At 43.1% G+C, this 1,038,921-nt stretch overlaps 2 protein-coding genes, 3 long non-coding RNA genes and 2 pseudogenes across 7 annotated transcripts; 4 read left to right on the forward strand and 3 right to left on the reverse strand.

Annotated features, from left to right (window-relative positions):
- Positions 1 to 50,598: 50,598 nt before the first annotated feature.
- LOC144321623 (uncharacterized) lies at positions 50,599 to 90,838 on the reverse strand. The gene is made up of 5 exons (XR_013387221.1): positions 90,733 to 90,838; positions 76,715 to 76,861; positions 73,348 to 73,478; positions 51,984 to 52,086; positions 50,599 to 51,713 (listed from the first exon to the last, which is right to left on the reverse strand). It is a non-coding gene; the product is annotated as an uncharacterized LOC144321623 (long non-coding RNA).
- Positions 90,839 to 97,143: 6,305 nt separating this feature from the next.
- LOC144322145 (uncharacterized) lies at positions 97,144 to 106,068 on the reverse strand. Of its 2 annotated transcripts, XR_013387720.1 has the most exons (4): positions 105,932 to 106,062; positions 101,342 to 101,512; positions 97,857 to 98,017; positions 97,144 to 97,500 (listed from the first exon to the last, which is right to left on the reverse strand). It is a non-coding gene; the product is annotated as an uncharacterized LOC144322145 (long non-coding RNA). The 2 variants fall into 2 exon arrangements; XR_013387719.1 differs by lacking the exon at positions 101,342 to 101,512 and having other exon boundaries at positions 105,932 to 106,068.
- A 170,010-nt stretch (positions 106,069 to 276,078) lies between these two features.
- LOC144322820 (uncharacterized) lies at positions 276,079 to 283,295 on the forward strand. The gene is made up of 3 exons (XM_077913160.1): positions 276,079 to 276,330; positions 276,967 to 277,131; positions 282,519 to 283,295. Exons 1-3 carry the CDS (start codon positions 276,079 to 276,081, stop codon positions 282,672 to 282,674), a joined length of 573 nt encoding a protein of 190 aa, XP_077769286.1. The 3' UTR covers positions 282,675 to 283,295.
- An 11,731-nt stretch (positions 283,296 to 295,026) lies between these two features.
- LOC144321624 (G2/mitotic-specific cyclin-B1-like) lies at positions 295,027 to 298,987 on the forward strand (annotated as a pseudogene).
- Positions 298,988 to 457,926: 158,939 nt separating this feature from the next.
- SPOCK1 (SPARC (osteonectin), cwcv and kazal like domains proteoglycan 1) lies at positions 457,927 to 954,732 on the reverse strand. Of its 2 annotated transcripts, XM_077911772.1 has the most exons (11): positions 954,558 to 954,732; positions 953,773 to 953,958; positions 733,014 to 733,059; positions 617,305 to 617,419; positions 597,374 to 597,500; positions 549,428 to 549,542; positions 477,963 to 478,079; positions 474,240 to 474,461; positions 469,276 to 469,338; positions 461,944 to 462,081; positions 457,927 to 461,452 (listed from the first exon to the last, which is right to left on the reverse strand). In XM_077911772.1, exons 2-11 carry the CDS (start codon positions 953,956 to 953,958, stop codon positions 461,262 to 461,264), a joined length of 1,320 nt encoding a protein of 439 aa, XP_077767898.1. In that variant the 5' UTR covers positions 954,558 to 954,732; the 3' UTR covers positions 457,927 to 461,261. The 2 variants fall into 2 exon arrangements, with proteins under 2 accessions (XP_077767898.1, XP_077767899.1); XM_077911773.1 differs by lacking the exons at positions 733,014 to 733,059; positions 953,773 to 953,958; positions 954,558 to 954,732 and adding an exon at positions 636,910 to 636,940.
- LOC144322147 (small ribosomal subunit protein eS24 pseudogene) lies at positions 585,207 to 585,734 on the forward strand (annotated as a pseudogene).
- On the forward strand, positions 943,560 to 949,808 carry LOC144321625 (uncharacterized). Its single transcript, XR_013387222.1, has 5 exons — positions 943,560 to 943,716; positions 947,830 to 947,862; positions 948,338 to 948,474; positions 948,646 to 948,815; positions 949,222 to 949,808. It is a non-coding gene; the product is annotated as an uncharacterized LOC144321625 (long non-coding RNA).
- Positions 954,733 to 1,038,921: the final 84,189 nt, after the last annotated feature.

Below are 1,038,921 nucleotides of genomic sequence, written 5' to 3' on the forward strand. Positions count from 1 at the left end.
ATCAGCCCTTTCCTTTTAGGCCAAGGGAAATTAATGTTTCTGGGCCCCAGACCTTTCAGTATCTGGTGAAGTTCATGAACCCCTTTTCAAATAATGATTTTAAGTGACTAAAATAAAAAATGTAGGATTTTATAGAAAATCAATTATATTGGCTATGAAAACACGTAAAATAATATATATGCTTCTTTATTAATGCTGTAAATAATGGGATCTAGTAAGGGATCTAATAGCCACTGATTTTGAGGTAGGGATAAATTCTTGAAATATATCAACTATAATATGATATGAAGATATCTGTGCCTTTTATTGGTAAAAATGTCACAGTAGTATTAATTCTTCTGTAGATGGTTACCCTGTATTCAATTCCTCTTTATCTCAAGTATCTAGAGTGGCTTCTGCTTTTGAGTTATGGAAAAAAATAATCCTAGCTCTATCTCTTACCAGTTCTGGTCCTTTGGTAAGTTAATAACCTATCTGTGCCTCATCAGCGTAATACCAACCTCAAAAGTTTGTTGTGAAAATCTAATGGTGCAGAATATAAAGCAGCTCTTGTACATAAAGAGCTTTCTTTCCGTATTAGCCAGGAAACTATGACCTAACCAATTATGTTTATGTTAAAATAACATTTCAGAGAAAGTGGATTCATTGCCTATAATTGATATGGCAATCTCATCTGTTTGAAGTATCCCTTTGATATAATTAAGTAGGGTCATCTATTTGTTTATAAGGACAGTTTTAAAAATTAATGAAAAACATCTGTAGAAAAAATAATGAAAACTACTATTACTAATGTTATTCATTTGCTTTTGCTAGTCTTAAATGTAGACCCTTGGACAGTTACGCTGTAATGCCCCATGACAGCCTAGGTAAACTCAAACTCTAGCAAGATTATGTATAATAATGATTGTAATTTCAAGTCACCTTATACTTGTGGCTGATCTCTTCCTCTTTGCATTTTAAATAGAAATAAACAACAATATTAAATGTCAGGGCAAATTGCCTTCATCAAACTCAGAAAAGAGAATATTTTATCAGACTCTTAGGAGCTAATGGAGTATCTGAACTGAATTCTTTGGATAATTTTATAGATTCCAATTTTTTTTTTTGTGGACAAAAGATTTGTCAGGAAAAAATATATTAAATTCCTGGGGGCAATAGTGCCCAACACAAAGTGGAAAGGGAGGGAAAGGAAATAGGATAACCCTTTGAGATTAAAAGTTACAATTAATGCATACTGGTCAGAACAGACCTACATTAAGAGCCCTAAAGGAGAAACTGGTCCTCCATTCAGAAAGACTGTCTAGCATTCACCTTATCAAATAAGAGAAAGGCAGAGGAGAGCTATAAAATGGTGCCTAAGCAGTGTTCATCTGACCAGAAAAGAGGAAACTCTAAGCAACAGATTTCGAAAATTTTGACTCCACTGATAAAACCTTCCGTATATAATAGAGACGGGAGTGCCATACTTCTTAGAAGATGCCAGTAGACATTAGATTCATCCTAATGTGCGGACCCCTTGCTTCCCAAGCAACACTGTGCTTATGATGTCACTTTGCCATGTGGATCTGCTTACAAAGACAGAATGGGATGGTAAGAAAAGTAATATCAACAATAATGGCTAATCTTATGGAGTGATTCTTATCTGCCAAGAATTGTTCTAGTATATGATTTGATTTAATCAAATAATATGATTTGATTTAATTAATTTAATTGTTCTAGTATATGATTTGATTTAATCTTCTTAATTAAGAAGATTCTATTAATATCTACATTTTACAAGCAGTAAGACTTAATGAGACTGAGGCACAGAGAGGTTATACAACAAAACTGAAGTCCCACAGCTAGATCCCAGAGTTGACACTTGGAACAATAGATATCCCTGATATAGGCTCAGTTGCTTTTCTTTTCAGCTATGTTTGTGTTTTCAGGTTTTGATCTTTGTTTTATCCTTTTTCATGCTTTAGCATGTGTGGAAACAATAAATTGCCATCTATGAGTGATGATAGCTGATTTTGCTTTCTTGAAATACTGATTACATTTCTAGTTGGCTGCTTCAGAAATCTGTTCTGTCAGTGGAATTGGTGAGGGGAGGAAGGCTTGACAGGCTGTATTTTGCAATTCCCTTATCTATAATTTCAAAAGCAAATCCAACAGACTTATTTTTGTCTTTACTAAGGTTTGCTTTTATCTATTTCACATGACCTCCTCTAAGCCATGTCTTACCTCAGGTGATGTTACCTCTTTTATAGAACAGCTTTCTACTTTGGTAGCCAAGGACCTGGTGTCTATCAAACTGGAGAGGCTTAACTTGAGAGCTGGGCAGTATTCTCAGTGCACCCCTATTACAAGAGGTTAGGTCTGGGGGTTCTGAGGATGGGCAGATATTTAATGTCAGCTCCAACCCAGTGTCTTGTACTCCTGAAGATGTACATTAGGGGCAGGCAGAGCTGGAGAACGAAATGGAGCAGGAATGAGGAATGATGGTACCCACCTCCTGGAGAACGAAATGGAGCAGGAATGAGGAATGATGGTACCCACTCAAAAAGCTATTTGCTATAGACTATTCATGAAATAGCTAGAAAGTTCAGGTTTTCTTGTCTGTTACCCAAAGGTTAGAAATGATACAGTTCCAAATCAATTGAAAGACCTGGTAAGCATGCCACAAGAAAGGAGGGCATAACTTTGGTTCCATGTAATAGGCTTCTAACAAGTAATGAAGCCTATCCCTAACTCTTTTGGAAAGACTGGAGTGGCTTAACAACCAAATGCAAAGAGTGTGACACAAAGATGGCACAAGAGGAATAAAGGGAATGAGAGAGAAGATAATGCATACATAGGCATACATGACCTGAAGAAGGCATACACTGTCTTATCACAGTAGCACTCCTGTGGTGAAAACCTCTGAGTTCCCATGAAGACTTCTGATTTTATGTACATTTAGTCAACTTTTATTCAATAGAATCCCATGACCACCGAATAAACCAGAGGGACCTTTTGTATTCATAGTTGGGATTTTATCTCTGTGTAAATGTTCCAAATATTTTGCCTACATAGGGCAAGGTGCACACTCCTGAGAATTGGACTCAATTTTCAGATATTTATGTCTTTTGTCTCGGTCACCACTCTGACATGGTTTAATGGAAAATTCTCATCCTGTAGTTCAAAGTCAGGGACCAGGAACAAAGCAATGAAAGGTTTTGAGTGCTGCTCTATCTGTGTAAGTCGTTTTGCAGTAGCATATACACATGTCAGACAAGTACATCATCTCTTTGGAGATTAAGTTGTTGTTTTACTCTTCATTAGTTTGCTTTTTAGCTAAGAAGAACTAAAAACAAAGGTTAGTCTGAAAATACCCATTTGCTTAGGTCTGGGAAGCAAAGGGTGCCAAGGCAGAGAAGGTTACTGGGAAGGGAGCAAGTCTAGTCCACTTGTCAGTTGAGGAAGCGGTGTGGGTAATAATTAGGGAAAATGAATAAAGAAGCCCATTTGTGATATGTCCTTGTTGATATGGGGGTGGCCTTCTTCTGCCCTTTAAGGCCAAAGGTGTTGGTATTAGTTATTCAGTTATCCCAAACTTAGCAGCTTAAAGCAACAAACAGTAAATATCTCATAGCTTTTGTGTATCAGGAACCCAGGAGCAACCTAGCTGGGTGGTTCTGGCTTGGGATCTTTCAGGTTAAGCTTTTGGCCAAGGCTGCAGTCTCTGAGACTTGATTGGGGCTGGAGGTTCCTCTCCCAAGCTAATTCATGTGGCTATTGGAGGACTTGCCCCTTGGACCTGTCTATAGGGCTGTGTATGACATGGCTTCCACTAGTACAGTGACGAGGCAGGGGATGGGAGCATGGAATATGATTGAAAGCTGCAGTCTTTTTATAACCTTATCTATGATGGCAAACCATCACTTTTGTGGTTTTCTCTTTGTTGGAAGCCAGCTACTAAGTTGAGGCTGAGCTCTGGAAGAGGGGAGGTAAGCTTCACCTTTTGAAAGCAGGAACACCAATACTTTTGTGGACTATTTTTAAGGCTAAATCAGTGTCCATGCTTAGCCTGAGAAAACATTAGGAATAAATGCTTAGGAGGCTCCAGATGAGGAGAAGGACAGGCAAGAGAGGTGAGAAGCTGTCCAGACCAGTGTGGACCAGAGAGGCTTAGTGTGGGCACAAGATCCTGTGTATTAAAGAAGAGCTCTGATGAGAGGAAAATTTCCCAAACAAGAAGAGCTGAGATCAGAAAAGACAGAGGCTAGCTGTGATGGAGATTCATTGCAGAAGGTGGAGGGGAGCAACTCTGAGGTTAGTAGTCTAAGCATAAAAGGAGACCAGCAGAATCAGCTAAGGTGAGGTGATAGAGGGAGCAGACACAGCCCTAGGGCCAGTGTGAGGGTCAGATGAGCCTGGGTTGGGCCAAACATACAGCGGCCTACAAAGGTTGAGAAAGGGCCCTGGAGGCACAACCCGGCTTGACCACTCACCCATTCTGAGGCCTGGGGAAATTATTAATTTGCCATTTTTATTAGACAGAAATGATTGAATATAATCAATCTTGTGGTTCAATTGAATATTTTGCCTCCCTGAACTTTGATGTCTTCAGCTCTCAGATGCAGATGATAATATGTACCCTGAAGAACTGATACTGAGATTAGAAGTAATGTGTGTCAAAGGTCTGGTTCCATGCCTGGCATGTAGGGGACACTCAATAACTGGCAACTCCTTTCATTATCAGGTTAACCCTGGTGGGGGCAGTGACTGAAAACCATCACCTAAAGGAACCAAGGACCATTTAGCTTAGGAAACAAGGGCCAGATTCATCCTTGACCATTACTGATTCACTTAAAGCAGTTCCCTTCCCCATCTGGGCCTTAGTTTTTCCACCTTTAAGATGAGATTGGCTTAGAAAAACTCATGACTCTTCCAGTACAACTGAGAAGCTAATAAAATAAGACAGGACTCCATTGGTATAAATTGCTCTATTTTCACCAGCAAAGTAGAGTGTCAAACTCATGATAGAAGTAATGGTCATTTTAGCCCCAAAGCTTGTTACTAAGTTAAAGATGCTTATATGTGTGTCTGTGCACACTAGTATGTGCCTCCTATCTATTTGTGTGTATGTACTGTGCAGTGTCTGAGACTTACTGTGGATCCGTGTTTTCCTGTATGTGTCTGTGGGTGTAGGAGGGAGAGAAGTGAAGACAATAGTCAGAGAGGAGACACCAGGAATTTTTAGTGTTTTTACTCTGGGCCAGGGACTGAGCAGGGAGCTAGGAATTCAGCAGTGACAGATGGGGTCTCTGTCCTTTCAGAACTATTGGCTTAGTGGTCCTGGCTACTGCTTCATTCTGTACTCAAGTGTCTCAATCTGAGAAATGGAGTTTCTGGAGCCTTGGAACTACCTTCAGGTCCATATTGTAAATATTAATTATACAGTCAAGAGCTGTAGGCACCAGGGGAGGTGAGTGTGTGTTATTCGTCTTCTAGGAGTCTACTAGAGAAGCTTCATCCCTTGTTTGGACTAGAGGCTGCAATGATTGATGGTACATAGAAGCATGGGGCAGGTGGCCCTGAGCTTGCACGTGGAGCAGTTAACATTTTATGGCTCTCCACTCCCTGCCTCTCATTCAGAAGGCAACACTTGGCTCAAAGCCAGCCTTTCCAATTATGCCATCAATAAATTTAGTGACATTGGCAAGAGAGGCAAAGGAAGAAAGTGTTTGCTTTGCCTCAGCATCTCATTTCCACCCTCACTCTCTGTCACCTCTGTTTGTAACTTCCTCATGGACTCTTTGAGGAAAAGAAAAGGAAATAATCATTTAATGGTCATGCTGGAGATTGTTGATTTATAGAGCTAACATATGTTCCCTGATGAGCTTTTTATTGGAATACTGCCCCCCATAAGTCATTTCCTTGTCAATCCAGACAGAAGCTGATGGCACTTAGATCCATAAATGAAAGGGTCAAAGTTAAATTCACCAGGGAGTTGGTTGAAGGTGGGCCTAGAACTACATGCCCAGGTAAGTGGCTAGTCCTAGAAAGAAAACATTCTGGCAGCATTGTATATTGCTTGCCTTGGAGTTGTCTTTCTGATGTGTATATATATATGTGTGTTTGTGAAGTTTTGTCTGTGATAGTCTTTGTATTCTCATTTCTGTGGGGCTGGGAGTATATATGATGTGGTCCCAGTGGGGCTTAAGAAATGCCAGAGAGCTCTGGATGAATGGACATGTTGGAACATGGGCCAGTTAGGGTTTGAGCTTGTTATGAGCTCATCATGCTGAGTTAGGTCTATATAGAGTCTCTCACTCTTCTCTTCCTGGGGCAGCCAGCCACTGGTGTAAGCGGTGACCCATAAAGAATCAGAGGAAAGAGGAAGGAAAGAGTGATCTCTTCCCCCAGCCCTCATCTCTGAAGGATCCTGAGGAAGGCCATCTCCATTGCTGGCAGAAGGGACATCTCAGGAGCCAGCAATCCCTCTTTTAGCTGTCCTGGGTATTCAGCTCTGAATTTTTTCCTTAAACAATAACCCATTCAGCTAGCATATGTCATGTCCTGAGTCCTCTTTAATTGTAAATTAAATGGCCTCTTTTTTTCCAACAGAAGGCTATTTTGTCTACTTTGAAAATCTGTTGTTTGGTGTACCATCTTCATGAATGATCTTAGCTAACCCTTGGATGACTTGCTGAAGCTTCTCCATCAGCACTTGCTGCTTCAACTTGTACTTTTATGTTATGGAGATGGATTCTTTCCTTAAACCTCATGAACCAACCTCTGCTAGCTTGAAACTTGTCTCCTGCACCTTCTTCACCCCTCCCAGCCTTCTTAGAATTGAAGAGAATGAGGACCTTGCTCTGGAATCTACTTTGGCTTAAGGGAATGTTGTGGCCGGTTTGCTCTTCTATCCAGACCATGAAAACTTATTTCACATCAGCAGTAAGGCTGTTTTTCTTCTTATCATTTGTGTGTTCACCAGAGTAGCACTTTTAATTTCCTTCAGAAACTCTTCTTTTGCATTCACAACTTGCTGTTTGGTGCAGGAGGCTTAGCTTTCAGCCTTGCCTGACTTTTGACATCCCTTCCTCACTAAGCTTAATCATTTTTAGCTTCTGATTTAAAGTGAAATGTGCGACTCTTCCTTTCCCTTGAACAATTCAAGGCCCTTGTAGGGTTATTAATTGGCCTAATTTTAATATTGTTGTACCTCAGGGAATAGGAAAACTCTAGAAGGAGAGAGATGGGGGAGGAACCAGTGGATGGAGCAGTCAGAACACATATGTTTAACAGTTAAATTCAGGGTCTTACTTGAGTGTGGGTTCTTGGTGCCCTCAGACAATTATAGTAGTTACATCAAAAATCACTGATCACAGCTCACCATAACAAATACAATAATAATAATAAAGAAGTTTGAAGTACTGCAAGAATTACCAAAAGGTGACATAGAGCCATGAAGTGAGCAGATGCTATTGGAAAAGCATTTGCTCATTGGAAAAGTGGCACTGATAGACTTGCTTGATGCAGGGTTGCCACAAACCTTCAATTTGTAAAAAAACACAATATCTGTGAAGTGTAGTGAAGTAAAGTGCAGTAAAACAGGGTAGGCCCAAAAGGTTTCTCCCTTGTTTCTTGGCTTAGGCCTCTGTTTGATGTATGACTAAGTCCTGTGGTGAGCGGGGGGCTGGGGAAGGTTCTAAAGGAGGTGACTAAGAGCATTATTTCTGGATCCCTCTGAGAGCAACTGAAACCTTGGTGACTTTATAACCCCTGTGCCATTTTGAGTACCCCAGGGACCACATCAAAGGCAGCATCCACTGAGAAATGGCAGCAGGGTCTGGGTGAGGAAGTGGGGCCCACTGTGTCTTCCTAACATTTGTAACATCGGTGAATCCTGCTTTCTCTTTTTGGCTGTCCACATAAATGTGTAATACTTGGTCCTTATTGCCTCCTAATTTAGCTTTGGAAATCTACTTTTTTATTTGGAAAAAAAATGACGCATTTTCAAGGAACTTATTTGCCAAATTGGGCCATCAAGTTTATTATACTGCTGGTTCTTAAAGGCTCCAATTTACCAAAACTGCACTTTCATACTTGGTCCTGCTGTGTTTCTGCCATCTTGTGACCTCATTTTTAAGTTTTGGGTTTAATTTTTTTTCCCTAACACATAGCTGTATCTCCAGCAGTCTCTTGTGGATTAAAGAGCCTAGAAACCATCCATGTTGGGATCTCTGTGTGACAGCACTGAGAGTGTCATCTGAATGCAGCAGGAAGTCTGACAGACACGAAACTTTTTTTAGAAGCTAGAAATCCTGCCATTTGTGGAGTTGAAGACAGCTTCAACATTTCTGGATGAACGCTGCCATTTGTCTTTGGAATGGAACCTCCTCAAATTCTTGGAGGACCATCTCCTGGAAGGGCCCTTCAGTCATAGACTGGAGCAATTAACAACCACCTCATTGTCTTGGGAAAGCCCCCATGTGTACCAAAGGACAAAATGGAAATGCTGCAGGCTGAGATTTTCAGTGTTTTCATGTGAAAAGGTGGCTGGCAGGGCTGACAGTGTGTCTTGTCCCTGCAGAGATACGGACCTGTTTTCTTTTGTTTTGCTGCTGCCTCTGGATTTTGCCTGCCCATGCCTATTCTTAGAAGACCCATGAGTCTTCTCACCCCAGCATCTGCTCATGGTACAAGGTAGCTCAAGGAAGACAAGAGAGGGTGGGGCACAGGCCTCAACTCATCTCTTCCCAGTGAAGTGAGATGATGAAGGGGGCTGGGACCAGGCTTGGAGAGTGCAGGTGGGACCCTTGGTATATCTCATGCTGTCACTTCATCTAGGAAGAGGCCAGTGTTGCTAAATTTTCTTATGACTGACCATTATGACTGTCTTTTCCAGGGTGTGGTTGTGGGTTTTTCCTGAAGCAACTGGGGTTTCCATGGTCAATCTGAGAAGTTAATCCTAGAGTCAGAAGGGCACAGTGTTCATGAATGGAGTTGTGGAAAGACCTCTTCCTTAATTTGGAGCCAAGAGGGAAGGGGGTGTGGCGGAGGTCAGAGGCATGAAGGTGCTGGGAGCATCCTACTGAAAGCAGTGAGTTGCGCCCCACCATCTGGTACAGGCTAAGAGATAGGCTGGGGCCAGCTGCTGAGTGGGGTAGAGCCCAAGAGCCTTTAGCACAGTTCCAGGTCTGTGTAGTTACTTTTTTAGAAACAAGTTAGGCTCATCTGAACCTGTGCTATCTTGTTACCATCACAGTACACTGTGGGGAGTTAGGAAGCCCAGGGCCCTTTCCCAGAAGTTTAGAAGCTGTGTTAATCACCAGCAGAGAGCAGGAGAAGGCATCTGTGTCTGGTCAGAACAGTAGGTTCCCGAGGAAGTGCTTAGAGAAGATGCTGGGGATTTGACAGAGGAATTTATATAAGTGGGACTTAGGCCGCAATAATTTGAGTGTAAAAAAATGGTAACTTTGTTTTGTAGTCACAGACTGGTGGTAATGTAAACCTGGTCCTTTCTATGGGGATCCCCACAAATGTCAACAAAATGTTGTTTCTCTTTTTAAACTCAAAATTAAGTTTATATAGGCATGTGGGATTCATGCCAAGGCTCAAGAGTGGAGAACACAGGGAGTAGGCAGGACCAGAAAGACAGAGGCCAAGGGGTTAGGACAAATGGGCACATGGTCACACCTATGCGAGTGTAGATGAGGGTAAACAAATTTGTTCTGTAAAATTACTCATTCTGGAGGATGTGGGCTGGTTGCCTGCTTCTCTGCTTCACTGCTTTCCTGCAAACCAGGATTCGTGGAGGGGGATAGTTACAGTGCTGGCCTCCGAGTTTAAAAAAGAGAATAGAGAATGCAACATTTGTGGAAAATATAAGAGCTGGAAGGAGGTGTCATTATAGAAACAAGTTCACAAACTTGCCTTCCAGAGACTCTGATGTGAGAAGCCAGTAAGAGAATAGAAATAATGGGTTTCTAAACTTACCACTGAACTTAGAGCATTGTTGTGTGATTCTAGTTTGAGGAGAGACTCCAATTCTCTGTGACTTGGAGGAGTGCCTTGCCTCACTCTGGACCTCAGTTTCCCTCCAGTGGAATGAGATGTCAATCTTAGCTAGTGCCCATTCCTTTCCAGCTGTGATAGCCTCTACAATGGGGCTATCACTTTCTGGATGCCTGGTCTTTCTCAAAATGAGAGGCTTTGAGTGCTGCCCTAGACTACACACAATCTGATGATGGCTTAAGTAGAGGAAGGCTGGCTTACAAGTGCCTGAGTGTGACAAACTGAAAAGGCCTGTGACTGGGGCAGCCTGGATGCCTGATGGTCCCTTGTCTCCCTGCAGTGTCCCCTGGTGTTTCTGGGCATCATATTGAGGCATCCAGCTCACTTGCAAGAAGCCAAGAACCTATTATGTAATGCTGGGAATTCATCTTGAGGGTGTAAGGATTGCTGGGTCATTTCCCTCAGCCCAACTTTGCATCCAAAATGGCAATTTTCAAATCCTGGTTATTCCCAATAGAAAAGCAGAAAGGAGCATAAAGCAGCAGTGCTGCCATTTCTGCAGATTCCAAATCCCAAGCACGGACAGGACCAATGGGAAAGAACACAAACCTGGGAGGTACAAAACTTTTTTCTGTAGAAACACAGTAATTTTATTGTGAGCCTTAAGTTAAAAGTGTGTCCTGAGCAGCTCTTGGCTTTTGGCAGCCAGTGTTCCTATCACATTCCAGTTTACAAGCAGCTGATACGTGATTCTGTATAACAGTTATCTGTAATTGAAATCATTATAAAACAAATCCCCCCTGCACTGACTGAGACAGTAATCAACATCAGGAATACTGTGTATACAGCATTCAGGACCCATAAAATATGCAAGATTAATTTGCTGAACTTCATTCAGGCTTCCAGCAGCGCTGTCACCTGGGACCAGAGAAGCAGCAAATTAATTCTGAGCCTCCACTAGTTTCAAAACATCAAGAGCAACCTCCTTCATGTGGCTGTATTTTGTACTGGTTCTCTGCTTGTGCAGATGCTTTCTGGAAAAATCAAACAGCAAATCAATAGAATGCAGAATTCTGTTTGGCTGTCGAAGGTACCCCAGTGTCCCTCCTGGTTCCCAAACTCTCCTTCCTTCCCGTCTCAGTGGCCCTCATTTCCTCCTTCAGGTCCCTAAAGCCACACACTCAGGAAAAAGGAAAGTCTTGTCTTGGGTGAGCATACTGGGAATTGTCGCTTAGATATCAAGTCAAGGAAGGGAGAAGTGCCTGATGTCAAAGCACTAGGATTCAAGTCAGGAAGCAAGTCTAGTCCCAACTCTGACACTAGTTGCTGTGTCTCTTTGGATAAGTTGCTGTCCTCCTTTAGGTTTTAGTTACACATTTTAAAAGAGAACTTTGAATTCTTCAAATCCCTTCTCATTCTTTTATACTTTGGTTTTGCAAGGAAGGCCAGCTAGCTGCTTTTAGGCTTCCACTTCCTTCCGCTCAATCTGATTTGTTAACTTTCCTTCTATAAGGTTCTATATATTAAAATATTAGAATTTATCTTCCCTTTTGTCTACTCTCTCTTCTCTTTGTTCTTGCATACTGTATTTTTGTTTATTCCTTAACTATTATTTTAGTAAGTTTAGTAATGTTTCAGACCTCGATGTACTTATTCCATCCTTTATGTTTACCTTGAAGTGGCTATGACAGTTCATCTTCCAAATACAGTGGAGCTGTGAGAATTTTATTATTCCACATGAGGAAACAGGGGCCGAAGGGTTAAGAAGATTGCCCAAAGGCACACAGTAAGTGACAGCAGAGAGATTTGAACCCAACATTGCTTTTTAACAAAACCTGTGTTCTTGGCTACCTGACTGTCCTGGCATTGTGGGATCTTTGGCAAATGTTGTGAATTTGGCTCCCGTGTGTTTACCTCTGACCTCTACAACACCAGGGTTCTGAGCTGCTGAACTGAAGAAAGACCATGGACCATGGCAAAGAGACCACAACAAAGAAAGGCTATTCTGACAGACCCGTGAGGGACAGTCTGCCAGCCTTTTCCCCTGTGCATCATTGTACATACAGAGAGAAATGTGCCTTCTGTTGTGATTTTAATTTCTCCCTAAAATATATGGTCATCTGGCCATCTCTGCAGTGGTGGCTAGAATCAGAGTGAGGAAGACAATGTAGGGTCTTCTTTCATGCACGCTCTTCTTTGTTATTATTTTTTATTTAATTGAAATTTCTTTTGAGGTATGTGTGGATTCACATGCAGTTATAAGAAATAATGCAGGGATATCCCACATACCCTTTAATCATTTTCCCCTGAGGGCAACATTTTATGGTTTATTATTATTTTTAAGAAAATAAATACTATATTAATACATTTTCATCATCATAGGTTCAGATAATATTGAAATATATAGAACATAGCATGAAGGTCTATTTTGAACCCTGTTCTCATGGACTGTCTCCTCATCTGGGCCCAACTCTAATGGGCTGTGCCTCCTTCCTCCATTCTTCTTTCCTTCTTTCTTGTTACATTGGCCAGGGTCATTCTGGGGCAAAATGGAACTTTGGGATTTCTGGCTGGTCTGACAGCCTCAGAATTCTATGGAACCCGCTCTTTGCTCGTGATGGTAAGTGACATCAGCAGCTCTCATCACCGTTCTTCTTTTCATTGTCTGACAGCCTCTCAGTTAATTGATCCCACGCTTCTGTGTACCCAGTCAGAAAGAAATAATATGTAGTGTGTAATATAATATAGATATGTAATATCTGTTCTGTACTTGGTAGGATCAAGTATTATCTGAGGTCCTACTAAGTGGTCTGTATTTGGTTGAAGACAGTGACTTTGGCCTATTTAACACCCTACCAGGAACTATTCTAAGCATTTTAGAAATATTAATTCATTTCACCTTAAGGAGGTGGGCATCTCTATTGTTTTCATTATATGGGTGAGGATATAAGGTATAGAAAGCTTAGGCAGGCTGCTGTAGGTCACACAGCTAGTAAATGATGGAGACAGGATCCAAACCCATCAGTCTGGCTTCAGAGTCTACTCTTAACCACTTATGCAGCCAACCACTTATCACCTCTGCTCTGCATTGATAGAGTTCACATCTTTTCCTTTTCTTTTCATCATATTTACATACATATTCCCTCTACAGCGGCTCCTTTCTTGCACGCTATCAATGTGTTCTAATATTTGCCGCCCTAAAAGATACACACACACACACACACACACACACACACACACACACACACACACTATCTTTTAGGCACAAAATGCTTGTGTCACAATGCCCTTGTCTCTAGTTATCATCCCATCCCTCTTCCCTGTGCACATTCATAGGGATCCTGGAAAGACTCCCTACAGTTGCTATCTTCTCTTCTTCCTCTGACTCCCTGGCGAAGCCGCTCAGTCCCAACTCTTGGCTCCACCGCTTTGGGGGACTGCCCCCTGCGTTACCAGAACCGTCATTTCCCCTTACCTCTCCATATATTGATGTCATCAATTATATTACTGCATTTCCTAATATGGAAACATTCTGGCACTCACATCCGTTCTCATTCTTTAAACTTAATGCTGGATTCAATTTGCTAATATCTTATTTATGACTTTGGTTAGCATCAGATGGACGGACTATTTCCTTAAAACTCAGAGGAACATAGGAAGTTCTTTCTAGTTCATTTAATTTCCTTGTTAATTTATAGGGGTTGATTTCCTTGTATAAATAGTTTTACTCTTTGTATTGTTCATGTCTCTCCCCATGGGATATCTTTAGTCTACCAATTAAAAGGTAAATAAATGTGTTTTCTAATTATCACTGAATAGGCATGTAAGGTAGTACCTTCACATTGAAGTACGAATTAGGAAAGCTAGAAAAATTGGATTGGCTTTTACACAGGATTATTTATTTTTTGAGCCCCCAGAAAATGCAGATTGGTAGAAAGAACATTCTCTCTTGAGAAAAGCCTGAGGGTAACAATAACGATAGTGACAAAGGTTTTTTGAAAAAAGAGAGAGGGCAGATAGCATATTTTAAGGACTTCGCTGTGCCAGTGGTTGGGTCGAGGGTGCTGAACGAGTTCCTTCCCAGGATGGAAAGTCTACAGGGACAACCACGAGGACTGGCTCCATGTACCTCTGTGAGGCAGGTCCTACTGTTACCCTCCCTTTACAGAGGAGGGAGCCGAGGCTCAGGGAGGGGAAGTCACTTGCCCAAGCTCACTGAGAAGGACTCTAGAATGGACTGCTGGTTTCTCCACGAAAAGGATTATTTTTTGTATGTTTTTTTATTGGAGTTCGACTTGCCAACATATAGCATAACACCCAGTGCTCATCCCGTCAAGTGCCCCCTTCACTGCCCGTCACCCAGTCACCCCAACCCCCTGACCCCCTCCCTTCCCACTACTCCTTGCTCGTTTCCCAGAGTTAGGAGTCTCTCATGTTCTGTCTCCCTTACTGATATTTCCCACTCATTTTTAAAACTGTGTTTAACAGGCAGCAGCAGCATGAGGCCTCTGGTCAGTACAGGGCTTCAGGCTGCCGCACTCTGGCAGGCGGAGGGACCATCCCTTCATGTCTGTGGCTTTACAGGTGCTACCTCCCCTCCCTCAAGTATCCGGAGCCCTGCTTGCCTGCTCGCGCCACTTGCCCTTTGAGGGTGGTTCAGAGTTCGTCCCTTCCTCCCCTCGTTCACGGCCCCTCTCCCATCCCTGGAGCATGTTCCTCTCATGGGCCTGACAGGGGGAGATCTCCTGCATAAGGTGGGCTGCTTGGTTGCTCCCAGTGGGCCAGGGACCTTCAGGACCTCTTGTAATGTATTGTTGGGTGAGTAAAGGGTGAGAGTCTCCTGGTGGTTCCCCTTCAACCTGAGCCTGGCTCTGGTGAGCTCTCACCTCCCGCCCTCCTCTGGGCCTACTCCTGGCTCCCACAGTGTTCGTGGTAAGGTCCTTCGGAGTTCATGTACCCACAGCCTCTGACCATTCTCTGTCTTTCTAGGGGAACCCCCGCTACCCCATTATTCAAGAAAACACTATACTTTCCTCCCAAAGAAAACTACATTATTGCAGATTATTAATAAGCCAGAAAACTCATTGAGCAGGAGGCTGGCAACAGCTTTAAGAAAATCCCACTGAGGTCAGATGCATTGGGATTGTGCATTGTGGCCAGCCCTCAGAAATGACGTGAATCTCTGAAAATCCTTTTTCTGAGTCTTCTAAATAGTTCTTGAAGAAAAACTGCATCCAAACCATCTTTTCTTTGACTGTGATAAATATCGTAGTGTTAGACTCTATCAGAGTAGGTCAGCTTATCAGTATTTCTAGGGGATGCATAACTTATCAGGAGATGCTCTTTTTTTTTTTTTTTTTTTTTTTTTTAGAAACAAACATTTCTTTCTATGGGATAAGTACTTGGAAGAAAATTCAGAAAAATACATCATGCTATTCAATCCAGAGATAGAAAATTTCTTTTTTTTTTTAAATTTTTATTTATTTATGATAGTCACACACACAGAGAGAGAGAGAGAGAGAGAGAGAGGCAGAGGCATAGGCAGAGGGAGAAGCAGGCTCCATGCACCGAGAGCCCGACGTGGGATTCGATCCCGGGTCTCCAGGATCGCGCCCTGGGCCAAAGGCAGGCGCTAAACCGCTGCGCCACCCAGGGATCCCCAGAGATAGAAAATTTCTAAGGAGATTCTTTTCTAGCCTAGAGTAAGAACAGAAGAGAAAAAGCCATACTTGTATATCAAAATAGAGATCATGGGGGAAGGGGGAAGACACTGTGATTGTCTCTGCAGTATGCCTTTTTCTGTTCATCTCCAAAATCTCAACTTTTCCTGACGTTGAATCTGCAGGTCAGGATGACACAGGTGAAGCAGTTGTCAACCCTGCAGATCATTGTTTTCTGAAAGCAGGTGTGTTCATGGGAGAACTACCAGTACTTGTTCACTAGCCCGCCTATCTGTGTGGGTCACAGCCACATCTCTCAGGCCTCTGACTGAATTCCCAGGACTGAGCTTTGAGACCGGCACCTAGTCAGAGTTCACTTAATAGATAGCAAGTGGATGGATGAGTGAGTGAGTGACTGCATTCAGTCCTCCGACACGTCACACCGTGACTGGCCTCTGTATTATACTTTGTAGATATAATTTTCCCAGAATCCTGCCCACCCTTAAAGCCCATCTATGGTGCTCTCATCTCCATGACATAGTGAAATTGTGTGAATACAGAGGACAAATCACCCAACTTTGCCTTAGCTCATTCGGAAAGGCTTTATGGAGGAGGTAGCGTATGAGTTGAGTGTGCGTGGATTAAGAAGCAGAGAAGAGAGAGAAAGCTTTCTAGGAAGAAAGAGGGGTGCCCCTGCAGGTGAAGAAGCCTAGGTGAGGGAAAAGGCATGCTTCTCCCCACAGTTTCAGGTATCACATTCCAGGAAAGCTAGGGAGCATTCGTATGCCAACACAGAGCTGTGAGGGGAGCATGTCAACTGCCTTCTGCTGACCTCCCCAGTACACAGTCCAGAGCCTAGCACATTGCAGGGCTTCATAATTATTTATTGAATGCGTAAATACTAAGTTTTGGAAGTGATTTTTCATTACCACACTCCTCCTCAAAAATAACCCTGGATTATGTCTTCATTCTCCGGACACTCAGTAGAAGAGTGATTTGGAACATTTCCATCCCCACTTCATGTTCAGACAGTGAGTTGTTCCTGTTTTCCTCTGGGTCAGTAATCATGCCATGACATGAGGGGATAGCCTCTTGTCCAAACTGCAACCAGACATGAAATAGAGTGGCTCATTCTGCAGTCAGATCTTATTAGCAGTAAGAGGGCTGGTCTGGTCCAAGGGATGTGGGAGACAGGTAAATGGCAAGATTAAGTGCATAGGAATTGCAATCGACCAAGACCAAGCAGCATGGTGAAAAATAATCCAGTATGTTGTAGAAAGGCTATCACTCCCAAGAACATGGGAATGATCACTTTGAAACCCCTGCCAGGCATATTGGCAGTAGAGGGGAATTTGAATGAGCCAATGCTCAGAGCCATATCCCTTCCTTTCCAGCCATGGTGAGCCTCTGTCTCTGCTTATGGCTCTATGACTTGGTGCACTGAATTAGTTCCAGTAGCTGAAAGATCTTATCATAGGTGAGATGTTAGGACAGATTTCCTCCTGGAGGCATAATGGACTTGAAGTTGTGACCCGCTTCGGGCATTTTAGCAGGTGATGCACTCTGCCTCTCTTTCATGCACCTCCTCCTTGCCAACCCATGTTTCAGATTCTTATCCCTTGTCTCACTTACTGTCCCAGTCTCCTCTGGCCCCTGGTTCCTCTCCCTCTTCCTTCCCTAATCCATGCTAGCATGCACAAAACCTGACCACATTCTTCCCAGGTGAATGCCTCCTAGTCATCTGCAGAGTAAAATTGGAATCCCTCGTATGGGGCCTGACCCCACATGGTCCTCGTCTACTTTCTCCTTCTCTATCTCCCTCTTCCTTCATCTCTCTTGATCTCTCCTCTAGCCCCCAAGCAAGCTATGTGTTCTGCTCCTTTGCCTCTGCTAGTAATTTTCTTTCTCAACACCACCATACCTTTCTCGTTCCCTGAGCATATCTGAGTGTTTTCCCTTAAAATTTTGTCGCCTCCCCTGAGAAACCCTCTTCCTGCCTATCAGTCATCCCCTCCAGTGTTCCCAGAACACCTAGACAAGTCCTATCAGAATGTTTTTCTCATGGTATTTGTTTGCTTACTTTACTACTCAGTGCTGTCGATGAAGGTGGCAACTGTGTTTGATTCCCTGTCGCAGGATTCTCAGACATCAGCAGAATATATGGGACATAGCAAGAGGCTACGTGCTGCTGTCTCTACATATTTCCCACCCCCTGCTGGTTGATCATTGCAGTCCCTCTCCTCACACCACACGGATCTTTAGACACTCAGTTGTCAACATTTTAGATTGATTTACATACATATAATCAAATGTATATATCTTTAGTCTATGTGTTTTGATAAGCATATGCAACCATGTAACTCACCACTCCAGTTAAGATACAGAACATTTTAATCACTCTGAAAGTTTCCTTAGATCCCTTTGCAGCCAACTCGTTACTCATCTTACTGGTCTAACACTGATCTGTTGTGTATATAGGAGTACTCTTGCCAGTACTAAAACTTCATGTAAATGGAATCATACAGTATATATCCTTTTGTGTCTTTCTGTAATTGGCATGTTTGTGTGATTCACCTGGGGTATGTGAGTTAGTACTTTGTTCCTTTTTGTTGCTAAATAGCATTACATTGTGTGAATATGCTGTAGTTTGTTAATCCGTTCATCTGTTGATAGACATTTGCGTTGTTTCCAGTTTGAAGCCATTATGAATAAAATTTCTACCAATATTGTCATACAAGTCTTCTTGTAGATATATATTTTCATACTTCTTAGGTAAAACATCTAGGAGTAAATTCGCTGGGTCACAGGGTTAGTATGTATTTAATTTAACTTTCTAAGAACTGGAGAAATAATTGCCTGAGGTGATTATTTCATTTTATGTTTCCACTGGCAACATACAAAAGTTGTTGTTGCTCTCACTTCGCCAGTACTGTTATCATCTTAATTGCAATAATTTCCGTGGGTGCGGGGTTGTAGATTATCTTGATTGTAGTTTGCTTGTTTCCATATTTAATATCATTTCATGTGTGCCTCCTCCATGTGTGTGTCCACTTTCTTGTTGTGTCCTCTTCAAGTCACCTATCCATATTTTATTGGCTTGTTTGTCCTTTTACTAATGTTGTGTATCCTGTATAAAGTATTTGGACTGCCCTAGGGTTGTGGATATTTTCCCTTTATTTTCTTGTAGATGCTTTATGTTTTTAGCTTCTAAGGTTAAGTGTATGATTCATTTTGATTTAGTTTTTGTGAATGGTGCTAAGTGGGGAGTGAAATTCAATTTTTATATGAATGCTCAATTGCTCCCTGTCTCTTTACAAAAAGGCTGTCCTTTAACTATTGAATTGCCTTGGCCCGTGTGTCAAAAAAAGAGCAATGTATTGTATATATGTGGGTCTTTTTCTGGATTACTACTTGGTTCCACTGATGTACAGTCTATCTGTACACCAGTCTCATTATTTTCCTAATTATTATAGCTTTATAATTTATCTTTAAATGTGATAATAGAAGTCCTCTAATTTTGTTCTGCATTTTCAAAATTTTCTGGAATCCTAGGTTCTTTAAATTTTAGAATCAACTTGATAATTTCATTTGTTGAAAGGCTTCTAAGATTTTTGTTGGTATTATATTGATTCTATGAGTCAGTTTTTGTGAGAAATGAGTTTTAGTTTTTTGAGTAGAAGTCTTAGCACCTCTTTTGTTGAACTTATTTCAAAGAATTTTATGGTTTTGATGCTATTGTAAATTTTATTGTATTTTGAAAAATAAATGTTCTGTTTTAGAACAGTTTTGTATTTATAGAAATATAGCAGATAGTACAAAAAGTTCCCTTTTACCACGCATCCGGTGTCTGCTATTATTAACATCTTACATTAGTCATAATTAACAAAACAAATCTGTTATTTTTAACTGAAGTCCGTACTTCATTCAGATTAGTTTTACCTAATATCTTCTTTCTGTTGCAGGATCCCATTAGGGATATCACAGTACATTTAGAAGTCATGTCTCCTTAACTACTCTTGCCTGTAACAGTTTCTCAGACTTACGTTGTTTTTAATGACTTTGATAATTTTGATGATTTGTGGAAGTTGATTCCACAGTTGAAATTTTTCTGATGTTTTACACATGGTTCGTTTGGGGTTATATATTTTGAAAGGAAGACAAGACAACAGAAGTAAATTGCCATGTTCATCATATCATATCAAGTGTACCTACAATTAATATACTTACCACAGTTCATGTTGACTTTGACCACCTGGCTGAGGTAGTGTGTGTAGTGTGTGCCAAGTTTCATTACTATAAAGTTATTCTCTTTCTCCTTCCATACTGCACTCTTTGGAATGAAATTGCTATCTGTAGCCCTGATGTAAGGAGTGGGTGTCTATGCTTCCTCTTTCTTGAGGGTGAGGAGGTATCTATATGTATTATTTGGAATTTTACTGCACAGGAGATTTGTCTCTTGTCACATCTGTTTATCAATTTAATCATTTATTTATTTAAGTATGGACTTAAATATATTTATCTTAAACTTTGGTTTATAATCCAGTACTACATTTTGTTGCTCAAATTTTTTTCAGACTTGGATACTGGGAGCTCTTTCATTTGCTCTTCTGTCCCTTTGATCTTCTGTCCCTCCATCATTTTATACCTTTTTAAAAATTATTAGTTTTAGGGGTAGAATTTAGTGATTCATTAGTTGTGTATAATACGCAGGGCTCATTACATCACATGCCCTCCTTAAGGCCCATCACCCAATCACCCTATCCCCCCACCCAGTTCCCCTCCAGCAATCCTCAGTTTATTTCCTATGGTTAAGAGTATCTTATGATTTGCCTCCCTCTCTGTTTTCATCTTATTTTATGTTTCTTTCCTGTGCTCTATTTTGTTTCTTAAATTCCACTTATGAGTGATACCATATGGTATTTGTCTTTCTCTGACTTACTTTACTTAGCATGATACCCTTTAGTCCCACTTTTTTTTTTTTTTTAAGTTCTTCTTTACTTTCTGGTACTACAGGATGATCAAGGCTCATTTTATATATTTCCTGCTTCCAACCTAGAATAATATATTTCTCCAAAGAACAGTGGTTCCTTTCAATGGTATTAATGGAGAATGATATTAAAAACTCAACTGAGAAGGGATCCGTGGGTGGCTCAGTGGTTTGGCGCCTGCCTTTGGCCCAGGGTGTGATCCTGGAGTCCTGGGATCGAGTCCCACATTGGGCTCCCTACATGGAGCCTGCTTCTCCCTCTGCCTGTGTCTGTGCCTCTCTCTCTGTGTCTCTCATGAATAAATAAATAAAATCTTAAAAAAAAACTCAACTGAGATTGGCATACTATATGTGCTCATTGCTGTTTGATGCTGTTATTTCTAGGTTCTCTTTCTCAGCAGACAGACCAAGAAAATAATATATTAATATGTATATACACATATCTATCACTGTTTCTGTATGTAGCTGTCTGTGTTTATATTTAGGTAAATGTGAGTTCATACTGATGTCTGCAGCTCTGAGTCAGTACCACATGGTACTAGCCTCTAGCCTCTTGACTTTGCATATCTGTAACTTCTCATTCCGACAATTTACCATTTACCAAATTGTTCACTTCTGGTATATGTGTGTAAACAGCATCAGGATTATTAACCAGTACTCACTCGCATGGGGAACTCTATCACCTGGAGCCCAAGGCTTATATAGAGTTTCTTTTGCCTTTAGTCTTACAGATTTCACTCATTTCAAAGTTACATAGGTCAGTACCTTGTACCAGTCCCCTGAGGTTGTTTTATATATAGTTAATTGTTTTGTCATTTCTGTATTTCATCTTGGGACTCTCCCAATTAATTTCCTAAGTGATTTTTAAAATTTGATGTTCTATGTTTTATTTATTTATTTTTTTGTTTTAAAGATTTTGCTTATTTGAGAGAGAGAGCGAGTAGGAGTGGTTGGGGAGGGTGCAGAGGGAGAGGGAGAAGCAGACTCCTTGCTGAGCAGGAAGCCAAGGTGCGTCACAGGACTCCGAGATCATGACCTGATCTGAAGGCAGCTGTTTAGTCAACTGATCCACAGAGCACGCTTCTATGTTTTTTTTTTTTTTTAAGATTGCAGTTTAGCAAACACACCATGTTATATTAGTTTTAAATGTACAACAGAGTGATTTGACAAGTCTGTTATATCTTATGTCATGCTCACGACAAGCAGCTACCATCTGTTACCATAAAAACATGTTCTGTGAGTTTTGACAAATGTGTAATGTTATACATTCACTGTTTTCACTAGTATCATACATAATGATCTTACCACCCTCAAAATCCTCTGTGCTTTACTTGTTTCACACTCTTTCCTCATCTCAGACCCCTGCAACCATTGATATGTTTACTACATATGCAGTGTTGTTTTATCATATAATTATAATACTTTTCAGATTGGCTCCTTTCACTTAGCAATATCGATTTAAGGTTCATCCATATTTGTTCAAAATTTGTTAACTCATTTTTTTCCCTTCAAATTTATTGAGAAATAATTGACACATCACTGTATAAATTTAAGACATGCAGCATGATGGTTTGATTTACATGTATGGTGAAATGTTTACTATAATAGTTTCAGCTAACATCCGTAATTTCATACAGATACAATAAAAAGAAAAGAAGAAAAATTGTTCTCCTTTTGATGAGAACTCGTAGGATGTACTCTTTCTCTTCACATGTTTCCTGTATACCAGACAGCCCTTTTATTTTTATTGATTGACTGGTTTAAAAATTATTATTTTTTACTTATTTTCTTTCTTTCTTTCTTTCTTTCTTTCTTTCTTTCTTTCTTTCTTTCTTTCTTTCTTTCTTTCTTTCTTTTTATTGAATTTCTATTTGCCAACAATACTATAACACTCCATGCTCATCCCATCAGGTGCCCTCCTAAGTGCATGTCAACTAGTCACCCGATCCCACCGACCACCTCCTTTTCCACTACCCTTTATTCGTTTCCCAGAGTTAGGGGTCTCTCATGTTCTGTCTTCCTCTCTAATTATCCCACTCATTTTCCCTCCTTTCCCTGATAGTCCCTTTCACTATTTCTTATATTCCATGTATGAGTGAAAGCATATGATGATTATCCTCCAATTGACCTACTTCACTCAGCATGATACCCTCTGGTTCCATCCAGGTAGAAGTAAATGGTGGGGGTCCGTCCTTTCTGATGGCTGAGTAATATTCCATTGTATATATAGACTACATCTTCTTTATCTATTCATCTGTCGAAGGACATTGGGGCTCCCTCCACAGTTTGGCTATTGTGTACATTGCTGCTATAAACATTGAGGTGCGGATGTTCCCGCCTTTCATTGAATCTATATCTTTGGGGTAAATCCCCAGCAGTGCAATTACTGGGTCATAGGGCAGATCTATTTTTAAGGATTGTATGGTGTTTTGTTTTGTTTTTTTTTTTGTATTTTTTTTTATTGGAGTTCAATTTGCCAACATATAGTGTAACACCCAGTACTCATTCCGTCAAGTGCCCCCCCTCAGTGCCTGTCACCCAGTCACCCCAACCCCCCACCACCACCCCTTGTTCATTTCCCAGAGTTAGGAGTCTCTCATGTTCTGTCACCCTCTGATATTCCCCACTATTTTTCTCTCCTTTCCCCTATAATCCCTTCACTACATTTCATATTCCCTGAATGAATAAAACCATATGTTTGTCATTCTTCGATTGACTTACTTCACTCAGCATAATACCCTCCAGTTCTATCCATGTTGAGGCAAATGGTAGGTATTCTTGTTTCTAAGGGCTGAGTAATATTCCATTGTATGCATAGACCACATCTTCTTTATCAATTCATCTTTCGATGGACACTGAGGCTCCTTCCACAGTTTGGCTATTGTGGACATTGCTGCTATAAACATTGGGGTGCGGTGTCTCGGTCTTTCACTGCATCTGTATCTTTGGAGTAAATCCCCAGCAGTGCAATTGCTGGGTTGTAGGGTAGTTCTATTTTTAACTCTTTGAGGAACCTCCACACAGTTTTCCAGAGTGACTGAATCAGTTCACATTACCACCAATAGTGCAAGAGGGTTCCCCTTTCTCCACATCCTCTCCAACATCTGTTGTTTCCTGTCTTGTTAATTTTCACCATTCTCACTGGTGTGAGGAGGTATCTCATTGTGATTTTGATTTGTATTTCCCTGATGGCAAGGGATGCGGAGCATTTTCTCATGTATTTGTTGGCCATGTCTATGTCTTCTTTGGTGGAATTTCTGTTCATGTCTTCTGCCCATTTCATGATTGGATTTTATTCTTGGATGTTGAGTTTAATGAGTTCTTTATAAATCGTGGATACTAGCCCTTTATCTGCTATGTCATTTGAAAATAACTTCTCCCATTCTGTAGTTGCCCTTTAGTTTTGTTGATTGTTTCCTTTGCTATGCAGAAGCTTTTTATCCTGATTAAGTCCCAGTAGTTCATTTTTGCTTTTGTTACCTTTGCCTTCATTGATGTATCTTGCAAGAAATTACTGTGGCCAAGTTGAAAAAGGGTCTTGGCTGTGTTCTCCTCCAGGATTTTGATGGATTCTTGTCTCACATTTAGATGTTTCATCCATTTTGAGTTTATCTTTGTGTATGGTGTAAGAGAATGGTCTAGTTTCATTTTTCTGCTTGTGGCTGTCCAATTTCCCCAGCACCATTTATTGAAGAGACTGTCCTTTTTCCAGTGGATAGTCTTTTCTTCTTTATCGAACATTAATTGACTGTAGAGTTGAGGGCGATTTCTGGGTTCTCTATTCTGTTCCATTGATCTATGTGTCTGTTTTTGGGCCAGTACCACACTGTCTTGATGATTACATCTTTGTAGGACAGCTTGAAATCTGGTACTGTGATGCCCCTGGCTCTGGTTTTCTTTTTCAAAATTCCTTTGGCTATTTGGGGTCTTTTCTGATTCCACACAAATCTTAAGATTATTTGTTCCAACTCTCTGAAGAAAGCCCATGGTATTTTGATGGGGATTGCATTGAAAGTGTAAATTGCAGCACAGACATTTTCAGAATATTAATTCTTCCAACCCATGAGCATGGAATATTTTTCCATCTCTTTGTGTCTTCCTCAATTTCTTTCAGAAGTGTTCTGTAGTTTTTAGGGTATAGATTCTTTACCTCTTTGGTTAGGTTTATTCCTAGGTATCTTAAGATTATGGGTACAATTGTAAATGGGATTGATTCCTTAATTTCTCTTTCTTCAGTCTCATTGTTAGTGTATAAATGCCACTGACTTCTGGGCATTGATTTTGTACCTTGCCACACTGCCAAATTGCTATATGAGTTCTAGCAATCTTGGGGTGGAGTCCTTTGGGTTTTTTATGTACAGTATCATGTCATCGGCGAAGAGGGAGAGTTTGACTTCTTCTTTGCCAATTTGAATGCCTTTTATTTCTTTTTGTTGTCTGATTGCTGAGGCTAGGACTTCTAGTACTATGTTGAATAACAGTGGTGAGAGTAAACATCCCTGTCGTGTTCATGATCTTAGGGGAAAGGCTCCCAGTGTTTCCCCATTGAGAATGATATTTGCTGTGGGCTTTTCGTAGATGGCTTTTAAGATGCTGAGGAATATTTGCTCTTTTCCTACACTCTGAAGAGTTTTGATCACAAGTGGATGCTGTATTTTCTCAAATGCTTTCTTTGCATCTATTGAGAGGATCATATGGTTCTTGTTTTTTCTCTCGTTCATGTGATCTATCACGTTGTTTTACGAGTTTTGAACCAACCTGCATCCTGAGGATAAATCCCACTTGGTCATCATAAATAATCTTCTTAATGTACTATTGGATCCTATTGGCTAGTATCTTTTTTTAAAAAAGATTTTATTTATTTATTCATGAGAGAGAGAGAGAGAGAGAGAGAGGCCGAGACACAGGCAGAGGGAGAAACAGGCTCCATGCAGGAAGCCCGACATGGGACTCAATCCCCGGTCTCCAGGATCCCACCCTGGGCCGAAGGTGGCACTAAATCGCTGAGCCACTGGGGCTGCCCTATTGGCTAGTATCTTGTTGAGAATTTTTGCATTTGTGTACATCAGGGATATTGGTCTATAATTCTCCTTTTTGGTGAGGTCTTTGTCTGGTTTTGGAATTAAGGTAACGCTGGACTCATAAAACAAGTTTGGAAGTATCTGTCCCTTTCTATCTTTCAGGACAGCTTTAGTAGAATAGGTATTGTTTCTTCTTTAAATGTTTAATACAATTCCCCTGGGAAGCCATTTGGCCCTGGACTTTTGTTTCCTGGGAGGTTTTGGATGACTGCTTCAATTTTCTCCCTGGTACAGGTGGAGATGAAGAGGGACACTATATTATACTTAAAGGGTCTATCTAATAAGAGGACCTAACAATCATGAATATTTATGCCCCTAGTCTAGGAGCTGCCAAGCATATCAATCAATTAATAACCAAAGTAAAGACATACTTAGATAATAATACACTAATAGTAGAGACTTCAACACAACACTTCCTGCAAATGACAGATTTTCTAAGCACAACAGCTCCAAAGAAACAAGAGCTTTAAATGATACACTGGACGAGATGGATTTCACAGATATATACAGAACTTTGCATCCAAATGCAATGTGGAGAAGGGGGAACACTCTTGTACTGTTGGTGGGAATGTGAACTGGTACAGTCGCTCTGGAAAACTGTGTGGAGGTTCCTCAAAGAGTTAAAAATAGTGCTACCCTACAACCCAGCAATTGCACTGCTGGGGATTTACCCCAAAGACATAGATTCAGTGAAATGGTGGGACACCTGCACCCCAATGTTTACAGCAGCAATGTGCACAACAGCCAAGCTGTGGAGGGAGTCCCGATGTCCTTTGACAGATGAATGCATAAAGAAGATTTTGTGTCCAATTTTGCGTCTTGGGCAGTTTGATGACTGCTTCAGTTTCCTTCCTGGTATTGCCCTGTTCAGGTTTTCTATTTCTTCCTGTTCCAGATTTGGTAGTTTGTGGTTTTCCAGAAATGCATCCATTTCTTCTATATTGCCTAATTTATTGGTGTAGAGCTGCTCATAATATGTTTTTAAAATCTTTTGTATTTCCTTGGTGTTGGTTGTGATCTCTCCTCTTCATTCACGATTTTATTATTTTGAGTCTTTTCTCTTTTGTTTTTAATAAGGCTGGCTAATGGTTTATCTATCTTATTCATTCTTTCAAAGAACCAACCTCTGGTTTTGTTGATCTGTTCTACAGGTCTTCTGGTCTCTATTTCATTGAGTTCTGCTTGAATCTTTATTATTTCCCTTCTTCTGCCTGGTGTAGGTTTTACTTGCTGATCTTTCTGCAGTTCCTCTAGGTGTGAGGTTAGCTTATGTATTCGAATTTTTTCCAGTTTTTTGAGGGAGGCTTGTATTACAATGTATTTTCCTCTGAGGACTGCTTTTGCTGTACCCCAAAGATTTTGAATGGTTGTATCTTCATTCTCATTAATTTCCATGAATTTTTAAATTCTGCTTAAATTTCCTGGTTTGACCCATTCATCTTTTAGTAAAATGGTCTTTAACCACCATGTGCTTGAGTTTCTTCTAAATTTCTTCTTGTGATTGATTTCTAGTTTCAAAGCATTGTGGTCTGTCTATATGCAGGGGACAATCCCAATCTTTTGGTATTGGTTGAGACCTGATTTGTGACCCAGCATGTGGTCTATTCTGGAGAAAGTTCCATGTGCACTTGAGAAGAATGTGTATTCAGTAGCATCCCTCTTCATCTCTTCCTACAGTCTTTGGGATAAACTCTAATTTACCTGATATGAGGATTGCTACCCCAGTTTCTTTTGAGCACCATTTGAATGGTAAATGGTTCTCCAACCTTTCATTTTCAGGCAGTAGGTGTCCTTAAGTCTAAAATGAGTCTCTTGTAGACAGCAAATGATGGGTCTTGCTTTTTTTCTAGTCCAAAATCCTGCGTCTTTGATGGGATCATTTAGCCCATTCATGTTCATAGTAACTATTGAAAATATGAATTTAGTGTCATTGTAATATCTATTTGGTCGATTTTTATGGATTATTTCTTTGGGCTTCCTCTTTCTTTTACAGGGTCCCCCTTAATATTTCTTGCAGAACTGGTTTGGTGGTCATATATTCTGTCAGTTTCTGCCTATCTTGGAAGCTCTTTATCTCTCCTATTCTGAATGAGAGCCTTGCTGGATAAAGTATTCTTGGCTGCATGTTCTTCTCATTTAATATCCTGAATATATCCTGCCAGCCCTTTCTGGCCTGCCAGGTCTCTTTGGAGAGGTAAAAAGAAATTCTGATATTTTTCCCCACATAAATTAAGAATCTCTTGTCTCTTGCTGCTTTAAGGATTTTCTCTTTATCTTTGGAATTTGCAAGTTTCACTATTAAATGTTGAGGTGTTGAATGGTTTTTATTGATTTTTTGGGGGGGAACCTCTCTATCTCCTGGATCTGAATGCCTGTTACCCTCCCCAAATTAGGGAAGTTCTCAGCTATGATTTGTTCAAATATACTTTGTGGCCATCTCTCCCTCTCGGCGTCTTCTGGAATCCCAATTATACATAGATTCTTCCTTCTGAGGCTATTCTTTATTTCCATTAACTTTTCCTCATGGTCTCTTGTTTTTCTCTTTTTTTCCTCAGCTCCCTTCCTTGCCATCAATTTGTCTTCTATGTTGCTCAGTCTTTCTCCCGCCTCATGTACCCTTGTTGTTAGGACCTCCAGTTTGGATTGGATCTCATTTAATTTATTTTTCATTTTGTCCTGATTAGATCTAAATTCTTCAGTAATGAAGTCTCTAGAGTCCTTTATGCTTTTTTCCAGAGCCACCAGTAGCCTATAATTGTGCTTCTGAATTGGCTTTCTGACAGCAAATTGTAATCTGTATTTTGTAACTCTGTGGAGAGTACTGTTTCTGATTCTTTCTTTTGTAGTGAATTCTTCCTTCTGGTTCTCTTGTTCAGTGCACTGTGGCTGTATGAGTGGGCTGAGCTAAAATTATCAACCACGACCTAAGTAAATTCCACCCTAGATGATTCCAACGAGGTCAGAAAGAAATGAAAAGAAGATCAGAACAAAATAAAACAAAAGGACTACTAAAGTGAATAATTTTAAAACAAAGTAGTAAGAATAAAAGGCCAACAACTATGAAGAACAAAAAAGAAAAACAATAAAAAAATAAAAGGGAAAAAGAGATAAAAATAAAAGGGGGGGACTGGGAGATGGTGGTGGTGAAGAGGTGGTAGTGGAGAGAGAATGTAATCTACCTGAGGGGTCCTAGAGGGTGATCCTCTTGGTTCTTAGTGTATTTTGTTCCGTATGTTGAAAGACGCTCAGTCCCAGTTTATATAAACCAGCAATACTTACAGAAAGCCCCAACATTGACCACCAAAACATAAACGAGATAAAAGAGGGGGGGCAGATTGGGAATGAAGAGAGAATATAATCTCACAGAATGAACCAGCACAGTATTCCACTTGATCCTGGGTGCATACTGGTCATGTTTTATGAGGTATTAACTTCTGCCATTGTAGAACAAAACAAGGCAGAGAAAACAAAAAACACAAAACAAAAACCCATATCTTGTGTATCTCCCAAAATTGAATTGAGTATGTTGAAGGGAATCCAGAAGTGAAAAAATATATCTAAGACTTGTAATTGTAGAAATATGAAAGTCAAAAAATGAAAAAAATTAAAAATGAAGAGCTAATATATTGTAGTTAAGGTGGGAGAAGAGAAAAATATTGGAAATTTTAGTCCGATATAAAAAGAGTTTTAATGGAAAAAGGAAAAAAAATTTAAAAAGAGGGGGGAACCCCTAGTTCTATATACTATATCCCCTCGATATTCCCTTGGTTCTGGATCTTTCCAGTGCTGCTTGGTCAAGAACTTGCTCTTCCCCGTCCTTCCAGCTGGTCTTCTGGGGGAGGGGCCTGCTGTGCTGGTTCTCAGGTGTGTGCACCTGGGGGAGCTGCCCCACCCCCTGCCGGGTGCCGGGCTCAGTGGGGCTGTTGACCCCATGAGGCCCCTGTTCCTCGGAGGCCCTGCCCCTCCTGGGCACGCTGAAGCGAGGAGGAACAACCACAGCGGCCAGTGTCAGGTCTCCCGCTGTGGACTCAGGTCCCCATGAGCAACACCTCAGTCTCCCCGTCTGCACTGGCCTAGATGCTCCTGGCGCCGGCACAGGGGTGCTGATCCGCACAGCTTTGGGGCGCCCAGCAGCAGGAGAGTCCTCACTGTCCCGTGGCCTCCGCACTTCGCCCGTCCCCAGGGAGTGCAGAATCCCCGCCGTGTCTGCTCGGGCGTCCTGGGATCCGGGCCCTGTGCTGCTGGAATCGCACTCCCGGGCCGCCTCTCCAGAAGGGATGGGGCCCAGCCACCTCCGTCTGGAGCCCCCGCCTGACCCACCCGCTTCTCCCCGAGCCCTGTGGGCTGCACACTCCAGCCCTTTATCGACATCCGCTCGGGTGGATGTTCGTTGTGAGCTCTCCCCGAGCACCGCTCCCCTACTAGTGACTCCGGGAATCTGGAGGCTCCCCTGCCCCTCCTGTGGTTCTGCCGGATTTCCCTGCTGAGCACTTTTCCCTCCGGGAAAACTCCTGCGTGGATTTTTTTTTGTAATAATAAATTTATTTTTTATTGGTGTTCAAATTGCCAACATACAGAACAACACCCAGTGCTCATCCCGTCAAGTGCCCCCCCCAGTGCCCGTCACCCAGTCACCCCCACCCCCGCCCTCCTCCCCTTCCACCACCCCTAGTTCGTTTCCCAGAGTTAGGAGTCTTCATGTTCTGTCTCCCTTTCTGATATTTCCTACCCATTTCTCCTCCCTTCCCCTCTATTCCCTTTCACGATTATTTATATTCCCCAAATGAATGAGACCATATAATGCTTGTCCTTGTGGATTTTTAAAGTTCCCGCTTCACCAGGGCTGGGCTTTCCTGTCCCGGAGGCTCTCCGCTCCGCTGCAGCCCAGCTCCTCGCTTGACTCTTTTTTATTTATTTTTTTCCTGCCGTCCTACCTTGTTAAAAGTGAAAACTTTTCGCTCTGTAGCGTTCCAGCTGTTATCTCTTTAAATCTCAGGTCGGATTCGTAGGTGACCAGGATGTTTTGAAAGTTATCTAGGTGAGTTGGTGGGGCCAGGTGAGGTGAGGACCCTACTCCTCCGCCATCTCGCCCCGCCTCCTGATCCCTTTTTCCGTGAGTTTTAGTTTTTGGTATTTTTGTTTTGTTTGAGATTCTATATGTGGGATCATACAGTATTCACCTTTCTCTGATTTATTTCGCTTAGCATAATGCCTTCAAGGTTTATATGTGTTGTGAGTGGTAGGGTTTCTTCATTTTTTTATGCCAACATTTCTGTGTGTGTGTGTCTGTGTATTGCAAATTCTTTATCCATCCATCCTCCATGGATATTTTGTTTTCATGTCTTGGCTATTATAAATAATGCTGCCATGAACATGAGGGTGTGGATACCTTTTTGAGTTACTGGTTTTCTGTCCTTTGGATATATTCCCAGATGTGGAATTGCTGGGTCATATGGAGTTCTACTTTCAAGTTTTTGAGGATCCTTCATGCTGTTTTCCACAGTGGCTCTAACAATTTACAATCCTACCCAACATTGTAGTGTTCCTTTTTCTCCACATCCACTCTAGAATCTGTTAATATCTTATCTTTTTGTTGATAGCCATTGTAATAGTCGTGAGGTAATATATCACTATGGTTTTGATTTGCATTTCCCTAATGACTAGTGATGTTGATCATCTGTTCATGTACCTTTTGTCCTTTCATATAGCTTCTTTCTAAAAAATATCTATTGGGTTCTTTTTGCCTATTTTAAAATTGAGTTATTTGGATTTTTGTGCTGTTTTGTTATTGTATGTGTTCTTTATATATTTTGGATATTCACTCCTTATTAGATGCACGGTTTGCAAATTTATTTTCCCATTCTGTAGGTAGTCTTTTCACTTTGTTGTTGATGGCTTGTTTTGCTGTGCAGAAAATTTTTAATTGGATGTAGTATCACCTGTGTTTTGGTTTTGTTGCTTGTGTTTTAGGTGTCCAGTCATTACCTGTCCAATCATTACCAATCATTTAACCAGTACCCATGTCAGTGAGCTTAATTCCTATGTTTTCTTCTATAGATTTCATGGTTTCAAGTATACAGTTAAATCCATTTGAGTTCATTTTTGTGAGTTCCGTAACACAGGGGTCCAGTTTTATTTTTTTACATGATGAATATCTAATTATTTTAGCTGCACTTATTGAAGAGACTGTCTTTTTTATCCCCTCAGTATTTTGGGCTCCCTTGGCAAATGTTAGCTGTACATGCTTGGGTTCATTTTTGGACTTCAAATTATGCTAATTTGGTCTATATGTCTGTTCTATGCCAGTTTATATTGTTTTGACGACTGTAGCTTTGTAATATACCTTGAAATCAGGAGGTGTAATGCTTCCTGCTTTGTTCTTTTTCCACCAAGATTTCTTTGATATTCAGGGTCCTTTGCAGTTCCATATAAATTTTAGGAGTGTTTTCTAAAAAAAGATTTAATTTATTTATGAGAGAGAGAGAGAGAGAGAGAGAGAAGGAAAAGCAGGCTCCCCACAGAGCAGGGAGTCTGATACCAGAATCAATCCAGGACCCTGGGATTACTACTTGAGCCAGAAGGTAGACTCTTAACTGACTGAGCCACCCCGGCACCCCTAAGAGTGTTTTACATACTTCTATAAAAAACAGAATCTTGATAGGGATTGCGTTGACTCTAAAATGGCTTTGGTAGTGAAGTTTAACAATATTAATTTTTCTAGCCCACAAACATGAGATACTTTTCCATTTACATCTGTCTCCTTTGATTTATTTCAGTAATGTCTTAGTGTTTTCAGAGTAGGGATTTTTTATACCTCCTTGGTTAAATTTATTAAGTAAGTATTTTATTGTTTTTGATGCTGTTGTAAATGGAATTGATTTTTTTCCAGGAAAAGTGTTGTTACTGTAAAAACTGTACTGATTTTTGCATCCTGCACCTTTACTGAATTCATTGATGAGCTCTAACAGTTTATTGGGTAGATCTTTAGGATTTTCCAATTATAAAATCATGTCATCTGCAAATAAAGACAATTTTACCTCTTCCTTTCCAATTTTGATACCTTCTATTTCTTTTTCTTGCCTGATTTTTCTATCTACAACTTTCAGTACTATGTTGAATAGGGGTGGTGAGAATGGGTACTCTTTTCTTGTTCTTGATATTAGAGGAAAAAGTTTCAGCCTTTCACCATTTAATATGTTAGCTGTGGGCATGTCATATATGACTTTCATTATGTTGACATGTGTTCCTTTTTTTTAAATTTTTTATTTATTTATGATAGTCACACACAGAGAGAGAGAGAGAGAGAGAGGGGCAGAGACACAGGCAGAGGGAGAAGCAGGCTCCATGCACCGAGAGGCTGACGTGGGATTCAATCCCGGTTCTCCAGGATCGCGCCCTGGGCCAAAGGCAGGCGCTAAACTGCTGCGCCACCCAGGGATCCCTGTTCCTTTTTTTAAAAATATTTATTTGAAAGAGAGAGAAAGAGCAAGCACAAACCGGGGGGAGGGGCAAAGGGGAGGGATAAGTAGGCTCCCCACTGAGCAGGAAGCCCAACTTGGGGCTCAAGTCCAGGACCCTGAGATCATGACCTGAGCCGAAGGCAGACACTCAACATACTGAACCACCGAGGCACCGGAGATGTTTTCCTTCTATACCTAATTTTTTAAGAGCTTTTTTTTTAAAAAAAAAAATCATGAATGGTTTGGATTTTGTCAAATATTTTTTCTGCATCTTTTGAGATTATATGACTTTTTTCTTTCATTCTACTAGTGTAATGTATTAAATTAACTTAGGTATATTGAACTGTACTTGAATTTCAGGAATAAATCCCACTTGATCATGGTGAATGATCTTTTTAGTGTGCCACTCAATTTGGCTTGCTAGTATTTTATTGAGAATTTCTGCATCTATATTTATGAGGGATATTGGCTCATAGTTTTCCTCCTAGCAGTGTTTTTTTTTTATAGTTTTTAAATCTGATAATGCTGACCTCATTAAATGACTTTGGGAATATTCTCTCCCTTAATTTCTTTTCTTTTTTTTTTTTTTTGGAAGAATTTGAGAAGGATTGCTATTAATTCTTTGAATGTTTGACAAAATTTACCAGTGAACCATCTGGTCCTGGGCTTTTCTTTAGGAGATTTTTGATTATTGACTCAATCTCCTTACTGGTAATTGATCCGTTAGGTTTTCTTTTTCTTCTTGATTCAGTCTTGTAAATTGAGTATTTTTGAGAACTTATTTATTTCTTCCATGATGTCTGATTTGTTGGCATATAACTGTTCGTAGCCTCTTGTGGTTCTTTGTGTTCTGGTTATAATGTCAAAATACCTGTAATGTCTCCTTTTTCATTTATCATTTTGTTGGCTTGGGGTCCTCTCTCTTTTTCCCCTGCTTAGTCTAGCTAAGGGTTTGTCAGTTTTGTTTATCTTTCTAGAGAATCAACTTTTATTTTGGCTAAAACAATTTTTTCTGATGTTTCTTTTCTCCATTTTATTTATTTCTACTATTTTTAGTATTTTCTTTCTTCTGCTCAATTTGGGCTCAGTTTATTCTTCTTCTAGTTCTTTAAGGCATAGAGTTAGATTGTTTATTTGGGATCTTCTTTGCTTTTTAATGTAGATGTTTATTGCTATGAACTTTCCTCTTAGAACTGTTTTTCCTAGATCCTATAAGTTCTGGTATGTTGTGTTTCCATTTTCATTTTTCTCAAGAGACATTTTTGTTTTCCCTTTAATTTCTTCTTTGATCCATTGGTTGTTCAGGAGAGTGCTGTTTAATTTCTGTGTGTTCATGAATTTTTCCAGTTTTCCTCGTGTTGATTCTAGTTTTATGTTATTGTGGCCAGAGAAAACATTTCATGTGACTTCAGTCTTCTTGAATTTGCTAAACTTAGTTTGTGGCCTCACATGTAGTTTATCCTAAAAAATATTCCAAGTGTGCTTGAGAAGATGTTCTCTGCCCTTGTTGAATAGAATGCTTTGTGTGTTTCTGTTAGGTCCAGTTGGTCCATTGTGTTGTTCAAATCCACTCTTACTAATTCTGTTTGGATATCTATCCATTGTTGAGAACAGGATGTTCAATTCTCTAATTATTTTTGTGTTACTGTTTATTTTCTCCTTTTAGCTCTTTTAATTTTTTAAGACTTATTTATTTATTTTTAGAGAGAAAGAGGGACAGAGAAAGAGCGAGTAGGGGTGGGGTGGGGAGAGGTATAGGGAGAAGGAGAGAGAGAATCCCAAGCAGATTTTATGCTGAGGGCAGAACCTGATGCAGGGCTTGATCTCATGACCCTGAAATCATAACTGGAGCCCAAATCAAGAGTTGGACTCCTAACTAACTCAGCCACCCAGGCTCCCCTAGCTCTCTTAAGTTTTGACGTATAAATTTAGGTGCTCTGTTCATTGGCACATTAATGTTTACAATTGTTTTACCTTCTTGATGAATTGATCCCTTTATCATTTTGTACTGACTTCTTTTTCTCTTTTTATCATTTCTAAAGTCTGTTCTCTGTGATACAAGTACAGCACATCTGATTTTTGTTGTGTTACCATTTGTTGAAATGACTTTTTCTATCCCCTACTGTTAATCTATGTGTGTCTTTGTCTTCCAAATGAGTCTCTTGTAGGCAGCATATTGTTGGATTTGTTTTTTCATCCATTTAGCTCTTCTATGTCTTCTATTGGAAAATTCAATACATTTGCATTTAAAGTAATTATTGATACACCAGGACTTACTAATGCCATTTTGTTAAATATTTCCTAGTTCTGGGATCCCTGGGTGGCTCAGAGGTTTAGCGCCTTTGGCCTAGGGCATAATCCTGGAGACCCAGGATCGAGTCCCACATCAGGCTCCCTGCATGGAGCCTGCTTCTCCCTCTGCCTGTGTCTCTGCCTCTCTCTCTCTCTGTCTCTCTCTCTCACTGTCTCTCATGAATAAATAAATAAAATCTTAAAAAAAATATTTCCTAGTTGTTTCATAGATCAATTTACTTTTTATCCTTTTGTCTTTTGGTGTCTTTTGTTATCAATATGTTTTGATTTCTTTATCAAGTTATTTTGTGTTATTGCTACAGGACTTTCCCTTGTAGCTACTGTGAAGCTTTTATAAAATATCTTAAAATTATAACACCCTATTTTAAGCTAATAACAACTTTAGTAGAATTCTTAAACTTTATAATTTTACTTCTCTCTCACATTTTACATTATTGTTAGAATTTACATATTTTTTATATTGTATAACTAGTAGGTTATCATAGTTACAGTTATTTTTACTTAGTTTACTTTTTATTTTTTTAATTTTTTTTTAGTTTACTTTTTAATACTTTAATTAACTTCTGGTTAGTTGACATACAGTGTAATATTAGTTTAAGGTATATAATACAGAGATTCAACATTTCTGTACATCACCTGGTGCTCATTATAACCAGTGCATTCCTTAATCTCCATCACCTATTTCACCCATTGCCCCACCCTTCTACCCTCTGGTAACCATCAGTTAATTCTCTGTAGTTAAGAGTCTGTTTCTTGAAGTGCCTGGGTGGTTCAGTAGGTTAAGCGTCTACCTTTGGCTCATGTCATGATCTCAGAGTCCAGGGATCAAGCCCTGAGTCAGGCTCCCTGCTTTGCAGAGTCTGCTTCTCTCTCTTTCCCTCTGTTTCTCCCCACATCCCCACTTGTGCTCACTCTCTAATAAATAAACTAAAAATCTTTAAAAAAGAAGTTATTTAAAAAAAGAATCTGTTTCTTGGTTTGCCTCTTTTTTCCCCCTTTGATCATTTATTTTGTTTCTTAAATTCCACATATAAGTGAAATCATATTGTATTTGCCTTTCTCTGATTGACTTATTTCACTTAGCATAATATTCTCTAGCTCCATATATTGCAAATGGTAAGATTTCATTATTTTTTATGGCTGAATAATGCTCCATTGTATACACACACACACATGCACACCACATCTTCTTTATCCATTTCCAGTTAATGAACACTTGGGCTGTTTCCACAACTTAGGTATAGTTGATAATGCTGCTATATGAATATCAATGGATGGATCATCTAAACAGAAAATAAACAAGGACATGATGACTTTGGGTGACACACTGGACCCGATGGATTTAACAGATATATTAAAAACATTCTATTCTTAAACAGCAGAATACAGTTTCTTTTCAAGTGCATTTGGAACATTCTCCAGGATAGATCACATATTAGTATACAAAACAGGCCTCAACAAATACAAGAAGATTGAAGTCATACCATTAGCCTTTCCTGACCACAATACTATGAACTAGAAGTCAACCACAAGAAAAAATCTGGAAAGAGCACAAATACATGGAGGTTAAACAACATGCTAGTAAACAATAAATGGGTAAATCAGAATATCAAAGAAGAAATAAAAAATAAAGTGAAAACACTATGTCCCAAATTTGGAATGCAGCTAAAGTAGTCTTAAGAGGGAATTATAGGGATCCCTGGGTGGCTCAGCGGTTTAGCTCCTGTCTTTGGCCCAGGGCGCGATCCTGGAGTCCCGGGATCAAGTCCCACGTCAGGCTCCCAGCATGGAGCCTGCTTCTCCCTCCTCCTATGTCTCTGGCTCTCTCTCTCTCTCTCTGTCTATCACAAATAAATAAATCTTTAAAAAAAAGAGGGAATTTTAGAGTAATACAGGTCTACCTCAAGAAGCAAGAAAAATCTCAAATAGACAACCTAACCTTTCACCTAAAGGAGCTAGAAAAGGAACAACAAAGGAAACCTAAAGCTAGCAGAAGGAAAGAAATGAAAAAGACAAGAGCAGAAATATATGATATAGAAACTAAAAGTAACCAATAGAACAGATCAATGAAATCAGAGGCTGGTTCTTTGAAAAAATTAATAAAATTGATAAACCTCTGGCCAGATTGATCAAAAAGAACAGAAAAAGGACCCGAAGAGATAAAATTACAAATGAGAGAGGAGAACTATCCATCAACACCACAGAAATACAAAGAATTATAAAAGAATAATGTTAAAAACTATATGGCAACAAATTGGACAACTGAGAAGAAATAGGTAAATTCCCAGAAACATACAAACTATCAAAACTGAATCAAGATGAAGTAGAAAACTCAGACCAGTAGTCAGCAAAGAAGCTGAATCAGTAATAAAAAAAAAAGCTCCTAAGAAACAAAAGTGCAGGACCTATATAGGTTTCACAGGTGAATTCTACCAAACATTAAAGAAGAATTAATACCCTATTCTTTTGAAACTATTCCAAAAAATAGAAAAGGGAGGAAAACTTCTGAATTCATTCTATGAGGCCAGCATTACTTTGATATCAAAACGAGATGAAGATTCTACCAAAAAAGAGAACTGCTGACCAATATTCTTGGTCATGGGTGCAAAAAGTTTCAATAAAATATTAGCAAATCTAATCCAACCATACATTAAAAAAGTCATTTACTACTTTGTTCATTTTTTAAATTTATAAACTGGAATTGCAAGTGAATTATGCATCACCATTACCAAATTACAGAATCTAACAACTGTATTTACCATTGCCAGTGAGTTTTACATGGTCTTTTTATGGTTTTATGATGTTAATTAGAATTTGTTTTGCTGGGATCCCTGGGTAGTGCAGCCGTTTAGCGCCTGCCTTTGGCCCAGGGTGCGGTCCTGGAGACCTGGGATCGAATCCCACGTCAGGCTCCCGGTGCATGGAGCCTGCTTCTCCCTCTGCCTGTGTCTCTGCCTCTGCCTCTCTCTCTCTCTCTCTCTCACTCTCTCTGTGTGACTATCATAAATAAAAAAAAAAAGAATTTGTTTTGCTTCCACACAAAGAACTTCCTTTGGTGTTTCTTGAAAGGCAGGTCTACTACTGATAAATCCCTCACGTGTTGTTTTTTCAGGAATGTCTGTATCCCTCTTTCATATTTGAAGGACAGCTTCACTGGGTCTAGAATTTTGAGTTTGCTATTTTTTTTTTAGAAAAAAATTTGAATATGTCATCTTATTCCCTTCTGGATGAAATGTTTCTGTTGAAAAATCACCAAGAGTCTAACAGTGTTCCCTTGCATGCCACTTCTCTCTTTTTTCTTCTAAGTTTAACTTTCTTTCTTTGTCTTTGACTTTGGGAAGGTTAATGTGTCTTAGTATATAGAACCTTCTTCAGGTTTAACTTTAGGGGTTTTCTGAGCCTCATGGATCTGGATGTCTATTTCTCTTTCGCAGGTTTGGGAAGTTTACAGCCTTTATTGGTTTGAATATACTTCACATCCCTTTCTCTTCTCTTAGTGTGATTTCCATAATACAAATATTGTTTCCTTTCGTTGTGTCCTATAATTCCCATAGGCTCTCTTGATTTTTTAAAATTATTCTTCTTTTATTTTGCTCCTCTGACAGAATAAATTTTAATGTCGTATCTTGCAGGTCATTGATTCTTCTACATGTTCAAGTCTGGTTTTGAAACTATCTATTGACTTCACTTTAGTTATTGTATTTTTCAACTCTAGGATATCTGTTTTATGGGGTTTTTGTTGTGTGTTTGGAGTGGTTTCTATTGCTTCATCAGACTTCTCATTTTGTTCATGTGTTGTTTTTCTAATTTCATTTAGTTGTCTTTCTGTATGTTCCTATAGTTCATTAAACTTCTTTAAGAGGATTATCCTGAATTCTTTGTCTGATAGTGTGTAGATTTCCATTTCTTTAAGATCAGATATTAGAGCTCTGTTAGTTTCTTTTTTTAAGATTTTATTTATTTATTCATGAGAGAGAGAGAGAGAGAGAGAGAGAGGCAAAGACACAGGAAGAGGGAGAAGCAGGCCCCATGCAAGAAGCCCAATATGGGACTTGATCCCAGGACTCTAGGATCACGCCCCGGGCCAAAGGCAGGTGCTAAACCGCTGAGCCACCCAGGGATCCCATCTGTTAGTTTCCTTTGAAGGTTCACATTTACCTGTTTGTTTGTTTTTTTTCTAGCACTTGTAATTTATTCTTTTTTATGGCTTTTTTGTTTTGTTTTGTTTAGGTGTTCCTTAATTCATTAAACTGGTATCTGCGTATTTGAGTTATTTGATTTTTTTCCTCCAGCCTTTACATGTTTGCATTGGTAGAGATGGTTCTTCACCAGTTAGGTCATTTAAGTGTCTGCTGATAATGTTCTTGGGCAGGTGGAGTTGCTCTTACTGCCATTTTAGAGACAGGGCAGCTGTTTCAGCTCTGAGGACAGAGATGGTGGGGAGGATGTGACACTGGGTAGGACTGTTGGATTGATTTTCTACCCATGTGAGGCAGTAGGATGGCATTTGCAATTGCCTGGATTCTTTGGTCAAGTTGACCAGGTGGTTGGGACTGAGTACTATACTTAGTAGTATTTGGATCTAGGAATTAGCTTCTTTGTTTTTCCAGGGCCTACATGGCTTATTATTGGGGATCTGAATTAGGAGAGAGTGTGCACTGAATTTTCTGGTCAGGTGAGGCCCCTGGTCTTCTCCTGCAGATGGGAAAAGCCGTGGGTTGGACTCTCTGTTCAAGTGTCACTATGAACAGGGCTGTTGGACAGGCTACACAGCTTCCTGTGTGCTCTGGTTAGGTTCTCTGGTTGGGCAGGCTGAGGGCTGTGTTGAGCAATGAGTAGGGCTATGAATTGGACTCCCTGTCCTGGCACAGTGGGAGAAGCAACTATGAAGCCAGGAAAGCTCTTTGTTTTCTTAACTGAAGCTGACCCACACCCCAAGTTTTTTAATGCACAGTTACATTGACTTTGTGAATTCTGTGCAGCCTGCCCTCCACATGGCTCTACTCCTTTTAGGCAGCACAGCTTCTAGGTGTTCTCATTAATCTTTCTGGTCAGATGGGACTGGAGGCCACAGCAGGTGGGGCTATGTTACAGCTCCCTTGCCTGGCCAGGAAGGAGATGAGGGTCACTCTAGGCAACTCTCAGTTTCCCAAACAGGCTCTCTGGTTGGAAGGGGCTGGGAGCTATCCTCATTTCTTCTTATTGTCGAGCAATATTCCATTATATGCATGTGCCAGTTTGTCTATCCATTTGTCTATTGAAAGACATTTTGGCTGCTTCCAGTTTGGGGTGATTATAAGTAAAGCTATCATATAAATGGGTGTGCGGATTTTGTGTGAATGTAAATTTCTGATCAGTTTGGTAAGTACCTAGACGTCTGATTGCTGAATTGTATGGTAAAGCTATGGTTAGCTTTGTAAGAAACTGCCAAACTGACCTGTAAAAAAAGTACTGTACCATTTTCATTTCTCACTAGTCATTCTATGTTCTTAGTAGCGATTGATATTGTCAGGTTTATTTTTATTTGTGTCACCCTAACAGGTGTGTTGTGGTATCTCAATATTGTTCTACTTTGCAGTTTCCTAATGATAATATGACGTCAAACATCTTTTCTTATTCTTATTTGTCATCTGTTTATCTTTAGTGAGAATTTTGTTCTAATATTTTCCTACTCTTTGATTTTTTTCTTACTGTTGAGGTTTTTTTTAAAGATCTTATTTATTCATGATACACACACACACACACACAGAAAGAAAGAGAGAGAGAGAGAGTGAGAGAGAGAGAGAGAGAGAGGCAGAGACACAGGCAGAGGAAGAAGCAGGCTCCATGCTGGGAGCCCAAGGTGGGACTTGATCCCGGGACTCCAGGATCACGCCCTGAGCCAAAGGCAGGTGTTGAACCACCGAGCCACCCAGGGATCCCTCTTACTGTTGAGTTTTAAGAGTCTTTTGTATGTTTGGGTTACAAGTCCTATATCAGATAGATGTTTTGGAAAATATTTTCTTCCAAGTTGTGGCTACTCTTTTGGTTCTCTTAACAGTGCTTGATGTCAACTATAAGAAAGGATTTTCTTTTCTTTCTTTCCTTTTATTATTATTATTATTTTTACAGAAGGAGAGAAGGAGAGAATCTTAAGCAGACTCCATGCCAGCATGGAGCCCAACGTGGGGCTCAATCTCACAACCTTGAGATCATGACCTTAGCTGAAATCAAGAGTCAAATGCTTAATTGACTGAGCTACCCAGGCACCCAAGAAAGGATTTTATTTTCTGATGAGAGTTAATATTGTTAAGATAATATTTCTTTAATTCATCAAACATTTTCAGTTATTTCTTTTTTTCCCAGTTATTTCTTTGAACATTCCTATGTATTTTAATACCTTAGTGTGCTAAATCCAACATCTCAAGTCAGTTTTTAGTGATAGCCTCTTTCTTGAATATAGGTCACACATTTTCATTTTTATTTTCTGTTTCTGTCTCTGTTTCTTTCACTTTATGTCTCTCCAGTAATTTTTGATTTTGTGCTGGATGTTGGTAAGAATACATTTAAGAAATTGTTGAGTCTATCATCTTCCTCAGAAGAGTATTAATTTTTATTGTCTTAGCAATTCACTTACTGGTTGATTGTTTTCAACCTATGTAGACTTGGTTTTATGCTTTATTTAGAGTGGATCAGTGAAAAACCTGAGGTGTTCCCTCAGCTGCTCAAACTTGGTGGGACTCAGCCTCCAAATTTCTCTCCCCTTATAGATCTTATCATTAGGCTTTTTAGGATAGGTGTAGAGTATGCCTTATTTTAGGATGCAGTCTTTACTCCTTTGACTTAGCTTTTCTGGTGTCTCAGCTCTACATCTGGGATGTCAATGAGATACTAATGAGTTTTACCCTCTCAGGCTAGATTTGACCTCCCACATTCCATAGCATTGCTTGACTGCTGTTTTCTTTGTTCTGATCTCAACTATGAAGCAGCCAGTAGATCTAACATTGTCTACTTTGTATAATCACAGCCCAGTTTCTAGCCAAAGCCTTGTGGGAAACTCCCAAGTAGGCTGTGGAGGATACTTTTGCCAAGTGCCATGTAGTTGGGACACCACTCTTCAGATGTTAGTTATTCCAGGTGCCCAAACTGTGATCTCATTCTCCTTGGCACCATGGGAATGCCTTGCTAGGTGCAGTTTCTGGCTCACTGTGCACTGGTCAAGAACTTGTTCCTCAGCAGCTGATGGGGGGTGCAGAGCAGGGCATTGTAGGCCTCACTTCAGACATCTCCTTTTCATAGGCATCATGCATTTTTACTGCTTGCTGGCCAAGGTTGAAAAACAATTGCCTCAATATTTTTTTCTAGTTTTATATTTGTTTCCAGTGGGAAGGCCCCTGAAATCTAGGGCCAATAACTCTTTTATAGCTAGAAAAAGAAGTCGCAATACAACAGTGTTTTAAAATTTTTCTTGTCTTTCAAAGACCCTCTTAAATACTACTTCTTTCTTGAAGTATCTCATAATAATGCCAGGGAGAATGACTCTCCTTTTCATGTCCATTGTCTTTTGCACTTTCTGATCACTATGAAGCATGAAAGAAGTATCTACTCTGAGATCTGCTTATTTGAGGAATGCCATCATTGTATTACAGCTAATGACTGGACTCTAGGATGACAGGACTGGGGAGGGTCTGTCAGAGTTTCTGATTCTATTCAAGATCAGTGACCAGTAGGATGCATTCCCACATGCTGCACGTTTTTCTCCCCCACTAGAGGGTAGCTCCTCAACAGGAAGGATTGTATGGTGTTTTTTTTTTTTTTTGTATTTTTTTTTATTGGAGTTCAATTTGCCAACATATAGTGTAACACCCAGTACTCATTCCGTCAAGTGCCCCCCCTCAGTGCCTGTCACCCAGTCACCCCAACCCCCCACCACCACCCCTTGTTCATTTCCCAGAGTTAGGAGTCTCTCATGTTCTGTCACCCTCTGATATTCCCCACTATTTTTCTCTCCTTTCCCCTATAATCCCTTCACTACATTTCATATTCCCTGAATGAATAAAACCATATGTTTGTCATTCTTCGATTGACTTACTTCACTCAGCATAATACCCTCCAGTTCTATCCATGTTGAGGCAAATGGTAGGTATTCTTGTTTCTAAGGGCTGAGTAATATTCCATTGTATGCATAGACCACATCTTCTTTATCTATTCATCTTTCGATGGACACTGAGGCTCCTTCCACAGTTTGGCTATTGTGGACATTGCTGCTATAAACATTGGGGTGCGGTGTCTCAGTCTTTCACTGCATCTGTATCTTTGGAGTAAATCCCCAGCAGTGCAATTGCTGGGTTGTAGGGTAGTTCTATTTTTAACTCTTTGAGGAACCTCCACACAGTTTTCCAGAGTGACTGAATCAGTTCACATTACCACCAATAGTGCAAGAGGGTTCCCCTTTCTCCACATCCTCTCCAACATCTGTTGTTTCCTGTCTTGTTAATTTTCACCATTCTCACTGGTGTGAGGAGGTATCTCATTGTGATTTTGATTTGTATTTCCCTGATGGCAAGGGATGCGGAGCATTTTCTCATGTATTTGTTGGCCATGTCTATGTCTTCTTTGGTGGAATTTCTGTTCATGTCTTCTGCCCATTTCATGATTGGATTTTATTCTTGGATGTTGAGTTTAATGAGTTCTTTATAAATCGTGGATACTAGCCCTTTATCTGCTATGTCATTTGAAAATATCTTCTCCCATTCTGGTTGCCCTTTAGTTTTGTTGACTGTTTCTTTTGCTGTGCAGAAGCTTTTTATCCTGATTAAGTCCCAGTAGTTCATTTTGCTTTTGTTTCCTTTGCCTTCATAGATGTATCTTGCAAGAAATTACTGTGGCCAAAAAGGGTCTTGGCTGTGTTCTCCTCCAGGATTTTGATGGATTCTTGTCTCACATTTAGATGTTTCATCCATTTTGAGTGTATATTTGTGCATGGTGTAAGAGACTGGTCTAGTTTCATTCTTCTGCATGTGGCTGTCCAATTTCCCCAGCACCATTTATTGAAGAGACTGTCCTTTTTCCAGTGGATAGTCTTTCCTTCTTTGTCGAACATCAGTTGACTGTAGAGTTGAGGGCGATTTCTGGGTTCTCTATTCTGTTCCATTGATCTATGTGTCTGTTTTTGGGCCAGTACCACACTGTCTTGATGATTACATCTTTGTAGGACAGCTTCAAATCTGGCACTGTGATGCCCCTGACTCTAGTTTTCTTTTTCAAAATTCCCCTGGCTATTTGGGGTCTTTTCTGATTCCACACAAATCTTAAGATTATTTGTTCCAACTCTCTGAAGAAAGCCCATGGTATTTGATAGGGATTGCATTGAACATGTAAATTGCCCTGGAGAGCATAGACATTTTCAGAATATTAATTCTTCCAACCCATGAGCATGGAATATTTTTCCATCTCTTTGTGTCTTCCTCAATTTCTTTCAGAAGTGTTCTATAGTTTTTAGGGTATAGATCCTTTACCTCTATGGCTAGTTTTATTCTTAAGTATCTTAGGATAACGGATGCAATTGTAAATGGGATTGATTCCTTAATTTCTTTTTCTTCAGTCTCATTGTTAGTGTATAAATGCCACTGACTTCTGGGCATTGATTTTGTACTCTGCCACACTGCCAAGTTGCTATATGAGTTCTAGCAATCTTGGGGTGGAGTCCTTTGGGTTTTCTATGTACAGTATCATGTCATCTGCGAAGAGGGAGAGTTTGACTTCTTCTTTGCCAATTTGAATGCCTTTTATTTCTTTTTGTTGTCTGATTGCTGAGGCTAGGACTTCTAGTACTATGTTGAATAGCAGTGGTGAGATCTTAGGGGAAAGGCTCCCAGTGTTTCCCCATTGAGAATGATGTTTGCTGTGGGCTTTTCATAGATGGCTTTTAAGATGCTGAGGAATGTTTGCTCTTTTCCTACACTCTGAAAAGTTTTGATCACGAGTGGATGCTGTATTTTCTCAAAAGCTTTCTATGCATCTATTGAGAGGATCATATGGTTCTGGTTTTTTCTCTTGTTCATGTGATCTATCACATTGATTGTTTTATGAGCATTGAACCAGTCTTGCATCCTGGGGATAAATTCCACTTGGTCATGGTGAATATTCTTCTTAATGTACTGTTGGATCCTATTGGATTGTACGTTGTTGACAGTTTTTGCATCTGTGTTCATCAGGTATATTGGTCTATAATTCTCCTTTTTGGTGAGGTCTTTGTCTGGTTTTGGAATTAAGGTGACGCTGGCCTCAAAATGAGTTTTGACGTATTCTGTCCCTTTCTATCTTTCGGAACAGTGTTAGTAGAATAGGTATGGTTTCTTCTTTAAACGTTTAATAGAATTCTCCTGGGAACCCATCTGGCCTTGAACTTTGTGTCTTAGAGGTTTTGGATGACTGCTTCAGTTTCCTCCCTGGTTATTGGCCTGTTCAGGTTTTCTATTTCTTCCTGTTCCAGTTTTGGTAGTTTGTGGTTTTCCAGAAATGCATCCATTTCTTCTGGATTGCCTAATTTATTGGTGTAGAGCTGCTCATAATATGTTTTTAAAATCTTTTGTATTTCCTTGGTATTGATTGTGATCTCTCCTCTTCATTCATGATTTTATTATTTTGAGTCTTTTCTTTTTTGTTTTTAATAAGGCTGGCTAATGGATTATCTATCTTATTAATTCTTTCAAAGAACCAACTCCTGGTTTTGTTGATCTGTGCTACAGTTCTTCTGGTCTCTATTTCATTGAGTTCTGATCGAATCTTTATTAACTCTCTTCTCTTGCTTGGTGGTTTTATTTGCTGTTCTTTCTCCAGTTCCTTTAGGTGCAAAGTTAGCTTTTGTATTTGAGTTTTTTCCATTTTTTTGAGCGATCTTGTATTGTGATGTTTTTCCCTCTTAGGACTGCTTTTGCTGTATCCTTAAGATTTTGAACAGTTGTATCTTCATTCTCATTAGTTTCCATGAATATTTTAATTCTTCTCAAATTTCCTGGTTGACCCATTCATCTTTTAGCAGGATGCTCTTTAATCTCCACGTGTTTGAATTTCTTCCAAATCTCTTCTTATGATTGAGTTCTAGTTTCAAAGCATTTTGGTCTGACTATATGCAGGGGACAATACCAATCTTTTGGTATTGGTTGAGACCTGATTTGTGACCCAGCATGTGGTCTATTCTGGAGAAAGTTCCATGTGCACTTGAGAAGAATGTGTATTCAGTAGCATTCAGATGGAAAGTTCTGTATATATCTGTGAAATCAATCTGGTCCAGTGTATTATTTAAAGGTTTTGTTTCTTTGGAGATGTTGTGCTTTCAATATCTGTCATTTGCAGAAAGTTCCATGTTGAAGTCTCCTACTATTAGTGTATTATTATCCAAGTATGTCTTTACTTTGGTTATTAATTGATTGATATACTTGGCAGCTCCCAGACTAGGGGCATAAATATTCATGATTGTTAGGTCCTCTTGTTAGATAAACCCTTTAAGTATGATATAGTGTCTCTCTTCATCTCTTACTACAGTCTTTGGGATAAACTTTAATTTATCTGATGTGAGGATTGCTACCCCAGCTTCTTTTGAGGACCATTTGAATGGTAAATGGTTCTCTAACCTTTTATTTTCAGGCTGAAGGTGTCCTTAGGTCTAAAATGAATCTCTTGTAGACAGCAAATAGATGGATCTTGCATTTTTATCCAGTCTGAAACCCTGCATCTTTTGATGGGATCATTTAGCCCATTCATGTTCGGAGTTACTATTGAAAGATATGAATTGGGGATCCCTGGGTGGCGCAGCGGTTTGGCGCCTGCCTTTGGCCCAGGGCGCAATCCTGGAGACCCAGGATCGAATCCCACGTCGGGCTCCCGGTGCATGGAGCCTGCTTCTCCCTCTGCCTGTGTCTCTGCCCCTCTCTCTCTCTCTGTGCGACTATCATAAATTAAAAAAAAATTAAATGTTAAAAAAAAAGAAAAAAAGAAAGATATGAATTGAATGTCATCATAATACCTATTCAGTCCCTTTTTTTTGTGGATTATTTCTTTGGGCTTCCTCTTTCTTTTACAGGGTCCACCTTAATGTTTCTTGCAGAGCTGTTTTGGTGGTCACATATTCTTTCAGTTTCTGCCTATCTTGGAAGCTCTTTATCTCTCCTTCTATTCTGAATGAGAGCCTTGCTGGATAAAGTATTCTTGGCTGCATGTTCTTCTCATTTAGGATCCTGAATATATCCTGCCAGCCCTTTCTGGCTTGGCAGATCTCTGTGGAGAGGTCTTCTGTTAATCTAATATTTCTCCCCATATAAGTTAGGTATCTCTTGTCTCTTGCTGCTTTAAGGATTTTCTCTTTATCTTTGGAATTTGCAAGTTTCACTATTAAATGTCAAGGTGTTGAACGGTTTTTACTGAATTAGTGGGGAACCTCTCTATCTCCTGGAACTCAATGCCTGTCTTCCTCTCCCAAATAGGGAAGTTCTCAGCTATGATTTGTTCAAATATGTTTTTTGGTCCTCTGTTTCTCTGTACTCTCTGGATACCCAACTATATGTAGATTTTTCCTTCTGAGGCTATTCTTTATTTCCCTTAACCTTTCCTCAGGGTCTTTTAGTTGCTTTTCTCTTTTTTCTTCAGCTTCCTTCCTTGCCATCAACCTGTGTTCTATGTCAGTCAGTCTTTCTTCTACCTCATTAAACCTCATCGTTTGGACCTCCAGTTTGGATTGTATCTCATTTAATTGATTTTTAAATTCACCCTGATTAGATCTAAATTCTGCAGTCATGAAGTCTCACGATTTCCCTATGCTTTTTTCCAGAGCCACCAGTAGCTTTTAATTGTGCTTCTGAATTGGCTTTGTGACAGCAAATTATAATCCAAATTCTGTAACTCTGTGGCAGAGAGTATCTGATTCTTTATTTTGTGGTGAGTTCTTTCTTCTGGTCATTTTGCTAAGTGCAGAGTGTCTGTATAAGGGGATGAGTTAAGAATATCAACCACTACCTGAGTAAATATCACCCTAGATGATGCCTCCAAGGTCAGAGACCAGAAATTGAAAACAAAGATCAGAATGAAATAAAACAAAAGGACCACTAAAGTGTATGTATACAATGGAATATTACTCAGCCATTAGAAACGACAAATACCCACCATTTGCTTTGACGTGGATGGAATTGGAGGGTATTATGCTGAGTGAAATAAGTCAATCGGAGAAGGACAAACATTATATGGTCTCATTCATTTGGGGAATATAAAAAATAGTGAAAGGGAATAAAGGGGAAAGGAGAAAAAATGAGTGGGAAATATCAGAAAGGGAGACAGAACATGAGAGACTCCTAACTCTGGGAAACGAACTAGGGGTGGTGGAAGGGGAGGTGGGCAGGGGGTGGGGATGACTGGGTGACAGGCACTGAGGGGGGCACTTGAGGGGATGAGCACTGGGTGTTATTCTATATGTTGGCAAATTGAACACCAACAAAAAATAAATTTATAAAAAAAGGTGAAAAAAAATTAAAACAAAGTAGTAAAAAAATAAAAGGCCAAGAATCTCAAAGAAGAAAAAAAAAAAGAGAAAAAAGAAAAAAAAAGGAGAAGAAAAAAAAGGGAGGGGACTGGGAGATGGTGGTGGTGATGAAGTTGTAGTGGAGGTAGAATGTAGTCTACCTGAGGGGTCCTAGAGGGTGATTTTCTTGGTTCTGAGTATATTAGGTTTGTATGTTAGAAGATGCTCAGTCCCAAATTTATATAAACCAGAAATACTGTTAGAAGGCCCCACAATTGACCACCAAAACAAATGAGGTAAAGGAGAGGGGCAGAATGGGAATGAGGAATCTCACAGAAGGAACAGGCATGGTATACCACTTCATTCTGGGTGCATGCAGGTCATGTTTTAGAAGGCATTAACTCCTGCCATTGTAGAACAAAATGAGGCAGAGAAAACAAAAAACACAAAACAAAACAAAACATATCTTGTATATCTCCGAAAATTAAGTTGAGTATTTTGAAGGGAATCTAGAAGTGGAAAATATATGTAGGTTCTGTAATTATAGAATATGAAAGTCAAAAAGGAAGAATCTTAAAAATGAAGAGGTGGTAAAATATTGTAGTTAAGATGGAAAAAGAGGAAAAAAATTGGAAATTTACAGTCTGATATAAAAATGTGTTGTACTGGAAAAAGGAAGAAAAAAAATAGGAGGGGTACCCTCTGGTCCTATACACTGTAAATCCCTGGACTTCCCCTGGAGCTTTCCAGCGCTGCTGGGTGGAGAACTTGCTCTTCCCCGTCCTTCCAGCTGGTCTTCTGGGGCGGGGCCTGCTGTGCCGGTTCTCAGGTGTGTGCACCTGGGGAGATGCTCCGCCCCTGCTGTGACCCCGTGAGGCCCCGTCCCCTGGCGGCCCCGCCCCTCCCAGGCGCAGGGTGACCCAGGAGGGACAACCCCCCTGGCGGCGGCCGGGTCCCCAGCCCCGGCGTCAGCTCCCGCGGTACCGACCGCAGCTCCCCGTCCGCACTGGCCTGGATGCTCCGGGGCGGGGGGCGCGGCCCCGCACAGCTCGGGGGCGCCCGGCGGCGGCGGCAGGAGCGTCCCCGCCGTCCCGGGCCCTCCCCGCCTCCCCGCCTCCCCGCCTCCCCGTCCCGGGGGGAGCGCAGGGTCCCGGCCGTGTCCCCCGCGCCCTGGGCTCCGGGGCCTGCGCTGCTGGGGTCGCTCCCGGGGCCGCGGCTCCCGAAGGCAGCAGGGCGCAGCCCCCTCCGCCCGGAGCCCCCGCCCGCCCGGCTGCTCCCCGAGGCCCCGCCGGGCGCTCCAGCCCTTTCCCGCGCTCGGCCCGCGGGGTGTGGGGCGCCCTGCCCCGGGCGCACGTCCTGCCAGTGACCCCGGGAGGCTGGAGGCCCCACGGCCCCTCCGCGGCTCCGCCCGGGCTCCCCGCTCAGCGCCTTTCCCTCGGGAAGAATCCGGGGCGGACGTGAAGTTCCCGCTGCCCCGGGCGGGGCCTCCCTGTGCCGAGGCTTTCACCCCGGCCTCGGCCGGCTCCCCGGGCCCCCCCCACTGGATTCTTTCTTATTTCATTGTGTCCACACCTCCCTACCTTGCTAGAGGCGAAAACCCTTCCCTCTGTAGCGCTCCAGCTGTTCTCTCTTTAAGTCTCAGGCCGGATTCGTAGGTGTTCAGGATGGTTTGGAAGGTATCTAGGTGAGTTGGTGGGGCCAGGCGAGGCGGGGACCCCAATCCTCTGCCATCTCGCCCCGCCCTCTGTATTGTATGTTTTTAATATTTGTTTCCCGTCATTACGTTGAGCACAGTGCCTGACTCACTGTTGTTGATGACAGTGATACATATCTGCCAGGAGCTAGACAAGACATTTTATGTAATGAACAATCATCTAAATGTCATTTACCATGTGCCAACAATTACTCTGAGCCCTTAAAAATATTACTTTACATACATCAAGTATCTCATTTAAGCCACACAATAACTTTATGTAGAGCTCTATAACTGTCTCCATTTTATAGGTGAGAAAATCGAGGTTTGAAAAAATTGAGTAACTTTTCCAGGTGCTCATACCTATCTAATAGGTAGCCAGGTGGAGCCAGTAGGTAATCAGGGGATATTTTTGAATTACATAAAATTTCCATCTTCTGTTTGGTGATACTCCACTCCACCTTAATGGGGAATGATATTTTACCAACATCCATAGTGTGTACTTACCCTGCAGTGATTTGTCTCATCCTTCCAGCTGGCTGCATACCTATATCCTGAGCCAAGGCAGTAGTGTCAGCAGTGAAAATTTATGGAAAAGGAAGTCCTGTGGGGATTAGGGGCCTTCCTTCCACAATATTCCATTTGATGGATGCAGAGCTGCCAGAGCGAGTTAGGGCTATGTGGCTGGATCCAAAACAATAATGGCCCAATTCTTACTGACTGTTTGCAATCACTGCTTCCAAATTATATTTTGAGCAAAACAGCAGACTGTTGAAATGACCAGGAGGAATGTTGTGCTTCTCCAGAAAGATGAATCAGGTAGTGAGTAGGTACAGTAGTCCCACTATATCTGTGATTTTTGCTTTCTGCATTTCCAGTTCCCTCTGGCCATTCTAGAAGCAGTCTGGAAGCAGATGGCCCTTGTTCTAATGTATCATCAGATGGTCAGCAGTAGCTCAAAGGTACATCACAGTGCCTATGTTATTTCCCTCATTTCTTTTTATCACATAGGCATTTTATCATCTCCTATCATAAAGGAACTAGGGTGAACACAGAACAATAAGATATTTTAAGAGAGAGATCACATTCACATAACTTCTATCATAATATATTGTTATAATAGTTATATTATGAGTTACTGGTTTTTGTCCCTTACTGTACCTAATTTATAACTATAATTTTATCAGAGGTATGTTATGTATGTACAGGAAAAAACATAGGCTATGTACGGTTTGTGTATATGTATATCCATGGTTTCAGGCATCTACTTGGGTCCTTGCAGATAAGGGACAGACTACTGTATTACTCACGTTAATGCAGGTTTTATGGGGTTGTAAGATTCAATAAGACAGTTTAGCCTGATGTATCAAGAAAATCTCAGCACAGTATTTCCCAAAGAGCTTCATCTTCTTCCTGCCAGTGTGGATAAGGAGAGGGAGAAAATTCCCCTGGTCAAAACAGATGCTGCTGGGCTCCAAATTGAAGCAGTCTAAGAACACAGGAACATCTTTCATGTGGTGTAAACCCTTCCCATTCCCCCAGTAGTCAGAAGATCTTACCTTTTCATTATCCTGCAACTTGTTATTTTTTCTAAATCCTGAAGGATTTTTAGGGGAAACTTAACTGATTTTCAGAGCTCCTGTAAATAATTGCATTTGCCTCTTGCATGTACCGATTTTTAATGAGGTTAGCCTGTCCATAGTCCTTGTACTGCGTGTGTGTGCATGCGCACAGGTTGGTGGTTATATCCTAGTGCTAGCACTGATTTTGAAAGCAGTTCAAGAGCACATACTCCCCTGATCCAAAGATTGGTATTGGTCTCAGGATGAAGAAATTTCTTATAGGACACAATTTAGGGAACCAGTGAAATGCTTAGTGAACTGAATTGAACTGTGACTTGTATTGTTAAGGAACCAGGGGAGGTGGTATAAGGAGGTGGTAATGAGTACTATACTATGGAGTGAGATAAGTAAATAAACATGACATTTCTTGAGTGCTTGCCACATGCTAAGTAGTTCCCTACTTTTTTTTTTCAAATTATCTCATCCAGTTTTCATAGTAACCCTGTAAGACTACAATTATCATCCCTATTACAAGTGCTGAGCTGATATTTAAATGTTTATTTACTCAATGTCACAGGGCTTATAAGTGGCACAGCCAGAATTTGAATCCAGGCCTGTCTAACCCTAAAAGACTTACTAACTTGCTGACTGTGTTAACAGACTACCTTTCAGACACAAGGGCTCCTACATTAGCTGCAAGGTCCAGGGCAGTATTGACAGTTCCACAGTGTTCAACCTCAACAGCCACCCTCATGTTGATCCTGTTTCTGTGTTTTTAAAATTTTTCTTGATTATTTCATATGCCAAGTAACTTGACACTTCATTTGTAAATTCTGAAATAAAGTTGGCCATCGACAAAATGGAACAGCTCACACTGGGATTTTAAAAATTATTAACCATTAGGCATTTCTTGTGAACCTATTGGAGTAATATTTTGATTGAACCTAAATACTTACTAAAATATCTGGCAGTACAAATTTATCCTAGGATCAGGTTTGAGAATCACTTATTTAAATTAAAAAAAATCACAGCTTTTTTTGTTTTTCTTTCTTTCTTTTCTTTTTTTTCCCCCATAGGAAGATAAAACATTTTCCTTACACCTACTTCTTGAATTCAGGATGAGTTACTCTTCCATGAATAATATAAATAATTATTATCCTCCAGGCTCATATTATGACTAACAAAATGATGCAAGTAGGGAGTGAAGTATCTCAGCATATTGAGAACAAAGCACTAGATTAAAATATAATTTTTATATTGTTCTTCCTTTTAAAAAATACTAGATTGGCTTTTTAGACTGACAGTTGCCAGGTTATGATACAAAATGTGCTCTAATTCCTGTCTGAAGTTGGGCCATTTGACAGGAGGACAAGTGAATGCAGAGTTGGGAACTTGAGTACTAATTCCAGAGTGCCACCTACTAGCTGTTTGACTAAAGGAAGCCGTGCGTCCTCTCAGGGTCATGATGACTGTTCGTGGAATGAGAGAACTACAGGCCCTGCATTATTTCATTTAATACTCACAAGTGTTTTGAAAGGTTATGTTGGCCCCAATTTATAAAAGAGAGAACTGAAGCTTGTAGAGTTCACATACTTTTTCAGAGTTGTGTTGTAATTTGACACCTTCAAGGCAAAGTTGATGTACACAGGTCCAGAGGTCTAGCCTTGTCCTAGATGCACACGAATAATAATCTATCACAATTCAGTTGATTCTGGTCTTTCACACAGTCCTTGGGGTGTGAATTGCATGGGGGTAGATTTCAAATGAAGCTTCTTGGAGGAACCGCCTATGCAAGATGACTGCAAATGCTGTTTGGCATCATTTAAATTAGATTGGGAATGTGCTGAACAGAGGACTGACTAAAATGTTAAGGCACTGTGTTTGGGCTGTATTCGAGGACAGCTGAAATAAAAAGTGTAAAGCCAGCTGCAGAGGAAGAAGACATCAGATTGGCTGCATCAGCTGATGGCAGCTCTCCCTGGTCTCAGCTCTGCTTGGCAGCTCTCCTGTCCCACTGGGCAGCTGCAGTGAGGAGAGCTTCAATGGGCAGCCTCAGGAGAGAAAGAGCCTGCTGGGTGGCATGTTATTACTGTCAGATGGGAATCATTCCTCCAACCAGAATGAATATTTTTCTACTGATGTCATCTTTTAGCAATTAATTGTAATTGTGAATATTATTGAGATATGTGTGCTTTGTCACTCTGAACATTTGCAGACCAAGACACAGCTACCCATTTTTAATGAGTTCAGTCTGCAATGTCTATGAAGATTCAGCTCAAGAAGAAAAATGTAGAATTTTTTATCTTTCCCTGTTGGTTATAGTTTTATCTTGATCAATTCATTTGCTCATTCATTCAACAAACACTTTCTGAACGCCCACTATGTGGATTGTTTTGTATGCTTGGAATAAGCATTTGTGAACAAGACAGGCAAAGATCCTTGTTATCATAGAAATTAAATTCTATTAGTTTACATTAGTAAGTGGAAAGGGCACCAGCTTTGGAGTCAACCATTTCTGCGTTCTGAAGTTAGTCCCACCATTTCTTAGCCATGTGACCTTACCTGCCTAAGCCTTACTTTCCTCATGGGTAAAATGTAGACTATAATTCTAGCTCATAGAAATTCATGAAAGGCTCAAAATTAATAGTGGATAAAGCCATGCTTGGTCCCTGGGAAGTCCTCAGTAAATGCTACCTCCTACTTTACCCTGACTGACTTCCTTCACAACACATGACCTTACTTTTTACTCTGCACCAGGCAGTTCCACACCCAGGAATTTGTTCTGTGCTCAAAGCACAAAATTTATTCATCCTTTTCCCAGAGTTGTATTTTCAGCTACAACTGGCTAGAAACTAGCAGAAAGAAGGGTGAGTGGATGAATGTTAGCATTCCTGCAAAATTCATTTCTTGACTCCCAACCCCCAATGTGATGGTGTTAGGTGGCAGAACCTTTGAGAAGTAATTAAGGTAGGAAGAAATCATTGAAATCATGAGGTGAAACTTTTGAGAAGAATTAAGGTAGGAAGAAATCCCTCTCATGGGATCAGTGTTCTTATGGAGCAGGAAGACACTAGCACTTTCTCACTTTCATGCAATGAGGAAAGAGCATGTGAGCATACAGTGAGAAGGTGACTGTCTACAAGCTAGGAAGAGGGTCCTCACTAACAACAGAACCTGCTGCTGCCTTGATCTTGGATTTCTCAGCCTTCAGACTGTGAGAAGGAAGTGTTTGTTGTTTAAGCCATCCAGTCTATGGTACTTTTTTAATAGCAGGCAGAGCAGACTAAGAGGTAAATTTGATGCCACCTGGTGAGGTAAGATGACCATTGGTGCTGATCCATCCATTTCATTGGTTTGAGGACAGTGCCTCCTCCCGATAGTAACTTGGCATCTTAACAGGAGTTTTCACAGCCATGTCTCTCCTTCACAGGCACATTACAAAGGTGGAACTTCAAATCTGGCCCACCACAACAGGTGCTCCTAGAACAGGCCATATAAAACAGTCTTTCCTCCTGCAGAGCTCTGAATTATAGTCAAACCTTCTTTATTTTTTATTTTTTGGGGGTGGGGTGGGGAGGAGAGGGTGTGGGAAAAGAGAGAGGGAGAGACTCCCAAGCAGGCTCCATGCGCAGCATAGAGCCTGATGTGGGGCTTGATCTCACAACCCTGAGATCATGACCTTAGCTGAAATCAAGAGTCGGACACTTAACTGACTGAGCCACTCAAGTGCCCCTAACCTTCTCTTTTTGATTAAATTGTGGTTAATTATTATATTTTCCATTGGCACCAAAAATGCTGATTAACTTCCGAAATGCCATTTCTTAATATGAGTTAACATTTTTGCCTCTTGTATCTTTTTGACACTGAGTTTTTCTTTGAATTTCTATCTAATCTTGGGGTGCCTGGGTGGCTCAGTTGGTTAAGCATCTGCTTCCACTCAGATCATAATTCCAGGATCCTGGGATGGAGCCCCATATTGGGCTCCCTGCTGGAGCCCTGCAACCTGCTTCTCCTTCTTCCCCTAGTTGTGCTCTCTCTCTCTCTGTCAAATAAATAAAATAAATAAAATCTTTAAAAAATGAATTTCTGTCTAATCTAAACAGAAACTAATAATAGCTAAGAAATTTACTGATGACCTTTGATACAGCTTAATCAATGGAGGTATCAATTTCAGTTTTCACTGGATAGTTTTCAGGTGAAAGGTTGAGAGAGGAAAATCTTTTAATTGTGCTATATTTTTAATATTATATTGCTTCAAATGTAATAGGTAATACATATTCATGATAAAAAGTAGAGAATAAACAAAAATAAGGAAATAATATTCTTTGTAATCCCAAGATCCTCTGATAAGTTTCATAGTCATTTTGATAGTTATTAAAGACTGGTAATCTACTTTTATATTTGTCAACCTAGTTCATCAACCTAGGTAATCAACTTTTATATTACATCATTTTTTCTCTGTAGCTCAATTTATTTTATTCCAATTACATAACACCATCTTAATAACTTCATAGTGCTCCATTATATGCAGTACTATAACTTAATAAATCTCAATTTAAAATTTTTAAAATAAATTCCCTGCATTATACCTTTCATCTTTGTGACTTATTCATTCCATAACCAGAAGCACATGACCTACACCACCCTCCCATTCTTTACATCTTTACATTTATATGAGAATCTATGTAGCCAAATATTTTATCTCTTTCATGCTGATTTCTTTAGGCTGAATTTCTAAAGGCAAAAAGGTGGATCCCCACATACAACCAGATTCCCATTAATTCATGTATTTATTTAGCAACTATTTTTAAACACTTCTTACTTTCATACAGTAATAGACCTGGAGAATAAAATCATGTGAATGAGGTACAGAGTCCCCATCCTCACAAAGCTTATCATCTCATGAAGTTGTCCAGTTTATCTTTCTGCAAGCCAAATATAGGAGTGTCTTTCATAAAATATGAATTGGCTTCTTCCAAAATGCCTTTAAAGTGTTTCATGTACATTTGTTGAATTGCAAAATAAAAACTTGTCCACTGTTCCAAAATTGTCCTATGTGAAGATGCATGACCGAATTGCATCAATGCGTTGGGATGGCTGGTCAGAAAATGACCTTTTAGTTCTTAGAAGTGAGCATAGACTCATTAAAATTGATAAACTAATGTTTTTATGTCTTGACTTGACATGTTTTATGCCTAAAACCTTATGTGTTCCTCATTTTAGCACCTCTGGGTCTGGGTGTTTGGTGCAACCAAGTCTTGGATGTTCTGTTTGAATGTCATGGTATTTGTGTCCAAACAAATTAGTGTCCAGAATGGCTCAAATGGAAACACCTTCCCACATGGGGCAAGGGGACTGGATTAGATGGCTTTGAAATGCCTTCCAGACCTATTTTTGTCCCCTCCCGTTGTCATTTTAAAGAGAGAAAAGGGTCCTCAAAAAGCACAAAATCTGTTTGAGCTCAGATAAAAATTATTCTAAATCATTAACAAAGAAAGACATCTATCTTTCCTTAACACAAAGAGATCCCAAAATGTCATACCCAAATCTGCAACATGGACAATCTGAACCATTGAAAATCATGCATTAACTATGGTTATAAGATAGTCATCTCATCTCAACAGCTAAAAATACACTGGGACAGTCAGAAATATTGCCATTTTTTATATGCAGTGAAATAGCTTCATTTTTACTCCACAAAGAAAAAGGCTCCTTTGAACACTGAACAATATTAAATTTGCTCTTAACTCCCATTATGCCACATTCTGTCTTAAGGTCATTACTGCCAGTTCTTTGCTGGCCAGGGTGCCTCCACTGTACTAGGGTCCTCCCAGGGCCCTCCCACATTCCTCATTCTTGGTGAACTACAGCCCTTCTCACTCGGATCTATGTCCTTCATACTCTTTCAGTGTCTCCCACAGCTCTTAAACACCCCTTACTGCCCACCATGCTTATTTAATGGCTAGCTAAGCCAAAAGTGTGGGATTGAGCTAATGACAGCCTCTAGAAAGGTGACTTGTGCTGAGAGAATAGGGACTAACACATTTCTCCAACACTTTCAAGTAAGGCTTTGGGCAAAAGAAACTGACATTGGAAAGAAGAGGTGTGAAGTCAGTAACCTCAACATCAGAAGTGAAGATAGTGAGGTAGGGAGAAATGAGCCACCAAAGGATCATTTGATTTGGCAGAGTAACACAAAAGCTTATATAACAATTACTATTATGTGTTTTCCTGCTTAGGAACATTATATTTTGGAGAACTCTAAACGTCTATTTCCCTGAAATGCCCAAATCAATTTTAACTTAAATTGGAGCCATTTACTTTCAAAATACGCATGAGGCTATATTTTTCCATGAGTTTATCTAGAATTAGACCAGTCTGTTGCACACATCAGTGAGATTAAAAACCTCCTGGAGACCTTGCTGTAATGCAGAGTCCCAGGCCTTACTCTCCATTTGTCTTCATCTAGGAGGTCTGGGGTAGATCCAGATAGTCCTGATGCAGGTGCATGTAGAGATGACATGCCTGGCGCCTGGCTTTGGATATATTATGGAGAAGTATGGACTCGTGTTTGGTGAGGTGTGAGGGTTTGGAAATCATACCAAGATTTTTAGCATAGTAGACCGTAAGTTGTGTGATTTGGTGAGTCAAGTTCGGACAAAAGAAGGGAAATAAATATCCATGTTCCATGAGCTAATGGGGGAACACACCATCATGCAAGAAGGTGTAGCTTTGGTTCTGAGCCAATTAAATATCTCAGACAATTAAAAGCCTGCAGGTCTCAAGTAGATTAGATAGCACAGGCCCAAGGGTAGGGAAGTGAGTTACAGGTATTGAAAGATTTTGATGCCCAGCATGAATGCTTGGTACCTCAAATTCTTATTACAAAAGTGAGTCTGCGGGCCAAAAGATAATATATGTAAATTAAAGAGTAAAGGAATTGCCTTATTTCTGGTCCCTCTTACCCTTTCTGATCCGTTAAAGAAGGGCTCTATCACCTATAGGCTAGAGTCCCTACTTCCCCAGTCTGGTACATCAATGCATTAATAATCAGCTCTGTCTACCTGACCAACCTCCTACCTGCCCCAATTCCTCAGCACTCCCCACACACACCATCATCTAGTCCCATCAACTGCTGGAAGTCCCTCAAATACACACCCCTAGAGAGCATGCCTTCCCCTCATCCACTATACATCCATAAGAACTGTGCTCCAGAGCCACATAATCACCTCTTATACCTCTGTTCTGGAGCTGCCTCCTCTTTGAACCATTTCCTGAACTTCTCAGCCATAGCAGTGGAGTATCTGGGTTTTTCTTAATGTCCCCACAGAAGTCTAAACCCACTCTATAATGGATTTTAGAGCAAATTATTACATTAACTTGATTTACTTGTCTGTCTCCCCTTATTAGACTTGCAACCTTTCCAGGGCACAGGACAACCATGTGTGTGATGGCATTACAGAGCCTGGATATGAGCAGATATTGAATGAATATTTTTAATGTGAAATACCAAGACCATTAGTTTCTTGGGCAAACTTAAGGACAGGGAACTAGCATTTTAAAGCTTGTCTCCTTTTATAATACTTCTGTCTGGAGTGAAGCAGGATTGTGTTGGGGATGTCCCTTTACATTACCACAGTAGTCTGTGGCTTTCTCAGCTTCAGGGTCTTTTGTTGGGGTGTATTTGAATGGGCCTCTAATCTCTGTGCCCAGCATCTGTTCACCAGTCACCATGTGCTCTCAGAGGCAGAGCCTTGAGAGCTCCCCAAGTCAGATAGGGCCACAGGTGAATGCCTTTATTCTTCATTTTTCAAGATTTTTATTCTTGAGGCACCTGGGTGGCTCAGTGGTTGAGCATCTGCCTTTGGCTCAGGATGTGATCCCAAGATTCTGGGATCGAGTTCACATCGGGCTCTCCACAGGGAGCCTGCTTCTTCTGCCTATCTCTGACTCTCTCTCTGTCTCTCATGAATTTTTTTTTTTAAACCCTTCTTTTTTCTTGACCTGAAGTCATTCATTTTAACAGTCCTACATATGAAATCCTGTTATTTTGTATATTTGATAATTTATATCACTTGATCAGTTTTAGACATCTTTTTCTTTTCAATGAAGAAAATGGGATTACTCAGCAACTCTAGACTGAATTTTCTCCTGTTTTATAAATTAGTTTTTTCAGTTCTATCCAGACACAAGACTGGTCTGGCTGCTTGTCAAGAAGTAAAAGAGTGGAGTGGTAAATCCTTAATTGCCCAAACTGAACAGCCTAGAACATCTTCACCTCTGGGAAGCTCTAGGGTGGATGCCAGTTTAAGGAAAGCTGAAGACAAACAAAAAGTACCCTATTATTCTCTGGTGATAGGCTTTATTCATGAATTTACATTCAGTGATTTATTCATTCATTTTAATATTCAGTGAGTCCCTCTCTGTGTTTAGAGAACTGGAACTTGGTCTAAGGTGATGACTATTTCTGGCCTCATTGGGGAGACCTATGAGTATATAGTTACAGGGCATACAGGGTTCTGAACTTGAAGAAAGTGTGGCATTGGGCACCCTGAAGAGAAGCCAGGGAAGAAAGAACTCTGTGGGTAAAAGTGAGCCAGGGCTTCCTGGTGGGAAAAGTGCACCCAGCAGGACAGCATGCCTGTGGGTTGTGAGTAGGACAAGCCAGGAGATAAAAGGGCTGCTAAAATTCTTGGAGGACATCTTACTTGGAGACCAAAAATTCGTTGGTGTAGCCAGAGCATTGGGTACAGATATGAAGGTAGAGACAGGAGGCTCTCAAATGGGAGAACAGTCCCAGATCTAAAGGGCCTTGCCTGCCAGGTTACCACAGGTCCCCAGGGGATGAACTTGTTTTAGACTTTGCTTTCTATTGTGGCTTATCTTCCTATCAGCATGCAAATATACATCCATATACTAGACAAAAATAAAACATTAGAACAGCTGGACCATAAAAAAACATGAGACTACAATGATAATATAATGCATTTAAAATAGTACCATGCCAAACAGACTGATTTGATCCTTGTTTTCTCCCCCACTAACGTGCTTCTGCCACCTGCTTTGGAGGAAGGGCATCCTGACAGCATCCCAAGCACTATGGTTTCCCCAGACTCCCCTTGAGCGCAGCTAAAACAGAGAACATGCTTCTAATTGCCAGAGACATCTTTGTTCTCCCTACAAAGACAAGCTTCTTTTAGCCCTTTGTACCGTCATCTCAATCTATTAGACACTTTCTGTTGGGTGTGGGTTTTGCCGTGATGGGTTTCTTTAACGGGCCTCGCTGTTGCTTTTTATCTGAAAGAAAGGGCTGCAAGAATTCAATGGATTATTTATTAAACAGCCAGTCCTGCTTTGAGAGACTTTTTTTTTCTTTTGAGTGTTTAATAACGATTCTCCTCTTGGATGCTCTCTGCATAAAAGAAGTTAAACCACTGAAGAAATGATTTAACCATTTTAAAACTAATACACTTTAGAATTCTGATTTGAGATAAGGTAGAATTTTATTAACAAAGGGCAAATCTCATTTTCACCAAGTGGCGATATGTTCCTACTGGAGGACAAAACCAGAAGACAGTCTGGGAAAGTGTGATTCAGGTGATTGACAGCTCAAGGTAGAAGTAATGTAGTGCTCAATGTCCTGTTCCTGAAACCAGACTTTCCTTGCCCTCTGACCCCCTCCTTCCACCCCTCCCTGAAAACAAGTAAGACCCAGAGAAAGATATATATCCCTCATATAATAATAATAATAATAATAATAATAATATAATATCCCTCATATATGGCTTTTGGCCAGATCCTTGTGTAAATGAGCAGATAACTACATGTTATTTATTCATAATATTAGCTAACATGCATTGTGTGCAGAGATTTTGCAAAGCATCTCATAGGTGATATTACCTTTTCCTGTATAGAGCTCTGTGGGGCAGGCATAATGATTTTACTCAGGGCCCGAGGGGTTATATAGCTGTCAAGTTGTTAAACAGCTTCTAAATATCATTGTCAGCATCCAAATTCTAGTCCATCCTCAAAGCAATTGAGGGTTTTTGACAATGCTGTCACGGTCTCTTGATATTTTTATTAGTTTCCTTGATAAAATTATAGGACTTCCACCTCTAACAATCAGTCTTCAAAGGCCTGATAGTCATGGGCTTTTTTAAAAAAATATTTTATTTATTTATTTATTTATTCATTTATTTATTTATTTATTTATTTATTTATTTATTTATTCATTCATTCATTCATTCATTCATTCATTCATGAGAGACACACACAGAGAGAGAGGCAGGGGCAAAGGCAGAGGGAGAAGCAGGCTCCATGCAGGGAGCCCGATGTGGGACTTGATCCCGGGACTCCAGGATCATGCCCTGGGTGAAGGCAGGTGCTAAACCACTGAGCCACCTAGGGACCCCCTAATGATGGGCATTTTGAAAAGACAGTCCAAAGGAGCTTATTTAACATAAGACTTGAATTCCTGCTGCCACCACTACCACTAATAATGGCACCTGAAAAGTGTACGTTTTGTATAAGCCAGTACAAAGCATTGAAAATAATCATGTGTAGTCATGTAGTCAGTTAGGGCTACTAATTATAATTACTTATGATTTTATAATAGATAAAATTATGATTTTTTAAGCATTTGGTGTAAAATCAGGTCAATTTCAGGGCTTTGATGCAGAGAACTGTTTCTACCATTTTGCAGAGGATGGAGAAAAACAGGAAGAGTTTAGGAATAAGCTGCCTGGGAAATTACAGAGCGTCTTGAGAATTACAGCTCATGGAAAAAGGGAAAAAAATAGACTCAAGTCATTGTATTTTATTCACTACTGAACACACAAGTTGGTTGTTTCCAGAAAGAAAGTACTTGTTTTTCTTTAGCTGCATAGTTTCAACATCTGGATTAAAAGTGTAAAGCTGAGTCAAGTAAGTCAATCGGAGAAGGACAAACATTATATGGTTTCATTCATTTGGGGAATATAAAAAATAGTGAAAGGGAATAAAGGGGAAAGGAGAGAAAATGAGTGGGAAATATCAGTGAGGGAGACAGAACATGAGAGACTCCTAACTCTGGGAAACGAACAAAGGGTGGTGGAAGGGGAGGTGGGTGGGGGGTTGGGGACTGGGGGATGGGCACTGAGTGGAGCATTTGGTGGGATGAGCACTGGGTGTTATACTATAAGTTGGCAAATGGAACTCCAACAAAAAATATCCAAAAAAAAAAATGGATAAAGCTTTTTAATTATCTTGCAGTCAACATCTGGATGCATTTTTTTTTATGAGGTTCTGTGCAGGCAAAGACAGGTTGTGAAGACCTTTCCTGCTGTCATTTCTAGTAGGCTCATTTTCATCATGGTGAATCTATTTTAGGTGTTAAGAATAATTACAAAAGTCTTTCGCTATAATCCTGTGCTCTCTGCCCACTCCAGTATTACTCCAGTTAATGATTCAGTGTTTATTATTCCTCAAATAGAAGCTGGCTTAGACATGCCATCATTATATATGTATGTTATTACCTTCATTAGGACTGTCTTCCTGCCCCTTGAAAATGTCGGCACTTTTATGCCTCAGGGCCCTTGCACCTTCTTTTATCTCTGATGCCCTGAACATTACTTCCTTCCTCATTAACTTCAGACATCCTATCTTAGTCACAACCCCAAGCTCTCCTGTTTTTCTTTTCCCAATTTACTTCCCTCCATCGGCACTTTATACACTCTGATATACGTTTTGTCTTACATTTGTGTTCATTATCGACTTCCCCTTGCTAAATGTAAGGTCCATGAATGTAGGGACTTCTGTTGGTTTTATTCACTATTCTATCCCTAGCGTTTGAAGCTATGCCTGGCACATAGTAAGTGTTCAGCAAAATTCAGTTAAGCGTGTTATAAATAAGTGCATATTATGAACAGAAAACACAAGATGCCATATGTGCTCATTAGAATGTAGTGTCCATGGGCGCAGGAACTAAGTTTTGTTCATGAGCACTGTCTCCAGTGCCCTGATGAGGGCCTGACCCATAATAGCCTTTCATTATACCTTTATGCATTGGGTGGATGAGAACTCATTAATAAAATGATTGGGAATATTACTAGATTTTTTTTTATTATTACTAGATTTTTAAAGGGGAAGGGAAGGCAAGGGGAAAGAAGAAGGAAAGAACAAGAGAGAGAATGAGTAAGTATTGATATATTAGAGCTCACTCCTGTTTCCCATTGGTCTTACAGAGATTACGTGTAGTTTATTAGGTTAAAGGTAAAATTTCAAATAAAATTTGCAATCCCCAAGAACAGAAAATCAAATTGCAAATAAATAATACAGCTTATTGTGCAAACTCATACTGACTCCCTGTAAGCCACTTTCTATTTATGTATATATGTATGTATGTATGCATGCATGCATGCAGTCCTGGTCACTCTAAAGTGGGGGAATGTGTTTGATCTTATATCTTGTTAGTCTAATGATATTCTCTTGTCTTTTTTTTTTAATTCTTCTGTCTTTAAATATATTGGATTCATACATTACCTAACAACCACTTACTCAGCAGAGAAAATAAGAAAGGTTATTCTTGTTGTGTTTATTCTTTGTGGACCCAGAGACCAAACAGACAGTTCAGCTCCACCATCACCTAACCATCATCTACGTGGGCAGGTGCAGGGAAGGGTCAAACTATAAGATGAATTTTAATGATGAATAGGACACTGGCATTTGAAGTGCCTGTTTATTACAAAAATGGGAAAGCTTCAAAGTTATTCTCTCTGCTGGTTGGGAACCAGAGCTAAACAGAGAAAGGAAAATTGCCTTTGATTGAAGCATGTGGCCAGTAGCCACTGGCATGCTCCAAAAGCAGAAATAGACATTATAAGATAGTTTGACCCAGATCACTGTTTGACCCAGAGTTCTCTTTAAATATATTAAAGCACATTTCTTAACCTAGAACAATGTTAATAACAATATAAAATTTTAGAATTTGGAACTTAGATGCTTAGATCTTTTTTTTCTTTTTTTAATTTTTTAAATAAATTTATTTTTTATTGGTGTTCAATTTGCCAACATATAGAATAACACCCAGTGCTCATCCCGTCAAGTGCCCCCCTCAGTGCCCGTCACCCATTCATCCCCACCCCCCACTCTCCTCCCCTTCCACCACCCCTAGTTCGTTTCCCAGAGTTAGGAGTCTTTATGCTTAGATCTTTAAATAATCAAAAGTATCCCAGAGTTAGCAGTCTTTACGTTCTGTCTCCCTTTCTGATATTTCCCACACATTTCTTCTCCCTTCCCTTATTTTCCCTTTCACTATTATTATATGGTGACGGGCACTGGGTGTTATTCTGTATGTTAGTAAATTGAACACCAATAAAAAAAAAAAAAAAAAAAAAAAAATAAATAATCAAAAGTATTTAGGTGTAAGACCAAACGAGGTAGAGAACATAATAACTATAAAGAATAGTTAAATAAAGAAAAGAAGGAGATTATGGTGGCAAAATATTACGTTAGCCAGCAAATAATTCATTAGGAGAAGAAATCTTGATTAGTTCAGGAAAAATGGACAATCAGACCCACCTATGCCTACGTGGTCCCTATGGTTCATTATGTTACTGTGAAAATAATGACTAAAACTAGCTCCCAGCTCATTTCTAAGGGAGGAGTCGATTTCCTGACTCCTTGACAGCAAGCTGAGGAATATGATTTTCTTTTGTCAGTGAAATATAAGTGGAAATGGGATGCGATGCTTCCTAGCAAAAACTTTAAGAGCCCTCATGAGAATCTGCCATTTCTCTTTGCCCTCTACTGTGACGTCAGATGTCCCAGATAGGGACTGTTCTTCAGCCCAGGTCCCCAAATGAGAAGGACATGTAGTATATTCATATCCAAATTGTAGGGGCATAAATGTGAGCCCAGTGAATTAACCTTTGCTTTTATAAGCCACTGATGTTGGAAATCTTTTATTCCTGCTGCACAGCTTAACCTAAGCTGATGAAATTTTCTCTACATCTGTAGAGGATATTGAGAAAATGGTCTGGTCTTCTGAGAGGATGTTCTGAGAGGAGTGGTATTGTGACCTAGAGAACAACAGAGTTCTAGGAATTCCAAGCTTCTACAAATGTGATTCCACATCAGAATTGCCTAGGAGCTGGTGAAACCTGCAAATTCACAGGCCTCATCTCTGCATCGGCAGGCAGATCTGAATATCTGGAGAGGGGTTTATGTTTCTGCATTTTCACAGACTCCTCAGATGATTGTTGTACTAACCCAAACCTGGTAACTGCTGAGCAAGATGTTTACCTAAGACTTAAGTGTAAGAGCAGAGAGGCAGTGAATAAGAAGTTAAAGATCTTATCTCTGGAGAGCTTGAGATTGGGTCTTGATTCTGCTACTCATTAGCTTTGGGATCCTGAGCTAGTCACTTTAATTCTAGAATTTAGCTATCTCATGACTAGCATGGTTTTGATGAATAGCCATCTCCATTGCCTCCCAGACTGCTATGATAAAATAACTCAAAAAAACTTTTAACACTGAAAAAAAAACTTTTCATATCAAGATATTGGGGTCTTGTCAAGATGTGGGCTGGGAAAGGGCTTTTTTCTCATGACCCTGGGAACCTCTGAGATCGTATATTGAACTAATATGGAAATCCACAGCACAGCATTGGAAAGCAGGCCCAGCCCAGTCGAAGCTAATTCTATTTTGCTCATTTAATAATAACCAGTAGGAAAATAAGTTAGAGTTTCTTCATGTCTAAGAGATAACTTAATGTCTAGAGTCCATCAAGTTTAAGCTGTAGAACTGAGGAGATAGACACATCTTGCTATTTCGTTTAAGAATCCAGGATTCTTAGAGAAGCCAAGAAGGGAGAACCTGCCAAGTTCTACTTAAACAACTCAGTTATGGGTGGATATTGAGTTCCTCCAGGATCTTCTCCATTCCTGCTAAGATAGTAAGCACATTGATGGATCATCCATCAAGTCCTAGGAATATTTCTAAGCATTTTTACCTGAGGCTTCACAGTAATTTCAAGAGATAGGTAATTTTAGCCCACTTTTGCAGATGAAGAAACTGAACTTTAGGGAGGTAAAGTTGTCAAAGTGACCCCTCTAATAAATGACAGGGTCAGGATGTGAGCCAAGTTTCTGCCTGACTCCAGAGTTTTTGCTCTCAGTTACTATGACTACTTTCTCTCTACAAAGCAGATATAATTATTGTGGGTGAAAGGGTAAAAACGCAACAAGTGTTATTGCTTTTATAACCAGAAAAAAAATGAAAGTGATACTTGGAACCACTGAAACTCACCACTGAAACACCAAGGCATTCTATGTAGCTAGAACAAACTCAGATCTCTAGGAAAAACTGTAAAACTGCAGTAGCTCTTATATGGCCATCTTCTTACCCTACTTTAAAAAGTATTAAGTGCAGAAATGCATGGCTGTGGCATAGCTGTCTTTAGATTTGAAATGAATAATTGAAAAGAAATAAAAATCATTGTAACCTTTAAGGGTTTTTTTTTTTTTTATGTCAGAGGAATCTAGACAAAGCTCTAGTGATGAAGGAAAAGAAAAACACATCAAGTGCAGCCAGCTCTTTTTCCTGCAATTATAACCCATTTAAAATGGGCATCCTGTGTCTTCTTAAAATGCTTTCCTTGATTTACTTATCAGTATAACTCAAAATCATTCCTAAGGAAGGCATGCCAAAGAAAAAATGCCCTGACAATCAGGAGAATAAAAATACTCACAAGTATATTTTAAAGTTACACACTGTACTGAATCATGGTTAAGTGCTTTACTATCTGATTGTCTGTTATGTTCCACACCTAATACTGGGCCAGGGGAAGATGCTGCTCTGGCAGTACAAAACTGTTCATGTGCTAATACATTAAAACATAATTTATAAATATGAATTTCCTTGACATGATCTCATGCACGTCAGTTTTTGGACCATCCTCTGCCCACCAAAGTTCCAATGGCTCTCAGTCTTTAAAATCCTTGTAAAACAAAGCTAATATGCAATACGAGCTACTGTGTGGAAAAAAAGCTGTTTTATCAGAACAAATGGAGTACATAAAGAGAAGTAATAAAGCCAAGGAAGAGCTTTATAGGACTTTAAAATGAATTTAAACCCATAATAAATGGTGACAGTTTGCGTTCTTGGAAATACTTAGGAATTCATTTAACCATTTTATTAGTCACTTACTTAGGTGTATTTTAAAACATATGGAAATGGTCTTTCTTTTATTTTCCTCTCTTTCTTTTCCCCCTTCTATTCCCCTTCCTGTTTCCTTCCTTGGGTTCTTCTAGTCTTTCTTCCTTTTATTTTTACCAGTAGAAGAGGCGAAGCTTGATTATTTAGGGAAGCATTATAGCAAAGGTAAAATGCAGCTGTACAAACAATCCTTTGTTCAGACTAAATAATAAATAAAACAAATCTGTGTTCCCACTGCTGCTTTTTAAAAAAGGCCATCCCAGGCTCGTTAATCGTTCAGTCATCATTTTTTGAGTGCTTACTATGTGCTAAGCTGTAGTCATTTTTTCCCCTTATATCCCAGCCAGGAAGGAGGTATAGCTGCAGAACAGGGAGAAAAATCTATGAGGTTTTGCCTCCCTCTCAGGGTGGGGTGAGGCAGACCCTCAAGTTCAAGGCAGCTAAGGGTTCCCCTCCTTTGCATTTCATTTAGTTTCACTGTAATGCCTCTGCCAAGTTGATGTTCCTTGTCTGAACATTCCTGACCCTGAATACTGCTGGAAATTGGTAACCAGCGTACCTGGTTGGCTAAGGACTGCTGGAGAAAATTATGCCATCTGGCAGGTTGGTTCCATTGTATGTTCATGGCCTCAGCTTCAGCCAGGCCTTCGGTGTGGACTTCTTTTGGCTCATTCTGTTCCTGTATCTGCAGAAGAGGTCTAAATTTCCTTCTCTGTCCTTCATCAGAGCAGATTATCTGTTGAAGAGGAGGCAGAAGACATGGGAGAGGAGTTCCTGTGGCCCTCTCAGCAAGCCTCTCTGCCTTCCTCCTCTCAACTCCACAGTACTCTGGATTCTCTCTCTTCTATCTTTTCAGGAACCGACTGCTCCCAATTATTGGCATTCTCCATTTCATCATTGTGATCTTCTTGGCCACACTTAACAAGTTCTGGTTTCTCCGGTATCAGACACAACTCTTCCTGAACACTCCTCCAGCCTCATTACACTTTCTCTGCTTTATGACAATGCCAGATTTCATTTTGGCAGTGATTTTGTTAAGATGGCTAATGCAAAGCGGATCTTGAGGGAAACATGTGTTTTTCAGTCTTAATAACTCTTGTGAAGAACTATTAAGACTTCATGGACTGAGGGTCCCTCTCCTTTGCATTTCATTTAGTTTTACTGTAATGCCTCTGCCAAGTTGATGTTCCTCGTCTGAATATTCCTGACCCTGAATACTGCTGGAAATTGGTAACCAGCTGTACAGAAGGTGTTTGTTTGCTGATATTTACTGAAACAACGCTTCTATTCCTGTAACCAAAATCAGCAAGCTTAACAAATTAAATAATTAAAGGCTGCTAGAAATCGACCTTGGTGCAAGGCATATCTTTCTCCATTTTTCCTCAGTGGCACATGTTTCAGTGCAAAATATTCACTTGATCATGGGGAAAGGGTAAGAACATAAGGGGAGGAATGCATAAAAAAAAAAAAAAAGCCAGTGTGTGAGTGTATGGTTGATGGCTGGCTGGGACTTGAAAGATCAGAGGAACAGAATTTTTAAAATCTAATTTCCAGTGGGCCAGAAAAATCATTCCTTGTCCCTCTACTCTGGATTGCGTTAAAAACCTATACCCAATTTCATTAGAATCATGTTCATAAGGACAAATAAATAAACAAGGACCAAAAACAACAATAGACAAAACCAGGCACCTGAACAAAACTGCTTCTGATAGTTTGAGACAAACGGGCACATTCTGATACTCTTTCTGCACATGTATTCCAAAGCTCTACCTAAGTAGGAAGGTTTGGCTTTCAACTGCAGAAAGCCCATGCCCGAGAACTCTGTTGCTAAAACCGCCACCCAGCCCCTGTCTACCGGCAGCTGGGAGCTGGCGCCCACGAAGAAGATGGATGTTTATAATTTGAAGCTCAGCTCCCATTCCATGTAGGAGAATCAGCTTTTTTCAGCTATCAATATCAAAGGCAGGATTAATGGCTTCATAACATTTTTACTAATAGTAGTAATAAATCTGGATTTTATACTGACCTCTGTCCCAAAGCACTTCACAAGCATAACGAGAAATACAAACTCCCCCAAATATTGTTTTATACAGTCAAAAACCACTTCCTGTGAAATGAAAGGCACTTGCTGTTTAACAACCCACAGATACATTAGACAACAATTTAAGGCAGGATTATCCAATTGTAACCAAAGCCAGAATTGATTTAGGTAGAATGCAATTACCTCAGACACTCCTGATCTCCATTTTACTTCCCATGTGAACAGACATTAAGGAGGAGTCCAGTTATTACCCACCTCTGTATTTGGTCCCATCCTGAGTCTTTTAGGAAGATAACAGAGCAGGTGGTGTACGTCCCTACATGGGAAAACTGTCTACCTGACCCCAGGGCACAGTGCGCCTCCATGAACCAAAGAGCGGTGGTCTCATTACCAGGTGTTCTCGCCAAAATGGTTGGGTTTCTCTGTTCGGCTGTTGGGACTCTCCTTGTGAAATTTTCTCTTAGCTTATACCTTGTTTTCCTGGCCAGTCTGTTCAGAGGCTCAATTAATTTGACTGTCTTTCCCTGGGCCAATTTCCAGCTCTCCCAAGGCAATCCCTTGAAATATGGGCCACAGCAGCACGTGTTGCCCATTGCTTCTCTACGAGTCACTATCCTGACAAAGAGTCATGAAAATGGTTTGGTGAAACTGCTTATTGTATTCTCCCTTTGGGGGCTTTCCTCATCTTCTAACAAATTAAAGGCTCTGCGAATCCCTATAGTAGATACTTTGCTTAAGTCAACACTTCCCAAGTTCAATGACATTCTTTATTCCCCTTTCATGAAACAAATATTAACATCTCATAGAACTTAGGCTCCAAGAACACTCTTTGAAAAGACACTGTTTTATGGAGTGTCTCAGAGATTGAGTTATAGCTACATTCAGGTTTTCTCATCTATAGAATAAAAGCATTAGACTGGAACCTTTCTGAGACTCTTGTCAATTCTAAAACAACAAACACATAATGTTAAATATAGTGCTGGAGGAATCATTCTCAGGGTGACCCTGAGTCTATAACTAAATATTCCTCAACCTATACTTTTTTACACAGTCTCTCTCAATATTCCAGATGTTTTCCCCCTGCTTAGAACTGGAAATCTCTTGTCAATAAAATGTAAAATTTATTGGTGGATGGGTTTTATTAGTTGGCAGACACAGGAAGCAGAATTCCCCTGAGAAGAGTGTATCCATTATCTCCACTCTCCTAGATTTTAATCTATCTGAACTTGAGATATTAGTTAACAGAGTCCATATACTACGTAAAATTGACTCATTGTGAATCTTGAATTAATGGGATACAGAGCTTGGATCCTCATTTGGATCTTTAGTGGTCAGTCTAAAACAAAACCTCTGACTTGGCACACAACAAATTAGCATATCAAAAGAGCCCAATGACAAAAAGGAAGATATATCCTAAATTTTCCTTTAGATCTCTGGAATATTTCATTCCATCCATTCAGTGATGACTTGGAGAATCTAGACAGATCTTTCTTTTTTTTTTTTTTTATTGGTGTTCAATTTACTAACATACAGAATAATACCCAGTGCCCGTCACCCATTCACTCCCACCCCCCGCCCTCCTCCCCTTCTACCACCCCTAGTTCGTTTCCCAGAGTTAGCAGTCTTTACGTTCTGTCTCCCTTTCTGATATTTCCCACACATTTCTTCTCCCTTCCCTTATTTTCCCTTTCACTATTATTTATATTCCCCAAATGAATGAGAACATATAATGTTTGTCCTTCTCCGACTGACTTACTTCACTCAGCATAATACCCTCCAGTTCCATCCACATTGAAGCAAATGTTGGGTATTTGTCATTTCTAATAGCTGAGTAATATTCCATTGTATACATAAACCACATCTTCTTTATCCATTCATCTTTCGTTGGACACCGAGGCTCCTTCCACAGTTTGGCTATAGTGGCCATTGCTGCTAGAAACATCGGGGTGCAGGTGTCCCGGCGTTTCATTGCATTTGTATCTTTGGGGTAAATCCCCAACAGTGCAATTGCTGGGTCGTAGGGCAGGTATATTTTTAACTGTTTGAGGAACCTCCACACAGTTTTCCAGAGTGGCTGCACCAGTTCACATTCCCACCAACAGTGTAAGAGGGTTCCCTTTTCTCCGCATCCTCTCCAACATTTGTTGTTTCCTGCCTTGTTAATTTTCCCCATTCTCACTGGTGTGAGGTGGTATCTCATTGTAGTTTTGATTTGTATTTCCCTGATGGCAAGCGATGCAGAGCATTTTCTCATATGCATGTTGGCCATGTCTATGTCTTCCTCTGTGAGATTTCTGTTCATGTCTTTTGCCCATTTCATGATTGGATTGTTTGTTTCTTTGCTGTTGAGTTTAATAAGTTCTTTATAGATCTTGGAAACTAGCCCTTTATCTGATATGTCATTTGCAAATATCTTCTCCCATTCTGTAGGTTGTCTTTGAGTTTTGTTGACTGTATCCTTTGCTGTGCAAAAGCTTCTTATCTTGATGAAGTCCCAATAGTTCATTTTTGCTTTTGTTTCTTTTGCCTTCGTGGATGTATCTTGCAAGAAGTTACTATGGCCGAGTTCAAAAAGGGTGTTGCCTGTGTTCTTCTCTAGGATTTTGATGGAATCTTGTCTCACATTTAGATCTTTCATCCATTTTGAGTTTATCTTTTAGACAGATCTTTCAATAATGGATACTGAAAGGGTTTAAGGTGTGGAGGGTCAGGGCATAGCAACTGATGTTCACTGAGACGTAAGCATCGTCAAGAGACCCTGAGAACATAAAATAAATACTTTACCTGTCTTTTTTTCTTCCTTTATTACCTAAAGTTTGACATTGGTTGGTGAGAAATTTAGTAAATTTAGTAAAGGGTATATGAGAAAGGAAGTACCTTGCGGCCATCCATCCACTTAACAAGAATGCATCTGGCACCTCTGGCGATCTGGGTGCTTGTGCTAGAGATGCAGAGATGGGAAGGGCACAGATGGGTATGTTTCCCTTTCTTTGCACCTGGGAGTGTGACTGTGAAGAGAGACATGGACAGTATTCACATAACTACATTGTTCATTCTATGAATTCATACTAATATACAGTCTCTGAATGCAAGAGGCCTGTTTCTATGATAGCATTTATCTAGGAGGCCTGGCTTAAAACAGTGGCATAGACTTCTCAAATAGAAGGATTTGATGGATAAGAAAGAGTTCCCTGAGTTGGATAGAAGAAACAACAAGAACCAATGTGCAGTGGAAAGAAATTTTCTCACAGTGTGTGCAAGGAGTAGCACATTGTTGGTATTTTGGAGTACATGTCTCTTAGATACCTTGGTACATTTTTTGTGGGTATATTTCTTTTTTAAAAAAATATTAAAAAAAAAATAAAAAAAATATTTATTCATGGGAGACAGAGAGAGAGAGAGAGAGGCAGAGACATAGGCAGAGGGAGAAGCAGATTCCCTGTGGGAAGCCCAATGTGGGACTCGATCCCAGGACCCCGGGGTCATGCCCTGAGGGAAGGCAGATGCTCAACGATTGAGCCACCCAGGCGTCTCCAGATTTGAATATATAAAACTAATCTTAAAATATTTTTAAAGCATCATAGAAAATTCTCCTTAGAAAATGTACCTCTCTGAGGCACAATATCTATTTGGGAAATAGGTTTTATTCATCAGAAAAGGTGCATCAAATGTGGTATTTGTAAAACCTAAAATTTTAAATTGTAAAGTCCTTTAAGATCATTGTAAACATTTAAAATGATACAAACGTGTACAATTAATTTTTTTCTTCCCATGGCCTATGCCACTTCTAGTTTCATTGCCTAGGGAGGTAAACTTAGAGTGTCATTATTAAAAGTTTGCTGTGCCTCCACATTCATGGTCAGTTGATTTTTGACAAGAGCATCTAGAGATTTCAGTGGGGAGAGAATAGTCTGTTCGACAAATAGCTCTGGAACACCTGAATATCCTAAGACAGAAGAACTAAGTTGGACCCCTTCATCACAGCCTCTATAAAATAAACTCAAAATGGATTGTGGACCTAAAAGCAGATGCTAAAATGATAAAACAATTAGAAGGAAATGTAAGAGTAAATCTTTGTTGGTTTTAGGGTAGGCAAAGCCATCTTAGATGTGATACCCAAAGCACAGGTAGATGTAAGACAAAAACACTAGTTGTACTCCATCACAATTAAAACAGCCATTTGACTGACTGTATATTTCTCATGAGAAGCTGCAGAGGCAAGAAGACAGTGGGACAATTTCTTTAAAATATTGAAAGAGTAGAACTGTAGGCCTAGTATTCTCAAAATAATAAAAATATCCATAAGGAATAAATCCAAAGTAAAGGCATTATAATATGGAGGAAAAATGAACGAATTTGTTGCCAGCACCTTTGCTCTATAAAAAGCATATAAGAACATTGAGACCAGAGGGAGGCTTAGAACTTCAGAAATGAGAGGATAGGAACAGAAATGGTAAATATCTGGTAAATAAAATATTATTAAAATAGTATTAAAAATAATAAAAGTATTACCATTAATAATTTAATAAATTTATTTATCTAAAATTTAAAATATGACATCATCTGGTGGGGTATGTATATATACATACACGTACACACACACACATATACATATATAATCCTAAGGAATCTATAAAACACTCTTAGAACTAATTTGTGAATTTCTTAAGTTTACAGAATACGGGATGCCTGTGTGGCTCAGCAGGTCTGCCTGCAGTTCAGGGCATAATACTGGGGCCTGGGATCAAGTCCCGCATTGGGCTTCCCACAGGGAGCCTGCTTCTCCCTCTGCCTATGTCTCTGCCTCTCTCTCTGTATTTCTAATGAATAAATAAAATCTCAAAAAAAAGTTTACAGAATACAAGGTCAGTTTTTAAAAAATGAATTGTATATATACTAAGTGGACAACTGAAGATTTAGAAAAATACACTACCATTTATAAAAGCACAGAAAATCTGCAATATTTATGTATAACTCTAACAAAATGTGTTAAGACTAATGCAGTGTAAGGAATCATAATCTTATATTGCTAGTTAGTGCCATCACATTTTTCTGCGGTCCCCCAAATTGACATGTATGAATGAATTGTTTCCTTAATTAATCTGTTTCTTAAATGTGGCATTCATTTGTCTCTATCATTGAAAAAACAAATCCTGGATACAAGGAACTTGAAATAAGCCAAATACTTCTAGCAAAAAATAAGAGTTCTTCCCAGAACAAGAGGACTAATTATATGATAATCAGAAAAAAAAAAAAAAAAAAGGCCCACCACTGTCTATATAGACTCTGTTCCCTTTCTCCAGGGAACTGAAGTTTCTGGATGGCAACATAAATAAAATAAATAGCACGTGGGGCAGTGACTCTGCGGTATGTGGCAGAGAGGGAGGTTTTTTGGGAGAATTGTAGTGTTAGTTGAACTCCTCTATCGCAGAGGCTCACCTGAGCAACGGCTGTACTGGGCTTCCCGGTGGGAATACAGTGAGAGTAGCCTCTGCACTTGTCTCTAGAGAGTTGTGAGGGAACTGACTTGGAGTGAGTGATTTAGGGCCTCAGTACAGACAACCCGGTTGACTTCTGATCATACCAGGTGAGGAGGGCTGATGCACAATCATTGAGAGGTTAGGGACTGTTTTAATTTAAAGGGATTGCTGTTTACTGAGTTTTCCAAATTCCAGGATACTGTTTAGTGTGCTAACAGGATGTATTAGGGAATGTTAGACCTTAACTTAGAACCCTATTAAAAGCAGGAGAACCCAACCCCGCCCTGGAGGGTAAAACATTCATTGCAGATATTCAGACTTTACAAATGCCTGTGATTCCCTAAAGAAGAAAATGCCTTTAGACAGGAGAATGTGAGAACCAAATTCAGGAACTGGATGCAGTGGCAGTGGTGGATCGAGGACAAGCATGAGCGAGGTTGGAGGGGGCAGATGTGTGCTTGTCTCTACCTCCAAAGCATGTCTGCATGCTTCCTTCCCTGGGCTCCTCTGACTCCTTCTCATACTCCCTCAGGCATCTTGAAGCATGTAAGGGAAGAAGAGGTGGTGGAAAAGAAAGGAGGACACTATGGCACCGCCATGGATTAAGTTTTCCTCCAGTGACTAGTGTTCATTTCTATGACTATGTTACCTAGTATCCATGCACTTTTAAAAAAATCCTCTACATTTTTGGACGTACTTCCAAGTATTTTCTCATGTAATGGTTTGGTGGTGGGTCCCTGAGTCATCTACATTTCCTTACTCACATTTTAGGAGATAGAACATCCCATTATTTAATTCTGCGTATGTGTCCCAATTGTCGCTTCAAGCTTCCAGCCTAGATTTCCAGCACAGGGTCACAGTTGGATTGTATCGCAGGTGGTGATACAGTGTACCTCTGTTTGTTTTTCCATCTGGAAATGAATCACTAAAATCTCAAAATTCATTCTAAGCCACCCACCTATAGACAACATGCTAATAGAATGTTTCACTCCTGCAGGTTATTGGAATGGAAAAGGGGAGCTAAAATGCAGTGCATCATTGGCAGAAATATTTCTCTGATGGAATTTATTAGTTAAGCCACTATGGAGGAATACAGATTTTCTCTGATGGGTTTCATTCTGGTTTGCTAGGTAAACAAAACATTTTTTCAAAGAAATTTATGAATTTACACATAGGTTGGAGATGAAATTGTTCTTGAAATCTACTGCTTAGAACATTTGATCAAATACAGCTTCAATTCATTCTAGATATAAAATTTATAAAGAGCCTGGCCAGGGAATTGATGAAGGGTCACCTTTTTTAAAAAAGAGAAAATTAATAGAGAAGATTCTCATATGGGTAAGTGTCCTATCTCTATGGGTGGGGATGAGAAGATGTGTGCTTTGGACAAGGAGGTGATCACATGGATCCATTCACATTCTGCCACTGGGTTATGCTTATAGTTGTTCAAGATTTCCATGGTCTTGTTTCTTCTTCTGCTTCTCAGGCTCCAGCTTTTCTAAAGCACCAAGATATTGTTGATTTTTCTGTTGTTTGAAATAAGCAACAGTGAGTTGGGCAGGAGTACAATGGACAGGAGTTTGTCGGTCAAAATTACCTTATAATTTTTGAATTTTCAAAAAAGCAAACCATTACTATATGACTACTTAACACCTTCCTAGTGTTGCAGTTGCATACAAAATATTTTATCATCCTAGCTTTTCAGATTTGGTTCTGTCACTCCTAAAATGAGGGTTATTAAGTTGCAGTCCAAACATTTCTTGAGCATCTACCACATAAGGGCATTTTCCTAGCTTTTCCCAATTGTGAAGTTGGTGACACCATTTTGAATTCAGTGAGGAACCAGCTGCTTTCTAGGAAGGGATGTCTTTCCAGGGACAACTTTAGCTCACATAAATCCTTAGCATGACTGAAATCCTTTTTTCTAAACGTGAAACCTTATGGATTCAGTCCCAAGGCCATGGTTTGCTGAGGATGAATGGTTTCCATTTCCTTGTTTGTTGTGTAGCATTTGGATCTTCTCCAGCCAGTGGGAGTCAAGGCAGACTGTTCATTACATATGCTTAATGGAACGGGAAATTAACACAATGGAAAAATATGTATTGCTACCCAGTCTCTGAGAGTACTTCAATTTCAACTAAGTACAGAAAGGTGATACCTTGTTATTTTATAACATTGTTTAATTACTCAAGCAATACATGTTTACTGTAGAAAAATAAAGATAAGCGGAAAGAAGAAATAAAAGTCACTTACCCTCAATACCTAAAGATAACTAGTATTAACATTTTGATATACATCATCTCAGATTTGTTTGTGTGCTTAGATTGGACCACACTGTTTGTGTTTTAAATTCTGTTTTTCTTTGGGTTAATAATATTTGATTAAAAACTTCCTCTGTTGATAAATCTATTTCACAACATTTAAAAATGGCTCCATAGTTAGTTGTGGCACTTTATATACTCCTATCCATTTAATTGAACCCTCCTTTGGTAAATGTGTAGTATTTCCAATTTTTAGCTATTATATGTTACATCATAGTAAATGTTATTGACATCAATTTTTTTACACTTATTAATTATTTCCTAAGTAAAAATTGCTTAAAGTTTAATGCTTTGTCAAAAGGCCTGCATTTTTGTGTATTTTGATAAATATTGTTAAATTGTCTTCTAGGAAAGTTATACCAGCTTCTTTTCACAATAACATTATATGAAGGTACTCATTTTCTCTACATTGCTGGCAATTTCAAGTATTATTAATTTAAAAATCACTACCAATTCTGAGAGGTGAAAACTAGTAATTTATGGTCTTAAGTTAAATTTCTTTGGTTACTAGTGAGTTTCAGTAATGTTTTTATGTTTAATGTCCATTTTCACTTTTTCTTTTTAAATTGCTTATTCATATTCTTTGTCTATTCTATCAATGTGTATAATTTTCTCTTATTGAAGTAATCATTTTGGGGATTTCCATAACAAGATGGTTTTTATGTAATATTTGTTAGTAGTTGAGGTAAAGGAGCCAACCATCCTGAACTCACCCAGAGCCCAACACTAAAGATGTTTATATTAATAGTTGGATTGTAATACCTGTTGTTTATTAAGCACAGTTTAAAATAATTCTCCACTGCTTACCATCTCAGAAAATACCTGGCCTCTTTATCATTTTTTAGTGGTATACCATAGTAAATGAGTGAAATAAATATTTTTCTCTTACATAGGATTTTTGCTTCAATCTATCCGCATTTCTGTGTCCCTTTAGATCTGCTTCCCTTTTTTATGCTCACTAGTTCCCAGTGCATTTCACTATAAACATCCACCACCTCCATTTCTTAGTGGAAGTGCTGCCCTCTTGCTGTCTTAACTCACTTTCCCATCAGGGCCCTTTGAACACATTGCCTAGGGACATTCCATAACCAGTGGCCATGGCTGTACCGCCTCCTTGTCCCCCAAGAGGGCCAGGACTGAGGTGTGACATCCCATCTTTGAGCTCCCATGTGAGACTGAGCCAAAGCCACCCTCCACTGGATTTTGCTTCCTTTCACACCCCAGCGTGATCTCTTTCCTTCCCAGTTCCCACTTGCCCTCTCCCACTTTCCTTGAGAACATTTACTGCAAAATAACTTTCACAAAATGCTTGTTATTGGTTCTGCTTCTGGGATATGTCCCCTAAGGCACATATGTCAATATTTAGAACTTCAAGGAATGTGGCAGTGAAGGTCAGTTCATATTGTGAACTCTAATGGCGAATAATAACTACGGTAATTGGCATTTTTGAGACATTACTATGAATTTAACACTTTGATAAGTGCTTTCTCATGAAATTAATTTCTCATCTGATCCCCATATGTGGTATCTCTGTTTTTTTTTTTTTTTCTCGAGGCAAGAAAACTAAGCTAAATTTGTTTATGTTCACATAGATTCTCAGTGGCCAAAATGGGATTCAGAGCCAAGTCTAGCAGACTTCAGAGCTCAAGATCTGTAATTATACCTGAGAAGAGGCATAGGGTAGGCTGTGGCAGGGTCAGAAATTGTTCTCAGGACCCTTGGGCATTCTTGGACACAATTTGAGGTGCATGCACACTGACTGACAGTCACACACAGGCAGTGTGTGACTCAACATTCTCCTGAATTACAAATGTGTACAAGGTGCCTTTAAAGGACTACTCCCCCTTATTTTTTTCCAGCTTACTACAGTTTTGTAGGAGAAGGAAAACATGAAAAAAAAAAAAAACCTCTCTGTTGGGCAGAAAGTCAAGGTAGAGATATATTTGATGACACAGAATCTGGATCATCAGAGATTTTTTTTTTTCATTTAGTGGCCTAAGTCCTATACACTTATTAGCACATGAGCACAGCCATGTACATAATTATAAATTCTGCATTTAGTGACAAGGATGCTTTCATTTTGACTTTCTCCTACAGACCCAGACCAAAATCACAAACAAAACTGAGATTTAAGAGACTTGTGCAGATTGCAACTCTTCTGTTGGCTAACTCAGCTTCTTCATTTAGAAGCCCTCAGTAGGGCTCATGATGGAAAATAGCAGCAACAACACCAAGATGCCCATAGAAATTTGAATTTCAGATAACCAATGAATGATTTTTTTTTATTGATTTATGATAGTCATACAGAGAGAGAGAGAGAGAGAGGCAGAGACATAGGCAGAGGGAGAATAAGCAGGCTCCATGCACCGGGAGCCCGACGTGGGACTCGATCCCAGGTCTCCAGGATCGCGCCCTGGGCCAAAGGCAGGCGCCAAACTGCTGTGCCACCCAGGGATCCCCCAATGAATGATTTTTTAATATAAGGATCTTCCATACCATTTTTCTCTATGTAATATTTGGGGCCTACTTAGACCAAAGGACTATTTGCTGTGCATCTGAAATTCAAATTTAACTGGGCATCCTATATTTTATCTGGCAACTTACTTTCCTTAAACCCCACCTCCACCCCCATAGCAATGCTCTTTGTGTTATGGCCTGCTTGTAGGATCTTACTGTTAGGCTCATGTATTCAAAAGTATCCATCTCAAGACAGGTAACGTCACCACGGGTAAGCTCTTATTGGGCCCTCTGCTTCCAAGTCACTAGCTACAAACCACTTTCCACCCAGGTGTCTGAAAGCATTCCAAAACACAAATCATACCACTCCCTTCCTTAAAACCTTTTAGTGGATTTCTATCACATTTTGAATATAATCTAAAGGATTATCCGTGTGGTCTATGATTTTTTCTGTGATCAGACCCTCCTTTCCTCACTGACCTCTATCTTGTCCCTCTTGTCAAACAAGAGAGCAGTTCCAGATTAATTTCCAACCTTGCCCAATCCCCCAAAGGGATCAGGAGGAGAGTCTTCCCCCTTCAGAGGAGCTGAACTTTCATCCTCTTAGAATAGCCAGTCATTGGCTAAGATTTACCCCAGAAACATGTTAACTCCCAAATAATCCTTCAAAGATTCTCTTAAAAGCACACTGCTATGTTTTCTGATCGCTGCTTTATAATTGTTATAATCCATCAATTTAATATTGTTATGAAAAATTCTAATAAATCATGACTTAGTCACAACTGATAAGACATGACTAGCATCCTGGGCTATGTGTTGAGTCCCCCTAATTTATTATCCCATTTATTTGAAATCGATTGAAATTAAAGATCTTCTCTGAAGGCTAGGTAAATGGCCTTGGGCAGAATTCCGTCCAGTGTTCAAATTAAGGAATTGCTTTCCAAGCTGAAGTTGGGGTCTGAGAGATTTTATCTGAAAACTCTTTTCCTGTCTCTCTGTTCTGGAGAGGTGAGGGCCAGGGGCACACCCAGTCCTGCTTCTGTCTCCTGGACTGTAGACTATGAATCCCTGACTACACCCACGCCACTCCTACCAGTGCTACCCAATTCTGAATAATTCAGGCATTTTCAAGGGAAAATGTACTGTGGAATGACATTTTCAGAATCGAATAGACTGATATCTTTGATTAAAAAAAATTGTCTCAATCAAAAAGGAGCCAAAAGTCTTAGCCACTCTCTTTTAAAATTAATTTCCTGAATTATCTTTTTAATCAGAAACTTTGGTTCTTTATTTTTTTATGAGTTATTACTGTTTCAAAAGGCCAGATGTCCCAAAACTCTCACTCTTGGTTTATAACGTCAGACTGCCTCATATGCATATTAAAAAATGCTTTTTTATAGTTAGATCCATGCATCTGGCTCATTTACAATGGTGCCAAGTAATAAAGCAAATGTTTTAAAATGGGAGTTACGTTTTAAAATTAATAAAATTAACGGGTAAATATATGAAGAGACCTCCAGTCTTAGTAATAACCAGAAGAAAATGAACTAAAACAATAATGAGATGCTTAAAAAGTCAGATAATGCCGGGGTGGGGGGAATCAGATGCAAAGAGATAGGACTCTATAATCTCCCATCCTCCTCCAGACATATACCAGAGCACAATGAGGTGAGGGCTTTGCTTGTACAAATGAGAGTGTGAATTAGTACAAGCAATTTGGCAATAGCTACTAAAATTAAAGAGAAGTAAAGCCTATAAACCAGCTGTTTCATTCTGAGAATGTAATACCACATAATTCTTGTGCATAAGTTCCAAGAAACCTAAATGAAGATCGGTTCATTACAGGGTTGTTTCAGGAAAAAAAAAAAAATCTCATAATAATCCAGTTGTCCTTCAGTAAAGGAAAGGAGAAATTAACCATTTTATATTCATAAAATGAGATACTATTATGCAGTAAAAAACATCTATAGTAATAGATATAGTTTAAAAAAGATCAGTGTGATCAACAAAGGTAGATCTTTTGAAAACAGTATTGGGTTAAAAAGCAAATTGCCAATGCTATGTATAGTACAATATTTTTTTAATAAAGATTTTATTCACTTATTCATGAGAGACACACAGAGAGAGGCAGAGACATAGGCAGAGGGAGAAACAGCCTCCCTGCAGGGAGCCCGATGCCGGACTCCATCGCAGGACCCCGGGATCACGCCCTGGGCTGAAGGCAGATGCTCAACTACTGAGCCACCCAGGGGTCCCTAATATAATATATTTTATGTGGAAATAATATATTTTGCTAACTAAAGCATGTATACTTAGTTAAAAGTATGCAATGGTGTAGATATATTTTAAATTTATGATAGAGGTCACCTCCAAGGAGAGGAGATAAGAATGTAGTATGGTGGAGAACAGAGGAGACATCACCTTTATTCTTAGTTTTCTTTAAGAAATATGAGGAAATATGATAAAAATATTAGCGTTTGTTTCTCTGAGTGGTAAGTACACGGAAATTTATTATCCTTTGCATTCTGTATTTTAAAAATAGTAACAATAATGGAATGGAATAATGGAATAATCAATCAATATAAAAGCAACAATCACCCCAAAAGAAAAATGGGCAAAGAACATGAACAGGAAATGTTGCACTCATATGGGAAATTTAAGAAATGAAATGGATGAACATAGGAGAAAAAAGAGGCAAACCATAAAACAGACTCATAACTATAGAGAAGAAAATGAGGGTTGATGGAAGGAGGTAGGTGGAGGATGGGCTAAGTGGGTGACCGATATTAAGGAGGGCACTTGTTATGATGAATCCTGGGTGTTACATGTAAGCAATGAATCACTAAATTATACTCCTAAAACCGATATTACAGTATATGTTAGCTAACTGGAATTTAAATAAAAAATTGAAACTATGAAACAAGTAAAATTACACTGTGTATGAAAAAAATGAAATTCCTAACGTTGTATAAAGTAATGCAAATTAAAAGATGTAAGTATTTCACATACAAGACTGCCAAAGATTAAAATGAATGATAGAACTATAAAAGGTAGGGTCCCTGGGTTGCTCAGCGATTTAGTGGCTGCCTTCAGTCCAGGGCATGATCCGCGAGTCCCGGGATCCAGTCCCACATCGGGCTCCCTGCATGGAGCCTGCTTCTCCCTCTGCCTGTGTTTCTGCCCCTCTCTTTCTCTCTGTGTCTCTCATGAATATATAAATAAAAAATCATAGAAAAAAACCATAGAAGGTATAAGGAAGTATGATTTCTCAACACAGCTAAAATTAAGGGAAGTTAATACAGTATTTCTGTAAGGTAATTTAGTTATATATTAATGATAAATAGGTATGTAGATAAATTAAAATGTGCAATTATGTTCATCTAACAATTTTTCTTTTAGAAATTTATAACAAGAACATAGAAATATATCCATGCCATTATTTATATTTGGTAATGCAGAAAATATGTATTGAATGACACACCAAAAAAGTGGTGAATGTCCCTCTGAGAAAGGGGATGGGCAATCAAGTTTGAAGTGATATAGGGAAATCCATTATATATTTTTTATATACTCTGATTTTTAAAAGTTTTTATTTAACTCCAGTTAGTTAACATGCAGTGTTATATTAGTTTCATGTGTACAATATAGTGATTCAGCAATTCTTATATCACTTGTCATGATAAGTGAACCCCTTAATCTCCATCATCTATTTCACTCATTGCCCCACCCACTTCTCTGCTAACCATCAGTTTGTTCTCTATAATTAAGTCTCTAAAAAAAGTCTCTATCTTGGTTTATCTCTCTCTTCTTATTCTTTTTGCTCATTTGCTTTATTTCTTAAATTCCACATATGAATGAAATCATATAGTATGATTTCATACTGACTGATTTATTTTGCTTAGTGTTATATTCTCTAGCTCCATCCATGTCTTTGCAAATGGCAAGATACCATTATTTTTATGGCTGAATAATATTCTGTTATATAATATATATTATTAATTATGTTATATAATTATAAATATAATATAATATATAATTATATGTTATTTTTACTATATTTTATACCACATATCTTTGTCTATCGATGAATGCTTGGGCTACTTCCATATCTTGGTTATTATAAATAATAATGCACTAAACATCAAGGTGCATGTATCCCTTTGAATTAGTGTTTTTGTATTTTTTAGGTAAATACCCAGTCATGTGATTGCTGGATTGTAGGATGCTTCTCTCTTTTTTTGCTTTTTTAAAAAGATTTTATTTATTTATTCATGAGAGACACAGGGAGAGAGAGAGAGGCAGAGGGAGAAGCAGGCTCCACGCAGGAAGCCTGATGCGGAACTTAATCCCAGGACTTTAGGATCACACCCTAGGCCAAAGGCAGGCGCTAAACCACTGAGTCACCCAGGAATCCCCCAGGATGGTTCTCTTTTGAACTTTCATACCTCCAAACTGTTTTCCAGAGTGGCTGCACAAGTTGGCTTTCCCACCAACAACGCAGGAGTGTTCCTTTTTCTCCATATCCTTACCAGCACCTGTATCTTGTGTTTTTGATTTTACCCATTCTGACAGGTGTAAGGTGATAGGTCATTGTCATTGTGGTTTTGATTTGCATTTCCCTGATGATGTGTGATGCCAAGCATCTTTTCATGTGTCTGTTGGCTATCTGGATGTCTTCTTTGGAGACATGTCTGTTCATGTCTGCTGCTCATTTTTAAATTGGATTGTTTGTTTTTTGGGTGTTGAGCTGTATAAGCTTTTTCTATATTTTGAGTACTAACCCTTTATTGGATATGTCATTTGCAAATATCTCCTCCCTTTCTATAAGTTGTCTTTTAGTTTTGTTTCCTTCACTGTGCAGATTTTATTTTGATGTAATCCCTTTAGCTTATTTTTGCTTTAGTTTCCCTCGCCTCAAGAAACCAATTTAGAAAAAAATTCCTTATAATCTGATTTTTAAAATCAGTGTATGTGTTACTTTTCTTTATGACAGCTTTGTCGAAATATAATGGACATATCATAAGCTCAACCTTTGAAATTCTATAATTCAGTAGGTTTTAGTATATTCAAAGAGACCATCACCATTATCTAAATTTAGAGTATTTGCATCATAGTAAAAAGAAACCTCATATTCTGTATTTTACACCTTGTAGGTTTAGGTTTACAGCCTTAAAACTTCACCTGGCTGCAGACATTTAATACATTTTCAGTCTCTATGGATTTGCCTTTTCTGGACATTTTATATAAATGGAACTGTACAACATGTGGCCTGGATTCTGTTGCTTAGCCTGTTTTCAAGGTTTATCCAGGTGTAGCATGTGTCAGTATTTCATTCCTTGTCTTGCCTGCATAATATTACATTGTATGGATATGCCACATTTTATGTATCTATTCATCAGGTTGATGGATATTTATTTGGGTTGTTTCTCCTTTTTGGTTATAATGTATAACACTGCTGTGAACATTGATGTACATTTTTTTTGTGTGGACATGTTTTTATTTATCTTGGATATGTAACTAAGGAGTGAAATTGCTGGTTGATAAGGTAACTGTTTAATGTTTGACAAACTTCCAGGCTATTTTCCAGAATGGCTGTACCACTTTACATTCCTATCAGAAGAATATGAGAATTCTAATTTCTCCAAATCCTTCCCAACATTTGGTATTATCTGGCTTTTTTGATACAGCCATATTAGTGGGTGTGAAGTGGTACCTTACTATGGTTTTGATTTGCATTTCCCTGGTAGCTAATGATGTTGGGCATCTTTCATGTACTTTTTGAGCATTTGTATATTTTCTTTGGTAAAACACTTGTTTAGATCTTTTTGCCCATTTTTGAATTACTTTTTTATAAAGATTATTTATTTATTGATTTGAGAGAGAGAGCATGAGCAGGGTCTTCTGGGTGGCTCAGTTGGTTAAGCATCTGCCTTTGACTCAGCTCATGATCTCAGGGTCCTGGTATCAAGCCCCACCTCTGGCTGCCTTCCCAGCAGGGAGTCTGCTCCTCCCTCTCTCTCTGCCTGTCGCTACCCCTAATTGTGCTCTCTCTCTGTCAAATAAATAAATGAAATCTTTTTTTTTTAAAGATTTTATTTATTAATTCACCACACACACACACACACACACACACACACACACACAGGGAGCGGCAGAGACACAGGCAGAGGGAAAAGCAGGCTCCATGCAGGGGAGTGTGACATGGGACTCGATCCCAGGTCTCCAGGATCAGGCCCTGGGCTGAAGGCGGCGCTAAACCACTGAGCCACCCGGGGTGCCCAAATAAATGAGATCTTTAAAAAATATGGTCTCTTATCAGATATATGATTTGAAAATATTTTCTACTATCATATGGGTTATATTTTCACTTTCTGATAATGTCCTTTGAAGAGTAAAGTTTTTAATTTCGATGTTTAGTCCAGTTTATCTGTTTTTTCCTTTTGTTACTTGTGATGTCGATGTTCTATCTAAAAGACTTGACCTAACGCAAGGTTACAAAGATCTGCTAGTATATTTTCTCCTGAGATTTTAAGTTTTATACTTAGGTCTATCATCCTTTTTTTTTTTTTTAAGATTTTATTTATTTATTTATTTATTTATTTATTTATTTATTTATCTATTTATTTATTCAAGAGAGACACAGAGAGGCAGAGACACAGGCAGAAGAGGGAGAAGCAGGCTCCCTGTGGGGAGCCCGATGCAGGACTGGATCCCGGAACTCTGGGATCATGCCCTGAGCCAAAGGCAGATGCTCAACTGCTGAGCCACCCAGGCGTCCCTCTTATCATCCTATTTTGAATTAATTAATTTTTGTACATAGTGTGAAGAAGTGATCAATTGTTATATTGGTGTATGTATTTCCAGGTATTCTCATACCATTTGTTGAAATACTGTTCTTTCCCCCATTCAATTATTAGGACAACCTTGTCAAAATCAATTAATCATAAATAACCATAAATCATAAACATTTATGCTGGACTCTTAATTCTATTCCATTCATTTATATGTGTATCCTTATGACAATATCACACTGTCTTGATTATTGTAAGCTAGTTAGGAATAGGAAAGTGTGAGTTCTCCAACTTCAGTTTTTAAAAAACTGTTAGCTATTTGGTGTCACTTGTGTTTCCCTGTGAATTTTAGGATAATGTTGTCAGTTTCAGCAAAGATGCCAGCTGAGATTTTGATAGGAATTGCAATGAATCTGAAAAGCATTTTTGGGAGTATTGCCATCTTAACAATATTAAATTTTCTAGTCCATGATCATGGTGTCTCTTTCCATTTACTTATATCTTCTTAACATACTTTACCAATGTTTTATACTTTTCAGTTTACACTTTTGTTAAATTTATTTCTAAAAATTTTCTTTTTTGATATTATTGGAAGTGACATTATTTTCATTATTTCAATTTTGCAGTGTTTATTGCTTGTATAGGTAAAGACAGTTGATTTTTGTATATTGGTCTTGTATCATGCAACTTTGCTGAACTTGTTTATTTGCTCTAATAGATTTTTTTGGTATGGATTGCTTAGAATTTTCTATCTACAGGATCATGTCTTCTTGAAGGAGAGTTTTACTTCTTCCTTTTCAATCTGGAGCCATTTTGTTTCCTTTTCTTGCCTAATTACCCTAGGTAGAACCTCTACTATAGTTGACCCTTGAACAACATGGGTTAGAACAGCATGGGTCCACTTATATGTGGATTTTTTTTTGTTAAATAGACTACAGTATTATAAATGTATTTTCTCTTCTTTATGATTTTCTTAATAATTTTTTCTCTAGCTAGCTTTATTGTATATATAACACATGTACACGTATAACATATATTATATATACACATATAACATATAATATACACAATATGTGTTAATTGACTGTTTATGTTATTGTTTAGGTTTCCAGTCAACAACAGACTATTAGTAGTTGTTTTGGGGGAGTCAAAATTAGATTTTCAACTGTGCAGGGATCTATGCCACAACCCCTGTATTGCTCAAAGTTCATTATATAATATTGAATAGAAATGATAAGAGCTGACATAGACATTTTTGGCTTGTTTGGTGCTCTCTCTCTCTCTTTTTTTTTTGTATATAAACTGAAGTTGTCATTTGAATGTTTTCTTTTTTTTAAGGATTTTATTTCTTTATTTGAGAGAGAACTCAAGAGAGCACAAGCAGGGAAAGCTGCAGAGGGAGAGGGAGAAGCAGGCTGCCTGATGAGCTGGGAGCCTGATGTGGGCTTGATCCCATGACCAAGGGGCTCATGACCTGAGCCAAAGGCAGACACTTAACGACTGAGTCATCCAGGCACCTTACCTTGGCTTGTTTCTGATCTTAGTAGAAGAGCATTTAGTCTTTCATTATTGACAATGATGTTAGCTGTGGTTATTTGTAGATGTCCATTATCAGCTTGAGTAAGTTCCCTTACATTCTTAGTTTTCTGAGGGTTTTTATCATAAAAGGGTGTGAGACTTTGTCAAATGCATTTTCTGTCTCTATTGATCTGATCATGGGGTTTTTGTCCTTTATTCTGTTCATATGATTTTTGAATGTTAAGCTATGATTGTTAATTTTATATGTTAACTTGACTGGACTAAGGGATGTGCAGACGAGGTAAGTAAAACATTATTTTTGAGTGTGTCTATGATTGTGTTTCTGGAAGAGATTAGGATTTGAAAAAGTAGACTGAGTAAAGAAGATTGCTATCCTTAATGAAGGTGGGCATCATCCAATCTGTTAAGGAGATGAATAAAATAAAAAGGTGTAGGAGAGGTGAATTTGCTTTCTTTGCTTGAGCTAGGACATCTGTCTTCTCCTACCTTTGTATACAGGTGCTGCTGGTTCTTTGGCCTTCAGACTCAGACTGGGATTTACATCATTGGCCCCCTCAACTCTTGGGTCTTTGGACTAGTGCTTAAACCATTGGCTTCCCTGGTCTCAGGCCTTTATACTCAGACAATTATGTCACCATCTTTCCTGGTTCTCCCTCTTGCAGATGGCAGATTGTAGGACTTCTAGGCCTCCATAATCATGTGAATCAATTCCTATAATAAATCTCTTCACATATGTCTATATATATTCAATTGTTCTATTTCTCTGGAGAATTCTGGAAATTAACCAAAGACTTGGAACAATACAGTGAAGTTCTGTTTAAACAAAATGGCTGAATCTTGTTAAGAACAGCCAGTTTTGTGGAGTTTTACCTAGCACTGTTCTCATCCCTCTCTCCTCATAACCTTGAGGGCCAGCAGTATCACAATTAATGATGCTGGTAAAGCCAGCAGGCTAGCAGCCACTGGAGGGGGCAAAATGATTTGGAGCTACCCCAAAGCCCCATCTCCTAAGATTATCATTATTTGACCCATCTAGCAGCTCCTGTCAATCTCCTGTCCCAGCATTTATCTTTGATTTGACTCAGAGTTTGCTGGGGAGTCCTATCCCCAGGGTATTAATTGCCATTCCAGAGGTACTTCTCTCCATGTATTACTTTTGCAGTGGAAATGTACTTTTGAAAATGTTTGTACAGCATAATTAAGAGTTATTTATACTAGTGATCAATTGGGAACAATTAAATGTTTAAAAATTATTTTGAAAAGAATGATATATCTGTAGCATTTAGAACAAGCATTTGGGTGTGGATAGTGTGTGTGTAGTATGTTAAATAATAATAGGTAGTAACTTTACATATGTCTGTAAAAGTGACAAACATATCCCAAAATATTAATAATGGCTATTTGGGGGAGGAGTTGGATTATGGATAATACTCCATATATAAATGTGATATAAACTTTAATATTCAATTAAAGTATGATGAATATATCTAAGATAATTTTACTTCCTAATTCAAAGAATACATTCTTTTGTACCATAATTTTTTAAAAATAAAAGTGTTATAAACTTGCCAGCTATTTGTAATCCATAAATGGACACAGGTTACTGTTTGATAGGAAATTTGCTATCTATATTATTACTTTGAAATCCTGGGTCAGAGGGATGAAAGATCTTACCTCTTGACTATTAGGTATGCATGCCACTTTCTTAGTTTTATTTAGTTGAGTTCAAGAGACACTAATACCAATTCCCAGAACTACTTTTGCTTTTAGAATCTGCACGGATCCCTGAGAATGTATAATTTCTCCATTGCTTAGCAACTGTTCCATTATTTTCAGGAACTTGTTAAATGAATGAATGCATTTTGATGACAAGACATCTTTATTCATTCCATGCTCTGGGCCACCATGTAATAATAAGAGATAACGAAATGAAATATTGCAAAGATCATGTCCCTAGTCACTTCAGCCCTCCAAAACCTTCAGAAGAGCTAGGTTGAAAAGAAACTTTTATGCAAACAGATTTTAAAAGCTAATAGAAAAAGCATATTGATTCTGAAATAATTGTCTACATACATTCACATTTTCTCTTTATCAGTTGTTGAATGACCTTCCATGGAAAAAATACAAATAGAAATTCTATGTGGATATCAATCTTTAGCAATTTCAAAATTCCTGAATTGGCTCTAGTTTCCCTTATACTAATGCATGTTATAAACTCGGACCTGAGTTGAAAGTAGCTAATAATCAAGGCTCCCACTTTATTTTATTATTTCTCTATTTATTTTATTTATTCATTTATTTATTCATGGGAGACTCAGAGAGAGAGAGGCAGAGACATAGGCAGAGGGAGAGACAGGATCCCTGCAGGAAGCCGGATGCGGCACTCGATCCTGGGACCCTGGGATCATGATCTGAGCCAAAGGCAGATGCTCAACCTCTGAGCCACCAGGTGCCCCAAGGCTCCCATCTTTAAACATTCAAAGATCATCCTGGAAAGATTGCACATCCTATAGAACCCATTTCCTTTGTTGGAAAGCAAATGCTGTATGTTAATCCCCTTCAAATGGAAATAACAATTCTAAACCACGATGGTTTAATATAGCTACATTTCGGTTTTAACTCTGAAAAAGCTCAGAGTAAAATTTTGGCACCTAAATTTCAGTTTACTGTCAGATCCTGACAAATTTTATTTTTTCCTAAGCCTGTGTAAGGAAACATGTACACACAAACACACACACACTCATAGCAAATGACGTTAACAATAAATATGAAAAGTTGAAAATATATTAGGTTCTAGGATTATGTCACCTAAAATATGTATGGTTGAATAATGAAATTTTGAGAACTGGATATATTTATAGGCTTAAAGTCAAGAAGCAGGGGCAGGACTTTAGAATCTTTCTGCTTAGTCCTTTCTCTTCAGCCCAGGAAAGCTTTAATGCTTATCTAAGGTCGAACCAACATTGGGAATCAACATTTCTATTTCCAATTCATGCTCTTCCAACTCAGTGTCTCTCTCTTCCTGCCAGAAACTTTGAGCTCAGGGTTAAAAATAATTTTGAGGTTTTTTTTTTTTTTTAAGTAAGACTAATGCTGTAATAATCTAAGTACATGGAGTAAAATTTAATATTTCTTTTTGAGTCTTCACATACAAAATTTGTATGTATGTGTATAATATGCCTCTTGATACTTCAGAGAAAAACAAAAATAGACTTTGATTAGATGACTCAATTTAATTTAACATTTAAGTCAAGCATCATCATTTGGGAAGTTAAGGCAAGCTGGGAAGAGGAGAGGCAGAGGACATCATACAGGTGTGTGTGAAATGGCTTTTGTCTTCTGCCAGCTTATAGGCTATTTTGGGACATAAAACTTGGATGGGATCACAACAATATGAGGATGTGTAGTTTGCAAAGATATTATGTAATTCAGAGGAGAGTAAATATTAATAAATGTTTCATGAAGAAAGTAGAATTTTAGGTGGATCTTGAAAGGAGGGTGAGATTTAGAGAAGTAAAGGGAAGAAAGAAAAATTGAGATTAACTTCAATTTGCGAGCTACATTCTTACCAGAAGAATTGTAGTGTGGCTTATAAGATCAACTGCCAAGCCTTCTGTGCCTTACTTAGTTTTCTCCTTGGTAAAATGAGATAACAAAAGTAGAACCAGCTTCATGGGGTTATTATGAAGAGAAAGTCAAATTCTCTATCTCCATCGTTTAGAATAAGGAGCTAAAGACAGCAAAGGTTCATTCAGTGTTTACTACCTGTACCTCTGATATGCAGCGTGAAGTGTATAGGGTTACATGAGGCTTTGCAGAAGTTTTGGTCATTCTTGTTTGCACTGAGGAGAACTGTGACATTCAGTTTGATGAGGCATGTGGATGTGGAGGGGATTGCTACCAGATGAACAGGGTGGAAATCACAGTCAGAGTATCCAGCCATTTCCCAGAACCTGTGGCAGGGTGTTTTACTACCACTTACTTCTTTCTCTTGATGAGCTTGGAACTCAAATATTCTTCAACTTGTCCTGAATTCTCTTAGCTTAAAAGCAGTGTCATTCATTCATTCTTTATTTATTTATATTTTTATTTAAATTCAATTTACCAACATACAGTCCAGCATTTGTTTCACATGCAGTTTTCAGTAATTGGTCAGTTGCGTATAACACTCAGTGCTCATCACATCCTGTGCCCACCCATTTGCCCCATGCCCCGACCCATTGGAGGGTATTAAACCATGTCTTTTCGAATTTAGACTTTAGGCTCATCCCAACTGAATATCTTGATGTGCTGGCTTCTTAAGCTTTTGAACCATAGGAGAGTAGCTGGGCTCCAGCTCCCTGCATACTCTGACCTGAGAAACCTGAGTGGGTCATTTGTCAGGACTGTCTCCAGTCCCTCCTCCGGTGTCATCCGTCATCCCTAGCTGTATCCACGTATCCTTCTGAGTCTCATGGCTGCCCATGTTTCTCTTTCTGACCAGCTTTCATTCAGATGTGTGAATTAAAACAATAAACCTTGCTGTTCCCATTTTCCTATTGCAGAAACATTTTTGAGTCAAGGGTGACTCAAAAAGCTCACAATTACTTCTACAAGAGCAGCCCAGAAAAATCAGTTCCTTCTGAGAGAAATATACTTGAGTGCAGTCACCTATAATGTGAACAAGGAAACGTTTCTTTAACAAGAAAAAATAATAATTAAAAGGAGTGTTTGTGGGGGGTGTGTTCTGATCAGTGAAGAGAGTGGAAAGGACTTCATAGGTGACAGGTTCTGTCAAGAAAATGTCTCAAAATGGGCTTCTTATCAAAGAATTGTAGCCTCAATTTGAAAGCAAGAGTTGCATTGCTTTTTTTTTTTATTGCCTTTACCTCCCTTAAGCCTGTTTTAAGCCATTTCTGCTGTAGAACATTATAAAGAAAATTAATATAAAATAAGCCACATGTAGCTTCTCTAGAAAACACCCCAGAACTTTGCAGCACCCCAGAAGCTTCTGACAGCCTCCACCCATTCCCATCTCCACTTTTGTGACTTTTATAGTAATCAATTCCTTCCTTTACTATCAAAATTTTATTCCCTAAGTATAAATCTCTCAGCACTCTAGCTCATTTCTGTGTTCAAAATTAAAAAAAGTTGAATCGCATGATATGTGTTCTTTATGTCTGGCTTCCTGAGCACAGCTTTCACTCTTGTTGTGTGTAACTGTATTCATTTCTTTACATTGCTGTATGGCACTCCATTGTGTGTATGTATCCCAATTATGTATTCCCTACATCTGTTGATAGACTTTTGGATTATTTGCAGTTTAGGATTAATACAAATCATGCTGCTGTGAGTATTCTTGTGCATTTCTTCTGATGCACATGTGCACACATATTTCTTGGCTCAATACCCAGGAGTAGAATTGCTGGATCACAGAATATGCAAATCTTCAATTTCAGTAAACAATGCCAACAGTTTTCCAAAGTGTTTGTCCTAATTTACACTTTCACCAACAGTATTTGACAGTTTTCTTCTTTACTTTTAAGAGAGGAAAGAAGGCTTTTCAGTATGCTAAAATCTCCTTATCTACATGAAATCCATACATTTGGCCAGTGCAGAAACAGAGTGAATTTCAGGGGGAGACTAAGTTCCTACAGATGGTCTGAATGCTGTGCTCAGTAAGTGCTCTTGCTCTGGACTGTGACAAACCTGAGTTCAAATCTTGGCTCTGCCATTTATTTGCTGTGTTACATTAGGCAAGGCATTTAACATTTTAAATTCCAGTTTCTTACCTGTCAAATGGATGAAAATGGTATGTAGTTTGCAGGATTGTGTTGATTTAATGACGTAATACATTTAAAGTGCCTAGCATTTTGTCTGGCATATAGAAAACCTGAATATAACAGTTATTATTACATTACGTTATTACTGCACTACTGCTTGCACTCAGGATTTCCTTCTGACCACAGAGTAGTGAGAAACATTAGGAAGCAGAAAGTTAGACTCAACCATCTGTATTTGTACATAGTCCAATAATGTCCACCCTCAGGGAACAGTCTCAGAAAAGGAGAGTTGAGATATTTATAAGGCGGGGCTTAGTTTTGTTTAAGTGGCATCAGCTGGGTGAGTAGACGTTTGTCAAGAGATGACCTCCCAGGTTACCCTGACCATTCCACATCTCTTCACACCTCAAAGACAGAGTAGTTGGAACCTTGAACTCTCCAGTATCTGGCCAGGGAGCTTGAGTGCTCTGGTGCTCTCATGCCAAGCACAGCCACCTGGTGTGCTCCCGACTTCTGAGACCACAGCTGCGGGAGCAGCGTGGCAGCCACATCCAGTTGGGCCTGCGTTCTCTGCCACTCTGGGATGCAGCTGCCAGGAGCTGCTCCCAGAGCACTGTGCTGGCTGGCAGCCAGAAACACTGAGAAACAAGAGTCATAGAATCCAGGACAGAGGGTAGAAATGATCATAAAATATCCTACAGTGAGTGAACAGGAAGGCCGCCAGTGTTATTCTGTGCTCAGGTTGAATGATCCCACAGCAGCTTCTCTGCAGCACCGGCTCCTTTGTCCACCCTTCTGTGAAGATGCCCAGTAGGCATCAGGGAGATGGCATATTCACAGGGCTTTGACAGTCCTCTGCGTGGAAGACTCATCCCAGTTCTGTGGTATGGGGCCCAGATTGGAGCTCCTCAAAGAAGGATGAATGTGACACCGCTAAGGGGCAAGGTCAGAAGTGAGTCAGGTTCTTGGTCTGAAAGGAGATGTCCAGTCATGATCTTGATGGGGGGAGGAAATTCGAGGTAGATTACGGGGTCTGACTTTGGGGATCTGATTAAATTGATCCACTTACTCAATGACATCATTACCCTTCTGAGGTCAAGCTCCCATTCCTGACTTATTTGTTTTATTTTTATTTATTCATTTTTTTTTCTGACTTCCTTGTTTTAGAGTAGAGATGTCCTAGGAAGGACTCCAAGAGCCTGCTGGATAGGGAACTTGAGTCTAAGTCAGCCGAAAACCTGAATGAGAATACAAACACATGTATAGGCATGTGCATGCATGCATACACACATACGTGCACACACTCAGTGACACTGAAGAAACTAAATAGGGTCTTGTATCCGAGATCCTATTCTAGTAAATCTTGGAGTCATTCAAGGCTACTCATTCTTTTCATGCTGTGTATCAGGTTTTTCTACTCTTTGTCACTTGTCTCTTTGAAATGTGCTTCTACTGTATTTCACCTTCTTCTTACTTTAAATCCTATCTTTATTCCTTTCTTATTGCAAAGATCTCCCACTTCAATCAGTCCTTCATAGATTTGTCAGTTTAATGTTATTAAAACAATACTTTTATCATTTCATGATGGAACTCTTTTAAAAAAGGTTCCCATTGACCTATGCAACATTCCTCAGCCTGCAACCTAAGGTCCTGTAGAGTCCATGAATTTTTGTCCCCATTTCCCACTATTTCTCAATGAATTCTCTGTCATAGTCAAATCAGGGGGAGTCACTGTCCCTGTAACCAGCTATACCCTCTGTTCTTCCATGGCTAACTCCCCAATACAATTCACTCACTTTCCCTTTCCTGTCAAGCTCAGTATTGCCTAAGTGTGGTATGTGTATCTCTAGTGTCACACAATTAGGTGGGAGATCAAACTTTTAAAAAATTAACTAGGTACAGTTTTAATACATATGTATCAGGGAATAAAACAATTATCACATCACATCCACAACTTTCTGGACACGTTTTCCAGGATGGACTAGAGCAATTCTGCTGCAGGGTCTCCAGACTGTACAGTCACGGGTGGCTCATATTACCATGATATAAAGGGGGTAGTTGGATATCCTTGGCCAGACTGGTCCAGGAAGGGGCACGGGGTTCAATTCAGTCCAGTGAGGAGAGGTCTGTCAGGGACTTTGAGAGCAGTTTCTTCAGTCCAAAGAGCCGGCCAACAGAAATGGCAGCCTCCCCTCTCTCTCTGACTGAGGAGGGAGAGGCTGCAGAGAAGATTGAAACTACCATAGGTGTGTGGGTACCTTAAGGGAAGGCAGCCTGAGGTCAAAGTCAGGCTCCACTGAGGACAAAGATCGAGAGAAGAGAGGTCTCTTAAACATTTAATTGGTTCTAATTGGACTTTTAATGTATTTCCTTACTGGTCAAGCCAGTTTGTGTTGGTGCCTCTGCCGCTTGTTTCCAGAGCATGCTGATGGATTATTCACCATCTATGATACAGATTGCTAAGGTGGATCCACGCTTCCTCAATTTTTGTGTTTTATTGGCCATAGTAGAAAAATGGCAGTAATTGTAACATACTGCCATAAATGGATAATATTACTCATAATCAGAGGCAAGGGGCCCTGGAACCTTTGGCAGCATCAGCTCTACAGAGTTGAGGAATCAGTATCTCAGGAACTTGTAATCCATTTGCATCAAGTGTAACAATCCAGAAGTTGGGACTCTGGAAGAAGAAGAGAGAGGAACACATTTTGGAAGGATTTTCTAGGCTGAAAGTGACCCAGGTCCCTTCCACTCACTTTCTACTGGCCAGAACTTCGTCGTAGGACCTGATTTGCTCTATGGTTCTTTCTTTACACCACTGCATGGAAATTTCATTTCTAGAATCTGTTATTCATTTAGCAAATGAAATATAACATTAGAGTTAGGATTTTGCTCTTGGTTTTTCTCTTGCCTTAGACCTATTAGCAGTGGTTAACAATCAAACCTTTACAATGTCAAGGTGAACCCATTTTGAACCTATGAGTACTAGTGATGGCTAGTATTTAAATGGTTACATTGAAAGTTAAATCTACTGACCACTGTGCTCTGGCAAGCTCTATGGAAAGGTAGGTGCACACCAGCACAACTTCTATCTTGTCCTGAAGTTCTTGGACTTTCAGATAGAAAGGTTTTGAACATGGGTTACAAATCAAATCTCCTCACCCACAGCATGGCACTCTTTCCCAATCAATCAGCCTCTGCAAAATAATGAAAATATGCATGCTTGGGGCAAGCCATAAGCTTCATTCATTTAGAAGGTGCTGGTGAGGAAGAAGATGAAAAATTGAGTAAGGCACACGTGAGCAAAATGTATCGTCTTTTTCAGCTCCAGAAATAATGTGCTGGCTTTGAATGAGTTTAGCATTCCTAGAGAATAGAATATTTAAAGAAACCCCATATATCACATTTTTTAACATAACCATGGTGTGGAAACAACCTTTGTGTCCATCAACAGATGAATGGGTAAAGAAAATATGGTGTCTACATACAATGGATAATATGTGGCATTAAAAACGAAGGAAATTCTGCTAAATGTGTTACTGTGGATGAACCTGGAGTTATGCTCGTGGGAAAAAAAGCCAGCCACAGAGGACAAATACAGCATGATGAGTACTTATAATGGTCAAACTCATAGAAACTGAGAATAAAGTGATCAGGTTTTCAGGGGCTGGAGTTAAGGGAAATGGGATATTGTTCAGCTGTCACTTGTGCCGGATGAACCTGCTGTGTGATACCATGCTTATAGTTAACAACACTGTGCTGTGTACTTATCCACTTAGAGGGTAGTTCTCACGTTAAGTGTTCTTACTGCAAAACAAAAACAAGGGGGACAGTTGGTGATGTTTATTACCTTGACTGTGGTGACAGTTTCATGAATGAATACAAAGCTCTGAACTCATCAAATTGTATGCATTATATAAGCTCAAAAAGGTTTTGTATAACACTGTTACCTCAATAAAGCTGTTTTTGAAAAAGAAATACCATTTAGGATTCTGTTTGCACAGAAACAGTTTTTGAAATATGCACGATTGCTCTTTATAAACCAGAGAATTTTTACATTTAGCTTGTTCTGTATGTAGTTGACACATAGAAAAGTCTGACCAGAGCAGGTCACGGGTCTTAAAGGAAGTGAATGTGGGATCATTTAGGAACCGAGACACTACTCATGCTGGGTTCTAGAAGCTCCTCCCAGCACACCAGTCAATGAAGAAGACGAGAGAGGAACATGTTGGAAGGAGATTCTAGGCTGAAAGTGGCCCAGGTCCCTTCCACTCACTTTCTACTGGCCAGAACTTCATCGTAGGACCTGATTTGCTTTTTGCCATTTGTTAGGCCAAGGAAGTAAAGAGCTCATGGATTTTGGTGACCACCAGCTTTCTCCACACAGTTCTAACTCTGTAAATGGCAGCCACACAGTTAACCAAATTAACAGATTATACCTCCTCTAGCAAGGCACTGTGCCCACTAGGCAGAGCCATCATGTCTGTTTATGGTGAGAATGCTCTAGAGACCATGGCATCCTGTTTGTGGCTCCCAGAACACAGGGGCAAAATCTTCAGGCAGCTTCCACTTTGGAGAAGCTGGCCTCACAGGTGATACAGCCCTTGAGTCTGTGGCCTGGGTAACACTTTTCCAACAATAGAAGTTGTTAGGTTTCAGGGATGGGCCTGAACGTTACGAGAACCCCAATGATTTTCAGAGTATGAAACAGAAGGAGTAATGTCTCTGGCATTTTCCTAAAAACTCCCAAGATAATAGGCTCTGGACAGACAGACTGCATGTGCCCAGTTTGAAGCTTTCCTGAACAAACTGTGCTTCTGTTTTCTTTCAAAGTACTTTTGTCTCAAAGTGTATTTCCTTTTGCTGCTGGGAAATAGAAATGTGAGGAAGAAATGATAACAGGTTTGCAAAGAAAACTCAAGGCAGGCAGCAGTTGTTGACACAGATGGAGGCTGTGGTGGCCTGAGAATGCATCTTACCACTCTTGTACTTCACAGAGCATAATTGAGGCCCCAGTGCTACTCTTTGGACATGGGCTTGGTTTTGCACCAAGGCCACACTTCCCCTGAGCAGCTGCCTGCTTCTGACAGCCACCTGTGGCAACTCCCTGGTGGGTTTGCTGGGCTTTCCTTTGACTTTGTGGCAGTTGCAGACACTGCTACCTGACTTTCTCTCCTCTCTCTCACCTGTGTCTGACTCACATCACCATCTGTTGGATCTCCCAGCTTATCCTGGTTTCCTCCTTATTCCCTTTTCCTAAGACTCTGCACGTGCCTCTTGGCATCTTCTTGGAAGACCCAGACTGACATGAAAGCTCTTGCTTCATATTAGCTTATTGACTATCCACCTAACAAAAAATATGCATACCATGCGTTTCCATGAAAGTCAATTCTAGTAAATCATTAAAACTCCTATGAATTAAGAGAAGGAACTGAGTAACCAAGAACTTGTGAAGGGGTATGTCTGAGAAATCATGAGGTTTGGTACACTATTAAGTGGTATTTGGTTAGGGAATCAGGGAGTGTGACATCTATCTCTCGAGATCCTTGAGAGAAGAATACATACAGGAAACAAGTAGGTAATTATGTGCCACTTTAATATTTATTATGTTTATTATTGGCTGGTTCAAACTCAGTAAAGAGCTATATAGTAGGCTAGGTTGCACTAGGCTTAAGCATCCAACCTAGCCTATGGGCCTCCAGATTTCCAGAATCTGTCTCCCCTCCAGCCAGACCCATGGGGCGGGCAGCAGACAAGGAAGCAAGAGTAACTAAGCCCATGTGTTTGAAGAAAAGAGAGAGCAAAATGGCCAAGTCACCTCCCACATGAGCATGGACTCTGCTTACTTCACCACATAAGCCACTAGAAGAGGAGGAAGAAAAGAGGGCAACCTGGAAATTCACACTGACCCCACTGTCTAGTGAACATGGCTCAGAGTCTTGGAAACCAATCCAATTCCAATTACTATTTCCTCTTCTCAGGTGAAGTGAAGAGGAGAATAGGGAGGGGCAGATAGACTTTCTCTCCTCAGGGAATATACTTAGATCCTTACTGAGATATGCATCAGTCAGCTCAGACCTGTGTGTGTATGTGTGTGTGTAAGGGGTTTATGGGAGGCAGTCTCTTCCTTTGAGGAGATGAAAATTGAATTGGGAGATCAAACACATACATAGAAATAAGATAACAATTCTGTGCCCGTCTCCGTTGTTCTGACCAGTAGGACATTTGGGAATAGTGTGGGCCAGGCTCACCAGCCTGAACTTCCAAGAAGAGTCAGGCCTGAGCCAGACTCTGTTAATTACACCAGGGTCAGAGAGAGGGAAGGAGAGGCTGTGGCATTTGAAAAAGGTTCAAATCCTCATTCCACATCTTGTGAGGCTTAGCAGGTTCCTAAATCTTTCTGAGCCTCAATTTCCTCATCTATAAAATAGAAATAATAATCTTATGTGACAGGCTGTTGCAAAGATGAAGTGAGATAAAACATGGAAAGTGCACAGCCTTTGTGGTAGATGGCCACTTACTGCGATAGGTGGAGGCAAGGACCCTTTCCAGCAGGGAGCAGTAGCAGGAGCAGAGGTGTATGTGGGAGACCGGGAGAAGACCAGTTGGCCAGAGAGAAGAATGCACTCTATAAGATGGTGGGGGGTCAGGCTGGCTGATGTGATGGACCTAGGTAAAACAGCTGTGGAAGACTGGCGAAGAGTCCAAGTTGATGCAGAAAGAAATAAGGAGAGAGAAGTTTTCCAGTAATGAGTGGCAGTTGGGGGGCGGGGGGAATTGAGTGTTTAAGTACTTTAATCTCTAGGAAGGTAAAAGAGTAAAAGGGTTCGGCTGGACTAGTTTGTCAGAAATGAGGCTGTGTTCTTCCCCCACCCCCCAACCCCCCAGGATGGAAGGTCCTACAGCATGGAAGAGAAGATTGCATTTTTTCATCTCAAACAGTCCCGAATGCTATCAGAGAAACTTGTGGAAAGCCAAGTGGAAAGTTTGCTGTTGTAGTACCAATTGCTTGCACAGTTGTGTTAATATCCCATAGCTGCAGCCACATTTGCAAATAAGATATGTAAGAAAGTTAAAAAAAAAAGATATGTAAGAAAGTTAAATGCAGAATGACAGTGTGGAGTCTTACTGAAAAAGTTACTTCTCAAAAATGTACAATTTACATTTTTTTGATCAATCCCAACACACCTGGATAAAAGGCACTTTGGCCTCTACTTCGTATCCCGCCCTAATTACAAAATGACTAATCTATTTACTGAGCTGTTCAGTCTTTCCCATATTCCCATCTTCTCCCTGCCTGTTGAGTCCAATACACATCCAAGCTTGTTTGGTTCTTGGACCTACATGGATGTGATTTTTTTTATGTCATTTTCACATTAAATTAAACATTCCTGGTCCTGGGGCACCTGGAGGATCAGTCAGTTAAGCATCTGACTTCAGCTCAGGTCATGATCTCAGGGTCCTGGGATTGAGCCCTGGTGTCTAGAGGGCTCCCTGCTCAGGAGGGAGTCTGCTTCTTCCTCTCCCTCTGCACCTCCCCTTGCTCATGTACTCTCTCACTCTCTATCTCAAATAAATAAATAAAATCTTTTAAAATAATACTCCTGGACTTTACAGACTTTATCCTCCATTGATTTAATCTTGACCTTTTTCCATAGTCAACATGCATACTTATCTGTTTTTATTAAGATATTTTGTTCTGCCTTGGAAAATAAAAACTGCATGTGATGTAGCCCATTGAGATTTTAATCACAGTAAAAGTGACAGCAGGATTAAAGACTCACAGCTTGATTTAAACATCCTTGTGAATAAATACCCCCTTCCTCCCCTATTCATTCCAGCCCCATGTTGTTTTACTAAGCATTAGTTTGCTGTTGCCTTGGTTCTGGTCTGTTGGAGACACTAAAATCTTTAAGCCTTATGGCTTCTCTGCTTTCCAATATATTCTGGCTTAGTCCAATTCTAAGCCAACTTCAAGGCTGTTTTTGTGGCTAAACTTTAGAGTCAGATTGTTTTCCTGCCTCTCCCAGGCTAGTGCCCCATCATTGCTCCCCGTTCTGCAACCAAGGATGCTCCTGAGCCAAGGGAGAAGCAGAGGTGGCTGGTGGATTTGATATTCATGGATGCTCATGGATGGCTTAGCAGAGATGTCGAGACTGATATAGAGTACCATATGAAGAGCGTTATCAGGGTCCAACTGCAGCATGCATCAGAGTGGTTTAGGGATAACCATGCATCAGTATTGCTTATGATCTGTTTTTCTAGTGCTGATGAGGAAGGAAAGACTGTACGTGATGGAGCTTTGTGGTTGCTCTGAGGAAAGGAGTATGGACTTGATCTGGTTGCTAACTGAATTCAAGGCAGCCTCTCTGAGCTACCGCACAAATTTAGTAAAGGCCTTTCCACCACCTCAGAAGCCCCTGATGGAGAAAATCCATGCCCAGAAGCAGCTGTGTGCTAGGAGAGGAAGAGAAATACAGAGAAAACAGAAGGCCATGGAAATAAGAATAATCAGGGAGAAAAAGGAACAAAGGATTCATATTATAGAGAAGGGCAAGGAAGGGACATTCATTGATGTCCACAGCTACAGCCTTGACATGTCTGGTGTCCTAAATTGAATGGCCATGAGGACCTGTGCCCTGGATTTTCTGGGAAATTTTCCATTTCAAATCACTGTTCTTGTTGTCATACTGTGGATCTTAAATTTAGGTTCAGGAAAATGGCTATTGGAAGGAAAATAAAATGAAAATAAATGCCCTACAAGTAACATGGACCCTGCAGACATATTTGACAATCAACTTCTGGCCCCCATGAGCATATTGAAGGGAACCTGTTATTCAGAGTGAATGAGTTATGTATCTTACAATAGACAATATTAGCTCTGGTGATTGCTTCTCTGAATTAATTATAGTTGGCAGGGATTTCTTGGAACTAACTTGTGCTGTATTCATATTTTGTTTTTCTCAGGGACTGTGTGTGTGAGCCTTATTTAGTTTACATTTCTAAAATGCTTTTAAAGTTTTAGAAGTCAGACCTCTAGGAGGAGAGGACAATGTTATTTAGCCACTGGCACTTTTGGTTCTAATTTTAATCCGGTAGATGGCATTTAAGGAATAACACTTTTTTAAAATTAGAGAATGAGTAAATGTTCATTGTAGAACATTTTCAACATACAGAAAAGCATAAAGGAAAAAACTCAGTATTCAATAGTCTACTCAGGAATAATAACTGCTCACATTTTGGATTTTTATTTGTGACCATCTAGCCTTTTCTCCACATGGTGTGTGACTGAGTAGTGTGTGTATATGTGTGTGTCTGTGTGTCTGTGCATACTTCTTCCACAGCTATAAAAGCTGGGCTCACAACTTATATACTACTATTCTGTGGGCTGTTTTTTCACTTAGAATTGCTGTGATTTTTTTTTTAAAGATTTATTTATTTATTTATTCAGAGAGAGCGAAAGAGAGGCAGAGACACAGGCTCCATGCAGGGAGCCCGACGTGGGACTCGATCCCAGGTCTCCAGGATCACACCCCACACCCCGGGCTGCAGGCAGCACTAAACCACTGCGCCACCAGGGCTGCCCGAATTGTTGTGATTTTATTTCCACATCGTTAGCTTTGTTTCTACAGTGTATTTTTAATAGCCGCATTTTATTTTTTCATATAGTAATACTATAATTGATTGAAATGATTTTCTGTTATTTGACATTAGGTAATTCCCAGATTTTTGTTTAAAAGAAATACTGATATTTTTGGGACGCCTGGGTGGTTCAGCGGTTGAGTGTCTGCCTTTGGCTCAAGGCGTGATACTGGAGTCCTGGGATCGAGTCCCACATTGGGCTCCCTGCATGGAGCCTGCTTCTCCCTCTGCCTATGTCTCTTCCTCTCTCTGTGTGTTTCTCATGAATAAATAAGTAAAGTCTTTTAAAAAATGCTGATATTTTAAATATCAGTTTATTAGTTTGAGGTCACAACAACAATGATTTCCTTAAGAGAAAAGTTTATTAGTTTGAGGTCACAACAACAATGATTTCCTTAAGAGAAAATGCTTCTAATTGGACTCTCTGCGTCCTGAGCATTTTAGGGGCTTCTAATATGTATTATCTAATTACCCTCCAGAGAGAGAACCCAACTTGAGTTTCAATCTTGGGAGCAGTGTGAATAGTTACTGTCACTACAGTGGGTATTGCCCATTGGTACATTTTCATGATTGTATCGAAATCATAGTCATTTAGGCATAGTGCAGGATTATAAAATATTAACAGCTATACACTGGGCCCTTCCTAAGGCCAGATCCTATGCTGAGCATTATACACAGAAATATCTCTCTTAAAATTCCCAACCATCTTTGGAGATGATGTTCTTAATATCTGTATGTTTTAAAGATAAGAAGAATTATGGATCTGGGTGGCTCAGTTGATTAAGTCTCCAACTCTTGATTTGGGCTCAGTTCATGATACCAGTGTTGTGACATGGAGCCCCATGTTGGGCTCTGTGCTGGATATGGAGCCTGCTTGGGATTCTCTCTCTCCCTCTTCTCCCTAAAATCAATAAATAAAAAAGAAAGGAAGGGCGATTGGTGAAGTAACTTCACCACAGCTCATAAGTGGAAACTTATGTATAGACTCCCACAGCTCATAAATGGAAAATTTGAAACTAGATTTGTCTCATTTCAAAGCTTGAGTTTTTACTAAATTAGCCTGCTTCAGTGGTAGATAAATCCTAGGACTTTAAGTTTGCAGATGCTACATAAACTTTCTTAGGTTGGTTCCCCAGAAAGGGACTCTGAGACTTGGGAGATTTGCATGCAGGAGGATTGCTGGGCAGTGCTCTTGGGCACAGCCCCTGTGAGTACAGGGCAGGGGCAGGGAAGCAGAGTGGGCAGAGGGAGAAGGTGAATAGCAAAAGAGCTGTGACAGAGTTCTCAGTTGATGTCAATGTGAGTTGGAACCAGAGTGGTGGTGGAGTGGATGTTTCTGAGTGTTCAGAGTTGAGGTGAGAAGACCAGAGCTCTGTATCACTGAATCTAGGTCTACCCACATGGTGGCTTAACCTGATGGGAGGTAGCTCCATTTGCCCAAAGTCAGTTCCCTTCTGGGAAAAGTGTACCTTTCCAGGGAGTTTTGCCTCTTTTTCTAGGACTAGTTGGGGAAGGTGAATGTCACAGGTCTGTCTTCAGCTTCAGAACACTGGAGGTGGGGCTGGGGGGGGCGGAGAACAGAGGCTGTGGCCAAAGGGAGCCCAACAGGTCATTGTGCAATAGCCAGTGATGTCACAGAGGGCCTTGTAGAAGACAATTTTTAGTGTCCTGTGCCAGTGTGCCCCTTTTTGCTTCAGGAATCACCTCATCTCCATTTTAAGTCTGTGTGTGTCCATGAGGCCAGCCCTTTCCTCAGCCCTAGGCTAACCCTTTCCTCAACCCATGACTGGGTGCTTCCATCTTCCAGTGACTGGTTAAACAATAAACACGTGACTTTTCTCAGTTAATGACATTCAGGTCTGAGGCCTTGGGTGAAATTGGGGGAAGGAGACTTTTTTCCCAGAAGAGTTACTCCAGCCTGGTCTTGGCTTCTACTTGGAGATAAGTCACTGGTAGAAAATGAGGGAAAAGACACACAGAGGTGGAAAGAGACAGAAACAAAGAGAAAGAGAGGGAGAATGACTTCAGTGGCATGGCTTTAGTACTTGAAATCAGACAAGCCTGAGGTTATGCCTTCCTTATCACCGTTCTTCAGGCTTTTCAATTACCTGAGCAAATAATTTCCTTTTTCTCCCTCTTAAGAATGTTTTACTTGGGTTCTGGCCTTTGCTTTTGACAGAGTTTTGATGACAACATAGATATCTGAAGAGCCCAGAACCCAGATAACAGGGCTTCTTGGCCACCAGCAGCAGTTGAGAAGGGTCTAAATATTCCTGAGTACTGTAGAAGTCCACCCTGAGGGCCAGAGAGGGGCCAAGACTAACCCAGGGTCACACAGATGCTGGGAAATACAGAGGACACACCTCTACAAATGCACAGAAGGGGCTGCATGTATAATAACCTCAAAAAATATGCAGTAAATGATATTGGTATTGATTGCTGGTGAGGTGAGATGGACTCCGTGCTGTGCTGTGAAAGATACAGAGATGAGTGAGTCAGTCAGCAACTCTGGCCTTGGGGAGCTGCTGTCCAAGATTTTTCTTCGACTTTGTATACTTGAGGTAGAATTTTTTTTTTTATTGGAGTTCAATTTGCCCATATATAGCATAACACCCAGTGCTCATCCCACCAAGTGCCTCCCTCAGTGCCTGTCACCCAGTCACCTCAACCCCCCACCCACCTCCCTTTCCACTACCTCTTGTTCATTTCCCAGAGTTAGGTGTCTCTTGTGTTTTGTCACCCTCACTGATATTTTCACTCATTTTCTCTCCTTTCGCCTTTATTCTCTTTCACTATTTTTTATATTCCCCAAATGAATGAAACCATATAATGTTTGTCCTTCTCTGATTGACTTATGTCACTCAGCATAATACCATCCAATTCTATCCATGTCGAAGCAAATGGTGGGTATTTGTTGTTTCTAATGGCTGAGTAATATTCCATTGTATACATAGACCACATCTTCTTTATCCATTCATCTTTCGATGGACACCGAGGCTCCTTCCACAGTTTGGCTATTGTGGACATTGCTGCTATGAACATTGGGGTGTAGGTGTCCCGGCGTTTCACTGCATCTGTATCTTTGGGGTAAATCCCCAGCAGTGCAATTGTTGGGTCTCATAGGGCAGTTCTATTTTTAACTCTGAGGAACCTCCACACAGATTTCCAGAGTGGCTGCACCAGTTCACATTCCCACCAACAGTGCAGGAGGGTTCCCCTTTCTCCACATCCTCTTCAACATTTGTTGTTTCCTGTCTTCTTAATTTTCCCCATTCTCACTGGTGTGAGGTGGTATCTCATTGTGGTTTGATTTGTATTTCCCTGATGTCCAGTGATGTGGAGCATTTTCTCATGTATTTGTTGGCCATGTCTATGTCTTCCTCTGTGAGATTTCTGTTCATGTCTTTTGCCCATTTCATGGTTGGATTGTTTGTGTCTTTGCTGTTGAGTTTAATAAGTTCTTTATAGATCTTGGATACTAGCCCTTTATCTGCTATGTCATTTGCAAATATCTTCTCCCATTCTGTAGGTTGTTACTTGAGGTAGAATTGATACAATTCAAGTGTGATGGAATGGAGGAGAGGAAAGGGATGATGGAATCAATAATGACTTTAGCCAAAATAATTGATTAAGGTGAAGAGAAGAGAAGCTGATGAACATAATTCAGTTAACTGAGGTTTACTCCTGAGGAAGAGTTGTGGCCCCTGCCATCCTTCCCCTCCCTCTCCCCTACCTTTCACTCTCTTTTTTTTTTAAGATTTTATTTATGAGAGAGAGAGAGAGAGAGAGAGAGAGAGAGAGAGAGAGAAGAGGTAGATACACAGGCAGAGGGAGAAGCAGGCTCCATGCAGGGAACCTGACGCGGGACTCGATCCCGGGTCTCCAGGATCACACCCCGGGCTGAAGGTGGTGCTAAACCACTGGGCCACCAGGGCTGCCCCCTTTCAGTCTTTAATACCAGAGTAAATATTCATGAAGTTGGAGAGGCTGGGATTAGAAGTGCAACATGTGACAGTGGAATGACAGTGTCAGAAAGTCATCCCTGTTTTATATTCCAGGAGTAAAATAAAATCCCCATATTTTTCCTGATGCAAAATTATTTATATTTATCTACTCTTCCATCCCTTCCATTTTAAGTGGAAGAAATAATGTTTCAGAGACTCTTTTCCTTAATATAAAGCTCCTTGTTTGCCAGACCCTCTCTCTTCTCCTCTCCATTTTCTCTGTTGAATCTTATTAAACGCCAAAAGTTGATAAGAAATTAAAATAAAATGTACAAGTTGTGTCTAAATAAACTTAAATGTTGTGTTCATTTTTCCTCATTTCCTAAATTGTCTAATTTTATCAGACAATGACCTCAATCTAGCCTAGAATAATAAAGGCAATTATCAGCTACTCTGCTGTATGAATAAGCCCTAGTTTTACTTTGCCAAGCATCCCATTAAGTATTTGCTGGATTCTTCCATTTTCCTTCTTTATGTCAGAATAAAGGCAAGCCAAGTCGCTGCACTGCTGATAGGAAGATAAGAGCCAAACAAGGAAAATAGACTCAAAGACAACAAATTTTCCCTAAACTAGAACAACCTATTCTGATCAAGGAAGATGAGCATCACTTAACATTTGACAAACCACTCTCCATGGAATGTATTACCATGGCAACTCAGGGCTACAGAGCACAAAACTTCTGGATCAGTCCCATTTTGTGGTCATTGGTCACAGCCTGTGCCCTATGACACTTAATGAATGCCTCCTATGTGTAAAGCATGTGATGAACTTCCATCATTAATGAAAAAAATTAACCAAACCAACCTTTCCAATTCAAAATCTAATTTAGGAATAAGATGGAGCAGAAATACAATTCCATTCCCATGTCCAGACACTATGCAGGAATCCATTTGGAATGAGGTAACACACATCAGGCTTAGTCTTAATGCTCCAGGCAGGCTCACTTGGGCACACTCTGAGGGATGAATCCAAAAATACAACACAAATTCAGACATGTGTCCAATGGACTACACAGCCAGAGAAAACACTGTGGAGAAAACCAAGTAAAAAGCCATGCTTCCAAGTCATGGCTGTATATTCACAGATAGACCTAAATTAATCTGTCTTTTGACTGTGCAATGAGAAAGCATCCTTAAATTGGATTGATGTGCAAGAACCTGCAAAAGCGAGGTAGGATTTACATTTGGCAAAGAGTAACTACCATCAGAGAAATATACAAAACTTACTCATTGTCAGAAATCCCCACCAGGCATTCTAGCCCTGTGGGAGCCTTGCCAAAGCTTTGAATGTCTGAGGATTCACTACCAGTTTGGCAAATCTCCAAAAATGTTATGCATCATTTCAGACCATCCAAACTCTGTGATATAGATTGAAATGAAGCCCATTTTACAAAAGGGAAAACTGAGACACAGGTTAAGTAACTTGACCAGGGCCATAAGCTAGGAGATGGGAGAACCAAAGAACCAAAGAAATAAGACTCCAGAGTTCATGTTTTTTTTTTTTTTTTTTTAAGATTTTATTTATTTATTCATGACAGAGAGAGAAAGAGAGGCAGAGACACAGGGAGAGAAGCAGTCTCCATGCAGGGAGCCTGATGTGGGACTAAATCCTGGGTGTCCAGGATCACACCCCGGGCCAAAGGCGGCGCCAAACGGCTGGGCCACCGGGGCTGCCCTGGAGTTCATGTTCTTATCAGATCTGCTTTACTGCCTCAATCACCAGCTTATTTACCTGGCAAAGAAAACTCTTGCGTATGGACTGTAGAGCCCACACAGAAGCACCTTCTCTGGGATGTCATTTAATATTGCTCCCACTGCTTTGCCAGATGTAAACAAGAGAGCAACCTGGGTGGACCAGGGCCTTGCGTCATTTGTGGAAATGTAGGTAAAGGTATTTGTTCCTTGCTGTGCCCCAATCCAAGAATTGAATATATCTTTTCTAAGTAGTTTTACAAATTAATTTGGAGGCAGTATGCTATTGTGGTAAAGGGCACGGTGCCAGGAGTCATCCTGCTTGGGGTAAATATCAACCCTACCTGTGGCTGCTAACCTGCCCGGCCCTCGAATCTGTGATCTTTAAAATAGAGGTAATCATAGTTCCCACTTCGGAGGTTGTGAAAAGTAAAATAAAGTACTTAAAAGTGTGCTGGGCATTGAGGAAGCCCTCAGTAATCATTAGCTTTTTATGGTTTTTGCTCAACTTGCTGTTTTCAGAAAGTAAATGTAGTTCCAGCATCTCTTACCTAGAATTCTAGCAGCCAGGTGTGCTCTGGAATTCAGAATCTGGGAGATTTTAGAAAGGCACCAGGGTATTTCTACTGAACAAGTGCTGTGATGTATGTTTCTCGGGGGGGCGGGGGAGGCTGGGGCAGCACACCATCATCTATGCAGGAATATTTCTGTAGCAAAATGCATGACTTTTTATTCTCAGGGCATAAGTGGGGATGATACGAGAACTTTGTGTTGGGTTTGTGGCCACGTGATTTTTCCCTGATACTCCAAATAAGTAAGCAAATAAACAAGCTGGCTTTCAGAACTCCTTGAATTTCAAAAGTGTGGTGAAGAGCTGTAGAGCTTAATACAATGGTTTCCCTGGGCATCCAGTCCTCTCCTGGGCTCCCACTGCCTCCCTGCTACAGGGGATCCCTGTTCAGTGCTTCCAGGGGGGCTCACTCACTCACACCCAGCAGCAGAAGGGACACTTTCTGTCATCTCCTGCTGGCACTGTAGGCCTTCCCCACCGGACCTGCTCCTCCTGCTCCCTGCCCCCCCCCCCCCCCCCCCCCCCCCCCGTCAGTGGCTTCCCAGGGTTTAGCCCCCTGAGAATTCCACCTCTCCAGGCAACCGACTGCTCTGACATGTTGCTGGTGCTCTCTACTCTCTGTCTCCCCAGTGTCTGCCCTGGTCAGCAGGGCCCCCACAGCTGTCCCCCTCATTGCTCATCCCAGTCTGGTCATCTCCCACCCGCTGCCAGGCCCATCTCCCCTCACTGCCACTCAGATCATGCTCCTCCACGTTTGAGGAATCCGTGTTGCATTCAGGAGAGTCCTAGCTTGCCAGCCAATGCCTAGATGTCCTTGGAATCTCCTTTCACCTTCCCTTTATAGCCTCGCCTGCCCTTGCTGTACCACCCCCGAGGTCCTGCTGTTTTGTTACACGCCCGTGCAGCCATCTCTGTGCTTGTGTCTCCCCACTGAATTACTCCTCCCCATCTCCATCTTTTGAAATCTTACTCACCTTCCGTGGACAAGGCCAGTTGCTGCTGCTTTCTTGAAGACTGCTTTGATGGTTCCAGCAGGAAGTGTTCCTGTCCTCCTCTGATGCCTTTCTGTTTGTTGCTTCCCTCATACTCCAGCTCCTCTGTTCATCATGCTGATTTTCAGGGAAACTGCACAGCATCATGGTCAGGAGTCCAGGCCCACATCCAAATCCTGCCTCTTGAATTTGCAAATGTGGCTTCATTATAAGCTCGGTGTCCTCATCTGTAAAGCTAGGAACTAAAATGACCTCCTTCATGAGGTGGTTTTTAGCACCTCACTGGAAACCATTTAGCATAGTGCCTGGGGGACAGTGAGTGGTCTACAAGTATTTGGTATTGTTTGCATTGTTTTTATTATTTTGTACATTATACCATGAGCTTCCCAGTTGAAGAAATGTATGTGACTCCTTGTTCAAATCCTACATGATGCTTTTCATACTTTCACGCACCATGGATGCAATGAATGTTTGTCAGGTGAAATTCTTAAACCTTTATATTCTGACATTTTGCCAACCATGCTTTTTGGAGTAAAGGTCCCTGAAATGCAAGAGTGGGAAGGTATAGATAGCCTAAGTAAAAAGATTGGGTTCACATATATGGTATTTTTTTTAAATATACAAGGGTCACAAGGGAATATATGCATTTATTTGAATAGTTCAACGTACATAGAATCTGGGAAAGTCTACATCCATTAGTGTTACTGAGTAATAGCAATATAAAGAATGAATGAAGGGGCATCTGGGTGGCTCAGTTGGTTAAGCATCTGCCTTTGGCTCCAGTCATGACTCCAGGGTCATGAGATCGAACCCCACTAGGGCTCTTTCAGTGGGGAGCCTGCTTCTCCCTGTCCCTCGGCCCCTCTCCCAATTTGTTTGTGTGTGTGTGTGCACATGCACATATGCTCTCTCTCAAATAAAATATTTAAAAAAGTGAATGAATGAGAAATAAATCAGTCTGGAGTATGAGAGCAGGACCACTTGGCAGAGGTAGCGAGAAGCTTTGTTCAGTAAAGTCTGCTCGACTCTGAATACTAGGTCAATAACAGGGGATTTGCCGTGAGCTCTCGAAAACTCTGAGTGTGCATAATTGTATTTTGTAATTCAGCCAACCCCTTGACCTTTTGCGATGCTTTGCTGTCAATCCTGCTGGTGTTCCAGGTATTTCCCTTCATCCCAACACTGCTCCCCCGGGTGTTAAGTGAGCCAAGGCAGCAGAGGAGATAAAAGCCTTCCTGTCACTGGAATTGGACGTGTGACTGACCTCTGCCACAGCCCTTCAGTGTCTGATCAAATCACCGTTGGCAGTGCCTGGGGGGGAGGCAGCTGGGAAGCTGAGGCAGAGGCAGAACAGGGACCCGAACAGAAAAATTACCTTTAATCCAAGTTATCAGATTCAAAGGAAAATGCACTCATGACAGAGCTTCTAGGCACACAGCAGTTGCAGTTTAAATCCTACAGAATCATAGATGGAGCAGAGAGGGTCTGCCATCTCCAGCCTGGAAGGAGGTGGGCACTGCCAGGAACTCCTCAAAATCCTAAGCTGGACACAGTGGGGACTCAGAAATGCTGTCCTGAGTGTGGATGGCCTTTGCTGGATTTTCCCTCTGCTCATCTATTCCTGAAAGCACAGCAGGTTTTTCTGGGGGAATTAACATGCTCCATGGTGTGCGGTCATGATGTGGTACTAACCCAGAGCATGTGCTCTCCCATTCTGTGGTTGAATATTCCAAGCCAAGCCCATTAGCCTTCACTTTGTTATTGCAGGCCTGCCCATACATAGCCTTCCAGGAAATTCTTTTTCAGGTGGAGTATGCCAGAGTAGGTTTCTATGGCTTTTAATAAAGAAACAAGACTTTTAATGTTGGCCTTTCTGCAAATACCACTTCCATTACTTCTAGTCCTCTTTCCCCAGAAAGCTTTTGGGTATAAGGGAGCACTCCCCAGAAGTAGAAGGAAACAGAAAACTCCCATGAGCAAATGAGTGTGGGAGCCAGATGCAGAAGCCAGCCTGGGGCTGCTCAAGCTCTGAAGCAGCTCAGGCTAGCCAGACCCTTGCGGGCGCGTGTAGGCTGAGCTGACAGGCTCACTGAAGGCCCGCTAAGCTAAGCATCCAACCGAAGTTTATGTTCTTTGTTTGAACGCCTTTTCTAACACTTACTGATATGTTTGAAATTTCTGGAAAAAAAAAAAAGAAATTTCTGCATCAAGCTATAATGCACCCTTACTGCCCACTTCTTGACACACGTGGCACTTTTGATTTTGTGCTAATTCCTGTGCTGAGTGCCTACGGGCTGTTTAGTGTTCTGCCCCCACCCTGCTTCCTCAGTTTTGGAGAGTCATCTCTCATTTCTAACCATTAAATGTGTGTCTGCACACTCTGTGTGTCCTCTAATTTCCTGTTGGCTTAGAAACCAGAAAATCAAGCTGGTTAAAACTAAGTGTAAAGCAAGAGGGAAGAGGGTTTGGGCTGTGAATAGAGTGACATGTCTCAGGGAGGATGAGTGCCAGCATCAAATGAGGACTCTAATATGTTATTTATTTACCTACTGCGTGTTTGTCTTTTCTGTAGTGTTTCATCTTAGATGCCAAGGGATCAGAGGGCATCTAAGATGGGTTCTTAGAAAACCCACTAATTTTTGTACCATATGGTACTTAGCAGTGTATTGTCATTGGTGCTGCTTTTGAAGATTTTTATTGTATGTTGCATTCTTATTGTGGTCTCTTTCTTCATACACAGGTCTGTGAGAGATCCAGGGCCATCTATCTCCTGAATGTATGAGTGAGGGATCCAGACTAGAAGTTTAATGGTTATTTAAAGTCATAAATCTGATCAAATCAGAGGTGAATCTAAAACCCCATATTATGACCCCTTCCACTTATGGTATTGCTGGCTTTTAAATGTATATAATAGTTTATCGATCTTTTTCATGAATATAAAATGAATGCACTTATAACCCAAAAGTCTAAACAAGAAAATAAAAATTATTTAAGAGCCCTGCACCCAGAAATGACTACTTGCCCAGCTTCTGGAATCAGTTGGCTCTATTTTCTTTGTCTTTAATATTACTGGAATTATATGTGTATATAGATTTTTACCCTTGGTGTTTGTTGTTTGGTTCATTTTGCTTAAACTTAGATCAAAAGAGCATTTTTCCATACTATTGTAAACTCTTTGAAAATATAACATTAAGGTGCTGCAGTGATATTATGTCATATGCATAGTCCATTAATTATTTAATCAATGCCCTATTATTTGACATATGAATAATTCCTTATTTTACTATAATAAATACCAGTGAAAAAGTTAATGTATAAGTCTTCTCTTACATTTATGAGTTTTTCTGTAGGACATATTCCTATGGGGCTACAGGATCAAAGCCATCATGATGGTTAAGCACTTGACATTTCTTAAATATTAAATCTCTCCATCAAATTGGAGTGAAATCAGACTGTAAAAGAACATCTCAGTACTAAGCAACAGGGTTCTTTCTACTGGAAATTCTTTTAGGAGAGACTGGAGCATATTCAGTGGATAGCAATTTTGTTTCACCAATTAGACCCTCCGTAGAGATAGTTAGTAATTTCCTTAATGGACTTTGCTATCTTCTGGTCTCTGTGTCCCTGTTCTAAGATTACATTATCAATTCTTCAAAATTCACCATTATGAGAGTACAAAGGGGAAGCAGGAGGAAACAATGAAGGAGGGAAAGCTGGTGTCTAATCCAGTACCTCCCTTCCTTTGCATCATTTCCTTCTGCCCGGAAACCAGGCCCTTAATAATACTCAGAACAGCCTTAATCTACATACTCCAAGTTGCCCTTCAAATGTCAGTTCAGTTTTGACTTCCTCTGGGAAGTGTTCTTTGACCTCTTTCCTCTAACTCTCACTGTTATGGCTTCAAGAGTACCTCATGCTTAGTGGTGGTATTTATCACATTTGCAACTTTATCTTTATTTGAATTGATTAGTGTCTGCCTCATCTACTAGATTGTGAAGTTCAGTCACATCTGATTTTTGCACATTTTTGTATCTTCAGTGCTTGTCATATAGAGATTCGATACATATTTGTTTGATTAATAAATGAATGAGGGAAGGAATGAATGAACATAGCACTCTGTAAGTACCAAAATGGAAGAAGTCAGGGGACAGGGAAAGGTAGCAGGGAGGCAGGTGAGTGTGGCTATAAAAGAACAATATGAGGGATCCCTACTGGGATGGAAATGTTCCCTAGTTGGACTGTATTTGTGTTGATATCCTGGTTTGGCAAGATATGAGTAGAGTGGGTAAAATGTGCACAGAATCTCTCTGTATTATTTCTCAGAAGCCATGTGAATCTACAATTACCTGAAAATGAAGTTTAATTTAAAAAATAGGAGTAATGTTCAATCCAGCCAAATTGGCTTGAAACCCTGTTTTGTTCTTGGAGTTAAAGTATGAGACAAACCCCAGACTGTTTCATGTGGCTGCTGGCAGAATCTCCACTCCATGAAGAATTAAGAATCGTGAAATAGCTGTGTGTGTCTGCACGCTCCTTTTCTAAATGATGGGCTTGAGAAAACCCAGATGCGCAGTTTCTGAGACATATAGAGGTTATCAAATTTGAATGGAATATTTAAGAGCCATATTTTGTAGGGAGTAAAGGGTGGTTCTTTAGAACATGTGATACCCTTTGTAGTCATGGTCTGCCTTTGCTTGCATTGTAAGATGGGAACACACCATTCAGACCTATTTATAAATATCCTGGAGGAAAATATCTTCTCGTGCTTTATTTCCCCCCCCCCCCCAGCAGAAACTTCTAAATTTATGATGGAAGTGACTGTTCCTAGGCTCTGGTCAGAATGTTGCCTAGGACCTACAAAAGCCAGGGTATGTGCTGATGGTTTAGAGAGCTGAGAGAAGAGAACTTTCTTTTTTTTCTTTTTTTTTTTTTTTTTAGAAGAGAACTTTCAAGATGTCAGTGATAGTTAGGCTCTCTTCCCTAGGGAGGGAAATAATTATTGCAAAAAATGGAGACGAGGCCTTGTCAATATTAGGATCAGAGCTAGAGATCATCTTTTGATCCTTCTTTAAAAGCATTATATATTTCATCAATTTATTTTTATATTATATTTATTTTTTGTAATCTTTAACAACATATTAAACTTTTTTTTCTCCTTAGGTTTGTTGTATTAATTGTGGGAGGATTCCTTTAAAATTTGGTTAGTGTCTGGTTAGTATAATTGTGCATGTATTTTTCCTGAAGGACAAAGACAATTTTGTTTTCAGTTCTTACAAACTACATTTTCAAGGGAAAATTTGGTTTTTGTGTTTCTTATACAATTCTTTGAATACTTCTTTTGATTTTTCTCCCAACTCATACCCTGCCTCTTCCTTTCTTTTATTTTCTCTGATTACTATCCTCCCATAGAATTTGCAGGACAAAATAACTCTGCAATTATATGTTGTAACTGTTCAATAATTGCAAGCACAGTGCTTGAGTGCTTCACACAATGGGATGGTACAAAAACAGGACCCCTCCAGATCATCTCTGCTGGAGATATTTGTTATCAGACAGATGTGAATACAGTCATCTGGAAACTTTTTACAAATTAATTCAAAGGATGTTGGGTGAAAGTGGCCAATGTCTCATGGTCCTCAAATCAGCAAGTAAATGAGAATAATAAAATACAAAACTCACAGAAGCAGCATTTGATTGATGTTGAAATGAAAGAAGGTTTCAGGGAAGGAGGCTATAGTGCACAGGGTAAGGCCAAGTCTTGTTTGGCAATCTGATTACTAAGAACTAAGAGGAAGTAAACAGCCTACTGAATTAAGGCCTGGTGGGAACCATTCAGCTTCTCTCTGAGCGCATTTGCTAAGGCAGTAATAAAATGATTGAGATGTGCAGAGACACGGATCTTTCTAGCAGGAGAAAGAACAAGGAAAATAGAGATGAGAGTTGGTAAATATCTTCCTGCAAACTTGCAGAAACTCTCTTCTTTGCAACTACTGGGTAATGTGTTAGTCTTGATAAAGCTGAAGTCTAGGTAAGTGCCTTGAAAGATGTGGCTGAAAAACAAAATGCTGCCAAGAAAAATAACTTGAAAAACTTGAGGTGGAGAACACTGCAGAGATAAGTTATCTACACTCTTTGAAAATCTCCTGAATTAAGTAGTAATTATGGTGAGGCCACAATATCACATATTTAAAATGACTATAGGTCAATTAAATTATTCAGCCTGAGGAACAGAAAGAAAAAAGAATGACAAAAAATAAGCAAAGCCTAAAGAGACCTGTGGCAGAATCTATAAAATAAAAAACGATACAACCATATGCTGTCTACAAGAGACACACTTCCCGTTCTTAAGTACAAATAGGTTGAAAGTAAAAGGATGGAAAAAAGATGAAAATTTTTACCACAATAGAACTGGAAATAGCTATACTAGTATCAGAAAAAATACTTTCATACAAAAATTCTTCTTTTTTTATACAAAAATTCTTAATAGAGACAAAGGAGGGCACTTCACAATGAAAAAAGAATCAGTGCATCAAGAAGATGTAATCTTTATGAGTATATATGCATGTAACAGAAGAGCCCCATGAAGCAGAAGTAGTCAGAATTGAAGGGAGAAATAGACAACCCAGCAATCACATTTGAAAGACTTCAATAGTTCATTTTTAATAATTGATAAACTAGACAGAAGGTCAACAAGGAAATGGATGATTTGAACAAAGCTATAAACCAAGTTGACCTCATAGGTATCTGTAGAGCACTCTACCCAATGATAGCAGAAAACACATTCTGATGGAGTGCCCATGGTACCTTCTCCAGACTGATCACATATTAGGCCCCTAAAACCAGCCTCAACAAATTTAAAACAATTGAAATCACAGCTTTTGTGCCAGTACCATGAAGGAACTAAACTAGAAATCAATAAAATAAGGAGATAAATAAAATAAGGAGGAATCACAACTATGTGTAAATTAAGCAACATACTCCTAAATAACCACTGGGTCAAAGAAGAAATGAAATTAGAAAATACTCCGAGATAAATGCAAAGGAAAACACAGCACACCAAAACTTAACAGGATGCAGCTAAAGCAGTGTTTAAGGGGGAATTTGTAGCTGTCAATGACTATATTAAATAAAAAAGTAAAGATGTCAAATTATAATCTAACCTTTCATCTTAAGAAACTAGAAAATGAACAGCAAATGACCCAAAGCAACAAGTATGACAGTAATGGAGATTGGAACAGAAACGAATTAAATGGCAAATAGAAAAACACTACAATAAGTCACTCAATAAAGCTAGTGAAGTGTCTTTATGTGCCAGTCACTGTACTAGGTATAGCTTACAGAATGTCTGTCTCATCTCCTTGACCATTGGTTCCTTATGGGAAGGAGTTTGAGTAAATGGCCTTTGTGGTCTCTGCAGTGCTTTGTAGGTAGTACCCAATGACATTTGTTGAACATGGCCCATGTGACTGAACAGTTAGTACTCTCTGCATACCATACTTCTATCAACAACACTTAGAGGTGCCTACACTCAGCTATGGCTCTTTGAGTAATAATGACAATGGCTAGAAATTATTGTATACTTTCTAAGTGCCAGACTGCACACTGATATTCAAAGTAATTCTCAAAAAGATATGAGTTATCAGCCCTTTTATGTATAAGGAAATGAAAAGTTGAGGTGTGTAAGACACACCTAGCAATGTACATTAGAGATGAGTTTTGACCTGAAGCCTGCAATACTACTCCCACCACGCCATGGTAGAGCAGTAAAGTAAAGCCTCACTTGCCTTTGGAGAGAGTATTATGTGAAGACAACATACTAACAAATCCATGTCCCAATATGCTAACCTAAATGACCTCTGAAGACAGCTGTCCAGGTAGGCACAGCTGTCCAAGAAGGATGCCTCGGAATGTCCTTTTACAGCAGCTGCTGCCTTTCATGAACAACAAGCTTTCCAATCTCAATGCTGAGAGCTATGTAAGGCCTTCCAAAATTGATTTTTTTTTCCCCCCGGGATGGCTCTTGTACCCTTTAGAAACCCAAGCTTATTTTTTTGATTGAACTAGACCCTAGTAATTTCCCGACTAAATGGATTTCAGAAGATCTGAAAGGCTGAACTATTTGAAAAATATGCAGCCTACATGTGGCCACAGAGGGAATCTTCCTCTTAAGCCAGCTGCACTCCGAATATTGAAATGTCATTTTCACAGCTAATACTGTTTTTCCAGACGGATTATTTTTGTGAATTGGTTGACATTAGCAGAAATATAAGTTTTGTTATTAGAAAAACACATTTCTTTGGGTTTGAAATGAACAAGTTTTAGAAAGACTATTCTGTGAGTGGAGATGTGAATTAAGATGTTTTTAATGTCATTTTTCTCTGATGGAGTTTTCCCCAGGGATGTTGTCAGCAATGCACTGTGATACTGTTGAGTAAGGAAAGGAGCTACTTTATAATACCTAGCAATCTCTCCAGGGTTCGTTCTCTAAGGGACAGTCAATACTTTGATTTTAGCTGTAGTGTATGATGGTCATCTGAAGTAAGTGCCCTTTCCACCTGAAAGGCAAATTTGCAAGCTAAATTCTGGATTTTATCTTGATGAGCCATCATTTTGTGATGCTGTACAATCTAATTGTCAAGTGTCTGTGTTGCAAAGTTCTGCTTTTAACTTCTTAATAGAGGCATGAGCTGCATATATAATTAGGTGTATAAATCTTCAGTGGGCAATTCAATGAATACTTCCATATGAATACATCTGTGTAAACACCATCCAGATCAAGGTGTAGAACATTTCCAGCACCCCTTGAAAGCTTCCTTGTGTCCATTTTTAGCCAATAGTCTCCTCAGATATCCCCATATCCTAATGTCTGTTACTAGACACTTATTTTGCATGTACTTGAGCTTTGTAATCATGGAATCATGTAATATATACTCTGTTGTTTCTGATTTCTTTTGTTCAACATTATTTCTCTGAGATTCATCCTTGTTGCATGTAGTAGTTCATTCTTTTCCATTCTGTGTACTATCCCATCCTACCACATTTTCTTTTAAGAAGCATAAGTAAGTGGCACCTGAGTGCTCAGTTGGTTAAGTGTCTGATTCTTAATTTCGGCCTCAGGTCATGATTTCAGGGTGTGGAATTGGGTGTGGAGCCTGCTTAAGATTCTCTTCCTCTCCCTATGCCCCTCCCTCACTCTCCCTCTCTAAAGAAAAAAAAAGAATCATAACCAAGATGACAAACATAAATTCACTTAATGTGGTATGCAAAGAACCTATCTATCACTGCCAGAGGAAGATAAATTGAATTAAAAAATATCCTATGATCTAATTTCCTCCTACAGAGAGAGAGAGAGAGAGAGAGAGAGAACTGCCATCATCTATCCAGAAATGTTCATCTCAAGTAGGCAGACAGTCAGACCTTTTTTGGGTCCAGGCAATTTCACTCACAAACAGCTGCCTCTCCAGTCACTTGCAACCTTCAGGGATTCCTGAGAAGAGGGTATTGTTCATAAGTGTGGAAGAAAATACTACCTATTTGATTCCTAATCAGTAAGTCCTATTTAGTCATTTAAGCCTCACTGACAGTTTCAATAGGAGACAGTTACTAGGGGCAATACACTTGGGACAAGCCTTGTCAGCACTGCAGCCTGAGTCACAGGCTCAGTATAGAGAGCTACATGGAGTGTATAAGGACCATGAAGAAAGAGGCTCTACAAGGACTTGCTCACGACAGACAGGAACAAGCAGAGCAAAGTGAGATGGGCCAGGAGCTTCAGTGGAAGAAAACCTGAGACTAAGGGTGATTTTATATAGAAATACAATAGTACTGTGAGGCTAACACATATCACACTTACAGGAGGGTGGAAATGAATCAAGAAACAGGAGCATAGATCACCTCTGAATGTTCAAGGCTGTTTTATGATCTTGCAGAGGGTGCTGAGACATTCAGGGGTCAATTCAGCCTAAAGTGGATGAAAGTCCAGACCTTAGGGCATTGTCATGGCTTGAGCCAATATCCAAATAGTCATAATAACTAGAAGCAGAGGGGCATTTGATATAATAGTAAAAAAGGAGATGAAAGTATGCTGCCTATACCTCCAAGTCTGTGACTATATTTATAGTTTTCTTTTTGCCTTTGACATTTGTACTTTTTGACTCAATGCTTGAGTAACTCTCTGTGCCCTTTACATATCCCACAACTAATAACTATGGTGCTTGCTTACAGAAAAAAAAATGAATCGAGTTGAGAACTCTGAGAACTATGAACTCAGAGCTCCTATATCCTGACTATGCATTTTCTGGGCATGGTTTATGAAGGAACAAAGAAGGGTTTGCTTAAGTACGGAGAGAAGAGAAAAGGAGGCATTTGCCTAAACTTTGGGATATCTGTAATGAAGCCCCTTCACTATTAGCAACCCCCTATTACAGGAGGGGAATTTGGTTTTCTCCAACCTTTAGCTCCAGATGGTCTAAGAAACTTTTACCTATTATGGGAGTTGCTTAGTGCCCACTAAGAGGTGTAATTCTGGAGCTGGATTAGGTTTATTATACTCAAGAAAAAATGTCTGAGGAGGAGAGAATGGAGAAAATGGACCAAAGGAACAAATCTGGAAGGAAAGTATTTGACACTAGTTGGGGTTACAATATTACAGCATGGCTCCCATCTGTTGAACACTTACTGTATATCAGACCCTGTGCTACTCCCAAGCATGCATTATCTGAGTTAAGCTTCCTGACCATCCCATGGGGCAGCTACTGTTAATTTTATTGCAGATTGCAGATCAGATACTTTTTCTAGATCACAGAGCTGATGAGTAGCAGGCCTGGGATTTTAACTCTGACCCAAGTGACCCTAGAAGCCATGATTTTAACCAGCTGGCATGCTGTCCCTCACCTCTATCTCTGGATTGAGACAAGAGAGGAGGTAAAAGATAGAGTAATTTTTACTAGGAGGTGAAGATGGTCAAAGGCAGGGTTAGCTGCTTGTTCAGAGATGCAGAAACGAAGGGACAGTTCCTCAGCTTGTATAAAAGCCAGGTTCTCTGGGCAGCCCCGGTGGCCCAGTGGTTTAGCGCCACCTTTGGCTCAGGGCATGATCCTGGAGTCCCGGGATCGTGTCCCACGTCGGGCTCCCTGCATGGAGCCTGCTTCTCCCTCTGCCTGTGTCTCTGCCTCTCTCTCTCTCTCTCTCTCTCTCTGGAATAAATAAATAAAATCTACAACAACAACAACAACAAAACAAACAAACCAGGTTCTCTGCAGACCTCAGAATGCTCCATCCAGTGCATTGAGTAGCTCTATACTTGGGGTATATCGCTGCCAGCGAAACCTGGATATGTCTTTCTGGGGAACCTTGATTTTCTCATGTTTATTTGCCAACCACTCTAAAGCTAAGCAAAGATTTCTACAACTAGAAAAGCTCATGAATCTTCCAAGAGCTGTCTTTCTTGAAATGTCTTGTCTGCATCTTACCATACTGCTGTAAAGTATGGAGCAGACAAAATTACTTCCTTTTCACAGATGAGGAACTTGAGCCACAGGACACTCATGGAATCCAGACTGGCTGGCTCCCTGGTCCTTCGCTGTCCCTCCAGAGTGGCTCAGCTGTTTGTGCTTCAGTCTGTATAACCGTAGACCAAAGACCAGGGCCAATTCTTTTTTTTTTTTTTTCTCCAGGGCCAATTCTTGTCTGAATTTAAATAAAATTCCAAAGGGTTCACAGGATTTCTTTATTTCTTCTTTTTCTTGGCTTCCTCCCTTCTTTTTTTAAGGAAAAAATTATATATTCAGTCATTAGAGTCTTTCCTAGAGCCAGGTAGCTCACTTGCTTGCTTGTTTTTTCTTTCTTTTTAAATTTTTATTTAAATTCAATTTGCCAACATATAGTATAACACCCAGTGCTCAGTCCATCAAGTGCCCTCCTTAGTACCCATGACCCAGTAACAACTCTTTGTTTCCCAGAGTTAGGAGTCTCTTCTGGTTTGTGTTCCTTTCTAATTTTTCCTCACTCAGATTCCCTCCTTTCCCTGATAGTCCTTTTCACTATCTGTAGCTGTTTCTGAGAAATGAGTGAGCAGCAGCTTGTCCAGCTCTTCTGAAGCCTCTGGATGGGCAGAGCAGTGAAGAGCCCCTTTAGTGATTCTAGAATCATTAAGAAGAACTGTACGACCAACTGGCTCTATCCATGTATGTTGGGCTACAGCCATGCCCTGCCTCCTCAAAAGCACCAACTCATTATTCTGCAGGCATTATGCTGTGTGCCAGGGATTTATAGTGAAAGTCTGTTCTTATCTTTAAGGAGATCATAACTTAGGTGAGTGAGGTGTGTGTGAGGGATAAACATGTTAACAAGCTACCCCTCTATCAATCAAGCATGAAACCAACTGCATGAATAATGTGCTACAGGATGAATGAGGAAGAAAGAATCAATTGTGCTTTGGGTAAAGAGAAAGAATGAAGAGGCTGTCTAAGGTGAACTTTGAGACATGAGGAGAGTATTTTTTTTTTAAATCAGGCATCATAAGCAAAAGGGAGAAAACAAAGGAATAGTTTGAAAGCAATAACTCCAAAGAGGGTTTGGTGATTTTAATTACTTCCTTAAAGCCTTATTCATTTACTTGTTTATTCAGCAAACATTGGCTGGGTTGCTAGCTGGGCCAGGCCCTGGCTAGGCTCTGAGGATGCAGCAGTGAGCCACACTGGCCATCTCGTTGTGCTATGGAAAATGAAAGTCTCATAGAGGGAGACAGAGGCCAACCGTCTACTGACAGTGATTTATTTGGTGACAATCATGATAAATAGAAGTAAAAGGGTGCCTAAAAAGAAGTCTGAACTTTTCTCTGGAGAGTGAGAGGCAGTTGGGATGGGCGATGTTTGTTTGTTTGTTTTTTTTAAAGATTTTATTTATTTATTCATGAGAGAGAGAGAGAGAGAGAGAGAGAGAGAGAGGCAGACACAGGCAGAGGGAGAAGCAGGCTCCATCCAGGGAGCCTGACGTGGGACTCGATCCCGGGACTCCAGGATCACGCCTTGGGCCAAACCCACTGAGCCACCCAGGGATCCCTGATGGGCGATGTTTTTAAGGAAGTGATGTTTAAGTTGGGAGGCAGAAGATGGTTAGGGTTTAGGTAAGTGAATGGGAAAAGCATCCCTGATACAAGGAGGTGTTAGGGACTGAACTGTGTACCCCTCAGATTCATATATTGAAGCCCTAAGCCCCCAGTAGCTCAGAATATGACTGTATTTGGACATAGGGCCTCTACAGGAGGTGTAGTGAGTACTGATTTCATCAGACTGGTATCTTATAAGAGAGGAAATTGGGATGCACAGAAAGATAACAGGCATGCATGTGTGCAGAGGAGAGACAATGTGAGAACACAGCCAGAAGACAGCTGCTTCCTTGCAAGCCAAGGAGAGAGGCCTAAAAGGAAACCAGCTCTGCTGACACCTTGATCTTGGAATTTTGGGCATCTAGCTTCTGGAACTTGAGACCATATGTTACTGCTGCTTAAGCGACCCAAGTGCTGGTATTTAATTGTGGCAGTCCTAGCAGCTAATACAGGGTTGGGGATGTGTTGCTCCTCAGATGTGCAGGAGCTCTGTTTGTGGACTGGAAAGGTGGAGGATGTGGCTGGATGTGGCTGCTGACACTCTTCTGTTTGACCTGGTTAAGTATCTCCCCAATTTCTGGAAGTTAGTGTTCTCTCCTGGAAGACAGAGGTCCTGGACTGACAGACATCGCTGAAGTTCCTCCTGGGTCTGTGATGCTGTATATTCAACACATTGAATCTTTATAATCCCAGGACCCTGGGGGATAAATGGACACGGTGATTATTTGGGAAGAATTCAATAAAACTCATGACACTTTGACAAACATTCTTATATTCCAGCTCCTCCCAGCTCAAGTGAAGTGTAATGGAGAAATAAAAATATATATATTTAAAGTGTACAGTGTGATGGTTAGATACACATATAGTTTGTGAAATGATTACTACAGTCAGGTTTATCATTGCATCCGTTGTCTCACATAGTTACCTTTTTTTTTTTTGTGGTGAAAACACTTGAGATCTGCTCTCTTAGCAGATTATGGTATTCTATAACTATAGTCACCGTGCTGTATATTAGATTCCCAGAACTTACTTATCTTATAACTGAAGGTTGTACCCTGTGGTCAGCATCTCCGCATTTCCCCCAACATCCAGCCCCTGTTTATCATCATTCTCTACTCTCTGTGAATTTGGCATTTTTTCTTGTTACTTTACACATATAAATGAGATCATACAATATTTGTTTTTTTCTGTCTGGCTTATTTCACTTGGCATTATGTCCTCTAGTTTCATCCAGTTTGTTGCAAATGGCAAGATCTCCTTCTATATCATGGCTAAATAATATCTATCATATCTATATATATCATATCATATATATCTATCATATCTATATATAAATAACATCTATCATATATTATTTATGTATGTATTTACATATATATTATACACACACACACACACGATGGAATATTATTCAGCCGAAGAATAATACTTGTCATGTCTTCTTTATCCCTTCATCCATCTATAGACACTTAAGATTGTTTTCAGAACGTCACTATTGTGAATATGTTGCGGTACAAATGTCTCTTTGAGACACTGTTTTCAGTTTCTTCAGAAATATACCCAGAAGTAGGATTGCTGGATCAAATGGTAGTTCTATTTTTAATTTTCTGAGGAAGCTCCATATTGTTTTCCATAAAGGCTGAATCAATGTACATTTCACATCAACGCTGCAAAAGGTTTCCCTTTTCTCCACATCCTTGCAAGCATTGACCTCTTTTCCATAAAATCCATCCTAACCAGTGTGAGGTGATAACTCATGGTGGTTTTGATTTACATTTCCCTGAAGATGAGTGATGTTGGTCACCTTTTCATGTACCTGTTGGTCATTTGTATGTCTTCTTTGGAAAAATGTCTACTCAGTCATTTGCCCATTTATTTTATTTTATTTTATTTTATTTTATTTTATTTTATTTATTTTATTTTATTTTATTTTATTTTATTTTATTTTATTTTATTTTATTTTATTTTATTTTATTTTATTTTATATTTTTTAAGATTTCATTTATTTATTCATGAGAGACAGAGAGAGGTAGAGACATAGGTAGAGGGAGAAGCAGGCTCCCTGCAGGGAGCCTGATGCGGGACTCGATCCCTGGACCCTGGGATCACACCCTGAGCCAAAGGGAGATGCTCAACCACTGAGCCACCCAGCTGCCCCCGTTTGCCCCCCCCCTTTTTTTTTTCAGTGATAAATGATAAGGCCTTTATTGAGCACAAGTAGAAACAGGGAGGATGAGTGACCTGCCTGGTCTGAGCTGGTCCAGGGTGGGTTTTCAGGGGCACAAGGTGAACTGGGGAAGGGGTGTTTGGGTGAGGAAGGCTCCATCCCAGGAAGTCTCAGGGACCTAAGAGCACTCTGCAGGGGCCACCTTCTTCTCCACGGTGCTCCCCTCATGCATGACCAGGCAGCTGAAGCTGCTGTGAAATTTCCACTTGTCAGGTGTCAGGCTCAGGTAGCTGCTGGCCGAGTACTTGTTGTTGCTCTACTTGGAGGGCTTGGTGGTCTCCACGCCCCAGGCGATGGTGCTGCCATCTGCCTTCCAGGCCACCATCAGGCTGCTGAGGTAGAAGTCGCTGATGAGGCACACCAGGGTGGCCTTGTTGGTGCCGAGCTCCTCAGAGGAGGGCGGGAAGAGTGTAACCAAGGGGGAGGACTTAGGCTGACCTGTCTCATAGGCTTCGAAAGCTGGACATGCGCCTCCTTCCTGCTAGGGTTCTGCTCGGTGGTGCTGCGTTGGGGACAGGGGGCCATGGGCACCCATGGCCAGGCTCAGCTTCAGTAGGGGCTCTGCTCCAACAGGGGCCTCACAGCCCACCAGGCCTGTCTTGGGCATCCTATGCCCTCAGGGTGGAAGCTTGGCTTGAACTTCCTGGAGAGGCCCAGTGCCTCTTGTTGGCAGCGGCTTCCCAGTGTGCCTGGTCCAGATGGCCCTGTCCTTGTTGTGCCCAAGATTGCGAATCCGAAAAACCACCAAGGAGCCAACACTGATGCAAACACACGAGGGTTTATTACAAGCTCGAGCTTGGGTCCAAGTGTACACGACAGAGCGGAGCAGGGACTTGGACCCCGAGGCTAAGAGGCATAGCAGCTTTATAGGGGCCAGTGGCCAATGGGATATGCAGAAAGTTGCACAGTCATGTCGGTCCACATGCAGGTGGCTGATTGAATTACATTTTACCCTATAGTATCCATTTGAACTGGCCTATCACTGAGCCGATTTCCGATCAGGGTGTACCCAGTGGCTTGACTAGTGTGGGGCAGCGCCTTAAGCAATAAGCAGGTCATGTGGAGGCGATACAGGAGGTGGCTGGTGCAGCACAAAATGGAGTTTAGTCCTGCTCTGCTTGTCCAGGGGTAGGGGATTTTTGTTACATTTCCTAGGTCCCACAGTCCTCTGCCTGGGCCTTCTCTGGTCCCTGCACCCAGTGCCCAGCCCTCTCCAGAGCCCATGGCTGTTACTCCTAGGGAGCTCCCTCAGAGTGACATCTGCCAACTGCCCTGCTGTGGTCAAGTCCTGGGCCCCATCTCCTTCCCCTGAAGCCTTCCCACAGTCCCTGCCCCTGGAGCCCCGGGCTGGGCATACCTGACCTGCCTTATGTCCCTATTATTCCCCAAGGGTGTCCCAGATCTGTGGAGCGTCTCCCTGGGGCCTGAAGCAGCTGTCGGGAGCAGCTGAGTGCCCAGTGGGTCAGGAATCACCAAGACCCGATTCCTTGGGGTGGAGCTGAGGCTAGGGCTCCCCTTCTGCCCAGTACCCCCAGGCTGGGTCCTTGCGTGCTCCACTTCCTTGGTGAGTTTGGTCAAGACTGGCTGGTTCCCCTGTGGTCATCTCAGCTTCTCAGCTGTGTTTGCCCATTTTTAATTGGATTATTTGTTTTGTTTTGTTTTTGTTGCTGTTGAGTTATATAGATTTGTTATGTATTTTGCATATTAACCCATCATTAAATACATGGCTTACAGATATTTTCTCCTAACCCATAGTTTGCCTTTTCATTTTGTTGATTATTTCCTTTGCTGTTCATAAGCTTTTTAGTTTGATGTAGTTCCATTCATTTTTCTTTTTGTTGCCTGTGCTTTTTGGTGTCATATCCAAAAAGTCATTACCAAGATTAAAGTTCAAGGAGCTTTTTCCCTATGTTTTCTTTGTTGTTGTTTTTTGTTTGTTTGTTTTGTTTTGTTTTTAATAATAAATTTATTTTTTATTGGTGTTCAGTTTGCCAACATACAGAATAACACCCAGAGCTCATCCCATCAAGTGCCCCCCTCAGTGCCCGCCACCCAGTCACCCCCACTCTCCGCCCTCCTCCCCTTCCAGCACCCCTAGTTCGTTTCCCAGAGTTAGGAGTCTTCATGTTCTGTCTCCCTTTCTGATATTTCCTACCCATTTCTTCTCCCTTCCCTTCTATTCCCTTTCACTATTATTTATATTCCCCAAATGAATGAGACCATATAATGTTTGTCCTTCTCCGACTGACTTACTTCACTCAGCATAATACCCTCCAGTTCCATCCACGTTGAAGCAAATGGTGGTTATTTGTCATTTCTAATGGCTGAGTAATATTCCCTTGTATACATAAACCACATCTTCTTTATCCATTCATCTTTCGATGGACACCAAGGCTCCTTCCACAGTTTGGCTATTGTGGACATTGCTGCTAGAAACATCAGGGTGCAGGTGTCCCAGCGTTTAATTGCATCTGTATCTTTGGGGTAAATCCCCAGCAGTGCAATTGCTGGGTCATAGGGCAGGTCTATTTTTAACTCTTTGAGGAACCTCCACACAGTTTTCCAGAGTGGCTGCACCAGTTCACATTCCCACCAACAGTGCAAGAGGGTTCTCTTTTCTCCGCATCCTCTCCAACATTTGTGGTTTCCTGCCTTGTTAATTTTCCCCATAAGATACCTAAGAATAAACCTAACCAAAGAGGTAAAGGATCTATACCCTAAAAACTATAGAACACTTCTGAAAGAAATTGAGGAAGACACAAAGAGATGGAAAAATATTCCATGCTCATGGATGGGCCGAATTAATATTATGAAAATGTCAATGTTACCCAGGGCAATTTACACGTTTAGTGCAATCCCTATCAAAATACCATGGACTTTCTTCAGAGAGAACAAATTATTTTAAGATTTGTGTGGAATCAGAAAAGACCCCGAATAGCCAGGGGAATTTTAAAAAAGAAAACCGTAACTGGGGGCATCACAATGCCAGATTTCAGGTTGTACTACAAAGCTGTGGTCATCAAGACAGTGTGGTACTGGCACAAAAACAGACACATAGATCAGTGGAACAGAATAGAGAATCCAGAAGTGGACCCTCAACTTTATGGTCAACTAATATTCGATAAAGGAGGAAAGACTATCCCCTGGAAGAAAGACAGTCTCTTCAATAAATGGTGCTGGGAAAATTGGACATCCACATGCAGAAGAATGAAACTAGACCACTCTCTTACACCATACACAAAGATAAACTCAAAATGGATGAAAGATCTAAATGTGAGACAAGATTTCCCTATGTTTTCTTATAAGAGTTTTTAATTTCAGGTCTTATATTTAAATCTTTAATGCATTTAAAATTAATTTTATAAGAAGTGTAAGATAGGAGTACAGTTTCATTCTTTTGCATGTGAATATCCAGTTTTCTTGATGCCATTTGTCAAAGAGACTATCCTTTCTCTATTATATATTCTTGTCACCCATGTCCAGGATTAGTTCACTGTATTATGAGTGCATGTTTTTCTGGGTTTTCTGTTCAGTTGACTTCTGTTTCTGTTTTTATGTCAGTAACATAGCGTTTTGATTACTATAGCTTCATAATACAGTTTGAAATTTAAAAATGTGGTATCTCCAACTTTGTTTTTCTTTCTCAAGACTGCTTTGACCATTTGGAATCTTTTGTGGCTCTAAAGAATTTTTTTTTCTTTGCTCTTTATCCAACATCTTTTTTTCTTTCTTTATTAAGTTTTAAATTTTAATTCCAGTACTGTTAACATACAGTGTTATATTAGTTTCAGGTATACAATATAATGATTCAGTAATTCTATATATTGCTTAGTGCTCATCAAGATAAGTGTGCTCTTAATCCCCTTCACCTGTTTAAACCTGCCCCCCACCCCTGCCCTCACCGCCCCACCTCTCCTCTGGCAACCATTAGTTTGTTTTCTAGAGTTAAGAATCTGTTTCTTGGTTTGACTCCCCTCTCTCTTTTCTCCCCCTTGCTTCTTTGTTTTGTTTCTTAAATTCCACATATGGCTGCAATCATATGGTACCTGTCTTTCTCTAGCTGACTCATTTTGCTTAACATTATACTCTCCAGTTCCATCCATGTAATTGCAAATGACAAGATTTCATTCTTTTTTGTGGCCCAATAATAGTCTATATATATACATACACAATGGACTATTATTGAGCCACAAAATTTACTGTATATTTGTGTATACTACATCTTCCTTATCCACTCATCTACCAGTGAACACTTGGGCTGTTTCCATAATGTAACTATTGTAAATAATGCTGCTATAAACATAGAGGTGCATGTATCCCTTTGAATTAGTATTTTTGTATTTTTTGGTAAATACACAGTAGTGCAATTACTAGATCATAGGGTAGTTCTATTTTTATCTTTTTGAGGAACCTCCATATTGTCTTCCAGGGTGGCTGCATTAGTTTGCATTTCCCACCAACAGTGCACAAAGGTTCCTTTTATTCTGCATCCTCACCAGCATTTGTCGTTTCTTGTGTTTTTTATTTTAGCTATTCTGACAGGTGAGAGGTGATATCCTACTGTGGTTTTGATTCTCATTACCCTGGTAATGAGTAATGTTAGGTATCTTTTCATGTGTCTGTTTGCTATCTGGGTGTCTTACTTGGAGAAATCTGTTCATGTCTTCTGCCGATTTTTAATTGATTTATTTGTTTTTTGGGTGTTGTGTTATATCAATTCTTTATATATTTTGGATACCAACCTTTTATTGAATATGTCATTTGCATTTTTTTCTCCAATTTCATAAGTTACCTTTTAGTTTTTATTGTTTCCTTCATTATACAGAAGCTTTTTATTTGGATGTAGTCCCAATGGTTTATTTTTGCTTTTATTTCCCTTGGCTCAGGAGACGTATCTAGAAAAATGTGCTATGGCCAATGTCAGAGAAATTGCTGCCTGTGCTCTCTTCTAGGATTTTTTGGCTTCAGGTCTCCCATTTAGGTCATTCATTCATTTTTATTTTACTTTTGTGTATGGTATAAGAAAGCAGCCTACTTTCATTTTTTTGCATATAGCTAGCTGTCTGATTTTCCCAACACCACTTGTCAAAGAGACTGTCTTTTTTACATTGCATATTATTACCCCCTTTGGCAAATGTTAACTGACCATATAATAGTAGATTTATTTCTGGGTTTTCTGTTCTTTTCCATTGATCTCTGTATCTGTTTTTATGCCAGCAGCATACTATTTTGATTATTTCAGCCTTGTAGTATAAGAAAGTCTAGAATTGTAATACCTCTAGTTTTATTTTTCTTTTCAAGATTGCTTTGGCTATTTGAAGTCTTTTGTGTTCCATATAAATCTTAGTATTGTTTGTTTTAATTCTGTGAAACATACTATTGGTATTTTAATAGGGATCACATTAAATTTCTAGATTGCTTTGGGTAGTAGTCATTTTAACCATATTTGTTCTTCCAATCCATGAGGATGGAATGTCTTTCCATTTGTTTGTGTCATCTTCAACTTCTTTCATCAGTGTTCTCTTGTTTTTAGAGTACAGGTCTTTCACCTTTTGGGCTAAGTTTATTCCTAGGTATTTTATTATTTTTGATGCAATTATAAATGGGATTGTTTTCTTAATTTCTCTTTCTCCTGATTTATTATTAGTATCTAGAAATCCAATGATTTCTATACATTGATTTTGTATCCTGTGACTTTCCTGAATTCATTTATCAGTTCTAGTAGAAGAGCAGGAACTTGTATCTAGCAGCCTGTCTCTACATACCACACTTTTAACCTCTATTCTATATTTCCTCAGTATAATTAGATTATCTATGTCCCAGGGACACTGTGAGGACTAAATAAGATATTGCATGCTCTAATCTGTACACATAGGAAACATATATTGTATTATTAAATAAAATGCAGAAAACAAATATTGGCTCTGATTTGCAAAGCTCTTCTATTATGTTCAATGCTCACACCCTAGTGCAGAATAGTCAGTGACAGATACAGAAGTGCTGACACTCCCATGTCTGAGAAGGATGGAGGAACGTGTGGCACTAGTTTCTGAGGGGCTTAGTGGGGGTGGGTCTTGAAGACCTCATGGGGAACTGGCTACTTCAGATGATCAGCAACAGGATCTCCTGACTCCAGATACCTTTAGGAGATCATTTCCTGGTCTTGCCCAGATCCTGTAGCACAGACATGACCTCTTTTTCTGCAGCCTGGTTTCCTAACTTGTGTTTGGCTTTGGCAGCCTGCTCAGGTGCCCTTCCAAATTTCCATCCTATTTAAATAACCTACTATGGCCAGAGAGACAGGTGGAGTTAAAGTATTCTCCAGTGATATCAAATAAACTGGCAAGGTATCTAGGCAAACTACACAACTGGAATGGTAGTGCAAGAGATACTTTTCACTGTGTGCCTGTTTCAGGCTTTTGGCTCTATATCCTGTGAATGTATTATTTATTTCTGTAACATGAAATTCAAAACTAATGCGTAAATAAACAAATACATAAGTCATGTTCCCTAGGTGATTGTGCTGTACCCCCAGGTTTGAGAATCACTGCATGAACTCATCACAAGAGGGGAAAACAAACTCAAATTGCTTAGCCTGTTTATCAACCTTCTAGTATAGTCATCTGCCTTGTATCCCCAGTACTTGCTACAGAACCTGGGGGGAGGACACTCAGTAAGTGTTTGTTGAGTTGCAGGCAATGCTTCCCTTCTGTCTACAACAGACTGAGATGGGCATGGTCTGTTAAGTTCTGTGTGTATCTTAGATACTACCTGCACACTAGGGGCCACCTCATCACATCCTGTGTAAAAACCTTCAATTTCCCAATGTCCAGTGATGAAGTATATTTTATCATGGCTAGCACCAAAGAACAGTGGGACTCCTTTTCTCATCCTGGTCTTGCCAAATTGTAAGTTGGGGTCTTTTGACATAAATTTGGAAAGGACATTGGGCACAAAGTCAGAACTGTATGTATGCATGGTGTAGTGGGAGTTTAGGGAAGTCTTCATGAGGAAGGCACATCCCGACCAGGCCTATGAGAATGATTAAGATTTCAGGGTACAGTCCATCCATGGGAAAGGTAGATCTGGGGGCCTAAGACACTCCAGGTAGGGGTACAAGAGTGGGAGAGCATAACATGGGGAAGAGCTTCAAGGAAATAAGTATATGGGAATAAGTTTGGGAAAATAGGGAGCAATTGGCTGTAGAAAAGGAGACCAGGAGATGCAGGCTGGAGAGAGGGATGGGGCCAAGTTGTGGGAGGCTGGACGCAAACAATGCCAGTGTATGAGACTTGATGTACACACACAGGAAATCGTAATTCTTGTAGTATTAGAATTAGACCTGCTTGGGGAGATGATGCAGATTATGGCCTTGAAACTAAATTTAGGGCTGCGATTTTCAATGAGAAATGTGTCCCAAAGCTTGGTGCAGCAGCAGAACAGTACATGTGAAACCATACTCTCCAGGAAAAGAATGAGTTCTCAAGATAAATTCAGCCAGGTTTTGATGTTTAACCTGCTGAGAATAATGAGGAGAGAGGTAGTGAGTAGGCAGAGTAAGATGATAATAATTCCTTAAAGAAAGAACTGTGGAAGGAGAGAAAATCTGTTTTCTCCTCTCAGTGTAACCAGGAAAGAAAGGCCGAGATGGGTGATGATAAAGGTGGTCTGGGAGGATGTGGAGGGTGCAAGTGCAACATCAGTTCCCAGACGGCTGCATATCCATTTGGGGCTCAGAGGCAGAGCCAACCTGTACTTGTGCTCTGTATCCTCAGCTCAGTGAATTCCTCTCCTTTTCCCTGAAATGCTTTTCACTGAACCATTGCTGGAAAGGTTGGGATGTTCTCTTCCACCCTGATCTGCAAGCTGCCAGACAGCCAGTGTGCACTGCTTTGACACGCCTTCCCCCAGATGGCGAGGAACCCCAGACAACACGAAAGCGGCCTAATTAATGGAAAATAGAGCAAAAGAAAGCACTCCGTATGTGAGCCCCATGTGCCTACAAGTGTTTGGAGAGAGGAAATAGGAAAGAAATCATGCACAATTATCTTCGTTCATAAAGTCAGTTCATCTCCTCCAGGACAGCAAGAGGAATCTGCAGACTATGTCCCCTGCTTACAAACTCCACCCCCACCCCACAGAGGGTTTGTTTTTTTTTTTTTTTTTTTTTTTTATTTTTTATTTTTTTTAAATTTTTTTATTTATTTATGATAGTCACACAGAGAGAGAGAGAGAGACAGAGACACAGGCAGAGGGAGAAGCAGGCTCCATGCACCGGGAGCCCGATGTGGGATTCGATCCTGGGTCTCCAGGATCGCGCCCTGGGCCAAAGGCAGGCGCTAACCCACTGCACCACCCAGGGATCCCGAGGGTTTGGTTTTGAAGACTAAGAACGGTTAAAAGGTGGGACCTTTTTATTTATTTATTTTTATTTTTTTTTTATTTTTTATTGGTGTTCAATTTACTAACATACAGAATAACACCCAGTGCCCATCACCCATTCACTCCCACCCCCCTCCCTCCTCCCCTTCTACCACCCCTAGTTCGTTTCCCAGAGTTAGCAGTCTTTACGTTCTGTCTCCCTTTCTGATATTTCCCACACATTTCTTCTCCCTTCCCTTATATTCCCTTTCACTATTATTTATATTCCCCAAATGAATGGGACCTTTTGATGTAACCTGATGCAGAATGTCTCTTGCCTAATGAGTTTCAGGTCTTATAAATCAAGGCACATTCCTGAACAGGATTATTTTTTTCTCTTTGTGGTTTTTACTGTTCCTATGAACAGCTCTTCTCGTGTGAGATGAGGATAGATTTAGAAAAAGATGTTCTTCAGGAACTAGATAGAGCCCACAGTCACCCTCTCTGGCTGAGTGAAATTTCTCATTAGGCTAGCACATAACTAGCTTTCTCAGTCTGGGTCTGGAGGGGCTATTCCATGTTAATATGCACAAAAGTCTAAGGGCACAGCTGGAGATCAGAGTCCCTCTGCTACTGTGGCCCAACAGTCAGCCTCGGCAAGGCCAGTAGAGGGTTGAAGTGAGGAAGGTGCCTGAGGCCACAATTTAAGCAGGTGCTCACTCGAGGTGGGGGGTGTCCACACAAGTGTTGGGTCAACCTTGAGTGATTCCTTACATTTTTTGCTCTCCGAGTACCTCACTGTCGTCCCTGCCCCAGCCCCATTTGCAAATAAGCAACTGGATCAATATTTATCCAGTAAATGTATTTCTAAATATTATTCACAAATATTGAGAAGCTTCATCTGTTTCTTTGGATCTTCTACTGGCAATGACTGCAACTACCTTAACCTCCTATTTTCCCTATTGCTTCATGCAGAGAACTTTAAAAGCACTGCAGGAAGTTGACATTAAATGCATTGATAAAAGAAAAATAATCTTGGGGTGTTAATGATCACCCCCTGAACTTACCTGTTTTACAAGTTTGTTTTCACGTTTTGGTTTTCTACAAGCTGAGTCCACCTGTGGTCAGTTTGGATTCCTCTAATACACTGTCACACAGACCAACCAAATGGCTAAACAAAGTAAGAGTGACCATCACTTTATTGCCTACCCACCCTGCATACACTCTAAGTCAAGGCTATACACTGTATTATAGTGTATACAGTACCCGGCTGATCCTGGATTCTCAGGGCTGAATTGATTGAGGGCCTACTTTAACTACCTGGAGAAATGGATTCTTTCATCCTATAGTTCTTGAGTTAGCATCTTGCCAAACAAGGGCATCTCCATCAATCTGGATAACAAGATTCAAATCCTTTGGTTTTAACCTTGTGGTGTAAAATCAAGAGGTCAATCTTGGCCAGTTTGAGGGTGAATCTAAGACAGTTTTAACACTATATCCAACAGAAGACATCTTCAAGTCACTTTGTTCTGAGTATCAGAAAAGTTCTGCTTTCTCTGTAAGTTATTGCTGAATGCTGTGGCTAAAAGATAACTGAATATCTAGGAGGGATCTTAAATTTCACATGGATGGCTCAATCATACTTTCCTTTGTGACTATTTCCATTGCTTTTGTGTTTTAAAGGTGTCCTCCCTTGTTTACTGTTAAAAAGCAAAATTCATCTGAGTATATTTTATGTATTTTATTGGCTTTATTCAACAATTCATGTATCAAGGAGCATCCAAGATAGCCAATAGAAGGGAGCTCCAAAGAACTGTACAAAGTGAAAAACTTTTACAGGCAGAAGAGAGCGGGAACAAGGTCATTCTACTAGGCAGGAAAGCAAGTTGGTTGTTGTAAAGTTACTTTCCTTTAGGGAAGGCAGACATCTTCAGGCAATTCCTGCGCAATTCCATTCCCAGGAGAGCCCAAATTCGAGTTAAGTCTCGCATTGGTGATGTGGGGCTTATCGTGAGGGACTCCAGTTGGGGCCTGTTGTCTTGTTGTCAGCAACCCCCCTTTCTTATTAGACTCTCAGCCTAAGAGATGTTTTTTTTAAAAAAATTAAGGCAGTAGCTTACCAGCTCCTCCCAGCTACTGCTCTGGAGTTCTTACACTTTTTTGCTGAATGTCTGTGAGCTGTTCACAGGTCATGATGTATGTAGGGTTCACTTTCTCTAAGTCAATTATTCTCATCGTGCCTTTTCCGTCTTAGGGAAACCATTTGCTTGGTGACTCCTGTCTTTTAGATTTAGAGCTGTTTGTCTTTGGAATGGTTTTCTTTCCCTCTGGGTACATAGTTTCATTTAGCTCAGGGAAGAAGCCTAAAAAGAGTTTCTGTTAGGCTCTGAATATTTGCTTTAATTTGGGGCAATTTCTGGCCAAAGAGCTACTTAAAAAAAAATCATTTCAAGTATCTTGTCAGATTTCAGCCAGGACAAACAGTAAATATTCTTGGCAATATTGAACAAAGCCCTTGGACCCCAGAGGTGTCCCCCAAGAGGGTACAAAGAATACTACCTTTGAAGATTCAGTGCCACTACCAAAAGTAGCCCAAAGAAAGAAAGACTTAGATAATTTACCTGAGAGCTGGCAACAATTCGTAGGACCCTTGCTGCAAATGAAATGTAACCCAAATTTCTGTCCAGCCATAATTTGGGGCTCCCACCCTGATGACAGAACTGTCTGTATACATCTGAACTGGCAACCTGCATGTCTCAGCCAGGCAGAAAGCCAAGCCAGGTTCTTAGGACACAAAACAAGACAAACAAGGACATAGCCTCCCCTGGTAGAGAAAACATCAGCAACCAACAGGCACCCCAAAACTAAATTCATAGAGTCCAGATTTGGAAAGGAAGGGGACACCCTGAAATTTTACCCCCTTCTATCTACTGGACAGTACAGAGATCCAGGAAAACTGACTCTGGTTAAGGATTCTCACGTTTTGCTGGCTTCTATCAGTTTCCCCAGGTCCCTCTTTGCAGGCTCTAAAGTGAGTGAGGCTTCAGTTAGGGAGTGTAGTGCTAATATCTATCAGAATTTGGCAACGTTTACCATTAATTTTAGTTTCAGTTTCCTCTTGGCCATTTGAGGGAATAACTTACAGCAGTTTACTGGAGCATTCCTCAGAATCCCTTCAACCATAGGGTAGGCCCAGGTGGTACAGGGTGAACTTGGTGAACTTTTGTTTATGGTCTTAGAGTCTTAGAGATACTTGTAAAACCAAAATTCAGTGAGGGCTAAGGACAGGTCTTAGTTTATCATCACTATATATTCTGACAATGTAGATATAGTAGAACTCTAGTAAATGTTGGGGTGGGGTAAGGGAATGGGTACAGCATGTGCCAAAATAATTTTCATATTTTCAGTAATCATATTGTCACCACCATCACTATTAGTATCAGTGTTGTTACTACAATACTGTCATGTATATATAGTACATAAAAAGAAAAGAGTAATTCTGGAATATGCTTCTTTGGTCACTCCTGCTGTCCTTGAAAGCCAAGATTATCAGTGTGAAAGAAAGGAGGTGCATATATAATAGAGAAAAGGCTAAATAAATGTTCCTCAGGCTTAAATTTGAATTATAAGAGCAAAATGAACTCATGAGGTCTTCTGTGTGTGTGTGTGTGTTTGCATGTGTGTGCTTGTGTGTGTGGGTGTGTGTGTGTGTATTTCTTAGCTCTGTATACTACTGAAAATGCCTAGAGATAATGACCAGCATAGTAGTAATGAGTTAGTTGCCAGATTGTGGTCTTGTAATAAAATTCGTCACTGAAAGAAACCTGGGCTTCCTAAAGAAATAGCTTATTTCACGTCTAGGGCAGAAAAGCCATGATAAGAATGGATCATCTTGGCTCACATCTATAGAGGGAATTGCCAGGAGCCTACCAAATCCTACTTGCATTATGACAGAAGGACTCCAGAGATGACTTAAAGAGTCTCCCACTAGCTAAAGGGTGGGACAAATTGCATTTCAATAGTGGTAATAATTATAATAGGTTGAAACTGATAAGATATATTTAAATCCATGAGTTTATAGCATTAAAAATTAATTACCTTCAGAAAATGACAGGAAACTACTACTTTATCTTAAAAACAGTGAGTAAATGAAAAGGGTCAAGTATTTTCCTATCTTTATGAACTGTACCATGCATGAGTAATCCAAGAGTGGAAGAAGACAAGTACCTCTTTATCAAATAGTCCAACAAATAAAGTCATAAAATGTCTCACTCCATGTTCTGATCTTTGACTGCTGACAACATTTAAGCCTCATCCTCCCTCTTTTTGCCTTTTGTCCCATATCTGGGCAAGCCAGAAAAGCCTGACACTTTTTCCTTTAGCACTTGGAGATGGTTCAAACCATCTCCATCTGTACATGGAAACCCTCACCTTAGCCCCTCCTTCTAATTGCTATAAAAACTACACACCAAGGGGCTCCTAGGTGACTCAGTTGGTTAGGCATCTGCCTTCAGCTCAGGTCATGATCTTAGGGTCCTGGGATTGAGCCCCATGTTAGGTTCTCTGCTCAGCACGGAGTCTGCTTTTTTATTTTTAATTCTTTTTAATTTTTAATTTTTTTATAATAAATTTATGTTTTATTGGTGTTCAATTTACCAACATACAGAATAACACCCAGTGCTCATCCCGTCAAGTGAGTCTGCTTCTTCCTCTCCCTCTGTGTGCTCTTTCTTGCTTGCTCTCTCTCTTTCTCCTCTCTCTGAAATAAATAAATAAATAAATAAATAAATAAGTAAGTAAGTAAATAAATAAATAAATATTAAAAATCTTAAAAGAAACCACACACATGCCAATCTCCTTTACCTGCTTTTCCAAGTCATTCCTGGGCCACCATAGAAAGCCAGCCATGCTCCTCCAAAAGCCCCATATGAAAAGTAATACACCCTTTCATTCCCCCTTCATGTGTGTGTGTATGGTGTGTGTTTATCAGTCTTGACATCCAAGCCAGTTTTCTTTTTTTTTTCACTTTTAGAGTCTGTACTGTTTTTTTTTTATAAATTTATTTTTTATTGGTGTTCAATTTGCCAACATATAGAATAACACCCGGTGCTCATCCCGTCAAGTGCCCCCTTCAGTGCCCATCACCTAGTCACCCCCACCCCCCGCCCACCTCCAAGCCAGTTTTCAATGGGGATCCATCCTATCTTTCAGAATGATCTCACCATAAACAAAAATGAAAATATAAGCATAGAATATTGCCATTCATAACCCCCCAATTAAAAAAAATGTTTCTAGGCATGCAACATTAAAGGCTGCTAACATCCTAAAATGAGAGCTACATCAGATATTGTGTGCCTCCAATGATATTTTTTTAAGATTTTATTTATTTATTCATGAGAGACACACAGGGAGAGAGGGGCAGAGACACAGGCAGAGGGAGAAGCAGGCTGCATGCAGGGAGCCTGACGCGGGACTCAATCCCGGGACTTCAGGATCACGCCGTGGGCCGAAGGCAGGTGCTTAACCACTGAGCCACCCAGGGATCCCCTGCCTCCAATAATTTTGATAGCTTTTAAATGTGTGTGTGTGTGTGTGTGTGTGTGTGTGTGTGTATTTAGAATAATTGAAAGCATGATGGATCCAGTACTCATACCCTGCTAATGAAAATATCAGTACAAAAATAATACATCAGTATATTTTTCTATAAAAAGATTTGGTAATAAAGTTTAAGAAGCTTGAAAGCTGTAGAGCTCTTTTTCATGTATCTTGTAGATACCAAATCTAAGGAATAATTAGTGACATGATAAAAAATTATATATAAAGGTTTATAGTGTGGTAATGTAGTATCATATAAAGTAGTTAAAGAGGAAGGGCATATAATCTCTAAACATAAAGGAAAAAGCTAAACAACATGCCATAAATTGAAAAATGCCTTTGAAAAAATGTAATAAGCATCAGTGCTTGAACCATATGCCCGAGTGGTGGTGGTGTTGTTTTTAAGGAAAAAAGCAAATGGGTGTTCAAAATGGATATACATGTGAAGAATGAGAACACTGGGAGCAAGTGCAGCAATGCAGACCGGTGCACACCAGTGTGGGAGCACTGTTCTTGAATTGGCCTGTGAGAATGACACTCCCCAGCAAAGTCGTCAGGTAGCACTCGGCACACTTGAGGTTTTATGTTCACTCTGGACCATGTCTATAAAACGTATTTCTTGGTCCAAATACTCTGGCAATAAGTGTGGAAAGGAATCTTTTTTTTTTTTTTTTTCGTTTCTTTTTTTTTTTTTTTTTTTTATTGGTGTTCAATTTACTAACATACAGAATAACACCCAGTGCCCGTCACCCATTCACTCCCACCCCCCGCCCTCCTCCCCTTCTACCACCCCTAGTTCGTTTCCCAGAGTCAGCAGTCTTTACGTTCTGTCTCCCTTTCTGATATTTCCCACCCATTTCTTCTCCCTTCCCTTATTTTCCTTTTCACTATTATTTATATTCCCCAAATGAATGAGAACATATAATGTTTGTCCTTCTCCAACTGACTTACTTCACTCAGCATAATACCCTCCAGTTCCATCCACGTTGAAGCAAATGGTGGGTATTTGTCATTTCTAATAGCTGAGTAATATTCCATTGTATACATAAATGTGGAAAGGAATCTTAACATTCCTTATAAAAGGAAGGACACTGGGAAATGCCCTTACCTTTTCAAATAAAAGATGCAGATTATTGTTGCCATCATCGTCACCAGCACCACAATCGGCATTGTGGTTTTTATGCTTGTCAGAGATGGGCTCATCCGCCACGGAACCCTGGGGTCCATCAAGGCAATTTTATGCACCGCACTGCAGCACACTCCCGAGAATTTCAGTCTCCCTAGTAGGACTGTGGCTTCTAAGGAACCTACTGCATGTCCCAGATCCCTGCTGGAACTCTGGCTCCCAGCCCAGAGCCTGGCACAGAGAATACCTGATTAATATTTGTCAAATGAAAGAACAAATGTTCCCGTGACAGATGTGCTCCTGGGGAACCAATTCTCCAGTGTTTAAGCCCCCTTTCTCTAATGAGAGATGGACTGACGTTATTTATGGGAAAGAATGCCACATGCCCTATACCAAGGTAATGGATTGCTATTAAATGTGGGAGGCTGACTACTTTGGTATCAACCCTGTCTACCATTTGTTGTATCCTAAAAGGTGGAGGCATTGTGCCGAGTAGTTCATAGTCATTTTATCTAACACTTAAACTACCTTATCTCTCTGTTCATTTTGCCAATATGGAAATTAAGACTCAGAGAATCAGTGTGGCAAGGCCAGGATCACAATAGCGGGGAGCTCCTAAGTCAAAGTGACTGTTTCAATAGCTCACATAGGATCAAATCAAGAAATGAAAGAAAATGAAAGTTATCTCTAGATGTCTCCAAAGAAGAGAAGAAAGAGGAATGTCATGAGTAGGCAGTGAGCCTAAGTTGCTGGGAAACTGAGAAAGCTCCCAGATATTTCAGCTGGTTTGCTTAGTTTTATATGAAAAGGAAATAAAGAAAAAAGTTCTTCAAACAGATACCTTAATCCTTTAGGGAAGGCAAAACATGGTGTTAGAGATGAGAGCAGCTTTTCTTTTCTTTTCTTTTCTTTCTTTTTTTTTTTAAGATCTGTTAAAAATTCTTGAAAAGGTGAAACACAAAGGATGTTGAGGGAAATGAGGGCTTGAATCAAGCAGAGATTTTTTTTCAAGTTTATGATAAACGTTCACTATATGGAGATTCATTATTGAAAAGCGAAGACGAGAGAGCAGTTGGAATACTAATGGGACACAAGGCTACAGAAATGAGACAGATATCCAAATGATGATCAGTTTGACAGTTTCATCTAGAAATATATACACATGGAACTTTAATTTGACCGTTGACACTAAAAATAGAAATTCAAGGATAATTTCTGTCCTTAAATCACTTCAGAGGAATGTTTAATAACAGGGAATTGAAATGCTTTCATAAATGGGATTCAAAGCTAATATTGAAAGGAAGAAAGTTAAAATTTAAGAACAATGAAAAACTGGTTGTTAACTACTATTCAACCAATGAATAATAATATTAAACTCAAGGATTTTAGCTATGCTGACATTTTTAGAGGAATTTTCAAGTCCGTACTTGAGTAAGAATTTATTTTACCACCCTGAGACAGAAAATATCCTAGGTATCTTAGGCAAAGTTAAATAATATACAAATCAACAAGATTCTTATTGTCTATTGCAGACCATTGCTTCTCAATACTGCCTGCATATTAGGATCACCTGGGCAGTTTAAAAAATATTCATTCTGGGTCTCTACTCCAGATTAATTAAACCAGAACCTCTGGGAATGAAAATCAGATTTTTTTTTTTAAAGCTTCCATGATGATTGTATTTTGCTGCCAGGTTGAGGGTCCCTAATTTAGAAAGTGAAGAGTAAGATTATAAACAGAATGAAAGTAAGAACCATGCAAGATTTATTCAAAACATTGCCTGGGACATGATAGATACGCAATAGAGACTTACTGAATGAATTGAGTAATTTAGTAATCCTGTGGCATATCTATAATTAGGAAAGCCTACCACTGCTTCCCACCCCAGAGTGTCATTTTAAAAATTGCCTGTGCTGAATGATAACGTATTTTCAGTTCTCCCTGAGCCTGTGTTCAAATAATAATATTTTCTAGTTGATAATTTGAAGAAATGAACGTCCTATAAGTTGGGGCTGAGTTTCTTGTCCCACAAAAGGAACTGGCTACTTGTCTTGCCATCACTGTAAATGGTACCTTAGTAACCTCACAAGGGGTGAAAAAGTGCTGAAGTTCTGGCTCAAGAAGCTATGCTTTCGCATTTTTTGATGAGGATCCTACCATAAGACATATCCTACATCAGAACCAGTGTATCCATACATTTAAATCCGAAACAGTAATCAGTACTTACCTTTAATATGTGAGATAATCCCTGATGTTTTCTGTTCTGTTTTATTAATGAAAAATGCTTTAAAAATTTAATTTCATGACCTACCAGGGGATCTGCAATCACAGTTTGAGAAACACTACAGTAACTGGAAAGTGCAAATAGCACAGCCAAGGAAGAATAGCAATGAAAGAAAAGCAAAGAAAACTTGCTGTGGAAGAGAACGCAGAGTTTCAGGACCTATAACTAACTCATGTTATCCTGGTTTGTTATACTTTCCAGATGTGTATTTTATTGTTTGCTATTTCTTGCAACATGAGTGTATGGCTCATGCAGGCTGACCTCCCATCTGCCTTGTACACCACTGTATCACCAACTAGATATAAATACAGTGCCTGGTTCATATCAGAGTTCCAGGAAATGCTCATTAAATTGTATGAACACGTAAATGAATAAATGCCAAGTATAACAGTTTCTCAGATCCAGTAATATTACGTTAGTTTCAATTTTTTTTCCAAACAGCTTTGTTTTTTTCCCAAAGTCTTAGTCAGACAGTTTTCATCCTCTTGAAGAATTAGCTGTGTCATTATTGTTTTTAAAAGGATTGCTAAGAAGATCCATGACATATTCAGTGGAAAATGAGCCGTGGTGCTCCTGCAACTCATCCCCAGGTTGGAAAAAATCATCTTGCCTTGAAGTTAATGACCCTGAAGCCAAGTACCCCCATGAACTAAAGGAAGAAGAGAAAATGTATCTTCTCAATATTTTTCTGGGAGTAACACTTCCTAAGTATGTTGGCAGGGAAGTAGGCAGACTTTGGAAGTAAGAGAGCCATCAAATCAGGAGCCTGGGAGGCAAGTATGATGAATGCCAGTGAAGCTGCCAAAGCACAGGAAGTCCCTGGCCCTTGGGAGGGAATTGAGAAAATGAGAAATAACTAGTAATAGGCACAGGATGGAGGAAGCGAAGAGACAAAGGGCTATACGGCAGGAAACCTAGGAACACAAATGCAACCCAGGGAGAGAGAACAGAGAGAATGGTGAGAACATAGATCATTTGCTATCCATCCATCCATCCACACAGCATAGCACAGATATTATGTAAGTCTTCATCAGCTAGGGCTCAGGGAGCCAAGTGACTCATAAGTTTCAGTTCAAAGATTTGTTGTGCTTTGAGATTTATAGTCCAAGCTTCTCATTCTGATAGAGGATGAGAACCCATTCATTCACTTAGTCAGTGATTATTTACTGAATGCTTGCTTGCCTCGTGCAAACATTGGGAACAGAATTATCAATACAGTATACACAGTACCTGTCCTCAGGGAATTTCTATTCTAATGGGGAATTTAAGCAGATAATATTAATATGTTAATTATGTAATTAATTATCGATTGCAACTTTTAAGAGTTATGAAGATGCCCAGTAGTACCGTAAACACTTGAGCTATGCTCTAAAGTGTGAAGAGGAGCCAAGGGAGGTATTCCAAGTAGAGAAGACAGCATTCGCAAAGGCCCCATGGCAGTGGAAGTATGTCCCAGTTGAAGACAGTGTAGCTGGCATGCAGTGAGTGAGGGCAGAATGTAAGCAGGGTCTGGACCAGGCTGGAGGTTGCAGGGCATGCTGAGGATCTGCTATTTTCTCTCAAGAGAGAAATATGAAGCCATGCAGGGGTTTTGAATGTGTTCAGAGGGGTGCCAGTGGGGAGATGTTGTGGGGAGGACTTAATGTGCACCTGTCTCAGGTTGATCCTGGGCAAGTATTTCAGCAGGCTGGTGGTCAGTTGTCTTGAGCATCTCATTCTAATTCTAGCTGATGTGGTTCTTCTGGACAGAAGAGCTGTAGTTCTGTTCCTGAATCATCTTTCAGTGTAACCCTGGATCTGTCCAATTTACTGTGCAGAGAAGTTCCCCAGCTTAAACTGTTTCTCATTAGAGAATGATTTAAAAATAAAAAGGCTTTGCCTGCCTATTACTACTGAAGAAAACGTTCTGGGGAGAGAGAGAGAGAGAGAGAGAGACTCCCCTTAATCTGGAGCCTGTAACTCATGCACTCCAATAATGATTTGCAGTAAATCCCCTTAAATCCTCATCGTGTCACCCTTTTAATCCTCGGCTCCTTCTCTACATATCAAGCTTGAGAGAGCACAAATCCCCTTATTTATGAAGAAAAACCCACAGAACCATAACCTGAGAATGTAGTTTCATCTGTACAGGAGTGCGGCCAAATGCATCTTTGTGAAATTTTGATGAAAATGAAACTTTGCTTTCCAGATGGGGAAAGTGAGAGACCTTGGGACTCCAAAGAGCCCTGTCTAGACAGCTAAGATGCATCTTTCCAGGTTTTCTCACACTGATTTTAAGATTAGATCAAATTCAACCTGACAGTGAACTATTGTTTCTAAAAAACCTATTCTTGAAAAAATTCAAGTGTAAAAATCTGAATCTAGGTAGGAGCATTTGAGTTTAGTCACCACATCTAACGCTGAGGGAAAAGTGGGAAAATTCTTTTAAATATTTAGTAAGGGATTGTTGTGTGCCAGGCACTGTGCTGAAGCTTTAGAAGCACTGCCTCATTTTACCCTCATAACTTTTCTCTCTAGTAGATGCTGTTAACATCTCCATTTTGCAGGTGAGAAAAATTAGGCTAAAAAATGGTCCATTCATGGATACCTGGGTGGCTCAGTTGAATGAGTATCCTACTCTTGATTTTGGCTCAGGTCATGATCTCAGAGTCATGAGATACAGCCCAGTGTCAGGCTCTGCACTGGGTGTGGAGTCTGCTTGAGATTCTCTCTCTCCCTCTCTCCCTCTCCCTCTCCCTCTACCCTTCCCCCTGGTTTCTCTTTCTCTCTCTCTCAAATAAATAAATAAATCTTTAAAAAATGGTTCATTCACTACCTGAGACTGTGAAGGAGCTGGGATCTGAACTCTGTCTCTGCAACTCAAACATCTACTCTTTTCATTCCCATATGACACAATAAGATTCTCTAAAATGTAGTAGCACCAGGGCAGGGTATGATAGGTTCCTAGTATTGTCGAGTACCATGAAGTTGATTGCTCAGGATGGTATCTAGGAAAGATAGTGACTTAAGGTTTAGAAATCCAATCCTTCCCTCCCCTTCCATAAAGTGACCAAAAAGACCAAAAGAATCCAAAAATAGGAGGAAGAAAACCTGCATCTATAAAGGAAACCAGAGAGTGTGCCATACCTATGTCAGAAAGTTGCAGGAATTTCTTCTGTAGTACCCAGAATGGAATAGGTTTAATGGGAAGGGGATGGCAAAGACTGCAGGACAGAGGGGTCTCCTCCTGGGTCCCTCCTGCATCGGGGATCAGTCAACAGCAGAGTCAGCCCAGCAGGCAGAGGTCCCATCAGACAAAAAGCCTTGGAGAGGTGGACTGCATATTGAGAGGCAGTTTAGGAACATCTGGGTAGAGTTATTTTTTCTCTCCTTCTATGAACATCAAGAAGGTAACAAAACATTACCTACAGCAAATGTTTAAATCAGAACATGCAATTCATTCAAAATATCAACTGTTCCTAAAAAAGAGCCTGTTCCAAGGATTGGGGTATGCATTTGTTTTTTAGCCTTCGGATGACATAGGGAGGAGTCTGTTGGAATATGTGGCACAGAGACAAATATGGTGCACTATTTGCTGGTACTCAAGGTGTGGAAATTTAGCACTTACCTTTCCTTTCTTTTCCTGGTGTCTGAACCCCACTCCCCACTCATTGTTTAAGACCCAAGCTCAAATTCCCACTCTTTCATAAAGCCAATCCTGAACCCTTCGAATTCTCATCTCCCTGAAGCAGAGGTAATAGCTACATTTATTTGTTTGCTGATTGTTGTTGTTTGCCTTAAGTTTAAAAGATGTAGTGGGTAAAAAAAAAATTAAAACTAAGTATTTAGGAAGGCATACAATGAAAATATATTTCCCCATGGCCCAAGCCTCAGTCTTCCTGTTTTTAGCTTCTTGAATGTCTCCAAAGATGGTTGTCTATACCAGAAAATAGAAGTTCCCTCTGTGCACTGTTCTGCCTCCTTCCTTCTTCATCTTAGAATATATCTTTTTTTTAAAGAAAGATTTATCTATTTATTTGAGAGACTGAGAGGGGGTAGAGAGGCAGAGGGAGAGAGAGAATCTCAAGCAGACTCCCCACAGAGCCCAACGCAGCACTTGATCCTTAGACACTGAGATCATGACTTGACCTGAAACCAAGAGTTAGATGCTTAACCAACAGAGCCACCCAGATGCCCCTCATCTTAGCATACATCTTTGGAGATTATTTCACATCAGCCGTGAAAATAAATGGCTAGCCAGCATACCCTTACAGCTCCCTCTTTTGAATCTCAGCGGTATACCTGCATTGCCACTGTTGTGCTTTGTATCTTATTGTACTTGAGATCTAGTGTCCACATACTAGGTCTCTTCTCTGCTGGATTTTAACTCATTGATGGTAAAGACTTTACATCATTCTTTGTCACATTTCTTTTGGGCTTATTATAGCTGAAGGCAGAATTGTGAAATAAGTAAATTGCAAAGCTCTATGAAGCTTTTCTCTGACCATTTTGTCATAGAACAGCAGTTTTTTTTAAATTGAGGTATAATTTTAAAACAATGAAATGTACCAATTATAAGTGTTCAGTTTGATAAGTTTTGAGAGTTGTAACTACCAGTCAAATCATGATGTGGAATATTTCTGTCATTCTGAAAAACTCCCTCGTGGAGCCTTCCAGTTTGTTTTTACCCACCCCCTCTGGTACAGATATCAAAGGCAGTGATTTTCTGATTATCATATACCAATCTTCTATATTCTTGTACTTAAGTTAAATGGAATAACATAGTACATATTTTCATGAACATTGCTGAGTAGTATTTTATTTTATGAAATGTGTTTATTTGTTCTCTTGGTAATGGATTTTCATCCCTCCCCAGTTTTACTTATCATGAATAAGGTTGCTATGACCATCCTTGTATTAGTCTCCTTGTGGATCAATGTTTTTATTTCTCTTGGAAGTGCAGTCCCTGGGTCTTGGGGCACATAAGTGTTTGACTTTAATGAGGAACTGCCAAATGCTTATCTGAAATTGTTGTATCATGTTAAGCTCTACCAGCAATGTAGAAAGGTCCCGATATTCATTTTTGCCCACCTCTGATATTTCTGTCTTTATATTGGCTATTCTTGTGTATGTGTGAAATAGTGGTTTTAATTTGCATTTCATAGTGAGCAGTGATGTTAAGAAGCTTATTGACCTTGTGTTCATCTTCTTATTTCAAGAATCACTTGCAGTCTTTTGTCCATTTTTTTAACTCATGTATACATATGGGAAATATTCTCTCCTAGTCTACAGCTTGCCTACTTATTTACTGCATGGGTTCTTTTGATGACCAGAAAATTTAAATTTGATAAAGTTGGATTTACCTATTGTTTCTCCCATTGTCACAAGTGGGTGTTTTTGTGTGTATATGTGTGTGTGTGTGTGTGTGTGTTCTGTATAAGAAATCTTCTGCCTATAAGTCAAGAAGATATTCTTTCCTATGTTTTCTTCATGAAGCTCTATTCCCCTAAGCTTTCTGTTTAGGTATATGATCTAACTTGAATCCATTTTTTTTGCATATGGAATGAAATAGTGGCTGAGATTTCTTTTTATTCCATACAAACATCTGGTTATTCCACCTCCATTTGTTAAATAGCATTCCTTTCTCCATCGTCTTTGTGCCTTGAAATTCAGCTATGGATGTATGTGTGTGTCTCTGTCTGGAGTCCCCATTCTTTCCTGCTGACCCACTGATATATCTTATACCCATATGATACTGTTGTGATTACTATAACTGGATTTCAAAATCATAGAATATAAATTCTCCAATTTGTTTTTTTTGTTGTTGTTGTTGAAGATTGTTTTTCTTATTCTAGACCCTTTGAGTTTCCATATAGGAAGATTAGTCTGTCATTTTCTTCCACATTCCTACGGGATTTGGCTTAGGACCATATTAAATCCACAAATCAATTTGGAGCCAATAGACACCTTAACAATTCGGAGGTTTCTGATCCATGACAATTGTATACCTTTCCTTTTATTTAGATTTTATTTAATTTCTCTAAGGACGTCTTGTAATTTTCAGGGCAGAGGACTTGCATATCTTCCATTAGGTTTATCCTAAGATGCTTAATATTTTGGTTGCTATTATAAATTTAATTGTATGTGCCAACTGTTTATTATCAGAATAGTACAAATACAATCGATCCATGTATGTTGCATATGTATTATAATAGTTACATCTTGTCAGTGAATTGCCCTTTTAATAATTATGAAGTGTCCTTATTTTTCCTCTGGTAATTTTCTGTGTTCCAAAGTCTACTTTGTCTGATATAATATGGCTATGCCAGCTTCCTTATGTTTTGTGTATACAGGGTTTATCTTTCCCAGTTATTCTGTCTTCAACCTGTCTGTGTCTTTATGTTTAAAATATTTTTTTTAAAGATTTCATTTATTTATTCATGAGAGACACAGAGAGAGACAGAGGCAGAGACATAGGCAGAGGGAGAAGCAGGCTCCCTGCAGGGAGCCTGATGTGGGACTCAATCCCAGACTCTGGGATCACAACCTGAGTGAAAGGCAGATGCTCACCCACTGAGCCACCTAGGTGTCCCTAAAGTATGTTTCATATAAACAGTCTTGCTTTTTTATCTTTTCTGACAATGCCTGCATTTTACATGTACTGCTAAGTATTGATATTGTTGGATTTTATGTTCGGCTTCTTAATATTTGTTTTCTTTCTGTCTCTATTAGTTTACTGGGCCTGCCATAGCAAAGTACCACAAGCTGCATAAAAATCAGAAGTTTATTTTTTCATTGCTCCAGAGGCTGGACGTCTGAGACATAGGTGTCAACATAGTTAGCTCCTTATGAGCATGGGGAGGGAAGGGATGTCCTGGGTCTTTCTCCTTGGCTTGGAGATGGCCGTCTTCTCTGTGTGTCTTCACATCTACTTCCCCCTTGTGCCTTTTTTTGTCCACACTTCCTCTTCTTCTAAGGATACAGGTCAGATGGGATTAGGACCCACCATTAATGACCTCATTTTAACCTAATTACTTCTTCAAAGACCCTCTCTCCAAATACACTCACATTCTGAGGTATTTGGGCTCAGGACTTCAACGTACAAATTTTGAGGGGACACAGTTGGGCCAATAACAGTGTCCCATAGCTTCTTAGTCCTTCATTCCTCCTTTCCCACCTTTTAGATGAATCACATATGTTTACAGATTTTTATCTTACACTTTTCCTTGACTTTGTAGCTCTACCTCTTGGGGTTATTTTTTTCGTTGGCCATCCTAGAGAGTGCCATCATCGGCGGCTTCAGCCTCTTATAGCCACCTTCAGGGTTTTCGCGCAGCCCTTCTGTGGACCTCACCCTGACCTTTCTGTTCTATTTGTTTTATACTGACTTTGACATCTGTTATGAACCCCACAATATATTTATTGCTACTAATCTTACCTTAAATAATTATCTTTGAAAGAAATGTGAGAATAATAAAAAGTTGGTAGTCTTTAAGCAGTTATATATATATAAGAGATAATAAAAAGTTGTATGGTATTCTAAAGAAATATAAAGATACACAAACATTTATTTATATACATTATTAATTATTTATAATTAATACAATCATAATTACATATGATTATATTAATATTTTATAATAATATTATATTTATATAGGATATATAAATGTTATATTATGACAATTATAATTATATAATATATATTCATATATTATATTTAATTTATTTAATGTATATTAAATAAAATATAATAATATATAATAATAATATAGATGACCTTTTATATTCACCCGCAGGTTAAGCATGCTGTTCTGTTGGCTCTGGCCTCCATGAAAACAGCAATTTCTATTGCTATTATCACCAGAGAGGTAAATGCTCTGCACAAAGGCAAAGTCCCAAAGAAGGATAAATCTCAGTCTTCCATGTAACATTGAGCTTATAAACTACCACTCCCACCTGGATGTAGAAGTGCAGACATAGGAATGCTGCAGACATAGGAATCCTCCTCTACCATAGCCCCAGGAAGCTCTTTGTCAGGGCTTTGGCATACCTGAAGAGAGATAAACCTCCCAGGTTATAGCATCCAGTGAATCTGTATACGAAATCACCGTTGGACTCTTCATACCCCATCTGTTACCCTTTGCAAGGTTGATGAGAAAGAGCAGAGGCAAACAGAGAAAAGGTGCCTTTTTTTTATAAATATTTTGTTTATTTATTCATGAGAGACACACAGAGGGAGAGGCAGAGATACAGGCAGAGAGAGAAGCAGGCTCCTCTCAGGGAGGCCAATGTGGGACTCGATCCCAGGACCCTGGGATCACGACCTGAGCCGAAAGCAGATGCTCAACCACTAAGCCACCCAGGTGTCCCAGAAGAGGTACCTTCTTAAGGTAGGAGTGATGTGGTTTCCAGGGGTTACTCTCTACTGGTGACAATCCTGGGATTTGGAGAGGTTGCAAATGTTTTGGTGTGTAATTGTGGAGCTACCAGTGAGAATGGAGTGGTTTCATTGGTCCTCTCTGTCCCTCAAGCAGCCCTTCATTCTTCGTATCACATAGCCTTAGGGCCTTGATGGCAGAAATGAGTCAAGATGCAGCGTGCTAAGAGTGGGCATCTGGGAGCTAGCAAGGGCGGTGCTGTGCAAGCATGCCTCTTTCTTGACTTCCCATACCCCTGGCTGTCAACCTTGGCAGTGGCTGCTCTCATTTCAAACTGAGAGACTGAGGAGACCCTAAAGGCCCTAGTATCAGGCAGGGTCCAACTGCCGGAATGAGAAGCAAGTCACTAAATTCAAAATGAGAATAAGATATGGTAAGTGTTTTACCTGAATTATTTCATGTACATAATGCTTTAAAATTCACCACATATGAATGTTTTATCAACCTGTGATATTCCAAATGTAATTATCTTAACTGATGAACTTGAATTTTGAATATAAAACCTCATTAGAAAAGGCCATTATGTGGTAATCGTTATGATCTGATAGATTTGACAGATACTCACATGTCCTATTTCCAAATATAGGTTACTGCAAATATCCATAAGGAACTCTGCTTTGAAAATATTGCTAGGTATTTGTTTTCCACAAACAGTTAATACTTGGAGTGAACATTCTCATGCAATAAATTGAAGCAAATTAAATAATCTCAGAGCCTGCTTGTCTATTGTTACTGGTTAGGAATATCTTGGTTGTAAAAGCAGAGAAAAAAGAACTCAAATGAAATTAAGCAGAAAATGGGAATGGGGAGGGTAGTTCTTGGCTCACAGGTTCAGAAATATTTCTGGGATCAGGCATTGCTTGATCTGGGAACACCTATGTTATAACCAGATCCTGATTTTTCTGTTTCACTCTGACCCGTAGTGTTGGCTTCATCTTCAGACTCCACACATTGCACCTGTCCTCATTCTGAGCAATTTTTTCTTTTTCACAAATGAATGCTGCTAACTGTGACCTCATGGATGTCCTTGAATGACCTTGCCTAAGGGAAGAAGAGGGATCCGCTCTGTTCTTTTCTTTTAATTTATTTATTTGACAGAGAGAGAGAGAGAGAGAGATTGTACACATGCAAGTGCAAGAGTGGGGGAAGGGGCAGAGAGAGAGGGAGAAGCAGGCTCCCCACTGAGCAGGAAGCCCGATGCAGGGCTCCATCCCAGGACCCTGGGATCATGACCTGAACTGAAGGCAGCCGATTAAATAACTGAACCACCCAGGCGCCCTACCCTCTGGTTGGTTTTGCACCGATCCTTAGATACCCCTTCTCTTAATGGCTCAGATTTGTTCTTGTATCCATTTTGAATCAATCATGGTGCAAAGAAGAAACCATGCCTGGCTTAAAGCAATCAAGACCTGGCCATGGAACATAGGGTGGGTCAACCCTGCATGAACCACATAGTGTCAGAAGGAGCAGGGGAGGGATGGCTCCCCACCATGGTCTGGGGATACTGGTCTGCCACTGTGTTAGCATCTTGCTAATGGTGTGTGGGGGTGGTGACCTAAGGAGCTTAAAATCATATTCAATCCTTCCCTTGTTTTCTGAACCCCAGGCTTTGGAATTTTTGTTATTACATAACTATTGCTTCCATTCAGGACATACATAGGCTCATTTCACCCTTAACAGGGCTCTCTCCTTTTAAGGGCCAGTTTACCTTCAGGCTATTAAAGTACCACTAATTCAAAGGCCTCTAGGAACAAAATTAAATACTGTATGTTTCATTTCAAAACATACACTTAGCTCTTTTATTCCTGGGTACTCCAACAATGGAGTGTGTATCTACACTGAAGAATTGTTTGAATTACATCCTCATCATCCTCATCCTCATCATGTTCTTTGCAGACACTGTACTAGGCACGTTGCATCCTGCTCTCTTCCACTACTGGAAATCATTCCTTTTTAAAGCCACACATGTTTCAAGGCCTGGCTTTAGGTCTTCTTCATCCAGGGGGCCTTCTATAATCACTCTCAGGAGTATCTGCCTGGGATATTTTTGTTTGAGTATTTTCTCCTGCTCTACTTTGATCTGTCTTCCCAACTGGGTTGCTATCTGCTCAAGGGCAGGGGCCTCAGCTTCTACTTTCTGTATCCCTGGAATCTACCATAGTGGTTTGGAACATCAGGAGTTCAGTAATTATTGATTATAACTCTAGTCTTCAGAATACTCATTCCTTAGAGAAAATTGGGAAACCTTTGTGCCACATGGGAAAGCTGTTTATTTAGGCCACATCTCAGGACAGTCTCCTTTGTCTGCGTGCTTGCAAGTTTATTCTGCAAAATTACATTGCTCTGAACGTGTCTACACTAAGGAGACTAAAGAGCGAGGATCAGAAATGGTTTCTGTTAGCAGTTCTGTTTTCAGCAGCATCGCTGATAATGGCCTTCAGGTAAGCATTTGTTGTATCTGACCTTTGTGAGTGTTGAAGCAGTTTGTCATGAAGCAGAAAGATCACAGACCTTGGGTCACATAGATCTGGGTTTAAATTCTAGGCCTACCACTTACTACCCGTATTAGCTGCTGTTTCTCCCATAAAAGTAGAAATCTAATTCTTATCTCAGAAAGTTGGGAAGTATTCTTGCCTCCATCCCAGCTGAACACACTGCGCCACTCTTGAATTCTGCTGTTAACCAGCTGGAGTTAGCACCAGACTCCACAGGTTTAAGAACTAGGTCTATAACAAGTCTGCCCTTGACACTAACCATTGTGTGTCCCCGGGCCACCAGCACTTCAGGCTACCAACTCATGAGGTTCCTAGAGTGCCCCTCAGGTTTGATAATTGGCTAGAGCTATTCAAATAACTCAGGAAAACAATGCATATCACAATTTTATTATTAAGGATACCCATAGGACAAGGTCTGGGAGGCAGCACAGAGCTTCTCTGCCCTTTCCCCATGGAGCCAGGGTTCATTACCCTCCCAGCATATCAGTGTATTTATCAACAACCTAACTCCACTGAGCTTTGGTGTCCAGAGATTTTATTGGCAATCAGTTATGTAGGTATGATTCATGAGATCAATGGCCATGTGCTGGAACTCACTCTCCACCTTCTTCCTCTCCCAGAGGTTGGGCTGGTGATGACCAGCCCAGCTAGCACAATGGAAGCCATCTAGGGTCTCCACCATGAATCCCTTTAATAGCATAAGAGACACCCCATCACTCAAGGAATTTCAGTGGTTTTAGAAGCTCTGTATCAGGAACAAGGGACAAAGACCAGACAAATTCTTTATTATGCTAAAGGAAGTTTATGAGATAATGAATGATAATGCACCTTTATTGTAAAAAAGAGTCTACATCAAACTAATTAAAGCATTGAGTTGAAAAGCTAAGTTTTATGATTATACTATTAGCACTGTTGTACCTCCTTCCTTTTTTCTCTGCTCTCCAGAACTCTACCAAGATTACAGCCATTTAAAGGATCTGGCACATATACTGAGTGGTATAGTTGTGGCATAACTCAACATGAAAAAGGATCTTCCATAACCTATGTTCAAATGTAATTAATGAAGTATAGGACAACTTCTGAACAAAGAAACTACTTTAGACATTCTTCATAAATGTTTCTGTAACAAGAACAACAGAGAGAAGGCTAGATGACCTCCCTAGGATAATTAAGAAGGAGGAGTGACAGTGGAAGCATGCTCAGTTCTTGCCAAGTTATAGATATGAGGAACACACTCCCTGAAGACTTAGTGGGCCAGAGTAAAGAGCTGTGGTCTTTACATTTTACCATACTATTTTGGATCTGCATCCCTAGATGAACTCTGTTTGACCTTCTACCAGGTTTTCATGTCACCAGTGGCCTTGCAAGCAGGCAAAAAACTGCTTTGAGAAAGCATTTGAGTGGGATCACTACAGTGAAACTGCCATCAGCCACACATCACTTCCCAGCCATAGCATGTTATACCAGGTCAGAATAAATTATGTAGAGTAGTGTTCATGTGATTATGCTCAGTGAAAAAAAAAATAGGTTACAAAATTAAGCATGAATATGATTCTAATTCCTGTCCTTATGCACACATGCAGGTGGGCATAAAAAATACTAGGGAAACATATAAAAATATCAATACTTTAAAATTGTGATTCGTGGCATTATCATTTATTTTTCATTCTCTTCAAAACATTTACATTGCTTATGCATTGTTTCATTGTAATAAAAATAGTTTAAGACAGCACTGCATGACTGTGTATACCCTGCCCTGTGATTGTTTTCACTTTATTCCCTGTGTGCCTGAATGATAATCTTCTCTCATCAGGTGGAATTAAGCTTGGGGCGTACAGGCATGAAGCCTCTTATTTTATGTGCATGGTTGCTTTTATGTTAGGTTCTCACTGTTCATCAGTTTCTGGGTGGACATGTTTGCTGCCAAGGCTTGCTTGCTTTGCTAGAGGCCAAAATTTGGTATGAATGTGTAAAGTTTGTCAAAATATTGACAGCCTAAATTCATCTTAAAACTCTATACAGTTTTATCTAGCCCCCCTTTCCAGTGAAGCCCATGCAGGATTTTAGAAGGCCGGGATGCCTGGGTGGCTCAGTCAGTTAAGTGTCTGCCTTCAGCTCAGTTCATGGGTCCTGGATCGAGCCCTGCATTGAGCTCCTTGCTCAGTGGGGAATCTGCTTCTCCCTCTTCCTCTCCCTCTCCCTGCCACTTGTGTTCAATCTTTCTCTCTCTCAAATAAATAAATAAAATCTTAAATAAAAAAGATTTTAGAAGGCCATCCTTCCCTAAGAGCCTGCTGCTCGTGCTGGACATGGCATACATATCGCTTCCTTCAAAGTAAGGCCGACAATTCAAACAAGAGGCCTGAAAGTAGATTGCCTTCAGAATGAGTGTCAGTTCATTTTCAGAAGTACAGGATTGGTAGGAAATATTGAAGAATGAGTAATATTTTGTCATAGAATCTGACAAAGCAAAACCATTAATTGATTTAAAAATATCATGTAACAGCTTGTAGAATACTATGGTGAGCAAAACAAATAACTTGCATGGAACTGGCCCCCGTAATGTAGCTGAAAATCCCCTCAGCGAATAGATAACCTACACGTTTTTCCCAGTCCCATGATGCCTCATTATCAGCAGGTGTTGGCTATAGAAATAGCCAACCTTTAGCTTGAAGGCACCTCCCTTTCTATCTTGCTGCCTCATTTATTCATTCCTCCCCTCTCTCACGCACTTACTTACTCATATGAGCAAAATTAAAAAACATATGTGATCACTTTCGATATAACTAGGCATTGTGGGAGTATAGGGGGTACCATACTTGTTTAAACTTTCTAATGAAAATCAGCACCCAATAGACCTTATGCTTCTGATCAGTGATGTGTGTATTACCTGGATTTCAGAGCTTTCCTACCCTTCAGAGCCCTCAACTTAAAATGGCTGAATTGCTTCCCCCTCCCACCCTTTTTGTGATCTGTTAAATATAAACTTGGAAATAACTTAGAACACATGCATTTTGAATATACCAAATTTTACAAGGTAGAACTTTTCCTGCTCTCCAGATAACTGAGGAATAAGGAAACAAGATTCCTCTCTGGGTGTTAAACTTCAAATCAAAGTAACAAGACCAGGGATCCCTGGGTGGCTCAGCGGTTTGGCGCCTGCCTTTGGCCCAGGGTGTGATCCTGGTAGACCCAGGATCAAGTCCTGTGTTGGGCTCCCGGCATGGAGCCTGCTTCTCCCTCTGCCTGTGTCTCTGCTTCTCTCTTTCTATGTCTATAATAAGTAAATAAATAATCTTTAAAAAAAAAAAAACAAAGTAACAAAGAACCCATTTTCTGTCCTATAGGGACTGGCCATGGTGGCCCTTGCTGGCTTTCTTCATATAATGCCCCTGCCATCACCATGAATTAAGTCTTGACAATAGAAATTTCACCAGACAGAATTAAAGAATTCAGAAAAGTTAAGAGACTTTAAGAGGGTCAAAGGGGAAATGTGTACATTAATAGGTGAAGAAACAAATTTCCTAGAAATGTGGTTTAGAAATATGCTTTTGGGGGATCTCTAGAAGCTTCCTCTCCTTCTGTGATACTAAGAAAGGGATGGGATTCTGGCAGAAGGTCTTACTTCATTTTTTTCTGCCAAGATGAATTCTAAACTAGGCATTTTCTAGTACATGTCTTGTTTGCGAGAATTGCTTCCCTGATACTGTGGCACAGTGATGCCTTTCCCTTTCAGCTAAGTTGTATGTGTTTCCCTATCTGACCATTCAAGCTATTGCAGCCAGAGACACAAAAAGAAATTACTCTGGCTGATTTCCTGAGATGTTGGGATAGGTGCTAGCATTTATAACCACAGATTAGGAGAAATCTCTTGAAGGGGCAAGAGAATCTCCCTGTGAAACTTAATCTGTTTCATTGCAGCATGATGGAATATGAACACTATCACATACTGTGTTTTCATCCACTGAGTAGGTGTTTACTCCTGAGTGATAATGACAATACATATAATCCGTGACTTACTAACAAGAGGAATAGGAATTTACAATCAGTCATCTTATAAAAAGCCCACAATGCAATTTGAAACTGGAAAAAAAAATTCAAGCAAAATTGAAATTCCCCAGGGTACTTCTGGGCCCATCGCCCAGAGCTTTCTGTCTCCATGAAGAGGTACCTCTTTCTCTGTACAATATGAGCAGAAGGCTCATCTCCCAAGACCCTGACTTCACGGAGTTTGTGTTTTACCCCCAGGCATGGCTTCGGGGGTTTCCCTTTCGTGCCAAATATCATTTGTCTAGGAACTGATTTGGTGTTTCAATAGATTTACTCTCTAGTACACTGTATGCTAGACAATCCAGTGATTTGCTTTAAAAAGGTCATATACCGGTCAGTTTAGCAAACAGATCTCTTAGACGTAATGTCTGGTCAGCATTTATTGAAATTTTGCACAATCAAAGGACACTTCTTTCATTCCTAAATATTTATTTTTCAAGGGCTTAGTTTATAGTGGGTGATGTTGTAGGCCCTGGGATTTGGCAGGAAAAGGGTAAATGTCCTTCTGTCATGATACGTATGAATATGTTGGAGAAGAGCCCCAATAGGTGAATTAGCAAGAAGAAAGAAGGAGGGAGAAAAGAGAGAGAGAGAGAGCAGGAAAGAGAGACAGGGCAAAGGAGAAAGAGAGAGAGAAGGAAGGAAAACAGAGCGCAGGGAAGGTACAAGGGAAGGAAGGAAAAAGAAGGAAGGAAAAAGGGAGGAAGGAAGGATAACTCTGAAGGAAACAAGGGACAGGACATATGTATGGAAACCATGGCATTTATATATATCACAGCTCTGGTACATGTTTGTGCTTTACTCCTGGGCATGATTTTTAAAGATCAGAGGCCTTTAAACTTCAACCCAGCAGGTCTGAGTTATTTCATTGATAGTTCATGGCCACGTTGGTTTCTGCAGTGTTCCTAAAAGACTGTGTAATGTGGAAACAACTCCCTACTCCCCACTCCCACAAAAGAAAGAGCACCAAGTTTCAATTATACTCCCCTTTGTGGAGAGTCATAATTGATATTACCATATGAAAGATTCTGGAAAAGTCCTGCAATACCCATTTTATTAACAATTCCCCAATCTTATTTTGGTATGGATTTTTTTTCCTGTCCTAAGTACTAAGCTCACACCTTGCTTGTGTTCCAATGGTTATCACATAAGTAGGCTAGCTAGTAGAAGAGGGATCATTAAACCGAAAACATTATCAACTAGGCACTCAAACTACTGGAGACAGTATGGTTATAAGACAAAAAAGCAGTATCCATACGCTCGGAATTTGTGATATGAGTATGAGTCAGTTCAGTTTACTTGCACCCATTCTGTAACAGTCCTGGGCACGGAGAGAGGAGTACGGCACAGGAAGATACAGTATAATAGGGAATGTGTTTACATGTAAATTAAAATTTATGATTCAGTATTACTTGATATAGTAAAAAGAAAGGCACAGAATTCCAGAGGAGCACAGGAGCTCACCTGGTTAAGCTTGAAGGAAATATTACAGCAATCATGGAGGACTTCTTAGAGGAAGTGGTAAGAATTATTCATATAACATTACAGGGGACTAATCCATGACCATCAGGAAATATGTGTATAACATCACCTCGAGAATAATGCATGATACTATGTGATCAAGAACTGGATCGTGTAGTTCAGATGGCATATCCCATACGAATTCAGAAACTGGAAGGAAGGTCATGAACGCTTGGTGGGATATGAGTTTTGATTAAAAGAGTGGAACATGAGGGATCCCTGGGTGGCGCAGCAGTTTGGCGCCTGCCTTTGGCCCAGGGCGCGATCCTGGAGACCCGGGATCGAATCCCACGTCGGGCTCCTGGTGCATGGAGCCTGCTTCTCCCTCTGCCTGTGTCTCTGCCTCTCTCTCTCTCTCTCTATCATAAATAAATAAAAATTAAAAAAAATAGTGGAGCATGAGCCAGATCTTGGGAGAAGTAGGGCCAATAATTATTTATGATTATCTATAATTAATGATATCATTAGCTTTCATTAACTGGTTCTCAAGGACCTTCTCTGTATCATACTCTTTGCGGAAGACTTTTCACAGCACCTTATCTACTCTCCCAGCAGCTCCTTGAGGGAGGTGTTACTGTTGTGTTCTTCTAAGGATGAGGAAAAGAGGCTTTTGAATTCAAAGAACTTGCTGCAGGTTACCTAAAGGTCAGCGCAAGGATGGAGAGTCCATCCTCCCACATCTGTGACCTGTACTGTGATGCTGATTACAAAACCTGAACTCAATGCATAGAGGCAGGGTGGCTGATGTTGAAGAGCATATTTTGAAAGAAAGATAAGTTAAGAAATACTCAAGGAAGCTTTGAATGTAACACATTCACTAGACTATGTTCCCTTTGGATTTTTGATACACAGGGGCTTGATGATAAACATTTACAAAATATTCATGACCCGAATACGAATCATAAACTCTGTTGAGGTCTGTGTGATATAATGGTACCAAAGAATTCTTGCATTCTGTTCGAAGTTTATACCACACTTGTAAAAGCTCCTCTTCTCAGTGCTGCTATGTTTCTGAAAAAGGAACATTAAATATAGAGCTCAGGATTCCGTCGCCTTTGAGAAGAGGATGTATGAGAACAGGAAAGGGGCTTCTGCACTTTAAAAGATGTTCTCTAGTGAGAATCAAAGTGGTTGCGATGTTGGCATTACAAATATTTGTGAATCTCCCTGCTTTTAGAGAAACAGAATTTAAAGGTGTAATCTCAGTGTCTTGGTCCTTGGGAATCTTCTCCGTCACCTAGGTAGAAAAGAGGTCTGGGGATCCCTGGGTGGCGCAGCGGTTTGGCACCTGCCTTTGGCCCAGGGCGCGATCCTGGAGACCTGGGATCGAATCCCACATCGGGCTCCCGGTGCATGGCGCCTGCTTCTCTCTCTGCCTGTGTCTCTGCCTCTCTCTCTCTCTCTCTCTGTGTGTGTGACTATCATAAATAAATAAAAATTAAAAAAAAAAGAGGTCTGCTTCATTTTACGTTTCTGTTTGAAAGAAAAACCTGATGGGGGTCTATTTTGTTTTAATGTTGCTAAGAAATCATTTTTTTAAAATTTAAGTTCTACATTTCACTATTACTCCAAAAATATTCTTTAAAGAAAGGTGATACTTAGAGCACCTGGATGGCTCAGTGGTTGAGCGTCTGCCTTTGGCTCGTGGTGTGATCCCGCAGTCCTGGGATCAAGTCAGGGATCAGGTTCCCTGCATGGAGCCTGGTTCTCCCTCTACCTATCTCTCTGCCTCTCTCTCTGCGTCTCCCACGAATAGATAAATAAAATCTTAAAAAAAAAAAGTGATACTTGTCACAGAAATTCAAGAATGTCAGGATGCCTGGGTACCTCAGTAAGCATCTGCCTTTGGCTCAGGTCGAGGTCCTGGGGTCCTGGGATCAAGTCCCACATCCGGCTCCTTGCAGGGAGCCTGCTTTTCTCTCTGCCTGTATCTCTGCCTCTCTCTGTGTCTCTCATGAATAAATAAATTAAAAAATTCAAGAATGTCAAATATATGCCCCCACCCTTGCCAAATCCTAAATTTCTTATGAGATTATTTATTTGTTGCATTTAGTGCTGGATGTTCATCATGTTGGTTTGTCTTTTGATTAGGAGACGTGATGCGCACCGTTAGGACAGTCCATACAAATACATGGCAATGTGGCATGTGCTTTACCTTTGAATGCTACATATAGAGACAGTAGGTGAATGGTATTTAAAAGAAAATACCACAGGGGTGTGTTTTAACCCCTGTGTCCAGAGCCTCAATTTTCTCATCTGTAAGAGTGGGTAAAGTAAGTAGAGAAAATATAAGTGGATAAACAAAACCATTTCCTTTCTTTAAATACCCTTTCTCAGGACCTGGTTTTCCTGCGGCGCTGCCAAAAGCTCATTAGCTCACTCTGTCTCTCTACCCAGGACTCGAGGGTCAGCTGGTGGAGTGTGTGACCTTTGTAGCCTACCACTGTCACTTCTGAACCATTTCCTCCCATCCAACTGGCAAATGAACATCAAACAAAAAACATCTTTTCTCTTGGGTCCTGTGCCGTCTAGACTCCCCCCGCTTTTTGCTTTTCAGATTCTTCCCAGGTATCAGAAGGGTGGTCCCTGTCTTTCTATCTTTCTTTCCACCTTCTGCTCGGCTATTGTCCTGGGGGACTTTAGTGGCTACATGGACAACCCATCTAGCAACCTGGCCTCTCAGCTCCCTGACCTCCTTATCTTTCTTGTCATGACCATTCTACCCAAGACTTCCAGTCTGATCCTTATCATCATCTCAGACAGCTGTCTTTCAAGAATCTAAAGTTCAAGCATTCCCCATCTCTGCCACCATCACTTCTCTGCCATCTTCCCTGTCCCCCAGCTGTCACCTGGTTTCTTCTTCAGCCACACTGAAACATTCTTTCCCTCCTTGACATTTCTCTCTGCCCAGCTGATGTTCCAACAACTCTGTCCATGCCTTCTCAAACATTTTTGCACCTCTTTCTTCTCAAAATAGCCATCTAGCAGAACCTTGATTTGGAAGGAACTACATTATGTCTTTTCCCTCTGCCTGCACTGAGCCATTGTGTAGGGCTGGGAAAGTCACACAGTAGGACGAGGCATTCCACTAAGAACAGGTATCATAAAGTGAGGTAGACTTTCAACATTCTCATAACCCTGCTATGCATAGCTGCTGACTAATAACTCTGTTATTTCAGACCTCCTCCCCTGTCTTTGATCATTGGGCCTCCACCATCCAGTCTTTGTTCCCTTGCTCTCTCAGTAGTTGACCCCAACTCTTGCTTCATAAGGAAAACTGAAGCCCTCATATAAGAAATGCTCTCAGCTACCCAACCAGAACTCTATAGACTGCTTTTCCACCTGGTCCCACCCTCTCTCCTCATTTCCACTCTGCTCTTCTTATATGAGGCTTCTATGGACTACAGAGTCTTTCTCTTTCTCCCTTTAATCTTCTTGAAACCAGGTCCTTCCTACCAGTGTCTATAACATGCTTAAGTTCCTCTGTAGTAAAGCAAATAAACAAAACCTTCCTGAGGAAATCCTCCTGGTACCATGTCCCCCTCCACCTACCTTCCCTTTGTAGCCTATCATTCTGTGAGAATTGCCTTTACTCCTGTCTCCAGTTCCTCACCTCTTACCTCTTAACCCACTTCCCAATGACTTCTGATCACACTGAGTCAGCAGGATAGTGCGATAACCAGTAACCACACTTCTAAATTCAGTGACTGTCATTCAGCTCTCCATGATTTAACTTCTCTGTAGCATTTCTTGGTATAAATTGACTACTCCATTCTCTCTTGAACTACACTCTCTCTTTGGCTTTTGTGACATAACATCTACTTGGTGTACCCCTAGCATCTCTGTTCAATCTCTCTTTAGGTCATTGTTTATTAGAACTAGTCAAGTTTTAATCATAGGGCTCCTGTATATTTCACTCTGTACTTTTGACTCTATACTATACTTTATTCCTAAGTTGTCCTATTGATGTTCACAGATTTAGTTATTACTTCTGCACAGATGACCCATTAATTTAAATCTTCAGCCCAGTTTCCAACACATATATCTAACTGCCTGCATGACATCTATACTTGAATGCTTCTAAGTACCTTGATCTCAACATATCCAAAATATCAAGTGTAGTCCCTTTCTAATGTCCTCTGTCTCAGTGACTAGATCCCCATCCATCTAGTATCATAAGCCAAACTTGTAGAAGCCAAACTTAACCTCCTTCTCCCTCACCTCTGCAAATCTAATCTACCAACAAGCTCTTTCAACTTCTAAATCTATGCATGTCTCTTGCCACTACCAGACTCTTAGTCAAAGTGATCATCATTTCTCACTCATCTTGACTATGCAGTTAGCCAAATATTTTTCAAAATGCACACTGACCAGGCCTCATGCCTACCCTCAGCTTGAAGACCGTAATTTTTAACATGGTCTTCAAGGCCCTTCTTTTGTTTATTCATGCATTGCTTAGTTCATTCTTTTAAGAAATACAGCATACCTTGAAGATATTGTGAGTTCCATTCAAGATCACTGCAAGAAAGCAAGTATTGCAAATAAATAAGTTAAATAAATATTTTGGTTGCCCAATGCATATAAAAGTTATATTTACACTACACTGTAGTCTAGTAAGTGTCCAATAGCATTATGTCCAAAATTACCGCAATGTACACATTTTAATTTAAAAATGATTTATTGCTACAAAATGCTACGCATCATGTGAGCTTTCAGCAAGTTAACATCTATTTGCTGGTGGAGACTCTTGCCTCGAAGCAAATGGTTCCTGACTGATCAGGGTGATGGTTGCTGAAGGTTGAGGGGGCTGTGGCACTTTTTAAAAAAATAGGACAACAGTGAAATTTGCTGCATTGACAGATTCTTCCTCTCACAAATTATTTCTCTGTAGCATGTAATGCTTACTTAATAGCCTAATAGAACTGTTTTAAAATTGGAGTCATTCCTCCCCAACCTTGTTACTGCTTTGTCGATTAAGTTGATGTAATATTCTAAATCCTTTGTTATAATTTCAAAAATCTTCGCAGCATCTTCACAGGAGTAGATTCAATCTTAAGAAATCACTTTCTTTGTTCATCCATAAAAAGCAGCTCCTTATCCATTCAAGTGTTATCATGAGATTGCAATTCAGTCACATGTTCAGGCTCCTAGTTCTCTTGCTGTTTCCACCACATCTGCAGGGGCTTCCTCCACTCAAGTCTCAAATCCCTCACATTCATGAGGGGTGGAATCCACAATTCCCAGACTCCTGTGCACACTGATGGTTTGACTTCTCCCTGTGAATCACTGATGTTCTTGAGGGCATAAAGAAAGGCAAATCCTTTCCAGAAAGTTTTTAGCTTACTTTGCACAAACCCATTAGAGGAATCACTGTCTATGGCAGCTGTAACCTTAGGAAATATGTTTCTTAACGAATAAGACTCAAAAGTCAAGATGATTCCATGACCCATGGGCTACAGAATGGATGTGTGTTAGCAGGCATGAAAACAACAGTAATCACATTGTATATCCCCATCAGAACTCTTGGGCAACCGGGTTCATTTTCAATGAATAATAGTACTTAGCGATTTTTTTTTTTTTGGGGGGCAGTAGATCTCAACAAGAGGCTTAAAATATTGTAAACCATGTAAACAGATGTGCTGTCATCCAGGCTTTGTTGTTCTGTTTACAGAGCAGAGGCAGAGTACATTTAGCATCATTCTTTAGGGCTCTAGGTTTTTCTGAGTGGTAGGTAGATGAGGATTGACCTCCATTTAAAATCACTAGCTGCATTATCCCCCAAAAGAGAGTCAACTTGTCTTTTGGGGCTTTGGGGCCAAGCCTTAACTTGTCTTCTCCAGCTATGAAAGTCCTAGATAGCATCTTCTTCTGATAGAAGGCTGTTTTGTCTACAATGAAAATCTGTGTTTGATGTAACCACCTTCATGAATTATTGTAGCTAGAACCTTTGGATATTTTGCTGCAGCTTCTCCTTCAGCACTTGCTGCCTCACTTGCACTTTTATGTTCTGGAAATGGCATCTTTCCTTAAACCTCACAAACCAACCTCTGCTAGCTTCAGACTTTCTTCTGCAGCTTCCTCACTTCCCTCAGCCTCCACAGAATTGAAGAAGTGAGGGCCTTGCTCTGGACTAGGCTTTGGTTTAAGCGAGTGTTGTGGCTGGTTTGATCTTCTATGCAGACCACTAAAACTTTCTCCATGTCAGCAAGAAGGATGTTTCACTTTCTTATCATTTGTGTGTTCACTGGAGTAGCACTTTTAATTTCCTTCAGGAACTCTTTCTCTGCATTCGCAGTTTGGCTAACTGGTGCAAAAGCCTAGCTTTCTGCTTCCCTGAGCTTTCAACTTGCTGTCCTCCCTGAGCTTAATCATTTCTAGCTTGTGATTTAACATGAGAGATGTGTGACTCCTCCTTTCACTTGAACACATTGAAGCTATTGTAGGGTAACTAAATGGCCTAATTTCAGTATTGTTGTGTCTTGGGAGATAGGGAGGAGGGGAGGTAGGGAGATGGGGCAATGGCTGGGCAGTAGAGCACTCAAAACACACATAACATTCATCAGTTTTGTTCACCATCTCACATGGGCTCAGCTCTGGGTACCTCAAAACAATTACAGCAGTAATACCAGAGATCACTGATCACAGAACATCATAACAAACATAATCATAATGAAAAAGTTTGGAATATTTCAAGAATTACCAACATTTGACACAGAGACACAAAATGAGAAAAATGCTCTTGGAAAAAGGCATCCATATACTTGCTGAAGGCAAGGTTGCCACAAATCCTCATTTCATGAAAATGTGGTGTCTGTGAAGCTCAATAAAGCAAAGTGCAATAAAACAAGATATGCCTATATATCTTGAATGCACACACTGTTCAGAGCACCATGGAAACAGTGGTGAACAAAACAAGCAATTCCTGTCCTCGTCGAGCCGTGAAAAGAATATTTCTTTCTTTTGTGGGGAAGATCAACAATTAAAAAGTATAAAAAATAGAGGCTTATTTTCAGGAGATGGTAAGTACTATGAAGAAATATTAGTATAATAGTATAAGGAGTTAAGGAGTAAACAGCTAGGAGTATTTTTAGAAGGAGGCGGAAGAAGCCTCTCTAAGGAGAGGGCTCAATGAAGAACACAAAAGGAGGTGAGGGCATATGTGAGGCTCTTGCTGTCTGCCCTCCCTTGTTCTCCATGCTCTAGGTTGGAATTGTTTGTTTGTTTTTTCTTTTAATTCCCCAATTCCTAAGGCTACCCCAGGGCCTTTACACATGCCCCCAGTTCTTCCTTCTCCTCTTCTTTCTTTCCCTGCTTTTTCCTCCTTTTCATTATTCTCCTCCTTTAAAAATTTTTATTTATTTATTTATTCATGAAAGACAGAGAGAGAGAGAGAGAGAGAGAGAGAGAGAGGCAGAGACACAGGCAGAGGGAGAAGCAGGCTCCATGCAGGGAGCCCAACGTGGGACTTGATCCTGGGTCTCCAGGATCAGGCCCTGGGCTGAAGGCGGCGTTAAACTGCTGAGCCACCTGGACTGCCCTTCTCTTTTTTAATACTTGAAAATGTTTGTCTCTTTTCCCTTCACTGGACCTACTTGTTTCTTAATCTTTAGCTCTAGGCTAAACTTACTTCTTTAGAGAAAACCTTTCTTGTCCTCCAACCCAAATCAAACTCTGTTATTATGTATTCCTATTGATCGTGTTCTTGTCTTCATATTGTCAGTTTATTTTTGTGTTCTATGTGTGTGGACTTTCCACATTCAATGAAATATTTACTATTTACTTGTATTTTAATTAACACTAAAATTACTACAATTGAAATTTTTGAAAACTGGGTCTTCTTAAGCTTTACTCTCAATGATGAATTATGTTTTTAAATTTGTGAATCTAGTTAATTTCTGTATAAAATTAAAAATATTTAATTTATTATTTGAATCATGTAATTTGATTAATGGGAATGTTAATTATAAATTTAACAGATTAAGCTTTCTATAAAATTTAACCTGCCTTCCTTAATTAATCAAACCTCCCTAGATATTTTAGATGGCAGTCACAAATATTTTGGATCTGATTCTTCCAGAACACAGCTGTAGGCAGACCTACAAGTTGAACACAATTTTCTTAGCCACTTAAATGTTGCTTTCAAAACTAATAAATCTCAACTTTCAAATGTAATGGGTCAGATTATCAAATAAACATCATTTACAAATATAATCAGATTATTGTAAACATTTCAAAATAAAATCACTAGTACCCATAGCTGTTTAAAATCAAAATAGCAAGTCCAGTGGTTAATGAGCTTACCCATTTCATATACCTTAAATTGGCATTTACCTACCAGTCTGCCCAATGTATCTCAAGAATTGATGCCCTCAATCTGTGGGGCAGGCAGGTGAGCCTTAAGGTGGCCAGAGTCCATGGTCTGATTGCATCCTGCCCAGAGCAACCTCATACAGATTTCCAAATCCCGTCAGTCAGCAATCTCAGTATTCCTTTGAAATATTGTTTGTCCCATGGCAAAAGTTGGGAAGCACTGCCATGAATAACAAACACACACAAGTTCTTATGATAATAAAACCTTTCAAAACCACATGCAAAAGTGTTAATTCTTTGGGTGTGTTTTACCTATTTTATCAACTCTAGGCTTATTTCCAGACTTCCCAGGGTGGAATAGGGAGAGCAGATGTGCCATCTCTGGTCAGCTGAGGTCACTGGCCTAAGACATGGGGTACTGGTAGATTTGGCTGCAGGTGCAGGATAAATCTAGCTGAGCCTGAGATTGAGAAGATGAGCCCCTATTTTATAGTCAGGCTCTACTTCCCTTCCTCGTTCTCAGAAAGCTGTGACCTTGTTCACAATTGTACCTGATTTGTCCTGCCTAGACTGAAACTAACCCCTTTCCGTAGTGTGGTGACTTTCTACACTCGTTGTATGTTGGCTTCTCCTCTCTTTCTTGCCACCATTATTCTACAGACTTTTACTTATATATGATGTTAGCACAGTTGTAATTTCACAGTTAGGTCCTCGGCCATTTGAGTGTCATCTCTTTCACTGTGGACTCCATTTGGGCCACAACTCTGTCTACTTTTTTGCTCAATCCTTTATCTCTGCTCTGTGGGACAGGACACTCAGATGATGAACTTATCCAGCAAGTGAGGAAACAATAATTGTCCAGAGAAGCCTACTGCATTTCACCCATCCTCAAATCTGGGGGAATCCTCTGTACCATTTTCAAAACTTATCATATAGGTAATACATAGGTATTACATCGAGAGATATGTTCCCTGGACAAAGACTTGGGCGTAACCAACACTTAATTGCTCTCTGAAGAATGAGGAGCACACCAAAACATAAGAGATCAAGATAGATGTACATGAAGTCAAAGATAGAAAATATTCTAGGCCAGCAAGATTGGTTTGATTTTTCAATGAGAGGATGCTCCTCAGTGTGATGCTCACCAAGGGAGACCCTGATGTTAGCCTTCCTAGCAATATCCAGAGAAAAAGGTGCCCCAGGATAGCTGGTGTATGGACTTTGAGGAAATAATACCCAACTTCAAGCATCCCTGCAGAGAATAAGGCATTTGTGTCCTCTCCCTTCCACCTCTTACCAGGCTTCTCCTCGTCTCCTACCCTGTCATCATTCTTTAAGTATTAGCTCCAGGAGCACTGCCTCCATGCTTTGCCCACCTCACCTATCCTCCACTCCAGTCCCTCATTCTTGGATGGATGCCTCTTCCTGGGGCCCCCACAGCATCATACACCTCCCACACTACATTATACTAGTTCCACATCATTTCACAGTTACTTATATGCCTGATTATATCCTTTAATATGTGCTGAATTAGATGCTGGCAAGAATGAGGTATACCTGCTTCTCCCTCTGCGTGTGTCTCTACCTCTCTCTCTCTGTGTCTCTGATGAATAAATAAATAAAATCTTTTAAAATGGAGTGATACACCTGGGTGGCTCAGTGGTTGACCATCTGTCTTTGGCTCAGGTCATGATCCAGGGGTCCTGAGATCAAGTCCCACATTGGGCTCCTCACAGGGAGCCTGCTTCTCTGCCTGTGTTTCTGCCTCTCTCTCTGTGTCTCTCATGAATAAACAAATAAAATCTTAAAAAAAAAAAGGTGAGGTATGACTTGTTCATCATTCAGAGGAACTCATGCAGAGCCACCCTTGGAGCTGCTGTTTAGTAAATGGTTGTTGAATGACTTCATCGCTGTGACCCCCTGTTTAGGTGGCCACTTTCTGATTATCATTGGCCTTCACATGAAGAGAGTGTGGACAGGGAGAAGGAAGTGAGTTGAAAGTAACACATGTGCAATCCTCTCAGAATTTCTAATTTTTACTAGAAAGTGGTTGGTTGGCATTCTGGCCTCTGGCCACTTAGTAAATGTGAGTCCATTTTTGAGAGAGAATTCTGTTTGGCTGGGCTCTACCCAGGTCCATCAGCAGCCTCCACCATGCAAACAACTTCTCCATCTGCATCTTGTTCTGACCCCAAGCTTTGCTTTAAAAATATGCATGTATGGGAGGAAAAGTGATTCAAGACTCAACCTGAAGGCAGTTCTACCCTGAAAGAAATGAGCATGCAGATGATAAAAAAGCGGCCTGCATAAAGACTGCATTCATCAGAGGTGCCGTGATGTTAGACTTTTTATTCACTTTAGTTAGCTGTATAGCTATTTAGCTATTGAGTGTTATGATCTAAATTTATTCTACATTTGAATTTGCAAAGTATTTAATCTGTAATGAAAAAAAGAAAACCAGCTTGTTTTACTGGTTTTATCCCAGGAACCTAATTTCCCCTTAGATGAAATATTATACAGGGCTTTCTTCTCCTCCTTTTCCCAAAACCTTGGGGTTTAGTGAAAATGAAACTCGAAGCAGAGGTGGAGAACTACAGAGGGGCTCTGGCTGCTGTTGGAAGAAGCCATGTCCCTGTGTGCAGCCTCGGGGGTGGAGGAGTGTTTTCCCCTCCAGGCCAAGATTGTCTCTGTTATTCTGGGCTCCACTTAGCTTCCATAATGATCAGCTGACAATGAGGAAACAATAAAAAATTCCAGCTCTCTTTTTGGACAGTCCTGGCCGAAGGGAAGAGCTATATATATCAACAATGCTTGCCAGGTACAGTAGAGATATGAATCAAGGGTAAAATGTAGTTTTTCTCTGCTTTCTATTTACAGATTTGAGTGCTTTATTATTATTTTTTGTCTTTTCCAATTAAGGTCTTTATTTTCTCTGTGTAAACACCTAGTAGCCTAATTAGGGGATCAAGTGGTATTTTATTTTGCATATTTTTTTATTGGAGTTCGATTTTCCAACATATTACACTCAGTGCTCATCCCGTTAAGTGCCTCCCTCAGTGCCCGTCCCCCAGTCACCCCATCCCCCCCACCCACCTCCCCTTCCACCATCTCTTGTTCGTTTTCCAGAGTTAGGAGTCTCTCATGTTTTGTCACCCTCTCTGATTTTTCCCACTCATTTTCTCTCCTTTCCTCTATAATCCCTTTCACTATTTCTTATATTCCCCGTATGAGTGAAACCATATAATGTTTGTCCTTTTTCAATTGAGTTGCTTCACTCAGCATAATACCCTCCAGTTCTATCCACGTTGAAGCAAATGGTGGGTATTTGTTGTTTCTAATGGCTGAGTAATATTCCATTGTATACATAGACCACATCTTCTTTATCCATTCATCTTTGGATGGACACCGAGGCTCCCTCCACAGTGGAAGGACTATGTGGCTACTGTGGACATTGCTGCTATAAACATTGGGGTGCAGGTGTCCCGACATTTCACTGCATCTGTATCTTTGGGGTAAATCCCCAGCAGTGCAATTGCTGGGTCGTAGGGCAGCTCTATTTTTAACTCTTTGAGGAACCTCTACACAGTTTTCCAGAGTGGCTGCACCAGTTCACATTCCCACCAACAGTGCAAGACGGTTACTCTTTCTCCACATCCTCTCCAACATTTGTTGTTTCCTGTCTTGTTAATTTTCATCATTCTCACTGGTGTGAAGGTGGTTTTGATTTGTTTTCACCTGATAGCAAATGATGCGGAGCATTTTGTCATGTGCTTTTGGCCATGTGTATGTCTTCTTTGGTGAAATTTATGTTCATATCTTTTGCCCATTTCATGATTGGATTGTTTGTTTCTTTGCTGTTGAGTTTAATAAGTTTTTATAGATCTAGGATACTAGCCCTTTATCTGATATGTCATTTGCAAATATCTTCTCCCATTCTGTAGGTTGTCTTTTAGTTTTGTTGACTATGTCTTTTGCTGTGCAGAAACTTTTTATCCTGATTAAGGCCCAATAGTTCATTTTTGCTTTTGTTTCTCTTGCCTTCATAAATGTATCTTGCAAGAAGTTGCAGTGTCCAACTTCAAAAAGAGTCTTGCCTGTGTTCTCCTCTAGGATTTTGATGGATTCTTGTCTCACATTTAGATCTTTCATCGATTTTGAGTTTATATTTGTACATGGTGTAAGAGACTGGTCTAATTTCATTCTTCTGCATGTGGCTATCCAATTTCCCCAGCACCATTTATTGAAGAGACTCCTTTTTCCAGTGGATAGTCATTCCTGCTTTGTTGAATATTAGTTGATTGTAGAGTTGAGGGCCCATTTCTGGGTTCTCTATTCTGTTCCATTGATCTAGGTGTCTGTTTTTGTGCCAATACCACACTGTCTTGATGATCACAGCTTTGTAGTACAGCTTGAAATCTGGCCTTCTGATGCCCCTGGCTCTGGTTTTCTTTTTCAATATTGCCCTGGCTATTTGGGGTCTTTTCTTATTCCACACAAATCTTAAGAGTATTTGTTCCAACTCTGTGATGAAAGTCCACGGTATTTTTTTAAAAGATTTTATTTATTTATGCATGAGAGACACAGAGAAAGAGAGGCAGAGACACAGGCAGAGGGAGAAGCAGGCTCCATGCAGGGAACCTGATGTGGGATTCGATCCCAGGTTTCCAGGATCACGCCCTGGGCTGAAGGTGGCGCTAAACCACTGAGCCACCCAGGGTGCCCAGTCCATGGTATTTTGATAGGGATTGCATTGAATGTGTAAATTGCCCTGGATGGCATAGACATTTTCACAATATTAATTCTTACAATCCATGAGCATGGAATGTTTCGCCCTCTCTTTGTTGTCTTCCTCAATTTCTTTCAGAAGTGTTCTGTAGTTTTTAGGGTATAAAGCTTTTACCTCTTTGGTTAGGTTTATTCATCGGTATCTTATGCTTTTGGGTGCAATTGTAAATGGGGTTGATTCCTTAATTTCTCTTTCTTCAGTCTCATTGCTAGTGTATAGCAATGTCACTGATTTCTGGGCATTGATTTTATATCCTGCCACACTGCCAAATTGCTGTGTGAGTTCTAGCAATCTTGGGGTGGAGTCCTTTGGCTTTTCTATGTCCAGTATCATGTCATCTGCAAAGAGGGAGAGTTTGACTTCTTTGCCAATTTGAATGTTTTGTATTTCTTTTTGTTGTCTGATTGCTGAGGCTAGGACTTCTAGTACTATGTAATAACAGTGGTGAGACTGGACATCCCTGTTGTGTTCATGATCTTAGGGAAAAGGCTCTCAATTTTTCCCCATTGAGAATGATATTTGCTGTGGGCTTTTCATAGATGGCTTTTAAGATACTGAGGAATGTTCCCTCCATCCCTACACTCTGAAGAGTTTTGATCAGAAATGGCTGCTGTATTTTGTCAAATGCTTTCTCTGCATCTATTGAGATGCAGCTTTAGTAGAATAGGTATTGTTTCTTCTTTAAAGGTTTAATAGAATTCCCCTGGGAAGCCATCTAGCCCTGGACTTTTGTGTATTGGGAGGTTTTGGGTGACTGCTTCAATTTCATTCCTGGTTATTGGCCTGTTCAGGTTTTCTATTTCTTCCTGTTCCAGCTTTGGTAGTTTGTGGTTTTCCAGAAATGTATCCATTTCTTCTAGATTGCCTAATTTATTGGCATATAGCTGCTCATAATATGTTTTTAAAATTGTTTGTGTTTCCTTGGTGTTGGTTGTGATCTCTCCTTTTTCATTTGTGATTTTATTATTTTTAGTCTTTCCTCTTTTCTTTTTAATAAGGCTGGCTAATGGTTTATCTATCTTATTAATTCTTTCAAAGAACCAATTCCTGGTTTTGCCGATCTGTTCTACAGTTCTTCTAGTCTTTATTTCATTGAGTTTTGCTCGAATCTTTATTAACTCTCTTCTGCTTGGTGTAAGTTTTATTTGCTGTTCTTTCTCCAGTTCCTTTAGGTGCGAGTTACCTTGTTTATTTGGGTTTTCTCCAATTTTTTGAGGGATGCTTGTATTGTGATGTATTTCCCTCTTAGGACTGCTTTTGCTGTATCCCAAAGATTTTGAATGGTTGTATCTTCATTCTCATTAGTTTCCATGAATCTTTTTAATTCTTCTCAAATTTCCTGGTTGACTCATTCATCTTTTACCAGGATGCTCTTTAACCTCCACATTTTTGAGTTTCTTCCAAATTTCTTCTTCTGATTGAGTTCTAGTTTCGAAGCACTGTGGTCTGAATATATACAGGGGACAATCCCAATCTTTTGGTATCTGTTAAGACCTGATTTGTGACCCAGAATATGGTCTCTTCTGGAGAAAGTTCCATGTGCACTTGAGAAGAATGTGTATTCGGTTGCACTTGGATGCAAAGTTCTGTATATATCTGTGAAATCCATCTTGTCCAGTGTATCATTTAAAGCTCTTGTTTCTTTGGAGATGTTGTGCTTATTATATCTGTCATTTGCAGAAAGTGTTGTGTTGAAGTCTCTATTATTAGTGTATTATTATCTAAGTATGTCTTTACTTTGGTTATTAATTGATTGATATGCTTTGCAGCTCCCAGACTAAGGGCATAAATATTCATGATTATTAGGTCCTCTTGTTGGATAGACCCTTTAAGTATGATATAGTGTCCCTCTTCATCTCTTACTACAGTCTTTGGGATAAATTTTAATTTATCTGATATGACGATTGCTACCCTACCTTTCTTTTGAGGACCATTTGAATGGTAAATGGTTCTCCAACCTTTTATTTTCAGGCTAAAGGTGTCCTTGGGTCTAAAATGAGTCTCTTGTAGACAGCAAATAGATGAGTCTTGCTTTTTTATCCAGTCTGAACCCCTGTGTTTTTGATGGGATCATTAGCCCATTCGAGTTGAGTTACTATTGAAAGATATGAATTTAGTGTCATTGTAATACCTATTCGGTCCATTTTTGTAGATTATTTCTTTAGGCTTCCTCTTTCTTTTACAGGGTCCACCTTAATGTTTCTTGCAGAGCTGGTTTGGTGGTCACATATTCTTTCAGTTTCTGCCTATCTTGGAAGCTCTTTATCTCTCCTTCTATTCTGAATGAGAGCCTTGCTGGATAAAGTATTCTTGGCTGCATGTTCTTCTCATTTAGGATCCTGAGTATATCTTGCCAGCCCTTTCTGGCCTACCAGGTCTCTGTGGAGAGGTTTGCTGTTAATCTAATACTTCTCCCTATAGAAGTTAGGGATCTCTTGTCTCTTGCTGCTTTAAGGATTTTCTCTTTATGTTTGGAATTTGCAAGTTTCACTATTAAATGTCAAGGTGTTGAATGGTGTTTATTGATGTTGGGGGTGGGGGGGAACCTCCCTATGTTCTGGAACTCAATGCCTGTTTCCCTCCTCAAATTAGGGAATTTCTCAGCTATGACTTATTCAAATATGCTTTCTGGCCTTCTGGCCCTCTCAGCACTCTCTGGAACCTCAATTATACATAGACTTTTCCTTCTGAGGCTATCTTTTATTTCCCTTAACCTTTCCTCCTGGTCTTTTAATTTTCTCTTTTTTCCTCGGCTTCCTTCCTTGCCATTAACTTGTTTTCTTTGTCACTCACTCTTTCTTCTACCTCACTAACCCTCATCGTTAGGACCTCCAGTTTGGATTGCATCTCATTTAATTGATTTTTGACTTTGTCCTGATTAGATCTAAATTCTGCAGTCATGACGTCTCTTGATTTCTTTATGCTTTTTTCCAGAGCTACAAGTAGCCTATAATTGTGCTTCTGAATTGGCTTTCTGACATCGCATTGTAATCCAAATTCTGTAACTCTGTGGCAGAGAGTAGTGTTTCTGATTTTTTCTTTTGTGGTGAGTTCTTCCTTGTAATCATTTTGCTCAGTGCAGAGTGGCTGTATAAGCAGGATGAGTTAAGAATATCAACCACTGCCTGAGTAAATATCACCCTAGATGATGCCTCCAAGGTCAGAGACCAGAAATTGAAGACAAAGATCAGAATGAAATAAAACAAAAGGACCACTAAAGTGAAAAACAAATTTTAAAACAAAGTAGTTTAAAACAAAGTAGTAAAAACTAAAAGGCCAGGTATCCCAAAGAAGAAGAGAAAAAAGAAAAGAAAAGGGAGAAGAAAACAAGGCATGGGGGGGGGGGGGACTGGGAGATGGTGGTGGTGATGAAGTTGTAGTGGAGGGAGAATGTAGTGTACCTGAGGGGTCCTAGAGGGTGATCCTCTTGGTTCCGAGTATATTAGGTTTGTATGTTAGAAGATATTCAGTCCCAAATTTATATAAACCAGAAATACTGTTGGAAGGCCCCACCATTGACCACCAAAACATAAATGAGATAAAAGAGGGGGGAAGAATGGGAATGAGTAATCTCACAGAAGGAACAGGCATGGTATATCACTTGGTTCTGGGTGCCTGCAGGTCATGTTTTAGAAGGTATTAACTTCTGCCATTGTAGAACAAAATGAGGCAGAGAAAACAAAAAACACAAAACAAAACAAAACAAAACATATCTTGTATATCTCCGAAAATTAAGTTGAGTATTTTGAAGGGAATCTAGAAGTGGAAAATATATGTAGGTTCTGTAATTATAGAATATGAAAGTCAAAAAGGAAGAATCTTAAAAATGAAGAGGTGGTAAAATATTGTAGTTAAGATGGAAAAAGAGGAAAAAAATTGGAAATTTACAGTCTGATATAAAAATGTGTTGTACTGGAAAAAGGAAGAAAAAAAATAGGAGGGATACCCTCTGGTCCTATATACTGTAAATCTCTCGACTTCCCCTGGAGCTTTCCAGCGCTGCTTGGTCAAGAACTTGCCCTTCCCCGTCCTTCCAGCTGGTCTTCTGGGGCGGGGCCTGCTGTGCCGGTTCTCAGGTGTGTGCACCTGGGGAGATGCTCCGCCCCTGCTGCTGACCCCGTGAGGCCCCGTCCCCTGGCGGCCCCGCCCCTCCCAGGCGCAGGGTGACCCAGGAGGGACAACCCCCCTGGCGGCGGCCGGGTCCCCAGCCCCGGCGTCAGCTCCCGCGGTACCGACCGCAGCTCCCCGTCCGCACTGGCCTGGATGCTCCGGGGCGGGGGGCGCGGCCCCGCACAGCTCGGGGGCGCCCGGCGGCGGCGGCAGGAGCGTCCCCGCCGTCCCGGGCCCTCCCCGCCTCCCCGCCTCCCCGCCTCCCCGTCCCGGGGGGAGCGCAGGGTCCCGGCCGTGTCCCCCGCGCCCTGGGCTCCGGGGCCTGCGCTGCTGGGGTCGCTCCCGGGGCCGCGGCTCCCGAAGGCAGCAGGGCGCAGCCCCCTCCGCCCGGAGCCCCCGCCCGCCCGGCTGCTCCCCGAGGCCCCGCCGGGCGCTCCAGCCCTTTCCCGCGCTCGGCCCGCGGGGTGTGGGGCGCCCTGCCCCGGGCGCACGTCCTGCCAGTGACCCCGGGAGGCTGGAGGCCCCACGGCCCCTCCGCGGCTCCGCCCGGGCTCCCCGCTCAGCGCCTTTCCCTCGGGAAGAATCCGGGGCGGATGTGAAGTTCCCGCTGCCCCGGGCGGGGCCTCCCTGTGCCGAGGCTTTCACCCCGGCCTCGGCCGGCTCCCGGGGCCTCCCCCACTGGATTCTTTCTTATTTCATTGTGTCCACACCTCCCTACCTTGCTAGAAGCGAAAACCCTTCCCTCTGTAGCGCTCCAGCTGTTCTCTCTTTAAGTCTCAGGCCGGATTCGTAGGTGTTCAGGATGGTTTGGAAGGTATCTAGGTGAGTTGGTGGGGCCAGGCGAGGTGAGGACCCCAATCCTCTGCCGTCTTGCCCCGCCCTCCTCTCAAGCGGTATTTAATTTTTTGAGGACCCCCCACCAAACTGTTTTCCATGCTTCTACACCAATTTGCAGTTGGAATTTAAGAAACAAGAAAAAACGACTCTCACGGATATCTGGTGGTTGCCACAGAGCTTGAGTGCTTTAAAGGTAGTAAAAGATACGTGAGAGTAAGCGTGTCACATTCAGTGTGATGTAGAGTAAACCCTCAGATAAGGCCAATCATTTGTGTTCCATGTAGATCAAATAGGTAGCATCTAGTAAGAAGAAACTCGGTTACATCAAATTAGTGTGAGTGATTTTGGTCTTTATTCAAGAAATATTTATTGAGTATTTAGTTTATTTTATGGAAGGCTCTGTGCCAGATGCTGGAGACTCCCCCCCCCCCTTAACTTTCTGGTATGGTTCTGAGATCATAAAAAGTTACCAAAGATAACTAATGATGACCAAAAGGTGAGATGGGCTCCAAATGCACTTTACCCAGAGCCAGGTACAAACCTTCTTCCTCTTCAAGGCCGGGGTCCTGTGGGGATGGGAGAGGCCCATGCTGTGAACCAGCTGAGCTCATTCGGGAGTGTGGACCTGCCAAGGAGCCCCTCCCACGTCAGATAAGTGGTGTCACCAAGTCACTGCCAGGGCATGTTTCTGCCTTCTGAAAGGCTGAGCACTATACAATAACTGTTATTGTATAGTACTCAGCTTTTATTGAGCTTGTTATCTCAGGAAGCTTCTCATCTTTTTCTGTGTCTTAAAGAAAGCAACTTGGGTCTAAGGAAAGAGCATTCTCTAAATATGCCTTTTTGGGGGACTTCTAAGACAGTACCAGGCTGTTGAAATCCACTGCCTCTTTCTCTCAGGTCTGACTGTCTTTAAGATACACAAATCCTCCCTCCACACCAGCAGACTTTGTGGCCCATCAACTTCCGAAAGGATTTGTCTAATCTGAAATATGTGACCTAATAGATCACATAATAGTCACTTAGGACTTAGAATGTAGCAGACCCTGTACTGAACAGGTTTTTAAAATTATTTTTTTAAGATTGTATTTATTTATTCATGAGCAACACAGAGAGAGAGGCAGAGACACAGGCAGAGGGAGAAGCAGGCTCCCTGTGGGGAGCCGGATGCAGACTCATCCTAGGACTCCAGGATCATGCCCTGAGCCAAAGGCAGACACTCAACCACTGAGCCACCAGGTGCCCCCTGAGCAGTTTTATAGGTGCTATGTCAGACTGGTTTTCTTCTTAGGCCCATTGTACAGATGAGAGAAACAGAAGGTTAGCAGATTTGGGCCATTTGCTGAAGTAAGCAACAGAGCTGGGGTCAGGTGCAGGTCTGATTTCAACAGCCCTGACCTTAAACGAATCCAGATGCTCTCTGTTCAACCAGTAGTTACAGAGCACCTGCTGCGGCCAGATCCACTAGACACTGGGGGTGCAGAGTAGAGGAAAACAAAGTTCCTGCTGTAGAGACTTCTTTTGGGATGATGCTGGGGGAACAATGAACCATGAAATACAGTATTGGGGGTGAGAGCTGTGTGGGCCATGTGGTCTGCGTGTGTGCTACCTGGATATGTGCTTACAACCAACGTGCAGAAGAAAAAGACTAGGAAGACATATACCCAGAGGGGTGGTTATATCTGGGGGTCAGATTTTTATTTTCTCCTTTACACTTTTTAAAAAAAATTGTTCAAATATTCTGCAGCAACAGAATATTTCTTTTTTTTTTATTTATTTCTAATATAATCAGATGAAGCCCGTAAATGTCATTAAAAACAGAGTTTAATCTTAGAAAATCTTGACAAACGGCATACAGTTTAGGCTCCATCCTCTTCCCTCTCGTGTTTCGGTTCTTTATATTATAAAAGCAGCCTAGTTTGTTTTCTTTTGTCTGTGCCAATGTCTAAAACATTTACTACCCTACCCCCCACCGCCCCCTGCCCAGGCACCGTGCTGTTTCCCTCCGTTTTAAGCTCTGCTGAGTTTGTGCAGGTTAGGGCTTCTCACCCTGGGCTCCACATTTGAATCTTTTGGGAGTTTTTCAGATCTGAGGCTAAGGCCTCACCCCCAATCCTGCTAAAGCCAAAGCTCTGGGGTGGGGTCTGGGCCTTCTTCTATTTCAGAGTTCCCCAGATAACTCTACTGTGCAGCCAGGGTCTGGAACCCTTGGAGAGTGAGCTCCCTCCCCCTGCTCCTTGGAGCTCCCAAACTCACTCCCTGGGGATCGGCGAGGGTGGAGGGTGGCCTCCTTCCTCTGTCTCATCAGCCCCAGGGTGGCCAGGGAGCAGGAGGGCGAGGGAAGGGGCCTGAGCAGGTGGCCAGGACCAGGCAGAAGCAGGGCCCGTCCCGCACCTGGCTGCAGCCCTCAGCACCTCCCCTGACCTACTTACTCAGAGCCTGCAGTGTGAGGGACTCAGAGCTGGAAGTCAGCAGAAATTATTAACAAAGCCAAACATCATACAGATGGTGAGCGGAGGACTCACTCCAGCCACACTAGAATCCTCACCGTTCCGGAACACAGCACTCCCTGTCACAGCTTCGGGCCTTATGCCCGTGCCCTCTCATCTCAGACTGAAATCTCCCCTGATGCCAACTCTCTCTTCCTCTGGGACCCACTTCTGCTTCCCCTTAAAGGCTCAGTTTTGTGAGTTCCTCCCTGACCCCCTGCTTCCCAGGCAAAGCACATGCTCCACCTTTATCTATGGCTCATCCCCCCTCCACCCCCACGGCAGGAATCTGTTGCTAGCATTAAGACAGCCCCTGTTGCATGCCCCACACAACTGACTGTCAAATTGAAGTTGGACAGAACTCACTCAGCCTTTGGCTACTCACCTACACAGGTTAGAAATGCAGAGTCCCAGGTCCCACCCCAAACCAGAATCCGCATTTAACAAGATTCTTTAGGGGATTCTAATGAACATTAAAGTTTGAGAAATATTGGTGGTCTCCTTAATCCTCAACTTCCTCTGCTGTGAAATGGGAATAGTAACTGCTGATTTACAGGTCTGTTAAGAAGTATGAATAAGGAAACATCCTCACGGTGTTGGATGGAGACATTGTCATCTGCTTCTGCCCTGGAGAAGACAAGAGTCCTCTTACATGCAGTGGCCCACGTTAAGGGGTCTGGACTCTACCCTAGTGAGCCCTGGGCAGTGAAGTAGAGCAGGCTTAGCAGCCCTACAGTGGGGAGAGGGTGAATGGGGAAGACAGAGTGTCATGGTGGCCCAACTTTGAGTAGGGCCTGTGGTCTCTGCTCAGCTTCTGCTGCTGCTGCTGCTGCTTCTTCTTCTTCTTCTTCTTCTTCTTCTTCTTCTTTTTAAAAGATTTTATTTATTTATTCGTGAGAGACACAGAGATAGGCAGAGACATAGGCAGAGAGAAAAGCAGGTTCCCTGCGGGGAGCCTGATGTGGGACTCCATCCCAGGACCCCGGGGTCATGACCTGAACCGAAGGCAGACACTCAATCGCTGAGCCACCCAGGAGCCCCTCTGCTGTGCTTCTTAAGGGGTCTTGATCCCCACCAAGAACAAGTGTGTGCTGACCTGTAGTGTTCTGCTTTCTGAGCCAGACCCCTGGTGAAGACCACCCAGATCTCTTGCACTTTGTCAAGTCCCTTATCTGAACGGGGTGAAATCCTCTTTAGTTTCTCAGAGAGCTGCCAGCAACTGAGCAAGCTGTGGAACAGAAAAGTGTGGCTGTTTGGATTGGGCATTTTTAAAAAATTAATTAGACCTTCATACTGATTAATATTGATCCAGCACAAGGAAGCTACCACATTTCACATATATGAGGACTTCTGCATCTGCCATTCCATTTTATATGGATTTATTTAATATTGAGAATCTTGATGAGACTCATCCAGAGATCAATTTTGAGGGAAAATTACTGGTGTTTCAAAAGATAGCCAGGGAAATGCTGTTCCCATCTAGTGTATTCTCCCCTTGGAATTCCCTGACTCAGTTGCTGCTGGAAAGTGGGCCCCCTGTCTATCAGGCCCGCAGGCAGCCTTCCTCTGGGGCAGCAGCTGGACTGAGATACCTCTCTGCTTATCTGTGCTCTCCTCTCATCAGATCCTGCCAGCCCATCAGGGCAGATAACAGAGGGGAATGGTTGATTCAGTGACAACAGCTTCAATTTTTAACCTTTAGACCTTAGCCCCAGACAAATTAGATCAAAGTTACTCTCAACCTATTCTCTGGGACATAGCTAACAGAAGCCACTAGAGAGATGCAAATACATACTGGCAAGAGGCATGTGTCTCTATCAATGACATGGCCTGAGGTCGGCTCTGGTCAGAAAAGAGAATTTGGGATTCTGGGCAGTCAGCAGGAATTTTTTTGATAGGGCTACTACCAATTGCCAAGGTGGGGCCAAGCTGGTTTCTTATTACAACAGCACAGACTCAAGACACACAATACAGATTGAAGTTGCCAGGAAGGTGGCAGACCAGGGAGCAGGAAGCCAGCAGGTGCAGGCCCAGGGCCATCTAAGTATGAGGATTCACCTTCCAGGACCTTATAATCTAATAGGAGACATTAGGCTCCCAGCTACAAAGAGTTCAGATAAATGCAGTCACTGCCAGAGTGAGTCAGCACCTGCTCCTGCCTGCAGTCTCAGATCAGAGCTCAGAGTAGTAGAGTGACTGGAACCGGAAGGCCAAGTGCCGGACTCATTTTTTCCCCAGCATCATGGACAGGTAATTGACATATGATAAATTGCACATACTTAAAATGCACAGTTTGGTATGTTTTATCCTGTGTGTATGCCTCTGAAATTAACACTACACACAAGATAATGAAAATATCCATCACTGCCAGAAGTTTTCTTGAGCCCCTCTGCAAAATTTCCCATCCATCCCTCCCTGCTACCCCAGTCCCCAGGCAACCACTGATCAGCTCTCTGTCACTGTGTCCTAGTTTGCATTTCCTAGAATTTTATTAAATGGAATCGAACAGTATACACTCTAGTCAGACTTTTTTCACTTAGCGTAATTATTTTGAGATTCACTCATGTTTCATGAGCCAGCAGCTCATTTGTTTTTATCGATGAGTCATATTTCATTGTATACAACAGTTTGTTTATTCATTCACCTGGACATTTGAGTTGGTTGTGTTTTTGGCAATTAAAAATAAAGCTGCTATCAACATTTGTTTACAAGTCTTCATATGGACACCTCTTTCATTTATCTTGGTAAATACATAGGAGTAAGGAATGCATCATACACTATATGTATAGTAAGCTTTGTAAGTAACTGCCAGACTGTTTTCCAAAGTGGTTTTATGCAGGCAATATTTAGGACATATTTATACTAAAAAATTATTTATATGATGTTTAAATTTTACTTGGCACCTTGTATTTTATCTGACAACCCTATCCTCAGGAAAAGCCCAAGATCATGACCGTTTTCTCCTAGATCAGTGGTTGGCAAACTTTTTCTCTAAAGGCCCACATAGCAATTTTTCTAGGCTTTATGGGCCATGCAGTTATAATTACTCAACTGCCATTATATTTTGATGACAACTATAGAGAATATGTAAATGAATGAGCATCGCTGTGTTCTAATAAAACTTTATTTACAAAAAACAGCAGGTAAGCTGGAGTTGGCCCACAGATCATCTAGTTGCTAACTCCTATCTTGGATCAGTTTCTCAAAGTGTGACTCCAGGATCCACAGTGTATCACCTGGGAAGTTGGTAGAAAAGCAAATTCTCAGGCTCTCTCCCAGAACTGCTGAACCTGAAGCTCTAGGGATGGGGCTCAGCCATTTCAGCATGCTGCTGAAATTGTGATGCACACTGCAGTTGAGAAGATTCTAGTTCAAGATTCTAGTTCCCAAACGTGGATGACCAGCAGAATCACCTGAGGCATGTCCTCAGATACCCCAGAGTCCAGCAGATCCTCTGACCATAAATGCAGTACAAATTGGGAGTGAGCATGGACAAGCTGAATATGCATGTTTTAGAAGGTTTTACAGTTTAGAACATTTATAATGAGTGATCACTAATATTAGATGTGGGCCTGCTCATGCTTTAAGATTTCAAAGCATGAATGTAAAAAGAGTTAATCTCCCCAAATTAATGGATTTGGGATTATGGATTATTATCCATATTATCCCATAATAAAGAAATGCATAAAGGTGAAATTAGGTTCAGATTAAGAATATAAAAAAAATAATGTCCTTTATTCAAAGATCTTTTTTCTTTGCCCAGAAACTAAAAATGCATTTAATAAATCCCATTAACTGCATTCCCATGCTGCTGTCCCTCTAGGCAGAGTCCTCCTTTCCTACTGGGTAGGAAAACTAACATCATTTATACAGGCTAATATACTACAGTTCTTTACTACACAGGATATTATTCTGCCCAAAGATAAATAATTAAATCAACCAGCCCTGTTTCCTTTTGGCTAATTCCCCACTCCCTAACCTTCCAAATATTTCCCACCCTGGCAAATTACAAATATGTCAGAATATTATAAGCATAGGAAAGGAAAACATGAGAATTCATTTAATGCCCCTTTTCTTACGAAACAGCCTCAATTAATGTCTTAGTGCCTTCTCTGCCTGATAGTTATTGACTTGTTTTATTTCATTAAGAACAAGTGATCAAAATGCTTTGGGCAGAGGCCTTTGGTCTTTCCCTCAGAAAGACTATGATTAATTAGTTGGCAAAATGAGAAGTCCCTTTCTAGTAGGAGATGGCTAATCAGGGTTTAGGAAGGAGTTCCTAGGTCTGAAGCAAAAGAAGAAAAAAAGCAAATAACACTCCAGACCCTGGGGAAAAAGCAGCTTCCCATGTCTGCCTCTGCCTCTTAAATTTTACTTTGAATACTCCATAAATTTGAACAGGAAACTTAAATAGTCATTTGGCTCCCACTCTCTCTCTAAAATAAATAAACAAATCGTAAAAAAAAAATAAAATAAATAAATAAATAAAAATAAAAAAGGGAGGGGAGCCCCTAGGTGGCTTATTCTGTTAAATATCTGACTCTTGGTTTCAACTCAGGTCATGATCTCAGGGTCATGAGATCCAGCCCTGGGTCAGGCTCTGCCCTCCGTGGGGAGTCTGTTTAAGATTCTCTCTATAAAGAACTTATTAAACTCAACAGCAAAGATACAACAATCCAATCATGAAATGGGCATAAGACATGAACAGAAATTTCACAGAGGAAGACATAGACACAGCCAACAAGCACATGAGAAAATGCTCCGCATCACTTGCCATCAGGGAAATACAAATCAAAACCACAATGAGATACCACCTCACACCAGTGAGAATGGGGAACATTAACAAGACAGGAAACAACAAATGTTGGAGAGGATGTGGAGAAAGGGGAACGCTCTTGCACTGTTGGTGGGAATGTGAACTGGTGCAGCCACTCTGGAAAACTGTGTGGAGGTTCCTCAAAGAGTTAAAAATAGATCTGCCCTACGACCCAGCAATTGCACTGTTGGGGATTTACCCCAAAGATACAGATGCAATGAAACGCAGGGACACCTGCACCCCGATGTTTATAGCAGCAATGTCCACAATAGCCAAACTGTGGAAGGAGCCTCGGTGTCCATCGAAAGATGAATGGATAAAGAAGATGTGGTTTATGTATACAATGGAATATTACTCAGCCAGTAGAAACGACAAATACCCACCATTTGCTTCAACATGGATGGAACTGGAGGGTATTATGCTGAGTGAAGTAAGTCAATCAGAGAAGGACAAACATTATATGGTCTCATTCATTTGGGGAATATAAAAAATAATGAAAGGGAATAAAGGGGAAAAGAGAGAAATATCAGTGAGGGAGACAGAACCGAGAGACTCCTAACTCTGGGAAATGAACAAGGGGTAGTGGAAAGGGAGGTGGGCGGGGGGTTGGGGTGACTGGGTGATGGGCACTGAGGGGGGCACTTGACGGGGTGAGCACTGGGTGCTATGCTATATGTTGACAAATCGAACTCCAAAAAAAAAAAAAAAAGATTCTCTCTCTCTCTCCCTCTCCCTCTTCCCCTGCTTCCTCCCCCCACCAAAATAAATGAATAAATCTTAAAACAAACAAACAAACAGTCATTCAGACCCAGATGAATTAAGCAGCTCTGAACAGGAGCACTCAGTCTGGGACGAATAAGACCAAAAGATTGGAAAATCAGTTTGGCAATATCTTAGCAAGAGTCAAAGTGCTTCATGACTTTGAGATTGAAAAGAGAGGCGGGATGAGGAATTCTTCCAAACAGCTCCAAATCTCTTCTCCAAGTATGCTTTTGAAATATATCATAGGGATTATTTTTCTCTTAAAGATTTAGTGAGTATGAAGGACTGGGAAATTTGAAGTGTGTGTGTGTATGAAGAAAAGTAATATGTAATAATAGGTATAAATACTTAGAAAACTAAATATATAATAATATATATGTGTATATATGTATTATATATATATATATATAAAGAAAACTAAACATAGCCATCCATGGAGAAAAGGTGCTCACTTTCGCAGTGAAGGTGATATTTGCGAATCTCTCCCAGTGGGATAGTTCTGAGAACTCTTTGCTATAGTGGAGATATACCCACTCTTTAATAGTTGGCCAGATGTAGGGCAGCTGTCTATGAATGGCTGATCTTCTGAAAAATAAACCTGCCATGTGGCAAAGTCTCCATGTGTAAGATGCAGTGTATATTTGCAAATGAATAATCAAAATGTCGACCACAGTTTCATTCTTAGAGGCTATCATATGTCATGTATACTTGCTTCTTAAGAGCTTTACATACTTTAAATGACTCCTTTCCTCACAAGAACCCTTCTAGGGAGATACACTTTTCTTGGGTTAACAAAAAAACAAATTTCAGAGTCAAAAAATAGGCAGTTTGCCTTAAGATGACACTGCTGATGAGTAAAGTAGAAGAGCTGTGTGAACTCAGGTTCATTCAGTTTTAAAGCCTTGTCCACCCCACATAGTTTCCTCTGTCCAGTTTCTGTACACCTGGGCAGATAATAATGGAGTAGCTGTTACTAAGAATACATAATAAAAGTAATAATTTTTAGGTGCTTGTTTTTATTAACTTTTACTTGTCCCAATTCATTTTCTTTGTAACTCAAGAGTATAATCATTGTAAACAAATTCTAAAATGTTAAATTTGTAGACAGTCAAAACCAACAAAATCAACAGCAAGACTATGTGTGAGTGCCAGTATTTCCTTTAATTTTTTTTTTTTTTTTACTGGAGAAATGCAAAATTTCTTCTACCCCATTCTCTTCGATTCTAGAGACTGAATAGTGGTCAAGACCACGGACTCTCAGATGATACAAATCCAGACTCACCCACTTGCAAACTACATGATTTGGGGGTAGTCTCAATCTCCCCATTTGTAAAGTGGGAGTAGTAACGATGCCTATTTTATGGGGTTGTCGGAAGGATAATAATATATGAAAACCATTGGCCTATGCCTGGCACATAATAGGCATTTATCAGATTTTTTCTCCCTTTCTACTTTCCTTCTGATCTTGTTTGTTAAACATGGCAGGGAAATATATTATGTTTATAGATAAAGTTGAAACACTGCCCCACTATACATACATATGTATGTATGTAAATAAAATTTTTCTTTAGATTTGTGGCATATTTTTTAAAATCCTGTTATCTAAATTCTTTCTGCCATTTCTTTCTGTGAGCAGAGAATCTCTCTCCAAAGATTTCTTTTTCTATTCTTTCAGTCAGCAAGACAAATAGACTAAGCAGACCACAGGAAGAAAAAAAATATGTAACAAAACAAAAACACCAGGGGAAAGTGGTGCACATCAGTCAAAAATAGAAGGAATCTTGCCCATCTGAGAGCCCCTCCAATCTCTTTGAAGAGTCAGAAAATAAAAAAAGAAAAAGCACCTTTTTCATTAAGAATGCGTGAGCACCTCCTGTGCCCCTCTCAGCCAGGTGCAGAACCAGCCTGGTGCCCCAAGGGCATCGTTTAGAGAACTGAGGGAGCAGCCTGGACCAGCAAGCCGGCCAGGAAGGTTTTTATGCTTTGGGAAGCTCTCCTCCAGCCCCCTGGCTCCACTGCCCACCGGCACCTGCCAGATCAGAAACACGGAGCCGCTCGGCTCCCCTAAGGAGCAGCTCTGAGCTCCAGCCTGGCATGTTGAAAGACCTGGCCTGTGTTCAGGCTTCTCCAATGGTCTTTTCACCATTATCCAGTGATATCACTCTTCTCTGTGGAGCCGCCTTCCAACACAGGTGTTCCCATCTCCCAGGCCCCTCCTTGGTTTAGTAGGAGGCGAAAAGGAGAATTTGAGCGTGCGGTAATACAGTTTTCTTTGGAGTTAGAGAGAGGTGACAGCAATGACTAGCCCTTTCTGTGAGTCACTCATCTTCATAACTTTACATATAACAGCTACCGTGGGGCAGCCCGGGTGGCTTAGCGGTTTAGCGCCGCCTTCAGCCCAGGGTGTGATCCTGGAGACCCAGGGTCGAGTCCCACGTCAGGCTCCCTGCATGGAGCCTGCTTCTCCCTCTGCCTGTGTCTCTGCCTCTCTCTCTCTCTCATAAATAAATAAAATCTTTTTTAAAAAAATAACAGATACCGTGTATTGGGCATCGGCAGATGGGACTCCCAGCACTTCTTATACGTGATCAGATTGGACCTTGATAGCAACCCTACAAGATAACTCTTATTATCATGTGCATCTTGTAGATGAATAGACAGAGGCTGAAAGAGGTTAGGCTACTTTCCTAGGGACAAGCAGTCGGCAATCAGTGGTGCAACCCAGGTTTCCTCCCATGCCTGGGATGGCTTTCTTGTTTTCAAAAGATGGACACTAAGTCCTAAAGGGGGAAGCATCTGTGGATACTTAGTGATCCGGTGTGCACGTGGCTCAGGGTTTCTCCATAAAGTCTTCCTGGCTTGACATTTCAGAGAAGAGTCTTTGTGCAGGCTATTGATTCGGGTGTTTGGACAGCAGATAAGATGGCATCATGCCACCCTCGTTCCTGAGTATAATATGCCTTGTGTGAAACCTGGGTGCCACGTGGGGTGCACACTGAAGCTTTGACCCTGTTGTGAGAAGGGGATCCTGTTGTGTACAGGCCCGTTTTTTTCATGGGGTCAACCTTTGGATAGGTGAAAACAGGATGGTAGGCCTTCTTCCCTGAGACTATAAAGGATAAAAAAAAAAAAAAAAAGCAGATCCAGAGTGAAGGGGGGCCTCCACCAGTGAGAAATTACTGTGGAGGAAATCTCTCATTTCTGTTCATTGTGGAACCACCTTGACGTGAAATTTTGTGTCCATGAAACAGAGGTAAAAGTCAGGGAAAGGGCAGCACCTCCAAGAACAGGGACTGTTGAGATGGGCAAAGCCACAGGAGAGGAGAGAGCATTGCCACCATCCTCATATGAGGCTCAGGACTGCTCAAGAGGCTATCGGCACCTGTTGAGCAAGTTGGTCACGTCTCCCCAAAATTATATGCCCCTGGCCAAGGCAGCCTCTGGCAGCAGGAAGCATGGACCGGGAGAGGTGCCTCATGGATATCCCTTAATGTTCAATGAAAAAATAAAATACATGTTTTTCTATGATGTCTGAGAACTGTTTTACACTGTTTAGAGAGGCTCCACAGATGGTTTTGGGATCCAGTTCTAGCTCCAAAGGAATCCCTACCCAGTGTAATGGTGCAAGAACAGGTTTGACCTCCCTACATCTTTTCTAAAATCTGCATTTCCCACACTCTCCATGGTCCATCAGGAAATTAGGGGACCCTTGATGTGACAGCACTGTCTTGTAGCACTCTATCCCCACTCCCTGGCATGGGGACTCCCTGCGTATTGGTTGTTGAACTGAATTGAATTGATCAAGCCCATTAGTTCCTTGTTTGTTATGGGACTCCCTATCTAGCCCAGTTCTCCAGACCTAATAAATCATTAACACCGAGAAGCCCTTCTCGATACCCTTGGTGTGTTCACTACTGATTTTGCAGAAGGTTTACATGGTGCCCGGGGTAGAGGGTGGGGTCTGCACCCTGCCCATTCAGCCTTGAACTCCAGTAGGTGACAAAGACTCAGGACCATTCCCTACCCAGGACATGACACCTGTCCTGGCATTCCCAACATTCCTTTGACAAGGCCCCTCTGCGCTTGGATTCCACCATCTGTTAGGTGCCTGTAGTCCCCTGCTGATGTCCCAGAGGACAGGTCTGGCCTAGGCAGGAGGGGGAACTTCTGGCTAGCATTAAGGACACACATGAGAGTCTACCCTGTGTGACATGGTTCCTCAGTGGCCTCACTGCAAAGCTGGAGCTGCAAAATATTTCTCAAGGGTTGTTCAGATGAGCACATGTCCCTGGAGAGTAGAGGTGCTGGCATGGCAGTGAACCCCAGACCCCTCCATTCAGTCACTCACCCTCCTCTCCATGTGTCCACTGGTGTGTGGCTTCTTTAGAAGAGGCTGACAGGGCACTAGTAAAGAGGGAATGAGAGGGCATCCTTATTAGCTGTGCCACATGGAAGCTTTTCTGATTACCCTTGCCCTGAGTTTGAGAACCTAGACTGGAAAATCTCAGTTTGCATTGCTTCCTTGTTCAGCTCTTGCCAGGGCCATTTGCCACTCTGGTTTCATGTGACCACAGAGACTTCAGTTCCTTGAAAGGCACTAGAAGGGTGCAGGATGACAAAAGGCACAAAAAGAAAGTGGGTTTGGAAATCATAAATTGACATTTGTTTGAAAAGGTGGTGTTAAGCTGTTTACTACGCTACTGCCTGTGTGCGGAGGACATGTAGGTCCATGCAGGCTGCAGGCACATGCGCAGAACATGCGTGTGAAGTCGTCATCCTCTGGCTCACTGTGCCCCTGCCGTGTCCAAGCTCTGGAGCTTACTGTTAAGTAGCGATTCACAGTCACCTAAGTATGTGTCAAGAAAGTGAAAAGAGCAGAGCTGCCACCAAGAATCACTGGTGTGGGAGGTGAGATTGATTGCCAGCTTGAAGAATAGAAGCTCAGGGAATGTAAAGAAGTGCAAGGTGAAGCAGGCAAGGGCAGAGAGTGAGCAAAAGCACAGAGGCTGGACACCAGGAGGACAGGCTGAGACAAGGTATGGGCTGTGCATCCTCACGCCACCCCAGGCACTGTCTCAGGACCTTCTTTAGAATCTCAGAGATTGACCTGAAAGGAGCCAAATTGTAGAGCCACCCCTCCTACCCTGGGGACAGAGGCTGAATTTACAATGCTCGAGATCCCAGTCTCCACAATGGCTCCTGGCACAACCACTTACAGGCTGCAAAACTGAGCATTCACTTGCTCTTTTTTTTTTTTAATTTATTTTTTATTGGTGTTCAATTTACTAACATACAGAATAACCCCCAGTGCCCGTCACCCATTCACTCCCACCCCCCGCCCTCCTCCCCTTCTACCACCCCTAGTTCGTTTCCCAGAGTTAGCAGTCTTTACGTTCTGTCTCCCTTTCTGATATTTCCCACACATTTCTTCTCCCTTCCCTTATATTCCCTTTCACTATTATTTATATTCCCCAAATGAATGAGAACATATAATGTTTGTCCTTCTCCGACTGACTTACTTCAAAAATCCTAGAGAACACAGGCAACACCCTTTTTGAACTTGGCCATAGTAACTTCTTGCAAGATACATCCACGAAGGCAAAAGAAACAAAAGCAAAAATGAACTATTGGGACTTCATCAAGATAAGAAGCTTTTGCACAGCAAAGGATACAGTCAACAAAACTCAAAGACAACCTACAGAATGGGAGAAGATATTTGCAAATGACATATCAGATAAAGGGCTAGTTTCCAAGATCTATAAAGAACTTATTAAACTTAACACCAAAGAAACAAACAATCCAATCATGAAATGGGCAAAAGACATGAACAGAAATCTCACAGAGGAAGACATAGACATGGCCAACATGCATATGAGAAAATGCTCTGCATCACTTGCCATCAGGGAAATACAAATCAAAACCACAATGAGATACCACCTCACACCAGTGAGAATGGGGAAAATTAACAAGGCAGGAAACCACAAATGTTGGAGAGGATGCGGAGAAAAGGGAACCCTCATACACCGTTGGTGGGAATGTGAACTGGTGCAGCCACTCTGGAAAACTGTGTGGAGGTTCCTCAAACAGCTAAAAATATACCTGCCCTAAGACCCAGCAATTGCACTGTTGGGGATTTACCCCAAAGATACAAATGCAATGAAACGCCGGGACACCTGCACCCCGATGTTTATAGCAGCAATGGCCACGATAGCCAAACTGTGGAAGGAGCCTCGGTGTCCAACAAAAGATGAATGGATAAAGAAGATGTGGTTTATGTATACAATGGAATATTACTCAGCTATTAGAAATGACAAATACCCACCATTTGCTTCAACGTGGATGGAACTGGAGGGTATTATGCATTCACTTGCTCTTGATGGGCCTCCTTTCCTTGCCTTAAAATCAGGGAATTTCTGACTCTGCCTCAAAGCACAGTTGTGAGCATCACCTGAGGTGACCCATGTAAGACATTCTGTGCTATGCTTGATAATGGCTTAATACATTGTTAGCATTATAACTATCACTTTTAACTTGCTGACAGGGCAATGGAAACTTAAAGAAGTTAAATAGTTTATCATGGTTGCACAAACTAGAGACTGTGTTAGGACTAGAACCCATAACTCCTAACAGCCAGCCAGATGCTTCATCTCTGGGGGAGAAATGGAATTTTTGGTAAGGAAGTAGAGTTGCATAATGTCTCAGGGGCAGGTTTTGGTGTCAGAAGGCTCTACCCCTCAGGAATGCCATGACCAAGTAAATCACCTAATCTCTCTGGGCTTTATCTTCTTTACTGTAAAGTGGAGGTGCTGTCACCTGCCTCATGGAATATCGTAAGGATTAGATGAGGTAAGACATGGGAGGGCTTAGCAGGCAGCCAGGCGCACAGCAAGTGCTGGATACATGGACTGCATATTAGCTCACCTTTGGAGAAGAGCACAGAATCTGGCCCTAGTGCAGCATTTGTGTGAAAAATGGGTCTCAAGTGTTACTACAAGGGAAGGTTGCTTCATGTCATAACCGGGGCAGAACCCACAAAGGTGAAGAAACTAAATGAGCTGATTCACTGCCTGAGAAGCTTTCAACCTTATGTATCTCCCTTAGAAGAGCCAAATAAACACCTGTTGCTTGAGAGAGCAGAGCTTTCCTGAAGAAGAACTCTGAAAGCTGCCACTCAGACCCACCGGACAGAGCCTGCCTGTCCACCAGAGCCCTTGAGATTAGCACAACAAAGCAGAGAGTCCCTGTTCGGAGCTGGTCTGAGCATTTGCAATGACATCCATCCCCTCCTACCTTTTCATTTTTGCTGATTCTGGGGAGGACGCCAAGTCAATTCAACAACGTGTATTGAGCACCTTCTGGGGGCTATACTTACCCATATACCCTCATGCCCCCAACTGAGGGCAGGAGCCACTGAGGTATGTAGCCTGCATCACCAGCCTGGGTTACAAGGAATTATTAACCATTTCATTAATAATATTTACTTAATAAATACGTAAAGTGTCCCTGGCAATGAGCTAAAGTACTTGACTTAAAAGTGTTATTTTAATTAATCATCCCAGCAATCTAGTGAAGTAGGACCTATTCCTACGTGTGAGGCTCAAAGATATCAAGGGCGTGCAGGTTGCAGAATTAGTAGGTGGTAGGACTGGGTGTGAATTCAGACTCCGGAGTCCACATGATTCACCGGATCAGAAAGGCAAGATCAGTCAGGTAACAATGTGAGAGTCAAGAGTCTGGCTTATCTGTCCCTTGGTCAGAATCTGTGCAGCGTCAGGGCTGAGGTATCAATGCCACTAGTCTTTGTGGAATGGGGTCATGACAGGCAATAAAAAATAGAGGAATCTGGGAATGACAGCTTTTGCTCTAAGAAGTCCCTTCAAGCCTCCAACCTCCTTCAGCTCTAGCTGGGCCACCTCCCCTGCATGGCTCGACCCTGACCAGGAGTTTTGGAATGAGGCAGACCTCTATCCTGCTGCTTCCTGGCCTAGTGACCTTGGATAGGTCCCTTAGCTTCTCTGAGCCTTGGTCTGGGTTGTCTGTGGAAGGATATGATATTACCTGATCCTTGAAGTGTGTCACAGATGATAAAATGAGTAAACACGATGTGAAACTGTGTCTGCCACAGAGTAAGTGTTCAGTGAGAACCTACCAGACCACCCCCCTCTTAATTCAGAGGACCCCGGCTGGCCTCTGAGACAAGACTTACTGTAACCATTCACTTTTGCCTCTCTCCTAGGATTGGACAGCAACCTGATATATTCATTTGATATAATATTGCCGGCTTTGGTACCACAATACTTGAGTTCAAACCCTGTCTCCATTACTGACGGCCTGTGTGATCCAGAATGAGTTGCTTGAACTTTCTGAGACTCGATCTCCTTATATGTAAAAAGGGAATAGAAATGGGTTACTCTGAAAACTCAATGAGATAATCCATGAAAAGCATATATAAGACATTCAGTAAATGTTAAACATAAAAAGGAAAAAAAGGTATAAACTAATGTTTATGCAGCATCTTCTGTGTGTTATCCTAGCCCTGGCTGCTGGGGATACTATTGTAAGTGAAATCAATCCAGTCCCAGCCACCATGGAGGCCACAGAGTCCAGTGAGGAGGACCCACAAGCCAGGAACCCAAGAAATAAATCTATCATTACAAATTGTCATACAATCTGGGGAAGAAATGAACATGGTTTGATGGTATTAACAGGTGAGACATACTTGATGGAGGTCAAGGAAGGTTGTGAAGGCTAGAAAATTCTTCATTCTATAGTTCTCTTGGAAATTCATAATACTCATTAACATATTAAAGAATGAGGAAGCATCAGTAAAGAAGGAAAGAAGTCCGTTTAATTTTGTTTATCCTAGGTTTTCCCAGATCATTTTGACTGCACACTATTTTCCCCTGTAGAAGACCTTTTAATCATCTTTTTAAATTAGTGTTCTGCTGAACACATTTCAGAGACCTGAACTAAGCTAATATTTCTGTGTAATTAGCTCTTTTTGGCAGCTGGAGGCAGGAATCTTTCATGGGGTTATTCTTTAGACTATAATGACAATACCACTGGTGAAAAACGTCTTACCAGGTGTCACATTCATCCTGTTTTTCTTCAATGCTATTGATTTCTTCTCTCTCTTTGGACTTCTTTCTTGGCACATTTGTTCATGTCTCTTTGTTAGCAAACTACTTTTCACTCTCTCTTTTTGCAGAGGGGTGAAAAAGATGCTTTTCAAGGGGCCATGAACTCAGGTGAGTTATGTGGCAGGCATCACAGTGTGGAGCCTTGACAGTATTTTCCTGGAGCAGCCCGAGGCATCTGTACCTGCATGGTGACCGCAGATGTCCTATTTAGCATTCAGAAGTGACAATGAGGCCATGCCAGCTGGCAGAGAGTCCTGGGCATTCCCTGATTGGCACCAGCAGGCAAGAAGAGCAAGAAAAGAAGCACAGTGCTGCCAAACTCAGGGTCACTCTCCAGAATAATTGGGGCTCATCCGTTGCCATGAAATGCCAGGGTAAAGAGTGTGGAGCAGGAAAAGGATGACCTTAGGGCACAAGAAGATCATCTTGTGCACAAAATGTTTCACGCTTCAAGCTTAAAGGGGAGCTAGACACCCCACCACCGGGTCTACCCCTGGAGGTGCTTAATAAAATGTGAATATTTGCTGAAATGAAATTGCTAATATTTCATGAACTTGGGAATCAGATGGACTTGTGTTTGTTGACTGCCTTGGGCACCACACTAGCCCTGTGACCTTATATACTCCTTTTAAGCCTCAGTTTCTTCATGCATAAAATGGGGATATTGCCACAAACCTCACATGAGGATTGTGTGGGAAGGTAGTAATAGTGTAATCATAGGCACTTAGTATTTTAAAATGTCAATTTGCCTCCCCTGCTCATTGTGGGCCACAGTCCGCTATTAACACTGCAGGATGAGTAACTCACTAGATTAGTCCTGTTAGAGAGCTAGGAGCAGGGGACAATGGGGAATAGAAAATCCTGGAATACTCAGAAATATGTGGAGTGTAGAGGTTGCAGGCTCACATCACTGGCTTTACAAGCAATAAAGCGTGGGGGCGTGGGGACGTGAGAAACAAAGAAGTGCAGAGAAGAATCTGGAAGGGCTCCACGTCACACTTTGGCTTCCTGACACCATTGCTCAGAGCAAGACATGGGCTGGCAAGGCACGGTGAGCACCAGTGACCAGATGTGTGACTGGCAGTGATGATTTGTTCTGTGCCCCTGCTGGCCACCTGGATGACAGGAATGCTCCATCTTTTTCCTCCTGAGAATGCCGTGGAATATCGGCAGAGAGAAAAGTACAGAACAGGGCTTAGAGAGATTGTCTCGCTCTCCATCCTCATTTCCCTGGCAGGGAAACTGAGATATGGGAGAAAGACTGGCCTACTCAAGGGGTTGGTTTAATCTAAGAAATCACATTCTCAACTCTCTGTTTCTACTCTCCACTCTAACTTAATACCACATGCCAGGGAAAATGTCCTGAATGAGGAAGGCTTCCCTAACAAACTTTTACTTTGGGGACTTGTAGTGTCTCAGACCTGGCATAATGAATAGTGATAGGTGGTATATTTGAACCCAAATATTAAGAAGCCACCTAAGAGACCTCTCTTTTTCTTCCCCTCTGCTCCTTCCCCTTTTTGTCTTTTCTTAACATGGTGATGGTACAGTAACCATATTTTTGACCAGGAGATACCCCGAGGGGGGCCAAGAGCCACGGAGGCAAGACAGAAAAGTAGAAGGAGGCTGGGCCATCACAGGCATCGGAGAGCCATCGGAGCTGTCTAGAATATCACCTCTGGGCTTATTTGACCTGAGGAAATGTCTCCATTTTAGTGTGTGTGGGTGTCCACGTGTATTCATGTGTCAGACAAGCTTGGTTTCAAATCCCAACTCTGTATGACTTTAAACAACCTCGTCCACTTTTCTTTGGAATTTCCCTGTCTTTATAGGTCACATAAATAATAATTGCCATTAATTACTCTGTGCCAGGAGTTGTGCTGTGTACTTTATATACATCACAGAGTAGGTATCATCTCTTTTGTACAGACAAGAAACCAAGGCTGACATTAGCAAGTAACTTGCATAAACAGGAATTCAGATCTGGGATGATCTGACTTTGGACACCCGTGTTCTTAAAACATGGGTGTCCATATAAGAGGGATGAAATTCTTTCTACCTCGTTGATTTGTTAGGATCATGTAAAATTGGTTACCATGGCCTATGGAAGGCACTTATTAAATGGTAGCTGCTTTAATATTGCCTACAGTTCTGTTTTTTAGTTTTTAGTTTGTTTTTCGGTTTTGTTTGTGTGACTTACGAGATCTAGAAAAAAAATCTGTGGACAAAAGGAAGCAATCCCAAGAGGTAAAGAAAAAACATTAGGATGGGAGGAAGTTTTTTACCCCTTGGCAGTGGCCAGTTATTTATAGATAATTGGAAGCTAGTACTTTCTACTGTATCTAGAGGCCATTCACAATGGGCCCTGGACTTCAAAAAGCAGGAAATGTGTTCTGGTCCAGATGATAGTAACTCATAGCGTGATCCTAGGCAAATCCCTTCCATTTTCTGGATGCTAATACTCACATCTATAAAAAGAGTTGATTGGATTGGGTTGTCTCCAAGGACCCCTCCTCTGATAATTTCAAGCTCACCGAGAGTGGCCACACTACCTCACCCCAGTAGAATGCTTATTTCAGTGAAGTCTTCATTCAGTCATTTAGAAATATAGTCATATATATATATATATATTAATTTTAAGACTGCTGCTCATGACATATGTTAATTCCAGCATAACCAAATCATTTTCCTGTAAGACATATACTATAGCTACTTCTAAAAATTCCTTTAAAGACATTAGAAGTAAAGAAAAACCTACAGACAAAATCCAAGTATCCATAATCCTCAAATCTGGCTTTCTTTCCAAATTGTGTTCTGTTCAGATTGTTGTTGAAAATGAGTCTGTATTTCCTGTCTGACAGCATCAAAAGGTGCTTACGAGATTTCAGGATAAAGAGAAAACAGCCCAAATTACATATGCACTCTTCGACATGGTGTGAATCGCTTGAGTGACCCTGGCAGCTGTTCTCATAAAGGCTGCATTCTACGCTCACTCTGGACCATTTTACATTGGAGACCCGATGGCTAGTAAGCTGTCAGCTTTGGAAATAACTGAGATTCAGGCAGACTGTGGGAGGGTACCTCTCTGGGAGGTTGCAAGGACCTGGTGCTTTCCTCTCAGCACCCACCCCTACATGCCCATCCACACCCAGAGGGCAGACCAAGAGCCCTTGATGAGGAAGACTTAGGGAAGAACTTCTAATGACAAGCCATATACATGCAGTGGCTCTGTCACTGTCGGAAGGCAGGTTGAGGTCAGGTGACTTCTTAGTCACGACGTCAAGGAGATCAATCTAGATGAAGGGTTGACTTTGATGAAGGTCATACTCCCTTCTTCAAGACTCCTGACTGGAAGTGCAGGTTCTGTTTGCATTCCCGTTGACTAAATTCCAGGCTCTATTTGGATTTCATTTCTTTTTCTGTTAATATCCTCTGTTACAGGATCAAATCCAAGGAACACAGTGCCGTTGGTCATTATGCCTCCCGAGTCTCCTGAGGTCTATAGCAGTTTCTTAGTCTTTCTTTTCTCATAACCTTGACAGTCTTAAGGATTGCTGGCCAGGTACTTGACGGAAATTCTCAGCCTGAGTTTTTCTCATGTGTTTTGCATTATTAGACTGGGGTTATGGGGTTTTTGAAAAATACACAGAGACGAAGTCATGTCGCATCAGGGGACCTGTGACATCCACATGGCAACACTGGCAACGTTAAGCTTTGTCACTTGGTTGAAGTGGTATTTGCCAGAGCTCTCCACTGTTTTCCCTGTTTCTCTCATCTAGATAGGAGTCACTAAGTTAGCAGAAATTAAGAAAAAGCTCCATAAATGATATCTTCTAAAATTGTGTTTTGAGCAATTTTTGTTGGTATTTAAAAATATGGTTGATATTTTTCAAGTGACCTTGCATCTAATGACCTTACTATTTCACTTACTAATCATAGTAAACTTTCTACGGGTTGTTCTAAAATTTCTATGCATGAAATCACATCTATTGTGAAAAATGACGACTTTACTTCTTCCTCTCCAGTGCTTACACATTTATGTATTTTCCTGCCTTATTACACAGACTCTTTTTTTTATTACACAGACTCTTTCAGTACAATGTGAAGTAGATGTTGCTACACTCAATATCATTTTCTCATTTTAACCTTAGAGTTTTCAACATTGTACCAATAATTATATAAATACCCTGTGTGATATTTATAAAGTTCTCTTCCATATTTTTGAGAGTTTTTCTTGTGAATAGATGTTGTATTTTAGTAAATCTTCTACCACATCTCTAAAAATGATCATATGGTTTTTATTTCATTTTGTGAAGGTGGTAAAATATACCAATCAATTCTAGAGTTAAATCAACCTTGCCTTCCTGGAGTATGATCAGGATATATTATCCTCTTTGTGTGTTGCTGTATTTGAGTGGCCACTATTTTGTTTGGAGCTTTTGCAGCTGTATTCCTGAATCATAGCTTCATTAAGTCAGGTGGGAAGTGTTTTCATTTTCTTTTTTTTTTTTTTATCATCAGGAAGTGTTCTAAAAATTGTTTTCTTTCCTCCTTAAATGTTTAGTAAAACTTACCTCAGGAGCCTCCTGAGTCTACATTTGGGGGCAAGTTTTAAATTATGACTTATTTATGTTATTTCATTAACATTTATAGTGGCATTTCTATTTCTATTTCTTCTGTCAATGTTGAAATTGTTTTTATAGGAATTTGACTATTTCATCTAAATTTTCAAATGTATTTGCATACATTTGTTTATAATATCCTTATCTTGTGGTGCTTCTTTTTTTCATTCCTCATGTTATTTGTGTTGACTCTTACTAGTCTTTTTAGAAATCATCTTTTTCTCTCTCTTTCAGTGATTTCTGATCCTATCTTTATTGTTTGTTTCCTTTTACTATGTATTGATTTACTATTCTTTTTAGTTTTTTGAGAATGGCTTTTGTTAATGCCTAAATTGCTGATTTTATGTCTTTTTTAAAAAAATTTGTATTTCAGGTTATAACTGTCCCTCCAAGCACATTTTAGCTTCATATCACAATTCCATTGTTTACCTTTTTTATTACTTGTTTCAAATTTTTCAGATTTCTATTGTCCTGGTCCATGGTCTGTATAGAACCATGTCTCTTAATTTTTAAACATATGGTGATATTCTAGGATACTAGAAGAACATGTGTGTGAGACACATACACACAACACTACCCTTTCTGGTTGTTCTCAGTGGTAATGTTGGTCTGAAATATTTAATCTCCCATTATCAGGAGCAGAACTTCTCTTCCTCTTTATTTTTGAATACTGAAGACTTACTTCTCCATTAAACCTTCCCTAATTATCCCCATCTGTTGTCATCCCTCAACATATCCCATCTATTGCCCTACAGCTCAGTTGACTCCTATATTTCTAACAAAAGTCATGCTCCTGCTTCTTTTTTCTTCTTGTTCACAAATATTTATAGCAGCATGATTCCCAGTAGCCCCAAAGTGGAAATAACCCAAATGTTCATCAACTGATGGTCGGATAAACAAAAATTGGTACATACATACAATGAACTATTACTCAGCCATGAAAAGGAATGAAGTATTGACATGTGCTACAATATGGATGAACTTTGAAAACATGCCGAATCAGAGAAGACATTCACGAAAGACCAGTATCATGACACCATTTATATGAAATGTCCCAAATAGGAAAATCTGTAGAGAAGAAAGCTCTATCAGTGGCTTTTTGGTGTAGGGAGTATGCTCCTGCTCCTTTCCTGTTGCTCCCTCCCCATTCTGCTCCACCAAAGACAGTGTGTTTTAAGTCATCTGTGCCTCACCTCAGCACATGATGTAGAGGGGGGATGCCAGGGATGTGTTCCAACACTGGACCGACAGGTTAGCCTGCCACCAGTCACATCCCTGGAGCGAGCACCAACCAGTGTCTGCTGGTACAGATGATGGCCAGTGACTGACTTTAGTGACTGGTCATCCCACCAAACACATAGTCAGTCACCGTCACAAGAATAGGGACATTTGTTTTTCTACCCGGCCTCTCTCCTTGTTGATCTGGCGCTCTGGCTCTGTTGTTTGAGGTCAGAAGTCCTGAGCATCTCGGGAACAAGAGAAATCTGAATTGAGGCCTGGCCCTTCTGGAGCTCAGATGAGGCAACCCGTAGAGATGCTGTCAGGTCAGACTCTTATCACGATTGTTTGGAGAAAAAAATGAGTGTATTTGGGAGTGATTTAATTATATGGATTGCAATGACTTGCTCTGTTATTGATTTTATATATTCAAGGAGTCTTTAAAGTGATTATTCTTGGAATGGGCAACCACCACCACATTGATTTCTGTGAAGTTGATGGTATCTGGAGGGGAGCCAGCCCTGCTGGGCAGAATGCATTTGGGAGAGAAGTGACAGACTGTTTCTAATGAGGCTCTGAGAGAAGAGCATGGAGGATGGAGGAGCAGGCTGATTGCTTTAGGCACAGCCAGCATTGTCCACATATGCTCCCATCTTCCCTTTGTGTGCCAAGCTGGTCCTGTCCTTGGGACTGGACATCAGTTTCCCCTCACCTGCCCCAACCTGGCTAGGATAGAGGGGCATCAGAACATTTTAATATAAAAGATAATCACTTAGGGGAGCCCAGGTGGCACAGTGAGTTAAGCATCCAACTCTTGGCTTTGGCTCAGGTCCTGATCTCAGGGTCCTGAGATTGAGCCCGCCTCAGGCTCTGCACCAGGCAGGGGAGTCTGCTTAAGATTCTTTCTCCCCCTCTCCATCTGCCCCTCCCCAAACTTGCATGTGCTCTCCTCTCTCTCTCTCTTTCTCTTTCTCTTTCTCAAATAAATAAACAAATCTTTAAAAATACTAAATAAAAGGTAACCACTTAGTCATAGTGCCATTTATCTTTGAATTTATATTTGTACTTGAAAAGAAATATGTATAACAACAGAAAAGGCAAACACAACTAGTGGTAATTACTTCCTGGTAGATAAAGCATGGATCATTATAGTTTTCTACAATTATTTTATATTCAAAAACATATTGGTATGGCCAAAAATATATTTCAAGAAAGAGCTATCTCCTCTGACCTAGTGTTCGCTTGTAGGAATACATCCTAGGTTCATAATTTAAGACACAGAGTATATTTATGCATAAATATGATGATGTATAACAAACCAATTATTTGTAAATGAGCTATGCTTTTAAAAATAATCTAAATATTCAGTAATAAAGAGCTATGGGATTACATGTTGATACACTTGTAGATAGAATATAGCATAGCTTTTAAAAACATTTTTAAAAACGAAAAAAATTTTTTTAAATGTTTTAATGTTTTATTTTTTAAGTCGAAGTATAATTAATGTGGGATGTTATACTGGTTTCCTGTATGTAATATATTGTTTCAGTAATTCTGTCCATTAATGGGTCACCATGGTAAGTCTCCTCACTGTCTATCACCATGCAACATTAGCACAGTATTATTGACCATATTTCCTACTTTTCTTCTCTGTGACTTATTTTTTTAACCAGAAGCTTATACCTCTTCATCTATTCATCTATTTCACCTGCCCCTCCATCTACCTTCTCTCTGGCAACCACCAGTTTGTTTTCTGTATTTGAGAGTCTGGTTTTTTTTCTTTTGCGTTGTTTGTTTTGTTTTTTAGATTCTATTTACAAGTGAAATCATATGGTATTTGTCTTTCTTTGGCTGACTTATTTCACTTAGCATAATACCCTCTAGGTCCAAACATGTCACAAATGACAAGACCTCATTCCTTTTTTATAACTGAATAATATTTTCCATTATATGTTAAAAAAGTATTTTTAATGATTTTGAGGAAAGCACAGTACATACTGTGAAAATAAAATGCAACTTACAAATTTTATTCACATTATAATACTAATATTTTTAAATATGATTTTGATTCTATAAAACATACAGAACTATGTTCAGTAGGTAGTTTTGGGAAGTAAATCCCAAGTAACTTTTCTTTCTCATTTTTTCTGTCCTATTTTGTCTGAGTTTTCATTAACAAACATGGATTACACACACGTACTCAATGAGAAATTCATATCAGAGAGAATTTTAAAATCTTAGAGTTCAAGCTTTGCTTACTTAAATAGAATAATTGAGGCTTAAGTGAATACAAGTTTTTATATTCATTTGATTTTCTCTCTCAATTCAAGCTTGAATGTTTATGCAATTATTAAACCAGTATCTTGAGTAATTTCACCAATTATATGGAAATCATGTTAACTGTGACTACAAGGGCACATGTCTGAAGTGAGCCAGAGGCTCTGAGGTCATTTGTTACTCCATTTTCAGAAGATATTCCAAGTTTATGCACTAATCAGCCTCTGTCTTTTTTCTAAAGTAATGCTTATTTTACTCAAAGATCGTGGCCTAATTTGATCTATCTATATTTGAGGGTGTTAGCATTTATAATTCACTCTGCATTTTGGATTGCTGCTGCATTTCTCACACTGCCACTAAACTGTATCACTATGAGAGGCAGTGTTCTGGGTGTACAGCGCACCCTGGAGCGCTCAGTGAAAGTTGGCATCTCAGGAATCGCTCTGCAGAAAGCATTTTTTTTTAATTTTTAATTTTTTAAAAAGATGTTATTTGTTTATTCATGAGAGACACAGAGAGAGAGAGGCAGAGACATAGGCAGAGGGAGAAGCAGGCACCCTGCAGGGAGCCCGATGCAAAACTTGATCCCAGGACCCCAGGATCACCACCTGAGCCAAAGGTAGATGCTCAATCACTGAGCCACCAAGGTCTGAAACCTCTAAAAACTGTTTTAGATCTTCAGTGAGATTCCATGGGATGTTATAATGATGGAAGAAGAAAAGGCTGTTCGTTAACAAAAAAAAAAGAGTAATCTAATAACAGCACATGGCTAAAATTAGAAATTAAGAAGGTAATGAATTGAAAATGGATAAGGCTAGAAACCAAACTTATGAAGATGGAATCTAAATTAAACTTCACTGAATTATTTTTTTTTAACTTCACTGAATTAAAAAAAGAAAATTAAAATACATTTTACCCATCATGTTAGCCATGTCAGCAAAAATGTGGGTTGTTAGGCATCCAAAGAAATAATTTTTTTTTTTTTTTTACCTTGCAGAAAGCATTTTTTACATAACGTTCTTGTGGGGATCAGGGGCCCTGAATTTTACCCAAATTCCTGCTGTGCTTGACTCTTCACATCTCTCTTCCTATCAAACCAGTATTCAGTTGGGTTGTGTTTTTCATATTAGCTAGTTGGGTTGCGTTGCTCATATTTTATAAGAATGAAATCATAAGAGGAAGAAGAGGTGGTCAAAAATGTAGGGAAATCAGAGAGAACTTACCTAAATCAGTTTCTGTAATCCCTAAAATAAGAAGTGTTTTAAACCTCATTTCCTAAATAGGAGTGTACTGACTCTACAATTATGGAAAATGGTGATCAATTCAATACTGTATATTATTAATATTATATTGTGATGTGCCAAGTTTGAATGGGAACAGGAGGTTTAAAGTAAGGTCATTAGCCTGATTGGCTGAATTGTTTAAGTGATTGCCTATTATGATGATTGTATATATGAAGATTTAAACAAAGCCAAGCTCCCACTACTCCCTCCACCAAAAAGAAAAAAAGGATAAAAGTAATTTTTTAAAGTGTATTACAATGACTGAGCTATGCTGCAGTAAAATAGATTTCTCAAGTCTTTGGCTTACAACAACCAAGTTTTGTTCCTTACCTCTAACAGTTTGATATGCATTGAGGATGTTCCCAAGTGACTCTTCTCCAAGCGGTGACTCAGTGGTGCAGGGTCTTCCATCCTGCCATTCCACCATCTTGGAATCTTTTGATTCTGATTCTTTGAATAGATGACAGAGAGAAGGACCAAGGAGAAAGTGCTCCCATTCTTAATGACCTAGGGCTAGAAGAAACCGATCCCTTAGATTCAAGAATTACTAATGTGACCTGCCAAAAGATGCTTAGTAACTGGATATTTGGAGAAGATTAAAAGCCTGTGCCACCAGCAGTAAGTGAATTGTTGCCTCCTAGTTGGAAGAGTTTATTCCCATGAGAGAGCTCTTACACCTTCTGTAGCAGCTTGGTGCCCTGGGGGTCACCTGCATGAGTGCCCTAAGGAGAATGAATCTGTCTACAGAGCCAGTGAGTTCTAACATCAAACTCAACTCTTTTTTTAAATTATTATTTTTTCTTTTTATTTACTTAGTTTTTTGAATTTTTATCACTAAGTCAACTGCAAATTATCAGTTGTCAAAATGTCACTTCAAGAAATTTGTTCAGGGGCAGCCTGGGTGGCTCAGCAGTTTAGCACCACCTTCAGCCCAGGGCCTGATCCTGGAGACCCAGGATCGAGTCCCACATCGGGCTCCCTGCATGGAGCCTGCTTCTCTCTCTGTCTGTGTCTCTCATGAATAAATTAATAAAATCTTTTTAAAAAAGGAAGTTTGTTCACATCAGAAACTCAGCTATCCTTTCAATCACAGTCCCCTGCCCTTTGGTCACATTTTATATGAACTAACACATGCATTCATACATTAATACAGGACATGCATGTATCCTGATGCTGCTGCTTGCTTGAGAATTGAGCCATCTGCTTCTGGACTTTTAGTCACCTGTTCCTTTCTCCCATAATCACTGCTCTATTCTGACTCCAAACCTTACTTGAAAGTCTTCATTTCTTCAGACACATTTTGAATGAATGTGAATGTAAAGTCACATAGCTTCGCTTCCATTGTGAAGCCATCTTTGAGCCTATCTGCTACGTAGTCATTGATTTAACAGGTGTTTATTTATTGAGCATCTCTTAAGTGACAGGCAGTGTTTTAGTCCCTAAAGAACTAGCAACAAACAAAATAGATAGATCCTCTCATCTTGTGGAGTTATTTCTCAGTTGAAGGAGATATAGTAAAGAAAAAAAATCACCAATTCAATTTCTTAATCACTCAATTTCTTACTCCCCAATTGTAATAATGGCTATGACAACAATAAAGTAGGGAGATGGGCTGCTTTCACTTGGGCAAGGCCTTTTTGAGAAGGTGACATGTGGGCTGACACTTGAATGTGCGCTCTTTCCTCCTTCAGGGGCCCACGGCAGTGTGTTCCTAGTACTTGTAAAATTGTTCTCATAATCTACACCATATTTATTTTGCATCTGCCTTCTGTTTTAATCTGTGAGACTGTGAGCTTTTTGAGGGCAAGAGTTACGTTTTACTTGTCCCTTATATAGAAATAACTTTAAATTTAATTAAATAATTAATGTCTAAAGAGCACTTAGTAGGTTCTCAATGAATGGAAACTTTCCATTTAGTGAACACACACACACACACACACAGAGGATAGGTGTGTTCAGACATGGCTGTTGGATTTGAAGAGAATGGTACTAACTAGGCATCATCAGAAGTAACTCACAGTGTTAAATGTGGTTTGTCTAGGTTGACAGTGAGTCAGTTTCTCTGTGGCATCTCTCAAGTCAAACAGCATATTGAGAGTCATTTCTACTTCCTTTGTTTGTCATTCTGAACACACAGCTAACCCAGAGAATTTTCTTAGCATCCAAGGACATTTCTTTATGTAATTACTGGCTAGGGCTCATGCTTAGAAAAATAGAATAAAATGTATTCTTCTACAGACCATGACATCTTGCTTAAGACTCAATTGGGAGCAGGCTAGACAGCTCTAGCTATTAATCAGTATGGTCTTGGCCAGTTTCTGGGGTATTGAGCGGAGAAGGCCATGCTGGATTGAATGCCCCTGCCATTACAAGGCAAATTATATATAATACTGTTGTTGTTGTTGTTGTTGTTTTGTGTCTGAACAAAGCCTTTGACATGTCTTAGTTTATATAACCCTCCCACCAGCTGTATGAAATTGATTCTGTTTTACCTTCATTTTCCACCCAGAGAACTGAAGCTTCTCAACCTTAAGAAACTTGTCAAGGTTCCAGAGCTGGTAAGGGGCAGAGCCCTGTTCAGAATGAGATGTCTGATTCCAGAGCTCACATGTGACGTCACTACTCTTAAGATAGATGTTCTCTTCACTTGGCACTGCTTCTTCTGTTTAAGGTAGGGGACATTTCTCAGGACTTTCTTCGCCTAAGGTTCCAGGTTAGAGCCAGAAGAGGGCCTCGTTTGAGATTTGGGAAGTGGAAGTGAAGCTCAGGTGTCCTCACGTTGGAAAAACAGACACTATGCCGAACGGTGCCAGCCCCTGCGTTCTTCCTGTTGCTCACGCACTCTGTCTGTTTCTGCCAACCGACAGCAGCCTCAGGCCCACCACCAGGTGCATGGCTGCAGGCTGCAGGTGTGAACTGTGAAGGAGTGACCAATTCCCCAGAGGCCAGGGTTTCCCAGACCTCTCCAAGAACTCCACCTTTGTGGTCCCGTGCTAATAGCCAGGTGCACACGGCTTCTCCTATTTCCCTGTGAGCTCCAGCTTATCCCCCCTCACCAGTTCATCAGGTGGGTGTCGCTAGAGACTCTGACTCTCTAACACCCACTTTAAGACTTTCACTTTCCCTTGGTATAAACAACAATTCTATTTAATCCTATATACTCATAGTACTCATAGAAGCTCTGTTGACATAACTGGTGCACATGTGGAATGGAAATGATAAAAGATAAATAATAAGACCACCAGTCCCTGCTTATGTTCCAGCCTCATGGGGTGGAACCCTCATGGGGAGGCTTATATTCCAGACTCATAAGGGCTCTATATGTACTACCTGGTGATTATTCAGATTCATTCTTTTTTTTTAAAGATTTATTTATTTATTTATTCAGAGAGAGAGAGAGAGAGAGAGAGAGAGGCAGAGACACAGGCAGAGGGAGAAGCAGGCTCCATGCAGGGAGCCCGACGTGGGACTCGATCCCAGGTCTCCAGGATCACACCCTGGGCTGCAGGTGGCGCTAAACCGCTGCGCCACTGGGGCTGCCCTGTAGATTCATTCTTACCTGAAACCATTTCTGAGTTACTGTGGCTATCCTTTTAGCAAAGAAGAGGCTGGTTTCGTATAAAAGTTATTTGTGGTTAACAAATAACAAAAGGTGACTTTGCCAAACACGTAGAGCTTTGGTGCTGATGGACCTGCCTATGTGATTGACCTCCCTAGTGCTTTAGTCCCTTTGAGGGATGATTTTCATGAGTCCTTAATGACTGAACTTACATGGTGACATGTATCCCTCATTTTGCTGGAACTGAAAGGTGTTAATCAAAACCTTTATGAGATGACTCACCAGGTATGTTCTTGCCAAACTAAGATTTGGTGTTTCAGAGAGCCCCTGTGTCAAAATGAATAGAAACTTCACATTTTACTTTCCATCTTTACAAATCTCTGTTCCCTTCAATAATGACTTTATAGCTCCAGCTCTATGGACTGTGTGGTAAATATTTTTATGCAAAAAAATTAACCTTGCAGAGGACAAGCATTGTCCTTGTTTCCTGAAGATGTTCATGAGAGTCTCATTATTCACGGATGATGAAGCTGTTGGTGCCGTCATTATTAATTAACTGTGATTGACTAAGTGATCATGCCAGGCTGTGTCCTTATACCAACACCCTGCTTCTATCTCTCTTAAGAAGTTTCCATGTATGGGGCTATACATCACCGCATATCCAGAGGCAGGAAGCTATATGCAACTCTTTTGTATTTCACCACTCCAATTAGTCACATTGTGTGAACCCATAGGCCTTCAAAGCTTTGTCTGCAAAAACTATCGATTCCCAGTAATTGGATACTGTACCCACCTATGCCCTCCATTTGAGAAATTAAAAAGCCCACCTTACAGGAACACCCAACCCTCATTTGACCTCATAGAATTAAGGGATGTGGAATCCAGGCCCAGGGTATTCAAAAGGAGCTGCATGTCATTATGGGCAGAAGAGGGACCAATGATTCTGAAAGTGGATACCCCATAACCCCTTTTGAGGCAATAGTGTAATGAAGTGTCCGCTGCTCCACCAAATGAATCCTTGACACTATTCCTTGATCACTATGAGCCCATAGGTCCAACACCTAACTCTCTACCTCCCATAAAGAAAAAAACATAGTAAATCGTAGATGAATGAATGGCAGATGAAAAAGTTTGTGAGAATCCATCCACATGAAGAGGATTTCCCTTCTCAAAGGGAAATGACTTAAATCACAGCATAGAAATAGGTAGTTTCAAGGGACTTGAATGCCTATTTATTATGTCCTCCAAGGTAAGCTTTTTACCCATTTCTACCTAGTGAAAATATGGCATTTTAGACTTCCTTCATTGAGAGATATGGACAGATGGGTGGCCCGAGTGTCTGCTCAGTCACTCATTTGACTTTCCAATACAGTCCAAACAGTACTTGCAAGACAGGCAGGTTTTCAGGTACAGGGATGTAAGTTTGAGAGGCAGACCCTTGTTTGACTGAGGGTATGTGTTTCCAGAACACCTCCCTGAGACTGGATGTGCAACAGTACATGGTCATCAGATCCACCAATCCACCTAGGAAGAGTCAGGTTCTTGCCTCATTGTCCCAACCTTGCAGCCAAGTAAGTTCCCATAGCACAGCATTCCCTTCTCCCTTCGTTCAATAAGTACATATGATTCCACGGCAGTGGCTATGACAGCAATGATGATGGCGATGATGATGGTGAGCACTTAAGAGGGGCTTAATATGGGCTGAGGCCCCCTTTTAAAGATATAATCTTCATGCAGTAACAGTTGTTTTTCTCATTTTTATAGATTAAAAAAGAAACTAGATCTTAGATTAAACATTTTGCTAAGGTTAATTAGAGCTTGATGGGCTTACTTGTTTGATCCTTTGCATTCTGAGGAGAGCACTCTTGTTTTCTTCTATTCTGACTAATTGAAAATCAATTCCTTCTACCAAAGGTTTGAGAAATACCTATTTTACATCTCCTTCAAAATCCATAGGAAATATGAATCTAAGTTCATTACATTCCTTTCCAGTTTTTCTTGGTATGATTCAGATTGCTTCATTGGGCCATGTTGATCAATAGCATAATGGAGTAAAGATGTTTTTAAAGCCACAAAGATCAGCACAGCATTATTTATAACACTAGCCATAGACACATACGTATCTTAGAGTGTTTAAAGCACTCATCATATTTCTAAAATTGAAATTACCCAAACAACATCATTAAGGAGGAAAACAAAAATGTATAAAATTAAAGCGATCTTTGGAATGACACATACGGATTTTGTGACAAGCTGTGGGCTATGTCAGGAAAGGGTCATTTCTGGTTCTTTTATAAATGATGTTTGGGAATTCTTCCCACGGTTGTTAGAGATGGATGCAAAGCATCAGTTCTTAGTCTGCATCTCTCTGCCAACCCTGTGATCAGCAGGCTCCATGTGCTCCCTGTAGAAAATGGATTTGGGCAAGAGCTCGAATATCCTGTTATATCATCTTACATGGCTTTCATCTTTGACTGATCAGAGTGCCAGACCTTAGAGGCATGAGGCAGTAGTGTAAAAAGACAAGGTAAAGAAAAGGGGTGAGTGTTTCATGGCAATGCGAAGCCAAAGGCGTTTTTCACGTGTGGCGGTTCCCCCACAGAATTTGGCCAAGCAATTTGATTCCCAGGCCATCTCCCACCTCCATGACCATACCTGACCCAGACCTGTGGGATATTCAGAGAAGCGGTAGGATTCATAGCCTCCTTGGCTCTGGACTGGCTGTTTGGGTACAAGCACAACATAACTCAACCTCAGGAAAGAGAACAGTTATAGGGGCACATGCTGGACGATAAGAAGACCACTTCTTGTATTATTTCAGACAGGTCCTGGGGCAGGATTGAGTTCTGTGAATGCCAAACAGCCCAGCCGTAAGATGGATAAGCATTCCGGTCTCTCCTTCCGGCCTTGCCAGACTATTTCTAGGTCTAGTGTGTTTCCTGCTTCCTCCTGGTGACATACATTGGCTTTGTAGGCAGCCACACAGATTCCTGTTTGCCCCTACCTGGTTTAACAACATCCTGCTGCAGGCAAAGCATTAGGCCTCAGGGTACCACCCACCAGATTACCCGACAGTGACTCTACTCAGTTTCCTCTGTTTCTCCTGAGTCATCTCAGAGATGTTTACTATCAGATTTATTTCACTGTGTCATCTTTGTTTCAGCTGGATTTTGTGAGTTAAGCTTTTGTATTTAGGAAGCAAATGGTTTTCATGCTAATTTCCCCCTAAGACTCTTTAGGCAACGTGTAAGCCAATATTTACTTTGCTCTAAGTTATAAGAATAATGATATTTATGCTAAACACATTAGCTTCTTTGGGCCTTTTTCCTATTTCTAAGATGTATGTTCTTATAAACATACCTAAAGAATTTGGGGTAAACATACTCCTTTTCTTCTTTGCTCATTGGATATCTATTAGATTATCTATAATAAAGTATTCAGTTGTCTTTCAGTCAGCCAGAAAAAGAAACAGAGGAGACCGGTGTGCTATGGGTCTATGATGGAGTTGAAAGGCTTATGAGGTCATGGCCCTGAAGGGTGCTGGCACAGTGACAACAGACCTGTGGGTGGGAGACTGTTACAGAGGTTATGTCTAAAGGTGTAGAGTCACACAGAGCTGAGGTTCAATTCTTGGTCTGGTATTGACTGGCTTTGTGACTTAGACAGGCCTCCTAATCTCTCTCAAGCTTGGGGTTTGCAACAATAAAGAAATTGATTTTATGGAGGTCATAGGGTTAGTGAAAGGATGATATGAATTTGTACCAAAAGGTACTTACTGCTAAGTTCAGGGTATGTTAAGTATTCATTACAAGGTAGCTTTTATTAATATGAAGGAATTTAGTGAGGCACCTGGCCAATGTCTTATAGGCTATTGTTGACTCAGACCCTGACATCAAGACTTGTGTGAACCCATATTTGGATTTACAGTTACAAGAAATGAAGTATCAGCTTTCTACAAGGCATTGACTAGATCACTGAAATCACAGCACAATTGGCTATTTTCACACAGAAACTGTGTCCACAAAGTAATATTTTTGGCCTCATATCTTCCCTTATCCAATTCTTAAATCCTTTTTAATACCACTAGGTACAGAACATCACAGGGGATATTCTGATACCTGTTCTTCCAGCGTGTTTCCTCATACCCACCCTCTATTTATACTCACAAACATGCACACAATGTATTACATAAAATCAAACGGGATAATAACATGCATCATCTTTTAGAGCCCTTTTCTTCACAGAGTAAAATGCTGATAGTTTTTTCCGTATCCATAAAGATTGTTCTACCTAATTAATACTGTACAGTGTCAAAGTTGACTTCATCAGTTGTTGGAAGTTTATTTCTACTTTTTAAATTTCCTCAATGACATTTTGATAAGGATCCTGAAATATTTATATGTGTACTTGATTGCTATTATGTTCTTACAAAAACTTGTAAATGCGGAAATGTGGGTTCATAGAATATGTACACTTTTTTTAGGGCTTTAGTTGCATCTTGCCAAATTTTCCATCAGAAATTCTAGACCAGGGATCCCTGGGTGGCGCAGCGGCTTGGCGCCTGCCTTTGGCCCAGGGCGTGATCCTGGAGACCCGGGATCGAATCCCACGTCGGGCTCCCGATGCATGGAGCCTTCTTCTCCCTCTGCCTCTCTCTCTCTCTCTGTGACTATCATAAATAAATAAAAATTTAAAAAAAAGAAATTCTAGACCAATATTTATTCTACTAGGTGAATTCCAGTTTCCCCTCACAATTGCCAGCTAGGCTATAGTCATTTAAAAATGCTTGCCCGGGGATCCCTGGGTGGTGCAGCGGTTTGGCGCCTGCCTTTGGCCCAGGGCGCGATCCTGGAGACCCGGGATCGAATCCCACGTCGGGCTCCCGGTGCATGGAGCCTGCTTCTCCCTCTGCCTATGTCTCTGCCTCTGTCTCTCTCTCTCTGTGACTGTCATAAATAAATAAAAATTAAAAAAAAATGCTTGCCCGTTCGAAAGATGAAGTTGGTACTTCAATCTTACTTTGCTTTATGTGTCTTCGAACATTTTCACACATTTATTGGCTTCTCTTTAGTGAACTGCTTTTTCTAAACTTTTCCTTTATTAAAAAATCAAGGAGTTGTGGAATGAAGTTGGGAATACAATTCCTTTCAAAATATTTTGTTGGCTCTCAGGACTGAGAGTAAGCAAAACATGACGGTAGCTGTAGACAGTTGTTTTTTCACAGCAGAAGCATTGCCCTGTAGAACACCGCGGGCCCTCGATATGCCAGGTGTGCTGTAGACAGTGGATGGTGGTGAGAATGGGGTCTCCCAGTAGTAACAAGTGGTGATAATTAAGGACTTAGGCCCTAAATAGCCACCATAGACAACAAATAACTCTTCCATCCTAAAATACAAAGGTTTATTATAGGCCACCAGTGAATGCTACCTGCACCAATTTCTGGAATTTTGTCGGGAATCTGGGAAAACATTTATATAAGTCATACTTACAGAGTCCTAAGTTAAGAGTCATATAAAGAAACTTGGGAGCTAAGATGTATATAGAAATATCATGGGCAGCCTGGGTGGCTTAGCGATTTGGTGCCGCCTTCAGCCTAGGACGCGATCCTGGAGACCCGGGATCAAGTCCCACATCGGATTCCCTGCAAGGAGCCTGCTTCTCCCTCTACCTGTGTCTCTGCCTCTCTCTCTCTCTTTCTCTCTCTCTGTCTCTCTCATGGATAAATAAATAAAATATTTAAAAATAAGTAAATAAATAAATAATAAAAATATCATATATTATATACATAATATATGAGAGGACACACATATACTTAATAAGAACGTCAATCTTTTCATCATTTCTGTTTCTATTTTATAGGAGGTATTTAGCCTCCTATAAAAGGTGGTGGTCATGGTGACTTCCATGCCTACGTTGACCCTAGGCTTCACATTGAAAATGGAAACTTCAGAAGGAAGCATCTGCCATAAGATAATATACCCAGGATATCTTACAGAGCTCACCCATGTATACATCTTATCAGGCCTACACATTCACCCCTCCTGGACCCAAGCAAATTTTAAGTGACAAATCCTGGGGTGTGAGTCTGTGTGAATGTGTTTGTATGTTTCCAGGAATACATGGACAAATTTATGATTATAGGGTGACCATCTCATAACTTGAGGAATCAAGAGTCAAGGGTTGCAAACCTAGATGCCTTAAAGGAGAAGACTGTCCCGCAGAATTTGAAGAATGTAGCTGCAATTTAATTGACTTCCTTTCCAAGATCCAGTGCCAGGTGGAACACTTGTTTGCCTCACCCACGCACCACAAGCCCAGTGCTCTTACACACACACACACACACACACACACACTCACGGGCACATAAACACACTCCCCTTCCAAAAGCTCTGTCTTTCACTGCCAACTCTCACTCACACTTTGCCGGGAGATACAGGATATTGTACCTTCTCTGGCTCTGCCCTCTAGAAAAAATAGAGTAAAAAAGTTAATTCGCGGTAATTACACCCCAGATTTAAGGAGCAACACAGAAGACGACGGCGGCCTATGTTTCAGAGCTGAACAATAATGACACACGCTGGCTTCTGCCGCTTTCTAGCCCTGTGACCTTTAAAAGTGACCTTAAAAAATGTTTGAAAAAAAAGTTACCAGTTTCCTTTTCAGGGAAAAGAGCATTAAAAATAGCATCACCTCCCCAAGGTAGTCATGTGGATTAAATGTGATAAAATGTGCAAGGCAGCCCAGAGTAAGTGTGCTGTGACTTAAGCTCTCATTAGGACGGTTGTTAGGAAACTTTCCAGATAGCTTCTGCAGTTAAGAGGAATACTGGTTCCGAGGGCCACACGGGAGGGAGGGGGAAGGAAGGACGGGCATTTGTACTATTCATGGATAACACAAGATTGCTAGACATCTCTATAGATTCTGTCCCGCAGCTCCCTTCTGTTGCTACTGGCTGATTCTCAACACAAACATAAGCACCTGTTTAAATTTCCACTGAAAAAGAACACAAAGACGGTTACCTATCACATTTTAAGAACTGAAGGAGGGAGAGAGTTTACCGAGGTCAGGATGTTGCTCCCAGGCTCAGAGGAGCTGGGGTCTCCCTGCGCTTGCAAGCCGTGTGCTCTGCTGGGCCCCCGTCCTTCTGCTGGCTCCTGGGGCCAGGAACCCGGTGGCACACAGCTGAACCAGCGTCGTCTTCACCGGCACAAACATCTCAGACTAACCTATTTGTTGGTCCCTTCATCTCCTCTATGAAAGGGAAAAAAAAAAAGTAACAGCTGAGTATTTTTCCTTTTTAATGTTATCTCCACTATAATTACAAAGTAACGTTTATATAAAAAATATTGGAAAATACTTCCCCCAAAATAGAGTAAAAAACTTAAATTGTGGTAAATCATACCACTTGTAGGTCGTTATTAAGATATTAGTATATATCTTTCCAGACTTTTATGTATGTTTTTAAAAGATGGGATAATATTTTAATAGAATATGAATATATGTCCATATAAATAAATAGTTATATTTAAGATAGTCATATTAAAAATATTCTACCTTGGAATGATAGCCTTATTTAACTTACCTCTTATTTTTTGTACATGTGGCTTATTTGTGATTTTTAACTTCTTGTAAATAAGTGAACAGCCTTTTATGAGCCTATCCAAGAGTATTTCTTTAGGAAGAATTAGAATTGTGGGTTAATGTGTGTATGTAGTTCAAAAGCTTCTGATACGTTTTGCCTAGGAAGTTTGCATCGACTTCTACTCCATCAGCAGCATTTGAGCTTTAACTCACTGAGAGTGTAAATGTTAGCCAGTCTAAGCCAGTGGTGATAACTACACGTCCCTTCCCGGTGATTCGGCTGGCCATGGGTACATGACCCCATCCTGGTCAGTTGAACCTGAAGGGATTCCTTGAGGACTTCTTGGAAGTGGGTCACTCTTTGATGAAAAGAAACACAGAAGGAAAAGCAGTCCATTTTTCCAGTTCTCATAGTGGAAGGGGATGTCTAGAAACGATAGGTGCTGCACCCATAATGTGACCACGAGGATCACACATGGAGGACAAGAGGCCATGTGCAAAGAATGACAGAGATGGAAAAAGTGGGTCCTGGACAGCGTGGTGAGTCACTAGGTTAACTCGCAGTGATCGACTCCAGGCCAAATTCTTCTGTGTGAGATAATAAATATGCTGATCTTCTGAGCTACGTTTTCACCAGGTTTTCTGTAATTGCAATGAAAAAGATCCTACCCTTCATAAGTAAAACTGATATATAATGGTTTTCTTTTTCATTTTCTTGATTACAGTGAACTTGAACTTTTTCTTTTCTTTCTTTTCTTTTTTTTTTTTAACTTGGTCACTTAGATTTCTTCTTTGCTAGATTACCTCTTATGTCTGTTTTTGTTTTTCTATGGGACCATTCCCTTCATAGTGATTTACAAAAATATCTTTATATTTAAAATATTAACACTCTGTTGTAAATGTTACATTTTTCCTACTTCCAAATTTTTCAATATGTTGAAGCCTAAAATTTTTCTCTATTTAACATTAATTTTTTTCTCATTTTCATTTGCTTTTAGGTGTAGTGTTTTATCACACAAAGAACAGATACTCATCTTTATTTTGCTCTAGTTCTTTCATGATCTAATTTTTCCATTAATTGTTTAGCATGCATTTTGGTGAATAATATGAAATAAAGATGCAGATTTTTTAAATGTAGGCAAATTCTAACACTATTTTATTTAGAAAGGACAAAACTTCCCCTGTTGATTTGTGATATCCTTGTCTATATCAGTACTATCCCTGGGCCTGTTTTGAAATTTTCTGTTCTTTTTTCATGGATACCTATCTGTTCTCTTACACTAGTGTCATAGTGCTTTAGTGACTGTAACTCTTTAATATAGTTAATTTTCAGACACTATAAACCTAGCTTCACTGTAATTTTATAAACACTTTTCATATACTCTCACTGACTTTAAATGTTTTAAATCATGTTTAAAATGTCCCTCAAAATTCTACTAGGCTTTTTAAAAGATTTTATTTACTTATTCATGAGAGACACAGAAAGAGAGGCAGAGGCATAAGCAGAGGGAGAGGCAGGTTTCCTGCGGGGAGCCTGATGTGGGACTTGATCCCAGGACCCCGGGATCACGACCTTGAGCTGAAGGTAGACTCTCAACTACTGAGCCACCCAGGTGCCCCTACTAGCCTTTAAAAAAAATTATATTAAAATAATAATGTAAAGAGAAGTAACTTATTTACAATATAGTGACTTCTTATTCAGGACTGCATTTCACTTGCCACATCTTTTAAGTCTTATTTGATTCCCCACCCCCCCAGTATCTTGTTTTAATTTCCTTCATGTAGGTCCTATCTATTAATCCCCCCCCCACCAATGATTAGATGTTTGCAAAAGTGATACATTTGCCTCCATGGTTATCAGAGAAACAATCACTGTTTTTTAAAAATTGTATGATACAGATGTCAGTAGCAACACTTCAGTACTAAATATAGCCAGTTAATTATGCAGCTCTCAATCTTTCAGAAAATATTAATGCATATTAGACAGGTATCAGAGTAGACACTTAGCTATCTTTTGGTGTCCTTAATGTTACAAACTTCCTGCTAATGCCAAGGTGGTAAACAATCTCATTTGAGAAGGAGAAAAAAGATACTATCCATCCAATAAACCTAAACTCTGAGAGGTCAGGCAGGTTAAGATGATCATATTGATTACCAGATTTCAGCCACAACTCCCTTTTATATACTTCACTTCAAATCATATAGTATGAATACTACCATTTTTACTAAATTGCTTAAAAATATTTGTAAGTAAATCTCCCACTTGGCATTATTTACATAAAACTAAGACTGTTTTATAGCACAAGATAAAAGAGTTGTGTTTGGAGGAAATTTGAAAATACCAAGCAGAATCCTGCTTTCTTGTAAGAAACTCAGCCATGTTCTGAGGAGTCCCAGTCCCTTCCTCCTGTCTAAACAAATTCCCCAAAACTCAAAGTTATTTCTTACCTGTTTCCAACTTTCAAGGCCTTACCATTCCCTACATTACAAATTAAAAATGTCATTTTGATTTCTTTAATGTTCTTTTCCCTATATATTTTTTAGTTATGTTTTCTGGTGGTTGCTCTAGGGTTTACTATCTGCGTTAACTTAGAGGAGAGTCTGCGTCAAATGTGTATTAGCTTAATTACAATATTATATAGAAACATCATTCCTGGGGTGCCTGCATGGCTCAGTCGGTTGAGCCTCTGATTCTTGGTTTTGGCTCAGGTCATGATCTCATGGGTCACGGGATCCAGCCATGTGTCAGGCTCAGGCTCAGCACGGGGTCTCCTGGAGATGCTGTCCCTCCGCCCCTCCCCCTCACTCTCATGCTCTCTCTCTCTCAAATAAATAAATATTTAAAAATAGAAGAAAGAAAAGTCATTGCTATAAAGCGTATGTCCTGTACCTCCTTTTCTGTGGTATAGCATTATACATAGTGCATCTACTAATGTTACAAACCCAAAAACATTTTGTAATAGTTGTTGCTTTACCATCTGTAGTAATTTCCTGAGCCCAGTACAGTTTTGCTCCCACTTACCTCGTTTGGTGCCATTATAAGCAAGTATATTATATATGTATTACATTTTGGTATGAGGCCAACATTACATTATATACATATTATTTTATACTGATGCTTTTTAAACAGCTTAACAATAACATACAACCCTCGGACCAACTTACTGTTGCTTTTTAAATCAGTTATCAGAAGGAGAAAAATGTACATATATACTATTTTTTATAATTACCTTTACCAGTGCTTTTTATCATTTGGATTCACATTACTGTCTGAGGTTATTTCCCTCTACCCGAAGAATGTTGTTGAGTATTTCTTGTAAGGCAGGCCTGTTAGCAATAATTACTTTCAATTTTGTTATTTTGGAAAGTCTTTATTTCACCTCCCATTTTTTTCTGAAGAAGTTTGATATATATATATATATATACACACACACACACACACATATGTTTATATATGTTATAAACATATATATACATATACACACATATATAAACATATATGTATATATGTCAAATATATGTGTATATGTGTATATATATATGTGTATGTATATATACACACACACATATTATAGGGCACCTGGGTGGCTCAGTTGGTTAAGTGTACGACTCTTGATTTTGTCTCAGGTCATGATCTCAGGGTCTGGGGACTCTGTGCTGGGCATGGGGCCTGCTTAAGATTCTCTCTCTTCATCTCCTTCTGTCTCCCCCCGCTCTACTCTGTCTCTTAAAAAAAAAATGCATCCAATATCTTCAAGAACACAAACTTTTTAAACTCCAGTATAATAATGTACGGTGTTATATTGGTTTCAGGTGTACAATATCATGATTCAACAATTCTGCACATTATTCAGTGCTCATCACCTCCAGTTTTGAAAGATAATTTGGCTGGAGATAGGATTATTGATGTTTCTTTAATTGAGAATTTTGAATGCCATCCCACCATCTTCTGGCCTCCATTGTTTCTACTGGTAAGTCAGCCATATTCTTGTTGGGATTCCCTTTTAAGTGATGTCATTCTTCCCTTTTTTGTTTTCAGGATTTTCTGCTTGTCTTTGATTTTTCAGAATTTTTTTTACCATGATAAGTCTGTGGATCTCTTTGTTTTTATCATACCTGGAATTGATTGAGCATCCTAAATGTGTAGGTTGTTTCTCAATAAATTTGGGAGCTTTTCTGCTATTAATTTTTTGGAATATTTCATCTACTCCTCTCTCTCCTTTGGTACTTTCTTTTCATGCAGTTAATGCATTTGATGGTATCCCACATTTCTCTGAGCTCTGTCCACTTTTTTCTTTCCTTTTTATGCATAAGATCTTATGGCTTGCATAAGATCTACTGATCTGTCTTCAAGTTTGCTAATTCTTTCTTTCTGCCAGTTAAAATTTACTGTTGCATCCTCTAATGATTTTTTAAATTTCAGTTATTGTACTTTTCTTCCTTTAAAAAAAAAAAAAAGACTGTCTATTTCTATTTGAGAGCGTAAGGGAGAGATCAGGGGCAGGGGCAGAGAGAGAGGAAGAAGCAGACTTCCTGCTGAGCAGGGAGCCTGATGCAGGGCTCACTCATAAGATCCCAGGGCCATGACCTGAGCTTAAGGCAGATGCTTAACCGACTAAGCCACCCAGGTGCCTCTATACTTTTCAACTCCAGAATTTCCACTTCGTTCACCCCCCTTTTTTATATAACTTATGTCTCTTTATTGATATTTTCTATTTGATCTGACATTGTTATTGTATCTTCCTTTACTTCTTTAGTTTTGCCATCCTCTAGGTCTGTAACATAGTTAAAATGGCTATTGGGAAGTCCTTTTCTGCCATATCTGAGATCTGATCTTTCACAGGCAGTTTGTGTTGCCTGATTTTCTTTTTTCTTTTTTCTTATATGTTTTCAGTGTGGCAGCTCTGGGCATTAGTCTCCCTCCTCTGGAGCTTGTTGTTATTATTGGCTTGTTTATATTTTAGTGACTGGCTGGGTTATTGTAGTGGAATGTATCCCCCCTTCCACACAATGTAGTTAATTAAGCCTCTGATGTTGCTCCTCAGAAAGACACAGCTTTGGTTCGCCCATGTACCTGGGGTGACAAAGGTATTGGTAGGGTTCCGTTTCTCTCTATTCCTGATCATATCCAAATGTACATTCCATTGAATGCTCTATTGCTTTAAACAATTCCCTGGGCATACATTGCATTACAAACTAATCCTGTCAAATTGTGGTTTCTGAAGTTGGTACCATAGTCATCCCACCCACCCACCCACTTATTCACAGGGGATACATTCCAAGACCCCCCGTGGACACATGAAACTGGCTAGTACCCAACCCCAAATATACTGTATTTTTTCCTATATACATACCTACAATGAAGTTTAACATATAAATTAGACACAGTAACAGATTAGCAACAATAACTACAAATAGAACAATTAACAATATACTGTAATAAACATTATGTGAATGTGGTTTCTCTCTCTCTCAATAACCTATTGTACTGTGTTCACCCTTCTTCTTTTGATGATATGAGATGTTAAATGCCTGCCTTGTGTGTGACAAGATAAATGAGGGGAATGATGCAGACATTGTGATGTGGCATTGGGCTAGTATTGATCTTCTGCGGATACCTCAGAAGGAAGACCACTGCTCTTTGACTACGGTTGGCCGCAACTAACAGGAGCTGTGGATAACGGGAGATGTCTATATTTGATCTCTGTTCTGACCTCAGAAGTGCTCCTCCCAGAGATTTTATTCCAAGGATTTCTACTCCAAAGTAGGGAGCCTAAAGTACAGGCTGTGTCTTCACTAAATCCGCCAATCTCCTCCAATTGCCTCTTATTACAACCTGCTCTATTCTTGAGGGCACCTTTGAACTTCTCAGCTCTCCTTTGAAAATGAAATCAATTCCTCTGCAAAGTGATTATGAGCTCTCTGTTTTATGGTCTACTTCCTACCTCAGGCAAAAATCTCTCTGCCAGGGCTCTGGAGCTGGGGATGGGGATGATGACAAGCTACCCTCTAAGTGACACAGTTGCTCTAAGAGTTGAGTACTCACTGTGTGTGTGTGTGTTGGGGGGTGGGGTAAGGACTTTTAGCAGCCTTTGCTCCTCTTGGCCTGCCTCTTACATGGAAGCACTACCTCATGAGCCAGGCAACAGTGATGAAGGGATCAGTATTCTATATGTTCAAGGTAGAGCCTCCTTTTCACAAATGAGGGTTGGGTGGAAGAAGGTAGCTGCCACCTCTCAACTGAATTTAACTGGGACTTAGCCATAGCAACAGATACCTGAAGCCTTGCTCTACCCCCTGACTGGGAGCTGGGGGAAAGAGAGCCCTGTGTTCTTGCGGGGAGCAGTCACAAGTGATATCTCTGCCTTGCTGAGCTAGGAGATGGGAAAGAAGGAAAGGTTTTGGTTCAAATAATGCAGATTCTAGAATTTGAACTCAGCATATTTGTAGTAAAAAGAACAATTCAGAAAGATAGGGAGGGAAGCATGTAAACCTTGTATGTGCCAAACTTTTATGTCTATATAGCAGTCACAAATAGGATGAATTTCAAAATGAAATCCTGTCTTATAGCTTCTTCACCTACTTTGTTTTGTCTCAGCCCCCATGCATTTAAGACATTCAGTGCAGGCAATAGTTCTAGTCCTAGAATCAGAATTTTAATTCAGGCACAAGACCCCATGTCTCTGATTTCTCATGTAGTTCCCATGACTACATGACTGGACTCATCATCCATGTGCCCTGATTTTTGTCCTCATGCACCCGGGCCCATTAGAGGTCTTTGCCCTCCTTGGAAGACCTCTTCCCAGCTCTTGACCTTCCTTCCTGCGTGAGGTGGGGCAGGTATAGGAATACTTGTGGGCTGCACTTCTGCTTTGAAACAAGATAAAAATAGAGAGCAGAGGGTTTAAGCAAGTTCCCAAAGGTCACACAGCTGGTAAGAGGAAAACCAGAATCTGATGTTAAGAAGTCTCGTTAGCATCAGTGCTCTTAGCTACCACCTTCTTCCTTCCTCTCCTAGCAAGTGTTCAACCAGCATTGGTTCCCCATTCTCTCCTTTTATATAATGAACTCTGTCTGCCCTGGCAGTGAGGACCTGATTTATATTTGGAGTCATGAAATACCAGACTGGTTCAGGCCATTTCTCTCAATCTCAAAAACCCTTACACCAGGGATTCTCAAACTTGGCTTCCCATTGCAATCACCTGGGGAGCTGTAGAGAATAGTAATATCTGAGTCTCATCCCCAAGATTCCGAGGGTATTGTTACTGGCTATGTCCTGGGTATTAGGATTTCTGCAAGTGTCTCAGGTAATTCTGATGTGTAGCACGGCTGACAACCCCTGCTCTGATAACTCTGAGCATAATCTGACTCAACTAGCAAGGACAGTTTCACTCCATCTAACCTGACTTTATTTGCAGACGTTGACGACACAAGCCAACATACATGAAATATATTGGCTTAGGCACCCACATGAAGGGGAGGATGAGGTATGTCACATTTCCCCAACACAGCATCACACATGTGCCAGTAGTTGCCAGATCCCTATTTTCATATGTCTTTCACCACCAGACCCTGGAAGGGTGTGTGTGTGGGTGTAATAGCATGGGGCTGTGTCTCAGACTATTTATCCTAATCCTACAGCTGATGAAGCTGTCACTTTGTAAATGCCATTATAATATGAAGGGCTCTTCTAAAAATAGCATTTTAATCTTCCAAAGTCAGTGCTAATATTGTGGAATACATGTGGCTCCTGTGCACCTATAGTAAAGATAAACACCCTCACTTACTTATCTCCATTTTATACCTGCCGGTGCTCCTGGGAAGCCTTTCCCACCTAGCAGGGACAAGCAAGTGTTTAGCACATGTGGTCTTCACACTGAGGGGTGAGATCTCAGTGGGGCAGTGGGCACAAGGGCTTGTGAGAAGCCTTGGCCACTCCCAGTAAAGTGACCATCTGTGCCCTCCAGGAAGGCTTGCCGCTTTTCCAGGGAAGAATCTGAAATGCAGATGGGTTCCAGCAAGCTATATATCCTGGGCTGCTGCAGGTGAAGAGGGAGCCATGGAAAGTCAGAGCTCAGGATTCCCTCACCCAGCTATTCTGCTAACCTGTTCATGCCACTGAGCACCTGCCCAGCTTCTACAAGGCCCCGGGACTGGCAGTGAGCAAGGCAGGCATGGCTTCTGTCTTATGGGGTTCACAGGCTCATGAGGATGGACATTTAATGTCGAAAAATAAATATAAAACTACAAATTGTAATGAATTCTGGAAACGGGGTGGAGGAGGTGCTGTAAGAGAGAATAATAGAGGGAATCTTGTTGAGTTTGGATGGCAGGTGAGGGGAGGGGCAGCTACCCTGGGCCCAAGGGGTGAGTGGGATGTAGGTGGGGGAGGGAGAGAAGAGTATTCCAGAAAGGGGGCGTTATGGAGGAATGCTTAGCACTCTCCTCAAGGAATTGGCACGACTAAAGGCAGTGAGCAAGGACAAGAAGGATACTAGTAGAAGTGGAAAAGGGTCAGATCACTGAGGGCCTTGCAAACCAGGAGAGGGATTTGGAATTTTATCCTGAAACCCATGGGAAGCTTTAGGCAGTTTGAGTGAGGGTCTGGTGCTGGGGGTGCTGGGGAGGCTGCCTGACCATCATTGGTCTTCTAGGAAGAGGAGGGATTGAAGAAGCACAAATGGATATGAGGTCATCAGAGAGAAGGTATGAGAGGATGGCTTACAGTGTCCTCACCCGTCTGATCCGCCTCACCCCTCTCTTGCCTGGATCCTGGGGGTGAGGACGCAGCAAGTGTGTCCCCTGCACATCCACACCTGTGTTTTCTGTGCCTGGAGGAATGAGGTGGCCAGGGTAGGGGTTAGCTGCTCCTCCCTATTGCCCACCGTCATCCCTGCCAGCCTCGGGGACACAGCAGAGTGGCAGGTGTTTGCTTCTACGCTGACCTGCAGGATTCTTGCCTTTGGGAACATGCCGCCTGTCTGTGCCCTTTGGTGGTGAACAAACACCGGGGCATATTTACTCTCCCCGTCTCTCCTGTCTGTCTCCTCTTTCCAGCCTCTGCTGACGTCTCAGTTCAGGCCCCGACCCTCTCTGACCTGGTTTGCTGCAGTGGATTTCTAACTGTCTCCTCACCGCCTTTAGAACCTCAACGTCTCCTGCTACTCGGGCCCACCTTGACGGCTGACTCAGCTCTCCAAGCCACAGCCTTCAGGACACCACTTCCCTGACTTTTCATGGCTCATCATGGCAGCGTGAATTAAACTGAAGTTCTCAACATCTGCATCAAGTCCCCAGAGTGCCTCTGCCTTTTCATCCACCCCCGCCCCCCGATGGCTGAGCACACAGGGCCACTCTCTGCCCTGGCACCGTGGCCTTTGCTGTCCGTTGCCTGCCTTTGGAGTTGGCCCTGCTGTCCGAGCTGAGCTGAGTGATGCTCGCCACCCGCCACCCGTGAGGGATGAGGGTGTCCTCCTCCTGCTCTTGACTCCTGGCGGCAGCATTGATCTTCGGCGCCGCCTGTCCTGTGTGTTCCGTGAGGGCTCGAGGCGTAGCTTATTACCACCCCCCCCCCACCCCCCGCCGCCCGTCTTAGCCCCAGCCTCGGGCAACACGGAGCGCACGTGGCCACGCACACCTGCAGCTTTGTGCCCCCCCTTCCTCACGGGGCGCTGCCAGGTCAGCAGTGGAGCAGCGCTGAGACCCCCCTTCTTTACAGCTAGATGCCTGCTTTCCTTCTCGCCCTGCTTTGTCTCTTGCAGCGCCAGTCACCCCAGCCAGTGTTTTCTAACAGAACGTGGGGCCTCAGGGACTTTTCCTTCTGCTGGTGTATTTACAATGTCACCTCCATGCTGTCAGCTGCTCAGCTCCAGTGGTCTCTGTCTCAGTGAGGGAAGATAGAGAAGGACCAGTTCCATTTTCACCTGTCCTACTTGTTAGTGGGCCACAGATTGGTAGTGCGAGCCAGCTTTTTGAATCAGTCCCCCTGAAGGGAGCCAAGAGGCTGCGTGTATGAACCCCGGAGGTCCACAGGCTCCCAAGTGTGCGGACCAGTGTAAGTGGGCACATCACGAGGCCTTAGCACATCGTTAGCTCAGGCAGAAAGTGCCCCCGACAAAGTGTCCCAAAGCATATTTGTGGCCTCTGAATGGTGTGCCTTCCAACACGACAGCTTCTGGTCACTGATTTCTCCAGTATCTTTGCCAAGTTTTGGGGACATCACAGCTCTTAAATGTCAAAGAAAAGGGGATGGGTGCGACCCTGGACTTAACCAGGGAAATGTCTGATGACAGTTGACAGGCTTGGAGCAATGTTGCACAGAAAGCCGCGCGGTCCCCGTGTCCTGCCCTCCTGCACACACACCTTGTCAGTTTCCAAACTCAAGAACAAATCATGAAAAGACTGACCACACCAGATATTACTAAGGATTTGGAACAATAGGGGTTCTCATACATCATCGGTGGAAACCTAACATCATACAAGCACCACTTGCAAAAAAGGCTGTTTCATATCTTCTAGCTTATGATCTTAGGCCTTTACGCGAGAGAAATGAAAACATCCGTAAGGAGGCTTCTACCCAAATGTACACAGCAGCCTAAGGGTCCTTCAGTAGAAGATGCAGGAACAAACCGAATATTCATACTGTCTGTATTCATAGAGTGAAATAGTCACTGCACGTTAACAGAAGGAACACACAGCCAGCACAGAGCATGGCGTGGATGAGCCTGGAAGACACAGGTTTAGGATGAGTGAAAAAGGGGTCATACACAAAGAGGACATATTATCTGATTGCACATAATTCATATGAAATTCTACAACAGACAAAACTAACCTACTATAGAAGACATCAGAGCTGCAATTCCCTCTGAGGGAGCTAAGGGCAGGGATCATCACTGGGGAAGGGTAGAGACAGAACATTCTGGGGCTAGGGTGATGGGTGTGTCGTGTATCTTGATAGGGGCTTTGACTGCTCTGGTGAATGCATTTGCCAAAACCTGGACTACGCATTTACAGCTTGTGCAGGTCATCATACGCAAATTCTCATCAGAAGAAAAAACTTGGTGGGTATTAAACTTCAGCATTCATGCTGGAGTATTGAGAAGGAAGTACACTGTTGTTTGCAATTTACTTTGAAACAAAATGTAAGATGGATCAGTGGAAAGAGGGATGGGTGGTTGGGTGAATATGTGATCCAAGAAGCGGAGCATCAGAGCTAGAATTCAGGTGGTGGTTGTTAGGTGATCACTCTAAAATTCCTTCAGCTTTGCTGTGTGGTTGGTATAAGGCTCAAAAGGCTCCGTGTCATGGCCACCCTGACATCGGTTAAAATCAGGAGGGCATCCGGTGGCCCTACCACAGCTTCCCTCCCCGCTCTACTCCAGTGGATAAGGTCCTCTAGCCAAATCTCCTGATCTCAGGGGCCACACACAGTCCTTGTGCTCCCCAAGTAGAGAGTTTCCCTTCCCTGCTGCAGAGTCATTCGGCCAGTCGTATCCTCCCATGAGGCCAAGGGGTACCCCATCTTCTTGATGCCACAAAGCCTGCCCCCATGGCCCCTGCTTCTCCCCCTCCTTCCCCAAGCACAGCCCCCATGTGGCCCTGCACAGCATGGTGTGGCCTCCTCCCCAGGTTGTGCGTGTGACTTGGAAACCTTAATCGGTCCAGGGTCAGGTGTTTTGGGTTAGGCCATCCCTAGCACCCTAAACCAGGAATCCCTGCTTCGCAGGCGGAATGAGTAAGAAACAATTAAAACACGTCGTATGTTTGCAGCGGTCATAAAATGTTGGGAACACACTTCCCTGCCCAGCAGTGTATGACGTTACAAAGGAGGAGGCATTGCCGCTAACTTTACTGAACTTACAGTTTGCTTAGGGGAATTCGAAATGGCATTAAGTCACACACTGGTGACGTCTGTATGTCACACACCGTATCTGTTCTCTGTCATATAACCCTGGCTTGCCCAGGCTCTGGCAGTGAGTCGAACAGTGTGAGAACCCGTGTAGCAGGTGCAGTGGCCTGATGCCCTTCAGGGTAGAAAGCCCTCCCCGACTTACTAGCTTCCTTACCTTTTGGCAAATCACTTCCCGTCTCTGGGCCTCTGCACTTTGTCTATAAAAAGGAGCAGGTGCCACAATTCTCCCTTCCAGCCTACCAGTCTAAAGACAAGTAGTTTTAGGGCAGCCCGGGTGGCTCAGTGGTTTAGTGCCGCCTTCAGCCCAGGGCAGGATCCTGGAGACCCGGGATCGAGTCCCACGTCAGGCTCCCTGCATGGAGCCTGCTTCTCCCTCTGCCTCTGTGTGTGTGTGTGTGTCTCCCATGAATGAATGAATAAATAAAATCTTTAAAAAAATAAAGATAAGTAGTTTTAGAATTGGCAGAAACTACTGCACTTACAATTACCTTATGACAGGAGAAAGGAATGGAGCATCTTATTTCTGGGCCCTGATCCTTGCACTGTAACTTATTTGAGAGATGGTTTATTCTAGTGCCACCATGCCCTCTAATATCCACCTAAACATGAGCCACCAAAGAGCAGGAGTTTAATTGGTTGCCTGACTTAATTGTCTGGTCTTGAGTATTTGCACATTAGCCGGGGTAAACAAAATTAGTTGTTTTTGTGACATGAATAGTTCCCACTGTGAATCACATAGTCAAATAATTGAACCCCCCTTCCTTCTGGACAGTCTTTCAGAGGTGAGCCACAGTTTTCTCCACCTCACAGAAAGGTTAGTGCGAGCACTTCATAGCAGGGCAGGCCACATCTGTGCCATGAAGCTGAGTGTGCGACTAAGCAATCTGGATGTGTGGATAAGATTGTCACACACAGCCAGGACAGATTCCCCGCATGCCTAGGGAGATAACAGCTTTTTCCTTTTATTCTTCTCAGGCTTCATCTCTTTGAAGATTAGTGGAAGATGATGGCTGATCTGGGGCATATTCACTGAGGACAAAACGAGATAGATGATGTTTTGGAGATGTCTACCTGGGGGTACATTAAAATCTGTCTGAAAGCTTGTGGGAGAAAGGACAGTTAATTCTTCATTCTGGGAGACAGTCCTAGGCATTGTCGAGTGTTTTAGCACCATCCCTGGTCTCTGACCGGGAGAGGACAATAGTATAACCCTAGTCGTGGATCAGAAGCATCTGCGAACATGGTCAGTCTCCCCAGTTGAGAAGAACTGTTCTTAAGCTAGGTATTCAAGAACAGTTTGAGTAGGGTGAGGAAAGGAGCTGATGGCCCACCACCCTGACCTCAGATGGCATCAAAAAAAGCTTGGTTTCTAAATACTGCCTCCAAGTTGGCATGCATTTTTTTTAAATTGTGCTAAAATACACATGACTCATAATTTTCCATTTTTAAGTTTACAGTTCAGTGTTCTTAAATCTATTCACATTGTTGTACAACCAATTCCCAGAACACTTTCATCTGCCCAGACTGAAACTATACATCTTCCCTGGGGCCCCCTCTGCCCAGCCCCTGGTAACCATCATTCTACGTTCTGTCTTTAGAAACTTGACTATTCTAGGTACCTCACATAATTGGAATCACACTGTATTTGTCTTTTTGTGATTTATTTCACTTACCATAATTTCCCCAAGACTTATCCGTATTATAGTCTGTGCCAGATTTTCTTCCTTCCTAAGGCTGAATAATTCCACTGTGTGTATCATATATATCACACTTTGTTTATATATTCATTCATCAATGGACACATGGACACTTTGGTTGCTTCCACCTTTTGGTGATTGTCAGTAGTGCTGCTATGAACATGAGTGTGCACATATGTCTACAATGCCCTGCTTTCAATTCTTTGGGGATTATACCAGGAGTGGAATTGCTGGATCGTATGGTAATTCTGTTTTTAATTTTCTGAGGACCTGCTGTGCTGCTTTCCATAGTGGCTGTACCAATTTACATTCACAATGGCAGTGCCTGAGAATCCCATTGTCTCCACATCCTTGCCAGTACTTGCTGTCTTGTTCCTTTTTCTTTTCCTTTTTCTTTTTTTTACAGTAACCATCCTAATGGGTGTGAGGTGATATCCCATTTGGTTTTGATTTACATTTTCCAGATGATTAGTAATGTTGAGCATCTTTGCGTGTGCTGGTTGGCCTGTATATCTTTGAAGAAATGTCTGTTTGAATCTTTTGCCCATTTTAAAAACTGGTTTACTTTGTTGTTGTTGCTGTGTTATAGGAGTTCTTTATATACTCTAGATACTAACCCCTTATTTATAGCTATATGATTTACAAATATTTTCTCTCATTCCATAGGTTGCCTTTTCACTCTGTTAATTGTGTTTTTTGATGCACAGAAGTTTTAAATTTTGATCTAGTCCATTTTAATTTCATTTCTATCGCCTATGCTTTTGGTATCATATCCGAGACATCATTGCCAAATCCAATGCCATGAAGCTTTCCCCTCTGCTTTCTTCTAAGAATTTTATAGTTTCAGCTCTTTTATTTAGGTTTTTGATACATTTTGTAGCATATACTTGTATAATTCATACTATTCTATGCTATAGTTCCCTGAGTCCTGAGAGCCAGGCCTCCACTGATGGCCCTCATCTGGAGTCATGGTTACAGTGATAAGCTAACTTTTGCAGGTTCTTTCTGATTTGCTGCAACTTCCTGTAAGGTCTCTGCACTATTCCCAGGAGTACCAGGGTGGCCTCACCTGTGTACTCAGGCCACTGTAGTGAACTGACATGAACCATTATCCCTCTGACTGGGTACCACCAGCCCAGTGAATGCTACTGCCTTGTGCAGACCTCTCTCTCATCTCCTGCCAGGTTTGCCTCTGCTTTTCCACTAACCACTGCCATTTCCCATAACTCACTGCTGCCACTTCCACCAATTTGCGTGGGACCACCAGCACCATCCTCAAGAGTTGCCAATGCTACGTGGTTTGTTTTATTTTATCATTATAGTGCTTTCATGATTTGCTGACAGTGTCTTCTCTCCTTAAACCCCACACATGAGTGGTGAGGCTAAGTTCAGGACATTAGGTGGCAGGGCAGCACTCCACTCTGGTGACACAGCCTGCTACCTGGGTGAAGCTCATGGAGCCTGGCTCTGCTTTCCCTCTGGATGAATGTTTTTCCATGAGGATCTTTAGTTCCTCATTTAGTTCCTTTAGTCCCCCTGCCTCTCAGTACCCCAGCTTAGTGTTCCACTAAGACACCCACCTGAATTCTATTAGAGCAACTGTGAGCTCAGGAGAGCAGCCTCACTGCCCTGCTGAGGATTTGCTGTGAGTTAGTCACAGCACAGCATACAGCTCCAGTGTAGGTGTTCCCAAGCAAGTAAATAAATCTCATCTATTTGGCACTGATGAAGAATCTCTATTTAGAAGAGATATTTATCATATACCATCAAATATTTACAAGTTAATTTGAATCCCTCAATGAAACAAAATGCAGTATCTAACCGGAAAACCCCAAGAATCCTTCCATTATGTGTCACTATTGACATACTTGTTAATTTTCCTCTAATTGCAGTCTTACCCCTGATATGTTGGCATCTGTGTGGCAGTAATTCAAAGTGCCCTGAGGTGAGGAGGATGGGAAAACAGCACAAAATAAGCTGGCGGTAGAGTCAGGGGAAAAAAGGACCTAGAAATTGCAGCATCTGGCTACCAGCACCTGTTAGGCATGCAGAAAAGTCATGTGGCACCAACAGCCACTAGAACTCGCCCCGTTGCTTGAACAATTTAAGGGAAATTGATCCTTAGATTCCTGGTCCAACGGCCACTAGAACATCCCTCCTGGTTGGACAAACTTCCTTTGTGCCTAGGGCTCTCATTGAACTCATGAATAGGTTTCCCGAAGTTATATATATAATAACAACTGCATTAGTAGTTGAGAAGTGTAGTGAGTATAAATGAGGTGCTGCAAGGAAAGCAGGCAGCGCGGTCCCTGGTATTCAGCTTAGAAAATGGTGGTTAAAAAGAAAAAAAATGACAGTAACTTTCTATTTCCTTTTACAACATATGCTGAGGGCACAGTGTGCGTTGGGAGAAAGAAAACAGGCTTTGGAGTCCTACAGTTGTGACCCAGTGGCACTACTTAATAGTCATTTTTCAGTTACCCTGAGAGCCTCGTCTGCCTCATCTGTAAAATGCAGGCATCACCACCTTCAAAGAATTGTTGCCAAGATTGACACAGTGCCTGGCAGAGCACCTGGTTCATCAGCATCATCAGGTAGCAGTAATGCCAGTTGACATTTATTGATCACCAACTGTATGCCCAACACTTGGCTTAACTTCTAAGTAGGTGCTTTTATTATATCTGCTTGACAGATGAGGAGCTGAAATTCGGGGAGGCTAAGGTCACATAACTCACAACACTCATTTTTTAATTGAAGCCGTAATCAGTTTGATGCTCATGCTCGTGAATTAACCACTCTGCCACATGGACCTGTCCCTTTGTTGTGGGGATTTCTCAGTAATTCAGAAGGAAGGCTAATGAGGGCAGGGATGGGTGAAGCAGGAAAAAGAGAGAGATAGAGGTTAATAGTTCCAGGGTGCTCTATGAAGTAGCTGTCTGTGGAATGACTATGGACATGGTGGGGGTACGGGGGGGATGGGGGAGGGGGGGCAGAAAGGGGTATTAGAAAACTAACATGAAACCAAATGAGTAATGGACTGAGGAAACTGAGCAAGTCGTGTGGTTAGAAGGCAAGAGGAAGTCCCTAACCATCTACACAAGAGGTCTTTTCTGCAGGCCACTGTGGATCCATTGGCTCCTTAATGCTTTTAAGAGAGAAATGCAAGCATACCCTTGTGTTGTAATGACTGGATTCAAACAGTCTGATACTTGTGGGAATGAAATCACACCAGGAAGTAGTAAGCCACAGTAATCCAGTATCGCTCATGCTATAGACAGCCTTCTCTAAAATGTTTCATGGTTGAAGAAGAAGGCATGGTTGAGAATCTCAAGACCATAGGAGAAAAATGGAGTTAAGAGAACCAAGGTCACAGGAAACTCTGTGAACACCTTATAAAACTTTCACATTCATCAGTGCAAAATAAATCCAACCTGACTCTCGAAAAAGAGTATCAACTGCATTTAATATATTTTAAATTAATAGTCATTGGTACCATACAATAATTTATGTGTCATGGAAAAGATTTTATATGATCCTTTCTTGGAGCTTCAGAAGAATGCCTGGAATTTCATTATGCTTTGTCACACCTATCGTATCATTTTTCCCTATTTAATTGTCAATCCAAATGTTTGACTCTTTTTTTGTTTGTTTGTTTGTTTGACTCTTTTTTGATGAGATGACTCAGACTTCTTGACTCCCATATCCCTGGTCTTATTGTGGGGCCAGTGACTGAGCCCAAAGCACAGAACACCCATCTGTATGCTCTTAGAGATTTGTACTCAGCTCTGTCTCTCCAGCAGACATCAGGCCATAGGTCTAGGCTTCGGTTGGCTTCCTTTAGTTTTTTTCCTCCCTCCCGAGTCTTCACCATAAATTTCCATTCTATTCTCTTTTCTCTTCCCAACCCTAATCTCTCTTTTCCATGATAACAGCTAATAGGAGTGACTCATATGCTACAGTCAAAGTTCTTACGGATGTATAAAAGTTGACACAAACAAAGCTCTATGCCCTAGTATTTTAAGCATAGGATGTGCTTGTGATTTAGAAAGAATCATAACCTGGTGTTTTGAAATCACAATTGGAAGTTTTTTCATATGTTTTCCCTAGTAAAAAGTTTCTCTACAAATACAGCTTTAGGGATGTCCAGTGAGCTCTTCCTCAGATAAAGCTGGGAAGGTCAGTTCTGTCCACAGCTGCCTCACGGTGGAGCCTCACGCCCCTTCGTTAGAACTATATACAGCATTGATTACCAATGATACTCCTCATACCTATACCTTGCGACTGTGCTATGTTTGGGAAGTTTGTACCTTGGCTTCCTATTTATCTGCAATGTTATTTTCCTAAGGAAGAGTGTTTATATTATCTTACTTGAATAATTAAAAAATATATTTGAAGCAAATGTCAACGTGTGAGAAGATGGACCTTTTCTTCTTTCTGCTCTTCTCCATTTTTCAAATTCTCAAGGTATATGTTCTGGTATTCTCCTATTCGGCTACAATAACTCTTACATAATTTACTGAGTGCTGCTCATGTGTCAAAGATTCTACTAGCACACGCATCATTTCATTTAACTCTTTAAAAAATATATTTTACTTATTTATTCATGAGAGACACGCCAAGAGAGGCAGAGACACAGGCAGAGGGAGAGGCAGGTTCCCTGTGGGGAGCCTGATGAGGGACTCGATCCCAAGACCCGGGGATCACGACCTGAGCTGAAGGCAGACGCTCAATCACGGAGCCACCCAGGTGCCCCATTTCATTTAATTCTAATAACAATCCTGTCAGGTACAGATTGTTTTCAGATAAGGACGCTGAGGCTTGCAGGATTTAGGTACTTGTCCAAAGCCATTCGTTAAAAAAAAAAAAAAAAAAAAAAAAAAGGCCAAAGCGGAGTTTCTAAGTCTCTATCTCTGCCTCCAGAACTTAGAGCCATAACCTGCATGCTGTAGAAGAATTTCCACCTCTTGTGAAATATATTGCTCTTTCTGGAGTCTGTTGGGCTGAAATCCAGGAAAAGATTCATGCCCTTATATATGCATTGAAATATTTGTTTAGGGACACCTGGGTGGCTCAGTGGTTGAGCGTCTGCCTTCAGCCCAGAGCGTGATCCTGGCGTCCCGGGATCAAGTCCCACATCGGGCTCCCTGCATGGAGCCTGCTTCTTCCTCTGCCTGTGTCTCTGCCTCTCTTGTGTGTGTGTCTCTCTCATGAATAAATAAATAAAATCTTTTTTAAAAAATAAATACTTGTTTATAATAGCTAAATTTTGTAGATATGGTTAAATAAACACATGCTTATGGCAGATCCTTATACAGCTCTGAAAAATGTTTTCAGATTAACAATATTTAATGTCATGCAGGATAAATATTTACCAAGATATTAATCATAAAAAGCAGGGTATAAAAGTATGCAGAGGAGAAGCCAACTTTGTGACCCTACATGATATAAATGAGAGCACAGAAAGAAAACAGCCTTGTCTGAGTTTTCCAGCTTTGCCTTGTACCGCTTTACATGGAGGGTTTGGGAATCATTTCTTGCCCATTAGTGGGTGGGGGTTGAGAACAAAAGAAGACAAGAATAGATATTAGTGAAAAAGTAAGAAACTTTGAGGAGACAGAAGGTAGAGGCTCTTGACTGTCAAGAGGTATAGCCCTAGAATTGGATGCTGTTGAGAAAAGGGATTTCTGACCCTGGCAGTTTCAAAGGGGAAACTGACACACTGCGTTTGCAGCAGGCTTAGTGAGTCAGGGGCCTGGATTTCACCATCCCTGAGGAATCTGATCCACGTCTTAAAGGCTCAAGCATGATTATGGAGGGAAAGCGATTTGCTTTCATGCCTCCTTCACATCACCTTCGTGGCCAGTCTAGTCTTCAGCATCCTCTTTCTGTCCCAGATTATCTGGGAGCACAGTCACCCTGCAGAATTTGGCTGCTTGCATTTTACAGAAACAATTTAAGGGAAATTGACCTTAGATTCCCAGTGAATTGCTTCAATTTCTGCCTCAATACAATCTTACCCTCTGGCTACTTACAGAAACAATGATGAAGCCTACTTTCTCCAGATTTTTAAAAAAACAGTTAAAAATAGAGTTGCTAGCATTTAAAAAAAACAAACAAACAAATAAGTGGTTTCCATTGAAGTAAGTTTTAAAGTGAGTAGCGTTTAGGGGCACTGAGTGGCTCAGTTAAGCATCTGACTCTTGATCTCAGCTCCAGTCTTGATCTCAGGGTCATGAGTTCAACGCCCGTATAGGGCTCCACGCTGGGTGTGGAGCCTACTTAAAAAAAAAAAAAAAAAAAAGGTGTGTAGCAGTTTAACTACTAACAACTATTAAAGATTAAAAATTGGTGTATTATTTATTCAGAGATAAAAAGGATGGCATGTGGAAAACTGAACCAGTGTAGTATCAAGTTGGAGAGAAATGTATGTACTTTCAATGCTATGAGTTACAAAAGCAATCTTATCAGCACAAATGGTATAGCAGTGAAATAAAGAGTCTAATTTAGCTAAATATACTGTGTGAATATTGTAAAACTCCTGAATAATATAGTTTGAAGAAAAACAAGCCAACAAGAACCTTAAAATATTGAATGTCAGCCACACACTATATTGGTTAAGATGATTTTAAATGCAAGAAATATTAACTCCAACTGACTTTTAAAGTAAGGAAAATACTGATCTTGTGTAACAAAGCCAGGAGGTAAGGCAGGATTTGGGGTTGATGAAGCTAGAGTTTAACCATGTCATGGTGGAGCCATATTTTTTGCACCCATGGGGACCGCCATCCACAGTATCAGAGACATCCTAAGGCTGGTGTGTCTCATGGTTCTGTGATGCCTGCCAGCGACAACTGGAGACACAAGCTTCCCTGTTCACATCCACTGAATTACGGAATCCTAGTCCTTTCCTTCTCTTCAGTGGACAAAGTCCACCCATGTGCCCCCTTCCTAAATCTCCTGAGCCATAACCATTGCCAGGGACATGCCATGTACTTCTTTGGTAACTAATCATCATTTACTCCTGGGCTTGTAGGAGCCAGTTAATTTACTGTATGTTATGGGGGAGGAGGAATAACTGAACAAAATTGGGATTGTGTTATGAAGGAAAGAAGAGGAAATAGCTGCTAAGTGAAAAAGCCATAGTGTTTGCCCCCTACTCATCTTGATGGTTCTCAATGTGGAGACCCACCTGTCTTCCATGCATATGCTTCAGCAAGCCTGACACATGCATGAAAAACTCACTCACATGCCTCAGTCTCAGCTCCAAGATCTCTGCATGACATGCAGCCTTTCCCTTCAGATCCGAATGATCTGTTGAGAGAGAGTCAGGAGATATCTGGGTTTTGTGGGCTGAGTTCATACCATTTGGGAGTCCTTATTTAAGAAAAATACTGATTATAAATACAAAATTAAGTACATAAAAGCACCATTTACTTAGAATAAGAAAATAAATCACAAGAGATTATAAAATTTAAAAGGCTGTCATACACCCCAAATATTAAAAAAATAGAAAAAATAATACACTATTATATAATGAACATGTTTACTAATTAACTGCCTAACTCATTATTTTCCTACATTTTTCTGTTTTTTTCATTGCCTCTTCATATGACTGATTTCGTGATCCAAATGATTACAGAGATAATAGAAAGATAATGCCACCTTTACTTTTTTGTTTGAAAGTTTAGAAAATTTCTTTCACCTTTACAACTTCTTATCTGTAATACAATTGTAACACTCTTCACTTTTTCTTATACAGGTAAATCTTCCTGCTTCGAGATGAAATACAGGAGAATTCCAGCCCTTGGTCTCACAGGACACAGGTCACATTTCAGCTTCCACGGCAGCCAGTTCAACCTTGTCCTTGGCTCCTCCAGTCTTTCCAACCCACCACACTCAACCAGGGTCGGGATGAGCAGGTGGTGAGGAATCTTGGACCATCCTGGCCTTCAAACAAGGAGCAGAGCAGCCTCTCCATGGGATACTTCTCCTTTGGGTTAAAGGTAAGGTCTTGTATTATCTGGGTTCTTCAGAGAAACAAAACCGATAGCACCTGTATATATACATCGAGGAAGAGATTAATTTTAGTGAACTTTCTCACATGATTACAGAGGCCGGCAGGTCCAAAACCGACAGGGCAGGCAGGCCAGCTAGAGACCCAGGGAAGAGTTGATGTTGGAGCTTGGAGTCCAAAGGCAGTCTGGAGGAAAAATAGCCCTCTTCTTTGATCTTTTTCTCTTAAGACCTTTGAATGATTGGGTGAGGCTCACCCACATTAAAGAGAGTAATTTGCTTTACTCCAAGTCTACTGATTTAAATATTGATCTCACCTAAAAATACTTTCACAGCAACGTTTAGACTGATGTTTGACCAATATCTGGGTACTGTGACACATTAAAATTAACCAGCACAGCTTCAGATGCTAAAAAGTGTTCCAGAAGAGATGAGGTGTTTCTGGGGGTTGGACACGTGTAGAAGTAGGGCTGATAGCCCACTGACCCTCCCTGAAGCATTAGGGCCATGCTTGGGTGTAGAGAGTAAAACTCCAGTTTGGACAATATCCTCTGCCTCCATGCTGTGTCCTGTCTCTTTGATGATAGAGGTCTCTTGTAAACTTAGTAGTTCCATGTCTTTGCTTCTAGGAAATTCAGTGGGCACTCACATACCCAGAGTTGGGTATCTTCTCTGCTGCTGTGCTGTGTTTGCCCCCCTAGCAGAAAGTTGAACCTCCTTACCTTGAATCATTTCAAACCAAGGGCTTAAATTGCAAAAGCAGCAACAATAATCCTCTCCTTACCCAAGCTTCATTCTAGATATAGCTTCCCAGTGGAAAGGGAGTACTTATAAGAAGGTGGTAGAAAGAAGCCTGTGACAACAGGCTTTTCTTTCCCCGCAGTGTTACCTATTTCTAAGTCTTCTTCTTCCATGTCCAACTTTAGCTTGGAGTGGAGAATACAGCTTTTCTGACCTTGACCATGTCCAAATTATTGGCCCTGTATTCAACTTGGATTGAGCAGAAAAGGCCTCCTTTGAATAAAGCTGCTTCATCTTCTCTCTCTGTTATTAGAGTTAAGCTTAAACTTAGCTCTTGTGAGACCTCGCTGAAGGCTTAAAGAAGTGGCTAAAAACATACCATCAGGCTGTGTTTTCCTACCACATCCCATGCTGAGCCAGCCTCTCCCAGCACATTGTCTCTGCCCTCAGGTACAATAAATAGCAGTGCAGCATAGTGTTTCCCCACCACATCACTGGAGTAACTCATTTGCTAAATGGAGTAACAGATCCTCCAAACTGATGACCACAGAGGACTGAGCCATGCGGGGAGTGACTGTAGTCTAATCTACAAATCTGTGCTAGATACTCAAAGATGTGAGGATTACCTTGAGCTGCAAGTAACAACAGCAGCTCCCAACAATGAAACAGAGCCACAGTGGCTTAAATCTGTAAGGATATTTGTTGTTTATGACAGATATGAGTCTGGAGACAAATGATCCCAGGCCTGATTCAGAGGACTAGCAATGACAGGGCTCCATGTCTACACCCTGCATGCGCTTGGCCTTTAATCAGAGTGATGAGGTGATCCTGAAACTCTGCACTTTCTTAGGTAAGTACAGGGATGGCAAAAGGCTCATTCCTCCTGTGATATGCTTTCTTTTATTATGAAACAGAGGGTCCCTCAGCGGATGTCAGCTTAGTCCCACTGGCCAGACTGGGTTACACACCCACACCTGGCACGGTCACCAGTGGGGATGCCTGGGATGACCTGGCCAGCTTAAACCCTCCCACCCACTCCCCAGGATGTGAAAATGCCAGGCTGTGAGCTGATTGCTGCCCAACTGCTGCCAACAAACTACAGCTCTGTCTGTAAGGAAGCCTGAATGATGGCTGAGGGAGGAGTGTCTGCCACAGAGCTCTAGAAGGAAGGAGAAAGTCTGAAGAGTGGAGAAGGTGGTGCCCAGCAGATGTACAATCCTTTTAGAGGCATGCTAAGTAAGGCTTGAAGACCTATATCCAATTTCTGATCCACTGGCTGAGAGGTTGTAGTGTGAGGTATAGACAGCAGAAAACAACCCTCCAAGAAAGGGAAAGCAGAGAGCAAAGGAGTGGGACATTAGGGAATCGCATGGAAAAGGAGAAGGAGAAATTGAAGCACACAGGGAGGCAGGAGCCAGACTTTTTTTTTTTTTTTTTTTATGATTGTGATTCTCACAGGGAAAGGATTATGGAGACAGAATCTCAGCAATTTCTTTTGAGGAAGTTGGGGGCCATCAGGAGTGAGGGAACCCGAAGGCAGACAGCCTGTGACCATGGTTCAGCCCAGGTTGTGGGGGACCTGAACCTTGTAGAGTAAGAAGAGACTTCCTAAACAAAAAGGAGGAAAAAAAGGTACAAATTGCATAAAATTTGGTTTGAAAGTGGATGTTTATTTAGAAGGCAGAAAGGAACACATATAAGTCACAAACTTGAAGAATATATCAAGTATTCAGAAAAAAAGATACGGTTTTAACTGGCTGACATGTCATTAAAGAATGACATCTTTAATCATCTTCTTGCATTTTTTGTCTGTATACTCTGTGCCCCCTCGTAGTACTGGCAGTGTTGTGCTGTTTTTTTATAGCAAGCCCAGAGGGTAAGTCAGTCATTGAGCAGAGGTGGTTCACAAAGGATGTTCTTTTAAAAACAAAAACAAAAACAAAGGATATTCTTGATTATCATTGGAAGGCATGAAACCCATGGCTTCACGCTCAGATGTCCTCACTGTTCGTTGATCTGCTTCAGGCTTCTGTCCTAGAAACGTGAGTGTTCCTTTAAATTTTATTTCACACAATTCCATTCAGAAAAGGACAAAACATGCCCAGCATAATTATAATTCCACTCGGGGTATATTCCTGACAGGAGGCAACTTGCATTTTGACAAGATGTCACTGGGAGTGAAATCCTCCACTTAGAATTTTGCACATGTGTTGGAGAAGTTTTTCTGGATCAGCTTCTGCCTCTACATTGGAAGCCTTGTTCCCCCTCCACTATTCCCCACTTTTGATGCCAGGCCCCTGAAGCCTGTATCTGGGCTGGTAGCCCACACCTTTGCTGCTGTGAGACCAGGTGAGTTGGAGGGCATGGCAGCAGTGAGCCTGGGTACCATTCAGACACCAGATGGCTGGCAGTAACGATGCACAGAGAGGATGGCACAGTCTGTAAACATATCTCACTAGACTCGAACTAACTGTGTTCAGAAGCCAACTTCTCCTTAGCCAGATCCCAAAAAAGTTCTCACAACTACTCTAACACTGCCTGAAACAAGAGGAAAAGCCACCGAAGGAAAGTTGCCGAGGGAAGAGACCAAGATCTCAACCGATTGTGGTTCCCATATCTGACTTTTTTCCAATTTCACAAAAACATAGGACAATGTGAAGACATAGCTAAGCCCTTAAGACCTAAATCAGAACCTAAATCTTGAGCTTCCTTTCCTTTAGGTAAAACTACCTTCTTCTGGAGGGAACAGAGGGTATGGATGGGATGATGGGGATCACTAATAATCACCTCCTCTTCTTGTTTACCCTATGGCCCAGTCCTGCCACTGGCTTCCCGACTCAGGTGCCCCTCTGTGACCAAGGCAAGACACCATGCTGTTGACCTCTGCTGTCACCTGTATGTGTCGTGAACTGGCCCCTCAAGGCTCTGCAACTCCATCTCTATGACGTGTTGTCTGATCTCCAGAGCTCAGCTCACTTCCGTTTTCTTCCTTTGATGCATCAGTGTACCTCTTCCAGCCCTCCTACAGCCTCTGGAAACACTCACTTAGACTCTCAGATCACTGGAGGAGGGACAAGAGCTGAAACCTGTTTTTCCTCCCTGCATTTATTACTCCATCACCTCAGCTGAGAGGAGAGGAATGTAGTATAGAGAGAGGAGAGCACATGCTCAGGTTTACCAAAGGCATTTGTTATAGGTCTGAGTCAAGGGGCCAAGTCTCCACCCTCCATCCAATGGACTTGATCTGCACTGTGATCAAGTCTAACCTCACTTTTGGGAGTCTACTCTTTTTCTTAGGATGTAAGACTCATTAGGAGATATTCTCAGTGACTTAGAATGATTTAGACAAGCTCTCTCTTAAGTTATCATGATTGAGAAATGAGGTTTTTCTGTGAAGATCTACATTCCACCTTTCTTCCACCGATCTTTTCATCCTATAATTCATCTAAATATACAAAGCCCTAGTAGATATGACTGTATAAACATAGTGAATTATAATTTGAATCAACTTTGTGAATTATATTTTGAATCCTTGCTCTTCTTTTTTCTTCCAAGGAAAATCATTGGTTTTATCAAGTTGATGGTGATTCATACTCAGCCAGTGACGTTAGATCTATCAGTAGCAAAGAAATGAATATATTATGAGTGTTGAAAACTGAAGTTGGAAGACAGAATTTGAGTCTCAGAGCACTCCAACCTGATTTATATCCGAAAAACAAAAAATTCATTTGGGCCAGAATGGAATGAAAAACCCCTAACTAGATGTATAATAAATACCTCACTGAAGCCTCAGGTTGTCTGTCAGTGGAAATGAGCCAGCGATGACCAAACTGGAACCTCACGCCCCCGATGGCAGCCTGGGGCTCCCTGAGGCCATGAAAGCCAGCATTTCCCCTCGCCCCCAGTTTTCTCAGTGCCTCCTTGAGGCTTCACTTGGGCACTGCTCACAGACTGTCCAATGAACCTGCTGCTTCCCCCACAGTTCTAGTCTTTTGTTTCTCAGACTCCAGCAAGTTATATTTTCTTATCACCAAGTTCTTATCTCCTAGCACTCTTGCTCTTTCTTCTTCTCACCCCAAGACGGTTTCAATTCCTCCATCCTCACTTCCTTCACATCCCAAAAGGGCCAGCTGAGGGATTACATTCATTCTAAGGAGTGAGGTTAACAGTCACAACATCTAGATGAAAGGCTCCTAGATGGAGAGTAGACATGTGAGTCCTTGACTTAGGCCTACAGTGAATTCCTTTGATAACTGTGACCAAGTCCCCTTGCTTTTCCCTTAAAATTATCAAGATAAACACACTTTCAGAGTCTCCAGAACTCAAGTAACACATTAGCAGACAGAGAGCTGGCCAGATTTGTCTTTAGAAATCCATACTGTTGGAGTGCTTGGCAGGCAGCTCAGTCGGTTAAGCGTCTGCCTTCGGCTCAGGTCATGATCTAAGGGTCCTAGGATATAGCCCCATATCGGGCTCCATGCTCAGTGCGGAACCTGCTTCTCCCTCTCCCTCTGCCCCTCCCCCTCCCCTTGATTTCTTTCTTCCTCTGTCTCTCTCAAATGGATATATAAAATTTTAAAAAAGAAAGAATAAAGAAAAAGAAAGAAAGAAAGAAAGAAAGAAAGAAAGAAAGAAAGAGAAAGAAAAAAAAATCCACACTCTTTATGTGAAGCTCACATGTTGCTTCTAGATCCAGCCTCAGCTTTGTGCATGCCACCTTTATGCTTTAGACCTTTCTTCTGCCAAATCCTAATAGGTCTAGCCCATCTTCTCTAAACCTTGATTCTTCTTGGTTCTTCTACTCATCTCTTACTTCTCCCTAATAACAAAGTTGAGTTCGATGGGACCTTTAGTTCACTTTATTATAGCCCACTTTTGGAGTCCTGAAAATCCGAAGCATGACTCTGGCTGATAGGGAAGATGCTCTGAGATCGGTCTTGGCCATGGAGCAGGTGTGGACAAGTGTTGGGTGAGCTGCACTGAAATGAGGGGTAGATTTTATGGCATCTTTTCAAGTCCGACTTTGGTTACTCCACCATTCTGCTGCAGATGGAAAAACAAGATCTAGAACAAGAAACAGACAAGGCCTAGAAACAACATCTCTGGAAGGCAGCAAGCCCCTCCCTCTGACTTCTGGAATATGTGGAAGAGCGAGCATGGTAAGCACCTGCTGCTTTCCGGCAGGACTAAATCCTTCCCAGATTTAGGCTGACTGCACTCAGCTTTCTAATTTAACAGACAGACCATCCTTCTCCAATGATACTGTAGACTCACAGGTGTCAGATGCAACTTTGACCTTTTTTGTAGTATCGGATATTTCACAAATTCATCTACTTCTCTCCCTCCTCCCTATGCCACCTTAGTTTGTTTATCCAGTCACCTAATAAAGGACATCTTGGTTGTTTCCAGTTTTTGATAGCTATGAATAAAGCTTCCATAAACGTTCATGCACAGGTTTTTGTGTGAAGATAGGTCTTGAATACACTTTAGTAAATATCTCGGAGTAAGATGGCTGGATCATTTGTTTAGCTTTGTAAGACATTGCCAGGCAGTCCTTCAAAGTGGCTGTGCCATTTGTGCTCCTATCAGCAATGAAGGCATTCTTGTTGATCCAGGCTAGCATTTGGTATCATCAGTTTTCTCTGTGTTAGCCATTCCAATAGGTATGTAGTAGTACCTCATTATTTTTTTCAATTGTAATTCCCTGGAAACAGATAATGTTGAGCATTTTTCCCGTGCTTATTTACATTCTTCTTTGGGAAGGTGTCTGTTCAGATCTTTTGCCCATTTTTTAGCTGTTGTGTCTTTACCACTTTAAGAGTTCTTTGTGTATTTTTTACAGGTTTTTTAATTTAAATTCAATTTGCTAACATATAGTATAACACCCAGTGCTCATCCTTTTTGAATAAATCCTTTATCAGATGTGTTTTGCAAATATTTTCCATCAGCTTTTGGCTCTTTTGTAAGATTATTGTATGATTGCACCTACTCCTGGAGGAGTGGTTGCTTCTCACCGCCTCACCAGGCTTTCAGCAGAGCCGCCATCTGTTTACATTATCTTAGCTCAGACACCCTCTTCCCAAAGAGAAGGAGGGGAGGGAAGAAGATATGAGGGATGAAAGGAAGCACTGTCTTGCCATGCTAGCTATTATTATTGTTACCATCATTGTTATTTCTGGCATCTAGAACTGCCTGCTGCTTGACTGCTTCTCTGACCTCTCTGTTGCTTCTTCAGATCCTGGGTATCCCAACATAAACACATTTTTCTTTTGAAGTAACCTGATGACCCTCTGGCCAAAACAAGCTGATGTCCAATCCCGTCCCTGTCCTGATCTCCTTCCCTCAGTGGGACAAAGACAACTTATGCTGCAGGAGGAGAGGGAAGCACCATTCAGGTGCAGCCGTTTCCATAGGAAGCAGAGAAATACAGAGTTTGACACCCACCATTTCTGATGGCTTCTATTTTAATGACAAATGCATTGAGAAAGAACGCAGCTTTGAAGGGTGTCTGCTGGGAAGGACCTGGCTGAATGGCATGTGGTGACGTTACTGGGAACATGTACAGAACTGAGTCAGCAGCTCTCCCTGTTGCTACGTCCCCTAGGCCACCTCCCCTTGCTCCTGCCCTTTCTGTTCCATCACCGGGGCTGAAGGTTAGCCCTCCTGACTCAGGGGAGGTCTGGCCAGAAGACAGGGGGCCAGCCTGCCCTTCCAGCATCCCAGTTTAGACACACCAACCTTGCACATCAAAGGAGGATGAGCAACTTCACTTTCTGCCCTGAAGGCCAAAATAAATAGACATCATAATGCCAGCCCTTAGGGAAAGGAGGGGGTGCAGCACCAGAGCCCTTTCATCCAGTTCCTTCATATTAGCATTTCAAATCCAGAGGGCCGGATGCTTTTGTTCATAAAAGGTCACAAGAAGAGCACTTTGACTCCAATAAGCATTCTTAAACAGTCACATGGGTCAGGCCATTCCCGAAAGGTTGGCTTTTGCAAAGCCACACCACACAACAAGAAACACAGAAGGGGCCAAGAGTTGGCAAGTTCAAAGTTCTTTGTCTAACTACCCAGAGTCCACTGTTTTCCTCCAGAATGAGTTTTGAATTGTGGTCTTGTTTCCATTACATACTGGCAGGTGACCCCCCCCCACCCCGCCAACACACACACACAATATGGGGTCTTAGTTTCCTCCTTCTACAAAGTGAGAGGTTGGGCTGCACTAGAACACACATCTCCAACTCTGGCTCCACTTTAGTATCACCTGGCAAGCTTTACATTTTTAACTTAATGAATGCAGATTTCTGGGCCCCATGCCAGGCTTGCTAAGTCAGGGTCTCTGGCTGTGGCCTGGGTCTTTGCCCATATTTGGTGAGCTTCTGTGGAGATGCTGAAGCATCCAGCTGGGTACCCATCCAAACCCCCTTTGGGAGCCACTGAGCCGAATGACCTTTCAGGGCCCTTTCTTCTAGAACTATTTTTAAAAATAATTGATTGTGTTGTAACAACATAAAACATAGACATTTTTAAGAAAAATCAGAAAAATAGAGCAAATAGATATTTTCGATGATAATTACTCGATCAGCCAGGGACATCTCTATGTTATCATTTATGATAACACCTATGTACACATAGGTTTCTAGGATTTTTGTTTTTGTTTGTGCAATTATAACCACATTATAAATACAAATGTGTATCTTGCTCCTTCACTTAGTATTATCTTATAAACATTTTTCCCATGTTTGTTTTCCCATGTTAACGTGGCACTCCCTTTTATTAGGCATAACATTTGGCTGCATGAAATGAACCACTTGCAGAGGGAGGGGAGAGCAGGGGGTGGGCTGTCTACCCTTGTTTCCTGGCTTGCGAGCAGCCCTGACAACTCACGAGCTGCCCACGGACTGCCCTACTTTAGCATTTGTGCCAGGTGAGGCCAACCCACGGAGGCAGATATTGCTGTGCGAAGGCAGCCTTGCCTCCTCTCCATTGCTCTCTGCCTCCTCTCCTGAGAACACTGAATCATTGCCTCTATATTCCAGAGTTTGACTTATACCAGTTGCAAGTAAATACACTGTGGAGATATGAAAGACACTTCAAACTATCAACCAGACCAGGACTTAACAAAGCACAACTTGTTGAGATAGTTGGTTGCCACTTTAGGTCTATTTCTGTGAATAAGAAAGACACCTTAACATATTTCATCTACTCAGTGAAGAATGACAAGGACAAATCAGCTCTCGAGGTTGATAGTGGTGTTCACCAGGAGAGGTGGAATTGAGACTAAGACTTGGATGTTCAGATGTTCAGACTGTTTACTGTTTTTTCACACATAGAAATACTTCTTGTGTATTTTTTTACAGAGGATTTCTCTGGTTTTGTTTTCTTTGTTTCTTTTTTTTAAAAAAATTTTATTGGAGTTCAATTTGTCAACATATAGCATAACACCCAGTGCTCACCCCGTCAAGTGCCCCCCTCAGTGCCCATCACCCAGTCACCCCAACCCCCCGCCCACCTCCCTTTCCACCACCCCTTGTTCGTTTCCCAGAGTTAGGAGTTTCTCATGTTCTGTCTCCCTTTCTGATATTTCCACTCATTTTTTCTCCCTTCCCCTTTGTTCCCTTTCACTATTTTTTATATTCCCCAAATGAATGAGACCATATAATGTTTGTCCTTCTCTGATTGACTTCTTTCACTCAGCATAATACCCTCCAGTTCCATCCATGTCAAAGCAAATGGTGTGTATTTGTTGTTTCTAATGGCTGAGTAATATTCCATTGTATACATAGACCACATCTTCTTTATCCATTCATCTATGATGGACACAGAGGCTCCTTCCACAGTTTGGCTATTGTGGACATTGCTGCTAGAAACATCGGGGTGCAGGTGTCCCGGCGTTTCATTGCATCTGTATCTTTGGGGTAAATCCCCAGCAGTGCAATTGCTGGGTCGTAGGGCAGGTCTATTTTTAACTCTTTGAGGAACCTCCATACAGTTTTCCAGAGTGGCTGTACCAGTTCACATTCCCACCAACCGTGCAAGAGGGTTCCCCTTTCTCCACATCCTCTCCAACATTTGTTGTTTCCTGTCTTGTTAATTTTCCCCCTTCTCACTGGTGTGAGGTGGTATCTCATTGTGGTTTTGATTTGTATTTCCCTGATGGCAAGTGACGTGGAGCATTTTCTCATGTGCGTGTTGGCCGTGTCTATGTCTTCCTCTGTGAGATTTCTGTTCATGTCTTTTGCCCATTTCATGATTGGATTGTTTGTTTCTTTGCTGTTGAGTTTAATAAGTTCTTTATAGATCTTGGATACTAGTCCTTTATCTGATAGGTCATTTGCAAATATCTTCTCCCATTCTGTAGGTTGTCTTTTAATTTTGTTGACTGTTTCTTTTACTGTGCAGAAGCTTCTTATCTTAATGAAGTCCCAATAGTTCATTTTTGCTTTTGTTTCTCTTGCCTTCATGGATGTATCTTGCAAGAAGTTACTGTGGCCACAAAGAAAACCATTAAAAAAGAAAACCATAGACAGGGGCATCACAATGGCAGATTTCAGGTTGTACTACAGAGCTGTGGTCATCAAGACAGTGTGGTACTGGCACAAAAGCAGACACATAGATCAATGGAACAGAATAGAGAATCCAGAAGTGGACCCTCAACGTTATGGTCAACTAATATTCGACAGAGGAGGAAAGACTGGAAAAAAGACAGTCTCTTCAATAAATGGTGCTGGGAAAATTGGACATCCACATGCAGAAGAATGAAACTAGACCACTCTCTTACACCACACACAAAGATAAACTCAAAATGGATGAAAGATCTAAATGTGAGACAAGATTCCATCAAAATCCTAGAGGATAACCCAGGCAACACCCTTTTTTAACTTGGCCACAGTATTTTCTTTGTTTCTGACTCTGTTAGTTGTAAACTTGTGAAAAATAAGGTTTCCTGTATTCAAAAATATTTTAAATAAAGGTGATTACTATTTATATACATGTATCTCTCCTATCTTGGTACTGGTATGTACCATACCTGTGCTCAAAGGCCATGCCATTCCAATGTCCTTTCCAGGAGTAGATGAAGGGAGAAACTAACACTTTGACCTAGAAAACTTCTGATCGTTCCCTGTCAGTTTTCATGCACTATGGCTTGTTTGGCCATCCGAAGGGTTGCCATGAGCTTTGGTATTAATTGGTGAAATCTCAAGTCTGGGAAGCTCCTTCATTGACCCAGTCACAAGCTCCTTCAGACTAAGTAACAGGCAGAAAGCTCAGGACTAGGCTTTGGGCAGAGAAGATACTCAAGATCCAGTGGATTGGAGAGGTACTGTTTCTTCTCATAGATGGCACAAGCCAGAGAATCCAGCTAAACCATGCATTCTTACTGGAGGAAGCTGAGACTTTTCTCAGAGGAAAGGACTCAATCTGGCATCTTGCAGTGAGTGTGCAGCAGAGCATGTTGGCTAGGGCTGGCTGCCTGCCCGATTTTAGACTGAAATGCTGATTCAGACTGTCTGTGACGGCTGCTTTGGGATGTTCCAGGAGCTCAGGATCTCCTGTCACTCCTCCACCCAACTGCTCTGCCTCAAAGGCCATGTCATTCCAATGTCCTTTCCTTCCTTTTTCCCTCCCTCCCTTCTTCTCTTTCCTCTTCCCTCACTCCTCACTTTTCCCCAAAGTTTTCTGAATGTCAAACAAATGGCAGGTAAGCTGCTAGAGATTCACTAGGTTCCCCCACTCCCCCACCCCCGGTCACAGGGACAGGCCAGCTCACTAGCTATTTCTCTACCAGCGTGATGAATACATGGTGGCTGAGGGAACCAGTGGTACACACCAATCACCAATCGTAGACTTGCAGAGTAGAGTGGCTTTCTAGAGCCTCTAAGTCAAATCCTGAGGACCAAGCAGGAAATAGCCAGTTGAAGCCTGAGGAGGAGAAGGAGAGCCTTCCCTCCTGGCAGAGAGGACAGCTTGTGCAAAGGGCTGCAGGTAAGAAAGCACAGGACATGCCTGAGGGACTGCAAGCTATTCTGTATGTGGGGCCCAAAGAGTACACTGGGGTTGTGCTTGGATGTGAGAGTGAGGATCACGACAAGACAAGAAGTAGACAAAATGGAAGGGCTACAGGTTCTTAACGGCCTTAACCAAACCTGGTGATGAGGAGAGGAGGGAGGCACAGTCAAGGTGTGCGCTGGGTATGTTTGTGGCCACGGAGGAAAGCGTGGAATGGCAGACAGAAATTGAGAAATGGTGGTCCAAGCCAAGGCCAGGCTGTGGGGAAGGTAAGCCATCAGGAAAGATCCCTGGTAGGGCACCTCCTGCCGCAGGACTGCAGAGTCCTGGGTGACTGCCACTCACCGCTCGCAGACTGCAACCAGAGGCCCCAAAGCAGGCAGCCAAGCTACACAGCTCAAATTGCTAAGCCTTAGCCCTCTCTGGCGGCCGGGCCCGTCGGAGCCCCTGAGGCCTGGAAAAGCCGGCTGGCCTCCACGTGACACATGGAATCTGCTGCTGGTCAGCTAAGCTTCGGAGGTGCAGGTCACTGAGCACTGCTAGGGGGAAACATGTACACCGCTGATGACAGTTCATTGAATTTTTGAGACCAGGGGTGCCTGGGTGGCTCAGTTGGTTAAGCAACTGCCTTTGGCTCAGGGCGTGATCCCAGGATCTTGGGATCCAGCCCCTAGTCGGCTCCCTGCTCAGGAGGGCCGTCTGCTTCTCCCTCTTCCTCTCTCTCTGCCCTTGCTCGTGTGCTCTCTCTCTCTCTCACTCTCCCTCTCTCCCTCTCTCAAATAAATAAATACAATCTTAAAGAAAAGCCGGGGAGGGGGGGGGAGGGAGGGGAGGAATGGGGAGGGAGGAGAGGAGAAGAATACTGGTGTTTTGTTCCTCCTTGTTATGTAAATAAAACAGGTGTTTGTAAATACAGGTTTTAGAAGATAATACCCAATTTTTCTCTCACCTAAAAATCCACTGGTACAGAATGGTTTTGGTACCAAGTCATACTTAAAAATTGCATTTTACTGTAAGTTATTTGCCTTCCTCTGACCCAGCAGTTCCATCTTGTCTCAGAAGTGTGAATGAAGTGCAGGGCCCTGGGGAGAACGCAAGTGCTAAGTTCACATCTCCAGGGAGGGCCAGAGTCCTGGAACCTGTCCCTGGTAGGAGTGGCATCCCCCAGACCGCTGACAGAGCTCTGGCAGCAACAGTCTCTGCTCTAGCAGAGGGCGGAAGACCCCAGTAAAGTATGGATGGGATCAGGAAAAGACTATTATATTTAGCCATTCTCCTTGGTTGTCGTCTCTATTCTTCCGGCACCTACTTAGGCAGGCCCCCAGATAGGCACTGAAGGGATAGCGCACAGGCCGGTTAGGGTTTGAGGGGGAGAATCAGACCGTGTCTGGAGGAGAACTTCCCCAGGTGGCACAGCACTCTGATGGTCCCTGGCAGCAGGACTGGGGGCAGCAGCAGCCGAGGACCCGCTGAGAAGGAGGGCCGGAGAGGCCCGGCCTGGCCTGACTCACACCAGGGGTATCCCGGAAGCCGCCAGCTTCCTTGCCTCTGGACTCAGAGCTTCTAGTCAATTAAAACTCAGTGCCATGGGTTTTCTTTTTCAAAGCATCTAATTTATTAAAACTTAAGTGCCATGAATAAGTGTTTTTGTTTTATCATGATAAATAACGGTCCAAGCTTTTCTTTATAAAAGTAATCTAATTGAAGAGTTCAGACTTCGGTCTTTATGAAATTAGCATAACTTGGGTCACACACTAATCCTGGGTGACCTCAGCTATAACTACCTACCAAAAATCAGATTGCTGGACATTATCAGTCATTTGGATTTTGTTTGTTTCTTTAAATCTGCAGTCATTCTGTGACTAAGGATGTCACAGAATCGTTTCATGGGCATCCAGGCCAGCTCATGTCTGTTCTCTGGATACAACGATGAGGTGGCAGTCTGGAAATAACAGGAAGAAAAGAGACCTATGGCCACTGAGTGACTCCTTCACATTTTGTCTTTGACCTTCACCAGGAGTCTGGGAGGCAGGTTTTCTCCCTTTGTTTTACACCCAAGGAAACTGACACTGTATAGGGGGTAATGTAGCCCATGGAGGCGGGTGGGTACAATTCTGGGGTGACTGCCCATGACCCTCATTCTCCTGTAAGTCCTTCCCTTTCAAGGTGATGGGACAGCACTCTCATAATTAGGTTTTGTTACATGAAGAAAGAATTGTGCAGATGGTATGAAGGTTATAATCATTTGACTCCGAGGTCCTCGAAAGGGTAACTCCCCAGGTGGACCCTTAAATAAGATGTGGTTTATGTATACAATGGAATATTCCTCAGCCATTAGAAATGACAAATACCCACCATTTGCTTTGACGTGGTTGGAACTGGAGGGTATTATGCTGAGTGAAGTAAGTCAGTCGGAGAAGGACACATTATATGGTCTCATTCATTTGGGGAATATAAATAATAGTGAAAGGGAATAGAGGGGAAGGGAGAAGAAATGGGTAGGAAATATCAGAAAGGGAGACAGAACATAAGACTCCTAACTCTGGGAAACGAACTAGGGGTGGTGGAAGGGGAGGAGGGTGAGGGGTGGGGGTGACTGGGTGGCGGGCACTGGGGGTGCACTTGACGGGATGAGCACTGGGTGTTATTCTGTATGTTGGCAAATTGAACACCAATAAAAAATAAATTTATTATTAAAAAAAATCTGCACAGAGAAGGCAGAGAGAGAAAGTAAGGAGTCAGAGGGACGAGGTCAGCTGGACATGAGGGAGACCCTCCTTGCTGGCTTCGAAGTTGGGGAGGCCACGTGGAAGCATTCCCAGCCGCCAGCCAGCAACAGAGTGGGACCGCCCTCCCATAACCTTGAGGGACTCAGCTGTGCCAGCAGCAGGCGTCTGAAAGCCCTGAGCCCCAGGAAGGAGGCGCACCTGCAGTGCCATCCTGTGAACCTCTGGGCGCGGAACCGGCCCTGCTGCCCTGAGCTTCTGGGGTCCTGGAGCCAGGAGATGAGGAGCAGGTGCCGTCTGCAAGTGCTTCACTTGCGTTAACTGCTTACACGGCGGTGGAGGATGAATCCCCGCGGGGAGGAACCGGAATTTAACCTGGAGGCTGTGGGCACCGGGGAGGAGGGCGCCTGAGCTGGTGGCTGGTGGCGGCAGTGCGGCGGCGCCCCGAGGTGGAGAAGCCCCAAGGGAAGGGCGCTGAGCTTGGCCCGGAACCGCACAGGAGGCCCAGCGGGAGGGTGGGCGGGCAGACAGGAGAGGAATGGGAACCCGCCACACCCGGTGGAAGCAAGCAGGAAGGGGAGTCCAAGGCGAGGGCTTCGGCCTGCAAGCCGGAAAGTCCGGGCTGCGGTCCCCAGGACGCCCGCGTGGCTCTCAGGCTGAGGGACCTTACCAGGTGAGTGCGGCAGGTCTGGTTATTTCCGCTGCCGGGCTACCCACCTGTCCTCTTCCGTGCTTGGATCCGGGGAGCTGAGTCGAGGGAACGAGGAAGTGCAGGGGTGGCAGGAACACACTTGGTGTTCGGGATGGTCTGGCCTCCTCTGCTGCTCTCTGACCACAGCTGGGAACTGCAATTTCGGCAAGGTTGTTGTGTCCTCTTTACTGCACCCATGACAGCCAGCTCTGGTGTGTCCCTAACATTCATGACTCTGGTTTAGTTTGGTTCTCCAAGGAGCCACGGGTGTGCGAAAGCAGTGACAGGCACACACGATAAATCTGAGTTGCATTAGGCGGCCTGGGGAACCCCGGACTAGGGTTGCATAGGGCACAGGGGGCAGGTGGAGCACAGCAGGGATCCCGCCAGGCAGGGGGGGGCCTTTCCTGCTGTGACCCAACGGTCAGGCCAGTTCTGTAGCCTGGAGAATTATTTCTCTGTTCTGCTGGCCCTGCCTGCCCAGAGATCTCAGGAAAATAGAAAGGCAGCTTCACCAGACAGCATTCTGAGCTGCCTTCACATGCATGCAATCTCAAGCTCTGTGACTTCAAATGGCTGTCGTGCCTTTGGTCAATTCTTTTCATCTCATTTAATCAGATTCATTCCACAGACACTTCCTGGGCAGCAGCGCTTGCTGGACAGTGTGTTAGGTCCAGGGAGACCTGTTCCCAAGTTGCTGACCGGGGTTGGAAGCTGCATTGACCCTCCCTGGGGTGGAGGGCAGGGCAGGAGTGACAAGGATTAGGAAACCATCTCCAGAGGGAGGCAAAGGGAATTTAGCTCCTGGGAAATGAGGAAGGCACCAGAAAACATCAAAAGCTTCCCTTTTCCAAAACATTCTGGAACCCTCTCTGCTCAGAGAAACTGTTGCCTCTAATGAATAACTGTCAGGCTTCAGCTGGGAATTTTATGCAGGTTACCAGAACCAGTTGAGAGAGAGCAACTGTGCCAAGCTTAATTGGATACTTGGGACTGAATTTCCATGAATTCTTTGCCTTAATTGCATAATGGCTTCTTTTCTTCATTAAAATTTGACATAATAACATCATAGGCAATAAAACCTGTCAAAAGTCATTGTGGAAAGGACTGTGTATTTTCCTATAGCAGACATCTCTTTGCTAGTTTTAAGGTTAGAAGTTTTTAATAAAAAAAAAAGTTTTTAATCTGTTGTAAAAAAAGGAGTTAAAAAATGAGCGGAGTAGTGGAATTGTTCTTAGGATCTTGACTGTTTTCACGGGTACATCAGTCTGCTCAGGCTCCCAAAACAAAATGCCATAGAGCAGGGAGCTTCAACACTGGAAGTTAATGTCTCACGGTTCTGGAGCCTCAGAATCCTAAATGGAGGTGCCAGATAGTTCAGTTCTTCTGAGAGGCCTCTTCTTGGCTTAGAGACAGCCGCCTTCTCACTGTGTGCTCACAAGGCAGGGGGAGGGAGGGACAGAGAGAGAGAGAGAAGCTGGTGAGGACCAGAGGGCATGGTGCGAGCCAGTGAGGGAACTCTGGTGTCTCTTAACTCTTCTTATAAGGCTGCTAATCCTATCATACTGGGACCCCATTCTGTGACCTTACATAATCCCAAATCTGTCCTTGGAGGTTCCGTCTTCAAATACAATCATATTAGGGGTTAGGACTTCAGCATATGAATTGCAGTGGACTCAATTCAGTCCGTAGCAATGGACGTATAGATCTGTCAGACTCATCAGTTTGTGTACTTGCAATGAAGGCAGTTTATTTAAATAAACTATACCTCATAAAATTGTTTTTTAAAAAATGGAACAGGCTAGAGACAACCAGAACTTGATCCTGTAGATTTAATACAGACTTTAAAAAAGTAAATAAAAGGTTAGCCCTCATTCTAGAATTGAATAAGTCACTTGTTGTTCAGGGTAATAGTGGGAGCAGGAAGTGCCACCCTTCCCCACATCCCCCACTGCCCTGGGCTTATATCTACCTCTGTGACCTGGTCCAGAGGGTAGGGCTGGATGCGGCCTCCATGCCCCATGAGCCCAAGCTAGTTCCTCCTTTTCCCCAGTCAGCTTTGGGCACTGCTAACCACTTGCACCATACTTGGTTGCAAGGGCTCCCAGAACCCAAAGAGAAGACTGACCACCTACCCTTGCATAAGCTGTTTCCAAAGAGCCCTGGGAGAGCTGTACAGTAGATGAAGGGGTTCATGTAGCCTTTGGTCAACCTGTGGTGCCCCCATCTACACCCTCACGCCCCCAGAGGCTGGTCTGTTCCCAAGGGGCTTCATGGTTCAGTGTTTCCTATGTTGTTCTGCATCTCCTCATGACATGTGGTTTCTGATTTAGGCTCTGCAGACTCAGTGTTCAGATCATGTACTGGTAGACGGTAATAGCTTGCATGACACAGGGTTGCTTCTGAAGTTAACAGAAGCATTCCAGAGACAATGTCTGAGTCCCAAGAAATCTTGATGCTTTTGATCTAATTCTAGCCTGTGTACTTTAACCATGCCAGGGGGATTTTCCTAAAACCTGGAGTGGGTCACATCACTTGATCGATTATTGTCCTCTGTTACTCATTCCTATATTCATTCAGAAATTAAATATCAAGTTTCTGCTGTTCAGGAATGAATGAGACATAGCTCCTACCCCATGGAAAACCACTGTATAGCAGAGGAAGATAGACTTTTAAATAGATTAATGTCACAAAGGGTTCTAAGTGTTTTAATGAAAGTGATTATAGGATTTAGCAGAGCCCAAAGGAAGAAGCTGTCACTTTTCCCCCAGGAAAGACGAAGGTGTCAAGGAAAGCTTCAAAGAAAAAGTGACCCTGAGCAAGGTTTTGAAATGAGAGAGTCGAGACATTCCTAGAAGGGGAAGCAACATTGAGCAAAGACATAAAGCAATATTTGTGTGCTTATCCCATCTTACTTATAAGGATGAGTCTCAGAAAGGTTAAAGCTTGCACTTGGCCATACTATCCATATTGTGGGAAAGAGCTTTTATGAGGTTTCATTGGAGGGGATACAGCAAGAAACATGCAAGTGTAGGAGTCTCTCCACTCTTCAACTGCAACTGATCTTTTCAAATCAACAACTCAATCAAATATACCTACTATGCATATGTGAGAAAATATACCAATGAGTTTTTTAATGCCCTCAAAACCTATTTGTTACATAGGAAAGGAGACTTTGCACAGGCACAAATAGTTAAGTCACCCTTTCAACTTTGTGATGTTAGCTTGAAAAAGAAGAGGATCGTTGTTTTATTTTCCTGATGACAAAGTGCAAACATTACAATAAAACCAGTCTTATTGACCTGGTACTTAGCACTTGACGAATGTTTTTATTTATATTTTCTTATGAACAATATAAAATGAGCTCTGACCCAAAGGTAGTTGGGTACTGTTCTACTTGTACTTACACTTAGGTCATGTTATATGAGTTGTTACTGTGAGAAAGGTCAGTCTTTGCAGTTGGGTCTACCATGTAGATTCCTTGTCCAGTTTCCTGAAGAGGGACCCCTGAAACCATAAATGAGAATCAATACTCAATCTACTTTTATGCCAAGAAGCTTTTCACATAGATGCCTGAACATCTATTCCTGGCTGTCAGAGGAAAAAGCAATCATTAGATCCAGATAGATAATGTCAGCATCCCACATGCCATTTGTGGGTTAAGCGAAGGTGAATCAAGTCATCTCAACTCAAGTCTTTACATTTCCCCTAGGCTTTGCTGAGCTGGGCCAGTGGTATCCAGGTTTGATGGTATCCTGGACCATAAGACAGGAATTCGAGCATCACTTCTCTTGGATGGTAGAGGGCAAGAGCCCAGGAACAATTCTTGCTCACTGATCTCAACCCAGAGGTCCCATCCCCAACTCACTCCCCAGGTAACCAACAAGACCTCTGAAAGCCTTACTTGGCCCTACAAGGGGAAGTTTCAGGTCCCATATTCCTACATATAAAAGTTGGGGGATCAAGAGTACATTTTACTAGATTTTTTCAGTGCCAAGGGATCCAAGAATACCACTTACCAATAATACATCACTCTCCATATAAATGTCCATGAGAAATAACGTACAGAACAAAGATAAAGGCTTCACTTTAGTATTAGCTTGGCCTTTGACTCTGAATTCCAATATAGAGAGTGCCAGTAAACTGGACTAGGCTGTGGGTAGCACTCTTTTCTCCCATATTAGTTGAACCCACTCCCCAGCCCTGGGCCAGGTGCAGATGCCACTAGTCAGTTGCTGTATTCTACTGTTGATCTCAGATCTAGCCTCTGACTTTAAGTACAAAATGTAAAGAAGTAACTTCTAATTCATAAAATTAGTATAATGATTAAGCCATTAGCCAGTTTTGGCCTAGAGGATGAGTGAAACTTGCTTTGTACTATCCTGGTCTGGGTGCTTCCCACTGGCTTTTCCTGCTGTTCTAAGCTAGACTGCGTACCCATAGATTTCATGCTATGAAGGAAAATGTCATATACTTGGATTTGGGTTCCTGAAGCTCAGCCACGTACCTCCTCTCCTTCCTTCCTTTTTTCTTGACTCCTACCAACCAAGTGATGAGAGAGCATTGAATTCTCTTGGTCTTCCATTTGGGTTTTTCCCTCACTCTGATTTGAGTTATGCCCTTCTGCTTGGGTTATCTTTTGTTTATCCTCTCCCTGACCAGCTCATATTTGCTAATAGTTTCCATAAAAATCAAATCTCAGAAAGGTTACACAGAGAGTAATTTAAACCTTCACTCTCATTGTTAATAACCCACAGAGGCTTATGTGCCACATGTGCTATCTCTTACTCTGGTGTCTCTTAATTTATAACTGAAAATGTTGTCACCCACTGTTGCAGGGTTATTTTATGTCCCACTATCTCATGGTGTCTCTGAGGCTCCTGTTAAATAACATTCCTCTCAGCAAAGCCTCAAACCTCTCTGCTTCCAGTAGAAAATTTCCTTTTTCTGCTTGACTCATAGCTCCCCTTGGATTCCCAGTTAGGGCCGGAATCTCCATTTATTGCCCTTGAAGGAAGTTCGGGGAAAATGCCAGTGAATGGACTCTCAGAGTCAACTAATAATTTTTGCTTCCTTAGAGGATGGTATTCAATCAGTGTTTCCCTCTGACTCCATTGATTGCACTCTGAGGGGGGTATTAATCTGATTGGTCAGTTTTTAGGGACTCATTTTCCAGCAGGTGATAAGCCTCAAGAGTATAAACAAACCCTGGTGGACAGGCAGTTTCTCTCTTTGATTCCATCCACCCTGTAGCTGACAGATACGTTTCTTACATAATAATAAGAAGATTTAAGGCTTGGGTGCTAGGGGAGTAGACGGTGAGGAATAGGCAAACTGCTCTGTGTCATCTTTTGTCTAAATTACTTAGGCTCCACTAAGTCATTGCACATATTCTGGGATGATGGGTGTCCTGAATGTCCCTTATCAGGACACTTAAATTAACTCTTCACAAGCCTCTAATTCTCCAGCCTTACCTTCTTCTGAGCCATCCTGTACCGGAGGCCATAGTGATTTTAAGAAATGTGCATCTGCTCCTATCTCTGATTTTGGAGAAGGACACACATCCAGAGCTGTGGGAGAGAGGGCTCAGAGAAGTGGTCCTGCTTAGAGGAGAGTGACCCCAAGCCATGACTTATCGGAGAATTCACATTCTGATAGAGAGTCACGTGCACTTCAGCATCTCCAGCAAGGAGGTGGTGGATGGTGGGGGGTGGGGGGTTCAGGGAGCAGGATGGTGAGAAGAAAAATAAGAAGGAACTAGAACACAGTTTTTTTAAAGTAAAAATTGGAGGGTTTGGCAAAATCAGACAACTCTTATAAGATGACACATTTTGAATTCTTAAGTAAGTGCATATGTGGTTGCCTCCTGAGTGGGGAATTCTGGGTCCACTCATGGACAGGACCATGGGGCTTTGTGCCCTCGCAGGGAAGACTGGTTTGTTCTCCTTTGTGGGTGAGGCCAAGAGCAGGGCATGGAGGCTACAGGCTTCCCCACATTCCCTTCCAGGATTCTGTGTGTGATGAAGCAGGAGCTCAGAGGTAACTGCATGGGCAGGAGCTTCCATTCCTTAGAGGTTCAGCTGGAGGCAGTCGCAGCCCCTGCCAGCACTGGAGCATCAGAAGCCCAGGCCCAGGGAATGGAGTGCAGATGCAGAGGAGGTGGGGTGGGACCTGATATCAGACGTGGGAGTATGAAATGAGGCCGAGCTGGGGCAGGGAGGGTGGAGGGGTCTGGAGGCTGAGGCTAGGTCAGCTCCACAAGAGACATCTAATCTAAGCAGCATGAGAAAATTGGAATTTGGGGTCAGATTCAAGGGCAAATAGAGCTTGTTGGGAAGTCAGGGCGAGCTTTCGCCAGTGAGGAGAAAAATCACATCAAGGGGATGGAAGGCCAGAGGCCAAAGCCATCTTCAGTCTCCCTCTTCTGAGAATTTCTACCTCCTCTGGTCTTAAAGTTACAGACATCCAAAACTAGTGTCTGGTGTGATTGAGGTGCTGGCCCCAATCATGCTGTCCAAAGACATTAGCATTAGGTGGGGAACCTGGGCGGGTTCTACATCTCAGCAGAGGGAAGAATACATTCGCTACCTGGTGGTTCAGGGTCACATTGAGCACCACAGCCCTTCTTTATATCCAAGGGATATGCATTAGCAAGGGCCTTTTATTTAACAAACATTTTAAATTTTCTATCATGGATTTGAAGGGAGTCGTTCATCCTGAGGCATCATCAACGAAATTTGAAAACCACAAGTGTGACCAGTGTGCAGGTAGCTTTGCAGATAAACAGAAGGTGCCGTGTGCAGCATTATCCCTTCCTCCTGTCTTTTATGAGTATATACAGAGCACCTTCCTGTGCCAGGATGACCTTCCTCTGTGGGGTAGACACCCTGAGACAGGCTTCCCAAACACTCCGGCATGCTCTCTCCAGTCTTCTACTCTCCAAGGATCAGTAGGGCTGGCTGACTATTTTTTTACAAATTTTGAAGTTGAGATTAAAAAAAAAAAAGTACCATAAAATGGGATTTTCAAGAGTCAAAATAACCAGCAAAAGGTCAAGAGACCATCTTCATGACAGAGGAATGCCAGATAAGCATAGTGTTTATGTTTTTTTTTTTTTCCTTTCCATGATATCTCTTTGTTCCTAGAGGAGAACTTCATACAATTCTCCCATTTTAAGTGATATGTGATCCAACAGGAAAGAGAGGTGGCCAGTCTAGCTTCACACTGAGAGATCTGACCCATCCTCTTAATTTTAATGTCCTCAGCTTGCAATGCCTTTACTTGACTTTGAACATCAGCAAAGGAATTCTCTTATCATTTGGTGCTTGAAGCCTAAACTGGGAACCATCAGACATCATAAAGAAATCCCCCATCTCTGATGCTAGAACTGGCCAGGGTGTTTGTTAAGGAATAACTCTCTCAGGCACCTGCGTGATTCAGTTGGTTAAGTGTCTGCCTTTGACTCAGGTCATGATCCTGGAGTCCTGGGATCAAGCCCTGTGTTGGGCTCCATGCTCCATGGGAAATTTGCTTCTCCCTCTTCCTCTGCCCCTCACCCCTGCTGGTGCTTTGTTTCTCTCTCTCTCTCTTTCTCAAATAAAAAAAAAAATCCTTAAAAAAAAGGGAGGGGGAGGGAATAACTCTCTTCATTTTACACAAGCATTTCCCCTCTCTGAAATATCAGTTCCTAGCCCTGGGCCATTGCCAGCTACAAGGAGAAGCATGAGAGTAAGGCACAGGTGGCACCCAGCCCTGCTTTCCTCCATGATCTGCTTGTGTGGCCCTCCTCTATCCAGGGCAGCTGGTATACTAGGAAGAGCATAGTCTTTGGCAACAAAATCACTCAGAATCAGATCTTACTACTGGCCTGTGGGCTTTAGAAACAAGATCCTTATCACTGAACCTACTACTTTGTTGGAAAGATAAAATGAGGTGACAGAAAGAGAACATCCCTATTATAAAACTGGATTTGAAGACCCACCAATGTGCATAAGAGTAGCTTTGAGGATAAAATTAACCAGACGGGGTCATGTGCAGCCTCTTTTCTTCCTCCTCTCCTCCACAAGCTTCCTGAGCACTTCTCTGTATCAAACACAGAGCTAAACCCTAGAAGCACCGCAATCATTAAGAAAAACATGCCTCTTACCCCATAGCGCTTAGATGTGGAGCCAGCATCTCAAAGTACACTGTGCCCTGACACATGGTAGCCCTTCAAAAAATGGGCAGTTATTGCTGATTTAATTACTGAATGCCCTGAAGACACATTGTGCTCCTTTAGCTTTGTGTAAATCCACTTTTTCCGATACATTTCACTTACCCTCGTTTGGACACCCCAGCCAAGGAGACAGCAAGAACCACTGTGCTTTCCTCTATAACTGGTACAACATGCCCAAAGGTCAAGAAAATGTTCATTATTTAACTAACTGCCTTTAGCAAAACTCAGTTTCCAGGTGAGATGTCTCTGACCAGCATCCGGCAGCATGAGTAGCGTATTGAAAATCACACCTTGAACTCAGAGCTCTGGGTACAGAGAGAAAAGAAAACGAAGAAAGGTCCTTGCCCTGCTCCTGAAGGCTGGGTTGGGCAGGGGCAGTCCAACAGGACGATGCAGGCGGACCCCCCGAGGATTGCAGGTGCAAAGGGAAAGAGAGCTCAGGCCTGCCCACCGACACCTCTTGTTTGCCTTCCCCATTTGTCTGCTGAGAGAAACACCCCGATGAGGGTATTCGAGGAAAAAACAAAAAAACACATGAGCTCACAAAGTTGATTACTTGGCGTGGCAGGGTGGAGGCGATTTAACAGCAGGTGGAAATACGCTCCTACAGTACATGAGCTCCGCTGTAGTGACAGTGGAATTGTGAAGCATTGTGAAGTGAGGCTGCGACTGGCCAGCCCTCAGCTCCTGGCAGCGGTGCCCAAACCCAGCCTGATGTAATTAAAACAGGGGAACCTCCTTCCTGGGGGAGAATGTGCTGGGAAAACCAAATAAAATAACAAGTTCTCAAAATGGATTTCCTTTTCCTTCCTAATTCAAGACAACGCTGATCAAGGGAGTAGGATCCATTCATCATGTATCTAAAAGAAGAAAGGTGGTGTCTCTGATGGTGAGGTGAGGCCCCAGGCCCTCCCTGTTGAGTGGAAGCTCTTCTATCTTTCAGGTCACAGGACGGCAACGGAGCCCCTCCTCACCATAAAACAAATGCAGTAAACCCCTGCCAGATTTCACTGCTGCGTTCTATCAGAAATGGGGCCAGCTTTCAGGACAGAAAATCTGGAAACCCAAGTAGGAGAAACCTCAGATGGTTTCTAGCTTAGTCTTATTCTCGTTGTTTATAAATCTCATCCAGGTGGACATACCCATAGCACAACCTAATTCAGTTGTGTCATAAATGACAGACAAGCCAGGTGGCAGGCCACAGGCACACCTCCCTCAGACCTAGCCCCCCTTGTGGCCCTCTCCTTCCCCGCAGGCCTGGCTCGGCTCCCTCCTCAGGGCCTGCCCCCTGCATCTGATGAGGCTCTCTTTCTGCAGGTGCTGCCTTAGTGTAAGGGTTTGTTTACCTGACCACCACTACTCCTGGACAAAGAGCTGCTGCAGGGCAGGGGATGTTAAGGCCTGTCTGAGTCTCCCCCACATAGAAGTCTCTGGGGCTGCTGGACATGGGAGGCGGGAATGGAGAGAGAGCGCCCGACACAGGGAGGGGGTGCCGGGATTGTGTGGAGCACTTACCTGAGGAAACCTGGGGTGGAAGAGGAAGGTTGTTGTACATGCCACTGCTGCTACCGAGAGGCCAGCGCAGACGGATATGGAGAGGAAGCCGTGAAGCATCACAAAGAAGTGGAGATTCTGACTTGCTTATAGGGATGATGGCTTGAGGGAAGGAGGCAATCCTGAGATCATGGAGGAAGATGTTTCCAGAAACCCTTTCTTAGGTCGACGCTCTGGAGAAACTCAGATTTGTGTGCTCAGAAGCCATGCATAAAAAGGCTCATCTTCATGTGTTAGGCCCTGTAGAGAAATAGAACCAGCAGGATGCATGTTTATATGGAAAGAGATTTATTAGAAGGAATTGGCTCACCTGACTGTGGAGCCTGCCAAGTCCCAAGGCCTGGCAGTGTGAGCTGGCAGGCTGGAGACCCAGGAGACCAGTGGTGTAGTTCCAGCCCAAAGATTAACAGGTTCGAGGCTGAGGGAGAGGCAATATTTCACTTTGAGTCTAAAGGCAGCAAGAAGTGGATGTTCTAGTTCAAAGGCAGGAGGAATTCTCTCTTGTTTAGGGGAGAGGAGGCCTGCCTTGTTGTTCTCTGCAGGCTTTCAGCTGAGGCCCACATGCATTAGGGAGGCCATTTGCCTTCATTCTACTGATTTAAATGTTAATTTTATCCCAAAACATCCACGTAAACACTCAGAATAATGCTTGATCCAATAGCTGGGCACCCCATGACCTAGTCAAGTTGACATATAAAATTAACCATTACAGTTTACAATTGCAAAAATATTCAAAATAAATATCTTTCAAAAGGGTAATGGATCAATATATTGTGATATATCCATACAGTGGGATACTGTGCTGCAGTGAACATGCATGAACCTGAGCTAAATATGAGAATGATGTCCGTACAAAAAGAAAGTTGCAAAAGATAAAAACTATATTTGTGAATTTTTAAAGGACAAAACAAGGCCATGGATGGATGTGTATCAGAACAGTGATAGTATAAAAACACGAACAAAAGAATAAACACCAAATTCACATTTCCCTTTAAAAAAAGAAAAATTGAGGGGTGCCTGGGTGGGTCAGTCAGTTAAGCATCTGCCTTCAGCTCAAGTCCTGATCCCAGCATCATGGGATCTGGACCTGCATCAGGCTCCCTGCTCAGGGGAGAGTCTGCTTCTCCCTCTGCCCCTCCCACCTGCTCACGCTCTCTCTCTGGCTCTCTCTTAAATAAACATGGCAAGAGGCTAACTTGAAAATTAAAATCTGGATGTGTATTTTTCTGTGAGTGCAAAACAATTTCATGAGCTGTTTTTCTTTTTTTTTTTTTTTTAAGATGTGATTTATTTATTCATGAGAGACAATGTGAGCTGTTTTTGAAAGAGAAGGAGTGGAACCAAGGGCTTGTGCTAATCTGAAGACAATACACATGGCCAGGCTACTAGTTTGTCTCTGTAGGGCAGAGTCTCTTGAAAATACACACCTGCTGTCAGGTTTGGGTGAACATCCTCTGCCTACTTGGGTGCTTGAAAAACTATCATGTCTTTAGGCAACAGGAGTATTTGGGGCACGCTGGGGAGCATTCTGTCTCAGTGGAGCCTGATGGTCAGGGTGGGGGAGAGTCACTATTTCAGAGATCCTCTCTGTAAGAAGGCTGGCCTCTAGGACTAACGGGAACTAGGACATAAACAGGACCTTCCAGTGTCCTGAAAGGGAGAGAAGGGTCACCCTCCAAGGTGTGGCCAGACAGACCAGGTTCCAGTCTGGCATGTACCAATCTCATGATCTGGGGCAAGTTTGTAACCCCGGGCTGCTGTTTCCTTGTCCGTGCTGTAGAGACTGTGACATCTCTTACAGTGTTGTGAAAATGAAGTGATAGGCCCAGCTGCGTAGCCCAGATCAGGCAGCAGATCTCTTTTTCCACGTCCTTCCCATCTTGGAAGGGGAACTTCCCGCAGAGTAGCCCAGTACTTATTCGATGGCCATGGGATGATTATCGTCAAAACACTCAGGGAAGAGGGAAGACACATTCCAAGGCTTTCGTTGAAAATGGACGAGTTTGTACAAATCCTTCTTCCACGTGCAGAGACCGACACTGAGGTGGAGTCGGAAGTGGGCTGCCCCAAGTTCTCTGTGCGACCCTGGGGAGCCGCACACCGCATTGCCAGGCCTCTGTTTCTCCATGGTTAGGAGGGAGTATGCCTAAAGTCTTTATAGCAATAAGATAATATAATTTTTAGAACAGAGCAATGTAAGGTAGTAAGAAGCGATGGTAACTATAAGGGAAAGCTTTTGTCTTTATTCAGCGTATTCAGTCACTGAGTGGATCCATGACCTAAAACTTCTTTATATTGCCATCATGAAATAGGAGTACGGGAAGCAAAATTAGCTTGGCCCTTATTTGATGACTCTTGCTCAAAAACAAGGCACAGAGTGAGCCCTGTTATTTTTGCCATGTTCTGACAGACCTATCGGAGCCACCTCCCTAAGTGCGGGTGGTGGAGGTGACGACGCACTCACTTCCCAGGTTCCCTTAGCTTCAGGGACACTTCGTCTAGTACATTTAGCGAGCAGTTCCTACTGTGAGTTGAATTCTGAGATTTAAAGGTTGTTAAGGGGAGAAAGTACCTGACAACCGGTTCTCGAAATTTATTCAGGTCACTACGATTGAGCTTTAGGTTACTGGAAGTTGTCATTCCCTTCCCGGCTTGGGAATAGTAATTGTCCTTATGAACCTCCTTCGGGCGACGCTGTGTGCCTACTTCCGAATGCTGCCCGCGAAGGCTGGAAAGTCAGCGGGGATGCGCTAGGAGGCTACTCAGCCCCCACGTTGGTGTAAAGAGCCTCTCTGGCTGAAATAGAGTTAACTAGAAAATACTCTGTCTACACGTATGTCTGCTGACTCGATATTGCATTGTCTTTTTGCTTTCAAATGAAAGATAAATTATTTGCCACTGGATGGAAGGCTCGCTGCCTGGCGGGATGGTGTGGGCTTTGTTTATGTGCTACCGTGAACTAGTCTGGTGTTTCAGGAAAACCTCTGAACCCTCTGAAGCTCAGAATGCTGGACACAGAAATCAGAGACCATCTGAAACATTCTGTGTGCTGAAACGTGTTGTGTGCCGAACCTGAATTGGCCAGGTTCAGCAGGTGGCGTGGAAGGTGCAGCCTGGAGTCAGCTTCAGGAAGCCTTACCAGATCGTGTCAACCCCAGGCCAGAGGCGTCGATATTTTCCTGTGCCCACTGAACAAAGTTCTGGGAATAACATGGAATCCTATCTGTGAGGATACAGGAAATAAAAAAAGGAAAGGGACTCTCTCCACCCCCAAGATCTGTAGCTAAGAGAGAAAGGCCTTGTACTTCCTAACATAGCAATTGCTACTGAGCCAGCGGCTCAATCAAGTAAAGGAAGTTGTCAGTGGACAGGACCTCAGGTTGCCCCTGTGGGGACCTCTAAAGGGAGTGTTGAGGAGGACAGAATGGACTCTGGGATTCCGGGTCTTAGGACCTGTGGCAGCGACTCAATAGCTATTTACCACGACCATTTCTCTCTCCTCCCAGAAACACAGCCAACCTGTATCCCAGCCTCCCTTGCAGGTTGGTGGGACTCTGTCACTGACCTCTGTCCAACGAGATGTGGGTAGAAGAAACCTTACCTAACCAGACACATGGAAACCTCTCTTACCCAAATCTCTGCAGCACCAGCCACCCGAATACCGATGTCCACACATCGAAGATGGCAGAGAATCTGTAGCCTAGGCTACAGAATGAATGTCCCTGGCACAGGTTAGACTCTGCAAGAGTAAGAAATAAACTTATGCATTCAACTGAGGAACATTTGGAGTAAAAATGGAGTAAAAAGGCATTCATAAAAAAAAAAAGGCATTCATATCATCAGTTACTGCATGACATGTAGCCAGCTAAATGACAGCTTTTACGGGTTCACTTAATTATATCAGTAAACCATCCACTGTGGTTCTGATACCAGTTTCTATGTTTTTTTTTAAGATTTTATTTATTTATTCATGAGAGACAGAAAGAGAAAGAGGCAGAGACACAGGCAGAGGGAGAAGCAGACTCTATGCAGGGAGCCCGATGTGGGACTTGATCCCAGGATCCCAGATCATGACCTGAACCAAAGGCAGATGCTCAATCACTGAGCCACCCAGGCGCCCCTGTTTCTGTGATCTTAATGAATGAATGGATACTGAATAAGTCATTGGATAGATCAACAGTGGATAAAAAAAATAAATCATTGGATAAATAAACAGCCCTGTCAGGAGAGGGTAAAATGGCAAAAATGTTTCCTTCTCTTTGCCTTTCTTTGGAAAAGCTTAGAGCAACCCCTGATGTACTTGGTAGGCATCAGACATACATGGTCATGCAGGCCTATGACTCTGTGAGGCAGTTAACAGGAGGCTCAGAAAGAGATTGACCATTGTCACTGCCCAGCTCCTGGGGTGGGAAGAAGGACATAGAGCAAGATGTGGAAGTGCGGTCACTTCAGTCAGAAGCCAGGGCAATGGCACCTCTGGGAAATGGGGAGAAAAGAGGCTGTTTCCCCGCTAGTCTCCATCCTATGAGGTAATGTGTGTACAGTCATAATTTTCAAACAATTAAAAGCATGACTGTGTTATAATATAGAATGAATATGTGTCAAAGATTATTAATTAAACAGTGAGGGAGCCAGTAAGATGATAAAGGTAGTTCAAAGAGCATTTTGAAGAACAGGAATGATCTCATCTACGAGAAAAGGCGTTCTCAAATAAATTTGCTGAGTTAGACATAAATCTGGAATATCTTACAGAGAAGTGAGGCCTAACGTGTAGGGTGTCTTTTTTACATTAGAGAAATCTGCATGATATGTGTGACTCCACTGGGTCTAGTGCCTTAATAGCAGAGCCAAATACAGATCTGTTTCCCTGGATAATTAATTAAGTAATCTCCAAGCCTGGGAAACAATTCTCCAGTGTAACATGGAAGAGATAAGCTGCCCTCTGCCTTTTTTCGAAATTTTAAAAGATTTTCCCTAACCATCCTCCTGTTTTGATCATAAATAATACCCAGAGACAATTATTCACCATCAAAAAGGCTGGTCTTGTTATGTTTTAGCTTGATTGTTTACAAAGGTGAAGTAAGAGGTGTTTCTTAACCATGTGATGCTACTTGAGCCAGAGATACTAAAGCCATCGTAAGGCCAGAGAATTAACTTTTGTCTGGAAATTTTATTAAAGAATCTCAGATTGTGTTTTTTATTTATTTTTAATTAAGATTTTATTTATTTATTCTTGAGAGACACAGAGAGAGAGGCAGAGAACAGGCAGAGGGAGAAGGCTTCCTGCAGGGGAGCCTGATGTGGGACTTGATCCTGGATCAGAGATCACGCCCTGAGATCTGCCCAGAAGGCAGATGCTCAACCACTGAGCCACCCAGGCATCCCCAGATTGGGCTTTTCAAAAGACTTGATTAGTTTTGTCTTCTAGGGCTAGAAACCAAGGTCCAAGAAACCCCACTAGATCTCATATGCAGTATTAATAGATTTCAGTGAATTCCTCTTGAAGATCACCCAGATTGTAGTAAGATCACTGGCATGCCAGGAAGGACTTCCATAGCTCCTTTGAGGCAGGGAGCCTGAAAGCCATAGAATACATCTTAGGCTGGGTTTCCTGGGAGGACTTTGTAAACACGGATGCCACATGTTAAATACACCTTTGTAACGGTGAGCTTGTTCATATTTGATTAAGTGAGGTTAATTTTCAACATGAGACTCCTGACATGGCCTTGGATGCACAGCTGATTTGTCCAATTATATCTTGGGTAGAAAGGGGACCAAGTCCTCACCAAACCTATGCAAATAACTATATTGTTGTGCAAAGTAAAGAAACTAATAAATGTATTATTTTCTGAGTTCAGAGGTGTCGAGAACCAGATATCATTAAAAGTGTCATAGTTCAGTTGCTAAAGCATAGCGTACTGAAGTGGGATAGATTAAAAGTGGAAGAAAAAAGGTTTCCTCTTATACATATCAGAACTAGAACATTAAAAAATTACAATATTCCAAAGTAAATAACTATCATTTAACTTTAAGTCTGTGTTTCTCATCGGTTCATTCAGCCCTATGAAACTGAATTTATTCCGCTGGATCTTGTGTCAGCAGCTCCTTTCATGACATTATCTACTTCTGAATTAAAAAGAACTCTAGGAGTTCTGGTCAGTCCCCTGATACACTCTGACAGTCGTCCTGATAATGTCGGCTTTATCACTCTGGAGCTTGTCTTTGTTATATCAATAGTTATTGGTATCCAGTATGGTCCTTTCCTTGAGACTGTGAGTTTTTTTGTTGTTGTTGAGGACATAGATTCTAGCCTGCAGTCTTTCAAGAAAAGGTCAGAGGAGAGGGAAAATCACCTGTAGACCATATGTGTGTCTGATGTTCATTTTGTGTAGTGAATAATCATTTCAAAATAGGGGGGGTAGATTCTCTGTTGGGATGTAATACATAACTGTTTTGCTGAGAGTTCAATTAATGTTCCCTCTTGGGCAAAAACATATTATGGATACCAAGCGCTCTGGCAAATCAGGGACCTCCTGTTCCCTTTTGTAACATGGGCACTTTGTGAAACATTCATAACATTTAACTATTACAGAACTATTTTTTGATTTGACAGATCATTTGTTGTTGTTTAGCTTTTACAGCTGTGTTGAGCTGATTAAGAAACCTGCAAAAACAATCCTAATTATTTCTAGCATCCTTTTAAAAATAAGATTAAAGAATAAATTTTTGTGAGTTCCCGTGGGAACTTTGGGACATCACAAAGATGTTTAGGTGGAAAGGATATAGCAGTGTTTTCCCTAAATTATGGTCCGATTTGGGGATGGCAACATCAAGAATTATGAGAGGAAATTCGGCCGCTTGAATAAGATAGAAACAATAGCTTGTTTACTTATTGATCTAAGTGGCAATGGAATACTTAAAGTAAATATAAAAGGAGGTGACACAGTTTCGTGAAACCTTAGCTCCTTAAGAATCCAAGGGATGAAGTAAGCACAGAGCACAGAAATTATTCTGGTGAGAATTGGAAGCTTGCTATCTAGACGGAGGACACAGAAGGTAGTGAATAAAACCGTGTACTCTCCCTTGTAAAATCAGGCTACATGGTCTAAGATCAATTTATCATTTTAACAGAAATAAAATTCTAGTTTTAAATTAATATCAGAGCTGGCAGGAAGGATTCTGCAGCTCCTCCTACCTCCTTTGTTAAACTGATCTTATGAACAAGCCCATCGGCCCTGAGCAAACTTCCAAAATTTTAGCACACGCCTTTGATTATTTCAGACTCATCATTTGCAGGTATTCTAAGCCAAAAATCTAATTTATATAAACCTCTTACAACTTCCTAAATTCAAGTTTTTGTCTCTCATTATTCTTTTCCACATTCGGGAACACCCAGACACTTTTGGGTCAAACTTACCCCTCCTTTCCCTTAAGAGACATGTTCCATTGCCCTGAAAGTAGTAGCTCTTTGTCATTACTCCTAGTGGATAGTCTTAACCGTTTATGTTGATTAAAACTTTTAACTAAAGCAACTAAATTTTATCTTAGAGAAATGAGATCTAGGTAGGTAATGGAGAACTCCCACTCATACACCATCACTTACGTAGATCAGAAAGCTCACAAGAACATGTACCGTGATCCCCTAGTCTACACACATGCCTCTTAACATCTTCTCAAAGTGGCAAAAGGAACACATCCATTAACAGGACCCAAAGACATAACTACTCTGTACCATGAAAATAAGAAGCAAAAATAGTTATATTTACATATTAAGACTCTACTAAGTAAGGACGATTTCTGGATTCTATTTTTTTTGAGATTTTATTTATTTATTTATTCATGAGAGACACACAGAGAGAAACAGACACAGGCAGAGGGAGAAGCAGGCACCATGTGGGGAACCTGATGCGGGACTTGATCCCAGGTCCCTGGGATCACACTCTGAGCCAAAGGCAGATGCTCAACCACTGAGCCACCCAGGCATTCCTCTGGATTCTATTTTATTTAGAAATTACCTACATACCCAAAAATAATTCATTAATTTACTCAATTTAATCTTAGTCTGTGATTTTAAAGTTAACTAAGGATGTTGGAAATTATGTTCAAACGGACACATAGCTGCAGTTGCTATAAAATGTTTTTTAGAATTATCATTCAATGTAGTTAAAATTTTTATATTTTTCATAATCCTCAATATTAGGAGTAATATCAGGAGTAATATCAGCTTATCTAATCAGTAAATTAGTTTTAAAAGTTTAGGAAATTCAGATTGACTAGTTTCTTCATGAAAAAACATACTGAAACTTGCTTTTAAAGATTCTTATATTGTACCTCATGCTAATAAAACCAGAGAAAATATGTATAACTACTGCTAAGCCATAATGACTTAATCAATTAGATTTTCTTAAAGATTCACCTTGATTACTTGAATTTTGATTCTTATAGAAATGCTTCTTAGCTAGTATTTTCTGTAAGAAAGGATTTTTGTAAGTCAGCCCATTTAAAGTATCAGAAGTTCAGTTTCTTTATTTTCGGGGTAATTCTGGGAATATGTGTAATTTATATAAGTGCTTAAAATCTCTACAAAGCAATTATTTAATTTCATTTATGAGACATTGTAATCTAATTAATTAATACCCTTCAGGAAAAGGAACATATTTCACACTCAGAGAAAAGTAAAGGCTTTTCTTAATTACACACAAATCTTCAGAGAGCCTATAGCTTCAGTTCTAGAAATGCCACCACCAGTCATGAATAGACAGAAATATAAAAATTCACTGGTCCAGACCTCAAAGGGCTATCCTTCATTCCAGGTAGAACAAAATATTTTCTTAATTGATTTGAGGTCACAAATGACCCAAGAGACCAACAAACAGAAGAGACTAACAAACTGGTTTCTTCCCCAGCAGAGTATAGATGCCATCATCATTCCAGTAGAAATCACCACACGATCAGCCCAAAAATCTGAGGTCCCACTCATTGTAGTCACCAATGGCAAACAACATACTGATCATGTACATATCAGAACCAGAGCTAAAGTTGGTCAAGGACCAGAAATTAAAAGAAAAACATTGCCTTAGATCAAAGAGAGAGAGTCAAGGAAGATGAAGTTTTATTTTCATTTGCGATCCACCCCAGGAGCCAAAATAGCATGCTGCGCTGACCAGCCTATGAGGTCCAGTTCCCACGCATCATAGTCGAGTAGGTATTGGTGGGTTAGTCCACTTGGCAATCTCGGAAAAGCCTCCAGAGCAAGTATAGTTACTATAATTTTCAAAAAGTTAAAAACATACAAATAGAGAATAAACATGTTAAAGATTAACTGACTCTTCAATAAGGGAACCAGTAAGATCGGTAAGGATAGCTAAAATTGCATTTTGAGGAACTGGGGTCACATAGTTTACCAAAAAAGGGGTGGAGGGCATTTTGAAATAGTAATAGTCATTATAATGTTGTAGGCTAAATATAGTTCCCCAAAGATGTCAACATGGATCCTGAGGATCCATATTCATGTGATTTGACCTGGCAAAAGAGATTCTGAAGATGCGAGTTAGGCTAAGGATTTTGAGATACGGGGATGATCCTAGATAACCTGGAAAGGCTCAATTTAATTACAAATCTTCAAAAGTGGCAGATGAAGGCAGAAATGCAGGTCAGAATGATGTGATGTGAGAAGGACTTGCTCTTGCTGACTCTGAATGTGGAGCAAGAGGGCCATGTGCCAAGAAACAGAGGCCTCTGCAAGCTGCAAATGGCTCTGGGTTTACAGTTAGCAAGCGCAGGGGGACCTCTGCTCTACCCCTGAAAGGAACTGAATTCTCCCAACAGCTGGAATGAACAGGAAAAGGATTCTTCCCTTGAGCTACCAGAAGGGAAGGCAGTCTACCTACAATTTTGATTTTTGTCTGGTGAGACCCGCTTTGAACCTCTGACCTTCAACTCTGAAAAATAATAATTTTGTGTTGTCCTAAGCCACTGAGTTGTAATAGTAATTTGCTATGGCAACGATAGAAAACCAACACACCAAGACAGATAAAATTTGTTAACATACTATAGGCAGTAAAACTGTAACTTTTGAGTTCCCTTTTCTACCTGATGGATACCTATATGGTGCATTTAGCTTCACGAGAGTGATTTCATAACTACTGGTAAAAGCAAAGTCAAGCATAGGACAGTACTCTAGACACGTAAACAATCTGTGTGTGAATCTGCCATATGGTTCCCCACTGACACTGAAAGAATACTCCACTCACCTTTTGCCTTCTTTCCAAGTTTAGTTAACTTTTTTACCAGATGAGATGAGGAAGTATCATTCCATTTTTGAGACCATAAGCTCCATGAGGGCATCACCTTATTTGTATGGATTCTTGTTGTCTTAGCACAATGCCTAACCCACGGCAGGTGCTAAATGAATATTTGTTGGTTGAATAAACCTCTCCAACCTCATCTCTGAATGTTTCCTGCTGTGAAATCTAGGACTCAGCCAGAGTGAACTCCTCCTATTCTTTAAATATAAACAAACAAGCCATGCTCTCTCTTGCCATGAGACTTTTGCATTTCCTTTTCCCTGGCCTGGGGCCCCTGTGTCCATCCAGGTGGACTGGCAAGCAGCCCTACCTTAGTTTTTGGCTTAGACAACACCTCCTCTGGGAAGTAATGTCTGGACACCTCATCTTCCCACATGTGATTGCCTCTGCTCTCACAACCTCCCTGCTTAACGACATAGCACTTAACACATTTGCCTTGTGCAGACCTCCCCTTAATGGTCTCATGAAGCAAACTGTCATGGTTTAAGCAGCAACTCTATAGAGTCAGACTGATGAGGTTTAAACCCTGGCTTTGCAACTGACTAGCTGGGATCTTTTAAGTTAATTGGTCTTTTTGTGACTCAGTTTTCCTATGAGTAAAACAGGCTTAAAATGAATGCATCTGCTACGTACAGCTATGGTGAGGGTCAAATAACAAGGACTTAGAGCTTGGGATATGGCTAGCATGAGGGAAGCAATTATTGCTTTGTAAGTTCCTTGAAATCGGAACCACCATCTTGTTCAACACTCCTCAGTTTCTGCTGCAGAATGCCTGACTAGAGTAAGTGCCCTTTGGTAACTTGAGTAAAACGGCGGGCCAGTGAGGACCATCCCTTTTGGGGCCCCAGAATTGGAGATAAAAGAGCAGTGTCTTGATAGTGCGATAAGCTACCCAGAGAGACTTACCTCCAAAGCCAGGTGAGGTCTTCCCCCAAAAGTCTGGAAGTCAAAGAATTAAGCAACACCGGTTCTCCCAGGAAGGGGTTGTTGACTTAAGCCTTCTGGGACATATGCTTCATTATATCACAGGTATAAGCAACCAGTTCCAAAAGGAGTATGGATTCTTAGCAATGGCAAGCTCTTCTAGTCCCACCTCCCCAGTATGCATGTGCACATGTGCACACACACAGATACACACACGCACACACCTCCATCTATCCCACCCTCATGCTTCCTAGATCAGGAAGTTCTCCAGCAGGAGCACCTGGGTGGCTTAGTCGGTTAAGCATCTGCTTTTGGCTCAGGTCATGATGATCTCAGTGTCCTGGGATTGAGCCCCATGTTGGGCTCTCTGCTTAGGGGGGAGTCTGCTTCTCCCTCTGTATGCATGCTCTCGCTCTCTCTCAAATAAATAAATAAATCTTAAAAAAGAAAAGGGAAATTCTCCAGCAGCCTTGAGACCCATTCCACTGATGCTAGGGATCAGCCTTTGAATTTCTCAGGTTTGCATAGATCCAGGGTGTCCCTTGGAGAAATATCAAAGTGCTTGCTCTGGCTGAGGAAACATAGCACCACTCTTTCATTTGTTTGACTACTGGGGTTGCTAGCTGAGCCATCACATCCTTTTTGGTGCCCAGACTGAGGATCATCCACCTTTAGCCTTTCTGCCCTGTGGGGTCTGGAAGCACTAGCCTGGCCAGGAACAGTCCAGAGCCACCCATACAGGTAGAGCCTGCAATGGCTTTAATCAAACTCACACTACTGTAGGCATCTGTGTTCAGTCCCCACAGAGTGAAAAGAGGGCATAAATTATGAGAAAGACAGAATCACTTTGCAGAAATTACCCCAAGCCAGCATGGAATTTGTACATGGACAGAAACTGAGACTTAGTATGAATTTTTAAAGACCTGGCCTTATTACATGCTGAACCGGTGTGGGCTGCATCCAAATGAGCAATGAGGAAGGCTCCGCAAGGATGGTCTACACCCTTCCATTTGGCCATTTGTTACTGAGCAAGGCTTTAGAATCATTACTTGTGCAATTCTCATTTTAATGCTTTTATTCCCCTAACATGAAGGAGCTTGAAAACACTACATAAACAGAAGCATTAAAAATTGAAATAAAACTAAATGGCACCTCCTTGAATTATTATTCTTGCTTTGCCTTTGAGAAAGATGAGCCAGGAAAGTTACACAGAGTGTCAGAGGTCATACAGCATTATAGCCACAGAGACCAGACCCCTAGCTACCAGATTTCTAGAAATACTGCCTCATTCTGTGAGTCGGGTACTGTTTTTCCACCACCATAAAACTCAGCAAGCACTCCCTTGAATGGGGGAAGACTGAACACAGTGTCTGATAGAGCAGATATTTGAGGAAAAAATACAGTTGAATTTTGTGGCTGAGAATATTTTAACAGAGAATAAAGGGCATTCAAAAAGCTTAACAGTATTGGTGAAGAGTGTTCCACATGCCATGCCCAGACTGACTTTCTGCCTCTTGTCTCCCTGAGGAGAGCAGCTTGTTGACATTTGAAGGGTCATTGTCCCAAAAGGCAGCTTGCCCAGACCCGTGACATGGCCAGAAGTCACAAGACCAAGCAGAAAAGACACAAAGAAGCTCCTTCTCTGGCCCCAGGCATCTCTGGCTTGAATAAAAGATGGCATTTTAGCAGTACTGCACTACAATTTCAAAGAATAGGCGGGCATCATCCCTTTGAGAATATCATCCGGGGTCCATGTGAGGAAAGGATAGGAAGTAGAATTTTGTCAAGCCTTGTCCCCTCCTACCACTTCCATCCTCTCCAGCTCTCCCAGGTGGGTGGGCAGGTAGGTAAACACCGATGTTGTAATTGGGTCAAGACCCTGCCTCGACAAAGGAGGAGCAGAATATGCAGTTCATCCTTGAACAATACAGGTTGGAACTGCATGGGTCCACTTATATGCAGATTTTTTTTTACAGTACATTGTGTTTCCTCTTATGATTTTTTAAAATATTGTATTTATTTTTTCATGAGAGACACAGAGAGAGAGAGAGAGGCAGAGACACCGGCGGAGGGAGAAGCAGGCTCCATGCAGGGAGCCCCATGCAGGACTCAACCCCGGGACCCCAGGATCACGCCCTGGGCCCAAGGCAGACAGACAGACGCTCAACCACTGAGCCACCCAGACCTCCCTCTCTTATGGTTTTCTTAATAACATTTTCTTTTCTCGGCCTCTATGACAAGAACGCAGTATATGATATATACGACATAGGAAATACAGGCTGTAGATTGTTCCCATCATCAGTGAGGTCGACAGCAGCTCTCCTTTGTTCAATCTGGGGGGTCAGGAGTTACACAGGGGGTTGGGACTGCGTGGTGGTTGGCGTTCCTAACCTCCCGTGTGGTTCAAGGTCGTCTGTAGCTTGCCAGAGGCCCCCTTTCCCAGCTTCTAGCCTGATGTTTTCCGGTTTCCTCTGCCCAGGAGCGCCCTGCCCGACAGATCCCGGGCTGCCAGACTCTGCGGCCTTCACCGCCTCCCAGCCTGCGGCGGAGCGCACAGCACCAGGCAGCTGCCGGCTGCGGGTGTGCGGCCACGGCCTGCGTCACGGTCGGTACCTGGTGTGGGGCGGTGGCTGCTACCTACCAGGTAGTATGTTTCTCTTTTAACTCAAGTCTTGAGATGATATTTTTTTTAACTGTCTTTTAAAACTAAGTACATATATTACTTTAATAGAAATTATATAAAGGAAGAAAATCACAGGGGCTCTTTCGATGTCGTACGTTAGTTTTCCCCTCTGTAGTTCAAATGATTACATTTCTAAAGCCATTCCCTTTGAATCAGTCATTTTCCACTTTTTATTCTTTGATGTGATTGATTCTCCCCTGTGTACTCCCCCAGGAAAGTCTAACTAAAATGCTTCCCAACAGGAGCCTAAATTACATGTGGTCTGATATATGCTTCCACATTCTCAATTTTTTTTTTTTAATTTTTTTTTTCTCAATTTTTAAAATATCTTTTTTTACATCTTTCTTGGTATTCACCACCAATGTCTAATTAGTTTATTATTATTTCTTAGACCATGAAATCCCTATTTATTTATTTATTTTTAATGGAGGTATAATTGACATACAACATTCTATTAGTTTCAAGTGGACAACATAATTACTCGATATTTGTCTGTATTGAGAAATTATTACCACAGTAAGTCCGGTTAACATTTGTCACTGTACATAGTTACCAAATTTGTGTGTGTGTATGTGATGTGAACCTTTAAAATTTACTCTCTTGGCAACTTTCAAATATACGGGACAATATTATTAACTTTAGTCACCATGCTGTACATTCCAAACCCATGACATATTTATTTTACAATTGGAAGTTTGAGCCTTTTGACCACCTTCACCCATTTGGCCCACCTTCACCCCCACCTCTGGCGACCACTGACCTGTTCTCTGTATCCATGACCTTGCTTTTTATTTTTTTGTTTTTTGTTTTTTAGATTCTCTATGTAAGTGAAATCATATGGTATTTGTCTTTCTCTGTCTGACTTACTTCACTTGGCATAATGTACTTCTAGGTCTGCCCATGTTGCTGGAAATGGCAATGTTTCATCCCTTTTTATGGCTGAATGATACTCCTTGGTGTGTGTCCGTGCACATGTGTGTGTGTTTGTGTACACCACATCATCTTTACCCATTGGTGAATATCCAGGTTGTTTCCATAGTTCAGCCATCGTACATAATAATGTCTCAATGAATGCAACGTATGTGTAACTTTTCAAACTAGTGTTTTTATTTTCTTCAGATAATTATCCAGAGGTGGAATTGCTAGATCAATGGTAGACTTGTTTTTAATATTTTGAGGAATCTTCATACTCTTTTTTTATAGTGGCCACACCAATGTGCATGCCCACCTACAGTGCACCAGGAGAAATTCCATTTCTCCATATCCTCACCAGTACTTGTTATTTCTTACCTTTTTGACGATAGCCGTTCTGGCAGGTGTGAGGTGGTATCTCATTGTGGTTTTGGTTTGCATTTCCCTGACGTTTAGTGATGTGGAACATATTTTCCTGAGTGTGTCCTACATCTGGATGTCTTCTTTGGAAAAATGTCTATTCAGATCCTCTGCCCATTATTTCATTGGATTGTTGTTTTGCTATTGAGTTGTAGGAGTTCTTTATATATTTTGGGTGTTAACCTGTTATGAAATATGTGATCTGCAAATATTTTCTCCCTTTCCATTGGTTACCTTTTCCTTTTGTTGATGCTTACCTTTGGTGTGATGGAGTCCCATTTCTTTATTTTTTCCTTCTGTTGCCTTTGCTTTTGGTGCCAAATCTAAAAAAATCATCAGCAAGACTGCTGTCAAGAAGCTTCCACTTGTGTTTTCTTTTAGGAGTTTCATGGTTTTAGGTCTTCCCTTCAAACTTTTAATTCATTTTGTGTTAATTTGTGTGTATGGTATAAAAGAGTGGTCTACTTTCATTCCTTAGCATGTGGCTGTCCAACTTTCCCAGCACCACTTAATGAAAAGACTGTCCTTTCCCCATTGTATATTCTTGGTTCCTTTGCCGTAAATTGACCATCTATGTATGGGTTTACTTCCATCCCATTGACCTATGTGTCTGTTTGTACGTTAGTACAATAATTTCTTCATTACTACAGCTTTGTGATAGAGTTTGAAATCAGGGAGCATGATCCTTCTAGCTCTGTTCCTCTTTCTCAGGACTGCTTTGGCTGTTCCAAGTCTTTTGTGATTCTATATGAAATTTATGGGGTTTTTTTCTCTTTCTATGAAAAATGCCATTGGAATTTTGATAGGGATTGCCCTGAATCTGTACATTGCTTTGGGTGGTATGGACATTTTAACAGTACTAATTCTTCCAATCTACAAGGATGGATTTTATCGTTCCATTTTATCTTTCCCCCTATTTGTGTCTTCTTCAATTTCTTTCATTAGTGTCATAATTTTCAGTGTATAGGTCTTTCATCTCCTTGGTTAAATGTATTCCTATGTGTTTGGTTCTTTTGATCCAATTTTAAATGAGATTGTTTTCTTAATTCCTCTTCCTGATTGTTCATTATTGGTGTATAGGAGCACAATAGATTTCTGGATATTGATTTGCATCCTGCAACTTTACTGAATTCATTTATCAGTTCTAACAGTTTTTTGGTGGATTCTTACAGGTTATATATATATATATATATATATATATATATATATATATAATATATTTTTATTTTTTATAAAATATATATATATATATTACCATGTTGTCTGCAATAGTGACAGCTTTACCTCTTTCTTTCCATTTTGGATGTTTTTCATTTTTTTTCTTGCCTAGTGCTGCGGCTATGACTTCTGATATTAAGTTGAATAAAAGTGGTGAGAGTCAGCATCTTTATCTCATTCCTGATCTTAGAGGAAAAGCTTTCAGCTTCTCACTATTCAGTATGATGTTAGCTGTGGGCTTGTCATATATGGCCTTTATTATGTTGAAGTATGTTTCTTTTATACCACTTTATTGAGAGCTTTTATCATAAATGGATGTTGAATTTTGTCAAATGCCTTTTCTGCATCCACTGAGATGATCATATGATTTTTATCCTTCATTTTGGCAATGTGCTGTATATTAAATACCCCTTGTATGCCAGGTATTGTATTCAGAAGTATTCAATAGTCACCAGACAATCATGGCTCCTGCCTTTAAAATCTTCCAGTTGGATTTATAAGTTTATGAGCCCTAAATCCTTTCCTTCTTCTTGCTTGGAGAAATCCATCCTTTTCTGTGTTTGTGGTGTGTGCCAGCCTCACCTGCACATAGTGGACAGAGCAGGAGTATGGGCCATCTTCCTGGTTCAACCTGTCCAGAGCACAATGTAAATATGGATTGCAGTGGTGGGAGAGAAGCACAACCTTCTATCTTTTGCCTCACCATTCAGAGGCTCCTACTATGTATGACAGTCCCTCCCAGGGCCACACTACAGCTAGTTACCCTTTCAGGCACCTGCTCTCCTGCTGACTTGCTTGGTCATGATCTAGCACACCAGATGCCAGAACTTTCCATTTCCTCACATCGAGTACAAATCGCACAGCATTATGTAAGACAGACACCAGCACAGCCCTCTTGGTGTTCCTCCCTTGGCAAAAGGCGATGACAAGTGTATGCTGTGGAGCAGGTTACAGCTGTGTCTGAGGCAGTTACTTTCCTAAGCCCTCAGCTAACCTGAGGGATAAGCAGTACCGAGAAAGGAGTGGAAACTATCAGAGCTCGAGCTCACTTGCTCAAGACCTCATAGGATTTGCACTCAGGTCTTGCTAGATCCGTAGCTGGTGCTTTCCCCACTACACCAGACTTGATGGAGCAAAGTGAAGGGCTTTGTTCTGAAAAAGCAGGGAGCAGTTTGCTGAAAGGAACGAACCTAGAATCTTTGCCGTCTTACTGGAAGTTGTGGTGTTCCCCCTATGGAACTGGAGTCTTCCCTCTCACAACCCAAAGAAAAGCTGAGTATCTTCTGGTGGAAGAGAACTGACAAGAAGGAGCTCAGGGTTGGGACGCCTGGGTGGCTCAGCAGTTGAGCGTCTGCCTTTGGCTCAGGGCATGATCCTGGGATCCAGGACCGAGTCCTGCATTGGGCTCCTGGCGGGGGGCCTACTTCTCTCTCCGCCCATGTCTCTCTTCTCTCTGTGTGTCTTTATGAATAAATAAATAAATTTTTTTTTTGTTTTTTTTAAAGAAGGAGCTCAGGAGAGCTTTGCCAGGAAGAGGTGAAGTCACCGGTGCCCCCAGTCAACTATGGCGAATGCTTCCCTCCTCAACAACTTTATAGTTGAGCCGGGGCAGCATGCTGCCTGATGTTCCAGTGAGATCCCAAAAAGATGGGCTGAGGTCAGCTAAAATTGAGACTCATTCCCAGAGGATGTCATGAGCTGACTGTTGGGGTACTGTTGAGTACCCCATCGTATCCCGCAGGTTACAGTCATGGTGGCCAATATGTGGCATGTGCTGGCTCTGGGCAGGACTCTGGGCTAGGCCTACACTTGCAGCCATGAGACTGGCAGCGCCCATGGGGTGGTGAGGTGACAGTCAGATGGATGAGCCTCCTACAGAAAGAGAAAGACTAAAGTAGGGTAGCTCCCAGTTACACCTCTGCAAGTGTGAAGAGTAGCCCTTGCCCCAGTGCAGCTGATAGCTGCTGTGGCCTGCGTAAGACAGGGCACAGATACCTGATAGTGAGTGACACTCATTCATTCAGGGGACACCCATAGGCCAATGAGAAGACAAGGCTTACAAGACGCTAGCACTCCATCCTGAGTGCCTGTCTTCTGTGCATCATTCTACAAATTTTACAAAAGAGAGAAAGCACTACCAGAAGGCTTCTTAACTTGCTTGAGGTCGTGGGGTCAGTGTGTGGCAGACATGGGATTGGAACACTAGAGTATCTGACCATGAAGCCTGTATCTTTCCACCAAATAACGGATGCTGAAATAACTCTACAGTGGTTCACAAAATGAATTTCAGGTTGTCCACCTCTGTCTTGAAGCACTCCCTGGAGTTTGAAGAAATGCTTTGATATAAGACCAGTGGCTTGTTCATGAGCTCAATCGGGTCAGTTGGCCGAGAGGCCTAGAACGAGCCAAACTGTGGTAGAAACTCTTCCTGAGAGCCAGTTCACACTGGAGAGGGACAGACCGTGGGTTCTGGCATAAGAGCCCAGTTAGATGCTCTCCGCAGCAGACACAGATCCTTCAAGAAAGGACTTGCTGTCCAGCTGGGGACATGCTGGCAGCAGATGTCTCTTGTTATTGGCATTCAGGATCACTCAGCTCCGCTGCAGAGTGCCCTCTCACCTGGGGCTGCACCCATTCCATACGGCCCCTATTCGGTGGTGCAAGGCCTGGCCATTTGGGCCCAACACGGAGTGGGTGGTTCTGGCTCCCAGATCCCCACCACATTGGCTGAGGCTCTGTAGGGCGTACATCATATGGACTTCTCCCGCTGTTCGCCACCATTCCCTTACCTTTCACAGGTCCTGACCCCGACAGATATCCGGTACTCCAAGCTGTCTCAGCACCTGCTCTCAGACACCGACCTACAACAGTGCCGAACACCGTCAGGGATACGCATGTGTGAGCAGAGGGCTGAAAGTGAGAGATACGCAGGAACAGCACAGCCCTGGCTGTGAAGATGCTCACCATCAGGCGCAAGGGGAGAAGTGTGGGTGGCCCAGCTCAGACTCCCTCTGCAGGAGATGAGCTCAGAGCAAAATCCCCCTCCCTCTGCCCCAGCACCAGTACAGCGGGGCTGTCCTCGGCATTCAGGCTGCTGATGGAGAATCACACAGGACTAGGGCCCCAGCAGGAGATCTTCTGGTCCCGGGTGCTTCCTTCTTCCCAGCTGACATGCCAGTTACTTTGCTCATAGCCTTCTCTTCATGTTCACTGACACCATCCTGGTCCAAGCCACTGGCACCTTCACCGGCCTCTCCACCAGCCCCATCTCTGACCCCTGCTTCCAGTCACTCTCCCCACCACACCCATAGTAACTCAAAATACGAGGCAGATCACTGCACCCACTGCTTAAAACTTTCCAGTGGCTTCTTACTGCTTTTAAATAAAATCCACACCATTCATATAGTCTAGGATGTTCTCCATGGACTGGCCCTGGCTCTGTTTCAGATTTCAGCAAATATTTTTTTTGAATGTCTGCCATACACCAAGAGATGTGTTATGTGCTGGCGATACAACAGTGAACAAAGTTCTTCCCTCCAGTGAGCCTCCACCCTAGTGGGGAGAGACAGACAACAAGCAAGCAAATAAATAACAAATGTGTCAGATCATGGTAAATATCCTGGAAGACAAAAAGGGAGGTTTCAGAGGTAGATGTGGAGGGAGGGGGCAGCTGGGCAAAGGAGAAGGCAGAGTGTTCATACTAAATTGACATTTTGGCAGAGACATAAAGGGCTTTAAGAGAGGGAGCCATGTGGATATCTGGTGTGGGGAGTGGGGGCAGGAAGTACTCCAGCAGAGGAAGAGGCAAGTGCAAAGGCCCTGAGGTGGGGGTGTGTTCAGCATGTTTCAGGAAAACAAGGTGGCCGCAGGAGCACAGTGGGTGAGAAGGGGTGGAGGAAGAGCCAGGAGGACGTAGGGTCTCATGGGTGATCACGCCACTGTGTAATGCACGCGTGTATATCACATCGTGGTCTGAGTGAGGTGGGAGCTCTGAGAGGGTTTGCGCAGAGCAGCACCATATCTGACTTATGTTTCTGGTGGGGAGGGCTGGGAGTGGAAGCCTGAGACCTGGCAGGCATCCTCCTACCGGGCTGGACTGGGATGGGGCAGGGGAGGTGAGACACGGTGGCCAGAGTCTAGTCCTGTGGAGCTGCCTGGACTTGCTGGCAGTTGGCTCTAGGATATGAGAGAGGGTCAGAGATCCCCCCGAGATTTGGGACCTGGGCAGCACCGGAATGGCGTTTCTCCTTCCTGAGATGGGAGAGACAGTGGGGTGGGCAGGGTGGGTAGGGAAATCAGGAGCTCCTCTTGGACATGCCAGGTTCACCGCTGCATCTCTTACCCCTCATTCACTGTGCTCTCACACTAGTTGTCCATCAATTTCTAGAAGATCAGTTCACTGGAAGGCCTTGCCCTGTGGCGCCCACGGCCAGCTCCTCCCCAGTGTGTGTGGACAGTGGCAGCTGCCAGGTGACACACAGACCGGGCTCCGACCCTCAGGCACTTTCTCCTGTCAAGGTCTCCCGCGGGACAGTCCCTTCCTGTTCATGCGCTGAAAGTTAGCTCCCATCCCCTTCCAGCCACATAGGTGTGCTCTCTGTGGGCACTACTTATCCCCATCTATGACTTTTGTGTTTGTTCGCTGTTTATTTGCTAGGCTCTTGGCTCCACAGGAGTCAGACCATGGCTCTCCCCCTCCTCAGCCCTTAGCTCAGGGCCTGGCACGTGCTGGTTGATCAATAGACATTTGTTAATGGAATAAGAAGGAACGACTGCCCTATGCTGCAGGGACTCGCAGCCTGGGAGAGGAGATGTCACCTAGTGTTAGTTACGCGTGGGAAAGAGCGAGCGCAGACGGGGCCAAAGGAACAGGGTCTGGGGAGGGCCGAGGCTCAGAGACAGGGTGGAGCCCGGAGGGCGTCGGGAGGAGGCGGCTCCGGACAGAGCGCGGGAGCTGGAGCCGGCGCAGCGCCGCCTGGCAGCAGGCGGGGGAAGGGGATGAAGGCCCGCGCAGGTGCGGCGGGGGCGGGGGGAGGGGCGGGGGCATGCACACCTGGCGGGGGGCGGGGGGATGTTGGATGGGGGCGGGGACAGAGCTGGCGGGGGCGGGGGGGTGCAGAGCAGGTGGGGGCTGGTGGGGGACGGGAGGCAGAGCTGGCCGGGTCAGGAGGGGGGGCGGGGGAGGGGCAGAGCTGGCTGGGTCAGGAGGGGGGCGGGGGAGGGGCAGAGCTGGCCGGGAGCAGGTGGGGGTTCGGGGCGCAGAGCTGGCCGGGGGCAGGGGGGCGGGGCGCAGAGCTGGCCCGGGGCAGGGGGGCGGGGCGCAGAGCTGGCCGGGGGCAGGGGGGCGGGGCGCAGAGCTGGCCCGGGGCAGGGGGGCGGGGCGCAGAGCTGGCCGGGGGCAGGGGGGCGGGGCGCAGAGCTGGCCCGGGGCAGGGGGGCGGGGCGCAGAGCTGGCCGGGGGCAGGGGGGCGGGGCGCAGAGCTGGCCGGGGGCTGGGGGGCGGGGCGCAGAGCTGGCCCGGGGCTGGGGGGCGGGTGGGCAGAGCAGGCCGTGTGGCCGGGTCCCCTCGAGCCCCGCGCGGGGGCAGGGTGCGCGGTGCTCCACCGAGACAGGGAGCGGCGGGCGTGAACTCCAGCGGCCGCGGCAAAGCCACCGCAGGCCCGTCCCCAGGCGGCCGGGGCGGCGCGGCAGGTGCCGGCGTCACGCAGAGGGTCGCTCCCCAGCACGTCCTCCCGGACGGGGCACGAAAGAAGCCCCCTGGGCCGAGCCACCAGGCCCGCCGGCCCACGGCGAGTCCTCAGCGCAGCCCCGGCTCGATCCCCGCCACCGCCCTCGCCGCGTCCGAGCGGGGAGGTCGTGACCTTGAGCGCCGGTGCCCCGCGCACCCCTGCGAACTGGCCTCCGGCCCGGGCAGGCGGCTGGCGAGTACCGAGCGCTCTCTGCGCGTCAGCGCCCCGCCCCCGCCCGCGACCGCCGGGCCCCCGCCCCCTCCCCGCCCCCTCCCCGGCCCCTCCCCGGCCCCTCCCCGCGGGCTAAGGCTTCCGCGCGGGGGCCTCGTCGCCGGCGGCTGGGTCGGGTTCCTGTGCGCAGGGCCGGGCAGGGGAGGACGGGACGGCGATGCTGGCGGTGCCCTCGGGAGACAGGCGGTCTGGCACAGCTGCGGGCGACTGCTGGCGCTGGCTGCGCTTGGCAGCGGGTTCCGGAGCAAGCTGGGTCGAGCGATGGGCTCCTCTGCCCCGGGGTGTTTTCCTGGCCCCGGGGGGCTTGGACAGGCCGGCCTCTGTGCCTGGGTGAAGGTGCTGCGCTGAAGGACAGGACCCCACTGCAAGTCAGCGGTGTGTCTACGACAAAAGGGACATGCCCAAGTGAAGAAACGCCAGCCTCCCCCCGCCCCCGATTTCTGGGTACCCCGGGTCAGCCCCAGGGTTTCAAGGACGATGGTGGCATATGAACAAGTGGGGGAACATAGGAAGGGCTTGGCTGTGGGTCATTCCCCTCCTCGTGCTTCGCCCTCCCCCAGACCCTGTGGGAGAGCCTCTCCCGGGGCCGGGGGTCAACCCACCCCCACCTCCACCCCCACCCCCACCCCCACCATGGCTGCACGGTGAGGGCACCGCGGCCTCAATTCCCCTCTGGAGCACCGTCCCGAGGCTCCCGCCAAGGTCACGGCTTGGTCCTCCACTGTCCCCCAGTGGTTGTCTTGCCTCACTGCACCCTGACAGCCTAGCTGGCTATTTTCCTTCATTCCCTCAAACATGATAGAAATCGCATTCCTACCATATGCCTAGCCCTCTCCCTAGAGCTCTAAGGGACATGGAACCTGCCCTAAAAAGGGTATACTCTCTCCAGGAGGTGAAGGCATACCTGCAAGGGGACAGTGAAACCGAATAGAGTAACATTCACTTTCAGGGAAAGTGATACTGTGATTTGTAATAAGAAATATACATTTGGTCTTTGTCCACTCTTCTTGGCATAGAGCACCTAAAACCCTGGGAGTTTCCTAAGTAGCAAGAGTGGTCATGGTGTCTTTGGCTAGGTTAATGAGGTGACTTTTGGAATACCTCCTGAGATTAGGGGCTGATTGCCGGGAGAACCAAGCTGTGGCTAGAAGTTTGGAACTCTCAGTTCCACCCCTAGACCTCTGGGGAACGGAGAAGGGCTAGAGGTGCAAGCAATCACCAATGGCCATTGACTTCATCAATCAGGCCTGTGTAATGAAGCTGCCATAAAAACTGGAAAAAAAAAAAAAAAGGACTGGATTTGGAGAGCTTCAGGGTGGTGAACACATGGAGACTCGAGGGGAGTGGTGCACCCAGAGAGAGCATGGAAGCTCTGCCTTTTCCCCACACCTTGCCCTGGGCCTCTCTTCCATCGGCTGTTCCTGAGTTCACCCTTGTAAAATAAACCAGTAAGTAAGATGTTTCTATGAGTTCTGCGGGCCACTGTAGCAAATTAATTGAACCCAAAGAAGCAGTCGTTGGAACCTTCTATCTGTAGCCTTCTATCTGTAGCCTTCTAACCTTCTATCTGTAGCCTTCTATCTGGGCCTGAGGCTGGCATCTGAGATCTCATGGGACTGAACCTTTAACCTGTGGGATCCCATGCTGTCTTAGGGTGGATAGTGTCATCGTTTAGTTGAATTATAGGATACCCAGCTGGTGTCTGAGAATTGCTTGATGGAATGGAGCACACACACACACACACACACACCCCTACACACACACACTAGAATTAGATCCCAGAATCCTTTCTGTCCATGTCACAAATGTGATTTGCTAGAACAGCCCTGGGTCATGGAAATGTGGTTTGGGAAGAGACAGGATGAAAGGATGAAAGGTCCCGGGGGGTAAAGAGCTGCGTGGTCCCCTGTGCTCTGGAGCATGAGCTGTGCCATACTCAGGTACGACAGGTAAAGGTTACCAATGGAATTTAGAGAGATTCAGCTTCAGAGTAGGTGAGCCACTGGATCTATAGAGAAATGCAGAATAACGAGGAACATTTTTTTGGGGGGGAGGGTGATAGCTGTGTTTATTCAAATGATACTGGGAGCAGAGGGACAGGAGGTCAGGTGCGTGTGGGGACATGAGACACAGTGGCAGGGACAAGAATACAAATGGACTGCAATGGCTCAGAAGAGTCCACTCCAAGGGGCCAGAGTTCCGAGGGGGAAAGATGTTCTTTACCATAGGCAGTAGATTGAGTCTTAAACACACAGGGGACCTTCCCGCCCTAACCCAAGGTGCCCTGAAGTACATGGCCTGAGGCGCTGGCAGGACTAGTAGTCTGAATATGGGAAAGGACAACTCCTCTGAGCTCAAAAAGGAGAAAGAATTCAAACCATGATTAAAGCTGCACAGAGACCCACCAGTGTGTGTATGGCGGGGGGGGAATAAATACCCGAGGGACACACATATAAAATAGACCATCCACAAAGCAATGAGATTTGAGGTTAACGGAGGTCATGTTGCCCAAGGCGCCACAGAGGAGAGCAGTGTTGTCTGCTGGTTATTGGTATTCATAATAGCTAAAATGAAAGTAAAAGGAAGCCCTGGATTGGGCCTTGGTGCTAAACCAAGATCAGATCTGGGCCTGGGTGCCTTTGGTCACTAGCCTCAAAGCTGCCTAGAAAAGGGGGAAAGTATGCAGGGGCAACAGAAAGTACCTCTGAGACGCCTGGTCACAAAGTTGTCACTGTGGCAGAGGAAGACTAAAAAACTAATGAAAACAGGGATATGGTGTGGAGGAACGACCTCATTTTGTGAGTCAGTGTCATTAGCTTCCTGAGGAAGCCTTACTAAAATGAACTGTGAAAGCATCACTAAGAGCCGCGTCTTAGGTTTTGAATGCTGCAGTGCAGAGGAGCAGGTGTAGGTTGATACGGGACCCACAGCTCGCAATGGAACAGTCACACATGGTTACATGGGATCCGGACCCACAGGAGGCTCTTCTCAGGAGAGCACCGTGAGGTCGGTCTACCCTGTGAGGGGGTACTGTCTTCCCCTGTGCATGCCAAGTGGGACACCCGAGCTGAAGCAGCTAGCTGGTGGGTTTCACACACAAGCCGTGTGGGACTGGCTTGAAGGTGACTGGGACACTCACCTGCTAAATCTGCCTGTTTCTTGGCTCAGGGGCCGAGCTGTGGCTCAGGGGGGCCCATTCGCGTGGGAACCCCATATAGCCTTGTGTTGCCATACCTAGAGACAGTTCAGGGAGACTTCCTGCCGGCAGAGGGGGGCAGAGCAAAGACCAGGCAGAGGTAAGCAGTCTATCTCCTTTAAATCCCAGGATCTCAAAACAAGATGCAGGACGAGCCCAGCAGCTGAGCAGTGGGTAGTGTAGACTCAGTAGGCTTCAAGGAGTAGTAAGCGTAAAGGGGCCCTGGTGTAACCCAGCCACGGAGAAGGGGAGGTCTGCGTGGGTCTCGACTGTACTTGGGGTCTCCTGGCCTCCAGACTTAAGTCCCACTGTGACTTTATGTGGGAGGCATATAAACTGTCCCCACTTCACACATGGGAAAGCAGAGGCTTGGAGAGGTCAGGTATAAGGTCATACAGCTGGCAAGTGGCCAAGCAAAACTTGATGCCCCCCCCCCCCCATTCCATAGTGGCTGTCCCTGCACGAGTGCTCGTGGTCTGCGTGGTGCTCTCCTGCGATTCATGTGATTTAATACCCACCTGAACCCCACAATGCTGGAGGTTTCATTCTGTTTTATGGAGAAGAAAAGAGCATCTCAACGACAACATGTGCCCCATGTCTCAGACGTTGCCTAGTGGGTGGCCGAACTCAGATTCAAAATTCACGCACCGTTGTGCTGGTCACCCAGGACCCTCCGTGACGCCACGAGGTTCCATCTTGTGTCCCCACCTGCCATTAAAGTCTGAGGACTGAGCTTTTCCTAGGAAGCTCTCATGCCATCTCCCAACCCAAGCTGGGTGTCACCTGAGCCCTGTCCCCATCCCTAAGCCCCTGTCCCATCATGGGCAGTCGGTGGCACATGCCCTCCAAGGACAGTCCCCACCCTGCATCAGCAGGCAGGGCCGATACATGGGTGGGTGTTGTTGCTGCTGCCCTTGAGCGTCTCACCCCCATTACTGGATTCTGGGATGGGGCGCTGTTCAAGACCAATGTCCCCGCGACTGCCACCAGCAGCCCTGGGCGTGTCTTGCTGGAAATGTCCCCTGCCGTTTCCCCTGGGGACCCCTTCCCTGGAGCTAGAAACTGTAGGGCATTCTTGTCGGCGTCTGGAGGCCTTGCCCGTGAGAACCGCCCCGCAGGACGGAACACTATGCCCGAGTCGAGTGGGACACGCATCCAGAGACGGGGCGACAGTGGCGTCCGCCCCTGAGCTCGGCCCCCCGGGTGACTACACGACAGGAGCACAAGAGCAGCACAAAGCCACCGCTGGAGCAGCGCAGGATCGGAACCAGGGCCGTGCTTCTTGGGAGCTGACCTGCCAAGCGCGGCAAGGAGCCGGGAGGACCGGGTTGCCGTGGCCCCGCCCCGCGATGGGCCAGCAGAGGCTCGGAGCTTAGGGCGTTGTCAGGGCTCCCGAGCCGGTCAGCGTGGTCCCCTCCCCTCCGTTCCTAAGCACGGTGACGCCGCACCCAGGGCAGGCGCTCTCACAGCCACCCGTGCACAGAATTTTCCAATAGGTCCGGGTGGGACCTGAGAATATGCATTTTAACAAGTTTCCGAGTGACCTGGGAACTCTGAGAACCGCGGCTCTAGAGGCAGGAGGCTAATGAGTAGTTTGCTCGCCAGCAGCCCCGGGGCAGGGCGGAAGGCGCTGCTTTCCTTCCCTGCGCCATCGGCCTCTGGGCTGAGGGGGGCGGCCAGTGCCCCCGCTCCTGGAGCCGCAGCCAGCTGCCCCAAGCTCTGCACCACTGCGCCTTACAAGAGTCCAGACAGGAGACCCCGGGCTGACCTGTCAGGTGCAGGTGGCACCAGAGCGACAGGCTCCAGGGGCCCGGAGAGCAGAGAAGGCCGGAGGCCGAGCCGGGGAGACGCGGCCAGCCATGAGCGCGGCCGGGGCAGCCCAGTGCTCCTCTTTGTGTCCAAACAACAATCTGAGCTGTGCATCCCCAGACGCGTGATTTCACTGTCTCTGGATCAAGAAGCAGACACACTTGCCGCATCCGGTGCCCGGAGGGCCTGCGGCCTCCTCCCCGCCCCTGGCCCACACACAGCCCGACAGGAGACGATGACCCTTGGGAGGCGAGGAGAGGAAGGAGAACGAGGTAGTAGCCAGGGGTGGTCCGCGTGGGAGCTCAGGAAAGCGCACCCCTTCTGGCCCTGCCGGTGAGGACTGGCTAAGGTCCAGGTGCAGGTGGTGGCAAGAGGTTTAAATTCACCACAGGAACTATAACCATCCTTTCCTGTGTTCTGCTTCAGGTCAGGCTGACCCGGGGCTCTTAATGGGGACAGACCGTGCAAAAGCATATAGACTGGGTGTGCGAGGGTTCGTCCAGCTGGCACACATGCTTTCTAACAATTCCACACTTTGGACCTTCATTAACAGCGGTGCAGGATCTCTAAGCAGGGCATTGTAGGAGCTCTGTCTAAAAGCCTGTGTGGAACATTAACTGCTGTGTAGCAGCCATGTGGTACAGTTCCAGGGTTGCCCAAAGGTCATGCGTAAGCTCGGCAACTGGAGCCATTGTGATCATATAGCAACATCCAACCGGAAGACATAAATGATTTTCAAAAACCAGTTTTAGGGATGCCTGGGTGGCTCCGTTGGTTAAGCGTCTGACTCTTGATTTCAGCTCAGGTCATGATCATGGGTCGTGGAATCGAGCCCCACGTTGCGCTCTGCCCTCAACAGGGAGTCTGCTTGAGATTCTCTCTCCCCCTCTCTTTCCCTTTGCCCCTCCTTGGCTTTTGCGCATGATAGATAGATGATAGATAGATAGATAGATAGATAGATAGATAGATAGATAGATAGATGATAGATAGAACAAATCTTAAAAAATAAAGAAAGGCTTTTAGTATATGAAACATGCTGACATGAAGCCAGCTGTGTAGATTGGGAAGCAAAAGCCACAGTTCCATTTGTCTTATGTCTGTCCAAGATTCACAAAATTTTTAAATCGAGGTACATACAAAGCAAAACAACACAAAGCAAAAAAACTACATGTATCATCATGGAGTTGTACCATCAACTGCTCAGATCATGCAAAATGTCTGATCTCCTAGACGAAGGGGAAACACTGGTGAACAAAGGCAGAGACACAGCTTTAAGTCTACAGAAAGCAAAAGAGCGGTCAGAGCCCAGCAGGGAGAGACATGGCCATTCACAGGGAGCCTTCCCTGTCTGGCCTAGCCTGGGCCGGGGGAGGAGTCCAGATTTCAGCTTTCCTGGGTTTACAGGAGAATGTGAAAGGGCAGGAAGACACTAGGAGTCCACTGCCCTAATTAGCTACTTAGATCAATAGCAGCTCAGTCTTAGTTGAGGATTAGAATTATCTAGGGATCATTTATAAGTCTTAACCCCAGACCAATTAAATCAAGGTTGCGGAGAACCGCACGTCAAAAAATTTTAAAAACCCTTTAAGTGAGTCAGTGGGCAGCCAAGACTGAGAATCCTTGCTCTAGGATACTCTTAATGACTTTGAATTTCCTAGATTATTGACAGATTTTCATAATCCGCTTTATGCCCACTAGCCATGAAGTCAATTAAGACCTGTCTCCAAATTCTTCTGATTGCCTATTTCTGTTACCCTGTATTTATTTAATTGCATCGGTTTCCTAAAATGAGCATGAACTGGTTTCAAATAATTAATTCATACTTAAAAAAAAATGAATGAGTAGAATTGTGGAAATATTTCCCAGTTGTCCCAGCACATGATGTCTTCTAAGAATACAGTGACACAGTGTCTGACTTCTCTAACCACAGATGCCCTTGGAAAATAAACTCCAACCTTTAAATACATCAGCAAGCCAAACATTTCTTTTGCTATTTTCAATCAGTTTCTTGATTTTTATCTCTAGCCTCAAAAAAAGAAAGAAAAAAAGGAAAAAGAAACCTTTTTCAGAAATCTGCCACCTTTTCAAATAACTTTTTTTTTTCCTTTGGGTACATGTGATAATGTGGCAATTCTGATTTTTTTTCCTAAGGAAAAAAAATTATACCAGACAGACAGGTCTTAGATAATTTTTCCCTCTTCACACCAATCTCTTGTCCTATTTTTTTTTTTTTAAGTTCTCTTAGAAGTGCCTCTTCCAATCAGAGGAAGGCCATTTATTTCAAGATCCATAAATAGCTGTGAGTCTTTAAGATTCTCCTAGCACATTGTATTCCTCTACTGTCTGCTGTGTTAATTTTCTTCCCAGTTTTCGTATTCCTACACAGTCTGAAAAATATTTCCCCACGGGGAAAGCTGTGACAAATGCACTAGAACAAAAGGGGCCATGCCAGGTGCTCAGGGGGTGCTTGGTTCCTTAATGAATGAGTGGTAAATGGCCCAGTGTCTGCCCAGCCCCAGTATAGGTTTCAGCACTGTGAACTGCCACACATTCCCAGATAAACATACTTGTCGCAGTTCTGGAAAAATACCTGGAGAAGACACTGCTATTAGAAACTTTGCCAAGGGCCACGGCCATAAGCCAACAGACTTACTCTCCAGTCTCTGCCTTCATCTCTGCCCTGAATCTTTAAATGCATCTTGGGGGAAATCCTGTTTGGATCCAGACCCCCAAGGAAAAGACTGAGATTATTTGGTGATTTAGGGACTCTGTTTATTGTCAGTGAAGATAATCAAATTAGATTTTATAAAACAAAATCTAAATTGATTCATCTCATTTCTGTATTAATGTCTGTATCTTGGTCCTATCTTTAAAACCCTGTGTACTTCAGTATGACACACTTAGCCATGCTTTCAAGCTGTCAATCACCTAATCTTTAGTAGCATTGACTGAGCAAAATATTTTGTTTTAGGGCTGAAACTGAAGAACAATTTGGTATTATGTCTAACAGAAAATTATCCTCAGAATCATCATCATCATCATCATCATCATCATCCTGAGAATCATGCTCAGATCTCTAGCTGACCCATCTTATCTCCTTCCCAAGTCCAGGGTTTGACAGTCCCATGGGAAAAGCCCTAGATTTGAGAGGAAACTTGTGTTCTGGTATATTCTGTGCTCTTTCTAAAGGTGTATTACTTTTTCTTTTCTTTTTTTAAAGATTATTTATTTGTTCATTCATTCATTCATTCATTCATTCATTCATTCACGAGAGACACAGAGAGAGGCAGAGACATAGTCAGAGGGAGAAGTAGACTCCCCGCAGGAGGCCCAGTACAAGACTCAATCCCTGGACCCTGGGACCATGACCTGAGCAAAGGCAGACGCTCAATCACTGAGCCACCCAGGGGCCCCTGTTCCATGCTCTTTCTAAAGGTGTATTACTTTTTCAAAGAAGATTAAGAGTTTGTTGTTGGGAAATTTTGGATAATAGGGTGGGGTTGGTTATTTTTGTCATTGTGTTAATTGTTGACCTGCCCCATGATGACCAGACAGTCTTAAGGATGGAGAGAACACAGATAGAAATGGGTGCAAGATTTGTCAGCCCCCCCCACCCCCCCACCCCCCGTCAGCTAGACTGTTTAGCATGCCAGCCCACCTCGCGCCCCTTGTTTCCACAGTGGAATTCCTTCACAGCATTTCTCAGGGAATTTGCAGTTTTCTGAATCCCCACTTTTGAGGAAAAAAAAAAAAAATTGATCCAGAAGTCAGGAAAATGGGAAACAAGTATTACAAATCTCCTTTGAGATTTAAAACTTAATACGTAACAGAGGCATTACTGGTTGGAAGGAATCATCTGCTGACTTCAAGTTTAAAGCAAAAGCGGAAACTGAAAAGGAGAAAGGTTGAGGAGGACATTTCTGGGAGCCTGGATGATCACAATCTACTCTGCTCCTCTAGTCGCTGTTGCTGTGTTTGTGTGTCCCTGGCCTTGTCTGCTGCTAATGGTGAGTCATCCCTGAAAACAAAATGAACATTAATAAGCTTATATCCGTAGTATACTTTATACAAAACCAGTGAGTGATGTTCCAAGAAATAACGAGTTTTGCAAACAAATGAAGTTCTTAAATTGGTGATTTTGACATGTGATTCTCTGTAGTGTCTTTAATCTTGCCAGGAGATCTGAATGCTACATTATTGGAATACTATCTTAAAACATTTGCTGGCATTTTCCCAGTGAATGTTGCTACAAGCTACAGTTCTTTGTAAAGACATTGCAGTTAAAATTTCTTATTTTTTTTTATTTATTCTTACATACCAGACAAATTTTTCAGAAAACTGTAAGAATGATTAAGGAGTATAAAGAATGTTGGAAGTATTTTAAGAGAAACCTCTGATTTAAAAAGAAAGAAAGAAAGAAAGAAAGAAAGAAAGAAAGAAAGAAAGAAAGAAAGAAAGAAAAGAAAAACCTATGATTTCAGAAATTACAGAGAATTCCCAGGTTTCCAATTTCTTCTTTTCAAATCCTAAAGAGCTTCAGGAATCTGGAAATACTATTCTCAATTTTATCTCCTGAATTTCCCTGAGAGTCTGATGGTTTGTCTCTGCCCCTGCCCTGAGCTGCCAACCAGCCTCTTGGCTGGTTCCTTCCAGTCCATTCTCCGTACCAGAGCCAGAGCAACCCTAACAGAAACACAGGTCTGTTCATTTTGTCCCCTTCCATAAGGCATTTTAGTGGATGCCCACGTGAAAAGACACTCAACCTCATTGGTAATCTGGGGAATAAAAATTAAAACCACAATCAGAGATCAGTCTGACACACTTATCAGATTGGCACAAAAATGTTGAGTCCCAGCTCAGAGAGGCAGGGACAATATCTGATTTTGCTCACCATTTTCTTTATAAGCTTAGCACGATGCCAGACAGTTAGTAGGTGCTCACTGCCCATTTGCGGATGGATAAATGTGTGAATAAATGCACGGGAATGAGAAATGCAAGAGCCTTCATGCCAGGTACTACACACAGTGTCACCCACACACCTGGCAAAATAGAGGGACCTCTGGGCATTGTCCAAAGTGGTTTTTCGGTGTGCTGCGGAGGACCGGCTGTTGGCCCGCAGGCCTCGGCTCCGGGCTCCAGGTCGGCGGCGGCTCCCGTGCTCTCCCCTCCCCCCGTGAAGACGCGGCCAAGGCGCTCCGGGTCACCAGGAACACAAAAGTTAATGTTGAAAACGAGGCGAAGATCGGTATGGCAGGGGCGAAGCGGGTGCCTCTGGCCTCTGCTGCAGTCTCCAAGCCCAGCCCGAGGCCAAGAACTGCTCTGGGAGACGCTGGTAACAAAGTCAGTGAACAACCACAGGCCACACTGCCTCTGAAAAAGGAAGCAAAAAGTGCGGTTCCTGGAAAAGTCATTGCTAAAAAAATACCAAAGCCTCTGGAGAAAGCACCCGAGCCTGTCCCTGTCCCTGTGCCAGAACCAGAGCTGGAACCTGAGCCGGTTAAAGAAGAAAAACTTGGGTAACATTGACATTTTCACAATATTAATTCTGCCAATCCATGAGCATGGAATATTTTTCCATCTCTTTGTGTCTTCCTCAATTTCTTTCAGAAGTGTTCTATAGTTTTGAGGGTATAGATCCTTTACATCTTTGGTGAGGTTTATTCCTAGGTATCTTATGCTTTTGGGTGCAATTGTAAATGGGATTGACTCCTTAATTTCTCTTTCTTCAGTCTCAGTGTATAGAAATGCCACTGACTTCTGGGCATTGATTTTGTATCCTGCCACGCTACCGAATTGCTGTATGAGTTCTAGCAATCTTGGGGTGGAGACTTTTGGGTTTTCTATGTAGAGTATCATGTCATCGGCGAAGAGGGAGAGTTTGACTTCTTCTTTGCCAATTTGAATGCCTTTAATGTCTTTTTGTTGTCTGATTGCTGAGGCTAGGACTTCCAGTACTATGTTGAACAGCAGTGGTGAGAGTGGACATCCCTGTCTTGTTCCTGATCTTAGGGGAAAGGCTCCTAGTGCTTCCCCATTGAGAATGATATTTGCTGTGGGCTTTTCATAGATGGCTTTTAAGATGTCGAGGAATGTTCCCTCTATCCCTACACTCTGAAGAGTTTTGATCAGGAATGGATGCTGTATTTTGTCAAATGCTTTCTCTGCATCCAATGAGAGGATCATATGGTTCTTGGTTTTTCTCTTGCTGATATGATGAATCACATTGATTGTTTTACGGGTGTTGAACCAGCCTTGTGTCCCAGGGATAAATCCTACTTGGTCATGGTGAATAATTTTCTTAATGTACTGTTGGATCCTATTGGCCAGTATCTTGTTGAGAATTTTTGCATCCATGTTCATCAGGGATATTGGTCTGTAAAAATACCCACCATTTGCTTCAACGTGGATGGAACTGGAGGGTATTATGCTGAGTGAAGTAAGTCAGTCGGAGAAGGACAAACATTATATGTTCTCATTCATTTGGGGAATATAAATAATAGTGAAAGGGAAAATAAGGGAAGGGAGAAGAAATGTGTGGGAAATATCAGAAAGGGAGACAGAACGTAAAGACTGCTAACTCTGGGAAACGAACTAGGGGTGGTAGAAGGGGAGGAGGGCGGGGGGTGGGAGTGAATGGGTGACGGGCACTGGGTGTTATTCTGTATGTTAGTAAATTGAACACCAATAAAAAAAAAAAAAAAAAAAAGAAGAAAAACTTTCGCCTGAGCCAAAGTTGGTTGATACTCCCTCTCCAAGCCCGATGGAAACATCTGGATGTGTCCCTGCAGAAGAATATCTGTGTCAGGCTTTCTCTGATGTAATTCTTGCAGTTGAATGTTGTAGATGCAGAAGATGGAGCTGATCCAAACCTTTGTAGTGAATATGCGAAAGATATTTATGCTTATCTGAGACAACTTGAGGAAGAACAAGCAGTCAAACCAAAATACCTACTGGGTCGTGAAGTCACTGGAAACATGAGAGTCATCCCAATTGACTGGCTAGTACAGGTTCAAATGAAATTCAGGTTACTGCAGGAGACCATGTACATGACTGTTTCCATTATTGATTGGTTCATGCAGAATAACTGTGTGCCCAAGAAGATGCTGCAGCTGGTTGGTGTCACTGCCATGTTTATTGCAAGCAAATATGAGGAAATGTACCCTCCAGAAATTGGTGACTTTGCCTTTGTGACTGACAACATTTACACTAAACACCAAATCAGACAGATGGAAATGAAGATTCTAAGATCTTTACATTTTGATCTGGGCCACCCTCTACCCCTGCATTTCCTTTGGAGAGTGTCTAAGATTGGAGAGGTTGATGTTGAGCAACATACTTTGGCCAAATACCTGATGGAACAATCTATGTTGGACTACGATATGGTACACTTTCCTCCTTCTCAGATTGCAGCAGGAACTTTTTGCTTAGCGCTGAAAATTCTCGATAATGGTGAATGGACACCAACTCTACAGCATTATCTGTCATACATCGAAGAAGCCCATCTAAATGTTATGCAACACCTGGCTAAGAATATAGTCATGGTGAATTGTGGGCTTATAAAGCCCATGACTATCAAGAACAAGTATGCCACCTCTAAGCACGCTAATATCAGCACTCTGGCACAGCTAAATTCTGCAGTAGTTCAAGATTTAGCCAAGGCTGTGGCAAAGGTGTAACTTGTAAACATGCATTGGGGTATTGTAATATCTGCAAATAAAACTGGCACCATGTGCCATCTGTATATATTATATGTTACCTTTATTTACTTTTAATAAGGCTTGTGGTCCTTTTTAACTTCTTATACCTTAGCTCATTTGAATGTGGCTACTTTTCTACTTGAGGATAACCTAAAAGTTGTGTTAAAGGTCTGATGCGGAGTATAAGAAGTGCTTTTCAGTTTATCGGGACCCAACTCACATACGTAATTGTTATTTGTGTGGTTGTTGTTTTACGTATCTGGCTTTGCTTTCTTTTTTTTTTTTTTATTTATGATAGTCACAGAGAGAGAGAGAGAGAATGAGAGAGAGAGAGAGGTAGACACATAGGGGGAGAAGCAGGCTCCATGCACCGGGTGGCTTTGCTTTCTTAATATGGATTACTACGGTCATGAAGGCATTTAAAGCCCTTCTGTAGGGCATATTGCTCATAAGCCCAATCATCTTGGAGAATATGCAGCCTCGTTCTGCTTAAAAGTCTGCCACTTAACCTCCAGACCCCCCATTTTCTGTTTCTTCTGGGTTGCAGCCATAACTCTTAGGTAGTTTTTACTTCTACCACTATTTCTTAAATTATCAATTGTAGCTAGTACCAATTTTTTCACTTGGAAAAATAAGAACTTTATATTCTAATCCTACTTTACTTTTTCAATTTATTGATCAAATAAAAGAGGATCCTCAAAACATACAAAAGTATCTAAAAGTTAGAGGAATTTCTAAGAAATGGGGTCATTCTCTACAAAAGCAATTTCTTTTAACATGTAGAGGCCTTGCCTGGATTTGGGCATTCCATTCCATCGTACGGATAAGCTGCAGCATATTCCACCATTCTGCTGGTGACCTTCACATTACTTTTCCTCTTTGCTCCTACAGACAGAAGTATTTTTCATTAAATAACATACTTTCCTTTCTATATGCTGGGTTCTCCAGGTTCTGTATGTTCTAAGTTTTGGCTGGCTACCAGGTGACTTTTCAGTGTCCTCAGCAATGTACAAAAGCGCTGGATTTCTCTGCGTCCTTGCCAGAACTGAAAGTAATGATTCTCAATTTCCGTGAATTTGGCAAAAAATTATCTATCTTGTTGGCTGTTGTAATTTATAATTCTGATGGCTAGTTGAATAAATTTTTGTTGACTACTTCCAAAAAAAAAAAAAAAAGTGGTTTTTCTTCCCTGAGGCTGGTGGTCAAGATCCCTTCTTTTTCAACAATGTCTTCACTCCTACTATAGCAGTGAAATTGATCCTCGTGAGCCCAATTTTCCCATCTTGAACATGGGGAGACTGTGCAACAGGCCTGGCATCTCCCTCCCTCCTCCACTCCCTTCCTTCCCTCCTTCCTTCCTTCTTTTTTTTTAAGACTTTATTTATTTATTTATGAGAGACACAGAGAGGCAGAGACACAGGCGGAGGGAGAAGCAGGCTCCATGCAGGGAGCCTGACATGGGACTCGATCCCAGTACCCCAGGATCCTGCCCCGGGCTGAGGGCAGCACTAAACCACTGAGCCATCCAGGCTGCCTGCCTTCCTTCCTTCTAAAAAATACCAAACTATATCAAATTATATAACAATCTATACAAACATAGCTTAACATTAGCAGTATTATTTCCTCCTGTTTTGCAAAATTGCAGTGAGAAACAAGTGAGATAATGTACATAAAAGTGCTTCATAAAGCACAAAGCATCATGCAACATTAGTGTCCTGCGTTATTAAATGGGCATGCCTCTGCTTTATAAAGCATGTTCCCTGTCCACCTAAGCTTGTATCAGAGGACCTGGGCTCAGCCTCAGCCAGCCTGAAGCAATCCTTTTTCTACGTGGGAACCCCTTCTTTCCCAGTTCTCTTTGCCCTGCTTCAAGTGCCCCATATTCTGATACCTAACCTACTTACTCAAGGCTCTTGTTGTGTTTGGACAAAAATGTGTTTTAGAATAAGACCCACCATGCTTTGAATTTGGGTTTTGCAGCTTAGACTTTTCTTGACCCTTGACCAGTTTCTTCACAGTTCTGTACCTCAGTTTCTGCATCTGTAAAATTAGAATGACAATCTCCCCCTACCATGGGTGCTTTTGAGAGAACTTCTTACTATCTGGTTCATACTGAGTATAAGATATACATTAGTTCCATTTCCCTCTGAGTGATCTTAACTGATTAACAAGCTCATCTTGACTAATAGAAGAGGGCAAAGCAGATTTTCTTGAGTGAGATGAAAGGTGGGAATTTCAGGTTGGATAAAATAGTTATTAGTCCTTTAGTAAAGCAGAGGGTTAGATTTGTATTTATAGAAGCCCATCAGCCTCTCCCAATGACCACTGAACCTTTTAGGCAATGGAAGGATTGGCATACCCAAGAAAAGTTGCTGACCAACTGAGCAGAGACTCTTGTCTGAAAGTATTTTCTGGGAGCATGGTGATTTTCCAAGTCTCAGAATCATGGCCGGCTCTGGGTGGATCCCTTTCAACACATTCTGGGAACCACACCAAAAATAATTGGGTACCAGTTGGTCACCCCCCAATCACTTATTCCTTCCACCTGGACTTTCAGGTCCAGGAATCATCATCTTGGACTGAGACTTGCAATAATAGGCATGACCTTGTCAGAGGCTTGTTATGAGGGTTTGTATAATACCACCCTCATTGGGCCCCAATCCACCCCTTATACACTGAGCAGTTGGGGCCCTCCCTGTAAAAGGCCCCCCTTTGCATCCTGTTGATCAATAGTGTAACAAAGGTTTATCCGTGGCAGCTTGTATCTCAGAATCAGAGAATATTTCCCTTGGTTTTAAATCAACATCATTCTTGCTGTCTTTGAAGTCTGTTCCTGTACTTCCTGTTCTTTTAACTGAGAAGGAAAGCTTTTCACTGTTTCCAGCACCCAGAGACATCCTTCCTCTAGTTTCTGATTCTTGCTGCATGCTCAGGCTGAGGTTCCCAGCCTCAGCTCCTTGACCACCAGGGTGCTTGCTGCTAGCACAGCAGATGTCAGGTCATCCCCAGGGTGCCTTTATTCTGGGCCCCGTCTCTGTCACTTTCAGACAAACAAGTATAGGTGCACACTACACAGGTTTGCTTTTTTTCCACTCTGCCTCCATAAATGAGTTGAATTAGAAGGGGCCTGAGATGAGCCACAGGAGGCTCTTAGCTGAAACAGCCTCAGGTTGGAGATTTCTCAGAAGAGTCCCAATTTCAAATATGAATTTTATTTCTTGGTCAGGAATTCTGAATGTTCCTCATGAAAATAGTCATTGTTGTGAGAGTGGAGAGCAGGAAAATGATTGTGAGATTGACCCACGTCAGAGACAGAAGTGCTGAGGAAAATCCATGCCTGCTGGTCAGGGCAGAATCAGCCCAGGAGAAAGGAAGCATACAGCCTCGTGATAGCCTTTCTTCACTATGCTGTCACCCAACAAGAGGATAAGAGGGTGTGTGTGTGTGTGTGTGTGTGTGTGTGTTATTAGTGTGGTTTTCCTGCCCTCTAGTGTCTCAGAGTGTTAAAACTTGTCGAACCTGAAAATGCCTTCTCATCCGCCACTGGCCATAGATTTTACGGGGTCACAGAACACAAAATATAAGAACTCAGTGGAAAAACCATTTGAGATGATCTAGTGAACATCATCACCCTTTGGATGGGTGAGGAACTGAAGACCAGAGAGGAAAGAATGTGTGCAAATTGCCAAAGTTAGAGACAACACAGGGAGACCTAATCATTCATTCGGTGATCATGTATGTTTATCTTACTACGTGATATAGGTAAAAACTAATCACAGTCTTTGTTCCTTAAATTAGATAATATTCTTTGAGTTCCCTGAGGCCATAAAGTTACATCTTTCTGACTCCAGAGCCAGCGTTCTTAATTCAGACTTTGCTCCCAAACTCTTTTATGTCCCTTAGGAGAGAGGAAAGACCGGGTCCTTATCACCCATGACTCTGTTCCGGGTACTTTGCTGAGTTTGGCACATGTTAGGTATTAAATCAGTATTGGTTGAATTAATAAATGAATGAGTGGCAGAATAATTTGTTGAAATATTAATTATTGTGTTTTTGTTGTTCTCATTGCTATAGGTATGCAAGCATTTTCTTGAAAGAGCAGAGTTTAACAGGATCTGATCATAAAACAACTCTCTCCCAACTACTGCCTTTTCCAATCTGCTTAGTGGGTAGTTGTTCTTTCCTTCACACATTGATTAAATCTTGGGGTAGGTCTCATGACTTTTGTGGTTAATTTCAGATATACAAATGACCTGTGATCACTTTTAAACACAATGATTTAGTTTTCCAATCACTTAAAGGTGGACTCTGCTGTTCTAGTGCCAATCCTAGCCGTGGGGATAGGATAATGATGAGAGATCACTCACCCTATCAATTTGGCAAAGATAAAAGCATATAGCAGTGAATTTCTGATTCTGGAAATATCAGAGTAGGTTATTTCAGACATCCTTTCCTCACAATTAGAAAGGCTGAAAAAAGAAAATACCTGAAGAATAATGTGTCTGAAGGGGTTAGAGAGTTAGAGAAACAATTAAAACTTGGAGATTCGAGATTTCTAAGAGATGACAAGCCCAGAGAGGGGAGCCCAGTATTTGCAAAGCTCCCCAGCCCAACCTGAAACAATTGGAGATTGGAAATCTGTGACGAAGACTGAAAGATAAGCAGAAAGCAGTAGAAGAGAAGGTTCTTACCTGAGCAGAGATATTTATCTGTCTCATGCAATTGAGGAAAAATTGGCTTGCCAGGGGTTAGGGGGTGGCTGTTAAGTATCCTAGAATGTGTTTTGACCTCTCCCCCCAAGATTTCACAATGGATTAGGCTTTCCTTCACGAAGTATGAAATTCATTCCCTGACTACATTAAGATGATTTGCCCCCAGCGTAGCTGGCTGCCAGAAGTAATACAAAATCCTCTCTGGAGGAAGGCAACATCCTCTAGAGCCTCAAATGGTCTCTACAGCTGTTTAAATACAAGGCTCACAGTGAAAATTAACCAGATGTAGAAGAATATAAAATATGACCCCCCAAAATCAGCCAGACAATAGAAACAAACCAATGGGAGATATGGGAGTTATCAGATGAGGACTTTAGCAAGGCCATGATTCAGAGTTTAAAAACAGAGGCTTAGACTAAATAACTATAAAACATATAGAGAATATAATAGAAATTCTAGAGCTAAAAAATAACTGAAATAAGGATTTGATAAAGCTAGAGTCAATGAACTAAAATATAGATCAGAAGAACATATCAAGACTGAAGCAGAGAAAGACAATTTTTAAAAAAGATTTTATTTATTTATTCATGAGAGACACACAGAGAGAGGCAGAGACACAGGCAGAGGGAGAAGCAGGAAGCTTCCTTCCCTGCAGGAAGCCCAATGTGGAACTCGATCCTAAGCCCCCAGGATCACAACCTGAGCCAAAGGCAGATGCTCAACCCCTGAGGCACCTGGGTGGCAATTAATAGAAGAATAGAGAGACAATTTAATAGAAAAGAGCAGAAGAGCCAATTACAGAAAAAAGCACAGGAAACATCCATATAATTTGAGTCCCAGAAATTGAGATAGGAAAGAATGGATCAAAGGCAATATTTGAAAAATTTTCCAGAACTGATGGAAGAAACCAAATCACATATCCCACCTAGAAGCTTGAAGAAAAAGCTTGAAGAAAAAGCAAAGTAAGTTAATACAAAGAAAATCACACCTAAGTACATCATCATAAAACTCGTTTAAAAAGTTAAAGGCAGTGAGTCTGGGAACAGTGTCAAAAAAGGACATGGAAAAATAGTGACTATTCTCACTAGAGAATATATAGCAGTAGGGATAAACAGTTTAGATTTACTTTCAAGAATGTTTTTTTTAATCTCTATGCATAACATTGAGTAAAAGAAGGCAGGCACCAAAAAAACCCATATATTTTAAGTCCATAAAAATCATGAAACAAAAGAAATGAAATCAGCATGGATTTATAGTGAATGAAATCAGAGCAATGGTTAACTCTAGGAGAGATAAAAGTGACTGGAAAATGAGAGCTAATGTGGTTAAATCTAAAAAAAGTTGCATTAACCAATAATAATGTTCTGTTTTCTGAGATTTAAATATGTCCAAACATACACACACGTCTATATGTGTATGTATTAAGATAAAATATTTTATTTTTAGATATGATAGAAAAACATAAAATTATAATATATGTATATTTAAATAAACAATAACAATACCCAGCAGCCAGGAGAATTAAAGTGTTGCAGTGAAAATGGAGTTAAAATGTTCTAAGTACTTTGCAATATTTAAGAAGTATAAAAAAAAATCCCACTATAAATTAGGAAATACTATATTTTAATATTTAGATGATAAAAAATAGCAAAAGAATATGTAACTGACAAGAAAATATAGGAGAAAAATAAAAAATAAGTATCTCAAAAAGAAATTAAGATTTAAAAATGAAATTATAGAATATATGGCTGATAGTAGATTTAAACCCAAATGTATCAACAATCATGTTAAATATGAGTAGATGAAATAAACATCCCAATTAAATGACAAAGACTGTCAGGCCACGTGAAAAATTTTTCAAAAACTGCTGCTCACAAAAGACACACTTTAATATTTAAGGATAAAGAAAGATTAATAATAAAAGGATGAAAAAAGATAGACTTCATAAACATTATTGGTATGATCTGAATGTTTGCGTCCTAGCAAAATTGATACATTGAAATCCTAAGGCCCAAAGATGACAGTATTATTAGGAGGGTGGGATCTTTGGGAGGCAACGGGTCCTGAGGTGGAGCCCCCATGAATAGGATTAGTGTCCTTATAAATGAGGCCCCAGAGAGCCTCCACCACGGGAGGACGCAGCCAGAAGTCTGTCACCTAGAAAAGGGCCCCTGCTCAACCAGCCTGGTGCTCTGGTCTCAGACTTTCAGCTCCCAGCACTGTGAGCACTAAAGTTCTGCCGTTTATAAGCTGCGAGGTCTACGGAAACACTATAAACGGTTCCATGCTCAGAGGCACCCACCTGCTAGTTACAGGGTCATGTTAGAACACACATCTTTTCTGACACCAAACTCATGTTCTCTTTCTATTGGCTCGTCAACTCCTCTCACCAGTCTTCATAATTTAGTGTAGCCTATTCCGTATCAATAAAGGGAGGTTTTGTGGATGGAGAGGCTGGACTTGATGTGGCCTCCTGAGCGGTCTGGGGCATGTCACCCGGTGGCGTGGAGTGCAGTGGAGTGGGAGGGCACGGGCCCGCCTGCAGGAAGCTGCCCTGCCTGGCCACCCTCTCCTGCTCGGGCCTCCCAGCTCTCTTTGCAAAGTGCGCATCTGACGCTTTCAGGGCACTATTGCTCTCCAAGTGACAGATCTTAGTGCTTCTAATTGTCACCCATTATATCATTGTTACTTTTTCTGTGGAACCAAAATCCTTTTCATGGAAGGGCAAAGAAAGTTCAGCTGCCTGACAGCATATCCCAAACCTTTTTACTGGGTTAGTTGGTTCTTTAAAATTTGTAGCTGTGACTCCAGAGTGACATTCATTATCTTTCCCCGTGGTAGTTTGTGGGGAGGATGTTGAAGTCACATAGTAACCTCTGCCGTTAGTGTTTTCATTTGTTTTCTATTTTTAAAAACTTGTATTTATTTTATTACTTTTTTATTCTTTTTTTTTTAAGTATTTTCATTTTAAAATGAAAACTGCTGAACAGTGCATCCTTAAGGGCAGGGCAATACCTTAGTAGGCAGCAGGTGCCTGGCACAGTGTCTGACATATTGCAGGTGATCATTAAATACTTAGCAAAGTAAATTAACGTGTCTGTACCATTCCTTGTTTCAGACACTTTTGAACCTTCGGCCTTTGAATCTAGGACATGGCCCTCAAGCTTAATGGAAATAAACATACTTAGAATGACAGGAATAGAAATTTGGCGTCTGATTTTATAGGTGAGGAGCATGAGATGCTGAAATGTGGAAGCCAGTGGCTACACAGCAGAACCACAGCAGAGGCAAAGCTCAGGAGCGATGAGCAAACACCTTCTCTCTGCAGCCTCCTGTCTGGACCCTTCCTGGACCTCTCAGAGTTACCTTGCCCTCCTCTTTCTCCAACCTCGCCGTTATGGAATTCCCTCCTGTCTGAAGCCCATACCCACGTTACCAGCAGCTTGGAGATATAAGCCCTTGCTCACCAGGTCAGAGCAGGGACCCAGGTCAATCACTATGAACTCCCTCTCATCTGAGTTCTGAGGAGCATCTTAAACTCATGCGTCAAAAGAGAGTGACTGGCATCACATTCTGTGGCCATTGTCTGGTGGCCTGTTTGTCACCCCCACCCCAGGGGGGTGGCTGGAGCCTCCCAGAGAGGCTATGGGCCTCATGGAGAGAGCTCAGACTCTGGGGTCACACTCTGGCTCTCTCGTTCAGTAAATGTTGCCTGCCAGGTGCTTGGGGGCGTCATGGTAAGAAGACAAGTATGGCTGCTGCCCTCATGGAGCCTTCAAAGCTACATCTGGAGGGTAGGCGCTTGATGGACGAATTAAAGCAGAGCTAGTATTTATGAGTGCTTATGGTGTTCTGGTAAGCACTGTGCTAAATGCTTTCCATGCATTTATTTGCAGATGAGCCAGTAGGTGGCTGAGCTAAGAGATTCAAACCATACCCACATCTGTCTGACTCTAAAGCCCAAAGCGGTGAAAAAGGATAGAAAGTACCAAGTGAAACGTCTGGCACTTAGCGGGCTGCATGGTTGAGCGCAGTGAATCTGGATTTGGATCAGAACCGGGCTCAAGTCCCGCCTCTGCCCCCTCTGTGATGGTCGACCTTGAGGCCCTGAGGGGCCTGAGCTCCATGGGGCAGGGGCAGGTCAGGCAGCTTCACCGCCTTACCTGTAGCGTCCACCACGAGAAACGTGCCTCGATTCATTATATGGACCTGACTTACAACGTCCTGGGACGCTGCACCGTGGATGAACCTTGAAAGTGCAACGCTCAGTGAAATAACCCAGACACAACAGGGCACATACCGTATGAGCGCACGGATATGAGGGACCTAGAATGGTCAACATAGAAAAAGGAACCGGAAGAGAGGTTACTGGGGGCTGAGGGAGGGAAGAAGGAGGACTTGGTCTTTCACGGGTTTAGTGTTTCTGTTTGAGATGATGAAAACATTCTGGAAATTGGTCATGGTGATAGTTGCACAGCATTGTGAATGGACTCCATGCCGCCGAGTCCTTCCCTTTAAAAAATGGCTTAAAGTGGTAAATTTTCTGTATATTTACCATAAAAAATAAATGACATTTTTAATTAAAAAAATAAACAGCCTTAGAAGTCAAGCTCTGTTGCAGAATCTTAGAAAACGTTCTGAAGGGGACAGAACTGCAAGATCCCAACGAGGAAATCATTTCTTGATGACATGCTGTGGCTGATCAATTATTGATCAGCCTCTCACCACTAATAATAACCTCTTCCCGCAGACTGAGGCACTGCTGTGTGTGCTCTGCTGCCACCAGGATGGAAGCCGTTGTGTCCGTGTTACACAGAAGAGAGCTTCGGTGCATCCCTCTCGGCCCCACAGCCAGGCGGTGGGAGAGTCTGCACTTGAACGGAGGTCCCAGATGTGACGGTCCCAGCAAACCATGCTTCCAGAAGCTCCTTCCTGGGAAAACACCCTCAATCCAAACAGCTCCTGACTTGTTCTGTCTGGAAGCATGCACAATTAAGGTAGCAGCAAAGTTCTCAGCACATCCGTGTGCTCTGGGGGCCAATCACATCTTCTGCTAATCGGAATCATGGTGCCCGCGGGGCAGAAGAGGAAGGCTAGCGTTATCAGACGGTCTAGCCTGCGGTGGCCCCTACCCACCCCCATCCCCGAGGAGGGGCGGCTGCATGAGGCTGGGCCCTGTCCTGGACGCCTGCCCACCGCTCCTTCTAAGGCCCCTGGGGCTCCAAGGACAGTGGCAGCAGACTGTCTGTCGTCCTTACCTGGGGCTTCTCCAGACATTGCCATTTGTTCCCAGAGTGGAGGGGTGGGGGAGCACAAATGGGCACATTGCTCCTGGTTGAGAACTGCTGCCTAAGGAAGACCCCTCGGGGTGGGGGGGCTGCTTAGGTCTGGGTGGTTAGTCTTTGTCCTCCCGGTGCTGGACCGCGGGGATGACCCTCCCTGGCTTCACAGAGCGATTCCTGCTCCAGACTAGCCCCACATTTGTCCTGCGGCACCTGGAAGGCCCCGGAGCCTGGAGACGTGGGCAGTGCATCATCCAGTGATGTAAATGGATGAAGAAACGAGACATTCGGGGTGGGGGTGAGTACCGGCCCCAGGTGGACGGATCCTTGTGGTGGTAGCTCTGCGAGGCCTACCGGTGGAGTCCCGAGCACTGTACAGGCCGGGCCTTAGCAGGGGTGTCTGGGGCAGCGTGCTCCTCGGGCTAGGGGCAGGGCCCCGAGGCCTCCCGCACCGGGGGTGCTCCAGCAGGCCTCTGCAGGGGAGTGCGCGTGAGAGTCAGCCCACCTCTGTGCGGGAGAAAACCGCAGAGCTATTAGCAGTGGGTCACGGGAAGGCCACACACAGTGGGGGAAGGAGACGATGAGTAACCTGTCGTGAGCATTCAGTAAATGCAGTCGTGCTCTTTCTTCTGGGTGTCATGAAGGAGGCAAGGTGTTCTCTGCCAGGTAAGACAGGACCTGCTCCCTCTTCATCACAGCTTCATAAACAAAGGTCAGCAAGTTCTGGATAAAATTCAATTTTAGAGTCACCTTTTCTGTTTACTGGTTTTGTTCATCTTGTACTTTTCCTTATAAAATGAATTATGAAGGCGACGTTTGTTACAGAGAATGTAGCTACCAAGAAGGGCAACAGCACAGGAAAAAAAAAAAAAAAAGCTCACAAATAATCCTACTGCCAGAGAAGGTGCAGCAAGCAAATCCGATGTTTTTGTCACAATTCTGTCCAGGTTTTTCTCTCCTGTGAGTTTTACTTATTTTTAATGTTATAAGTGACATATTGTGTTACAGTCCCCGCAAAAAAAGAAAGGAGAGTAAAAATTTAAAAAAAAAGCATATGATACACTTACACTGAGTAAATTGAAGAGAATTTAGTGAAATTAGTGTTTGTAAGGGATCCGATGGGTTGTAGGAAGCCAGAAGCTCTGTGGGTTCAAGACCAGGGGCTCCCGTTCCCATCCCACAGTCTAATGGGGAGGAGGGAGCAAAACAATGGTCAGACCCAACACAGTGAGTTGGAGAGCCATGTGGGGAGGCCCCCTGGACAGGAAGAGGGCATGAGGGGCACCATAGGAAGGGAACACACACCCTCCCCTTGATCTTCGCCCTCCCTGCCAAGAAACCGGGGAGTATGGTTGCCCATCAGTGCAGTTGGCCACCCTAAGCATGGGACAGGTGGACAAGGGTAGAGGGACAGTCTGGAGGGGCAACCAGAAGACATCCATCCCAAATAGCAGCACAGTCCTGAGGTCTAATATTCCAACATGACAGATAAAGCTACCCCTGCCTCTGAAGAGGTGACCATTTGTTGAAGTTTGGTACAGATCCTTCCAGACATTTTTCCATGTAGTTACCTGTATAATATATATCCTCATAAAATGTGCAATTTCCTTCTGCCCATGTGGGTGTGAGTGTTTTATAAATGGTATGATATAGTGTGCATTGTTCAATAACCTGCTTTTGTACTCGGCAATATGTCTTGGACTCTGCACGTCAGCTGGTGTAACCCAGCACAATATTTTTAACCCCTGCAGGGTGTTCCACGGGGCATGGTCCCGGGGAAGGCCATTTCCCAATATCTCAGCTGTGCTCTTTCCTGGGACATGACAGCATTGTAGTTCCCCACTATTAAAACTCAGGTTGCCAATATAATTTCTGTTGAGCAAGGATGTTGAAGCCAAATTCATATGTATCACTTCCATGCAAAAGCTTTAAGAGCCAAGGAGAGCTGCACCATCTCTCTTCCTCTGCCGGGGGGTACGAGGGATGCTTTGGATCAGCTCTGTCCAATAAAAATATAAGGAAAGCTGGTCTGCAATTTTAAATGTTCTAGAAGCCACATTTCTACATTTAAAAAACAGGTAAAAGTAACTTGATAATGAATTTTATTTACCCAGTATATCCAAACTATTCTCATTTCAACATGAAATCAGGATTATAATTAAGATGTTTAACATTTTTAATAATAAGCCTTTGAAACCCAGTTTACACTTACAGTGCACACCTGCTCCAATCAGCCCTGTTGCCAGTTGCCAGCGCTTAGTAACCACATGTGGCTAGCAGCGACCACATGGCTCTGCCTGGATCTCAGGATGCCCCAGAGCTGAATCCACAGCAAAAGTGCAATAGGCATCCAGTGTGAATGAGAAAGAAGCCTTTTTTTTGTTTTCTTAAGGCATCAAGATTTGAATGCTGTCTGCTCCTACCTGGTCTATCCAGATAGACACACATCATAATTCATTTGATCATATCCCCGTGGATGGACATGCAAACTGTTCAGTTTTCCACTGTTATAAAAACTGTGTTGACAAATATCCTTATGTGCATTTCTTGTGTTCATAGGCAGGTTTTTTTTTTTTTCTGGAGTAATCATTCGTATGGACACTTTTTGCTGAACAGATAGATCTAAAAGGCTGCCCAGATTGATTTTACAAATTTTCATTTCTAACAGCAGTGTATGAAAGGACCCATTTTCCACTTCTTCATACTAGTACTTGATATCATCAAATATTTTTCATTTCAAAGGGTTTTTTCTATTTCTTTTGTGTACATCTCTGATATTATATTTAACACGATATATCGCCTGTTCTTTTTAACATCATAAGTGTGTTAATCTAATGAATATTGTAAACCTTGATTTTCGATGGTAGCATGAACACATGGTATGGATATAATGAGCTTATCAAACCCTTAGTTTTCTGGACATTTGGGTTTCTAACTTGGATTATACATAACACCATACCATGAACATCTCTGTACATTGAATTTTTTCCACACTTATTTTTCCTTGGGATAAATTCTAAAAGTGTAACTGTTGGGTCAAAAGATTTGTAAATTTTGTTTAAGGTCCTTGATGTTTCGTAGCAGTTTCTTTTTTTCCCAAATTATATCCATGACGTCCATTTATGGAAGTTTCAGATGTTTATATGACATATATCAGACACAGTTACCATCTGCAGATGCTTGTAGATGCATTGAGAGCTCACAAGGGCCCTGTGAGATGGACAAAGGGGAAAGGAGCTGTCCAGAGTTGCAGGTAGGTAGGAGGCAATGCTGACACTTGAACTCAGCTTTGGACCACAGATGTCAGCATTTTGCTTGCTTTGTCTTGTTTGACATGTCGCCTGTCTCTCTTACACTTCCCACAGAAAAAGAGTCTTCGCCTCGATCCCCATTTCAGCCACAACTCATGGCCCCAAATAATTTTTTAATTTAGGTTTCTGAGTAAAATTAATATTAGCTATGGCTTCTCTCTATAGGAAAGACGGCTTCAGTGTCGGGAAAAGGGAATGCCAAGCTGTAGCCCCAAGACGCCAGGAGAGGGCGCGGCTGGACCACAGTCCGCTGCAGAAAAGGCCAGGCTCTCCCCGAAGGCGGCCCGTCCCTGAAATGGTTTCCCTGGGCCTGTGGGAGGCCTTTCACTAAAGGAGTATTAAACTGCTGTTTGGCTCACAGAGCTTTTTTCCCAATGAGACTCATTGGGGTTCTCTGTCCAGGTGATTTATGCACACAAACGAATCACGTTGTTTCAAAATGAAAGTGGAGCCCCTAATATCACGTTCAACTGTTTTAAGTGGAAAGCATCGCATGGATTTGTCAGTATAGTTCTTACTATTACAGACAGCAGTGAAATGCAAATGGGGAAGTGAGGCCAAACGCAAAATTTCCTTTCAATGTTTAATAGAGTTGAGTGCATCAGGAAAGGTCAGAAATAATCTCTCGACATTTCCACATGTTGTTCCTTGGACGTGCTGTAAATGCTGGCTGAACGCGGAAGGTTTGTGCTTCCCGAGGAGGCACAGGCATCCCTCCCCTGCTGGGACCTGAGTTCCTTTCTTGCCTGGGCCTCCACCACAGTTCCTGATTGGTTTCCCCCACCCCCACTTACCCCCACCCCCACCCCCGTTGCAGCATCTCCATGCCCCTCTGCCCACCCCCACTTCCCTACTCCTACTCCTTAGCCTGAATGAACTTTCTATAAGACTTAGGTCTCATCACCACCCTCCTGAAAGCCCCTAATAGTTTCCCACCATATGTAAGATGAAAGCCTTCTCACATTGTACACTAGCTTCAAAACCAGGCCTCCCCCTGCTTTCCTGGTCTTGTTTTAGCCACTCTTCCTACACCCACTCCTGCTCTGGCTCCGTGCTCTGGCCACAGTTAACCTGCATCCCCCAAACATGCTTTGCTCTGTGGCGAAGCTATAGGCTTTGCACCTACTCTCCCCACTGCCTGCCAAGTTCTTCGCCATTTTATTCAACCTACCCTCCAAATTTCTGCTCATTCTTCAGAACACAGGTGACAAGTCACCTCTCCCTGCTGTCTTCTCTACATCTTCAGGGAGTCACTCCTCTGTTGTACTCTCATGGGTGATCATAAGTTCATGTCATGTTATTTCTCATTTTGTTTGTCCATCAGTACCTCTGTACAGAGAGCTTCTAAGGGCAAGAGACTGTATCTCATCCTTCATTTTATCTCCAAATCCAAGTTTATGCTTGGCATGTAATAGACCCTCAGTATATTGTTGTTGTTGTTGTTGTTGTTGTTGTTAATTGCATTTTGGTTAGAGGCATTGCATGAACTTCAGTCATCTAACAATGCGCCCTACTTACTATTCTGAGAATGTTGAAGTTCTGAGCTATCATGATGTATAATTCTACAATTCACACTTAAGATGATGTGGTTCATGTATGCTTACTTTCATTCCTTTCTTCTTCTGGTTGATATTATTATGAAAGAGGATACCTGACACTAGAATTTGGACTCAGGCCAGTGTAAGTTTCCTAAAAGAGATGGAATTTCTCTGAAAGGATTTCTCTGATCATTTGGCAGAAGAATGCAGTTAAGACTAAAATGGAGAAAGAAGCAAGGAACCTTGGGAGCTGGTGTGCACTACTGTAGGCGAGGAGAGGCAGGAGAGGACAGGAGTGAATGGGAAGGACAGAAAGGCATTTACTCCTCCTCCTCTAATTTCCATTTCTGCCCCCCGGGGCAGGAATTAACGTTGGGGAAAGACAATTGCCAAGTTTCTACCAACTCTCCATATTCTTCCAGATGAGTTTTGAATGATCATAGCCTCTTGGAATATAGAAGGTCACTAAAGGGAAACTTATTCACCCAGAGATCTGTGGAGCTTGTCACTTCACATTCTACTTTTAACGAGTCCTGAAACTCTTCAGAGAGGTCCCATACCCACACGGAGAGTCATAACCAGCAGGCTCTACAACTACATGGGAGCCCCCTCACGCACATGCACAAACATGGGGTCTCACACATCCGCTGGCCCACTTGTGGATGGCTCCATTTTCCTCTTGATGGATGGACCTCTTGGGTTGACAGGAATCATCTGTCACCCCAATAGAGTTTCTAGTGCTTCAATTACATCTCCAATAATCACTTCCCCTAAACACATTAGTGGGAAGTGATGTAAAAAATAATTAAGTGCAACTACCCACTGTATTAGAAATTGATGATATCTATGTTTTGTAAATTACAGACATGTAGGAGAAAATGGTTATTCCACAACTCATTGCTGCGGGACGATCTCTTCATTGTTGCATAGAATTCATCCTAGTTAGAGGAATATGGGAGAACTTGGTGTTTCAAAGGAAAAAAGCAAAGGACACGATGTACTCCAGTGGAAACCAGGTGTCCCAACTATAAGTCCTATGGGATCATACTTTATTCCCAGGAAGAGAGTCTGTGGAATATTTTTGTAGGAGGGGACTTGTCAAGCAAAACACTTGGAGCCTGACAGATTTGGCTTTCAAATATGATTCAACAACTTAAAAGCTAGATAATTTTAGGTAAGTCAATTAACCTTTCTGAATCTATATCCTAATAGAAATGTTCTAAGAATTTAATTAGATGACACATATGGAGTGCCTGACACAATGCCTGGCATGTAGACCCAGATTATAGGTATTGATTCTCTTCACTCCTTCACAGGGTCTTCAACATCCACCCTGATGATCTACTTGACACCCTGACCTCATGATCTGAAATGGGGAGCACTCTGTGCTCCATGGTCAAACTTAATGGAATGTCTTTCTTTTGTGCTGTGACATGCTCCAGGTGCCCTCTTCCAGGACCCTTTCTTTTTTATTTATTTATTTATTTATTTATTTATTTATTTATTTATTTATGATAGACATAGAGAGAGAGAGAGAGAGGTAGAGACACAGGCAGAGGGACAAGCAGGCTCCATGCCGGGAGCCTGATGTGGGACTCGATCCCGGGACTCCAGGATCGCGCCCTGGACCAAAGGCAGGCGCTAAATCGCTGAGCCACCCAGGGATCCCTCCAGGACCCTTTCTAATTGAACACTGAATACTGTGGTTCCTCTTGGCAAGGGTTCTACACAGCTTTGTGCTTATTGGCAAATATACCTCTGATTCACCCTTGTGTCTTTGGCTCTCAGAGTGCCAATGGTAGCCTCCATGGGGACCTCAAGGAAGGCTGGCTAAACTGCAGGGAGAGGGCAGCAGGCAGCTACATCATGTGGAAATAACTCCCATATCGCTTGGCATCCATGTGGGCAGGCAGGAATCCACTACTCAGTCTCTTGGGCTAAGTCAGATAAGGCCCAGGACTGACGTCTCTGTTGAGCCTATGGGACAAATCTTAGAGGAAAGGCAAAGGAGGAAGGTTGGGTTTGGGTCCTTTCTGGCACTCTACCCATCTTCTCCCTGACTGGCATGACTATTACAGTCTCAACAATGTTTTGCTCACCCTGCCCTTCTTTCTGGAACATTCTTACATCTCCAGTTCTCCAGATTGTAACCATCCTTTACACTTCAATTGCAGTCCGACCTCCCCTGGAAGCATCTGTCACTGCCCCAGCACAGAGTAAGGTTCTTGCCCTCTCTCCCTTGTGTTTGAGAATCAAGACTCTGGAATCAGACAGGATGGATCTGAATTTCAGCTCTTCCTCTGATGAGCTATTTGATCTCTAGAAAGTGGCTAATCTTTTCTAAGGAAGATTTCTAAGGAATCTTTGTAAAAAATATGTATCACATAGAAGTCTTATGAAGATGAGATAAGGTAATCCAGAAAGAACATAGAAAAGTGCCTTGAGTACATTTAAGTGTTTAATAAACATTTTCTAAGTTACTTACATTTTTTCACTGTAAGTTTCTGTGGAACAAGATTGACCATCTCTCCATCCATCCTTCCATCCATCCAACTCTCACTGGGGACCCAGAGATAAACCAGACCCAATCCATGCCCCCAAGGAGCTGGCAGTCTTACCAGGAAAGCAGAAATGCAAACAAGTTCATTATGATGTGATGTATCTGAAAAGCTTAGCTGGCAAGCCAACTTGGAACCTGTCAGTCTTCCCTGCTGACATGACAGTTAGGACAACAGAGTCTCATTTGGCTGCAGTGTGCTGTCCCTTCATTGCTCCTGGCTGCTCATCGAAGCCTCTTGGTCCCAGAGAGAAAGCTGGAAGCTATGGTTGCACACAGGTCTGGACAGACCTGGGCTGTATTCTGTATTCTGATTTCAGTGCCACAATAATCTCCTCTTTCACTGCATAGGAAATGGAAGCATTTTTAGCTCAGACTGCTGGCGCTTCTCAGAAATTTGCCAGAATCTTAATCTATCCAAACCAATTATTCTAAACTGAGAGTCAGTGGACCACCTATGGATTTGATCTGAGAGCTAGACAGCAAAGGTTACAGGTCACCTGATGACCTCTGCACCCCTTCTGCCCAAAAGCTCTGTCTTAACCATCTCAGACAAAGAATAAAGTAAGTCCTGTCTTTGGAAGATTTTCAGGGGGGTCAGTTCCACCGGGGAGGGGAAAGGGGACTTATATGAGATTAATCATAAAACCTCGGAATCATCGGACAAAGCTGTGGGAGCACAGGAATGTAGGTATAATATCCAATTAGTTTGGGGGATTACACTAGCTTGTGAGCATGGCCTTAGCCAGGGCTGTGGCCGTTATATACACCAGCTGGTCTCTGAGGCCTGCAGACTTAGTGCTGATCGGACAATATGTGGTCCTCGGGGTCCAGCAGGGAACATGGGTAGCTCTGCAGAGTCCCCATGGCCAACAGTCGAAGGCTGCATCCTGAATTATCTCTGTACCTTTGTACATAATGTTCTTTCCAATTGGCACCTCTGCCCATCTGGCAGATCTGCTATTCTGAAGAAACATCACTCGTATGTCCTTTTGTGAAGTTTTGCCTAATATACCATCAGTCACTTGATGCTTTCAGTTCTGTTCAATAAACATTTATGAGGCTCTCTTTTTACTTAGATGTGCATATGTCACTACATTTTATGACTTGTGTACATGACTTGAACTTCCCAAAGGCAAGGACATGTCTGTTTCCCTATTCTAATGCTCAGCACAGAGTTGGAGTTATAAGAAGTGAATGGATAGGACCGGGTGGATAAATAAGAAATCGTAGCTTCAGCCACACTAGTGGGGAAGGTATACCTAGGAGGGATGGAGGAGCTTCTGTGGGTCTCTTGGGTGAGTGGAGGTGCAATGGACACCTTCTGGGGCTGACATGGAAGAGACCAGCCCAACCTATTCTTGGCTGTTTGGCCTCAGAGCTTTATAACCCTTTGATCTCCTGTCAAACCTAGTTTTGCGTTTTTCCTAATTATTTTGCTACATTTTACAATTTTCTAGGTTCTTGAGGTTATTTATTTCTACTGTGTCCTAAGGTGAAAATATTATGTAATGTACACCGTACCAATACAACAGATGTAAACAACCTTAAAAGCCTAGAAAATAAAATACAGCAATTAGAAAGTGCTACATTTTGAATATACATTACCTTTGCTTTTAATATAATTTATTTAATCATAAATATATATGATTTAATTTTTAACATGGCTTTAACAGCCAGCTTGGAAAATTCCTAAAATGATTACAATCAGCACATGTAATTACAATGATTAACTCTGATCATTGCCCCAGACCACCGCGGCAGGACTCCACCCACCACGGAGAATCTACACACCCAGGACTACAGGCTTGAGCCTCAAACTTGTTCAGGTGTATGCTAAAGCAAAGGAAGTCTGGCGCATCAAGGACCAGAGGCTGCCGGGTCTGAGTCTCCGGAGCGGTTCATCCTATCCTTTCTGTGTTTGTGGTAGGTTGGGGTTGCCTCCTCGCACCCCTCGTGGGGAGGAGGCAGGAGGACTCTGACTTAGAGATGTGTGTTTATCAGGGAGGATTCCTGGGAGGGAGTGAAAGTTGGACAATTGGGCAGAGGATGAAGGTGAGCATTGATGGAGATGCAGTGAGGGCCCCAGCTGAGGCCACAGGAGCTTCAACACTGGGAGGGCACTTCCGGCCTTTGTATGTCACACCGCCCAGTTGTTGGGCATGAGCTGTCCCTGGAGAGAACCATGACATTGGACATACAGCTGCCTCCACCCAAGGCGGTGCTTGAGGAGAGACTCAGCTGGGAGCCCTCCAACAGGCAGTACTCTGGGCAGCAGGGATGTCAAATAAAGGTCTTGGTTCTGCAGGAGGCCTGGCCTACCCCCCACAGCATCCCCTACAGTGAGTGGGCCCTGGAGCAGTGTCAGCTGGGGAGCTTGATAGAAATGCACCTTTTTAGGCCCCAGCACAGACCTACCGAGTTGGAAACCCAATGGAGGCACCTGGCTCTGTGTTGTAACAAGCTCCCCAGGTGATTGTGATGCGGACTGGAGTCTGAGAATCCCCGCCTTCCCACCCCGCCAAGCTCTCAGACTCTGATTTCAGCCTCTGAAAACTTGCCTAGGCCCCCAAAGAGCTTTATATTAATAAAATATAATATATTTTATAATATATTATATTACAATTTTATATATGTTATATAAAATTTATATATATTTTATATAAAATTTCATAATATAATATATTAAAATTAATATATTTGTTAATATAATAAAATAATATATTTATATTAATGTGTGTAATATCTACCTATATTTACCACGCTAGAAATTAAAACTAAGAGATTTAAAAGTTGCTTTATCAGTTTATTTAAAATAACAAAAATAGGCTTGTAGTTTTCATGAAAAATACCAGATTTTCAAAATGAGAAAAAAATTAGTAAGAAAAGTGGTACTGTTTCACATGTTTTACAAACCTCTTCAATGTTTGGCTTTCATAGAAGATTGCTGGATTTGCCTATTTACTTTTACATTCAATAGATCTTGACATCACATGTCATGTAGCTTCTGGAAAGCTCCACTGTATAAGTGTAAGAGAATGAGAAGGAAAAAGGCAAATAACATCTTTGCATCATTATAAAAGTAGTTGTGGCCTCATGGGCGCTGAAGGGGTCCTAAGGACCTTCACTTTGGGAACTACACCTCACCATCTGACTAGGGGAAGGAGGTATGGGCCTCAAGGTCAGGGACTGTTTGTTTTTCACGTACAGAGTAGTTTTGAATTGTCTCTTGGGCCTGGTGAATGTCACGTTTGGGAGACTGAGGACTGTGTTATGTCCTAGGCAGAATTTTGTTGTTTTTATTTGCCAGGACGCAGCATACCTGGTTGGGCTCAACTAGCAAGCAAGCCCTGGCTCTTGGGCAAAAGCTTATCTGGAATCTGTTGTGTGTGTGCAGGGCTCAGGGCTGAGCCAGAGACTGGCGTGCAGTTTACACACAGAATTTGGGGCTCTTCCCACTCTAGCTCCGTCCTTTCTGGGTTCCCCTTCACCTTCCAGCAGCTATGATTGCCTCAAACTCAGTCCTCTGGTTTTTAACACCAGGAAGATTATTGGGTTTCTATGGAAGTTTTAGCCACCCACAGACTGCAGCTTCAGCCTGCCCTTGGGCCCCAAACCCCATCTCACCATCACACAATGTTATCACTTTGTTCTGAGTGTCCTGTCCCTTCCAGATTTTTATAAACTCTCAAGTCTCAGATGCCTGTGGACAGTTGTGTTTTGGTGCTTTGTTCAGTCTAGTCGTTATCTGCAGGGGTCAGGTGGGCACAGGGCAGAGGAAGGGCACAGGATTTGGTGGGGTTTCTTCCCAAGCCCCGCTTGTCCTATCCTCCTCAGTCCCCTCTCAGGTCCTCCCACGAAGGAAGAATACTGAGGTAGATTCTACAAATTAAATGATTGGTACATGGGCGCCATTCTCTTTGTAGCTGCTTCCCTTCCTGTGGCAGAGGGGCAAGCAGCCACACGTCAGCTTCCTTCAGCTGACCCAGATGGTATCTGTTTCTTTCTTGTTGTTCCTCTTTTTCCTGCTAGGCAGCTGGCCTGGGACGTCTCCCTCAGCTGAGGTCCAGGGTGACTCAGCACTAAGTACTGGGACCCCAAACCCTTTCTTCTGTTGCCGCTTCTCTCTGATTACATTCCTCTCAGTGGTGGGTTTATATTGGACCAACTTTTAGCCTACTACCCTTTAGGCCTAACTAGCTGAGGAAGAAGGCTACCAACTCTCTGCAGTTCTCTATTTTGGACTTGGAGGCAAAATCACAGTGGACAAGACATTGTTTTGTTATATTTGCTATATTATTATTATTTGTTTTTGTCAGGAATTTCCCTGTATTTGTCTATCCTTCTGGGGCTATAAACAGAGGGATGTTGATTGTCAGGGCAAGATTAAGGAGTTCCCAAGTCCTTAGCAAAAATAGTACATAGTGGTACCTCAAAGTCACCATCAATGCCAAGTGGAGACACTAATAAAACTTGACAGCCATGTGCCTCCTCTCGGACCACACCCCAGAACCACAGGGCCTGAATGACTGAGGCAGAGTCCAGAGTCTCTTCCCAGGCCATCCATGCAGATGGGAGACCCACATGTGGGACAGAGGGCACCCAGGCCTTGAGGCCTACCTGGGCCACATGCCATTCAGGCCCCTGCCAGGTGGTGGGCATAACTTTCTTCTGAAGCTGCACTTGCTGGGCTGCTGTGTTTCCTTTCACACATGTCTCCTCTGTTGGACTAGCAGGGTCTCAGCTTCCAGGAGCTCATCTTTTTCCTTTTATGCTCACTAGAGTCTTGGTCCATAGTGTTCTATTTCTTTTCTCAGACTTAGCCTGCCCAGAATCAAAGTCTAAAAGATTAGTTCTGCTTCAAATCCTTGTCACATCACCCGAAAAGGGTCTGCAGCACCATTCAGTGTGACCCCCATTCTGGTCTCAATGATCCCTCTGCACAGGACCTCTCCCCATGCTCTCTACTGGCCAGGGGACCCTATTGCCCACTTCAGCCCCCTTTTTCAGGGATGATCACATGCCTATCTCACTGATAACCTGTCCTCTTCTCTAATGCTTGCTGTGTTTGCTGTACCTGTCGGGGCCAGCAGGGGGAAATGGCATACGTTGCTTGCATAATTTAAGGAAAATGTGATAAAGGGACTTTCACAAAGTGTTGGTCAGGGTTTGTGGGGTTTTTTTTGTTGTTGTTGTTTTGTTTTTTGTCAGGGTTTAAAGAAGAATCAACAGATGGTGCAGTCTAAGACTAGGTACAGAAGTGAATGTTAACTGGAACCTGGAGTGGGAACTCTATGGAGGAGGCCATCTGATAAGAACTCTGGCCTGTGGTCCAGGGACACAGCCAACCCGCAGGCCATCAAGGAAATACACCCCATCATCACTCTCCTCCTGTCTTCTGACCTCCTGTAGTTGACTGCCACTAGCTTAACTCAACCAGAAGCTGGCAGGCAAAGATGCCCATTGAAGCAATACACCGAGGCCAAACTCCTGGCCTAAATGCAGGGTAATGAAGGGAGGTGGTGATGGGTCTGGAGGAGCAAAGATAAGATTGTCCAAGATACTCTCCATCTTGTCCTACTTTCTTTCTTACTGACTCAGGGAAAAGGAACTGAGTGACTGTTTTAGTCCAAGGGAAGTAGCATAGTATAACTAACAGACATTTGTGGTCTAATCTCACTTACCTGCTGTATGATCTTAAGCAAACCATTTAATCAATATGCATTCAGTTTTCACATCTGCAAAATAATATACATTTTACATGGCTTTTATGAGGCTCTTGTGGTGGGTATAAGGCCCATAGGATGAGGCCTATCACAAAGGAAACCTTACTAAACAGCTTGTATCCTTGAGAGGCCAATCTTTCCTTGTGTGCCCTTAATTGTATCAGTACTCCCTCTTGATTTTGCAGCTTCATTCTCTCCAAGGAATCCTTCCCTTTTGTCAGAAAACATGCTCAGTCACTCCTTTTCCTAATTCTACTTTTGTTCCATTCACAAAAATAAGTGCAGTGATGGGCATTTTCCTAGACTTGCCATTCCCAGAGGGTCAGAGGCCAGTGTAGTGTGTCGCCTTGGACCAGCAGCATGCCCGCACTCACCCCAGGGGCTACACACAACGCATTGCCTCAACTAACTGGCTGTCTCAGACTGTAGAAGCCTAGTGAAGGATGATGTTTATCAGCAAAGGCATCACCAAAATTGAGTGGCCGATCCAAACAGGTCTGGTAGTGTTGAATTTTCTATTAGAAGGGAGCAAAAGACAGGTCTGGAAAAGACAGCCTATCTCTGGGTGTGATTAATTATGAAGCATGCATGTATATGGTTTACTGGCCTTTTCCAGTTATATCCTAGATGTAAACAATCCTCAGGCTCTAGGAGCCGGAGAGGTCTGTTACTGGTGATGTGATAAGAAAATCAGCCCTTTGGTGGACATCCATCTACCACCAGGGTTGGCAGCAGGTAAATGATACAAAACTGTTAATACCTAGATCCCCTTTGTATTAGTTTGCTAGGGCTGCCATGACAGAGTACTATAGACTGGGTGGCTCAAAGAGCAGAAATACATTGTCTCACAGATCTGGAGCTAGAAGTCCAAAGTCAGTGTGTCAGCAGCATTGGTTCTTTCTGAGGATTGTAAAGGAAGAACTTTTCCAAGGCCTCTCTCCTTGGCTTGTAGATGGCCACTTCCTCCCTGTGTCTCTTCACATTGTCTTCCCTGTATGTGTGTCTTTGTGTCCAAATTCTCCCCTTTGTGAGAATTTCAGTCATGCTGGATTAGAGCTTACCTTTCTGACCTCATTTACCTCTGTCAAGACTGTATCTCCAGAAGAGGTCACATTCTCAGGTACTAGGGGTTAGGCTTTCAACATGAATCTGGGAAGGAAGGTCACAGTTTAACCCATTATAACCTTCAGTCAATGGAAGCTCATAAAAATAATTATATCTAGAAGATTCTCAAAGTGGCCACATCTCCATTGTTAATATTCCAAACCATTTTCTTTCCAAGGGCAAACTCCTTTCCCATGCTCCCTTGTGATTTATTTGCTGGCTCGTGTCTATAGATGCCAAACTGACTAAAGAATTTACATGCAGTGCAGGGATGTTGACCACTCTGGTCTCTTCCCTTTGCACAGCAAGTCCCTGAGCATTCTCAATGGAACTAACCATTAGAGAACTCAGAGCTTCAGCCAGGACCTGTCTGCTACTAAATCTGCTTCTGTCACATCTCTGGATAATACTGTCTGAGAGCCAGTATTTGTCTTGTCAACACAGTCCAGTGAAAGAACATTCAAACTGAGTTCTCTCAACGCTGTTTTTTCCACATCTTGTCCTGCACCTCATGTCCAGAATCCCAGGGTATGGCTGGCACCTACCCCAGGGCAACATGAAGAAAAGACTTTTTCTCTTCAGCTCTTAAAATGTTTGGATTGATTCTCTAGCTCCAGGCTGCTGAATCCACAGATGTTCTGTGGCAGAAAGCTAATGTTTGTCTTGGGCTCAGGGATGAGAGTGCCTCAGAGGCAGGAGGGAGAGGAGGGGCGTACAGCTCCCACAACCAGCATCTGAAGAGAACTGTGTGTTAGAAGCTGAGCCAGATGCATTGGAGACAGGAACTATCTGCCCTCAAGGGACTCAGAGCTGCTCTGAGAGACTTTTGAAGACCATGAGGAGGCTCAAGATGAGGGGCTGGAAAGGCACTGACCTGGGTGTATGGCCCTGCCCAGGCTAGACCGTCTGTATCTCATCTGACAGACAGATCTCACAGATTCTTCTTGAGACTGAATAACCCAAGCTCTGGAATGTATTGATGCTGGTCTCTTGTATGGTTTTCCACTTCAGCTCTTAGGGTCAAACTAGTGATGGAGTTCCCCCTGAAGGGATTAAAAACAGCACCACCCATCATCCAAGGCAAGACATGATCTGGAAGACAGGCTGTAGATTGGGGGAAGGTAAAGCTTTCCTCCCACCCAGCATCTATCTGACCCTGATTCTGAGCCGTGGAAGGGGTGGATGGTAGGGTGGGGAGTTCACCTAGCCAAAAGGAAGCTGCTCAGTTATGAGTAAAAGAGGTAGCAGGATGAGAGACCCCAGGATTGGACTTGCCTGGGCAGTGATTGGATATTGTTCCTCTATATTATACTTTTCTCTCATCATTCTTGATACTTTGATAAAATCTCAAAGATGTAGTCTGGCTCATCTGGCATTAGTGTGGGTGGTTAAAGGAAGGGCAGGTCCCCTGTCATGGAGAAGTCAACAGGATGAGGGAAGAAGGTTGTCTGAAGCCAAAGGGTGATGGAAGGAGGGGTTAGAGGCATGGGAGGCTCTGTGTGCTCAGATACCAGCCTCTATGAGGAGGCCCCTGAGGCATCAGCCAAGAGGCAGGTGGAAGGGGCCATTTCCCCATGAAAGTGCTGGTTAAACACATCACTGTGGTTTCAGCTACACACATAAGTGATCACTTGTTCAGTCTGAGACATCCTGTGCCACATGTCTGCACAGGTGTGAAGAGAATGCAGCTGCAGTGTGGACAGTGGTTCAAAGCATAGGAGTCTGACTGCAAAGAATAGCTCAGAGCTTTGGTTCTGGCATTAGACAGCTTGGTCTGAGGGAAGTTGGCACCATTTGCTGGCTGTGAGATCATGGGCAAGTTAATTTTGTTAAGGCTCAGTTTCCTCATATAACATGGGGATGGTAATAGTACATTGCAGGATTCTTGGGGTGCCTGGTTGGCTCAGCTGATTGGGTGTCCAACTCTTGGTTTCAGCTCAGGTCATGATCTCAGAGTCGTGAGATTGAGCTCCATGTGGTGTTTAGAGTAAGCCCTCAAATAAGATAACAATATGATCCCTCTTATATGTGGAATTTAAAAACACATATCTGAGCTCATAGATACAGAAAACCTGTTGGTGGTTGCCAGAGGTAGGAGTTGCAAGAAGTGGGTAGAAGGTGCAAGAAATTGGTAAACCGTGTTGTTGTTATTATTGTTTTTTAGTTCAAATAAATAGAATATAAATAAATATGAGTAATCCAAGCCAATAAGCTGCTAAATAAGATACCTATCTTCTTACCTTCCAAGTATACTTTCATAGGAAAAAAAAAAAAGAAAATGTCTTAGTAAATGTCTTTATGCCTTATACTAGTGAGCAATATGTTGAAATATTGTCAACTATGTTGCTGTGTTGGACAATTCAGTTTAGCATCCCATGATTTTTAAAAACTCTTTATCATCAGAAAACAATAGAAAAATCTAAGGTAAAGATAAACTGGGATATTAGGAAGGAAATCAGGGGAGGGGCACTGATAACTGTTTAGATATTATTGGCTAGTTCATCACCAGTCATAGAGAAAGAAAGTGAATGGCCATGGGATGAATTGCAGAAGATGGATATTTCTATGAAAAACAAAACCCAACCAGAAGTCTGTTATCAGAGAAGTGAAGTGGTTCTAAACAAAAATAAAGGAGAAGGAAATTTAAAATTTTGGGCAAATAAGATAAAAAAGTCCAATTTTTTATAGTCATGGAGAAATATATTCAGTTGTTCAATAAGCTGAAGGTATCCCTTGTGAGTAAAATGCTAAGAGCATAGACATTATTTCCTTACAGTTTTGACTCTGTGCCACGGTGAAAAGGTGGGGATATTCCAAGGTGTTTGAATGGTGTGTCCAGCTGTGAACTGGCTCCAGACCCTAAAGAGGCCAATTGCAGAGGCTGATTGTCCAATTAGTCTATTTTCACATTCTTTCCCTCAGTGTTTGTCTTTTCTTCTTCTTTGTTAGCAAAAGAAGCAACAAATGGCTTTGGGGATAGAATTGATGGATTTTGTGTAAAATGCTAACCTGAATTTTAGGTATATATAGTTGGAGATTAAGAAAATCTCTTAATTTAAATAGAGATTGGGAATTCCTTGAAGGTTTCACTTATTCCTGTATTTTATGCCTGAACAAATTACTCTCCATCTGTTTGTGTATTTATCCCTTGCAATAAGATGTTGGCAAATAGTACCAGAAATACACTGAAAAAATAAATTTTCTTTTCACAAAATCTGCAATGATGAACAAATGATTTTAATGATATTTTACACATTAAATTCTTTTTTTTTAAGATTTTATTTATTTATTCATGAGAGAGAGAGAGAGGCAGAGACACAAGCAGAGGGAGAAGCAGGCTCCATGTAGGGAGCCCGATATGGGACTCCATCCTGGGACTCCAGGATCACGCCCTGGGCCAAAGGCAGGTGCCAAACTGCTGAGCCACCCAGGGATCCCCCACATTAAATTCTGGATTATTTCTACTCCCAAACAGTAAACTCAGGTATTTCCAATTTGAAGCAGCAAAGTGTTACTTGCTAATGACTTTGGGTTCTGTTTTTTTCTTGAAGATATTTATTTTGTGTAATTCATGCCAGAGCTGCCTCATTTTCTTTCTCTGTATTTGACTATGGATTGGATAGTACTATTTGAACAAGGATTAAAATGTTCTCCCTGACTTGCTTCATAATTTTCCAATTTATTGTGTGGGTAAAATTTCATTTTATTTAAAAATATTTTTATATTGATGATAAGAGTTTGATAGTTTTCCCATCAATAAAAGATGACTTTGAGGGGCACCTGGGTGGCTCAGTGGGTTTTATGTCTGACTCTTGATCTCAGGTCAGGTCTTGATCTCAGGGTCGTGAGTTTCAGCCCCATATTGGGCTCCATGTTAGGCATGGAGCCTACTTAAAAAAAAAAAAAAGAAAAAGAAAAAAATGATATTTTACACATTAAATTCTTTCTTTTTTTTTTTTTTAAGATTTCATTTATTTATTCATGAGAGACAGAGAGAGAGAGAGGCAGAGACACAGGCAGAGGGAGAAGCAGGCTCCATGCAGGGAGCCCGATGTGGGACCCGATTCCGGGACTCCAGGATCATGCCCTGGGCCAAAGCAATGGGAAAAAAAGAGACAACAAGGCTTATCACTCCTTGAGACCCATTTGGGGAGAAGAGCAAAGGGTGAGTGAGGGCATGAGAAGGTGGGGGAGGACCTCTGTGTGGGACCCTCAGCACAAGCACACCTGGGGGTGACATAAGGTACACCCATTGGGATTCTAATGGCCATAGGTGGTCTCCCCATGCTTCTCTTGCCACTGGCCAGGTTCCCCTGAGGCAGACAGTATCTCACCAGCTTTGTGGCCCAGACATGCCTTGTTGGAGCCCACGGAATATTGCTACTTACCTGACTATACTTTGAAACAGCCTCTACCAGCCATCTGGCTGAACTGGAGTGGTTTCTACAAATGGAAGAATCTTGCCTCACTTTTCAAATTCCGGTAGCACAACCTTCCCATTATTCTACAGGTCAGAATGGGAAGAGCAATTAGAGAATGAGAGAATTATGCAGGACTACAGCCTGGGAGAGCAGAGAAATTAGCAATTCATTATTGGAATGGAAACTGTAACAAGGGGATTTTGAGAGCAGCAGTACCCTGGCTGAGACCGCCAGCCTGTAGAAGATTCTGGCAACACTGTAATGAGTCATTTCCTAATTCAACTGAACTAAAAGCTCCTGCTGCCTTAGGAAATTGTACAGCGCTCTTTCCCCATCATCTCAGGGCCCCTGCCATCCAGAGCCTGCCAGTGCGGATGTGATGTTTGCAGGGCCCATCTGCAGAGAACCTCCATTTGTTTCTGACTTAAGCAGTTCTCCATGTGCCCTCAGCCAGTCAGCCCCTGTGGTCTGTGAGGGGGTTGTTTGCATTTGCAGTGTTTGCTATGCAGGAGCACTGAATGGGCTCCTCACACCTGCCTGGATCACAGCGTACCCCTAACAGAAAAGCCAGGCATGGGATGCCCACATTGGTACCGTCACATTCTGGGAGCCCAACTCAAGCCTTGTAACCCATCCAGAGGTGATAATTATGGAAAAAGAATAGCTAACATTAACCATGGAGTAGTAATTGCTAACCTAACTTGAGTTCCTGCTGTGATTGAGGGACTTTTCCAAGCATTCTACATGCTCTGTGTTATTGTCCTCACAAAACTTCCGCAGGATAGGTAGAGTTGTGAATTCCACTTTGCAGATGAGGAAACTGAGATGAGGGGAGTTTAAGTAGCTTTCCCAAAGTCACTTGGTTGGTAAAGGGTAGAGCCAGGGTTTGAATTCAGCAGAGCATCTCAGGGCCCTTGTTCCTCACTACTACATTGCATTTCATCTCGCTTCTCCTTGGGAGGACATGATAGGTAACTGTGGTTCTACAAGTTGCTTTAGTCTAAGGTCTGTGCAGAATCTGATTCCCCCTCAATTTTAGGGGGCTTCAGGAAAGTCATGTCTTTTTCTGTGAGGTCTGATTCCCTACCTTGGTTTATGTGATTCTATTATCCATTCCTTAAAATACAATTGGGATGGTCAGGAGATCACTCACACTAATTGTTCAACTGTTTAAAATGAATCGGCGTTTTATCTGTAGTCTTTGCATAGATTTGTACAGGAATCAATCCAACCACCTGAGGAATCTGGGTGGGAGTATTGCCCAGGAGACCAGGATTCCTTTCCCTCTGGCTATGGTGATTTTATCTTCTTCATTTTACCCCATAGTTGAATAGTGATGACTAATATTGTTGAAATTGTTCACCTAGGCAGCGCTGCCTTGTTGTAGAAAAATTATAAAGCTGTGTTTCTTCATTATATTATTCTCCATATTCTTCTGAAATTTAAAAATTATATATATATACATATATATATACATACATACATATATCACAGGTTCTATTAGAGCATTACATTGATATGGACAGAGGTGGGGTGTTATATATATTCCAAAGTTGAATATCTGAGAATATGGTAGAAGGATGAGAAAAATTATATGAGCACCTCAGATGGGGCCAGAGAACAGATTATGAGAAAAGGGCATGTTCTCATGAGTTCTGTATATCACTTCTGGATGGATGCATGCATGCATGGATGCCTGAATGGGTGCATGGTTGGGTAGATGGATGGTTGGATGGAAGGATGGATGGATGGATGGATGGATGGATGGATGGATGGATAGGCAGGCATGCAGGCAGATGAACTAGGACAAGAGTAAGTTAGCAAATGAGGAAGAGAGTGCATTTCAGGTATCAACAAGGTAATACTCTTCTTTGTGACCCTGCGAAGCCGTGGTCGCCCTCATGAGTTCTTGGGTAGGGAGAGATTGAAGTGCAGTGTCCCTAGCAGCCCCTGTTGCTTTGGACAGTGTCCAGAGGTCTGCACAAACTGTCATGATACCTCGGCTTCGGTCTCGTGGGGTAAATCTATTCTGTCTCTTTCCAGGGGCAGAGAGCAGGGGATGATTTCTACACCATAAGGACAACTTCATCTTCCTCTGCTTCAGAGAGCAGAAGGATGCTGAACCCTCAGGAACAAAGCAATCACCTGAGGTGCAGACACAGAGAACCAGCACTGTTTCTTTCTCGGGGATTAAAAGCTAAGACTAAGATATACAGTGTCCCTGGATGGCAAGAGCCAGTGTTGTGAAGATGTCAACACTCCCTGATTCCTCTAAAATTTCAGTGAATTCCAAACCAAAATTCCCATGGATTTTTTTATAGAAAGTATCACACTGATTATAAAGTTTATATGGAAGAGAAACTGTTTTAAAAGAATAAAGGATAGGGACACAACTCAGTGGTTGAGTATCTGCCTTTGACTCAGGTCATGACCCGGGGGTTCTGAGATTGAGTCCCACATTAGGCTCCCCTGCAGGGAGCCTGCTTCTCCCTCTGCCTGTGTCTCTGCCTCTCTCTCTCTCTGTCTCTCATGAATAAATAAATGAAATCTTTTTTTAAAAAAAAGGATTATTGAAAAAGAAGAGTAAGAAATGTACTTGATCTCCATGTATCAAAATATACAACAAAGGTGGAGTAATTAAAACAGAAGGCATTAATGAATGAGTTCTTGGGATAAAGCAGAGGAAACAAATGTATATGCAAGAGTTTAGCTATGGGAAAGATGGAACTTCATACAGGTAGTCAAAGGATGAGCTATGCTCCCCCTCAAATGGAAAGCTAGTTGTCCCAACACCATTGATTTAATATAGCTAGACCCACCCCAGCTCCCCAACCCCAGCCTCCAAATATTTCTGATAGGTGCTAGAGAACTGTATATTTAAGATAATGATGATATTAGATAAAAATGGCTGAAACTCTCTAAGAATTAATTAATTAATTAATTTATTTATTTATTTATTTATTTATTTAAAAGAAAGGGAGAGAGAGCATGTGAACAGGAGGAGGAGGGGCAGAGGGAGAGAGAGAATCTCAGATTCTGTGCTGAGCATAAGCCTGACTGGGGCTCAATCCCACAACCTTGAGGTCGTGACCTGAGCTGAAATCAAAAATCAGATGCTTAACCAACTGAACCACCCAGGTGCCCCATGACTGAAAAAATTTTGATAAACCTTAGAGTAAGCTAGGTATTCTAGATAGGATGCAAAGACCAGAAGTTAAACAAAAAACAAACAAACAAACAAAACTATTATATACATAAAATGAATTTAAATGCTGTATGCAAAAGGCATCATAAAGGAAGTTTAAAAAATAAGCAGCATTCTTTGAACTTGCTGAACATTTTCATAGTAAAATTTGGAAACAGTAAACAACAGACCAGGAGAAGATGAGGGAACTTATAGGTAGGATTAATGTTCAGAATATATAAAAGCCACCTATAAAAGCCAAATATTGAAATTGGACAAAGAATAAAGATGAGCAGTTAAGAAGAAATGCCAACAGAGTATAAATATATGAAAAGTTGTTCCATTTGACTAGTAATCAGGGAAATGAAAAATCAACAATTAGCTAACATTTCTTATCCATTAGATTGGAAATAATTAAACATATTGATCATATTCTGTTTTGTAAGGAAACAGACAATCTCACCAGCTCTTGTTTGGAGTACTCATTACAAAGCTTTTGGGAGAGCAACTTAGCAGTATTATCAACATCTTAAATGTACACATTCATTAATCCAGAAATTCTGTGTCTCAGATGTATTCCAAAGAAAGACACATTTTCTTTGAGATTCCTGTGAAGACATCGGGAAAAATGCCCATCTTTAAAGGAATAAATAAACTGTTGATATACATAAACTATGATCATTAGAAATAATGCAGAAATATATATGTATTGATCAGAAGTGTTTCCAAGGCATTTTTATTTGTCAGTGAAAAAGGCCAGTCAGAAAACAATTCATAGAACACGATTCCCGTTTTATGAAGGGAAAACAAAAATACTTGGTTTGCATAGAAACATGACTGGAAAGATGGGCATTGGCCAGAGTCTCATTTTTGTCTCTCTCTTTCCCTCTCTCCCCTCTTCCCCCCCCGCCCCCAAACCTAGCAGTTGAGCCATGTCTCCCTAACCCCTTCACACACATGCACTCGTGAGCATCACTTGCAGAATTAGGTCCTAATTCAATTCTAAGCTTCTTTCCTGACTCTGAGTTCTCATAGCACCCTATACCTCCACCACCCTCATCTCAATCACAACTGTACATCCAACCTCTTTTTCCTACACTGGCCTCCAGAAGAGAGCCACAATACGCTACATGCCATGCTCTGTACATGGGCCTCGTGATACCCTAGCCCCAAGGCCTAGCACTGTGCTTAGCACACAACAGGCACTCAATAAGTGTTCATTGAATGACACTCCTTTGTAAAAGGCAACATTGAAATATGTTAATAGTTCATTGCTAATTAATACATAAACATACTAACATCCTGTATATCAAATGACTAACTGGAGGAAGAGATTTGCATGTGACAAGGTGTCTCATGAGCAGCCCTCCTCCAAGAAACTGTGTGCATCATTGTGGTTTCTTCTTGTGCTTTCTTCTGTGAGCCCCCAGGCTTCATCTGCTGGTCTTTGTGTACCTCTGATATGTGGAATCACAGAGGAGAAAAGGCGGGGCCCGAGGGAGGAGAAGTTTTCTTTTAGAGTTTATCCAGGTGAATATTGGCACCTCCATTTTTATTAAAAGAAGAAAAAAAAATCCAAGCAAGGATAATATGGAGTTTGGGTTCCAAAACACAGATAAACGATGGAAGTAATGCAGCTTTCCTGTAAACTCAGATAATGCGTTATGACCAGAGAAACCCAGCATCTCAGGGGTGGAATGAATCTGAGAGGTTATCCACTCCAGTGAAATTACATTTGTTATAACGTACAGGTCTGCGGTAGATCAGGGACGGATAAAGCCACATGTGGGTGCTGGGAGGGAGGAGGGGCGGATGGAACTTGTGGGAGAAACTGGGTAAAATGAGCCCCCTTGTCTCTCTCTTAATCTTCACGCCCGCCTCCGCTCCTGTTTGCACGTTTCCAGCCAGCCCTCTGGCAGGATGAGGCAGGGCCACTGCTTGAGCTAGAGCTCTCTGTGCCCTGTCTCTCGCCCATCCCTGAAAATCTGTGAGTTGCCTAGTTCTCCTGAGCCAGGCAGTGTCAGGGGGTGGTAAGCAGAGAAAGTGTATTGAATTGATAATGTCAGATGCTTTCTTTTTTTCCACCCACATGGAAATGAGAAGGTGGTCCTTTATTTGAAAATGATTAAGTGACTTTGGAAGATGGAGACAAAGACAAAAAGTGTGACTGTCTCTTTTATCTCTGAATTGGTCTTTGGGATTTGGTGTATGATTTTTTTGCCCGGCTTGATAAATAAGACCAGAGGCCTGGAGGCTCAAGAGAAAGTGAATCAGAGGCTCATTTTTACTCTACTCATAGGGGACTATTGTGTATCAGTTTCCCTTCGGGAGGGAACAAGTACACCAGAAGGCAGGGGAGCAGAAAAGTGACCCCATGTTTTTCTGTTGTGCCTACTGTATTTTTCCTCAGTAAGCTTTCTTCAACTTTGTGGTTCTGCCCATAATCCTCTTCCCTGGGAATTCCCTCCATGCATGCAGAGTCCATTGAAAGCGCAGGCCTGGCCAGGGAGTAGTGGCAGCCAGGCTGTTGGGAGAGGAGCTGGACGAGAGTCAGTGGGGAAGAAAAAAAACCCAGAAATCCAAACACAGACTCCATGGCCATCTGCAGTGACTTGCCAAGGGCCACCTGTGAGATTGCTTCCCTATGATGAATGCCCTTGAAGGGATCCTCATTTCAGTGAACATCTATTCCTCACTCCCAGTCATCTCTGACTAAAACAGTTTTGGTTTGATAGAAATAATCCCTGTTTTGGTGTGGGGAGTGTGTGCATGTGTGCCCATCTCCTGCCCCTGAGGGTTCAGCTGCCAGTCTTTTCAGGCTTCTGTGTGTTCTCTATCAGAAAAGACACATGTCCATGAGCAGATTGTCACATTTAAAAAAATATATTTTATTTATTTATTCATGAGAGACACGCAGAGAGAGGTAGAGACACAGGCAGAGGGAGGAGAAGCAGGCTCCATGCAGGGAGCCCAATGTGGGACTTGATCCCAGGACTCCGGGATCACTCCCTGAGCTGAAGGCAGATGCTCAACCACTGAGCCAACCTGGGGGCCCCAATTGTCACATTTTTGATGTTCTTTAAAAATGAAGCTCTCCAGGTAGGGCTTGTTGAGGGATGTTCTGTCTAAAACAAGGTCACTTTGAATACAAATCCCATTCTCACCAGTCTTCCCCTGGCCAGTTGCATTTAGCCTTTGCCTGGTAGCATATTTATACTCTAAAAGACTTACACTGTTAGGTCCAATCCTCTCTTTTATGCAGGAAGAAACTGAGGCCCAAGAAGGCCAAGGGACATACTTTCCCAAGGTCACAAGGTGATCTAGGACTGGACCTCTGGTGTCCCGAAGTGTGAAGCCCCACGACACTCCTTCCTCAGGCAGTCTCCGTATCCTGCCAGGGCTGTCATCCCCAGACTGCAACAGGCCCCTTTGCCTGGCTGAATCTAAACTTAGCCATTCTTTATTTCGTTGCCAGTGAAGTTTTTCCATATGGTCCTTTATATAATTGGTCCTCAGCTAGAAGAGAAAATGTATGCTGGTGTCAGGGGGTAAACCCTCTGACTGTTCCAAAGTTAGCTTTCTGCCCACTGCATTTTTCAGCTGCAGAGCCAAGTAAATCTAGGACAAATGCTCTCATGAATCACTGATGGGGTCTGTAAAGAAGGATGTTTCCAGGACCTCAGAGGCCTGGCTTAAGAAATGCAAGTAGTTTTAGAAAAAGAGAAAGTCTCTAACTCCTCAAACCCATACTTTGTCCACCCTCTAGGTCTCTGACCCACAAGCACAATATTAGCTTGAACAAACATGATCCACTCAGCTTCACCTGGCTTGCCATCTCAAATCCCCAACCAGCAGTGTGTCATATTTAAGGAGCAGCACTGTTTGGAGGCAGAAGGCAAGACTACAAAAGAACAGAATAACAAGCTGAGGAGAAGCCAGCAAGGCAGGGGAGAGAGACAGACACTCTGTAGTGGCCAGGAGTGCTGGAGCTACGGGCAAGAAGTTCAAGGACGTCACAAAGTCTCATTTCCCTGCCATGGTCCTCCCCAAGGCACAGGTGTGTGCTGCTGCGAGAGGGTGGCTTGAAAGGGCCAGGAGGAAGGAACTGAATTACCTGAACTCAGCTTCTAAATCCTTGGGATGAAGAAAGCAAGGCTTCAGAATTGGAAGCTTAATCAGCCATGTGGGAAACACAGGGCCAGCCTTTAAGCCTCCTCACAGCAAGGAGCCTGTGCTGGATCCTTCTGAGGGAAGCAGGTACTACTCGTGTTGGCGGGGGCGATTACCCTAAACCTCCTCACCTCGCGTTGTCCTGGGCACTCTTTCCATGAAGTAAGCATTCTTTTGTTCTTCCCCGAAAGCCTAGTAGGAAGGTTATCATCCCTGTCTTCCAAATGAAGAAGCAGAACTGTGCAAAGTTAAAAATCTTTCCCAGTATACACAGGAATGAAGGAAAAAAGCCTAGATTCAAACCAAGGTCTCTCTGGCCCTAGAACCTACAGCTGAAGTCCTTGGGCTAATTAATTACCCCTTGGATTGTGTTTGCTCTACAAGAACTTGCTGACCCTCTTGACATCCATGGTCCTTCCAGAGTAATTCAGAGGGCCCAGGCCTCCAGGCCAACTTGATCCGCACATACGATGCTCTGGAGTATGCCACTTCTTCCCTCCATCTTCTCTCCCCTCCTCTTTCCCTTTCTTTTATTCACTTTCTTTTTCTCATTCCTTTTCTCTTTTCCTCTACACCTAGTGACACTCCCCCCTGGCCCCAAACAATATTGTTGAAGGCAGTATTTGATTCCCTGTGTCAAGAGGTTTCCTGTTTGGGTGACAAAGGTCATACTCCCTCTTTTTGTAATTTCACACTCTTTACTTATCCGAACTTTCTTTTCAGGATCTAACATTTACAGCAAAGTGTAAATGGTTGATGAGTCTCATAAAGGAGGTGCCAAGGATGGCCCATAAAGAAATATCACAAAGAGGCCAAGACCACAGAAGAAACCCGATCAAAGAGGAGATTAAGTCACCAAGAGAAGGAGTCAGTCACCAACAAGAGCTGAGATGTCATCACAGCAAAGAAGGGGGTTGGAGAAGAGATGGTTGGTAGACTGAGTACATGAAACTCTTCAGTGGACTTTGAAACTACCAACTAGCAATGCTCTTCCTTCTCTCAAGGCTTTCCCGTGCTGCCCAGCCCAGGACATGGCCAGGTTATCTTCTTTCTGTGCCCTACTTGCCATCTTTCTTTAGCTGGTCTGGATTCCTGATGCATGTCCTGTCCCACCTGCCATGACTGATTTATCCAGACTCTGGACAAGGAGTTCTGTGGACACATGCCTCTTTCCTCCTCCTTCCTCACCACAAGAAAGTGTAGGGGGGAATCACACCTAGAATAGGCCATTCCCAGGGGTAGTCTCAGAGTTTGCAGCTTCTCACTCCCAGGGTGAACAGAGGCTCAGGGAACTGGCATTGCAAGCCACGGAATTACAAAAACAGCCAATGCCACTGAGGACCATCTCTCCCCATTCCTGTGTTTCATTAGCTCAGCTCCAAATGACTTAACTAGAACAGACAAAGGCTCATTAAAATATCATGTTGGATGAGATGTAATTCTCAGAATAATGTTAACATCAAACAAGCAGTTGGGAGGCAGCGTTGCTCTGGTCTTGCAAGTGAGGAGGTATTTTGCAAGGTAAGCACTCTTCCTACCAATGGGGTTTGGATGCCGGGTAGGCGGAAATGATTATGGATGAAGAGGCTGTTGCTGTGAGCATCAGAACTCCATGTTGACTAAACCGAGCTCTATCTAGTCAGCTCTATTCTCTGAATATTTGGCTTCTCAAAACATAATTCTTTTATAAACCTTGAATTCACTAATTACATCTTTTCTAAATTGACCGTTCAGCAATTCTTCCTTACAAATCAACCAACCACTTTTAAGAGAAGCTGCCAAATTAGCATAAGAGTCTGGTGGAGTCATCTTCCCTGTAGAGAGGACCAGTCAGTTGTGAAGCACGATGAGAAATTTCACCATGGCAAAGAATTCCAGAGGCAGCTAATTTGGGGTGGTATGAAGATTGCCTCAATTTAGAGGTAACTTTTGGTACTAGCTCAGTCACTACACTGGGTTAAACAGTGTACCCTCCAAATTTGTGTCTACCCAGAATCTCAGAGTGTGACTTTATTTGGAAATAGGGTTTTTGCAGATAGAATTAGTCAAGATGAGGTGATATTGGATTTGTGCAGGTTGGAGTGATGACTCATGTCCTTATAAGAAGAGGAGAGGCACAAAGAGACATAGAGAAAGACAGGCCATGTGAAGACAGAGCCAGAGGTTGAAATGAAGAACTTCAAAACAAGGAATGCCAAGGGTTTCCCAGAGCCACCAGAAGGTAGGAAGAGTCAAGGAAGGATTCTTTCTTAGAGCTTTCAGAGTGAGCATGGCCCTATCCACACTTTGTTTTAGATCTAGTATCAAGAACTGTGAGAGAATAAACCTCTTGTTTTAAGCCACCCAGTTTGTGGTGATTTGTTATGGCAGCCCTAGGCCACTGATAGAGTCACTCATCAGCTGAGGAAACTTGAACTAGTTATTTACCCTCTCTAAGTCCTCAGTTTCTTTATCTAGGCCAGTTTAGACCTATATATTTGCTAAGTTATACAGTAACTCTATTTCCTCATATTAAAATGAGAGTGATATAATTTACTTTTTTGAATAAAGAAAATTAGCTTTTCCATGTGTGGAACACTTAGGACATCACAACCGCTTACAGGCATCTCACTAAGTATTTGTTATCTATTTTCATATCCTGCCTTAATCTGAAAAGAAATTGAGACCTAACAAATTCTTGCCATAAATAAAGCATGACAGCCTTGCAGAGAACTCATTGTTTCCCGATACCCAGTGCGAAAAGGGAAACATGACATTTTGTGTGCCTTAACAGAACCACAGGGCAAATGATCACAATTTTATCCAGGCAAACTTATGGAAGATATAAGTGGGACAGCCTGTACAATCCCTTAGGCCCAGAGGTTTCCTTTACATGTTCCCAGATTTGATTTGGCCTCATATTTATTAAATTTCTTGTACTGTATCCAGGGCTCACAATAGCAGAAATAAGAGAAGACCCAATTTCTGCCCAGAAGGAATTTCTAGTTCATTAGTAGGGTAGTGAATGGAAGGCATTCATACAAGCCTACAGGAAACTGATGCAAAGCAAAATAGGATTGTGTCCTCAGTCCTTTGAAGGTTGAAGGGATGATGGATTAAAAAAATCAATACCATTGGGAAACATCACAAATCCATGCCTTAACTTGCAACCAGGGGATGAATTTCTCACCAAGTAGTGGCTACGCCAAATATCTCACCTCCTGCCCCCAGCCCAGTGCCCAACTAAGGTAGGTCAAAGGATAAGGGGCTTCATTTTCCTGAAAAATCTACTATAAGGATTGCCATTACCAAGATTATCGAAGTCTGGGAATTGAAGCAGGAAACAATATGCCGCGTGGTCAGAATACAGATGGATAAAAACAGACAAGATCCTTGCTGTGATGGAGGTTATACTGTAACAGGAGAGAGACATATCAGTTGCTCATCATCCAATGGGATTGTGAAAATGTTCTGTATTATGAAAGCAGATAATACAGAGAATTTTTTAGTTGGGGGAGGTCCAGGGAGGTTGTCATGAAGAACTGATGTTTGAGCAGAGGCCGGAAGGGTGTATAAAATGTATCCAGGTAAGTAGGGAAGAAAGGAACATGCGCGAGAGAGTGTACAGCATGTACAAAGGCCCTGAGATGGCAGAGCTTGACTAGTAGGAAGGACTGAAGAGGACCCAATGTCAGTGCTTTGGAAAGAACAAGGCAAGTCTCAAAGGGAGGATGAGGCTGTTGAGTTAGAGGCCAACAAGACTGTGCAGGACCTTGTTAGCCACGTGAAGGTTGGTTGTTATCCCAACAGAAATGGGATAGTTTCTGGTAGTGCAGGAATTGCCAAATGGGGAACGTCAACTTGAAACACTTGTGTAATTGAGTATGTGTGTATGTGTGCATGTGTCAGGGAGGGATGATAATAAATCCCATCAAAGAAATCCGGTTAATGGCAGCACCTGTCATTATGTTGTCCTGCATGCACTTTCCTTGAGAGCAATAACTGCATTTTTTACTACAACAGGGCTCCTCTGTGCTCCTGAGACAGTGCTCAGGATATTTGGTCTACTCCATAATCAGTGCAAGGCATAATGAAATCTCTCTCTATGGTGGCACGTCTAAGGCACTCAGACACAGTGCCTGGGTGGGGCCGGCTCCAGCTTCTGAAAGACATCTCTAATCGGTCAGGCTCCTTTCTGCTCTGAGTTTAAACGTGGCCTGAGACTCCCCACAGTTTGCCAGGGTTTACCAATTGATCTGATTAGACGCACAACGTTAAAGCAACTTGCCCCTTGTTTCTTTGAGCGAGGCATGAAAACAAATTTCAGTAACAATCATTATTTCTGGAGATTCAGAGGTATTTGCCCAGGATCCATTTGGCTTGCAAGCCTAATTGCTGAGAATACTTTTCCAGGAGGTGAGCGGAATCACACCTCCATGGAGCTTGGCCATAGGAGGCCATGGTGGTTACACAGCAGGCTTCCCAGTCAAAAGAAGAATAGATACCAGCTCTGAAAGCTGGCTTCTACAGAAGCACCAGTAGCTCAGGGAGGAATAGCAGAGACTTCTCCAAGAAATTATTTGTTCTTTTGAATCATCAGAGCTGTCTCTGGATCTGCAAAGAACGATGACTGGAAGCTGTTCAGAAAGACAATTTAGCAGCTGGACAACTTCAGCTACCACAAGCTTAGACAGAGATGGATAAGCTGTCAAACCCCACAGAATTAATCCTGACTGTCTGCGCCAAGCAAGATTCCCAGCCTCATGAGTAGCCAGCTTCGTTTTTCCCTCAATTGTTCGTAAAAGAACAGATGAAGCTTTCTCTTTTCCAACACATGTATGGAGGTGAATGACAAAACTGTGTTTGCTACCGTCTGTGCCAAATCCAGTACTTGCTCATTCCTTTCAAGAACCAGCATTTTTCTGGACTCTTAGATGTATGACTGTAATCAAATGAGATTGATTATGTGTCTGAATCAATCAGCTTCACTTTTTTAGAGTTAAATAAACTTGTCCTAGGTTAACATTAGGTGTGTCCATTTGGTAGAGTCACAGAGACCATTGGGCACTCTGTCTCTGAGTTTCCTTTGAGTAAGAGGGGCAAGCAAGAAACTCAGGACACAGCTACAGCCCTAAATATCATCACCACATAATTAAACGACATTTTATGTATCCGTGTGACATCAGCAAAGGCACATCTGGTAAACAGGAATAACATCACACAACCAAACAAAAGCATTTGGAGTGTGCAGAAGAACTAACAAGACATAGGTAACAACACAGTACATAATGATACAGAACCTAACATAGTTTAGCAGTAAGTGCAGTGTTACTAACCAAGTCTGCAGGCTCAGAGGAAGAGGGGAGCCTTGTGATGAATGCTTAGAACTGAGAAGAAGAAAAAGTTGAACTATTGAGCCAGTCATCCAGTAGCTTCATTGAACATGTTTGAAAACTCTTAGCCAACACTGTGCACCTGGCACCTAGAACAGTCTTTTCAAGGAGTCAGTTGAAGATGGGTCAGATTGGCAAATCTTGTAAAAACAATCATTTAAGCCAGTACTTTCCAAGTACAAGAAATCCCAAGTAACTTCTTTCTCTGCTATGTTCAGAAAAGTTTGCTCTGGAACACAAAAAGGTGGTGACTCATTCAAGGTTTCATATCTGAGCACTCTAATTTCCATATTCCCCTGGGAGTTATTCTACTGTAGTGTTATTTTATTACTATGTTCAGTTTTATGCATAACATGAAAACCTAGCTTCCATGATGCTGATTCAATGTATTTTATACATGAGTTAACTCCTCTGGGGAAAGTACTATTGAGATATATTTCTGTGGGAGAGAGCTATGATTGTGTTAATATACACGAAGCCCATTGCTGAACAAAATTCATGTATCTGAATGTGTTTACTGTGCATCCTTGGCATGAGTGTAAGGCTCTTTACACAATAAGGAATGTGTGAATTTATTTGTCTGCTTGTTTCTTTGCTTATTGAAGTAGTGACTTCCATATGGTATTTCTATTTTTAATTTTTTGAGGAACCTTCATGCTGTTTTCCATAGTAGCTGTACCAGTTTACATTCCTACCAACAGGGCATAAGGGTTCCTTTTTCTCCACATCCCGTCAACGCTTTTTATTTCTTATCTTTTGAGTCTAGCCATTCTGACAGGTATGAGGTGATACCTCATGGTTTTGGTTTACATTTCCCTGATGATAAGTAATGTTGAACATTTTTTCATGTGCCTGTTGGCCATGTGTATGTCTTCTTTGTAAAAATGTCTATTCAGGTCCTCTGCCCATTTTTAGATCAGATTGTTTGTTGTTTTGGTGTTGAGTTGTGTATGTGATTTATATGTTTTGGGTATTAACTCCTTATCAGATGTATCATTTGCAAATATTTTCTCCCATTCAGTTGGTTCACTTTTCATTTTGTTGATGATTTCCTTTGCTACGCAAAAGCTTTCTATTTTGATGTAGTCCCAATTGTTCTTTTGTTTTCTTGTTTTTTGTTTTGTATCCCTTGCTAGAGGAGGCATATCCAGAAAAATGTTGCTATGGCCAATATTGGAGAAATTGCTGCCTGGGCTATCTTACAAGATTTTTATGGTTTTAGATCTCACATTTAGGCCTTTCATCCATTTTGAATTTATTTTTGTGTGTGATACGAGAAAGTGGTCTAGTTTCATTCTTTTGCATGTAACTGTCCAGTTTTCCCAGCACCCTCTATTGAAGAGACTGGGTTTTCCCATATGATCCAATAATTCTACTCCCAGGTATTTATCCAAAGAAACTGAAAAGTAATTCAAAAAGACATATGCACCCTTATGATTATTGCAGCATTGTTTATAGTAGTCAAGATATGGAAACAACTGAAGTGTCCACTGATAGATGGAATGGAAAAGAAAGATGTGAGATACACACATACACATGTGTTCACACACACATATTGGAATATTACACAGACATGCAAAGGATAAGATCTTGCCATTTGTAACAACATGGATGGAGCAACAGGGTATTATTATGTTAAGTGAGATAAGTCAGACTAAGAAAGAAAAATACCATATGATTTCATTCATATGTGGAATCTAAAAAGCAACACAAATGATTAAACAAAAAGCAGAATCGGACTTATAAATACAGAGAACAGACTCATGTTTGCCAGAGGAAAGAAAAATGGACAAAATGGGCAAAAGGGAGTGGGAAGTACAGGTTTCCAGTTACAGAATGATTAAGACACAGGAATAAAAGGCCAAGCATAGGGAATATAGTCAATGACACTGTAATCACATTGTGTGGTGACATATGGTACCTATGCTTGTAGTGAACACAGCGTAACATACAGAGAACTTGGGCACCTGGGTGGCTCAGTGGTTGAGAGTCTGCCTTTGGCTCTAGTCGTGGTCCCGGGATCCTGGGATCAAGTCCCACATCGGGCTCCTGGCATGGAGCCTGCTTCTCCCTCTGCCTGTGTCTCTGCCTCTCTCTGTGTCTCTCATGAATAAATAAATAAATAAAATATTAATAAACAAACATGCAGAGAACTTGCATTACTATGTTGTACACCTGAAAATAATGTGACATTGTCATCAATTATACTAAAAATAATTAAAAAATGAAAAATAAAATAGTACCTTTCCATTTATTTTTTTCTAGCTTTATTGAGATATAATTGACATATAACCTTGTGTGACTTTAAGGTATACAATGTGTTGATTTGATACACTTATGTATTGTGGAGTAATTACCACAATAGAGTTGGTCAACCCCTCTATCACCTTCTATAATTACCGCTTGGTTTTTGGATTGGGCAAGAGAGAAAGGGGCCTCTTTGGCAGTGTCTTGCACAGCAGGGTGCTCGCTCACATGATCTCTCTTTTCCCCCATGAGGGAAATCATAGTCTGAGAAAATCCCACTTGGCCCTGAGCAGTGCTGCTCTGGGAGAGGGGTGATGTAGAAAAGTTCTCTAATGTGTCCAAGCTTATATATATTCTTTTGCTCCAGTGGAGTGCTGCACTTCTCCAATGGAAACCTGGACTTCTCTAGAGGTTTTCTTGTCTGTGAGTGATTGCCTAAAACAGTGTTTTCCAGGGGCTTCTGGACAGTACCTGAGGAGGGCTGGAGCTAGTTCATGAGCCACTTTGGTGTTCACTCCTCGAACTGAGGTCCATGTGTATATTACCTGTTGCAAGAGTGGGCAACACTCCTTCTGGGGCACTTGGCATATGGATAATCCCATACTTCTCACAATGACACTTTTTGTCTGTGGATGGATCCCAAATTGTTGTGGAATGGGGGACATGGCGAGGGATGTCTTATTCGGTTATGTAGACATAATCTATCAGTTTATTTAGAAAATTGGTCATAGTTGTAAATTTCCAACAGTGACATCTGGATGAGTATAGAATTTAAATGAATTGCTTGAAATTCATCAATGCAATGGTTTTAATGAGGGGGATATGTACAAAGGAGCCTTCATTTTATTTAGCTCACTTTCTTTTTTTTTTATTTCTTTTTTTATTTTTTATTTTATTTTATTTTATTTTTTTCAATAATAAATTTATTTTTTATTGGTGTTCAATTTGCCAACATACAGAATAACACCCAGTGCTCATCCCATCAAGTGCCCACCTCAGTGCCCGTCACCCATTCACCACCCCCCCCCCCCGCCTTCCTCCCTTTCCACCACCCCTAGTTCGTTTCCCAGAGTTAGGAGTCTTTTTTTTTTTTTTTTTTTTTTTGAGTTAGGAGTCTTTATGTTTTGTCTCCCTTTCTGATAATTCCTACCCATTTCTTCTCCCTTCCCTTCTATTCCCTTTCACTATTATTTCTATTCCCCAAATGAATGATAACATATAATGTTTGTCCTTCTCCGATTGACTTATTTCACTAAGCATAATTACCCTCCAGTTCCATCCACGTTGAAGCAAATGGTGGGCATTTGTCATTTCTAATGACTGAGTAATATTCCATTGTATACATAGACCACATCTTCTTTATCCATTCATCTTTCGATGGACACCGAGGCTCCTTCCACAGTTTGGCTATTGTGGACATTGCTGCTAGAAACATTGGGGTGCAGGTGTCCTGGCGTTTCACTGCATCTGTATCTTTGGGGTAAATCCCCAGCAGTGCAATTGCTGGGTCTAGGGCAGATCTATTTTTAACTCTTTGAGGAATCTCCACACAGTTTTCCAGAGTGGCTGCACCAGTTCACATTCCCACCAACAGTGTAAGAGGGTTCCCTTTTCTCTGCATCCTCTCCAAAATTTGTGGTTTCCTGCCTTGTTAATTTTCCCCATTCTCACTGGTGTGAGGTGATATCTCATTGTGGTTTTGATTTGTATTTCCCTGATGGCAAGTGATGCAGAGCATTTTCTCATGTGCGTGTTGGCCGTGTCTATGTCTTCCTCTGTGAGATTTCTGTTCATGTCTTTTGCCCATGCAGAAGAATGAAACTAGACCACTCTCTTTCACCATACACAAAGATAAACTCAAAATGGATGAAAGATCTAAATGTGAGACAAGATTCCATCAAAATCCTAGAGGAGAACACAGGCAACACCCTTTTTGAACTCGGCCACAGTAACTTCTTGCAAGATACATCCACGAAGGCAAAAGAAACAAAAGCAAAAATGAACTATTGGGACTTCATCAAGATAAGAAGCTTTTGCACAGCAAAGGATACAGTCAACAAAACTCAAAGACAACCTACAGAATGGGAGAAGATATTTGCAAATGACGTATCATATAAAGGGCTACTTTCCAAAATCTATAAAGAACTTACTAAACTCAACAGCAAAGAAACAATCCAATCATGAAATTTAGCCCACTTTCTTGAAATGGAAATCTAAAACCAGAGTGACATACTATATGTTTTAAGCAGTAGATAAAAAGCAAATATTATCCAAGAAACAATAGTCTGCTCAATTCTGATCAGAATAGAATGGGAAAAATGCATTTAGATCTGGGATCTTCTTAACAAACATAAATATTCATGGGAAAGTGGCCAGGGTGGCAAAATATTTAGAAACTGCATCGTTTGGGGAATAACCGAGGATAGTTAGCCTAATTTTAACCCTGGGAGGAAGGTTTCAAAAAAGTGTCTTTGAAGGACAGAAAATTACTTTGTGGAAGCAAATTCATTCTGCAGTACTCTAGGAAGGCAGAAGCCATAAAGAAGTAAGCACAATGGTAGAATTTTTCAGTTATTAGAACTTCCCAGTATTTGAATGAAGAGTGGCAGAAGCAGAACAAGATGAGACATACCAGCAGCAATAACCATCTGGGACAAGAAAAGAAAAAAGAGAACTGAATCAAAGAGAGAGATACTGAGTCCTACACCATGATTCAAAATCTCTAAATGAAAGGAATCAGAACCTGGATAGCTTTTAAGAGAAAAAAAATAAATAAACTTTATTTTTAAGAACAGGTTTAAATGTACCCAAGAATTTAAAAGGTAGTACAGGGTTCCCATATACCCCATTACCCTATTATTATTATACTATATAATGGTTTATATAATATATATGATTATAATAATTTATTATTGTATTTATTTAATAATATATGATGATAAAAATATATATAATTACAAATATATAATTATTATCATTTACATGGTATATTTGTTACAATTAATGAACTAATATTAGTGCAATGGTATTAACTAACTAGAAGTCCAGACTTGATTTAGATTTTCTTAGTTTTGCCTAATGCCTTTCCAGGATCCCATCTAGGAGACCAGATTACATTTACATGTCATATCTCCTTCGGCTCCTCTTGGCTGTAGGAGTTTCTCATTTGCCTTATTTTGGATGACCTTGACAGTTTTGAGGAATAGTGATCAAGTATTTTGCAAGATGGCCCTCAGATAGGATTTATCTGATGTTTTTCTAATAGTTAGATGAAGATTAGGGTTTGAGAAAGATAAAGTTCCACTTTCAACACACCCTAACAAGGTACATATAATCAACATAGTTTATCAATTATTGTTTATCTCAATCACTTGACTGGGATACTGCTTGTTAGTTTTCCTCTGACACTTTCCTTTGTCACTCTCTTCCCCCATTTCCTTGCCGTACTCTTTGGAGGGGAAGTCACTATGTGAAGCCCACACTTACAGAGTCAGAATTTATGCTCTCCCTTCTTGAGAGCAGTGTCTACATAATTCATTTGGAAGTCTTCTGCAAGGGAAATTTGCTCTTTTCCATCGATTATTTATTTTTTTCAGTCATTTATTTATATCAGCATGCATTGGTGGATGTTTATAACCTTGGGTTATAATCCTGCACTATTCTATTTATTTTGTTACTCAAATTGTTCTGTCTTTGAGCACAGGGAGCTCTTTCATTTGGATCCTGTGTCCTTCTGACAATGTCTCCATCACTGTAATGTGGTTTCTTTTTAAAAAGTTTTTGAGCACTTTCTAACTTTTTATCACATCAAGATGCTCCAAGCTCTTGCAATAATAAGTAATACACAATGTCATATCTTCTTCGGCTCATATTACACAGTAATACCCTGTGTATTTACTGCCCAGATAGTAGAATCAGTCATTTCTCCAAGGAGTCCTGGCATCTTTCCATGGAGAATGGTATTGCAGACCAAGACCTGGGTGTTGTCACTTCTTGGCCATCTCGGCCAACAGAGCAAGGAAATAAATGTAGGTGTACTAAACCATGTGTATACATTTATCTCTATTTATGTAGTATCTGAATGTGTATTAATACTCAGTTCTTCTCCTCTAATTACCGTAAAGGTTAGTCCAGGCTCCCTGCCCTTTGCTTATTTGTAATCCCCATTGAACATTGTTTAACCTGGCTACCACTGTTTACCATCCATTTACTTAACTTTTCAATTCCAGTATTTGAATTGTTCATATAAACCCCCTAAGAACCAGTTTTGTCCACTACTGTACAGTGCTTATGTGCATTCCATTTGCCTTTAGTCTTACATATTGTGTTTACAGACTCCAAAGGTACATATCTTTCCCCCTCCCTCCCTTCAGGGAAGTAGTTTCATATACTTTTTTTTGTATTTTTTTATTAGAGTTCAATTTGCCAACATATAGTATAACACCCAGTGCTCATCCCATCAACTGCCCCCCTCAGTGCCCGTCACCCAGTCACCCCATCGCCCTGCCCACCTCCCTTTCTGCTACCCTGTGTTCATTTCCCAGAGTTAGGAGTCTCTCATGTTCTGTCTCCCTCACTGATATTTCCCACTCATTTCATCTCCTTTCCCCTTTATTCCCTTTCACTGTTTTTTATACTCCCCAAATGAACGAAACCATATAATGTTTGTCCTTCTCTGATTGACTTGCTTCACTCAACATAACACCCTCCAGTTCCATCCATGCTGAAACAAATGGCGGGTATTTGTCATTTCTAATGGCTGAGGAATATTCCATTGTATACATGGACAACATCTTCTTTATCCATTCATCTTTTGATGAACACCGAGGCTCCCTCCACAGTTTGGCTACTGTGGACATTGCTGCTATAAACATTGGGATGCAGGTGTCCCGGCGTTTCACTGCATCCGTATCTTTGGGGCAAATCTCCAGAAGTGCAATTGCTGAGTTGCAGGGTAGCTCTATTTTTAACTCTTTGAGGAACCTCCACACAGTTTTCCAGAGTGGCTGCACCAGTTCACATTCCCACCAAGAATGCAAGAGAGTTCTCCTTTCTCCACATCCTCTCCAACATTTGTTGTTTCCCGTCTTGTTAATTTTCCCCATTGTCACTGGTGTGAGGTGGTATCTCATTGTGGTTTTGATTTGTATTTCCCTGATGGCAGGTGATGCGGAGCATATTCTCATGTGCTTTTGGCCATGTCTGTGTCTTCCTCTGTGAGATTTCTCTTCATGTCTTTTGCCCATTTCATGATTGGATTATTTGTTTCTTTGCTGTTGAGTTTAATAAGTTCTTTATAGATCTTGGATACTAGTCCTTTATCTGATAGGTCATTTGCAAATATCTTCTCCCATTCTGTAGGTGGTCTTTAGCTTTGTTGACTGTTTTCTTTTGCTGTGCAGATACTTTTTATCTTGATGAAGTCCCAATAGTTCATATTTGCTTTTGTTTCCTTTGCCTTCATAGATGTATCTTGCAAGAAGTTGCTGTGGCCAAGTTTAAAATGGGGGTTGTCTGTGTTCTCCTCTAGGATTTTTATGGATTCTTCTCTCACATTTAGATCTTTCATCCATTTTGAGTGTATTTTTGTGCATGGTGTAAGAGAATGGTCTAGTTTCATTCTTCTGCATGTGGCTGTCCAATTTTCCCAGCACCATTTTTTGAAGAGACTGTCCTTTTTCCAGTGGATATTCTGTCCTGCTTTGTTGAATATTAGTTGGCCATAGAGTTGAGGATCCATTGCTGGATTCTCTATTCTGTTCCATTGATCTACGTGTCTGTTTTTGTGCCAGTACCACACTGTCTTGATGATCACAGCTTTGGAGTACAACTTGAAATCTGGCGCTGTGATACCCCTGGCTCTGGTGTTCTTTTTCAATATTCCCCTGGATATTTGGGGTCTTTTCTGATTCCACACAAATCTTAAGAGTATTTGTTCCAACTCTGTGAACAAAGTTCATGGTATTTTGATAGGGATTGCATTGAATGTGTAAATTGCCCGGGGTAGCACAGACATTTTCACAATATTAATTCTTCCAATCCATGAGCATAGAATATTTTTCCATCTTTTTGTGTCTTCCTCAATTTCTTTCAGAAGTGTTCTATAGTTTTTAGGGTATAGATCCTTTACCTCTTTGGTTAGGTTTATTCCTAGGTATCTTATGCTTTTGGGTACAATTGTAAATGGGATTGATTCCTTAATTTCTCTTTCTTCAGTCTCATTGTTAGTTTATAGAAATGCCATTGATTTCTGGGCATTGATTTTGTATCCAGCCACACGGCCGAATTTCTGTATGAGTTTTAGCAATCTTGGGGTGGAGTCCTTTGGGTTTTCTATGTACAGTATCATGTCATCTGCGAAGAGGGAGAGTTTGACTTCTTCTTTGTCAATTTGAATGCCTTGTATTTCTTTTTGTTGTCTGATTTATGAGGCCAGGACTTCTAGTACTATGTTGAATAACAGTGGTGAGACTGGACATCCCTGTCGTGTTCCTGATCTTAGGGGAAAGGCTCTCAGTGTTTCCCTATTGAGAATGATATTTGCTGTGGGCTTTTCATAGATGGCTTTTAAGATGCTGAAGAATGTTCCCTCTATCCCTACACTCTGAAAAGTTTTGATCAGGAATGGACGCTGTATTTTGTCAAATGCTTTCTCTGCATCTATTGAGAGGATCATATGGTTCTTGTTTTTTTCTCTTGTTCATATGATCTATCACATTGATTGTCTTACGAGTGTTGAACCAGCCTTGCATCCCAGGGATAAATCCCACTTGGTCCTGGTGAATAATCTTCTTAATGTACTGATGGATCCTATTGGCTAGTATGCTGATAATTTTTGCATCCATGTTCACCAGGGATATTTGTCTATAATTCTCCTTTTTGGTGGAGTCTAGGTCTGGTTTTGGAAGTAAGGTGATGCTGGCCTAATAAAATGAGTTTGGAAGTATTCCGTCCCTTTCTATCTTTCTGAACAGCTTTAGTAGAATAGGTATTGTGTCTTCTTTAAACGTTGATAGAATTCCCATCTGGCCCTGGACTTTTGTGTCTTAGGAGGTTTTGGACTGCTTCAATTTCCTCCCTGGTTATTGGCCTGTTCAGGTTTTCTATTTCTTCCTGTTCTAGTTTTGGTAGTTTGTGGTTTTCCAGAAGTGCATCTATTTCTTCTAGATTGCCTAATTTATTGGCATATAGCTGCTTATAGTATGTTTTTAAAATCATTTGTGTTTCCTGGTATTGGTTGTGATACCTCCTTTTTCATTCATGATTTTATTATTTTGAGTCATTCCTGCTTTCTTTTTAATAAGGCTGGCTAATGGTTTATCTATCTTATTCTTTCAAAGAGCCAACTCCTGGTTTTGTTGATCTGTTCTACAGTTCTTCTGGTCTCTATTTCATTGAGTTCTCCTCAAATCTTTATTAATTCTCTTCTTCTGCTTGGTGTAGGTTTTATTTGCTGTTCTTTCTCCAGTTCCTTTAGGTGCGAGGTTAGCTTGTGTATTTGAGGGTTTTTTTTTTCCAATTTTTTGAGGGATACTTGTATTGCGATGTATTTCCCTCTTAGGACTGCTTTTGCTGTATCCCAAAGATTTTAAATGGTTGTAACTTCATTCTCATTAGTTTCCATGAATCTTTTAAATTATTCTCTAATTTCCTGGTTGACCCATTCATCTTTTACCAGGATGCTCTTGTGTTTGAATTTATTCCAAATTTCTTCTTGTGATTGAGTTCAAGTTTGAAAGCATTATGGTCTGAAAATATGCAGGGGACAACCCCAATCTTTTGGTATCAGTTGAGACCTGATTTGTGACCCAGTATGTGGTCTATTCTGGAGAAAGTTCCATGTGCACTTGAGAAGAATGTGTATTCAGTTGCCATCAACTTATCTTCTAGGTCTCTCACTCTTTCTTCTACCTCATTAACCCTCTTCGTTAGGACCTCCAGTTTGGATTGCATCTCATTTAATTGATTTTTAACTTTGTCCTGATTAGATCTAAATTCTGCAATCATGAAGTCTCTTTATTTCCTTATATTTTTTTCCAGAGCCACCAGTAGCTTTATAATTGTGCTTCTGAATTGGCTTTCTGACATCGCATTGTAAGCCAAATTCTATAACTCTGTGGCAGAGAGTAGCGTTTCTGATTCTTTCTTTTGTGGTGAGTTCTTCTTTCTAGTCATTTTGATCAGTGCAGAGTGGCTGTATGAGTGGGCTGAGTCAAGAATATCAACCACAACCTAAGTAAACTTCACTCTAGATGATTCTGCCAAGGTCAGAGACCAGAAAATGAAAACAAAGGTCAGAACAAAATAAAACAAAAGGACCACTAAAATGAAAAACAAATTTTAAAACAAAGTAGTAAAAAATAAAAGGCCAAGAATCCCAATGATGAAGAGGAAAAAAAAAAGGAGAAGAAAAAACAAAGGAGGGGGACTGAGAGATGGTGGTGGTGATGAAGTTGTAGTGGAGGGAGAATGTAGTCTACCTGCAGGGTTCTCCAGAGTGATCCTCTTGTTTCTGAGTATATTAAGTTCTGTACGTTAGAAGATACTCAGTCCCTAATTTATATAAACCAGGGCCCCACCATTGACCATCAAAACATAAATGAGATAAAAGAGGGGGGCAGAATGGGAATGAGGAATCTCATTCACAGAATGAACCATCATGGATACCACTTGGTTCTGGGTGCCTGCAGGTCATGTTTTAGAAGGTATTAACTTCTGCCATTGTAGAACAGAATGAGGCAGAGAAAACAAAAAACACAAGACAAAAAAACATATCTTGTATTTCTCCCCAAAATAAGTTGAGTATGTTGAAGGGAATCTAGAAGTGGAAAATATATCTAGGACCTGTAATTATAGAATATGAAAGTCAAAAAGGAAGAAACTTAAAAATGAAGAGCTGGTAAAATATTGTAGTTAAGGTGGGAAAAGAGAAAAAATGGATATTTACAGTCTGATATATAAACGAGTTGTACTGGAAAAAGTAAGAAAAAAAGGAGAGGTACCCTCTGGTTCTATATACTGTAAGTCCCTGGACTTCCCCTGGAGCTTCACAGCGCTGCTGGGTGGAGAACTTGCTCTTCCCGGTCCTTCCAGCTGGTCTTCTGGGGGCGGGGCCTGCTGTGCCGGTTCTCAGGTGTGTGCACCTGGGGAGATGCTCCGCCCCTGCTGCTGACCCCGTGAGGCCCCGTCCCCTGGCGGCCCCGCCCCTCCCAGGCGCAGGGTGACCCAGGAGGGACAACCCCCCTGGCGGCGGCCGGGTCCCCAGCCCCGGCGTCAGCTCCCGCGGTACCGACCGCAGCTCCCCGTCCGCACTGGCCTGGATGCTCCGGGGCGGGGGGCGCGGCCCCGCACAGCTCGGGGGCGCCCGGCGGCGGCGGCAGGAGCGTCCCCGCCGTCCCGGGCCCTCCCCGCCTCCCCGCCTCCCCGCCTCCCCGCCTCCCCGTCCCGGGGGGAGCGCAGGGTCCCGGCCGTGTCCCCCGCGCCCTGGGCTCCGGGGCCTGCGCTGCTGGGGTCGCTCCCGGGGCCGCGGCTCCCGAAGGCAGCAGGGCGCAGCCCCCTCCGCCCGGAGCCCCCGCCCGCCCGGCTGCTCCCCGAGGCCCCGCCGGGCGCTCCAGCCCTTTCCCGCGCTCGGCCCGCGGGGTGTGGGGCGCCCTGCCCCGGGCGCACGTCCTGCCAGTGACCCCGGGAGGCTGGAGGCCCCACGGCCCCTCCGCGGCTCCGCCCGGGCTCCCCGCTCAGCGCCTTTCCCTCGGGAAGAATCCGGGGCGGATGTGAAGTTCCCGCTGCCCCGGGCGGGGCCTCCCTGTGCCGAGGCTTTCACCCCGGCCTCGGCCGGCTCCCCGGGGCCTCCCCCACTGGATTCTTTCTTATTTCATTGTGTCCACACCTCCCTACCTTGCTAGAGGCGAAAACCCTTCCCTCTGTAGCGCTCCAGCTGTTCTCTCTTTAAGTCTCAGGTCGGATTTGTAGGTGTTCAGGATGGTTTGGAAGGTATCTAGGTGAGTTGGTGGGGCCAGGCGAGGCGGGGACCCCAATCCTCTGCCATGTCGCCCCAGCCCCTCATACACTTTGATCCAGTTATATTCTCGTGTCACAGTCTGAATTTTTCACGGGGATCCCTGTCTTAATTCAATAATATGCCTACGTGAAAACATATCCTTTGTACTGTAGAGTTCTATGGGCTTTGAAACTAAAATCATTTACCCATTATTACAGGATCTTAGAGAATACTTGCCCTCCGTAAAGATTTGCTGTGTTTCACCTGTTTAACCCTCCATCCTTTCCACCACAACCAAGGCCACCATATCTAATGTTTGTCCTAAAAAAAAAAAAAAAAAAGATTTATTTATTTATTTTAGAGATGAGAGTGAGGGAGCACATGCAAGTGAGTGCAAGTTGGGGAAGAGAATCTTCAAGCTGACTCCCCCACCGAGTGAGGAGCCCCATGTAGAGCTTGATCCCAAGACCCATGACATCATGACCTGAGCAGAAATCAAGAGTCAAATGCTCAATTGATTGAGCCACCTGGGTGCCCCTGTCTATTGTTTGTCTCTTATAGAATGTCATATGATTGGGATCATACAGCATGTAGCTTTTTTGGGCTGGCTTCTTTTGCTTAGTAGTATCCATGTAAGGTTCATCCATCTCTCTTTGTGGCTTGATAGTTCATCTCTTTTTCTCCATGAATAATATTCCATTGCGAACGCAACATAGTTTCTCTGTGCATTCACCTACTGGATGACTTCTAGCTAGTTTCCAGCTTGTGTTGATTATGAGTAAAGCTTCTATAAACATTGACTTGCAGGTTCTTTTGTAGACTATGTTTTCAAGTAAATTAGGTAAATACCTAGAAGCATGATTCCTGGATTGTATACCAAGTGTATATCTAGTTTGAGGTGGCTAGGTGGCTCAGTTGGTCATAACAGTGTCCAACTCTTGATTTCAGCTCAGGTTATGGCCTTAGGATCCTGGGATAAAGCCATGGGTCAGGTTCTGTGCTCAGTGAAGAGCCTGCTTGAGATTCTCTCTCCCCCTGCCCCTTCCCAAACTTGCACTCTAAATAAATAAAATCTTAAAAGAGGAGTAGGTTTAGTTTTTTTAAAAAACCTGCCAAACTGTCTTCCAAAGTGACAGTTCTATTTTTTATTTCCACCAGCAATGAATGAAAGTTCTTAGTGCTTTGCTTCCCTGCCAACATTTGGATTTGTCATTTTTTCTTTTGTTTTTAGCCATTTTAATATGTATGTGGTATTTCATTACTGTTTTAATTTGAAATTCCTTAATGACAATATTGATAGTCTTTTCATTGGTCATTTCCCATCTATTTATCTTTTTTGATGAGGTGTATGTTCAGATCTTCTGCCAATTTTTTAATTGTGTCCTTAGTTTTCCTGTTGTTGAGTTTTAAAAATATTTGCATTTTAAATACAAGCTTTTTATCTGATACAAGGTTTGCACATGTTGTCTCCCAGTTTTTGGCTATCTTTTTATTCTTTTAATAGTGTTTTTCAGAGTGGAATGTTTTAATTAAAGTTCAGTTTATCAATTTTTCTTTCATGAATCATGCTTTTTGTGTTGCATCTAAAAATTCGTAATCAAATCCAAAGTCACCTAGATTTTCTACTATCCTTCTAGAAGTTTTATAGTTTTGCATTTCACGTTTAGATCTATAATCCATTTTGAGTTAATTTTTGTTAATGGTACAAGGTTGTTCCAGAAAGCTTTTTCTTTGTCTTCATTTGGATATCCAGTTGTTCTAGCACCGTGTATTGGAAAGATTATCTTTTCTCCATTGAATTGTCTTTGATCTATAGATCAGTTGACTACCTTTGAGTGGGTCTGCTTCTGTGCTCTATTCTGTTTGTTGACCTATGTGACTTTTTTTTTCACCAATATAATACCATCTTGATTATGGTGACATTAAATACATGTAGCTTTAACTACTTTTTGTAGTTATGAGGTGTTAGTCCTTTAAGTTTGTTCTTCTTCAGTATCATATTGGCTGTCATGGGACTTTTGCCTTTCCATGTAAACTTTAGAATAAATATGTCAATGTCTATCACACAGTTTGCCTGGTTTTTATTGATATTGTATTGAATCTTCAGAAGAAGTCTTGGGAATAATTAACATCTACAAATATTGAGTCTATCCGTGAAAACAGATACAGAATGTCTCTCCATTTATTTTGATCTTATTTTATTTCTCTCTCCAGAGTTTTGTAGTTTTCTGCACATAGACCTTATCCATATTTTGTTAAACTCATTACTGGATATTTCATTTTTGTACTATTGTCAATGGTAATGTGCTTTTAAAGAATTCTAAATTCTAGGGGCACCTGGGTGGCTCAGTGGTTGAACATTGGCCTTTGGCTCAGGTCATGATCCTAGGGTCTTGGTATCAAGTTTCACATTAGGCTCCCTGCAGGGAGCCTGCTTCTCCCTCTGCCTATGTCTCTGCCTCTCTCTGTGTGTCTCTCTCATGAATAAATAAATAAAATCTTTAAAAAATTTTAAATTCTAATTCTTCATAGAAGTTGAAAGATTGCATTGGTGTGTGTGTGTGTGTGTGTGTGTGTGTGTGCATGTGCCATGGGACTGGCAAATCTGAAGTCTGTAGGGGATGCTGGTAGGCTAGAAATGCAGCTAAGAGTTAATGTTACAGTCTTGAGTCCAACATTTCCAGGGTAAAGCAAGCAAGCTGGAAACTCAGGCAGAACCTCTGTATTGCAATCTTGAGGTTAAAGTCCTTCTTTGGGAAATTTTAGTGTGTTTTTTAGGCCTTCACCTGATTGCATGAAGTCTACCCACATTATGGAGGGTAATATGCTTCATGCAAAGCCTACTTATGAGATGTTAATCCTATCTAAAATAAATAACTTTCATAGCAACATCTAGACTAGTGTCTAACCAAACAAGTGGGCACTATAGCCTAGCTAAGGTGACACATACCATTAAGCCATCACATCGATGTGCCCTTCAATTCTGTTTTCTGGAAGAGATTGTAGAGAATTTATATCATCACACTCTTAAATGTTTGATAGAATTTGCCAATGGAATCATATGGGCCTGGTGCTTTTATTCTTGTAATATTATTGGGTATTGATTGAATTTTATTATTAGATATAGGCCTTTTTAGATTGTCTCTTTCTCCATGAGTGGGTTTAATAGTGTGTGTCTGTCAAAGAATCGGTCCATTTCTTTTTTTTTTTTTAAATTGGTTCATTTCATATAAGTTCTCAAACTTGTAGGCATAGAGTTGTTCATAGTATTCTTGTATTATTCTTTTTGTCTTTGCGATCTATAGTGACAACCTCTCTTTCATGTCTGATATTAGTAATTTCTGTTTTGTTTTGTTTTGTTTGCTTCGTTAGCCAAATAATCCAACTTTTCTCTCTGCACAATTTCATTGACTTCTCCAATTTTTATTATTTTTCTTCTTATTGCTTAATTTCTTATATTTTATGTTTTTTTTTAATTTTTATTTATTTATGATAGTCACAGAGAGAGAGAGAGAGAGAGAGAGGCAGAGACACAGGCAGAGGGAGAAGCAGGCTCCATGCACCGGGAGCCCGACGTGGGATTTGATCCCGGGTCTCCAGGATCGCGCCCTGGGCCAAAGGCAGGCGCCAAACCGCTGCGCCACCCAGGGATCCCTATGTTTTTTTCTTGAAGTGGAGCTTCAGAGAGATTATTAATTTGAGACCTTTGTTCTTTTCTAATATATACATTTTGGCACTATACATTTTCCTCTGAATGCTGCTTTTGCTGTATCTCACAAATTTTGATGTTAATTTCCATTTTAATTTAGTTTAAAACATTTTAATTTTATTTTTTAAAGATTTTATTTATTTATTTGAGAGAGAGAGAGCACAAGTGGGGTGAGGAGCAGAGAGAAGCAGACTCCCCAATAAGCAGAGTCCAATGCAGGGCTGGATCCCAGGACCCCGGGGTCATGATCTGAGCTAAAGGCAGAGCTTAACCGATTAAGCCATCCAGATGCCCCATAGTTTAAAATATTTTTAAATTTCCTTTGAGTCTTCTTATTTGACCCATTTATTATTTAGAAACATGTTTAATTCTTTTAAATTTGTTACATTTTACGGCCCAGAATGGGGGCTGTCTTGGTGAATGTTCTGTGTGAAGTTGATTAGAATATGTATTCTGCTCATGTTGGATGAAGTATTCTATAAATGTCTATCTGATTCATTTGATTGATGGTGCTGTTTATTTCAACTATTTTCCTGCTGATTTTTGCCTGGTAAATCAGTAGGTTACTGATAAAGGATTATTGAACTTCTGATTATAATAGATTTATTTATTTCTCCTTGTAATTCTATAATTTTTTGCCTTGCATATTTTGATCCTCTGTTCTCAGATGTATATATAGTAGGGGTTATGACTTTTAGAGAATTGAGCCCTTTATTATTATATAATGGCCTTCTTTACCCGTGATAATTTTCCTTGCTCTGAAGTATGCTTTGTCAAAAATTAATATAGCTAATTCATATTCTTTTTAAAATTAATATTAGTATAGTATATCTTTCTCCAGCCCTTTACTTTTAACCTATCGATACCTCTATGCTTAAAGTGGGTTTCTTATAGACAACATGCAATTAGGTGTTGGCTTTTAATCTACTATGACAATTTTTGCCTTTTAATTGATGTATTTGGACTATTCACAATGAAGATAACTATTGATCTGGTTGGATAATATTTACTATGGTTGTAAACTGTTTATATTGCACTTCTCTATTTCTTTTCTTTTTTTAAAGATTTCATTTATTTATTCATGAGAGACAGAGAGAGAGAGGCAGAGACGTAGGCAGAGGGAGAAGCAAGCTCCATGTAGGGAGCCCAATGCGGGACTCGATGCGGGACTCCAGGATCACTCCCTGAGCCGAAGGCAGATGCTCAACCACTGAGTCACTCAGGCATCCCTCTATTTCTTTTCTTATCTTCCTTTTTTTCTTGTCTTTTCTAGTTTTAAATGACCATCTTATATATTTTCATATCCCTCTCATCTCTTACCATATTAATTACATTTCTCTCACAAACAATTTTGGTGGTTTCCCTAGAGACATAGTCCACTTCCAAATAAACCTATACCACTTCCCAGATGGCACATACCTGATAACATAGTATTCCTAGTTCTTCCTTCTCATCCCTTTATAAAATTGCTGTCACTTATCTTACTTCTCCATGTGATATAATCATACAGTCCATGGTTATTATAATCTTGGACAGTTACCTATTAAATCAATTTAGAATAAGAAAAAATTTATTTTTCTTCATTTATTAATTTTCTGATGCTTTGCCTTCTTTATGTAGGTCCTAGTGTCTGAGCTATTTCATATCCCTCATCCCTGAAGAACTTAACATTCCTTGCAGGGCTGGCTTGCTGGTGATGAATTACCTCCGTTATTATTTGTTCAAGAGTTTTATTTTCCTTACTTTGACTGTTGATTTTACTGAATGTAGAATTCTAGAGCAGTAAAATTTTTTTCTTGCAACATTTAAAACATTTCACTCCACTTTATTCCTTATATGGTTTCTTATTAGAAATCTAATTAGAAATCTTATTAGAAATCTCTAGTAGAAATCTGCTACATTTTTTTCCTTTTGCTGTGGCTTCTTTCAACATTTTTCTTTGTTTTTAGTTTTCTCAATTTGAGTATGACATGCTGTGGTGTAGAATTTTTATATTTGTTTTGTTTGGTATTCTCTCAGCTTTCTGGATCTCTGTTTTTGTGTCTGTCATTAATTGCGGAATGCCATTATTACATCTGTATTTGCTCTGCTTTGTTTATTCTTCTCCTTCTGGTATTCCGATTAAGCATATGTTGTTATACCTTTAAAAATTCCCACAGTTATTGGATTTTTTAAAGTTTATTTTTATTCTTTTTTTCTTTGAAAGTTAATACTGACTTATCTTTAGATTCAGTGACGTTTTCCTCTGCTGTGTCTAATCTATTAGACACAAAAGCATTGGCATTTTATTTCTGTTACTATGTCTTTCATTTCTAGCATTTACTTTTGATTCTTTCTTAAAGTTTCCATCTCTCCATTTACATTACCATCTGTTCTTGAATGTTGTCTACCTTTACCATTAGAGGACTTAAGAGATTAATCGTGGTTATTTTATTTTATTTTATTATTTTATTTTATTTTATTTTATTTATTTTTTAAAGATTTTATTTATTTATTCATGAGACACACAGAGAGAGAGAGAGAGAGAGAGGCAGAGACACAGGTAGAGGGAGAAGCAGGCTTCATGCAGGGAGCCCCATGTGGGACCTGATCCCAGGACTCCAGGATCACACCCTGAGCTAAAGGCAGACACTCCATTGCTGAGCCACCCAGGTGCCCCCATAGTTATTTTAAATATCTAGTCTGATAATTCCAAAATCTGTGTCCTATTTGAGTTTGATTCTGATGTTTGCTTTTTCTCTTCAGACTGTTTTCTCTTGCCTCTTAGCATGACTTGTAATTTTTTTTCAAAGCCGAACATGATATATTGGGTAATAAAAACTGAGGTAAAGAGGCCTTTAATATGGGGCTTTATATTTATCTGGGTAGAGTTGGAATGTGTCTAATATACAGTGTAACTGTGGATGCCTGGGGCTTCAAATTACCCTAGTATCTTTGCTTTCCTCCCTCCTCACCCTCCATTGTCTTTGGGTGTTCCTAAGAATTCCTTAAACCGAGTCATGCTTTACAACTGGAGCACTGGTGATGTGGTGGGAAGGAGTAGGGGAGAGAAAATGTACTGGGGATCCCTGGTGGCTCAGTAGTTGAGTGTCTGCCCTCAGCTCGGATTGTGATTGGCTTCTAGAGTCAAGTCCCACATCGGGCTCTCTATCGGTGTGTCTCTCATGAATAAATAAATAAAATCTTTTAAGAAAGAAAATGTTCTGTAATCTTATAATTAGCTCTCAGTCTTTGAGTGGGTCTGTGTCCCTGGGCTCTGACCCTCACAAATGTTTCTTAGCTCCACCCACTCCCCATATCTTTAAATGATCCAGAGAAGCAAAGGGGGTTGGAGTTGAGTAATTGCCCTTCTACCTCCTGCCTCTATGATAAAAAGTCTTTTTCACCGGAGAGGTTATTATTATAGAGAGTGTTCCAAGTACATTGCAAAGTGTTTACTTTTCCCATCCTAAAAGAACCATGAGGTGATTTTTTTTTTTTGGCTCTTCATGATGAGAACTTTGTGGGTACTTGAAATTAAAACCCACAAAAGTATAGCCCACCCAAGAATCCAGTCCCCGGGGTCTTCTCAGTCTTAAATTAGCCCACATTCAGCCTCATCATCAAAACTTCCATTGAAATATTCCTATAGGTATATGGCTCCAGAGGCTTCAATCCTAGGGAAGCAGAATTCCCTGGATTCCTGCAGAATCCTGGCTGTGATTCCCTGTGTTTGAGGATGGTGATTTGCCTTGCAACCTTAGTACCCTGATGAGTCCCAGAAAAGTCACTGATTTTCAATTTGTTCAGCTTTTGTTGTTGTTGGAAGGATGGAAGTGATACCTTCCAAGGTATTTACATGTTGGCGCTGAAACCAGGAGACCTTGAGAGGAAGAGACAAGGAAATGAGTCACAAGGGGGATGCAGATTCCTAATTTTGATTGTTAGTCTCAGAAAGCATTTTCAGCTGTGTCCTACTTTTCTTCTATTGAATGAAGTAGGCTGTGAGCATGTAACGTAAGATGTTGATGTTTAGCTACAGAGATAGATGTTTAGACATCTATTCACCCAATTTGAGGCCACTAAACATCAGAGAAGGCAGGTTTTGTAGGCTTCCCTCAGATGTGGCTTAGAGGAGAGAGTGAACTGCTCATGATATCTGTGTCCTATTATGTGCTCTAGCAGATGGCACAGAGCTGGAAAACAGACTGTTGTCGTTTGCTAGCATTGTTTTTTCTTTTGTTGAGCCAGAAGAACTTTATTTATTAATTGTTAATGTTTGTATCATTTGCTTTATCTTTATATATAAACAGGTGCTTTTTTTTCTGAACCATTTGAGTTGCAAATGGTTTTAGTTGCAGCCATCTTATTGCTTCTGTATATATTGCCTGAAAATAGGAATTCTCCTGAATAACTGTAATATAGTACTGGACTCAGAAAATTTAATTTAGATGTAATATGATAATCTAATAATATTCAGTTCATTTCAAATCTCCCCATTTGTCCCCCAAAGGTCATCTATTATAATGTTTGATCCATTATTCAATCACAATGACCTTCATCTAGTTGGCATATGTCTTTAGTGTTCTTCAATCTAGAATAGTTGTCCACTTTTTTCAGTTTTTTTTCAATGATATTAACATTTTTTAAGAGCTCAGAGTGTCCCTAATTGTGTAATTGTTTCCTGATTATTTAGTTAAGATTAAGCATCTCAGGCAGGAATATTACATTAGTTATGTTGTGTCCTTTTAAGGAATTACTTCAGGGGACACAGGATGTCATTTTTTCCCCTCTAATGGTGACTTTAAGTCACTTTCTTTAAGGTGGTATCTACCAGTGTTTTCTGTAATACAGAAATGTTTTCAAATTTTTAGTTAATAAGTAATTGGTGGGGAGCCACTTTAAGATGTTGTGAATCTTCAGTTCCTAACATTCTTTCCCTCAATAGTATAAGTATCTTTGATGTTTTCTGCATAAGTCAGTTTTTACTCTTGGGCTACAGAATGGCAGTGATTTTTCTATCATTTCTTCTATATTTATGACTTGGCATTTTCTGTAAAATAGAGCCTTTTATTTAAAAGATAGAGATAGCTATTTAGATAATTTATTAAGTTTTTAATTTTAATTCCAATATATTTAACATATAGTGTTATATTAGTTTTAGGTGTACAGTAGAGTGATTCAGTGATTCCACATTGCTCAGCACTCATCATGATAAGTGTGTTCTTTTTTTTTTAAGATTTCATTTATTCATGACAGACACACACACAGAGAGAGAGAGAAAGGCAGAGACACAGGCAGAGGGAGAAGCAGGCTCCACCCCGGGTCTTCAGGATCACACCCCGGGTTGAAGGTGGCACTAAACTGCTAGGCCACCAGGGCTGCCCAGATAAGTGTACTCTTTAATCCCCATTACCTATTTCACCCATTCCCCTACCCACTTCCTCTCTAGTAACCATCCATTTGTTATCTACAGTCAAGAGTCTGCTTCTTGGTTTCTCTCTCTCTCTCTCTCTCTTTTCATTGCTCATTTGTTTTGTTTCTTAAATTCCACATATGACAGATACCATACGGTATTGGGTCTTTCTCTGACTGATTTATTTTGCTCACCATTATTTTCCATACATATTGTTGCAAATCTCAATAATTCATTCTTTTTTTATGGCCGAATAGCATTCCATTGTTACATCACATCTTCTTTATCCATTCATCTATCAATGGACACTTGGACTGTTTCCATAATTTGGCTATTGTAAGTAATACTGCACTAAACATAGGGGTGCATGTATCTTTTTGAATTAGTGTTTTTGTATTTTGGGGATAAATACCCAGTAGTGCAATTACTAGACTATAGAGAAATTCTATTTTTAACTTTTTGAGGACCCTCCATACTATATTCTGCAGTGGCTGCACCAGTTTGCATTCCACCAACAGTGCAAGAGGGTTCCTTTTTCTCCACATCCTCGCCCTCGCTTGTTGTTTCTTGTGTTTTTGATTTTAGCCATTCTGATGAGTGTGAGCTGATACCTGTAAACCTCATGATTTAGATTTGCTTTTCCCTGATGATGAGTGATGTTAAGCATCTTTCTATGTGTCATTCGGCCATCTGATGTGTTCTTTGGAGAAATGTCTGTTCATGTCTTTTGCCCATTTTTTAATTGTGTTATTTGTTTTTTGGGGGTATTGAATTGTATAAGTTTCTTTATGTATTTTGGATACTAACCTTTTATTGGATATGTCACTTGCAAATATCTTCTCTCACTTCTTTTTTTTTTAAAGATTTTATTTATTTATTCATGAGAGATACGCAGAGAGAGAGGCTGACACAGGCAGAGGGAGAAGCAGGCTCCCTGAAGGGAGCCTGATACAGGACTCGAACCCAGGACCCTGGGATCACTACCTGATCTCAACCACTGAGCCCACCCAGGTGCCCATCTTCTCTCATTCCATAGGCTGCCTTTGAATTTTCTCAATTGTTTTCTTCACTGTGCAGAAGCTTTTTATTTTGATTTAGTCCCAATACTTTATTTTTGCTTTTCCTTTCCTTGCCTCAGGAGCCATGTGTAGAAAAATGTTGCTATGGCCAATGTCTGAGACATTACTGCTTGAGCTTAGGGTTTTTACAGCTTCAGTTCTCACATTTAGGTTTTTAATCCACTTGTGTATGATGTAAGAAAGTTGCCCAGTTTCATTTTTTTGCATGGAGCTGACCAGTTTTCCCAACACCATTTGTTGAGAGACTGTCTCTTTCCCATGGGATATTCTTTTCTGCTTTGTTGAAGATTAATTGATCATATAATTGTGGGTTTATTTCTAGGTTTTCTATTCTGTTCTATCGATCTATATGTTTTTGTGCCAATACCATATTGTTTTGATTACTACAGCTTTGTAATATAACTTGAAGTCTGGAATTGTGATTTCTTCAGTTTTATTTTTCTTTTTCAAGATTGCTTTGGTTATTTGGGGTCTTTTGTGGTTCCATATAAATTTTAAGATTGTTTGTTCTAGCTCTGTGAAAAATGCTGTTGCTATTTTGATAGGGATTACATTAAATCTCTATATTGCTTTGGGTAGTATAGATATTTTAGCAATATTTCTTCTTTTTTAAAAAATATTTTATTTATCCATGAGAGATACACAGAGAGAGGCAGAGGGAGAAGCAGGAACCCTGTAAGGAGCGCAATGTGGGACTCGATCCTGGATCCCAGGATCACGACCTGAGCCAAAGGCAGATGCTCAACCATTGAGCCACCCAGGCGTCCCACAATATTTGTTCTTGTAATCTTTGAACATGGAGTGGGTTTCTATTTCTTTGTGCTGTCTTCAATTTTTTTCATTGGTGTTTTAGAGTTTTCAGAGTACAGGTCTTTCACCTCTTTGGTTAAGTTTATTCCTATATATTTAATTATATTTGGTGCAATTGTAAATGAGATTGTTTTCTTAATTTCTCTTTATGCTGCTTTGTGTTTAATGTATAGAAATCCAACAGATTTCTGTACATTGATTTTGTATCCTGTGACTTTACTAAATTTATTTGTCGGTTCTAGTAGTTTTTTGGTGAAGTCTTTAGGGTTTTCTGGGTATAGTATCATGTCATCGGCACATAGTAAAGTTTTACTTCTTCCTTACCAATTTGGATACCTTTTATTTATTTTTGTTGTCTGATTGCTGTGGCTAGGACTTCTAGTACTATGTTGAATAAAAGTAGTGAGAGTGAATACCCTTGTCTTGTTCCTAACTTCAGAGGAAAAACTTTCAGGTTTTCCCCACTGACTATATTGTTCACTGTGGATTTTATTTTATTTATTTTATTTTTTATTTAATTTTTTAATTTTTAATTTATTTATGATAGTCACACAGAGAGAGAGAGAGAGAAGGAGAGAGAGAGAGAGAGAGAGAGAGAGAGGCAGAGACACAGGCAGAGGGAGAAGCAGGCTCCATGCACCGGGAGCCCGACGTGGGATTCGATCCCGGGTCTCCAGGATCGCGCCCTGGGCCAAAGGCAGGCGCCAAACCGCTGCGCCACCCAGGGATCCCCCACTGTGGATTTTATATATATATATATAGCCTTTATTATGTCAATGTGTATTGCCTTTAAACCTACTTTGTTGAGGGTTTTTATCATGAATGGATGTTGTACTTTGTCAAATGCTTTTATTGCAACTATTGAAATGATCATATGGTTCTTATCCTTTCTGTTATTAATGTAATTAATGTTATCACACTGATTGATTTGCAAATATTGAATGGCCTTGCATCCCAGGAATAAATCTCACTTGATTGTGGTGAATTGTTTTTTAATGTATTATTGGATTCAGTATGCTAGTATTTTTTTGAGACTTTTGCATCTATGTTCATCAGAGATATTAGCCTGTAGTTTTCTTTTCTTTTCTTTTCTTTTTTTTTTTTCTTTTTGTGGTGTCTTTATCTGATTTTGGTATCAGGTTAATGCTGGCTTCATAAAATGAATTTGAATGTTTTCCTTCCTTTTCTATCTTTTGAAATAGTTTGAGAAGAATAGATATTAATTCTTTAAATGTTTGGTAGAAATTGCCTGTGAAGCCATCTAGTCCTGGGCTTTTGTTTCTTGGAAGTTATTTTTATTAGAGATTCAATTTCATTGCTGGTAATTGGTCTGTTCAAATTTTCTACTTCTTCCTGCTTTAGTTTTGGTAGGCTATATGTTTCTAGGAATTTATACATTTCTTCTAGGTTGTACAATTTGTTGGCATATAATTTTTCATAATATTCTCTTACAGTTGTTTGTATTTCTGTGGTGTTCGTTATCCTTTTCTTTTATTAGAAATTTTGGTTTGTTTTTTGTTTGGTTGTTTTTTTTTAAGTTCTCTCTCTCTCTCTCTCTCTCTCTGTTGAATCTGGCTAGTGGTTTTCAATTTTGTTGGCCCTTTCAAAGAACTAGCTCCTGGTTTTATTGATGTGTTCGATTGCTTTCTTTTGTTTCTGTATGATTTATTTCTGCTGTAATCTTTATTATTTCCTTCCTTTTGCTGGTTTTGGGCTTTTTAAATTTTATTTTTCCAGTTCCTTTAGATGTAAGGTAGGTAGTTTCAGATTTTTCTTGCTTCTTGAGATAGGTCTGTATTGTCATAAACTCCGCTCTTAGAACTGCGTTTGCTGCATCCCAAAGAATTTGGACTGTTATATTTTCATTTTTGTTTGTTTCTATGTAATGTTTTATTCCTTCTTTGATTTCTTGGTTGACCCATTCATCGTATAGTAGCATGTTATTTAACCCCTATGTATTTGTACTCTTTTCAGATTTTGTCTCGTAGTTGATTTCTAGTTTCATAGCATTGTAAACAGAAAAGAGGTATGATACGACTTGGATTGTTTTGAATTGGTTCAGACTTGTTTTATGTTCTAATAAGTGATGTTCCATGAGCACTTTAAAAAAGTCTATCTTCTGCCGTTTTAGAATGGAATGTTCTGAATATATCTGTTAAATCCATTTCATCCAGTATGTTACTCAAAACCACCATTTCCTCATTGATTTTCTGTTTGGATGATCTGTCCACTAATACAAGTGGAGTGTTAAAGTCCCCTACTATTATTGTATACTATCAGCTAAATCCTTTATGTTTGTTATTAACTGTTTTGTGTATTTTGGTAGTCACATGTTGGGTTCAAAAATATTTACAATTGTTATATCTTCTTGTTGGATTGTCCCCTTTATGATTATATAATGTCCTCCTTTGTCTCTTGTTACAATCTTTGTTTTAAATTCTATGTTGTCCAATGTAAGTGTTGCTATCCTCTTTTTCTTTTGACATCCATCCCCTCACTTTCAATCTACAAGTGTCTTTAGGTCTAAATGGATCTTGTTTTTTTTATCCACTCTGTCACCTTATTTCTTTTGATTGGAGCATTTAGTCCATTTATATGCAAAGTAATTATTGATAGATATGTTTGTATTTCCCTTCTGTTGCTTGATTTGTGGTTGTTTTGTAGTTTTTCTCTGATCCTTTCTTTTCTTGCTCTTTTTCATGATTTGTTGGCTTTCTTTAGTAATATATTTGGATTCCATTTTTTATTCTTTGCATATCTATTACTTGGTTTTGATTTGTAGTTATCATTAGGCTTATATATAACATTTCTGCATATAGTGCTCTATATTAAGTTAATGGTTTCTTAAGTTTGAACCCATTCTTTACTCCTCTCCCCACCATGTTTTAGATTTGTAGTGTTATATTTTACAAACTTTTATTTTGTGAATTCCCTGATTTTACAGATATACTAATTTTTACTGCTTTTGTGATTCCTACTTTTCATATTCTCACTTACGGTCTTTCCTTTTCACTCAAAGAATGCCCTTTAATATTTCTTGTAAGGCTGCTTTCATGGCCATGAATTGCTTTAGTTTTTGTTTGTCTGAGACACTATCTCTCCTTTTATTCTGAGTGTTAGCCTTGCTGGATAGAGTATTCTTGGCTACAGATTTTTCCCTTTCAGTACTTTGAATATATCATGCCATTCTCTTCTTGCATGGAAGAAAAATGTTGAAAAATTGTTGAAAAATCCACTGATAGCCTTATAGGGTTTCCCTTGTATTTAACTGCCTTCTTTTCTCTTGTTACTCTAAAAATCTTTTCTTTACCACTACTTCTTACCGTTTTAATTACTATATGTCTTGGTGTGGACCACCGTGGGTTGATTTTTGGGGATTTATGTGCTTCCTGGATCTGGATCTCTATTTCCTTCCCCAGGTTAGAGAAGTTGTCAGCTACTATTCTTTTCAAATAAAATGTCAGCCTCCTTTTCTCTCTTTTCTTCATCTAAGAATGTGAATGTTATTACACTTGATGGAGTCACTGAGTCCTTAAGACTATTCTAATTTGCATATTTTTCTCTCACTTTCTTAGTTTGATTCTTTCCATTACTCTAATCTCCCAAGTCATTAATTAGCTTCTCTGCTTCCTCTACATTATTATTTATTCCATTAAGTGTATTTTTAATTTCATTTATTGGTTCTTCAACATTTATTTATTTATTTATTTATTTATTTTATTATTATTTTTTAAAGATTTTATTTATTTATTCATAGGCACAGAGAGAGAGGGGCAGAGACACAGACAGAGGGAGAAGCAGTCTCCATGCAGGGAGCCAGATGTGGGACTCGATCCCAGGTCTCCAGGATCACACCCCAGGCTGCAGGCGGCGCCAAACCGCTGCGCCACCGGGGCTGCCCTATTTATTTATTTATTTAAATTCAATTAGCCAACATATAGTACATACTTAGTTTCCTTTTTTTTAAAAGATTTTATTTATTTATTCATGAGAGACACAGATTGAGATGCAGAGACACACAGAGAGGGAGAAGCAGGCTTCTCCCACAGGGAGCTCGATGTGGGACTTGATCTCCAGATCCCAGGATCATGCCCTGACCTAAAAGCAGACACTCAACCACTGAGCCACCCAGGTGTCCCCATACTTAGTTTCCAATGTAGAGTTCAATAAATCATTAGTTGCGTATAACACCCAGTGTTACATTACATCATGTAATTACATTACATCATGTGCTCTCCCTAATGACTGTCACCCAATTACCCCATCCCCCTACTCACCTCCCCTCTAGCAATCCTCAGGGTTTTTTTTTTTTTTTCCTCTGTTTCTTATAGTTAAGAGTCTCTCATGGTTTTCCTCCCTCTCTTCTGACTTTCTATTCAGTTTTTCCTTCCTTACCCTGTGATCCTCTGTGCTATTTCTTAAATTCATCTTTGATTTTTCTTTTTTATCTCTTTGATAAGGGTCTCAGTGATGTCCTCCATTCTTTTCTCAAGTTTAGTATCTTTATGATCATTACTTTCAATTCTCTATCAGGCATATTATTTATCTCCACCTCATTTAGGTCTCTTAATGTGATTTTGTCCTGTTCTTTGATTTGAGACATACTCCTCTGTCTCCTCATTTTGTCTACCTCTCTATATCTTGTTTCTGTGTGTTAGGAAAGGCAGCTGTTTCTCTTGCTCTTAAAGGATAAACTTGTGAAGACGAGGCCTCTAATGACCTGCAGTGCAGTGTCCCCTCTTCCCCAAGATCTGGAGCTTCTAGCAGGATCTCCTATGTGTGTTGTATGTACGTTGCTGTCAAGTCCTGGCTGCTTTTTCCTTCAGTCCAGTTATCTTCAGAGGCTTTCTTTACCTCTTGTGGACAATATGTGGTCCCTAGCTGGGAGGAGCATGTTTTAACAGGGTGTGCAATGATATGCTTGCAAATGAGAGCTGCTGGTGCTGCCACAGGAACTGAAGCCCCACAAAATGCATAAATCAGAAATGTGGTGTTGGCAGGGTTTGCTTAGGTCTTCTGTGGGAGGGGGCCCATAGCACAAGGACTGAGGCAAGCATGACTGGAAAGAGCAGAGCCTCTGGAGCAGGGTGAAGCAGGGCTTGGTGTTAGCCTGTTAGGTAGTGAGTGTTGGGACTGCACTGGTTCATGCAGGTGGCTGAGTTTATGCCAGCTGGTGGGAGAGGGAAATGGTGCCTGCCAGCTCCTTTGTGCCTGGAGGGCTCTCCCTATGATTCTGCCTCCCTAGGACATGCTCTGAGATAAAAACAAAACAAAAACAAAAACAAACAAACAAACAAACAAAAACTATCCCTCCAGGTGCCCCAGATATTTTACAAACTGCTACTTACATGCTTTATCTCTGTTGGTCATGTTATCTCATTCATGGCAGGGACTCACCTTCCTAATACCCTCCAGGCTCTCCAAGAGCCAAGCCCACTGATTTTTAAAATTCCAGAATTTAAGTCCGGCTAATTGTAAGGACTCACAAAATTTGACCCTTCTTGCCTTCAAAGCCAAATTTTATGAGGAAGTTGTCTTTCCCATGCAGCCTCCCTGGTGTGATAGTCTATTTCTTACCTTGCCGCATGCCACCAGCTCCCTCTTGACTGTAGACTCCCAAATTATGTCTCCACCCTTCCAACCTTCTTTGCCATGTGCCCTCTTCTATAGCTTTAGGTGTGGATTTTTTTCTGAGTTGTTTATACTGACATGAATGTTATCTGGTTGTATGAATGTTATCTGGTTGGGGTGAGCTTAAGGTACTCCTGCTCTGCCATCTTCCCAGCCTACCCTCCCATATATATATGTATATACATATGTGAGTATGTATACATACTTTACATTATAGAATTTTGAAGCCACTGGCATCTACAGCTGCAGACATTATCAGCATAGATTCATGGGCCTCCTTTTATTAAATTATCATAATCCATTCTTGTGGTTTTTCATTTTTATACTCAAATACACTCTAGTTTGGCCAATAAGTACCCCTGAAATCCGGCTGTAGAATCCTTTTGAGGTGTTCCTGTTAGTCTTTGAACAGATTCTTATTTTCCATCACAAGATGTTCTGCTCTTGCCTAGTCCTTTCTATGTGGAAGACCTGATGTCAGCCATTTCTCAAAGAACCCAGGTTCCTTTTAGTGGGAAACAGTATTTAGAAATCAAGATCTAGGCACTCCATGTGCTCATTGCTATTGAGGTTTCATTGCTCCTAGATTCTTTCTGTGGACAAAGCCAAAATGTGTTTATGAATTATGAGTTCTTACTAATGTCCCTATCAGTCCAACACCACAGAATTCTTCTTCTTCATCCTACATCCCATATTTGTATTTCTCTTCTCCCAGCGAGGACCAACACTGTATGAATAGGCAGAGGGAGAACTCTGGTTCCCAGCATCGATATACTCATTTGCCCAAATCTATAATACAGATAACAGGAATTGCAGAGTTGTTACAACAATACTAATACCAACAACAAATCTCCTAAACAAGGTTAAAATTTCTTTGCTGTTCTTTTTGCCTTTAGAATAAATTTCAATGAAGGTATCTAGAGCAATGTATTCAAAAGTTACTTGAACAAATTGTTTTTCTTTTGTGTGATGTTGATATCCATTTGATATTAAGATCGGCTGTCTGTGTTTATATTTAATCTTTTTCCTCATCTTTTCCAATTTATTTTGATTGTTTCAATATGTAAAACAGTAATATAGAATCAAAGCTAAAACTATATAAAAAGATATAGTCAGAGCAGTCCCAACTCCTGCCCTAGATCTTGCACCCTATTTCTACCCATCATCTCTGGGTTTTTAATTAAGTAACTAATTTCATTAATTTCTGGTTATTTATCCTCCTAGTACTTCTTTTTGCAAAAATAATATGCACACATTTTATGATTACTTGCTTTTTTTTACATAAAAGGTAAGAATAATCTTTTGTACTTGGCTTCTTTTCACTTAAAGAACATATTGTGAGAATTCACAATCACACCACATCACATTATAGGTATCTTCTTAGTCTATTTTTACAGATGCCTACTATTTCACTATGTGGATGCATACATAATGCATATTCAGACTTTTAAGATAGGTGTTTAGTTTATTTTCAAGTATTTTGCTCTAATAAATAATGTCTCTGTGAATTTTCTTACTCACTTAGGTGTTTGATTTTGATGTTACTGGGGATAAATCTTTATGGTAAATTCCTAGAAGTGAGATTGCTGGCTTTCCAGGTTTTACTGTGTGTTTTTTTTTTTTTTTTTTTTGGTTTTTTTCACTTGATATGAACTCTAAGGTTCAATTTTGAAAGCAGATTTTTTGGTTTTGTAGAGAAATGGAGAGAAAGATATAAATGTTTTGGTTATACAAAATCGTCAAAACTGAAGCAAAAAAGAGTTAAACTCTTAAATGAAATAATGTATAAGTCTAACTTCTCTGTTGTAGAACTATATCAAGAGGCAGGTCTGAAACTGGGAGTAATGAGGAAACTAACTTTATTCCCATTCTAGACCTCAAAGACTTTGGAACCATCCAGTAGGGTAGCCTTACTGCCAGCTCCAAGGGACCTATTCATATGGAATAGGATTTAAATAGTGTCTCCTAGGAGTTAAGGCATATGGCAGCTCTGGGAACTTGAACTCCAGAAAGGAAGAGAGCTGTTCAGATGATTGACATTCGGGCACAAAAGGGAAGGCTGTCACTAAGGTTTGGAGAAACAAGGAGCATCCAAATGGTATCACCAAAAAAGTCCCACTGTATGGAAGTTATTGAATAGGTTCAATGCCATTCAATTCACATACACGGGGAAGCTGAGATTCAGGTGTTTCATGTCTATCGGATCAACATGTTTTCAGATGGTTAGTTCAGCTCCTTACCATAGTATAATCTTGAGTAATTCAAGTAGCCTGAGACCCAGGGTTCTCGTCTGAAAAAAGGGGGGGAATGATAGGAAAATTGGCAATGTAATCTAGCGCAGCCTTGTACCAGCAGCATGTGTGTCATCTGGGAACTTTTTAGAAATGCATTCTCTGGCTCCATCTCAGAACTAGTCCCGCAGAGAGTGGGTTTAGCAATTTGTGTTTAATGAGCCTTCCAGGTGATTCTGAAACCTTCTGGAGTTGGAGAACGAGTAGTGTAGAGGTTATGGATTCTGGAGCCTGACTTGATGGATTCTGGATTCTGGAGCCTGACTCGATGGATTCTGGATTCTGGAGCCTGACTCGATGCTTTTGAATTCTGGTAAGATTTTGCTTTTTAGCTGTACAATCTTGGTTACATTATCTCTACTCAATCTGAGATCACTCAGTTGTAAAGTGGAGATAAAAATAATACCTGCCTCGCTAAGATTGTTATGAGCATGTAATGTACATAAAGTACAACAATCAGTATTTTATAGCTATTTCTTAAATTGAACGCATACAAATAGGGTTGCTGGGGGGATTTAGATAATGTGTGCAAATTGCACTTGGCATATAGTATGTGCTCAACAAATATTAACAATTATTATGGTTAGTAACAATAATGCCATAATAGCTTGTTCTAAACTCCCAGAGTCATCAAGGGACATCACTAGGACTGGAGTGAGCTCTGTTCGTTTCTAATGTCCATACTCTTGCTATACTTTACACTGTGCCCCACATGAACACACTCTGCATTTCCAAAGGAAGATAAACATCAGACACCCAAACCAAGAAGTGGGCATGCAGGCAAGATAAATGTAGGAGCTAAGAAAAGATGCTGGCAGAGCTGCAGGAAACTCAGAAATCCTATGTTAGCCTCAGAGGCAGGAGGATGTTAATCCTGGGGAAGTGGTAGAGGGAGGAAGTTGATGACCTGCTGGGTCAGAATTGAAAGGGACACCTCATTTCAGCTGGAAACACTCAAAACATCATTATTGTGAAATTGCCAGGCAAATTCAATGGCTGGCATTGCTGTGCTAATGTGTTAATAATAATTCTGCAGTTAGAGACAAGCCTGGGCTGTTAGCATTCAAGGCCACTTAAATTTTAAAGAGTCATTTTATGGAAAGTTTTAATTAGCTCTGGATTGTAACTAACATTCTCTTTAAAACTGTTGTGGGCGTTTGATTAGGTCTGGGTTCTAGTGGAGGGAAATCAGAGCTGGATTTTACTCATTGCTCTGCCTTTGGGGCCAAGGCAGTTCATCCTTTCCGTGCTTCAGCTTGAGCTCTGTGCAGCGGGGCATGTGCCTGACGGAGGATTCAGGCTTGGGCGCCCTGTGTGTTCTGTGCAAAAGGAGAAGGGTAGAAGGGCCACTCAAGGTTGAAGGTCGATCTGATCCCCAACGGCAGCCCCTGCCTCTCTCCTCCTGGGTAAAGCTGCACATTCCAGCTTCACACTGCCCTTCACCTCCCTTACAGAGCCCCACCTGGATGTACAGGCTCTGCTTTGTCTCCCCTTCATTTCTGGAGCATGACGCAGTGGGACTGACATGAACGTGGTCCTATTGGACCCAGGTTTGAACAACGCTTTGCTATAGATGAATGGTATTCCTGAGGCTTATGCATCTCTCAGGCTCAGTTTTCACATCTGTAGAATGGGAGTAAAATACCAAACAGTGTTACTATGAGAAGTGGAATTAATCCAATTGGCAGATAGTAAATATTCAAGAAACAATTATTATGATCATTCTCCAATCTTTCCAACCATCCTAACATTTCGTCATGTTCTGGCTGTGTCCTTCTCACGCTGCTTTATGGTGTCTTCCCTTCCACCCCTGAGGGCAAGGACCTGCCTGACCCCTTGCACGTCCTCTTCCTGTTGCCCCTACCTAGTCCCCTCCACGATAACCCAAGTTTTGTGTTGACTGGAAGATCCACAGCATAGGGCCACTGGGGGAATCAGGATTACTGCAAGTTTCCCAGACTAATGATGGAGGAATGTAAAATGGCTCTGGTGGCGGAGCACTAAAGCAGACAGAGAATTAACCAGATGGGAGATCTGGAGTTTTAAGAACGTTGCTGGCCCTGGGGGGCAAGGAGTCCAGGTGTGAGGGCTGATCGGTACCAGTACCGTGGTGCAGCTGTTATGTGAGGACAGGTGAGGCTTGCAGGAAGAAGAGGGATTCAGAAGGGTGTCAGGCATCGCAGGCACACCTATGCTGGGCAGCAGGGTGCAGAAAGCCAAACAAAGGCACAGGTACATGGAAATCCATGAGCAGGCAATGGGGGACTTCAGGCAGCTGTGCTGCGGGATCCCAGGGCTTTGGCCAGCAGAATAGAAAGAGGAAAACCAACTGGGACCAGAGAGTGGGCAGTGATCATCCTTGGGTTTCTTCCCCACGATGGACTACCCCACACCTCATGACTATCTTTCTGCCCATGTATCCATCTGTTCCAAATGTGGCTATGACTTCCTTGAGACCTAGAGCTCTGAGTTTTGTGATTAGGAAACGTGGGTCCTTATCTGTGCCTGACCACAGTAGGGAAGCCTAATGGAAATATGGGGAGAATATGGTCTTTGGAATTATCTGGACCTGAATTTAAATTCAGGCTCCAGCATCTACCAACCTAGTTACATTGGACAAGTCACTTTGTGTCTTTGCCTCAGCTTCTCATCTGTAAAGTCGGCAAAATAAGGCTTGTCTTTCAGCTGTGAGGTTTCTCTGTTAAGGCACGTGGAGCATATTGCCTGTTTCAGTGAATGGTAGCTGTTTGGTGTTCAGTCACATTGGTGGCTCTGATAAGATCATGGTCTAGAAGATTCAGTGAGTTGTTCAGGGGATGACAAACGAATCCCAAGTGATTGAGGTTCTCTTTTTTTTTTCCCCCAGTTAATTTAGTCCAATCATCTTTAGCTAATTCAATCATATCTCATTCACCAGTAGATAAATTGTCCTCATCAGAGGCTTAACCATGCAGCTAATATGTTTTTAAGATAGATTGATTAACAAAGCCCTAATTGAGGCTCAATAAATGAGATAAATCCAGAAGCCTGTAGGATCAACCAGCAGGCCAGAAAGGACCATTGGCAATATTCAGTCACCCAATTCATTTTGCAGTATTTCTGCAAATACTTATTGTGCATCTACTTTATGCATGCCAAGGCTAGGACTATGTTCTTTGTCCAAATCGGATATTAATGAAATGTCAACTCAGCCATGATCAGTCTGAGTAGAATACACTTAAGACAGAGGAGCACTGTGGGGTCAGAGCTAGAGCAGAAATTTTAAGGCAAATGAGAAGATGGAGACAGAGTTAGAGAAGAAATTTTAAGGCAAGTGAGAAAGGGACCAGAAGACAAGGCCAAGAAACTACAGGGAGTTGACCCAAAGGTCCCCAGGTAGTAATCATCTGCCAGAGTTGGGGAACAGAAATGGGAGAAACAGAGATCCCAGAGTGATCCTGCTGAGACCAACCCCTGTGCGAGTGGTGAGTAGGTGAAGGCTGGCATGGAAAGGTAGAAGAGTGAGCACACAGATTTCTTTTCTTTCCTGGCTGGGAAAAGGTATATTTGCGCATGCATGGGTGAGCAATATGATTTATAGGAACCAACCAGACCACACAATCAATTTTAAAGTATGACATTCTTGAGTCAAGTATGAACTGTTGGCTTTAGACTATGGGCCTATTTGTCCTTCCCACTAAGAGTAGGTAACTGCATAGACAAACAAGTGTGTGTTTACTTTCTTTGATTTTGTGGTCTCAACACTGAGCCCCTGTCTTCTAAACGTACTATACACCATACTTTCTGGCCAGTGACATCACATGTTTGCTGAGCTTCCCAAAGTTGGATTCACTGGCATTGGATGTATGTTTTTGCACAAAACCACCGTAGAGGCTATTGGAAGTCTTTACTCAGTATCTATTATATTTGTCTAATTCAAGCTTACCACCTTTTCCTAATAAAAATATCGATCAGTCTTCACCCAAATCCTGTTACCTCTGTCCCCTCTGGCAGCTACGGATAATAATAGAGCAGAGCAAGAGGCTCTGGAACCTACTCAGGTGTTTTTAAACAGATCCTTGATCATCTCTTCTCTACTCCCATGTAGACATAGTTTAGGTGAAGGATATTAGAACCTCTATGTGTTTTCTTCCCTCTTGTGTAATCAGTTGGTGTTCTCTTATTTCAGCCCTGGGGTGGATTTGCTTCAAGTATTAGCTAACAGAGCCTCTTTCATCAGCCTGGGAACTTTGTATCTTGGATTCTCTGTTCTGCCTCAGAGGAATCTCTGCTATTTAAAGGAAGTAGTCTATTGTGTGGCACCAAATTACTCTCTGCCTGTAGTTCTAGAAATCAAGGTTCCAGAAAAGCTGTCAGTTGAGGGGGAAAAGTTTTTTTTTTTTTAATTTTTATTTATTTATAATAGTCACACACACACAGAGAGAGAGAGAGGCAGAGACACAGGCAGAGGGAGAAGCAGGCTCCATGCACCGGGAGCCCGACGTGGGATTCGATCCCGGGTCTCCAGGATCGCGCCCTGAGCCAAAGGCAGGCGCTAAACCGCTGCGCCACCCAGGGATCCCCGGGAAAAGTTTTATGGGAAAGTAGAAGTAGTCTCCAGCAATATGTCCCTGACCTTGTTGGCTCCTAAAGATGCACTAGGTTTCTTCCGATGTCTGAGTTGATAATAGTTGGTGTTGAATGTGGTTGATCAGGGACTATATCCCACCATAAAATGCTGAGGGTACTCAGGGAGCCAGTGGATCCCTAGAGAAGGTTTAGATGGACTCAGGCTCTCTACTTCTCTGTCCTTGTTTTGAGTTTGTCATTCTTCTGTAAAATAGAGATGGCTTTGCTTCTTGAGTCCCATTTTAGAAATGCAGCCTGTAAAAGAAAGCTGATCAGTTTTCCAACTAACCATGTTTACATCTGAACCAAAGTGAAGATGACTGTGGAAAGAGAGATCATTAATTTGAAAGAAGATCAATATCCTCCTCATCAGGCTTCAGCTATGAAGGTTACACAAACCCAGGAGAAGCTTCCATTCAGGAATATTTGTATGCTCCCATCACAGATGTTAGATACCAGTCATGGAATCATGAATGCCACCTGTTTAATGTTTCTAAATGAGAATGAACTCGCTCTTCCAAGTCATCTGTCACGGAGAGCTCCAGGAATAGAAAAACTTGCCACAGAATGTTTTCCTAGTGGGTCTGACTAGTAGGTGGTGTTTGGAATCCTTAGGCCTGCTCCTTAACCTCTCTGCTTTGAGATAGAAAGTCATTCCTTGAACAAAGCATTTGTTAATTTCTTTTGTTAGCTAATTATTTAAGTTAGCCCTATGACTGTTGGTTCTCACAGGCTAAAAACCTCTCTAAAAATCCCGTTTCTCAGCTCATCCACTTCTAATCTAAATTCTTAGAATGTATTTTTAGAACAAGTATGCTTAGAAGTAGGTTTTTGACATTTTCAATTATTGAAATTTGGAGCATTTTTTTCTGTATCAAATGCACAATGGCAGAATGTATCCTTAATTTCAAGAAGACTCATTAAAAACTTCCATCTTGATACATAATTAAGCAGAGTCAAAGTGGTCATGATTAGTCAAGCCTCACAATTAAAATCCTCTGTTTGATGAACTTTTGAAATAAAATGCCATTATCATCTAAAACCTCAATCATCTATGATAATGAAGCTCTCAATTAATTCTTTTGTTCTTCACAAAAAGATTAATAATGCTAGTTCATATATTTTTTTTAAGTATCAACATCTGCAAGAGGCATACCATATAAACCATATGTAACTAATCTCTTCCAAAGGGAGCAAGAAACAGATTTAGGCATATGTTTTATGGACAGCTAATATTTCCCTATAATAATTGTTCATGCTAATTATCTTTCTTGAATTGATTATTTTTGCAATAAATTATTATCTTTATGATTATTGCTAGTTTCAGGAAAATGTTCAAGAAATAAATGGTGGTTAGTCTAAATGACCTTGCACAGTTAGTGTTTCAGATAAATGCCACATTAAGTGGATAATTGCTGTGATCTGATCCTCACCCTTAATAGCTCCTTCTGGTCCAGCTGCTGCTTGGAAAATCTTGAGCACCAAAGCAGAATCCTACAAGTAGTAAGACTACATTGAAACCTACTGGATAAGTCCTTAAGTTAATGTGGAATATTGTCCTGCACATGATTACAACTTTAACTTAAGTGACCACTTGTCACCATAGTGATGGCCTTTACTTGTCTCAAGGTAGTGATTCATCATGGAAGCCAAGGACAGAATGTACGGGCTTTAGAACTATGTACTTGTACTATGTACTTGAACTATGTACTTGTACTGTACTTGCCTACAGGGTCCGTGGCTAAAAATGTAGCTGAGGGCGATGTCTTATCCTCTTTCTCTGCAAATTCTCCTAATGTGCACAGTCCTCACAATCCAGAAGATCTTCCTTAATAATTTAGATTTATTTTTGCATCATGTTTATCCTTAGTTGCAAAAATAACTAGGAACTAGATGCTCAAGCTCTATGAATCTTTGGTGGACCACTGAGAGAAAGTAACAATGTACAGAGAAGATTCCCAGAGCTAACAGCGTGTGTTGATGACCTATTGCATGCAGGCATTTGCAGAAGGCTTCTTATGCTCTAGCTGAGGGGACACCTCATGAAGTCATCAGGTACAAATGAGATATGTGCTAAAAGTCTACCTTCAGTGCATTGAGCCTAGGATCTGAATATTTCTCAGATCTTACTTTTTGTACCTAACATACAACCGCCACAGCATCTTGCAACAAATATGTGAGCCATTAGTTAGGCTACATCCTACAGAACACAGATCTGAAGAACACATCCTTTTCCTCTGAGCAGTCTTGTGAGGGATATCAAAAAGATAATGACCCAAAAAGGAAAAAGAAAAAGAAAAAGGAAAAAAAGAAGGTAATGACAATACAGTGTTCTGGGGCGGGAGGTACGGGAGGTACATGGAACTGCAGGATCACACAGAGGTGCCGCTAGCCTAGCAGCGAGTGGGAGAAGTCGGCCTGGTCGAAGGGACATCAGAGTCAAGTTTTAAGCAATGAACAGGCCTTAAGAGAATTTGGGGTGAGCTGGGTGAGGGCTGGTAAGGCACATAGATAGTCTTGTTGAAAATACAAAGATTCAACTGAGTAAATTTGAAGATCTAAATGGCTTTATTAAACAAGGCATAAATCAAGCAGCACCCCATCTAGCTAAAAAGTAGCAGGAGCTTTGCCGAGCCAAACAAAAGAAAGGTTTTTTTTTTGTTTTTTTTTTTTTTTTTGTGAAGGCAGCAGCAGCAAGCGATGGGGCATTTAAAAAAAAAAATGAAGAAAGGAATCTATTAGCAAGAAGTACATTGTTGAGGCAAGATTGCCCTCCTGTTGGGAGTGGAAGGGGTCTATTAGTAAATTTCCTACTATTGACCAGGAAATTCTATGTTAGCTGGTTAATTACATCCCGGGCGGGGTGCGGGTGGAACTGTTGCTGGATTAGAGATTAAGTCATAGTTTATGGACTTGGCCTAAGTGACACCATCTGGGGACAGTGGAACAGAGGACAACCTATTCAAGGTTCTAGACAGTGGGAGCACGTATATATGTTCTGACGGCCAGGAAGAAGACAGAACACCTTGGGAACAATAATAGAAATTAATTTAGTATGGCTGGAACCTAAAGTACTTGTTGTAGTTGAGCCCGCAGACCTAGATGTTTGGCTTTCATACTGAAGGCAAAGGAGAACCATTACAGCGGGTTGGGAGGGGAGTGATGTGATCAGATATGCATCCTAGAAAATGTACTCTGATAGGGCTATGATGAAAGGAGGATGGGGTGGGCATAAAGACACTGGAAATGTCATCTAGGACTAAGAATGGAGCCCCCTCCAAACACTCTTGTTTGTCCATGTCCTCTGTAAGTAAAAGCCACTTCGGGAACCAAGTCAACAAGTCAAGGGTGTTTTCAGTTATTCTGGAGCAATACTGTAATCTGCTTCATAAGAGAAAAATGCTATTTGCCATTGCTGAAAAATGTTCAATTGGTAGTTCTCTGGGAGAAACTATTCAGTTTGCTAAAATTTAAATACCCACAGAGTAAAAACAAAAGCAGCTAATAAGAAATGTGTCATTGAAATTGAACAGAAGCTGGAGAAGTCCCATTTCTTGTTCTTTTTATCTTTTCAAAAGCATGGCTCCACAGCAATTTACCCATGTTATCATTCATCCTTTGTATCATTAGCGTTTGGGAAAATGCCTGAAACTGTCACCATGAGACAAGCAACATGTTGAAACTGAAAATGCAGTTTGGGGAAATGAGAAAATAAAACTCTGAAGGAGGAGGATTGAACGTTTCATTAAACATAAAGATGATGCTAAAAATAAAACCCTTCCTGACTTCAAGAGTTGTTGGCCACTGAAATGTCATCATCAATTAGGCCTCTTTTTGCATGCTCTGTGGTGCAAAACCAATTACTCTGACAATCCCTGTCCTCTGGACACCGAGACCACAGATGTGGGAGACAAAACAAGCACTGGTTTTAAGCCAGACATATTTTAAAGCAGGTACAATTTTCAAAAGAAAGTCATTGGTAATCATTCATTAATCTGCTCATTCATACCAGTCCACACCATTCACAAGGCAGGGAGCATGGGGGAGGCGCCAGGAGAACTGGATGTGGGCTATGCCCATCGCAGTCTTGTTATGATCTAGGGGAAGTGTTAAGTCATGGCCTTAAATGGCAAAAACAAAGTGGAAAGTAGTTATCAGTAGAGACTGGGCTTTCAGTAAAAGCAGTGGAGGATCAGCTGGGGATTAGGGACTAGAAGGATGAGGAAAAGAATAGCCCAGGCCCTGTATTTTGTGTGTGTCTGTGTGTGTGTGTGTGTGCGTGTGTTTAGAAAAATTTAATAGTTTGCTGGTCCTGGGATCTTGGTTACTGTTGGCATTTGCTGGACTTTGTGGTACATTATTTGATTTCTGGTCTACCCTGGAGTTGAGGTCTCAAGGGAAAGAAGAGATTCTAAGTTTGGTTTCGAGATTTTGCAGACTTCACTAGGTCAAGGAACCATGTATACTCTTCAGATAGCAAGACAGAGGGCAAGGGAACATGGGGCTGAGGAGTTATGGGGTCTCTTCTCATGTGGCGCCAGAATAATCAGTCCAGGTAATGGGGCTCTCGGGTTTCAGGATTTCAACATGCCAAGAATGATTCCTGCAAGAGGTGGGGGCACAGCTGGACCCGTGAAAGTAGGACCTGGGCATAAGGGAGACCAAGGAAATCCTCAGAAGGGAGGAGAGCTGAGAACATAAACGCATTCTTCCTTTTCCAGAAGGATAATGTCGATTCCAGTTCAGATGACTGAGCAGAGACCTCTCTGACTCGAGGGGAGGAGACCAAGAAGTAACCCCATGAAGGCTGCTTGCACACCAGAGATGATCTGGGCCGTGGAGGGTGGAGGAGAGGTGTTTTAGAGAAGCAGTGAGTGGGAGACAAGGAAAGGCTGAGCTGCTCACTGAGTCCCCCCTGCCACTCTCCAGTTTGGAATATGTACAAGTGCACATTTTCTTAGTTTTAACAAAGGCAGTTTTAAACGTGCCTCTAGCCCCTCCTGACTTCCAACCGGGATGCATTCCTGAGCCCCTCTTAGAGCCAACACTTGAGAGAAGGCTAAGTTAGGAGAAGAGAGCTGGGGATATTAGAGTGTATCACTGATTCTCCAGCTGTCGCGGGTTCCTCCTGTGTTGTAGATTGATCTACTGCTTTGGAAGTTTCCTTCTGGCCCTGGTTGGACCCAGTAATAAACACCTCCGGAGTTGGAGAGCCCCTTTCTGTCTGAACGTGGCACCCTCTAGTGAGGGTTAGGGCAGTGGGAGAGATGGTCAATTGTTGAAGGTAGAACATAGGATTTGGAGACTTTGGGTACATTCTGGATACTGAGTTCAGTCATAGCTGAGAAATGAGAACAAATTTATTTCTATGAGAAGGGGGGGTGACATGGAATTACTCTTGCTCTTCATCTTATTTATAGGAAAGCCAGCTGGAGTCAGGGAAGAGAGAAGCATTAGGTTCCCTCAATAGCCCTCCACTCCTCCCCTGAAAGTTTGGCTCTGTGATACATGGCTTAGATGTCATGAGCAGATAGATGACTAATAAATGGACAGAATTCTAAAGAGCTCAGCTCTGTTTGTAATGGAAAGATCTCAGTTGAAATGACCCTGTTGTTTATAGGTGAACTTTTTGGATAGAAGACACATGAAATGCAGAGAAACAGAGTACATACAATAGAAGCAGATGGAGCACTCCCAAGGTGCCTTTCAAAAGACCTTGGGGGCAGCAGGACATTTCTTTCATCCTTCGCTTCAGTTCTGGGATGGTGAGGATAGTGGATTTCAGTTGGGAATGTAGGAATCTATACTTTCTCCTGCTACGATCTTTTTTTTTCTTAAGATATTATTTTATTTATTCATGAGAGACACAGAGAGAAAGGCAGAGACACAGGCAGAGGGAGAGGCAGGCTCCCTGAGGGGAGCCTGACACGGGACTTAATCCCAGGACCCCAGGATCATGACCTGAGCCAAAGGCAGACGATCAACTACTGAGCCACCCCGGCACCTTCTGCTGTGATCTTTCGACATCCTAGATGTCTTCTTGGGCAATAAAATTTCTTTAGGAGATACTCTTGGTCTCTTTGACAGCTCTTTGTTCCAGCCTTGCTGTCATTCATTCTCCCACCCAAGAGCAGTCTGACTTCATGTGGGACAACAGGAACTACTATGTGGGTAAATCTTTAAAAACAATCTCAACGGGCAGCCCCGGTGGCACAGTGGTTTAGTGCCGCCTGCAGCCTGGAGTGTGATCCTGGAGACCCGGGATCGAGTCCCACATCGGGCTCCCTGCATGGAGCCTGCTTCTCCCTCTGCCTGTGTCTCTGCCTCTCTCTCTCTCTGTGCCTCTATGAATAAATAAATTAAAAAAAAAAAAAACAATCTCAACTGAGCTGGTATGCAATACATAGCAAGTGTGAAATAATTCTGGTTGGACTAAACTGAGTATTACCCCAGGTGGCAGGGACAAAAAGTAAAATCCTGTCAAACACTTGGTGGGGGCAAGGGAGGTGATGGTGGTGGGGTGGGGGGTGGTATCATTGCTTTCCTTATCTCCAAATTAGAAAATATATACAAAATGCAAAAGAACTCAGTGGCACAGCTCTGTTCTTGAGGAGGTAATCATCGCTACACAAGTTCACATAAGGGCTATATTTTGATATGTTATGAAAAAATCAGTGTTATTAGTGAGAGTGGCCAAGTGAGCTTCACTGTTTTAGTTTTTATGTAATTCTTTCTTCAGTCTCCTTGATCACGTCAGTGGAATCATAGGACAGAGCTAGAGATGTAAAGGTGATTAGGAGAAAAGAGAAGGAAAATGATGAGATACATTTAGGCGTTCGGTGGAAATTGTCAACTAGATTTGTAGGAAAGATTAATTAATGTTAGCCTATTTAATGTAATTACTCCTCTATACCACTGTGAACTAAGAAATAGAATAAAACATCTTCAAATGTACATCTTTGAAATGTACTTTACACAGGATTAGCACAAATTCTTGAACCATCTCTTTGTTGAAAAAGATCCACACATTCAGTAATTGTCTTGATACAACAGGATAACCATTATATTTTTCTAGGTTAATTCTCTCCCTTACATTATCTTATTAAAATAATTTCCAGATGAGCTGAAAGTGCTTAAAGAAAGCATAGTTAATGTATTGTAAACCGAGGACAGAGCTGGTCTTTCCAAATGTAATTCTGAAGAAGGAACTCACCAAAGAGATGGGGAGGGAGGAGATAGGACTGGCTACAATAAATTATTACTAAATCTTCTCCATACAAAAGATACTGTAAATAAAACTAAAAAGAAAATTATAAAATCTGGAAAAACATTTATAACCTATGACAAAAGAAAAATAAAGGGGAAATAAATTTTAAAAGAAATTCGAATGTCCAATAAATGCACATGAAGTGTTCAACTCCCCTAGTGGTAATGCCGAAGATATAGCATAACAGAAAAGATTTAAAAGGGAACAATGCTAAGAGAAATAGACTCTTCTAGTCCCTGGTGCTGGGAAACGATCTTTCTGGATCACGATTTAGTAACTCATTTCAAATTTGGGTGCAGTTTTTACCTAGAAATTCTACACTTAGGAATTTATCATATGGATTAATAAAAAAATTAGGTTACAGCTGATGCCTACTGCCTATTTACTGTGTTCGTGACCCCGTTCCATGCGCTTTACCTGCTTTATCTCATTTAATCTTCCCAGTAATTCTGAGACTGGGGACATGTACTCTTCTTTGTTTGAGGAAAGAAAGAATCATTCAAGTAGTAGATAGTTAGCAAATGAAATACTTCCCATTAAGTATTATTTTAAGTATGAAAAAATTGAAACAGCTTAAAATTCTAAGAGAGAGATTTGTTAAATTATGTAACAATTATAAATTTAGCCCTGTTGACACTGAAAATAATGGCATGGAATATTTTTGCCGTTAAAGATGACTATTACATATTAAGTGTGAGAAATAGATTACAAGAGAGTATGTACAATGTGATCCCATTTTTGTTTAAAAAAAGAGGTGTTTGAATATTTTCCTCTATATACAAACATGTTTCTGTAAGTCTCAAAGGCTAAATCAAAATATTAATAGAATTTATGTCCAGAGGGTGAGACTGTGTATGGCATTTATTTTCTTCTTTTTGTTGATTGCTTATTTTTTCTACATTGAACACATTTTTACTTGTTTAATATATAAGATTGTTCCCCACCGTGAAGTCTTTAAAAAAAAATAAAACTAAGTCAGTTAATAGTTGTTAATTTTGATCTCAAGTGGAAAATTGAAGACCCAAGGGCAGTGCACTCAGGGGACAATAAAACAAAGAAGGCTCAAGGGAAATAGATTTCAGTTTGACTTTCTAAAGATTTTCTTGACTAGCAGTGAGTAAAAATTGAATTACACAGCAGAGGTAGATTGTAGAGCTACGTAGCTTCATAAAGAGCAAAAAGGAGGCTCTCTGAAGCTGAATTGCTCATTTACTCAAGTGCCTCCATCTAGAGCAGAGATTCTAAACTTAGGGCACAGCAGGTCCCTGAATGCAATTAAGGGAGTCCATGAACTTGAGCAGAAGGAAACTGCATCTTAATTCTCATTAATGTCTAGCTACGAATTAAAATTTCTCCAATTGTAAATGTAGGCAACAAATCACCTATGACTTCAGCAGTATCTATAACTATGGCTCCAAGAGAAAGCCCATATATTTTCATGTCATATCACAGATGTTTATATTATTCATGTTTTTATTCCTGTGAAGTTATGACAATTACTAGATTTGCTACTTAGTCTTATTAATGAATGCAATAATACAGAAGCATATATATTGCCATATCATAGATAGCTTTCTGTTTTTTTCATATATAGCTTTCTAAAAATACTTTGCTAACTATATTTCAATATCATGGTTTCCTTGGGAATGCTATGCATGTTAATCTTAAATGTTTAAAAACATGATTGTTGGGCAGCCTGGGTGGCCCAGCCGTTTAGCGCCGCCTTCAGCCCAGGGAGATCCTGGAGACCTGGGATCAAGTTCCGCGTCAGGCTCCCTGCATGGAGCTTGCTTATCCCTCTGCCTGTGTCTTTGCCATTCTCTCTCTCTCTCTCTCTCTCTCTCCCATGAATAAATAAAATCTTTAAAACAAACAAACAAACATGATTGTGAGAAGGCGTCAATAGATTTCACCAGAATGCCAAAAGAGCCCATGGGGCACAGGATAGGTTGAGTTCTCCTGATGCAAAATCTGTGGACCAGACAGGTCTGGTCACCTGTTGGGCAGAAGACACCTCTGGTCCTCTGAGATGCTTCGTGAGGCCTCTTGCCTTGAAACTAAAAGATAGGTCACGGAGTTTCTGTCTACAAAAGTGAGAGCACAATGGCTGGCAGGCAGCAGGTGCTTTAATATGGGTGTCTTACCTTCTTGATTCCCTTTCCCTATCCTCCTCCTAGAGAAGTCAGTGGCTCTCCCCACCCATAAATTGGTTAACAAATAAGTAGTAATGGACTATTTTTTTTAATTGGCTATTTGTTTAACTGCATCCAATGGGGCTTTTTTCATCTGACATATGTGTAAAGAGATTATCCATTCAAATACCCACCAACAATGCACAGTACAAGACCCACAGTGTGGTCTTTGGAGGCACAAACTGTTGACTCCTGTTGTCAAGGAGAGCACAGCCTGCCAGGAGATAGGAGGTGCATACAAATAGGCAGAAGGCAGACAGCAGACAGAGCAGTTGAGTTTGATTTTGAGGCATGGTGGTGCACTTATTTCTGGATCTCTGTGCTTGCCTACGTTTTTCTTCATAGAAGTTTGGCTTATTTTTGTGGTGTTCTTGGGAAAAAACAACATCAACAACAAAAACATACTAACCTCCCTTTCTCTCTTCCTATTGGAGTTTGTTTTTCTGTTTCCTTCACTGTTATATTCCCTCAGTTGCCACTGAGCAGCACATACCAGGCATCAAGCTGCTGTTTGCAGATGGAAAAAGGTGGCATGCATTCTGCTTTATGAAGTGCCTTCGCAACTGTTGACTTATACCAGTGTTTCTCAAAGGGTCATCCAAGAAACAGAGATTGTTAAGAGTAAATCCCTAGGGTTGTCTGCAGTCTACTGAGTCAGAAAATTTGAGATTGGGTCCCAGAAACCTGGATTTTTAAACAAGTGCTCTCTCTTCCCTTTTTTGGTCTACTCCTCCAGTGATTCTTATGCACATAAAAATTTGAGAACTACTACCTTCCATGATCTTCACAAAAATCCTATAAAGCAAGTATAAAGAAGAAATCCTATAAAGCAAGTATAGAATTTTAGATACTGAACATGGAAGAGATTAAGTGGTTTGTTTCTGATGATATGTTTGTACCGTGGCAACCAGGGAGGATCCTATTCAGAGAGTGGAGCTGGTAGGGAGGGGGAAATGTAAAGAGAATTCCTGTCAGCCAGAAGCTCCAGGCACACGGGATGGCAAGTGCATTGTGGGCATGGAAAGGCTGAGGTCGGGGCAGAAATGTCTCTCAGGAGCATTAGCATTGGCAGATTCTGTGTTTGCAAATTCACCTGCTTGCTAAAATGTATTTGTAACCCCCCAAATCAATACTTAGAGTGTATTTGCTGATATTCAGAGATGTGCACAGAGCGGTGAAAAATTTTTGTCTGACACCCGTGTTCCCAGCCGAGGTGGAGCAAGACGGTGCTCTGTTCTGTTTCAGGTCTCAGACTGTATGCACCGGTCTTTTTGGCAGTCTACTTAAGAGTGCTACGTTTTTGTGACTCCTTTTCCTTTTTTGTGGTGACTTTGCTGTTTAAAATGGCCCCTAAGTGTAATGTTGAGTGCTTTCTGGTGTTCCTAGTACAAGAAGCCTGTCAAGGGCCTAATGGAAAAAATACACGCATTAGAATAAGCTTCATTCAGGCATGAGTCATAGTGCCGTTGGCTGGGAGTTCAATGTTAATGAATCCACAGTGTATGCTAAATAAGGTGTTTTAAGGTAGAAACAAAAATAACACAAAGTTATGTATCGATCAGTTGATGAAAATGTGATTAGGGCTTCCTAGAAACCTAATCCTGAATTTTCCTAAGAAGCAATGGCCCAATGTCTATCAATCCACTGCACTTGGTGTCTTTGTAAAGCATCACTGCCAGGAAGAGCACGAATCACCTGTGAGAACTGTAGCAACAGCTGGTGGCATCCCCTGTGTACCAGAGTCTCTGTGCTTTGGGTTGCTGCAGTGCATTTGCCATAATCTACGTAGCAAGGATTCAGAGACAGGCTCAGAATTGAGTTGATCCAAAGTCACTTAGTGAAAAAATGACAAAAGCAACTTTGCCATAGACATTTCAGTGTCACAACCAACAGGGTTTTCCTTACTATTGGGATGGGCAGGCATCCCACTTCCTGAGCAGGAAGGCAGTGTTGTTGCCAGACAGAAGAGCAGGCGAAGATTTTGGGTGGAAAAGCGAGACTTGATTTTGGATGTAGCTTTGGAAGTCACCCACCAAGATGCATTTATTTCTTTTCAATATTTATTTGGATGGTGGGCGGTGGGAAGGGGCAGAGGGAGAGAGAATCTCAAGCAGACTCTGCACTGAGCAGGGAGCCCAATGTGGGGCTGGATCCCAGGACCCTGAGATCATTACCTAAGCTGAAACCAAGGGCAGACACTTAACCAACTGTGCCCCCCAGGCGCCTCCTACCCAGAGAGATGCACTTCTATGGGAGAGAGTGAGACACAGTCCCCAACCCAACGAAGAAAGAGAATCTGAAAAACTTTTCTGCATATAGGAATAAGGGCGAAGAGACAGGAGCAAAGAAGCAAAGAGAACAAAAGCAACAAGCAGAAGTAGGGACAGAGTAGGAGACACGAAGTAAAAAAAAAAATAGATTTTCCAAAGAGGCAGACAGAAGATGGGCCGTGGTGTGAGACACTCGGAAAGGTCAAGCAGGATGAAGACAGAGAAAAGGTCACTGCGTTTGCTGATAGAATGTCACTGGTGACCTTTGGGAGATCAGCAGGCAGTGGGGACAGAAGACAGGGAAGTAGTGAGTAGGGCTGAGCGCACGAGGCCGCCGAGCGGGACGGCTGTCTCCGGGGTGCGCATCTCCAGAGGACGAGATGGAGCGGGAACTTTGAGAGGAGACAGGAACAACCTGGGGGACGAGGAACGGAGCCAGGAACAGTGGAAAGGCAGGGCCACTTGTCATTTTGAAAACGCAGAGGGTGGTAGGAGGGGAAGCACAAGCAGATGTGTCCTTGGAGAGGAGGAGGAGGGGACAATCCTCTTCCCGAGGTGGCACGTGGCTGGCCCCTGCTCAAGCCCGTGGAGACGGAAATCAAGTTTCTGTCTGGCAACTTTTTGGGCCAACATCCAACAGAAGTGAATCAACCGCCAAGATAGATTGGTGCACCTGCTACAGTCAGCGTTTCGGTGTCAGAGATGCTCTGTGGAGACCTCATCAATTCTGTTTGGAGGCCTCTAGTCGTTTCGGGAAATGCCGGTGCTGGAGAGAGAGACCAGGCTTTCAAGTGGATAGAGTTGCTTGGCTACTTCTAAAAAAGTGATGACCTAGAAATCTTGCTGAATCTGCTTTTGCCATTAATAATAACTATTTGGGCGCTGGCACTTTTAGGCAGACACCTTGTTTCAGTTCTTTGTAAGTAAAACAAAAATTCACTTAAATCCCTCAAGTAGGTTAAACGTTTCCCATTGTCTCTTGTCTGTTTTCCTTATTCATCAAGAAACCTGGCAAACCTTTTAAGTACAGATGTTGCAGAGGCAAACTTGAGCGAGGCTTATGCTAAGTGGTCGCAAAAGCCCATGTTAATAAGACCTGACTTCCTCTCCCGAGGGCCGGCTGGACCGGGGTGCCCTTAATTGCGGGGCCCGCGGGAACAGACACGGAGGCCTGCAGTTTTACTGCGTCTTGCCTAAGGCCTCTCAATGATAAAATGCTTCCAGACATAAAATGTTCCAAACCGCCCGTTCCCGGGGAAATGCTGTGTAGAAGCTGATGGGTAATAGCAGCTCGCTCGGCCGAGCCCAGCCGTGAGGACTGAGGTAGTAAAGTTTGCTACGCTGATGTGCTAGGGGCGCGCTTCTCCGCCTGGACGTGGCTCACAGCCGCCACCCTCCCCGCACCGCCACTGGGCACAGAGAGGAATTGCTCGTCCTTGTCATCTGCTCAGCAGCCTGTGGCCTCTTCCCTCCGGCTCACCCCTTCTCCAGGGCTTCCCTGGAAGGCCAGGCCCAAATGCAAAATCGGCCGTCGGCCTCACCCTTGCAATAGTGTGACTTACCAAGCATTTGTTTTTTGTTTTGTTTTGTTTTTTGTATTTTTTTTTGACTTTTTTTTTTATTGGTGTTCAATTTACCAACATACGGAATAACCCGCAGTGCCCGTCATCCAATCACTCCCACCCCCGCCCTCCTCCCCTTACACCACCCCTAGTTCGTTTCCCAGAGTTAGCAGTCTTTATGTTCTGTCTCCCTTTCTGATATTTCCCACACATTTCTTCTCCCTTCCCTTATATTCCCTTTCACTATTATTTATATTCCCCAAATGAGTGAGAACATATAATGTTTGTCCTTCTCCGACTGGCTTACTTCACTCAGCATCATACCCTCCAGTTCCATCCACGTTGAAGCAAATGGTGGGTATTTGTCATTTCTAATGGCTGAGGAATATTCCATTGTATACATAAACCAAGCATTTGTAAAAAGAAAAAAAAAAAAGGGTCGTCGTGAGATGCACACGAGCATTTGAAACACTCACAGTGGCTGGTACCACGTAGTACTATTCTGTGGCCCGGATGCCAAGCAGTTGCTTGTTTCAAACCCTCCTTATCTCTCTTCTCACCTCAGATGCCGGTAAGGTGGGCTCATGGTGATGAGTCACACATATAGCACTGTGCAAAGGAAACCTTACCAATTTCCTCCTCCTTCTCTTCTAGTACCTCCTCCACCCTTCCAGAAGTATCCATGGCTAAGTTTTGTGGGTAATCTCTCACCTTCCTCCCTACTCTCACCGACACATACATAATGTCAGGGGCTCTATTTACCCCTGAGTACATGTTGATGTTGTTTCACAAAAATGGGATCATTCTGCTTTCACAGATGTCTCTTAGGTCAATATTACCAATAAACTGACTCTTTTGAAGAGCCACATGTTCTCCTAAACAGCCTGTTAATGATATAATCAGGGCAGAATATAATGCCATTGTAATCATCTCAACCAGCCTCCTACTGATGGAGAGTCAGGCTATTTATAGTTTTGTTTCTCCAGGATAAATAAATAATGTCATTATTGCTATTGTTCCATTATAGGGAGAAAACTGGGCCACAGCTTGGATTGGGAAAACCAGATTCCATAATTATGGCTCATATTATGCATTGTTTTTTTTTCTTTCCTACCTTTATATGCCTTCACGTCTCCTCTCTGCCTTCCCCCCTTTACCCCTCTCCACCTCTTCTCCCTCTTGCAAACCACGCTTGTACCTCTCAGCCCTGATACACCTGGAAACAAAGGGACAGTGAAGCTTTGTTTCCATCCCTCCGTTTTATTGGATCTGGCCTTTGAGGAGCCTGTCGGCATTTTGTGAGAGTACTTTGCAACCCCGAAGCAAAGGTCTTAGGTAATTTAATTACCAGGCTGTGCTCTGCTGGGTTGGTGGGCACCCTGAGAGGGTCATTTTATTCCTTTAGTCTCCTCAGGAAAATCAGAAATGTGAGATTCTCTTAAGCAGAGGAGAGCTCTTATTGCATTCTGGAGTATCTTTTTAAAATTTTTTTATTACTTTTTATTTTTTTAAAGATTTTATTTATTTTTTCATGAGAGACACACAGAGAGAGAGAGAGAGAGAGAGAGAGAGAGAGAGAAAGAGAGGCAGAGACCCAGGCAGAGGGAGAAGCAGGCTCCATGCAGGGAGCCCGACGTGGGACTCGATCCTAGGTCTCCAGGATCAGGCCCTGAGCTGAAGGTGGCGCTAAACCACTGAGCCACCTGGGCTGCCCCTGCATTCTGGAGTATCTATGGTAAAAAAAAAAATTCAACAAATTCTGTGACCAGCAGCATTTTTGGATCTGAAGGCTTCAGTGCATCAACTGCTTCTAAGAGTTCAGCTCATTCACTTCTTCTCGTGCCTTCTGCCTCTATCACATGTAGACACTGTGGTGATTTTGAAGCCAGAGACCCAAAGTCTTGGGCCATCTTGCTATACTGGGGGTATCTACAGGTGACCAACACTGGACACATAGTGGCCCAGGCCAGGGCCAGCAGAGAGGGAGGGAACTGGTCCCTGGTGGGGGGGCAGATCCTGGCTTCTAGGGCAGGAAAGGATAGGCTCAGACAAGCTCTCATGCTTCAGTTTGGCAAAGAGAAAATTAAATTTTGCCTAAGGCACTATATTCAACCTGTAGCATCTCAGTCCCTTGTAAATGTCTTGCCCGGGTATTGAGTTAGATCTACACTCTGCCCAAACTTAGGTACTATTTCCAATTCAGGGGTTATACCCCTCCCCACAAACACACGTATGCATGCTTCTTGATTGCAAGGTTCTAGAGCTCTCACATCATACAAAGCAGAGAGACAGGGGAGGCGTCTAGTTGTGGCTGTCTCTCTGGGGACTCCTTCCCCATTCTCCTGGAACTGGAGGCATAGAAGTTACCAGTAGCCTTTGCTATGCTCTCTGTATTGGCCTTTGCCCTCTTGAGCATCCTTAGTGCTGCCCGAGTCACTGGCCCATGTCCTGATCACCTCCCCACCCACTGCAGGCCCACGTGAATCTGCCACACCAGCTCTGGCTTGCAGGAGGAGGTTGGGGACCAAGCTTCGCCATGCTTCTTTCTCCCCTTGCCACCCTGCCACCTCTGCTGCTTTGCCCATTTCCCCACAGAGCTGCTGCTTAGGAAGTACCAGCTGAGAAGCAGGTGCCAGATCTCATGTTCACAGTCACCCCTGGACTGTAAAGAATATTCTCTGGAAATCACCCAGAGAGGCAGAAACATTTGGAGGGGTATAGTTCTCCTGCCTTCTTGACTTTCCCCAAGAGCTCCTCTTCTCTTTTTCCCCAGTCCTGTTTTACCATCTGCCATGGTGGCAAAACCCACTAAGCCACTTGTGCTTCATTTTCTGCTTGGTGCAGATTGGAAGTCTGGTCCCAGAAGGTGCATCTCCTTGCATTTAGAAGATGAAGGATTTAATCTCTCTGGTTATCAGCTGTGAGCTTGCTTTTCCATAACTGGGCACCGGAGGGAGGACTGGGCTAGTGGAGAACCGAAGAGAGCAGAGAAGGTATCTCTTGGTGACAAATTCATATTACCTTGTCCCAGAATTCTAGAATCAACCGTGCGATTCATCGCTTTAGTTTCAGTTTGCTATTTGCCGGGGGAGCGGGTGTGTTCACGGTGGCACAGAATGTGCTGTTCACTGTTACATCCTGGCACTCTGCGCCACACCTGCCATGTCACAGGCGCCCAGTTCATATTTGCTGAACGAACGAATCCTCCGTCCAGTGCCCACAGTCAGAACCCACCTGCCCGCGGAGACCAGTTCTGCCAACCAGGGGGGCTCCTCTCCCTCCACGGGGGGCTGACTGCTGCTCCTCCATGTCTTCATCCGAGGGCTGGAATTGGCGCCGGAAGCTAGGGCAGCCCCGATGAACACTTGAGAGAAGAGGGGTGAGGTCTGGATTTGGGGAAGGAGGTGCGACCTAGCAAGGGGAGGGGATGATACATCCTAACCAGGAGTCTCCTGGTCTGCGATGCCACGCGTGGAGGATGAGATTCTTTACCTGCCAGGGCAATATTCCAGCTGTCTTCATCTTCAGCGGCCATTGTCTCACCTTGACTTGGGGTGGATCTGTCAAGGAAGAGGAGAAAGGATTAAGCCCCAGCACTTCGCTTTTTCACTTGGAAGGGCTTTGCCTGTGCCTGGGTGCAGGTGACCAAGGTCCTCAAGCGTGGCGCTTCCTCTTTCTTCTTACCGCAGCATGTGTCATTCTCGACTTGATGTGGGAGGCAGCATAACACAGTGTTTAAAAGAGCTTGGAATCCACAACTTTTACCCTTTAGCCATATGACCTGTTGTTAAACTCCCTAAGCCACGATTTACTTATGGGCAAGACAAAGGAATGTGCCTGTGCTGAGCATTCAATAAGTGTTAGCTTATGTAAAGGGCGGAGAAAACACCCCTCACACCTTTACTTGCATTGGTCAGTTACTTTTGTAAACATTATGCCAGCCCAGTTTCATGCCTACGATTATAAACTCATTCGTTTCACAAATCTTTCTTGAGCCACTGCAGGGTAGCTGCTAGGACCACAGACTTTGGGAGTTCCACCATCTGGGTTTAAATTCTTGCTCCCATACTTATTTACTGGCTGGGTCTCCTTGGGCAAGTTGTTTAACTTCTCTATTCCCCAAACTCCCATTTGCAAAGCAAATATATCAATTGCACTTATTTCATAGGTGATTGTGAACAGTAATTAAGTTAATGCATTCAGAAGGTGGAAAGTATCCAGGAAATATGAGCCCAATGTACCTGGTGTGAGCCACTGTCACAGTTATGAGCCAGACACTGTGCTAGAGGCTAGGATACGGCCGTAAGTAAAAACAGATGTAATCTCTCAACTAACAAGGATTGCAATCCAGCAGGAGAGAGGGTTTGCAAATGATTAGATGAATATTCTTATAACTGTCGGTAAGCACTAAGAAGGTAACGTAAAAGGGGCAGTGGGCCGCGCGGGCAGAGACTTGATCAGGAACAGGTGGGGAAAACACCCATGAAATACCTCACAGCAAAGTGACAGTCAAGGCTAGTCCTAAGGACAGGGGAGATTTGGCCACGCAAAAGTCAGAATTCTAGAGAGAGAGAAGAACATGGACAGAGACCCCGGCATACACAGGAGCAGGGCAAGTGAGAAAAGCGGAGGATGCTGGTGTTGTGGCCAGGAGACAGAGTGTGGCCCGGCTGGAGATGTGGGCGGCCTTCGAAGTCAAGGCTAAGCGGTTTAGGCTTGATCCCGAGAGCATCAAACGCAAGGGGTTTTAACCGGGAGCCATATGATGACTCCCTCCTTGCCTTGTTCTATCTGTGGAACCACAAAGGGTGATGAGAACAGGGCCTTTGGCCGGAGTCATACTAATTCTCTCCTTCAGCGCCTGTCTGTCTGCTAATCAATCTCAGCAGTCTCCGAGCCAGGGATAAAGCTGGGAAAACTCAAGGGGCTGCACATTCAAATCCTCAACCGCTCCTGTCTGGCATCCCCCCTAAAAGGACACACTTTGGGACATATTCTTTCTTCTCTAGTCACTTTCCCAGTGCCTAACACGGTGTAAGATGTGATCAAAATGGACCCATCCATAAATGGCAGATGTTCGGAACCATCCCTCTGCTGACATCACTGGGAGCTCATCACTCCCGGCCCAGCCAGCTTTTCACTCTGTTTTCTGCCTGCCCATTGGGCTCCTTCCCCAAAGCCCTGGCCCAGCAGGAGTCAGTTATTTCGGCTGTCGGGGAAACTGTGAGGTTCCCAGAGACAAAATGCTGTGACACTGCTTTGCTTTATTTCTATATTTCACTTTTAGCACCCATTTGTTTCCTCCTCTTGTGCCGCTTTGAAAAGCTCCGCATTCCAGGAGAGGGACTGAAGCCATTTGCATTACAATGCACTGCGTTCCCAGCCCAGCGTCTGTGCTGGTGCCACCTTCCCTTGATCACACGCCACAGCTACTGTGAGCCCTGGAACAGCGCAACACTCTTCTGCTGTGCCTGAGGAGTGGATTTCAAGAAGAAAACATTGCATTCTCTGCGTAATAAATCATACCTGTCAGGTAGGCTGCCCATCTCTGGGAGCATTAAGGATGGGGTCCAAACTCCGCTGTCTTCCCTGGACCGCAGCTGATTCCTCCAGCTCTGATTAAACGGCGAAGGCGCCGTCTATACAGGCAAATATAGGTCATCTTCCCCTTTGATGGCTGAATTGCTATCATGCAGCCAGCGCTCCCGCGTGTCGGATACCTAACGGGGTTTTGTTTTACATTCCAAACACAACAGGCTCATGGAAGCTGTGCCACCCACGGAGGCTCCCACTCTTCAGCTCCTCCCGCACAAGCGCGGCCCTTCCCTCCCTACCACAATCCAGGGACTTGAACCAAATGAAATAACAGTGCAATTCAATTCAGATTCAGTTTAGGGAATATTTTGATTTTCTGGTTGAATAATTCCAGAAAAGATACAGGTTTAGTCCCAGGTCCAACTGGCTTATTGGATTCATGTATTTAAAAACAACTTTGATTTGCTTCATAGCTCACTTTAAAATAAGCTGGGCTCAATCTGATTCTGGCAATGGGTGTAACCTATCCCTGTTTTCTGCTCAGTGCTCTCGAGACGCTGGGCCCCACACATGAAGCTAAACGAAGCTCAGTTCTGAAAAGTAAATGTTTCACGGTCCTTGTCTGATTGTGCTTCGGACCCAAGGAGAGTGGGAAAGGCCTGAGAAGCCCATTTTAAGCAAAGAGTTGGCCTACAGATGACTTGAACAAAAACACGTTTACTTTTCTGCAGTGACCCTAAGACCAGCCTTCTAAAGCACCAGAGAAGCTTGCAGGAGAGTGACTACCCTGGAAAATTAACAGCTGATCTAAATTCTTCCAGGAACTAGACAATTAACTGTGACCCAAATCAAATTGTAATGGGCTAAATGCTTCTCTCTTAATGCCTCGTGTGTGTCTCACCTGTTCTTGATCCCCCAGAGTCCTGAAGTTCATTATTCCTCATGCTGTCCCCAAAACCAGGCACGTGACCTAAGAGATAATAATTTGTCGTGTGTGAGTTGGATTGAACCTCACTCTTACCTTGTAGAAAGAAGTTAAGAGTAGATTTGGCTGCAGGGAACCAAAATTCCTTCACTGGTGACTTCATAAGATTGAAGTTGGTTTCTTTGTAGTGTACAAGGAGTTCAGAGGTGGGCAATCCAGGGCTGACTTCACATCTCTATGATGATCAAGGGCCCATTTTTGTTCCTCCATCTGTGCTGCGTAGTCCTCCTCCTGCGACACGTGCACACACATACCTCAACACATCATCATGGAACAGACAAACATAAAACCCATATCCAGGTCAAGAGAGAACATTAACAGCACCTCAAAACCCTCTTTCAGGTTCCCACCTAGTATCACCTAGTATCACCCTTTCCCTCCACCCCCAAACCCCAAAATACTACCATCCTGACTCTTGTAGTTGTCAGTTCATTATTTTCCTTATAGTTTTATGAATTAAGTTTATCTTGATATACTACAGTTCAGTATTGTCTGTCCTGAGGTTGTTTTATTAATGGAATTGTACGGTATGTATCATTGTACATCTGATTTCTTTCTTCAACTTTATGTTTTTGAGATTAACCCATTCTGTCATGCAGAGAAACTGTTTTCCTGGTGAGTGCAGTGGTATCTCATTGTGCTAGGAATTAGGTCCCCCCCCATTACTAATATAGTTAAACACCCTTTCATGTGGATTTTAGCTACTTGGATAACTTCTTTTGGGAATTACCTGCTCAACCCTTTCATTTTAAAATTTGCATGATCTGTTTTATTTATCTGCAAGAACCCCTTGTGTCTTCTGGGTGCAGTTTGTCAGTTACCAGTGTATTCCAAGTTGCTTCTCATACTCCATGGCTTGCCATTTCCTTCCTGTCCAAGTGTCATATGATGGTAGACATTCTTGCTTTTAATTTAGGTGCAATTACTAATCTTTTTCATTATGGTTCATGGTTTTGCTGTCTGGTTAGGAAATCTTTCTGGACATAAAGAGTTTCTCCCATGTTATTTTCTAGAAGCTTTGTTATGTTGCCTTTCTTATTTAGACCTCTGATCTCCCTAGGATTGATTTTTATGTGTGTGATGTAAGCTCAAGTGTTCCCGCCACCCCATGGGATATCCTGCAGTTCTGGTACCTATAATTAGCAAGCCTACAGTTTCCCTCACTGCTCTGCAGTGCTCCCTACACCATTAATCCAGGGTCCCTATATGGTTGGGTTTGTTTTTTAAGCGCTCCATTTCATTCTACTGATTTGCCTCTCTCTGATTCAGTACCACATCGTACATCGTAAAAATGACGATAGCTTTATAGTCCGTTTTGATATCAAACAGAGCCTGTCCTTTCACTTTGTTCTTCAACAGCGTCTTGGCTTTACTTGGCCCTTTATCTCTATATAAATTTCAGATCAAGGTTATCAAATTACACACGCAAGAATTTCATTAAATTTATAGGTCAAATTTGAGGAGAACTGACATCTATACAATACCGAGATTTCCAATCCATGAACATGACATATTCTACCTTTCAGTTAGGTCTTCTTTAATTTCTCTCAATAATGTTTTATAGGTCTTTGTGTGAAGCTCTTAGCCTAAGTTATTCCTAAATATTTGACATTTAACATTATTATAATTGTGCCTCTTAAAATTCCACTAACTGGCAACAAGTTTTCTTTGTTCACTTTTTTTAATTTAAATTCAATTTGCCAACATATAGTATAATACCAGTGCTCATCCCGTCAAGTGCCCTCCTCAGTGCCTGTCACCCAGCTACCCTATCCCCCCACCCACCCCCTTCCACAACCCTTTGTTCGTTTCCCACAGTTAGGAGTCTCTCCTGGTTTGTCTTCTCTCTAGTTTTCCCCACTTATTTTCCCTCCTTTCCCCTATAATCACTTTCACTATTTCTTATATTCCCCATATGAGTGAAACCATATAATGTTTGTCCTTCTCTGATTGACTTACTTCACTCAGCATAATACCCTCCAGTTCCATCCATGTCGAGGCAAATGGTGGGTATCCATCCTTTCTGATGGTTGAATAATATTCCATTGTATACAGAGACCACATCTTCTTTATCCATTCATCTTTCGATGGACACCGAGGGTCCCTCCACAGTTTGGCCACTGTGGACATTGCTGCTATAAACATTGGGGTGCAGGTGTCCTGGCGTTTCACTGCATCTGTATCTTTGGGGTAAATCCCCAGCAGTGCAATTGCTGGGTTGTAGGGTAGCTCTATTTTTAACTCTTGGAGGAACTTCCACCCAGTTTTCCCAAGTGGCTGCACCAGTTCCCATTCCCACCAACAGTGCAAGAGGGTTCCCCTTTCTCCACATCTTCTCCAACATTTGTTGTTTCCTGTCTTGTTAATTTGCCCCATTCTCACTGGTGTGAGGTGGTATCTCATTGTGGTTTTGATTTGTATTTCCCTGATGGCAAGTGATGCGGAGCATTTTCTCATGTGCCTATTGGCCATGTCTATGTCTTCCTTGGTGAAATTTCTGTTCATGTCTTTTGCCCATTTCATGATTGGATTGTTTGTTTCTTTGCTGTTGAGTTTAATAAGTTCTTTATAGATCTTGGATACTAGCCCTTTATCTGATACATCATTTGCAAATATCTTCTCCCATTCTGTAGGTTGTCTTTTAGTTTTGTTGACTGTTACTTTTGCTGTGCAGAAGCTTTTTATCTTAATGAAGTCCCAATAGTTCATTTCTGCTTTTGTTTCCTTTGCCTTCATAGATGTATCTTGCGAGAAGTTGCTGTGGCCAAGTTCAAAAAGGGTGTTGCCTGTGTTCTCCTCTAGGATTTTGATGGATTCTTCTCTCACATTTAGATCTTTCATCCATTTTGAGTGTATTTTTGTGCATGGTATAAGAGAATGGTCTAGTTTCATTCTTCTGCATGTAGCTATCCAATTTCCCCAGCACCATTTTTTGAAGAGACTGTCCTTTTTTCCAGCGGATAGTCTTTCCTGATTTGTCGAATATTAGTTGACCATAGAGTTGAGGGCCCATTTCTGGATTCTCTCTATTCTGTTCCATTGATCTAGGTGTCTGTTTTTGTGACAGTACCACACTGTCCTGATCACAGCTTTGTAGTACAGCTTGAAATCTGGCACTGTGATGCCCCTGGCTCGGGTTTTCTTTTTCAGTATTTGGGGTCTTTTCTGATTCCACACAAATCTTAAGATTATTTGTTCCAACCCTGTGAAAAAATTCCATAGTATTTTTTTTAAGATTTTATTTATTTATTCATGAGAGACAGAGAGAGAGAGAGAGAGAGGCAGAGACACAGGCAGAGACACAGGCAGAGGGAGAAGCAGGCTCCATGCAGGGAGCCTGACGTGGGAGTTGTCCTGGGTCTCCAGGATCAGGCCCTGGGCTGAAGGCGGCGCTAAACCGCTGAGCCACCTGGGCTGCCCCAGTCCAGGGTATTTTGATAGGGATTACGTTGAATGTGTAAATTGCCCTGGGTAGCATAGACATTTTCACAATATTAATTCTGCCAATCCATGAGCATAGAATATTTTTCCATCTCTTTGTGTCTTCCTCAATTTCTTTCAGAAGTGTTCTGTAGCTTTTAGAGTATAGATCCTTTACCTCTTTGGTTAGATTTATTCTTAGGTGTCTTATGGTTTGGGGGTGCAATTGTAAATGGGATTGATACCTTAATTTCTCTTTCTTCAGTCTCATTGTTAGTTTATAGAAATGCCACTGATTTCTGGGCATTGATTTTGTATCCTGCCACACGGCTGAATTTTTATATGAGTTCTAGTAATCTTGGGGTGGAGTCTTTTTGGTTTTCTATATCATCTCCCTGCAAAGAGGGATGGTTTGGCTTCTTTGCCAATTTGAATTTTTCTAAACTCAATTATTCTAATTTTCATTTCTCTGTGGATTATTTTGAGTCTTTTACATATATATCTATAAAGTTCCTTAGGTAATACATGTCTGTTGAAGTTTTCTATTTCTTCTTGAGTGTATTTTTTTAACTGCTCTTGTCTTTATCTCAGTCTACTTACTTTGTGCTTGATTTGTTCTTTTTCTAGTTTCTTAAGATATGTTTAAAATTTTTTTTAAATAAAAATTTAATAAATAATTTTTAATGAAAAGTTTTTATTTAAAAAGCTGTAAAGTTTTTTTTTGTTTTTTTAAGAGTTATTTATTTGAGAGAGAGAAAGAGAGAGTGAGCAGGAGGGGCAGAAGGAGAGAGAATCTCAAGCAGACTCTCACAGGGCCTGATTCCATAACCCCGAGATCATGACCTGAGTCAAAATCAAGAGTCCAACACTCAACTGTGTGAGCTACTCAGGTATCCCAAAGATTCAAGTTTAGATCATCAGTTTGACTCCTGTCTTTACTAATATAGCTTTTTAAACTTATAAAATCCCTGCAAGAATTGCTTTACTGTATCCTAAGAGTATTGGTATATTTGTGTTTTTGTTACCCAGTTCAAATATATTTTGATTCCTCATGTAATTTCTTTTTTGAACCAAGGATTATTCACAATTGTGCTCTTTAATTTCTGAATACCTGAGATTTTCTTGGTTACTTTATCATTATTGGTTACTTCAAAATTTTTTTGCAACTTGATTCTCCCTTCTTCAATGTTATTTCAGATGTATGTATAGTTAGTTTGATATCATCTAAAACATCCATATAATTCTGATCATTTCTTTTTTAAATCTTCTTTCCCTTTCTCCTTCATCTTGCATAGCCTCTATTAATGTATCTTCAGGTTTGCTTATTCTTTCCTCTGTCATATCCATTGGTCTATTAAGTCCATTCTATGACTTTTTGGTTTAATTTTAGAAATTGTATATTTTGGTTTAGGATTTTTCCATATTTTTCTTTTTTATTATTTCTGTTTTTCTGCTGAGACGTTCTTTTACAGAAAGATGTGTTATATTACTTCATTGAGAATAGTTATGACAGTCCTTTAAGATCCTTTTATGCTAGTTTCAATGTTAGGTTCATTGTTTGGTTGGACTCCATTGGCTGTTTCCTCTTGAGAATATGGTCCATTTCCTTGGTTTTTTGAAAGTCAGTTAATTTCAGATGATATTCCGAACATTATGCATGTTAAGTTAGAGTTTTGGAATTTGTCATTTTTACCCAATTTTAGTTGCTTAGTTTGTTTCAGGAGATAATTTCTTTGGCTGGGCTCGAGTTGCAAATTTTATTTTTAAGGAGCAGCATTGGTCTTAATACAGATCTTTTCTCTTTATCTTAGCTTCTCTAAATCTGGCCCATGCCTGAGTCATTCAGGGGTTTTAGAGAGATCTGAGTAAGCACAGTTTGAGGATGCTCATATGGCTCTTTCCCTTTTTAGGGCCCTTCATTCTCTTCAGCACCCATGATTGCCCAGCTTCACTTTTCTGGTTCTCCAGGCCAGACTGAGTACAAGGTTTTTTTTTCATGCCACCTCACCTACCTCTCTGAATGCAACTGAGCCCCCAAAAGCCTCCAAGCACAAAGCCTTGGATGTATAAGTTTATTGGTATAATTCTCTGGCTCCCTCCTCTAAGCTAGCATGCATTCCACACCAGTCCATTTGTTTCTATGTACTTTGTAGCACCATCAGGCAGTTGGGTTTCCTACTATGTCAAGCATTAGTATTTATTTTCTGTAGGGGAAAGGGGCTATATCTCAGCCTATTATACCCAGAAGTGGAAGTTCTCTCTCAGAATTCCATCGCAGGGAGAGGAGAAATTCAAAGGCAGTGAGTCAGACTCCAACCTGGCCTATTGCTCCACTTGATATAAATATTTCAGCTGTTGGGATGCCTGAATGGCTCAGTGGTTGAGTGTCTGCCTTCAGCTCAAGCATGATCCTGAGGTCCTGGTATTGAGTCCCGCATCAGGCTCTGTAGGCAGTCTGCTCCTCCCTCTGTCTGTGTCTCTGCCTCTGTGTGCATATGTATCTCTCATGAATAAATAAATAAAGTCTTTAAAAAAATTCAGCTGTAAATTTCCTTGTTTCTGACATTGGAATATGGGTACAGAGTCAGACTGCTTCTCCTCCTACCCAAAATGAACAGATACACTGGCCTCTGAGCAGGCAGTCTCAAAGTGGACCCAGGGCATTCATCCACACTGACTGTATTTGGACAATTCTTGGGCTTCAGACATAGTCAGTGGGACATAAGTTAAGTCCAGCCATTAGAATCTCATGTTCTGTGAAGAGGACCCCTCCCTGACATTTGTCACCAATTTCCCCGAGTAAGGAATATATGGTCTCATAGAAATCAGAGACAGAAGAATTGATCAGGAGAGGCTGGAAGCTGGAGGCAGACAGGAAAGGCCTACCCTGAAATTCACATCAGGAATTAGAAACATAGAAGGCACCAGGGTTTATTAGGTATTGACTTACTGTGCCATCTGGGAAATAAAGTCAAGAGCGAATTATGGGCAGGCAAAGGGCTACTCAGTGGGTCTATCTGGGGCATGCACTCCACAGGGAGAGGATAACTGGATTTTGAGTGCCCACTGTGCTCTGGAGCTGCCCTGGCCCCCTCACAGCCCCGTTTGACAGAGGAGAAATTGAACCTCAGACAATTATTATCACCTGCCCAACATTTCACAGCTGGGGAGCGGCAGAGTCATGGTATGAATCAGGACCTGCTGGGCCTCAGAACAGGTAGGATGTCAAGCCAGGGGAGAGAACTTGGAACTATTCTCCAGATCTGAGGTTCTCTGTCTTTGCTATGGTATAAATAAGACAGACAATGGATCTTTATCATGCATTCAAGAAAGCAAATTGAAAGGCAAATAAGCAAGACTGCTATTGTTAAAAATTAACCATGAATCTCAATTTATTTAAGAAAAGAAAGAAAAAGTCATCTGCCTGTTGCAGGATCTCGATCATTATTCATCACAGATTCCTTGGGCCACTATGTCATGTAGCACCACACTTCAAGGTGAAAGTACTCAAGGAATGTTAACTTGGGGAAAGGAAAGTGGAAGTATTTGGATGTAGGGACTCAGCGGGAAAGAAGCTGAATCAGACCATTTCCTGGGTGCTGGCAGCAGAGAAGCAAGAGACAACCAACCAGAAGCCTGGCTTCTCCCAGTGGCTCCCGGCTCCTCTCCACCTCCTAGGCTCCCTCCTGCCTGCAATCAATCTGGCCTCTTAGAACTATTGACGGTCTGCCTGAAAGTCATTGCCCAGATTCCATCTCCTCTAAAATCCATTTTCCCCGCCTCACAGAGAACCAATTGGATTTCTCAATTATCAAATTGTACAGTCGTGAGCTTATATACTTCTAAGAGGTAATATGGTGTAAGTTTCTTTTCCATGGAAATGTCATATTGGCTCCTCTGGGGAGTGAATGGAATATTTAAAATACTCTTCTGGTCTCCATGGCCTGTTAAGGGGGGTACAAAGGTGAAATGGGACTTTGCGAAGGCTGGAATAAAAACGGGCATTCTCTGAGAGGCTTTGAGGCAGTTTGCTTCTCTGATAGCAACCCTGCCTAGTCTTTAATCTGTTTCTCTTTCTAGTTTTCCCCATGGATTAAAAAGTACATAAGTGGGTGAAGGAAATTTCTCTGCCAACACACACCTTTGACACACATAAACTAATTTTTTGGCAATATATTTTGCACCTTTAAGGTTAATCAAATCAGCAATGCTTGCTTATTTTTTAAAATAATGAATGCGGCTACGTTTGTTGAAAGTGTACTTTGTGTCATGCAACACTTGGGCACTTTACAAAACTATATAATCTTAAAATTAATTTTTGGCTTTAAAAATCATATACAAACAAACAAATTTAAATAAGTTAGGTGACCCTGAAGTTAATTTGATCTCCATCCCTGTCCTCATCCAAGAGTATGCTGTCCTAACAAAAAGTAACCACTTTTAAACCTTTCTGTGTCCTTCCAGAATTTTCTACCTACTTACGTATATTCCTATAGAAGCAATTTAGTGTGGAGTTTGTTTTATAAATAGAATCATCACTATTTTTCATGCTACAGTTTACTTTTCACATTCAACAGTACATCTTGGATGTTTCCCCATAGAGATAAGAGAGTTCTGGCTCCCTTCTTTTAAACTCCTGCTTCGTTGTCCAAACAAGATAACACCAAACTTTATTTAGCTATTCCATGTTAAAGCAGGATTAGGTTACCTTTTCTCCCCCTTTCCCTCTTGCTATTACACACACATGGATAAATTTCTATATTCTTCAGGACTTTAGCATTTTATAGCTTCCCTGTTACCAACAAGAGGATGCCGAAAGTCAGACCAAGCCTAGTGTAGATGGTACACAGATTTCAAAAGCTCAGTTCTAATACAAGATGACAGATGGGATGATCTGCATTTTAGGTCAAGTGTGGTAGGGAAAGGGAGAAAGGAAGGGAAAAATGCTGAAAACACAAAGGATAGCTCTCAGGTTATCACCTCTGGGATCAATTACATATTCAGCCAACGAATAAAAGGACAACTGATCCATAGGAAACATATGATTGTTGTTTTCATTTTGGTTTTGTGTGTTTTTGATGAGAAACCAGCAGAAATCTCCTGTGGAGAGGAGAATAGACTCTTCCCTAAGAAGAGAGTGCTAGGTATGTGGAGATCCTGTTTCGTTTCAGCGGTTCCTGGTCAAGGTTGTCTCCTGCGTGCCCCATATGCACACGGGCCACAGCACCTGTGGTAGGCTGACTGGAGCTACCCTCTCTCAGGTAGCCCTGCTTGTATCCTGCAGGCTTCAGGAGAGCAAAGCACAAACATATGTACACGTATTTGTTTATCTTTTCAAATTAGTAGTGTTTAGGAGGTTTTATATAAACCTGACTTGTTCTCATATGAGATATTCAAGCAAGATGGAAGCATTTAACAAAGTTAAAAACATAGTCTCCCCCAGTTTCTCTCTCCCAATGTTAACATTCTGGTAAACATCTTCAAGACCGTGTACCTTCTCTCTCTTACCTCTGAGAGAAATAATTTTCTATAAATGGGATTTTAGCAGCCATGCTTTTTTAAAAAAGATTATTTTAGAGACAGAGACAGAGAGAGCACAAGTAGGGAGGGGCAGATGGAGAGGGAGAGAGAATCTCAAGTAGACTCCCTGTTGAGTGCAGAGCCTGTCATGGGGCTCAATCTCGGGACCCATGAAATCATGACCTGAGCCAAAATTAGAAGTCGGATGCTTAACAAACTAAGCCACCAGGTGCCCCAGCAGCTGTGCAGTTTTAGAGCTAACTTTTTCACTTGATATATTTTATATCTTTCTTTAACAATGCTAATAGGTATGACCTGTCCTTGATATTGAGTAAATCATCATCAATCACTCGACAGTATGGTACATTTAACCATTCATTCATTCCCTCATCCATTTATCTCCAAAATCTTCATTTGCAACTTGTACATGTCAGGTGTCATGCTAAGCACGGGACATTCAACAGGAAGTAAAAGAGGGCAGACAGCATGTACAAAGGCCCAGAAATGAGAGGAATCCTGGCCATTCTGTGGAAATGAATATATCCCATCTAGCTGGAGCACGTATTCTGGGCATCTAGAAAGAGATGATGCAGTAACATTTGAGCAGTTACATTAGCCTGGCTCAGTGGTCCTCCACACTGAATCAGCAGCTATTTTTCCCTGCATAAATGTATTACATCTGTAAATCACCTGGTTAAGCTCAGACCTGGGTGTGACTCAGACAAATGGATGAGCAAGTTAGTTTCATCTCTTTTGCTATATTTGTGGGAAATGGTAAATATGACCAGAGATGTTCATAATACGGATAGACCATGGATTGGTTCTTTTTCCAATGCAAGGGACTACTGACTATGTATGGGAATAGTTGCCCAGATGTCTGTGTGTCCGTTGTCCGGATCTGCCTGGGTTTATGAGTGGGTGGGTTGCAAGTACAGCAATCCCCGTGAAGATTATTAAAGTATTAATATTATAGAAACATCTGACAAGATTTTCAGCATTTGTGGGCACAGTGAAGCAAATAAGCAGGAACAGCCAGGTCATGCTGGCTAGAGCAGGGTGAGACCAGCAGGTCACTGTAAACTAGATGTGGATCCCTTGTACTTCAGGAGTGTGTGCAGGTCTGGAAGAGTGAGACTGGTGAGCAATCAACATGGGAGACCTGGGACATAAGGGGTAGCATGAAGAAGATCCCACCCAAGAAAAGAGAAAGCAAAAGCCCAGCAACCAGCTGTGGAGCACATTACCCCAGGAAGCCCCTAGGAAGCAGGCCAAGCACAGGAGATGGGCTGAGGAGATGTGTGCATCCTCAGGAGGTGGAAAGGGGCTGGATATGTGCCTTTGGTCCCAGCCTACTTGCATAGATTTGACTACAGCCTTATTAGAGATCTACTATTGAGCTCATGTCCTTTCAGTCCTTGGGCCACCCTCAAGAGTCTAAAAGCACCAGTCTGACAGCAGATAAGGCAAGGTTTTAACCTTGGCTGGGTTCCTTGCCTATGGTGTGTCCTTGGGTAAATAACCTTCCGAAGTCTGTTTTTTCCTCTTTAAAATGGGCCATTGACAGTGCTCAGCTGAATTCAATGATGTCTAGGGCTGGTGGCAGCTGGCAATAGTGGTGGTACCCACCCTCACATTTCTTGGTGGCTTTGTGTCAGCTATCTCCAGCAGGGAGAGGATAAGAAGCCACAGAGAAGAGGCTTTCCCTGGACTCCCACAGCTGTGCCTGGGCAGAGCTCCAATGGACTGTCATCGCTCTATATCCCCATGGGATGAGATTGAACCTGTTGGGGACTGAGGGGCCTACTGAACAGGTACCAGTGTCAGAGTCACTGGTTTTGAAAGACTAAGGGCAATGAACAAGATTCTGATCTTAAAGATGGGGATAAAGAAGGGACTAACACAGGGAATCTGGGACTAAATAATAATTTGTAATTTGGGCATCTAAAAGGAGCCTAATTTCTCAAGTGTGGGTTCAAATGGGCATTTTTGTATCCCCTCCCCCAACACACACACACATCAAGGGAGGTTCTGGTAAATGAAGGCAGAGCCATGGTCCTCCTTGTTCTCCAAATTCTGTGATTCCCTGAGCTTTCTGGTTAAAATATCCATTTTTCCCCCTCTATGTAGAATAAAAATTGAGTGCCTACTGAGACACAGTAAATCGGACACTGTCCAAATTATCAAAGGAAAAAATATCTTTGATCACATCCGGACCCCAGTCATTAGGTTGGAAGCACATCATTCCAAGAGAGTGGGAAAGGATTTGCAAATGAATTAAGTCCCAGTGACTGATACTACTGGTAGCTTACACATCAGAGGGAAATGTTTATTGACTACATATTACACTAAGAAATAGAACAGATAAATATTTATGCTTCCTCTGAGACACATTCGAAATTCCCAAATACCCATTGTATAATCTCCTAAGCAATTTGCCTAACTGTTCTGCATTCTTTTCTGAACAGGTGATTATAATATTTATTCTAGTCTGTGTGGATTTGTTATTGGTGGTTATTTGTAGTTGTTGTTTTTCTGTTGCGTTGTTTTTTTTTTTCTTTTTTGAGGGTGTGGTAACAATAGAAATTATTTATAAGGTTATTATGAGTCTCTTCTGATTTTTTAAAATCAGAATCGATTTGGCTTCTCCGTTAATACAAATCCACAATCTTGAAGATTAGTAGTTAGTATACACTCTGCTTGCAAAGTCAAAGAACTGGCTTTTCTGCTTTATCAAATACACTGGTTAATAAAGTATCATCACATATAGAATCAGAACACAATAAAATGTATATTATCAAATTAAGATCTCACAGATATTTTTCTTTGGTGTGAAGGGAGCACCTCAGGATCTTAGAATGCCTTGAGGGGTTTCCATTCATCATTTCTTACAACGTGGAAGACCAGGGGAAATAACAACACAGCAGAGAGCTCTGATTTCCAAATGCTGAATTGCACAGCTCACTATGCATTTTGCTCATTTCCTGTTTTCCTATTCAGAGATTGATTGTTCAGAAGTCTAAATGGAATGAAATGCAGGAATATTTGCCTTGCAAGTGTACATATGGTAAACAGGATTCAGAAGAAATGGAAGTGGTGAAAAACCAGGATAAATGCAGGCAAGAAGTGAAGAGGATCTTGACAAGGATGAGGACAGTAGAGCTTTTGAAAAGAAAAGGAAAATAGTTGGCCAAGAAAGGAGCCAGAGAGTAGAGGAAAGAAGCCAAAGGTATTCAAGTGTTAAGGCAGGAGGAATATCTGGATTTGGGGAAAATAGGCATTTGCTTTATTACTTGCAGAGACTGCAGTCATATAAGGGACTGCGTGGTCCTTGGGTCCTACTGGTGTTCCACGTCTCTGAGAGCTTCGTTAGTAGGATTCAGTTGATCACAGAACTTTCCCTTTGTGTTATAATAGCTTTTGCATTTCTCTTTCCCAAAACCATGAGCTTTTTGGTGGCAGGGCATTTGTCTTTCATCTTTTTATTCCCAAAGCACCTAGCACCCTACCAGGCACATGATGGGTATTTATGAAATGTTTGGAAAAGGAAGGATGTGGTAAGGAAATGGAAGGAAGTGAAGGATTAAGTGGGCATTTGTTATTTGATATTTGCCTTAAAATTTCAAAACCAAAAGGAGCAAATTCTAGAGTGACATTCTTAGTTGACAGAATGGTAAACTGAGGCTCAGGTAAAGGAAGCAACTTGTCCAACCAAGGTCAAACAGTTATGGAGGGAGAAGTAGAGTCAAAAACAAGGTTTGTGCTGTATGCCCTTCTGGTAAACTCTCTTGCCTCCTCCCAAGAATGCAGTGCCTTGTTGAAGCTCTCTCAGTGAACGAGTCCAGGACACAAAACAGCAACTATATGAAAAATGTCTTAATAAACTGAGAGTGAGCCATGATGACTCTGACAGAGCTAGGTTCAAGCCCAGAAGATGGACCACAGAATACATGGCTAGGTTCTAGAAAATTGAATTTCAAAAATTACTACCTGATTATTTTTTTGATTTGAAACCTTAAAAGAATGAAGAGGTATAGACAAATAGGTAGTGAGACGTCTCTTCCCTGCCTTGGACCCCAACAGGCCAGTTTCTACCTGCCTTGGAGGTATGTACACTTTTAGTTTCTTATGCATCTTCTGGAGTTTCTTTGTGGTGACACAAGCCAAATGTGAATAAATTTTTTTGTTTACCTTCTTTTTACTGCACAAAATGTAGCATATTAGATGCTGATCGAAGTCTTTTCTTAAATGTAAAAGATATCTTGGAGAACTCTTGTATCAATTCAAAAATAACTACTTTTACCTACCTACGAGGTATCTATCAGATGGATGCAACACAGTTTAATTAAATGGTCCCTTTTTGGTGGACATTTGGGTTACTTCTAATCTTTCGATGTCAGGAAAAAAATCCTTTAATGGCTAACATTGTACATACACAAAAGGTTTGTGTATTTGTAATTCTGACATATTGCCAATTACCTTCCTAGCGGTGTGCCAATTGACATGTGAGTCAGCAGTCTGAGAGCACCGGATTCTTCACAGCCTCTACAGCAGAGCGTGTTATCAAGCTTCCACATGTTAGCCAGTCTATGGGGTGAAAAATGCCACGTCAGGGTAGGTTGATATGCATTTTTCCTAGGAGTGAGGTTGAGCATATTTAAAATGGAAGACCATGGAGGTATACAGAAAAACCACAACAGAATCTCCTCTTCTTACCAAGGTCAGTAGCCAGCACCCACCTGGCCCCAGAGAAGGAGGCCTCTGCCTCCTCTGAGGGGCATTTGCGGCACACCATCCCTCACTGGATCATCTTCACATTCACAAGTCCTCAAATGGTAGGTGCTGTGGTCTCCATCGTACAGATGAGGGAACTTGAGAGAGGGCAACCTCCCCACGATCTGGGGAGTGGCAGTGCAAGGCCTGGGCCTCAGGTATGGAGTGCTCCAGGACCCTGGTCCACCACCTCTCTGCATTGCTGAAGATGCCATCTTTACGTAGAGTGTGAATTAGGTCATTTGTATGCTGTTCTCTTCCCATCAGATTTATGCCCTTCTCCCTGGCCCCTTTGGCCCCCAGCTCTGTGCCTGCGTTGGAAGGACATATTTTCTCTGGAATGTTGCTACAGTTCGTTGCTTTTCCCTGTAGGGTTTTGAGATACAGCAAGTTTGCCCCTGGGTGATCTCTCCTTCTGCATTTTTCCCTTTTCTGCTAGTAAAAAGCCACTGTGTTCACAGCAAATTATAAATATTGATCTGTTTTCTCTCTCACCTTTGTATAAAGATGGGAGTTGGGGCGCTAGGCTGTGTAATGATAACAAATGAAGTAACTGGGGAAAATTTATTATTTTCTTAAATCTGTATGAGAGATTAATTCAGCGTAATTATGGGAGAACAAAATAACTTAGGACTAGCTGACTTCTAAACTCTCCACAACTGGACTTCTTCTAGATTACCTGGGAAAGGCTAGTTCTCCCCATGTAGAACTCTTACTTGGAAGAGGCTAGAACATTCAAAGACAGAGTGAATTACTAGCCTTCTACCAAGTGGTACTCACTCACTCGTTAGGTGGCCCTGTCAGCAGCAGCTTTCTATCCAGGAAGGCTCCATTGTGCTGTAAAATAACTAAGGTATGCTGGCCTCTTTCCTCAGCAGGTCTGTTTGCAGACCCTTCCTTTGATGTCATTCTTGCATCTAGGCATCTGCCCCTGGTCCCACTAAGCCACACTCAGAATACTCTGTGGCCACCCAGGGAGCTCTTCTAGAAACCACTTCTGCCTTCCCAGTCTGGCCCTCTCAGTTCTTTTCTCCTAAAGCCTCAGCCTGCCTGCTGAAGGAGGACAGGCCAGGGGCTACCCCCATGAAACTTGCCTCATCACCAACTGAGGCTCATTCCTGGGTCATAAGTATGCTGGAAACCAAGGAGGACGTTAAGGTTATTTCTAGTCCAAATCACCTGGGCAAATCCAGTCACTTGAAAATTGCCACAAACATACACTTTTGAGATGGCTGATATGCAGTTCAGTTGAGGGTCAAAGGAACTTAAGGATCTGCCATCCCATGTACTGCTACTTACCTCGTCCCAGGGCTTCCCTCAAGCTATTGTTTTCTGTCCTCAGTTGTCAGGAAGAAGGGCTTGGTTGGCACCCTTCCTTCTGGTTCCACTGTGAACAACCCCCTTTTACTTGAAATGGTGTTTTTCTCTTGGTTGTACATTGGAATCACCTGGAGAGTTTTTAAAAATACTGATAGCTAGGCTCCATTCCCAGAGATTTGGATTCAGATAGTCTAGGTGTGATGTGGATGCTGAGTTGTCTTAGAACTCCCTGGAGGTGAGCCTGTGTTCACAGCAGCAGCATTCATCAGAGCCAGCAGGTGGAAGCACCCCAGGTGTCCATCAGTGGACAAATGGATGAACAAATGTGGTATATCCATACAATGGAATAGTATTCAGCCTAAGAAAAGAAGGGAATTTTGACACATACTACATCACAACTGAACCTTGAGGATTATGCTAAGATAAATAAGTCAGATATGAAAAGACAGGTATTGTATAATTTCACTTGCATGAGCAGTCATGGATTTTTATCTCCCATCATGAGCATCAGTGGTACCCACATGCCAACCTCCAGATTAGCTTTATCAGAACCTCCAGGGTTCTCTCGGTTCCTTCCTAAGATTACAGAATTGAAATGTCAATGGTGAGAGCCTGAGGTTATGAATTTAAATAATTTCCTAAGTAATTTTGATGTTCTGCAAGAGTTGGAAATCACTGGATGTCATGAAACCCAAACTCTTTGGTCTTACCTTAAGGTCTTGGGCAATCTGGCTCTAGCATATTTTTTCAGCTTTACTATCTTCTTTGTGCTTCCCAGATGAGGCTTTTTAGTGTCATAACACCTTGTATCTACACAATGCCCTAGTTAGGGACTTTTTGGCTGCCTGGAATGCCTTTACTTCTCTGCCTATTGTAGTCCTCCTCAACCTTTAAGACTTAGACTGACTTTTACCTCTTCCACAGAACTTCCCTAGATTCCTTTCTCATCCTCTTTTTGACCACTGGGCACAATGGGTACAATTAGCTTTGAGCTTTAGGACCCTTTCCATTGTAAGCACGTATCTCTCACTCTCGGCATCTCCAGAATATGGTCCTGTGTTTGAGACTGATTCATCCCAGCAGAGATGAGGCTGGTGTTGCTACAGTGGGAGCAAGAGTTCAGTATTTATTACATTCAACTGAATTTAATTTCCCAGCCCCAAACTTACTTCTAAGCTCCAGATAAATATATTCAGTGACGTCCATGATGTCTCAAGCTTTTCAGTCAAAACACAGTCAAAACAAGATCTTGATTTAACCTTGCGGATTTCCCCTTCCCACAGTCTCCTCTTGTCTCAGCAATAGCATCTCTGCCCACTCACTTGACTGCTCAGCTCAGAAGGCTGAACATCACCAGCTTACATCTCTGCATTTCTCACTTCCTACATCCCATCAGACATGAGGGCCTGACAGTTCCATCTCTGAGATAAATCTCAAACCTGTCCTTTTCTCTTCATCTCTACTGTCACCACCAGGCACCAGCTCTTTCTCTACTGGGAAGTGCCAGCTGGTCTCCATGCCCTTGGCACTTGGTTTTTGTCCTTGCAATCAGATTGAAGGGTATAGTGTATCTGACTATGTCACTCCACTCCTCAAAGCTTTTCACTGGCTGTTCAGCCCCTGATAGCCATAGTTTTTAATATCTAGAAGGGTCTGCTGGTGCCTTCTGCCACTCACCCTGTTTTTACTTCCCATTGTAGCAACACCAGCCCCATCTCTGCTCTCTATACTTTGGCCTACATCTTCCCTTCCTTAGAAAATGTGTCTATGATGTCCTTTCTGCCTATAATGCTGGTACTGCAAGTGACAGTAATATTGGCCACATGCTACTCTTCTTTTAGACTTTACTCTCAAGTTTACTCCCTCAGCAAGACCTATCCTCATCCCAAGTGTAGTAGGTCCTTCACTTTCCTTCCCAGAGCACCCTTGATTTTTCCATCATAGAATGTAATATGAGCGTGCTTATAAAAAAAAATCATTGGATAGTCCTACTCCATTAGGTTCCTTCTCTGATTGTATCCCAAGTTTCAAGTATCTGTAATTGCTCTGTAAATATTAGCTGCATGAATCAGCTCCATACAACCCACCTACTTGAACAGACCATCGTTTTTTTAAAAAAAAAGATTTTATTTATTTATTCATGAGACACACACACACAGAGAGAGAGAGGGGGGAGGCAGAAGAGGCAGAGACACAGGCAGAGGAAGAAGCAGGCTCCATGCAGGGAGCCTGATGTGGGACTTGATCCGGGGACTCCAGGATCACGCCCTGGGCCGAAGGCAGGTGCTAAACCACTGAGCCACCCAGGGATCCCCATGAACAGACCATCCTCATTCTCTGGGACCTACTACTTTTCAACCCCAAAGTAGAAAAAAATAATCATTATATCTGCCGCAGAACCACTCCTCTTGTGAATTGGCCCAAGATAATCACTGATACACAGTGAGGAGGGTGGGGTTAGGAGGGAGAAATAAAGGAATAGGCCCTGCCCCTCATAACCATGAGGTGCTGAAGCACCTGAGTCCTCCCTCACATCTCCCCTGACTTCCAATCATGTCTCAGAACACAGTTCTACAGCTTCTAGCCCCCTACCTGCCAGACTCCCCACCTAAGGAAGGGGAATGTGAGGAAAAATCCACCCCTTCCTCTTTCCCTCTGTGTGCACATCATTGTAAACAAAGGAGGGAGAAGAAGGAATAGTTCCTCCTGATGAATGCTGCATTTTAAACAAAGTTTCTTAAGCATTTAAATGGTCATACTTATTCAACATTCAACAATAGTTTCATTATATACAGTGTGAATTCTTCTAAATGTTAATGTAACATTGGTCTGAGAACCTTATATATGGAATAAACAAACCAAACTATGGCCTCATGACAATGAAAGTTTACTGAGCCCAGTTCTCTCTCTGATTTAACTTGTTTTTGGTAGAAAGCAATTTCTTATAGTTGTAAAGAATATAGCCTTTGAAGTCAGAAAAACCTGGGTTCAAATCCTAGCTTTGTTAACTGGGTGATTTTAAGAAGATTATTTACTGTTATTAAGACTATAGGATTTTTGAAAAGATCACATGAGAGTGCATATATCAAGTGGTGAGCATATAGTGCTTTTAGTTTACAGTATATTGTATATCAATATAATATACAGTATATAGCCAATACTCAATAAATGGTAATTATTAATAACTATTAGTATTGTAAGTTCCTTATCATTTAGTTCAGCAATAATGCTTACCTGGGGTCCAATTGAAACTTGCCTAACATCTATCATTCTATTCAATAAATATTTCTAGACTCCCTAATATGCTTCAGGCACTGTGGTAGGTACTAGATAACATTTGGGTGAATGAAACAGGCATGGTTTTGTTCACATGGAGCTCAATGTTCAGTGGGATGTAAAAGAACAAATAGGCAAACCAAATAATATATAGCTATAAAATGGAATAAGTATCATAGGGAAATAAGCTGTGCTCTGGGAGGAAATGATGAAAAGGGTTTCTACAGAGGAGTAGTCAGAGAAGTAGCAAATGAACAACAGCTGACTGGCTAGGTCCATTGGTTTATTCCTGTTCCCAGCCCCACAACATGGTTTCAGAAGAGGCTTGGCCAAACACCTTGTTTATCCGTTCTGGTACTCATCAAATTTCCTGAAATATTTTACAAAACTAGCTGAACTATAGTGAATGTGGAACATGCAGCCAACCTACAAGTCAGTAGATTTTTAAAAATTGCAGATAAAATGCTAGCAAATTAAATCCGGCAGCATTTGAATAGGATAATCTAAGACAACCAAGTTTATTCCCAGACTCCAAAGGTGGTTTGGCACAAAGAAATCTGCTAAAATAATTTATTCTATAAGTTGGACAAAGGAGAAAGACTATACCTGCATCATCTGTAAGTAGGAAAATCCCTTGTGTTTAACATTCAGAATAAGGCTTTTCTTTATTATTCATTGCTGTGGTTAGTTCGCCTGAAGTTGTAAGGCTTTTGGCAACCAAGTATGAAGATTAAAATAAGCAAACCTTATAGGTTAGCCAAAAAAACCCAAAGGATGTGTGCGTGGAGAAGTATAAACTGGCCATCTCTCAGGTTAGTTTTTGCCTGTATCCTATCCATAAGACCTCAAACCAACATAAGCACCATTTTTGCCCAATCCTTGAAGTCTGTTCAGCCCAGCAGTTTTGGCAGAAATAAGAGAAATAAACCCCCAAAGGCTGTGGCTGCTCACTAGTGACATGGTTTATGCCAGCATATAACTGACTGACAGCTTCCATTTCTGAAATTAATTACTTTTCTTCTGGAGTTAAATTTGCTGATGATGTTTCTCACAAAAATATGAGGCCTTTACATAGCAAATGCTCTAATTAAATAAGAATAAAGGCAGGAAACTTCCAGACCTAAATGAGATACATTTATTCCATGCATGTGTTTGAATCTTTAATAATTTGAAATGTAACAGTCTCTTCCCTCCTGGGATAGTGATAATATCTTGCTCTTTCCTATATTTGAATCCATTTCCCTTCTAATGTTTATTTATGACTATGGTGAAGAGGAGAGAATCATTCGCTTCCTTCTTCCCTTACCACCACCTGCCCAATCTCCCAATCCCCAGTGCTATCATTTGGATTGTGTCCCCACAAAATTTTTATGATCAAGCCCTGAACCCCACTGTGACTGTATTTGGAGGTACGGCTCTTAAGAGGTCATTAAATTTCAAGGAGAGCATAGTCATGGGGTCCTAATCCAATAGCATTGGTGGCCTTCTAAGAAGAGGCCAGAAATCCTTGTCTGTCTCTTGATCCTTCCATGCACACATGCTGAGGAAAGGCCCTGTGAGTTTGTAGTGAGAAGGTAGCCATCTGCCAGCCAGGAAAAGGGCTCTTACCAGAATCTGACCATGCTGGTACCCTGACTTCTAAATTCCAGCCTCCAGAACTGTGAGAAGATACAGTTCTATTGTTTAAGTCACCCAGGCCATGGTATTTTGAAATGGCAGCCTAAGTAGACTAAGGCACTCTGTGAGGAGAGAAGAGGATAGCTGGGAGTATAAGAAAAAAAAAATCCAGGGGTTTCTGGGTGGCTGAGTCAGTTAACTGTCCAGCTTTTGGTTTCAGCTCAGGTCATGATTTCAGGATCGTGAATCGAGCCCAGTGTTAGGCTCTATATTCAGTGCGGAATCTGCTTATCCCTGCCTCTCCCCACCACAAGCTCACTTGTGCTCTCTCTCTCTCTTAAATAAATAAATAAATAAATAAATAAATAAATAAATAAATAAACAAAATCTTTTATTTTTTTTTTAATTTTTTTTTTATTGGTGTTCAATTTACTAACATACAGAATAACCCCCAGTGCCCGTCACCCATTCACTCCCACCCCCCGCCCTCCTCCCCTTCTACCACCCCTAGTTCATTTCCCAGAGTTAGGAGTCTTTACGTTCTGTCTCCCTTTCTGATATTTCCCACACATTTCTTCTCCCTTCCCTTATTTTCCCTTTCACTATTATTTATATTCCCCAAATGAATGAGAACATATAATGTTTGTCCTTCTCCGACTGACTTACTTCACTCAGCATAATACCCTCCAGTTCCATCCACGTTGAAGCAAATGGTGGGTATTTGTCATTTCTAATAGCTGAGTAATATTCCATTGTATACATAAACCACATCTTCTTTATCCATTCATCGTTCGTTGGACACCGAGGCTCCTTCCACAGTTTGGCTATCGTGGCCATCGGGGTGCAGGTGTCCCGGCGTTTCATTGCATTTGTATCTTTGGGGTAAATCCCCAACAGTGCAATTGCTGGGTTGTAGGGCAGGTCTATTTTTAACTCTTTGAGGAACCTCCACACTAAGAAGCTTTTGCACAGCAAAGGATACAGTCAACAAAACTAAAAGACAACCTACAGAATGGGAGAAGATATTTGCAAATGACATATCAGATAAAGGGCTAGTTTCCAAGATCTATAAAGAACTTATTAAACTCAACACCAAAGAAACAAACAATCCAATCATGAAATGGGCAAAAGACATGAACAGAAATCTCACAGAGGAAGACATAGACATGGCCAACAAGCACATGAGAAAATGCTCTGCATCACTTGCCATCAGGGAAATACAAATCAAAACCACAATGAGATACCACCTCACACCAGTGAGAATGTGGCAAATTAACAAGGCAGGAAACAACAAATGTTGGAGAGGATGCGGAGAAAAGGGAACCCTCTTACACTGTTGGTGCAAATAAAATCTTTTTAAAAATATTCCAGCTTTGTCTCATTTCTCCTGTCTAAACTTTCTTTCCTGCTTTCAACACATGGCCCACTCATGGAAGAAGGCTGTGTCTTTTGAACTTGCTTCTAGGGACCAAGGGCATAGGGACATCAGTATTGTTGGAGAACCACCATCTCTTTTCTGCATCCCTTCTCCTCTCCTTCACTCTCATCATGTGAAGATGCACAGAAGGATCAGTGAGTACTTCTGTGTGCTAGGTACTGAGCCATGCCACAACCTGAGATCTGCCTCTTCCGTCCTCATATCCACAATAGTAGGAGAAGCACAACGAAAGAGCCCCATGTCATACCTCCCTTAAGTGATAGAATTTAAGTGTGTGTGGCTTTGAAGCTAGAGCTCTTGGCACAATTCTGTGCCCATATCATGGTGCTCTCAAGAGCCAATTATCTCAGGAGCTACTGTTGGCCAAGAATGGGCATAATAATGCAGAGACCAAGTTCATTTCCCAGTAGAGGCTACTATTAAGTGTTATTCTCCCACATCTCCCCGTTCCTCTCACCCCAGACCTGGATCCATTAGATAAAGGAGATAGAGAAATCCCAGGTGCTCCAAGCCCTCAGAGCTCCAAAGGTTGCTCTTTGATGTCTTGGGGTGGGGAGAAGCAAAAGAGAAAGATAGCAAGTAAGAATCTTTGAGCTGCAAGGTAGCTTGGGTAGGGATGTGGAGGGATTTAACGAATGAAGATGGTACATCTCACAGAACCCAAAAGCAGAAAAGTGGCTTAGCCTTCCCAAGCCTTAGCAGAATTGGAAACTAGAAACTGGACTGGATGCTTTCCATTGTCTTGTTCTGAAGAGAATACTCTCTTAATGTCTTCATCCTTCTCTCTCAATATACCAGTTGCTTTGCTTTTCAAGTCTATAGATGGAATATGGGGGCCCCACACAAAGTTACTTGTTCTTGTTTCAGCTGTCCAGAGACTTCTGGGCTATCTTTTAGTTCCATGTGTCTATCCCTAGGATATAGGACCTGATTGGCCCAGCATTGGTGAGCCTTCCATTTTTGGTCTAAGCTGCTGTGACCCAGAGAGGCAGGACCAGAGTAAGCCAGAAATGGGATGGAAACAAAAAGACCTCTCCCTAAAAAGCATATATCCCAGAAAAAAGAGACGAAGACTGAGGAGGAAGGTAACTGGTTGGCTTTTGTTGAGTTCCTACCAGGTATCTTTATGTGTTCTAGATGCCCAGGTGAACATAGGAAATAAAGTGTGATCCTCCAAGGGGCTAGCTGAGGGGACCAGAAAGACCTAGAAGAGACAGTTTCTGAACATTATAACACAGTGTTTACATAAGACCTAAATTATGTGGGCCATATGCAGTCTTCAGAAGTTTAGAGGGTGATTAGGGTCTGTGGCAGTGAGAAGGGAAATGAAGTTTACTGTGGCAAGCATCTGCTGGAGTGTTCTCACCTTATGCCTGACTCCAGCCTCTCAACAGCCCTGTAAGAGAGATGCTACCTAAGAAAACTCCCTGGAGGAGAGGGCGTTCTAGTGGCACTAACAGTATGAACCAAGGCTAGGCAGTGGGAAAGGCCTTGGGCTTGTGCAGGGGAGATTCAAGTGATTGGTCTAAATGAGGCAGAAAACACTTTGGAAAGGGAGAAGTTTGTAAGAAAGAAGTTTAATAAGAGCATACACTAATAAAATCGTCACCATTCTTCTATTCCATTTACATCTTGATCCCTATGATGCTGTCCCAGGTTTTGGAATGTGGCACTGGGGATAAAGAGAGGAACGAGATGTAGTTCAGACTGTAAGAAGTCCACAGTCTGGTGGGCAGAGAAGCAAGTGATGGAAATAACAGGCATACTCCTCACACATTTCAGATGGTGACATATCTCCTGTGGATTCCGGTTTCTTGGTCAACGAGCCATGTTTTGCCATGACAAGGAGGGAAGGCAGAGGATGAAACCCGGGACAGCACGATTGCAGGTCTCCATGTGTCTCTATCATTTTAAAGGATATCTAAAGAGATTTTAAAAAGAGAGCCAATAATCAAATAGCCAAGACTTTGGGGTATTTTAGGGTGACCCAGTACCCGAAACAACAGCTTGCTGAAGACACTAATCTGCAGTACCAACTCTGCAGATTACTCTAAAAAAAGTTGCTGCCATACCATTGGGCAACAACTTTGCAATGCTGTTCGTATAGAATAAATCTCATTTTTAATAAAAATGTATCTTTAAGATATACACAACGATTACCCTAGAAATAGATTGAACTGTCTATTATATTGATATATACACAATCTCAGAAATTTGTCTCTAGTGCCTGGTTTACTATACACCAACAGAATTTAGAGCTCCATAAAAATATTTTATAGCATTCAGGCTGCAATGTTCCTATTTCTTATGCGGATACATTGGAAATGTGGTTGGGACTGTCATTCATCCCTGGCACTTAAATGTTTTTCACAAATAGTTGCTGCCTTAAGAAAGCATCACCAAATAAAATGATTTTATTTGGTTCTTTGATGATATGTCAATAGACATTAAAATAAAAACTTCCTTGTACTGAGATGCTATAGCCCACTTCAGGATATTTTCACAAGCAGCTGGGGGGTCTCTGAAGACCCATCAGTGAAGGTGAGGAGGTAAAGTGTGGAGGGGGTGTTATTACCTCTTAGAAGGATGGCTCAATCTAATGGCCACTTTACTTTTACTGGGAAGGTGGGAACATAATATAATTTTATTAAGATGTACCCTTACCTGTCCAGAGGAGGATCATCATATCCCTATGTCTCCTGTCTGTGCCAGTATGAGAGGGAGTACCTGCAGGGAACACTCAAGTGTCTACTCTCCAGACACCAACTGTATGGAGGTGTCCCCTTATTTAAGCAAATTCAGTTTGTGACTATTTTTTGCTCATTGGATGTGGTTAAGGAGGATAATGATATAAAGACTTTCAAAATGATTCATATATAATCTCTTTAAATAAGGAGGCCTGATAGGACATTGAAAACAGACTTTTGCATCCATAAATTAGATTGGCCTGCCCAAGTGTATTGCTTGGAATGGTTCACATAAATATAATAGTATTACTAAAAATAACGATAGCACTCCCTTAAGCCCTCTTCCTTGCTTTCTTTTTTTCCATAGCACTTATCATTGAATTTACTATTTGCTTTATTATTTGTTTACTGTTTATCTTCCTCCACTAGAAGTAAGCCTAGCACAGGCAAAGGATTTTGTCTTTTTTTCTTTTACCCCTCTACTACCTATGTCCTCGGTACCTGGAATGTGTCTGGCTCAATGCATGTGTTCATTAAATATTTTTTGAACACATGAGAAAGCTAACCTTTAGTAAGTATTGATTGTTTCTTTTATAACATTTAATTACCACAATACCATGAGTAATGCCATGTAGTAAAATAATAAATGAATCTGTTTTGCATAGAAAGAGTTTAAATAGCAATAGAGCCCAGAGTATGGTCTTCAAGTACCATTTGCCAGTAAAACAAACCAAGGCTTCCTAGAGAAATGGCATGTGACAGATCTGGGGTGGGAGGTGCACAGGATGAGACTGGAGCATTTTTTTATACAGAGAGCAATGGAGCAAAGACTATTTGAGTTGTATCAAAAGGTTTAAGAGGCCACCTTGAAAGTACTCCCATTGGCCAAAGATGGGGCAATTTAAGTGTAAAAAGAATAACTTCAATTGGTTGAAAACAAAGTCTTAAAATCGATTGGTTTATCAGGGTAGTTTTTTTAAAAAATTCAGATTGATCACCTGAAAGTGGTACATAAGAGAAAAGAATCAAGACTTCCTGTTCAGCTCAGAGAGGGAGAGCTCAAAGAAGAGCAGCATTGTTCCTACACAGCAGGAAAAACCAGAAATGGAGAAAAAACTAGAGGTGGGGGGACTAGAGATAAATGCATTTTTTTTGAATTTTCAGAATGACATCACAGGGCACATCACTAACCTGAAATCTGGAGTCAGAGACACAATGCAGGGGATGATTAAGGAGATGATTTTATTCAGACTATACTGCAATAGGGTCATCACCCCAGCTTCAGAGTGTCTGTCTCAGCAGGATGGTTTTGCCTTACACTTTATAGGAGTGGAAGACAGGTTACAAGTGGGGGGATTTACAGGTGGGATTGTTTTGTAATCAGAAGTCACAGACAGCCATACTAAAAATAGCCATTTCTCCCTCTAGGTGGTTTGAAGTGGTGGAGTATAAACAATTCTAACTTAAGCTATTCACTCATGACACACAAAAACAGGGAGTTGGCTGCAGGTGAAAGAGGAAGGGCTTTGTCAGAGGGTTCAGGGGCAAGGGGAAAGGCCTGTGTTTGGCCCCCTCACAGGCAAACACAAGAGTCATCTTGAGTCTTAGCCAGTCGTGACAGAGAGTAGACAGAAAAGTTGATCTGAGTCATAGGGGGAAGGGTAGTTGTCTGTGCTAAGTCACTTCCTGGAACACAAGTTTTCTTCCTGGAAAGAACATTTTCCAAGTGTTGCTGTGTGAAGGGAGCCCAGGACTCCGGTAAAGTTCATCATTGTCACTGGAGAGACAGGTGTCTGCAAGTCTCTAACAATCTGCAGCTGCTCACCTAGGACAATCAACCAGGTGCCATAGAAGTTCATAGATAGAGGCAGAAACTTTTAAGGAATTCCTAAAGGTTGGGTGTGGCTTATTTTAAGAGTGTGAATCCCAGACATAGGAGAGGTTTGCAAACTCTCAAACTGTCTTTTTCTCAGGAACCCCACCAGGTGCTCAGCTCAGTTCTGGCTGGCAGAGGCCAATGACAGACCCTGCAGGAACTCTACTCAGATCTATCTCCACTATAATACAAAAGCCTTCATCTTTCTGGGGAAGGGCCAAAAAAAAAAAAGAAAAGAAAAAACCAAAACCTCAGTGAGTCGGAGGCAATCCATTGCAGCAGGGTAAGGGGGAAGTGCAGGAGGTGTGTGTGGAAGGGCAGGCATAGAGTGTGTCCCACCACTAGGATTGAAGTTGGAGCAAGACCACTGGTGAGGCCACACCCCCGCTCAGGTACACAGCGAATGCTCATGCCTGAGACTCAGAAGATCGGAGAACATCTCCCTTCCCGCATCTCCCACCAGCACACTATCCAGTGTGAAGAAAAAAAATCATAGTGGAATATGTGTGGGAGAAGCACAAGAGAAATTTTTCTCTGAGAAGTGGGGCAAAGGGAAGACCGAATGCCAAGCAGGGAGCAGAAACAGAAAAACACTCCGAAGCAAGGTAGGCCTACTCATGATGGAAATGCATTCATAGGTTCCTAGCTGGTGTGTCTTTGATTGGTATAAAATAGTTCTATTTTGTCTTTTTCCCTTTTGTTCTACTTCATCATGTATCAGTAATTAACTTTCTTGTTATTGCCATGTATTTTTATCCCTTTATTTTCAATCTTCCTCTATCATTTTGTTTCAGATATGCTGCTTGTAAAAGCTCATGATTGTGTTGTTGTTGGTATTTGCTGCGGTCATGTTTTATAAATGGCCTCTTAGAATCTCTCCAGAAATGGATCCTTTGAGTTTTGAAATAGGATCATAACCTTGGTAAAGAAGTTTGTTGGGTGTAATCCTCTGTTAGAGCATTTCCTTTACTTTGTATATTCTCTCTCCACATGGGTGCAACCTTTTAATAGTCACCTGTCTAGGTGAAACAGTTTCTTGTAGTTAGGAGTGCCTGGGGAAGGAGACTGTTGAAGAGTCTCCTCCAGACGATAGACAGCAGGTTCATGTTGGGGCTTTCCAAGCAGAGAGTCTTTCACTGAGGATTTAGCCAATTAGTAAAGAGGTGTTGTAATCTCAGAAAAATACGGCACCCGTTGTCTGCAATATCCAGTTAAAATCTAAGTCCTCTCCATTTTCATTTATGAGGAGTCTAAGATATATTTCAATCACCTTCAGTCTATCAGGAGAGAGTATTTTTCCCTCTTTAAATAGGTCATGCCCTACATAATAAATTATATGACAGAATTTAAATATAGCTTTTTTTTTCCTTTTCCTTCCTCTTTTCCTTTTTTTCCCCTCTTCTTTTCTCTAAATATAGCTTTTGAAACTTGATGTCCCTTTTCTCTTAAGGCTGAGAGCAAGTCAATGGCATCCTTTTACATAAGTTTCCTTGTCCTCTGAACAAAGTAACAGGTCCTCTACATGTTGTATCAGAACTGAATCACAAGGAGAATTTAGGTCTTTTGAGTCTTGATTGAGGACCTGGGACATGTAAAGAGGGGATGTCAGTGAACCCCTAGTGCATGACTGTGCAGATATCCTGTTGCCTTCCCCAGGTAAAGATAAAAGGGTACTATTCTAGTCTAAAGGCACCAGGAAAAGAAGGCAGAGCTAAGATCTGTAGTGAAGCCAGTGGCTTCAGGAGGAATTGATGACAGCTTGCTACTTGGGTTAGGTACTTGTGGGAAGCAAAGGATAATAATTTTGTTGACGGTCCTAAGTTGTTGAAGAGATGGCTATCACCATTCATTGGTTTCTTTGCTGGCAGGATAGAAATGTTACACCAACTGGGATAGAATATGAGATGACCACCTTTGGATATAGGCTTCCAAATAAATTTGATCCTTCTTCTTTTCTTCTGGACTGAAAGAATATTGTAGAAGTTTAGGTCATGGTGGTATGGTAGGATCAATCTGAATTTTTATATCTTTTCTTCCAATTATTATATCTATTACATGTGAAATGTTTAGCCCAAAGAGTATCAGGTACAGTAGCAAGATCCTCATTTAGGATATACATTAAACATAATGGAGGGAGCACCTGAGTGGTTCAGTCCATTGAGCATCTGACTCTTGGTTTCAGCTCAGGTCACCATCTCAGGGTCGTGAGATTGAGCTCCACATGGAGCTCCCCATTCAGTAGGGAATCTGCTTGAGATTCTTTCCCTATGCTCTTCCCCACACATGCACTCTCTCTCAAATAAATCTTAAAAAAAATAAATAAGGAAGCATAGGTATATCCAGAGCAGACACGATTTGATTATGAATAGAACAGTCCCCTAGAACCTGAAGAAATAGCCCCTCTGCTGTGTATTTGATTTTACAATTCAATTTGCTAAGTAAGTCTTTCATTAAATGTTCACAGATAGTATCTCTGCGCAGGAAGAAATGTTTTTCAGTCAAGGACCCAAGCAGAAGGCTAAGGGCTTAGAGATAGGGAAAACCTGTTATTTGATAGTTAATTGAAACACATACCACCTGCGTCCTGTGTTTATTCAGAGGAAGAGGTCGAGCAAAGGTGGCTGGGTTTAATGCACAGAGAATAGCACAACATCTCTTCGAGTGTGATTAGCACCAGGAGTTGATGAGGATGACTGTTTATAGTTAGTTCTCTTTAAGTGCATCTGTTGTGAGTTGAGCTAAACTCCATAGTGTTGCCACCCTGTCACCTATTTTGTGTGGCCAGTTGACCTGAAGGAACCTTGAACTGATGCCTCTCCCTCAAGTGCATACCCTAGAAAGCCGCCCACAGAGTCAGAAATTAAGGCAAATTCCTGGTATGACTCCTCCCATGGCCCCTGTGATCACCAGTCTCCCCTGCCTCCCAGGACCTTCTACTTGTGGACCTCTTAGATTAGCCTTAGATCAGCCTCAGATAACCTGAGAAGCTTAACAAAACCTCCCTCTTTTGGTTCAAATGGACGATTCTGACCTTAGCCTACAAACCCCAAAATGGTCTGCTGTGCACTCCAGTAGGGACATGTGCCTCAGTTGCTGTGCTCCACCCCCACTTGCCCTACCTGGCCCCAGGAGGTGTGCTTTGTATTTCTCCAGGACCCAATAAGGATCTCTTCTTCAATCCTTCAATTCCATTGTGGGTTTTCAAACTGAGGCACAGCATCTGACTTCCTTGGGGCTCCACTTCACAAGTGTTATTTTAATGAAATCACAATAGTATGGCAGGAAACTGGGCACTTTATCCTTCCTTGGAGCACCCAGTGAAGGGATTTGTCTTTGTATTGGTTTTTTATAAGATGGGACAATTTGTTTTCAGTGTTCTTCTGTTAACAATATCCACAGGCACCCTGTCAATAGGTGGTTGGTTGTGGTGTGAGCTACCTAGGCATTGGGTCTGTAGGGTGAGTTTAGTCTGGTCCCGTCTTATTTTTGTTCTAGAGTCCTATCAAAACGTTCTGCAGGGTGTTGTAGTTGAGCTCATGGGATTTTTCCTGTTCTAAATTCTGTTTTTGAATTAGGTCTTCTATTTCAGGTATAACTCTGTTGACAAATTGAGATGAAAGGCCCCTCATCCGTTAGCACCTTTAACTCTTTTTTTCTTTTTAGAGATAGATTTATTGATTGATTGATTTATGAATGAAAGAGAGAGCGAGAGAGAGGAGGGGCAGAGGAAAAGAATCTCCAGAGTCCTCACTGAGCACAGAGCCCAATGTGGGGCTCAATCTCACAACTCTGAGATGACCTGAGCAGAAACCAAGAGTTAGATGTCTAACTGACTGAGCCACCCAGGCACCCCTAACTCTTGACTATTGCCACAAGTTATTTTGTAGACAATCCTGAGAATCTTCTATAGCTTCATCTTGTTTCTTTGTTTGCATGATTAAATTATGCTCCAAACAGTTTCGGGGGAATGCTTCAGGTATGCCTCTTACCAGATGGCTTTGCTGTTTTTTTTTTTTTCTTTCCTTTCCCTTTCTTTTCCCCTCCTCCCCTTCTTTCTTGACTCTCAGGTTTATTGTGGAAAGAAGGACCCTGTAGGTCTCTTTCCAGATCAGTCCAATCAGCTTTGCCATCCAGGATTTAGCATCTGAGGTTCTGACCAACATGGGTACTAGTTGATATATGTCAGGTAATCCTAGGTCATAAGTACCCAAAGAATTCTAAATTCTCCTATGAATATTTGCTTATCTTGTTTGGGTTTAGGGAAATCTTTAATTTCTGCTCTTAATTCAGCCCATGTCCAAGTTCTTCAGCTCCCTATACACTTGGTGCATGGGAGGGATGGATCCTCATAGGCATTTGGGAACTTTAGGAAAGTTGTTAGGAGAAGCTAGAGGGTCTGGACAAGGAGAAGGATGGCCAGAAAGTGTGCAAGGAAAGAGATCAGAAGGACAGGGAAGAGGAATATGGGACATAGATAACCAGGGGATGAGGAGGGGAGGATTTACTAGGCAAGTGAGTCTCCTTGTTTCTTGCTTAATTTGTCACATTGCCCCTTAGCTTTGACCAAAGAATCTTTTAGTGAAGCGATTCCTTATTCAGAATTTCATTTAATGGCCTTTGCATAGTAATAAAAAAAAAATGCTACTTAATGGGCTTGTGAAATCTTACTCCTTTCCTTTTCTAAGGCACGTCTCAAATGAACAATTTTATTCAAATCAAGTGTTCCCAAGATTGACTATACAAGGTCCAGATTACCCATGGTGAAGCTTTGCCATTTGGAAAGATAAACACAAGAATTAGGATTGTGATCACAGTACATATAAGAAGCAGAGGTTTTAAAAAAATAAAAAATAAAAATAAAAAATAATTTAAAAAAGCAGGGGTTTTCCAGGTGGAGGAGATTTAGATCACCCCATGAAAGCTGGTGATAGTCAGCAGGAACATAATGCTTATGTGCTGTGTGTCTCGGGCTCCTGACCTGACTACTGGTCACTTTTCAATGAAGACCTGACATTGTTCGCCCTCAGCAGGTAGAAAACCAAAGACAGCATTTTCTCTGATCAAAGCCAAGCTCTTAGGACACAACATGAAGGAAAACCTTATTTGCTGTCATTGGTGACCTACAACAGTTTGTCCAGTGGATGTCAGTCTGGTGAGAAATGAAAACCAAATGGTGTGAGGCCAGTTCAGAAAACAGGCTTTTAGGGCCTTCGCCTGCATTCTGCCCTAGGAGCCTCCTTCTTGTAACACTATTAGGCACTGGGGGGAAAAAAAGAAAGTAAGAAAGCAAAACGGAGATGAAAAGGAATGTTCTGACTCAACCAAGGAGCCAATAGAAGCCAATAATAAAATCCATATACCAAGCTGAGGAGAAATGGCCCAGGAACTCAACAGAAAGAGTAGAGTTCAGAACCAGTGCTGTGCCTGGCACAAGGGAGCCTCGTGGGTCCCACAGCTGGTTGAAGGTCAGGCCCCTGTGGTGCACAGTGCAGATAAAGCTCAGGGGAGCCTCTACAGTAACTCTGGAAGTATGCAAGGGCCTAGCAAATTAGAGCAAGCAAAGGCTGTTTATTCACAGCTTCTGACGGCAAGGGAATCCGCTACCATCACTTGCCTTGGCGGAGACTCAGAGGCAGACAGAGGAGGGAAGGAAATGGGAAAGCTTCTGGAAGGAAGCCGTAGGGAGACTAAATAGAAGCAGGGCATTGTATAGGATGGGTTGGGAGTACATCCTTTACTTTCTCTGTTTGGTCTTAAATTGGAATAAGGGATAAAACTTGGGAAGCTGTCAGTAATTATTAAAGTCCTGGCCTTTTGGGGATGATTATACAGAAGTTGATGTTTGGCTTTTTACAAGTCTAACTTCTAGAAAGCAGCCTGGCGTCTTTTGGTTAGTAACCTCTTCTGGAGCTTCCCAGGAACTCAGTAGGTGGCGGCTGTAATAAACCAAGGGAACTTGTGTACAACGCTTGTCTTGGGTGGCCCCAAGGATCCCTGCACCTGCTCACCGAATCTTCGAAGTTTATAGAGAGGCCTTAACTGGGTTCAGTCATGTATTCCATGGAGGTGTTCTCAGTATCATCTACCTGTCTCAAGGCTGTGTCCTTGGAGCAGCCTCCCAGAGTGGGAGAGGCAAGCAGATCCCTCATTCCAAGGACAGGGTGGAGGTGAGGAGCCTCTGATCTCCTGAGTCCAACTCACAAGTCAGGGGGCAGCCATGTCTTCTCCGTGCTCTTTTCCAACTGGCTTCCTAGGATGGATAGTGTAGACGATAGAGTAGAGACTGATGTAGGTAATAGGCACCTGGGCTGTCGCTGCAGGCTGTGGTAAGACTTCTATGTCTACATATAATCTGGTTGTCTACTGAGTCTTTCATGTCACTGATGTTACTCTATGTGTAGCTTTTCTGAGTTTCTCAGATTTTAGAAATTTACATGTGTCCCTAATACGATCTTGCTAGACACTCAGTGATCTCTTTCAAAATGAAGATTCATCAGTATCCATCTTCACTTCTTGGCTGTTATTTCTTGGCTTATTGCTATCTCTCCATTATCAATCCCCACCCTCTCCAGAACTTCTGTTAGAAGCCTGTTGGTTTCTGGATCTGTATTTCACATTTTCTGACCTTCTTTCTTTTCCTCTTACTATCCTTTCAGCTGCAGTTGAAACAGTCCCATTAACTCAGCCTTCTAGCTTGCTCTTTCTATGTATTTATTTGGCTTTTTAGTCCTCTCTTGAGAATTTTACCCCCATTATTTACATGTTTTCATTTTAGGAGGTTAATAAGCAATGTGTTTAGCTTAAAGGGTTCTCTTTCAGTATGTTATCTTTTAAAAAAAAAAGGCTTCTTCTGAGTGCTGTATTAATTGTTTGTTCTCAGATACAAATTTTGCCATTGGTCAGATTTGTTGCTCTTTCAATACTGCATGATTTTCCTGAGTTTCCTCCAATATTGGATGATTTTTGATTATGTGTTTATCTCAGTGATTGAAATTTCCTGTGATATTATCCATGGTCTCTATGCTTTGGGATCTTAGCAGGTGTAACTGTTTTGAATGAACTGTGTATGGTGAGAATTGGCAAGGTGGATGAATGGTTGGGTGAACAGGTGGCATTCTGTGCTTAAGCACCCATTTGTCCTGGTGCTGGGCATACTGTCTAGCTTCTTTGATCCCAGATCCGTCTGCAAACAGACACCCCTCACTGTTGCCACCTGTTCCCTAAGGAAGAGCAGGAATGATGCAGGAGGTTTTATCTGCCTGGAGTGCCTCAACTTAGCTACCACCTGATTCATTGTTTTTTGGTGACATTCAGGTTTTAACTTTCATCTTCTCAATGCAGGGGGCAGCTGTGTTGCCATTTCCAATTTTTTATGCCAGAATGCTGCTTCACAGAGTCTCCGATCCTGCCATGCATGCACACTTAGTTTTTTAAGCATAGCCATACATTTTTATTTTAACATGTTTTCTGTAATTTATTCCAAATAGTTGTGGAAAACAGAAGATTGCAACATGTGTTTGAAATCATGCAATTGAAAACTTTTTAGTCTAGCTGTTACTAAAGTAGGCCCAAGAATCCCTGGGGTTCCCTGAGACCTTTTCAGGGATTCACAGGGTCTTTGCTTTGTCAACTTTATATTTGTGCAAAGGTAGATTTTCTTCATATACTTCAACCAAAACAACATAGTGCAATAGACAGAGTGCTGAAGCAGATGTGAGAATTCAGCTGTCTTCTATCAAATCAGACATTAAAGAGGTTTGCTTAAACACTGAACAGTGCTGCTCTTCTCATTAATTTGTTCTTGTTCGTGAATATATTTTTTATAGAGTATATGTTATGTTAGTATGCAACAGGCTTCTTATCCTTATTTGCATTAATAAACTTAATACAAATATAATGAAGCACATAAACTATTGATCTTTGAGATCTTTAATAATTTTTAATAATATATTTTTAAAGATTTTATTTATTCATGAGAGAGAGAGAGAGAGAGAGAGAGAGAGAGAGAGGCAGAGACACAGGCAGAAGGAGAAGCAGGGTCTCTGTGGGGAGCCCAATGCAGGACTCGATCCCAGGGCCCCGGGATCACACCTTGAGCTGAAGGCAGACGTTCAACTGCTGAGCCACCCAGGAACCTCAGTAATTTTTAAGAATTTAAAGGGATCTTGAAACCAGAGTGTTTGAGAACTGTAGTGTTAGTCCCATTTTATGTGCAAGACTCCTTGCCAAGGGTCTGAGCTAGGGAATGGTGGCACCAAGACCCACATGTTGGGACCTCACAATCCCTGTTGTGTGATTGCAGAGCTGAAGTACAGAACCACCGTGCAGTTGGTTTTTTTTTTTTTTTGTACTGCAGCCATCTCCCTATTATCTGCAAGTGTAATTTTTGTATTACTGATTGTATTAAAGAGAAACTCAAAGTAGTTACCATACTGGAATAGGGCATGTGTATATGGGGTGTGCATGCACACACAAATTTTTCTATCCCTCTTGTAAAGAATAGAAATGGATTGATCGATTGTTCTGTTTATTGCTATGTTATCATTGCCTATCCGACCCGAGACTTTGGATTTGGAACTTATAATTCTAGTCACAGTCTTTGGGATTGTTATGGATGCCATAGTCTTTGTTTTACCTCTGTTTTACCCCAGCACCTTTCTATCCCAAAAGGCTTTTGTGTGTGTGTGTGTGTGTGTGTGTGTGTGTGTGTGTGTTTTAAACTAAAGATTGAATACATACAAAAGAGTAAAATGTATAGAATAGAAAGAAAAGCAAACTGGACTGTATAGACACAAACATCAGAATCTATCAGTGCTCTAAATCTACTCTCTGACCCCACATTCTCTCCTATCACCCTGAGGTAACTACTTTGCTGAATATAGTGCTTATCATTTTCTTGTCTCTTCTTGATTTTATCACATATGTTGGCATCCCGAACCAAAACATTTCCTTAAGTCTTGCCTGTATATGACCATGCATAGAACTATGTTATAGGACTTGTGCAAATTTCTTTTTCCCACTATTGTTTTCTTTTCCTTCTCCACCATCTCCTTCTAGATTTACCTATATTGATATGTGAAGTATACATTTTTCATTTTTCTGCTGTATATGCCTGTTTATGCCTTCAGTGCATAAATACATCATTGATTACTAATCCAGTGTCCCACTAAAAGAACATCTAGATTTTATAGAGGATTTTTTTTACTCTTAAAAACAGTTTTTCTCTATTAAACTTATTTTGCTATGATTGGATATTCGCATGCAGTTGTAAGAAATACTCTAAGGAGATCTCTACACTCTTCTCCCAGTCTGTCCCAGTGGTAACATATTGCATAACCATTGTAGTATCACAGCCAGGAAACTGACTTGATAAAATCCATTTACCTTATTCAGATTTCACCAGTTTTCATGCACTTGTGTGTGTGTGTGTGTGTATGTATATGTATATGTGTACATATGTATTCAGTTCTATGATATTTCATCACACAGTCAAGATACAGAAAATTTCCATCACAGTAATCCCCTATGCTACTCTTTTATACCACAGCCACCTTCTCCCTTTCTTCTTCCCTGATCCCTGGTACTCTGTTCTCCATCCCTATAGTTTTGTCATTTCAGACCTGCTCTATAAATGGAATCACACAGTGTGTAGCCTTCTGAGATGGCTTTTCCCCCCACTCATAATTCCTTTGAAATCTATCCAAGTTGTTGCATGCACCAATAGTTTGTTCCTTTTTTACCAAGTAGTATTCCGTGGAATAGTTGTGCTCAATTTATTCTCTGTGAAGGACATTTGGTTTGTTTCCAGTTTTGACATAGTTCACAAAGCTGCTGTGAACATTCATATGCAGTTTTTTGCATGAAGGTAGTGTTTATTTCTCTGGGATAAATGCACAAGAGTGTGATGGCTGGGTTGCATAGTAAGCACACATTTAGTTGTGTAGGAAACTGCCAAACTTTTTTCCATTTTCCGTTCACATTTGTGAACATTTTTATATGTCATTTTGGTGTAGACACTTAAGACACTCCTATGTGTACACCTGGGAGTAGATTTGCTGGTCTGTAGAGTCTACACATCTTCACCTTTATCACAAAATACGAAGTCATTTTCCATGAGGCATACAATAGCATGTTTTTCAGTACATAAGAGCTCTGTTTATTCCCTGATCATGTTTGACATTCTCATTTCCTCCATTTTGGGGAAGTATAGGGTGATGTCTCGTGGGATGAACTCACACTTCCTAAACATCTTTTGTATAATTAATTGCCATTTAGTTTTCTTTCTTTTTTTTTTTTTAAGATCTTATTTATTCATGAGAGAGGGAGAGGGAAAGGGAGAGGCACAGGCACAGGCAGAGGGAGAAGCAGGCTCCATGCAGGGAGCCCCACGTGGGACTCCATCCCGGGTCTCCAGGATCAGCCCTGGGCTGAGAGCGGCGCCAAACCGCTGAGCCACCCAGGCTGCCCTAGTTTTCTTTTTCAAGGATGTCTTGTACACCTCTCTTGTCCATGTTTCTCTTGGGTTGCTCATCCTCTGCCTTATGATACTACAGCCAGATTATTATAATTTTGTCAGATATGAACATTTCAAACATCTCATATCTGTGGTTTGGTTTTTTGTGGCCTCTATGAAATCTTTTTGGAAATAAAAGTTATTAATATAAATAAAGTTAAATGTATCAATGCTTTCTTTCATGGTTAAGGTTCTCAAGTCTATTCTCCTATAATCTAGACGTTTTGTGGGCTTACCGTTTCTGCTTAATCCCCTTGGAATTTATTTTAAAGCATGGTGTGAGGAGGGAAGCCATTGTCACTCCAAATGGATACCTATTTTTTTCTGGCATGCTTTACTGCATCCTGTATTCTGTTCCCAATGATTTGCAGTGTCTGCTTTGCCATATGTCAAGTGTCCATTTAAGTGTGGCTCCACTTCGGGGCTCTTTGTTCTGCTATCAGTCAACATGCTAATTATACAGAGCCTCCATTATTCTAACTGTGTAATGAATCAGGATGTCTGAATGAATAAGTCTCCTCTAACTCCAGCCTGGTATTTTTTTTCCCAGGAGTGTTTGTCTATTCTTGGCCCTTCTATGTAAAAATTTTTAGATGGCTTCTCAAATTTCATAAAAATTGCAAATGATTGGAATTGGATTAAAACTATGTAAAGAGAAGTACATCTTTATTGACTTCCAGCCCATGAATATGGTACCATTTCCTTCATTAGATCTTCCAGAAATGTTTGGTAGCGCTTGCTAACATACTACTCCAAGAAAATTTTTCACATCTTACAGTTGCTTTGGTATAGGTAACATATACTTGGTTACTATTGTAAATGATGTCTTTATTATATTTTCTAAGAATTTGCTAGTATATAAAAAATCAGGTTGCTAAATTACTATCTTTCTCCCATTGCCCTTAGTATCCTTTTCTTCCATTAATCTTTATCTGTAGTTAGCACTTTCCAATATACTATGTAATTTTTTTTACTTATTTTGAATTTGTTTTCCTTCACCAGAATGTCAGTTACATAAGCATAATGATTTTGTCTCTCTTACTCTATCTCTAGTGTTAAGTAGGTGTTCAGTAAATATAATTTGAATGAATGGGTGAATTCTTATTAATTCTAATAATCATAGATATCTTGGGATGACCTTCTATGCAGCTCAATCATATCATATGCAAATAAGGACAGTTTAATTTCTTCTTTTTAGCCCGTGTCTTTTTTTGTTGTCCAGTTGGTCAAGTTACTTCCCTTCGTGTAACATTGGGTAGAATTAGTGATATTGGTGGTAGTGGTATTCTTGTCACAGATTTTAAAAGTAAAACTTATAATATTTCTCTTACCTCTGTACTTGTTATTTTTATGAGGAGAGATCTTTGTCTCATTTTAAGAAAGTTTCTTTTTACATCTTTGCTAATTTAAAAAACAGAAAAATAACAGGATAGTAAATATTTGATATCTTTTATCCGTATCTACTGATAAGATCATATGGATTTTTCCATATCCAATTAATTAGTATGGTGAGTTGGATTAATGGTTTTTAATAATAAACTGGTATAAATATGACTTGGTCCTGCCTTGGTTTACTTGGGGCAAATCTGACCTTTAATATTCTCTTAGGTTGGACTATTTGGTTTGCTAAATTTTTTTTAAAAATAATTTTTTAAATGATTTTTTAAAAATCATTTTAAAATGATTTTCATATCTATGGTCATGAGCAAGACTAGTCTGTAATTTTTTTAAATTCCTGTAATATCCTTCTCTGGTTTTGGTGTGAAGATTATGCTAACTTCATAAAAAGATTTGGAAAGAATTCTTTCTTTTCTGTTCTTGAAAAAGTTGGTATAACATTATAATCAATTTGTTCACTGGTTTGTAGAATGCTTCTATAAAATCATCTGAGCCCAGTCATGCTTGAATGAAAGTTGTTATTTTTTAATTAATTATTTAATTTTTAATAGTTTTAGATTTTTTTCTTGAGTCAACTGTCACAGTTCATGTTTTTTTTTCAAGAAGTCTTCCATTTAATGTATATTCTGGAATTCCGGGTTACAGTTCACTGTTATTCGCTTTTAAATCCCTGCTCCATCTGTGGTTATGTTCCATTTTCATTCCTAATGTTATATATTTCTTTTCCCCTTTCTTATTGTATCTTTTCCCCAATTAGTTATTCCTAAATTCCATACATATGAATGTTTTTCTTTTTTTTTGAATGTTTTTCTATTTACTTTTTGCTATTGATTTTTTAATGTTGAACTTAGAGTATAAGGTCTATGTGATATTTATCACTTGAAGTTTATTGAGCTCTTGTATATGCCCTGATATATTCATTTGTTTTCTCATGTAGCATTAGTTCTATACCTGTCTGTTAAATCAGCTGTTAATTATGGCATTCAGTTCTGCTATAGCCTTAAGTCTGTTTTATTGAAGTATAATTGACATACAATAAATATCCTATTACTTTCAGGTGTACGTCATAGTGATTTGATATTTTTATACCTTATGAAATGATCTTCATGGTAAGTATCATTGCCATATGTCACCATACAAAGTTACTGTGATATTATTGACTCTATTTCTTATGTTGTACACTACACTGCATCTCCATGACTAAATTATCTTATAACTGGAAGTTTGTGCTTATTAATCCTTTTTTCCTATTTCCCTCACTCCCCAAGCCTTCCTTACTCTAGTGACCAGTAGTTTGTCTCCTGTAACTGTGATTCTGTTTCTATTTTGTTTGATCATTTTTTTAGATTCTACATATAAGTGGGATCCTATGCTGTGTCTGTCTCTGTCTGATTTGTTTCACTTAGCATAATACCCTGTAGGTCCATCCATGATGTTGCAAATGGCAAGATTTCATTCCTTTTTTTATGCCTGAGTAATGTTCCATTGTATATATGTACTGCATCCTCTTTATCCATTCATCTATGGATGGACACTTAGGTTGCTTCCATATTTTGGATATTGTAAATAATGCGGCAATGAACATAGGAGTGCATATGTTTGAAATGTTTTAATTTTTTTCAGATACATATCAGAAGTAGAATTGTTGGATCCTATGGTAGTTCTATTTTTAATTTCTTGAGAAACCTCCATATTGTTTTATTCAGTGACTGTACCAATTTATATTCCCACTAACAGTATATAAAGATTCCCTTTTCTGGACCTCCTCACCAAGACTTGTGTCTTTTTTTTTTATCTTTTTGATAATATTCAGTTTTATAGTTACGAGGTGATATATCATTATAGTTTTGATTTACATTTTCCTATGGTAGGTGATGTTGAGCATCTTTTCATGTGCCTATTGTTTATTGGTACGTCTTATTTGCAAAATGTGTATTGAAGTCTTTTGCCCATTTTTAAATTTTAATCTTTATTTTTTTAAAAAGATTTATTTGAGAGAGAGTGCGAGAGCACCTAATCAGGGGGAGGGGCAGAGGGAGAAGAGACAATTAGACTCCCCACTGAGTGTGAGCCTGACAGCAGGGCTTGATCCTAGGACCCTGAGATCATGACCTGAGCCAAAATCAAGAGTCAATAGTTAACCAGCTGAGCCACCCAGTGCTCTTTGCCTGTTTTTAAAAAAGATTTATTTATTTGAGAGTGAGAGAAAGAGGTCACATGTGCATGTACTCAAGAGTTCGCATGCATGGTGGGAAGGGCAGAGGAAGAGAGAGAGAATCCTTAAGTGGACTAGACTCCCTGCTTAATGTGGAGCCCAATGTAGGGTTCAATCCCAGGACCCTGATTCAAAACCAAGAGTCAGCTGCTTAACCAACTGAGCTACCCAGGTGCCTCACTTTTGGCTGCCTGTTTATCTATCCATCTATCTATGATCTTATTTTATTTTAATTAATTAATTAATTAGAGAGAGTGAGCACAAGCAGAGGGAGAGCGGCAGGGAGAGGGAGAAGCAGAATCCCTGCTGAGCAAGGAGCCTAATGTGAGGCTTGATCTCAGGACCCTGGGATCATGGCCTGAGCTAAAGGCAGCCACTTCATGGACTGAGCTTCCCAGGGTACCCCCTTTTGTCCATTTTTTAGATCAGGTGTTCTGTTTTTTGATACTGTTGAGTATAGTTTTTATATATTTTGGATATAAATCCCTTATCAGATGTATGATTTGGAGCTATCTTTTCCAGTTTATAGATTGCCTTTTCATCTTGTTGGATTCCTTCACTGTGCAAAAACATTTTAGTGTGATGTAATCCCATTTGTTTATTTTAGCTTTTGTTGCCTTTACCTCAGGAGACTGGTCCAAAAAAATACTGCCAAGAGTGATGTCAAAGAGTTTACTCCCTAGGTTTTCCTTCTAGGATTTTTATGGTTTCTGGTCTTACATTCAAGTCTTTAATCCATTTTGAATTTATTTTTGTATGTGATGTAAGATAGTGGCCTAGTTTCATTCATTTGCATGTAACTATCCAGATTTCCCAACACTATTTATTGGAGAAACTGCATTTTCCTCGACTGTGTATTCTTACCTCCTTTATCATAAATTAATTGATCATATATGTATAGGTTTATTTCTAGGTTCTCTATTTGGTTCAATTGATCTGTGTATCTTGATTTCTTTCTTTTCTTTTCTTTTCTTTTGTTTTTTTTTGTTTTGTTTTTTTGTTGTTGTTTTCTTGATTTCATGTCAGTACCATACATACTGTCTTGATTACTGCAACTTTGTAGTATGGGTTGAAATCAGGGATCATGATGCTTTCAGCTTTGTTCTTTTTTCTCAAGATTTTTTTTTTTTTTTTTTTTTTTTTTTGACTCTGGGGCCTTTGTGGTCTGATAAAGTTTTAGGTTCTTTATTCTAGTTCTGTGGAAAACGGCATTGGTATTTTGGTGGGAATAACACTGAATCTGTAGATAGCTGTGGACATTTTTGCCATACAAATTCATCCAATCCATGAGCATGGTATATGTTTCCATATTTGTCTCATCTTCAATTTCTTTCATTGACGTCTTACAGTTTTCAGAGTATAGGTCTTTTACCTCTTTGGTTAAATTTATTCCTATATATTTTGTTCCTCCTAATGCATTTATAAATGAGACTGCTTGCTTAATTTCTCTGATAGCTCCCTATTAGTGTACAGAAATGCAGCTAATTTTTATGTTCATTTTATATTTTGTAACTTTACTGATTTGTTGATACTAACCATTTTTGGTGGAGTCTTTAGGGTTTCCTATAAACAATGTCATATCATCTGAAAATAGTGACAGTTTTGTTTCTTCCTTTCCAATTTGTATGCCTTTTATTCTTTTTCTTGCCTGATTGGCATGTCTAAGACTTCTAGTACTATATCGAAGTGGTGAGAGTGGGCATCCTTATCTTGTTCCTGATATTAGAGAAAAAAATTAACAGCTTTTCACCATTGTATGTAATATTAGCTGTGAACTTGTCATATATGGCATATATTATGTTTAGGTACATTTCTTCTGTACCTATTTTGTTGAGAGTTTTTATCATAAATGGATGTTGCATTTTCTGCATCTCTGGTGACAATCATAATATTTTTACCATTTTTGGATAATATGGTATAGAATGTTTGATTTGCAGATGCTGAATAATTCTTGCATTTCTGGAATACATCCCACTTTAGTGTGGTGTAAGATCCTTTTATTACATTTATTTTAATCAGGGATATTGCCCTATAATTTTCCCTTTCTTGTGGCCTTCTTGCCTACTTTTAGTATTAGAATAATGCTGGCCTCCTAAGATGAGCTTGGAAGTGTTCCTTCCTCTTCTTTTTTTGGGAATAATTGAGAAGGATAGGTACTAAGTGTTCTTTAAATGGTTGATGGAATTCACCTGTGAAGTTGTCTAGTCTTGGACTTTGGTTTTGGGGATTTTTAAAATTACTGATTTAATTTCATTACTTGAAATCAATCTACTCAGATTTTCTAATTCTTTGTGACCTACTAGGAGGTTGTATTTATAGGAGTTTATCCATTTCTTCTCCATTTTCCAATTTGTTGGTATACAATTGTTTGTAGTTGTCCCTTTTGATCCTTTGCATTTCTGTAATAGTTGTAAATTCTCTTTTGATTCTTTTATTTGTTTAGACTTCTCTCCTTTTTTCTTAATAAGGCTGGCAAGAAGTTCACCAATTTTGTTTATTATAATGTATATTGCTGTGAATCTCTTTGAGGTTACTTTGTTGGGGCTCTCTATGCTTCCTGGACTTAAATATGTGTTTTCTTTCCCAGGTTAAGGAAGTTTTTTTTTCTTTTTTTTTTCTTTTTTTTTTTTAATTTTTATTTATTTATGATAGTCACAGAGAGAGAAAGAGAGAGAGGCAGAGAGACATAGGCAGAGGGAGAAGCAGGCTCCATGCACCGGGAGCCCGATGTGGGATTCGATCCGGGGTCTCCAGGATCGCGCCCTGGGCCAAAGGCAGGCGCCAAACCGCTGCGCCACCCAGGGATCCCGGAAGTTTTTTTTTCAAATAAGCTTCAGTCTCTCTTGTTTTTCTGCAACCCTTGTATTGTTACCTTGTTGCCCCAAAGGTGACTTGAATTGTTCTCATTTTTTAAAATTCATTTTTCTTTGTGCTCTTCTGATCAGGTGATTTCCACTATGTCTTCAAGATCGCTGACCCATCTTCCTGTACCATCTAGTCTGCTGTTGAGTCCCTTAAGTGTTTTTCATTTCACTTCATATATTCTTCAGTTCTCATTAGTTCCTTCTTAGATTCTCTCTTTGTCAAAGTTCTCACTGAGATCCATTCTTCTCCAGAGTTTGTTAATCATCTTTGTGACCATTACTTTGAACTCTTTATCAGGCAAATTACTTATCTCCATTTCATTAGTTTCTTTCCTCTGGGGTTTTATCTTATTCTTCTGTTTGGAAAATGTTTCTGTCTCTACTCATTTTGATTTTCTGTGTTTGTTTCTGTAAATCAAGCAGAACAGCACCTGGTCTTGAGTGGCCTTGTGTAGGAGTATTCCCTATGTAGACTGTATGTCATTGGCAGCTTTGGCATGTTTGCTGGAACTGGTGCAGGTGTGGGCTGGAGGTTCCTGGGGGTACTACACCAAGGCTACCCTAGTGGGACAGCTGGGGTTGGAGTGGTAATGGGCTGTGGGGTCTTGGGGTGTGCCACACCATGTGGTGCATGGAACACCATGGTGATGCTCATCCAGAATGGTGGGGGATGGAGTGGGTGTAGGCCATAGGGATCCTAGAGCATCATACACCAAGGTCTTCTTGGTGAGGGAGGAGTTGAAGCTTCAGTGGACACAGGTGGAGGGTGGGTTTCTGGGGTATGCTGCACTGAGGTTGCCTTGGCAAGATAGCTGGAACTGGAGCTGGAGCAGGCATTAGCCAGGGGGATTCTTGGGTGTAATATGCTGGAGCTGCCTTGGCAGGGATGCCTGGTTGGATACAGGCCAGAGGGTTCCCACAGCATGGTATGCCAGGGTCTTCTTGGTGAGATAGTTCAGCTGGGTGCAGGCAGGTGCCTGGGTAGGTGGAGTTCCTGAAACACACTGCACCTGGTCTTCCTTGGTAAAACAGCTAGATCTGGTGTGGGCTAGGGGCTTGGGACCTGCTGGAGTGGGCCTAGCAGGCCAGCTAGACTACCTAGTCATTGCTCCTTCCTGCATTTTCAAGGTGGATGGGGAACTAAGAAATGATGGTCTCAGGCATCTTTGACTTAGATTTTAAGCAGTTCCTCATGCATTTTGTGGACACCCTAGGATTAGGTAATGGATTTCCTTCGTGTATAGTCTAGTGCCTTTTAAACTTCTATTTTTTTCTGTGTCCCCAGGACAGATGCATCTGTCTGCAGGTTCTTCAGTAATATTCCTCCTTAACTAAGTCACTGCACTGGGAGGTATGGTTGCCATCCTTACAATGTCTCCTTCCCTACTCTTCTTTTTTGGTCCCTCTGTTGTTGCATGGAAGCTCTTCTATTAGCCCTCAGTTTTTCTTCAGGAGAAACTGCTATATATGTAAGTACAGAGTCAGTGTGTCTCTGTGGGAGGTGATGAGTTTAGGATCTTCTTACGCTGCCATCTTAGATCTTGGACCTTAGCCTTACTCTTTCCTCCCCTGCATTTGATTTATCAGAGAGGTGTGTTTTTAAAAATCTCCTATTATGGTGGATTTATCAGTTTCATATTGTAGTTCAATTCAGTTTTTTACTCTGTAGGGTTTAAATTATGATATTAGGCATATATAAACTTTAAATTTTAATTTTCCTTTTTGTTCACTGCTGTATCTATAGTGTCTAAAACAGTGGTCAGCACACAGTAGAATGTAAAAAAATATTTGCATGAATAAATTGAATTTTTGATCAATACATATAGTGATTCTATAAATCTCAGTGATTTCTGCTGTGTAAAGTTTATTTGGTCTGAAAATAACATAGCTATGACAAAATCTTGGTTTGTATTTATTTGATACAATTTTTAAAATCATTTTTCCTTTCATTTTTTTTCTAAACCCTTGTGTTTTACATATATCTTATATACATCGGGTGCCTGAATCTTAATTTTTAACATCTGACAGTCTATATTTGAATTAGAAAGTTTAGTTCGTGTGTACTGACAGTGATTACTGATTTATTTAGATTATTTTCTGCTACCTAATTTTTTTCTTTTTGTAAATTTTTTGGAATATATATATATATAATATATATATATAAAATATACATATAATTGGAATATATATATATTCAATCTCCTATACATTCCCTTAAACTAATTTGGTTGTTATATATTCTGGTTCTGTTCACGTAATAAATGTATAGGAAATTTAAATTTTTTATAAGTGTAATTATTATTGTTTTTTTTTTAATTATTATAGTTTTTTTAAAATATTTCATTTATTTATTCATGAGAGACACCGGGAGAGAGAGGCAGAGACATAGGTGGAGGGAGAAGCAGGCTCCATGCAGGGGGCCTGACGTGGGACTCGATCTCGGTTCCCCAGGATCACACCCTAAGCTGAAGGCAGCGCAAAACTGCTGAGCCACCTGGGCTGTCCTATAAGTGTAATTAAATCGATATGTATTCTCTTCACATAAAACAAAGAACTTAAAATGTTTTAAATCTGCCCATCCCAATCTTGACCTGTATGCCTTTGCATTCTAGAGTATTTTTTTATTTTTATTTTTTAAATATATTTTTTATTTATTAGAGAACAAGCACAAGCAGGGGAGCCCAACGTGGACTTGATCCCAGGACCTGGAATCATGACTTGAGCTGAAAGAAGACACTTAACCAACTGAGCCACCCAGTTGCCCAGCATTCTAGAATATTAATTTTAAATTAACTTCTGTAGTCCTTCAGAGAAGAGAGCAATGTTTTTCTTTTGCACGATTAATGTTGGTTTAAATTAATCCATGTTTACCATTTTCTGTGCTTGCATATTCCCTTTTCCATATCAGATCTTCCTTATGGGTTAATTTTCTTTCTTGCTGAAGCACATATTTTAGAAGTTATTTCAGTGGAACTCTTTGGGTAACAAAGAGTTTTTTGTTGTTCATCCAACAAATCTGTATTTTGCACTTGTTCTTGGAAGATAGTTTTCCTGGGTTTCAATTCCAGGTTGACTGTTATTTTTCTCTGCATGCTTTATAGATATCATTCAATTTTCTTTTCTCTTAAACTGTCGCTCTTTATAATGCAACTGTCAATCTAATTCAGTGGTTTTTCAAAGGGTGCCCCCTAGATCAACAGCATCTGTAACACTTTGGAGATTAGTAGAAATATATTTCTTCAACCTTAGTCCAGACCTACTGAGGTCAAACTCGGTAGCTGGATCTCAGAAATAGGTGTTTTTAAAAAGTCCTGCATGGGATTCTGATGCACAGTAAATTTTAGAGTCACTGATTTAATTGTTACTCTTTGGTGGGGAAATGTCATTCATCTTACATGCTCGGTTATTTTTAACGTTTCTTTTCTTTGTGTTTGGCATTCTATGGATTATGATGAGTCTAGGAATTAATTTACTTTTATTTGTTTTGATTAAGATATCCTGGGCTTCCTGAACTTAAGGGTTCATAGTTCCATTAGTCTTAGAAATTTATAGCCCATTATCTCTTGAAATACTATATTCTATTTTTTTCTATTATGTTCTTCCGGAACTTTAATTAGACTTCTACTGGACCTTCTACTTTATACTCCATATTTTTAACTATTTTCCCATATCTTATGTATCTTTGTTACCTTTCTTGTATTTGGGGTCATTTCTTCAGGTATCTCCCAAGGTTGATTTGTACTTGTTTCTGATAGAGGTACATTAAGTGTGATTTACATCTTGGGTTTTTGGACCACATAGGTAACATTAATTGTACCCTCAAACCCATATGAACTCGGTTTGTTAGAAATTCTCATAGGAGTGTTTTTTCCTCCCCCCCCAACTCCCACCCCATCCCATTCCTTGTTGTCATCCTTATCATTGTCCTCATCCTCCTAGCCCTTGTCCTCCTCCTTCACCTCCTCCTCCTCCCCATCCTCTTCCTCCTTCCCCTTCTTCCTCCTCTTCCCCATCTTCTTCCTCCTCCCTGTCATCATCCCTGTTGTCCTCCTTGTGCTTCCCCTCATCCTCCTTCCCATCATTCCTCCTCCCCTTCTTCTTCTGTGTTCTCCTCCTTCTCCCCTTCACCTTTGTCATTCTGCTTCATAGTGAGCCAAGGCCAACACTTGTATGTATCCTACACCCCCAATTTCCAGTGTTTGTGTGTTTAACAAACTCGTCCACTGAAGTCATTGTGTTTTGAGGGTCTTGGTTTTCCTGGAATTTCTGTGCTTAACTTCATCTTTGTGAGGTCTAGTCTTTCTCTCCTATCTCTTGTACCCATAGACTTTTAAACCACAGCTAGAGACCATCAAAATATTGGCAGAAGCTAGTTCTAGTATGAGCTTACCCTATGAGTTTTTTTTTTTTTTTCTTCCAGTTCAGGAATTAATCAGTGGTGGATTGATGGCTGAGTTCTCAGGAAAGAAAAATTAATTAATTTTATTCAGTATTTTGGGAAATATTATACTAAGAGTGCTTTCTCTGGGTACCTTGTCAGCTTATCACCAAACATTGAAATTAATTGAGTTGCTTATTCTTACTCCTCTTAACACTATCTTCCTCCTTGAGTTCCCTGCACCTCATGATAGCACTCAGTGGATAGTTTGGAGAATTCATTTCCTCATAGGCTTAGGAGGTGGGGTGATAGGTTCAAATGCCTTTAGTGACCCATAGGAGTTTTGTCCAAAAGAACCCAATCCTCACTCTGGCTTCCCCAAAGTATCCTGGCTTAAGATAACCTGGTAGTCAACTTGTAAGAGGTAGGCTTGTGGGGTCCATGCCCCCCATTTCCTTTCTATCTTGACTCAAAAGGGGCAGGTCCAAATGTGTCACAGAACCACAAACAAGATAGGCTGCAGGTCAGAAATGATGGAAGTGGGGGCAACAACATATTGGGTCTAGAATAAGTAATTATAGTACCCACAAATATGGCCTCATAGTTTGGAAATTGTTTTAAATGTCATAGATGCCAGAGTTGGGCGGGGGGAAGGAGCCCAACTAATACAGCACAAAATATTTTTTGAAAAATGAGTTCACAATGATCTGGAGCCTTGGGACCTTAAGTGGGGGTTCTAGTCCATGACTGAGCCCAGCTTATTGTTCTGTTTTGTAGTTCTTTCAAGATGAGTTTGTATTGAGCATCTTTCCTGCATTGTGTGTTGTGCAAGCTGCATAAAAATAGACTTGATACTTGCTGTTAGGACCTTTCAGTGTGTTTGGTTCATTCCTGGAGCATGCACCAGCCCAAAAGCTCAGGGCTGTGTGTTTGGGGGCAATGGAGAAATGACCCTTTCTGATGGTTTATTAGCACCACGCTCTAACCAACTGAGCTAACCGGCCACTCCCTTTCTGATGGTTTAAAGGAACTGTAAGATATGGATAGAATATCACCAGGAAGATCTCAGGAGTAATCAAATGTAGAGATGGGAAGAAATGAGAGTATTCCAGAAACAGAGAAAACTACTATAGGGCACAAGTACAGTAGGTTGAGGGCCAAAGGGTTAATGTGGAAAAGGAGAGCAGGGCTGATGATGTTAGTACACTGAAGAGAAGTTGTGGAGGCCAGGTATTATTTAGGTAGCAAATGGGAACCACAGGTTTTGACCAAAAATGATCCAGGATATTTTCATGTTAACAGAGGTGGTTGACTGAACCCACAGACAGGCCAGATATTTCCTGTTGGGGTAGGAGGATTTCAGGTTGTCTCTAGAATTCTCCTGAGAGTGGATTGGCACAGCTGGTTTCAGGTGCAGAGGGCCCGTCCTGTGTCTGGAGTGGAGGGCTGGCGCCCTTGGCCGGCCGGCTGCCGCATTATGTATTATCATCACATTAAATGGGATTCTGGAAAGTGGCTTCATCGCTGTTGGCTAACATTTGTCGGATCCTAAATCCTGGCTTTGTGCTCATCCAAAGTGCTAAGATCCTTTGTTGGGGAACTATTTGTTAAAGTATAAAATGACTCAGGAATTATTCTGCACAAAATGTCAAGTGGCGGAATAAATAACCATTCCCCTCATTAATCCCTATGGGCAGCGTCTGTTTGAGAGCCTGGCTTTTCCATAATGAAAATATGTCAGCCCTGAATATATATTTGCGCTATTGAGACCGAACAGTGAAATGAAATGAATTCTCCACTCAGCCACAAGTGAAATATGGCAGTTTGTGGTGAACGAGGCCCGCAAGCTGTCAAGTTGAGATCTGGGCTCCGAGCAGCCACGGGGAGGCCGAGATCAAGTGAGAGAGGGGAGGGCGGTGGGTGATTCAAGTGTGGAGCAGCCCCAAGCAAAGTTCATCTTCGTCTACCCCCACGTAAAAGACAAAGCCATGCCCCACAGTACAGCCGGGGGGTTAAGGACGGGGTGAGGACATCGGAAACCCCAGAGGTGAGGATTTGATTTACAGGAAATGTGGTCCACAGGAAGCCTCCAGTGCATACAGAACCCAGAGGCCTCTGAGACCAGTCCGCCCAGTGCCTTTGTTTCCGGGGTGCAACCGATGAGGCCCCGAAAGGAAGAGACCTGCCTGCCTAAGGAGTCACAGGGAATCAGTAAAAGTCTCCATTCATAATGGCCTGCACTCGGACTCGCTGTTCGCTCCAAACCGAGCCGGGCCCCAAAGCCCTCTCTCTGTCCTCTGTCCTTATGGAAATCATGACTTTGAGGACAAAGTCTGATCGCGCCATCAGACGGTGCTTTGTACCTGGTAGATGTTAAATGTTGCCTGTTGACGTATTGCCAGACATTCTCCCAAGGTCCAGAGTGTCTGTTTCATGCGTGGGTGTGTGGTTGCCTTTTATTTTAACTGTCTTCGTTTCATTTTTGAACAGCATTAACAGTTGTGAACTCAGGCTTCGGAGTGAGCCCGTCTTGAGTTCAAATCCTCACTCTGCCATCTCCTAGCTGTGTCACTTCAGACAAGTTGCTTACCCTCCCTATAAGATAGGAAGATTCTTCACATCTCCCTACAGAATTGTTGCAAGGCTTGTCTGAAATCTTGTAGACGTGGGCAAGCGGCTCCCTTACCAGGCACCCTGTGACAAGATACAACGTGCAGAGGTTGAAGTGCATCCACTTAAGACCTACAGTGTCTCCAACTCTGCATGAGAGCATTACTACTCTTTCTCACTTGCCAAGAGGATTCTAGTCAGTGTTCTTCACGGTGGGAAAAGAACGTGAGTCACCGAGGAGACTTAGGTTAATGTCCTGTTAAGCACAGATGACCAAAAATAAGCACAGGTGACAGCTAAGGGAAAGCTGATGAGAACCCTGGATCCAAAAGACACAGAAACAGTGTTGTTCAGGTCTCTATTCTAGGTACTGACCAGAATTTTCATTAAGAGCTATCTTAGATTTTATTTTATTTTTTTCAAGTTGTTTTTTAGTTTTTTTTTAATTTAAAGTCAATTAGCCAACATAAAGTACATCATTAGTTTCAGATGTAGTGTTCAATAATTTGTCAGTTACTGATAATACCCAGTGCTCCTCACATCGCATGCCCACCTTGATTTTGATTAGGTTCATTGTTTCTTTTGCCAGAATGGGATTAGGTCTACAGGTTTTAAAATTAATCTTAGTTTTATATGAATAGAGTTCAGATTTGTGAAAAAAAATAAGCAGGTAAAAACACTCTTATATAATCCTATGGTTCCCTAAGTCTTTTTTAAAAAGAGGGAAAGGAAAGGGTGAGTAAAATAGTCAAAACAACAGGAATGTCAGAAAAAGAGGGTAGTCTTCTGATTTTGGAGAGCATGGGGTAGTAGCTATTTAGTCTCCAGACCCACGGTTGAGAAAATTGGCAGATCATTATTTGGCATCCGATTTGCCATCTGAATTTCTAGTCCTCAAACCTGTGAACAGTGGAACCCAATGACATGATGGATTTGGGATCAGTGGTCCCACACAAGGCCATGTGTTACAGGATTCCATTTATGTGAAGTGTTCAGAAGAGACAAATAGATTTCTAGAGGCAGAGAGTGGTCTGGTGATTGCTTGGGCTCAGGTTGAAAAAGGAGAAGGGACTATGGCTGGGCCTGTGGTTTCATGTTAATACCCTGAAATTAGCGATGATGGGGCTGACAGCTCTATCAATTTAATGAAAGACACACTTAAAACAGATAAATGTATGCTAAGTAAATTATACCTCAATAAAACTGTTAAATCAAGCTATGAATTGATGGAAAAATTCAACCTTTGTGAAGGTATTGATCAAATGTCACCCTTTCTGTGAGGTCTCTTCTGTTTTTCTTTTTTTTTTTTTCTTTAAATTTAAAACCTTTCTAGGCAGAATTAACTCATCAGTCTTTTTCGGTTCCCATTACCATTTGCTCGTATTCAGCGTTACATCTAACAGACAGGAAGTGGTAACTATGTGTTGGGCGCTGAAGAATGAGAGAAAGATAGGACATCTCTTGTTTTTTTTTTTTTCTTCTTTACTGAAATAAAAATACATATAGCATAAAATTCAGTGTTGTAACCATTTTTAGTTGTACAGTTCAGTGGAATTAAGTAGATCCACATTGTTTTGCAACCATCACCACCCTCCATCTCCAGAACTTTTTCATCATCCCAAACTGAAACTCTACATCCTTTAAACACTTACTTTCCATCCCTTGCCTCTGTCCCTGGTAACCTCTCAGCTACTTTCTCTGTGAATTTGACTATTCTAGGTACCTCGTATAAGTGGAATCATAAAACATGTCTTTCATGTTTAGTTTATTTCATGTAGTGTAATGTTTTCAAACTCCATCTAAGTTGTAGCCTATATCAGAATTTTCACATTTTCTTTATCCTTCCATCCATTGGTGGACATTGTGAATGTCCTGTGAATGATCCTATGAATGTCTCTGTACAATGATCTGTTCAAATCTCTGGTTGCAATTTTTGGGGTATATACCTAGGAGTGAAATTGTTGGATTCGGGGGGTCCCTGGGTGGCTCAGCAGTTTGGCGCCTGCCTTTGGCTGGGGTGTGGTCCTGGGGTCCCGAGATCGGATCCCACATCGGGCTCCCTGCATGGAGCCTGCTTCTCCCTCTGCCTGTGTCTCTCCCTCTCTCTGTCTGTCTCTCATGAATAAATAAATTTTAAAAATCTTTGAAAAAAAATTATTGGATTATGTGGTAATGCTGTAGTTACTTTTTTTAAGGAACTACTAACTTCCATAGTGGCTGCCACATTTTATATCCTCACCTTCCTTCCGATGGCTTCACCTTCTGGCCAACATGTATTATTATTTTTTTTATAATGACCATCCTTAATGATTTGAAGTGATATGTCAACATGGTTTTGACTTGCATTTCCTTAATGATTTGTGATGTTGAGTATGTTTCCAAATGCTCATGGGACATTTGAATACATTCTTTGGAAAAATGCCTGTTCAACTCTTTTGCCATTTTTATAATTGGGTTCTTTGATATTTTGTTGTTGAATTGTAGGTGTTCTTTCTATCTTTTGGATATTAATCCCCTATCAGATATACGGTTGCAAATATTTTTTCCCATTCCATGAGTTGCCTTTTCACTCTGTCAATAGAGTCATATGGTGCACAAAAGTGTTCAGTTTTTTTTAAGATGTTATTTATTTGTTCATTAAAGATATATAGAGAGAGGCAGAGACACAGGCAGAGGGAGAAGCAGGCTCTCCACAAGGAACCTGATATGGGACTTGATCCCAGGACCCAGGGATCACACCCTGAGCCAAAGGCGTCTAGACGCTCAACCGCTGAGCCACCCAGGTGTCCCAAAAGTGTTCAGTTTTAATGAAGTCCCTTTTATCTATTTTTTCCTCTTGTTGTCTGTGCTTTTTGGTGTCATATTCAAGAAATCGTTGCCAAATCCAATGTTGTGAAGCTTTCCTCTTCTGTTTTCCTTTAAGAGTTTTATGACTTTAGCTCTTATATTTAGGTTTTTGATCTATTTGAGATAGTATTTGTATATGGTATAAAGAAAAGACCCAATTTGATTCTTTCGCAAGTGAATATCCAATTTTCCCATCACCATTTTTTTTAAAGACTGTTCTTTCCCCATTGAATAGTATTGGCATCCTTAGAGAAAATTATTTAATCATACATTACAAGGGTTTATTTCTGGGCTTTGTGTTCTGTTCCATTTGTCTATATATCTGTCACATTGTTTTGATTACCATAGTGTTGTAATAGGTTTTTAAATTAGGAAGTGTAAGTCCAGCTTGTTTCTTTTTCAAGATTGTTTGGTTCTTCATAGTCTCTTGAGATTCCATATAAATTTTGGGATAAAATTTCAGGGAAAAAAATACAACTCACCACTTTTGGGATGTTGGTATGGATTATTTTGAATCTCTAGGTCACTTTGTGTAATAGTGACGTCTTAACTATATTTAGTCTTCCAATCTGTGAACACTAGATGTTTTTCCCCTTACGTCTTCCTTAATATCTTTTGGCAACGTTTTGTAGCTTTCACTGTGCAAGTCCTTGTTCCTTGGATACATTTACTCCTAAGTATTTTATTCCTTTTGATGCTATTGTAGATGAAATTGTTTTCTTAATTTCCTTTTCAAATTGTTCATTGTTAGTATATAGACACACAGCTGATTTTTCTGGGTTGATTTTGCATTCTGCATTTTCATGGAATTTTTTTTTATTATACATTTTTCCTGTGGAAACTCTAAGGTTTTCTACATTTAAGATCATGTCATCAGCAAACAGAGTTTTACTTCTTTCTTTCCTATTTAGTTGTCTTTAGCTAATTTTCCTTGCCTAATTACTCTGGTTAGTACTTCCAATACTTGTTGAATAGGTGTGGTAAAAGTGGACGTTCTTGTCTTGTTTATGATCATAAAGGATAAAGCTTTGTATTTCATCATTGAATCTGACGGTAGCTGTAGGATTTTCATATGTGGACTTGATTATGTTGAGATAGTTTCCTTCTATTCTTAGTTATAGCCTGTGTTTATCTTTTAAAAAGTGTTAAATTTCATCCATTTTTTCCTGCATCGTTTGAAATGGTCATGTGACTTTTCCCCCTTCATTCTGTTAATGAGGTACATTATGTTGATTTTTTTCTTATATGGTGGAACATCTTGAATTTAAGGGATAAATGGTTTTGTCATGGCTTATAAATCTTTAATGTGTTTCTGAATTTGATTTGCTTATATTCTGTTGAGGATTTTTACACAAATAGCTGTAAGGGATATTGGTCTATAGTTTTCTTGCAGCGTCTTTTTCTGGCTTTCAGCGTAATGCTGGCCTCATAGATACTGAGTTAAGAAGTGTTCCCTCCTCTTCGTTTTTCAGGAAGAATTTGAGAAGGACAGATGGTAACTTTTCCTTAAATGTTTGGTAGAATTCACCACTACACTAGTCTGAGCCAGAGCTTTTCTCTTTTGAGAGATTTTTGATTTCTGATTCAATACTCTTACTTGTTACAGATTTATTCAGATTTTCTATTTCTTGACAATTCAGTCTTGGAAGGCTGTGTGTTTCTAGGAATTTGTCCATTGAATCTAAGTTATTCAATTGTTGGCCACTCTATTCTAGTATGTGTATATATATATGTGTATATATATATTTAATATATAAAATATATAAATTATTTCTATAAAATCTGTAGCAATGTCCCCTACTTCCATTTCTAATGTTAGTAATTTGAATATTCTCTTTTTCTTAGTGAATTTAACCAAATTTTTAGTCACTTTTGTTAATCTTTTTGAAAAACTTTTGTTTGTGTTGATAGTCTGTATTTTTATTCCTTATTTATATCTGTTCTAAACTTTTATCTCCTTCCATCTTCTACTTTGTTGTTCTAGTTTCTGAAGGTATAAAGTTAGGCTGTTGATTTGAGATCTTTTGGTAAAAAAATAACAGCATTTAGAGCTATAATTTGCACTCTTAGTCTTGCTATCATTGTACCCTGTAAATTTTGATATCTTTTCATTTTCATTTGTCTCAAGGCATTTTCTAATTTCCTTTGTAATTTTTTTTATTTGACTCATTGATTAAGAGTGTGTTGCTTAATTTTACATATTTTTAAATTTTCTGTTTTTTTGTTACTGATTTCCATTTTCATTCTGTGTGATCAGAAAAGGTATTTTGTATGATTTCAGTCTTTTAAAAATCTATCCAATTTCAAGTTTTAAAACAATGAAACTTGTTTTGCAGTCTCATATGTGGCCTATCCTGGAGCATGTTTATGTGTAAGGAAAATGTGTGTTTTTGCTGCTGTTGGGTAAAGTATTCTGTATGTGTCTTTTAGGTTTAGTTGGCTTATAGTGTTGTACAAGGCCTCTCTAACAGATGCTCTGTTTTATCCATTATTGAAAGAAGCTCCTGATATCTCCATTTATTATAAAGCTATTTATTTCTCCTTTCAAGTGTACCAATATTTTTCATATATTTTTGGTGCTCTGATTTCTGGTATCTATAGGTCTATAATTGTTGGATGTTTTGGTGAATTGACCCTTTCATCACTCTCTGATGACATTCTTTGTCACTTATATTTGTGTAGCCACCGTTGTTATCTTTTGGTTAATATTTTTATGGACTACCTTTTCCCATTTTTATCAATTTCAAACTATTTTTGTCTACATATCTCCAGTGAGTCTTTTGAAGATAGCAAGATGTTGGATCATGTTCTGTTTTTACTGCTGGTTTTCATCCATTCTGCTAATAATCTATGCCTTTTTTTTTTTTTTATTTATGATAGTCACACACACAGAGAGAGAGAGAGAGAGAGAGAGAGAGAGAGGCAGAGACACAGGCAGAGAGAGAAGCAGGCTCCATGCACCGGGAGCCCGACGTGGGATTCGATCCCGGGTCTCCAGGATCGCGCCCTGGGCCAAAGGCAGGCGCCAAACCGCTGCGCCACCCAGGGATCCCTAATCTATGCCTTTTGACTGTGGAGTTTAATCCATTGCTTTCACATAATTGCAGAGAAAGACTTACTCTTAGAATTTTGTTTTTTGCATGTCTTAAAGTTTTTTGTGCTTCATTTATTCCATTACTGTCTTCCTTTGTATTTATTGATTTGTAATGATACATCTTGATTCTCCTCTCAGTTCCTTTTGTGAATATTCTATAAATATTTTGTGATCAACATGGGAATGATACTTAACATCCTAAAGTTATAAAAATCTGTTTTAAATTGATAGCAACTAAAATAAATAAATAAATAAATAAATTGATAGCAACTTCAGTTGCATACAAAAACTATAGCTCCATCCATCCTTTTTATGATATGTCACAGATTATATCTTTATATATTATATATGCATTAACATAGCTTTATAATGACTTCTTATGCATATATCTTTAAATCCTTTAGAAAATAGAAAGTGTTACAAACCAGAATTTCAATACTTTAAAAAAGTATTTGCCTATGTATTTACTTTTGCCAGAGAATCTTACATCTTCATAACAGTTTTAGGTTATTGTCTAGCGTTCTTTTCTTTCAACCTGAAGGACTCTATTCAACATTTCTTGTAGGACAGATGTGGTGGTAATGAACTCCTCAGTTTTCATCTGAAAGTATCTTAATTTCTTCCTCATTTTTAAAGGACATTTTTACCAGTTAAGGAATTCCTGGGTGAGTTTTTCTCCCCCTTTCTTTCAATACTTTAAATAATTTTATGACATTGCTTTTTGGCCTCCAAGGTTTCTGCTGGAAAATCTGCTGATAATTTTACTAAAGATCCCTTGTATGTGACAAACCTCTTTTCTTGTTTCTTCAAGATTCTCTCTTTGGCTTTGACTTTGAAAAATTTGATTATGATGTACCTTCCCATTCATTGAGCTTCTTGGATATGTAAACCTGTGCTTTCCTCAAATTTAGACATTTTCAGCCATTATTTCTTCAAATAATCTCTATATTTTTCTCCCATCTTCTTCTGAAGCTACCATAATATGTATATTAATCTACTTTACAAAGTTCCAGAAATCCTATTGGTTCTGTTTCCCTTTCTTTACTTTTCTTCTTTCTTTTCCTCAGACTTGATAATTTCAAAAGTTTTATCTTCAAGTTCAATGGTTTTTTTTCCCTGCCTGCTCAGATCTGCTGTTGAAACTCTTACAGTGAAATTTTTGTATTTATTTTTCAGCTCCATTGTTTCTTTTTTTTTTTAATAAAGATTTTATCTATTCATGAGAGACACAGGAGACACAGGAGAGAGAGAGAGAGGCAGAGACACAGGCAGAGGGAGAAGCAGACTCCATGCAGGGAGCCTGACGTGGAACTCGATCTGGGGTCTCCAGGATCAGGCCCTGGGCGGAATGTCATTTTCCTGATTTTCAGTCTTTTTTTCATGTTTTCTTGTAGCTATTCGAGCATATTTGTGAAGTTGTTTTAAATCTTCTGTTTTGTAAGTCCATAACCTCTGTTTCTCCAGGAACAGTTTCTGCCACTTTGTTTTCTTCCTTTGAATGGGCCTTTCTTTTCTTTCCCTTCTCCCTTCCCTTCTCCCTTCCCTTCTCCCTTCCCTTCTCCCTTCCCTTCTCCCTTCCCCTCTCCCTTCCCCTCTCCCTTCCCCTCTCCCTTCCCCTCTCCCTTCCCCTCTCCCTTCCCCTCTCCCTTCCCCTCTCCCTTCCCCTCTCCCTTCCCTTCTCCCTTCCCTTCTTCCATCCCTTCTCCCATCCCTTCCCTTCCCTTCTTTCTTGAGGGAGGCAGGCAGAGACACAGGCAGAGGGAAAAGCAGGCTCCATGCAGGGAGCCCGACGTCGGACTTGATCCCAGGTCTCCAGGATCACACCCCGGGCTGCAGGTGGCGCTAAACCGCTGCTCCATGCTTTCTTGATGGTTTATGTACCTTGTGATTTTTTTTAATTTTTGAAAATTTGGGCATTTGAGAAAAACAACCGTCTCTCTTAGTTTTTGCAGACTAGCTTTGTGCCAGTGCAGTTCTTCACTAATTAACTGGGCATTTCTGAGGTTTGGGATCAGCCCAAGATGAAAATGTAAGGTTTTCCTCATGCATCTTGACTCACTGTGCATCCAGCCTGGATCTGTGTGTGACATTGTCCCCTCTCCCATGTACATAGGTGCTTTTGACTATTTCAATTTCCCAGAGTCTCACTTTAGCTTTCTTCAGAGCCTTAGATGGTTTATTGTATGCCTTTATCCATAATCTCTTGTCCTAGGCATTTGTGGGTCTGTAATCCCCCTGAATCTTTCATGATAAATTCCTATTTGTCTAAAATTTGAGTTAGGTAACACAGAGACTAGTCCCTCAGATAGCCTCCTGATAGGTTAGAATAGTGCAAAAAAAAAAAAAGTTTTTTTTTCTTCTCTTTGTGATTTATGGAACTGGGAATTGGGCTGCCAACTGCTCTAGATTAAGACCATGCTGCATCAGGAAGAGAGTAGTCTAGGGCAAGCAAAACACCATGAAATGTCCTACCATTTTGAATGTGGCTTTTTCTTGATTGGATGTTCAGTTATATGTTGCAGAATTTAAACATTTTTACAGATATTTTATTATTTTAGTTTTGGGTGTTTTTAAATGTTTCTGTGAGGGAATGAAGCCTTGGAGTTTCTTATTCTGCCATTTTGTTCTATCTCTTTTTTTATGATTATAACTAGTTTCAGGGGTAGAATTTGGTGATTCATCATTTGCTAATAACATCCAATGATCATTACATCATGTGCCCTCCTTAATGTCCATCACGCAGTTACCCCATGCCCCCACTTACCTCCCTTCCAGCAACCCTCAGTTTGTTCCCTATCATTAAAAGTTTCCTATGGTTTGCCTCCCTCTGTGTTTCTTTTTTAGTTTTTCCTTCCCTTCTCCTAGGTTCATCTGGTTTTTTTGAAATTTAAATTCAATTTGCCAACATATAGTACATTATTAGTTTCAGATGTAGTTTTCAATAATCCATCAGTTGCACATAATACCCAATGCTCATCACATCACATGCCCTCCTTAATACCCATCAATCACCCAGTTACTCCATCCCTCCACCCACCTTCCCTCTAGCAACCTTCAGTTTGCTCCCTATGATTAATAGCCTCCTATGGTTTGCTTCCCTCTCTGTTTCTATCTTTCTAAATTTTTCTTTCCCTTCTGCTAGGTTCATCTGTTTTGTTTCTTAAATTCCATATATGAGTGAAATAATTTGGTATTTGTCTTTCTCTGACTTATTTCACTTAACATAATGCCCTCTAGTTCCCTCCATATCTTTGCAAATTTTAAGATTTCATTCTTTTTGGTGGTTAATATTCGTGTGTGTGTGTGTGTGTGTGTGTGTGTGCGTGTATACACCACATCTTTATCCATTCATCAGTCGATGGACATCTGGGCTCCTTCCATATTCTGGCTATTGTGGACATTGCTGCTCTAAACATTGGGGTACATGTGCTCCCTTCAAATCACCATTTTTGTATCTTTTGGATAAATACAGTGCAATTGCTGGGTCATATGGTAGTTCTATTTTTAACTTTTTGAGGAGCCTCCGTGCTGTTTTCCAGAGTGGCTGCACCAGTTTGCTTTCCCACCAACAGTGGAAGAGGGTTCTGTCTCTTGCCTTTAAAGAATTATACTTGATAAGAGAATTGGATATGACACAAAGCACTATGTTGGAGATACACAGCGTGCTAGAGGAAAAGAGGAATAATACCTGATTCTGCCAGGAGCAATAGAGTAAGGTTACCAGAAGAGTAAAAATCAAGTTGAGTCCCCTAGGCATTCCAGGTAAAGGAACTATCAGCACACAAGCAAAAGCTTGAGAAGGGTGGAAGTGCTTAGAAAAAAATTAGAATTTGAGATGTGAGGAATGCAAGGAGACAAAGAAATACAGAAGAATCAATTGCAAATGAGCTTGTTTTACCAAGCCAAGTAGTTTATATGTGGTCTTGAAAGTAAGGGGAAACCTTGAAAATTAAGTAGGGTAGTGACATGATCAGATTTTCCTTTAGAATGAACTACTCTGGTGGCAGCAGCATGCTGGATGTATTGGCACTGGTAAGGATAAAGCAGAGACACTAGTTAAAAATTTCCTTGTACAATTGAGAAAGATGGTGGTCAGAAACATGAAAGCAGTGGTGACAGAGATGAAAAGATATTTAGAAAGATGAAGACAGACTCTAGACATGTAATACAGGTTGGGAGAGGAGGTCAGAGATGGTAGTGCCATTCCTGAAGTTAAGGTACGTAGGGGGAGAAATTGTGAAGAGGAAGCTGATGAATTATTTTTAAACTATTAAACTTGTAGATGAGTTAAGACATAATGATATATTGCTTTTTTACTTAAAAAAAAGTGAAATATGGAGATGAGGCCGATGCCCTTGTTGACTACAGACACAATCCCAGTCCTCCTCTTAGAAGTCACCACCGCTCCCAGCTTACTGCATGTCCTTTCAGGCCTTGCACAGTACTTCTCCATACTTCCCATATTGCCTTTTCGATACCTAACATATTCTGTGTTTTATATACACCTAATTCTTTTCTTCACACAACTGATAATGTAGAAGTTTTGCTAATTTAGTGCGTATGAAGTTATATCATTCTTTTTGGCTATTGTATAGTATTCCAGAGTAGTCACCCAGCATGACCAGTGATGGATGTTTAGCTTTATCCTGGTTTTCCTGTTCTATCAATGTTGTTGCAATGGATATACTCTTACATGTTCTTTGTAAATCATGTGATCCCCCCCTCTAGTAGTAGTTACTGAGAAGTAGAATTTCTGGGCCCCACAGTATACATTCTTACTTTGATAGCTGTTGCCAAACTGCCCTCCATGTGGGTGCTCTAACTGTACAGTGTGCAAGTGTTCTTTATACCACATTCTCGTCAACACTTGACATGGGCTTTTTTTTTTTTTTTGAGTGAAAAATGGTAGATCCTTGTTTTAATTTGTGTTTGTCTGATCATCAGTGAGCCTGGGTATGGTTTCCTTGCCATTTGTCTGTCTTCTGTGAATTGCTGGTTTTTTATCTTTTCCCCATTAGTCAGTGGGGCTGTCTTTCTCTTACAGATTTAGGAGTTTAGAAAATTTTATATCCTAATCCTTCATCTGTTTTATGTCACCAATATCTTCTTTGGTGTCTTGTTTATCTTTTCAGTTTGTTTATGATGTTAATAATTGTGATGGAAAAAATTTATCAATCCTTTCCTTTATGGCTCATCTTTTTTAGAATAGCCATGCTGACTCCTGCTGCCATAGGCATATTCATACTAGGTTTCATTTTATCATTTTCATTTTTTAAGGTTTGAAATTGACTTATCAGTGGGAAATTCAGGTAGAATTATGTAAATGGCAGGAGATGCCTCAGAATGGAGTGAGAGTCAAAATGTATACTCAAGCTATAGATTGTGGGCTTCTCAGAGAAGAGATGGTTGAAATCAGTGGTATACATGATATTGTCTAGAGAAAGCAGGTAAAGTCAAAGACAAGTGTGCCACAGAAGTTACCAAGGAGGTAACTTTACATAGAAGCAACCAGGTTTTATTCACATTTACATTCCTAGAACTGATGTGGTGCCTGCCCATCATGGCATTCATCAGTCCAACATATATTCATTTATAAATCTGCTAATAAATATATAAAGCCTTGCAAAGTGAATAAATTTAAAAATATTCCTCTTTCCTTGAATCAATTTGTCCAAGTAAATCTGATAAGTGAAAAAAAAAATCTTATAAATGAGTAAGCCTTGTGAGAAGGTGCTATGACCTTTTTGCTTACACTGTATTACCAAAGCTGGGACGCGGGCTTCCAGGTGTCCTTTGTTTGGTCCTGACCTCTAAATGAACCACTGTGGCATCTGTGAAGTTATAACTGGAGTAGAAATGTGATATTGGACCTGCACAACTGTGCTGATTTGAGATGAATTTGGAAAGTGTCCACAAATGCCAACTTTTCTTTAATGTATCCTATAACTACCCTGGAGGCTTCATACTGGTCATTGTTCTCTTGACATTACTTATTTTGTGGACTTATGAAGCACCTTTCCCTGAACTGTCAATCTACAAATTGTCTGTAAAATCTACTCTGTGGGGTAAAGGAACGGAATTATTCATAAGATAGTATCTACCTTAGTTTTTGGTGAAATTACTCACTCAGGGTATAATTAAGTCATAGGCACACTGGCCCGAATGTGGATAAAGCTGGAAAGGAAATAATTCCCATTCCAATTTGGGTGCTTTCTGATGTTTGACAAGCCTCTGGTGTGTTAATCCATGAACTGAGGAGAACTCAGAATCCCCTGTAAAGGAGAAGTTCGTGCTTTCACTCCCCCCCCCCTTTTCTTCTTTCTCTCTCTCTCTTTCTTCTTTCTTTGTTTTCCCCTTCCTTCCTTCCTTGAATTGGAGAATAACTAATGGGTGTGAAAGAATAAGCAGAACTGGAAAAGCTTAAAAGTTGTGAACAGGACGACAACACTGAAATCTGAGAGGTAAAAACTAAGTGACAAAGTGGAAGCCTAAAGGAGGTGAACGCAGCAAACATTGGGGTTAGGTGATATGGTTTTAGACTGTTTGGGCACTGAGTGTGCTGAGATGGGCCTGGACAGGCTGGACCTCCAGCAGGTCCACCTCCTCTGCCACATACGGGAGCCCTGGAGGAGGGGTCTGCATTGGCCGTCCTCCTTGTCTATCCATGTTGTTTGTTTTCCACAGACTGAGTATAGACATGCTTGGTGAGATGACATGGAACCTAAGAAAATAAAAACACTTAGATGTTGCAGACAAATCAAAATTTATTGAGACAGACAGAAATGCACCTACTCAAGGACTACAGTTAAGCATTTACTATTAACCAAAGAGTCGTGTTCACATTCCAGATAAGTCTACGTGGAAAAGCATTCAGAATTTACTAGGTTTTTCTACATCACTATTTCACCTACCATAGGGACAACAAAATGACACTCAGGATTTGGTGGGCTCTCATTACAATGCTACACATTAAACAGGGACAAACATCAGTGACTTTGAGAAAAAGGTATAAAAAGACCAAAACCACCCACTGTAGAAAGGGCTCTTAGATGTTACTGTACAATGTGGTCAAGGTGAAAAAACAAAACCCAAATGTGAATGGCATTCTGGGAAAAGTAAGGGGCAGACCTGGACAGATACATAGTTGTTCACTGCTGGGTGTGGGGCCATGGGCATAAGAAGGGGGAATTGATAATAAAATCTCAGATTGAGCAGTAAGGTATTACCCATGCCTTGAATATCTGTGGAAACAAAAAGATATTAATATCCCAGATAGCTAACCAAGGTGGAAGAAAATTCTGAGATTTAAGGTGGATGCTGAGGAAACAGTACTAAATAAAAGAACTGTTTGTGGAATAAGAATAAAGCTATTTACTAGAGAGTTTCCAAAAGTGAGTTAGCAAGGATTCAGTTCAATACCTGTCTCAAAAAAGGGAATGCATTATCACAGTATTTTTGTTTAGTCAAGATTTTTATGCATACTTAGTTGCTAGCAAAAGGACTCCTGCCCAAAAAAGAGGGAATCACAAAATCTACTTCTAAGGTTAGGGTAACTAGAAAATCGAATCTTTAGTACTTTGGAAAAGTAGTAAAGCCCTTTAAAAAGCTAACGCTGTCACGCCAAAGTGAGGCATGAAAAGTGGTGTTAGTGTTGCTCTGTTGATTTGGGGTTCCAGTCTTAGGAGGGCTTTTCATTTAATATTTTAATGAATCAAAGTATCTTCTTGGAATATCTTGAAAATGAGCATCTCGTTACCTTACTGGGATCTGACTGCTGAGCCCACTCTTCTCCATCATTAAGTTAATGCTAAGAATCTTTAAGTGTCATCTTAATTTGACACTTGTCATAAGATAATTAGGCAAATTAAAATCAGTGGTTCTCTGTTCCTACAAGTTTTTCTAAGTGAAATCAATTTGTCGATTTTAATTTGTTCTCTTGTGTGCTTTTCCAAGCTCAGAGGAGACAGTAACGATGGCTGTCTTTGATGGTCTAAACTGAAATTTTTTAATATGCCTGGATTCTCTTATATACTCTATTATGATTTAGCTGCAATTAAGCACCTGTTTTTCAATTACGATCTCAGTGTTTTGTTCAAGTGAGGGGGAAAAAATTGAAACAGAGGTGATGAAGTTGACATCCCAGTACAGAGATCGCCCCTGTTCTCTCTATACCTAGGGCCTGGTGGTACCCATGTCTGTCAGGCCAAAGAAGTTTATTATACCATGTATGTTCATTTCTCATCTGAGATTAACTCTAGGAATGATGCCACCTTGGCCAATGCTAGGATTGGAAAATGCTGGTTTGAGGCAGGTTGGTAAAGTACAAAGAACTGGTAAATTCGAGGTGAGGGAGGGATTGGTCAGCTGCCATGGTGACCATGGTTTGGCTGAGTATATTTTTTGCCTGGTGGATGGGCTGGAGCTCAGGAGGAAAGGAAGATAAACAAATGTGGGCCAGAGAGCCTCACTGAGGGGGCTGCTGACTAGGGTAGCCAGGTATTTGGAAACCAGCTAGGGCAGGAACCTAAGGGTCTGAAGAACTGAACCAAATGGGGGCCACTTTGAAGATTATTCTTTGGTACTTAGATCTGAGCCAGCTTGATGGGGACAGAAATCCTTGAAATGATAGTGATAATGACCCTACCAAATTTGGAGACAGACTGGAATTATGAGCTCAATTAGGGTAAAGAAACACTGGTGGATGGCTTTCTTCATTAGTATCTCAACACTTGTGCAGGTGCAGCGATTGGTGGGGTGGGGCGGGGGGGGGAGGAGTTGGGGAGATAGATAGATCTTAAAAATCCAATCCTAGCTTCTGTGTGCTATGATGAAGTTCTTTTTGGCCTTCATCTGGGATTTTTTTCTTTAGAAATGAAGTGGTCTAAAATCTGTATAGCTTATGTGCCCTCGTTAGGATTGGCGGATAGCAATGGGGCAAAAGCAAATCACAAGGTTAAGAATCCTGAATTTTCTAGTGCTAAGGAACACTGTGGTATTGTCTTCTCAGAGGGCAGGGGATTATATATGTCTTGGGAAAAGCCCTTGTGTAGGTGGGGAAGGGGAGAACCTGTGGCAGACAGGATTGCTGTGGCCCCCAGGGTGGGGGTGGGGGCCTTTGAGCTGAGATGAACAAGATGGCTTGTGAAGTTGCCCATGTGGGAGTCTCATGGCTTCTGCAGGAAAAGTGATTTCAGGGACAGAGACTTATCCAAATCAAAGGGCTTCCAGTAACTCTCCTAATACATAGGGAAAGGAATCTCCTCAGGCTGCAGGTGCTGTTAGTGCAATAAAGGACTTTGATACAAATTTCTTATTCCAGAAATTGTGATCCAGGTCTGGACAAGCTGACAAATTTATAATAGTTTTTCAAATGAGTTTTTAGAAGATACTGAAACACTTTTTCTGAGAGATGTGTGTGTGCCTTGTACACATATACAGTCTACTCTGTACGTACATACATATTTATGCACATACAGAGAAGCATCCGGACACCATTTTTAATAAACTCAATTCCCCAAAGGAACTCTTGACTGAATTAAGGCTGTTGTTCATAGGGAGCCAGATATAGTGATATGAAAAACTTTAACTTTTAATTGTTAACACGAGGGGTGGTGGGGACCGGGGGGGGTTATAAAGTACAGTGTGGTGTGTTTTCCACGACATCTACAGGACACAAGAAAAGCACTTAGACACCGTAAGGCCGGGAACCATGCTGGAATAACCATTGGTGTGGGTAATCAAAAAGCATCTTCGACGTTTACAAGGTGGGGGCTCCCTGCACTGTCAGAATCCCACATACATCACATGCTCGTTAGCAAAAATCTCACGGGAGGGAAGGAGGCTCTAATTCAGCCAGCCAGTCCCCTGTCTAAAACACAAAACACAACACCCTTCTTCCCACACAACTGTATGCATAACCAGAATGCTCTGGGGACAAGGAGTGGTCTTCCAAACCTCGGGTCAGGTACAGAGAGCAACAATGGAGAAGAGGCCTTGGTGCTGTGGAGTCTTAGATACAAATGCAGGAGTAGGAAGTGATTTGCAATTCTGTGCCAACCTCGTGTCCTCTTCCTTGTGGGGACTACCATATGTAGCCGACCTCATCCTCTTTGTCGTCGTCCTCATCCTCATCATCCTCTGTCACTGCCCGGGTGTGCACCCTCAGCTTCCCCAACTTGTCCTTTGGTCCCAGCTCCCGTTCATCCTCTAGATCATCCAGCAGAACCACGGAGCCGCCACTGCCGAAATCCCCTGAGGTCTCCTGCTCCTCTTCTGAAAGAAAAGATGGGAGGTTAGTTGCTGCTTATACCTCCTGACCGTAGGAGTGGTTCCTTTTCATGTGACTTAACTGTAGGGAGAAACCATGCAATTTACTCTCTGAATATTAGAGCATCTCTACCTGGATGGGGTTAGTCTACATGGCATGGACCATGAGCTCTGAGAGCCCCTGAATTCTTGAGATGCTGCTACCTTCCTGGGTAGAACCTTGAGCAGGGGGGTGGGGAGGGGCTATCAAAGTCATGCTGTGTCAAAAACAAAAACAAAAACTGATCCAATCCACTGGTTGTGGTGAGTTCCTGCTCCTCAGAAAGCTTGCTGTGCATAATCTCCTGTGACTTCGGGGGTATTGTGTTTCCACTGTAAACTTGTTTACTGTAGACCACAGATACCTCTCGAAAATTCTTCTGCCCAGATCTTTATACCATAAAGACCTGCAAGTCAACAAAGGTCATCATAGGGCTGATGCCAAAGTACTTACTCACCACAACTCACGGTGCCCTGTTTCCTGGAGCCAGCCAGCTCGTTGCCATATTTATCCACACACCAGCACTGCCCTGTGCTGCCATGGCATTGCGTGGCTTTGTAATAGCCCTCCTCATTACACCGAGGTATGAATGCTCCTGAGGGAATAGAAAGTCCAATTTGAGTCAGATGTGCACTGACACTCAGGGTTAATGCCCTCCATGAGAGGGAAGAGGGCTAACACATCCTGCAGAGCTAGGAGGGGGAATGGAGTGGTTGGTTATTACTTAGTCAAGATTTCCAGGGTCCTGGATTTGCCCAAGGTCCGACAGGATCCTTTCTTTGATGAGTTCTTATTGCTCCCTTTATAATATGAATGGGTACTACTCTTATTAAAAACTTCTTAACGTTTTCCCAGTTTTATGGAGATAGAATGGATATGTAGCACTGTGGAATATCACGTGTACAGCCAAATTGGACTTATTTATGCTGTGAAATGATTATCGTAGTAAGTTTAATTAACATCCATCGTCTCAGATTTAAAAACTGTTTTTCCTTTGTGATGAGAATGCTTAGGATTTACTATCAACAACTTTGTTATGGACCATACAGCATTGTTGACTATACTCCTCATGCTGTACATTAAATTCCTAGTACTTATTTGTCTTGTAACTGAAAGTTTGTACCTTTTGACCACATTTGTTCAATTCCCCCTCTCTATGGTACACCAGTCTGATGTCTTTTCCTATGAGTTGTTGTTTCAGATTCCCCAGATAGGTGAGGTCATATGCTATCTGACTTATTTCACTTAGCATCTTATTGTCAAAGTCATTCCACATTGTCACAATTGGTAGGCTTCATCTTTTATGGTGTATAGTATTCTTTTTCCTTAAATTCAGTTAGCCAACTGATAGTACATCATTAGTTTCCTAAGTAGTGTTCAATAATTTATCAGTTGCTTGTAACACCCAGGGCTCATCACATTAATATTCTATTGCACACACACACACACACACACACAATTATTTATTGATCTGTTGATGGACACCTAAGTTGTTTCCATATCTTGGCTATTGTAAATAATGTTCCCATGAAAATGGGGTACAGGTATCTCTTTGATGTAATGTTATTTCCATGGGATATATTCTGAGAAGTGTTAATTGCTGCATTATATGGTAGTTCTATTTTACATTTTTTATTTTATTTTTTTTTACATATTTTTAAAATTAGAGTTCAATTTGCCAACATATAGCATAACACCCAGTGCTCATCCCATCAAGTGCCCCCCTCTGTGCCCGTCACCCCCACCCCCCGCCCACCTCCCTTTCCACCACCTCTTGTTCGTTTCCCAGAGTTAGGAGTCTCTCATGTTCTGTCACCCTTTCTGATATTTCCCACTCATTTTTTCTCCTTTCCCCTTTATTCCCTTTCACTGTTTTTTATATTCCCCAAATGAATGAGACCATATGATGTTTGTTCTTCTCCTATTGACTTATTTTACATTTTTTAAAGAACCTCCATAATGCTTTCCATACTGGCTGCACCAGTTTGCATTCCCATCAGCAGTACATAAGGCTTCCCTTTTCTCTGTGATCTCACCAACATTTGTTGTCTATTGTTATTTTGATGACCACCACTGTAACAGCTGTGCAGTGGTATCTCATTGTGGTTTTGATTTGTATTTTCCTAATGATTAAAGATGTAGAACATCTTTTGATGTACTTGTTGGCCATCAGTATGTTTTCTTTAGAATAGTGTCTATTCTGGAGTGCCTGGGTGGCTCAGTTGGTTCAGTATCCAACTCTTGGTTTCACCTCAGGTCATGATATTATGAGTGGTGAGATCAAGTCCACACCAGGTTCTGTGCTCAGCAGGGAGTCTGCTTGAAGATTCTCTCCCTCTGCCTCTCCTCCCACTCTCTCAAATAAATAAATGAATCTTAAAAAAAAAAGTCTATTCGGATATTCTACCCATCTTTAAATCAGATTTTTGTTGTTGTTGAATTGTGTGAGTTCTTTATACAGTTTGGATATTAATCCCTTATCAGATATGTGGTTTGAAATATTTTTTTTCTCTGTAGGTGTTCTTTTCATTTTGTAGATAATTTTGCTGTGCAAAAGCTTCTTAAATTTTTTGTTGCTTGTGCTTCAGGTGACACATCCAAAAAATCATTGCCAAAACCCTTGTCAAGGATATTTTTTCCTATGTTTTCTTCTAAGAGTTTTATGGTTTCCAGTTTTACATTTAAGTCTTTGATCCATTTCCAGTTAATTTTTGTGAGTTGTATAAGATAGACATCTAGCTTCAATTTTTTACATGTGAATATTCAATTTCCCCAGAGCCATTTATTTAAGTGACTGTCTTTTCTCTAGTGAGAATTCTTGGCCCCCAAATTTTAGTTGACCTTACATACATGAATTTATTTTGGGGCTTTTGATTCTGTTCCCTTGATCTTTCTGTTTTTATGCTACCATGCCCTTTTGATGACTATAACTTTAAAATCAGGAAGTGTGATGTCTCCTACTTTGTTCTTCTTTCTCAGGATTGCTTTGGCTATTTGGGGTCTTCTGTGGTTGTGTATTTTTGGAATGCTTCCAATCCATGAACATGGGATTCCTTTCAATTTATTTGTGTGGTCTTCGATTTCTTTCATCAGTGTCATATAGTTTTTAATATATAGCTCTTTCACTTCCTTGGTTAAAACATATCATCTCAAAGAAAATCTTTTTCATTTTAACTTGGATCCCTTTTGTTTCTTTTCCTTGCCTGACTGTCCTTGCTAGGGCTGACTGTACTATACTGAATGGGAGTGTTAAGAGTGGGCACCTTTGTCTTGTTCTTGATCTTAGAGGAAAAGCTTTCAACCTTTCACCATTGAGTAGGATGTTAGTTGTTGTGTGTGGCATTTACTATATTGAGGTTTGTTCCTTTTATACCTAATTTATGTTGAGTTTTAATTTTTTAGTACTTTATTTATTCATGAGAGAGACAGAAAGAGGCAGAGACACAGGCAGAGGGATAAGAAGGCTCCCTGAGGGGGAGCCCAATGCGGGACTCGATCCCAGGACCCCAGGATCATGCCCTGAGTCAAAGGCAGATGCTCAACCACTGAGCCACCCAGGTGCCCCTGTGTTGAGTTTTTAAAAATCATAAATAGATGCTGAATTTTGTCAAACATATTTCTGCATTTATTTAGATACCACATTGTAGTAATGTGATGTATTTTGCGTCCCAGGCTTAAATCCCATTTGATCATGGTAAGCAATTCTTTTAATGTACTCCTGAATTTGGTCTACTAGTATTTTATTGGGGAATTTTGCGCCTATAGTTTTTTTATAATGTCCTTTCTGGTTTTGCTATCAGGGTAATCCTAGCCTTGAAAACAAGTTTGAGAGTGTTTCCTTTTCTTTGATTTTTTTTTTTTTCAGAAGAGTTTGAGAAGGTGTGGTAATGATAATTCTTTAAATGTCTGGTAAAATTCACCAGTGTTGGGGGAAGTGAAATTCACCAGTGAAGCCATCTGGTCCTGGGCTTTCCTTTGAACCACTAATCAAAAATATCCCAACAATTTCCTTAATAATAATTGATTTGTTGCTATTCTGGAATAAATACTACTGACTGAATATGCTGATCCTTTTGGATGACTGTTCCTCAGTGATTTACTAGATGATACAGGCATGTAGTTTTATTTCTTCTATTTTTGTAACAAAGTGACTAATGCATGAAATGATTCTGGTATTATTCTTTGCCTACTACAGACGTTTTGAATAAAATTTCTTCTCTGAAGGACTCACTCATAAAAATATTTTGGGCATATAGTGCCTATTTCTTTGGTTGTGGGGCAGTGAGTTTAGCATTTTGATTTAAATAGATTTCATGCATTTTCATACAGTTGGGTCTTCTGTTTCTTCCTGATCCAAGTGTGGTAATTCACAGTACTTGTTCAACTACATTTTCATAATTCTGTAAGTTGGGTTATAGCAGTAGTTGTCAAAGTGTGGTCTCAGGACCAGCAGGTGTACCATTACCTGGAAACATCTTAGAAAAGCAAATATGTGGGCCCCACCCCAGATCTATTGAATCAGAAACTTTGAAAGCAGGGCCTAGCAAACTATGTTTTAATAAACCTTCCAAGTGATTCTAAAACATGTTGAAATTTGAAACCGTTGTCCCATATGTGAACTTACACTCCCGTTTTTAAATTCACAACTCTTTGGCAGTAGAAAAGGCTCAAATACTATTTCACTGTTTTCTACATTATTCTTAATTTCACTTTATTTCCATAAAGGCTCTTAATTAGAAAATTTAGTGATTTTTTTTAAAGTGCATTTATAGCTAAGTTTCACTTTAGTTGCTTTCACTTCTATATGTTTTTATTTAATTTTTAAAATTATATTCCACCTCCTAGTATGGTATTTGGGTAAATAATCTCATTTTTAGCTTTTACTTGTGTTGTAGTGAGTGAATTTAATCTGTGATAGGTTTTGGAGATTGTTTAGTTTTCTTCTGTGGCATAATCCAAGGCAAATATTCTGTGTTTGAAAAGACTATATATTCCACGCTTATATACAGGAATACATGTATGTGAATGCTAATGAATCACGTTATTTGTTTATCCTATATACTTAAGCTAAGTTTCAAGAGGTATGTTAATGTGTCTGATTATAATTGAAGATATGACAATTCCTCCTTGCAGTTCTGTTTTGTTTTAAAGTTATGGGCATACGATAATATGGTAAAATAAAAAGGAACATTTCAACAAAATGATACTCTGTTTTTAGAATTCAAAACAAAGGAGTCTTATAGGACTTTAGTCCATTTACATTTATTATGATTACAGATATGTGTTTGGTCTTTTTTCCTCCTTTCCTGATTTTTGTTGAAATGGTCAAGTTTTTAAAGTCCATCTTTTTCTTCTATTGGTTTAAAAACCAAATATTCTATTTCCTTCTCTGTGGGGAATTTAATGATAAGGTTTAAAATTAATCTGCATTTTCTTTTCTTGCTGAATAAACTAGAAACTTACCCCCAAACACTTTTGGGGTAAAAAAAAGTGTTACTTTTATTTTCACTCCCCCAAACAAACAGTCTGAAATTTTAATTCTTGGTTGCTACAAAATATTTCTACAGGTCACATTTTATTTAGATTTAGCAGCATGTCTTCTTTTCCACAAATGGATCTAAATAATTCCTTCTGGGATTGTTTCTTTAGAGTCAATCCTTTGGTGATATTATAGTAAGTCTGGGGTTAGTAAACTAAATCTGTGGTTTGAAAATACCTCTATCCTCACACTTGAATGCTCTGATTTTCAGTTTTGGTTTTTCTTAGGGGGTGTGTATGTTTCATGATTATGTGCTTATTTTCTATGGGAGAATACTCCTGAGTGTGATTGGAGTAGTGATGTGAAGACAAAGGCCTTTGCTTACTGCTCTAGCTTTCTACTCTTCATTTTATTTTAGGTAATAGTAAAATCCCACTTGCTTCTGGAATTTATTTTGAACCTGGATTTAACCCCAGATCCAGCTGATTCTAGCAACTAGTCTTAGAATAGATGACCAGGCTGTCAGAGATCAAATGGATAATCACAGAAAACCATTCAAGGTGGTGCCCACACTCTCAAGATCTCAGCCAGTGCACAGCACCCCTAGTCTGCAGGGAGAAAGAGGAAGGAAAAGAAAACCAAAAGGCAGAGAGACTTGTGAACAGATTTTCAATCAAGGTCTGCAAAGGAGAAGAACTAACAGAAAGCTGGGAAAATACTGATCCTTCTCCTTGTGCTGCAGTTGGAAAACAACAGCACTTGGTAGATGGAAAAAATAGCCTCCAGGCTGATAAGAAGCAGGTGTTGCTCTAAATCTATAATGTAATAGAATTACCTTTTTTTTCTAAGTAGGCACTAATTATAACTGATTGTTGTTGCTTGTTTTTTAAATTCAAATGTCCCTGAAAAGACATGAGATTTCCCCATGCAAAAAATAATGTGAAAGAAGGTCAACGATAATTTTATGAGTCATCAGAGAGATGTAATAAACTTTAAAACTAGGTAGGATTCATGGTAGGACAAAAGTAGGCATTTTATTCGGATAAGCTCGGGAAAATGGAAGATGAGGCATTTTATCTCAGACTACATACCTTATAAATGTCTCATTCATTCTCAGTCAAAAGATATCCATTGCCAATGAAAATAAAATTTTAAAAATAGATTTCTACTCATAACTACCTTAGGTACATCACTTAAATCCCAAATAACCTCCTACATGGAAAAATCAGATAAGTGAGCACAAGCCCTTGCACTGGAAAGATCTATGGAAGGAAGGAGCCAGCCAGTTTGCCTCACATCAGAAAGACACCTTTGTCTTTTTAGAACCTAAGTCCACACAGGTCAAAATAACAGCTTTGGTGTTCTTTCTGAGTCGAATAGGGGGCGTTATCAGAAGTGGAACGTCTGAGGCAAACCAATGAAAAAAGTAACTTTCAAAAGCAGAAGGAAGAAAGAGTATTGAGATACTCTGAGATGACCCAAAAATTGCCAGGGTTCACAGACTGCCTACATTTGACAATTTGCAGAAAACTTGCCCATTTTCTTTAAGTAAATAGCAAGCTGCTTAAGGAATGCACCTGGTTCTTACTGCTTAACAAGAATACTTCTGAATTACTGTATTGCCACTGTCAGCTCTTTTTAAAAATCAAGGAAAGCAACACAGACTCCTTTTTTTAGCAAACAAATGAGGTTTAGCATTCTCTGCAATGGCCTGGTCTGAATGCCATGACTTCCGTCTCCCCCTGCCCCTCGCCCAAGTGCTGGTGACAGAGGACATGCAGCTGCAAGGGAACACTTCAACAAACCAGCATTTGGAACCTTTACCTCTGCCACAGATTGGCATGTCAGGGGCAAAAACACAGTTAACATTCGGATACAGAAGAAAAATATGCTTTCCTCCACAGATTAGTATGCACATTGAACTCAAGAAATGTACACTCAAGTCTTTTGAGCCTTCTCTGATAAACACAGAAGAGGGTACAGTTCATCTTCCTCCTTAAATAAATGGACAACTTGATCTGGGGAATAATTCTGGAATTTACAGACCAAGTAAGGGAGGAGTAGAGATGGTGCTGGATCGCAGCCCTTGCAGCCCTGCGCATGAGTCCTGAGCTAACAGGGTAGGCAGCATTTCTCAACTAGCAGCCCAATCCTCAGATTATGTCTGGCCAGCTGTCTGGGGATGAAGCGAGACATTTCTTTCAGAAAACACTGATACCTAATTGAATAACCATTGCAGTGGCTCAATATTACAAGAGACGTGGATGTTTTAATTAGTTGTTTAAACAAGTGACAAGAAATTGTACTTACCCAACAGGCTTTTCCCCTTGCTCAGCTTCTGAATCCTGTTCATTTCATTCTGGCAAGGGAGACCTAAAAAATAATTTATGAAAGTCAGTTTCCAGATGGTGCGGGACATAATCTCTAATGATTGGCTTCACTCTTGACGTGAAATATATACAATGACACACCTGGGACTGGAATTACTCCATATGCTGTTATTATAGAACAAAACAAAATCAGGCCATTACTGTTATTAATTTTTTTAAAAAAAATCTTATACCACAAAGTATTTAAATAGTACTTTGGGGCTACTTGCATCGTATAGTTTTTCTGCCCACCTTCAACTCAAGGAAATGCTAGGAGCCAACTAGGTGATCTGGTAATAGACACTTTAATCAGGTGAGAACCAGGATCAAAGCTTCCTCATGGTTAAATGTCCTGAGTGCATACATCAGAGCCACTAACCAGAGGAAGGGTGACAAATACTTAATCTACCCCAGGTCTTGCTCCAGGAGAGAATGAGAATGGCTACTTCAGACTTTCTGGCTCAGTATGCCCAGGAGAGTAAAACACAGGCCTCATGGGACAACTATGAAACTATCCAAGAGATGTAGAGAGGCAGTGAATATAGAAAAGTGAAACCTTGATTCAGCTCTGCCATCTCATAGCTCAGTGCTTTGGGCAAGTCTCCTCCATTATAAAATACCTGTTGTGTTTTTTTTTTAATTTTTTTTATTGGAGTTCAATGTGCCAACATTCAGCATAACACCCAGTGCTCATCCCGCCAAGTGCCCCCCTCAGTGCCCATCACCCAGTCACCCCCCCAAAAAAAATAAAATACCTGTTGTGGTAAAAGATGGGTAGGGGGAGCTCCAAGGCCAAGTAGGGCATATGAGTGTGTGTGGTTCTCCTACAAATCGATTTTAAGCTTAAAGCAAGATGGCCTCACCAGTTCTTGAGCATTACCATGACTTGCCTGTGCAGATCCTGTGGCTGTAGGGGTGGGGGTGCTCTGCTATGTCTTCAAGAGCCTCCAGACTGTTCTGATTTTGAGGGCATTTACACTATTTCTGTTCAAGAAACTTTGGGCCTGCAGGAAGTACCCGAGCATCTCTTTACATCTCTTACCCCGTAGATTGCACATCACCACCCAGTCTGGTTTGTTCCTTGAGAAAAGCTAATATACCTTGTTCACTTTGACTATCAGAGAAAGAGAACAACTGAAAACAAGAAAGAGAAACAAATGCTATCTTTGAAGATTAAAGGTAGCATTTACTAGGACAAAGGTACCAGAAAATGTTCTAGAACAATAATCCTACAGAGTAGGCACTGTTATTATTCCTATTTTGCAAATAGAAAGGCATATCTTTGTGTGAAACCATAGGCATTTGGAAGACTGTTCCTGAAGACAGCACAAGTCACCTGCATTCACAGAAACATGGTTTCTGGAATTGAGGTCAGTTCCTCAAAGTGTCCCATGGTAAATGTAAAAATTCTGCTTCTCTTTAAACAAGGAGACATGAATCAGACTGAGACCTACTAGAAACTGCTGCAAGAAAAGAGTTAAGAGCAAGACTGAACTCCAGAAGAATTCTAATAGAAAAAAATGGCTGCTAAGCAGATGATAAGAGTTACCAAAGACTTCTCTAAGTAGTCAAGGATGCTAAAAAGACACTATGTGATACTGGAGCTCAATTCAGATAGAAAGACTCAAGGACAAAAATGACATTGAAGAAAATTAAACACTTAAAGAAAGGAAGGCTGTGTCTGAAGCCACAGAACTCAGCGCAACATGTATGTTACTGATGCTCCTAAGGGAAGACTAATCAAATGGAACCAAAATTTTAATTCCAGAGCTTACAATGCATGACATGTCTCCAGAAAAAGATCTATAGCCTGAGCCAAACTAATTCACGTCTGAGAAAATTCATGTCCTCAAAAGGGAAAAGAATAAGCATGGGTTCCCATTATTCTATAGCTAAACCCAGTGCTTGGAGAATCATGTTTAAAGATAACAGTACAAGAAACTCTGGCTGCAGGAAGTTTATCCTTAGCATCTTTGTTTCTATATTTTTTTAAAGCAAATATTCAAGTGGTATTTCAAGGGTTATAATTCCAGTGAGAATTCTAGAGGAAAAAAATATCAACAACAAAGTGTGCTCTCAAAATTTTCTGGGGCCTAAGAAGCACTTAGTCTTTCTTACTTGTAGAATAGCTACACATTTATCCTCATAAAAATACCACATACGTAGTACCTATGGTCTATGGCTAAAAGAGTGCCTTGGAGAAAAAATTTAGTTTTGAGTACATAACATACATTAATCAACAGTAAATATGAAGAAATGTGGGGAACAAATAGAACTAACTGCCAGAGCTGGTTCTGGGTCAAGGAGGGAGGTGGTGGGAACCCAACAAAAAATAAAGAACCTTACTTAAGAGAGAAATGCACAAAATGAGAAACAAAAAAGGAACTACAAAAAAAAATTTTTTTTTAATGGTACTTGGTTCCACTTCTACTTAGATGCCATTATATGCCATGCAAGGGGGGTCTGGCCTCCTTCAGCTGTTGGTCAAAGGGTGGCCCACGCAAGAACATCCACATGGCACATTGACCACCTCTGACTCTTGGTAAAGGCAGTAACCTCACTCTCAGGGTCCTGCCGCCATACCTCTGAGGTAAGCCCTAGCACTGAGACTTTGCTTATTTTTTTTAAAGATTATTTATTTATTCATCGGAGAAGCAGGCTGCCTGTGGGGAGCCTGATGCTGGACTTCATCTCAGGATCCCAAGATCAGAACCCAAGCCTAAGGTAGACTCTCAACCACTGAGCCACCTAGGCATCCTGAGACTTACCCAGGGTTCAGCTTAGCCTAAATAAGCAAAAGTCACATGATGTCTTATGGACTCAAGCCTAAAGCTATCTTAGTATTGAATCACTCCAAGTATTTCTATTAAGATAAGAACATGGCTATCATTTGACACTGATTTGGAAATACTAGCTGATAGCATGAGAAAACAGAAAGAGATGAGGTATAAAAATAGAAAAATAAAAAAATAAATTATCACTTGGCAAAGGATACGATTGTATACCTGAAAAATCAAAGGAAACCAACCAAGATAATTACTCCAAACAAAAGAAGAATTTAGTAAGGTGACTGCAAACAAAATTGATACTGAAACAACCACCAGCAAGGACGTATACTAGGAAAAAATCAATTTCATTTACAAGGAGAATAAATATAAGGGAAGTATAGTATCAGTGAGAATAAAACTTAAAAATGTAACTCCATTGGTTAATAGATGCTGTTGTAGAATAAAAGGATTAAATATTACATAGCTATCAATTTTCTCTAGAGTCATCTTACTTCTAAAGTTCAAAGAGTTCAAATACAAAAGGCATAACAATAACATAAGAATATCCAGGAAAAATCTGAAAGAAAAATGAGTGGCAGGAGTGGGTGGCTCTGCAAGATGTAGGACTAGAGGGATCTACATAAAGAAGCTTTATATACAATAAAGGGAGCATTCACATTAGAGGAGGAAGATGGGTTAGTCAAAACTAGAGAGGTAACTGAAGGGTCGGCTGGGACCCTACTTGACCACACACTGAAAAAATCTAAAGTGATAAAAGATTTCAGTAACCAACCAACCAACCAAAAGATACTGAGGAAAACACAAACACAAAAGAATTGCTTTAGTATTTCATTGTACAAAATACCTTTCTAACCTTAATGTAAGCCTTCCATCAAAGGTGGAGAAACTTTTCATTATTCCATTTAAAAATTTTCTTCCTAACAAAAATGCACCAAGTCAAAGTTGGGGGAAAAATATTTGCAATACATGTAACCAGAAGAGGACTAATGTCCTCCATTTAGAGAAAATTCCTAACACCACCAAAAATGACACCACAGAGAACTAGGTATTCTTGATAAGAATAAAAAATGGTACAGTCTTTTTTGGAAGGGCAATTGGAACTATTACCTAAATTAAAAATGCACATGCTCTCTGCCTAGTAATTCTGCTTTTAGGAATGTATCTTGTAGTCTTATAAACAAATACATGTACTTTACCCTGAGTGCCCTTTTGTGATGCCTACATTTTCTGCTCTGTGTATAGCGACTCTGAACACATGCGGGCATACACACACATCTAATTTTAAAACTGTAATATTCATAGCCATCTTCCTTCCATTCCTGGGGGCGGGTTCTCACAGCCATGCTTATAGTAGATGATCCATAGTACCTGATGCTTGCTACGCCAGAATTGGGGCTTGAGACTGGAATTCAGATACAAGCTACTCATGGGTAGTCCACTTAGCTGTGGATCACCACACCTGTGTTTATAACTCTAGGAAGTGAAGACAGAAGAAGTAAAGGCCAGACCATGTGGCCCCTCCAGGAGACTTAGAGTTCCTGCCTCTGGATTCCTAAGAGGCTGTAGGGAAACCATGACATAAGATACTCCTGTATTCTTTGTATTTCCCCTCAAATCTTATCTCTTTCCTAAGTTAGCTGGAGTTTATAACCAAAACGTGCTTGCCTATGAGATTCGAAGTAAATCCATATTTACCCTAGAGAAGCTGACAAGAGGCCTTCTCTAAGGGGGAGCATGGGGAAGTCATGTGACAAGGGGAATTACAATACTTTTACATTTGTACAGTATTTCTAACATTAAGGATCTCACGGTGATTTGGGGAGTTATATAACAAAAGTTTCTACACTCATTTTACAGATGAAATAGCTGAGGCACAAGATGGTTAAGAGATATTCCCAAAGGGAGACTGAGGAAATGGACTTTTTCATTATGTTCTTGGGTTTTCTAATATACGATAGAAATAAATGAGAAGAAAAGAGTCTGGGTCTGCCATTCAATTGGCTGAATGTCCTTCTGCCTGCTGACCTCTGCCTGCCTCCCTAGTATGTGATATGCAGGACTTCCATGCCCAGTGTGGCTGCCCTGAGCTCCAGACACGCCCCTTCTCCTGCCTTACCTCCAGGCTTCTGGAAGCAGTAGCACCACTCATTGTTGGAGAGCTTGCCATCCTTGAAGGAATCACAGGAGTTGAAGAGAGGCTTGATGCAGGGCTCATACTTATCCAAGTAGATGGCATTGATCTCTGAGTGGTCAAGCAGGAGGTCATAGTTCATGTCCAACTTGTTGAACATCCAGCCTAGGGAGTCCTTGCAGATTGGCAGGATGCTGGTGTCAAATCCTGTGGAGAGAAGGGTACATCTCAGGCAGCCACCAAGCCTGGGCTGGCCCCACCCAAGAGGAAACCCAGGGCCCACCTCCAACCCATCCTTTCCTGAGGCTAGAGGCACCCTACTAGAAGATATTGTTGGTTGGGGGTTTTAAATAAAATCACTTAAAATGCCCTTAAACAGAAGTCAGCATTTGAGGAAAGTATGTCCCAAAGGGAACCAGTCCCCAACACTAATTCATCTGTGATGTAAATATGAGTTTTCATTTACCAGACTTGCTTAAAACAAGGGTATGGCCCAAAGGAAGAGTACAAACAGGGTAAGTAAAAGGAAAAACTTATAATTCTGCAAGCTATACTTTTATATTTAGGGGAAAATATTTGAAAAACCAAAACAAAAACTATTGTAAAAAAAAAAAAAAAAGATGGCAGTAGAATGAAACTATATAGCACAATCCAGCAGCACTGATTACGTCCCAAAGGACTGTTAAATCCAAGCAGTCTGAACATTAATGGGAAAACAAGCCAGATACCTGCCTCTGTTCCCCATTCTTCTTTTCTGCAGTCCCCTCAAGAGATACATGATATGGAATCCAAATTGACTCAGACAATAATTTCTTTCTTATTTCCCTGGGGGAGGAGGGGTAGTTTTCTTAAAGAATTATTTGTTTCCACAATGGGAACCGTATGCACTAGAATAATAACACTTTGCTTAACACTCAGGATATTGAGTCTACTGTAGACAACCCCCAGAGAGGGCCTGCCCCAAATCTAAAATTGGTCTTTCTTTCAGAATCAGAAGCACTATGCAATTTTGAGTTGTTCCATAAGTTGGATTTGTAGAAGTGGTTTTATTTTCCCAGAAAAATTTTGATAAAAGTTCACTTCTGTGTTATTTAAGGTATGCCTCTAAGTGCCTTATTTTTAATTATCTCACTGAAAACTTCTATGAGTCCTTGAAAATGCTGTATCCCCTCTACCTTACAGATGGGAAGAAAAAAAAAAAAAACAACTCAAGGCTTAAGTTATTTGTTCAGGGTTTGGGCTTGACCTGTGAGCTGGGCTTCCAAGGAAGGTGGCCCTGCCCTGAATCTACATTCTCAATCCCTCTTCTCCCAGAGTTGCCTCTACCTCACATGATCCTCCTACCCTGAGAACATCCAGCTGGCGTGGGGGCCATGCTTGAGGATGGGCAGCGCAAGGCAGGTGATACAGCGGCCATGGCTAAGGTCCTAATGCAGTTGACTGCCCACTCTCTGCTTAGCTGGGGCGGGTGGTGAGGGGTACCTACGTGCATTACCAGTCCATGCTTGAAGGATGTAGGACATATAGCAAAGTGCATAAACCCTTTTAAAAGCCCCTCCCCCGCCTTTTTTTAAAAAAAGGGCCTATACTGTCCAGAAACCAGTAAAGTTAGTGCAGCACCACCACCTCTGAGCTCTCCTAGAACCCTCTGCTTCCTTTTACTGTCAGTTCATCATTTCATTAGATGCTAAGCTCCTCGAGGGCAGAGACTGCCAGAAGTAGCCTCCGCCAGTGCAAGCACATAGGAAGTGCTCAGTGAAAGCATTTGTTAAGAGAAGTTCTCCAACTACTGCAGAGTTTGGCCCTTCTAACATAAAAATCAATTTTTATTAAAAATTAAAATCAATTTTTAACTTTATTCCCATTGATACTTTAGAACATGGCCTAGAAAACTTCCCCCTTCTCAAGGAAAACTCGGGGACAAAATGTGGCCTGTTCTTTGAAGGTCGTGATTGAACAATCTCTATGATGAGGATGTCCTTAGGGCTGCTAAGGAAAGCAAGATGATTTACTCTGACACGAAATGGCTCCACAGTTTTATATAGAATATATTAGGTAATATGCATCAATTTTATAGGATATTAACATTTTAATACATGGCAAAGAGAAGCTTACTGCTCACTAACCACCAAAGAGAAGTGCCAAGTTTGTTGGGCAGTAGTCAGTCTAAAGGTCAAGCCCCATCCCCCAATGCCCATTTGGAAGGTTCTAGAGAAAAAGCATCTGCATCTGTTATCTAGAGGTAGAGGGAAGAAAATAGCCCTTCTCGTTGGCCCCAATCATGTGGGACTTGTAAGGATCTGTGGTTTCTTCTTCATAACTCCTAAACTGATAAAAGCATCTCTCCCTCCTATGGCCTTGTGGGCTAACCAAGCCTTGTTCCTTTATATTCCCTTCACTGCAATTGCTTCAGGACATCAAACCTAAAAGCCTCTTTGGGGACTCAATTTGCTTCTGGCCAAGGGCAGGTCTTTTGCTAGTTCCCCAGCTGTCTGCAAAGGAGTCTCCTGGGACTTGAGGCTGCAAGGAGCAGCTCTCTGCACATCAATCTGCTCTTCCTTGAAAGGTTGTTCAGAAAGCCTGAGGGCCTGGCTGCTCCTAGACGATTCCAGGGAAAACTTCCTCTAGACCATCTGTGTATTAATTGTTCACAAACTCCCAAGGAAGCCTCTGGCAGGAATGGAAGAAGAAGAAACTATCTTCTTTTCCACAGACTCAACCACCTGAAACCACTCTTTGGATACTTAGATCCTGAGGAGCAAGACCCAAACTAGTGAAAGAATTAGTCCCCTAGATCAATTTCTCCACCAGCAAATATAGCTACAAGCTGCAAAGAATAACTCAAAATTAAGGCGATCATTTGCATGCTGGCCAAAGTGGTTAAGCTCTAGATCCCAACAGTTGCAAAACTCTAGGTCACTGAACAGCTGTGTTGTTGAGTATGACAGTCTGAGCCAATGGAACACATTGTGGAGAAGCTTACCCTCAATGGTCTTTGAGTTCAAGGCACTGAGAGACTCCAACAAGGTACAAAGATGCTGACCCACTCTGAGTTTCTCTTTAACTTATGAAGAGTCTCCAAATATATGCTCTGACAATGCACTCAAGGAGGAGGGGATAAATTATCAAAGATATACAGTGTTGCTTATAAAAGTTGAACATCAGGAATGACTTCAACACTCCAAAACAGAGGTCTGATTAAATAAATTATGCCTGTAACTTGGGATTCTATGTAAGCTGTTACAAAGTATAATAATGCTCAACAAAATAGAAGGTCCAGGTATGCTGTGAGGTGATATAAGGTCATAAAACAGCCTGTGAAGTGTGTGTTGTATGTATATACAAAGACACAGATGATTTTTTTTTCCTGTATGGAAAGGAAAAAAAATTGGAAGTATATACCACAACATGCTTACAGTTGTTAAATAGTTTAAATAGTTTTTGTATTTTTATATACCCTTAATGTATTTTCCAAAATCTCTATACTAAGCATAGGATAGTTTTGCGGCCAGACTTTAAAAAATGTAAGTTGTTATATGGAAGAAGGGGAAATGCTTTGGATTCAAGAAAATATGTTAAGTCAGTGTGTACATTTAATGTACTTTCTTTGATTACCCGAAAGTGCTATTGCTAAATCCACAGGGTCCAGTAACTAAGGAAACACGGTACATAAAATGAACTAAATTCATGACAGTGAGGTGGTCTTACTGCCTTGGGCTCCGTCAGAGCTGGTGGGCTTGATGACTCTGTTGGCATCCTCGTGAAGGGCTCCAAACCAGTCTTTCAGCCGGGAAGCGAGGTTCCTCAACTCCTTATCTGTGCAGGCTGCAGAAGAACAAATGGAAGAGACAGTGACTTTCCCATGGACTTTTCCCATGGACTTTCCTCTCATTAACTCTCTGGCCTCAACATGCAATGCCATCCACAAAGCCACGCTCAAAGCTCAAAACAAACTTCCCTCTCCAACCATAATGCAACCCCTTAGCAGCCCCCTCCTCCCCCCACGAAAACAGCCCAAAGATGCTGCCATTACAGGTAAGGAGCTCCAAAGAAAACCGAGACTCCTGGGGTAAACCACATTGTTCAGAACTGAATCTGGACTGCCTCTGAGCTGTTAAAATCAATGCTAATGGTCTCACAGTTGTGCACCAACCTCCAAAGACTGTCACAGATCCCTCACGCTAACTCGATAGAACTTGCTGTAGCAGTTTGCCGGAGATCACATTTTCCACTATGCTCATGCCAAGAGATTAACACTCAGGAATAGCGAACATCCTAGGCTGCCTAGAACTCTGAAAGATCCCAGTAACAACAGATTATAAATTTTATCTTATCCCAAGGTTGGGATTTGTGCATGTGGTCTATTTTGCTGGTCTTCTGGTAGACTGACTTGACTTTCCCCTACAGACATTTGGATGCCACCTTCATGCAAGAGTCCTTTCTATTTGCACACAGCCCATCTCTAACTATGAGGCTCCTCTTTGGGGTTCATCATAGGAACTGGAGCCAAGGAATACTCTGTTTGAAAACAGGAAGAAAACCTAGATGGATGGATGGGTAGGAGGGTGCAAGCTCTGTGACGGTCTCTAGGGTGCTGAAGTAGGGCTTGAGGGGAAAATCCCCAAAGGAGGAACAATGATGTGGGTAAGGGAGCTGATCCACCCTCTCTTCCAGATATTACCCAAATGCCGGGTATAGAAAATTCTGATGAAGGGTCCAGGCAGTGGCCTATTGCCAAGGGGTGGAAAAACCCGCCTTAAGCATCTGGAGGGGCAGAAATTGGAGACCCAAGCAGCCAAAATTCCAATAAGAAGGGACAAAGACAGGGGCATTGAGGGGGGCACTTGACAGAATGAGCACTGGATGTTATGCTATATGTTGGCAAATTGAACTCCAATAAAAAAAAATATACAAAAAAAAGGGACAAAGACATGAACCCCACAACTGTCTTTTTGCAAATTCTAAAGCTACAGGAGCCAGGCAGCACAGAAGCCAAGCAAAACACCATTATAGCACTGAACCAAGTTCTGAATATCTCATGGAGCTGATGGGATGTAAATAAAGGCTGGACTGCCAGTCTAGACAGATCCCCAGCATCAGGCTGTCTACTGAAAGGCATGGGGGCAAAGAGGAATGAGTAGACAGTCTTGCCAAAACTCCAGTCCAGCCTTCAATCAATGCAGGCTCTCACTGAATTGAGGTCGTCAGCCTCCATCTGCCTCCCAAAGAAGAGAACAGTATCCTACGGATCTTCTCCCTCACTTTTACAACCCATGTCTGCTTTCGAGAAAGCCCATCTTTCCTTAGCCTGGAGTTTGGGGCTTGATGGAGAATACAGCCAAACTTCCCAGACCTCAAGTGGAAAGTTCTTCCTGACTCTCCATTTGACTAGGGGATTGGGGGGGGAGAAGTGTGGTCAGCAAGCCCAGGCTGAGTCTGTAGAATCTTAGTGCTCCCCTAACTGCTCTCCTCATTCCAGCCAGGATCCAGATCTATACTCTGTAAGGCATGGAGGGTATGCATTATTCATATTCATGTTATTAAGGACCTCAAGATGCTTAGCCTTGCTTTTAACAACCAGGACACGACTGTATCCTAAAACACCAGCCAGGTAATGGGACTAAGACCTGTCGTTTCCAGGCAGCAAAGTATAACAGCTCTGTGCTCACAGTGCCCCTGTAATGAATCCTAGCTTTACTACTTCCTCACTGTCTGACCCTAAGAAGTCACTACTTCTCAGGACCTCAGTGTCCTCCTCTGTAAACCTAGGGTATCATTACGTGGCCATGAAGTGGACCAAGTATGTAGAGGGCTTACATAGCACATGGTACATATCAGTTGTTCAGCACGGGCCAGCTATGATTTAATGGGAGGTTTATAGATAAGCCCCAAGCACACATCACATTATTCAGAAAGCCAGTAAGACAAACAAACCTCAACCAAACTGGCGTTGGCCACATAAGAGGCTGGAGAAAATGGATGCCTGCACTATCCAGTATAGCTGCCATGAGCCAGACGTGCCTATTTGCATTAACAATAATTTAAATAAATAAAAAAGTTAAAATCTAGTTTTCCGGTCACATCCACTGCATTCCAAGTGCTCCACAGTCACATATGGCTGGGGATACCATGTGGGATAGCACAAGTATAGTGTTTCCTCAATGCCAACTAACATCGGATGAAGTCAGCTATCCCTTTGGGATTTCCTACTTTTTGAGTTTCATCATGATATGATGTATCTGATACCTCCTGATACTCCTTCCCTTTGGTGTTTTAATTTTGGGAGTTTATTTTAGAGAGAGAAAGAGAGAGCATGAGCACGGGGGAGAGGGAGAGAGATTAAGATCTCATAACCCTGAGATCAAGACCTGAGCCGAAACCAAAAGGCAGACACTCAACTGCTCAACCAACTGCACCACTCAGGCACTCCCATCCTCCTTTGGTGCTTACAGTTGGGTGGAGGAAGATCCCACAGCTGCTCAAGCCAGGAACCAGCATCTCATGCTAAGCCATGCACATAGCCAGAAGGGGACTGTGACTCAAGGGTTTGCCTCAAGAGCAGGTCCATGGTGACACACTGATTGGCAGCCCCAACTCCAAAGCTCAGGATAGAGCACTCACTTTTATGACTTTTCAGATGCCAAACAGCTCATGTCGGGAGAGGATGTGGTCTGTTTTCCTGATGGGAGTGGGGTGTGGGCTCTAGAGTCAATCTCACATTTGAAAATCGAAAATTAATAGCATCTATTTCTTCTCAATTGCCATGCACACCATCTATTCTAAATGTTCTCTGAGCAGAGAAAATTGCCAAGTCAACTTGCAAAGGAAATGAATCCCCGTCTCACACTGCAGGATAAATTAGTCAGTCATGTTTAACTAAACCCTGACAGATGTGCAGGTAATCTATATCTTTAGAAGACTGCTGAATTTCCCACAGGCTTTCCAAAGTACACAGGCTCTGGATGGCTGATGGAATCAGGCACTGGAATCTTAAAAGAGTGAATCTGTCACTCAGGGAAAGGTGCACAAGCAAGACGCCATTGGCTTGGGTGGAGAGAGATCAGAAAGCTGGAACAGAGATAGGAGGCACTCAATTAGTGGGTCCTATTCACTTGCTGTGTCCTCCACTCAATGGTCCTTTTGGGGACAAAGTCAGGCACAGTTGGCCTGGAGCTAGATACATCCCAGGGAAAGAAATAAAGATGATAGCCTGCAGAGCACTATTTGTTAAGACTGGGTATTCCAGCCACAAAAGACACACTAGCAATGGGCAGGGGAGGGGGATGCCTGCCTTTTAAGGTTCCTGTCATAGCCTTGGATAAAGGTATGAACTGAGGATTGATGTTTTCAGAAATGGGGGGATTCAAAGGAAATGAATCCCACACGCTCCATTCCTTCCTGGGGAAAAACAACTTTTGGGGAGAAGAAAACCTTTACAAAACCACAGCCAACTGCCATTTTCACTTGGTGCCCTGAGGTAGACCAATCCTTGGGATTTCTCAAGAGGGGGATCTGAGCTCTCCTTCCAGTGACAGAAGCCAGCACTCAGGCTACAGGCATCAGGCCCTTGCATGTGAATCCTCAGAGGAAGAGATGGTGCTGCCCTGGGAGAGGATTTGATTCACTCATGCAGGCTAGGACTGGATCCCCTTTGCTGCTGGGTTACCTTAGGAGTAAAGGAGGCCAGCCTGTCCTCTTTGTTCCCTACCTGCCTTTCTTTTCCGTCCTGCCTTCCACCCAGGCTTTGGCTCACTTTAAACTGCCCCTATTCTCCCGAGTGTCTCTGCCAGCATTCTGTTCCTCAGGGATTGCACACTTGCCTTCTTGTGGCCACAGGTTAGACCTCATCATTTTTTACAGGACCTCAGTCCACTCCAGCCTGCCTGGAGTGTAGGCAGCATCCCTGCCTCCTCCTCTGGTGGGGAAATGGCCCTACCATGCACTCGTATCTTCAGGGCACACATCTGGGAAGTGTCGTGGATCCCTATAGAAAGTGCTCTGCCTCTTGCCAGGCTCTACTGCCTTCATTCCAGTCCTCATCCCTGCCCTTACCTCCCACCAGGAAGGCTGGGTCAGGATCCTAAGTGGTTTCCGGTCTTTTACCCTATGTTCTCCTTCTCCATCCAGCAGCCAAAGCAGTCTTTCTAAAGTGATCAAGTCACTTTCCTGCTCAGCTACTTCAGAGGCTCCTCATCACTCCACAGGCAAGTCCAAATCTATAGTGTGGCCTGTGCATTGATGGCAGTGCCCTGTCCTCCTCTGATCTCCCTCCTCTCCTCTCTGGGCTCCATGCTCCAACCTCACTGTCCTTTCCAGATGCTGCTCCAACCCTAAACACTCTCCTCTCCTTGTGTGCTAATGCCAATTTCTCCATCAGATCTCTCAGAGGGCTTCCCTAACCCTCAGGAGAGAAGAGTTGCCCATTTATGGACTTCCAGTGTCTTGCTCCTTGGGATGGGATTCATCACACCTGTGACTTCTTCACTGTCCCTCTTCCCCTCTACATAGTAGCAGCACAAAACACCCCAAGCCTGGCTCAGCTCATGGGACCCAGCATCTTAGGCAGCCAGTTCCTGGCATGAGGAATGCTCTCGACACATACTTACTAACTGAGCATAATATAACCCTCTTGTTGCCTTTTGTAGACTTCAATTTATCCACCTGCAACATGGCATAATAAAGCTCAGCTCACAGCATTATTGCATGGAATGGGATAATATCAGTAAAACATAGCTCACAGCTACTGGTATATAGCAGAGACTTAACAAATCTACGTTCCTCTTCCCATATCCCAACTGTCTGCATAACATGTTACCATTTTATCCTTATGCTTAAGCCTGAGGAGATGCTTGTGCTACAGAAAATAGTATCTCTCCTTTACTTATTTGGTAGGTGGGTCACAAGATTCGACTTGCAGCATATGGCTGCCTTCTCCCAAAGAGAAAAGCTCCCTGATGGGCGGGTTTGGTCTGACTTTCCCCGTGCCTGTATTCTCAGCACTTACCCAGGATGGACACATAGTTTTCCAAAATATATATATTAAAAGAAAACAGGAATGCACGAACGAGCACAGTGGTTGCAAGTTCCCAAAGTCACACAGTTATCAAGTGACAGCGACAGGATTTGGATCCAGACTGTGTTCTTACTGGGCTTCTCCTGGGTGCTGGACTGGCTCCTTGCATTGACTGGGCTCAAGGGAAGCCAGTATTAACTGAGGCAGTGAATAGACTTGGTCTAGTTTCTGGGTTGGAAAAATATCAAAACATCAGGCCCTGGCATGTGAAGGAAGCTTTGCCAATGAAGCAGGTGAGGCAGCTGGATGAGTGTTAGAGGGATGAAGCCAGGCTCTGCCTTCATTAGCTTTGGCGTGAGAACAGCAGTCCTGTGGAAGGCACGAGCAGCCTGCTGCCTTCCTGTTATGCTCCCTGAGGCCTGGATCACATGTGCAGCCGCTGGGGCTTCATTAGAGAAAAGCATAGTGCCACTGCACATTACTCCAAAATGGACAAAAAGACAGCTTTCTCCCCCAGGAAAGCCTGGCACTCAGGCAGAGAAGGGCCCAGGTAATTTGGTGCTCTCCCAGTGGACTTTCCTGTCTGTTTGGAAAATATGAACAAAATGCAATAAGCAAGTGTAAATAAGGCACATATGCCTCCATGGAAGGTATACGGCACAGGGAAGGAAACGTGATCACTTTTGCCCCCTGAGCACCCTCCCTCTCCCAGGTCCACCCAAGGCCTAGAGCTTTAAGGGACTTTGAGCTAGACTGGATTTGAATGCAGACGGTGAGCAAGTAAAACAGGAGAGGGGCACCTGGGTGGCTCAGTGGTTGAGCGCATGCCTTCAGCCCAGGGTGTGATCCCCCGGGTCCTGGTATTGAGCCCTGCATGGGGCTCCCCGCAGGGAGCCTGCTTCTCCCTCTGCCTATGTCTCTGCCTCTTTCTGTGTGTCTCTCATGAATAATAAAATCTTAAAAACAAAAGGTAGGAATACATCATGAGTGACCCAACTGATGGATGAGAAAGAGGCACCGGTGCCAATACTATAGGGCAGAAAAGTGGTCACAGGGTTGTTGCAGCCCTAGTGAGGTGCTAAGGGAGGAGGGAAGGGTGTTCTCATCTGTTAATATTTGCTTGTGGGGCAGTGAGCCCAGGCCATAGGTCCTGAGGGACACAGAGAGGGCTGCTTCTCAAGTGAGTATCGGTTAATGTGTTCCACCTGCCCCTGGCCACCGTTGTGCCATCTTCCCTGTGTCCCTCAGACAAGGCCCAGGGCTGGCAAAGAGCTGGTGAGGAAGTTTCAGATAAGTAATGGTTTCTGGAAGGGAGGAGCCAGGAGCCAGGAAATCCAAGCTTCTACAGTGCTTCCAAAGGGGGGAATTGGTATTTCAAGCTGGTGTCAGCTTATTGATGACTCTGGGGGATGAAGGATACTCTAAAAAGGCCCCTCGGAGGAAAAGACAGAAAACCAGAGGCAAGGAGACAACCAGAAAGATTAAAAAAAAAAAAAAAAAAAAAAACTTGGAAATGATAGAAAGTAGAGGTGGAGACAGAGACTCTGTATTCCCAGCTACAGTGTTAATGTCTAACAGAGTAACAGCTAGTGAGTGAGCGTGTGTGTGTGTGTATGTGTGTATGTTAAAATTCTAACTAAAGCCCCATTTGAACACTCAACTGGGGACGTGTGAAAATGGCAGACCTGACACACAAGTGCCGCAGGCTACCTGGAAACTCGGCCAGGGCGCCAGTTATTGGTGGACTCTTGTAACTCATGAAGTTCTTCAGCTAAAGAAGAAAACACCTCATCCGTCATGTGGCCCCAATGCCTTCTGCCACCAGGCCTCACCGAATGCTTAGCTCAAGGCTCCAGAAGAGGTTAGTATGAAAATGGCTAGAATTTAATTTAAACTTCAGTGCCTCTGAAGATAATTAAGCAGTTGGGCCAGACCAGCATTCCCTGGAGCAGGCAGGCAGGCCTCAGAAATGGAGACCTTGGAGGTGGTCTTCCCCGGCCCTCCTGGGTGCCGTTGGGCGCAATTACTTAATCACAGCAACATAGGGCCAAGGCACGTCCGGGTGCACGCAGTTAGCGCCTCCTTCAGGCAGAGGTGCACGGCCGAGCAGGGCCGGGTTGGAGCATCTCGAGGCTGCCTCCCTGCACCGCGCCCGGGATCCACGTCGCCCTCGGGTACCTGCAGGCTCCTGCCCCTACCCCCCCACCCCCACCCCTTGGGCCTGGGGCCCTCGAGCCGGTGTAGACTGAGCACCCGGCAGGTAGCCGGATCGGGGCATGCGCAGGAACCCCGAGGACGGTGCTCACTCCCCGGGGCTTGAGGGAGCGGAAGGCGAGCAGGGCCACGGCCCGCAGGGACACCTGCTCCAGCAGACCGGGCCTCTCAGGGAGGAGGGCTGCTTCTGCTCGGAGGAGCTTCGAAGGCAGCCAGCAGGCCCTGGTTTCACGGGGTCCCAGGCGGCCACAGAGCGAGGCGAGGCTCTGGACAAAGCTGGGGCTGGGCTAGGTCTGCTCGGCCCTCCCAGCTGCGACCAGACAAGTGACTATTCCAGCCTCCAGCTCCCTCAGGTGCGGGCAGGTGAAGCGCAGGCAGCCCAGGGCCTGTGGGAGGGCCGCACTGGGACCCCCGCCCCAGGGAGCTGTGTGGGCTCACCTACTGCTGATGTGTGTGGACACCCGGCAGCACCAGAACCCACCAGAGGAGGAGTAGGGACATGAAGGTCACACGCGGAGCATCTTCACATCAGTGACCACCTTAGCTAGCCAGTAAGATACGATTCTCCTCCGTTTTTTCCAGAGGTTAGGTGACATCACCGGTCCTGCGAATGGCCCATGGCAAGACAGAGATTCGAACTCCGGTCTCTGAATTCACAGTGCACTTGATCGGCTCTCCCGCCACAACACCAGGGGCCTCAGCGGGACCTCCACCCAGGCCCCCGGCAGGCCCAGGGCCACCTCCACACAGGAAGATCTCACGCGCCGAGTGCAGGACCGCGCGCCCTCCCCGCACACAGCAGGCCCCGCGGCTCAGAGCCTGGCTCGCGGGTCTCACAGCCCTGGGTTTGAATCTCCGCTCCCAGTGTGTGAGCTGTTGTTCTCTACCTAAATCCCTGTTCTTCTCGAAGCCTCTCCCTCCCACCCATAGGTACAATGGGGATACTGAGAGTATCAGCCTGACCAGGTTGTGGTGAGGATTTGGGGCAAGGATTAGGCTTTCAGAAACCAACAGGCAAGAATGGCCACCTTCCCTTCAGAGGAGCTTGCACAGCAGGTAGTGCTCACCTCTGGGAGGTAACAGATAATGAACTCTCAGCCTAAGCAGGTTTACTGACAAGAAGCATGAATGAGGCTTCCCAAGGGGATTTCTAAAGGTTATATAAGGTGAATCCCTATTTCTTTCTTTTTTTAATATTTTATTTATTTATTCATGAGAGATACAGGGAGAGAGAGAGGCAGAGACACAGGCAGAGGGAGAAGCAGGCTCCATGCAGGGAGCCCGATGCGGGACTGGATCCTGGGACTCCAGGACTCCAGGATCACGTCCTGGGCCAAAGGCAGGCGCTAAACCGCTGAGCCACCCAGGGATCCCATCTTTCTTTCTTTCTTTTTTTTTTTTTTTTTTAACATTTTATTTATTTACTCATGAGAGGCACAGAGGCAGAGATACAGGCAGAGGGAGACGCAGGCTCCCTGCAGGGAACCCGGTGCGGGGAATCAATCCCTCCACCTCAGGATCACACCCCAAGCCAAAGGTAGATGCTCAACCGCTGAGTCACCCAGGCACCCCTGAATTGCCATTTCTAATTGGAGATCTTCTAACAGAGATCTGAGCCAGGTCATACCTGCTAAATTAAATTGCGTTGTTATATGTAAATCCAGTTTTGACTTTTTAACTCTAAAACATCACTATATATGCATGTTCTCCCAGCCTGGGAGAATGTACTATTTAATGCAAAAACAGGCCTGAGCAAAGGAATGAGGGCCCCATTATTAAGGAGCTTGCTGATAAAGTCCTTCTTAAAAAGCTATCTTTGCAAAAGCTTAAAATACTGACATGAAACTTGGAGGAAAATGAGTTAAACTAATTAATGGTAGAACCTACAAGCAAAGATGGATAAATTTCCCCATTAACCCCATTACAACTATTCTTAGTAACCTGATTGGAGGAGACTTTAATGTTTCCCTTGATTCAAATGATAATTCTTCATCTGGAAAAAGAAATACATTTAGAACTTACACAACATTTGTAAATGTGCATTAGCAGAGTAACACTTATTTTTCCCACTGAATAATCTAGACCAGGGAGGTTAGCTAAATGAAAAAAAGCTTTTAAAGCTTCAGATCAAATCCACAGCTTTTTTTTCCCCCATACTCCAGGGTAAAAAATAAAAAAAGTGGGGGATCCCTGGGCGGCGCAGCGGTTTAGCGCCTGCCTTTGGCCCAGGGCGCGATCCTGGAGACCCGGGATCGAATCCCATGTCGGGCTCCCAGTACATGGAGCCTGCTTCTCCCTCTGCCTGTGTCTCTGCCTCTCTATCTCTCTCTCTCTCTGTGTGACTATTATAAAAAAAAAAAATTAAAAATTAAAAAAAAATAAATAAAAAAAATAAAAAAAGTGGATGTGCACACTATTGGTCAGAAATGCCAACTTGGGCTTTAGCCTTGCCTGTTTCCCAGGCACTGGGTAGGCATTTCCCTGCATGGGAATCTAGAAAAGATTAGCAGCACTGTAGAAAACAGCACCATAAACTGCAGTTTTACTGCAGGGCCTCATGGCCTTTGACTAATAAAGACACAATTAGAGAAATGACAACTGCTTTTCTTACCTAAAATCAGCAATGGTAAGTTCTTTAGGACAACCTGAGGGATACAGGCTTAATCCAAACTTCTTCATGTAGCAGGAGTGGGCATAGCCCTGGGAAAGGGGTTGGGTTGGTGATGGCCAGTCCCTGAGTGGGCAATCCCATCCACTGAAAAGAGGCAGCTGACAGTCACTTTGCATTTTGTTCATCTATTAGCTTAAGTGGCTGGTGACAGTCTGGGAAGGCTTCCAAGAGGAGGCAGAACTTGAGCCGAAGTCAAGTGCAGGCAGGACTTAGAAAAGGAGAAGATAGATAGTCCAGATAGTCCTCAAAATAATGAGGAAGCCAGTTTGAAACGAAGTGACTATTTGATTTTTGAAACTGATTTATACTTAAGATTAGCTTTGCTCAGATTAAACACACCTTTAGTATGATTAGATCTAATTCTAAATCATAAACATATATAAAAACCAAACACTTTTAAATGTGTGTGTATATAAATGTAAAATGCTATGGTTTTTTTTTAGATTTTTATTTTTATTTATTCATGAGAGAGAGAGAGAGAGAGAGAGAGGCAGAGACACAGGCAGAGGGAGAAGCAGGCTCGATGCAGGATCAGGCCCTGGGTCAAAGGTGGTGCTAAACCGCTGAGCCACCTGGGCTGCCCTATAACGCTCTGTTTAAAGATATTCCAATATACTAGAGATTATATTAATTCTTATATACATTTTAAGGACCTTCTTCTAACCAGGTAGCTCTGAAAGTACCAGGATTAATACGTAAGGGAGAGAGAGAGAGTGAGTTGGGAGGGGCAGAGGGAGAGGGAGAAATCTTAAGCAGGCTCCACGCCCAATGTGGACCCTGACATGAGGCTTAATCTCATGATACTGAGATCAGGACCTGACCTGAAATCAAGAGTCAGATGCTTAACTGATTGAGCCACTCAGGTGCCCCCAGAAAACCTATTTTTAAGATACAAGTAAGATGCATCTCCATTCCTACTTGGTGATTTGTTCCCAGTTTAACCCGCTCAAATTCAACATCCAAATTGGGGCATTATTAAATGGAACTTAAGTTTCTATGTTTTTCAACACCTAAAGTATCAATACAAGCATTGTAAGTTTTCTACCCTTAAATATGGAATAAACTTATACTGTTATTTAATGGGTCAAGAAGCCACAAAAGACTGGTAGAGAATCGTGAATGCTAAGCTTGGAACTGGAGATCTGATCCTGATGGTCTAGGATGTGTATGGAACCTGTGATTGCCTCTTTAGTTTGGGGGTGAGAGGAGGTTGCCAGCATACTTTCATTCACAGTTAGGTGGTGGACCAGGAGTAGATTTGGGCCAAATACAGAGAAACACGAGCTTCAGTTTATCCCCTCTCACCACTGCTTCCTCTCTTAGACCAGAAGGATGATGATGTGGCTATATGGACTGATGGGATGGAAACCGGCACCACACCCTTCTTGTGACAAAGGCCCAGCAGTGCCTCCAGGGCTGCCAGAGTCTTGGGTAAGAGAGTGGAGATTGGGGCTGGCATTGAGAACTCCCATTTGGGATTGAGGTCAGAATGGAATGGCCTCGAGAATACCTGGAGCAAACATGGCCTGGTATCTTCGCTTTCATGCTTCTGGTGGACAAACTGCCAGATGACCCAGACAGATAGAGCAGAATCTGAGGAAGAACTGCCTCCTGACCCCATCAAGGGTATCTTAAGCTATTCCAAATCCTGCCAGGTTCAGTGTTGGACTCATTGTTCTTCTCACCTTTCAGATCGTGTAACTCTAAATTTATCTCCACAATGGCAGCCTGAGGGCATAAATGAGTAGAGCGACCCAGCTCCATGTGACTTCCTATGGGCTCTGAGAGGACCTTGGTGCCTGGCACAAAGATGAAATAGTAGCAACTGTGATTTCTATAGCTAGAAACACTACTATCTTTGATCAAAATTGCCTGTTTGGAGACCTAGTATCTAACGCAGCAGCATGACATAGCTAGCAATTTGCCTCTTCCTCTCCAAATATCATATAATCAACAATATAAACAGAACAAAATCATAAATTCCATTTTTAGTAACACTACAAGAGAGATAAAGAATCCCTAGCTTTCAACAATATAGCAGAAGCCAGCCAGAGAGAGGCAAAATGTCCAGGGCCAATAAAAAAAAAATAAAAAATATGTTTCTGACAGGCAAAGGGCTCCTCCTGAAGTCACAGACCAGTATTTTCTGTTAAGTAAGGATGAAGGAATCTAAAGGAAAGGATAGGGTACAAATCAAGCAGAAGCTGCACGGGAAGAAAAACCAAAAGTAAAAACAAAACAAAACAAAACAAAAAAAAGGCAGAAAAAAAATGAAGTGGTTTAGGGCAGCAGGTCTCAGAAAATGCCCACAAAATTGTTCTTCCTGTAGGCAAGAGGCTCACTCCAAAGTTCAGCTGTGATTATAGCATGAGAACTGGAGAAAGGGTGAGCAGAGCTGTTTCACAGAAACAGGAAAGGCAGAAAATATAGAGCAGCCATTTTATCAGGAAGTCCTGTTTCACAGGTGACAGTGAAGCAGAAGCTTTTAAATTATGAAGTCTACAAAGCCAGATGGGTTCCTCCCTTCCATCTACTGGGCTCCCTTTGAAATAGGCAGGCCAATCAAGTCTAACTTATTCCAATATATTTTTTAAAGAATGCTGGCATGTTCATTTATATTATATATGAAGAAACTATGAAAAAGAGCAGTAAAAGGTAGCATAGAATACTCGGCAGAAAAAATGGAAAAGGTGAAAATGTGGCCCAAGTATAACACCATGAATTAAAGTGAAACAATCACCTTCATGAAGAAAGAAGATAAAACAACATACAAGAACTCAGAGATGAAGACACACTAGTGGAAATGGCATGTGAGCACTTAGATACCAGGAAAAGAGTAAGAAGGAAAAGCAAGTGCCAGAAAAATGAAGGCACAATGAAAAAAGCACAAAGGAGTGCAGACACTAGAAAACTCAGTAAAAGAGAAGGATGCCAGAAAGTATAAGGATGCCTTGTAATATGACAAGGAAAGATGGAAGGAATTACAAAGGATTACAAAGTAAATGACAGTGGCAGAGGAGAGGCAAAGGAATTCCTACATGTACATAATTGAAGCCTCTAAAGAGACAAGAGGAAACAATGGAGCAGGGCATATATTTAAAATATAATTTGGGGCACCTGGGTGGCACAGTCAATTAAGCGTCTGCCTTTGATCAGGCCATGATCTCAGGGTTCTAGGATCAAGCTCCACATTGGGCTCCCCACTAAGTGGGGAGTCTGCTCATGTGCTCTCTCTCTCTCACTCTCTCTCTCAAAAAAAAAGAACCTACATATTGAAAAGGCACAGCACCAGCCAGGGAAAAATCAACCTCGAATGGCCAGTGCTAAGATCAATTCTAATGAAGTTATCGGATTTTAAAAATAAATACTGACACAGCAGCGGAAAAGATATCCAAGGACCATATGAGAGAAAAAACAATAAGGCTGTCCTCAGATTTCAAAACAGCAAAATTCAAAGTCAGACTCTAGTAGAACAGCATCTAGAAGGAAGTCAAGGAAATGTTGAGCCATAACTTTTATATCCACATGAACCGCCTACTAAGAATAAATGCTACAGAAAACCACTTTTAAGCATACAGTAACATGGAGAGGATGGTTCCCATGAGCCCTCCAAAGGAGCTACTGGAGGACTCACTGTAGTCCACTATGGAGAGGACTTGGAAAATGCATTTATTTATGAATGAACACGGGTAGAGATTAGAGTGACAGATAAGGAAAAAAAAGGAGGGGAAGGGAAGTTGCATTGTAGGGCAAGTGTGCTGATTGCCTCATTTGGGGATCAGATAAAAGCACCAAAAAATGACAAATCAAGTAACAAAAGAGTAAATATGTTTTATAGAACAAAGGAAAACCCTAAGAGGAAAAATATGTTAACTATTATCAAGTGACAGGGGTGAAGTGAAAACAGGGGAAGGAAGGAGAAAGGAAGGATCCTATTAGTATCACCATTTAGGTGATAACATCCCTGATTTCAGAAGAAGGATACACATGTCATCTCCCTGTAACAAGACAGAAGATAGAACACACAGTGGAAAAAAATAATAAAGGAAGACATAACCAGAAATAACTGAGCTGATTGAACCAAACATAATTTTTTACATCAAAAAATCTAAATGGGTTAAATCTGCCTCTTAAAAGGGTAAGATTTTATTTTCAGACTGGGTCGCAGAGAAAAACCCAACTCCATGCAGATAACAAGAGACATGTAACAATGGTAAAGTAATTCAGAAAGGTTCCTAGATATGTTTTTTTTTAAGTTCTTATTTATTTGAGAGAGTGAGTACACATGAGTAATGAGTAAGGGGATGAGCAGAGGGAAAGGGACAAGCAGACCCCATGCTGAGCATGGAGCCAGACTCAAGGCTACATCTCACAACCCTGAGATCACGACCTGAGCCAAAACCAACAGTCGAATGCTTAACCTACTGAGCCACTCAGGCACCCTAGTTGCTAGATAGGTTTTGACTTCAAAATCCCACTTTGGGACTGTAATCTACAAGAATGTATATATGCACATTGGAGGTAACATATATACAGCTATGCATTATGGCATTATTTGAAATAGCAAAAGCCTGGAAATAATTGAGATGTCTATGGTTAAATCAATTATAGTATATCCACCCAATGGAAAATTCTTTAACAGTTATGTGTATGATATCCTGGGTTTCTGAGATACCTTAAGTTTAAAAAGCAAAGTGTATCATATGCTACTATCTGTGTTAAATGGGGAAAAATAAGAACCTGAACTTGAGTTTACTTCAAGATGTGTCAAGAACCCCTTTAAGGATGTACAATAAACTAGTAAGAATGGCCTCTGTTTTATGGGGAGTGGGAGCTGGGGAGATAGTAGATAGGAACGGGACAATTCCTGAATTTCTTGCATTGGGATGTGACTATAGAGCTCTTTGAAAAATTAAAGTCTGCCTACCCCCTACTAAATCCTGCGTCTCCTTGGTGCTGAGCTCAAGGTCCAAAACCACACGTGTCCAGGTGAGGTTTGCTGACCAGAAGAACAAATGAGCAAAGGAAGGAACAGATGCAGCACGGGGTGGGAGCCCTGAGGCAGGAAGAAGCCGCAGAACTGTGAGCACAGGAGTCCTGTGAGCCGTGTAACTCAGGGCAGTTTGTGCCGCCCCCCGCCCCCTGCCCAGTCAGTTCTAATGCCAATTGCTAACATTTTGCTTTTTAACCCAAAGGGCAAAAATAATCCATAAGCTTGGGATTTTTTAAATCAATACAATCTGTGTGCTATTCTCCATTTTGCCCTGTGACCTTGGACAGGCCTAAGTCTAATTCCAGCCCTCCCTGCGTCAGACACTCAGGGGGACATAGAGATGATTAAGATACAGGCCCTGGCTAGTGCTCAGTCTCCTCTCTCCTTATTTGTAAAAGAAGAACGTTTTCCCTCCACTGAGTAGGTAGAATTTTAACCCAAGGTGCTTTCTCTCCCCAAAACACTCTTTTTCCTGGAGAACCAAGGTTCAGTTCAAGTGTGTGGTCATCTGTGGCATCTTCCCACTTACCCTCCAGGAGGATCTGACGGCCCCCTCTTGGAGTGTCCCCAGGGCCTCAAACCACCAGTTCTGCTTCTCTGTGCTACACCACAACCAGTTTTGTCTCTTCTGGACCCTGAGAGCCAATATAGAGCAAGGATGCTGCAACAGTCCCAAGTGTAATTATCCCCATTTCCTAGGCAGGGTGTCTTGTTACAAAAAGGCACTGATGCAGGTTTGCTGAGGCACCAAGAAAATAATATGAATACTTGGAACTATGTGAAAATACTGTCCCCCCACACCATAAAAACATCATACACATGATGAACAGGTCAAATAAAAAAGTGGCTGGTTGTGTGCCACTGAGGATGGGTGCAGGGGAGACTCATAACTGCCACCAGGACAAATAACTTCCAGCCAAAAGAAGATGGGACTTTGTGGGGGAAAGAGGCAGGGAGCCCCAAGTGTACGCCTAACTCAATTATGGCGACTGTGTACAGAGACACACACTGTCTCCGTGAGGCCTTAGGATGCCTGGGAAGGTGACCGTATTCTCTACTTTACAGTTGAGAACTCCAAGGCCTACACACGAGAGACTTCACCCATTCTCACCTCCACTCCCCTCAACACACGCACAAATCCTATGACTGGCATTCGAACCTTTTACCAAATGACCCAAGCCATGCTCTTCATTCCACCCACACTGGCTTGCTTATGGGAATAATGACCTGATTCTTCCACTACAGATTTCACTCCGATGCCCTTGCCCAAGCAAAGGAATTACGGGGAAGCCTGGCAGCTCTGAGTTCAAGGGTCTGTGGCTGCAATGAGGTCCATGGGCTTATAGATTGGCACTAACTTACGTACTAACACCTCAGACTGCAGCAGCCGAGGGTCCCTGACATCTAATTTTTCTATTTCTCTATATACTGTGACTGGGGGATGCTAAAACGATCCCACACACCTGGCTGGTTTCACCACTGGCTTCTCACTCCTGTCTGGATAGTTGCCACTAAGTAATTTCGTTTATCTGTGTCTCCGTGAGCTTATTTGGAAACCATGGAACGCTGCTTACAGAAAATTAAGCTTCATTTTCTTTAAGCACCCAGCCACTAGTGCAGGCAGGAGATGGTGATTTGGAGGTAACTGGCTTATGCATATGTAAACACGATGCATTTAGCAAATTATGGAGACTTCACACTTCAGAGCTTTGAAGAAAACAAAAATACCTTCCAAAGAAACTCTAGTGCAATAGAGTCATTCTGAAAAGAATACAGAGTTATTGGTTTGTAAGAACAGTAGAACTCAGATACGAATGGAAAATAATGGTTTACAATGTGCAGCATGGGGGGCGGGGGCGAGGAGCCACAAGCCCAATGTGAACAGGTTTCATTTTAAGCGGTGTTAAGGCGTCTCTAAGGACTTTCAAGAATTATAGCCCACAACGTGCCTTGAGATTGTATTACTGGTGTGATGAGGCTGCACATTTCCAACTCAATTCCACTGAGACTCTTCAGCTTCACACAATTTCCCAGCATATGTTTTTCTTCTTGGGCCTAGAGAGAGAATTCTAGGTTGACCTCAGGCTCAGAGCACCACAACCATTGAAGCACCCCTGCCATTAGTGACACATCTGTCCCATTCTCCACTAGGGCTGCTGTTTCAACCCTTCCAAGACGTCTCCAGCAAGACATCGCACCAGGGAGGTGATCACGAGTCTCCTGCCACTAAGGGAAACCTTACAAGCCAGCATGGTGGGCCTGAGGACGGCTGGGGTGACTGGGTTAGAGTACTGGACTCAAGGGTTCCCAGTTCATACACGGAAGGAGAGGTGGTTTGTGTGTCTGCAAGTACTGCCTCCATGGGCCACTGACCTTCAGTGCTCCAACGGCCAGCTGTCGCCCCTAAGGGCAGGTCCCACTCATCCACAGTAACAGCAGGAGTAATAATTTGTCCCAAGAGCTGCCGTATATTAAATACCTGCTAGTGCTAACAACCACTTTGCCTTCATTGTTTTCATTTAATTCTGGGGATAACTTGTCAGAGTCATTATTATTTCTGTTACTGATGTGGAAAATAAAGCATAGAGAGGTTCGGTAGCTTTTTTTCTAGCTGCCACTGAGTGCTTATTATTCGACAGGTGCTATGCATACAAGGAGGATCTCACTGAATCATTAGACCTATGAGGTTGGGAGGCAGAGACTTTCATTAATATCCACTGTCCAGCCTGTGAACTGGAAGAAGGTCTAGAGCTGGGAGTCACATTGAGGTCAAAGCCAGAGCCATGTCTGTCTTGCTGGGTCCCACATTATTACTATGTGAAAAGAGCCCCTCATTGCCAGAAAATGATGAAGAGCCAAGGAAGGAGCAATTTGGGCATTGCAGAAGTCATGCTGGTGGTCTCTGGGACCCAGTACTTCCCCTTTCTCTCCCTAAATTCCTCTCAGCCAGAGAGGCATGCACACACATACATGGTTTCAAGTGAGAAACTTGTAAATCCTTACCACTCTTAGAGGCAGGCACTATTATTATTCCCATTTTATGGCTATGGAGACTGAGCTTGGAGAAGTTACGTCAACCAATCGAAATCAGCAAACTAGGGCTCAGGGTTTACACCCAGGCTGTCTGACTCTGGGTGGGCCCCATTCTTAGCCAGGAGGCCCTGTGACAGTCCATCTAATAATTAGAGACATGGTATTGGTGGTCCAAGAGCTGGTTCTAATGAAGGTGCTGTCTCATGATGAGGAACACACACTGAAATAATGACCCTATAGTTGATATTACGTAAGACATAGGTCAAGTGAGGATGGAAGGCTGCAAAAATATAGTTGTACCATTACAAACAACTACAGTACTTCTAATACTAAAAAAAGATAGCAAAGAAACAACCAACCAACCAGAGTAACAGAAAGCAAACCTGGAAGCCAGTGTCCAATAACAGGGATTAAATTATGGTTCACAAATGGATTGGCAGTCTGAGATGCCATGACAAGTCTGACACAGGACATAAAAATGCTTATAAAAGGTTAAATAAAAAGAGAATATGAAAGTGTCTATGGTTTGATCTTACACGACATGGGGAGTGCAGACATGTGGAGAGAGAAACAGAAGTAGAGACGAGGCAGAGAAGTGGAATTATGTGATAAAAGGTAAACAGTGGGTCTGGTATGTGGAGGAGAGGAACTTTGTTCCTGCTTTTCTTCTACCTGTAGCTGTTTCCTAAGGTCTATAATGAACATCCATTAGGATATGATTTTTAAAAAGTTGTGTTTTAGGCCTAAGAATGTGTACATAGGTGAGACCAAGACAAAAAAGAGAGTCAGGATGCCTGGGTGGCTCAGTTGGTTGAGCGTCTGCCTTCGGCTCAGGTCATGATCCTGGGGTCCTGGGATGGAGCCCCGCATCAGGCTCCCTGTTCAGAGGGGAGCCTGCTTCTCCCTCTTCCTCTGGCCCTCCCCCCAGCTCATGCCTCCTCTTGCACACTCTCACGCTCTCTCAAATAAATACATAAAATCTTTTTTGAGAGAGAGAGAGAAAGAGAGAGAGTGTCCAACGAGGCTCAGAAAAAGTTGCCAGAGACCAGAGCATTTCCTTGAATCCAGAGTACATAGTATTTCCAGAAAACAGTTTCATGGTGAAATTCATTTGGCAAACATTCTTTCTTTGGTGACTTGAACTGCAGAATCTCACATTAATGAGAGTTCATTTAAATTGGCTTAAGCTGAAGGATCCCAAATTTTTATGACCACAGAACACATGCATGTGTGTGTAGGACATGATGTCTTGCAGCTCTGTGGAGCCCACCTTGGGAAGTGTTTGCTTACATCCATGCATAGTCAAAATGCCAACCTCTCTCTCCTAGGAACTCACTTTTCTAACATCCGTGACACTAATGAAGTTTTTCCTCTCAGCATCTCTTACAAATATTTTCAGAGTTGAAGTAAAGGCAGAATAAATATTCTTCCTCCTTTTACACAGGGGCCACCTGGATCTGTGGACATCATCTCAGGTCAGAATCCTTGGTGACACACGAAACACCATTTGGTGCCTTCAGGGCTGCTGCTGCCAACAAGTATTATCATTGAACGGTATACTTTTTTTTTTTGAGAACTTGTTTGGCACCCTAACAGCAAGCCTGGATACTTCTCAGAGGAGGTCAGCAGGCGGCCAAGACAGTGGTGGCTGATATGCTAAACAGCATGGAGCAGGGCAGTGCTGATGGCTTGGGTTATGTGGGTTCCTATTGGACCCAGTTTTACTTGGCTATGTGGTTCCTAGTGGTGGTGTTGCCTCAAAACATTCAAGTTTACACATATTGCTAGTCTAATGGTGGCTCTCTGAGGGCATTGAGGTTTGGGGTGTTACTGGAAATACGGCCTCGAACATAATTTATGAGCTACTTAAGCCTGCAGTGTCCAGATTATAAGTGTCCAAGACAGAGGGAGAGGGGTGAGACCCTCTTTGGTCCCTGAGCTCTATCTGAAAAAGGGACTTTCTGTGTCAATATGCCTGAGCTTATCATGCATAATAGAATATGTACATATCTAAAACTCAATCCAATGTTCTACATCAAGGGATATAAAAGTTCCAACAGGAACAGATTCCCAAAAGGGTCACAATACAGCCTCTGCATTTAGTTCCATTTCCTTTTTAAATTCTGTGTAACCATGTGAAACCCCCACAAACTTCAACAGAAACCACCCATTTCTCTGACGGGTGTTATTCTGTATATAGCAATGGTCTTGCCAGGAAAGCCTGTCAGGGCAAAGGGCCAAAAGCCAAATGTGTTTGGAGGGGACTTCTCCAGGATGCATGATTATGATCCTATGAAATGAGGCCAGGACAAATTTAAAAAGTCTCTTCAGGCAAAAGTGAATTCTGAAAGACTCATTTTTCTACTCTCACCAAGAGAGGGCTTAAGTAGCTGTGGAGGAGAGTGTGTGCCGTGGTTATCACATTAGTCTTGGGAAATGAAATCGGCCTGTCTTTTAAAGAGCTGGGGAAGGATCCAGATGCTAGTGTTGGCAACATTCCCATTCCCATTCAGGGCACTTTTGCCACAAGAGTCTCTTCTCCCAAGACGAAGGCTGAAGGAGTCAGAATCCCTACTGGAAAGAACAGTCAGTCAGGGCTTGATGAGGTCCTGCTCTGACGCTGTAGTTCCCTGGCCCAATCTCCACAGGGAGGGTCAACAGGCCTGTCTCCGTGTTTGTACACATGTGAAGGTCATCAACTGTAGAGGAACAGGGTCTCATGTTCCCCTGGGACAGACGTATTCTGGACCATGTCTGTGCACCTCCGGAGGCATGAAGGGAAATAGAGACATGTATGGCACTGTTTCTTAATGTCACTAGGTCTGGACCTAGAGGACATGACACTGAACCTGACAACATATGGCAGTGAAAGGATTCTAGTCAGATGTGAGGGGTATGGAGGGAAGGTGAAGACAAAGCATCCACGTCCTGGATCTGAGACTTGGAGTTTGAAGGGCATTCTTACTGAAATGGCTCGAGTTAAGGCCAATGTTGCTGCTGTAAAAGGGAGGAAAGCCAAGGAAGATGGGGTTATGGGACTGTGAGGTAGGGGCCCCTCTGGAGCAAGGCCACTATGTATTGCAAAACCAGACCCCTGACAGACACTCGTGGGTTCATCCTGGGACCTTAAAAGACATGAGTTGCACTCACTATCTGTTGTGTTTTCCTTGTGAGCTCTGAGAGGGCGCTCGTGTGGAGACCCACCTCACACTCTATCGTGAAGACTAAATGTTGGGCATGCAGTGCCTCAAGTATGAACACCTGGTGGGTGGTGAACAGGTTGTTGCCCCCCCCCCCCCCCCCCCCCGAGAATACTCACTCTCTGGCTTGCTTACTTAGGATACTTCAGAAGTGAGGAGCTGAATCATCAAATGCATATGTAAGTTCAAATTCAAATGGTATTTCCAAAACAAGCAGACTTAAAAATTTGTGGAGAACAGATTCATACCAAAAGGCAGAACCCAGATTATAAGGGTATGGAGTGATGTGACAGGTCAGTCTGCCACCAACTAGTGTCTACCAGTGTAACAATGAAGGTGCTTCCTGGTTCTCCCCTATATATATATATTTTAAAGATTTTATTTATTTATTTGAGAGAGTGTTTTTGTATGCATGAGCAGGTGGAGGGGCCAGACAGAGGGGGAGAAGCAGACTCCTGGCTGAGCAGGGAGCCTGAAGTGGGGCTCAATCCCTGGACCCTGAAATCATGACCTGAGCTGAAGGCAGAAGCTTATACCGATTTAACCACTGAGCCACTGGGACACTTAACCAACTGAGCCACTCAGGTGCCCTTCACTTTAATAATTTTTTAAAATATGTGATAATATTGCAGGAATCTTTAAATGGAATCAACAAACAATATATAACCCTGAAAAATAATTTACTGAATACCTTAGGGAACATCATAATGAAGTCATTCATCAATGGCATCATTACATTTGGTTTACAAAGAAAAGAAACAGCAAAAAGTTAAAGCCTCACCTGACAATATACATCAATGGAAATCTCACATGGATTAAAGGCTTAAGGTAAAAACAATTAACAGTACAAATTATGAGAAGATGAATAAAGGAGGACTCTGCACATATCAAAGCAATCAAAGAAACAACAAACTATTAATAAAACGGAACAAAAATGAAAGGTTCATGTTCTTTGAAAGACTTGCCATAGCCCCACACTGTAGAAGAGAAACCCGTGGGATGTCTGGGTGGCTCAGTGGTTGAGCATCTGCCTTCGGTTCAGGGCATGATCCCAGGGTCCTGGGATCAAGTCTTGCACTGGGCTCCCTGCAGGGAGCCTGCTTCTCCCTCTGCCTATGTCTCTGCCTCTCTCATGAATAAATAAATAGGAAGAAGGAAGAAGAGAGACCTGTGGAGAGCCAGACACAATCCCATCAAATTTCCAACAAAACAAGGTGAGCCTGAAAGGTCTGTAAATTATAACTTAATTTTAAGGCCTCAAAAGCCCCAAAGGGAAGCCCTACTTCCCCTGCCTTGTGTCATCTTCATCTACAACAGGAATTTGCAAGGGAGGCCAATATTGCTCCTTCCCCTTGCCCCCTGTCAGGGCACAGATGTTATAGCATGGAGACACTTTAGGCTGTCACAGGAGCAACAGAACTCCCAGCAGGAATGCTACTCACTACCTCCAGCAGCCAGGATAGCCCTTGGAACGAGTGACCTGACCCAAAACATTCACCATGCCAGGGTGAAGAACTCTGCCCCAGAAAAGGCAGTTACCTTGCAGCACTCCTCCCTGACAGTGATGATCGTCTAGGTGAAGAGAGAAAGAGAGAAACACAGGTCCAAACCTTGGGTCAATCAATGGAAAGTGGAAAAACCAGTGGGCTAATCCCTACCATAAGCCCCATTTAAAGCTTTATCTTGCCTATAGTGGTAGCTTGCTGCTGCCTTCACTTTACTCCCCCTGGCACACCTTACAGGGATCATGAGGAGTCACACTGGTAGAAAGGTGTGAGGATGGCCTACTAAATATCCAGATAGAATGTAGGGATCTGTACATCCAGAGGGGCAGCAGAGGAGACAAGTCACCCCCACACTCCTGTCAGTTATAAATTCTAAAGAAACTCTCTCCTAGTTATCTAAATGTATATTAGAATATTTATTCAATGTATGTTTTACCTTTATCTGCAATTATGCCTCTCTCCCTTTTTTTTTCAAAATGTGTCTGTGAATTATTTTTAAAATGAAACATTAAAAACAACCTAAGTTACTAAAAACATGTTTTTTTGGTATTTTTAGGTTAGGCAGGCTCAATGTTCTTAATATATAAAGAGTGTTTTCAAATCAAGAGGGAAATCATTAGGAATGTAATTGAAAAATTGACAAAGGGTATGAGCAAATGTTTCAGAGAAAGAAGACATACCAATAGTCAGTAAACACACACACACACACACACACAGTATTTGACTTCAATACTAATTTAAAAAATGGAAATAGAAATAACAAATACTAGGGTATACTTATAAAATTGGCAAACATTAAAAATATAGCTGCTACTCACACACTGCTGGGGTGGAAAGTGAGTGTAAATTATCCAATCTTCTTGAAAATCATTTTGATTATGTGTAATTTTAAAAAATAAATAACTGATTTCTAATTATAAATGTTGGGCTTGCTTTTGCAGAAAGTTTATAAAATACCGAAAAAAAGCATAAAAATGAAAATCAGAATAGGTCCACACCGCAACAACTGAGAAACAAATAATTTAAACTGTCTGTATATGTTTTCCTCAGTCTCTTTTGAGGGTGTCCTTGTGTATGTACCATCCTGTACATACAGTTTCGTATGTTGTTTTTTTTTTTTTTTTTTTTACTTAGGACTGTATGAGCATGATCCTGTGCTGTCTTGATATCTTTAAATATGTTATTTGTAACAGTATAATATATCAGATGGATGTATCCTTGTAACAATCCACTCCCCTTCTATGGGACATGTAGGATTTTACTCTTTTATTTCTGTGTGTTGTTAACAAGGCTATGGAAACATTGTTGTGACCCGGTATTTTCTTTGTCTTTGATAATTGCTTTCTTGCTGAGGTTATTCTTAGAATAAGAGGAAAACAAATATATTGTGAGACAGACAAAAACCTGAGAAACTTTGCCACACACAGACCCTCATTACAGCAATTTCCCAAGAACATACTTTAGATAGAAAGTGACCTCCAGACAGGACTTATGACGTCACAAGAGATGGTAGGTAGAAAGAGAGGCGAGTATGTGGGGAACGCTAGACAACGTGAACTGTATAAAACAATGGTAATATAGCTTAGAAGTTACAAGAATGTAAAACTCAAACATACACCACCAGTAGCAGGTAAGTTAGAGCCAAAGTGTCCTAAAGTTTGTCCTTATATTGTCTGGGAGGAGGACAAAGGTACTGAACAAGGGTAGGCTCCAAAAAGTAAAGTATGTATGCCAAAATTTCTGGATTCATTGCTAATAAAACAGAAATAGAGTTTCTAGTTTTAAAAGTGATGGATACACAAAAAAATTTAAATTAGGAAAAAAAATATTCCAAGGAAAGAAAAAACAGGAGAGAGACAACATGGAAAGGCAAAACAAATAAAAGTAGAATACATTAGTAGGAGAGGGGAATTACCATAAATATATGGGCTGAATGCTTTAAAGATTATAACCCAGAATTAAAAATAAAACCACAGTATTTGCTGTTAACAGACAACAAAGACTAAAGGATTTAAAAAAAAGAAAAAGAAAAAGTGTACTAGGTTGATACCAACCAAGAGAGCTGAGGGAGGTGGGCTGTTCTATGGGAAATATGTTAATTTTAACATCAGGATTCTTAATTATCAAGATTTAAAGCATAAGGACTACTGAAAACAAAGAGTCAAAACATAATGACAGGCTCACATGACCAGGAAAGCAGTCTTCCCAACCATGTATGCAGTTAAGAAGACAAAAGTCATTCCAGGGATACTGGATACTTGAATACCAAAGAAGACAATATAAGGCATTCAGAAGCAACTATAATAGAATATACTTATGACCTCAAGGTAGGGAATGAATTTCTAAGACCCCAAAAGTGCTGACAATATGAAAAGTCTGAAAAACTGGACAGTACTGAATGAACAGCTTCTATGTATTAAAAGATACCACAATGAAAGTCAAAAGCAGCCCATAAACTGGAAAGGATATTTCCAGCACATAACTGTGAAAAAAAGTTAGTATCAGGACAGAAGAATACTCCTATAAATAAGTAAGAAAGAGACACTTCAATGGAAAAACTGACAAAAGACTTGAACAGGAACTTAACAAATGAGAAAGCCAGGATGACCAATAAATCTCAGGAAAGGTGTTCGTAAATGCCAAAGAAAACCACAATAAGACACCATTTCATATGCAATGGGTTGGCAGAAAATGTTTAGAAGAACACAGAAAGGAAGTGCTAGCAGCGGGAATGTGAAGTAACCAGGATGTGTGTATACTGAGGGTATAAAGAGAAATGGAGCAATCACTGGGAAACAAGACACGACATTTCTAATAAAGTTGAAAGCAAGCATTTGTTATATGTCAGCATTTTCATTCCTAGGTGTATGCCCTGGGAAAATGCTTGTATGTGTATTCCTGGAGACACACATAAGAATGTTAATATCAGCATTGTTTATGATGGAAAAAAATGGAGGAAATAAATGTGCAAACCGTACAATATGTTATTGTTTACAATGCTGAATGCTGTACTATTGAGAACGTGATTGAAATCCAGCTACATGCAGGAGCATAGATAAATCTCAAAATATAGCACTGAATGAACAGATATGGTATGATGGCAACAGCAAAGTCTTACTAAAGCAAAAAGAAAACTAAACAAAATATCATCAAGGGATGCAAAGAGATGCCAGACTGTAAAGAAAATTAATGTAGCAGTAAACACAGAAGTCAAGATGGTGGTTACCTCAAAGTGGGGAGGAAAGTGGATGATACAAGGGAACCTCAAAGTTAAGGCAATGATCTACTTCCTACTGTTGCTGATACATACACTAGTGCTCTTGGTATTGTTATAATACTCCATGCTATATTTGTATTGTTTATCCCTTTCATGTGTTTCATTGACAAAAATGACTATCAGCTTTATATTAAATAAAAATAACTCTAAAAATTAAAACCAGTTAGGTATGCTAGTAAAAAATGTTTATTCATTAGTGTTAAGTCTCACCCTAACCCCGTTCACAATAACACGGCAACCACAAAGGAACATCCCTCTGTGAACCAGAAAATAAATGTGAATAAACCAAAATGGACTGTGGTTATACCACAAATTATTCTGGATGTATTCACCACCCCTTGAATTAGTCTAAATTATTTATGTTTTGCTTGGTCTTGAAGAAGAAAACATTTTCAGGTGATTCATACTGCTTGAAATGTATACTGATTTTTTTTTTTCTTTTTGGATACCCAAAATGTTTCACTTGGAAAAGACCTGTTATCAATGATGAGTTGAAAGAGAAGTATCAATGCTGATAGAAATCTTTGCTTGATGAAAGAGTTTTAGTTTTAGAAGAAGAAGAAATATTTTAGAAAAAGGTATGTAGGGATGCCTGGGAGGCTCAGCGGGTGAGTGTCTGTCTTTGGCTCAGGTCATGATCCTGGGATCCTGGGATCAAGTTCCACATTGGGCTCCCTGTGGGGAGCTTCTCCCCCCTCTGCCTGTGTCTCTGCCTTTCTCTCTGTGTATCTCATGAATAGATAAAATCTTTAAAAAAAATAAGAAAAAGGTATGTGGCAGACTGTACTTTCTAGACAGGGCTATAATATATTCTTCCATTTAATATGACCTGGACAGAACTCACTTAGGAAAGTGGTGTCTCTTGAACCTAGAATTCCCTCTCCTTGAACCTAGAATTTTCTGTCAACCAATAGCATATGGAAACAGTGATGCTTAGTGACTTCTCAGTGTAGCTCATAAAATGTGACTAAGCTAACTCTCTTTCTGGACACTTGCTCTTAGAATCCAGCTGCTAACCTCTGAGGAAGCCCAAGAGAGACCACATGGGTGTTCCAGCCAACAGCCCAGCTGAGGTACTAGCTGATATCCAGCATTGATGCCAACACAGAAGAATGTGTTCAACATGACTCCAGCCCCAGTCATCACCTGATGACAGCCATAAGAGGGACTCCGAGTGCTAACTAGCCAGATGAGCCCAGTCAACCCCAGGCACCATGACAGATAATAATAGGAAGTGATTTATCATTATTCTATGTCATGGAAACTGGGGTGGTTTGTTACGCAGCAACAGGTAACTGAAACAAACTATAACGTTAAGCTCCCTTAAAGTAAAGGAAAGATAATCATCAAATGGATACCAGAAATCCAAAGTGTGGGACACCTGGGTGGCTCAGTGGTCGAGTGTCTGCCTTCAGCTCAGGGTGTGATCCTGAGGTCCTGGGATTGAGTCCTGCATCAAGCTCCCCACAGGGAGCCTGCTTCCCCCTCTGCCTGTGCTTCTGCCTCTCTCTGTGTGTCTCTTATGAATAAATAAAAAGTCTTGGAAGGAAGGAAGGAACCCAAAGTATAAAATGCAGCTTTGCCACTAACTAGCTATCTCTGGTTAACTTTTGGAACCTCTAGTTTCCTCAGTGAAAAACTAGGGATTCGTATCAACTTATACCTCTCAAAGTTTTTCAAACAAAGGATTCAATATGACCATACTGTATGCTGTGAACAGGAATCAATAAAACCCAGCTGATGAAATCATGGGGTTTGGCTGGCTCCCACTCTCCTCCAGACCTCTGCTATCCTTAGGAGCTACAGCTAGAATTCTCCACCGCTTACCAGCTGGGGGGGCATCAGCTGTGTCTGTGACTCTCATGTGAGGGACCATTTGTCTGACTTCTGTCTTCGAGTTCTCTCTATTCCCCTATTTGTTAGAAGTGGTCATGCTTCCTCCACAACTCAGCCTAGCAAGTCAGAGAGGCAGCAGCGTGTGGTGCTAAGGGCACAGGCTCTGGAGCCTGGCGGCCTCAGCTCAAATCCCAGCTCTCCCTCTCACGAGCTTTGTGATCTTGTACGTTCTCTGTGCCTCAGGTTTTTCATCTGAAGAATGGAATTGATAATATTAATGACTGCATAGCAGTATCATGAGGATTCAATGAAGTGAGTTAACATGTACAGTGCTGAGAACTTGACTGGCACTGAGCAAGTTCTTCAGAAGCATTGAGAGCACTCAGTCAGGAACTTGGGGGAAAGTGACTTATTTTGGTAACTCAAAGAGTAGAACTCAATAAAAACAGAAGGGCTGGCTTGCCTATGAACCAGCTCCCACCAGGGAGCAGGCACTGGACTCTGGCCAGGGGCCTGTGTGCTCTACAGTGCCATCCTGAGGAGAAGCACCAAAAGCCATTGCTCGATAGCCACTAGGGACAGAGCTGAGGGCAGGATGCAATTCACTAACAGTTGGCTGTACCTTAAAAACCTGCAACAGAGGGAGGGTCAAGATGGCGGAAGAGTAGGGTCCCCAAATCACCTGTCCCCACCAAATTACCTAGAAAACCTTCAAATTTTCCTGAAAATCTATGAATTCGGCCTGAGATTTAAAGAGAGACCAGCTGGAACGCTACAGTGAGAAGAGTTCGCGCTTCTATCAAGGTAGGAAGACGGGAAAAAAGAAATAAAGAAACGAAGGCCTCCAAGGGGGAGGGGCCCCGCGAGGAGCCGGGCTGAGGCCGGGGCGAGGGTCCCCAGGACAGGAGAGCCCCGTCCCGGAGGAGCAGGAGCTGCACCGACCTTCCCGGGCGGAAAGGGGCTCGCAGGGAGTTGGAGCAGGACCCAGGAGGGCGGGGATGCCCTCGGGCTCCCGGGGACACTAACAGACACCTGCGCCCCGGGAGAGTGCGCCGAGCTCCCTAAGGGCTGCAGCGCGCACGGCGGGACCAGGAGCAGCTCGGGGGGGCTCGGGGGCGGCTCCGCGGAGGGGGCTGCGGGGCGGGAGCACGAATCCAACAGCGCAGGCCCCGGAGCACAGGGCGCCGGGACACAGCCCAGGATCCGGCCTCCCCCCGGGACAGGCAGAGGCCGGGAGGGCCCAGGACACCAAGGACGCTCCTGCCCCGAGCTGAGCAGATCAGCGGCCCCGCCCCGGAGCCTCCAGGCCCTGCAGACCGAGAGCTCTGGAGTTCCTGCGGGGGCTGACTCCAGGGCTCCAGAGCTGGCCCCGCCACTAGGGCTGTTGCTCCTGGGGCCTCACGGGGTAAACAACCCCCACTGAGCCCTGCACCAGGCAGGGGGCACAGCAGCTCCCCCAACTGCTAACACCTGAAAATCAGCACAACAGGCCCCTCCCCCAGAAGACCAGCTAGACGGACAACTTCCAGGAGAAGCCAAGGGACTTAAAGAACACAGAATCAGAAGATACTCCCCCGTGGTCCTTTTTTGTTTTGTTTTGTTTTGCTTTTTGATTTGTTTCCTTCCCCCACCCCCTTTTTTCTCCTTTCTTTCTTTTGCTTTCTCTTTTTCTTTTTTTATTTTTTTTCGTTTTTTTCTTCCTTTTTTTCTCTTTCTCTTTTCTTTCCTTCTTTCTCTCCTCTCTTTTTCTCCTTTTCCCAATACAACTTGCTTTTGGCCACTCTGCACTGAGCAAAATGACTAGAAGGAAAACCTCACCTCAAAAGAAAGAATCAGAAACAGTCCTCTCTCCCACAGAGTTACAAAATCTGGATTACAATTCAATGTCAGAAAGCCAATTCAGAAGCACTATTATACAGCTACTGGCGGCTCTAGAAAAAAGCATAAAGGACTCAAGAGACTTCATGACTGCAGAATTTAGAGCTAATCAGGCAGAAATTAAAAATCAATTGAATGAGATGCAATCCAAACTGGAAGTCCTAACGACGAGGGTTAACGAGGTGGAAGAACGAGTGAGTGACATAGAAGACAAGTTGATAGCAAAGAGGGAAACTGAGGAAAAAAGAGACAAACAATTAAAAGACCATGAAGATAGATTAAGGGAAATAAACGACAGCCTGAGGAAGAAAAACTTACGTTTAATTGGTGTTCCCGAGGGCGCCGAAAGGGACAGAGGGCCAGAATATGTATTTGAACAAATTCTAGCTGAAAACTTTCCTAATCTGGGAAGGGAAACAGGCATTCAGATCCAGGAAATACAGAGATCCCCCCCTAAAATCAATAAAAACCGTTCAACACCTCAACATTTAATAGTGAAGCTTGCAAATTCCAAAGATAAAGAGAAGATCCTTAAAGCAGCAAGAGACAAGAAATCCCTGACTTTTATGGGGAGTAGTATTAGGGTAACAGCAGACCTCTCCACAGAGACCTGGCAGGCCAGAAAGGGCTGGCAGGATATATTCAGGGTCCTAAATGAGAAGAACATGCAACCAAGAATACTTTATCCAGCAAGGCTCTCATTCAAAATGCAAGGAGAGATAAAGAGCTTCCAAGACAGGCAGGAACTGAAAGAATATGTGACCTCCAAACCAGCTCTGCAAGAAATTTTAAGGGGGACTCTTAAAATTCCCCTTTAAGAAGAAGTTCAGTGGAACAATCCACAAAAACAAGGACTGAATAGATATCATGATGACACTAAACTCATACCTTTCAATAGTAACTCTGAATGTGAACGGGCTTAATGACCCCATCAAAAGGCGCAGGGTTTCAGACTGGATAAAAAAGCAGGACCCATCTATTTGCTGTCTACAAGAGACTCATTTTAGACAGAAGGACCCCTACAGCCTGAAAATAAAAGGTTGGAGAACCATTTACCATTCGAATGGTCCTCAAAAGAAAGCAGGGGTAGTCATCCTTATATCAGATAAACTAAAATTTACCCTGAAGACTGTAGTGAGAGATGAAGAGGGACACTATATCATACTTAAGGGATCTATCCAACAAGAGGACTTAACAATCCTCAATATATATGCCCCGAATGTGGGAGCTGCCAAATATATAAATCAATTATTAACCAAAGTGAAGAAATACTTAGATAATAATACACTTATACTTGGTGACTTCAATCTAGCTCTTTCTATACTCGATAGGTCTTCTAAGCACAACATCTCCAAAGAAACGAGAGCTTTAAATGATACACTGGACCAGATGGATTTCACAGATATCTACAGAACTTTACATCCAAACTCAACTGAATACACATTCTTCTCAAGTGCACATGGAACTTTCTCCAGAATAGACCACATATTGGGTCAGAAATCGGGTCTGAACCGATACCAAAAGATTGGGATCGTCCCCTGCATATTCTCAGACCATAATGCCTTGAAATTAGAACTAAATCACAACAAGAAGTTTGGAAGGACCTCAAACACGTGGAGGTTAAGGACCATCCTGCTAAAAGATGAAAGGGTCAACCAGGAAATTAAGGAAGAATTAAAAAGATTCATGGAAACTAATGAGAATGAAGATACAACCGTTCAAAATCTTTGGGATGCAGCAAAAGCAGTCCTAAGGGGGAAATACATCGCAATACAAGCATCCATTCAAAAACTGGAAAGAACTCAAATACAAAAGCTAACCTTACACATAAAGGAGCTAGAGAAAAAACAGCAAATAGATCCTACACCCAAGAGAAGAAGGGAGTTAATAAAGATTCGAGCAGAACTCAACGAAATCGAGACCAGAAGAACTGTGGAACAGATCAACAGAACCAGGAGTTGGTTCTTTGAAAGAATTAATAAGATAGATAGACCATTAACCAGCCTTATTAAAAAGAAGAGAGAGAAGACTCAAATTAATAAAATCATGAATGAGAAAGGAGAGCTCACTACCAACACCAAGGAAATACAAATGATTTTAAAAACATATTATGAACAGCTATACGCCAATAAATTAGGCAATCTAGAAGAAAAGGACGCATACCTGGAAAGCCACAAACTACCAAAACTGGAACAGGAAGAAATAGAAAACCTGAACAGGCCAATAACCAGGGAGGAAATTGAAGCAGTCATCAAAAACCTCCCAAGACATAAGAGTCCAGGGCCAGATGGCTTCCCAGGGGAATTTTATCAAACGTTTAAAGAAGAAACCATACCTATTCTCCTAAAGCTGTTTGGAAAGATAGAAAGAGATGGAGTACTTCCAAATTCGTTCTATGAGGCCAGCATCACCTTAATTCCAAAACCAGACAAAGACCCCACCAAAAAGGAGAATTACAGACCAATATCCCTGATGAACATGGATGCAAAAATTCTCAACAAGATACTGGCCAATAGGATCCAACAGTACATTAAGAAAATTATTCACCATGACCAAGTAGGATTTATCCCTGGGACACAAGGCTGGTTCAACACCCGTAAAACAATCAATGTGATTTATCATATCAGCAAGAGAAAAACCAAGAACCATATGATCCTCTCATTAGATGCAGAGAAAGCATTTGACAAAATACAGCATCCATTCCTGATCAAAACTCTTCAGAGTGTAGGGATAGAGGGAACATTCCTCGACATCTTAAAAGCCATCTATGAAAAGCCCACAGCAAATATCATTCTCAATGGGGAAGCACTGGGAGCCTTTCCCCTAAGATCAGGAACAAGACAGGGATGTCCACTCTCACCACTGCTATTCAACATAGTACTGGAAGTCCTAGCCTCAGCAATCAGACAACAAAAAGACATTAAAGGCATTCAAATTGGCAAAGAAGAAGTCAAACTCTCCCTCTTCGCCGATGACATGATACTCTACATAGAAAACCCAAAAGTCTCCACCCCAAGATTGCTAGAACTCATACAGCAATTCGGTAGCGTGGCAGGATACAAAATCAATGCCCAGAAATCAGTGGCATTTCTATACACTAACAATGAGACTGAAGAAAGAGAAATTAAGGAGTCAATCCCATTTACAATTGCACCCAAAAGCATAAGATACCTAGGAATAAACCTCACCAAAGATGTAAAGGATCTATACCCTCAAAACTATAGAACACTTCTGAAAGAAATTGAGGAAGACACAAAGAGATGGAAAAATATTCCATGCTCATGGATTGGCAGAATTAATATTGTTAAAATGTCAATGTTACCCAGGGCAATATACACGTTTAATGCAATCCCTATCAAAATACCATGGACTTTCTTCAGAGAGTTAGAACAAATTATTTTAAGATTTGTGTGGAATCAGAAAAGACCCCGAATAGCCAGGGGAATTTTAAAAAAGAAAACCATATCTGGGGGCATCACAATGCCAGATTTCAGGTTGTACTACAAAGCTGTGGTCATCAAGACAGTGTGGTACTGGCACAAAAACAGACACATAGATCAGTGGAACAGAATAGAGAACCCAGAAGTGGACCCTCAACTTTATGGTCAACTAATATTCGATAAAGGAGGAAAGACTATCCATTGGAAGAAAGACAGTCTCTTCAATAAATGGTGCTGGGAAAATTGGACATCCACATGCAGAAGAATGAAACTAGACCACTCTCTTTCACCATACACAAAGATAAACTCAAAATGGATGAAAGATCTAAATGTGAGACAAGAGTCCATCAAAATCCTGGAGGAGAACACAGGCAACACCCTTTTTGAACTCGGCCACAGTAACTTCTTGCAAGATACATCCACGAAGGCAAAAGAAACAAAAGCAAAAATGAACTATGGGACTTCATCAAGATAAGAAGCTTTTGCACAGCAAAGGATACAGTCAACAAAACTAAAAGACAACCTACAGAATGGGAGAAGATATTTGCAAATGATGTATCAGATAAAGGGCTATTTTCCAAGATCTATGAAGAACTTATTAAACTCAACACCAAAGAAACAAACAATCCAATCATGAAATGGGCAAAAGACATGAACAGAAACCTCACAGAGGAAGACATAGACATGGCCAACATGCATATGAGAAAATGTTCCGCATCACTTGCCATCAGGGAAATACAAATCAAAACCACAATGAGATACCACCTCACACCAGTGAGAATGGGGCAAATTAACAAGGCAGGAAACAACAAATGTTGGAGAGGATGCGGAGAAAAGGGATCCCTCTTACACTGTTGGTGGGAATGTGAACTGGTGCAGCCACTCTGGAAAATTGTGTGGAGGTTCCTCAAAGAGTTAAAAATATACCTGCCCTATGAACCAGCAATTGCACTGTTGGGGATTTACCCCAAAGATACAGATGCAATGAAATGCCGGGACACCTGCACCCCGATGTTTATAGCAGCAATGGCCACGATAGCCAAACTGTGGAAGGAGCCTCGGTGTCCAACGAAAGATGAATGGATAAAGAAGATGTGGTTTATGTATACAATGGAATATTACTCAGCTATTAGAAATGACAAATACCCACCATTTGCTTCAACGTGGATGGAACTGGAGGGTATTATGCTGAGTGAAGTAAGTCAGTCGGAGAAGGACAAACATTATATGTTCTCATTCATTTGGGGAATATAAATAATAGTGAAAGGGAATAGAAGGGAAGGGAGAAGAAATGTGTGGGAAATATCAGAAAGGGAGACAGAACGTAAAGACTCGTAACTCTGGGAAACGAACTAGAGGTGGTAGAAGTGGAAGAGGGCGGGGGGTGGGAGTGAATGGGTGACGGGCACTGGGGGTTATTCTGTATGTTAGTAAATTGAACACCAATAAAAAATAAATTAAAAAAAAAACCTGCAACAGAAAACCCATGCCCTGAAATAATGGACGTGAAAAGCGTGACACACATACTAGACAGTGTCTAGAAGAACAGTTTAGAAAACAAGAATCAAATTGGTCCACTGATGGTGAGAAGGCATAATAAGGAGGAAGGCGTCCTTTCATCCACAATGTGGTACCCGGACGTGCTCAATACCCAAATTATAACACATGAGGAAAACTGCCAATCCTTTGCCATCCTAAGTGATGCTCATGCCCTGTGCCTTCCCCTGTTCTGCTCTCAGAGAGATGGAGAGCAGGGCATGTGGCTCCTTTAAAAGGTGGCTTCCCCCGCAACACACACGTATCATTTGCAGGAAGCACTCCTGTAGCACAGTGCAATTGAAGGTAGTAAAACTCACATAACCATAGCAGGCGACGTGGTAAAGTTGGATATAATTAGCAAGTGTCAGGATAGTGTTCCCTGCTAACTTTAACACTTGCATCCTTCACTGTTTCAAGAAGTCTGCAGACGATTTCGTTAGACACGCAACCTAACAGCTTGTACTTCCTATTAAGTCGCTTCATATTAATAAGGTAGCTCCTTTCTGAAATTCCAGTGTCGTGCAGAAAGGCAACTCTGGCTTCTGAGCAGCCGAATCCAGCAGCACCGGTACCACTCCCGTGATAAGGTTCGCGCAGAATGAGCAAGTGCGGCCGAGGGTGACAGGTATAATTAAAATTATGTTCGGCTGCTGATCTGCCAGACAGATAAATTCCATAAGCACTAAACTGCATCAGTTTACTGAAAAAAGTTATAATTGACTGCTCACTTCTTGTTCAATACAACACTGATTTAAAGGCAGGATCCTGGAACTTCACTGTCATTAATAAAATCTCACTGGGTCTTTGGAATAAAAGGCGCACCAATCTCTGGCCAGTAAAAATGTACCAGGTATTAATGCAGATCAGGGGAGAGAATGTCCTGCTTCCTGCCATTCATACCACCATTACTCTACAATTTGGACACTTGCATGATGAAAACTAAATTCTTGCAGGAGCACTGAGCAATTCCCAGGAAGAGGGCCACCCAGCATGTGAGAACAGTAGGAGATTCAGAAAGTTAGGGGTGAAATGAAAAAGACTGAAGAGCCCCTGATGCCATGATGTATCAGTAACCTCTACTGTGCAGGTGTGGTGAGACTGGAGGCAAGCACAGGTGAGACAGGCTTGGAAAAGAGACCTTCTCAGCAAGGCCAACAACAGTGGGAAAGAGCCCTACACTGATGGTGTTTGCAGCATACTGATGCTCCTGCCTCTACCACCCACTTGCAGCACATTCATTCAACTTTTATTTCACAGGTAATATTTCAGGAGCATCTATTATATCCTAAGGACTTTGTTCTATTGACAGGATGGTGAATATAATACAGTTCCAGTCCTCCAAGATGACAAGGGCAAACAGGCCAAGAGGAAATTCCAAAACTGAATCAAAAGTACTGCAGAGGTTGCATGAAACAACTATTATCCCATTTTACAGATGAGGGAACTGAGGTTTGGAGGTCAGAGCTGGCTGGTGGTGGGGCCCAGGCTGCCATCCAAATCTGTTTGTCTTCAAGGCTATAATGTTTCCACTGTGTCACAAGCTTCCTTCTATCTGCAGGAGGAAGAACTACTGAAGGCAGATGGGGAGATGATCCTCCCCACCAATGACGTGTGGGCTCAAGGCACAACCTATAAACAAGCAGTGAAGAAGAAGGCTTGATGAATGTTTAAGCTAGTGCTAAGTAGAAGTGCAGAGAAATGTTATCTGTGGGGTACATTTCCACATGCCCAAGTCCTGTAGCCTCCTGGTGGGATAGAAGAGGGAATAGGACTGGCTAGGTGAAAAACCACATCATAGTGGGAGGGCACTTGGGTGGCTCAGTCCGTTGAGTGCCCAACTCCTGATTTTGGCTCAAGTTGATCTCAGGGTCATAAGATTGAGGCCCTCGTCAGGATCCATACTGAGGATGGAGCCTGCTTGATTCTCTCTCTCACTCCTTCTGCCCCTCCCTCTAGCTTGCATACCCACTCTTTCTCTAAAAAAAAAAAAAAGAGAGAGAGAGAGAGAGAGAACCACATGGGGAGAACATCTATGCTCACGGTGTAGACATGAGGAGAGGATCAGTGTCCCAGTTTCACCACATGGAGGTAAAACAAGACTACTACAATGGTTAATTTTATGTGTCAACTTGACTCGGCCATAGCATCCAGGTATTTGGTCAAACATTATTCTAGACATTTCTGTGGAGGTATTTTTTTTTTTAGATAATTTAACATTTAAATCAGTAGACTCTGAGTAAAACAGATTATGCTCCATAAGGTAGATGAGCCTCATCCTATTAGTTGAAGACCTGACAAAAGATGGACTTCCCCCCAAAAGAGAGAAGGAATTATGCCAGCAAACTGTCTTCAGATTCAAAATGCAGCATCAACTTTTCTTGGTCTTCAGTCCACGAGCCTACCCTGTAGATTTTGGATTTGTCAGCTTCTATAGTTGCATTCCTTAAATCAATCAATCAATCTCTCTATATACATAATATATACATGTGTGTATACACACACACATACACATATTACACACACCTACATCCTATTAGTACCGTTTATCTGGAGACTCAACTAATACAACTACATTAAAATACAAAACTGAAAAGCCACACCCAGAACAGGATAAATCCAAAGCTGGCTCCTGAGTAGTGGAGCTGGTGGTCTGAGTAGTGGGCCTACCATCTCCACAAAGAGATGTCTTCCCTCCACCGTGGGGAGCAAAGACAAACAAGAGACTCAATGACTTAGTCAATTTATTTAAGAATAGGCAGTTTATCTAATCATTTCATAGATATTTATTGAATGAATGCCTACTATGCGCCTTGCCCTGTGTTAGGTGCTAGAGAATCTGGGTGGCCTCTGTCTGATACCTAATGAATGAATAAAATCTTTGATCTAAAAACATTAAACTTGGGGAACCTGGGTGGCTCAGTGGTTGATTGTCTGCCTTTGGCTCAAGGTGTGATCCCGGGGTCCTGGGATCGAGTTCCTCATCCGGCTCCTGCATGGAGCCTGCTTCTCCCTCTGCCTGTGTCTCTGCCCCTCTCTCTGTGTCTCTCATGAATAAATAAAATATTTAAAAAAATTAAACTCACTTATTTTTAGGATCATTACATTTTCTGAAGATTCCCAGGTCAGATGACTTGGTCTGGCACTCAGATAACCTGGAGGGCAAGGATCATGTGCAGACTAGGGTACCAGCAGCAAGAATTCCTAATGAGAGGCATAGGGTTCTGGGACCCTGCTTTGCGAGCTGGAGATTTTTCTCTTTAAGCTCTTTCTATCTTTTGAACTTGATTCTTTTATTAGTGGGAATGTGTGTGTGCCATATAGAGAGTGCCTTCAGAGACAAACAGGCCCCAATTTACACAAATAATGTAGTCTTCAAAAGCTCTAAGGCTTGCTCTATATAAAATCAATACTTCTAAAAATGTTCTAGTATTAAAGGAACCCCAAGGTGAATTCTTTCATAGAGCCAATGAGAATTCCCTGGAATGGTGCTAACAGAACTTCTTGTGTCAATAGAAATACCATAGTATCCAACACAGTAGCCACTAGCCAACTGTGGCTACGGATCACTTGTAATGTGGTTAGTGTGACCAAGGAATTGAACTTTGGGTTTTATTTTAGTTCATTTTAATAACTATATGTGGCTAGGAGCACCTGGGTGGCCTAGTTAAGCATCTGCCTTTGGCTCAGGTCATGATCTCGGGGTCCTGGGATGGAGCCCTGTGTCAGACTTCCTGCTCAGTGGGGATCCTGCTTCTCCCTCTCCACCCCCACTTGTGTGCTCTCTTGCTATCTCTGTCTCTCTCTCTTAAAAAATAAAATCTTTTAAAAAAATAACCATATGTGGCTAGTAGCTGTCCTACTTGAAAGCCCAGCTCCAGGCTAACTGAATGGTGTAGGTAAAAGGCTATTTTAACAGGCTCAGTCTGTCCAGCATGGGGACACTCTTCCATCAACCCCATTACAGTCAGATGAGACTTTAAGCATTCTAGCTGGCTGTGATCTCCCCCCAACCACCATCCCCATGCCCACTGCCCCTGTGTGTTACCTATTCTTCTTTGCTCACAAGGAGGCAGGGAGCTAAAACTTAAGGAGCCCTGTGATTGCCCAGCTGAAAAACCCCCTGGCTGAGGGAAGTATGAGGATGATGGGAGGGACCCCAGCATGGACAACAAGTAGTTGGTGTCTATGAAGCCCTTTGGTAAACTTACCACCCTCCAACTTCTGTCTCCTTCAAAACGGAGGAAGCCAACTATCACTTTTTTCCCCAAAAATGCTATGGCTGAAGGGAAGGGGATTTTTTTTGCCTTAGGGTACCCACACCTCCCTTGCTCCTTTATTTAAGTCAGGGTGAGCCTGACATATTAGAGGTTCCAACCATCACAGGAGACTTGTCTCCATGTCAGAGTTGTGAATCTCCTCTGTGGGAGGCAAGCTACATTCCCAGGACCACAGGAGAGGGGCTGTACAAGTGCCAATTACAGCAGGAGGATGCACATTCTCTGGTGTTGTGACAGAGAATAGAAAATATTTAACCATACATTTGATGGGCAAAATGCTATGTCCTGAAGGAAACATAATTCATACCATCATCACTTGCTGACTCTAAAGGACAGAGCACAGGACCTAGCAGAGAATGTTCATAAATCCAGAATGGCAACATGGTTCTGGTGGGTTATAGTGCGTTTAAAAACATGTTCAGTGGCATCTTAAAGCAGCATGAGGTTCTGGAGGGATCCCCCTGCTCCCTGGGGACACTAACAGATAAAGCATATGTTGGAGAGGAGGCCATCCCTTGGGGCATGGTTCATATCCCATCCTGATGCTTAAGGTAGGAAGTCACAGATGGTCATGGGATAGAGAGGGAAGTGAGGTATGTACCTGTCACCTTCCCAACCACTCAAGAGCCTGAGAAAGTTTTATTTAGTTGTCTACCAACTGAATTTAACCTGTTCAGTGCTGAAATTGGCCTCCTAAAGGAAGTGTATGTGTGTGTGTGTGTGTGTGTATGTATATATATATATATATATATATATATATATATATATATATATAAATAAAAGATGCACACATCTACCAAAATAATGTGAGCTAAAAAGTTTCCGCCAGTTCATGAAATCATGCGCACTTTCTAGGAGTCAAAATGCATCCCTTAAAGATGAACCTGTGTGGTGAAGGGATTCCTCGTTTGAATTCCTGCATTCCTTTACAGTGAATGAATCACACTGTATGGTAAATTCTCCTTTAGAGTGAAGTTCTTGAGAACAGGAGCTAAAGCCCAGTACACAGCCGGTGCATTAAAAACTATATAGGGCAGAGTGATGATGGATGAATGGATGAATACAGAAGCCATGTCCTGCCATTCTTGAGAACAACAGCCATTAGCTCTTGACCCATGGCCATCTAACTACTGCATTATGATTCATTTAGCATTTATTCTGCAAACATTTATTGCTGGACAAGTGACCGTTTAAAGGTCTGATCCAAGATGACTCAACCCAGCTTAATGAACCACTAATGACCATGCCTCAGCAATTCAACCCGAGCCAAGATGTTTGACATGGCCTCCAAATATAAAGGACACAAACAATTCACAAAAGAAGAACTATACATAGCCAAATTAAAAAAAAAAAAGTGCTCTATCTCACTAGTAATCAAAATAATACAAACAAAACACTGACAAGGAGAGAGGTCCAGCAAATGGGCAATATTAAAATAAGATTTCTTGGTGTCTTATAAAACAATAGTACTGGAAAGGATGTTGGCAAATGGCAGGTATGAAAGAGTATAAGTTGGCACAGCCTATTTTGGCAGGTAAGTTGGCAGTATGGGTGAAAAGACCTAAAATGACCTATATCTTTGACTTATTAATTTCATTATAACCATTTACCCTATCAAAGATGTGTTCAAAAACTTACATATAAGGTTGTTCTTGAGGGAAGTATTTGTAATAGCAAAAAGAAAAATACAGTAACATCTTAAACCGAGAAACTAGTTAAATACATCGTGTAAGAGAATGCTATGCAGCTGTCAAAATCAGTTTCTCGAAAAAAATTATTTGGAGAAAGTTTGCAATATATTCCAAAGTCAAAAGAAGAAAGGAAAGAAAGAAAGAAAAGAAAGAAAGAAAGAAAGTTTCAAAGCACTACCCAGAAAATCACACTGTTCACCAAAGTCCATATTCTACATTTGAGATGTATTTTCTTTTCTCTATGTTGAATAATTAACACACATTATTCCATCATTCTACTTTGAAAATTGTTTAAGTTTCACAAGGATAACTGATAAAACCTCTGAGGTTCCCGTGGAATCTCATATTGTAGCCTTGCCCTCTCTCTACACCCCACAGCGGCCTTGACCAGGCAAGAGGTGATATGACAGGTCTACTGCTTCCTCCTAACTCAACCTCAGAGTGAGGAGGCCTCAAGCTCAGCTCGCTCACTTCATGAGAATTATTTGCATTACACAAATGCTGGGTTTGCCAATTACCTGGTGACAATCTCCAAAATTTATCAGATCTCATGGTGAACTTCTCAGAGTTTGTATGATCCAAATGCTTTGCAAGTGGCAAATTTAATTATGCCATTTGTGTAGATGTAAATACTCTCCAATGGGAGAACATAGCTGCTATCACATTTTTAACTCTAATTCTTCACCAAGAATTTTTTTAAAAAATTATAATATGTATAGTAATGAAGAGTTTTGTTTTGTAAGCGTTTTTCCTCAGAATCATGAAAGCACATTCTTCCTGGTAAATTATACATGGTATAATTACAAGAAGATGGGCTGTGCTTTGGGTCTCATTTCATGGTGATTCCATTTTAAAGCATTCTTTTTAATACACTTAGAACTCTAGCAGACTCCACTGTGGAGCTACAACGAAGTTTTGTTAACAAGATCCACATCCATGTTAGTGAATTCTAATTTTAAAGGGTAGGTACTAATCCCCCAGGATTAGTACCTACCTGGGGTTAGCTTCATTCCAGAAAAAACTCTTTATCATCATAAGATCAGGAATTAACAGGATTTTGAAAATGACAGTGTTAAGAACAACGTACAACTGTCTTGAGTACGAGACCAGCTTGTGGGGGGAACCATCAAAAAGGAGCTCAGATGGGTTGCCTGGGTGGCTCAGCCATTGAGTGTCTGCCTTCAGCTCAGGGCGTGATCCCGGAGTTCCGGAATCGAGTCCTGCATTAGGCTCCCTGCGTGGAGCCTGCTTCTTCTCCCTCCATCTATGTCTCTGTCTCTGTGTCTCTCATGAATCAACAAATAAAAATCTTAAAAAAAAAAAAAGGAGCTCAGAGTGATTGGTAGGTATCATCATTTCCCCAGGGGGCAAATCATTTCTCTAGCTTCTTCTATGTCTGTCCATCTCCCAAAACACGCTAGAAATTTCTGGATGGCCTGATATGTGGGATGTTTGATACATGTTTGCTGGGTAGCTGTGAACACCAGGCAGAAAGACACCCCCCCACACACACTCCGCCCCAAACCCCAGGGCCTCTGTGTGTTAACACTGAGAGAGTATTCCAAGGTCTGGGACCAACATAAGCCAGAGTGAAAACAAGTCAGGATGAGGTGTGGGGAAAGTGAATTTATGAAGCCGATTATACCAAAAGGGACATACAGCTGTGCCCCAAGTAGTGGTTTTAAAAGGTTCATCTGCAGGTGAGGTTCAGGGGCTGAAAAGGAGAAAAGATGCAACAGGAGACCCTGCCAGCAGGCAGTGCAGGGCAGCAGGTGGAGGTGACAAGGACCGGGATGATGTCAGTGGAAAAAGGGGGGAAGACAGGTCAGAAATGGATTAAGTTGTGGACTGGTGCCATAGGGAAAGTGATGGGTCAGGTGGGAAAAGCAAGGAAGTGAGCACAGTTGGGTGGGGAGAAGCACTTTCAAAAGGAAGTGGGTCAACATTCCCCAATTCCACAGAGAAGCTGTGGAGGAAGAAGACTGGATGTACCCCAGCATCCAGGGCTCAGGATTGCTGTTTGGGCCTGAAGACCAAAGGTCAGCGCTCACGAGGATGAGCTGACAGGAAGGGATGAATCAAGTGTCTTCCACACGACAAACCAAGAAGCTTGAGGCTTATGAGGCACCAAGACAGGGGCTATGATCTCCCTGGGTACAAAGGATAGAAGAACAAGTGGAGAGGGAGGGGCAACAGGATGAAGGATGGAGGGACAGATGGACACCAAGAGTGGTGAGCCCAAGAGCTCAGCTCTAGGTCTTCAGCATGGTCAGAGCAGGAGGAAGGGCAGCTGCTAAAGGGATGGGGCCAGCGGGAGGCAGGGCTCAGCAGGAAAGCAGAGGCCCTTCCCTCACTGCTCCGCCCACATGCCAACTCCATTCTTCCATCACTGCTAGGGGCTTATCTTGCAAGCTGACAGCCAGCAAGCAAACGCATTAAGGTGGCTCCCCAGGGGACACTTTTCCGTTGGCCTCCGTAATACCTTCTTTTTTTTTAAAGACTTTATTTATTCATACATAAGAGACACAGAGAGAGACATACACACACACACAGAGAGACACAGGCAGAGGGAGAAGCAGACTCCATGCAGGGAGCCCGACGTGGGACTCGATCCCAGGTCTCCAGGATCATGCCCCGGGCTGAAGGCCCTGCTAAACCGCTGAGCCACCCAGGCTGCCCTCCTTAATACCTTCTAATCCTTCCAACCTCACATCAGATGCCACCTCCTCCTGGAAGTCCTCGTTTCCTGGGCCACACCCAACAAGGCCAGGGGCTACTGGTCCCTCACTGCATCTCCCACATGTTTCTCTCAGTCCTGATCACGTGACGTGCTTTAGCGCTACATTCTGACTGTCTTCTCTCATGCCTCACGCAAGCTCCACGATGGTGGAGACCATTTCTGTTTTACTCTGATACCGGGGCTCCCAGGACAGTGCCTGGTCTCCCCTGGCAACATGGCAGGCTCTGTCGGGGAAGACAGTCTCAGGCATCTGTGGGCGCTCAGGGCCTGGCACACGATAGGTTCTCCCTGCGTCCTGCTTGCTAATGGGCCGCCTGCCTGGCTGCACTTGGGAGTAACTCCCACTGGGGCCCCAGTTCCCGGTTTGCTAACAGGACAGCTAGAGCTCCTGAGCTCTCAGACCCTTGTGGCTAGAGGGACCTATGACAACAGAGTTCTTGGCAGGTGGAGTGCCTGCTCCTGACGGTGGAGGAGACGACAGGCCCTGCCTTCAAGGGGACCCCAGCTTAGGGAGGGAGACACATGGAAATGAGGCTTTTCTCCTCCAGCAGGAAGAATATGGTGGGACTGTCCAGCTTGGGGGGGATCCTCTGCCACCTACGGAACACTTACCGATCAAGGTGCTTCCCCGAGATGGCTCATGTGACTCCTTGCAACAGTCCTAAGTGAGCCAGAGGGGTTGTCAGCCCTGAACAGGCAGCGGTTGGTAAGAATGCCAGTGGCAGACGCATGACGGACATATGCTAGGTTCCAGGCCCTACATGAACATCACCTCATGGTTGTCAACCTCTCACGGGCTGCACATTATCATTATATCCCAGGGGAGAGATGTGAGGTTGGCTCCAGGAAGTGAAAAAGATTTGCTCAGGCACAAAGCTGGGATCTAACAGAAGAGTGAAACCCGGGTTGGAAGAAGCCCAGAGCTAACTAGGAGCCTACAGTTAAAAGTCAGCCTGCAGTCCCTGGAGGAACCCATGGCGGCAACAGATTGCTGGTTGAGAAAGGGCCCCGCGGGGCTGGCATCCGGGGCCAGCCTGGCATGGACAAAGGGCATGCATGGTGGGCAGCTGTGCGCTCCAGCTGACCAGGCTTGAGGATGATCAGCACAGGAGGGTATGACCACGAGGTCCAGAGGGTCCAGGTGCCCGGCGGCACCTGGCGGACGGCAGGTGGGCAGGTTCAGCTACTGGGGACTCGCCAGAGCCTGGTCCCTCCACAGCCGGCGCTCCTCCCCTCTGAGTGAGACCACGAGGAGCTCGCGGAGCCGGGGCTGGCACACAGAGCACCGTCCACGTTAGCACGTCAGCCTAAGTTAGGCCACCAGGTGCTAGTTCTGCTGGAGTCTGTGCTGTGACCCTCCCTTCACCCCCAGGCAGAGAGCGAGGACATGAGCAGCCTGGGGAGCCCGCTGTGCCAGGACCAGCCAGCTGCCTGCGGCCCACCTGCCTGCAGCCCACAGCTGGACCCGGGGAAGCTCCGGGGGAGACTCAGGATCCTCTCACCGCCCAGGAAAGTGCTTCCAAGGAGACTCTGGTTTAGGAGGCCCGGGGGGCAGCTACCTCCTTCTCCAGAAGGAATGGGCAGGTGGGGAGAGGGGTGGTCAACCGGGGGGAGGGGGAGGGCACATGGGTGGTGAGCCCTGGGGACAGGCTGAGGAGCAGAGGCTGAGGAGTCACGGACCTGTTTTCTGGAGGGAAGGAACCTCATACCTCCTGGGCACCAGAAAGTCTACGTCATTTCATTTTCTAGCAACTCTTACTCAGTGAGTGCCCCTGAGCAAGAGCAGATGTGTTTAGCCACAACCAGTAGTTTGGGAGAAACAGTAAGGAGGAATCAAAGGGAAGAAATCTGAAGCCCTCTCAGACTCCCTCATCTGCCCGCTTCCCCTGCCCTCAGGCTCCTTCTCTCAGTTCCCTTAGCACTGTCTGTCACCCACCATCACCCGACATATCACACACTGTCATGACCTATTGTCCATCTCTCCTGCCGAAGTGGTGCCCAGCACTCCACACAGCTCCCAGGAAACTATTATGGATTGACCACTGCCATTCCTCGTTACCCTGCAAGCATGCCATTCCTGTTGCCAGCTGCAGGAGTCCAGGCCCCTCCCAAGAACAGGCAAGAATGGGGTGGGAGTGAGGCCCTTCAGCCTCAGGAGCTTTTCCTGTTCCAGGCAGCTCGCCTGCCCTGAGTGCCGCCCTGGGCTAAGCCCCAGGGAATCTGCTTCATAAACACTTACTTAGCAAGACATTTAAAATACTATTGATTTCTCTCCTCAGAAGGAGAGGTGAGACAGTGATAGACACTGTGAGCAGTTAAGCAACGATGAGCCCCCTCCACCCCAACAGGAATTTATTTCCCTTTCAGATTACCAGGCTGGCAGCCCTGGAAGAAAGGGAACATGCTAATGGAGGAGCCGCTAGAACCAGCAGGTGCTCTGGCTCCAAGAACAGCAATTAGAGGTTTCATCTCCCTTGTCTATGAGACAATGAAAAATAAAGCTGATTTCAGACAGAGGACTTGCCTGCAAGGCATCTTTGTCTTCTATTTAGGAGGAAAGACAAGAGGCCACACCTCTCCTTCAAGAGCCAGACGCTTCTGGTCAATGTCAAGCCATCATGGACAAGATCTTCAAACACCTACTAGAGGCAGGACATCAGATACAGGAGGATAGATAGCAGGGACAGGTGTAAAAATATAACCTCCTTGTCCTCTTGTGATCAGCCTGCGTCTGGGTAGAGCACCTGTGTATGCTGGCCGGATGTGTGCCACCCGGGGCATTAGCTCCATGAGAACAAACCAGTCCTGCTAATTTGCTATCTGGGGTCTGTTGTGGACTGTCTGTGACCATCCCACCCCCATTCATATGCTGAAGTACTAATCCCAGCATGATAGTATTAAAAAAAGGGGCTTCTGGAATGTCATTCAGTTATGAGGTCATGAGTGTGGAGCTTCCATGACAGGATCAGTGCCCTTATAAGAAGAGACCAGAATCCAGTCTTTCTGCACCATGATATGAGGATGCAGCCAAAAGGCACAGTCTACAGACCAGCAAGAAGGCCTGCACCAGTAACAGAACCCCTGATCTTAGACTTTCCAGCCCCCAGAACTGTGAGAAGTAAATGTCTATTGCTTACGCCACCCAGTCTGTAGCATTCTGTTTTGGCAACCCAAGCTAGGAGAGGGTCCTAGCACTTAGCACAATGCCTGTCTCCTATAGGTGCTCAATCAGCATTCTTTGAAATGATTTCTGTACTTGACAAGGAAATGACAGCTGCTGCAACAGATAATCCCCAGCACTAAGGGGTTTGGTATAAAAAGTATATAACCATTCACCACCCCCAGCAACTTAGACAAGGGAGTGCAAGAACGTCATGCATGTATCTCAGACTCATTTACAGATTTCTTTGAGGAGGGGTTTGCTCCTTAAACTCAGAGGTCCCAACCTAAAAACAAAAATTCCGGATGTATAAACATGCATTGGAAATAATAAAACCTACAAACGAAGTTTCAGAAACTCCAGTCCCCTGAACCCAATAGTTGCAGGCCAAGGCACAGGGCACCGGGCAGAGGTGATCCAGAGGTACTAGGCTCCCTCCCACTGGGGGAGTGCTGCCAGGGGCTCCACTGACATATTTTAATGATCATATGAATGGGGTTTGTGGCAGAGGCCAAGACACATTTGTCACAAAACAGAAAAATGCCTTTGGGAAACTAGGCGTGAGGGACCAGCAGACATTTCTGCCTACCTGCAAGCTGGCTGAGAAGCGCTCTCTTGCCTGGGGCTGGAGCCATCTCTCTTGTGGTATGATTATTACGGCAAACACTGGGTGGAAACCCTCAGGACTGTGTTGAAGCAAGAACAGCCACTGAATTGATTCTCTCCTCTTCTGAACAGAAGGCTAGACACTTGAAGCAGCTACTCTAGATCTACTCTTCGGGTCATGTAACTCTAGGGCTCGTGGAAGATCTCACTGGAGGTCCGACTATTCTGTCCCAGGGGAAATCTGTACCTCTGAGACCCCATGGAAATTCCCTGGATCCAGAATGCGCTCATCCAGCAGGGAGGAACCGGGTAGAAGATGTGCAGGAGCAGGCCCAGGAACAGGAAGATCACAACAGACATTTAATCCTGCCCCCTGCCTTTCCACCATGCAGAAATCTGCTGAGTGCCAACGTTTCCGGCAAGTGAGTTGGTTCTAGAGAGAAGGAAGGAGGGTGGAAAAGGGGAGATTCAAGAAAGGAGAGAAGGAAGTATGCAATAGTGGGGACAGGGAATATCTACTTTATGCCAAAATAAAAAATCAGTGAGATTTGCTGAGGCTCTGATTTTCTGCTCTTTCTCCTCTCTGGCTCGCCCCCACTTTTCATGGAAATGGTGCCTTAGTGACACAGATCAACAGTGATGTGAACCAAGAGAAGACCTTGTGGGTCAGGGCTGTTTGTAAACAGATGAGTACCATTATTTTGGCTTTCCAGCAATCAATAACCACACTCAACATTGTTTATTTTTATAATTATTGAGATTTAATAGATTTATAAGTTTTCACTCCTAGAAGGTATGCATTTTATGAGAGCAGAAACTCTGTGCATACAAGTCTGTATTCTTGCAGACTGGAATCGAGGAGGGTTTTATGATTTTGACTTAACGCAACACTCTTATGATAGCAAATGGGAAGGATTTTTTTAAAATTTTATTATTTTATCCATCTATTCATGAGAAACACACACACACACACACACACACACACACAGGCAGAGACACGGGCAGAGGGAGAAGCAGGCACCCCGTGAGGAGCTTGATGCAGAACTCGATCCAAGGACCCTGGGATCACATCCTGAGCTGAAGGCAGAAGCTCAACCGCTGAGCCACCAAGGCATCCCATGAAGGATATTTTTCAATGAACTTTCCTATTGCCAATAATGCTGAGGAAGATGATGATGATGATGACAGTGGTGGAAACAATGGCATTTATTATGACATTATTATAGGGCACCTGGCCAGCACAATGGGTAGAGCATGTGGCTCTTGATTTCGGGGTCATGGTTTCAAGCCCCACAGTGGGGGTAGAGTTTTCTTAAAACAATTATTTTTATTATGAGGCTATTATACACCAGGTCCCATTCCAAGTGCTTTCCAATGATTATTCCATTTAACCTCAAAACAATCCATGATGACATGTCATTACTAGGATCCCATTCCTCCAATGAAGACATGAATTCAAGTGATTCCAGTGTTTGTTAAAAGTCAACCAATGAGTAGGTTTCTGAACTGAATGTGGATCTGTCTGAATATAGAAACAGGACACACCACTCTGGTTTTCTGACTGCCATGCCAGGGTTTCTGCCACAGGGACATTGTGCTCAAATCAGGAGCCCTGACAGGACAGAGATAAACCTGAGGCATGTACAGACAGAGAAATTATGAATCTTGATCCTTGAGGACCTCAGTGCCTATCCAGACTGATGATGACCGGTGGAATGCCTGGATTTTGGTTACTACTCCATGATGTCTTTCCACCTTTTGCAGAAGACTTGAGCTGGATGATGCAAATTCAGATCGCAAACCCTCATCTACCATCCTTCTGGCTCCCCTACAAACCCTGAGCATGCTTGCACCAGGTGCCCTTGGCCCTATCAACAGGCCCCATACCTGCAGAAAGCAGGGCTTTATGAACCATGGCCCAGAGGGCCCCAGGGATGATTTAGGCTATATACCCTCTACTGCTGGTACCTTCTGCTGAGCCACCACATTGGGCTGCCCTGCAGGAGAAGAACAGAGCAGCCCACTCAAGAGGAACATTGGCTCCTGCCTCCCATATACCCAGGACAATGCTACACATCCACAAGTGCACAGGTGGCAGGTGCATCATCTAAACAACAGCCTCCTGCCCATGCCAGCCTTTCTCAGGTTAGGGTAGGACCAAATGCCCCCACGTGTAACCCACTTATTACTTAGATGCCTTGAAAAGTAATAAACCCAGCTGTTAGCTTGGATCTGCCAGGGCTGGCTTTTCAGAGAGCTTCCCTGAAGGTTAAATTGGAGCTGTCACACACAGCTAGATTTTTACCTGGGTTTCTGTCATTCCTCCTGCATTGGACTCCCTGCTCTGTCTCTGTCCGGAAGCGGCCCAGGGCCTGCTGGGCATTGGTGCCAACCGAGACTGGGCTCTGAGCCTGGAGCAAAAGGGCCGTCAGTTCTGACTGGCTTCCAGCTGAAGTGGGCCCGCCCAGCCATCCAAAGAGACAGGAAGGATGGTGTTAACAGCAGGCTAGCACTTCACAAGGGCTTGGACAACTGTTCTAATGCATCCTGATGAGCTCCATCTGTTGCCAATCCACACTGGGCATATGTCTCCTCGCCCCAGCACTGCATTTTGGCTGGAAAATTCATCGCCAAGCATGTATATGCCTTGCAGAGAGGAGACAAATACTGGAGACAGCCTCCAAGCCTATCTGGGAGCAAAGGAAGGCAGGCAGGAAAGAGCATTCTGCATGTAGACCCACCAAATGCATACAGAATGGATGCACTTCCTGAGATAGTCACCAAGTCCCAAATCACCAGACAATACCAGAGCATAACTGTGACCCATTAAAGTCTTCACACTGGCTGGAGCCTTAGCCAAACTGGTCTCATGACCTGCTTTTTCTTGTCTCTCTGTGGGCTGGTCAGTGCTTTTACTTTCACTCAGTTCTGAGCTCCAATTTATCTCAGATCTTGACTTTTTGGTTAAGAACCACCAATTTCACAAACTACTTCCTAGCTCTTCACATTAATGATCTTCCCTAAGAATGAGTTTTCTTCTGGGAAATTCAAGTAAGAAATGCTAAGACACAAGAGCTCCCTGAGATGGCCTTGCCTGACTGTCTGCTTGCTGCCTGCTGGTTCTGAGGGAGGTTCCCCTGCACTGGCCTGGTTCCAGGAAATCAACAAGTGACAAACGGGTGGCCCACCACGTGCATGGATTACCCAGGCGAAGTACATGTTCCAGGCAAAAAGGCTGGGGACCAAACATGTTTCCTTTTTAAAAAATATTCTATATTACAAACATTTTAGAGAGTATTATAATACTGACAAAGAAAAAGCAGGAGAGCTCAAAACACCAAATTTCAAGATTTACTCAAAGGCTGTAATAATCAAGACAGTGTGGTGATGAGAAAGTAACAAATCAATGAACAGAGAAGAGGACTGAGACATAGACCCATACAAATGTAGTCAGCTGAATTTGCCAAAGGAGCAAAGGTAGCAGATTCAGTTCAATGGAGAAAGGATAGTCTTTTCAGTAAATGGTGCTAGAACAATTAGATGTTCAAATGCCAAAAGAATGGACCTATTCAGGGGCCTTATACCTTAACACATAATTACAATGGATGATAAGCCAAAAAGTAAATTGCAAAAGCATAAAGCTTCTAGAAGAGAGAAGGACATCTATGCGACCTTGGGTTTGGTAATAAATTTTTTAGAAATAATGCCAAAAGCATGACCCATGAAAACAAAGATAAGTTGGACTTTATTAACATTAAAAACTCCTGCTCTGTGAATGATACTGCCACAAGAAAACATAAGCCTGGGAGAAAATATTTGCAAACACATATCTGACAAAGAACATGTATCCAAAAGGAAATACTCTTAAAACCCAACAACAGGAAAACAAACAGCTCAATTAAAAAAATATACAAAAGATCTTAAGAGATACCTCACTGAGTAAGATGTAAAATAACCATATGAAAAGATTCTCAACTCCAGCTGTCATTAGGGAAATGCAAATTAAAACAATGGCATGCCACCACAAGCCTATTAGAATGACTTAAATAAAAAAACTGACAACACCAATTGCTGGCAAGGATGCAAAGCAACAGACACTCTCATTACTGCTAGCATGAATACAAGATGGTATCCCCACCCAAGAAAACAGTTTGGCAATTTCTTTTAAATCTAAACATCCTGGGTGCCTAGGTGGTTCAGTTGGTTGAATGTCTGACTCTTGATTTTGACTCAGGTCATGATCTCAGGGTTGTGAGATGGAGCCCTGCATTAGGTTCCACACTCAGTGGGGAGTCTGCTTGTCTGTCTCCTTCTGTTCCTCCCGTTTTCCCCAAACTCTCACTCTCTCTCTAAAATAAATAAATAAAATAAAATAAATAAATCTAAAAATCTTAACATGTGATCCAATGATAATTTGAAATATTACAAGGTATTTACCCAATTAATTTGAAATATTACAGCAAAACTCAAAAAAGCAACACCCCAATGTTTGTATCAGTTTTATTCATCATTGCACAAACTGGAAGCAAACAAGATATCCTTCTTAGGGTAATGGACAAACAAATCACAGAATTTCCATACAATGGAATACTATTCAGTGATTAAAAGGAATGACTATCAAGCTACAAAAATATGTTTGAATCTTATATGAATATTCCCAAGTGAAAAATACTCATAAAACAGGCTACATGATATATGGCTCCATTTATACGACATTCTACAAAAGACAAAACCATAGAGAGAGTGAACAGATCAGTGATTCCCAGGGATGTGAAATGGGAAGTGAGAGTGGTTGAAAAGTGAAGCAGAAGGAAGTTTTTCAGAGTGGTGAGCCTATTCTTTATGACACTATAAGGGCTGATATATGACACTATAAATTTGTCATGACCCACAGAACACAGCAGCATGAAGAGAGAACCTTAATGTATTCAAATATTTGAATATCATTTAGGAAATTGGGAGATCCTAGGATGAAATGAAGATTGTGAGAAATCAATCTAACTAGATGACAGATGCGCTGACCTGAGTAGCTTTGGAAATGACTGGAGACTATGAGACTAAAGGCAAAAGGACTATTTATAAGTTATGTGCTCTAACTGATAAAGTCATTTCCCATAGACGTAGGGATTAACAATTCTGACACCTCTCTACATACTGGAATGAAAGAATTAGGTACAGCGGTGGCACATGTGGGAGCCAAGTTTCTCACTGTTGGGGTAGGAAGTTAAAGACAAGGGAGGAGGCTAGGATGATCCATGTGCTAATGGATTAGAATTGAAGGCATGAGTATGAACTCATGTATAGCTTAATACAGATAAGGATGGATTCCCATAGAATTTACAAGATTATGTGTGACTTTATTAGTATACACACAACTATTTCCTTGCTCTGTCAGTTAAGAGGGCAGGAAAGCAACATTCCAGTAGTAATGAGCACCCCTAGTACCTAGATGCCCAAATCTTGGCTTCTAATACCTTTCTCTAGTAAAAGGAACCAGGGCTTCTTGGAGAAATGGCCAGGATTCTATGGCTGGGGTAAAGAATACATAAGATGAGTCTGAGGCTCCGTAGAGGGCCAGAAAATAAAGAAGTGCTCAAAAGTAAGTGAATAAAATAAACCACAATGAGAGTACATCAAAGGGATGTGGGAACCAACAGAAAGAGCCCTCAAGGTCCAAAGCTGAAACAACCTGCACAATAAAATCTTAGGGGTGGACTAATTCAATAGTACTGGATTCAAGTACAAAATAAATACTTACAAGTTCATAAGTAAATGTTTGAATGAATGAATGAATGAATGAATGAATGAATGAATCAGAATGAATCAAATCTCTGGTGCAGAAGAATTTCCTATGATTTATATAGGCACCCCACCCTCAACGGGATGGAACAGTAACTCCCCACTCCTTAAGTGTGGGCTGTGCCAAGTGACTTCCACTCAAAGAGTCAGTATGAAAAGGGAGGGAAAGAGTAGCATTACAGTGGAGAAACCTGACAAACACCACCTCAGCCAGGTGCAATGTTCACAAGAACAGAGTTAAGTCGTGTTGATAATATGAACCCTTGATATGGTGGGATGGTAGCACTCAGTCTCTATGGCCTTCCTCTCCAAAATCCATAACCCCAGTATAATCATGAGAAAAAACATCAAACAAACCCCAAATGATGGACATTCTAGAAAAAAAAACAACTGACCAGTATTCCACAAAACTGCAAGGTCATCAAAAACAAAGAGAGTCTAAGAAAATGTCATAATCAGGAGGAGCCTTAGGAGATAAAATGACTAATGTACTGTAGTATCATGGGTGAAAGTCTGGAACAGAAAGGTAAATTAGGAAAAACTAAGGAAATCTGAATATGGACTTTAACTGATTATAATGTATTGATATTGGTTCATTAATTGTGACAAATGTACCATACCAAAAAAAAAAAGATGTCAGTAAGGAGAAAATTGGTGCAGGGTATATGGGAACTCTACTATCTCTGCTCTATTTCTGTAAATCTAAAACTTTTCTAAAATAAAAAGTTTATGCAAAAAAAAAAAAGAGCATTAAAGCAATAACTTCAGAAAACAGAATTTTGTTGGATACCAAACGTTGAAAATAAGAGATACATAGTGATCTTTCCTATCTTGGCTCTTATAAGTACTGCCACAATAAACATAGGAATGCATATATCTTTTTGAATTAGTGTCCTCCTTTCTTTGGGTAAATTAGCAGGAGTAGAATTAATGGATAATATGGTATTTCTATTTTTAATTTTTTGAAGAATCTCCATATTGTCTTCCGTAGTGGCTGTACCAGTTTACATTTCCACCCAAAGTATTCAAGGGTTCTGCAACCTATCAAAGTGTCCATTGATAAATGAATAAAGAAGATGTGGTATATAAACAGACAGACATAAGCATATGCACACACATGTGTACACACACACACACACACACACACCCTGGAATATTACAGAGCCATTAAAAAGGTTGAAATCTTGCCATTTAGGACAACATGGATGGACTTAGAGGGTGTTACGCTAAGTAAAATCAGTGAGACTGAGAAAGCCAAATACCATATGATTTAACTCATACCTGGAATCTAAAATAGTGAGATGAATAAGTAAACAAAAATCAGAATGAGACCTATAAGCAGATGGTTGCCAGAGGTCGGGGAGCATGGGGTGGGTGTGAGGATGGGCAAAATGCGTGAAGGGGAGTGGGAGATATGGGTTACTAGTAATGGAATAAGTCATAGGAATAAAGGGCACAGGAAAAGGAATATTCTCAGTGATATTTTAATAGCATTGTACAGTGACAAATGGTAGTCACACTGGTGGTGAGCCGAGCATAACGTATGAACTTGTGGAATCACTATTGTGTACTCCTGAAACTAAGGTAACATTGTGTGTCAACTATATGCAAAATATTTTTAAAATGGTGCATAATGATCAAAACATGAAGAATTACCAAAAATTAATGCACCCAAGGAAGCAGGGAAAGACCCTTCTGTAAGTGATGCATGAGGAGTTCTCCAAACCCAACACAGAGGGACAAATGGGGCAAAGACCTTCACAACCCTCCATCCACAATTGTGTCTCAAACATGAAGCCATCATACTATGGGTTTCTTGGTAAAGCACTATTCTTTATTCCACATCCTGGAAGCTTTAGCTAAAGCAGTGAAACACAAAAAAGAAGTTTAACATACACATACTTCATAGAATGAAGCAAGAGTCAGACTGATCTGGGTCCAAATTCTGGCTCTGCCACTTGTTAGATGCATGACCTTGAGCAATTTCAATTAGCAAAGGTCCATTCTCTTACATTTAAAATAGAGAGAACAGCCCCACCCATCACTGAGCTTTCAGAATGGTTAAATGCAAACATACGTATAATACACAGTGTCTAGCAATAGTGAGTTATCAATAAGTGGCAGCTGTGTTTTAAAGTTTACATTGGCGAGAAGAAGATAAAACGTCCATTCTCTATAGATGAGACTGTCTTCTATAGAAGATCCAAACTGATAAAAAACTAGCAGAATCGAGACTTCCGATTTAAAAGAAATAATCATTTTAACGAAAATAGAAAACAGATTTCATTCACAAAAAAAAGCAGTCATAAACATCAACTTTCCAGCTCTAGATATAGTGAGAAATACAGGAGCCTCTATCAAAGGAAACTGCAGACATTTCCCGAGGAAATTTGGATGGAGAAATGTGCCATGCTTCCAGATAGAACAACTTAACTGTACAGTTATCAGTTCGTCTCAAATTACTTTGAAATTCAATCTAAATCTCATCTTCCGAAAGTTTTCAAAATGATTTCTAATATTATCTGGGAGAATAGGCAAGAAGAGCCATAAAAATTCTGAAAAAAAAGAGTAACTTGTTACATGAAAAGATGAATGACAGAGTAAAATCATTACAAAAACTAGCTATTTAGAAAAGAGAGAGAGAGAGAGAGAGAAAAAAGAACCCAAGGCTCAATTTCTCATTGTGCCCCGAAGTATAAACTTTTGATGGATTAAAACAGTATTTTTTTCAAATCTTGGTCACATTCCATGAGTGGGTTACAACCACAGTTTTCTAAAATATGAAGTATAATGATAGAGAAGAGGAAACAGTGCCCATTATGCAGAGTAAGAGTGAGCACTGCCTGGTGAAAGCTCTAACCATATCGGCTCACAGTACAGACTATTTCTTCCTGTTCCAATGCCACTGGCCTAATGCACCAAACATGAAAAATTCAAGCCATGAAAGAACAAAATGAAAACATAGGTGAACTTTTTTATCTGGCTTCTGAGTTGGGGAGAGATTTCTAAACATACATCAAAGGCAGAAACTCCAAAAGAAAGGCATGGTAGACCTGACTGGGTGAAAACATCAAAACCTGAGTCTATCACAAAACACCATTAAAGGCAAATGACAATTCAGGAAAAAATGTGAAATATATATGACAGATTCCTATCCTTAATATGTAAAACAATCACCTTACAAATTACTGAGAGTAAGACTCACATCCTAAAAGGGAAAGCACAGGGAATATCAGGCAATCCATAAAGAAGAATCACAATTAGCCTTTATTTTTTTTCATATATATAAAAAAATAAAAGTTAAATATGCCCTATACTCAAAGAAGTAAAAAAAAAAAAAAAAAAAAATCAAACTTTGACAGAGTCAAGTAATTGCCTCCCAAGATCCATTCTTCTGCTTTTCTTTGGTAACAAGAACAATGATTTTTAGAGGGCTTGTTGCTTTTCTAGCTTAAAAGTCCACATTGCTCAGCATCCAGGTGAGGTCATGTGACTAGACACAGCTCAAATTCAGAATGAGCTGGCCAGAGATGGAAGCAGGATTACATCCAGGTTCATAGAGGTCTGTTAGAAGTAACGTAGTGTGTTCCCTGCTCTTTTCTTTTTCCTGTTCACTAGATTACAGAAAAAACAGCTGGAGCTGGTGAGAGCTGCTAGCCCATGAGGTTGTATGCTAAGGTAGTCAGAGCAAGAGATACAAGGGTCCATACCTGGACATCTTATTACTTGATTTATTTTATACAAAAAGGAAATAAACCTTTTTTTTTCTTTTTTTCTTTTCTTTCTTTTTTTTTTTTTTTTTGCTTAAACCACTGTTATTTGAGTACCAGAGTGTCGATTATGTACTGCTCAAATTCTAACTAAAGAAAGTACCTTTTTTCTTTATCTACGCAGTGAAAAAATTATTTAAAAAAATCATGGTCTCTAAAGCTGATAAGGTCCTGTGAATAGGTATTCTCATACACTGCTTAAGGTATATGCTTTCTGGGAGAAATTTTGCTAGTATGTAACAAAAGAGTTACAAGCTGCATATCCTTGTATCCAGAAATTCTACTGCTCAGAATATATTCTATGAAAATAATTAAGATATGTGCAAAATTAATACACAATGATGTTCACAAAAGCAGTGTTTGTAATAATGAAAAATTAGAGAGAAGCTAAATGCTTAATAATAGAAGACTAGTTATAAAAATTATAGTACATTTATAGAATCAGACACCACACAGCCATTAAAAATCAAGTTTTAAAAGAATAATTGATGATATGGGGATACTATCAAGTATTAAACTAATAATGAATATTTTAACATAGTATGTGATTATACTTAGTTTGGGAGACTCTGGGTAATTCTAATACTTTATTCTTAGTATTTTTCAGAATTTCACTAACACAAACATACATAACTCCTACAATTTTTTTTTTTTTTAGTATAACTAAAAAATCTGCATGTGTCTACTGCCTTTGGCCACATAGCTCTGCTCCAGGTGGGGGTTGGGGGGCTCCTTCTGCTTTCCTGCATGGACAGTGTGTTCTGATCCAACATGCCTCACTAGTTTGCACCTCTGGAATATGCTTTCCACTCCCCTATGAGTAGTCTTTACAAAGGATAAGGAACACTTGACATATGACCATAGTTCACTTACTGGTCAGATGTTCCCACTCCAAACCAATCCAATCCCCTGCATTCTGGGATCTACATGCTTTTGAGACACTCAGAGTATCTCATTGCACTCTGAGTGATGTTCCTGAGGCCATCTCGAGTCTCTCCTTCCCTAGATACCAAGATGTCATCATCCTTGACTCCCTGGGAGTCAAGGCAGTCTTTAAAAAGAATGTGTTCTATGTTGATTAGAAAGTGTGTGTTTAGCTGCAAGTAACAGAGAGTTTGATTAACAGTGGCATAAGTTCATGGAACTTTACTCTGTGACATAAGAAGTTAGCAGATAGGTAGTGATGATGTTGGTTCAGCAGGGACCCACATTCTTCCCATGTTTCTGCTTTGTCATCCTCAATAGGTAGACTTTAATCCACAGGCTTTTCACCTTGGTCACAAAGTGGTTGCTGGAGCTCCACATAAACCTCTGCAGGGAGGAAGGATAGCACCCATTGCGCATGAAAGCAATAGCTTTCTCAAAAACCTCCAGAGGACTTTGCATGTGTTTCATTGCATAGGACTGACTCAAAGGGCCACATCCTCAGCTGAAGAGAGACTGGAAAATTGGGAACATAGCTGTATACATCTGTCCTCAAACAAAACCAGAATTGAGTGAGTACAAGAAAGACAGATGAAAGAATCTGCTATGTGTTGGCAAGATTGATTCTAGAACCCCAAGGTCTCTGGGAAGGGAGAGCGTTACCAAACTACATGAAGAGCAGATCAAGTTATTCACATACATAGGGTGTGTGTGTGCATGTATGCATTATCTCATGAAAGACGGAGACCTGGTAGCCATTGAGTGTCTATGAGAACCAGCTGCTTTTGTAATTATCTCTGAGAATTCACTTCACTTTCCTAATAACCTCCTCAAATAGCCCTTATTCTCTTTACATTTGCAGATGAGAAAACAAGAGATTCAGAGAGATTAAGTAGCTTGCCCAAATCCACACAGATATTAAGTCCTGGGTCCGTTCTTCAATCTCACAACTGCCTAACTTCACAGCCCATGCTTTCTCTAGCACAACAAGTATACAACTTGCCTTTCAGCAAGTTCTCTCATAGGTACCTAATAGGCAAATAATGCAGCATTGTAAGGATGAATGAGTTTGCATCAAAATTTGAAGATACATGGTTCAAGACTCAGGGGAGGTCTGATGGAAAGCAACCTTCTATGGGAAACAGAAGGTGGTAGGTATGTGAGCGACCATGACTGTGATCTCTCCTGTAACTGCTGCTCATGGACAAGGAGGCAACAATCCAAGACTCCAAAGGACCAAGAATTCAACTCTGGTTATCACAGAAAAAGATCGGGGAAAACAACCCCAAGATTTTATTTATTTTATTTATTTTATTTATTTTATTTTATTTTATTTATTTATTTATTTATTTATTTTACCCCAAGATTTTAGATGCCAACCTCAATCAGAAGTGTCAGAGTAAAAAAAAAAAAAAAAAAAAAAGGAGTGTCAGAGTAAACCAAGAAGAAAGTCTGTCTCTGCCACATGTAGAAGGAACAGTAACTCAGACAGGAAGTAGAGAGGCACCCGATGTAAACTGGATATTTATTTATTTAATAGTGATCATATTAAATGTGTAATAAGACATGTTATAGACTTATATTTATACTTAGTTTGTTCATTCCTTCAACAGACCCTATGCCAGGGATATAATGATGAATAAATTAGTCATAATCCCCACTTCCAAGGAGGTCACAATCAAGTTCATATACAATGGCAGTATATCAAAGGTTGCAAAATATAACAGTATGCCCCTATTTTTAAGTTAGTTTCCTTGTCTCAACTATGTGATATGAAGTCTAGTCCTTCTGACCCCTGAGACTATGGTAGCAGTGGGTCAAAAGTATAACAAAGTACTCATAAGGCAATAAAAAGCCTTTGGAGTATCAGACATATAAACCCAAATCCATAAAGAGATAAAAACATCCCAGCTCTAGACAATTGTCACCTTGGGACATAGGTGAACTCCACATGAAGACACATGAACAACATATAATTGATATATTTGATGTTAAGAGTTCTTATCATCCCAGTTAGAAGACAGCACAGGACCTGAGCACAGAATAGGCATTTAATAAATGGCAGGTGGGTGACTGATGGATGGATGGACAGATGGACACACAGGTGGACAGATGAACGGAAAGACATATGAACAGATGGCTAGATGATGAAGACACATTATCACTACCTCCAAACTCAATCACTGCCCTCAACTTCAGAAAACAAAACAGAGTAGCTGTCAGAGTGAGACCTTAAGCTTTAAATTTTAGTTTTATTTTTTAACTTTTTTAAAGATTTATTTATTTATTTGAGAGAGAGAGAGAGAGAAAGAGAGAGAGGGGGCAAGCACAAGCAGGGGGAGGGGCAGAGAGAGAGAGGGAGACAAGCAGGCTCTCAGCTAAGCCGGGAGCCCAACGTGGGGCTCAATCCCAAGACCTGGGATCATGACCTTCTCAAAAGCAAGAGTCAGATGCTTGACCAACTGAGCTACCCAAGTGTCCCTGAATTATTTTAAATAGGCTTAGAGGACTCCAGAAGCAAGGTACGTGAAGTCACAGATTGGTGTTATTTCAGTTCACTAAGTCTTTCCCGAACAGGCACTTCCTACTAGATTCAGAGATAAGCAGTATTTAATTTAGCTACTTCACAACATAGAGATATGCATGATACTTGTATTAGAAACTCTCAATCCAAATGAAAATTTTTCTAGCTCCAGATACTCCCCCCTTCACCTAGAAATGTTCTCTGTGTTCTTATGAGAGCCTGAGTCAACTCTGAATAGAATGTTCTATTTCAAAGGATATAATACTTCTGTCATCAAGGCAAAAATATTTGCTTCCAGAGGCATCTTGAGGCCTTTTCCTAAGCCACGGAGGCAGGACATGGGGAGAGAGACTGCCTGAGGCTGATATGGACGCCACCTGTTCCCATTCTGGAGGAGCCAGGAACACACACAGCAGTTAGGTTCTAACCTGAGGCCAAGCCCCAGAATGACTGGCCCAAGGAAGGCCACAGACTGGTAGCTGGGACTCACTGAGCCTGCCTCTTCAGGCTAGGGACCTAATTCGCTTACAATACCCAACCTTTCCAAGTATGGGAACATGCTTTGAAAACCGTAATAGTCTATACATTTTATCAATTAATTCATTCCACCATGATGGAAGACGGCCTCATCTCTGCCTTGCACTGGCCCATACACTGTGCTGGGCACCTCACATGCAGAATCACAGACAGGAGACTGCCAGGTGAAGGCACCCCACAGTAGCCACCCTTTAAGGCCTGGGGAGGAGTATGGGGGTAGGGGGAAGGTCCTGGCCCCTGGGCACAGCCAGCAGAATCCCCACCCTGAAGGAACTTGGTCGGAGGCTGGGCTCTCAACACAAATCAGGCCAATGGAGCAGGAGGACCAGATGCTACACAACTCCTGTCCTGGATCTCTGAACAATCTCTGGGGATTAGCTTGCTTTAGGACAGAGTCTCCTAAATCCTAAAATCTGGAGAGATGTAGGGACTGGGATCCAGACCTTTTTAGCCTCAGTAATGCCTGTCAGGGGAACAATTCCAGAGGATTAATAGCCTCATAAAAAGAAGGGCTTTTTTTTTTTTTTTCAACTTGGCTTAAAAATAATTTTTTGCAAGTCATTTTTGAGGAGTATTTGTCCCCGTGCATTGGGACATGATCAGAATTCTGATCAAAACCCTGCCTGCCCTAATTCTCTGGTCTTTGACACCCAACTTCTAAATCTGGTTTCACAGCATCAGTATTCCCTGCCTAGGTGTTTTTAAAGCCAGGGCTGTGCTCACATCTCTTGCTGGGGTGGGACCCTTAAGACTCAAGTCGATTGCTAGCCCCGCCCCGCCTCCACATGTGACCTGCTGGAAAGAGCCTTTCAAGAGACTCAGGCATAGACAAAGCATAGCCAGGCCAAGGAAACTAAAATAAACTGATGGTCTCTAAGCTGGGGTGGGAGGAAACAGGCCCATGGAACCAGTTTTCTGGGATACCTCAGCAAATAGGTAAGAAGCAGGCTGCATTGGTTTTTTACAATGATCCTTCTACACAACAAAAGTTAGTCAGCATGACCTGCTACTATATCATGGGGAAATCTGAAAGCAAGAATTCTCATGTCCTACAACCCCCTGCTCATCCTCATCACCTCTTCCGCCCTAGAATTATGGCACCTGCGCTTCCCAGAACTTCACCTACGTGGTTCTGAAGTTCTGTCTCCTTGGAACACATCCCAGGTCTTGAAATAATGAGATTCCCCAGCAGAACCCCTGCTGTGTAAGGAGGTTGGCCTTCTCTTGCTACAAAACTCCTTCTTGTCAAGCAGGAGGGGCCCTTAGGGCTACTCTTCCGGGATTAAGAGAGGAACACACACTTTCTGACACCATCACGATTTCCATCTGTCTCTTCCCTCTGTCTCTTCAGACTGAAGAGATCGGGCTGATTGTTTTGTTTTAGTTTTGGCTGCACATCCAACCAATATAAATGTCTAGTACTATCTATGCAACCAACTGCTTATTCTGTGCTTTTATCTACCATCATCATATATTCCTCAAGGTAAATCATAAAAGCAACATTCCTACTTCCTTCAGGTCTAATTACCACTTTTAGTTTTTAAACAGAGAATCACCATCATCTCCATTAAGGTAATGATGATAATGACACAACAGCTGTAGGTTCTGAACTCTATGTTTCCAGTTAAAAGTGAGCTCAACCATTCTCACCACACCTGTTAGGATGGTGTCGCCCCCCCCCCCCCCCCCCCCTTTCCTAACTCCTCACATGGCCAAGGCTCCAACAAAGTCTCTGGGATCCAGAAAGAAAGAGGCCCACCAACATTTTACTAAGCAGCTCGCATTGTGGGGTGGCAGCCACTTGCTTTCTTCTGATTATAATTTCAATTTATTTTTTATTGTAATGCTGTCTTTTCTTTTCGATAGATAGCAAGGCAATGGAACAATAGTCGACTTCAGGACAGATTACAAATGAATTTTTATCTTTAAGGAGCTAGCTTGGAAACCTGCGGCTATCAGAAAAACATAATACGGTGGTGAGCGATGAGCCCATGCCAGTGCTGTGATAAACTTCAGAGAGCTAAGCGTGCCTACAGAACGGAAGAGAAGAAAATGAGCAAGGACGTTAATTCTCTCACCTTGGACAAAGCCTGTCAGGGAATGCTGGGCTCTCAGGGAAGGAGGGCAGGCTCTGAGAGCTGAAAGCACACACCACCCAGTGAGGGGTACTTTAAATGTGTGGCTCTAAGTCTGCATATTTATTTTTTCTTTTTCTGAAGAAAAGCCTGCCCTTTCACTGGACATTCAATTTAGGTTAAGAACACAGTCTAATATGAGTGTAAGAGAGTGAGCTCCAGAAAAGCCTTCAAATCTCTGCTCTGTCATTTATTAGCTGTGTGGCCTTGGGCAAGGTACCAGATCCCAAATTTTCCCACCAGCTACAGAGATGACATTATTTGGTTAGAAGAATTGAATGTATACATCACAGGCTTAGCTGGTACACACATAAAGCACCTTGTACAGATGACCTCTTGTCCTAATAAACCATTTTGTGGTCATTTTAAACATTGTAAATTATGGTACATCTATATACAGGATAACTCTTAGAATGAGGCAGAGTCATTCAACATTTGGCATATCCTTGTTGGGAATTCAGACAAAATACCCTCACATAACTTCCATTCTAGTTGGGTGAGACGAGACAATACAGAAAAGAGGTCCATGTGATCTAGTAGAAGGTGATGAATGATACAGAAGAAAACAAAGGAGGAAAGGGGGTAAGAGGTGCGAAGGAGACCTCCTGAGAAGGTGACATGTGTGTAGGGATTTGAAGAGGTGGTGGATGGAACGCACTGTGGAGGTGTCTGGGCAGATGGGCCAGGCCGAGGGCTCCTGCAAAGCTCAGAGGCAGGAGTACCAAGAGCTCTCCTGAGAGTCCCCATGGGCCTATTTGCCTAGAGCCGAGCAAGCAAAGGGTACAGCAGCAGAAGATGGGCATAGGGATATAGCAGGGGATCTGAGCACGTTGGGCCTTGCAGGTCACTGAAAGGACGTTCCTTAGCTCTTCCTTTTAATCAAGAGGGTAAGTCACCAGAGTGTTTTGAACAGGGGATTATACTATTTGACTTACATTGTACAGAACTGGTTTAACTACTGCATTCAAAAGAGGATGTAGGGGCCCAGGGATCAATTAGGAAGCTATTAAAATAAAAGAGGAGGATATCTTGGACCACTAGGGTAGTGGCAGTGGAGGCGGTAAGAAGTGGATATATCTGGAAATCTCTTTGAAAGCATTGAGCATTTGAGACAAAGAGGACTTCCTTTTCACTTCAGCCAATCAAAAGACGAAGGTGCCAATTATTAAGATGGTAAATACTGCAGGAGGAAGCAGCAGTTTGGGGATGAAGATCTGCGGTTTGATTTTGGACATTAAGCTTAATATGTCCTTATATAAGTCCGAAGCTCAAGAGGTTGGCTAGAAGGAAGGATGAAGGAGAAAAGACAGATGTCCTTAACCACACATCTGTGAACTTAGATGAAAAACAAATCTATGATATATAAAAGTGGCAGTGTATAAAATATTACATACAATGTAATCCTAATTTAGGATGAGTACAGTTTAAAAATTATGTTACTATATGTATATTGGAAAACAACTGGGAGCACACGCAACAAAAGGCTAAGAGAAGAGAAATCTAAGAGACTTTTGCCAAATCATTTAGATTTTAAAGAAGAACGTGTATTAATTTATACATTTAAAACAAATCTGGGCAAAAGGAGAGTGCCATTTAGGTGAACTTTCAAAGCCAGTCATTTCCAGCACAGACCTTTCTCTGGACTCCACTTATGACCATGGCCATGCTCTGCCTCAGTTTACCCTTCTCTCCCTCTGTATCCACAACTCTCTCCCATTAGCTGCTGCCCCATAGACTTTTGAATGACTGGGAGAACCACTACTTTGTCAGGGCTGAACCCACAGAAGAGGAAGATCCTGAGTTTAAAACCAGAGTCAGCAGTGACTCCAAGGGCCCTGACTAGTAAGTTTCTCTTCTTTGTAGCTGCCAATTTAAATTCTGAAGCTTTTCTTTTCTTTTTTCTTTTTTTTAAGGTCATGACATTGAGAATAACAAGGCCCTAAAAATTAAACGTTCCTTTACATGTTTAATTTCTGGCTATAGTGCAGCACCGAGTAAGTGAACAAAGCTGAATGGGCATGGCAAGGTTAAGACAAACTGCTTTTAAATTGCAAGTTTGCAAGCCCGAGGCCTTCCCCTGCCCCATTACACAATAGGCATTAAAGAAAAATGTTCTTTCCTGGATACAAAGATAACCCTCCATTTTGCTAGGAGCTTCTGCAGCAGGATTCTTTTAGGGTTTTTCCACTGAGACATTACAGCTAGGAAGAACTCTTTATCCCATCTCTTTGGCACCACCTCCTGTTCTCGGTTAAACACTTTTCCCAACTCCACTTGTGATAAGTAATGGAATTAGACAACCGTCTGTCAACCCAGGACTTTTTTTCCCCCAGAATCTAGCCCTGGGGTTGAAATCACCATTTGAGAAAAGAAAATCATCGTAGACTATTTTTTCTACTGTTTCAAATAGCTCAGAGGCAGGGAAGCTGTTATTCCCTCTTCAGCACGCCCTGCTAGAAAGATCTATTGCAGTGTACCCTTTCCTCCCTGGCCTGAACTACTCACGCCTCCCACCCTCCCCCTACTTCCCCCGCACACATCAGGCCCGGGAGGGGATGACAGTGTCCCAGCCTTCTCCAGCACGCCAGGTTGCCTGCTGACCCATATTCCCTTTCTCCAAAGCTAATCCATGGCAACTGAAGCAAAAGAGCTGTGCTCAGAGACAGTGATGTTCTCGCTGCTTCCTCCTCCAAAGACAGAGGAAGAGGGAAGTGGGACAGCTTCTGTGGAATGCCTTTGAAACACTGCTACTTGTGGAGAAAGAACACAGTGACATTCTCAGCTTGACTGGAGATGCTCCAAGATTTGGGCAAGTGACGTCACCCCCTGGAGGGTGCACAGGCAGCTGGACAGAGCCACTAGCCTGGGAGTCCAGAGGCTCAGGCTAGGAGAGAGCTTCAGGCCCATCAACAGTCTGGCCTCAGGCAAGGTTCCCGCTATCACTGGGCCTTCCAGGCTCCTCCACTGGTACATGGGACCAGCACAAAGATGACTGGAGGTCAAACTCTTTTCCTACAGATGCAGTGAAATGTGGTAAAGCATAAAGACAGAGTCATTTCTGGGGGAAGTCTGAGGCCCCATCCCTCTGGCCTTCCCTTGGTCCTCATGGGAAACCCAAGGCATCTTTAGGAACACAAGGGTCCCCTCAACACAGCATGGAAGAAAAGTGACATCTTTTCCTGATGCTATATCCTACAACGGCAGAATTTCCACCTCAGTGATGGGGGAGCCTCAAACCCCTCCTTCAGATGGAATAAGGCTGCCAAGCCCAGGTTGAGGGGAGACGGGGTGTTTTGTTTCTGGATAAAAGGGAGGATAGGTAGAAGGAGCCAGGTTCAGCTGGGAGGCGGGGGAATGTTGGTGAGTTTTAAAATGTATCCTAAGGACTTGCATGGGAAGAGACTATATTCCCCTCAAATTTTCAACCACTATGAAGAAATCCAGAAGCAAACACGTCACTTTCCTCACCTCCTTCACTAAGGATTGAAGAAAAAGCAGCAGAAATAGCCCCTAAGCTAAAGAGTTAATGTCAGATGTAAGAACTGACTTCCTAACTGGGCTGGCTGTTGATGACTGGACAACACCAAGAGATATTCAACGTGAATCTTTCTGGGAAGACTCTTAGAAATAAGTGCAGAAATCCAGGTTTAACATGAGATTTCAGTTTCATCTCCCTCTTTTCAATTTCTTTCTTTTTTTCTATTTTTTTGGACAATTGCTTCTTTATACTCTAGGGGCTGGCAACACAGAGATGAGAGATTTGAAAAAGCTTTTTTAAGCTTTATTAAGTCACTTGTCCAGGGTCATGAGGTCATTGAGAGGTGTGGGAGGAAATATTCCTGGATATCCAAGGATGACTGTACCTTCTACAATGTCTTCAGGGACCACGTCAAAGGAGAGATGAAAAAAAAAAAAATCAAGAGAATAATCAACCACTTCACTTTGACTTTCTAGAAATGTTCTTAAAACTTAAAGCTGAGATGAGAGAGTTCTGATGTGCAAGAACTGAGTATATTCTAATTCAAAGACCAAAGGCTGGAAGAAGCAGAGCACTCTGAGATTCACAGGACAAAGCATTACCCCTGGCACTCACATACCTTCGACACATCCTGCAGTGGTCCAAGCTGATGCTACAAGAAGTGACATTTTAGAAAAGACACAAACAGATCAAGGCAGGTGAGCCCCCATGAAAGGTTCTGCTCACCGCTGTTCTTCCTATGTCCAACCCAACTCTGGGTTCCAGGCAGGAAAGAGGCACTTGTGAAACCACAGACAGATGCACAGCCCCGGTGACAAAGAGGACCTGTGCTCTCCCACCCACTGGGTATCCCATTCAGGGCCAGCTTTATGGAAATGTCCTCTGCCTAACATGGAGGTGGCTGTCAAGCAGATCCAAGGCCGGAGGGCCTGGCATAGCAACCTCACCAGTCCTGCTTGACACTACCAGTTTATGGAAGTATGTCCACAACTTTCCGTGGCCCTGAAGGGGGCCAGAGAAGGGCTGTGTGAGGACTAGTAAACCCAGAAGAGCAGGACATAAAGGAAAGAGCACTGGGTCCGACCCACCAGTTGTGGTAAGCACAGTTCACGATGGAATCGCCATCTTCCACGGACGCAGTGAGCACGCACGCTGCCAGCCAGCTAAGTGAAGGTGGCGACAGCTCATGGAGTTGGATACCAAAGACAGACAACAGAAGGAGCCACTTCCTAGCAATTTCAGAGCTCAGAAGCCAACCTCTTATTTCCCAGAAATTAGATACGTCCTGGAATTAGCATAAGTTATCTAGATGTGACACCATTACTGTCACAAGAAACCAAAGTTCAAAAGAGAGACAAGACTGACAATAGAACGTCATCAATGCCAACCACAACTGCCACACCCCTGACACACCTGCGTCTGCAAGACCACCAAACATCATTTCTGCAAGAGGCACAGGAGCAGGACTGTCCTGACATGGTACGGAGCCCCGACGTGTCTCAGAAAGGGACGGGCTTCCCCTCCCACAGCCCACAGCCTCTGTGAGGTCACTGCTCATCATTTCACCTCCGACCTCTCTCTTGCACCCTCTCTGTCCCTTTCATTCTACCTGCCTGTGAAAGCCTCGTCAGAGAACTGCCAAATCAAAGGAAAAAGTTGGCCTTCCCTCCACTCTGTGCAGGTAAAGTGTTACCAAGTCAGAGGTTTCATTTCAGATAATGACCCTGGGGACTTATCACTGCCTTCACTGCCCACAGTACATCCTTATCCTCCAGATGAATGCTGATCAAATCTGTATTAAATAGTTAAGCATTACACCCTGATAGGGGATTATACTGTTCTCTGTGAGGAGGCTGTTGGGTATGTAATAAATTAACTATAGCCATTGGGTCTTATCAGCAAGTGGTTTCTGCTTCCCCCTCATGCAGGTATTAAAAAAACAAAACAAAACAACAACAACAACAACAACAAAAACTCTGCAGTAAGTCACAGCCCAGAAAGTGAGTCTTAAACCAAGGAGGACAATCTCAGAGCCTCTCACAAAGAACTGTACTGAGTTTGATCGATACTTCAAGTAACAGACTCATCACTGTAAGCTTCCAGGGTGATATTTCTTAGACAAGTGCCAGATGATACGAGACACGGTATGGAGTTCCAGGGCTCCTTTGGGTGCAGAGGCAGATGACTTCATAAAAACCAACTGCTGACCCAGGAGCCAGTGAAACAAAAAATAATTACACAGGACTGAAAGAACTGATGAAGGGGATATAATTTTGATTATTCGCTTTGGAAAACTGTTGGTATTACTTTTTATTGTCATCATTTCTGATAGGTTTATGAGGTCCCTTCTCATTCTTCCTGCTTTGTCTCTTATATATTAATCTTGTAGTTCACGCTTTTTCAAACATTTTCAAATGAAACACTTTTAAATGGCATTCTTGTTCTCACTGACCTTTCAGGATTCGCAGACAATACTCTTGTCTAAGTCTCTTTACTGTTAATGGCAATGCAGTAACTTGCAAAGGTTCAGTAAGAATCTGTTCTAATTTCTACCAGAACATGATTAAACAAATGCATGGTACAGGCAAGGCTATACCTGGAGTGTCCTATTTGGGAGTGAATCTCATTTAATCAGGTGTGACAAAGCCCACCATTAAGAGATAAGCCTTGGGGTGTCTGGCTGGCACAGTCAGTAGAGCACATGACTCTTTATCTCTGAGTAAGGGGTTTGAGCCCCATGTCAGGCATAGAGTTTACAAGAAAGAAAAGAAAGAAAAGAAAGAAAGAAAAAGAAAAGAAAAAAGAAGAGAAAGAGAAGAGAAAGGAAGGGAAGGGGGAAGGGAAGGGAAGGGAAGGGGGAAGGGAAGGGGGAAGGGAAGGGGGAAGGGAAGGGGGAAGGGAAGGGGGAAGGGAAGGGGGAAGGGAAGGGGGAAGGGAAGGGGGAAGGGAAGGGAGGGGAAGGGAGGGGAAGGGAGGGGAAGGGAGGGGAAGGGAGGGGAAGGGAGGGGAAGGGAGGGGAAGGGAGGGGAAGGGAGGGGAAGGGAGGGGAAGGGAGGGGAAGGGAGGGGAAGGGAGGGGAAGGGAAGGGAAGGGAAGGGAAGGGAAGGGAAGGGAAGGGAAGGGAAGGGAAGGGAAGGGAAGGGAAGGGAAGGGAAGGGAAGGGAAGGGAAGGGAAGGGAAGGGAAGGGAAGGGAAGGGAAGGGAAGGGAAGGGAAGGGAAGGGAAGGGAGGGGAAGGGAAGGGAAGGGAAGGGAAGGGAGGATGGGAAGGGAAGGGAAGGGAAGGGAAGGGAAGGGAAGGGAAGGGAAGGGAAGGGAGGGAAGGGAAGGAAGGGAAGGGAAGGGAAGGGAAGGGAAGGGAAGGGAAGGGAAGGGAAGGGAAGGGAAGGGAAGGGAAGGGAAGGGAAGGGAAGGGAAGGGAAGGGAAGGGAAGGGAAGGGAAGGGAAGGGGTGTTGTACTTCATTTGGAGACTTCCCAGGAAACCAGTCTGTTACCTTACCATGGCAAATCAGGAAGCCTAAATAGATTTGGAAGCCCCTGAGGAGAGGTGAATTCACCCCCTTGGAGAGATATCACAGGCAAAATGGTGGAAGTGACTTTCCTGGTTTGGGTTCCTCACCTCAAAATAGGAGAGTAAACCAAAGCCGGGAACAATAGACTGCAAATATCAGAGACTGTTGAAATTTCTAGGATTATTAAGAAATCCCCAGACAGAAGTGAATTTTCTGGATATTGTCACTGCTTCACACCAGGGCTTTGGGTTTTCAGACCATACTCCAAGGGGGTGTGTGTACATGAATGAACATTTGTCACTGCAGTTATTTAAATGAATCAGGCCCAAAGACAGCACCATCAGCATCTTGGAACCAAGAGGAATTTATGGGGATTAGTTGTGACCCTATTACCGGCTTACAAGTCCTTCCATGTTCTGAGCCAAATCTTCCAAAGAGCATTGTAACATAATATTCCTGTGACCACCGCTGTAAACACGTGCACATCCAAGCAACCTCACCGATCTGCCCTGAAAAAGTCAATACGACCCACGAAGAGGGAAATGCCTAAACACATACACCCTGATCACCCTCTCCCATTACCAACAGAAGATGCTTTATTTTATTATTTTATTTTTTTATAGATCCCCGCCCCTCCAGAAGATGCTTTAGAAGAAACGTGTGCTTGCGCGTGCGCATGCACACACACACACACATGCACATGCACACAGAAATGTGCAACACTTTCCATGGAACTAGCAGCTACAGCCAAGAAAGCCCAGCTCCACAGAAGGCTAATGCAAACTTCCATCTTGGGTCTTAAGGAGGGCTCAAAAATGGGCCAAGGCCAGAGGGACAGCCTTCCTTTCTCCATCACTAAAATATCCAAATAAGGCCCAACCTTTCCTGCCCCTCTCAGCCATGAAAGAGAAACAGCTGCCCCTGGAGAATTTTTGTTTTTATATATCCTCTGGCTCCATGCTGCATTCTGAGCGTGCTATATTAATGAAGAAATCCTTTTTGGGGAGAAGACTCCCCGCCGTTGTGACATCACTGCAGTCTCCGTTTTGAAGCTTGGCCTTGAGAAGTTCAAACGGCTTAGACATTAAAGTTCAAGGAAGCCCCGGATGTACCACAGAGCAGGCCCTCAGCTGAGATGCTAAAAAACCCTGCCCTTCCTGTGCTATAGCCAATTTGACCTCTCCAAGAACCCAGTACATGCCCTGGTCTAATAGAATTCAAAGACTCTTAGCTCTTCTTTATCTTTAATGGTAGCTGAAGGCAGTTCAGTTTCAAGTTCCTACCAAGCTGGAGCACTCGCCAGGCTCCTCCATTTCCCCTACATGAGCTCCAACAGCTCTGCCCAGCGCCAGCTCCTGGTATGGGGGCAGAGCATGGCTGTGTCAACACCCCTCCAGGGGCTCTCCTGGAATCCCACTCACCATTCTTTTCTGTCTTGTGTTTTGATGGCTCAGGCTCCGGGAGACACGGACAGGGCCCATCACAGAGGATGTTGAGGCTTTTGCCAGTAGAACAAGCATGGAACTCCAACTTGCACTGCAAAGGGAAACAGAACAGGAGTTAAGAATGCAGCCAAGCAGACTCCTCCCTGGCTTCCTCAGGAAGCAGCCAGCGCCTCTCCAACCAGTCACACTCCTGGGAGCAAAGGCAGAGAAAGAAGGGGTCTCTCTCAAGTTAAGGTCCAAATGGCAGAAGGCTAAATAAGAAACGACCTTTTATGTCTTCCCAAATGCCTGGAGAAACATCTAAAATCACTGCAGAGCATGTGATTTTACATGGCACTTACTGTAGTCAGTGATAAACGCAACTGTAACTTAATACAAGTACTCACCTGCAACGATATCTTGGAGTCCTGGAAGTCCACAAAGGCTCACCCACCTAGCAGAAGGCCACCCCCCGCAATCCTGTCTCTATCCCTTTGCCCCAACACAGGGATCCTGGGCCCTCTCAGCTGCTCACAGGCTCCCCCTGGGCCCCAAGGCACAGTAACCACCTCGTCAGCACACTTGGGTGATGTACATGAGACCCAGCTCCTCCCATCGGGCACAAGGACCAGAAGCTTTTGTTTCAACCATCCCAAACCTGAGTGTTACACAGTCCTTACTCCAGAGGATGCCTATGGGGGTCTCTGGCCTGGGACTGGGTGCAAGCACCCATCCAATTCTCAGATTCAATGGTGAAGCCCAAAAGCTAGCATCTCTTCTTGTCAACCCTGTATCAGTCACACTGGTAGTATTTTTTTTCTTTTATCATGAGAGACACACACAGACAGAGAGAGAGAGAGAGAGGTGGAGACACAGGCAGAGGGAGAAGCAGGCTCCATGCAGGGAGCCTGACTTGGGACTCGATCCCGGGTCTCCAGGATCAGGCCCTGGGCTGAAGGCAGGCGCTAAACCGCTGAGCCACTCAGGGATCCCCACACTGGTATTATTTTGGCCGCTTTCCACCAGTTTAATTCTTTCTTCTACTTTAATTGTTAAGTTGCAACTGATTCAGAACACAGGCCAGAAAGGATGTTGTTTATAAGAGCAAAAGAGCACAACAATCAGCAACATTTTTAGGATCCTGACATTCAGGGATAAGAAATAGATTCAGGTTAAATAACCCGTGAAAGATCATGATGCTCATACAGGGTGGATTCTGATCCCCCACATCCTGCCACGTGGATGGGTGTGAAAGAGCAGACACTTCATACAGTACCCCAAGATGCTACTGGCCTGGATTTCAATTGCCTGACAGTTCATTCTTTTTTTTTTTTTTTTTTTTGTTCATATTCCCAGGATCCAGGCCTGTGTATAATTGGACTTCTACAAAGGCTTAGAGGCCTAGAACCATGTGTGTATCTGATGGAGGTTCCAAGGAAGAGGAAACAGGCAACATTTACCAGGCACCCACTTTGTGTGCAGTTCTTATCAGAGGCCATCTGGCATCTTTTAAAAGGATGGGAAGAGGATATATAGTCCCTGTCCTTAGAAAACACAAATGCATACTTCTGAAAAGCCCACTAGCATGTGCAAAGCAACACACCTGAGGACATGAATACCGGCTCATGTGAGGGCTGAGCTGCTCAGTCCCCACACCAGTTACAAACCAAGGACAAGAGTGATTCAAACCTGGCTCTAGGTGTACTGGGTCACTCTGTGCAACCTCGACTGTCATGCACATGGCGGCTAGCTTATGGACAGAGAGCAACAGACAAGCCCACGGGGTGATGACTTCTCCTTGATACAACTGCCTTTGTATGTATCTGTTAGGTGTCCAGTATGTGCCTCGTGTGGTTGTAGGAGCAGTGGGGACTGTATGAGGGCAGCCATGGCCCAGGCCTCCAACCTCATCAGACTTAATGAGGAAACAAAACAGAACACATCCTTCTAAAGTCTGTGTAGCCAGGATCGTGGAGTGAGGCAGGAGTCACAGGTACAGAGGGAGGTGGCACAAAAAAGACCCACAGGGACAGGACATGCCTGCTGACAGATGGATAGAAGATGCACCAGGAGGAAGGCTGCAAGCGGGCAGGTGGGCTGCCCGTGTAAGAAGCTTCTTCTCAAATACTGCGGGCTGTGTGCACGTGCCCAGGGCTGGAGAGAAGGCTGCTATGGGCAGTCTCGCCTCGTCCCTCTGCCCTGGTGCTCTGGAACAATCCTGTTTCAGGCTTGCAGTTCTCCAACTGTTTTCTCAACAGAATCCCCACAGCTAATTTAGGGGCAACAATATATGAAAATTGATCATAAAGTTAAAGATTAATACATTTACATACTATAAAGCCTTCTCCTGCTGTTACTAGAATTGCCTGTTTGTCTCTATGAAAGACTGTAATATTCTGTCCAAACATCCTCTGGCCTCCCTGAAGGAGGAGTCTATACTTCTCTCATCGCTCCATGGGAAAATGGGCTTCCCCTCCCTGTTGACACTGGTCCCCGCCAGCCTTGCTCTGCCTGTGGACTGTGAGGTGGCGAGACAGACTAGGTGTGAGCAGATGTTTGAAGAACCACTGTGTGGTTATTACCTCTCTTGCTCTTCCCTCTACCCTCAAAAGGACATGAGCCAGTTAAGGGCTGTTCCTCTGGCCTGGGGCCCAGAGGGCAGAGGGCAAGGAACAGAGCTGCAGGTAACCCACAGCTAACACGCAATATGAACAAGGGATTAGCATATGTTATTTGCCATACGCCCTGGGGTTTGGGAATCCTTTGTCAGGACAGCATAATGTAGCCAAAGGTAGCAGTAGCACTGACTTCCTGGTAGACCATGGGGTACTTACCATAGTTGGAAAAAGTTTAAGTCACTGTCTTACCCTGGGCACACAGTAGGTGTTCAGTTAACAGATGCAAAATGATAAAGGCAGAAAGTGGTGGTGATCACTGTGCCACTTTAAGCCTCTGTCCCAGTCACCAGGAGTAACCCACTCCACCTGTACAAGGAACACAGGGGCTGGAGCTTGGTATTCAACACATTCATGGCGAAGCATCCTTGCCCCACACCTGCTGCCTGAGTCTTCCCTGTGAGCTCCACATCCAGTACATGGCCTTCCAGCCTCCTGGCTCATCCCCGGCCATCACCGCAGTAGGAATCTTGTCCATCTGCTCCCCAGATGCCCAGAACACTCGTTCCCCTGGGTGGCCTGGCCTCCCCTGAAAGCCCCTGTGGACTGTAATTCGAGTAACTTGGCTTTCTTGTCTTGGGGACAGCCGCTGTCACAATCTGTGGAGGCAGCCAGGCCTCTTCCCTGACCTTAGGGAGGTGCCACCACAGAAAACAAGATTTATCTGCACCAGTTAAAATATCCACGTTACAAGAGCACAGGTCTGCTTTTTTTTTATCTTCCAGGACAGTATGTGGCATTTAAATGAAGCTCAAAGGACTAGAATTCCATTTTTTTTATAAAGCTCAACACATGCTATTTAAAGATAGATAAATGAGTATAAATATGTAGGGGAGGTAGGGTGACAAATAACAAGATAGGGGCGACCTCTGGAGCAGAGGCAGGAGGATGGCATCAGACAGGAACCCAGAAAAAAACACTGAAACCTGAGACTGGTTTCTTTCCCAAGCTTCATAGAACCTTCTGAGGCTTTTGTTGTTGGGGTTGGCAACTTATATAAATAAGACATTTACATTTATGTATCAAATATTTCATCATAAAATATAAAAACAAAGTTTACATGCTTCTATCAAAGTGACAACCAAGCTCTACCCACACCTCCTGGGGAAAGTCGCTAGGAGGAATAAGTGGGAGTACACGGGCTACCCACGGGCAAGGAGATAGGGTACCCAGCTCTGAACCTGAGACCTGGACTGTTCCTGGGCAGAGGCATCCTCAGGGCACCATACATATGTCCCCTTCCCACAGCACTTCCCAAAGTCCCACCCCCACTTCCCTGGTTCTTGCTGGAGAAGAAGAGTTAGAGGCTGAAAGGTGGTCACTACACGAGCTTTACTCATGGGGGCCAGATAACTTCCAAAACACAGGGCTTCCTGCTACTCCGGGCTGCACACTCTGACAGACCTTCATGCCAAGCAGAGGACTCCAATGCCTTCTCCCAACCTGCCAGAAACAGATGCTTGGGAAAGCCCTAGACATTCATCTGGAATTGCAAGTGGAGAAAATGCACAGACCTGGCCAGGCTTTGTAGAAGTGTGTCCTATGCTGTGTATACACAGATTCTGAAAACACAAAGCAGGTGTGCTAGCCCTTCTGTATCAGGCTGCCAAAAGAACAGAGCCAAGAGAAAAAAGAGGCAACCGATGTTATTTTTCCAATGCAGTGATCCTGTGCTCCTGACCCAGGAGACACTAGACTCCCTCCAATCAGGACATGCGCAGCCTTCCTTGGGAAAGCAGCAGCAGGAGCAGAGCATGGGAGTACAAATTCCCTTACAGAGACGTGAGGAGGGAGAAATAAGTGTATCCCCACACCACAGGGACATCACTGGCTCCTTTCCCAAAGGACAAGCTTCCAGAATTACCACACCTTCTTTCTTACGGTGTGCTCAGAGCTAGAGGTGCAAATGGGCAAAATCATGGATGGTGATTTTTGCAGTAAGGACTTGCTTGGGTAGCATTTATCAGCCCCTCTACATCTGCCCTGGAGGTACCAGGGATGCAGGCAATCCACCTGCACCAGCCGGGCTTTGTTGACCCATGTCAGAACAGTGTCTGTGGAGCTCCGACTTAAAGAGGGTAGACTGGGAGTCTACCCCTTAGAGTCTGTGGCTTGGAAGTAGAAAAGTGAAAAACAAAACAATAATTTTTTTAAAAAATGACAAAATGACATTCTTGGGAACTAATAAAGGAGCACTCATAAAAAAAAATTATTTTTTAGAAAAAACTGTGGGGAGAGAAGAGGAACAAAGAGGTATAAATGACTGTTTTGGATTTAGAGTGGAGAGCTAGTCAGTTACTCAAAGCTCCCAAGAAGCCAAGGCTGTAGGCATGTCCTGGGGCTCCTGCACCAAAGGGGAAAGAGATACACTGAATATATGTAAAGACCCCTCAGATGGTCACTGCCTCCTGTGGGGAGGAGTCCTTCCAGCCCTGGCCCATATTAGAAATGGGTCTAAGCAGAGAGGAATCACCACTGCCCTGGCTCCCACGTACCCTCTACAAGAGACAACTTCGCACCTTATGTTATGTATTGAATTATATTCCTCATAAAATATATTTAGGAGTCCTAACTCCCATATCTTAGAAGGTCTTTATACAGGGATCCCTGGGTGGCGCAGCGGTTTAGCGCCTGCCTTTGGCCCAGGGCACGATCCTGGAGACCCGGGATCGAATCCCACATCAGGCTCCCGGCGCATGGAGCCTGCTTCTCCCTCTGCCTGTGTCTCTGCCTCTCTCTCCTCTCTCTCTCTCTCTCTGTGACTATCATAAAAAAATAAAAAATTAAAAAAAAAATTTAGAAGGTCTTTATACAGATAATCATCTTAAAATGAGCTCAAGAGCATGAGTCCTGATCCAATATGACTGGCATGCTTATATGAAGTGGAAAGTTGGACACAGAGACAGACCCTCATAGAGGGAAGATGGAGGTGTGAAGTGACACAGGGTTAAGATGGCCATCAAAAAAGAATGCCTGAGGGACACCTGGGTGGCTCAGTGGTTGAGCTTCTACCTTTGGCTCAGGTCATGATCCCGGAATCCTGGGATGGAGTCCCACATTGGGTTCCCTGCAGGGAGCCTGCTTCTCCCTCTGCCTGTGTCTTTGCCTCTCTCTCTCTCTCTCTCTCTCTCTATCATGAATAAATAAGTAAAATCTTAAAAAAAAAATACAAAGAATGCCCGAGGCTACAAGAAGCTAAGGAAAGGCATGAGACAGATGCTCACTCACTGCCTCAGACAGAACCAACCTTGCCCTCACCTTGGCTTCCAACTTCTATCTCCAGGGCTGTGAGATAGTAATTTCTATTATTTGAGGCACCCAGTTTGTGGCACTCTGTTAGTGCAGTCCTGGGAAACTAATACACCTTCCACGCAGATGTTTAAAAAGAGATAGTCTCTAAGGAATGGAGATGCCTTGTCCTAGGTTTATAAAACACAGATCTTTGTGCCAAGATGACTCAAGAAAAGAAAGAAAGGAAAGAAAGGAAAGAAAGGAAAGAAGGAAAGAAAGGAAAGAAAGGAAAGAAGGAAAGAAAGGAAGAAAGGAAGGAAGGAAGGAAGGAAGAGAAAGAAAGGAAGGAAAGGAAGGAAGGAAGGAAGACAGAAAGAAAGAAAAAAAGAAAGAAAGAAAGAAAGAAAGAAAGAAAGAAAGAAAGAAAGAAAGAAAGAAAGAAAGAAAGAAATAATGAAAGACAGAAACACAAACCTTGGAATAGCAGCCTTAGGATTTGGGCAAGTGGACATACAGAACTTGGCCAAATAATCAGCTGTGACACATGGGCAAAAAATAGCAAGTATGAAAAAGTCAAGACTTTGAAAAATTTATTTATTTTTCCTAAGAGACACACAGAGAGAGGCAGAAACATAGGTAGAGGGAGAAGCAGGCTCCCTGCAGGGAGCCCGATGTGGACTCAATCCCAGGACCCTGGGGTCACGACCTGAGCCGAAGGCAGACGCTCAACCACTGAGCCACCCAGGTGCCCCAAGACTTTTTTTTTTAAGATTTTATTTATTTGAGAGAGAGAGAGCAATTGACAGAAACCACAAACAGGGGGAGGGGCAGAGGGAGAGGGAGCAGCACACTTCCTGCAAGCGGAGAGCCTGACTCAGAGCTCCATCCCAGGACCCTGAGATCATGATCTTAGCAAAAGGCAGATGCTGAACTGACTGAGCCACCTAGGCGCTTGAAAAATTCAAGACTTTATACTGATTTTATGATCAAGTAGTGAAATAAATCATCAGCCCTAACTATATAAAGGAGAGCCCAGGAAGTGAGAAATTAACAACATTTAAACTTTGTACTGGAACCCATATTCATACAAACACAAACAGAAACACAGACATAACCTCCTGAAGCTTCTATACCCCTCAACCTGCTGGGAGACAAATGTCTTCCCCAGTTTTCACAGAAACGCAGAAGATAGAGGGAGGTGAAGGCTTTGCGAATGGACAGAAATATTCAAAATGTTGACCTATTTAAAAATAAATGTGCTAGCAGATTTCCCAACCAATCTTTCCTTCCATTTTGCATAACACACCAACACGTCGGAATGAGTGAATATTACTGCAAACGGCCAGTAAATCTTTCTCTTCTGTGATTTGTAAAGCAAAACTAATAACCTCTCTCTGGTTCACTGCCCACAAAGGTCTCCACTGAGTACATTTCCCCGCCACCCCACACTCTTTGCTTTGCCTGGCATGCTTTGGGTATTATTTTTAACATTTTATTTAAATTGCTTTCTCAACTCTATTTCATCAACCAATCATCTATTTTTAAACCAGACTGTTGACAGTTCACAGTTGACAATTTTGTTCACAGTTGATGAATTCTGATTTGTTTTTATTCCCCAAAAATCATGTCAAAGAAAGGAGGGGTGGATAATCTCATGGCTCTGCTGGCTTGAATGAGTGGGCAGGAAGTGAATGGCTGCTAGCAATACACGTTACCTCTGAGACAGAAGAACAGCTGTCCATATCTGTTCTGGGCTTGAGTGTCCCTGTCGTCGTATGGAAGAAGCAGTGAAGAGAAATAGGGATCTTTGGATTCATTCAGAGCCTTACAAAACATGCATTCATGTAAGGGTCCCTTCTCACCTCCAGATATTTATTGAGTACCTCTATGGGTCAGGCTCCGTACTAGGCTCCAAATAAAAACACGGTTCCCATGACATTTATATGGCAGGTGCTGACAAGAACTGTGAAGCAGCACAGAGGAGAGTAAGAAAGAATAATGGAGATGGAAGGGTCTATTATATGGGGTGATCAGGCCATCTGGGAAGATGACATCTGGGGAGAAAAAAGAGTAAAGTGAGCCATGCAGCCCCCTGGGGTAAGGGGATTCCAGGCAAAGGTCCTGAGGTAGAAGATGCTGACTGCACCTAAACATTATCAGAAAAGCAAGTGTGGGTACAGAGGAGTGAGTGGGGTGGAGAGTGGAAGGGACTCTTGGCTGAATGTGTAGAGGCCTGTGTGTGACTCAGGGCTCAGGCTCCCCCCACCGCCCCCTCTACCCACACACACATGTGCACACACTGTTCTGAGTTAAGAGTTCCAAAGAAGGCACAACCTTACACCTTAAAACCAAGTTGTTAAAAATGTGAAAAAGGAAACACTCATCTTTACAGAAGAATGCCAGCTAAATAAATTGAGAAGGGATGTTAAAAGTAGAAAATCATTTGGCAACCCCCCATGTAATAATTGAGTCAGAAAAGGATCATTTGATGTTTATTAGAAATCGTGGGTAAAAATATTTGGGGAACAGGACAATCACACCATTTCAAAGTGCCACCCACAGAGCACACACCTCATTGCTAAATGAGGAAAATGTACATTTTCAATAAAAATACATGGCAGTCACCCCTTCATGCAGGGATGGGGCCAATTTAGCACCACCAGCAGTGGGATCAGCTGGCATGGCACTCTTGATGTACTTCCTACACAAGGAAGCTCTACACAATAGTGCCTCCAACAGATGGGTGCCAAAAATGCCTCATCTCAAGCTATTCATTAGAGAACAAGTCCAAAATTGAAGACATTTGGGGGCACCTGGGTGGCTCAGTTGGTTAAGCGTCTGCCTTCAGCTCAGGTCATGATCTCAGGGTCCTGGGATTGAGCCCCACATTGGGCTCCCTGCTCTTTTCCTTTACTCTCTGCCTGCCAATCCCCCTACTTGTGTGCACTCTGTCTCTGTGTCAAATAAATCTTAAAAAAAACAAAAAGACATAATTAAAGACATTTTATAAGATAAATGCCTGAACTTTCAAAAAAAATAAACCACCACAAAAAACTTTGGGGTGAGTGGGTCACTCTTCTAGATTAGAAGAAATTACATATGTGGAACAAACACAGTGGGTGAGGCTTGACTGAATCTTGAAAAATCACAATGACACAAAGCTGTAGGAGACGTTCCAGGAAAAAGTGCTGTGGTTTTAATGAGGACTGCCTATTACATGACATCACTGGATTAGTGTTCTCATGGGTATAATAATACCTACAAAGGTGGTCATACAGGAGAATGTCTGTTTCCCTAGGGGTGAGGCATCTTAGCACCTGTAATTTTTTTCCAAATGGTTCAAGGGGGAAAGCATGTAGGTTATAGAGAGGGTGTGAATTCACAAAACATTAGCAAGTGCCAAATGGGTATGTAAGTACTCCTTACTTTCTTTTTTTAAATTCTTCCATACGTTTAATAATAATAATAATAATAATTATTTTTTTAAAGGCAGAAGGAACCCGGGCCCTAGGCCCTACATGACCATGAAGCTACCGTACTTGTACTTCCTCCAGAAGGTAAACCTCTTTTTTTTTAAGATTTTATTTATTCATAAGAGACACAGAGAGAGACACAGGCAGAGGGAGAAGCAGGCTCCATGCAGGGAGCCCGATGTGAGACTCGATCCCGGGACTCCAGGATCACGCCCTGGGCTGAAGGCAGGTGCTAAACCACTGAATCACCCAGCAATCCCTATTTAATAATTATTAAACCCATCTCTCCACATCCTCACCAACACTTGTTATTTCTTGTTTTTTTTTTCTTTTTTTTTTTTTTATTCTAACTCTCTGACAGGTGTGAGGTGATACCTCACTATGGTTTTGATTTGCATCTCCCTGATGATAAGTCATGTGGTGCACCTTTTCATGTGTCTGTTGCCCATCTGGAGGAGTTCTCTGCCCAAACCAATTGGATTGGTTTTTGGTATCGAGTTGTATGAGTTCTTTATATATTTTGGATATTAACTCCTAATTGGATGTATCATTTGCAAATACCTTTTCCCACTCAGTAGATTGCCATGTTGTTTTGTTGATGGTTTCCTATGCTGTGTGAAAACTTTTTATTTCAGCATATTCCCACCAGTTTAATTTTGCTTTCATTTTCCTTGCCTGAGGAGACACATCTAGATGCTGGTGGGAATGCAAATTGGTGCAGCCACTCTGGAAAACAGTGTGGAGGTTCCTCAAAAAAATTAAAGATAGAATTACCACGTAATGCAGTAAATCCACTATTGGGTATTTACCCAAAGTAAGGGAAAACACTAATTTGAAAAGATATATGCATCCCTATGTTTATTGCAGTGTTATTTACAACAGCAAAGATATGGAAGAAACCCAAAGTGTCTACTGATAGATGAATGGATAAAGAAGATGTGGTGGTATACACACACACACACACACACACACATATATATATACACACACATAATGCGGTGGTATTTATATATGTGTGTGTATATATATACATATATATGCATACAGGAATATTACTCGGCTGTAAAAAGAATGAGATCTTGCCATTTGCAAATGGGTGGACCTAGAGCATCTAATGCTAAGTGAAATAAGTTAGCAGAGAAAGACAAATACCATATAATTGCACCAGAAAAAAAAAATTGCACCAGTATGTAGAATTTCAGAAACAAAACAATGAAAATAAATGTAACTTGCTTTGCCCAGCGGTGCTGAGAAAATTCTTCCAGACCATGGTATGCCATGTCTGTGGTCTCCCCATACCTGTGTGCTCCCCTGACGGCTCCGCACATGGTTGCAAGGGCCTGGTGTCTACTGCAGCGACGTGTCCTCCCGTGCTCTCCACCAGGGGTGAGCTCTTGGAGGGCATTGGGGATCCTCTCTTCTGCTTTCAGCAGGAAGGGCAGGCCTTCAACAAGAATTTGTTTGACCAATGACTGAGGTTTTTCTGGAGCACTACTCTTCCATGACAGAGGACAGCAAGGCTGCAATGGGAAGGGTAAATGCAGGTGCACAGGGCGGCAGCATCTTAGATCTTGCAAAGACCCTCTTTGGTTGTCTTTGAGGAGCAAAGGTTGGAGATGGACACACGTTTTGTCTGAGGTCATTTTCTCAAGTAACTTCCCTACCTTCTCCTGACCTTCTTCACTTTGTCAACAATTCAGCAAACCCTTTTTCAGCAAAAGAGGAGGCTAGTTTCAGGCCAGTTTGTGTACAGGTTGTCACAGGTTTGCATTTAGAGGCAAAGCTGCATAAATTTCCTCTAACTTGTGTAAGAAGACCAGTGGAACGTTGTGCACGTGAAATGCCAAAGGAAAGGGCAAGGCTCCATGTGTGGGAGCCTAAGAAAAGATGCCAGCTCCCCAGAGGCAGGTTTAAGGGACAAGTTCCAACTCTGAACTAATTCCTGCAGCCTTTGGTTCGCGGCACTCTCCTTCATGCCATGCCTCTGGCAGTGAGGCCACCTCTGGTGAGCAGAGACATCCAGTAGGGTGCCTATCCCGCCCTGCAGGTTCCCAGGCTCATCACCACTCCTCCCCTGTCCCCAGTCCATGATTTACACATCCCAATATCACACGCCTGGAGCTTCCATGCCTCACCTCCTCTGCCTCTCACTTCGGGGACTTTGCCCTGCTGTCTCCTCTGCCCAGGATCCTCTTCAGGCTGGATGATGTTTTGAGATTTCACATGTCTGTGGGATTTCCCCTCTATCTAGGATTTGGGGGAGAAGCACCAATACAGAAGGACTTGCAGTTCCCAGGCTCTGCTTCCTACCAGCCCACTGGGGAGACCACAGATCCCATGGAGACAGAACTGCAAGGTGTGTCTCAGGACAAGTGGGACCACATGCAGCCTGGCCCAGCATGGCCTGGAGCAGAAGACAACCCCACATCCAGAGCAGCCCTGGACATGGGGACAGTTAAAGGTCCCCCTCTGTGTCCCTCATCTTTCGCAAGCTTTTGTTCAGATGTCACCTTCCCAATGAAGCCTTCTCTCAGGACTCTTGTATGATTATAACCAGCACTCCTGACCCTCCCACACTCTTCTCATTTATATAAATACAAATATATATATATATATACACACACACACATATATACATCCATATATACATATAATCATTTATATAAATGTACATATATAACCATATATATACACATGTATATATAATTTTAATACACTGTATGAATTTGTTTTATTTGCTGTTTCCTGTCTCTGTCTCTCCTCCTTGCTAAAATTTAAGTTCCATGAGGACAGGGATGTCTGTTCTGTTCCTGCTATATCCACAGTGCCTAGCACAGTACCTGGCACATAGTAGTTACTCAGTAAAGACACATGGGGTAAAGGAATGTGTGAACAAAAGCAATGGCCTACGTGCCCAGGTGAGTAATCAGCAGATCGCATCTCCAATCTACCCCCAGTGTTTGACTATAAGTATAGTTCTGACAAGTGACAGGACCCCAAGGAAGAGGCCAAAGTCCCAAAAGGAGTTCAAGTTCCCATCTAGCCCTCTAGGAAAAGGGCTCCAAGGAGAAATGAAACTGATTTCCTTAAAAGTGAAGAGGCACACAGCCACCTGAACGTGAGAATAGGTTCAGATCCTCCCCTCTTCCTGGCCTGGCTCCTACCTCCCCTCCAGACAGGCTTCCAGGGGGCTTCTGTGCCCCTGGTCCACCACACTGCACATGCTTATCTGTCTACACAGCTGCTTCTGAAGAACACATGCGTCTTTGTGTAGATTCCAGCACCCAGCAAGTGCTTCACAGGCATGCTTACTTATGGGACATACTTTCTATGACACTGTGTAAGAGCAGATGCGGGTGGGCCCATTTCGCGGATTAAGAAAGCGAAAGCTAGAGAAAGCAAACGACCGGCTCAAGGTCCCAAGGCCAGTAAATGGCAGACTTCATTTTTAATTCAGATCCTACAACTTCTCCTTAGGCCACTGCTGTGTGTGGTGACTCACAGGCTTCCTGACATTGCAGGGTCTGGTGCAATCTTTCCAGGCATCTCGGGAAGGCTGAATGGAGAGGCAGAGGATACTGAGGGGAGCGAAGTGAGGGAGGACAGGAGTCCGCTGCTGGAAGCTGCCATGGTGTGGAGCCACAGCGAGGGGAGGCAGGTAGCCGGCCGCTGCCCTCTGACGAACACCACCTGACACCCTCGCTCATTAACTGCACTGGTGTCACTGATGTTGTTCAAAGTCAGTTTAAACTGTCACAATATCTGTGACAGTTATCGTGGTTATCTGCTATGATAACTAGCTGAACTGAAGCGGATTAGCCAGCAGGGCTGAGTAAGACCACCAGGTGCCTTCCCTAGTGTGCTCTAGAAGCTGACGGCGCCGGGCTCACCTGCCTCAGAGGCTCAAGGGCTGCAGCTGCTCTGGGCAAACAGTTGCTGTCAAATGCTATCCCGGGGCTCTCCTGGGCAAGGTGCCTTCAGGAGCTGGCAGTCCGGAGTGGCCCAGCCTGGGAGGGCTCCAAGACCAGGCCTCTGAGCCTGACTCCCACTGTAGGAGAGAGCTTCTGGGGAGCATCCTCAAGGGCAAAAACTGGACAACAGGGTGCTGTTCATGCTCACATGCCCTCGGACCACACATAAGCCCCACACCTCGACGTGGGTAGGGAGGACCTGCTGACATTAGTCATCTTGCCAGGAGCTCTGGGGGATTCAGGAGTACATATTATGTCACAGACGAGGGGGGGCGGGAAGGTAAGGAGGGAAGGAACACAAAGAATGAGGGAGAGGGGAAGAAAAAGAAAAACCAGCAGAGGAAGTACAGCAGAAGGAGAAAAGGAGGGGATCCTGCAAGTATGGGAAATAGCAGCCACCCTCCAGGAGAGACTCCAGGCGGTGCAGGAGGCGGGCTGGGAGCAGGGGCTTGCTCGCGGTCTCTCGCCAGCCTGGCTGTGTGGGCTCAGGCAGCTCTAGGAGAAAGGAAGAGAATGTTCCTAGCTGGCACCTGCTTAAAATAAAAATGTCTCCGCTGCTATAAACGCCCTTGGGATGCCTGCCTCTCCGACTGTCCTGGCTTCCTCGGAGGTGCCCTGCCCACACAAAGCCACCTCTCCCAGCCACCTGCACTTGCACTCCCACACCACTGCCGGGGCACATTTCCCCACAGACAAGATTCACAGGAGGTGGTATCTAGGGGAAGGTGCCACCTAATTTCCATCAGGACTCTCACCTCTCCCACTGTGGTGATGGATGGGAAGGGGCTCGCTGCCCACGCTCGGTCTGCCCCTGTCACCGCAGGACTAAAAGGGATGTGACCCTTGGGGGCTCCATTGCCTCCCAGAGAGGAGAGTCTGAGCAATTCACAGAACCTGCCCAAGTCTTCCTTTCCTTATCACTAGGTAAAGCCACCCCCGTTCCTGCAGCTGTCAGGACAAAATGGGGAAATGGGGGTCCTCTAGGGTCTGGCAACACCCCTGACACATGGTGGGCAGCAAATCTCAGTTCATGCCTCCAGTCCTGCCAACCCGCCTCCATCCTTGCACTTGGCCAATAGCTGCTCCGCACCTGGAGGATCTCTGTAAAATGCTAATGCGTGCACTTCTCTGTCCCAGTTCACACCCACTCCTTGTCCCCTGTCATCCTCAGATGAGTGTGAAGATGTGAGCCCACACGAGGACCCTGATGATCTACAGCCCACGCAGCCTCTCACTTCGTCCCTTGGCTTCTCTTCCCAATGTATGCTCATTCTGCTCCGGCATACCATCCCCTAAACGGACCCTCTGTGCTCCCCTTACCACCATCCACTTTGATGTCTTGTTTTGTCTGCAGCCCCTGGGGATCCTGTGGCAGGTTTTCCTCGAGAGCACTCACCACCTGTGCCCACCTCCACCATTTGCTGCCCTGAGCTGCAGTGACTGCTTTCTTGCCTGTCTCACTTATAAGCTCCACAAATACAGTGTTGTAATTACCCGTTTGGCTTTAGTGCCTAGAAAAAGATCTGAAAAAGAGGAGGCAGCCAACAAATGCCGATGCCTGGGCAGATGAACAGGCATCTCGCTACCTGCTGAGTAATCACAGAGCCTGGAGGCCATGAGCTGTAGTCGAGTTACCCAAATGAAGTCAGTCATCTCTCACCAAGAACTCAAGGCTTTGACCCTGCTCGGCCTTGTAGACAGCACTCGGGCTCTCACAGTTCATTGGACACAAAATCTGCATGGTCCCTCCTACCAGTTGGATTCTCCCTACTTACTGGGAAGTCAGGCCAAAGATCCCCATGTGCTGACATTTTCCTCACCTGGATTAAATTCTAGTTCTTGTTTCTGAGGTACGTCCCCTCCGGTCCTGATCTTGCCTCACCAATAACTGTGCTCTAGTTCTTTCACAGTGGCTCCCAGGTTCCCTCCTCTCATACTCCTGTCACATGGGAGCCTCTCTCTCCTCCTATGTGAAGCTTCCCTACTTGGGCCACATTCCCCCTGGGACATCCCTGACCCCAAGCACATTTCCAATCTGTGCCCCTGCCCTCCACAAGCCCACGCCTGCTTCTTATGGCTCCCAGTGTTTCCTTCCCATTTGTGACTGAGCTGCTGGACTGCCTGGCTTCTGTGTAGTATATGTGTGTATCCCTCAGAGTCAAGCTATAAACCCAAGGTTTATCTACAGCCTCCATAGTGCCAATAGAAATGGCTTCAAAGTCTTCATAATATACATAAGGGTCACTACAATTAGTCATGTAAAAGGTGTGGTGCTAAAAGCTTTTCCTATACTCACTCCCTTAATTTCCACCCCAGCTGCTATACAACAAGAACTCTGCTAGCAACAAACTTACCTACAAAGAAACTGGGGCTCAGAAATCTTTGCTCAGTGAAAGCCAATTCTACACTGCAGAGATCAAATTCAAACCCAGGCTGTCTGACCCTAAGGCTTGTGCTCTTAAGGGGTTAATTATACGGTCCCTTGTCAAGATATTTAGCAAGCTCGGAGCTGTACTGACAGTGGTCCTCCCAGTCAGCCCAGGGTGCCTATAGGAACTCCTCTCCCACAAAGAAAGCCCAGTCTTTCATGCCATGCAGAATTCTCCCTGGACTACGCTGAGGTAGCGTGTGCTGAGTTACATCATTCTGCATGTGAAAAGGCAGAGAGGAGGTCTCTCTCCCAAGTGTCTCTGTAGGGGTCTTGTCACGGTTCCCCTGGAACGTGGACCTTAAAAGAACAGGGATCCTGGTCTTGACATTCACTGCTACATCTCACGTACCTCAAACAGTGCCCAGAACACCGTTAAGTGCTCATATGTGTTCAAGGAAAGAATAAAGGAATGAAACAGGAAATAAGCACCTGAAGCCTTACCAGAACTACAGCCAAATTAAAAATCAGTTTCTTGGAAAACTCAAAGAAGACAATCACAGTTGTTGTTATTGTTGTTTTAAGGGGGCTCCACACTCACTGTGGAGCCCAATGAGGGCTTGAGCTCACAACACTGAGATCAAAACCTGAGCTGAGATCAAGAGTTGGATGCTTAACTGACTGAGCCACCCAGGTGCCCCAATCATACACATTCTAAATGCTATGTGGGACAGCACCTCACAGCCATCCACAGGTATGGGCAGGATGACTGTGTCACTAATGAAAAATTCAGAGCAAACAGAAGTCTGTATCAGATCCATAACCTCCATAGAGCAACCCAACCAAGGCCTCTTTCATGGCTTCAAACATACTTTCTCCTGGTTGTGAACTTCTTAGGATGCAGGCTCATAAGTACTTAATCTTTGGAACTTAGACAATGGTGAAGCACCTCTCCATTCTGATCCTCCTTTGGAGGCTTTGCCTCCTTCTGTCCCAAAGCGCCCTTGTGGATCTGCTTTCTGAGGAGCAGTCCTGAGCCACCTTCCTCAGGTTGTCTGCTGTCTCTGTCATCACTATCAAAGAGTAGAGACAGACTCTCATGACTCCTGGTTTCTCAACTGATGACCTCTCCTAGAGCCTCTGCATAAAAAGCCTCTTTTCTCACTGATAAGGAAGAAGAAATGCAGACAGAGAAAGAGTAGCAGATTTCTAGAGTGATAGAGTATGTGTCGCATCCCTAGCAACCCCTATCATTCTGCAGAATGAGAAAACAGATGCCAACTAAGCATATCCACCAATTCTTTCCAAAGCTAACACTCCCCAAGGTCAGAAAAAGCCATTAACATCTCACCGTGGCCTGACATGAGATAAACATCACCAGCCAGGCAACCTTACTTTCTGTCTGCTTTAGACAATTTCTTCCTCTCTCTGCCTCCACTTGCTCTAGAAGAATAAACCCCAGATGCCTTTCTGAATAAAGCCTGCATACACTCCCAAGAGCCAACAAAAATGAAGCTGTAGGTAAAGGTGACCAAAAATGCCAAAGCAGACTTTTGACCAAATGCAACAAGATGAAGGTGATACTTTTTCAATGAAACAGTAACTTAAACTTTGAATTACTGCCTGATTTTACTGCTTAGAGATGAAAGACCCTGTAGTGCTGAACAAAAAAGTCATATAACTCAAAGAGGATTTTCTTTGCTTGGCATCACCTGTGTGAAAAATACATTTAAGTAATAAAATGTCCTTGCAAGAGTTCATTCTCTGATAAAGAAGCTGAGCTGTGGAACTGGTGAGGGGCAGACAGTCTGTCATTTTTCCTCTTCTGATTATGTAGTTTTCCCCCCAAATAGATCTCATCTCATCTAATTTCTCCCAGAGCATGACAAAAGGTGAGCCAAGTAGACCAGCCGTCCCATGAGGCTGACCCTGGTTGCCATTCTGCTCCATGAGGTGAGTGTGAGCTGATGATTCCTACTGTTCATCCCAGGACCACAAATGTCTAAGTCCCACCATTCACAGGGGATCTCTTCTCCTTTTGTACTTTCTAGTGAGGCTAAAACTGTAGCCCCAGTGACCCTGAGATTGCCATAGCTTGATACTGAGATCACAAAGCTGGATGACGTAAAGACATCTGAGGCTGGAATGTAGGTATCTGACTCACTTCTGATGATGTCTAAGAAGATCCAGGTCTGAGTCCAGAAGGTCAGTCATGAGGACAAAGGGGGGCAGAGACATGCCCAGCACTTTCAAAAAGCTGAGTCTTGTGAGGAGATGCCAAGATCTCAGTCTGGTGGGAGGGGATGGTTAGGTAAGCAACTGGCAAGAGTCCATACAGAAGGGACAGGAATAGAGACCCAGCTATGAAGAAACAGGCATTCAGGGACAAGATGTCACTGGAAGTCTCCATGAAGATGGCAAGGGTGGATTTAGATGATGGTGCATGACCAGTCATCCAGGTACCGAGGAAATGAGACACAAGAAGAGGTTGGTACACATCCTCAGGGTCAGTTAGCCTTAGGTTTCCACCCTGACCTCCTGCCCTTGGACAGGGAATGGGGGCCAGGAAGGCTGCAGAGACTGGGCTGGGCCTCAGTCTACAGAGGTCTGAGCAAAGCAACATTGCTTCAAAGATCTAGGAGCTCACTACACATGCAGTCCTCAGCTCCAATCTTCACACAAACCTCTCCTTCCTGTGATTTCAAAATCAGCAAGCTCGAACTAGTTTCCTCCCACCCCTACCAAGTTTCTACTTGCATATTTTGATGTCAATCCAGAACTTGTGTTAATCAGGCCAAAATTCATTAAGGAAGGCCAACTGTGATCTCTAGGAAGCTAGCTGCTCTCCATCTAATATAATTTGTGTTTCATACAGCCGAGTGATTTTTCAAACACTCTAACACCAAGCTCTGGGTGGGGGGACCCCCATGAATGAAATAGAACAGCTCCTGTCTCACAGTGCCTATTGCAATGTGTGTGTTCCCTCCTGTTTGGGGGAATCCTGCGCTGCAAAGTAATAATGACTACTCATGTTGTGGTACTCGCATCATGTTACTGCCACAGATAATTAAGCTCATCAATTATCTCCTTCCCTTTGCTACTTGGGGAGGATGCCACTTGCGAAGTTCACAGGAAAGCCAGTATATCAGCCACTTAAGCCCACCACAAGCATACTGGTGACCTCCCATAAAGCACAGTGGTTAGAACACAGGCTCTGGAATGTGTTACCCTGAATTCAAATCCACCCTGGCTCTTGACTTCCTAGCTATGGGAAAGTGAGTTAACCTTCCTGTTCCTGACTTTCCTAATTGCTAAAATGGAGGAAATAATTCTACCAGTCTCAGTGGCCTTCTATAATCCATTTATTCAACTGACATTTTTTTTTGTTAAGCACCTACTATGTGCCTGGCAATGTTCCAATTGCTAGACATATAGCAGTGAATAAAACAGGAAGGTTTGCTGTCCTCAAGGGGGTTTACATTCTAGAAAAGGAAGCCAGATACTAGGAAAGAATCAACATGAAATGAAATGATACATATCAAGTGGTCAGCACAAGGCCAGACACAGAATATGGCCTCTGTGACAGATGGAAAGCACCAGATACATTCAGGATACCCGTCACCCCCACCACGCCCACCCATGGAAGGAATGGACGTTCTTTCAGCCTACATCTTGGGAAATCCGGCGGGCTTCTTTCCCTCCAGTGTCACAGAAGTAAACAATGACATAGTAAGAATCCTACAGGAGTCATGAGTGGGGAATTTGGAGACAGACAAACCCAGACTCAAATATCAACTCTTGTTTACTCACTCATTGACCTAGAGCAAGTCACTTAACTCTGTGATGTTCTGTTTCTGCATATGTAAAATAGAAATGACAATGGCACCTGACTCTGAATTGTGAGGATGAGCCAGGATTGTGATTGAGGCTCAGCCGGGTGCCTGACACAGGGTAGTGCTCATTCTCCTCTGCCAAACCTACTCTCACCACCCCCCAACCCCGACTCAGCTGTAGCTGCTATGGTGCCTCCATTCTACTTCAGAGACTGTGCCCAGAGTGCCTGAGTCATTTCACTTGCCATCCATGAAGATGTCATAAATTCTATCCCCACAAAGTGGCTTTGCCCCTTCTGCTTCATAATGGTAGTGCTGAGCAGTGGGATGTGCTCCAAGCTGCACAGTTGTCCAGGGATTGCCCACAACTCTCTGTCAACCTTGGAGCCATGGTGGGGTGATGGAACGAATGTCTCCTCCCTTCCCGTCTATAAGGTCCTGGCAGGCAGAGGCTGCCCATCCCACTCTCAGCATTTGAGATGTTGCTGGGACATGGAAAACACTTGAGGGCTTAAAATGAGTTGAAACAGAACCAGTCTGGGGGGATAGGGAGAAGCCACTATCAGAGAGGAAGTGGTCATTTGAATTCCCCCAACAAAAAGGCCCCTGTAAGAAGTATTAGTGAAAAAATGAACGCTCTGCTAAAGACATTGTGGGACCACAGGGGAGGTTATATCAAAAAGAAAACCTCAGTTAGGGTTTTCCATCTCCTCCAAAATTTCTCTTGAGCTGCCCACTGACTGGGTCCCTTCCTCAGAGACAGCCCTCACTTCCTTGGCTCTGGAAGTTTTTCCTTTGGATCCACAAACCCATCATTACAGTGAAGTAAAGGCCCTTTTCAGGAATCCACCACCTGCAGAAGCAAAAGGATTATACATAGCACATGATTTTCCACAGTCACACAAATATTCTGCATTTATTGCAGTTTTAATGAGAACAAAGCAATATAACATTTTTAAAAACTCTAAAATCTCTATGCTTCTAGAAGACAACCAAATATGCAATTCTAACAGAGGGGAATATCAGTATCCAGCGTGACAAACCATAAAAGGAGATCACAGATTGAGGGTTCCCTAAGCAGCACCAGTGAGATCAACCAGAACAGCCCCCGCCTGACCCCACCACCCCACACCCATACACAACAGGTGATGAAAGATGGCAACCTGATGGGAGCTGTCAGAAAGGACCCATAAGTTACTAGAAAGGAAAAACCAAGGTTTAAATTTAAGGCCATGACAAACCACAGCTCAGAAGCATTTGAGAGGCAAGAGCAGGAAAGTGACATTTCCCCAAACAGAAGCTCAGCTCCAGGGAAATGATCCCACTCGCCATCTGTACTGGTGGAGAGCTGCTGGCCAGCCTCCCCTCCTGGCTTTCTGACACCAGAAGGAGTGAGGAGGCTACTAATAGAGAGGGCTGGGAGGACATGGTTTATAGAAAGAGATCTGTGCCCTGGCCAGCACTGTGAACACTTTCACCCTGTGGTGTGGGGAGGAGGAACCTTGCCTTTCCTAAAGGGATGCTGAAATGGACACCCAGGTGCACACCCATGTGAAAGAGGATGGCCAAGTCCAGTCCTGGTTCCATCATTACTGATGCAGATGACCATGACAGAAACTACGGGGCCGATGTCTCCTTAAAGTAGGGCATTGCACTGATGAGCTGTGATCCTCACTTGCCAAGCCTGCTTGGTTCTTCAGGTATTGGCCAATAGGATGGTTGGAAATGGCATCACACCACTGTTTCACCAGCACAACACCCGTCCCCCATCCTGCTCCCACAAGGCGGCGCTGTTCAGGGCTGGGGGCCATGGGCTTCACGATGTGAGGGACCTTGGCTTGATCCCAGTGCCACCACATACTAATTGGAGTCTGGTTCACCCATCTGTAGACTGAAAATAACAACACTCCCTTCGGGTGCTGTTATATTTAAGGCAAGTGAAATGAAAAATGCTCTTGGAGTGTTGAGCACCGGGACTCCCCATCTGGTCCTCCTTCCTTTTCCTACAAAGGGCCCCACATCTTCCTGTCCCACTCCCTAGGTGAACCTACTGCCTGACAGCTGAGGACACCTGAGCTCCACAAAGGACACAAAGAACTATTTCCTGAACTCTGGCTCTTTCCTCTGCTCCTCTCTGACACCTCTCCCTACAACTCACACTCAGCCCCAACCAGAAGCTTTCTTGGTTAGAGACAACATGAGCCACCCCAAAGGTGACAAGACGTCAAGGCTCCCCAACCAGCCGCCACCTCAGTGCAGAAACCGAGCAAGGACAGCCGTGCTGCTTCTGTCATCATTAGCTCTGTGTGATGGATGAAGAAATGGAGACTCAGAGAAATCACATGATTTGTCCAAGGTTACCAGGATAATACCGAGGAAAGCTGAAACTTGACTAATGTCTTCTGAGTCCTGATCAAATGCTCCTGTTATGTAACAAGCTGTCATTCCCCCCGCGGCCAGGGAAGTCCTCATAGGTGTTTGTGGAAATGAATTAGATCCATATAATAGGGACACATCAGGCAATGCTTCCTGAAGAGAAGGATGATGGGAAGAGTGTGAAGCCTGGTTTTCTTTCCCTTCCAACAGAGTAAGTGCATCAGGACCAGAGAAGCAAAGAGTCACTGGGTGATCTCCTTTCTTTCCTAGCGGTGACGGCCATAACCATAGGCTGTATCCGAAGGGGCTGCAGGCTAGAGGTCTCCACCCCTCAGACCTCTGCTCTTCCCGAGAGACCCTGATTAGGTCTGGGTCCTGAGGCATGAACTCAGAGAAGTTACCTCACCTCTCTGAGCTTCCATGTCTTCCTCTGGAAAACTGCCACTGACATTTTGGGGCTATGTACTAAGTGGGAGAACAGAGCTAAAGCTTGTAGCATGGTGCAACATGGATAAATAGTAGCTATTTTATCTTTATTGTTCCATTATCATTACCATTATCAATATTGTTCCTATCTTCAGGTTCACCTAAAAGAGTTACCTACTCAAGATCGCTCACCCTCAGAACTCCTATACCCCTGGGCCTCTGCACAGCAGGGAGGGCTCACAGTGGTTGGCAGCATCTTTCCCAGTGAAGGCACAGCATGGCTGCTGGGGCAAGGGACCCAGGGAGCACTGTTTTGTGACATGCAGGCAAGGCTGGAGTCAGAAGTACAGCATCAGCTGGATCTTTCAGAGGCCCAGAGATGGCTCCCTAGCCTCATGGGAGAGAGACCGAGAAAGACCGCAGAAAGAGGTCAGGAAGCAGGCAGAAAAAAAGAAGGGAAAGTGAACCAAAAAAAGCATGTAAACCAGGGAAAACACACGGTAGCTCCCTAACTGCAACTTTCCACCCGGATTTCTGGGTGCTGCTGACACTATATGTTTTCTCTCAGCTTCCTGGTACCCACAAACATCTGTCACCCTTTGATGAAAAGCTCTTGTGTGGAAATCAGGAGGCTCAGGTCTAGTCTCTGCTCAGACAATAACCTGACTTCTCCTGGGCTCAGTCCTCACATCTATAAACCTCAGGGAAGTCATGGAGTGGGCACCAGGAGGCTGGACCAGTTAGGTTCTAAGCTTCTCTCCAAATCAAATACACTGTGCCTTCATTAGCCAAAAGAAAATCCTACCTCGAACGGATGTGGTCTCCTGTCCAGGGAGAGCCTACATCTTTTCTTCCCACAGAGCCACCCACAAATGTGACTGCAGTCTGAGTGGCGTCATGAATGGGAAGTCACATGACTACCTCCTGCATATTCATTAGGTAAATTTAACTTCCTACCACCACCGGGTTTAATCTATGGGAATTTAATCCTGTACATTTCTCCTTTGCTCAGCAGTATCTCACAGAGTTGAAAGATGAGCAGTCTCTGTCTCCCAACTGGGCTTGTTTCTACTTTGGGATACAAATCACCTGATTGGCTTGCTCCAAGGCATTTATAAAGAAAGATAAAAAGAGTGATATCAGGATGTCAAATCTATCAACCTTGTAGAGCAAGTTTGCTAATCCTCCTGCTGCTCATCTTACCCACCATCACCCCACCCCTCGGCTGTCCTAAGCTTTTCATGCCAATCACCTCTGTTCTGGCAGAAACTGTATGTTGAGAGATTCAAAATGTAGTAGCAAGGTCATAGTTCTTGACCTCAAAGAGTTTTCAAGTAGATTAACAAATGGATCAACTAGCATATTATACTAGATTGGCCACAATGACATTGTGGACCATGGCAGGTGACTCTCAGTACCATGGGAGCTGAAAGATGGCAAACTCACGTGAGGACAACTCTTCCTGGTGGCTGTGCAACTTTGTGCAAGATTCTGAAGATTTGGACACAACATGGCATGGAGGAGACCAGGAGCACAGAGATTAGGAAAGAGGCTTAGAATCCAAACTAGAGCTCATTTTTGTCATGAGGCACAACAAGAAACTACTGCATTTGCTCAAGCAGAGGAGAAGCACAGCCTATGTACCTGGAAAAGAGGCCAGGAAAACCACTGTGACCTTGGCCGATAGGAGGTACTGAAGAACTACACAGGACAGAAATGAGGAGCTAGAACAAAAATGCAAGAAGAGAGAGAGGATGAGAGGGTTGGCTCCTGACAGAGCCAGCTTATCACCACCCCTCCAGGCTTCCCATCTCCCTTCTTGTCCCTGCTCATAAGCATCAAAGTCTTTGACACTCCCTCTGAATCAAACTGGAAGAACACAAAACCAAAAATCTTCAAAGCCACTCTACCTCAACAGCTTCTTCTAATTTTCTGTTAGCTCTGCTGTGGAAAGCAAGTAGAAATGCCTACAGGCTTGCAGAGTCAAAACTATAGGGACAGCCCATACCTCAGATCGAATACACTAACCCTAGTGGTCAACCTATTAATTCCCTGGATATGGCCACCCTCCTCCTTCTCCCATAACTGCCACAAAGTGACGGCAGAAGGCCTTGGTGTCCATGTTCTGAGAGCAACGGGACACCAACAAGGTCATCTTCATATTCAAGACCTGGAGAGCTATGCTGCTTCCTACCAGTGCCTCCTGAATGATCTCGTTAGCACAACTGCTTGTGATTTCAGTCAACAGGAAACCCAGGGGCTGACTTCTAGAAACCATGCAAAACAGACAAGGCTTTCATTAAGCGACATTCTCCACTGAACTTGGAGGTCCATGCAACTCCAAAGTCCTCTCAGATGCATCACCTCATAGTGAGACAAAAATATCCAAACTTACACTAATTTTTAGGGGAAAAATAGGTACACAAATTGAAAATAAGCTTTTAAAAACTTGTTTTTGAATACCCCTTGGCAAGTCCTGGGCTAGAAAGCTTTTTAACTGTAAAAACTCTATGGTTTGAGCTAGAATATGGAAAAAAATGACACCTTCTAAAATATACCCAGAAGGTGACTGAGGAATGTGATAGAGGCCACCAGCAGGCTGGCTCATTCTATTCCCCAAATAATTGCCTGGGATATAAGCACTGGATCTAACACTTGGGTGCTAGATATTTTTTGTTCGCTGACTTGATTGGGAATCCATGGAGAAATGGAATCAACTTGGAAATGGTCCATCATTTAAAACAACAGAAAGGGAAGCAATACTTTCTCTAACAAAATGTGCAGATCCTACATGAGACAAGCTGCTAGTATTAAGATTTTATTTCAATGAAAAAGGGTTGCGATTGCCTCAAGAACAAAACAATTTTTTGCAAAACAGCAATTTGAAGTTCATCCTTTTGTCAATAAAATTGCTGTGTAATTTCCAAACTTCTCAAAGAGAAGCAATTAGTCAACAAACATATTCGTGAGTCATGGCACAATGGGAGAAGGAGAAGAATCCCAGCTCTGTTCTCCACCTCAGAACATCTCTGTTGTCCTAGTCTGAAAGAACTAGGACTTAACCCCTGGTCTCTGTCTCTGGCTGTATCCAGGCCTTTCTCCATGTGTGGATGTCAGGCTTCTGACACACAGATATAGACTGCCTGAGGACATCTGAACTTCCATTTCAGTGCTGCTCACTGTGCAGCCAGCCTAAGTAAGCGGCAGCTCTAAGTGCCAACTCCTAGAGGGCAGGCACCATGTCCATCCTGTCTCCACACTCCCCAAGGCCCAGCCAAGTACAGGGATCAGAACACAGCCAGCATTTTTGCTGCCTAAAGTTAATGAAAGAGTAGAATCAGTCAAGTTCAGATGCTGTGGAGAGCTTCATCTTGAAAGCTTGAAATGCCTCTCAAATGCTCCATAGTCCCCGAGTTGGAAAAGGAAAAGGGTCATGGCACAAATAGAATAGGCAGATTTTGTAAAAGGAAAATTCCTTTGTTCCCTTGGGCTTTTAAACAAGGGGCTTTGACAAGAAGAAACTTGATTCTCCTGAGACTCTAAAGCACCTGTCATCATGAAGCTCTTTTCTACAGTTCTCTCTGGCTTGGTTTCAGATTCCAGTCTACCTCCTCCCTCATATTCTCACATGTTTATGCAGCCATGGAACTGAGCCAAGTCATGGGGAAAAGGCAACACAAAACAATAAAAACTAGGCCACAGGTTCTCTTCCCACCCTTCCATCTTCAGTGACCAAGAGGCAAAATGTAGCAGAGACACAAATGGACAGGGTTGGTGGAGTGGGCCAGACAGGGTGCACAGATGTATCTAACAAACTTGACAGTTTCTTTAGGAGTTTGAGGACTACATCCTTCACACTTGGTAACCTATAAGTCATTTCCTCTGTCTTTTCAAGGACTGTCTCTTCTTTACTCCACCCCTTCCTTCCACCAGCATTTATTGAGCGCCTACTAGCTACAGGCACTGTAGAAGCTGTTAGGAATATGAAGTAACAGGTCTAGCAAAACAGCACCAAGCCACTACAGGATGACACTTGCAAGGGTTATCCTAAACTGAAATAACAAAATGCTTGCTGTAGGTGAGGATAAGAAACAATTTCTTCATAAAAAGCATCAATACCAGGCTGCTACATGCCCTGGACTGTCCTTGGAAAGGGCCTGTGCACAACTCCACTGGGACATGTGCCCACTGGCAGCATCTAAATTTAATCTCGGTTTACAGGTAAGGACAAATAAAAATATCAGTTCTTTGGACAGACACAGTTACGCTAACTTCTGGGTCCCGCTGGCTCCCTGAACCTTCCTCTGTATCTGCACTCCAAGTTTGCTCATTGTTGGAGGATCACAGACCATCCCTCCCCTCCAAATGTACATTACTGCCAGGGAGGAGCCCTGAATTGTTCGTTCTGTCATTTCCAGGGCCAGACACAAAGGGTGGCATAAAGGTACAGGTACAGTAAATGGTGAATTGAAGTCTTTTCTCCAGGACTGAGAGTCCCAGAAATGGGAGTTCATTTGTCCTTAGAGATTTTTACATTAGGTTACATTTGCTCACAAAGCTATTCTATCTAGTATGACAAAAAAAGAGTCCCCAAAGTACTCATTCGTGTCAGTCCTTACAGAACAATAAACTTACATTTCCATCATTTTCCTGTCAATTCCACTAGGAAGCTACATAGTCCTTCCTTTGAAGCTACAAATCCTTCACGGTTTGCCCCTGCTCACCTCTTAGGCCTTATCTTTCCCACTTCCCAACCCACCTGTGTTCAGTACGCAAGTGTCTACTGAGTCACTTCTCTGCGCGAGGCATTGTGTAAGCTGCTGGGAATGAAGCAGTGAGCCAAATATAAATGCAGTTCCTATTCTTAGTTACTCATAGTTTATTGGGGGAGAGAGTTATTAATGAAATAACCTTACAAATACAAAAGTAAACCTTATCTCTGGTGAATGCCAAGAATAAAAGGTATCTGGTACTGTTGACATGTTTAACAAAGGGCCTAACATCCCGAGGACATTGGAGAAGGCATTCACAAGGGACTTACCTAGAGCTAGGATCTGGAGGATGAGCAGGAGTTTGCTATAGTGGTGTGAAGGGAGAGAGAGCCCCTGATGGGCTCACTTCCATGTCTGCCAGCATCCTTCACACTTCTCCCACATAGCTCAGCTATCATCTCCTCAGAAGACCCTCCCTAACTTCCCAGGTGAGATATGACACCCTTCTGTGTGCCCTTGTGTACTCTGCACATGCCCATCTTTTTTTTTTAATTTATTCATGAGAGAGAGAGAGATTGACAGAGACACAGGCAGAGGGAGAAGCAGGCTACCCACAAGGAGCCTGATGTGGGACTCAATCCCAGACCCCGGGATCATGCCCTGAGCCAAAGGCAGATGCTCAACCACTGCACTACCCAGGCATCCCCACATGCCCATCTTTATGAAACCACTTAACACCACAGGGCTTTCCATTTCCCCTTCTGAAATGAGAAGTCTATGAGGGCAGGGACTTTACCTAATACATTTTTAAATCTGCAGCCCAGAGAGAAGCAAGTAACCAGTATATTCTTGATGAATGGAAGGAGAGACAAGTGAACAGATGGATGGATGCAGTGTTGGTCATTCTCATCCAGCTCTTCCATCTCTCTCAAGCATATGTATCTGTACATGTCAACAGCAGTCAACGCACCTTTGTCTTTAGCATCATGATTTTATGCTCTCCCTATCTCCCCAGACTCCTAGAGGGCAATCAGGAGAAGCTGTCATTCTCATCAGTGGGCAGGAGGGTATAATCATCCCCGAGCCCCAAGAGATTCTAGACTGGAAGAAGCCCAGAGCTATACTCCAAAGCTACTCCAGCCCATTTTGAGGACTCTATACTTTATTTGTTCATCAAATCTTTCATTCACAAATATTTACTGAGTCCCTCCTATATGTTACACACTATTCTAGAAACGAAGCAGGAAACAAGACAGACATGATCCCTGCCTACATGGAGCATATAGTGTAGAGAAATAAGTAAAATAAGATGATGGGAGACACAGGGAATTGGCTGGAAGAAAGCAGAGCAATGCATTAGAAAATAAGTGATAGTGAAGCTGACTCCGTTGTGTCATGGTGGTCAGGGAGGGCTTCTCAGAGGAGAGGACCTGCTAGCTAAGACCTGAATGATAAGAAGGTAGCATCCATGTGAAGTTTTGGGGCAAGAGGATTCAGGCAGAGGGAATGGCATGCACAAAAACTCTGATGTGGGACACGTTTGACACACCAGGGGGAGATATGCACATCAAGGTGGCCACAAAGAGAGATGGACAGAGAGACATGGCAAAATATGGTTCGACAGAGGTCAGATCATGGCATATGTGTGAAGCAGGCTAAGGATTTTAGACATCATTCTGCAGGTGATGGCAAGTGCACAGGTGTTTTAATTGCTTGCTCAGCTGCTCTATAAGGAACCAACCAATGGCAGCAAACACAGATGGAAAGAGGCCAGTGAGGAGGACAGCAGGGGCCCAAGTGCAAAATAATGGTGGCACTGGTATCATGGGAGTACCAGCAATGAGCTGTAGTCAATCACACACAGTTTGGAGTTTAAGAGGACAAGGCTTGAGAATGGACTGGCTGAAGAGGATGAGAGAAAATGAAGAGTTCAAGAGGGAGAATCACCTGTTTGGGCCACAGTGAATAGGAGATACCAATTCCACGTCTGAGTGAATAGTTCTAGCAGGCCATTCAAACGCCATTGAGTAAACACACTGCACTATGAACTTTCACTGCCATTAAACCAGCAAAGTTGAAGCGCTCCCATACTTTAATGACTGAAAGAGACTGGAACTGTTTAGGTTCTGCTCCACTGAGGTTCAGATCCAACTCTGTCACTTACGGCTGTAGGATCTCAGGCAAGGAACAACCTGTTTGTGATGCTTGGTTCTTCTGTGAAAATGAGACCAAAACCAATCTACCCCAGGGTTGAGAGGACCTGACTGGTTGGGGAAAGGCAAGCACCCAGGGTGGCAGCAGGTGTAGGCATGGCACCGGGCACCAGCTGATTGGCCTTGTTCCTGACAGCTGGGCCTGCCCACCAGCAAGGAACTGTGGTTCACCATTCTTATCGTTAGCTATTATTCTCCCTAGGTTGATGAAAACTTCATGGGGGAAAAGAGCCCAAGAAATTCCAATGCAATACAGTAATACTGTTTTGAGTGACTGAAATAGCAGGTCAAGAAAAATGATAGCGACAGGGATAAAAATGTGGATCTACAAAACATGCAATCAAGAAAACCTGTGAGCTGTGAAAACCAAGTAACCTCAGGACCCCTCACTCCCTACCCACAGCACCAGCTCCCAGTGCTACCCAAGAACCTGGCAGGGTGAGGGAGAGGTGGATGGGAGGGAGAGGGTGCACTCTCACTGAGAAGGTAGGGTCCCTTAGGAGACTAGACCGGGGAGGCTATTAGCACCAAAGTATGTGGCAAGAAGCACTGTGTTTACGTGATACAATAATGGAGTGATGAGAACAAGCCCGACTCATCCTCGGCCCCTGACTCTTTGTAGTGGCCCTGAAATTGCTCAATGATGTGCTGAGCTCATTTTCTGCTAGTGGGCACATCGCTCTTTCCACGTGTCTGGAATAAAACAACAGCTTGCTGCCCAAGACAAAACAAAAACATGTTTCCATGAGGACAGCTTCAGAGCAGGATACTTGGGAGAGGGCACCACACGGAGGCAGTGCCAGTGGGGTCGGCTGCCATCTACAGAGACCAAGCTCTCCCCTGCATGCCACCAATACCCAGATGTCCTGATCAGGTCTCTGAGCAGGCCTGGGTCATCTGATCACAGTTTGGGAAAGAAGAGTGCTGAAAGGGAGGAGTTCATGTTCCCTGTGGGGAACATTTCAACTATTCAGGAAAAGGGGCCACTCGGTGTCACTTTAAAAACCAGTAATCCGGACACCTGGGTGGCTCAGCGTGTAATTCCAGGTCTGGGGATCTAGTCCCATACCAGGTTCCCTGCAGGGAGCCTGCACCTCCCTCTGCCTGTGTCTCTGCCTCTCTCTGTGTCTCCCATGAAAAAATAAATCTATAAAAAATAAAAAATAAAAAAATAAAAGCCAGTAATCAATAAAAGCACAGTTGTGTTCAAGAAATCCATAAACTGGCCCAGGCCATTATCTATATTCAATTGTCACCATAGGATTAGCAGATCCTCAGCCTAGAGCCATAGTATTTCTTTGAACTTAGGAACAAGAAACTTCTTTCATTAGGAACTGATTTTCTTGTCACTAATTGACTTCCACCCGTCCCAGGTTACTCTGAATGAGTCACTTCTATTCACGCTGTTGGGACTTCAGTGGTGTTGGGATGAAGACCATCTGGATTTCACGAGTGATCACAATAACTTTATGGTGAAGCCTGGCTTCTCCACTTAGAGCTGAGAGACCAAGGCAGTGTTAATGGTTAAGACTCTCTCTCTCTTCATTATCTCAAGAAGGGGTTTGATACTACTGTGTAGCTGAGAGAACCAGTGTAAGAATTAAATATGATCTTGTCATGTCATGTGTGTAGCATGGTGAGCGGCACATGGTTGACACTGGGTGTGGTGTGAGCACTGCTACTGGTGTGGATCACTGTAGGTGGTCAGCAGTGCAAACATGGGCCTGGAGTACAGTGCCCAGACCAGGGGACATGAAGGTGGCCCCTGGAGAGGGATTCTGGAGTGGCCCACATGCCCCTGGCCATGTGACTGGAGGGCCTGCTTTTGCTTAGTTACTTAGAATGGGTGGGGGGGGTGGGAAGCTTTCCAGGAAGGAGCAGATCTAGGCCAAGTTTGCTGCTCCACTTGCACATCTGACAAACTCGGCTAGGACCACATTTCTGTCTCCTTCCAGTCCAGAAATGGTCAGGATATGGCCAAAGTCACTGCCACTCTGTCCTCCAACAGGACACGGTCCCAGAGATACATAAACCTTGGCTTACCAATCCCAACAAAGCTACTCCCAAATCCTAGAAAGGGCAGCTGGCTCAGTCCGCCTGCATTGGCAACCTGTACGTGTACTGAGGACATGACAGGGGCTCAGCAAGCCTTTGATGAATGAACCAGCAGCAGAGAAAAGGGTGAGATGACAGCAGGGTGAGTGGAGCAGAACAGTGGGTGTGCAGAGACCATTCCCACTTGCAACCACTTCCTCACCATCCTGCCACTCGATAATAAGTTCTCAACTTAGGCCCACTCTCATCACCAATAGGATATTAGCCATGTCCAACCCTGCTGTGGCCTGGTGCTCACTATACATCCATGGAATGAGTTACGATGCACCTGAGTGCCATTTAACACCAACGGGCCAAGCATCTACCTGCTGGGCATTGCCAGGAGACCATGCTTCCATCGTTCAGAATGTGGAGCAACCCTACCTGCTCAAGACCTCAGGAAGACAATGTCAAGTGTGATGTAAAATGTGGGCTACTGGGGACAGATGGGGACAGGTTTTCTGGAACAGGTCCTCAGATCTCCTTTGGGAGAGGACAGATCATATTTATAGATGGCTTTTCTATATGCCAGATACCATTCATAGGACTATGTAATCACTAATTTGACCTTTGCAAAAAGTCTGTGAGGTAGGTATAATTATTTCCATTTTGTACACAGGGAAACTGGAGCAGCAAGAGGCTTCAGAAGTTGTTCAAGGTCATGGCTAACAAGCTAACCTGAGATCTGAGCAGACACTGTCCAGCCCCATCAGACAAGCTCTTAACCAGGACACTGATGTGTGAATCCTCCATCCATGCTCCGACACACGCCTCACCTGCCCACACCTCCACCATACCCCTCACCTGGCTGACCTACGACACTCTCACTGTCTATAGTCTATCTTCCCGAGTCAGGAAACAACCTGGGGACAGGACCAGTATCTGCCGTGGTGTTGGTACATAGCACTGATGCCTGGAGAAGTCACCCTGGAGAAGGGTCTCAAGGCTGGCCCCAAAAAACTTGGTGGCCTCTCCAACTCTGCACACATGGAGGTGTGAGACAGGAATCAGCAAACGGAGATGAACACTTGCAGAAGCAGAAGATTGAGGCAGCCCATCCTAAGCGTGCAGCCCTCGAAGGCACTGTCTCCCTTGTTCCCGTCATCTAGGACTGATGGCTTTGTCGTGGCTGTCACAGGGTCCATGTCAAACATGTCATCTTTCCCCTCACCTGCACTGACCATGAGTTCTTGCTCTTGGGCATTTATATACTTGGTGTAGTTTCTTCTTGCCGCACAGTGAACCCTAACCATCCCTCTGGCCCAAGCACTTTCTCTGAGAGGCCATGAGGTCTGCAGGTGTCACCGGCCACCCTGGGAGACCTGCCTTGGGCCAGCCGCTCCCAGAGTCGTTTTTCTGGCTACTGCTCAGTGTCCTGAGATCTTTGCTCCTCAAAGAGGGACAGAAGGGAGATGCCACAAACGAACACCTGAAACCCGGGCTCTGTGTCTCAGGGAGTGCTACAGGCCAGGACACGCCTCAAGTACAAGAGGACTCTCCAGGAAAGAAGAGCCCAAAGTGACTGAGTGTTCACAGTAACGTACGTCTTTTTCTCTTTACGTGTTAAACCAGGAAAATCTGTGGATGGTGTTGACTCTGTTTTCCGACATTATTGTCCAGCCCAGATGAGGCCACAAAGCAGGAGAAGGTACCAGCACCACTCAAGAGAGACCTGCAAGCTCACCGTGGGCAACTGGACCACTGTGCTATGCTCAGGACACCCTCTGCCGCTCTGGCCATCTGTTTACAAACTTTCTAAACAGTGCTACTCAGGTACAGTTGGCATACCATAAACCACACATATTTGAGGCATCCCGTTTGAAGAGCTTTGCTAAACATAAATACACATGAGACTTCTGCTGGAATCAGGGTGATGAACATACCCATCACCCCCAAAAGGTCCTTCCTGCCCCTCTGTAATCCTGCCTTCCCAACCCCTCAACACCAAACCACGGGTTAGCTTGCATTTTCTGAAGTTTTATATTAATGCCAACAAATAGTAGATACTATTTTTGCCTGGCTTCCACCCAGCATAATTATTTTAAGATGTATTCGTGTTGTTATGTGTATCAGGAGTTTATTCCTTTTTATTTCTGCACAGTATTCAATTGTGTAGATGCATCACATTTGTTCATCTAGTCACTTGATGAATATTTGGGTTACTTGCAGTTTTTGGACGTTACAAATAAAGGTGTTATGAGCATGTGTGAACAACTATTCTGTGTGCATGTACGTCCACTCTCTTGGGTGGAGATCTACAATTAGAACAGCTAGATCATACACATGGCACTTTAAGAAAGTTCCCAAATGCTTTTCACAGTGGCTACACTATTTTACATTCCCTCTAGCAATATAGGAGGGTACTGTTTCCTCCATATCTTTGTCAGCACTTGAAATGACTGGTTTTTTTAAATTTTAGACATTCTAGATATTGTGGAATCTCACTGTGGTTGTAAATTTGCATTTCCTCAGTGATAATAACATCGAGCATATTTCATGTGCTTATTTGCATTATCCTCTCTGATGAAATGCCTGCTCAAATCTGTCCCCCATTTTTATTACGTTGCCTGTTTACTTATTATTGAAATTAAAGAGTTCTTTATATGTGTTGGACCCAAGTCCTATACCAGATACACAATCTTCAAGTGTTTTGTACTAGGCTGTGGTTGCACTTTTCACTCTCTTAATGGTGTCTTCTGAAGGCAGAGATGAAAAATGTTTATCCAATTTATATTTTATACAACACTGTTCCAGTGTTGTATGTAACAAATACTTGCCTAATCCAAGGCCACAGAAATTCTTCTGTTTTTTTCCTTAGAAAAAAAACACAAGTTGTATAATTTTAACTTTTATTTTTAAGCCTATGAGGTATATATTTTTATGGTTTTACAAATTTATCACTTTGGTTTTTCCTAAAACTGTCTTACATACACAGCTTCCTTCCTTTTGCTAATATTCACTTTATTTATTCAACACTGGAGGTAAGATTAACAGGAGATAGTTTCTCCCCTCAAAGAGTGCTTTTTTCTTTTTTTCTTTTCTTTTCTTTTTTTTTTTTTACTTAGGAAAAATTTTTGATATATGCCAAAGTAGAGGAATTAATATAGTGGATCTCCACAACCTCAGTTTAACAATTTTCACGATTTTGTCACACTGGCTTGTCCATCCCTCCATCCTTCCATCCTCCCTTCCTTCCTTCTTTCCTCATAAATTGCCATATGGCAAATGCTCTATGTTCCTCACAGTGTATCTCTTGTACAACTATGGGTTTTTCTTATTCAACTACAATGCTACCACCGTATCTCATTCCCACTTCCCGATCAATTTTCCTAAGAGTCCGCCAAACATCCTTCCCTTTTACAATTTTGCTGGTTTGTTTCTCTTTGGGTTCAACCAGTGTTGACAAAACATTTGGCAGCTATGTGTCCCACTCCTCCTTTTTTCATGCACTAACTGGATCCATTTTCTGGCTCCCTGAAAACTCCATGTTCTGAATTTGTCTATCTGCCTCTGTGAGGCCTCCCTGAACACACTCCTTCACCTAGCACATCCTGTCAACAGAAGGTAGCACTGTAGGCTTGACTAGATTTAAGCTCAACTTCTTTTGCCAAGATACTTCACATCCAGCTGTGTGCTCCCTACCACAGGACACCTGAAGACAAACAATGCCACTTGTCCATTTCAGTGATTCTGTGATTTATCTGAAGGTTCAGGAGTTAATAGCCTCAAGTTCATTATCAATCTGTTGTTTAATGGTTTCATCCAGGTTTGACTATTGCCCATATCAGCTGTACCATTAAAGGCTGAAAAATGGTGATTTCCCAGTTACTACTTCTGCATTTATTCACTATACTTCTTCTGTAAAGAATTTTCCCCTATTGAATAGAGCTTTATGGTTACCCTGAAATATGATTTGTACAGAAATAGTATCTGTTTAACTGCTTGTTTTTAATTGCAAAATTTAGAATAAGGAGCTAAAGCCTTGGTTTCTTTTCCATGGTAAAGAAATTTTCATGTGTTTCCTTCATTAAAATGTACTTTTAATGATTCTATTTCTCCCTTTCAGAGTTGGCACTTTCTGATAGCATCTAACTCATTGCTTGGGTTTTACAGTCATATTTTTATTTAAACCCTTCAAACATTTGTACTGATTTTACATGAAAATCTACCTTTCAATTTCTACTGTTGATTGTCTGTGCTGCCTCTTGTTCATGGTGGCTTACTTCACTCTATGTTTTAAAGAATTATGAGACATGTTTGACAGGGTTTTGAGGGAATCCCGCGAAGCTTGAGCTGATGGCTTAGTCCTCCAGAGACCATTTACATCTGCAGGAACCTCAGTGCATTCTCACACAAAACTACTTTAAGTCAAATGACCAGATTCAGTCTTTTCTTCCCCGGCTACTTGAAGCTCAGCCGCCATCATGAACGACACAGTAACTATCGGGACCAGGAAGTTCATGACCAACCAATTGCTTCAGTGGAAACAGATGGTCATTGATGTTCTTCACCCCGGGAAGACAACAGTGCCTAAGACAGAAATTCGGGAAAAACTAGCCAAAATGTACAAGACCACACCAGATGTCATATTTGTATTTGAATTCAGAATCCATTTTGGTGGTGGCAAGGCTTTGGCATGATTTATGATTCCTTGGATTATGCAAAGAAAAATGAACCCAAACATAGACTTGCAAGACATGGCCTGTATGAGAAGAAAAAGACTTCAAGAAAACAGCGCAAAGAATGCAAAAACAGAATGAAGAAAGTCAGGGGGACTGCAAAAGCCAACGTTGATGCTGGCAAAAAGTGAGCTGGAGATTGGACAACAGAAGGAGTAAAGATTCTGCAGTGGATTTATCTGTGGTGATTGTGCAGATTTTTCATGAGAGGATTAATAAACTAAGAATGTTAAAAAAAACAAAAAACAAATAACCAGATTCAGGTTTTCGATACCATGCCAAGAATATAAATTGCAACCACAGGGCAACCCGGGTGGCTCAGCGGTTTAGCGCCGCCTTCAGCCCAGGGCCTGATCCTGGAGACCTGGGATAGAGTCCCACGTCAGGCTCCCTGCATGGAGCCTGCTTCTCCCTCTGCCTGCATCTCTGTATCTCTCTCTGTGTGTGTCTCTCATGAATAAATAAATAAAATCTTTAAAAAAAATAAATAAATTGCAACCACATACTCAGGTCACCATTCACACGGTACACCACAGGACAGCTCAACAGTTGCTCACTGACTGATACATGTTTGTGTCTCATACCAGGCATTAAATGTCTGGTGTACCACCCTTGCCCTATAGGAATGAATGCAGGTTCTTTCTTAAAGAGTTTTTTTGTGGGTTTTTTTGTTTTGTTTTGTTTTGTTTTTACAGGTGATCTTTTTCCAAGCCAGAATCCAGGCTGAAATTTTCACATGTTCTTGCTATCTGGCTTTACCAATGGGTAGATTTTTTTTTCCTTTTTAAATCAAGCCCATTCTTTAATTCAGGGTAAAACAATTGAAGCTTTGGGATATATGTGTGAAGTTTCACCTCCAATTTCTCACCTTGTAAGAACTGACAGCCTTGTCTCCAGTCTGCAGGTAAGCTGTTGCCCTCTAAATATTTTTCTTTTTAAAAAAAAGGAAGATTTTACTTATTTATTCATGAGAGAGAGAGAGAGAGACAGAGAGAGAGAGGGAGAGGGAGGGAGAGAGAGAGAGAGAGAGAGAGGCAGAGACACAGGCAGAGGGAGAAGCAGGCTCCATGCAGGGAGCCCGACGTGGGACTTGATCCTGGGTCTCCAGGATCAGGCCCTGGGCTGAAGGCAGCGCTAAACTGCTGAGCCACCCGGGCTGCCCTAAATATTCTTGATTAGATCAGCTGCGTTCCACCTTCTCATGCCCCAGGGCACCCAGGGCAGTGGTCAGTGTCCACACTGGTTTTCCTTCTCCCCACCTCTCAACCAGGGATTTCCCTTATATCTTACAAACTCAGCCATTTAAGAGGATATTATATTGAGGAGTTCTGTGTCATAGTTTTAAGACTCTCTATCTCATCAAGCAGCTGTACATACACTTACCTATGAACAATGCCAAGGTGGTGTAATAAATGTGCCAGAAGAAGTATATACCTGGTTCTGATGGAGCTCAGGAGAAAGAAATGGCCTAAATTAGCATGAAGGGCTCACAGAGGCTTCACTGAGGAGATGCTTAGGCTGAGCCTCAGAGCTGAAATCTCAGGAATATGGTTATTTCCTTTTTGTCAGAGATAGATCATCTTCTCATGTATGTTAAAAGGAAAAAAAGGAAACAAAAGCAAACCAATAAAATAAAACAAAACCAACCAACCAACCAACCAAACACCAAGTTGCATCCCTTCTACTTCACCTCTATCTTGCTTTGCTTGGTGCCAGGGAATTGGGCTGTATGTTGGTGTGCTCACAAGAGGGGCTAGGTGTCTGGTCCAGGGAGATTTCAGCAGGAAATATGGAACATAATGAGAGGTGTAGCAGAGTGTGCTCTCTGCCACCTTTGGGGCATCTCATCCATGCTGATACACAGTCTCATCTTTTGATCTCTTTCCTAGGAGAGGAGAAAGCAAATGAACCCTTATCATGTGTTCCATCTGATCAATCTGGTCGGGGTCCCCAGGTTACTATAGCAACCTTTGGGTATATCTCCTTTGGGGAGATGTGGGTTTCAAAGCAATCTTTAGTTCCTCTGGATAAAAACTTGGGAAAGTTTCTCTTTTGGATACAGGGTCTCTCCTGATGCCAAAAGCTGCTGCTCTGAGCACCTTACTGGACAGAACCCAGTATCTCAGGAAAGCCACCCTTGACCAGAGGATGAGGCATTTCTGTTCCATGCAATCGTATGTGAACATGCAAAACTACTCCATTTGTTTCAGAAAGGGGAAAAATCCAACAACTAACTTGGGTAAAAGCAAAAGCATTATCAAAGCCATTTCTCTCAATATGCAGTTATGGCATCGATTCATGGTAAACTCTAACCTAGCACATTCTCTCACATGACATATATGGGTACTAACCCAAAGCTTAGATAATGAGATCAGTTTCTATGAGCATTACCCATATCTGTGGCTCAAGTTATCTTGGAATATGTTGTGAAGAAGCCTGATAGAGAGCATACCCACAGGGAAGATTTTGTTTGTTTCTTTTAAAGAAAAAGAAAAGCGATATGATCATGAACTTAATTAAAATTGTTTTATGATGATTTAATTAGATGTACAGCACTGTGCAAATTCACTCTGGCCAGGGACCTTTCTATCTCCTAAAGTAAGGGTTGCCAAGATCTCCTGGGCTTTGCAATTTTACCTAATCCTTAATTTCATCTCCTGATGGGGTGAAGATGAACATAATTGTGTTCAGGTAATTGCTTTATCAAATAGTTTAATTGTGTATTCAACAGAACTGACAACAAGAAGGTTATTCTTCCTAATGTGTTTTTAACAAAAGTGCTAACTAATTACATGGCATCCTATTCAGGGCATTTGAGAAGAAGAAATGAATACGTATTCTTCTAATCTTGGTTAAATGCATGTTTGCGGAGAACATAGAAATAAGTAGTAAAATAATTAGCTGAATTGCTTCCTTCTGCTGTAACTGCATAACTAATCTGCATGTTGAAGTAGTCTGTATAAATTCTGCGGATGCATTTTCACCATGGACGGTGTTTGAACATCTGTGCTTCCTGAAAATGTCACAATAACCATTTTACCTAAAAGTTTATCCTCAGGAGCCAAGAAACCTGTGTTATCTTGGCATGTTCCAAGAAGTAAATGCTTAATATAAGTAGGACAGATGTGCCACATGATCAGAAGGAAGTATTACAACATTAGGCCAAATGGTTGAAAAGAATTTTGAATTAAAATAAGGCCGAATCTATTCTATTTTGCATGAACTCTTTCTTTAACAGGATAACTAACATGTCTGGTATAGACTTGGCTTCTATGCCTGTCTGTGCCTATCATTCATAGACACTCAGAATGCCTTAATAACTTCTTACGGCTCAAGCCAGTGTCATTTAGCTGAAGCTGTTAACGAGGTTACTATATTTGACATTTTAAGAGGTGATTATGTAGTACACTGCTTTTGAAATTTTACCTGATCCAGGGAATAATCTTGCCCTCCTTCTCCAGAAAAAAATATTACCCTTGATCATAGTGAATGGCAGGGAGGAAGAAGGTCAGATGGCCACTGTATTCGACTGAAGGTTGGACATAGGATTCAGAAAGATCCAGGTGGAATCCTTCACTGCTGTTGAAGCACAGACACTGGTACATTTCTTTCGAGTTCCTAGGCTGGGAGGAAATGAATCTGGGGCTGTCAAAATCGCTATTTTCTGCCAAGGGGAGAAAGCCTCTTTGCAGAATGAAGCCAAGCAGAGATAGAGAGACAGAAGGAAACGTAGTGTTGTCAACACTGAATTTCCTCTTCTTTCTCTGAGGTCTGCCTTCCCCAGTATACTTTCTAGCCTTATATGGCAGTAAATCTTCATTTGGGGATTAGGGAGAAAGTGAGTTATGTTTATGTCACTTGAAATCAAAAGCATCCTGATGATACAGCTGGTATTTTACATTACTTTTCAGATGGCTTTGCACTCATCGAAGTAAAGACTGATTGGAGAGTAGGACCAGTGTTCGAGGATGTCGGCCCTGCTGCTTCCGAGCTATGCTGCCCTTGGTAAAGTTCCATTGTTTCAATGATCGCATCCTTAATTTGAGACTAATCACAGTACTATCTCATAGGTTTGTTGTGGGAATTAGATGGGATAAAAGAGGAAATAAAATACTATGGCACTTAGCACAGGTCACAATTCTTAATACATATTTAGTAATTAAGTGCTATTGTTTTGTTGTTCTTGTCATTATCAAGACTATTTAAAATATTACTAAGCTAGAGACTGATAGGGACCCCTAATATCTGCTCTATCCTTCAATTATATAACTCTCAAATTTTAGCTAGGCACATAGCTGCTCAGAATAAAAACTACATTTCCCAGACTCCTTTGCAACCTTTGAAGCCTTAGGATTGTGTCCAATAGAATGTGAGCAGAAGTGACATTGGTGACTTCTAGATTGTGTCCCCTTCCATTCCTTCTTCTTTCTGGATGGGGCACAGGAGCCACCTTGGACCCAGATGCAGAAGCTCAACAATTTCATTTGCCTGGAAGCAAAACAAGCTGAAAGGATCCTAGTCATGACCAGCATTGGGCTGCTGACCTGTAGGATGTTTGCATGAGAGAGAAATAAGACTCCATCCTATTTTAGACTCTGTTTCATCTGGGTTTTTGTTACAGCAGCCAGAACCTATATCCTAACTAGGACACAATCACTCTTTTATATACCATTCGTACTTGTTTCTTCCAAAAAACCCTGCGAAGGAGAAAAGGGGAGGATAACTAAACTAGAGCAAGAATTCTATTTAAACTAAGAGTCGAGGGTTTTCGTACCCTGAATTCTGGCTCTCATTCTAAATGATACCTGACTACTGCTGACTAAGGAAAGGAGGGTGAAAATGAACAAGACCTGAGGGGAAAAGGCAAAGTTGGGGCATCTGCCATGGGAGATGTGTCCCCAAATCTCAAACTGTTTAACATATAAAACACAACTGCTTAGAGTTTGTTAGAGCCACTATTTCCCCAATGTTATAAAACCTCTCTTGCCAGCTTTTTCTAAGCAACAGAAAATCAGAATAATGAAACCTACTGCATGACCCCCCTCATCAGACCCTTAGTGTTCACATAGTCCACAGGTACACTACTGCATTCTCCCCCTGCTACCTGACAGTACACGGGGATGGGGTCAGGATTTTAAATGTTTCTTGTCCCTCCCCAGGGCCACCAGATGGACATATCTAATGGCTCCCCTATTTGCCACTGGTCCTCTAATCCTTGGGCCATTGCTATCACTTTGTTCCAGTCCCCCAAAGCACAGAATATACAAACGCAAACCCTTCAGCTTTTGTTTCCCATCATCTGACTTTCTGCTTAGCCAGAAGCGATGAGCCACTTGCAAGTGAAGATAGTTCTCAACCAGCAGGTTCTATGGAGACAGGGCTAACCAAAAATATCCCCCAGAACACTGACACGTTCAGCTCTGTTGCAAAGCAGAGGAGCTGTACCTAAAAGGTTCCCATGCTTGTCATGGTAACAGGGCCACGAAAACGGGGGGAGATTGGGAAGAGACACCAAGTTTAATGCTATCTTGCAAAGTCTTAAAATCCACAGTGTGGATTGCTCTAACCCTCAGAACAGCCTGTGCATGGGAAATGCCGGCCAACAGAGAGAGACTCCATTTGCCAAGAACTTCAAACATGACCTTTACTTGGTAGCAATTGTTGGAAACTATTAAGATGACTCTGAAAATAATATAATCTGCGGCGACAATATGTTGAAAGAAATGCCAACCCTGTAAAGCAAGCTCTCTCTCTCCCCCTCCCTCGTGTGTGCACACTCAAAACAGAAGAGAAACATTTTCCTCCACAGCAATTCTTAACTCTGCATCTCTCTTCTGCGTCTAGACATAAATGAGCCATTTGCTAATTGTTTAACAGTGATTAAGGAAGTAAACGTTCTGGGGAGGAGGGGTGACAGCAGAAGGGTGTTCGCCTGCTTGTTTTCCAATTACCAACAGCCACATCAGCGGGAGAACGGAGCTGACACTCAGGAGCTCCCAGCTTCATTTGGGGAGCCCTCTCCTTGAGGTCAGGCCAAGCACTGGTGGCTTCTGACTAGGAAATGAGCAATCCTAGCACAGACATCTGAGCTTTGGCCAAGTGGGTCCAGATTGAGGGGATTCAATGAAGTCCTCGTGAAAGAGGACTTTCCACCCCAAACAGGATGTGGAGCAGTGGGGCTCTCCTCCCTTCCAAGCTGGGGACCCCAGAGCCACTCCACCTCCCAAAAAAGCTCTCTCCTCCAAAGGAAAGAAAGTTGAGCTTGTCTACTCAAAGCACAGGTTGCCAAACTGTGGTCGGCCATGGCTATGTCCCTCTGCACACAGGCAAAATGAAAAGCTGGCAGCCAGGACTCCAATAAGCTTTCATCCTTCCATGGGATGACTGGAGAGGAAGCAATGGGGCTCACAGATAAGGGGTTCCCAGCTGGCCCAGGCTGAGGCCAAAGAGGTATTGGCAGGAGGATCTTCAAGTCCTACCAGGACTAAGATGGTGAAGAAGTCCTTTTGCTAAGCTCAGTGCTGAGATGATTTTCTTTATTTGAAATTCACAGTCACCAAGACCAGTTCCAACTTCCTGAACGCCTCTAGAGAAGATGTTTTCTGCCCATCTCTGTACCAATTACAAACATCGAGACCTCATGCCTACCAGAAGGCCCCTCAGAGCTACTCTGCTTCTAGTCCTGCCCCTGACCATTCCCACACTTCAGCCAGTGTGACTCTGAAACCAGAAACTCTCAAAAGGATCCCCAGCCCTGTGAGGGCAAAGTCCAGCCCCTCACATGGCCATCGAGGCTGGGAAGAAATGGCCCCTGATTGCTTTTGAGCCTCATTTCTGTAGCTAAAACCCTGTCCCTAGTCCTCATGTGGTCAGTCATCCTGACACTGTCATCAGCTCCTTCAGGGGCCATGTTGTCTTTTATCTATCTCTTCAACCACCCTCTCCCATCTGTTGGATGAGCTGCCCTCTATGCCACTCTTGCTCTGGCTGATTCCTTCCAGCCTTAAGTCTCAATAGAACTACCATTTTCCCTCTGAAGACCGTTCACACCTCCTAATTGGTGGAGGTGGCCTTGCTCAGTGTCCTACAGTATCCAGAATGTCCCTTATATGAACATCTTCTCTAATAAAGGAGATTGCTTTTCAATTTGCCCACCTGTAAGTTCCATGAAAACTAAGGCTTTCCTTGCTTTGTCCTTTGCCACAACACAGGAATTAGGACAATGCATAATACATGGTAAGAAAGAATAAATGTTCACCAAGCTTCCAGACTACTTCAGTTTTTCTGGCCAGGAGAACATGACATCAAGGATCATTAATGACTAGGGGGATGCTAACTATCTCCAACCTAAGTCCAAGGGCCTACTTAGAACCTAAAATTAGCTGTAGGCCTGGCCTTTAATTTATCTATCCACCCCCCTTGCTGGTTTTCAACTCCTTCTCTTTTATGGGTATGGAGTCTGAATAAACATTTACTGCCATGTAACATATCCCTTCGTATCAAGACTTTGTGCATTCTTGTTCCTTTATCTCTGATCCTGGAGGAGTCATGAAACTCTGAGTGGTGTCCCTGATGCTAGGACACTGAAACCATAAACCTAACCACAACTCCAACTCCAACCCTAACCCCAACCCTAACCCCAACCCCAATCTGAACCCTAACCCCAACCCCAACTCCAACCCGAACCCCAACTCCAACCCCACCCATAACCCCAATTCCAACCCTAACCCCCCCAAATCCAATCTCAGTCCTAACTCTAATCCCAACCCTAACCCTAACACCAACCCCACAGAAAGGGGCTCCTAAGCACATTCCTCCAGTTCTAGGATGGTCTGACTTCTGGGTGTAGAAACAGAAGTAAAGTTCATGTGATGTCACCTGAAGATAAATACCCAGGAACCAGAACAGAGCTGATGTGCAAGCTCTTTCTTCCTCCTATTCCTAACAGTGTGCCCTATAGCCTTCAGATCCAACCATGAAAGCGCAACACTTCCCGTGCAGTACTGTGATCATTTTTTAAGGGGTGTAGTTTTCCCTGATGATGATGGGGACCTATGCTACAATATATTTTGCCCACGTTAATTTTTGTGAATTTGACTTATGATATCAAATCCCTCCTGTGAAACATGTTTCATGGTTTCATCTGTCCTTTGTTTCCTGACCCCAGTGGCCATAACTCCAGGGGATGGAGTCCATTAATAGCGCATTCACTCTCATTAACTGACCACCTATCTACTCATGGTTCTCCCAACAGCTTTGTCTGTAAGACTAAAATGTCCTCTTAAACCTCCATAAAAAGGTGGCCGTGTATTTGGGGGTAAGAATTCAAACACTTCCAGTGGTAAACCAGACCAGACTGAAGTATTCCCCATGGAAGGAAGTCTTACTGAATGCCACTGGGGCTTAGAACTTTCCTCAGGTTCAGAGGCCTTAAAGCAGTCAACACACAGCTATGGACTATTATTTGATTCATTTCCTCAGGACAAAGAAAATGCCAACTCTAGAAGTTCAGACAAAGTAGAAAACTATTGGTCTACTACCAGAGACCAATACCCACATTTTCCTCTGCAATGCTACCCCTCCCTGACTCCTTCCCTTTGTTTTAACTTTAAATGGGAGCAGCTGATTATAGACATGGAGACAAGAAACCTTGGGTTTCAAACTCCATCACTGTCTGTGGCTCTATGGACCTCAGTATGCCGCATATGGAGAATGGGGAAAAGGATACTACAGCTCCTAATAAGAATGCTTTAGGTCTCTTCATTTGCTTCCAGAAAAGACAGCTGAGCTGATCTGGAAAACTGAGGACTCTGTTTCAGCTAGTGCTGGAATTCAAGGAAACTAGAGCAACAACATGTTGTGGCCAATGAAGGCTTTGCGGGCACAGCAGTATCTGGAAGTCACACTTCTTTAGAAGAATCAGGAGTCATTGCAAAAGACTCTTCCAAATCCTGATCCTGCCTTTCAGACAAGCTATTTATCAGTACTGGTGAGCAGGCAACCTTCTCTAACAAAAAGCCAACTTTCTTGCCCAGACTGCAGGGGGGCCATGCCCAGCAAGCATTTTCTGAGACATTCCCTGGGCAACTGACAGCACTTCAAGCCATGGCTGACGGGTTACTCCTTGTAGCTCAGAAGTCAAGGGGAGCTGGCATTTGAGGCTCTTTCTGCGAATGAGAGGTGGAGGCGAGAGGGCAGGTATTGCTGGTTTGATGTGCAACACACCACTTGCCCCAACAGCCCTGATCACCCACTGACATTTCATGGCCCGTCTTAAATCCCAGGCTTGAGGATCAGACCGTTTGCTCCAGAGCTGGAGGGAATAATTTGAAGAGCCAGACTGGGTCTTCATAAGGAGAGAATCACTGCAAGGAGCCTCTGACTCTCTGCCTCCCACCAAGGTGGGTGTTTAGCTAAGCGACTCAGCCCAGGTTGGGGACAGCTTATTTTTCTCAATCACTGCGCTCTCTGCAATCCATTCACTCCAGTCCCAGATGGGTTACTCATTCCCTCTCGGCCAGAGTCCTTGGAGGCTCCCCTCTTGTCCATGAAACTCACAGAACACCCACTATGTACTCCATTTCATGCCTGTTGAAGGTGGTGACAGGCACTACCTCTGTCTCTAGGGCCTCCCATCCTTAAGGCAGACACAGAAAAGAAGGCAGTTATAGTAACAGGTGTCCCCCAAGCCAAGCATTGCCCGACGATGTGCTCACCTTCCAGCTTTGGCTTTAGGTCTCCTCTTAGACTGTTCTCTCACCTTCCCTCTCCTCCCACTTCACAATGTGGCAGCCACACGGGTATCCTCTTCTTCACACACACTATCCTGCCTTAGAGCCTTGGCTCACGCTATTTTCTCTGTCTAGAACATTCTGCCCTCTAATCGCCATTTAAAAAACACCTCCTCAGAAAGGCCTTCCCTTAGTATCCCCTATAAAAACATTCTCTCTCTCTCTCTCTTTCTCTCTCTCTCTCTCTCTCAGCCCCATTGTAACACTTGCCAAAATTTGAAATTATATATTTGTTTGGTTATTTATTTCTGTCTCCCGTACCACACTGCAACCTACAAGTGAACTGGAATGGTGTCTGTCTTGTTCCCCACTGTCATGCTCTGCACAGGCCCTAGAAAAACTAGAAGGGTTCAAAAACTATGTGCTACCCAGTAAAGGAAGAAGCTTTTATATAAGGACTGACAATGGAGTAGGAAGGCAACAGACTCTGGAAAGCTCTTAGTAATGAGAAAAGGCCTGGGTTTAGTTTTAGCAGGAAGAAGAAAGACACCCAGGCATTTTAACAGGGGGAGACACACAAACAGACCTTTATTACAGAATCCTCCCTACCTCTTCTGTCATGTGGAAATGGCCTTTGGGAGCAGAGGAAGGGCAGATGGCAGGTGAAGAGATCTATGAGGAGAGGTCTATAAAAACCAACATCCTCACTACTTAGTGTAGTCCGTTGAGCAGCAGCATGGATGCCACCCAGGAACTTGTTAGAAATACAGGATCTCAGGCCCCATGCGAGGCCTGCTATACCACAACGAGTATTTTAGCAGAATCTCCAGGTGACTGTTCACATCCCTGGAAGTAGGGCTTTATTGGGAGATGATGCTGGCCACATCTGCCTTTGAGAAATGGGGGACAGAACAAATGCATCAGTGCCCCCAAAGAATCCACAGCTCCAGATGCATGCAGGGGGGCAGAAGCAAGCCCTGTTACTACAAACTATCTCAAATGGATTCCATCACGGGCTAGGGACAGTAGGGTAAAGGGTCAGGGGTGGGTATGCAGAGCCGAGCTGGGCTATTTAACCAAGATGTACTGGCTGTGACCCCGGGCAGAGAAGCTGCAATTCCTAGGTAAGGTCTGACATTGAGGATGTAAGGATTTCTGATTCTAGCTAATGAAGATATGTGAATTCTTTTATTTCCATTCTAAGTTTCCCCAGTACCTGGCACAGAGTTTGATACCTAAGAAAGGCTCAGATGATACGTGTTGAAAGAACAAATGGTCAAAGAGTGATCATGATACTGACGTCATAACACAGATTACATGGGCCTGGGTAGAAGCTAGACATACTTTTTGCCTCCCTGTTTTGTTGGACATATCCCCTTTAGTTAGAAAAATGTGAAAATTTGGAAGGATACAACTCTGCTTCCAGTGAACAAACATATATCACCTGTGCAACAGAGGATCTACGGGAAAGCATGGCACAGTCTCAAAATAACCCAAAGAAGCCTCTGAGGCCAGCAGGTACTGAGCTGAGGGCTCTCCCAGGCTTGTGGGGTCTCCACGGTGTAAAGGGTGGGATGGTGAGGGGCTCACAGGAACACAAGCTGTCACCTGGGTGCAGAGAGAGGGAGGGACCAAGATGGTACCCAGTAGAAAAGCCCAAGTACCACATGGTAGGGGGACCACAAGTGGCCAGGGTATTGCTGACAGCACCTGTCTTTAGCCCCAGTACCTACCCGCAAATGAGGCTCCCAGAAACAACAGGAAGACAGAGAGAAAGCATTGCAGCTTGAGCTGTAGCACATAGGCAATCACATCTTACAGCAAACTCCAGAGACGCCCTCTGGCTGAGCTATATGATTTATATCTTTGGAACAGCTTGCTACCTGGCCTTCTCCAGGAAGCCTGCCTGGATTGACTTCAGGATCACATGCCACTCTCAGAACCACCCTTTCCTCATAATACTTGATCCCTCTAGTTACATGGGAAGTGACATTTTTATCCTGTCTCTTTGGCTAGAGAATCCATTCATGTGGCAGTCTCTTAAGGTCAAGGCCCAGAGCCCACCAAGATTCACAGACCCCAGTTTTGGTACAGAGACTTGTCAGAACAAGAAGCCATGGGATATTCTCAATGACAAGATAAAAGAACAGAGATGACTGACCTTGGAAGTATAGGTGTGGCCATCAGAGCCGCAGACCATGGCTGACTGCGCCGCGGGACAGGGCTTGCACTTCACCAGGTTCGAAGGGCCAACCCAGTGTTTGTAGGCCACATTCCCCTTCTTTTGCCTGAGGATGGAGAAAGAGAGGTTAGGTTCGCCGAAGCTCTGGTCCCCGAGGGTGTCCCCTGCAAGTTGCCTGGACAAAAGCCCAATAAATAAACCAAAAGGCTGGTCCCACAGCCGGGCGCACCCTGGAGAACTCTGGGGGTGTTCCCATTGTGCTAACAAGCTGATGGGGACAAGCGCATCTGTTCCTAAAGCCCTGGTCCAACCCACCAGGTGAGCCAAGGACAACATGACCGTTAGAAATAATGAAAAACGTGACTTGGTGACATGAAAAAACATTCACAACACATTAAAAGAAACAAGGAGGGAGTGGCTCCATCAGCTCGCAAGCCCCCGGGACAGGCTGCAGCCTGAGCTCACAGCCCTCCTAGGGGGCTGCCCCACAGACTCAGAAAGCAGTCTGGACAGAAACGCAATCTCCAAACAACCCATTGACATCATCACAGCTGTGGCAAACGATCTCTGGATACATTTTGAAGCCCTTTCGGTCTAGCCTCCAAATGGCCATTCTACAGAGGCCCTGGAGTGACATCACTTGCAACGGCTGAAATCATCAGAACTCTACTCTTCTGCTCAGCTCCAGTTTCTCCCATCCTAACCTGCGTCATCATGATAAATGATGCTGTTAGGGTGGCTTACGGCCATGGAAGGAACCCTACCCCCGAATCATAAGCCACTGCAGTGACGGCGCCCTTCTCCTGGGGTCCAGATGCTCTCCACACAAAGCACGGGGAGGGATTCTCATGGCCCCATGGCCAGCTGCAGTGGGAGGACGAGCATCTCTGGACAGCCCATCCACCAAGTAATCACAGTTGCCCTGCAAGTTTTTTTCTTGGCAGTGCTACCTGGAGGTTAACCTCTGGGTTCTGGAGTCAGAAGACAAGTGCCAATCTCAGCTCTGCCACTTAGTCACTGTGTGATATTGGCAGAATATGTAATAACCCCAGAACTCTAAGTAAGCCTCAGTTTCCTCATCTGTAAAATGGAGAGAAATAGACCTACTTCAAGTCAGTGGCATGAGACTGAACTAGCTGATGCACATACTCGGTATAATGCTTAAAAAGCAGAAAGCCATAAAAATATCAGCTGTCACTAGAATTCTTATTTGCCCCAACAACAGATTGGGGTAGAGAGGAAGAAATTACCACTGCCAGAGAAACATGCCTTCATTCCTAGGCCCAAGACTTGGAATGGCATTTAACTCTCCAAAGAACTCGTGCGGCCACACAAGGAAAGCATTTCCACTCCATATGAATTTGGGTTTGGAGTTTGAGGTAACCCACTTTCTTCCAAATGAAGGAAAGTAATGTAGGACGAGCACCTCCCCCCAATCTGGTTCTTATCCTACCTCAAACCTTCCCTCATCATTTGGGGGAGGCAGTCAAAGGAGGAATGACTCTTCGGGAAACTACCTTTGAGACTGACCATGTATCCACAGCCTAACCCTTGGGGCCACCAGGGGAGCCCAAGCTGGCAGGGCCACAGGGCTGGGCCTGTCTGACCAATGAACTGAAAAAAGGAGGTCCTACAAGGATGCTATAAGATCACCTACTCCAGAAGTGAAACCCAAGTTGGCTAAGAGCCTTGCCCAAAGTCATGAAGACACTTGGTGGCTAGGCCTATGATGACATTCACACAGCTGCACAGTGGCCAAGGATAAGCTCTCTTCTTCAGCCTCTATCAGCCCCGCCTACATTACTAACTTGAAATTTCTTCGGGGGCATCTACGTGTTTGTCAGGGATAGTTCTCTCTCCAGTGACTCCCTGCTTCCACAGTAGCTGTCCACCTGACCCTGGCCTCTCTGTCTGGAATAAAAACATCTGCATTCCTAAATCACACAGGCATGAGGCTTTCCATTATTCTTTGCCAAACATAGTTTACTCACTCAAAGTCTGTTTGGGACTAGAGGAAAAGGAAGGATGGGTGATGGGACTCCACGCAGGCTGTCAGCACAGGGTGAATCTGAGAGTCCATGATTCCTTCAGCAGAACATCGCACATTTATCATCATTCACACAGCAGACTGCCTGACACTGATGATGAATCAACAAATACAGGGAGCAGTTCTGGCATCTGGCAACCCCTCTCCTGGGTCAGTCTCCAGCGTGCATGGCCAATGCTGAAGCAATTCTTGTTATGAGTTCCCAGAAAGGGGCTATAAAGTCCAAAGAGTGGCAGCTCTGCTGGGGCAGACATAACCATGTTCAAGGATGCACCAGAGGAGAGAAGGAGATGAACCAAAGGGAGAGGAAGGAACAGGGAATCCCGAGCCAATGGCTTTGAGGAAGAAATGAAATCACTATGAACTACTAGTTAGGGATAGGTCATCCCTGCCCCTGGGCCTGAACTTGACTATTAAACTAAGTTTATTATGGGGACACAAAGAGATGAGGCTGACTGGTATATACTAGCAGGTCGGGTGCATCATGGAGGCTCCCTAGATCCCTGTGGTGAGTTTCTATGTGCTGACCATCGCAATGGGCACTCAGAGGTTCATCACAAAATCACAGACTGTCAGAACAAGAAAATACCTTAAAACAAATCCATTCCAACAGCTCTATTTCATACAGGATGAATCAGACACAAACGGGAAGGGAGTTGGCCAGTGGCACACAGAAATATAGCAAATCTACCTCTCATGTATTTGTCCAAATGAAGTTATCCTGGAAACAGCTACACTGCTTTGGGACCACTTTAATCCCTATTTTGGCATCTGTATTTTCATCATCAGGACTCAATTTTATAAATAAAGCTCCTTTGAAACATTGTCCCTGGCTCCACAGCTACAAAGAGGTAAGCTGAATATACCCCTTGTCTCGTGGAAGGGAAGCACCATGTCTTACCTCTCATAGTATGCCTATGACTAGAGGACTAGAGGTAAAAAGGCCAACCCAATCTAAATTTTCACATTTCCAGTAGAACAAGCACACCTGTTATATTGGAGCAGACTCAGATGTCCCTTATCTTACTAGGACTCTAGTGGGCATGGCACACAAACCCACAGTCTCTGTCCGGAGACCAAATTCTATAAAATTATGTACAAATATATGTGAACCCAAGGAGGCATAACTTCCCTGGCTACTGTACATAAATTTCAATATCCACAATTCAGTCCAAACCCTAAAAATTAACCAACACAGTCAAGGCAAGGGACCAAGTTTTCTGACTATAAGGTATTTCACTTTTTAAGTCAAGAATGAAATCCTATGAAGGTATCTTGATGGAACTGCTATACTCAATGTCCAGACATTCATCATCTGGGGTGACACAAGCAATTTAATCTGGGAAGCAGGTCCTGCCAGCCTTTCAGTTGGCCACAAAGTCCTAATTCCACCCTGACCTGGCTGGTGCTATGGGCAATCATACCTCCTACCCTGCTGACAGTACGGCAAAGAAAATCCCAACCCAGCAGCACCCCACTAGGGAGAGAAGACAGATAACTGGCAGGCCACAAGAATTTCCTTTTTCTCTTGTGCTTAACTGCTTATTCTCAGTCTTTTTTTTTAAGTTTACCAAAATTCCCAGCATTTATGTTTTTGAAGAAGAGTGATGATTCTTCAGCACAAATCTGATGATGTGATTCCCATACTTAAAACCTCCATCTTTTTGCTACCTCCTAGACCATAGGCTGAATTCCTACTAGTTTTAGTATTAAACTGACTGACCTACCTTTACAGATCAGTGTTTGCTTTGTTCCTCCTTCGAGACACACACATACACTGACCACAACCACCAAGTATTTTTGCTCCAGCCAACTTCTGCTGTTTCCCAGAGCCCACTAACAATCTTTGTGCACCTGTGCCACCATGTGGACTTTTCCTCACTCTGACACATCTTCATTCCCACTCACATTTTTCCCCTCCATCTTTTCTGCTTCATAAGGAAGGCTTTCTTCAAGGCCCAGTTCAATACCCTCCTCCTCCAGGAAGCCTCCGTCGGCCTCTCCACAAGCAGTCAGGCTGCTTGCCCATGCCATCGTGGTCCTGGCAATCACTTCTAGTCATGCTCTGGACTAGTTTTCCAATGAGAATCTTGCATCAACTTTGATCAAATTCTAAGTGGCTATGATTATTCCAACAGGACACGGGGTATACTCAGGCTAAGAGCCTTGGAGCTTATCCTGGATACCTCCTCTTCTTCCTGCCCTCACCACTTTTCCCCATCCCTCAGTCCTAGTGATCCAACTCCAGCTAGCCACATGAGCCTCTTACATGTTTCTTGCATGTGCCATGCAAATTTAAGTCTCTACGACTGGGCAAACACTTTCTGCCTGACTGGCAAATGTCTGTCCCTCATCCAAGCTTCAAATCAACTGCTTTTCATGAAGCCTCTCCTGAACCTGTGAGCCTGATCTCAAGGAGAACTGATCATGACAGTATTTGTTCCAGCATTACACCTTGTTCAGACCCAGCTGTGACATCCACTGTTACATAAAGCAGTCCTTTTTGAGTCTATCTTCCTCAATGAACTGTGCACGCCTCAAGGGAAATGACTGGGTCTTACCATTTTTGTGCGCCTGGGGCTTGGAAACATAGTCAACTCTCAACGTATGAGTTTGTTCAGTGAAAAAAGTGACTCTATTAATCTAGACCTTTAGAACTTTCTCTCTTTATCTCTGGAAATTACTAGCACTAAACAGACAATAACATATCATGTGATTTTAAGCAACAAGAACTCAAGAGACCCAAAAATCCTGAGTCAAACTTGAAAAAACAACGATTAGCAAAAATTTCTAAAGACAACTGAGAAGTGTGGAGGGAATTCTCCTCTGCATCTCAGGGCCTAAAGGATCCTCCTATTCCAAAGGTTGAACCACTTCCCAAGCTGGCTAAGGACCTCTGATGGGAGTTCTAAATTTCTAGCAGATACCAATTTTTAGGTTTAGGAATGAGAAATCACAATTCTCAGGAATCCTCAAGAACTGCTGAAATAGTAAGTTTCTCTATATTCTTCACAATATTTACATGTTTTTTAAACTAAAAGTAAATATTAGGCTTAGTATTATTTATAAAGAAATCTAGCCTGAAGTGAAAGTACAAACAATGGAAATTGTCAGGAAACATTATTGAGTAGTATTCAAATGATGGGACCTCTGGATTTTCTAGCAAGTTAACAGCACAACACAGAATCACATGTTAATAGTTTCAATTTTAAGACTTATGTCTTCCAAAATGATTCTTTGGAACACCACTCAGAGGATTTCTCTTAAGTGTATATAAATAAACTTATTAGTGTTCATATTATTTACAAGAGCAACTCACACTCTTACAAGAGGGCAGCAGCTACAAGCAAGACTGGCCATATTGTGACCATTCTTTCCAACATGTTCTGTCCTAGTTCCTGGAAAAGTTAACCTTAACCCTTAAGTTCAAGAATTTCTTGCTCTTGCTTCCCATTGGATCCTGTTGCTCCTCACTCAGATGTCCCTACCCTCACCAATCAAGGCAAGTCCCATCTCCTGCCAATTCTCCACAATTGACACCGAGGAGATCTTTGATGACATCAGTTGCGATCCAGCATTTCACTTGGCCATGGCCAGAGTAGGACCATAGCCAAGGCTTAAGGCAAAATAATGGCAGGACAGACACATTTGGAATAATTTTTTAGGTGGTAGATGTGCAAATATACATTTCCTCACATCCATCCTGCACAATGAAATTCAATAGTTTGTGTCCAAAAATTTTCAAGGATATACTGGGGGTGGGGGTTGCTAACAGCATATGTAGGATGGTTGACTTTTTTTTTCTCTTGGTTATTGAAGAAGGGTCCTTCATGGTATAATACCCTGGTATTCTCACAGGTTTGCATAACTTTAAATAAAATTGCTTTACTCTGTGTGAACAGATGGTCAAAGAGTGAAGCGATTCTAGATCTTAAGTCACAGTAGCAGGACTTTAATAGTTTGGTGTGACTATCACCTGCCAGTTTAAGTGCCCTGAATACATCTCCCTGACTCCTCATGCACCACGACCCTCTGACAGTAGATGTTATCATTAGCCCCTTTTTACAAAGGGGAGAAACATGAGACTTACGAAACAGCCAGCCACACTCCCAGGAACTTTCCTTCTGTTCTGTGTTTATTCTCCCATCAGCTCTCTAAAGCAGACCTGTCAGCACAGAGCCATGGAGAACCCCACCCAAGAAGGGTCCCTTTCCAGTAATCCCAGTGTTTGTTTGCTGGCAGCCAGCATCACAAGCATTTTATTGTCTTGTTAATATCAAACTGCCCATTCAAAAATAAGTTTGAATTTGTTTGCAAAATCAGAACTAATTGCTTCTAAAACAAGGATGGAAGATACTCAGATAGCTGACGTGGTGGCTATTTTGAACCAGAGACAAAATAATGATGTTAATTGAAATGAAAAACATGTTAACTACTGAAATAATCTGTCATGTAAAATGATGCTATAATTCCTCTGTTGTTAGGGTTATTTGAGTCATTATACAAAGTCATAAAATTATACAGGACGAGCAAAATGGCCTGTGTCATTTACAAAAGCTGCTTTGATGACAGAAACGGGCTCTCATGTCAGACACTCTCCATCCTGGTATCCATGGGCTCATGAGTCTCCTTCCTCTTCCAAAGGAAGAAGATTACAGACACAAGATCCTGTCCCAAGAGAGTCCAATTTTCCTAATGCACAGATATCCATCAAAGAACAAGAGGAAGAGTTCTCAGTATTCATGGACTAAAACTACGGTGTGCCTAGGAATGTCCCAAGTGCCACTGGGCACCCATGTGGTACAAAGACACGCTTACAGATGCCTGAAATTTAAATGGCAGATACATAACAGCAGCTATGCATTTAGTGAGGACTTACTGTTCCCCTGATACTATTACTACCACCAACAGTAACTGACATGTTTTAAGCTTTAAGTTTCAGGTATTGCTTTAAGCCCTTTATGCAGTAATGTGTCTCATTTACCCCTTCCAACATCCCCAAGGTGGAGAAAAGATATGGTGAACATGGGAAGCTGTGCTGGGGAGTAAGTTGGGGAGGCTTCAGGAGCAGAGCAGACCTGCAGAGACAGGAAGGACCACACTTCGCATGGTGGGTCCCAGTCCTCAGAGTGAAGCACCGACTGATCCACTGATTCAAGCTGGCAAGTCAACCACAGGAAAGTCAGCATCTCTGTGTGGCTTTCCTCCATCTGACTTGACCCAGGTAAGGTCAGTGAGGCTCATAACATATTCCAAGTCAAGGCTCAAATACCTCAGTAGAGACAGACGTCCTGGAATGAGGAAAAAGCCCTTGGTTCATGGCATGCTTCCAGACCATCAACAAAAAGAATTCTCAATCACCTTCAAACCCATAGGAAAAGTGCCTATTTTACAGTTTTAGAGTAGAATCAGGGCCACCAAAAAAATTATATGCCTGGTATGCAGGCAATTCCAAAAGCAGGAACATCTTTCCAGATGTATGTCAATGTCAACTCAAGTCTCCCTGACCTGCCTGTCACCTGAGCTGTGTCATGGCCGAGGCAGCTGGGGATGCCTCTACTTTTCATAGATGAGAAGATTCGATAGCCAGATGAGAGTTTCCAAAAACACTGGACGTGACCATGGAAATGAACTCAAAGTGGTGATGAAAGCACACTCTGTCAGTGAGAGAGGCCTGAGGGTATGAGAAAGGGAATTTCTGCTTTGTGACTCTGGATGGCTAATGTCTAACTCAATGACAATAATGTGCTGCTTTTGTCTCATTTGTTCCAAATCTAAAACATGAAATGCATTTTCAGAATTTCTAAGGAATTGCATGCAGCCAAACCCACACCTGAGGGGTCCCCCAGGTCTCTGGTCATGTTTGCAGAAGCTAGGGGGGTTGGAATGGAATAAAGTTCTCCTCAGTGCAGGAAGGAGGGCTGGGAATAAAGGGGCTTAGCTTACCCAAATAAAGGTGATGCAGCCTCAAATATTTCAGTGAAGATTAAGGGGTCTGATCACTGTATCTGAACTAAATTCCCAAATTATTTTGAGGGTTTAAGCAGAGCTAGAATTCTAACACAGTCTTTGCTGTTTCAATAAACACTTAATAAATACCTGCTATGTGCCAGAAATTGGGCCCAGAATTCAAAGATGATGCTAACGTTGTAACTGATAGACTTCTAACACACTTCCCATGTCACCACTATGGTCCTATTTAATTACTCTGAATGCCTGCACTGATGTGAGGGAGGTGTTACCTGAACTCCTTTACTCATATACCTTGATACAGTAAAGATTCTCACAGACTGCTACCTCATCCAGGAAAATCTCTACGTCCCATGAAATTATGCCATCTGTTTCAGAAACTCACCCCTCCCAGCCCTTCTACATTTATGAGGGTCAGAAGCCATGTGTGTGGCCAAAAGGGCAGGAAGAAAAGGAATGTGCCAGAAGACAAATGCAGATCTCTCATCTTTCTCACATTTCTCAACATTATGTGAAGTTGAGGTTTCCTTATATGTGGAACTTAATATATATGTCCAGGGATCCTCATCAAACCTACTTTTAGCCTAGACTCTGCTCTGAGTGTTTCCTGACCGGATCAGGAAGATTAGCGGGTTGATGTGATGATGGAAATTCCACTAATGGGTTGGAGACTCTGGTCTGCAGTCATCTCCCATTAAGAGAGTGACAGAGCATGGCCAGGGGCACCAAGGGGCGCTGGGAGGCACTGATGGTAGGGTTTTAATTCAGAGTTCAGCTCAGGGAATGAACATGGCCTACAAGCAATGACAGCCCGCATGCGTAACGTAAGTAAATGTGAGTGAACAGTTGAGCCTTCTTTATTCCCATAGGAGAGTGGAGAGTGGTGTATTCAGTTTTAAGAATCCATTCTCCCTAAAAGGGGGCAGAAAAGAAATTGTGACTATTACCCGCTGACCTTCAGCATCCCTGTTTGATTTGTTTTACTGTTATTCATGTGCTGGCCCAATAAAGAGAGGTCCTGTTCCAGCCCTGAGATCTTAGTGGAAATCGTTAGCAATGGACACGCTAATTGGTAAAAATCAAATGATGCACAAGCAAGCCCAAGGCCGAGAATTTCATTTGGCTTCCCTCCTCGAGCATTCAGAATCCTGACTCTTTGCAGAAGGGGCCCAAAGAACTGAGGGTTCTGCTAACACAGCTTCCAGCTAGTTGTTTTAAAGCTCAGGTGTGCCCACAAGGGCGTGTGCAAGTGCACACAATTCCACCGTCAGCTCTGCTGCTATCATCTTAGAAAATATTTGCTTGCATTCCTGGGGGTGGGGGACAATTCTTATGAGCTTGTGTATGAGGGAAAGAACACCACATATGTATGATCTACCTTGGGAAGAACAAGCCAGCAAGATGAAGCAGAAGTAGGGAGACAGCATGATCAGGGACACTGCTGTTTGCAAGACAGGCCCAGAGACAGACAGGAAGCTGACAGGCACGTGGCATTTGAGAAGATGAGCACCATCACCCACACCATCTCCACACCATTCCCCTAAAGCTCTGAAGGAGGTAGAAGCAGCCCCATCAGTACTATCATTTTGCCCCTGATCTGAAGGCTTTCTTTACATTGTCATATGAAAGAAGCAGAGCCCTGACAAGGCTCTGTGGCCCTCACCAGCAGAGAATTTTCTGGATAGGTGGCCAGGAACTAAGGCTAACTCCATTGGCCTGGGTCTTCTCTCACACTGACCTTCCCCTACCACTATCCTCCCTCCCTTTCGCAAGTGTCCACTCACATGCCACCTCCCTTTGAGGGAGGTTAGTAAATTGAACACCAATAAAAAAAAAAAACGAAAAAAAAAAAAAGTAAGTCAGTTGGAGAAGGACAAACATTATATGTTCTCATTCATTTGGGGAATATAAATAATAGTGAAAGGGAATATAAGGGAAGGGAGAAGAAATGTGTGGGAAATATCAGAAAGGGAGACAGAACGTAAAGACTGTTAACTCTGGGAAACGAACTAGGGGTGGTAGAAGGGGAGGAGGGCGGGGGGTGGGAGTGAATGGGTGACAGGCACTGGGGGTTATTCTGTATGTTAGTAAATTGAACACCAATAAAAAATAAATTAAAATGAAAAAAAAAAAAAAAGAAAGTGTCTCCAGGGCAGAGTAGCCCTTATGGAGAAGATGGGCTTCGGGGCAGCCTTGCCCTGACCCCACACCTCTGCCACACAACTGCAGGGATGCCATTACAACATCCTGCTCTTATCCTACCTCATCCTGCTCTTATCCTCTCTTATTAGATTCTTAATTTCTTTTTTTATCTCTCTTTTCCTGTAGACGTTACTCTCTGTAAAGCTAGATTATGTCCATTCATCACAGAATTCCAAACACGCAGCAGGGTCTGGCAAATGGAAGGCACCATAAATATTTGTTAAATCAAGAAATTATCACAGACTCCAACTTAGTGGATTCTGAATTAATGACCTTCAACCTACCATCACTGGTGTGCGTGAGCTGTTTCCTGAGGGCTAGTCCTGCCAAAATCATGACAGGAGGGATTCAAGTCCTGAAGCCCTTGGTCACCATCACCATATCCATGGATGGCCTCCCCTGGCATCTACCAAGAGGAAGACTCCAATTCCAGGCTGGACCAGAGCTCTGCCATTTTGCCCTCCACTGGAGAATTACTCATAGCCAAGGGAAGTTTGAGCCAGGGCTTCCTCTCTCCCCATTAGGTAGTGAAAAGCGCCACTTGTGGTTCAGCAGGAAGCAGGACACACCAGCATCTCCAGCCATGGTAACCATGGACAGACTGAAAAGAAGGCCTTTCCCAGCTCAGTAATAGAGCCACATCCGTTTCAGTGTGTGCGCATTAAAAACATCATTTAAGAGAGTGCCTTGGAAAGGTACCAAAGTCCCCAAACTAATCAATTTTCATCTCTCCTGTCCCTCTGTGCATGGAGGGTCTTGCCCTCTGCCCACCCTTTCCATGAGGAACATTAAAGACAGGACATTAGCCTGAGAACATTCTATTTAAAACAAAAGTACTTCTAAAGATAGCTTTGGATGCTCATCTAAATCATCCTGAGTCCATTTTCTGGCCCCAGAACCTGCATGCTCAGTGCCCCAGATGGGCCCTACTATGGTGCCTGATATCCATAAAGAATGTCTTTCATGGTTCATTGGTTGAATTAATCAGATATAAAATGTCTAAACTGAAAACCTACCAGTTGAGATCTTGATGAGTTTCGGCAGAAAAGCAAGCAGTCCACAGCAGATTTATTAATAACAAAGGTAAAGGAAAGAGATTTCAGAAAATTAAAGCAGAAGTTAGTGTAAGTGAGAAAATTCAATCTCACCCCTTGTGTAAAAGAAGATGATGTGTTTTGTGAAGGACCACATGGGCTTCGGTCCCCCCTCCCACCCTGATACTCCTCTCTCTGGATACCATCAAGGGTCCCCAAGAGGCACAAGCCACAGAACATCTTCAGTGAGCTGCAGGGGGGCTTGAGTTTGTCTGTTTCCTAGTGTTTAGGGATGGACATGCTGATGTAATGCTTCACACCTGTGTGCTTCGCAGCATGCCCTGAGCCCTGGTGGGAATCACACCTAGCGATTACCTCCTTGAAACCTGCACCCCCACCTCAACCTCCTCTTTCTAATCCACTTGAATCTGATGCATGAAATATGCCTCTCTGTCCATCTCTTAATAGGCCAGGACATCAATAAACAGAGCAACTGCAGCCTGTTATCCTGGGGAGACCCCCAGCACAGCGTGGTTCACTCAGGCTCTCTCAGACACAGAGGTAGGAGTCAGGAGGGCAGTGTTAACATCAGTCCCTGGCCCAATTCCACAGACTCTTGGCTTTCTAGCTTTCCAAAAGTTCTGTACCTGGGCACATGCACATTCTGGGGATTCAATGATAAAAACTTTCCAATTTCCTACAAAGAGAATGTGGCGCAAAAAAAAAAAAAAAAAAAGTAAAAAAAAAAGAAAATGATCCAGTGCACTTAGGGTCGACCGGAAATATGAACTACCTTCTCTGGAAAGGGCTTCTGGAGCAATGCAACCGGGGAGGGAGAGATGAGCACCTGGGTGGTGGGGGCTGGAGAGGGCTCTGGCAGGGCAGAGGCTCTGGTCCCTAAAAGTCACAGTCAGAAACAACTGTCCAGCCAGGCAAGATGCCATCAGACTCTCTGGGAGAGCTCGCTTACTCTCATAGTAGCTGCCCTCATTTGCTCTTCATCTTCGGGTTTAACCTGTGTGGCATTGGCAGTAAAGTTTAAAACATAAATAAATAAAGGGAAAACAATGGAAGGGCCAAATTTGGGTCTGGTAAATTTTACCGACAGTCATGATTTTAATGTGTTTATAAAACTCGCCTAGTGGACCTGCCTTACAAAATAAGATCTGCCTCTCACTTCATCCCCTTTGTTCCAAGGGACTAAAAATTCTACACAATTACTCACATCTCCATTATGAATTGCTTTTTCTCTCTGCTGCTCTTGTTGTCAAGCCTGTGTAATCAATACTCTCAATTTCAAAGAGGAAAACAAAGGAATAGAGAAAGTAACTGGTTTGCTTGAGTTATGAAATCTTGCTCACTGAGGTCCCCAGAAGCAGCCAGGTCCTTACAAGCAGAGGCACACGATACTTCCATTTAAAAAAAAAAAAAAAAGAAGTCTGTGGTTTAAAGTAAATAAATATCTCTTTATGTTTAAGTGACACGTGGTTTCAATGACACCTTACAGGAAAATCACAAAGGGTAAAAATGAGCCCAGAATTACCACTTTGGGCACAGAAAAGGAGGAATCAGGTGTTCCCAGGCCCCTACCCATGGGTCTGTGAGGTGCAGGAATTAGGACAGGTCACCAGTCCACACACACAACCTCAAGGGCCAAGAGCAGGCTGGCTGGTTGGCTAGTTGATGGTGGGCTTTAGTACGGATGGAAAAAGCCAGTTAGAGCTCACACCCATGATTATACAGCAAAGGTGGCCTTGGGATAGTCCTCCATTCTGGTTCAAATCTGCCCTTTATGGGCCCTTTGCCAGTAACGTAGTTACTGACAGAACCTCAATAATCCCATCTGTGAAATGGGGATCATAGGGGTGCCTGGGTGGTTCAGTCAATTAAGCATCTGCCTTTGGTTTGGGTCCTGGAATCAAGGCCCATGTTGGGCTCCCTTCTCAGTGGGAAGTCTACTTCTCCTTCTACCCCTGTCCTGCAGCAGCCTGTGCTCTAGCTATCTCTGTCCTATCTCTGAATGAATGAACAAATGAATGAATAAATGAATGAATGAGTGAATAAATAAATAAATAAATATCTTTTTTTTTTAAGAAAATGGCAATTGTAATGCAGACCTATACAACTACTGCGAGAAGTTGGCACTATCCCTTCTGCCAAGTGTGTCTAACATGGTAGGTGGCCAAGAAGCAGTGTCCCTCGAACCAACCACTTTCCCTCTGTTTTCCTCAGTGACCATGGGTAAAGAGATCACAGTAATGGTTTTCCTGTTTAATAAGGTGGCTGATTCAGAAGTGGCCTCAAACCCAAAACTCAGCTGCATAAATTCCACCAACAGCCTAGAAACAGCACCAAGCCCTCATCAGAGCTCTACCCAGACCCAGAGAAGGGGGGAAAAGGAACATCTCCCTGAGGTTAAAATAGAACACAAGGCAATGCGCAGGCCTCTTGGAGAAGAAGTGTGAGCTCTCTAAAGATAAAAATGTAATGCGGGATACAAGCATGATCGCACTTTGGTAACTGGCAAGGTCTCGAGGTGGGAGGTACCAGAATGCCATGCAGACACCTACGAATCACCCACTTGCCATGTGGCCATGTGTCTGCCAAACCCAGACAGACATGTGTATGTATAATCAACCCGTTCAAAGCCCCTGTAGCAGGAAGCAGTGCTTTGTTGTAAAACAAAACTGAGATGAAATAACCACCATCCTTTCAAATATCCTCTGAGAGTTTGGTATTTGAGGCACATTCTGTCATGTACTTCTCTCTGACCTCAAACACTTTGATTCTTTTTTCCAAGTTCACATAAAAGACAGAAAGCTCTCAGATTGGTCTACAGTACCACGAGCCTGGACTCAATCTGAATTCTTCGCTGGTGCAGAGAATTCGTTGTTATTCCAGATAATTAGGAAGCGGAGATAAAGGGCCATTACGTTGGAGAGGCCTAGCCCAGTGGGAAGACTGGCCGTCGGCTCCTTATTTAAAAACAGATTAGTTCCCACTGCTCCCAGAAGGCTTCCAAGGGTACGCTCAGATATTCTAAGTCCCATCCTGACACCCTCTCCTCCTGTTCACAATACACTTGCCGAATTTGAGAATGCGGCTTGTCTGCAAGGCTTAAAACAAATGCTTCAATTTTCCATTCTCCAAATGAAAATCAATGGTAACAGAGAGGTAAAATCAATGTTCATTGCTCTGTAGGGAGAATCCCACCTCCAGCTCCTGCCCAGCCAGAGCAATAAATCAGCAGCAGCCATCTTGACTGGCAGTGAATCCCTAAGGGTGGAGCCCTCAGTGGGTTCTATGACTTTTTGTCCATGCTTGTTTCCTGAGAGGTCATTTTCTTTAAGACAGCCTATGACAATATTTCTAAACCTAAGTCAGGAAGAATAACACATTGCCGCATTAAAAACTCTTCATCCCTCAAGGAGTTCTTTTGCCGGTGGGATTTTTCGCGTCTAATACCAGAGTGTAACTATTTCCCCAAAGATCCATTCTGTATTATCTAGCTTTAAAGAATGCTCAGACGCCCCACCGCTCTATTCTCCTAGACAACCAATGATCTGCTTTCTATCACCACAGATTAGTTTGCATTCTCTAGGATTTCAGGGAAATAGAAATTAGAGAGTACATATTCTTTTTTTTTTTTTTTTTTTGGTCCATGTCCTTTCACTCAGCGTAGTTATTATGAAATTTATCCATGACATTGCATGCATCAATAGCCTATCTCTTTTTATTGCTGAGTAGTCATCCACTGTATGGATATACCACCATTTGTTTATCCATTCACCTGTTGATGGACCTTTGGGTTGCCTCTAGCTCTTGGCTATTACAAAGTAAAGCTGCTGTGAATATTCATGAGTAAGTCTTTGTAGGGACATATGCTTTCGCTGCATGATCCAGATGCAAACCTTTTGTAAGATCTGTGTTTTACAATGTTTTCTCTTAGTATGGCTTATCATTTTATTACTGTGTTTCTTGAAGATCAAGTTTTTTAATTTTGATGAAATGATATTTATTATTATTTGCTTTTATGGTTCATGCCTTTTTACCTATTTAAGTAATCTCTGTCAAATCCAAGGCTACTACTGTTTTCTTCCAGAAGTTTTATATTCTTAGCTCATATTTAGGTCTATAATCCATTTCAAGTTATTCTTCTGTACACTATGTCATATAATCTTTAAAATTTGTATCTACAAAGAGTTATATATCATAAAAACATTCATTTATAAAAATTAACTGAAGAGAGTCCAAATTTTTATATATAGGATAGGCACCCCTTGATGATCAAGTTGTAAGAAGAACAAACCAATGGATAAAACCCATAAGTAGAAAAAAACAATGGAAGGGAATGTACTGGAACGTTTAATTACTGTTTTTAGCTTGTGTGACCATTGCCTATTTCCTGTTTCTTTTTACTTTTCTGTATTTTTAGTGTTTCCTACAATAAGCATCAAAGATTGTTATATCAAAAATCAATTAAGATATTTTTAAAAAGTTATTTCAGAGAAGGCTTTCCGACTCCAGGCAGCCTTCCTGGTGCATAAATGGCCTCTCTGGAGAACCTAAAAGGTGAACACACAACCCAGAATTCACCCTCTCCTGAGCCCATTCAGTGTGGCTCGATAGTAGGAAGAGATGAAACAAAGAATTTCCAAGGAGAATTCTCCAAAGAAAATGTGAGATTAGCTGAAGCCTCTAGATGAATCCAAATGCAAACCCATATCCAAAAACGACCCTAATAAAGGATAATTCCAGCAGAGAGAGACTGCTTGCCCCACTTGGCACCCCACCAAAATGCTGGCCCATCCACCCAGACACTCTGTGGTCACAGATGTGAATGTCAAACAGCTTCTTCCCTGGCTCAATCTCTGTGGGCAAGGAAAGCTAATGAAATTCTCTCACTGATGCGCTCGCTCACCATCCTCTGTCTCAATACACTTGACAAGACAGCCTAAATCTGTAGCCTCACAATCAGCTGAAGGCTGGCCCAGCCGCCTCTCCACGTGTGTGCACTGCTGACTATCTTGCAGGCGGGATTTACCTCTTGAGCTGCTGCAGAGGCCAGATTGGCTGATGGGACTGTCTACAGATGTTTCACGGAGAGAAAGATTACTTCCCTGACTGATGAATAAATAGAGTTGTCAACACCATCTCCTTGGTCAGAGGGGACCCTTGAAGCATAATGCAGCAGGACAGATGTTTCATCCGAGAAGGTGTCCAAGACCCTAAGAAGAGGTGTGCACTTGGCTGATATGGCAGGCCGAGTAATTGAGCCTCCAAGAGGGAGGTGGGGAAGGGGGCCCCACCACCGCAGCCAACACCGCTGCTGAGTCTCCCTGGCTTAGACCACTTCCCAGGTTCTGATAAGGGAGTGGGCATGCTGTCTCAATCACAGCCTCCTCTTTGGGCTGTTTTTCCAATGAACAAAAGGTCCCTATCCTGAGAAATGCGGTCGTCTTCTTAGTCCTTACCTGCTGTGAATCACAAAGTGGGCAGAAGTAATGATGCCGTAATCCTCATGCTAAACCTCACAGCTTCCTCCAGAAGGAAGGAAAAGCAGGCACAGTCATACTGGTAAGGAGGCAGGGCACCTGGAGGGGCTGCCTTTTCAGAAGCATGCAACTGTGGGGTTTCCTGGCTGACCTTTCAGAATGAGTGAGACAGTGACAGTAAGTATGATCATAATTGGTTTAGCAACTGAAAGACCAGCCATTATCATGTGATGCACCTGCATCTCATCAAACTCTCAGACAAGAACATGCATGCACAAAATACCCTGTGCAAGAACTAACCACACTTACTACCCGTAAACTCTCTGCCTAAGGATTCCTAGAGGATGTCTCCCAACAAAGAGGAAAGAGTAATGGGTAAGTATTTTCATCAAATCCATTCTACAGATGATAAAGCACCAATTCAGAAAGGCAAAGTAACCTGCCAAGGTCACTGAGCAAGGAAGTAAGTAGCCAGCCTGGGAATGGAGCCCAGATTGGTCTCATTCCCTAATTTGTGTTCTTAGTCACTGTAATTTTGTGGCCACCAGGAGATGTGGGAGACAAGGATTACACTTTCAATGCAAGCAAACAACTGGTGGTACTTCTCATAGGGAAACACAGCAAGCCCAGACAAACACCACATCCACCTGAACGTGCCTGGTTCCCACCTCCACCTTGCACAGATTTGAGTGTCCTGCTGAAAATCTCCTGGGTGGCACTTACAGAGGGGCTATGTTCCAGGAGGAAACAGGCAACAGACTATCCATGTTGCACACCCACACACACATCTACTACCAGATGGCTGAAACCTAGAGGGTTATCCCAGAAAGGGCATTTGGGCATTTGTGGCAAAAGAGGCCCCATCACGCACAGCAAGAGAACCTAAGATAGCTTTCTCGGAGTATGTATGCCTTAAGAACACTTTCTAGTGATAATAACAACCAAGTGTTTTTATATCCCACTCCACAGCAAAGTTGGTTTTCCTCCAGGGTAGAGAAGTATGTAGCTGTAGGGTGTAATGCAAGCCTGGCACATGGGAGGTACTCGATACCTTTCTGTGAAATGACAGTGAATGAAGGGATAGATGAGGACAGGACAAAGGGAGAAGCCAACACATGGTAGTAACGGGAAACATAAGCTTTGGAGCTGGATAGTCCTGGGTCTGAATCCTGGCTACCACCTACTAGATGTATAAGCCAATTGCTAATGCCTCTCTTATCTCGCTTCTCTCATTTTCAGAGTAGAAACAAAAATAAATACCAGCCTGAGAAAATGGCTGGAAGAACTCAAGGATGTGGTGCTAAGTACAAAGCCTGGCACATGCCAAGGTTCAGGGATGAGATCTACCTTTACTTCCAGGGAGAAGATTCCTGTCTGTGGGAAAGAGCAAAACACACTATACCCTGCATCTCAGTCTTACAGAGACCAAGGATAACTGTTTTTAGGTGGCCATGGAGGCTGGGTCAGGAGCTGGAGCTGCAGGGACTAGCTTTGCAGATGCAGACAGGGTGAGGGCTCTGCTCCAGACGATTTTTCTGCTGGACCATGATGGAGCTTCCCAGGCAGGCTCAGAGGAAACCATTTAGGAAACTGAAGGAAATTAGAACATGTCCCAAGAGGAGCAGCCAAAGGGATGAGCATTGCCTATACTTCAAGAAGTGTGGGAAGAGACACCTGGGTGGCTGGGTGATTGAGCATCTGTCTTTGGCCCTGGAGTCTCAGGATCGAGTCCCACATCGGGCTCCCTGCAAGGAGCCTGCTTCTCCCTCTGCCTGTGTCTCTGCCTCTCTATCTGGGTCTCTCATGAATAAATAAAATCTTTTTTTTTTTTTTTTAAGTGCAGGAATGGGTGGGCGATACCTGGGTGGCTCAGTTAATTAACCGTCTGCCTTCGGCTCAGGTCAAGATCCTAGGGTTCTGGGATGGAGCCTCTCATTGGGTTTCCTGCTCATCACAGAGCCTGCTTTTCCTGCTGCTCCTTGCCCCACTCAAGCTCACTCTCTCTCTCAAATAAATAAATAAAATATTTAAAAAAAAAAAAAAAAAGAGTGGGAAGGGACAGAACCCTTCCTGTGTGGGCCCAGAGTCAAAATAGAGCTAAGGAACAGAAGCTAGAAGAGGCACCTTTCTGTGGGAACCATGTTCCAGAAAGGCTGTGTTTCTTTCCTGAGGTTCTGGCACTGCACAGGTGGATGGAAGATCGCATTGCCAAATCCCAAACTAGTGTGATGATTCCAGTGCTCATGGCTACACTTCTCTACCACACAGCAGGACAAGAAGAAGGGTGAACAGGCACTGAAATCACCTTTCTCCCACCCACACCAACCCAACCCCACTGTTAAAGGAAGTCTCATGTGTGTGTGTGGGGGGGGGGCAGGGGTTCACACATGTGCTGGTTCTTTTTTCAAGTATTTTTATAGGACTGATGGCATATGTAGCCCAAATTCAAAGACTTTCTGTCATCTACAGAAGCCTAAGCCCACTGGATGGATAAGGCTGGGAGAAGGTAAGGGTAACAGATAAAGGCTTCAAGGACCCTGAAGGGCAGTGGGGAGACCTACTGTGTCATGGGTGGGGAAGATGAGACATCAGGTGCTGCATCCTGAGAAAATAGCAAGACACATCCTCAGGAGGAATGGTGGTGTGGTGGTCCTGAGGAGGGAGGACCCCAAATCAGGGCGCCCAGCCTGACAAAGATGCCCACAGGCATCTTTGCGGGCACAAAAGCAGACAGCCTGCAGACAAGGAACCTCCAAGGATGATCATAGTGGCACATGAGTGGTAACCAGGAGACTAAAGCTCAGAGGCCGCCTCTTTGGCTATAAGCTTCCTGGATTTCTGGGGCCATCCTGGAAGGAAGAATGCCCCCCACCATGACCAAGAGGGGAATTTTTGTTCTTCTGCTCAGACGAGGGCTCAGAGACATATAAAGTTGATTGAAAGCAAATACAGATATTGAAATTATTTGCAAACCTGTGTTTGAGAATTGAGATTCATACCCAGAAGGACTGCAGGCACCAACTACCATATAAAATGGTGACAGAAGCACATGCTTTCCTCCTGCCTCCACCTCCTTGCTGTCATTTCCCCCAACCCCTCTGTCAGAGATGGGCTACCACCAGATCTGTCAGCTGGAGGGCGCTTCCCAGCCTGCTGCCTTACCTGGGGAGCAGGTGCTTGCGGCTGACACACAGGGCAGTCTGGTAGTCCTGGGTCACACATACTTTGTGAGGGCTGCACTTCACCTTCAGGCAGGGGTCTTTGGAGGGGTCCAGGGCTGAGGCAAAGAGAACAAGAAGAGGGGCGTCAGGACTTCCAGGGATATTTAATTTTTCTTTCTATTCAAATAAACAAGTGGGAAACAAATAGACCTTGTGTTTGCACACTCCGTGCTATTTTCTGAGGCTGTTGGGTATTGGATCAGATACCGAAACCAGGGGCAATTCTGTGTCTGTGGCACTTACTCCTTTTCACAATCAGGACAGTTATTCCATTGCGTTTTGGGGAGTTTCAGCTTCTCCACCTCAGACAGGAACGACTTTAAAAATCCTTTAGAATCTTACATGCTCGAAGGACCAAGAGCTACCTTTCCCTCTTTGGTTATCTGCCTGCAATTGCTTTTTACGACTTCATCCATGCCTACCTTTACTTATACCTTACAACGTAAAAAGTCCTTGAGGACAAAGCTTTTTTGGCTCCAGTTCAATCAACATGGACTGTGTGCATCCATAAGCCTGTTTTACATTTTGTGAGGAACCTCGGGATGCGTGAGTCCATTTTGTGCCACACAAAGTCCCAATATAATAAGGAGGGGGGAAAGTTGACCCATAAATATTTATTGTGCGAGGCAGGAGGAGGTAAGGGCCATGATGGGCATATAAAATGATAACAGAGCTCGAGAGACACAGAGATCAATTTCTGGGGCCTGGATTCATGAAACATTAATATGTGAGCTGGATCTTGAAGGAGGAGAAGAGTTTGGGAAAGACAAGTTACAAAAGGCCACTGAGGCATGATGACCACACACACCACCAATGCAGGGAGGCATCCGGGGTGATGGCAAGAGGTTCCACCTGATTCCTGAGTGCAGCCCGTGGGCAGGAATAATGGGGGCAGGGAGGGAATGTTGATTCAACCCAGGCAACAGAGGAAGGGTCTACCACAACTGCAGATCCAACTGCAGTGTTTCCCAGAACGGGCCAGGCAGGGGGCCCTCCCTAGTCAGGGCGCTGCAAGCGGAGGCACACGGGCTCCTCAGAGCAGAGGAGAGGCCGCAACGATTCTCTGCAAAACAAAAGCAATTGCACCATCTCCCAGCTCCAGGCCCAAAATGTATTCGGCAGTAAATCTTTCACAACTTCTCTCCACAGCCAGAGGAGGTGATATTTCCCCCTGTCCTCCCTACACAGATATTTGGTTAAACACAGTGGCATCCCGGGGAGCCTAGGGGGCTCAGTGGTTGAGCATCTGCTTTTGGCTCAGGGCGTGATCCCGGGGTCCTGGGATCGAGTCCCGCATCGGGCTCCCTGAATGGAGCCTGCTTCTCCCTCTGCCTGTGTCTCTGCCTCTCTCTCTCTCTCCCTCCGTGTGTGTGTGTGTGTGTGGGGGGGGGGGGGGTTGTGTCTCATGAATAAATAAATAAAACCTTTTTTAAAAAAAGTGGCAACCCAAGCAGGGAGGGCAAAATTGCCGTGAGAAATGCCCTCATCCCCTCAACCACCAGGTCTCTCGGGGACCATGGCACCCCTGAGCTCCGGGAGGTCATGATTCCTCTCAGCCCCTGCAGGCCCCAAACCTCAAGACCTCCTGTCTCAGGCGGCTGTGGGGGAGTTCCCAGGGAACCTGAGCACACTGAATCCAGAGGCAGCTCTGCTGCCTAAGTAGCTCAGGGTGGCTCCCTCTCCTGCAGCAGCTTCAGCCGCCCTAAGCACAGGCAGGATGACCATCAGGCAGTCAAGTCTGCAACAAGACTCAGGGCCTAGGCCCAGGGGCAGCACGTGACACAGCCTACTCCCCAAGGGACTGCCCACTGTCCAAAGCTTAGCATAGGGAAACAAGCCACAGGACGAGAAAAGAGGCTGATGGAAGCCCCAGGGACAGGGTGTTCACTTCGAACTCTTCAGCTGCGGGCTGCATCCAGGAGGCAAAGGGCAGTGGGGCCTGGGTCTGTTCTCTGAGTCCTCCAAGGCTGGGCCTCCCAGAAACTCACAGAGGGAACTTCCTGGCCCCGGGTGGAGTGCTCCAGGTCCTGGGCATGTCCCCATGAGAAGCTCAGGCCACTGGACTTCCTGTAGTGTCACCCACCGACCCTGGGGAGGCTGCCCAGCCAACCCTAACTGGCTTTCCAGGACTCATGCAAAATTGAGCCAACCTGTACAATAACTACAGATGACCCAAACAACCACCATGCCAATGCTTCGCCATCTCTCCTCACCACGGGATGGAAGTAAGATGGTATGGATCACCAGAGACTTGGGGACCAAACCACAGGCCACCCCAGCCAAGGTTCCAGCTTTGGCATTTCCATGACAGGTGCTCATGGTTGCAGAAGCCTAGGGATTTTCATTGGAGTGTGCTGCTGAGGTGGAAATGGACAGGGGTGATGGACAGCAAAAGCTGGGGGACCTCATGACCAGCTTCACTGCCAAACTTGAGTTTCTCTTTCTTTCTGGAGGCAACCCCACAAACATCCATGTCCACACTGCAGCCCAGATTGTCCTCAATGGACAATGCTGGCTCAAAGTAACCAAGCGAGACTTGCATAGCACAGAAGAGCAAACCCCAGGCCTAGTGTTTTCTGAGTTTGAATGCTGGCTCTGCTGCTTACTCAAACCTCAGTTACCTCTTGCACATAATGTGGGTAATACCATCTGCTATTGCTTAGATTGTCAGGAGAACCAAATGAGTTAGTATTTTTGAGTACTTAAAACAGATCTGATGTATGTGACACACCTCATAGGTGTTTGCTGATTTTTTTTAACATTTTGTCCCCAGAATGATTAATAACCCTTCATAATAACAAAAATAACATCCACTTCTTCAGAGATGCAGGCAATGAAGCACGCCCTATAACTGGATTACCGTATTTAGTTTTCCAAACCATCTGAAGAGGTGGCAGCTGCCAATGTGCCCATTTTACAAATGAAAGATTTCAAGAGTCATGGATGAGAGGCGCAGAGGGTATCTGACACGCAGTCAGTTGACTCCAGAATGCAAACTCCTCACCATGCTGGCCAGCAGCATGAGAATCATGTAGGATCTCCTTTGAAGAGCTGGCTGTGGGGTCCCACCTCACACCAAGTAGAGCGCACAAGTGCACCACGTTCTTGGGAAGCCTTCAGGGCAGAAAGAGACTCCAGGGGTCTAGGTATAGGGTAGCCAGGAAATCTGGTGCTGCTTAGGCCAGAAATGCAGGACTGCCCCACGGGCCTCACATAGCCCCAGGGTTTCCAGAGAAGGTGAAGTGCCCTGCCTTGGAAAACCTTGAAGCCCTCTGCTCACTCTCTCTGCTGGAGTTACCTTTCAGCTCACTCTACAGACTAGTGGTCCAGTCCATTTTCTTTCTGTAGCCTTGCCACATGTCAGGCTACCATTAGGTTAACTACTATAGATCACTGTTCCTCCAATTCTCAAAGCCAGCATTTCTTAAAATAAAAAAATAATTTAAAAAAATCCAACCAAAAATACTAGTAAACGAAAATCATTTAACTCCATACACATACTTAACAATTTGCATATAGAAATAAAGTCTGCTAAAAATTAATTACCAGGGTCTGAATACTTCAAACATGTATGCGAATTATATTGAGTAAATGAACTTCACAGAACAATAAAACTAATAAATCAAGCTGTCAGCATTCATTTAATCACCACGGTGCATTTTGTGTCTGAAAAACGGCAATGTTCAGATTGAGAGGGGATGAGGACAGTGCAAGGAGCGTGTCCTTTCCCTTTAAATGCAATCTCCCAAATGTGCTTTTCCAAGCTGCCCCAAGGCTCGCAGTGACACCGGAGTGCAGCAGACACCCGCATTGGCCAGGGCTGTGTGGCTCCACTTTCTAAAGAGAGTGATAACAGATCAGAATAATAAGTGGCATCTGAGAGGCCTTTTGGTAAGGTGCAGGGAAATTGTGCAGGTAAGGAGGTAGGAGGAGAGCTGAGTGTCAGTGATAACTGGGAGCAGACCTATAAGCTTCCTTTTCAAGGGGCTAATGATTTCTGGAGCCTGTGCTCTCTCTCCCACCACATGCCTGAGGACAGGATGCAGTACTGCCCCTCTCCCCCAATGGCAGAACCCTGGACCCCCTGCCAGTGTCCCTTGCGATGCCCATAGGACCTCTGTGGACCACAGCAGGAAAACCTACCTGCACAGGGCACACACCCACGGAAGGTAGATTTCATCCCCCCCATTCCCCAACACCAATCAAGTGTCAACTGGCACAGAACCCATGTCCAATTAATTCGTTTAATAAATTTTACAAAACAAAATTTTCCAAAAAAAAAAAAAAAAAAAGAAGAACAAATTAAAGAGAGATGTGTTAGGCTGGAAAATGCTGAATTTGAAAGCAAGTTCATTATAGGCTTCATGTAATTTTTTAAATTAATTTTAGTTTTTAAGCTCACTGCTTGATCTCAATTAAGGTAGTGATATTTTAATTATCTTAATTGTTTCTAAACTTGTTTTCCAGTTCGAGTTACTTTTTAATTAGCTACATTGATTCTAAAATCCAGAATCAAGCTGTTGTGGGCATATCCCATAAGCCTGCTGTTGTGGGCACATCCCATAAGCCCGCTGGCAAAGGGTCGTAACACCCATGTGAGTGGGGGATACTACCTCAGAGATGCTGAGATGAGGAGAGGACGTTCCCTTTTGTGGGTTGGCTACAGAGTCCCTGAGAGTGACCTGGGACACTGACACATTTATTTTATTAATACCCGCAGAGCTCCCGTTCTGTGCAGCACAGAGAATGCCACCTCTAGAGGGAGCTGATGGTGTTCCTGCCCACGGGGGCTCACGGCTCAACAGGGAGGACAGGCAACAGGAGGGTAAGTTCAGCAGGTTTGGAGAGAAGGGGTGGTACCTCACCTTGCCTGTCAGGGAGTCAGACTTCCCTGACAGACAGACATCTATGGAAAATGGGTTTAAGCCAGCTGATGGGATGAAGAACATTCCAGGTAGGAAAAGCACCTTTCTCCCCAGAGAAATCAAGGCAAGTCTGGGGAACCGAAGTGTTTCATTGGGCTCCTAACAGGCTGGAGCTGGGGTGGTAGATGGCAAAATGGGAGAGCGTGGCCACATTACCACGAAGGGCCTTGAAGCCTCAGGGAGGACTCCAGAGGCCCATGGCCCTCCAAGTGCCACCGTGATGACACGTATGTCAGAACCCGATGACTGCTGGCACACCTGCCCATGCTGAAGTTAGCAGAGGGGTGTTACTTTTTTTTTTGAGCAAAAGTGTAACTTTGATAAGAACAGACAAGCCCCTCCAAATAAGGAGGAGTATCAAGGTGGAGGTCCCCGGGGCCAGCTCTTGGAGCCTCGTTTCCTCCTGTGAGGAACCTCCAGGGACCCTAAGACACAAAGGATTCTGGGAGGCAACAAGTCCACCCGGTGAGTCGAACAAACAAAGACATCGTCTAAAGCAGCCATACGAACTTGTGGTCCACTCTGCTAACTCCAGGAAACTTCCACAAACAAGAGGCCATTCATTTACAAAAAGTTGACAAATTAATGAATGTTTGTTGTCTCCTGGTTGCTTTCAAGACCACTCTCTGCCTGAATCATGCTCAACCAAGGTTCATCCAAAGAGTGGACACTCCCCGTGATTCATTAGGAGTAACTTAATGGATGGATGACAGAGAAATTACTCCAAATTGCTAAAACCTCATCAAGCTAAGATCCCCAACACTTATTACAGCTTGTCTGTCCCCATGGAAACCTGTGCACACATCTTGCTTCCCCCTCCTCTCCGGAGGGGCTTGTTTACTAGCTGACAACAGAGCCTCACAGAATACAAAACAGAAGATTCCACCCACAGAATTTTGCTGGAACCAGATAAGAATGGCAGTCAGGAAGACTTCTGTCATCATTTTCAGTCTTCCCATTAAAGGCACTGGCCATGCTCATCGGAGGCTGAACAAAGGTGTCCACTGGCCACGCATCTAACTCAGACAGATAGTTGAGTGGCATAGGCAGCTGACCACATATGCCCAAGGATGAGGGAATTGGAGTGGGTGGGGACATAGGTGGATAAGAACAAAGAGGCAGAAGATAGAAAGATGCATCTGACCAAAGGTACCCCTCCTGAAAAGAGATATTTTCTTTCCCCTTCAAACCAAACACCTGAGTAATCTCGCTGTATTAAAACTAAAAGCAGGGATGCTCAGTGGTTAAGTGTTTGCCTTTGGCTTAGGGTATGATCCTAGGATCCAGGATCAAGTCCCACATCAGGGTGGTAGGGGCCAGGATAGTATAAGCTGGTAACAGCCTTTTTAGTAGGGCAATGAATCTGCAAGTTCCTAAATGCTAACAATTGTTAAGTAGAGGTGAATGAGTATATAGGAGTTTATTATAGTATTCCCTCAACTTTTGGTATATATGTAAATTTTAATATTAAAAGGAAAGGAGAGAAAATAGATATATCCCATTAGTCAGCAAGTCAATATGTTAGGCAAAAATATATATCTTAACAGTCTATGGTAAGGGAAAATTATCAACAGCTAGAATGTCTATCTACTCTACCCTACTTGGGCTGCCATAACAGACTGCCAGCCTGGGTGACTTTTATCTCTCATAGTTCTGGAGGCAGAAAAATCTGAGATCAAGTTGCCACCACGGTCAGTGTCTTATGAGAGCACTCCTCCTGGCTTGCGGAGGGCTACTTCTCACTATATGCTTATATGGCCTTTCCTCAGTGCACACAGAGAGTAGGCCAGGGAGCTCTGGAATGTCTCTTCTTATAAAGATACCCATCCTAGAGGATCAGGATGACCTTATTTCACTTTCACTACCTCTTTAGAGGCCCCACCTCCAAATACAGCCACACTGAAGGTTAAGGCTTCAATATATAAAACATTCAGCCCATAACACTCTCTACAGGGAAACAGTTACTTTAATTACAAGACATCCCTTCATGAAATCCTATCCAGCTCTTATAAAAGAGGAAGTAGATCAGTAGGTACTAACACAGGTACAGGTTTATAGCAAATTAAATGAAAAAGCAAGTTAAAATATTTAAAATAGCAAAGTAATTTCCCAATACCACATGACTAGTAAATGGCAAAGCCAGTACTCAAAACCAGATCTGTCTGCTTCTTTTTATTTTATTTTATTTTATTTTATTTTATTTTATTTTATTTTATTTAAGATTTTATTTATTTATCCACAAGAGACAGAGAGAGAGGCAGAGACACAGGCAGAGGGAGAAGCAGGCTCCATGCAAGGGAGCCCAATGCGCGACTCGATCCCAGGACCCCAGGATCATGCCCTGAGCCAAAGGCAGATGCTCAACCACTGAGCCACCCAGGTATCCCCTGTCTGCTTATAAAGGAGATCGCTTTCCCTTTGCTATCCTGCTGGCCTTGAGAAGTCCCTCTGCCCACAAAGTCCTAAGTCTCCACCCACTCACACACTAGAACCTTCAGTTTTACCACTGTCCTCTCCATTCTGGGGTTATCCTTGCAATCACCAGTGAATGAAGTCAGACTCCCTATGCCCCCAGGGACGACACCCCTGCTGCTGCCTGTCACTGACAGGTTTAGAAACATCACCTGCAAAGAATACTCTCCTGCTTCTTGGAGAATTTTGCCTGCAGCAGGGCAACAATGAAGTCACGACCATTGCTGGGAGCAAGAGCAAGTGTCCGGGACTATGAGAATTTGGAATTTGCATCCAAGGTGTAAAAATGAAGAACAACCAGTGCCTGGCTAGAAAGGGCTTTGCCTTTTGGCTCATGTGCAAAACAAGACATTACAAGCAACCACTGTTAAGTCCAACATGCTGATTTACAAGTCCTGATCATTAGAAAAGAATGCATTAAGACAAGGCTACTAGAGCAGCAGTGGAGATATGCTCCATAAAATCACAAGCCACAAAACTCTATAACCCTGGTCAGCCAATCCTGCCTTCCCAAAGCTATCATCCTATACCTTCCCCTGCTCCCCAGATGGTCTGCGATGGTAAAGACCAGGACCCTCACTTCACATTTCTGCCAAAAAACTAATTTCCCTGTAAAAGTGGGATGGGGGGAAGGTGGATAAAGGTGAGGGGTGTGGGAAAACTAAGTGGAAACAAAGGGAAAGAGAAAGCATTTTATGACATAATACATCATCCAATTAGGGAGCTGACAATGGCAATAGTGACATCTACTAAGTTACAGAATAATGTATTATTACTCTAATTAATCAATGAAGACACAGATGCAGATATCAGTTGAGTATTACTTTACTAATGAGGAAACTGACACAGAGATGGTAAGTAACTTGCCTGTGGTCACACAGCCCTTAAACTAGAAAAGTTTAAACTAGAGAAGTTTCACACCAGAAGTGATGCTCAGAGCCACTAGGTCAACTCATGAAAACAGCTTATGATGGGGATAAAGGCGACAACTACAGTACCAAGCAGCAGCATGTTGAATCCCTTTGTTCTTCTCCCCCCAAAATCATGTCACCTATAGGATCCTCTAAAAAGAACTTCTTACTTTGAAGAAAACACTGTACTATCAGAAGGCAAGGTCAGACTGTTGGACATTTGAGTAAGCTTATATTACTTTTATAATGAATATGAAAGTCAAAGTTTCTTTTTTAAGATGATGCTCATGCCCAGGTAACTTAACTTGAAAAACAATATGGACTAGGTGAGCATTGTGGTTCCTTTTGTGAAATATTCTCTGAAGCCTATCTTTGGTCCACATCACTGACGAGGAGATGGAGGACACCTGGTGGTAACATGGGACGGGATGAGCAGCACAAACAATAGGACCTGAGGATGACCTCCATTCTCAGTGGAGGGATAAGACACCATCCACAGAGAAGTCTTAACCTTCCCAACCATCAAAATGGCCATAATTAATAAAAACCTATAGTGATAAAGGCACTTGGGTTCTACTTCATGGTAACTGGCAGAGATTATTCTTCAGACATTTATGAACAAAGGAGACAGAATTACTGAAAATACATAATACCATAAGGAAAACAAGAGGACATAAAAAGCACAATAAAAATCAAATATTTCCAAGAAAAGGGTATTATTAAAAGAATCTTGTAGCTCATTAAGTCTATGTTTTGTACCTATACTTCATTTTAATACAATTAAAATTCCTATAAAACATGCAGCTTTTCACAAAGAATTAATTCCTTTGTGCTAATGAACATGACTCTGTCACTATTCAGCAGTCCTTGTAGTTGAAGAATGGGGAAATACAGAAACTCTACAAATTTCAAAACAAACAAACAAACAAACAAACAAACCAAAATTAGTGTGTCCAGAAGAACAGCACCCATGGATATGGATCAAAATGGTAAGGGGTATAAAAGGAGAGGCACAACTATGCCACTTCCTGCCTATGTGGTCCAAATGAGTTACTCACTCTTTAGGATTCAAATGCAGACAAAGAGATCTACTTCGCTTTGGTATTGTGAAGATCTGATGACATAATGCATGAAAATTTCCCAGCACAGGGCCTGGTACATATTATCATCCTCGCCACTCATCTAGCTTGCTCTTCAAACACAGAAAATGGATATACACAAAGAGCAAGGAACCCTAGACATTTCAGAGACTCAAGATACTGGGGCAGTTAATAAATGGGCAGAAGACATGAAGAGACACTTCTCTGGAGAAGACATCCAGATGGCTAAAAGACTCATGAAAAGATGCTTAACATCACTCATCATCAGGGAAATTAAAATCAAAACAATGAGATCTCACCTCACAACTATGAGATGCTAAAATAAGAACAAGAAACAAGTGTTGGTGAGGATGTGGAGAAAAGGGAACCCTCTAGCACTATTGGTGGGAATGCAACCTGGTGCAGCAGCTCTGGAAAACAGTATGGAGGTTCCTTAAAATAATTAAAAATAGAACTACTCTATTATCCAGTAATCAGACTACTGGATATTTACCCCTAAAATACAGAAATGCTAATTCAAAGGGATACATGCAGCCCTATATTTATTGCGGCAATATTAATAGCCAAACTATGGAAGCAGCCCAAGTACTCATTGATAGATGAATGGATAAAGAAGATGTGGTATACACATACAATGAAACATCACTCAGCCATAAGAAAGAATAAAGCACTGCCATTTGCAACAACTGGATGAAGCTAGAGAGGAGACAGCAGAGGCCAGAGAAAGACAAATAGCATATGATCTCATTCATATGTGGTATTTAAGAAACAAAACAAAGGAACAAAGAAAAAATAAGAGAGAGAGAGAGAAACTAAGAAATTTATTCTTAACTATAGAGAACAAGTTGATGTTACCAGAGGGGAAGTAGGAGGCAGGATGGTTGAAATCAGTAATGGGGATTAAAGAGTACACTTATCATGATGAAAAATAAATAAATAAAGTTAAATTAAATTAAACTTAATTTAATTTAAAAAATATCCTGGCACTACAGTGCTGTTCAGCCCTTCCAATTTCAAATGAGAGATTCATCTGTACAAGGACAAACTTGAATGTTTCTCTTTGAGCATCATGCTCAGGGTCTACTTTATCTAGAAAACTTTTGCTGATTAGCCAGATCTACCACTGCCAGATCTACCATATGACAACTAAGGAGTTCATGTATCTCTAGCAGAACTGTGTTCTACTCTGTTTCATCTCAAAGATTATAAGATCTGGGAATGAAGAATGAAACCCTTTTTTTTTTGCTCTAAATTACATGCACTAAGAACTAACAACAAAGCCTTGTCAACAAACCCACAAGGTCATAGTCTTTGTTTTGAGAGAAGGTATTTTGGGCTTTGAAAAGTCTCTAGTGGAGAGTCATGGAATTTGAATCTTAAGGTATCCTAAGGCCTACATTCAACCACCACTGATAAAATGCTGGGGGTGGGGGGTGGACACTGATTAAGGAGAAAGAATCTGGCAAACATTGTTGATCCAAGCAGACAAGGGCCCGAGTCCAAGGAACTTGGTAACATGGGGTATGCTGGGTACAAACGGACAGCAGGGTTTAGCAAGGCAGGCTTTGTGCACAAGGCTTGTGCTTTCTGATCCTTAGCCAGAGGCTGTCCATCTGACTGCTTCGACCCTGTCTTATAAAGCTTAGCAGGAATAGGTGTTAACTGAAACCAGAACAATAAAGTCTGCAGGGAAATCTTGACCCAAATTAGACAAAGGGATGGATGTTCAAATGCCCTCTAAGAGCCTCAGATGAGGCAGTTGCTTCCATAATGTGGCATTCTGAGAAGTAGAACCTCAATCCAGAGCTCTAGTGAGGTGACATAATGTTCATTCACTGGCCACCTCTGTATCAAGTCCAAAAATCAGTACGAGAAAGCAAAATAGTCCCATAACAGAGGTATCTACCACAGGCAGGTCTCTTTTTCCTCTTTTCCAAAATCTAACCTAGTTCTTACTTCTCAGACTATAGTGGGTGAGGGAGAATGCAAATCTATAGTGAATATCCCTGTAGCATCTATTTTACTAGGTGGTAAATAATTTAAAACTTTTCTAAAATAATAAGGCAATCACTGGTCTACTTTAGAATACAAAATTAATATAAATTTGTATAAAGAGATTCCAAAAATGTATGTGCTTGTAGTAGATTCTGTCCCCTGAATCTCAAGATAGATGTTTGTTCTAGCTTGCCCTTAGAGGCTCTCTGGTAGAAAAGTCTCAGAAGTGTTGAAAGTGTTTACCAACTTTAAAGGGTCTTAAGAATGAAGTGGAGAGCTCTCCAGGGTACTGATATCTAGGATGGAAAATCAATAGCACTAAAAGTACATACAAAGAACTTTCTCAAGCAAATTGTTCATTCTTCCAGGACCATTTGAAGCTAGTTAATCAAAACTGCATCCCACACCCCCTGGAACAGACTCCCCATGCCATCTGTTCCCAGGAATCTCAGTCCCACTGGTAAAAGTCCCCAAGATTTTTCAGAGAATTGACCCTGTATAATCCAAAGCTTTTCTGAGAGCATTCAATGTGTCAAATATTGGGTGAGGTTTACAAATGAGTTACAAAGCATTTGTCGTTCCCTAGGTATGAATATCAAAGTTAAAGCTTTTATTACTTTCATCCCTCCCACTGTTAATTTTTTAGAAACACTTGGCCCCAGATTTATAAACAGGTAATTGGAGACTACTCATTTCCAAGTCCTTTCTTTCTCCAATTAGGGCAGATTCATTTCTGCTTCCTTAGGATGGTTCCCAAGGCTATTAAATTCCATTCCTTAACTGATAACATTGAAGCAGTCATGACAAAGTTAGTGCTGATTGGAACAGAGGTTTCTTTGGGCACCTTCTAAGCTATTAGAAATTACTTCAAACTGAGAGAAGAATGGTTGTATCTCCCACTGTAGGATTCAGTAAATCTGTATCATTTAAGTCTCATGTATTCTTGTTCCTTTGTTTTGTGTGTCCCACCTTATAGAATCATTGCTAAAATACTTTTCCATGTACATCCAAATCAGCCAAGCAATTCACAGTTCCAACCTTGCCCACAGCCAGCTCTCTTTTCTACTTTTCTCTTCACCCATGTGCCCCTTGATGTCCAATTACCTCCCTTACATTACTCTAAGATAAAGCCTATACTGCTAATATAAAATATAAATCAGGTCTTAACTGCACATAGAAGACAGATCCAACAATAAATAATGAGAAAGGACCTATGAGGCTTCCTAAAATAAATATGGAATACACACAAGGAGTAAAATCTTTCATTTTCATTCTTCAGCAATAAATACTGAGTACCTAGCAGGTAAAACAGAGCAGGGAGATAATCATCTTTGGATACTCTAATGGTTGCAATGTTTCTTTCATTAAAGGAGTGAAAATGATGTTTTTGTTAAATTTATGGATTCTAAATTTTATATATATTTTTAAAAGAATTTTATCTCCCATTCAATAGGTTGCCTGAATTTGAGATGACACCGTTAAAGGCAACCTACAAAATGGGACAAGACACTTGCAAATGCTATATCCAATAAGGACTTGATATCTAAAATATATGAAGAACTCATATCACTCAATAACAAAAACAACCATACAATTCATGAAAAATTAGGCAGAGGACCTGAATAGACATTTTTCTGAAGATGATATAGAGATGGCCAAGAAGCATATGAAAAGAGGCTCAGGGAAATGCAAATCAAAACTACAATGAGATATTACCTTACATCTGTCACAATGGCTACTATCAAAACAAACAAGTGTTGGCAAGGAAGTGGAGAAAAGGAAACCATCACGTACTGTTGGTAGTAATATGAACTGGTACACTCACTGTGGAAAACAGTATGGCGGTTCCTCAAAAAATTAAAAATAGAACTATTATATGAACCATCAATTCCACTTCTGGATAATTATCAAAACAAAATAAAAAAATAATTTAAAAAGATATACTCAACCCTATGTTCATTGCAGCATTATCTCCAAGGTCCTAAATATGGAAACAATTTAAGTGGTCATCTATGGATGCGTGGGTAAAGAAGAGATGGTGTACACACACACACACACACACACACACACACAGTGGAATATTACTCAGCCACAGAAAGGAATTAAATCTTGCCATTAGCATCAACATGGATAGGCCCAGACAGTATAGGCTAAGTGAATTAAATCAGAAAAAGACAACAACCACATGATTTTTTTTACTTATATATGAGATCTAAAAAGCAAAACAAATGAACAAACCAGAAACAGGCTCATAAATACACAGGACAAACTGGTGGTTGTCAGAGGGGAGAAAGATGAGAGGAGAAGCAAAATAGGAAGGGAACTAAGAAGAGTACTAATCTCCATTTATAAAACAAGTTGTGAGGATGAAAAGTATAGCATAGGGAATTTAGTCAATAATTCTATAATAACTTTGTGTAGTGACAAATGGTAACTAGATCTATGAGGTGATCATTTCATAATGTCTAAAAATACTGAATTCTGAAATATAATATTGTATGTCAGTTATAACTCAGTAAAATAAGAGCTTCATGACTTTGTCTTCCATAATCTGTCTTCAAACTTCCCTTCCAGAAGTTGGCTCATATTCTCAGTCTGTATCCTCCTCATCCTCCAAGGTTTACCCCACCTTCAGTTACACTGGACAACTCACCAACTCTTCTTTTGCTTTTATGCACTCAGAGCCCAGACTTTGTATCCAATACAATGAACCATTCCACTCTTTTATATTTTTTAAGATTTTATTTATTTGAGAGAGAGAGAAAGAGAGCAAGCACAAGTGAGGGGAAGAGGCAGAGGGAGAGGAAGAAGCAGGCTCCCTGTTGAGCAGGGAGCCCAACTTGAGGCTTGCTCTCAGGATCCTGGGATCATGCCCTGAGCTGAAGGCAGACACTTAACTGACTGAGCCACCCAGGTGCCCCATGAACCATTCCAGTATCGTAACTGCCTTATGAGACCAATATTACCTCCACTTGACAGATAAGAAAGAAATTTAAAACTAACCGAAGTTAGTTTTATATAACTAGTATATAACAAAGATGAGCTGTGACTCTAAGTCTGTTGTAATCCAGTAGAAGCTTCAGGAGACCAGAGTGAGTGTCTATCCAGACTACTGCATGCCCCTCACCTAAGTGGCATCTGGAATATCATAGGGCTTAATAAAAATTGAGCACATGCATGAATGGCCCCCAGCCCATGGACCTACTCACAACTCTCTCTTGCTCTGTGAAGCTAAGAATGAAGTCTGGCTCATCATTTTGGAACCCCAAGTTCCCTGGCATGTGTCTGCTATAAGGAACATGCTCAGTTAATGCTGAATAAACTATCTATGAAGAGTATCTTTGGATGAATATTATAGGCTGGAATTTCTAGGTCACAAAGATCCAGAACCAGAAGAGCCCTTGGACATTGCCTCAAGACCCACAAGTTTATATTTAACATAGGGAAGACTTTAACCCCTCAATTCAGTAGACATTTATGAAATGACTTTTATGTGTCAAGCTGATTATTCAGAGATGGGTAAGACACAAGTCCTTGCTCTTAAAGGAACCAACATTTTAGTAGAGGGATAATAGTAAAGGAAGGGAGGGAAGGGGAAAGAGAAGGAATAGCAAGAAAAAGAAGGAAGAGAGAAGAGGTGGAAACAATGGATACTTAGAAATGCTAAGCAGGTCATTTTAAAAGAGTGATGCAATAGAGAGCTCCTGAGTAGCCACACTGGATTAAGTAATCAGGCAAGACCTCTCAGAGGAGGTGACATTAAATCATGATCTGACAAGAAGGAACCAGACTTTAGAGGATCAGGTGAGGAACATTACAGAAAAAGGACTGTAAAGGCCCCAAGGTAGCAAGAGATCCTGGAGTGCTGGATAAAGAGACAGGTCTTGAGAGGTCATATGGCTTTTTTTTTCAAGGACATACAGCTAGAATAGGACCAGGACTTAACTTAAGAAAGACCAAGTCTCAGCTACGTATCCTGAGAGCAGTGAGTCCTAAGATATGAGACACGTTGAGACCTAACAGAGGTGCATAGGCAACCACCTGCTGGCCTCACTCCAGACCTGGACTCACTTTCACTATGGCCTTGCCCAAACAGGCCCAGGGCTCTACTTCGACACTGGGGTCTTGAGAAGTCATCACTCAGGTTCCAAAGCTAAAGATGAATAGGGGGATCCCTGGGTGGTGCAGCGGTTTAGCGCCTGCCTTTGGCCCGGGGCGCGATCCTGGAGACTCGGGATCAAATCCCACATCGGGCTCCCAGTGCGCGGAGCCTGCTTCTCCCTCTACCTATGTCTCTGTCCCTCTCTCTCTCTCTGTGTGACTATCATAAATAAATTTAAAAAAAAAGACACATTTAAAGATGAATAGGCCAGAGAGAACCGAGATTTAGGGCTTTCTGGACACCATCTTTGCTCATAAGAGCCAATGACCAATATACATGATATGAATTATATGGTAAAATTAAAGAAACATGAACTTTGTGCTCTAGCCAGATCCAGTTTCACACATGAGCTCAGCTGCTTGGATGCTGTGTGATTCTGGGCGAGTTATACCGCCTCTTTGAGCCATAAAGGGGAGTAGTTATGTCTCTCTTACACGATGGTTGAGAGCACTGATGAGGCAGTATGCCTGATGCTGAACATTGATCTTGGCAAGTCTTCAGTCAATGTTAGTTTCAACTCTTTCTCCTGTGATTCCCGTTAAACATTCCTTAAAGATCCACTAGTCCAAACTGAACCTCTTTTCTTCTCCAGATTTCTCTACCAGGTCATCTTTATGGCAAAATACAACCTTGAAACCATCTTGCCTCCAGTATCTATTTCCCCAGAGACTCCAGTTAGCCTCCTCTGTTGCTGGCATGGCTCTGCCCTCCACTGTAAGCCCTCCAGGGAATCTGCACAAAGCTTCACTGACCCAGGAGGCTCCGTCCCACCCTCAACCCCTCAGGGAAGTTTTGCTGCAAACCAATATACCGAGCACCCTGTAAATTTTTTCTCCTCCTTTCACCAGGGTGAAAGAAGAAAAAAATGAAATAAAGGAGGGCCCCTTGTCAGCCAGTACTCCTTCCCTATGCAAATGTGTAACAGAGATTGTTGGCCTCAGATCACCCCACTGGCTGGGACTAGAGCAGCCATCAGGCCTTTTGTGATCCTGAAATAGCTAATGAGGGGATGTGTTTCTGTGTAATCCAAACACTATCCATTTCATGCCCAACCGTTTTTTAAACGGGCAACAAATCTCCCTGGTGTGTATTCCTTCCTCTGACAAACAGAAACTCTGTCTGGTCTCTTTGTGGGCCCCTCCAATCAACAAGGGCAAGAGGCCCTTGATGCTGATTCAAAGCCACCAGCACAAAGGCAGACCCATGGGGCATCTCCCTCCCTCCACCCTTCCCTTTCTCCTGAAAACTTCCCTTCACTGGAGGCCATCACCAAACCCAGGATTGAGAACACAGACTGATGAAGGAGCCCATTGATTTTTAACTCATTTCTAAATTACAAGTTGCCAACATTTCAGACTAAGTTCACTACTGTTTCAGGCAATGGCCTGAACAGATATAATATGACAAAGCTTCAGAGATAGGATAGAAATTCCCAGGACTACAAAGTAGGGTACCTCAGGAGTCCAATCATGGGGCAGCAGAAGTGCCTCTGCAGCCTGAGACGTAGGGAGGGGCTGTGGCTGAACAACTCACACGTGTTACTGCAAAAATGTAGTGACCCATTGGATGTGGTCTGAGGTGCTCAGAGGGCATCCTTTATTATTATTTTTTAATAAATATTTTATTTATTTATTCATGAGAGACAGAGAGAGAGAGAGAGAGAGAGAGAGAGAGGCAGAGACACAGGCAGAGGGAGAGGCAGGCTCCATGCAGGGAGCCTGACATGGGATTTGATTCAGGGTCTCCAGGATCACCCCCTGGGTGGAAGGCAGTGCTAAACCGCTAAACCACCCAGGCTGCCCGAGGGCATCCTTTATCATGCGCTTCCAGGGTCATGAATATCATCTCAGCCCATCCTGTCCCCACCAAGAGGTGGCACAGACATCTCCTAGGGAACAATTCCTTATGGGAACACATCTCCTTAGCAACCAATCCCCTCCCCTGTGGCTTTCAAAATGGAAATCAATAGGTCATGGACATGAAAATAGGTAAGTTACAGAGATCAAAGTCCAGCACAAGAAATACAGCCAATACTACTGCAGACACTGTACGGTGACAAAGGGTGACTACACTTGTCATGGTGAGCTTGGAGTACAGAATCATCGAATCACTCTGTTGTACCCCTGAAACTAATATAATATTGCATGTCAATTATATTTCAATAATAATAAAAAATCATAAGAGAACAGGGTTGACTCTACAGTAGATGAATTTCCAATGATTCATCTATTCATTAAGCATAGACCTTCACTGAGTCCTACTCCATGGCAGTCATCATTGTGGGTACTAAATAAAATAAGCCAGTCTCTATACTTTGGCAATGATAGCCCTTGAGAGCCACCAGGTACCCACCCCATCTAGATCTCCTGGAATCCAGAGGCAACCTTATGAGGCAAGTGTTTCCATCATGCTCATTTTAAGATCAAAATAACCCAATCACCCCACAGGTGTGCTTTGACCGGCCGATGGGCTTTTACAGTTTTAAGTTGCTAGCAGTAAAAAAAAAAAAAAAAAAAAAAGAATGAAAGAAAGAAAGAAAGAAAAAGAAAGAAAGAAAGAGAAAGAAAGAAGGAAAGGAAAGGAAAGGAAAGGAAAGGAAAGGAAAGGAAAGGAAAGGAAAGGAAAGGAAAGGAAAGGAAAGGAAAGGAAAGGAAAGGAAAGGAAAGGAAAGGAAAGGAAAGGAAAGGAAAGGAAAGGAAAGGAAAGGAAAGGAAAGGAAAGGAAAGGAAAGGAAAGGAAAGGAAAGGAAAGGAAAGGAAAGGAAAGGAAAGGAAAGGAAAGGAAAGGAAAGGAAAGGAAAGGAAAGGAAAGGAAAGGAAAGGAAAGGAAAAATCATACAAAGATCCAGCATACATTTCTGGTTTATTTTTAATTGAAAGATGTAGCCACACCTGGGCTCACATTCCTACATGGATACCTGCTTTTCCCCCAGCATCTTCTGCATCCCTCTCTGCTCTGTGCTTTGCTTCCTCTCTTCCTAACTCCATCTCCCCCATGTTCATTGGCTGCCTGGCCCTGAAGGCACTGGCATGTGTACCACCCATAGAGCTCCCAAGAATTTATCTTTTCTTCACAAAATAAATAAATAACTGCACCATTCATATTCTCTGTTTCTTTCACTTAGCAAATACTCTCAAGACAATTAGAATAGAATGTTCCAGAAGGGTTAGTTTTCTTGAGTTTAAAAGCAGTTCCCAGTCCACAGTATTTCAGTGTTTGGCAAACAAAACAACATGATAACTATTTTTCTTTTTTTTTAGCTTTAACAGCCTGTCTAATTATTCTTCCTTTGAATTTTCACATCTGCATAATTAACTTAGCGATCCTCTGCCCTGGAGAATTTCCCCCTCTTAACAGGCTTTACTCTGCTTTTTTTCTTTGAGTCTTGTCTATGCTGAACATCAATCTTAGTGTGATCAGATCCCAGAGGTGTCTCTGTGATGGGGATGGTGGAGGGACAACAAAGGGACCTCCCCCGGCCTAGTATTTTCCCCAGAGCTGGACTTTCTCCCTCATGTATGCCAAAGCGGCACAGGAGGATGTCTCCCACACAGCTTCCCAATCTGCAGAGGTTTCTGCTCATCACTTGGTCTGCAACCAACATCTTCTCAACATCCTAGCCCACAGACATTCCATTTCCTGAGTACTCATGTCAGAAATCATAGGAATGAGCAAATTCCTTTGTATGAAAGGTTGTTAACCAGGGTTCTGTGGATAAACTTCAGAGGATCTAAAACTATATCTAAATTTTTATGTGCACTTTTAGTGATGTCAAGGATCCAGAGTGAATGTTTACCTTGAATCCTTCAGTCCCTTTGCTAGTAGTACCCCATTTCCCTACATGGAATCTCTCTCCCCACTGTGCACAGGCTAGGCAGGACAGTGGGTTGAGAATGCCACTTCCCACTAAAAAGACCTGGGGGATCGATGCCCAGTGATCCCTCCTCCTCTTCCAACCCTTGTGCATTCAATCCCACTGACCTTCCTGAGACCGCATCGTGAAGAGGAGGCTCCAGGGAAGAGAGGCATTATTAGCCTGTGTCTGCTGCTGCCTAGCTGCCTAGGGCTCTCTTAGTCCCAGTTCCAAGCCAGGATTTCCACTCCAGCTCTCAAAGCTTCTGGGACCTCGGCATAGCCTGTCCATAGTATGTGAGTCAGGTTCTCTTGCCAGATTACTCTTAAGTGAATTCATGGCATCTAGAAAACATCACAGGAGTCTGTGGTTGGAAACCTTGAAGGCAGTGAACAGTCCTGAATGAAGCCAATTAACACATTGAGCCATCACTGTTCTGAAGGCTCTGAGTAACTGGTGTCAAGGGACCATTGTCAACATCACAGCCTGCAGAAAGCTGCTCCCTGGACATGAATGTTGTGCATAGCCCTGAAATGTGGGTATTGAGATTTACACAGAACACTCCTGTGAAGGTCAGTGGTGAGGGGATGTCGGCTGTGCCATAGAAGGGTAGGAGTCTTGGGGCCTTGTGATGAGGAAGAGCCAATGGAAAGAGGATAGCTTGGGCTCTGAGAAGACTCCCAAGCAAACCTCATCCTTCTCAGGATGGCTAGGGGATAACCTGGTCTAGGGGCATCAGTGACCAGTACCCCCAGGGTCTCAGTCAGAGGAGGCAAATCACCACCTTATTATGGCATCTCCATGCTTCCTGAGGAAAAGGTAGCTCTATCACCTCCCAGATTAATAGGCAGAGTTCCAGGCACATGAAAAGACTGGTGTGCCTCTTAGTCCTACTTAGTCCTACGATCAAATTCTCAGCCCAGAATCAGATCCAACTGGAATCAAGTGTCCATCTGGACCCAATCAGCTAGGGCCTGAGGTAAAAATTCTCATCTCAGAAAGCAAACATGGCTACCAGGAGAATACCCATAGGACTTTCTCCTTTTTTGAGTAGAGATAAATGTTTCTAGAGAATGGGTAGTTTTGAGTTGGGAAGATACCTCCAAGGACATCAACCTTAGGAATTACATGAGGGGAGAAAAAAGGTTTTACAAATGGGATCACCTCTGTATTGAAGAGTCCAAGCCACTGGAATAAGTACCACAGAGTTGACACTTGATGTCAAGTGTATGCTGTCTCACCAATTTCCAAATGCAGCTAATTAGGATCATAAGCAACCTCCAGATGCTTGAGACAAAGGGCATCACAGTGTCCCGTGTTCTTCTGGAGCCTCAAAACTCCCTCTCCAAGTAAGGCTGACCTCCTATCCTGTCAGCCTGAGCTCATACTTATATTTCTTTGGGTTCCAATGGCAATTAATACTTATGCTGTAGAAGTATTATTGCTTTCATCTACAAATTTAGTTATGATTTCTATTTCTACCACCTTTTCCTTGTGTTGCCTACCAAATCGTGAGCTGTGTCTTATATTTTTACTTCTCTCAGAGCATCCAGTATCATACGTCTGTTGACAAAACATTATCAACAAGTTTATAGTAAACACATTGTTTATAATATCCTGGCACCACTGAAAATGTTTTTTTCTTCCCCTCCAAACTGCTTTTGTATTCAAGAATCTCTAGGATGTGCCTACATCTAAGATGTGAGCAAGATGGAAGATTTTAAAAACCTATCTTTTTTCATCAAGTATTCAGAGCCACCACTACCCAATTTCCATGATGTAAGAATAAGATCCAATAGCTGTCACAGTCTGAGTAAGATCTAAGAGTTGTCATTCCCTATTTGCATCTTTGGTGGTATATTATACATGGTATTATCTCAGTGTGAATCCAGGTCTCCAGTGCAATATTTGGGCTAGCTTTGTATTTTCACTTTCAAGCTGATAAGGTAGTGGTTTTCTTTTTCTTTCTCCTATCCCTAGGGAAAAAGAAACCTCTGATCAATATACTATTCCCACTTGCTTTCGTCTCCTAAGAAAACCTACTGTCTGCTTACAGTGTCATCTAAAGTAATGCTAAGGAACAATTTTTTATGTTTAGATCAGGGGTGATCTGCACACACACACCCCTTTTCAGGAGACATGTGGCAATGTCTGGAGAAAATGCACTTCTTACAACTGGTGAGCAGGGGTGGGGGCAATGATACTATTGGCTTTTAGTAGGTAGAGGTCAGAAATGGTGTCAAACATTTTACAATACACAGGACAGCCCCTCACAACAGAGAATTATCTGGTCTGAAATGTCAATAGTTCCAAGGTACAGATACCCTAACTTAGATATATAAAGTGTGTTCATTTCTACATGAAGGATGAGAAGTGAGCCTAGCTAGAATTGGAGGCCTAAGAATAAGGAAGCAGGAACGGAGGTTGTGCTCCTAGAGAACCTCCAGAGAGCACATCTATGCCATGGCAACATTGGGAGGTGTTCCAGAAAGCATATAAACCAATTTCCTCATGATATTGTAGAGGAAATGAAGTCCAGAGAGGAGAGCCCAACTTGTCCAAAGCCCCTGGGCAAGCCAGCTGCAGAGCCGAAATGAGAACCCCAGTCTCATGTTCTCAGCCCAGAAATCCATCTGCTCCAACACACTGGTCCAATGGAAAGGAGGAAAGGGGATACGGCTCCAAATGCACCACTGGCCTTGAAATTCACTAAGAGAGATGGGAGGGAGGGAGATACCTTTCTGATCCATGAAGAAATCAGATGCACATTCTAGAGACTTGAAGGCAAGGGATTTCTTCCACAACAGATATGCATTTAGGACCTACTGTATGCCAGGCATTGGTTCAGGTGCTGGAAATACACCAATGAATGGGAGAGACAAAGTGCCTGTGACTTCACCTCTGGTAATACATTGCAAGAGTGGCAGGCTTAGCCACCAGGAAAAGGGAGAGAAAACCTAAGACCAAAGCTAGATGCAAAAGTAAGCCGAGTCCCCTAATATCTCCTCCAGGGCTCAAAGAGCTATATAAGAAGGCAAACTTCCTAAGTACCTTTAAAAAGGATGATGCAACATTTTGCTTCAGGCTCTAAACCTTTCATAGGTCACTACGCATTGCATTACCTCCTCATTACCTAGGAATGTGTTCCTAGGTAATGCAATAGTAGTGCTAATCCTAACAGCCAATATTTCCTGGGCATGGGTTTGTGTGCAGGATACTGCATTGTGCACTTAGACACATCATCTCATTAAATCCTAACAACCCTGGGATGTAGGTATCATTACCCCGATTTATAGATGCAGATACCAGGGTTCAATGATGCAAAGTACCTAGTCCAAGGTCATAGGGCTAGAGGAACTCAGCCACTGAGACCTAAGATCTTAAGGACTAGGCTGGAGGGTATCAAGACTTCCTAAGCTTTCAGAGCTAAGACCTGCCAGTCAGCATGGCTACCATGTGACTCTCAACTTCCTGTTCCTCTACCACAGCCCAAGTGGCATGCCTGCAGTTCATTCATAAGGTCATATAGCAAACAATCAACTACTTTCATTAATATATATTATATTTCTTTCTGTTCAATGTGGCTTCTCGGAAAATTTAAACTGTCAGCAGGCCATATATTTCGAACTCATGCAGTTCACACAGAACATAAAAAGCCACCCTGGCAGGAGGACCACCTTGTTTGAAATGTAAATGTTCGTATGCTGTTAAACCCTGAAAAGCAGGGAGGTTATATGAAGTATTCATTTGCACTTTTGAATACCATCAGGCAAAACAGATTGCTTGCTGCCCCATAAATTTTCACCACTAGATTAAATTTTGTTAATGGGACTAAGAACATCTAAAATAACCCATTTTTCTATGTGAATATTGGATCCAAGTCATTAGTTCTCTACCAGATTAAGTTTGAGTTTTTTGGGTTTTTTTTAGTTCTGCCAAGAATCCCATCAAATGGCTATCCACCTCGCCACATAACCACTGTGGTTGGAAGGTCCACACACAGAGCAGCAGAGTCAGGACAACACAGGACTGAAGACAAGAAGCTGACCAAATCTGCTGAGTCTCTGAACACTTTGTGGATAAATGCTTGAGAATCTCATTCAGCCAACGTTTAGAGAATATCCACTATACTTCTGAAACTGTAAGTGCTTTCAAACGAGTTGTCTTTTTTAAACCTCACCAGAAATCTGGGAAGTAAGAGTTACTTCTCCCATCTCATTAATCACAAAAAAGTAAAGCTCAGAGAAGTTCAATTATCTCCCTGGGGCACACAGCTTAGGACATGGCCCAGCCAAGATTCAAATCTACTGTTCCAAATCCAAGCTCTTGTTCTCTCTCTCCTTTCGCTGGTTTCCCCCTTATACCAATCACTTAAGAGAGGCAGCCATACATACAATACAGCCCTGGCTTCAAGGAGCTCATGAGTTTATAGAAAAAGAGATGTACCCGTACAACTCCAGAAGTTCACATTTAAAGAAGACTTACCACGTGCCATGTGTTGGACTATATTCTCTGCAAACATTAGCTACCAGCAACCAAATAAAGGAGGTGTTGCTATGGACTGAATTGTGTTCCCCTCCAAATTCATATGTTGAAACCCTAACACAGTATGATGGTGTTTGGAGATCAGGTCTTTGGGAGGTAGTGTTACAAGAGGCTAGGAGAGTGGGGACCTCCCAGTGAGGTTAGTACCCTTTTAAGAAGAAACACTAGAGAAAGTGCTTACTTGCTTGCTCTCTGTGTGCATGGAAGCAAGACCACGTGAAGACAGGGTGAGAAAGCGGCATCTGCAAGGCATGAAGAGGACCAACCACGGCTGGCATCCTGGTCTCTGACTTCTGGCCTCCAGAACTGAGGTCAAATCAATTTCTGTTGTCTAAGCCCCCTGGCCCCTGGTAGAGTTTATTAGGGAAGCCCAAGCTGACTACTACTGGTGCTATTACCATTAGCATTTTGAAACTAAGGAAACTAAAGTTCTGGGGGCACCTGGGTGGCTCAGTGGTTGAGTGTCTGCCTTTGGATCAGGTCATGATCCTGGGGTCCTGGGATCGAGTCCTTCATCGAGTTCCCAGAGCCTGCTTCTCCCTCTGCTTGTGTCTCTGCTTCTCTGTGTTTCTCATGAATGAATAAAATATTTTTAAAAAGGAAGAAAGAAAAGAAAAAAAAAAAACTAAACTTCAGAGAGCCTGTGCATATCCCCTAAGTGCGCAAAGGAGAAAGCTCCAGTTGGGTTCTCGTGTGTGTGGCCACAAGGCCCTTCCTACCCGCACCCCCCCACCATGGACTCTAGCACTGACCGCCATGTGCGCAGTGAACCCAGGCATGAGACTGTCTGCATAGCAGGCATGTTACTGCCTGTGTTCTAGGGACCCATGGGATGGGGGCATCCCCTGGAGTGAGCAGGGAAAACCCACAATGGAACTCAGAGAGGAGCAGGCCTCAATCTTCCTCAGACCTCATGGGCCCCAACATCTGCATACCAGCCAGCAGTGCTCCCACGCTCTGCTCCTTCCCTGGACTAGCCCATGTCTGAATTCCTTCTTGTCTCTGGGCAGCCTCACATGGGGCTTACATTCAATTCCACAAGCCTGACACAGCACATGGCCATTGATCTACCATTTTGACTTCTCTTTCTCCTTGACCGTGAGCTCCTCCAGGGCAGAGAATGGATCTTCCTTGTTCCTCTGCTTCCTGTAACTCCCACTGGGCCTGCGACAGACCAGCCACTCTAGAAAAGCTTGCTGAACAGAACTGGGAAGAAACGTCCTTGCGACCACCACGCGGAAGGGTGGGTGACACTCTGTGCTACATGATGTGAAGGCTCAAAGTCTAGGTCCTAGTGGGTGCTCGGTCAATGCATGCTGAATAAAGGACCTTCTACTCATCAGTTTTAAGCCACAGACAGAGATCTGGGTTAAGACAGCTTCAACTTACTCTAGGATCAAAACCACCATCATAAAAACTTAAAAATGACACAAAGTAAGAAAATGAAGACGAGAGAGAAAAATCCCATGCTGGCACATAGTAGGCATTCACCAGCACTCCCTTGCTTGCTAAACTCATCGGCTAACAATTCCAACAAAGGGAAACTCATGCTAGAGTCTGAAGTGCCATTCATACGTGAAAGGACAACATGACAACCGCCGTACCTTGCTAGTAAACACATGTTATCTGTGTGCCTCCAATTATAAAGGTTACCGCAACTTAAAAATCCATTAGGAGTACCCGAGCAGCTGTTCTGGGGCACTGTGCGTGCCTCACATATTAACTCACCGTGGACAATCTGCCTGCCTGGCCAGCAAGTGGCCTGAGCATCTGGCCTTCGAATTGTAAGTTCTCATACTTCACTTCTTAAAAAAAAAAAAGCTTTTGCAAGGAATTTAGTGGTGAAGCACTCAAACCCTTCCCACCACAGAATGCATCCCTAGCCCTCAACATTGATCCATGATGTTTCTAAATTTTCCAAATGGGTAAGAAAAAACAAACTAGCATTGCACCAACTTCCAAAAACATGGTCAGACTGGCTCTCTAACGTAGCCCATAGAAAGTACCCAATCCTGCAAGCTGATTTATGTGAAACCACTGATAGTTTGCTGTGCCCTTCCATTCATTGTGATGCCTCGTGATGCCAGGATAATGAGGATTTGGAAAACAAGACTCCATTAATAGATAGGGCGTGATATGGTGAGGGGAATGGTAACAGTACTGCCAAGCAATCTCAGTTGCCATGTAGAAAAACCAATTATCCAGAGGCCCCTCTCCCCTGCAGGAGGACGAGCCCTCTGTGCATCAATATTTCATGCACTGTCATCTGTGCATTATTTAATAAAGCAATTGAGGGATGAGTTTATTTTATTTTTCAACCTTTCAACCAGAGACCGAGGCCTCCAGTACACAGTGCTGGAACTCAGCTGGCAATCAGAGAGATGTATTTGCTGGTTTTTTGAGGCCACGGGGCTGTTTCTAGTCTTAACTACACATTCCCAGTATCTAATACACACTCCCTACCCCAGGGACACCCAATCACCATCTGTTCCTGCTGACAGAAGTGAACTCACTTCAGAATCCAATAAACAGTGATGCAATCAATCACCAGATCACCAGACGGTTAGTGAGTGCCACAGTAGGGGAGATGAAGTATATGAACCGGGATCCCTGTCCTCATGGAACCTGGAAGGGTTTCCTTAGAGACAATAGGAAAATAAACAGGTAAACGCTGGAGTCCACAGATCAGCTAAGCACAAAACCACCACACTGGTGGTTCCCAGGGTCCAGCAGAGCAAAGGCATTGTGCACGTCCACATCCTTCTTCCCATGCCATCTTTAACTCCTTCTTTCTGGCACCAGACTCTCCTCTGTGTGTGGAGTTTGTGGGAATGAGGTTTCCATGGATGCTTGCCTTTCACCCTGTGGTGACAGGGACCAGAATACCTATTTTTCCTGAGCCCTGGCATACAAGGGTGTCAGGCATGAGGTCTGTTTGGGAGTCTTTAAGGAGTGACTCAGAAAAACCAAAGATCCAGATCACCACAGCCCAGGTGCTAGCACTTAGACATGACCATTGTCAACATGTAGCCTTTAGCAGGACCCTCAGTTTCTACTCACTGTCCAAGCCTCCCCACTCCCAGTAGTTCTCTGAGCTCCTGCCATCCTTCTAATAAGTTACCTGTTCCTTAAGCTTTCTTAAGTCAAGAGATTTGGCTTCTGCTTTTTGCAACCAAGATGCTGCCTGTTCAAGAACTGTTTGTTGAGAGAGGGAGAAAGGAAGAGAGAGAGACAGACAGACAGACAGAAAGGAGGGTTGGGGAAGGAGGGGAAAAGGAAAGAAGAGCTGGAAAAAAATTGCTACTTGGTCTCATCACCAGAGCTGGCTTAGTCAACCAGCAGACTGAGCCTATGCTGGGGTTACTAAAAATATTTGTATAAGATTGTGATATCTCAAAAACAAAAGCTAAATGCCACCAAGCTGTGGACTAGAATCATGGGAAATGGAATTGCATTGGTCCTTCCTGCATGTATTTTGCAGTTTAGCATTTTTTAAATTTTGCATTGCATATGGGAGGTCAGTGCTTAGGAATCTGAAAAATTCTAGCCTGGCTTTGCTCACTGAACACTTGCCTCTGCATTTATCCCATCTCCTTAACCAGGATACTGACTCCTACAGGGTAAAGGAGGGGCATTTCTGGTCATCAGTATCTAGCTACCGCATGTCTAGCACCACCTATGTGTTAGGTAGCTACTAAATTCTGTGTATGCTTGGTACCATTTAATCCATACAACAATGACACAAAGTGCACATTATTATTATTAGCATTTCTTAGTGAAAAACGTAGAGGCCAGAGAAGATAGGTAACTGGTTCTAATTTACCTACCTACTCTAAAAGGCAGAGCTAAGATCAGAACCTACTCTAAGGGATTCAAGAGCTTCTGGACCTAACCAAGCTTCTGGACCTAACCAAGTCAATCATTACGTTATGTCACATAATGATTACTCTCAGACACATCTTATGGTATCTTTCACAGTAAACTCCAATGACCGAGTCCTGTGGCTAAAAGAAACTTGAGCTGTACCTAAGCTGGTCTCCAATTTCTGCCTAAATTTTCCTCTGGAAAGGGGGACACCTTCTCCTACTCTGATGTGAGCATTCCATGGCAGCTCATGCTAGCAGATAACAATCCCACATTTAGCAGAAACTGCTCCTCTTCAAGTTTAAACATACTTCTTCTCCTCTCCATGGGGAAGAGACAAGCTGACCTAACTCCGTGGCATAATTGGCTTTCATATGCTTCAAGACAATTACGAGGTCTCCCTGCAGGCTTTTTTTCCTGAGGCTACAATTCCTAATTATTTTTCATACATGCCCTCATTTCCAACTCCACAACCAAATCTGCTGCTCTCCTTTGAACCGTGTCCTAGCTGTCCTCTGCAGTTAGTGGTCCTGCTACATGGGCATCCATGCTCTGGCGCCTGGTCATGTCCATCCTCTTATGCCTGACTCAGGTACCTGTATCACAGGGGCAGGGTAAAAGGTCTCTTCCAGAAGGTGGCTGACAGACCCTATTCCTAAAGAAAGGGTTTGCCTTGATCTGAGATTCTATTCCAAAGCTGGTTCATGGGCAGGTCCAAGCCCCCAGAAGTGGGCAGGAGAAAGGGAAGAAATACCATCCTGACTTAGCCTCAGGGAAGTAAGTCCTGGCCCTTCACTGGCCCTGGGTGTCCTCTAAGGAATGACAGAGTAGGCCAGAAAAGACGGGTCTGGCACATTTGCACAGAAAGGAGTGAAAGGAAAAGGGTAAGATATGCCCCATGGGGAAGGCATCACCTAAGAACAGTGCATTGCCAGGGACAAGGCGGCCACCATCATCTTACCACACTGTATGGCCATGTGTACATACACATGCACTCTCATGCAGATCTAATCCTACTCCTTTTACAGGTGCCTACGACTCACTTGGTCTCTGCCCTCAGAGAGCTTATAAGATTACAAAAAGACACCAGGTGTCACAGGGGGAAAAGTAACAAATTACTTACTATTGGAATGAATGTTATGAGGAGAGAGAAATTACTGCCCACACACGACATGAAGGGGGCAAGGGACGTGGGGATGATGGGAGTGGGCACTGAAAAGTGGGTGATAGTATAAGACACATGGAAACTGTGGGGCGGGAAACCCTGTGTCCAGGGGTGACAATAAAAGCCCCAGGAGTTTGCCTGGGTAGGGGGTAACTGAGGGCTTTGAGTAAAACCCTGAAATGACCAGCGCTGTACATGATACATAAGTAAACTGGAAACATCTTTATGAGTGCAAGTATTCAACCTCTCTAATCTCCATGGAAGCTGCTCAGGGGCAGAGCACAGTTGTGTTGGGAAGAATAGGATAAAAACTTGCTGTCATGGTCTGGTCTACCCACCCCTGGGGCTGGACTGTTCCACCAAGGGTTACTGTCAGTCAGTATAGCACAGACATTAAAAGCAAAGGCTCCAGGTTCTAATCTCAGGCTTACTATTTATTAGCTATATCATCTTGGACAAGTTACTTAACTTTTCTTGACCTCAATTTCTTTATTTTTGAAAAGGGAAAAAAAAAACAATTACAGCTATGTCATAGGGTTGTCAAATAATAAAGCAAGCAATTCATATAAAGTGCTTTGCAGAGTATCTGGCATGTAGAATGTTCCCCAAAGCTCCTAAACCATCCCTTCCAGTCATGCCAGTACCCTCCCCCATGGTCATCCACTGAGATGAGCATGATTTATATCTGTGTCCATGGATATACTTCAACACACGTGTGTGCACACACACACTTGTTTATGACAAACATTAAGCAATGACTCTCTTGGGGAAATGTAAAATTTGTTCAAAGCTCACAATTAAATTAAAATGCAACTACAACAGGGAGCTTGGGTGGCTCAGTTAAGCATCTGCCTTCGGCTTAGGTCATGATTCCAAGGTCCTGGGATCCAGCCCCACATCAGGCTCTGTGCTCAGCAGGGAGGCTGCCTCTCCCTCTCCCTCTCCCTCTCCCACATGCTATCTCTTGCTATCTCTTGCTATCTCTCTCTCTCTTTCTCAGATAAATAATTAAAAAAAATTTTTTTTAAATGCATCTACAACAAAATTAAAGGCAGAATGGGGTGCCTGGGTGGCTCCATCAGTTTAGCATCCAACTCTTGATCTCAGTTCAGGCCTTCATCTCAGGATCATGAGTTCAAGCCCTGTGTTGAGCTCCATGCTGAGCATGCAGCCTACTTCAAAAAGGAAGGAAGAAAGAAGGGATGGAAAGTAAGGGAAGGGAGGGAAGAGGGGGAGGGAAGGGAGGGAGAAAGAGAGAGAGAGGGAGGGAGGGAGGGAGGGAGGGAGGGAGGGAGGGAGGAAAGGACGGAGGGAGGGAGGAAGGAAGGAAAGAAGAAAAAATATAAATGCAGGAGGTTTTCACTGCCCAGGTCTATTTTCTTTGTCCACTGATGCTCACTTAAATGCTACAGAAAGAGGCTTCTGGACCAGGCCATCACCCCAGGGGAATGCCAACGGCACTAAATTTTTACCCAATCTTCCTAATGACTGAATTAATCTGAGGCAACAACCATTAAAATCACCAGCCCATCTTGCTTTATAAGCTCCTAAAATGAGAAGCACCAAGCAAATCCCAAAACAATGTTTTACTTGTCTTCAAGGGAGGAAGATCCTGTCCCTTAATCACATAAATGGCCAACGTGCCTTCAATTCTCTTCAGCATTTGCCATCAAGGTCATCTTGAACAGGCTCAAGGGGAGGGCTTTCCTGAGGCCCTGAACTACTTCCTAGAGGAAAGAACCTGCTCCCTCCTTGGCAGTGGGCACAGCAACAAGCAGGTGCTGACCTGATTTGCACATGCCTTAGAAGCTGGGACGATCCCTGAATGTCACCACAGACATTCAGACTTGGGTAGAGTGAGCTACAAATGCTATAATTGAAAAGCTCAGAATCCTGAGCCTTCCCAGGGAGGACAAAAATCTCTCTCCCCACAATGCACCGCGTCTGCATGTACACACACCACACATACATATATGTGTACGTGCACATATAAATATTTTTCTTATCAGTAATTAAGCTTGACTATAAGAACCTATCACCCGTTAAGTCCTCAGAGAGATGATTACTCCATCAGAAAAGGCAGTAACCCAAAATGATGTTCTCATCAATAGAAATCAGCCACAGGAACAGGAGGGCTAAAGGGTGGTGTGGACAGAAAAGAAAAATGATGCTAATAACCTATATATGGAGCTAATAAACAGCGTATGGTTCACCAAATACCACGACAGTTGGTGCAGTGGGAACAAAATCCTAGGGACCCTGTGTCTGGTTCTTACAACATTCTCCTAACAGGCGTCCTCGGTGGTGGAGACAGTGGTGGGCAGGCATGGACTGAGGTGTGGTGATGAGGTGGCATCCTAGTGGCATACCCACAACTCCCTCTGCTTTCCTGTTCTGCAAGTTCAGATCGTGTTCTCTGCTAGAAATGATTTGGCAGCACCAAAGCCTAGAAGTGCAATGCACAGAAAGGAGTAAAGTCCCCAGAGACAAGAGGAATTAATCCATTAACATTAACATAAGGCTGGATAACCTGTGCTCAGGGAAAGGAGATGAATGGATGGCCTCTTAGAGTAGCATCTGCCCCCCGACTACTGAACGTTGGGTATGCATTTTCCTTGGTATCTGCAGAAATTCCTCCCAGAGAAAATCCACCATGTGGAGTTAAAGACAACATTTGCTTTCTTTGAAATCAGGGCAACTTCAGCCAGTAGGCAAAGCAGGTGTCCTGTGGCACAGGTGTGCCACGGGCCATCCACACTATCAAAGGCATCTTCAAAGGAGTCCCAGGGTGGGATAAATAATGCACAGAAAGGAGTCCAGAGGCCGTTTCCCTGGGAAACAGCCCCTGGCAGCAGCTGGGTTAAGGAGCTGAGGGCGCCCAGCATGGGAAGAAAATAAAGCTGAGAAGGAAGCAGGGAGACATGCATAAGGGGGAGAAGTGGGAGTCCAGAGGGAGGGACAAGGAAGAGAGGAGAAGATAAGGAAAAGGCAGACAGAGGTACTCTGGGAAAAGAGGCTTAAGGAGGTCAGGGAGGGGAGGAACAGAGGCTTCAGGAAGGAGAAAAATGAAAATGGAGAGCTTGTAAGATAAGAAACTTTCAAACTCCCTTTCACATTAACGCACATAAAAAAAAAAAAAAACTTCCACAAAAATGCTGTCGGACTCAAAGATAAGAGGAAGGGGAGCCCCAAGCATTCACTTTGAAGAGTCTTGTTAAGAACTGTCTTTGGTGTCAGCCAGTGGAGATGAGGGTGGGAGGGAACGGGGGAGAGGCCTGCAGAGGGCCTTCAGGTCGGGGTACAACAGGCCAGCCGGGGGCCTCCCGGCCTCTCTCCGGCAGGGAGCCAGCAGTCGGGAGGGGTGGCCGCCGGGCCAGGGGAGCGGAAGGGCCTCGGAGAACCCAGGACACCTCGGTGGCTCCCTTCTGGAGGTCACCTCCTCAGCCGGGAAGGCAGCAGAGAGCGGGCGGCAGGTTTGGGGAGGCGGGTCTCTGAGGCCCTCTGATCCCCCGGCGTCCGGCAGCCGTCTCGGGCACATGCAGGGCACACCCGCCCGGGGGCAGCTCACCTGTGTGCGTGTTCCCTGCGGACGTCCCTCCTGGGACACGAGCTTCGCAGAAGAGGAGCTTGTCTGTTTACCCCTCAGTTCCCTGCGCTTAGCTCACGGGCGAACGCACATTGGTGGCACGGGAGCCGCGCGGCGGGCACCGCCTGTTGGGGCGATGGGAGGACCCGGCACGGCTGCCACGGCTCGACGCCCCAGGCACTTGGCTGCACGGTACCCCTACGTCACAGTCTCACGGAGTCTGGCACTGAAGGAGCCTGAGGCTCAGCGGGGCAGGGGCTGGACTTCCTGCATCACCGAAGAGCGGAGCACACGTCAATTTCAGAAGCCGGAGGTCCCTTCTCTACAGAGACTGGGGATAACCGAAGCCAGCACCGTGCTAGCCCACCCAGCTCACCCCCTGACACAGCACAGCTAGAGCCACCCCTCCTGCCATCCTCTGCCCTCGGAGTGACAAGGGAACAGGACCGAGCAGTGTCATGTGTTCAGACTCAGACCAGTGCCGACCAAGGTCTCTGGCTCTGGATTCCCACCCCCAGGGGATGCAGGGACCAATTCTGGAAGGACCAAGTGTCCCAGAGAAGCTTGTGAGAAAGGGGTAGCATTTTAGAGCTCCCCTGGTTAGAAAAGGGAGAGAAGGTGCCATGGGCTTCTGTGAGTGGCCTGGAGCCCCCTGAGGGCAGGTGGCACCCCATGCCCACATTCTGTGGGCCTCACCTCTCCGGCATCCTCACCCAGGACGTCACTTGTCCAGCAGGTAGCTCACACTTAAGTTCCAAAGCAACACTCTTCACTCCGGAAAACCCAGTGCTCCTCCCATGCTTTCCATCCCAGTAAAGGACACACCACCCCCTCAGCCCTGCAGCCAAGGCCACGTTCATGACAGTCTCTCCCCGTCACCACCTACCGCCCATCCATCCAGGTGGCCCCTTCCCTCCATCCTCACTGCCTCCCCAGCTTCCACAGCAACCCCCAGCTGGACTCCGCTCCTCCCTGGGGCCTCCCATTTCCCTGCTGTGGGCGGCCAGAGTCGTCAATTAGAACCCTGAGTCCCATCCCAACCCTCTCTTGCTGGAAATCTGGTGACTTGGAAAGCCCCGGCCATGGCTATAACATTCTGCACAATTTGAACATCTTACATCTTACATCTGACCCACCTTACCTTCTGGTCCAGCCACGACAGCCCACCCTTCTTCCGACCCTTTGCAAGAAAGCTGGTTCTAGCTAGTGAGCCTGTTCTGTTCTAGAATGCTCCTCCTCAGGTCTCCACATGGCCCCTGTCACTCACATCCCGCCTGTCTCCAAAGGGCCTCCCTGGGCCACCCTTTCTAAAGGAGCTGCCTCCGTCGTGCTGTCCTGGCTTTCTCTATAACACGTAGTACTAGTTCATCTACTTATGTGGTTCTATTTACATCTCCCTCCCCAGGAGAGGGCACCTACAAGAGCAGTGATCTTCTATGTTGTGGAAGCCACGGTGTCCCCTGGGCCGAGGAAGGTGCCTGGAGCACAGCAAGGTATCAGGATGACCTGACTGAAGGACTCAATGCTTCCCTACATGTGCAGAGACTGGCACAGCAGCTGGCCTAGAAGAGCAAGTGCATCAAAAACTGATGACACGGTGGGTCGTGACCAGTGACTTCCCCTCCAGGCCGGCCTGTGAAGCACGTCTAGGGTCATTCAGGCTGTTTTAACTCTGGTATGATTTCTTTTTTTTCTCCAGTATTGGAAATAGGTCTTGATTACATACACAAGACTTTGCAGCTAAGACAAAATGCAGCCCCAGTCCACTCAGGACCACACCCACAGGAGTTTAAAAAAAAAGTTACAGGGACCAGTTTTCTATCCGTACCCAGTGGAAAAACAAGTTCTCTGTCCCTATTTTGCCCATTTGATCTAAAAATAAAGGCCCAGCTCTGAGTTCCTGTGAGAGCATCTGATCTAAGATTTGATTCTGTCTCAGGAAAGGCACAGCCATTGGCTTCCCCTAAAAAGGGCATAATGCCACCAGTTAGCTAGCTTCCACATGTAAGTTGTCACATAGGGTAGATTATGGGCTCCCAGGGCTGGCGGACCTAGAGGGGTCACCCTGCTCCCTCTGCACAGGATTGGGGTATTCTGGAGGCCTGGGGATCCTTCCTGCCTTTTTTTTTTTTTTTTAAGATTTTATTTATTTATTCATGAGACATAGAGAGAGAGGCAGAGACACAGGCAGAGGGAGAAGCAGGCTCCCTTCAGGGAGTCCGATGTGGAATTTGATCCCAGGACCTTGGAGAATGACCTGAGCCAAAGGCAGATTCTTAACCACTGAGCCACCCAGGCTCTCCAAATCATCCCTGTCTTTAAGAGAAGGTTACCATCTCAGGACACCTAATTTTCTAACCACCTTTACAGCCAAAAGTTCCTCCGACAGCAATGTAAGCACCGCAGAGCACTAATACTGCCCACCCTGCTCCGTTCTTTCCACAGCAGAGACAACCTGAGGTTCCATCCCCAGGCCAGGGAGCAAGAGCGTGAGGCAGCAGACCGGCTCCAGGACCCAACTCACTCACTTGCCAGCTGTGAGATTTAGGGCAGGCCCCCAACAGTGTTGAGAAGGAGGGGTGTGCATGACAGCTCCATCCACTTCACTGGCCTTCTGTGAGGGGGGAACATAAACAAAGCCATCTCGCACCTTGGGCCACGCACTCCTCGGGACCTAAGGCCCTGCTTCCCTCCTGCTTCCCTTCTACATGACCCTTTACCAATGTGCACTGTGTCTTCACTGGATGCCAGGCACCAGAGCTACACAAGAGCTCACAATAACCCTCCTCAGAATAATGTCACTAAGTGCGTATCTGTGTCATGAATTTAAGGGAAAAAATTGAGCAGCAGAAAGGCTAAATCACTTGGCCAGGATCACATAGCCACTGAGCGGCTGAGCTGAGATCCTGCAGATCTCTCCACCAGATGAGGACCTGCAGATGCACCAGAGCCTGCAGAGGGGGAAGCGTCAGCTCCACCCCATGCCACACCCCCCACAGTGGGCCCAGAACACCAGCCGGCTGGCATCTGCGAGCACTTACTGAGTTGAGTGTAATTTACTTTGTAAAGCAAGCGAGCACGACTTGACGTTAAGCTGCTACTATTAATTTAGATTACCTTTTGTGCTGATAATGTTTGTAAGCCTGACCTGAACCAGTTTTAAATAAGGAGGTGAGGTGGGAAAGAAGAAGAGAGATCTGACTCCCTGAAGCACCGGGCGTCTGACTCAAATTATCACATCTTATTCCTCAAAGACTCTGGGCTAGACGGTATGATCACTTTATAGGAAAGAAAATCAAACTCAGAGAAACCTCCAGCTTTCCTAAGCCTGAAGCCAGTGGGCTTTATTTCCCAAAGACCCTGCTGTGAGACTCTCAGGTTTTAGTCATTGCTCCAAGGAGTGGCCTGATTCCCAGGCACCATTCCCTTGGCCACTCAACAGACACCTCCAACTATGGCCAAGACACCTCCTACCTTGCTACCCTTGGGCTGAAAGAAAACCAGGAGAGCCAGGGGCTCCAGAATATTCAGGTCAGGGCTGTGAGGGCTCATTTCCCCACTCCAGCTTTCCTCCTTCCCACACGCTGATAAGCACAGATTCAAACAGAAAGTCCCTGAGTTCAGGCACTGGGAGAATGGAAAAACATGAAAAGGCCACAAATGAGCTGCTCACTATCCCGGTCCTCAGAACAAAGGACAAATACTATGTGATCAAGTAGATGGCTTAGAACAGAATCCAGAATCCAAGCCTAGGCGTGTGAGATCATGGGCTGGGCACTGGGGGGGAAGATGGAGAGTACAGGTGACCTCCAGATTCTAAGCTCAAGGATCTTCTACCTTAGAGAGCCAATGGCTCAAACTGAGTCCAAAAACACTGAGTGAAAGACACGGATACCACCTAGCAGAAGTGGAAAGACTCCATGGAGCTAACAGTATTATATTGGGCAATGAAGAAGACAGAGAGTCTCCCAATCCTAGAAGCTTCCAACTTGCCATCGGCTTTATACCTCTCTTTTGCTACATTTGAATAAAACATTAAACAGAGCTGGAACTGTGGTCCCCATGGAGGCTGCAAACTTGGAGCATTAGCTGACAAACAGGCTTGCTGCTGCGCAAACTCCCAGGGCAAATGCAAAGTGTGAGCTAATCTTGCCACCGTCACCAGTTCTCTGAGCTGAGGATAATGTATGATAATCTAAATCGGGCTGGGCAGATGTCTGCCTGGGAAATCTGATTAGGATTTGCTTGATGATCACTTTTCATCCTCTGGGACACCGTGGGACATGGCAGACCAGACCTGGTCATGAAGCTGACATGCTCCCAATATTCTAGTCCCTAAGGCACGCATCCAGCGACCTTCCATTGTTGGCTAAAAGGGACATGAGGACAATAACGTGCCAATAATTTTGCACTGGTGGGTTCATAGGAAGACCCCCACAGAGCTGGAGAGTTCAGAAGCTCCCTCTGAGGGAGCTTGGACCATATGAAAAGCACGGGCTCAGTTGTGCCACTTGTTGGCTTAACATATTCTGATAGTTACCATCAATTCTGAAACAAAGTTTAAAATGCTCGGGAAGGCACACCTCTCCAGTCTTCACCACCCATGGCTCCTGACCATGGACCTAAAACTTCATGTCTCTGTAATAAATGAATTGCCAGCACCTTCTCTCGTATACCACACACACCTCCATGCCTTTGTTGGTACAAGTTTTCTCCATCCAAGTGCCCCTCTTCTCCTGGCTAAATCTTGGTCATTATTCCAAACACCACTCAGACATCTCCTTCTATGGGAAGCTTTTTTTTTTGAACAGTGTCTCAGACTTCAGTTATGTGACAAATATTTGTCAGTGTTTACTGTATTCATAGGTCTAGTGCTATTATGATTCCTACTCTTGCAAGGAGGGATTCCAAAGAGGTTACCATGCCGGAGGGCACAGAGACCCAGCCCAGATTCACCCAACACTCCAGCCTGGGTTTCAGAGCCCTTGTCTGAATGACCTTCCTGTTCACACTTAACCTCTGTGTCAACATTCCTCTGGATCTGTCTTTCCTACCAGGCTGTGAAGTCCCTGAGGATAGAGACAGCCCAACCCTTCCCTTGGGCCAGCATAGGGATTCTTACCTGCTCCAAGGGCTGTCAAGAGTCCCAGAGATGAAGGTCTCTTAGCTGAAGGCTGGTGCAGCTGGCCATGGCACCGTCAGGCTGAGTTTTTCAACTCTTGACGATCCCCTCTCTAGACCCACATGCCTTGGACTCTGGCCAACCACCTTCTGGACCCATGTCATCAATGTTCATGGAGATGTGGTGAAGGAATGAGAACATTTGAGTGGAGAGCCACTCCCACAACTGCAGAAACAACTCCTCGTGTATCTGTTAGATACAAGGCCCCAGAACTTGTGTTCTTGGTGTGAATGGCATGAGAACCCCAGTGAGCTCCTCATAGTTTCTACCAGGAACAAAAAGATAGCCCTCTAGAGAAACACAGGATATTTCATTATATGTAAATACATCCTTTTGAATATCCCTTAATCCTATCAATCTGTATGGAGAACTCACTACGAGCAGGGACTGTGAATAAACATGAGTCACAACCTAGTGCCTGCCCTTGGTGAGCATCTGGCAAAGGCAGTGAGCAGGTGTGAAAGTCTACATAGGGCGAGACAACAATCTGTATGGGGTTACCAAAGGAAGAATGATCAACTCTACAAAGATCGAAGTCAGGAAAAGGGCCCTGGAAGACACCTTGGCCTGCAAACCATTATCCACAGTGCAAGTATCTGGGTCCATGTTCTCAAACCCAACTGCACAACAAAATAAAGATTCTTCTATTTCATTTCCTGAAATCAGAATCCTGGTAGCAAGGCCCAAGATGCTGCACATTTAAGTTGCCTCTTCTGCATTCTGTGTGGCATCGGTCTAGGAATGGGATATGGGAGCTACTGCTCCAGGACTCCAGGGACCAGAGGACACCAAGGAAGATGAGAGAAGGCTGGAAGTGCTGCAGACTAGCCAAAAGACTTGCACTGAAGTCCAGTCCCTAGCTCTTGCTCGCTGCATAGACAGGGGCAGGTCTTCAGCTTCTCATACCCTTTTCTCCCCTTTCTAGGCCATGAGGCACAAAGGCCGAGAGTCAGAATGCCCAGAAGAAAACCCCAGCTCCACTATTAAGCTGGGTGACTCTGAGCAAATCCCTTATTCCCTCTCTGTGTGTTAGCTTTCCATACTTATAACATCGAGCCATGAATATCCTATACCTTGGAGGAGACAATCTATCCCGCACATTTGGCACAGTAGCTGACACCTGACATTCACTGGATGCCTATCTACTACTATGATCATTATCATTACCATGGGATGGCAGTGTGGCCTTAGGATTGAGTCCAGTGCCCACCAATGGAAGGGTTCCCCAGGATTGGAACCATCCTTATTCAATTTTTAAAGCATAGCTTTGCTTTCTTTAATTACCATGTAAAGTACATATTCTCCAGCAAGCACTTGGGGCTTTGCTTTCTCCCAAGGGTACATAGCTGTGTTTAGGAGATGAACAAAATAAGCTCATGAGTAGATTTAATTCAGACATCCAGAGTCAAAGAAAGCTGCTGAAGCTGGCACCAGCCTGGTGCCATTCTCCTTGACTGGTCCTAGCAGCCAGCTGCAGAAAGCCCTTCTCTGTCTGCGCCTCATCCAAGTAACTTCCGACTCAGACAAGGTCCTTCTGCCCTCTTCCTTGCCCTAGGACATCACCTTAACCCCCTGGCATCTGCTACACAACATGGCTCATACTCCTGTCAGTTTGAGAGAAGGTAAAGAACTGCCCCCCTGTGCTTCTTACTGCAGCTCTGCAGAGTTTCACAAAAAAATCAGCGGCCCCATCCATAAGCTGAAGAAGTCAAACAAGAGACCACAGCCCAGTGCAGGGCAGTATGAGGACAGACACATCAAAACCCAGCTCCCAGCTCAGGAGAGGAGTATGGAAAGCAAACAACATGGAGACAACGGACTCCCTCATGAGAATCTCGAAGCAAGTGTATTGGGGTGGCCTCTCTTCCTGGCCTCCTCCACCACCCCCTCTCCTCCCTCCTCCTCTTCACCCTCCTGGCCTTTGAATTCTGAGAGGTTCCCAGTATCTGTGCTGCTCAGAGGCTTTGGCGCCGCAGCTTCCTCTACAGCCCCATCCCTCAGAGCGCCCCAGGCCTGACTGTCTCACTGCCCAGGCCTCATCTGAATGTTCGCAGTCAGTCAGCTCACTCCCAAGCACCCTTCCCTACCACTCTTTGTCACTGTGACCCGCGCATTCCCTTCACAGAACTGAACCGTGCAGTGATCCCCCCGTCTGGTCTTTGGTCAGTGTTGTTGGCCACCGTATATCCAGCGCCAGCAGAGCGGTGACACATGGGTACTGGCTGAAAGGACACACAAAGGGAAGGGGCAGGGGTGAAATCGAGGCACAAAGGGGGGAAACAAGTTCAGCTGGGAGAGGGAGAGGAGACAGAGAGGCTGGAACAGAACAGAAGAGAGACTTGCTTCTATCCTGGGGGGCCAGGGATATTTTTATACCTTGTTGTCTATGCCTTGGAGGCCACAAAGGCACTACATAGTTCCACTGCTTCTATTTCCAACAGACTTGCTCTGGGGCTGAGGCCACCTTCTCCGAAGCCCCTGCCCCCAGATGTGAGGCCCCGGCTGGCCCCCAGGCCTGGTTGCTGGGTAGGAGCCTGTGGGGCCTGAGCCACGGCAGGGACCTGGAATCGTGCAAGCAGATGGCACCGGCTCCAGCACTGGAGGAGTCTTAGCAATTATTTTAATTTGTTGACTTTCTCTTTTTAAGTCAGGAAATAGAAGCAGACAAATTAGCTCCACCTGTACGACTCTCGTACCTGACAGTCTGGTGGCAATCACGTTTCTGATCCGAGGTCCTTGGAGGTGCCTGGGCCTCAACAGAGAGAAAAATGAAATCTTCCTAGAGGAAAACACTGAGCACAGCGGGGACTGGTGTGTATTAGGTGGTGGACCGCGGGGGGCACACATTAGAATACAAGTTCCCTCTGAGACCCAAATGACCTCTACCCAGAACAAAAGGGATGTCTGGAGACCCCCAAAGGCCTGTCCTTGCAGGCAGAAGGTCCTTCCAAGTCCAGATGTGCATGTGGGGTGGCTGAGCACCGGGTCAACGCACTGTTAGCAGAATGACCCTCAGCCCCGTGCCCCCTCCAGCTACCTCCCATTTGCTCCCCTTTCACAACCGATCCTCATGAAGGTTAGGGTCACTGCCCAGCAATACTGCTAGTGACCGTCCCGAGGCTCCATAAGTCAGACAGAATGCTTTCATCAGGCTCCTCCTGAGTGAAGCTACATAACTGCCAGCGCTGCTCTTGTTCCAACTCTCTGTTTTAGACAGCACCTACTCTCACCAGCACCATCCTGGAAGGATTCAGTTCCACTCCAGGAAAATGGCTCCAAGCCCTGAGCCAAGCTTCCCACTGGTGACAACAGGAAATGGACAAAACTGGGGGCTTGGAGGGCATGCCAGTTACTGCAGCTTCATGGAGGCTCCATGTTCGGGGCAGGCGGAAACAAGGGTGTGTCTGACACACACGGGCCCCACAAGATTCCCATGTGTGATTCAAGTGTCTCCGCACCCCCATTCATCTCTCAGGGACCTTAGTGTCGGCTGAGGGAGGGATGGTGCAGTAAACCTGGTCCTGGTCTGCATCCGATGTGGTGCGTCCTCTGTCATTTCGCTCCATAGAAACTGTTCTGACCAAGAGGCCCAGGGCCTCTAGGCTACTCCAAGGGCCACATCCCAGTCCTGGCTTTGCTCTCAGATTCCCCTGTGCTCCCCGGCCATGTCCTGCCCTCCTTCCCCATGTGTCTCTGCCCACTCCAGCCAACTTCCAGCCTCTGACACCTCCTTGAAAAGTCAACACTCCTCCTCCTTCTTATCCCTTCCATGCTGCTGCACCTTAGGGCTCCTTCCTCATTCTCTCTCACTGTGCTCTCCCAGAAAGGGCCCAGCCACCCTTCACCCTATTCCATGGCTTCCAAGACTTCCTTTACAGGGAGAGCTCCCAGACACATCTGCAGGCCCACCTGTCCAGGAGCCTACTGCTCCTCATCCCAAGGACAATCCCACAGGACATATGGCAGCCTCTGGGGCTCTATGTTTACTCCACCCTTCCTCTTCCCAAGCCACCCCTTCCTGCTGGGTCCAGGCATCCCAACCAGAAACAGTAATCTGTGGCCCCTTCCCCTCACCTGACTCACACTCTTCCCTTTACCCTATAGCTATTCCCCCAATCCCTTCCCACCAGCCCATCACAATTCTCCATCTGATCTACAGCAACAGCTTTCTTACTGAGATCTCCCTGCAATCCACTTTCCAACCCATCATCATCTGTCTAAAGCCCATCCATGCACGAAGCACCCACTGTGCACTGGGCAGCACGGACAAAAAGCTAGTCTCGCTCTGGGCATGTTCCCAGTGGCTCTAAATTCTAGACAAGACATAAGCAGACTGTTAAAATTGAGTATGTTAAAAACAGGGATCTAACCCGAGTTCTGTGGGAGCCTGAAGGAGAGAGATGGATAACACCACTCATGTCACTCCCTATCAACAACCTCAGGGCCTCCCTAATGGATGCCCTCAATACAGCTACCAGTGATGGCATCATGCTCCACAGGAGGGTGTGATCCATTATGTGGGATCCCAAGTAATTAGTAAGCATACATTAGCACAGGAGTAATGGCCCAAGACCATTTGTTTTCAGATCGTTACCTTTCTACACATCAGAGCAGATATAAGGCCATGGGGTAATAACAGCCCTCTTACTTCCTTGCAGACAGAAGGGTAGGAACTGCTGTCTTACAAGGTGATCATGAGTCCAGGCAAGTCCACAGGAAATCCCAGATCAGGGAGTTACCACAGAACAGAGGATGGAAGCTTCTGGCCTTTCAGACACTCTCATGACAGTGGCTAAGGTTCTCAGACCACAGTCCCACCTTACCCCGGCTCATACTTATCTCCAACATGCACCTTGCTCCATCCACACTTAAGTGCCACTTTCTGACTATACTCCCAAGACTCTGAGATCTTTCTCACGTGGTCATTCCAGGCCTGAGAGGCTTTTTCCACACTATCTATCATCCTGCAGGTCACATATTACAGCCCAGGAGAGCTGGACCAACCTCTTCCCTCCTCAGAACTTTCATGTTCTGATATGTCTGTGGTCTTCCTCCTCCATGAGATCCAGGACAGGGCTGAGCAGGGCTTCTGTACTCAGAGTTTATTTTAGCTTCTGGCAATGCATATGGCTCCATATAGACTTCCTGAGCAAATCAAGAACTCATTGTAGGGTATAGCTACTGTAGAGCCTTAAAAAAACAAGCCTTTCCAGGATAAGAGCAGGGAGCTTTGAAAGAGCTTCCTATCTATATCCTGCCCTTTTCATCTGAGAATAGAGTGTTCTAGGCTGGGTTTTTTGTTTTGGTTTTTGTTTTTTTTTCCCCCTCTCTCTTGGTTCTCCTATCTTGCCACATGGAGACTGTAGGGGGCCGAAAAGACACAGAAGAAAGATCTCAACTCTTCCTGTCTATGGGAACTTAAGCCGGTTACTGAATCTCTTTGACTCTCTGGGTGTTTCTGCTTCTTTAAATGAGAAACACAAAACATTGCATGTGGTTTTTATGAAAAATAATTTAACATGTGATCTGCAGAGCACAGAGTAAGTCCTCAGTTAACGCTATATTCTCTTCCCTCCATCCCCCCTGGTGGCAAGCTTCACTAAGCAAACCACAGCACCCCATACCTGCCTGTGTCCAAAGGAGGCCTGCACTGTGCCAGGAGCCTGCTACAGTGGACTCCACAGCATAGCATGTATTCGGGGGCTAAGCTGTTAAGTTCAAAGTACTTGGGTTCTGAACATAGAAATCTTTGTTTAAAATAAGGTAGGTTTTATCTGGTGGTTCAAAACCTTTGCATCAATCACAATTTTCCTTTTTGAGGACTGTAGAACCTGACCTGTAGTATGAATATGTCACTCATACCCTTCCAGTATCCGCACAGTATCAGTGGCCTCTCAGGAAGAATTGCTTTGAGCTACTTCTTTCTTATGGAAAATGAGTTTGCTAAGAGCCAGCCAGTCCACTAGCTGGATCTCACTGCCTTTAGACAAGGTCACTAGAGACACAGAGGGGTGGATAAATTTGAGGGGAATAGTCCCTAAAGTCCACAAGTCTTAAAGGTGAGGTGCTTATCTCCAGAATGTTCCCAGTATTTGCACTGTAACAGGTGCATCATCTGCCCTTATGGAAGAGATACAGAAAAGGGGCAAACAAAAAGAGAGTGATATGCAAAACCAGCTCAGAAAGAGTCCTTTCCAGGACTGAGAGGGAATGAGCCCTGTAGCAGAGACTGGCAGGTGTGACAGCCTGGCAATGGTGCATAAACCCACCTCTACAGACATGAAGCCCACAGCAATGGCCCCAAGGTTACTTGTTAGTGACCCACCAAGAGCATCTAGTTGGGTTGGAAGAAAGACAAGCCCATGGTTAGTCTAGGTTAGAAGGATCTCTCCCACTCCTGAGGCTGCCTCCCTCCTGGTGTCTGTGTTGGGCTGGGTGGTCACTGGCAGGGGCCAACCATACGGCCTGGGACAGCCTCCTCTTTCTGCACTGAAGGGATGTAAGCAAGTGAGAAACACAATCTGAGCTACACTCTAAAAATATGGCTCACTATCCATCAACACAAGGATGGACAAAGGAATCATGCTCACAAAAGTCTACCAGCAACTAAAGTGAATGAGCTGAACTGCATGAATCAACATGGATAAACCTTCTAGATATTTGAGATTGAAAAAAAAAAAAGCCATCTGTATGAGGTTTAGAACATGTGAAACATGGCACACATATTTACTTTCAGATACACACAAAGTGAAAACACACAGCAATGAGGAAGTCAGGATGGTAGTACCTCTGGGGAGGAAGGAAGGGAAAGAGATCCAGGAAGGCCATACTGAGGTACTCACCAACAAATCTCTGTTGCTCTGTTTCTTTAAGTAAACGGTCCATCGCCTAGAAGGCTGTGTTAAAACTGTGGGCAAGGGTGCCTGGGTGGCTCAGTGGTTGAGTGTCTGCCTTGGGCTCAGGTTGTGATCGCAGGGTCCTGTGATCAAGTCCCACATCGGGCTCCACTTGGGCTCCCACGGGGAGCCCGCTTCTCCCTCTGCCTATGTCTCTGCCTCTCTCTCATGAATAAATAAATCTTTATTAAAAAACCTGGTAGGCAGATACAGAGGCATATTTACAAATATGTCATTTATGAGGAAAGAGACATCACTGTGGTGGCTGTGTAGCAGGTAGATGGATAGGAGGGGGCCAAAGGGAGACAGGTGGACCATTTGGGAAGTGACAGCAATAGTTCAGACAAGAGAGGAGGAGAGAGGGGTGGCACTGGAGATAATAAGACATGGACAGATTCCCCATGCATATTGGAGGTGACCCAAGAGGCCTGAGATGTTGATGGGATGTTCGGGGCAGGTGGTGGTATGGATGGGGAGGAGGCACTTTGATGTCCTGTTTCCTGGTCACAGTAAGTGGGTGGCATAAGCACCAAAGCAGGCTGAGGGCAATGGAGTAGAGCCAACTGGCCAACCCAAGGACACCCGGAACCAACCATCCTCAGAAACATTCCCTAACAAATGAAGTGGGACACAGACATCTCTCCTGACCTATCACAGGCCTCACCATGGAGTATCATGAGAATTCTCTTTATAAGTCATGTTTGGTGCCCACCTTTGATAAAATAACCCAATTAAGAAAGGGATGGGAAGGACGGAGCCGAAGCCCTGGAGTAGGAACGCAGCCTGCACTTAATTTTGCCTGCAAACCATTGGGTACAACAAGCAGAGAAAAATGGGAGGTTGAGATGGTGCCTATGAATAGTTGATGGCTCACTATGGCTTTGGGGGCACAGACGACTATGAAAAGTGAATGGCGCCTGGCCGCCTCTGGGAAGTTACTCGAGTGGTAATGATGGGGCTACAGGCACCGAGTGCTGCTGATTTATTTCCCCTTCAAGGATATGTTACGAAAGGCAGACTGAACAGTGTGGAAATGAGGCTGGGTGAGAAGGAACAGCGCCACCACATTTGCCACCCATCAGGCCCCCCAGCCCCACAAGCCCTGGGGCCTGCTCCCCTCCTCTCCCACAGGCCGTGTGGATGCGTCTTCTCCTGCACGCACCTGCTCTCCGTGGAGTGGTCAAATGTGCAACTGCTCATCCAACTCACAGGCTGCTCAGGGGCTTGATTTTCAGTGTACGCGGGATGGCCATGAGCCTGTTCCAGACAGAACATTCCCAGAAGGCAGAGGTTGAGTCTGGGCCCGCCACGCCATGCAGAATCACCGATAGACGGGCAAAGGGACGGATGCCACAGAGCATCCTCTTCCTTTGAGCTTGCAAACCAATAACCCCCCTTCTCATCACCAAAAGGAGAGAAGCCATAGGGAGGTTCGCCACTCACAGTCTACAAAGAGGTAGGAAGTTATCGACTGTGACGGGCACCGTGCCTGGCTCTCCACGTGCCCACTGCACAGAGGACAGACAAGTGGACGGGCACGAGAACCATCCGGGAAGCTTTGTGGCACAGAGAGTGCAGGGGACAAGTGATGTCTAGGAGGACCACTCCAGAGCTGGCAATTCTTCCCAGGGGAAGCTGAGACCTGAAAGGCGAGAGGGAGGCGGCGAGGTGAGGGAGCGGAAGAGTGTGTCAGGCAGGGGAACAGCACGTGCAGAGGGGCAGGAGTAAGAGATCATGAGCCCGCTCCCTGGATCCACTGCACTTCAGTTCTGTCAAAGCACAGAGCAGCAGGTGCAGTGTGCGGAGACGAGAGGGGATGGGTACGTAGGGGCCCAACACCTCCCGCCCTGGGAGACAGGGAGAGGCAGCTAGCCCCACCCTCCAGAAGCTCAAGGAAGAAAGCCAAGCTTTCCTCCTTCACCCTCCACAGCCTCCACTTCCCTGAGAAGCCTGCCCCCGACAGCAGGCCCTGCTGGATTTCCCTCCAGGATGCAGCTCCCACCCGTCCACCGAGAGCCCCTGCTGATTATGACCCTCCTGGGTCCGGAGGAACATCCTACCTGGGCCATCCACAGATCACTCCCCGTTTCTGGTCAAGGTCTCCTGACCCAGCCTACTGACAGCATATGGCAGCACAAGGGACTCCTTCCCGTCTGCACAGGGTCACTAACCGTCACCACAAGGAAAACAAAATGCTAAGAGCAGCCACTCTCTCCCTGGTGCAATTTGGTCTCGCTCCATGGTCCACATGTGAACTAGAGAGACAGGAGGGCCTGGCAGTAGTTGGTGATTAAAGCCACCAGGCAGCCAAGGGCTCGTCCATCACTGCTTTCCTTTCCCTCGTGCTCTTAACAATGTGAAATGACCCTTGCAAAATCTCAAGTAAATAAGGCGATCTGGCTTCTCTTTTTAATTCCCTTCTACTATGAGCATACCCACCATCCGTCCAAGGTTTCTGACTCCCGTCCCTCAAGTCGTAACTATCTTTCCAACTTTAATGATTCTCTGCCCACATAGGTGGTTTGGATTCCAGAGAAGGCTCCGTCACAGAGGTACCACCCTGTCGGTTTGCCTGGATGGAGGTGATCAGCAATTTACCGCCATCTCACAGACATTTTGAAAAGTCATGATACAGGGCTCTGGTTTTGCCTAACATGATCTTTTTTGTTAAAGACCTCTTAACAGCAAACAGGTGGTCATGACCATACCTGGGATCTGGCCCTAACATCACTATCCCCTCTACCAGGCAAGAGGGAGAAGATATGGGAGCTGAGACAGTGGGGCCGTGGATGAAAGCTGCCCTACATGGCCACAGGCTGCAGCAGGTCAGCCTCGAGCTTGGGAAGCTCACTCCCAGTGAGCACAGCAGGATGTGGGGATGTGTGAACTTTATATCAGTCCTCACCCAGATGGTCGCCAAGTTCACTGTCCCCTGTAGCTGGACATGAGAAGAGAGTTATGACTATAGGTTCATCCCATGGAAGTACCAGGGGGGACATCCCTCCAGGGATAGCTGGTATAGACTCCTCTAGGCCAGGAAGGCAGATACTAGCTCTCTACGTGGCAGTTAAGATTCAGAATCATGGGGACCCCTATGAGATACTGTGATTTATAGGAGGAAATATGTATTTTATCTTCAGCCTTGTTCATGACACAGAACTCCTAAATCCCCTGGAATTTCTTAAGTGGTGAGAATGATAAAGGTGGCTTTTATTACATTAATGAAGTGCCTTTGGGATAGCCCTTAGGGATGGAGCTGGTCACCTGGAGAAGCAACCTTGTGATTAGATAGTTGGAACTTGCAGTCCCATGCCCGGACCTCCAGGGAGAGGAGGGGCATTGAAGAATGAGTTCAACCATCAAAGGCCAATGATTTAATCAACCATGCCTATGTAATGGAGCCTCTGTAAAAATCCTAAAGGACTAAGTTTGGAGAGCTTCCGGGTTGGTGAACACATAGATATTTGGGAGAGTGGCACATTGGGAGAAAACATGGAAGCTTCACCCTTTCCCCACACCTGGCCTTGTACATCTCTTTGATCTGGTTACATTGTTTTATAATAACTAGTAATCTAATCAGTACAATGTTTCTCTGAGTTCTGTGAGTCATTATAGCAAATTCATCAAACCTAAGGGTGGGGGTTGTTGGAGCCCCCCATCTAGAGAAAGTCTGTCAATTGGCATCTGAAGTGATAGGAGAAGGGGACTAAGATAACCCTTCTTTCAATCCCTCTTAATTACTCTACTACTTTTCCATAAGAGGGCATGTCAACATCCTGATCCCTCTGGCTTCAATGATCTTCCTTCTCTGCTTAACCCATTCAGCTCCCTCCATTCTCAGAGGGAATGCAACTTCCCGAGGAAAGCCTTCCCAAATCATCTCGATGTTGTCTTCCCTCTATAACCATTTGGAATACAGCGTGCCTACTTGGCACCCACCACTGTCTATAACCTATGCTTACTTATGTAATCACTTGACTAATAGGTATCCTCCATAAACCATAAGCTCTAGGACAGTCACTGTGTGGTCAATACACCACAAGGTGTCAGGTACACACTATGAGCTTAGTGTGTATTTGTTGAGTCAAAGAATCTTGACCTCCATGGTGGTGCAACAGCTAGTCTAGCTCATGATGATTCATATCTAGGTTCAGGAAAATGGACACCCAGAAATGGAAATAAAATAGCCACCCAAGGTATTTTGAGGAACCCCTGGGTGATGAGGAGGACTCCAGCTGCGCTGTGACTTAAGAGAAGGTTTTGAGCAGGATGTTCATGAGAAGATACCCACCACCTTCACCTTGATAACACAATTGGGATCCTAAGCCCTGTGGACACCACTGTGAGAAGCTTAGTGAGTTTACAAAACATCTAGAATGCACTTTGGCATGAATCTCTCCCCACTGCCCACTCCAAACCTACTCTGGACCCTGCCTATGCAGGAGCTCTGGGAGCCCTGGGCATCCAAATTGAGCGACTGTCCTGAGCAAGCTGCTGATGCCCGTTTGATGCTGCTCCACCAAGGAAGAGATGTCACTCAGAAAACTCATGGAAAGGGGGATCCCTGGGTGGCGCAGCGGTTTGGCACCTGCCTTTGGCCCAGGGCGCGATCCTGGAGACCCGGGATGGAATCCCACATTGGGCTCCCGGTGCATGGAGCCTGCTTCTCCCTCTGCCTGTATCTCTGCCTCTCTCTCTCTCTCTCTCTATCATAAATAATTAAAAAAAAAAAGAAAACTCATGGAAAGATCATGATACTCCATGAAATGAGATAAGAGAGAACCTGCTTCCAATGGAAGCAGAGTTATTTCCAGTCTCAGCTCTACTGGGCACTAGCTAGTGACCACCACCAAATCACTGGGCTACAGATCAGTTTCTTCATGTATAAAGTTATGATAAGAATCATAATATCTACTTCTGAGGCAGTTGCAAAGATAAATGAAATAATATGTATAGCTTGCCTGGCACAGAGTCTGCAAATTTTAGTTTCCGTTACAAGAGAAAAATCCCGATCCTACTTCTCTATAAAAATAGATAAGCTTAAAAATCAAATTTGGGAACACACTGTATTCCTTTAAAAATAATTAAGGTTCTTCTTTACTGAGTATCACAGTAATACATTTTCACTGAGAAGCAATAGGCCGTAGGAGATAAGGACCCACTGAACAGATTCAAATTCAGTGCCACTTCCTAAAAGCTGCTTGGCCTGGGACAAGCTACCTCATTCCACAGCCTCCATGCTCTGCATCTGTAAAATGAAGATGGTAACATTTCCCAGTTTATAGCCTACCTGTGGAAATTAAATGAGATAACTTACATGAGGTTCTTGACACCCTGTAAACATTATTTCAATTGTCACCATCATCACTGTCACTACTAGTGACTTTTTAAAGCCCGAAACATACAGAAGTGGGAAATGTAATTTATAATGCCACCACCCGTACAGAAACATTTTACTGTTTCTTCTTCCTGATAATGAGTCAATACGTTTACAGAATTGAGGTCATACATTATGAACTTGGTTGTATTCCGATATTTTCACTTTTTATGCCATCATTATTAAGAACCTGATGTAAAAGTTTCAATAATATTCGATCATATGGTAGTATTAAAAGTATCTCATCCTAATCATTTTTACCAGATGTTGGTCTTATAAATAATGCTGCAATAAACGTATTTCTGCATATGACTTTGCCTTCATTTCTAATTATTTCTTTAGGACAGACTTCTAAATGATGAATTGCCATATAACAGAGCACTTGGATTTCCTTAATTCTTAACATGTAACACAGTGCTTTCCACAATTTATATGGTGCCTACCACAGAACTTAACATGCTGAGGGGCTGGATAAAGAGCTATCACAGGAAGAAAATAGAGTAAGCACTCTTAAAATATATATAGGCTTACTAAATACAAGAAAGATTTTATCTTTTATTTTACATTTCTTTGCCAATGGCATTGAACATTTTTTCATGTTAATTGAATGTTAATTATTTTTTCATATTAATTATTCTTTTATGAAATTTTGTACTCGTCTTTAGTGAAATTTCAGTATTTTTATTAATTTATAAATGTTTTTTATCTATTAAAGCTATCACCTCCATGACTGACTTGTGACACTATTTTTATGTTTTATTTTTGACACAAATTATATTTTAATTTTATATATATATTTTTTAATTGAAGTTTGATTTGCCAACATATAGTAGAACACCCAGTGCATATAGTCAAGCCTTCTGATTTTAGTTTTAAGATCTACTACTCTTAGGGTTGGATGAAGATTCAGTCATGACCTCTCTTAACTCGTGTGTTTTTACTTTTTATACATAACTCTTCCTGAATAAATGAATTTCACTGGATGGCAGGAGGTAATTACCTATCTAAAAGTATTTTGCAAAATTTCCCAGTACCCTCTGTAGAATAATTCTTTTGGTGCTGCTGCTGTAACCATAGGCCAAAGACCTACCACTGACTACCAGGATTTATTTCTGACTCATGGATTCTAGTCCAATGTTATATCCAATGAATTTTACACCATTCAAGCTGAGCCCTTAAGAGGAAAAAGTCATCTTCCTCAGAGCCCAAGTCAATGGATTCCATCATACTGTGACCCAAGGACATCAGTATTGCTACTTTCCTTCAGACGACAACCACCTGTGACAGAACCAGCCTGGGCATTAACATGAAGACCCAAGTGCTACCCAAGAACATAATGTCAGTGTGACATATGTCTTTGATATCATTGACACCATTCAGGCCCAGAACCCTAACCTCCTGAATTCTCTTCGAAGCCGCACTGTATGGTTGTTCTCCGTGTATACTCTCTGAAGTCCAGACTGGCCCAGAAAGAGCCTGCTGGGGCACCCGAGTCACCACCCAGCTAATTTTTTGAACAAACAGTTGAAGCATCAAGGAAGTTCTCAGTGATCTGTGGCTACTACATAAACCTCATTGGCTCCCAGTCCTTGCTTTACTTGCTCCATCAGCTTCATGTAACACTGCTGCTCTCTCCCTCTTCCTTCACACTTCCTTTACCCCGGTCCAGGAAAATAAGCTGTCTTGGTTCTCCACCTTGTTTCTAGAAATTCCCTCTTTGTATTTTAGAATGTCCTCCTCATTTTCCCAGCTTCTGTATTTTGGAGATCTGAGGCCTTTGTCCTACTCATCAGACCTCTTTGCCCTTCTGCTGATATGCCCTCCCACGGTGATCTCCTCCAATCTCAGGATTTTAAACACCAAGGACAGGCTGATGACATTTCCAGTGTGGACCCTTCCCCAAACATTCAGATCAATGTATCCAACAATCAGCAGTTGGACTTCTAACATGTCCCATAGTGAACGGACCTTCCTCAGCAAATCAGCTCCTCCTATGGTCTTCTCCCAACAGAATTCACCAAAACAGAGCCAGAATTCAACTGTATCTTTCCTGAATTCTGTCCCCTGTTCATGTTTGTCCAGATGCCTCTGTGATTCCCCAGACAACATGGAAAGACCCTCTGGGCCTTCGTATCTGCTGCCCCCCTCCCCAGTGGTCCTGGTGCATGACTCTATTTGTCAGCACTTTCCTCATTGTCACCTTCTCCAGGAGGCCTTCCCTGATCCTAAAAGAAATGTCAGTTCTCTCAAAATAAAAGTAACAACTCCCCACTTCATACGCCCTTTTCTTGCTTTATTTTTTCTCTTTGGCACTTATACCAAACAGACTCTACATTTTACTTACTTTGCTTGATTCTTGACTGCCTCCCTCACCAGAAACTAGGCTCCACAAAGCCAGGTATTTCTGTCTGTTTACCGCTAATATCCAGAGAACCAGAACGGTGTTTGGCACACGGGAGAATCTTAGCTACTCAATGCATGAATGGATGAATCTGTGGATGGGTCAACAAATCGCTTTTTTACCAACAAGAAATCAGAGTAGTCAGAAAGCCTCCCTGGGTCAGAATTTCAACTGAGAATTGACTGTATAAGGGGGTCTCTGTTGACAACACTGGGAAAGGAACAGGGGTTAAGGTGGTGACACTCTATAGACAGCAACTGGATCTGTTTAGCAAGTCCTGTTCTGCTTTACAAGGCACCATGCTGCCTGTCCACTGACATTCTTAGAAGGTAGTTTTTTGAGGGGGAAAAAAAAACTAAAGGGAAAACAATGTGAACCCCAACGCAATCCTCTTCTTGAGTTGGCCCAGAAAGGGAGGAAGGCATCAGCAAGACAATGCCCAACAGTGAGTGGGAGAGCAGAGATGGATCTGACTGAAAGAAAAGGTATTAATTCATCACAACAAAAGAGACCAGGATGGCTGGACCAGCTGAGAAACACAGTGCACATGTCGGGGCCCCACGGATGAAGTGGTGATTACAAAACAAAACAGTCCTAATAAGATTACAGCTGATAATGAATCTGCTACAAAACTCTGGAACGATGTTAGGATTTTAATAAGCATCCCCCAAAGAGCACTCAGTCAATTTCACAAATGCCCATTCTCATCACTTAATTCTAAGGGGGGCGGAAGGCGGCTCCACCTAGCTGTTTCTAAATTAATAATGTGCTTCATTTCTGTTATGCCTCAGAAACAAAGCCACTGTAACATTTCAAGCTGTTTTGGGAGAATTTTAATATTCTCCCTGCTGATATAAACAGAACCTTATTAACTAAGTCCCAGAGATGCCACATTTGGGATGTAATCCAGGCCCTGGTGCCAATTGCAATGTTAACATTTGAAAATACCTCATGTGCACACTTCATTTGAACAAGTAAGGCAATATATGCTTTTCCCTAGAAAAATGGAAAGGAAATAAAAAAAGTAACTCTGTACCCCCTTGAGAAAAGCCACTTAATCCCAATTTGGATAAAGACTATAGTAAATAGTACACACACTCTGTCTCTCTCCTATTTCTCATCATCTTTCCCATCACTGACTCTCCCTCAGCTCTAAAGAATCTGTGTTATAAATAAATCTGGGTCCATTCTACAGAAGAGAAAACAAAGAGAGAAAACCCATGTGACTCATACAGATGGAAACTGCATCCCAGGAGGAGCGCCTGGTGGCTCGTTGGTTAAGTGTCCCACTCCTGATTTTGGTTCAGGTCACGGTCTTAGGGCTGTGAGAACAAGCCCCAGGTCAGGCTGCACTGGGTGTAGAATCAGCTTGAGATTCTCTTTCCATCTCCCTCAGCCCCCAACCCCGTTCTCTCTCTTTCTCTCACTCGCTATCTCTCGGGGGGCAAAAAAGGGGGGCAGCAGGGGAAGTGCACCACAGGAGGCCACACATCTCTCAACCCAGCTAAGGCCCCAGATAGGGCTCGGGTGCCTCCCCCACACACACACACTGCTTCTGTGGCATCACCTGAACACACCATTGCCCCAGGGTGCTTCAGGCTTCCAGGCACAATAAGCTGCCAATCATGTGAGCAGAATGTGGCTGCGTGTCACCAGATGCAAGCATTTCCAAATAATCCTGATCCTGTTCTTATGACTCAGCCTCTAATGACAGCCCAGACTCTTGTAGCAGCAACAAATCTGCACGACTCTCAATAGCTACCCAGGAGAAGCAAGTCACAGAATAGCGAGGAGGACAAAGTGAAATGAAGAAAGAAGCAGGGAGGGACGGTTTGGTGTCTATTTGCGCATCATCTGGACAAAGTAACTGCCATGTGAATATACTGCATCCAGACAGTTCTTTTTCAATGCTGTTCTTGAACTGGGAAAAAAAGGGAAAAACCAGAAGGCATCATGCAATGTGACAAACCACAGAAGCCAGACCCAAGCTCAGGACAAGCTGGGATTCGGCTCCATTTGAGACCTGATTTTATGCGTCCTGATATAGTTGCTGAGGAGAGTATACATACACAAATGCACGTGACATATCCATTTCTTGGTGCTCCCAACATATGCAAATGCCTCCAGGAGAAGCAACTAGTAACAACTGCGTTGAACGACACTTAGAGGCTTGCTCTGAGTTCAAAAATAATTTCCTCCATTTGTAAATAAGTTAGATGTTCACAGGCTGAGACGTCTCCTTCATGTAGGAGCTCAGATTCAGCAAAGGAAAATAACAACAAAGCATTCTCTTCCTTGAATTAAAAATCAGGTCACAGTAAACTCAAAAATAACTTTGTAAAGGCTAAGGATGAGAACAGAAGAGTTATTCTATAAATAATCACCAACATCCATATTCATTGTGAGCCTTTGGAAGTCGCTGGACAAGTAGTTTCGAAAAAGCAACGGCTGATCTTGCTTAAGGAGCGCCATCTATATTCACGTCCTGAATGTGCCCTAATCAACAAATCAAAGTGCTTGACTAATTAAATGCTGATTGCTTGTTGCACAAGGGTGAAAGTCAACCATCTTAGCCAAGGTTTGAGTTATTCTAAGAAATGATGATAGTTAAGCTTTTTCGAGCCATTTTATGCCTAATGAGTACATTACCCTTAATGAAACTTCATTTCAGCTAATGCTTACCTTGGTTTAACAAATAACTAACTGATGACATTCTGGTTTTTATTCCCCCAAGTTTTGTAACTGACACTGTGGACACGGCTGATAGACTTTGAACACTCTCCTGGCTTCGACAACTGACAGCCTAAGAATGATCTGGTGAGTGGTAAGCCCCCAAGTCATTGCTCAGCCTCGTGATGGGGGGCCAGTGGTGGCTGGTCTGGTGCCGTAAATCACAGCTTTGGTATTGCCACCCTTCAGGGAGGAAACATCGCCCAAACTCAAGGTGGTGAGGCAAACTGCAGGAAACATACTCTTGAAATAAAAAGGGCAACGAAAGGATCCCAGGCCTGAGCATCTTCTCACTTCCTCCCCAGGGAAGTCCCCAGAGCCGCTTTTAATTGCTGATGTTCAGGGTATGATTTCCTTATCATTACTGCTATTTACCCTTTTTTCCTTAGGATGGCATTACCATGTTTACCTGAAGGGTAATGCATGCTTTAGCTAAATGAGAAAATCATTCTCTCTTCTCTAATCCTTAAGAATTTTGCATATGATGCTGCTTCAATGAATTTAAAGTATCTCGCCAAGCCATCAACAAACATTATTTACTCTACCTGGCTCACAACTTTTTGATTTACAGGGTGCTTTCCAACAGTGCATGTGTAAACAAGACGCTACTCACATCAGGAGCGACGTCATTCTTGTTTAGCTGTCTCTCCTTCAAAAATTAATCAGGCTGACTGGAGGGACATTACAGAAAATCCCCCTTAAGTAATGTGGATTAATGATGTGCTGGCACTTCCCAAGGGAGGGGGGATGTCGAATTCTTCCAAAACATGGAGCTCTGGCAATATGGGAAAGAAGTCTGCCTACTGGGTAAGAGCCTAGGCTCTGGATGTGGACAGATCTGGATTGCAATCCCATACTCTGCGTTTGCTGGGTGGTCTTGGCTGATTAATTAACCAAACTGTGCTTTGGTTTGCTCCTCTGTAAAATGGAAATCATTACCCTCAACTTTTGGTTTGTGATTAGGCACCAACTAAGACGCCTACAAAGTCTATAGCACTGGCTTGATAAATATCACAGGCTAATATTTTTAATTTTATCTCCAATATTAGTAATGTCCAGGCAGTGGCATAACAGTTCTGAAAAGAGTAGAGATTTTTTTGTGTGAACTTGACCAAACAAGACCTAAAGACCTTCATGCATCCCTAAACTGTGTCTGGGAGAAAGCCCTATCCAGAAGCCAGAAATGGCTTCTCTCTCAGGGAAGCAAGGCAGCGGACTGACAAAGGGAAACATATTGATTGGTTTCCAAGAGTCATCAATAAATGGTACCATCCCCCAAGTCGTAGTTGAGGTAGAAACCTAGGATTCATCCTTGATTTCACCTCTTTTCTCTCATCTCTCAGCCCATCACACTGTACCACAGATTTGACCTTTAGACCATACCCCAAATCTCCTGTGTCTGCCTGCACACCCAGCGCCCCACCCCGGGCCATCATCTGTCTGCTTCCCTGCAATGTGGCAATGAGTCCCATAGCCAGTCCCCCACTCCTTACCTTCTGTCACTCCCAGCTCCCCCCCAAAAACCCAGTCTCCACCCAATAGCCAGAGTCTGCTTCATCCCCTTTAACGGATTGGGGTCCCCAGGCATCTCAGTTAGGCATCTACCTTCAGCTGGGGTCATGGTCCCAGGATCCAGGGATTGAGCCCCACATTGGGCTCCCTGCTCAGTGCAGAGTCTGCTTCTCCCTCTACCCACTGGCCATCCGAGCTCTCTTACAGGCATACACTCTCTGGTTTGCTCTCTCAAGTAAATAAATACAATCTTAAAAACAAGAAACAAAACAAAACAAAACCCTTTAATGGCTCCCTACCACCTTGGAAATAAGGCCCAAATCCCACACAGGCCTCTGCCAACCCACGCAAGCTCATGGGCCGCCACGGTCCCTCATTCTGTGTTCTTGGAGCAGCACCTCTGTCCACCCCCAGGCCCGGGCACAGCTTGCTTCCTCTGGAGGACACACACCTCCCTTGCCCTCTGCTTGGCTGGCTCCCCCCCGCCAGCAGGATAGAGCTGCAGCATTCCCTCCCGAGAAGACGGGGTCCCGAGACTCAGAAGACAACGGTCTATTCCTCACAGCACCCAATGTGTTTGGGTTTCTTTTTTTTTTTTCGAACAATTTTCTGCATTTTAATACCGCTTTGGCTTCTTTACCTAAGTCTGTCTCCGGTGGCGCCAGGTTCCCAAGAACGAGCGGGGCTCAGCTTTCCCTCCCACCAGGCTGCCTGCACCCGGCGCGGCGCTTCGCACACGGGGCCAACGGCCCGACACGAGTTCTCCGAGGGCGGCGACGGGGCAGCCTGGGGTCGGGGCTTTATTCCTCACGGTCGCGGGGAAAAGAACCAACCTGTGTGAGAGGAGCTGGGAGGCAGCCACCACATCTCAGGGGAGGAAGGCGTCTTTGCCTCGCAGAGCGGCCGCCTCGTGAGTGGTGAGGTCCCCATCCCTGGCAGCATCACAAGCGGGGACTCGCCAAGGGGCCACAGGAAACAGGTGACTGAACTGCACACGCCAGCGGCGCCTTTCACGTCTAGGGCCCCATGAAGCGCAAGAGCGCAGCCCCGGGCAGCGATGACCCGCCCGGCACAGGGCGGGCGGGACGGGGCAGCCGGACGCGCCCACAGCTTCCCCACCTCAGCGTGAGAGGAGAGCACCTCACGCCCAGCCCCGCTCGAGGCCAAACATCCGTCCTCACCAGCTCCTGGCCAGCGAGTGGGGACCGTCTCCGTGCCGGGGAGGGGGGCCCGCTTGTCTCTGGGAAGAGACGCAGGGAATAAGAGGGACGAAATCACAGGCGCGTAGGCCCAACGGCGCGCTCGTGGTGTCTGAGGCAGGCCCCACTCGTCCCGGAGACGGCGCCGTCAGGGCCACCGGGCGGACGTGGAGAACAGCGACCTGCCCTGTCCTGCAGCGGCCGCGGGAGACGCCGAGTGCACAGCGCAGCACCCCCGGTGCTCCTCAGGGGGGGCCGCCCGCGGGGGTCGAGACCCACTCACCGGCCTTCAGGATGCCAGACGGTGGATTCCACGGAGCCAGCTCAGGCGCCGTAAGTGAGAGCGTGTCTGAGGCTGGGCGCAAGCAAGGCACGCCGTGAAGGCCAGCACAAGGCCTCGGATGCCCCGGGGAGTCTGGGCCGGCCCCGAAGCTTCTGGCAGTGAGCCTGCACGGGCCTGCCAAACCACCAAGGCACCTGCGAGGGTCCCTGCTGCCTGGAGAGGCCCAACGGGGGGATTATCTCAGGGAGGCACACAGGGGAGCAGGTGAAGCCCAAGAAGCTCTCATCGAATCCTGAGGCCTCCTGCTGGGGCACGTGAGGCGAGGAACCTGCCCTTCTGGGTCACTGCGGACCTGTATTCCCCAACTGCTCCCTGAGCTGTGGCGATCTGTGGGTTAACAGACGCATTCAGCAAATGCTAACATAATCCAACAGGTTAAAATTGCTTTTACTATGTTACAACCAGTGTAATTAATACAAGCAGGAGGAACCTCACATAAATCCCGTCATCGCAGACATTTATTAAGCATCAACGACATGCCAGGCAACGTCTCATGCAATATACTTGGGTTGTTGTATTTAATTCCCAAGCGCCCCCATAAAGATAGGACAATTAACCCTATTCTACAAGTGAGGAAACTGAAAACAAGAAATTAAAGAACTTTCCCAAGGGACACAATGCCTCGTAAGGTTCAGAGCCCAGACTCAAGCCCTGCAAGGGGACCACAGAGGCTGCAGGCTGAGCCGCACCTTACCAGCCTGTTGGCAACAGGGGAACATGGCACGTTGTCCCTCAACACAGGCATCTTCACCAGTAGAGACCTTGTCTCAGGTGCCAGAGTTCTCCTCAGATTGCATCTCCTCTTGCCCAAGGTTCTCTGGTGTCCAGCTCGAGAGCACCGAGTGGCGCACTGGTGAGCCCCTTCCCTGCCTGTCACACACCAGCACAGCTGTCCTGCCTGGGTGGCTGCCCTCGCACACTCCCCATGAACGGCCCCTGAAGGCCTGGGGCAGGCCAGTGAGCAGAGGGCCTTCCCAGGGGGCGCCACTCTAAACTGGAAGCCCAACAGGTGCTCCAGCACTCTCTTCATTTCCTAATAAGGGATGGCAAGAGAATGATTCACAGGTGCACAAATGTTTCCTTCGTGGTCTTTGCAATTGAACGTTTCTTAGCCGTCAGGGAAGAGGTACAGGCTTGGGCCCAGCACTCCACCGCAGCAGACTGGCCCTGGGGCTGTCCTGGCTGAACCAGTCACCTGGGTTCCTACCTGCTCAGTGTGAGATGGTCAGGAGAGGCCTCATCCTCCTGCCTGCAGCAGGAGCAGGGAAGGGGAGGCGGTGGCTAACCTGGGCATGACTCCGGGCAGAGGAGAGGGGGCAGGCATCAATGTTTCCTGAGCAAAAGAGCAGTGCTGGGCTCTATGTTAGAGGCTTCCTGGGGCTGCCTGGAGATTAAACAAGAGGACACACCTGAAGGGCTCAGTCCCAGGCCTGCCCTGCACAGGCTCCAGAAATGCTGACTGTGTTTGCTCTGAGTTACCACTATCATTATTATTTTTAGCTATTATCATCCTCGGTGAATCTGAAGTCCTGCATGGTTTAAAATCATAGTTTATTCATTTAACTTTAAAAAAGGAATTTCGGGCAGCCCGGGTGGCTCAGTGGTTTAGCGCCGCCTTCAGCCCAGGACCTGATCCTGGAGACCTGGGATTGAGTCCCACGTCGGACTCCCTGCATGGAGCCTGCTTCTCCCTCTGCCTGTGTCTAAGCCTCTCTCTCCGTGTGTGTGTGTGTGTGTCTCATGAATAAATAAATAAAATCTTTAAAAAAATAAAATAAAAAAGGAATTTCATTCACAAATGTCTCCAAATGGCATTTGAAAGGATCTAAATATACAGTCCAAGCAATCTGATCAACACCCCTTCCCCTCCCACTGATTCCTCTCCCCAAGAAGAGCCGCTCATTATATGCTCATTGTATGCACACCCCCCAAAGCCTCCATTCACTCCCGATCTAAATGTCCCTATTTCTTTGCCCCTAATTATTTCGACTGGCTCAGCTTCTCTTTCAGTCAGGAAAACATCTCCCCCTTATTTACATGGGGGGAGGGGGCGGGTGGAGAAATGGGACCAGCAATTATTGTGCTCTCCGGTAGCTGGGAGAGCAGGGAGCTCTGTGGACACAGCTCTATTAATAATTTTGTCCTATCCCAGTATCATTAATATGGACAATCCTGTCACTTGGGAATACTGTCCCCATTTTCACAAGATGCAGAGATGACACTCAAGAGGAGTGCAGACAACCTCCAGGCCACACACTTCAACGTGGAAGAGACCATCCTGCTTCCCCAACAGAACTGTGCCCTCCAGGATGCCTTTTCTGTCCATGAAATAAAACCACACAGAATTCCAGTGGTGCAGGAGTGAAGGGACAAAAGACATGCAGGCAGCTCTGCCACAGTGTGAGGCACAGTCTCTCTTCTTCCTGCCACAAGGACGGTCAGTCCACTAGTTTCCTGACCCATTCCACCTCCACTCCCTCATTCACACACCCGGGGTGATAATATTTATTTCATAGGGTTGTTGTGCGAATACAGAGAGCGTACTATTTCCTCCCTTCAACTTGATGAGCCAGTTAAAAAAAAAAAAAATCTATATGTTGTCTCCCGAATGTAGAAGCAGCAACTTTTTCTCCCGTTCGCTATCAAATCCCACACCATGGGAAGAATTACTCGAAAAAAGTGTTTACTATTTCCCATTTCCAAAATATATTTTCCATTAGGTAATTCAAAGCTATTAAGGCTGCCAAAGCCCTAAATAACCAGGCCACATCACAGCCAGCATTGCATGACCCACACACTATAAATGAATTGCTTCTAAAAGTAAGTAGATACGGAGGTACTTTGATTTTGCTCTGATATGACTCAAACTGATAGAAACACTGTAAATATCCTGCCCAAAGTTGGAAGCAGACAACATTACCATTGGCAGAAAATGTGAAACCATTTTCATAATAATCTGCTGAGCCCAGAACCACAAGAGTGGCTTGCGTGACAGATGAGAAAGCACCGGGCTTGATTGAATCAGACTAACCACATATTGCTGGACTGTACTTTGCTTCCATTATGGGCCCCCTGAGAGTTCAATCCCAGTGTCAGTCTTGAGATACAAAACAAGAACCCAACCTTTCATGGAAAGGTTGAGAATGTCCAGGAAAGTTATATTAGAAGGTGAAAAATTGATTCACGTAGTCAAGGAGCACACAATTACTGAGGTCAAGTTTTAAAAGATGCATATAATACACTTTGTACACAAATACAAAACCACAAAAAATGCAGGGAAATATAACCTCTCTCAAACACTAAATGCAATAAATCCATATTTTATGTTCTTGGGCATTAAGACTCAAGCACTTTTAGTGATTTCAATGTTCCAATGTAGCCTTTTCAAACTTGTGTATTTGCCAACCCAACTAGATTTGATATTGATTTTTTTGTTACAAAGCCAGGAACGGAAAGAGCTTGGAACCAAATCTATGATTCAGGGTAGCCAGCTTTTCTCCACACATTTCCAATTTCATAGATTTTTAGGGTGACACTTCCACCCTGTTATACATAGGACAGTTAAGCAAAGTGCTGGGAGATGTCAGTTGTATAATATCCATTAAGTGAGTTGCAATTTCATTCCATGTTGTATACAATTCCCTTCTTCTTTCACATACACACACACACACACACACACACACAGGAAAAAGCAACTGAGTCAAGTTTTCTATTACTTCATCTCAAAGAAACACTGAAAATGGGATCATCTATAGAAACAGTCCCCAGCTCTCCAGTTACTTCCAAGGCTAGAGCTGAGGACACAGTTTAACTTGAGGACTTGTGTGGCATTACCCTATCTTAGTCTTCAGAGCATTAACACTGAGCCATTTGTGCTTATTTCTGAAACGCTTTCAAATGATCGATTTTGTTTACAAGTCATGTCATTCTCCTCTTTGGAGCCTCCCAGAAGCCCTATTTAGTTTCTCAGAGAGATACAGGAAAGAACAAGGCATCTAGAACGTAGTTATAATACAGGTTGGGCACCCAGTCCAAGATGAGGGGCATCTGGAGAGGTAAAGTAGGCCTTTAGATGCTAAGACTGGAAGTCCCAGAGCTTTCCTACTCTAGGTGAGTCAACCACTGGGTAAGGTGTGCAAGAGCAGCTGGGGGTGATAGGGGAAGGAGGCTTTCCTGGGGCTCCACATTACAGCTCTCATTTCCTCATTACCTTATAATGTACTCCCCCAGTACCATTTTAGGTCAGTTAAGAAACAAAGATATCCAGACCCAGAACTGCCAATAAGCTTGGCCTGTGTGGTATGACAGGAGCACGGGCTTAGTCCTACATTCTAATTCCCTGAGGACTCTTTCCACGAGCCCATGAGCTATGATTCTCACCAATGAGCCAAAGCTATGTGGAAATGTAGTTCCCTTCACACCAGAGAGCCTCAGTAGCAGAGACGTGAGCTCAGCCCAGCCCTGGGTATTTCAGATGCCCAGAGGGAAGACACACCTAGCATGGCAGCTCTGGCAGGGACTTTCTGAGCCCTAGCTCTGTGCTATTTCTTCAAAGATAAGGAAAGTGAGGCCCAGAGAAGTAAAGGACCATTATCCCACACTTGAGCTCCCAATATCCTGGGTTGCATCTCAACACAATGGTTAAGAGCAAGGTCTTCCAAATTAAACACATCTCTGGTTTCACCTTAGCTACCCCTCAGCTGTGTGACCTTAATCAAGTCTCTTAGCATCTGAGCCTGAGACCCACAAGTTTGAGTGTGGAGACTAATGGTGCCTCAGCTCCACAGGGGTGCTGCTAAGAATCAGTGGTTGTTCATAGGAAGTGTCTGGCATGGTGCCTGGCATGAAGTATATAATAAGCTGTAGCGAACATAATGATGATGATGTAATTTCCTAGCATCCCATCAAACAACAGTCCTTTCAGGATTAATTTTCTTCAGTGCCACAACGATACACTAAACATACACCCTGGGCCGGGCACCGTGTGGAGTCAGCAATGAGGACGAGGCGGCAGGGCTCCGTCAACAGCCTTGGCCTGAATGGCTTGCATGGTGTCTCATTAACAATCTCCTCATGGTCAGGTATAGGCACCATGTGGTAAATTGTCTGATGCATGCCCAACATAGAAGCCCTGAGCCAGGGGCAAGGAGTTGTAGCCCTTTAGGACGACATTTCCAGCATCTCCTGAACTCGTATTTTGTGTTGTCAGATTTGCTTCCCAGCAGCTGAGCTTCCTCACAATGGACAAGGTCAGAGGCCTGGTGTCTGGCACATGGGTAACACCTCCAGGTGGTGGTTGGACCGAGAATGCTATACTGCCTGTTGAAGGAGGAAAGGGCAGGAGGAGGGAGACATCCACAGCCCTGGGCTCTGCCTCTGACCTTCCCAACTCTCACTGCCACCATCTGGGAGGCAACCACTGAGCCGGGTCAGGGAGAGGTCAGGCAATGAACCCTGATGTCAAGGCCCTGCAGCAACCTCTACACCTCACCGAGAGTCCTCTCAGGGTAAGACAAGAGCCAGCTAATGCAACAGTCAAAGAGCATAAAAGGTGTTAGTGTGAGGCACACAGTCGTGGGTTTCATTTCTGATGAAAGAAGAGAGGTAAAGTCCAAAATCATCAAGCATCGCAGTCAAAGTGATAACTGACCCTCACAACCAGCTGCTACTCGGGCTGCATGTGTTCACCTTCAACGTCATCATTGTACTCATGAGGACACTGAGGCTTAGCCAGCATAAGTAACAAGTTGCAGACACAGACTTCACACTCAAGCGGCCTCAGAGATTCTCAGTATGACTACAGTTACCCCGGCACTACCACTGGCTCATATTCATAGACTATGAGCTGCACTCTGCAGGGAGTAATTACATCCTCTCATTTCATCTCCACCAAACCTCTATCAAGTAGGTCCTATGTTTCATTTGGCAGAAGAGGAAGCTGATGCACAAATCATGTCACATAAGCAGGTGGTCAGGTTAGTGTCTGATTCTGAGTTCCCAGGTGCCATGCTCAGGAGAGGACTAGATGAGGCAACAAGGAAACCTGGTTCAAGTCCCACCTTCACCTCCTAGTGACCACAAGCTCTCAGCTAAGTCAGTAACCTTGCTGGGCCCTGGTTCCCCATCTGTGAAATGGGGCAACTGTGCCTGTTTTGGGGAGTTCCAGCAAGGTTTCCATGTAAGGGTTCAATACACACTTAGTGGGGAGTAGTTTTTACTGTAATGATGGTGGACTCTCTCTCATCTGGGTTTGTTTCTGAATGCAGAGTTCATTTTAACTCATCCTGGTGCTGTCATTTTAACTCATCCTCATCTCAAAGCAGTAACAGTTTCAAGAGAATATTCTGGGGGGAAGAAGCCACATGTTTAATATAAATCCACTCATTCACAATCAGCGTTTATTTTATACCAGCACTAGGAAACTCAGACCAAGAAAACTGCTACCCAAGCTCTTTGGTGAGAGCAAGAAATGTTGTCACCATATGCATGTATTCCCCAAAACTTAGCAAATCACCTAGCACAGGGTCTATTATATATAATAGGAACACAAGTATTTCTAAATGATAGCAAATAGTTAATTACTATTATTCACTGCTATGAACCAGGCTCTGTGTCATCCTAATCTCTTCCAACTATGAAAGAAAGATCAATTTTAACCTTACTTTACAAGTGAAAAAAAAAAAAAAAGCAAGCTCAGAGAGAAGCTGGCCAAGGTCACAGAGCTGGTCAGTGGTGGAGCCAAGATTCCAACCCAGGTCTGTGTGAAGGTCACCCAAGGCCCCTCTACAACACAGCCACCCAAGCAGTCAGAACCACTCCAACACCAGACACTTACATCACTTCTAGAGGGCTGAATGTGCCCTCACAGTGACACTAGTTTCATTCTTCATTCAGAAAGAAGAGATCAGGGGTACCTGGTTGCTCAGCAGTTGAGCATCTGCCTTTGGCTCAGGTCGTGATCCCAGGGTCCCAGGATTGAGTCCCACATCGAGCACCCCACAGGGAGTCTGCTTCTCCCTCTGTCTGTCTCTCTGCCTCTCTGTGTGTGTCTCTCATGAATAAATAAATAAAATCTTTAAAATAAAAAGAAGAGATCATGTTTACCTATATCACCATGATTCCCCCAGAGTCCAGCATACTTTCTGCACATTTGGCACTCAACAACAAGAAAAAGTTCAATGACTGATGAAGGATTTACTCATAGCAGTGGTCCACACCTTCACACCAATTAGGACAAATAGTAAGATGAAGGCATAAACAGGTAAACAAAAACAATGCCTCACACACCAAGTGCCAGTTCCAGGATACCAATGATGAGGTCTAATGGGTGTGGAAGGAGAGATTAGTGGGACCGGAGGAGCTCAAGAAACTGAACTTAAACTCAATTTTTAAGGAAGTTTGTACCTGATTAAGAGATGATGATAAGCAGGATGTATATTAATTAAATCATTAAATTAATTTTTAAATCACATTAAATCATAATCGTTTTGTTGTAGAAATATTTCATTCCTATAAAATATGTATTTTACTTTTCAAGTCCTACTCTCAATTTAAATTTTTTTAAATGTTTTTTTTTAATTTTTATTTATTTATGATAGTCAGATAGAGAGAGAGAGAGAGGCAGAGACATAGGCAGAAGGAGAAGCAGGCTCCATGCACCGGGAGCCCGACGTGGGATTCGATCCCGGCTCTCCAGGATCGCGCCCTGGGCCAAAGGCAGGCGCTAAACCGCTGCGCCACCCAGGGATCCCCTTACTCTCAATTTAAAGAAGGAAACAATATATCCATTCTGAGGGAAAAATAAATATTTATTCTTTAATTAGATGCAGACCAAAAGAATACTATGTACTAAGCACGAACAATCACTGACTCTTGCAAATGAAAGATAAACCCTTGCCCACAGAAAGTACTAGATAAATGCAGACTGGGATGGATGAGTGGTAGGGTCTACAATTTCAATGAGACAAAACATCTTTGACCATTAACTACGTGCTTTTCACAGGCTTTCTCATCTAGGACCCACAAGGAATCTGTTTTAACCTCTATGGAGAACAAGCAAAAATCTTCCAACTTAATGTCAAGAATCTGCTTTCCCCGAGATAAAGATGCAAATTGTCTTCTCTAAGCAGCCTCATCCCCTGGATGGACTCATGCTCCATCAAGGTCGTCTGGTCTCCTGGCCAGCAGAAGGGACACCATACTCTGTATACCCCCCAAGATCCAACTTCTTCCACTCACCTGGAGAGGACTACCATCACCCAAGCTCTCGGGAACAAGAGAGAAAACTAGGCCACCACCAGAACTAGCATGCGGTGAAAACGGGAGCATTCCATTCTGGAATGCAGAATTCAGTGGGCGGTCATTTTATATATTTTCATACCAAGATAAACACTGACAGATTAAGAATTCAAAATGTGTATGAATTTTTAAAGATGAAACCTAAGACTTCAAAGGGACTTAAGGTTTATGGAAGACTGCTTCAGGCCACACCCTCACACCTCCTAGCAATGCAGCTCATGTTTCTCCTCCACCGGGTGGTATGATAGAAAGTTCTCTAAGACTCCAGGTAGTAAAACTCCACAGATATGGAAGCCACAGAGGAACTCTGAGGTGACTGCACATTGCCAATCTGGCACATGAGAGTTCATCTGTAAGCGAATCCCCAGACACAAAGCTAGTTGCGAGTTCTTGGAAACATAAAAATACCTATTCTGGTGAAAAAGAAATTGAGATTTAAAGAGCTCAGCATCTGGCTCGACATCAAAAAGTGGCAGAGCAGAGGCCCAATCTCAGTTCAAATTCAAAATACAGCCCTTGTCTTATAGGAGCAGACGATCCAGGTGGCACACAGGAATGTATAATGAAGAGATGTCTTATGGCCAAATGCTCTCTAATAAATGAGCTCTAGAGCCAGTGGTGATCCCACAGCAGTCCAGGCATGGCAGGGGAATGGGATACTGACATGAGAGATCCTAAATGACAGGAGGAACTCAGAGGGGTGAGGAGAATGGGCAATGCATCTGATAGGTAAAGACCACCTTGGAAAGACTGGTCACCATTTGTGACTTTCATTCACCAGCATAAAAGGCAGGGCATCTGAAATCTCATAGCCCATATTCAAATCCTAACTATCACTGACTAGCCAGGCCTTGTAGACAACTTCTCTGGCATCTGTGTTCTCAACTCTCAAATGCAGACCCTAACTGACATGACCTCACAAGGACCTCCAGATAATGAGACGTGTATAAATGGCCCAACATTCACAACTCAGACATTTTGGCTCACTCAGACATTGAGACCTGTATTAAACACTTGCTCCAGGATGGGACTCCACTAGTGATGAGGAATAAAGAAGTGCACAATACAACATCATTTCCTTTAAGGATTGTACAATACATCAGTAAAAGAAGTAAGAAGAGGGAGGAGTACAGGACACCAAAACCCAGCCCAATTCAACCTGGAGGAGTCAAGGGTCAAGGATGGGGAGGTTGTGAAGCCACCTCTGGGGAAGCCTTCAGAGCAGTGACATTTGGACTGTCTTTCCAGATAAACAGGAAATTATAAGGAAAGGAGAGGGGAGAAGGTACTCCAAGGGGAGAGGAGGCCTTTCTCCAGAAAGGCCTGGGGACTGCAGCTCAGGGGGGTGCTGTGCTGGGGCCCAGGGCAGTTACAGGGGACTCAGGAGGCCACGGGGGCCACGTTTTTATCAGAGGCATGCTGTGGTCAGAGGCATATTTTGAAAATAGACATCAGACAGGAGTATGGAGGCTTGAGGGCAAGGAGAGGGAGTCCAGAGGGAGAGAGGCGAGATTCTGAAGGTCTCATTCTGCAGGAGTGGAGCTAAGGCGACGCTGGGAAGGTAAAAATGACAGGAAGCCTGTGGGAAGCCACAGGGAATCGAGATAAACCGACAAAGAAAATAAAACTCAGTTGACTGAAGCATTTCTTTCCGGTACTAGAGGCTCTTCTCAAACATAATGAATAAATAAATATGCTTCCAATGACTACAAAGCAGCACTTGGCTTCCCTTCAAATCGCTCCCCAGAGCCAGACACTGTAAAAGCCCCAAGTGAGCACCCATCCCACTGAGTGGCTTCTCCTCTCCTGGTCAGGGCCCCCAAGCTGGGCAGCTAGAAGCACATGGGAGAGAGACAGAGGTCAAGGACATGACTGAATTTCAGGACAAAACCCACCTTGTCCTCACCTCACCCAGTGACCTTGCACAACAGCCTCCCCCACCCAGGCCTAGGGTTTACAGATGTCCCCTGTAACCTCGTGGCTTCTAGCTCGTGAGTTCCAGGACCGTAAGAATGGCATTTCTGGCCATAGTTGGGCCATGACATCCCTCTGCACTGCTCTGAAGTCCTCATTCATAACCGTGATGTGGGCAAATACTGTGTGATTCAGAAGCAAGGGCTGTTACTTGAGAAAGCACTGGCCACAATTCTTATAGGAGTAATAACAGCTCAACCACATTTTTATTGATCACCTGCTGTGCAAAGTACTTAAAATACATGACCTAATCCTTATAACATTCTTCTGAGATAGGGACTGTAGTATTTCCCTGTTGCTGATGAGGAAAGTACAGCTAAGAGAGGTTAAGTAACTTGTCTATGGTGTCAGAGCTGATCAGTGGTGAAGCTGGGACAGACATCAGGCGGGAGGACCCAACTCCACTCCTACTGTCTATGTTGTCCTATCACACGTGTATTATCTCACAGCTTCCATGTCACAATACATGGGGAAAACATCACAAATAGCAGGGTCTCTGACAGTACCTTCCTGAGGGATGCCACTACTCACCCTTTCCTTACCTGTGCCAAACATAGCTAATCAGTCACAGAATCCCTCCCCCCTGACTTATGACCACAGATCCATTTCTAATTAGTCAGGGTTCAAGATGAAACCTGATCCCTTAGCTTCATCTTCCTCTTTGCATGGGAAAACTGAATCCTGTCAGAGAGATGTGATTTGTTTAAGCTAACACAGCTTGCTGGTGAGAACTGGAACACAAATCTTGGTCTCTCAATGGACAGTCCACCAAGCTGATGGTGAGATCTCCCTGCACAAAGGACAGGGCCCTTTCTAACGGACCAGAGCTCAACAGTAGAAGGGATATGTATAAGATAACCATGCCATCAAGTTCCAGGAGGAGACGGTCCCTGGTTTAGCCCTAATACATGATTCTCGATATTACAATTCATCCGACTACTGGTCTACACAACACTACACAACAGCATCTCTGCTTTGCTCTGACTGAAATGAGTAATTCGTAAAGCTGAGAAATTAGTGGGTTTTTTTTCAAGCTAACAAATATTTGAACTGGGAATCCCAGGAAACTCATGAATTAAACAGAAGAACAATAATACCACTCACTCAATTCCTCCTGGGAGGGACTCAATTTTCTTCAAGCCTTGCAGGGTAAACTGACAAGTTATGTGACTCTGCTACATCAAAGGCAGGAGCCATCAATCTTAGTCCCAGGGGAGAGCAGAAGCAAGCTTCCAGGATGAGTCCTAGAGGGGCCAGCCCGTCTCTGTCTACCTCTGACACACACTGGACAGGTGGCTCCAGACCTGCCCAGGAGGTGCTCCTCATCTGACACCACCACAGAAGGAGGGAAGGGGGAGCCCAGGTGGCACTGCTGAAAGTCCAGAACAAGACATCAGCTGTCAGGCGCCCGGGCAGGGGCAGGCATGGAAATAACAAAGGTCATCACTGGAGAGGAAGAAAGCAGTGCTTAGGCCTCCTACAAGGGGGTCCCAAGTGGGGCAGTCAGAAAATGCAGGGCTGCCTCCCATGTACCACCTCCTCCTTGCAATCCCTGGGTGGGAGGAATCTTAAGGAGGCAAACAAGACACCTGCTTGATTCAAAGCTGCTTTCCCTTCAGGCTCACCTGGAAACTCTCCAAATTGATGACTACTGACAAATCTGCACCCAGAAAATGCTATCATCGCCCCATCAATTTGTCCACTGGCCTGTTTACATAAATACACTGTGTTCTTTGTGTGAACAGGAATAATGATGCTAAGATTATAAAAATCACTCATCCAAAATTATTTGCAGAGTGGTAAGCAAGCGGGATTCTGGCAGTGGAAGTCTCCAAGGTCCTTTCATTAAATATTAACTCTTACTTGCGAGAGGTAGAGCTGATTGGGGGCAGCAGGGACTGGAAAATGTTAGAGGATCCCCAAACTTGACAGGGGCAGCCCCAGGGAGAGTCATGCAGCTCCAGAGCTAGGCCAGGCCTAATGAGCCAGGAACTGGCATTTCTGCAAATGTTTCTTTCTAAAAGGAGAACTCATTATTCTGGAAATTGCATTTCTGAATTCATGAAGGTAAAATTACACCAATTAAGAATCATGCCTTTTCTTCTCCAAATGAATAGAAGCTCAAAATACTGCCAAACAAGATCCCAGGTCAAATTCCATGAAAAAAATATGCCTTCTTACCAGAAACACACACAGATGTGGAGAAACAATAACTGGCACAGTGCCTTCATTTAACATTTTATACCTCACCATGATCTAAGTATTCACTCACTCACTCATTCACTCATTCACTCATTCATTCAACAAATGTCTGTCAAGCACAGGGCCCTGTGGTAAGTGCTCAGAAAGGCAGGGTCCCAGCCCTGGATGTGCTCCCAGTCCGATTCACTGAAGATCACCTCACATGCTGTGGTTTAGGAGGAAAGAGGGAGACAGCTATGAAAACACAGCAGCTGTCCTGCCATTTCACTGCATCTGTATCTTTGGGGTAAATCCCCAGTACTGCAATTGCTGGGTCATAGGGCAGGTCTATTTTTAACTCTTTGAAGAACCTCCACACAGTTTTCCAGAGTGGCTGTGCCAGTTCACATTCCCACCAACAGTGCAAGAGGGTTCCCCTTTCTCCACATCCTCTCCAACATTGGCTTCAACATGGATGGAACTAGGGGGTATTATGCTGAGTGAAGTAAGTCAATCGGAGAAGAACAAACATTATGTGGTCTCATTCATTTGGGGAATATAGAAAATAGTGAAAGGGAACAAAGGGGAAAGGAGAGAGGGCAGCCTGGGTGGCCCAGCGGTTTAGCGCCGCCTTCAGCCCAGGGCATGATCCTGGAGACCCGGAATTGAGTCCCACTTCGGGCTCCATGCATGAAGCCTGCTTCTCCCTCTGCCTATGTCTCTGCCTCTCTCAATCTCTCTCTCTCTCCCATGTCTCTCATATAAATAAATAAAATCTTTCAAAGAAATGGGGGGGAGGGGGAAGGAGAGAAAATGAGTGGGAAATATCAGAGAGGGTGACAGACATGAGATACTCCTAACTCTGGGAAACGAACAAGGGGTAGAGGACAGGGAAGTGGGCAGGGTGATGGGGTGACTGGGTGACGGGCACTGAGGGGAGCACTTGACAGGATGAGCACTGGGTGTTATGCTATATCTTGGCAAATTGAACTCCAATAAAAAATATATACAAAAAAATAAAAATTTTTTTAAATTAAATTTTTTTTTAAAAAAAAACAGCAGCACAGAACAGAATCAGGTGACTTCAAAATCACATCCTATATATCCCATACCAACAACTCTTCATTCTCCCAAAGCATTATTTTGTTAAGTTCTGCAAAAAAAAAAAAAAAAAAAAAAAAAAAAGGCCCCTCCCATCTTTTTCCTCTGGGCACACAAGTGACTCCTTCACTCAAGCTGCCCTGCCATGTGGTGTGTCCCTGAATACACTGCGAGTCATTCTCTGTGGCACATGGATGCTCCTTTTATTGAATGGATCATCATTATCTGGCAGCAACAAAACTCCAGGTGCCAGGACCTGTACTCTACATGGATTAGCATCAGTTAATCCTCAAGTAACCCTAGGAAGTTGGTGCTATTTTTAATCCTCCTTTACAGATGAACAAACCAAACCACAAAGGTTATCTAGAAGTCATTTGGCCAAGGTCATGCGGGGCTGATGCCTAAATCTAGTCTCCTCCTGTCCCCTGGAGTCCCCATGGCCTCCAGCTGTAATTACTGGACTGGGTCACAGTCTCTACTCTCAACTGTGAGGACACTGAAAGCCAGGACTGAGTCAGGTTCTCTCCGCCTCCCCAGCACCTTGTAGAGGGATCAGTATACAGCAGGCACTTAGCACATGGTTACCAGGAGGATAATAAGAGAGTAAGTAAGGGAGTGACCCAATAAGCCAATGTTGCCAGCCACCATGCTGAATCCTCAGCTGTGTCACTAAGTAGAAACCAGTAACATCCAAATGAAAGTCAAGTAAAAAGTCTCCCGCTGTTGTCTATCTTCAAGATGTTTGATTTATCATCCATGCTTTAAAGCATTTTCACAAATGTTCTCTTTTAAAATGACTCACCTAGATTAACGACCTGTTACAGTAAAAACAATAGCTGCAGTAACGTGGACAGCAAAATCACATCTGCTCAGATGAATATCCTTCACTTTAAGAAAAACGAGGATACAGGGGCACCTGGGTGGCTCAGTCACGTAAGCATCAGACTCTTGATTTCGTCTCAGGTCATGATCTCAGGGTCACGAGATGGAGCCCCACATCAGGCTCTGTGCTCAGTGTGAAGTCTACTTGGGACTCACTCTCTCTCCCTGTCTCTCTCCCCCCTCCTTTACCCCTCCCCTTTACCCCTCACTTGCATGCTTGCTCTCTCTCTCAAATAAATAAAATCTTTTTAAAAACAACAACAAAAACAAAGAAAAACTGGGATATGAATCCCACATATCTGTGTAGAAGTATATACAAGGGAGAGGCACTCAATCATAAAAAGGATTCACTATACGTTTCCTTCGAATAGTCTGTTGCCTTGGAAATTTCAGTTTTAAATGTCTAATTTCAACATTCTCCAAAAAACAAATCTTTTTAACTTCTATCCATCATAAGGGAAAAAAAATGACCCATCGGTTACAGTTACAAGCAGCGTGCATGGCTTCACATTATAAAAGTCCAGGCTGGTGTCAGAAACTTATAGGTATATCTGGCAGGAACAAAACTCCAGAGCTGTAACATCACTAACCCTGCTACAATGGGAATCATTGCAAGGCAGCATGGTACGACATATTTAGGTCTCGTTTCAAGGAATTAAAACAAAAAACTCAAAGTCTTTCCACTTTCAGTCAATGAGGTAAGAATAGATCCCAATTTTAAGAACTTACCTTTATTATTACAGCCATGAGGGTCAGACTATCAGAGCCATTCATTATGATATTTTCTCAGACTATAATTAAATTCACATTATTTACATGAATATTCATATTTCTGCATAATTGTTGGTATAAAAGTAAAAGCACAAATGTCAATCTTCTATCCAAAGAAAATTAGCATCTGAAATATTTCTATGGAGAAAAAAAGCTACCTAAAAGGATGAATGAATGCTTCTCTTGCTGGGAATGCACACAACCATTTATTTCTTCTGAGGCACTTCAAGGAAAGCAGCATCCACCCCTGCACAAGGTTTTAGGCACTGGCTCCGCCTGAGTCTGATGGGAAAGCCAGAGACTCCGGTCTGAGAGGGTCCTTCTGGTTGCTGGCATCTTAAAGGACACACACCAACTGTCCTGCTTCTGTTACTAGTCCAGTCACACAGGACAGTGTGAAGCCTCCAGTTCTGTTTTATTTAATGCAATAGAAACTGCTGGAATTTATCACACCACGTGCATAGGCTATGGGAAAGGACGCAGGAGAGGTTGCAGATTATCAAATGATCTGAAAACATGCAAGGTGCCTGGGTAAATCCAGGGCATACTGAGCAGATGCACTGAATAGCCTGTTTGGCTCCCACCCCTGCTTCTAGAGTACTTGAGGAGAACTTCTGTCTGGGTGAGGCCACCACCAGGGCCCCACAAAATACTGCTGGTGGCTCTGTCACCAAACAGGACCGTTTTAGTACTGCTTAAGCAAGAACAGAGCTAATGCCAGAAGCCAGAACATTTAGTAAATGTGTGCACTGGCTTTCTGTTTATGCACTCATCATCAAGGAGACTCATCTACAGGTTTAAATAAAACTGTCCATTAAAGTATCCCCTCCCTTGAGTGATCACAGACTCTTGAAAGAAGAATGAGGACTTGATACAACTGTAGGAGGGACTTCCTTCTCACATCTGTCAAGGGCTCAGCCAACATTTGTACCACAACAAAAAAAAAGAAGGGTGAAATTTTAGAAAGAGATACTTGGAAACTGTTACTAAGCACCAGCCCTGCTCCAGGCACCCTTGTTGGCTTAGAGCTAGCCTGTGCATTCCAAAAGGGGCAATGTTTCTTTTCAGGAGATTAAACTGATTTCTCAGGGATAAAAAAAAGTCTTACTTTTGTAACATATAAATCACAGATATACACAGAGTACATAGGTACATGGTATATTTGTGGTACTGAGATTTCATGGAGGGGGGCAACGAAGAACAAAGAGTCCATGAAGTCTCCTTAAGAGAGGGAGAATGGGAAAAAAAAAAAAAAAAAAGCTTGAGAAACACAGTTACAGCTAAAGGAACAGACATGAATTCTTAGCTTCATGGAGCTAATATTCTACTTGCAACAGGAAGATGACAAATACTAAGTATAATGAATAATTTATTAAGCCTAAGTGTTATGAAGAAAAATGAAGGAGGGAGAGGAAGTCAAGTCTGGCCAGGAAAGGACAGAAGACGATGGAAACAAGGAGAAACCACCATATCCACTGATCAATTTTCCTCCCCATCATGGCTGCTAGTGAGATTTGTGACTTCACTGTGAGAAAAAAAATGACATTTTGATAACAAAAGGGCAGCATCTAGAGACTTATGTACTATAAAGTAGTACGTAATGTGCTCTACTATGGAAAGAAAAATTAAACGTGAGATGGTCAAACAACAGATTTCTATGTTGTGGGAGTGGGGGGAGAGCCTATGTCTGAAGAATGAAGAGCAACATGTAATTCTTAATGACATCATTTTTAAACAGCATCTTTGATAACATATTTACAGAGGCTCATACATGCCCTTTAATTTCCTTTCTTCCTCACAACTGAATACCCAGTTGACTGTCTTCATTCCAATATCTGTCCATTTGAGACTAATGATTTGCCATGTGGGGCATGCTTAATAATTCTTGATGTTATCTCCACATTTCTGAGACCTAAACTTCAACGCCATTATTCTCATTTTATCACATGTGTTTATGAAATAATGAACAGGGGGGAAAATGCACTACAAGCTTAAAGAATTGCTCTAACATTCAAGTTGTACAAGCAAAGGTGATGATCCAAAAACATGAACTGAAAGCCAGCAGTCCCTTCCCGCCAAAGCGCAGAATGTCTGTGCACCAGGGAACATGATCTAAAACTTTTAAACTTAAGGACATCCATGGGCATCGATTCATAATGTACTGACTCTCTTTGTTTATGCAAAAGTTGAATCTCAAGCATATTTTCCTGTATTCACCTCCTGGATAATAAGTTTGAAGAGTCACTTCAGGAAGTTTACTCCAGAAGCATTTTTCCCCTAACTAATCAAATAACGCCATGAAGTTTCCAACTTCCTGCAGTACTCCATCTTTCCAATGCTAAACAAAGTTATTCTCCAAGGGAGAGACTGATGATTTGAAAGGAAGAACAGTACAGCTCAGCAATGTTTGTAGGCTAAGCTCAGCCTCCCTGTAGCTTTGCCACTTCTTTTCTATGGGGAAATTAAAAAGAAAAGCTCTCAGCTTAATATATTATTGGAACTTGGCTACAAGCTAATTGGGGAAGAGAAATCACAGGGAAATGCAGCCCACTGCTGGATGTCTCCAATACAAATCTGGAAAATGGTGAGACACTTAGTGGACAGAGGATTATTGACAATACAAGCAGGATATGTTGAGTACATGTGATTTACCTTGTATTTAGCTACATTTTTTCCTTGGAATAAGGAACATGCTTTCAAAGTGCAGACTGCAAAATCATGGCCCATAAGAAGGAAATAGCCAAACAGAAATCCTTAAAGAATTTTAGCTGGGAAAAGAAGCTGGTATTAAATTCAAAAATCTGAGTCCCAAGACACCCATCTACCTATAGATTTGAAAGCCAGCAAGAAACTTGAAAAGGCATGGCCGGTCACCCTGGAAGCGGCAGGCTGAAGTTCGGAAATTGTCTCTGCTAAGCCTAATGAAACAGCTATCTCACACACATGCCCTCATGGAGTCTTCTAAAACTCAGCCAACGTTCCTTTTTTCTGCCATCCTTAAATATAATAAAATCATTACTGCTGCCTATTTATAACAAGAAGCAAGTCCACGAAGAAATGTGCAGACAGCAGGAGACCCCCGTCCTCTCCCACAGAGCTGCAACACCCAGGAAGACAGTTAACCAGCTCACCCTGCAGGTTTTAATGGCCCCAATCATAGGAGACCAGGAGCGCAGGCCCAGCCCAGTTTAATAGACACTCGCACATGGTGCGTTTCAAGTGTAAAACAGTTCACTTCATTTTCTTGGTTCCTGTTTGTGCTTCTAAAGGTATTCTTGGAGGGATTAAGTACATTCTTATCCAAGAGCATGAAAGCCCTTCATGCTCAAACCCTCTGCAGGACTCTATTCTGAAATAGTTCAACCAAGCCAGGCTAAGAGCCATATGCAGGAAATGTGCTGTTAAAATGGTCCCCCCGCTGCTCCCCCCGCTGTCCCCCACCCAAAGTGCCTGCATGCCAAGAAAGCGAGAGGGGGTGTGGACAGGAGCTGTCAGGAACACAGGCTTTGGGTATAGCACAGATCTGGACTCGGGTTCCATCCCGGTCACTTTCTGGGGGGGTGACCTTGATCCAGTTACTTGCTATGAGACTCACTGTGATAAAACAGGAATAGGAAAATACCTCATGGGGTTAAACGTGAGAATGAGGTCCTGCACACAAGGCTGGGCAGTATGACAGCACATTGCACCTGCTCAACAGCTGTTAGCGCTCACCAGCAACATCACTATTAGGTACCAACAGATATTGAAGAACCCTCGGGATTCACTCAGCCCCTACCCAGGAGCTCCCTCTGCTTGCTTACTTCCCTGCACAGAACCTTCTCTGAATGGTTGAGACACATGCACCCCAGCTCCAACACAAACTGAGGTCTTCCCTGTGCTTATATGATAAGGCATGGAGTGCACAAGCACAAAGCATATACATGAGCTGAAGCAGAGGTTCCTAGCTTGAGTGTGCACCAGAGCCACCTGAAAGGCTTGTTAAAATGCAGGTTTCCGAGCCTCATCCTCAACGCACACTCAGTACATCTGAGTTGAGACTCAAAAACTTGCAGGCCTGGTGCAGACATCCAAGGACCACATTTTGGTGCAGACATCCAAGGACCACTAGCTAAAGGGGTGAGAAATGAAAAAGCTCAAGAAGGGAAACGGGTATATGAAAACAAAAAACAGCGTTGAAAAGCTCAGAACCTAAGGGAGTCATGCCCTTGATAAATCCAGGGGGCATGCAGGCAGGCATCCTCCCACTGTGGAGGCAGCCATCCAGAGCTGACCCAAGACCACAGCCCAACAGGGACATCCAGACCACAGCTGGGCCCCGCAGAGACATGGGTTTTCTGGAAACGAGACTACCAGTGGGCCAGCCACCATCCTGCTCAGTCACCATCTCCTCTATGTGTTAATGCAATGCTGCACCCCGAAGCTTGCTCATGGGGAGATTGATGGGTATATTTCATGCTAATTCTTTCTTTAGGAAGCTTTTATTTTCCTCATGTCAAGAAGAAAATGACGGCAGACATTTCCAGTAGAAATGCCACTGCATTCTTTATAATGTCATTCAGCTGCTGCCAGAATTAAACTATTGACCAAATTAATCTGTTTACCACACAAAATGTGGCTTGATCTTCGTGCCCTGAGGGCTGAAGTGCCATGCTGCCGAAGCATCCACATTTATTCTAAGTGATGCCAGACCACGAAGCACCACCTATACAGGTGAGGACCTTAATGCTATGTAAGGAAGCAACACCGAGAGGCATCTCCTACTTAGGTGTGCTTTCCCTTTTCCAGGGCTCCCTACCTCCCTTGGGGTTATGTCCAAACTTTTAAGCAGTTCATATGAATGCTGTATGGTCAGGCTCATTACTTCCATAGCTTCATGTGTCCTCAGCTCTGATTCTCTGAGCATGAGGCACCTGCACCCAAGGGCTCAAGACTCTGCCATCTTTGGGTCTTTCCATGGGCTGTTCCCTCTGCTGAAAGACTGTCCTCTCCTGCCTTCTCTGTATGTTCAATTCCTATTCATCCTTCTACTATCAGGCTAAGGATCACCACTGTGTGCCCGAAGAGTACTTGCTTTGAGTTAAGTTATGTTCCCATCCTGGGAAACACACACACATACACACACACACACCCCACACCAAAAAAAAAAAAAAAAAAAAACCTCCTATGTTGAAGGTCTAACTCCCAACACGGAGGCATTTGGAGATGGGGTCTTTGAGAGGTAATTAGGGTCAGATGAGGCCATGAGGGTGGGGCCCCCTGCTAGGATAAGTGCCCTTTTAAGAAGTGGAAGAGCCACTAGAGCTCTATTTCTGCCATGTGAGGACACAGCAAGAAGGTGGCCACCTGTAAACCAGGAAGAAAGCTCTCACCAAGAATCCAACCTATGGACACCTTGATCTCAGACATCTAGCCTCCAGAACTGTGAAAAATAAGTGTCTGCTGTTTAAGCCACTCAGTCTACAGTATTGTTAGAGTAGCCTACACTGACCAACGTAGTATCCCTGTATATCCCCTTCAGCATTTAGGGTTCTGAGAATTCTATGTATCCAGACTGTAAGCTCTGTGAGGCCAAGAGACACTTACTGACCAGAGTATCTCCAGAATATAGTAAATCTTTATAAATAGGTATAAGAGTTTAGCAAATATTTAAAAATGAGGACATAAATCAATGAACAAATGAATGAATGAATAAGTGAATGAATGAATGAACGAACAGCTAGCTAAGGGAGAGCAACTCTGCCTCTTTCAGGGCCTCCCTTTATCCATCTGCAAAATGAGGCATTGTGACTGAGGACTTCTAGTGAAATTTGCAATCAGTGGACATAGCAGGGACTCCAGAACAGCTGCAAAAAATGAAGCTCAGAGCATTCAGGGCATCAGATCACCCTATTGCAGGCCACTTCTGTGCTCTAGGAGCCATTTATATTTTAAGGCAGTGCAGAAGGACTTGTAAAGTGGCAGCCTTCAAAGCGGGGACCTTGCAATCCTGGGCCTCCAAGGAAGAGTTTCAGAATTCCTTACTGAAGGCAAGGCCTAGGCAAACCTTCGAAATTCTGCTCTAACCAGTTGCTTATGTTCTAGGTAAGTTTCATCTGACAGAGAAATAGATTTCGCTGCTTGCCAAGAAGATAAAATGAAATCTGAATGTCATGATTGTTTTCTAAAGCTTTGGTTTCATCCAGTCCCACTGGCCTTGTCTCTGGAGAACTTTCTAAGGATAGCAAGTTGAATTATTTGCTGTATTATGGTTTATATCACATCATTTCATAGGGTCTCAAAATGCTAGTGACACTTTGATTCTGTAATGATCAGAATAAAATAAGAGCCTCTGGAAATCTGTCATCTATTGCCCAACTCGGTGCCAGGTGTTGAGACACACACAGGAGCCGGAGCGCCTGCCATTTTGGTTTAAGCGAAAAACCAACTTGCATAGCAGTGTCTGTAGGGTCAGAGAACACAGGCCATGACACAAACCCAATGAGTCTCTTAGAAAAAAAAGAGGTCCATAGACCTATGGACTTTGCCAACAGACACAACCATTTAGAGAAGGTTCTGTGCAGGGAAGTAAGCAAGCAGAGGGAGCCCCTGGGTAGGGGCTGAGTGAATCCCGAGGGTTCTTCAATATCTGTTGGTACCAAATTATCAAATGTCCCACAGGAACAAAGGAACAGCGATACCACCACTAACTCTTGAGTACAGACCACCAAAGCAGATTTGTGACAAAGGATCATGCATCTCAGACCCTGCCATCCTCTGGGTCTTTGCTGTCCTCCCCCTGGGAGCTTCCATAATGAACAGGGGCTGCCATGAGGCAGACACACTATGAGCAGAAACCACAAAACTCTGTCCTCTAGACAATTCCCTACCCGCATCTAACACAGAATGAATATAAGTCCCACTCCCTTAACAGAGCTGATGAAACCAAACTGCAATGATGAGCAAAGCTGGCCTAGCTTCATCTTCTCGCTCTCCCTCTTCAGTTATTAGCAGAGAGGAATGGCACCACTGCCAGAGGACCTGAGGAAGCCATCGAGTGACTCAAACAAACATGGGGACTCACAAATGGTACATGGCTGGTACAGCTGGTACAAGTGCAGAGAGGGCTCCGGCCAACATCCACGACTGAGGCAGTTGCATCAGAGCACTCCCTGTAGACACAGCTCCCAAGCCATCCTGGAAAACCTCTGAGTGGACACACCACAAAAGCACCTTTTGGCAAGACCCCACCCAATCCATGGCAGAAACACTAGTCATCTTCAGAAGAGCACTTGCATGTTGCTCAAGTGGAAATGTGGTACAAAAGTGCCAGAATTTTAAACAATCACCTCTAGCAACATTTTAAATATGTTTTGCCAAGGGGCATAAAGCATATACAAATATAATATTTTCAGTTTAATTACTACATAGCAGTTCTTGCCCAGATAATGGATTTACCTCGGAGCAATGTCAGAATTTAGGAACAATCTAAATATACCTCTGCAATCACTCATAGGTCTAGATACATGAATTCAGTAAGACTCAGCCTGAGTGATGACATCCACTTCTCCAACAAGAAGAGCTCACATGCTACAAATATAGGCAATGGGAGGCACCCAGGCTATACTACGCCAGACTCTGTTCTGATTGTGGAGGATTCTTGATGAGGCTGGAGCTGTTCCTGGAGAAGCACCTGATCCTCACTAGACACAAAGAGAATCTTAAACTGATCTAGTCTAGGACACAGCAAGAAACTGAAAGAACAAAAAAGAATAATGCAGTCTTTTTGGTCTCTCCTTCTATAGTTAAGAACAGTAAGATACAGGGGAGAAAAAAAGAAAGAAAATAATGGCTATTGGTCTTGGGGAGAGTATGAAATCAGTACACCTGAACACATGCAAAGGAAACCCAACACGAACCGGCCAAGCCAAGGAACACATCTTACTAGCTCATATAAGCCAAGAGCTCAAAGGGTGCCTAGTCTTGGGGATGACCGGTACCAGCGGCTGTTCTACCACTAGGTTATGAATGCACAACCTCTGGTAGCTCCCAGGCCCCCAAAACCACCAGAGTGAAGGGACATATGGCACGGGAAGACAACACTCTCATCAGAATCACAAGGCTACAGAGGAAGAGAAGCACAACTCCTAGAAAAGCAGTTGGCTACTGTTTGGACAGACAAAATAAGAGGTCCAGCAGAGAGAGCTCAGATAGAGACACAGTCTGAGAGCAGCCTTGTCACTGCTGTAGGATGGCAGACAATGAAGACGGCCTCTGGCCCCTGAAGGAAAGGCAATCTGGGACTACCTAGAGTTCCACTCTTACAAAAGGACAGAAGCAGCACTGTAATGAAAAGGATTCATCAAGGACAGGATTGGATAATCTGGACCCTGAGCTCTCCCTTTCTTTATATGCAAATATCTATTGGCATCCCTCCAGTTCCCACCAAATTGCAGCTCCAAGCTGCTGAAGGCACATAGGAAGCGAGTTTGGTTACGTCTCACCAGCAGCTAGCTTCTGAAATGTGTGAGGGCCTTGTCTCAAATCAAGAGCATTTGAAGAGAGGCCCAGGCGGAGAAAGACCCTCACCCCCAAAGATATGGGGGATTCTCCTTGGAAAGAAAAGGTCAACCTTATCTGCAAAATAAACCATAGGAGGAAACAGTGAGAGCAAACAAAACAAAACAAAACAAAAAAAAAACAAAAACAAAAAAACCAAAACCCCAAACCATTGCAGGCTTAGCCATCTACTGAAAAGCAAACACACAGGTAATGTCTATTTTATTCTCTGGGATTATTTGGAAATTCCAACAACAATGAATCTCCAGTAGTTTTGCAAGAAAAAAATAAAAGATGCTTTACTTTTTAAATTATTTTTGTAGGGCAGCCCCAGTGGTGCAGCGGTTTAGCGCTGCCTGCAGCCCAGGGCGTGATCTGGAGACCCTGGATCGAATCCCACGTCAGGTTCTCTGCATGGAGCCTACTTCTCCCTCTGCCTGTGTCTCTGCCTCTCTCTATCTCTGCATCTCTATGAATAAATAAATAAATAATCTTTAAAAAAAATAAATTATTTTTGTAGTATCCTTAGATCAGAACAAAATTCAGGTATTTATTAAATTCTAGTAGGCTATCCACTTTGGGACAGGACTTTTTTTAGATGGCATACTGCACCAACCTTTTCTGTATACTCCTCTGAATATTTCATGGTGGGATTGGTTTAACAATTTTTAACACTTTCAAAATATATTAAGCCTGATTCCACCATATCACATACCTTTCTACACTGAAATTTTTGTAGAAAAATTTTTGTAGGAAATCATTGTAGATTCACATAAAGTAGTTAGAAATATTCCAGAGATTATATTCCATATACTGTTATCCAATTTCACCTACTGGTAACCTACTGCAAAACTACACAACATCACAACCAGATCTTCCTACAGACACAATCCATCCATCAAATTTGGATTTCACCAAATATACTTGTTCTCTGTGTGTGTGTGTGTGTATGTGTGTGTGTTTAGTTCCCAGTAATTTCATCATGTGTAGGTTCATGTTCTACCAAATACAAAATCAAAATACCAAACAGCTCCATCATCATGAGGATCCCTAGTATCACCTATTTATAATCACACCCTTCTTTCTCCTGACCCTCCTTAGTGCTCTACCATCGCTAATCACTGATAACAAAGCATCTTTCATTCATTTCTAAAATTTTGGCATTTTGAAAGTGTTACATAAACGGAATTATATACAGCATATGATCTTTTGGGACTGGCTTCTTCACTCAGCAAAGCCCTAGAGACTTCATGCAGCTCACTCCATCAGTAGTGGATTCCTATTTTATTCCACGATGTGGATATGCCACAATTTCACCAAATTCACCCACAGAAGAAATTCTGGCCTGATTCCATTTTTTTTACCTATGATAAATAGAGCTTCTATCAGTATTTGTGTGTACACCTTAAACTTGTGCAGTGTTTATGGCAATTATATCTCAATAAACCTGGGAGAAAAAAAAGAAAAAAGAATACAAGAAATGTTTGGTAGAACTCAGGCTGCCATTTGGAAATGGGTATTTTTTTCCTCCATGTGAGCTTCACAGTAGATCTGATTATGTTCATCAGGTCATTGGTTACAAAATTCATTTAACGTGATTATCTCCCATGCATTTCAGTCTTAGTCATTCACATAAACAATCCCCTATGTTTAAGAGAAATTTGTGTACAGGTTTTTTGTATGAACTCAAGTTTCTATTTTCTGGGATAAATGCCCAAGACTGCATTTGCTGGGTTGCACGGTCCTTGCATCCCAGAGCCCCTAGACCATTTTGCATTATGACAAGTGACTCTGAGGACTTGGTTTCTCTACATCTTCCCAAGCTCTTTTCATTCCAGCCGCTCAGACAGGTGTGTGGTAATACCTTGCTGTTACTTTAATTTGCATTTCCTTGATGGCTAATGATGCCCAACCTCGTTTTAAAAATGTGGGTATTTGCCATATATGTACCTGCCTTGGTGAAATGACTCTCCATGCCTTTTGTCCATTATATGGTTGGCTTCTTTTCTTACTCTTGAGTTTTTAGAGATCTCTATATATTCCAGATACTGTTCCTGTGTCAGAAATGTAGCCTGTAAATATTTCCAGTCTAGAGCTTCTTTCTTTCATCTTCTTAACATGGTTTTTCACACACTGCAGGTTATTAACATTTTGATGTAGTCCAATTTACCCATTTTCCTTCTATGCATCATGCTTTTGTTGTCAAGTCCAAGAATTATTGGCCTAACCCTATATCCTGAAGATTTTCTTTTCCCTACAAGTGTTATAGTTTTACATTGAAGTCCATGATCCATTTTGAGGGAACTTTTATATAAGGTACGAGGTTTTGGGTGAGGTCTCCTTTTTTTTTTTCCTTTAGACATCCAACTGCTCCAGCATCATTTCTTGAAAAGGCTAGCTTTCCTCCATGGAGATGCTTTTGCACCTTTGTCAAAAATCAATGGAGCTTATTTCTCTGGTTCTATTTCTAGGCTCTCTATTCTGGGCCACTGATCCCTGTGTCTGTCCCTCTACCAATATCACACAGTCTTGATTACTGTACCCATCCAGGAAGCCTTAATACATGGTGGACTTATTCCTGCTGTTTTGTCTTTCTTTGTCAAGATCATTTTAGCTACATGAGGGCCTATGCCTTTCAACATAAATTTCAAGATAACTTTATTGATGCCTATAAAAAAAACCTTGCTGGATTTTTTATAGGAATTGCTTTCAAACTATGTTATCAATTTGGGACATCTTTACTATGTTGAGTCTTCCAATCAATGAACAAGATACATCTGTCTGTTAATTTAGGTCTTGTTTGATTTCTTTCATCAGTTTTGTAATATTCAAAAAAACATACCCTATATATGATATAAAGTTATACTTAGGTATTTTTCTTTCCAGCGATATTGTTTTTAATTTCAGATTTTACATATTCATTGGTAGTATACAGAAGTACGTTTGATGTCTCTGTGCTAATTTTATGTTGTAACCTTACTGACTGTACTTGTATAGGTTCCAACGGACTTTTTTTCCCTTCTTTTGTTAATTCCTAGGGGTTTTCTACATAGACAACTATGTCACCTACAAATTGGTACAGTGAAGTGTGGCCTTTCTTACCAATGCCTTTTCTTTTTTTTCTCATCTTACCACAGTGACTAGAATGTTGTCAAATAAGAGTGGTAAGACCAGACTTCTTTGCCGCATTCCTCGAGACATGCAGCCAACTCTCCCCAGTTGGGCTTTCCCCAGTCCGGGCCAACTGCTATCTGTTGGTTAAGGACAGTTGGACCCATGGCAATGAAGCGATGTCCCAGAGTGTCAGGTGGGCCTCCCCCAGCTACCCAGGTGTCTCTAGGTAGGAGAACAGAGTCACGGGCTCACAGGGACAAAGAAGCCTCCCAGACTGGATCACTTACTGTGGAGGGGTGGCTTTTGCTGGTGTTCCCCTGCTGTACTCACCCTGATATTGCAGAAATCGCAGGCCAGCAGGGAATAGAAACACTTGCCTTGCCTACCAGTCTCAGGGAAGCCAAAGTGCTGAGTTCCGTAATGTTAGTGAGGACTCCTACTGTGTCAAGAGAGGGATGAGCCCAGGCCACATTCTGATGCTAAGTTATAAGTCAAGAAACATCAGGCCTCAGCCACCTTCCATCAGGCCTGTGGGGAGGAACTCAGACGCTCTGCTGCTGTGACGTTCTTCCAGACCTGGGATCCTAAACCAGATTGCCTTTCTCTTACCACCTTCCAGAGTTTTCCTTTGGTTAACTCTTATGCTATTTCCAGGGTTTACTGTCATACTTAGGAGGAGCAAGAAAAAGCAACTCTATGCCATCTTGTCTAGACAGGAGGTTGCACCAAACACCTTTCCATGTATTTAAAAGTGAGAGTGAGTGAAACCTTTCTTTCAGAAGAATGCCAAGTAATTACCCAGATACTGTTCCCTCCAGGAGGTGGAGCTTAATTCCTGACTTTCCCCTCTTGAAGGCAGGCTAGTCATAAGGACTTGCTTTTCAAAAAAGCAAGTAGGGAAAAGGTAAAGTGGTAGCTTTTCAGAGGAGTGGAGTGAAAAATACTACTTCTACAAAATATGCAAGTCTAGAATTTAGTTAACAGTGATTTACCAATACTAATTTGAGTTCTCACAAAGGGACTATAGTAACATAAGATGTTATGAATGGGTCAAAGTCGATGATAGACACACAGAACCCTCTGTAGATGCACCTGTGCAGCTTTTCTATAAATTGAGTGTTCCAAAATTAAAGTTCATTTTTAAAAAATTAATTGAAAAATAATCCTACTACCAAATACCAAACCTATCTCCAACAAAAAATTTCTCATCAGACATTTAAGTATCTTCTGCTTCAGGGTGAACAAGACACTGGCATTAAAGAGCTTTAGGGCAAATACTGCTCACCTGGAAGTGTTCCACAAAGCACCTAACATCCCATCACAGAGACAACACTGCTACTGAAGTGAATAAAAAGAGTGAACTATTGGGACACCTGGGTGGCTCAGTTGTTGATTATGCTTGGTCACTGGTAAGCCCACAGCATCCTCGTAGCCCCAAACCAATGCTGCTCAGATCTAATTACTCTGGGGTCTGCCTTCAGCCCAGGGCATGATCCTGGGGTCCTGGGATCAAGTCCCACATCGGGCTCCCTGCATGGAGCCTGCTTCTCCCTCTGCCTGTGTCTCTGCCTCTCTCTGTGTCTCATGCATAAATAAATAAAATCTTTAAAAAACAAAACAAAAGAGTGGGCTATTTGCTCCTGGCTTCAAGGGGGCAGTGATCTGAAGATTATATGGGATTGAATCTATGGCTAAGTGGGAGGTAAGGCCCAGGGAAGATCCAGGGTCACTCAGTCTTTCCTGGATGAGTTTCTCTGTGTCAAGGGAGCTGTGGCCAAGCAATGTGCCCTGCTAGATGACATAGATCAGCCTTCAGCAAGACTGTGTCCCCCACAAGAACACAGAAGATACTTGGGTGTTTGTTCCAGATTACCTTACAGTCCTCAGGAGCTGCGATGTGAGCAGCTGTCACTACCTGCTAATGAGCCAAAGGCAGACCTTCAACAAAGTAACGGCGCCTGGAACCTGACAGCCTTTATTTAAGCCACTGATGTGGACCTGAGCCCTGACCATGTCAGTGATGACATCTGCTGATAAGAAGAACATCCCAGATGAACTAAGTGTGGCAGCCTGAAACAGGAATATGAGCAAAAAAGATGCCTAGGTGTGAAGGCATGTGTGCATGCAAAGAATATGTGGGTGTGTCTACATGTGCAAGGCCTATGGGAAGGCACCTGTGTAAATATTTAGGACAGGAGTACGGTTGCCACAGAATGGCAGGCAAATGACAATTTCTGTGTGTTTCTACTCAAGAGTAGTGTGGCTCTGTCACTATGAATACAGGAGTGTCAGTGTGAGTGTGCAGGGTGGGCAAGCACCATCTGAAGCTCACATGGGGGCTCAGAGTATGATCATCAGGAATGTTAATGGCTGTGTGGTTCATACACCTGCACATATAAGCCTGTGTTTAAGGCTTCTCCTTCAACTCAGGCCCTGGATAAGTAAAACTCTACTGACACTTCGTGAGGCCAAGACCATCATTAGACCCACACAGAGGGACCCTCACCCTGACCTAGATGGGGTGGGGTTGTTTGGGGCTTAGGAGGCATGTCTATCCAGAGCTCACACTTCCTCTATCTACATCATGTCCTTAGTCCCTAAAACCAAAATTTCCTACCCGAATGGCCCTGAGCCAACTTCCACTCCCGTCTTTCTGAACCTTTTCTCTAGATCTGTCTTTCAAAGTGGCCTGAGCTTCCCGTGAGAGCCCCCTGTGCCCAAGGAGAGGCTCTAGGGACAGCAGCTGGCAGTGAGGAGAGGGTTTTATGATCAGAATTCAGACAAGAAGCCTGGTGTCTGCAGGCATACACGCAAAGCCCCTCACAGAGCAGGATGAAGCGAGGGTGGGAAGTGAAGGGGCACTCCCACCACACTGCCATGTCCCAAGTCATGACAAAAGGTCACTCGTCAAGGCAGGGGGATAGAACACATGTTGCTGTTAGCAGCACGTTCATGTGATTATACTACAACTTAATTATTTAGAGTATATGAGCCTCCACTTACAGTCTTGCCGTAGGCTCCCACTGTATACCCATGTATTTGCAGCCCCCTGAGCATCCCTAGCCCCACTGACCCCAGTCTCCAGCCCGGAGGTGCTCATCAGTGGGAATAAAGACAAAGAAAGGCCATTTCCGACCTAGATTGGGGGTGGACGGGCTTTACTCAGAGTCAGCTCACAGAGGCACCTATACTGCAGTCCCTGGAAAGTGATATACTTAGCCTATCAATCCTAACCCACCACACACACACCAAGGAGGAGGCTACTAACCACAGAAATATGTCAATCTGGAAACCCCTAGACCTGGGCAAGGTACCTGAATGTAATTAAGAACTAGTTCTCAGCAAACTATGCTTGGTCACTGGTAAACCCACAGCATCCTCGTAGCCCCAAACCGATGCCGCTCAGATCTAATTACTCTGGGGGTGACAACCAATGCAAGGACAAGAGGCCCATTATCGAAAACCACTTTAGCACTGCTCCAGCTCACAGCCACGCTGCCCTCAATAATGACTTTACCCAATTAGCTTGCAAGCAGTCTGCCTTTTGTAAATCAGTGATGCCAGTGAAATGAATTCTGTGCCTGGAAGGGAAGGGCAGGCAACTGGCAAGTGCATGGAAATCATTAATTGGCTTGAGCCTTTTGAGGTTAAGTGAATTATCATGATTTCCTCGGTTTGGTGGCATCGTGCGGCAATGAGGTCAAGTGGGCATCCCACCGTGATTTTCACCTTCCTCCTGGCATTTGCTCATTCCAGGAAACAGAACGAAGGCCTCCAGGTGCCTGTCTGGGAGGCAGAGCTGAGGCTGCTGGGTCCCAGCTCTTCCAGCACCCACTTCTAGTTAGTCTCAGGAAGGTACATCACACACAGAGGGTCTATGGAGAAAACAGGCAAATCTGCAAACTACTCACATTTGGAAATGAAGTCTAATTAGTTTGCTTAAGACCTGTGCCCAGGCTGAGAGGGGCCAGCATGTTTCATTGTCCCAAGTTCACAGGGAGCTAGGCTCAGCAAATATGCGCTTTTGTGAATAGGCCATAAGGTGTGAAACAAATGATTAGTCCCTATTTCTGGAGAGCAAATGGAGAAAGGGAAGACTATTTACCCTTACAGCTGACAAGCTAACAACTCCTAATATGCAGACTGCAGAAGGGAAGAACAGTATGTCATTCTTAAGGCAGTGGTTCTAGAACCTTAGTGTATATACATCAGGATCACACCAAAGCTGGGCCTTATCACCAGAGTTTCTGCTTCTGGAAACTTGGTAGTGGGTAGAGGGTAAAGGGGCGCTTAAGAATCTGCATGTCTAACAAGTTCTCAGGGGATACAGATGCTGCTAGTCTGTGGACCACATTTGGAGGCTGTTTTTCTTACTTCTAATTACCTTTAACAACTCAAATTTGTTTAAAAAGCAATACAGCATGTGGTTGAGATTACGGATACTTGGGTCAAAGAGATCTAGGTTTCAAGTGTGATTCCATCCCTGACCTTGGGAAAGTCATGTTTTACCTCTTCAAAGTCAGATTTCCCTTCTGTAACTTGTAAGTAACTCCTCCCAGGGCCATTCGGAGGCCCAAAATGAACTAACAAATGTAAAACCCACCTACTACATATTCAGCTAATTCGTTAATCTAGTTAACCGGTGATTATTCTTGTTAGTTCTTATTAATGCTAACAAAATGTTAGTAAATTATTTTCAAAACTTTATCTCCCCAAAGAGACCTCAACAGTTTAAATTTGCACCCACATACATGAATACACTCCTAAGCAATCCTTAAAACTACATGTTCCTTTAAGCTAGACATGTTTCCTAAAATTGTGTTCTCAACCTGAAATTATTGTAAAAACCCTCCTTCACATACAGAATCTTCTAATTGAAATGCAAAACCTCATAACAATTATGCATAAAAGAAAACCCAAGAGCACTGTCATTCATGAATATCATGCAGAAAACAGCACAAGGAATCAAGTAGCACAATAAAAGGTTATTACATCATGATCAAATGGAATTTATACATGTAATGCAAAGATTGCTCAATATTAGTAAATCCATCATACTAGTTTATTGTAATCAAAGAACTCAAGAATAAAATCATGTAACCATGCTATACACATTGAAAAAATACTGCATAAAATTCAACAACCATTCTTAATAACAACAGAAATCATTCAAAGAGAAATAAATGTACACTTCTTTGACATGATAACATATATTTATCTCAATCCCAAACCTAGCATCACTAGAATGTAACACTAAGATACAAGCCAACAAGAATTAGGAGTAAAACAAAGGTGCTATCATTATGTTTATTTTATATCATATGAGGGGAAACCGAGAAAGCCTGAAGAAGTACAAAAATTGGAAAGGAGTCACAAAAAACTAGGGCTATTTAAAGACAAGTTTATCATATTCTAGGAACGCCAAAAAAAGAATATCAACTAAAACTATCATAAAACAAAGGATAATTCAGAAAACTAGCAAGATACAAAATTAACTTGTAGATAGCCACAGCTTCCTTATATACAAACCTCCACCAATCAAAAGATGCACTTCAAAAAAAAAAACTACATTATAATAAAATATAAAATACCACAATAAATAAAATAGAATCCCAAGGAATTAACTAAACAGTAAGTGTGCAAAACTTTAGGAAGAAAACCTTAAAACCTTTTTAAAGGACATAAAAAAAGATTTGCACAGTTAGAAAGATATATAATGTTCCTAGACAGGAAAATAAACTCATAAATATGTGCAGTTTTTTCTTAAGATAATTTATAAATGTAATGTTTTCCTAATGAAAACATCATTTTTAGTTAGGCAATTACACAAGTTTAACCTTAAGTATATTTAGAAAAATATGTAAGATTATCAAGAAAAGACAAAAAAAGACTCTGAGAAAGAGAAGTAACAAAGGGCAGCCCTATCAGAGGGTCTAACATATTATGAAGATTTAATGTTAAAATAATGTTACTTGCACTGGTTTTGACTATAAAAAAAAGACAAATGGATCAAAACACAAAGTCCAAAAGTCGATCCAAATTCAGTACACAATAAAGGTGAGCATCTCTACCAGTGTGTGTGTGTGTGTGTGTGTGTGTGCGTGTGCGCGTTGGCGGGGGGAATGTATATTTGGCTACTGATATAAACACAACTGAATAGCATCTAAAGAAAAAGACCACTTCTCTATCTTACAACATACATTAAAATAAATTCCCAACCTGTAAAACATGTTGGGAGAAAAAAATGGGAGGAGGGATTGTTGATTAACCTCGAAGCAGAAAAAGCCTTTTGAGTCTTGCCTAAAAATCTGATTTCTAATCCAAGAAGCCACAAAAGTCAATACCAATAAACACAAACACACAAAAAATTGAACTTTTACTTAGTAATATACTATAAGCAAAGTCAAAAGGTAAACATCACCATTGGAAATATTTTATTTGCTTTCAAATAACAGGTTAAGGGCTAATATCTCTCATATATGAAGAGCTTCTGGAAACTAAAAGTAAAAGACTTTGGACTTACTAGAAAATGGGCAAAGGACTGGAACAGACATATCTTTGGCAAAGCTGTTTGGAAACAGTTATTCTCAAATACTTACCATTATTGCGGGGGGGGGGGAGGTGGTCAAGGAATAATATGACAGGAGACTTCAGAATTATAAATGCTTGTATCTTCTGATCCAGTAATTGCTTTTCTGGAGTTTACCATCTGAAGAATGTGCACATGATGTGTAAAATGTCATATATACAGGGTTACTTGTTGCAGCACTAGCTTAAAATACTAGAAACTTAAATGTCCATCAGGAGGGATGGATTCAATAAGTCATTTGTACCCTAGAATACCACACAGCTTTAGAAAAAGAAAAAAAGAGGAAACAATGATCTCCACACAGATGTGGAAAGATCTCCAAAATATACTGACACTTGCAAAAAAAAAAAAAAAAAGGCAAGGCACAGAACATTGCCTATAATATGCTGTTATGTTTTAACAAAAGAAGAAAAAGAATACACATACACAGCTAAGTAATAAATGCTTAAAAATATTTCTGGAAGGATACACAGGAGACTAATAACAGTGGTTACTGGATGAGAAAATTGGGCACACGGAGACTTTTTACTGTATTCCTTGCTATTTATTTTCATTCCTGAACCATCTGAATGCATCCCCCTACTTAAAAACCACATTTAAAAAACAAAGAAAGAAAGAAGAAATGGAATCTCCTGGGAGATGATTTTTTTTTTTTAGGAGATTGTTCTCCAGACATGCCCTGGCAGATGCCTCACCCCTCTTACAGCTGAGCCCCTGAAGCTCCCCTGGGTCTTCTCTTTTCCCCAACAGCCAGGATCTGGGGAAAAGTCCGCAGAGGTCGCAGGACACCACACCATCAGGAGCTATTTTAGATGTCTCAAAATTACAGCAATAACCCATCCAAAAGTCGAAGGCAGGCTAGGGTAGTGTATTTTAAATTCAGCACTAGAGCCTCTGTTTTGTATTTTCCAAGGGCCAAAGACATCATTAAGAAAGTGATTTTGCAAAATCTATAGAAAAAAAGGTTAGTCCCTAAACACAGACTACCACCTTCATAAGTGGGGGACCAACCAGAAAGAAACTGGTTTGAAGCCTCTGCGATACTGGAAAACACCACAGTTCCATGGATTATCAAAAGACCCTCAAGGCCTGAGAAATGGTTCTATCCAAACCCACTATGATGTTTTTACAGGAATTCTGTAGGTAAATGCCATCACTTAATGCACTGATGGTGCTGCTGATTCAATTTTCTGCTTGCATAAATATCGGCTAAATCCCTTATTATGAATGAACAGGGCTGGCCTGAGGGATGAGACCTCTGGTCCTAATCACTGCAGCCACCAGAATTAATGACAGTAATGACTCGACACTGATAAACCAGCAGGCCGGCTTCACCCACCACACTGTGCTGTGGGCTCACATCAGCAGCACTGGCGAGGGGAAGCAGCCTCCACAGCCAGGAATGAACGAATGAGGATTAAAGGATTATTTCATGAGATAAAAGCAATGAGGATGAAGCCGTTTCTAAGAAGGTGGCAACAGCACTCTTTCCAGAGAGTGGCAACAATCTCACAAAATATTCTGGGGAAGGGTAGGAAGGGTATGGCGACTTATGTTATTATTGATGAAAGATAGAACTGTAATAAAAGCGCAAGGAGTATAAAAAGTGTCAGAGATGATTTCATTTCATGTGTAATAAAGTAAGGCACATAAAAATAACACATTGCTATAAAGACACTACACTGCATTCAATACAGGTACATGAGAGCACAAAGTAAGGTGCTTCCAGAGACTGCTGGGGGCACAGGGACCCGCAGAAAACAAACTCCCAAAGTTCAATGGACACAAAATTTAGATTTAGGCTGGGGCTTAGAGAGAGACCCCACTGCCGAACACATGTCCTTCAGGCAATAATGAGTTTGTAGCTTCTACTATGGGATTTATAAAGTGAAGCACATTAGCAAGAAAGACACATTGAAGGATTTGGGAAAAAAAATAGGTACTAAAAAAGAATCAGCATAAATTACAACTCATTTCTAGGGATCTCCCCAACACCATGGCACCAAAATGAAAAAACTGATTTCTAACACCTAAAAAATGGGGTGGGCAGTCTCACAAGTTTAAAATCACGAGAACAGGGGCACCTGGGTGACTCAGTCAGTTAAGTGTCTGCCTTTGGCTCAGGTCACGATCCCAGGGTCCTGGGATGGAGCCCTGTAACTGGCTCTCTGCTCAGTGGGGTGCCTGCTTCTCTCTCCCTCTGCCCCTGCCCCTCCCCCTGCTTGTGCTCTATCTCAAATAAATAAAATCTTTAAAATTAATTAATTAATTTTAAAAAATCGCAAGAACATCAAGTCTCTGGGTCTCAATTTAGGAGTGTCCTGCCAGAAGGTAGAGTCCCACATGGACATGGTCAGCAGGGTTTTGTTCCAGCCTCAATGGTCAGTGTGCACACCTGAAGAAAGAATTCAGGACTGCTGGACCTATATTTACGAGGGCAAATGAGTCCACGGGGCACGGTTCCGGGCCAACACTGGCACCTGGGCAGGCCTGGCCTCACCAGATGCTCCATCATGCCTGCACCTGTCACCTTGGCCTGGTGCCCTCCCACGTGGGAACTGAAGTCAAACCCCAAAGGGGCAGGGAAGTCAGATTCTTCCAAACAAAAATCTTTGACAAATTATTTTTTAAACGCTAATTTTGCAACACCCAGGACAAATTTTATCTGCATCTAAGAAGACAGCTCCCCAAGAAGGATAGAAGTAATACAAAGTAACCCTCTAAGAATTTCCAGAAAAAAAAAATCATTCTCTCTCTACCCCAGCTCTGAGAAGGTATTAGTGAACATGACCACCTATCCCACTCAAACCCGAAAATAAACCCTCCTGGCATTAAGTGGCCAGGTGAGAGCTAACATAATTAATTGTAAACACATCATGTTTCATTAGGATTCTTCTTGATGCTAGTATAAAAAAAAAATCAATGATCTTTTCAACTTAATAGCCAATCTGAAAAGCAATTTTAGGAAAATAATTGGTTTCAGAAATGAAAAAAACACATGGACAGAAGTATACCTTTGCCATTACTTTCTGGAGCTTTACAGAACCATTCCCAGAACTCATATAACATTTATAAGAAATAATTATACGCCAAATGATTATTATACCAATTATTGGTTCTAATCAATAGTTAAGGACATAAGCAGAGGAGGGAATTAATTACACATTCAATACCGCTCCTTAAAAATAAAAGCAAAATTGAGAGCAGTGTAAGGATGAAGAACTGGCAGACGTGAAAAAACACATGTTCTGTCTGCAGGTGCCCAGGCACAGAGGCAAAGGCACCCAGATGGCTCGGAGTCAAAATCGTGGGGACATGAACCACCTCCGGGAAGGCTGTGGTCACGTGGCCCAATCATGAATTCTCTCACAGCTGCCTTGGTTAAAAAATGTCTTCTAAGGAGCTTTAACAACCTGAGATATTCTTCAAGAATGTAGTCTATGGTAAGGGAAAAAAAAGAGTCTAAATAAGAAGAGTAACAAGGAAGGGCAGTCTGAAGGATGCAGAGGTATGAGCCAGGTCAAAGAAGAAACCATGCCTGGAAGGGGGAACAGAGCAGGTGGTGGCTGAGCACAGGCAAGGCTAAAAACTAGGACCTGATAGGAAGCCAGGTGGCACAGTGGAAGAGTGGGGTGGGAAACACTGAGAGCAGGACACACGGGCGAGGGGATGCCTGGCCCAAGACCTGTCATCTAGCCAGCTTGCTCTCACACCAAGGCCTGGAGGAACCCCAGTGCTTTGCAGCCCAGAGGCACATTCATCTAGGCTAGACTCACCCTTGGTTCAGGTGCCACCAACCATGTAGAAATCTTGGTTTTGCTCTTGCTAGGACCCACACACCACCCTACAGTTGTAGAATGAATGCAAATATCCTGTTTCCTTAGCAATCTTCCTTCTGCATGATTCTCAGTAACACATCAGACTGCAGAAAACCTAACAGACCCATCTCTTCTGGACCCATCAACACAATTACTCATCATCATGTAAGTTCACAAGGAACTTAAAAAAAAGGGATATTTCTTTTTAGAACAATGGTCTTGGGTTGCTGGAGGGGAGGCAGGTGGGGGGATGAGGTAACTGGGTGACAGGCATGAAGGAGGGCCCGTGATGTGATAAGCACTGGGTGTTATATGCAACTGATGAATTATTGAAAACTGTATCTGAAACTAATGATGGACTGTATGTTGGCAAATTGAATTTAAATTAAAAAAAAGAAAAAAGAAAAAAAGGCCTTGTATTAACTCTATTTTCCTCCACATTAGGAGGCTAAGAATTGGCCACAAAGCTAAGTTTATATCACTAGAATTTATTCTTTGGGGTTTCATTTCCAGGGAAGAAAATATAGAGAAGTATACGTTTTCTGAGCCCTTGTCACCCATGAAAGCCTATAGCATCTTTATCTATATATCCTACTACATAGCCCTAAAAATAATAAAATAAATCTTAGATTGTTCTCTAAGTATTTTACTTGCAGTTGTCTACTTCATTCAATCATTCGACATTTGCCAAGCACCCTTGTGTGCTAGGCTCACAGGTCTAAGCAACATACCATCCTGTCCTTGGAACTCACAGACTAGCAGAAAAGCCTGTTTCCATGATCATCTATGAAGCAGGAAGTAGAAGCAACATCTAATTTTATAGGTTCACTGGTAACTGCTGATGAACCTATCCCTGTCACGAAATACAGGAAACTTATAAAAGTTTGAGGAAACAGAATGCTTGGTGGTCAAGAATGGGAGCTTGAGGGCCAAAACTGGGTTTATAATCTGGCTGCACCCCTACCTTGCTCAACGGCTCTGGGCCTCTGTGAACCTGTTTCCTCACCTGAACCGAGATGAGGTACATTCCAGTGTTCTACTGTGACCACACACTCCACGAGGCAGTTCCTATACAGGGCTGAGGACGGAAGCTGGAAGAGTCAGTCAGTAATCAGAACTACTAGGTGTCACATGATGTCCGTAAGCTATTAACACTGCTCCTTGGGCTCTGAGAAAAATTCATAGGGATCGACCATAGTTTTCAGCCACCACTGTTGCCTCCCTATCAAAGAATCCTGGCCAGGCAGGTCCACAGCACCTTGCTTGGGTTCTTCGAGAAAAGGGGACTCTTCTTTACATAAAAGTCAAAGATCATGTTGAGATCTAGGACCCAAAACCTGTCACCAAAAAAAACAAAAACAAAAAACAAACAAAAACCTGTCACCATTCCTTACCAACTAATTTTCTACCGACTCTTCAAGATGAAACACGGACCTATTTCCTCACCAAACAAAAGACAATGGAGGAGTGTAAATGTTACAGGAGTCAATTACACACACACACACACACACACACACACACACCCACCCAGCAATGCTGCTCTCTGCAGACGTTTGTTGGCTGGGGCATATAATCTGTTAGAAATTTCATGTAAGAAAAACATTAACGCACCAAAAAAAAAAAAAATACATCTCTTTTGATGCAGTAGCCACTTCCAGGAACTCATCCTACAGAAATGTTTATAAAAGCATGACAGATTTACCTGCAGCAATAGTCAATGAACTATATTTGTAATAACTAGAAAAAACTGGAAATAACTCAAATCCAAGAATGGGAACATGGTTAAATACACAGCAGCGCTTTAGGGGTACAGACACAGAATACTATATATCCACTGAGAATAATGTACCAGGATGCCTGGGTGGCTCAGTGGTTGAGCGTCTGTCTTTGGCTCAGGGCATGACCCCGGGGTCCTGGGATGGAGTCCCGCATCAGGCTCCCTGTAGGGAGCCTGCTTCTCTCTCTGCCTGTGTCTCTGCCTCTCTCTGTGTCTCTCGTGATAAATAAAATCTTTAAAAAAATAATGTACCAATGGACGAAATGATAAAGTCAAAAGCCCTCCTCGAAGAGCTGACATGAAAAAGGAGGGATGCAGATCAAAGTCAGTGAACACGCACACACATTCCTATAGCCCTAGAGCCAACTTCCAAAAGCGTGGCCCAAGAAGCTGCTCATAGTGGTTAGCTTTGGGAAGAATAACTAAGGAATAAAAAGGGAACAAGGCAGGTAAAGCACTTTACTTCATATTTTCTATACTTTTGAAATGATTTTTTTACACTACGCACATGTTTGTCTCATTTAAGAAGAAACTTGATGTTTTCAAGCTGTCAGTTCAAAAGCCAAGATGCCTCTCCAAATTATAATTAACATTGAGCTACAAAGAAACAAGTTCAGAGGAAATTAAAATTAGACCTTCCTTGAAAAACTTGACAAACTTCATGATTAAGGCAAATAGTACTTTTAGTACAGATTTTTAAAGGGTTGTGTTTTGTTTTTTGGTGGGGTTTTTTTTTTTTTTTTTTTGGTAGAAAAACAAGTTGACAGCCACTTCTCCTTATCTACACCATGATGGAGATTAAAACCTGGTTGTAGACACACATCTGGATTTGGACCTGGATTTGAATTCTAGGATACTCTAAACTGGGAACAAAAACCAATAGCTGAGGGGCCAAATCCAGAGCCAAATCTAGCATGCCACCAGTTTTTGTGTCCTACGACAATAAACTTCACATATTCAAATGGTTAAAAAATAAAGTAAGTAATACCTCAGGACATGTGAAATTTTTATGAAATTCAACAATGTCCATAAATAAAGTCTTATTGGAACACAGCCAGGTGCACTTATTTGCATATCGTCCATGGAAGCTTAGGCAAAACTGAGTTAAAGAAAAAAAAAATCATATGGAGCCCAAAGCCTAGAGTATTTACTATGTGACCCTTTATGGAAAAAGGTCGCTGGCCTCTGCCCCATACAACTGACTTAACTGAGCCTCAGTTCCCTCAACTATGAAGTAATTGCAGTAATAGCCCCAATTTCATAGGGCAGTTGTGCAGATTGAATGTAATGATGTGGGAATAGTGTGGAGCACTTTTTAAAATACTGTTTTTCACATTTCAATATTGAAGTCAGAATTTTCTTCTTTTATAACCAATGGTGTATCAGTTTAATGTGTGTGTGTATGTGTGTGTGTGTTACTCAGAGCAATATGTCTTTCAACTGATGGTGTCAGAGATTAGATGAAAGAAGGCAGACCTGTCACATGCTGGTTACCTAATACTTTTGGCCGTAAATGTGAGCACCATGACCTTCAAGGGTCAGTGTCCACGCTCTGATCCTACACGGATTGTGGTCACCTGCCCTTTGTAATGATGATCCTCTTTCCCAGAACCAGTCTTCCCAGGTCATTTTGTGTGGGCCATTCACAGGCCCTGGGTCAGCTTTACAGCACAGCCTTCCTGGCCGCTCCCTTGGCCACATCCTCCCCAGGTTCCCTAGAGCTGCTCTGTGTGCATGTGAGCAGCTTTAGGAGGCTGAATCTGCCAGAGAGTGCCTCAGGAAGACACATGGGATGGCCCTGACATATAGGAATAGGCTGTGTTATTCTACGGAGAAAGAACAACAAAAGCAGCTCCAAAGGCACATCGTGAGAAACAGCGACAGTGGTGTTTACCAGTCCAGGAGAATCAAACCAAATGCAAACCCCAAGCTTGATTATTTGGGTAATGCTGTACAGATCACATCCACTTGCACCCTGTGCTGACTCTTCCAACAACTCTGCTGGTTAAGTAGGACCATCCCCATTCTCCAGACAATGAAACTGAGGCCCACAGATGTCATGTGATCTAGCCAAGATCCTGGCTGATGGAATGGGGACCCAGAAAGAAAAGTCCATCTTCTATCCTTTTCCCCAGTGGCTCTAGAACTTGAGCGCACATGAGAATCACCCCGATTGCTGGGTCCCCAACTCAAAGCCTCCCCCATTCCATAAGTCCGAGGGCCACACTTTGAGAACCGAGAACTGAACCACTGTAGAACTAAGTCACTATAACAGGAAGGCTCTCACCCCCTCATCAGTTTTCCCACCTCCTGCTCCTACCCAATCTCATCCACACAAAAAGAATATTTTCTTGTCTGTTTGCCTCTCTGCCTTTAAGAAAATAGTCATTCTCTTCTTCCTGTTGCAGTCTTAGGGCTGACTATAAGACTGGGGGCCTGTGGGCCAGTCCTGACTAGCCAGTAATTAGTTTTTAGCAAATGATTTCCCCTCTCTGGCCTGTTTCCTCCCTGAGAAGGAAGAAAGGCAATGGGATGATTCTCAAGAGCCCTCCAAGCAGAGCAACAAAGCCAATGCTCAGATTCTGACAGAGCAGACTCCCTACCCTCGGTGCTCACTGGGAATCCACGCAGCTCCTCGAGGGGTCCCCTCAGTAGTGAAGGAAATGCCCAGGACAGACTGAAGGAGACAGAATCATCCAGGCACCAGTGGAAGGATGCCCCTATCAGTTCTGGATGCCTACATGACACCTGGTTTCAGGTAGTAAATAAACTTGTAAATCATCAGAGGAGATGATGGGGAAAATCCAGACATCATCATCCATCCTAAAAGAACTCTTATTTTTCCCTCAGGTTGTGCTAAGATACAAAGATCTCCTGCAACCCTCCCCCTGCAACTCTGCACCTCTTCAGGACCTTTCTTTGACTAAAAGCCTCTCTGTCTGTCTCTCTTTTAAAAGCTTCGGTTGAGGATAAGGCTGATAAATGATTTAACTTTTGCTGTTTCCACTGGGCACTGAAACAATGTGGCCTCAGAGCAGGCTCTGTGCCCAGCGCTTCGGTGGGTACCAGGCATCCCACACCACGTGGCTGATGGTCCTTTGGGGCTGAGGGGAGCACTGCATTCTCCAGGGTCTACTCAGGGCCAGCTGCCACTCTGGAGCACAGGTGCTCAGCTTCAGCACTACCTGCCTGTTAGGTGAGGGAACTGTGGGTGACATCCAGGGCAGGGTTGGATGTTAGCAGCATCCCTGCCCTCAACCCACTAGCTGCCAGTACTACCCTCCCCCAACCCCACTGGAAAACAACAAAACTGTGTAAAGAAATTGCCAAATGTCCTCAGGATGGAGGCAGGGGGAGGAACCCCACCAGTTGAAACTACTACTATGGACATCAAGGGTGTCAGGAGGAGAATCCAGGCTTCAGAGCCAGATGGGCTGGGGTTCAAATCCCCAGGCAGCCACCACACCACCCAGGAGATCTTGGGCACGTCCTTTTCTTTCCTATACTTTTTTATTTATAAAGAGAGACTCACAGTAAATTCTTAAAATGAAAGTACATAGAATATTACAAAGTAAAAACTAAGAATTCCTCTTGTTCCTCCCAGCCCATTCCTCCAAGATAAAAGGTCACAATTTGGTGTTCAGATAGTTGGCACGCAAATACAGGCCCGTCAGCTACACACAAACATCAACACTTGGTTTTCTGTAAGTGGAATCCTGTTAGATACACTGCTGTGCTTCTAAGGATACTTCTCCAGGTGACTGTGTATATACCCTTCTTGAACCTGCTTAAAAGAGGCTGCTGAGTATTTACTCTCAGGATTTGAACCCAGTTACCCAGTTTCAAAATGGGAGCAACCGTGTTTTGTTTTGTTTTGTTTTGTTTTATCCAGGTATCAGTATTAGGAAGACTGTGCAGGAGCACCTGGTGGCTCAGTGGTTGAGCATCTGCCTTCAGCTCAGGACATGATCCTGGGGTCCCGGGATCGAGTCCCATATTGGGCTCCCTGCACAGACCCTGCTTCTCCCTCTGCCTATGTCTCTGCCTCTCTCTGTGTGTCTCTTATGAATAAATAAATAAAATCTTAAAAAAAACACAAGACTGTATATGTGTACACACTTTAAGAATAGACAGTACTAAAAAAAAAGAATAGACAGTACTTGCATACAGTAGGTACTCAATAAATGGTGATTATTCTTCTTCCTAACAACTGCTAACTCAGCAGTTACTCTGCACCCAGTTCTGCATTGGGCCCCAGAGATACACAAGTACACAGGACACATGTAAGCCTGCTCCCAGTGAGATCACAGTCCGACAGGAAATCAAACAGGAAATAATTCTAGAAAATCATTAAATCACAGTCGTGTAATGATGCAAAGTATAGGCTCATAGGAGCCAAGTGACCCAATGGAGTCTAGGGTCAATGAGAGGAGATTCCCTTGAGGAAACAACACAGAAACTGGGACCTCAAAAAAGAGCTGGTCACACAGCGTAAAAGAGGGGCAGGAACACGTCAAGCACAGAGAGAAGAATGTGTGAAGGCCCCAATGCAAGCTATTTGCTAATTATCACAATATTACAGTGAATTCTTAAAGAAACAGTCACACCACTGAAAGATGAAATAACTGTTAACTCTCTCTCAATTACAATCCTAGCTGAATACTACACCATCCAGATAAACTTCCGTTTTGCACACTGCAAGAATCAAACAGACTAGAAATCAGGGTCCTGAGAAAAAAGGAAAACATACAGAGCAAAGAAGAAAAACATAACAGTCACGAACGCAGCAGCCACTGAGAATATTCTACAGAAACTCTCCTGCAGCACAATTCGCCCACCACTTCAGACCACCACCCCTTGATCTGACAGTTTAGCCTCAGTGTCCCTGGAGACACACACAGCCCCTCCTCCCCTTTTCCCTCCAGGGCGGACCCGCTCAGTGTTGACCAGATGTAAACGCCAGGCACACACTTTCTAAATACATGATAATCCTTCTTTATCTGAGAGTTCCAGGGTCTCTTCTTCGGTGTCTGAGATAGCACGACGTTCTAAATTTCGAGGGAGTCATTATTTGATATGCGAACAAAACCACATTTAATCCGGCATATGCTTCCGATTTCTCCAACAACACGAGCTATCGGATGACAGGAATTTGTAAAAGCAGACCCCTTGGAGGCCGTGGCAGGGGATCCATCGACGTGGCCCTAACACTTGAAGATAGACAAGACACACGGAGGGACCACGCTTTCTCTGAGGGTAGAGGCCAGCCTAATCTATTTCTCCAGGCTCTCAGAGGCTTCTCTAAGAACACGGTGGCCTCCCAGATCCTTCATGCACGATCCTCACCCTCAAGCACCTGAACGTAGAGCAAAAGCATTTCTTTCTCCATGGAGGACAGCCATCTCTCTACAGGAGTCTACAATGAGAAATTTCAATGCATTTGGAAATTTATGTCTGCATCTGCAGCTCTGGCAAGATAACACATGGCACCAAGGCCATATAGCCCCCTGCCATTCTTGCCAAAGACAACAGAATCCATTCACAGAAGTGGGGTCATTTCAAAAGGATGGAAGCAAAGATCTAAACTGACTGGATATATCACTTTCCTTTACAAGAACGCCAAATAATCCTGCCATTTTTCTTATTCAAGTCCCTTGTATTTGCAGAGAATGAGGCTTCAATTGAATAAAACCAAGTGCATTTACATATTAGGCATTCTGGTAAAGTTACATAGACCTAACTCCATTAAACTGAATCTACCCCCAATGTATCAATTAGGCAGGTTGTTTGAGAAAACCCTACAGGGAATAATTTCTATTATAAAATAAATTATCGCCTCTCAACAGACCTCCCTTATCACAGGACTACATAAATTCAAAGTCAGAGGGAATGTCAATGGTAAGTCCCCTGTCCCCCAACAGCAAACCAGCTGTGCAGCTGCTCAATCTTAGGTGTGAACATGCTAGTAGTGGTGACTCATCCCTGGTGGCAGATATCCCTTCCCTATACAGCTTGAGCTGTGAGAAGGCCATACTTGTAGTAAGTCCACATCCATCACTTTGCAACTCCCATTCACTTTTTCTGGGACTACCCTTTAGTACCACACAATCTTCAGCTTCCTCTCTGCAAGAATCCAACCAACATCTGAAGATAGCCATGATATCCAAAGGAGTTCAAAACTCCACCCACTGCTGGCTTATGTGAAGTCCTGCCTACACCCCGGTGCCATGTCACCTCATCTCTACTTTTAAACTACATCTAAAGTACCTGAAACCATTTCTGAATGAAGAAATCTATACCTCGGTATGAGTGTCCCCCCCACCCCAAGCTGACAGTATAATTTTGTCATCACCAAAGAAAAGATAACTCAGGATTAAGTCGTAAACATTTGGAATGCCTGGGTAGCCCAGGACGTGATCCTGGGGTCCTGGGATCGAGTCCCACATCGGGCTCCCTACATGGAGCCTGCTTCTCCCTCTGCCTATGTCTCTGCCTCTCCCTCTTCCTATGTCTCTCATAAATAAATAAATAAAATCTTTAAAAAAAGTTGTAAACATTTGTAAATGGCACCCTCCCCTTCACACCCCAAAAAAGTAGCCATCATCCTAATAGGTCTGCTGCTGGCTCAAAATTTGCTAACAACATCTAATATGAATTTGGCAATATCTTCAAATAAAATGTGAATTTTACTAAGCATATCAGCATCTGGACACATCTGAGAAGCCGGGATGAACACATACATGTACGCGTTCATGGGAAGTGTTTCCCACGCATGCCAAACTCGGATTACATCGTTAAGCTCCCATGTGATACCTTTGTAACCACCTGGGCTTGCAGTGGGGTGTGGGGAAGAACACTGGAGTTCATAATCGCCCATCTGCCATGGGTTTCAGTTGATCTACAGTCTCGGCATAGAGGAAGGTGACTATCCATTCAGGTATCAAAATCCCAGCTTGGAATTCTGGAATTCTTGGATTCTGAATTTCTGGCCAAGGACACTGGCTTTACCTGCCACTTGGCTGATAAGAAGAGATCCATTTGCTTCTGCTAATTGGCAGCAGAGATCATCTGAACTTCTTGTTCCTGCCAGGAAAAGCCCAGAACTCTTCAGTTCCAATGCTAATCAGTTACCAAAAACAAAACAATCAGAGTCTTCCCTGATGGAGACACAGGGCAGCCATTCTTCCTGATGTCATCAACTTTATCCGTGTGTCAAGCCAGACCTTGAGAAGACTGTGTACCCTGCATTATTCCAGCTTATCACTGAATGAACTTACAGAACTGCACTTTGGCAGCCAGCCATCCATGTGCCCGGAGAGACCTAGGAGGGAGCAGTCCTAAGAAGTGACTGTGGCATCTCCCATCGGACACGGCCAAGAGCATCGCCCACCCTGACACTCCCGTTTAGAGAACGTGGGTGGAGGAAGGCAACTCTGGCCTCACTAACGGAACCCTTTAAGTACGTCCTGAACCGCTGCCTTATTTTCACCTCATGGGCACCATGTTTCCTCTCTTACTCTGGTTGTAAGGAGGCTCTAGGGCCAGCTCTAGAAGTGCACAGAAATGTGTCATGCATGTATTTTGAGCAGCACCCTTGCTGCAGCTTTATTTACTTACATGTTTTCTTATATCCAAATATTGCCCATCTACTCATTTTCTGCCTGAGACCAATATATTCCTGAAAGTTACATTTTGAGAAGGGGGACAGGGAAAATAATATTTTAGAAAACAAAGTATCATGCTATCATGCACGCTATCATGCACCATATCATGCTATTTTTGGTTATAGATCTGAGGGTGGCTGAGTGATGTTTCCAGTAAACTCTTGTAAGGAAAGTGAGCATTCATGGACCCAAAGTGAATACAGCAGGAAAACAAGTACCCTTATGTGTGTCGTGAAGTCATTAGGAAGAGAAGGGGCTGGACTAGAATGTGAGCAAAGGCTCATGGATGTCACTGACCCTGGGCCAGACCAGGGCATCCATGGGCTCAGAAGGACAATCCTTTACCTCACTGGGATCTTCTTTCCCTGGCAGTGAGTGCCTCTGATGCCTCTGATGTTGTCCACTTTCTCTGTCCCTTTCTAGCATTCTTCTGTGGCCACAAAAGAATAGGAGCAGTGCAGGGCCAGCTTCTGAACACGGCACCCATCTCCTGCAGTGGCTCCTCCAGGCCAGGCTGCCGGGGCCCACGGCGCTGCCCTCACCCTCCCCAGAGCAGGGAGCCTCAGCACCTAAGTAAGTCCCTCCTGATTCACACGGGCTTCCCCACAGCTCTCTGGGGAGTGGTTTGGGTTTCAGAATCCCCGAGGCACCTGTATTATATGAACGGTGTGCTCGCATGTGGGCAGGGGCAGGTTTCCTTCTTCTCAAGATTAAAACAATCCATCTAAAGGCGGTGTAGGAGGCCGCAGAGGACCAGCAGTAATAAGCCAGCACTCTGCCTGGGCTCGGGCTTCCATCAGGCCCCCCGCTCATTACACGTGGCTTCAGGCCTCACTGCGTCCAAGTGCAGCCTGGGCACGGATGACTTCCACTTAGCTGGGCGCTGCCTTCAGGTCGGGGGGACTCCGAGGACTCACGAGCCTCCAGAGCATACATACCACAGGCTAAAGACGAGGTCTGACAACGAGGCCCCCAGCTTCCCTCACAGGGAAAAGCTCAGACAAGAAACCCAAAGACACACTGCCCTCTCACAGGTGTTTTTCTGTTTGATAACGGTCTTGCAAACACTGAAGAACTGAGTCTCACACAGGTCAAAACTTCTTCATCTCCTGCTTCCCTTGAGAAATGAAAGTGCTGTCACCACTGGGTCCCCGGCCCTCTGAGCACCTCGGGCTGGGCCGGTCAGCGTCATGGGCGCTCTCTGGAGATGGAGTTGGTGCTGGCGCACCCGAGCCCTGTTCTCTCCCTGTTCCTGCGCAGATGGCCTCTACCTGTTCACAATCACGGCTCTGGGGATATTTCAAGGGGCCCACCAGAGGGATCTGGAGAGACAGATGGGTAAAGAATGAACAGCCCAATAAAGCAATAGCTTAGATACTCCTCATCGCTCCTAATAAATGGGTTTTTTAAAAGAAGCAATCTCATCAAACTGCACTTCTGCAGCAAGTGAATGCCCACCTCTCAGAAAGCACTTCCTCCCATCAGATGCTGCTCACCTCCCCGTGCTTCTCTCCAGACATCTGCTCAGCCTCGAGAGGCTCCCGGTGCACCTCCCAAGATCCCTTCCCTGAGCCTCCAGAAACCACTCGCTGGGCCCTCACCAGAGCACCCAGGGTGCCCCCCGACACATCCTCAGGCATATTTCATTGCCCATGTGTTCCGCTCTTGACCACACAGACTCCAGAGCCCTGTGGAGAGCCTCCCTGGCACTCCCTCTCACAGTTCCTGTGTGAAGAACCCACCAGGCACCTACCAGGTCCTCAGGTAAGCACTCAACTCAACAATTCGCTGATCTACCACGAGTGCACTGCATCAGCTAAGTAGACGTACCAAGGACCTCAAAGAGCCGTCCACATCTGAGACTCCAGAAGAAAACCTTGGCCCTGCATCTTTTACCACAGCTTTGTTGCCTTTATCATGATCCTTGGGGCGAGATGGGCTGGGCCCTATAGCAGGACTTTGACGGCTCTTAGGAGCAGTAAACGTCAATTTGTATTTTACAGAGAAGGGAAAACGGGCTCAGAGAATGTAAGAACTTGCCTCAGCACACAGAGCGACTAAAGGCAAGAGTTGGGAATCAAACTCCACAAGAAATAAGGACCTTTCCAGTACAGCACACCACCTCTCATCCTGCGCGGCGATTGGGGCAGGATGGACATCAGACAGGCACCCAGCAATGAACTGCTACGTAACTCAACTGAAGACCTCAGCAACAGGAAGAAAGTCTCCATGTCAGGCACGGGGCCTGGGGGACCTGGGTGATTCCAGCAGCATTCCCCCCACTCCCCACCACCCAGCTATGAAAATGCTCTAATCCACTCTACAGTCTCAAATGAGGAAAATTTAAACAGCATTATTGATTGACTTTAAAATTCTGCTGACATTTTTTCCCTATTGAGAATTTCCCCAAACCAGGGCTTTTTCATTAGGACTCAACAAATACACTATAATTAATTCAGGGGCCGTTGTTCTAGCAGGTGGAATAGCAGGAAGGATTTTTTTCTCCCTATTTTTATAAAACTAACACTACATTTTATGAGTTTGGGGAAAAGCAATAAACATGTCTTTAAAATGGATTTGTCCGTGCTGAAGGAACCTCTTAAACACAGTAACGGGAAGCCGCAGAGCCTCATAAGTGCAAGGGGAATGTGACTACCCTGCATGACTCTGTTGTTCCACCCAGAGGGTAGAGCACATGCCATCAGAATGGCTCAGTTCGGGAGACCCAGGGTTTTGGGAGCCCCTAGCAAAGGCAGGGGGAGGCCAGCACAGAACACGGACAGAGCCATGGGCACCCCTCCAGGAAGTGGGGTCCCCACAGTGCCAGCTGATACCATCAGCTGACAGCAAACTGAAGTGAGTGTGCACAAGCCGTTCAGTGGCTCGTGGCTCTGCAGCACGATACCATTTAGTTTCCATTAATGCCCCACGGGATGGGTACCGCTGACCCCACTTTTTTTTTTAAAGACTTTATTTATGTATTCATGAAAGATGCAGAGAGACAGGCAGAGACACAGGCAGAGGGAGAAGCAGGCTCCTCACAGGGAGCTGATGCAGGACTTGATCCCAGGGCCCCGGGGTCACGCCCTGGACCAAAGGCAGACACCCAACCACTGAGCCTCCCAAGTGCCCCTGCAGGCCTCACTTTACAGCTGAGGTTACTCCAATGCATGCAGCAAGCTAATGGGGGAACTGTGCCTGGCATGGGAACCCTTGAAACTCTGCTCTTCCTCCACTCCTTTTGGGGACCACAAGAGTTCATGAGAAGACCAAGAAGTACCTTGCACTTTGGCCTTTTTTCTTTTTACTCTGAGTCCCTCTCCTCATCCCTGATGGTTTAAAGCCCCATTTAATTCCACTGGTTTTATCGCAGCTATATTCATACCTCATTGGTTCAACTGTAACCTTTGAAACAAGAGCATCAGGCTTCAGATTTTTCATTTTTCCTTCCTTTATGAGAAAAACATATACAGACTCTATGCTGCCTGAAACCATGAGAGCTTAAAGACCATGGATAGAGAGGACTTTGGGAACCCCCTGTGTATTTCAGAAATAGGCTAAGTGGGGCAGCCTGGGTGGCTCGGAGGTTTAGCGCCACCTTCAGCCCAGGGCGTGATCCTGGAGACCCGGGATCAAGTCCCATATCGGGCTCCCTGCATGGAGCCTGCTTCTCCCTCTGCCTATGTCTCTGCCTCTCTTTCTCTGTGTCTCTAATAAATAAATAAAATCTTAAAAAAAAAAAAGAAATAGGCTAAGTGAAGTTCAGAAAGGCTGTGTGTGTTGCCTGAATTTAACACATTTAAATAGTGGCAGAGTCATGACCCATGTCAACCCCTTCCTGGGATCCCAGGCTCTCTAGGACAAGCACCTTCAGGGCAAAATCAGTTGGCAGCATGTGTTAAAATACTGAGAAAAAGCAGCCCGATGGCAAAACAAATAGAATCAACATCAATGCCCACCAATGGGGGAATAGCGGATAAATGGAAGCATATTAATATGATGCAATGTAACCATAGGAAGGCATTAACTAGATCTACAGCTACGAACCAAAAACCCTCAGAAACAATTTTCAATGAAATAAACAGGTTAGGGAATCCTTGGGTGGCTTAGCAGTTTGGCGCCTGCCTTCCGCCCAGGTAGTAATCCTGGAGTCCCGGGATCGAATCCCACATCGGGCTCTCTGCATGGAACCTGCTTCTCCCTCCTCTCTCTCTCTCTCTGTCTCTCATGAATAAATAAAATCTTAAAAAAAAAAGAAATAAACAGGTTAGAGAAGGAAACATTTACTTCTATGGCACAACATGTAACATCTTGTTTGTAGACACATCCATGTGACATAAAAGTGTAAGAACCTGGACAGAAAAGTCCCTTAATGATGTGGCACTTAAGGAAAGGACCAAGATGGGGCACCCATTGGATTTCAATCTCTTATCTGATGTTTTGATTTCTTTAAAATAAGCAAACAGGCAAAGGCAACCATAGATGAAAGTTTTAACTTGATCTAAACTTCAAAGCAGATAGGCTGAGTAAAAAAAAAACGGAGCATACCAAGATTTGAATTAACAGCTTTCTGTTTCTTCTCTGACAGAACTGACTTTGGACACTTAAAAATCAATACTACACAAATTTAAAACCAGTAACTATTTTATCATCATAATCCAGAAAGAGAGAAGAAGGGACAGCAAAGGGAGAGAAGCTAATGGGGCTGGGGCAGAGCAGGGAGGTCTGGGGTGGGAAATGGTGAGAGGAACTGCCACTTAGGCCAAAGTGTCATCATGACGCGATGAGGAAAGGCAGAGGTAGGCAGAAACCAAGCAGACCAGGCATGAGAGAAACAGGAGAAAATTATTAAGATGCTTCCCACAAACCAGGCCAGCTGCCTCTGAAAATCAGCAGCTCAAGCGATCAGATAAGTGAATAGATCCTTAAACACTGAGAAATGTTCAAGGCCCTATGAATGCAAATCAGAGGCTCTTTTTGGGGTGAGGTTAAATTCCACATCAAGAGGAAAGCTGCGGGGACTCAAGACTTCTTTTAAGCCTAGAATGTAAAACTTCAGATTAATCTAGAGGAAACAAAAATCCCTTCTGAAGAATCATTTTATAAATAAGCAATCTTGCCTCCTCCAGAGCACCATTTAGAACCAGGACAAAATGTGGATGCTGCCATGATCCACAGGGCTCTGGTTCCAGAAACACAGCTGGAACATGGGAAGGACTCTCTCCTTTTGAGTTTTAGAATTTTTGCTTCAAAACAGTTCAAGGCTTTGGTCAGAATTTGAGCATGTTGGGATCTTAGTATAATAGATTGGAAGTCAAAGGGCAAGGGTTTTCTTCTTTGCTTCAATTCAAGTGAACAGCATGAGTGAAGAGAGCCCCTGACTTTCTGAGCTTTATTTTTATCTGGAGATCAATTCCTACAAGTTCATATTCTGCTCTGAAGATCACCGGCATCGGTGGAGATTTAGTCACAGCCAAGCTGCTCGGGAAGAATGATTAGTATTCACTACAGAGGAAAAACATTATCCTTAAAACCAACAGCTATACACTCCATCTAAAACATTCATTTATTTCACATTAAAGGAACTCACTTGGTTCAAAAAGTTCCATGATCCATCTCCCTTCAGCCATTTGTCCTAGAAAGGCCTGTCTCATCAAGCAGAGCATCATAACCCAAATAAATCGGTGGGTTCTTTCCTCATTTCCTCAGTGGACCATGGCCACAGGAGAGAACCTAAAGTAATTAGTGTTCCATCACTCTAGGACTTCTTCAAGTAATCGGAATTCTCTTCTAAAGTAAGGTATTGCTTATACACATAAATTACCTTCCCAATGTCCCAATGCAAAAACAGCAGCACTGACACCTTTCCTTCAACAAAAACTTTGTGATTAAAGCTTCAAATTTCTTTTTCCAAAAAGACCAGTCAAGGAGCTTTGAAACAACTTTTCAGAATTCATTTTGCTTCTTGTTCATCCTCTATTCCATGACACAAAGCAACACCTTTTATTCTTTTAACACAATACCAAGGTTCAGTAAATTATCTCTTTGACACCTTATGGATTTCCCAGTTTCCCAGACCAACACCCCTCACCCGACCCATGCCCACCAGCAGCTCCTGGTGCTGTCGGCCCTCAGCATCCCCTTCTCAATCCTTACACCCTCTCTAAGCTCCAGACCTTAGATGGATGGCTATGACTGGCTGATAAGTGGGAGCATCCCACAGAGAGGCCTTTCTTAACATGGTCCCTGTTAACCACCACAGCAGGCTGAAAGGAGGAACATTTGATAACTGTGGACAGGCGGGAGAAAGGAAGGAAGGAATACACTAAAAGCCTTAACTTCTTCAGCCCCCAAAACGAGAATCAGGGGTGCACCAGTGCAATGCCCCACCCACCTAGTATGAAGCAGGCCAACTCCGAATTGCCCTGAGAGCTTCAGAGCACTGCAACTCTGAAGGCCTCCAGAAGGGAAGAAATGAAGAAAGAAATAAAACCTCAGTGGAAAAGGAAGGAAGCAACAGGGAGAGACAGGCAAAGAGGAAGAAGAGGCAATGAAAAAGATCAATTATTTGCTGAAGCAGCATTTATGGAGCACTTACTGTATGCCAGACATTAGCTCATTTAATCCTCCCAGTGCCTTTCCCGGTACCATTGCCAGATTGGAAGCCTTCAGAGCAGAGAAGTTAAACAAGTTGCCCAGAATTGCTCAGTAGTAGCTGGCACAGTCAAGTTTCAAATGTGGAGAACCTGACTGCAAACCCCAAGTCCCCACGCTGCACTTACCAAAGTGCATCCCACAGAACACTCTACTTTCTCTAGGCACCTGTTAAGTGTGGGGTGAAAAAACAAACAAATATGTGGTCAAAAGCAAATTGAGAAAAATTCTGAGTTAAATGGGCTTCTTTACTAAAAGCCTTTTCTGAGCTTTTCAATCGCTACTGAGCCCTGTGAATCTCCAGAAGACAGGAGTTCATATGTGCTCTAAACTTATTGGACCAGGGACAGTTTTCTTGGAGAAGCACTTTGCTGGACCAGATACCACTTTTGGAAACATAAACCCTTCCCTACTCAACACCCACTATGGGCTCCCAGGTTGGTTAGGGGCCAAGTGATGGAATAGGCTCAAAGGGCAGAGACCACCCAAAACCTGGGATTGTGCCAGAGCCCTGCAGCCTCAGCTGGCCTCTTGCAGAGGTCCACCCCAGGGCCTCCACCCCTGCCCACACAGGACAAGAACCATTTGCAACAGCCCATGGCCTCTCCAACTGGGCAGCCTGCCCAGCTCTCCCCGCAGGCCTTCGGGCATTGTGGAACTTCACAAAGGCAATGTCTCACCTGAATGAGTAATCATTCTCTTCAATTCTGAACCCCTCTCTGCCCCTTCTGTGAGGAGATGTGGCATCAAATTGTTATAACAACTAAAAAAAGGATATACTACTTTACCCAAATCTCCACAAAGAATTCTTAGAAAAGCCTGAGGTTGATGGCTATTATACTCCACTGACAGAAACATTAATGATTCGCTTGAAGATAACAAGTTAAAGGCATGTTCCATCTCCTGGAAGGAGACCACCAAGGGAGGCACTTTTCTTCTAAAGGCCTTGGAGTCAATTACACGATAAGTGCTTCCCCTATGAGGCCCTGTTGTCCAAAGTTCGGTAAATATCCTGAAGGCGAGTACAATTACAGCCAAGGAACTACTTCTAGAATACTGTGAGTGTCCTAACTATTCGAGCCAACACTTAAGGGAATCCAAAGCTCCACGGGCATTCCAGAGATCCAGCTCCAGAACTGAATGCTGAGGCTCACCATCTGTGACAACCAAAGCTCAGAGCTCTGAGGCACTGAAAGGTGCAATGGAGTCATGCGACGGTCCTGCAGGACGGACGTCATTTAGCAGATGTGCCTTGGGTTCCTCTCACGGATGCTGAGTCACCAAACTAAGTCCTCTAAAACGCTGCCTTCATCACGTCACTCCTTTGCTTAAAACCTTCCTACAGTTCCCCACTGCTGAGAAAACAAAGTTCAAGCTTCACTGATTGGTAGGAAGTGTCCGAAGACCTGCCTCGAACCCACCTTTCTGGCTATACTCTCCCAGAATCCCTCGTGGCCCGCCTTCCCTCCCCCTTCCCCTCTACATTTGAAGGCCACCTCACCCCAGTGCCAACACAAAGCCCCTGTCCATCGCCCCCCACCACCCCACCCTGTGCCAGTGCATAATTGTCATGTGAAACCCCGCAAGGTTTTTCAACACGTTCAATTTCTACAAACTCAAAGTTTTCCCCAACCACAAACCCACTTGAGCCATGTTGGCTTCTTTTTCAGCTCAGGAAGGGAAATGACTTCTCTCTGCAGCTGACAACTTTCACTGGAGTTCAGCAATTCTCCTATTATCTGGAAGATGAAATGCTCTACATCTTCCATGCCAATGGTTTATATTTCACCAAGCGGTGTCAGCACTGATATAGTAACCTCCCATTTTTATTGAGCAGCACACGATGTAATTGATGACATCTGCTGGGGCTGATATTTTAAGTGAAGGCTATTCTCAGCCCTGCCGCTCTCCCCATGCCTTTGTATATAAATAGCCAACAGCGGCTACACCTGAACTACAAAGTGGGGCTCCTCGGCTAAGGTCCTCAATTATGCCCCATAAAGTCATGAGGTTTTATCGAAGGAAGATTTATCTAAGCAGATCCAGTTTTCAAGCCTGCAGAGCTAGAAAGAGAGGCAGCAGGGGTGGGAATCTGCTGGATATGCTTGTTGTCATTCCTAGGAGAGAAAAATCCCTCTTTGGACTTTCTGGTTCAGCAGATGTAAATACCATGCTCTTTTTGATGCTCAAAGTATCTGTATAAACCCCCAAATCAAGGGAAGCTATCAGGTACCTCCCCAAGAGGCCAATGAGGCCCACCTGCAAGTATTCTCTTTTCCAATGTTTATTAGTAAAAATGAAAATGTCTTCCCCTGGTAAAGTTTTAGTATTTGTTTGCAAGTCTTGGGGGAAAGATAAATCTGGCAGTTACTTAGATAACATCTGATCCTCAAAGGACAAGAACCTATTTCTGGTTCAAGCTTGGAAACAATGAGTTCACTGCCACCGTCAGTTGAAGCGCCTTCGTAGGCAAAATCCTGGTGGGAACGTTTATAGAAGAGCTCGTTTGTCAGGCACAGACAGAGAATGTGTTGCTCTGTATCTGAGCAGTCTTCTGAAATGAAGGCATACCCTTTCAAAAGAAATGTTTAGAAATTTCAACCATTTTCAATGGAAAACTTCTAAATTAAATTATAAACATCCTCTCATGCTTTAATGTAGTTTATTGTGATGGCTCAGTCATTGGTAAAGTTGCAAAGGCTCTTGGAGGCAGCTAAGATATGAAGAAGCCTAGACCGATCTCCAAAGGAGAGCCTTCCCTGGCACCTGCTCCTGAGACACATGCAACATACAGTATGTTCCCCACCTATCGATCCAACACCTTCCCCTGCATATACCTGCATCACAGCCCTCAGCATATCCCAATGAAACTGCTGACTGGGTTACGTCCTGGCACTCTACTCTGAGCTCCTTCAGGGTGGGCACCACAGCTTTTTTTGTTTTATTCCTGGATCCTGGCTTGGTGCTTGTGTACACAGTGGGTATGCAACATCTGAGAATGAATGAATGCATGGATGAATGAATAAAATATGTCCTACTTGGAGGCAGAACCTAAAATGCATATGTAGAAATTTTAATACCAGTTTTGTTTATTTAAAAAAAACCCAGATTCCAGGGACAGTGGGACCCATTAAAGTAACAGAGGACAGAATAGGAGGGGGCCCCTGCTACCATGTTACATGTCAATGCCTTCTTTGATTTCTCTTTGTCAGGGTGACCACCATGATCACATCAAATACTTAAGCCACAGTACTGAAGCTCATCCTCAGAAATGTGAACCTTTGATATGTGGTCGGTCATCTTTTTCGTCCAGGTTTCAGTATTAACTGCATACACGTACTTCAAGTACAATCTAGCGTCATTTTCAGAGGCTGGTTCTGCAGCAACAGCAGCCACACATGGAACAATAGGAGCAGGGACGTGATTCACGGCAGGTCCTCAGTGTGTCTTAAATAACGCACATGAGCTCACTGGGACTGATTTACGATGGCCATCAGGAGACAGGCTTCATGCTTGCTGGTGTGAGCGCAAAGAGCCCTCTGAGGACCCAGCTTACACCCAAGTGGTCAGTGAGCGGACTCAGAAACAAGCTTCTATTTAGAAACCATGAAGAAGTTATTTAGCAAATGAAATATTAGTGCCCTTGAAAGCCTCCTGGGACTAACCTGTTTCCAGAAAGAAAGTTTCATTTTTATAGCTCATGTCAATTGCACAGCATTTCCAGGCAGTCTGTTCCACAAAAGAAATCACTGGATTCAACCTGACAACTTACCAGGTTACAGTGACAAGCATTTTACTCTTTTGTTGGGTTCGTGTTTAAGAAAAACAAAAACAAAACATCCAATGACTATAGTCAATTCGTTGCATTTTTAGGATTTTGTCTTGCACAATCTCAGACAAATGAGCAAACTGACAAAATAATTTCTATCACCATAGTCATCTCAGGCCTCCAAGTCAGTTAAATAAGACAGCTCTGGCCTTCTCAGAAACAGTAACTCAGCACGCAAGAAAGGAAAAATGAGACTGCATTGTCCACAGAATACACACGACAAGGAATAATGCATCCTTTACCTTGGTCAAAGGGCTTGTTGGGATTCCAGTTTCTGAAATAATCATCCTATATAAGGAAAAAAAAATAGAAAACAAAGGTCAGATTTCAGAAAGCTTCTCACATAACTGCACAAAAATCTGCTTTTCTCCCCACCTCCTAAAACACAAAGGAAAGTGCACACGTGGCTTAGAAATCTTTCCCCAAAACAGACATTCATCTGAAATCAAAAATATAAATTTACTTTTCAAATTCTTGTCTTTCAAACTGTATGGATTAAACACCAGGCATAGCAAAAACATTTCAGCCTAATACGGAAACAACGCTGCTCTTCTTGGTTTGACAGATAAACTGAGACACCTTCTAAGTGCAAGGTGCATTTGCTATCAATTATACTCCAGGTGATGCCTTGCTGCCCTCACTTGTGATGAAGGCTCTGTGTTTGTAACAGCTGATAATTTCAACTGTCAACATTCCTTCCAGGTGGAGACATGTAGAGGCGTACAGTTCCAGTTTCCCAACACTCGCCAAAGTTAAAAGCAGACTGGCCCTTCAACTGTTAGAATTAACGGCAGGCATACACGTAGCTTTGTACCATTTGTTCTGGGTGTGTGACAATGACATCACAGAGGCTGGCCCATCTGGTCAATTCAAAACCATGTATTTCTTGCATGCTGCTTGTTTCAATTTCTGCTTTGAGCCTAGACGCCTCATGACTTTGAGATTCCCAGAGTCTAGGCCACTCACTTATTCATGGTTACACTAACCTCCACTTTTAATAACCTTTCCTTCCTTCCTGTTCCCCATATCCTCCCCACCCCACCCTGAGCTCAGCATTCACCCACCCGTGCTGTCCCCTAGCACACCCACCCTGTCCACGCAACCGGTTTGCAAAGAGAAGAGGCTTCAGCCGTGTTTGTCAGCCCTGTACCACCTCACGGCTCATGCAACTCCTCTGTTCATCTGCTCCCCACCAGAGCCCAAATCGTTTGCCGTATGTGTTTTGGGCAGGTGCTCTGCATGCCACAGACGGTTTTCAGAGAGCTGCCTACAATGAGGCCTCCATTTCTCTTCCTGAGAAGTTCATTTACATCAAAGTGCACAATTAGTTTAAATTATTGTCCACGCTGTCTCCTGCTGCAGTTTATCTCCGACATGATCTCCCATGAGTTTTATCGGCCTCTGTGTTGTTCAATTACCTGGCTTTATTAGATCCTTGTTGAGTTCACCTAAGCCCTTAAATAGATTTTTAGGAAACTGGATTTAGAGTAAAATCACAACATATTGCTTCTTGGGCAGTGATTCCATTTTCCAGAGCATGAATAAACATGAACAGGTTCTTCGGGATCCTGGGGATTCAGCATTAAATTATTCTTAACTCTGAGGAATTGGCCCACTTTGCCCTGGCTTTAATGTTATGGCGTGACTGACCTTCTCACCCAGCTGGTCAGGAAGTCTCCAAGGGCAGCACCATAAAATATCACTGGAAAGTTGAAAACAAGCCCTTTGCCATATCTCTGTCCACCTACAATTTTAATGCAAGCCTAACCTTGTGAACTATGTGGTTTGAAACTCAGCAGCCAGTGTTAAATGAGTGTAAGTTAAGGACAGGATGCTAGGCAGGAAAAATTGAGCACCTGGTTTCTCAGCTCTATAGACAAGATGCTCTCAGCCCTAGACACAAGCATGTTACCCACACATTCTGCTGGTCACAAGGTCATGAGAAGAATAATCCTGGTGGAACCCATCCCACCAATGGAGGAAAAAAACAATATCTGTCCTTCTAATTGTGCCCTCTTCACATACAGAGGCCAGCCTCCCATCCGATGACAATGTGGGATCTTGTGAAATATTTTCTACTTGGACATGCTCTTTTTCATACATGGAAGTCTTTGGAAGCTTAGGATGTGTGTCTGACAGAAAAGACTGGAGCCAAAGACAAGTTCCTGGACTTTAATTTCATGTGCTATATTCCCTTTGATGTCAACAAAAGGTCTGAGCAAGTCTCAAGAACTGAATATTCCCTCATGATTTCAACTGACCGTGTAACTTGAATGGCACGTGAGGCATACTTCTGGACTCCGTGTCACTTTTCCAGGTCAACTACGCTGGCCATTTCTACAAATTTCTTGGGGGAAAATCATGGCTTTAAATACAAAGCCTTTCTGTCATAAAAGCAGGTGTCTGCATTAGAATATTTTAAACTGATTGCAAAGGTAATAATACTGCCTAATTGCAGCCAAGATGTGAAAGCACACCTTGAGAGATGGCTCATTATGCAAAGTGAGTCCTTCAAGCGGCCCCTGGCCCAGCAAGGCCAAGCACGGGAGGAGACTGATTCCCTATGCCTGGATGCTTTTTGCTCTGCTTTAGGAAAGTGGATGGTCTAAGCAAAAACCAATGAGCCACGAGCAGATACAACAGTGCACCTGTCTAGCTAGAGCTGAGAGAGACCCTATCTGATGCCAAGATCAGGAACAGGTAGGAAGCGTGCTAGAGCCAGAACCTGCCTGGGGGACGGTCAGGGAGCCCCAGGGAAGGGGCATGGCCACAGCCAAGCAGAGGATGAGACCCTCCGGGCACAAAGTGCTGCCTGCCATGCTATAGCCGCCAGGCCTGACTGGCTGGCACGCAGGGCTGTATCCATGGAGCCCTTCCACAACTGCGGGATTTCCAGGCCAGGCAGCCCCTACACTCAAATGGAAAAAGCCACAGATGAGAGACTGCCTTTTTTAGAGCTGCACCTCCCAACAATGTGCTCAGACCAGGATTCCACTTCTCAGGATGCTCAAAGCACATATGGATGACTGGGGCACTGAGCCAACACCTGTCAATCCCAGGGCTGCTCATTTTTCCAAGCCCCAAGACTGAAGGTGAGGGCCGGGGTGGGAGAGATACCACCCCAACTTGTATATCATTTTTTAATCTAAATTAATACAGCTACATCCTATTTATGTTGTCCTACAACAGACCCATGACTTCCTGTGCTGTGGACAGTTGTGCCAGTTTTCTCAGAGTTACAATACCCACCCCGGGGAGTACTGTGCCTGTACCCACACCAGCCCAAGTCTGCACTGTACAATCTGTTCCTGCTGCACGGACCCCAGAATCCCTTTCACATACTAGCGCAGTGCAGGACTTTAAGAGTCCTGCCTTCTGTCCCAATAAAGTTGTGACCTGCTGAAATTCAGACTGTGGGGAAAGGCATACCAGATGTGACGGTTGCATCAATGTGCCAGGAGAGGTGTAGGCAGGTGTCTGAGCTGGCCTCTTAACCGGTAATTTTATCATCTTGTGATGAGGCTTTTAAAAATGACTTGCAAGGGCCCCAGCAAGACTTAATTTTTAAAACATAAACCTAAATAGAAAGATGCATATCTAAATGCAGTCATTTATTAAATTCAGTAACTCCTATGAGTACATTATACATGCTCGGGAATGAAGGATGGCGGTGTTACTACACATGTATATTTTATGGGCTCCACTGCACAGTATGATGGCAGGCCTCTACTGGACAGGGCAGGGAACAGTCTTCCTCCAAATCTTAACCAGATGAAGGAAAGGCTGATTTCATTCCACTATACCTCGTCACAAATGAAAATTACCCAACTCTTTAGGGACTGTTGAGATCGGAAGAACCTAGAAATGTAAACAGTATCAAACTTGAGCACGCTGACCTAGGTCTAAAATCATGAAATATCTCAAGGCAGGATAAAGCCATAAGGAAGCATGAAAAGTCAGCACAAAAATAACAGTGAAAAAGTGACACAGCATTACGTGTGTAGAGTGAGAGAGGTGGTGGTGGTCCTGGTGTCAGAGAAACCATCAGTGAGGGGGCAAGATTATAGCCCTGATTATTTTAATCCTCTGTAGCTGATCAATACAGAAAATGACATATTTCTCCAACTATTTCACTAACTATCCTACTAACACAGAAAAGGATCCTGTAAAAGTTCCAGCACCCAGTGGCTAGTGCTAAGGAATTGAACTCTGGGTTTTCAACTACTTTATAGATACTCTGTTTTGATAGACATTTATGGGAAAGGAAATCTATTCAAAACATATAAACAGAACACATATTGTATATTATTATACAATGAGTATACAGTTATTCTGCTCTGAAATTCATCTTCCAATAAAGTCTTTAAGCCTCCCTAACAAGAAATATTGAAAAAAAATACTCATGCTATCATTTGAGCGATTAGGTCTCTTCATCGCGGATGATCATAACCAATTGGAAAATATCTCTGGTTCCAGCCCATTTTGAAGGGGCACCTGAATCTTTCTTTCACTGTCCCAGAGCCCAAAATGGCCAATGCAAATTTAGCTCAAATATTTCCCCAGGGATTTGCTACTCCGGGGGTGCTTATGTCAGCTCTAAGGAAAGTCACAGCAGACTCTGAGGAGGCAACGAGGAGGCAAAACACAATGGAGACTGGTTTTGAAACTCAACTGCCTTCCCTTCAGCTCCGAACATGATGATGTAATTCATTATCTACCTTCCAGCTCCAGATATTACAGATCAAACACACTTAGCTCACATGGCACAGATCATTTCTCCTTCATACATATTTTAGCTAAGTTGTTCAAACCCTCCAGTATTATCTGAAGATTACCGGAGATAATACAGATAACCAGCTTAGAAAATAAATGGGAGCCTCATTGGTCTCAAGCAAGAGTGAACGACAGGAACAACCACAGAAGGAAGGCAGGTGAAGTGAGGGCAGGCGGGCACTGTGGGGTCATCTGTGAACCCTCGGCAGGTAAACGCAAAGGGGAAAAGTGCTGCCCCGCAAGGTAAGGGAGAGTAAAGTCTGGTGTACAGATCCTGGATGGGGGAGAACCCCCTTCCCAGGACCCAAAACCTTTTACAAAGAGATCCATGAAGGGATTATAAGCAAAGCACTCTCAAAAGGATTCACTGCCAACTAGTCTCATTAATTTTCACACCACTTGACTGGGGAGAATAGAAGGAGGGCTGGTTGGCAGGTGGAAAGGGCATCACTAAAAGATAACAGAAGTCACTGGAAAACTGAGATTTCCAGATGACATTGTATAAGTGTATCGGCCATATAATTCAACATTTGACTGCAATTTTAATTGGTGTGCAATAGAAATTTCTACTGATCCAGCCACTGGGGAGGTACCAGACATTCCATTTGTTTACTGGGAACGAAGTTGGCTTCCCATTCAAGCACCTCATCTCTGAGCTGTTTCTGGTTTTACCTCTGGGAAAGCGACGTTCTGCTAGTCTCCTCTCTACCAGGCCTGTCCCACCCATCCCTGACAAGGACCCCGACCCAGTGGGGATCCTTCTGAAGGAAGGGGCTCAAACAACTGGCCTGACTTGGGCCATGACTCAAGGCCCCACCCGGCTCCCCTCCATAGACCCCGCTCACAATAACCGTGTACATCAGTGAGTGGGAGTGCAGGAATCCATTTCCCTGTGAACATGTCACTCCTATATACACCTGAGCCCAAGGTACTTCTGAGCAGGGAAGGAAGATGTTACTCACCTGCATATTTCCCCAAGGCACCACTCAAAAGTGCACAATAAATCCTACCCAAATTGTATAAAATACAAGTAAGCTGTTCCAGGTTTAACATCTTTGTATTCCTGCAAAATCCCCAAAACTGTTACTGGTAAGTGTGTAAATACAGGTGGGTATGTTTATAGAGACACTCTAAATCACTTTCTTCCTGAATAGAGCGATTCTTTGATAAATTGGTCTGACATTTGGTATAAAGTCCTGCAGGCCCTAGACAAAATGATTTAGAAAATAACCATGTCAGTTGCTCTGCTCTTTCAATAAATAACACACCAGTAAAATACAGATAATAACTGACAATCATACTTGTACTATAACTAATGAGAAAAGATAAAGCAGCAAATGGACTGTTTATATGCATTTGATAAATTGCATCCCCTGGATATACCAATGAGAAATAAATGTGTGCAGTGCTGGTTCACTGAACTAAAACAAATATTTACCACTGAGATTTAGGATTAAGAATGAAATTTACATTTTATTTGGCAACTATTTGGATACTATGTCTACATACAGTTGAAAAGTCAGAAACCTACCTCAACTTCCTGAGTACGAAAGCATTATAAATGAGAAAAAAATAAAAGAATCACATCAAACAATAGGAAGGAATGTAAACATTTTTTGATAATTGCATCAAATTTTCATTTTATCATAACATTAGAAAGGTCATACGCAGATATTTTCCATCAAGTCACCAACCATCATACCCTTGAAAAGTCCCATCATTCATTAGGTTCGTGGGGAAAAAACATGAGATTATCAGGTAAAGTAACACCAGGAGGGAGCAATCTGAGTGCGCTAGTGATCCTTGTCACTACAGCAGAATAGCTAGCAAAATCACGATTAACAACCAACATCCAGTTATGATGACTATGAGAATTTCAAGTGATTAATTCCCTGTGACATTGGTCCAAAGGGTGAAATTCAGTAAAATCCCAAAATGACATCAGAGACAATGAGTAACAGACCTTCTACATTTCTGCAAAGAAATTCTTTTGTCTTATACCTCCAACATAGCTTGAAGGGGTCTAAAACCTAGGAAGATGGGAATTCAGGTCTTAAAAAAGTGTTAAATGAGTAAGATTTAGTGAAAAGATTATAATCAGCATGGAGAGTTCCCGCATCCTCAGGGCATTGCAGGTCTCTCCGTCTGTCCATCGAAGCTGAGGTTGGGGAAAGTGACCCAATGACTTGTTCGTTTCTCAGAGAGAAAGACAGAGTCTGAGATTTCTTCCCCAAAGTATGCTCTACACGTGGTTTTTGTTCTGGGAATATGAATGGGTATAGGAGGCTCCATGAGTACTCTGACAAGCACAAGAGCTATCTCCCCAGACTCAAAACCATCCATACCCCTGACCTTATTACCAATATTACTGAAATGTCTGTGCTAACCAGGAGCTGCCTTCTGCATAGCCGGGACTATGGAGGCAAAGGGAGACACAACAGGATACACTGGACAGGCTCTGAAGGAAATAGAGGTTTCAATTCTGCCTCTGGCACTCACTGGCTGTGTGGCCTTGTACAATCCACTCAGCCTCCCTGATCTTTCTCTTATCTTGCTGTAAATTAAGACCACTTCACCCACCTTAGAGGACAGGTCACAGTGATGCGTGCTAACGTGGCCAAGTATCTGGGAGATTGTTGGGCACGTACAATTACTCAGTAAATAGAAGATGTACATTTTGGTGTCTACTTCCAGAGCTTTGTAGTACTGAGATGTCCCAGGAACACTGGGAGAAAGAGGCTTTTGTGGAAATACAGTCAATTCCTGAATAACACGAGGGGTAAAGGGTGCCGAACCTCGATGCAGTCGAAAATCTGACTCCCCAAAACTTAATTGTTAATAGCCTACTGTTGACCAGAAGCCTTACTGAATTCATAAACAGCCGGTCAACACAAATCTTGTATGTTGCATACATTGTACACTATGTTTTTACAATAAAGTTAAGCTAGAGAAAACATGTTAGGAAAATCTTAAGGACGAGAAAAAACATTTATAGGATTTCTATTGAAAAAAATCCTTGCACAAGTCAAACCCATGTTGTTCAAGAGTTAATGCAATGTGTTTAAAATTTCAATAATGTGCCTCCTTGTACATTTGAATCTTACCAATGAGGCCCAAATGCAGGGAGACTAAAGTGTACTTGGGAACAATAATTATGAAAGATTTTAAATGCATGCGATTTTATTAGTGTCACGTACAAAGAGTGGCTGAGAAAAATACAAATTCAGTGAAATTTGAAGAGTGGAATTCCAGGCATGTCTCTGTTTAAAGGTCAGGCTTATAGTCTCTAAGATTTAGTGACCCTGTCTTTAAAAAAAGAGAGAGAGAATACTTACACCACAGAACTGTTTTGTATATCCATCCAGTGAGTTTTGAACCACTGTTAAGTATTACACATAACTAAGTTAAAGTTTCAATTATGAGTAATTATATCCTGATACGGGAATTGGGCATGCTCTGAACACGCAAAATTTCTGTGTAATCATTATATGCAGAAAACAGACACAGGCACCTGGAAGAGGACTGTCTCACCGACACACCAACCAAGGCCATTGCCACCTTGTAGCATGTGAGCCTTTACTTCACAGAACGTACCAATTACGCTGGCATGAGGCCCAGCCTTGTCCAAGGAGCACAAATTCCAAGTTAAATAGGTTCTGCCCTCTTTCTGTGAAGGCCACGCTTGCCACACCCCTAGGCTGGCCCACCTCCACCAATGTCCAGATGCTACCCTTTAGAGTGTAAGATAGAGCTATTAACTATCATCTGCTTCTTCCTCCCCACCCATCCTGCATGGGAGGCGCTGACAGCAGGGACTGGGGAAAGCAGTGGTTGTCATCCTTGGCTGATGATTGGGGTCACTGGAGGGCTTTCCACATACTGAGGCCTCAGCCAGGAGATGCTGCTTCACTGGTCTAGGCTGTGGCCTCCACAGAGTGATTTTTTTTTAAGTTACCCAGATGATTCTAATGTTTAGTTAGCCCTCATTGGCTAAAGGAAGTCACACATCATTACAGGAAATGAGGGGAGACCCAGGGACAGTCAGACCCATCAAAGGTAGCAAGCCAGGTGCAGCCCACCAAAAAGCTTCCAGAGCTTTCTAGAGTTGTCTCTTCCATTCTCAGGCTAACCCCTCAAGGCATCCCCAGCTCCATACACTGCAAGTTGCCCATGCAAGAACCCAGGCCTTAGGATGGACTCCTCTCTCTTCCTTCCTTTAGCTATCCAGGCAATGATTTCAAGGGGGCAGAAATGGGAATGTCGGAGCAGTAGGGTGATACTGAAAGGTATTGGAGCGGTTGACCACGCTGTATGGGAGACCTGCAGGTGGAGCTCTGCCTGATCTGCCTGATGCCCTCGCTCCACGTCTACTCATGCCTGAGTCACCCCAAGGAACAAGTAGCCCTCCCTCCTGCGTTGGCTCACCACAGCTGTGCTGGAAATCAGGACTCGTAGCAAATTAAAGTTCACATGAAAAAGTTGAAATCAAATCCCAAAAATCAAAGTAAGAGTAGTATTAATATTGATCATACAGTAATAATAGCAGCTACCATGTGTGAACAGCCACAATGTGCCAGGCACTATGCAAAACCCTTTGTTTTATTCCACTGAACTCACACAATAGCTGTGAAGAGAGGCACATCTGTGATGTAACTGGGGAGATGGAATCTCAGAGAGAGGAAATTACTACACAATATCACATAGCTAGTAAGAAGCACAGGGGGATTTGAACCCCCTATGGCCTGACTCTAACCATCACATCACGTCACCTCAAGGGCACCATATGAAGGGAGGAGTAGCAGGTCCATCTAAGCTGGAGACCTTGGAGAGAGGACACAGGGCTGGCTACCCTGGGAAGATGCCACCAAGAGAAACCAACAGATGGGAGATGAGCATATAGACCACAGGCCTCCCAAGAGGCCCTCTCTACTGCTGCCATGACCCATGTGTGTCTGAAGCCTCAGCTTTCCCGTCCCTGAAATGGAGGATATAAATACCTGCTTCACATAGTCTTTGTGAGATGGGACCAGAAGTCCATCTGTCACGCACCTGGATCCACGAAAACAGGGAGGACATCCTCACTCCCTGATCCACCCCCACCCAAGAGAGCCGCCTGGATTTCATGGCCATGGCCATCAGCCCTGACAAAGCAGCCTCAGAAGTCCTCTGTCTTTGTGCGCTCTGGACTCAGCACTCACATCTGTCTGCCACCAGCACTCCCTGGGGCCCAATTCAAAGTGAAGTATCCAATGCGACATCAAGGCACAGCATGGAGGAGGTGGTGGCTTTGGCACCAGCCACCTCTCTGGGAAGCTACGGCTACAGACTTTGCATGAAATTTTCATTAGCTGCACAGCTAGGCCTGCTACATTGCCTCCCAGCCCTGCCATTCAGCCTCTTCTCTTCAAGGGAACATCTGGGAAGCGTAGCAGTAAAGACTCCCTTCACTGTGTCCCCAAGTGTCCTAGCAGCCACTCTGCCCACCCGCCTCTGCATCCTGAGGCTCTGGCCCCTGGACAGTTACACAGCAGATACTCCCCAGCAATAAAGCCCCAGAAATAAATCTGGTCAACATCTTTTGTTCACTTCAAGTCACTGGTGTTAATGTCAGGATCTGAGAGTGCTCATCTGATAGTTACAACTTCTGAAGTGGCATCCCCCCATGGTAAGAGGTAACCGGAGTAGGCGAGCCTGCCAAAAATGGATACACACGCCTGAACCACAGTATTCCTCTATAATCACCTACATGGCTTCCATGGAGAAGGGCAGGGGGCCCCCTCTGACATTACACTCGTTGCTAAAACCAGGGCTCGCCAGAAAATCCTCTCAAACTGAAGACTCCCGGAGCACTCACACTGCCAACAGTAGCTGGGTTCAATGAGCACTTGATTACAAGATAGGCTACCTTTCTTCTTAGTCAACAAGCACTTACACAACTCTGTGATGGTTGTAACGCAGGTTCTCACTCCCAGCACTATGAAAAAGATGTCTGCTAGACTCGGGAGGCTTACAGGATCACAAAGCACTACAGCCAGGCCCCGCCCTTGGAAACCAGCTCACTGGACCTCTCGGTCCCAGAGATGATGTACTTATGTCAGATGACAAGATGGAGAGCCCAGAGAAATCGCAAGAGAACTGTTCTCATACCCAGAGCAATGTATGTTGAGGTCCCTAATGGGTCCAGTCCCTTCTTTTGTGGAATCCATGTCCAAGTCCATGAACTCATGTCTGTCTTGTTCCTCTCCAGGGAAATTGCTACAATGTGGCCATGCTCATTTAGGGTCTGGAGCACCCACAGAGACAGAGTGAAGTTGAAGCTGCAAAAGAAGCTGGGGCCAGAGGCTCAAGGACCTCAATGTTTGAAAAGACAGGCAGACTTTAAAGCACCGAGGAGCCATTAGAGGGCTCACTTAGAGGTGGACCCCAACAAATCGGTATTTTCTAAAGCATGCTGGGTTCACTGTGTGTGGGACAAATTGTGTGTGTGCACCAAGTGCACCCAAGGACACTGGTGAAGAAGTCCATTCTACATGTTCACAGTCATTACTTCTGCAACGTTTGCTGCACATCTGCCCATGGGCTAGGAAGCAGATATGACATACACCCAGGCCTTAACCCTCAGGAAGGTCACCATCTGACTAGAGGAGAGAGACCCAGAAACACAAGCAGATGAAGCAGAGTAGTACCTGGTAATGTGGTGATTTCAATAATTATTATTATTATTACAAAAGCTACAGTAACACAGAAGAGGAAGCCACTCATTATTCCCAGAAACCAGAACAGACTCTACTGAGAAAGTGGGACTTGAGCTGGAACTGGACAGGTGAGCAGCATTCTAGGCAAAGAACATGCAATGGGATGCATGAGGGCACTGCAGGCAGAGGAACCAGCAGGGGCGGCGAGCAATGAGCAAGAGCACAAGTCTTTGTTGTAATAGCCACCAGCTCAAGAAAAAGGCAATGAAGCCTGAACCCACGAGCAGCCACAGAGACAAGACAACCAGAGACATCAGCCAGCTTTGCTGAGGATCTCCCAAAGCCCTCATCACCACACTGCTCAATCTGTCCCTCCTCGGGGCTCGGGAGCTATGCAGCTACCATGGCTGGCTACTGGCACCCCTACCACCTGTCCATTCTAGCTGGAAGGCAGAGCAATGACACTATGGCTGGAGAAGCCATGCTGACCCGCACCTGCCACCCCCAGAATGAGAGCCAGCTCACACCCTGGCATTTCAACCTCATCAGCCGAGAGTCGCCATCCGCCTGCTAAGGACATGACAGAGTCATTAGGGAGGGGCCCCACGGAAAGCAGCTGTCTGCGTGTCTGCCCCCTCTCCATCCTGCAGGGCCTACCGCCAGCTTCTCTGTCTTCCCTCGGAGTTAAACATCTTTCTCTTCAGAGGTGAGCTCCCCAAGAACAGGGGCCATGCCCCGTAACTATGCTCTGGGAACTAGGCCCCCCTCCCAACCCCCTGTCTGTGGTGAGAGTTAAGGAAGGCACTCACTCACCTTTCAGAGGTCCCACTCCAGTTTGCAGGGGACAGGGCAAGGGAGAGGGGTGACCCAGGAGAGTTCTCCAGTACCTATCTTTTAAAAGCAGAATGCTCCAGAGTAAAATTATCAAGTGAGATCATTTAAACGGTAACAAAACACACATTCAACAGATGCATTTACTTCTTGTGGAGGAACTTAGCTGGTGGAAACGATTGTAATACCTTAATTTTTACACTCTTTTTTCATTTACTATTGGTGGGGGGGTGGGGGTGGATAGGAATGTTGATAATAATGCAAGTTCCTTCCAGCCACAAAAGTCTGTGATTCTAAATATGTCAAATAATCAACTATGCCTGAAAGCTCTATATAAAGTAGGAGCAATTTTCACGGAGTAGCAGGGACTATAATGCACTAGAGGAATCCAAGATGGAGCAAAGCAATAAGCTGCTTTTGCTTTTATTTTTATTTTTGCTTACAAATGGAAGGACCTAATATGAACACAAAGAGTACCTATGTCCTAGGTCTTTAAAATCTTCTATGAAATGACTTATGAGCCTTAAAGAAAGAGTCCAGCTGGATTTTTTTTTCCACATGATGCCCAGAGGTACTGAGATAGAATCTCTAGAGGGAAAAAAAAATCCAAGATCAAATTCTTTGGGTCAGTTACCTTCTCATGGGGAGTGGGTGGGGGGGGGGGGCGACTCCTGGTAGAAATCACATATGAGGACTGGGGAAGAATACAAAAAAGACCAAGAACCAGTCAAGAGGGCCAAAGAAGCAAGGGCAGCTACTTCATCCACTCCATAACCATGTCGTCTCGGGACCCAGAGCCCTGCTCCTCAGAGGCCTGGGAAGGAAGAAGGGGCAACCATAGCACCAACACGCCTGTGCCAGGACAAGGTGGTGATGCTGGGGTGGTGCTGGGTCCTGTCCATTATAATCACCTTCTCATTCAGTCTGCTGCAGGGCACCTTTTCTAGGGATCTCAATATCCTTAAGTCATGTCCACCACCCAGAGTAAGCAGGAAAAAATCAAACAAACAAAAAACAGAAAAGGACTATAGAAAAACCAAAATGGTTATCAGTGGTTGGGGGAATATGGTATTGCTTCTACTGTATTGTTTTTCAATTAGAAAGATCTGACATGGGGATCCCTGGGTGGTGCAGCGGTTTAGCGCCTGCCTTTGGCCCAGGGCGCGATCCTGGAGACCCGGGATCGAATCCCATGTCGGGCTCCCGGTACATGGAGCCTGCTTCTCCCTCTGCCTATGTCTCTGCCTCTCTCTCTCTCTCTCTCTCTCTCTCTCTCTCTCTGTGTGTGTGACTATCATAAATAAATAAAAAATTTAAAAAAAAAAAGAAAGATCTGACATGAATTATATCATGTATTTGTATGTTGTCTATTCGAGGATCTGTTTACTCATTCATTCATTCACAGTTCTGTGGGACAGGGAATATGAGGACAGCATCACTCTAACATGACAGGTGGGGAAACTCTAGTGCATGGAGGTATGATCATTTGGACACGAATTCATACAGCACCGAAGTCCGCAGCCTAAGGTCCATGTAGACCAACAGCTTAGGCTGAGCAGTGTACCCATGTCCCAGACACAGGAAGTAACAGTCAAGAGCTCCTTGGGCCATGACCAAGGACAATGACAAGGAGCATTGCCAGGCAGCTGAATGGAACCACAAACCCTTATAATTAGCCCATTTGTAGGCTGGCACATAGGGTTGACATTATTCCTTTGTCTTGGCATTTGGTCTACCCCAACAGAGAATGAAAGACTTGGGATTAGCAGGGGGTGAACCTCAGCTCCCTCACCAATGCACGGCCTATGGCCCCTGGCAGAAACATGCAGAGGGGCCCAGGGCTCACAGCAGAAATCACACATTCACCCACAAGGCGATGACAGCTCCGGCAACTAACCCAAATTGTGGCTCGATTTAATAAGGCATCCAAGGCTCAGATACCTCATCTGATGTACCAGCAGGACACACAAATCCCAGCTAGAATTGGAGGCACCACATCAGGGCTGCCTGCTGGAATTATTTGGGAACAATACCGCATGGGTTATTTTGGTGTTGCCCATCAAAGCCTCATAGCTCCTTTCTCACATCTCTCTTTTCACAAAATTCAGCTCTTAACCCAGCTTGGGGCTGAAATCAATGGCTCTGCTTCCCAACTGGAAGCATACAAAAGCATAAAAGCCTATGGCAGTTTCTTCGCTGGTAACTTCTCTGTCTCCACTGCCGCTGCCTAAGAGACTCTGGGCAAGCAATTCAACCTTTGCGAACTGGTTTCCTCACCTGTAAAATGAGGGCAAAGGTGCTTACTCCACAGGGATGGCTGGAAGGGTTATTTCAGACATATATGCCAAATGCCCGGCACGTGGCCCACACCAAAAAATGATAACTGTATTTTTTAATTGACCTCTGTGTGTCCTGTGCTCTGAGCCGGTAACGGAGTCTTAAAATCAGACTGCTAGCATCCTTTGGATTAGCATACTTGTGATTCTGCCATCCTGACTCTGAGGAGATTTTTAAGAAATGAAATCTGGGTATGGCTGCTTTGGAAAAGCAGCAGCCACTGCTCTGTGTGAAAGTGTAAATAAAATGCCACTTAAGTAATCACATTACTCACAGCTTAATGCATGTGATCCAGAGCTGCAAGCAAGCCCGCGTGTGTGTGATGGATTTCTCATTATCTGTCGGCTGCCACTGCAGTCCGTCTGACCGTCTGCGGGCGTCCTGGCTGGGAACGTCTCCATGAGCTCCCGATGGGACCCCCACTCCTGCTATCAGTGGGCACAGACTCAGCAGGAAGGAGGTGATGCCTTCATAATAAAGTGATAACACAAACAGACATGTTTGCTTGGGGGAGAGCTGCTAGGGTCTAAGCCATTAAAGGTGAATTCTTCAGCTCACAGGGGCTCCCAAAATAGATTGGGCCAGACGAAATTTCTAGCTCAATCCTCCTGGCCCTTGTCACTTAGAGATGGAGACTCCTCGGATGCCATGACATGGCCTACTTGCAACTTAACAGTGTCCAGTGCCAGACCCAGCACCGAAGGAGGGAGCCAGGCAATGCCACACTCAATCTACCTTCTTTGTGAGGAAGGTTTCTGAAATCCCAGGGTTTTCCATTTGATGAAAACCGCCCACAAACTTGCTGGTATATGTGAGGTCCTTAGACCATCTATGCTCTGGATAAATACAGAACCTCCAGAAAAGCTATTTCAGACCCCAACTACAACATTAAGTCTAGGTTCACTGCTGCCCCTGCCACCTTGTCTCAGGGACAGAGCTCCCTAAACATGTGTGGCTTTGATGGAGACAAAGCTTCTCCTCAGGGCCTCTGCCCTTCCCGCCCCCACGTCCCAGCAGGGCTTCTGTGCCCTCGTGGTCTCCCCTCCCCTGTGCTCACTCATCAAACCTGAATTTATGGCATACCTGGTCAGCCCGGTCCAGATAAGGGTAGAAGGTGAAGAGGATGGAGAATGAGCAGGAAGAGGGAAAGAAAATGGAAGAGTCTATGAAGAGTCATGAAGGGAAAAGATACAGTGACCTGAAAAATGAGCACGGGCAATGTAAGGACACTTTGTGCCACAGATCCAAAGTGGACCCCACAGACAGCAGAAGGGCCAGGGCCTAGGGAGGTGCCAGTGCTGTCATTTTCTAAGGGCGGTGGTTCAAGAAAACAGCGGCTCAAGCCCATATCCAACTTACTCTGGGAAGCAGCACGTGTTTATTGAACATCGACAGCCAGCTGCGCACTGTGCTCTGTACTTTACGCTGATTATTCCTCTTGATGGTCACAGTGCCTCTGCAAGCATGCAGACGGCCGCTACCCTTGACAGTTGCAGCTCAAAGAGGTCAGCTAACTTGTTTGAGGTCACACAGGAGAAAGCAGCACAGCAGGGTTTCAAATCCAGCTCTGTCCAACTGCTGAGCCCTGGGCTCTCTCCACTTGCCATGATCACCCGGCGCCCCAAGATAGCTGCGCGTCTCACCAAATTCTAGACCATTAGCTCCCAAAAGGTGGCCTCTGCTGGACCCAGCTCACACCTGAGTTCAGCAACTAGCTGAACTCGAGCTGATATGTGAAAACCTTAGGACTTCTTTCAGCAACCAGTGCCTTAGTTCTTTCAAAGGCAAATGCCCACCCTTGACAAAGCCCCAGGAAGCTGAGCCCTTAAGGCTGAGATCTAGGTAAAGCCAGAGTGTGGGAAGAGAAGGGAGAAGAACTGAAATCCCAGGAGACTTGCTGGGTTTGGGGGGAGGGCGGAAGACGCTATCACGTCAGACCTCCCCATGGTTGCTGGATGGAGCTGAAGGCCAGAGGACCCAATAGGAGTCACACAGCATGGAGCAGCTCCAGGCAGAGCCCCTTCACATTGGAAGGGGGTCCACCCTGCTAAGTGCATGGGTTTGCAGTCTGATCCACGTGTCACCCCAGCTGCAGCATAAGCTTGGACCTGACCCCACAGCCCTGCAGGCCGGGGGTGGCTCCTGAGCAATCACCACGTGAACACACACACCTTAACAAAGCCAGGGTCTGCCTTACAAACACCAGATGCAAATTCGATATGGGTCACTGCTTGTGTTCCTGATGCTCCCTGCACTCTCCCGCACAACAATTACGTCCAAATGGTAGAATTGGAAAAAAATATTTAATAAATTATGACCACATGCACAACCACAGCAACCCAGACCTTTTGGGCTTATTAACACTGTCTCTCTGCTCTTTAGAGGACGGCATTATTCTTAAATCTTTTGCAACTTAAAGGTACCCGGGAACATAAATCTTCCTCACCGTAATGTGAACAAGTCCCGTAACAACAGCGGCAGTTCATTACCACGCCATTTTGGGTTGTATTTCTCCAAGAAAAATAAATAACCAGTTTAAAAACTGTCAGAAAAATGTTCCACTAATACTCGGTTTAAACATGATTATTTATTAGAATGTAGTGAAAGCTACTCACACCTGTGGTAACCAGAAGCACACATGGTCCTCAGTGAGTTTTTATTTAAAGGCAGGAAAAATACATAAAACACAGAACTGCTACACATTTCCATTTTGAACACATCTCTATTTTAGGCTGGCTCTGGCCTCTGTGGCTGATGTTGTGATGGAAGCCAATGCACCAAATGCCCAGGCAGGGAAAAACCGGGGAAAGATGGTGCAAGAGATGGGAGAGAGGGAAGGAAACAAGATGTGCTGAGCGGCTACCTTATGCCAGGGCAGGGCTCATCCCGCGAAATTAGGGTCCCCCAAACCTTTCCTCTCCAAGGCCAGAAAGTAAAAACTGTCTGCCTTTGTAGACCACACATGTACTCCGTCACTCAAGGTGATAATGTTAAAAACTAGGTATTTTAAAGGAAGATTTATGCAAATTCTATTCCATTCAACAGACATTTATTGACTCTTTTGGTCTCAGAGTGTATTAAAGGATGCCAGGAATAGCTGGAGAACTCCCTTACCATCTTGAGGTTTATATGGTGTAGTTTCCATCCCTAACAAAAATGGATGCCTTAACCTGAAAGTGAAACGGAGGAGACTCTTTGTGATGACTTTTCAGGCACTCGTGGGAGCTGCTCCGCCCCAGTTCACCTGACCACTGCCCCCAGGGCTGTCGCTCCTCCCCTACCCACACATTAGGGGGACCCACAAAGGCCCCACACAGCTGTCCTGGCATCAACTGTTTCTGTCAAGAGTTCACTGGCAAACGACTGCCAGGCCCCAGTCCTCAGACCACCCATGTGTGCTGAGCCACACACTCCACTTCCTGGGCCCAGATTCTCTGTCTAAACTTGTCTGGGAAATGAACAAGGCCTGGTGGAAAGGGAGGTGGGTGAGGGGATGGGGTGACTGGGTGACGGGCACTGAGGGGGGCACTTAACAGGATGAGCACTGAGTGTTATGCTGTATGTTGGCAAACAGAACTCTAATAAATATACAAAAAATCTAACTCTGTCTCTAATAAATACATAAATAAACAAATAAACAAACAAACTGAGGTCCTGCCATGCAGAGGTCTGCTCCTGATTCAGCACTTGGGGGATACTTCCCTGGGGTGATAGCACCAGGGAAGAGCCCTTAAGGACCCATGAGACTTATTTTCTCCCACATCCTACCCAACTGGAAAACAAACACACTCATAATTGTCTTCCAAGACCTCCATGGGTGAAAAACTTAAATTGTTGGAAAAGAGTTAACCAGGGAAAGAAACTGCATTTCCTGTTCTGTTCTCATCTCCAACTCCAAGGACAAGATTTCTCAGATGCCCCTAAAAGTTTCTCCAATTGTCTCTAGACAGACACTAGTGAGGAGAGAAAGCAAATTGCTCTCTGCAATTACTAAGCTTTGAAGTCCCTAAACAGCCAATCTTCATGCTGCCATTGTAGTCGCGTCTACGGACGGCTGGTTCAGGCGAGGGCAATCATTCCCAGAGCCCTTCGCTATTGCTAAATGTTCGAAAGGCACTGTGGAAAATTACCCAGAAAACAGCTGTTTATGCTTGAGGCAGTTCATACGTGGGGAGAGAAGCAACGGGCGGGTGGAAGGCAGGAGCCATAAAATTGAGAAAATACTGTTTTCACGTTAAATGTGAAGGGACATCCCTCTGCAAAAGGTAATCAATAGTCAAGTTGGGAGCCATAAGACATAGACCCTCCCCCCATTAAGGAGAAAAGGCAAATGGCAAGAGTCACCCCCAAATGACCAGTCACTGAGCTACAATAATCCCAGAGAGAGTGAATGCACCATTGTTATAGTCCCTGGAGCACTAAAGGTGCCTCACCCAGCATGGCAAGCCAGGCCTGAGACCAGCTCCTCTAGGATTTTCTCCTTCCATGCACACCACTATACAACACAGAGGCAGCTTCTAAGTCGACTGTAGTGAATTGTGCTGCTCAAGGCTCACTGCTACTGACAGACAGTGACAGCTATTATTCCCCTCCAGCCATTAACCAAGTATCTTAGAGACTTGGGAACCCCTGGATCTACCCAAACCCAACTTTGTGCCAACCCTTGCCAATCAGCTGCCCACAACATAGAGGGTCCGGCACAGCATCTTCGGTCCTATGCAGTACTTCCCCTTAGAGGGCCCTATCTCCTCAACCAGGGCCCATCTCCACCCTCAGAGTTGTGAACTTGACTAGGAGGCTGGAAACTAAGGGTCTTCAACCAATTGAGAGAGTATCTGAGGGACGTCTGGGTGGCTCAGTGGTTGAGCGTCTACATATGGCTCAGGTCATGATCCTGGAGTCCTGGGATTGAGTCCCACATCAGGATCCCTGCAGAGAGCTTGCTTCTCCCTCTGCCTCTGTGTTTGCCTCTCTCTGCGTGTCTCTCATGAATAAATAAATAAAATCTTTGAGAGAGAGAGAGAGAGAGAGGATCTGGAAGCAGCTAGAGATTCTAAACACTGGTCTCTTCTAGGTTTCTGAGACCAGGTAGTCATTAGATGCTATACTTGGACAGCAGGATACATTTAAAAGGGAAATCTGGATTCACAATGATTTTTTCATATGCAATTCTAGACCAGGTTGTTGCTAAACATTGAAGTCCAGCACATATTATCCAAAACTTTAAGTTTCTCCTATTGCATGAGGGGAAAAAGACATGATGCCTTCCAGAATGCGGAGAAATAAAACCACTTTAAAAGGCCCTAAGGAGACAATCAGCTTCAATGATTTATTTCTGAAAGGGAGAACGGGGAGGGTGAAGAGTGAGGGGGGAGCTAACCAACTTTTTAAAAATATTTTATTTATTTATTCATGAGAGGCACAGAGAGAGAGAGGCAGAGACACAGGCAGAGGGAGAAACAGGCTCCATGCAGTCCCCGATGTGGGACTCAATCCCGGGCCTCCAGGATCACACCCTGGGCTGAAGGCAAGAGCTAAACCGCTGAGCCACCCAGGGATCCCTGCTAACCAATTTTTACATCAGGACTGAACTATTCATAGCAGGAGGCCTGGAATGTGGTTCCGCTGGCTTGATCCAAACTGCAAAGAGCAAGGATGCCCCTTCACCATCAGGGCAGCAGGGTAGAGAACTGAGCTCTGGAGCCCAGCAGAGCCCACTCTGAATGCTGGCTCCACCATGTACTGACTGTGTGACTTTGGAGACGTATTGAACCTCATTATTCCAATCTATAAAGTGAGGTTATTAATGAGGCCAACTTCTTAGACTTTACAGAGTCCAATGAGGTAGTCCATATACAGTGCATAGCCAAAGGACTGATGAATGTTAATCAGTAGCCACTATAAGCAGAATTATTATTTAATAGATGATCTTCATTTATGTTCATTGTAATCCTAGATTTCTCTTTTTCAAAGATTTTCCATCATTACTATTTTAGGGGAAAACAATTTATAGAGAATGTTTGATTGGCCTGTTACTTTTTTTTTTTTTTTTAACACCACATTTTCTGGCTCTATGGTCTGGAAACAGGTCCCAAAAGTCAGTGACTTAGAGTCAAAAAAAAAAAAAAAAAAAAAAGGAGAAAGCAAAAACTCTACCTCACAAGTAAACCAGAAGGAAAAGTGAGCAAAGGTGATTCTGTTTTATCATAAAGAGAAAGCAATTCTTGTGGAGGAAAGACCATAAGTCCCCCAGCTGGAGACGTGTTCAGGTTGAAGTAGAACAAAGCTGCAGAGAGCTGTACACTATGCTCAATAATAGCAGAAAAGCACATTTTCCTTGATGCAACTTTAAGGTGTGTAAGGAAGGGGCGCCTGGGTGGCTCCATCAGTGAACCATTTGCCTTCAGCTCAGCTCATGATCTCAAGCTCCTGGAGGGATCTCGCCCTGCATCTCAGGCTGGGAGGGATCTCAGCCCTGCATCTGGCTCCCTGCTCAGCGGGGAGGTGACCCTCTCTTTCTGCCCCTCCCCCTGCTCATGTTCTCTCCCTCAAATAAATAAAATCTTTTAAAAAATAAGTATGTAAAGGAAACAGTACACAGAGAAGAAAACTCATAAAGCATTTTCCTCATCAAGAAACACCAGGAGAATTAAAGAAGCCAGAGTGAGAAGATATTTGCGTCATCTAAAACCAACAAATGGCTTGCGTCTGGAATATGAAGACTGTACACAAATGCACAAGAAATAGAAAGGCGACCCCATGAAAAATACCGGCAAGAAACCTGAACAGGCATTTCACAATGTGGGATACCCCTAGGCCAAAATACATTGGAAGGGCCAAAACATCAAACCAGGACCACACCCCAGATATGAAAAGATGGGGGGCAGCCTTGACGTGGTGTCAGAAGACGGCTGGCCAGGATGAACTGCAGAGGGCCCCAGGTAGCCCTACGACCCTGGGACTCCACCCGGGAGGACACCCCACAGAAACGAGCAGGGCACTGGAAGGGGCGGCCGCCCGCAGAGGGACTGCCAACGAGACGGCTGGGGTCCAGCCACAGCCGCGGGGAGACGCGCTCGCACGGGACCGGGCAGCGGACACAGGTGAAGCGGCCCCGCACACAGCACATCGCACCCCGGGCCGCCTCGCAGGCATCGGACCCCCAGGAAAAGGCCGGAAGGGCACACATCGCATGATGTCGCTCACATCAAGCTCAGAAGGGGCAAAACGAATGCATGGTGAGAAGGGAGAGCAGCAGTCCCCTCCCGAAAGGAGTGAGGCCAGGAGGCCAGGAGCGGGTGGCCCTGGGGAGGACGCGGCAGACAGATGTGCCGGGACCCCTTGACCACGGGTTTGCTCCCTTGGCGGGAAGTCTATTCCATTCATGACACTTGGCCCGTGCATATCAGACCCCAATAAAAACGTATCATGAGTGAGTAAAATTGGTGGCGTATTCCACTGTTTGTATGCAATCTATGCAGGTCACTGCTGGGTTGGAAATCAAGAAATATTATGAGCCAGGAAAAGAAATTTCTGGGAATCATTCACATGGCAGAAGGTTTTTTTCTGACACGAGGCAAACCACTGGACAGCCATATGCTGGGGTGACACTGGGGGGGGGGGGTGTCACCAGCTGGGGAAGCCAGAAAGGCAAAAGGGAAACCCAGGATCAACACACCCAATAATTAATGTATTAACTGTCCCCTAAGCGTCGGCATTGTTTTTAAACACTTCAAATGTATTAACTCATGTAATGCTCATCAATTCCTACCAAATAAGCACAGAGGAGTCAAGTGGCTGACACAAGGTCACATCATCAGCAAGGGACAGAGCACGGGTACATTTAGTCCAAGTGCTCTTGGCCTCGAATTCCCATGCTTAGGCAGGTGCTGGGCCACCACCATCCAAAACTACCTGATAATCCAAGGAAGAACAATTGATCCAACCATCCACGTCAGCAGAGGCACTCATGCTAGCAATGGGGAGAGGGAAGATGGGCCAAGAGGAGGAAAGCCATCGTTTACAGAGCACCTACTATATGCCAGGCAGTCATATAGTATTGAGAGGTCAAGGACTCCCTCAAAACCAAATTTGATTCTCACAAGAATATTAGCAAGCAGCTACTTTAGCACCCCTCTTGGACAGGAGGAGGAAATGAGGCTGGGAAAATATAACTTCCCACAGCTGGGGAAGGGCACAGGTAGGGTCTAAACCCCAAACTCCCCCAACCTGAAAGGTCGCTGAAGTCTACAAGCCAAAATAGGCCCTGAAAGCACCATGTTTCTACGGCAACTCCAAGGAAGCCACCACCACTGAACTGGGTTTTCAGACGAGGAGTTCACACCTGCGGGGTTGCTTTATAGGACCAAACCAGAGCCAGACCGACCAGCAAGAATGGAGCCCTCCTGCTCTGGGAGAGGGGTGGGCTGGCTGATAGATAAGGCTCCCCATACAATCAAGGGCTGGAGTGAGACCCAAAGATGCCCCACCTAGAGTGGTGGAGTAGACATCGATACCAGAGGGTCCCCCTCTTCTTGTAAGAGAACCCTTTATCTATGACTCAGGCCTGGCTTGCCATATCCACCAGCCACATAGAGGGCCCCGTGACTCAGGCTTGGCCAGGTTTGTCCTCCTGGCCATGCCACAGTGATTCATCCAGGCATTAGTACATGATCCTACGGATAAGTAAGAGTCCTCCCTGAGCTTGCCTATGGATGCCAGATAGAGAGGGTTCTCTCCGTGTGACTCTATTAGGAAGAGATGGCTTAGAACTTCCCCAGAACATCCTTCCAGTCACTTGGGAAAAGCACGTCTACGAATAAAGCCAGCACAGGTCTCTGAATGAGATAAGATCCAGGTACGTTTTTTAAAACCAGTGATGGCAGTAAGCCGAGCAGCCTGAAGGACCTCTAAGGAAAGTTCTAAAAGGGACCTATCTTAAACTGAACCCCCAAATCCCTTAGTCTAGGAAAGGAAAAAGGAACATAGCATGGATTCATAAGAAAACTCTAGTGTCTCCATTCACTGGTGTAGTTGGTGAGGAGAAAAGGGCAAAACAAGAAAAAGAAAAAAAAGAAAAAGAAAGGTAGAGGGGTGCTAGATCCAAATACTAGGGCAGCTACCGTGGTGCAGAAGCGATCTGAAACAGATGAGTCACCCATCGTCATTCAGAGCAAAGAGCCGTCAGAGCGAAGCCCCTCCCCGGTAATGCTGAACACAGCCTGACTTGGCTCCGATGAATGAATCTCTACGGTGTAATGAATTGACCCATCTTTAACAAGATTTTCCTGCAATTTTAATTCCACACGAGAGTCATCCAGTGAAGAAGAACAAAACAGTATTTTACTACCTGTAGATCCACACCTTAATTTTTAAATTCCTCCCTTCAGATAGGAAGGGGGTCAGCAATAAGAGGAAATTAAATCCATAAATCCACTGATTTATCACTGCACAAACAGAACTGGCACCATGACAGTAAACTCTGTTCACTGGCTGTATTCCCCCAGAGTCGGTGCTGCAAACACAGTGGAAAATCCTGATTTGGAATGAGAAATAATTCCATTTTAATCTTGTTTATCTTCTCGGTCTAGTAATCCCCTGTGGCCACTGCCCATCTGGCACGTTCCTGTAAGAAAACTGTGGCCACTGTTGCCTAATTCAATTCCGTGGTTGGTTTGTGGATTTTTTTTTTTTTTTTGCACTGTATACTCCATAGGCCATTGGGTATTGGGCTTATTTTTCTTAAATAAATCTAATAAACCAACACCGAGCACCATTTATTTCAGGAATATGTTGAAAGTACAAATAACATGTAGGCAGCTTTTATGAGACCACATGAAATGCTATCTGCAGGGGAGTTAACAGAGCCCAGCAAATTAGTCTAATCTCAAGTGGACCAGGAGGAAGCAAACAGACTCACCAAAGCAAAATGCAATTAGTAACAATCTTCTACAATTCTATAGCTCGCATCATTGGAGCATCAGAGGACGTGCAACACGCCTTAATTAATTCTGACAGCGCCCCTTAGAGCCCCCAACTGCAAACTTGAGCCTGTACTGCAATCACAGAGGAAATAGTTAAGAGACGTCAGTCTCACCCTCAGAAATTCTGAATTGGAGACTCTGTCATGGGGCTCAGAAACCTTACCCCAGCGGCAACCCAAAGTGAATATGATTATGGAGGTCCAGAAACAGCATTATGAAATGTCACAACCAAGCAGCATTACTCATCACACATGTGGACGAGAGCTCTGCAGAAGGAGGGGTTTGCAGTGTCCAGTAGAACTCCCTGTGATGATGGGCACGTTCTGTTCCCTGCACCTGCCGAAGGATACAGGAGCCACTTGTGACTGATGAGCTCTGGAGACAGAACCAGTAAGAATGAAGCATCCAATGTTCCATTTTACTTTATTTCACCTGGACTTAAATGGTCACATGTGTCTACTGGCTTGTATGTTCAACTATGTAGCTCTAGATGGAAGGGCAGCATTGGAGGAAAAAAAGGAGGTGAAATGGATGAGACCATGTTCTTTTCCATCTTTAACACATTTTTGGCCATTTCTTTTTCCTATCCATACACATTAACAAAACGGCATGGTCTGCGTATTTACTGTGGTCACAAATCCCATCAGGTAAGTGTTATAGATAATGAAACCAAGGCCCAAAGAGGCCACAGATGTGCTCCAAGTGACAGCGCTGGACAGAGTCAAGTTTTGAACACAAGTCCTGCAATTCCAACACCACACGGTTTCCACTATGACATGTCGTGTCCACATACATGGGCTCAACTCAAAACACAAAGAAGAGGTCATGGAATTTGTCACCTTATCCTCAGCTCCTGACATTTTTCATCATTTTCCGTGTGCCAAATAGTAGTTTCATGCAGGGTTCTATGAAGTAAACATAGTATCACACAGAAAAAAAAAGAAGCTCCCAGGGGCCAACCACATACTGCAGAATTTGGCCCTCAGTGCCCCCTGCCAACCTTCCTATATGTCCTCTACTCACTCCATGCCAGTCACATTGGCCTGCTCCTGGAGCAACAGAGCAAGCACACTCCTACCTCAGGACCTTTGCACCAGCTGTTTTTGCACCTGACACGCTCCTTTATCAGATACCCACATGGCACACTCTTGAGATCTCTACTCAATTGTCGTTTATACATGAGTTCTTCAGTCACTATTTTTTTAAGTCCCCTTTCCACCCCCACAAGCCACTACTCATGGCACCAACTCTCTAATTCTTCTTTGCATTGTTTATGGCTTGTTTATTATCTGTCTTCCTCCACTCCCATTAGGACAAAAGCTTCATGAGGATGGGAACTCTGTCTGGTTCACTGACAGATCCCAGCACCTGGCCCATGGAAGGCCTCAATCAATACTCTGAATAAGAACATAGACATATGACAAAGGTTGACCCACATGGTTGCAAGAGAGGTGTTATCTGTTCTTCCCATCATCCTACATTTCCCCAATATTCTACACCAAACATCCACATCCCTTGCAGTCATTAAATCAAGAAGTATTCTTCACATGATCCTACTGGGCCATCATTGTGTAGGCCTCAAGTCCTCCCCTCCATCAAGTCTCATACTTACCCCCACTCCACAGCTTCCTGCACTGAGCTCCACTGTGAACAGCACAGTCCCTTGAAACAGAGACGGTCAACTCTGTATTTCATCAAACCTGCTAGATCCGAGGACTTCAAACACAGAGGCCTGCTAATGAGTCATACCAAAGTCCTTTTACCTAAAAGCTCTAATTCCAACAATCTTACCATTGCACATGGGACTAAGAATTCAAAGTCCCAGTACTTGCTGAAATAGCTGTGCATTGTTCCCTCAATACAGGCCAACTGTAAACACTGCTTACAATGCTGGCATCATGAAGCTGGGAGTATGCTCAACTTCACTGACCAGGCATGCTTAAATAATTTATTTTTTACTGGAGAAAAGAATAGATATTATTGGATGTGGGTTCCAATTTATATCAATCAACTATCAGTGAACTTCACATTACATATAAAACAATAAATGCACATGGTAATCACTTAATTTTACAAAGGTCTTTCTCTTACATATCACCTTACCGAATCTTCCCAACCACTCAGTAAGGTGGGTTTTATTATTATTCCTATTATTCCTATTCCTAAAACACAGAAAGGCAAGAGGACTTCTCAAAGGTCACAAGTCATGTGCGTAAACAGAGGTGAAGTTAGAATTCAAACTCAGAGCCTGTGTTGAGTTAAAGGACATAATCTCTAATTATGAAAGTTAGGAGTCAAGCAGCAAGGGTATCTAGACAATAGAGAAGCTGTGACGGGCAGCCACAAAATGCAGCATGGCTGGCTGCATATGAACTAAAGGAGCACCCAGGCTGTGAAATTGTGCTCCTGGCTTTGCCTATGAACATTATTGTTTGACAAGTGCTGCCCAGTGAATTGGTAGATGGAAAGGCTTTTCCACTGGCCTGAAACTAATGCAGGGACTCATAAGTAAATAGCACTCATCTTTGACAAGCACAGATAAATCCCAGTTTAGGGCCTTCCTCTGGAAGGGTTCATGGAGGTGTCCTGATGTTCCACTAGCACAATTCATCATCCCAGAGAGACAGGTTAAAAGGTGCAGTCAACGCCATGCACCATCTTGATACAGGCTCATACAGCAGGGGCTGGGGACCCAGGATCTGATGGAGCACACGGACTGGCAAGCACCGACCTCCACAGAAGGATTCCTGACATGAGGCCACCTGAGCCCTCCAGCAGGAGGGTACATGGCAATAGCTAACCCCAATGAATCTTAACACATTTACTTAAAGAATCTTACTTTGAATGAACTTCAAGAAAAGGCAAAAAGAGAGACACAAGACTGTGTATGTGTGTGTATATATATGTAACGTAATTTACCTGTAATTTACCTGTCTGACATGTATATGTACACATACATATATGCCTACACATGCATACATACATACACTACAGATCAATACCTATATATGTACATACACACGAATAAATCTGTGTCAGAAATTATAGCTAAGAAAGTCAGCGGGCGGGCAGCCCGGGTGGCTCAGCGGTCTAAGCGCCGCCTTCAGCCCAGGGTGTGATCCTGGAGACCCAAGATCGAGTCCCGCATCGGGCTCCCTGCATGGAGCCTGTTTCTCCCTCTGTCTGTGTCTCTGCCTCTCTCTCTCTCTCTCTCTCTCTTTCTCTGTCTCTCTCTCTCTGTGTCTCTCATGGATAAATAAATAAAATCTTAAAAAAAAAAAAGAAACTAAAGTAGAAGGTCAGCAGGTGCCTGCAACTGAGGTACAAAAGAAAGATTTTGGTACATACTTAATAAAAATAGAGAAAGTACATGAATTGGAAAAAGTATAGCTATAAACTGTAAGGATAGACAATAGGCAAATCTTTATCAGGGAAGACCACAGTTTCAAAATCTCATCAAGGAAGGAAATGCAATACACGTGCATGATTAAGAGACCATATGTGAATGTGGTCCACAGAAGGGCCTCTGGAGCCAAACAACCTGGCCCCAACCTTACTTCTCCTACGTCCTAGCTATGAACTTTGGGAAAGTCACTTAAGTGTTGGTTCTCCAGCAAAGAAAGCTGCTTAAAATTACAAGCCTTCGTGTAGACAAAACACTCCTTCACACAGCGTGCTGTGTGTATAATGAGACTAAGTCGGTGTCACTGCCTTCTCCTCTCCTTGCAGTGGGCTGACCATAGCCCACTCTGAGCAGAGGCTGCCCTTGAGCTTCAGACATCAGAATGGGGCATACCTAGAGCTCCCGTGGGGACCGCAGACATGGCATGATTCAGTTTACATTTACTTGGAATTTTGTTACTAATTCAATTCCAGTGTGACCCAAGATCTCAGTCCTTTGAAGTATAAGCCTTATGTGATGACACATGATGGCCTTTCTTGACAAACATTCCACGTACACCTAAAAAATAAGTATATTCTTCTATTGGGTGGAGTGTTCTTTGAAAATGAAATCTGTCAAAGTGGCTGTATTCTCATTTCTTACTCGATTGTTCTGTCAATTACTGAGCGATCAGGGGTGAGAGTTCCTGCTACAATGAAGAACCGGTCATTTCCTCCCTTTAGTTGTCCATTTTCGTTCAACTATGTCAAAGCTATGTTCTTAGGCACACACACATTCATGATTGTTAGATCTTCTGAGTAAACTGATCCTTTCTTATTAAGATATGTCCCTCTTTATCTCATGTAATACTCCTTATTTGAGGTCTACATGGTCTGATATTAATTTTATCACTCCAGTTTTCTGATGCTTATTTTTTGCATGGTACCTGCCTCTCTAGGCTTTCATATTTGAAACCTATCTGTTCCTCTATACTTAGAGTAGGCCCCTTGGACACAGCAGTTAGTTGCCTTCCCTTTCTACCTGACAGTCTCTGCCTTTCCTATGAATGTTTAATTGATTTACATTTAATGTAATCACTTACATGGCTGGACTCAGGTCTGACACATTCCTATTTGTATTCTAGTCTACCTGATCTTTAGTGTTCTCATTTTCCTTTCCTTTCTTCTTTGGAGTTAAACTGAGTTTTTTTAGTGTACCATTTTAATTCCTCTGGCTATTTATTTCATTTTACTTTTATTAGTGACTGATTGAGTGGTTACAGTATGTATCCTTAATCTGTAACAGCCTATTTCATAGTGTACTAATTAATGGAAGAAACAAAATAATTCCATTTACCCCCTCCCCATTTTGTCCTCATAGGTCTTTGTTGATGTTCATATATACAAAAATATAGGTACACTATACTGAATATATATATGAATATATGCCACATATACTATAGTCTACACATATTATAAATCAAACACAGTTCTTTGTTTCAAATAACCATATGTCTTTTAAATAAATCAAGAGAAGAAACATACACAGACAGTCCTATAAAAATATATCATCTGTGTTGTCATCTGCCTTTAGAATAAAGAACTTCCTTTAGCATATCCTGTGGTGCAGTACCACTGATGACAAATTTTCTGCTTTTACTCAACTGAAAATATATATTTCACTTTTCATGGGAAACTTTTGCTGGAGAGAGATTTAACAGGTGACAGATCTTTTTAAAGGATTTTTTTTCTTAGTATTTTAGATGTTCCATTGTCAACTGGTCTCCATTATTTCCAGTTTTTTAGTTTCATTTTTAGTATCATTATTCTCACTCCATATAATGTCTCTTTTCCTCTCCTCCAGGTGCTTTCAAGATTTCTCTTTGGTTTTTAATACTTTGACTGTAATGTGCCTAAGGGCAGCTTTCTTTGTATTTATCCTGCTTTGGGTTTGCTGAGTTTGCTATACCTGTAAGTTGATTTTTTTTTCACCCATTTTAGGAAATGTTAGGCCATTATTTCCCCAAATATTTTTTTCTGCCCCATTCTCTCTCTCTCTTCTCTCCTTCTGAGATTCCAATTACAAATATACTAGACTACTTTGTATTATCTCACTGGTCCCTGACACTGTGTTAATTTTTTTTAACTGAGTAACTTTTTTATTGATCTAACTTCAGATTCACTGGACCTTTCTTCTGCTATTTACAATCTGCTGTTAACACAATCTAATCAACTTTTCATTCCAGATATATTTCAAAGTTTGAATCTTCACTTCTCTGCTTAGATTCTTTGATCTGTTTATTCATTAAGATTCCCTTGTCCTGGGGCACCTGGGTGGCTCAGTGTTTGAGCATCTGCCTTTGGCTCAGGTCATGATCCCAGGGTCCTGGGATGGAGTCCCATGTTGGGCTCCCTGCTCAGTAGGAGCCTGCTTCCCCCTCTCCCCACTGCTTGTGAGCTCTCTCTGACTCTCTCTCAACAAATTTTAAAAATAAATAAAAATTTAAATATTTTTTTAAATCTTAAAAAAAGATTGCTTTCTCCTTTAAGTCTTTGAAATACACATACACACAGGCACATGTGCACATGCACACACACACACATACACACACAGAGATTTGCCTTAAAATAACTGTCCTAAGTCCAACATCTGAATCATCTCAGAGCCAGTTTTGTTTAATTGCTTTGTCTCTTAACCATGGCTTACACATTCCTGTTTCTTATAGTAATTTTTATTGTATTGGTATTGCATAGGATATATTATAGATGATTTCAATTCTTTGATTTTTTTGAAAATATTTTATGTTCCAGCAAGCAATTAATTTGGCTAGATTTAAACTCCAATTTCAGCTTCCCCTGCAAAGGGTAGCAGCTAAAACTTGTCAATTCCTTTAGCCTTTAAGCAGTGCTTTTTGCTGGGAACCTTGCAGTCTCCCCCATTCACATGAGCTCAGAAGTTGGCCAATCATTTGGACCAAGTTAAAAATGATCTTCATAGCCCCATTCTGTGTTTCCCTCCTCTTTGAAATCTCCTCCTTTATTCCCCATTCTGGTCCCAACTTCCCAACTCACTATTAGCACAGTTTTCACTTGATTGCTAACCACCCCCTCAAGCTCCAAGAACTGAAGAGTACTCTCAAGTAAAAAGCCATATAAATACAACTTTTATCAAGTGCAATTCTCTTCTTTCAAGAATCAATTTCCTTGTAGTTTCTTCTGGTACACCTAAACCAATTGATTTGTTTCTCAGAGAGAAGAGACTTCTTTAATAGTCTAAGGCTATAAGGTCTTGATAAAAGAAAATGTTCATCCTTAGCAAGACATGGAAGAAAGAGACCTATGCTTGAGAAACTTCCAATTCCTTAACTATCCTCTTATTCTCTTAACCATGCCACCTCTGGACTTTCTAACTGCCTTGAAACCCCCACCTCTGGGATGTCCTGATCCTACACAGGGGGATTAATCTCCCTCCTCAACACATAATGATGGCTCCTCTCTACTCATGCTCTCAGGCTCTGCCAGTGGATGCTTAATGAAAGAGCAGCTCTCTAATGCTGCTTGTGGCTGTCCACGACCCACTAGAGTCTGTTGTCACTAAAGGCAATTTATCAACTAAGAGGCATCCATGACAATCTGTCTATGTATACCCAGGCAGCCACAGGAAGCTCTGTTTGGAACAGGAGTGTACCTGGAGTAATGTTCCCTGCCAACACCAGTGGCGAACTGCTTCAGAAAAAGGAATAACCCCACATGAATGTCCTTCCACTTACACCATCCGGTCCCCCTGGTCTATTCTGGAGCAACAGTAAATACTAAAACAATAACTCCTCGTGTCCTTTTTCTTGGGTATGAACTCTGGTTGAGGCCATTAGGAACTCTACCAGTAAACACACTCATTAAGCATTTCATCATCATCCTTGTTAAGTCCTCATTTTTGGCAAGGCTACTCAGGCCACAAAAGGAAGAAGAATCACACAGTTTACTTAACTTAAGTTCAGTAACTGAACTTTGGTAAGGTAATTCTTTGCCTTACACCATCTCCTATAAGCAGAGACATTCTAGAGGATAAAAGAAATCAGTATCTCAAGTCTGTATTTTGACAAGTCCAGATTCATAAAGTTTCCCAAAACAGTACAGTTTCCGACTCACAGGTGAATAATTTATTTTTTTAAAGATTGTATTTATTTATGAAAGACACAATGAGAGAGGCAGAGACATGGGCAAAGGAGAAGCAGGCTCCATGCCAGAGCCCAATGTGGGACTCGATCCCGGCACTTCAGGATCACTCCCTGAGTCAAAGACAGACGCTCAACCGCTGAGCCACCCAGGCGTCCCCAGGTGAATAATTTAAATGCTGAGAAGACGTTAAGGGGCTCTAAGTATGCTGACTGACATCTACAAGCACACACTAAGTGGCCCATAATGCTGAGGGTCATGACATTTCTAGAACAATATGCTTCCAACCATTATAAAATTGAATTGGCTCTTGAAGAAGAATCTTATAAATGGCCTAAACTTACTAATGCATAATACTGCAGGACCTAAAAACAGACTAACAGAAAGTCAGCCTAGCCCTACTTCATGGAAATGGGACTTTCTTGAATCAGAATGTAAAGGAGAGAAGAAAAATCAAGTTTGATTATGTAGTTCTGGTAAATTATGGAAGGGTATGCATATCATAGAAGACTCCCTTCATTTTACAAAAGGAGTTAACTTTGAGTCTCCTTTAAATTCATTTTAGATCCCATTGGAAGTCTAATTAAACTGTATGGTCTCTCCCAAGAAAAAAAGCACATATGCATACACATGCATTACAAATAATTTCAGAAGTTTGTTACACCCTCTAAAGTGTCCAGGGACTCTCACATCCATTAGAAGTTCATGGCTCAAGGTTAAGAAACTGCATGATGCATCTCATTTCCTACCCTGTCACCCCATCCTAGTGTGTAACAATGGGGAATTATAAGCCTAGGATGTTCCAGCCACTTTCAGCACTGTCTTCAGAGCCATGGACAGGTACGAGACTGGTACAAAGTAGCTGCTTACCAAAGACAGGTGCTTGAAAATACTGTAATTGTATCAGGAAACAGCAATTTCAAACAAGGAGAGCAAAGAACAAAACTTAAAACATTAAAAAGCCTTTACCTACTAAAACCAGAAAAGACAGCATTACTGATAATAAAAAATTACTGAAGTATTTCTATCCATTAGAAACTAGGTTTTAGTGATCAAAGGCTTGAATTCACACCCAACACTGAAGGTAGGAAAGGAATAACGTTCTGTTTCTCTCTCTATCTCCCCTAGGCCCTGGCATGCAGCACATTGCCAATAAACCCTTGTTAGCAACAGCATAGAAGCCCTGTTTCAGGCTTCCCAGCATGCCAGCTTCCACAGGCTTCCAGAGGCTCTCTGGAAGGGAAGACACACTCTCTGCCAAGTGTAGCAATTTTAAGTGTGTCCAGTAAGATGTAAGCCTAGTTGTGCAAGGCTGGGGCACAGGACCTGCAGAATATGCGGGACAAGCAGCAACAGGGTTTTTAGAGTGGTAAGAAATTACATCCATGCCCCAGAAAGCCCCAAGTTGAGATGTGTGCCATGAGGAACTGGCAGGGCAGATGATGAAAGCAGCCCCAAATCTGATGGGTGAACATGCACATTGCCTGGGTCCACCAAGGAGCAAGTCTCCATGCCACCCTGGGCCAGTGATTCATTTGCTGCATGAAGCCTGCCAGGATAGCCTTCTCCCAGTGAAGAGAGGGGGTGAGGCTGACCAGGCTCTGCCATGGCTGGATGTGTGACCTCAACAAGTGACTTGACCTTTCTGTGCCTCAGCTCCCCCCACTGCCAGCGGGGGCTATGATTTCATCCATCTTATGCCGTTGTTGGGGTGTATGTTAGTTTCCTAGGGCTGCTGTCACACAACATCATAAACCAGGTGGCTTCAATCAAAAGAAGCTTATTGGCTCGCAGATCCAGAGGCTAGATGTCCAAAATCATGGTGCTGACAGGGTGGTGCTCCCCCTGAAACCTGTGGAGAATCCTTGTTCACCTCTTCTGGTAGCAGCCAGAAACCCACAGCATTCTTCGGCTCATAGGTGTAGCACTTTCATGTCTACTTCCATCAGGATTCTCCTTTGTGTACTCATGTCTTTGTGCCTTTTTATAATGACACAAGCCCACTCTAATGGCCTCATGTTACATGGGTTATGTGTGCAAAAACACAGTTTCTGAATCAGGTCACATGCACATCTATGAGGGGTTAAGACTTCAACATAGCATCTGGAGGCCACAATTCAATGCCTAACAAGGAGGTCCACTGAGATAGGGGCTGGCTATCTTTGCATGGTACCTGGCCACAGGAAGGGCTCCGTAAATCAGCAGCTCTGCTGACTCATCAATAACACGGATGGGTTTTGGGACAACCATTCCCATCATCGACGCACTCAAGAGTCCCCTAGTCTCAAGGCAGGCATGCCATGAAGGTAAGGAAGCCACCTGAGGGCCCCCCTTCACACATGTTCCTCCCATTACTTTAGGATGGGCCTAGCAATATGCTGTCCAAGAATATTCTAAGTAAGCCTTGTTAAGAGATCATTCAAAATAGCACAGGGAGGATACTGAAAAGCCAAAGCCTATACACATCTCCTGTTTCGATTTTGAATACCGTGGCCTTCTGACTTTTTTCAACTACAACCCCCTGAATGCACCCCCTAGAACACATCCTTCTACTTTGGACTGAAAGACAGATAATGCTTCTACCTGCTAAATAGCCAGTCATGTATTCGTGGGTTTAACTCCGCTGGCACCAATCACAATTCCCACAAAGAAGGGTCCGTGACATTGTGGGTTTCGCCTTTTGAAGCCTGCACTCCCTGCTTGCAATATGGAGTACACTTGCGAGATGTTGGTGGACGCTGTGTCTCCTGACTGCAATCCCTAAGATTCTAAATAAACACTTTTGGTTGCTCTACAGCCTCTTCCTCTTGGGCGGCATGATTCACATGGATATGTATTTGCATCAAATGCGTACAAGATCTTTTAACTACACTGTTAGGATCTCCATCCCTTCCATGCTCATGTCTCACTCCACCATATTCCACCTTGTTCCAACTAGCAGAACCCAGGTAAGAGGACCTAGGTGGAGATACAGGGAGGTAGGATTCAGGGGGATGAACTGTGGGGTTTGCGAGCACTCCGACATCCAGGTAAAGTTACTACTGGCTAGCTATTGTGGTGGGGGATGGCTTTTAGGAATGTTGCCATTCACCCACTATCATGGTAACACAGAAGAGGGCCAGAAGTCAAGTCAAGTCAAGTCAAGAAGAGAGGAAGAGATTTTATGGCGCCCAGCACCAGGAGTGAAGCAGAACCAAGGTCTGAAACCTCCAGAGACGGACTCCAGGCCTTTGAACCATATTCCAGCGAACAGCCATGTAAAACACTGCTTTTTCTTTCCTGTTTGAACATTTATTTTTATTTATTTATTAATTTATTTATTCATGAGAGACACAGAGACACAGGCAGAGGGAGAAGCAGGCTCCATACAGGGAGCCCGATGTGGGACTCCATCCGGGGTCTCCAGGATCACGCCCTGGGCCGAAAGTGGCGCTAAACCACTGAGCCACCCGGGCTGCCCTCTTTCCTGTTTGAAACAGAAGTTCTCTCCCAAAAGGAAGACAGTGGATGATGCAGCATACACAATTACAAACGCACAAGCTTCATACCTTTATTTCCTAGTGGGAGTCACACAATGTAAAATTAATTTGAATCCCTGTGCTGGGGGGGTAACACATTACAAACAGTGAGTCCATCTGTGTGAGAAATGGTGGGCTTTGTGCATCCGATCATCAAAAATAAAAAGCAAATTTCATCAGCCATGCTAGGGCAAAGACTGACTTATCTTTCTAATCTCTCTATAGAAAATATTATAAAATTAATGTCATATAAAGAGATAACCAAAAAGCATGCAACCAAAAACATATTAGGGAAAATTTATTACAGAGGTATGTCAGGCAGTTAATTTACAATATAAATCTGCTATTTTCTCGACTGGGTCATGGTCGTAGTATGCATCAGCTTTCTAACATTTATAATTTTTTGATGATTTGTTTTTTTAACCTAAACAAATAACTTTATTCCTAATTTTACACATGTAATTTTGGGATGTTTGTCATAAAGAGAGCGCCTACACTGTATATGCTGTTGCCCCCACGAAACCTAGATCCACCCATGCTTATGCTCCTCTAGATCTCTGGGTTTACATTTTTTATCCAACTTACTTGGGGACTGTTTAACTCTCTGAGCATCAATTTTCTTGGCTGTAAAGTGGGGAGAGTTTAGACACTCAGTCCCAAGTAAATTACTTTCCCAAGTACTGTGCTAGGAACTAGAGATACACTCAAGAGAAAAAAATGGACATAAGGTCCTTATCATCATGTGGCATAGCAATCAGAGAGGACCTAGGCCTTTGTTGAAGGGAGAGCCCATCCACTTAACTACTGCTTGTGAAATCTTTTCCTAACTACCAAAAACAGATACTCACATAAGCCACAACAGCACAGTTTCAATATGTATCTTTTTTTTTTTCTCCAGTTGCTGCTTCTGTTCCCAGCCAGGGAGAACAAGCAAAGTGTCCAGCCGAACCTCTCAGCCAGCAAGTGCTCGGCCACACAATCTTGAGTCCATTCAACCCCGCAGCATGTGTTTACTCTGTGACCTTTTCCTCCCAAGGAGCTTGTGTTTTGGTCAACAGCTTTCCCTCTGTGTGGTTGACACCCATCACGGTTCCCCAAAACTGGATAGCATGGGAAGAATGTGGCAGAGGAAGATGAAATCTGCATTCTCTACGGGAACAGAGGTGAGCTGACTCTTGGGGATTCATGACAACCTGGGGGTCTAGGAGAGGACATCATCAAAACTGCTGCAGTCTGGATGGATGGAATAGCTCCCACCGATCAGAAACAGGAGTGAAATCAGTGCAGATGGAGGCCCGCAAGACCTCAGAGAGTTTGAAAGGATGCATAAGCACCAGCCTCTGAAGATTATACCCAGCGAGGTATTGGGGCCCTAGGGTGCCGACTCAGTGAGCCCTTTCATCCCCAGGAACACATCCTGCACTCAGGGAAGATGCATTTCTATCAGGACATGATGAGACAAATGTTAAGAAGAATGGAATGCAGTTCTATGAGCCATGAGGATTAAATGGCCAACCACAGCAAGTGCTGAGCCCAGTGCCTGGTGGTTAGTAAACGCTCAACAAACAGTGGCTGCTAACGTTATTACCCCACAACTGCAGAGCAGGGGGGATGGCTCCCGGTCTTTGTGCTCCCAGGGATACTTGGGCCAGTGAGGGCATACTACACGGCTTAAGAGACAGCACCCAGTTAATTCTACCCAGTGTTTCTCCCCACACACAAAATACTTGGAAGGGGGACACTGGGTGGCTCAGATGGTTAAGCATTTGCCTCCTGCTCAGGTTATGATTCCAGGGTCCTGGGAACAAGTCTCACATCGGCTCCTTGCTTGGCAGGGGAGTCTGCTTCTCCCTCTCCTGCTACCTGTTTGAGTGCTCTCTCGCTCGCTCATTCTCTCTCTTTCTCTCTCTCAAAAGAATAAAATCTTAAAAGAAAAGAAAAAAAAGAAAAGAAAAGAAAAGAAAAGAAAAGAAAAGAAAAGAAAAGAAAAGAAAAGAAAAGAAAAGAAAAGAAAAGAAAAGAAAAGAAAAGAAAAGAAAAACAACCTTGGGACATGGGTGCCTAATTCCCATCTTGCCAGTCACTTACCTGTTTGAGGTCAGACCAGTTCCTAACTCTTCCTTGGCTCCATATCAGAGGGAAAGACATTTCTCGACTCCTTGGACTTCTGGCTACAGCAAGATCACCCCATCCCACAGGAAGCAGAGGTGGATGTTGAAAGAGCAGGGAACAGGGAGAAGTCAGGTGTCCCACCTCCACTTCCCATGCTTCCAGGGGCACCTTGGCAGTAACTGCCTCTTCCGTGGCCTGGCTCCTGTGGACAGCCCTCCCTGTCACACAGGCTCAGGCACCACAGCCCTCGCCAGGGTCCTGGCTCCTGCCCTCTGCACCTCTCCCTACAACCCTGTGCCCCCATGGCTCAAGGGAAACAATTTCCTGTGTGTCTCAGCTCTTTCATCTATTATGTAAACCACTCTCTGTATTCGATTTTCTTCAGTGCAAACACTGAAGTTGGTTTCTGTTTTCTGTTTTTACACAACCGTCCAATAGGGCACGCAGCAGCCATCAGGAATGACGGTACATACCCAAATCTACTGACATACAGATGCGTGGCTGAGGGCTGGGGTTAAGACAACATGAGGAGCATGAGACAGCACTACACCCAGAAAAAGACAATGAGACACAGGTTCGTATGTGCATTTTAAAAAGTGACTATAGACATATACATGGAATTTTGACTTTGGTTTTCTCCAGGCCGTGAGATGATGGATTTAAAAAAAAAAAAAAAAAAACTCTTTGTGTTTTTCTAAAAAGTGTGATTCTTTTGTCTCAAGTAGGAATTTCTGTTCTATCAGAACACTAAAAATGCCAATTCCCCAAGACAGGGAAAATCAAGGAGATCAACCTTCAAAAAGAAGTGAAGGGTCAAGTATTTGGCATCTCTCTATTTCTTCTGAACAACTCAGAGACTCCTGACGGAGAAGGCCTTCCAAGCCTGCTCCTGGCAGGAGGACGGGGGGATGCAGGGACCCCACAGAAAGACAGCATGGGTGAGAAGGAAAGGTGTCAGAACCACCAGAATGCCTACAGGTACAGGCACTAGTACCCGCTCTGCGGGGCCCTCCTGGCCGCTCCATGTTGGTCCTGACTGAGGACTGTCCACACCACAGCCTCCCTACCACTCCTCCAGTGCCCTTCTAGGGACCAAATCAAACACCTCCTCCAGAAGCCTTCCTGCTCTCCTCAGCCAGCTGCTCTTTTTCCCAAGGAGCCTGCTCCTTTGCTTTTTCTTCTCGGCACCGGCAGACAACACAACCTAAGCGTCCGCTCAGCACGCGATCCTCTGCCATGGGTGAGCATGCTGTGGTGTGACTCCCACTGGCTGTCAGTATTTGTTTATAAGAAGCTCAAACATGAGTCCAAATCCTAGTTTTGCCATTTAAAATCCATGAGTCCTCAAGCAGATTACTTTTCTTCACTGAGCTGTGAGTTAAGGCTACAGACACTTATCACAAAGGATTATAAAGATGATTAAGAGGGAAAACTTTAAGTATGTAGCATGTGCCAAGTCGTAGGGCCTCGGACAGTGGGACCGCCACATGACTCACTGGTCCAGCCCCCACTCGAGGCGCTTGCACAGCAGAGGCATTCTGCCAAGAGCTGTTGTTCACGGGCCTTTTTACACACAGATGTCACTCATGTCATCATCAAAGAACACTCCCGTCAAGATGCCTGCCTCTTTGTGCAATGATGCCAGATGTGCAGAAACAGAAACAGCATCGACTTTGGAGCCAGGGTCCTATGTCTTGAAACCGGGTTGGACCCTCACAAGCTGTGTGCCTCAGGCAAGTTATTGACCTCTCTGAGCCACTTCTGTACAATAGAGATGATACCACCTTCCTTAAAAGGATTTTTCTAAGGATTAAGTGAAAAAATGTACATGAAGTACTCAACCCAGGTCTCAGTATTGAAGACTCTATGAGGATTCACCTCTGTCACTCCCATTTATACAAATGCCACCAACTCTTTTCTCAATTCATGAAAAAAGGAAACCTCACTACAATTATCAGCAGCACAGCATAATGGCACCCAGGTGGGACCACATGAGTGTCACCGTCATTTAGGAATTTTATATCGTTTACTGATTTATTAACCATAAGGAGCAATTCCCCAGGGGAGATTAGAGTTGAAATAATTGTTTTGAAGAAAATAGGGTGGATCAACACACCGGAATCATTAATGATCAAAATTGTAACATGCACTTGATGAGCCAGCCTCCACAGAGCTTGCCTTCGACAACAAAATGGGGATTTGCACAAAAATCTGTAGCTGTGTCACCCAACAATTCATCAGTATTTCCCCTGTGTCTGCCCTGCCTCACTCCACAGTGGGGGAATCGGTGCCTAAGAGGCACAGTTCCCACGGAGGATGGGCCTCCCTCATCAATCACTGCAGGGCAGCCAGGATTTAATGGGCTTATTAATGAATAAAAAATTCAGCGAACATTTACTGGCTATTTTCTACTGAGTTATGTCCGTGAGATACTGCAAAAGAGACCCTGGGAATGAGAGGCTGGAAGGCTGGACAGGAGCAAAAGCTGCCTCCCCTGGATGCAGGTAAGACCCAAGCCCTACAATCCGTTTGGCATGCGTTAGAAGGTAACAGGACTGCTCTGCTCCCAAACACGCCTCAAAAGAGGACAGGCCTCAGGGAACCCTCCTCTCTTTAAAGAGCAAACTTACTTCCCACAGTCTGGTCTAGAAATCTGTGCCGTTTTCATCTTAAAAAGCACATGCCTCAAAGTGCGTACTAATCTCTCAGGCCGCAAGATAGAGCCTCTGGTGCTGGTCTAATAAACATAACTAATCCATGAGGGATAGATTCAAAGTCACTTTTTTTCCCCCATTAGCTTCAGAATATCATGGTTTTCTCATAGGAAGAGGTAAAAGATTGCAGAAGAGGATGGCAATGTTCTAAGCGCTTACGATAGCTAAGCACCATCATTGACTATTTGGGGGGAGAAGATGGGTGACTCCAAATTGAAGTCTATCCCAGAGCCTCCCACTGATGGTTGGTTTTCAATCCTAACTGTATATGAAAACCATCTGGAGGGTATTAAAAATACGAACGCCTTCGATTCTTGACAAAGAAAGTTCTCCTTTGATGATTACAACAGGCTGGGAGAACAGATATGGTTACTCCTGCTCTGCTGCATCTTGGCTTCTTCATCTAGAAACACAGGTCCTTTGTCCAACATACTTTTCAATAAGTTCAAAGCATATACTCCTTTCCAGTTCTTCTAGAGTCTAATCTTTACACACTCACACATTTTAAGTGCCCTTCCCACATTATCTGAGCAACATCACAAGTACACAAACAATGACAAAATATAAAAAAGAAGAGAAACCATAATCCTCCACAAACTGACCTCTAGGAAGAGCCACTATGACATTTCCATGTCTTCCATGTCAGTCTTCTATGTTTTTTTAAATTACAACAAAATAGAATCGTTCTGCACCCTCTCTTTTGTAACCTGCTTTTTACACTTGATAAAGCATGAACTTTTTCCCCATGTTATTAAATATTCTACAGCATCATTTTAGTGGCTGCCTACTATGGCAGTGTATGCCTGTGCCCTAATTTACTTAGCTTGTCTGCATTAATTAGGTGTTACTGTCTCACAGAAGTTGCTCTTCCATTTCTATACCCAAACCAGAAAAAGCACGTACTGAGGTATCTGAAAATGTGGAGACCCTTTCATGGCTTGGCATGTAGTTGGCATTAATATGCCAATTCTTTAGGGTACTTCTTTTTCAAAGGGATTCTAGACACTTCTCATTTCAAAAAAAAAAAAATGTCTGGAACGGCTGTAGGATATGGCTCCATATTCAAACTCAGCTCCCTTAAATCTCCAGCAGCAGCACTGTGCTCAAAGAGTTCCCAGTGCCTACATCAGGGCAGCTTCCTTTGCAAGATGTGAGGTGGGGTCAAAGGTTGCCTTGCAGACCACAGAGACCAGACTCTGGCCCAGGCTCACGACCTCAGAGAGTCATGGTCCACTTGGTTTCACCCCTGGCAATGCTCAAAGGAGAGTCTCACTTTTTGGCCAATGAATCTCTCCTGCAGGAACATTTGAGAATAAAGCAGAAAATTGCTGAATCCCTCCAGAAAACCCTGCCGTAAACATTCAAGGCCCTCCATCACCACACTGATGAGGAAGGTGCCAAATTTTTTGCTTTCTTTTTCATAATCCAAATTCAGAAACTACATTATAAAATAGACTATACCAACAAGTGCCAACGCAGGAACCCACAGCTGCCGGGAGTCTAGAGTGGTTCTGGATGCTGTGCTCTTTGAGAAGCAACATGCCCCATGCTTCTGGCAGCCAGGGAATGTGGTACAGGGAATAGCCAAAGAGACCACTGGGGTTCAAAGTCTCAAGGATCTGAAAAGAAATGATTTCTTTGCTCCAAAATCCCACTCCCATCTCTCTTTCATCATCCCCATCTGATAAATATCCCACCAAAGGAAAATACATCTGTGCTAGGAGGCCTTCTTTGAAGAGTAAATACTCCTGGAAGAGAAATGTCCACTCTTGAGTGGATCTGAAAGCCAGGGCTACCAGCAGACCACAGTGAACCGGACCGGGCCTAGTTTTCCACCATCAGTTAGATGTAGAGCCCAGCCCAGAGCACACGGGTTACCATCCTCCCCTGGCAGCACCCCAGATCAACAGCAAGGCTGGACCAGCAGGGGAACACAGTTCAACTCCATGAGGTGACAGGGGGTGGAGCCTAACTGTCCTGGACCTAAACATGTCCCCACTCTCCATTCCCAGCAGGCACTGAATTCTCACAGGGAGTCTCTCCTAGGAACTCGGTGGGGATGCAGGGGTTGTAGTAAGCACAAGGCGTCATGCTTTTGGAGAACTGAAAGGGTGACATGTACACTAGGCCCTGCTAGACTGCTGCCTTCAGTCAGCCCGCTGCAGGCATTACAGCAGTGCAGCTGGAAGCAGGCATGAGGTAGGGCCACAGCAGAGAGGCCGGCTCTGCCAGCACGATGAGGCAGGAGGGGGCCCCGGCCATGGAGACTGCCTCAGGTGGTGGCCCCGGGAAATAACCAGGGCAAGGATGGGGAACGTGGCTCACCCACCCCACGGAACAGGCATCAAAACCTCAGAAGAACCACAGCTCCAGCTTCCCTTCCATCCCTTCAGATCGAACCTGACCCATCCCCCTGAGCTCCCAGAACATCCAGGATGTGGACGAAAGCTGCCTCAGGCCACTACAGGTCCCCCAGTGGCCAGGAGCCCACCCTGCTCCTCTCCCACAGTTGCTTGGACCAGGGCCTGTGTCCCTGGGGGGACAAGAAAAGGAGCAGTTTTCCTGGCTGTTTCCACCATTTGCTGCAGGGCCCATGGGCACCCCCCCCCCCCCGGGGAAGGAGCCCCCTCATGAAGGCGTCCCCTGGGAGGGAGCAGCACAGCTGGCCGATGCCCCACAGGGAGCCGTGCGGCCCCTTCTGGCCTGCCCAGGTGGCTCCCCCCGCCCAGGGGTGGTCCGGCCCCCGCACCACCTCAACTCAGCGTCGTCCCAGGCTCTGAGCCCCACCCCTCAGGCTTACCTGCCCTTGGGCATGATTATTTTCATCCTATTTGTGCTTTTCTCCTACAAAGCCTGGCAGAGGGGTCTACACGGGCCTCTGCAGACGAGGGGCGACCGCGTCATGCCCACTGAGCCAGACCCACAAAATGAGGCCCCAGGCCTGTCACTGCTCAGGGCCGGAGAGAAGCAAGGAAGCATTGCGCCCGCAGAGGATACTGGGATAATCCCAACTCCCCTGATCCGGTTCCGAGAGCTCCAAACCCCGCCTCCCCAAGACCCCCCACCTTGGCATGCCCGTAACTGCACCAGCTTCTCCAGCTTGATGGAGAATGAACGGAGGGTCCCAGAGAAAGAAGACAGGACTTGCCACAGGAGAAATCCGTGTTCAGATCTCTGCTCTGCACTTCCCAAACTTTCTGAGCCCCACTTTCCCCACCTGAACAGCAGAGATGATTAAAAAAAAAAAAAAAAAAAAAAAAAAAAAAACTGCCTTGTGGATTTTTAAAAAATGAGAACTGCCATGTATGAAGTACTAAGCCCAGTGCCTCAAACACACGCTGCTCTCCCTGAAGGGGGTATTAACATCTGTCACGGGCCTGCGGTTCTCTGCGGCCACTGAGTCACAGCACAGCTCGATTTAAAGGACGTGTGTGATCGGCTGCTGTCGACGTGCATCGTTCAGGGACCGCATTTCCTTCTCTCCCCCCCAGCTCAGTGCCACACGGGCACCCCACACATGAGGTCCATGGGACACTTTCACGTCTCCAGTCAGCTTTGCTGAGGTCTGCGGCGCTGACGCGGTCTGCCCACCCCGCCCACTGGCTGGGCCTCTGCATCCGGCAAAGAGGCGTGTTCAGGCTGGTGCAGGCACATCGCAGCAGGCACCAGACCCGGCAACTTGTGAAAGTGTGTCACGTCTCAAATCAGAGCCCCTGTCCGTGTGCTTACCCCTGCCAATCTCATCAAGTCCCTCGTGTCCTTGGGAGTTTATCAAGGGACCAAAGGCAGCTCTGAGAGGATCAAACCATCACACCGGCTTGAGCCAGAGCTATGCTGGGGCAAAGTTACATCATCCCTCCTATGAATTCATCTCTGTCCACTAGGAAGCCCTCCTGGATTCCCCCAGACAGAACGTGACGCTAATCATCAGGGCCAGTTCCCCAGTTCGTATTCCACAGGGCTGAATCCTGTCCATCCCCTCTGTCATCCCGAGGAGGCTGTGCGTGGTGGTCCATGCTACACAAACACAAGTACAGTTTAGGGTAGAGACAGTCTGCAAACATTTCCTGAGTTATTTTAGCCCTGTGCAATAGACACCGCTCTGTATCCCTCCTTTCCTGAGACAACAGAAGCTGAGAGAGGCTGAGCCCTCCTACCTGGGATCCCCTCCGCTTTCCCCCAGGAGCAAAGGGGGCCTCCATACCAGGACACCGGGGTTCAAAGTCTTGAGGATCTGAGAAGAAATGGTTTCTTTGCTCCAAAATCCTACTCTCATCTTTCTTTCATCATCCTCATCTGATAACTATTCCACCAAAGGGAGATGCCACCAGGACACATCAGGCAGCCTCTGGCCACATTGACGACGTGAGGCTCTCAAGGACACATCTATGAGATCAGTTTATCTCATTCTATGATTATTCACTGCCCTTTCTTCTAGATGGCGAGGTCCCTAAGGCCTGACACTGCATCTGTCCCCTCTCACTGTGTCCAGCACTAACAGGGCATCTATGGTAGGTTCCCATAAAGATCCAGGGCAAGCAGGCAGAGAGCTCACCTGTCCCACAGAGCCTCCCATACTTCACTGTTCCTCCCAATCCCCGGGGCATCTGGTCAAAAAGCAGCCTCTGGTTCAGTAGGGCCAGGGTGAAGAGTGAGTCAATATTTCTAGTAAGGTCCCAGATGATGTCAAGGCTGCTGGAAAAGGGGTCACGTTTTAAGAGATGAGGCAAGTAGCTGGAGGCTCCTATAGCCAGAGCTAATTCTCTTTTCAAAATAAACAACTTTCATTTTTCATTCCTGGGCACCTGGTATTGTCCTTTCTTTCAGCCACGTCATGAGACCTCCTTCCTGGTGCTTGGTCTCATGATTCCCAAACTTCAGACCAGAGCTTCAGTCCTGAAGAGCTGAGGCCTATTCTCCTCTCTGCTGGCTCCCAGGCCAACCACCAGGCCCGGGACTCACAGTTCTTCACTAAAAACCCGGCCACACCACAGGCGCGTTAGCAGATGCCTCTGCTTTTAAATCCCTGGAATTCAGAACTGTACATTCCAAACCTCATTCTCACTACATTTTTCCCCTGCAAGTTTCATTTCTAGCTTCTCTATTCTCTGAATATTTCATTCAGGCCCAGGACAGAGTCTTAAATTGCGGGAAACTCAAATTCTGCTGATCAATTAGCCTAAGCGAATAATGTGTCATTTTACTCATTTAACAATTAGAGTAACATGGTTTCTCTGTTCAGCATAAGCCTGCTGCGTGCACCTAGAGAACAAGTCTACCTGCCTTTAGAGAAGATCCATTGAAGAGCCAGAGCCCCCACTGTGCTGTGTCATCTAAAAGGGGTGACACTTTGATCCTTCTAAGGATTATTCTTTTTTCCAAACTGATAAGGGCTTGGAATGGTCCCTGCGCCAGGAAGAACAAACACCCTGCCTTTTTCAGAGGGCCCTGGGTATCAACTGTTTCCTCACTGTACTGTCTGGCTGAGTCAGAGGGATCTCTATTGGTGGAACGGAGTGTTCATGTTCTATAGACAGAGTCCCAAGTCACCAATCTCCAACCCTTGCTCTTCTTCCCCAGATTCTACTACAGTCACATAAACACAAAGGGCTTTGGGGGGGCTGGGGGGCGGGACGGGGAGCGTTAAAGTGGGAAACAGAAAGGGCCTTTGTTCTTAGTCCCTAAAGTGAAACTGCTGGAACCCCTTACCTCCTGGTCCCTCCCAACTCATGGCCATGGAATGAGGACAGAGAGAACTCATCATCCCTGACCTTCAGGGGCTCCAAAACTTTGTTCCTGACCTACCTACATTGCTGCTGCTTCGGTGCAGTGCACGATACTGGGGAGAATGTGGGCTCCGGCGTATCAGGAAGGCATGAATTTCAAAAATGATGAAAGGTGGTCCCAAGAAGGTCAGGTAGGGGTGTTAAAGAAGAAGTTTCATAGTGTGGTTGAATCTACAGTCAAACTATCTTTGTCAAAAGTGTGTCTTCAAAACATACCATTTCAGCAAGTAAAAGCTCAGCTCAGCAGGTACCATTCCTTACCATGGCTAGCAAACTAACCCTCCAAAGTCATCAGATTGAAGAAAATCTGACACCCACATTAATACACATTACTGCAAAGCCCACCTTCTTCCACCAGAGTGTGATACATTTATAATAAAAGAGATAATTCACTAACCATTCACCAACCATCTACAAATGAAGCCAAGTTGTAATAGACACATTTTCTTCATCAGATGAAGCTAGGTTCCAAGATCTACAGAACTGTTATTCTCTACCACCACCACCCCATGCATATTTTTCTTTTTCTTGGCAGACATTTTATTTTTGTAAGTTATACTAAGTTTTGTTAGTATAGCTCACCAAAACCTAGGGTAACAAATACTTTTAATTTGATTATTTTAAGTTTCATTAATTTTTCAAGCCACACAACATACAGAGGCACAAACATATTCACCAGACATTCACTGTAACCTGTGAAGGTTAATAGTCATTTAATGTAACTGCATATGGTACAAGCAATCTTCCTGTCCCACTGCATTTTCAAAGACCACATAAATATGTAATCTATTCCTCTCTTTTTCTATCATAACATTCCACTGGGGTGATTCTGATGAGCTGTCCCCCTGCTGCCTCCACAGTAAAGTGCTGCACGATGCCTGATGGATAGATACTGGGTTTGAGTGAGGAGGATTTCTGCAGGCATCCATAAACCCAGCTCATTTAAATTGCTAGCTGTCGACTGCTTGAGAAGAAAAAAAAAAGACTGTCTTTAAATAATAAAAATGTGGTCCTATTGTCTAGAATATCAAGCAGAATTCCAATTTCCAGGCAGCAACAGTGAGCGACCACTTGCTCATCACAGATACCTTAAAAAGAGGTAAGAGTACTCAAGGTGGTTCTTTCTGTAACTAAGTTTCTAGTGAGTGTAGAGCCAGACAATTGTTTAGATGGCCAAGTGGATCTTCAGTGGGAACAGAAACAGATCGAGGATGCCACTAAGAAAAAAACCCTCTTATAAAAATGGAATTCAGAGGTGAAACAAGCACTGCCTATTTCTGAATTTGTCCTCTGTTACAAGTAAGGTGCTTAGAGGCTGGGACTCTCAAAACCACAGTATGCCTAAGAAAGCACAGAATAGACCCCATTTGGGACATTTTACCTAATAGAAAGAAAATTTTCCCTAACCCCAAGATATACAGCTGAGGGCAGAGAGTCTCAATATTGTGGATTTGTTGACCAATTCATCTCCTTCACTGAAGGAAATAAAACTTCATTCATTTACAGACTTGCTCAGTCACAGATGAGGTTGTGCGGACACCACTCTGCTCAGGGCATACAATTCACATTTGAGCCCCTAAAATTTGCAAACTAATGCTGCTGTAAGCTAAAAAGCATAGTAAGTCACTTCCTCCACTCAGCAGCTCAAGTTTGTCCAACCTTTGCCTCAGAGAAAAGAGGAGTTGCACGCAAATTCCAAGGCCATATATCACAAAGATTATGGAGCCTGTTTGAAACATCATGAAAACTACCCAGCTGAATTTTAAGCTGCCTCTCCCCAGAGAATTGAGGATTCATGGATTCGCAGAGAAAGTGCATCTGGAGGAAAAATTCTCTGAAAGTAAAAACCCATAGTGAGTTCAATGATTGACCTTTCCTTTGGCCTTTAATTGATTTGCAAGCAACACTCTGTGGCTAGCATTGGATGAAATACCTATTAATATAAAGCAATTCATTATCCCTTTCTTTCACCCAATACATTTTCCCAATATGCTTATTGCTCCTTATAAGTAATAGATTGACAACCATTGAAGAGAAAATCTTAATACTTGTAAAATGATTTCTTGAAAGGCATCAATTATCAAACTAGCTCTGTTACCAGAGTAATACTGAGTTACAATTTTAGGAAATGCTATAAAACTACACTTTGTATTCAAGTGATATCAGCAAGTTGCAAAAAGAAGCAGCCCTGGATTTCATTTCCCCTCAGAAACACCAACAACAATCTACAATCCAAAAATCCTTTGTAAGAACTCCAGAAATCAATTAAGAAGTCACAGTACTCTAGGCAAGTTCAAGGCCAAGAATAACTGCACTAAGACAGGTAACAAAACCAATTTCCTGTCAATCATGTTCATCCCTCCCTCAACCTGACACTGCTAACAATCAGAAAGAAAGGCCTAACTTGTGGCTTCAACCTTGGGAGGGAAAAAATGAAATATGCATCAATGCTCAGGCTTTTCATGGGGCTGCCCAAGGCTGTGGTTTCTATCTCATCTGATTCAGAGCACTGATGAGGAAACAGCAGACCTTGGATGCCTGGGGGCTGGAAAGAAAAAAATAGGGCCCAGAAGTTTATGGCAACACCAAAGAACTTGTAATACTGCAAAAGGCAACTGACACAGCTCACCGCAATTGGGGAAAAAAGCACAGCTTGTGGCTTCTCCCTTATTAGAAAAGAGAAGAGTGAAACATGCATCAAACAACCCAGCTTTTCAGAAGGCTGCCTGGGGGACTGATTTGTCTCACATGACTCAGAACACTGATGGAACCAGGATATACCAGATACTTTCAGGCCACAGGGAACAAAAGAGAGCTCAGTGGCTTGTGGCAAGACCAAAAAACCTTGAGTACCACAGACACCAGAGAGATTAAGAGACAACAAGCTCCTGAAAAAAAAAAAGTGTCAAATCTCTCTAACTGGGAAATTACATACAGATGTCCAGAGATTACACATCCCCAGAAAGATCTGAGAGGCTCTCAGAATCTTAGCCCAGCTGATTGGTGAAGTTTTTCCATTTGATCCAAACCTGTAAGCACTGAGAGAAATGGCTATTTGTTTCAAATGTGCATATCTCAACACAAAGTTACAAAGTACATGAAGGTTACAAACATGGTCCAATCAAAGGAACAAAACAAATCTCCAGAAACCAGCCCTCCAAAAATGGGAGGTATATGAATTACCTGACAAAGAATTCAGTATAATCATCATGAAGATACTCAACAAACAAGAAAATGATGCATGAGGAAAATTAAAATATCAACAAAGAGAAAGACTATTTTTAAGAAGAAACAAATTCTGGAGCTAAAGAATCCCCTAACTGCACTGAAATGTTCAGTAGAAGGGTTCAACAACAGACTTGATCAAACAGAAGAAAGAATCAGAGACCTCAAAGACAAGTAATTTGAAATTATCCAGTCAGAAGAGCAAGAATAAAAAAGAATGACAGAGTGAAGAAAGCCTAAAGGACTTAGGGTAGTCCATTAATAAGATCAATATACACACTATAGGATTCCTAGAAAAAGAAAAGAGAGAAAAGGGCATAGCTTGTTCTAAAAAAAAAATTAATGAGTGAAAACTTCCCACAACTGGGGGAGGAAGCCCCAGATCCAAGAAGCCAAACAGATTTCAGCTAAGATGAATCCAAAGAAATACACGTCAAGATACACTACAATCAAATTCTCAAAAGTCAAAGAATGAATTTTGAAAGCAGAAAGAGAAAAGTAATTCATCACATACACAATAAATCCCCATGAAACTTTAAGTGGGTAACCAGTAGAAAGCTTGTAGTCCAGAAAGCAGTGGGATGATACATTCAAATGCTCTTAGGGAAAAAAAAAAGGAAACAACCAAGAATACTATATCCAGCAAAACTGTCTGTCCTTCAAAAATGAAAGAAAATAAAGACTTTCCCAGACAAACAAAAGCTAGAGGAGTTTAAAACTACCAGAGCTGCCTTGCAAGAAATGCTAAAGAGAATACTTCTAGTTGAAATGACAATGCATAGAGAGCAACAGGAAAGCATTTGTAAGTATAAAGCTCACTGGTAAAAATACATGCACACATATCATAATGGTGCTATGTAAATAACTTTGAATTCTCAAATAGGACTTAGAAAACAAAATTATAAAAATAACAATCAAAAATAAATTGATACACAATTTTTAAAAATGTTGTTTATAGCATCAATAACATGCAATGGGGAGAAGTCAAAGAGTAGAGCATATGTATGTGATTGAAGCTAAGTTATTATTTGCTTAGATTGTGATATTTAATCTCCATAGTAATCACAAAGGAGATACCTAGAGAAGATACACAAAACTGGAATTAGGAATCAAAGCATGTCACTACAAAAAAAAAAAAAAAAAAAAGCACAACAAAAACAAAATAATCCCCTTCACAATATCATTCAAGAGAATATAGTATTTAGGAATAAACTGAGGTGGTTAAAGACTTCTACAATAAAAACTACAAATTGTGTTCAAAGAAATTGAGGGTACAAATAAGAAATATTTGCACTCCCATGTTCATTGCAGCTTTACTTACAACAGGCCAGAGTTAGAACAACCTATCTCATCAACCTCTCTCTTCTTCCTATGAGGAAGATGAGGTATGTATATATATGTATGTGTATGTGTGCATATACACAAATATACACAATGGATTATTATTCAGCCTTTAACAGGAAAGAAATTGTGTTATATGCCACAACATGGATAAAGTGTAAGGATATTACACTAAGTGAAGTCAGTTACAGAAGGACAAATATCGCATGATTCCACTTGTATGAGATATCTAAAATAGTCAAATTTTAGAAGCATGAAGAGCAGTGGTCACCAAGGGACAGGATGAGGCAAGGTGTCCAGGTGGTGGTGGGAAATGAGGAGTTGCAGTTCAATGGATATATAGTGTCCATTATGCAAGTGAAAAAATTTTAGGGATCCTCTGTGACAGCAATGTACATATAGTTGATACTGTACTGTACACTTAAAAATTTAAGGTAGCTTTCATGTTATATATATATTAGCACAGTAAAAAAAAAAAACAAAAACAAAAAAAAAATTAAAATTAAAAAAAAAAAACAAAAAAAACAAAAACAAAAACAATACTTTTTGTCCAGGTTGGAAATTTCAGAAAAATCTAGATGCAAACCATTTCAAAAGTAGTTTTCCACCATTCCCAAAATTTAGCTTCCAAGAGAAAGAGAACTACCACCATCATTAACCATACAGACACATTTCATGACTCAGTCCTGAAAACAACATGAGAGGTTAGCACTCATCAGGAAGCTGAACTCTCTTCAACCCATCTCAGCCCTTAAGTCTGATATCTGCAAGTGGGAATGGTCACAAGTATGTATGTAAATATATATGGCCAACTATTAACAGCACTGACGTTCTTGGGGGGAGAGGGAGAACACAAAGGCCAATGGCTAAGAAGTGGTCAAGACGCTTTAGCCTTATGAGTCATATTAGAATCTTTTAAAAGAAAATGTTGATGATTTAGTTGTGAAATTGAAAATCAAGAAAATAAAATTTCTTGGTTAAAAAGCTACAGGTGACCCTTGAACATCAAAGATCTGAACTGCATAGGTTATTTGTGAATTTTTTATAAATACAGTACACTACTATAAACTCTCTGTCCCTTATAATTTTAACATTTTATTTTCTCTAGCTTACTTTAGTGTAAGAATATAGTATGTAATACATATAAGATTCAAAATACGTATTAATCCACTGTTTGTGGTGTCAGTAAGGCTTCTCTTCAATAGCAGGCTATAAACAGTTGAGTTTGGAGGGAGACAAAAGTCATACATGGATTTTCAGCTGCACAGGGGGCTGATGTTCCTGACTCTCATGTTGTTCAAGGGTCAACTGTATCTATCAATTGGCTCTGGTATTCTTTCTCGATATATTTTACTGATCTGTAAAAAGACACAAGCCCTCCCTTGCATGGTACTCCTTCTCGGGTCTGAGATATTTTATCCTTCTGTTCTAGACAACCCATTCAGTTTTCTGGCCACTCAGTTCATTGTCCTTTGTTCTCTGAGACCAGGACAAATGACCCTAGACCCTTGCCATCAAGGGAGCTAGATCGCATGTACATATTTTTTAGAGCACCTATATCTTTGCTCAAACTAAGAGCACATATGTGGTTCCCGGGAGCTAATAGCCCAACTCTGTAAAGTGTTTATCCAAACAGAACTTTAAAGCAGTAACTTGTAATTAGATGATTCCACCATCATTAATTAAGTACCCACTCTGCCAGACATGGTGCTGCTCTCACCACTAGACACACAACATGGAACAAAGACTCTGCCTTCCCAGAACTCACACTTGTTGGAGATACAGACATACAAATTCAAACATGGATAAATAAAAATGTCAGAGAGTGTTAGAGGCTATGGGAAAAAAAAAGTAGGGCAAAATAATACAGAGAGTAAAGAGTGGTGATAGTTTAAATGGAACAGTCAGATACAACCTCTCTCAGAAAGTCACATTTGATGAGCACTGGGTGTTATTCTATATGTTGGCAAATTGAACACCAATAAAAAATAAATTTATTAAAAAAATAATAAAGTCACATTTAAGCTAAGAGGTGAAATAAAGAGTGAGCCAGCTACACAAACAATAGTGTGTAAAGCAGCCCAGCAAAAGGAAAAAGCAAGTGCAAAGGTCCTGAGGTCTTTTTTTTTTTTTCTGAATAGATAACAACAAGTTGAACTCTAAAAGGACTGCACCAATTCACATTCACCAGCAGCATCTGGGAGTACCTATCGCCCTACGTTTTCATCAGCAGCTCATTTATACCTATTTACTCTATTTTCTCCAAGGGCTTTGAATAGATAGATTTAAAGGATGGAAGGAGAGGAAATGAAAGAAGGAAGCATCCATTCTGTACTTCCTATACCATGTACAATGCTCCTTGCTTTATAGATGTTTCCATTCATCCTCACATCAACCTTATGAGAGAGACATTAATTACCCTCCTTTCCTTTAAAAAAGCTAAAGCCTACAGACCTAAGGAAAGACTTGAAGACAGGCACTCAATCCATAAGCTATAACTGGAATTGATTTCAGATGGGCCTCACTCCAGAGCCTGGGCTCTTTCCACAGCCATGGGCTGCCTCCCAGTGCAGGGGCACAGAACAGCTCCCTCTCTGCAGTCCCATTCAAACAGTGTGGAGGCCTATTCACTCCAGGTTCCTGCTTGAGTGGAGCTGGTTGTCCTGGGTAATCTCTTGCATATGCATTTAATTTTCCTTTCACTGTATTTTTTCAACAGTAGAAGCCAGTATTTCCCAATGCACCAGGAATTTATCTACAGCTGAAGTAAGTTACTGTCAGGAAGATGTGGATATGAATAATTAAGCCCCTATTAAACTTGCACACATCTTGTAATAAATCTCAAATTAGAATGTGCCAAGATCTTGTTAAACCTGCCAACACAAATTCTTAAATAAGGTGGGAATATAATTTGGAGCTTATCTGGAGATCCAATCCTTACCAAAAGATGCTCTTTGTCCAGAATTTTAATCCGAAGATTACCTGAATTTGTCTCGTCTATCATTCCATTGTGTTTGTGCCCACTGTAAAAATCAACCAGGTAATTTCCCCCCGGATATTCTCAAATAGGGTGCATTTTAATACATATGGCATTAAACCTCATTATTTTGGATGAATTATTGTCCAAAAAAGGCTCACCCTGAATATAATTTACCAAAACTCTAAAAAATAATTATTTGCATTCATCATTGATTTAAATGGAACTTTTCAAAAAGCGCAAGTGTAATGCTTCCTGTTGTGGAGAATGATAGAGAACTTTGCTTATGAGCAGAAAATCCTTAATCAGACTGATTTCCTGTCTTAGCTCCAGCTTCTTCCCAGCTGTACAATGGGAACCAAAGGAATGTTTACCACACAGGGAAGGATTCCCTGGCTATTAATCTCCTCTTATACCACCTGCCTGCTCCGTCATAAGTGTCATTTGTAAGTGTCATTTGCAATGCTTATTGCTCGGTGTATCCCAATAATGCAAACTGATAGTAGCTGAAACATACTACTAAAAGATTGTAAAATCTTTCATTTTTCTGAAGTAAAAATAATATGGGTGTATTTTCATAATCTAATTAAAAATCCACAATAACAAATGAGAAAATAAATCTTAAATATAATATAATGAAGTCTTTTTTTAAAGATTGTATTTATTTATTTGAGAGACAGAGCAGAAGCAGGGAGAGGGGCAGAAGGATAAGCAGACTCCCCACTGAGCAAGAACCCCAATGCTTAATCAATCCCAGGGCCCCAAGATCAGGACCTGAGCCAAAGGCAGCCACTCAGGTACCTCTAACATAATGAAGTCTTAAATATCCTTGTGACACTGACAAAAGCCCACACAGTGATCCCCATTTGCCATCAGGAAAATTAAGACATCCATGGTTGAGAAACTTGTCCTCAACCTCCCAGAAAAGAGGAATGAAAGACAGAGAAACATGCACAGCTTGCCACAGCTCTCCAAATGGTGCCTGGGGGCTTTCCTCCCCCCCCAAAAAAGTCTAGTCCATTCTTTAAATATAAGCCGTAACTCTACATATAAGCTGTGAAACTGTGGGGCAAAGCAAATAACTAATCTGTACATTAGAAACACACCTCTCCTAGAGTTGCTATGCATAAAATGACTAGTGTGTCAGGTACGCCCTGCTACACATACATAGCATTTGCCAACATGAGCTGCTGGGAATGTGCATCCACCTGCCTTTTCTAGGCTTAATAATTTGGGAAATAGTCCAGATTCTCAAGCTGAATGAACAGAAGGAAAATGTCTTGGCAAGAAAAAAGAATATGAACATATCATTCCTGCAGAGACCCCTCAGATATTAAGACCTTGGAATTAACCACCCATTGTCCATGGCTACCTGCGATGCCACTTAAAATGTAAACAACAGGAGTTCATCACAGTCCCTTCTGCTGCCTGACATCCAACTGATAGCTGAGTTCCTCTTTGCTAGTAATTGGAGAACCACCCATGAAACATGCATGATTGGCCCGACCAACAAACATGTGCCAGGAACCCACTGGAAAGACAACCTTGTGATTTTACATAATCTATAAATTGGGCCCAGCTGGAAGGCAAAATATGCTGAAGTCCTTAGGTCAGGTCCTCAATCCCTAGCCAGGTGAACATCGAGGCTTTGCTGCCAAAGCTCCTCATCTTCCTGTGCAGTCTGGGAATAGGGACAATAGCATGAGGATGGGCCTAGGAAAGGGGGACAGTTGACCAAGGCCATCCCAAGGATGTTATATCTCCTCCTCCAAAGAATTAGGTCTCCTCTCATTTAATGATAAAGGAAAAAATCCAGAAAAGCAAACATAATCCATGTGGTCTGCAGGGGAGACAACAGATGTGAATCTACTTCTGGGGCAGACAGGCCACCAGGGAGTCCCTGCAGAGAAAGCATCTAACTCTGTACTGGGCAGAGAACTTTCACATCATGTATCTTGACTCTAGGCATTAACCTCCCGCTCACCACAGAACGTAGCTCTAACAACAGCCAGCATGCCACAGTCCGAGGAGCTTTGCTAAGTATCTTACATGTGTTATTTTATTTACTCCTCATAACAATGCTAAGGAGCAGGTGCTATTATCATTTGCACTTTCTGGCTGAGAAAACTGAAGTTTAGCCTCGGAGACCTGCCAGGATCACACAATTAGTATGTGGAAAGGCTATATAACACCAGTCAGAGCCTTTCACATCACTACCTCCAAACTGTATCACGTCCACATAACAGGGGTTTTTCTTTTAAGTCATTTGGGAATTGGAAATGACATGCAAAGGCATAAATGGCCCCTAAGCAGGTAGACATCCCCCATGCCAGCTTTTGGATGTGGTGATGGTTAATCATATAGGCCAAATGGACTGGGCTATGAAGGGCCCAGACATATGGACAAACATTATTCTGGGTGTGCCTGTGGGGGTATTTCTGGATGAGATTAACACTGAAAGGCAGATTCAGTAAAGCAGATTGCCCCCTGCCCCCACAATGTGGGTGGGCTCCATCCAATCAAAGATGACCTAAGTAAAACAAAAAGCTAAATAAGAAGGAATTCCTTCTGCCTAAGTAATTGGGCTGAGCCAGCGGTCTTTTCTCATTAGCGTACTTAAATGCAAAAATTGGCTTTTCTTGGATCACAAGCCCATTGGATTTTGGTCCACAAGTTACAATATTAGTTCTCAGGTCTTCAGACTCAGACTGGAATTACACCATCAGCTCTCCTGGGTTTCCAGCTTGCCAACTGCATATACTGGGACATCCCAGCCTGTGTAATCGCAGGAGAAAGTGTCTTATTTTGTGTACGTTTATCTCTGTCCTATTGGTCCTGTTTCTCTGGAGAATTCTGACCAACACAGATGCCTTAGAGAAGTCCCTAAAGCCTTAATTAACAAAGCAGTTTTTTATAGGTTGTTTAGATATTAAGCATCCAACAGCCAGTTTTTACAACTAAACTCTAGATAAACCAAAGAAATGCTGCTTAAACATAAAACAGGTATGGCAGCCTGGGTGGCTCAGCGGTTTAGCGCTGCCTTCAGCCCAGGGCATGATCCTGGAGACCCCGGATCAAGTCCCATATCAGGCTCCCTGCATGGAGCCTGCTTCTCTCTCTGCCTCTGCCTCTCTCTCTCTCTCTCTTTCTCATGAATAAATAAATAAAATCTTAACAAAAATTAAAAAAAAAACAGGTAGGGATTTGAAATAGGGATTGAGGGGAAAAGAAGGGAGGATACGGAGCACAGTGGGCTCCTGTGTCCCTGCTGTGCCTTTCCACATCACTGCTGCTTTGTTGGCTCCTCTAACAGAGCGCATCCCTTTGAGCACAGACACTATTCATATGCAAGTTTGAGAAGCCCTCCCCATGGCCCACTCAGCCTATCCCTCATGTCCAAATCTCACAGAATCTACAGCTGGATCTGGAAGCATCTGAATCAGTGGTAGAAAGTACAAGACATTTTCAAATCAAAACCCTCTTTGCAGCTCCTGTCTCTTTCCCCTCTTGAAGAGACAGAGTCCTCTGGCCCTCACACCAGGCTCCGTGGGGTTTAGTCTGTCACTGAGCTGGAGCCAGATCAGCCATTATGTTGCACGCAACAGTACAGCTGGGACCTCACCTCTGCTCTGCTAGACCTCCCTCCAGGCCACAGCTCCGGAGAATTAGCTCTTTCATCATGCCGAGCTGCCCAAAGCGCAGGAGCTAAGAGATGACCTATGGGCGCAATTCATAATAACGTTCCGGCCACTGCCCTGCCTTCTATCTCTACTTGGTACCTTTGGCCGGCTGAATCCAAGATCCCCAGATATTGTAGGGATGGAAATTATAAATGCAATTCCCAGTAATAGGTGACTTTTAAGATGAGGGCTGCACCTCTACAATGTTCCTCCACTTCCCAGCTCCCTCCACCAGCTTCAACCAAGATACAAGCTGACATTGCCTCTGTGGTTAGATTAGGAGAAAGCCAGTTGAATTCACTCCTTAAACACATCAGCACTTATTTTAAAGCCACATATCTCTTAGATCTCAAGACATGAACTCGCTCCAAATCTATCATCAGATGCACTGTGAATGTTCACATGAAAAGCTAGACATTCAAATAAAAATGAACGTCAATGCAGGACTGATATTTGGTTATGGCACTTGTTATAAGTTCTTGAGAGCGAAAATATTCACCTATGTAACATTTCAACAAATACGTGTGGAGGAACCACCATGTACTAGGCACGGGCCACGGAGTCACAGAGGTAAGGCCTGGGAAAGCTCACTATCCACCAAATGACTCCACCAAAGCCTATACAAGTGCCAAAAATGGTTCTGTTTATCTCTGCAGAGATCTGCTCCACCAAGTATTCACTCTGCTAATTACAGATTTCGCCAAAGGGAGCCATGTGCCAGGCATTACCCAGCCACATGCCTTGCCAGCCATTCATTTCATAAGCACCTACTTCAGGCGCTGTGATAAGTACTGTGCACATTATTTAATCCACCCGACATCTCCACAAGGCAGGTGTTAGTGTGATGACTTTACAGCTGAGGGCCAGAGAGATTACACAACTGGCCCAAAGTCTATAAGGAGCAAATGGTGGTAGAGCCAGGATTCAAATTCCCCATCTATGTGATGGCAAAGCTCTGATCTCCCCGGGCACCCATATGATTCTCAAGGGGTTCCAAAAAGGCCTGCTCCTTAGTCGGCCATTACAACACCTTCTACCACTTGTCTCTGAGTGAGGGGATGGTTCACCCCTCAGAGATGAAGGAGCAGCTACATGAGCAGCAGGGCTGCAGCTGTGCTCCCCAGGCTAGCTGCTTCCCCCCTCTCTGGAATCTGCCTTGTCATCTATCAAGTGTGCAAGGTCAATAAAGTGATCTAAAGGACGTCTTCTAACCTCCAGGTCTTCCAAATCTCTGCAACTGGAGGGCCTGTCCAAGGGTGGACACAAGGTTCTAGCTCATTCCCAGGGCACGCGGTACCACAACCAGGCCTTGACAAGCAGCCCAACAGAGAGGAGCTAGCTCCAACTCAACTGCCTTAGCCCGGGTGCAGTCAGGCATAAGCCCCCAGAAATCCCCTCAGTGCTCTTTATAAGTCTCCCCTGTCTCAAGTCCCTTGCTGATACAACAGTGTACGTCACATGTTCGAGTCTTACACAGCTCTGAGCACATCACTCCTCTGCATTAATGGTAATGTACCATTACCAATGTGGCTGGCTACATAAATGTCTCAGTAGAGCCTATGCTCCCTCCCTGGCCTCGCCTAGGACTGAGCACCTCAGAATCAAGGTGCTCAGTCCTTGTTCTTCCCAGTGTGCAACCCTCTCCCCTCCCTCCTCACAGGCAAGTTCCCCTGCCCTTCAGACCTGGTCTGTGAGTCTCCTCCTCTGAGAGGCCTTCCCACTGGCCAGTCACTATTTCAGCCTATCTGGTCCCTCAGGTCAGGTATCACAATTCATCATTTGTCTACTTTGGTTTATGGATCATCTCCCCAATGGAGGCTTTGCTTCAGCCACCATCTGTACGCAGCAGAGTGCCCTGTACCAAGCCAGTACTCAGTGAAGACTTGCTGAACATCTGAAAACAGTACTGCCTGTCTCGATAAGCCAACATCATGGGTCTTGCTCAGCCAATGCAGGCTGGACGCACGAGGGAGTGATATGGCACTGGATCATTGTAGAAAGCAAGGTCTCTGCTCCACAGGAGCCCACTGCCACGTGCAAAAGTGTTTCCAAACTAGGAAGCACCATGCAAATATAAGGTGGTTTTATTTAGGTATATATAGCTGGCGTGAAAATACATCTATGACAAGTCAAATCATGGTCCAAGGCAGAATGTGCTAAGTACAAAGTCAGTATCATGAAGAACAAACGCTACCAAAACAAGAGAGAATGAGCACAGTGAGAAGCAGGCGCGCCATCTCAGGGAAGCCAGGCCCTACAAGCCGCACATGCTTAGAGATGCCAACAGCCAGAGAAGCTCAAGGGTAGCCCCTACTCACTAGCATCAGTGATCACCTGATACGCCAGCTAAAAGCACAGATCCCTGGGCCTCACCCCAACCCACTTGCTTAAGCTCTGGCTAACTATGCATTTCATCACATCCCCAGTAATCACCCAGTGAAACATAAGGCCACCACCCAAGAAGGCCTGATGGCACGCACTGTGATTGTAGGGCTGTAATGTGGGAGTTTCTAAAATAAAGGTGATAAAAAGGCAGAAATACACATTAGGGCTGGAGAGTGAGGGGGGTGTTCTGAATGTCTGGTTCAAGAGCTAGGTCCAGATTCTACAGGTACAAGATTTTGGAGTAAAGGGATACCCTGGTAAATGCACAATATTCCAGAAATTGAGGCAAACAGCTCAGGAGGGATGAAGAAAACCTCCAAGTGAGAGCAGAGGGAGACTCAGGAAGCCAAAGAAGCCTCCAGCAGACATGGGGCCAGCAGAGCCCTCCCCTTTCTCCTGGTGGCCACTGCTAGGACCACGCAGAGACATCAAGGAGAAGACGCTGTTGCCTCCTTCACAGGCACACGCTCTATCCATCCTGCTAAGTCCAGGCCTGAGGATGCTCTGACAAAGGAAACACACAGGATCTCAAGGCCTGAGTGAGAAAATCTTATTTGTGGGCCAAGAGAGTAAGAGATCCTTCAGAATTCAAGTGCTCAAACACTGGTATTGGCAGGGATGCGCGGTATGCCAGGCGCCCAAGTTCCTGGAAACAAATAAATAGTAACTGTAATCCGGTCAAAGCCGAGAACCTGCTTTTTTGGGGAAAAGCTGGCACATGCACATGGCATCTATAAATACATGGAGATTTCTGTGAATGCTAAATGTAAGTGTGATATTTTCTAAACAAGTCATGTCTGTTTGTTGCGAGATGAATCTCAATGGCCCCAATGATTCAAGAAACAAAGAAAGAAACCAGGAGTGGGAGGATATATAAACATCGCATCCAAACCATCATTATTAAAAACACAGTGAGTAGTTTCTCTCCTGATTGGGGAGATTAAAAGAAGCCCTGCTGGAGCCCAGCAGAGCCCCACCCTCCAAGGGTCTCTGCCAAGGGAGCCATCTTGCCCCCGCACCATCCCATGTCTACGTGGCTCTCCCATTTTTAGTTATGCAAAATTTACAGTCTTTGTTAGAATCTACAGATTCTGATAGACTTGTCTTAGAACAATGTAGGTGCACACCTTGGACTCAAGAATGATAAAGTATATAAAGCATCCAAACAACTTTCTTTTCTGCTGAGATAAATAGAATATAAGTGACTTTTAAAAAGCTTCCCTCTTTGAAATGCACAAAGAAGGCTCCAGCCCAAAGAAACTACATCATCTCTCCTTGTCTGGAAGCAGATAGGCTGTACACATTCCAGGAAGATTTTGGGGGGCGTCCTTTAAGCTCTCTGTAAGAAAATAAATTGTTTGAGAAAGGTCTCTCCAATTAGCTGACTGCAAAGAGAGAGCAAAAATGTTTAAATTCCAAGCTCATGGGAGAATTTTGTCTCAGAAACAGGTCCCTGCGCCACTTGCCCTGTCACCCCACATTCTCTCCAAAGCAGACAATGCTTTCCCGGCCCTTCTGGTTTCAAAGATAACCTTCATGGTGAAAAAAATCAATAGCTATAACTCAGTCCTTGGTTCAGAACAAAGCAACAGCCCTGGCCCTAAGATGAGGTCCCCTGTTGAGGTCAACAGGACGCTGACACAGAAACCTCATTTTCTCTTCACAATCATGTTAACATTTGTAATCGCTGCCCTCTCAGCACTTAGGCAAGAATCCAACCCAATGCTGAAGACAGACATGGATGCAGTCTTGCCGCTCTCAGGAGAGCAGGGTGCCTGACACACTCAGCCCAGTGAAGCCCACTTAACCCCAGCCCTGGTAAGAGGCAAGCATGTCAGCGGGACCTCCAATGGAGACCCCTAAGGGGTGGAGCCCACCATCATGACAATGGGGCAAAGAAGTCTGCAGCAGACAACCACATGCAGTGGGATTCTATTTATGTGCCCTGTTCCTAAAAGGCACATTCATAGAGAAAGACCAGGGGTGGAAGTGGTTACCTGGGAGGGGAAAACAGAAATATTCCCAAACTGGAGTGAGGCAATGGTTGCACAGCTTCAAAATTTTACTACAACTTCCTGAACTGCTCACTTAAAATGGGCTAATGATATGATATTAAAGTATAGCTCAGTACAACTATAAAAAGCACATTCATTCATTAATGATATGAGAAACAAGTTAAAAGAGAGAAAGAGAGAATACCAGGTATGAAATCATAGGCTCCTAATCTACTTTAAATATACTCATGGGCACACACAGCTTTAAGAGCAATAAAAGAAAGAAACATACCAATTTATAGTCATTATTTTCTACATAATGATATTGTGGGTGATATTGTTTTTTCATACTTTTTTCATACTTTTTATACTGTATTTTCCAAATTTTGATCATCAGTGTGCACTGCTTTCAAGATTAAGAAACAAAACTGTTGGGGCACCTAGCTGGCTCGGTCGATTGGACAGCTGACTCTTGGTTTCAGCTCAGGGCATGGTCTCAGGGTCATGATCTAGAGCCCTGCAATGGGCTCCACGTTCAGTGTGGATTCTCTTCCTCTCCCTTTGCCCCTCCCCATGATCTCTCTCTAAAATAAAATAAAATTAGAATAAAATAAAATAAATAAAATAAAATAAAATAAAATAAATGAAATAAAACAAAATAGTTACTCAGTAATCCATTTGTGAAGTAACTATATATAACATCACAAGGTCAGAGCAACATTTGAGAACATTCCACTTCCAGTTGCAGAGACTGAGCAGATTTTTAATTCCCTGGCTGTTGCTGAAATTCAAAGACCTCAAAGAGTTAAGGCCTCTCATTTGGAGTGAGCCCTCCTTGGTGGGTCCTCCATGGGTGTTCCCAGAAGGGGGTCAGCACGGGGAACGCAAACATTAATTGTCACGCACTGAACATGCATTCATCAGCTCCCTGTTAATACACTGGAACAAATTTCAATGTGTTCAATTCAATTAAACATGGACGAGAGGAGCTGGAATGACATTAGCAAGCATAAGCCCTGAGGTGCCCATCCCCAACCCAGAACAGAGCCTATTTGTACAAATGCCTTTCTTCCCCCATGAGAAAGGCTCTTTATTTTCTTGGAATACACAGTCTTACTGTAACAGTGATTTACTAGCCCCAACTAATGATTTCCCATCCTTCAGAATTAATATCACGCACTGAATCTCTAGGTACTTTGCTGATACAGAATTTTCTAAAACAATAAATACTTTGTACCATGCTAACACAAGAGTTTCTCTACCACAGGTGGTAATCTGGAGGGCAACGTCAGCGGAGGCCAGTCCTACAATGTGCCAGTCTGAATTATACTGAAATGAGGCTAACAGTATGTTTCCTTGATATGGCCCAGCAGGAAATCTTGGTGGTGGAATCCTTAGCTTGCCAGCATTTTTCCAAGAACTAGCCCTCTGCCTGTCATAGGGATGGGACCTGCAGCTTGTTTGCACTACAGAACCTACTACTCCCTCTTGGATCACAGCTGCTGGAGCTTTGGGCAGACCGCTGATCCAAGTATCCGTTCTCCTGACATGAGAACTGCAATTAGGCATACTATTGCTCTCTACTGGTCCTTGGAAATTCAGATCTGTGTCCCAGAGCTCTGGGACAGCTACTTCCCCAGGTAAAGTCAGGAGAGAGCAGGGTAATACAGAGAACACAGATGGAAGAGATGGACAGTGGTCTTCTGGATCCCTAATTGTTCACTAGTCCCTGTGAGGGTAGCTCCCAGGTTGTATAAACCACCCCTTGCACCTTCTGATTACTCCTTCTAGTGGCTTGAACTGAGCCTGAGATTTCATGAGTCGCATCCAGAGGAGCCTTAGATTAAAAAGTTACAAAACACATGCCATTCTAAAAACAGGGCATACTTCTCTGGACTCCGCACTCAGAGGCATTAGCAAATGGTTGGCAGAGGAATACAATGCTCTCCTTCCCAGAAAAGAGGCCAAGAGACTTCAAGCCCAAGGTCCTAAGAAAGGGGTTCCCGTGGCAGGTATCTAGGCTGGAAGCCCAATGGAGCCTCCAGAGGGATCCACTCAAAGGGAGAACTCCCCACAGACAGGGACCAGGGCCAGTGCCTGCCTTGCTCACTGCTGTATCCCATACACCTAGGACACTGTCTAGTGCTTAAGGCTCAACTAGCACCCACCAGATTAATGGATACCTAAATATTTATCATCAACTTTTTGCAAAAGCCCATTTCAAGCACAAGTTTAAGAAGTTCCATATACCAACATGGAAGTAAAAAAGTACAGGGTCTGCCCAAGGAGCCTTTGGAAAAAGCCCCATTTGGTGGAAACACCAAGTATATTTGCAGAGCTATAAATTACAAGCACAAGGGAGAAACTCTTGAGTATCAAGCTAAAAAAATAGTCCTACAGACGTCCTATCTGTAGACCAAACCACACTCCCCGTGCACTTTCTTAATCCCCCATTTGCTACTCTGTTGTGTCACTTTACCTTCTAAGTATTTCTACTCACCCACAGATTTTGTCGTACCGTCCCTTTCTGTACCAGTACTGTGAAAATCCTAAATATGCTAACCCTGCCTTCTCAGACTCCCTAGCCTCCTCCAGCTCTGGACATTCTGACCACCAGCGCCAAGTTACAGAGCAAGCAAGACATACCACAGTAGCTCCAACAAACATCCAACTGAAGGCAAAGAACAAGGATCAGTTCACACTAAAACCAAGGACTCAATCCTCTCCGTTTCTACAACAGCATGCTGATACACACACACATGCAAATGCACTTATATGCTCGTGCATGCACACACCCAGAACTCAGTTGACAAGTGCACTGGGGAGCAGCCCGGGTGGCTCAGCAGTTTAGTGCTGCCTTGGGCCCAGGGCCTGATCCTGGAGACCCAGGATTGAGTCCCATGTCAGGCTCCTTACGTGTAGCCTGTTTCTCCCTCTGCCTGTGTCTCTGCCTCTCTCTCTCTCTCTCTCTCTCTCTCATAAATAAATAAAATCTTTAAGAAAAAAGAAAAGAAAGAAAAGAAAAGAAAAGAGAAAAGAAAAGAAAAGAAAAGAAAAAGAAAAAGAAAGGAAAAGTGCACTGGATTCTGGCCCTCCTGAATGAAGACACTTCTGCTTCTTCTGTCTAGCAAGAAACATTCACAAACATCCAATTAGCTTTCAAACATATATGTCTACAGGAGAGAGTAAGAGATTTGGTGATGGAGGAGTGGCCAAGAGACTAGAACAATTTCTCACTGTAGTGTCTCCTCCACCTGCACCTAAAGTAACTATGTGACCCTGCAAGACATTCCATCTCCCAGAGTCTGTTTCTCCATCTGTAAATTGGGACTAATAATTCTCCTTTATAGTGTAATTTGAAAAATTAGGCCAGAGAATACTCATCAAAGTCTCTAGCAGTGGCTGCCATATGGTTAAGAACTCCACAAATAGGAGTTACGACTTTTACTTCTGGTTTTATTAAGTGAATGTGGTTAGGTCCATGTAAACACGTGGCCAGGTCACAGCTACATACCTACTTCTGGAATATGATCAGAGGTGCACACCCTCCTCTGGCCTCATACATATTGCCAGAGAGAGGCAGCAACCAGACCTAGCATAACAGGAAGTGAATAGTCTTTATATCATGACCACCAGCATCCATCTCCCTTCTTAGGGGTTCCTTTGAGGAAAGAGCTCTTCTCCCACATTTACTTCTTTGCTTTAGACTAGACTCCACCCCAGCTCCAGGATGGAGCATGTGACCCAGACCTAAGCCCACCAATGCATCACATCTTCTTGGCCATGATGACTGGTTCGTGGATGGACACATAATGCAGAGCCAATGCAATGCAATGAAGTATTTGTCAGGATGGCTGGAAGACATTTTCTACTAAATGTAAATGTGTGAGGCTGCTGCTGCCACCACCTCCTCCACTCCCTGCCACAGAGAATACTGCCTGCCGGAGAGCAGACCCAGTGCATAGACAATACGGCTCAGAAATGGAAAGTGGGAATCCAGGCTGTAATGACCTCTACAATCCTCTACATCAAGCTAAATCTCAAGCCAGAACTAACTCTTGAATTCTTCTTGGTTTTGTCCTAAAGTTTTGTTATTTTTTTTCCTTCAATCAATGTGAAATCAGAACTGTGTCCCATGACACTGAGTCGGTTGTAACTAATGCAGAGTAAGAGTATTTGGGGCTGCTTAGAGGTGGGGAGGGAGCAGAGGTGCCCAGATTATGCTTTCTGAGCTCAGATTCACTTTGGTGTGTAGAACAGATGCTCTAAAGAACTGGCCACACCTGACAAACAGCAAATCCAAAAGCCATGGGATGTGTGCCCCTAACCTGAAAATGGCACTCTCACCTGCATACCTGAGGTCTGCCCATGGGGTCCAGCCTGGGTTTGACATGCAGAGTTCCCGGGCCCAGCACAGCATGTGACCTCCTATCTGTGCCATCCTTCCAGGTGGGAGGAACCATGACATTTACAAATGTCACGTTCTCTGGAGCACACAGTGTGGAAGCTCTTCATAAATTCTACTTTACTGACTACTTTAAGAAAACAAAACAAACAAAACCTCTTGGTTAAAACACACATAGGATAAGTTGGACAGTGAAGGGAATCTCAGTCTCCAGCCATCTTCGCTGAAGGAGATCTTGGTCCTGAATTGTCACAAGAAAAAGGCATTTGGGAACAACTGGGATGATATGCTCTCCTCCGCCACACACCTGAAATAGGTCATTATTCAGACATTGCAGCCACATGAAGGCTTGATGATCCCTCCTGGCTGCTGCCCACAGCCTCCCCAAATCCATAGCAGGATCCTTACCGAGAGGCAATGCAGGAGAATGGCTAGTGCCACACTGCGGAGGCAAAGTAGCCCAGGGCACTCCTAACCATGACCTATGGCACGTCATTCTACCTCTCTGAGATTTCGGGTGTGGTATTCATAAACTAAGGTGAATTACTACTACATTCTCACAAGGCTGTTGTGAGGCTGGAATGATAAGGAACTTAGTGGGTAGGTGGGTAGGAGGTTCTAGCTTTGTTCTATGTGTAAACCAAGCCCAGGGTGGTTGAGTGACTTGTCCATGGTCCCAGAGTTCATCATAGCTGTGGGACTGGGGGCTTGCATCCGGGCCTGCCATCAGAGCCCCTGCCCTGGTCACCCTTCTTCATAACTACACAGCTGGCCCTCTGGCACCCCATGCCTAACAGTCAGGGACACAGCCACACCTGCAATGCCCCTTGAACTATCTCTACTCATGCAATTGCCACAGCAGTAAGTCTCCATTCTCCTCAAGGGAAACAACTTCAAGTGACACATTCTACACATACTTTGCAAAAATTTCATGTTCCAGGAGGCAAGGTCTCAGAGAGGAGAAGACAGTCCTATCTTCTCCAGATATGTGTGTTTGCTTGGGGAGCCTTGCAGGCACATTATAAATGTAGTTGCATTTTAAGGTCTGTTCAGAATAAACAAACCTGTTCCCAGAGCCTTTACTCTTCATAAGCGTCAAGATGTCCCAACAATTGCACAAGTGTATCACCATACAAAGGAAATTAGGATGCTGCCAAGGAAGATGGCTTAGGCCTGAGGGATGTGATCATCATGTCTCGGGTTGGGGGAAAAGAAAATATCATCCAAAAAAAGAAAAATGGAATGGAGAACTCTCTGGATTTTGAGGCTGTATCACTAGCACAGAGGACGTTTATGCAAACCACAAGAGGTTTACAAGGCTATCAATTTTTTTAAATGAGCCTTCTTTATTCATCTGTTCCATAAATTCTCATTGAGCTCCTATGCACCAGGCACTGTGGCAGACCCTCAGATCACAAACCACCCCCCCAACCCCGAATAGGCAGGCCCAGCCCTCCCACTGGTAGTGAAGCCAGCACTTTTCAAGGGCTCAAAACAGGTTTACCAACACTTCATTTTTATAACGATGGGTAACAACTAATCTTGGGAAAAAAATCATTGCATGGAGCAACATCTCTAAAAACCTGTTCCTTCTAATAAGGTGTCAAGGGAAGAAAACAAAAAGCGTTTGTGGCCAAATTAGATGAGAATGACTGTTTTTAAAGCCGGAGCCCCAGATTCTCTATCACAGGCCTTCTCCCACCCTTCACTTTGCAAATGCGATTGGCAAGATACCCCAAGAGAGACCAGGCTACAGTACGAGGGTACACAGTGCTTGGTTGGTTCTAAAAGGTGAGCACAAGTTTGTACATATGCCCGTGATCAACTCTTCTCTGTAGAAGATTTGAGGGACCAATGTTCTACCGAAAGCACTGCAGAACCACTGCCATCAAGGAAGGTGGCTGAGAAAGATCTAGGATGACAGGAAAAGCCAGGATTACCATGTCCCCTTCTCACCTCATACCCCATGTCCCTGATATGCCTGTATTTATTCCTGTATTTCTCTCACACCAACCATTTCTTTCCACAGAAGAAAAGAAAATTTAGAATCTGAAAGCCATTTTGTTCCTTACATCACTAGGAAGTGTCTTGTGTTGGGCACCATGAATAAATATAAGTGTGAGTAAAAAATTCTTTGAGGGATCCAGCCAATCTCTATCATGCATACTGAGGGAGGTCACAACTGTCATCTAAGAGGCCTTTTCAAGACCTCCTTCCCACCCATCCAGGATCAGATAAAGTGAATTCCCAGTGAAGATGGGCTGGCAGAGGGGTGGAACAACAGTGTCAAACAGAGATGGCAGGCCCCTGGGAGGGAATATGGGTCCTCACACATTATTTTCAATAAAGAAATCTGCTTATTTCAGGTGCACCCGGGTGGCTCAGTGGTTGAATGTCTGCCTTCGGCTCAGGTCGTGACCACGGGGCCCTGGGATTGAGTCCCACATTGGGCTCTCCACAGGGAGCCTGCTTCTCCTTCTGCCTGTGTCTCTGCCTTTCTCTCTGTGTCTCTCATGAATAAATAAAATCTTATAAAAAATCTGCTTGTTTCAGACTAGAAAGAGCAGAATGAAATGGAAGTTGCTGAGCTATTCACAGAAGGACCTGTGCTGAGGAAGCCACCAGACGACCTCCCCCTTGGCAACACTGGGCAGTAGAAGTCTCTTTCACTCTTTCATCAGCTCTCGTCTCCAAGTTAGGTGCCGTTTTCATCCATCCTGGGTTTTTGTTCCATTCTTCATTCTTACCCGAGCCTCTTGGGAGTGCAGTATCCATATTCCCCTTTCCCAGCAAAATCTCATCTCTGGAAATGAGCTCATATGCACTCACACCAAAACACAACAACTAGCACTAGATGTATGATTTGATGCCAGATCAGGCGGGAAACCAAAAGAACCACACTCCTGAAACAGGCTTTTAGCCATCTCAGAGCTGCTGGGTGAGTATGTTTAAACGCAAGGGCCTCTGGCTAAGTCCCCATCTCCCGTGAAGCCATCCCACCCCCACAGGGCCAGAGGAAGAGGCTGCAGGAAGGCTGGAACTCATCCATGTCAACTCACCTACGTCCAACTTCAGGTGTCAGGCTGACACAGACTAGCTGCATCCATAGTCCTTCAGGAGGAGAGGAGGAATTGACAGGGGTGGTGGGGCAGGGGAGCAGAATGGGATCAGAAATTCCACAACATCTCCTTCTCCCCTCCCACTGCTGGGGACCCTCGTGTCCAGGCTCGCCCACAATAGAAGAGATGCTGAGGCCACAGCCCCTCTCTTCACAAGAGCCATACAACGGGAAAGCTGTAAGTGCCTTGGAGAAGTCTGAGCTCAGCACTGCCACTCACAGGGGGAGAGATGAGGTCCAAGGGGCAGGGGCTTCCCCTGGGGTCCCTCAGAGGACTGGTGAGAAAGACTTACAGAAATACCTTGTTGCTTCCATCCCACACACCTGCTATGCTCCAGGTCCCCATCACCACCACCTGGAGGACTCCAGGCCCTCAGCCCTGGTGAGTGGCATGGGAAGCATAGTCACACAGGGCCCCCTAAGGGCCAATCCCAACCCAACTCTCTGTTTTAAGAGAAGAGTAAGTCAATGCCTTCTACAATATTCTCACATTCATCCTGTGACAGGTTTCCTGTCTTGCTACAAATACCCTCTGTCCCAGGGCAAGGAGACCAGAAGGCCCAGCTATCAGGACCAGGGAGGTGCTCCCCCCAGTTAACATGTTCACACCAGAGGTATTAAGTCCACGTGTTCCCCTCCAGACCTCACAGGTGCACACCAGAGATTAATTCAGCTCCACCTCACAGAACAAGCTTAGCAATAGTCATTTAACCAAACTGTACCCCACCACATTCTCCTCCCCATACTCCATCTTGCTTTCGGAATATGTGTTTGCTACGCAGAATTATATCTCACACAATAAACAGCCCTTTTACCCAACTGGAAAAGCTGACAGAAGGTAATTATTTTCAAGAACCTAAAAGAAATGATGCTTTCCCCCAACCCCGCCTCTGCGTCTCCCACGCACCAGTAGCATGAAGCTGACATGGGAACCTGCAGACGGCACACAAAGTGGCCACCGTGTGGGCAGTCAGACGCCCCCATTCAAGCGTGGGGAGTCATTAACGCCAGTCCACCCTTCACAATTCTCCTTTAGGACTATTTGAAAATCCAAACAAGGGTCACAAGGCCAGATGTCTATCCCACTACAAGGCAGAAGTCACTGCACGTTTGCATTAGTAACCTCTTGTAATGACGGTTGACCGATCTCAGCTTTTAGTGACCCTGTGGTCTGCGCTTGTCACTGAAATGGGCTGGATGTTCACGACATGCTTCAGATCAGAGGTGCTGAAGTGGGAGCAGTTTTGCCTACCAAGGGACACTGGCAATATCTGGAGACATTTTTTTTTTCCTGGAGACAATTTTGATCATCACAGTGGGAGGGGAGGTGCTACTGCCATTTAGTGGGTAGAGGCCAGGGATGCTGCTAAACATCCTCCCTTGCGCAGGAGGGTTCCTCACACAAGGCATTTGCCCACATAGCGCAAACATTCTATCGTGCCCAAGGCTAAGAAACCCTGATGCAGAACAGTGGTTTTCAAACACTGAGCATAAGGTTTACATGAAGGATTTACTATGAATATAGGTTTCTACATCCCAACCCCAGAGACTGTTTCAGCTGGAATAGGAATTTGCTTTTTTTTCTTTTCTTTCCTTTCTTTTTGTTTTTGTTGTTTTGTTTTGTTTTGTTTTTACACAAAGACGTCTCCGCCTACCCAGCTGGTTTTGATGTTATTTCCTCAAAACCACAGCCTTGCAATTCCAGGAGCTGCCAGCAGGTAGCACTGCTGTTAGCTTGGGTAACAAATCTACCAAGTTCTCAGGCAACCACACGTGCTCTATTTCCCCACAAAAACATAACCACAGTTAAGTGCCAACACGGGCTGAATACAGAAACTGAATAAATCCACATAATATAGTGCAACATTTTAAAGGAATGCAAATACCATACACTGGGGACACACTGCTAACATACAATCACCTCTGCCTAATTTAACTTCTACTCAATCTTTCAGAAACAAGTGACTTCAGAGCTAGGACTAAAAGCATCCAGTCCTCGAGCCCTGTTTTAACCAATAAGGACACAGAGCTGGTTTCTAGAGTTTGTTACTTGCCAGGTGGTGCCCACTGACAGCTCTAGCTGTCAGCACTTCAGGGAACAGAGCTCTTTCCCTGGTGAGCTCTTCTCACTTAAGGTCTGAACCTGTCTGCCTCGAAAGCACATCCCCAGCCACCTGAGCCTCTTGCAATAAATAGCCCCACAGAGGTGGGCATGACCTGGATCCTAGAGCCCAGGATTACACACACTTGGCTTTGTCCTGAGAATCACTTGGTCCTACGCAGAAACACAGGTCCTACACTAGGAGAACCCTTTATAGTAGGGCGGAACAGAACTGAGAATCTATTTGAGTAGACACCAGGCAAGGTGGTTCTTTAGCTGCAATTCCATTCCAAACTCTTCCAAAATGGGATCCCCATGAGAAACAAGTGGGCGTCATTCCAGACTGGATCATTTTAGATGTCTACTGGGGTGGGAATGTATGTTTTAACAACGTCATGAACGATTCTTTTGCACGTTAATGTTGAGAACCCTTGGACTCCATATGAAAACAACTTAGAGCACGATGCTATTCCCTGTCTTATGGGAGCATCATTTTTAACAAGGGTGAGGGGTTTGCTGAATAAATACAAACGTATCAGCATTATTGCAAGCACTCCACCAGACGCTGGGGGCATCTTGCTTGTTAGCATTCATCTCTGCCTCATCTGGTTCTCACAAACCTGTGTGAAAGGGATTGTCACCGCCATTTTATCACTTATTTTGGAAAACAGACTTGGAGAAGCTAAGGAGCTGCCCAAAGCCATGGTGCTGGAGAGTTGGAAGAGCCAGGATTCAAACTCAAGTTTGTTCCATGCAAAGCCCTTTCTTCATTTAGACAGGCAAGGGGCAATTTCATCAAGGCCTGGATTTTCCTTCATCCATGAAATTCTTTTAGGCTTCCTCTCTCAGGAGCATAGCAAGAGACCCCAAAGAGTGAGAGGTGCAGGAAGGCTGGGAGCTTGCATTTCCCCCACGGTCTTCTCCTGCCCTCAGATGCAGTTTCCTGGGAGTATGAGCCACAGAGGGAGAAGAAACCCCCGCCCCCCTCCCCCAGCCTCTCCCTCCACAGTCCTTATCCCAAATGGCTAATATGAATGGACAGAATTTATAGGATTCAACTCTGCATTGTTTGACCCCAACCTGCTTCCAGCTTCAACTCCCAAGTCAAAAGGCAGGAAGTCAGAACAGGGAGGAGAGAGAGACTGAGATAATCAGCCCTTGATTAACACTGAGCCACGAACGCACCAGCCTTTCTAACGCTGCACTGAGGGCTGAGGGCTGTCGGGAGGAATGCAGATGAGACAGTGGTTATGAGTGCACCACCTGCACCGTAAAGCACCATACAGACAGGAGTTATCGTTCACATTAAAGACAAATAAACAGAGAAACACAGCTTTTTCCAGCCAATTCTCCTCCAAGACTCACCTTCTGCAGCTGAAGAAGGGCAAGCTCTTACAAAAACTGGATACCAGCTCAGTAAGAGGACTTCAGGTGGCACTTAGTGCCAGGCTCTGTGCTAGGCACTCTAATAAAAGCAAAAACGTGCAAGGCAGGGCCCTGTGTTCAAAAAGCTGATGATCTGGAAGAAAGGGGAAAAGAGAAATGCCCCAACGCCGCATGACATGTGCCTAATGGGACAGTCTATAGGACTGGAGAGTCAAAAGCAGTATACAGACCTTCTGCTGGGCCCCAGCATGTGACACCTCCTACTGGCTGCTCTCCTGGCTCTTCCCTCCCCACATTCAGATCCTTCCAGTTCTGCCTCCCAACCTGTCGCAAAGGCTTCAACTCATACCCGCCATGTTGCCCAACCTCAGTGCCAGCGTGTCAACTGTTGCCTAGATAGCACTCCGCTCTACCTTGCACCAGTCCATCCCCCACACTGTATGAAAGTGATTTTGCAAGAATCCACCATGTTTCTAAATCAAATCCTATTTAAATATCTTGATGGCTCCTTGTAAATCTCTCAGGAAAGGTCAAAGTTCTTGTTTGTGGGCCCTCCTTCAGTTGACAGCTGATCTCTGGGCCTCCCAGAGAGCTCTGAGCTCCAGCCACAAAGGCTGTGCTTCCTCCAGCAGGCTATAATCACCTCCCTCAGGGGTTAAGCACATGTGGCTATCTAGATCCTGAAAATGCAGGCACTCATCCCTCTCTACATGCTGTGTGCTCTGCTTCTTTATCTTTCTGAGTTCAGCTGAAACCAGCAATTCCTTCCCCAGAGCACCTCTCATTCTAGCAGCGGCATGACCTGCTCCACCCCCTTAGAATGTCCTCTAAGTAAGCATTTTCACACCCTATTGAAATTACTTGTTGCACTGATATTTCTTGACAGGAATAGGCATTACCTGGTGATCTTGTTAAAACCGACTCAGTCTGGAGTGGGGCCCATGGTGCCATCTTTCTAACTGGCTCCCAACTGACACTGATGCTGCCAGGCTGTGGACCATGATGGGTCCACACTGGGCCATGCTCATTGTGGTCACCATATATCACTGGTACCAAGCCCAAACCTAGCCTATGTGGGTGTTCAATAAACTTCTACAGAATGAATAAATGAGGAGGGTAGAAGGGATGAAGGTAGACACTCAGGAATTCAGGGTTCAGATAATAGTTCTATTAGGGTCTCAGGAGATACATAAAATTAACACTGTCCGCTACAGTGTTTGACCTTCCTGATAAACGGGTAAGTGTCTATTCATAAGGCTGGTATTTGTCTGAATTCAATCCACAGAGCAAGTGCAAGACCAAAATAGAACATCTGAACTTGGGTGATTTTGTGCCCTTTACCAAAGCTAAACAAATTGCCACTTGCTGCAATCTCAGACAGGGGGCCGTAGCGCCCGTGCTTAACTGTGAATTATTAATGTGAAAGATTTGCATGTGCTTTTTATGATTATGGCCGACTTTGATGTCTTTGTGCCCTGCTTAGGGCTTCCACACACAACCATAATTTCTTTACCAAGGGAAAAAAAATAGAAAGAAAGAAACAATTTGCATAGGCCAAGTATAGGAAATGTGTTGAAGTGGTTTCAATATAAAATGAAATTGCAACAATTATATTGCTCCTCTGTTGCCAAGAGTAATGTGGATGCTCTGAAAGGATGGAGCACGGGGACTTGTTTAAATCACCGTCATGAGAAAAGTAGCACAACATCTCTTTGGAAGCCTGACTCTTAATTCTGCAGACCAGTGATTTCAGTATCACTGAATGGGAAAAATGGAGGCAAAGTATTTGCAACAACTTCAATAACCGGCTGCAAATCAATTCAATGCTCTAAAACAGCCTTCTTCGTCCTAAGCCTTCCAAAGAGCTCGGTCCAACTCGCAAGATTCCTTACAAAGATCATATTGTACGAGTCAACACACTGATGCGAGCTGTGTACCATGAAGAAGAAACCGGTGAAAAGAGAACTTTTAGGTAACTCTCCCAAGTCAAAAATCAATATTTCACTGAAGAATAGGGAGGCAGGCATGCTGCTGAGATCTGATTTACATACATGTGGCTCTCAATATAGGCCTGCCCCTTGGCTCAAAGAAGACATCAATAGTTTCTCTCAGGAAACCTGCAGTACACAGGGACAGGACAGAGATAAAAGATGTTCAGGGGTTTGTATCTCTTTTTAATTTCAATTCTGCACATTCTCGGGGTTATCTCCACAATCGCTGAACCTCTCTTTAGAGAGTCTATAGTATTGAGTGCCTGATTCTAGCTGGCCCAGTTTTGGGAGCCAAGAACTCAGGCTTCTGGCTTGCGCAAGTGGAGAGATGGGGGAGCCATTTACGGGGACCAGGACTCTAGGAGGAAGAGCAAGTTGGTGGAGAGGACAGTGTCAGGGAGTGTGTTAGCATCCTAGGGCTGCTGTAGCCCACTACCCCAATCCACAGAAACAGATCGCCTCATGGTTCTGAAGCTAGAAATCCCAGATGAAGGTATAGACAGTGTCGCGTCCTTCCCACGGCTGTGAGGCAAAATCTGCTCCTGGCCTCTCTCCTAGCCTCCTGTGATTTGCCCACAATCTTGGCGTTCCTTGGCTTGGAGACAGATGGCCCCAATCCCACCCTCATCGGGAAATTTTCATGATATTCTCCCTGTGTCCTCATAGAATACCCCCTCTCTGCATGTCCATTTCTCTGGCCAAATTTACCCTTTTCCTAAGGATGCCGGTCATATTGGATTAAGGGCCCACCTCAAGGATCTCAGTTTAACTTTTAACTTAATTACCTCTAAAAAGATCCTATTTGCAAATAAGCTTCCGTTCCTCGGTAGAAGTAGTTAGGACTTCAACACATCTTTTGGGAGGGACATGATGCATCCTCTCACAGGGAAGTAAGGGAAGATGTCAAATTCAGGTCTCAGCATGATGAGAGGGAGCTAGCTGTGCGTGCAGGGATCCTGAGATCAGAAGACAAATTTGCACAAGAGATCCAGAGTTGCGAGATGTATGCTTCTACGTCTGTAACACATTTATCTGCTAAAACAGGAAGAGATATTTGAAGGCCCAGCTTCTGGGTGAGGAGGGCTTAGCTGAAGCCACAGATATGAATGAGAGCACCCCCAAGAGAAGGTCTAGTGCTTTGTAGAGAAGGGGTACTGAAAAAAGAACCTCAGAACATCAGTACTGCAGAGGCAGAAAAGGGAAAGGGGGGGCTCATAGAGCAATCCCATGAGGGCTGCCAAACAGGTGGGAGAAGACTCAGGAGGGCAACATTGCTGATGCAAGGGAAGCAGTCGGAAGGGATGGGTCACTGCTTCTATGAAGGGACCCCAGTATCTGTCACTCCATTACAAACTACTCCAAATTTAGTAGCTTAAAACACCTACCAAAAAAAAAACAAAAAACAAAAAACAAAAAAACACCTGCCGTTTGTCATCTCTCACAGTTCCGTGGGTCAGGAATACAGGAGGGGCTTAGTCAAGCAATGCTCCTACACCACATGGCATCAACCACGGTGGTATACATCTGGGGGATGGACGGTGCAGAGGGATTCCAATACTGCTTCCTTCCCATGTCTGGCACCTGGAGGGTGGGGCAGGGGAGATGACCAGACACAGCTACAGTTGTCATACGGGGCGCCCACTCAGGCACGTGGTGTCAGAGGCAGAGCAGGAGGGCAGGCTTTCTCTGACTCATATTCTTTTATCCTTCTGGTCTCAGCAGAAGCAACTTCAGCTGCAAAATGATAATGTAGGACTTTTTGCACACAAAGCAGGCCCAAGTGTCACCAGATAAAGAAAAGGAAGTGTTCTTACCACAATAATAACAACAGCAACAAAATTTAATGAAATAATCCAAGTAAAACTCTCAGCCCAGAGTCTGGCAAGTGCTAATCATCCATCGTATGGGAGCTATGACTTAATCAGTTCTACAAGGCTTATTATGAAAAGCAATATAAACATCCATTTCCCTCTTCCCAGAGGTGCGTTGGCAGCTATTTTTATAAACTAGCATTCTTACGTCAGGAATGGGTCACGCATAAAGAGAGTAAGTCTGATTAAATTCAAAAATGATAAAGTTTTAAAAGTGGTTAAGACTTAGAGCACCTGGGGGGCTCAGTCAGTTAAGCGTCTGCCTTTGGCTCAGGTCATGATCCCAAGGTCCTGGGATCAAGCCTCACATTGGGTTCCTGCTCAAGCGGGCAGTCTGCTTCTCCCTCTCCCTCTGTCCCCCACCCTAACCCCCCATTTATGCCCTCTCTCTCAAATAAATAAATAAAATCTTAAAAAAAAAGAGTGGTTAAGATTTGATAGATAACCCTTAAAGAAAATCTGCAATTCCAAGTTAACAAGAGGATGGTATACTCCCTGAAAATGAAAATGGTTTTACTGAGAAATAACAGAGCTACTGGTGTATTGGACATAGACATTTAAGTTACTTGGGCATGACTGTTATTCATAGCATCCATGTTACTTAAACATATTGGTTTAAAATGTTATTCAAACAACTCACTTGCATGTTTCATCTTTAAATATAGTTGACCCTATTTTACATTGTTGAATGTCAAATGTTTTTAAAAATCAGGAGTAAAAATACATAAAACTTGGCATCCAAGTGGGCATGAAAGTACCGCTGCCCCAGAACTGTTAAGTGTGATCGGCTGTCAGGCCATTTGGCTGGGACATGAGCACACCCCCCATGACTTGCCCATGAAGAACTGATTTCAACTGTGGTCAGGACAGCCGATTCCATCAGGATCCAATAAAGCACAGGTGGTCAAACTTCCAATTGGGACTCAGCAGCAGGGTCAGCAGGTGGCCACTATGTGGCCCAGGAAACAGGTATAAGCACAACCCTGACCCCTGAAAGACCACAGCATTTGAGATGACCCCAGAGTCCAAAGCATCTGGGTGAAGATGAGAGCAGCAGAGCAACAGGATGCTGGGACACAGCAGGATGGCCAAGAAAGGGAGAAGATCTGGGATGGAGTTTCACCCTCCCAGCAGAGCAGACAGGCCACAGAAAGAGCTCAGTCTAACCACTGACACTGTCACTCATGGGCCAGGATCCAGAGCAAGGTGCTCAGGCACTCAGTCTCCTCACTGATCAAACATGATGCGTCCTTCTCCTGAAAGAGGTTGCACCAGTAGACTGGGCTCTGGACGGTATCCTCTATGAAAGGTATTGTCATCGCCTCAGGCATTGTGTCTGATTCCAGTGGTCTTCCTTAAAACCATGATGTCCTTGTCCACCTGACAGGAGAATATAAGCTGGGCCAGAATCCATTTTGAGACCTATCATGTGCTCCATCCTGTGAGAGGAAGAAATTCCTGCATCTTGCCCTCAATGCCCTCCCAGTTCTGATTTACCACTACCAGCCTCTTGCAAAAAGGCCTGACATCCAGGGATGTGAATGCAGGGCCAGTTTCAAGTGCTGATCACATTGCATAGCAGTCAGTTTACATACACCACCATGATCCTATGGAAATACAATGCGTCCCAACATGCTAAATGTCAGCACCCGTCCTATAATCATTTCCTTAATAGACTTATTTATTCTGAGAGAAAGAGAGGGAGAGAAAGCAGGAGAGGGAAAGACAAAATCTGAAGCAGACTCCATGCTGAGCACAGAGCCCAATGGGGGCTCGATCTCATGACCCTGAGATCATGACCTGAGCTGAAACCAAGAGTTGGATGCACAACCAACTGAGTGACGCAGGTGCCCCTTCATGTACCCTTTAAAGTAGCAGGTCTGGGGATCCCTGCATGGTTCAGTGGTTTATGTCTGCCTTCGGCCCAGGGCATGATCCTGGAGTCCCGGGATCGAGTCCCACGTCAGGCTCCCTGCATGGAGCCTGCTTCTCCCTCTGCCTGTGTCTCTGCCTCTGTATGTGTGTGTCTCTCATGAATAAATAAATAAAATCTTAAAAAAAAAAGGTAGCTTGTCTGAACACACTAAGAGGACACACACTGTGGTTCAGAACAGCCACATAACCCTGATATAAGTAGGACCCACTAAACCAAAATTAACTTAAACCAAAATTATATGACAGCCAGCCACAGAGAAACATTAACCCTAACTCAGCCTCTCAACAGCCTTCCTTTCAAAGGCACAGCTGAGAATCTGAGAACCTTGTTTGAGGCTCTGAGGAGAGCTGGAGACCAATTAACAGCAAGGCCATGTAGAGAAACATGATGGGCTCAGGCTCTGGAATCTGAAGAACTTATTGGCTGTGTGACCTGAAGTCTCTTAACTTCTCTGTGCCTTCTCTCTTCCTCATGAGTCAAGTCCAGCCTTGCCAGGTTGCTGAGAAGGTTTGAGAGAATGTGACAGGAGTATTTGTAAGAAGAGCTGATACACTGAAGACCCCCAACAAGTGGCAACTACTGTTAGAGTTATTATCATGCCAGCATTTTAACAGACTAGGTGTTTTCTCCAAGGCACAGAACTCAATTCCATCTAAGACATCTCCATTAATCACTCGTTAAATACACAAGGAGCCTCTGACGTAGTCAAATACTGTGGAAGAGAAAGACACCACAGAGGTGTGGCATCTCACCTCCAGGTAGCTATGATGTCATGAGTGCTACAAATACTCCATTCTTGGACACAAGGGATGGAAAGAATTTTCTAAATGTTTCATCAAGTTGTAATTCATCTTTTTACATCTAGGACTATGGCTTCCATGAAGGGAAAGCCACTGGAAGGACCAGACTACATCGGCACAGAGCTAGGACAGTGCCAGGACAGCACGCACAGGAGCTCAGCAAGAAGGAAGGGGCAGGGAAGGGCCGGGGATGGGGAAGGGGTCGGGCAAGACGTGCAAGGCAGAAATCCCTGGAGGAAGGAGCCGTGTCATATGCTGAGAGACACTGACAGGTGTGGCCAAGGACGGCTGCTCAGTGCTTGAAAAGCCTAGTAAGGTTGTTTCTCTAGTTCAAAACAGAGAAAGGAGACCAGATGATTTTTCATGTGTGGGGTGCCATAGGGGCCATCACAGGGCTGTGCCTCTGTATGCTGTTGGCTCCTCTCATCCACACACACCTGTTACTTTCTGTGTTTGAGAAAAACCTACAAAGCCCCCTTGAGAGGTGTTTTCCAGCATGTGCACAGCAGACAGCTTTGCAGTTCTGGAGCGACGGAGCACCGCTACAGGTCTGGTCGAGTCAGGAGGAGACGGGCTGATGGGACACAAGCAGGAAACATAGAATGCTCTCCCAAAAGTGGCACAGGAGAAGCAAACCCACTTCTCCCCAGCAAGCCAGAAGGCGGCCGGATCACCAGGCCTTCCGCTGGCCTCACATCTGCCACCACACACCCTCAGCGGGGGGCTCCTTCTACACCCGAGAAATGGGTATCTCTGAACACATAAGGTGGCCCCTCTCACAGACACCAGTTACGGAATCCCCTAGGATTCTTCAACTACTGCCAGGTCCTTCCCAGGACGTACCTGATGATCCGACCGAGAGAGAGACAGGAGCAACGCACAAATCAAAGGTCCCCAGAACACAGCACACTCAGCACGCACGAGTTCATAGGCTAAAACCCCTTCCTACACGGGGAGCCCCACACGGGGAGCCCGACGCAGAGCAGCAGCAAAGCCCTTCCTGTGCTGTGTGCCCCACGGCAGGCCCACCTGCTTCCAGGGCGCTGATGCCCCCCCCCCCGCCTCTGCAGACACCTGCTGGCCTCTCCTGCACCAAGTCCTCCCTGCCAACCCTTATGGCCAGCTTAACCTCTCAGCATCTATGGAGGTGCCTTTAGGGGCCTATGTCAGGGTCCCTGAAACCACCTACACTCTTTAAAAAGCCTCAAGGATGCTACCTACAAAAAGCTTCTGTATCCAGCTTCTTTGCCCTCCCACCATCTTCGCCCAAGTTTGGACCCCTGAGAGCCCTAAAATCAGATGTCCTTGCCTCCAGCACCCTCCACTTACCCACGTCTCCCCACACTTAGGCTGAGTTGGGCCTCTTTCCTGTCACAGGAAACCCAGGGATTGGTCCCCTACTTGTCACCACACTGAGCACCAATCCCTGGTCCTGACCTCCACCTGTCTGGTCCTACACTTGCCTCCTTATACTCTCCACTCTAGCCAAAGCACCCCAAATCCCAACATGGACTCTGCCCCCACGAGTGCCCCCCTCTCCACTCCCCAAGGGCTACCTGGAGGAAGGGCCTCCCTTGTGCCACCTTGCTGTGTGCTCTGCTTCCCCCCGCCACCCCCAACTCTGAGCTCCAGGGAGGGAGGGCTACACCTCCTTCTGCCTTCTGCACATGCCTCTCATGGCACAGTTTCACACACCATGGGCTTTCAGTCAGTATTTGCTGAACATACTGTCTAATCAATCAATATGGCATAATGTCTAGAGCGAGGGCCTGGGCAGCAGCTGCAGATGCTGGGCTGACAGCTGTATTTTGAGTCTCCACCACCAGAAGCCAGCCTTCCTGAGAACAGAGTCCCGTCTGCCTGGTCCCCATCATGCCCCAACATGTAGACCAGGACCTGGCCCTTAGGACACCCTTAGGGACTATTTTGTTAATCGAGTGACCTGCTCTCAAGTCTCAGCTCTGCCACCTATTAGCTGTGTCACTTGGCTCAGTGACTCACTCTGCAACCTCGTCCTCTCCTCTGTGAAATGGGGGAACAGCACAGTGTCATCTCAGAAAGCTGCCACAGGGCGTCAGCGAAGCAACTCAGAACAAGGGCACGATGTGTGCAGCTGGGCACAGTGCGTGTCTGCGGAGATCATCGGGCCAAGACCATCGGAATGGGCTGGAGCCGCCAATGTCCTCACCACACTTTTTTCATCCTTCAGTTTGCTTTAAAAATCTAGTCTGTTCGGTATGCCTACCAAGGCTTGGAACTGTGCCCCCAGCACCCTGCACACTCCTCCCTGGAAGCATCTCCGGTGCCCATGTTCCCTCTCTCTCCTCAGCTCAGGTCTCATCCAGCCCCGGAGGGGGTCCTGTACACTTGCTCTTGGAGAGTCCAAAGCACATCGGGCTAAAAGGAGCACAGGCTGGGCTCCGGGACTTCCCTTCACTAGATGCATCCTGCAGGGGCGTTTCCATCCTCCCAGGGAAGCCCTGAGCCTGGAGAGAGGTTCAGTTCCTCCCCAGTGACTCCTGCCAGCATTCTTCAGGGGGAAGACAGGGAAGCCGTGCCTTGCTGAGACCTCGACTAGGGGGCCTGGCCGGCAGGTCTCATCTCAGCCAAGTCCCGCGTCCCAAGCTCCCCTCCTAGGGACCTCCTCCCACCTGCTCTACCTCATGGACACCCAGGTACCAAGCTGCCGGTTTCCTGATCCCAGCTCGGCCCCCATGTAGCTTCTCAAGCCCTCCCACCACAAAGTCCACCTATCAACTAAGGTAAACCACCAGGCGAGGTCAATGTATAATTTAGATCAGCCCTGCATAATGCATAAGGTATCTTGTTATAAATTATTCACCCACAAATTGCCATCTGGACATTGTGAGAACTTGGGGGGACATTTGCAAGAGAAGTAGGCATCTGCCCAGCACTGTGTCAGAAAGCAGAGAGTGCTGGCTAGGTGGTCACTGCTGTCTTCGTCGCCAGGAACCTGAGCAGATGGACTCCAGTCCTTTCCTGCTAAAACCACCAGAGAGCTGTGAGATGACCAGCCCAGAGTGGGGGGGCAGCCGGGCAGGGGTGGAGGGCTACCCGTCCCTGGCCTCCCCCTGCTCTGGGGCCCCGCATGATGTCACGCTTTTATGACAGCTGCACGGCCCCCACTTATCCCAGGAGCGAGCTTTGTATATCTCAAGGATACAAAGGGGAACAGCTCCTTACTTCTGACCAGGTGATTAGCGGACTCTTTCCTCTCTTCTCCTCAAGCTGATACAAAGAACCAACTTTCTGTTCACCCATAGCTCAGTCTTGCTGATGGAAGTGCCCCCACCCCCACCCCAAGGCAGTAAGAGCTTACACTGCAAGCCATTCATCAACTCTGGCATCTGAGGCTAGTCCACGTGTCCCTCGCTGAGGCCCCTGAGCTGAGGCCATCCATCCAATGAATCAGAATTGAACATCTATGGCTCCACCCAAGTACTGCACTGTTCACTGAGGGCACACTGTACTGCACTGTTCCACTGAGGTGGAAAGAAGACATCCTCTGCTATTCTCTGCTATTAGGAAGTTCACTGACCAGAGACACCAAGTACCCATGCAAGCAAACCACCACACGACAAATTAGCCCTGACGCCCACTTTGCTCTAGGTACAGTCTGAGGAGATGAGAACTGTAACATAAACTTCACGTCCAAGGTCAGCAGGGATGCAGAAGAGTCTGTCATCAGTCCTGTCTGTGGAGGAAGAGGATCAAGGAAGGCTACACAGAGAAAGCGATGCATGAGCTGGGTCTTGAGGGATGAGTAGGAGCTCTCCAGGGAGACAAGGGGAAAGAACATTCTCAGAAGAAGGGCTGACACATGCAAAAGCTCCCAGTCATGTGCCTGCAGGAACCCATGAAGGGACTGCAAGGGATTAGCACTCATAAATGCTGGAAGGGGCATGATGCGCCCTGAGTGCGCTGCTCGGACAGGCTAGCGATGCGTTATCCCACCTCATTGAGACTCACAATCCTCAGAGGGTCTTTGTGAAGTTGGAAGGAAGTGGGATTTGCTTCAATCTTTCAAAATAGAATAATTAGAAGACTTGTAATCCCCTCTCCTCACCCTCTATTAATAGTTAACTGTTAATAATACCTCCAACAGAGGAAACTATCAGGACTGTAAGGTACCATTCTGTTTCCAAGATTCTTCCTGGGAGCCAAGAAATCATTGCCAGATCCACCTCATCCTGAAATACAAAATGCAAAAAAGGAAAAAAAAAGAAAAAAGAAAAAGAACAGAAACCTCACCTTCTGCCAAGGGCTTCCGGAGCCCTGTACCAGTGACTGTAGCAGTCACTGCAGATCCTGAAGGTTTTTCAATGTGCAAGTCAGAGAGCAAGGAGGGACCAAAGGAGGCCTGCTTACAGGAAAAGGGAGGGTGGGGGTGTGGCTGTGGCCGTGCGTCCATAAGAGACATCACAGGGCAATGACTGATAAAGACTGGTCGTGTTCCCAAGGCAAATGTCTCCTTACCTTCCTTCAACCTACCAAGAATGCTGGCTCATGCAGCTGTGCCCAGGTGACCAGTACCACTGTCCAAAAGACAGAAGGGACACCGTGCCCACCTAGGGCATCACTCTTCTGCCTTCATCTGTGTGACACATTTAGCTCTGCTCACTTTCATGTAACAAATTAGATACACACATGCAGAGATGGGTAGACAGATAGGTAAGTGGGTGGATAAACTGCTTTCTCTGCCAATAATATCTCCCTAGGCAGCCTTGAGTTTCCATCAGCCATGATACAAAATGGAATCTGCCCAGCAGTTCTTCAGTGGTTTCCTCCAAAACTTCGGTGCTCCAGGTGGTGGTTGTGTATTTAAGAGACATAGTCTGTTGGTTTTTGATAAACTGTGTATATAAGAGTTTGATATTCTTTGGCTAAACCCTTTTCTGAGACCGTGTTCAAACAGATTAAACACTCAAAACTGTGAAGGGTTTTCCTTTGCCTCCTGGACAAAATTTCAAGACTTACACGATCAAATCAAGAATCCAGATACCCTGAACTCCAATTTAATAGGTGCTTTCAGAGGGTACTTGAAGTATGAGCTCATCACAAAGCCCACGGCATAGGAGAATGGAAGACAGCATGTTAAGGCATCATTTCTGGGATGAAGGCTAAAATTGTCGATCACAGCCAGCCAGCCTCCAATAAGCCTAAGTAAACCAAGCCCACTCGAGAGCCAGTGCCTAAGACCTACATGAGAAAGATCTTGTAAGTCTTCCGTTCTTAGGAAATACAAACTCTCTCTCTCTCACTGGGACATATGCCCTGGCAAGAATAAAACTTAGGGTTACTGTACAGTAATATCACTGTATCTCAGGAAGCAACCTGGGGATTGAACTAGAAATTCACATTTGGATAATACTCTCATTTAATTATAAAATACTTCTCTGACATTTCATTATCAGGACAAAAGCTGCCCCCAGGAAGGTGAACGACGAACGGGTGTGCATTTTCACAGACACCTCTGTCTCTGATTAAAGACCAAGACAGGTGACCTAGAGCATATAAAACCGACAAAGAGAGTGAATATACAGAATTTTGGACCATGATTCAAAATTAGCTGTTCTATCAACAGAAATTACAACTTCCATTTACTGAGTATCTACTGTACACTGGGCAATAGGTCAAGGACATGTTCTCTTGAATGGAATCCTAACAATAAACCCTACAGAGTAGTGGCAACCCCCACGCTGTACATGGGAAGGTGAGGAAATGCAGATTTTGCTACTTTCTGCCTTGCTTGCAGGCCTTCATTAATGAAAATTCTTTTTTTTTCTTTAATAAAACACTGTATTCCACACTCAGGAGCAAATATGGTCAGCATTTTTACATGCTTGCCCAACAAAGATAAAAAACCAAAAAGAAATAGATTCAGTTCCTGAGTTGGACTCTTCTTCTTCTCTGATGGATGTAACATAGCAGCGCCCTCTCCCCACGCCACACACACACCTATAGGGCTGCCCTGTCCCTGCTGGGAGGCACCTATGAACCACAGACCCACCCTGCAACAACCGCAGAGACCCTGGTGGGGTCAAACACACCAGGAAGTACCCACAAGGTGGTCCCTGGATGTCCAAGGAATAAAGTGAGCTACCTGTGTTTCCCTCACTCAGAGACGATGGAAGAAAACCAGCATCAGCACCACGCCTCCCTGCTGCACGCACCCTGCTCTTGGGCCCGGCTCAGCTGCCAATCATCAATGTGCCAGACTCACACTGCAATCAGTTTGTCACAACAGGCATCACGCCCACTGTCACTCCTCAGGGGAAACATGTAAAAACAAACATACACACACAACATGCAAGACAAAAGGCAGGAGGTGGGCATTTGTGAGCGCAGAACTTCAGAACAGGCCCAGGCCTGACGTTTGCCCTGGCTGCCAATGTGTCACGCCACCTCTTATGAGGCAAGCAGCCTTGCCTCTAGTCATCCAATGGCCACCTGCACCCACATGGGTCTCAATCATCTTCAAAGTCACCCAGAGAGGAGTCATGATTTCTCATTAGTGCTGCTGAACCTTCAAATCCAAGAGCATCTCCAAATACCACCCATCCTAGGACAGGTCCTTAAGTCCTGGGAAGGGATTCTGTGCAGAACACTGCCTCCTATTTCAGGAATAAGTTCAACATTTCCAGAGCAATCTGCCAGCTTTTATCTCTGCAGTACCTCCGGTGATTTCTGAAGCGCTCCATGCTAGGGAGACAGTCTTTTTTTTTTTTTTTTTTTTTAAGACAATCTTGGTAATAACAGAGTACAGTAATATTTGCCGTTATGTCACTCATTGTAACTACTAATTTCCTTTCCTCCCATCCCATTCGAGTGAGCATTTCTCAGAAGACTGTCAACGATTCCAAAGAGAACTTGCAGGTCAGGGTTCCTTGAGCTTCCTCCAAACCGATGGCCACAGAGACTGGGATTAGCTTGGTCTGGAAAGGCTTTTGACACCATTTCAGGAATGATACCCTTCCACCTGTGTTCCTACCTATCCCTTCACCCCACATTAAAGGGCTATCATGTGATTTTTGCTATGGTGTGTGGCCTCAAACTTCCTATGTTGAAGCCCTAACCTCCAACGTGATGGTGTTAGGAGACAGGACCTTTGGGAGGTAAACAGGTTTAGATGAAGCAATGAGGGTGGAGTGCCCATGATGAGATTACTGCCCTTTTTTAAAGAATCTATCTATCTATCTATCTATCCATCTGTGAGAGAGAAAGAGAGAGAGAGAGAGAGAGAGAGAAAGTGTGAGCACGAGTTGAGGGGGACCAGAGAAGGTGGGAGAGGGACAAGGAGAGTACGGAGCTTGAGGCAGGGCTGGATCTCCAAACTCTGAGATCATGACCTGAGCCGGAACCAAGAGTCCAACGGTTAACTGACTCAGCCACCCTGGGGCCCCTAGGTGAGCACCCTTCTAAGAAAAGGAAGAGACAAGAGACCTCCTTCACTCCACCATTTGAGGACATAGAGGAAAGGTGACCATATGTAAGTCAGGAAGAGAACCCTCACCAGAACCCTACCATGCTGCATCCTGGTCTCAGACTTCCAGCCTCCAGAGCTGTGAGAAACAAAGATCTATTATTTAAGCCCCCCCCCCACCGGTGATGGGGTTTTGTTGCTGCAGTCTAGATGAAGACAATGTGATGATGATTAATTCTCTCTCTCCTCTCTGTTAGAGCGCAATCTCCATAAAGGGATGGAGAGGATCTGTTGGTGCTTACCACTGTACCTAGCACATCCTTGGTGCTCTTCTCTGACACCAGCACATCCCTGGTGTTCACCCCTGGCACCTAGCACACAGGTTGGGATGTGAGAGGCACTGAAGGATATAGGTGTCAGGTGGACGGATGCATGCCTGCACAAATGGGTGGATAGGTAAGGGGATGCACGTATACATGCAGAGATGAAAATTATGGTTTTGAAAAACATTCATTGCTGGAGGAAATGGTTATGATATAATAAGTAAAAATGCAAGAAGTAAAATTATATAAACAATGTGATTTCAATTATGTAAACATTTACACATGATTAGGAATCTGGAAGGAAATATGCTAAAAATGCTAATAATGGTTATCTCTGGGTGGTAAGATTAGGATTGATTGTTGCAGTTTTCATGCCCCATGTTTCCATAAATTGCATGTATTACATTTATGATCCAAAATAAGATTACATTTTTAAAAAGGAAATTACCAAGAAGGGGGAAAAAAAAACCCTCTGTGTTTTAGGAGATTTTTCTCCTCTAAAATCAGGGCAGAGAGACTCAGGGTGGCAAAGTCAACACTTGGGTAGATTCGGAGCCCAGAGATTGGGAGCTTACATGTCTCTGGGTTTCCCACAGCTCACAGGATCCCGACACACAACCTCTCCTCTTGCTCAGATGCTTTCACAGTGGGCATCTCTGCGAGGTGTCGCTCTGGCCCCAGCCATTTAGAAGCAAGGACTGTGCAGAGGTACAGATGGTCTGGGGACAGCCCAAAAATGATGAGGACTCATCAGGCCAGGAGAAGAAGGCTAGGAACAAAACTTGACTCAAATCTTGAAAGCCATAAAGACCAAAACGAAGGGAATCACAAAGGTGTTTGCCAAACAACTGAGTTGCTCCCACAGCACGAAGAACAGAAGAAGGTCATTATTCTACAGGCACTTGTTTGAGAAGGAGAAGGGCTCACATCATAGGTAATGACACCAACTCTAACAACAGAAGCGACCGTCTGCGGGGCCTAAGCCTGAGTGGGCAGACTTTGCCTCTAAAGGGCCAGGGGACACTTTTAGCTCTGCAGGCCATGTTGTCTCTGTCACTCAGTTCGGCTGCTGCTGTGCAACACTACTGTGTTGGAATAAAACCCGACCTGAGAAACAGCAGCCAGAGTGGGCCCAAGCGCTGTAGGTTGCTGACAACTGACCTCACGCAGCAGGCACTGTGAAATCTCTAATTTAATTCCTACAACCCTCAAATAGGGAGACTAGGGTTCAAAGAGATGACATCACTTGCTCAGGTTATGCCGTCAAAAAGTGGCATGACTTGACTCAACCCCACGTCCAATTGACTCCAAAGAGCCCACCCCCTTTAACATCCTTATTGCCAGCATCATGTTGAGGATGGGGATCCAGGGATGAGTAAGATCCAAACCTTGCCTTCCAAAATTTATAACTGAGGATGAGGATCTGCTCCAACAGGTACCTATGGAGAACTCCCGCCCAGCAGAATAAGAGGTGTTAAGACCACCACCACCCGGGGCACAGACATACTACAGGTTTACCTAATTCCCTTACAAAGGGCTTTCACCCTCTACACAAGGACATTGCTAGAAAGTGAACTTAACTGGGCTTTTAATTATTGGTTTATACATCTCTGAGTCCTGAGTGCAGAAGCCAACAGACAAGACACAGCATGAGGAGCCCTGACCAGAAAGTCACTGTACTGAGTCACAGTTTAGCTTCATGGTTAAGATTATACGACCTGAGGGGTACCTGGGTGGCTCAGTCAATTAAGTATCTGCCTTTGGCTCAGGTCATGATCTCAGGGTCCCAGGGTTGAGCCCCGCATCTGGCTCCCTGTTCAGTGGGGAGCCTGCTTCTTCTCTCTCTGCTCCTCCCCCTCCCCCTTTCTCTCAAATTAATACTTTTAAAAAAAAGAAAAAAAGTATACAAACTGAGGTCAGACAGACCTGAAATGGGAATCCCAGCTCTGTGTGATCCTGGGCAAACAACCTAAGCATCAGCTAGCTCCCCTGTAAACCAAAGTCTGGAATCCCTCACTGTCTTGGAGCTGTTAGGAGACAACATGGGGCAAGGGTGGAGCAGAAGCTGCATTTGTTTTGCTCATCGTCATATCTGCCGTACCAGGCACACACAGTAGGTTCAAAACCAAGGTAGAAAGATCAATTATTCCTGAAAACCTCCATTTTAAGTCAGCAGGAAAATAGGATTTACCTTGTGAACAACTTCCCAGGAAAGACATCCAGCACTGGAAGCACGGACAGCTGTCTCAGGGAGTGTTGGGCAGGCCAGGCACCAGAGAACAGCCCTGAGATGCACGAACCCACCTTCCCAGGAAGCCAGGGAGGCCCTTCCCTGCCAAGAGGCAGGTGTGGATGGCAGTTAAAGTGAGCAGGCAGGGTACAGCACAGCTTCTGTTTATCCCCTCTCAACACCAACACCCTGAGATTCCCAGACCTTGGCTCCACCTCCAGCATGGCCCTTGTGGCTCCTGCATCTCCCTAAGCTGCCCACCTCCTGCTTCTGACCCTAGAATACACTCTGACCTTATTAACCTCCAGCAAACAGGGAGGAGAACAGCCAGGCTGCACCCCACCCCACCCCTCTTCCACAGGCCTCTCTGGGAGGGCCACCTAATTTGAGGAGGTTAAGGGTTAAATGTGAAACTTTGCAAGTGGCCATCCCTAATGCAGAACCACCATCTGCACACTTGGGGCTCCTTCATCAACCGTAAGGCTAGAAGCTAGGGAAGGGGGGAAATAGTGATATTTTTGCACCTATGGTGTTCCACAGCCCAGGAAGTTACACAAATGGTGCCATTTTATCTTGATGGAGATCCCGAGAGGTGGGTGTTAGCATTCACATTTTACAAGAGCGCAGACAGGAGTCCAAGGGCTCCCCAACTCACTTTTACCCAACAGCCAAGGCATTGGGTGGTCCTGCCCCCCACCTACCAAGCCCACTTGCCCCACTTCCCTGTTGCCCACTACGCACAGCCACCGTGGCCTCTTTTCTGTTCCAAGAACCTACTGGTCCCCTTTCTGGAATGTTCACACCCCTTCTCTTTACCTGACTATTCAGCCTGTGGCTCTCAGCTCAGTTGTCACTGCTCAGCAAGATCCCCACCCCCATCACCCTGGGCACCATCCATGACAAGAGCCTAGGTTAACCCTCCACCCTCATCACTGTCACCTCTGCTGTGACCCTGAGTCTCTTCCCTCCTAACAACTGTAATCCAACAGCAAGGTGGATGATATGGTTTATGGCTTATTTCCCAACCAGGACAGTGGGCTTCGGGCAAGGCAGTCATTATGTCTGCACTTTACACTACTAAACCCAAGTACTTCCCACAGTGCTTGGCACACAGGTGTTCAACTCTGATGAAGGAATGAATGGATGGATGAGCTGATGAATGAACGAAGGACCACCCATATACATTCCCTGCACATTTTGGGAGGTCCCAGCATCATCGTTGAGTTTAGTATAAGCATTAATGATACACGCACACACTGAAAAACCAAGATTACAAATCATCCATCACTCTTCTCAGATTATAGCAGAACCACAACCCTACCCTGCAATTTCCATACCAAACCTTGTGCATGTCCTTTCTAGATGCGGCTGCCACTTTTTTCCCCCATTTCCATGCAAGTGACCTGATGAAAGAAACTACACAAAATCAGGAAAAATGGACTGATTTTATAAAGTACTGGGTGAGAGGTGGATATGCGCAGGGCTGCAGAATATAAGAAGCTTTTACACAAAGCCCCACAGCGCTGGCCATACCTGACTGTCAGACAAGGGGGTAAATTCACCCTCTTACTCAGGGAAATTTCATAATAAGGGCAAAATGTGGACCCTCCCTGAATAGGGCCCGTACAGTTGGGACTGTGCCCATCACCTTTATACCTACAGGACCAGGCAGGATTTGAGAATCAAGGCTTGGAGCTGGAGTTAGGCAAAGCTAGGTTCAGTAAGGGGCTCCACTGCTTACCACCATCTGTGTGGCCTTATGCCTCCTTGTCTGTAAAACAGGACTAATACCAGCGCTCCCCTCTAAGAGGTGCTGTGGGCTGAGGTGGCTTGACTGCAGGCAACCTACTCATTCAAGCTTGCAGCATGACAGCTGACACCCCATCCTCTCCCCCCATGGAATGGGAGCTGCTCATAGGCAGGAATCAGGTGAGGGTGCACTTTGTGTTTAAGCACCCAGCACAGGTCGTGGCACACAGTAGGAGCTCAGGTCGTGCTTTCGAGGAGGACACTCATCCCAGCTTATAGGCAGCATCCATACATATCCAGCTCGCAATGGCCACTGCTGCTCAGTTGCCACCTCTCCTCGGGCTGAGGTTCTCAGCACAGGGATCTCCGCTAAGACCCTCCTGAGGACAGTGCTGGGGCTGGGAGCAGGGTTAGGAAGCCTCGGCATTTTTCTTTATCAACACAGGGGTCTCTGACCAATCGGAAGTGATTTCGGTTTCCTCCCAGCCATCTACTCAAAGCCTGGATTCAAGGCTCACCCCTCAAGGCTGAGTTCTGACCTTCTCAAACCTTACTTACAGAGTCAAGTTTGAGAGGAATTCTATCTATTCATGGATGGACAGAAGTGGGTAACCCATCTTCCGTGAAAGCAAGTTTTCCCTCTTTAAGGGATTGTGAGACATCTCTTTAAAAAAGGAACACCAATATTAGGACAAACCTTCTTTTTGAGGGTCTTACGTGGTGAGCTACAATCTTCCTTTAAAAATGCCAATTGCTGAGCAATCTGCCTGCTAATCCATTCATAACTCAGCCATTCAAGTCTTAGAATAATTTTCCCATAATTCATGTTAATCATTCTACTCTCATAGCGTGAGTCATCTGTTTAATGGAAACTTTCACCAGGATGGGCAACAGCCACTGGATCTTGCTTTAAAAATCTCTCCAGAGCTCAGAAGGTTTTCTATTATTGACAGAAAAGTTACTGTATTTTTAGCAAGCACTTTAAATATTACTCATGCAATCAAAGCTGTTTCCCTAATTCAACTTATACAGTTTTCAAACATGTAATACAGTTGACCTTATTAAATATTCCATAATTCCACTCACACACAACGACATATAAAAGTACAGTCTAAAACTTTTGGCAGCACTTGGAAAAAGGGAATCCTCGTGAAATGTCCCAGACGGAGCAGCAAAGGTTCTGAGGATGGCAGAGACTGCCAACCGATGCTACGAGAGGCAAAGACAACAGAGCTCTTTGCACAGAAGTTCAGTAGGTGGGCGAACAAAGACTTGGGTTCTCTGCACTTTAACCAAGAACACTACTGAATGGTCTGAGAATACTCTTCACGTGCTCCAAGGACAAGATAGCATCTCTCAATCCTACTAAAATTCAGGATGTCACATGGGTAACGGGATGATAACGATGTTTTCAAAATAGAAAACTTGAGACTGTCTCATCAAAATCTATAAGCTAGATAATAATGCCACAAAAAGCCCCCATTTATTGAACACTCACTACCAGGTACTGTGCTAAATACTGTGGAGATTTAAGATCTTCATCCTCAGGACAATCTTGTGAGATAAGTACTATCATCTTCGTTTTTCAGATAAGAAAAGAAAGACACAGATGTTAACAAACTTGCCCGTGGCCACTCCGCCAAGCAAAAGCAGCAGAGCCAAGCTGGGAGCTGGGACCTTTTGGTTTCCAACACCCACATCCTGAATACTTAATACCAAGCTGGCCTAGAAGGTCAAGGCTACAATCCCCTCCCACCCCCACCTTAGGATGCAGGGGTTACTGCCATTTACCACCAGCCAACTGTCAGGATAGTTCAGCTCTTCAAATGGGCAGGTTGCTGAGGAATACAGAGGCATCAGTGATTAAGTAGGAATTTAACTGGAAGCAGCTGAGCAAGAAGTCCATTACTGCTTTCATGCGGAAAGTCCAAAGAAGAGCCAGAGGGGGAGAGCATGATCTAAGGAAAAGTGGGGGGAAAAAGGATGCTCCAGCTGAATGTGGATGAACTTTGCAAAACAAGAAATCAGACCAATTAGCGCACCTGGCTCAGGTGGCAGAGCATGCCACCCTTCTTTATCTCAGGGTTCAAGATCCATGCTGGGTGTGGAGCCTACTTTAAAAAAATATTTTTTTTTCAGACCAGCTAAATGAGAATATTAAATGACTGGGTGCAAATTTTGAACACCAGACCTTAAACTGCTACCACTGCTGAGGCAGAGACAACAGAGACAAAGAGACGAGGAGAGAGACAGAGAGGGGACACTGTGACAAATGAGTCAAATGGGCTTCTGTGCTTCGAGTGCTCTCGTTGGTTTCATTTGTTCATCTACTCATACCTTTTCAAGTAGATGAAGTGAAACACCTTGGGTTCCACTTACTTGGTACCACCCTGCTCCACAGGAGAGGGCTCTGCTTGCACTTGCGGCTTTGCCTGCTCTAGCCGACACCCCTCATTGTGTTCCAGAGAGTCCCGCACCCGTACCACATAGCCACCACTTCTGGGACACGGACGATGCAGAGAGGGAGCCCTGGCCTCTCCTGAGTCCCGTGAAGCCCTCAACATCCCTGTTCAGTCAGACCCACCACTGCAGTCAGCCGTCAGCAGGAAGCAGCACTGCCAGTGAGCACTGTGTGGGGAGGAGCATAAAGTAGGTTTGGGTTTTAAGTTTTTCTTTAAATTCCAGTTAACATACAGCTTAATATTAGTTTCAGGTATTCAATATAGTAACCTAACACTTCTATACAGCCCAAGTGTGCATCACAAGTGCCCTCTGTAATCCCTATCACCTATCTCACCCATCTCCCACCCCTCTCCCCTCAAGTAACCACCTGTTTGTTCTCTATAGCTGAGTCTGCCTCTTGGTTTGCCTCTTTTTCCCCCTTTATTTGTTTGTGTCTTTAATTCCACATGTGAGTGAAATGATATGGTAGGTGTCTTTCTCTGACTGACTTTGCTTAACTTTACACTCTCCGGCTCCATCCATATCATTGCAAATGGCAAGATGTCATTCTTTGTATGGCTGAGTAATATTCCACTGTATACATATACCACATCTTCCATAAAGCAGAAGTCCAAACATAAGCAAGTCTCTGGGTACATCTAGAGTAGCCCCAAGGGATTGTGGCCCTGACTGGATACATGGCAGACACTTCTGCTTAAGTAGAGCTTAATGGAGGAAATATGAGTAACTCCACTAGACAGACATCTACAAGCATAGATAGACAAAAGGCAGACAGCGAGGGGACTGCAGGAGGTGCTAATACACGGGATCTAAGAGCATCATCACTGTCCCACTCCAAGCTCCTGCCTCCGCTTTTTTATCTGCCCACAGTACCTCATGCTGACCTGCACAAACCACATATCCCAACAAAGTTTCTCAGCACAGAAAGTCTGGAAATCTCCTGTACATCTTCTCTTTCTTAAATTGTTTAAACCTACACCTATTAGGTACCAACTCCCTGCTGGTGACTGTGCCAAGATCTTAGGATGCTCCAACAGACAGCATATCCCTGCCCTCAAAGTCTGGGCAGGAGGCAGAGAAGCTATTGCTATGTCTGCAGCAGAAGTGCCATGAGCAAGCATAGGAGCCCCCAGTGGGAGTATCAGCCCGGATGCCCACCTCCGCAGGCTTCCCTGCCCTGCCTAACCTACCTACCCCGCCAACCCCAAAGGGCAACTTCACAACCTCGTGGCCCTCTCCTCAAACTGGAGCACGTGCCTGATCCTAGAAGACACACTCAGGAGCTCAAAACAACCGGGCCAAACTCCCCCTCAGACACCTGTCTGCACCTAATAGTCACAGGACCAGGGTCAGCTAATGAGGGGCTTTCGACTCAGCGGGCGCTATTGAACTCAGCTGGGAGAACCGTCTTCAAGCACAAACGTACTAATCAATAGGCAAACGAATCCAGCTTCTGTGAACTACTACCTAGTGAAGCAGAATAAACCAGGCAAGCCAAAGCAGGGTGAGGAAGGTGGATACATTACACTTGGCATGGAAGGTGCCATAAAGGAGGCGAGCTTGGGGCCCTGAGGGTGGAGCATGGCCCCTGTGAGCTAGCCTGGGGGTCTGGGAAGACGTGCCCTGAAGGAGGAGTGGAAGCTATCTGGACAGAGACAAGAGAGGATGGTCCAGGCTGGGAGAACAACATATGCAAAGGCCCGAGCAACCCATACAAAGCTGGCCAGGCCAGAGAGCACCCCACACAGCTCCAGGGTGGCCCCACACTGCTACAAACCCAGACTGGACCCAGGTTTGGGATCCCTACCATATGCAACCAATGGTTCCCCCCAAGAAGCTAATTGGGCTGGCCTCACTGGGGGCTGGTGCCCTCAGTGCCTCCTCTCTCCCTCAGTGCCTCCCTCAAAACCCTCTGTCCCTGCGTGCTTCTGCTTCTCCCCCTGGGCACCCCCTTCCCCCCACAACAATGGTGCACAGGACGGCATGTTCTGGAGAAGCACAAAGCATGTGGTCTGGTCCTTTATTAATCTTGCTGTATCTTATTAAAATGGCCTGGTGCCTGCCTGGTGTTCTGCACAGAGCAGCGGGGTTTATGCAGCAAGTGGCAGCTGGGTGAGCTATATTTCTTTTTGTGTGTGTGTTGGAGAAATGACCTAGATGCTGCTCTGTACAACAGACTCCCGCTTGCAGGCATTAACCCCTCCTTCCCCATCCGGCCCAGTGTGCAGGTAGGAGCAAAGGTGTGGACAGACAGAGTGGAGTCAGCTGAGCTGCCAAGCGGACAGAGCGCCTGAAGATTGTTCCAGATGGCCATGACAGTGCCCCCTGAATGGGAGTGGGTCTCTGGGGAAGCCAGCTGCAGCAGAGATGTCACTGGGGACCTATGTTCGTGGGGACTTGGACAAAGGTCATGAGTGAAGGGAGAAGGTGAGTGACCTGCTGCTCCCTCCAGCTGCCTCTTTCCTTAGGTGGTTCTCCTCCCAGGCTGGCGCCACCCTCATTCCTCCCTTGCTCTCACTCATGCTGCCCATACCTACTCACCTGCTCTTCTACGCAGGCCCCACGACAGACCCAGAGACAAAAGGCAGGCCCAGAAGAGCTGTGCCCAGGGAGAATACAAATACATAACCTCCTCCCCCCAGAGAGGCAGAGAGGAGCCAGGGAGACTAGGCCACACACGGCTGCCTCACACTGCCCTGTGGGTGGCAGACGGCCCAGAGAACTTGGGTAAGCATCTTTCACTGGTAAAACTCAACAAGGACCCAAGGACCCAACAAGGACCACTGTCTTGCTCAGCTCTGGGTGAGCTGAGCAACAAAATACCACAGACTGGGTGGCTTAAGGAACAGGGAGGGATTTCTGACAGTCTTGGAGGCTGGAAGCCCAAGGACAAGATGCCATGTGATTCATTTTTCTGGGGGGTCCTGCTTCCTAGCTAATAGATGGCCACCTCCGCACTGTGTGCCCACTCAGCAGGGAGGGAGAAGCAGCAAGCCTCCTGGTGGTTTTGCTTAGAGATCACTGACACCATCATGAGGGCCTCCCCCTGATGACCTCATCTAAACCTAATTACTTCCCCAAGGTCCCACCTACAACTATCATCACATTGGCAGTTAGAAATTTTGGAGAGAGACTACTCATTCCATAGCAACTACCAACCTCATAGGACAGGTATAGGGACTAAGACCCAATGTTAACACAGAGCCTCGTCCTTGGAAACACCTTATGCTGGTGGGTCACTGCTAGCTTGCCTGTCCCTGTGGCAACTGACACTTGCCTTATGCAAAAGGCAGGTGGAATCTGTCATCCAGGCCCCAGCCTACCGTTCACGGCACTCAGGTTTCTGCATACTCCACACACACACACACACACACACACACACACATACAAACACACACGCACACATACAAACACAAACACACACACACACATGCACACTTCTGGCCCCTACCTCCCCCTTCCAAGCCAGAGCGTGACTTGGAATTGAACTTTTTCCCTCCAGGGCTATGAAACGAAACTGAAAACACAAGAGATGTGATTAAATGCTGAGCTGGTCATCCTGCCACAAGCTGACAGTCACACGTGGACCAAGTCCGGTGATTTTCCACCTCTTAATCAAGTCCCTGCCGGATAGAAAAATGCAATGAACATCAATGAGAACAAATGCTAATAAGATTCTAACAGGCATTGGATGTCAAGAGGTGAGGAATAAGCCTTGCATATTTTGACTGAAAGGGGGTCAGAGAGGAAATAATCGGGATACTACATAGAAATCTTTTATTCACAAGGAACGGCTTCCCTGAAAGGCAGCTGCTCCAATCAGTGCCTTTAATGCTCTTTAAGCTCGTTCGTTAAAGAATGTGCTGCTCAGTGTCCTGCAGCAACAGAAACGCCCAGCTCGGCGACACATCGCTTTCCTGGCATTTAGCTAACGTGGTCAAGTCCCGGCAAATTTACATCAGGCCTAAGTGAAAGATGAGGTCCTTTCCTGACACACACAGTCATTAGACTTTTAGCTGTCATGAAATTTCTCCAAGAAAACACGGTGGCCTTGGAAACATTCTATCAAATGCCTCCTTGAAGCAGCACAGCCAAAGTTAATGCATTTGTCAAGTGTCTGGGACAGCTTTTTTCTCTACCTCTCCAGGTGCTTCTGGTGAATGGACTTCAGGACCATGGAAGAACCCTGTGAAACCGTCCTCACTGAGACAAAGGGACAGCCCAGGGCCAGGGCCGTATTGCCCCCCACCCCCACCCCACCACTGGGCCACAGCCTGTTGCTGGCCACCTTACTCTTCACTCTGCTTCCAGAATCAGCCGTGGCCAGAGGATTCTCAACCACTTTCTGGGCTTCCTCTGCCTTCAGACATACAGTCTCTCTCCACTTCCTCAGATACCCTGAAATACCCAATATGCTGCAGCCCTGAGTTTCCTGATTAAGAGAAACTTGCTTTGAGTGCTAAGGAGGCAGAATAATTTCAGCATTAGACAGACCTGGGTTCAAGGCCCAGCTCACTCATGTGCTATGAAACTTGGGGTTCATCCTTGGGCTAAATCCTGGTTCTACTCCACCACAAACCGGGGAGGTCAATACCATGAAAAGCACTTAGCATAGAGCTAGGCATATGGGAAGTGCTTCATAAAGGTTAGCTATTATATAAGAGGTTTCATTAAAAAATGGATTTTTTACTCCAATACAACAGTCAAAGAAGCCAGGTAAACAAAGAAGCCTCAGGGGATTCTATAAAGCGGGTCACAATGAGCAGTCATCCCTCTAGGTAACAGGTTTATTATGAATTGTACAAACCACCTTCCACTGTAGAAACGGGAAGTCAAGATCAGTGGGACTCTCAGAACACTTGAGAACCCTAAACCATATAGAACCTCTTAGAAGGATTTGAGCTTAATGTGGAACTAGGAAACTAAACATCTCCAACCCCAAATGTTCTCCTAGCTTAGATTTCCATCCTTGATGATGACATGACACAGACATGACAGTGCCTACAGTGCCGTGAGCGCTTATCACATGCCAAGTGCCAAACTAGCCTCATCTATGCGCCCATCCTCATGACACCTCCTCAGTCCTACCGTTCCAGAGAAATGTTACATAGAATGCAATTGTGAGCCATGTATGGTGCTTTCATTTTCCAGCTGACGCAGAAAAAATTTAAAAAAGGGTGAAATTAATGTTCATACCTTATTTAACCCCATGCATCCAAAATATTATCACACTGACCTAGCATCAGTATTTTAAAACATAAATGATCTATTTTACTTTTTGTCCCCCCTCCACTAAGGCTTTAATGTCTGGCATGGGTCTTACACTCACAGCTTATCTCAATTCAGACTAGCCTTATTTCAAGTGCTTGGCAGCCGCATGTGACTGGTGCTCACCATACTGGACCGTGCAGGTCTCAGGAATAAGCAAAATACAAAGAAGCTCGAAGAGGGTCCCACACAAGCCATGCTCTTAGCTAGTACATTGAACCGCCCATCATCTCCTGAGCCCATTAAGCCCCACATTCTGCAGCCCACCACTGGCCCCAAGAAACTGGCTTCGTGCTAAGGCCTGGAAGCAAATCCCTCCCTGCATACTGAGGGAAAATGCAAGAGACATCTGCAAATACATGTTTAAAGATAAGATCCTGAGAAGGCACCATCACTGAAACCGCTAAAAATGACCCCAGGCTGAGGAACAGCTAAAGAGAAGACAAGCACTTCTTTAAAAACAACACCCAGCTGATGTCAGAAGTTGGTTTGAAGCTGTCAAAAAAAAAAAAAAAGAAGAAGATAAAGAAAAAGAAGTCCAACCTTATGTCAGAAAATCCCATAAAGGGAAGAAAGAGTGTTGCAGAGATTAACTACAATTTGGTAAGGATTCCAAAGTAAAATACCAGAAAATGACAATACCGAAGACAAAATATATGGAGTAAGAGAAGGTAGCACATGCTTGATTAGGAAACAGGCAAAAGCATATTTAACCTGAGACAGAGTAGGGCAGGGCTACACAGCTGGGGAAGGCACCTACCGGTGAGCCGCCCCAAACTACCTGCATCTCATCTCAGAGTTGTCGCCTCAAAGACATGGAAATTATTCAGGACAGAGGCTCTCTGTGGCTATAATTTGTGGTATAATGGCATAATGGTAATTACTTGCCGCCAACTGTACTGTGACTGAAAAGTGCATCCAAGAACCAAGACAGCTTGGAAGGCCTCCCATGAGACTGGCATGACCACCAGACTTTCCAGCCCAGAGATGGCCACTGGGAACACCCCAAGCTTAAAGAGAAAGGGGGTGAAAACCCCCAATGTGAACTGCTTGGTCTTGAACTAACCACAGGACCATCCCCCTGTGCCCATAAGACAAGTATGGGTTTTCTCTCCTGACCACCCCCTCCAGCCCTACCGTCCAAGGTCCCAGACAGAAATGCATGCCCAGCGCCTGCCAGCCTGAAGCCCACCACCAGTCCTCCATCCTGCCCGGCCATCTGGAGGCGGCCGAAGCCTGGACCTGCACAAGTGAGAGCTCTGAATGACCTGAGGGGCAGGTGGCATGTCCTTGCTGAAGCATGCTGGGTACACCGCCACTGGTATAAGCCAACACCGGGCTCAGCTCAAGGTATCATCTCTCCATCGCACTCCAAACCCAAACCTCCATTCTTTTGTGAAGGGTCTCCAAGTCCTGTACAGGAGGATGGAAACCAGCAGGAGCTCATCGTCAAACAGATCTGACTCTGCCTCTTACTAGCTGTAGTGACTATGGCTGAGTTAACTGCTCTAGGCCTCAATTTCTTTTTCTATAACAGAAACATTCATTCATTTAACAAATAACTCTTAAGCACGTACTATTCTAGCTTCTGGGGATACAATAGTGAAGAAAAGAAAAAAAAAAAAATCCCTCCCTATGAAACTTAATTCTAGTTCGAAGAGGAGGTGCCCAGTGGGCAGATCAACATGTATAAACACATATAATAACAGTACCGACTTCACCGGGGTGTTATGAGGATTCAATTAACTAGCACATCCAATGCAGATGGCATGCACTAAATAAATGTTAGCTATTGTTATTAGGAATAGTAATAGTAGTGATATCTAATCCTTCCAGCTCCACCTGGGCCTGGGCCTGGCTCCAGAGGTCCAATTTGGCTGGAAGCCAGCATAGGATAAAAGCCAGAAAGGCACTCCATTCTTCCCACCCTAAGGTCTTTCTGGACTTATGCCACAAGAATGGAGCCCCATGCAGCCTTCATTTAGCAGACTTCATCATCCCATCAAGCCCGGGTGTGCTGCAGAAGGTGGGTATGGGAAACAGGGCTCTGGGGCACACTGTTCCGCTGGCCCGTGGAGCACCAGCTTTCTACCAGAGCCAACAAGGAGTGCCATGCATTTCTCCAAAAACACTAACTGCCCAGCAGGGAGAAGCGCCTCAGAGACACTCCAGCCAACAAACTATGGCTTATCACGTCTTCCCAGGGCTGGAGGGAGAGCAAGAACTGCGATCCTGCCACTGGCATGAATCTGTGATTTTGCGATGGTGCCCCAGGGAATCCTAGGCTCCCACAAAATGGGAATGATGATGACAATGCCCCAGAAAGACAGCAGGGCTCCCACACCACTCACAGAGCACACTCGAAATGGCCACACTGTGATGATTGCCCTGCACGGTCTTTCTTATTGTTTCCAATAACCCTATGACATAAGCACTCCTTTTTTTACATCCATTTTGTAGATAAGGAAACAGGGGTTGAGTAATCTGTCCAAAGATGCACAAGCAAGGGGAAAGCAGGCAGATGGTCCAACTCCTGCAGCCAGGTTCTGAACCAGTGAGCTAGAGTGCCTCACCCCAGGGCCACCCCAGGGAAAAAGGAAGGCAAAGAGGCCAGGAGCTCAAAGCCACCAACCCCCAATGACATTATAGCAGTTCACGTTCCGTCTATTTCTTACGAACAGAATCCAGACATTTCCTTTGGAAAAAAAGAAAACATCACTGCTAATTTTTTTTTAAATCCCTACATGAATGACGGCCGATACTAAAAGATGGCTTATATGTGAAGCTTTTGAAAATGTCACAACCAAATGCCCATCAACAGTAGAACAGATAGATAAATTGCGGTAACACGTTCCTATAATGGAATACAACAGAACGATACAGAACTACTTATAGATGCAACATGGTAATCTCACAGACATGATGAGTGAAAGAAGACAGTTATAGGAAAATATATCCTGGGTGAATTCATTTTATAGCAAGTTTGAAAATGGGAAAAATGAAGCAACGGTGATAAAAGAATGGTGGTTACCCTTGCTAAGGAAGCAGTGGCTGGGAAGGGCATGAAGGAGCATTTGGGGGTTCTGGAAAGCTTCTTAGATCTTAATGGGATAAGATTACAAAGGAATGTTTAGGGGTTAACATCATTGAGCTGTATACTTAAGATCTGTGTGTTTTCTCATATTATACCTCAAAAAAAAAAAACATTTAAAAACTCAGAAATATCTCCATAAATTACTTAATCCAAGATCCTGACTTAGGTAAAAATGAACCCAGATTCCTTTAAGAAGGAAGGCAATTGCCTATCTTGCTTGTTAAAACAAAAACTAAAATAAGGATTAAAAAAAAAAAAAAAATTAAGCCACAACACCACCAAAACTCCGATGCAGTGGGATGAGTGGGGCAGGGAGCCCATGCTCCAGGTCTGCTCAGTTGCCTGTGACCTCCCACTACCCCCAGCCCTCCCTACTTTGGAGATCCACAGTTTGAGTCTCCAAAGACGTGTCTGCAGAGAACAAAGCCCAAGCCGCCAGGCCACTTCAAAGGAGCTTAGAAGAATATTCCTTTCCTCTGCGCTCAGGAGCATCAGGCCTTTTCAGAAGGCACCACAAGAAACTCAAAAGCCACCTCAAAAGCACTGAATGCAATAAAACTGTTGCTGGCCATCTCAGCAACCAAGTACACGGAGTAAAATGGGCACACGTGACAAAAGGGAACCAGCAGCCACCAGGCACTCACACAGAGAAGACCACTCCAGGCACACTCGCCTCCAATTATTTCCAGGTCTGGAAACAAGCAGAGCTTAGAATAAAAGCCAGGACCGGCCCAGTTATGGCCCCAGCAGGAAACCCAGGCCCCAGGTATTCCGGTCCCAGGAAGGGAGCGGCACAGCCACCGGCTCCTCTGGAGGCCAGCGAGTACCTGTCGCTCCGGCCCACCCTCGCTTACCAAAAGTGAAGCGGGCCTGCTGGTAACCACAGGTGCAGAGCTGGCTTCGCGGCCACCACTGGGAGTGGTTTTGACGCAAGAAGCCAGGGAGTAATGAGAGTCACGGGGTCTGACCACAGTCACACTCGGGTCTGAGTTGCACGTCGGCAGGCACGAGGTCCTCCGCCTGCGGACCTCCCCTGGCAAGTGGGAAGGGGTGGGCTTTTCAAAAAGAAATCAGACCCTCTCGCTTCTCTTCCCCAAGCATCTTGGCAAGAAGTCTGTTTCACGGAAACCGGCGTCCGGCACCAGGGAGAAGCAAATAAGCCTTCCGGGCAACGGAGCCCCTGGATTCACTCTACAGCCAGGCCCCTGTTTCCTTTTTTTTTTTTTTTTTTTTTTAATTTTTATTTATTTATGATAGTCACAGAGAGAGAGAGAGGCAGAGACACAGGCAGAGGGAGAAGCAGGCTCCATGCACCGGGAGCCTGACGTGGGATTCGATCCAGAGTCTCCAGGATCGCGCCCTGGGCCAAAGGCAGGCGCCAAACCGCTGCGCCACCCAGGGATCCCCAGGCCCCTGTTTTCCTTCCCTGCCCCCCGCCTCGCCCTGCCCTGCGCCCCGCCGCCCTGCGCCCCAGCCCTCGGGCCCTCTGCACACCGCAGAAAGACGCCGCGGAGGGCGGAGGTCCGCTGCAAGGTGTCGTGTCGGCAGCCCGGGTAACAGCACCGCTAACAGGAACCCGCAACCTGCGCTTTCTTGTTTTCGTGCACGTGTCCATCAAAAACGGTCGGCGGTTCAGAAGCTCTCTGCGGCCTTTTGGTTCGCGTTTGTCCCGCCGCGGCAGGCTTCGCTGATGCTTGGAGGAGAGGAGCGGCAGGGCCTGCAGAGCCCGCTCGCCCTGCCCCGCAGGAGAGCTGGGCCCGTCTCCCAACAGGAAGAGATGGAAGCTGGTGCTTCAAGCCCTGAACCGAGGATGGGCGCGCACAGGGACTCGGCCCGGCAGGGAGGAGCCCGCGGAGCCCTGCAAGCGGGGCCTGAGTGCGGGCGCTGGGCAGGGCGGTGTCCACACGGAGCTCGCTCAGGGCCACGCCGCCCCCGCAGCCCCCTGGTCTTGCCTCGGGGAGGGGCCTTGGGGAAGGCTCCACGACCCCCAAACCTGGAGCCCCCCAGTCTTGCCTCGGGGAGGGGCCTTGGGGAAGGCTCCACGACCCCCACCCCTGGAGCCCCACAGTCTTGCCTCGGGAAGGGGACTTGGGGAAGTCTCGACGACCCCCACCCCTGGAGCTCCCCAGTCTTGCCTCGGGAAGGGGCTTTGGGGAAGTCTCGACGACCCCCACCCCTGGAGCCCCACAGTCTTGCCTCGGGAAGGGGACTTGGGGAAGGCTCCACGACCCCCACCCCTGGAGCTCCCCAGTCTTGCCTCGGGAAGGGGCCTTGGGGAAGGCTCCACAACCCCCACCCCCACCGCCCCCCAGTCTTTGCCTCCGGAAGGGGCCTTGGGGAAGGCTTGACACCCGGCGCCCCGCCCAGGCTATCTCAGCAAATTATGCTTTACGTTGATTTAACTTCAGGGTAAAAAATGTCACATGTGATGTCTCGCTCTCCAAATATCAAGGAACAATTTGTTCCTGTTACTTTTTCTTTTCTCTCTTTTTTTTTTATTTTCTACAAGGAACATGTATTACTCGTGGAATAATAAATTAAGTTTTTGGCACAAAGCAAGACACAAGCAATTAAATAAGCTGACAGATCAATCGTGAGAGGAGGGCTACTTTTTCTGCTTCCACATGACCACCAGCTGCAGAATTCAGCATTCTCCTCCAATGGGTTGAGAGCAAACTCCTCGATGTTTTTCTACAAAGGACAGATTCTAGTCAACAAATTAATCATATTAGCCCTGAAAGTAAGTCTTTGGCCTACAGAGAAATGAGACCGGCCTAAAAGAAATCAGAGGAGACTAAATGAAAATCAGGAGACAGACTCGGAAGAAACGCAACACAATCACCTGGCCCCTTGCACGTCTTAGCTCCAACCCTGCATGGGAACTGCCGCCCGAGGGACAGCCAGGGCGGATGGCTGGGGCCGTGCGGCTTCGGGAAGCTGTGAGGAGGTAAGGATGGCAGCAGTGAGAAAGAGGTGGTACCGGGAGTACAGGTGCGAGAGGACAGCCCCTCCAGCTCCGTAAGATGAGGATAAGCTAGCTGACCATCAAAGCCAAAGCTGAAGGTTGAGCTAAAGAGCAGCCGTTTGTCTCTGGCACGGAGGGCTACGGTTTCTGAGCTGGAAACGGGTGGCCAAAGGCCCCTCATGCAAATGAGGTCAGAGTCCCTACCTGAGCCAGAGAGGAGATGAAGATGCTACCAACCACCACAAGCTGATGGCCCCCTTTCTGAGCAAAGTGGCCAGATGGGGTTTCATGACCATAGGCGAGCATGTTCTGTAGCAGGAGCCCTTCCCCCTGGCTTCAGCAGCCCAGACCAGGGCCCAGTGCCCAAAGCAAAGGCTGTTTTGCACAGTCTAGCCAGCACCCCATGATCACCACTACTAACTCAGTTCCCTCCTGGGGAGCAAGGATGTGAGACCCGAGGCAAGTCATCAGCAGGAAAGAAAAGCAGCAGAGGCAGGGAAAGGCACTTCTTACGTCCTGAGGTGTCCAAGACTCATCTGCAAGATGGCTGGTGCACCCCGAGGCACCTCACAGTTCTCCACAGGCTTGGCTGTTGCACAGCTGGGACTGCTTCCCGAGCCTCCTCCCCTCCCTGCCCCACTCTGGCCTGCACCCTGCTCTCCCACAGGAAGCAGAGAAAGCCTAAAAGCAATCAGAACACTCTCCCATGGCCACCTAACCTCAACGGCAGGCCCCCGGGCTCAGAGTGCTACAGAGGTGCGGCGGCGTTGGGTAAGAAGTGCCAGCCCACCACCCGCCTCCCGGTACTGATAATGTCAGGATCATGTTTTCGAGCCACTAGAATGAAAACTCATTCTGGCTTTCTTTCACAACAAAGACAGATGAACCATCTGAAAAGAGTTTCATCGTAATAAATTTATTTTAATTTCCTTCAAACATGAGAGATCAAACATATACAGATTTATCTTCACTGCAAAGAAAAAGAGATCCTGGGTAATATGCGAATGTGTTCCTTCTGTGCCATCCTGTGGCTTTAAATAACAAAAAAGGAGGGTTTCATGTTCAAAAAGACACTGTTCAAGTGACAAGGTCTCTTAATACTTTTTCTGTTCCCCAAACACACTGCAAATACTTCTGAGCAGCATCTCTCACCCACTGGAGGCTACCAGTGCTGCTTAAAAAAATCACATAAGATGAGCCAATGATTTTAAAGTTTTCACTCATTTCTTTGGCTTAATAGCCATAAATCATACATTAAATCAGCATCTGATTTGAATGTGAAATTTTCCTTCAATATGCCAAGACATGTCTGGTGGCCCCATCAGGCAAGTCACTCACCAGGACTTGACGTGACAACAGAGGCTGTGGGGCGAGTGGGGCTGAAGACTGTCCTCTTCCCAGAGTCCAAGTAAACTCATCTCTCGGGTAATTCAGACCTTAGTGGTGGATCAATTCGTGAGCCCCAGTGGTGATAACACTAAAACCAATTCCCCTGCACAGACTGAGTCATCAGACTAAATATTGCCACTTTAACACTTAGTGAGTAAGAATTAGAATGTCAGGGAAGAGCTTTCCAAGCATTCATCATTCTCCTTTGCTTCCTCTAAGATATTCATATAACAACTCCCTAAGACCCACACCAAATAAACTCACCAGACCGACAGCTTGGTGGAGCAAATGTCGTGCACGTGAATCACGCTCCATCTAGACTATAATATATCTACCCTCCACTGTAAGGACATGATGAGGGCAGAGATGGTGGGGGCTGGGGAAGGGGGGACATGGAGGAGGTAATGGGGCAGGTTAGACAATACCCAAAGCAAAAAATGGATGTAACAACAGAAAACACATTAATGTATTTGCTATACCAGTGAAATCATGACAATAGCTTCTGGGTACATCTTCCTAAGCAGGTAATGAAACATCCCGTGTGTATCTAGTATGTGACTGTGAGCTCCTTAAAGACACTGTGGCTTAGGAAGAGGAACCCCAGGGGGGAAGACTGGGCAGCATTGCCCAGTGGGAGAAAGTAGCCTATTCGTGCTCACCTTAAAATGAAGGCGCGTGACATACGGCTCAGAAGTCTGAGTAGCTGCTGAGCCAGGACTAAGTCAAACTGCGAAACATGTCAAGACAGTCCCTTGGCTTTTTACCCCTCTCCCACAGTCCCCATGCAGACCACCTACTGGGAGGCCCCACCTCACGTTCCCCTCCCGGAGAGCACCTCCTGCTCCAGAACCAACTGTTGAGAGCAAGACCTTGGAAGTCAGAAAGACTCTGGGTTCAAATCACAGCATGACCACTTTCTGCGACTCCTCGGCTCCATCAAGTAAGGCCTTAAACCTCCTTTCCCTGGGCATAAAATAGGGATATGAGACCATCTCCAAAAGCTGCTGTGATTTTTCACAAAATAAAAACAAGCAAAAAAATCATGGTAGACTCCAAAAGTGTCTCTTCCTTTCACCCTGTGGGCCACTAGGCCCTTAGTTTCCAAGGTTAATCTGATGAATTGATCTGACAAAACCAGCAGCTACTTGGCTGGCTGATCTTTAGCTACCTGCCTCCCCCAGAGAAGAGAGAGGCTGGAAAGGGAAATTGGATGGTGGAGGTGGGGTGAGAGCCCTGGCAGCCTGTCCCCCAGGTGGATGCAGGCCAGCGTCAGCCATCCTATGGGGAAGGCTGGCTTCCCACGGTGATCTCGTCAGGGCGACTTCCCCTCTGCCTGCTGCGGAACACAGCCTAAGACCGAAGAGGGCAGCACCACAGGCTCTTCTCAGAAGGGCACATTGTGACATTGGGTCAGCACGGAGTCAGAGCCACACCTGAAACTTAAAGCCCTTGCAGCCCAGAACCCATGCTGCTCTGCCCAACTCTGCACCTGCAGGCACCCCTACTCAACTTCCAACAGGGGTCACTTTCTCAGGTACCAGGATACAGGACTTGGAGTCACCTTTTGGGGGGGACCTAATTCAAGTCTGCAGTGCCCATCACACGGGGTTCTTCAGATTGAAAGAAACAATGCCTGGGGCATGCTCTGAATGGTATTACTCCTGTGGTCAACAGTAACAGTCCATGTTCCTATCTTTCTCTGGTCTGCCATCTTTCTCTTGTCTAGGAAGTCTTATCGTCTTCCTGGTACCTTTTTCCAAAAAGGACTTGAGACAATTCAGACCCCCTCTAGACTACAAACCCCTTAAGATCAGGGATCAGGCTCATTGGCATCCACTTGCTAATTGCCCCCATTGAGTGTAGGGGAACAGTCTCAGCAGGGAGACCACAGGTTCCGATGTCAGACAGACCCAAGCTTAGAACATGGTTCTGCCACTTTCTCAGGGTATAATGCTGGAAAGTGAAGCAATGTCTAGGTCTCACGTTATCATCTGAGGAGCAGAGGTATTGCAGGAAAGTTATGAACACCTCAGACAACACATAGGTAGCCCAGTGTGGCCAGCAAGTAGTATGTGCTCCATAACTACTGTCACCTTATTGGTGCTCAGCAACTGTTTGGCTCAATAAATATCTGATAACTAGATAAATGGATAGCACCAGCCACTCCTCTCCCAACAGAGGCACCAGGTCACACTAAGTTATGACACCCAGCCCTCATTCCTGAGATTGAACCCACAACCTCCCCTCGTCCACAGCCTCTAGGAATGGACACCCCACCTGCAGAATGACAAACTACTCCACTCAACCATTTTTCAGGCATTCACTGAACACATGCCTTGCTATGAATCTACCATGTGCCAAGCACCTCCTGGTGGTCTTGAACAGGGGTCAGCAAACATTTTTCCATAAAGGGCCAGAGAGTAAACAACTTGGGCTTTCTGGACCATATGGATCCCACTGCCACCACTCAACTCTGCATTACAGCATGGCCATGTTCCAGCACCACTTGATTTATAAAACCAGGTGTTGGGCAATAGTCTGAGACCCCAGCTTCTGAGGATATACAAATGAGTAAGACTCAGTAGTCACGTGATGATGGACAAAACTCCCACAGAGAAGACAGGACAAGCTAAGAACAGAAGTCTCTCATTCTCCCCTCAGGCTGAACTAGGTCCTACCTTGTCCACCCAGGACCAATTAAAACTGCACCTAAAACCAAGGACAAACAGGAACAGTTAAGCCAAGACTCTCTGTCTGTAGCATAGAGGAAATATTTATAATATCAATTCCAATCAGCATATAGGAAGAGTCTGTTCACAACCACATGACACAAGCACAGCAGACCCGCTCCCTCACAGGCCCACACCTAATAGACAAGAGTTTCAGCTGCTGGGTGAAAGCATGGTTCTAGCTGCTAACTGAAAAGACCACAAACCATCCAAACCCATGGAATACACAGAAACCCATGAAACACCAGCATCCCTTCCAACGTTGAGCCAGGTTCTTCCTATGTTCGTTGATCTCTGTGGGCAAAGAGGGTGCTGCGGTTGATGTCATAAGATACTGAAGAGCAAAGGCAAAGTCATTCAATGACATTTTTAAAAATGACTGTTTTTCTCAACTGTCCAGGGTTTGAAGGCCCATGATGACTCAGGCCATCTTATACCCTTGGAGACCACACGGTATAATGGCATTTAAGGCTCCAAGCCCATGGATTTCCCTCCAGGTCTGCCCAGTGGCATGTCAGCCACTCACCCCTTCCAGCTCTGTGCGGACATGGACTTGGTTTCCATGTCTGGGAGACACTCACACACAACACCAAACGTGACACCTCTGGAGCCTCTGCCAGGGCTGGTGATGCTGCTCTGCAAAACCCTCTTGAGTGCTCAGCTACCTCTTCAAAACAGTCAGAATTAATTTTAGACAAACATTTAAGAGAAAAGGAAAATCTATCTGGAGGACTTGCCAATGTTCACAGCTGTGACAGTGACAAGAAAAGGGCGGCAGAAGACAGAACTCGCTGCAGACCATTCACTTGTCATCACATACCATCTCTGCACAAATTGGCATAATTTAGGTAGGCAAGAAAATAGGCCAACTACAGCAAAACACCTAAGGCTCATTCCAAAGACCAATCAAGACAGGATGTAAAAGGGACAAATAAAGCGCACTGCCGCACACTTCCTGAGAGATGGGTTTTATGATAGTCTTAAAAATGATAATCCAAGGATCTCGGCCATCTTTAAAATAGTATAGAAGCACCTCCAACTGTCACATGCTCGACAGTCACCCAGGACTAGAAGGACCAAGAGCTTTCCAGAGTACCAGGACACTTTGCCCAGGTCCTGTCTGCCCCTGGGAAGCTTACGGCCTTCTCCTCTGGTAGGCACTGTCTGCCTCCGTGGTTCCTGCATTTTCATCCCTGTTCTCTAACACTGCTTGGACTTGCTTTAAGCTCTGATGGCACAGTGAACGACTGAACCACCTTTCATCAGGGTTCCAGGTGTCAATGCTGAGATGAAACAGAAGCTGGAGAAAACTCTGGCTTTGCTAATGTCACATGCATGGTTCCAACACTGGACAAGCAATCCCAAAGCTGGGGGCAATGGAAAGAGGCCCCACTTATGACCATTACTATGAGCCAAGGATGTATGGAGCACCACACAGCAGCATCCCCACTTCTCACATGTGGAGCCACAATGCTGCAAGACGCAGGGCTGGTGCTCCAATCCAGGCCTCTTAGATGCCAAAAGTGCTGCTAAGGAATGGACTGGATGCAAGTCCCTGCGGGTTGGGCTATAGAATAAAGACCAGATCATCTTGGTTGACCACATCATCCAGGTTCCAACACAGCTTAGCAGTGCTGTGCTAACAGCCAAGAGCAGATGAACTCTCATTAAGGTTCACATAGGGACAGACAGGTTCCAAGCATGAATGATGCATTTATGGGAGAAATCTTAAGCTATAAATGGTACCAACAAATTCTGGAATTTGAGAATGTCAGGGAACCACTGCCTCATCCTCCTCCACTCTCTGGCATCCCACCCACCCAGAGGCATGCACATGGGCCAGGGCATATCTCCATGTCCCCTCAATTCCACACAGGACTTTACATTCTTCCTTACTCTTGTACACAATCCCACATCTTTGTCCTGTGTTCTCTATTAAGTTAGAGGAGAACCTTTCTCCTGTTCTCTCAACAAGGGACTCTGCAACCTGGGGGTACTTAGGGATTTTCTATTTAATAAAAAAGGGCAAAATACAAGACAAGTTGGCAGACAGAAATCCCCTGTGGCCTGAGACAAGGTCACGGAGGAGTCAATGTGAGGAAATGATGCTTGCCTGGAAGCTCTACATATCTATAAGCAAATAAAGGCCATTTGTTCCCGTGACTGCTAACGCAATGACCCCAGGGACCCAAATAGCCTCCCGGCCTAACTCATATATATTTTTAATGAAAAATTGCAAATTAGATTAGCTTAATTTGACCACATCTGCCTTTTTAAACAAAGGAAATTACCATTTTAATGGAATGCCAGCTATTTGTCTAAAGGAGAAAGGTCCTTGTGAGGTCTGCTTTGCCTGTTCTATTTCCATTTTTAAAAGAGAAAAAGAGGACTGCAGGGCAGAGGGCAGTTGGTCAGGCTTGAAAAACACACAGGAGTTGTGGCAAGCATGACAAAGGGGCTTAGAAGCACCAGGGAAACCCCTACCTGCAGAGATGTTCTCAGCCACGAGAAACAGCACGGACTCCTCATGTGTCAACACCGCCCATGTCAACTTCCTTCAGGAAGGTTCTGCTGAGCCCCTAATGTGCGCCAGCCATGGTGTTGGATGCTGGGGACTCAGCAGAGATCAAGGTGCTTTCCAGAGAAGAGATGCAGAGGAGAAGCCAGAGATCAACCATCGACCAAGGCCCAGACTTACAAAGGAGCGGGTACAGGTATGGGGGGTCAAGCACTCCAGGCAAAAGGAACAGAGGAGCTGGAAGTACAGGGGGTGGGGCTGGATGGGGCTGAAGAGCCAGCAGGAGCCCCAACACAAAACGCAACCAGCATGAAAGCCACCTTAAGGAGAGCAGGCTTTATGCTGAGGGCAAAAGAGAACGTCAATGGTTTTCTTTTCAAAAGATCCTCTGGCTGCCGTGTAGGGAGTAGGTAACTGTGAGCAAATTGAAGCCAAGTGAAGATGCAGCAATAATGATGCTGCCCTGCCACTGGACACCCTTTCCTCCCAGCCCTACCTAACCTCACATGTGCTCAGTGCCTTCCCCAATGGCTTCTCCGCCCTCCCTCCTCCATGCCTGTCCCTGACCCCCACCTTCCTGTGTCCCTCCTGGGGTGGGCTCCTTGGATGAGCCCTGCTCTCTCAGGCATCCCCAGTCACCTCCTTGTGACCTGCCACCCTGTCACCCTCAGACAGCCCCTGTCCTGCACTCACAGTGGCCCTGGCCTTGGCTACCGAGTGCCCAAAGCACAACTTCGAAAGCTGACCCTCAATCCTGTCCTTCTCGGTCACTCTGCTCAGGAAGCCACCCACCTTCTATGTCCACTGCTTCTCCAAAATAACTCTGCTGGCAGTGCCCCTGGCCTCCCCACTGCCAAATCCTTTACCTCTTCTGTTTTCCTCCTCTGGTGGTGATTCCCACCCCTGACCATAGGCCATCCCTCCACTGGAGAACCCCCCTCCTTCAGTCTCAACCAACAACTAAATTCTCTGCACAGTTTTTACCCACCTTTCAGCTCACTCCTTCACAAGTTCTTCTTTCTCTTTCCAATTCCGGGACCTGCTCAAAACTCTACTCTTAGGGCTCTCAGCTCTTTCAGCTCACTCCTTCACAGGTTCTTCTTTCTCTTTCCAATTCCGGGACCTGCTCAAAACTCTACTCTTAGGGCTCTCAGCTCTTCCTATTTTCCTTTCGTTGGGCGGATGCCACGAGTCCACCCTTGACCACTGTTCCCATTCACCATCCAAAGACATGTGACTCCCTCTCAAGCTCAGCAATTTTAAAACCCCAATGCCAATGCACAGACTTGCATGTAGTCTTTCTGTTGTGTCAAGAGTCCCCCTCCTATAGCTAGAAAGCTCACATCCACAACCTCTTCCTCTTTTCTTCCATAAACTGTTACCAAGTCTCGTCAAATGTCTCTCAACAGGATCCTCTACTACCAAGAGTGAACCCAGAAGTGAGAATGGAAGGTATGGTTTCTAGGGACAGACTGCATGTGTTCACATCCTGGTACTTCCACAAAGCAGCTGTGGGACCTTGGCTAGACCAGCAGTTTAGTTGTTCTGCCTCAATTTGCCAGTCTATGAAGCATTTGACCCAGTACCTGGTGGCACACAGTAAGAATATAACTAATGAAAGCCAAAATGATTAATTCCGTTGTCTCAGTCCAGCTGCTCCCACTTTCTTCTACCTCTATGCCCATACTTGGATTATTCACTACATGCTGACTTCTCCTAACCGAGGCCATCCTATATCAGCTGACCCCAAGAGGACCCACAGACATGCTATCAAGACCAGTCAAGAAAAGTCTACCCCTGCTACCTCCAGACATGAATACTTACTATTGTATGTCAGTGATCTCTGTGGTTGTCTGATGGGCAACAGAGAAAAGCTTACAGTGTATGACAGGGGGATCAAAAGTAAAGCAATAACAGAGCATAGCACCAGCTGAAAGTGAGTGTATATGTGCATACGTGCATTTGTGTGCATGCTTACACACAAATATATTGGTGGAAATATATATTGATATTATTGCCTTCCAGCCTGAAGGATTACATCCTTGGGGAACCACATCTGCTTTACCATTATAGACTTAAGCGCCTAACTCAAAGCCAGGAACATTTGTAGACTCTGAATAAATACTGTTAAATTAATAAATGAGTGGATTTCCATGGATGTGCACACATCCAAAGGTCTAGAGGTTTTATACAAAATGATCAGAGGAAATCATCTCCAGCTGCTTAGATGATAAATGGTATATGTTTTAGGTTTTGGAGTTTTTATAAAGAGTATAGTCTATTTTTCCATGATTAACATGATGATAATAAGGCTTAAAATAAATTCTTCAAGGTGAATGAAGGTCCCTGGATTCAGGGCACAGGCTTTCCCCATCAGCAGAACTTTGAGTAATACTTTCCTTCTCTACAGTCTCAGTATGTGCTCTCAGCCATTCTTACATTTGTATCGCTTATTTGTTGGCAGGGATCTTGTTTCCATGAATAGATTGCTAAACTCTTACAAATGAACACAGGAGGGGCACCTGGGTGGCTCAGTCCATTAAGCATCTGCCTTCAGCTCAGGTCATGATCTCAGGGTCCTGGGATCGAGCCCCACATTAGGGTCCCCACTCAGTTGGGAGTCTCCTCCCTCTGCCTCTCTGCTTGCTTGTGCGCTCTCTCTCTCTCTCTCTCTCTCTCTAATAAATAAGATCTTTTTAAAAAATGAATACAGGAGCATATTCACTCATAATTCTGAAAAGTAGAAAGTCTTAGGGTAGAGAGGTACAAATCTTCAGTTATGAAATAACTTAGTCACGGGGAAGTAATGTGCAGCATGGTGACTACAGTTAATAACATGTATTGCAAATGTGAAAGGCACTAAGGAAGTAAATCTTAAAAGCTTCCATCACAAGAAAATTTTTTTCTAACTTTGTATGAAGACAGATGGTAACCAGACTTATTACGGAGATCATTTCACTGTATATACAAATGTCAAATCACTTAAAACTAACATAATATTGCATGTCACCATGCAAGAATAAAAAAAGAAAGTCCTAGAGTCTTTGACTTTATCATACATATGAAGAAACTGAGGCCCGGTGGACCACCCGGGATCACAAAAGGCTGAACGAGAACTCACCACAAGGTGAGAATCAGACTCAAATCCCAATTCTTTCTCCAGTGCCAGTACTAATTCCAGCCATCACCACCACCAACGCACATGCCCATGTGAACAGCCTCCCTTCAGAGACTGGCTTTATACCTCACTCATCTCTGCACCTCATCTGTCCCACTGCCTCACATCCAAAATAGCCTCAATAAATGTCCCCTGCACTGAACCAGGAAACAGAGCCCATGAGAAATGAGGAGTTTAGCTCCGAAAGCCAGTTCTCCTGGTCTCTTCCTCCTCTAGAGAAGAGTGTTAAAAAGTCGAGTAAGTTTTAAGATGGTCTTTAGGACAGGGAGAGACTGCTCGGCCCACTGGGTATGGAAATCCTTAAACTGATGCTCGTGGCTGAGCTTCAAGAGAAACACCAAGCCTGGGAATTCTGTGAGAAATACTCTCTGGGTTTGTTCATGTTTTCTAAGGAAAGGGCAAAGCTTTTATCAGATATTCAAGTGGAGTCAATAACCCAGCTAAGCTGAGGTCCAGTAAGATGACATGACTCCTGCCCAAAGGCAAATGGTGGTCAGTGGGCAGAGCTGGGGCCAGAGCCAAGACCTCCTCATTTCTATCCTGAGTCCTCTCTTCTTATAGAATGCTCACCCTTTGGCACGTTTATGTCAATGACAAGGTCCCAGAATGCTGCATTTCTGCCACTCAGAAAGATGGTCAGACAGCTTTATAGCTTTATTGAATTTTGTTTTCCGCAGACCACAATTTTTTGTAATGGTAAAATATTTTTGACGTGACCAGGATTCATTCCTTTAATTCATAAGCAATCCATACAAATGTCAGGCATGCCAAAGTAATTTTCTTTGAAATGATTTACCAGCCATATGAACACAAGTCATCCCGTCTGATCTCTGGAATTAAAACCACATTTCTCTTCACAAGAGAATGAAAGTGCAGTCATGACAAACAGGATGCATTTTCATTGGTCTGGGATGAGCGGGTCGCAGTCAGTAAGTAAAGTGGTGAACACCAGGACACTCTGTCCAGGCCTGCGCCTCTCTCTCCATCCCACCAACATGGGATCAATGCCTGGTGACACCTTCCCAACTGATGGCACTTAATAACTACTATAATCACCCACCTACAGCCAAATTACAGGCAGCTGTTACACTGTGTGCACAAAGTGAAAGCAGGAGATGCTGTGGCCATGATGAGGTGAGGTGGTTAATGGAGCAGAAATCACATTCCCGCAATGCAGCTTGGAAGAGCCTGCAGAGCCTTGGGGCCACACTCCCGAGAGGTGAGTATGTAAGCCGAGGAGGCCAATTCAAAGCATGCTGCTGGCCTGGGTGCAATTCTATCCTGGGTGTGCAGTGGCCCCTGAAAAGCCTGAATCAGAATGTCAAACTCAGGTTACTCACTTAGTTTGCTCCCAGAAGGATCTAAGGCCCCCAACACCAACATGAAGGCTGTGATTTCAGGCCAGTGGTGCCCCATCAGAGCTTTCAAAGTCTCTCCAAAAGGCGTTACATTTCTTTGTAGCCTGTAATACTCCTCAGTTTTTGTGGCTTTGTCAAGGACTACCCTGGATCGAGCTTTTGGGTTCTACTATCAAGAGAGAGAGATGGAGCTTCCAAACCTGAGGACCCAAATAAATACCAAAATGAATTTCAATTCAGCCAGCTCTATTCCTCAAATTGCACTCGGATAAAAATATTACCTGCAATTCAGTTCATTCTATTCCTCAAACTTCCTCATATAAAAATGTTCCCTTCACCAACCAACCTCCAAAATGCCTCCAGTATTTCTTGAGAAATATCAGAGAAAACACTTCCAGCGGGCATGAAGTTATCTCAAATACATCCAATTAGCACAGCGTTTCTCATACACCACTGGAGATTTGGGGAAGTACACAAAATGTTTTAAGTAATTTATGTTATATGTATTAAACCTGTAGTCTCATATCTACTATTATTTAAAAGGAAATTGCAGAAAGGGAGAGTGATTTAAAGAAAAATTTTTTTATAAATTCAGGTGTTCAGGAATGTGGCCAAAACCAGGACAGGGCACCCTAAAGTCTGGGAGACACGGGATTGGAACTTAGATGAGAGATCCATTCCCACTGCACCTGCAGCTACCTGTGAGCATGTGCACAACGAGGTTGTGATGGGGGAGGGCCTGGTGGGTTATGGGGGGAGAGGGGGTGCTACTGACACTCTCTAAGCAACAGCACTGCTTCCGGAGTGTTTCATGCATCATCACATTTTCCATAATGATCCTGCAAAGGAGAGCTCGAGCTCCTTACTTTATTGAGGAGGGAGAAAGAGAGAGGTTAAGCAGTCATGCAAAGTCACACTTACTAATCCCATGCATATGAAGTGGCTTATCTGGCCTCCAAAGGTGGCTGTGTGGATTCACTGCCATCCAAGAGAAGGCATCTCAGTGGTGAGTTACCTCCCTTCCACCCAACAGAATGAGAAAATATAACATTAAGAGCATTCTCTGCAAAGAACATTAAACTTTCATGCTTTGAAATGTTTAAATGCTTTCACAACCATCAACAGCTACTTACCTTAAGGTAAGTATTGCTTTCAGTTGACAGATGAAGGAAACAGGTCCAGAGATGTTCAGCAAATTGCCCAAGGTCACCCAGTAAGTGAGCAATAGAGGCAGGATCAGAACTGAGGTTTTTAGACTGCTAAACCAGAAGCTCAAAATCCTGCTCCATGCTCCTTTCAGGATGCCAGGTCAGAGAACCAAAGCTCTCCCAAAGAACTCCTTCAGGGCATGGGATGGAGGGAGCTCCATGGATGTCTTATGACCCCTAGAATTACAGGGGCATCCCACTCAGCAAGAGCTGGTCCAAGAGTTGAGGAGAGGAATGCCCATCCCTTCTCCCTATCAGCGGATGGTGCCCTCACATGGCGAGTGTGTTGATGCCAGTAGTTATGAACTCCTACTGTCATCCCCTGGAGATTGACATCTGGCTGTACGCATAGCCATAGTTGCTATTTCTATCAACTAGAGCTTTCTCGGCCTTTTCTAGTTAAATCATATACTGCTTCAGGAAAGGGATCGAGCTTCTCTCTTCACCCCCAACTCCCCTCCCTCCATAACACCAGCCCTGAAGGAGGTTAGATTTATTCACTGTCTTCTCAGTCATCACAAATGCCTTCTTTAATTTCCTTGTTCACACTGGTTCAGAATGGGGTTTTGCCTGCCTGTCTACCACTAAGTTACAGTGACAGAGAGTGTGGGCTCTGGAGACAGACTTCGTAAGTTCACATACCAATTCTGGACCTTCGGCAACTTACTTACCCTCTCTGAGATTCAGTTCCTCCTCCATCTAAGAGGAATGACATGAATGCCCACTACTCAGGGTATGAGAGGCCCACCTGAGTTAATCTGTGTGAATCATTTCACATAGATCTCTTATATACTATACTCTTCAAGACTCAGTTCAGACATCATCTCCTCCAGGAAGCCTTCCTGGACACACCTACCCTCCCACCCTTGGTGCCTAGTTCTACATCCACTACCCAGCAAATATTCAATAAATATTTATCAAGTGCATGTTTAAGAAGAATTTGCCAAATGAAGGAAAATCCTCAAAGCTCAAAAGAAGAAATATGAATTATTGGAATGGTAATAGTAGGGCCAATCTCCAGGAGCCCAGGGAGCCTGCACAGGACAGCAAAGAGTCCCCCAACCATTACACACTGTATTGATGACTGCTTCTATCATCCACACATGGGACTATTCTGCAGGCTGACAAGACTTACAATGAGGCCTGCCTGCCTGCCAGCAATTCCCAGGTACATGTATACCTCGGCAAGGCAGCCTTGTTAGCTGATGGGTTGGGACAAGGTGGAAGGATGACAATAACTCGTGCCTTTGAAATAATTGGTGCCCAGAGACTGTATTCGGTCCAAGATAAAGTGTCATGAGGCAGATCCCCAACACCCCGGGACCCAGGCCGGAGAAAACCTGAACTGCAATCTATCCTTGCCTCCCCTCCACCCCCAGGAGAAGCAGGACTTAACATGGCTGTGCCTGGCATTAAGCAATGTATCTGGCTTTGGATCATTAACTTATATCGCTGACGAAAATACAGTAACAAATCTGAAATATTTGCTTAATTTATCTCTTTGCCCCTAGCCCTTCTAGCAGCTTCTGATAGGATATGCAGAACACATTCTTCTCTCAGGAAGACAGAAACAAATCTTTAGGGAAATTATGAGAGTAAATAAAGCAGGAGTCACCAGGAAACCACAGCTAAACAAATACTCAACAAATCTAATTGATTCACTAATTTGGGAATTTGGCAGATTAACAAGGGTTTACTGCAATTTTATGGATAATATTCCCATAATTTCTTCCTAGTTAAGTGATCGACAAAATCTAACACTATATCACCTGTTTATTCCTGAAAATGAATATCCAGCAAGTAAAAGACTTCAGAAAGGATTCCAAATGCACCAGCCTGTGCTCACTTCGGTAGCACATATACCAAATGCACCAGCCTGCCATGACCTGGCATTCACAGACAGGGCAGAGAGACCTACTCAGGAGCTATATTGTACAGCAAGACAGTTGATTTCCCAACAACCTGACAAGGTAGGCAGCTGGGAGCCCCAAAGAGGGCCAGGGGTTTTAGCCAAAGGAACTGGGTAGAGTAGCGCCATCTCTGTCCCAATGACATGATCCTGAATGATGCACAATGGAAGGCAAGAATATTTATGTCCCCTGGGAGATGTGCACTTACCATTTATATTTTGGTAACCTTTTTATTTTTCCCGAAAGTTCTATTTTTCTAAGTAGCAGAAGCCCACATAGGATGTCCATCAGGAGTCAGGACATCAAGCAACCATGATAGCTAATACTTTTTGAGGGCTAGGCAATGTGTGGAGCAAATTTTTGCAAACAAGAGCTCATTTAATTCTAAAATACCTACCAGGGAGAATTCAGAGCCCAGGTTCTTCAATGTTGGGTTATAATTCCCTGTGATTTAAAAAAAAAAAAATCTGTGATTCCGTCTCCATCACTAAAAAATACCTATTCCCCGCAGATGTCCCCCACCTTGACAGCTCACAACCAAACGGAGCCTCAGGCACAGACCAGATCATCTGTACCGCATCCTCACCAAGAGGAAGAAGACAGGCTCATATAGGGACTAAAAGTCAGTCTTTGCAAAGTTTATTTTAAAAATTAATGTATTTTATTTTTATTTTCAAGACAAAATTTTTTGTTCATAAAGACGAAAGAAACCACAAGGCTTGCTTACTCTGGGAGAGTTTAACTTCTGCCCTGGACTCACTATCTCGGAGGTCAATATTCCCCGAAAATAACATAAGTCTTCAGCCTCTCAAAACTGTCCTGAACTGAGTCTCAACCACTGAACTTAAATAATTTGGCTCATCCTCAGAGGCCTGGTTGCCTCTCACATTCTTTAAGATGACCATGGTCTTCCTGCCATCACCATGAGGGCAGCCATGCATCCCAAAGCTTCAGCCAAGGACCCTACAGCCTCTGGCCAGGGCCGTAATTGCCAGGCCATGGGGTAAAAAACAACAGTATGCTAAATGCAGCTCCAGTAAGGGCCCTGCCTGTCCCCACAGCCACAGGCTGCTCCTAGCTAGCCTGCCATAACCTCCTCCTGCACACGCAGACCTTGCAGTTCCCTGTGACACATATGAATGACTCCGGGAGAGACTCTCATTATGGCTAGAGCCTCCACTGGGAAGAGGCTCAAGCCAGCTCGGGACAGGAAGATTAACAGATGGACAAGGAGACCACTGAGTCCTGCAAGAAGGCCACACAGAGTCCTCCTGAACCTTGCCGGCGCCCAAGAGATGCCTGTTTTCTCCTCATCTACCTTGTCTAACCAGAAGAACAAATCTGCAAGATACACTGCATCTCCTAGCAAGGGAAGGTCCTTGGAATTAGAATACATTACTCCTATTTTGAGGAGTCAAGAGGAAGAGCTTTTAACATAACTGGTCTCTGGAGTCATGCAGAGAGCATGGCAGGGTGACGCCATGGTGGTCATCCAAGGGCTCCTTGTAAGGCCCTCGTACAGCCCTTGGGACTTCAGACAGCTCTCAAGAAGACAAGCCCTGCTCCTAGCCAAGGAGCTGGGTGCTACATGGCACACACCCAAACCCCGATGGTGCTAAGAACAGCTGGCAAGGAGGAAAGAAAAGGATGGATCAAAGAGAAGAAAGTCTAGCTCCAGACAAACCAGGGGTGGTTCCCACTAACACTCACACACTTAGCAGCAGAGCACCCACCAGAAATCCCTCCCCAACCTCCCCCTGAATGTCCTGCTTTGCTAGAGCCAGAGTCAACAGATGGGTATTGGCGCAGAGCAAAGAGCGGGCCTGTCTCCTGATGCAGGCTGCAGGGCATCCTTGCACCAAATACCACAACCAGGGGCCAGGAAGCAGGGACTAACCCTGATGGTTCCAGTGGACTAGAACCTCAGGGGAAGTGTGGACCATGTCCCACTCACAGAAACAGTGTAGCTGGAGGAAAAAGCAGTAATGCTCAGAGTTCCTATCTTTGCATTGTTCCAACAAGCATAAGGAACAGATGCATGCAAGGGGTTTGGGGAAGCTTGGCAAAATGATAGCTAATAAAAAAAGATGATAACCAATAAAGACTAAGATTTATTGAGTGCCAGCCATGTGCTGGCTTTACCCATATCGTCAGATCTGATTCTTACAATGATGCTTCGCAGCTGGTACTTCTCACATTCTCACCCAAGAGTTGGGAAATGGGGGCTTACAGAGGATGTGTAACTTGCCCACGGTCACAGAGCTACCTCCAGGAAAAGCCTGCTTGCTGGAGCCCCTGTAAATATGGATGGGTGTGCGCATGCCCCACACCCCTCTCCACACTCACAGCAGGCCCTGCCTCCTGCCACCACATGAATCCCAGGATCTGAGCTCCTCTTTCTTCTAGAACAAAACTAAAGGGACCTTTCCTCCAGAAAGGCTTGCATTCCATCTGATATCTCAAGGCTTGAGCCTCAGGTTTCCCCAGGAAGGAGTGTACACCTTTTTGACTGTTATGTTAGAGGAATTTCTCTGTCCTTCCCAAGAAGCTACGAGGAGTCCCGCCTGTCCATGAAGATCTCACCTCAAAGTCAACACTGAAAAGTCAGGGAAGACAGGTTACAAGTGCAACCCTGCCGTGTCCGGGAGAAAATAGGCCCATTTATTCCAGTTCCCCTGAGTCAGAGGGGGTTTTCATTCGTTTCCGTAGAAGCTGTTAGGTTTCTCTCCGAAAAGCTTTTAGGAAAATGTATGACCGTTGCAGATATGCTAGTTCTCGTGAGATTAATATGCTTACAGACATTATAACAAAACAGACTTGCACATCTCCCCTAAAATGAATTTAAATTATGGAAGGAAGCATTTCACAGGTTTGAATTTAGTCAGCGTTTTTAAATGTCACTTTTTATTGACAACCATCTGGAGTGGGGATGAGGTGTGTTTTATGCCACTTGGCCGAGGTGATGTTTGGCCTGTACTACTTCATCTTTCATTGTAATTAATTTTCTATTAGTGAGTAGGGATGGAGGTGAAAATGTGAACAACTACATGAGACCCCACAGTGTGAATATGGGGGCTCCTAGAAGCAGTCCCAGGAAGTCAGATCTCAGCCAGTCCCCCCAGCAACAACATTAAAGCTGTGGCTGCTAAGGAGGCGCTCTGAAATCCTGTCCTCCTTCACTAAGTGAAGGGGAAAAAGTCTGAGCCCAAAAAGCAATTTCTAACAGAAATACAAAAAAATCAGAAAAAATCTATTTTGGGGGTACCTGGGTGGCTCGGTCAGTTAGGTGTCTGCCTTCAGCTCAGGTCATGATCTGGGGTCCTGGGATGGAGCCCCATGTCGAGCTCCCTTCTCAGCGGGGAGTCCGCTTCTCCCTCTCCCTCCGGCCTTCTCCCCGCTTTGTGTGCTCACTCAGTCTCTAATAAATAAATAAATGTTTACAAAGGAAAAGTCTATTTTTAACAGCACTGAAACAGATTTTGGAAACCATTCGGAACCTTGGAGTGCAGGGTGAAAGGCGCATGTAAGTTCACCCAGAGGTGCTCCTGAGCATGGGCTGCGGCGGCGGCCCGGTGTGGTGACGGCCTGGGGGCCGCGCTGCCCCCACAGCTGGGCTGGAACAACAGGCCCTCCGCAGCCTGGCCACCGCGCCGCCCCTCTCCGGCTCGCCTCCGGGCCTCGGGGCTCCGGTTGACATGAAACACAGGCCGCCCCTTAACCCTCAGCGGCCGCGAAGGGATGAAGCAGCAGGAGGCCGCGTGGGGCATGGGTTCCGGGCAGGGGCCTGGGCCCCCGGGCGCCCCTCAGGCCGCTCAGCACCCCGCCGCCCGGCCCCTCTGGGTGCTGGGCCCTGAGGTGCCAAACAGCTCCCGCTCCCAGCCTGCTAAGTTTCAATCACCTTGACGGTTTTCAAAAAACACTCTGTGATCTCCACTACACCCCACCACAGACCACTTATTACCGTCCCCGAGCGCCAGGCCTTGTTCTAGACGCCCGGGATAAACCGGCGAACAAACCAAAGATGCTTGTCGTTGTCGGCTTCGCGCAGTAGCCGAGCAGAGGCAAAGGGTGCAGCCGTCAGAGACACATTTAACGCGCTCAGGGGAGTACGAGCTACGCCCAAAGGGAAGTGTGGAGCCCGGCAGGTGGACGGACGCCCCGGGAAACGAGCGGGCGTGGGCCGCGGTGGGACCGCAGGAAGGGAGGGGCGAGCCACGCGGCCACCAGGCAGGCGAGCCCGGGGAACAGCTGGCGGGCCAGGGGACAGCAGGAGGCCGAGCGGCTCAGCAGCAGGAAGCCAGGCCGGGCTGGCCTGTGGGACACAGGGTGCTGCAGCCCGGAGGCGGCCCCGCGGGCGACAGTCCACCAAGCCAGCAGGCCCGCGCCCGCTCCTCGGCTCCGGGAGCCACAGGCTCAAATGCCACACACAGTCAAACTGATGAGCTGAATGAACAAGGTGCACCCGGTTCACATGGGGCAAAGCGGCCCACGCCAGCCAACCGTCTCCAAGGAGTGCACTGAGCCAGCTGGCCGAGCCTGAGCATCTTCCACACCGAAGAGGAAATCCAAATATATGGGGTTTCGGGGGACATCTTGTAATGTCTTAATGTTAACAAAAAAAAGATTTTTTTTAACACACTGTTCAGACCCAACAAAACACATCTGCAAGCTGGATTTAACCCCTGGGTTCATCACTGCTAATGCACCCGTGCTAGCAGCTTAATCTTTGAAAAGCCAGCCAACTAACCTATCATGCGTTATATGACATCGGGGCTACCCACAAAGTTTGTTTGCAGAGCCTTGTGATTTCTTATCCTCAAGAACACACCGCTGCTCATTCCGAACCCATCTGTGAATGCAGCGAGCATTTACAGCAGGAGCCAGCAGGCTGAACTCCTCCAGGTAATGCTCTTAATAAATAATTAATAATTAGGAAAATAGAGACAACACACACTCATCAAAGATGCAGGGAGCCTTTGTCACTCACTGTGCAGGCAAACTTCATCAGAAACCCCACCCTGCAGCGGATGCAGCGCAGAAGTTATCCTGAGCTGAAGGAAGCTAATGTCTAAATTCATCACTGTTTAGGTCAAGAATGCAAAATCCACCTGAAATGATTTTGCAAGCATCCGAGGGAAGAAATAGGGAAATCTCCTCATCAATTCATATAATTACTGACATCTCGCATAATGAGCTTATCTTGGCCCCATAAATCAGCTGAACCACAAGTTATTAAGTGTCTGAAAAGGGAGAGAAGCTTTAGGTGTGATTTGTGGGCGAGAAGCCCAAGGCAAGAGGCAGAAGGCAAAAATGGAAGCTGCTGCCCCCACCCCCAGGCAGAGATCAAGGTCCTCTCCAAGCCACACAGGGACAAGTACCATCAGACAGCCTGCCCCAGTCCCACTGTTGTTGCCATGAACAAGCCTAGGGGCTGCCCTGCCCCCACTGGCCCAAAGAGGGATGCCCCTCTTTCTCTGAGGCTCCGCACAGCGCCCACCCCCGCCCCCACTACCCAGCCAGAAGGACCAAGAGGAACAAGCCTGCTGACAAGACACGGATCGCAGAGCCCAAAACAAGGGGAAAGTTTGGCTAATTTCCTTCCCGGGTAAGCCAAATACATTTTAGTTCCTAATTTGACAGGATCTGTCTTTACTCGTGCTTGAAAAAGCGAGCAAGGAACCCACAGCTGTGTTGTGGATCAACCGTGCAGCCTCACAGGGTCACCCCATGGGCTTCCTGCAACGGCCTAGCCCTGGACTCTGCTCTGTTCACCCATCTGGCCCAGCCACTGAGCAGAGAGAGGAAAAACAAAAGCTTTGTAGCCAGGTGATAGCCAGACTCCATGATCCTGAGTTCGGCACCCCCAGGAAGCTGCTGCTGTGCCGGGTCCTGTCCTGGTCCCACTGAGAGGAAGCCCATTGTTCCAGGGGCTAAAATAAGAAGATGTGGTCTCCCCACTCAGGGAGCCCAGCATCCTCCACAGGAGATGCTGACACAACCCCACAGCCCAGGAGCCAGGCATCTACAAAGGCAGAGGCTCACTAGACAGCCACACCCAAAAGAGGTGCCAAGCCCTGGCATCGCATGCCTGCGCCAGACCCCGTGGGTGCTGAGGGCATCTGGAGGCAGGCACTGATCCTGAGGGTGAGGTGCACACCGGTGAGCGGAGACTCCCACAAGAACAGGAAGGCCAGGGAAGTGTGCACGCTCAACCACAATCCTGAAGGCAGCCAGTGTGCCCAGGGGCACGGCTGAACCCCAGGCTCCTGACAGTCCCTCCTTGTCAACCCCACCTGCTCAGTGCACAATCCGTCGTGGGCTCAAGGAGCCGAGGAACTGTCGCCATCAGCAGGAAGCCCATTTGGATCCAAAGCTTCTATCTTTCTACTGAGAAGGCCTCCAAGAGGACAACTCTTCAGAACTATAGGCAGACAGACGGGCAGGGCTCAGACTACATGTGTGGCACTGGGATAAGGACGAGGCATGCGTTTCCCACTGCAGTCTCTAAGGGAGGATCCACAGGAAGCTTCAGCGAGGTGCTCAGAGCACAGACCCTGGCTTTCTATCCCAGCTCGCCTACCTTCCAGCACAGTGACCATGGCCTCGACTGAACTGTACCTCAGTGTCTGCATCTGTAAGATGGAAATAAAACAGTAATGGCCCAGTAGGGCTGTTAAGAGGATTAAATGAATTAAGTCAGTGCTTCAAAAGCCTAAGTGTGCATGTTAGGTACCATTAACTTCTGCTAGCTTAGCAATTTTACACTGAGAACAAGGAAGCTCGTAGAATAAAGTAATTTGCCAAAGGGCTAGTAAGTAGCTGAGCTGGGTCTTGAGCTAAGGTCTCATCCTTCCACACTGAAACATCAACAGCATCCTGAGATATCACCTAAAATGGCTGAAACAAACTCAGAAAGAATTAACAGCTTAATTATATCGGTGAAATATGTACTGGAACAGGACATAATTTCATGGTCTGGAAAAAGAGATATAAGATCTATTCAAGCCCATAGCTGTCATTGTAAACCAACTGCTGCCCAAGGAGAATGCTCAATTTTAAGGGAATCGATCTTTTTTTTTTTTTTTCCTCTAGGGAAAGGTGACAACACTGTGCTTTACTTTAAGCTATCCTTCACAACTGGTGAGAAACCTGGGAAGAGACAGGAGACAGTGAAAGGGCAGCAATGACAGGCTGAACCCAAGAGCATGATGTGATCATACAAATTATACCCACCTGGAACCCAGGACCCCAGATTCTTGCAGTCTAACTGGCTGGGTGCGCCTGGAAAGGCAAGTGCTGTTAATGTTAGGGAAGTATTCAATGAACCCATTAGATGGTGACCTAGGGATGCCATTATTATTATTATTATTATTATTATTATTATTATTATTATTTTAGAGAGTGAGAGCAGGGAGAGGAGCAGAGGAAAAGGGACAAGCAGACTGTGCACTGAGCATGGAGCCTGACAAGGGGCTCTATCTCATGACTCTGAGTGCATTACCTGAGTTGAAAACCAAGAGTCGGATGTTTAACTGACTGAGCCACCCATGTGCCTCAGCCCTAGGGGTGCTTAAATCCCACCTGGGCCCATCTTCTTCTCCTCAAGGTCCTTGAGGAAAATAGATAACCAGAGAAAGCACAGAGCACTATTTTCATGAGTCTAAACCCCAAAATAAAATCCTGGCTAGACCACACACAGAATTCCTATCACTCGGGCTAAGACAAAGATCCTCATTCTCCCAACACAAAACTGGATCACAAGTCCCTCTGCTCTGAGAAAAAACAGTCCATTGTACACCCACCGCCATTGAATAAAATGGAGCAAAAATATAACAATATTTGGAACATACATCAGGTCACATCACTCCCTAACTGAACACCCATTAGTGGCTTCCCCCATGCAGAGAATGACATCCAAGGCTCGCTGCCAAGCCACAAGGCTCTGTAGGGTCTGTGCCTGCTTGCCTCTTCTCCCACACTTTGCCCCTCGCCCCTCACCCCTCACTCACTCACTCTGCCCCTTGCCACACCCCTCCACAGGCCAACCTCTCACCACCTTGGAGTCTTTGCAAATGCTATTTCATCTCCCTGAAAGGCTATTTTCACTGAATCCCAATTTATTTCCTTCCTGGCACTTACTATCATCTGAAAACATGATTTATTTGTTTCCTGGCTTATTGTCTGTTTGCCCTCCTAGACCATAGGTCCCACAAGGACAGAGGCCTGTCTTTGTCATTCACTGCTGTGTCCCCAGCACTCAGCATATATTGCAGGAGGCAGAAGGTGCAGGCCTCCCCAAGTCTACCAGGATGGAATGGTTTGGCAACAAGATAGAAGAAAGTGGAGATGAGCAAAGACGAGAGGGACATAGACCCAGACTCAGGTATGACTGTCTGGTCTTGCTCTCACATGGCTCCACTGGGATCCTCAGGCCACTGACAGCAAAGACAAAAAAAAGACAAGAAAAACTACATGCCTTTGCCATGACATTATCACCACATAAGCTCCAGCTCTGGAATACGATACCTCCTAAGGATTCCTGACCTTGCAGCCCATTGGTGCTCTCCCTCCTCCTCAGGGATAAGGAGCTTGTCTTCAATTCTAATCCATCCTTGAAGTAAAGTACAAGAAAGAAAGAGAAACACCTTAAGCTATCAGATGTGGCTACCATGTAAAGAAGACCTCCTCTCTGGACTCCCACTCACTATTTTTTAAAACAGCATGATGTTGTAGAAGAGGACACAAGCCTCCCCCAAGCCTCCCAGGCTGATTCCCTGAGAAAGTGAAACAGTATGGCAAGGAAAGAACATGCATTCCAGTATGAGACAGATAGGGGCACATCTCAGCCCCACCACTTACTGGCTATGCAGCCTTGAGCATGGTTCTGAGCCCCTCTGAGGCTCAGCTTCCTCCAGTGTAAAAATGGGAGGATAATTGTGCCTTCCTCCCTGGGTGGAGGGGAGCACAGGCCCTCACACTGTACCTGATGCTGATGCACAACTTACATTGTGTGAGGCCAGTCCCATCTTCTTCCCAACCCCTTCCCTAAAATACACACCTGTGAACACAGCTCACCAGGCTCTGGCGCAGGAACTTCTAAGTCTAAGGGAACCCCAAGTAATCATACAATCACCAAAGTGTTGTGACAACCCACGCCCAACTCCACCCAAGAAATGCCAGACATGGTCCCCAATTTCCTCCATCGTCCAAAAGGATTTTCCCTCTCTTCATTCAAGAGAATGAGACAGTACTTTTGATGTACCAAATGGGTATGTTTAACCCCTTCACAGGTGATACATGCCTTGAATCCAAGGGAGAAGGACAGAACAAAATCTATTTAGGATTTAGGGAAATTCTAAATCCATGAGCAGTGCACAGATGGAGAGGGAAGCTGCACCTCATTCACTGCCCTGAGGCTCCCCAAACCAATATGGGATTGGGTTGCAGGCAGAGGAAAAGGCAGTGTAGCCTGGTGATTCAGTGCATGGCCAGTCAAATCTCCAATCTGCCATGTCCTGTGTGTATAAGCCTCCAAGTCCCTTTCTGTAAAATGTCCTAATAATAGTAATCACCTTATAGGGTTCTTGAAGGTTGAGATAATGCACATACCTACTCAGCACACAATAAATAGGACATGGGTAAGAGGTACACAGCAGGTGCTCATGGAAGACTAGCTGTGGTATTAGCAGTCACTGGGTTGGCAAAGTTAGTTTTGTTTTGCTTTTCTGAGGTTCCTCTATTAGGTTGAAAGGATATACATGCAAATATACCAAAGACTCCGTCCTTTAGCATCCATTAAATGTCTGGCCCTTAGGGAGCCTGTGGCCCAGGGAACAACCAGGGTTGAGCACTGGGGTGGGGTGGGGGGATCATGTTGGAAGGGATGCTAAAACGAAGCAGTTGTGAATGGTGTGGCAATGGACCACTATGAACAACCTGCTCAGGCCGTCACACAACCAGCCCTCCCGAGCACTGAGAACTTCATTTCTTTTCTCGGGTTCACCACATCTCCCATCATTCCACCAAGACCTTATTACCTTTCAAGTCTTCCCATTTTATACCCTTATTATCATGCTCCTGATATTGTGTGTTCACAGACACTTAATCTAGGTGTTCAGCTAGGTTATTACAATACCTTCCAGCTGATATATTTCCCCTTATCTGGGAACTCCACCACAGCACCCGCTGGTGTTTGAAAAGATTCTTCCTGAGGTATCATTTCACTTGTTCATGATGATAATTAATTTTAAGAACTGATCAAGATGTTCAGGAGACCCAGACTTTGGAAACTCATGGCCAGGGAGGTTTATCATGACAACAGGGCCTTTGTAAGATGTTACAAGCAGGCTGGCTGCCGGAAGCAGGGAAAAGTCCGCCTTTTGATAACCATCTTGGTGGCTGCATGGATCATTGCTGTCAAAATCTGTTATTAGTTTCATTATTCCCAACAAGTTCCATTTTGTGCTCACTGGATAATTGGCCAAGAAGACATCACTGCATTTTAATGGTGCCAACAAGTATTAAATAGAGACTAAGTCCCACGCAGCCTAGGCCACAACACAAAGAGCAGACAAGTAGGATGGGAACGGTTTCTGACTCCGGTGTTCACAGCCCTGGGCAGAGCTTGAGGTAGGAGGCGAGGGTGCCACTCCAGCTCTCCGACCAGCACCAGCCAGGGAACAGTCAGAGATATCCCATGCACACGGGACAGTGGCCTTCTCTCCTTAGAAGTCTGGATGGAGAGGGAAGCTGCTATACCACTGGAGGTGGGAAGGATGGGTACAGGTAGAGGGAAAGGCAGAAATGCCACCTTGGGAAGAATAAGCTTCACTGAGGAGCACTCCCAAGTTTGGAGATCACAGGAAAGGAGGTTTCCTAGCATCTTGCTTTATATAAAACCTCAGGTCAAGTCACAAATTCCCATGCTCCTCAGGACCAGGGGCCACATGGATTCCAGCAGGAAGGCCTTCACCCAGCATGTTCCTAGGGACCAGGCATGGTTCTGGGCCCGACTAAGATCCAGTGTGTTCCATGTCCTCAAAGTCCAGTGGGGGACACAGGCCAATGGAAACAGGTGGCACAAGAGCAGCTGAAATAGCTACTTAACCCAGATAGAGATTTAGCCAAGATTGGGGCCTGTGAGCAGGAGGCCTGCAGGGTGGGTCACGATTACCAGGTACCAGGCCCCGTGGGCCTCGCACAGGCATGGCTTTAGCCATATAAATGAGGGCACCCTGAACTGCAGTAGGTTAAACAAATGCAACAGATAGTGACAATTCCCCAGAACACCAAAGTCTCACTTCATCCCATGGCTTTAATCCCCTCTAGGATGATTTAAAAAAAAAAAATCTATTTAGATCTAAAAAAGGAAAACAAGTTGGAATATGAGTTTCCCCTGGTCTCTCCAGTCCTCACCCACACAATAAAGAAGGGGCTGAGTGACTGATACAGCCACCACAGGAAAGAGGAATGTGAAGGAGAGGCACTCTAGGATGCTGTGATGCAGAGCCCTCAGATTCCAGGTGACCCAAAATAAACAGTTAGCTCCAACAACAAAGGGCTGAGGGAAATAACCACATGTCATGAAGATAAAGTGTGTGAGCCCAATGCAACAGTTACCTCATTTTCCAGGACCACAAGCCCCACTCAGCTCAGAAAATACTGCTAATTCATCTGAGCACAGGTGTGCACCCTGAAGGCCCATGGTGCCTCATGACCCCACTAAGAAGTGGCTGGGGTAGAGATGAAGCTGTCACCCAATTTTGGCCTGCCAGGTGCCTGGCTCCAAAGTGAACATCCAGCAGCCACAGAGAAGTTGAGCCAGAGTGGAAAATTAGCTGGACTTCTAGCCGACAAGCCTGAAAACGGTGACTCATGGGAGGCAGGTATGTGTGGGGGAGAGGCTTCTGAACCAAAATTGCCACTGTTGACATTAAGGAATTAGCATACAACTACATGGCTGTCTATTTTGTTTTAAGCAGGAACACAGAAGAAACTAGGTCTCTGCCTAAAAGAAGAATTTCCAGGTGAACAGAAAGAAACCTGACTCATGGAGAGCCCCTGAACACAGAAAAGAGGACAGAATGGCTCCAGGTCCTCAGAGGAAGCCTGGGAACATCAGTAGGGTGTCCACCGGAGTCTGTGGCCCAAGTAAGGGAGAGCATGCTGCCTTCTGACATGCCACAAGTACAAGAAATGAAGAGGTCACCCTACAAGAGAGTGTGGCGGGTATACCAACATACATGAGCAAGAATGTCCTCCAGCATCCTGTGAGGGGAGGCCGGGGCAAGAGAACTCAATTTCATTCAACAAAAAATTTGGAAAAGAGTCCAAGTGTCCTCTGATCATCTATCTCAGTCCATATGTTCTAACATACAAAGCTGTCTAAAATCTAGTGGTAAGTGGTAAGAAGTTACTTTTGAATACAACATGCATCGTGGGATTCTATTTTTAAGAAATCTTAAAGTTCACTTTTGCGGGGGATGGGGGATGCTTACCAAGAAATTACAGTAATCATCTCAATGAACCCTTTGATAGACAGGTGTCTACCTGTCTCATAATTGAATTGAGGACATTAACTCAAAGCTCTTCTCAGCTAATCCTGCTGAATACAGACTACACTGCTTCTCAGGAACCAGTGTAAGTGCTCCTACTGCAAACTGAGCTTTTTCCTCAGGATTCCACTTCATCTGAACATGAACTGTAAAAAAAAAAAAATGCATAGGCAAAAAGGAATTTTCTTTCACTGTGACAAGTGAAAAAAAAATCATAAGGGAAAAACCAAACACATGTACACTATAATCCATGATTTCACTACTCTTATTTCAAAAGTGATTTTGATACTGAGCATATTAAGAAGTTGATAATTAATGGGTAAGTGGATAGATGGAGGGGATTTTAATTCCCTTACCTGGGAGCTCTAGCTGCCTTCCTAAAGGCTCTTCTTCACCACAACTATTCATTCCCAGCTCCGGGATAAGCTTCATCCCATCTGAGCACAAATCACAGCCCCTCCACCAGGACCTGAGCTACACTGTGGCTTCTCTGAAACTACCACTTTTGGAGGGAGTTGTACCATACCCAGATCCTATGGTTCTATATGGAAATCTTCTGACACTAAACAGACTTGAGTCCCAAACATGTAAATAAACCTTTACCCTTCACAATCATGAAATACCAAACAGCTCATACTGAGCCCCTACCTGTTCCCATCAGCAACCAACTTGCCAATCACCAAGGTCCAACAAGTGGGTGGATGACGAGAGGCTATATTTAATCAATGCAGCCCTCACTTGTCTTTTTTTTTTTTTTTTTTTTTTTTTGAGAGAGAGAGATCATCCCTGCTCCACTCATCTATTCTTCCTAAATCCTGCCTCCAATTTGCCTTAAACCAAAATGAGAGTGCCTGCAGGTCAAACAGCCCATCCCCAACTAATGGATCTAGAAAACATCATCAGTACACAAACTACCTGAAGTGATTCCAAATGGAAAGAAAATAGAGAAAATCCTTTCTCCAACTCATAATCACATAAACAAATTTAATATAGAAATGGAAAATATCCATTCTAAGGGGTCAGGTAGATTTGACTTCTTTCCTATCCCTCCTCCATCCTTCCCAACAGTGTCTGCAATCTCTCGGACCCTCCTGCTCCCAGCAAGCCCATTGGCTAGGTGAGAGAGGTAAGCAGGCCGGTGCCTCTGAGTGGCAAGAGACAGTGACCAAACATGCCTGTCCTTTGTCACTAACCACCTTTCTTGTTTCCCCTTCTGCTGAGCCATCTGCAAGAAAATGTCAACATGTGCTGCAGGGAGAAAATGTATTTGCTAATTTATGTGCTGGGTAAATTCACTTATTCAGTAGAATAATAAAAATGTGACTGCTCACCACCCTTTCCTTCGAGAGTAAAGACATCTTTATTAATGATTTTAAAACCTGAAGAAACGGCAATGCCTGCTCTGTTTACATTTCCCTATATTAAATGCAAGACATTCTCTTGCTGGTGGCAAAACATTGAAAATACCCTTCTGGTCATGATTTATTGCTGGAGGAATTTTATTAAATTGGGATGTGACCATGTGTCTAGCTATCAATTACATCACTGGGAAAAGAAAACAACAGAGATTTACATTTTCAGTAATTCCTGAAATAAGCACTCTGTGTTCCTGGAGGTGTTAGAAAATATTTTCCAAGACTTCATATTTTAACCCTCCAAGGTCCAGAGCTTCAAATTCTGCATATTCTGGTGCTAAAGAGAGTCATAGATGATCCTAGTCTTTCTTCCCCTTGCACCAACTGGAGGATTTTATATCCTATCCCCCATGTGCTGTAGCTTTGCTGATCAAAGCCTGTTCTACCACAGACCTCCTTGATTCTGAATTTGGCCTGAATCCACAAATGAGCATTCAATTAGGACCAGAGAAGCATTCAGATTTGGGCTAGCACAGTTATAAGTAAACCAGAAGAAGAGATACAGGATGACATGTTTAAGTCCTAATTAGAGGATCTGAGCCATTTCGGGGGAGGGAGTTAAATTCCAAGTAGATACAGAAAAAAGGTACTTCAGGATTAGCATGTAAATAGAGATTTATGAATAATTTCTGGACTAAGAAAGAAGGTGTCACAGAGAAGGTCCCCAGTATTTGAGATTCCTATGATAAAAGACAGTTCCTTCCTATTAGCACACAGATGGTTCCAAGCTGAATCAGTGCTACTGATAACTCCCCAGGCTGGCTTTTAAAATAGGATTTTGGAGAGAGTAGGAGAAATCCAACTTATGTGTTTACATGGCTACTAAAGGCTACTAGCAGAAGGAACAGTTGTGAACTCCATAGATCCAGGGTGGAATGACATGCACCAAAATTAGAAAGGGCCCCTTCAATGCAACTGAGGTGGAAGCTGGGTCACCACTGTAAAGAATAGTGGGTACTATCTGAATTCCCATAATAGGGTAAAGAGACAATTCCCTGGTCCAAACAAGCCATTCATCATATCCTAGAAGCTCTATCCCAATAAGCATGGAGCCAGAAAGCCACAATTGGGAAAGCTCTAACTGGTCAAGTGCCCAAATGAATAAAAATTAAAGTAAAGGCACTTATTTTTATAATGCAGAGTCTGGAAGCAAGTTCACCTTGTGAAAAGAAAAACTTCTGCTGAACCACATCCACTTACTTTGTTAATTTGAATGAATGAAAAGCTCATTAACTAGCACACTTCAGTGTTACCTGGCAACCCTGATAAATCACATACTCTTAAATACTATAAAATCTCAGGTCATCTTGTTCACTCTTAAAAACCTACGCAGGTAAAAACTATAAATCCACAGATCCAAGAACCTGAATGAACATCAAGCACAAGTAACAGGAAGAAAACTGAAGGCATATCATAACCAACTGCACAAAACCAGTGGTAAACAGAAAATCCCAAAAGTAACCAAAGGATAAAAAGATGTCACATACAGAGGAACAAGAGAAAAGCAAAAGAATAAATTTCATCAGGGAAACAACACAAAAACACAAAGGAGCAACATCTTTAAAGTACTGAAAGAAAAACTGTCAACCTACAATTCTATACTTGGCAAAAATGTCTTTCAAAAATGAAGTTGAAATAAAGAATTTTTCGGAAAAACAAAAGCTATACAAATTCCTCAGCAGCAGACAAGAAGTACAAGAAATGTTAAAAATGATACTTTGGGCAAAAGGAAAGCTACACCAAATGGAAATATGGATCCACACAAAGATACAAAGAGCTCTGCAAATGGTAACTGCATGCACTGTCAGAATCCACATTGTTATATATATTAATTGCTTTCCTTACAGTAATTATCTTGCTGGAAATATGTTTTAACCTTTTAGCTCTTGCCTGTATAGTATTGCTTTCTTTGATACTATCTTGAGTTAAGTAGAAGTGCAAAGTAATAGCTTTATATAACACTATTCAAAGATAACAAAACCCAGGACTCCAGAAAATCTATTATTCTCCTGAAAGAGCTATAAAACTGGGGGAAATGAGATAATATATACAGTGGAGGAAGCAACCCATAACTCACTGAAAAAAATCAGAAGGCCATCAAAAATAACATGAGTAAGAAACTGCCAAACATTTTCCAAAATCACTGTACCATTTTACACCATTGACAGCAAGCCATCAGAGTTTCAGGTATTCCACATCCTTACTAACATCAGACACTGTCAGTCTTTTAAATGTTATCCAGTATAATGGATGTGAAACAGTGTATTATTATGGCTTTAATTTGCATTTCCATGATGACTAATGGTTTTGATCTTTCCATATGCTCATTGCCTATCTGTAGATCTCCTTTTATGAAGTTTTGTTCTGATCTTTTGGTTATTTCCTAACTGGGTTGTCTTCTCATTATAAAGTTGTAATATTTCTTTATATATTCCATATTCAAGTCTTTTGTCATATATATACATATGCACATGCACACACACATATGCACACACATAGAGATATATCTATTTTCCCAGCCTCTGACTTGTTTTTACATCTTCCTAATGAGCTGTTTCAAAAAGTGCAAGTTCTCAGCTGGAAACAAACCAAATGTCCATCAACAGGTGAATGGATGAACAGATTATGTTATACCCCACAATGGAATACTAATCAGCAATAAAAAAATAATGAATTACTGATATACTCAATAACAGAAATCTTAAAAAGATGATACTAAGAAGCCAGACATAAAAGATTAATACTATATGATTTCATGTATATGGTGAAACTCATGTACAGTGACAAGAAAGTAGATCAGGTCTCCTTGGGCTGGAGAATTGATTGCAAAGATGCCAGAGAAAACTTCCAGCAATGGAAATGTTCTAAATCTTAACTGTGGTGGTATTTACATAGGTACATATATTTGTTAAAAGTGAAACTGTACAATTTAAATTGGCAAATTGTATTGCATGAAAACTATTCTCCAATAAAATTGACTTTTAAAAGGCAGTCTTCCCTGTTATCAGTGGGGACTTTCTTTTTCTAAAAGTTTATGGAAGGGTCTGTTTACATTCATAAGTATGAAAGATCACACTAACAGATATAAAGATGCTGGCTGCCCCTTATTTCTATTGACTATTTCTAGAATGCTTTCACAAGGCTAATATTTTAAACCAACACTTAAGATTGGGCTTAGCACAATGGATGGCCTTACCAAGTAAAGACACATTTATTACTAATGTACTTATTGATCTCTCCTGGTTGTTTATTTTCCAGAGTCCCATAAAACCATTGGTATGGCAAAAGACTATGTTGCTGAAGACACGGCAGAAATATTCAACACAAATATATTCCACTGCCTAAAATCTCCTGTTCCCCTGTGTATCTTCCCATCTGTGTCACCATGCAAACAACCTTTTCAACCTGCTCTGCAAAGAGGAATGACCTGGTATTCTGCTGCCAAATTCATCTCCAAAAACAGAAATATGGGTTGCATTTTTGGAAGCAAACAGTAATTCTCCTAATGCTGATGAATCACAATACAACACAGCCCAGCAGGGTCCTGAAGCTTGCCCAGGCAGCCATGTTCCCACCCCAGTCCCTGAAAGCTGATACATCTATAACTTCTAGTTTACCAAACCATGTATTGAAGCTTCTCAAGCTGGAAACTACATACCTCTAGCAGTGTCCTGCATCTTACCAGGGAGCACATTAAGCCACAAAATAACATGGTCTATATTTTCTGGAGCATCAATTTTATATGGATGTTTAGCAAGGATAAAATGTTTTTATGTTAAAAATAGTCATTCTGATTATGGAAGAGAAAGCAATATTCATATGACTGGTTAAGATTTTAAAAAGACACTTCGAAGACATTTCCTACCTGCTATAGCTGCTTCAGATTAAACCCCAAAAATCTTCAAACCCTCTAGGGTACATAATCCCTTTTCTATGTTAAGGGTACATTCCAGAAAAACAAAAGGCTGCCAAAAAAAAAAAAAAAAACAGAATTATTATTGAAACCATTAAACTGATGAGAATCAGAAAACCCACATTTTGGCATGTTCCCAGTCTCCCACCAACTGGTTCTAACCCAGGGGTTCTGCAGAAGTCACATGCTAGACCCAACAACCACAGATTTAGCCCTGATTTAACCATATATCTATGATACCACTTCAGAAGAACTGCCATAGTTTTTACATCTATAAAATAGAGATGACAACAATACATAGTTTATAAAGTACTGTGTACTTAAATCACCTGGCCAAAATGAGTGATAAGTAAATGCTGGCTGCCTATCATCATTGCTGTTGTTTTATTATTGTTTTAATCTCTATATAGCATAGCATAACATCTTAAAATTTACAGCAATCCATTCAGTAATAGATTATTGACTATTCACTCCCAAATGCAGAGGGAAGTAATGAGAATTCTGGACATGTAATCTGAATGCTCAGCCTTTCAAGAATCCTTATTGAGACTGGTATACTCCCTGGGTATCAAGTGACATCTACGAAAGAAATAAGGGCTTTTTCTGGCTGAGCTTCAAAAAGTGACCCAAAGCAAGCTCTGGTCTTCGGTTATGCAGTACAGATGTGTTTAAGAAGTAACTCAGTCCTTCTTAACAAACAGAAGATCAATTTGTACCTGCAAGTGTCCAGGTATATATTCATACACAACAGGAATATCTATGACTAAGAGCCTGCCATCGACACAAGGAGGTCCCATCATCCTGAGTAGGAACTCCCAGAAGGCCACCACTGATCAGAAGTTTGCCTTGCAATGACAGAATGACAGCCAAGACAGTAGCATGTTTTCAAGGGATGTTTCTAACAATGTCAAACTGATGAGTTATTCTCCTATATTCCAGGGATATTTCTACTTAAATAATTTGGGGAATCTTCCCTGACAAAACACTGGAGAATTCTTATTACATGTCACCTAAATTTCCTCAAGCCTCATCAATACTTCTTTCCCCAGAGCCTTACCCCAACATGACATAAGACCTCAAGCTTCCAGATTTCTCATCCAGTTACTTCTTGGAATTCCCGGAAATAAAATACATAAGTTGATAAATAATCCTTCCCAGTATAGTTCCTCCTTTTTGATGTGTTTTACCTGAGCAATACCTCGAGAGCACTGCTATCCCTGCAAAGGGCACAGTCTCTAAGAGCCCTTAAGACCAACGACACAGAAGGTGTACTATAATATTGCTGTGTGTGATAGAGTTAGTGGTCCATCAGATTCATATTCTCCTTTCCTAGACAAGAAGTGTTGCTAAGCAGTTGTCAAAACATGGACTTCATTCTCTATCCCTATTTGCATCTAGGTAGGACCATGTGACTAATCCTAACTAGTGAAGTAAAAGTAATGTACGCCCTTTCCAGTTTGAATGGCTAAAAGAAGTGGGTATGCATTCTCCATGCTGTTTCTTTCTCTATTTGCCAGTGGATACATGTTAAAACTAGCAAACTCTCTGAGTCCCTGAATGACTCTGGGAAGCAGAGATTTGGGGATTTGTCTCTTACAGCAGCCACCAACACCTTAACTATGATACTATGTTCACCACTGCAGTGTAGAAGACCCTGTGATGCTGGGGCCCCAAAGCAATATGGACTGTGCTCACAAGTCTTGCCAAAGACCCCATGAAAACAGGTGGCTTCTTTGGTTTACTCTAAAAGAAACAAATAAGCAGTGCCAGTGTTGGGAACAAGCCAAAGGATACAGATGAGAGCCAAGCCCTCCTTTGTGTCCCTTGTTTTCTCACAAAGGTCTGGCCAGAATTTCGTGGTCATGGACTCCCCTATGAAGTAAGACATCCACCAGAACAAGGGGTCTCTGGACTATGGTCTCACTACTACCTCCAACAACCTTAGAATCCAGGAACTTAAACCACCATAAAAGGCAAAACTTGGACTATTAAGCAAGTCATATCATCCTGGGCAAAGTTCAGGTTCCATGCTCTAAATCACTGCTGTGCCAGGAGCCATCTCCCCCTACTTGTGTCTAACTACAGAGCCCAGAAGTTTTCCATTTCTGTCAGTGAGATGGAAATGCCATGCCATGACCTGCCACAATCTGCCCCCCTAGGACCACAGCAACACATACTGACCTCTTTATTACCTTGGCCAGATTCACCTTACAAATGGGTTAGCATCTGCAGATGAGAGAGAAAGTGGAGAGGTAGTGACATAAGTGAAACTTGAGATAACAAAGAGTCATCAGAGAAGTTAAGCAAGAGGATTCTAAGACACAATCATATCTGTGATTCAGGAGAAAGTCATGTGGGGAAAATGTAAAGGCAGGGACTCTATCACAGCCAATCAGGAGAGATGACCACGTGGCATCCAGTCCCCAAACTGTCCTTACTCGCAACTGCCTCAGCAACTCCTGCATATACTTATGGTTTGCTGGGATGTATGGGATCTAAGATCCCTTTACTCTGACTGCATCATCTGTCCTCATTCTGCATCCTTCCATGAAAAATATGTAGGCTCTGTCCACTCACTAAATGGGAGTTTTGTGTCCTTCTTCAAACGCACTTTAACAGAGGAGTAATCCCTTCCTGTTAGATAAAGTCACCTCTTCACTGTCCTGCTACCAGCCTTCTGATTCCCCTTCTGGTTCTCCTGAGTGGTCCCTTACCCACCACCATCCATCCCCAATTAATGACCAATCAGAATTGTCAGAGCCGTCAACAACCTTTCTCCCCAATTCCCTCCACCTTGGGCTAAAACCCCAAATCCTACTGATTCTATTTCCTGAATATGTCTCAAGGTCTTCAACTGTCATTCTTCTACACTGATGCCACCTAATCCAAGCCAGTAGCAACCTTCTCAGAAGGACTAAATACCCCCCCCCCAATCCTGGAGGTGCCATATCTGTTCTTGTTCCCTCCAACCTAGTTTCCATACTGCAACCAAAATTATCTTTTGAACACTTAGATATGATCATGGAAAGCTTTGAGTGGTCTGCCTTTATTTTTAAAATAAAGACAAAGCTCCATGGGGTATTCACAACACAGTAATGATCTTGGTTCTCTGCCTACCTTTCTGGGAGTCTTTTTTGCTTTTCTTCTCCTTGATGTTTCCACAGATAGGCCTCCTTCTTTCATTTCCTGAAATGCCATAGGATTCTAACTCTCTCAGGGTGCTCTGTCTCTGGGAGTACATCTGCAATGATGTCACTTCATTTCCTATCCTCACTCCTACGTATACATCATCTTTGTTTCAGGCACAGCTTGCTCACTTAAGCCCTTTGAGCCTAACCCAATCTTCATGCCATTATATCAGATTTCTCATTACATACAATATACATTATATTGTGCTTTGAATATAATGTCCATAACTAGAGTATATAATGTAAGTAACCACATGTATGTGAAATATACTATATGTACGTGAAGTACCTATATGTAACTATATGTATGTGAAATACATATAATCCTATTACATAGTACTTTTCCTTTGTAGCATTCATCACAACTATAATTAAACATGTACTTGAGTTAGCTGTTTAACAGCTGTGTCCTCCTGTGGAATGTAAACTCCAGAAAGGCAGGAATGGGCTCCACTTGTTCAGTGCCACATCTTCAGTACCCATAACACCCCCAGCACAGGGCAGGCATTTAGGAAGTCGGATGCGGTGTCATAAATCCAGTCTTCCGACATAAGAGGTGGGAAGGGGATCTTCTCAAGGTCTTGCCATCTTTGTCAGAGCCTCAGTTTAAACCCTGGACTTTCAACTAGGGGTGACGGAAGGGGAGGAGGGCAGGGGGTGGGGGTGAATGGGTGACGGGCACTGAGGGGGGCACTTGACGGGATGAGCACTGGGTGTTATTCTGTATGTTGGTAAATTGAACACCAATAAAAAATAAATTTATTATTAAAAAATAAAAAATAAATAAAAAGAATCCTAGGGAAAAAAATAATAAAAAAAAAAAAATAAACCCTGGACTTTCAATTCACAGTTCAATCCCTGGCCCACACTGACACCTAAATCCCTTTGGCCCCCTAGAGATAAATCCATACCGTTATCCAAGGGAGACTGTAAAACTCAAAGATTCATGTTCAAATCCTGGATATGCCACTTAAAGCTTAGAAGGTCGTGGCAGAAATTAAACAAGGCACTGTGATACTGTGATGGGCACAGGCTCAGCCACATATAATCTCTCCAGGGACATAGCTGTTCAGAGGACAACTTGGGAAGTCTGTTCAATTCCCATGCGTCAGCCTTGATCAGGCCACAATGGTCATATCCTTAGGAAGGCAGGAAAGCATTTCATGATGAGCAGTTACTGTCCCCTCACTCCAGGCAGCAACAAACAGTGTTTGATGAAGACGATAAACACGGGACACCAATCTTACCACACAGACATGTGTTCAACATCAGACACATGGAGCCAAGTGGCAGGTGATCCATCTTAAAAAGATGGCATTGCTAGCTACCTGATTTCTGCCAGCCATGTATTTATGAGGAATTTAAATTTTGATTTAAATGTACTGAAAGCATTATTATTGAATATACCAACGGCTCCATTCTAATGTGGGCAAAAGAGCCAAACCATCAGCCTCACTCAGACTTAGTCAATGCCCAGAAGCTTCGGCCTCATGCAGGAAAGTCCATGTCCTGGAAGCTTTTCATCATTGGCATACTGCAATGATGTTTCAGCCAATTCTGTAATCACCTATTTTTTTGCCCATGATGTGTTAGGCCCTTTGTGAGGCCCTGGGGACTCAGCAATGATGAGACACAGCCTCTGCTCCAGGAAGCTCACAGTCTAGTGAACCACACTTGTAAAGCACTTTACAACCTACTAGGTGATTTCTACTGAAACCTTTAGCCTATCTTTCCTGGTATTTTTATTATCATTGTATATGCCTTCCTTAGTCTGAGAAAAATTTAACGAAATTTGTTTCTAGTTAAAATTAGGCCAAATTGCTTAATTACCTACATTTTGGCTTTAGGATGATTCTAAGTGGGAGGAACAAATCCTGAATTTCTCTAGCAAACAATGTGGCAGACTGCTGAGTAGCTGCCCAAAAGCCACTGCAAAGCCCCTTTTTTCCTTTCTGCCTCTCACAAAGACATGCACCAGCCTCTCTTCTTGTGAGGGGTCACCATACAACCTAGTGCCCAGCCCAACACACAATGTCTCTAGGAATCTGTTCCAGGGCTTCGAGGATAATCTTTGCTCTGATTTTAAAGAAAGACATTTCCAGCTGCCTTGGCTCTTATTCCTTCTCACTGTTTTCACATCACAGAGATGTAATGCTTGCAGCTGTGAGAGCCATCTTGCAAAGAGGAGGCAACTGAAGAAGTCTAAAGGGAAAGAACCAGAGTCACTTTTGTTGATAGTGCTGAGCCACTGAAACCATGATGGGCAGCTATATCCTTTCAGACCATTCGTTAAGAAAAACCAAGGTCTGGGTGTTTAAACCATTGTAGGAGAGACTTTCTATTACCTGCAGCCACACAGTCCTGGAATACATAGCTCAGGGCATGACTTGGCACATGCCTTGGAACTAGACACACTTGGGCTTACTACCCATTAAGGAGAAATTATTTAACCCCTCAGAGTTCAGTATTTTCCACCTTCTGGTAAAAAAAAAAAATACTACACCTGCTGGCAAGAATGCAGAAGGGGGAAGCACTATGGAAAACAATGGGGCAGTGCCTCAAAAAATTAAACACAAGGTCACCTTATGACACAGCAATCACTTTTGGGTATACAACCAGAAGAAACTAAAGCAGGGACTCATGAAAATATTTGTACATCTGTGCTGATGGCAGCATTACTCACAAAAGCCAGACGTGGAACCATCCAAGTGTCCACCAAAAGATAACTGGATAAACAAAATGTGATGTATGTACAATGGTATATTACTCAGCCCTAAAAAAGTAAAGAAATTCTGCGACACGCTACAACATGGATCACACCTGAAGACATTACACTAAGTGAAATGAGACCATCACAAAAGGACAAATACTATACGACTCTTTCCATACAAGGTACATTGTCAAACTCATCAAGACAGAAGGTCGAATGGTAATGGTCAGGGGCCAGGGGAGAGAGAAACAGTGCTTCCATTTTGCAGGATGAATAAAAGCTCGAGAGGTGGATGGTGGACGGTCTCTCTTAATGTGCATAGTTAGTGTCACTGAACTGCATACTTACAAACAGTTAAAAGAGTACTTTTATGTTAGATATATTTTACCATAATTTTTAAAAATAATGTTTTAATTAATAAAAAGATAAAAAAATTAAAAATAGTTTTAGAAAGTTAATAAAATGAAAAAAAAAATTGTTAGTGAATTCATAGCTTGTTAGACTACATGACCACCATAGCTTGTTGGGCTGACCACCATCCCCAGGTCAAGTCCTGTAGTAGTTGCCCAGTGTGGATTTGTCCCAGATCAACAAAATACTTCATCCACACAGCCAATAGGCACAATCACTTATCTCTATTGGAAGTCCATGGTTTCCTGCCCTGAGAAAGGGAAAAAGATTTCCACAAATAACCACACTCAAGGAAAGAATGTAACACCTGTTCCAGAGAGTGAAAGAAAAAAAAAATGCAGTATCTTCAAGATTAGAGTCATTGCTCATGGCTTTGGAATCTGAGGAATGTTTCAAAGGAGAGATAGCATGGGAGCTAGACTTCAGGAATGAGCACATTTACCACAGAAACAGGGGTTTTAAAGATGCTACCAGCTAGCAGCAACAGCAACGTGAACCAAGATGGCAGAGCATCCCATGTGGTTGGAGGATGAGCAGGAAAAATGAAAGCCAGATGAAGCCTGAAGTGCCAAGCAAGAAAGTCATAACTTTGTTTCACAGAGGAGGACAGGAGATAAAGATGTGTGTCTGTACCCACACCACTGAAGACCATTCTAAGCATACCCCGAGTTCTCAATAATTGTTAACTTATTCAGGGGCCAGCAGCATCTCCAGAAACCTGCCAAATGACTAGTGATGGTTTACTGAGGTCCCACTCAGCTGCCACAACCCCTGCCTGTAGACCACTATTGCCTGGACTACGTCCAAAGACAATGAGGAACCACAACGAACACTTCAAAAGGAGTTTGGTTACTGGATGGCCACTGCAGGCCACTCCTGGCACCCCAGGATCCCTTACGCATGCTCTCAGATGGGACCACACCAGATAGAATAGGGCTATCTCCTTGAAGGAACACTGGCCCACCCTCCTCCCAGCTCAACTCCAAATCTGGGCATCTGGCTTCCTGAGTACATCTGCCCATGTCCTTCTCTATATTCAAGGCAAGTAAACTAGCCCAAATAATGAAGAATAAAAGCAGAAAAAATGGATAAGGAGATCCAATGTAAAAAAAAAAAAATTATTCAATTGAGTCCAATTTTAAGAAATTATTTCAAAGTTCTAATCGCTATAAGTGATGAAACAATTCATGACAGAAATTGCAATTACGAAAGAAATGATCTGTTCTGCAACAGCAATTTTAGTGACATTTATAACACACAAGAAATCATGAAGCTTAATTATTTGAATTTACTGGGGCTACAGATGCCGTGTTGAAATCTAATTAAATAGATCCACCGAAACTGGCCAGCTGAAGAAATGGCAAAGTTGCTGAACCATGCATTGGTTTTTAAAAGCAGTTCGTGAACAGCCTCCAAATAGGCAGTGACTAATGATCTATCTTTCTCCCTCAACTGTCATTTGAAAAAAAAAGAGACATTTCTATATTGATCTTCAGTCCTTCACAATAGAATTTACTTCAACTCCTAAAACACATCCCTCATTCCAATGATCTTCAATAGATCTCCAGGATAAATGGAAACTCCCCCACTACTTACCTTTCAGGTCTTATATCCAAAGTCTATCAGGTCTCAAGGAAACAAGTACAAATCCTCAAGTGACTGAGAAAAAGATGTCCTTCCTCCATTTTTTAAGAATGTTAACAAATATTAGCAGCATTGAGAAGTTCTACAACTCCTGAAATATCAATGAACTGCCTGTTTAAATACTAAGTATTCCTTGCAGAGAAGACTCTGATTTATAAAAACTGACAAACGCTCAAAGAAGAAAACAGAGAAAACACCCAAATGTATGAAAAAAATTTAAACTGCCAACAATCCCAACCACATATAACCATTTCAGTCGCTTTCTTTCCAATGTATTTTCTAAGCATATCTATTTTTTATCACAACATGGCCACATTGTCTTTATCATCTTTACATCTCATTTTATTGTGAAACATTCTCTCGGGCACATTTAATGTGATTTCTTTAAACAATCCGTTATTTCTGGATTTACAGCTTCTTCCCATGTTTTACATTTTTATCAATAAACTGACTCACATCCACATATGCAAACCTGCATCTGCATCTCTAATTTCTGAAGAGGGATTCTCCAAAACTCACTCCTGGGACCCTGTTCACTGACTTTTTAAGGTTCCTAATAAGAGCAGCCAAATTGCTTTAAACTAAAAGTTATACCAATCTACATTTCCACCAATGGAGTCAATGAATAGCCCAAATTGAGAACTATTTTTTTTCTTTGCAAATGCGTTGTTCAACTTTCAGTGTATGCCTTGCCAGTTTCTTTCATATGTTTCTCTTTGTTTTACAAGTCATGCTGTTTTGCCCATCCCTAATTTGTCCCATTTTCCATTAACATTACAATTATCATTAGGGTCTTTAAGCTTCTTTTTAAAATATGATTCTCTTAATGAGCACATGTAGACCATCATATCAAATGTATTTCTTTATATACTTTTATAGGTTTTATTTACTTACTTGCTTATTTATTTATTTACTTACTTACTTACTTACTTGAGAGAGAGTGCATGCCCAAGAGAGCACAAACAGAGGTGGGGCAGAGGGAAAAGCAGACTCCCCACTGAACAGGGAACCCAATGTGGGGCTTGATCCCAGGACCCAAGATCATGAATCAAAGGCAGATGCTCAACCTACTGCACTACCCAGGTGCCCTTCAAATGTATTTCTTTTAAGAGAGAGGTATTGAATGGCTCACAAGTTTTTCATGTTTACCAGCAACTGGCATTTCCTCTTCTGTTAACTGCCAGCTTATATCCTTTGTCAATTTTTCTATGAGGGATTTAGTAGTGTTCCTATATATTTATATATTAACCAAATCCTTTGTTGCATGTTTTTCCAAGCTATTTTATCAGGATTTTTTTCTCTTGGGCAAGGTTTTTGACTTCTAGAAATGTTCATTTTATGTATAGTTATCAGTCATTTGCCTCCTTTGAAACCTTACTTTTGCTGACTCCCCCAGTATTAAAAGAGTCAACTACAATTTTTCCTAGTGTTATTTTTTTATGATGGCAACTTTTGTAGTTAATCCTTTAACAGAACTAAAGTTTGTGTTAGTATATTGTGTGAGGAAAGGCTATAATTCTATTTTTTTCCCAAGTGGTTAATTTAGAATTTGTTAAATAATTCATCCTTTACTTCATCATACACTAAACCCTCTTTCCTAATAGACTCTGTGTCTAGACTACTCTGTTCCAGTCAACAGTATGTTCCTGCACTAATTAAGTACATGGTCTTCATTAGCATATTTGGGTACATTTTATATCTGTAAATGCAAATCTCCTCCAACTATACATCATTTTCAAAATTTTCTGGCAATTCCAGCCAGCTTATCCTTTAAGAATTTGAGAATAATTTGACACATTCCAAAAAAAGAAGAAAGAAAACCCCAGCTGAGACGGTGATTGGAATAGGGTGAAATGACACATTATTTTGGAAAGAACTGACATCTTTATCACACTGAGAGAAACTGGCAGCACGCACCTCCATTTATTTGAGTCTTCTTTTATGTCAGTCAATAAATTTTTGTGATTCTCTTCATATGGATTCTGCAGCATTTCTTGTTATGTTATTCCTACATGTCTTATATATTTCTACTCCGTAAACTGCACCAAGCAGAGTCTGAAATGATATGCCTAAATTTCAACACCACAATGTGAAAGATATGCTTGTCTCTCCAGGGCCTGACAGAGAGGCTCAGCATTTCAGGAAGAAATGAACAGAATGAACAAACAAACGAATGAATGGGTGGATGAATGGATGGATGACAAACAGATCCAAAAGCCCTGGTGTCAGAGAAGAACTGGGTGAGCTACATACACTATGTAGCAGACTCGTCATGGTCTCCCATGCTCAATGCTCACTTGAGAGTTCCAAAGAAAAATAAATCATCTTAAAATATTTATACAACTACCCCTGGCAGTTCTGTTCCTTCTAGTACATTCTCCCATGATTCCTGATCTTGCACTCCATCCCAAGGGGTGGGCACAACCACGCCAAGGTCTTTCTTGGGAACTTGAGTTTTGAACAGAATGGCACCATCTTTGGAACTCAGTCAGGATGTTGTTAACCTTGGTGGATATTAAAAAGGTGATCTGAAGTAAAAGAGAGAACAATTTTACTGTGATATCATCCATACACCGTGCAGTTGATTCATTTAAAGTGTACAATTCTATGGTTTGTAGTATCAAGAGGTGTGTAACCATCACCATCCCCCCACCCAAAAAAAAAATCCTTTAGTCATTTTAGGCTTTTTAAAAATTGTGGTAAAATATACCTAACATAAAATTTATCATCTTAACTATTTTCATAGTGCTACTTTTATTCACACTGTTCTGCAACTACTATCTAGAACTTTTTCATCTTGCAAAACTGAAACTCTGTATCCATTGAACAACACCACCCTATTCCCCACCCCCTTTTTAACCCCCTGGAAGCCACCATTCTACTTTCTGTTTCTATGAATTTGACTACCTAGATATCTCATGTAAGTGGAATCACGCAGTGTTTGCATTTTGGGGACTGGCTTATTTCACTTAGCAAAATGTCCTCAAGGTTTATCCATGTTGTAGCATGTGTCAGGATTTCCTTCCTTTATGAGGCTAAATACATTATAAGCTCTTTTAAGAGAAAGAGAAGGAGGGAGGGAGAGGTAAAGAGAGAAAGAGCCAAGAAGGACAAAGACAAGCAGCCGGGAAGCTTTTGCACTGGTCCCAGCAGGAGATGACGATGGCCTGCCCTAGAGCAGTGATGGGGAGAATAGTAGACAAATTCAAGACATATTTTGGATTAATAAAATATACTTAAAAACTTGTTATTAGGTTCCTCTAGAGACATGGGCTCGGGGGCTAAAGTAAGAAGGATTAGCTGAAATTCTGATCAAGAAGCAATCAGGCCTCCAGATGCTATCTGCCACTCTATACCGCACCTTCTCTACCATGGCAAAACACCGGAGATTTACTCATAGGAGGGGGAAATGAGAGGGTTTCTTCACTGAAGGACCCCAGGCATAGGTCCAAGGCTAGCATGCCTCACATAAAATAAGGGCGATAAGCAAACAAAGGGGGATACCAAGACAACACCCCAACAGACACCCAGCCCTCTCATCCCTACTGGCTCCTAGTAGCACTCGCGGCCCCATCTTCACTTTCTAGGCAGAGAAGGCTATGAGTCTTCTCTGGACAGCATGAGCAACCCAAGAGGGAACACCTGAAGATACTGATACTAATTCTTTTTTTTTAAATTAATTTTTAATTTTATTTAAATTTAATTAACATATAATGTGTTGTTGGTTTCAGTGATTCATCAGTCTTATATAACACCCAGTGCCCATTACATCACATCCCTCCTTAATGTCCATCACCCAGTTACCCCATCCCCCTACCTCCCCTCCCCTCTAGCAACCCTCAGTTTGTTTATTATGATTAAGAGTCCCTTATGGTTTGTCTCCCTCTCTGATTTTGTCCTGTTTACTTAATCAAAGAGCCAGGCAGATCACCCCACAGACTCAGTGTCAATGAGCCACACCTACACCCCAAAGCCTCCAGCTTTGTAGTCGCTATTACAGATGAACCAACAACTGAGTATCATCAAACACTGGAGGAAAACCATAAATATAAGAGACAAAGACCAAAACAAAAGGGGAAAGAAAAGTGATGAACTTGAAGGAAAAAAGACTACAGGGTGGGGTAAACAACTTAAAAATAATTACCATTAATATCCTCAGAAATATAGGTAAGGATACTCTCACCCTGAAATAAAAATAGTATAGTACAACAAAAGACTATCTGAAAAACAAAAAACAAAAACAAAAACAAAAAACAAAAAACAAAAAAACAAACAAAAATCAAAAGCCAAAGGTGTTAGAAAGTTAAGTTTCTGTATGTGTGTGCACTCACAAAAAAGAAAACCAAACAGATAATTGGAAGAAGAACTCGAGAACATCTCCTGGAAAATAGAGCAAAAAGACAGAAAACAGAAGATAAAAGATAACATAATTAGAAATATAAGTTATTTTATATTAAGAGTTGCATAAAATAAGTGGAAAATGAAAATAATCCAAAACAATTCCAGAAAAAAACTCAAAACATTTCCCAGAGGAGAAATATAGGAATTTTCAGATTTAAAGGGCTCTCCAAGTACTCCCCCCAAAAAATAAATAAATAAAAATTAGCACAAATTAAAGCACAGCAGCCCAAAATTTTAAAATACTTAGGGGTAAGTAACATCCTACAAATATAGAAAAAGGGAAAAGGAAATGAGCAACATAGAAAGCAGGAATCAGGCCTTGACTTCTCAGGAGCACAACAGTGGACTCTAGAAGACAGTGGAGACTTGTCTTCAAAATTCTGAAAGAAAGGTATTTCCAACTTAGAACTGTGTATCTAACCAAGCTACCAATAAAGTATAAGGGTATGCTTACACTCATTCAAGATCTCAGTGCACCCCCTTTCTCAAGCAACTACTAGAAGATGTTCTCCACCAACAAGAAGAGGCAAATGAAAAAAAGATGTATTGCAGGAACCAAGAAAGCCAGAGCAGGAGACAAGTGAAGTGAATCCCCAGGTGAGGGTGCCAGAGGTCATGATGACAGCTCTGCACCAGGCCCAAAAGGAGAGCAGCCCAGAGTGGCAACAGGCCAAGGGCTCTAGAAAATGGAACTGACAGAAATCAAGATGCACCTATGAATATCTTCAGAGGTCATTTGCAACTTGCAACAGTTCAGAGGTTAAATTAGTGATAAATATACATAAAACCAAGCAAATCCAAAAGGCAATACAATCATTAATACCAGAGAAAGTAAAAAAAAATAAAAATAAAAAATACCAGAGAAAGTAACTTGAAAAGCAAAGAAAGTTCAATTAGTAATAAATATATATAAAACCAAGCAAATCCAAAAGGCGATAAATCATTAGTACAGAGAAAAATAACTATGGAGAAAAGAAAAGGGAAAACAGTTTGCTACATGGTTAAATTATAGTGTATTCCTAAAATGGGATACTATGCAACCACAAAAAAGAATGATGATGTTCTCCATCTGTTCAAATGGAAATCCAAGATACACTGAGAAGTGGAAAAAAAGCCAGACTAAACAGTATAATAACCTTTTTTTTTTTTTTTTTAAGTGGGGTCAGTAAAGATACAAAGCAAGTTTTGCTTTTCATTCTTCAACTTGGGAACTCTGGGAAGATGGAAACACATACGTAAATTCACAAGCTAATAGAAGTGGTTACCTGGGAAGTCAACAGTGGAAATGATGGATAGGGGATGGGGTAAAAAGAAAACTGTTCATTTAGACCTTTTTCAACAATGTGAATGTATTATCCATTTTTTTAATGGTGCCGAATTACCACGTGACACCTCATAGCCTGTGATTTAGCTGCATTATGGCTTCCACAGATTTTTGTAAGCCACCTATAAGGCAGCAATGCCTTCAAGCATTAATTCCAGGACAAATGCCTCCAAGCCTGTGTAACCATTCAACTATAAACAAACAACAAAACTTATACACATAAGTTCAAGCTGCCAGCATGAAATAAGAGGGAAAGAAGGAAGGAAATAAGGAAAAAGAAATGGAAGAAAAAAGGATTAGTCAGCTTGGGCTGTCACAGCATAGTACAACAGTCTGGAGGCACCTCGCTGCTCAGCTGGTACAGCCTGCAACTCTTAAGCTTGGTGTTATGAGCCTGAGCCCCACACTGGTAGCAGAGATTACTTTTTTGAAAAAAACATTTAGGGGCACCTGAGTGGCTCAGTCATTTGAGCATCCAACTCTTGATTTCAACTGGGGTCTTGATGTCAGGGTTGTAGGTCTGAGCCACACGTTGAGCTCCACACTGGGTGTGGAGCCTACTTTAAAAAATATTTTTTAATATTTTAAAAATACTAAAAAACATTTTAATAGCCTAGATGGCTTAAGAAATATAAATTTATCAGAGAAGGACAAACATTATGTGTGGTCTCATTCATTTGGGGAATATAAATAATAGTGAAAGGGAATAAAGGGGAAAGGAGAAAAAATGAGTGGGAAATATCAGAAAGGCAGACAGAACATGAAAGACTCCTAACTGTGGGAAACGAACTGGGTGACGGGCACTGAGGTGGGCACTTGACGGGATGAGCACTGGGTGTTATTCTATATGTTGGCAAATTGAACACCAATAAAAAATAAATTTATAAAAGAAAAAAAAGAAATATAAATTTATTTTCTCATGGTTCTGAAGGCTTGGAAGTCTGAGTTTAGGGTGCCAGTATGGGCAGGTTTGGGTGAGACCCTTTTCTTGTCTTGCAGATAGCTGCCTTCTTGCTATGCACTAATGGGGCAAAGAGAAAGAGAGGGATTTGTCTTCCTCTTTTTCTAAGACCATCAATGCTACTAAATTAGTATTCTATCCTTATGGCCTCATATAACTTTCATCACCTTCTAAAAGCCTTTCTCTAAATACCTCAACATCTAAATTTCGGGGAGACACAATTCAGTTTGTGTAGAAAAAAAGGGAATGAGTTTACATGGCCTGAGGATGTAACCATAGGGTATAATATGTACACCCAGCTTTGGAATCATATTCATCAAAAAGCAAAATAAGGATCAATAGGAATGGTCAGGTAAGGGGGGCTTGGAAACATAGAATCTTCTGATTATGGCAGACATTAACCTCTACCACTTGCTGGTCACCATCTTTCTCAAATGCCCACTCCACCCTCCCTGAGTACCATCCATAAGGCCTAACTGCACCTTTCCTTATGAGCAATCATCTTACAAAACTCAGAATTGAATCGTGAATCTAAACCTCATCACAGTAAAGTGCTGATATAAATGGAAATGGTACAGCACTTTGGTTTCCTGGAAGTTACATTTTACTTTTGGTACCTAAATTTGATTCCAGCTTTATTCTTAAAATCTTCCAGTTTTATTTTTTTCCAAAAGCCTATTGCCCCAAAAGCAAATTCCAGGAAAAAAAAAAAGACTCTCTAATATGGAAAAAGAAAGATAAACGACTTATGAAAATGACGTCTATTGACCCAGATCCCGCTGAGCAAGCGGGAGAATCCTTGGGTGTAAATGAGGCACTTATTACTGCTATTCAAGCCTCAGGAGGCTTAATTTATTATATGCCTGTCAGAGGTACTAATAGTTCTTTAATAACCTGAAGAGCAAGGGAGTTTCCTAACATGACAACTCATCTTCATGCATTGGGCTGTAAATGACCGAGCAGTCATCAAACTATCTATGTGGTTCTGGAAAGAAGTAAGAGAGAAAATCAAATGTTCAACATCAGCATCTAAGAAGGAGCCCACCCAACGTCCACAGGAAGACTCAAGAGGTTTCGCCAATCTCTTCATCCTCTTCTTTTCCAATTTTATCAGGCAACAAGACCAGCCTTAGAAGCATCTTCCAGTGAGATATTTGAAGTGCTTAGCCCCAAAAATCAGAGGTACAAGGTGGAGGGCTGTCTTGGCATTCCATATCAAGACACAGCCAAGGAAATAACCTCCTTTCTCTAGCCTTTGTGTTCTCCTTGCTAGTTAAGGGGATTGGACCAAGGTTCTTTTCAGCTCCCAATGGCTACAATTCCAACTTTCATCAAATCACACTACTTAGTAAGATAAATCCAATCAGCAATCTTAGCTGCCTGCCGAGCTTAAACCACTGCTCACCACAGGCCAGTGAGCAAATGCGTAATTGCAGGACTACCCGCGTACAGGGAGGAAATGGGGAAATGGCTAATGGTACAGTTTGTAATCACCTCTGAGGCTCTGACCTCAGGCTCTGGTCACACAGGATGGGCAGCTGTGTCTTATGCTGCATCGATGGCAAATACCAATCCACTGTGCATGGATCATTGACTCCTGGATAATTCATTAGCAAGAGAGCACAGAACCACCCAGTGACAAAGGAAAATCCATAAACAGGACTTCACAAACAAAGAAAATGTTTCCAAGGGTTAAGACGTTGGCTATTAGTAGGACACTCTCTCCAGATCTCTGGGGACGAGCAGTTACCTATTCACCACTGGGCAGGGGCAGAACTCCCAGCAGAGCCAGAGAGTAGGCTCCCTGCATAAATCAGTACCCATGAATGAGTAGCCAGATCACAACAAATGGGAAAAGATGTACAGAATAACTGGAGAAGGTCAGTGTGAGGCGGGTTCAAATCCCCAGTCTGCCACTTCCTATCCGTGGGATCCTGGGCAACCTGTTCACTTTCCTCAATATAGCTTTTCCACCAGAAAAACGAAGATGGTAATAATTACCTAACTCACGGGGCTGTGCCAAGAGGTAAATAAAAGAATACATGTACAACACTCAAGTACATTACCTTGTACTCCATATGTGCTCACTGAATGTCAGACGCGGCCGTGTGCGCAGTCATACAAACTGCGGACCCATACACGCACTTCATAACACCGCAAGGTAATTCTAACACCAGGACCTTAGATGAAAGCTGATCCATCATGTGCACTCAAGGAATAAAAAATAAATAAAGAGGCACTTGCCAACAAGAGAAAAAAAACAGAACTAATTATAGTAGGTCCTCTGTGTCTTGTGCCCAACAGAAAATGAGTTTGTTGCTAGGCTCCTTTTCTGGCCACAATTCATGATGCAATTAAAGCACTGGCATTGTTTCCCATGTTCCATTTTAAACAGCCTCCTTGTTCAGGTCTCCTTGAAGGGGCCTGCTTTCTGGGGCCAGGTTAGGAAAAAGGCAACAGCCCCCCTTAGCTGTGCACCTGCAATGGTCAAGTTCCCCACACCGGATGTCTGCTCGGGTTGCTGAGGTCACCTGAAGGAGGAGGGTTTTATGGACTCTGGCGCCTCCATCCCTGCTGCAACCACCAGTTCTTTTCTGGGGCGGGAAAGAACACTGGCTTTGAAAAATGACAAGTCTGCCAAGAGGTCTGTTGTTGCAGGTTTAAAGAGATGCGAGAAGCTTCCAGAATGGTGTCTGAATCATACTAGACCTTCAATTAAAGGTAACAGCTGCTCTGGCCATGCCCTTGGATTCCCTCCTACCTCTCCTGTGTGTCCTTCTTAGTGCTCTTTGGCTCTTTGTAGACTCGAGGTTTTTTGTTTTGGGGGGGGGTTTCTTTTTTTTTTTCTTGCCTTCCCCCTAAACACAGGCAGCCCTAAAGTGTAGTCTTTGATTTCCTCTTCTTTTTATTTTTCCCCTCTTCAACATACTCTCTTCCTGGACAGTCACATCCATGCTGATGGTGGCGATGATCACCCACAGCCTAATGACTCCCGAATGGCTATCTGCAGCTCAGTCTTCTCTTCTGGACCTCAACCCAGCATTTCCAGCTCCATACTTGACTTCTTTTCTGGCTTCCCCATGGCCCCTAAACCATAAGTCTAAACACACCCCACTAAGTCTGCTCTACTCAGTTACCCCTAGCCCCCTCGACAGAAAGCCATTGGTTCACCAAATGCCATGGTCTGTACATTGGGGATGCTTTTGCCATTAGTGCTCTCTTCCCCGACTCCATGACCACTGCTCACTGCAGGCTATCACCACTACTCCTGCCTTCCAACCTCTCTACCACCTCCTGAATCATCTACCCAACTCAAAATTTCACCCTGTCGCTATGATGTTTAGAATCCTACAGTGGGTTCCAATACCTATGAGCAAGATAAATGTATCAACACGTCACTTATTAACAAACCTAACCCTTTGTAGGGGTGAAAAGGGGACACTGCTCATAATTGTACCAAGTTAATAGGCATAAACTGGGACTATCCCAGGAAATTGAGGACAGTCACCCTTGGCTAGGCTTGCAAAGCCCTTCATGATCTAGCTCCTGCCTGTGATAACAACCTTGCCTCCCATTTTCTCTCAAACACCACTGCTCTGGCTTTATACACTTGCCTCATCTCTTCCCAAGAGTCATTCTTTCGCTGACCTGGCATGCCCTGTTACCTCTGTCCCCCGTCCATTACACAAGGTCCTGCACTGCCCCTCCCATGGTATCTCCTCTGTGATGTCCTCCCTGCTCCCCTAGCACACTGGGGCCTTCCCATCCCCTCTCCAGTGCCTGACACACATCTCTATCTGAGCCCTCATCACACGGGCTCTACCTGCATGTTCCTGTCAGACTCTAGCTATGTGTGACAGCAATGTCTGGTGCAGATACATGTAGATCTACCCAACAAATATGCAACCAATGATCTCCTACCTCGGTTCTGAGTCCAGATGAGATGAGGGCACTGAGTCACAGCAGAGATGATGAACTGACCCAGGCACACAAGGACCAAGCCACTGAGCTGGCCTCCAAGGAGATCAAATCCAGACCTCCCCAACAAGCTTATGATATAGACCCAAAACTCTAGCTCTTCTCCTGGAGGCTCTATTCCTAAACACCGTTTTTAGAAATAACAGAGCCAGCCTCACTCCAGCTCAGAGGTGAGCTAAAGAGAAAAGGATTATCTACAATGCAAGCATAGGAATGCTGAAGGGGCTGTGCCCAAAGGGCTGTGGCCAGGCCCGAGGACAGGGCTGGGTCCCAGCAAGCGGAAAGTCATCCTACTTATTCTCAAGGCTCTTCTCTCCCTCTGCTAATGATTCTCGTCCACTTTCTCTGACCACTGGGCAGGTACCAGCTGTCCAGCTACCATGACACAAATTCCTTTCCCAGTTCCTAGTCCAAATCCCAAAAAAGTGACTCGAGTGGCACCGCTTGGGTCCAGGCAGGGCTCATCTCTAGCTCAGTTAACTACAAATACCACATAGCAGGCTTCCAGACAACAGTCCCTGACAGTCCCACTCCTATAAGTAGTGGTAAGTGATGGGGAGGGGAGAGCGCTCACTGTGAACTCTACAAACATCCCAAAAGGAAACTCAACCACCTATCTCCATCCTGGCTAATTTGCCTTTCCCTCCTTTCTCTATATTCCCATCCCCCTATGTATGCCATTTTTCCTGTGCTAGATTCATCTTCATCAATTTTTCTGCCAATTTTTCAGAACTCAGACCAAACTTCACCTCATCCAGGAAGCCCTTTAGGGTTAATTCTATCTAGTTACAAAACACTATTCACAATGCTTAAGGAAGCTATGTTTTATCCATCATCATAACTTTTCCTCAACCCTGTGAACTACTAAAATTTACTATGACTAAACATTAAGGGCCCCTCCTGTGTGCTGGGCATGAGCTAAAGGCCTCAACCCAGTCTCAGGAAGCTTATCGACTCCTAAGAAGAGACTGACGAGGTCCCTGAACAACATTATACATGTTGGAGTATAAAGTAAAGGTAAGAAGGGGTCAAAGGTGAATGCAAACATTATCTCCTGAGAAAGGTTAATTCAAGGGCAAATTTTTTCAGGTTATGCAAGTTTCCTATTTTCAAAATGATTTAATGCAGCCATCGTCTAAGAGCTGGTCCATTAGGGGGATCAAGTTCAAATGCTGACTTTTGCACCTGGCATGTGAAGTACCTGTCTTGGGTAGAGGAAGGGCAGCCCACACAGGACATGAGACATGGTAATGACCATTTCTCATCACGGACAGACTCAGCACGCAATCATGCCGAGCTAATAGAAATATGCTGTGAAATGAGTGGCTTTTAGATACCTGGCCCTAAATACAGTTTTATAAATTCCAAGAGGGTGCCCCAAGGAAGAAAAGTAGGTGATGATACAAACTGGGACTGAGATCTTGTTCTGGCTCCACCATTACTGTTTCCCTAATAAGGACCCCACATTCCTCCTTTATCAAATGAGAAAACTGAAATAAAAACTCTCAGAGATCCCTGCCAGCACTAAAATTCTATGTTCTACATTAAATTATGTATACACAGGCTTCACAATATCCCTTTGGACTTAAATATCACACTAAAAAGCAGTGCCAGGCATTTATTAGCAGTAAAAAAATTCAAATGATGCAGGGAAAAAAAACATTTTATCTGTTGGGGACACGGAAGTACTCAAAGACCTTCTTCCTGCTGTACTTTGTATAAATTTGTTAACAGCAGAGTGACTGCAATTAAACCAAAACAATGATACAACTCATCAATGCAGCTGCAGAGAACAACACAATGTTTGGATCTCCAGAGGGCAGCTGGGCTGGGAAGGAAACAGATCACAGATCACCCAGCGAGGAAGAGCAGCAACCAGCTCAGGAGAGCCCAGAAGGGAAGGTAGCATCTGCTTTGGCCTCTGTAGGATGCACGGGTAAGTGATCCCAAAGTAAGTCTAACCTGGATTCTGAGGAATCCCCAAAGGAGGAAGGTATGGGAGGTACAAGGTACACACAGAAGAGAAAATTGGGACCGTGCCCACACCAGGGGCAAGATGAAAGATCCACACAAGTCAACGTGGCTTAGAGACTTGAAAATGTTATTTTTTAATAATTGTGGTAAAAAAAAAAAAAGAGAGAGAGAGAGAGAACATACAATCACCATCTTCACCATTTTTAAGCGTATAGTTCCCTAGTATGAAGTCCATTAATTTTTTGTGCAACAATCTCTGGAAACTTTTCTTTTTTTTTTTTTTTTTTTTTTTTTTCTGGAAACTTTTCAATGCAAAACTGAAACTACACCTATTAAACAACTGGTCCCCATTTCTCCTACCCCCAGATCCTGGCAACTGCTATTCTACTTCCTGTCTCCATGCGTTTGTCTCCTCTTGGAGACACTTCACTTAAGCACAATCATACTGTACTTGTCTTTTCTGTGACTGGCATTTTTTTTTTTTTCTTAGCAAAATGTCCTCACCATCCATCCATGTTGCAGCCTATACCAGAATTTCCTTCCTTTCTAAGGCTGAATAATATTCCATTGTGTGTATATGCCACATTTTTTAAATCCATTCACTTATCAGTAAACACCAGGGTCACTTCCACCTCTTGATAACTGTGAATAATGCTGCCATTAACATGGGTGCTTAAGTGTGGTGATGATTCTCGTAAGAGTCTCATCAACTGTTCTGAACCAAAAAGTCAGTTTAAAAACTCATTTACTATTTTCTAATATAAACTATCACTCCTTCTCATCTACAGTGGAGAAAATGAGGGCAGGATCTGAGAAAACCCTTCATCAGCAAGAAGAAGACAGTCTGAACTGAGGGGATGTCATGGTGCTACCAGAAACTTACCATCCATGGGCCAGCCACAACCCAGTGGCAGGGGCAACGGCTCCTCCCTAAACCAGCAGTCCCCCACCTGGTATCTGTTTGTATAAGGAGACTTCTTTAAACAAGAACAACAACAAAATCTACAAAAGAATAGAGTGACAAAAAAGCTACTAGTAATGCAGAGTTGTTTTAAAATAAATTGGTGTTGGGATGCCTGGGTGGCTCAGTGGTTGAGCATCTGTCTTTGGCTCAGATCATGATCCTGGGGTCCTGGGATGTAGTCCTGCATCAGGTTCCCAGAAGGTAGCCTGCCTCTCCCTCTGCCTGTGTCTCTGCCTCTCTCTCTCTCCGTGTCTTTCATGAATAAATAAATAAAATTTTTAAAAATAAATAAAAATAAAATAAATTGGTGTTTCATTACATCAACTCCATCCACTAATATATATAAATAATACAAGCAAAGCCTGACAGGTATATACCATTGCAGAAATCACCCCATAGATGACACATACCACCTCCACCCCAGCCACCACCTCATGCAGGGCTCTAAGATCCAGAGGTGGGAATGGCTCCCTATGCCAACCCTACTCGCCTGTTCAGGCCTATCACCCATACCTGGATGACAAGACAAAAATTGGGAGAAATGACAAAAATTTTATCTATGCCTGCAAGAAAAGTCCTAAATAAACTTAACACACCTCTGTAAAGCCGACGGCAACATTAAGAACTCCAAGGTATGTGATACAATTTGGATAGGCTCAAAGCCCAGGGGCTTGACGCCTGGTTTTTCCTACTATTCACATTGAGTCTCTAATATCAAGTAGACGTTAAGCGTAGGTATTTAAAAAAACAAGCACAAGTTTACAAGTACCTGAAAAAGAACCACCCTTGACCTCACATGAGTGTTACAGAGAGGCGGTTGCTCTGAAAGCAGGCAGCATTCACCCCTTTTTTCTAGCATCATGTGATTAGAAACCAGGTAGTTTCAGCAGATGCCCCCAGGGTGAGGAAAAGTAGACAGAAGAATCCTACTGTGAAATGCAAACCGTGAGCTCCCCAACACCTACAGGGATCAACTGAGCCACTCTTGGCCCTTGGCCAGGAAGCCAGGACCAGAAGACCCCTTCCTATAAGCCAGAGCCACTAAGTGTTGTTTGAATAGAGCTAAGTTCATGTGGGAGTGGAAAAAAAATCAGACCTGTTTTGAAATTTGACAACTAAGAGTTTGAATTTCCAGTGTTTAAACAGCAATATCCTGAAGGGCATATTTTTCCCATCAGTCAATGTGAACCACTAATTTAGAATTAATTCAATGATAGATTTCAGATTCCAAAACAAGCAGATTCTCTGTTGTTCTGACATCATGGGCTTAGCAGACACCTTGTAGAAACACAGCCTGCATTTGGCAGGGGCTTGCCTTGCCAGCCCCACCTCATGGTCCTCCTTCAGATGGAGCAGAGCTCTGATTCAGAAAAGCAGTGGCCTGGAGGGGCTGGGCAGGGCTGGGCAGGGAGGTGTGATGTGCAGCTGGAGCTTGGCCTGAGACTTTGTTTCCACTGACTTGGCAGCTGGGTGCCCGGGGAGAGGAGACAGCCCTTTCCCCTCAGGGGCCAACTTCCCTTCCATAACCTCCCAATCATCTCCCTCCCTCAGGCCCTGCTCCAGGGCACCGGCACACCCAGGAAGCCAGGGAGAAGCTTGGCTTTGGTCCCCAGGACATCTGGATAACCAGGCACCACCACCCCCCGCCCCCCCGCCCCCCCCCCCCCTCCGGTCTGCTGACTGATCACAAACCACACAGTGGAAAGATGATTTCTCCTTAACCAACCCAAAGGCTCAAACCTTGTGCCCAGTCAGACAAAAAAAAAAAAAAAAAAAAGGGATCCCTGGGTGGCGCAGCGGTTTGGCGCCTGCCTTTGGCCCAGGGCGCGATCCTGGAGACCCGGGATCGATTCCCACGTCGGGCTCCCGGTGCATGGAGCCTGCTTCTCCCTCTGCCTGTGTCTCTGCCTCTCTCTCTCTCTCTCTCTCTCTGTGAGTATCATAAATAAATAAAAAAAAAAAAAAGAAAAAAAATTAAAAAAAAAAAAAGAGCCTGTCTCCTCCAGCAGACCACAGGCCCCCCTGGGCCAGTTCATCAGAGATGGGTAACACCTGACCATGTTTTTCAACCTTGGAAAGTTCTCAGCCTCTCCTCTTGACCCTGTGTCCAAAAACTAGTCAGTTCCCTCAGAAGATAGCTTTTACTTGAGTTCCACCACAACTTCTAAACAAATCTTGAGCAGTTTGTGTTTTTCGATGGCCAAGAACAAAGGGCAGCAACACACAGAGAAATGGGCTCTGCTGACCACTGGCTATGGGGTTTTAATGGATTGCCTCTCTATGCCTCAGTCTTCCTCCCTGCAAAATGAAGTAATAATGCTCATATCAAAGGATCCAATACAGTAGCATTCATGTACACACTCTAAAAGCAGTGAGTCTAACAGAAGCATAGTAGACTCTCAAAAAAAAAAAAAAAAATGTTAGTATCTGCTTCCCAGGTCAGAATGCCCAGGGAATCATCAATCATCCACCTGGGAAGCAAGAGGTTCATGGGGGAATGAGAGCAAAGACACTAGGCATCTTCTAAAATCCACTTCAATAGTTTTCATTCAAATTTCAACTAAGGCAGGGGGTAGCTCTGGGGTTGAACATCTGCCTTTGGCCCAGGGCATGATCCTGGGGTCCTGGGATTGAGTCCCATATCAGGGCTACCCACAGGAAACCTGCCTCTCCCTCTGCCTGTGTCTCTGCCCCTCTCTTTCTGTGTCTCTCATGAATAAATAAATAACATCTTTAAAAATCTTTCTTTCAACTGAGGCAAACTTATGGGAGGGCCACAGATTCCTCCCCTATTCTGAGGAATTAATCACATTTGAAAATGAGATTATCACTAACAATGGGACAGAAAGGATTCATTTCTACTCAGATTACTGTGGTTCTTGTCCCTCAGCCTTGGCCCTGACCCTGTGGCATTCTGCACCACTGCATGCTGGCCTGCACTGTTCCTTTTTTCAAGCTTTTCCGGGCATGGAGGCAGATACTCAGGAAGGGTGTGGGGGGCATACACCCTTTCGCACCTCTGATTCAATCAAGGCAGACCTCATGGTTAGTGACCGGTACATTCATACAGGGCACCAGGCTTAGAAGGATCGTACTCTGTTGTCACCATCTTTAAATTCTTCTTAATTTTTGAACAGGCCTGGAGTTTTAATTTTTCACCAGGCACTGCAAATCACATATGCAGTCCTGAGTTCCACATTTCCTGACTTCCTGCTTTTCTCCCAAACCAGTTCGTCCTGTTCCTGATAATGGCCTCAGTATCTTCCCCATTACCTGAGCCTGGAATCAAAGACCCTCTTGCTCATGAGCCCCTCAAACTGAACCGTGCCAGGCACTTTCAGTTCTATTTAGATCTTACATCCATATCTCCCTCTCCATCCCCACTGTGGCTGTACTACCTCTCTCTCTCACACCTGGGCTAATAAAATACCCCACCCCGCAAGCTAGTCTTCCCTTCTTCAGGCCCTTCTATCACTCATCTACCCTGCCTGCCCATGCCAAATTAATCCCACCAAGGCAAGGATAATCGGAGCCCCTCAAAGTACCTCACTCTCTCCCAATGCAGCAGCTCTGTTGCTCTGAAGCTGCTGATAAGTCTCCACCTTGGACCAGTGTAGGAAGAGACTCACACACTGCCCAGGACTGTTAAATCTTATAGGAAAACCACAGGCCAGGGGCCAGGTGCCTCTCCCTCCTTCACTCTTATTCTACAACAAAACGCCAACCTCTTCCTGATTTACGTATTATCCTTATTATACTGCATGTTCCCTGCAGTCAGAATCCATGCTTGATCCATTCCAGCTCTGCTCACCCCAAGCACTCCAGCACAAGGAGGAATTTTTTTAAGTGACTTCTCATAATGCGCATTTTCAGTGTTGCCCCAAGCTCATGTTACAGCCTTCATGGGGGCGAACTCAACACTATCATGGTACTTTTTACAACATATTCAATTTTGCAGGACATCTGTCACCTCCTTTTCTCCTTCCTTTTTTAGTGACAATAAACACAGAGGAATTTCATTAAGCATAAACAGACTCTTGAAATCTACCTTGGCATAATATGAAAAATCTTTACTAATCCAGCTAATGTGCTTTCCCTCCAACACCCGCTGAGATCTGGTTCTCATTTGAATATTTAACAAGCATCATCTTGGTAAACCTCTTTCCCTTGATCTATGTAGAAATAAAAAAATGGATTTAGCCCATTCAGACTGTGTTTGGTCTTGCACATACATTTTATGCCTCCATTCGATGTCTTAATCCTATCGCAGCACATTAATTCTGGTTTGTATGAAATGGTGCCAGCAGAATCCAGTCTTTTGCTTCATCCATTTATATTAGTTTCCTTCAGTGAGCCTTGTAATGTTTTAGCTCAGTAAATACACATGTATGTTTTCTACCTCTACAGATTAGGATAATTTCAAATACAGTAATAATTGTCTATTTTAGACCATGAACCAACAGAGAACTTAAAAATGTGTTTTATAAAATAAATCAAGATCTAATAATCTATATTTGTAGTACATATCTTACCATCATGTGCTGTGTTTTTATCACAACAATAGTACTGTGATTGATTAAAAGAGCTTTTCACCAAGAAAAAAATATTTTTGTATCAATTCTGAAGGCTTACTGTTACACAGTGAAATAAATAAAAATAGTGTGTTTTGCTAAGTTATTATGAAACCATCATTTTGAAAGGGTGGTTCTCATTGAATCCCAAGTGATTTAGTAATCCTTTCTCCCATTAGAGTTGGCTATTGTGTACTGCCATTTGGAAAACATAATAAACATGGATTTGAGTCAAGGTTTTTAACAATAATTTTGGAAGAATTCCCCTCTTTTAATTGGTATCTAGCAGATATCCTAATAACTGCTACTGTAATGTGTATGGCTAGCATGCCCCATTCAATACTCATATAATAATTCATTGTGGAAAAATAACAACAAATTCCCTGGATATACTTCTGGCAGTGGCATTTGTATTGTTATGACTAGCATTTCAGATGCAAATACAAAGCATCACTCTCTGCTTACATGGTATCCTTACTACATGGGCAATTATTTATCCTATGTCTGTTTTTCCACTGCTGTTAGCTCTATGAAGGCCCAGCCATAAGTCATATATATAATTATTATATATAGGTATATACTCAATTATTTATACCACTTTTTATCCTAGTGCTGCTATCAAAGTGCTACCGGTATGTGAGTGAAAAAGAAGCTTTCCCTTGTTTTCTGACAATCTTCTAGGGCACTAGTAGCCTATGAATCCAGGACACTTTCAAGCCCATGAATTTGAGTTTTAGAAAAAGAGAAGATGGAGGTTATTTGACTTTTTAAGTCCCTTTCCACCTTACTGTGTTCTTCACCTTCTTTCAAACCAAAGACAAATATTAAAGGGCCCCTTTTTGCCTCAAATGTCACAAGTAGCTGTTTTGCTTAGCAAAATAAGGCATGCTTCTGAAATAAAACTCAAAACCAGAGCCCGTTTGGTTCTACCAGAAAGTGATTATAGAATTCGCTGTCAATGCAAACAGCTCCAGAAATACATCCCCAAGCCCCCTGATTCCACTAAAAAGCAGTGCAGGGAATTCAGAATGAGAGGCTGCTTCACATACACCTCTCATTAAAAATAATTGTCAATTCCCTGTGTGCTCTCTGTGATCCTCTGGGGTAGCTACAAGAAAGGAAAAATGAAAACATGAACTGTATATACCAAAAACAGCCCACAAGTGAGAAACTCTCCCAATATCTAAGACCAAGAGAACTTGGGCCCAAAATATCAATGTACTGAAAGCTAAAACCATTATTTTGACTCAAACCAGTAAAGTAACTATCTTCAATTCTCTACTTCATTCAGTATGACAAAGCCTAGCCACCAAAATCTAAAGCTTTAAGCTTAGGAAGCAAAAAGTTTCATTCCATTTGAAGCTGTGTTCTTGCTCAAGATTATAGTACATTTATCAGCAGCACCATGGACAGTTCAGAGCAGCTTTACAGAGGAATGTTGCTACTGAACCAGAAACCTCTACATCACAACAATGATGTAATTGGGGAGTAGAGAGGGAATCGAGATGTCATTGTGTGTTTTATTTTGCCCTGTTGTGTTGGGAGACAATGTGGGATGAAGGGTGGAGAGACCACAGAAAGTTAACAAAAAAATCAAGGTCTTAGAAATCTATTATGACTGTGGTGACATCTCTTACCCTCTGGATTTCACTTTTCCAAACTAAATTTAGCTGTCAGTGCATGGATTAACACAAACATATACCATGCTCCCCAATGATAAATATTATAATGCATGAAGATGTCAAAAGCATGAAGAGAAGAAAAACATTAACCGGGATAAAGGGCAGAAAATGTAAGAAACAAAAATCTCTGCATCCATCCACCATACTCAAGGAAAGAGTAGGTGAGATAAATCTTCACAGAACAAAAATAGGATCATTTTGTCTCTATCAGTGTGGTCCAGTCTGCACAACTTAAGACGGGCTTATCTGACAAGCATAACTTTGGGCTAAATGAGTGTTGATGACAATTTAGCAATAGACAAAAAGCCAGGTTTAAGAGGGCAGTTGTTCCTAGCCTAGCTCTGGCACCAGTAGAATAGATTCTGAGTCAATTAGAAAAGACCCTCCAAAATATCCAAGAGAGTGGAAAAACATACTCAGAGGATCATTGAGCCGCTGCTTAGATGTAGTTCAATACTAATCACATGAAGGAGTGTTGAAAATCTCTTTAATATGACTGGAATGCCTCACTGGCTCAGTCAGTAGAGCATATGACTCTTAATCTCAAGGTCATGAGTTCAAGCCCCAGATTGGGCATGGAGCTTAGTTAAAAAAAAATTCATCTCTTTTGAATGACCAACAGACTCTGAAGAAAATTTCAGAACCCCATAAATCCACACAAGCACCTCAAAAGCCTGCTGATGTGGGAGTGGGAGAGAGATTTAACTTTCTGGGGTAATGAAGTGAGTCCACTAGAAAAATTCAAAATGATTTCTCCCAGCAATGTTTGAGAGGGGTTCACAGTGATTAGTACTCTCAATGAAAAGTGGATATTGATTCCTCCATGAAAGCATTAATAAACATGAAAGTTACATGATTTGCATGATGAGAATGCTGTTTCCCCTTAATTTTGTTTTGGCAAAGTACAATGAAGGCCCTTGGACAATTAATCACAGTTGCTGAATTATAGCAATAAATGACAGATCTTCTCAACCCCAGGCCAAGAATGCTGTCAAATCATATATAGGCAGAGTGTATTTTTTTGCCTTTAGATACGAGCTTTTTGAAAAGCTGTCACACATAATTTGGAACATTTGAAGATAAAGCAGATATCTATCTGTTCCTCTTTTTTAACTCAGAGAAAATAATATATGAGAAAATGACTCCTTTTTCCAAATTAAATTTAACACCAAACCAGACATACATTGTCTTAAGGGGCTTCTTTGAATGCACGTTCAACTCTCAAATCCTTGTACAGTGAGTTCATTCAACTAGGAACTGAGAATCAATGAAGGCAAGTCTTGAAGCATTAACAATGGACTCTGCATCTTACACAAGAGAATGTACCCATTTTTCAACATCATAACACTGCTTCATTTTCATCTTCCAGAGCATCTTTCCTTGAAAAATCTGAGTCTACTGACAGATATCACTTTAAGGACAATGAAGAAGTTATTTTCTTCAAATGAGAGGGCTATAATACTAAAAGAGGTGAAGAGACTTGCCCAGAGTCCCAAAGTAATTCATCAAGAAGGAAAGATCCTTCTTCACAGATGGTTTTGTTTCCAGGGCAGCACCACAAACATGAGGCAGCCTGAATCAAGTCAAGCTAGCTGCTCTCAGAATATCCAGTATGTCTCCTAGGAGACAGGGGCCATGCTGACCTAATGGGGTGTATGGGAAGTAGAGATGCTTTATGGAACCTAAAGATAGTACTAAAAATATGGCAGCCAAAGTCATAGTCCTGAGATGTTCTGAATGGTAGAAACCATTTTTCCATGGGTGTGTATGTTGATGTGGTCCACAACAGGTTGCTCCTTGTCTCTTGGACCTGCAGACTCAAAATCTGAGAAGCTTCAGGATCTTTACTTAAAATGGGATCATTCCTGATCCCAGGTAGCTCAGTCAGTTAGGCCTGTGCCTCTGGATTTAGGCTCATGGTCATGAGAACAAGCCCCACTTCAGGCTTCATATTTGGCATGAAACCTGCTTAGGATTTTCTCTCTCTCCCTCTCCTTCTGCCCCTCCCTACCCCCCTCTAAAATAAATAAGTAAATAAATAAATAATAAAATTGTTTTGCCAGCCAGAAAGCCAACTTTCTTCACAGCTTAGAATTCAGATACTAATGTATTTTTCCAGTGTGATTTAATACACCATACCGGTCACACAAGAGATCAGAGGCTGAGCCTGAGATATCTTGGTAGCTATGCATGGTCCTTGATCATCACTGCTCCCCGGTACTCAGCTGCTTCCCCTAATCTTCAGATGCTCTTACCGCTTATCAGGAGACAGGACTGGCATAAAACTAACATAATCAAATAATTCATGCATCACAATTTATGTAGCTGCTTACACACCTTTCAATATTTACTAACAATGATTTCTTCTCCCCTTTTGGTAAATTGAGATGCAATGTGTCCCTTATACCTTCCCTATGATTCTCCAGCTATATGAAATGCTAAAGAACCTCAATAACCCCTGACCCCAGATAGCAACTTCATATCCAGTCACCCATGTTCTGATCAGCTTAAGACTTTTGATAAACTTATGCAATCAACAAACACTCACTGAAGAGAAATTATGTTCTGGCATAATTATCACCACTGGGAGTGATATGAAGAGACTGTTTTGTCCTCAAGGAGCTAATAATAAATGATGGCAGCAAAAATCTGTAACCAGTAAGATGATGATCCATAGGAGCTGAAACAGAAGTCTGTAATGGATACCATGGTAGATCCAAACAATAACTGGCCATTTAAATACAATGGGAAATTTATATAAATTTTAACGGAGACTATAATAATGATACCAAACATGTTACTTCAATATAATACAGCTTAACATCTACAGAAGAAACTGATCGTTAACACATACTACCAACTACTGCACATCTTCTAGTGTATATTAACCTGTGTTTCAAGAGACTATTCAATAAATATGAAACAAGTCTGCAAGTAGTTTGGTCACAGTGTCTTCCAGTACTCATCCCACTTAATGGTCTAGGGCTTCTCAGTTTAGCTTGATATCCAGGAGAGAGGAAATTGAAATTGGAGAGCAACTCATCGACGGGGAAATCACTAGGTAAGATGAGGCTTCACTATCAAGGAGGAGTTTCACATATGGCTGATTCTGAACAAAAACCTACATATGAGCAGATACCTGCAGAGGTCCTCATGAATTTTTCAGAGGAAGATCAAAGAGAAAATAGACATGAATGGGTTGGAGCAGAATGATATGAAGTGGAAACAGTGCTGGTATGGATTGGAATTTAGATAAAGTCTATCCATGCAGGATGAGCTTAAGCAGAATACAACATCTCTAAGGAGACAAATGAGTCATGTCAGTGCGGGACGCTGGGAGAGTATGAGCAGCTCCCAGCATTCAACTCAACACCATTAAGAGACTGTTAAAAAATACCAAGAATCAAAATGCTACTCAAATCTCATATCCTGGAATGACTATTCCTTCTAGACAAAGTTGCCACAGCCACTCTAGTGGGATGGTGCATGTGAAAAGTGTCTCCGGAATTACGCAGTGATGAAAGCCCTATTTCAAGGAAATTAACCAGTAACTTTGTGTGAGCATTTAATTCAGAAATTTAATGAGCCAAGTTTTGAGTGTGAGTACCTACTATGTGCTAAATAGTGTGGAAGAACCTGAGATGCAAATTAAAAGCACACATTCAGAATTACCACATCCCTTTTATTTCAACAGAAATAACCAGAAATGTGTTGGCTTTTCTAATTATCTTGGAGAAACAAAAGGAGGAATTTGTTCCTCAAACAACATAAATCTCCTTCAGTTCTAAACCAAGTGGGAGCTCCATGTGGGGGCTAAAGCAAAAGACACAGGATGAGAAAATCCACAGAAATGACTCACTTCTGTTCAGTGGTTACTGAAAATAAAGAAAACAGTGGCAATCTATACATTGCTAAGAAATATAGGCAGGTACTCAGAGAAATGCTGACATGGCTTCTAAGGAGAGATTGTTTCTTTGGGGACCAAACATCATCATTCCAATGATAGACAGGGCTCACTGTTGGTCAGGGCAGTACATTTCAGAAGGAACAAGCCATGGGTGACTCATATCTGGCAAAGTCCTTATATATACAGGCATACTTTACTGTAGGTTTGAGGCATATGCACTGGGCCAGCAAAACATTCCTCAAGAAGCCATATCTTTAGTCGCCATTTCCAAAAATGGCTCCCAAATCACATTCTCCTGATCAGTCTGGAAGAGACTTGGGGGGGGGGGGGGGGGCGGGGATTTGTCTGTACTTCCTAAATTTCCCCCAAACAAATATATATTACTTTGTAACAAGAGAAATCATTAAAAAAAAAAAAAAAAAAAAACCAGAAAACATTATGTATTGCCTGGGGCAACATCTTTGGCCCTCAAAGCTCTAGCTTTGCAAAATAAGCCATTCTTGAAAAAGTCAGTGAATCTGGCCTTCAGTCAAGTTTTTATGGTAAGAATTTGTGTTGTGAAATTCAGGAAACATTTCTGTTCTTCAAATATCTTATTTTCTTCCATCTAAATTTCTCCTGGGGTGAGAGGAGAATCTCCTTTCTTGATTCTTAGCTTTTATCAATAAAAACAAGAAAACATCAAGCATTCTTGAATACATCATATTGTCCCTTGGAGAAAACACATGTGACCTGTGGATACAAGGGAAGCACTTGACCACCAAGCAAAATACACCAATTAGCCCCCTGCTATAGGAACACATGCCAAAATGAGTAGGAGAGGAAGCTGATTTGGATGGCTTTACCATCTTTTGACACCCTAAAGGTAGACCACCATCTTGGTTGTGCTTATGTGAAATGACATTTACCCATAGGGAAACATAAAACACACAAGTGGAAAGAGTATATATCCCCTCATGGTTTTCTCAGTGAAGTTGCACACAGTTAAGAGTGGGCAAGCAGCTCTGTGTACAAAAGCCCTGTGTTGAATGAGCCTCTTGGCCACCACCTTTCGAACAAGCACAACCCACCTCTTACTCAAGGGTAGTGGGTGTGGATGTATGAGTCATACAGTTTCCTAGGAGCTTAAACAAAACTCATTACTGAATTCAAGGGCAAGGGAATCTCCTTGAGGTCCGAGACAACATTTTTCAAATAAATGCCCGAAGCAACAAGACTGTCCCTGTGACCAGGCCCAACCATCCCTAGACCTGACTTCCCTTCTCAGATTAAAAAAAAAAAAAAAAGGGCACTTCCAACTCCAAAGCCCTGGGCGCCCTGGGCAGGGGGCAGGGGAGGTCTCATTGGTGAAGAGGTGGTCCCAAGGACAAGACATCCTTGTACTCAACACAGAGATAGAAGCTAATACAAGGCAATAGGTAAAATAAACCATCATTCCTCACAGCTAGAGTTCTGAGGAGACATGTCAGCAAGGGATTCCTTTTAGAAACTCTCTACAGAGCTGACCAAGACTGCCTGTAAATTTAAATGATGCTGCCCCCTCTTTCTGGACTATTCCATCTAGAATATACTTCCACTCTGACCTGAAGTGTGTGGTTTCCAGCTTATTCAGATTCTTATCATCCCTGAAGGTTTTATCAACATCAACAATAAAACACCTGCTTCCTTCAAGAGCTGATGGTACACTGGGAAAGACACAAAGGAAAAATAACCACCACCTGGAGAGTTATTACAAGGTAAAACTGTAAGCACTTGCACCATTCATAAGTATGCAAAATACCTTGGGGAATTAAAGCCATCAAGAAAGACTTCCTGGAGGAGTGGGTTTGAAAGTAGAAGTTCGGGATCCCTGGGTGGCGCAGCGGTTTGGCGCCTGTCTTTGGCCTAGGGCGCGATCCTGGAGACCCAGGATCGATTCCCACATCGGGCTCCCGGTGCATGGAGCCTGCTTCTCCCTCTGCCTGTGTCTCTGCCTCTCCTTCTCTCTCTGTGACTATCATAAATAAATAAAAATTAAAAAAAAAAAAAAAAGAAAGTAGAAGTTCAAGGTGCACCCGGGATGTTAGGACAACAGAAAAGTGTGCTACAAGAGGGGCTTGGCAAGCATGAATGCAGGAGGGCAGGAAGTACAAGTATTTAGAGACTGCACGTAAGTAAGTCTGGTAAGGAAGAGAATCTGCATAGGAGCATGAGAAGGATAAGTCAGTAGGATTAAATTGTAAAGGGTCTTGAAGGTCAAGCTAAGAAGTGTGGGTTTAGTTCATCAGCAATGGGCAATCTTTGAAAGCACCCAAGTGGGTACACTTAAAGACAATATAGAAGATAAATATGGAGAGTCTGCCAGATGGTCTGGAGTAGAGGAAGCCTACACTGGAGAATGGGCGAGGAAGGCTCCTGAAGTCCGAGATGCCTGGCTCCTACATCTGCAAGGCTGAGAAGGTTACAGACTAGGATTCTTATGAACCTCCTGCCTTATCTGCTTAATGATGCTCCTATAAGGGGAGCCAGCCCCTAGGAGACAAAGCCCCTAGAGAGACTCTTCCAGGTCAAGGACAAGTCAAGGATCAACCCGTCCACTACACTTAGCAGACAGAGAGGAGCAGAAAAAAATAGATCTCTGAAGCTACTCCCAGCCCCTCCCCCAAGTGCCCCAGTACTACAGAAAACAAAGGCACTTTGTCCATTCAGCCAGCTGACTAAAGGTCCAGGCAGATCCTGCACATGTGGGGAGGACAATAATGATGGTGTCCAACACAGAGGCAGGCAATACAAGGTCATAAAGACTCTCTAGGCAAATTCACTCTGGGTTTCTACCTGTTCCACTTGAACTTGAGGCAAGAGTCATCTCTAAGTTCTAATAAAATTCAGTTCCTGGGACGCCTGAAGTGTTGAGCATCCGCCTTCAGCTCAGAGTGTGATCCCGGGATCCGGGATCGAGTCCTGCATCAAGCTCCCTGCGGGGAGCCTGCTTCTCCTTCTGCCTGTGTCTCTGCCTCTCTCTCTGTGTCTCTCATGAATAAATAAATAACATCTTTTTAAAAAATGAATTTCCGACACTGGCTAAGAGGTCCTACACAATCTGCAAAGCCTTGCGTGGCAATTTCACCACACTTCTGCCCCCTTAATATACTCCAGACATACGTCTTTTCATTCTTCCACTGTGCCACATTTATTCCCATCTCTGGGCCTCCACACTTGCCACTCCCTCCACCTAAGCATGCCTTTCCCCACATTTTAACTCAGCTGCCTCCACTAGGCTTTCATCCCTATTACTAAGACCTTCCTGACCAAAGTTTTACGCCCACAAAAGACGCACATGTCACCTGCGCACCTACCACATCACCCTGTCATGCCATCTTTTATTATGCAAGTGCAGTTGCCAACATTCTATTAGTTTCAGGTGCACAACACAGTGATTTGACATTAATATACATCCTGAAACGCTTGCCACGGGAAGTGTAGTTACCATCTGTCACCCATGCGTCATTATTACAATATTATTGACTACATTCCCTGTGCTGTACTTCTCATTCCCATAACTTATTTACCCTATAACTGGAGTTTGCACCTCTTAATCCACTTCACGTATGTCACTCCTCTGCCACTCCACTGCCCCCCATCTTCTTATTCACACTTAGCCCTATCAGAAACGTAAGTTAGCTAAGTGTTTGCTTTGTGCTCTGTCCCTATGACAATGTAAAATACAGAGAAGGGATCCCTGGGTGGCGCAGTGGTTTGGCGCCTGCCTTTGGCCCAGGGCGCGATCCTGGAGACTCGGGATCGAATCCCACGTCGGGCTCCCTGCATGGAGCCTGCTTCTCCCTCTGCCTGTGTCTCTGCCTCTCTCTCTCTGTGACTATCATGAACAAATAAATAAAATCTTAAAAAAAAATAAAAATAAAAAATAAAATAAAATAAAATACAGAGTGAAGTAAGTCAGTCGGAGAAGGACAAACATTATATGTTCTCATTCATTTGGGGAATATAAATAATAGTGAAAGGGAAAATAAGGGAAGGGAGAAGAAATGTGTGGGAAATATCAGAAAGGGAGACAGAACATAAAGACTGCTAACTCTGGGAAACGAACTAGGGGTGGTAGAAGGGGAGGAGGGCGGGGGGTGGGAGTGAATGGGTGACGGGCACTGGGTGTTATTCTGTATGTTAGTAAATTGAACACCAATAAAAAAAAAAAAAAAAAAAAGAATGAACTGCTAAAAAAAAAAAAAGAAATAAAAAAAAAAAAAAAAAACATCAAGTTGTAAAAAAAAAAAAAATAAATCTTCTTAGTGAATTGAAAAAAAAAAATAAAATAAAATAAAATACAGAGAAGCAGGGACTTTCTCAAGGCTTGCTCATTTCTGTCTCTCCCGTGTCTATAAAAGTGTCTGGCACATGACAGTGCACAATAAATATTTGTCAAGTAAGTAAAATAAATAACCAATTAACCCATGCCTTGAGGATCCATGAATTTCTACCTCCCTGAGTAGAAAACCTGTTTAAGACTGTGATGCAGATCTTAAAGAGACTAGAGCCATACAGTTTCTAGTTTCTTTTAAACCATCTGCATCTAAAATGTTGGCAGCTGGGCATTGTATGTATTCACGTCAAACAGGGAAAAGCAGTGGCAAACTTGCTAAATACACAGTCAGTGAGAAATGAAACTTCCAGAAATGCCTTCATTAACAAAGTGACTTTTTGGGGACAGCCCCTTGAAATACCACCTCTCTGGTAATACAACTCCCCTCACTGTGGAGTTAAAGCCAAGCGAGAGAGGGATAAGATCTCAGGCAAACCCCTGCAACAGAAGTTAAGAGAGCCTAGAAAGCCAGGCTGAAGTCATGCAAGTCACAGCAAGCTCGCGGGCCTGCGTCTTTGTTCTGCCCCGGTGTCTGGGCTCTAATGAGGCTTTAGGAAAAGCAGAACTGCCTTTTAAGAAAATTTCATCCTAACCTGGAAAGAGCAAAATGGAGCCAAGGCTCACTTACTGGGACTAACAAGGTGGAGAGACAATAAATGAAACCTTCAGATAATTCAGAAACATCTTCCGGCAAACCTGTCTGTGATCTAATAATAACAGTCACTACCATTTCTATGGCACTTGATCATACACAAAGCACTTTCATATCCTACTGTCTCCCAGGATTCTCACACTACCCATGAGGCCAGTGTTGGCATCATCAGCATTTTGCGGACTAAGGAACTGAGCCTCAGAAAAATGGGGGCAGAATGGGAAGCAAGACCTTGGCCCACTGAGACAAGGAAACCCTGCCAGGGTGAGCTCTTCCTCACTTGGGGCAGCTATGAGAGGACAGGATGTGGGAAGGTCCTATAGGGCCCCATGCTCAGCATGTACCAACCTCCCTGGCCCCCATCCTGAGGCACTGTGAGCCTCTCACCTACACTAGCCCTGAGCACTCACAGAGACACCTTTAGTTTCCCTTACTTTTAGCTGGTGGACTTTGTTGTTTTAAAACTTCCTCCAGGGGTTGTTTCTTCCAATGGCTCACTTCTCCTCAACAACCAGGATGCAGAAAGGCCCAGAAGACAGCAGCTACATCCACTGGGCCTCCTCTTGCTCCAGTAGCAGTCAGACACTGGCATCTCCAGCCAGGGAGGCTGTCAGGGCCTCTGTGGCTGGATGCAGACAAGCCTGTAGCTCTCACACTCAGGGGACAGAGGCCTCCTCAGGTCGGACCCTTTCCTGTGAGCCATCAGCACTGGGATGCTGCAGGGTCAAGGGGCAGATTCGTGGTCCAAACATCTGGCTCAGAACCCCAGCTCAGCCACTTCCCAGCTGTATGACCCAGGGCAAGTCACTTAGGCTGAGACTCAGTTTCCTCCTCTGAAAAATAAGGATTCCCATGGTGTTGACCTCATGGGGCTAATGTATTAAATGAGCAAATGCTGCAGAGTACTTACAACAGTGTCTACCACTGTAAAGCAGGTGCTTAATACATGGTAGCAGCTGCCATTAACTGGTCTCACTTCAGACACAGGATTCTTGAAAGTTAAGAGAGTCTGCAAAGGAGGAGGATGGGAGGAAACATGCCCGTGTGTAAGTGACAAGGCAGTGTGCTTAATAATATTTCAGAGAGATGAACCAAGCTGACTGAGAGCCAAATGTGAAGCCAGAAACTCACCAAAGAAGGAGAGAAAACCTCACTAAGAACACAAAGTCTGTTCCTGCTTCAAGGCCTATGTGTACACTATTCCTTTGGCTTGGCAAGGTCTGTACCCACATCCCCCCATGGCTGGCTCCAATGTCCTTTTCTCAAAGGGCTTCCCTGACCACCCACCTAATGAGACTTCCTCCACCCTCTCCTGCCAGTAGTCATCATTCTCTGAAAGGATCTGACGTGTCTACTTGCTTACTGCCTACTCCTCTGCCAGAATATTAGCTATATGTAGCCAAAAGCATGGCCTGTTTTGTTCACTACTGCTTCCCCAGAGCCTAAAACAGGGCCTACCACAGAGCAGATGCATAAAAAATTGGCTGATTCTATAACTGGACACTGAACTAAGCCATGAAGAATAGGTGGGAATTATCCAGGTTGAGAAAAGATTTTCCCATGAAGGCAAATGTGTGTCTGGCCTGAAGTTAGATGATTTCCCATGATATGAGCTCCACAGTGTGGTAAAAACCCTACTTAAACTCTGAATCTCCACTCAATCTTTCTAGAGCCGAGCATTCCAGTAGTTCAGCCAGGCAACTAACAACTCTCTTACCTGATAGTCTCATCAAAGCAGGGGACAGGGGCTCTCCAGCCTCCAGGGGAAATCTGTCATGTGAGATGGAAAGACTCATGGGAGGATATTCAAATATGATTGAAGTGGTGACATAAAACATTGCAATGGGAAAAAATACATTTGAAAATTAAAAATAATATCAGCAGATAATTTTGTTATATATAATTATAAATTACATTAAAGATTATATATTAATGGCAATAGCTAACATTTATGAAGCTTCTGCTTAATAGAGCTAGCATTTTGTTGATTCTTGCATCAGTGGAGAACTGAATTTATAACATAAAATTATATGCAAATGGAATCATTCATTCATTCAACCAAACATTCATCCACATCCTAATTTGTGCCAGGCCCTGAGATGTAGTAATGAACAAGTCACAGATCATTTCCTCAAGGTGCTCATAGTTCTAGGTGTGACAGAGGAAGAAATGATCAACTTTGCTTGGGTGGGTAAAAAACAATAAAAAAATTTTAAAAGATCACATAATAATGATGATGATATCAGCAAGTAACATTTATTGAGCAATTATCATGTCCCATACACTGTTCTAACATACACTTCACCCACTTAATCCTCACAACATAGATATGAGGTATAAATACTATTACTTGCATTTTACAGATGAGGAAAGTGAGAAAGAAGTTAGGTCACTTGCCCAAGGTCATAGAGCTAGTCAAAGCCTTAAGAGGTTGACTGTGCTTGACCTGGAACAAAGTAGAAAGAGTTTATCAAGTGGTTTGGTCATGTTTCTCAACTTCAGCATTCTTGACATTTGGGGCCAGATAATTCACTATGGGGCTTGTCTATGCTTTGCGGGAAGTTTAGCAGCATCCCTGGTGTCCACCCACTAGATGCCAGTAGCAACTGCCTCCTGTTGTGATAACCAAAAATGACTTCAGACACCAACAAATGTCTCCTGGAGGGAAGGAGCTGAAAACCACTAGGTTAAACTTCACTAGGGAAAGCAAGTTCAAGGCACTCTGGCAAGGAATGGCACATCAGGTCTAGGAAACTCTGATGTGCAATATGATTCAGGGAATGACAAAGGATGACGTTAAAGGGGTGAGCAAGACCCAAATCACGGAGAAGCCTCATGGCCCACAGCAAGAATCTTGGCTTGATCTTGAGGACAATATGGAGCCACTGAAGCATTTTAAGGAGGGACGTGACAAGACCCAGATTTAGGTTTCAGAAATATGGAGCTAGAAGCAAGACAGAAGGTAGTTCAAAGATCTTATGGAAAGAAATTAGGGAATAGGGGGCTAAATTAAGATACTGACAGTCAACTAGGGAAGAAAAGATGCCTTGAGAGCATAAGAGGTAATGACAGGAAGGCTCAGGTATGGGGTGAGGAATAATACAACCAGCCCATAGGCTGCTGAATGAATAGCAATACCACTCACAATGACAAGAAGCAGAAGGAAAAGGAGCTCCATTTTACACCGACAGAGAATAAACTGCATCAGAGAGAGACTATCCCAGTGGAGACATCACTATACAACGAGATCATCAGTGTCTTGAACCTCTGACCTGGGCTGGAGACAGATAGTCAGAGTGTGAAGTATATGTGGTTGTGAAGCCTTCCCTGGTGAATGAAATTTTCCAGAAGAGATCAGCAAATGGAGAACAAGCCCGAGGACAAATCTGAGGAATCATCAATATTAAAAAGCTGGGAGGAAGAGCAGGACCTAGACAAAAAAATAAAGCCAGAGATAATCAGGGAGGCTGTGTCAGAAAACCATGAGAGAATAGTGCTTTGGCTTCCAGAGAAAAAGGGAGATAAAGAGGAAAAAGGGAGATACCAGGTAACACCAAAATCTAAGATTCATGCCTGAATGAGGAGGTTTAACTAATAAGCACCCAGACCATCAATTTGATTACATTCATAAAATACTACCATGAGGAAAATGTAAGTTACAAATATAAATAAACATGTTCTCCAAATTTATATAGTTGAAGAGACTACCCAATTAAATACACTTACTTAATTCACTTGTGATCTCACTGAGAACAAAAAGCAATCCCAACGTCAAAAGGCTGCCAAAATCATGACAGCTGAAAAGAGATTCAAATCATGACAGCTGAATACTGCGGGCAAAGCAGAGCCTTGGAATATAAAATCCAAGTTCCATCCAAATTCTTTTTCATAACAACATGAAGACGGACATACTAGTTTATACTTTTGACAAATTGTAAAATGATCTTTTCATAAAAACCCAAACTTGATTCTTGTTTATCTGGAAAAGTTCTGTGACCTCTCAGAGGTTTTTACTTAAAGACAAACAGGTATGTTTCCAGAATTTAAGGTCTTATTCAAAGCAACACTTCAAATAGTAACATACCTAGTCTACGTGTTATACCCAACACTTACCTGAAGTATGTGCATGCCTGGTTATTTGTGCATCATTCAAAGAGAATCTCTTTGACTTAGTAATTATGACGCAACTTCACAGTACTCAAGAAGTTGGCAAAGATCTATCCTGAGGCAGGAGATACACAAGCACACCAGAGAACCAAAAAAACACACAACAATGGACTCCCAATCTTCAAATTTCTCTGGAAGAACATAAACTCCAGAATTCAGGGCTTAGAGTCATTCTGCCCTCAAAAATTAGCTCCCAACACAAGGCCTTGGAACTTTAGAGCCTGCATCCATAGTTACCTTATACAACAGTAGCCTTTTCTTTTAGACAACTTGCATTCTGTTCTGTTGTATTTTTAGATCTATAGATAAATAAAATGGAGCATAAGTTTAAAAGACTTTATTACTGGTTAAAATATTCACAATGCCACAATCTGCCACAGACAGAGTCATGTGGTTAAATGTGCAAACAATTACTCAATTTAATTTCATCTCGCAGAAGTTGAAAAACAAGCTGTAATCACAGTGGACGCTGTTCATTTTATTCCAAAGCCACCATCTTTTATGTTCTTGATTGGATTTTATTCTTGGACACAAGAGGAGTGGGCTTCCACACTAAGGATGCTAATTCACAGGGCATTAAGAGGGCATGCCTAAATAAAGCGACAGCTGGATCCCTCTTAAAGGGGCTTGATTCCAGTTCCTTAAAGAGACAGGGTCCAAGATGAAGCATTGCCCAAGTCCTTATACTAAACAGTCTCATACCCCACTGCACTGAGTCCTGGAAACCCACACAGCCCGCACTCCTGGCCTTTAGGTGAGGAAGGAGCCCAAAGCCACTCCAGGCTGTACTCTACCTATAGCACAGGCTCCAGGATTACACAGTACCACTGTATTCTGCCAAGACCTTCTGCCAAGTTACTCAACCTCTCTTAGCCTCACTTGTCTCATCTGGAAACTGGAGATAATAATAGAACCTACACCACAGACTTAATGTGAGAAGCAGATAAGAGTGCACATGTTAAGTATTTAGCACAAGATCTGACATGTATTAAGTTCCCATTATTATCACTAATATTATCTAATAAGCTAATAGAGAAAAATTCACACATTCATTATCTATGACTGTATAACAAATTACCCCAAAACTTAGTGCCTAAAAAAAAAAAAAAAAGAAGCATGTATGAGCTCACAGCTTCTGTAAGTCAGGAATCCAAGCATGGTTCAGTTCAGTACATCTGCCTCAAGATGTCTCACAGGCTGCAGACAAGTTATTGGCTGGTGTCTCATCTGAAGGCTCAACTGAGAAATGATCCCCTTTCCAAATCACTCAGATGTTGGTTGTCAGGAACCAGTTCCTCACAGGCAACTGGACTGAGGGACTCTGTTCCTCACCAGCTGGCAACGAGAAACCTCCCTCAGTTGCTCACCACATGGCCTGTGCCTCTCAGTAGGCAGCTTTTAACATGGCAGCTGGGTTCCACCAGAGCAAGCAAACAGAACAAGAGAGGGCACACATGACAGAGGCTACATTCTCTTTGTAACCTTATTTCAGAAGTGGCAGCCTATACCTTTGCAATATTCTATTTGTCCAAAATGAGTCTCTAGGTCTAGCGTACACTCAAGGGTAGGGAATTATACATGGGCATGAAAACCAAGAGGTGGGATTATTAAAGGCCATTTTAGGATCTAATACAATCTGAAAAGGCAAAATCTTCACAATGAGATGGCAACTCTTTTTTTTTTTTACTTCTTTCAACAAATATTTCAGTATTTATTCTATGTTAAGCACTGCACAAAGGCCCTAAGAATATGTTAAAAAACAGAGACATGCCTTTGCTCTCATGAAGCTGATAATCTAGCAGGGCAAACAGACATTAAAGAAATAAATTATGATTGAATTAAAGTTGTGACAAGTGCCACGAAGAGAAAGTACACTGTGTAAAATTGCAGGAAGAATGTGATCCACTAATGTAGAGCTTCCCCGAGGAAGAGAGCCAGGCTGAGACAAAAAGGATGGCCAAGACATAACCAGGCAAAAGACAGGGCCAGGCAAGAGAACAGATGTCCAGACACAAAGGAATGGACCATAGGAAGGTTGCAAGGTCAGATCTATCTTGCACATGCTGGGTTTCAATAAATGGGAGTGGTGGAGGCAGAATGGTGTCCAAGTAGCATTAAACAGGTAAGTCTCTAACTGACCCCTATTCTCAACTAAATTAAATTCACAAAACACAATTCAGATATATTAGTTTGAGTTAGATCCACAACCTATCGCATAAACAGTTAATAAAACCCAAGTAGGTCTCAATCCTCCAGACCTCCAAACCTGCAGTTACTGGGGGCTTGGGGTTATTTTAATAATTTGTCCATGAAGACAGGCTTCCATAGTAAGACACACTATCCCTAACCAAAATCAGATCTCATTCCGATGAAATATTTGCTAACCAAAAAGCACTCAGGACAATGAAGACTCCTCATTCCATTTCATTAATCAATTTTTCCATAAATAATGCTGCTAAATGACTCCTGGAGTTAAAGAGAACACAGAAATGCTGATCCATGTAGGAGATGGACTGAAACACTCAAAATAAATATACTTTTCTCTTGATTTCCCAAGGTTAGAGAACAGACCCAGAAACAGATGCAGCCCAGTGGGGGTTTAAGTAAAGGACTTTCCTCCAAGGCATTCAAATTCTGCTCGATGCCCTCTCTTGCTTATTAGCAAGCTGCAAGTTCAAGTGTCAAACAGCCACAAAAGGACACATTTCAATAAGTCTGAAATCTAACACATTTGTATAGGAAACTAATTACTTTAGTAGATCTTCATTGTATGTATGTTAACCTGGGCTGAGATACTTATGATAAATAGCCTACATTGTAATCCTATTGACAAAAGGCCATCTTTCCTATCGATGCTGTGAAAACCCCTCGTTCACTGCCATAGTCAATCTATACATAATAACGTAATTAAGGTTTGGGAGTAGGTGACACATGTTTATTGCACTCAAAAGTTGAATGCCAACTGTTAGCCAGCCCTGGTAACAGCATGCTTCCAGCCCCACTCCCCACAGACTTAACACCTGGATGGAATTCCCAAAGTCCAGAGGCATAGAACAAAGTAGAGGTGATCAAAATCACATGTTCTCCTGGAGCAATGAAGTGTAGGGTTGCGCGTGTGTGCGCGCATACACACACACACACACACACACAATCTCCAGCTGGTTATCTGGTCACCCATGTCATCACAGCTTCATCTGTGATAATGTGGAGAAAGAGAGTCAAGAAGGATGGACCAGGAGAAAATAAGGTAATGAAAGAGTTGAGTAAGGTTTAAGGTAGCTTTCATAAACAGCAGGAGACTGGAGGACCCTACATTTGAGTTTGTTGGCTGGCAAAACAAGTCTTTAGCTGGAAATTTAAAGTATTGTATTCTAGCTTCAACTAATTAACTCTTTGGCATTTAGCAAACATCTTCAATCAAGTAATTAGCAAGTAATTATTGAGTGGCTACTATGTGGTCAGTGTTCAGCTAGCTGTGGAGTTGACACACAGGAGATTAAAGTTCCAATGCTGCCCTCAAGGAGCTTAACATTTTAACTCGAGACTAGAAACAAGTATGTACTAAAACTTCAGTTTTTCAGAACCTGCTGGGAAAAACTCCTTGTTACCAAGTCCTTGCAGAGCTGGAAGCTAAAATTTTAAGCACAAGAGCTCTTCATAGCTAAGTGCTTTTAAGATGGAAATCTTTCATAATTATATGATCTTAGCATTTCCAAAGATTTTTTTTAAAAAACCCCACAAACTCTGGTTCTGCTGGATATTAATAAGATTATGCCAGGGGCACCTGGGTGGCTCAGTTGCTTAAGCGTCTGCCTTCTGCTCAGGTCATGATCCTGGGGTCCTGGGATGGAGCCCTGAGTCAGCCCTCCCTGCTCAGTGGGGAGTCTGCTTCTCTCTCTGCCTACTCCCCTTCCCTGCTTGTTCTCTCTCTCTCTCTCTCTCTCTCTCCCTCTCTCTCAAGTAAATAACATTTTTTAAAAAAGAATTATGCCCAAAGAGAAAAATGTTGGAGGGTCTCAAGGTCAATAAGTTTGGGAAACAATGGGTTGAAAAATTTGTGAATTGTAAGCATCTAAAGGGAGGATATGATATACTTCCCCATGAAATCATTTTTCTCCTTGATTAAGGTTCTGTGCCATGTACTTTGGAAAGACTATGCTATACACTTCCTGTTCTCCTCAAGTAAATGGTCTCACTGGCTCAGAATTGTCTTATCACAGGGCTGAGTCACTGCCATGGGCCGCTGATGAGGAAAACTACTGCGCTGAAAATGCCTGCCCCCCAAGGGCCACCCTTGGCACAACGAGCTATGTCATGGTGGCAGCACTGAACACCCCAATCACACAGCACACCTGACTGTGCCACTGCCGGGGGCTTTCACAGGAGCACAACTATAACAATCAACCTGACACCCAGAGGCTGGCTGGGAGGACCTAGAATGCTCCACCTCCATATGCTGCTTCACTGCAAGTTATCCGCACTCTTGAAAATCCCACTTCCTTTAAGAAGATTCCAGACCACCCTGACCTTTCCCTGATCCACTCTGAGCACAAACAGCCTGCAAGATGTTCTTGGCACCTACCTGGGCACTGCCTTCCAACGCTCCTCGTGGTTCCCTTTATGACTATTGTCCTGTTTGGGCATTTCTTTGTGGAAGGATTTGTGGGCACATCTTCAACTAAACAATGCATTCCACAAAGGCTGTATCTCCCTGGGGCACCAAGGATATGGGCTTTTAAACTTTTGCTGATTGACCAAAGAAAATTTAGAGAAAAATGCAAGGTATTGTTCTCAAAAGAGGTCAACCAAACTTGGTCAGCCAGCCCCACACTGGCCTACCTGAGATAAGGGCTAGGCTGTCTGTCTTATTTACGGGCACAGTATGGGAGAGAGGGTGTCCCCCGGCTGTGACAGTGCTGTCAGTAGGAAGGCCAGACTCCAAAGAGACAGAAGAAGCCACAAGCATATCTGGAAAACCTTCTGAAGTACAGCTTCTGAGTATGGAGCCCACAAGACCCCAGCAGGCCCTGACAGGGAATCAGCCATCCCCAAATCCAGTCTGGGAGCTCCCGCTGCCCAAGAACCATGCCATCTGCACCATCTGGAGACCACCCTGGTCATGAGGCTCACCGGAGGCAGAAAGGAAATCTGCCTTATAAAAGCCACTGGTCTGGTCAATCAGCAACATGAACAGCAACACATCCTGCCTTCTTTCCCACCAATAACCAAAGAGAGGATCTGCCTGGAGGAAGTACCCAGATGCCTGGTGGAGTTTCTCCAGCCTCATGGGAGGTGGTGCTGCATGATAGCTAAGGGCACAGGTGTCTGCAGACAGACAACCCAGGCCTGAATCATGGCACCATGGTGAGGAGCCATCTCTCCTTGGGCAACTCGGTTGATATTCTGAGCTTCAGTCTCTTCATGTGTGTAAATTGGAGTGAAATAGTCCCTTTTCCATTAGAATGCTGTGAGAGTGTATGCGATGAGCGCACACAGGGGTCACCCCAACATTGGGTACAAAGTAAATGCTCACTGAACACTTGCTGTTGTTACTAAAGCCCTACCTCCCCTAGCCACACTCAGCTTTGTGCAAGGCTTAGTTCTGCCCAAATCTCCAGCGCAGGTTGAGGTCCACACAGCCACATAGGGTGATCCTACGCCAATCTATTGACATAATATAAGCTCAAGAAATGAGAAGTATGTTTTGCATAATCAGAATTGGAGATTTTGCTGTGTTCTACACCAAACTAGAATATTCCCCCAAGTCAAATCACATGTGTACTTTCTTGCTTCTTCACCTAATAGCTGTGAGGGCATGGGCCACTTCCTCATCTATAAAGATGCAGATGTTCATAGCACCTACTTTGTTCCATCACTGAAAAGCTGGAGATCAGTAGATCTGATGGCAGGGCAAACCGTGAGAGGAAGGGAGTTGAGGCAGGGTTGGCAGCAGCATGTAAAGGGGCACCTCCTTAGAGAGGGAGGGGCCTCAGTAGTCTCCCCACCTCTGAGTGGACACACAACAGGCTGGAAACTCTGCAGCAGAGCAATCAGCACGTAATCACACGTCCATAGGCCCTGAGGGCATGGAAAGTAATGGGGCAGAGTGAGTCAGCCCAGGTAGATTGGGCAGGACAGGGGGAGCCAGTAACTGATGGGGATGAGCACAGAGGAGAGATGAAAACATCCCTCCACTTGCTAGCTGCAGCCCTGAGGAATTCAGCTGGAGAGCAGCAGATGAAGGACCCAGTGCCATGAATTCACGGGAGGACATGACATCCGGGGGCTAAGCGCAAGCACTGCCAGGAGACCATGTGCACGTTTGGAGTGGACCTTAGGAATGGGGCCACCTTGGGAATGGCTTAGTGTGCCAACTCCCAGAAGCAGAATTCCTGGTCAGACAGGCAGTGGGGCCCTGTCATGCAGTCTTCCCTTTGAACATCCCTATGATATTACCTGGCCAGGAAGAAGGGAGATCTGCCAGGAAAAAAAGGGGGGCCCAAACCTTAAAAGAATATTGTAGGAGACCATAATGTAGAAAAACAAATATCTCAAGTATAGGAGAAATGCTCAGTGCAAATCAACACTTCACTGAGATGGCATGTGTCACTAGCAGGACAAAAATCCAAAAAGCAACCCAGTCTGCTCACTAGCTGGGAGGAAAGAAGCATTCACATACACTGCTGGTGGTGGTGTTAAGTGGGGCAACCCACAAGAGGGACATGGAATGTGGCAATACCTATTCACATTACTAACACATAAACCCTTTGCCCAAGCAAATCCACTTCTGAAATTTAGCACACAGAGCTGCACCAGAGTGAAGTGTCCAAAGCAGCTTTCGTTGTAGCACTGTCACAGCAAAACATAAAAAAAAAAAAAAACACTCCAATTTCTACTTTCTACCAACAGGAGGCCAGGTAGATAAAGTATATGCAATCAGTGAAATACTACACAACTTAAAAAATAATGAGGACCCAAGAGAAAAATGGGCAAAATTCATAAACAGTCCACAGAAAGAGACACACAAAATATACAAAAAATGCTTCACTTGTTATAAGAAAAATGCAAATGAATACTACAGTGTAATACCATTTCTTACCTGTCATGGTTGCAAAAATTCAAAAGCTTCACCCCATAGTCTGTCAGTGAGGTTATGAGGAAACCAGACCTGTCCCATGGCACTGGATGGAGAACAAAATGTTCCAACCCCATGGAGGGGGATTTGGCAATATTGAACACAGACGCATATTTTTCTACTCTGACTCAGCAATCTCACTTCTAGGAATCTGCCCCAATGATGTAACTCCACCAACATGAAACAATGGACACATAAAGTTATTCACTTGCATCACGAATATGCTAGAAAAATGATGAAACAATATAAATGGCCACCCACAGGAAGCTAGCTGAACAAACTACTATAAATCCATACAATGGGGAAAAAATCTGCACCCTTATTAAAGAATAAGAAAGATTTTGATGAACCACTATGGACTCCTTCTAGTCTGTATTATTAAATGCTAAAAGCAAAGTGCAAAAGTGTGTTTGATATATATACACATATACACACATGAAAAGAGGAAATAAAAGCAGACACTTATTTTTGTATAGAGAAACAATTAACTTGAAGCTAATGAAAAAAGTTACATATAGAAGGTACATGACACAGAGAAGGATGGCAAAAGGAAGCAAGATTCCTAAGTAGATCTTCTTATATAGTTTTGATTTTAAACATGTAAATATTTTATATTTTCAACAAATAAACTTTAAAATGACACAAGACCAAAACCTGAAGTTCAGTATGAACAGTAATAAACCTAAGTGCATATTAAAATGGTAACAAAATCATTTAGAAAATAAACATTTGTTCAAGTAATTTTGAACACATGACTCTAACTATAAACTCGTGGTGGAACATAGTCTGAGGACAAAAGAAAAACTGCAAAGAAATACTCAACCTTATTTAATAGGTTTGTTGTGAGTAGTAGCACTGGTGCTACAATTCCTAGATTCTTTTGTGTATACAGGAGGATAAAGTTAAAATAGATAAGTAGTTGTATTGATTATTAGGAACCAGGGATCTTATCCTGGGAATAATAGAAATTTATGTCATCTAGCAATATGTTGTTAGATTTACAGTGAAAGTATCAGTAATAGCTCATAATGTATTTAATTCCTAAACTTCATGCACTTAAAGAGTATAAAAGTAACAAGACCCAGTACTGATAAGCACACCCAACATCCAAATCTGGGTTTCTAAATACCAGTTCTCATTAAAAGGAACCAGAACTCTTTGAATAAATGTCTAATTCCAGGACTGGGGAGGGAGAAATATGAGATAACCTTGGAACATTTATTATGCCAGAAAGCAAAAGGACATAAAATTAGGCTTTTAGTATTTCACAGTCAAACCTGGGACAATTTGAGAATCTAGAGGAATAATGATGATAACACACTGAATGATATTACACTGATTTTGTTAAAAATCCACATGTCCACAGTGCCACTGTACTAAAAATGCAAGGGAATGATGAAGCTCCTTTTTCCTGAAAAATATTAACTAAAAAATGTATTCTTTTTAGAATATTTAATGAAAATGATTACTTTGCTATCCCCAGTGTAATAACTGATACTGGCAAGAACCATTAGTGGATGCTAAAACCACTGGGTAAAAGGTTTTTAAGAATAGGATACTCACAGGGTCTCAAAATTAATCTCACAGATTATTAAATACAAAGGGTAGAGGGTACTTTTGCTATTGCGAATTATTAGAGATTATTAGCAATCTGAAAAACACCATCTTAAGCCATCAAACTAACCATCCCCAAGGGTGAGACAGACTGGCACTGGGTGCCTTATGTGATACAACAGGAAGTCCATAACATCACCCATGAGATCTTAGTGCCAAAATGTCTAATATGAATGTGATCATGAAGAAGTAATTAGACAAAAACAGATTGTGGGACCTTAAATTGAACAAGTAGCCTCAATTCTTCAAATCTATCAATGTCCTGAAAGACTACTCCTCTTTGAAAAAAGGTGGAGGTACTCTTTTCTAGACAAAAGGGACATTACAACCAAAATTAATATTCAATAACTGATTAGATCCTGGAATTTTTTTAAAAAGTGACATGATATTTCTAGAAGAAATTTTTATGTAGACTAGATAACATTTTTTAATTAATGGCAATTAATTTTGTTATTTCAAATGTAGGAAATACAAAAGCTAAAGTGTCTTAAAAGTGAAGAAGGAAGGGGGCACCTGTGTGGTTCAGTGGGTTAAATGTCCGACTCTTGATTTCAGCCCAAGTCATAATCTCAGGGTTGTGAGATCGAGTCCCACACTGGGTCCCATAGTGGGCATGGAGCCTACTTAGGATTATCTCTTGCTCTCCCTTTGCCCTTCCTCCCTTCCTCCCACCCTCCCTCCCTTTTGTTTTCCTCCCTCCCTCTCCTTAAAAAAAAAAAAAAAAAAAAAAAAAAGTATGTTCTAATATTTTTTTAAAGACTCTCCAGAATATTTTACATCAAAGAAGGCAAGATACAGAACAATGTAGATAGAATCCTACCTTGGTTTAAAGAGTGTAGGAGAAAGAATAAACAATACAGTTGTATTAGCTTGTATACACAAATGGAATTTGGGGAAGAATATACAAGAAATTATTAATAGCAGTTACCTGTGGCAGGTAGCAAAGAGGAGCAGGGAGCAAAATGGCACAGGAGGGACAGAATTGGGAGCAAGCATATTCAATGGGTATCTTTTAAATATTGGGGGGGCTCCTGGGGGACTCAGTGGGTTAAGTGTTCAACTCTTGGTTTCAGGTCAGGTCATCATCTCATGAGTCCAGGGATTGAGTCACACCTCAGCTCTGTACTCAGCAGGGAGTTTGCTTGAGGTTCCCTGCCTCTGCCCCTCCCCCCACTTTTGTACACATACACGCACATGTGCTCGCTCACTCTCTCTCTAAAATAAATATTTTTTAAAAATATTGGAACCATGACTATTAGCTACACACAAAAAAGTGAATATTGTCTTTAGAAAAGAAACCTAAAGACCTAAAAAGTAGAAAGAATAGGTCAATGAAGAGACCTATGAAGGTCTCAAGTCAATGAAGAGACTGTCTGAGAGAGGCCCTCATCTTTTCCTAGAAGTGTCAATGACATCCTGGGTATGACAAAACATGGTCTTCCCATGCAGAGTGGGGAGAGTCATGTATAGTTCAAGAGGACATGTCAAAAGTCTTAAAATTTTGCACATTCTTGTTTCCTAGCAATTTGGCAATTCTTTTCTAAAATTTATCTGAAGGAAACAATTGTAAAGATAAACAAATATTTAGTCACCAAAAATGTTCATCACAACATTGTTACACTAGGGAAAACTGAAAACAGCCCAAATGTAAAAGCAAACAAACAGATACAGGCTTATTTAAATAAATTATGGAATATCCACCCAAAGGAGATTAGGAAGATACAGTCAAAGTATATGCCATGAAAAAGAAAGATGTTTATTCAGCATTTTAAAACGAAAAGGGCACAACCATTACATGATATCATTTAAAATTATATACATGAGACAGATAAAGGCATAAACCAACACGCTATCTATGAAATTACATGTGCTTTATTTTTGTCTTCCTTCTATTTATTTAATTTCTTCAAAAAATGAGATTTTATAGCTGTAATTTTTTAAGTAGTAAATTTATTTTGTAAATAGGTGGAAAAGCTCTATGTAATTTTTTTAAGTAGTAAATTTATTTTGTAAATAGGTGGAAAAGCTCTATGCAGAAAGCTTCTGGAGAGGTACAATCTAGACACCTCTTCTACCAACCTCAAGGCTAGGAAGAGACTTGCAGGCTACTCTGAGTTTGGGGAGCTCTTAGAACATTTCTCAGTATAACTTGTGGAGGAAGGGGGCAGGGAACCAGCTCACTGGCTAGGATTTCAAAACAAACCTGTCAGCCTGCCAGCCACCCCTAAGAGCTGCTCTACACAAGAGTAGGTCAACATCCACTGGACCGTGACGATGCTTCCCCACTCACTCCCCAGGGAATGATCACACTTGAGGGGGGAAATACAGCCTCATCTCAACAGAGCACCCCTGGCTCCGCTCCACACGTCAGCTCAGGCAGTACCTGAAGCTAATGACTGCTGAAGAAGCTGACAGAAGCAACACACACGTGTCAGCACGTCCTTGTGACTCTGGAAAGAAGGACATGGACTTCAAGCAACAACGTTGAAAATCCCAGTCTCTGTCAACTTGCCAGCTGCCAAGCCAGCACACAGGATGAGGCTGACTTCCAACAGCCTCCCAGCATGCTTAAGAATGGAGGTTTGGAGTCCAACTCAGATTTGAAGCTCTTACTCTTTCCATTAGTGCTTCTACTTGGCGAGTCTCTTGCCCACTCCAAGTCCTAGGCTCCCCAGGGATCTCTGGTAGAAGATCTAGTAGGATCTCTGGTAGAAGGCTTGGTACAGCAGTTTTAGTAGATATGTGGGTATACACATACACAGAAGGAGGGCTGATGCAGCAAAATGATGACAAAACTGTTGTAGGATAGTGCCTGGCACATACTAAGTCTCAAAAGATATTAGCTATTATTATTGCTAGAGCAAAGGTTACTGAGCTAGAGTCATCCATCAATAGAGCAGATAAACCAAACATGACAGCCTGAAACCCAACCCCATGTGGCTATACTCAAAGTCTGCAGGGATTGGCATTTGTATCCCAAAAAGAGAAGAAGAGAAGAAGTTACTGTATTAAAAAAAAAATCACATCCAAATCCCATATATATCAAGAGCATTTATATTTGAAATAATCACTACTTCCACTTTAAATAGGACATGAACTGAATAACTTTTTTTTTTTTTTTTTTAGGAAATCAAACTCTATCTCAAGCTTCTAATTTGAACAACAATGAAAAGAAATTTGCATTCAGCTAAGGTCCCAGGGTTAATCAACAGAAGATAAGTTGCAAGTCTAGAGGATTTTTAAATTAGTATATATTAGTTAAATCTCCTATTTATCAGTGAACCACTAAGCCATCAAGCAGAGGCCTCTTGTACCAGGAGTGTATTGTTTCAACAGGACTTACATTGCTCCCCACAAAATTTGACTAAACTGATCTAGGTATCAAATTCCTATATATTCTGGGGGGAAAAAGAAGGTGGCAATAAGCTTCCAGGTGTTCAAAAATGACTTCCACCTAGGACAGTGTAGAAAGCAGCAGAACTGATCTCAATGCAGGCCCTCACCTGCTCCCTAGGACATATGAGAAGACCAGAGTGGGGAGTATATTTTCCTTCTGGAACATACAATGTTCAGCAGGTTCCCCCAGCGAGGTGTACTTCCACTCTCTGGTGCAAATTTTAGGGGGTATTATAGGAAAATAGCTTAAAAACTGGGGCAAATACAAGAGAGGAACATTTGTTTCCTCAAATGGAAATCTTCCCAGGCAGAGGGTTTGCTAGTCTGTTTTATGACTAAGTTAACATGGAAAAGAAAACTCAAGAGGATTGGCCAAACATCGAGAAGTGGTAGCATTATGAAAGTATCTGTCCCCACTGTTTAATAGAGCAAGGAGACAAGAGTTTAAGGAACAAAAGAACACAGAAAGCAGCTCTAGGACCATTTGTATGTATCTATCCATGGGGACCACCTACAAAGTAAAAGGACCTTTATTAGCATAAGGCTGTGTGATACAAATGTCTATGAGAACATGCTCTTGGGATGTTATCAATGCCACTGGCCAAATATATGACTTCTGCTTCCAAGTACATGACAGGATTACCCTTAAATGCTACATGGATGGAACTGGAGGGTATTATGCAGAGTGAAATAAGTCAATTGGAGAAGGACAAACATTATATGGTCTCATTCATTTGGGGAATATAAAGAATAGTGAAAGGGAATAAAGGGGAAAGGAGAAAAAATAAGTGGGAAATATCAGAAAGGGAAACAGAACATGAAAGACTCCTAACTCTGGGAAACGAACTAGGGGTGGTGGAAGGAGAGGTGGGCGGGGGGTGGGGTTGACTGGATGATAGGCACTGAGGTGGGTACTTGATGGGATGAGCACTGGGTGTTATTCTATATGTTGACAAATTGAACACCAATAAAAAATAAATTTATTTTAAAAAATGCTCCCATGTAAGTGGAGTCTGGCCATGTGACTTTCTTGCTAAAAAAAAAAAAAAAAAAGAAAAAAAAAACAAGAGTGTCTCATCTAAGATGCCTTGAGTTGCTAATGCAGGCTCTGCAGCATAACAGTTATGAAAGCATGGAAATGGAGTCTTCATCAGCCTGCTGTCCTAAGGACAAGATCAGAGCTACTACCAACCCATGAGAGATGTGCAGCATGAGGGAAAAATAAGCATTCACTATTTTAAGACAAAAAGCATGACTATTTGTTACCACAGCATGAACTAACTCATCCTGACTGATAAAAAGGGGAGAGGAACAAAAGGGAGGGATCTAGAGTCAAACTATCACATCAGGGAGTCATGTAATAGGCAGGTCCTTGCCTAGCCCTCCAGAAGAGGCCACCTTGACACTGACCTTGGGAGGAAGAGGGCTAAGTCATCAATTATATATTCAGCACAACACTGGCTCCTTAAGCCACAAGTCTATACTATGCAAGTAAAGAGAAAAAGATTTTCCAAATTGGATATGAGATGGAAGTTTCAACATCCACTGGACTTGGTTTTAAAACCAAAAATGATGGCAAACTATAGAATCCCCCTGAGATGGTAGTAAGGGAAAGCAGCAATTAAAAATAAACAAAATTGTCTCATGTTTATTTCCCAAACTGAAATTCCTCAATAAGCTGGTTGCTCATACATGTTTGATAAACAAGGACATGTGTTTATGACTGGTCTCAGAAAACTGCAGCTGTTCACATTTGCTCTCCTTAAAAAACACACAGGCACATGCGCACGTGTACACACACACATATTACTGAAATAATTCATAAAAGACAATCAATACTGCCCCAAGACAATCAGTCCTCATCAGCCCTATCAACCACAGTACGTTAATCCTATTATGTGGGCTTCCTGCTTCTTGCAGAGATGAAGTTGTTTTTCTCTGCACAAAGAAGGTACACCCTACAGTGAAAGTGAAAAGATTAGGATATCTGAAAATAATGTGTCTCAGAGAAGTAGATTAGGACTCAACTATTACCATGAGAGGGGTGTACAGTGAAGTGCCAAAATGTGGACCATGGGCACAACAGGGAGGTGATTCGTTAACATGTAAAGGTTCTCCAACTTCCCACTCCGTTTTACCTACCCCCTACCCTCTAAAGAACAATTGTGTCTTTTCTCAGCCCAGGAGTCAGGAGGGTAGCAAAGTACCTGAGAAGGCAGAGGACACCGCAGAAGTTTTAGCCAGGAAAGACTTGGTCAAACTATAAAATAAACTGCTGGGAGAAGAGGAAGGAAAAGGAGAGTTTTATGGGATCGTCATATAAAAGACTCCTGAGTAACAAAGGGACCAAAAGAATGAGGAAGAGGAGACCATCGTTTTTGAGAACTGTAGTTGTGCATTATGAATCAGGTCTTCTTTAACATACATTGAAAGATAGAAGGGAAAACTGAAACACTTTGGATGTTGGACTAGACTGTGCATCCTGAATGGAAATGCAAACAAAGCTTTGGTTGTGTGGGACCCTGGGATTTATTTGAGCAACCAATAATTCTGCAGAAACTCCTATTTAACTGTTTATCAAGTAGAGCACCAGCTCCTTAGGGCCAAGATTTAGTTTTGAATTTCCACATTCCTTAGTCTGGCATCATGCCTAGCACAAAAGTATTCAATAATTAAGATGATCTAGTCTCTCTCAAACTCCAAACTTTACGTGACCAAAATAACACGAAAAAAGTGATTCTTAACCTGCTCCCCTTATCCCTATAACAACTGACTTTCTTGCCTATGTACCAACATCTGTTATCTCTGCAGAGGCTCAGCTACCCTGCAGGTCAGTTCTATGTGTTCTGAAAACATCTCACATAAATACTAACCCTGGGGACGCCTGGGTGGCTCAGCTGTTGGGCATCTGCCTTTGGCTCAGGGCGTGGTCCTGGGGTCTTGGAATTGAGTCCCATATCAGGCTCCCTGTGTGGAGCCTGCTTCTCCCTATGCCTATGTCTCTGCCTCTCTCTCTGTCTCTCTCTGTCTCTCATGAATAAATAAAATATTTTTTAAAAAATAAATAAATACTAACTCTGTGTAGGGAAGAAAAAAGTACCTGAAAAAAACCACTGTAGAAGGTATGTTTGGGTAATAGTAGTAGACAAATACAAACAGAGCAGCAAAGTCAGCTACAGGTTTATATAAACTTCACAAAGGAAGAGGTCTTCCAGAATTATGGAAAGGAGAGCAGAGGTGTAATCACAGAGGTTTTCTTTTCTTTCCTCCCTGCATCCTCAAGTATGCCCAAGAACTCAGTGGACCTTTTGACATTAACTCAAGGCTAGAAAGGTCTTAGCTTAGCTTAGCAGCTTGGCTTAGCATTGCATAGGAGTTATGTTGGCAGCAAGTTAATCCTCCAGGTAATAAAGGTCTTTCAGACCCTACAAAAAAGAAGACCCTTTCTCCATACCTCCACACATGCCTAACATCCAACCTTCCCAGGAATGAGACCAAACAGGGCAGAGACAGCAACCCATGCTGGATGTAAGGGACAGTAATTGGTGAGGCTTGAGGATAGATGCAGTGTAAAGGGCGGGGGAGGGGGGGGGGGAGAAGAGTGGTTTTTACAGGGGAGAGGGACACAGTAAAAATGCCCAAGGACATTTCCACGGAATAGGGTACATTGTACACCCCATACTCCTGAGCTAAGTGTTCATATCCATGAACAGAAGATAGAGAAATACCCAAACAGTCATGATACATTACTCTTCCCATCTCCACTAACATATGAACTCAGTGTGGACTCATATCTACTCAAATCAGAAGCAAAGGCTTCAAAGGATATCCATTAGGAAGCTGAGTGGACTGAACCACTTTCTTCTGGGCTGTGCCCCTTTCCATTTGCAAGTAAGAGTGCTACAATGACACAGAGTAAGAGAAAAGGCTCCCAGTACAACCTTAAATATGTACTGCACATTCGGCAGCCTCGGAAAGACCAGAATCCATCAGCCTAAGGTCCTGGAAGGCAGGAACTCACAATCCAGATGCACCTCTAATAGACAAAATAAGAACTCAACCTGAGGAATGCGTAACCTCTAATAGACAAAATAAGAACTCAACCTGAGGAATGCGTAACCCAGTATAGAGCCATGGAGTGGCTCTGGCTGTCAGTGCTACAGAATTCAGAGGAGCAGATCATTAAAATTTGCTGAACAGTATACAAAAAAGAAAAGAGTTGTGAACAGAGATCATTTTGTTGGAAATAATGGCTACTACTCGGGATGCGTGGTGAAACAAGATCCAAGGGAGAGTAACCAGGCCATCCATCTGGAGATTGCCACTTCTTTTAGGGAAGAGAAATATTTTTAAACTGAATTTTCCCACTCCTCAGGGAAACAAAATCAAATAGCCTCTCTGATTCACAGTGCAGCCAATTTACTGTGACTCACAGGTAAATACATGTCACACAAAAATTCCCCATGGCTGTTTATCCTGGCAAAAATAATAAAAATTATATGATCTTTATTACACCTGATTGGCTACAATGATGCATCAGATTTCCTGAGGATATAAAATATAATGTATTTATTTGATTGATCCCCTCTTCTCTTGGCTCTAAAAAAGTCAAATAATTGTAACAACAGGAGTCTATGCCTTAAAATGTATAACCTACAAGGACAAACAATTTTGTATATTCTGTTTATGGCTATACCCCAGACCTAGGACAGTCCCTGGTACATTTATTTCTTGAGTCCCGCGTCAGGCTCCCTGCACGGAGCCCGCTTCTCCCTCTGCCTGTGTCTGCCTCTCTCTCTGTGTCTATCATGAATAAATAAATGAAAATTTTAAAACAAACAAACAAAAAAAAAAAAACAATGAAAGAAAGGCTCATCATATGCCCCCCACACTCAATTTTGTCCAGCTACACTACACCTAACATTAAAAAGTAATAATTAGGCAGTGATGTCACCAAGATGGCAAAACAAATCATTCCGGACTTTGCTCCCACTTATGAAAACAACTAACAACTACACAAGAATGAGACACCACCAAGAGAATCCCAGAGCATGAGGATGAAACTGAGGAATCACCTATACCACAGAGAGCAAGACAAACCACATTAGAAGGTAGGAGAAGTGGCAACACACTGAACACATTGCCTCTTTCCCAGGCCAGGGCACCACCGAGCAAGGAGTCTGCTCTGAGCCTCCAGTTCCTCCAGTGGGAAAAGGGAACCCATAGGGGACCTCAGGATGCACTTGCAGCACTGGGGTCACTTTGTGAGAGCCCCTATTCTGATCTCCCCGTGTATATGTTGCAAGGGAATCTGCAAGGCTCAATGACTGGGAATCTGACTATAATGGAGGAGGGAGAGACTTGCAAAAACCAGTACAATGATCCTGGAAGACCAAGTTCACACTTGCAGTATCCAAGTAGTAATCCCAACCAGCAGTTATACTCATCTGCACAACCATCCTAGGGGTACACTCTGACCAGAAAACATGGTAGAGTGCAGATATATCTGAATCAGATCCTCAAATGAGGAATTTTGCCAGCCCTAGAGCCCAGTTTTCCCACACTCAGGCAAGGAGTGGAGTTATGGCCCCATCTACCATGGAGAGCATTTTCCAGCTACATCTGACCAGAAGGACTGGAGATGACTCCAGGAAGCTGCGTGGCCCAGCAGCACTTGAGCCAAGAGGAGGGTAGGCAGAGCTGATGGCCTTCAGAGCAAAGCCAGTGCAAGGCATAGAAGATTCCTGTACTATGCACCAGTAGGGAGATTAGTTCACAGCTAAGGCTGAAGGTAGCTCCCAGGCCCTCCTAACCAGGGAGCCCATTTGGGAAACTGAGAGTAGCCTGGAGTAGCCTGTGCCCCTTCCTAGGCACGGATGCTAATACAAACCCCAACCACTATAGAGGGTGTCTTTTAGCCCCATCTGACTATAAGGGCTAGTAATAACTCCTGCAAGCTGTGAGGACCAGCAGTGCTCAAACCTAGAGAGAGGCAGGCAGTGGCCCTGTTCAGCTATCAAACTTGGAGTGTGGGTCAGCTTAAGTTAAGACAACAAAAAGTTGTATTGGTTTTAGAGCAGCTTCTCCTGTTGCACCCAAGCAGGGAATCTAATTGATAACCCTGATTATTAATGAATATAGACTTCAGCCTGTCCCACCAGAGAACCTAAGCCAGAGCACACAAGAAGCTGTGTAGTCCATTTAACAGCCCTACATGGCATTTGAACAGAAACCACAGCCTGTAGCTTTCCCCATCTGCAGAGCAAAACTAATGGCCTCACCTGACCAGGACATTCAGTGCACACTCTAATTTGATTTGGGTCCCCAAACAACAAGCTACATAGGCCTGGGCCCCATCCTGCTGACCTGTACCTAGACATCATCATCAGGCAATCATCAGATAAGCCTGACCAGAGACCCAGGCAACCACAGAGCCATACCACAGCCTCACAGTAGACAGGAAATCAAGCCAGCAGTCCTATCCAATTGTTCTTAGAGGCATCCTCTCCCATCCCTGTCCTCAGAGCTCAAACAGTTGCCTTGCCCAAAACTAGATTATAATATCAGGTCCCATCTGCCAAAGGACATTACCAGCACAGACACTTGCAAACCCAAACTGAGCTGATTGGTGAAGAGGAATCTATAAAATCTGGAAAAGGAACTCACTCAAATGCACAGATACCAATACAAGGAATCAAGGATCACGACCCGCCTAAGGAAACTAATAAAGCTCCAATAACTGATTCTAAAGAAATGCAGACATATTAACTGTCAAAGAATCCAGAATAATCTTCTTAAGGAAGTTTGGCAACTACAAGAAAACACACACAACTAAACAAAATTATGAAAACGACATATGACCAAAGTGAGTTCAACAAGGAAATAGCAAATCACAATAGAGATCAAATAGAAATCCTAAAGTTCAAAAATAAAGAACCAAAGAATGCAACACAGACCTTCAAAAGTAGAATCAAACATGCAGAAGAGAGAATTAGTGACATGAAAAATAAAAATATTAGAAACAGCCCAAAGGAGAAAAATTTTAAAATGATGACAGAGAGTCAAGAATGCCTATAGCAATTATGAGACATAATGAAAAGAAACAATATTCATACTATGGGAATTTCAGAAAAGTAAAGGAGAACAGTACAGAAAGTATATTTAAAGCAAGAAAGGCTGAAAACTTTCCAAACTTGGGGAGAAAAGTGGACATCAAGAACTATGAGGCCTGGGCAGCCCGGATGGCTCAGCGGTTTAGCACCGCCTTCAGCCCAGGGTGTGATCCCACATTGGGATCCCTGCATGGATTCTGCTTCTCCCTCTGCCTCTCTCTCTCTCTCTCTCTCTCTCTCTCTCGAATAACTAAATGAAGTCTTAAAAAAAAAAAAAAAAAAAGGAACCATGAGGCCTAAAGGATCCCAATCACAATGAATCTGATTAAGCCAACACCATGGCACATGATAATTAAATTGTCAAAAGTCAAAACAAAAGAAAGACTTTTAAGATGAAACAGAGAAGTTACACACAAAGGAATCCCCATAAGACTATCAATGGATTTCTCAACAGAAACTGTACAGGCTAGGAGACAATGGAGTGACATATTCAAAATATTAAAAGAAAGTCACTCTAAACCAAGAATTCCATACTGTCTTGTGAAACTGTCCTTTAGAAATGAAAAGAAAGAAAAGACTTCCAGAAGAAATAAAAGCTGAGGGAATTCATTACCACTAAACTTGCCTTACATGAAATATATAGGGAGTTCTTTGAGGGAAAGTCAAAGAACACTAACATAAAAACCCTAAAATATGATATAAATCTCACTGATAATGGCATGTAGATAGTCTTAGTTACATTCTGCTGTTTGGTAATAGTGGTGCATACTTCACTGACAATTCTAGTTTAAACATTTTCTTAGAAGTAGCAAAATAACCTTAACTAGAATAATCTGTTATTAGTTTACAATATTAAAAAACATGTAAATTATGACAGCAATAACCTAAAAGATGAGGGGGAGGAGAAATAAAAGTATTATTAAAGGTAAGTTGTTATCATTTTAAAATAGGGTTTGGAGCATCTGGGTGGCTCAGTCGGTTAAGTATCTGCCTTCGGCTCAGGTCATGATCCTAGGGTCCTGGGATGGAGCCCCACATCAGGCTTCCTGCTCAGTAGAGTCTATTTCTCCCTCTCCCACCATGCCTTGTCCCCACTCATACGCTCTTGCTCTCTAATAAATAAATAAAATCTTTAAAAATAAAATAGGGTGTGGTATGTTTCAGGTATTTTAGATAAGCCCCATGGTAACCACAAAGGAATATATTGCAGTAAATACACAAAAGAATTGAAAAAAAAAAAGAAGTCAAAGCATAATGATACCAAAACACATCAAACCACAAGATACTAAGATAAGAAACAATGAACAATCAATGTATGTAACAATCAGAAAACAAAGAACAGGGGTGGCACTTGGGTGGCTCAGCCAGTTGGGAATCTGCCTTCAGTTCATGTCATGATCCCAGGGTCCTAGGATTGAGCCCCTCATCAGGGTCCCTGCTCTTTCTCTCCCCACTACTCTTGCTCTCTCTTTCTTTCTCACCAACTCTATCTCTCTCAAATATATAAATAAAATATTTTTTTTTATATAAAAAGAAAACAGGGACACCTGTGTGGCTCAGCAGTTAAGAGTCTGCCTTCGGCTCAGGGCGTGATCTTGGAGTTCTGGGATTGAGTCCCACATCAGGCTCCCTGCATGGAGCCTGCTTCTCCCTCTGCCTGTGTCTCTGCCTCTCTCTCTGTGTCTCTCATGAATAAATAAAATCTTTAAAAACAAAACAAAACAACAGAATGGCAATAGCTCTTTACCTATAAATAACTACTTTAAATGTAAACATAATTCTCCAATAGAATGGCTGTTTCTCCAAACAAAATTCTCTCAATAGAATGGCAGCATGGATTAAACACATGCATGCGCGCACACGAGCACACACACACACACACACACACACAGCCAACGATATGATGCCTACAAGAAATTCACTTTAAAGACATATACAGATTGAGAGCAAAAGGATGAAAAAAAGACATTTCAAGCAAATGGTAACCAAAAAACACAAGGTTAGCTTTACTTTTATTAGGCAAAGTAGAATGTAAGCTAAAAATGGTGAAAAGAGACAAAGACGGTCATTATGTGATAAAGGAGTCAATACATCAAGAAGATATAACAACTATAAATATTGTTTAGCCCATCAAAGAACCTAAATATATCAACCAAAAACTAATGGAGCTAAAATGAGAAATAAACAACACAATAATAGTGAGGAACTTTAATATCCTACTCTCAACAATGGATAGACCATCTAGACAGAAAATCAATAGGGGAATAGCAGATGTGAACAACACTACAGACCAAATGGACCTAACAGACATATACAGAACATCTTATCCAACAATGGCAAGATACATATTCTTCTCAAATGTACATTGAACATTTTCTAGGATTGTCTATATGTTAAGTCACAAAACAAGTCTCAGCAAATTCAAGAAGACTGAAATCATACAAAGTATCTTCTTTGATCACAATGGCATTAAACTAGAATTCAACAAGAGGAAAACTGGGAAATTCATGAACACATGGAAATTAAACAATACTCCTGTGAACAATCAATGGACCAAAAAAATTAATTAAAGGAGAAATAAAATTTTGAGAAAAACAAAAATGTAAACACAACATACCAGAACTTAAGGAATGCAGCAACAACAGTTATAAGAAGTTCATAGCAAACATGCCTACATTAAGATACAAGACTCTCCCCCACCCTAATAAAACTAATTCTATACTTTAAGTAGAAAAAGAACAAACTAAGCCCAAAATTAGGAGAGAATATAATCAGAACAGAAATGAATAAAAAGATAAATCAAAAGATTAAAGAAATGAAAAGTTGTTAGATTGAAAAGATAAACACGATTGATAAACTCTTAGCTAGACTCAGCAAGGAAAAAAGAAAAAGGACCCAAACCAACAAAATTATCAATGAAAAATAAGACATTACAACTGATATCACAGAAACTTAAAGAACTATAACAGGCTACTATGAAAAACTACATGCCAACAAACTAGACAACCTACAAAAAATGGAAAAATTATTGGAAACATATAATTTGCAACAGAAAATCTGAATAGACCAATTACTAGTAAGGAGATTGAATCAATAAGCAAAATCTCCCAACAAAGAAAAGCCCGGGACCAGATACTTCAATTGTGAATTAAATATTTAAATAGAATTAATGCTAATCCTTCTCAAACTCCAAAAAATTTAAAAAGAGTGAACACCCTCAAATGCATTTTACAAGGCCAACATGACCCTAACACCAAAACAAGAAAAGGATGGTACTAGAACACGAAACTACAAGCCAATATCTCGGGTGAATAAAGATGCGAAAATTCTCAATAAAATGCTAGCAAACAAAATTCAGCAGAATAAAAGGATCATCCATCAAGATCAAATGAGACCTATCCCTAGGTTGCAAGGATGGTTCAACATAAACAAATCAATTAATATGACAATATACAACATACAATATACAATTGTTTCAAAATATCAAAGAAAAGTGACAAGATTCAACATCTATTCATGATAAAAATTCTTAACAAATTAAGCATGGAAAGAACATGTCTCAACATAATAAAAGTTATATATGACAAGCCCACAAGTAACATCTACTTCATGGTGAACAGCTGGAAACTTCTCCTCTAAAATCAGGAACAAGACACTCCTAGTAGTACCAAAAGTCTAGCAAAGCAATCAGGCAAGTAAAAGAAATAAAATTCATCAGAATTGGAAAAGAAGAACTAAAATTGTCTTGATTTGCAGATCACATGATTTTATATATACAAATCCCAAAGTCTCAACCAACAAACTGTTAGACCTAGTCAATGAGCTGCAGAAAACAAAATTAACATACAAAAATAAGTACTGCTTTTATATACTAAAAATGAATTTTCTGGTAAAATATAAAATTTGATTTAAAAATTTAAAAATTGATCCCATTTACAATAGCATCAAAAACAATAAAATATTTAGGATTAAACTTAACTAAGGAAGTGAAAAATCTCTCTTCTGAAAACTCTTAAAACATTAATAAAAGAAACTGAAGAACACACAAATAAATAGAAAAATATCCCGTGTTCATGGATTGGAATAACTGATATTGTTAAAATGCCAATACTACCAAAAACCATCTATAGGGCTCAATGTAATCCCTATCAAGATTTCAATGGAATTTTTCAAAAAGTGGAAAAAAACACTCCTAAAATTTATATAGAACTGCAAAAGACCCTGACTAAACCAAGGAATTCCTAAGAAAGAAGAACAAAGCAGAAAGCACCACACTTTCAGATTCCAAGTTGCACTATAAAGCTACAGTCATTAAATAGTACAGTACTGGCATAAAAAAAAAAGGAACAATGGAACAGAATTGAAAGCCCATAAATGAACCCGAGCATTTTTAGCCAACTAATATTTGACAAGGGAGCCAATAACGCTCATTGTATAAAAGTTTCTTCAATTTAGGAAAACTGGATATTAATATGAAAAAGAATGAAACTGGATCTATATCTTATACCTCTCACAAGAATTAACTTTAAATTGACTAGACTTAAATGTAAGACCAGAAACCATAAAACTTGAAGAAATAAAACATATTTACATCAGTCTTGGCAATGTTGTGGAGTTTTTTGTTGTTTATGCTGTTGTTGTTGTTGTTGTTGGATAGGACACCTAAAGGACACCTAAAGCAATAAAATCTAAAACAGAAAAAAAAATCTAAAACAGAAAGTAGGACTCCATCACACTAAAAAGCTTCTGCACAGTCAAAGAAACCATCAACAAAATGAAAAGACAACCTATGGAATGGAAAAAAAATTTTACAAACCATATATCTGATAAGGGGATAATATCTAAAAGAACTCAAACATTCTGAAAGCCAAAAAAAAACAAAACCCCAATTAAAAATTGGGCAAAGGACCTAACTAGACATTTCTCCATAAAAGATACATGACAGGCCAACAGGTACATGGAAAAGACACTAGCATCACTAGTCATTAGGGAAATTCACATTAAAACTGCAAAGATTATCACCTCATGCCTTTAGGAATGGCCATAATCAAAAAGGCAAGAGATAAATGGTAGCATGAATGTAAGAAAAGAGAACTGTCTAGACTACTGATTGGACTGCAAATTGGTGCGGCCACTATGGAAAACACTAAGGTGATCCTCAAAAAATTAAAAATAGAACTACCATATGATCCAGCAATTCCACTTCTGGGAATACAAAGGAAACAAAATCACTAACTTGAAAAGATATCTGTACCCATGTTCACTGCAGCATTATTTATAATAGCCAAGACATGGAAACAACCCATGTGTCCACTAATGGAAAAAACATTATATGGTCTCATTCATTTGGGGAATATAAATAATAGTGAAAGAGAATAAATAAACAGGAAAGGAGAAAAAATAAGTGGGAAATATCAGAAAGGGAGACAGAACATGGAAGACTCCTAACTCTGGGAAACGAACTAGGGGTGGTGGAAGGGTAGGAGGGTGGGGGGTGGGGGTGAATGGGTGGCGGGCACTGAGGTGGGCACTTGACGGGATGAGCACCGGGTGTTATTCTGTATGTTGGCAAATTGAACACCAATAAAAAATAAATTTATTATTAAAAAAAAGAATCTGTGTTACCTATACAATGTAATATTATTTGGCCAGGAAAAAAATGATAAATGTTACCACTTGAGGCAAAAGGGATAGACTTTGAAGGCATTATGCTAAGTGATATGTCAGGCAGAGAAAGTATGACCTTGCTTATTTTGGAATCCAGAACAAAACAAAACAAGCCCAATCCAAAGGGGGAAAAAAAAAAAACTTGCAGGGACTGCTTGCGGTGGGAGGCAGTAATGGAGGAAGGTGGTCAAAAGGTACAAATGTCCAGCTATAAGATAAATAAGTACTAGAGATATAATGTATGACATGGTGACTATACTTAACAGGGCTGTATGGTATATAGAAAAGTCGTTAAGGGAGTAAATCCTAAGAGCTCTCATCATAACAAGAATTTTTTTCCTTTTTTCCTTTCTTCTTTTCATTGTATCTGTATGAAAAGATAGGTATTAGCCGCATCTACTGCAGTCATCACTTCACAAGATATATAAATCAAACCATCACACTATATCTTAATCTCACATAGTAACATGGTATGTCGATTGTTTCTTGACAAAACTGGGAAAACATCATTATAAAGGAGCAATTGTGGGGTGTCTGGGTGGCACAGCTAGTTGAGCATCCAACTCTTGGTTTTGGCTCAGGTCATGATCTCAGGGTTGTGAGAACAAGCCCCCCTATCAGGCTCTGCGTTCAGCATAGAGTTTGCTTAAGTTTCTTTCCCTCTTCCCCTCTGCCCTGCTCCTTCTCTCTTTCAAATAAATAAATCTTTAAAAAAAAAAAAAAAAGGAACCACTGCATCTCTAGGTCAGCATTTCTCACTTGGCACTGTAGACATTTCCAGGGAGGAGGCTGTCCTGTACATGGTAGGATATTTAGAATGGTAGGATATTTAGAAGCATCCCTGGCCTCTATTCACAGGATGCCAATAGCATCTCCCCCACGCTCCCTAGTTGTGGCAACCAGAAATGGTTCTAGACCTTGTCAAGTGTCCCCAGGGGGCAAAATCTTCCCTGCTTAGGAATCACTCCTCTAGGCCTATAGAGAGGCCCCCAGTTGCTGACAGATCCAGAGAACTGTTTTGTTTTTGTCTTATTCATGATGCTGAGAAGGCAGCCAGGGGAAACCCTCTCCCTGCCTGCTCTAGCTGAGTGCACCACACAGGTCTGCGGTGAGAGCAGTGGGAGGAAATACTGGGTAATGAAAATCAGGCAGGTGTCTTGAACACAAATGAAGATGGAGATGTGGGCTCAGGCCTTGTCTGTATTCGACAGGAGAAACCACTTTACTGCCATGGTGGGGATGGACTTGGTTTTTAATGATCTCTTCTCACCCTCCTCCACCACAAGGGCATTAAAGCATCTATACGTTGTACCAGTAGCAAGGGATCCGTAAGCAGCAATTTGACTTGAAATCTGGCTTGGAGCACCTGCTCCTGCTCCTAATTATGAATGAGGCTAGGATTCATTAGTATCTCCACAATGAGTTCAAGGGGCTCTTCAGAGAATAGGCTCTACACAGCATTTACAATGCCAGGTACAAATGTGAGAAATGGCAACAGCTTTATGCTCCCCAATCCTGGGTGGGCTGCTGGTCTCTCACATCTGTACCCCTGACAAAATCAAGAGGGATCAGAGAAATAGTCCTCCCAGTCAGGACTCTTGCATATATCATCTTACCTATGCTGGTTCAGTAAAGGCACGTATCTTGGCATGCCAGGTTTCTATCAAACTCTTCTTCCTTTTTTTTTTTTTTTCAAACTCTTCTTCTTTACCCAAAAAATCACTAATAGCCAATGCTAGCAAGGGTACAGCAAAAATACATTCTATTCTATTCTGGGGGTATAACCACTATAATGTAGTAACATACATCAGTGGCCTTTAAAATGCACACACCAGTAATACCAAATATTTCTACTTCTGGGAATATATCATAAGGAAAGAATTATAACTGGAAAAAAGCTCACATGCCCAAAATATTCATCATATAATCATAGAGAATAAGGAAAAATGGAAACTACCAATCGTCTGCTGTTAGGTATTGTAGTTTGTTATATTGCAGTATTCAGTGGACTAATATACACCATTAAAATGTCATTTACAAAGAATGCCATCATATGATACTAAAATGTTTATGCTGTGTCATTAAATGAAAACACAGAGAATACCAAATCATATCAACAGCATGACATCAACCATGAAAATAAACATTCTAGCATTAAAAACTCTTCTGAAAGCAAACAGACCACCCTCCATGCCCCCCAAAAAAGTGTTAACAGTGACTGCATATGGGAGGGAAGCTATTTCTCTCTCTCTCTCTCTCTCTCTCTCTCTCTCTCTGTATCTTCTAAATTCTCTTTTTAAATTATCTATTTCAGGGCACCTGGGTGGCTCAGTAAGTTAAGTGTCTGCCTTCAGCTCAGGTCATAACCTCAGAGTCCGGGATTGAGCCCCATATAGGGATTCTTGCTTAATGGAGAGCCTGCTTCTCCTTCTCCCTCTGCTGCTCCCCCTGCTTGTGCTCTCTGTCAAATAAATAATAAAAATTTTAAATCATCTATTTCTTTACAATGGGAAAAAAACAACTTAAAGTCAAAAGAATAATGGTAAACCAGGGTCTCTGGGTGGCTCAGTTAAGCATCTGCTTTCAGTTCAGGTCATGATCTCAGGCTCCTGGGATCCAGCCCTGTATCAGGCTCCCTGCTCAGTGGGGAGTCTGCTTCTCCCTCTGCCTCTGCTCCTTCCATCTGCTCATGCTCACTCTCTCTTTCCCAAATAAAATCTTTTAAAAAACAGTAATAAAATAAGTCAAAAGAATAATGGCAAACCCACACCTAGAACACAAATACATCCTCTCTGTATTACCTTTACCCTAGCTTTTTTTTCCAGTTTTATTGAGATGTTATTGACATGTAACATTGCCTAAGTTTAAGGTGTATGATTTGATGATTTAATACATGTATATACCGCAAAATGATTACCATAAGATTAACATATCCTTCATTTCACATAATTACCATGTTATTGTTACAGTGAGACATTTAAGATTTACTTTCTTAGCAACTTTCAGATATACAATACTGTAAACTATAGTCACCATGCTGTTCCTTAAATCCCCAGAACTTACTCCTCTTATAACTGGAAATCTGTACCCTTTGGCCAACAACTCTATTATTTTGTCTGTAGCACTCACAACCCATTGTTGTGTCTTATTCTTAGCATTATTTTTATCCCCACCTGGAATACAGGCTCCATAAGGGTAGACAAGTACCTAATATACAACAGATGCTCAATATATTTTGTTGAATTAAACATACAAGTTAGATTGTAGAGTTTGTTTTTTTTTTTTAATTCCTCTTCCAGTAAAGCAAGCACACTGTAATGGTGAGAGAATAATTGGAATAACCACTGGGGAAAATGTGAGAGTTGAATGTTCACCTATTTTTTTACTAACGGATTCTCTACTTCAATATGTACCTGTAAGAAATGTATATATAGATTCACTGAAAGACAGTCCCAAGAAGGTGCTATTACATAAGAGCCAAAACTTGGAAACTACCTAAAGGTCCTTCAATAACAGAATAGGGAGAGACTTCTGCAGAAGATGGTGGAGTAGGAGGACCCTAAGCTCACCTCGTCCTACAAACATATCTAGATAATACACACATCAATGGACATAACCCCAAAAACAACCCAAAGACTGACAGAACAAACTCCCCACAGCTGAATGTAAACAAGAGCCCACATACAAGAGGGTAGGAAGGGCAGAGACACAGCTGATGGACATGCAGGACTGCCTGGGGAGGGAGGATCACTGAGAGTGTGGAGAGGAGAGAGAAATAGACACTCCAGCCCCTCCACGCAGGAGGAATCCCCATAACATTTGGCTTTGAAAACCAGAGGGGCTGAATTCCACAGGCTTTTACAGTAAGTTGTGCTTAATACATAGAACTTTAAAAATCAGGATTGCTCTGGAAGAGCTGGGAGGATGATAGGAGACTGAGTCCCTGCCTGAAAAGAGACAGCACAATGGGGTGCCTGGCAGGCTCAATCAGTAGAGCATGCAACTCTTAATATTAGGGTCATGAGTTCTAACCCCACATTGCACATGAAGCTGAAGGAAGGAAGGAAGGAAGGAAGGAAGGAAGGAAGGAAGGAAGGAAGGAAGGAAGGAAGGAAGGAAGGAAGGGAGGGAGGGAGGGAGGGAGGGAAGGAGGGAGGTTAGGGAGGGAGGTTAAAAAACTATAAAAGAAGAAAACTATAGGACAATATCCCTGACGAATATAGATATAGAAATCCTCAACAAAATATTAGAAAACTGAATTCAACAATATATTTTAAAAAATCATTTACCATAATCACATGGGATTTATTCCTGGGTTGCAAGGATGGCTCAATATTCTCAAATCAATCAATACGATACATCACATCAATGTGATCCTTTCTCTTGAAAGGATAAAAAAAAACCATATGATCATTTCAGCATATGCAGAAAAAGCATGTGACAAAGTATAGAACCCACTCATGATAAAATCCCTCAACAAAGTAAGCCTAAAAAGAACGTAACACAACATAATAACAGCCACATATGAAAAACCCACAGCGAACGTTATACTCTATGGGGGAAAAACTGAGAGCTTTCCCCTAAGGTCAGGAATAATATAAAGATATCCACTCTCACCACATTTATTCAACACAGTACTGGAAGTCCTGGCCACAACCATCAGATAAGGAAAATAAAATACATCCAAACTGGTATGGGAAAAGTAAAACTTCCACAATTTGCAGAGGACAGGATACTTAGAGACTCCATCCAAAAGCTACTAGAGGCTCCATCAAAAAGCTACTAGATGATAAATGAATTCTTTAAGGTCAGATGATACAAAATCAACATACAGAAATTCAATGCATTTCTATACACTAACAATAAAGTAGCAGAAAGAGAAATTAAGAAAACAATCCCATTTACAACTATACCAAAAATAATAAAATATCTAAAAATAAACTTAACCATGGAGGTAAAAGACCTGTACTCTGAAAATTATAGGACACTGATGAAAGAAATCGAAGATGACACAAACAAATAGAAAGATATTCCATGATCCTGTTTTGGGAGAACAAATGCTGTTAAAACGTCCATACTACCAAAAGCAATCTACAGATTTAATGCAATCCCTATCAAAATACTGATAGCATTTTCTTTTTTTAAGATTTTATTTATTTATTCATGAGAGACACAGAAAGAGAGGCAGAGACACAGGCAGAGGGAGAAGCAGGCTCCACGCAGGGAGCCTGATGTGGGACTCAATCCCAGGACCCCAGGATCACGCCCTAAGCGGAAGGCAGATGCTCAACTGCTGAGCCACCCAGTTGTCCCTACTGATAGCATTTTGAACAGAACTAAAACAATCTAAAATTTATACAAGACCACAAGACCCCACAGAGCCAAAGCAAACTTGAAAAACAAAGCCAGAAGTATAATCCTAGATTTCAAAACATACTACAAAACTATACTCATCAAAACAGTACAGTACTGGCACAAAAACAAATACAGAGATCAACAAAACAAAATAAAGAGCCCAGAAATAAACCCATGATTATATAGCCAATTAATCTTCAACAAAGGAGGCAAGAATATGCAATGAGGAAAAGGCTCTTCGATAAATGGTGCTGGGGAAACTGGACAGCTACATGCAAAAGAATGACACTGGACCACTTTCTTACACCATACACAAAATAAACTCAAAATAGATTAAGAACCTAAATATGAGACTTAAAACCATAAAAATTCTACAAAAGAACATAGGCAGTAATTTCTCTGACATTGGCTATAGCAACATTCTTCTAAATATGTCTCCTGAGGCAAGGAAAATAAAAGCAAAAATAAACTATTGGGATTTCATCAAAATAAAAAGCTTCTACACAGCAAAGAAACAATAAACAAAACTAAAAGTCAAACAACTGAATGGAGAAGATATTTGCAAATGACATATCAAATACACAATATCTAATATAAAGAATTTTAACAACTCAACACAAATAATCCAATTTTTAAAAATGAGCAGACACAAACTGACGCCTCTCCAACGAAGTCATATATATGGTCAACAGACATATGAAAAGATGGTCAACAGCACTCATCATCAGGGAAATGCAAATCAAAACCACAATGAGATATCACCTCACACGGGACAGAAGTGCAAAAATCAGAAACACAAGAAACAAATGGTTGTGATGATCCGGGGACAAAAGGAACCCTCATGCACAATTAGTGGCAATGCACACCGGCAGCCACTGTAGGAAACAGTATGATGTCCCTCAAAAAATTAAAAATAGAATTACCATATGATTCAGTAATTCCACTACTATTTACCCAAAGAATGCAAAAACTCTAATTCAAAAAGATATATGCACATCCACATTTATTGCAGGATTGACAATAGCCAAATTATGGAGGAAAACCAAGTGTCCATTAGCAGATGAATGAATAAAGAGGATGCAGTGTATACACACACACATGCACATAAAGTCAATGGAATATTACTCAGGCATAAAAAAGAAAAATATCTTGCCAACGGCAACAAGGATGGATCAATAGGGTATAAGGCTAAGTGACATAAATCAGCCAGAGAAAGACAAACGCAATATGATTTTCATTCATATATGGAATTTAAGAAACAAACAAGCAAGAAAGAGACAAAACAAAAACAGACTCTTTTTTTAAGATTTTATTTATTTATTCATGAGAGACACAGAGAGAGAGGCAGAGACACAGGCAGAGGGAGAAGCAGGCTCTATGCAGGGAGCCTGACGTGGGACTCGATCCCAGGTCTCCAGGATCACACACTGGGCTGAAGGCGGCGCTAAACTGCTGAGCCCCCAGGCTGGCCAAAAACAGACTCTTAATTAGGAGAACAAAGATGGTGACTAGAGGGGATGTGGGAGGGGGAGATGGGGATGAAGAGTACATTTACCTTGAGGAGTACCAAGTAAAATGTATACAGGTGTTGAATCACTATATTGTATACCTAAAGCTAGTATGACACTCTGTGTTAACTATATTGGAATTAGAATTAAAAAAAAATAAAGACAAAATATAGAACTGGTAAATAAATTGTGAAATATTCACACAGCAATGAGAAAGAACTAAGAACAGCAACACACAACAATCTATCATAAATTTGATGTTCAGCAAAAGAAGCCAGGTAAAAAAAGACATCCTTACAATTCTGTTATAAAAGTATAAAAGCAGACAAAACTAATCTACAGTCTTAGAAGTCAGGAGGGTTCTTGCTTGGGATGGGGACAGGCAGGGACAGCAAGCACTTCTCAGATGCTAATAAGATTCTGTCTCTTGATCCAGTTGATGGTTGTACAGGTGTGTGCACTTTAGGGAAGTACACCAAGAGGCAATATATTTATGATTGGCACCCTTTGCTCTATATATGTTATACTCCAATGACACATATTCCTTACCAATCCAGACCTTGATCTAAAGGACAGACGAAGCTAAATACCAAGCTTCAGCATTCATACACACCGGGCCCTGTCTCATCTAAATGCTCCATCTCGACTGCACAGACCAACACCTCTCTGTTGGTAGCACCTGGGTCCCTAAACTTATGCAGAACATCAGAAGCACCCCATGTGCAGATATTTGTAAGAGTTGAGGTAATCTCAAGCGCCCTGACTCCCAGACAGATTAAGAAATGAAGGCTTACGCTTCCTCCCCATAGAGACATGACTGAGGTCACAATGTCTCTGGATGTCCAGTTTGTCAGGACTGCTCTGGGTCCTTTGTAGACCAGGGCTCTTCCCTCAAAAGGTTCCCAACTGATGAGCACCGCTTCTTCTTCACTTTATCTCAGACAAGCAGTCCACAGACTCCAGAGGACAGGAATCAGCTTTGTTTTGCTTCCTGCTACACTCTAAATGGTCAGCACTGTGCCTGGTACACAGCAGCCTGGCCAGTAAGTATCTGTGGTGGGAATGTATGAATATGTGAACAAATGGAACTACTGAATCTATGTACCCGGATGTGATTACTAGAAAGGTGAGATGTAGGCCAAGGATGAAAATGGAAAGAAACAAAAACAGAGTTACTTTTAAAAACATATGCAAAGGTCTTTCTGAGGTAGAAAGAAATTTTTAAACCATCTACCTTATCATATAAAGAAAAATCACAAAATTTATCTCACACTACCAAAAATGGCAGTATATTATCTTTACTATAGATAACACTTTTATGCTCTCCTTCACTTATTCAACTAGTCTGGTCAAAGGTTGAAGACCAGATCCAGAGTCAAAGCAAGACTAGCTGTTTCAGATGGGAAACAATGCCTTAGCCTAATGAAAGTTCTGGACACCACCCAGCCTACCAAGCCCACCAAAGTCACAAAGCAATTAGCATATCCAATGAGCATAAAAAGACATGGAAACTACCCAACCATCCCTTAACAACTGGGCTATGGAAAGACTCCAAACAGCCACACAAATATGCTCAGTTATTATCTATTAACTATAATCTCCCTCTTGGCAATGGTTTTATCAACTTAAGGTACCATTAATTAGAAGAAATTCAGCAACATGGGGTAAAGCGAAGTTTAAGACTTTGTTCAGTGGGCAAAGGGAATGGCTTCAGAACAAGGACTGCCACCATGTCTCGATGATCCTTAAAAATTCCTTATTACACACTCTTAGCACCACTTCAACACCCATTTCTCTGTAAACTAAAGCCAATGTCAGAGTCAACTTCCTTCAGTTCATTTGTGCAGAGAACATATCAATTCTGCTGGAGAAGATGCAAAGGTCACCCAGAGTGGGCTGGGTTCAGGCCCCTGCAGAGACATGAAGATGTGTTGAGATGACCCCCTAGGACTTTATCACATAGAAGGCTCCACATCAATTTCACTGCACTCATGTGCACAAGTGTCCCTAGAAGCCAGTCAAGAGTCATATGTTATTCTGCCTCAGGAGCACTTTGAAATACTGGCTGCCACTAAGGCTAGGCAGAAACACACAGTGGAAATCAAGATCTTTCTTAATTTTTTTTAAAGATTGTATTTATTTATTCACGAAAGACATAGAGGCAGAGACACAGGCAGAGGGAGGAGCAGGCTCCACGCAGGGAGCCTGACGTGGGACTTGATCCTGGGTCTCCGGGATCACGCCCTGAGCCAAAGGCAGATGCTCAACCGCTGAGCCCCCCACGCATCCCAAGATCTTTCTTTCTACTGGTATCAATGGTAGCCCTACCGCTCAAAGGGGAAGACACTGCACCCATAATAATTTTCTACTACATAAAATGCTCATTTTGTCTAAAATGTTACTATTCATTGGATCGTATTGTGTTGGCTATTTAGGATGAATAATAATTCTCCAGGATTTTTCTGGAAATACAGTCTGAAAATTACCTGCATCATGATTTTCAAGACTGCTTATTTAAAATGCAGCTTCCTGGGTGTCACCTTTGACCTACTGAAGCCTCAGGATTCTGGACTCCGGACTCTGAGTTCTACAGTTTAAACAAGCCCCCTAGTGATGTTTCAAGATGTGGAAGCCATGAGTATGAAAACCACTGCTCTAGCACTTCACTCTGGGCATTTTCTCTTTTTGCCTTGGCCTGGCAGGCTTATACTCACTGCATATTTGCTTTCTGTTTTATCTGTGTGTAGCCTGCTTGGAACACCTGTGCTGAGTTCTGCTTCCCTGCTCCAATCATGGGCACTGACGGACTTTGCATAAATGCCTGCTCACCCAGCACAGAATTATGCAGGGGAACATTGATGGTGCCCTCCTTAGTGCAACACGTTGCAGATCACACAAGAAGAGTTTGCAAATTATTACAAATAGTTGTATAATACGTCCTTCCTTCCTCCTCTCCCCAGTATGCCAAACTTTTAAAAAATTTCATTTCAAAAGATCAAGGGAGAGAGTCTCCTGAGGGACATACTTACATAGCACCCTAAGAAAAGCAGCGCAATCAAGTTACCGTGGACTTTAGCAGAACCCTTCCAGAACAATCTCCAGTAACTCACATCACTCATTTTTCAATCCACCTTTCCTCCTTCTGAAAAAGAAACTGTTATCCTCATGTCTGTGATAGGGACACTGGGAGGACCCAGACGCAGGGGCTATGAAATGCCCCACACTACTCATCACTCCAACATGGCACTGAAGGAAGTGCATGCATATCCATCTCTCCCCCTTGAGGGTGGTAATCTTGGTTCTCATCTTTAGTCTCTAAGCCTAGCACCCAGGTGGTTCTCAGCAGTGATGGCAGGGGAAGGGAATGGGGAGGAGAGCAAGAAGCAGACCATTTAAACTACTCTCATTTTTGAAATAAATACTTCACCAGTCATCACTCCATCCACAAACTCTATGGTACCTTTCTTTCTAAAGAGCAGTGGGAATTGCAGGAGCTCTACAGCCCAGGACACTGGACTACAGAGGGAAGGAGCTCATGGGCCACAGACTCTGGAGGAGGAAGGACTTTCTGGAAGGGAGAGACAAAGCCAGGGATGATATTTCACAACAGAGACACCTGCTGATACCAGCAGGGGAGGGGGTACAAAAGAACAGGCCATCTTTCCACATATCTGGCCCATCTGCGTACCTCACTTGTCACAGGTGACTCATTTCCCTGCCCCCCAAATATGTGTTAAACTGCAAATGAGCAAAGTATGCTTTTTAAATGAACTAGGAAAGAGCTTGCTGCTTAACCAAATCTTAGGGCAAACATGTTATGGACACACCTCAGGGTCCTTTCCACTTCAAGACCTTTAGACTTGCTCTTTGCTAGCTGGAACATAACCACCTCCTTCTCCTCGCCTAGCTCACTCCCATCATTCAGTATCTATCAGCTCTGATGACTTTCTCAGGAAGGCATTTCCTGACCACAAGAGTCATTTAGCCCCTTCCCCTCACCTTTACATAGTCTCAAGGCTTCTGTACCTCTACCTTATAGCACTTTTGTCTACTGTAGCTAAATGATTATTTTGTTATTGTTTATCTGTTTGCCATACTAGATGGTAAACTCCAGGAGGGTAAAAACCATGTCTGTCTTACTCATTCATTCATTCATTCATTCATTCATTCATCACTGTGCTGGGTTTAATGGTAAAGGCCTGGGAACACCAGGATCTATACCACAGTGTATCCTGAAAAGGGTTACAAGGTTGTAAGGTTCCAGCTTAGAGACAGAGATTAGACACCCCCACACACACCAAAAATGTTTTGCAGTATGCGTATGATGTAGAATTTCCACCTACCAAAAACTGTAAAAGCACACATGTCTGTAATTCTCCTATAGGCTTTCTTTCCCAGGGTTACATCAAGAGGTGTGCTTAGGAAAAAATTCAAGTCAATACACACCACCTACTCTGTGTCAAGTATGATAAGACTCGAGCACTTACTTCAGGAAGCATCCAATGATTTAAAAAGCTAAAATATAAATATATACAACTATAAATTGAGGAATAATATATAAAGTATCATAGTTAATATTTTAAAAAATAGCCTCTACCTGTTGAGCATTTATTACATCAGACATTTGCTAAGAGCTTCACAGGCATTAGCCAGTTTACTCCTCATGCCAACCCTGTAAGGCTGGTTACCATGGAAATCCATGTCCCCTTAAGGAGCCACCCCTCAGCCCTCCCTTCCACCATGTGATTCAATGGCGCCCCCACCACCACTTTAGCCCCAGGTCCCAGGCCTGGACAATCAGCATATTCTACCCAATTGTCCAGAGTGATTTACTGGGGATGGGTATATAAAATGGGTAAATCTGACAAGTCTCAATTCTGGGAATTTTGTTGGTACTACTGAGATATAAAAACTTTATGATGATATAAATCTGTGCTTGCCATGAGCCCACCACATGGAATTAATGAGCCTGAGAGCAAAACCAACATAGGGGAAAGAAAGCCCAAAGATGGGGAGGCAGGGGGAGAAGAGTGACGAGCATACACATCCAAGTCCTATGATGTAACCTGAGTGTCTGGATCCAACCTTACCTAACGTTATAGCTCACCAGTAGAATCTTCAGTTACAAAGTAAGTAAATTTTCTTTCTCATTTCAGCCAGTTTGAACTGGATTTCCGGAGTCCTCACCAGTAAGTGTGTTACTATCCCCACTTAACAAATGAAACATCAGGGATTCAGAGAGGACAAACAATCTGATTATCTTAACTTTAATTAACTAAGGCTTTGGGAGGTCACCTGGTAGTAAGCATTCAGACCAGAAACCTGCAAGAGTCAGCCTGCTCAAATGCCAGGGGCATATTTTTTCCCTCCATCCACCAAGGCCAAGGTAGAAACATGCAAGTCACCTTACTATGGTCATTTTTCTGCATGGTGGGTTCATTTCTTGTTTACCTTTACAGTGAACAGGTGGTCCTCTGGGGTCCCAGCTTTACCCAAGGGTCTGTTAAATTCTCCATTCTGGGCACTCTCTTCTTTCTTAGAAGTACACAAAAATGGTGCATCTTAAAAGTAAAGGCATCTTCTATTAGATGAAATAGGGTAAGAAAACACTTGTAACCTTGGACAAATTATTTAATCCCTCACAGGAAATTATTTTGTTTGTAGTTATCTCTTCTGGGGAGGTGAGATCCACTGTGATCCTAGGCCTGAGGAATTTCCTGAGGAACATTTATGATCACCTCCACAGAAGAAAGGTGTTCAAGTTCAGACACTGGGTGTGCTTGGTCTGAAACACATATTAGGTAAACCAGATATGATTTATTATATTTAATTACTAATATTACTTTCTTTCTCCAAGAAAGATAAAATAGTTGAGCAATGATTAGGTCCCACTCCTCTAGGGGAGTAGTACAGGCCCCATGATACATTGGGAACCTCTTCTTGCTTTTGAAAATAATATCATCATCATATAGGACAGAACTTATCCTCTCAGCAATCCAGCTCAACAGACATTCTCGAAGGCAGAACTGGTGGAGGACCAGGAGAGGAAGGGGAACTCAGCCTAGGAAGGTCACCTGGGGCAAGAAGCTCTACTATCCTTGCCAGCAGGAACTAGGGTTTCTCTGGCAAGGATAAATTGGAGGTAAGGACAGAAAACACAAGAATTGTCTCAGGCCTACTGACTCCCCAACTGTCTCTTTACAATGATTCCTGTGAAATAATTATTTCTATCAGTGGTCATTTAGTACAGGGGATTTAAGATAGTGGGTTCATTAGAGAGAGTCAGGATCACAAACTCATTTAAGTCTCCTTGAACTTGTTTAATCAAAATGATTTTCTGCTACTCTTTATTACAAGCCTAGTTTCTGTGGTGACAGATTAATGACTGATCCACTAAGCCATACCACCTCTCTTGTCACCAACTCTACCGACTGAGCCAGCCACTATTCCATCAATAAGCTCCATTTGCCCTTGAAACTCATTACAGTTGAGATGTTAAGATCAAATAAGCAGATGAGATGCTCACTGGCACCCTGGTTCTGCTACAGAGACCACCAAATCCCACAGAGTGAACACCAAAAGGAAAAAGAATGCAAGCTGGTCCTTGTGGTCTCATTAGAATTACAAACTCAGGTCACTCTGGAGTAAGATAAATGCCAGCCAAGGCAACATTTCTGATTCTTCAGGCCTGCTCAAGGTAATTATCCCAGAGCTAAATGTCAAGTCTAGTTTCATGTGTGCAAAAGAAAGAAAATGTCATGTTTGGTGTAAGCAACAATATTATTTTAATCAAATCAGAAGCTCATTATTAGCAGAAGATAAGCCCTGGTGTGACCCCTACAGTAAGCTGTATCTACCTGGCTTTCATTCCACTTTGTCTCAAACTAAGATTCTTCACTGATTGCCCTCAGACATCAAGTAGGAAAGACTTAACAGTGTCATATCGAAGGAGCCTCATACCCTAAATCCACTCCACTCTTGATTGACTGCAGTGCACAGCAAGAATCTGGAATCAGACTGCCTGGGTCTCCTCCACAGCCCAACTCTGTAACCTGGGGCAAGAGCCTTAACCTCCCAGTATGTAGTTGATAATAACAGTACTTCTCTCCTGAGATGGTTATGAACATTAAATGAGATAATACATGTAAAGTGCCTTAAACAATGTGCTTGGTTAATTTTAGGTATTATCTATTTCTGCAATGTTTTAATTTTTTAATTATAACCAGAATGTATGAACATTATAAGAAAAAACTTATTAAAAAAAAAGAAATGCACGAAAGCCTAAGTTAAAGGATTTCCTCCAGTAGACAAGAGATTACTGAGAGAAGAGAGATTATTTATCTTGTGCACCCTTATAGCCCACTGCCTCGCACACACTAGACAGTAAGGTGTTGGAATGAATGTGCAAATGAATGTAAGAATGAACAGAGGAACATGTCATTAGAGGAATGACTATGGAAAGCAAAGTCACACTGAGGAAAAATCCAGAGAATGACTGTAGGATCCTTCTATCTCAAACCACAGAGAAGTTGAATGTGTGACAAGAGAAAGCCAGAAATTATTGTACAACTCAATACAAACATCTACCTTCTTCATCTTCTCCTTCTCAGTACTGTATTTGTGCAAAAATCTTGATCTCCATCTGACCAAAAATGCTCATCTTTGTAAAAGGATGATGGCCAAACTAACAGACCACCAATACAGTTAGATGCAAACATCTCCTAACATCTCAACATTGTTCTGTTTCTCATGGATGCATCACTCCAGGGAACAAACCATGGAGCAGTTCTGAAAATTTTGTTTCTGTAAAGGAGATCGTTATTATATGTGTACCTAGAGCGATAGGACTGCCTCAAAGTGATAAGTAGTGGCTCTCAGGTCACCACTGGCAATGTCACAGCTCACTCAGTGCAGGGGAGCATGGAGCACACAGCCAGCCATCATTTCCATTTCAAAGTGATCCCAATAACAACAACCAAAGGGTATCATCAACTTTCTAAAAGGAGCCTTTAGTTTTTAGTTTCACAAGATCAAAAATCACTTGTAAATCTTTCTCCCCCAAGTGCCTAAGTGGCTCAGTTGGTTAAGCGATCAACTCTTGGTTTCAGCTCAGATCATGATCCTGGGGTTGGAGATCAAGCCCCCCCTCAGGCTCTGTGCTCAACGAGACTCTGCTTGGGATTCTCTCTCTCTCCCTTCTCCCTCTCCTCCCTGACTACCCTACCACTCTCTCTATTACTTGTTAAAATAAATAAATCTTAAAAAAAATACAAATTAAAAAATCTCTCCTCCCTGAGTGCAATAAAGTAACAAGCCAGGAGAAAGGCAGCAAGATTTCTCCACAATGACTTTCAAATATTGACAAGCATCATAACAGTAATCTCAGGACACAGTCTCAGTGTGTCCATGAGACTCTTCAACAAAGAGTTGAGCAAGCGGTTCCAGTACTTGTCCCGGTCGTACTGGGAGACGGTGCTCAGCCACTGGTCACCAAGATAAAGAGTTGAAGAGTCTCTTCAACAAAAACACAAAAAGAGTTTGTGTCTCTTCAACAAAACAACTAAAACACTAGCAGAGAAGCTAAACTTTGTCAACCTTAAGCAAGACTTGACTCAGTGCAAACAATCAGGCTGACTGAGCAACTGCCCCATTAGCTGGAGCTGTGTCCACTGTCAACTGAACGTCTGGTTTTTAGAGCAAGCAACCTTTTATTGCCTAGTCCCAGGGGACAGAGGTTTTGCCGTTACTCCAAATAAATGACCCAACGAAGATGCCTGATGCTGGAGTAAAAGAGCATTTAGTTTGAGTTTCACAACTTTGAAGAGGTTAATAGCCTTCTGTCTGGGCCGCGGCTGGTATCACAAGACCCCATAAAGCATATAAAATGGTTCATGATAAAACACTGAGATTTTTAACATTTTTAGATGTTTTTAATGGTATGCTGGATTAAATTATCATTTTTTAAAAAGATTTTATTTATTCATGAGACACAGAGAGAGAGGCAGAGACATAGGCAGAGGGAGAAGCAGGTTCCCTGCAGGGAGCTTGATGCAGGACTCAAGCCTGGATCCCAGGATCATGACCGGAGCCAAAGGCAGATGCTCAACCACTGAGCCACCCAGGTGCCCCTAAATTATCATTTTTAAAAGCATATATGCTGGTAAAAATACTAATTTAACACCTAAAATTCTCCAGAAACGAAAAAGTAGTGTGTCTGAATATAGAAGCATTTCTCTTTTTATTAAGCTTCAGATATTTTTACACATTTAAGGCAGTATTCCCTAAACATAATAAGAATGACCAAGAACGTTTATTTAAAATATAGTTTTCCAGCAGTCACTCCAGAAATATGGAATCAGGCTCTCCAGAAGAGGAGTCTGGGTGCTAAAATTTAACAAACACCCCAGGTAAGCTTCATGATCAGTGAGGCCAACATGGTTAGTGTCAGGACAACACTGACCCAAGGATTTAAAAAAAAAAAAAAAAGTCACCATTTGCAAGCAAGATGAAAGAGAAAAGCTCAACTTTAAAAAATTTAAAGCTTAATAAAAAATAAGAATAATGTCTTGCTTGTGATATACCAAGACTAGAAACCCTCGAGCAGATACAAAAGCACAGGAAACCTTTCCACGCCCCGGAGGCCAACCAGCATGACTACTTCACTCCAACCTAGCTGCCACTCTAACCCAGGCATCCACAAAGGTGTCCCTTCTCTCTACCTGGCTCAAACCTTCTAGCAGGGTTAAGCATCTTCTTTGTCCCTCCATTCCATCAGAAATGTAATAAATTTTAAAAAGCAAAATGATTTCTACCCTACTGAGTCCATGAATGGATGCTTCTTTGGGGGCACCTTTGGGGCAGTTTGTCATCTCTCTCAGCCTCAGGCAAATAAGGTCATCACAGGATTCCTCCAAACTGAACAGAAAGAGGATGCAAGCCGGTTAACGGAGCAGGTCAGGGAGAGAGGGGGTGTGGAGGTGTGCCAGGGATCTCATGGCTGGGGGACTCAAAGAGGAAGTCTGCTGCCTAAGTAAAGCTCAAAATAACTGAAAGTTCATTGAAAGTGTTTGAAAGCACCTTTCTAGGAGAAGCCGCCCACACTCAACTTGAGAGAGGAGGAAGAGGGAGAGAGAGAAGAGGGATAAGCCCTCACTTGAGGCTGCAGGCATGCCTGCCGCCCAGGATGGGACCTGGAGAGGTGCTCTTTACAAAGTACAAGAAAATAACTGGGTTCACTGGGCCTCCTCAAACTCCCCCCACAAGGGTTTGGAGAGACCCGAAATGGGGCTAAGACCAATCCAGGAAAGGCTGGGTGCCTCCCACACGCCTCTCACCTAAAGAGCCCTATGACAGGTACAGGGATCCAAGGGCAGGAATTCCTAACTCTAAGCATCAGACCAGTTTCTCTCCCAGTGCCCCCCCCCCCGCCCACGCGCAGGGCCCCGCCACCCCCACCCCCACCCGGGAGGGCCTTTGAAAGAGCTGTCAGCAGCTCCCGGAGCACCCGAGGGGTTGCCATCTGCTGGAAACGCGGCGCCAGGTGCTCCTCGCCCTGCCTCCTCCGGGACCAACCTGGGGAGCAGCGGCCAGCCTTGGGGCAGGCACAGGCAGCGGACGTGCCCCGGGGAGCGGGCCCGGCCGCCCAGGCGCTCATCAGCACAGGGGCCAAGTCCCTGAGCGGCCGCTCCCTCTCCCAAGCGCCAGGTCCAGGCCAGCAGCCCCCATCCACGCCGTGCAGGCTGCAGCGGCCCGCGTCTCTCGGACAGTCGGCGGGACTTGGCCCCGCACCACACCTAGGGTCCGCAGCGCGGGTTCTCGGCGCAGCCTAGACGCGGCCCAACCTCGGCGGCCCCGGGAAGGGGGAAGGTAACGTTGGGGTCCCCGCCAGGCGAGCGTCCCGGCGGCCCCACCCCGGCACCCCGGCGCTGCCAGAACACCCCGGACCCGGGTCACGGCGGAGAGCGCCACGCTTCCAAGTTGTCTTCAAAGTTCCTGCCTGGCGCGAGGCAGCAACAAGCTGCGGCGGGAGGGGGAGGTCCGCGCCCCCGCCCCGCCCCCGCCCCCCGCCCCCCGCAGGGCCCGGCCGCAGCGGTACTCACGTCTCGAAAGCGGTTCCAGTACTTGTCCCGGTCGTACTGGGAGACGGTGCTCAGCCACTGGTCATTGTCTAGGAAATTGCCGTTGTTGGGGCCCGCGCCCCCCGCCGGCGCGTCCAGGTGCCGGCTCTCCGCCTGCAGGAAGCACCACGCCGCGGCCGCCGCCGCCAGCACCGCGATCGCGGGCATCTGTGGGCAGGGGGCGGGGGCGGGGGGGGTGAGGCGGGAGGGCAGGGCCGGGGGTCCCCTCCCCGCGGTGCCCCGGGGTCTCGGCGCCTCCGCCTCCCGCGCGGCCGTGGGGGCCGGGGATCTCACCCCGCACCCCTGGGCGCCCGCCGCGGATGCCGAGGCCCCGGGACCCCTCTCACGATGGGAGGGGGCTTAGTTACCCACGAAGAGGCTGCGTCACAGATCAGGGGCTGCCACCAAACTACAGAGGACCCCTGTCGCCGATTCTCGGGGCGCCCCGCAGACCGCCACTCTGAGACCAGGGCTCCCAGCACCCCCCCAAGAAACCGGGGGCCCTGGATGGGCAAGCCGCACTCCCAGAGAGGCGCCTGGAGCTCCGGGCGCGGAGCAGGAGGGCAGGGCTCCGGGCCGCAGCCGAGGCTCCGGGCGAGCGGGGTGCGGGGAGGAGGACCCGAGGGGGCCCCCTTCTCCGGCCCTGCCGCCTCGGCGAGGGGGGCGCGCGGGGACACCCCCGGGGCTCCGGCCCTGCCAGCCTCCCGGGGGCCGCGGGAGGTCCCAACTACGCCAAGTTGGGGCGCCGGCTTCCGCGGGGCACGTACCGTGGGGGCCGGCCGGGTCCCCGCGTCCGAGTTCCTGGCGCTCGCGCGGCGCGGTCGCGGAGGAGGCTGCCCGCCGGCTGCTGCCCGGCTGGCTCCCCGCTGCTGCCCGGCTGATCCCCGGGCTCCTCCGCCCGCCGCCGCGCGTCCGGCCGCTTTGTGAGCCCGCAGCGCTCTGGCTGCGCTCGCTCTCCGCTGGCTCGGGCGCGGCGACCGCGGGCGGAGGAGCCCGAGCGCACGAGCCGAGGCCTCTGGCGACCCCTGGCGGCCGCCCGCCGCCCGCCGCCCGCCGCCCGCCGCCGGCCCTGGCCCCGCCGCCCGCCCCTGGCCCAGCAGCCCGCGAAGCCGCGATCCACGCAGCGCCACGCGGGGCTCAAAGGAGCCTTCAGCTCAAGCCGCCACGGCCCTCGGGGGCACTGCGGGCGCAACGGCAGGACGCGCCCCGTCTACACATCCCCGAAAGGCCGGCCGGCGGGCCACCCCGCTCAGAATCACCGGGGCCCCCCTGGGGCAGGAGAGGGCAGGAAAGGGCTTAAAATGCCATTCCTGCCTCAGGCCCCAGACTGGCTGCAGCAGCATTCCTCAGGGCCCCCCACTCCCCGAGGCGTGTGAGTGTCTGCGCCCCTGGCCGGTCCTGGTCGTGTGCCACCTGCGCCCCTGCACTCCCGTGCCCCACACCATGCCCATGGCTGTCAATCCCTCTAAACAGTCCATCTGGCCTCCTTGTCTCCAGTTTCCACATCCGCATAGCCCCTCGGCATCCCTCTGCAGAGAAGCCCAAGTCTGCTTCTGTTCCCCAACCTTGAGGACTGGCCCCTGGCACCAGCCTGTTGGATTTTCCTCAAGGGCAGGAAGAGGAAAACTTGACCAGGCTTCAGGAACAGGACACATCGGGGGAGGGAAGGAAGGGGTGATGGGCGGGAGGGGGGGGGGGCTGGACTTAACCTCCCCCTCCCCCACCCTCACCCTCTGGTTTCCAGTACCTGGTCAAAATGGGCTGGAGAGGAATTGGTGCAGTGCTCTATCTGCATACGGGTGACCCTCACTTGCCACCCTTCTCCTTGTACGACCACACCCCATTCCCCAGACACCCCAGCGCTCTTTTAAAACAAGTCTGATGCACTCACCTCGCTTTCTTCAACACACACGTGGAAAAACCCTTCATGTGGCTTTCCTGATAAAAACCAGATCAGTGATGCCCCCAGACCCTGCACATCTGTCTCCACTCCAGCTGCCTCTCCCGCGGTGCCTTCCTCCTTCCCTGGTTCCTTGGACAAGTGGGTCTTGGTACAGACCCTGGTGGGGATAGGCTTCCCCCAGCACTGGAGGCTCACCCTGCCTGGCCACGGTCCACACCCACCCCAACACGGGCCTCACTGATTCACCCTTGTAGTTTACACATCCTGACCTCTTCAGAGTAGCTCTTGCCAGACCTGTGCACCAGGCCAACACCCTAATGAGGCTCTCCTTGAGAACACACTTTTCCAGCTGTCAGCTCTCAGCACCTGAAATCCCTTATTCTGTGTGCGTGCTCCCAACTGGGCTGCATTGATAGGAAGACAGAGGCCATGCTTGGCTTGCTCACCTCTGCTCCCACTGCCCAGAGCCATACTCCTGACACAGGGTGAATGCTCAGAAGATATTTGATGAATGAATGAATGAATGAATGAATGAATGAATGAATGGTACCCAGCCACACTTAGCCAACATTCCCCAACCTGTGTGACAAGGTCAGTTATAAGGTGTGCCACAAAAGATTTTGGTCGCATATAGTATCATGTGTAGAAATTGGATTGTGATTTTTTCCTAAAAAGTAGCAGATGCTTATCCGAACATTATTCTGACTGATTTACATTCCTAGAAGCATTCTTGAAAGGGAGAAAAAGGCGTGGAGGCACCGCTATGTATTGGGGACTGCATGTCATCCACAGTTTATTTCATCGTGGAAATAGGTTAGGTTTTTCGTGTCCTGGCTACATCCAAGTGAGAGAGGTTTAGAAATGATGGAGAGAGCGTTTCTTAGTTTTCAAAGAAACCCAACCAAGCCACCACTTCCCCATTTCTCTGCCCAATTTGACAGCAAAACTTCTCCCAAGAGTTGTCCCCAAATGTCATTCAGCCTCCTCAGCTCCAGTTCGTTCTTTCTTCCACCCACTCGAATGTGCTTCTCATCCTCAGTGACTAACTGAAGTGACTTGTCACCATCAGCAACCTCCTCCAAGTCATCACACTGAGTGGGAGACCTCAGTCCTCCCCTTCTTGGCCTCTGAGAGGTTCCAGGAGGCTCCTGTGGCACCAGCCCTGCTGCCTTTCCCACTCCCTGCTGGTCCCTCCCACCAGTCAGTTTCAGGGTGCAGGTCTAGGCCCTCGGCTCTGTCTACACCGTGTCCCTGGGTATTGACATCCAGTCCTGCGCTGAGATTCTGCAGGTGCATTTCCAGCCCAGAAGTGTATAATGACTTCCAGCTACATGTCCAACTTCGTACTTGCCATTGCCACCACCCATCCCATGGGATGTCAGACTTCCAGGTGAAAGCAGGTGTCTAGATTTTCCTCCATGCACCTGTGCTCTGAAATACTGTTGCAGTAAGTGTATCCCTGTGTTCACGGCTGCGAAGACCAGACCCCTAGGAGGCACCTTCAGTCTCTTGGCCTCCCTGGTGCCTTGCCTCCTGTCTGTCAGCCAGCTGACCCATCCCACTGCCCAGCACCCCTGCAGCCCAGCACCCCTGCAGCCCATCCACTTGAGTTCTCCAGCATGGTGCCCCCAGGTCCCCACAGCCACTGCCTGTCACCTGGAGGACTGGGGCTCCTTGGTTAGTTTCCCTAATTCCTTCCTTTCCCCTCCAATCCATGATCATTCAGGATAATCACTGTCAAACAGAAATCACTCCCTTGAAAAAACCGCTCAATGGCTCACAGTGACACTGAAACAAGAATCCAGACTCCTTCCTGGGACTGATCCAGCCCTGCACCATCTGGCCCCCGCCCCTCCCTCCCTTCCCCCCTCCTACTCTCTGGATTCTAGCCACACTCCTTGTCACGGTTTTGCACACATGCCAAGCATGTTCTCACCCCAGGTACTCGGCACTGGCCAGGTCCTTTGCCTCAAGTGCACTTCACAGGTGAGCTCTTCCTTGGCAGTCAGATTGCAGCTTGGTGTCACCACCTCATGGAAGGCCTCCCTGATCACCACATCTAAGACAGGCCCACCCTAGCCCAGCTGCATCACCACTCTCCATTCTTGTACCTGGCAGTCCCATTAGAGTATTTGGTTCCTCCATCACTCTCTTTCCCAATCCAATTATTCATTCCAGAAGGACATACATAGCATCTTTCTTACTCCTGTATCCCCAGGCTTTATCTCAATAAACATGTATCCATGAATGAATGAATGAATGAATGCAAATCCCATAGCCCTTCATGCATTCAAAAGTTTGAAAACTGTCTAGAGGCATTTCTTCTGGTAGGCCTTGGATCCCTTGTCCTGCAGATCCAAGCTCCGTTTTTCTGGCAGGGCCTGTCCCCAGTTTAATCAGAGGGCATCTGCTCTTGGCCAGTCTCCAACTTCACAACTGGAACCTTCCCTGGAACCACCCACTAGGGTGGGAAGGGCAGCCAGAGCACCACGGGCAGGTGTGGGGGTGCTGGATCTGGCCAGAGCCGTGAAAGGACATAACCTTGAAACAGGGGCAAGGAGGCTGGAAGCTGGAGACCTGCCATCAGCGCAGCCAGCACTTGAGGGCAGAAATGTCAGATTTATTCGGCTGTGGGAAGTACCCGCGACCAAAATCAATACTGAGCCTTGGGGCTGTATTTCTGCTTTTCATTGGCTTACGCACAACTATAATAACTCCTTGTTTTAACATAGTTCTTATTTCCAAAGTGCTCCACATGTTTTATTTTCAGTTTAATGGATCCTCATACACGTGCTCCCGGGGAGTCTGAAAGCAGACATAACTATCACCATTTTATGCTGAGGATAGGGGAGCAGAGAAAGGTTAGATGCACTGCTGAAGGTCACAGAAGGAGGTATATGGATCTCGTAGTGGGAAGTTCTAAGGGTAGCCCCCACTCCACGATGCAATGATGACTAGAATGATGACCACCCATGGGGCTCCATGGGATAAGAGAGGTGCCTGAGAAACTCACCTTGTCATCAACCCAGATTTATTTTCAGCCACAGACTCCTAGATACCTCCTACATGGCATCTCCATTTGGCCATTTCACTGCCACTTTGAATTCAGGATGTCCAAAACCGAGTGCCTGAGCCATGACTCCTAACTGAACCTGCTCCCCCACCTGTGACCCCATCTCGGGAAAACCAGCACCACCCCAAATGCCAGTGTCATTCTGACCTCCTCCTCAGCCCCCACTTTCTATGAATCACCAATATGTCAAGTCTACCTCTGCAGTATTTCCAGCTCCAGCCACACTGCCCACTGCTGCACCTCTAGAGTCCACGCCCCCACCAGCTTTCATCTGCACTGCATGGAGCCTCTTACAAGGGTCTCTGCCTCTCTGGTAGACATATGTCATTTACTCCCCAAGCAGGCACCAGAGCAAGTAGTCCTCTCTCAGTATAAACGTGACCCCTTCTCTCTCCTTACTGACCTGCCTGTGCTGGCAGGATGAAGATCAAGCACCTAATCATGATTCCCTCTACACTCTGCTGAGCCTGGGTGCCACCAGGCCTCTTGTCCCACATATCCCTTTCCTCCGTTCCCTCTCATCACCTGCGCCCTGCCCCCTCGACCTCAGGGCCTATTTGTGGGGGCTCCCTACAGCCTGGATACTCTCCTCACTCTCTGCCCTTCTGGCCAGCCCCTGCTCACCTTTCAGGTTACAGCTTCACACCAAGTCCTCAGAAAAGCCTCTCCTGGCCCCAGCATCCTCACCACACTCATCGGAGCTGCATAATGTCAATCTCCTACCAGACATTCAGGGCACAGGGGTCTGGGCATGTCTGTCTTGTTTGCTGTTGACCCTAATACAATGCTTAAAAAAGCATCTGGTACCTAGTAGGTACACAGTAAATATTGAGTGAATCAGTGAATGCTTATAGTTCAATGTCTTTATTTCCTTCCCTTCTTGAAAGCAAAGAAGCTCCCAGATTTATGTCGATATCTTAACCCCTAAACACTCCATGGATGGAAGCTGACAGCAAAAAGGGATGACATGACCACTCCATTCCCAGGCTGTTCTGCTGGTTTGAGGCTGAACACATGCTGGCCCCAAGAAGAGGAAAAATGAAATAGGTGCATTTCTTGGCACCACTGAAAAGAGGTCACCTAGCAGAGCCTATAACTTTTATGAAGATGCCGATTTCAACTATCGATTATATGTATACAACCAATCCAGGCTCACTCCATCTTCCTACATCCCCCATGGCCATTCCCACCCCACACACATACCGTCTTGCTTTCTTCCCCCCATGCAGAGCCATGGTATATGGCTAACCCAGCTTGGGAGAAATTGATTTTAAGCAAATGAATACCTTACAAATAAATGAAAATAACCATCAGTAAAGACTAATGACCAAGCAACTACCTAGGGACAAAGAAGAGGGAGCCAAAGTTCTGACCACAGGGAGAGAAAAAAAGAGAGAGTGACAATATCAGGACCACTTGCTGACATGCACTGGACATGTTACAGATCCTGCAATCCTATGTGTCATCTAATATATTGTTCACAACAACCCCCTATGAAATAGGCACCAAAATAAGCTGCATTTCACAGATGGAGACACTGAGTCTCAGAGTTGTGTTACCACTCATCCAGGATCCCTCAGAGAATAAATAGAAGAGTCAGGATTCGAACTAGGCACTACCTGATGTCAAAGGTTCCCTATGATCCAACAGAGCACTCAACCCCACCACTGCCATCTCCCTCCCTGCCCTCTGCGTTTCCCTCACCTCCCACACTAATTCTCACACTAGTGAAGTCACCTTTTCATGTAAATGGGCTGTTCCTAATTCATTTATACACAATATCTGTTGTTTTCATGAAGTTTAGTGCCCATTCCCATGAAATGTATAGACTAGTCAGCAAGACGTTAAAATGGGAAATCATGCTAATTATTTACAATCCTAACTGTCTGTACTTCAGAAGGCACTGACACTCAGAAAACTATAGAACACTCATGAAAGAAATTGAGGAAGATACAAAGAAATGGAAAAACATTCCATGCTCATGGAATGGAAGAACAAATATTGTTAAAATCCCTATGTTACCTAGAGCAATCTATACATTCAATGCCATCCCTATCAAAATCCATCAACATTTTTCACAGAGCTGGGACAAAGAATCCTCAGATTTGTACAGAACCAGAAAAGACCCCAATTAGCCAAAGGAATGTTGAAAAAGAAAACCAAAGCTGATGGCACCACAATTCTGGACTTCAAGCTCTATTACAAAGCTGTAATCACCAAGGCAGTGTGATACTGGCACAGAAATAGACACACAGATCAATGGAACAGAATAGAGAACTCAGAAATGGACCCTCAAATCTACAGTCAACTAATACTCTTCAACAAAGCAGAAAAGAATATCCAATGGAAAAAAAGTCTCTTCAACAAATGGTATTGGGAAAATTGGACAGCCACATGCAGAAGACTGAAACTGGACCATTTCCTCACATTATAAACAAAAATAAATTCAAAATGGACGGAAGACCTAAATGTGACATGGAATCCATCAAAATCCTGGAGGAGAACACAGGCAGCAATCTCTTTGACCTCAGCCACAGCAACTTCTTGCTAAATGCATCTCCAAAGACAAGAGAAATAAAGGGGAAAAATGGGACTTTGTCAAGATTAAAAGCATTTGCATGCCAAAGGAAATAGTCTACAAAAACAAAAGGCAACCTACAGAATGGGAGGAGATATTTGCAAATGACACATCAGATAAAGAATAGTATCCAAAATCTATAAAGAACTTATCAAACTCAACACCCAAAGAACAAATAATCCAATAAAGAAATGGGCAGAAGACATGAACACACATTTCTCCAAAGACATACAAGTGGCCAACAGAGAACATGAAAAATGCTCAACATCACTAGGCATCAGGGAAATATAAATCAAAACCGCAATGAGATACCACCTCACACCAATCTGAATGGCTAAAATTAACAGGTCAGGAAATGACAGATGTTGGCAAGGATGTGGAGTAAGGGGAACCCTCTTGCATTGTTAGTGGGAATGCAAGTTGATACAGCTGCTCTGAAAAATAGTATGGAGGTTCCTCAGAAAGTTGAAAATAGAGCTACCCTACGATCCAGCAATTGCACTACTATTTACCCCAAAGATACAAATGTAGTGACCCAAAGGGGCATCTGCACCCCAATGTTTGTACCAGCGTTGTCCATTATAGCCAAACTATGGAAAGAGCCGAGACATCCATCCATAGATGAATGGCTAAAGAAGATGTGGGATATATATATGATGGACTACTACTCAGTCATCAAAAAAGTGAAATCTTGCCATTTTCAATGACGTGGTTGGAACTAGAGGATATTATGCTAAGTGAAATAAGTCAATGAGAGAAAGACAATTACCATAAGATCTCACTCATGTGGAATTTAAGAAACAAAAGAGGATCATAGGGGAAGGGGGGAAAATAAAACAAGACGAAATCAGAGAAGGAGATAAACCATAAGAGACTCTTAATCATAGGAAAGAAACAGGGTTGCTGGAGGAGAGGTGGGTAGGGACACAGGTAACTAGATGACAGGCATTAAGGAGGACACATGATGTAATGAGCCCTGGGTATTATATATAATTGGTGAATCACTGACTTATACCTCTGAAACCAATAATACATTATGTTAATTAATTAAATTTAATTAAGAAAAAAAGGCAGTGACAGCTGTGACTCCTTGAACATGGTACCGAAGGGCTTAACAAAACTAGGGATCCATGATGAGGATGTAACGTCATCAGCATGGAGTGTAAAATAGTATTTGAGTGCCAAGGGCCACATGCTTGGTCCTCATCCAGGAACTCTAAGGCCCTCTCCACCTCAGAGCAATGGCTGTTTACGGGACACCTGGTGAAATGGGGTGAGGTACTATCTTAACCCAACTCTGTGGCTCTGCGGGGAAAATCTAATCAGGTGCCTAAGGATTGTGGAACAGACACTTCCAGGGACAAATGCATCTGTGAAAAGTCACTGGGGATGGGAAGGCAACCTCAGAATCTTCATTTAATCATTCAACAATCAGCTATGGAACAGATCCTTTATGCCAGGCTAGATGACCCTTGGGACACAACAGTTGAATGGGACAGATAGAGCCCCTGCCCTCAAGGGGCTTACTTATTCTAATAGGGAAGACCTCACTGGTGATTTGCAGCACTGGAGGCAAGCTTGTTTGGCCAGCTGGAGAAAAATCATCTCTGTGTGATTCCTCTATGTTTTTGCAGGTAGGTCCCCAAAAATCTGACACCCCTCTGCCTAGAACATTTTCCCAGTTCTCCAGTGCCTAAAACAATCCCTGGAGTTTGTAAGACACTGTCAGTTGTCAGATGCATCCCATTTCGGAGAAGTTAAAACAGCATACATCAACAAAACAATGTAATGCTTACCTCATATTACTATCAAGAGGATCTGGAGAGCTTAATTAACTTGCTCAGGATTATAAGGGATCTGATCCCAGGCATCCAGAGATGGATCCCAAGTCCATCTCCTACACCTTGAGGTGGAGATGGAGTAAAGTGGCCTCACTCCATTCCCCTTATACTATACTCTGAGATGGGAAATAGGAAGAACCTCATCTATGTTGAGTGAACAATAAGCCCTTGGAGACTTGAAGACAATTTTCTTTTCCCCTCCCACAAAAGCCATCTAAGCTCCTTTTTTCCACTAACTTGGTGTTCATTTAAAGATGAGAAAAACACCCATGTGTTGGCATCAACCTTTGTACAGAGTACAAAGATTCACAGGGGGCTGCCAGGGACCTTCTTCCCTCTCAGGAACAATGCCAGAATTCTGCATTCAGACGTGTTTTGGTTTGGGGATCATGCAGCTTCACAAGGTGGAGGCTAGGGATTGCCTTGTCCACAGAGAGCTTGGTGGTGTCGCCAGAGAGCAAGGCCTGGTCAAAGAGGTCCCAACTCAGCAAGGATCCCAAGATTGAGCACAAAAATTCAGTTCCTCATGAAGGAAGCTCTCCAAGAATCTTTCAAGCTGAGATGGAGATGACAGAGCAAATTTTGAGCTGGAGAAGCCACACAGAGCCAAGTGGACCTCAGAAACACAATAAAATAAATCAGACTAGTCTGCTGAGCCCTCAGAGGAGCCCAAGTGTTAACTATCTTACTGGAACATGAACTAACAGGAAAGGATTTCTAAGACTATTTAGCAACTAGCTTGAACTAAAACCAAATTTTCTGTAAATATTTCCTACCCCAATTCCTCAAATGGAATATAGATGAGTCAGGAATGACCTACACACTCAATTGAACCAGCTTAGGCCCCCAGGAATGAACAATGCTACGAAGGCATCATCTCAAGGCAAGACAGTTCCAGAAGGCCTTGATGGATCAGTGGGAAGACACAAACCTTCATCACTGCACTAACTACACAGAGCCTGGGGGTTCTGGTGAACCTTGGTTCAAATACCACTTCAGCCTCCTCCTACTAGCTAAGGACTTTCAGATTAGTTGATTAATCCCTCCAGACTCCTTTGTTTGCCTGTAAAATGAAGAAAATAATGGTGTACCTTCTTTATAGGGCTGTGAGGAGGCAACTTACCATGTGATTTCTTATGAAAATCTCACATATGAGGCTCACACAAACAGACACATTCACCCCCTTAGAAACTGAAAAACATAGGCTCAGAGTAAAAATTGTAATCACTGGGCAGCCCCGGTGGCTCAGTGGTTTAGCGCAGCCTTCGGCCCGGGATGTGATCCTGGAGACCTGGGATTGAGTCCCACGTCAGGCTCCCTGCATGGCGCCTGCTTCTCCTTCTGCCTGTGTCTCTGCCACCCCCTCCCCTGTCTGTCTCTGTCATGAATAAATAAATAAAATCTTTTTAAAAAATTGTAATCAGGGGATCCCTCGGTGGCTCAGCGATTTGACGCCTGCCTTTGGCCCAGGGCGTGATGCTGGGGTCCCGGGATCGAGTCCCACGTCGGGCTCCCGGCATGGAGCCTGCTTCTCCCGCTGCTTGTGTCCCTGCCTGTCTCTCATGAATAAATGAATAAAATCTTTAAAAAAAAATTGTAATCACATACTCCTCTCCACTAGATTTGTCTTAAAAGTCAAAGTATTGGGAAGACTTTGCCTGGCTACACACAGATTTGCCTATAATTTACAGATGCCTACAACTATGAAAGACATCGTCAAGGAATTTGCAAGTTAAATTTGTATCATTTCACTCAAGGCATGGAGTAACAATGGAGTTATCAAACCAGGGAGAACTGTAGGGGAGACAGCAGAGGTCCCCAGCTCTCCCAAGATCTTCAGTGGGATAACACTAGATTTGGAAAGTTAGCATGTGCCCAACAAAGGCATATCATTCAGGTTATTTAAATGATGGCTATAAAACCCATGAAGCAATATGGAGTCACATAGGGTAATAAAAGAAAAAATCTAGTTGTAGAACTGGATGTCCAGAAGGATTTCAGCAGGAAACAAGGTTAAAAAAAAAAAAAAAAAAAAAGTAAACACACCAGACTAGCGGTGGCTATGTTAAGGCAGAACTGTGGGCAGTGTTCTTTCCCTTCTTCCAAAGATATCTCAATGTGGAAGTAGAACAGAAATAGTATATCCTATATTAGGAGCATATACCCTAGAGTTAGAGACCTGGGTTTGGATCTCAGCTCTGTCACTTGACGCCTCTGCGATTTCCACAAGTTTTTCACTCCCTACATGCTTCCATTTACTTATTTGTAGTATGTAAGTAATGACAACCCATACCTATCAGGATTTGGGGAAGATAATAGCATATGCATGCAAGACTTTGAACCATATCTGCTCAATTAATTTTAAATGAGTATTCATAAGAAAAAGGAGAATCTCACTCTTCAATCCTCTTTATCATTGGAGATTGGCCAATAGTGGCTGCTTTTCTGCTGATTCTTGTCATTCCTCATTGCTAATGAAGGCAGTGGAGAGAAAATTAGTTTGGGAGTTATGAGGCCCAATTTTTTTGAAAGAGAAAGAGAAAGAGAGAGAGAGAGAGAGAGAAAGAAAGAAAGAAAGAAAGAAAGAAAGAAAGAAAGAAAGAAAGAAAGAAAGAAAAGAAAAGAAAAAAAAGAAAAGAAAAGAAAAGAAAAGAATTAAAGAATTTGGTTATTTGAGGGGGAAGGCACAAGTAGAGGGAGGAACAAAGAGGAGGGAGTAGAAGAAGAAAGAACCTCATGCAGACTCCATGCTGAGCACAGAGTGTAATGTGGGGCTCAGTCTCAGGAGCCTGAGATCATGACATGAGCCGAAACCAAGAGTTGGACGGTTAACTGACTGAGCCACCCAGGTGCTCTGTGAGGCCCAATTAATGCTATATTTTCCTGGATGTTCCTAGGAATCTGTTTCTCCTCCCCTAAAATGGGCTATAGCACCTCTACCCCAGCATTTAACTCCGAGGAGGTATAAGGTGTGCCTTTGACATTAACAGTTGAAGTGTCCGTATACTTTGAATCCATTACAAAGAAAATTCAAACAAATCAGTAAAGAATGAAGCAATAAGAAAATGGGCAAAGGCTTTGAACAGACAATTCACCAAAGAAATACAAATGGCAAATTATGAGCCAACTGCCTAGTAACTAAAACAAAAGCATGTTAAAATAATAACTACCTATCAAAATTGCAAAGATTTCTTTACTCACTATTTTCTGGTTGGCAGATATGGGGAAAAGTCTCCTTCCTACACTGTCTGTGGGCTTAGAAACTAGCAAAAGGCTCCTGGAGGCCAAGTTCATGGTATTTATTTTAAGAGCCAAAAAAAGATTTGTGACCTTTCACTTTACAACTTCACCCATAGGAATTTAGCCTAGTAAGATAATTTAGATTTATCAACACTGATGTTCTTCTTGGCATTATTTATAATAGTGAAAACTTGGAAACAATCTAAATGTCTAGAAATGGGACTAGTTAAATAAAATACATTTATATGAAAGAACACTAAGTGTCTAGCAAGATGTTGCTGTGGCCAAGGTCAAAGATGTTGCTGCCTGTATTCTCCTCTAGGATTTTGATGAATTCTGTGTCACATTTAGGTCTTCCATCCATTTGGAATTTATTTTTGTTTATGGTATAAGAAAATGATCCAGTTTCATTCTTCTGCTTGTGGATGCCCAATTTTCCCAACACCATTTGTTAGAGAGACTATCTTTTTTCCATTGGATAGTCTCTCCTGCTTTGTCAAAGATCAGCTGACCATAGAGTTGAAGGTCCATTTCTGGCTTTTCTATTCCATTCTATTGATCTATGTGTCTGTTTTTGTTCCAATACCATACTATCTTAATGATTACAGCTTTGCAGTACAGCTTGAAGTCCGGAACCGTGATGCCTCTGGCTCTGGTTTTCGTGCTTGACATCATTTGGCATCAGGGAACTACAAATCAAAACCATAATGAGACACTACCTCACACCGATCTGAATGGCTAAAATTAACAACTCAGGAAATGACAGATGTTGGCAAGGATGCAGAAAGGGGAAACTTCTTGCACTGTTGGTGGGAATGCAAGCTGGTGTAGCCACTCTGGAAAACAGTATAGAAGTTCCTCAAAAACTTATTAATAGAAATACCCTATATATAACTCAGCAACTGCACTACTAGGTTTTATCCAAAGGATACAAATAGTGATTCAAAGGGGCATCTGCACACCAATATTTATAGCAGTGATGTCCACAATAGCCAAACTATGGAAAGAGCCCAGATGTCCATTGGCAAATGAATGGAAAATGTGGTGTGACTGAGAATGGGGAAAATTAACAAGGCAGGAAACAACCAATGTTGGAGAGGATGTGGAGAAAGGGGAACCCTCTTGCACTCTTGGTGGGAAGGTGAACTGGTACAGCCACTCTGGAAAACTGTGTGGAGGTTCCTCCAAGAGTTAAAAATAGATCTGCCCTATGACCCAGCAATTGCACTGCTGGGGATTTACCCCAAAGATACAGATGCAGTGAAATGCTGGGACACCTGCACCCCGATGTTTCTAGCAGCAATGTCCACAGTAGCCAAACTGTGGAAGGAGCCTCGGTGTCCATCAAAAGATGAATGGATAAAGAAGATGTGGTCTATGTATACAATGGAATATTACTCAGCCATTAGAAACAACAAATACACACCATTTGCTTTGACATGGATGGAACTGGAGGGTATTATGCTGAGTGAAAGAAGTCAATCAGAGAAGGACAAACATTATATGGTCTCATTCATTTGGGGAATATAAAAAATAGTGAAAGGGAACAAAGGGGAAGGGAGAAAAAATGAGTGGAAATATCAGAAAGGGAGACAGAACATGAGAAACTCCTAACTCTGGGAAAAGAACAAGGGGTAGTAGTAGAAAGGGAGGTGGGTGGGGGGTGGGGGTGACTGGGTGACGGGTACTGAGGGGGGCAGTTGATGGGATGAGCACTGGGTGTTATTCTATATGTTGGCAAATTGAACACCAATAAAAAATTAAAAAAATAAAAATAAAAATAAAAAGATGTGGTGTGTACACACACACACAATGGAATATTACTCAGCCATTAAAAATGAAATCTTATCATTTGCAATGAAGCAAATGGAACTACAGCATATTATGCTAAGCAAAGTAAGTCAGAGAAAGACAAAAACCATATTATTTTATTCATATGTGGAAGTTAAGAAACAAAACAGATGAACATTAGGGGAAAGGAAGGAAAAATAAGATAAAAACAGAGAGGGAGGCAAACCATAAGAGACTCTTAACTAAAGGAAACGAACTAAGGGTTGATGGAAAGGGGAGAGGGATGTGGTAACTGGGTGATGGACACTAAGGAGGGCAAATGAGGTAATGAGCACTGGGTGTCATATGCAACTGATGAATCACTAACTTCTTCCCCTAAAACTAATAATATATGTTAACTAAATTGAATTTAAATTTTAAAAAATTTTTAAGAATAATATGTAGCCATTAAGTTATGTTATTTGAGAATATCTAACAGCCAGAAACATAGGACGTTAATACAATACAAATACTCAGTATTATCTGAGATTGGTTCCATAGAAGCAGTCTGAGGGAAGGATTCCTGAGAAAGTGATTTATCGAGAAGGTGCTATGGGAAAGAGGGGAGCAAACAGAATAGGAGAGTGCAGGGGAAGAAAGCCCAGCAAGGTGTGGTCCCTACTTAGAAGAGTTTTAGCCTGGACCCATGGGAGCTTTGGAACAGAGTTGTACACCCATGTTGGTATCCCATGAAAGTATGGTCTCTCATTTACCCATGGGATTGACTGCTGACTAGCAGAGATGTGAGATCTGAGGGTTTATAACCTCTCCAGACATCTCTGCTAAGGTTAAGTCTCCTGACATTCAGAAGAGTGGATCACTCCCTTACACGAGACACAAAAATAAATTTGGAATGGATGAAAGACCTAATGTAAGACAGGAAACCAAAATCCAAGAGGAGAAAGCAGGCAGCAATCTCTTTGACCTTGACCATAACAACTTCTTAATAGACACAGGTCTCCAGAAGCAAGGGAAACAAAAGCAAAAATGAACTACTGAGACCTCATCAAGATAAGAAGCTTCTGCACAGCAAAGGAAACAACAAAACTGAAAGGCAACTGATAGAATGAAAGAAGATATTCGCAAATGACATATCAAATAAAAACCTATAAAGAACTTATCAAATTCAACACCCCCAAAAAACAAATAATCCAGTTAAGAAATGGGAAGAAGGGGATCCCTGGGTGGCTCCGCGGTTTGGCGCCTGCCTTCAGCCAGGGCATGATCCTGGAGTCCCGGGATTGAGTCCCAGGTCGGGCTCCCTGCATGGAGTCTGCTTCTCCCTCTGCCTGTGTCTCTGCCTCTCTCTCTCTGTCTCTGTCTCTGTCTGTCTCTCTCTCTCTCTGTCTCTCTCTGTCTCTCAGAAATGAATAAATAAAATCTTTAAAAAATTAAAAAATAAAAAGAAATGGGCAGAAGACATGAATAGGTACTTTTCCAAGAAGACATCCAGATAGCTAACAGACACATGAGAAGATGCTCTGCATCACTCATCAGAGAGACACAACTCAAAACCACAATGAGATACCACCTCACACTAGACAGAATGGCTAAAAATTACAACTTAGGAAACAACACATGTTGGCAAGGATGCAGAAAAAAAGGGAACCCTTTTACACTTTGGAGGGAATGCAAATTAGTACAGCCACTCTGGAAAACAGTATGGAAGTTCCTCAAAAACTTAAAAATTTAACTACCCTATAACTACCCTATGACCCACCAATTGCAGTACTAGGTATTGATCCAAAGGATATGAAATGATGATTAGAAGGGGTACCTGCACCCCAATGTTTATAGCAGCATGACCAACAATATCCAAATTATGGAAAGAGCCCAAATGTCCCTCAACTAATGAATGGATACAGAAGATATGGTATATATACAATATATACATTAAATATATATATATATTTATATACAGTATATTTATGGCTCTGTCAGTTAAGCATCTGACTCTTGATTTCAGCTCAGGTCACAATCTCAGGGTCATGAGATCAAGCCTCCAATCAGTGGTGCTTAAGATTCTCTCCATTTCTCTCTAAAAAAAAAAAAAAAAGATAAAAACAAGGAGGTAGGCAAACCATAAGAGACTCTTAAATATAGAGAACAAACTGAGGGTTGCTGAAGGGGAGGTGGGTGGGAGGGTGGATTGAATAAGTGATGGGCATTAAGGAGGGCACTTGTTGGAACGAGCACTGGGTGTTATGTTTAACCAATGAATCACTAAATTCCACTCCTGAAACCAATACTACACTGTATGTTAACTAACTTCAATTTAAATTTTTTTAAAAGTGACCGAAAAAAGAAGAAAAAAGAGTAAGTCTTCCGCTCCTCGTGTTAAATTCACCCCATTCACGCACAACTTCTCCAGGATTCTGATAGGTTATACTCTCTGAGAAATCACACAAGAGGAAGGTTACTTAGTTGCTGCTGCACTTGGTCTTGAAGTTATGACTGGCGACTGTTCTTCCCCTCCCTTTGGCTATCCCTTCTGCTAACCCAGGTGACTTGCCTGGAGGGCAGTGCAGACCCTCATACACCAATAGTCTGAGCCCCAGATCACCATGCCTTTACTGGGCTGTAATTGCTTTCTTGCCCATTCATAGCTACGCTCAGCCATGGAAGTGCCAAGGGACCTCAAGGGATCACTTGATACAAGATGTAGTTCTCCTTACCACCACCACATAACAAAGTCCCACCTCCTCATGATAAACAAAGATCAATTAGTCCATTTTGTGCTTGGTCTTCTGGTGTGAGATGGGGAGCCCACACTGACAAGGCAGCAGCCATAGTTTAAGTTGAGTGGAACACCTACTGTGTACCATAGTGGAAGTATCCCCCATCTGGGACATTGGATCTCTAGTTGCAAACAGGAAGTGTGCCAGTTCTCCAGATGGGTCATTGAGGATGATGATGAACACGGATGCTCCTTCTTACCATCCTTGATTCTCAGACCCATGTATCCTGTTTGCTGAGGACACAGCACCATAGAATGGCATTTGGTTTAAGATGTATACTCAACCTAAAGAATGTTGCCCCATCCTTGCAGGATATCAGCCATAAATTAATACTTTAGCTACAGCTTTAAGAGGTTGTTCCAATCCTTAATCAGGCCAGCAGCTTCAGGATGGTGCAATGCACAAAAGGATCAGTGGGTACCATGGTTATGTGCTCACTGCCATACCGCCTTTGCTATAAAATAGTTTCCTGATCCAAAGCAATGATACGTGTCAGTACATCAAACACTGATTTGATCCTTATATCTGCTAGTGGTGCTGGCTAAGGCAAGACATGCTGGAAAGGCAAATCTGAACCCAGAATATCGGTCGGTCCTAGTCAGAATGAAACATTGCCCATTCCAAGTTGGAAGAGATCTGAAATCCAAGGATTCAGCAATAGTTTCTGCTTTTGGTAGGTCAACATTCAGCTGTAGCAGTAGCTAAGCTGACTTAGCAGCAGCTAATTTTCCCTTAGGGAAAGGGAACCCATGTTGTTCAAACTATGAACAGCCTTCATTTCTGCCACAAAGACCACCTATTCATCAGCCTGTTGTGCAGGAAATATAGATGTATGTATGTGCATGCATTAGTACACATACAACATGTTTTCTAGCCCTAGCTACTCCAAGAGCCTAGAACCACCACATCCCAGTAGCAATGAGCATACCTACTACCCAGATCTTGGTTTCTAAATACTATTCTTTAATAAAAGAAACCAGGGCTCCTTGAGAACTGGTTGATTGCTTGGCTACAGCAGGGAAAATAAAAGATGAGCTTGGCACATTTTGTAGTGCCAAAAAATAAGAAAGTACTCAAAAAAGATGTGAGCTTGTCAAAAGAACAGAATCCAACCTGGAGAAGCTCCTAATAATGGCCAAAGCTGGAAAAATTTTGGAACCAGAATAAATCATTGCTGTATTGGATTTAAACCATAGAATAATAATATAGATGTCCAGGAGTCCATACTGGTAGAATGAATGAATTAATGGTGAGAAAAGACCATTCTTCCTTACAGTAGAATTCCAGTTAATAAATGTAGAAGGAAAAAGGAAAGTAGAAAATCACTATTAGTCAAACACCACAATAATCATTGTTGCAGACAAGATCCACCAATGGGTGGTAAAAGTAATAGGCTGAAATTGGAAGAGAAACAGGACATGATTAGTCTCCAAGTATCTCTCATGATATTTATTACAAAAGGAATGTAGTAACTCTACAGTGGAGAAACCCAGCAGAAACGACTTTAAGCAAGTGATGAAAGTCAACATCACTAGTAATGACAATATATTTCTTTTAAAGACTTTATTTATTCATGAGAGACACGCAGAGAGAGAGAGGAAGAGACACAGGCAGAGGGAGAAGCAGGCTCCACACAGGGAGCCCGACGTGGGACTCGATTCCGGGTCTCCAGGATCACACCCTGGGCTGCAGGCGGTGCTAAACCGCTGCGCCACCAGGGCTGCCCCAGTAATGACACTATATTAACACCATGATATGATGCACAAGAAGAACATAACTAATTCCTTTAGTATCCTTGCCAAAAAAAAAAAATGTGTAACCTCATTTTGAACATGAGAAAACACCAGACAAGCCCAAACTGAGGATATCCAACAAAATAATTGATCAGTATTCTTCAGAAGTACAAGATCATGAAAAATAAGAAAAACTGAAGAACAAGAACTGTTCAAAATTATAGGAGACTATAGACAAATAACAACCAAATGTGGGATTCTAGGGTAGAAAAGGGACAATGGTAGAAAACTGGTGAAATACAAGTTTTTAGTTGATTCATAATATTGTACCGACATTAGTATCCCAGTTTTATACCATGGTTCTAGTTGATGTTATCATTAAGGTAAGCTAGGTAAAAGATATAAGAAATCTCTCCATATTATTTTTTGCAACTCTCCTGTAAGTCTAAAATTAGTTGAAAATTAAAAGGTAGGGATCCCTGGGTGGCGCAGTGGTTTGGCGCCTGCCTTTGGCCCAGGGCGCGATCCTGGAGACCCGGGATCGAATCCCACCCACGTCGGGCTCCTGGTGCATGGAGCCTGCTTCTCCCTCTGCCTGTGTCTCTGCCTCTCTCTCTCTCTCTGTGTGACTATCATAAATAAATAAAAATTTAAAAAAAGAAAATTAAAAGGTAAAAAATAAACATCCAAAAAATAAAATACACTTCACATTTTATAAACCAAGAAAAAAAGAAGTACAGACCTATATAATACAAACTCTTTCTAGCGTTACCTAAGTCCAAGCAAAACAAGTAACTCAGGTAGAAAAATTAAAAATCATGTCTACTCCTTAAACCAAACAGAAACTGTATTTAGAGTTTCCACATGCTGTGTTCTTCCATTAACATGGATAATTGGAAATTGACTGCCTTTAGAAATGATGCCCAGTTTCTCTCTCTGAGGACAACACAAGATAAATTCCCAGGGCAACGGCCTATGTTATTGAGTCCAACAGTAATTAAGTTAATGTATCCTATCTTGTGTATAGAGGTGTAATTCAGGTGGTACAAATCCTTTATTGAACTCAAATTCAATAGTCATGTACAATTCCACTATTTGTGGTGTGCACAAAGGCTGTAGGAAAATTATAAAAGGTGATACATTATAATTATATTCCTATGAAGGTTGGGTGTTTCACCTGACACAAGCCATTCATAGAGCACCCTTTCATTTGCACAGAGGAAATGTTCAAGTGAGTAAACATCAACACATAACAAATGGAGCAGAAGCCTATGGCTTTTCCTAGGATTCTTTTCTCTTTCCTTTGTAAATATGCTCTGATTTCCTTGAGACACCACCTCCTCCCTTTTCTCAGCCCATGTGATCCAGGAGGGCAGGTGCCACAGCCTGGTGGTCACATGATCTCAGCCTGCCCAAATGGCATATAATTCTCCTGGCCACAGTTCAGGAAGGTTCAGGGAGGACAAATGATCCCAGCCTGGCCAACAAGACTCCATTCTAGGGCTTTTGTTTGAACTACTATGAAAGAGAAAGGCTCAGTCTTTCATAGATGATACTATAGATGATATGAGGTAAGCTCAGAGTCAGGGGTGCCCATGTTCCTGTTATCTCAGAAGAGATCCTTAATGAGAATAAAAGGTGGAAGGGCAGAGCTAAGAGATAGAGACTAAGCAACCAAGTACATTTGTCAACAACACCTTCCTTCCTTCTTTCTTTCTTTCCTTCTTTCCTTCCTTCCTTCCTTCTTTCCTAAAGCCAATTTTAGTTGGTCTTATAATACTTACTAATGTAATAAACAATTTAAAATAAAGATTCTCAAGCCAAAAAAATATTTTATTTGAAATCTCAACACCCAGATCTGTCTCTAAATTTATTTGTTATTATACCACTATAAATAATTCGATCTTTGTAATTCTTCTAATTACCTTCTCTCTCACTTTCCTGGCGTTCCCTCTTATCTCACACCTCAACAGCACATACAAAATCTCACCTCTTCCCAGAGCAATGAAGTATCCCAACTACCCCCTTCCCCAAGTGTCACACACTTAAAAACCTCTTTAACTCAGACTTGGAATCTTCTCTCAGCTCTAAAATAAATGGAAAGGGGGGGGTGTGGGGAAGCTGGGAATAGAAAGATTTGCATGATCATTCTGGAAGTTTATTCTAGCAGGAGAGGCAGCTAGCCACCAACAAGCCCAGCAATCTTGAGAGAGGTACCTAAAGACACAGGCTTCAGCACTTCAGCCTGGAAGGAAGGGTTATGTTGAAAGAGCAAGGGAGCTTTTTCTGCCATAGTGTTTTAATCAAGTCAAGTTACAATGTTCTCAAACTCAACATTTTACTCACCTTCCTCTATTCACCTGTAGGACAGAGACCACCCACCTGCAAACAAGGAAGAGCAAGATTGGCAGCCAACACTTTCTGTGGAGCTACTATGTGCCATGACTGGACGCGCTTCTCTCTGTATGTCCAATCCCCACAGAAATGCTTTGAGGTCTGTTATTTTAGTCTCCTTGGTGAAACAAGGAAACCAAGGGGTTCAACTACTGGACTGAGATCCCGCAGCTAGGAATGTTGATACATTATTCGAACCCAGATCTGCTAGGCAAAAAGTCCCTCCCTTTCCTCTGTGTCATGTTCCTCCACAGAAACTCTTGTCCTTTATTACCTTCCAGCTTAACCAGAAGAGCCACAAGCAGAAACACCTGTGTTGATCTAGTATTACTGGAGAGGCACTGGCAGTGAGTGGTATGTCTGCAATGTAGGAAAGACCCAACAACCACCTCTAAACCTTTCACCCAGTGAGAAAAAAAAAAAGACTATATCCCAAGCAATAATGATAAATAAAAAGTATGAATTTCCAACATATATTAAGGGGATTCATCACAACACTATTTATAATGAAGAAAAAAATCTAGAACAATCCACCTGGGGAATGGCCAAGTGCCACTGATCACTAGGAGGGAGATTGTGTAGCACTAAAAAATGATATTCACTATTTTCTACATAAAACAAGATCAAGCAAAAAAGGGGGGAGGGGAAACCAAAAGAATAACATCAATTATAACAAAATAACTTCATTTGATCATTTACTATGAATAGTATATTACATGAATTATCTCATTGTATACTCAACTGTAATTCTATAAAGTAGATATTATTCATCCTCATTTTTCAAATGAGGAAACTGAGGCTCTGGTTAAGTCAAATGCCCAAAGTAATTAAAATAGAACCCGCTTTAGAAAAAGCAAAATTTTACTTCATAGCCTTATCTTTCAAGCATTTATCACAACTGTGAAAATGCAGCTACAAGCCTGCATTTACAAACAACTATAGGAATGCTTATATATGCCAGGCCCTTTGTGGGGTTCTGTGATACAGAATCAACAAAACAGACAAGGTTATATTACTCACGGAGCCTACATTCTGGTGGAAGTAGAAGACAGACAAATGTGCAGTGGAAATAAAGACTGTGAAGAAAATAAAGCAAAGTAAGAGAACAGGGAGAGAATAGGAGGGTGCCAGTTTAAATCTTTAAAGAGGGTCATCCAGAAAGTCCTTTTTGAGAAGGTTCCTCCAGAGAAGGAAGAAAAAATTGTCCAGCTGCTGTCGAGTGGGTGTTCGAAGTGGGGTTGTTCCAAGGAGAAGATCCATTTAATGCTAAGGAATGCAAGAATGGTGCACCATGTTCAAAGAATAGCAGTAAACCCAGTGTGCCTGCAGGAGGAGCTAGGGGAGGGACAGGATGTGATGGGCAGGATCCTGAGGACTTTGCAGGCCATTGCAAGGCATATAGATTTTATGATATAGGAAAAACCTTAGAAGAGTTTCAAGTGAGAAGTGACATGATCTGATTAGATTTTAGAAGGACTGCTCTGGCTGCTGTGGGGAGAACAGACTGGCAAAGCAAGTGAGTACAAGTGGTAAGAAGTACATTAGGATTCTGAAAATATTTTGAAGACAGAATTGACGCCATTTCTTCACGATTTGGATGTTGGATATGGAAACAAAAGACAAGTCAGGAATGAATCCAAAGGAAGATCTGAAAAGGATGAAAAGGGAAGTTACAAAGAATATTGTAAGGTAAAGGAAACTTTTCTATAAAATGTTTGAATATATAATGAATTACATATCCCTAAAATTGAAATGATAAAAATAATTATATACAAATTGAGCAAAGTAGTCCAGCCACTATGAAAAACAGTATGGTGGCTCCCCCCAAAATTAAAAATACAAGTATCATTTGACCTAGCAGATCCAGTTCTGGATAAATGAAAAATTGAAAGCAGGAACTCAAACAGACACCTATACACCCATATTCAGAGTGACAGTATTCACAAAAGCCAAAAGTGGAAACAAACCAAGTGTCCATTGGTAGATGGATGGATAAACAAAATGGGGTATATACATACAATGCAATATTATTTAGCCTTAAGAAGGAAGGAAATTCTGAGATATGCTACATCATGGATGAAACTTGAAGACATTGTGTTAAGTGAAATGAGCCAGTCATTAAGAGACAAATACTGTATGATTTCATGTATATGAGGTACCAAGAATAGTCAAAATTATAGTGAAGCTGGCATCTACCTTGTAGTTCAGATGACATAATAAACACTACAAGTCATATCACCCCCAGACTTAACCAGACCAACCAAATACCATGTAAGACTAGGCTCAAGGGATATGAATGTTAGCTTATCACTCAAGGGAACCTGCAGGACAAGTAGTAAATCAACATTACCCTAAAGATATAACCACCAGATATAACTAATGAAATCTCTAACATCAAGAATAAAAATATTTTTTGGATTCCAAGTATCTTGAGATGGAACAGACCTCCAGGGGAGCATACAAAGAAGCACCAGGAAGGATCAAGTAACATCTGCTAACATGACCTCTGGGCCTCCAGTCAATGATATCCACCTTCTCAGGAGACCCCTGCCACAAATTTTGCCCCTAAAAACCCTAGCTTGCGAACCATAGGGGAATTTGGGACTTTGGAGCATTAGTTCTTCATTCTTCTGTGTGGCCCCACAACAATAAATAGCCCAACTTTCTTCACTGCAAAAGCTTAGTATCATTTTTTTATTGGCTTGCTGTGCATCAGGTGAATGAATTCTTGTTTGGTTCAGTTTCGGTAGAGACAAAAAGTAGAATGATGACCGCCAGGGGCCGGAGGGAAGGGGAATGGGGAGTTACTGTGTAATGGGTATGGTTTCACATATACAAGATGAAAAGAATTCTGGAGATGGATGGTCATGGTGGCTGCACAACAATGTGAATGTACTTAATACCAATAAACTGTACACTCAAAAATGGTTACGCGCTAAATATGTTACACACATTTTATCACAATAAAAAAAATTAAGTCATCACCAAACCACCACCACCCCCCAAAAAAGGAAAGGAGCAGAGAAATTACTAGTCTCTTGAGGCAGAGCCACTGTTCCTTGTTACAAGGGTGAGTCTTCTCATACCTATTATAAACAGGCCCAGAAATCGGCAGGGTATTTGAGTGGGGAAAGAGTAAAACGGAGTTTGGAAGCCTTGGCCTCTCTCTGACTACTCAAGTATCTCAAAGGGAAACTGTAACAAAAAGTGCTAATAGAAGGTGTGTTGTTCAAGCATCTATTAGAAGAACAAATGATGGATTCTATTCCAATTTAATGAAGCAGAGATCATCAAACACACATTGCAAGCTATAAAACATCCCTTCTCATTGCAGACTCCCCAGGGGAGGTTGCAAAATAGATGGGAGTTAATATCTGAAGATTAAATAACACGATAGCAGATTCTTCTCTGTTTGACCTACTTTTTGAGAAATGAACAAAGAATTTTTTACTCATCACCTTTGATAAACAACCTAATAGGTCAGTGTTAAACCCACTATTATGATGATGGCAGCAAAGGGAGACATAAAGTGTAGGTACCTATTTATTACAAGGACCAGATAGAATGTGTGGTTGCCAAAAAGACAAACACTTCAAATTAGGCTAGCAGGACCTCAGCAAGGACTTCAGAGTATTCTGCAATTCTCCCTTCAGGCCCACAGGAGAAGAAATGGCCTCCCATTTTACCATCACCCAACTAGAGAAGACAACTCACAAATTGAGCCAGAAGGCCCCGTTTAGACATCCTGCTTCTGGTGAGCCTAAAAGGAGCACAGAAACACAAATTTCAAACTCAAAATATTTGAAGTCTATGAGGTCTCTGAATGGTACCTTATCCATCTACAGATGGGAAACTGGTCCCAAAGATGGCTGACCCAAGGTCAAACAGCCAACATGTAGGAAAAAGCCAGTTCCTTTAAGTATCTGTATGACACTCAACACAGGAAAGGAATAAACAAAGGGAAAAGGATCTCAATGTTTGAAATCAAAATGAATAAGAAACTATAGGTCTCCTGAAGCATAAGGACAATAAGGCCTTCAGAATCTCAGTGTTCTTATGTGTAAAATGGAAATGACAATTACTTCACAAAATTTCTTTCAAGAAAATAACACACGTACACTTATCTAGGTGTGGTTGACACACTGTACTGTGGTCACCCAATTGAAGAAGTTTTTCTGGTCCCCAGGTGTCTACAGGATAGAATCTAAATAATCATCACCAAGAACTCATCTTAAATTATTACCACTTAGCTAACCAACCCTTCCTTGCCCATTATTTCTCAAGTGGTATCAGCCCCTAACCAACTCTACACATGTCCCTCTTTCATTTTCTTTATGGTACATAACCCTGATTTTCTTTATTTTTATTGAAGTTCGATTTGCCAACATAGTATAACACCCAGCATTCATCCTATCACATGCCCTCCTCAGTGGCCTGATTTTATCTGCTCACCTGCTTGTTCATTTGCACCGCTGTATCCCAAGTACTTGAAACCATACCTATTACATAAATATTGTCCTCCATGGTCATTGACTGGATTGCCTTGAAATTAATGACCTTCTACAAGACCCTCTTGAGAATGAAATGGTTCCCAAAGGACATTGTGACACCCTCTTTTCTGTTGGAATGGCTTGAATACAGTCTTGCCAATGGGTAGAGAGTTGGAGAAAGAACTTTTAAAGGCTCTTTCTACTTTTTAGAATTGTTTAACCTCTCCCTATGTCTATTTGCCACTAGAAAATCTGTCATTTGCAAGAAGAAATAATGAGTTAGCAGCACCTTCCACTTCCCTATGAAGCCTTAAACCCATGTAAAATTGTACAATCTGGTCACGCAGTTGAAACTCAACTCTTGGAATGGAAGGAGGGAGAGAGCTTTTTATACTCAAGAGCTAAGACTAAAATATGTAAAGAAAAATAACAACGCTGGCAGCAAGTATTGGCAGCTTCTCTGACAGCAAAATTCGATTTTAAAATAAATCAGGCAATTCTTCAAACTAGAGCTAGACTTCAGGAAATTAGGGTTTGTGTTCAAGTGGGCACATTACAATTTCATAAAAACTGTCTTAGTTATTTCTCTGCTGAGGACTCTGGAAGATGATGATGTGCTTAATATTCCTGATTATGTCGCTGGGCAAATCAAGGACCACGGAATAACTAAAGAAGCAAGGACTGAAAGTGTTGCAAAGAAAGAGGCCAGTGGCCATCCTATAAGAATGGTATCTTAGGCTCACAGACTGTGCCAGGCCCTCACACCATGCCTCCACCTCACTCCTACTTTTACTCTGGACCCTTTCAGGCAAATTCAGCCAACAGAGAGAGAAGATCCTAAGTCCATCCTAAACAAGGACTGAATGTTCTCTTTTCAAAGAGATGGTGTTGAAGGGAGAAGATTCCCTGCTGTGTGACAAACATAATGGGTGAAAGCAGCAGGGAAGGCCTTTTTTTAAAACTGACGTGTTACTGTGTCTTCCAAACTAAGATTAGCCTGAGTCAAAAAAAAAAAAAAAAAAGATGGTTAACAAGAGAATTTTGGTTTCATCTCCCAGCAAGGAGACTCCATTAGTTTAAGTTCAGAAATGCCTTGCCTTAAGAACACCCAGCATAAAGAAATCAGATTGTGTGAAATGAAAAAATAATTGGAAGGAAGCCTACACTGCAACCTCTCTCATTCCACATGAAAGGAAACTGAGGCTGCAAAACATTGAATGTCATACCCAAGGGGATTCACCACAGCCGGAACAAGATCCCAAATCTTTTTACTTCCAACTAGGCTGACCAATCATCCTGGTTTGCCCAGAACCATACTCATTTTAATATAAGGCCCTCATCCGACTTCCACCTGCTGTTCTGTCATGTAAGGAGTTTTTACTTGTCCTAACAACAAGTAAAAGCTGAACGAGCTAAAAAATCATCAGCTTTTCTTAGAACCATCAGAGAAGTGAGGTCACAGAGCAAACCACTACCCTCCAAATTGGAGACACAGCCAGGCAAAACAGAAAATCACAACCTACTGAGGTAGAAGCCTACACATAGAAAGCTCTGTAGGAACCAGTGCAGGAATAGGAAAACCTGAACTGTAACTGAAGCATTACTGAAGGTTCACCTTGGACATATGCGAGTTAAAAACTCCAGGGAGCCCATCATAGGAGGTCTTCACATGCTTGTGAGTTTTATTTCCTGGAGATTGACCAGGTTCTCACAGCGAAGATGGAAGAAAAATGCTCCCATGCTTCTAGCTAGGAAGTAAGAAAAAAGTTTGAAAAACATCAGAGCACTCTGTTCTTTTCAACAAGTCCTGCCCACAAGAGAAACTAGTTCACTAGAACATAAACTATTGGGGTTTTATTGGATCCCAGCTGGACTGGGGGAGGGAAATATCTAGCAACAATCTACTCCAGACTTCCACATGGAGGAAGGAAAATACACAACTCAGTCATCTCTAGCCAGTCTGCCCCACAGAAATGGGGGGGAAGTCCTAAGGAATACTGTAAAGTTCAGTCCAAGGATACACTCATTAAAGATTGTGACCTAATCATAGATAGGACTGTAAGACTCCTCTTACACTTAACAACTAAACCACTAAACCGGTATTTATCACAGTTTCTTTGACCTAGTGCGTCATGTCTGGCTGTCAAGAAAAAAAATTATAAGGCGTACTAAAATGCAGAAAACAGGGACACCTGGGTGGCTCAGTGGGTGAGTGTCTGCCTTTGGCTCAGGGCATGATCCCAGGATCCAGGGATGGAGTCCTGCATTGGGATCCCCACAGGGAGCCTGCTTCCCAACCTCTGCCTGTGTCTCTGCCTCTCTTTGTGTGTCTCTCATAAATAAATAAAAATGAAATCTTTAAAAAATAATAATAAATAAATAAAATGCAGAAAACAGTTTGAAGAGATGGAGCAAATATTAGAACCAGAGTCAAGCAGGAATGTTGGAATTATCGCATCAGGGAATTTTTTAAACTATGATTATATGCTAAGGGCTCTAATGGAAAAAGACATGCAAGAACAGATGGGTAATGTAAGCAGAGAAATGGAAATTCTAAGAAAGAATCAAAACGAAATGCTAGAGATCAAAAACACTGTACCAAAAATAAAGAATCCCTTTTAAGGACTTGTTACTAGACTGGATATGGCTAAGGAGAGAATCTCTGAGCTTGGGGATATGTCAATGGAAACTTTCAAAACTAAAAAAGAAAAGGCAAAAAAAAAAAAAAAAAAAAAAAGACTGAAAAAAAAAATAGAACAGAATAGCCAAGAACTGTAGGACAACTACAAAAAGTGGAACATACATGTAATGGGGAATACCAAAAGGAAAAGAGAGAATGGAACAGATGGAGTATGTGAAGCAATGACTGAGAATTTGCCTCAAATTCAAAAAGCTCAGAGACCACCAGGCATGAAAAATGCCCAAAAAACTATACCTAGGTATACCATCTTCAAACTGAACAATATAAAGGATAAAGAAAAAATCTTGAAAGAACCCAGAAGAAATAAAATGCCTTACCAATAGAGGAACCAAGGTAAAAACTAAATCTGACTGTTCCTCAGAAACTATTTAAAGAAGAAGAGGATGGGGTAAAATATTACCGTTGAGAGAAAAAAAAATCCAACCTAGAATTCTATTTCCTACAAAAACTATCCTTCAAAAGTAAAGGAAAAATTAAAAGTTGCTCTGCAAAACAAAAACCGAGAGAATTTACCGCTAGCAGACCATCCTTGCAAGAAATTTTAAAAGCTCTTCAGAAAGAGGGAAGATGATATAGGCCAGAAATGTAGATCTACTTCCTTTTTAAAAAAGAGTTTATTTATGAAAGAGAGAGCATGAGGGAGTTGGGCAGAGGGAGAGGGAGAAGTAGACTCCCTGCTGAGCAGGGAGCCCAATGCAGGACTCAATCCCAGGACTCTGAGCCAAAGGTAGATGCTTAACCACTAAGCCACCCAGGCACCCTAAAATTTGGGTCTACTTAAAGAAAGGAAGAGCATTAGAGAAGAAATAAGCAAAAGTAAAATTGAAAACTTTTATTTTTCTTATTCTTTATAGATCTAACAGATAATAACTTATTCAAAATAATATTCAGTATAACTATTGAATTATATTGAGTTATATTGAGTACTGAGTTATATTGAGTATTATTCAATGATTCTAACTTTATATATAGGTGAAATTAGTGACAGCAGTAATACAAGGGACAGAAAGGAAGACATAGAAGTCACTACAGAGTACTACTACTACTTACCAAGTGGCATAGTATTATGGGAAAATGGACTTAGATTAGTTACACACATATATTATAAATGCTAGGATAACCACTAAAATAGTAAAAAAAGAGAAGTATAATTGACAGGCTAAAAAGGAGAGAAAATGGAATCATATAAATGCTCAATTAAAACCACAGGCAGAAAAAAAATAGTGGTAGGCAGGAACAGGAATAAAGAACAAAAGCAACAAATAGAAAACAGTGACAAATATGGTAGATATTAACCCAACTAGATCAATAATCACTTTACACAACAATGGCAAATAGAAAATGTTTGTGATAGATACATATGATAAAGGACTGCCATCCAAAATATAAAAAGAACTCTTAAAACTCAACAATAAGAGAACAAACAAATAGTTCAGGCAAAGACCTGAACAAATACCTCACCGAAGAAGGGATCTAGATAGCAACTGAACATAAGAAAAGATGCTCCCTCCCCATCATTCGTCATTAGGAAACTGTATGTTAATGCAGTGAGATACCACCACACCCCTACTAGAATGTCCAAAGTCTGGAGCACCGTCAACACCAAATGCTGGTGAGGATGTGAAGCAACAACAACTCCCATTCGTTGCTGGTGGGAACGTGAAATGGTAGAGTTGCTCTGAAAGACAGGATGGCAGTTTCTTACAGAATAAACATACCCTTTGCATATGATCCAGCAATTGCACTCATAGGGATTTACTCAAGTGAGCTGAAAATTTCATCCACGTGAAGCCGGCATAGGGACATTGCTGGAAGCTCTATTCATAATTTCCAAAACATGGAAGCAACCAAGATGTCCTTCAGTAGGTGAATGGAGAAATAAGCCATGTTACAACCAGACCACAGAGTATTATCCAGCACTAAGAGGAACTGAGCTATCAGCCCGTGAAAAGACACAGAGGAACCTTAAGTGCACATTACCAAGCGAAAGAAGCCAATATGAAAAGGCTATGCAGTGTGTGATTCCAACTCTAAGACATTTTGGAAAAAGCAACACTAGGAAGATAGTAAAAATATCAGTGTTGCCAGGGTTGAGGGGAAGGAGGGATGACTAGATGGAGCAAAGAGGACTTTCTTAGGGCACTGAAGCTATTCCGTGTTATAGTGTAATTTTGGTATGTGTCATACTCGGCAAAACCCATAGAACATACAAGACCAGAGTGAGCCCTAACACAACTCACCATCTTCAGTGACAGTAACAATTTGTCAGAGGAGGTTCGTCAGTTGTATTGAAGGCACCATTCTGGGGAGGGATGTTGAAAGTGCGGGAGGCCGTGCAGGTGTGGGGGCAGGAAGTATATTGGAACTCTCTGTACTTTCTACTGAATTATGCTGTCTGTGAAATTAAAGCTGCTCTAAAAAAAGTAAAATCTATTTAAAAAAATAATAAAGGGCCTTCATCTTAAGAAATCCCTCAGTCACGGGCAAATAGGGACAGGTGGTCACCCTACTCCCAAGCTAGGATGAGTTCTGTTTGTCCCTTACTCAGCAAAGAGGGCAAGGTTTCTCTGAAATAATCACAAAGCTTAATGGGGGAAACACAGGCTGATTTCTACAAGCTAAAGACAAGTCTTCTGAAAAGCATCTACTACATAAAGGAAGACATACCTATTTTAAAATCCCTATAAATCAAATATTTGAAAATGGGTTTCTTAAATCATGGGTTCAAATGAGTTATTTCAGTGCCTCTGTCCTCAGGCTGTGAGCCAGCCTCTCAAAAGAGAGCATTTGAAACAAGTCCATTTACACACACAAGCATTTAAAGATTATTCTGGCATATACTTCATTGATCTGGGGAGGGTGGAAGGGGGAAGGTAAATTTGCTTTCTAAAATATGTGTTTTAAGAGTTTTAGAGAAATCATATTTTATCTGTTAAGAAAAGTACTCTTGGGATAGCTGAGTGGCTCAGTCGGTTGAGCGTCTGCCTCCTGCTCAAGTCATAATCCCAGGCTCCCTGTTCAGTAGGGAGTTTGCTCCTCCCTCTGCCTCAGCTCCTCTCCCCGCTTGTTGTTCATGCTCTCTTTCTCTCTCTCAAATAAATAAATAAATAAAATTCTTTTTAAAAAAAAGAAAGAAAAGAAAATTACTCTGCTTACCTTAGGGATCCCCAGATCCTTAAGGGCTAAGAAAGTTCCAACTGTTGCATGGGGAAGTGGAGAAGTGAAGCCCTAGTATAAGGAATCCTTGCTCTGAACACACTGATACCAAGGAGGTAGGTGAACAAGCAGGATCACTCCTCACCTCCCAGGTCTGTCCCCACATACCTGCTTTCTTCTGAAGTTGATGCAATTTGCTGGACCATGGTGGGGAGGAGGGGATCCTTTCCAAAATGAAGGTGCTCGAAAGCCCCTAGAACAAAAGGTTGGCCCTTTGCTTTAGAATTTCCTGATTTTTTTGTTTCACTCCAGCACATATGCTGAGTGTTCCCAGAAAATCTAAATTAAGCCCATGCCAGAAACACTCCAAGTGAGGTCAGTTATTACACTGATGAGACCAGCACTTCTCAGATTTCACGTGCATTCAAATCCCCTGGAATCTTTTAAAATGCAGGTTCTGATTCAGTGGGGTCAAGGTTTGAGAGTTTACATTTCTAATATGCTCCTAGGTGATGCCGATGCTGCTGGTCCAACAGTAATAGGACTTGAGTGTCTCATAGCACGGACTATGAAATCATCCTTCACAGACAAATCTGATTCCACACAATTTTTCACAGAGTAGGATCCTTATTCTTTGAGGTTAAGAAACTTCACCACTTTGTTTTAGATGTCTTCCATATACCAATTCCCAAATTCATATCCCCAGGCTGGGTGTCTCCCCTCAGTTCCAGACCTATAAATACTACAGTCTGCTTAATATCTCCACATGAAAGTCCAACACACTTAAAACTTATATGTCAAAAACTCCAACTCTGGATCTGCACCCCCATAAAATTAAAACAGCTAATCAACCAATCAACCAAAACAAAACAAAAAACACCTGTTCTACCACCAGACTTTCCCAGCCCAGTGGAAACTGACTCCATTCTTTCAAATTTGCAAATGTGAAAAACCTGAAATCATCCTGACTCTTCTCTCCCACACCAACATCCAATCTGTCATCAAATCTTTCTGGCTTTTCACCATTTCCCCTGGTACTGCTCTGGCCTAAGCCATTAGCATCCCCTGCATGGAGCGCTACACTAGTCTCCCACCCAGTCTCCTTGCTTCTGTCCTTGGCCCCTGCAGTGGATTGGATGTTCCCACAAAATCCATGTCCTAATCCCCAGAACCTGTGAATGGACACTTCCAGAGAAAAGGTGTCTTTGCAGATGAGTTAAGGATCTCTACGTGGGGTCATCCTGGATTTATCTAGGTAGGCTGTAAATCCAATTGCAGGTGTTTTTCCAGGATTAAGGGAAAGGGAGATTTGATGGGGGGAGAGAGAAGGCTATGTGAAGACACAGAGATTAGAGTTATGCAGCCACAAGTCAAGGAATGCCTGGAACCACCAGGAGCTGGAAGCAGCAAAGAGATATTCTCCTGGAACCCAGGAGAAAATGTAACCCCACCAACAGACTTCTACCCTCCAGACTTGATTTCAGACTTCTACCCTCCAGAACGGTCAGAGAATACATTCTTGTTTTAAGGCACCCAGCGTGTGGCAATGTGCTTGGTCAGCCACAGAAGGCTGATCCATGACTATAGTCTAATCTCAACTGGCAGCCAGAGGATCCTTTTAAATCAAGTCAATTCCAGACACCCCTTTGTTCAAGAGAGAAGTTCCTGCAATGGCTTCCCATGTCCAAGTAAAGCCAAAGTCTCTCCAAAGGCCCTAAATAATCTGCCCCCTACCTCCTCCCCACCCCTTTACTTCTCCGATCTCCTCCACACCACTCTCCCTCCTGCCCTTCCTCTCCAGCCCTTTGGCCTCCTCACCCCTCCCTAGCACACCAGGGACACTCACATCATAAGATATTGTCCCTCTCTGGAGGCCTGGATGGTCATTCCCTCACCTCCTTCTAGTTGAATTAAATTTCACTTTCTAATGAGGCCTGTCCTGACCAAGACTGCAAGCTCCAGCTCCCAACACCTTACACTTCTCTACTTTTTATTCTGGCCGACCACTTATCATCTTCTAACATATGGTATTATTTCCATATTTATCTTGTTTACTGTTTATTATCTGTTTCCTCCAAAAGACAAAATGCCAAAGTGGCAGAGATTTTTACTCCTTTGTTCAGCTGATATATTGAGAGTGCCTTAAGTAGGGCCTGGCACAAATCAGGTATTCAGGAGGGAGGGAGGGAGGGAGGGAGGAAGGAAGGAAGGAAGGAAGGAAGGAAGGAAGGAAGGAAGGAAGGAAGGAAGGAAGGAAGGAAACTTTTCTAAGACTATAGTAGAAAGGATATTCAAACCCAAGAGTATCTGGCTCCAAGGCCTTTACTATTTCTAATCCATGCAACACCCCTGAACACTGCCCAGGATCACATGCTTCCCTGCATCCCACATCCCATTACTGACTGAGAATGCATTCGTACTTGGCTGAAACACCAGATTATATCCACATAGACCAAGCCCTTCCTCCCCATGCTGTGTCTGTGCCCTTAATAACTTAGACCTTACCTTTACTCCCTAAGCTATTGCCTCATTGGATTTCAGATTTCCCCTTCAAACAGTCAAGATCTCTCTGATTTCTAAATCTGCCACTCAGCATATTGGCCATTCTTCCTATCTCTGTCACCTCCTAGTTGATGAGCTGTCACCTCCTAGTTGATGAGCAAACCCATCCTATCTTCATCCAAGTCCTTGCCAAGAAATCTCTAGGATGACTTGGCCACTTGTCCCCCACCATGTCTACTCTTCCATGCAGCCCCTCTGTGGTACAGAATGACAGCCAGAGTCATGATTTCCCGAATGCTTTCTCTCTCCTTCAGATGTTGCATCACAGGGAGTATGAACACCAGACAGGGTAGCAGAGAATTGAGTGCAACATTGCCCATGTTACTGGCACTCAGTGGAGGGAGGGAGAAGGAGAAAGGGACCTCTCCTGGATTCTATAGCAAAGGACATAGGAGTTCAACTCCAGTGCATTTAAAATCCAAAGATGTGCTTGCGCCCACTCTTTTGGGAAACAACATGACTGTAGTAATTTCACATGATTATCTCTGATGTGATATTGGATAGAGAAAGTCGGCTATCATTGGCTTTTCTCTCACAACCACCAAGTCATTGAAAATGGAAACTTTTTCTAGTTTCTAAGCTAGCAGGGATTTTGATTGGGAATTTGGGGGTTTTTTTCTTCCTTTTGAAGTATTTTCAAGTGAAAAACAAATTGTTTTTCAATAAGTGCTGAGCTGTTTTTACTTGCTGTGCTTCTGACACCAAAATGGTAGAGGGTTTTTCTCACACCAACCAATTCTCCCACTCTCCAGACACCAAATGGGCATCCTATAATTCAATTCAATTCTGACACTTACTACCAGGATTTAGCATCAGATCCTGCAAATTAAAGGGCTCAATCCCACAAGACTGCCTCTGCTTCAGATCACAAGTCCCAGACCCCTCACACTTCCAACCAACCAGCTATGAACTGGAGATTCCCACCACCTCCTGCTCAGGCTCAATAATTCACGACAACAATTCACAGAACTCAGGAAAGCTTTTTACTTATTATTACTAGTGTATTATGAAGAATACAACACCAGAACAGCCAAATGGAAGAGATGCATAGGGCAAGGTATGGAGGGAAGGGCACAGAGCTTCTATGCCTTCTTTGGGTGCACCATCCTCCCAGCACCCTGATGCATTCCCCAACCCAGAAGATCTCTGAATCCTTTTGTTCAGGAGATTTATGGAGGTTCCATTAAGCAGGCATGATTGATTAAATCACTGGCCATTGGTGACTGAACTGAATCTTCAGGCCCTCTTCTCTACCCAAGGATCAGGGAGTTTGCTCAAAGTTCCAACACTCTAACCACATGGTTGGTTCCTCTGACTACCAGTCCCCATCCTGAAGCTATCTAAGTCCCAGAAGTCACCTGACTAGTACAAACACACTGTGGTTGAAAGGAGCTCATTATGAATAACAAAATATACTTCTGTCACTCAGGAAATTCCAAGCGTTTTCAAAGCTCTGTGTCAGAACCAGTGACAAAGATCAAATATATTTTTTATTGTATCACAGGTACAAATCATTGACCTTTTTTTAAGTTTCAAACAGCACAAGGGAAAAGGAAGAGCAATTTGGGTCCCAAGGGAAAAGCAATTCAGAAGAAATATTGGTCAGTACCAAACTAGAATCATCTAGAGTTTCATTCTACAACAGGGGAAGAGACTTTCTAAATTAGAGAGAGCAGAAAGAGACAAAAATACAAAGTTTTTTATCGCAGCCCTAAGTGGTGACCCATGTTGAGACTGCAGTGACTTTCTCTTCTACCGTGCATAGACAGAGGCAGGGCTCAGAGGATGTATGTGTGAGTGTGTGTGCTTCCAGCCAGTTACCCAAATAGAATTTGGTATTCATGAGTTTTATATTTGTCTGTTTAAGGATGCTCAGACATAAATGGATCTTTAATTACATGGGTCTAAATATAACCCCATCTCCCTGCACACGAATCCCACCTTTCAATTGCAAATACATTCATTTGCTCCTACTAACATTAGCTCCTACTGAGCTAAGACTAGGGAGAGTCAGGGAAGGAGCTTCTTATGTGCAAAGGGAAGACCCCCTTCCCAACAAGGAAGCCCTCCTTCTTTCCTGTGAGTCTCCCCCTTTCTAAGAAAAGGTAGTGCAAGGAGCCAGCAGCTGCCTGCCATCAGCCTGGCCTGCCCATCTGAGCAGCTTTACCTTACTGGGAGGTTGTTACTAAGGGCAAGAAGCCTCCACACTGCTGCCCTGCATGGGAGGTGTCAACACCCAGGATGGAGGTAGGTGAGTCTGGGCAAAGACAGGACCTTCATGGCCCCTGTTGCCAGCAAAGTCTTTTGGTCTCTGGTTTTCCAAAGGCCTGCTCGGTGCACTGAAGTCTGTTTATTTCCTTCAGCACCAATGTCTGCCAGCTTCCTATTTGAATGTGGAGTTGATTCTGGGTTGGTGGGGAGGCAGTAAATGCTGTGGAGTAGAAATGCTAGGATGGGAGCTATGTTTCAGGCAGAAGAACCTGGCTGTGTATGCCCATTAGATTTGGGGTCACTGAGCCTCTTCCTGGAGACGCCCCAAGGCTTTCCTTGCTCCCTCCACTTGATGAGCACACCGGAGCACACAGCCACAAGCCAGCTTCCAACTACACACTTGCACTTTCCTAACCCAGGCCTTTGAACCCTTTCTTCACAACCCCTGCTCTCTTTTCTTCTTCGAATGAGCTCAGATCACCCATGGGAGTGGGAGGAGGCAAGATCCCCAATTTATTTCCTTGAGCTTCAAACCTGAGACTTGTTCATCCCTGGAATCAAAAGCTCTGATAGCTAGCTGTGCCATTACAACAGCCCCACACTGCAGCAGAGGCAATTTGCGTTTCAAAAGTAATAGAGAGTAAATTGCAGAGGAAATATTTTATGCAAATTAACCAAGCTTAACATTTTGATAAAAGGCTTTTTAAAAAATGAACCAAGGAATCCAATACTCCATTGCAAGTTTAACACAAAAGAAAATTTCAAAAGCCTGAATATTTTTAAGTACGCGACAGCAAAAGACATTAACCACCAATAAGATGGAGCACAGAAGCCAAAGAGCATAAAACTATTAGTTCAAAACAATATTTACGTGAGCTTATGGATTAAGGTGTTTCAATAATTTAAATAATTCTCTCCCTTCTTTTGAGTGGACTCGTTGCTAAGCCAAAACATATTTGCTATGGGATCAATGCTACATCTGCAAGTGAGCTTGGAACCTACTATCAGAGGAGGCAGGAGGAGAACAAAGATTTGATGAGCATGAACTGTAGGCCAGGCGCTGTGCTAGGTGCTTCATGTGCGTTATCTCACTTAAGCAGGCATGCTCTGAGTTCCCGGAGAGAAAATGACAAAGGGACTGGGAAAAAGCCATTGGTTGGTTATTCTGGGCACAGGCACTTCCATGTGGAAAGGAAAGAAACTGGCTGAGAGAGTACCATGAATGTCTTTTTCACCCATTCCTACTTGAATAAGACCCTCCAAAATCAAAAAAGGTGGGTTGAAGACAAAATATTTTAAAAGCCTAGTAATAGGGCAGCCCATGTGGCTCAGCGGTTTGGCACCACCTTCAGCCCAGGGTGTGATCCTGGAGACCTAGGATCCAGTCCCACATCGGGCTCCCCACATGGAGCCAGCTTCACCATCTACCTGTGTCTCTGCCTCTGTGTGTGTGTGTGTGTGTGTGTGTGTGTGTGTGTGTGTGTGTCTCATGAATAAATAAATAAAATCTTTAAATAAAAATTTAAAAAATAAGTAAAACCTAGCAATATTTCCACTTACCCCAAATGCAGGCTTCCCAGAAGCCCCAAGCCATGTCCTCACATTCCCTGCTAAAGAGAGTACAGAGAGAAGAGCTGGTTTCAACTCAGGCAAGAGACCTACTAAGATGTGGATCCCACTGGTGATTCCCAAATCTGGGAGACCTTAAAATTATTACAGAGAATTGAGCATCCACCAGCACACCAAACTTGCAGACAGAACACATGCTTCACACACAGGTGCACTATTTCTCTAATGTAAGTGCTATGCTGATGAATACAATATAAATTCATATTAAAAAGTAACTGAATTTATAGTTTTTGGTCTAGGTCCTATGTTCTCCTTCAACAACCCTTAAAAATATAATCACTATCATGTGGAGGTTCACAGTGATTTTTACCTTAAAGAGAGTTCTTCAATAGCTTGGAAAGCAATGACCTTAAAAGGCTGGAACAGTTGTCACCAAACTCACACGGTGCTGTGCAGAAAAATCTCGCAGACACACCCTATGGGCTCATAGATTCTTGCTTAATAAAAAATCACAAGAAGCTTGATTATCAATTTTTTCCAGAATTAAAAGTGGCATGTTGGGAAGGCAGGAAAACATGAAAGAAATACCTGATTGATTTCACCATAAAACTTTTAAAACTTCCCATGTGTCAAAAATGCCCTATAAACATTACAGAGTGGTTCAAGATGGCAATGTAGGAAGATCCCGAACTCATCTCTTCCCACAGATGTGCCAAATCAATAACTACACATGGGATGATGCCTTCTGAAAAAGACCTGAACACTAGCTAAAGAGCTATACAACCACAAAGGATAAAAGAGCCACATCAAGATGGGTAGAGAGGCAGAGATGGAGTCTTGCCAAAAACCCCAACCTTGGAGCAGCAACTCATAATTGGGAGGTAGACAAACATGGGGTTTCTCTTCAAGGAGTGAGGGGCTCATACCCCACACTAGGACCCCAATCCTTGGGACCTACACTGGAGAGAAGAGCCCTCAAAACATCTGGCTCTGGGAACCAACAGGACTTACATCCAGGAGACCCAAAAGGCTGTGGAGAACTGAAAGTCCACTCTGAAAGGACACGTACATGGACCAGGATCCAGCACAAATGCAACAGTTTGAAAAGTGCCTACACCATATGTGAGAGATACTTGTTTGCAAATCTTCAAGCATCTATCAGGGATGCCGGAGCCTGGTAGGATTTTCTCTGTGGAAGGAGTCACCATGTGCGCCATTTTTCCCTCTACCTTGTTAGTGCTAGTGACTTGCCCCCTCCCCACCCCCAGGCTCCTCCACAGCCCTCCGGGAAAAGGCAGGCTTGCCCTACCCACACATGCTCGGGTGGTTCCACAGCAGCCAGCAAGCCCACCCCAACCCCAGGCTCCCACATGGCTCTACTAAAAGCAGAAGGTATACACAGTCCACAGAGGCGATGCCCTGTGAATGCCTAGCTCTGTGGCCATGGGGCCTGTATTACTGGGCCTCCTGGGACTGAAACGATCAGAGAGCTATTTCATGGTAGGCTACCAACCCCAGGCCACAGAACAAAAGGCTGACTGAAACGTACTCATCTTCCTGTGAAAAATGCCTATTTACTTGTCCTAGAGCTTTAGCCTGAGGGACAGGCTTCAGATTTGCCACACATCCAGAGGCTATGCAGGCATTCTCAGGGAATGTAGGCCAGGAGAATACCAGCTTTGCGCCCTGCCTTGGCCTCACTACAGCTCGTCAGTACCTCCCAGAGGGAGCTCATACACTTGACTGGAGCCCCATTTTTGTATCTTTCACCAAGGAGACACCTCCAAATCACCTGGTCTAGAGGCCAGCAGGGCTTATAACTGTGGTCCCACAAGACTATATAAATTTACATACTTTAAAAGCTGCTGCCTGAGGGTCTGGCTTCAAATCAGCCTGAAAGTACGTGCTGAGTGAGACACTTCCCTTCAAAACAGACAAGACTTAGCACAACTTCAACAACTCAGACCTATCAGGGATAAGTCAGGCTGCTTAGATAATCACAAGAGTAAAAGACCAACAAGAATGAGGGCAAGGCTGAAAGATAAAGTTCACTGCCCATACAAAGCCACTCTTTCTAAATTGAGATCGTTGCATCACCAAATAAGAGAGAGAGACAGACAGAGAAAAGTAAGATGAAATAATAGAGGGATATGTTCCAAAGGAAAGGACAAGATCAAACCCCAGAAATAAAACTGAATGAAGTGGAGATAAGTAATGTACCTGTAAAGAGTTCAAAGTAATAGTCATAAAGATGCTTACTGAACTTGGGAGAAGAATGGATGAACACAGTGAGAGCTTCAACAGAGATGGAAAACTTTGAAAAGTACCAAACAAAAGGCACAGAACTGTAGAATACAATAGCTGAACAGAAAAATACACCAGAGGGGTTCAACAGCAGACCCTGAGACTGTCATCTGTGGCTAGTGTGCAGGACCCACTACATCTCTCCTCTGCTTTATCAATTTCCTCCCCTTCATCTTGCAATAAGAAAGCTTCAGCCCTGTTGCTTCTGACAGCACCATCACAAACACACGGATCCATGCCAACATTCATGCCCAAAGGACTCCCTCCTGATGCCCTCAGTGTTTTCAGAGCCACTGTCTTCCATACTCATGTGGAAAATGTCCTCTCCCTGACCCTATGCCACCCTGTCACATGGGCACCAGAGCATCCTTCAGCACTGCCTTGTTTCATGGCATCCTTTGTGAAAATAGCAACTTGAGCTTCCATCCCTAAAGTCACCAACAAATTTAGAGACTGGGCTGGGATCAGACATTAAAGCATTAAACCCTCCTTGTCTTTCCCTTCTCACACTGCTCCTGGAGCTCTGTCCACAAGAAGTCAGTTCCTTTGTTTTAGCCAAAATCCCAGAAGTCACATAAATTGTAATTCATGCAAATAAAGAGCTAAGAGGGTCCAAAGTGATTATATCTCCAAGACCTATTTTTCCAGCTATCTTATTGCCACTCAAATGGCCCATGTCTCCTCAGACTCAGTAGTGGGTAAACTGACTCTTCCTGCAAACCCAGCTTCCAACCCCCCAGTTGGACCCCTTTTCTATTAGCAAAATTGTCATTCTCCTCAGAGTGAACCAGACCCTCAGAGTCCTCCTGACTCCTGTCAACTCCACTTCCAGTCACCAAGCCCTAATGACCCTTTCCTGCTTGCTTCTCTCTTCTTCCAGCCCCATCACTTCCTGCCTCACACCCAGACAGTGAGACAGCCCCTAAATGGCCTGTAAGCCCTCCTCCCCCTCTCTCTGGTCTATTGGACCACACTTTATAAGAGCAAGGGCGCTAAAACACACCACTGGTCACAATCCGTTCCATATGCACAGAGCAAGACTGGGATGGACAGTCACCCATGATCAGAGAAATTACCCTGGAAGGATCAGTAAGAACAGCCATTTGCTATACACCTGAGCCAGGTACTTTAAATACCATACACTTTGCCAATCTTTACACAACTCTGAGGTAGGAGCTATTGCTCCCTTTTACAGATGAGGAAAACAAGGTTCATGTACTTACATGAATAGAGGTTCCAAACCTCCTTGAGGTATCAAAACCCTGTGAGAATCTGACACATGCTTAAAAATTATAATGGAATTATAATATATATGCATACATATAATATGTATTACATGTATGCATATAATGAAAAGTCCTGCACACTATTCCAAAGGATTAGCAGACGCAGGGAAGGAATCCTTATGTCCCCTGTTGGTGCACCCCAGGTTAAAAATCCCACCTTAACAAAAATTTTCACTCTCCCCAGAGGTAGGCATCTAGAATTTTAACATTTTTTTTTTTTTAGTTAATGGCCCTGAAGAGGTTTTTTTTTTTAATCCTTATTTTTCAACACATTTTATCCCCCTAGAATGGGGCAAAGGCATCCAGCTCATAACTGTAAGGAAAGACAAGAGGAATGGGGGAGAACCATTATACCTGACACTACCCCCCCTCCCCCAGCCTCCTTGAAAAGCCAAATGCTGTTTCTGTGTATGTATAAGAGATGCCTCCCTGCGCACCCAGTGTAGCTCTGGAAGGGAAGAGCAGAAAAGAGCCTGTAACTTCATGGAAAGTAATCCACAGGGTTAAGAAACCAAGGACTATCCTTCAAAAAGATCAGAATTTAATCTGATTGGTGTCAGAAATACTTCCTTTCGGCACCAGGATTTAAACTCATGACACCAAAAGAACAGTCAACGTCGAGCTCTATAATCACTAAAATGCCCTCACCAGCCCTAGGTTAATAGGCTGTCATTCAGAACATGGGTTGAGCCAGAAAAAAAGCCACAGCAATGACAAAACAAAACCTCTTCCTTTCCTCACTCACTCATCCATCCATCCAAAATTTATTGGACACCTATTGGATGCACGTGGATTCAGAAATGTCCCTGTTTTCAATGAGCCCACAGCCTACAGGGAGAGAGAGATGATTACAGATTACATGGATAATTACAGTGCCATCTGAATGTGGATAAATGTACATCATAAGGGACAGGTTAAATTAATCATGAAGCAGCCATACCATAGAGTGCTATATAGCCATTAAAAAGAATAATGTAGCACCATATTCATTGACATGGAAAGATCTCCACAGTATAGTAAATAGAAGGAAAATAGAAGATTGCAAAATAGTATTTACATCACTTTACTCTGTAAAATTGTATTTTACACGCACACTAATGTTGAAATCCTGTTCAGCAAATTATACACCAGTTAGCTCTAGGAGGTACATTCTCAAGTGATTTACTTTATCCCTCATGCTTTTCTGTTTTGTTTGTACAGTTTAATTTTTTCAAGAGGAAACAACTTTCTTTGGTGAAAATGAAAGGCACTCACCGCAGAAAATTCAACATGTAAAGTTCAGTAATGAAGATACTGCCCGCACCGACCGACAGACACACACACTCACACCCCACTCACTGCGAGCAAAGGTTCTCTAAGGATTCCTGAAAGGTGAATGGCTATGTCTTTTTTTTTGGCTATGTCTAAAGTTTTCTTCTATTTTGGTTAGCTACCTATTATGGACTAGACTGTTTAAAGATTTGGGAAAATAAGAAAACAATACCAAATGACCCACAACATTCGCTACCTTCCATGGCAATAATGTCTCCGTTCTGCAAAAGTGAGCTCCCCTTGAGTGAGAGCAGCTGTTTCCTTTTCATCCTGCAGGAGTGATGAATCCTCTTGGTGGAGAAGGGGAGGGGGGGTAATTGGGTGATGGACACTATGGAGGGCACTTGATGTTATGAGCAGTGGGTGTCATCCGCAATTGGTGACTCTAAGTTTTGTTAAGTTCTAATAATATACTACATGTTAACTAATTGAATTTAAAGGGCAGCCCAGGTGGCTCAGCGGTTTAGCCCTGCCATCAGCTCAGGGCGAGATCCTGGAGACCCGGGATCGAGTCCCACGTCGGGTTCCCTGCATGGCACCTGCTTCTCTGTCTGCTTGTGTCTCTGTATCTCTTTCTCTCTGTGTCTCTGATGAACAAATAAATAAAATCTTCAAAAAAAGTAAATTAAATTTAAATAAAAATAATATACATGTTAACTAAATTGAATTTAAATTAAAAATTTAAATAAAAAACCCTCCTACACTCCAACCCTCCAGACTATGTCTACAAAACACATAGCAAATGCATTCAGCCCTGACCCTCAGCCTCAGACCCACCTTTTCTGCTGTCACACTCAGGCAAGATTTGGGGTTTAAGATCATTTATTCACTTAAACATTTACTGAGCCACCCCCCACCCCAGCCCCACCCCCAGTGCTTAGCTTCCTTTAACAACTAACGTGGGGCCGTGAACAAGACAGGTGCTGTCTCCACCTGTGTGGAACTCAGGTTCTAGTGGAAAAGGGAGCAGCAAGAAAGATGGCTCTGGAGTCACAGTCCCTGAGTTCCAGTCCTGGCATTGCATGGACTAGCTGAGTGCCCTGGCTGTGTTGGTTGACCTTTCTGGGTATCAGCTTCCCTTTATGTGAAAGGGGCATGATAAACCTCAATAGGTTGTTAGGGGATCGGATGAGATGATGCCTGCGGGGATCCCTGGGTGGCGCAGCGGTTTAGCGCCTGCCTTTGGCCCAGGGCGCGATCCTGGAGACCCGGGATCGAATCCCACGTCAGGCTCCCGGTGCATGGAGCCTGCTTCTCCCTCTGCCTATGTCTCTGCCTCTCTCTCTCTGTGTGTGACTATCATAAATAAATAAAAATAAATAATTAAAAAATTTAAAAAAAAAAAAGAGATGATGCCTGCGGAATGTCTGGCACAGGGTCTGGCACACGGTGGCCCCAAAGATTAGTTAATATTGTCGTAAACATTTACACTCGCAGTGAGTCGCAGTAAAAGACCCAAGCAATGCTCACAGCAGGGAAAGTACTGAGCACGCCCCCAGGGTCACTGCCGGCCTTCCAGATAACAGGTCTAACAGATAACAGGTCTAAGAGGAGGAAGGGAAACTGTGATGGCACTTGGCCCCCTTACTCTAATTAAAATCATGGGGGAACCCTGGGTGGCCCAGCGGTTTAGCGCCTGCCTTTGGCCCAGGGTGTCATCCTGGAGACCCGGGATCGAATCGCACGTCGGGCTCCCGGTGCATGGAGCCTGCTTCTCCCTCTGCCTGGGTCTGGGCCTCTCTCTCTCTATGTCTTTCATGAATAAATAAATAAAGTCTTTTTTAAAAAAAATAATAAAAAATAAAATAAAATCTTGGCCCTCGGGGAGCCACAGCCCTGATGCAATCTCCCACCTCGTGGTTCCAGTGGGGCAGCGCTGGCAGGAAGGCAGGGGCCGAATGTTCATACCTCCCTTCTGGGAAAATCCCTAGCGGGAGCCCCACCACGCTGACCTTCTCCACACCGGGTTTTGCGGAACTGGCGCCCTGGGCCTCCCCTGCAGCTCCAGGGGCTGGAAACAGAGAGACAGGCTGGTCAGCCAATCGCATTGCGGGTTCCCGTGGAAAGGCGAGGAGAGGGCGGAGCGTAGGGCACCTGCGGCCGAGGGGGAGCGGCCCCCCTGGCTCCGGGTCCTGCGCGGGGCCGCCCCTCGGCCGCCAGGCACCACCCCGCCCTGCCTGGGGGGTGATGAGCACCGCTGGATCAGCACCGGGCTGAGATCAGCGTCCGCACTGGACCGCCCCCGCCTCCCCCGACCTGCACGCCCAGCCTAACACTCCCGAGGCGTTTACTGCGTGAATCCTGACCCCGCGGTAGGCGTTGATGCCGCCGGCTGCGTAGACACTCCCCATGGCGGGAAATTTGGGAGAGTATTAGCCACCAGGAGGCACAATCAACAAATTCTTGATTCCAGAGCAAACAGGAAAAAGGAGACCCCGACTGTGAACGGAGCCACCCGCTGGGGTCCCCGCTGGAGCTTCCCAGCAGGCAGCGGCACCCTTCCCGGGGACTTGCACGTCTGCGTGGAAAGCTAGGTGCAGCCCCAGGTCAAGGACGGGACTCAGCCGCAAGAGACCAAGCACTACCCCAGGCGGCGGCAGCCCCCCTATTCCGTGGGCGCAGCCCCTCCCTGCAGGCCTCCTGCAGCCCAGGGCAGGGCAGGGCAGGGCAGGGCGAGCTGGCCTTACGCACGCATGCTCGCAAGTCACGGCAGGCAGTGACTACGCCGCATTCCTGTAAAGGAGGCTTTGGGCTTCCCCTACCAGCTGCGACAGATGCCATGAGCCCTCACCCCCAGACCTCGGCTCTCCACTTGTAGGAAGCACCCAACACCCTGGCAGAGAGCCTCTCTGGCTGGCTAACGCCTCTCAAGCCTTCCTCCCTCCTGCTGGGTCACCCCAGAGAGGGGCACGTCCCTGGAGCACACTTCTCTCCTGTGCACACGGTCTTTAGCAACAGGTTTATACCAAGCCTGTGCTTACTTGATTCATGCCAGGGTCCCCCCAGGAGACTCAATATCACGAAGGCAGGGCCAAGACTAGGTCTGCTCTTGCGCACCGTTCTGCACAGGTGATGTGCAAAGAACTACAGGGGCGTAAAGAAGGAACAGCTGACCGAGGTCAGCATCACCCAAGTTAGCATTACCCAAGTTGTGTCTTAAGGAACTGCTAACGTGCGCTCAATAAACAAATGTCTGAGAAACACTGTGCACTCTCACCTCACAATACACACTGGCAAATTATTTTTTTTAGCTCCCAGGAGTCCCACAAAGAAAGAAACTCATCTGTGATCCAACATTTCCTAGTTTCCCTGAATATGAGGTCAACCTTCTTTTTTTTTTTATAAGCATTCATTCATTTGAATTTCTTTCTTTTTAAGATTTTATTTATTTATTTATTTATTTATTTATTTATTTATTTATTTGACAGAGCACAAGCAGGGGGAGAGGCAGGCAGAGGAAGAGGAATAAGCAGGCTCCCCACAGACCTGGGGAGCCCGACACGGGGCTCCATCCCAGGACCCTGAGATCATGACCCAAGCTGAAGGCAGATGCTGAGCCACCCAGGTGGGCCTAAGATCCTCTTCTCTTTCCTTTCAACATCCTAGAGAGGGTGGGGTGTCTTGGGACATCAGTTTTGGCAACACTATCTGGATATTTCTTGTTTTTAAACATTCTCTTTAAACAAACCAGTGAGGCCCCAACTTTTCAAGACTGTTCAGAGCCACAGCAGCATGGTGGTGTGTGAAGAGGTCTGCTGCGCCCAGGCTGCTTCCTGCCTGCCGCCGCCCTGCCCTTCCTCCGTGGTCTGTGCCCTAACAGGCTCGGGAAACCTCGCTGATAGATGTGCACAGAAAGCCCCCAAGGCTCGCTGCCCTTGGGCTTATGCCAGACGAGAAACCAGGCTGTCACCTGGGCCGGCACGGAGCACGAGGTCCTCCTCGGGTTCATGATTTTTCACACCACAGGCTGGCCACACGGAATAGGAGCAGCCGTCGGCATTCACACTGTTCACGTGATCACCGATGTTATCCTTTCTGTCTCTCAGGAAACCTCGCAGGTAATCCTGGTACAATTTTTCTTATTTCAAAGAATAGAGAAACTGAGACCCATGGGCTCTCAAGGTCACCCAGCCTGAGAACTGCAGATTGGGAGAAGTACTGGTCCTGTGCATCTCCAGCCCAGGCTCTTCCCTCTTCTGGATCAGGTCCCTCTTTTAAGGCTAAAGTTGTCTCTGAGAGAGAGAGCTGAAGGCCCAAGCAGGTGTGCGAGCAGAGAGAGCACCCTCACACAGCGGGGAGGCAAGCCCAGCCTCTCCTGGGCCAGGAGGGCCCGACATCCAGAGCAGACGCTGTACACTGCTAGCCTACGCGCTGAATCTGACACCTGGGTTTTACTCAATCCACACGACCAGGTTGGTTTTTAGCTGTCTACACTCAAGAGGCAAGAAAATTCACTTTAAAATCTGGGGCGCCTGGGTGGGTCAGTGGTTGAATGTCTGCCTTTGGCTCAGGGCATGATACCGGGGTCCTGGGATCGAGTCCCCTACCGGGCTCCCTGCGGAGAACCTGCTTCTCCATTTGTGTCTCTCATAAATAAAGTTAAAAAGTAGTTAAAAATAATAATAAATAAATAAATACAATCTGGATTCTGGCTTCTCTTGAAAACTCAGGAGACCTGGCCACCTTGGGTCTGCGTCTGTGGCAACCATGAGCTGGCCCCGTAGTCTGTCTCTCCAAACAGGCACATCCCCCCTGCCTACACCCCTCACTGGTTTACCTGCTGGGCCCTGTGGGCACTGGGGTGTGACCGCCCTCCCCTCCCTGCACTTTGCAGATGATGGTCTTGTTTCCGAACCCACAGCCAGGGAGGGAGGCACACAGCGGCCAGACACAGGGACCGCTAAGAGAACAGGGGGAAAGCACCGGGAAACACATTTTCTGAGGACTGGAACGACCACTTCCACCAAAAATAAAAACAGGCTTCTGCAACAAAGAGAAAATGCAGACATAAATTCCCTTTAACCAGCAGCCAAACACTTTAATATTTATGCCTGGATTTTCCAAGGCAATTTTAATTCACATTTGCACTTTTGCTATAGAAAATAAAAAGGAAGACAGGGGGTACAGAATGTGGAAAATACTCAAAAATACCATCATTTAAATGGAACTGAATTCCTTTCAAAACAGTGTCCAGTGTAGCTGTTGCCTTGAGAGGGTTTTTTTTTTTTTTTTTTTTTTTTGTCAGCTCTGTACACAACTCAAAACCCATTGAAAGCTATAAAAAGCACCTGCCATCTCAATGGACTCCAGATTCACTTGTTCCGGAGTGGGACTCTAATGTGGCCCCTTGGCAGCAGGCGTAGAGCTGGGGGTGACAGTTGGGGAGCTGCTCAGGCCTGTGACAAGTGAATCTGTTATATTACATTTGGAAGCCACACATCGTTAGATAAAGAGGCGATTCCATGCAGGGGCTGCTGCATCCCAAACTCAACGTTGTCAGGCCTGGATGGCAGCAACGGGGACAACACCACTGCAGAAATAGTAAACTTTCTCAAGACCCTCAAGAGTCCCAGAGTTCACCGTGGCTATTTCTTCCAGCACATTCCCCCTCTACAGGCCGTGGAGCTGGCCAGCTGGGCACTGTACCGGTGTGGGGGTGAACCTCTCCCCAAAGCCAACTCTCAAAGCAGCCCACCTTCCCGATACAGGTGAACCACTGTCTCCTCCAGGAAGCCCTCCACCATCTCTCCAGCCCTCCCACGCTTTCCTCCCAACCGCCAGAGTTCTTGGTCAATGTGACACTTACTCTGCTGCCTCAAATTATTGCTTCATCTTTGTTACATGTGGACCCTTGGCCTGGAAGCTAAGCAAGCTGGTCCCTCAGGTGGGACTGGGTTTCCCATTTCTCTTCCTAAGTGCACATGCAGTAGGTGCTCTGCAGAAACAGCCACCCTTATGCGGTAGGCATTCTGGACACAAGATTCGAGCTCCAAGCACAGCAAAGAAGCAGCAGGAACATGGACCTTGGGGACCATGTAGCTGAGGGATGGGCCAGTGGGCAAGGCGTTTCCACACCTTTGGCACTTGCCTGAGTCCTGGCACCCCAATACTTCCCGGAATAGAGGCAGCGCCCAGCAATGACTGTGACACAGTTTCCACCAGCCTGGTAGGATAGAGGCTCCAATCCGCAGCCATGTTACACGTCTGAGTTTGTGGGGAAATTTTTCCATTGGCCTCAAATCTAGCTCAGTAAGTGACACAGGGGAAAAAGGAACAGAGTGTAGGTTCTCAGTCTCCGTGCAGAGGAGGGAGGCATTGAGAACATGTGGGAGGAGGTTGCAAAACAGGCTCTAGGAGCAGAGAACGGAATGGGAATGTGTCCCAGATCTGAGACTGGTAAAATAGGTTTGCTAATGGAACCACAGCAGCTATTTGGATATGATTTCCCTACTGGTCTCAGTAGATACGTGGACCCTGGCTGTCAGTCCCCCACTAAAGGCCACCTAGAAGCCCACAAAGAAGCAGGGCATCCTCTGAGCAGAGTTCTGGTCCCAGGGGAAGAAGAAGTGGGGATGCAAAAACCATGCTGTGTCACATGGCAGGTGGCTGTCCCCGACCAAAGCCTCAGGACTTGAATCAAAACCCCCTTCAGCAGCAAGAAGCAAGCCTGGGACATGGTTGGATGAAGAACGAAGAAGTCAATCCATCTCACCGAGGGCCACCTCTACCATTCGTTCACTAAAGAAGTGCTCACTTGGCACCAGCTGCCACCATACCCCAGCGGCCTGCAGCTGTTCTGGCAGAGGAGATACAGAGGGAACCAAGAGGACTCCGACAAGCTTGCACTCCAGCTGGGGAAGAAGACCACCATGCTCTGACCGATGAATCATTTCAGGTGGGGCTTGATGAGTAAAGCAAGAGGAGTAGAGGATGAACAAGGGTTGGAAGGAAAACTCTCTAATGGTTGCCTGCAGAAAGGGTGACATTTGAGCAGAGACGTTGGTGAAGAACGGAGGGGGAGTGTTCCCAGCAGGCGAAGAGCAGGCAGGGAAGGTCTAGGGTGGGAGGGAGGATGCCCAGGTAAAGCAAGGGGCTGGTGTGGCTGAAGTAAAAAGGGAGAGCACACTAGAAGGGGCTCCCCTGCATTGGCACCTGTTATCCACAGGGGCCCGTGGCAGCAGAGCTGCCTGTCACTCATCTTCCTCCCCCTCCCATTCACACAGAGGGACACGTGGGAGGAAGATTCGCCTGAGCTGCCCCCACCCCTAAGCTGAGCCTTGAGCACCAGTAAGACCCGGTTAAACCCGAAGAGGAAGCTCATGAAGTAGTCAGTCTCACTGAGGTAAGATGGAGTATTTTCCAAACCACAGCTTTCTGAACTTCCCCTTCAGGTCCAACATTTGTGTTTGAGACCAGCTCAAAGGAGATTTTTCTCCCAAAGCATCAGTTACGTGCATCCTGATATCTTTGCAGGTAGAGGAACAGGACCCCAAACAATGAGTCAGTTTAAAGAAGGCAAGGCCTCTCTCCCTTCTGCTTGGATCACTGAAGTGATGCTGAGCTTCCTAGATGGAAACAGGAGGAAACCACTACCGAGGTCCTGAATCAGGCCTTTGTGACTGGGCCTGAGGGGACAGTCTGCACCTTGACGAGAGACCCAGGGACCTGCCCCAGAAGGGGCAAGTGGAAATGGTGAGGTCAGAGGTCAAGGCTCAGCAGTGCAGCCTGGTGTCCCCCATATGTCTCCCAGCCCCTCTGCTCCCCTGGGCCACAAACTGCCTCTCACAAGGACCCCATAGGGACAGCCTCAGCGCCTCGGACATATGGCCCACGCTGCCGGGGAGGGGTCACCCAGATGCCCTCTCTGCTGAAAACCTGAAAACCCTTCCCACACTCCACACTGCCCTAGAGACAAAGCCCAACTGCCGTTACAGTCCCACCATCCTCAGCCCACTCCCTACACCCAGTGCAGCGGAACCAGTGCTTCTCAGAAACCTATCCCTGTGCTCATGACAACAAGTGCGTCTTGCAGGAGCCCCAGCACACACACCCACACAGGCTTCTGAAAACAGGTTTCAAGAAACCGTGATCCTTATTACGTACCATGAGCCCTGATGGTTCCAATTTTGCCTTATTCTATTTGTTTTTAAAGCTGGTCATGACACAGTGAATTGGTTTTGTGACCCACCAGCAAATCATGAACTACAGTTTGTGTAACAATATACTAAACCTATTTCTATAGTTTTTCCAAATCCCCTTCCCCTCCCGTCCCTCTGAGATTCCAACACGCATCTCTTTCTGGTGGGATTTTTCTTTCTCTTCCCTATTTCCCTTTTCTTCTGCTAATTCAGTTGTTTTCAAACTTGAGCACACATTAGAATCACACAGAATGCCTTAAAGATATACCAATGTCTGGGCACCCTCTCACACCGGTCTGCCCCAGATTCTGATTTAATTGGTCAGGGTGGAGTCCTACCCACAGTGCTTAGCACCCAGAAGTAAATATTCGCTGTATGAATTCATGAGGAAGGTTCATTTCACAGATAAGGAAACTGATGTTCAGAAGGCTGGGTCAACTAGCCAATGTTGTACAGCTAGAAGTACAAGAGGTGGGGTTAGGACTCAGATCTGCCCAGTTTCAGAGTCAGAGCCTCCTAACCAGCACAGGAACCTCCTCTTATAGCCCAAGAGATAGGAGATGCAACTCACAGCTGTTGCCAGGCCTAAGGATGAGGATCCAGAAAAACCACTAGGTATCCCAGCAGGACCACTTTTCTCCTGGCTCCTTTCTGGCCCTGGGTTCACACAGCATCCCCCCCAAATCACTTGGACCCTGGTCTTCTTGTATTGCCACTCTGCTCTCTCACCCAGCTCTCATATTCCCTATGCCATCTGGACACTTCCAAAGGGACATCCTCTCAAATAATAGGACTCACCCCAAACTCATTCTCTCCTTCCTCTCACCCCCAGCATCACCACCACCCCCACTTCATGCTTCTAATTTCTAAATTCAAGACACTCCAACCTCAACATCTCTGAGACTGGTCCTTCCCTCCTCATTCCTCCAAGCCATCCTACTGGGCACCCAGTCTCCTGTATTGCTACTCCCCATACCCCACCTCAAGACCCCACCGCTTCCTTGGCTTGCTGCCAGCTTGTTGCCAGTTCATTGCCACTTTCTCCTGGACTGTAGGAGTGGTCTCCATACATCTGTGTTTCCATGTTCTCCCCACCTATCGACCCCCACAAATAGGATGCCTGACCAAAGCCCAACTGTGGCCAGGTATCTTCTTTACCTAGAATCCTCCAATGAGTCCATACTAGCCCACACTGGTACATAAAACAAATGTCAGTGTCCACTGCTGTAAGCTGGTAGGAAGGGACCCTTCCAGCCACATTTCACCATGGCTCTACCACATGTGCCTCCATCCCCAAATAACAGATGCTAGGCAGGCCATTTCTCAGATATGCCTCCTACTCCCACCCTGACCCAGGCATCAGTATCACTCAATCACAGAAGGAGGGCTCAAGAGGAAATAACACCATCAGGAGAACCAGCCCAATAAGCCAAATGTTCCAGACATTACTCACTGCTCTCCATGCTAGGACCACGCCAACAAGTCACAGTTCAGGTTCATTTATGAGCAAATAGTAGGACCATGGTGTGCTAATAATAACTGTGAAAAAAGGTGGGGATGGTAAAGGTTTCTAGCAGAGCCATGGGGAAGATAGGTATAGGTGAGGCAGCACAAAATTATGGCAGTGAGGAGGGTTGTTAGAAATCATACCAGGTCATGGGACTTCAGTAAGCTAACAGGGGATTGGAATACTGGCCCCTGCTATACCCTCAAATGAGATATATTTTCATAAGGGAAGGAAACTTTTCCAGGATGTCCATCTGTTTTAGAGTAGGTAAGATTCAGAAGTCTTCAGGGAAATATTGTTGAGAAATATCTTCCCCTGCACAGAGCTTTATTTACTCCCAGATCCAGGAAAGGTTGGAACCTTCCACACATAAGGAATCAATTTCTAGGTGCCCATTCCATGACCACACCTCTTCAATTGGATGCTCAAGAGTCCCCAGGTCAATTCCCCCTACCCTGCACCCTGTCTCAGGCCCCATGCTCCCTGCCTGAGTTAAGTTGATTGGGGTCCCTACTTCGGCATTCCAACTGCCTAATTGGGAATAATTACAACTCTTAATTATACCTCAATCATTACATACCAACACCACAGCTGCTTTTAAGTTTTATTTTTCATTAAAGCAATGTTTTCAAGAGCCTGTTTAAAAAGGAGGGAAAAAAAACCTACTGAATAATCATTTATAATTTAAAAGTAAATAAGAACCAATTATGACCATGTTTGTGAAACAAAATGCTGTATCCAATCCAGTTAGTTATTACCTGGAAATCTCTTTGAATCACCTGGAGCTTCAGACTCATGCACCAAGCTCTGTGACTCTGATCTAAAATTCCAGGGTTAAAAAAAATAAAATAAAATAAAATTCCAAGGTTGGTTTCAGGTAACCACAGACATAAGTTATTCTCAGTTCAAAACCTTAAAACCTATGGAGTTTCCTGGAAAGATGGCAACAAAAAGTGTGGTCAGGCCTGAAGGATGGGTATTCCAAAGGAAAATATTCCTATAGACCATAATAATTGCACTGATAAAGCATTTCCCATCTTAGAACGTACATTCAGATGTATTTGTACATAACTCCAAGCCTCATTTTCTTTGTGGTTCTTAACCTTCTAAAGGTATAGCATTGAAAACTCTTCCCCAGAGGGGTACCTGGGTAGCTCAGTGAGTTAAGCATCTGACTCTTGATTTCAGCTCAGGTCATGATCTGAGGGTCTTGAGATCAACCCCTGCATCAGGTTCTGAGCTCAGCATGGATTCAGCTTCTCTCCCTCTCTCTCTGCGCCCACTCCCTGCTCATGTGCTCTCTTTCTAAATAAGTAAATAAATAAATAAATAAGAAAGAAAACTCTTATCCAGAAAAATGCATATATACAAAACATGCACAAGATTTTACATGCAATTTTAAGTGATTCACACATTCGTAAGGTGTGAATGGATTCACACACCCATGAATTCCTTAAGATTTACGATTTTCAAGATACTTCATTTGTTTGTTTTTAGTACATGGAAAAGGCATCGAGGTACTTGCAAATTATATGCATTATGAAATTTTTAGGCATGGTTATTTACAATCCATTCTACAAAACACTGAGCGCTTACTATGTACCAGGCACTGGGCTAGTCACCAGAAGACAGGAATGATGTAGTGATGAATCAAACAGGATACCTGAAGGAACTCAGGGGGAGATGCATGGGGAGGACACTCACTATATTGAGAAGGAAGGAGGAGGAAGTGTTGGAAGAATTTTGATTCCTGTGAGGCTGCCAACCTTTGACCTTATTGCCCTATGAAAGCTGCAGGTGGAGTGGGAGGGCAGAGAAGTATCTCAGCACAGAACATGCAACAATGGCATCAATGTGAAGACCTAAGTCCCAGACTAGGAACATCAACCTCATGAGTGCAAGCCCTTGAGCCTCACTCAGTGGCCATGGAATGTGACCAGGGCATTCATTAATTATCAGGGATATACTGTCTTCTAAGGACCCTATACAAGCAGTCCAGGAATAGAAACTCATGACAGAGCCATGTGCTTTAGGAAAGGCAAAAGCTAAATGGAGAAGATATGGCTAAATCCATTGATAGTCTGTTGGAACAACTGCTCCTGTGTATCATAACAGCCTCCTAATTCAGACCTCAGCTTCTGGTGTTTCCAGCCTGTCACTTTGCCAAGTACACATTTGTTTGACCATCATCTACTACCATAACCATTTTTTAAAAATCATTTCATTGCTATTTAATAAGAATACAGAGTATTATTATCCTTACCAAGAAAAGAGTTGAAATTTCATACCATGTGTATACTCACAAAACACACACACACACACACACACACATGGTTACATATCTTTAGTTTTCTTATTTTTCTAGACTGGAGAAATTTTGTCACAGCTCAACACAAGTTCACAGAAAAGCATTTGGAAACCACCACAAGAGGCTTAAGAAAGAAGGCAAGGGCAAAGTATGTAAGGAGCGATTGGCCCTGCCCAGGATAGAGAAGGGAGGTTTCCCAATGAGTGCTAAAAGATGAAAACAGATTCAGGTGGTGGGGTTGCTGGAATCACACAGACACGCTGGAAGTGAAAACAGGTGGTGAGAAAGAAGCACAATGTCAACCTTGTTTTTGAACTCCTGTATCTATCATGTCCTCAATGTCCAGGTCTGTACCTCTAAACTGTCCTTGTATTTGCAATTTGGACTGTTCTAATTGTTGGGCAAATACTTCAAGATATTGCTGGATGATCTTGCTCCCCAAACAATTAGGTTTTGTAAGCTTTCCTATATTTGTATGTGGGTCCTTATTTTTAAAAATACTTAAATATTAGATTATAGATGGGAAACCAGAAGCCTATTGCTAGAGAAAAAATACAAATAAATTTTGTATAATTAGAAAAAAGATGAGAATTATTTGGTGAACCAAAGCAGTATTTCTTTATTCCCAACAGTACTCAGTGGATGTAAGCCAACAACTATGTGTTTAATTTTGAAAAAAAAAAAAAAAAGTATATAAGACTTTCAGTTAAGTATGACCAAATGGTACAAGCATTTATGTTTTTTCCCTCTGAAAACTCACTAAAATAATAGTCATTTTTTAAAAAGATAAATATCCAAAGGAAAAAAGAATGACAAAGGAATGATCAGTGAATGAAAAATTTCCACAGATTTTGGGAAAACAGAAAATGGTTGGAGGAATGGTAACTTGCACAACAGGGCCAAAAAAGCAGCCATCGATGTGCCCACAAAATATCTATGATATTTAAACTAATCCCTTCTCTGTCATTCCAACACAGAACCCCAGAACAGCTTTAGGACTCAAGATTCTAAGTACCACAAAAAGCAAAAAGTGGAGAGAATGAAGGCACAAAGCTGAAAATGGGAGATTTATTGAAAGTTAGAATACTGAAGTATTGTGCTCCAAGATTGCTTCCACAACCCCAAAAACCAGTTGACTAACTTTACCCACCCTAGCCCAAGGAAATCAAAGATTTATTTTCTGGAGAAAATAAATCTAGATAGGCTCTGGACTCAGAAACATCATGCATATTAGAAATAAAGGTAGATGAATTTAGTCTTCAGTTCCCATTCTTCCACCCCATTCCCAGAAAGCTGGAAACAAGGCATTCTTCTCTGAGATTGGAGACTAGAGAATTCATACAGAGGGAAAAGATGTTCAGATACTGAATTTGTCTGATATCACTACAGAATACAGTAAAGCATACTGATTAACCAATCATACACTCACACACACACACATGCGCGTGCGCGCACATGCACACACACACATCAAACAGCATTTTGGAATCCTATTATTAATATTAAGAGTCAACCAAGGATCATTTAACATATGAGGAATTCCTGATATGCAGACAAAATAAAACAGAAAAAGGAAAGAACCAGGAAAACTGAGCTAATAAAGAGAAATGAATGCCAAATTTTTAATTAAAAGTAAGATACTACATCTAAGAAACAAAGAGTGTATCTTTCTAAAGGGAACAGAGTTCCAGAGAGAAATTCACAATTAAAAATAAAATAGCCCAAATTTAAAAACCAATGGAAGATTTGAAAGGCAAAGAATTTACCCCCAAATTTCCACTTGCCTAGAAAGAAAGGCCAAAGAAAGGATAGATTAAATATGGGATACAGAAGATAATGGAGCAATGCTTTCAAGCGAGTTTTTAACCTGAAATTTTATAACCAGCTAAATTATCATTCATATGAGAATGATCAGATTCATCTTCAGACTTGAACTCAAAACTTAAGCAGGCAATCTGAAGTAGAATAGCAGTAGTATTCCTGGGTAATGCTGTGCCACGGGTCTAGAAAACAGTCTAAAACAGAAGCAGAAAAATGGGACACCTGGGTGGCTCACTGGTTGAGTGTCTGCCTTTGGCTCAGGTCCTGATCGTGGGGTCCAGAGATCAAGTCCCACATTGGGCTCCCCACAGGGAGCCTGCTTCTCCCTCTGCCTATGTCTCTGCCTCTCTCTCTGTGTCTCTTATGAATGGATAAGTAAAATCTTAAAAAAAAAAAAAAACTCCACAAGGAAAAAATAGAGAGAAAAAAGGCATTTACTCTAGGAGAAATAAAGTAGAAATTCCAAAGAAAGAAAACAACCATAACGCTCTACTCGGCTTGTCACTGAACTACACTTACATAATTATAATAATGTAACCATAGACTTCTAATTCAACCAAAATAAAATTTGCAATTATACAAGATGAATGGAGAAATGGGTATGAGGTGAGGAATGGGGAGTGAGTAGGAGGATGTGTGTGAGCATTCTAAACCTACCCATACTGTAGTAAGAATTCAATAATGTGGGATCCCTGGGTGGCACAGCGGTTTAGTGCCTGCTTTTGGCCCAGGGTGCGATCCTGGAGACCCGGGATTGAATCCCACGTCGGGCTCCCGGTGCATGGAGCCTGCTTCTCCCTCTGCCTGTGTCTCTGCCCCTCTCTCTCTGTGTGTGTGTGACTATCATAAATTAAAATTTAAAAAAAGAATTCAATAATGTTCAAATCAAGTAAATCAAGAAATAGTGGTATTTATTATTTAAAATTTGGAGGTAAATTCCCAAAGAAATATTAAACTGTTAAGGGTGTTGCAGGTACTTAATTCTGGGGAACAGAAAGGAAAGGGATTGGGGGAAGGACAACTAATTGCTATTTTTTATTGTAAGCTTTCTAATGACAGCATGTATCACTTAGATAAAAGTAAATTTTATTTTTTTAAAATACACATGAAATATTAACATGTTATTTAAGATTATATTTGAATGGTGAGAGCTTTTAAATGATTTTTTTAATTTTTATTTATGATAGTCACAGAGAGAGAGAGAGAGGCAGAGACATAGGCAGAGGGAGAAGCAGGCTCCGTGCACTGAGAGCCTGATGTGGGATTCGATCCCGGGTCTCCAAGATCGCGCCCTGGGCCAAAGGCAGGCGCCAAACTGCTGCGCCACCCAGGGATCCCTGGTGAGAACTTTTAAAGATTTTGTTATTACTTCAGTTCTCTAAGCAAAGACACCTTTATAACTCATAAATCTAACATTCAATTTCTACCTATTTGATATGTGTACAATGGAATATTACTCAGCCATTAGAAACGACAAATACCCACCATTTGCTTCAATGTGGATGGAACTGGAGGGTATTATGCTGAGTGACATAAGTCAATCGGAGAAGGACAAACATTATATGGTCTCATTCATTCGGGGAATATAAAAATTAATGAAAGGGATTAAGGGGAAAGGAGAGAAAATGAGTGGGAAATATCAGAGGGAGACAGAACATAAGAGACTCCTAAGTCTGGGAAACGAACAAGGGGTAGTGGAAAGGGAGGTGGGCAGGAGGATGGGGTGACTGGGTGACGGGCACTGAGGGGGGCACTTGATGGGATGAGCACTGGGTGTTATACTCTATGTTGGCAAATTGAACTCCAATAAAAATTTTTTTAAAAAAGAAAAAAAACAATTTCTACCTATTTGATTCTGATTTTCATCCATACTTTAAGGCATATATTATGTGGAAGAGCAAGGTTTTGACAGTTACCATTCTTCTACCACTCAGTAGCTAATGGATCTCCATCTGCAGTTCTGAGTCCAGGCTTTCACTAACAATTTCATGGTTGGCCCATCCTGTCCATGCCACACCCTAACAACTTCATTCATTGTTAGCTGTGATAACAATGGGCTGAGCCATGATTTTCAATAGTGGAAGCCCTAGCATCCCATCAGGCCAAGCTACTACTTCTGTTTCAGAATCCACCTGCCTCCTCAGCAGGAGACAGGGAGCTACTGGTGCCATCTTGCTCCCCTGGCTCAACACTGAACACCAGGTTCTCCTTCAGTACATCCTCATTAGGAAGATGTTAAGAGTGGCTTTTTTCAAGGTAATAATCCCACACATACAACAATCATCTCCCCGTAGTGAATGCCACATCTCTCTGAGAAGCCAGTAGCAGTTAGGTCCCTACCATCTGTGAAGCCCCCTAGGACTAGGGATCTGAATATTCATGGCACCTGGGCCCTCCTTCCCAGAGACGCCAGAGGCTCTCCTTCTGTGCTGATGTGGTTGCCAGCTGATATAATACAAGCATGCCACTGAGTAGACTATCAAGTGGACCAGCTTGACTTGGACAGTCTCAGCCCAAATCCAATCATGTCCCAATCAGGTTTAATTGAGATTAATAACCTCTCACAACTGGCTCTAGGTGTTTCATCAACAGATATCCTGCTATGAAAACTGCTCTGCAGGCTTCCATTCTGGCCAGTTTCCATCTTCCCTCCTCCCTACCATGACTCCCAGCCCATCAGACCACCCAACCCTACAGGAACAAAAGAAAATACCAAGGTCACTTTCAGGACCCAAAGAAGGTGGGAAAAGCAGAAGCAGAACTACTACTAAGTCAGAAGTATCAAAGCCCTGGCATAAGCCTCTTTGCCCCTCTCTGATAGCACCTATAAGAGTAGATATAGGAAAATTCTAGAAACACTGTTTGTGACCATCGTTATTATGCTGTCTGCACTGTGGCTAATGCTTCCCAGCTCTGCCCACATGGGCTGCTGACAGTGGACTAAAAGGAAACATCAGTCATTTATTTCCTTAAAAGTTAACTATTAAGCACCTCCTCTGTGCCAGGGCACATGGAATTTAGTGAAGCCTAAATATGGGCACTAGAATTTAGTGAAATATAAAAAAGATAAGATCCCTGCCCTTAGGAGTTTAGAGTCTTGACAGAGAGACTGATGGAGCCAGTAATGTCATATGGCCCAAAAGTTTTAATAAGGGCTGTGAAGTGAGAGTAGGACAGAGGACAAAGTGGAGAAAGGGATCCTAATTTAGATAAAAGGTCAGACAAGGCCTCCCTAGCACCAAGTGAAGGATGAGTGAAAATTAGGTAGACGGGGGGGAAAAGAGCAATCCAGCCAGAGGAACAGTCTGTGCTGGGTCCCTGAGGTGAGACTGGGAGAAGTGGTTAGGCCAGCTAAGGCAGAGCCACCAAGACGGACCACAGAACAAGATGAGGCCACAGAACCACAGAGGCTGGACTACGCCAGGCCAGGTGGGCCACAGAGAGAGGGCTGGATTTCACCTGGAGCACAGTGAGAAGTTACTAATGCAGGATACCTCCTTCTATGCTTTGAGGAAGATGCCTGGGCATACACTTTACAGAACAGTCCCTAATTTTTGCTCTGGAGGGACATTTCCCTAGAGTAAAACAGGTTTATTCATTCATCCATCAAGTATATACCACAGGAATAAAACTAACTCTCCTACAACAGAAGTGAGATCAGTCTCACGTGATCAAAGGTAAAGCTTTTCCTAAAGAGCTGCTGGGGGCTTCCATCTGCCCTGGGGATATGAAGGCCAAAGGGAAACACATAGACCCCACCTTCAGGAGGCTGGAGAGAAAAGGCAGGTCAACCCTGCCTGTGGGTCCCCAAACAGGAAAAGCTCCTATCAGACTCCTGTTCGGATCGACTCGGGATTTCAGAAGGAAACAACTTACTTGAAAGGAGGTGAACTTCACATTGGAATGAGAATCATGAAAATGTACCATGTAATATCTTTCCCATATTTGATCTCCTTCGAAGGGATTCCCTGCTAAGGGAGTGATCCAGGAGTTAGAGCTGTCAGGGTGAAGAGAAGGAGGGAGCACCTCTCTGCTTTTTCACACAGAAAAGCAAGAAAATCCCCCATCTAGCTTACCTCACTCCCATTAACTCACACTCTGCACAGGCTCTTCACAGAAGCACTTTTCAGAGAATCAGAGCTGAACACTTCAAAAAACTTTAACACTGAAGATGCTTTTTGATGGGGCAGAGAAGGTAATAGCTTTAGTCTCGAGCGTCTGCATTGGCGCCAACAGCCCGTACTGAGCCTGTAAGGTGACCCAACCCTTGGGAAGAGCTTTTCAGAAAAATTGGAAAGGGGCCCCGGCCTTATCCATTGAGGCCTGAATACCATGCCCATTACCCGAACTGCCAGGTATGAAAGAAGAGAACATGGGACCGCGGTCACAGTGAAAGCTGCAATTACCACCAGCTCTGGCTCACCTTTGTGCTCCCTCATTTCTACCACTTTCTATCAGGTGGTTTTTTTTTTCAGACCCACTGCAGCCCAAGTGCTGAGCTGAGTTCCTTTGTGTTGCCAGAGCTCTCTTACCTAAGCCTCCTGGGGAAGTGAGAAGCCCCATTTCTTGCCCTATCTCACTCCCCTTGTTGGAGGACGTTGGGTGGGGAGCCCCAAGCCTTGCCAAAGTTTCCTGTGAAAAGATAGGTGCCAGGAGCCTCTCTCTGCACAGCAAGTGGTTAAAGCAGGTAAAGAAGTGTGAACAAAGGGCCTGTGGCTGAAAGGGAAGCAAGGGCTAGAAGAGGCTTGTAATTTTAGAGCTCTCCAAAGCTTACAAATTTAAATGCCAGCCAATCAAGCAATCAATGACACAAACTCAAATTGTTCCGTCGTCTCACTGCCCACTGCCTTTGCCTGAATGTAGGGACTGGCCACTTGTGTTCTGGACGATCAGAGCAGTGCCCGCCTCAAGCCTTGACCCTCCTCCTCTCCAGCTCCCAGATTGGGACTACACTTCTGCTAGAGTGGCTTTTCTCAAACTAAGTTGTGGCTGTGTCTCTCCCACAGTGAACACTCTTCAACAACCTGCCACTGCCTATCAAAGGAAGTCCAACCAAGCTCCCTACAGTAACGGGCACAGCCTTTCAGATCCATCTCCTGTGACCTCCACTGTCTCACTTTCCCCTCTGCCCTACTCCTATCTTCCCCTATAATGCACATCCTTCCCACTCAACAGAAATACACAGCCAGTGACAACTCCCAGGATGTGCCACAGGGTTTGCACACCTGTACCTTTGCATATGCTATTCTTTCTGCCTGGAATGTTTTCTTCCTCTACTTCATCCATTCATAAAACTCCTCGTAAAATACTCACTTAAATGTTAGCTCCCTCTGGGGCTCCTGGGTGGCTCAATCAGTTGAGTGTCTCACTCTTGGTTTCAGCTCAGGTCATGATCTCAGGGTCATGAGATCAAGCCTCAAGTCAGGCTCTGTGTTCAATGGGGAGTCTGCTGGAGATTCTCCCCCTCTCCATCTGCCTTGGCCCCTCCCTCTACTCTCTGTCTCCCTCTCAAATAAATAAATAAGCCTTTTTTAAAAATGTTTGCTCCCTCTGAAGCTTTCTCTAATCTCTGATAACTGATCCCCCTCTTCCGTTGACCAGTAGGCCATGTAAGACTAAATGGCAAGCATTGGTCTACTCCACTAGAATGAGTTCCTTGGAACATAGATTAAAATTCCATCCTCCTCCAGTCTCCTCTCCAACATGGAGGATGAAAGTATCTTTGCATTGTCCAGAATTAGGTAAAATCATTCCCTTTTTATAATTGAGCAAACTGAGGTCTAAAGAGGTACGAATCACAATGCCAGTTGGCAGTAGACTTTGATCTAAACAACAGTTTCAGTCTACTCAACCCCTAATTCAGAGTATTTTCTACCAGGGCTCCCTGGCCACCTGGGTCTGAGCATGCTCATCTCCATAGAAGGTGACATCTTCAACCTTATGTCCCATTTAGCCAGAGTAACATGATACAGAGGTCTCTGGGGTCTAGGCATCTTCTGGGCACTGCCATGTTACCACAGAGCCTTTTCCCATTTCCAGGAAGCTCAGAAGACTCCCATGCAGAAGTTTATCTCCAGATACTTAAACTCATTCAAGCTCCTGAGGTTCCTGGAAGACCTCACTCCAAGCACTGTTTGCCAAGGAGTAGAAAGGTGACCTAGTTGCATGACCTCCAGCAGAGAGTCAAGGAAGAAACACAGCATAGGAGCTGAGAACACCTGTATTCTCCACATTGTCCTAACCTCCTAGAGTCATAAGTACAGAGAAGGCCATTGGGAAGGAGTTTTTAATTACCTGCAGGTGTCCCAATTAAGCAGTATTGCCTCCCCAATTAGCAGTCCCTTCCATTGAAAATCATTAGGTGTAATTCCATTTCCTGGGAAACATCTTAATCAAGCAAGCTCTGTCCCCAACTCCTGAAGCAGCCAGACTGCTGCTGTTGTCAGCCTGGCCTTGTCTGGTCTAGATGATAATGCTAAATTGGGCTTAGGGTCAATTTCCCAATTAAACATACCCTTTTAATTACACTGTTTTCTAATGTTTATGGCCAAATCAAAGGTCTGTTTCTTACATGACGTACTAAAGGTAGAACATATTCAAAAAAAAGCCCTTCCCTAAAGAAGAAGATAAATTTGTAAGTGTACTCAATTAAATCACCTCTGTTATAAAAAATAAATCTGTAACACTATTGGATGAGAGTTACAAAGAACAGTCTGTTTTTAAGATGTAAGACAGAAAAGCCTTAAGTGCCTTCACTCTCAAAGTCAGAAGAGACCCCCGTTTCTCTTCCCCTTTTTTCTTCACTATTCCCCAGTATCATTAAATTGAAGGTGACAATCTTAGGAGAGAGGAGATGGTCCTAGATGCAGGTGTCCATAGAGGGCTCTCCAAGTTCTCAGTCTTTTTAAGAGTTTTAATCAGAAGATGAAGGAGAGGGATCAGAGGAAGAAGAGGATTCAGAGTTGTCCCAGCCTGGATAAATGTTGGGGAATTGTGGTCGATTACATGTTAGCACCAAAGCCAACTGCTGACCACCAGCTTTGTAATTTTTTTAGAGATCCTCCTGCTTTATTGAGTCCAATTCTCTTGTCCCAAATTCAAAGAGCCCCAATCTCAGGCTGATAAAGGGTTCATTGCCGACGAAGGGGTTCATTTTTTATCTACCTGATCCTGTAAACCTTCACACTGCAATGCTGGCAAAGCAGTTTTCCTCCCCATCCCAGCATAGCATCCTCCTTGCACTCTGCTAGTTTATCTCTTTCCTCCTTTTGCTCCATTCTCAACAGATGTAAACCCCCAGGAAAGGGGAAAAGGAGGAAAGCAAAGAACAAGATGGAATTGGTTCAATAGCAATTTACAGTCCCTCAAAACTTATCCCTGAAAAAAACTTACAAAAACAGCTTAATTTTCACTCTGAATGAGACTCTGAAGTTCAAATCAAATTCTGTTTCCTTCAACTTTTTTTCATATCTATGTTAATCATATTCCTATGAAATTGGAGAGAGAGAAGGGCCCCTCTCCTTGATAATAAATTTAATATGGAGATGATTAGAAGTGCATTTGTCATCGTTGCCTGGAGATCCTCATGCATTAGCCCTCCAGAAATTAGATCAACACCTAACCATCCCTGCCACTCCCCAGGTCCTCACCACAGTGCCATAATAACCACCTTCTATTGATTTTTTCCCCAAATTATTTATTTTTAAAATTTCACAATCAGCTTACCTTAATTCGTTATTATTCAACATTTAGGGACAAACTCCCAAACCTAGAGGACTCTGGTCCTAATAGGTTAAAAAAATTGTATAAATACATAAATATATATGTGTGTGTGTGTGTGTGTGTGTGTATGTTTATATGTGTATATATATGTATGTGTGTGTGTGTTTGTGTGCGTATAAAATCTGAAGTCAGGTGCTTTCTATGGACTTTTACTATTTCTTCCCTTTCTTCTCAAAAGACAAAACTATTTAGATCTGATAAAGCATCTGGCCTATTATATGAGCTTCCTTTTCTCCCTTACAGAAATCCTGAATGAAAACATTGCTGTTGAGACGCCTGGGTAGCTTAGCGGTTGAGCATCTGCCTTCAGCTCAGGGCTTGATCCCAGGATCCAGGATTGAGTCCTGCATTGGGCTCCTTGCATGGAGCCTGGTTCTCCCTCTGCCTGTGTCTCTTCCTCTCTCTCTCTCTCATGAATAAATAAAATCTTAGAAAGAAAAGAAAACATTGCTGTTTCCCAACATACACAACAGCCAAACTATGGAAAAACCCAGATGTCCATCAACAGAAGAATGGGGAAAGAAGATTTTATATATACATATATATATAATTATTTATATATAAAGAAGAGTTTATACATATATAGGAATATATATATATATATATATATATATATATATAGGAATACTATTCAGCCATCAAAAAATGGAAATCTTTCCATTTAAAATTAAGTGGATGGAACTAGAGGATATTATGTTAAGCAAAACAAATCAATCAGAGAAAGACAATTATCATATGATCTCATATATGGAATTTAAGAAACAAAACAGGATCATAGGGGAAGAAAGGAAAAAATAAACAAGCAAAATCAGGGAGACAAACCATAAGAGACTCTTAATCATAGAAACAAACTGAGGGTCACTGGGTGATGGACATTAAGGAGGGTACATGATGTAATGAGCACTGGGTGTCATATAAAACTGGTGAATCACTGACTTCTGCCTCTGAAACCAATAATACATTATATGTTAATTAGTTGAATTAAAATTTAAAAAATATAAATAAATGGGGGTGCCTGGCTGTACAGTCAGTAGAGCATGTGGCTCTTGATCTCAGGGTCATAAGTTGGAGTCCCACAAAAAAAAAAAAAAAAAAAAAGGTTTCTGCTCCAATAGTAGTCTGGAGACATTTCCCTGGCACAAGTCACAATTTGTCACTGAGTTCACTTTCAAAGCCTTCTGGTTTGGGAAAATGGGACTCTTCAGATATTCCTTAACAAAGTCTCAAGTCAACCCTACAATTCAGATATTCAGATAACCTGTGTCCCATACCTTGCACCCCATACTGCCCAGGCCTTTGCACTAGTTCCAAGGAAGAAGCCAGGTAAAAGCCTTGTGACATAGTAGAGATGGTCAGAATACTAACAAAACTACTATGAATAGTTAACATGTGAGCCCTCACTATGTTCCAGAAACAATTGAAAGTGTTCTCCCTATATTATTTCATTTAGGTGATAGCTATTACAATTACCCACATTGTACAGAAGGGGAAACTGAAGTTCAGAAAAGCCAAATAATTTCTTCAAGAATACATAGCTAGTAAGTATGCCCAGGATTCAAGCTCAGATTGTTCTTTGGCCAAGTTGCTTGAAATCTCAGAGTAGACGAGGGGGTATATTAACATTGAGTTGGGGTTAGCATTTACTATCTTACATACTGAATTCCACTCCTGCTCTGCTTCCATGAATGCAAATTAATTCATTATTTTAGATCTGAACCTGGACTCTGACTCTGAGGTTCTGACTCCAAGTGAATCATTTTCCCTCTGAGTCCTAGTTTTCTCATCTGTGCAATCAGAATATTGGACTGAGTCATTCCAAGGGAAAATTCTAGCTCCTACAGTCTGGGATTCTAAATAGGTAAGATATAGATGGTACTATGGATAGTCCTTTAAAGTTGGAGAAGCCCTGGATTTGATTTAATCCAGGTATGTCAAATGCACTGCATACAAGCTACCATACTGTGCCCAGAGCAGACATTACCAATGGATTACCATCTTTCTCACTGACCCCAGTTGTAGATTCAGAATCCTTTTCAACTCTATGCTAAGGAGGCAATTGAGTGAGACAACAGCACATTAGATAAACCTATTTGCCATTCTGATGTTAACCAACTGTTCCAGCTTACAAATGCAGAAACTGAAGCCCAGAGAGAGTAAGGGATTCAATAAACATCTGTTGAGCAATAAATATGTCACAGGACTTGTGTTAGATCCCAAAGATAAAAAGATGAACAGGACGTAGTCTTGTGTTCTAACGACTCAGCTGTTAAACAAGGAGTTATAATAGTGTGTAATGAGCATTATTTGACCACGTGAGAAGCCACCTAACCTAGACTAACAGATTCATGGAAGGCCTCCTGCAGGAAACAGCACTTACACTAAAACTTGAAGAGAAATAACAGTTTGTCAAATGAAGAAGGGGAATAAGGCCATTCTAAATAGGGAAGAATCTAACAGTGGAAGAAAGCCCAGCCTACTCAAAGAGTTCTAAGTTTCTTTTTTTTTTTTTTTTTTATTTATGATAGTCACAGAGAGAGAGAGGCGCAGAGACACAGGCAGAGGGAGAAGCAGGCTCCATGCACCAGGAGCCTGATGTGGGATTTGATCCCGGGTCTCCAGGATCGCGCCCTGGGCCAAAGGCAGGCGCCAAACCGCTACGCCACCCAGGGATCCCGAGTTCTAAGTTTCTAAGGATAGCCGAAGCCTTGGAGCACAAAATGCAATGAGTTAAGAAATGATGAACAGAGAAGAGGCCAGCAGCACCCAGCCCATAAAGAACCACGCACACCATGCTACAGAAGCTGCCCTCAGAAGACAGGCTGCATTCCTCCCACTGAAAAGTAGGGTCTTTGTCCCCCATCCTTGAAAGTTGGAAGACTTGTAACCACTATTGTAGTACCATGGAAATAATGCCATATGACTTCTGAAGCTAAGCCATGAAACAATATGCAGCTTCCACCTTGTTTGTTGGAATTCTCACTCTTGGAGCCATGAGCCACCACCATGCTGGAAGGGCTCCATGTAGGTGCGCTTCCCAATAGCCTCCTCTAAGCCCAGCCTTCTGGCCCTCCCAACCAAAGTGCCACATATGTGAATGAAGCCATCTTGGACTTTAGACCAACCTACTACTAGCTGAATATCACTGAGTGACCTCTGATGATGTCCCATGGAACAGAAGAATCCCTCAGCTGAGCCCTGCCGGAATTCCTGACTGAAAATTCATGAGATATAATAAAATGGTTGTTGTTTTAAGCCACTACATTTTGGAGAAGCATTTTTATGCAGCAGTAAATAACCAGACAGCAAAGAAATATTGAGAGATTTTAGGAAGGAGAGTAACATGATTAGGTTTGCTCTGGAAGGAGCACTCAGGTTGTTCTATGAGGGAATGAATTGATAGGTGGAGAAAATGGAAGAGAATAACCATTGGGCTTACTGCATTTGTACAGGTCGGTGGCATCCAGGACAGTGGCAGGGAGGTGAAGAGAAATGCCACACTGATCTGAGTTGTATGTAGAAGGGAGAAGCAACAGAATGCAATGTCTGGCAGGAGAGAGGATCAAAAAGAGACTTACTTTTCTGGTTCAGGTGACTAGGTGGATGGTGGCACCATGTGCTGAGATGGGGAAGATCTGAAGAGAAGCATGTCAGGGAAGCAAGGGGAGAGGAGTAAGTCTCTTTGAGATGTGACACAGCTGAGATAGTGCAGGATGGGGTAGGAAGTAGCTAGAGAATTCAGGAGATCTGTGTGTGCTAGGGTCAGGCGTGAGAGCCGTCCACTATAGGGTGGCAATGAAGTCCTGAGAGCAATTGAAGGACCAGGTATCTCACCTCAAGAAATGAAGAGTGGAAGAGTGGGCCGAACCACCAGGATTAGCATGGCTGAGACTGAGCAAAGATGGAGCACAGCCTGGCCACCTGCAGTTGTTATTCCTGGGTAACTCCCCTAAAAAAGCTGCTTACCATCCCCCTTCTCCTCGTGTCTCCTCTCTTCTGCTCCCTACCAAAGTTGGGGGCTTGAACATGACAAACACTGAGACTGAAGACACATGAGATTAGGCTCTCTTCCCGTCCTGCTTATCAGAATTGCATATCCTAACCCATGACAACTTCTTTCATTTTTTAGATGCTCTGTTCTACCCTCCTCTCTCCATTCCCTCCAGTCTGATTATCTTCTTTTAAATGCTCCTCATTTCTTTCCCATTTCATTTTCTTTCATCTGCAACCTGCTATTAAGGTTGTTTTCCCCACAGCTATTTTGACACCAAAGCAGTTTAATCTGTTCTCCTAATTAACTTGTGATAAATACACAGAGTCCAACAACTCCTGCACAATAGTATTCTCTCCATTATCTCCATGGCTCCCCCAATAGAATGGAGTTTTTCCTCCTTCCCACATCCATCTTTCTTCCCTGCTGTTCCCATAGCCCCTCCAACCAGATCTTTCTGTCCACATTTGGGAGACCATGGACCTGGACCACTGTCCTGCCAAGTGACTATAGTAGCCATTTATAGAGTAATTCCATGGAGTGAGACATTGTCTCCAGAAAGCCCCTATCCAAACATGTGCATTAAGCAGCCACTATGCAGTATTAACGGTTTGTCAGATAATCTTACTTCAAGAAAAGTACAGCACAGAGAACATAGTCAATAATATTGTAATACACTTATCACAGTGAGCATTTCATAGTATGCATAATTGTTGAATCATGATGTTGCACATCTAAAGCTAATTAAATATTATGTCAACTATACTTCCATTAAAGTTTTAAAAATACTCTTTGCTGCATCTACTACAAGAATGAAGACTAATCTCAGCAATCAAACTGTCAACATTCCAGAAAATGTTGACATCCCTCAGAAGGGACGCATTGTTGTTGTGAAGGGCCCCAAAGAAACCTGCAGAGGGCCTTCAATCATGTCAATGTAGAACCCAGTTTCCTGGAAAAAAAAAAAAGAGAGAGAGAGAGAGAAGAGGCACTAATTGGACAAACGGTTGGGAAATGGAAAGAACTGGTAACTGTTTGCACCATCTGTAATTGCATATAGAATATGATCAAGAGCGTTACAAGGGCTTCCCTTACAAGATGAGATCTGTGTATGCACACTTCCCCAGCAATGTCATTATTTAGGCGAATGGTTCTATTGATGAAATGTGAAATTTCTTGGGTGAAAAATACATTTGCAGAGTTCAGATGAGGCCAGGAGTCACTTGTTCAGTATCTTAAGCCCAGAAAGATGAGTTAATTCTCTTTTTTTAAAGATTTATTTACTTATTTGAGAGAGAGAGAGTGAGTGGAGGGGAATGGCAGAGGGAGAGGGAAAGTTTGAAGCAGACTCTGCGCTGAACACAGAGCCCAGCATGTACTTGATCTCAGGACCCTGAGATCACTACCTGAACTGAAACCAGGAGTTGGACATTTAAGTGAGTGCATCACCCAGGTGCCCCAAATGAGTTAATTCTTGAAGAAAATGACAATTAACTTGTATCAAACTCAGCTGCTTTGACTGTAAAGCCACAACGGTTAAAAATAAGGATCTATCAGAAAATTTGGGATGGTATGTAAGTTTCTGAAAAAGGAACACTTAAGCAAGCTAATGAAGATCTAAGTTGGCCAGCTTCAGAAAAAGCAAGATGCTGGATGATTTTTCAAATTTATCTGTGACATTTTAAAGTTGTAATAAAAGCTGTGCATTGATTTGGGGGGGGGGAATTAAAAATTAAAATAAATAAAATAAATAAAAGCAAATGAATAGATTTTTTAAGTTAACAAATTCCAATGGACTAGGGAACTCATTCATAGGGGGAACTCAATTAAGACATTGAATGGAGGAACCAAACTTGAAGCCCAAATTTCGGGAAAGGTAGAGATGAACCTGAAGAGTGGACAGCAAGGTCTAGGGTATGGGGTGGGAGGTTGTGAGGGTGAGTATCTCATAACTAAGACAGATTTCCCTTTATTTGGGGGCCTATGCCATGTAGGGGAAGTACAGCAGTCTCAGAGAATCTCAAGGCCCTTGATTCCCTCCAAGTGCCTTCTAAATAAGCACGCACATCCACATTCCCTAATAACATTAATGAGCCTGCACTGGCCAGATTCACCTTGGAACTTGCACAACCAGCAGAGCAGAGCCCCAACACAAGATAGAAGAGTAAGAACCTGAATCAGAAACCAAAATATCATGCCTCTTTTCACAAACCCCCACCTTGTTAAACTTATTGACAACTGACTTAATAGACTACATAAACTCATTTTTGCCTCATGATAATTCTGAGCATTTTCCTTGCCTTAAAGAGGCTTATAGGCAACTCCAAGAAGGCTAAGCAATGTTATAGATTTCCCAATATTCCCAGGGTTTCCCTCTAGTCTCAGCCAAGACCCTGAGGACCACCCCATGAAGCAGATGTTATCATGGGATAACACATATGGAGGGATTTACACCAGGCCTAAAAGGTAAGGTCCTCTCTTGTCAGTTCTTTAACTTCAAATGCCATGACTCCCCACAAGGCTTCCTACTGTGCTGCACACCAATGACAGTGCCACCCATGACATTATCTAGAGGTGCCACCCATGACATTATCTAGAGGTGTCACAACACTATCTCTTGATGTGATCTGGGGATGTTGCAACATTGCCCATAATACAATCCAGCCAGAAGCAGCACCAGTATTTTCCTCTGAAAAGAGCTGGTTTCTTAATCCCAAGAACAGTCTCTGTGGTCTGAGCCCCCATCCCCAACTGCCCATAAAATGAAATATCAGTCCCCAAAAGAAAGAATTCATTATTATCTGAACTGCAAGCAATGTCTGAAAATTCTCTGAAAACCCTACAACTACCTGTGACCTGCTTTTCTTCTTATGAAGCTCACACCCTCCTATCTAGCCCCCTACTTCTTTACAAGAAGATTACAAGAAATTCACCATAACACTTCGTTACACACCTGCCTGCTCCTTTCTGAAAGGAACTTGAGCTACTCCAAACTCTCTTCCCAATATGTATCAGGCACCTTTCAATAAAGTGTATGGAAACTGGAGTCCCAAAATTATTATAGAAAATATATTTCCTAAGCAAGAATATGTTTATTCTTAGAAGCAATCTTCTTAATCTTCTCTGTCCTTTGCACTGCTAATAACTTCCCTAATTGAGTTATGATACTATTGTATGTTAAATCACAACTAATACAGTTAAAACAATGTCTGGGCCTGCATACCCCTGTCAGAGCTGTGGGTAAACACCTGCTTTTGAAACATCTCAAATCTCATTTCCAACGGCAGAAAGTAGAGAAACTGGAGAGATGTGTTCTTGCCCTAAGAGGTAAAATGTTTGTTGCAGGTGGCTGATCTGAGGGAAATACAATGTGGCCAAGAACATGGGTTTTAGACTCTAGTAGACTGGCATTAAAATTCACTGGCTCAGCCACTTAACAGACACATGGCCTTAGGCAAGTTATCAATTTTTTTGAGCACCTGGTTTTTTACATGTAAAGTGGAGATGACAACAGTACTTACTTTAGGGGATAATAAGAAAGAACATTATAAAGTTCCCAGCACTGAGCATGGCACAAGAAAAGTGCTCAATAAACATTAGTTATTAATAATACATTATGCTAGGGATGCCTCTTATTAACTTTGAGCTTTGAGGTTTGGTGCAAAGGCTGTTCTTGGGATGAGAGAACCAGGTGTCTTCCAAAACTATGCTGGGTTCCAACCACCATGATTCAGCTGTGATCTCAGGAACCATATTCATTGCTGGCAATGTGCTTTGGTGCCACCAACCCCAGGCATCCCTCCATCTTCAGATTGCTAAAAAAAAAAAAAAAAAAAAAAAAAAAAAACACACACAACAACAACAACAAAAACACCTGTCAGTATCATTCACTCCAGACCATGGTCCACTTTGGGCTTCAAAATTTCCATTTTGTTATGCTACTTCAGAGATGGCTGAATAAAAATGAGCATGAACAACCATCTAATCCAAAACCAAAACCCCACACATGGGGAAATTCAATCATTCAGTTCAATAAACCCTCTATATATCTCATATCCTAGATCATTTCTTCTTCCAATTCACTCCTAGTCACCCTTCATTAATTGGGTTAGCAATTATTTAATGAGTATCTATTGTATTCCAGGAAGCATGTCAGGCAATGGAGGTAACAACAATAAACCAAATGGGCAAAATACATGACTCAATGGAAGCTCTGTTCTAGTTGGGGAAGACAGACAATACACAAATAAATGAATGACTGATATAGAGAAAAACAAAGCAGATTCAGGTGGAAAGAGAATGGGAAAGATGGAGTCTCCCAGTTTATGTACAGTAGTCAGAGAAAGACTTGCTACCAAGGGCTTTGAGCAGAGCCTGAAGAAAATAAGGCAGTGATACCTGGGAAGAGCATTCCAGGAAGAGGAAACCACAAATACAAAGACTTAAGGTGGGAGCATCATGAGTTTGATATATTAGAAGACCTGAAGGGAGATCAGAGTGTGTACAATTGTGTTATCAAGAGTGAAAGGAGGAGAAGAGATCAGAGAGATAGTGGAGGGCCAGATCAGTTAGAAACTTGTGTACTATGGCAGCAACATGGGCTTTAACTCTGGAAAGACTGGCAGTCAGTATGGTCTCTGAATAGAAGAGAGACATAAGTACACTTAGGCTTTTAAAGGATCCCTCTGGGTGCTCTAGAGAATGGACTGCATGTGCAGGAAGTTAGAAACAGAGAGGTCAGTTAGAGGTGGATCCTACATTATTTTAGGAGACAAGGGATGATGATGTGGACCAGGAGACAGCAATGGAAATGGTGACAAAGCTCAGACCTCACCTTCTACAGGAAACCTCATCCTCTCTCCTCCCCTGTTCTTATACCACTATAGCACTTTCGCTCTGTATTTTAATAATTTCTACCTCCATTAACACTGAATTCCTTGAGGTAAAGGACCATATTTCATGTATTTCTATAATTTTAGCACCTAATCTAACACCTAGTTCAGGGTACTATCCTAATAAAATGAACATTATTTTTCCTCCTACTACATGGCAGGTACTATAGGGATGAACACTATTGATCTTTGGCTCTAGGGAATTGGATGGTTATGTTATTCAAGAGAAATCCTTGAATCTAAGAGTGATTCTGGAAGTCCATGGTTTGTTGTTTTGCTGAGGCTAAAAACTGAATCTTTTGTTTGAAGACTGGTATATAAGAAAAAGACACTTCCTGAGCCCCAATTACTATTCAGAATATACACTTCAACTTAGTTTTTCTCTCCTTTTTCTTCAGGGGCATTGTGAAGGGAGGGGATTCACATACTTTAGGATCCACAAAGATTTCCCTCATGAAGTCAAGAATCTATTTTACAATGCAGTCTCAACCTTCATCAGGCTCATATTCTAGTGGGGAGTCACAGACTGTAATAAAGTGTAAGTACCATAATAAGGTGGAAAAGAGACAAAGAAGATACTTCATATCTAAAAATCAATGTTATTCTATATCAATAGAGTAAATAACTAAAGCCACATGAGTATCTCAATAGATGCAGAAAAAGCATTTGATAAAATCCAACACCATTTCATGGTAAAAACCTCAATAAACTAGAAATAGAAGGAAATTTATTCAATAAGAAAAAGGATATTTACAAAAAAAACATAGTTAACATCATAATAAATGATAAAAAATAGATATTTTCTACCTAATATCAGAATCAACATAAGGATGTCCACTCTACTACTTTTACTGAACATTGTACCAAATATTCTAGCCATGGCAATTAGGCAAGAAGATGAAATAAATAAAGACATCAAGGTTGGAAAGGAAGAAGAAGTAAAACTATATTCACAGATGACATTATGCTGTATACAGAAAATCCTAAGGAATCCCCTAAAAAACTACTAGAACTAATAAATAAGTTGAGCAATATTGCAGAATTCAAGATCAATATACAAAAAATCAAGTATATTTTTATACACTAAGAATAAACAATCTGAAAATGAAATGAACACAATTCCATTTATAACAACATCAAAAAGAGTAATCTGAAAATGAAATGAACACAATTCCATTTATAACAACATCAAAAAGAGTAAAATACTTAGGAATAAGAGTAACAAAACTTACTACAAAGGTACAGTAATCAAGTCCATGTAGTACTTGCATAAGTATAGACATACAGATTAATGGATTAGAATTGAGAGTCCAAAAGTAAATCTGTACATTATGGTCAACTGATTTTCAATAAGGATCTAAGAATACTCTTTCCACAAATGCTGCTGGGATAACTGGATAGCCAAAGCAAAAGAATGGAGTTGGACTCCTACCTTAGACCACATACAAAAATGAACACAGAATGGAGTAAAGACCTAAATGGAAGGGTAAAAGCTATAAAACACTTAGATGAAAATATAGGAATAAATCTTCATGACCTTGGATTGAGCAATGGATTCTTAGGTATGACACAAAAAGCACAAGCAAAAAAAGAAAAAATACATAAACTGAACTTTCTCAAAATTAAAAACCATTTTGCTTCAAAAGCCATAACACTGAGGATTAGATTTCAACATATGAATTTGGGGGAGACACAAACATTCAGCCCATAACTAATGAGGTAAGGAATTGGGAGATAACAGCTAAAGGGCATGGACTTTTTCTTTCAGTGATTAAAAATTCTAAAATGTATTGAATGATAGTTTCACAATTCTGTAAATCTATTAAGAAACCATTGAATTATATACTTTAAGTCAGTAAATTTTACAAAATGTGAACTACATTCCAACAAAGGAGTTGTAAAAACAAAGAGGCAAGGAGGAGAGAATGAAAGGATCTAACAAATTTAATCAGAGTCCCAAAAGCAGGAGAGAAGAGAAAGTGGGTCAGAGGGAAAATTTGGAGAGGATTTTCCAGAACATATAAAAGATGCCAATCCACAGATTCAAGAAATGCAAAAATCAAAAAAAGGATAAGTAAAAAGAAAAAAGAAGACAGACAGACAGGAAGGAAAGAAAGAAGGAAAGAAGTTACCTGATATGGAGTATCATGAAACCACAGAACACCAAAAAGGGAAAAAAACCTCTAAAGGTCCTCAGAGGAAAATAACAAAGACAAATGAGTTAGACTGACAGCTGACTTATCAATAGTAATAATGGAAGTGTGAAGATGGAGGAATTATATGTAAAATGTACCAAAATAAAATTACTACCAATCTAGAATTGTATAATATAAAGACAAAAACTGAGAGAATTCAACTCTAAAAGAATAATCTGAGAGAAAACTTTCTAGGGAATATCTGGTATAATTTTTGTGTGTAACAGAAGAGCTTTAGGACTAAAACCACAAGACCTAAATGTGATTCAAAGTTCTGCTACTGCTAGGGAAAACAGAACTTGCCCAAGTCGCAGAACTTCTTGATAACTCAATTTCCTCAACTGTATCACAGGAATGTCTGCCCATGAACCTCACAGAGCTGATATGAAACTTAAGTACAATCACATCTCCTAAAGACCCATGAAATCTATAAAGAATGAGGCAACTTGATCGGTACTGATATGGAACTACTTCTAAGACATTTCATTAACCAAAAAAAAGCAAGGTACATTATAGTGTGTACAGTAAGCTAACTTCTGTTTAAAGAAAGAGAATGTTAGGTATATACTTTTATATGCATAGAATATCTTATGAAAGATTCATAAGAAATTGATAGCAGTAAACTGCCTCTGGGTAGAAGTGGTTGGCTGGGAGACAGGAAAAACAGAGGCCTGCTTGAAAATGTTCAAAATAACATTAAAAAAGAACTATTAAAGTGTTTCACAAAATATATAGCAGTATATATTTTTATGATCTTAAAGTCAAAGGCTTTTTAAAATATGACACAAAATCCAGATGCCATAAAAGAATAGACTGACAAATTCAAATATCCAAAATTTAAATAATCCTGCAAGACAATGAAAACATCACAGCTTCTGTATGGACTATCTATTCAAAAAATATATAATATAATGAATAGTTAAATTTTTTAAGATTTTATTTATTAATTCATGACAGACACAGAAAGAGAAGCAGAGACAAAGGCAGAGGGAGAAGCAGGCTCCATGCAGGGAGCCCGATGTGGGACTCGATCCCCAGACTCCAGGATCACCCCCTGAGCCAAAAGCAGATGCTCAACCAATGAGCCACCCAGGCGACCCTATTTAAGTGTTTTTGAATCTCTGGTATCACATGGTCCTCATAACATTCCCATCTCTCTCTATCTTACCATCCATCCCAGGACCAGTTCCACTAGGCACCTCAGTATTTGCCTCTTCAACAGAGGGCCTCCCCTAATCAGGACTATTAGAAAAGGTTGTCTACCCTAACAGATTCTCCCTTACTTCTGGGTAATATTTTTTTTATATTTGCATTATGACTCTCCTAGCTCTGGGACATTCTGTAAACTACGTGAGCTAATGGCGGCAAAATAGCGGCAGCCAATTTGCATGTCATTTGATGCTCTGTTCCTATGAGAATAAAATGTACACCAGTTTCTCACCCATGACTCCTATCAATGCCCATGTGACCAGGACCTCTAGACAAAGCTTGCACTGCTCCCCACTAAGGAATACACAGCCCAACTCCAGCCCCACCACCTCTGGTCAATCAACTCTGGCTTTTTTCTTCGTTTTCAGTCTTACCAGGTGTCGTATCTCCCTCCCTACTCAAAGCTAGCTGCCACAGATTTTGGCTGGGGCTGTCAGGAATAAAACATTTTCTTTCCTAGAACAATAGGAGACATAGTATTCCACTTTCAGCTCTGTAGCTTCTAAACAAATATGTAATTTTTTCTACAAATTTTAATCGTGCCCCAAGATGATACTGTTAGATCATTTTAATTAAAAAGAATAATGAATTTGGAGACAGATGCACATTATGGTGGTGCTGTCCATGGTTCTGATCTTGCTTGCTAAGGATACAGCTTTTCCCAACCTGGGATCCGTAAGATCTTTGAGCAACCTCTTCCAAGAATCTTTAAAAATATAGGGAAAGCAGTGGTGTGGGAGAAAGGAAGGACAGAAAATGGGGAGGGACAAAATGGAGGGAGAGCAAAAGACAATTGCAAAGGCAGATATCCCTGAAAGATTAATTAGCAAAGGGAAAAAGAAGACTGTTATTCTATCTTTCAAACAATTGTAGTTACCAAGAAGCCGTAACCAATAATAACTGAAATATGAATTACAAAGTTACTGAGGGAAAGTACAAAACATTTCAAGGGTGCCAAGTGATTCTGACATTTGCTGGTGCGTTCTTGGGGCTGGATGAGAAGAGCAGGTAGTAAAGATGATATGATTGAGCTATACCAAAGTTTCTATGATTTTTTCCTTGTTTTTCCTTTATATCTTGATGTAAACTGAGACCTGTGTGTTATAACTTACATAGATTCTTTCAAGTTTTTGTAAAAATCCTATCACATCTCCAACAGCTAAATTACTTTTCTCCCTGAGAGGTTGAGGGGCATTCCCCTCTCCATCCTCTTCCTCCGTTGCCCATACCTCTTTGAGACCAGCATTAATAGGACACATCACATAGAGTACAACTCAACTGCTCAGCCACTGAAAGTTGACAAATTGCCAGTTCTTTCAGCAGATAGCAATTCTTCATAGCTTATTTTCAAAGCACTTGAACTCTATAATGTATGCTCACTCTGCTACAAGGAATTACAGAAAATTGATACACTCCTCAATACCAAGAAGCAGAATTATTGTTCTTGGTCTGGATGTTTACATGTCATCTGGGCTTTGGGGCACATGAGAAGAAACTGCAAAATTGAGGGCAATGTTCAAGGGGCTTTGAGTGTGAGATGGCTGAGAACAGCTCAGAGCCTGGTAAGGACTCTGCAGAGTAATCATGGGCACCAGCACAGAGGGGTCAGAGTTAGAAATCAAGGCCAGCTGGAGTGTTCTGCATGGCAGATAATTCTAATCAGTCCACTTTGGTGGCCCTTTTTATACTCTATATAATTTCTCAGTATTCCAGAATGTCAGAGATAGAATGGGCTAGATAAAGTCCACATTTTTCATCATTTTCATTTACAAGCAGACAATAAAACTCTGAAACCCAAAGACGTTGGGTGACTTCCAAGGTCACAGAATTTGTGAGATAATCAAGGCTAGAATCCAAGGCTCTGACTCCAACTCAGTGCCTATTCTATTACACTATGGTCATTCTGGCTTTACCACTCACTATCTATGTGTCCATGAGTAAGCTAATCACCTTCTCTGTGTTCTAATTTTTTTATCTGTTGAAAGGGGACATAATATGAACCTTTCTTTTTGGGTTCATATGAAGATCGAATGAGATAATTCAAGTGAAGTGCCTAGCATAGTGTCTGGTTCATAGTAAGTATTTAATAAATGATGACTCTCATTATTATCAGTAGTGTCATTAACATTTCCATCTTAATATGAAGAAACTAAGTACAAGAGCTACAAAAAGCCTGGACAAAAGAAAAATATTTTATTTTATTTTTTTAATAATAAATTTATTTTTTATTGGTGTTCAATTTGCCAACATACAGAATAACACCCAGTGCTCATCCCGTCAAGTGCCCCCCTCAGTGCCCGTCACCCATTCACCCCCACCCCCCGCCCTCCTCCTTTTCTACCACCCAGTCAACAAAACTAAAAGACAACCTACAGAATGGGAGAAGATATTTGCAAATGACATATCAGATAAAGGGCTAGTTTCCAAGATCTATAAAGAACTTATTAAACTCAACACCAAAGAAACAAACAATCCAATCATGAAATGGGCAAAAGACATGAACAGAAATCTCACAGAGGAAGACACAGACATGGCCAACACGCATATGAGAAAAATATTTTAAAATAAGTGCTTTTCAACTGCAAATCCTAATGTGTTATGGACCCTGAAATGATTACTTTCAGCAACATGCCTCTTAGGACAAACATGTTCTGAACCAGCAAAATTGCACCTTGCGTACCTATATGCCTCAAGGGCTCAGCTGAGAGCCCCAGTGCCCGGGAAAAAAACCGAACTCAAATTGCCCTTCATTTTCAGCTTCCTTATTCACAAAACCCAGGCTGGTCAATGAAGCCATTGGCAGACTGAAATTCTATATTTTGAATTCTGACATGCTTATATCTTTAATTGCTTAAAATTCCAATTTTTGTTAATCCTCTAACCTGATTAATGAAGCACAATAAATGTTTGAGGATTAATGAACGTGTTAATAAGAAAGAAGAGGGGAATTTACCAAGGATGCCTGGAAGATAAAAGAATGAAAGCCATTAGAGGGAAAATATTAAAAGATGTGATTAAGTGTACATGAGAACAATGCAATTAGCATTGCTGTTTTCAGAAAGAACCTCATCACATACATCAGATTAAATTGCCCCTTTTTCCTGCAAATAAACGAGAGACTTGTCTCCTCTTTAATGGAATTCAATCCTTGGCTCTTATGAATCGGAATCAGATTGTAACATTCTTGCCTGATAAGACTAGAATTATTTCTAGCCAATTCAGAAGCTGCTCACTCTGGTTATATAGAGCATTACCAGAACTAAAATATAGGAAAGAAGGCCCAGCTTTCACACAAATCAGGGGAGAGGAAAGAGAAAGGGGGAGAAAACCTGCAGGTTTCAATTATACCAGCTCATGGCCTTTGCATAATCTTAAAACTCACTCAAAGGACCAGATCAAACTCCAACTCATATTTCTATTCATCGGTCATTCCTTAAAAACTCATTCTTCTAAGAGAAAAGTCTACTACACAGATAAGAGGGAGAGATGGTGCCTGCCACTTCCTGCACAATATGTACATTTTGAAGCCCATTTGTGTGCATGATTCTACTCAAGATTTGTACCAGCTCTGTGAGGTCAGCAGGCAGACATTTCCATGTTACAGATGAGAACATTGGGTTTCTAAGAAGTTCTATGACTTTTCCAAAGTTTGGGTCAAGGGTTTTCTTTTTTTCCACAGTAGTTACCAAGCAAGGATTCAAATTCAGGTTTTAGTGGTTCCAGTAATAATGCTCTTCCTCACACACACACACACACACACACACACACACTATTCAAAATACTGCCAGAAAATCCCCTATAACCTCAATTCAGTAAGAGAAATTTAGCAGAACATAGGAGTAGCATGCACACAGGAAGGATGTTAAATTTGCTACATACCTAATACAAGCTAACCACTCTGCTGAGCCATTCGTTTTAGCTCTGCAAAAGAGGTGCTACTGTCCTCATTTTACAAATGAAGAAACTGGGTCACAGGAAAGCAAAATGACTGGCTGGGGCTTCAGTTTTCTCATCTATGAAATTGTAAGATTGAACTTGATGATCTCTAAGTGTCTCTTCCAATCCCTAAGAATCTGTAATTCCAAGAAAAGCAAAGAAGCTGTTCTACCATTCAGTGGAGAGGAACACGTGGGTCTTTCTTCCTTACTCACAAGCTCTTTCCCTGGTGTACAGAGGCCAATCTCTTGAAAACATCCCAGGCCAAAGAGGAAGAGCTGTCCTCTGAGAAGCAAGAAACCCAGTGGAATTTTCTTTTGTCTCTCTTCAGGTAAAAGATCCCTGTGGTTCTCAGGACACAGCCCAGATGCACTAGCCTGAGGCTTTGCCAGGAAATGCAGCTCTGGCCAGGCAGGCTCAGATACACACAGGAGGCCCCCATACACACAACTAGAACAAACATCCTGAAAGCCTCATGGAGCCTCCAGCCTTCTGTGTACCACTCCACAGCCCACCTGCCTTGGCCCTCCATCCTTGGAGCAAGAACCCACAGCCCAGAGACCAAGCCACACTGGGGAGAGGATTAATGCAAGTGTCTGGCCCAACCAAGGTTGAGTTCCCTTTCCTGGTATTAATAACAGCAGCATCTGCTGCCATCTGTGCACCCTTACCATGTGCCAGCATGGCCCCAAGTTCTTTCCACAGCCCGCAGCATTCAGTCCTTTTGACAACTCTGTACATGAGCACTGGGCTTACCCCTGTTTCATAGGTGAGGAAACTGAGGGTCAGAGGTTAAATAATTAGCCCACGGTGACACCACAAGGAAGGGACGGGTTTGGGAGTCAAATGTAGGTCTTCTGACCTGACAGCTTGCACTCTTTGCAGCCTCCCCCAGGGCCTGGCACCATGCCTGGTGCTCACCAAGTGCATGTTGAAAAGCAAGCATGTCCATATGGTAAAAGGACAGGGAGCCCTTCAAGGGAAGAGTGCCTGAGCTCTGGGAGGAAACTCACACATGCCTACAAACATGCTACCAAAAAAGCAGTGCTCAAAACAGCAGGGACGCCTTTGCACACAACTCCAGGGAAATGAGCCATAGCCCTCACCAAAGGCCGGAAGTGAATACAGTTGTAGGGTGAGTGGTACCTGGTGTTTACACTTACATGAACTTTTTTATTGAGGGTTGATTCACTGCACAGTCAAAATTCACAAGTTTCATAAAAAATAAAGTAGAATCATCTCCAGAGAAGGTCTTGATGGAGAAAGGGATGCAGTAGACCCAACATACTTCCATTAATTCACTCAGCAAACATTCTGTGCACCAGTCTCTATCCTCACAGAGACCCCAGGGGAGAGACCTGAATAAAGCAATGTGAAAAGATATGGCACTAACCACTGTCACAGATTCAAAAAGTAAAAGTGAATTATGAGGGTATTTTTTATGGCAATTTGATTTAGTTTGATGAGGTCATAGCAGGCCTAAGAGAAGACATTTAAGCAGAAGCATAAAAGATGAATAGGTGTTCATTGAGGCAAAGGAGGGTAGCAGGAGGAAAAGCATTATAGGATAAGGGAACAGCATATGCAAAGTCTTACAGTCTGGGTACTGAGAAAACACTGGTATGGTAGATAGATGGGCCTAGAGAGCTACAGGCTGTGGTTAGGATGTCCCATTATGTTGCAAGCACCATGGCAAGTTACTAAGCTGGCAAGAGACAAGAATAGTTTCCTGTTTTTGCAAAGATCACACTGGCTGTTGTGCAGAGAATCAGTGGGGGCTTAGGGAAGCTGGAAGCAGAGAGAGCAGTTATAAGGCTAATGCTTTTACTCAGGTAAGCACAAAGGGTGGCCTGGGGAAGGCCGGGCAGATGGAGGTGGTGAGATGTACACTGAGTCAGGTGGCATTTGTGACAGGGATTAGGATAGGGGCATTAATATAAAGACTGAGAAGAGCTGGCTCCCCATCAATATCTTCTACCCAGACTTTGCAGCAGCTCCAGGAGCTATGGGTACTAGGATGAGTACCAGAAATGGGATTACCTGATGTCTCAATCTTCCTAAACATCTCTCTCCCCATTTGGAGAAAGCCAAGGGCAGATCTGGGTACCTGCTCCCCTAGCTTTCTCTTTCATGTGGGACCCCTCCCCACTGAAAGCTATGTGGCCACGCCCAACCAGTGCTCCCTGGGGTGGAGGGAGAGGTAGGACTCCTGAGAATAAAACAGTTGAAAAGTACAGTTCTTCCTTTTACAGAGTGGAAGTCTGTGGCCAGTATGCCCCACAAGAGGGAGAAACAAGATATCAAGAGGCAGGGAGGGGCACCTGGGTGGCTCAGTTGGTTAAGAGTCTGATCTTTGGTTTTGGCTAAGGTCATGATCTCAGGGTTGTGGGATTGAGCCTCACATCTCGAGACAGAGTCTGCTTGTACCTCTCCCTCTGCTCTTCCCCCCACTTGTTCTCTCTCAAGAAAAAAAAAAAAAAAGAGGCAGGGAGACTCAAACTCCAAATAAATGCTTTCTAATTAAAATCCCAATACCATCAGAAATATATACCATCATTTCTAAATGCTATCCTTTATCTCACCTCAAACTAACTTTTCTAGGGAGTTTCAGTAGACACATTGCCTCTCATCAAATGGCTGAATCCAGAAAATGTAGAGGAGATGGCAACTCCACCCAGGGAGGCAGCATGCCTGGCGAAGCCAACAGCCAGGGGCCAGGATGCTCTTGCCTTTCAGACCAGCCCTTTGTGGCAGCCCTGAGCCCTCCACAAGCCCACCCACTAACATTTCACACAACTCCCTGTGCCCTCACCCCATACACACACCCACCCCAGGGCTGCTGGTTCCATCGTAATAACCCTGCTAATGATGACAATAGCTACAATTTACGAAGCATCTACTGGGAGCCAGAACAGCAATTCAGATAAGTAGTGTCATCCAGGTTATACAGATGATGAATCGGAGACTCTGAAAGATTAAGCAGCTTGTAAGCAACTTAACTAGGACCAAACCCCAGACCTGACATCTGAGCCACCCTTAACCACTTTGCTAAACCCTCCCCTGTGGCCATTCCTTGAAATGCTTTGCCTAAATCAGCTATGGCCAGGGAAGTGGAGGAAAGCTTGGCAGCACCCTGTTCTGCAGGGAGAATGAGAATGACAGTCCTTACTCAGCACCCAGCCCAACAGCAAGGCCCTGTTGCCTACTGAGCTGAAACAAGGAGAGGGACCTCAGAGCAAAATAGGCCTCGGTATTGAGGCTGCTAGAGTGCAGCTCTCAGAAAGGGATGACCTGAAACCCCAAATCCAAGGCTGAAGATGATGCCCACCCCCACACCTGTCTCCATTATCCCCTGGAGCCTTGGGTAGGGAGATCCAACTTGACTGTCCTAGTGCTTGCAGGCACCCAGAAGCAGTCAAGTGTGGTGGTTGAGAGTAAGCCCTGAGGTCAGACCACAAGGATTCCAACCTTGGGAACTTTGAAAAATCAATTCTGCTTCCTGAACCAGAATTTCCCCATCTGCAAGATGGGAATGACAGTAGTAACACTCACCTCCTGGGGTTGCTGCAGGAACTGGATGAGACGACGCAGGTAAAGGTAGCACGGGACAGGCTGTGTCGGCTGTCACCATGCCCTCTACCCTAAGGGAGGGTCTGTCCATCTGGCGAGGACAACACTGACCTTATGAGCCCTGCTGAGAATTTCTGGATGTGGGTGCGCTCGTGTCCATATGCAAGAGAACAGGGTTGAGCACCAGCCTTCACAATCAGGAACCAGATACCTTCGCAATCACCTTCTCTGCCCAACTGATGTGGAAATAGAGGGCAGAGGGGCAAAGTGACTTAGCCAAGGCTACACGGCCAGAGAGGACTGGCCTGGGAAGAAATGAACCCTGATCAAGTGCATGCTGCATTACTTCACACCCTCCCTTTGTGCCTTCCTGTCTAAAGCATACCAATACGTGTTTTACCATTTATTTATTGAGGCTATATTCTGGGCCAGAAACTGCTAGGCTCTGCCCTCAAACATGAATGTGGTGTAAACAGATTATTGCAGCTCCAGGGGAGGGTGCCTCAAGTGTCTGCCAAGTTCCCTCAGGGACACAGAAGAGGGAGTAATCAACCCAGCTGGAGAGCAGAGGGTGGAAAAGCAAAGTGTGCCTGGAGGACAGAGCCCAGCCAGGTAGACAGGAAGGGCTGGGGAAGGTGACCGGACCCAGGCATTTGAGAGGTGCTTCAACGGCCTGCGGCCAGGGCGGCCACCCACACCTGTGTTCCTGTCTCTTCCTGTGTGCATGATGCTTCAGGCCACTCTCTTAGGACTCCCCCAGTTGGTTCCCAGTGGCTGCCCCCACTCTGTCCTCAGGCCCCAGCCTAGGGGCACAATATGCCACAAGTGCCATCATCTAGGAGGCCACAGTATGCTGGGCATCCTT

The sequence above is a fragment of the Canis aureus genome, chromosome 10 (genome assembly GCF_053574225.1).
Source record: "Canis aureus isolate CA01 chromosome 10, VMU_Caureus_v.1.0, whole genome shotgun sequence".
NCBI lineage: Eukaryota > Metazoa > Chordata > Mammalia > Carnivora > Canidae > Canis > Canis aureus.

What these genes read in the sequence shown, in the direction of transcription:
- LOC144322820 (XM_077913160.1), top strand. Translation starts at nt 276,079, where the DNA reads ATGGCCAGAAGTCACAAGACCAAGCAGAAAAGACACAAAGAAGCTCCT. An exon ending in TCTCCCAGGTGGGTGGGCAG is followed by an intron (nt 276,331 to 276,966) that starts GTAGGTAAACAC and finishes TCCTCTGCCCAG; the next exon opens with GAGCGCCCTGCCCGACAGAT. An exon ending in CGGTGGCTGCTACCTACCAG is followed by an intron (nt 277,132 to 282,518) that starts GTAGTATGTTTC and finishes TACCTTTCACAG; the next exon opens with GTCCTGACCCCGACAGATAT.
- SPOCK1 (XM_077911772.1), bottom strand. Translation starts at nt 953,958, where the DNA reads ATGCCCGCGATCGCGGTGCTGGCGGCGGCGGCCGCGGCGTGGTGCTTC. An exon ending in CTCTGACGGAGCCCAAGGCA is followed by an intron (nt 474,462 to 477,962) that starts GTAAGACCACCT and finishes TTCTCTCCACAG; the next exon opens with GATTTGACACCAGCATCCTG. An exon ending in CAAGGGGAAAAGCCTGTTGG is followed by an intron (nt 462,082 to 469,275) that starts GTAAGTACAATT and finishes CTATTCCCTCAG; the next exon opens with GAGCATTCATACCTCGGTGT.